General features: G+C 47.0%; 407 protein-coding genes and 14 non-coding genes across 421 annotated transcripts in view; 237 read left to right on the top strand and 184 right to left on the bottom strand.

Annotated features, from left to right (window-relative positions):
• BKA55DRAFT_544202 (transmembrane amino acid transporter protein-domain-containing protein) overlaps positions 1–1320 on the top strand; it is a gene marked incomplete at both ends in the record, with an annotated part of 1546 nt that extends 226 nt beyond the window's left edge. Inside the window, 3 exons of the mRNA XM_046190677.1 lie at positions 1–399; positions 448–839; positions 892–1320. The exon at positions 1–399 is cut by the window's left edge and continues 55 nt beyond it. Of these exons, the coding sequence (XP_046044783.1) occupies positions 1–399; positions 448–839; positions 892–1320 (1220 nt within the window). The remainder of the gene's footprint in view (positions 400–447; positions 840–891) is intronic.
• A 65-nt stretch (positions 1321–1385) lies between these two features.
• On the bottom strand, positions 1386–2537 carry BKA55DRAFT_579796 (uncharacterized protein). Its single transcript, XM_046193913.1, has one exon. The coding sequence runs from the start codon at positions 2506–2508 to the stop codon at positions 1498–1500; it is 1011 nt and encodes a 336-aa protein (XP_046044782.1). The 5' UTR covers positions 2509–2537; the 3' UTR covers positions 1386–1497.
• A 623-nt stretch (positions 2538–3160) lies between these two features.
• Positions 3161–4564, top strand: BKA55DRAFT_544200 (uncharacterized protein; the record flags this gene model as incomplete). Its single annotated transcript, XM_046190676.1, has 2 exons — positions 3161–3692; positions 3726–4564. The coding sequence occupies 2 exons, from the start codon at positions 3161–3163 to the stop codon at positions 4562–4564; spliced, it is 1371 nt and encodes a 456-aa protein (XP_046044781.1).
• Positions 4565–5027: 463 nt separating this feature from the next.
• Positions 5028–6518, top strand: BKA55DRAFT_544199 (FAD dependent oxidoreductase-domain-containing protein; the record flags this gene model as incomplete). Its single annotated transcript, XM_046190675.1, has 1 exon — positions 5028–6518. One exon carries the CDS (start codon positions 5028–5030, stop codon positions 6516–6518), a length of 1491 nt encoding a protein of 496 aa, XP_046044780.1.
• An 814-nt stretch (positions 6519–7332) lies between these two features.
• On the top strand, positions 7333–9205 carry BKA55DRAFT_679731 (major facilitator superfamily domain-containing protein). Its single transcript, XM_046198185.1, has 2 exons — positions 7333–7465; positions 7514–9205. The coding sequence occupies exons 1-2, from the start codon at positions 7444–7446 to the stop codon at positions 9070–9072; spliced, it is 1581 nt and encodes a 526-aa protein (XP_046044779.1). The 5' UTR covers positions 7333–7443; the 3' UTR covers positions 9073–9205.
• Positions 9206–10280: 1075 nt separating this feature from the next.
• Positions 10281–12318, top strand: BKA55DRAFT_579791 (uncharacterized protein). The gene is made up of 3 exons (XM_046193912.1): positions 10281–10752; positions 10799–11877; positions 11940–12318. Exons 1-2 carry the CDS (start codon positions 10457–10459, stop codon positions 11832–11834), a joined length of 1332 nt encoding a protein of 443 aa, XP_046044778.1. The 5' UTR covers positions 10281–10456; the 3' UTR covers positions 11835–11877; positions 11940–12318.
• Positions 12319–12462: 144 nt separating this feature from the next.
• BKA55DRAFT_579787 (uncharacterized protein) lies at positions 12463–13740 on the top strand. Its single transcript, XM_046193911.1, has one exon. It carries the CDS (start codon positions 12592–12594, stop codon positions 13582–13584), a length of 993 nt encoding a protein of 330 aa, XP_046044777.1. The 5' UTR covers positions 12463–12591; the 3' UTR covers positions 13585–13740.
• A 426-nt stretch (positions 13741–14166) lies between these two features.
• Positions 14167–15294, top strand: BKA55DRAFT_544195 (uncharacterized protein; the record flags this gene model as incomplete). Its single annotated transcript, XM_046190674.1, has 1 exon — positions 14167–15294. One exon carries the CDS (start codon positions 14167–14169, stop codon positions 15292–15294), a length of 1128 nt encoding a protein of 375 aa, XP_046044776.1.
• Positions 15295–16049: 755 nt separating this feature from the next.
• BKA55DRAFT_544194 (uncharacterized protein) lies at positions 16050–17027 on the top strand (the record flags this gene model as incomplete). Its single annotated transcript, XM_046190673.1, has 1 exon — positions 16050–17027. One exon carries the CDS (start codon positions 16050–16052, stop codon positions 17025–17027), a length of 978 nt encoding a protein of 325 aa, XP_046044775.1.
• An 887-nt stretch (positions 17028–17914) lies between these two features.
• BKA55DRAFT_695188 (uncharacterized protein) lies at positions 17915–19441 on the top strand (the record flags this gene model as incomplete). Its single annotated transcript, XM_046200130.1, has 2 exons — positions 17915–19026; positions 19075–19441. 2 exons carry the CDS (start codon positions 17915–17917, stop codon positions 19439–19441), a joined length of 1479 nt encoding a protein of 492 aa, XP_046044774.1.
• A 109-nt stretch (positions 19442–19550) lies between these two features.
• BKA55DRAFT_652712 (S-adenosyl-L-methionine-dependent methyltransferase) lies at positions 19551–21182 on the bottom strand (the record flags this gene model as incomplete). The annotated part of the gene is made up of 3 exons (XM_046197355.1): positions 20641–21182; positions 20226–20587; positions 19551–20178 (listed from the first exon to the last, which is right to left on the bottom strand). The coding sequence occupies exons 1-3, from the start codon at positions 20713–20715 to the stop codon at positions 19551–19553; spliced, it is 1065 nt and encodes a 354-aa protein (XP_046044773.1). The 5' UTR covers positions 20716–21182.
• Positions 21183–21396: 214 nt separating this feature from the next.
• On the bottom strand, positions 21397–22245 carry BKA55DRAFT_544191 (uncharacterized protein; the record flags this gene model as incomplete). The annotated part of the gene is made up of 2 exons (XM_046190672.1): positions 21397–21946; positions 21992–22245. The coding sequence occupies 2 exons, from the start codon at positions 22243–22245 to the stop codon at positions 21397–21399; spliced, it is 804 nt and encodes a 267-aa protein (XP_046044772.1).
• Positions 22246–24203: 1958 nt separating this feature from the next.
• BKA55DRAFT_597954 (uncharacterized protein) lies at positions 24204–25188 on the bottom strand (the record flags this gene model as incomplete). Its single annotated transcript, XM_046196148.1, has 3 exons — positions 24204–24479; positions 24538–24868; positions 24917–25188. 3 exons carry the CDS (start codon positions 25186–25188, stop codon positions 24204–24206), a joined length of 879 nt encoding a protein of 292 aa, XP_046044771.1.
• Positions 25189–26202: 1014 nt separating this feature from the next.
• On the top strand, positions 26203–27073 carry BKA55DRAFT_522368 (uncharacterized protein; the record flags this gene model as incomplete). Its single annotated transcript, XM_046188573.1, has 2 exons — positions 26203–26264; positions 26314–27073. 2 exons carry the CDS (start codon positions 26203–26205, stop codon positions 27071–27073), a joined length of 822 nt encoding a protein of 273 aa, XP_046044770.1.
• Positions 27074–27427: 354 nt separating this feature from the next.
• On the top strand, positions 27428–28328 carry BKA55DRAFT_597952 (uncharacterized protein; the record flags this gene model as incomplete). Its single annotated transcript, XM_046196147.1, has 5 exons — positions 27428–27462; positions 27518–27565; positions 27623–27644; positions 27693–28025; positions 28056–28328. The coding sequence occupies 5 exons, from the start codon at positions 27428–27430 to the stop codon at positions 28326–28328; spliced, it is 711 nt and encodes a 236-aa protein (XP_046044769.1).
• A 445-nt stretch (positions 28329–28773) lies between these two features.
• On the top strand, positions 28774–29641 carry BKA55DRAFT_597951 (uncharacterized protein; the record flags this gene model as incomplete). Its single annotated transcript, XM_046196146.1, has 5 exons — positions 28774–28805; positions 28852–28978; positions 29026–29183; positions 29217–29530; positions 29604–29641. The coding sequence occupies 5 exons, from the start codon at positions 28774–28776 to the stop codon at positions 29639–29641; spliced, it is 669 nt and encodes a 222-aa protein (XP_046044768.1).
• A 766-nt stretch (positions 29642–30407) lies between these two features.
• On the top strand, positions 30408–31261 carry BKA55DRAFT_708937 (BTB/POZ protein; the record flags this gene model as incomplete). Its single annotated transcript, XM_046200752.1, has 3 exons — positions 30408–30451; positions 30509–30635; positions 30682–31261. The coding sequence occupies 3 exons, from the start codon at positions 30408–30410 to the stop codon at positions 31132–31134; spliced, it is 624 nt and encodes a 207-aa protein (XP_046044767.1). The 3' UTR covers positions 31135–31261.
• A 73-nt stretch (positions 31262–31334) lies between these two features.
• Positions 31335–31407, bottom strand: BKA55DRAFT_t270. Its single transcript has one exon. It is a non-coding gene; the product is annotated as a tRNA-Cys (tRNA).
• A 507-nt stretch (positions 31408–31914) lies between these two features.
• BKA55DRAFT_522118 (Alpha/Beta hydrolase protein) lies at positions 31915–33496 on the top strand (the record flags this gene model as incomplete). Its single annotated transcript, XM_046188555.1, has 3 exons — positions 31915–32505; positions 32554–33372; positions 33422–33496. 3 exons carry the CDS (start codon positions 31915–31917, stop codon positions 33494–33496), a joined length of 1485 nt encoding a protein of 494 aa, XP_046044766.1.
• A 2232-nt stretch (positions 33497–35728) lies between these two features.
• On the top strand, positions 35729–36662 carry BKA55DRAFT_597948 (uncharacterized protein; the record flags this gene model as incomplete). Its single annotated transcript, XM_046196145.1, has 4 exons — positions 35729–35819; positions 35867–35917; positions 35967–36443; positions 36496–36662. The coding sequence occupies 4 exons, from the start codon at positions 35729–35731 to the stop codon at positions 36660–36662; spliced, it is 786 nt and encodes a 261-aa protein (XP_046044765.1).
• A 460-nt stretch (positions 36663–37122) lies between these two features.
• On the top strand, positions 37123–38974 carry BKA55DRAFT_579770 (efflux pump antibiotic resistance protein). The gene has a single exon (XM_046193910.1). It carries the CDS (start codon positions 37138–37140, stop codon positions 38788–38790), a length of 1653 nt encoding a protein of 550 aa, XP_046044764.1. The 5' UTR covers positions 37123–37137; the 3' UTR covers positions 38791–38974.
• Positions 38975–39112: 138 nt separating this feature from the next.
• On the bottom strand, positions 39113–39880 carry BKA55DRAFT_522538 (Alpha/beta hydrolase fold-1; the record flags this gene model as incomplete). Its single annotated transcript, XM_046188588.1, has 2 exons — positions 39113–39433; positions 39485–39880. The coding sequence occupies 2 exons, from the start codon at positions 39878–39880 to the stop codon at positions 39113–39115; spliced, it is 717 nt and encodes a 238-aa protein (XP_046044763.1).
• Positions 39881–40070: 190 nt separating this feature from the next.
• BKA55DRAFT_579767 (Alpha/Beta hydrolase protein) lies at positions 40071–41689 on the bottom strand. Its single transcript, XM_046193909.1, has 2 exons — positions 40817–41689; positions 40071–40761 (listed from the first exon to the last, which is right to left on the bottom strand). The coding sequence occupies exons 1-2, from the start codon at positions 41417–41419 to the stop codon at positions 40189–40191; spliced, it is 1176 nt and encodes a 391-aa protein (XP_046044762.1). The 5' UTR covers positions 41420–41689; the 3' UTR covers positions 40071–40188.
• A 94-nt stretch (positions 41690–41783) lies between these two features.
• On the top strand, positions 41784–43105 carry BKA55DRAFT_579764 (HAD-like domain-containing protein). Its single transcript, XM_046193908.1, has one exon. It carries the CDS (start codon positions 42054–42056, stop codon positions 42816–42818), a length of 765 nt encoding a protein of 254 aa, XP_046044761.1. The 5' UTR covers positions 41784–42053; the 3' UTR covers positions 42819–43105.
• A 154-nt stretch (positions 43106–43259) lies between these two features.
• Positions 43260–45979, bottom strand: BKA55DRAFT_667112 (uncharacterized protein; the record flags this gene model as incomplete). The annotated part of the gene is made up of 4 exons (XM_046197811.1): positions 44744–45979; positions 44630–44648; positions 44209–44368; positions 43260–44159 (listed from the first exon to the last, which is right to left on the bottom strand). The coding sequence occupies exons 1-4, from the start codon at positions 45918–45920 to the stop codon at positions 43260–43262; spliced, it is 2256 nt and encodes a 751-aa protein (XP_046044760.1). The 5' UTR covers positions 45921–45979.
• A 1550-nt stretch (positions 45980–47529) lies between these two features.
• Positions 47530–48428, bottom strand: BKA55DRAFT_679717 (uncharacterized protein; the record flags this gene model as incomplete). The annotated part of the gene is made up of 1 exon (XM_046198184.1): positions 47530–48428. Exon 1 carries the CDS (start codon positions 48361–48363, stop codon positions 47530–47532), a length of 834 nt encoding a protein of 277 aa, XP_046044759.1. The 5' UTR covers positions 48364–48428.
• A 687-nt stretch (positions 48429–49115) lies between these two features.
• BKA55DRAFT_544177 (uncharacterized protein) lies at positions 49116–49967 on the bottom strand (the record flags this gene model as incomplete). Its single annotated transcript, XM_046190671.1, has 2 exons — positions 49116–49130; positions 49185–49967. 2 exons carry the CDS (start codon positions 49965–49967, stop codon positions 49116–49118), a joined length of 798 nt encoding a protein of 265 aa, XP_046044758.1.
• A 599-nt stretch (positions 49968–50566) lies between these two features.
• On the bottom strand, positions 50567–52638 carry BKA55DRAFT_140574 (major facilitator superfamily domain-containing protein). The gene is made up of 5 exons (XM_046184894.1): positions 52242–52638; positions 51515–52183; positions 51062–51461; positions 50911–51011; positions 50567–50855 (listed from the first exon to the last, which is right to left on the bottom strand). The coding sequence occupies exons 1-5, from the start codon at positions 52464–52466 to the stop codon at positions 50628–50630; spliced, it is 1623 nt and encodes a 540-aa protein (XP_046044757.1). The 5' UTR covers positions 52467–52638; the 3' UTR covers positions 50567–50627.
• A 1102-nt stretch (positions 52639–53740) lies between these two features.
• Positions 53741–53823, top strand: BKA55DRAFT_t276. The gene has a single exon. It is a non-coding gene; the product is annotated as a tRNA-Lys (tRNA).
• Positions 53824–54387: 564 nt separating this feature from the next.
• BKA55DRAFT_597941 (RTA1 like protein-domain-containing protein) lies at positions 54388–55406 on the top strand (the record flags this gene model as incomplete). The annotated part of the gene is made up of 3 exons (XM_046196144.1): positions 54388–54574; positions 54625–55142; positions 55386–55406. The coding sequence occupies 3 exons, from the start codon at positions 54388–54390 to the stop codon at positions 55404–55406; spliced, it is 726 nt and encodes a 241-aa protein (XP_046044756.1).
• Positions 55407–55676: 270 nt separating this feature from the next.
• Positions 55677–56275, top strand: BKA55DRAFT_579758 (uncharacterized protein). Its single transcript, XM_046193907.1, has 3 exons — positions 55677–55971; positions 56023–56105; positions 56154–56275. Exons 1-3 carry the CDS (start codon positions 55746–55748, stop codon positions 56238–56240), a joined length of 396 nt encoding a protein of 131 aa, XP_046044755.1. The 5' UTR covers positions 55677–55745; the 3' UTR covers positions 56241–56275.
• A 770-nt stretch (positions 56276–57045) lies between these two features.
• On the top strand, positions 57046–59291 carry BKA55DRAFT_579755 (amine oxidase). The gene is made up of 2 exons (XM_046193906.1): positions 57046–58731; positions 58788–59291. Exons 1-2 carry the CDS (start codon positions 57464–57466, stop codon positions 59098–59100), a joined length of 1581 nt encoding a protein of 526 aa, XP_046044754.1. The 5' UTR covers positions 57046–57463; the 3' UTR covers positions 59101–59291.
• A 1397-nt stretch (positions 59292–60688) lies between these two features.
• On the top strand, positions 60689–62103 carry BKA55DRAFT_742446 (Metallo-dependent phosphatase-like protein; the record flags this gene model as incomplete). Its single annotated transcript, XM_046201505.1, has 2 exons — positions 60689–60848; positions 60901–62103. 2 exons carry the CDS (start codon positions 60689–60691, stop codon positions 62049–62051), a joined length of 1311 nt encoding a protein of 436 aa, XP_046044753.1. The 3' UTR covers positions 62052–62103.
• A 137-nt stretch (positions 62104–62240) lies between these two features.
• Positions 62241–62340, bottom strand: BKA55DRAFT_t269. Its single transcript has one exon. It is a non-coding gene; the product is annotated as a tRNA-Leu (tRNA).
• Positions 62341–62830: 490 nt separating this feature from the next.
• BKA55DRAFT_708912 (uncharacterized protein) lies at positions 62831–63367 on the top strand (the record flags this gene model as incomplete). Its single annotated transcript, XM_046200751.1, has 1 exon — positions 62831–63367. The coding sequence occupies one exon, from the start codon at positions 62831–62833 to the stop codon at positions 63365–63367; it is 537 nt and encodes a 178-aa protein (XP_046044752.1).
• An 897-nt stretch (positions 63368–64264) lies between these two features.
• BKA55DRAFT_521710 (uncharacterized protein) lies at positions 64265–66662 on the top strand (the record flags this gene model as incomplete). Its single annotated transcript, XM_046188533.1, has 5 exons — positions 64265–64447; positions 64507–65256; positions 65306–65619; positions 65667–65960; positions 66008–66662. 5 exons carry the CDS (start codon positions 64265–64267, stop codon positions 66660–66662), a joined length of 2196 nt encoding a protein of 731 aa, XP_046044751.1.
• A 211-nt stretch (positions 66663–66873) lies between these two features.
• Positions 66874–67771, top strand: BKA55DRAFT_579752 (uncharacterized protein). The gene is made up of 3 exons (XM_046193905.1): positions 66874–67212; positions 67263–67372; positions 67425–67771. Exons 1-3 carry the CDS (start codon positions 67141–67143, stop codon positions 67579–67581), a joined length of 339 nt encoding a protein of 112 aa, XP_046044750.1. The 5' UTR covers positions 66874–67140; the 3' UTR covers positions 67582–67771.
• Positions 67772–67829: 58 nt separating this feature from the next.
• BKA55DRAFT_579750 (uncharacterized protein) lies at positions 67830–68647 on the top strand. The gene is made up of 2 exons (XM_046193904.1): positions 67830–68485; positions 68539–68647. The coding sequence occupies exons 1-2, from the start codon at positions 68190–68192 to the stop codon at positions 68546–68548; spliced, it is 306 nt and encodes a 101-aa protein (XP_046044749.1). The 5' UTR covers positions 67830–68189; the 3' UTR covers positions 68549–68647.
• A 160-nt stretch (positions 68648–68807) lies between these two features.
• BKA55DRAFT_579749 (uncharacterized protein) lies at positions 68808–69214 on the top strand. The gene has a single exon (XM_046193903.1). It carries the CDS (start codon positions 68876–68878, stop codon positions 69194–69196), a length of 321 nt encoding a protein of 106 aa, XP_046044748.1. The 5' UTR covers positions 68808–68875; the 3' UTR covers positions 69197–69214.
• Positions 68808–71222, top strand: BKA55DRAFT_140504 (uncharacterized protein). Its single transcript, XM_046184893.1, has 3 exons — positions 68808–69308; positions 69364–70006; positions 70058–71222. Exons 1-3 carry the CDS (start codon positions 69218–69220, stop codon positions 71061–71063), a joined length of 1740 nt encoding a protein of 579 aa, XP_046044747.1. The 5' UTR covers positions 68808–69217; the 3' UTR covers positions 71064–71222.
• A 369-nt stretch (positions 71223–71591) lies between these two features.
• On the top strand, positions 71592–72898 carry BKA55DRAFT_708911 (uncharacterized protein; the record flags this gene model as incomplete). Its single annotated transcript, XM_046200750.1, has 2 exons — positions 71592–71606; positions 71654–72898. The coding sequence occupies 2 exons, from the start codon at positions 71592–71594 to the stop codon at positions 72896–72898; spliced, it is 1260 nt and encodes a 419-aa protein (XP_046044746.1).
• A 462-nt stretch (positions 72899–73360) lies between these two features.
• Positions 73361–75589, bottom strand: BKA55DRAFT_623841 (major facilitator superfamily domain-containing protein). The gene is made up of 2 exons (XM_046196813.1): positions 75296–75589; positions 73361–75232 (listed from the first exon to the last, which is right to left on the bottom strand). The coding sequence occupies exons 1-2, from the start codon at positions 75560–75562 to the stop codon at positions 73781–73783; spliced, it is 1719 nt and encodes a 572-aa protein (XP_046044745.1). The 5' UTR covers positions 75563–75589; the 3' UTR covers positions 73361–73780.
• BKA55DRAFT_579745 (uncharacterized protein) lies at positions 75589–78012 on the top strand. Its single transcript, XM_046193902.1, has 2 exons — positions 75589–76082; positions 76166–78012. The coding sequence occupies exons 1-2, from the start codon at positions 76000–76002 to the stop codon at positions 77634–77636; spliced, it is 1554 nt and encodes a 517-aa protein (XP_046044744.1). The 5' UTR covers positions 75589–75999; the 3' UTR covers positions 77637–78012.
• Positions 78013–78436: 424 nt separating this feature from the next.
• On the top strand, positions 78437–79519 carry BKA55DRAFT_695158 (uncharacterized protein; the record flags this gene model as incomplete). Its single annotated transcript, XM_046200129.1, has 1 exon — positions 78437–79519. The coding sequence occupies one exon, from the start codon at positions 78437–78439 to the stop codon at positions 79517–79519; it is 1083 nt and encodes a 360-aa protein (XP_046044743.1).
• Positions 79520–79836: 317 nt separating this feature from the next.
• Positions 79837–82068, bottom strand: BKA55DRAFT_695157 (uncharacterized protein; the record flags this gene model as incomplete). The annotated part of the gene is made up of 4 exons (XM_046200128.1): positions 79837–79926; positions 79978–81098; positions 81152–81573; positions 81629–82068. The coding sequence occupies 4 exons, from the start codon at positions 82066–82068 to the stop codon at positions 79837–79839; spliced, it is 2073 nt and encodes a 690-aa protein (XP_046044742.1).
• Positions 82069–83667: 1599 nt separating this feature from the next.
• On the bottom strand, positions 83668–84698 carry BKA55DRAFT_579741 (uncharacterized protein). Its single transcript, XM_046193901.1, has one exon. The coding sequence runs from the start codon at positions 84595–84597 to the stop codon at positions 83950–83952; it is 648 nt and encodes a 215-aa protein (XP_046044741.1). The 5' UTR covers positions 84598–84698; the 3' UTR covers positions 83668–83949.
• A 380-nt stretch (positions 84699–85078) lies between these two features.
• On the top strand, positions 85079–86707 carry BKA55DRAFT_522261 (beta-lactamase/transpeptidase-like protein; the record flags this gene model as incomplete). The annotated part of the gene is made up of 3 exons (XM_046188564.1): positions 85079–85207; positions 85260–86239; positions 86290–86707. The coding sequence occupies 3 exons, from the start codon at positions 85079–85081 to the stop codon at positions 86705–86707; spliced, it is 1527 nt and encodes a 508-aa protein (XP_046044740.1).
• Positions 86708–87349: 642 nt separating this feature from the next.
• Positions 87350–88917, bottom strand: BKA55DRAFT_695154 (uncharacterized protein; the record flags this gene model as incomplete). Its single annotated transcript, XM_046200127.1, has 2 exons — positions 87350–88647; positions 88728–88917. 2 exons carry the CDS (start codon positions 88915–88917, stop codon positions 87350–87352), a joined length of 1488 nt encoding a protein of 495 aa, XP_046044739.1.
• Positions 88918–89655: 738 nt separating this feature from the next.
• Positions 89656–90342, top strand: BKA55DRAFT_708902 (uncharacterized protein; the record flags this gene model as incomplete). Its single annotated transcript, XM_046200749.1, has 1 exon — positions 89656–90342. The coding sequence occupies one exon, from the start codon at positions 89656–89658 to the stop codon at positions 90340–90342; it is 687 nt and encodes a 228-aa protein (XP_046044738.1).
• A 467-nt stretch (positions 90343–90809) lies between these two features.
• BKA55DRAFT_544158 (uncharacterized protein) lies at positions 90810–91145 on the bottom strand (the record flags this gene model as incomplete). Its single annotated transcript, XM_046190670.1, has 1 exon — positions 90810–91145. The coding sequence occupies one exon, from the start codon at positions 91143–91145 to the stop codon at positions 90810–90812; it is 336 nt and encodes a 111-aa protein (XP_046044737.1).
• A 1106-nt stretch (positions 91146–92251) lies between these two features.
• Positions 92252–93353, bottom strand: BKA55DRAFT_522482 (chaperonin 10-like protein; the record flags this gene model as incomplete). The annotated part of the gene is made up of 2 exons (XM_046188585.1): positions 92252–92955; positions 93017–93353. 2 exons carry the CDS (start codon positions 93351–93353, stop codon positions 92252–92254), a joined length of 1041 nt encoding a protein of 346 aa, XP_046044736.1.
• Positions 93354–94308: 955 nt separating this feature from the next.
• BKA55DRAFT_695151 (SnoaL-like domain-containing protein) lies at positions 94309–94758 on the top strand (the record flags this gene model as incomplete). The annotated part of the gene is made up of 1 exon (XM_046200126.1): positions 94309–94758. One exon carries the CDS (start codon positions 94309–94311, stop codon positions 94756–94758), a length of 450 nt encoding a protein of 149 aa, XP_046044735.1.
• Positions 94759–94871: 113 nt separating this feature from the next.
• Positions 94872–96421, bottom strand: BKA55DRAFT_679700 (uncharacterized protein). Its single transcript, XM_046198183.1, has 2 exons — positions 96155–96421; positions 94872–96074 (listed from the first exon to the last, which is right to left on the bottom strand). Exons 1-2 carry the CDS (start codon positions 96227–96229, stop codon positions 94881–94883), a joined length of 1269 nt encoding a protein of 422 aa, XP_046044734.1. The 5' UTR covers positions 96230–96421; the 3' UTR covers positions 94872–94880.
• A 1618-nt stretch (positions 96422–98039) lies between these two features.
• BKA55DRAFT_708901 (enoyl-CoA hydratase/isomerase family protein) lies at positions 98040–98945 on the top strand (the record flags this gene model as incomplete). Its single annotated transcript, XM_046200748.1, has 2 exons — positions 98040–98286; positions 98356–98945. The coding sequence occupies 2 exons, from the start codon at positions 98040–98042 to the stop codon at positions 98943–98945; spliced, it is 837 nt and encodes a 278-aa protein (XP_046044733.1).
• A 1562-nt stretch (positions 98946–100507) lies between these two features.
• On the bottom strand, positions 100508–101860 carry BKA55DRAFT_597926 (uncharacterized protein; the record flags this gene model as incomplete). Its single annotated transcript, XM_046196143.1, has 5 exons — positions 100508–100816; positions 100889–101089; positions 101141–101536; positions 101642–101685; positions 101743–101860. The coding sequence occupies 5 exons, from the start codon at positions 101858–101860 to the stop codon at positions 100508–100510; spliced, it is 1068 nt and encodes a 355-aa protein (XP_046044732.1).
• Positions 101861–103272: 1412 nt separating this feature from the next.
• Positions 103273–104277, top strand: BKA55DRAFT_544153 (uncharacterized protein; the record flags this gene model as incomplete). Its single annotated transcript, XM_046190669.1, has 1 exon — positions 103273–104277. The coding sequence occupies one exon, from the start codon at positions 103273–103275 to the stop codon at positions 104275–104277; it is 1005 nt and encodes a 334-aa protein (XP_046044731.1).
• Positions 104278–104714: 437 nt separating this feature from the next.
• On the bottom strand, positions 104715–105776 carry BKA55DRAFT_579727 (Endonuclease/exonuclease/phosphatase). Its single transcript, XM_046193900.1, has 3 exons — positions 105263–105776; positions 104932–105210; positions 104715–104873 (listed from the first exon to the last, which is right to left on the bottom strand). The coding sequence occupies exons 1-3, from the start codon at positions 105736–105738 to the stop codon at positions 104741–104743; spliced, it is 888 nt and encodes a 295-aa protein (XP_046044730.1). The 5' UTR covers positions 105739–105776; the 3' UTR covers positions 104715–104740.
• Positions 105777–106467: 691 nt separating this feature from the next.
• BKA55DRAFT_522395 (histidine phosphatase superfamily) lies at positions 106468–108075 on the top strand (the record flags this gene model as incomplete). The annotated part of the gene is made up of 4 exons (XM_046188576.1): positions 106468–106633; positions 106682–106815; positions 106869–107017; positions 107067–108075. The coding sequence occupies 4 exons, from the start codon at positions 106468–106470 to the stop codon at positions 108073–108075; spliced, it is 1458 nt and encodes a 485-aa protein (XP_046044729.1).
• A 322-nt stretch (positions 108076–108397) lies between these two features.
• On the bottom strand, positions 108398–109977 carry BKA55DRAFT_695144 (uncharacterized protein; the record flags this gene model as incomplete). The annotated part of the gene is made up of 4 exons (XM_046200125.1): positions 108398–108478; positions 108535–108813; positions 108867–109221; positions 109280–109977. 4 exons carry the CDS (start codon positions 109975–109977, stop codon positions 108398–108400), a joined length of 1413 nt encoding a protein of 470 aa, XP_046044728.1.
• Positions 109978–110364: 387 nt separating this feature from the next.
• Positions 110365–111875, bottom strand: BKA55DRAFT_695143 (cytochrome P450; the record flags this gene model as incomplete). The annotated part of the gene is made up of 3 exons (XM_046200124.1): positions 110365–111141; positions 111190–111439; positions 111487–111875. The coding sequence occupies 3 exons, from the start codon at positions 111873–111875 to the stop codon at positions 110365–110367; spliced, it is 1416 nt and encodes a 471-aa protein (XP_046044727.1).
• Positions 111876–112823: 948 nt separating this feature from the next.
• On the bottom strand, positions 112824–115281 carry BKA55DRAFT_597921 (Six-hairpin glycosidase-like protein; the record flags this gene model as incomplete). Its single annotated transcript, XM_046196142.1, has 7 exons — positions 112824–112930; positions 112986–113060; positions 113119–113585; positions 113641–114025; positions 114074–114939; positions 114989–115171; positions 115217–115281. The coding sequence occupies 7 exons, from the start codon at positions 115279–115281 to the stop codon at positions 112824–112826; spliced, it is 2148 nt and encodes a 715-aa protein (XP_046044726.1).
• Positions 115282–115747: 466 nt separating this feature from the next.
• On the bottom strand, positions 115748–117700 carry BKA55DRAFT_679696 (uncharacterized protein). The gene is made up of 3 exons (XM_046198182.1): positions 117302–117700; positions 116262–117242; positions 115748–116202 (listed from the first exon to the last, which is right to left on the bottom strand). The coding sequence occupies exons 1-3, from the start codon at positions 117579–117581 to the stop codon at positions 115814–115816; spliced, it is 1650 nt and encodes a 549-aa protein (XP_046044725.1). The 5' UTR covers positions 117582–117700; the 3' UTR covers positions 115748–115813.
• Positions 117701–119330: 1630 nt separating this feature from the next.
• Positions 119331–120596, top strand: BKA55DRAFT_579715 (uncharacterized protein). The gene has a single exon (XM_046193899.1). It carries the CDS (start codon positions 119482–119484, stop codon positions 120487–120489), a length of 1008 nt encoding a protein of 335 aa, XP_046044724.1. The 5' UTR covers positions 119331–119481; the 3' UTR covers positions 120490–120596.
• A 1405-nt stretch (positions 120597–122001) lies between these two features.
• BKA55DRAFT_579714 (uncharacterized protein) lies at positions 122002–123144 on the top strand. The gene has a single exon (XM_046193898.1). The coding sequence runs from the start codon at positions 122167–122169 to the stop codon at positions 122914–122916; it is 750 nt and encodes a 249-aa protein (XP_046044723.1). The 5' UTR covers positions 122002–122166; the 3' UTR covers positions 122917–123144.
• Positions 123145–123978: 834 nt separating this feature from the next.
• Positions 123979–125408, bottom strand: BKA55DRAFT_579713 (uncharacterized protein). Its single transcript, XM_046193897.1, has one exon. It carries the CDS (start codon positions 125288–125290, stop codon positions 124025–124027), a length of 1266 nt encoding a protein of 421 aa, XP_046044722.1. The 5' UTR covers positions 125291–125408; the 3' UTR covers positions 123979–124024.
• Positions 125409–126161: 753 nt separating this feature from the next.
• BKA55DRAFT_679692 (uncharacterized protein) lies at positions 126162–126776 on the top strand (the record flags this gene model as incomplete). Its single annotated transcript, XM_046198181.1, has 1 exon — positions 126162–126776. One exon carries the CDS (start codon positions 126162–126164, stop codon positions 126534–126536), a length of 375 nt encoding a protein of 124 aa, XP_046044721.1. The 3' UTR covers positions 126537–126776.
• A 587-nt stretch (positions 126777–127363) lies between these two features.
• Positions 127364–129170, top strand: BKA55DRAFT_544142 (general substrate transporter; the record flags this gene model as incomplete). The annotated part of the gene is made up of 5 exons (XM_046190668.1): positions 127364–127558; positions 127614–127871; positions 127924–128172; positions 128229–128535; positions 128590–129170. The coding sequence occupies 5 exons, from the start codon at positions 127364–127366 to the stop codon at positions 129168–129170; spliced, it is 1590 nt and encodes a 529-aa protein (XP_046044720.1).
• A 380-nt stretch (positions 129171–129550) lies between these two features.
• On the top strand, positions 129551–129641 carry BKA55DRAFT_t277. Its single transcript has one exon. It is a non-coding gene; the product is annotated as a tRNA-Phe (tRNA).
• A 282-nt stretch (positions 129642–129923) lies between these two features.
• On the bottom strand, positions 129924–131361 carry BKA55DRAFT_544141 (O-methyltransferase-domain-containing protein; the record flags this gene model as incomplete). The annotated part of the gene is made up of 3 exons (XM_046190667.1): positions 129924–130439; positions 130490–131059; positions 131119–131361. 3 exons carry the CDS (start codon positions 131359–131361, stop codon positions 129924–129926), a joined length of 1329 nt encoding a protein of 442 aa, XP_046044719.1.
• Positions 131362–132337: 976 nt separating this feature from the next.
• On the bottom strand, positions 132338–135435 carry BKA55DRAFT_597915 (POT family-domain-containing protein; the record flags this gene model as incomplete). The annotated part of the gene is made up of 4 exons (XM_046196141.1): positions 132338–132514; positions 132565–133831; positions 133885–134201; positions 135352–135435. The coding sequence occupies 4 exons, from the start codon at positions 135433–135435 to the stop codon at positions 132338–132340; spliced, it is 1845 nt and encodes a 614-aa protein (XP_046044718.1).
• A 1050-nt stretch (positions 135436–136485) lies between these two features.
• Positions 136486–137313, bottom strand: BKA55DRAFT_544139 (uncharacterized protein; the record flags this gene model as incomplete). The annotated part of the gene is made up of 1 exon (XM_046190666.1): positions 136486–137313. One exon carries the CDS (start codon positions 137311–137313, stop codon positions 136486–136488), a length of 828 nt encoding a protein of 275 aa, XP_046044717.1.
• Positions 137314–138969: 1656 nt separating this feature from the next.
• Positions 138970–143974, top strand: BKA55DRAFT_522547 (uncharacterized protein; the record flags this gene model as incomplete). The annotated part of the gene is made up of 7 exons (XM_046188590.1): positions 138970–141226; positions 141728–141837; positions 141887–142442; positions 142512–142606; positions 142658–142971; positions 143018–143356; positions 143431–143974. The coding sequence occupies 7 exons, from the start codon at positions 138970–138972 to the stop codon at positions 143972–143974; spliced, it is 4215 nt and encodes a 1404-aa protein (XP_046044716.1).
• Positions 143975–144326: 352 nt separating this feature from the next.
• On the bottom strand, positions 144327–145288 carry BKA55DRAFT_695131 (putative oxidoreductase CipA-like protein; the record flags this gene model as incomplete). Its single annotated transcript, XM_046200123.1, has 2 exons — positions 144327–145160; positions 145280–145288. The coding sequence occupies 2 exons, from the start codon at positions 145286–145288 to the stop codon at positions 144327–144329; spliced, it is 843 nt and encodes a 280-aa protein (XP_046044715.1).
• A 436-nt stretch (positions 145289–145724) lies between these two features.
• BKA55DRAFT_667089 (uncharacterized protein) lies at positions 145725–146825 on the top strand. The gene is made up of 3 exons (XM_046197810.1): positions 145725–146122; positions 146167–146424; positions 146472–146825. Exons 1-3 carry the CDS (start codon positions 145790–145792, stop codon positions 146724–146726), a joined length of 846 nt encoding a protein of 281 aa, XP_046044714.1. The 5' UTR covers positions 145725–145789; the 3' UTR covers positions 146727–146825.
• A 235-nt stretch (positions 146826–147060) lies between these two features.
• Positions 147061–147132, bottom strand: BKA55DRAFT_t268. The gene has a single exon. It is a non-coding gene; the product is annotated as a tRNA-Arg (tRNA).
• A 26-nt stretch (positions 147133–147158) lies between these two features.
• Positions 147159–148290, bottom strand: BKA55DRAFT_579705 (HAD-like domain-containing protein). The gene has a single exon (XM_046193896.1). It carries the CDS (start codon positions 148189–148191, stop codon positions 147472–147474), a length of 720 nt encoding a protein of 239 aa, XP_046044713.1. The 5' UTR covers positions 148192–148290; the 3' UTR covers positions 147159–147471.
• Positions 148291–148419: 129 nt separating this feature from the next.
• BKA55DRAFT_667087 (uncharacterized protein) lies at positions 148420–150785 on the bottom strand. The gene is made up of 5 exons (XM_046197809.1): positions 150502–150785; positions 150145–150450; positions 149894–150086; positions 149499–149548; positions 148420–149445 (listed from the first exon to the last, which is right to left on the bottom strand). Exons 1-5 carry the CDS (start codon positions 150563–150565, stop codon positions 148589–148591), a joined length of 1470 nt encoding a protein of 489 aa, XP_046044712.1. The 5' UTR covers positions 150566–150785; the 3' UTR covers positions 148420–148588.
• Positions 150786–152783: 1998 nt separating this feature from the next.
• Positions 152784–154643, top strand: BKA55DRAFT_140228 (Metallo-dependent phosphatase-like protein). Its single transcript, XM_046184892.1, has 2 exons — positions 152784–153282; positions 153333–154643. The coding sequence occupies exons 1-2, from the start codon at positions 153132–153134 to the stop codon at positions 154496–154498; spliced, it is 1317 nt and encodes a 438-aa protein (XP_046044711.1). The 5' UTR covers positions 152784–153131; the 3' UTR covers positions 154499–154643.
• Positions 154644–154788: 145 nt separating this feature from the next.
• On the bottom strand, positions 154789–156288 carry BKA55DRAFT_544131 (major facilitator superfamily domain-containing protein; the record flags this gene model as incomplete). The annotated part of the gene is made up of 1 exon (XM_046190665.1): positions 154789–156288. One exon carries the CDS (start codon positions 156286–156288, stop codon positions 154789–154791), a length of 1500 nt encoding a protein of 499 aa, XP_046044710.1.
• A 619-nt stretch (positions 156289–156907) lies between these two features.
• On the top strand, positions 156908–156991 carry BKA55DRAFT_t278. The gene has a single exon. It is a non-coding gene; the product is annotated as a tRNA-Tyr (tRNA).
• A 239-nt stretch (positions 156992–157230) lies between these two features.
• On the top strand, positions 157231–160452 carry BKA55DRAFT_597907 (uncharacterized protein; the record flags this gene model as incomplete). Its single annotated transcript, XM_046196140.1, has 7 exons — positions 157231–157512; positions 157591–157794; positions 158118–158295; positions 158377–158529; positions 158588–159144; positions 159202–159587; positions 159660–160452. 7 exons carry the CDS (start codon positions 157231–157233, stop codon positions 160450–160452), a joined length of 2553 nt encoding a protein of 850 aa, XP_046044709.1.
• A 212-nt stretch (positions 160453–160664) lies between these two features.
• BKA55DRAFT_695122 (necrosis inducing protein-domain-containing protein) lies at positions 160665–161515 on the bottom strand (the record flags this gene model as incomplete). Its single annotated transcript, XM_046200122.1, has 2 exons — positions 160665–161115; positions 161196–161515. 2 exons carry the CDS (start codon positions 161513–161515, stop codon positions 160665–160667), a joined length of 771 nt encoding a protein of 256 aa, XP_046044708.1.
• Positions 161516–162850: 1335 nt separating this feature from the next.
• On the bottom strand, positions 162851–164494 carry BKA55DRAFT_522484 (uncharacterized protein; the record flags this gene model as incomplete). The annotated part of the gene is made up of 8 exons (XM_046188586.1): positions 162851–163059; positions 163141–163220; positions 163271–163367; positions 163431–163640; positions 163696–163803; positions 163856–164049; positions 164107–164261; positions 164309–164494. 8 exons carry the CDS (start codon positions 164492–164494, stop codon positions 162851–162853), a joined length of 1239 nt encoding a protein of 412 aa, XP_046044707.1.
• Positions 164495–165306: 812 nt separating this feature from the next.
• Positions 165307–167469, top strand: BKA55DRAFT_742412 (uncharacterized protein). The gene is made up of 3 exons (XM_046201504.1): positions 165307–166810; positions 166881–167032; positions 167104–167469. Exons 1-3 carry the CDS (start codon positions 165483–165485, stop codon positions 167262–167264), a joined length of 1641 nt encoding a protein of 546 aa, XP_046044706.1. The 5' UTR covers positions 165307–165482; the 3' UTR covers positions 167265–167469.
• A 1-nt stretch (position 167470) lies between these two features.
• BKA55DRAFT_652624 (pyridoxal phosphate-dependent transferase) lies at positions 167471–169289 on the top strand. Its single transcript, XM_046197354.1, has one exon. It carries the CDS (start codon positions 167765–167767, stop codon positions 169202–169204), a length of 1440 nt encoding a protein of 479 aa, XP_046044705.1. The 5' UTR covers positions 167471–167764; the 3' UTR covers positions 169205–169289.
• A 109-nt stretch (positions 169290–169398) lies between these two features.
• BKA55DRAFT_579692 (uncharacterized protein) lies at positions 169399–170904 on the top strand. The gene has a single exon (XM_046193895.1). The coding sequence runs from the start codon at positions 169609–169611 to the stop codon at positions 170782–170784; it is 1176 nt and encodes a 391-aa protein (XP_046044704.1). The 5' UTR covers positions 169399–169608; the 3' UTR covers positions 170785–170904.
• A 185-nt stretch (positions 170905–171089) lies between these two features.
• On the top strand, positions 171090–173234 carry BKA55DRAFT_579691 (mannosyltransferase putative-domain-containing protein). Its single transcript, XM_046193894.1, has one exon. It carries the CDS (start codon positions 171545–171547, stop codon positions 173147–173149), a length of 1605 nt encoding a protein of 534 aa, XP_046044703.1. The 5' UTR covers positions 171090–171544; the 3' UTR covers positions 173150–173234.
• Positions 173235–173271: 37 nt separating this feature from the next.
• Positions 173272–174112, bottom strand: BKA55DRAFT_695117 (ribonuclease T2-like protein; the record flags this gene model as incomplete). Its single annotated transcript, XM_046200121.1, has 2 exons — positions 173272–173840; positions 173890–174112. The coding sequence occupies 2 exons, from the start codon at positions 174110–174112 to the stop codon at positions 173272–173274; spliced, it is 792 nt and encodes a 263-aa protein (XP_046044702.1).
• Positions 174113–181653: 7541 nt separating this feature from the next.
• BKA55DRAFT_597899 (uncharacterized protein) lies at positions 181654–183044 on the bottom strand (the record flags this gene model as incomplete). The annotated part of the gene is made up of 6 exons (XM_046196139.1): positions 181654–182021; positions 182072–182202; positions 182257–182483; positions 182531–182763; positions 182814–182850; positions 182901–183044. 6 exons carry the CDS (start codon positions 183042–183044, stop codon positions 181654–181656), a joined length of 1140 nt encoding a protein of 379 aa, XP_046044701.1.
• A 4183-nt stretch (positions 183045–187227) lies between these two features.
• On the top strand, positions 187228–188732 carry BKA55DRAFT_544119 (uncharacterized protein; the record flags this gene model as incomplete). Its single annotated transcript, XM_046190664.1, has 3 exons — positions 187228–187520; positions 187576–187762; positions 187842–188732. 3 exons carry the CDS (start codon positions 187228–187230, stop codon positions 188730–188732), a joined length of 1371 nt encoding a protein of 456 aa, XP_046044700.1.
• A 321-nt stretch (positions 188733–189053) lies between these two features.
• BKA55DRAFT_679670 (kinase-like domain-containing protein) lies at positions 189054–190412 on the top strand (the record flags this gene model as incomplete). The annotated part of the gene is made up of 3 exons (XM_046198180.1): positions 189054–189275; positions 189371–189867; positions 189924–190412. The coding sequence occupies 3 exons, from the start codon at positions 189054–189056 to the stop codon at positions 190345–190347; spliced, it is 1143 nt and encodes a 380-aa protein (XP_046044699.1). The 3' UTR covers positions 190348–190412.
• Positions 190413–190794: 382 nt separating this feature from the next.
• BKA55DRAFT_695112 (uncharacterized protein) lies at positions 190795–191892 on the top strand (the record flags this gene model as incomplete). The annotated part of the gene is made up of 1 exon (XM_046200120.1): positions 190795–191892. The coding sequence occupies one exon, from the start codon at positions 190795–190797 to the stop codon at positions 191890–191892; it is 1098 nt and encodes a 365-aa protein (XP_046044698.1).
• Positions 191893–191927: 35 nt separating this feature from the next.
• Positions 191928–193457, bottom strand: BKA55DRAFT_597898 (uncharacterized protein; the record flags this gene model as incomplete). The annotated part of the gene is made up of 4 exons (XM_046196138.1): positions 191928–192551; positions 192654–192728; positions 192868–193337; positions 193394–193457. 4 exons carry the CDS (start codon positions 193455–193457, stop codon positions 191928–191930), a joined length of 1233 nt encoding a protein of 410 aa, XP_046044697.1.
• Positions 193458–194172: 715 nt separating this feature from the next.
• On the bottom strand, positions 194173–196324 carry BKA55DRAFT_579679 (uncharacterized protein). The gene has a single exon (XM_046193893.1). It carries the CDS (start codon positions 196012–196014, stop codon positions 194530–194532), a length of 1485 nt encoding a protein of 494 aa, XP_046044696.1. The 5' UTR covers positions 196015–196324; the 3' UTR covers positions 194173–194529.
• A 288-nt stretch (positions 196325–196612) lies between these two features.
• BKA55DRAFT_579678 (uncharacterized protein) lies at positions 196613–197064 on the bottom strand (the record flags this gene model as incomplete). Its single annotated transcript, XM_046193892.1, has 2 exons — positions 196914–197064; positions 196613–196862 (listed from the first exon to the last, which is right to left on the bottom strand). The coding sequence occupies exon 2, from the start codon at positions 196795–196797 to the stop codon at positions 196615–196617; it is 183 nt and encodes a 60-aa protein (XP_046044695.1). The 5' UTR covers positions 196798–196862; positions 196914–197064.
• Positions 197065–198998: 1934 nt separating this feature from the next.
• Positions 198999–199753, top strand: BKA55DRAFT_544114 (uncharacterized protein; the record flags this gene model as incomplete). Its single annotated transcript, XM_046190663.1, has 3 exons — positions 198999–199122; positions 199257–199288; positions 199349–199753. 3 exons carry the CDS (start codon positions 198999–199001, stop codon positions 199751–199753), a joined length of 561 nt encoding a protein of 186 aa, XP_046044694.1.
• Positions 199754–200811: 1058 nt separating this feature from the next.
• BKA55DRAFT_597896 (uncharacterized protein) lies at positions 200812–202527 on the top strand (the record flags this gene model as incomplete). The annotated part of the gene is made up of 3 exons (XM_046196137.1): positions 200812–201508; positions 201554–201771; positions 201820–202527. The coding sequence occupies 3 exons, from the start codon at positions 200812–200814 to the stop codon at positions 202525–202527; spliced, it is 1623 nt and encodes a 540-aa protein (XP_046044693.1).
• A 246-nt stretch (positions 202528–202773) lies between these two features.
• BKA55DRAFT_522365 (kinase-like domain-containing protein) lies at positions 202774–204047 on the top strand (the record flags this gene model as incomplete). Its single annotated transcript, XM_046188572.1, has 3 exons — positions 202774–203004; positions 203050–203585; positions 203633–204047. 3 exons carry the CDS (start codon positions 202774–202776, stop codon positions 204045–204047), a joined length of 1182 nt encoding a protein of 393 aa, XP_046044692.1.
• A 521-nt stretch (positions 204048–204568) lies between these two features.
• Positions 204569–206089, top strand: BKA55DRAFT_579670 (histidine phosphatase superfamily). The gene has a single exon (XM_046193891.1). It carries the CDS (start codon positions 204718–204720, stop codon positions 206077–206079), a length of 1362 nt encoding a protein of 453 aa, XP_046044691.1. The 5' UTR covers positions 204569–204717; the 3' UTR covers positions 206080–206089.
• A 608-nt stretch (positions 206090–206697) lies between these two features.
• Positions 206698–207717, top strand: BKA55DRAFT_579669 (uncharacterized protein). Its single transcript, XM_046193890.1, has one exon. It carries the CDS (start codon positions 206852–206854, stop codon positions 207407–207409), a length of 558 nt encoding a protein of 185 aa, XP_046044690.1. The 5' UTR covers positions 206698–206851; the 3' UTR covers positions 207410–207717.
• Positions 207718–209561: 1844 nt separating this feature from the next.
• On the top strand, positions 209562–210644 carry BKA55DRAFT_695105 (uncharacterized protein; the record flags this gene model as incomplete). The annotated part of the gene is made up of 1 exon (XM_046200119.1): positions 209562–210644. The coding sequence occupies one exon, from the start codon at positions 209562–209564 to the stop codon at positions 210642–210644; it is 1083 nt and encodes a 360-aa protein (XP_046044689.1).
• Positions 210645–210770: 126 nt separating this feature from the next.
• On the bottom strand, positions 210771–212477 carry BKA55DRAFT_597893 (uncharacterized protein; the record flags this gene model as incomplete). The annotated part of the gene is made up of 5 exons (XM_046196136.1): positions 210771–211658; positions 211711–212014; positions 212065–212220; positions 212271–212358; positions 212426–212477. The coding sequence occupies 5 exons, from the start codon at positions 212475–212477 to the stop codon at positions 210771–210773; spliced, it is 1488 nt and encodes a 495-aa protein (XP_046044688.1).
• A 69-nt stretch (positions 212478–212546) lies between these two features.
• Positions 212547–216358, bottom strand: BKA55DRAFT_652601 (amidase signature domain-containing protein). Its single transcript, XM_046197353.1, is given in 10 exon segments — positions 212547–213636; positions 213722–213782; positions 214135–214394; positions 214414–214588; positions 214640–214815; positions 214865–215366; positions 215418–215485; positions 215534–215917; positions 215967–216248; positions 216304–216358. The coding sequence occupies 9 exon segments, from the start codon at positions 216231–216233 to the stop codon at positions 212764–212766; spliced, it is 2766 nt and encodes a 921-aa protein (XP_046044687.1). The 5' UTR covers positions 216234–216248; positions 216304–216358; the 3' UTR covers positions 212547–212763.
• A 661-nt stretch (positions 216359–217019) lies between these two features.
• On the top strand, positions 217020–217669 carry BKA55DRAFT_695101 (uncharacterized protein; the record flags this gene model as incomplete). Its single annotated transcript, XM_046200118.1, has 2 exons — positions 217020–217414; positions 217468–217669. 2 exons carry the CDS (start codon positions 217020–217022, stop codon positions 217667–217669), a joined length of 597 nt encoding a protein of 198 aa, XP_046044686.1.
• Positions 217670–218112: 443 nt separating this feature from the next.
• Positions 218113–219159, top strand: BKA55DRAFT_544104 (uncharacterized protein; the record flags this gene model as incomplete). The annotated part of the gene is made up of 1 exon (XM_046190662.1): positions 218113–219159. The coding sequence occupies one exon, from the start codon at positions 218113–218115 to the stop codon at positions 219157–219159; it is 1047 nt and encodes a 348-aa protein (XP_046044685.1).
• A 116-nt stretch (positions 219160–219275) lies between these two features.
• On the bottom strand, positions 219276–222180 carry BKA55DRAFT_579664 (uncharacterized protein). Its single transcript, XM_046193889.1, has 9 exons — positions 221665–222180; positions 221480–221609; positions 221094–221434; positions 220717–221044; positions 220494–220670; positions 220204–220443; positions 219936–220145; positions 219655–219888; positions 219276–219601 (listed from the first exon to the last, which is right to left on the bottom strand). Exons 1-9 carry the CDS (start codon positions 221895–221897, stop codon positions 219395–219397), a joined length of 2100 nt encoding a protein of 699 aa, XP_046044684.1. The 5' UTR covers positions 221898–222180; the 3' UTR covers positions 219276–219394.
• Positions 222181–223041: 861 nt separating this feature from the next.
• Positions 223042–224296, top strand: BKA55DRAFT_544102 (uncharacterized protein; the record flags this gene model as incomplete). Its single annotated transcript, XM_046190661.1, has 3 exons — positions 223042–223440; positions 223489–223710; positions 223760–224296. 3 exons carry the CDS (start codon positions 223042–223044, stop codon positions 224294–224296), a joined length of 1158 nt encoding a protein of 385 aa, XP_046044683.1.
• A 1066-nt stretch (positions 224297–225362) lies between these two features.
• On the top strand, positions 225363–226418 carry BKA55DRAFT_139916 (uncharacterized protein). Its single transcript, XM_046184891.1, has 4 exons — positions 225363–225899; positions 225952–225968; positions 226022–226060; positions 226129–226418. Exons 1-4 carry the CDS (start codon positions 225527–225529, stop codon positions 226144–226146), a joined length of 447 nt encoding a protein of 148 aa, XP_046044682.1. The 5' UTR covers positions 225363–225526; the 3' UTR covers positions 226147–226418.
• A 408-nt stretch (positions 226419–226826) lies between these two features.
• Positions 226827–227500, bottom strand: BKA55DRAFT_579658 (Calycin-like protein). The gene has a single exon (XM_046193888.1). The coding sequence runs from the start codon at positions 227449–227451 to the stop codon at positions 226921–226923; it is 531 nt and encodes a 176-aa protein (XP_046044681.1). The 5' UTR covers positions 227452–227500; the 3' UTR covers positions 226827–226920.
• Positions 227501–227886: 386 nt separating this feature from the next.
• On the bottom strand, positions 227887–229507 carry BKA55DRAFT_597887 (C-type lectin protein; the record flags this gene model as incomplete). The annotated part of the gene is made up of 5 exons (XM_046196135.1): positions 227887–227956; positions 228004–228085; positions 228228–228935; positions 228984–229251; positions 229289–229507. 5 exons carry the CDS (start codon positions 229505–229507, stop codon positions 227887–227889), a joined length of 1347 nt encoding a protein of 448 aa, XP_046044680.1.
• Positions 229508–231434: 1927 nt separating this feature from the next.
• On the top strand, positions 231435–233108 carry BKA55DRAFT_667064 (cytochrome P450; the record flags this gene model as incomplete). Its single annotated transcript, XM_046197808.1, has 8 exons — positions 231435–231701; positions 231762–231868; positions 231926–232085; positions 232136–232248; positions 232301–232484; positions 232535–232693; positions 232748–232937; positions 232996–233108. 8 exons carry the CDS (start codon positions 231435–231437, stop codon positions 233106–233108), a joined length of 1293 nt encoding a protein of 430 aa, XP_046044679.1.
• Positions 233109–233247: 139 nt separating this feature from the next.
• On the bottom strand, positions 233248–234812 carry BKA55DRAFT_679652 (uncharacterized protein). Its single transcript, XM_046198179.1, has 3 exons — positions 234397–234812; positions 233911–234342; positions 233248–233861 (listed from the first exon to the last, which is right to left on the bottom strand). Exons 1-3 carry the CDS (start codon positions 234603–234605, stop codon positions 233495–233497), a joined length of 1008 nt encoding a protein of 335 aa, XP_046044678.1. The 5' UTR covers positions 234606–234812; the 3' UTR covers positions 233248–233494.
• Positions 234813–235603: 791 nt separating this feature from the next.
• BKA55DRAFT_579652 (uncharacterized protein) lies at positions 235604–236530 on the top strand. Its single transcript, XM_046193887.1, has one exon. The coding sequence runs from the start codon at positions 235860–235862 to the stop codon at positions 236103–236105; it is 246 nt and encodes an 81-aa protein (XP_046044677.1). The 5' UTR covers positions 235604–235859; the 3' UTR covers positions 236106–236530.
• A 304-nt stretch (positions 236531–236834) lies between these two features.
• BKA55DRAFT_579651 (uncharacterized protein) lies at positions 236835–237733 on the top strand. The gene has a single exon (XM_046193886.1). It carries the CDS (start codon positions 237099–237101, stop codon positions 237585–237587), a length of 489 nt encoding a protein of 162 aa, XP_046044676.1. The 5' UTR covers positions 236835–237098; the 3' UTR covers positions 237588–237733.
• Positions 237734–237841: 108 nt separating this feature from the next.
• BKA55DRAFT_544095 (uncharacterized protein) lies at positions 237842–238191 on the bottom strand (the record flags this gene model as incomplete). The annotated part of the gene is made up of 2 exons (XM_046190660.1): positions 237842–238021; positions 238069–238191. 2 exons carry the CDS (start codon positions 238189–238191, stop codon positions 237842–237844), a joined length of 303 nt encoding a protein of 100 aa, XP_046044675.1.
• A 794-nt stretch (positions 238192–238985) lies between these two features.
• Positions 238986–241566, top strand: BKA55DRAFT_695090 (P-loop containing nucleoside triphosphate hydrolase protein; the record flags this gene model as incomplete). Its single annotated transcript, XM_046200117.1, has 10 exons — positions 238986–239366; positions 239430–239762; positions 239812–239845; positions 239894–240035; positions 240083–240194; positions 240249–240374; positions 240425–240467; positions 240515–240756; positions 240821–241471; positions 241519–241566. 10 exons carry the CDS (start codon positions 238986–238988, stop codon positions 241564–241566), a joined length of 2112 nt encoding a protein of 703 aa, XP_046044674.1.
• A 2150-nt stretch (positions 241567–243716) lies between these two features.
• On the top strand, positions 243717–246776 carry BKA55DRAFT_521846 (chitin synthase class III; the record flags this gene model as incomplete). Its single annotated transcript, XM_046188542.1, has 3 exons — positions 243717–243800; positions 243872–246586; positions 246639–246776. 3 exons carry the CDS (start codon positions 243717–243719, stop codon positions 246774–246776), a joined length of 2937 nt encoding a protein of 978 aa, XP_046044673.1.
• A 494-nt stretch (positions 246777–247270) lies between these two features.
• On the bottom strand, positions 247271–249089 carry BKA55DRAFT_708864 (uncharacterized protein; the record flags this gene model as incomplete). Its single annotated transcript, XM_046200747.1, has 4 exons — positions 248745–249089; positions 248107–248695; positions 247737–248057; positions 247271–247633 (listed from the first exon to the last, which is right to left on the bottom strand). The coding sequence occupies exons 1-4, from the start codon at positions 248879–248881 to the stop codon at positions 247271–247273; spliced, it is 1410 nt and encodes a 469-aa protein (XP_046044672.1). The 5' UTR covers positions 248882–249089.
• Positions 249090–251680: 2591 nt separating this feature from the next.
• Positions 251681–252871, bottom strand: BKA55DRAFT_597881 (uncharacterized protein; the record flags this gene model as incomplete). The annotated part of the gene is made up of 1 exon (XM_046196134.1): positions 251681–252871. One exon carries the CDS (start codon positions 252869–252871, stop codon positions 251681–251683), a length of 1191 nt encoding a protein of 396 aa, XP_046044671.1.
• A 3800-nt stretch (positions 252872–256671) lies between these two features.
• Positions 256672–258095, top strand: BKA55DRAFT_695086 (sarcosine oxidase; the record flags this gene model as incomplete). Its single annotated transcript, XM_046200116.1, has 3 exons — positions 256672–257470; positions 257529–257772; positions 257831–258095. 3 exons carry the CDS (start codon positions 256672–256674, stop codon positions 258093–258095), a joined length of 1308 nt encoding a protein of 435 aa, XP_046044670.1.
• Positions 258096–259160: 1065 nt separating this feature from the next.
• BKA55DRAFT_579631 (uncharacterized protein) lies at positions 259161–261986 on the top strand. The gene is made up of 6 exons (XM_046193885.1): positions 259161–259406; positions 259468–259579; positions 259640–259695; positions 259763–260241; positions 260292–261196; positions 261249–261986. The coding sequence occupies exons 1-6, from the start codon at positions 259288–259290 to the stop codon at positions 261786–261788; spliced, it is 2211 nt and encodes a 736-aa protein (XP_046044669.1). The 5' UTR covers positions 259161–259287; the 3' UTR covers positions 261789–261986.
• On the top strand, positions 261987–262351 carry BKA55DRAFT_579629 (uncharacterized protein). The gene has a single exon (XM_046193884.1). It carries the CDS (start codon positions 262003–262005, stop codon positions 262174–262176), a length of 174 nt encoding a protein of 57 aa, XP_046044668.1. The 5' UTR covers positions 261987–262002; the 3' UTR covers positions 262177–262351.
• A 1460-nt stretch (positions 262352–263811) lies between these two features.
• BKA55DRAFT_667056 (uncharacterized protein) lies at positions 263812–268443 on the top strand. Its single transcript, XM_046197807.1, has 2 exons — positions 263812–266383; positions 266909–268443. Exons 1-2 carry the CDS (start codon positions 263890–263892, stop codon positions 267985–267987), a joined length of 3573 nt encoding a protein of 1190 aa, XP_046044667.1. The 5' UTR covers positions 263812–263889; the 3' UTR covers positions 267988–268443.
• A 1442-nt stretch (positions 268444–269885) lies between these two features.
• On the top strand, positions 269886–271857 carry BKA55DRAFT_597877 (amino acid permease/ SLC12A domain-containing protein; the record flags this gene model as incomplete). The annotated part of the gene is made up of 5 exons (XM_046196133.1): positions 269886–270121; positions 270226–270387; positions 270435–270588; positions 270640–270868; positions 270923–271857. The coding sequence occupies 5 exons, from the start codon at positions 269886–269888 to the stop codon at positions 271855–271857; spliced, it is 1716 nt and encodes a 571-aa protein (XP_046044666.1).
• A 904-nt stretch (positions 271858–272761) lies between these two features.
• BKA55DRAFT_597876 (uncharacterized protein) lies at positions 272762–276868 on the top strand (the record flags this gene model as incomplete). Its single annotated transcript, XM_046196132.1, has 10 exons — positions 272762–272930; positions 272982–273215; positions 273270–273575; positions 273624–273718; positions 273805–274000; positions 274171–274283; positions 274333–274380; positions 274428–275394; positions 275448–276118; positions 276167–276868. The coding sequence occupies 10 exons, from the start codon at positions 272762–272764 to the stop codon at positions 276866–276868; spliced, it is 3501 nt and encodes a 1166-aa protein (XP_046044665.1).
• A 138-nt stretch (positions 276869–277006) lies between these two features.
• Positions 277007–278421, bottom strand: BKA55DRAFT_522278 (uncharacterized protein; the record flags this gene model as incomplete). Its single annotated transcript, XM_046188565.1, has 5 exons — positions 277007–277532; positions 277581–277960; positions 278013–278083; positions 278130–278186; positions 278241–278421. The coding sequence occupies 5 exons, from the start codon at positions 278419–278421 to the stop codon at positions 277007–277009; spliced, it is 1215 nt and encodes a 404-aa protein (XP_046044664.1).
• A 1892-nt stretch (positions 278422–280313) lies between these two features.
• BKA55DRAFT_679638 (uncharacterized protein) lies at positions 280314–281390 on the top strand. Its single transcript, XM_046198178.1, has 3 exons — positions 280314–280717; positions 280775–281066; positions 281115–281390. The coding sequence occupies exons 1-3, from the start codon at positions 280423–280425 to the stop codon at positions 281341–281343; spliced, it is 816 nt and encodes a 271-aa protein (XP_046044663.1). The 5' UTR covers positions 280314–280422; the 3' UTR covers positions 281344–281390.
• Positions 281391–281785: 395 nt separating this feature from the next.
• BKA55DRAFT_708857 (NADP-dependent oxidoreductase domain-containing protein) lies at positions 281786–283982 on the top strand (the record flags this gene model as incomplete). The annotated part of the gene is made up of 6 exons (XM_046200746.1): positions 281786–281836; positions 281890–282510; positions 282566–282870; positions 283036–283370; positions 283400–283728; positions 283773–283982. The coding sequence occupies 6 exons, from the start codon at positions 281786–281788 to the stop codon at positions 283980–283982; spliced, it is 1851 nt and encodes a 616-aa protein (XP_046044662.1).
• Positions 283983–285258: 1276 nt separating this feature from the next.
• Positions 285259–287319, top strand: BKA55DRAFT_139635 (uncharacterized protein). The gene is made up of 2 exons (XM_046184890.1): positions 285259–286931; positions 286981–287319. Coding segments are annotated over exons 1-2 (1542 nt in total). The 5' UTR covers positions 285259–285391; the 3' UTR covers positions 286983–287319.
• A 580-nt stretch (positions 287320–287899) lies between these two features.
• BKA55DRAFT_652558 (family 8 carbohydrate esterase) lies at positions 287900–289174 on the top strand. The gene is made up of 3 exons (XM_046197352.1): positions 287900–288389; positions 288436–288608; positions 288658–289174. The coding sequence occupies exons 1-3, from the start codon at positions 287941–287943 to the stop codon at positions 289023–289025; spliced, it is 990 nt and encodes a 329-aa protein (XP_046044660.1). The 5' UTR covers positions 287900–287940; the 3' UTR covers positions 289026–289174.
• A 441-nt stretch (positions 289175–289615) lies between these two features.
• On the bottom strand, positions 289616–289996 carry BKA55DRAFT_695073 (uncharacterized protein; the record flags this gene model as incomplete). The annotated part of the gene is made up of 1 exon (XM_046200115.1): positions 289616–289996. One exon carries the CDS (start codon positions 289994–289996, stop codon positions 289616–289618), a length of 381 nt encoding a protein of 126 aa, XP_046044659.1.
• A 1759-nt stretch (positions 289997–291755) lies between these two features.
• BKA55DRAFT_544077 (general substrate transporter) lies at positions 291756–293530 on the bottom strand (the record flags this gene model as incomplete). The annotated part of the gene is made up of 3 exons (XM_046190659.1): positions 291756–293137; positions 293198–293429; positions 293486–293530. 3 exons carry the CDS (start codon positions 293528–293530, stop codon positions 291756–291758), a joined length of 1659 nt encoding a protein of 552 aa, XP_046044658.1.
• Positions 293531–296409: 2879 nt separating this feature from the next.
• On the bottom strand, positions 296410–296810 carry BKA55DRAFT_579605 (uncharacterized protein). The gene has a single exon (XM_046193883.1). It carries the CDS (start codon positions 296725–296727, stop codon positions 296470–296472), a length of 258 nt encoding a protein of 85 aa, XP_046044657.1. The 5' UTR covers positions 296728–296810; the 3' UTR covers positions 296410–296469.
• Positions 296811–297981: 1171 nt separating this feature from the next.
• Positions 297982–298873, top strand: BKA55DRAFT_597870 (uncharacterized protein; the record flags this gene model as incomplete). Its single annotated transcript, XM_046196131.1, has 4 exons — positions 297982–298220; positions 298257–298418; positions 298466–298772; positions 298829–298873. The coding sequence occupies 4 exons, from the start codon at positions 297982–297984 to the stop codon at positions 298871–298873; spliced, it is 753 nt and encodes a 250-aa protein (XP_046044656.1).
• Positions 298874–299907: 1034 nt separating this feature from the next.
• Positions 299908–300183, top strand: BKA55DRAFT_695070 (uncharacterized protein; the record flags this gene model as incomplete). The annotated part of the gene is made up of 2 exons (XM_046200114.1): positions 299908–299989; positions 300050–300183. The coding sequence occupies 2 exons, from the start codon at positions 299908–299910 to the stop codon at positions 300181–300183; spliced, it is 216 nt and encodes a 71-aa protein (XP_046044655.1).
• Positions 300184–300906: 723 nt separating this feature from the next.
• BKA55DRAFT_579600 (Alpha/Beta hydrolase protein) lies at positions 300907–302567 on the top strand. Its single transcript, XM_046193882.1, has 2 exons — positions 300907–301014; positions 301070–302567. Exons 1-2 carry the CDS (start codon positions 300964–300966, stop codon positions 302351–302353), a joined length of 1335 nt encoding a protein of 444 aa, XP_046044654.1. The 5' UTR covers positions 300907–300963; the 3' UTR covers positions 302354–302567.
• Positions 302568–302747: 180 nt separating this feature from the next.
• BKA55DRAFT_652550 (uncharacterized protein) lies at positions 302748–304530 on the top strand (the record flags this gene model as incomplete). The annotated part of the gene is made up of 2 exons (XM_046197351.1): positions 302748–302987; positions 303037–304530. The coding sequence occupies exons 1-2, from the start codon at positions 302928–302930 to the stop codon at positions 304528–304530; spliced, it is 1554 nt and encodes a 517-aa protein (XP_046044653.1). The 5' UTR covers positions 302748–302927.
• A 711-nt stretch (positions 304531–305241) lies between these two features.
• BKA55DRAFT_667046 (major facilitator superfamily domain-containing protein) lies at positions 305242–307244 on the top strand. Its single transcript, XM_046197806.1, has 4 exons — positions 305242–305716; positions 305769–305871; positions 305918–306294; positions 306358–307244. The coding sequence occupies exons 1-4, from the start codon at positions 305489–305491 to the stop codon at positions 307171–307173; spliced, it is 1524 nt and encodes a 507-aa protein (XP_046044652.1). The 5' UTR covers positions 305242–305488; the 3' UTR covers positions 307174–307244.
• A 711-nt stretch (positions 307245–307955) lies between these two features.
• BKA55DRAFT_522128 (amino acid permease-domain-containing protein) lies at positions 307956–311394 on the top strand (the record flags this gene model as incomplete). Its single annotated transcript, XM_046188557.1, has 7 exons — positions 307956–309301; positions 309683–309766; positions 309801–309982; positions 310040–310469; positions 310521–310638; positions 310691–310740; positions 310788–311394. 7 exons carry the CDS (start codon positions 307956–307958, stop codon positions 311392–311394), a joined length of 2817 nt encoding a protein of 938 aa, XP_046044651.1.
• A 240-nt stretch (positions 311395–311634) lies between these two features.
• BKA55DRAFT_597864 (amidase signature domain-containing protein) lies at positions 311635–314185 on the bottom strand (the record flags this gene model as incomplete). The annotated part of the gene is made up of 6 exons (XM_046196130.1): positions 311635–311699; positions 311788–312585; positions 312632–312733; positions 312790–313017; positions 313354–313575; positions 313678–314185. The coding sequence occupies 6 exons, from the start codon at positions 314183–314185 to the stop codon at positions 311635–311637; spliced, it is 1923 nt and encodes a 640-aa protein (XP_046044650.1).
• An 843-nt stretch (positions 314186–315028) lies between these two features.
• Positions 315029–318632, top strand: BKA55DRAFT_597862 (FAD dependent oxidoreductase-domain-containing protein; the record flags this gene model as incomplete). The annotated part of the gene is made up of 9 exons (XM_046196129.1): positions 315029–315069; positions 315118–315261; positions 315307–315623; positions 315677–316575; positions 316624–316842; positions 317031–317161; positions 317203–317335; positions 317381–318366; positions 318416–318632. 9 exons carry the CDS (start codon positions 315029–315031, stop codon positions 318630–318632), a joined length of 3087 nt encoding a protein of 1028 aa, XP_046044649.1.
• Positions 318633–319201: 569 nt separating this feature from the next.
• On the bottom strand, positions 319202–321178 carry BKA55DRAFT_544069 (fungal trichothecene efflux pump; the record flags this gene model as incomplete). Its single annotated transcript, XM_046190658.1, has 4 exons — positions 319202–320465; positions 320530–320633; positions 320718–320945; positions 321020–321178. The coding sequence occupies 4 exons, from the start codon at positions 321176–321178 to the stop codon at positions 319202–319204; spliced, it is 1755 nt and encodes a 584-aa protein (XP_046044648.1).
• Positions 321179–321987: 809 nt separating this feature from the next.
• BKA55DRAFT_579584 (Alpha/Beta hydrolase protein) lies at positions 321988–323893 on the top strand. Its single transcript, XM_046193881.1, has 2 exons — positions 321988–322369; positions 322480–323893. The coding sequence occupies exons 1-2, from the start codon at positions 322173–322175 to the stop codon at positions 323447–323449; spliced, it is 1167 nt and encodes a 388-aa protein (XP_046044647.1). The 5' UTR covers positions 321988–322172; the 3' UTR covers positions 323450–323893.
• A 1588-nt stretch (positions 323894–325481) lies between these two features.
• On the top strand, positions 325482–326624 carry BKA55DRAFT_695060 (uncharacterized protein; the record flags this gene model as incomplete). Its single annotated transcript, XM_046200113.1, has 2 exons — positions 325482–326178; positions 326230–326624. 2 exons carry the CDS (start codon positions 325482–325484, stop codon positions 326622–326624), a joined length of 1092 nt encoding a protein of 363 aa, XP_046044646.1.
• A 1088-nt stretch (positions 326625–327712) lies between these two features.
• On the top strand, positions 327713–333593 carry BKA55DRAFT_667037 (uncharacterized protein; the record flags this gene model as incomplete). Its single annotated transcript, XM_046197805.1, has 3 exons — positions 327713–329075; positions 329126–330680; positions 330733–333593. Exons 1-3 carry the CDS (start codon positions 327951–327953, stop codon positions 333591–333593), a joined length of 5541 nt encoding a protein of 1846 aa, XP_046044645.1. The 5' UTR covers positions 327713–327950.
• Positions 333594–334292: 699 nt separating this feature from the next.
• Positions 334293–335878, top strand: BKA55DRAFT_652528 (kinase-like domain-containing protein). Its single transcript, XM_046197350.1, has 4 exons — positions 334293–334611; positions 334661–335336; positions 335387–335605; positions 335660–335878. The coding sequence occupies exons 1-4, from the start codon at positions 334575–334577 to the stop codon at positions 335670–335672; spliced, it is 945 nt and encodes a 314-aa protein (XP_046044644.1). The 5' UTR covers positions 334293–334574; the 3' UTR covers positions 335673–335878.
• Positions 335879–336100: 222 nt separating this feature from the next.
• BKA55DRAFT_522102 (pectin lyase fold/virulence factor) lies at positions 336101–337372 on the bottom strand (the record flags this gene model as incomplete). The annotated part of the gene is made up of 3 exons (XM_046188554.1): positions 336101–336887; positions 336936–337028; positions 337077–337372. The coding sequence occupies 3 exons, from the start codon at positions 337370–337372 to the stop codon at positions 336101–336103; spliced, it is 1176 nt and encodes a 391-aa protein (XP_046044643.1).
• Positions 337373–338464: 1092 nt separating this feature from the next.
• On the top strand, positions 338465–339493 carry BKA55DRAFT_579573 (uncharacterized protein). The gene is made up of 2 exons (XM_046193880.1): positions 338465–338623; positions 338670–339493. The coding sequence occupies exons 1-2, from the start codon at positions 338620–338622 to the stop codon at positions 339455–339457; spliced, it is 792 nt and encodes a 263-aa protein (XP_046044642.1). The 5' UTR covers positions 338465–338619; the 3' UTR covers positions 339458–339493.
• A 74-nt stretch (positions 339494–339567) lies between these two features.
• On the bottom strand, positions 339568–340566 carry BKA55DRAFT_544062 (uncharacterized protein; the record flags this gene model as incomplete). The annotated part of the gene is made up of 1 exon (XM_046190657.1): positions 339568–340566. The coding sequence occupies one exon, from the start codon at positions 340564–340566 to the stop codon at positions 339568–339570; it is 999 nt and encodes a 332-aa protein (XP_046044641.1).
• A 1016-nt stretch (positions 340567–341582) lies between these two features.
• Positions 341583–341958, bottom strand: BKA55DRAFT_695054 (uncharacterized protein; the record flags this gene model as incomplete). Its single annotated transcript, XM_046200112.1, has 2 exons — positions 341583–341811; positions 341873–341958. 2 exons carry the CDS (start codon positions 341956–341958, stop codon positions 341583–341585), a joined length of 315 nt encoding a protein of 104 aa, XP_046044640.1.
• A 2259-nt stretch (positions 341959–344217) lies between these two features.
• Positions 344218–345991, top strand: BKA55DRAFT_579568 (uncharacterized protein). Its single transcript, XM_046193879.1, has one exon. It carries the CDS (start codon positions 344267–344269, stop codon positions 345731–345733), a length of 1467 nt encoding a protein of 488 aa, XP_046044639.1. The 5' UTR covers positions 344218–344266; the 3' UTR covers positions 345734–345991.
• Positions 345992–347519: 1528 nt separating this feature from the next.
• Positions 347520–349432, top strand: BKA55DRAFT_579564 (uncharacterized protein). Its single transcript, XM_046193878.1, has 4 exons — positions 347520–347923; positions 347984–348115; positions 348171–348303; positions 348382–349432. The coding sequence occupies exons 1-4, from the start codon at positions 347616–347618 to the stop codon at positions 349282–349284; spliced, it is 1476 nt and encodes a 491-aa protein (XP_046044638.1). The 5' UTR covers positions 347520–347615; the 3' UTR covers positions 349285–349432.
• On the bottom strand, positions 349433–350148 carry BKA55DRAFT_679617 (uncharacterized protein). The gene is made up of 2 exons (XM_046198177.1): positions 349639–350148; positions 349433–349584 (listed from the first exon to the last, which is right to left on the bottom strand). Exons 1-2 carry the CDS (start codon positions 350062–350064, stop codon positions 349516–349518), a joined length of 495 nt encoding a protein of 164 aa, XP_046044637.1. The 5' UTR covers positions 350065–350148; the 3' UTR covers positions 349433–349515.
• Positions 350149–350176: 28 nt separating this feature from the next.
• Positions 350177–352657, bottom strand: BKA55DRAFT_623679 (Sodium:solute symporter family-domain-containing protein). The gene is made up of 4 exons (XM_046196812.1): positions 352177–352657; positions 351845–352128; positions 351196–351792; positions 350177–351145 (listed from the first exon to the last, which is right to left on the bottom strand). Exons 1-4 carry the CDS (start codon positions 352471–352473, stop codon positions 350299–350301), a joined length of 2025 nt encoding a protein of 674 aa, XP_046044636.1. The 5' UTR covers positions 352474–352657; the 3' UTR covers positions 350177–350298.
• Positions 352658–353361: 704 nt separating this feature from the next.
• BKA55DRAFT_544056 (uncharacterized protein) lies at positions 353362–354364 on the bottom strand (the record flags this gene model as incomplete). The annotated part of the gene is made up of 4 exons (XM_046190656.1): positions 353362–353739; positions 353873–354035; positions 354109–354165; positions 354336–354364. 4 exons carry the CDS (start codon positions 354362–354364, stop codon positions 353362–353364), a joined length of 627 nt encoding a protein of 208 aa, XP_046044635.1.
• Positions 354365–355704: 1340 nt separating this feature from the next.
• On the top strand, positions 355705–357040 carry BKA55DRAFT_667030 (CAP domain-containing protein). Its single transcript, XM_046197804.1, has 3 exons — positions 355705–356532; positions 356582–356652; positions 356705–357040. Exons 1-3 carry the CDS (start codon positions 355925–355927, stop codon positions 356827–356829), a joined length of 804 nt encoding a protein of 267 aa, XP_046044634.1. The 5' UTR covers positions 355705–355924; the 3' UTR covers positions 356830–357040.
• Positions 357041–357569: 529 nt separating this feature from the next.
• On the top strand, positions 357570–359176 carry BKA55DRAFT_695048 (luciferase-like domain-containing protein; the record flags this gene model as incomplete). Its single annotated transcript, XM_046200111.1, has 4 exons — positions 357570–357695; positions 357745–358063; positions 358117–358234; positions 358285–359176. 4 exons carry the CDS (start codon positions 357570–357572, stop codon positions 359174–359176), a joined length of 1455 nt encoding a protein of 484 aa, XP_046044633.1.
• Positions 359177–360676: 1500 nt separating this feature from the next.
• On the top strand, positions 360677–363541 carry BKA55DRAFT_597848 (uncharacterized protein; the record flags this gene model as incomplete). The annotated part of the gene is made up of 4 exons (XM_046196128.1): positions 360677–360790; positions 360871–362154; positions 362418–362629; positions 362686–363541. The coding sequence occupies 4 exons, from the start codon at positions 360677–360679 to the stop codon at positions 363539–363541; spliced, it is 2466 nt and encodes an 821-aa protein (XP_046044632.1).
• A 1522-nt stretch (positions 363542–365063) lies between these two features.
• Positions 365064–366777, top strand: BKA55DRAFT_623672 (uncharacterized protein). The gene is made up of 5 exons (XM_046196811.1): positions 365064–365406; positions 365457–365817; positions 365869–365986; positions 366036–366106; positions 366154–366777. The coding sequence occupies exons 1-5, from the start codon at positions 365215–365217 to the stop codon at positions 366687–366689; spliced, it is 1278 nt and encodes a 425-aa protein (XP_046044631.1). The 5' UTR covers positions 365064–365214; the 3' UTR covers positions 366690–366777.
• Position 366778: 1 nt separating this feature from the next.
• Positions 366779–368028, bottom strand: BKA55DRAFT_579552 (histidine phosphatase superfamily). Its single transcript, XM_046193877.1, has one exon. It carries the CDS (start codon positions 367969–367971, stop codon positions 367087–367089), a length of 885 nt encoding a protein of 294 aa, XP_046044630.1. The 5' UTR covers positions 367972–368028; the 3' UTR covers positions 366779–367086.
• A 186-nt stretch (positions 368029–368214) lies between these two features.
• BKA55DRAFT_579551 (fungal-specific transcription factor domain-containing protein) lies at positions 368215–371007 on the bottom strand. The gene has a single exon (XM_046193876.1). It carries the CDS (start codon positions 370637–370639, stop codon positions 368708–368710), a length of 1932 nt encoding a protein of 643 aa, XP_046044629.1. The 5' UTR covers positions 370640–371007; the 3' UTR covers positions 368215–368707.
• A 141-nt stretch (positions 371008–371148) lies between these two features.
• Positions 371149–372515, top strand: BKA55DRAFT_679608 (uncharacterized protein; the record flags this gene model as incomplete). The annotated part of the gene is made up of 2 exons (XM_046198176.1): positions 371149–371177; positions 371313–372515. The coding sequence occupies 2 exons, from the start codon at positions 371149–371151 to the stop codon at positions 372511–372513; spliced, it is 1230 nt and encodes a 409-aa protein (XP_046044628.1).
• Positions 372516–372680: 165 nt separating this feature from the next.
• BKA55DRAFT_679607 (uncharacterized protein) lies at positions 372681–373811 on the top strand (the record flags this gene model as incomplete). The annotated part of the gene is made up of 1 exon (XM_046198175.1): positions 372681–373811. The coding sequence occupies exon 1, from the start codon at positions 372807–372809 to the stop codon at positions 373809–373811; it is 1005 nt and encodes a 334-aa protein (XP_046044627.1). The 5' UTR covers positions 372681–372806.
• A 284-nt stretch (positions 373812–374095) lies between these two features.
• Positions 374096–375076, top strand: BKA55DRAFT_695040 (Alpha/Beta hydrolase protein; the record flags this gene model as incomplete). Its single annotated transcript, XM_046200110.1, has 1 exon — positions 374096–375076. One exon carries the CDS (start codon positions 374096–374098, stop codon positions 375074–375076), a length of 981 nt encoding a protein of 326 aa, XP_046044626.1.
• A 65-nt stretch (positions 375077–375141) lies between these two features.
• BKA55DRAFT_522231 (major facilitator superfamily domain-containing protein) lies at positions 375142–376948 on the bottom strand (the record flags this gene model as incomplete). Its single annotated transcript, XM_046188562.1, has 2 exons — positions 375142–376346; positions 376396–376948. 2 exons carry the CDS (start codon positions 376946–376948, stop codon positions 375142–375144), a joined length of 1758 nt encoding a protein of 585 aa, XP_046044625.1.
• A 119-nt stretch (positions 376949–377067) lies between these two features.
• Positions 377068–377623, bottom strand: BKA55DRAFT_667023 (uncharacterized protein; the record flags this gene model as incomplete). Its single annotated transcript, XM_046197803.1, has 3 exons — positions 377068–377229; positions 377304–377393; positions 377444–377623. Coding segments are annotated over 3 exons (432 nt in total), but the record flags the coding sequence as incomplete, so codon positions are not given.
• A 939-nt stretch (positions 377624–378562) lies between these two features.
• On the top strand, positions 378563–379734 carry BKA55DRAFT_522379 (uncharacterized protein; the record flags this gene model as incomplete). Its single annotated transcript, XM_046188575.1, has 3 exons — positions 378563–378805; positions 378863–379350; positions 379398–379734. The coding sequence occupies 3 exons, from the start codon at positions 378563–378565 to the stop codon at positions 379732–379734; spliced, it is 1068 nt and encodes a 355-aa protein (XP_046044623.1).
• BKA55DRAFT_139162 (uncharacterized protein) lies at positions 379654–381111 on the bottom strand. The gene is made up of 2 exons (XM_046184888.1): positions 379996–381111; positions 379654–379946 (listed from the first exon to the last, which is right to left on the bottom strand). Exon 1 carries the CDS (start codon positions 380720–380722, stop codon positions 380003–380005), a length of 720 nt encoding a protein of 239 aa, XP_046044622.1. The 5' UTR covers positions 380723–381111; the 3' UTR covers positions 379654–379946; positions 379996–380002.
• Positions 380725–382471, bottom strand: BKA55DRAFT_652494 (uncharacterized protein). The gene is made up of 4 exons (XM_046197349.1): positions 382060–382471; positions 381728–382011; positions 381554–381675; positions 380725–381497 (listed from the first exon to the last, which is right to left on the bottom strand). The coding sequence occupies exons 1-4, from the start codon at positions 382337–382339 to the stop codon at positions 380879–380881; spliced, it is 1305 nt and encodes a 434-aa protein (XP_046044621.1). The 5' UTR covers positions 382340–382471; the 3' UTR covers positions 380725–380878.
• A 440-nt stretch (positions 382472–382911) lies between these two features.
• BKA55DRAFT_742337 (uncharacterized protein) lies at positions 382912–383832 on the top strand (the record flags this gene model as incomplete). Its single annotated transcript, XM_046201503.1, has 2 exons — positions 382912–383194; positions 383245–383832. 2 exons carry the CDS (start codon positions 382912–382914, stop codon positions 383763–383765), a joined length of 804 nt encoding a protein of 267 aa, XP_046044620.1. The 3' UTR covers positions 383766–383832.
• A 162-nt stretch (positions 383833–383994) lies between these two features.
• On the bottom strand, positions 383995–385380 carry BKA55DRAFT_522329 (major facilitator superfamily domain-containing protein; the record flags this gene model as incomplete). The annotated part of the gene is made up of 1 exon (XM_046188568.1): positions 383995–385380. One exon carries the CDS (start codon positions 385378–385380, stop codon positions 383995–383997), a length of 1386 nt encoding a protein of 461 aa, XP_046044619.1.
• Positions 385381–385778: 398 nt separating this feature from the next.
• BKA55DRAFT_579541 (fungal-specific transcription factor domain-containing protein) lies at positions 385779–387500 on the top strand. Its single transcript, XM_046193875.1, has one exon. The coding sequence runs from the start codon at positions 385808–385810 to the stop codon at positions 387341–387343; it is 1536 nt and encodes a 511-aa protein (XP_046044618.1). The 5' UTR covers positions 385779–385807; the 3' UTR covers positions 387344–387500.
• A 360-nt stretch (positions 387501–387860) lies between these two features.
• Positions 387861–388232, top strand: BKA55DRAFT_695032 (uncharacterized protein; the record flags this gene model as incomplete). Its single annotated transcript, XM_046200109.1, has 2 exons — positions 387861–387974; positions 388062–388232. 2 exons carry the CDS (start codon positions 387861–387863, stop codon positions 388230–388232), a joined length of 285 nt encoding a protein of 94 aa, XP_046044617.1.
• A 558-nt stretch (positions 388233–388790) lies between these two features.
• Positions 388791–389567, top strand: BKA55DRAFT_579540 (uncharacterized protein). Its single transcript, XM_046193874.1, has one exon. The coding sequence runs from the start codon at positions 389080–389082 to the stop codon at positions 389503–389505; it is 426 nt and encodes a 141-aa protein (XP_046044616.1). The 5' UTR covers positions 388791–389079; the 3' UTR covers positions 389506–389567.
• A 364-nt stretch (positions 389568–389931) lies between these two features.
• BKA55DRAFT_708803 (uncharacterized protein) lies at positions 389932–390714 on the bottom strand (the record flags this gene model as incomplete). The annotated part of the gene is made up of 2 exons (XM_046200745.1): positions 390097–390714; positions 389932–390063 (listed from the first exon to the last, which is right to left on the bottom strand). The coding sequence occupies exons 1-2, from the start codon at positions 390640–390642 to the stop codon at positions 389932–389934; spliced, it is 678 nt and encodes a 225-aa protein (XP_046044615.1). The 5' UTR covers positions 390643–390714.
• A 2409-nt stretch (positions 390715–393123) lies between these two features.
• Positions 393124–395713, top strand: BKA55DRAFT_139118 (uncharacterized protein). Its single transcript, XM_046184887.1, has 4 exons — positions 393124–393826; positions 393881–394086; positions 394139–394551; positions 394603–395713. The coding sequence occupies exons 1-4, from the start codon at positions 393330–393332 to the stop codon at positions 395635–395637; spliced, it is 2151 nt and encodes a 716-aa protein (XP_046044614.1). The 5' UTR covers positions 393124–393329; the 3' UTR covers positions 395638–395713.
• Positions 395714–398386: 2673 nt separating this feature from the next.
• On the top strand, positions 398387–400062 carry BKA55DRAFT_695029 (major facilitator superfamily domain-containing protein; the record flags this gene model as incomplete). The annotated part of the gene is made up of 3 exons (XM_046200108.1): positions 398387–398578; positions 398641–399661; positions 399710–400062. The coding sequence occupies 3 exons, from the start codon at positions 398387–398389 to the stop codon at positions 400060–400062; spliced, it is 1566 nt and encodes a 521-aa protein (XP_046044613.1).
• Positions 400063–401232: 1170 nt separating this feature from the next.
• On the top strand, positions 401233–401649 carry BKA55DRAFT_695028 (uncharacterized protein; the record flags this gene model as incomplete). Its single annotated transcript, XM_046200107.1, has 2 exons — positions 401233–401355; positions 401416–401649. 2 exons carry the CDS (start codon positions 401233–401235, stop codon positions 401647–401649), a joined length of 357 nt encoding a protein of 118 aa, XP_046044612.1.
• A 213-nt stretch (positions 401650–401862) lies between these two features.
• Positions 401863–403680, bottom strand: BKA55DRAFT_522411 (heterokaryon incompatibility protein-domain-containing protein; the record flags this gene model as incomplete). The annotated part of the gene is made up of 1 exon (XM_046188578.1): positions 401863–403680. The coding sequence occupies one exon, from the start codon at positions 403678–403680 to the stop codon at positions 401863–401865; it is 1818 nt and encodes a 605-aa protein (XP_046044611.1).
• Positions 403681–403733: 53 nt separating this feature from the next.
• Positions 403734–405416, bottom strand: BKA55DRAFT_579534 (uncharacterized protein). Its single transcript, XM_046193873.1, has 9 exons — positions 405166–405416; positions 405015–405112; positions 404885–404967; positions 404712–404829; positions 404555–404656; positions 404388–404499; positions 404243–404321; positions 404093–404193; positions 403734–404034 (listed from the first exon to the last, which is right to left on the bottom strand). Exons 1-9 carry the CDS (start codon positions 405296–405298, stop codon positions 403916–403918), a joined length of 945 nt encoding a protein of 314 aa, XP_046044610.1. The 5' UTR covers positions 405299–405416; the 3' UTR covers positions 403734–403915.
• Positions 405417–406180: 764 nt separating this feature from the next.
• Positions 406181–408730, top strand: BKA55DRAFT_667013 (amino acid permease-domain-containing protein; the record flags this gene model as incomplete). The annotated part of the gene is made up of 15 exons (XM_046197802.1): positions 406181–406333; positions 406395–406519; positions 406569–406672; positions 406725–406828; positions 406890–406977; positions 407025–407087; positions 407139–407226; positions 407276–407406; positions 407455–407562; positions 407696–407729; positions 407776–407949; positions 407998–408105; positions 408234–408383; positions 408464–408494; positions 408545–408730. The coding sequence occupies exons 1-15, from the start codon at positions 406244–406246 to the stop codon at positions 408728–408730; spliced, it is 1584 nt and encodes a 527-aa protein (XP_046044609.1). The 5' UTR covers positions 406181–406243.
• A 105-nt stretch (positions 408731–408835) lies between these two features.
• Positions 408836–409840, bottom strand: BKA55DRAFT_652474 (Alpha/beta hydrolase fold-1; the record flags this gene model as incomplete). Its single annotated transcript, XM_046197348.1, has 2 exons — positions 409230–409840; positions 408836–409177 (listed from the first exon to the last, which is right to left on the bottom strand). Exons 1-2 carry the CDS (start codon positions 409641–409643, stop codon positions 408836–408838), a joined length of 756 nt encoding a protein of 251 aa, XP_046044608.1. The 5' UTR covers positions 409644–409840.
• A 958-nt stretch (positions 409841–410798) lies between these two features.
• On the top strand, positions 410799–411860 carry BKA55DRAFT_579530 (uncharacterized protein). The gene has a single exon (XM_046193872.1). It carries the CDS (start codon positions 410946–410948, stop codon positions 411684–411686), a length of 741 nt encoding a protein of 246 aa, XP_046044607.1. The 5' UTR covers positions 410799–410945; the 3' UTR covers positions 411687–411860.
• A 407-nt stretch (positions 411861–412267) lies between these two features.
• On the bottom strand, positions 412268–413740 carry BKA55DRAFT_579529 (ubiquitin-conjugating enzyme/RWD-like protein). Its single transcript, XM_046193871.1, has 2 exons — positions 412785–413740; positions 412268–412735 (listed from the first exon to the last, which is right to left on the bottom strand). Exons 1-2 carry the CDS (start codon positions 413496–413498, stop codon positions 412556–412558), a joined length of 894 nt encoding a protein of 297 aa, XP_046044606.1. The 5' UTR covers positions 413499–413740; the 3' UTR covers positions 412268–412555.
• A 440-nt stretch (positions 413741–414180) lies between these two features.
• Positions 414181–414915, top strand: BKA55DRAFT_579528 (uncharacterized protein). Its single transcript, XM_046193870.1, has 4 exons — positions 414181–414351; positions 414400–414440; positions 414487–414534; positions 414593–414915. Exons 1-4 carry the CDS (start codon positions 414231–414233, stop codon positions 414740–414742), a joined length of 360 nt encoding a protein of 119 aa, XP_046044605.1. The 5' UTR covers positions 414181–414230; the 3' UTR covers positions 414743–414915.
• Positions 414916–415197: 282 nt separating this feature from the next.
• BKA55DRAFT_679590 (phosphatidic acid phosphatase type 2/haloperoxidase) lies at positions 415198–416702 on the bottom strand. Its single transcript, XM_046198174.1, has 2 exons — positions 416322–416702; positions 415198–416270 (listed from the first exon to the last, which is right to left on the bottom strand). The coding sequence occupies exons 1-2, from the start codon at positions 416502–416504 to the stop codon at positions 415326–415328; spliced, it is 1128 nt and encodes a 375-aa protein (XP_046044604.1). The 5' UTR covers positions 416505–416702; the 3' UTR covers positions 415198–415325.
• Positions 416703–417751: 1049 nt separating this feature from the next.
• Positions 417752–419270, bottom strand: BKA55DRAFT_579523 (pectin lyase fold/virulence factor). The gene is made up of 2 exons (XM_046193869.1): positions 419150–419270; positions 417752–419101 (listed from the first exon to the last, which is right to left on the bottom strand). Exons 1-2 carry the CDS (start codon positions 419235–419237, stop codon positions 417954–417956), a joined length of 1236 nt encoding a protein of 411 aa, XP_046044603.1. The 5' UTR covers positions 419238–419270; the 3' UTR covers positions 417752–417953.
• A 1729-nt stretch (positions 419271–420999) lies between these two features.
• On the top strand, positions 421000–422369 carry BKA55DRAFT_544026 (uncharacterized protein; the record flags this gene model as incomplete). The annotated part of the gene is made up of 3 exons (XM_046190655.1): positions 421000–421389; positions 421431–421929; positions 422212–422369. The coding sequence occupies 3 exons, from the start codon at positions 421000–421002 to the stop codon at positions 422367–422369; spliced, it is 1047 nt and encodes a 348-aa protein (XP_046044602.1).
• Positions 422370–422486: 117 nt separating this feature from the next.
• Positions 422487–423005, bottom strand: BKA55DRAFT_544025 (hydrophobic surface binding protein A-domain-containing protein; the record flags this gene model as incomplete). Its single annotated transcript, XM_046190654.1, has 1 exon — positions 422487–423005. The coding sequence occupies one exon, from the start codon at positions 423003–423005 to the stop codon at positions 422487–422489; it is 519 nt and encodes a 172-aa protein (XP_046044601.1).
• A 4415-nt stretch (positions 423006–427420) lies between these two features.
• Positions 427421–430743, top strand: BKA55DRAFT_579513 (10 TM acyl transferase domain found in Cas1p-domain-containing protein). Its single transcript, XM_046193868.1, has 3 exons — positions 427421–428116; positions 428204–430429; positions 430482–430743. The coding sequence occupies exons 1-3, from the start codon at positions 427790–427792 to the stop codon at positions 430488–430490; spliced, it is 2562 nt and encodes an 853-aa protein (XP_046044600.1). The 5' UTR covers positions 427421–427789; the 3' UTR covers positions 430491–430743.
• A 694-nt stretch (positions 430744–431437) lies between these two features.
• On the top strand, positions 431438–432999 carry BKA55DRAFT_708771 (Alpha/Beta hydrolase protein). Its single transcript, XM_046200744.1, has 3 exons — positions 431438–431742; positions 431823–432238; positions 432414–432999. The coding sequence occupies exons 1-3, from the start codon at positions 431596–431598 to the stop codon at positions 432712–432714; spliced, it is 864 nt and encodes a 287-aa protein (XP_046044599.1). The 5' UTR covers positions 431438–431595; the 3' UTR covers positions 432715–432999.
• An 11-nt stretch (positions 433000–433010) lies between these two features.
• BKA55DRAFT_579511 (uncharacterized protein) lies at positions 433011–434314 on the bottom strand. The gene is made up of 2 exons (XM_046193867.1): positions 433289–434314; positions 433011–433233 (listed from the first exon to the last, which is right to left on the bottom strand). The coding sequence occupies exons 1-2, from the start codon at positions 434289–434291 to the stop codon at positions 433112–433114; spliced, it is 1125 nt and encodes a 374-aa protein (XP_046044598.1). The 5' UTR covers positions 434292–434314; the 3' UTR covers positions 433011–433111.
• A 174-nt stretch (positions 434315–434488) lies between these two features.
• BKA55DRAFT_579510 (major facilitator superfamily domain-containing protein) lies at positions 434489–436500 on the bottom strand. The gene is made up of 7 exons (XM_046193866.1): positions 436236–436500; positions 436062–436186; positions 435780–436012; positions 435608–435731; positions 435289–435561; positions 434903–435239; positions 434489–434852 (listed from the first exon to the last, which is right to left on the bottom strand). The coding sequence occupies exons 1-7, from the start codon at positions 436404–436406 to the stop codon at positions 434661–434663; spliced, it is 1455 nt and encodes a 484-aa protein (XP_046044597.1). The 5' UTR covers positions 436407–436500; the 3' UTR covers positions 434489–434660.
• A 1148-nt stretch (positions 436501–437648) lies between these two features.
• BKA55DRAFT_623616 (uncharacterized protein) lies at positions 437649–438507 on the bottom strand. The gene is made up of 2 exons (XM_046196810.1): positions 438088–438507; positions 437649–438043 (listed from the first exon to the last, which is right to left on the bottom strand). Exons 1-2 carry the CDS (start codon positions 438431–438433, stop codon positions 437751–437753), a joined length of 639 nt encoding a protein of 212 aa, XP_046044596.1. The 5' UTR covers positions 438434–438507; the 3' UTR covers positions 437649–437750.
• A 701-nt stretch (positions 438508–439208) lies between these two features.
• Positions 439209–440237, top strand: BKA55DRAFT_652453 (uncharacterized protein). The gene has a single exon (XM_046197347.1). The coding sequence runs from the start codon at positions 439362–439364 to the stop codon at positions 440094–440096; it is 735 nt and encodes a 244-aa protein (XP_046044595.1). The 5' UTR covers positions 439209–439361; the 3' UTR covers positions 440097–440237.
• A 60-nt stretch (positions 440238–440297) lies between these two features.
• On the bottom strand, positions 440298–444321 carry BKA55DRAFT_695010 (uncharacterized protein; the record flags this gene model as incomplete). The annotated part of the gene is made up of 7 exons (XM_046200106.1): positions 440298–440697; positions 440750–440842; positions 440911–441890; positions 441946–442764; positions 442814–442977; positions 443028–443346; positions 443890–444321. 7 exons carry the CDS (start codon positions 444319–444321, stop codon positions 440298–440300), a joined length of 3207 nt encoding a protein of 1068 aa, XP_046044594.1.
• A 1834-nt stretch (positions 444322–446155) lies between these two features.
• BKA55DRAFT_138879 (uncharacterized protein) lies at positions 446156–446948 on the bottom strand. The gene is made up of 2 exons (XM_046184886.1): positions 446222–446948; positions 446156–446164 (listed from the first exon to the last, which is right to left on the bottom strand). The coding sequence occupies exon 1, from the start codon at positions 446839–446841 to the stop codon at positions 446314–446316; it is 528 nt and encodes a 175-aa protein (XP_046044593.1). The 5' UTR covers positions 446842–446948; the 3' UTR covers positions 446156–446164; positions 446222–446313.
• Positions 446949–448031: 1083 nt separating this feature from the next.
• BKA55DRAFT_597814 (trypsin-like cysteine/serine peptidase domain-containing protein) lies at positions 448032–450144 on the bottom strand (the record flags this gene model as incomplete). Its single annotated transcript, XM_046196127.1, has 4 exons — positions 448032–449090; positions 449136–449350; positions 449403–449906; positions 449961–450144. The coding sequence occupies 4 exons, from the start codon at positions 450142–450144 to the stop codon at positions 448032–448034; spliced, it is 1962 nt and encodes a 653-aa protein (XP_046044592.1).
• Positions 450145–453196: 3052 nt separating this feature from the next.
• BKA55DRAFT_521930 (general substrate transporter) lies at positions 453197–454950 on the bottom strand (the record flags this gene model as incomplete). The annotated part of the gene is made up of 4 exons (XM_046188545.1): positions 453197–453437; positions 453491–453897; positions 453951–454760; positions 454825–454950. The coding sequence occupies 4 exons, from the start codon at positions 454948–454950 to the stop codon at positions 453197–453199; spliced, it is 1584 nt and encodes a 527-aa protein (XP_046044591.1).
• Positions 454951–459462: 4512 nt separating this feature from the next.
• On the bottom strand, positions 459463–460384 carry BKA55DRAFT_652447 (uncharacterized protein; the record flags this gene model as incomplete). Its single annotated transcript, XM_046197346.1, has 1 exon — positions 459463–460384. Exon 1 carries the CDS (start codon positions 460375–460377, stop codon positions 459463–459465), a length of 915 nt encoding a protein of 304 aa, XP_046044590.1. The 5' UTR covers positions 460378–460384.
• Positions 460385–462018: 1634 nt separating this feature from the next.
• Positions 462019–463156, top strand: BKA55DRAFT_522168 (uncharacterized protein; the record flags this gene model as incomplete). The annotated part of the gene is made up of 3 exons (XM_046188559.1): positions 462019–462521; positions 462587–462638; positions 462698–463156. 3 exons carry the CDS (start codon positions 462019–462021, stop codon positions 463154–463156), a joined length of 1014 nt encoding a protein of 337 aa, XP_046044589.1.
• A 1847-nt stretch (positions 463157–465003) lies between these two features.
• Positions 465004–465828, top strand: BKA55DRAFT_522078 (pectate lyase; the record flags this gene model as incomplete). Its single annotated transcript, XM_046188553.1, has 3 exons — positions 465004–465154; positions 465206–465335; positions 465387–465828. The coding sequence occupies 3 exons, from the start codon at positions 465004–465006 to the stop codon at positions 465826–465828; spliced, it is 723 nt and encodes a 240-aa protein (XP_046044588.1).
• Positions 465829–467456: 1628 nt separating this feature from the next.
• Positions 467457–468763, top strand: BKA55DRAFT_522316 (peptidase S8/S53 domain-containing protein; the record flags this gene model as incomplete). The annotated part of the gene is made up of 3 exons (XM_046188566.1): positions 467457–467741; positions 467802–467987; positions 468041–468763. 3 exons carry the CDS (start codon positions 467457–467459, stop codon positions 468761–468763), a joined length of 1194 nt encoding a protein of 397 aa, XP_046044587.1.
• A 386-nt stretch (positions 468764–469149) lies between these two features.
• BKA55DRAFT_597808 (phosphatidylethanolamine-binding protein) lies at positions 469150–469824 on the bottom strand (the record flags this gene model as incomplete). Its single annotated transcript, XM_046196126.1, has 3 exons — positions 469150–469342; positions 469396–469586; positions 469633–469824. The coding sequence occupies 3 exons, from the start codon at positions 469822–469824 to the stop codon at positions 469150–469152; spliced, it is 576 nt and encodes a 191-aa protein (XP_046044586.1).
• A 5394-nt stretch (positions 469825–475218) lies between these two features.
• BKA55DRAFT_522123 (peroxidase/catalase) lies at positions 475219–477727 on the top strand (the record flags this gene model as incomplete). Its single annotated transcript, XM_046188556.1, has 3 exons — positions 475219–475662; positions 475720–476122; positions 476175–477727. The coding sequence occupies 3 exons, from the start codon at positions 475219–475221 to the stop codon at positions 477725–477727; spliced, it is 2400 nt and encodes a 799-aa protein (XP_046044585.1).
• A 1135-nt stretch (positions 477728–478862) lies between these two features.
• Positions 478863–480509, bottom strand: BKA55DRAFT_742307 (uncharacterized protein). The gene is made up of 4 exons (XM_046201502.1): positions 479881–480509; positions 479669–479822; positions 479427–479621; positions 478863–479377 (listed from the first exon to the last, which is right to left on the bottom strand). The coding sequence occupies exons 1-4, from the start codon at positions 480301–480303 to the stop codon at positions 479151–479153; spliced, it is 999 nt and encodes a 332-aa protein (XP_046044584.1). The 5' UTR covers positions 480304–480509; the 3' UTR covers positions 478863–479150.
• An 802-nt stretch (positions 480510–481311) lies between these two features.
• BKA55DRAFT_522357 (uncharacterized protein) lies at positions 481312–483087 on the top strand (the record flags this gene model as incomplete). Its single annotated transcript, XM_046188571.1, has 4 exons — positions 481312–481494; positions 481543–481966; positions 482015–482076; positions 482134–483087. The coding sequence occupies 4 exons, from the start codon at positions 481312–481314 to the stop codon at positions 483085–483087; spliced, it is 1623 nt and encodes a 540-aa protein (XP_046044583.1).
• Positions 483088–483563: 476 nt separating this feature from the next.
• On the bottom strand, positions 483564–484079 carry BKA55DRAFT_544005 (uncharacterized protein; the record flags this gene model as incomplete). The annotated part of the gene is made up of 1 exon (XM_046190653.1): positions 483564–484079. One exon carries the CDS (start codon positions 484077–484079, stop codon positions 483564–483566), a length of 516 nt encoding a protein of 171 aa, XP_046044582.1.
• A 2707-nt stretch (positions 484080–486786) lies between these two features.
• BKA55DRAFT_522340 (SUR7/PalI family-domain-containing protein) lies at positions 486787–487701 on the top strand (the record flags this gene model as incomplete). The annotated part of the gene is made up of 1 exon (XM_046188570.1): positions 486787–487701. The coding sequence occupies one exon, from the start codon at positions 486787–486789 to the stop codon at positions 487699–487701; it is 915 nt and encodes a 304-aa protein (XP_046044581.1).
• Positions 487702–489383: 1682 nt separating this feature from the next.
• Positions 489384–489857, top strand: BKA55DRAFT_597804 (uncharacterized protein; the record flags this gene model as incomplete). Its single annotated transcript, XM_046196125.1, has 2 exons — positions 489384–489600; positions 489649–489857. 2 exons carry the CDS (start codon positions 489384–489386, stop codon positions 489855–489857), a joined length of 426 nt encoding a protein of 141 aa, XP_046044580.1.
• A 1545-nt stretch (positions 489858–491402) lies between these two features.
• BKA55DRAFT_579490 (uncharacterized protein) lies at positions 491403–492075 on the top strand. Its single transcript, XM_046193865.1, has one exon. It carries the CDS (start codon positions 491520–491522, stop codon positions 492018–492020), a length of 501 nt encoding a protein of 166 aa, XP_046044579.1. The 5' UTR covers positions 491403–491519; the 3' UTR covers positions 492021–492075.
• A 1238-nt stretch (positions 492076–493313) lies between these two features.
• Positions 493314–494000, top strand: BKA55DRAFT_544001 (uncharacterized protein; the record flags this gene model as incomplete). The annotated part of the gene is made up of 1 exon (XM_046190652.1): positions 493314–494000. The coding sequence occupies one exon, from the start codon at positions 493314–493316 to the stop codon at positions 493998–494000; it is 687 nt and encodes a 228-aa protein (XP_046044578.1).
• A 668-nt stretch (positions 494001–494668) lies between these two features.
• BKA55DRAFT_579488 (uncharacterized protein) lies at positions 494669–495836 on the top strand. Its single transcript, XM_046193864.1, has one exon. The coding sequence runs from the start codon at positions 494733–494735 to the stop codon at positions 495702–495704; it is 972 nt and encodes a 323-aa protein (XP_046044577.1). The 5' UTR covers positions 494669–494732; the 3' UTR covers positions 495705–495836.
• BKA55DRAFT_579487 (uncharacterized protein) lies at positions 495837–496574 on the bottom strand. The gene is made up of 2 exons (XM_046193863.1): positions 496257–496574; positions 495837–496213 (listed from the first exon to the last, which is right to left on the bottom strand). The coding sequence occupies exons 1-2, from the start codon at positions 496348–496350 to the stop codon at positions 495846–495848; spliced, it is 462 nt and encodes a 153-aa protein (XP_046044576.1). The 5' UTR covers positions 496351–496574; the 3' UTR covers positions 495837–495845.
• Positions 496575–498147: 1573 nt separating this feature from the next.
• Positions 498148–500081, top strand: BKA55DRAFT_597801 (uncharacterized protein; the record flags this gene model as incomplete). The annotated part of the gene is made up of 2 exons (XM_046196124.1): positions 498148–498898; positions 498949–500081. The coding sequence occupies 2 exons, from the start codon at positions 498148–498150 to the stop codon at positions 500079–500081; spliced, it is 1884 nt and encodes a 627-aa protein (XP_046044575.1).
• Positions 500082–500797: 716 nt separating this feature from the next.
• BKA55DRAFT_666989 (carbonic anhydrase) lies at positions 500798–501642 on the top strand. The gene is made up of 3 exons (XM_046197801.1): positions 500798–501020; positions 501069–501246; positions 501295–501642. Exons 1-3 carry the CDS (start codon positions 500929–500931, stop codon positions 501520–501522), a joined length of 498 nt encoding a protein of 165 aa, XP_046044574.1. The 5' UTR covers positions 500798–500928; the 3' UTR covers positions 501523–501642.
• Positions 501643–501806: 164 nt separating this feature from the next.
• BKA55DRAFT_694989 (uncharacterized protein) lies at positions 501807–503814 on the bottom strand (the record flags this gene model as incomplete). The annotated part of the gene is made up of 8 exons (XM_046200105.1): positions 501807–502092; positions 502153–502214; positions 502272–502622; positions 502677–503298; positions 503344–503417; positions 503467–503476; positions 503532–503603; positions 503654–503814. 8 exons carry the CDS (start codon positions 503812–503814, stop codon positions 501807–501809), a joined length of 1638 nt encoding a protein of 545 aa, XP_046044573.1.
• A 663-nt stretch (positions 503815–504477) lies between these two features.
• Positions 504478–507153, bottom strand: BKA55DRAFT_623593 (uncharacterized protein). Its single transcript, XM_046196809.1, has 5 exons — positions 506753–507153; positions 506606–506705; positions 506151–506558; positions 506013–506100; positions 504478–505964 (listed from the first exon to the last, which is right to left on the bottom strand). Exons 1-5 carry the CDS (start codon positions 507083–507085, stop codon positions 504743–504745), a joined length of 2151 nt encoding a protein of 716 aa, XP_046044572.1. The 5' UTR covers positions 507086–507153; the 3' UTR covers positions 504478–504742.
• Positions 507154–507365: 212 nt separating this feature from the next.
• BKA55DRAFT_138610 (uncharacterized protein) lies at positions 507366–509189 on the bottom strand. The gene is made up of 3 exons (XM_046184885.1): positions 508949–509189; positions 508319–508874; positions 507366–508263 (listed from the first exon to the last, which is right to left on the bottom strand). The coding sequence occupies exons 1-3, from the start codon at positions 509010–509012 to the stop codon at positions 507636–507638; spliced, it is 1248 nt and encodes a 415-aa protein (XP_046044571.1). The 5' UTR covers positions 509013–509189; the 3' UTR covers positions 507366–507635.
• Positions 509190–509339: 150 nt separating this feature from the next.
• Positions 509340–510604, bottom strand: BKA55DRAFT_694986 (beta-lactamase-like protein; the record flags this gene model as incomplete). Its single annotated transcript, XM_046200104.1, has 10 exons — positions 509340–509361; positions 509417–509499; positions 509548–509574; positions 509633–509767; positions 509823–509914; positions 509967–510180; positions 510229–510262; positions 510318–510389; positions 510439–510526; positions 510580–510604. The coding sequence occupies 10 exons, from the start codon at positions 510602–510604 to the stop codon at positions 509340–509342; spliced, it is 792 nt and encodes a 263-aa protein (XP_046044570.1).
• Positions 510605–511175: 571 nt separating this feature from the next.
• Positions 511176–513387, top strand: BKA55DRAFT_543992 (uncharacterized protein; the record flags this gene model as incomplete). Its single annotated transcript, XM_046190651.1, has 2 exons — positions 511176–511250; positions 511303–513387. 2 exons carry the CDS (start codon positions 511176–511178, stop codon positions 513385–513387), a joined length of 2160 nt encoding a protein of 719 aa, XP_046044569.1.
• Positions 513388–513493: 106 nt separating this feature from the next.
• Positions 513494–516075, bottom strand: BKA55DRAFT_652424 (copper amine oxidase; the record flags this gene model as incomplete). Its single annotated transcript, XM_046197345.1, has 7 exons — positions 515550–516075; positions 514923–515488; positions 514767–514870; positions 514508–514713; positions 514342–514459; positions 513920–514294; positions 513494–513867 (listed from the first exon to the last, which is right to left on the bottom strand). Exons 1-7 carry the CDS (start codon positions 515853–515855, stop codon positions 513494–513496), a joined length of 2049 nt encoding a protein of 682 aa, XP_046044568.1. The 5' UTR covers positions 515856–516075.
• Positions 516076–516540: 465 nt separating this feature from the next.
• On the bottom strand, positions 516541–517817 carry BKA55DRAFT_708708 (Glyoxalase/Bleomycin resistance protein/Dihydroxybiphenyl dioxygenase; the record flags this gene model as incomplete). The annotated part of the gene is made up of 5 exons (XM_046200743.1): positions 516541–516831; positions 516883–517150; positions 517207–517631; positions 517683–517711; positions 517771–517817. 5 exons carry the CDS (start codon positions 517815–517817, stop codon positions 516656–516658), a joined length of 945 nt encoding a protein of 314 aa, XP_046044567.1. The 3' UTR covers positions 516541–516655.
• A 517-nt stretch (positions 517818–518334) lies between these two features.
• Positions 518335–522267, top strand: BKA55DRAFT_666982 (amino acid permease-domain-containing protein; the record flags this gene model as incomplete). The annotated part of the gene is made up of 13 exons (XM_046197800.1): positions 518335–518637; positions 518691–519307; positions 519386–519389; positions 519806–519907; positions 520168–520298; positions 520356–520560; positions 520613–520682; positions 520733–520888; positions 520942–521203; positions 521258–521798; positions 521848–521893; positions 521944–522026; positions 522088–522267. 13 exons carry the CDS (start codon positions 518335–518337, stop codon positions 522190–522192), a joined length of 2625 nt encoding a protein of 874 aa, XP_046044566.1. The 3' UTR covers positions 522193–522267.
• An 829-nt stretch (positions 522268–523096) lies between these two features.
• BKA55DRAFT_543987 (GPR1/FUN34/yaaH family-domain-containing protein) lies at positions 523097–524126 on the bottom strand (the record flags this gene model as incomplete). The annotated part of the gene is made up of 5 exons (XM_046190650.1): positions 523097–523332; positions 523383–523643; positions 523697–523761; positions 523811–523901; positions 523949–524126. The coding sequence occupies 5 exons, from the start codon at positions 524124–524126 to the stop codon at positions 523097–523099; spliced, it is 831 nt and encodes a 276-aa protein (XP_046044565.1).
• A 1106-nt stretch (positions 524127–525232) lies between these two features.
• On the bottom strand, positions 525233–526480 carry BKA55DRAFT_521775 (uncharacterized protein; the record flags this gene model as incomplete). The annotated part of the gene is made up of 1 exon (XM_046188536.1): positions 525233–526480. One exon carries the CDS (start codon positions 526478–526480, stop codon positions 525233–525235), a length of 1248 nt encoding a protein of 415 aa, XP_046044564.1.
• A 1204-nt stretch (positions 526481–527684) lies between these two features.
• BKA55DRAFT_522455 (major facilitator superfamily domain-containing protein) lies at positions 527685–529441 on the top strand (the record flags this gene model as incomplete). The annotated part of the gene is made up of 4 exons (XM_046188584.1): positions 527685–527994; positions 528046–528449; positions 528503–529029; positions 529078–529441. The coding sequence occupies 4 exons, from the start codon at positions 527685–527687 to the stop codon at positions 529439–529441; spliced, it is 1605 nt and encodes a 534-aa protein (XP_046044563.1).
• A 288-nt stretch (positions 529442–529729) lies between these two features.
• Positions 529730–533221, top strand: BKA55DRAFT_138418 (uncharacterized protein). The gene is made up of 4 exons (XM_046184884.1): positions 529730–530214; positions 530274–530782; positions 530841–533012; positions 533070–533221. The coding sequence occupies exons 1-4, from the start codon at positions 529793–529795 to the stop codon at positions 533165–533167; spliced, it is 3201 nt and encodes a 1066-aa protein (XP_046044562.1). The 5' UTR covers positions 529730–529792; the 3' UTR covers positions 533168–533221.
• Positions 533222–533275: 54 nt separating this feature from the next.
• Positions 533276–534379, bottom strand: BKA55DRAFT_522534 (uncharacterized protein; the record flags this gene model as incomplete). The annotated part of the gene is made up of 1 exon (XM_046188587.1): positions 533276–534379. The coding sequence occupies one exon, from the start codon at positions 534377–534379 to the stop codon at positions 533276–533278; it is 1104 nt and encodes a 367-aa protein (XP_046044561.1).
• A 132-nt stretch (positions 534380–534511) lies between these two features.
• Positions 534512–537329, bottom strand: BKA55DRAFT_579464 (Sodium:solute symporter family-domain-containing protein). Its single transcript, XM_046193862.1, has 5 exons — positions 536632–537329; positions 536383–536583; positions 536066–536336; positions 535032–536017; positions 534512–534976 (listed from the first exon to the last, which is right to left on the bottom strand). The coding sequence occupies exons 1-5, from the start codon at positions 536946–536948 to the stop codon at positions 534709–534711; spliced, it is 2043 nt and encodes a 680-aa protein (XP_046044560.1). The 5' UTR covers positions 536949–537329; the 3' UTR covers positions 534512–534708.
• A 497-nt stretch (positions 537330–537826) lies between these two features.
• On the top strand, positions 537827–540854 carry BKA55DRAFT_543981 (uncharacterized protein; the record flags this gene model as incomplete). The annotated part of the gene is made up of 5 exons (XM_046190649.1): positions 537827–538254; positions 538306–538684; positions 538740–538902; positions 538954–539515; positions 539588–540854. The coding sequence occupies 5 exons, from the start codon at positions 537827–537829 to the stop codon at positions 540852–540854; spliced, it is 2799 nt and encodes a 932-aa protein (XP_046044559.1).
• A 718-nt stretch (positions 540855–541572) lies between these two features.
• On the top strand, positions 541573–543945 carry BKA55DRAFT_579461 (uncharacterized protein). Its single transcript, XM_046193861.1, has one exon. It carries the CDS (start codon positions 541772–541774, stop codon positions 543665–543667), a length of 1896 nt encoding a protein of 631 aa, XP_046044558.1. The 5' UTR covers positions 541573–541771; the 3' UTR covers positions 543668–543945.
• Positions 543946–551806: 7861 nt separating this feature from the next.
• BKA55DRAFT_652409 (uncharacterized protein) lies at positions 551807–553904 on the top strand (the record flags this gene model as incomplete). The annotated part of the gene is made up of 2 exons (XM_046197344.1): positions 551807–552997; positions 553049–553904. 2 exons carry the CDS (start codon positions 551807–551809, stop codon positions 553793–553795), a joined length of 1938 nt encoding a protein of 645 aa, XP_046044557.1. The 3' UTR covers positions 553796–553904.
• Positions 553905–555061: 1157 nt separating this feature from the next.
• BKA55DRAFT_597782 (mannosyltransferase putative-domain-containing protein) lies at positions 555062–558858 on the top strand (the record flags this gene model as incomplete). Its single annotated transcript, XM_046196123.1, has 7 exons — positions 555062–556528; positions 556932–557431; positions 557514–557570; positions 557625–557869; positions 558013–558191; positions 558296–558590; positions 558695–558858. The coding sequence occupies 7 exons, from the start codon at positions 555062–555064 to the stop codon at positions 558856–558858; spliced, it is 2907 nt and encodes a 968-aa protein (XP_046044556.1).
• Positions 558859–560115: 1257 nt separating this feature from the next.
• BKA55DRAFT_694968 (uncharacterized protein) lies at positions 560116–562361 on the top strand (the record flags this gene model as incomplete). The annotated part of the gene is made up of 2 exons (XM_046200103.1): positions 560116–560606; positions 560657–562361. The coding sequence occupies 2 exons, from the start codon at positions 560116–560118 to the stop codon at positions 562359–562361; spliced, it is 2196 nt and encodes a 731-aa protein (XP_046044555.1).
• A 73-nt stretch (positions 562362–562434) lies between these two features.
• Positions 562435–564192, bottom strand: BKA55DRAFT_579455 (uncharacterized protein; the record flags this gene model as incomplete). The annotated part of the gene is made up of 2 exons (XM_046193860.1): positions 563635–564192; positions 562435–563587 (listed from the first exon to the last, which is right to left on the bottom strand). Exons 1-2 carry the CDS (start codon positions 564022–564024, stop codon positions 562436–562438), a joined length of 1542 nt encoding a protein of 513 aa, XP_046044554.1. The 5' UTR covers positions 564025–564192.
• A 472-nt stretch (positions 564193–564664) lies between these two features.
• Positions 564665–566123, bottom strand: BKA55DRAFT_694966 (glycosyl hydrolase family 7-domain-containing protein; the record flags this gene model as incomplete). The annotated part of the gene is made up of 2 exons (XM_046200102.1): positions 564665–564901; positions 564954–566123. The coding sequence occupies 2 exons, from the start codon at positions 566121–566123 to the stop codon at positions 564665–564667; spliced, it is 1407 nt and encodes a 468-aa protein (XP_046044553.1).
• Positions 566124–569169: 3046 nt separating this feature from the next.
• On the bottom strand, positions 569170–570656 carry BKA55DRAFT_694965 (glycoside hydrolase; the record flags this gene model as incomplete). The annotated part of the gene is made up of 3 exons (XM_046200101.1): positions 569170–570356; positions 570412–570516; positions 570569–570656. 3 exons carry the CDS (start codon positions 570654–570656, stop codon positions 569170–569172), a joined length of 1380 nt encoding a protein of 459 aa, XP_046044552.1.
• A 2192-nt stretch (positions 570657–572848) lies between these two features.
• On the bottom strand, positions 572849–573358 carry BKA55DRAFT_579452 (uncharacterized protein). The gene has a single exon (XM_046193859.1). It carries the CDS (start codon positions 573261–573263, stop codon positions 572934–572936), a length of 330 nt encoding a protein of 109 aa, XP_046044551.1. The 5' UTR covers positions 573264–573358; the 3' UTR covers positions 572849–572933.
• An 871-nt stretch (positions 573359–574229) lies between these two features.
• Positions 574230–575693, bottom strand: BKA55DRAFT_597778 (transmembrane amino acid transporter protein-domain-containing protein; the record flags this gene model as incomplete). Its single annotated transcript, XM_046196122.1, has 1 exon — positions 574230–575693. The coding sequence occupies one exon, from the start codon at positions 575691–575693 to the stop codon at positions 574230–574232; it is 1464 nt and encodes a 487-aa protein (XP_046044550.1).
• A 1521-nt stretch (positions 575694–577214) lies between these two features.
• On the bottom strand, positions 577215–579252 carry BKA55DRAFT_579449 (Tannase/feruloyl esterase). Its single transcript, XM_046193858.1, has one exon. The coding sequence runs from the start codon at positions 578978–578980 to the stop codon at positions 577304–577306; it is 1677 nt and encodes a 558-aa protein (XP_046044549.1). The 5' UTR covers positions 578981–579252; the 3' UTR covers positions 577215–577303.
• An 825-nt stretch (positions 579253–580077) lies between these two features.
• BKA55DRAFT_543969 (uncharacterized protein) lies at positions 580078–580635 on the bottom strand (the record flags this gene model as incomplete). The annotated part of the gene is made up of 2 exons (XM_046190648.1): positions 580078–580110; positions 580162–580635. The coding sequence occupies 2 exons, from the start codon at positions 580633–580635 to the stop codon at positions 580078–580080; spliced, it is 507 nt and encodes a 168-aa protein (XP_046044548.1).
• Positions 580636–581103: 468 nt separating this feature from the next.
• Positions 581104–582241, bottom strand: BKA55DRAFT_543968 (uncharacterized protein; the record flags this gene model as incomplete). The annotated part of the gene is made up of 2 exons (XM_046190647.1): positions 581104–581232; positions 581387–582241. The coding sequence occupies 2 exons, from the start codon at positions 582239–582241 to the stop codon at positions 581104–581106; spliced, it is 984 nt and encodes a 327-aa protein (XP_046044547.1).
• Positions 582242–583344: 1103 nt separating this feature from the next.
• On the top strand, positions 583345–584436 carry BKA55DRAFT_522016 (uncharacterized protein; the record flags this gene model as incomplete). The annotated part of the gene is made up of 2 exons (XM_046188550.1): positions 583345–583599; positions 583687–584436. The coding sequence occupies 2 exons, from the start codon at positions 583345–583347 to the stop codon at positions 584434–584436; spliced, it is 1005 nt and encodes a 334-aa protein (XP_046044546.1).
• Positions 584437–586116: 1680 nt separating this feature from the next.
• BKA55DRAFT_522012 (uncharacterized protein) lies at positions 586117–587438 on the top strand (the record flags this gene model as incomplete). The annotated part of the gene is made up of 5 exons (XM_046188549.1): positions 586117–586391; positions 586439–586538; positions 586589–586727; positions 586779–586987; positions 587043–587438. The coding sequence occupies 5 exons, from the start codon at positions 586117–586119 to the stop codon at positions 587436–587438; spliced, it is 1119 nt and encodes a 372-aa protein (XP_046044545.1).
• Positions 587439–587612: 174 nt separating this feature from the next.
• BKA55DRAFT_522217 (class I glutamine amidotransferase-like protein) lies at positions 587613–588320 on the bottom strand (the record flags this gene model as incomplete). The annotated part of the gene is made up of 1 exon (XM_046188561.1): positions 587613–588320. One exon carries the CDS (start codon positions 588318–588320, stop codon positions 587613–587615), a length of 708 nt encoding a protein of 235 aa, XP_046044544.1.
• Positions 588321–589664: 1344 nt separating this feature from the next.
• Positions 589665–591275, top strand: BKA55DRAFT_597772 (uncharacterized protein; the record flags this gene model as incomplete). The annotated part of the gene is made up of 2 exons (XM_046196121.1): positions 589665–590923; positions 590996–591275. 2 exons carry the CDS (start codon positions 589665–589667, stop codon positions 591273–591275), a joined length of 1539 nt encoding a protein of 512 aa, XP_046044543.1.
• A 2022-nt stretch (positions 591276–593297) lies between these two features.
• BKA55DRAFT_742273 (uncharacterized protein) lies at positions 593298–594714 on the top strand. Its single transcript, XM_046201501.1, has 3 exons — positions 593298–593554; positions 593611–593928; positions 593977–594714. The coding sequence occupies exons 1-3, from the start codon at positions 593468–593470 to the stop codon at positions 594670–594672; spliced, it is 1101 nt and encodes a 366-aa protein (XP_046044542.1). The 5' UTR covers positions 593298–593467; the 3' UTR covers positions 594673–594714.
• A 1805-nt stretch (positions 594715–596519) lies between these two features.
• BKA55DRAFT_666964 (uncharacterized protein) lies at positions 596520–599978 on the top strand (the record flags this gene model as incomplete). The annotated part of the gene is made up of 6 exons (XM_046197799.1): positions 596520–597242; positions 597494–597497; positions 597558–598100; positions 598218–598681; positions 598726–598796; positions 598844–599978. 6 exons carry the CDS (start codon positions 596520–596522, stop codon positions 599802–599804), a joined length of 2766 nt encoding a protein of 921 aa, XP_046044541.1. The 3' UTR covers positions 599805–599978.
• Positions 599979–600267: 289 nt separating this feature from the next.
• On the top strand, positions 600268–602527 carry BKA55DRAFT_579431 (uncharacterized protein). Its single transcript, XM_046193857.1, has one exon. It carries the CDS (start codon positions 600374–600376, stop codon positions 602378–602380), a length of 2007 nt encoding a protein of 668 aa, XP_046044540.1. The 5' UTR covers positions 600268–600373; the 3' UTR covers positions 602381–602527.
• A 25-nt stretch (positions 602528–602552) lies between these two features.
• On the bottom strand, positions 602553–604578 carry BKA55DRAFT_666962 (major facilitator superfamily domain-containing protein). Its single transcript, XM_046197798.1, has 3 exons — positions 603620–604578; positions 602671–603573; positions 602553–602617 (listed from the first exon to the last, which is right to left on the bottom strand). The coding sequence occupies exons 1-3, from the start codon at positions 604253–604255 to the stop codon at positions 602591–602593; spliced, it is 1566 nt and encodes a 521-aa protein (XP_046044539.1). The 5' UTR covers positions 604256–604578; the 3' UTR covers positions 602553–602590.
• Positions 604579–605013: 435 nt separating this feature from the next.
• On the top strand, positions 605014–606791 carry BKA55DRAFT_623540 (Alpha/Beta hydrolase protein). The gene is made up of 2 exons (XM_046196808.1): positions 605014–605690; positions 605739–606791. The coding sequence occupies exons 1-2, from the start codon at positions 605082–605084 to the stop codon at positions 606756–606758; spliced, it is 1629 nt and encodes a 542-aa protein (XP_046044538.1). The 5' UTR covers positions 605014–605081; the 3' UTR covers positions 606759–606791.
• A 242-nt stretch (positions 606792–607033) lies between these two features.
• Positions 607034–607115, bottom strand: BKA55DRAFT_t267. Its single transcript has one exon. It is a non-coding gene; the product is annotated as a tRNA-Gly (tRNA).
• BKA55DRAFT_579427 (uncharacterized protein) lies at positions 607102–607993 on the bottom strand. Its single transcript, XM_046193856.1, has 2 exons — positions 607715–607993; positions 607102–607657 (listed from the first exon to the last, which is right to left on the bottom strand). The coding sequence occupies exons 1-2, from the start codon at positions 607820–607822 to the stop codon at positions 607370–607372; spliced, it is 396 nt and encodes a 131-aa protein (XP_046044537.1). The 5' UTR covers positions 607823–607993; the 3' UTR covers positions 607102–607369.
• Positions 607994–611625: 3632 nt separating this feature from the next.
• On the bottom strand, positions 611626–613845 carry BKA55DRAFT_579423 (fungal-specific transcription factor domain-containing protein). The gene has a single exon (XM_046193855.1). The coding sequence runs from the start codon at positions 613817–613819 to the stop codon at positions 611981–611983; it is 1839 nt and encodes a 612-aa protein (XP_046044536.1). The 5' UTR covers positions 613820–613845; the 3' UTR covers positions 611626–611980.
• A 197-nt stretch (positions 613846–614042) lies between these two features.
• BKA55DRAFT_679533 (uncharacterized protein) lies at positions 614043–614900 on the top strand (the record flags this gene model as incomplete). Its single annotated transcript, XM_046198173.1, has 2 exons — positions 614043–614290; positions 614340–614900. The coding sequence occupies exons 1-2, from the start codon at positions 614138–614140 to the stop codon at positions 614898–614900; spliced, it is 714 nt and encodes a 237-aa protein (XP_046044535.1). The 5' UTR covers positions 614043–614137.
• A 392-nt stretch (positions 614901–615292) lies between these two features.
• Positions 615293–616313, top strand: BKA55DRAFT_579421 (HAD-like domain-containing protein). The gene has a single exon (XM_046193854.1). The coding sequence runs from the start codon at positions 615381–615383 to the stop codon at positions 616155–616157; it is 777 nt and encodes a 258-aa protein (XP_046044534.1). The 5' UTR covers positions 615293–615380; the 3' UTR covers positions 616158–616313.
• Positions 616314–617206: 893 nt separating this feature from the next.
• BKA55DRAFT_742264 (uncharacterized protein) lies at positions 617207–618896 on the top strand. Its single transcript, XM_046201500.1, has 2 exons — positions 617207–618018; positions 618070–618896. Exons 1-2 carry the CDS (start codon positions 617344–617346, stop codon positions 618832–618834), a joined length of 1440 nt encoding a protein of 479 aa, XP_046044533.1. The 5' UTR covers positions 617207–617343; the 3' UTR covers positions 618835–618896.
• A 3969-nt stretch (positions 618897–622865) lies between these two features.
• Positions 622866–624380, bottom strand: BKA55DRAFT_579417 (uncharacterized protein). The gene has a single exon (XM_046193853.1). The coding sequence runs from the start codon at positions 624310–624312 to the stop codon at positions 622948–622950; it is 1365 nt and encodes a 454-aa protein (XP_046044532.1). The 5' UTR covers positions 624313–624380; the 3' UTR covers positions 622866–622947.
• Positions 624381–624556: 176 nt separating this feature from the next.
• Positions 624557–626216, top strand: BKA55DRAFT_521978 (uncharacterized protein; the record flags this gene model as incomplete). Its single annotated transcript, XM_046188547.1, has 4 exons — positions 624557–624741; positions 624795–625239; positions 625294–625637; positions 625694–626216. 4 exons carry the CDS (start codon positions 624557–624559, stop codon positions 626214–626216), a joined length of 1497 nt encoding a protein of 498 aa, XP_046044531.1.
• On the bottom strand, positions 626191–627904 carry BKA55DRAFT_623521 (uncharacterized protein). The gene is made up of 3 exons (XM_046196807.1): positions 627822–627904; positions 626671–627772; positions 626191–626620 (listed from the first exon to the last, which is right to left on the bottom strand). The coding sequence occupies exons 1-3, from the start codon at positions 627850–627852 to the stop codon at positions 626551–626553; spliced, it is 1203 nt and encodes a 400-aa protein (XP_046044530.1). The 5' UTR covers positions 627853–627904; the 3' UTR covers positions 626191–626550.
• A 237-nt stretch (positions 627905–628141) lies between these two features.
• BKA55DRAFT_679527 (uncharacterized protein) lies at positions 628142–629682 on the bottom strand. The gene is made up of 2 exons (XM_046198172.1): positions 628562–629682; positions 628142–628509 (listed from the first exon to the last, which is right to left on the bottom strand). Exons 1-2 carry the CDS (start codon positions 629624–629626, stop codon positions 628261–628263), a joined length of 1314 nt encoding a protein of 437 aa, XP_046044529.1. The 5' UTR covers positions 629627–629682; the 3' UTR covers positions 628142–628260.
• A 342-nt stretch (positions 629683–630024) lies between these two features.
• Positions 630025–631738, top strand: BKA55DRAFT_522442 (general substrate transporter; the record flags this gene model as incomplete). Its single annotated transcript, XM_046188582.1, has 5 exons — positions 630025–630120; positions 630167–630939; positions 630990–631195; positions 631250–631430; positions 631483–631738. 5 exons carry the CDS (start codon positions 630025–630027, stop codon positions 631736–631738), a joined length of 1512 nt encoding a protein of 503 aa, XP_046044528.1.
• Positions 631739–633108: 1370 nt separating this feature from the next.
• Positions 633109–634478, top strand: BKA55DRAFT_579410 (uncharacterized protein). Its single transcript, XM_046193852.1, has one exon. It carries the CDS (start codon positions 633162–633164, stop codon positions 634437–634439), a length of 1278 nt encoding a protein of 425 aa, XP_046044527.1. The 5' UTR covers positions 633109–633161; the 3' UTR covers positions 634440–634478.
• Positions 634479–635734: 1256 nt separating this feature from the next.
• Positions 635735–636727, bottom strand: BKA55DRAFT_138109 (uncharacterized protein). The gene is made up of 2 exons (XM_046184882.1): positions 636514–636727; positions 635735–636465 (listed from the first exon to the last, which is right to left on the bottom strand). Exons 1-2 carry the CDS (start codon positions 636568–636570, stop codon positions 635836–635838), a joined length of 687 nt encoding a protein of 228 aa, XP_046044526.1. The 5' UTR covers positions 636571–636727; the 3' UTR covers positions 635735–635835.
• On the bottom strand, positions 636703–639490 carry BKA55DRAFT_708661 (uncharacterized protein; the record flags this gene model as incomplete). The annotated part of the gene is made up of 5 exons (XM_046200742.1): positions 636703–636812; positions 636909–637242; positions 637789–638745; positions 638797–639222; positions 639273–639490. The coding sequence occupies 4 exons, from the start codon at positions 639488–639490 to the stop codon at positions 637044–637046; spliced, it is 1800 nt and encodes a 599-aa protein (XP_046044525.1). The 3' UTR covers positions 636703–636812; positions 636909–637043.
• Positions 639491–639527: 37 nt separating this feature from the next.
• BKA55DRAFT_579405 (uncharacterized protein) lies at positions 639528–640016 on the bottom strand. Its single transcript, XM_046193851.1, has one exon. It carries the CDS (start codon positions 639794–639796, stop codon positions 639575–639577), a length of 222 nt encoding a protein of 73 aa, XP_046044524.1. The 5' UTR covers positions 639797–640016; the 3' UTR covers positions 639528–639574.
• Positions 640017–640376: 360 nt separating this feature from the next.
• Positions 640377–642370, top strand: BKA55DRAFT_579404 (Alpha/Beta hydrolase protein). Its single transcript, XM_046193850.1, has one exon. The coding sequence runs from the start codon at positions 640403–640405 to the stop codon at positions 642122–642124; it is 1722 nt and encodes a 573-aa protein (XP_046044523.1). The 5' UTR covers positions 640377–640402; the 3' UTR covers positions 642125–642370.
• Positions 642371–642715: 345 nt separating this feature from the next.
• On the top strand, positions 642716–642787 carry BKA55DRAFT_t279. Its single transcript has one exon. It is a non-coding gene; the product is annotated as a tRNA-Arg (tRNA).
• Positions 642788–643054: 267 nt separating this feature from the next.
• BKA55DRAFT_694936 (uncharacterized protein) lies at positions 643055–643728 on the bottom strand (the record flags this gene model as incomplete). Its single annotated transcript, XM_046200100.1, has 2 exons — positions 643055–643145; positions 643448–643728. 2 exons carry the CDS (start codon positions 643726–643728, stop codon positions 643055–643057), a joined length of 372 nt encoding a protein of 123 aa, XP_046044522.1.
• A 1636-nt stretch (positions 643729–645364) lies between these two features.
• Positions 645365–645961, top strand: BKA55DRAFT_543944 (uncharacterized protein; the record flags this gene model as incomplete). The annotated part of the gene is made up of 1 exon (XM_046190646.1): positions 645365–645961. One exon carries the CDS (start codon positions 645365–645367, stop codon positions 645959–645961), a length of 597 nt encoding a protein of 198 aa, XP_046044521.1.
• Positions 645962–646680: 719 nt separating this feature from the next.
• BKA55DRAFT_138002 (major facilitator superfamily domain-containing protein) lies at positions 646681–648860 on the top strand. The gene is made up of 9 exons (XM_046184881.1): positions 646681–646920; positions 646981–647405; positions 647462–647547; positions 647599–647720; positions 647774–647903; positions 647951–648047; positions 648105–648374; positions 648449–648533; positions 648608–648860. The coding sequence occupies exons 1-9, from the start codon at positions 646820–646822 to the stop codon at positions 648723–648725; spliced, it is 1434 nt and encodes a 477-aa protein (XP_046044520.1). The 5' UTR covers positions 646681–646819; the 3' UTR covers positions 648726–648860.
• Positions 648861–648994: 134 nt separating this feature from the next.
• On the bottom strand, positions 648995–650576 carry BKA55DRAFT_522432 (aldehyde dehydrogenase domain-containing protein; the record flags this gene model as incomplete). Its single annotated transcript, XM_046188579.1, has 4 exons — positions 648995–649287; positions 649341–650144; positions 650191–650245; positions 650295–650576. The coding sequence occupies 4 exons, from the start codon at positions 650574–650576 to the stop codon at positions 648995–648997; spliced, it is 1434 nt and encodes a 477-aa protein (XP_046044519.1).
• An 867-nt stretch (positions 650577–651443) lies between these two features.
• Positions 651444–654478, top strand: BKA55DRAFT_579401 (CHAT domain-containing protein). Its single transcript, XM_046193849.1, has one exon. It carries the CDS (start codon positions 651631–651633, stop codon positions 654286–654288), a length of 2658 nt encoding a protein of 885 aa, XP_046044518.1. The 5' UTR covers positions 651444–651630; the 3' UTR covers positions 654289–654478.
• A 370-nt stretch (positions 654479–654848) lies between these two features.
• Positions 654849–656297, top strand: BKA55DRAFT_694931 (peptidase family M49-domain-containing protein; the record flags this gene model as incomplete). The annotated part of the gene is made up of 6 exons (XM_046200099.1): positions 654849–655132; positions 655179–655210; positions 655283–655398; positions 655452–655869; positions 655952–656049; positions 656106–656297. 6 exons carry the CDS (start codon positions 654849–654851, stop codon positions 656295–656297), a joined length of 1140 nt encoding a protein of 379 aa, XP_046044517.1.
• An 863-nt stretch (positions 656298–657160) lies between these two features.
• On the bottom strand, positions 657161–658430 carry BKA55DRAFT_522151 (uncharacterized protein; the record flags this gene model as incomplete). The annotated part of the gene is made up of 3 exons (XM_046188558.1): positions 657161–657485; positions 657553–658057; positions 658118–658430. The coding sequence occupies 3 exons, from the start codon at positions 658428–658430 to the stop codon at positions 657161–657163; spliced, it is 1143 nt and encodes a 380-aa protein (XP_046044516.1).
• An 834-nt stretch (positions 658431–659264) lies between these two features.
• Positions 659265–661057, top strand: BKA55DRAFT_543938 (amino acid permease-domain-containing protein; the record flags this gene model as incomplete). Its single annotated transcript, XM_046190645.1, has 2 exons — positions 659265–660745; positions 660799–661057. The coding sequence occupies 2 exons, from the start codon at positions 659265–659267 to the stop codon at positions 661055–661057; spliced, it is 1740 nt and encodes a 579-aa protein (XP_046044515.1).
• Positions 661058–661290: 233 nt separating this feature from the next.
• BKA55DRAFT_579397 (uncharacterized protein) lies at positions 661291–662223 on the top strand. The gene is made up of 2 exons (XM_046193848.1): positions 661291–661827; positions 661907–662223. The coding sequence occupies exons 1-2, from the start codon at positions 661387–661389 to the stop codon at positions 662036–662038; spliced, it is 573 nt and encodes a 190-aa protein (XP_046044514.1). The 5' UTR covers positions 661291–661386; the 3' UTR covers positions 662039–662223.
• A 423-nt stretch (positions 662224–662646) lies between these two features.
• On the top strand, positions 662647–664632 carry BKA55DRAFT_666945 (uncharacterized protein; the record flags this gene model as incomplete). The annotated part of the gene is made up of 2 exons (XM_046197797.1): positions 662647–663424; positions 663894–664632. The coding sequence occupies 2 exons, from the start codon at positions 662647–662649 to the stop codon at positions 664373–664375; spliced, it is 1260 nt and encodes a 419-aa protein (XP_046044513.1). The 3' UTR covers positions 664376–664632.
• Positions 664633–664850: 218 nt separating this feature from the next.
• On the top strand, positions 664851–669166 carry BKA55DRAFT_652333 (uncharacterized protein). The gene is made up of 3 exons (XM_046197343.1): positions 664851–665268; positions 665314–666487; positions 666819–669166. Exons 1-3 carry the CDS (start codon positions 664904–664906, stop codon positions 669066–669068), a joined length of 3789 nt encoding a protein of 1262 aa, XP_046044512.1. The 5' UTR covers positions 664851–664903; the 3' UTR covers positions 669069–669166.
• Positions 669167–669241: 75 nt separating this feature from the next.
• Positions 669242–670096, bottom strand: BKA55DRAFT_597743 (uncharacterized protein; the record flags this gene model as incomplete). Its single annotated transcript, XM_046196120.1, has 2 exons — positions 669242–669642; positions 669691–670096. 2 exons carry the CDS (start codon positions 670094–670096, stop codon positions 669242–669244), a joined length of 807 nt encoding a protein of 268 aa, XP_046044511.1.
• A 520-nt stretch (positions 670097–670616) lies between these two features.
• Positions 670617–671792, top strand: BKA55DRAFT_521818 (Mss4-like protein; the record flags this gene model as incomplete). The annotated part of the gene is made up of 1 exon (XM_046188539.1): positions 670617–671792. The coding sequence occupies one exon, from the start codon at positions 670617–670619 to the stop codon at positions 671790–671792; it is 1176 nt and encodes a 391-aa protein (XP_046044510.1).
• A 422-nt stretch (positions 671793–672214) lies between these two features.
• On the top strand, positions 672215–673816 carry BKA55DRAFT_694921 (uncharacterized protein; the record flags this gene model as incomplete). Its single annotated transcript, XM_046200098.1, has 1 exon — positions 672215–673816. The coding sequence occupies one exon, from the start codon at positions 672215–672217 to the stop codon at positions 673814–673816; it is 1602 nt and encodes a 533-aa protein (XP_046044509.1).
• Positions 673817–674331: 515 nt separating this feature from the next.
• BKA55DRAFT_579392 (uncharacterized protein) lies at positions 674332–675218 on the bottom strand. The gene has a single exon (XM_046193847.1). The coding sequence runs from the start codon at positions 675174–675176 to the stop codon at positions 674445–674447; it is 732 nt and encodes a 243-aa protein (XP_046044508.1). The 5' UTR covers positions 675177–675218; the 3' UTR covers positions 674332–674444.
• A 1621-nt stretch (positions 675219–676839) lies between these two features.
• Positions 676840–677397, top strand: BKA55DRAFT_694919 (uncharacterized protein; the record flags this gene model as incomplete). The annotated part of the gene is made up of 1 exon (XM_046200097.1): positions 676840–677397. One exon carries the CDS (start codon positions 676840–676842, stop codon positions 677395–677397), a length of 558 nt encoding a protein of 185 aa, XP_046044507.1.
• A 968-nt stretch (positions 677398–678365) lies between these two features.
• Positions 678366–679633, bottom strand: BKA55DRAFT_522546 (uncharacterized protein; the record flags this gene model as incomplete). Its single annotated transcript, XM_046188589.1, has 3 exons — positions 678366–679048; positions 679100–679401; positions 679476–679633. The coding sequence occupies 3 exons, from the start codon at positions 679631–679633 to the stop codon at positions 678366–678368; spliced, it is 1143 nt and encodes a 380-aa protein (XP_046044506.1).
• Positions 679634–680229: 596 nt separating this feature from the next.
• BKA55DRAFT_579386 (uncharacterized protein) lies at positions 680230–683139 on the bottom strand. The gene is made up of 3 exons (XM_046193846.1): positions 682511–683139; positions 682229–682461; positions 680230–682182 (listed from the first exon to the last, which is right to left on the bottom strand). The coding sequence occupies exons 1-3, from the start codon at positions 683083–683085 to the stop codon at positions 680390–680392; spliced, it is 2601 nt and encodes an 866-aa protein (XP_046044505.1). The 5' UTR covers positions 683086–683139; the 3' UTR covers positions 680230–680389.
• Positions 683140–683404: 265 nt separating this feature from the next.
• On the bottom strand, positions 683405–684811 carry BKA55DRAFT_666937 (glycosyl hydrolase; the record flags this gene model as incomplete). Its single annotated transcript, XM_046197796.1, has 2 exons — positions 683405–684416; positions 684463–684811. The coding sequence occupies 2 exons, from the start codon at positions 684809–684811 to the stop codon at positions 683794–683796; spliced, it is 972 nt and encodes a 323-aa protein (XP_046044504.1). The 3' UTR covers positions 683405–683793.
• Positions 684812–685448: 637 nt separating this feature from the next.
• BKA55DRAFT_679510 (uncharacterized protein) lies at positions 685449–686616 on the bottom strand (the record flags this gene model as incomplete). The annotated part of the gene is made up of 1 exon (XM_046198171.1): positions 685449–686616. The coding sequence occupies exon 1, from the start codon at positions 686493–686495 to the stop codon at positions 685449–685451; it is 1047 nt and encodes a 348-aa protein (XP_046044503.1). The 5' UTR covers positions 686496–686616.
• Positions 686617–686731: 115 nt separating this feature from the next.
• BKA55DRAFT_597736 (uncharacterized protein) lies at positions 686732–688188 on the bottom strand (the record flags this gene model as incomplete). The annotated part of the gene is made up of 3 exons (XM_046196119.1): positions 686732–686895; positions 687372–687731; positions 687783–688188. 3 exons carry the CDS (start codon positions 688186–688188, stop codon positions 686732–686734), a joined length of 930 nt encoding a protein of 309 aa, XP_046044502.1.
• Positions 688189–689228: 1040 nt separating this feature from the next.
• BKA55DRAFT_652317 (DHS-like NAD/FAD-binding domain-containing protein) lies at positions 689229–692398 on the bottom strand (the record flags this gene model as incomplete). Its single annotated transcript, XM_046197342.1, has 5 exons — positions 692186–692398; positions 691810–692133; positions 691082–691762; positions 689713–690084; positions 689229–689662 (listed from the first exon to the last, which is right to left on the bottom strand). The coding sequence occupies exons 1-5, from the start codon at positions 692331–692333 to the stop codon at positions 689229–689231; spliced, it is 1959 nt and encodes a 652-aa protein (XP_046044501.1). The 5' UTR covers positions 692334–692398.
• A 158-nt stretch (positions 692399–692556) lies between these two features.
• BKA55DRAFT_543920 (beta-lactamase/transpeptidase-like protein) lies at positions 692557–694329 on the bottom strand (the record flags this gene model as incomplete). Its single annotated transcript, XM_046190644.1, has 4 exons — positions 692557–693325; positions 693375–693621; positions 693679–693717; positions 693768–694329. The coding sequence occupies 4 exons, from the start codon at positions 694327–694329 to the stop codon at positions 692557–692559; spliced, it is 1617 nt and encodes a 538-aa protein (XP_046044500.1).
• Positions 694330–694724: 395 nt separating this feature from the next.
• Positions 694725–696727, bottom strand: BKA55DRAFT_623473 (uncharacterized protein). The gene is made up of 5 exons (XM_046196806.1): positions 696502–696727; positions 696032–696448; positions 695791–695985; positions 695472–695743; positions 694725–695419 (listed from the first exon to the last, which is right to left on the bottom strand). Exons 1-5 carry the CDS (start codon positions 696720–696722, stop codon positions 694737–694739), a joined length of 1788 nt encoding a protein of 595 aa, XP_046044499.1. The 5' UTR covers positions 696723–696727; the 3' UTR covers positions 694725–694736.
• Positions 696728–698092: 1365 nt separating this feature from the next.
• Positions 698093–700867, top strand: BKA55DRAFT_652309 (uncharacterized protein; the record flags this gene model as incomplete). The annotated part of the gene is made up of 1 exon (XM_046197341.1): positions 698093–700867. The coding sequence occupies one exon, from the start codon at positions 698093–698095 to the stop codon at positions 700865–700867; it is 2775 nt and encodes a 924-aa protein (XP_046044498.1).
• A 396-nt stretch (positions 700868–701263) lies between these two features.
• Positions 701264–703163, bottom strand: BKA55DRAFT_597731 (uncharacterized protein; the record flags this gene model as incomplete). Its single annotated transcript, XM_046196118.1, has 4 exons — positions 701264–701668; positions 702242–702279; positions 702365–702849; positions 703147–703163. 4 exons carry the CDS (start codon positions 703161–703163, stop codon positions 701264–701266), a joined length of 945 nt encoding a protein of 314 aa, XP_046044497.1.
• A 107-nt stretch (positions 703164–703270) lies between these two features.
• On the bottom strand, positions 703271–704688 carry BKA55DRAFT_623467 (uncharacterized protein). Its single transcript, XM_046196805.1, has 2 exons — positions 703985–704688; positions 703271–703936 (listed from the first exon to the last, which is right to left on the bottom strand). Exons 1-2 carry the CDS (start codon positions 704503–704505, stop codon positions 703312–703314), a joined length of 1146 nt encoding a protein of 381 aa, XP_046044496.1. The 5' UTR covers positions 704506–704688; the 3' UTR covers positions 703271–703311.
• Positions 704689–706214: 1526 nt separating this feature from the next.
• Positions 706215–707475, top strand: BKA55DRAFT_579372 (uncharacterized protein). The gene has a single exon (XM_046193845.1). It carries the CDS (start codon positions 706437–706439, stop codon positions 707277–707279), a length of 843 nt encoding a protein of 280 aa, XP_046044495.1. The 5' UTR covers positions 706215–706436; the 3' UTR covers positions 707280–707475.
• Positions 707419–709240, bottom strand: BKA55DRAFT_597729 (uncharacterized protein; the record flags this gene model as incomplete). The annotated part of the gene is made up of 5 exons (XM_046196117.1): positions 707419–707436; positions 707533–708146; positions 708243–708446; positions 708489–708579; positions 708686–709240. 5 exons carry the CDS (start codon positions 709238–709240, stop codon positions 707419–707421), a joined length of 1482 nt encoding a protein of 493 aa, XP_046044494.1.
• An 858-nt stretch (positions 709241–710098) lies between these two features.
• BKA55DRAFT_543913 (uncharacterized protein) lies at positions 710099–710533 on the top strand (the record flags this gene model as incomplete). The annotated part of the gene is made up of 1 exon (XM_046190643.1): positions 710099–710533. One exon carries the CDS (start codon positions 710099–710101, stop codon positions 710531–710533), a length of 435 nt encoding a protein of 144 aa, XP_046044493.1.
• A 789-nt stretch (positions 710534–711322) lies between these two features.
• Positions 711323–712685, top strand: BKA55DRAFT_694903 (S-adenosyl-L-methionine-dependent methyltransferase; the record flags this gene model as incomplete). Its single annotated transcript, XM_046200096.1, has 8 exons — positions 711323–711373; positions 711429–711461; positions 711523–711613; positions 711659–711700; positions 711751–711943; positions 711990–712127; positions 712174–712599; positions 712652–712685. 8 exons carry the CDS (start codon positions 711323–711325, stop codon positions 712683–712685), a joined length of 1008 nt encoding a protein of 335 aa, XP_046044492.1.
• Positions 712686–712701: 16 nt separating this feature from the next.
• On the bottom strand, positions 712702–713693 carry BKA55DRAFT_137818 (uncharacterized protein). Its single transcript, XM_046184880.1, has 3 exons — positions 713379–713693; positions 713195–713327; positions 712702–713140 (listed from the first exon to the last, which is right to left on the bottom strand). The coding sequence occupies exons 1-3, from the start codon at positions 713487–713489 to the stop codon at positions 712782–712784; spliced, it is 603 nt and encodes a 200-aa protein (XP_046044491.1). The 5' UTR covers positions 713490–713693; the 3' UTR covers positions 712702–712781.
• BKA55DRAFT_579364 (NADP-dependent oxidoreductase domain-containing protein) lies at positions 713649–715109 on the bottom strand. Its single transcript, XM_046193844.1, has one exon. The coding sequence runs from the start codon at positions 714915–714917 to the stop codon at positions 713898–713900; it is 1020 nt and encodes a 339-aa protein (XP_046044490.1). The 5' UTR covers positions 714918–715109; the 3' UTR covers positions 713649–713897.
• Positions 715110–715343: 234 nt separating this feature from the next.
• BKA55DRAFT_742234 (uncharacterized protein) lies at positions 715344–716705 on the top strand. The gene is made up of 3 exons (XM_046201499.1): positions 715344–716132; positions 716182–716361; positions 716411–716705. Exons 1-3 carry the CDS (start codon positions 715514–715516, stop codon positions 716440–716442), a joined length of 831 nt encoding a protein of 276 aa, XP_046044489.1. The 5' UTR covers positions 715344–715513; the 3' UTR covers positions 716443–716705.
• Positions 716706–717929: 1224 nt separating this feature from the next.
• On the top strand, positions 717930–719261 carry BKA55DRAFT_522172 (organic solute transporter Ostalpha-domain-containing protein; the record flags this gene model as incomplete). The annotated part of the gene is made up of 6 exons (XM_046188560.1): positions 717930–717999; positions 718048–718195; positions 718319–718320; positions 718421–718467; positions 718520–718795; positions 718845–719261. 6 exons carry the CDS (start codon positions 717930–717932, stop codon positions 719259–719261), a joined length of 960 nt encoding a protein of 319 aa, XP_046044488.1.
• A 529-nt stretch (positions 719262–719790) lies between these two features.
• Positions 719791–719862, top strand: BKA55DRAFT_t280. The gene has a single exon. It is a non-coding gene; the product is annotated as a tRNA-Thr (tRNA).
• A 10-nt stretch (positions 719863–719872) lies between these two features.
• BKA55DRAFT_137776 (uncharacterized protein) lies at positions 719873–721330 on the bottom strand. Its single transcript, XM_046184879.1, has 2 exons — positions 719992–721330; positions 719873–719921 (listed from the first exon to the last, which is right to left on the bottom strand). Exon 1 carries the CDS (start codon positions 721321–721323, stop codon positions 720004–720006), a length of 1320 nt encoding a protein of 439 aa, XP_046044487.1. The 5' UTR covers positions 721324–721330; the 3' UTR covers positions 719873–719921; positions 719992–720003.
• A 960-nt stretch (positions 721331–722290) lies between these two features.
• Positions 722291–726345, top strand: BKA55DRAFT_652286 (pyridoxal phosphate-dependent transferase). The gene is made up of 6 exons (XM_046197340.1): positions 722291–722687; positions 722737–723544; positions 723592–723703; positions 723877–724137; positions 724914–725450; positions 725504–726345. Exons 1-6 carry the CDS (start codon positions 722394–722396, stop codon positions 726297–726299), a joined length of 2808 nt encoding a protein of 935 aa, XP_046044486.1. The 5' UTR covers positions 722291–722393; the 3' UTR covers positions 726300–726345.
• Positions 726346–726602: 257 nt separating this feature from the next.
• On the top strand, positions 726603–727977 carry BKA55DRAFT_623447 (pyrroline-5-carboxylate reductase dimerization-domain-containing protein). Its single transcript, XM_046196804.1, has 2 exons — positions 726603–727018; positions 727067–727977. The coding sequence occupies exons 1-2, from the start codon at positions 726976–726978 to the stop codon at positions 727945–727947; spliced, it is 924 nt and encodes a 307-aa protein (XP_046044485.1). The 5' UTR covers positions 726603–726975; the 3' UTR covers positions 727948–727977.
• On the bottom strand, positions 727978–729166 carry BKA55DRAFT_579355 (uncharacterized protein). The gene is made up of 2 exons (XM_046193843.1): positions 728876–729166; positions 727978–728829 (listed from the first exon to the last, which is right to left on the bottom strand). Exons 1-2 carry the CDS (start codon positions 729004–729006, stop codon positions 728136–728138), a joined length of 825 nt encoding a protein of 274 aa, XP_046044484.1. The 5' UTR covers positions 729007–729166; the 3' UTR covers positions 727978–728135.
• Positions 729167–729619: 453 nt separating this feature from the next.
• BKA55DRAFT_543904 (Aldehyde/histidinol dehydrogenase) lies at positions 729620–731464 on the top strand (the record flags this gene model as incomplete). The annotated part of the gene is made up of 3 exons (XM_046190642.1): positions 729620–729769; positions 729816–731235; positions 731289–731464. The coding sequence occupies 3 exons, from the start codon at positions 729620–729622 to the stop codon at positions 731462–731464; spliced, it is 1746 nt and encodes a 581-aa protein (XP_046044483.1).
• A 1502-nt stretch (positions 731465–732966) lies between these two features.
• On the top strand, positions 732967–734351 carry BKA55DRAFT_522326 (FAD dependent oxidoreductase; the record flags this gene model as incomplete). Its single annotated transcript, XM_046188567.1, has 2 exons — positions 732967–733176; positions 733245–734351. The coding sequence occupies 2 exons, from the start codon at positions 732967–732969 to the stop codon at positions 734349–734351; spliced, it is 1317 nt and encodes a 438-aa protein (XP_046044482.1).
• Positions 734352–735211: 860 nt separating this feature from the next.
• Positions 735212–736632, top strand: BKA55DRAFT_652272 (uncharacterized protein). Its single transcript, XM_046197339.1, has 2 exons — positions 735212–735453; positions 735504–736632. The coding sequence occupies exons 1-2, from the start codon at positions 735407–735409 to the stop codon at positions 736486–736488; spliced, it is 1032 nt and encodes a 343-aa protein (XP_046044481.1). The 5' UTR covers positions 735212–735406; the 3' UTR covers positions 736489–736632.
• Positions 736633–737299: 667 nt separating this feature from the next.
• Positions 737300–739932, top strand: BKA55DRAFT_694890 (uncharacterized protein; the record flags this gene model as incomplete). Its single annotated transcript, XM_046200095.1, has 9 exons — positions 737300–737382; positions 737516–737638; positions 737692–737810; positions 737855–738046; positions 738091–738635; positions 738684–738957; positions 739005–739180; positions 739231–739414; positions 739466–739932. The coding sequence occupies 9 exons, from the start codon at positions 737300–737302 to the stop codon at positions 739930–739932; spliced, it is 2163 nt and encodes a 720-aa protein (XP_046044480.1).
• A 278-nt stretch (positions 739933–740210) lies between these two features.
• On the bottom strand, positions 740211–742347 carry BKA55DRAFT_694889 (carotenoid oxygenase; the record flags this gene model as incomplete). Its single annotated transcript, XM_046200094.1, has 2 exons — positions 740211–742218; positions 742265–742347. 2 exons carry the CDS (start codon positions 742345–742347, stop codon positions 740211–740213), a joined length of 2091 nt encoding a protein of 696 aa, XP_046044479.1.
• Positions 742348–743152: 805 nt separating this feature from the next.
• BKA55DRAFT_652263 (Squalene/phytoene synthase-domain-containing protein) lies at positions 743153–745137 on the top strand (the record flags this gene model as incomplete). Its single annotated transcript, XM_046197338.1, has 6 exons — positions 743153–743175; positions 743223–743322; positions 743368–743387; positions 743437–743763; positions 743817–743990; positions 744039–745137. 6 exons carry the CDS (start codon positions 743153–743155, stop codon positions 745135–745137), a joined length of 1743 nt encoding a protein of 580 aa, XP_046044478.1.
• A 566-nt stretch (positions 745138–745703) lies between these two features.
• Positions 745704–747564, top strand: BKA55DRAFT_597714 (uncharacterized protein; the record flags this gene model as incomplete). The annotated part of the gene is made up of 4 exons (XM_046196116.1): positions 745704–745737; positions 745793–745914; positions 745960–746493; positions 746542–747564. 4 exons carry the CDS (start codon positions 745704–745706, stop codon positions 747562–747564), a joined length of 1713 nt encoding a protein of 570 aa, XP_046044477.1.
• A 713-nt stretch (positions 747565–748277) lies between these two features.
• Positions 748278–749511, top strand: BKA55DRAFT_597713 (uncharacterized protein; the record flags this gene model as incomplete). The annotated part of the gene is made up of 6 exons (XM_046196115.1): positions 748278–748326; positions 748380–748457; positions 748515–748584; positions 748682–748820; positions 748916–749051; positions 749102–749511. 6 exons carry the CDS (start codon positions 748278–748280, stop codon positions 749509–749511), a joined length of 882 nt encoding a protein of 293 aa, XP_046044476.1.
• Positions 749512–749969: 458 nt separating this feature from the next.
• BKA55DRAFT_623421 (ammonium transporter AmtB-like domain-containing protein) lies at positions 749970–752015 on the bottom strand. Its single transcript, XM_046196803.1, has 6 exons — positions 751831–752015; positions 751636–751705; positions 751369–751581; positions 751179–751305; positions 750841–751088; positions 749970–750783 (listed from the first exon to the last, which is right to left on the bottom strand). The coding sequence occupies exons 1-6, from the start codon at positions 751930–751932 to the stop codon at positions 750083–750085; spliced, it is 1461 nt and encodes a 486-aa protein (XP_046044475.1). The 5' UTR covers positions 751933–752015; the 3' UTR covers positions 749970–750082.
• A 1762-nt stretch (positions 752016–753777) lies between these two features.
• Positions 753778–755123, top strand: BKA55DRAFT_666915 (FAD-binding monooxygenase; the record flags this gene model as incomplete). Its single annotated transcript, XM_046197795.1, has 3 exons — positions 753778–753912; positions 753969–754727; positions 754776–755123. 3 exons carry the CDS (start codon positions 753778–753780, stop codon positions 755121–755123), a joined length of 1242 nt encoding a protein of 413 aa, XP_046044474.1.
• Positions 755124–756053: 930 nt separating this feature from the next.
• On the top strand, positions 756054–757911 carry BKA55DRAFT_652253 (major facilitator superfamily domain-containing protein; the record flags this gene model as incomplete). The annotated part of the gene is made up of 3 exons (XM_046197337.1): positions 756054–756134; positions 756167–757595; positions 757722–757911. The coding sequence occupies 3 exons, from the start codon at positions 756054–756056 to the stop codon at positions 757889–757891; spliced, it is 1680 nt and encodes a 559-aa protein (XP_046044473.1). The 3' UTR covers positions 757892–757911.
• A 323-nt stretch (positions 757912–758234) lies between these two features.
• Positions 758235–760647, bottom strand: BKA55DRAFT_579339 (fungal-specific transcription factor domain-containing protein). The gene is made up of 4 exons (XM_046193842.1): positions 760494–760647; positions 760252–760435; positions 758762–760198; positions 758235–758713 (listed from the first exon to the last, which is right to left on the bottom strand). Exons 2-4 carry the CDS (start codon positions 760367–760369, stop codon positions 758346–758348), a joined length of 1923 nt encoding a protein of 640 aa, XP_046044472.1. The 5' UTR covers positions 760370–760435; positions 760494–760647; the 3' UTR covers positions 758235–758345.
• A 275-nt stretch (positions 760648–760922) lies between these two features.
• Positions 760923–764046, top strand: BKA55DRAFT_666911 (Alpha/Beta hydrolase protein). The gene is made up of 6 exons (XM_046197794.1): positions 760923–760992; positions 761046–761441; positions 761496–761769; positions 761818–762099; positions 762530–762802; positions 762850–764046. The coding sequence occupies exons 1-6, from the start codon at positions 760930–760932 to the stop codon at positions 763551–763553; spliced, it is 1992 nt and encodes a 663-aa protein (XP_046044471.1). The 5' UTR covers positions 760923–760929; the 3' UTR covers positions 763554–764046.
• On the bottom strand, positions 763709–764825 carry BKA55DRAFT_708592 (kinetochore Sim4 complex subunit FTA2-domain-containing protein; the record flags this gene model as incomplete). The annotated part of the gene is made up of 2 exons (XM_046200741.1): positions 763709–764554; positions 764631–764825. 2 exons carry the CDS (start codon positions 764823–764825, stop codon positions 763916–763918), a joined length of 834 nt encoding a protein of 277 aa, XP_046044470.1. The 3' UTR covers positions 763709–763915.
• Positions 764826–765204: 379 nt separating this feature from the next.
• Positions 765205–767054, top strand: BKA55DRAFT_708579 (uncharacterized protein). The gene is made up of 3 exons (XM_046200740.1): positions 765205–765515; positions 765558–766065; positions 766120–767054. Exons 1-3 carry the CDS (start codon positions 765255–765257, stop codon positions 766572–766574), a joined length of 1224 nt encoding a protein of 407 aa, XP_046044469.1. The 5' UTR covers positions 765205–765254; the 3' UTR covers positions 766575–767054.
• On the bottom strand, positions 766535–768174 carry BKA55DRAFT_579333 (chaperonin 10-like protein). Its single transcript, XM_046193841.1, has 4 exons — positions 767868–768174; positions 767786–767819; positions 767097–767739; positions 766535–767049 (listed from the first exon to the last, which is right to left on the bottom strand). The coding sequence occupies exons 1-4, from the start codon at positions 768042–768044 to the stop codon at positions 766743–766745; spliced, it is 1161 nt and encodes a 386-aa protein (XP_046044468.1). The 5' UTR covers positions 768045–768174; the 3' UTR covers positions 766535–766742.
• Positions 768175–769583: 1409 nt separating this feature from the next.
• BKA55DRAFT_694876 (uncharacterized protein) lies at positions 769584–770577 on the top strand (the record flags this gene model as incomplete). The annotated part of the gene is made up of 5 exons (XM_046200093.1): positions 769584–769629; positions 769675–769908; positions 769965–770183; positions 770242–770300; positions 770350–770577. The coding sequence occupies 5 exons, from the start codon at positions 769584–769586 to the stop codon at positions 770575–770577; spliced, it is 786 nt and encodes a 261-aa protein (XP_046044467.1).
• Positions 770578–770681: 104 nt separating this feature from the next.
• Positions 770682–770771, top strand: BKA55DRAFT_t281. The gene has a single exon. It is a non-coding gene; the product is annotated as a tRNA-Ala (tRNA).
• A 333-nt stretch (positions 770772–771104) lies between these two features.
• Positions 771105–772196, top strand: BKA55DRAFT_579328 (glutathione S-transferase). The gene has a single exon (XM_046193840.1). It carries the CDS (start codon positions 771253–771255, stop codon positions 771925–771927), a length of 675 nt encoding a protein of 224 aa, XP_046044466.1. The 5' UTR covers positions 771105–771252; the 3' UTR covers positions 771928–772196.
• A 1048-nt stretch (positions 772197–773244) lies between these two features.
• On the top strand, positions 773245–774871 carry BKA55DRAFT_652231 (uncharacterized protein). Its single transcript, XM_046197336.1, has 6 exons — positions 773245–773340; positions 773419–773646; positions 773705–773907; positions 773962–774050; positions 774100–774264; positions 774321–774871. The coding sequence occupies exons 1-6, from the start codon at positions 773320–773322 to the stop codon at positions 774647–774649; spliced, it is 1035 nt and encodes a 344-aa protein (XP_046044465.1). The 5' UTR covers positions 773245–773319; the 3' UTR covers positions 774650–774871.
• Positions 774872–775134: 263 nt separating this feature from the next.
• BKA55DRAFT_579325 (transmembrane amino acid transporter protein-domain-containing protein) lies at positions 775135–776970 on the bottom strand. The gene is made up of 5 exons (XM_046193839.1): positions 776611–776970; positions 776547–776561; positions 776311–776493; positions 776026–776257; positions 775135–775976 (listed from the first exon to the last, which is right to left on the bottom strand). Exons 1-5 carry the CDS (start codon positions 776951–776953, stop codon positions 775187–775189), a joined length of 1563 nt encoding a protein of 520 aa, XP_046044464.1. The 5' UTR covers positions 776954–776970; the 3' UTR covers positions 775135–775186.
• A 390-nt stretch (positions 776971–777360) lies between these two features.
• Positions 777361–778500, top strand: BKA55DRAFT_597699 (uncharacterized protein; the record flags this gene model as incomplete). Its single annotated transcript, XM_046196114.1, has 4 exons — positions 777361–777619; positions 777674–778001; positions 778122–778322; positions 778371–778500. 4 exons carry the CDS (start codon positions 777361–777363, stop codon positions 778498–778500), a joined length of 918 nt encoding a protein of 305 aa, XP_046044463.1.
• Positions 778501–778562: 62 nt separating this feature from the next.
• Positions 778563–783359, bottom strand: BKA55DRAFT_597698 (amidase signature domain-containing protein; the record flags this gene model as incomplete). Its single annotated transcript, XM_046196113.1, has 8 exons — positions 778563–778816; positions 778871–780313; positions 780367–780621; positions 780668–781036; positions 781084–781179; positions 781289–781334; positions 781681–783268; positions 783331–783359. 8 exons carry the CDS (start codon positions 783357–783359, stop codon positions 778563–778565), a joined length of 4080 nt encoding a protein of 1359 aa, XP_046044462.1.
• Positions 783360–783643: 284 nt separating this feature from the next.
• Positions 783644–784839, top strand: BKA55DRAFT_623384 (chaperonin 10-like protein; the record flags this gene model as incomplete). Its single annotated transcript, XM_046196801.1, has 2 exons — positions 783644–783811; positions 783868–784839. Coding segments are annotated over exons 1-2 (1026 nt in total), but the record flags the coding sequence as incomplete, so codon positions are not given.
• A 3646-nt stretch (positions 784840–788485) lies between these two features.
• Positions 788486–788599, bottom strand: BKA55DRAFT_t266. Its single transcript has one exon. It is a non-coding gene; the product is annotated as a tRNA-OTHER (tRNA).
• Positions 788600–788693: 94 nt separating this feature from the next.
• Positions 788694–792335, top strand: BKA55DRAFT_679472 (uncharacterized protein; the record flags this gene model as incomplete). Its single annotated transcript, XM_046198170.1, has 11 exons — positions 788694–788777; positions 789091–789146; positions 789201–789385; positions 789441–789682; positions 789918–790046; positions 790098–790303; positions 790358–790439; positions 790533–790952; positions 791011–791475; positions 791531–791726; positions 791782–792335. The coding sequence occupies 11 exons, from the start codon at positions 788694–788696 to the stop codon at positions 792003–792005; spliced, it is 2289 nt and encodes a 762-aa protein (XP_046044460.1). The 3' UTR covers positions 792006–792335.
• A 536-nt stretch (positions 792336–792871) lies between these two features.
• BKA55DRAFT_522377 (mate-domain-containing protein) lies at positions 792872–795115 on the top strand (the record flags this gene model as incomplete). The annotated part of the gene is made up of 6 exons (XM_046188574.1): positions 792872–793563; positions 793613–793683; positions 793730–794269; positions 794317–794561; positions 794611–794939; positions 794989–795115. The coding sequence occupies 6 exons, from the start codon at positions 792872–792874 to the stop codon at positions 795113–795115; spliced, it is 2004 nt and encodes a 667-aa protein (XP_046044459.1).
• Positions 795116–795728: 613 nt separating this feature from the next.
• BKA55DRAFT_652215 (Alpha/Beta hydrolase protein) lies at positions 795729–797129 on the top strand. The gene is made up of 2 exons (XM_046197335.1): positions 795729–796190; positions 796237–797129. The coding sequence occupies exons 1-2, from the start codon at positions 795830–795832 to the stop codon at positions 796971–796973; spliced, it is 1098 nt and encodes a 365-aa protein (XP_046044458.1). The 5' UTR covers positions 795729–795829; the 3' UTR covers positions 796974–797129.
• Positions 797130–797495: 366 nt separating this feature from the next.
• BKA55DRAFT_742200 (uncharacterized protein) lies at positions 797496–797937 on the top strand (the record flags this gene model as incomplete). The annotated part of the gene is made up of 2 exons (XM_046201498.1): positions 797496–797783; positions 797839–797937. Exons 1-2 carry the CDS (start codon positions 797664–797666, stop codon positions 797935–797937), a joined length of 219 nt encoding a protein of 72 aa, XP_046044457.1. The 5' UTR covers positions 797496–797663.
• A 1794-nt stretch (positions 797938–799731) lies between these two features.
• Positions 799732–801812, top strand: BKA55DRAFT_623375 (major facilitator superfamily domain-containing protein; the record flags this gene model as incomplete). The annotated part of the gene is made up of 4 exons (XM_046196800.1): positions 799732–799888; positions 799946–800277; positions 800329–801188; positions 801239–801812. The coding sequence occupies 4 exons, from the start codon at positions 799732–799734 to the stop codon at positions 801342–801344; spliced, it is 1455 nt and encodes a 484-aa protein (XP_046044456.1). The 3' UTR covers positions 801345–801812.
• A 1171-nt stretch (positions 801813–802983) lies between these two features.
• Positions 802984–805108, top strand: BKA55DRAFT_579310 (general substrate transporter). Its single transcript, XM_046193838.1, has 4 exons — positions 802984–803280; positions 803365–803672; positions 803738–804216; positions 804262–805108. The coding sequence occupies exons 1-4, from the start codon at positions 803180–803182 to the stop codon at positions 805024–805026; spliced, it is 1653 nt and encodes a 550-aa protein (XP_046044455.1). The 5' UTR covers positions 802984–803179; the 3' UTR covers positions 805027–805108.
• Positions 805109–805256: 148 nt separating this feature from the next.
• On the top strand, positions 805257–805340 carry BKA55DRAFT_t282. Its single transcript has one exon. It is a non-coding gene; the product is annotated as a tRNA-Thr (tRNA).
• Positions 805341–805476: 136 nt separating this feature from the next.
• BKA55DRAFT_579305 (uncharacterized protein) lies at positions 805477–807407 on the bottom strand. Its single transcript, XM_046193837.1, has 4 exons — positions 807213–807407; positions 806611–807162; positions 806427–806561; positions 805477–806378 (listed from the first exon to the last, which is right to left on the bottom strand). Exons 1-4 carry the CDS (start codon positions 807267–807269, stop codon positions 805611–805613), a joined length of 1512 nt encoding a protein of 503 aa, XP_046044454.1. The 5' UTR covers positions 807270–807407; the 3' UTR covers positions 805477–805610.
• Positions 807408–807545: 138 nt separating this feature from the next.
• Positions 807546–809443, top strand: BKA55DRAFT_623368 (major facilitator superfamily domain-containing protein). The gene is made up of 5 exons (XM_046196799.1): positions 807546–807976; positions 808035–808141; positions 808189–808363; positions 808412–808820; positions 808870–809443. The coding sequence occupies exons 1-5, from the start codon at positions 807757–807759 to the stop codon at positions 809297–809299; spliced, it is 1341 nt and encodes a 446-aa protein (XP_046044453.1). The 5' UTR covers positions 807546–807756; the 3' UTR covers positions 809300–809443.
• A 260-nt stretch (positions 809444–809703) lies between these two features.
• BKA55DRAFT_521707 (uncharacterized protein) lies at positions 809704–810510 on the top strand (the record flags this gene model as incomplete). The annotated part of the gene is made up of 1 exon (XM_046188532.1): positions 809704–810510. One exon carries the CDS (start codon positions 809704–809706, stop codon positions 810508–810510), a length of 807 nt encoding a protein of 268 aa, XP_046044452.1.
• A 69-nt stretch (positions 810511–810579) lies between these two features.
• Positions 810580–812858, bottom strand: BKA55DRAFT_137471 (major facilitator superfamily domain-containing protein). The gene is made up of 5 exons (XM_046184878.1): positions 812613–812858; positions 812413–812564; positions 812168–812363; positions 811331–812118; positions 810580–811285 (listed from the first exon to the last, which is right to left on the bottom strand). The coding sequence occupies exons 1-5, from the start codon at positions 812762–812764 to the stop codon at positions 810879–810881; spliced, it is 1695 nt and encodes a 564-aa protein (XP_046044451.1). The 5' UTR covers positions 812765–812858; the 3' UTR covers positions 810580–810878.
• Positions 812859–813008: 150 nt separating this feature from the next.
• On the bottom strand, positions 813009–814633 carry BKA55DRAFT_742194 (uncharacterized protein; the record flags this gene model as incomplete). The annotated part of the gene is made up of 2 exons (XM_046201497.1): positions 813009–814549; positions 814603–814633. The coding sequence occupies 2 exons, from the start codon at positions 814631–814633 to the stop codon at positions 813297–813299; spliced, it is 1284 nt and encodes a 427-aa protein (XP_046044450.1). The 3' UTR covers positions 813009–813296.
• A 1298-nt stretch (positions 814634–815931) lies between these two features.
• On the bottom strand, positions 815932–817389 carry BKA55DRAFT_543869 (uncharacterized protein; the record flags this gene model as incomplete). Its single annotated transcript, XM_046190641.1, has 1 exon — positions 815932–817389. One exon carries the CDS (start codon positions 817387–817389, stop codon positions 815932–815934), a length of 1458 nt encoding a protein of 485 aa, XP_046044449.1.
• A 705-nt stretch (positions 817390–818094) lies between these two features.
• BKA55DRAFT_522449 (uncharacterized protein) lies at positions 818095–819740 on the bottom strand (the record flags this gene model as incomplete). Its single annotated transcript, XM_046188583.1, has 3 exons — positions 818095–818178; positions 818391–819599; positions 819651–819740. The coding sequence occupies 3 exons, from the start codon at positions 819738–819740 to the stop codon at positions 818095–818097; spliced, it is 1383 nt and encodes a 460-aa protein (XP_046044448.1).
• Positions 819741–820852: 1112 nt separating this feature from the next.
• BKA55DRAFT_652200 (uncharacterized protein) lies at positions 820853–824216 on the top strand (the record flags this gene model as incomplete). Its single annotated transcript, XM_046197334.1, has 9 exons — positions 820853–821543; positions 821594–821752; positions 822572–822699; positions 822744–822887; positions 822937–822989; positions 823049–823112; positions 823159–823745; positions 823790–823920; positions 823964–824216. Exons 1-9 carry the CDS (start codon positions 821188–821190, stop codon positions 824214–824216), a joined length of 1875 nt encoding a protein of 624 aa, XP_046044447.1. The 5' UTR covers positions 820853–821187.
• A 322-nt stretch (positions 824217–824538) lies between these two features.
• On the bottom strand, positions 824539–826882 carry BKA55DRAFT_708546 (cytochrome P450; the record flags this gene model as incomplete). Its single annotated transcript, XM_046200739.1, has 8 exons — positions 824539–824648; positions 824791–824892; positions 824941–825236; positions 825281–825405; positions 825454–825788; positions 825840–826022; positions 826069–826574; positions 826695–826882. The coding sequence occupies 8 exons, from the start codon at positions 826880–826882 to the stop codon at positions 824539–824541; spliced, it is 1845 nt and encodes a 614-aa protein (XP_046044446.1).
• Positions 826883–828443: 1561 nt separating this feature from the next.
• Positions 828444–830235, top strand: BKA55DRAFT_708542 (uncharacterized protein; the record flags this gene model as incomplete). The annotated part of the gene is made up of 4 exons (XM_046200738.1): positions 828444–828587; positions 828642–828678; positions 828728–829197; positions 829422–830235. 4 exons carry the CDS (start codon positions 828444–828446, stop codon positions 829821–829823), a joined length of 1053 nt encoding a protein of 350 aa, XP_046044445.1. The 3' UTR covers positions 829824–830235.
• A 2376-nt stretch (positions 830236–832611) lies between these two features.
• On the bottom strand, positions 832612–834537 carry BKA55DRAFT_623357 (amino acid/polyamine transporter I). Its single transcript, XM_046196798.1, has 3 exons — positions 834145–834537; positions 833521–834092; positions 832612–833470 (listed from the first exon to the last, which is right to left on the bottom strand). The coding sequence occupies exons 1-3, from the start codon at positions 834339–834341 to the stop codon at positions 832674–832676; spliced, it is 1566 nt and encodes a 521-aa protein (XP_046044444.1). The 5' UTR covers positions 834342–834537; the 3' UTR covers positions 832612–832673.
• Positions 834538–835430: 893 nt separating this feature from the next.
• BKA55DRAFT_694849 (uncharacterized protein) lies at positions 835431–836663 on the top strand (the record flags this gene model as incomplete). Its single annotated transcript, XM_046200092.1, has 2 exons — positions 835431–835721; positions 835767–836663. The coding sequence occupies 2 exons, from the start codon at positions 835431–835433 to the stop codon at positions 836661–836663; spliced, it is 1188 nt and encodes a 395-aa protein (XP_046044443.1).
• Positions 836664–837756: 1093 nt separating this feature from the next.
• On the top strand, positions 837757–839791 carry BKA55DRAFT_579286 (mate-domain-containing protein). The gene has a single exon (XM_046193836.1). The coding sequence runs from the start codon at positions 837901–837903 to the stop codon at positions 839329–839331; it is 1431 nt and encodes a 476-aa protein (XP_046044442.1). The 5' UTR covers positions 837757–837900; the 3' UTR covers positions 839332–839791.
• A 2194-nt stretch (positions 839792–841985) lies between these two features.
• On the top strand, positions 841986–845435 carry BKA55DRAFT_597681 (uncharacterized protein; the record flags this gene model as incomplete). The annotated part of the gene is made up of 7 exons (XM_046196112.1): positions 841986–842431; positions 842502–843000; positions 843031–843324; positions 843378–843478; positions 843543–843652; positions 843686–843745; positions 843796–845435. 7 exons carry the CDS (start codon positions 841986–841988, stop codon positions 845433–845435), a joined length of 3150 nt encoding a protein of 1049 aa, XP_046044441.1.
• Positions 845436–845561: 126 nt separating this feature from the next.
• Positions 845562–846580, top strand: BKA55DRAFT_579279 (glyoxalase-like domain-containing protein). The gene has a single exon (XM_046193835.1). The coding sequence runs from the start codon at positions 845660–845662 to the stop codon at positions 846500–846502; it is 843 nt and encodes a 280-aa protein (XP_046044440.1). The 5' UTR covers positions 845562–845659; the 3' UTR covers positions 846503–846580.
• A 614-nt stretch (positions 846581–847194) lies between these two features.
• BKA55DRAFT_579277 (uncharacterized protein) lies at positions 847195–847496 on the top strand. Its single transcript, XM_046193834.1, has one exon. It carries the CDS (start codon positions 847257–847259, stop codon positions 847449–847451), a length of 195 nt encoding a protein of 64 aa, XP_046044439.1. The 5' UTR covers positions 847195–847256; the 3' UTR covers positions 847452–847496.
• On the top strand, positions 847467–848181 carry BKA55DRAFT_579276 (uncharacterized protein; the record flags this gene model as incomplete). Its single annotated transcript, XM_046193833.1, has 1 exon — positions 847467–848181. A coding segment is annotated over exon 1 (169 nt), but the record flags the coding sequence as incomplete, so codon positions are not given.
• Positions 848182–848285: 104 nt separating this feature from the next.
• On the top strand, positions 848286–849239 carry BKA55DRAFT_652184 (thioredoxin-like protein). Its single transcript, XM_046197333.1, has 3 exons — positions 848286–848466; positions 848518–848622; positions 848670–849239. Exons 1-3 carry the CDS (start codon positions 848447–848449, stop codon positions 848860–848862), a joined length of 318 nt encoding a protein of 105 aa, XP_046044437.1. The 5' UTR covers positions 848286–848446; the 3' UTR covers positions 848863–849239.
• BKA55DRAFT_579273 (Threonyl/alanyl tRNA synthetase) lies at positions 849240–850809 on the top strand. Its single transcript, XM_046193832.1, has 3 exons — positions 849240–849542; positions 849597–850074; positions 850126–850809. The coding sequence occupies exons 1-3, from the start codon at positions 849335–849337 to the stop codon at positions 850742–850744; spliced, it is 1305 nt and encodes a 434-aa protein (XP_046044436.1). The 5' UTR covers positions 849240–849334; the 3' UTR covers positions 850745–850809.
• Positions 850810–850841: 32 nt separating this feature from the next.
• BKA55DRAFT_597678 (transcription initiation factor IID, 18kD subunit-domain-containing protein) lies at positions 850842–851862 on the bottom strand (the record flags this gene model as incomplete). Its single annotated transcript, XM_046196111.1, has 3 exons — positions 850842–851633; positions 851684–851773; positions 851821–851862. 3 exons carry the CDS (start codon positions 851860–851862, stop codon positions 850842–850844), a joined length of 924 nt encoding a protein of 307 aa, XP_046044435.1.
• A 252-nt stretch (positions 851863–852114) lies between these two features.
• BKA55DRAFT_579270 (Oxidoreductase, molybdopterin-binding domain-containing protein) lies at positions 852115–853438 on the bottom strand. Its single transcript, XM_046193831.1, has one exon. It carries the CDS (start codon positions 853321–853323, stop codon positions 852262–852264), a length of 1062 nt encoding a protein of 353 aa, XP_046044434.1. The 5' UTR covers positions 853324–853438; the 3' UTR covers positions 852115–852261.
• An 81-nt stretch (positions 853439–853519) lies between these two features.
• On the top strand, positions 853520–853610 carry BKA55DRAFT_t283. The gene has a single exon. It is a non-coding gene; the product is annotated as a tRNA-Pro (tRNA).
• A 534-nt stretch (positions 853611–854144) lies between these two features.
• Positions 854145–854227, top strand: BKA55DRAFT_t284. Its single transcript has one exon. It is a non-coding gene; the product is annotated as a tRNA-Lys (tRNA).
• Positions 854228–854284: 57 nt separating this feature from the next.
• BKA55DRAFT_694840 (uncharacterized protein) lies at positions 854285–855032 on the bottom strand (the record flags this gene model as incomplete). The annotated part of the gene is made up of 2 exons (XM_046200091.1): positions 854285–854613; positions 854651–855032. 2 exons carry the CDS (start codon positions 855030–855032, stop codon positions 854285–854287), a joined length of 711 nt encoding a protein of 236 aa, XP_046044433.1.
• A 374-nt stretch (positions 855033–855406) lies between these two features.
• BKA55DRAFT_137255 (Tannase/feruloyl esterase) lies at positions 855407–857519 on the top strand. The gene is made up of 3 exons (XM_046184877.1): positions 855407–856794; positions 856845–857328; positions 857377–857519. Exons 1-3 carry the CDS (start codon positions 855748–855750, stop codon positions 857466–857468), a joined length of 1623 nt encoding a protein of 540 aa, XP_046044432.1. The 5' UTR covers positions 855407–855747; the 3' UTR covers positions 857469–857519.
• Positions 857520–857570: 51 nt separating this feature from the next.
• BKA55DRAFT_694838 (FMN-dependent dehydrogenase) lies at positions 857571–858918 on the bottom strand (the record flags this gene model as incomplete). The annotated part of the gene is made up of 2 exons (XM_046200090.1): positions 857571–858754; positions 858804–858918. The coding sequence occupies 2 exons, from the start codon at positions 858916–858918 to the stop codon at positions 857571–857573; spliced, it is 1299 nt and encodes a 432-aa protein (XP_046044431.1).
• A 1042-nt stretch (positions 858919–859960) lies between these two features.
• Positions 859961–860905, top strand: BKA55DRAFT_579263 (uncharacterized protein). Its single transcript, XM_046193830.1, has 4 exons — positions 859961–860225; positions 860276–860554; positions 860603–860661; positions 860740–860905. The coding sequence occupies exons 1-4, from the start codon at positions 860088–860090 to the stop codon at positions 860780–860782; spliced, it is 519 nt and encodes a 172-aa protein (XP_046044430.1). The 5' UTR covers positions 859961–860087; the 3' UTR covers positions 860783–860905.
• On the bottom strand, positions 860906–862920 carry BKA55DRAFT_652165 (Reticulon-domain-containing protein). Its single transcript, XM_046197332.1, has 4 exons — positions 862687–862920; positions 862598–862629; positions 862431–862548; positions 860906–862377 (listed from the first exon to the last, which is right to left on the bottom strand). Exons 1-4 carry the CDS (start codon positions 862790–862792, stop codon positions 861170–861172), a joined length of 1464 nt encoding a protein of 487 aa, XP_046044429.1. The 5' UTR covers positions 862793–862920; the 3' UTR covers positions 860906–861169.
• A 1033-nt stretch (positions 862921–863953) lies between these two features.
• Positions 863954–865274, bottom strand: BKA55DRAFT_543850 (uncharacterized protein; the record flags this gene model as incomplete). Its single annotated transcript, XM_046190640.1, has 3 exons — positions 863954–864325; positions 864390–864478; positions 865028–865274. 3 exons carry the CDS (start codon positions 865272–865274, stop codon positions 863954–863956), a joined length of 708 nt encoding a protein of 235 aa, XP_046044428.1.
• A 1835-nt stretch (positions 865275–867109) lies between these two features.
• Positions 867110–868155, top strand: BKA55DRAFT_597671 (uncharacterized protein; the record flags this gene model as incomplete). The annotated part of the gene is made up of 4 exons (XM_046196110.1): positions 867110–867148; positions 867200–867661; positions 867711–867933; positions 867986–868155. The coding sequence occupies 4 exons, from the start codon at positions 867110–867112 to the stop codon at positions 868153–868155; spliced, it is 894 nt and encodes a 297-aa protein (XP_046044427.1).
• A 2609-nt stretch (positions 868156–870764) lies between these two features.
• Positions 870765–872300, bottom strand: BKA55DRAFT_694832 (S-adenosyl-L-methionine-dependent methyltransferase; the record flags this gene model as incomplete). The annotated part of the gene is made up of 10 exons (XM_046200089.1): positions 870765–870798; positions 870858–870940; positions 870997–871333; positions 871381–871590; positions 871643–871683; positions 871732–871798; positions 871852–871893; positions 871948–872046; positions 872096–872127; positions 872190–872300. The coding sequence occupies 10 exons, from the start codon at positions 872298–872300 to the stop codon at positions 870765–870767; spliced, it is 1056 nt and encodes a 351-aa protein (XP_046044426.1).
• A 551-nt stretch (positions 872301–872851) lies between these two features.
• BKA55DRAFT_543845 (uncharacterized protein) lies at positions 872852–874721 on the bottom strand (the record flags this gene model as incomplete). Its single annotated transcript, XM_046190639.1, has 3 exons — positions 872852–873292; positions 873322–874456; positions 874567–874721. 3 exons carry the CDS (start codon positions 874719–874721, stop codon positions 872852–872854), a joined length of 1731 nt encoding a protein of 576 aa, XP_046044425.1.
• Positions 874722–875290: 569 nt separating this feature from the next.
• On the top strand, positions 875291–877318 carry BKA55DRAFT_579253 (uncharacterized protein). The gene is made up of 4 exons (XM_046193829.1): positions 875291–875675; positions 875735–875857; positions 875917–876032; positions 876087–877318. Exons 1-4 carry the CDS (start codon positions 875488–875490, stop codon positions 877022–877024), a joined length of 1365 nt encoding a protein of 454 aa, XP_046044424.1. The 5' UTR covers positions 875291–875487; the 3' UTR covers positions 877025–877318.
• A 49-nt stretch (positions 877319–877367) lies between these two features.
• On the bottom strand, positions 877368–882633 carry BKA55DRAFT_522252 (uncharacterized protein; the record flags this gene model as incomplete). Its single annotated transcript, XM_046188563.1, has 5 exons — positions 877368–881184; positions 881233–881524; positions 881576–882345; positions 882402–882442; positions 882493–882633. The coding sequence occupies 5 exons, from the start codon at positions 882631–882633 to the stop codon at positions 877368–877370; spliced, it is 5061 nt and encodes a 1686-aa protein (XP_046044423.1).
• A 1090-nt stretch (positions 882634–883723) lies between these two features.
• Positions 883724–886064, top strand: BKA55DRAFT_579248 (uncharacterized protein). The gene is made up of 8 exons (XM_046193828.1): positions 883724–883802; positions 883850–883962; positions 884013–884792; positions 884843–884929; positions 884981–885040; positions 885091–885275; positions 885327–885762; positions 885810–886064. The coding sequence occupies exons 1-8, from the start codon at positions 883740–883742 to the stop codon at positions 885985–885987; spliced, it is 1902 nt and encodes a 633-aa protein (XP_046044422.1). The 5' UTR covers positions 883724–883739; the 3' UTR covers positions 885988–886064.
• BKA55DRAFT_579247 (glycoside hydrolase superfamily) lies at positions 885929–888985 on the bottom strand. The gene is made up of 6 exons (XM_046193827.1): positions 888603–888985; positions 888441–888547; positions 887983–888391; positions 887706–887932; positions 886056–887655; positions 885929–886005 (listed from the first exon to the last, which is right to left on the bottom strand). Exons 1-6 carry the CDS (start codon positions 888851–888853, stop codon positions 885984–885986), a joined length of 2616 nt encoding a protein of 871 aa, XP_046044421.1. The 5' UTR covers positions 888854–888985; the 3' UTR covers positions 885929–885983.
• A 338-nt stretch (positions 888986–889323) lies between these two features.
• BKA55DRAFT_521834 (major facilitator superfamily domain-containing protein) lies at positions 889324–890919 on the top strand (the record flags this gene model as incomplete). The annotated part of the gene is made up of 1 exon (XM_046188541.1): positions 889324–890919. The coding sequence occupies one exon, from the start codon at positions 889324–889326 to the stop codon at positions 890917–890919; it is 1596 nt and encodes a 531-aa protein (XP_046044420.1).
• Positions 890920–891496: 577 nt separating this feature from the next.
• Positions 891497–893490, top strand: BKA55DRAFT_137053 (general substrate transporter). Its single transcript, XM_046184876.1, has one exon. The coding sequence runs from the start codon at positions 891789–891791 to the stop codon at positions 893361–893363; it is 1575 nt and encodes a 524-aa protein (XP_046044419.1). The 5' UTR covers positions 891497–891788; the 3' UTR covers positions 893364–893490.
• A 279-nt stretch (positions 893491–893769) lies between these two features.
• Positions 893770–894102, top strand: BKA55DRAFT_694824 (uncharacterized protein; the record flags this gene model as incomplete). Its single annotated transcript, XM_046200088.1, has 1 exon — positions 893770–894102. One exon carries the CDS (start codon positions 893770–893772, stop codon positions 894100–894102), a length of 333 nt encoding a protein of 110 aa, XP_046044418.1.
• A 24147-nt stretch (positions 894103–918249) lies between these two features.
• On the bottom strand, positions 918250–921985 carry BKA55DRAFT_543837 (uncharacterized protein; the record flags this gene model as incomplete). Its single annotated transcript, XM_046190638.1, has 3 exons — positions 918250–921621; positions 921705–921865; positions 921952–921985. 3 exons carry the CDS (start codon positions 921983–921985, stop codon positions 918250–918252), a joined length of 3567 nt encoding a protein of 1188 aa, XP_046044417.1.
• Positions 921986–923346: 1361 nt separating this feature from the next.
• BKA55DRAFT_482152 (heterokaryon incompatibility protein-domain-containing protein) lies at positions 923347–924363 on the top strand (the record flags this gene model as incomplete). Its single annotated transcript, XM_046186200.1, has 3 exons — positions 923347–923691; positions 923812–924018; positions 924109–924363. Coding segments are annotated over 3 exons (807 nt in total), but the record flags the coding sequence as incomplete, so codon positions are not given.
• A 998-nt stretch (positions 924364–925361) lies between these two features.
• BKA55DRAFT_136971 (uncharacterized protein) lies at positions 925362–926938 on the bottom strand. The gene is made up of 3 exons (XM_046184875.1): positions 925742–926938; positions 925583–925671; positions 925362–925498 (listed from the first exon to the last, which is right to left on the bottom strand). Exons 1-3 carry the CDS (start codon positions 926599–926601, stop codon positions 925473–925475), a joined length of 975 nt encoding a protein of 324 aa, XP_046044415.1. The 5' UTR covers positions 926602–926938; the 3' UTR covers positions 925362–925472.
• Positions 926939–926947: 9 nt separating this feature from the next.
• Positions 926948–928646, top strand: BKA55DRAFT_543834 (uncharacterized protein; the record flags this gene model as incomplete). Its single annotated transcript, XM_046190637.1, has 4 exons — positions 926948–927031; positions 927159–927464; positions 927678–927977; positions 928161–928646. 4 exons carry the CDS (start codon positions 926948–926950, stop codon positions 928644–928646), a joined length of 1176 nt encoding a protein of 391 aa, XP_046044414.1.
• Positions 928647–929547: 901 nt separating this feature from the next.
• BKA55DRAFT_579239 (uncharacterized protein) lies at positions 929548–930644 on the bottom strand. Its single transcript, XM_046193826.1, has one exon. It carries the CDS (start codon positions 930444–930446, stop codon positions 929973–929975), a length of 474 nt encoding a protein of 157 aa, XP_046044413.1. The 5' UTR covers positions 930447–930644; the 3' UTR covers positions 929548–929972.
• A 1-nt stretch (position 930645) lies between these two features.
• On the bottom strand, positions 930646–932052 carry BKA55DRAFT_579237 (Alpha/Beta hydrolase protein). The gene is made up of 3 exons (XM_046193825.1): positions 931637–932052; positions 931385–931590; positions 930646–931335 (listed from the first exon to the last, which is right to left on the bottom strand). Exons 1-3 carry the CDS (start codon positions 931900–931902, stop codon positions 930857–930859), a joined length of 951 nt encoding a protein of 316 aa, XP_046044412.1. The 5' UTR covers positions 931903–932052; the 3' UTR covers positions 930646–930856.
• A 1173-nt stretch (positions 932053–933225) lies between these two features.
• BKA55DRAFT_666871 (uncharacterized protein) lies at positions 933226–934353 on the top strand (the record flags this gene model as incomplete). Its single annotated transcript, XM_046197793.1, has 4 exons — positions 933226–933550; positions 933639–933731; positions 933831–933946; positions 934033–934353. 4 exons carry the CDS (start codon positions 933226–933228, stop codon positions 934279–934281), a joined length of 783 nt encoding a protein of 260 aa, XP_046044411.1. The 3' UTR covers positions 934282–934353.
• Positions 934354–935098: 745 nt separating this feature from the next.
• Positions 935099–938523, top strand: BKA55DRAFT_579235 (uncharacterized protein). The gene has a single exon (XM_046193824.1). It carries the CDS (start codon positions 935142–935144, stop codon positions 938412–938414), a length of 3273 nt encoding a protein of 1090 aa, XP_046044410.1. The 5' UTR covers positions 935099–935141; the 3' UTR covers positions 938415–938523.
• Positions 938524–938699: 176 nt separating this feature from the next.
• On the top strand, positions 938700–940491 carry BKA55DRAFT_579234 (N-acetylglucosamine-6-sulfatase). Its single transcript, XM_046193823.1, has one exon. It carries the CDS (start codon positions 938890–938892, stop codon positions 940417–940419), a length of 1530 nt encoding a protein of 509 aa, XP_046044409.1. The 5' UTR covers positions 938700–938889; the 3' UTR covers positions 940420–940491.
• Positions 940456–943359, bottom strand: BKA55DRAFT_652134 (uncharacterized protein). Its single transcript, XM_046197331.1, has 6 exons — positions 942885–943359; positions 942638–942833; positions 942509–942590; positions 942301–942452; positions 941868–942246; positions 940456–941788 (listed from the first exon to the last, which is right to left on the bottom strand). The coding sequence occupies exons 1-6, from the start codon at positions 943114–943116 to the stop codon at positions 940520–940522; spliced, it is 2310 nt and encodes a 769-aa protein (XP_046044408.1). The 5' UTR covers positions 943117–943359; the 3' UTR covers positions 940456–940519.
• Positions 943360–944162: 803 nt separating this feature from the next.
• On the top strand, positions 944163–945899 carry BKA55DRAFT_521819 (uncharacterized protein; the record flags this gene model as incomplete). The annotated part of the gene is made up of 4 exons (XM_046188540.1): positions 944163–944393; positions 944441–944701; positions 944756–945142; positions 945192–945899. 4 exons carry the CDS (start codon positions 944163–944165, stop codon positions 945897–945899), a joined length of 1587 nt encoding a protein of 528 aa, XP_046044407.1.
• Positions 945900–946655: 756 nt separating this feature from the next.
• Positions 946656–948859, top strand: BKA55DRAFT_136749 (uncharacterized protein). The gene is made up of 3 exons (XM_046184873.1): positions 946656–947260; positions 947323–947864; positions 947916–948859. Exons 1-3 carry the CDS (start codon positions 946780–946782, stop codon positions 948681–948683), a joined length of 1791 nt encoding a protein of 596 aa, XP_046044406.1. The 5' UTR covers positions 946656–946779; the 3' UTR covers positions 948684–948859.
• A 68-nt stretch (positions 948860–948927) lies between these two features.
• Positions 948928–950678, bottom strand: BKA55DRAFT_708421 (uncharacterized protein; the record flags this gene model as incomplete). Its single annotated transcript, XM_046200737.1, has 3 exons — positions 949984–950678; positions 949845–949900; positions 948928–949208 (listed from the first exon to the last, which is right to left on the bottom strand). Exons 1-3 carry the CDS (start codon positions 950334–950336, stop codon positions 948928–948930), a joined length of 690 nt encoding a protein of 229 aa, XP_046044405.1. The 5' UTR covers positions 950337–950678.
• Positions 950619–957019, bottom strand: BKA55DRAFT_579228 (uncharacterized protein). Its single transcript, XM_046193822.1, has 5 exons — positions 956500–957019; positions 954806–956451; positions 954051–954685; positions 953343–953990; positions 950619–953285 (listed from the first exon to the last, which is right to left on the bottom strand). The coding sequence occupies exons 1-5, from the start codon at positions 956842–956844 to the stop codon at positions 951028–951030; spliced, it is 5532 nt and encodes a 1843-aa protein (XP_046044404.1). The 5' UTR covers positions 956845–957019; the 3' UTR covers positions 950619–951027.
• A 112-nt stretch (positions 957020–957131) lies between these two features.
• Positions 957132–958411, top strand: BKA55DRAFT_579227 (uncharacterized protein). The gene has a single exon (XM_046193821.1). The coding sequence runs from the start codon at positions 957730–957732 to the stop codon at positions 958141–958143; it is 414 nt and encodes a 137-aa protein (XP_046044403.1). The 5' UTR covers positions 957132–957729; the 3' UTR covers positions 958144–958411.
• A 3-nt stretch (positions 958412–958414) lies between these two features.
• Positions 958415–960382, bottom strand: BKA55DRAFT_579225 (uncharacterized protein). The gene is made up of 2 exons (XM_046193820.1): positions 960191–960382; positions 958415–960138 (listed from the first exon to the last, which is right to left on the bottom strand). Exons 1-2 carry the CDS (start codon positions 960268–960270, stop codon positions 958545–958547), a joined length of 1674 nt encoding a protein of 557 aa, XP_046044402.1. The 5' UTR covers positions 960271–960382; the 3' UTR covers positions 958415–958544.
• Positions 960383–960963: 581 nt separating this feature from the next.
• BKA55DRAFT_543822 (uncharacterized protein) lies at positions 960964–961884 on the top strand (the record flags this gene model as incomplete). Its single annotated transcript, XM_046190636.1, has 1 exon — positions 960964–961884. One exon carries the CDS (start codon positions 960964–960966, stop codon positions 961882–961884), a length of 921 nt encoding a protein of 306 aa, XP_046044401.1.
• A 352-nt stretch (positions 961885–962236) lies between these two features.
• Positions 962237–963383, bottom strand: BKA55DRAFT_623279 (uncharacterized protein). The gene is made up of 2 exons (XM_046196797.1): positions 963265–963383; positions 962237–963213 (listed from the first exon to the last, which is right to left on the bottom strand). The coding sequence occupies exon 2, from the start codon at positions 963203–963205 to the stop codon at positions 962441–962443; it is 765 nt and encodes a 254-aa protein (XP_046044400.1). The 5' UTR covers positions 963206–963213; positions 963265–963383; the 3' UTR covers positions 962237–962440.
• A 239-nt stretch (positions 963384–963622) lies between these two features.
• Positions 963623–967893, bottom strand: BKA55DRAFT_521799 (cytochrome P450; the record flags this gene model as incomplete). The annotated part of the gene is made up of 10 exons (XM_046188537.1): positions 963623–963792; positions 963841–963917; positions 963972–964591; positions 964643–965016; positions 965075–965222; positions 965952–966444; positions 966500–966894; positions 966948–967183; positions 967241–967654; positions 967713–967893. 10 exons carry the CDS (start codon positions 967891–967893, stop codon positions 963623–963625), a joined length of 3108 nt encoding a protein of 1035 aa, XP_046044399.1.
• Positions 967894–968320: 427 nt separating this feature from the next.
• On the top strand, positions 968321–968852 carry BKA55DRAFT_652116 (uncharacterized protein; the record flags this gene model as incomplete). Its single annotated transcript, XM_046197330.1, has 2 exons — positions 968321–968716; positions 968775–968852. The coding sequence occupies 2 exons, from the start codon at positions 968321–968323 to the stop codon at positions 968850–968852; spliced, it is 474 nt and encodes a 157-aa protein (XP_046044398.1).
• Positions 968853–969271: 419 nt separating this feature from the next.
• BKA55DRAFT_652112 (Extradiol ring-cleavage dioxygenase, class III enzyme, subunit B) lies at positions 969272–970343 on the bottom strand (the record flags this gene model as incomplete). Its single annotated transcript, XM_046197329.1, has 3 exons — positions 970241–970343; positions 970054–970184; positions 969272–969994 (listed from the first exon to the last, which is right to left on the bottom strand). Exons 1-3 carry the CDS (start codon positions 970266–970268, stop codon positions 969272–969274), a joined length of 882 nt encoding a protein of 293 aa, XP_046044397.1. The 5' UTR covers positions 970269–970343.
• A 331-nt stretch (positions 970344–970674) lies between these two features.
• Positions 970675–972411, top strand: BKA55DRAFT_597650 (uncharacterized protein; the record flags this gene model as incomplete). Its single annotated transcript, XM_046196109.1, has 5 exons — positions 970675–970825; positions 970890–971697; positions 971751–971867; positions 971926–972047; positions 972104–972411. The coding sequence occupies 5 exons, from the start codon at positions 970675–970677 to the stop codon at positions 972409–972411; spliced, it is 1506 nt and encodes a 501-aa protein (XP_046044396.1).
• A 414-nt stretch (positions 972412–972825) lies between these two features.
• BKA55DRAFT_679419 (uncharacterized protein) lies at positions 972826–973881 on the top strand. Its single transcript, XM_046198169.1, has 2 exons — positions 972826–973569; positions 973630–973881. Exons 1-2 carry the CDS (start codon positions 973204–973206, stop codon positions 973765–973767), a joined length of 504 nt encoding a protein of 167 aa, XP_046044395.1. The 5' UTR covers positions 972826–973203; the 3' UTR covers positions 973768–973881.
• A 151-nt stretch (positions 973882–974032) lies between these two features.
• BKA55DRAFT_694800 (RTA1 like protein-domain-containing protein) lies at positions 974033–974989 on the bottom strand (the record flags this gene model as incomplete). The annotated part of the gene is made up of 3 exons (XM_046200087.1): positions 974033–974472; positions 974520–974771; positions 974836–974989. 3 exons carry the CDS (start codon positions 974987–974989, stop codon positions 974033–974035), a joined length of 846 nt encoding a protein of 281 aa, XP_046044394.1.
• A 473-nt stretch (positions 974990–975462) lies between these two features.
• Positions 975463–977356, bottom strand: BKA55DRAFT_579220 (uncharacterized protein). The gene is made up of 3 exons (XM_046193819.1): positions 977177–977356; positions 976941–977090; positions 975463–976885 (listed from the first exon to the last, which is right to left on the bottom strand). The coding sequence occupies exons 1-3, from the start codon at positions 977240–977242 to the stop codon at positions 975722–975724; spliced, it is 1380 nt and encodes a 459-aa protein (XP_046044393.1). The 5' UTR covers positions 977243–977356; the 3' UTR covers positions 975463–975721.
• A 425-nt stretch (positions 977357–977781) lies between these two features.
• On the bottom strand, positions 977782–978536 carry BKA55DRAFT_579217 (uncharacterized protein). The gene is made up of 3 exons (XM_046193818.1): positions 978276–978536; positions 977958–978216; positions 977782–977894 (listed from the first exon to the last, which is right to left on the bottom strand). Exons 1-3 carry the CDS (start codon positions 978379–978381, stop codon positions 977855–977857), a joined length of 405 nt encoding a protein of 134 aa, XP_046044392.1. The 5' UTR covers positions 978382–978536; the 3' UTR covers positions 977782–977854.
• A 72-nt stretch (positions 978537–978608) lies between these two features.
• Positions 978609–980576, top strand: BKA55DRAFT_136678 (uncharacterized protein). The gene is made up of 6 exons (XM_046184872.1): positions 978609–979079; positions 979132–979302; positions 979362–979514; positions 979575–979655; positions 979707–980157; positions 980211–980576. The coding sequence occupies exons 1-6, from the start codon at positions 978993–978995 to the stop codon at positions 980507–980509; spliced, it is 1242 nt and encodes a 413-aa protein (XP_046044391.1). The 5' UTR covers positions 978609–978992; the 3' UTR covers positions 980510–980576.
• Positions 980577–981168: 592 nt separating this feature from the next.
• On the top strand, positions 981169–982997 carry BKA55DRAFT_522334 (FAD binding domain-containing protein; the record flags this gene model as incomplete). The annotated part of the gene is made up of 3 exons (XM_046188569.1): positions 981169–981344; positions 981400–982303; positions 982356–982997. 3 exons carry the CDS (start codon positions 981169–981171, stop codon positions 982995–982997), a joined length of 1722 nt encoding a protein of 573 aa, XP_046044390.1.
• Positions 982998–983490: 493 nt separating this feature from the next.
• Positions 983491–985804, top strand: BKA55DRAFT_708373 (Alpha/Beta hydrolase protein). The gene is made up of 5 exons (XM_046200736.1): positions 983491–984034; positions 984084–984249; positions 984308–984763; positions 984810–984963; positions 985019–985804. The coding sequence occupies exons 1-5, from the start codon at positions 983746–983748 to the stop codon at positions 985751–985753; spliced, it is 1800 nt and encodes a 599-aa protein (XP_046044389.1). The 5' UTR covers positions 983491–983745; the 3' UTR covers positions 985754–985804.
• A 556-nt stretch (positions 985805–986360) lies between these two features.
• On the bottom strand, positions 986361–988103 carry BKA55DRAFT_521768 (major facilitator superfamily domain-containing protein; the record flags this gene model as incomplete). Its single annotated transcript, XM_046188535.1, has 5 exons — positions 986361–986970; positions 987021–987465; positions 987524–987818; positions 987903–987953; positions 988002–988103. The coding sequence occupies 5 exons, from the start codon at positions 988101–988103 to the stop codon at positions 986361–986363; spliced, it is 1503 nt and encodes a 500-aa protein (XP_046044388.1).
• A 748-nt stretch (positions 988104–988851) lies between these two features.
• On the top strand, positions 988852–989336 carry BKA55DRAFT_597641 (uncharacterized protein; the record flags this gene model as incomplete). The annotated part of the gene is made up of 3 exons (XM_046196108.1): positions 988852–988917; positions 988979–989089; positions 989184–989336. 3 exons carry the CDS (start codon positions 988852–988854, stop codon positions 989334–989336), a joined length of 330 nt encoding a protein of 109 aa, XP_046044387.1.
• A 406-nt stretch (positions 989337–989742) lies between these two features.
• BKA55DRAFT_522027 (glutathione S-transferase) lies at positions 989743–990569 on the bottom strand (the record flags this gene model as incomplete). The annotated part of the gene is made up of 4 exons (XM_046188551.1): positions 989743–989910; positions 989969–990086; positions 990154–990395; positions 990447–990569. 4 exons carry the CDS (start codon positions 990567–990569, stop codon positions 989743–989745), a joined length of 651 nt encoding a protein of 216 aa, XP_046044386.1.
• Positions 990570–990803: 234 nt separating this feature from the next.
• On the bottom strand, positions 990804–994209 carry BKA55DRAFT_579209 (uncharacterized protein). Its single transcript, XM_046193817.1, has 5 exons — positions 993876–994209; positions 992545–993820; positions 992220–992489; positions 992019–992157; positions 990804–991967 (listed from the first exon to the last, which is right to left on the bottom strand). The coding sequence occupies exons 1-5, from the start codon at positions 994022–994024 to the stop codon at positions 991132–991134; spliced, it is 2670 nt and encodes an 889-aa protein (XP_046044385.1). The 5' UTR covers positions 994025–994209; the 3' UTR covers positions 990804–991131.
• Positions 994210–995999: 1790 nt separating this feature from the next.
• Positions 996000–997862, bottom strand: BKA55DRAFT_136632 (uncharacterized protein). The gene is made up of 3 exons (XM_046184871.1): positions 997401–997862; positions 996863–997350; positions 996000–996807 (listed from the first exon to the last, which is right to left on the bottom strand). The coding sequence occupies exons 1-3, from the start codon at positions 997647–997649 to the stop codon at positions 996498–996500; spliced, it is 1047 nt and encodes a 348-aa protein (XP_046044384.1). The 5' UTR covers positions 997650–997862; the 3' UTR covers positions 996000–996497.
• Positions 997863–999600: 1738 nt separating this feature from the next.
• Positions 999601–1001562, bottom strand: BKA55DRAFT_521893 (uncharacterized protein; the record flags this gene model as incomplete). Its single annotated transcript, XM_046188543.1, has 2 exons — positions 999601–1000156; positions 1000205–1001562. The coding sequence occupies 2 exons, from the start codon at positions 1001560–1001562 to the stop codon at positions 999601–999603; spliced, it is 1914 nt and encodes a 637-aa protein (XP_046044383.1).
• A 413-nt stretch (positions 1001563–1001975) lies between these two features.
• BKA55DRAFT_579205 (D-isomer specific 2-hydroxyacid dehydrogenase) lies at positions 1001976–1003038 on the bottom strand. Its single transcript, XM_046193816.1, has one exon. It carries the CDS (start codon positions 1002961–1002963, stop codon positions 1001989–1001991), a length of 975 nt encoding a protein of 324 aa, XP_046044382.1. The 5' UTR covers positions 1002964–1003038; the 3' UTR covers positions 1001976–1001988.
• Positions 1003039–1003332: 294 nt separating this feature from the next.
• Positions 1003333–1004221, top strand: BKA55DRAFT_694787 (ribonuclease E inhibitor RraA/Dimethylmenaquinone methyltransferase; the record flags this gene model as incomplete). Its single annotated transcript, XM_046200086.1, has 5 exons — positions 1003333–1003382; positions 1003442–1003619; positions 1003671–1003841; positions 1003889–1003945; positions 1004003–1004221. The coding sequence occupies 5 exons, from the start codon at positions 1003333–1003335 to the stop codon at positions 1004219–1004221; spliced, it is 675 nt and encodes a 224-aa protein (XP_046044381.1).
• Positions 1004222–1004356: 135 nt separating this feature from the next.
• Positions 1004357–1005985, top strand: BKA55DRAFT_579202 (uncharacterized protein). Its single transcript, XM_046193815.1, has one exon. It carries the CDS (start codon positions 1004540–1004542, stop codon positions 1005536–1005538), a length of 999 nt encoding a protein of 332 aa, XP_046044380.1. The 5' UTR covers positions 1004357–1004539; the 3' UTR covers positions 1005539–1005985.
• Positions 1005689–1006630, top strand: BKA55DRAFT_136598 (uncharacterized protein). Its single transcript, XM_046184870.1, has 3 exons — positions 1005689–1005917; positions 1005963–1006159; positions 1006212–1006630. The coding sequence occupies exons 1-3, from the start codon at positions 1005838–1005840 to the stop codon at positions 1006478–1006480; spliced, it is 546 nt and encodes a 181-aa protein (XP_046044379.1). The 5' UTR covers positions 1005689–1005837; the 3' UTR covers positions 1006481–1006630.
• Positions 1006631–1007271: 641 nt separating this feature from the next.
• Positions 1007272–1007645, bottom strand: BKA55DRAFT_694784 (uncharacterized protein; the record flags this gene model as incomplete). Its single annotated transcript, XM_046200085.1, has 3 exons — positions 1007272–1007463; positions 1007526–1007588; positions 1007640–1007645. 3 exons carry the CDS (start codon positions 1007643–1007645, stop codon positions 1007272–1007274), a joined length of 261 nt encoding a protein of 86 aa, XP_046044378.1.
• Positions 1007646–1010247: 2602 nt separating this feature from the next.
• On the top strand, positions 1010248–1010572 carry BKA55DRAFT_579196 (uncharacterized protein). Its single transcript, XM_046193814.1, has one exon. It carries the CDS (start codon positions 1010324–1010326, stop codon positions 1010561–1010563), a length of 240 nt encoding a protein of 79 aa, XP_046044377.1. The 5' UTR covers positions 1010248–1010323; the 3' UTR covers positions 1010564–1010572.
• Positions 1010573–1028865: the final 18293 nt, after the last annotated feature.

Below are 1028865 nucleotides of genomic sequence, written 5' to 3'. Positions count from 1 at the left end.
TCCTCTCAATCCCCGCCTCTTTCGACGCCCTCGGTCTCATCCCCGGCATCATCTGCATGCTGTGCATCGCCGTAATCACAACATGGTCAGACTACATCGTCGGAAGGTTCAAGCAGCGACACCCTGAGGTCTACGGCATCGATGACGCAGCTGGGCTTGTGTTTGGACGCTTTGGACGCGAGTTTTATGGTATTTCGTACTCGCTTCTTACGATTTGCATTGCGGGTTCTGCTATGCTTGGTATCTCGATTGCTTTGAACAGTTTGAGTATGCATGGTACTTGTACCGCGGTCTTTGTGGCTGTTGCGTGTGTTGTGGCTTTTGTTACCGCTTCGATTCGAACGCTTGATAAAGTCAGTTGGCTTGCTTGGGTTGGTCTCGTCACCCTCGTCACATCTAGTAAGTCCCATCATCACAAACCCAGCGAACATGTCTAACGAAATACAGTCTTTGTAGTCACCATCGCCGTTGGTGTTCAGGACCGCCCCGATCTCGCCCCCAAGGACGGCGTCTGGAAGTCCGACTACAAGCTCTTCAACACCCCTACCTTCGCTGAAGCTATGTCCGCCATCGCTGCTTTCATTTTCGCCTACTGTGGAACTCCTGTCTTCTTCCCTATCGCTGCTGAGATGCGAGAGCCCAAGCACTACAAGAAGGCTTTGATCCTTTGCCAGAGCGTCGTCACTGTCGTTTACGTCGTTGTCGGCATTGTTGTGTACTACTACTGCGGTACCTATGTTGCTTCTCCTGCTCTCGGATCTGCTGGAAAGACTATCAAGAAGGTCGCCTACGGTCTGGCTCTTCCTGGTCTGATCGTCTCTGCTACCCTCTACACTCACGTAAGTTGATCTATCTCATTGTGCTATTGCAATCAGTACTAACACTATGAAGGTTCCCGCCAAGTACGCCTTCGTCCGCTTGCTCCGAGGCTCCAAGCACCTCACTGACAACTCCCTCACCCACTGGGCCGTCTGGCTCAGCTGCACCTTCGGCATGGCCATCATCGCCTACGTCATCGCCTCCGGCATCCCCGTCTTCGGCGGTCTCGTCTCCCTCGTCGGCGCCCTTCTCGGAACCCTTCAGTGCATGCAGCTCTTTGGCTGCCTCTGGCTCTACGACCACTGGGCTGAGGGCAAGGACAAGTCACAGCGCACTACCAAGTGGACCATGATGGTTGGCTGGTGTGGCTTTGTTATTGTTCTTGGTACCTTCCTCATGATCGGTGGTACTTATGGTTCTATCAAGGGTATTATCGACTCTTATAACGTGAGCGGTGGTTCTGCTGCTTGGTCTTGTGCCGATAACTCCAACTCTTCTTAGAGGGTAGAGGCAGGATAGATGTTTAGATGTGATTATAGATGATTTATAGATGTTAAATGCAAGCGTTGATTGAGTTCAAACAATGGTCAGCCGCGTCTCGTGAACACATGAACAGTCTTTGCAACGTCACTCTCAATGTTGCAGAGATCAGCCACTACCCCTTTACGGAGGAACCACTCACAGCTTCTCCTTTAATGAACTCACTCTCCACTCCCCCTTCAGATCTCGCTCAATTCTCTCAAATACCCCTGGTCCCTGCTTCCCCAAACCTGTCCCCACCGCCACAGCATAAGCTCCAACACTCCTCATCCTTCGATAACCGTCCCCATCACGTACTCCACCAACACCGATGATCTTTATATGACTCAGTTCTGGGACTTGATCGAGCATCTTTCTCAACGTTGACACGTTGCCGAGTGCAAGGGGGTGGAGAGGTGGACCGGCCATGCCACCAACACCAGTACCTGGTAATTGAGGATCCATATGCTTGTTGTTTTCAAGAATGAGGCACGACCCAAGAGTGTTGGTAGCAGTGATGAAACTCAGGGACGATGCAGCTGGTAGCAAGGTCTCAATCAAAGTCGCAAACTGCCCAAGGTGCGTATACGGTGGCGTCTTGATACCAACGGGCAAAGACGGATTCTTCGGAAGCAGATCCAGATACTTCTTGAGAGCACCACCCCCATACGCAGGCGGCGGAGCTCCTGGGATATTTGGACAGCTCAAGTTGACCTCCATGGCCAAAGGGAAAGCAAGGATCTTCGATGCAGCCTCAATGCGCGCATAGCTCTCTTGTATGTCTTCAGGTGATCCCGTAACACTGACAATAAATGTCTTTCGCAACTCAGGAAGGCGGCGGGCAATCTCTGCTAGGAAACCGAGGTATCCATCCAGCGTTATTGGACTGTAACCAAGATTGTTCAGGCTCGCTGAAGCACTTTCTGTGTGGCCCTTCGGCGGAGTCTGGTTAGAAGAAGTGCCTTTATCAGGACTTGAGGAGGAAGCGTTGAAGAAAAGGTATTGGTGTTGCTCATGCTGGTGATTGAAGCCATTGATAAGTGACGTGCGGGTCGTGATAGCGCCTGTAGAGGTGGAAGAGGCGATCGCCAAAAGATCGTTGATATCAGTGGCCCATGGGGTTGCCGAGTTCAGTAAAGGCGGGTCGATGTTTAACTGAGGCGGCGCCATTGTTGCGGCTTGTTATCTGGAAGCAGTCGAGGAATGAAGTTGAAGATGAGGGGCTGGAGATTGGAGTTGGTGGTGATAAGAATCGTATTATGTAATCAACAAGCAGGCGGGTGGCTCTCGGGTGCTCTCATCAAAGTCTGGTCTAAACATGAGAATCATGGTATGAGTTTACACTTGTGTCATAAAAGTTTAGGCTAAGTACAGGATAGGCCTCTGGCTTGTTATTCACTAAACCTAGCCAAGGACGAACGGAATCATTCTTCCTGCTGTTGCACTGTTCACTATCATCTTGCTGTCTACTTTGAACAGCCTGTTCGCTCAGAGAATTGGAACAAAGTACCTATGTCAGTGTTCCTGTTACGATTTACCACGCGAATCTTTCACTAGTCCTTTGAAGTCTCTTTGTTCAGCCACCATCCGCTGAGTATTACGGTGGCGAACATCCGAACAGATCTCAATACATAACCGTATTATCCGGCGAATATGCTTCACGCAGATCACTATCCGCGTTGTCATCCTATATAAGGCCATCCTTGCGACTCTCCCAGAGATCTTTCCGAATCAACAGCATCCGTCAACTTATCACAATCCTACTCCACACGAACAATCACATCAGAATTACAGAAACATCTCCTCTTCGAAATCAACAACCATGTCGCACTCTTTCGAGATAGACGGAAATTCTCCCCTTCTCTTTCTCCCTGACCATCTTCTCATTTCATTTCTGAACAAGGCCTCTTTCGATGGAGCCGATATTGAAGAGATCGTGAAGGAAATCCTCGGCACTCGTGCATTGTTCCTTTCGGAACCACGTCGTGAACCCGAGATCCTGGAAAGCGTACTTCGCAAGGGTCGGCTCCCTTTCACACTAAAAGGTTACTTCAAGTTTGGTTTCCAGCCTTGTTTCCAATGGATTCCTACGCAGAGTCGAGATCACAACCGTGGCGAACAGTCTGTCATTGTCGGTTTTACGGAGCGATATAAGTCTGAAGAAGACACGAGAGATGCTCTGAATATCTTGAAGTTATTTCTGCAGCAGACACCCTACGTTATTGGGGCTTCAGCTTCTGATCCGTCTCCACGACCCCCTGTCGACCACTTGGTTGAATGGATAAAATGGACCGCAGATGCATGGTTTGCTGATGAGTTCCGAGATGGCATCTGTGGCTTGATTGAGATGCTGTGTAAGAGGGGCGATGTCATTGATCTTTATTAAGATCGCTTTGGGTCCCAAGGTCATCCAGAGACAGGACCCGACAATGCAGTCGAGCTTGCAATGCAATCGTATTGCCCCAGCTCTCTCCTTAAGAACTCTCTAATGTATCGACCTGCTGGCGAAGGGCCACTAACAGCTAGGAGCAAACTCTGGAGACGTTTCGGTTCTGATCTGCCTCGAGGAACGCATCGCGCTGTTTCAAACATGGAGTGGATAGTCGCTGGTATTCACACCCAGTTCTACAGCCGAAAGTTTGGTCCTTTCAGGGGTTATGGCGAGAGGCTCAAGGGTTTTGATTATCCTGATGGTATTGCTGAGGTCTACAAGATCAAGGCCTGCTTGTTGTCGAACGACTACTGTACCGACGAGACTGAAAGGGAGGCCCTAAACAATCTTACTCAGGCGATCACCAAGGCCCAGGAGATGATGCCATTCACTGGTCGTCTTCACCATACTGAGCAGAGTGAGAATGAAGGGTTGTTCATGCTTTTCAGTGCTGTATCAGGCCTCGCTTCCGATGCTTACAAAATGGAATGTGAGAAGCTGACTGAGGAGTTTGGCCCACGACGCCATCAATTCATCATCAATGATCGATTTGATCCTCGAGTTGAATGGATGAAGTATACGGCCGACATCAAAATTCCCGAGTTGCAGAGTGAACCTGGAAAGAAGTTTCGCGATGAGGCCCTCGACATCTGGCGACGCCTGATCATTGAGCGCGGCGACAGCCGTCGATGGTGGGAGATTTCGGAACAGGATAAGTGGTTCGTCCCTACTGAAGAGGTCAAGTCTGCTCTCAGAGACGCGACTCCATCTGCTGCTGATGCTATGGGTCTGTAGAGTGTTTGAGCGTTGGGTTGTTTGAGGAGAGTTTTGGTGTTTTCGCGCATTCCTGTAGCAAGCGCGGGACGCTTTGCAGTCGGGAGTCTGGAATCTATCGAGATCTAGTTGAATAAAAAGGTAAGTGCATGAACCCGTTCTTTGAATCGTACCATTGTGAGGGAAATAAGATAGTGACCGTGATACTAACGTTGCAACAACCAGGATATGAACCCCGCACAGCACCCGCCGATCCCACTCAAAGTCGGGGAACCTTGATCATATCCTTCCTGATTGAGTATACGGAACCGACGCTTATCGGCCGGTCATGTTTCTCCATGATTGTTGAGCGAATCTCGGTGCGGCTCTACAATTGAAGTCCGGATCCTTCTCGTTACACTGACTCTGTATAAAAGATCGACATTTTACCAGCTCGCTTTTTCCCTCTCCCAAGCCTCTCATACTGTCAAGTCAATCATCGATCATGAGGTCCTCTTTGTCTCAGGTGGCGACAGCCAGCGTCCTTCTGGCCTCGGGTGTCAAATCTCTCGCCGTGCAACCTCACGCCCTACGGAGCGAGACGCCTGATGAGTCCCCTGCTCTCAAGATTCCCGGACTGCCTCTGCCAAACGCGACAAGGTCTTACTGGCAAGATCCTCCTCACCGCATCGCCAACCTCCGCACTACCAAGGATCTGCCGACCGAGAAGACCTTTGATTATATCATCATCGGGTCCGGTATCTCAGGTGCAGCTACAGCGCACAAGCTGTTGGATCGCGACTCAAGTCTATCAATCCTGATGATCGAAGCGCGCACCGCAGCTTCAGGCGCGACGGGTCGTAACGGAGGTCATTGCAAGCCCGGTGACTACAATGGTGTGAAGGCTTGGGTCGAGACATACGGCGAGGATGATGCTCTTCGAATTGCCAACATGGAGCAAGATTGTGTCAACGACGTGCGCGACTTTGTCCGCTCACACAACGTTTCAAGCGACTTCACAGACGTCGAGACCGCTAGTCTGTACTGGACTGATGATTCGTTCAAGACGGCCGTTGAGTCAATTGAGTTTCAGCATGAGCTTGAGAAGCGCAGGCCCAATGACGTTCCCAAGAACAAGAGGACTATTTGGAAGGGTCAGGATGCGCGTGACTACTGGGGATGGCCTGAGATCGTGGGAGCTGTGACCTTCAAGGCTCATACTCAGAATCCATACCATACCGTTTGTGCGATGCTTGAGTACAGTCTTGAGAAAGGTCTCAATCTGCAGACAAACACCATGGCGCTGAGTCTCAACCAGCTCGGCAAGAAGACCAAGGCTGGAGCAAGATGGGAAGTCAAGACGAATCGTGGCACCGTCAAGAGCAAGCACGTCGTACTCGCTACCAATGGCTTCACTCCTGCTCTTCATCCCGGCATCGCCAGCACCAACTTCACCATGCCCGTCCGCAACCAAGTCTCCGCCGTCACACCCTCCGCCAACACGACCGACAACAAAGTCTTCCGACGAAGCAACAGCGTTCCCGATCTCCACAGTGGAAACGTTTACATCGCGGCTCAACCCCCAGGCGCCAAGGACGCAGGTAGTGTTGTAATCGGCGGCTCAACCCAAATGTCACCCACGCGTGAACGCTACATCACCGACGATACCGCCATCAACGAGCAAATCGCCTACGTTCTTCATGGTGCAGCACGTACAGTCTATGGGTATGAGAACTGGGGCGGTTCGACCAAGGTTATCCAGGATTGGACGGGTATTGTGTGCGAGACACCTGATGGGTTCCCCTTGGTCGGTGAAGTTCCGGCTGAGGATGGATTATGGGCTATTGTTTGTATGAACGGGCATGGCATGGCGTGGGCTTATAGGAGTGCTGAGGCGCTTGTTGATATGATGACTGAGGGAAAGACGCCGAAGTGGTTTCCTGGGCAGTTCAAGGCACAACGGGCCTGGGAGGGTCAGAGTAACGAGGAGCTGTAAGATTTCCAAATTCAGAGTAATCAGTTAAACTTTGCAAAATCTTCCTCATTCAAGGACGTGAGCGAACTGAAGTCGTGGGCTCCGTGTTGAGACAGGCCAGTGGTTGTTGTGGCCCTAAGATACTTGTTAGTATTAACTCTTGTGGGACCCTTCCTCCTCGAGTATGTGAAGTTGCGATGCTTCTGGTAGCACTGCGTTCGAGATACTTGTCTCTTGACACAATTGAGTGAGAGATGGGCCCATGGTGTTGTCTTGTGCCATTATTGTAGGTAAGTCCAAGGAGGCACTTTTCAGGAAAGATCGGGAGCCGATCGATAAAGTATTGGAGTATCTAATAGTGCTCGACATTTTGATAACAGATATGGACTCCACAGAAAGTGTGTGGAGTCGTGGACCGGTCTAAGAGGTTGATGTCGGGCGTTGGAATTGATTGCTACGGCTCCCGGGTGGTCGAGAACGTAGGCAATGGTGACAAGGCAAGGTGACGCTGAAACAGAAAGGAGTCATCTTACCAGATTTCCGCATCGGCCCTTGAAACCACAAGTTAGCGATATTGGTAGATACACTTTGGGGCTTGATGACTCACCGGGTTCATGTTGATGATCTTTGGTAGCATTGGTCAGTAGCATCCCGTTTATAAACTCAAAACTGATTTCTCAGCTTTGTCAAAATCGGATATACAAAATCTGACATATTTCCGACGCTAATCACGATAATCTCCCATCTCGGATCTGAAATCTGCATTAATAATGGTAAAAATGCTGTTGTGGAGATCTGACTTGGCCGGTTCCATCTTTATTGGCTCGGAAGTACGGATCTTCGGATATACGTAATCTTTCGGACTTGTTCGCCGCTGTTTATATACAATCTCGTCATCCCTTGATAATGAAGTTCTGAACATATCAGGCTCTGAACATTATCCAAAATGGTGACTGAAAGCGAAAAAGGTGAGTTAACGCGTTGTTTGTGCTGGGGATTGGGGCTAACTGGTGCAGAACAAGGCTTTATGCCTGATCCCGAAAGGGACGCGCCGTCTGATATCAACACGCTCACAGGCCCAGATGAGGAAGCCATCTCAAGAACAAAGACCAACGTCTCAATAGCTGAAACCTTCTCGCTCCCTCGTGAGATACTCTTTGTTGCGATTATCTGCATGGCGCAATTCATGACACAAGCCGCTCTCGGAAACTGTCTCAACATCATCCATATCATCGGCGACTCATTCAACCTCACTAATCCCGCGGAGCTAAGCTGGCTCATCGCCGGGTTCAGTCTCACGGTCGGAACGTTCATCCTCTTCTCCGGTCGTCTTGGCGATATCTTCGGATACAAGCGCCTCTTTCTCATCGGTTTCGTCTGGTTCGCTGTTTGGTCCATGATTTGCGGCCTTGCAAACTACTCCAACCATGTTCTGTTCATCTTTGCCCGAGTGTTCCAGGGCATTGGGCCTGCGCTTGTTATGCCGAACGGTCTCGCTATCCTGGGAGCTTCGTACAAACCTGGTGGTAGAAAGGCTGTTGCGTTTGCGCTGTTTGGAGCTTGTGCGCCTGGTGGTTGTGTTTTTGGAGCTTTGTTCGCTGGACTTTTTGTTCATGGGGATCCTGCTTGGTGGCCTTGGACTTACTACTCCTTCGCCCTTGGACTGGCGTTCATTGCGCTCATGGCGTACTTCATCATTCCGGACCCGCCTCACAAGTTGTCGTCTGCCGATATGAGCTGGCGAGATATCCTTGGCCAGCTTGACCTTCTTGGTGCCACGACCGGTATCACTGCACTGGTCCTCTTCAACTTTGCCTGGAACCAAGCCCCCATCGATGGCTGGGACAAACCCTGGGTATTCGTCCTTCTTATCGTTGGGGTACTCCTCATCCCCGTTTTCTTCTACGTTGAATTGCGCGTCGCTTCGCATCCTCTCATTCCCTTTGATGCTCTGACCAGCGATGTTGCCTATATTCTCGGATGTATTGTCTGTGGCTGGGCTACCTTTGGTATCTGGGTGTACTACACTTGGCAATTCTTCCAGATGCTTCGTGGAGCATCACCACTTCTTACGAGTGCTTGGATGAGCCCCGTTGCTGTCTCCGGAGCCTGCGCTGCATTGATTACTGCATGGCTTCTTCATGTGTCGCATCCTGCTTTGGTCATGCTGCTCGCTCTCACAGCCTTCACGACTGGCACTATCCTGATGATGACAGCCCCCGTCGAGCAGTCTTACTGGTACCAGTCTTTCTTCGGCCTTATCATCATGACGTTTGGCATGGACATGTCGTTCCCGGCTGCGACGCTGATTCTCTCTAATTCTGTCAAGAGAGAGCATCAAGGTATTGCAGCAAGCTTGGTTAGCACCATAGTCAACTACAGTATCAGTTTGGGTCTTGGATTCGCTGCTACAGTGGAGGTTAACGTTACAAACGGTGGAGAGTCAAAGCATGAGTTGTTGATTGGTTATCGATCGGCTTTCTACATGGCCGTTGGCTCCGCCGGGCTGGGACTCGGTATCAGTATTATCTACTTCCTCAAGACGAAGTGGTATCAGAGGAAGGCGAAGCAATGAACAGGGAAGTTATAGAATGGCGGTTTCATGGAATCATGTTTGCGGGAGGGAAATTTGATAGATTATGACTTTATAGACACGGCCTACAGCCTCATGATAGAATTTAAGTTACCGATAAGAATTTGATCTGGCGCGAGTATCTTGACGTTCTTGGGACTGAAATTCCCACTGCAGAAGAAAAAGTCCAAAGATTATGTCGATGGAACCTTGGAGGCTTTGGAGTAGCAGAGCTGGGCGGTGCGCAATATGATAGAAGATGATGCCTCGACTGAGCTTGCAAACTTCAACATGAGGCCTGGGCAGCTTGAACATCCATCAGACGAACCGTGAGTCACCATGTCCAAGTGTTGACAGGGCCACATAGTTCTGTTGTTCATGGGAGTCTGGCTGATCTCGCTATGTCGCGTCACTGTTTCAAACTTCAGTAGCTGCAACTGGTATGTTCCAGTGCCATGAGCCCTGCAAAGGCGGCGCATTCTATTTCGTCCACCTCAATGACAAATGTCGACCCGAACATCACATTGCCTCTTTGAATCACAGACCATGAGTAGTTCTCCCGCGCCCGACCGCGTGTCAGTTTGACTTCCCGCTTACCCTCCAATGCCACTGAAGCAGCCCTCTAAGCCCTGCTGACTGGTGTCGTCATAGGGCTGATGGACTCCCGAATGCGAAGTGGACCTCGGAAAGCGAGCCAATCGTAAAATTCTCGATCGCCAGCCGTTGATGGCTGCGGAATCTATCGACGCTAGAATAAAATCCCCTGAACCTTTTGCGAGTGCGATTATCAAGTGCGTAATGCATTCCTCCGAATTCTATTCCCATTTCATGCGTTTTGTCATTTCGCTGGTGATTCAGACACAGCGCTCATGTTCGCATCGCCAGTGTGAATGTTGAAGGGCAGTGGGGTAGCAGTCCCCAGACTGACAAAAGATATGACTGGCTGTAGCTAGAAATATAGAAGAATTTGTACAAATGTAAGATGAATCACATAAAAACTTGGAGGAAGTAAGAGATAGAATAGCAGCAATGATTCAATCTCCTCTTGATCTTAATCTTATCACAGGTTGTTCTCTATTGATCGCAGAGTCAAGCTTTCATTTGAGAACCACTAAACCCCATTTGGCAATCAACTCGCATCCGAGTGCGAAGACACTGTCACTAACTTAGCGTCATTTCAAAAAGACTGCAGCCTCAAATCAATGCGAGATACGAGATGCGCCAGTGGAACAATAGTATATATATCTGTATCCCAGTCGCTTCGAAAAATTCATTTCATCACTAAAGCATTCAATCAACTACCATTTCATACAAACAAACATCATCTTTACTCTCATCCCTCAGCAACACGATCCCCTTAGTACCCAAGGACCAAAACAACCAAAACATGCCTGCTCAGCGCTTCAAGGCAATCATCGTCGGAGGTGGTCCAGTTGGCCTCACAGCTGCTCATGCTCTATCCCGCGCAAACATTGACTTCATTCTTCTTGAACGTCGCTCAAGCGCTGTCATCGACGCTGGCTCCAACCTCGTCCTCAACCCCATGGGTCTTCGCGCTCTTGATCAACTCGGTCTCGCAGCTCCTCTTGAACAAGTCAGCTCCCCTCTTGGTCTGATCAGCCGTCAAGATCACCAGGGGCGCGACATTGGCGACGCGTACTGGTTCATTCTGTTTAACAAACTGTGAGTTCACCCCTTATTTTGACGAACTCTCGACTGACAGATTAAGCTTGGGAACTTTTCCCCGTGTTGTCAGCCGTCATGACCTCACCAAAGTACTCTACGACTCCTTCACTCCCCTCCAGAAGAGCCAGATCCTCACCGACAAGAAAGTCGCCGACATCATCCCCAGCGAAACCGGCGTCAAAGTCTCCTGTGACGACGGAACATCTTATGAGGGTTCCATCGTCATCGGAGCAGATGGCGCTCACAGCTATGTCCGAAACAAGATGCGAAACCTTGCTGAAAATGCCGACTCTGATGAGATCAATGACGAAAAGCCCTTCCTGACCACATTTCGAGCTCTCTGGCTCCGCATGCCTACCAAGTTCGCGGGTATCGAGCCTGGCACTACCTGTGAGACTCACGGTCCTGGTGCAGCGACACAGCTCTTTGCGGGTGAAGATTCTTCGGTGATGGGCCTTTATGAGAAGTTGGATGCGCCTACTCGCGATCGGGTGCGATACACCGAGAAGGATCAAATCGATCTTGTTGAGCGATGGGGACACATTCCTCTGGTGCCCGGAGGCAGACTCACCCTCAAGGAGGCCTTCGAAGCTCGCACACAGTCTGGTCTTGTCAGTCTCGAAGAAGGTGTCGTCAACCACTGGAGCTGGGGCGGTCGTGTCGTTCTCGCAGGCGACTCAGCACACAAGTTCACCCCCAGCACAGGGGCAGGCTGCAACAATGGCCTCATCGACGTCGTTGCACTGGTCAACCAGCTGTACGCCCTTCGCCAGCAAACACCTTCCCCAACTCACGCTCAACTCGCGACCGCCTTTCAGTCGTACCAAACTTCACGCATGGATGCCGTTGTCGAAGCTTGCCGGGGCTCGGGTCAAGCCACTTCCAGTGCCACTTGGCAGACTGGCGTGTTCAAGTTCATTGACAAGCACATCATTGGCATCACTGCCATACAAAACATGCTGTTTGGTCTGGGTGCTCCCAAGATGGCGCAGTCGCCTAAGTTGACGTTCATCAAGGGGCCGGAGAGACATGTTGGCAAGATTGCTTGGACAGAGCCGCAGGAAAACAAGGTTTATTGAGGGGGTTTGGACACAAGAATGGTTTCTTTGACTTGTACTTGTACTTTTTTTTTTTACATAATTTAGCGAGGGGTGCTAGACGGTAGACTTCATGATCAATCTCACATCTTCAATGGAATGCAACGACCGTTTCGAGTGACGAATGTGACAACTTGATATGCCCAGCAAGAGGAACTGGAGCCGCAGGTCTAACCCCCCCTGGCGACTTGAATTCTCAAGCTGTCAAGGTAGAAGTCCCTTGGCTCAAGGTCTCGTCATCTGCGACTTGCAATCGTGTCTGGGTACTGCTTGTCAGCCGCGTCCATGCGTCGTCGAATGTTGTCGAATGATAGAGAGTGAGATACTGATTAGCATTGACACAGATGCGTCATAAAAAAAGAATCAAAATTTGCCAACGGCGCACACCAACGTTGACGAACAGAGATGGAAGTGGCTTATTGAAGTCAACGCATCCAATAACGTCGTTGAGCTTGGCAGATTGATAATCTAATTCAGTTAAGACAGTAACAGATTCTACGCTATCGGCACGTTGAGATGACGAGATTTGTTAGTGTTATAGCGCGCTTGAAAGCCCCGCAAACGTCATCGGCACAACCGAGCTGACAAATTTCATGACGATGACAAATGAGTGACAGTGGGATACCACCAAATAAAAGACGGAGTTTTTACGCAGATATCCGAATTCAATTACCGATAATTGGTTATAATAAAAAGCCGTTGCCAATTCAATTTCCCCATCTTCAAATCCCAAACCCGCATGTCACGACTTCTCAGAACAAGACCAATTCTGAAACCGCTCTTCAACCCCGCTCAACTCAGACCTTTTCACCTTACAACCACCAAAATGACAACCGGACTATTCAACTACATCGATCCGACATCGAGTCTCGATGATAACGGAAACAGAGTCAAGCCTTGGGCTAAAGTCGATGTTGATCAAACTTCTTTTGAGCGCAGCCAGCACAAGCGCGACGTCGTGGATATTCGCAACGCCGCTAGCATAACCAGTTTCGGTGTAGATGTTTCTGGCTTCGATGTCTTCAAGTCTCCTGCCAAAGAAACCGAGTTCACTGATGATGCGGCTGTAAGGAATGGATACTACGGCGAAGTTGAAGCGCTGCTCAAAGAGAGGATTCCTGAGATTAAGAAGGTTGTCATTTTCGATCATACTATTCGCAGAAGGGAGAAGTCGAGTCCGAGACAGCCTGTGCAGCAAGTCCATGTTGATCAAACCCCCGGCGCAGCTGAAGCTCGTGTGAGACGACACACCGATCCTTCAGAGACGGAAGAGCTTCTCAAGGGAAGATACCAAATCATCAACGTCTGGCGACCCATCGGCCATCCCGCCACAGACTTTCCCCTCGCAGTCGTCGACTGGCGCACAACCAAGCCTGAAGACATGATCAAAGTCGATCTTCTGTACCCCAAGCGCGACGACAACGACGACGATGATCGTGGAAAGGAAGTCCTCCCCGATGCTTCGACACTTCGATCAACGGAGGGCTATCAAATCAAGGGCGAGACATATTCTGTTGCGCCGAATGATGAGCACAAGTTTTACTACGCTAAGGATATGACGCCTGAGGAGGTCATGTTGATCAAGTGCTTTGATTCAAAGAGCGAGGTTCATGAGGGTGGTCAGCATGGGTTGGCGGGATATACGCCTCATACTGCGTTTGTTGATCCTGCTACGCCAGCGGACGCGAAGGGACGACAAAGTATTGAGGTTAGATGCTTGGTGTTTTACTAGAAATGCCCGGAGATGAGATATTTTCGGACTTACATAGCGTTATGAGTTGATAAAGGAGAATTTACTTGCTATTCGTGAGAATCAAAGTTTGTTCAGTTTGTAAACCTTACCAACTTTCCAGCAAGATAGATTAAGTTAACCCTTCAAGTAACCAACAGCCATTTTCATTTCCACTTAATTGGTATTATATGTCTGCCGAAAAATTCGTTCAATTTTCCCTTTCTTCAACTCGGCCTTGTTGGTGAGAGTACCCAAAAGTCTGGTTGTCTGTAACTTCCGCACTGGCTTCTTGTTCTCCAGGTGAGTCACCTCACTGTCCATAAAACACTACCGCCGTTACCGTGGGTCCTGCCACTGCAGTTGCACAACCATTACATGCTATTGTTCATAATGCAGAGGCCTCTACCTCCAGAGATTTCTCCTCTTCCGCCCTCTTTACTCTACAAACTTCGGAGTTCTCCTTCGCCACATTCCCATTTTACCATATCTTCTGGATTATTCCATCATAATTCTTCAAGCGCACTGGTAAGACATCTACTACGCGATCATGGCATAATCTCAATGTAATAGAGCGTAGCCAACATGGCACAACCCACGATGGTCGAAGATCCCAATCCCGGTAACGCACGCAAGCAAAAGGAAGACACGCCAACCATGTCGGCCAGCGAAATGTCTTCACTTTCCTTCCATCCATTCCCGAAACTCCCACCCGAACTCCGACTGAAGATTTGGAAATCGGCCTGTTTCCCTTTCACCCCCAGCGAACACGGCCTACACTACGTCAACTTGGTAAGCCTCACGGACAACGAGCTACCTGAGGACGAGCGTATATATGGGACACCAATGGAGGTGATAGCGCTTCTTCCCGATCTCCAGACCTCGCCCAAACCTCAGGAGTTTGTCGGACGCGCCAACAGATCTGCCTACATGTGGGACGCTGGTCTCTGGAACGCATGCAGAGAGTCGAGGGGAGTTATTGCCGCGCACTTTCGGCTGCACATCTCGCGTAGGCAAAATCCCTCTCTTCCAATCTGTCTCTTTCTTCGAAACAAGGAGCCTGCAGCGCCCTTGATGGTCATGCCCACCCGGGACATATTTTGCATCAAAAACCTCGGCCTACCATCGTTGCCATCCAGTTTGGAGGCTGCTCGCCTTAACCTTCTGGGCCTCTTTGGCCAAAGAACTGTCATCCGGCACTCGTTCAATCTTGCCCTTGAGTTTGACTCCAGTTGGAATGACGAGTTCCCCAGCGACTGGTACGAACTGAAAAGAGAGAATTCACCTCGAGGCTTGTTTACAGTCTGGCTCAAGAGTTGCAGGGAGGGCCGTGGCGATGCGCCTTGTATCTACCTGCTCAACAAGGCCGCTCGTCGGGGGCCGAATTGGGAGGTGAATGGGAATACAGTCTTCCACGATTGCGACGGTGCTTACGTGACAGTTGAAGATGATTACGCTGGCTGGCACTCGGCCTTTCCGGAAGAAACTTCAGCTACGCTACGGTTCCTCTACTGTGTTTGGGAGCTTTGGACCGCGGCCTCTTGCGAGGACTGTACTGCCGAGGCGATATGTGAACTCTGTCACAATTACCCCGATTTCGATCTGACCAAGCATGTCAAAGTTCTCATTCGTCACGAACAGGAAGCTGGTGAGGAGGAACAAGAGGATGAATCGGTTGACGCGAACGACGACAACGAGGATGAAGTTAAGTAAGACGGTGAAGAGGGCAAAGAGATCTAAATCCTAGAATGGGTGAAGCTGGGGAGGCAGCTGGTTGGGACATTAATGACTTCTACAGACTTTATGTAATGATGCTCTCTCCCTGATTTACGAACAATCAAGGATGTCTGACAGGGAGAGTGAGTCAACCACTTGCTAGCGAAGAAAGATTGAGACAAAGCGCCACGGAGAAGGTACAAGGAAGGCGAGCATTGAAGTCTGGATTTATGAATCACGATTTGTACTTCAACCTGAAAGCTGTCAATACCGAAGTTGACTTGATGCCACAGTCCGGTGAAAGACGGTTAATAAAGCTACATTATTATGTCTAAACCACCGGGACATTAGAGTCCCAACCACCCGCCGCTGAAGATGACTCAAGTAAAGAGCATCTGAGATTTTGAGCGGTGGCCGGCCCGGTAAGCGGTAACGCAAGAGTTATTGGCTCTCCATGGACTGCACTGCCAGTGGAATCTTGTCCAATGACCAAACCCTTAAGGTTCATTGAAGTCGCGAACGCTTCTCGCGGTTGACTGGCTCACCCCCATTCAGGCAGACACATCTTGTGTCACTGCCACTGCCACCGCGACATGGAAACAGATCCAACAATCATGTGCTTTTGTTTATAAGGCGAATGACTCCCACCACAGATCCATTCATTCTCTTCATCCTTCGAGCCTCACTCTTCACTTTTCTTCTAAACCCCCCTTCATCTCAAACCTTCATCGCAAATCACGTCAGTTCACAAGATGTCTTCACCTACCTTCCACCCGTTCCCCCGCCTCCCAACCGAGATTCAGCTTCAGATATGGGGAGTAGCCTGTATCTCTTCCACTATCTCCAGAGACGCTTATAATGAACAGCCTTGCTTGCACTACGTCAACGTTGACACATACAAGACCAAAGAGAGAGATCAACTCAACATAAGAGCCATCGACAACCAACGGGCTCCCCTCTTCGACGGCCAGAACCCTATCAACAACCGATCCGCCTACATGTGGGATGGTGGCCTCTGGATGGCTTTCAAACAGTCCCACGAGGTTACCACTAAGCAGTCATATCCCATATGGGCTCGACTTCGCAAAAATGAGTACTATCCTGGACGCCCTGCGATTCTCGCAACTCGAGATGCACGCGATCCACATAAGTACATGGTTTTCCCACGACTAGACATTTTCTGCATCAGAACAGCAGACTGGAAGTCCTTGCCCCATCACGTCGCATGTTGCAAGACTGGCCTCCCATCTTTTGATCCACTGTCCTCCTCTGTTGTTACGGTGGACAGACTCGCTATTGAGTTTGATTCCAGCTGGATCATTGACTTTCCGGAGACCTTGGAAGAACTGAAAGGCGAGAACTCTGCTCGTGGCCTCGTAACAACATGGATTGAAGGTGTTGACATCCGACCGGTCTCACCCGGCCTCTTTCTGATAGATAAGGGTACAATTTTGGTTCAAAAGACTGGCACCTGGCGTCCTGTGTATCATGACTGCGATGGGATGTACACTCAGATGCATTTGCGGCGTTACAATGACGCCATAGATAAGTTCATCGAGGCTTTTTGGAGCCTCCTTTCCACAGAGAAGTATGGAGACCTCTACGCACACGATAACCCCGACAGTCATGACGAAGAGTTACGCCCCACACACCCACGCGAAAATCAATGTTCTCGTTCGCTTCGAGTTCGTAAATCGCAAGGAAGTCAGTTGGACCGCTGTTTGCAATGAGATGCCCGATGAGGACGAAAAGGGTGCTCTGCGGGCCATATCGACCACTGGGAGGGTTTATGACCTGGACTATGATGATGATGTTGGGTATGTCATAGGGCACGTCGTTAGAACTTTTTGGAACATGATGGATTCAGAGGATCCTTGTAGCGAAGACAAGTTGGACCGAGTGGAATACGTCAAGTTCTTGTAGCTGGAGTTAAGGAGTGGAAACCAAAGCATGTAACAAGTACCTAGACAGAGTGCTCGGCAGTCGATAGATCAAGAATGGAAACAAGCTCGCTTTATGAGCTAGTCTATCGAGTTATCCTAACTTCCCATCCCTGTCTCGATGCAATATTTTGAACCGTGATGCATCCCAAAGTAGGATATCTATGACTTTCATCAAGATGCTCTATTACCTCCATATATGCTCTTAAGATGTTTCTACGACAACGAACTAGATTCAAAAGAGTAAAACTAAGTAAGAACCATCCAATCCAAGAGTAAATTGTTTGTGAGGATCAGGTCTGGATCCTTAGGGGCGTCGTCACTCTCTGCGACATGCCCATGTCTGCTCTCATGCATGTTCAAATACTATGTGAGGCGCAGGGCACGATTGACGTGCTGCTGCAAGCCACAAGATATTTCCGAAACTGATGAATAGTATTTTGACACTTGGCCTTGCCGTTTTCTGTTACTGCATATTGATATGTCTATGAGTTCACACATAGATAATCTATCAAATGCTCATGGTTACCCTGTATCGTCGTGGTGGACAACAGCCCCGCATTTTATGGTTCTGCCGTTCCAGACCGTTTTTGCCACTCCAATTGGTCCCTTGCTCATCAATTCCCCCACGTAAATTTCCATCCCCACCAACTCTTCTTATCCATTATCGAACCATCATGGCCAAGACAAAGTCCAAGAAGCGCAAACAAGCGCAAGCTCAAGCTCAATCCGACAACCCTCGAAAGATTGCAAAGACAACCTCCCCTTCGATCCCGACGCCTCCTCCCGATGGCACGACGACGCACTTCGAGCCCAAGAACCTCCATACCGTTGTATCAGAAGAAGAGCTCGAGATTACCATCGACACACTCAATTCGCTTGCCCAATACCCCGGCTTGATCAAGTCAAAGCTGTGCAAGGACCTGAGAGTTGCTGTGTACGACTTCAGACAAGCTTGTACGACTGGTGTGAACAATGCTGCTGGCGCGAACCTCACGGCGCAGGTTACTGCTGCTCTTGCCGATCGGAAATACACTGAAGCTCGAATTCTTCTTTCTGAGATGAAGATTCGTGGCGAACAGCCCAAGCTTGGTGCTCTTTGTCGATGGGTCCGAGATCTTGATGTCATCAGTGGTCTGTCGACGATTCCCGACCAGCAAGGCCTTGTCAAGCGCTCTGAGAGGGAAGAGACACTCATCAAGGTCATTGATGCGGTGCTTCGAGTTTGCGGTCACGAAGACCGAAACCCCAATGCCATCATCCAGCCTTCATCAATTGCCCTCCAGGAGATCTGGGATCTTCGTTCCGATACTCCAACGGAGCAAGTTTACGCCTCGGTCCTCGATGGAAGTCTCGTAGCTTCGGCGCCTAAGTCTCTCAAGAAGAACATTCGTATCATTGAGACAACGCCCGGCCCCGATCGCAAGCCGCCGAACCATCACGACGCCATCCTTTACGCCTCGACACCAGAGGCTGTTCCGCTGTCGACAACGCCGCCGCCGACGACACATCGACCGCATCCTGTCGTGCAGGGTCTCAGCGTGGCCACCAACGTTCTCTATCCCGAAGAGTGCAAGGCTATCATTGCCGCGGGTGAATACGTCAATTTCGTACCCGATGCGCCGCTTCGAGAAGATGGGGACATCAGTATTCTGGCGCACAACTTTTACTGGGTTGTCGACAAGACGTTTCACGACACACTGTGGTCACGTATTCAACCATTCGTGCCGGTGTCAATGAATGGGCGTTTGGCTCGTGGCATCAACCGCCGCTTCCGAGTGTATCGATAGTAGGTTCTCAGAACCCTGATGCCAATCCCACCACTAACGCATAGCAGTGTCCCAGGAGCAGAGTATCGAGCACATATCGACGGCGCTTGGCCCCCGAGCGGCATTACGAAGGACGACAAATACGTATACGACGATTCGCCGGCCGAAAAGAAGCAGAGCTCGCTGTTCACGTTCTTGATCTATCTCAACCAAGACTTCGAGGGCGGCGAAACCACATACTTCCTACCTGCTGCACGAGAAGGAATACTGAATGCATACCCTGTTCGTCCAGTCATGGGCGGTGCAGCTATCTTCCCCCATGGCGAGATCAACGCGACATTGCATGAAGGCACCGGTGTACGGAAGGGAGCCAAATACGTGATCCGAACCGAGATTGAGTACGATGTTGAACCGACGGAAGAGGTCAAGATCTGAATACAAATGGAGCGCAAGGCTCGGGGCACAGACAAATTGGATATATGAACGGCTGGACCGGGGAAAAGTATTGTTACGGTATTTACGTCTAATGAACAACAATGATCAACTACTCTGTCGCTGTGGTCTCCCCCTCGGCTGGCTTGCGCCCCCAAACGATACGTTGCAGGTAGTAAGCATGCGCAGGCTTCTTGGACTTCAACTCCCTCCTCAGCTGCGCACAGTACAGATGAACCTGTTCCTGAGTCCAGCCCTCGAGCAGCGTAGCCATGAAAGAAATGTGTCCCTCCACATCGGATAGAATGCTCATTGTCGTGAACCTTCCAATTTCCTTCAGCCGCTCGTCCTGCGGCCAATCCCCAACAGGAACTTTGATCGTCTTGGATTGGATGTCCACGAAACCAGCGGCCTTTAGACCCTTCTCCTGCAGATTATCTGGAAGAGGAGTGAACACACGACCGAGCTTCTTACCGCCTTCATGGAAGAACTTGCCCCATTCTGCAATGGCGCTGCCAGGTTTAAGACTGTCGTCGTCGCTGCAGCCCATGGGGTCGCCTTCGTGGGACTCGATCCAGCCGCCGGGCTTGGTTACTTGGTATGCGCGCTCGTACAAGGCGTACCAGTCGGGCACACTGCCGTAAAGGAAACGGAGGTGGACGAAGTCGGCAGAGTTGGGAGGGAACGTCCAGTCGAGGGTGAAGTCTTCGATCTCGAACTTGACGTTGGGGGGGACCCAGCTAGATACTGTTAGGCCGTGCGGCCGTAGTTGGAGCTGGAGACTCACGTTGGCTGGATTGGCGAGATGTCTGTACCGATGACTTCCGTCTCAGGGAACTCATCGCCAAAGTCCATGGCCCAAATACCAGTGCCAGTTCCGATATCGAGGACTTTGCTGGGCTCTTTGATGGGAGCGAGGAAGAGCTTGCCGTCCATGATCAACGTGGAAGTATGGTGGATAATATCCAGAGCCTCAGAGGCCTGGTTATCGTTGGACGCCCAGTACTGAGCATCGCCTCGCTCGGCGTGGTATGTACGGCCGTTGATGGTTCGGTACTGGAGAATGCTGGAGTTGATGCTGGCGGTGGAACTAGCAGCGTCGTCGCCTACCGCGGAGTCGGCGTCTGAGTTATCGGTAGCTTCAGTGTTCTAATTGAGTTAATTAAGAAGTCACCCTGTGAGGTAATGCTCATATATCGTACCTCCCAGTGCGTCGGGGCAAGCATCTCCTGTGATGGGGCAATCTCGCCTTGTGCGACTTCTGGTATAGCGCTCATGATGAAGTTTATTGACAAGAACAGAGTGGAAGAAGGGGAACGTCGGCGAAAAAAGGATGCTCTTTCACCCCTCTTTGCTTGGCCCCAGCTTGCATCGCATGGTGCGTGCTACGGTATCACCAGTTGAGATTCAAGGGTTCTGGCGCTAGGTACCGGGGAGAAGCGGATGCGGTCCACTTGGATAAAGGGTTTTTGAGCGGGAATGGGAATTGGCCCGCGGGAGGTTTCATGCAAACGGCTTGGGGAAGATCATGACCTGATTTTGTTGGTCGCTAATGCGTGACGAGCAGAGAATACGGTCCTCGCATTCAGGCGGATCCATCAATTCCTGCCATCTTGCGTCTTACCAAGTAGGCACTACAGCAGTACTGAGACGTCCTCGGTCCTCAGTTTAACTACTTTGAACAATCTTGACATTGAGTTGAGGTTCACATATACGCTAGTCAACAATGCAATCAATAAAAAATCCTTCAATTCTATAACAACAAGCTGATGTCAATTCAGATACAGGCTTAACTCTCTACTCGCTTGAGTGACTAGCACATTCATTCCATCGCCCAAGTAGCCCATGCACTTGCGTAAACTCTTCTCTCAAGTAATCAGAGCAATCCGAAAGAATGTCTGCTCACTCACTGAAGTAACTCCATAATTGACATGGCCGGCATGAATCTAGCTAACTCCTCAGGGATATTGTTTTGGAACAATGTGACCATAACGGTCCATCCAGGCATTGCCTCCAACGAATTTCCATGCGACGATAATTCCAAACTCAGGAGGAATAATCTTTTCCAAGTCGATGTTGAATTTAGTGAGAGAAGGGTGAATTACAGGTACCTCCTTTTTGAAGGCGTCTCCTACAAACTCATAATCAGATCGCAGCTGCTGGCGAGTGATTGTTATGACCTCAATGACATGAACTGGACGGCGAGACGGGGTTTTCTCTGCTGAGGGATTCACTGGTTGAACAAACCACCGATCCTCTGCAGGGGACAGGGCAAGCAAACTCATTCCTTGTGGAAATGGCGACTCTAAATCGCAATAGTCGTCATACTCCTGCACAGCTACCGATGCCACATCGTCTGTGACTGGTAGTCGGAGGTATCTCACATGTGAATCGACTTGATGTTGGATCCAAAGCTCACACCTCGCCCAGCGAGATCCATCAAAGATATCCTGGATTTCCTGCTCCACGGGAATAGTGGCCTCTCCAGAAACCCTTTCAGGCGCATTGCTAGTGATAGATTCTTCATGTGGAAGTCTAAGGGTAAGAGATTACTCGCTGACACCTTGCTCTTCCTCGACAGGCTGAAGGATGGTCATAGCGTGGTCGTGAGCACGGTGCTTCAGCTCATCAAATATAAGGTCCTTGAAATTCTTTGCAAGCTTGATAAACAAGTCATGAGCATCGTATGGAAGAAAGGACCATTCAGCAAGAGGAATGTCATTTCTGAGAGCCCTTAGCATGCCCCTACGCCTTTCCGTTGTAATCTTATGCTTGTGGTCCGTGGTTGATACGGGGCAATGTATCATTATTTAAAGTCATGGGGCCCCTGAGTTGGCCTCGGTGCCGTTCTGCATTTGATTTTATTATCTTTGTTGTCTTTAAGCATCGGCTCCATTGAAAAGCCGCTTACAACAACGACTGTGACTATCGCAGCAGCTAGACAATGGAACAATTAGTTGATTCTATTTTATGTCATGAACAATAGATAAACAGCGCTTTCCGTCTTGAAGTACATGATGTAAATATAAATAATTCTAGAACATAGATCCAACAGCGATCCTTCGGCAGAACATAGGAAAAGTATGACAGTAAGACTCCTTGGAGGACATTTGACCTCAGCTCTCCTATTCATGCCTTCGCGCATGTGACATGAATGAACGTTCGTCTACATTTGTATGAACCCCCAGCACGTGTGTATCCTATCCAGAGCGTGACTGAACAGTCTCTGATTATATGGTCTCACAACAGATGACTCTTTTATTCTCATTGCTTTGATATATCGATGTGGTTTCAAGAGATTCTTGGAGCCAGCCCAAAGCATGGCTGGGAAATGAAGTCCTCGCCAGTACTCTGTCCAAGACGACTACTTGAAGGATTATATCCTGCGCGATAGCAATATCTCAATGTTGCCGGCTCAAGATTGACCTAGAAGTTAGTCCTCCTTCCAGCGATCTATCTCTATTCGCGTGCTCTCTTGAAGCACACCAAATGCCCAATGCCGACGGGAGTATTCATGAGATGGCGACTGCTAGCAAACCATATATATCTCCTCCTTTGTAAGCAGGAACGATGCCCGGTAGTGATGTCCATCTCCAACGGTTGTGACCAAGGCTCGATGTACCCCAACCTGGGCTGCACTGAAGCTGCAGACTCACGACAGACCATGTTAAAGGACTATCTGTGGTTTGAAATGGCCTGCATAACAACTTGGTCGAGCTTCCCCTCGTTCCAGGTCCTGTCACAGATTATGTAGAGACAAAACTCGAGGCTTCATGTAACTTCAACAACAAAGATCTCCCATGCGCCAGTGCACAATAGCTTGCAGTTGAGTCAAGTTGTTAAAGTAGAATTTATATTGTACAGTTTATCAATGTACAAGTTTTAAACAAAGATGAGCAAAGGGATTCGAACTTACAGACCTTAAAAAATTGATGGAGCGAAACCGTCATTCTGCCCCACCACTCATCCCTCTTCACCAACATCAACCCAGACCGAGAATGGATCTCATTTTTTTTTCCTGAGATGTGGCTAGAGATGATGCTTACATATCGAATTCATCCAGAAATGAATTACTGTTATTGATTCTAATTCGCTCTGCGTTGGAGTTTGGTTCATCGACATCTTGTACCAGTCGTGCGTGCTATAAAGTTGCTCTTTTGACTGGGCACCGTTCATGCTTCGAGTTGTCGACCAGCTCTATAGGGATGAACTAGATTGACAGCTATTATTAATCCTTTGACACAGGACCAAAGCCCTTCATTTGGGACTGATCAAATAGGTAACATGTTCGACTCAACTCACATCGGTTCAAGAACCTGTAGGCCTGGTGGGTGTCTCTTCTACGACTGGTCGAAATGTCCTTTCATGTCAATGTGCTGTTGGTAAAAATGCGCCCTGAAGTGAATACGCTGCTGCTTGTTTGAGAAACTTATTCTGTCTTTCTGCTTGGTATTGATGGGCTCCATTAGTCTATGACAGTAACAAAGTGCTCGCCTAAATGCTTCTATATGAGGTTGTTGTGCATATCTAGGCGTTGTCTAGAGTTTCTCGGACGGCTCCAACAGCCTCCGCCTTCTATACTCTGAGCATACCAAGGGTTCCAAGGTGAAATGGTACAAATGTGGCCCCTAAACGTTCAAATAAAGTTGTGTCGCTAACAAAACCGTCGAAACACTAATCTTTCTGTTGATGAGTGAGCTGGGGACACAAGAAGAGTTCATTATTGGCTTACTGTTGTCATTGGGCAAAATGCCGCTCAGACCAATCAATCTGCTCTGAATGCATGTCCACGTAACCCAATAGTGAGAGCTGTCGAAGCTGTCGCTGCCCCGTATTGCGAGCCAACCAGTGCTTGGACAGCACGGCCGCCAAAGGTCTCAAAAGGCTCAAATGCCACCTTGCCCACCTCGATGTTGGGGAACACAACATCGGCCATGGGCCGCGTAGGAGTCTTCAAACACTCCAGGAGTTGGGACGGAAAGTTGGCTTTGTAGACGTAGGCATTGTGCTGGTCGTCTCTGTGTGTTACTAATAGGCGGACCTGGAAGATATTGTGTTATTAGGAGCATTCATCAATGCAAGAGGAGTGGTCAACTTACCAGGAACAGACGCGGCTGCTGTCTGTCGTCCGAACGCCACTGTATCTGAGCCAGGCTCAGGAGCACACACACGAGATAGGGATCGCGAGTCCAATCCTGGGGTGTAACGCTCCCCAGTCTTCGGTCATAGAGCCGCTGAACCGGGAGGTTCCAGATCCCCGGAGGACCTGCTCGGGGTGTGAATCTCAATCGACGCTCTTGGTCGACGTTGTAGTGATGATACCCGATCACAGGTTCCGGGTGCGGAACCTGAATATGTCCCGCAATGCGGAAGACGGTGCAAACTGGTACATGGACCAGGCGTTCGGCGTAGAAAAACGCAGCGGATACACTATCAAAAGTCAATCAGGGCCGCGCCGTCAAAGCGTATGTGACATACCGGACAACCTCTAAAAGGCCGGTTCCACAAAAGAGTGAACTAACGTAATGAAGTTTCATCTTTTGGACTGGGGAAGTCGCAAGACGTGTCGCATAGTACGTCTCACGATTTGTCGCATGGGCTTCAACATTCTCCGCGTCGTTTCCGCCATGGGTCTCCTCGAACCGGCAACCCGTAAGGGTGAGGTGGTCTGAGGTCCAAAGCACGGGGTGCACTTGGAAGTTGGCGTTTCCAACACTCAAAGCGTGGAGAGACTTGATTGTCGATGGCATATTGGCCTCCATGTTGAGTGGTGACTCTTGTGTTGATATGAAGATAGATGTTGATGACTGGGTACAGGGGTAAGATGAGTTGAACGAAAATCAAAGTGTAGGGGAGAGGATTAGAGAAGATAACAAAAGATGAGAGAAGGTGGGATCAGTTGAGGTAGCAAGAAATCGGTCAGCGGGAACTTGGGCTCGCACAGAATGGTACTGGCAGTGCCGCAGCGGAACAAGAGACCAGCTGCCACTGCACCAAGACCAGAAGGGCTCTACGTGAGGAGGGAATTGCTTCAAGACCGAGCGTCTGCCTATTGTCCTTGAAGATTTTCCCAGGAGCTTGGTGATTGGCACAGTCAAGAAGGCATTCTGAGTAACTCACGGGGTGTTGGTGATGAGGAGATATTGAACAGCCCAACTTACGCAGTCAAAGATTTAGCTCAGGAGTTCCCATCGTCCACGGGTGTTCACCTGTCATGAATAATACTTGATCCATCGAGAATACCTTACTCACAAGAACCATAGGATTTGAAAACAGAATGTCTGTTTATCCTCACGAACAATAAGAACAGTACCGACTTGTTCCTCCTTTGAGGAGGTGCAGCGTGTAGCTAGCTATATTCATCCTACTCTTCTTCTTCCTCTTTTAACAGTCAATTCTTTCTGACTAACAACAATAAGATCTCCTATTAATTTTCCAGTAGTTATAAAAACGATAAGGATGAGAAATTACTTGAGTGCCATTAAACTTTCATGCCTTATGGGAAGGGCTGACAAGCCAGTAAAAACAAGTTCTGTAAACAAAAACTGATTTTTAGAATTTTACGTCCTGGAACTTTTATTTTTAGACATTCTGAGTCAGGCCGTGAAAACCTACCATCACCGTAAACTTCCAACCAGGCCTTTACAAGCTGCAACTTATTCTGGCACACAATTTTATCACCTGCAGCCCACTCCATCTCCACTCCTCCGTTTGTTTTCTGCAACAGCACGTAACACTCCACGACGATGTCTACCTTAAACAAGATGGAACAGACTATGAGACGCAGAGCACTAAATGATATTGAAAAACAATCGTCTATGAAGAGGTAAGCTTAACGGAACCTGCGACCCAAACCCAAGCTGACAGACTCTTAGTATCGCAACATCCAAGTTCTTCGCCTTCGTCGTCGGCCCCGAAGAAACCGAGTTCACCATCCATTCCACCCTCGTCGCAAAGCAATCACCCGTCATGAGCATCCTCGTCAACGGCCGCTTTAAGGAAGCGTCGGAACAACGTGTCAAATGGACCGACCTCGACGAAGCCATCTTCCTCAGCTTTTGGGAGTTTGCGTACACCGGGGACTACGAGAACCCTAGTCCAGAGGAAGAGGAAGAGGAGAAGACAGATTCATCCGATGATGAGCTGGCCCACTGGAGCAAATCTTGGGCGCTCTACGTTCGCCTTTTCCCAAGAAGCGCCGGACCTACCAAGGTCAATCCAACGAGAGATCGTGTACTCTGGGAAGACTTTGTCGAGGAATACGCCCCCATGCCTCGACCATTCGACGTAGGAAACATCGGCTCAGATACACTGCTGCATCACGCTCGAGTGTGCGCCTTCGCGGATCGCTACTGCATGGACGGGTTGATGGAAATATCGATGGGCAAGCTATTCCTCGCGCTCGAAGCAACTATACCTTGGGGAGATAAATGGAATACCATCATGGATCTCCTCGTCTTTTGTTCTGGCAGGTTTGTTCCCGAGAGGCTGCGTCGGATTGTAGCGGATTACGTTATCTGTCAAGGCGACCTCTTCCGGGATGAGGAGGCGTTTCAGAACTTTTTGCAGGATCCTGGTTGTTCGATGAGGGAACTCTTGCAGGAGCTCCGAATGGAAGATGAGGGAGATGGGTGATTGTCCTGTGGTGTCGCATGTCATCTACGGTTGGAGATGGGAGGCCGACTATCCTCGACCTGGAGATTGTGGCTCGGTTGAAGCGCCTTGTTCGTGGGTGGTTGGGAGGCCAACCAACATTGGTGGCGTGGTGACTGAACAGAAGGTCTTCGGGAATTTGACGTCTTGGGGAGAATCTTTGGATTCTTTGACCTAATACTGGACTTTGAGGCTTGCATGTTGCCCAACCACTTGTTGTTCACTTGCATAGGAAGGACGGAGGGAGCGTAAAAACCGCCTTTGTGCGCGCCAACTTGGCGGTTCCTTTTGTATGTTACCAAAAATTCACAGCAGAATCTTTGTCTCACTGCGAATATGATTCCTCTAGAAGACAGACTACGTATGCAAAAGTGTGTTCGCCCCAGTTCGACTCACAACCCGGACTCGCTGACCTTCATAAACCAGGGCATATGAGAGTGGCGAGTTCACCGACTTTGCCTTCACTTGTAAAGGGTAAACAATTCATGTTCACAAGATCATCGTCTGTGGCCAGTCCACTGTCTTTCAGAGAGTATGCACTGGGAAGTTCAAGGTCCTGCTTCTCGCTAAGCACAATTTCATGCCCGCTAATAAGGCCTAGGAAGCTTCCTCCTGGACATATGATATGAACGACCATCCTCTTGATGCCGTAAACCGCATGGCCGAATATCTCTATACTGGAACCTTTACAGTTCCAGATGGCGGAGATATGTTCACTCATGTAACAAGGTTCACAATGGCAGACAAGTACGGGATCGGTGGACTGGTGGAACTCGCAAGCAAGATGTTCCTCGAGTCGTTGCACAAAGACTGCAACTATCACGACTTTGCCAGTTCAATTCCAGTTATCTACAAGCTTCCCAAAGAAACATCTAAAAACCTTCGAGCCGGGGCTTTGATCTTCGCAAGAACAAAAATGGGGACGGCGCTGACTGTAACTGAGCTGCAAACAGTCATTGCGTAGTTCTTGTACGACTGCCCAAAGTTTGCGAGAGACCTTCTGAGTCTCTTGCTACTAATTCCACTAATGGGTACTTATTATAACTCGGATTGTGAATCGAGAAGCGTGGTTCCCATTCAGGTTCTACAGTGTCGATGTCAGAAATGTGGCAAGGGGGGTGCTAACGCTGGACTGAATCTTCATGCTTGGAGTAAGATATTGGGATACGAGCTCGACATGAATGAGAAAGATATTCGATTGGGGAAGGATCTGGGTTACAACAAATGGTATATATGAGTTGATATCAGTCCAGAACCTCTGTGAACATAGTTATTGCAAGGAATCCAAATTCTACCACAGACAAAGTGTTCTTGCCTGATGCTTGTGATAACCACTTTTCATCACAGCGGGAGCTCATGCTGTCAACAGTGAGTTAGTGATTGGAAGATTGAGAGATTCTTCACTAACTCTGTTCAAGGTTTGACCAAAGGCTTTCTCAATTTACACTTTCGGACTTTATCGTTAGGGTTTGATGGGAACAGTTTACTTTGATTGAAGATCCAATGAAACGTGGTTGAACTGTTGCACATGGTTAATCTTCTCACTAAATAGAGTACAGTTTTAGAAAGTCTCTCAAGAAAGAACTTTATTCATCTTTCTTATATATACCTTTCACACTTCTTCATCCTGAACCAGGAAGACTCAACCAGTCTCATTCTGTAATTCACTCTCGATCATCGCCATGAATAGTCAGGAAAGGAAGCGCATGCAGAAGTAAGTTGCTTTCGCTTCACATCTAAGCTCAACTAACAGCCCCCAGGGCTCGAAAAGCTGGTCAGTTCACTGACTTTGCTTTTCTCTGCAAAGGCACAACTATTCCTGTTCACAAAATCATAATCTGTGCACAATCTTCTGTTTTCAATGCTGCTTGCACTGGTGGCTTCAAGGTAAGGACAAGGTAGACTCTCTTGACATTATACTGATCGTTCTGTAGGAAGCCAAGTCTGGAGTCTATGACTTGAGCGAGTACTCCCTTGAACTAGTCGAGATGATGGCCGATTACTTCTACCTCGGGCATTACGACAATCCGACTGCAACTGGATCCAGAATATCCCTTTCGATGCATTCTTCGATGCTGGCCTTGGCAGACAAGTATGACATCGAAGGGCTTTAAAAGCGGGCCAGTGATTTGTACATTCACGGGCTGAAACACAAAGATGTTGAACTGGAAGACTTTCTCAAGTCGCTTCCGGTCCTGTACCAACTGCCCATATTAGTTTCCGTGGATGCCATCGATGAGGCTATCGCTCACACAAGGGAAAACCTTCTGACATGCACATGCAGGGAAGTTACCAAGGTTTTGATCGACCAACTCTCTGACGCTTGTCAGGACTTCCTGAAGGACGTGATGATGTCTGTCATGAGCACCCCTTTGAAGGCGAAATGTGAGGATTGTAAAGAACGAGCTCGCTCATTACAGGCATTTCAAGGAATACAAGGTCTGATCCCCAACCGTGGGTCTTACTACCTGTGAGCTCAATAGTTATCGAACGTACTTGTTGGACTTTCTAGGGGTTGGGCTTTGTTATGGATCACTGTTACAAGAGTGAGTTGATGCTAGAACTGTCGGTGTGCATTGAGTCTAGAGAAACTATACAAAACTAGTTTGCATTAGAATTCCTTTTTCTGTAACTTTAGTGTATTATCCTTGATTTCAGCCAAGCTTCACAGAATTCTCAAGATGACATATACAAAAGTTGACCTCGAATTCTCAACGCTTATGAATGTCATGTATAGAGATAAACATGGCCTTGATATCGTTCTACATAGAGACGGAGATAGTTACACCAGACACTTGACTGTTGGAAGCAGTCGTAGGATATCCTCCGGGTTTGTATGGCGTGGGAAAGAACATCACTCCTGGATGAAGATATTCAAATGATAAACAAATCTTAAACGATCTCTTTCTTTGTTGGACTCCTGTTTCTAAAGGCTATATAGGCTTTAAGCCGCAGATCTCAGCTCTTAATAAAGCATCGGGCTGTTGTTTCACCTAGGCCAATGATTGCTTGTGAAAGGGGCTCGGGAAACTGCGCCAACTTGAAACGCTAGCGCACGGGGCCTAAAGTTTGTAGACTCTCCTTGTCCTACGAAAGCTTGAGATCATACTTGGCGTAATAAATCAAACTTTGTGAGAATATTGGTACTGATTCAAGCAATGGACGAGTCACATGCCTCCAATTTTTAAAAACCTTTAGTGATTGAAAGCTTGTTTGACCGAAATTTTCATGTAGACTGGAAGTTAGAGTGATCTTACATGGTTAACGTGATATGTATCGCGAGATAGGTCCAGAAAGCACCAGAAACTCATTCGAAATGGGCGGACATCGAAGTGGGAGTGTTCGAGAGAACCTCTGGCGGTATGAATCTCCCTTGACTCCCATCTACCAGAATGACCTACTAATTCTTATCTACAGAACCAGACAAAACCACGAGTTCACTGACTTTACCTTCATCTGCAAAGCCGCCCGATTCCCGGTCCACAAAGTCATCGTCTACAGTCAATCAAACGTCTTCCATATGGCATGCACCAGGCCTTTCAAGGTAAGTCTCCCAGTCGACACTGACGACCGTAGCTAACACTATGCAGGAATCGTCGACAAACGAGTATGATCTATCAGATTGTTCTGTGGACAATGTACAATGGTTGATCGACTTCCTTTACATGGGAACTTACCAGACGGAATACTCCAAGAACCCAACACTCACCGACCACATCGCCATGTTCGCGCTGGGTGACATGTACGACATCGAGCCACTTGCTCTTTATGCGGCAGAGCAGTTTCGTATCGTCATTGCTGCGATAGACACCTTCGAAGAAATTCTCCCTTTGATCCCTCAGGTCTATGGCTCAACGCCGGAGCACCGAAAAGAACTGCGGGAACAGATCGTGAAGTTCACAAGGTGCCCAATCCGTGGGGAAAAGGGTGCAATGGAGTCGAGAGAATGGTACGATGACGTGGCTCAACAGTGCCCCGACTTCATCAAGGACCTTGTCTTCAGCTATTTTGATTGGCCTGATCCTCAAGAGGTAGAGTGGTAGTGGTATGCATGTAGTTTTGATAGTTGTTATACTTGGAGTGTCTTTTCATGGCCGAGTAGGGTTGTTGGAAGCAGAAGTAAAGGAAGTAAAAAGATGCTGGTTACTCATTTGTAGATTGGTATATAGGAAACAGAGTTAATATACAGAAAAATAAACTCATTGTATGCATATAACAAGTGATAGCCAAAAAGAAATCTTGTAGGACCGAGCGTGGATCGAACACGCGACCTAGGGATCTGCAATCCCTCGCTCGTACCACTGAGCTATCGATCCTTGATGATGAGCTGCGAAGGCTCGTTGGATGAGGGTAGCGAGAGAAAATGACAGATTATGTGAGGGTCGTGATGAATATTCCGCGAGACCAGGTCTTGATTCCCTGAGCATGGAAATTGTTGGGGTAATTTAGGTTATTTGTGAACTCTCTCTCTGGTTCCTTGCCGTTGCAAAACACGGGTCATTTCTGATCCGTCTTATCAGAACGCGCGATAGGCCGCGCAGGCTTCAATTGATCGATACGTGGAAAACTTCAGAAATGTGCTGTGAGCTTCCCTATCAAGACTAGAGCTGGTCATCAACGGATTGAGATGCCGTGGAAGCGGGGTAAAAGATAAGTTGAGACAGGGCCTTTTGCAAGACCTTTTGCGACTTACCCTTGTGAGCTCGTTGTCGTCATTTCCGCAAGGATTACATAACCATTCCCGGCGAGAGTTTCACCGTCTGGCAATTTATAACCTTCTTCAACATCCCCATCCAATTTGCTCACCAAGAAGGATTGCAGCCATGGGCCTTTTAAAAACAGCACTGCTCCTAGCAGGAGCTTCGCTGGGGGCTTTTGCCTCCCAGATTCCCCTCAAGGACACAGAATCTCCGCAAGCCTCAACCTTTCAAATTCACCAAAGCTCATTATTCCCAGAGCATACAATCCGCATTAGAGAGCAGGTTGACGACTCCATATGTGACGCCCGTGTGAAGCAGTACACAGGCTGGCTCGATATCGGCAATCAGCACCTTTTCTTCTGGTACTTTGAGAGCAAGAATGCACCAAAGACTGATCCTCTCGTACTTTGGTTGACGGGAGGTCCTGGCGGTTCATCAATGCTGGGTTTGCTTCAAGAGCTTGGACCTTGTTTGATCAATGAGCACGGTAATGGAACGGTCCATAACCCTTATGGATGGAATGAGAATGCGAACTACATCTTTGTAGACCAGCCCGCTGGTGTTGGTTTCTCTTACTTGGATGATGGAGAGCCAATTCCGTCAAACTCGTTCGTCGCGGCCGAGAGTTTGCATAAGTTCCTGCAGCTTTTTGTGAGCCAAGTCTTTCCAGATCTTGCTGACAGACCCTTCCATATCTCCGGGGAGAGTTACGGAGTAAGTAAGCTAGCTCGCTCTGCTGAAAGGATATGACTGACTCTTTAGGGCCACTACATCCCCGTCCTGGGAGCGACAATTGTTGCACAGAACAGTCTCTACCCCAAACGTCCCCAAGTTAATCTTGAGTCAGTCTTGATCGGCAACGGCTATGTCTCACCCTTGGACACCCATTTCGGATACTGGGAAACGCTTTGCACCACAAATCCCGGTGTTGAGAAGCCCATCTTCAACAGCACACGCTGTGATATTATGGCTGCGAATCTTCCACGATGCCTCGATCTTGCTCGCGTATGCTACGAGCATCCCGACCATGCTATCTGCGGCGCTGCTGGGAAGGTCTGCTGGGATGGAGTCATCAGTTGGTACGACGATGAATCTGGAGCTGGCGGCAATAGGAATAGATTCGACATCACCGCGCCCTGTGAATCTCATGATGATATGTGCTATAAGGAAGCAGCACTGATAGAGAAGTATCTCAACTCCCCGAAAGTATTCGATGCCTTGGGTGTACCCAGTGCAGTGACGAACTACTCCATTGCCTCAGAGGACGTCGCAGTGGCATTCACTTTTGGTGTTGATCAAGAAATCAGCACTCAGTCGCAGATTCTGTACTTACTCAGCCATGATATCGATGTGTTGATGTACCAAGGAAACCTGGATCTTGCATGCAATACGGCCGGCAACTTGAGATGGAGCAACAGTATGCCCTGGAAGGGACAGCCGGAGTATGTTGCGCAAAGACCAAAGTCGTGGGGAGCTGGGGGCGAAGAGATTGGATGGTATAAGGAGGTCAAGATCAAGATGGGCGATACCGATAAAAAGACGACATTCTCATTCGCTACCGTCGATGGAGCTGGCCATATGGTAAGGTCTTTAACACGGAAGGTACCCTCATGCTAACAAGTCCTCACAGGTTCCCCAGGGCAAGCCGAAGGAGGCTCTGGAATTAGTGAACAGGTGGTTGAAGAAGCGAACATTCAGCAAATAAGCAAAACTGACTGAGATGGGGAGCGTCGCAAGAATGGAAAATCTGATACTGAGTAAATAGCCTAGTCAGGTACTTGGGTTAGCATGATCTTTGCGGGGTGCAGAGTGAAGGGAATTATTCCCGTCATTTGTTACTGATTCCTCAAAAGACGCTGAACGAAGTACTTGTGCAGCATGAGCACTTCCATGCAATCATCGTGCAAATGCTTGTTATACTGTGTTCACTATTAATCTTTGACCAGCCTCGAGTTTATCTCGTGGCTTGTAGTTACTTCTCACTTAGTTAATGTTTTCTAGGAGGAGGAAACTTTCGAAGGTCTCGTCGACCAAAGTTTCAAACGATACACCTTGACACGCAACTCTTCCTAGTTCCTACGGGGTCTTTTATATGCTAGGGAAGCGTGATACTAAGTGCAAGCTGACATGATGCAAAAACTCGCCGTAGGAAGTTCTTTGGATACGAAAAGAAGGATTATGCTTACAGTAAGACGGTGGAAACCGAGCTGACAGCGCATTGGAGAAACATTTGGCCTACTGAATTCTCATAGAGATTTCTGGCAGAGCGACTCAGCTGTTTTTGCACAAGCCCTCAATCAGCTGCCTCAGAGAGAAGGCTCTGCATCCATCAAGAGACGATTGCATTATAACAGCGCCTCATCAACTTTCGTAGCATCATCGAGGTTCAGCTCCAGAAACCTGACTAATCTAGGTGACGCAATTATCCCGCGTTTCAAGCCACCTGCAGAAGTAGTAGTAAGCAATGCTACATTACATCGGGCTTGAGTTGGGGGCATGTGACGCTGAGACTCAGAGCTGTGTGGACCCAAGATCTGTCAATCCTGCATACGGATGGTGACATTTCTGCTGATCCTCTATGGAGGGGAAGAGATACTGACAGCTGAGGAAAGATTCCCTTTTGACTGTCAAGTTACTAAAGAGCGGGATAAAGTGTATAACGCACCCATCGCTAACAAGCTCAAGACCTGCCGCGGCATCTAGACAAACCCAATCAAGATCTAATCAGACGGTTGCTCGAAAGTGTAAAAATAGACTTATTCCAAGGTTAGTTCCAGATCATGTCCTCGACATCATCAGGTGCGCGACGCAATATCTCGTATCAATAGCACCACCTCTGCATGTCTTGATTCTCTACACCCTCATTTACCCCGATGTTGGTTGTCAACCGCCTCCACCATTCTCGAGTCCCGAGGCCTCTTGTGTTTCCCAAGACTATTCAGACGGAGCATTATCGTTTTCTGGTTACTCATGTCAGACTTAAGCTGGGCTGTGCAGTTGGTTATTTTTAAGCTTACCCAAAGAAAATGGGCCGAGGCCATCGGTTCTAGAGGCGGGTTGGGCTTATTCTTGGCTTGGCTGGAGCATCCGTCAACTAAACGGCTGGGCTTAGTGACATTTGAGAGCCTGCCGCAAAGCTGAACTTTTGGCTTGAAATTTGCACTTTGGAGCCAACATATTATGCAAATATGGATGCAAACATAGACACTTTCACAATCTGATCAGCAAAAGATACGAGAAGGATCGAGTCCTTCATCCTCTTATTACTCAAGCCAAGATTAGATTGACAACGCAGACCTCGTGAGAAAGGCGGTGGCACAGCTGACCTCGTCTCTAGCTCTTCAGCCCCAGAGCCTGGTTTCTCGAGTATGACAGTTACAACTTGCGGGATAAACTTGCCTTGGGGGCTGACCCCCTCCACCCACGATCAAGGCCTCAGCCCTGACAGTTCGGGGATAGCTTCAAATGCGCAGCAGCTAGCGCTGATCTTAGCCTTGCCTGATCAGGCGCAGCAGCTCCCAAGTTCTCGTGGAAGCTTGGGGCACCCGAAAATAGTAACTTTTTGCTAATTGACGTAGGGCATGACATGAACCCATGCTGTCTGTCAAGCTCCAGCTCAGCCTTACCAAAGGCTAATTTTGAGTGTTGGAGTGAAGTATCCCGCTGTGGCGCCAGCCACCACCATCTTTTAGAGGTGAGCCCACGATCTGGGCGATGCTGCTGAAGCTTGAATCCAGTGGCATACTATTGTGTATATAAACAACGTTTGATTCCCTCCATTCGATTAAATTTTATCATTCTCATTCTCATCATCTCTTCTACAACAATCACAACTACCTTCGCTACAAAACCGTCGCTTCCACTTTTACTACAGCTTCAATCGCTTCAACACAACTTTCTCAACCCTTCTTTCCCATATACTCTTTCATCTCTCAATATGCGCTACTCATACACTCTTCTCGCCTTTGCCGCTACGGCTCTGGCCCTTCCCACTGCAAAGCCCGCCGATGACGGTTCATGGGCTCCTGGTATGTTTGACTGATCCTATCATCCAGCGTCATACTAACAGCATCAGGAAAATACGAGGGTGGTGATACTGGCAAGGACGACGGCAAGTGGGCTCCTGGTAAGATCTGAAAATCTCTGCAGCAATTTACAATACTGATCAATACCAGGCAAGTATGAGGGCCCCGGTACCGGCTTTGACGATGGCCAATACCACCCTGGCAAGGACGGCAAGAAGGCCAAGCGCTACGATGACGGTAGCTGGCACGAGGGCAAATATGAGGGCAAGCCTCAGACCAAGTACGACGATGGCAAATGGTATCCCGGCAAATACCCCGGCGGCAAGGAGAAGCGCAACGACGACGGATCATGGCACCCTGGAAAGTACGAGGGCAAGCCTCAGACAAAATATGATGACGGCAAATGGTACCCCGGAAAATATCCTGGTGGAAAGGCCAAGCGCAACGATGATGGTAGCTGGCACCCCGGCAAATACGAGGGAAAGCCGGGAACCAAGTATGACGATGGAAAGTGGTATCCCGGAAAGTACCCCGGTGGAAAGGAGAAGCGTGAGGATGATGGAAGCTGGCACGAGGGCAAATACGAGGGCGGCGACACTGGCCGTGACGATGGCAAGTGGGAAGCTGGTAAGTCACAACATCTCCAAGCTATCAAGACTTCAAGACTAACATATCAAAGGCAAATATGAGGGCGGAGACACTGGCTTCGATGACGGTCAATACCACCCCGACCAGAAGGCCAAGCGCAATGACGATGGCAGCTGGCACGAGGGCAAGTATGAGGGCGGCAAGACTGGCTACGATGATGGAAAATGGTACCCTGGAAAGTACCCCGGCAAGGAGTAAAAGTGTTATTAAACACCTAGATGGGTTTTGGAGTTTGGGATTGGGTTACTGGTTTTGGCATTTGCATATTCTTGGCATCAAACATTCCTTCTTCTTCTTCTGATAGGCTTCAAATTGCCTATACTACATATTATTTACATAGGACACTCCTTTTAATTATTTATACTATTTCGACTTCAACAAACAGTCAATATCCGTTCGCCTGCAAGCCATGAAAGCCTTGACCTCGGAGCGCAAAACTTCTGACAGTGAGACAAGGCATCGAAATTGACTGGTCTAATATCTACTAAATCGACCCTAAATTTACACAAGTCTTTTTCTTATTTAATTCAGTTCTTAAAGTTGCTGTACAAGCTACAGCAACCCTGCAGGAAGAGTCTTATTGGTGGAGGATGTGCATGACAGGGATCCGTTGATCCTTCTTCGAACTCCGAGCCCCTCATTCATTCTGCTTACCAACTCTCGCCCGACAACAATGGCAGAACTTGTCATTTTGGAACGAACTATATCGCAGCAGATTCGCCAGGAAGACAATGCCGAACCTGCTTACCAAGAACACGACAGCATTGCTGACAGCGATAATGTTGCGGAGCCAAGTGAACAAGCTGCCGCTGAATACCCAGCGGGCATCAAATTCTGGCTGACCATACTCTCCGTGGTCTCCATCCTCATCCTTGCCAGTATAGACATGAACATAGTCGCCACAGCAGTCCCAGCTATCACCGATCACTTTCACACGGTCGCCCACGTGGGCTGGTACTCATCCGCCTTCAGACTCTGCGTCTGCGCATTCCAGTTCATCTTCGGGAAAGCATACAAACTCTTCTCTGTCAAACGCGTCTTTCTCACTTCCAATGTTATCTCCATAGCTGGATCTGTACTCTCGGGCGCTGCTGTTTCGTCGACGATGCTTGTTGTCGGTAGAGCTGTCGCTGGCCTGGGATCTGCAGGACTGTTCGCTGGCTCGTTCATCATTGTTGTTCAGTCTACTCCTCTTCATCGACGACCTGTATTTCTGGGAATCTTGGGCGCTGCTGAAGGCTTGGCTACCATTGCTGCACCGTTGCTTGGCGGTGCGCTTCAGACTCTCAGCTGGCGATGGTGTTTTTACATCAGCGTGCCTTCTGGTGCAGTTACTCTACTTCTTACCATGTTTTGTCTATCGGATGACCAGAAACCTAGCGCTGTTGCTGAAATGACGTTTATGCACAAGGTTGCTCAGCTCGACCTTGTTAGTAACATGCTTCTTCTCCCAGCGCTCACAAGCCTCTTTCTCGCTCTCTCATTGGCTGGCACTATATACCCATGGAGTAGCGGCCAGGTGGTCGGACCTCTCGTCATATTCGCTGTTCTTCTTGGTTTGTTCGTCTGGAACCAGATCCGCCGAGGCGATGCTGCTGCACTTCCGCCTCGCATCATGAAGCATCGCTGCATAATCGCGGGTTTCATCTTCATATTCTGCGTCAACAGCACAGGAGTTGTACTAGAATACTACCTACCTACATACTATCAACTCGTCCGTGGATACACGCCCGTCAAGAGCGGCTACATGATGTTGCCTATCATCATCGCGGCAACAGTCGGTTCACTCATCCAGGGAGCTGGAACTAGTGCATGCGGTTACTACACGCCTTTCATGCTCTTCGCATCCATCATCATGCCAATTTCTGCAGGGCTCATTACTACGTTCAAAATTGATACCAGTTTTGAAAAGCTCATTGCCTACACGGCACTTTTAGGTTTGGCCTACGGCATTGGGTTCATTGGCCCTCAAACAGCTGTGCAGACAGTTCTCCCAGCTGAAGACGTCCCGCTTGGCTTATCCATCATGTTGTTTGCTCAATCATTTGGTCCAGCTCTGTCTGTTCCCATTGCGCAGGTGCTCTTCATGAACAGGCTTTCTGATAACCTTGATGGCATTGTGCCGGGGCTGAATGGGACGCACATCAGCAACAGCGGTCTTACCGAGATGGCTGTCAATGTACCAGAATCTGCGATGAGACAGGTGCTAATTGCAATTGACAAAAGTCTCGGGCAGACATGGTATCTTGTGGTTGGGCTGGCTTCAGTCGCGCTAGTTGGGAGTCTGATGACGGAATGGAGATCAGTAAAGGAAAAACGCGAATGAACTGATATCCAGGTCTGCTGGCCACTACTCGACCTTGTAGTCCTGAGTATAGTGATGAAGCAATCATATTGGCCCTCCAACTGTGAAGATTCTGCTAAGTTAGAGGACTGTCGAGATGAAGGGTCGGGGCGAACGGGAGCCCTGTAAGATGGTGAGGTGAGTTGGACAATTTTGGCAAATGTATTGCTACCTTTGACAAGAACTTATTTGATCACCCAATGTTCGCAAAGTTCATGTAACAGACTGAGATTAGTGAAATACAAAATTTGTTATCGTTGTCCTCTCTACCACCTGCTACCTCCAACATGATGTGTTGGCCATCTTAATTCACGTGTGAAGCGATGATGTCCGCCACCTTTTCAGTCTGACTCAACTGCACCATATGTCCAGCACCAACCCTAACGATCTCACTACCCGCCAGGCCCGCGAACTGTTCCTGCAGCTCAGCAGGTAACATTTTATCCCCCTCGCAGATGATGTAGACACTTGGTACCTCTCTCGAACCGCAGTACTGAAGCTTGGTCGCCCATCCTCTGTCAGCTTGATGTTGAAGACCTGGAAGCCACTTGTTGGCCTCATCGTCTGAGAAGTCGCTGTAAAGCAGGTTTCTGGGGTCTTTGCATGATTGTGTACCATTTGACTCCTAGCGGGTGGTTAGAATCCGGGCGATATGTATGAGAGTCGAGGATCTTACGTGGTAGTCAAAGAACTCCATTGGCCCTTGTTCATAGCCCTCGAGTGCGACCCCAGCTGTGATGAAGACGATTTTCTTGACGCCTCCAGGCTCTCCAGTAGCCTGTCTGGCTTCAGAGGTCAGCCCTTTGAGGGCGCCACTGCCAATGAAGCCTCCAGCTGAGTGCATGACTGCAATGACACCTTCACCACCTGCTTCATCAACGACAGGGGCAAGATATTTGGCGATGTTCGCAATATCATCATCCATAGTCGGGCTGCCCGGAGGAGTCTTGCCAGTGCTGGAAATAGTCGTGATTACTGTTTTGAAGCCTCGTCCAATGAGGATGTCGGCCAGAGGCTGGAAGACCGCAGGGCCTTCATAGAAGCCGGGAACGATGAAGATTGTAGGCGCCATATTTTACTGCCAGTCAAATTGCTGTTGCAACTAATTTTGCCTTGAAACGCTCTGATTGATCACGGTCACATCGTCTTATAAGGCTCTGAGCTTTCATATTCTGACGTAAGCGCCAATTCCATAGTATGCGGCTGAATGACATGCGTGGCGTTGATGCATTTTCAGATTGATGCATCATTGGAGTCACAAATCACATGATGATCATGCATATTGGAGCAGCAAAGATTGATCACTCTGTTGAAAACTGGATTTTAACCTGCTGGTCCTCTTTGAAACGTCTTCGTTCAGAGCGAAACTGAGCATGCTCATCAACAACTGATTTCCTTGTTCTCCAAAACCGATACTTCCGGTTGGCCCCCAACTAGACGACATAATCGGTTCTCGGCACCGTCAAATACATACTCCAGAATCCCCACGGTCAGCTGAGTTACAAGATATGCCATTCGTCTGCCATCAATTGTCCCCAGAGCAGCTTGGACCGGAACTTTCGAGTCATCAGGAACATCCCTCAAACTAACAAGTATTGGCGCGTCCAAGAATGATTGATGCGTTGTGCCATCAATCTGTAGCAACAAACCTGGTCCACGCTGGTTCTTCCAAGTCTCGTTCCACGACGGACCTTGGTCACGAGAATGAGGCCTGCCAATGAGGAAGAGGGGTTTGTCAAGACCAGTTTTGACGACAGGGCCGAGCATGTCGCCGTCAAGATTGATAGCGCCCTGTATGCGGTCGTCGTTGAACAATGTTGACACAGCAGTCGCGCCTCCAATTGAGTGACCAAAGACAAAGATGCGGTCGACTTCAGTGAAGCCGAGCAAGTCCTTTGCGGTGCTGTTGTCTTGGATTTGATCAACGATGAAAGAAATGTCTTGCGAGCGAACCTATGTCAATACGAGTTAGTAATTACTTCAAGACCTTAAACCTTCAGTCAATCACCTTCGCTGATGTTTCCAGAACGGTCTGGTTCCCTTCGCCGACAACGCCAGTAGTGGAACTCCCATCTGGATACTCAATGATCGAAGCGTCGTAAGCATGATCTACTGTGATCACGACGTAGCCGTGGCTAGCTACCGACCTTGCCATGGTGCTGTACATGAGTCTCGATACGCCACGACCCGGGGAGAATATGACGACTATGAATCTGGTTTCATTCTTCTCAGCCTCTTTTGCTGAACGATTCATATCAGGGAGTCGGCAAAGGTTCAATTGCAAGTCTTCAAAAATTCCAGATGGCAAACCCATGGCTTCAGCCTGTCGTCCGAATACGTCTTGAGTTTTGGGAGGCATATATGAAACATTGACATCTCCATCCAGACAAGACTTATCCTGAGCATTGATGGGAATGAAAGCGGAGACCAGAACACGACGCTTCTCAGGACTTGCTCTGGGAGCGTAAGGATCCCATCTGGCTTCATCAGTGAGAGTTTTGATGTTCAGACCAACGCGATAAGGCCCCGAAGATACTGATGGGATCAATAGCCCGGTGGATATGGCAGCAAAGCCAGCAGTGACATTGAAAAGCTGCGTGCTAAGTCGCATGTTAGACTATTAACTTGAAAGGTGCAGACAGGCACGATGCTGAAGTAGTAAGGTTGATGAAGATATTTGGGTCTTATGAGAAAGGGACGTAACATATAAGGCGCCCCACGGAAGCTATGGAAGGCCCATGTGAGTCCTTTCGTGTAGCCTCGTATGATTGCCATCCTTCGGGTCTGCAATGTAGATCTTCTATACGAAGAGAATGGAGACACTGAAGAAGCCCCTGCAACTTGAACCATAAATAAGGGCAAAAATAAAGTATCACTCACAGGCTATTTTTAATGGTGGATCTCGCTTCCAGTATTACGTGAGACTATGGTCGCACCGATAGGTCGATCAGGTTCGCTTGCGACGCGAATGCAAAGAACTATTTCTAGACACCATAGACATGACCTTCAATCCATTAGTAAACCTGTTCAAGGTTTCTGTTCTCTCTAGAGGAGCTTGTTATCTTGTTGATAGCAGGTGTTGATCTCTGAGGAATGCGATTGCTACCCTTAGTCATACAGCGAACCCCAAAAAAGTAAGCGTGTTCCTTCATCTTAAGAGTCTCACAACACCGTGTCAATTCTTATCTAACAACAACCCCTCACTCGTCATTCACCGCTCACCAAACATCTCAATATCCAACAAAATGATCAAACTCGTCGCATTCGACCTCGATGGCACTCTCGCAGAGAGCAAGCAGGCAATCCTCGACTCAATGGGCGAAGCTCTCGCCGATCTTTTGAGCGTCGCACACGTCGCAGTCATTTCAGGTGGCGATTGGCCTCAGTTTCAGAAACAAGTCGCAAGTCGTCTTCCCGCACGAGCTGATCTCTCCAAACTCTGGCTCATGCCTACCACTGGCACAAAACTCTACACGCACAAGGGCGATGAATGGAAGGTGGAATATGCGGAGCTGTTTAGCGAGGAGCAGAGGAAGAACATCATCGAGGCTTTCAACGCTGCTCTTGACGCAACGGGTTTTCAGCCTGAGCAGACTTGGGGCGAGCGCATTGAAGATCGGGGCAGTCAGATCACCTTCTCCGCTCTCGGCCAACAAGCGCCCCCGTCCGCGAAGGAAGTTTGGGATCCTGACTTTGAGAAGCGAAAGATTATCCAAGCAGATTTGTACAAGCGACTTCCGGATTTATCTATCAACATGGGTGGAGCGACTTCTATCGACATCACGCAGAAGGGTGTTGATAAGGGCTATGGGTTGAAGAAGCTCTCGGCGGCGAGTGGGATTCCGCTGAAGCAGATTATGTTTATTGGAGATGCAATCTTTCCGGGTGGAAATGACTATCCTGCCAAGGAGCTGGGACTGCATACGGTGCGAGTGAAGAACCCGGATGGGACTTTGGCTGCTATTGCGGCTATTGTCGCGTGTTTGAGTGAGACTAATGCTTTCCATTAAGATGAGACTCCCATCAATGGTATTTCACGATTGTGAGTAAAGGGACCTCCTTCCTGCTATCAAGGAGATAGACAGAAAATATCGTTCATGTTAGAGGGCAACAGAGATGATGATACAACAAACAACGGATCCTCCAACTCGGGAGGACTCAAAATAGTCATTGTTGATACAACCCAATTGAGCATCGAACCTAAAATGTGACTCGTTCTTTCACGTGAGCGACATGACATGCGTCTTTATCATTGTGTCCGAATTGAACTGGTGCGCACCGATGCGTAATATAACGCCTAAGGATCATACCCCGATAATGACCACTGATGGAACGAAACCCTCATATAATTCAACAACAATAGACATAATTCTAGATATATAATTGTGATTCCAGAAAACTTCCCAACCTAATACTTCCGAAAGCTGAAGTTTGTTCTCCCAGCGACGGATCTAGTCATGGTCGATGCGGATCACGACCTTAGCGAAGTGCTTCTGCTCCTTCAGCCTTCTGTAAGCCTCCTTGGCATCTGCCAGCTCAAAGACCGTATCATCATATACAGGTTTGAGCTTCCTCTCATCAATGTATCGCACAAGCCCCTTGTACTGATTCTGGCTTCCCATGAGAAACCCACGAACAGTGCACGTGAACATGAGAGCACCCATCAAAGGAACGACATCGGTGTCTTGCGCAACAGCACCAACGATCTGGATAGATCCATAAGGGCGCACTGCTTCGAGTGACTGTTTGAGGGTCTCATTACCGCCGATGTCGACGATCATATCGAAGCCTGCTCCATTAGGTGTCAAAGCTCGAGCTTCCTTGCCCCAGCCAGTAGGGTTTTCGCGATAGTTGACAACGTGAGTTGCACCAAGCCTTTTCAACTTCTCCGCTTTCTCTTGAGTCGAGGTAGTCGCCACGACAGTGAGCCCAAGAGACGATGCGAGCTGCAGCATTGCCACACTGACGCCTCCAGTTCCCTGAACCAAGATCCAGGTGTGTGGTCCAATCTGTTCTTTGCTCAGTTCTGAGAGGGCATTCCAAGCTGTGAGCCAGGTGACGGGGAGAGTAGCAGCTTGGAGCCAGTCAAGAGACTCCGGTGCATGAACAAGAGCCCCTTCCGAGAATACTCCATGAGTTCGAAGCGTTCCTTTGGTACCTAGACCGAGCATGGTTGGTACATCAGACATGTTAACCTCTGCGTCACTTCCCCTCTCCACCACCACGTCCGGTGCAGGGAATGTGATGACACGATCACCAGGCTTGTAGTCTTTGACAGAAGATCCGACAGCTTCAACTGAGCCCGCTCCGTCACATAGAGGGACCATGGGTGGGGTGATGGGGCCGAATTGCTAGTCCTTTTCAGTTAATGTCGACGTCTCTCGGCATGTAGACACCTACATCTGATGTGGCAATGACGAGGTCTCGATAGTTGAGACTGACTGCATGGAGTTTGACCAGAACCTCATTTGAGCCGAGTTCATCTTGAGATGGAATGGGCACATTGTCTTCGTACTTGAGCGACGTCTCAAAACCCTGCTGGTCATTAAGAATCCATTGTCTTACCATGATGGGCTGTTCTGGGGATGAGGAGGTGAAATATCGTTATTGAAATAAAAGTATGTAGTTGGGGCTGAACACGAACGGGGTCCTTGTGTTTAAATACTTGATTCCGCATAGATGGATTCCCTTCTTGTTGTTTACTCAGCCAGCGGAAAGTTGCGGATGTGCGGGGCGTGATAACAAAGCAACCCGCAATCCAGAGCGGAACGATCCCCTGAACTTAAATCATCATGTTTTTCCTCCACTACGCTGCTTATACATTAAGGCTTGGCGAAACGCTGGTCCAAAGTTTCTGTGTTCTGCTCATCTCACCCAGATCGTTCCGACTTCCACCTTTCCATCCTATCAGGACCAATATCTAGTTCCATCATACATAGCGCAAAGTCATCAATATCGCTGGGAGACATATCCGCCATGGCCTTCTCATGGTCGTTCCTGCACATAAAGCCTATGTTGCTCTCTGCACACATCTTTGTCCAAGTAAATGCCGACGTCGCCTCCCAAAGTCCCTTTCTCGTGGTGATGGGCAAGGTCCCGTAACAGGGACCAGATTCGGTTTTCAGAAGCTCATAGCCTGACTGAAGGCCCATGGATACACACCATGTCCTTCGAATAGATTCTGACAATACCCACGAATGCCAGAGTAGTTGTTCAGGAGAGAACTGGCCCAGAAGCAGTGGTAATGTGAAATATTGAGGACCTCGGTTCGTGAGATGGTTCTCCATGATAATAGCCCCACTAGCTGTTGCCTGAAAAGCGCCAGACATCATTTCCTTCGTCCAATCTTGTAAAGTCTCAAGATGCTGCTCAGCTCTGTGACGTTGACGCAGATCACCGTCCAACAGGCGGATCGTGCAATAAGCCAGAAGTGTTTGGACACGGCTTAGGCTTTCTAGGATACTTATTTCGGTGCTTCTGCTGCCCTCATATTCCAATAACTTCTCAGCCTTCTGCTCTGCGATCCGAAGCACCATCTCATTGGTCTCCGGTGATCTTGACAAATATGAAGACAGTGTTGTGAAGGCATCGCCAATGCAGTCGGGAAGACTATTTCTGTATAGTTCCTGATGTATAAACACGTTACTTCCGGTTCGGATCCAGTCGCTCAGCCAATCTCTTGTCTGATATAAAAGTCCCCGAATCATGTCCGTCGTGAGATGCGCCCGATTCGACTCTCGAATCGGAACTGTCCTCCAAGAATCTGGATCAAGAAACCAAGCCACCTTCAAATCTTCCAACGAGATAGTCCCAGGAGTGTTTTGGTGGTGCACATGATTATCCACTCCTATGTCTACCAGCTCAAACGAACTGCCACCTTGTCCAGGCTGCAACGACTCTGCTCCCGGGGAGACTCCCGCCGGAGACGCTTGCCCCCCATAATTCTGTGTAGCTTGATAGACAAAGGTGTTAGGTAAAGGCTCATAGAGACAATCCAAGGCCCGAAGGTCACAACGGCGGCACTTGGGCTGCTGCTTCGTGCACTTTCTCTTGGATAATTGGCATGCCTTGCAGGCTTTCACTTCGTATCGGGTCAAGCCTAGGCAGCTCATGATTGGGTTAGCGGGGAAAGACTTCGGAAATTTTCTGATGTTCACAGTAAACACATGGTTGTTTGCGGATGGTGAAGCCTGCTTATAGATCAGATTGCGGATGGGATGCTGCTCGTTACGGTTAGTCTTCCGCGCTGCTTATCTCCCGCTGATTAATGATATTTAGGTGGGCCAGTGAGACTGAGTAAGGGGACATTCGATACGAAGGAAGACGATTATAGCAGCTCAAAAATACAATTCTTAGTCGGAATATACAATGATTTCCAGCCGATAAAGCAGCACAAAGTACGGTATCTAAGCAATTGGCGCAGCCATCCAAATTCTTAGTCTCATGGTAGCGACGATTCACAGAATGAAGCTATCTCCACATCGTTAGTGGTCCAAATTCCGAATACAGCTTCACGCCCCAAACATCAAAACAAAACAAACTTGCCGTATCTTCCTATCAAGTGATCAGCCTCAACGAAAATAATGGCCCCTCGAAAACAAGTGAAAACTTTTCAACCACCAAGAATTTTAAAGCTCGAGTCGCAGGAACAACGGATCGATTGGTTCTTTGAGCTGCGAAGCATCGCCAAAGGCTTTGAGATATGGAACGCGATAGACCCCGATCAGCCAGAACAAGATAACGACAAACTGCAACCTCCCAAGGTTGAATCATACACGAACCTGAAGGCCAACACTTTCCGAGGAAAGTATCATACTCCTGCACACTTCACTTTGTCGAGAAGCCGAAATTGAGCTTGCATCCTACCAACAAAGAGCGCAGAACGAACAGGCAATGCGCGACCTGATCATACCATCAGTACATTCGGACATCTATGACAGTGTCATTGTCAAGATCACTAAAGACGAACCCGGATATACGATACGTCAACTGTTAAAAGCACTTCAGAATGAGGTCGGTCTGACAGGTTCACCTTTTCAAATCATGTGATAAATGAAACCAAAGATGGCGAAGTCAATCCAACCACTTGATACTTCAAGTGGAGAAAGCATTTCTCTCGAGCAAAACACTATGACTACGTGTATATCAGCGACGACTACGCAATTACCAAATTTATCAGAGCGATCGCCCTTCACACTGACGGGAGATAGACTTATCGATCACTGATTGCATAGTCCAGATCCCATCGCCCGGACCAGACTCCCCTTACATTCGAAGAAATCGCTGAATCTTTCTATCGGGATTCCTTATCCAACAACGTCGGCTCGAAAACACTGAAGACTCATCATAAAGGTATTCGACATTCCGCTAAAATCTTTCTTCCCCCTGGGTGCCCTTGCAAGAGAAAAAATCACCCATGGACAGCGGATGATTGTTGCCATGTTGAATATGCCATCACGAAGATGTCGTCGATCCCAGGCAAGAAGCTTTCCCCTGAGGGGTACAATGCAATCCTAGGCGAAATGTAGAAGCCTAAATGGGCCCCACTGCGAGAATTTTGGGAGAAGAAGGGTTGGTAAGTCACAAGAATATGATTCACATACTGGAACGGGTCCTGCTGCGCAGCGGGAACGAAGAGCTATGTACATGTATCTTGTGCATTCGATAGCTCTTATGAATACAATACTGCGGTCTATATCGGGTACTTTTGTCAGTCAAGTCCTAAAGTGCGACAACAATTGCCAAGACTGCAAGGCCTATCACAGGTTCGACACTTCCAGCCGCGTCAACAATGACCGGCGGCTCAGTCGCCATTCCTGGAGCTCCGCCATCCGTCGTAGTACCATCCATACATGTACCAGCATCGCAGGTGGATATTGGTTGTTGGTAGGATGTTGCCAGTCCAACTGTTGTATCATGCCAGGTGCCTTCAGATTGTGAAGCCACCTCTGACTGTTGCGGGCTTGAGCTCGACTGAGTAACTTGAGTATTGACAGAAGCAGGGACAGAGCAAGCAGTTGGTGTCACCAGTGAACCCCCTCCATTGAACGGGTTGTACCCGAGACATTGGGCGTACTGGGCAGCACAGCTAGCCATATTGGCATCCGGTGCGGTGCGACAGGTGTTATAGTCACCGTTACACTCGGTAACGCAGTCGTATGTTTCAGGTATACTGGTGTCTGTACTGACTGCGGGAGTCGTGGTGTCAGTACCAATAGGAGAAGATGAACTCCCGCCATATCCGGGTGCTGAAGAGCTGGAAGCGCTCGAGCGCGTGTCGATAGTAGTGGCCGACTCCGCAGCAGCTGTGCTCAAAGCACCGATAGTGCCTCTAGAACATGCTGTCGGAACTGTGATTGAGCTTGAGCCCAAGAATGGGTTGAACCCGAGACATCTTTCGTAGTCCTCCGCACACAAGGCTTGGCTAGCATCCGGTTCAACTCGGCATGAATTGTATGCATCAGTGCAGGCAGTTGCGCATTCATCGCGCTTGTATAAGCGTGCAAAGATTGGTCCCGTGAGGGCAACAACAAAGAAAGCGAAGGTGGACTTCATCGTGACACGAAATCAATGTTAGTGACGAGTCAATGTCGGGGCATGTGAAAACGAACAAAATAAAGAGCGATGGAATGTGCGGAACGTAGATCTTGAGGAACACGATACTTATAATCACCTCCATGTAACTGACTGTATCACACGTAGTCGTCTAGGGGATAGAACGAACTGCTTTGAGGCATTCGTTCGACAGCTGCTAGCATCCGAGACATGGCTCCCATTCGTCCCGTTTGCGTCTTGTGCCATGGGTAATCGCAGAGGGGATGTAGTTAACTGTAGTACACTGATTCGAGATGTAGCTAAGTCATGTGGCACAACTTAATTCGGTGCTAGCTAATTGCAGACATGTACATGAGGTTGGCACGATGTTTTTGGTCCGGCTGCTTTCAGTTGCTGAAACGACGCCACCAACAGCTCCGAGCACACATTCCGGGCACACAGCAGAAGCTACACATTCTTTCTTCTATGTATGAAGTTTCAGTTGCAATTCTGATTATTGATTCAGGCTTTGAAATGACTGGTACGAGGCAGTGTTGTAAGGGCGCATCGGGTCTCCTCCCTGTCATTAAGCCCATCGACAATCAGAGCAGCTGCCACACGTTTCACAAAGTACAAAGGCCACAATTGCACAAGGGTCAGGAATAAATAAAAGCAATCGAATCAACTTATTTTCAAGTGTGCTGACAAATTCTGTAGGAAGAAAAGGCCAATCATACTTACAAACTTACCTTGTTATCCATCTATCCTCCAACTCATGCCATCCAATACTAAAACGCATCTTAAAAGTTATCACCCGAAGAAAGGCCATCCCAAGAACTCACAGGGAGATGGACAGGGGGTTCAGACTCAAATCTCAGGCTCGACATGCCTTCCAAGGTACTGCGAAACCGCCCTTCATCAAATCCACCCTCAGGAGTCATCTCTGCGGAGTCTTCAATAGACTGCTTGATATCGACCGATGTCTCACAGCTATCAAGCATAGGTACGTTTGAAGGGGTGAATGAGCTCGATGTCATGGACATTGTGGTGTAAAAGCCGCCAGACATGGATGTATCACCAGTTACCGTCTCAACGACCGAACGGGTGTATGTACCTGCTTCGCTGACCTCTTCGAACTCAGACTTCCAAGTACGAGTAGTTTCGCCGCTTGGAGCTTGCATAAAGTCAACGGCGGCCAGCCCCTGATCATGAACATACGGGGCGATGTGAGCATTTTGCCAAGGTTGGACAGACACACCGAAATTTGCGCCCCGAGCAGCAGCGAGCCCATTGCGAATACCCTCGACGAAGTTCAAAAACTTCTTATCGTACTCAGTGAAGGAGTCAACCTTACGGGAAGCCCGAATGATGTCGACCAGAGTGTCGAGAAAGTTGAGCTGCTCTGTTGGGTCGATCCGAGCGGCATACGCAACCAGGACTTCAAACTCTACGAAGGTCAAGCCCTCCATCCTGCCAAGAACTAACATGATGTCATCCACCGCTTGTTCCAGGGTGTCCCTGTCAGTAGATGACAACTCTTGTTGATCGTGGTTCGTCACAATCGAGAACGCATCAAGAATGATGGCTCCTCTGTTGTAGCCAAACTTGTTCGAAATAGACTCCATTTTAACGTTGGATGTGGGAAGGATGTTTTTTGAAGTTGATAGAATGTAGGTTGGTGGTAGCTGGAAGCGTTAATGCCGAAGAGCTGAGGTGAGTTGTTTTGGAGAATAGACAAGCGAATCTAGTTCACTTATTATAGTATGAAATTGCTGTGATACGATGCCATGTATTGAGGTCTCATCCTCGGTGTTCACAATTTCTGTATGGCTTGTTCAGCTTGTTCCTTTTTCGTCCATGTGCTCATTCACAACAAAGGGGTTTGTTGAACAAGAGCAAGTCGTTGTTTTCTGGCTCAAGCCACGTGAACAATAGGTGAGAACATGGGATCTGGGGTGTTTTGGACACAACATTTAAACACCCATATCTCTGTTCGAGCTCATGGATAAATGTTGAAAAGACTTCCATCTGATAACCGTTCTACTATGCAGGCATAACACCTCTCTATGTTATGGTTGTTCTTTTCCCCATCCATGGGTCTTGGGCCCGAGATAGCTACAGAGCTCATACTTGCAGAGATGCTTTCAGCATGTATGATGTCCAGTCTCGCTCTGTCCCCATAGGTTGGCGGATACTAACGTTGCTCAGGTTATGACTTCAGAAACTCTGGTTTTGTACTCTAGAATGATAACTCTGGTTCTATTATATGATTTCTTCATGAAACGCTAATGAGCAAACCTGAAGTCCAGTCTCTTGTTACCTTCGTCCTTGGTCGTCCTTAGATACTCGTCCTTCTCCCCATCTGACATGGCATTCCAAATGCGTTCTCGTGTCTTATTTCGCCACATGTAGTATCCTTTGATGAAGATTGTCATAACCACATTCCAGCCAACAAGTGCAAGGAGAACTTTGTTTCCCCGTCGGTACAGAGGCTTGTCGTCCTCACGATAGATCTGTGGTTATCGTTAGCTGCGATTGAGATAGCGATGAACGTGGTCTTAAACTAACCTGAGATGAGATTACAGAGCTTGCCTGGCAGATCATGTTGTACATGGCACTACCCACTGTTCTGGTGCGGACAGAGCCAGCGTTTCGCGACGTGAGACTGACTGCAGATTTATTAGTGGGGTATCTAATGAAGCAGTTTCCTCATGCTTACCATTGATTGAGTGGATGTAGGGAAAGCCAATCATCAATATTGTTGCTGAATACCACGCCCAAGGACTAGCATTTGCGGGAAGCAGCTCGAGAGTCAAGAGCAACACAAAACACCAGAAGGAATAGTAGAGCAAGAGAGCCATCCTGTTGTTGATCTTCTCTGAGTACCAAGAGATAAGGATCAAGTGCGCCAGGAAAAGAACATATCCTGGAATGGTCAACAGATTCGTCTCAAAGGTGCCGAATCCTAAGGCCTTTAGGTTGAGGGTAAGATAGGCAGTGACGGGGTTTGTAGGGATTAACATGGTCCAACTGATCGCATAGAGTGGCCAAAGGTCGTAGTCCATAAGTGCATCCCAGAGGAGCTTGAGTGTGAGACCTTGACGGTTGTGCATGCCTCCCTGTACCACTATGTTAGTGTTGCTAGAGGTTGTAAGGGACATAGTTCACCTACCTTGCCGGGGTCATCTCGCAAGACACGGTTGACCATGATGACTTCTTCTCTTTCCGTAAACCAACCATCTTTCCCTCGAAACCAACTAGCTGTTTGTGTTGGGCCAGGTGGTAGGTAGAACCAAGACACCACGCCGATGAAGAACGTCAGTGTGCCCTCGAGGACAAACAGCCAACGCCACCCTTCCCAACCTCCGACCGAGCGCATATGAAGGATTCCGTATGCCAGAAACGCGGCTACGATGAAGGTACCATTTGAAGCGCAGTAGAAGAAGCCGACGCGCATAGGAAGCTCCCTGTTGGTGTAAAAATATGAGAGGTAGAGAAGAGCATCCGGGATGAATCCACCTTCGATCAGTCCCAGCAGAGCGCGAGTTGCATAGAAGCTTTGCTTGTCCTGGACAAACCCTTGGCAGATGCCGATAATGCTCCATGTCACCATCTGAATCGGGATCCAAACGTCAGGGCCGAGCTTCTTGGAGATCATTTGTGACGGTACTTCTGCTGACAAGAAGCAGAGGTAAAAGATCATCATTCCATAGTTGTAGTCATTGGTGTTGAGGCCAAGATCGTCGAGCATTCCATCACTCAGAGCCTGTGAGATATTGCCACGATCAAGTTGGAGCGCAAAGAACATGAGGCAAACCCAAGAGCAGATTCTCTTGTCTAACTGCAAGGCACCAGACAGGTTAGCACAGCTTTGAGGCGCCAACAGCAAATGATCTTACCCGTCTGACTAGTTTCTTCTCCTCCTTTTCCGTCCATTCGGCAGTTGGGTCATATCTATGAATGCCTTCATATTCTGGAATAGGCTTGTACAGCTCTGTAGCTCCTCCAGATACAAACGTGTCGCCGGTGAAGTAGGCGCGCTTCTGTGTTGAACCGTAGTCGTAATCAGAGTCAGACGCCAAAATGATGGGGTCGTCAATCGTGGTCGACTTCTTGTCTGCCATATTGCCAGGCCCGAGTTGCGAAATGTGTCGGTACTCGGTCAACTATAGCCCATCGGTGTGCCAAGCTCGGTATATAAGTAGCTCGGGCATTTTTGTAAGACCCATTGATGTATATCGTGCGCTGAGGATTAAATGGTGCAATGGTAGAGATTGGCCGGCATACGCCAGTCTAGTTTAATATTTTGACCATATATGCGACACATAGGCGATGGTGCAATCTCTCGAAGGGTATGTCGAATGTCTCCAACATAACATTGGCTTAAAAACTCCAAATCTCCGCTACATCTTATGCCGATGTCCCGCGTAGTTTGGTGGGTCGACATGGAAAAGAGCTTGCAATGAGACATGAAACAGATTACATCCGTAAAGGGATCAGCCTTACTCGCGCATTTTAGGCTTGGCATTACCGTTAATGCCGCAATTGTAGTCCTTCTGGAAGTGGTGGCTCTGCTGATCAAGTCGACATGTTCGTCAGTTGGTCTGTTTCTGGAACGCGTGCGAAGGTGTCTCGATGGCGTCAACAACACTACCCGAGAGTTTCTCCGGAATATTCCTCGTCAAATAAAGTTGCATAAAACGGACTTTTTACACTCAAGTCATCCTCCTCATCAATCTTGGGGGGGTTATACTTCATCCTTTTGTCTTTCCTTATGGCGATGTCCAGACGGCAATAATGGTGAGTAACGACGTTGTCCGCTTCAGTGGATATCTCAAGAAGCTCAAAAAGTGGGCTCGGCGATGAAAAGAGCCACTCGGAAGCAGGGTACAATTTCCCCGTTCAACCCGTCGCCGCTCCATTTGCTCCGAGATGCTTCAAGCCCCAGCAGCCCATTCCGTAGGCAAGAGTTCGCATGATACAGTAGACATGAGGTTCGAATTCGCTGATTGACTAATAGCTAGAAGACAAATGATAATAATAAAACAGTAGATTTGATTTCGGTTCTGGTTTGGGCTCTGTGTTGTATTATGACGGTTCAAAGTCGGGTGCTTCACAAAGACAAAAAACCATATTTCGCATCAGATCAAGGCAACGCAACGAGGGCCTACAACCTCAAAGTAGGCAGAATAAACTCTTTATAAATGTTTTCCTAGATACCGCCCCAATACTGCAACTAGCCAGATACAGAGCTATGCTTGGAGACAACACGCGAGTTCACAGATGTCAATTCGTACTATAGTAGGTATCTTACCCTGGAGACAGGAGACAGCGTAGAGCTCAGTGGAATGGAACTGAGGTCTCACTGGCGCTTCAAAAAGCAACCAATCAGAGCCACGCCCGGTTAGCTCAATCGGTAGAGCGTGAGACTCTTACGAGTACGCGATCTCAAGGTTGCGGGTTCGACCCCCGCATCGGGCTGTTCCTATAAAAACGATTGCGAGCAATAGCGAGGCATCTCTTTTTGTATTTTTGCACTCTTGATGGACTGTAAACCGTTTTCTGGGGAAGATAATACGACTCTGTGACAAGGCGATATTCGGTCTCACGTCGGCCCCACTGTTGGCCCCAGGCGATAACATGGGAGCTTCCAATGTGTCTTCTTGTCTAAATTCCTCCTGCAACTGCTAAGACGATATCATACTGCACTTGAAATAACTGAGCGGAGATCTCATCAGAATTTGACTCGTTTCAATGAGTGAAAATGGCACTCAATCCGAGCCAGTTCCACTGACCGCGTCATCTTGGTGGGTTGGTCAAGGGGCCGTGACCGCTAGCTCGCGAATATTCGCATTCAGAATACGAAAATTATCATTAGAACCTCTTTAAGAACGCCCAAATGTCTGTCCTGTCTAGAAGAAAATTTCTGATCTCCAAGCGTTGCCTTTGTCAGAAAACCCTCAATTGTTTCTGCCGAACCTTTTGTCCTGTCTTGAGGTCGTTGTTCACATATCGTTATCCTTCTTTCAATTTTCGTATCCGAGAATGAGCGGAGATGGACCCTATGGACCCGTTGTGAACGGGACTCAAATTGTCTTCTTCGAATACTTGCCCAACAAACCAGCCGCGATATCTTTCGTTGTTCTCTTCGGAATTGTCACTTTAGCCCACTTGATATTCCTCTTCATCCTTCGAGCCTGGTTCTTCATCCCCTTCATCCTCGGTGGCATCTGTAAGTAGACCCTACAACCTCGGCCATAACACCATCTAACAAGAATGGAGGCGAAATCTTCGGTTACTTCGGTCGAGCTCAAGCACACGATACCCCCGATAAAGCAGGTCCTTTCATCCTGCAGAACGTCCTCCTCCTTGCCGGAACGCCTTTCCTCGCAGCGACGATCTACATGAGTCTTCGGCGCGTTGCCACGGCGCTTGACTCCCAACATCTTTCATTTATAAGTCTTCGATGGTTGACAAAGCTATATGTCCTCATTGACATTGCGTGCATTGTCAGTCAGTTTATAGGCGCTATCATACCTGCCTCCGGCGAACCAGATGCCATCGCTAAAGGCCGAACTATTCTCATTGCTGGTCTGGTAGTACAGCTCGGCGCATTGAGTGTCTTCATACTCACATCGCTGTACCTATACATACGCATCAGACAAGAAACTGGGCCGTTCTTGGACTCATCTCTGGTACGGTGGCGGCGATACTTCAGAACCATCGAGGCTGTGACGATCATCATGATCATTCGCAGTATTGTCCGTGCAGTCGAGTATCTTCAAGGACAAGGGGGGTTCGTCATTTCGCATGAAGTCTTCATCTATCTCTTCGACGCGTTGCTCATGTTCTTGGTCATGCTCTTGTTTTTAATCATTCACCCGGGACGGCTGGTCAAGAACGGTACGGGGATGAAGTGGAGGGGACAGACGCGAATTGATGAGGCAGGTGAGGATATCATGCATCTACGTGAATATAGAGCTTAGTCAATCCCAGTTGCTTAAAGAAAATGAGAACAATCATCATTATGCAGATAGAATTAGATCTTTATGGCTTTCAATTGATACCAAAATGCTTCATTTTGGACGATGGCAGAGATCTTTGACAGGTAGCATAGCAGCATTACCTAGACGTGAAAATAATTACTAAAAAAAGATATTGGCACGCAGCTTCAATAAGTCCGAATTACCGAATCCGCCTTGTGGCATCCTCCAAAGAATTACAGCCATATCGAGATGATGGGAGCAGCGTATCCTTACCGATAAGAAACGATAAGATAAGATAACCGGTCCAACCCCGCTGTTCATTGGCCGAATCCTGATGTCATCCCGCGACAACAGCAATTTTCAGCCTTCACTCATCTCACTGCTGGATCGCTTTGATCACCAACGGTACAGCCCATCATGTTTGCTCTACGAAGAATCATCGCCCGTCCGATGCTGCGCGTCGCGACACGTCAGATCCACGTGACATCACGTCGATTCGCCTCTGCTGACCAGCCTCCCAACATGCATCAACTCGAGTCGATGATGAATGACCCTCATATCCGTGAGACTTTCGAGAAGCTGAGCCGTCATCCTCCGGCCATTGAGGCTATGCAGAAGATGGGAGATGTTATCAAGAGCAAGGGTAGGCAACTTCAATGAATCAATTGAGACCTCGGCTGATTATCTGGTATAGGGCTTGACACTTCTCAGCCACCGAGTAAGATGGATATCATGAAGCTCATGATGGATAAGGAATTCCGTGATGCGGCGACAACAGTATGTATCTGGATGGATTCTATGTGCGAGTGCTAATGACAGCTGCAGTTGACCACTGAGATGCAAAACGCTGGTGTCGAGATTAACCCCGATGTTGGTCGTACCTACCCGGCTCCTTGTCGTCTATATCACTGACAATATCATTAGGTCTTCATGAAGATGATGCAGGGTGATAAATAAAGTCGAGATCTTCATGTACGGGAAGGTTTAAGGTGTGTAGCATCAGCCATGATAACAGTTGCGATGGCTCCGAGAACAGAATGTCATCATCCATCAAGCATTGAAGAAATCAGGGTATATTATTGAGATTTAAACCAAACCGTCTTGTAACACTGCCAATGTCACGGAGTTGCATGGAAAACTGGTTGATTGTGAATTGCTCCTCGTGATGTCTCGTATACCCAGCGACCAGACCGTGAAGTCCATAACAATCGTCCGAAATGTCCATCCCCGAGCCGTCTCTACATATGTTTCACTTTTTTTTCAAGGTACGATTTATCATGCGCGTCGATCTTAGACCCCGGACCTTAGCTTCCAACGGACACTATTGAAGTCACCGCTCGATAGTCTCATGCAAAATCCCAATCAAGAAGGCACAGGGAGATCAAAGCTCGGAAAGGAAATTGAATGCAATGTATAGAGTGAACATGAGACTTTTCTCCCTGCCGTTCTGGCGCATTTAAATGAGTATGTCGCAGAAGAAAGTCAGCTCACCGGTTCAGCAAGCCACATATCCAAAACAATTCCACATGAAATCATTATCAAGGGAGCTACATAGCTATACAAATATCCCCAGATAAATTGCCAGAGATTTTAACCGTAAAACAAGCTTCTTCAACAGATCACTGGATTGGCTTTCGCTGGTAGTTCGTAAAATTGCGGGATTTTTAGCTCACGCTAGCCTGGGTCCCTTGACACTTCTCCCGTGACCATAATGCGACCTTGAGGTCTAGGCCACGGCTGAACCATCGCGCAGTTTGGAGCCAATCGATGTTTCCACTAGATCAGCTTCTGAATGCCTATTGAGGAAGCTGTTCCTAGATCTGCACAGGCAATCGCGACTTGGTCTGGCGTTGCTAGGTGATGTGAGCTAGTGAAAAGCTGAACCAAGACATGCATCGTAGCCTAGGAAACTTCCAGGGGAATTGGCGCCTTTGGTCTTCAACATTGGTATGGATGGCGGTCGCTTGATTAACCTTCAAGCGAGGGGTGTTTATCTTTGAAGTAGGATAACATGCTAGCTCCTGTAACATAAAGGGCCAGGCGCCATTTTGGTCGTTCCAGTCCCTTCAGCCTTCATTGACAACTCCATTGATTCAAGTTTGCCTATACCTCGATAATCCATCAGAAACGGCAAGATGAGGCACTCAATCACGCAGCTCACAGCTGTTCTCACAGTTCTATTCACAACAGCACATTCTGCAGTCCTTCCACGGGACAAGCAAGGGTCCTGCACGAAGACCAAGGTCGCTATTCTCGGAGCCGGTGTTGCGGGCATAGCGGCCGCCCAGAACTTGACAAAAGCGGGCATTGACCAGTTCATCATTTTAGAGCACAACAACTACATTGGTGGGCGAATGAGGAAACAATCCTTTGGCAAGAACGCAGCTGGACAGCCTTACACTATTGAGTTTGGCGCCAACTGGGTCGAGGGTATCGGCTCGGCCGCTACACACGAAAATCCCATCTGGCAATTGGCAAAGAAGTACAAGTTGGAGTCGCATGAGTCCGATTATGATAAATACAAGACATTTGATCAAAAAGGAGAGACAGACTGGAGCGACAAGATCGACGAATTAGAAGCGATCTACGGAAAGGCTGAAGCGGAAGCTGGTCGCCTCTTGCTAGGCAACTTGCAAGATACTTCAGTACGTGCTGCCATTCGCTCAGCAGGATGGCGCCCAGACAAGGATGACATGCATGCCCAAGCCGCGGACTGGTGGAAATGGGACTTTGAATCCGCTTGGACACCTGACGAGAGTGGTCTCGTCTTCGGAACGGCTGGCGGCAACGCAACATTTGGTTACTTCAGCAATGTCAGCAACCTCGTCGTTGACCAGCGTGGCTTCAGCACCATCATACAAGAGGAAGCCAAGACGTTCCTCAAAGATGGCGATAAGCGACTACGACTTGAGACCACGGTCGAAGGCATCAAATACGGCAAGGACGGCGTGACAATTACAACGAATAAAGGTGATTGCATCCAGGCCGACTACGCGATCTGTACCTTTTCACTGGGCGTGTTGCAGAGCAATACCACCGAGTTCAGCCCCCCTCTCCCCGACTGGAAGCAAAGTGCCATTGATCAATTTGCAATGGGCACGTACACCAAGATTTTCATGCAGTTCGAAGAGGCTTTCTGGGACAACCAAACGCAATTCTTCCTCTATGCCGATCCTCTCGAGCGTGGCCGATACCCTCTCTTCCAATCACTCAACCCTGACGGTTTCGCTCCAGGTTCCAACATTCTCTTTGGAACTGTTACTGGAGAGCAGGCATGGCGCGTGGAACGTCAGACAAACAATGAAACGATGGAACAGATTCTCGACGTCCTGAGATTGATGTTTCCTGACAAGAACGTGACGACGCCGACTGACTTTGCATACCCTCGCTGGAGCACTGAACCGTAAGTCTAGAACAACCGGCTCACACTCGATTGACGTGTTGACTAACGAAACGCAGTTGGGCATATGGCTCCTACAGCAATTGGCCCGTCGGGATGACCCTCGAGAAGCATCAAAACATGCGCGCCAACGTCGAGCGTCTCTGGTTCGCGGGAGAAGCCAACTCCGCAGAGTTCTTTGGGTTCTTGCACGGCGCGTACACTGAAGGCCGTGATATCGCTAACAAGATTGGAAACATCATTAACGGAAAAGCCGGTGACGATGAGTTCGACATGGAGAGGTACGAGAACCTTCATGGAACGACATTTTTGGATGAGTATGATGAGGATAACGGATGGTTGTTTCCGTATGATGTCGAAGAGGGAGAATGAGGAGATTGATGTCAATTCTCTGTAAATAATTATGCATGATGGTAATGATTGTAATGCGACGGAAGGTTTGGGTACTATAATGAGATTAAGGGACTGTTATTGGTTTGCTCAATGTTCTGTCATTCTGATGCGTTTGTTGCATGTTGTCGCCGATACCGCTTTGGAGGCTTATAAATCAAGTGGCTGGGGTTTTCAGTCAACGCACGTTCAGAACCCTTTTATCCTAATCTCGCGACCAAGTCATTTGCTGATAGAGTTTGAGTTTCCAACGGCAAGACCGTAAATACTTTCTCTACATGTGCCTTATGCATCTCAATATGATAGAGTTTGCGAAGCCGGGTAGGGCCGAAGATGGTGGATCTCGCGTGGCACTGGCTTGTCAGCAGGCTGCATAAGTAATCTCGTATGGGGCCAAACAATTTGCGACGATATGACGGTCCAAGTTCTGGAAGCAAGCAATTGAGGCTGTCGTACGACCACTTGTCAAACTGAAAACTCTTCAATGAGATATACGCGGATTCACCTCGGGGCACATCGGCGACTGAACCGATTCCCTGCTTCTCGGCAGTTCTTGGCAAGGTTTCTCCCCCATCTCTTTGATGATTGATCGACCATGACCGAGTGGGAGAAGAGTGGGAGAGCAGCCATGATCACAATAACCATAACCCCGCCCTTTATTTTTCTGTCAATGCGTAAACGTTTATCCCAATCGGTTCTGGTTTATGGAGTAAATGCTTGGAAATCATATGCAGCCTGCTGATAGAGTGACGCGGCTCGCATAGCCTCTTCAATTACCGACTTAATTGTTAGTGAGGGAAAAGTCTTGGCAATTGATGTCATGGATGTATGTGCTAATACTGACTCAGATTTGGGTGTCCTGCATTTGTTCTATGAATCGGCTGCTAACGCACGTTTAAGTGTCCTAAATCCGGTCAGCCCGCTCAGGTCCCAAGCCTCACTAAAGGCAAAACCAAGAAAATACGTCGGTCGCATCCGATGCGATTCGCCCAAAACTAGTTTCAATTCTCATACTCCCATGAAACAACCCCGGTTTACGGAATAACAGTGATCAAACAGCTAAAATCCGTAGAGTATCAGCATCGGATTTAGCGAGTCAGCGGTTTCATAACCCCGTTGAGATAGGTCGGCAAATCAGTTGTCATACTTACCGAACCCGCCAAGACTTGGCTATGTCGTACTTGCAGGGCACTTATTGGCCGAAGCACATGTCCAAGCCACGCCAAGGGATCTAAAGTTAAGGTTTAGGTTTCCGAGGCCAACAGTTGATTATGAGAGACGAATCATCGAAGAGTGACCGCGTAATTCATTGCTTCGGACGCCGAGTTGAGTAGTACACCACGCGAGCATGGGATATCCACCCATCATGGCTTGGCGAGGTATCTCAACGCGTCATAGTCGATTGATATCCTTTTGTTGCAACTATCAAAACCCATCATGTCTCCCGTTTCGAGAGTTCGATGGTTGTACACTCTCAAGCCTTTGACGTAGGCGCTATACCATCCCCCTGACTATCCAAGCCAATTCCAGGAACTGTTTCATATAAAGGCTTTATCCGTCACCATTTATCATGCTGCGATCACTCGCTCTCACAAGTTTCTTGGTCGGACAGTCGCTACGAGCAGTAGCTCAGCGCGATCAGGTTGACAACAGTAACCTCGACCCATTGAAGTTCAAGAACGATGGAACATTCCAAATATCCGTCTTTTCAGATCTCCATTTCGCTGAGGGTACGATATTCAAACTACAATGACTCAAAGAAAGTCGCTGACCAAGAAATAGACGCCTCCTCAATAGGACCCGAGAAAGATGCCAGGACAGTAAAGGTCATGGGCGACGTGATCGATGCCGAGTTACCAGACTTGGTAGTCCTGAACGGAGACCTTATCAACGGCGAATCAACATTCACCCATAACAGCACGGTATACATCGATCAAATCGTCTCCCCCATGGTTGATCGAAATATGACATGGGCTTCAACGTACGGAAACCATGATCACAATCGCAACCTCAACGGAACCGCCATGTTGGAACGCGAGCATACATGGCCTGGGTCTCGAACAGATTCAATGGTCCCAGGAAGCGATGCCGGAACAACAAATTACTACCTCCCCGTATACGCATCGAACTGCAGTTCAAACTGCACACCGGAACTCATCCTCTGGTTCTTTGATAGTCGAGGTGGATTTTACTACCAAGGCGGTTCTCAGCCTAACTGGGTTGACAAGAGTGTTGTGGAATGGTTCAACGAGACCAATGCTGATCTGCGCGAGGAACACGGCAAGAACATTCCTTCACTGGCATTTGTTCACATTCCCGTGTACGCTTCTCTCATGCTGCAGAACAATGGTGTTGATGAAAATTATCATCCTGGTATCAATGACGAAACTGTCATTCAGCAGGGTGCGGGATGGTGCGCAGACAAGAAGGGAGGTTGCGATTACAGCGATCAAGATCTACCCTTGATGCAAGCCCTTGTTGCGACACCTGGCGTCATTGGTCTCTTTTCTGGACATGACCATGCCAATTCGTGGTGCTACAAGTGGGAAGACAAGGTTGGTGATATGGATCTTCCCGGCAATGGCATCAATCTCTGCTACGGTCAACATACCGGCTACGGTGGCTACGGAGACTGGATCCGAGGCGGTCGCCAAATCGTCGTCACACAAGAAGGTCTCAAGAATTATGAAATTGACTCGCATATTCGCCTCGAGTCGGATGAGGTCGTCGGCAGAATCTCTTTGAACTCGACTTTTAACACGGATGCGTACGCCGCAACTCCGAACCAGAAGACGTTCCTCAGCATTGCGAGCTCTTCTACACCGACACCTTCGACGAGACCTGTTTCCTTAGCGTCGCATTTTGGATTGCACAATGCTTTCAGTTCGTCTTTGGTTATTTTCGCAGGGGTTGTTGCATGGATTATGTTGTAAGAATAGCGTTTAGATTAATTGCATGTAGAGTAAAAATTATAGACAGTGATTCCCCCAACCTCATCTTCTCGTTCCCTACACCGTGACAACCCTTCTCAACATGCCTAACCGTCAATCAAAATTATAGGATCTCTGCTCAAAAAGATAGGTAATATTCTATCCTTTAGTGACTGCAAAAAGAGATTTCATTGATGAGACTGGGACTCGAACCCAGGAGGATTGCTCCACCAGGAAATTGGTGTTAAGGTTAACCTTAACCTGGCGCCATAACCAACTCGGCCATCTCACCCAAGCTAGTGCTGATGCTGAATTTCGTTCGTAGCACAGACCAGATGCCTCAGCGATAATGGTTCGATTGAACAAGATGCCCCATCTAAGCTCGTGCTATTTGTTCTGAGGCTTTCACGAAGGAAACGGTGTAATTTGTCTCTTGTTCTCGTGAACTTATGCTTAAATCTATCTTTCCGGGACCTATGAGACTTTCAGCCACAAAGATAAGCCATGAACCTTGAACATGTCCTGTTCGGATGAACAAACCGGCCAGATCACGGAACAAGACAGGTTAATATTGTTCGATTCCATTTCAGCAAATAAGACCATGAATCAATTGTTCTAATCTCTTTTAGCATTTACTGCGCAGACTACTTATATAAAGCCAGCACGAGTTGCAGATTCTATCATCAATTCATCAACAACTCGCTCCAACATAACTTGAGCTTCATACACAGCCATTCCTCTCACATAGTTCGCAAACTCACAGTAAAAGGAAAACAATCAATATGTCCGTCCAGTCCCAAGACGTTGCCGAATACTACTTCAACGGTCACAGGGTTGCGGAATGCATTGAAGACTGGGCTGAAGACGTCACCACCGCGACCGAAGAGATGGAATTTGTTGAGCCCACGAAGCCTCAGGCAAAGGTGCCTCGCATCGGAGATCCTTCCAAAGAAATTCAAATTGATATTCTGTTGAAGCGACACAACGAAGCCCGAGAGATCATGGAACTAATTGAGGAACAGCTCCTTAAGCTTGACTATGAGATTCGACAAGAGCCAATCTCTGAGCCCTCTTCTTTTCGGCATGGTGGCTCGAACCGTCAACAGGGTTCGCACCACGAGTACCTCACTGAAAGCTCTGAGGGACAGTGTGGAGTATGGCAGGATACCTGGACGTCTATTTCTCTGGATAGTGCTTCTGAGAGGATAAGTGAGAAGAAGAAGAAGAAGAAGAAGAGAAGCAAGAAGCCCAAGACTGAGGAAGAGAAGAACCGTCACATCAACAAGGTATTCATGCGAGAGAACGGACTTCTTCCATGATTTAAAGCTACTAACTATTCTTTGGAGCTTTGAAGCTTTGAAGTCTTGTTCTTGCCAAGTTCATTTATGCCTATTCGGTAATCGCATCTGTTGATCGGTTAAAAGGGAAGTCATTGGAGGTAGCAATTTGTCAAGCTTTGAATCGAATTTATTGATATACCAGTAACCATCGAAATCCATAAATGCCCAAGAAATGTGATGTGTATAAACTCAATTCGATCAGTTGGTCGTACAGTGTCCCTGACCGTGGCTGTGGAGTGATCTGAACTGACCTGAAGTGGCTACTCCTTATTTCGGTTAGTATTCGTGTCCCGCTTCCGATCTGATGCGATCTCAGCTCGACATTAACAACTTCTGCCAAGATTTGGGGGAAATCTGAGTTGTTGACGAAGAGCCATATGACGTCATATTGATATCAACGACTCTGGCAAAAGCAGGGATATGCCAATAGCCAGGAACTATGGCCAATCAAGATTTATGCACTAACAGCCCTATCGTATGACTGTAGCCCGAACCATCTCAAATCCTCCAATCAAGTGCGTCGGCGCACAGGCGAAGCGGGGTCCTCCCTGATCTTCGAAAACGGAATCAAGACAGGACTTTATTTTAGTCAGTCACGCTCATCTGTCTCTCTTCCCGCGATACAACAGCCCAGAAATCAACAGCCGATATGCCACACGTTTACACTGCCTCTATCACCGTTTCAACTGGCAGAATACCCGAACCAACACAATCATTTTTACCTTACTTCACTCTAGTGTAGTGCCTATCTTTTCTTCTTTGGGGCTGGCAGGTGACCCCAGTAAAATCTCATTCCTCTTTGCCACTCAGAGGAGGCAAATTCTCAAGAACAACTAAACGCTTCGATTTTACACTCGTTTTGACATCAAAATTCTGATGAACAGCTCAAATAAACCCACACGAGCACAAGAGCACCAAAAGACTAATCGACAGTTGTTGCCCAGAAAGTCTCTCAAGACAGATCATGAGCCGCAATACGTGCCCCTCGATGTCTCCGACATACCCAGGGCAGCCTTGACATCAGTCGCGTGCAACAACTGCCGCCTCAGGAAATCAAAGGTTTGTCCTGCTGCATCGTATTGGCGCCATGTATGAGTAACAGCTTTTATTACCTATAGTGTGATGGTCATAAACCAACATGTTCGGCCTGCGCAAGCCGAAGACAGCAATGTATATATCGCGCCGAGGTTTCTCATGAGAAGATGGTGGAGCTGAGGAAGGGCTCTAAAGATCTCTTTCAGGCACTGGAGCTCTTGAGAACTGCCCCTGATGAACACACCCAGTCCCTCCTGGAGAGATTGCGCAGCAGCGAGTCTGTATCGGACTTCTTGCAGGTTCTTGACTCGGGCATTATAAAGTCACCTTCACCAACCGACCCCTTGGCCACCAGTCCCGCGGGAACTTCAGCCGACTCAACAATAGAGCTAGACCTCAACATGCGATATTCTGGTGTATTCCCTCCTCTAGAAACTCTTGATATCAAGGATGTAGATCTTGGTCTACTAGCAGTTAACAAACGAGCCTTGATATCTTCGAATCAACAAGCAACATCACCTTTGACACCACACATCCCGATAGAATTCGGCCAGAGATCGGAAACACCGACAACTTCTGAATCCTTCTCGACACCAAGCGATACCACTGGAGATAATGGAGTTGATCCTCGGCTGGAGTCTCTTCAAATATGGCAGTGGACTTCCATACCTATACCCGAAAACCTCGCTGCGCAAGCCATATCATTCTACCTTGTAAACGAGCACCCGCTTCTCGCATTCTTCGATGCCGATTTATTTATTCGCGATCTTTTAGCAGGCGGCGGTCGCTTCTGTTCTCCCCTGCTCTTCAGCTCACTTCTTGCCTGGTCCTGCGTAAGTTGCCTTCTATTCTCCTTGATTGAAATCTACCTGACATGGCTAGGCTTCATACTCTCAGTTTGAACCACGAGCTCAAAAACTATCTCTTGCGTTTCTAAGAGAAGCCAAGAGGCGATGGGAGGATCTACCAGACCACACTGCCATCACTACGTTATCATCAGCAATGTTTCTTGTCCTTACTTGCAACCAGCATGGCCAAGACAAAGTTGGTCTTATATATCTCGACGCCAGCACAGAAATTGGCCGTTGCCTTGGTCTATTCGGCGGTGAGGAAACAGCTGTGCCCAATTTCAACGACGACGACGAATTACGGACAGCAGCATCATTTGCCGCTTGGGGGACCTTTGGCTGGCACAGGTTGGTATGACCCTGACCATCCAGACACCCATACTAATTTCGTGCAGTCTGCACTGTATCAACTTCCGAGCGAAACACCGAATACGACACCAGCCATCTTTACCTATACCAGGAGATGTATCTGGGCCGCTCCTGAATGAGCATATGGGTAGCACGTTTACGTGGATATCCAAGTTCTGGGCCAAAGTACACCAAATATTTGGAGAAGGTTATAACCACTTCAGCCGCCTGCCTATGTCACATGCACGTCAGATGTATCAGTTGTTGCTTGACTGGGCCAGTATCCTTCCAGAGGACGTACAGAGGGGTGAAAACTGCCCCCATCATGTTTTGGTACTACAGTGAGTGGGTTAGAATCCATCCTGAGATTGTAAACTGATAGTTGCAGCATTTGGTACCAGACAGCAATAATAGACATATGGCGCCCATTCCTCGGACGTCGAAGCTATGAAGACGCTGGGGAAGGCGAGCTTGCCACCGCGACGCATGAAGCATCCGTCCACCAGCTCAAGCGACTTGTATACATATACCGGAAAAGGTTTGAGACAACAAATCTCACCATGTTCATCACTCCAGGACTTCTCACCCTAATCAACGAGGTGTTTCGAAATCCCGATGCATCTGACGCTCAGTTTTACTTCATATTGGCGGCGCGCGGATGCCTGTCAATAGCATCTTGGTGCAAGGGACTTCGCGGTATCACAGAAGGCTTAATGACCATCGGATGGCAGAATGGAACCTTCAAGCGTGAAGAATGGACAAACAACAGCATGATTGAGGATATCAGAGCTACAACACGGGCGCTCACCCAAGACGGCACATATAGCAGCCTTTACCCAATCAGCCTGGATTCAGCGAGCGAGAGCATGGACGACATCGGCATGGAAGCCCTAGCGGGCGAATTCCTGCGCTTGAGCTCACAAAACGAGCCTCCGCGTGGGAAAGAAGTTGAAATAACAAGCGACCAGGACATCTGGAAGGGAGATCAACGAGACTTGGAATTGACGTTAACTGAGGCGACAGAAGAGGAGGAATTCCATTAGCAAAGCTACTGTATGATTTTTTATTGAGCATATGAACTAATGAGGAAGCGTTGGCGAGCTGGATAATGGCCACTGCTTATGGCAAAGATAGACTGGCTCGTCTGTATAACTTTGTATACAGTTTAGAAGATACCTGATATTAGTCAAGGGAGAGCGACATTATATATTTATTGTATTCAGCTTCTGTTTTGTCTCTGAACTAACTCGAGATGCCAATCCAGTCTAAGGAGCGAAGTCGTACCTCTGTAATGTTCACTTGGTATGAGGTGAGATATGATGGATCCCATGTTCTTGCCGGCAAAAGAAAGAGTGGTGAACTGCAGTCAGCAATAGCTAGTAATCCTTACTCAACATCTTGACTGCACGGAGTTCCGGACCATGGTAGTGCTTACGCCCCCGTTTATTCTCACCCGCGACTCAGCATCTCTGAGATTGGAAACAAGACTCGCACAGCACATTTTCATCAATTTGACTCAATATGGCTTCTGCAGAATCTGGAGAGTACTTTTCTGTTTCTACCATCGCGGTGAATCCCGACAGGATTGGCGAGGTATGACCCCAGCACGCTGTTATGCTCAGTCTGTTTTCTCACATAAGCAGGCCCATGCCTGTCTGGCCGAAGTTGCCGAAGCCACCTTGAAGGAGCCAGGTGCCAAGATCTACAGGTTCTACAAAACTGAAGGCAAAGACGAATTCGTATGCATGGAGAAGTAGGTGCTTCGCATTTAAGAGGTGCGACTGTAACTGACTTCAATGCTCAAGGTTTACTGATCGAGACGCGTATGCGGCACATGTTAGTTCAGAGCATGTGAGGGAATGGGCAAAGAAATACTTGGACTCGGGCATCTTTGTTAGGTCTTTTGAGTTCCATCCTCTTGCTAAAGAAGGTCCTGGAGCTGGAGGGTTCGATCGACCTTAGACAGTCATTGCACAACAGGCTTTGGTAGTTATCTAATTGACTTGGCAAATTGCCATGGAACTATCGGTCGTCCAGAAAGACAGCTAGCATTGCGTGGATTGCAGATGACTTGCGTGAGTTGGGGACAGGGGTACAGACTGATAAAATAGGATGCCAAAATAAACTTAGTAAAGGTCCCCCTAAACTTAGGCTAATTTACCTAAATATCTTTGTCGCTTAGGATCTGGGTCCTAAGTTTTCTTGCCTCCCCTAGCCAGATCTCGATGGAACGCTTCCTCAGCCTCCTGTTCCAAGCAGTTCCACGGTACAACTGCGTCTTCCATAGAAATCAATTGCAGTTTTGTCACCAATCGTTCGACAGAGTGATACGCATCGACATCATGGTCACGTGTTGGATGAAACCTTTCCTTGCTTGCAGATGGGGGGCATTGACATCATAGTGCCACTTTTCCCATCGCCACCTGGATATCATATTAACTCATCAAGACAGAACAGACCAATTCCTAAATCTTGCTAACTTCAATAGTCTGAATATCAATTAAATTTGTTCAAATTATAACAAAAATACCACCAGAAATCTCGCCCAATCATCTCATGAGATATCCACAATGGCAACAGAAGAGACAACTCAAGACGCCCGATCAAATGTCGGCGATCAAAGCGATTATTCCAGCGAAAACGAGTCAAAACAAATGACCCAAGATTCACAGAATAACCAGGTTGATCGATCCAACACTGGGTCTCAGGGAACCCTCAATCAGCCCCAAAATCAACAGTCTGTTCAAACAGCGAGCCAAGAGACGGGAAAGAAAAGCAGCGCACCTCGCGTGAGATTGGATATGGATCTCGATGTTGAGTTACAACTGAAAGCAAAGATCCAAGGCGATCTTGAATTAGCCATCTTGTAAGTCTTGTTGACCTTCAAACTTAACTCAATAATGCTAACATTTGATGCAGGGAGAACTGAGATTATTAAACGATTTTGCTTGTGGAATGTTCCCGGAATGGCGTTGATAATTATATTATAAGAGCGTTTAAATAATGATATCATAATTCATCTTCTGATACACGTTCCTGTTCTTGTCTCAGCGTTTATTATTTGCTTATGGTGATAGCCTCAGGGTAGCTTGGGAGAACACTGCATCACGTGAAGATAGCACCGGTCCCGTTTCCGCTAACCGCATTTGTCAATACTCCTCCGCGGATCCGCGGTTTCGACCTGACATCTCCGCGTCATCAGTCTGACCGTGCCAATTAATCGATATCCGATGCCAATGTGCGCTTGTTTCGCAAAATGAAACGCAATTACTCCGGAGCCCCCATTATGTCGGCTTATCGGGCATCTCGACTGCCAGTTTCGTGCCGCCCTTGCCGCGAGAAGAAGCGCCGTTGTGATCGCAACCAACCTTGTTCGAATTGTACCCAACGGTGCCTCACTTGCGTTTACGAGAATGGCAGTCGAGCCACTAATTCATTGGAGAGTGATACAGTGCCAAATCGAAATCTTGGCGAGGCTTCAGTCGACTTGAACGAAAGCACAATGGCGTTCTCCCCTCTGAGACAGTTGGATCTGTCAGCCAACCTCTTCCCCATGTACACCAACCAGCTGTGCTAATGGTATTTCAGAAACAAGGACATGCTTGACAGACTGACTAAACTAGAGAAAGCCGTCTTCCCAAATGGAGCTCAGGTATCGCAGCCTACCCAGTCAGAACCAACTTCCTCCCGTACGAACCCGAATCCTACCATGTCGGTTCTTGCGAAGCTGATCAATCGATACAGGCCGCAAGTTGTTTAACTGCCATATTGAGACTACCTCAAATAACACATCTGCTTCCATCAATGCGCGCTTGAACCATTTGACGTCGAATCTTCCGCCTGCCCACCAAGCATATCTGCTATGCGAACACTTCGTTTCCACCATTCAACCTACGTTCGGTGTCCTGCATGTACCGTCGACTAGAATACTCGTTCGGCAAGTCTATAGCGCCATGGACACTGACCATGAAATGCCAAAGATTAATGAGTTGCTCATGCTTTTCAGCATCTTTGCTGGTGCAGCTTTAGCCTGGACAGATGAACTTCTTCATAAGCTTGAAGCAACGAAAGAGAACGCCGCATCGGCCTTCGACTGTTATTTTCACTCTGCTCTGTCGATTGTTGAAGATGCTCATACACCACTACCGCCGTTGGTCGAAGTTGTCTCAGCGATATCTACCCTTGCACACGTGGCCATCAACTCCGATGATGTCGTTCCAATCAAAGCGTTGAATCTTAGAAGCCGGTGCTACCTGATGTGCCGCGAAATGATGATTCATCGCTTGGATAGCCCGGTAGCCCAGAAGGAGAGAGAAGTAAGCGTGGCTAACGAGATTGACCTGGAGGTTCAGAGACGTGTATGGTGGAACATGGTTGCTTCTGACTGGTAACGCATCCTACCTATGAACAGTGGCTGATCTTGCTGACCCTTCATCAGGTTAACTTCATTATCCGGGAGCTCTCAGGAGGGTGTCTATACGTTCATCCCAAGACTGATGAGAGTCAAACAACCGCGTAACGTTGACGACATTGACCTCAAAATGTCAGGCGATATGCCTGATTTACCTATCTCCGTTCCAACGGACATGACCTTTTTCCTCCTGCGACTCAGGACGGCGGAGATAGCTCGCGAGATTGTCGATACCATTCCGCCCCTGGCCGACGACTCCCCTGAAGAAGACTATGAAGTAATTCTTCAGCTTGACAAGAAACTACAAGACTTTGCCAAGTGTCTTCCTGAATTCTGCAAGCTCGACCCGGAGAGTATGCAGAAGTCCAAAGAGATCTGCGAAGAGAGACCGTCCATTTACTGGCAGAGGATAAGCCTTCACCTCGGTATACATGCACGGATTTGCCGACTTCACCGCCCTTATCATCTGGCGGCTTACACAGATCCCCGATATTCCTACTCTCGCACAACGATCCTCAATTCAGCATACAAGATTCTGGAACTCAGACGCATGATGGATGACCCGCTTGCTAAGCTCAACTTTAGACCTGAGAGGTATTTGGTCATCTTCTTGCACGTCACCTCAGCCGCCATAGCGTTGGCCGTTGACCTATCGCACAACCCAGATGAACCCGATGCAGATACCGTGAAAGAGAAGGTTCAGGTCGCTTATGAGATGTTGAACAAGTCAAGAAAGAACGCTCAGAGCTTGATCAAAGGCATTGAGAAGAATATGGAACAGGTCATGGGGACTTTGCAGAAGCAGCGTACGAACGCGATGACATCGGCTTCACCGGGTACGACACCAAGCGCGAATTTAAATTCTGTCCCTGACATGAATGATGTGACTATGGGCATGTCGCAAGATGGATTTGGGGATCAACATTCACACCAGCTCTGGTCAGACTTTTTGGCTTCTGTCCCTGACCTTGAAGAGTTTCAGTGGACTTCTCTTCTGCAAGACCTGGACTTTGATCTTAGTCACTTCAGTTAAGAAGTTTGAAGCACGGTGTTGGACGCATTGCAGCGTGAAGCTATCATGATGCATGTATCATGAGAAGCAATTTGCCGGCCAGGTAACCCGCTTGTCGATTTGCTGTAACCTGCAATAAGGCAAGATATGTCTTGGATAATATTACTATACTATATAAAGCCTTTTAATGACGGAAATACCCTCTTCGTGTTTGTGTAGAGACGTCAGTATTAAAACTCCGCAGTTTCATGTCATTATTTGACGCCGCCGCCTAACATCCGTCTGAACTTCGAAGCTTAGGAGATAACAACTGATTATCTGTTACAGTGTCCTGAGCTGGGTGCAGTCATTTCAACCGGAATTGAAGTTAATGTCCGATCAGTCCGGTCCAGACACAGCCCTTCACGGAAAACCCAAGAAGGAAATTCTCGACCGCGGACCTCCGCACCTGATCTCCGACGCATGAGTATATATAGATGGTGACCTTCAATTTACAATGAACAAGACAAAAACACTTTCCATCACATAAATCAAATTAAAAATCGAAGAATGAAGCAAACAAAGGCAAGTCCTTAAAATTACAGCTGCCAACAAGGCTAACATCTCCGCAGGCCATCATCATTGGCGGAGGACCCGCGGGCATTGCAACCGCTCTACGTTTACACCAGAAAGCAAACGTGAAGTGCACAATCTATGAACTTCGACCAGAGCCTTCCACACTGGGAAGCGCCATCGGCATCATGCCAAATGGCCTTCGCCTGCTTGATCGTTTGGGAGTTTACTCGGAGCTCAAGGAGCGCGGAAGCAGTCACTCAACCATGACTATACACTCCATCAACGGAGGGATACTGGGTCAGAGAGACATGGTTGCTGAAGCGAGAGAGCAAACTGGATATGGATATATGCGAATCAAGCGAACTGATCTACAGGACACCCTGTTGAAAACGGTCGATAAAGCTGGTATCGCGTTGTACTACAACAAGTCTCTCACCTCCATCACAGAATCAGTAGATTCAGTCACCGTGACCTTCTCTGACGGAACAAGCGAAACAGCAGACTTGATCCTTGGATGCGATGGGATTCACTCTGCCGTACGACGCCTACATGTCGATCCAGAACAGGTACCTGTATACACAGCGATGTCAGGCCTCGGCGCTCTGGTCCCAAGTTCTTGTGTTTCGGAGGCAGCTCGACAAGAAATGAGAGGCCTGAATGTCACAATGACTCAGGAAGGTATGTTTGGCGTCATGACATGTACTGCTTCCGACGATGAGATTCTTTGGTTTCTGTCCAAAGAAGTTCCGCTTCCAGACTCTGAGAACGCCCGTAACGGATGGGAACTTCATCGACGGGAGGAAGTGGAGGGATTCAAGACTCAACTTCACGACACTTTGAAGGTTGCTGGTGGAGAATGGGGGAGTAAACTGCGAGAGCTGATCAGCAATACTACTGCCGTCAAGTTCTACCCGATCTACAAGTTACCTACCGGAGGAAGATGGTACAAAGGAAGAACTCTTCTGCTTGGCGATGCCGCACATGCCATGCCTCCTCACGCAGGACAAGGTGTGTCGATGGCATTTGAAGACGCGTTTCTCCTTGCGCGACTTCTAGAGAAGGAACAGTCACTCGAGGATACATTCAAGCAGTTTGACGACACCCGAAGGCCAAGAGTTGAGGATATTGCAAACAGATCCTCTGGCAATGCCAAATTGAGAAGAAAGACAGGGCCGTGGGGTTTATGGCTGAAGGAGACGGGACTCTGGCTGTTTTTGCAAGGTGCCTGGGCTTTTGGTATGGATCGATGGGGATCAGAGACCCAGCAGATGGTATACGATATTGACAAAGTCAGCATTTGAGCCAGCGTGTTTCAGTAGATTTTGGATCTTCACTGTTGGATAGTTGCTATGTAAATCACTTATATTTCAATATGATACGCGGTGAACGCGGCCAAGACGCGATCTGCATCCTTCAGTAAATGCATGACTTCATTCTCCTCCATATCATCTTGGCTGCGCATGGATCAACGCTCTTCCGAGCAGGGCACCCTTGAAAAAGTATTGGGCACGAATCCTACGATGAAAAGGAGAAAATGCCGCAAATAATTCTTGGTTCCTCTTTGTTCTTCCTTCATTGACGCGTTTGTCCCCGTGAACTTCGCAGCTGGTGGCTCTTGCGATTGTGAGAAGCTTCACGATTGCAGCCATCCATTCATGATAAATCGATATCTTTGAGCAAGAACGCAAATTATCAACAGTTTCTTTACTAACCAAAGAGCCTTTGATCTATCTAGTTTCCAAAGGTAAGCTTCCTCATGATTTCCTACGTTCCCCTACCGTCAATGATGAGATTGAAACAAATACTTCCATGGCTATGATCACATATGATTCAAGCTGTTTCCGTTACACAAGCTGAGACATCTGATATCCTTCCGCTTTGATTACCGCCTTTATTGATCATTATACTGACTTAACGAAGTTACAGATCCGCGTTACATAGTGTCAGGCTGGAAGGAAAGAAATCTGACAACTTGGTCACACTTGAGCTGAGATTTAGTTGCGTTAATGACAAAATTGAACCGTCCTAAACCTCAAACCTGCGTATGCCGTTGACCTTAAATTTAATTCGTGTACCTCGTAAGGGGTGTTGAACAAGGACTGTAGAGAGGCTTGGGAGATAGGAATATAAGCTTTATATATTCTGTGACTAGCCATTCGATGCCAATTGGCCCGTTTCCTATCTTAGTCTTCGAACCGCTGATTGCCACGGCCTTGGCTCTTAAGATCAATCTCCTCAAGGAACATTGACGTCAACAGTCCGAAAGCACCCAAGCCCGCCATGGTGTAGAAGATCGTGCGAAAACATTCGAGGTAGACTCTTAGTACCTCATTAAGTGTTCCCCGAGGAATGTTCAAGGACCCGAGTTCTTTGATGAAAGCAATGGCTTTTGAGGCGTCCTCCAGAGGTTCCAATGGCCCTGTAATTTGCAAGGAGCTAGAGGCGATAGTCTTTGCAAAGACAGTATTGAAGATCGCAGAAGCAATGGTTAGACCGAGTAGACCACCAAACATACGAATCGTGAGGAATTGCCCGATTGCAACGCCTGTATCGTCAACAGTCTTGACGCTGGCTTGCATCGGTAGAAGGTTGAGTCGCAGAAGAGCAACACCTGTTCCCCAGATGACGGGAAGTCCAAAAAGCATCGATGAGGGCGAATTGAGATTGAAGAGTGCCAGAATTCCAGTACCAAGAGCCAATAATGCCCATGAGAGCCTCAGTAGCCAGGTATAGCCTCCAAACAATGGCACCATCATCATGGAGATCACTGCAACGAACACGCTAATGATGGACGTTGGCAACAGGAAGACAGCTGATTTAATCGGCGTTTCCAGATACACTGCTTGATAAATCAGTGGCAGATACTGAAGTAACGAAACAAGTATCGCTCCGTGAATGAAACCTCCTAGTAATGTCATGTTGGCGGTTATTGAGTGGAACAGACGATGAGGCATGATTGGTGCTGCAGGTTTCGCTTCGTAAAAGACGAAAGCAACAAGAACCAAGACTCCCAGAATCATTGGGACCAATGTCTGCCATGCTGCCCATGAAAACAAAGAGCCAGCCCAACTGAGCGGCAGCACAAAGACCGTGATACCAGAGACAACGAGACCCATGCCAATCCAGTCAAGGCGTTCAATGTTGCTAGCAAGTGATGCATCCATCGTGACAGGCCGTAACTTGAGAAAAAAGAACACCAACGGTGTTCCAATTCCGAGAATGGGGAGATTGATCCATCCGATCCATCGCCAACTGGCGTACGTAGCAAACAAAGCTCCGACAGACGGCCCGAGAATATTGCCCACTGCATTCGGAATGCCCATCAAACCAAGATATTTGGATCGTTCCTCGAGTGTTGTCATGTCAGCGAGGATGACCTGGATAAGAACATCGATGCCACCGCCGCCAAAGCCCTGGAGTACACGGCCCACGATGATGGTCTTCATGTTCTGAGCGACGGCAAAAGTAATGGATCCGATGAAGAAGAGTCCAATGCAGACATAAAGAGGTGGTTTTCGGCCGAATGCGTCTGATATACTCGCCCAGACTGGCTGCATCACCAGACCGCATAGCGTATAGGATAAGTTGGCCCAAAAGGACTCCAGACTTGACCCTTTGAGATCATTGGCTATCGTCTGGCACAAAAGTCAGTACAGAAGCCCTTCATAGAGAATTACGAAAGCTGAGGATGATCTTACAGGAAGGGCAATGCCAAGTGCTGTTGCATCTACTTGGAATACGAACAAAGTAGCCGACAACCCTATGAAAGCCAATTTGAAGGCTAAAGATTTCTTTTGATTTGGCAGACTGCTTTCATCGCCTGGCAACGCTTCCGCATCCTTCGCTGATGATTTTTCCTTCACGTTTTTTGCTGTCTCAGGTTCAATGCCAGGACTTCGCTGTACTGGAAATGCCGAGATCTCGGGATTGCATATTCTGGCGTCTGATTGTTCCATCTTGAGCATTTCACTGAATAAATCTAACAATATCCATCATGTTTATCTCAAAGATAAAACTGGTACCAATGCGATCTCAAGAACTGTCACGTGCTGTGATGAGGCCTCCTTGAATTCACTGCAAGGGGTTTAGCTGAGGTTCTGAAGGATCGAAGGATCCATAATATCCGGGTAAAACGGAATTAAGCAACTGATATGATAGGATCGTTCGAGCACCATAATCCTAGCACGGGTTACCCAGCTTACGCAGAGACCAATCTCATCGGAATCGTGAAGACTCATAATTTCTTCTTATGTTTATTTCATGCATGTTGCGTATAAAATTCGTGACGTCTTGGAGTCTCGGGTACTGATGAATGGGTCAGTCTACCAGTCGCTTCGTTTGTTAGTGCTTACGGGTCATTTCCCAACCGTTCCACCGAGTCGGAAACACGAAACACCGAACGATGGCTTCGCGAGATGCCCTGATTGTTCAGAAGAGAACCAGGTCGAGTGTTCCAAGGCGGAAGACAGGTTGCCAAACATGCCGGTGAGTGCAATCTAGCTTCCTGCTCGTAGAGATATGCACACTGCTGAAGTGATCGGGGGGAGAAACGGCTGACAATTCAACAGCAAAAGAAGGATAAAGTGTGATGAGAGTAAGCCGAGCTGCGCGAGGTGCATTCGATCGGGATGGAAATGCGATTATGGTACAAAGCTGGCCTCTTTAGACTCTTCAGAGAGTGACTCTGCTGCTTCCAGTCCATCAGCTTCCTCACCTCTGTTGCCCATCGCCAGCTACTCCATCCCATTCAAAATTCCTGGAAGCCAGAAAGACCGGAAATTACTCCACTACTTCTGTGTCCAAGGATCGGTTGACATCTCAGGGTTTCTGTCATCCGACTTCTGGTCACAAACTGTACTCCGAGCTGGGCACCAGGATCTAGTGGTACGGCAAGCCCTCGTTGCAATGAGCTCACTCCATCTGGACTATACGTCGTCAAGTTCAGGAGGACGATCAGTAGCCAGTCCTGAGACCTTGAGTCTATATGGTAAAGCTCTACGATCACTGGGGAAGCGCTTAGCTCAGCCATCAGACGACACGACAAAGACTGCTTTGGTCTGTTGCATTTTATTCTATTGCTGCGAAAGCACCATTGGTGACCGCAATGCCGCACTTCAACATCTCAGCAATGGCCTCAAGCTCCTTGTGTCTGCGCAACGTGAGAAGACTGCCGACGAATCCGAGGACATCACGAGGTTGACCACTATCTTCGAACGTCTCGACATGCAAGCCAGCTTCTTTGAGGATGACCGGATACCAATCCTTGCCCTAACAGAGTACAAATGTGGGGACACAGACCATGGTACCTTGCCGTTGCAGAAAGGTTTCCTTGGGCTTCAAGACGCTCAGCAGCGGCTGGTAAAGCTCCAGGCCTGGCTCTACCATTTCGTCAACAAGAACGTCCAATTCTATCAGGAAACAAAAGAGTCGCTAAGCTCGGACATCTTGGAAGAAAAGTCAGCTTTGGAACAAGGCTACAATGCTTGGATCGAAGACCTCCACGAATTCGAGAACAGGGAGCAACGCGACGACCAAACCTTGCGCGGAATCCGGACGCTTCTCGTTCACTTCCATGTTTGTCAAATGATATTGCAGTCCAAGTTCCCTCAAGATCACGAAGTGTTTGAAGCTTCGCCTAACCCAGCCGCTCATCACATACTCGACTTGGCTGAGACCTTGCTCGAGCATACTATACAAGTCAACGCCTCTCCCAATGCTACTAAGACTCCGCGACGCAATTTCTCGCTGGAAACTGGAGTTGTAGCTCCATTGTTCGCGTTGGCCATAAAATGCTCTGATGGCTCCGTGGCTACAAGGGCTACTCAAATGCTTGCCTCGTCGCACAGAAGGGAGGGGTTGTACGATGCTCAAACCATGTCACACATCATCAACGAACTACATAAATCCCGCGATGGTGCTCTGAGTGTCAAGAAGGAAGCCGGTAGTGGAGTAAAAGCTATGAGTCCACTGGAATACCATATACCTAAGCACTACGACGGTGGTGGCATAGATAAGCTTCTATGGTCTATGAGCCTCTGAGAACATATGATCAAGGCCCACTTCCAGACATGGAAGCGCAGAATTACATACCAACTGAAGGAATTAATTTTAATTGCAAAGAGGAATTGTTCTCCTGTCTTGTCGGGTTGTAATAACAATGGGGTTCCTTCAAGACTGAAGTTCCTGGGTGCGTTGTGCGGCGTAGCTGAATGGCCATAAGCCCTAGTACGAAATGAGCGTGCTCAGTTTGTTCGTGAGGCAGAGACAAGTTCCCGCCTTACTTGAAGCCATGAAACTACAATTTCTTCTTACCCGTGTATTAACTGTACAACTACTTGCTGGCCATAAGGTTAAAGTTTGGGCTGCCAATACAGATGATAAGAAGACGATATCTTTTTTCACAATATAAGCTTCTACCCAAAAGCTCCCACGATAACCAATAAACCTTATAGTAAGCTCTCAGGGCTTTGTAATAATCGTGTATTAAAGATGCTAGTATTTCCCTGGCCGTGGACAATATGGATGGTCCAATGACGGGGGACCGCTGTAACGGAACAATGTCACAAGGCTGACTGACAAGGCAGACAGACTCTCCGTAGTCACCCAACTGCTGGTATCAGCCTAACTGCGGGGAAAACCTGATAATCTGACCTGTGATTTCTGCACAGCCGAACATCATTCGAACGACAAATGAAAGGACTGGCCTAATAAATGTGCTAGACCGTCTTGATTTATAGGTCATCTCAGGCTCAGTCGGGGGGCTTAATACTCCGAAGTTTCATTTCAACGGAAGGTCAGACTCCATCATCACGCATCGCCCGTTATCAAACGCAATAGCAATGGCAGCCAACACAAATCTTCAAGAGGATGAAGACGAAATTATCAACGCCTGTACATACCACAGGAGTGAATTCGACAAGGTCCTCATACGGACGCCTGAGCGAAAGCTCGATGCACCATTTCTGCAGTCTTCCTTTGACACCACTTCATCGTCAAGCCTCGGTATCTTGGACCGACTCCCTGAAGAATTAACTCTCATGATACTTCGCGAACTCGACATTCTCTCATATCTGCGTTTTCGGGGAGTCAGTAACCGTGCACGCAGCATAGCAACAACATCGCGTGAATACAAAACTGTCGTGAAGCATGGACTTCAGGGACTGAAACCATTGCTCAAGGCTGAGCTGGGACATGTTCCTACCATTGCCCACTTCTACCAGGCGCTCGTCGATAACAAGTGCGAATTCTGCGGAAAGTTTGCAACATTTCTATATCTTATCACTTGCCAGCGATGCTGCTTCACTTGCTTGCAAATCTCTGCCGACCTGCATGTTCTACCTGTCCCGGTACCCAAAGCGTTCGCGAAAGCGGTGGAGAGCTCAAGTAAGGAGATCGAGAAGATTTGTGGACCTAAACTTCGAGTCGTCTACGGCAAATACTCTCTGCAGCCGTGGCCAAGCGTCAAGAGACCCAGATACCTTGTGCAAACCAAGCCTGTCGTTGAGAAGCTCAGGTCTGCTGGTTCTTCTCGAGGAATGCCAAAGTCTGTACTCTCATATCAACCGCAAAGTCAATCTCACGACGAAATAAGGCATGACTTTTGTTACCGGTATATGGCTGCTACGGCCTTTCCTTGGTACAATTTGAGAAACGATAGAATTGAACGGGGGATGAATTGCAAAGGTTGTCAGTTCCGTGTTGAAGAGTTTGAACGCACAAACAGGCATCTGGACCCTCCATGGGGTTTCAATGATCGGGATCGGGTGTATTCACTGGAAGAGTTCGTGTATCACTTCAGATCTTGTGCGCATGCTAGACAAGTTTGGGCTGATACACAGGAGACACAGGAAGCGCCAGAATCAACTTTCACTCTTCAAGGTGGCATTGTGATTCACTATGAGCCAAGACATGAGCTCCATTGATGTCGTAATGAAGAATAATGTATAGTAGTGGAAGTTTCGCGTAAGGTCTGTAGAGGTTCCCCCTTAGTTGTCCATACATGCTGAAGTATTGCTGTGCGGGGATACTTTTGATACCAACAGTCACATACTCAAGACATCAGTATAATAGCATGGTAGTTCAAAGCTTGAGAGCGCAGTTCTGCAAATAGAGATCCAAGTTCATACAGCCACATTACCATTACCAAACCTGGATGGAAGGCCTTCTCCTGAGCTTCATACATGGCTTCCGCATTCCTTAATATACACAAAAGCATCCCTCTACTGCCTGTCTGTACAAATTAGGCGTTCTTGAGTGCCTCGTGGATCTCCTTCTTATATCTTGTATTGATAGCCCGTCGGTTGAGCTTTTGGGTAGCAGTCACAAGTCCCTGGGTAATTGAGTTAGCGAGATTCGCGAGTCGGAGGATGGGCGAACTTACGCTTGCCGGAGTCCATTCTTCTGGGGTTATCACTACGCCAGCAACAATCTCAGCACTCGATAGACCACCGCGCTTCCCAGCTGCTTGCAGTTCCTTCAGCAGAATTTCCTGAATTCGAGGATCACTGTGCATGCTGTGCTCATCAACGCCCAACTCCCGAGCCATGTGGAGAAGAGAGGTCTCATTAGGCATGACGACAGCAATAGGCCGAGAGTGGTCAGAATCGGCATAAACCATGACGTTCATGATACCCTGAACTCCGCGATAGATAGCTTCTAGCTTTTCGAGCGCAACATACTCGCCACTGAGTAACTTGACCAGGTTCTTGATGCGATCGATCACTCGAAGATGGCCATCGGCATCGAACTCGCCAACGTCTCCGGTTTTAAACCAGCCATCTTCAGTAAAGCTTCTCTTGGTTTCTTCCTCATTTTCGTAGTATCCCAACATAACGGCCGCACCTTTAATCAGGATCTCACCTTGCGGTATCTCGGCATCTGCAGAGTAGCCGAAGTCGGGGACAGAGACCAACTTGACCTCGATTGACCCTGGAATTGTACCGATCGAGTGGAGGGTGAACTCAAGAGGGGATCCCAATGATCCGTTTGCACAGGTTTCTGTGAGACCATAACCTGTGAACATTGGAGCCAAAACTATGGACAGGAAATGCTTCGTCGATAGAGAAATAGCGCTTCCACCATTGAAAAGAAACCGGATCCTGCCACCAGTCATCTCCCGAATCTTTCCAAAGACGATGTTATCAAGCAGACAAGCACCGGGTAGCTTGTGTTTGACCATGAAACTCTTGTAAGCAAAAGCACGCCAGAACAAAGTTCGTAGTAGCACGCTGGAGTTGAGCCGAGTCATGACGCCTTTTCTAATAGTCTCGTAGACCTGAGGGACACCGGGCATAATTGTAGGTGCTAGTTCACGCATGTCGCCAGCGCAGTTTCGTACGGACGTATCAGAGAGGGTTCGTGGGTTACCATAGCCGATGGCTCCGCCAAAGTAATACCCGAGATTCTCGAGAGCCATTTCCAAGACGTGTGCAAGCGGAAGATAGGCGAGTAAGACGTCGTTATGGGTGACACAGTCGGAGACGCAGGTATACAGACCGGCAACTAGAATAATCCATCAGCATCGGCTATCAAGAAGAAAATGGAGGTCATCTTACTGCCTGCAACGAGATTGCGGTGCGCGATTCGCACGCCCTTGGGAACGCCTCCAGATCCTGACGTGTACATCACACAGTACAAGTCATCGGGTTCGGGATAAACAGGATCTACCATTTCGTTCTGGCCATACTTGCAAAGGTCTTCGAAGCTAATCACTTTGATCTTTGGGTGTGAGGTCTTGAAGTTTTCCAGAATTTCCGATCCGCCGAAGATGGATGCTTCATTCACAATCAGAGTGTGTACTTTGGACTTCTTGAGAGGCTCCGCTGCGGTCTTAAGCAGGTAGGGGTCGATATACATGACCTCAGCCTGGGTCTGTAGGAGACTGTGTTCAAGGCCACTTGATCCAAGTGAGTCGTAAGCTGTGATGATTGAGATGGACTGAGTAGCACAAGCATGCGATGTAGCAATCCACTGCGCACTAGATCGACCTTGATTAGAATGAATGCAAAATCAATATTGGACAGCTTTCGTACCTCGTGGAGCCGAACAAAAACACTTTGTCACCTCGTCCAAGCCCCAACTTTCGCAAACCTGAGCCGACTTCAAAGCAATGCTTCTCGTACTGCTTGTACGTCATGAAAGAAAAGCCAGATAACTCGAAGAAGGTCCATTCCTTTTCCATTTTCTGGACCTTGCCGTCGACTTTCTTCTCGAACTGATTTGTTCCCTTGTGGAGCTGAATCAGCTTTCTAGAGCCAACAGCATTGCTGTCGGGGAACAGTCGTGCGCTGCGGCGGATAATGTCGAAAACAGTGCGAAGATCTTCGGATGGGCGTTCGATCAGGCCATCGCGAGCCCGTGGATGGCGGCGGGGAATAGTTTCGTTCGGGGTTTTCTCGTATCCCGGTGATTCGATGGTGAAAGGTGGTTTGAACACCTGATATAAAGGTGTAATGCCTGAGGTATGCGCCATTCCGTCGCAGGGTTGTTAGAAGGGAGCAGGCGCGAAAGAATTGTAAAAATCTGACCAAGTGTTCACTACCACAGCGCGAATATTTCACAAGCCGCGAGATATGAGAAGGTCAACGTTGGGACCGTTGGCTCCAAAAGGTGACTGACAATCATCAGCACCCAACAAAAGAATGGGGACGCAATTTTGTTGGCGCCTTATCCCTGCGTCCGATCCTGACTCACTCCACTCTGACGTGGGACCTCTGACCAACCTACAAAGCGTGGGCAATATAGCGACGCGTAAGTCTTGGTTGTTTGCTGTATCTGTCACACATGGCTAAGCCAAGTTGGGTGCCACGTCTGACACGCTGACACTACCAACCATTCCACCAACCATTCCACCAACCAATTGTCCGAGGGGGTAATAGCACTTGGCAATACAATAATAAGCTGACTGGCGGCCAGTAGGATTACCAGACTTCGATCATGTTTCGTGGCTAGTATGTTCAATTTATCCTGTCGGCTTGGCTTATTGACAAGAAATGGCTGTAAAGGATGGGAAAGCGGGTAGATGCGTTTCGACGGCAGAGTATTGACCCATATGCCTAAACCCCTTTACTGAAGAAGAATATAAGCATCAAAGCGGTTGTGATGACATGTAGGTCCACTGGATTCGGGTTACCCAAGGCTATATCATGCGTGAGCGTGCTCTTTCTGACATAATCTGTCAGTCGGTCGCGTTGGATATTGGGCTTTTCGAGCGGGAACTTCAAATGCACTATAGGATTTATTTCGGTTGGGCTTCGCAGCTCGGATTTCGGCCGTCTCACCGTTGTTGGCCGTCGGCAAAAGAAGAAAGTCGCTTTCGCCATTCATCAAACGTAATTGAGCATGTGGCTTTGGCCGGGAAGTTCAGATATCGTAGGCAAGTTGGTAAATCGTCCTGACGCCAATCATCAGCTCCAGGCAGCCATATACAACTCAATCTTGCTGGGTACCTGACAGGTGTCGTAAAGCTGCCGGACATTCTGGCTATAGAAACCTACAGCGACGTGCAGTCCCCAATCACTATGTCAATTGCGTTGAAGCGGCGGGGCTAAGGCCAGCTTCGATGATCAAGTTCAAAACGCAACCCTCCTTCGCTTAGTAACAGAACTGCGATTTGGTACACTTGTCTGCCTTCCAGTTCAGCTTGTTGTAGTTTATTACAAGAAAGCTATAGTCACTGCGTACAGTACACCTTTCTTGTGCCCTACCCGGTTTGGATTTTCAGGGCGTGAGTTGGCCAAGATGTGCCACTACCTCTCTAACAGCGCGGGCGTTGGCATATCAGTAAGCTGGTTCCTCATACACTACCTAAAGTGAACCCAGGATGTATTATATAAAACTAAACCTTCTAATGCTGCTTCTGGCCTTGGTGCTATCATATAGGACGTCGCACAATAGATCAACGTGCCACATATGGCTTAGATAGTCTAGAAGCTCTAGCTTTTGGTGCGTAGTAGGGTTTAGCACCCTCTGCGCGAAGTACCATCTGTAATATAAGGAGCACAGATAGCAAGCAACCCTCAGCATGTATACTTGCATAAAGACGTTTCACGATGCGATTTGAGAGTGCGTTCTAGGATAAAAAGTTCTCATGTATACGAGCAGCACTAGATTGGCATTCCCCCTTTGACATACCCAGCGCCAGTGGAAGTCAAGGGAACAGATCTTTGGTCTCGACTGAGGTCGGGCAGAAACAATCTTCACAACCACCACCTGGTACTGTGAGCTCATTTTCATCCCGCAGCCTCAAGGAGCATAGGAAACCATTCGAAAGTTCTTACATCAGATTCTTCCCCACTGAGTTTATTAACGACTCTTCCAGCGCAAACCAAGAGGAGCTGTCTTCCAATGCCGATCATGAATTCTCTACCGCGGCCTTGAAGTCTTCGCGCCATCTCTGAAACGAATCCCGAAAGCGATCGTGAATCGTATACTTGATGATAAAGGCTGCGAGCCCACCATACGTCTCCCAGCCAATATACTCAGTCACCTTCTCCCCATTCGTCGGGTCGACGGATTCTATGAACTCGTGGACGCGTTCGTTATGGCTCAGGAAGAACGGCATGCCGACGTAACGCCATGTAACACGATATCCTAGCCTCCCATCATCAGTCTTAAAGCGCTCTAGTCTGTCAACGGTTTCAGCGGCTGTATTTGTCCGCTGTTTTGAGTTCTTATTCATATGAACATCAACTGTGAAGTCCACCCCTGCATAGAGATAACCAGGGCGAGAGATGACTTCACGTAGCTCGGACTCATTTGTCGTTTGATCGGTGATGGGGGGAGCTTTTGTGATGGTTCCACGAGGGGTGAGGGCGTTCCAGTATGACCAGGTATTGGTATCGATGAGCTTCTCAAGGCATGTAAGTGCTGGTGCATTAATCATGACAGAATAGCTGATTGAGAATGCGGACAAGGCATTGACGCTATTGATTGGGGTAGGGAGAGGAGGGCCAAGAATGGCTGGCTGCCCTTTGGTAATTTTCCCATTGGAAAACGACATCGATGAAACTAAGAGAAAGAGAAAGGTTGATCCCACAAAATCAATCAAAATGTCAAAGATCGATTATTCAATATGTTATCTCAATTCCAGATAGGAAGGTCATGAAGGATTGAGGGGAACTGTCTGGCTGATCTTCGGGTACTAGTATTGCGTAAGCTGACAACACCAACATCTGCCCGCAAATGGCTCGGCAACTTCCACGTTCTAGTCAGCGGTGCAGCCTGTAAGTTTCGCCTTGTGAGCTTATTGTTACGGATTGATAACGGAAAAGTTAATGTCTTGTTCTGTCGCTGATCATACTATAGGGTTCGTTCTAGCGAGATTCATCCTTTGTCCTCACCATCGTTCGTGCATGCGCCAGATGCTCATAGCCCAAAGCACGAATTCAGCTTAAGTAAAGCCAGTGACTAGTCACGAGGATACTCTATTCAGACATTTGCATCAATTATAAAGTCGAGTTGGACAGCATCGGCCAGAGAATATGGGCGGCGCCGAAATAAACGACCCCTTCACTCCCGAATTCGCCGAGTTCGTGGCGGAGACCATGGATGAATGGAAGCTTCTTGGAACATCTATCGCGGTGGTGGATGGGGATGAAGTATTCTCTCAAGTTCGTTCGACCCGCGTCAACTTCAAAATTTCATCTTTCTAACACTTGAAAGGCATTTGGTTACGCGACATTGCCAGACATCCCCGCTACCCCAGAAACCCTTTGGTATGGAGGATCTACAACTAAAGCATTTGTCACTACAGCTTTGGCCTATCTGATCGAAAGCAAAGAGTACTCTGCCTTGTCCGATGGCTGGCAGACTAGAGTTTCGTCGATCATTCGTGAGGACTTTGTCACCCAAGATGATTGGGCAACGAACAACATCACGCTTGAGGACCTGGCAAGCCATCGCGCAGGCCTCAGCAACAACGACGCAGGTATTCGCTTACATGAGGATGGCAGACAATGGACGATCAGAGATATCGCACGGAACATTCGTAGCTCTCCTCTTGAATCTCAACCGCGAACAAGCTTCTCTTACAACAATGAGGCTTATGCTACTCTCTCTCTTGTCATCGAAACAGTCACCGGTAAATGGCTCGGTGATGTGTTGAAACAAACTATCTGGGGTCCTCTTGGTATGAACTCTACATACCTCGACTTGCAGGAAGCCGAAGACGCGCCCGAGCACTTGTCAACAGGCTACTACTGGGATCAGGCAGAGAAGTGTCATAGGTCTATTAAACAACTACCTACGGATATTCTCAGTGGTGCAGGGGCTATTATTTCCAACGTCGTTGACTATACGAAGTGGATTAAATGCCTGCTTCGTCAAGACGCTCCGTTGTCGAAACAGGTGCACAAGGACATACGCAGACCTCGTATTGTTGACAACCCAGACCCTGCCCGTGGAACAGACGTTTCTCTGTATGGGCTCTCTTGGTGGAGGACGTCAATCGATGGCCATGTTGTCTACTGGCACTCTGGATCTACAACAGCACATGGCGCTCTGATCTACTGGCTACCAGAAGTGGACTATGGTGTTGTTGTCCTAGCAAATCACCCATCTCCAGTAAGAGAGATTATTGTCCGACGACTTGTCAATGACAAACTCAAAGTCACGTTGGACAAGCGGTACGACGTCGCTAAAGAGTACGTTAAGATTACCCTGGGAAAGCGAAGCCAAGACTGACTTCAAACAGTGCTCGAGAAGCGGAGCGACAGAGACAGCAGGACGCTGAGAATGCAGTGTCGACCCTTTTTCCAAATGCTCCATCGACACCCCGCCAGCCCTCGGTTGATGTTGAAGAGCTTGCAGGCAAATACTATCATCCAGGTTACGGCGTCTTCGATTTCACTACTGCTCAGAGGGCAGACAGCTCAGGGCCAAAGGACCTTGTTGCTGATCGCACAGACGTGCTTTGGAGAAGCCGCGTATTGCTCCGTCACGTCTCTGGGGATTTCTGGGTGATGTTTAGTTCGCTTATGGATACCCCGGGGGTACCAGAGATGTTTTTTGCCACAGAGTTTAAGCTTGGGGTCGACCTTGAGGTTTTGGGTCTCACTTTGAGGTTTACCAAGAAATATTCAAGCTATGAGGTATTTCTATCTAAGGTTTAGAATAGCAGGAGATAAACGAATTAACTATACTGTTATTCAGCTTTCTCGGTGATACGACCGGTTCATGTTCTCAATGGAGCGTGACGAAACCTCAGACTGCTTCAAGTTGATATGCGGAATTTCGGACTCTCGGGGCGTTGCACTCGTGCTCTCCGTGTTTCATGCCGGAGAACGTAAGAGGCAACAAGGCTTTTCCAGGGTGGAGGCGCTCAGTCGGTCCAGCTTGCTTCCAGGGTACTTGGACGGCACACTTCGATCTGACACTGCAAACCCTGGGCGGGACAGCCCGCCCATCCGCGGCGGCCTGGCCTCTGTTGAAGAACAATGCATGCATACCATTCGCCAGATTAGTTCCGGTTGGGGTAATCCCGACTTCGTGGATGCAAAGCCCTACGTAATGAAGGCTGTTGATTAGCCAGGATACGATGCTTTGCATGAAAACCGTTGAAATCGTTTATCTCGTTTCCTAAAGTTAAATAACGAACTCTGACATCTCGGCCCGAGTAAGCTATCCGTAAAACTCACTGTGGGACACTCAAATCTTTAGTAATGCATGGGCGTTTGCAGACGCAAAGCTACAACATAGGATTTCTAAGCCTGCCCTCATACGCGCTGACAAGAGTCACTACGTGGATGAACTATCTAGAGTCCTAGCAGGGCCACAATGTTCCCAATGCCAAATTCAGATGACCCGCTCCCATAGGCCCCTGCATTCTCCGCCTTACGGCCAATGAACTCCAAGATGCATCCTGTCTCCTCCTCTTTCAGAAAGAAATGCCGAAGGCCTGTAGCGAGGTCAAAGCTCGGCTCTTCAGCGGTTGTTTCCCATCCTTTCCGCCTGACCTCGTCAAAGACAAGATCAACATTGTCGACTTGAAGAGCCATATGGTGGAGGTATGGCCCGTGGTGGCTCTCCATAAGCTTGTAAAAGACTGATTCCTGAGTGAGACCTTCGGTGAGAACCATGACGCGGCTGGCGTCGGACGGAAGACCCATAACATGCATCAGCCCGTCGTCACTTTCCGCAGTGGCACCCGCCCTGACTGTAAAGGTTCGCACTGGTGTGAAACCCAGCATGTACTCGTGGAATATCCTTGCGGCTGTTGAGCCAGGCATGATGGCTGCGTAGTGATCGATCTGACCAGTTGAACCGTCAATCAAGCTCAGCACATGCTCGGGAGAACTATCTTTAGACTTTATCTCTTCGAAGGAGATGCTTTCACTGCTGAGTACGCTACGAGCTCTTTCCAGATTGTAGACACAGAACTGGACAGAAAGTCCGATGTCAGTAGGCCCGGCGCCCTCCGGTGCTTGGTTGATGCTTAACGTTGGATCACCTGCGCCCGGCAGTTGATGCAGACTTCCATCAGGGCTAACGCTGGCGCCGTACACCTTTGTTATGGTCTCAATTGCGCGTGGGACGTTGGGGGTCGTGAGAGTCAGATGTGACATCTTCTTAATGCCCAGAAGATTGACTGCGCCAAATTGTCTACGAAAACCTGCCAGGTTCTCACAAGCAATCCACAGAGCTGTTGCATCTGCACTGCTTGCTACATTGGTGAAAAGGCTATTTACGAAAGCCCTTGAGTCATTGGCACATGCTTCAAGAGTGGGTGCTCCATAACCTTCCAACGCAAGACCACTGCAGGCTCTCATGAACAGGTTGGCTGTTCCCGAGTTGCTAACCCATTCGGGCAACATAAAAATACCTGCGGCGTCAAGCTCAGCTAGGATCTTATCCTTGGCTTCGCTCTGGCAGAAAACGTTGTTGGCGCCTGCAAGGATGAACCGAGCCCCACGAGGAACTTCAGCGAACGTGCCATCGACCAAAGCCGGAATGGTCTCTGGCCCTAAGACGTAGCGTTGGGCGCACGGTACAAAGACGTCACCATCTGAGACACCCAAAAAGTCGGCGAGATGATCCTCATCGCTGGTCCTAGCTGGGTGTAGAGAGGCGAATCAAGCTGGTTTTAGGTCAATCCCGCCTCGAGACTCCGCCGATCAAGCCCCATTGCCTGACCGCTGTCAACAACTTGGTGGCGGAGGCGTTCGATGACATCGCAGTCGATGCCTTTGTTGTCAATGTAGAATCCGTATGGGCTGTTGCTACCGTGATTTGTATCCTTGGTTGGATCGCCACCCAGACTCTCAGCTGCAGATATGGTAGTGACCGATTTCTCAGTGAGGGGCATATTGCTGATGCCAGGCATTGGGGATCCGACAGTGGACCTGATGACTTGTCGATAGTAGTGAGAAGCAAGATAGAAGAACGGTAGTTGAAATTGAGTATTGTCTTGTGTAAGGCTGTTGTGTTTCTTGATTTTTTGGTTCTTCCGTGACGGAGAGCTTCTGCCATTTATATACTTCGCATTCTCATGAGCGTTGCATTGCACATCGCTAAGGGATGGTTCACATCCGTCCTCCTCCAGCATCACAATTGTCATGGGCACAAGTATCCTCTTCGTCGTGGGTGATGCTCTTTACTCCTACTCGTGGTGTTGTCTCTTCCGTGACGAACCTCTTGCAGTTGCAGATCGCATTACGTCCTTGAAACAACCTTTTCGGCAGTTGGGTTAGCTCGGTCAAAGTCATCCTCCATGAGAGGATCATTGTGCCTAACATCCCACTCTCATCCCCATCCCCTGCAATAGAAGGCTACTTAGGACGAAGCGCAAGTGAAGTGTCCCCAACCATTCTTTTACCTCAACATCCACTCCTACTTTTACAAGGATACATTTGGTTCACAAATCGTTCTACAGCTTACAACTTTATCTTGCCTAAATCAGGAATACAAACAAGTTTTCAAAGAAAGCTCAAACCAATCCGCCATCAACGCTTCCAACTCTGCCAAAGAGAGTATCGCAAAGATCCTCAACTCTTATATTGCAGCTGGAGCCATTGCGGCCGCCTAGGAAGTTGGCCTTCTCGACCAAGTCCGAAACCAGAAGATGGTGGATATTGGCGTATTCGCAACTGACCACGATCTTCACTTCGACTCCATGGATGCCCTAGTTTCTTCACTCGCCACGGTCGAAGCCCTTGAGCGTGATGGGACTCATGCCAAGCCGGGGAGACTCTTGGAAGAAGCCTATGTAACCAAAGGCCTGTTTCATTGGCTTGCTCTTGGATCCGGAAGCCTCTTCGCTCGTACCCAGTATGCATTGCGGAACAGGAACCGGAAGGGACAATACTTCACTCGGGACTCGGCAGCTATTGCGTTGGCATGCCGTGAAGTAGACCTCCAATACATTGACCCTGTCTTTCTCGATGCCTTGGACAAATCGGTTTGTCAGTTCAACTCAGCAGTGGACCTGGGAAGCGGCAGCGGTGAGAGACTTATGCAGATTCTGGACCGGTTCCCGGGATCTACTGGTATCGGCATTGACACTGCCGGTCCAGCGAACAGATGTGCCAAGGCGGATGCGGTCCGTCGTGGGTATGACCATCGTCTTACTTTCGTGGAGGGTGATGCCCGGGACCTCAGCTACCAGGAAGAGCTTTCTCAGGTGGATCTTTTGACATCCTTTCTGATGGGTCATGACTTTTGGCCTAGGCAGAAATGCATTGCAACTCTATGGAACCTGCGCAACATCTTTCCGAACGTGCAGAGATTCTTTCTCTGCGATACCAATTAACTCAGAGACGAAACTCCAACACACCAAAGTCCATTTCCGTTTCTAGAGCAAAGTTCCTGCCGCTCTAAGCTGAGTTAGTGCTGAGGCAGGCTAAGCTGAGGTGCCTGAGTAGGCCCGTTTTTTTGGGTCGTATACCCCTGCCAGGGTCCTTAGCGGGGACTAGATCTGGGACCATATTCTTATTTTGGGCTCTGGTTAGACTTTCCTATATTAAGAAATCTAACCTTTGTGAACTAATGTTATAAGAGATCTCTATATTTAATACTATTATTATATAAACTATTACTACCCCAGTTTAGACCACTGCTTTTTCACTGATTTCACTTTATCTGTTCTCGTACGCAAGGTTGATTGGTCACGTGCCCCACCACGTGCATTCAATTGATTGAGGTCGATTTGACTTTCGCCAACTAACTTACACAAAACTCAACACAATTCCTTCACAGAACCCCGCCTTTACCCCGCGTTCATCCAACTCTTTTGCGTACGATAGGGAGGATGCAGAGTACCCATTCTGCCTCTATGATCACGTTGATGAGCCACTCTTCATACCGGGCTGAGCCCGTGAAGGCAGCAAGGAAAGCTGCCTCTTCTGCCGTTAGAGGCCAGTCGTGCCTTAGGGCTTTTTCTAGCTTCTTCAATCCAGATAGCTCTCGGTCAATCCAGGCTGGAGATATCGTGCCTCCTAGGTAACCCGGATCCGTACGACTGATCAACTCGATCAGGCTGCAATCAAAGACAACCATCCTGACTAGGCTAGACTTCCCCCTTGACGAGAAGTTCTTCCTGATGGCTGCGGCCATTGTACGCAATGCGCGGCAATCTCTTCCCGCAGCTTGCTTTAGGGCCGGTCCGATCGCATCGATGAGATTGTGGTTGGTCGTGCATTAGCCCTGATCGGGCTGCAGGCTATTGCGAAGCATCGTGACGGTGGCTATGATTGATGTCAGCAAGTGTGACCAACAGAGGAAAAGTCAGGTCCGGTAACGTACTTGTGAGTTTGCTGGTCAATCTTCTACTGGGTTAGGCTCTGACTGACCTTTGAGTGGAAGTGCGATGGATGAATCAGGCGTGTCCTTTAGGTGGGTTGAAGGAAGAAGGTTGATCCAGCTGCTGAGAGACCTGCAGCTGGTATTTGTACTGCTTGGTTAAGGCAGCAATCGCGTCATTGAGGCAGATAAACCTTATCTGATATTGACTTCTGTTATGATGGCCTGCTATAGAGGTCTCTTTGTTTACGTTACTGATAAAAAAGCTAAAAAGCTAGATGGCCTCTTACAAGGTTGAAAGCAAGGGGGAAAAAAAATATAAAAAAATAAACTATTACTTAATTATTACAACCTCAGCAGTTACGTTATATATACCCCATATCCTTTCACCAACCAGACAACGGCTCACCTATACGTAAGTGAACCTTATCTGGGCTTACCTAAGGAGTAATAAGCCTTGCCCCAAAGCTTACCCAGGACATCGTAAGCCTTTGACAAAGGCTTACCCGCCCTAAAGTAAGCCACTTCAGTATATATACACATTCTTTTAGCACTAGATAGAACAAAGCTTACTAGCTATTAATAAAACTTCTTTATATTAATAAGCCTAACATATATTACTTAATTATTAATTAACATAATACCTTGCTATTATTCAGTATAACGCCCTATAACTCTGTAAATATAACAACTAATATAGATTAGTTTACCTATTTGGAACCTAAACTGTTATATTATGCCTTTATATTTAAACTATTATATACCCTATTAATTCCCTTTATTGAATACTTACTTATAGAAAATATTAAAATATAAATTAAGTATATAAAACAGCTTGCTTTATATATATATAACAGAGTTAAATTAAGGCAGAGAACTAGATAAAAGGTTGTCTATAATTATAGCTAGTATACCTTCCCTTACTCCTTAGATACTCCGGGCGTCTCTGCTAAGCGCAAGACATACTTCTTTGCAGATGCCTTACCCGCCTCCAGATCCTTCAAAGCACCCTCGAGTCCAGCGAGCCCTCCCTTAGCAACCTCGTAAGGATGCCCCGAAAACCAGCCGTCGGCCAGGCCAAGACTAACCAGATTGTAAAGGGTAGCACCGAATTCTGCATTGCCAACCTTGAATCCCTCTTTGGCGGTCTCGTGGATATGGCCAACATTAGATCCCAGCACCGTGATTCCCTGAGTTACCTCGTCCTCTTTAGGAACGACACTCATAATCTTTCCGTTCTCTGCAGAAACGACTTTGGAAAGCATCTCCAGGCTTGCCTCATCTGACACAGTATCATAGGCATTAGAGATAACATGCTTTTCTGCGACCTTGCGAAGCTGCTCGTTGATATACTCGGCTCCCTGTCGGTAGTCGATGATGATGTCGCCCTTGCTCTTGTCAAGTAAGGTATCCACGAATGGAATACCATTTCCTGCGATGGCGATGATGGGATGAACATTCGAAAGGGTTGCAAACTTGATGGCGAAGGCTCCCACAGCTGTTGCGGCTCCGTTAACCACCAGGGGCGTTGGGACGGTGGCAGGGCTCCATGGTAGAGGCAGTTGGAGTCTCTGATAAACGCCAAGAGCAGCGGTCATGCTGGCGAGCGGTATCGTGGCGCCCTCTGTGTATGTGTCAGAAAAGAGGCATATATCATATATGCAAAAGGAAAAGGAAACTCATACCTTCAAAGGTGGTGGCATTGGGGAGATGGAATGCTGACTTAGCGGCCGCCACTGAGTACTCTGCGTAGGTACCATGAGGAGTAAACATCTGGTGGAAAGCAGCAACTCGGTCACCGGGACGGAATCCTGTGACTCCTTCGCCGACCGCCTCGACGTAGCCGGCGATATCGTCACCATGATTCGCTGGGTCTCCACCCATCAACTTGGGCATTTTCCAGTCCTTGGGGTTTGTGCCTGACACGACTGTGCGGATGAGGAGCTCACCCGGCCCAGCTGTAGGCACAGGAACGTCGCGGATCTCGACGTTGAGGTCTTTGTTGATGTATGCTTCCTTCATGATTGTTGATGGTGATGTTGTTTATTCTGCTGTTTCTGGCTGAGAGGAAAAGTTTTAGTGTAGCGACAGACATGCTTTATATACCTAGTACTGTCTGTCGGTCACGATCAAATCTACAACACCATGGACATTCGGGTTTAGGACTCAAGCCCACTGTTACTAATCAGACGCATATCTCCGCTTGTGCCAGACAAATCCAAGTGATAAGGGCCAACTCGGTGGCTTGATGTTACCCACACTGCTAATTCGCATTTCGCATAGGGCCGTCTGTTACTAGAACGGCTTGTGCAAGGGAAAGAAGCTTTCCCTCAACTGTAGGTCTAATCTAACCAATCAGAAATCTTCATAGCTCAATCCGACGAAGAAATAGAGTTTGGGAAGCTAAATCATGTGTTACAAATTACGCAAATACGTACTGAAAGCAACCTTAGCGAGGGGGTACCGTAATTTGTCTATAGAATTGCTTACTATACCATAGTGGGTCTTAAGCGTTATTGATGAAAGGCGGGGAAGTGGCGACTAATATGGCGTTCTAAAACCCCCTCTGCCAACTTACTGTTATTTCCTGAGTTAGATTTACAAGTGTACTTTTTGCCCCTACTGTACTGCATATCTGCGCAATTACAATAAGTATCGTGGAAAGTCCGCGTCTCGCTTATTAACCATATAGACATTAATTTAATTTGTAATCACATAGCGGTGCTGCGCTAGAGAAATCTTGATAGCGAAACTAACTCTATGGTTATTGACTTAGCGGTCACACCGCGGATTTCGCGGCTTTTCTGACGCAGACTTTCCAAATTCTAGTAGAGCAACCGTTCCCTGAAAGAACTTATTTATATTCTCATCCCCTCCCTCTTACATAGACGGAAAAGAAGGCCAGTCCATTTGACAATTACCTATCAACGAGAAGCATTTTCCATTTATCTAGCCAAACTCCACAAAACCAATCATAATGGCCCCAGCTACTTCAGACCACGAACTCATCCGCAATTGCATCGCACGTTACTGCATCGGTGTTGATCTCAAAGACTGGAACACCTTTTCAAACGCCTTCCTTGACAACGCCAAGGTCGACTTCCCTGGGCCTGGCGGCCCTGTTGAAGGGGTCACAGCAATCACGGCGACAGCGCAGGGCATGGTCGGGAATTTCCAAACACAACATGCTCTAGCCACGCAGCTCATCGAAATCACAGGTGAAAAAACTGCCAACGCCACTACGTATTGCACGGCTGATGTATTCGGCGTGGGCGAGGATGAAGGCAAACGTGTGACTAATTGGGGCTTGTATCAAGACAAGCTTGTTAAGGGCATTTTTGATGGGCGAGAAGATTGGAAGATCGCTGAGCGTATCGCCACTTTGGCAGCGCCTCTTAGTGGAGATTTGTCCTTGCTTTCCAAATAGTGGCTTGTTAGTGGATGTGTCGAAGGAACGGCTAGAGAGACTATTACACCGTGTTGTTATACACAGAGACTTGCACCAAGTGTAGGAATGAATGATGGACTGTGATAGATTTCTACAGACTTTCAAGATAAAGTGATAGATCCTCGAATCGAGGCGTCCACGTCAGCTTTTCGGATTCCTGGAACAGGACCAAGGCAGGTGGCATTTTCCGCGAGTAGATGCACGAGCTTGTCAAGGTCGACAGTGACCCGGGAGGCTTTTTCGATACCCTGGGTGGTCTGTTGATTGAAGTCCGACTGTAGGTCACCGGCTATAGCGCTTGAATGGATTTGGCTGTTGGCAGAACGCAGCCATTGTCTCGGCCCCGGAAGCCCGAAAACCAAATAGTCTGCCGGCTCATGGCCAGGAAACCCAGCCGATGAAGACACAGGGGCGCGTTGCTCCATAGGTATGCTCTGCTCGCTACCTGGGACAGACGGTTGATACATGGTGTCACCTGTAGTTGTTGTGCCGCTCGTGACAGTGTTGCACATATAGATTCCCCGCTCTTCCAGGTACTCCTCTACATCCATAGCCTCAAGCCATTCTCCCTGGAGGTGCGCAAAATTTGTGTCTAGTATTGTCCTTGTTTTACCTCTCACGATCTGCTGCAAGAACGGAGCTGGCATTCTGAGCACGGCTTTGGTCTCACCTTCAACAACGCGGTACATGTTCGGGAGCCGGGGAGCGGAGTGCAGCGGATACTTGAAATCACCCACGGAAGCATGAAATAGCGACAGGCCTCGCAGAGAATTGACCATCAGGAGCTCTACACCTAGCAACTGAAGAGGGAGAGCTAAGGCTGGGAATTGGCTCCTATCTACCGTGCTGTTAGATAAGATGGACACCACACGCTCGAAGCAGGCTCGAAAGAGCCTTGCTGGCACTGGAATCTGTTTGGAAATGCTTGTCTGTAGAGATATGGTCATAGCCCCGGAATCTACGGTGGCTGACTGATGTGGAGCCAGCACTCCAGGTGCCTGTTGACGAAAGCTAGTGCCTAAATCATCTGTAGCATGCGTCAAGGGTAACATCTTGTTCGTGCTAGATGCAATGGCAGCCATTTGTCCCATGGCATCGTTCAGATGGAAAAGAACATCCGGCGAGTTTCGAGCCTGCGAGGTATCGAGAATACGCCGATGGAGTGTGGAAAAGGTTGCCAATGCGTTGTCCAGAGCGCGGCTAAGCTCTTCAGCCCGGATCCTTTGGGATTCTTGAGCCTCTTGTTTCCGGGCGCGGTACGACCTCTGTGCAAGACGCATCCCTAGCTTCTTCTTCTAGAGCGAGAGGGCCGTCGTTAGCTTCTTGGTGGTTGCGAAGCAGGCGGGTCGGGTCTTCTTGTCACCCACACACTGACCTGCTGACTATTGACCACGTCTTGCCCGTCTTGGATTGGAGGACGGCCACGACGAGCCGGTTGCGAGTTATCCATTTCTGTCAACAAGACAGGTAGGATTGAGGTGTTGTCGATAAAGATGCGCTGACCAGGTAACGCGAGTGGTCATGATCGAAGGGGCTACCCCCATAGTTGATAAATCGATGCGACAAATTGCGGAGACCCTAATCTGCCTTGCCTTAGATAATCAACAGATACATCATACAACCATCTCGGGCCAGTTAAAAGTGTGGCATATGTTGACAAATTGCAGGCCGTTCGGCATAGGCTGTGAAGACAAATTGCGGGTCTGGGCTAGATTATTAATAAGGTTAGGGTTGGAACTAGCGCGGAACTCAAGGACTAGGGAGGGTCTCGGTTGGATGTGGAAATGAGTTGTATTCGGATCTGCTCTTAGGAGGGTGGGGGGGCCGTAATTTGAATAGCGGGCGTGAATCTTTATAGGCTGCTGGCTTAGAAGACAAGGGAGCTCAACAGGCATTAGCTGCTGCCCAGTACACTTATTCCACTGGTGTGCGAGGGGATAATACCCTGAGTATGCCCGATACCTGGGATACTTGGATGTCAAGGAGTTATATCCGGATTTCGATTTCATTCCATTCCGAAAATATGTGTCCGAGCTGATTGATGACACGGCTAGGTGTGCTTATGCTTGAACCGTGACTTTCATGCTCATGATGACGAGACTTGGCCCTACTTATTGGTTTGTTTATATTTTGAGTTAGCTAGCTTGGGACGTTCCCGCTCCGAGGGATCCAAGAGAGAGAAAGGTATAACAAGGTAGCCTTCAAGATGAAAACCGGAGGCCAAGGATTAATTATTATCCAACTAAAGACCTACCTTAGTTACTTATATTAATCTACTAGGTTATAGCTACCTACTTTAAACGATACTACTCTTTCTATCGGATTGAAATCCTGCCCTTATCGGTGACTGAGCGATAGAGGTATCCAGATCACCAGGAACTAGATATTCCTTTATCTATTTCTCCATGGGCATAGATAAGACGGGGTAAAAGACCCTTGTTACGGCCAGTAAACTTATTTCCATGTCGGAGAATTCCACTAACAACACAACACCCTGATCTGGAACCAACGGTCCCAATCATTATGTCAGACATTATATGTATTTGGTCTACTGATGCAGATTCGTGTATTCGTTTGTATTCACGTTTTGTTGTGTCCAAATTTTACCCCTTGAACGTTCTATCAGTACGTAATTATAGACTATCACCCCGGCACCTGTTCAATATATTCAAGTCGGCTTGAACAAGTCAAGCCATCCCCCCGGGGAAAAGAAGCAATTGCAGTGACTGGTACATGGGTTGCATTGATTGGGCAGCTATCCTTTTCAACTTTCAGTATTCACACCGGTAATCACTCGATCGGAGCCTTCGGGGGTGAGATGCTCTGATGCTGCGACTCAAGCTATCGCTTGACGTCACAGTTATTGGATCCTCGGGTCATTAGGAAGTCCGCACATAACCTATAGGCATGCATCATTCATTCTATGTACTTTGTAATTCTCCTAATGTTCCTGGAGGCTGGTGGGAAAAGCCGTATGGACGAAGTGTTACCTATTATGGATGTGTTGGCCTCGGCAATTGATAAGGTTTATACTAGCGCGAGAAGTTATCCAAAAGTTCCTTTAGTAATAGGAGCATTTTGTAATTGCGGGTCACTTACAGATCTCTTTCGGATCGCTTGACACGTTAGCATTTCTCGTTAATGGGTAGACCGTAGATGTTGAAAAGGCACGAGTATGATCCGAGTCCAATAAGTTTAACGCTTTCATTCACCAACTCAATCAACCAGTTCCCTCACAATCAGCAAACTACTCTTTCACCATGCTTGAGCTCCCTAACTACACGGCCTTAAAGACCTCACTTAAGTCGGGCGTACTCTTTGTCACTTTCCATAACCTGGAGTCGCCTACTATCAACTTGTGGGGCAGGAATACCCAAAGCGATCTTACAGACCTCGTCGGGAGACTTGAGGCTGATAATGACACCAAGGTCGTTGTTTTTAACAGCGATGTTCCGAGATTCTTTGTTGCCCACCTTGATGCCTCTATTCTTGCCGAACCTAATGGTCGTATGTCATGATAACCCTTCGATGTAATCACAAGTTCCATATTATACATAACTAACAACAGGCTTTCAGCCGATATCATCTACCCATTCGCAACCCTTCTTCATAAAATCACTACTCTTCGCCAAGTTACAATTGGCGCCATAGAAGGCAAAGCGCGGGGAGCAGGAGCCGAATTCTTGGAGGCTCTGGATATGCGGTTTGCAACTAAGACTGAAACTCTTCTTAGTCAGCCAGAAGTTGGGGTAGGCTTAACCCCAGGTGGCGGCGGTGCCCAGTTTCTCACCCATCTAATCGGCCGCGGACGCGCCATGGAGTATATCCTATCCGCTAAGGATATTACTGCGGACGAAGCTGAAAGGATCGGTTGGATTAATAAAGCATTCGAAACCTCATCAGATATGTATGCCTACATCGAAGGACTAACTTCTCGAATCCGACTGTTCCCCCTAAATTCCTTGGGCGAAGCGAAGAGACTTATCGACCGCGCTTCAGCCCCGTCCTTTGAGGACGTCAAGGCGGAGGCAGAGGCCTTCTCTAGGGTGGTAGTTGAGCCTCTTACCCAACAGGCTCAGGCAAGATCAGCTGAAGTGATCGGTAGTATCGGCCTATTGGACGCAGAGTTGAACCTGGGCGAATTGATGCCTAAATTTTACGAGTAATCCGGAATACGTAACTACCACCACCACTTCATAGCAATGAATCACATCACTTAAAGCATAGCACAAAACATCATCGCCTATACAAAATCCAATAATGAGTCCATATAAAAACTAACAACCAGATCAATTAAAAGTAGGGTCGCTCTAATAATTTACAAAGAATTACTTGAGTTTGTCGAAACTGTGGTTGGAAAGTGCGAAGATGTGCTAGAATGGCCGATATTCGAGGGCAATTTCCACCGCTCCGAAACGGAGACCTTGATATTGAGACCTGAACTGGCCCGTGAAGATCAACCAGGGTCAACCTTCTCAGTCACCTGTGATCCGGCTCGTAGATCAACACCTGGCCGTGGCATCCAAGAAGAGGAGACGCTTGCTCTCCTTGAGAAACCTTTCCTCAACGTGCACATCAAAAATCCCATTCTTGATGCGGCTGACACAAGAATCATAGCAAAAGATGTCATGGAGCATAGGTTCAAGTGGGATGCACCGTCATGTCTCGTGGTGCGTGATGCAAAGACCCCTATGTTGACGTTCGATTTTCTTTCTAATACATACTTAGCTTCTGGCATGCGCCTTAGGCTATTTGTCATCACCATACAGATCGGATTTTGTTACTGCAGACCTGATGCAAGGCTCCAACGCGCCTTGTAGTAGTATTGACGATGCGGACGACTATTCTACTGCCGAGAGCTATTATGTTGCCGCCCAGAAGCGCATTGGCCTCTTGGGATGCTCCATCTTGACGAAGATGACCATCCCCTGTGACGGTGGACATTGGCTCCTCCTCGCGAATGTCCCTTTGTGGAGTGTTATGAAGATATATAAATTGAGACATTTTCACTGCTCCCCGAAACCAGCCTATCCATAATTCATGAATGAACTGAATGTAGAGTTTATCTAAAACGTGTGTAGAGTATGCGGACTGAAGTGAAAACAATGGTATAAGAACACTATCCATAATTCCTCAACAGCCATGTCGACTCGTCTTCTGGCAGAAGACACGGAAATTGACTGTGCCCTGGTCTGAACTGGGAAAGGTTAAGACCAGAATAGTACTCTCTAAGTCGTTCTTGAGAGAAATACTTCTTCCTCGCTGCAGAAATAAATCGTGATGGCTTCAATATAATGCTTATATGATGATTAAAGAAACAGTCAACCTAATTCTTACCGAGATAAGGCGCGCGGCCATTTAATTAAGCAAGGCACTATAAATAGTCATAGATTTCCTACTTCATGAGCAGTTGTAAATACTTTTCTCTTATAAAAATAAGGTCAACGAGTTCCTTTTCTGGTATAATAGTCAGCGAAAGGAACTTTTAATATTGTATTTTTGTCGCTTATGCGCCTGCGATCCGATCTCTCATTGTCAAGCGAGGAAGAGCCTCTAACTTAGCTGCGCCGTAATAGTAGACGAAGATGCGTTAGAAAATACCCGCAAAATCCTCATCTCACGATATGATATTTGCGCTAATATTTTGGAAGTTTGGATTTATTTGAAGCAAAAATGCGGTGTTGAGATACGTTAGAGTCTGGTTGCATTTCTCTACATGCTAATAAGCCTACGCATCGACAATCCGCACGATGACCTTTCCAATATGCTTCTGATCCCATAAATACTCATAGGCCTCTCGAGCATGTTCCAGTTTAAAGAGCGTCTTATCCAAGACGGGATGAATATCATTTTCCTCAATAGCACGGTTCATTTCCTCAAACTGGCGCCTTGACCCAACAGTCACCCCGCGCACAGTGCAGAGGCCGAGGATCGTGTCAAGAAATGTTGGTGACTGACTCATTCCTTCCCCCGAGGCAAACGAGGCAACCGAGCCTACCATCGAGATGACGCCCATGGTCTTCAAGGCAGTGAGCGCCTACCAATCAGGCGAGTAGATCAGCTTCTGCTTTACAAGCACAGCATTGTACGGATTGGACAGAGGACATACCTGTCTGGCTGATGCTGGCCCGCCAACCTCGACTACGAGGTCGACTCCGGATTTGTTGGGCGTCAAGCTCTTGGCGAGCGCTCCCCAGTTTGGATTCTTTATGTAGTTGAGCACGTGGTCCGCACCAAGCTCCTTGAGACGTTGAGCCTTCTCATCCGACGACGTCGTCGCAATGACTCTGGCTCCCGCAGCTTTGGCAAACTTGGACAGCATTAGCTCCAAGACTCATGTTAAGATGCGATGGTTAATTACCATGATAGCAAAGGTGCTGACACCGCCTGTACCCTCGGTAAGAACCGTGTCTCCGGGTCTCAGCACCCGGCCTTCATCAGGAAAGAGAGCACTCCAGGCCGTCAGTGCAGCGCACGGTAGTGACGCTGCCTCCGCCAAACTCAAATTTATCGGGGCACGGACAAGACCCTGCTCTGGGAACGCTCCATACTCTCGAAGCGTGCCATCGAGAGAACCGCCTAGAGAACTATGGAGATAGCTGGCGTCGAAGGGCCCCGCGAGGTGATCCTGGTGAAACGATCCCACGACTCGATCGCCGACTTGGAAGCGACTCACGTGAGATCCAACGGCAGCAACGACGCCAGCTCCATCGGCCACTGGTACTGTGCCATCCTTGGCTGGAAAAGGGTATTGGCCCTGGGGATGTTGTTAGCCGGAGGAACCCAAAAGCCACCCAGAGGCGTGCGTGACCGGAATGCAAGGTTGAGTCACGGCTGCTAGAACTGCAAAGTTAGAGCGTACCTTGGCAATTATCAAGTCGCGGAAGTTGAGCGACGCAGCGTGGACTAGTGGACTTCAATCAGCCATGCCAGAGATAGAGGGGCAAAACTTGCTGCTCATACAGCGAACTAAGACCTCCCTATCGCCGATGGACGGAACAGGAGCGTCAGGCTGGAACTCGAGGGAGCCGAAACCGTTATTGCCGCCAAGTACCCACTGTTTCTGTGTCTGGGGGGCCATTGTGTCTTAATGGATAAAGGGTGAGGGTTTACGGATATGTGCTGGACGATTGTCGGCTTGGTGAAAATTGAAAAAACAGAACTGCTAGATGATCAAGTTCAAGGTCGGGGGCTGTATTAAAATACTTAAACTGCCTATTTTACGTCCTTGGCGCGAGGTATTATATTATCAGAATTTATATTAATAATAACTATCCACCACCAGCCATAAAGACAAAACGTTATGAAGATGTTCTGCTGGGCTGCCGAATAAACTACATTTCCCAGCAATTCTGCCCACATGGGTCAAAGTCGACGGACTTGTAAACAGCCCGAGAAGTCGTCCATGTATCCGTAATTAGACCCGCAATTTGCCTGCTTTGTCTGCTGCTGCAAATCCCATCCAGCTTACGGATAGTGATAGTCAAATAGTCCATCAGCATTGCCCCACAATTTGTCTTGTGGACAAACTCACACAGATTTATAAGCATTCGAAGTGGAACCATGGATACCGCCTTTCTAACCATTCACCATCGATCGCTGGTGCTTACCTCTCGCTGGGGCAATCATTCGTTGATCTAGGCTTGGCCAGGAGGAAATGAGCAAAACAAGACAAATGATGGCTTCTCAACGGACTCAACCGGCCCGACGTGGCCAGCCTCCGATCCGATGCAAGCGGGAGGGGGGCAGGGGATGAGGTCTAACCCCAGGTGTGTGAAGGAAATTTGCTTTACCTGGCCTATATAGGCTAAACCCTCCAAGATCGTCGGACATGGATGCGACTGTGGCTTTCCAGAGCATATCGAGCCCGGAAAATAGGGGGTGCTGAACTCAGAACTTGGAGAGGGTCCGGACTGAGCAGCTTAGCAAGTCTCTGGACGACGCGTTGGCGACCTTTGCCAGACTTCACGAGCACGTACTTTACTCGTCTCGCGTGCAGGGCTCATTAGATGTTCCTGTTCATCTGAATGATGATGTTGTGCTGGGATATGAAATGTACTGGGGCACCATGTACAGTACTGTACTACACCAAACTTTGGTCTGTGACACCATGTACTTACTTATTTCTTGATAGTGTTGGTGGACTAGGTGGTTGCACCTGAGTCAAATTACATAGCGTTACGGAGTTATCAGCCGATAATTGGCACTACAGTATTACTACCCGATTATTTCGATTGGGTATATCTAGACACTAGAGCTACATTGGCTACGTCAGAGTGAACTACTGGTTCAGCAGATGCCGTAGACGTGACCTCATGGCTTGAAGGAGACTTCTCTCTCGGCTTCCATCCGACTGTAGTGACTAGATCTCGGGTAACAGTTCTATGATAAAAGCCTTTTTACGATGATCTTTGTTCTTTTGGTTTGCAAGATATTATCCACTGTTTTCATGAGCGTATCTACTTCCCACCCGATCCTCAATTCCATAAAACGATGGCTTCAATGACGCAGAATGGGGTAACTTCTTTCCATGGCACCACATATACCAACGGCGTTGTGTCGGCAACGCTCCTGGCGCCCAATCTTGAGTTGAGCTTCTGGGGCGGAGTCAACCCTAAAACGGGTGAAGTCATCGATCGATTCCATCTACTAAGTGGACGCCTTTTAAAAGATACTATCTTGGCTATCACCGGTGGGAGGGGATCGTGCGGTGGTAGTGTGATCATGATGGAATTGATCCTCAATGGGCTTGGTCCTAAAGCTCTGATTTTCAAGCGACGAGAAGAGATCATTACACTTGGGGTTATTGTTGCTGAAGAATTCTTTGGCAAGACAGCTCCGGTAATTGCATTGAGGCCAGAGGACTTCCGCCAAGTCCTAGGTTGGAATGGCACTGCTGTTTATATTCATGGAGACAAAGTCTCAGATAGTCCTTTACAATTAAACCCTCCAGAGCTTAACCGCGCTATTTTCGATATCAGCAGCCTTGAAGTTCAACTCTCCGACTTCGACAAGGCTACCATCGAGGGTGCCAACGGAGAGGCCACGAGGATTTCCATAAAGGTTCTAGCTCGGGTGACTGACATTATGGGCGCCCAGGAGATGATGTATGTGAGCCAAGCCCATGTTGATGGTGCCTGGTACGGCCCAGGAAGCGTCGCCTTTGCCAAGAGACTTCGGGATTGGGGTGGAAGGTTTCGCATTCCTTCCACTATTAAGTCTCTTAATATTGACCAGCGCCGCTGGAGAACTCTGGGGATCGATACAGAGCTTGGCTCAACTTGTGATGAGTTGACACATGCCTTCCTCGATATGGATGGCAAGGTGTCGTTCACATGTGGCCCCTATCTACTCGAGACCGCTCCCAAGCTAGGGGACTCTATCGCTTGGGGAGAGTCCAATGCTGTCATCTATGCAACAGTTGAAACTCACGACTGCCCAAATCTAGGTTACATAGACCAGATCAAGTCACTTGAAACATGCTTTGAGCTGACTTAGCAAGATTTCATTTGCTCGTATACGAAGTCTGCCGCGATTTACAGGCCATACGCTATCCATCGGTTGAAACTTGCATTGAAGCCCAAATTTCGGCAGGGCTTCATTGTAGTATTGCAAAGAGGCCGCAAGGCAATGCTCATTATAGGTTGCCGCTGAGCCGATGTTCTTTTCAGGTTGAATGGCTGTGTACGTGAGGTATTCGTCGCTATACCGACGAAAGCTTACTTGCACTCGACGTCCTTGGCTAAACATTCAGCTGTTGAGAATACAACATCATAAGTTCGAGAATCTGCATCAGTGTCTTCACTAGAATTTCATCTTTATGAAGTAAATGAGGGAAGAGCAAATAAGTTTACGTTTGCCTTGTCTAGGATGACAGCAGGCTGCCAGCATCAGGGTCTTGTAAAGTTAAGCTCTTAGTATTAAGGTCTAGTATAGTCCTATTTCCTTACCACTACCTAGGCTAAGTAGACCAAGAAAACTCAACAAGTACAGGATTGTGATCCGAAAGAATGTTCCCATCGGGCTGAACGAAAACCTTAGGAACATAGTTAAAGCTCTTTGCAGTGAGCTTCACGGAGCTACCCGAGCGATAGCTATATTCTCATTAGTATATTGCAAGGCATTGGAGCATCAGCAAGAATGGCGACTTACAAAACCTTGTCAACAATCTCGCACGTGTTGTCAGCTGCAGGGACCTTGCATGGGTTTGCAGTTGCTCCGGCCGTGGGAAACTTGCCTCCCTGAATGAGCTGAACCCAAGAGTCGCTGAAGCCGGCATCGGTGAGTTTGTTGATGCTTCGGCCTGCGTTGGTCCATCTGTCGTTGGTGTCACCAGCCACGATTACGGCTCTTCCCTGGGAGTTGGCATTGATGTAGGCCAGGATCTGATCGATACCTGCAGAGCGAGCGTCGACATCACCTTGGTCAGATCTAAAGAGACTGGGTTAGAGAATGTCTGGTATGCTTCAATCAATCGACGTACCCCGCATCGGCATGAAGGTTGTAAAGATCAACCTCAATGTTCTGAATCTTCATGCGCATGAAGCTGAAACCCTTGGGTGTCAAACAATCGCCAGAGTTCAGGTTGCACTTGTTCCACTTCTTGCGAACAAGACCAGTCCAGTCATAGTTGGCAACAGTGTTGAGGCCATCACCGAATGGAACACCTCCAGAGGTAGGAGTACGGTAAGGATGGTTGTCAGTCGCATAGATGTAGGCATGATAGTTGAAGTCCTCCTGCCTGTGGACAATATCATATTTCTGGGTGGCAAGAACGGTGCCAATGAGGTTGGCGTTAGTTGCCTTATCACCAGGAACTTCGTTGTTGTTGATGATGGCAGGAAGTCCAGCAACATTGTATGTAAGGAAGTTGAAGTTTCCAGTGGCCTGTCCCATGGAAAGACCACCAAGAGTGAGGGCGGCGGCAAGGAGCCGGCTGGACATAGTGCGAATTGACATGTTTTCTTGTCTTGTTGGTGACCAAGGCTGAAGCTACGATAATGGCTCGAACTCACCGTCAATTTATGGGGGGAGCGACATAAAGAGGAGAACACCACGTCCAAGCTTCATGAGCCGATCTGTAATGTTGCATCGTGATCTGCATAATACCTTCCTGTCAGGGGTCCAAAGCCGGAGCTCGTGAAGTGATATCGCGGGCTCAAACTACGAAAGCGATTGTTGTCCGAAAAGCAGCTTCTTCTTTCCAACTTCATAAACCGCGGCATATAGAAACCATCACATTTACACACTACGTCAGTGAGGCACGTAGATTGATTCCTTTGTTTTACTGGTCTACTATCGTTCTTATTGCGTTTCCGAATTGGGCAATTCGCCCGTCTTTACCGAGGTTTTGACTTTTCCACCAATGCGTTGATGGATACCAAGCTTCTTAGCATTATGCGACCGAATAAGTCATTCCCCAGAGAACACGTGCTGTACTATCCCCTGCTAGGCCCGTTCTTTATCGCGGCGCAGTTGATAGATCTCAATTGTTTGGTGAGCGGAAAGGCGGAAATAGAAAGTTTGGATGACATTCAGTCTATACAGAATTGGACTTTAATTTCCGGGTCGAGCAAGGGATGTCGTAGTTCTATATATTTCTCCTCGATGATGAACGTTGAACTTTCCTCTTTTTCTGTCTATCCGTGCACTCATTCGCCAAGACCTTGATCCATTAACGAAGGCATTATGAGAGCCCCGATTGTTGCTGTTGCCTTGCTAGGCTCATCATGCTCAGCCCGTAATGCTGGAGCCGGCGCTTCGCTTGATCCCGTCCAAGCCGTTCTATTGCCTGATGGGGCTTCAGCAAAGAACCCTCTGGCTCATGTTGGAGCCAACGGCCCATGGCACATTGGTACGTGGTGTCTGACCGGAGTTCAGAGTTAATTTCTAACAAATCCAGGCGAGGACTTGACCGGAATCTCTTCAGCGGTTCCAGAAGGATGCCAGGTTGACCAAGCCGCCTATGTATCTCGTCACGGATCCCGCTATCCTGACCAGGGAGCTCACAATGGATGGCTTGAGATGGCTCGTCGTGTAAGAAGTATTCGAGAGTTTCGAGCTTGGAGAAAAACTAACCAATAACTTAGTTCCGAGAGTCTAAGTACACTGCAACTGGACCTTTGTCTTTCATTCATACTTGGGAAAGCCCTCTCACCAACCCTGAGATCCAGATCGCTCAGCTGAGCAAGACTGGATACAAGGAGCTGTTTGATATGGGCTATACCATTAGAAACAGGTGAGAAACTAGGATGTGCAGTCTGTAATATTTTAGCTAACCCAATCAGATACCCTGATCTGTACCGCGAGGGCGAAGACTTTATTGTATGGGCCAACAACTACACTCGAGTTCTCCAGACCGCGCAGCTCTTCCTTCACGGGTTTCTGGGAACCAACTCTTCGCTGGGTACGGTTGTGTCCGTGACCGGCAAAGGCGTGCCTTCTCACCTTGGCGATACCCTTGCTCCGTCTGACATGTGTCCTACCTTTGTCGATGATAGCAGCAAGCAGCAGGACGAGTGGCGCCAGCGATGGCTTCCAGGCTTCAAGAAGCGCTTGTCCAAGTACATCAAGGGAGATCTTCAGCTTGACGATTCAACATGGAATGATTTCCCCTACATCTGTGGTTTTGAGTCGCAAATCACAGGCAAGCTTTCGCCATTCTGCGACACCTTCACCCAGAAGGAGCTGGAAGCATATGAGTATCAGCAAGATCTCAGATACTACTACGGTGTTGGACCCGCCACCAAGGTCGCTTCAAAGATGATGGTGCCTTTCCTTGAATCTCTCATCGAGCGTTTCGTTGCTGGTCCTGATACCACGGGTAAGGACTTTGATGGAAAGCCTTTCAAGCTCCCCAAGATTCTTATGAGCTTCTTGAATGACGGCCAGTTGAACGAGCTGGCTGTTGCTACTGGGGTCTTTGATAAGCAGGCTCCTCTGCCTCTGGATCATATTCCTAAGGACCGTATTTGGCGCAGCTCCAACATCTCCCCCATGAGAGGTACCATCGCCTTTGAGCGTCTCAGCTGTGGTTCTAAGAAGGGTTACGGCTCGAAGAAGTTCGTTCGAATTCTGGTCAATGATGTCGTGTACCCAGTACCTTCTTGCCAGGACGGACCTGGCAAGTCATGCTCTCTGTCGAAGTACTCCAAGTTCACGAAGGACAGACTCAGGAAGAACGGTAACTTTGCCAAGCTTTGTAATGCGACGGACCCTGCCACTCCTACCAAGGTTCTCGGTGCTAGCTTCTTCACGAACTTGGCGCAATCGCACTTGCAGCCTGTTAAGCCGTAAAGCGGGCATGATATAAGGGAGGATTGAGATGATAGACGGGATCAGGCAATGGTCGCACTTACGAGGAGGACTTTTTAATAATATGTTAATTAAACTTTCTTCATTTGGTCTCCAAATTCTTCCCCTTCGTAACAGCTCGATTTGTATCTGAGGTGAAAGCTCAAGAAGACAGCGGATTTGACTGTACCATCGCTCGAATGGCGACGATAGCCCTGACATCATGAGTCATTCAGTCCCAGGCGACCGACCAGCAATCACCAATTTTATATAGATTTGCTGCAAACTGAAAAAAAGAACAGTGGCTTTGGGGTGTTTAAACCATTTATCTACGGTCCAATACAGCCTTGGCCTCCCGGAGTTCATCTTCAGTAGGCATGTTGACGACCATAAGATACAAAACATCCTGTGCAAAGTTAGCTGTGCATCATTAAATCACTGGAAAGCACTGGATATTGTTACCTTGTTGAAAAGAAATTCCCTTGCTGCCTTGACCGGTTTGTAAGGCAGCGGCAACCCGGGCTGCCTGTCAGTTCGTCTTCCACTGGTTCGTCCTTGGTCATGGCCTTCTGGTGCTTGGCCCCTGAAGCCTCGGCGAAGCTTTGTGGGGTCGACATATCCGCCAGTGAGTAGGGAGATCAACGAACCATTGTTGGAAGGGTGGCTCGGATCAGCGTATCGTGAGGTGAACTTTGGAGCTTCTTGCTGGTTGGCCAAGAGGTTATCCGGTCTGTTGAGCGCCTGTCGTCGAGTTAAGTCCATATCCCCATCAGCTTTCAACTTGAATGGCTTACAAATTGAGCCTGGGCCCTCTTGTCATAGTACTCCTGGATATATGTTCTCTTCTCGCCCAGGCTTTGCTTCAGACCTCTCGATTCCTCGCTATCAGTCTCAGCAAGGACATCGAGCGTCGGAAAGATGAGAGGGGCAGCCTCGGGTAGAGCAAAATCACCGTAGGTCTTTCCGCTGGAGGTTTTAAACTTATTAGTGAATCCAGAGTCATATGATCCAATCGAAGAAGCGACCGTTGATGTCAGGTCAACAACCTCGTGAGACCTTCCGGAATCGGGTCGCCAAGTCATGATCAGACAGCATAGACCCTTGGGATAAAAGTACTGCTCGTTCATCTGGGAGATGAACTTGTTTGACCTGTTCAGCTTGTAAGTTCGTGCTTCAGATGGCGCAAGGCCTTGCCAATAAATGTTACCTCTGTCTGCTCTGGACATCCTTCGCAACTTCGATGGTCTTGTACACTGCAGCACTAATGGCAATGCTTGGCGCAATTGGTACAAAGAAACCACCAATCTCTGCGAAATTGATGACCTCGATCCACGGCGAGGCTCTAGTAGACTCGTCAAACTTGTCTAGGAAGTCCAGCCAAGCCGCCTGGTCGATGCCAACTGCCTCAAGCATTGGGGCATATCCACGAACAAAACCGCGAGCTCGGTCTTTTGGCCTCCGCTGTGCAAGGATAACAGGCAGTTCTAGTTGAGAACTGGTTCGACCAGTAGAAGAGCCATGAACACTCAAAAAAGTGGCCACAAGATCCTTGTCCTTTTGCGTCTGTTGAGCGGGGTCGGTACCGCCTTGGGGACTTGAAAGTAGCTCGGATTGTGTTTCGTCGAGCTCCCATTGTCTTTCAGTCAAATCCTCATGGTGACTTGGCTGAGGCTCATAGTCCGGTGGCAGCTCGTCGCTGGCAGCAATGCCGCTCGATTGAGGCTGCTGACTTGACTCTGACGATGCGGCGTTTTTCTCAGCGGTTCTCTTCTCTTTGTAAGAGCTGACGCTCTCTGACACGAGCCCAATACCACCTGCTACGCCACGGACAGCTGACCCTATCAAACCCCCACCTCGACCGCCGCGCTGGAATAAACTACCTCGACCGCGTCCGCTGTTTGACATGATGAAAATGAAGCAAAATGTTTGAGTTGACGATCAAAATATTTGAGGGGATTGAGGTCTGTTTTCACTGCCATGTCGAGTGCTTATTAGTGGAGGCCGCCATCAGCCCTGAAAGACGGGTATGCGGCACCATGACGTCTATGAATGGCCGAGAACGAGACCTCTAGCGGGGGTGCTTGGTTTAGTTTGGGCTAGAAAGTAAGATTATGAGGCAAGGTTAATATTTAGCGTCCATGCGTGTCACTACACCAGCCTTCAACCAGGAATGGACCGTGTTTAGTGCTGACAATACGAAAACAAACGAGAAATAGATCGGCAAAGGGTAGGCACATCGCATTTGAAGGAGACGACCTCCACCGTTGGCGACACCAACACAAGATAGACAGCCTAATCTCTAGGCTTCACCTTCACTGGCAGTCGCGAGATCCAATTCTTGACTACAGGTGTAAACCCCTCGTAATACGGCATGATATCATCATCAGATATACCTGCCTCTGGTGCGATGCTCATCTCGTACCTTCGGAAAAGGCTAGCGATGACAAGACGAGTCTCGATCCATGCTAACTCAATTCCTAGACAAACTCGAGTTCCTTTGCTGAAAGTCACCAGGTATCTGTCAAGATCCGCACCTCCATTGAGCCATCTTTCGGGTTTGAATACAGCAGCATCAGAACCCCAGATTGCCTCGTCCGAAAGAACATCCGGAATGGACATGCTGATTATTGTGCCCGGAGGTATTTCCCAATCACCATAATGTTCAATGCCGTTAGGATTGACGCGACTCAGCTGGCAAAGCGCACCAGGCGAAACGCGAAACGTCTCCTTGAGCACAGCAGTAAGGTATGGTAGCTTTTCCAAAGTCGCGGTCTCAGGTGGCTCACCAGGGTGCTTCCAGACCTCTTTGAGTTCATAGTAAAGGCGCTGCTCAATTTCTGGTTTCTGGAGTAATTGGTATGCCGCCATAGTCAACACGAAGCCAACCGTGTCCCAACCTCCACTCCAGATAGCCACTGCTTGTTGAGCAAGAGGGCCTTTTTCCTTTTCTTCCTTGGGTAGAGAGCTGCCCAGAAAGTCATCAAACACCGTAGGTTGGGTGTTACCTTCAAACTTGCGATTCGGGTCGTTATGCCGAGCCACCACTTTTTGCACCAACTTCTGAGCGAGCTATGATCACGTCAGACTGAGTATACTTCAAAGTGTCACAATACGTACCAAGAAATAATCAAGAAATGCAGAACCTGGGTCGTTAAATCCCATAGCTCTCAAGATCAACTGACGAAAGAGAGATACAAAAAGAGGTATCTCTTTTGGTATGAATCGACCCAGATGTGAGAACCCAAACAGCCGGTCCATCCTCTTATCGTAAAGGTTCTTGGTTGTCTGAACATCTTGCAGAAACCCATATTCTTGGCCGAAAAGATATTTGGTTATGATTTCTGCTGGAACAGCCCGAAACAAGAAGCTTGTAAGAGGTTAGCGACTCTTCTGTGTAGATTGGGATAAACATACGCCAAGTCAACAGGGCTTTCATTCTTACTGTTATCCTCAATCCAAGTGCATCCTTTTTGGATTTCTTCGTTGATTTGGTCCTGTATTTTGGAAAGCTTTGTTCGAGAAAAGGCATTTCCAAATGCAGCACGTTTCTTGACATAAGTCTTGTAGTCCTCAACACCAAACAGGGCGTGATTGATCCCGAATTCCTTAGCCGCCATAGCCTCTTTGTTCAAACGACGAAATCCGAAGATTGTATCGAAGTACTCAGAGTCTTCGATATGAATTTCATTTGGTCCAATGCGAACAATAGGTCCTGGATGCTTATCAGAGAGTGCGTGGAAATGGAGAGAGTTCCATACCGTAGCGCCTATGAAGGTCAGGTAATTTAGCCCAGAGCCGGCCATGTTGATATGAGTCCCAGTAGAATTCATACAATCTCGAAGCGGCACAGATCTTTGGACCTGGGAACTTGGACAGAGGGTGGAAGAAGAGACGTTGTATATATGTAATTAATTTGAAAGAAAGAAAGAAAATAACCGCATATTCGAACAGTTTGGTCTTGTCAACAGATGATCCGATATCAGAAATATGAAGCATGGTCAATGAAACAGCAAGTTCTATGCCAAAACGAAGACACTCGCAGGAGCTCAGAAGCGTACATCCTCGACAAGGAGGTTACATATCCCAAACATATACCTAAAGAATGAGTAAACAGGAAGAGAGTTTTTAGCTCAAGCCACTTCCTGAATGCGAGCACTGAATCAACTCAGTCCGAGCTTCAAGCCAACCACGAGCTTGAAAAACATAAGCCAGTCCCTATCGTGCCTTAAGATGTTACAGCATTGTGATGCATCTGACTCAGCTTACGCCCCTCTTTCGCGGGTAGAAATGTGCCGAGAAATAAAGCAGGGAATGATTTGCAGGCTTCTTGGACTAACTTAGTGTGTTTTAAAAGGCCTGTGACGCTGTTAGGCTGATCCTACGAGAAATCCTACGAGAAGACTTGCTACGCGTATGCCACGAAGGAAGTGGGGTTGATACAGCTTTCTGTATTGCCGCAATGAATACTTCATGCCCAATCAGTTGCCTTTTGTGGTTTCTACAGCAAGCTGTACCTTTGCCAATAACACTAGCAAGTTGGAATGGTGGTTTCTGATGTAATATTTAGGGTCGAGTTCGGCCGAGGCTGGAACATGTCACCCATTATCTCAAATCAGTGAAACTTCACCTGACAAGAGTATAGAGCCGATATATCACATCGAGGGAGCTCCCAGCAACTATAAGTACGCCTGTTCTCGACGGTAGAGCACAATTTTTTACTGAACATACTTCAAGCAAAACCATGCGGGATCTCAAAGCGCCTTGCGAAGTCCCTCATGCTTTACTACCCATCCGTCGTTCTTTGGAAACCCAGGCGTATCAGCTTTCGATCCATCCCATCCTTTAGCCATATAGGCAACTATCAGCAGCATTAGTGAGTGTCAAGTTGTTCCTTGAGAATCGTGTAAGCTTACCGGCTAACAAGAACCCAGCATTACCAGGCATGAACGGAGGTGGCGTGTTTCCGTCACCACCACGAATGGCAAATCCTACCCGGATTATTCAGTATCACCCTGCCTATATCATACAGCGCACAACACTACTTACCTGCGTCATCAAACTTCCAATAATCATATGCTGTCAAGTGATATATCGCGCGCTCAGGATTCCCAATGCGAGCCGAGTTAATCGCCAGTACAGGCCGCCCCCATCCCCGGATGTTTTGGTCAGCCCAGACTTCCCAGACCTTATCCGCTGTTCGTAGCGCTACCTCCTTGTCCACTGCAGGTGTGTCGGGTAAAATGCCCTGTAGCATGATCAAACTTCTCGGGTCACGGTTGAGTGCCGGATCATCCCACCAGGTAGAGTTGAGGCCGTCGTAAACTGTGTAGAGTCCGCCGATTTGAGGAGGCTTAGCCAGGTTCTTTGCAACAGTCGTCCAGTGCTTGGGTATAGGTAAGCCGAGTTTCTTCTTCCATTCGCAGGCAACGTCAAGGCCGTATCTCCAGTACGCGACTTCGTAAGCAAGATTGAGTGTTGTCTCCGGGGGCGTGTTTTCAGTAACACCGATCGCACTACGATTATGTCAGAACGAATTCATGCTTCTGGTTGAGCTGCTGCTTCACTTACGGGGGACCTAGATCATATCTGCCAGACGACTCGTTCAACCATGCATAAGATGCCATGTAATCCGCAGTCGCCTCCAAAATTGGATCCCAACGCTTCAGAGTCTTCTTTGTGGGCTTACTCTTGAAAGCGAGCATAGCCATGTACATGGGATGCGGTTGCTGCCACATCAGATATGCGTTGATTCCACCAGGTGAACTTCGTCCAGTGATCGTTTCGGTCATCTTCGGCCAACGCGCCCCCTCCCATCCCATCTTCTTCGCCCGGGCGAGTGATGTAGGCAGAAGCTTTTCATAAAGTGCGGGAAAGATATTGTGAAAATATCGATCTCGGCCCCATGAGATCCAGTGGGCGTTGTGCCATACGACCATCTCCATGTGAAACTTGCCTTTTGAGATCAGCAAAGTTCTATCGCCACTAGTCAAGGTTTACGTACCATACCAACCGTTGTTCATCAAGCCGCTCTCTTGCGGAGACTCACCATTGGCAGCACTATTGACTCTGACATGGTATTGGGAGGTCACGATTCGACGTTGTATCTCAGTAGCGTTGGGGTTCGTAGACTCGGTCAAATCCACAAAACCCCCTTCACTCCAGTAGTCTTGCCATCCAGCTCTGTTACGACTAGCAATAGTAGACGGCAGATCTGGTACTCTCTTATCTGGGGAGAAGTGAGCCACGAAAGAAATGGTCTTTCCATGCCTTGATGAAAGGATATATCGATGAGCCGTGAGCTTGGTAGAACCCTGCGGCTCAAGGCGCTTTAATGCCAGTGCATCTTTCACAGGCCAACGAAGGTTCACATAGTACTTGGTACCCAAGTCATGATAAATATGCGCTGAGTTCTGTTTCGGGCTTGTTGAAAGCTTTGTTGTATGATTCATAGGGAAATCGTAGACGCCAACAAAGACCTCGTTCTTGTACTTTGTTGTATGGATCGGAGGGTATGGAAAGTCCAGTTCGACGTTGAGCTTTCTTGACTCGATCAACTCTGAGTCAATTGTGAAAATGACTGCGTCTGACTCGAAGTCACCTTGGGTAACAACTTTAACCTTTGCACCATCAACACTGAAGGTTGATGTGATAACTCCTTGCCAGAGGTCTAGTTCTTGGTGGGTGTTGGATATGCTGCTTGATTCCAGCGTATCGCCGTTATATCGGAGTCCGATGCGTCCAAGATTGACACGATTGGGATTCCCTATGAGCCACTGAGAAACATCGGGAAGATCTCGGTCGGGGAGATCATAAGATACATTTCTACCATGTGTTTCTTTAGGTACACCAGTGTATGTATCGATGGGCCTACTAGCGGTCAGCCTCCGAACAGTCACCCACGGCGAGTTCAGCCTACTTTCCAGCTGGTTCAGTGTCATTATGCCAAGCCCAGCGGGACATTGTGTTGAAAGGGAGGTATGTTTGCATTCCAGTCGTATCAACACTGAATGCAAAGTTGCCGTTCCCAACTTGCAATGGGGTCGTTTCATTGGTGATCAGCTTTGTTCGGATGATGTTATTCTCTGTCACAATCCGTTTTCTTTGAACTTAGCGGGCTAGAAGCATTCCTCAGAGGTAGTCTTACCTCTCGATAGCCCCTAACGCTAGGGTCGGCAGTAGAAGCAAACATAAGAATTTTGAGGTCGGCATGGTGACGGTCCAGTCTTAATGAATTTGATTACGACGTGCAGTATCTCTGTAATTGCGTCTCTTTAATATAGGTTCGTTCATCATGCGCAGCGGGAAACTCTGGTATATAGACCCCCAAAGTCCGGGGTAAGCGGGCCCGATCATCAATAGTCAGCTCCTCGTCGGGCTTCATTACCCCGAGCATCCCCAGCGTTCTTGGTGAGTGACACTGAGAACTTCCCAATTGAGAAACACCAAAAGACCTCAAGTTTGCCTAAAGATGCTGCTATTGCGGGGTGTTAAGTTTCCACCAATTCGCTTCATGCCTTGCCAAAACAATTACGATACAGGCATTCACTTTAGCCGGCAATAGCAGAGAGTGATGTTTTTGCCAACCAGGGCTTGCGATGGGCCTTGGATAGATCATGATATGGAGTCGATCACATTTCTCTAAGTCTGCAAGGACCTGACGGTTGTCAAAGCACTACTCTTTCGATGACTTCAGTCTTCTTCAATCATAGATGTCTGTAAAGTCTACTAATTGCAACCTAGTCTAAACCTTCCCAGCAATGATAGCTGCCGCTTGCTCTGAAAGCGCATAAAGAGGAGCTTGAACATGTGCACTCAACGGCACAGGGATGACTGATGCATCAACGACCCGGAGCCCTTGAACACCTTTAACGCGAAACTCTGTGTCAACCACTTTACCCATAGAGCAAGTACCTGAAGGATGCCACGACGTGCCGCCAGTCATAGCTATTCTCTGATCCAACTTTTCATCACTATCATCCAGTGCAAGAGCTTCCACGGGAAGCCCTTCGGGAATAGATTCTCCGATAATCTGTTCACCAAATTTGGACCCCAGCATGAATCTTGTCAACTGGCGCAAAGCTTCACGAAAGACGTACTTGTCTACCTCGGTGGAGAGATAATTGAGATTGACTGCTTACAGTCAGTGATATGAACATCGAATATCTTACTGGATCGAGACAAATACTTACCCTTTGGGTGGTCGTCAGGCTTCCCAGACCCCAATGACACAGAGCCGGTCGAGGTAGGCAAAAAGCTCACCAACGCGCTAGTGATATGCTCTGCATCCATGGGGACACCGGGAAATGGAAGCTTCGCAAACATGACGATGTTTTCAATAAATGTACGTTCTTTCGCGAGAAGAACATGATTGGACTCATTCGGCTTTACCCCTTCATCTTTCTCAATAGCTTTAACAAGTCCCTCTTTGGGGACATTGGTGTTGACGATCCAGTCAAAAGGTACACCTTGCGAGTATTGGGGTTGTTGAAAAAGAGGATTGGCGGACCCAATAGTATATCCAGCAGAAGGATCACGTAGCCGCCAATGCTGGAAGAAAATCATATGATCGGATAAGTTCTTGCCTACTTCTGGAAGGTCGACAAGTGGCTCAATGCCAAACTCTTGAAGATGGCTACTTGAGCCAATGCCAGAGAGCTGAAGGATCTGAGGAGAGCGGAATGCACCAGCGGAGACTATGATGTTCTGGCCTTTGACAACGTTACAGTCAGCCAGCTCAACACCAGTGACTTTGAGATTCCCATCAATCTTCTGAACGATGACTCGGTTCACGAAGGTCTCGAGACGAACTTCAACTCCATCCAGTGAGTATTGATTGGCAGACCACTCGCGTTTGCCCTCAGATCTTGCTTCGCATATGTAAGCACGCCCAAGGTTGTTTCCGGTATTCTGGTCACCGTCTGGTAGGGTTGAAACACCAAGCTCTTCCCATCCAGCAGCGGCTTGCCCAGCAAGCGGGAACACGCGATTGGATGCCTTGGCGCAAGTGACACGGATTGGTCCATCTTGCCCATGCTGTTCTGGGTTCTTGTCATCGAACCAGAGCTCTGATTTCTTGAACCATGGTAGTTGGCCCTTGTAGCTGTAGCGCTCGTCTCCAACCAGAGATGCCCACTCGTCATAGTCTGCCGCAGCACCACGAGTCCAGCCACCTACACAGTAAAACCGTTACTCAACGAACTCATTTGCTATTTGAGGCTCATTCACTCACCCGAGTTGATAGCTGAACTGCCGCCCAAGCCCCTTCCGGCGTTGAGAGTGATTCGTCGACCCATAAGTGCTTCAACGGGTTCTGACTGATACTGCCAGTCCAATTCACTGCCCAAATTCAATACTTGCATGTTATGTACATCCGGACGCCCCCGGGTTTCTTTTCCAGCTTCAATGAGGAGTATCTTGGCGGCATCGTCGTATTGTCGAATGCGGCTGGAGAGGACGCAGCCTGCAAGGCCACCTCCAACAACTATGTAGTCATAAGTTGGTGAAGTCATTGTGAGTTTCGACGTCTTTGGAAGGGTCGATTGTGTGCTAAGGAAAGTTGATGAGGGGAAATAAACAGCTTAAAAATGGTACGCAATGAAATAAAAACTATTCGCGCAAGTGGCGGAGCAGGAACAGCTGACGTGAGATTGAGGTGTATCGAATTAGTATGCTATGAAGCTATGAACCGCATCTAGCTACGCTATCTGATAATTGACCAATGTAAGATCGGGATGTGTTACTGGTTCCACAAGGGACATGGTAATATCCATATAGCTTCTTCCAAGGATAAAACGCAAAAAGTGCGGTTTGCGCTTTCAACAAGAGCCTCAAACGTCCAGGTGAAATTGCGGGCAATGTGTATAGATCTGACCGGTCTGCTTTCGCTTTTGGCTTTATAGATATTTCTGCCGTAGTGTGAACTTCAGAGTTATGAGATTCGTTTCATTGGAAGTACGGGTATGGACTGACTTGCATTAGCTATAGTCGCCATTTGAATGATCTTATAGCCACAGTAGTGGGTGGCTATGCATGTGAGATTGCCTTTTGATGGACACGCCTATCTCTTCAACGTGATATCTATATGTTTTAAGATCACAATAGTGTGTGTTGCGTTCTTCTCTTCTACTTTCTTAGTAAAGCTCAGAGACTACGACAACATCGACTCTTCAAGGACATGTGCAGAATATCACGATATGGTTAGTATCTTCTACCAGAAAATTCGGTTGCTATAATAGTTGTTGCAGTCCTTGTTACAGTCGAGCTTCAGGTGTTCTAGGGTCGATTGATCTCGTGACGACGATATGATATTGAGAGGAAAATCCTATCATTAATCATCTGGGCTGTAGTCACAACCTAAACAGGCACGGCTACGTCAGAGATAATAACGATACCTCTTCTCTCATGTGAAGTCGGTATTCGATTGGCGCGAAAATAGACTCAGGCTCCCGAGCTGTCGAATCCTTGCGTAAACAACACAAGATATGCATAGTCGGACAACAGGAGAGCTTTTTGGTCGCGCATGATGTGATAAAATCATCGAACTCGGACTTCTTTCAGTCCTCGGTCTTTGGAAAAGGCCGTGATATCGCGAGGTCAAATATGATAAGGGCGGTGCGGCACTCGGCCGGCAATCTTCCCTGGATTTATGAATCATTTTTCGGAAGTCGCTGTTTATAATGCCACGCGATACGGTCTGCTTGACTCGAGGGTTGCTGGCAAAGTGGAGTCATCCTTAACCGTATCTGCATAACACTGTCGATCATTACATAACTGCCTAGAGGTTCGCACTTCAAAGTTCCGAATATTCATGGCAAACAATTTCGCTGTGGCTGACATTTGGAGTACAACAGGATTGTCTTGTACTTTGCCTAGCCCCTGACGATCCAGTGTGTAGGACAGCATGATGTAGGAAACCAGTGACCTTGGCTGGCCCGTTGTTGGTCGTGTAACGGAACACAAACGACTGAGTTTCGCGTATCTTCTCTTTCTACTAGGCTTTGATGAAGATCTTAACAAGGAAACAAATCCTCCGCTGACACATTCGGATCGGACATTTTGGAATTGCCGTAGAAGCGTCTCGCATGAATGTCTCAAGTGATCAACCAATGCCGGTTTCAAGTTGGAACCCACTTAACACCACCTCGTATGCATAGCGACGGCCCGGAGCGACGAGCCAAGCGACCGACAACCGAAAACCCCCTTGTATGTGTCTGTGACATCAGGAAATAGGCGACCTGCCAGTTCAACATACTATAAGTACTTCGTTGATCGTTCCATAGACTCAGTTTGATTCTTTCGCTCAAGTTCTCATATTGTTATATCAGCATCAAATACTTCTTGTCTCCTAAGCCTTCAGCTCCTCGACTTTAATTTTGCACTTTACCTATTCCCCGAGCAACACCATTCAAGATGGCCAAAGGCGCAAACTCTCCTCAACGCCCTCGATACTGGCTTCTGACATCTCCTCGCACTGCCTCCAACCTATTGGTCAAGATGCTCAACCTCGGCGAGCAGAATGTACGTCCTGCCAACCACGGAGGATACTTCTTCCTTCCATCTTTGCCCAAGCACTTCTTGGTAGCTGAGAAGCCTATGGACACATGGACGGAGGAGGAGAGTGCGACAGTGAACAGGGTAATTCAGGAATGCTCTGAAAGATTCCAGGATTATATCGCCGCGGCCGAGAAGGAAGGTCAGATTATTTATGTGAAGGAACACTCTATCATGTTGAACCATCCTCGTTGCGAGGACAGTTACGTCAATGGCTCTAAGGGATCTCAGAAAGAGGCGGTACCACTTCCCATGATGGGCATCACTCAACCAACTCGGTCACCACTCAATCTCACACTGTTTCCGGATGAGTTTCTCAAGACATGGAACCCAACTTTTCTCATCCGCCACCCCGCTCTGATGATACCCTCCTTGTACCGCACATGTCTCGGCAAAATGGAATGGGAGGGTTTCAAGCGCCCAAGAAAGGAACCCATGGCAGCAGAAGTCACTATGAAGTGGCACAGAACATTGTACAACTTCTTCTCTGAGCACTTTGCGAACGACAGCATCTGGCCTATCGTCATTGACGCCGACGATGTCATGACATGTCCTCAACTGGTAGGCAAGTATGCACAGCTCACTGGTCTTGATGAAAGTAAAGTTCGCTACTCGTGGGACAAGGCGGGGGAGGAAGAGCTGAACAAGCTGAGCCATGTGGAGCAGAGAATGCTTAGCTCCATCAACACTAGCACGACTATTGACCGGAGTAAAGTCGCTGGGAAGATTGTTATTGATCAGGAGGTAGTCAAGTGGAAGGCTGAGTTTGGCGAAGAAGGGGCGCAAAAGCTTGAGCGATGGGTGAGAGACGCCATGCCAGACTATGAGTTTCTGCATTCCAGGAGACTCAGGTTAGAGCAAGAGTAGTAGGGCACATGAGTAATGATCCAAATATAGTGGAAGACATTTCATAGGGTTATCGAACTCAAACACTAGGTCTAGAGAGTCGTACAAGGTAGCCAGTTCAATAAGACGGTACTAAACCCAAGTTTACTGAACTTGCGATATTCCACTGCGCCACGTGTTGAGGAAGTGTCTATAAGTCTCCAAGGAATGGGACCAAAGTGTACTGAATGCAACAACTCTCCTCGAGAATCTCAACGCCTGCTCTCTTTCAGGGCATTGTCAAGTTAGGGTGCTGTTGAGACGTTCGGCCTGGGCATAAAATAACCAAGCTGTGGTCTATACGACACGGAACTCCATGTACACGAGAATCATGCGAACAAGGAATCTTAATCACGAAATGGTAATCACAGATCCCGCGGTCCCATCTTTTCCTCCGTGATTGCCATGATCAAACAGCAAACATTAATCTGATGCAGTAGACCGCATCACATTACAAAATTCACCATGCAAGCTACACAGCACATCTATTTTAAAGCTTGTTAAGTCGAGGAAGAAGACCAAGATCAAGTGAAGCAACCTACCCGAGACACTCCCGCATAGTATGGAAGTGGCAGGACACCTTGAAGAGGCGTCCTGTCAACTGTTGGCAGCGATAACTGCAAAGCTTGGGGATTGGGTGATAGCAGTTGCTTCTAACCCGTTTTCGGCACCAGCTCGCAAGAGCCCGAAGACGGAAAGGGAATTGAGGCGGGAATAGATTGAGTCTAGTCTGGCCTAGATGCTGTCGACATGTCTCGGCTATTCCATATTCCCGACTGGCCCAATCGGGCTGGGCCGACACTTGGACCTGGTGGGGGTTGTATCTGTGAGCATTTGGTCTCTTGCGGAGGAAGCCATCCAGAGCAAGCATCTGTAGTGGCGTGGGACGATGGGGGCACAAGATCTGCAAATGACATAAATGTGCCATCGACAAATACATCGGTGGCAAAGAATGAAGTCAATGAAGCTGAAATCCGGGAATTTCGGGAACTTGATGGAACATGATGTGATGTAGTTGAGTGTAATCCGCCATCCAACTAGGCAATACCAATAGAGATCTCCAATCCATCGTCGATGATTCTACTCAAAACCCAATCGAGATCCTGCTTGCCCCAGCTATGGAATGAGGGGTCCTGAGATCGAGGGTCCAGTATTTGAGAAACAGGTCCGGAAAGCGAAAGGGACTAAGTGAACTTGTCCCTGAAAAGGCACTAAGGAATTCCGCCCCGAGTTTAATTACGTTGATCGGTTATCGATTCAGGAACCATCAAAGTATATAGAGTGCTAATCACCCGAAACTCTAAATTTATGACATCTGGACCTTGCATATTCGTCGATAAGGTTCAGGGCCAGTGGCGGCGTGGCTGCAGACGGGAATGATAGCAAGCCACAGTGTGGTGCCTGAACGTGGAAAGATTGATGCTACGTCAAGTATCGTCAAGTCTGGACTCGAAGGCAAAGATTGATGGTCATGAATGTGAGGTATGAAGACGGCAGTATATAACTCCCCTTCAGTTCCGCTACAACACATCTCCCTCAGTCACTCACTCACACTCAAAAGCTCTTTGGCATTTATCTGGACCAACAATCTTTGTCTTCCAACCATTCCTTGAACAACTCAACTTATACACTTACAAAGTAAACAACACTTACTACAACATGAAGGTCACTCTTCAGCTCATCACCGCTGCCCTTGCAGTCTCTGTCGCAGCCCATCCTCAAAACGGACCCGGCGGTAGAAAGCCCAGCAGTACCACCACTGCTGCCGCTGCCTCTTCAACAACTGCTGCTCCCGGCCGAGGAGCCATGTCTTCTCTGCCCTTCCTACCAACCTGGTTCTTCAGAGACTCCAGCGCCAACAAGTGCATCAGCACTTACAACAACTGCTTGATCACCAACTCATCCAACCAATCATCCTGCGCTTCCAACTACGCAGCATGCATCAAGGGTGGATCTTCTACTACCGGTTCTGCCACATCAGCCCAGACAGCCACCTCAACTGTTTCAAGCGCCGGTGGTCCTCCTACTCACACCTTTTCTCGACCCTCTGTTTCTGGTATTGCTCAGTGGTGGAGAAACGAGCAGAGCATCCGAAGATGCAACTACGCCTACTACGTCTGCCGCAGAAAGTCTGGATCCACTCAGACATCTTGCGCTTCTGACCGAACTGCATGCTTGGCTTCCGCCAGGGCCACTGGAACCGCCACCGCTGTGCCTACCAGTATTCCTACCAGCATCCCGACCAGCGCAGCTACTACCACTGCTACTGGATCAGCAGCTACTTCTTCGGCCGTTTCCTCTTCGACTACTGCTGTCGCTGCGGGCACTGGCGCTGCTGATGCCGACGCTCCTCTCAACTCTGACGATCCCTCTTTTGATGACGAGAACTACGACGCTGATACTGCTTAAGCATGTCGAAAACCTATGGTCAAAGGAAAAATACAACACATCAAGCAAAATTTTCTTACTGTTAATTGGATTACGAATTATTGAGTCTATTGGGGAGGCCTCCCGTATTTCCATGAACTGGCATGGCACATTGGTGCTACAACCTTCCCTTAGTTAATATTGATGTCCTTTGATGCAAAGAGCTAGAGTACATCTTAGACAAAGAATCATAAAGTTGTTTGCCAGCACAACTCCGCCCGATGCGCTCTTGTTGTGACATGTCAATCCAGCTCTGCCTCGTGAGTTCGTAGGCGTCGACAGAAATGTCCGGTTCGAGTGATGCCAAAGCAGACTTCAGAGATAATCTGACGTCATTAAACACAGTTTAGATCCATTCAAAGCTTCGCGGCCTGAACTTTTGCGTGTTGGGTCATTCGACTTCACACCATCTCTCCATATCTCCACGCCAAACCGCGGACCTGGAACGCGAAATCACAGAAAGGCGAATGGTCAGCGATTGGCCTTGCCTTTGGGAAATTCACTGGTGGAGTCATGGCGCTTGCACCCTGGTTGCAAGTCACTCACTGCCTGGGCAGCCCAGAGACAGAGTTGCACAAACAGACCAGGGGTACAAGGCTGGGAACGCGAATAGACATTGTTAGTGCAGACGCGTCGAGCACGCGACACGCGGAGGGGCTTGAGCGCGTGCCCCCCTGCAAAGACAGGAATGTCGTACTGTGACTCTATGGCTCTCCGTACAACTCCTGAATCTGTTAGAGCGCCAGTGCACATGTGCTGGACTTGCACTTGGGAATTAGAGGGGCTGGTGTTTGTGCAAGCAATGCATGATTCAGCACAGCCTTATCTGGCACAATTCATTATGCGAGAACCCGCTTTTTCACCGCTGCTCGTCCATTATGAACAAGAGCTTATCGATCTTCGTCGGCTTATGCAAAGCGCACCCGCTGTATCGGTCTTGTCTGTCGGTGCAATGTATCTCCGATTACTGTCAACCAGATATGAGATGCGTTGCGCCAAGACGGTCAGTCACATGAACGAAGTGGTCAATACCTCAAAGCGGAATCTCTCAGTTATCTCTAGAACGGCGAAACTGAATTGAATTCACGTCTCATTTCTCCCAATCGTACTCCGGGATTGGAAATGCTTTCGCATCGCCAAAGCCACCGCCAATGTACCGCTGAGCAAGCTCAACGAGACCCGTCCATGCAACAAACGCGAAAATATTGTTGCGCAGCCAAATTCCCCAAGCCGTCTGCGGCGCCAGAATTGTTGTGATGAGTGGAGGAATTACCTGCATTTTGTTGATCAAAGGCCTGATCTGTTGCTCGTAGCCTTGAAGACCAGCTGTGATATCTCCCTTGTGTTTACTCAGCTCTCCTGCTAGGATGTAGGCGCCTGCAAGAGCAAGGCTCGTTCCACCGCCAGTGAGACCAGCTGCGTATCCTGCATCACCAACCAAAACAAATCGTCCCTTGGACAATGTTTGTGCTTTGACCTGTACAATTTCACTCGCATAAAAATCCTCCGAATTCATCATTTCTTTCATTGCAATGTCACTCTTCCATCCGACATCACTGTAGTGTTGCACAATGTACTTCTTGAGCGCGTCGTTCCCTTTTGCTGAAGCTTCCCGAAACGCGACCGCGCTCTCTGGCTTATCCCTCGGGTTCATGCACATGAGCAAGACGCGACTGAAGCCTGCGGGATCCGATCCAATACTGATATTTCGACCTCTCACTGCGTTAAATCCCTGTCCAATTTTGCTTCCATTGAGAACATCCTGGGATATTGAGAAGTAGGCTGACCAACAGTTGGTTGAGACGATGTGATCACCAACATTACATCCTAGTCCCAGAGCACGCGTCCTTGACATCGCGCCATCGCAAGCGACCACCAAGTCGTACTCCGAAGCTTCCGTACCATTTGTAAAGGTGACTTTGATAGGACTGGTAATCTTTTCACTTTGCTGCATCGACGCTATCTGCTCATCAAAGACGTAGTTGATGTTCTTGTTGTCTTTTGTCATATCGAATAAGATCCCGGATAAATCTCCGCGTAAGATCTCATATTCTGAGACAAGCGACTGTTGGTCAGGATTCCCAGTTGGTCTAATAACTCCGTAAGGTGTACCATCTTCGCGAACGAAGCTGATCCCTTCTTCTTGCGTCGACTTGGTTCGCACAGCGGCTTCCAAACCCGCCATCTTTCGCATAACAGAAACACCAGCGGTACGAATGTCGACAGCTTGTCCACCCGTACGCAGAGCTGGAAAGCGTTCAATCACTGTGACCTTTGCACCAGCCTTGGCGAGCCAATACGCTGTCGCAGGTCCTGCGATTGAGGCTCCTGACACGAGGACTCTTAGGCCTGACATTTGGTTGGAGCGGCTGAAAACGCGGAATCGTCGGATGGTTTACTTGACTCTACAATGAAGAATACACTCTACGTCCACATTTTCTTGGCACTTATTTCCATCTTTAATACTATTTCCGATTTCTAAGTTGCAACAAATTCCGGACAATGGAAATTCAGATAGCGGACAACGGACTATATTAATAGTCCATTTTTACAATGGTAAGCGCTACAATCTAGCGTAGCGACGATGCTGTTGGTTAGGACAGAGTCACTGCGTCATAGAGATTGAACCTCAGACAAGGTCATCTCGATGGTGGAAATCATGGTACTTGTCTCGTAGTGAATTCGCAGAGCACAAATAGTCCTGTAAGCATGTAATTAGCAGAGAATAGGGGCTGAGATCCATTGATTGAGACGCATTGTTGCTATGGCGTTCGTGTCTTTGGACCCTCACTGTCGTGCTCGACATGAATGAACTGCTTTGCAAGAGGAGCGGGTTTTTCGCACAGCAACATGAAATACATAAGTTTTAGACCAGAGACGAGCTCATTTTTCTCAAGCCTTGCAAGGTAGCAGCTCAAATATGTACATATACTCTTAAACAAAAACTGGGAGCTATTTGCACCTTCGAGTTGTCATCTCAACGTCTGCTACCCTACAGCCGCTGTGAGCCCCGGCCGGTCTGTAAAATCTCCGCTCGGCGATCGGTGGTTTCGGTAGTGGACGGGCAGGCTTGCTCCGCTATTGCCACTGTAAAATCCCGACAAACACTACAACAGTCCATGTGTTAAGCATACAAGATCAAGGTATAAATTACCTTGAAGTTTCTAAAGCACTACTATTCTGTTTATATTATTTAGTACTGAATTATAAACTGCCCGATCTTCACAATGACTTCAACACCTATTCAGTTGGAGACCAAGACACCGACACCATCCGTATCGATAAGCTCCAACGACTGCCAAGTCCACGGACAGTCTGAGACCCCTCATCTCGACAAACTTCTCCAAAACCGCCCCAAAGCCGAACTTCAAGGTCTCACCGACGCCATTGACAGCCTAACGCGCGGCGATCAATGTGCCAAATGCGCGGTTCAAGCCGCAGCCACAATCATAATCAGCTTTCTTCAAGAATTATACACGGCTAAAAAGACCGGGAAAATCTCCAAGGAAGATAAGAAAGCGCTCAAATCGGAAGTCAAGGGATTGGTGAAAGGGATAAAGGGGGATGTCAAGATTCGGAAGAAAGAGATCAAGGGCCAGTAAATGTTATCTCTGACCTCATCGCTGGGGCTCTGATGTAATAACAAGGTTCATGCTAGTCAGGAAATATTCATGACATATCCCTCGGAGAACTCTCAGGCTGATCTGGAGAGAAGCCCGAGACGCGCCCCAATCCTGATGATGATCATGCTGTAGAAATTTACCTCAATCCACCCCGCACAGAGCATGCCCCTCAATTCTCCAATACCTTCTTCCCCCACGGGGTCCGTGGAGACTCCAGAGGCCCAAACCCATCCAAGGAAAATTACCAACACATTATCTCGGACCAGAGTGACACCATAAAAACCGAGGCCAGATGCTACGTTGCGCAGGATAGTGGAGAATTACCCCAATGCCCATGGGGATAAGGCCTTCTCCAACCTTCTCCCCGCAAGCTCTTCCCATGCGGAGACTAGCCATCAACGGCATGGTTTCTCGTTGCATTCGGCCCGTCACGAATGTCACACGCTTCGAAGCCGGTGAAGAAATAATCCCCAATCTCTAGTGAAACAATTCGTTGGTCGATTAGAGCCGCAAGACCCGTACACTAGCCGATACGGGGACCAGCCCGGCTCGTGAATAGCTGGTGACGGAACTTGCCCGTTGCCGTATTGCCGAGTCGACGTTACGCGCACCTATAACGTTCGAAGAATAGTAACGACAGTATCTTACGGAGAACTCCACAACTCCACGTATCTCCCTGAGACTAGGTTTGGCCCAGAATGCGGAGAGTCGTGCTAAAAGACCAAGTATAATTACCTTAACCGTCGCCAGATTTCTTGGCTTTCGATCACTATCTTGGCAGATGCAATTGCAGGACAGCTATCAACATGTCCGAACCAGTTCTCAAGCCAAAGGAGGAGCTCGGTCATACCGACTTCGACCATAAGGAAGTCTTGAAGAACGCTGATCTTATGCATGATGCTTTCGATGCTGAACAACGTGAACATGAGCAGGGTGTTTGGGCTGCCGCGAAGGCCCATCCTTGGGCTTGCTTCTGGGCATTCATCATGTGCTTCACCATTGTGAGTCGATCTCATGAGGCTCAATATTCTGGATGGCTACTAATATTGGTCTTAGGTCATGGAATCGTTCGATATGTTCCTGAACGGAAACTTTGTCGCTCTTCCCGCCTTCCAGAAACACTACGGAGTCCACGTCGAGGGTTCAGGTTGGACCATCCCAACAAGATGGCAGAGCGCTCTCTTCCAAGCAGGGCAATGTGGTGCCTTTGTGGGTGTCTTCCTTGCCGGACCTATCACCAACAAGTTTGGTTACCGATGGACAACAATCTTTGCTCTGATGCTCATGAATGCTACGATCTTCATCTCATTTTTTGTAAGCCGTCAACCTACCCCAACGCCAAGCAGGCGTCTGACCAAATTTGCAGGCCAACTCTTTGGAGCTCCTTGTTGTTGGACAAGCTCTGGAAGGTGTACCATGGGGTTTCTTCATTGCAAACTCCCCTGCCTATGCTTCCGAGATCGTGCCCCTTGCCCTTCGTGGTGCTTGTACGGCGACCCTGCAGATGAGTTGGTCTATCGGCTCTATCATCGTCGCCGGTGCTACTTATGCCTACAACAAGAGAAATGATCAGTGGGCTTGGCGTGTACCCCTGGCCTTGCAATGGATTTTCCCAGTAAGTGATTCTCAGACTTCACCAGTTATCCCTAAGTTCTAACATCTTGCCTACAGACCCCTCTTTTGATCCTCGTGTTCCTCTCCCCCGAATCTCCATGGTGGCTTATTCGTAAGGGTCGTAAAGAGGAAGCACTGCGCTCCATTCAGCGCCTCGGCAGTAGCGATAAGGAAGTAGCTCACCAGAAGCTTGCCATGATGGAGCGTACTGTCGAGATTGAGGAGCAGGAGGGCGGCAACCCTTCTCTGATCGACCTCGTCAAGGGTACTGACTTGAGACGAACAATCATCACTTGCTTGATCTACGCGTCGCAGAACTTTGCTGGTAACTTGATTGCCAACCAAGCCACTTTCTTCTTTGAACGTAAGTGTCACCCATGACTGTCCCTGAAAATTGCTTTACTAACTTCAAGTCCAGGAGCTGGGGTTTCAACCGAGCGTGCGTTCCAGCTTAACCTCATCAACTCATGCCTCCAGTTTATTGCCAACATCATATCTCTCCCCATCACCAGTTCTTTCGGCCGCCGTACCATTTACCTCTGGGGAACAATCGTCAACGTCACCTTCTTGTTCATCCTCGGTATCGTTGCCACAATCCACCAAAGCACCGCCACCAACTACACACAGGCTGTCCTTGGCATATTGATCTCCTTCGTCTACGCCGGCAGTTTGGGACCTATCTCATACACAATCATCGCCGAGACCTCGTCTGTCCGACTTCGTGCTCTGAGCACCGGTGTTGGTCGTGCTGCCTACTACGTCGCTGAGATCCCTATGATCTACCTGGCTTCACGTCTCTTGAACCCTACTGGATGGAATCTTGGTGGAAAGTGCGGCTATGTCTGGGGAGGCACCGCAGTTGTTTGCTTCGTCTCGGCCTACTTCTTCCTTCCTGAGCTCAAGGATCGCTCATACCGTGAGACTGATATCTTGTTCAAGCGCAAGATTCCTGCGAGGAAGTTCAAGTCAACTGTCATCGATGTCAGAGACAACGAGTAAGGACAGAAATAAGATCCATAGTTTACGATGTTATGCAGCGTATTGGTTGGAAAGCGTATGTACATTAATAGCTCAAATTGAAAGCAGCCATATCATGGACGTTGTATATTAGCCACAATACATTTGATCTACGAAACGATCGTACCTAGCCACATGCTCTGCATCATGTTACGCTCCCCCAACGCTTTCTGGTCTACACTTAGAGCAGCCTTCCACGTGAGAGTAATAATCTCTTGTCAGAACCCCTGTGGACTGTGATCTCCGTGCCATATGACCCACAGGGAAAGTCCAAAACCTCCAGTGGCCGACAACTGGTACTTCCTTGTAAAGTTCTGCCATCATATGCTCACATTCCATTTGAGATGACATAATCGAAAAGGGCGGGTTTAGCTCAGTTGGGAGAGCGTCAGACTGAAGCCAAACTTCATCACCGATATCTGAAGGTCGTGTGTTCGATCCACACAAACCGCATCGACTAATTGATTCCCAGAAAGGGAATAGTTTCTTTTTGCGTCTTGACCAAAAAAACCTATAATTGTTTCGTTATGCTTGTCAAGGCAGGCTGGTCTCCATTCTGCTGGCGACCAGTCGGCATTCTTCTTTATTTAGAGAATACCTGAAATGTCAGGGACTCTTGGACTCAAACAACGATTCTGAACCCATCTACTACTAACAGGGCCTTGAATACCTCTCTATTTATTCATTCGGTCTCTATAATTGATACTATGCTAGGAAGTATGTACCTATTGCTCTTTAGGTGCGAAGCCCAACTTCCAGGAACTGGTGTACAGATCCAGGGACTTCAGATACATATGTGAGGGTCAAACGCTCATCTACTTTGGCAAGCAGATTCGTCCAGTCCTGCAAGTTGCGCTCCTGAGAGTTGAAGAACTGCAACATGTGCATGTCCCCAGCATTCAGCATATGGCTCAGTGTTACGAACGGAAGTGCGGCTGTGTCCGGAGGAGCCACGGCCTCAACAAGAAGAATTCGTGAACCAGACTCAAGATGTGGTACCAGATGCCTGAGGATGTTTGCAGCATACTTGTCAGGCCAGTCATGGAGAACCATCTTAAGCATATAAACATCCCCTTTGGTGTTTTGGGGCTGCAAGAAATCATGCGGCTCAAACTTGACTCGAGACTTGATCTCCGCAGGTACTTGCTCATCGAAGGAGACTTGGAGTTGAGGAAGATCTTGGACAACGAATTTCAAGTTAAGAAATGCACGAGCAATGGTGGTAGAATCATGACCACTAGAACCACCAATCTGAGGGATATCAGTATACTTGAACCAGTGTTGCCGTTTCAGTCACTTACATCAACCACGGTAGCTTCACCAAGCTTGTTCCAATCATAAGCCGACTTCAACAAGTCATCAGTCTTGATGACAGAGGCTGATGCTGCTACTTGCATGCACTCGGCGAACTTTGCACTACGCCAACCTTTCGGCTTGCCTTCGACTTCGCGGTTGAGATAGTCCCAGAACGTCTGGGGTTTGTCCAATTTGTCAATGTTAGCCAAAGCAAAACCGCTCTCACTTGGTTCCTGGCTGGGCTCCCCTTTACCGCTGCTGAACTTTCTGAGCGACTCTGCAACGTGAAGCGAACCAGGACCGGCCTCCTCTAACAGATGTCGAAGCCAAGTCTGATACAGCTGGTTTCTGGCAGGGAGAACAGATATCGAGGTATGACAAACGCTATCGGGCTTCTCGTTGGCACTGGCGAAGATACGCATTGAGGTAGCATACTTGAGGACGCGGCGTACGATGCTTTCTGGAAGGCTGACTTGGGCAGCGATTTCAGCATAGCTTGCAGACCCATCGAGTGGTACGGCATTCCAAAAGTTGAACTGGTTTAAGATGTTGGTGATGGATGCATCGTGAAATGCCTATATGTCAAGTATCAATCGTGTGGTTTCAAAGTTTGCGCATGAATGGTTTCACGAACAAGAAGAGGGCCCATAAACGACGAATCAGTTGGCCCAAGAGCAAGACGGTAGAGGTCAGTGGTGGCATCAAGCAACTGCATACGAAGGCCAATGATTTCGGGATCCTTTGGGTAGTCGGCAAGGCCGCCTTGTTCAAATGATGGAGAAGGATGCCCGTCTTTCTCAAGTTTGGCTGTCAAAGCTGTTGCTGCTCGTGATGCAGCCTCGGCGAGGCTAGTCAGTGATGGTGCTGTGGCTGTCATGTTGTTCCTAATGAGATAATGTGTGCAGATTGTAAGTCCGTTGCCGAGTGTACTATAACCTTTCTTTCAGCGGGGATAGTCCCTCTTTAAATATGCAAGCTTGTTGCAAATATCGTATGCGATAGTCCTGCGGACATCATCTCCCTGCGAGGGTCTATCTCATGAGCGTTGCGGTTGGCGGTACCTGTTGAGCCGGCTGATGACTTCGTTTGGCCCTAGGCCGCTAAGTGCTGACGCTAGTTGCAAGCTGTCTTGTCGCCCTCAGAGCTATCAGCACTAATGGTGTCTTACTGATACACGAAGGGTTGCAGCGGGTTCAGCTTGCAGGGGTATGATGCACCAAAAGACATCCAATGTCCGACGGTACTTGCTTAAACTGGAGACACTGGTGGTCACCAAACTTCAGCGCATGATGAAGCCTCATCTCTAACTCTATACGGATGCAATAGAAACCACCTGAAAAGCTGAATGTCAAGCGGAAGTACTAACAAGCTGCTGCGATAGCATTGAGTGGTCTTCCGAGGGTATCGTGAACGTTAATGGAGTGAGATGCTTGCATACTCGTATGGGTCGCTCAAAAGATGATTCTGACTCAGTTGTAAGCGATCTGGGATGTCTGATATCGAAGATGAGTACGCATGCAGCTGGGGTATCGCTCTCTACGAGTCTCCGTAGCTGATGATGGTGAGGGTGAGGCCCTTTCAAGACATAATCCCCGCTTACCTTATCAATGAAGCAGGAAATCGGTCTCACCGCAACCGTATAACGACATACATTCGACTTGAGGAGACCCGGCCTTAGGCCGCGGTCAGCTTTTAACGGAACAGTCACAGGGGAATCTGAGACGGTGAGAGATGGATGCGTGATGGGACAATATGATTATGTATAAGATCGCTTTAAGCTATTCCATAGACAGCTTCTTCAAATTTAAGAACAATACACCTGGTATCACGGAGTAAAGATATTTGAAGCGAACTTAGACACCACCAGCACTCTGATCCTTTGAAGTACCCTGTTTCTTTTCCGTTAAGGACGGATAATCTTCCTCGAACGTCTCGCGAATCAGAAACTTCTCATCGTTAACATGGTGATGTCGTACCCAGAAGATGATTGTCTGGACGAAGAGAGCAATGCCAGGAGCGGCCCAGGCCCACTGTGAAGAGTACGTTAGAGAGAGACCAGGATTGGTACAGTGATACTTACAATAAGATTGGGATCTTTGATAGAAGGAATCAAGATCTGAGCCAATGCAGAAGATAGAGCCTGCATAGCCAAGTTGATCGCGACGACAGTAGACTTCATACCTTCAGGCGCCCTAGCATATGCCATCTCGTATGCAGTAACGGCAGTGAAGAGTTCACCGATAGCACCCAGCATAACAGTAGGTAGCTGCCACCAGATGGAAACAGGGGATACACTATCACAGGTTGAAGCGTGATATCCGCAAGGTGAGGTTTTATAGACCCTCCACTGGATAACCGCACCGACGATACTTCCGATGATGGCGGAGCTATAACCAACAGTCATGCGACTGATGGGGCCGAACTTGATGTGATATCTGTTCAAGAGAGGGTAGAGAACAAAGGACATGATAGGCGCGAAGACCATTAGAGTAAGCGGATTGAAGTTGTGAATCAGATCATTCGGTGCGCCTTTGGTGGTCATTGACGCTCCTTGGTTAGACAATACCGTACCAACACCGCCGTTATTGAGGTAGAATAATGGTTGGTAGAGAAAGATCTGGCACGCGGAGAGAGTTCTGCGAGTATGCTCGACTGCCTGACTATCCCAAGAAACTGTCTTCCCCTTGGTGGCGAGAACCGACGGCTTGACTGACTCAAAGAAGTTCTTGGCCCAGACTTTGCCCTTGTTCTCCTTGATAGCCAACCAAACAATCTTGAAAAAGTTGTTGAGATCAGATCCTTGAGGCGGTGCGCGCTTGAGAGTTTTGTATCGCCACATGAGCAGCACTGGCAAGAGGATGTAAATGATGCCTGGGAGGAGAAAGGCGAGCCAAAAGCCGACGTACTTCTCAATGTAGGTTGTAGCAATCATGAAGAAAGCACCAACATTGATGCACATGTAGAAGATCAACATGATCCTCTGAATCGTTGTCTCGGGATCAACAATGACCCTTTCACCAGACTTGAGTGTCTTGACATATTCTGTCTGGTCGGTGTATTGGTCAACGATGAGAGGAACAACATTGGGTTTGAAAAGGCCCGCTCCGATGGCGAGGAGAAAGAAGCTAACCATGAACGGCGCAAGTCCGTTGCCGGCTTTGAGCACAGCGGGAGCTGCACCCCCAACCATGATAACGTGTGCCACGCCACCAATGATGACTCCATACATGATTGCCCTGAAACGGCCTGTCTTGGTGTCGCCGAGCCATGCACCAAAGATCGGGATGACATAGGCCAGGAAGTTGAACAGGAGAACCATGGCTGAGGCAAACTGGAGGCCTCGGTTTCTGTCATTGAGCTTGGTTAGTCAATAGCTCAGTTACATGTCGAAGCAACTTACAAAGCACCAGCATGGCCATTGGGGTCATTCTTAGCAACAGCTCCAGCGCCATTACCTCCCTTTGGTAACGGAAACTGGAGGAAATTGTTGAAGACTGTCTTGCAACCATAGAATGAGGCTCGTTCTGCAAGCTCGACGATGCACAGAAGATATGAAACCCATGGAATACGTCCTGCTATCTTTCGTAGCTTCTGTTTCTCCTCGGTGGTCGGGGGTAATCGATCCGAGGTGCTATCCGATACCGACAAAGCATTGGCCTCGGGGTCGATTGCCAGGCTTTTGTCTTGCGGAGCCTCAACTGAAGATGCTGACAAGAACTCATTAGTCGTGCTTCGACTTGGACTAATTCTACTCACCCATATTGTAGCTGATGCTGATCCTACGAAAGCAATATGCTACCTTGGATTTGGGATCTTGGCAAATGGATGGGACGCTGTAACGTATGGGCTAGATATCTTGTTTATGATGGGGTTTGCAACGCCCTGTTTCGCCCCTTCAGTGATGTCGCCATCGTCTCAATCTTCACATCATTGACACATTACATAAAAAGAGGATCTCTTGTGGGCTATCCATGTTGCAACTGACCATTCGACATGTACAGGAATCTGTTGGTTTGAACTACAAATTTGGTAAGGAGTAGCCAACATTGTTGGCCACGACGTCGGAGTCGGGCCGCCCCGATCCCACGTTACTGCCCGGGATGTGGGTAATGAGTTATTAATGCGCAAACTGTCAATCGCTAAACTACCAGGTAATTTGTGATACAAGTCAAGAATGGCTCGGGGCTTCCGAATAAGGTGCGAAAAAGTTCAAGAAGAATGGAGCAAACAACGTTATGATTCGTGTATTGGCCAGGTAGAGAGCCTGCATCTAAGCATCGACGATAGCGATCGTTGCAGTGGAGTAGATTTAACTTTATTTTAGCTCTGTCGTTCGCAAATCTTTGCTGTTTTGCTATAGCGAGAGCAAGGAGCGCCGGTTTTCCTACCATATCAGTGTGTTCTGTGCGTCAAACACCACTTTCGCGAGATATTGTGTCACCGGCGCACGGCTAGGACGGCATCTTAGACTACCACGCGACAACTATGATAAGTTTCGCATGGATATAAAATTTACATGAGAACCGAATATGCCTCCCATTGAGAGGAGATTCTGTGCTTTCTTGACGGAAAAATACTTGGAGTTTGGAAAGGTTCTCTTGAAAGCATGCAATGCCTCTAAGCTGGAATGGCTTGTTTGCCCCTGGAAGTATCATGTAGTTATAGTGGGCCACAGCGCTGTAGGTTCCACCTGAATACGCCGAATAATGAGACTAGGAGTAGCAGAGTACCCAGTAAAGGATATTCATTTATAAAAAGCCCAGTACAGAGGACTTATCTCTATTTGGCAGCAGACTATATACTAGTGACTATTACAGGCCCGGAGTTAGCGAGGTTGAGCTTCCCTTCCAGCCATGTGACCAATCACTGCAACCTGGTGTTCAGCAACCGCCGACAATTCACGTTCAACTTGAGCCTTGAAGACAGCCAAGATATAGTAACACACAGGCATGTCACCGAAAAGACTTTTGTGCAAAAAGAATTCATTGTTGTCGGAGTTCATTTTAGACCTAAGCTCTCAGCTAGCAAGGCCCATACGTTGTTCAGATCCCCGTCCCCCATGGGCATACAATTCAACCGCCTTGAGTGCATTCTCCCCATACAATGCAGATTCTTCGACTAGAGACTCTTGTCATTTTCCAAGCAACCAAACGATCTGGTTTTGGAGGGTTTTGGAGGGTTTTGGAGGAGGAGGATTAGGCTTGGGGCAAGGATGAGGAGGTCTGGGTTGAGCAGGCATGTTGCTAGATATTTGCGTGAATTTAAAGTCGTTGATTGGATTGTGTAATGTTGAAAGCTTGGAAAGTTTTCTGTTCATGTGATTTGGTAGAATGGAAGAACACATGCCCAAGTCGAGGAGCCTTTTATAGGGATTACTCTTCTTGAATCACGGTGACTGGCAATACAGAGCTGACTCCCTACTCTTTACTGCTGTTCCAGTGAATCCTGTTGCGAACTGTCACGTACCAGAGAACGCGAATCAACAGGTGCTGAGGAAGTAGAGACCCTATTGTTATCAAGCTTCTGATATCGTCATGTTCGATCAGTGCCTCAATGTAAATGAGTTTGTGTTTTGGAAATCGCTCACGAAAGCAAGAAATTAGACTCTCAGCATGGGGTATTCTGATTTCCGGAGCGCTAAATCTCAGAGTAATAAGGTATTGGGTTTTCAGGTCATCATGTCTAGGTCCCATAATCAACTATCACTGCAGATCACGACCAACGGCGCGTGATATGTTTCAGCTCTCGGTCTTAATTAATGTAGTATTGGCGATTTTGTACTATTATCATTAATAATAACGCAGAGCAATGCTGTATTATGAATGTTATGTTAATAATCCATGTTCAGTCTTGATAAACTCTGGCATTACTATTGCCTATCTGCTAGTTCACATACTCATCCCTAGGATCCCAGCAGAAATTCAAACCATTTCAAGCCTCATAGCGTGCCCCCAATTGTTCCTGGCACCTCATTCCGCTCCATCATATATCCCAGGCGATCTTACTCCAGTGTCTCGGACATCGCCGCCCTGTTCAACTCACTGACCTTCTCCTCCATCTTTTCCTTCACATCAGCACACTCGCACGCAAGGGCCATTTCAGCAATCTTTATCTCTGGCATAGTCTTGCCTTTTCTCATGGCCTTGACAGCCTGCTCTTCTCTCCATGCTTCCAGATCTCTCTCAAATGCTACAGCTTGGTATGTTTCATCGAAGCCAATTCCAAAGCTGCAATGGGTATCGGCTGGTAAGACTCTACTGCAATACCGGTGGTCATCAAAGCCTTCAATCTCCTCAATTTTGACTAGTGTAATATTCTGGCTGGGCGTGAAGCCGGCAAATAAATCTCGATAAGCTGGAAACTCTATAAGCGGAGCCTGCATCATGCCATTTATTTGAAGACCATATGCCATGGTAAAAAACGGATTGTTTCCCAGCTTCCACTTCTGCTGGCTTTGGAACATCTTCTCGATGTAGAGGGTATCATAAGGGCCGCAGTAGCCATATGGTATGATGCCATGCCTATCAAGATTGAACGCTGTGTTCAAAGAGAATCTTGTCATGTGCAAGCTCGCAACATAGCGCGATTTCCTAGACACGGAAAATGCAATCGGTACAGGAGGACACTTGATATTAAGATATCGGCCTTGGGGATTGACAAGTGCAGGGATGAACTCTATGGATTCGACGTAGTGCACTCTGGAGTAGGGGAGAGTCCATTCCCAGATGAGATTTTGGATCTCCGAGTGCAGTTTCTGAAAGTGTGGAAAGGAGCTGTTGTTCTCAATCGAAGATGAAGCTTTTGCATATTCTTGTGCTTCAAGAGACATTTTGTTGGCATTTTGAAACGGGTTGTGACGATAAGTTGGCTCTGGGTAAAGCGGTAGGTAAGTGAATGGGGAATGAGGGGGATAAGTATCGTGCGTTTCAGGCGGAGATATTGTCATGATTACTAGATAAAAAAATGCTGTTGGGTTATTATATACACGTTAAAGACTATGAGTGTTCAGACACCAGCATTGAGGTTTGGGAGGGAGAACATTCAAGGGACCGCTGAACATGAGGACTGGTCAGATGGACAGCTGCCAGTTTTATGTTATTTGAACAAACACCCTCAACATTCATAGGTGTTCAGTGACTCTACCTGCCTAGTTGTTCACGAGCATTGACGGACCGCTTTACCTAGACTGAATCGAGTCAATAACGCTCGTACACCTCATTTTTGTTCTGACTTGAGGCCTGTGAAGAAGTGATCACTTTATCTACAGACTACATTGAATAATGTCAATACTGTTACCTGTTTAACCAAAAGGCATTGCTGTTGAGCTACAGGCTGTTCAATGGGCCAGGAATTTGCGTAAGAAATGCTAAGTGAAGTATAGCAATGGAAATAGCCTTGAAAGTCGTGAAAGAGGCTTCTTTTAGTTCTACTATTTGATCCCATGGGTGAAAAGCGTTTGGCCTTGGTAGGCCATCTTCAGCATTATTAACCCAGTGACATTCGCATCTCTCCTTCGTCTGTGGGTGGGACAAGATGAGCTTTTCTCCGATATAAGTGCCCAAGCAGGCAGTTTGAAGTCGCAATAGAAATCACTTCGCTTTGAAAGTAGGATCAACTATAATGCGTAATATGTGAAGGCTCACCGAAAGACCCAGTAATCTTATTGTTAATAGGCTGTGATTGATCACTCTTTAGACGGAGACTTCAACCGTCATGCAAGGAAAAATCACATCTGACCCCAGCCTTGCTGCAACGTGAGACAAAACATTAAGCGCCTGACCGAAGACAATCCTTGCCGAATTTCGTCTGGTAGGATCGTGTTCCTGGGCGTTCTCCTTAGCGCTTACGCTTAGCAATTGATCCTGCGACAAGAATCTGGGCAAATTGACAGATGTGGATTGGTTAAGCGAGAACAGAGCCTACTGGCTTCAAATGGGACGTCGGAGCTGACATAGAAGCTTCAAAACCCCGAGCCCTGTTTGGGTCTTGTCGCCGTTTGACAGGGCTGATATGGTGGTCCGTAACGAAAGGTCCCTGTTTAAGGCTGTGCTACGAAACATGGGGGTATGTATTTTGCCCACATTGTTGGTTTGTCGGTAATTCATCAGGTTCCAAGTCGGTATGCTGCTGCTTCGAGCATTGCGATATCTCGACTCCGACCAGCTGTGGCCACCGTGCGCCCTGAAATCACAATGAGGCTGATTGCTGTTCATTTCTTTGCCATGGCTTTGACGGTAGCATAGTCACTGCCATGTTCAGTGGTCGCGAAAAGTTGCTGGGATCACGCTCCTGGCCACGACCATGCCTCAAAGGATCTATTTTGCCCAATTTGAAGCCTCTACGCCTTGCTCACCTGTGATTTATAGCCCCCACTGTGATAACATGCATGTAGATGGGGCAGGCAGACTACATTAATAAATACACAGCCTGCCCACCTGTAAGTTTCGCAACCATTTGTTGTCTATTCTGCTGCGATTTGGGAACCATGACTGATAGATCTACACCAAGGTCGCAGCCTCAGTACGAGCCTGTTGGATCGGACGAACACGAATTGCATCACCTCACACAACACGATGATGCTCCTTTCGGTAGGGAAGCAGCCGGTGGCAACAAAGCCAATGTTGCTGTATTCTCTTCCGACAGCCTGGAGAGGCAGTCCGGGAAGACAAACCCAGCTAGTTGGAGACTGAAGACAATCTTGAAGAAATGGCGCATGCAAGCCCTCGAAGCATCAATCCGAAAGAAGAAGAACCAGCAGGTACCCATCGTCAAAGACCGTTTCACCGCAATACTAGCTGCTCTGGTGCATCTCCCCGCCATCGCTGGCATCATTACTTTGAGCTTCTACATCTTCAAGAACTACTACATCGGCAAAGAACTTGAAGGGAAGCCCGATTACGATGTCGAGAAAAAATTGGGTATTCAGTTTGCGGCGAAGCTCATGGAAATGTTCATTGTGCTGTCACTCAACGCCATCGTCTTTTCCATGATCCGACACGAGTTTACGATCGGTCATTCTGTTCCATATGGTGCTCTGGTAGCTGGACAGCAGATATCCGAGGTCAGCTTCTTGTGGTCTGAGGAGTTCTTCAGCATTGTGAAGGGAAAGTTCTCTCAAACATGGAAGAAGGTTGGATTCATCATTACTGTCTTTGTCTGCACGATTATGGCTCTGGGGGCGTCATCGCTCAGTGCTGTTGCGATGATGCCACAGGAAGGGGACTGGAGAGCGGGCGGTAGTTTCGTCTACTTCAATGGTACCAGAGACGAGCTGTTCCCTGGCGTCTTGACAGAGGATAACACAATCGGATCTGCCTGTAGTGTTGCGGGAAACGAGCGTTGTCCTTCATGGCAATGGGATGTGATCAACAGCCAGCTCATCTCTAAACTCCCTCTGTCAGGCGAAGTAGACAATGGCTTGTTCATCAGACGACCACCGAGCGAGATTCTGGTTGCCGGACACTCTTCGACACTTGTCAACCTTGTGGTGGACGTCAGAGAGAAATGGTTCAACCTCAACAGTCCCAACCATACCGTCGCCAGAATGCCGCATCTTGGACCTGCCGAGGCTTGCATCACAACGTCACTGCACTGGGAACAAGCTGCAGACGATTCGGCCCAGAGAGGACAAACTCGATTCAACAACTTCCAAAAGCTTGCCCACAAGCTCAATGCACCGATGCCAATCACCAACACGAGATGTGAGCTGACGTCCGTGGGCGACGCCAAAGCAAAGACAATCTTGTTCCCCGACTTTGTGACCTTCCCACCAACAACGTTGAACGTCACGAAGGACGTTGTGAGTGATTGGCTATCAGATACCCTGCCTGATTTGAAGAAACCCGAAGTATTGTGGTTTGACTCAGCACCAGTCATTGCTAATAGTTCTGTTGGCGTCGTGGTCGCCGTGCCATCCAACAAGTCGCGCGAGGCAGCCGATATCTATGGCTGTATGATCGATGCACGGTGGATCACCACTGAACTGAGTGGCGATGCAGTCTCGCTGGCCAGTAAAGGATACCCACCATTCTCAGGAGCTATCGCCACAGCGCTGGGAGGCTCCTGGATTGGAAGCCCTGGCTACGGTCAGCGTGTCCATCTCGCACCGAGCTTCGCCAAATATCTCAACCCTCTTGACTCGAGAGCGAACCGAACGGTCATCCACGAAATGCTTCTCAACAGTGGCGTATGGACAACCGATGGGAAGGGTTCGAAGTCCACGGCGCATCTTGAGGCGGTTCTTGGGTCATTGGCGGCTAACGGCTTGGGCCGATCGACTCCGAACGTCACTGCCATTACAACCCTTGCTGATCCTGATGGTGAATGGTGGAAAAGCTTCATGCCGCAGGACGGTAAGGTGTTTGGACCTGGTGGCAGTCCATATGCTGTATCAGACGAGGACAAAGCTCGTCTCTTCAGTGCAGAGATGGAGACATGGGTGACCGGGTTCGCGTTTGCTGATAACAGCTTGACCATGCGCGGAGCCATGGCTGTTTTTTACGTCTATGCACTCCTTGTCATCGCTTACTCGATCTGGTCTATCTGGTCAGGCATTACTTCATCTTCATGGGAGTCTGTGCCGGACCTTCTCGCTCTTGCTCTTGCAGATCGAGGATCGGGGTATGACTCTGAAGGACTTAACAAAGGAAGTCCGGATATTATGAAGGAAAACTTTTGTATTTCTGCAGATGGAAATACGCTGAGACTAAGAGCGACTCATGGGTTGGTTCCACCTGAGAACCGTGTCAAGCCTAACGAGGCCTATGATTGAGTAACGGTAGAATATGTGATACGTGGATTTCATGTACGCAGCAAATACATGATGCATTCTCTCTTTTCTCCCGTGACTTTCGCGTCTCGATCGTCAATGTAATGGTTATATTTGAGGGCGTTTACGTCATGGATATGTCTTGCTCCGCCGCCTCCGATTGGTGCCATTGGCTGATTTGTCGTATGTAAGCAGCTGAGGCTGATCTCGCCCAGACGGTTTGTGTTTGACAGTCTCATCATTGACTGGACATTCATTCATCACTTCCCGACAAAGCTAGGCTCAGACGCGAATACATAATAACTACGTTTTTAGCTCTGCAGTATATGCCGACTAAATCTGGCCCTATAATTCGACACCCTTTGCAAAATCCTCCTGTACACCTCCCTCAACCAATCGTGGCCAATGCCTGATCCTATTCCCCAACAACCATCATCGGCTGCTAAAGCTGCACCATTGCGTGCTCTATTGCCAGCACAAAACAGAATACAGCCATCGCCGCCGCCTTCGAATCGCATTATAACTCGCCGTCGACTGAATCCTGTCTTGGCGGCCTGCGAGCCATGCCGCAAACACAAGGCCAAGGTATTCGAACGCCTCGTATTCTGAGCGGGGTTTGGCTGACCATCGTTAGTGTTCTGGTGAGAGACCAACATGTCGTCGCTGTCTTCAACGTAACCTCTCTTGCAACTATGTAGCGCGGCCAGGCGAAACACGTACACAGGCGCTAAACCGATGCTCTCACGAGGCCCATGAAGGCTCGAGTCAACGTGCAACTATCTACGAAGAACTCATCGGGTTGTTGAAGAACCTACCCGATCAAGATGCCCAGGCCATCCTGCAAAGGCTAAGGTCAAGAACAGACGCGGCTTCAGTTCTTAACCAGGTCAGAGCAGGCGATGTATTACTTCAAATGGCCGTCGTTCCCGAGACAAGGCTACGATACGAGCTTCCATATCGATCGGAGATGCCGAAAGAGTTTAAACGCGACAATCCTTATCTAAACTCACTGCTGTTTGAAACAGCCTCTCTCTACTCACAACACCAAACATCAGAGCCAAGCGTACCTGGACTTCTTGCTAGCCTGGGCTCTGAAGAGCAAAGAAGCCTTTACTTGAAGCCCTTCCATGCAGCCCAAGTAGTCGACCCATTACTCTCCGACGTCAAAGTCTCACCATGGACCAGCGTCTGTGATGATGACAAGCTCATGCGGGATCTTCTAGGTGTACTTTTCCGTTGCGAGTATCAATTCACAGCAGCTTTTCACAAGGACTTATTCCTGGAGGACATGTCAGCGCGTCGTACCGACTTTTGCTCTTCCCTCCTTGTCAATGTTACACTTGCATATGCTTGTGTAGGATACCATTAATATTGCCATAGCCAACATTACTGACACGCTTACTAGGTCTGTTACACCAATTTCTCTAACCGCGTCGAGTATTGGAATCCGAACACTCTTGCTTATCGCTTCCTTGCCGAGGCCAAGCGACTATGGGAATTGGAAGCTTCTGTCCCGTGTATAACTACTATCCAGGCAGGTATCCTCTTTAGTGTTTTTCACAATCTTTGTGGTCTGGACGAGGTTGGGAAACCTTACAGGATACATGCTGTAGCTTTGGCCCATCAGCTTCGCATCTTTGACACTATCGACGTTGATCAGAGCAAGAGGATACAGAGGGGAACGCAAAATCTGGCTTGGGCTATGTACAACTGGGAGACGTGAGTGTGTCCTTTCACACCATTGATCATGCACTTACAACAACAGTCTCTCCGCCTTCTCGTTCATGCTATCTCCGCTCATCAAGGAGCCACCAAAATGGCCGCTTCCAGATCCTTTGGAAGATCTGTCGTGGTACGGCGAAGTATGGGTCAAGTACCCCCTGAATCATGGCCTTTCACCGATGTATTTTGGGGAAGTTATCCGTACTCGGAGTCAGTTTCGGATCATCATGAATGAGTTTTGTGACGCAGCCTACACAGAGGGTTCCAAGGTAGGAGTTGACAAGGCGTATCAGTTTCGTGAAAGGCTGGAAAAATGGTACAACAACTTGTCGACATCTCTAACTCCCAGGAGAATTGTTCTTCCTGGACAGCTACAATTACAGTAAGTGCTTCCTATGCTGCCTTTCGCTAGTATATCTAGCCCAACCTTACTTCATGTGCTCATTTGCGTCATAGTATGTACTATCACCACTTACTATTAACAATCTTCGAGCCTCTTTATGATGTGGAAGCAAGTCAAGAACCTTCTCCACAGAGTATTGTAGCAGACTCAAAGAAGAATATGCAGACACTTGTCCGGCTCTACTATCTCCGACATGGATTTGAAGCAATGGACCTCTTTATCGTCATCCCTCTGATGATGATGGGGTATGATTGCGTAGACGCCATCAAGGAGGATACGCCAGAGGAAGAAATTGAGTTACTACGATCGACTCTCATTCTGATCGCTCAAGGCCTTTATAACCAACGACGGAACCACTACTTGGCACAGGCACTTTTCAGAGTTATTCGAGGGAAAATGCGTCCGCAGGAGATTGGTTTACTGAAGAGTTCAATGGCGTTGGATAAGTACGAGGCTAATCCAGAACCAGATATGGCAGTGGCTGTTCGAAGCCACTGGCCAGTGAGCGTTGTTAAGAAACAAGAGGACATAGAGTCCCATATCTTGACGAACCTTGTCGAGAGTTTTGGTCGTGTCAATGTTGAAGAAATTCCATGATGGAACGTGGGTTGTGAAGATATGGGGACGGCAGGAATTGGATGCAATACAAGACTTGTGCAGGGTGAGAAATATGAAGAAGGCCTATGCTTTGGTCAACGTAAACGAATAATGACCTACTTATACATATAGTCCTTGAGACCATCGAAGAAGAGGAAAGAGCCTACAGCACAACAGAGAAGGCAAGCTGGCTGAATGGAATGGTATTCAAGATACACACTAACGGCTGATATTTTGACGATAGTCCTTGTTGACTAAATGGCTAGTTGGAGGGATATTTTCTTGCTTCAGCCACAAGATGTTTGGCCACCTGCACTCCGCTTACCAGGTGTAGCTGAGAAAGAACGGCATCTTATGATACAGTGCACTTGAGCACATCTTCGATGGCCTCCTTCTGGAGCCCGATCCCGTGCAGCTTCTTCACTTCCTTTGCATCGACCATGTTCTCAAAGTCTCCTCCATTCCCATTCTGAAAATGAGTAAGAAAGAACTTGACAAATGGAGCAGTGCGGCCCTTCTGCTGAATCTTCTCGTTGCAATCTTTCAGTGCATCATTCACATCTTGGTAGTCGACCTCCCAGTCCCGACCCGTCGTCCCTGCTGCTTTCTGAACTGCTTGTAGAAGCTCCTTCTGCGTTAGATGGAAAGACGGGACGTAGAAAGCCTTGTTCTTATACTTGCATAAGTCATTCTCTGGGAGGCTCAATACTGCAGCTGTAGCCTGACCAGTATGTGCAACACTCGAAGTGCTCACCTTGCCAACACCTCTAGTCCAGATCGTAGCTTTGTGGTTCTCAACATCGATAACCCAAAGTCCACTTTTGATGTTCATGTCAAGCAGCTGGTTTTCTGCTATAAGCCTTATTGCGGAAGGGTCTGGGCCGAATTCCGCCGGTAGGATATACGGAACTTTGGCTTTGGCAACTGCTCTAACAGCTGGCTCTTGCAGGCTGACGAGGTGAGGAAGAGGCGGCATGAGCACGACTATGTCTTGGCCTTGGAAGACGTCCGTCAGAAAGGGCACATCCTTCAGGTCACCAGACGTGACGATGACTTTGGGTGGAAATGTGCTTGTTGCCTCGATTCGCTGAACAGAACTAATGGTGTGAATGCCTTGTGCGAGCAGGGCCTTGACTGTCGGTTGTCCAACCTGGCCACTGGAGCCGATAATGGCGATTTTACGCCCCTGCGTTTGGTTCGACAAGGTGGAGTGAGATAAGTCTGTCTGTTTTGAACTCTGTAGCTCAAAGAAAGTAACTCGAGTACTTTGTTCCTCTCTCCCTTAAGCGCCTACTAGGCATATACGTCATCCATCTCCGTCGTGTTTACTGTACCAAGACGTGGTAGACAACAGTTCTGAACGCAACGAAAAAGAGTAACAACCCACGGCAGTATTCGAGCAAGATACGACCAGATCTCAATCAAATAATCAACCAGGATTGCCCAGAATTGACAACTCCATGGATTTATGTTCAGAAGAGACTGCTCATTTCTTCAATGAAGCGATGCAGATCGTTAGTGAATGCGATGATGGAAGGCTAGCAGGACTTCTATTCCAGCCATTTGCTGGCCTATAGATGAGTACTGTGCTGGTCCACCTTAACATCCGCTAACAGACATGATAGTGCCCCGCCTCAAGTCTGCACTGATGCGGGAGGATGACCAGTCGGGCCCTGACAATGCGTTAAGTCCGAACTCATGATATAAAGACCGATTCCATGAAACCTGCTTCATAATCACCCATCAACTTCAAAAATCATCGCCCCTCGAAGCACAAGTTTGTCACTCGCGAAGCCATTGTCTGATTTAGCAAAAATGTCTCCAACCGACGTCTTCAGCCCAGGCTCTACCGCATTGATCACGGGTGCCGGCTCAGGCATCGGTCTAGCCATCGCCAAAACATGTCGCAGCAAGGGCATGCGTACATTGCTCGTCGATTACAACGAGGAAGCTCTGGAGGCTTTGACTAAGACGCACTTCACGAACGATTCTGACGTAGTAACCTCCAAGGTTGATGTTTCATCGATCTCGGATTGGCAGGCGCTGAAGAAGCTCGCCCTGGAGAAGTTTGGTAGCATTGAGTTTCTGGTCTTGAACGCCGGCCGAGGTCTGAGGGGCACTTGGGGAGACGATGACTACTTCAGAGATGTAAGTTGGTAGATGCAACAGTGAGACAAATGCTAACGGACAAGACCCTCGAAACCAATCTTTTCGGTGTTATTCATGGCATAAACACGTTTCTCCCCGTGATCCAAGACGCCTCCAAGTCAAAACCAACGAGCATCGTCATCACTGGCAGCAAGCAGGGTATCACCAACCCACCTGGCAATCCAGCATACAACGCCTCCAAAGCTGCAGTCAAGACTCTTGCTGAGCATCTGAGCTGGGACCTGAAAGACACGAGCACCAGCGTGCATCTGCTCGTGCCCGGATGGACTTACACTGCACTAGTAAGAATCACAGCCGTTTGTAAAGTAACTGACTGACAATATGACAGACTAGAGCAACACCGGGCGGCGTGAAGCCAGCTGGAGCTTGGACTGCAGAACAGGTTGCAGATTATCTCTATGAGAAGATGGGCAAGAATGAATTCTACATCATCTGTCCTGATAATGATGTTACAGAGGAGCAGGACAAGAAACGTATGACCTGGGCTGCAGGTGATGTCGTTCAGAGACGGCCGCCTCTGTCTCGATGGCGCGAGGAATGGAAGCAGGAAGCTGAAGAAACCATGGCTAAGATGGATCTCTAAATTCACGGGACTTGAAGTGGCGGGTAATTGGCACAGATATAGTACCCCAAGTCATCACTGAAGACAACACGAGCTGTTCAGTGCCTAGTCCGAATCAATTGGGTGTTCAATCGATAGTGTCATCGTGCAGTCCAACATGAGGTTACAATATCAACGAGCATGTTATATCTTCCGGTTCTGTATCGTAGGCGATGACTTCTGAGGAGATCAACGAAGGCTTGCCCCACAATAACGAGGCCCTGTCATGCCGAACGACACCGTAAAGTGTCGAGAATCCGGCAAAAAGTCGAAAAGTTCGTCAAACACGTCTTGTCAAACCAGCCATCAAAAGATTCGATACACCAGGGACTCGAACCCTGAGCCTTAGTCTTAGGAGGACTACGCGCTACCATTGCGCCAGCGCACCGGAGCTATTTTTGGAAGGATTTGTGTCGTATTTCGATTTATTGATGACAAGATTTGGAGTTTTAGGTTTGGACCACCACGTCGAACTTTGGCCTCAAAAGGAACGTTTCATGCCATGAGCTACTTATGGCCGGCTCTGTTTCGTAGTTCTGAGCTCCTGAATAAGTATTTTATTCACTTGATGCTGATCTCTAATGTTCTGTGAATGCTGTTGAACTCCACTGTGGACCGACGTACAAGGGACGTGGAGCCTGCGGCGTTAATGTTAATAAAAATGAGAAGGCCAGTGAATGAATTGGAACGGGTTGATATTTGTCAATCCGTCAAAACTAAAACTTCTTCATCGCTGCATTCTCTCAATCGTAGCAGGCAACTCCTCCATGCCCTCCAGAAAAGCACCAAACTCTCCCTTCACCTTCTCCATATCCTCATCAACATCATCCGTCCAACGATGGATGTAAATCGTCTTGATTCCAACACCTTGGGCCCCTCTTAGGTCGTATGCATGAGCCGCAACTAATACAACTTCTTCAGGCTTCAGCTTGACGAGTCGCAACGCCTTGTTGTACGCCTCAGGATCTGGCTTATACGTCCCCAACAACTGGCTTGAAAAGAGCATGTTAAAATTCAGTCCAGCGAAGCGAGTGAGGTCTAGCTGCAGACGCGTTGTACCGTTGGCGTGGACAAAGACTTCCAGATCTAGATCTTCTCGGATCGACTGAATTGCCTTTCGAACTTCTGGCCAAGCTGGCTGAGAGTGCCAAGCAGTAATCAATTGCTTCTTGGTTGGCGCGTCAAAATGTTGCTTATACTCTGCTGAATCTTCCAGTACGTTGTCAAGTACGCGAATGAGCGTGTCATCTATGTCTTCAGGCTCAAGCTTTTGAGCAAGCCGCTGGCTATTGGCGATGAAATACCGCCTTCGCCATTCGAGAGCGAGTTTGGAAGCTTCGGTTTTGGGAATGGCGGGGGGTAGGGCTTGCACGACACTGCTGTGCCAATCGAGGCATGTTCCCATGAAGTCGAAGAATACCGCTTTTATCTTTGTCGGTTGAGACATAATGTTGAATGGTTTCCAAGAATTATAAGTCTGGGATGCCAAGAATAGTAGAGAGAATTAACACATAAATACCAGAAAGGCTAAAGATGACTGCTGAAGATGCATGCTTACGTTATGACGTGATTAGAAATCACGAAATGGACTGCTTATTTTGTTCACAACGGTGCGCCCTTTGAATGATTGGCTGCATTACAGGTCTTGGTCTGCCTGTCAGCATAATTTCGATACGACAAGGTCAGACAATAGGCTTGTATCAACATCAAAAACTGTCAATTTCATCGCAGCCGCACCAGTACTTGAGCCATGGGTCTATATACCAAGATGAGTACGACATGAAATAATATTCATTCAAATCTTTCATAAAAAGAGATTAGCTGAAACTACTCTAGATACAAGCTCATCCACTTGCAATAACAGGAGGTAGAGATAGCTGGTGGTTCTTGATGATAACATCCCATAACGCCGATAGCTCCCCGCTTGGAAGTTTGTCATCTTCCTTGATCCTTCGAATATCATGAAAGAAGTTGTCTCCCTCGGCTCTCAATGTCCTCGGTATCGTCTCCATATCAGGAAAGTTGAAGAACGCCACGATGGAGACCTTGACTTCATTCCCACTAATATCAACATCGTGGAATGTTGGGATAAACTCATTGGCCCAGCGATACAGCGTTGAGCCACCCATCATGATCGTGCCTTTATGTCCGGGAAAACGCACAGTTCCATCGAGGTCGTAGACCCGAAGTCCCGGTCCGTTCGTGATGAGAGCAGAGAGGAGGTTGCCATCTGGGTGGAGGCCAATGCCACCGGGAGCACCAGCGTGAGGCGTGTACTTGATAGCACGATAGCGAACCGTACATCGCCGCACTAATTCCGGGTCAATACCAACGGCCATGCTCGTCGTTACCAAAGCACTGTCGAGCGCAGACTTCAGACAATGTGCAGATTCTCTAGTTCGGGCATCATGCAACGCCTGAAGTCCCGTAAGGCCATCTTTAAGATCACCATCAAATTTGGCAATGTCAGTCTCAGAGTCCAAGAAAGGATGGCCAATACCCTGACTGGCAAACCAGCAGGACTTGCGCCATACCACTTTCTTATCAGTACCCTCGTAGGAGAGCGAGTGATCAAGATCGCTGAGGTAAGACCCAAGGTCTTGCATTGCTTGTTCAATGCGTTGCTCTTCTTGGCTTCCCCAAGGGACTACATATTCTTTGCCCGCCTTGAAGGCAGTCTGGATGGCTTGATTTTCTTCTGCTGGATGAATGTCAGTTTCCTGAATTACAGTAAGAGAATTGTGTACCACCTACACATTATTTCTGGCTGAGAGGTATTTGGCTGATCGAGAGTGGCGTGGTGGCTAGAGCCCAGCGTCAAAGAATCGAGCATAGACATTGTTATGTTGGATGCGGGTGAGGGAAAGCTGGTATGTCTATCGACATCCAGCAGATGTTTGTTTATTTAATCCTGCTAGGCCCTGCTCACTCTAGTCTGTCATCACCCTGCCAAGTGCCATTATCGTCTCCATCCGAATGCATGTCTCACTACATTCGTCTCCCGCTCCATTTTACCTTCGGCGCAACGCCACACCGCGACGATCGTGGAACTATACTGAACTGCCGGTTTCCCCGAATCAAATATGTCATTGTACAGCTACATACATGTCTACTCTTGTACCTCCAACCCCGCGTTCGGCGTTTCCTACTGTGCCGCCTCGGCAATCTCTTTGAGTACCGCGTCGATGCTGTCCATCGTCAACGACCGTATGTGCACATCCCTGCTTTTGAAGAGCTCTGCCAGTCTTGGGCAGTATGTTTCTAAGCCCTCTGATAGTTGTGTCCTGGATAAGGCCAGTCCATTGTCTGGTATTCCGTATTGAAGTAGCCAAACTTGCTTGTCTGGAAGGTCAGCTGTCAGCTTTGGAACAATCTGAGATTGTGTCTCTCTAGCACTTACCACTTCTGAGGCTCATTTCCCATTCCCATCGATGAATGTCATCTGGATTCGTAAACCGGTCCCAGTCGCCCGGGGCAGCGAGAATAATGATTTGCGACACTGACAAGAATGTGTTGGAAATTCTCTTGGTCACTTCTCCAGCTTCCGTGCTTCTTGTCATTTGGTGTTGGTCGAGCCATATGCGACGGCTCTTCTTTTCGATCATCTCGGCGACCAAACGCGCCATGACCCGGCCTCTCTCGTATAAATCTGGGGATAGCCATCGGTAGAAAATGATGTAGTCATATGCGTATGTTGTTTCTACGCCTAGATTCGTGTCAGTCGGGAACCTGAATCGTGGCCGACAATTGGACTCACTCAGACGGCTTTTGGACAAGGGTAAATGTGCCTCCACGGCAACGGCTGGCTTGACACTCAACATTGCAGTCTTATGTTGTCCCAGATCTCAGAATGAGTGGCTTTCAGTGCGTGTGTAAACAATGGTGAACGCAAAGGTTCGATCCCATGGAGATTGAGGCACAAAACAGATATTTAATACTCTTGTCCGTCTCAATTTCTCAAGTCCACAAATCTCAATGTTTCGTCTCTTATAACGCTGCCCTGCAGTAACGTACACAGTACATATGCCGGAACCAAGAAACTTCACAGCCGGCATATGCACTGACTTCAGCAGCCTCAAGGTAACAGATCATTTCTTATTATGTGACATCATTCCAATCCCCGTTTTCTCCATCCAATCCCATAGCGAAAATGGAGAGTACGGGATGATAATGTCTCAGCTGCACACGATCTTTTACCGCTTCCAGGCTGTTGTCTTACGCTGTACGCCAGCCACTTTCAGGTGGACGGGCCAACCCGTGCATTAGTTTATGCAGTTTGCCATACAACGGGTAACGCGTAGTAGATTGAGTTCGTGCTGTGGGAGACGGGTTGCGGAAGCTGAGGGATCTGCAAACTGTATCTGAGCACTTTGCGGTGTAGGGTCGTCTAGGTGGAGGAGATGAGCCGTCGATCGACCTGGGAACTTCAGCTTTCGTGGGGCAATGTGAACCAACGATTTGCACCTTGGCAGAACCAGGGTCCAGGATCAAGAGCATGTTGCCACTGCAGCTCTCAACTTGGCATTTAATTGATAGACTTGCAAAGGGAGTTGATGTTTGTAGATCCTGTCTATCTGGGAGGGTTTGTAGATATTTTTGTTGCGGCATACTTTAGGGTAACACCTCGTTTCTTCTCATTGCGATCTTCATGAAGAACCAATCGGTCGTACAATATGACTCGATGATGTGGCACTCTACTATAGATGCAATAATGCTAATTAAGTACTTATATTATGAAGAGTTATGGAGGCTGATTGAAAAGAGCTTTTGTGATGGCGCAATGAACAGTACTTGCGCACTGGAGCTTTCCGTCGGACTTTTATGACACTCATCACGGAAGAAGTGTCCTTCGGGACAAACGCCCTCTAGTCATTCAACTTAAGACATATTGACGTGTCGCAGTCATGCATAATTCGCCGCACAGGCAATTTATTGCCAAGTCGGCTACTAAATCAGGCTCTCAAGCTTAGTATACCACCATGACCCACGACAGGGCAATTCTCCCTGCCGTTTTTCGTATTCTCAAACATACAACAGGGCGCTCTGTTCTCGATGGTTTCTCCCAATCATGCACATCCTTTTCGCAACCATGGGTTTTCTACGAGGCAAGGCAGCCTCAACTCTGGGTCAAGATCAGGTCTCAATGCTCCAAATAACGCTTCAGCCAGTATTTCTATTACGCAAAATCGCCCGACAATTGAAACAAGTTTACAATTGACAAGGACTCAATGTCTCAGATCGCAGGCCATGAACCTGCTTTCCAGGACGTCATCAATACCAATCTTCAGGCCGCCTCTGATATTTGACACTGGGTAAGCATTATCCAGTCCAGCAATTGATTCACCGTCGCGATTTGACCAAGTCAAATGCCGCGCTCTCGAGTGAATTTACGGCATTTCTCATTTACCGGTATCGGTGAATGCCAGCATGAATCAGCTCAACAGTGAGGCTTTTGGACCGCAAGAGTCTTTGCCCTGCAGACGGGAAAATAGGCAAGGAAACAGCAGAAAACGCTGGCAAAGCACCAAGTCTCGATGCAGACGCAGTCTATTTATCACACTCACTCAAAGTTTGATAAGCTTTCATCCCGCGAGTCAAACCGGCCACGGAAAGTGGGCGCATGCTCAATTACCGGATTTGGCCTCCAATCATCAGCTAACCTCAAGTTCCCATGCTTTGTATGGGGCTTAGGTAACATTGACGCAGACTTACGCGTCAAGGAGACCAATTATTGATCAGAAAATGCACGAATTCCAGGGCTACGTACCTTTAGAGTTTGCTAGCTCCACCGGATGACGAAGTTGATCGGGTCAAAATGTGCTCCCACTTCTCGGCTCGGAGCCGAAATCGATCGGTGCATCAGACCTGAGTTGATTGAGTTCGGCAGATTGACACAGATATAGCTGATCAACAGGTTCAATCGGGTTTGAATTATAATATACGTATCAAAATAGTCTCCCTCTATTCAAGACAATGCATCATCGATGCCCAATTCACTAAACTAGCAGCATAACTTACAGGCCTCAAGCCTTTCCGTTACTTGGTTTTTCTCTCCCAGCTAAAACGTTAGGCCCATCGCTGTAGATTCAGAAGATCGCCACTGTCTCCTTTGCTGGGTCTACGCGCCTGACCACGACGACCTGACACGATGTCGCATGCTTTCCCCTCTTTAACCTCCGTGCGTCGTCCAGGGCTAGACTGATTAGGCATCGTCAAGTATTATTTTTCTTTCCATTCTTCAAGGGATGACGCATCGACGTGACGATGCTTCGTTTCGAGCACCATGTTAAAAATGCTGGACCGCCGATATGTCGATCAATTGCTCGGCCAGGACTATCGCGACTTATTTCGTTTACTGTAGCCATTGAGATCATCAACTAGGACATCATGATTATGATACGGCATACTGTTGCGATAGCTTACTTAGCTGCTCTTGGCTATGCTACCGATGTCAACAACACGGATCTTGAGCCATTGCGGTTCACCAAGAATGGTACTTTTCAGATTGCTATTTTCTCTGATATGCATTTTGGACAATGTGAGTTACACAATTGATCAGCACGAATTGCAATTGACCTTCAATCACAGATGAATCATCGACGGGTCCTGAACAGGATCGCAATTCTGTGCAAGTGATTCGCAAAGTCCTCGACTACGACAGACCTGATCTTGTCGTTCTCAACGGGGATCTCATCAATGGAGACTCAACATTTGCTCACAACAGTACGCATTACGTCGACATGATTGTCGAGCCAATCGTCAACCGCAGCTTGACCTGGGCATCTACATATGGCAACCATGATCACAACTACAACATCGCTGGCGATGATATTCTCAAGCGCGAACAGTTATTCCCTGGAGCGCGCACACAGAAAATGGTTAACAAGGAGTTGTCCGGCACAACAAACTACTATCTGCCTGTTTACCCCTCCGACTGCACCGATACCAGCGATTGTAGCCCCAGTCTCATCTTATGGTTCTTCGACAGCCGCGGCGGTAACTATTATCAAGGAACTTACCAACCAAACTGGGTTGACCAAAGCGTTGTGGATTGGTTCAATGAAACAAGCATCGAATTAAACGACAAGTACAACAAAACCCTTCCATCACTAGCGTTCGTCCACGTGCCTGTCAACGCCACAGTTGCACTCCAAACAGAGATTGGAATTCGAAAGAACTACCAGCCGGGCATCAACGAGGATCCCCCGGTGTTTCAACAAGGAGCAGGATGGTGTGAGAACGCAGACCCCGATGAGACTTGTGATTACGGAGGCCAGGATGTTCCGTTCATGGAGGCTTTGGTCACTGTTCCAGGAGTCATCGGGTTGTTTTCTGGTCATGATCACGGAAACACGTGGTGTTATCGCTGGGACAAGAAACTCGAAGGAATGACTGTCGAAGGCAACGGTATCCATCTCTGCTATGGACAGCACTCTGGGTACGGTGGTTACGGCGATTGGATACGTGGTGCACGAGAGATCGTTGTTACAGAGGATATGTTGGAGAAGGGCGATGTCGAGTCCTATATTCGTCTTGAATCTGGCGATGTTGTTGGACGTGTGACGTTGAACTCAACCTACAACAACGACTATTATCCTGCTACGCCGAACACGATGACTTATATGTCGGAGGCGTTAAGTGATAGTAGTAGTAGTAGTAGTAGCAGCAGTGCAGCGGGAAGCATTTTGTCAGGATCTGAGCTTAATGCGGCGGTTGGAGGGTCATTGATTGCCATTGCTTGGTTGTGCTTTTGATCTTGAAGGTGTTGCTTAGATGATTCACGACGATATGGATACCCATGTTTTTTATATATACCATAAAATCAATTCTATAAATATGTCAGAAAACCCAAGTCACACATACTGTTTCATGATTGGTATCGTATACTCCGTAAATTCCCTGAACCTTGCATCCATATCAGTATTTCATATGTATAAACAGAACCATGAACCTCATCGACGGTCAGAGTGTATCACGCTCTACAACTACCGTCCGTTTCGTTTGTCTGTTTGGTGTTTCGTCCTATCGTAACTTCTTTCATGCATTACTTTCGATGCTCCTCAGAACTTTCACTCTCAATCGACTGCCGCAACATCTCCACATCCTCCTCGTCAATAGACTGCCCTCTTGGCACTGACCCCTCATGATGAGTCTCATGACTATGCAATCTCATGTTCACAAACATGAACCAGAGACCCAAGTCATACATGATTCGCAATATGCCGCCAACCATGAAGGCAATCCAGAATCTCCCAGATTCAGCCAGGCCTCCAGTTAGTGAAGGACCAGTAGCCATGGCCAGGGTTCGAAGTGTCGAGGTTATTCCCATCACAGCAGTGCGCTCTTCAGGTTTGACTACAGCCGCAATGAAGGCTGCTCTGGGTGCTTGATCCATGTTGTTGAGGCCCATGCGGATGAAGAGGAGTATCACTGTGACAACAAGACCACTTGGTAGAGGGAAGAATAGAACCGAAATTGAAGATGGTAGATGGGTAAACACCATAGTGTTGATAAGACCCAGGCGACGAGACAGAGGTCCTGCAAAGACTGTTGAGACGGTTGCCAAGACCTGAGCTGATGAGAAGATATTCCCGAGTGTAGTCTTGGATGGTGAAAACTTGTGATCGAGGAAATAAGTCGTCAAAGATTCTGAAACCATGCCATCGGCCAAAGAATCGATGGTGAGTAAAAACCACAACCGGTGCATGACAGACCTGGTACCGGAGGAAACACTTGAAAAGCGACTCGCTGGCTCAGGAGGATTTGATGTCATGGACTGTCTCCTCCTACGAGCATCTTCCTCCTCCTCCATCGACTCGCGGAGAAGACCTTCAGCCAGTTCATCAGAAGCTTCCGAGGAGTCATCGTGATGAGCTTCGGTCTTGCGACTCATGACAAACGCGAATAAGACGTTCAGTGCACCCATGAGAATGTACACCCAAAAGGTCGCGTGGTATGCCCTCACGAGATTCCATCCCTCTCGTTTGGTCATGTTTTCGACAAATCTTCCTGCTAATGCCGCACCCCCTGCCGCGCCGAGACTTGAACTGGTGATGTACCAAGCCAAGACATCAGCTCGTGTTTTCGGAGTCGTGATGTGAGACAGCATGGATTCCTCGATGGCCCGGAACGGCCCAAAGTCGCTTCCACTCGCACTGACAACACCAACAACAGCAGCGAATAGAAGAATCCAAAAGTTCTCGAAGACGGAGAAAATCGCACCAGAGGCAGCCATCAAAAACCCACCAGCCACCAATACTCTCCGTCGGCCAAGCCCATCCGCCATGAGCGTAACAACCAAACCGAGCACAACATCGCCCAATAGCGTCAAACTCATAAACAACCCAATTCTGAAATCAGAAAATCCCAATTCCGAGAAGAACTGCGCTATCGTAAGCGTAACAGCCTTGAACGCAAACATACGACATGTCCGCGAGAGAATAAGAAGCCAGGCATCTTTACCAGCATGATACACAGCTGAGATTCCCGACTCGTGGTATAACCAACCAGCCTTTTGACCGAGCGAGGTTCGTTGCGTCGCCATTGTGAGGGTTATTGAAGTTGAGAGAGAGAATATGATCGCGTGCTCGATATGATATGGATTGTTGCGGGGTGTGGCCGATCGGAGTTATCGGCACCGTCATCGGCGGTGTTTTTCACCGAGTTACTAGTTCTGGCATCATTGTGACCTCGCTTACATTTTCAGATTGGGGAATGAGTCAGTGTTGATAGGAGGGGAAGATGATGTCCGGTTGGTAACGGAAGTAGTATTCGGAAATGGTGCGGAGATCGAATGGTGATGAGGACGTTGCAATGCTATTGACGTGAAAACCTTGTTAGCGACAAGGAGATCGAATGGTGATGAGGACGTTGCAATGCTATTGACGTGAAAACCTTGTTAGCGACAAGGTTATTTCGGTGAAGCTACTTTGAGAAGGTCAACTGCAATGGATCAACGAGACTGAGTTAAGGGATAACTAGCAGAATCGCAGTCATGTATTCATTGACTGGCAAGCAAACAGTGCATTGCCAGATGGGACTCCAAAGACTGAAAACATTGCTGAATGTCAATGGTTGATGGTCAGTATGGCCGGTACAGTTTCACACTCTGGGAAGATTGTGACTGGCGTTTACGAATGTCATAGCATGAATCCAGACCTTCTCCCCGAATAGCTCAGCTGGAAGAGCGTTCGGCTGTAACTGATATTGCCACCGAAAGGTCACTTGTTCGATCCAGGTTTCGGGGATTCAATTTTTTTATTTTTCTCTATTTTTGTCACCTGTAACAGACGTGCGCATCATTTATTCATCCCTATCGCCCTTTTTATATACCTAGTTCAGCTCTCAAGTCGGCATTTGAGGTGCTCGTGAAACTTCCATTGCTGCGACCTGAAGCCACTAAAATTTAGCGCATCTCAGCACTGAATTACTGACCCCGCGATGCTTGAATGCCCTTCATGGATTGTCATTGATCATCATCTCAACAATGACATCCTCTTCTTCAGAATTACCCGCTTGGTACTATCGCGCTTCTGCGGCAGTGAAAAAGAAAAATGGTGTTATACTTTGGGATTTTGATGAAGATATCTCCGACCTCGATGAAACCAACCCAGACGAAACCGCGGCGTACAACGGACCTGACGGTGCAGATTACCATCGCTTGAGAGAGAAACGGGATGAACGCAAAAGAGAGCTTTTCCAGCGAAAAGAAATTATCCGAAAGCGCGCAGAAGAGGCAAGACAGGGGGAGAAAAATAAGGTTGAAGAAGTGCGGGCAGCATATCAAGCCTTCGAAATTTCCATGTCCAGAGGCGAAACATCTTAACTAAGTCCCATCGACAGCCAGTTCGATCTTTACTGTATGGACTACCTTGACTGTTTTTATGATTGCAGCCCGCCTGGTTACCAGAGTAGATACATCAAGTTTGAATATGAGGATGGATGCGAGACGCAAAGCAATGATCTCAGCGGGCGCATCTGGCTCAATCCGAAGGTCGACTTCGACTTGTTCCATTCAAAGCCCCGGAAGGTTCAAGCCTTGAACATCATGGTATCTACGCCCCCGATGGCAGGTTCTCTATAATTCTGCAGTTAATCGAAAAAACATCACTCGATCCTCAGAGCAAGCCGAGAGCTTGTCTTCTGGGGCGATCCGCAGGATGCACGAGGCCCAGAAACATTCATATTCATGGGTATTTGCAATGATTGGGGAAAGCAACTTCAGGCACTTGGAAAAATGTTTGCACCCATGAGAGAAGCTATCATGGGTCAGCCAGTATGATACGGTTCCGGGGGTTAAGGCGCGTTGCGAGGCAGGCCGGCTAAAAGTTGCCGTGCTTCGCCTCACTCGTCCTTGCAACTCTGAGCATCTAGCAACTCGCCAAGTCTGCAATCTCTTTTCACATTTCATTGCCAAATATGCCAACTCCAAGCTCTTCATACAACAGTCCCGAGTCGCCCATGAGATTTCTCTCGGTGCAAGACGGGACTCTCTGTGAGTTTTGTCGCGATGATGAGCTCATCCAGCCAATCCAAGCTCGAGCTCTCTCAAGTCTCATCTAATCCTCGCGTTGGTGCGAACTTTGTGCAATGTGGCTTAGGGGTTTGCAGCATTCTCGTCAAAACTTGAAAGTTCGAGGCCAAGTTGCTGTACTGAGGCAGCATCCATTAGAGCAAGACGTTGATGATGTGAAGCTTGTGTTTCTGAGTTCTTCAAAGCGACCACAAATTGTATGGCCGCATATCAGACATGTGTGGGCTTCTCTTGATATGATCCATATTGATGGTAAGTTTGGGATCGGATGGTCGATTTGAGAGACACCAGAGCTGACTGGGGAGTATAGATGCGAAGGACATCAACATGAAGCCGTTGCCTAGATCTGACCAGGACGAGGCTACTTGGAAATCTGTCAGGGAATGGCTTGACCGATGCGACAAACATCATAAAGGCTGTAAAAACATGAAGACATCCGCCTGGAAGCCAACCCGACTGCTGCATATCCATCATACACACGGTACACTTCTAGTCCGCCTAGTCGAGGGTCAGGATATTCCTGATGGTGCTGAATACCTTACTCTGAGCCATTTCCGGGATGCAGGAAACCCTCTCCAGCTGACTCGCAGCAGTATCGAAGCCTTCAAATCTTCGGTCCCTACTGACGCACTCTCCCGCATCTTCATCGACGCATGTGATACTGTCAAAAGACTGAACCACGAATACCTCTGGATTGACTCACTCTGCATCATCCAAGACGACCCTGCAGGTTGGGAACATGAAGTCGGACGGCTGGCTTCTGTCTATGGGAACTCATGGCTCAACCTCTTAGCTGACGGGGACGGTGAGCCTGGCCACGGGCTCTTCTGTCCTCCTGAGAAACGCGCCAGCCGCCCATGGTACCCAGTATACATACACCGTGAATGGGGCGAAGGGTTCCCTAGTAAGTGTTGCATATCAGAGTATCACAACTGGTGGGAATGCATCTCAGACTCAGAGTTGAATCAAGGAGCGTGGGCTCTCCAGGGACGTGTTTTAGCACCAAGGGTACTACATCTAGGACTTGAACAAGTTGCTCTCGAGTGTTGCTCGAACGCAGTGTGCGAGCGACTGCCATATGGTCATCCGGCAAGAAGACATGACACTGCCGTAATGACTACACTGAAAAAGTTTGTTCTCGACGCGCGAAATGGAAACTTGGATAATCTAACGCTTGAGAATGTTTTTCGGAACTGGAATCAAGTAGTTCAAGCTTACGCCCAGGGACAGCTCACGGTTGCGACTGACAAGCTTGTTACACTATCAGGCCTTGTTGATGCGCTCTACCCTGTCTTTCAGCATATGATGGAGTCGGAAGATCAAGTTGAAGATGACCAGACGCGACATGGTACACAAACTCAGCTGGATGAACCCTGCCATAGATCGTCAGAACTTTTCCTCGCTGGATTATGGCGGCCATATATAGAGATGCAGTTGGTATGGCGAGCAATGTCAAGCAAATATTCATTTGAATATGATGGCAACTTACCTTCGACACCTGGCAAGAGATACGACGAGTACATCGCTCCAACGTGGTCTTGGTGTTCTGTCAAGGATGCTGTCATCGAACCGCAGGAAGTGAGATCGGTGGATATTTACTTCGCCAAACTCATCGATGCAAGTATCATCCCCCATCAAAAACTCAATCCCACAATACCTTCGAGTGGTTTGAAGTACTGCTCCGCCCCCGGTTCGTTTCTCTGTCTGCGGTGCTCTTACCTACCCATTGCCGAATTGGGGCCGGTCAGCGGCGTGAGGCTTGTGAACGTTGGAGCCACGACTCGTGAGAGAGGCCGTGGTGATGAAGCAATCGACGTTCAAAGTAAGAACTACTGGGATGTGGAGTTCAACCTAGAGGCCATAAACTGCAAGTCGCCCATTGCGGTTCCTGTCTTTGCAAACATGGCGTACTTCACCAACCCCGTACATTGCCTCGTCTTGGATGAGCGACAAGATGAGAATGGGAATCGATGTTACGTTCGAGTTGGAGCTTTTGTGGTTACCCAGCCTGAAAATGTTCAGAGGTTTTGGAAGGGAGTTCAGGATTTTGATAGACTTGTGCCGGAGCAATGTGAGAGGTTTGATGGGCTGTATAGGTTCAAGGAACTGCAGCGGAACAAGTCTAAGTATGTGAGGATGGATGGAGTTTTGCAGCGGGTTATTGAGATCAGGTAGCAGAAAACACGGCCTCTGCTCATCTCATGAGTCTAAAGCGAACGCCAAGAGGCTCTGAACGTTCATTACAAGGACGAACACGTCCAGAAGGCAACAGAAAAACAAGTCATTCACTTCATGGGGAGAATCCTCAGCGATGTATTCAACGGGGTCAAAAGATTTCAAGAGTAAGAATGAATAGTAGTAAACAAGGTTCGTGGGTCTCCCCGTCTTTACTCGTCCTTGTAAGGATCAAAGCCCTGAACACCATCACCAGCAGCCGCCTTAAGCGAATCTCCAAACTCGTCGTCCAACTTAGGTCCAACACCCCCACTCCAGTTCTGTAGCATCTTGTCTCGCAGACCAACATCAGGCCAGTTGTCCCAACCAACAAGAGGAGCCTTGAAGAAAGAACCAGTAGGGTTCTCAGGGTTGGCCTGGTCATCATCGTTGGCGAAACGGTAGCAGTGGGTTCCGGCGCCGTCCTTGTGATAAACAAGAAGAGGCGTGCTTCCGTCGCTGGGGAACTCGTTGCTTGCACCGTCGTATTTGCCGTGGCAGGAGGGAGCTACGCGGACGACATTGTCACCCTGGGCGAAAACGACGATGTTCTCCCAGTCGTGGCGGTGACCACCGAGAAAGCTGCCACCAACAGCTTGATCCTTCTCAAAGTAGGTCTCATACCTTGGAGGACCAATATTAGCATGTATACTCGTCTCAAACGAAGAAGTCCTCGTATTCGAGGCCTGAGAGGAAACACTTACATGATGGCACAGAAGCCATTGTTGCAGCGCTTGCGAGAATAGGTGTTGCTATTGTCAAGCTGGGGAGGATCACGGCAGTCTCCCTGAGGAGTACCAGTTGCACCGTGACCAGGGTTCAAGTTGCCATCAGGATCAATGGCAGCGGTCTGGTAGCAGCCATCGCCGTCAAAGTCAAGAGCAGGCTGGAACTTGTTCTCAATGTCAGAAGCGCCCCCAGGAAGAGCTGTAAGAACATCTCGCTTGGAGACAGAAACGGGAGATGCCTGGACTGATGCCATGGCACTCAGAAGGGCAGCGGCGGTGATGAACTTGTTCTGCATGATTGCTGTTGAGTTGATGTTGTGATGGGAGGTGAGGATGGTGATGAGATGGAGTTAACTGAGGGTTGATGATAGTATATTTATACTTGTTTGAAGCTCTCGGCAATAGGTTCCTGTCTTGAACAGATCAATATCTTACACCTCAACACCTTGATCGCGGCTCGTCCGCGTTGCATCCATGTTGATCATAATCTTGTCAGCAACAAGGTCGCAAGAAACTTATGCACTTTTTCGGGCATGTTACTCCAGATCACCTGCCGGCAAGGCTAGCGGATACGACTTGTGTGATTGATAGGCCCATCAAAGTGCATCCTTCAAGTCTATTCACGGTACTTTTTCTGGAAGGATTGTTTCAGCACTGCCTGCTTGAAACAGATCAGAGAGTCAATTACATCATGGCTTTCCCTTTACTGCAGAGTCGGGTTTTCTATGTTGAGGCGGGTTAAAGCCAAGACTGATCGACAGGCACGTGGGTCGATGGGACGTTTGTGAGGCTGCGTTGGATTGGGGGCAGTTTTGCTGTTGCACTGTTCATCGCAGGAGCTATTATTGACATTAAGATTAGATAGGAAGTCTTGAGAACACAAAAACAATGCGGATTCCATACCTTTCGATAAAATTTACCTCAATGGCAACGTTGCCTTCGACTCGCTGTTGTTAAGGCTGGCGTATCTTCCTTACCGAATATAGTGTTAGTGGTCAACTGTACGAGCAGTTCTGCCTTACAAACTGGTCTGACGTCAGAAGTGAGCTATAAAGTCAAAATAGGCAAGTCGTGTTCTGTTTCAGCTCCACTCTCGCTGATCAGAGGCATTGAATGTCACTCTGCAAGGGACCTTTCAATCCTGTTCCGATTTGGACTAAACACGAAGGATGCTGACATTCATGCATAAACCTAGACCGACGGTAAACAGCTTTATTGTCCGACGTCACAAGCAATGCCACTGTCATCGGAGGATTATTTTTTAGTAGCAGGCAGAAGTAAGCATCCCCTGATTGATCGGCATCAGCTGCACAGCCTTGTGAGGGATCGGCAGATATGGATGGATTCGCGGGTCCGAGGGCTGTGCCGCCCTGTATCACGATGTAACCCATGGCGATCGATCACTAAGCTTAAGGCTTGAGAATAATAACATGCTAGCTTGTTCTGGTAATTCAGGTACTATTCCATGTGTATGCAGTTCTTTTGACACGCAGAAACTTGTTTATTTTGCGCCATGAAGGATTATGTCTCGAAACCTCGTAACAGGGCGGAGCATCAGTGGTAGGTCTGGAATTGACGCTTTATTCTAAAAGTCAACTCCTCGTACCGAGGCATCGGATTATGTCAACGGCTCAACTCAATGGTGCTCCAGAAGCAGCAAGAGTAGCATAGAACAGTTTCGTCCTCCCCATGATAACCATGCGTCCCTTACCAGCGAATTGAAAGTTGGCTGCATTGATTCCTGTGTATATCTTACCGATGAGCTTTCCGGAACGATTCCAGACATGCACGCCATCACCACAGCCCGCGTATACGTTGCCTTTGGAATCGCAATGAATCCCTAGAGTCAAAAGCAATTAGCATACTTTTAGCCTTCTGTAACAGGATCTGGTGGCAGTAAGAAATAGTTAATCAAGCTTACCATCTGGTAGACGAGCTGCTGTAAAAGCAAATGTCTTGCGATTTTCCCATGTACCATCTTTTTGTACATCAAACCGGTAGCTATTATCACTATTAGAGGTCTGGCCGTTACTGCTAATCCCAAGACTTACATGGAGGCGGGACGAGTATAGTTATGTCCGAATAGTGCGTTGCTTATGCCAGTGTCTGTAACGTAGGCGTGCAGTCCATCTGGTGAGAAGGTGAGGCCTGTCATTCACTAATCGTCAGCAATCAATCACATTAATATAATAGGAATTTTCTTTGCCTCACCATTTGGAGCGACGAAGCCATCTGCAACAACGGTTAACGCTCCAGTATCTGGGTCAAAACGATAGACTTGGTTTTGCAGCCCAGGCACGGGGCGAAAATACTGCCAGTAGCCGTACATGGTATCTGTGAAGTAGATATCGCCGTTGCGTGGATTGACGGAGACATCATTGAGCGAGTTGAATTGCCTGCCAAAAAAGTTGTTCACAAGTGCTACAATGACACAGTCAGCAGTTTTCAGAGCGCAGAAACCCAGGGGAATCCTTACTTGTTGTGTTATATGGTGCTTCGGGGTTCATCAGATACAAGGCGGAAGGTATGTTCTCTCCTTGACCTTCGCCTGCAAAGATGATTTGGCCCTTATAGTTCGTTCCGCCTATAAACTATGAGCATATGGTGACTCTACAACATCTAGGAAGTATATGTACCATTGGGGTTGATGACTTGCGGATTAGAGTCTACGATAGTGATCTTGACTTGACTCTCCGCATGCGATCCATTCTTCAGAGCTTCAGCTTCAGCCAAAGAAATCTTTTGAATGACAGATGACTTTGCAAGTCCTGTCCCAGCATCCGGATCGCCTGCGTTCTGCACAAAGAAAACTTCCTCAGTCGGAGGGTTCCTAGGTAGTTGGGTGTTAGTGATTGAAGAGAAATGCTAGGCCGTTAAGTTCACGAACCATACGACAGCTTCATGAAATATGGGGTCTTTATCTGACGTAGCGAGCAGAGTCAGGGTTGGATCGCTTCCAATTATATCGAGAAATTCTGCATCGTAAACATGAAATGGTCGTTCGGTGAGGGATTCATAGGTAACTCCCGGCCATAGGAACCTCTATCGCTATGTCAGCACAGGCCACAGACGTGTTTATGCTCACTCACTGTTGTAGCATTAGCTTCTTTCGGGGGAGGGACATGCTCCAGAACATTGAAGCTCCTTTGGTCGATTATCTGGGCCGTGGCTGGTAGCTTGACAGGGTCGATGACAGTGGGCTTTGCCTGAGCCTCACCGAAGAAGCCAAGGCTATAGGGAACCAAGACACCAATAGCAAGTACTCCTATGGCCATAGTGGTAGTAGTCAGGAACGAGCTTTGTGGTGTTCTGCTAGTTCCTTGAAGTCCAGAGTCATCTCGACTCTTTATTGTCGGTGTACCCCGCTTTGCCGACATTTCTGTATCCTTGTCCTGACTCTTCGATGGTTGTATTCGGGATCGCGCCAATTGATCGACATAAAAGAGTGACCCAGATGATGCAGAACTGTTAGGCTTTTCCGTGACTGCAGCAGATGTCGGTCCAGGTAGTCTCCCAGTCGCGTGGCGGAGAAGTGAAGCTGACGCGGATGCCACGATACTGCGGGGAAGACTGATGGGGATCACGAAAAATTGCGAACTCAAGAATCCTTCCCAAATGATTATCAACTACTGTACTTTCATAGATATCAGTATGAGAGTGCGAGGCAATGCCATGAATATTAAATATAGGTTCAAGGTTCGTTCGGTCCATGCGGAAAAGCCCGCATCCCGACTGCCGAACCGAACCAGCGGAAAAAGCAATACTGGTGCATTTCCGACTAAGATGGGCCATACATAGAGAAGCTAGCGATACTTCAATATATCTAACATCGCATATAACATTGCTGTTCTACTACATCGTCCGGGAATATTGTTTACTTGGCAATTGCCGGCTGTTATGTTCATACTTGATGCTCAGTGATATCCTCTGATCTCAGCATGTATCCAGAACGATCACCCACTAAAACAAGCTGACTATGTACACAAAGAAAAATATGACAAACCGGGTCAAGTCTCGTGATTCAAGAATGGGAATCATGTGCAACGAAGTGTAAGACTTCCACGCTGTTACGGAACAGCAAATGGCACGATACTCTACAGCGGGGTACTAAGGCACGTCGTGAGAATTTAGTCTCCTCTTGACACTGATTCGGCCACGAGAACGACGATCATAGCGCAGTGAAAAGAACAGCATGGGCAGGGTTGATAATATTTGCTCCAACACCACATTGATCATTTCTACTCTCTTAAAGAATACAGCATAATGCCCAAGGTCTCTCAATGGAAGCAACGAAGCGACGGCCTCTGGAGCCGGCCGCTCATCGGACCTGAGCGCATGTTCGACCAGTGGCTCGAGATCGATGGTTGGACCGAATGGATGGGCGCTGTCATCTTCACAATTGCTCCGTCTTACGCGTCCCAGCTCAACAACAAAGCCCATGTTGAAACTTGGTTCAGCAAAGCGGTATCGCGTGTTTGCCTTGAGAAGCCTTCCCTCCTGGCAGTCATTGAGCGTGGCCAAGAAGAGTCGGCGGTCGCCAAGTCTAGAAGCTTCGTCTACCGTCCTCTCACATCAAACAGTGACTTCTCCGAGAGGATTAAGCAGAGGACTACCGTTCTGCATACCGACAAGTCAGCTCAAGAGGGCTTGAAGTTACTCACGGACAACTTCTACTCGACCCCAGAGAAGCGCATCAGCCTTGAGCTGGGGGACCATCTAATCCACGTATCACTCGTTGTTTCGTCCGCTGAAGCAGGGACTTTTGCCCTTACAATGCGCTGCAATCATGCATTGAACGACTTTTGGAGTGGTGCGGCGATTCTTAACAATCTTCTAAGCAAGCTTGCAGACGGCATTAGCACCAAGGTGCTATCGCTTTCATTCAAAGATGCATCTCACTCTTCTCTACACCCTTGTTATCTTGACTTTCTCCGTGTTCCTATTGGAGACACTCCGTTGAATGCTGAATCTCAAGAGAAGGCAGCTCAGCTTCTTGGTGCCAACCTCGGCAACATCACTCTGTGCCCTATCTCGCAGGAACCAGCAAAAGACCGACCTGACACCGATTATTCCGTGAGAAGGCAGGTTTTGTCACAAGAGACGACGCAAAAGATCTTCAAGATCTGTAAGGCGCATGAGGTTACTGTGACGGCACTGCTCACGGCTTTGCAAGCTCTTGCACTCCTCAAAACCTTTCCGCCAGAAGATATGTCACGAACCACGGCGGCACCTATTTGTGTGAGCAATAGGCTGCGGCAGACATCGCTCGGTGGCAATCATGATCATTCAACTTCTTCCAAGACAGCATTGAGCGAGATATGTACAGAAACAGCTTACATTGGGCCCGTCATGGCGACTACTTTCCTTGTGTCGCCCTTTGACGTCAGTGCGTATCTGAAGAACCAGGATGTTGCTTTAGGGAGTGAAAACTGGCGCAAGATCGTTTGGGAAATTGCCGAGAATGTCGGTCGGGCGACGAATGAGGCGGTCAAGAGCAATATGAGTGAACATGTGGATTGGACTCAAGGCCCAGCTGCCTTTGGTGGTGTTGCGCATGCAATGGAAGCGATGAAAGCTGGTCTATTGCCTTCGTAAGTATCTTCAAATCTTCCCTATCGTGTAATGGGTGGCTGATAGTTGCCGACGCAACAATATTGATAGACCGCCTGGTATGTTTACTCCTCTATCCTCAGCAGGTCTTTTGGACGGACTTCATCTCCCGGGGTCATACGGATCTCTAGATCCAAGTGATAGGCCTGCCCTGAAGACTGACGACTTTTCGTTCTATTCACGAGTTAGCAACTTGTTTGGACGTAAGTGCAATGTTCCCGCTTCCCCCCACGAAGTTCTTGTTTTGCAACTAAGCTAACTGATTCAACCTCAGCTCAAACATGGGCTTGGACATTTTCAGGGAAACTAAACTTAATTCTGGTGATGCCTGATCCGCGAGTGCGTTCAGTTCCGAATATTGAGTGGTGGAATCTGTTTAATGAGATGGTTATCAAAATAGCGACCGAGAGGTCGTCTGACGTTAGTGCTGAGTAGATACAGCTTACAATACAAACCGCCTCGGCTATAGTGATTCCATCATGTAGGGCGCACTTTTAAAGCCCGATCGCTATCCGGTGATAGTGAGATATTTATCGTGTAATGGCGTAGCATTGGCGCAATTCGGTATGTATGATTGGCTCACCTCCAGCATAAAGGTCTGACAATCTGACTCAAGGCAACACTTGACAGTCAAGAATACAAGGTGGCTATTTTGATATTGCTACTCATCACCGTATCCGAAGCTCAGGCTGTAATAGCACCGGGGCGTCTTCGGAGATAAAGCACGCTTTATGTCTGAGGACTTGGTAATCGACGCTTCGCCGTGGCGTTAATGACACAAAAAGCGGGGAAGCCATCTTTGACTCAGTCAGATTTCGCGCCCTTCAATTGTCGCTCTCGTAATACACGCCGGGCCGCTCTAAGCCGCAGTCAGCCCATAAGAGCGCGGTTCCCTAAACTCGAACTACACGTTACGATACTCGCAGCAAATTACTATGAACTCTTCCTATCTCCCAAACCAAGGTGCAGAGTTAGACTCCCTAAGCTCTTCCTTCCAAGCCGCCTTCGATCGGGTCTTTCAGACCACCCAGAAGGTTAGCGAGGACCCTCTCTTGCGAGTAGCCCAAGGAACCGAGGTTTCTCAACTCAAAGACATCAGCACTCCTGGTGATGCTCATCCCATTCAAGAGGCCATTGAAGATGCATTCACCATCTCTGACTATCGAATGCGAACGAACCATCCCAAATGTTTCAGCTTTGTTCCATCACCTGTCTCGCCACTTTCTTGGATAGGTGATTGTCTGTCGAGCGCTTTCAATTCCTTTGCTGGATCGAAACTGCAAGGTTCTGGTGTGGCTATTGTTGAGCAGACGCTGCTGCAGTGGCTGTCGGCTAAAGTTGGACTTCCAGATACGTCTGGAGGTATCTTTGTCTCAGGGGGTTCTATGGCAAACATGAGCGGCATGGTACTTGCAAGAGAATGTATATTGGAGCCCGATACTGAACATCTGGGCGTCGCGTATCTCTCTGATCAGACACACCATTCTGTCAAGAAAGCCCTTCGCATCATTGGTATCAAGAGAGTTCAAATACGAGCTGTTCCGACAGACGCGTCTTTTCAGATGGATGTGACCGCCTTGAGAGATGCGATCAAAGTGGACCGTGAAGCAGGACTGAAGCCTTTTGTCATTATCGCTACATGCGGGACAACAAACACTGGAAGCATCGATCCATTGGCAGCGCTCGCCCAGATACGCAATGAGGAGAAGCTCTGGCTTCATATTGATGGTGCATACGGCGCGTCCGCTTCCCTCGCTGCAACTCGAAGCTCTGTCGCCAACGGTCTTGGATTAGCAGATAGCATCTCTTGGGATGCACACAAATGGCTGTTCCAGACATACAGCTGTAGCCTCATCCTAGTAAGAAACAAGATCAACTTGGCCAAAGTTTTCAACAACGACGGCGACTATCTTCGCGATGCTCTTGAGGACGAGGAGATACCCAACTTTTGGAACCTTGGTATGGAACTAACGCGTCCCTCACGAGCGCTGAAACTCTGGTTCACACTACGAGTTCTCGGCGTGGAAAGATTTGGGAAAATGATCGACCACGGGTTTCATCTCGCAGAAATTGCTGAAGCTGAGATTTTACAGTTGTCGGACTGGGAAATTACAAGTCGAGCAAGTATGGCAATCGTGACCTTTAGGTATGCACCGGCTGGAAAGACTGAGGAGGAGTTGGATGAATTGAATGCTGCAATCTCAAAGCATTTGGTGGAAAACAATATTGCATTGATTTTGACTACAAAGCTACGAGGGAGAGTCGTTCTGAGGATCTGCTCTATCAGCCCAGTGCTAGGCGCGGGCGAAATGGTGGAGGTTATTCAGCAGAGTAACAAGGTTGCACTGCTCATTTCTAAACTGCGCAGTGAATAAGCACATTCAACATGACATTTCTAGATACCTCAGCAATTGACCTGATGGCAGCGTGAGATTGATCGATGATTCAAGCTGACTGATGATTATCTATGGGAATAACAGCGAAGACGTCAGCTTACAAATGTCCAATGTTACACCAGGCCCGCATTCGGAAGTTCCGGACACCGTAAATGTTCCGAACTGCAGATTCCGTCTTGTTGAGGCCTTCAACCTTATCTTGGGTCTCAGGATTGCACCATAGCGCGCGGTAGACTCCACGATATAAAATGGTAGGTTTGTCAGCCTAAGATGTGCCACAAACGCCAATTGAGGAGGCTGGCGTTTGAGCGGGTATTTATCTAGACTTCGCATTCCATCGTAGCCCAACCCTCCGTGGACCTCAATTCATCAACAGCAGAACCATGTCAGTCACGAAGCCCATCCTCATTTCAGGCTCCGGTCTTGCTTCTTTGCTACTGGCTCAATCTCTCAAGCAGTCCAAGATCCCTTTCAAGATTTTTGAGCGCGATGAATCTTTCATCTTTCGCGCCCAAGGGTACAGGCTCCGTCTTTCAGCGGAGGGCCTTGATGCTATTGAGTCTGTTCTCGATAAGAAGACATGGCAGCATTTCTGGGATGCCTGCGGTAAGACGGGCGGTGGTGGATACCGGGCATTCGATGCAGTCACTGGAGAACAGACTGAGCATGTCGTTGGAGAGAATCTCTTGTCGCGAGATGGAAAGATTGTTGGAATTGCGAGAGGAGATATGCGAAGGATCTTTGCAGAGGGTTGCGAAGACTATGTTGAATGGTCCAAGAATGTCACAGGCTACGAATTAACCGACGATGGTGTTCGCGCCATCTTCTCCGACGGAACAAAGTCCATCGAAGGATCCTTACTCGTCGGAGGTGAAGGAATCTACTCCAAGGTTGCGAGACAAGTCTCGGGCGGAAAACTAAAGGTCTACGACACTGGCGCCAGAGGTATTCACGGCCAAGCTCCGACAACAGCATTCAAGCAGCTCGGCGAGGGAGTCTTCCGACTACGCGACGATACACGGCCCGACGGCCACGCCTTTCTCATGACAAACGTTCGCTCTGGAGATATGGATAACCCAGATGTGAGTTTTGGCTGGACCATGGGCGGAGCACCAGGTGTTATCCGCGCGCCGAATGATAACTACGCGATTGTCGGAAAGGTCGCTGCCGATATCGCAAAGTCAATTGCTCAAGACTGGCACCCAAAGTTCAAGCCTTTGTTCGACAACATGGATGAGGGCGAAGCTGCGTTCTGGAAAATTACCTGCTCAACGCCATCGGGTGTACCAGAATGGAAGAATGAGCCGCGTGTGACGGCCATTGGCGATGCAGCTCACTCAATGACGCCTGCTGGCGGACTTGGCGCTAATACAGCTGTTCGAGATTCAGCGCTGCTTGGAAGATTGCTGCGTGAAGCTGGCGGGTACAGTCCTGGTGTCACCGCTGCTTATGAGAAAGAGATGAGGGTCTATGCTAGTGAAGCGGTTCATCAGAGTTATTCCATGGCTGCCGGAGGTTTTGGGATCAATATCGATGAGGAGAGGACCCCAATTGTCTGAAACGTTAATTGAGTGCGGGGTTTTATGTTTACGAGCGGTTACGTCATGACGTCAGATGAGATTCCCCTCGCTTCAAGAGCGAGAGAACAATTAATACATCTTTAAAAGAACAAGAAATACAGATAATATGCATATAAATAGAATGTGACACTAAAAGTTAAGCAAGCGATTGTTGCGGGACGTCGGATTGTGGCACGGTATCGGGAAACGCGGCATTGCGTAATGCTCTGTGTACGAATCACGTGAGAGCTGATGATTTCTGGCATCTAACAGCTCCTTTCATTTTATTTTGATCTGACTGTCAGCATCGTTTCACGTCTCTCATCTGCCTTCTTCATTGTTCGAATTTCTTGTTTGTTTTGATACAAAAACCATGATTCAAATCACATGATTCTTCTGAGCTGTTGCTCTGTGACTGGTTGACCTCCTACAAAGTTTGCGACAAAACCCTGAAAAGGCGTCACGAAACATTACGACTGCTCCAGATTTATTCCCAAACAACTACTTACGCAAGAAGGGGGTTTTTGACACGGGGGTTTTTGACACGAATTGACCATGCGCAACGACAATTATTCCTCGCTACCAGAAAACTCGACAAGCTCCAATTTTGACGATACTCGTTAATTGACAGCAGATAACGACGATATCACTCTGGCCTCGGGCCTCTATTCACTCGCTTTCTTCTTCTGATATCAGCCAGACGTTCTTTGTCATCCCAACAATCAGTTCCTCTATCAAAGTCAATTCCTCAACCATCGCGATGCTCTGGTCTTGGCGCGATGACGCCTCCAAAAGCGGGAAATGGGTCAGCGTCGTAACAGCGCGCCATCGTCTCGTCAAAATCCTTGGCGTTTTCATCTGTTTCATCTGCGCCCTCACGCTTTGGGAATTCTGGGCAGATCTCTCTGTCGCATACAAAAGAGTCTCCTCATCAAGCCTCACGCAAACTAACGAAACCCAATCCGACTCTTCAGCCACGTTGAAGACCCCGCTCAATCCAAACCCCATCTCTACGAGCAGGCCTCAATTTACTGGACCAACTGAGCAGACAACAAAATTCTGGGAGAACCTTGTTGAGGAACTTTATGCGGCGGAACCTCATGGTGATGAGATTAAACCGCCTAATTCTCTATCACGGGACAAATTCGATCCTCATGGCTCTAAGGCGCAGATCCACACGGACTGGTTGGAAGTGTCCGACGAGGAAGTCGAGTCACTGAAGGAAAATCATGCAAAGTTTGTTCAAAGTCTTCGACATTTGGCTCCAAAAGTACCGTTCAAACGCAACACCAAGGGCGTTGTCATCACTGCCAAAGGATCGGCAGTTGGTGTAGCAGCCACGGCCGTACGGATGCTACGACATGTTGGATCACGTTTACCAGTTCAACTATTCCTTGACTCGGCAAGCGAAGCGGAGCATGAACAGTGCAACGAGACACTATCCGGTCTGCAGGTGCAATGCTTGAATATGGACGATTTCTTGAAGTTGCCTGATACGGCATCTATTCAGCAACCAAAGATTGAAAAGTACCAGTACAAACCTTTGTCGATTATCTTCTCCAGCTTTCAAGACATCTTATTCCTTGACTCTGATGCCTTTCCTATTCGAAACCCGGATCACCTCCTCACCGTGGAACCGTATAAGAGTCGTGGACTTGTGACCTGGCCCGACTTTTGGCTGCCAACTATATCGCCTCTCTTCTACAAGATTGCCGATGCCAAGATGCCCAATGTCACCATCGACTCCAGAAGTTCAGAGTCAGGAGTTATGCTGTACAACAAAGCGAAGCATGCAGACAGTCTCTTGCTCGCGGCATACTACAACTTTTACGGGCCACGATTTTACTATCAACTTCATTCGCAGGGTGCTTGGGGATCAGGTGACAAGGAGACTTTCATGCAGAGCGCATTGGTCCTGGGCAACCCCTATTGGCAGGTCACCAAGCCAGCCAAGCTCATTACCGATGAAAAAATCAACTGGGGGAGCGGCATCTGGCAGGCTGATCCTGAACAAGACTGGAAGCTGCAAACACAAAAAGGACGAAACCAAACAATCGTGTCTACAAGGAAGCAGAAACTAAGGATAACCGAGGACGAAGTAAACATTACAAGTACAATGTTTGCCCATCTCAACAGAGTCAAGTTTGATACAAGGCACCCAAGTCAGGTACTGGAAGACCTGGTACCTGAGCGTCCTGACGGAACTCTCTCACGGCTTTGGGGAGACGACGTCGACAAGATCACTGATGTTGCTGGATACGATCTTGAAAAGGCCATCTGGGAGGAGGCCATCAAGGCTAATTGTGACCGAGAATTAATGGAGGAATGTGACAAGATACGAAAGTATTACGAGGCAACGTTTTAGATGGGATGAGTGAACGCTCACACGGCCGTAATAATAATGTAGATATATTTTTATTGTCATCATAGCCTATTCAGAATACATGTTTATTCTCATTTGATATGTCCCTCAGATGTGCTTGCTGCTTACTTCTTAGGGGCGTACTTGATACCGCTGTCCGGGCAAGAACTCTTGCTTCCATCAGGCTCACTGGCCACAAACTGGCCATCCTGAAGCGAACCCTGAACATTGAAATGATACCAAACCTCACTCAATGAGCCATTGGAGCATCCGATGGTCACACGAGCACCATGGTGTTCAGCCAAAGCATCCACAATCTCATCAGCAGTGTAAGTCTTTGTCTTGGAAGGCTTGATACCAGCCTCAGCGAGCCACTTGTACGTAGGAAGAGTCTTGAACAAGGAGATAGTCTTCTTGACGTAATCAGCAGCTTCGGCGCCGGTCTCGTAGTTGGTGTAGCAGCTTGGCTCGAGGGTGCTGATACATGTGCCGTGCTTGTTGAACTCGTGCTCCCAGAGGGATTCGTCATTGCCGTCTTGGCTGACCCAGTACTTGTCCATGTAAGACACGGTCTTTTTGCCGAGGAACTTTGTTACAAGGTCCTTGATGTTGGTGTACTCCCGGGACTTGTCGCAGAACTGGGGATATGTGCCGTCGCAGTAATCAGGCCAGAGACCGTGAATGGTCCATGAGTCTGGAATCTGTTAGTTTGAGAGACTGGGATTGGTGGCGGTTGGATGTACCATGAGGTCCAGCTACAGGGTCACTGTCCCAGAATTGAGTCTGAAGAAGCTGGCCAGCGGGAATAAAGCAGCAAGTGTCTTCAACAGCAGTGGTGTTGTGACATGACAGAGGAAGATCCTTTGAGCAAAACTCAGCAGTGGGTTTACCACCAGCAGAGCAAGACTTAGCCTGCGCTCCAGCAAGGTAAAGCGCAAGAGGGATGAGAGCCTTGATGAACGTCATTTTGAAGCTTAAGTTTTACCGACAAAATCGCATAGTCTTTACGAGAAATACAGGCGATACTTATATTCCGCTACAAAATACACGTGGGAGGTAAGTAAAATGTTTATCCTCCTTAGTGTCGGACAAAGTAGACAGATGAAGCAGTTGTGTACGGAGCAGACAAGGTGGTAACACTGATAAGCAGCGATCTGTATCGTCACAGAACCCCACGTGCATTGTATGCCAGATTATTACCAGGACCTTTTGTCGCAGCCAATGAGAAAGCGAACTGACACATTGCTGGATGTTGATCGGCGACAAAGGGACCTTTGGGGGAGGGAGATGTTGCAGACGTCGGCCAATGCCGTTTGAAAGGCTTTGTGGCATGAATGTTTTGCACTTTCATAATCTTTGTGAGGTTTTACCAATTGAATTGAGAGGGTGAGTTGTGTTGTATTGTTGATGGGAGTTGATCGAGATTGAGGGGAGAGATGATGGATCCTTGTAGATCGATGCCGATTTATCCGCCAACGGTCAACGGTATTCAATTGGGAATGCGGAATTTACCATCTTTTTCTGTACTTGCCTATAAAGGTTACCGAGCATCCAAACTCAATTCTCTTTGCAGAGATGGCTGGATGACTGCTTAATTGGTGGCTGGATGATCGGGCAGGTCGACAACCGATCAGCGGAGATACGGTTGACAGATCGGACCAGTTTCTTTCAGAAGGTCCAAGTTGCACTGACTGGCGTTTGGCGGCATTGAGGCGACAAAATACTCAGGAATCACTGGTGGCTTCCATCACTAAAGGCGGCACGGTTATTTCGCGGGCTCATAGAACTCCCTGTAATGGACAGACCTTAGCCCAATTGCGATGGCCGTCCATTGATTGGCGATTTGGGCCGCTACCACTTTTATCCGTCCTGTTATCGGCGGGGACAAGTGAATCAATGGGCGTCGGAGGTTGCCGCTACCACGGACAGTACCGCAGATAACTTGAAGGTTCAAATCAACGGAGTAAATTCATCCGCAATTAGTGACCATCAAGCAGCGTTCATTCCGCCGTGACCTTATCTTATCGCACATCACAGTGTCCCTGCATGGACCTCGCTTGTCGGGAGTATCGTTATCACGAAAGAAACATTTCTCTACAAAGTTTGTGACAGCAAACGCATGAGCGGCATAGAAACATCATCCGACATCAAGTTATAAACGGAAAGGAAAAAAGAAATTATTGTTGATCAGTGGTCACGAGAGTCATTGAAGTTTAAGTGATATTTTTGGCTCGTTGGTGTTGGGAACTTCATCAACCTCAAACAATCTAAACACTTGCACAGCCGCATCATACCTTGTTGGCATGTCCCTTGTGTACAAGATCGGCATTTGCATTTCGCATTGCGCATTGATGCCATCGATAACTATGTCTATGCAGAAGTTATTTTAAGAGTTTATCGGGTTGGGATGAAGGTTGATGGGCTGTCAGATTTCTCTTCTCAAACAGATCATTCTCAACAGTGAGAGGCTCGAAGAAGTCTGTACGACCAGAAACTGAAGGCATTTTTCCAGCCTCGCGTCACAGCAAGCCAAGGTCATGGGTTCGGGCTCTGCATCAAGCATTGTCCTTTTCTTTTCCTCGGCCTTGGCATTGAGATAAGATAACTTCAGCTCAGGGGCAGAGCCGGCCGAAATCCGAAACCCCCGCCACAAGCGTGCAAAAATCTCCGATCATCTCCAAGAATCCTCCATCCCTTTTCAGGTACCCAGTTGCGAACCTCTAGGGCTGAATTGTCATAGGGCCGTGTACGGATACGGCCGTGAAATGATGAGCTCGCTTCAAGGGTGAGCTTCGTGCCGTGCCCACTAGAAATTTAATATCAGATCATTCAATGAGTCGCTGTTTTCGCTTGTCGGCAACAGCGGAATATTGTCACACTTTGGTGACACTCAACCATCGTAGCAATGTTAGGCCAACGATCGATGAACTACGCGATAAGCAGCATGGATGAAAAAATAGAGTTTACCTGTCATCTGACTCTTAGTGACACCTAACATTAGAAGCATTGCATAATACACAATGCCGTTCTTCTTCTGTCTTGTCTTAATGGCATTATCAGCAACAATCAATACTGAAATGCATGACTGTAGGGTAGCATTTGATCTTGGTGGAGTCCCTTCTTCTCGATTGAGAAACGAACAAGACAAATCGGGCATCCCTTTCGCCAAACTTTCTATTCTCGTCACCATCACCCATAGTTTGTTTTACCATCTCAGGTGAAAATGCAAATGCCATCCCTGCCATGATGTGATGCTCAGCAGCTCTGCCTGACAGCTGCTCTGTGGCTGCGGGCCGTTTGATGTCCATTGCGCACTAAAAGCTACCCACTGACTTCTGTTTCAAGCTCTTCTGGGAAACGTTGCCGAGGGAGCAATCAAAACGAGACGGATCAACCGGGGAGAGTCCACTTTTCGTCGATCCGGCATTGGTGTTTTGTTCAGGTGGTGGCGTTCTCAGCTAAATGCATTTAAGATTGCAGATGGGTACTGAACTCACTATATAGAAGAAATCACCTGAAACGAATCTTTCTGGAACAAAAACTGAAACTAACTATTCCGAGAGAATCTTGGATTTGCGCCTTGACTCTACGCTTTGGCATAGCGCTTTTCCTAGTCTGGTAGACGAGCTTCTATCCTGGTCGTGATTTTCGGCCGTTTTTTGCCTTATGCGTTAGCGGAAGATGCTGGTCAATGATGTTCATAACAGATCGAGACGAGCAATAGCCGAAGAACACGACTAACATCAAGCCGATGAGTCGACTGAATACTCACCAAGAGCAGAAAAGCAACATGTGATATGCAATCTCGTTATCATGCATACAATTTCAACACTGCAGTAGTGTCTTCCTCACATCCATCTCAACTGACTCGAACCCCTGCCAGCTAAATTTGGAAGAAACAAACAAACGTCAAAGCCCTTCACCGTCACCACCAACCTACGGTAGAGCCTCATGAAACGTCTGAGTGGCGATCGGATTGACACTAGGTCATGGCTCAAACCCCTGGACCCGAGTTGACCGAGCTCTGTCGTGCTGACCAGCATCGATGCCCAAGTTCCTGTCACTCATGACTCTCGACATGAGAGCTCAACTCAGCTTAAAAGGAAGCTCATCGCCAGCTTCAATGTCTTGTTTCTTTTCCAGCATCAACAGTCGTTCTATCTGCTTTTTTCCTATTATCTCTCTTTTCTTTTTTATTTCCTTATTACTTTCGTTTCTGAGTTTCTCTTAGTCACTCGCTACTATTATCAACCACTCTCGCTTTACAAGCTCAAACAACTACAACTACTACAATCTTATTTTTTTATTATCATCATTCCAACACTCGTTTAACGCCATGCGTTTCTCTGCTGGACTCATCCCTGCCTTGGGAGCTCTTGCTTCGCTGGGCGAAGCAACTCCTACTTTCCTCGGTGGTGGAGCATCAGGCTCTGCTGGCGGCGAGATCTCAGGCGGCGCTGATGCCCATCTCGGAGCAGGAGCCGGCGGTAATGCTGGTGCAGGTGCTGGTGCTGGTGCAGGAGCCGGTGCTGGTGGTCACCTCGGTGGTAGCCTTGGCGGTGGAGCTTCTGGTCATATCGGAGGCGAAGCTGGAGGTGAAGCCGGAGCCGGAGCTGGTGCTGGTGCCGGCGGAAAGGTCGGTGCTGGTGCTGGTGGCAAGGTCGATGGTCACCTTGGAGGTGAGATCGGCGGCAAGATTGGTGGAGGTGCTGGCGCTGGTGCCGGTGCAGGAGCTGGAGCTGGAGCCGGTGGAAAGATCGGTGCTGGCGCTGGCGGCAAGGTTGGCGGTGAAATCGGTGGTGAGATCGGCGGCAAGATTGGTGGAGGTGCTGGTGCCGGAGCCGGTGGAAAGATTGGGGGTGAAATCGGCGGTGGTGCCGAGGGTCACCTAGGAGGAGGCGCTGAAGGAGGTGCTGGTGCTGGTGCTGGAGGCAGTGCTGGCGGTAAGATCGGAGGACATATTGGAGGTGGTGTCAAGGGCGGCCTTGGTGGAGGCGCCGGTGGCAACGCCGGTGGTCACCTTGAGGGCGATATCAAGGGTGGAGCTGGCGGCAAGATTGGAGGTGGTGTTGGAGGTAAGATCGGAGCTGGCGCTGGTCTCGGTGCTGGTCTCGGTCTCGGCGGTCTTCTCGGTGGTGGTATTGAGTGGAACGCCGGCGGTGGTGCTGACTGGCACACTGGTACTTCTTGCAGCATCGGCAACGCTTGGAAGGATCACATTCTCTTCCAGGGTATCTGCGCTCCCGAGACTTCGACTACTCCTGCTGTCAACCTCGGCCTCAACCTTCCCAGCTGCCAGATCACTGGTGACATCGGCTTCGCTTGCGGTGCCGACTTCCTCACTACTCCCAACGTTCGTGTTGGTCTCGGTGGCATCTCTGCTTACATCGAGATCGATCTCTCTGCTTCCGCTGCCGTCCACCAGTCTGTCGAACTCTTCGCTGCTCCTAAGCTTGGTATTGCTATCCCCGGTCTTGACGCTGAGCTGAAGGCTGCCATTGAGGCTGCAATCGCTATTGATCTCGTTGTCGGCTGTGGTAAGGCCATCGATCTCTCTGCTGGTGTCTACGTCAAGTTCCCCGAGTCCGCCTACGTCGATATCTCTCTTCTCACCAAGGAGGTCATCCACGCTTCTCTCGAGGGTCTCGTCACCAAGGCTCTCCCCGTTGGCGTCGGTGCCGATGTCGAGCTTGGTGCTGGTATCGATCTTCAGCTTGGTCTCCGTCTTCGTTCTGAGCTCAGCATTGGCGGCGGTCTCGAGATCCCTGTTCTCGGTCTCGGTGGCAAGGCTGGTGCTGATGTTGGCTTCGGTGCCGGTGTCTGGTTCTCTCTCTTCGACTACACTGCTACCATTGGCGGTGGTGCCGGTGCCAGCGCTGGTATTGATGTCACTGGTGAGTTCGGCTGCAACCTTGGTCTCGCTATCGACAAGAAGTTCGACTTCAGCGGCGGTCTCTTCGGTCTCATCCCCAACCTCTCCGTCGGTCTCGCCAAGGGTATCAAGTCTACCTTCTCCCAGAAGACCCGTGGCACTTGCGGTAGCTTCATCGGTCACTTCAAGAAGGGCGGCTTCATTGGCGGTCCCACCATCTCTGCTTCTGGTGCTATCACTGCTACTGGTGGTGCTTCCGCCGACATCACCATTCCCGCTGGCGTTACCCACTCTGTTGAGTTCTCTGGCTCCATCGGTGTTCCTGATGTTTCTGCCTCTGTCGACATTCCTGGTGCTTCCGGTGACCTCACTGGCTCTGATTCTCTCCCCGTCGCTACCAGCGCTGCTGAGATCCCCTCCGACTCTGCCTCATACGAGGCTCCCGCTGGTACTGCCTCTGGTGATGTGACCGGCTCTGCCGAACTCCCTGTTGCTACTGGTTCCGTTGAGGTTCCTGCTGGCTCTGCTTCCGGCGACCTCACTGCCTCCGGTGCCATCCCCACTGGACCCGAGGGTGTCCCCGCTCACACCATCCCCGCCGGCGGCGATGTCACTGCCATCTTCGGTACTCACACCGCTGGTGCCACTGTCACTGTCTCCGGTTCCGAGGGCTTCACCACTTACATCTCTGGCTCTACTGGTTTCACTACCGTTGTCTCTGGCTCTGAGGGTTACACCACTGTCCTCTCCGGCTCTGAGGGTGACTTCACTACCGTTGTCTCCGGATCTGCTGGCTTCACCACCGTTGTCTCTGGCTCTGAGGGTTTCACCACTGTCGTTTCCGGTTCCGAGGGCTACACTACTGTCGTTCCCGGCGACTACCCTGCTGCTACTGGCGGTTCCGACTACAACCTTCCCTCTGCTCCCGCTGGTGGCAACGCTGATGCTACTTCTGCTGGCAACGTCCCTGCTGAGTCTGGTAGCCTCCCTGCCAGCACTGGATCCCCCGATTCTGGCAAGCCTGCTGCCACCACCGGCTCTGGATCCGATGCTGAGGAGACCTCTGCCCCTGCTGTCACTGCCGCTCCCGATGCTTCTGGCATGATCACCAGCACCATCCGCGAGACCCACGTCTACACCATCACCTCTTGTGCTGCCTCTGTCATCAACTGCCCTGCTTCTTACACTCAGAAGATCGTCACCCAGACTGTCATCGAGCGCACCACTGTCTGCCCTGCCACTGCCACTGCTGTCCCTGAGACTCCCGTCGAGGGCGGCAACGGTTCCAACCAGGGCGGTGACTCCAAGCCTGGTGAGGGTTCTGACAACCGTAACAACGGCTCTGCTCCCGCTCCTACCTCTCCTCCCGATGCTGCCAAGACCACCATCGACCTTGTCACCATCACCCAGGACGTCACCACCATCGTTCCTTGCACCAAGTTCGTCACCAGCACCTTCGTTGCTCCCACCACTGTCCACGCCCCTGCTGCTCCCACTGTCACCATCATTCAGGGACACACTGGCCAGGCTCCTCAGGAGACTGGTACCCAGCAGCCCGGTGCCTTCACCACTCTCACCCGAGTCCCGGCTACTGCCACCGACTCTGGTGCCTCACCCACTGAGGGCTCTGAGCAGCCTGCCAACCCTCAGGCCCCTGGTAACGCTGGACCTGGTGCCCAGCCTACCTACAACGTTCCCTCTAACGGAACCATCCCTGGAGGCAAGCCCTCCCCCACTGACCAAGTTCCCGTTGTCGCTGGAGCTTCTCTCGTCAGTGCTGGATCTATGCTCCTCGCACTTCCTATGGCTCTTGCCTTTGTCATGTAAATAGCTTAATACCGGAAGCCCTTTGGCTTTCAACAGATAGAACGTAATCCATATGACTTCGAAAAGTTTCTTCTTTATGTTTGCGACCCTTTCAACTTTTGACTCTTGTGACTGCTTGCGTTTGACTGGTTGCCGAAAAGTCTCTTCACTCCAAGTTCTTTTGGGGCTTCCTTGAAGGCTTCTGTGACTTGCATCAAGTTGATTGGCATGTTAATTGATGTTTGTCAGCTACTTCTACTCGATCAATACTGCGTATGTATCCATGGTCTTGGTGTTCTCGTTTCGTCAATTGCCAGCGCGCTATGGCCCACGCATTGGATCACTGGTGTGTATTCAAACAACACTGTTGTTGACCAACTCGACTGGCTGTATAGTGCAAAAAAGTACGCTGTAACAGCGAAGCCTGGTCGCATTGTATTTGGCAACCACTGTTTATGCTGAGTTGGACCGATCGACAGTCGACCATCAGTTGCAGCCAAACATGCTACACGACCGAGACAGTGCAGTCAGAACTGGGTCTCAGGTAAAATCGTACGCCTGCCACCTGTCGAGTCTTTCTTGCAATGCATTGGTAATAGGCCTTGGTTCAAGGTGACCATTATGAAGCCTGAAAGGCCCGGGTTAATACCCGGGCCAAGGGGCAACTATGAACGATGAGGATGTACAAAACACCCGACTGCGCTGCAGCGACGTCGTGAAAATTAATAAATGTACTTATTTAGTTATAGACAGAGAAAAACCATCACCGTAACGCCCTTTTTCGTGTATTGCCCAAACGCTCAAGCCGCCCAATCCGTTCCGTGTATGCTTATCTTGATGACCTAACCTTTGACACATGCACCACGGTTTCGTTTTTGACCATGATACCCCCAACGCCCGCTGGATGTTCCAAATTAACTGAACTACTGGGACCCGTCACAGTAGCGATGTTTCCGTGCTGCTGATCTTCGTGCTCGAACTCTGAATTGAAAGATTCGCTCCCGCTCGGCTCGCTTCTAGCAAGCTCGTGTGTAGAGCTTGACTCGTCCTTCCCTATAGTTCCGAGACGAATGGAATGCTTTGTTTGACTTCGACCGTAGTTGCTGGCGAAGTTGTTCGACCCTGAACGGATCGATGATACAGGGTTTGTGCAGGTGAAGAGATAGAGGCAGGCTGGTCGGATGATGGGAAGACAGGCTATAAAGGATTAGTAGGAGGTACGAGGAAACTTGGAGTGTAAGACTAACTGGATACTGTAACTAAGTTGACCTCGACTGATGCCCATATAATGACTGGAGCCAATTGCCATGTCATGTCCACTGACTTGTTGTCGAATGATGCCGACACACTGACAATGACGAGACCAGCTACGCAAACCCTGGGAGCCATGTTAGAACGAAGCCGTCAGCGAGAACACCAAGAGAGATCTTACAGAATACCGAACATAAACATGAAGATAATTGCAATCTTCTGCAGGGTCGGGAGCTGAAGCTTCTGGATCTGAACAATGGGGAGGATCAAGATACCAACGTCTATCAGAACGTGCGCAAGGACAGTGCCAAAGAAGAAGTCACTGCTCTTGATGGCGCAGGTAAAATGTTTCATCGTAGGATCCCAGAATGCTCGCACAGGGTAACAGTGAAAGGTCGTGAGGAATGTCTGAGCCAATGTGAGCTTATGCCTTGCGATCTCTCAGGATTGCTTACGCGAACGAGGATCCAAAGAATGGAGCAGACCAACAAGACTGAGACGAAGATCTGGATGTTTGCGACGCGGAACATGCGCCAGTAGAAGGACAAGATGGAGATCTTGGCGAAGAACAAGGTGAAGGCGTAGAAATGTTCCATGATGAAAAGATATTTCTTCGTTGTGTAATTGGCTTCCGTAAAGGTCATGCCTTCTACGTCCTTCGCGTGCAAGCCGAAGCCATGGTGAATCCCTTGTGAGAAGTCAGCAATTGTCGTCGTCGATGTCGAGGAGAGGTCGTACAGATAGGCAACACGGTGCCCCAGCAAACGGCAGTGACCTGCACGCTGTTAACAATAATTCCAGGTAGTCGTCTGTCTATCAACGTACATAGCTTAGACAAGCAAAGTAATCATCCCACCAAAACTTTATTCTCGTGATCCTTCGGCTGACAATGCGTAGAATAAGGAAGATAGTCGCAGCTGCAAAGGTAATGTACTCGGCCGCCCAAAGATCAGGTTGCCTTGACCGCATTTCGATATATCTCGTGCAGCTTCAAGAAAGAAAAAAGACAATTGAAGTCCCCTCGATTAGCGAAAACTGGATGTGGAACTCCCGGGATGATATACGTCTGCCGACCATGTCAGTGAGCGCTGTCGATCATTTCATGCGGCTAAGCAGCCTTGTAAGGATGCTGTGCTAGACCAAGCCTCGATCCAGAGGTAGAATGTTCCGACAGAGGGTGAGGGTAAGCCGTTGATGGAAGGTCTAGGCTGCGTTATGCGTGGAAATTGTGAAGCAAAGACCATCTGCGAAGAGGCTAATGGATAAAGAACTATTGAGCCGTTTACTAATCTTGGCGATCGGAACATGTGCAAGCCTGTAAAATGATAAGCAGCCACAATTAACTACAGACCGTCTAGCATCTTGAAGACGGACGGGGTTGCATCGTTACGGTGAAGGCAAGGCGAGGTGTCGCCAAGAACAGAAGCACTTGTTTCATCTTGGACATTCGTAAGGAAGTCAGACCGGAAATGCCGAGTTACTGTTGGTCATTGAATGCCGACTAACCCAAATATTCACTTCAGGCTTTGCAGACAAGTTGGTTGTACGGTACAGTAGCAGTCAAGCGTGTCACTAGGATCCAGTCCCCAGGTTCCAGAACCAGGGTTCTCCATGATCTTCAGGCTTATTCATCAGGATTAAAGGCATCTTATTCGACAGGGCTTTTAGTAGTGCAACACCCCGGTGAAGCGGCTGATGCGATCCGGCGTTTAGCTTTAAACTCTATTATCCAACTCGAGTTTGAGCCTTGAACCGTCGCCGTTTTTCATCGTCTCTTGGCCTAGATTGTTTCAAATTTCCACCCATCACTTAGTGTCGATCTCGATATTGTCGCGTGATTTGGTCTGTGGTTACTGGTTCATTGTTCCGGGTCGAGACTCAACCGACAGATTGGGTGTTGAGATGCTACCCTGCCCTCCGCTCGTGCTGAAGGTTCACTAGTTTTTGGGCAGCATACAGGGGCCGGTATTTTCAGGGCGAACGCGCTTGGAATAATATCACAGGCAGTCACACAGTGCAATGACCCGAACGCCTTGGAAAAGTCTGAAGTGCACTGACTTTGGAGGGAACACATGTCGGCCACTTACCAGAGTTTGAACTTTCGCAGCTTAACACGAGGCTCGGTAACTTTGCAACGTGTTTGACAAGAGCTAATGAACCGGTACCTACATGTTGACTTGGATATTCGCGATATCACATTTTCGCTCCTGTCTTTAAAGCAAATGCAGGTTATCGATTCGAAAAAGCAATATTCAGGCATCAAGCCAGAATAGTTTAGGTTCCGAGAATAAATTCCCATGTCTCTGCCCATGAGGAACGTTGGCCGACGTCAAGGATCAGGCTGGGGCCTGTCGATCATGTCCAGGGCCTATGCTGGGCATCGACACGCGGAGGCGCCGTTCTGTTGCCAATTTATTAACACGGGACGATCAGCTTCATTCACGCCAAAATATGTTACGTGCTCACGGTAACGGACGTTGAACCATTCGGGCCTTTAGCTCAATCGTTTAAAAACCCAATCGGAATTGATCGAGGCCAACCATTGACACTATTGATCCTCCAGCCAAGTTCAATTTGAGACCAGACTAGGATAAGTAAATGAATAGATGGTAATTGTAAACCTTGCACCCAGTGACGCGGAAAACTGCTACCCTGCCTTCCCCAGTTTCACAACCGAGGGTCGGCATATGAAATGTCAAATATGACAGGGAATCGTTGAAAATGTTTCGTGTGGAGATTGGGAAATGTTTTATGACAAATAAGAACCAGACAAGGTAATGACTTGCATTTTTCAGCTGAGCTTGTTCAGAAACGATATCGTATTTATTATCGGGCAATGAAATTTCCATGTGAGAATGTACCGGGTTCACTATTTAGTAAAGGCAAAAAGGTTCAGTCGCAAACGATGGTCGATTTTCTAGCCCGTAAACTAATATAACCACGATAACAGCTAATCTTAGTCACAATTTTCTTACGATGAGGTTTCATTCCCGTCGATCTTGCTTAGTCGAAGATGACAAAAACATTGTTTGTGCGTGGTCAAAAGGGGCAGGGCATACAATTCCCCGCCTCCTCGAACCCTGAATGTGCCAACTGCAACATACTCATCGTGCGCGAAGCAACATTGAGTGCCGCGGCGGTATCCGTTAAACTTTGGCATTTTGGTAACATCGACTCCACATAGACGCAGATACACGATTCATGACAGGTGTAATGGTGAGGCTACTCCCGCGTTTCTCGATTTTCCCGGTGAGTTACAGCTGGCATATCATCAAACATTATCCCCTGCGGAGGGAAGAGCTTATAATTGATGATCATTGCTGTTGTTGAGCCGTTCAATAGCCCATGTTAGGATCATGGCTCCAGGTGCAGCTGATTGACCTGAACCTGACGAAGGTTTCGTATGGTTCAAAGCTTCAAGTTCAAAGGAACCTGCTGGATACCGTTAGTAACGAAGGCTTTTGTTGAGGCTTTCCATTGCTCCTATTCAAACACTGCGTAACTGAGAAAAGCTATCACAGTGAAGATCTGTGTCTCAATCCTCCATGCAGAATGAAATTGAAGGCCCTAAGAAACCATTCCGAATGATTCCCGCACTGCACTTACTAGCAGCTGATATCGGTCTTCGATGCTGCTATTAATATACATACCCATTACAGAAAATTCAGTCCGAAAGAGATTTTGAGCTGGATGTTTCCATGTAACAGGCACAGAAAAATCTTGAGGCGTGAGAACCTGTACCATGTTCCTATCATTCGCTTTGTTAACAGTGCGAGATACCTAGAGCCTATTCTCACGACTTGCAATTTCTCCTCTAGTAATTCCTCCTGAGGTTCCTATAGTGAGCTATAGCGGAAATTACAAGCCATAAGAAGAAACCGGAGACTGCTGATACAGGTAACCAAGGATACAACAGTCTTTTTCCTATCTCAAACCATGAAATTCAAACCCGGAACAAGCTCACCTGAGTATTGCAGCTTGTATTGCATAAACATTCGGTGGCGATGCCGACCATGATTTGCGAGCCTGAGATAGGACACATACGAGACCAGAAGTGTTTTGTTTTTTATACCGTCGTGCCAAGGGATTGGTAACTGTGCAATGCGATATGCCTTGACCTTCAACCCCCAGCCAGATATATCGACTTTACTATGACCTGGGCCACATTCGCACTTGATAGTGAGTATGATTTGGAAGGCATTTATTGCGAAACTTCGCGTTGCTAGTTCTATGAGCACTAAAGAGCTCAAGATGGATCATTATGGTACATAGGCAGTGCTTTTTGCTGTGCAATTCAGTGCTTTTGCTGGCCGAGAGCCGAAGCTTACCGCGCATCTCACCTATATTTTCCTCAAATGGCCTATGTGTTGCCGAAATAGGCGAACCTCCATGCTTCGAAGACGTAGTCTCAATAGCTGAAACTGAACTCGTGAGCCTCTGATCAATCTAGAACGACTGCGGCTTGCGTGGAACTACAAGCTAGCCATTTGGAGGTGCCGGCGTGATGCAAGTCCCAGATTCGAATTAGTGGATTCTTGGGATCAAAAATACGACTTCTAGCACTCAAATTTGGTGCGGCACGAAGTACCATCTATCATGAGTTTAGGGTAAAAATCGCTTCCTCAGCTTTCATTTTCGCGCTACTGGAAGTCTGGTACCCAATTGGACTATGTATTTACTGGTCGAGCCCACGACCAGCGTTCATTCAAAAGCACCATAGCCAGTAGTTTTGCCACTAAGTCAACATTTCGCATTCACTACTGTCGATAGATCGCCACGTTGTCAATAGTCGGGGCCGAAAAGAGCTCAAGTAGGATCTTGGAAACCCAATCGAGGGGTTCAGCTGTCCCTCATCAGATCAGTAAACGCCATAACTGGAACATTTTGGTTGGTATACTGAGACAGATGAACTGGTTCTGGAATCGCTTATGCCTATATGCACTGGTCTGGACCACGAGGCCTCTTTTGTGCTTCTAGATATAAAAACCTGGGCGTCGCGAAGTCATTCTGAGAGCGAACCAAATTCCAATTTCTTCCTTGATATTTCTCGTACTGTGACCTTGAGCTTAAGGATCTCTATAAAGGATCTCAGAACACCAAATTATCACAGCCACCAAATCTTTCAGAACACTTTCTTCTCTTTAGTCTAATCATGCCCGCTCCTGCTCGCCCCATCCGCGGCAGACCCCCTGCCTTTTCTAAGCAGGACGAGGATCTCTGGAAGGCTTACGCCAAAGCACTCCAGGCAAGGTTCTTTAGCAATCTTGACACAAAGAATGAGATCTTCTATGCTGCTCCCGTCGGGGTGATGGGCATCCCTGGTGGTGACAATATCCCTCAGGAGATCATCAACAGAGGAGTTTACGAGATTGGCGATGCTCTCATGCAATTGGACACTCCTGTATTCGCTGCGGGGAGCAAGAAGTACTCCCAGCGACTTCAAGAGTAAGACGCACTTCACAATATTCGAAACCTCAGCGATGACTAAAGTACCCAATAGAGCTCTAGGGGCCGTAAGACTCGGAAGGAATCGAGATATGGGTGCCGAGAAACGAATGAACGACATCCTCGCTAAGGTCGGAAAGCTCAATGCAGTGTATGCGGAGATGAGCGAGAAAGCATTGGAATTGTACGCGGGCGATGAGGATAAAGGAAATCAAAATTTCAAACATTGGACTCAACAAAACGTAAGATCTTGAATGATTGCTGATGGCATTAAATCCTCATTGTCTTAGAAGAGTTACTAATCACCTAACATCTTTACAGTACCCGAGTCTTGTGTCTTTGGCTGCAGAGAGGCAATCTGCCGTTGCGACTGAAGCATCTCTACGTGCTCAGTTGGACGGCCCTGGCGGCTCACAGCTCAATGAACAGAGACGGAAGGTGTTCAATGCTAGTGACTCGAATGTGGACTATCCTGGTTTCAACATGCCGTGTACCTCAAGCTTTGGCAACATCATCAACGGTTCTTCTGATCTTCCTGAAGGCAGTATTAAAGTGCCTCGACCTGCCTATGCCATCGACAATTCTTACAGAGACACGGTTGGAAACTGGATCAGAGGCACCGGCGGCGAGAACAAGCTGAACTTGGCCTTCAACATCAATGATGCCAAGTCAGACAATTGGGACCAGTTCGGTTTCGTCAATGTGAACGCCAATGCAGGCCGGATTTACAGCACTTTCTTCAAGGCGAGCTATGTTCAGGACAATCAGAAGAAGGAGGATTTCATCGCGGCTCAGGATGTCGGCTCTGAACTCTCAGTGCAGCTGTCAGCGGCAGAAGCGGGTATCTTTACTGTCAAGCCAGGTGACTGGGATGTGCCTAACATCATGGAGGAGTACCCAAACTTTCAGCCTGAGGCTGCTCGCAACATTGGTCCTGCGGCCAGAGTTGACCAAGTCATTCTGGCTTACAAAGTGGTCATGAAGCTCTCTCTGCCCGCTAAAGTGGCTGAGCGTGTCAATGACCTAACTCAAAAGGCCAAGAGTACCGGCGGATCAGTGAGCTTCTTTGGGTTTGAGGTTGGGTTTGGTGGAGGAAGCAAGGACGAGGCCAACGTCTCTGGTTCATCCATTGAGATTCGCAAGGACCTTGGATATCCTGTTCTATTGGGTGTGAAGGGCAAGAAACTTCCAGGTCTTCGAACTGGTCGCTAGTTGGTGTATGCCCAAGCATTGAGAGGGCTGTTGAAGTAGAACACTAAAGTTCTGGAAAAGGGTTTCTTATTGTAGATATTATGTGCAGGACTGAATATAAGTGATTCAAAAGAACAATTCAATAACATAGTACCTGACGTTAAACACATTAGGCAACAAGTTTTGTGCTATGTAGTGCTTTCACCAGTGACGTGATTCGCTGACTCAGGATCATGCATCGACGTATGAGTCAATCAGACAAGATGTCAGATGGAAAATAGATTGGCCTTGGGCTTGTCAGCATTAAGAATTCCCAAGAAAAATTGCGTTCCCCACGATAAAATGGAGGAACAAGACCTTCTTCAACAGCTCAAGGACACGCCGTTCGCCTGCTCATCTCTGTCACGTTTGAGCAGTGGAAGCGCCAACTATGTCTATCGAGGCATTCTAATCGATGCCATTCCCACCAGAGATGAATCCTGGAATATGAAAAGTGTTATCGTGAAATATTCACTTGGTCATATACCGGGAAATTCTGGGTTTAAACTCGACTTGATTCGCTGCGTATGTCTACATTTCATCTTCTTTCCCACCAAAGTTAAAGAACCGATGTCCATAAGCTAGCAAAGGGCTGTACACTGACCTTGCCATCTACACAGTCCGTCGAGAATGTCGTCCTCAAGTACTTGAATCAGTCATCACTGACGACCATGAAAGTCAAGATCCCTGTTACTTATTTTCTGGATCGTGATGCTCGCAGAGGCATTGCAGTACAGGAAGACTTCCACCAATCGACTGACATAGCATCCATCATACGTTCAACAGAAATGAGTGGCTCTTGGACACGATCAAAGGCACTGTCGACTAGTCGAGAAGTTGGATACTGGCTGCGTTGCTTCCATGAATGGACCTCAGAACCTCAACAAGCAGACTTCCGAAGCAAGGTTGGCTGCAACGAGCCCATGCAAAGACTCAAGCATAAAGTCACCTACGGCGCATTCATTGACATTTTGAAGAACTTTCCCGATATCCTGCAAAAGAACGTTGGGGTTCTGAAAAAGGTCCAAGAACGAGCAGAACTCGAGCTCCGAGATCTGACGAGTAGTAAGAATGGACCAGATCGAGGTATGATCCATGGAGATTGCTGGATGGGAAAGTGAGTTACAGGAACGCTTCAAGCCGACATATACAGCCACTCTGACTCCCAACAAGTGTTCTGCTATCGAAATCTCCTACGGCCCCAATCGGCCCTCGCTCAAATACAGAGACTGTCTTCATTGACTGGGAAATGTGTCAATTTGGCCATCGAGCGTACGACTTGGGACATATGATAGGGGATCTGTATGAGGCGTATCATTTTCACAACTCGGATATCGCTTTGTCGATGATACGTGGCTTCATGGATGGTTATGGGGAGGTCGACGACGATATGGCATTCAGAACGGCTATTCACACCGGTGTGCAGTTTCTGGGCTGGCATAATCGTCGTGCCCCGTCGGACTCTGTGAAAGGGACTGAAGAACAGATTTCGAGTGCAGCATCGATCTCAACAAACATTATTGTCAATGGCTGGCAGCGGGAAAAACAGTGGTTTCAAAGTACCCCATTGGCACCGTTGCTCCATCCTGGTACATAGGTTACGGCATTTATGAACAGGCTCATTACCTGGTACGGACCAACTTTCAAGCGACTACCGAAAGCGTGTCTCTCCGTCTGGCGATGAGCCATATGGTATTCCAAGCCTTTTATAGAGTTACCATCTATATGTAACAGACAAGGAATCAAAGGATTTTCTTTCACTGCCGATCGTTTCCCTCTGTGAATGCTGTAAGACGGCGCAATACAGCTCGCACAATGAACCTAACACGGTTTAGCGCCATATTCCAGTGGCACTGTTTTGTGACAGCCTCCACCTCGATCAATGTTCCCCATTGGGAATAACCTCATGTAAGACGCCCAACATGCGACAGAGGATTGACTATAAGACAGGTGTTGTGCCCAGATGAATGCTATCAAACAAATAATCTCGTGCCTTGATCAATACACATCGAACTATCTTATCTATTCAATCAACTCTTGGACAATGTATCCTCACCAGTTTGACTCCCAACAACAGACCCTGCCATCCGAATTACCGGCTGAAACAGTCCATCATCACGATTACACATACCAACCCAGCCTTCATCTTTACCAACCACAAATACTACCTCCTTCGCCTCCCATGGAAAGACCAACTCTATCCCCATCACGTCCCATCCTCATCCCCTCAACCTCAATCACAGGCTCCCTAGAAGTAACTCCACCATTCCACCGAGCTTATCCTCCTATTCTCAACTCCTATGGAATCTCTTCAAAAGATTTCATGGCTGTCATCGATGCACTCAACATCGCCCTTGCTGAGCCAGCACCATTCAAAGCAATGGAAGTCGCAGGCGATGGCCTCGGCTTCGTCCCTAATGAAATCGCCCAAGGCGTTTCTTTAGGTCTTGGATTAGCCGCAGGTACTGGATCTGCTGCTACCGCATATATCCGAGAGAAAAGGGTCCTTGAGAGGGTGAATCGTGATATATTCGCCCCAAAGGGCTTGGTGATGAAGACCATGAAGGATGAGGAAGTGATGCAACGACTCAACACCACGGCTAAGAGTCTTGATCCACTACAAAGGTTGCAAGAAATAGCACCGTATGTTCAGGTTCTGTCTTTTGATGTCGAGCCACCTGTTCGACATTCTAATATGCTGGATCGCATCAGCGCCAAGCAAGCTGCGAGCAAGCAAGCAGGCAAGGAAAAGAAGAAACAGAAGAAACAAGACAAGCGCCTCCAAAAGCGCGAAAAGGCCGCTGATAAATTCGATCGTCCAATTGATTCTATCGATGAACAGTACAACTCCGACATTGAAAGTCGAATTGAGATCGAGGCCAGGATCGCGAGGTTGGAGGGTAGGATCGCGGATATCAACATGAAAGCAGAAGATAAGCTTGCTGAGTCGAGTAGCAAGAAAGCTGGCGAGATTGAAAAGAGACGAAGAAAGGACTTAGAAGAGGTTGAGAAGGATCGTGCCAGGTTAATGGAGAAGCATGGTAAGGCTATTGCCAAGGTGAATAAGAAAGCCGAGAAGAGGGATGAGAAAGATGAGAGGAAGGTGGCTAAACTGGAATGGATTATGATTCGAACTACTTAGATTATTTCCTTGATATCACTATATAGATGTACATATTACTTGATTAGAATTACGCTCGATGACTTCCATTCCCGTCTTCTCCCAATCTCAAATCCATGAGTCCCGGCAATGACCCCATTCATGATTTCTTCAGCCCCTTTCTCCTCTACACTGCCCCTGTCGAAGTTCATACTTGCTATTTGAAGTGGAAATATGAACAGTAAGGACTCCGTGCTGTGAGACTCGTGTCCAAGACATGATGCTGCTAATTGGCATATCTCAGCGGCAATTGCTTTCCTGACTACTTGTCGATCTTCAAGAATAGCTGGTATCTCAGCTACCAGAGGAATGTTAAAGAAGGAACAGAGACCGGTCATGCAGAGTATTATTGCTCTTTGTAATGCAAGAAGGGCTTTGTGTCTGACTGGGTGGGAAGTGCTGTCTTGTGTTGAAGCGAGAGGGCAACCGGTGAGAGGTCGAGGGTGCTGATAGAACTGCTCCCAGTCTTCAAGATCCGACAACGTAGTCTCGACTCGTTGCCGAAGTTCATCAGAGAACTCGCTGTCAACTTCACCTCTTTCTACACGATCCATGTCATGCAACTGGCCGGGAACGCGGGCAAAGATATCGTGTAAGGCATCACTAGCTGTCTTTGGTACGGTCGATGGCCAGGGGACTGTCTGCCACTCTGGAAGTGTGAGATAGCAATGCTTTCTGTTTATCAGTGCGCATAATATCTATTCTAGTCAGCTATGCTCCATTCTGGGAGGGGCGTTTCATACTATCTCGAACCGGCACTGTCTGAGGAGTTCCCTCTCCAGGACTGTTTGGTGTCTCCATGGTCCTCTCAGCTTGACCTTCACATCAACGGTTTAGTATGGGCTCGAGTATCCAAGTGGTCACGATACTTACCAACTGAGTTATTCCCTGATAGTGCTTCAACCATCCCGTCTTATCAGTAAAGACGATGTTCTCAAACATGCACAAGCAGATTACACTAGCAAGTGTGTCCCACTCGAGAACAGCAGTCGAACTCGCCAGGTCAAGTTGCACTCTGTTCAAGGCTTTCACATACTCTCTACTTCCGAGGTCAAAGACACGCTTGTCACTGTTGGTTTTGCCAAAGTATACGGCTGCTAGTGCTCGCACTGCAAGAGAACGTGTAGAACCTGACAATGTGATGGATTCGAGATTAGCCATCAAAGGCGTTACTTCATCAATCCTCGATAGTAGATGGGCATGAATTACGGCGTCTTGATCCAGTAACAGTGGTGATGGACGGCACATCTGTCGTTCAGGCGTCTTAGAAGACGTATTGGCCAGTTGAACCTGGAGCTGGTTGTCCTTCATTGGCGATTTATCTTTTGCGAATCGCGTCGTCTCATCAACAAACTCGCCGTACGTGACATAGCCTTCACAAGCCAACCCAGCTTTCTCGCATCGCTGACAATGCGGCTTGCTGTGATCTACAGTGACCGTCAGTCAGCGCGTCTCTCTAAGCAACATCCGGCAGGGACGATACCGCATTTTACGCGTCTTCGCTTGCATGTTCTGCACGCTTTGCTACGCCCTCCTCGATTGACCATGACGATGAGTTCGGGCTTGCTCAAGCTGACTGTCCACCGACGCGCTCAGGATGAAATGAGGGGACATGTCAGATGGGATGTGCCAAGATTGCGCCACAGAAGAGTCGTCATCATCCTTGATTTGAGCACGGCGCAGTAATGGCCAGCTCATTACCAGATATCTTGGCCTTCCGGAGTTGGGAAAACTAGAAGAATTGTCTTGGTTTACGGCCGCAGGCACCGACAAATTCACATAAAATGAGGCGCGCCATGGAGGACCGAGATACCTGCTCTGTTTGACGGCACTCGATTAGCTTCTCACTCAGCGGCGCAACACGATTGAGCGCGGAGCACCGAAGATTGTTAAGTAGAAGAAGGCGATATCAGTGTCGTTTATTGTTCGATTTAATCCTTCAGGAATAGGATTGAGTGGCGATGTTGCCGAACTTCAAGAATTAATGCGTTCATCACCTGAGTCATCAGTGGACAAGGTAATAATCGCGAAGTAATTGGGATTGACCAGAAAGAGAGCTGCACGATCCTTGTGCACCTTTGCAATATGAGAAATATAATTATCCAGCGCTCGTATTCACTACAATAAGCAATATCTGTATGATCTTTCTCTGATCTCCAGATATACATTGTAATCTCATGTTCAGCCCTACCCTACGGCCCCCAAAGTCGCAAACCATGACACCTCCCCCTCCCCTTTCCGCCCCGCCGCCCTGTTTTATCCCCTGTAGCAAATTACGCTCCCACCAATGACCGCCAGCTGCCGAGTTTTGAGGCACTTCCTTCCAATCCATCACTGCCAGAGCATCCATTTCATCATCCCCTGCCAAGCCATCACTGGAAATTAAGCAATGAACTGCACTGCGGGGCGCACAACCTCCATCGTTTCACTCAACACCAGGATCATTATCAGTCAATGTCAATTCAATTCTCTAAAATGCCCTTCCTTATTCTACCGCAACTCCAAGTATCCTGAATTATACACAGGTGATATGATATGCTGTAATACAACTGCAAAAATTAATAATGCCACTCTATTCGTATTACCAATTACATTGTTTCTTTCTGTTTCGTGTTCTCATCATTGTGCGTGCTTTTTAATGCTGCTCCGATACCCCGGTGTCGCCCCTTGGCAGAAATAGTGGTCCAGCACCAACTCCTCTGCCTTGATGTCCAACCATCCAGGCGACGAGTCGCCAATGCCAAAGCTCAGCCAGATCTCATCGTCCAAGTACCCGTGGCTTCTTTGTGAAGGTTGATCGCCGTGATACACCATGCTTCCTGTCCAAATGTATCTGCTGTTGGTCTCCCCATGGTAGGTGAGCTTCTTGCTGACGCTCATCATGTGGTATGGCGCGACGGGCGAGTAGACCACTATTCGGTGGTCGTACCATGTGTTTGTGTATTGAGGAGGATCGTAGCGCATCTGCACCATGCCCATAATGACCGTGTTGTTCTCCATAGGCTCGCAAGCCCCGCGATTGCATAGGGTGAGGCTGAGCATGGGCGTCGATTGATGCACGCGCTTGTCGGTGAGCATGACATCGTTCATGCAGGTCTTTTCGGCAGAGTGCCACGTCTTCTTCTCGTTGTCGGGAGGGAAGGGTTCGTCGACGGCGGATTCGGGCTCAGCTTCCATGTTCCAGACAGGCTCGTCGGTCGAGTTGAAGCGGTAAAGCTGGCTAGGCTCCACCATGAACATCATCTCGTCGTCGTCGGCGCTGAAAGGAGAGTAGACAGGAGCCCAATTCTTCTCGCGTTGGTATCGGGCGTCGGATTCTTGGCCCTCGGGGGGCAGGCGACGGAGGAGGATGGGCTCGGCGAATTCGATGGGAGGGAGTTCTTTTGCGTGCTTGCCCATTTGTTTGACGAGCTCGGGGACAGCTGCACGCGCATCGACGATGTACATGCCCTCACAGAGGTTCTCGTCATTGACCTGGTGGGTGAAGATGAGCATGGGAGTACCATTTTTCCTCCAAAACAGCTTCATATCCTCAGGGCCAATGTATTTATCCATGTCGGGCTGGTTTTTGCAGTGATGCTCGGGGCCTTGAGCCTCGGTGAAGTCCTCCACAAGCATCTTGTGCCAATCGTTGTCCGCAGTGAGCTCCGGCCGGCCGAATGCATCCCATGTGAGGCTGACGAAGGTGGCGACTTGCTGAGCTCGTCTGTATTTCTTGCCCTTGATATCTTGGTCGACGTGAGGAGCGCGCGCAATGACGAGGAAGTCGTGCTTGCTACCCTTTGGCAATTCAAGAAGGGTCGGATTCATAATCTTCTGGCCCGTCTTCTTGACATTTATAGAGTTATAGAAACCCAAGTTATTCCGTGTACTCGTAAGGAGGCGGTAATCATTGGTTCGGGAGAGGAGAGGGTCGTAGCCCGAGTGGCCATTGCCGAATAGTTTGTCGCTCATGGTGAAAGTGAGGATCATGACGACGAGAAGGGCTGTTGTCGTGACGTAGAGAATGATGCGCCGCGGGTGAGGATGAGGAATGCGGATGCTCGAGAGGCGCACGCTCAAATTGCGCAAGCTATTGGGTAAGCGCATATTGGAGACGCGCATCTTGAATTGAAGGAGCCGCGTCGGCTGGAGAAGAGAATTGGAGCGAAAGACAGAGGAGGCTCAAGCCTCACATCGAGGAATAGAAGAAGACGTGTCTCGATTCGTGTCGCCGCGATCGGGCTCGACTCGATTGATGTAGCGGTGATGCTGAAAGTACAAGGACGTAGAGAAAAAAAAACAGCGCCACGAAGAAAATAAATGACGGCAAAAGAGCGGATGGGAAGAGAAAGATGGAGACAAGGTGAGGCGAAGTGTTTGTCCAGTGTTGACACGATGGATGGATTGGACTTCTTGCAGGCGAGCGCCCCCCTAAAACAAGCATAAGAAGGAACCCACGATTTCACAGACTTTTTTTCTTCTAGTTAAAGGGGAGGGGGGGGCTACAGGGCCTAGCAGGGGTAGGGCCACTAAATCTAGAGTTATTTTTCAATGGAAGCTTCGATTCCCTGACATCCTGTTGGTCAATGCGCCATGGACTGCGCCACAATTGGTTCAATCCCTTTAAAGCTCTCCACTGCTGTTGGTACCGCATCCAGTGAAAGAACAGGTTCGAGACATGAGCTTGTTGATCAGTGAGTTCTTTTTAAACTTGTTTGCGTCTCAGACATCGGCGATTATACCACGTGGGGCCTTGCTCTCAAACCAGACAGAATATTCGTGATATTCAGACACAAATCTGTCAATTGAATGCAAAGTCGTGGCACAGAGTGTTCTAGATTCAGATGCGGAGAAGGCCTGTAATACAGTGCATGAACGACAAATGCTCACGCGGATGATTGCCATATTAATACGGTATCGTCTTTGGCGCAGTTGCAACGCCAAGTCTGCTCACGCACCACCAAAGAAATCTGTGGAGATTGTCAACATGGAATTGTAGATTTGCCAAGGTAAAAATCCACCTTTTTTTCGTCTCTTCTAACATCTAAATCAGCCCTATGGCGAACTCTGTTTTCCATGCATTCTGGCCGAGCTCATACATCTCCACTGTCTGCTTTATCGATTGTCACAGAACTTGTTGAGACGGTGTTGCATACTTCAACACTACCTACCTGCTATTAGCCCAGGTCTGGACTCTTCGTTAAGGCCTTGGCGGCTTTGGAAGGATTGACTGCCTAAGCGATGACACTCGTTGCGCCTCTTCGTGTTCCTCCACCCACTCACTGAACCGTCCCAATGAGGGGTTGAAGCAACCCTCACGAGACGCGTCACATCCAAGCTAAGATCGTTCAGCAACTTCCAAAACGGGACGTACCTTGGCTTTGCATCGTGCAATTCCTGTTTTTGAGCTCTTTGTCAGGGCATGAGCGTGGCTGATGTTTAGGAACGTTAATGACTTGATGAGGCAACGTGTTGTGAAGAGAACCGAGCAACCGAATTCAAGCTTATTGTTGCGATATCCGACGTCAAACGCCCACGAATTGGCAATGACCTCCTTGAGGAAGATTAAACGAGTATGCTTGATGGAGGAGTTATGATTCTTCTGGGTATGTATTCCATCCTCCTGTTAGGAGCCCCCCTGGTCCGAGATTTCAGACACAGTCATGAGTGCAGCATGACCTGCAACAGTCTCAACTCGCAGGTTTCATGATGCTTCAATGAAAGCAAGGCCAAAACATTGCCAACCACCTCTTCGAACCGATTCAGAATGGCCTCCTGTAGACCGAGACCTACTAGCCAGGACTGAGTGCTGCACGACGAAAGCCATCGATGATGCCATTCAAGTGAGGATCATCACGGCTCTGGAGTACGAACCCACCTATTCCTGTGACGCTATACTTGATAAGCAGCATCTACCGCACCTTGGTTGCCCGTTGTCAAGCCTCCTTGTCCAGAGTCCCATAAGATATTAGTATGAGGTCCGCGACGTCAGAAGAGACTCCGGTGGAGAAAATACGGCATTCTCTGAAACCACACGGCCTTTGACCGTTAAGTTTATGAGGTCACTGATGAATGATAGAGTCTTGCAATTAAAATCTACTAATGGTAGGTAGGAGAACCGGTCGAGCTGCAATGTAATATCCAGGACCCGGACTGTTTGCTGGCCAAGAAATAGGGATTCTAAAAAGTAGGTTCTGCGATGAGGAATACTTCAATTCTCAAAGACATCCCATATTGCTGTAATTGACCCTAACACAAGAAGTGTTCACGAGTGAGAACTTCAGAAGTAAGGGCTTTCATGACGTCGAGCATCCTACTCTCTGAATTGTTGAAGTGAGTGAGGAGACGCCCAACCCCAATGTACCCGAGTTCTCAACCTTGCAAGAAAGAAGATATATCACGAGGCCTTGGGGAGCCGAAATACAGGACATTGGCTTTTAATCTAGCTTCAGGGAAGTGCAACCGGGTCACATACTGAAGGCAATTTGGAACAGTGTTTTCTCTAGCATGGTTCATGCCTTCCCGCAAGTTCTATCCTTAAAACTCTGAACAAAATACATCAGCTAGTCGTACTAATCTCAGCCTTTAAAAGGTAAAGATGATTCTTTATCTCTAAAGTTTGTATACCATATACGACTTGCGATACTGAATACTTACTGCTATGTGACAGAAAATATGGTCTTCTAACATGAGGAACGTCGTAAAAGTAGCAAGACATTGAAAGAACAAGGCTTCTTAGACACACTGAGGATATAAGGGAAGGTGATACACATCTAAAAGATGAGCGATATGAGCGTTAGTGTTGCTGTTACCATACCCAGATTCATCCAAGCTCCCCAGGTTAGGTATGAGTACCAATGTTTGGCAAACGGGCAAATGGTAAAGACGGAGAGGCCTATAGTTAAGAAAGCTCCAGCACCAATCTCGCCAGTGGAACGTTGAAGAGTGTTAGTGAATACCGACCCTCGCTTAACAGACCCGAGGGGGGCATGAAGTAGAAGGAGAAACAAGCTTCAATGCGTAAGCTCTGTGAAAAGGTCTGGAAATTCCTCCCAGCAAATGGTTCTTTCTGAACTGACTCATAATATAGCAACCACTTTCTAACAATGATCGAAAAGAAGTCACTGCTGTACAAGTTAATACACTCAACAGACCTGAAGGTGCAGTATGAACGCATAGAGATGCATGCCTGTCACTATTTGAGTGCAAAAATAGGAGTTCGAGTTGAAAGTGAGTCGGTCAGATAACAAAAAGGGGAGGTGCATGAAAATGAAAGATAAAGAAAGCGGAGGAGTTGTAGTCAGAGTGGATATTGTGCATGATTCAGCCAGACAGAAGCATAATTACAAAGCGATGTTTTTCAGATGCCGTCAAGTTACGAAGTGATGTCAGAACTGTTCGTCTGCCGATGCTTCATCAGAGGCCCGCGCATCAGGCGACTTGACATGATTGACAGGTCAAAACCCTGGTTACCGGCATCTTGGAAGTGGTATATCGAGTCAGTAACAGAAGGTCTCTGCCTTGTACCTTTAGGGCGCATGTTATGTGGCTCTCTCCTTTGCCAGAGGCTCAAGTTCAGGGTCTCAAAGAGGAGAGGACAAGGGAAGAATGGGTTCGTCCTGAAGTGCAAACGGATGCAAGACTCGTGAGGGACTTCATGAAACCTTCTACTACTGATGGTCCAGGGACGGCATGCCCGAGAGGATATAATCTTGGCGAGGGGCCAATTGAGAAATGCCGAAACCAAGATATTACCGTACTCGCTCTTGGCCAAATGCCGAATCTCCTTTTGGTTGTTCTCCATAACCCAACATTACCTATCATATTTATCCCACTTCCCCTGATTCAGGACCAGTTTTGACTCGAAACTAGATCTTATCAGGCTGTTTCTTTTTATTTTGCTTCGGCCCTACAAGTAATCACCGCGTGTGATTCTTTGTGAAGAAATCTGACCATCTCTATAGCATAGTTGACTTCCAGCGCTATAGGTAGGATCTTATCAGAGGCATGGGGATTAATTGGGCATTCAAGGGCACCGTTACGTTGCATCTACTATCAGCGGGATCTCCGTAACCGGATGTTAAAGATTATACAAAAGAGGAATGGTTTGACAGGCCGTTGACGGTAGCTATATATATCCTGGTCAATACCCCTGTGCTAGTCGAAGATCGATTGACCTGAGATTTGACACGTGCTTCAGGGCTGAGGCTTGGCTTAAAACCGAGGTTATCACAATGTCTTTATGATTACCTGCCTATTTGAAGATACACGATTTCATTTCAGGAAGTTCCATAGGTTTAGTTCATGACGATCTCTTTTCAAACGGCAACTTTCGTGAAGGGAGATATGGCTTTGTCACGATGGCTTCACTCAATCGAGCCTCTTGGCGTCGCTGCTGTGCCGCATCCCTGCTTCATCTTCAACGGACCTATAACCGCCCACGTCGCAAATGCGAATGATACCATCAATCATCTGGCAGCCAACGTTTAACCGTGATTCGCCTATCAATCTCGTCCCTTTTTCGCATCCCATTAAACCCATCAACCTATAGCATCCCACCAACCCATGTAACCACTCACCTGAGATGTTATTCCCACCGTTTGACACCTTCCCCATTTCGACTAGAGCCATGCATGTGATTGTCGGCATTTACCGTACTGACAGCTTTAAGGGTTCTAATGGTCCAGAGCTGAACTGCTAGTGGACTGTTGTGCTATACCTTTGGAAATATGGTATACCTACTTTCCTAATCTGTTGGCTGCCAAGTCACCGTTGGGACGAACTCTATTCCCTATTCACTAGCGCCGGTATTGAGCTGATCAGTTATATCTTGATGCCAGCTCTCAACATGTTCAGCCCATCACGCTCACTTCCAGGCATCGCCTTGTCATTCATTCAACAACTCTCTCGTTTTCCACCATGAGAACCTCGTTCTCGTCCATTCTTTTCAGCCTTTGGCTTCTTTGCCTTGGCGTACTCGCACATGACGAGTCATGCGGTTGCACCGTCAAGTACATTGTCGTTGAGATGCCTAGTCAGACAGTCGCTGCTCAGACCAAGACTCCGACGATTACTTCTGTGCAAACCAAGCCAACTAACATTCGATCTAAGCCCAACCAGACGACTGTTCGTGCATCTTCAACTTCCGCTCATCACAACACAACGGCGACATTCCTTCCTAAGCCTCCCGCAAAGGTTGACTTGAGCAACCCCGAAAATGCGGTTCCCAAGAAGAACATCTCCATGTCTTATGGTGATGTCGAGAAGCCCCGCAACCAGACCTTCCCCGCGCTTAACACGACTGCTCCTAAGGGGGCTATCGACATGGACCTCGTTATGAACCATCCAGCTGTTGTTCTAGATCACATCGAAGCCATTGTCTCGGTCGAATGCACGGTCGATTCAGTCAAGGTCCAGTTCGGAAAGTCTGCTGCTTTCGAGAAGGCCATTGATACTTGGTCAGATGACGAGCCTTTTATTCTCATCACTAACAACATGGGCAATTGCAAGACCGACATTGGCCAAGCTTTCTATCTCGTGGATGGTGTTACTACAGACAAGGGCGACAAGATGATCACTTGCCACGCTGCCGAGCAAGAGCTGGCTGACATCGCGGGTATGGTTCTCCGCAAGAGCATAAGACAAGACTAACATCTTCCAGAAACCTGTGAAATGTCGTTCACCTCCATCCCTGCCACCAAGTTGACGAAGCGCCTTACACTGAACCCCAGTCTTTCTCTCAACTTCGGTACTGGTCTCGAGAGAGATACCGTTCTTTTCCAAGAACAACCATGGGTGACCATCAAGGCCGAGAAGGCAGAGTTCTCTTCCACTGTCTCCTTCTCTGGCCGCGCCAAGTATAACTTCTGGCGTTTCAAGGTACATGGCCCCGAAGAACTAAAAAGTCCGAATGACTAACCTTAGTAGATGGAACATCTTTATTTCGATCTCGATACTCATTTCTCAGCCGATGTCGCCTTGGCCGCCGACGTAGCTGCAGCCTGGTCTCGATCTATCCTCTACGATCCCGATACTCTCACATACACCCTCGTCGAAGTTCCTGGCATCCTCTCTCTCGGACCAGGCCTGGCGTTCGCTGTTGGAGTCGATGTTGATACCTCAGCTGCCGTTGCTGTCAGAGCTGGCGCCGGTATTGCTATCCCTGCCGCAAACGTTCATCTCGATTTCCTCGACTCGGGCAAGAATGCTGCTACTGGCTGGGAGCCTCAGTACACATCTTACGCCAATATTACCGAGAGCGTTGAGGTCGGCTTGAACGCCAGTGCATCGCTTACTGTTCAACTCACCTTCAAGCTTCTCGGTGGTCTGGTCGATCTTAGCAGTGGACTTACGGCCACTCCTGAGTTCGTCAACAAGTTCACTCTGGACGCAGCGCAATCCGCCCATGCTTCGAACGCCGGTGCTGGAGTCAACCTCTTGGATGCCGAGAAGGTGGCTCCTGCCACGACACCTGGCTCGGAAATCGCTGTCGTGAACGAGCCCAAGGACTGTGGTGTTTCTTTTAAGTCCGACTTCATCTTTGATCTGGAGGGCTTTGCGACGAAGTGGTGGAAGGCTAATCTGTATCATGTTGAGGTCCCCATTACAGATGTTTGCTATAATTTCCAGAATTAATACCTTGTGAACAAGGGCCACTTCAGATAGATGGAAATGTTATCCATAGTCTCGTAATTAACATATACCCTTTGTGCGATCAACCTTTAGCCTGATTGTGTTTGCGTTAGGCATCTAGAACAAGTCTGACAACATTACGCCACGTAATCCAGGCATCCAGATAACACTGAACCATAAAAAGGAAACCGGTCGAGACGATGAGATGCATACTAAGAATCTATCTACGATAGAAATTTCTTATAAAAAATGACTGCGCGGGATCCATCTGATCAGGTCCGTCAAAATGTGTCTGCATGGCTCAACACCACGCCATATGCAGCTTCTTCACTCGAAACCTTGGTTGGTGGACAAGCCAACTTCACATATCGCGCTCACCTGATTAACCCACTGAGTGATGGGGCGACTGAGGTTGTTGTCAAGCATGGCGAGCCATATATGGCGCGTCATCCCGCAAATGCCGTCACTGTTAACCGATGCGTGAGTAGATGTATGATTGGAAAGGCTATTGCTGACATTGAGTAGGACGTCGAAGGAGAAATTTTGTCAGAACTATTTGCCAATGCCATAGACGTGGGGCAGTCTGACAGTATCACATATATCGTCCGAACAACAAAGCCTTATGCATACGACGCTGAAACGAAGACCTTGGTCATTGAGTACCTTCGCAATGTCGTAGATCTCAAGACCTATTCCTTGAATCACTTCCCATCGCCGACACCTGAGTACTTACACAAATCTGCCCACGAACTGGGCAAAACATTAGCAATATACATTGCTAAATTTCATGACACGTCAAGAGAGATCGTCCAGAACTCGCGAAAAGACAAGCATACGCAACAGCCGTCAGGTTTCAACAGGGTGATTGATAACAGCAACGAAATGCAGAAGCTGAAACATTGGATTAACTTCGATTGGATGATCGGTCGTGTTGACCAGTTCCCTAAGATTCTGTCCGAAGCAAAGGAAACTCTCCAGCTTGTCAAAAACATGGCACTAAAGGAGCTGAAAGATCCGTCTGCGGACCTAACACTGATTCATGGCGACTATCACCCACAGAAGTGAGTGCAACCCAGCTTTTCGGCCCAAAGGCTAACAGGATTGAAAGCATCCTACTGGAAGATTCCTGTCTTGAAACTGGAACTACCAGAACCCTGTACATTATCGACTGGGAAAACGCACACGTCGGTGTTCCGAGCCTCGATCACGGCGGGATGCTGGGCGAAATGTATGTAATCTGGAAATACAAACACATCGACGCTGGGCTATGGATGTTTCAAGGCTACGCCGAGGGACTTGGAATGCAGTCGGAGGAATCTGCATGGCGAGTGGCCCTTCAAGTAGGCGTGCATCTCTTGAGCTTTGGTACTTTGGCATCGGGTTGGGGTACAACTGACGAGGTTGAAGATATGGCTCGTCTGGCAAAGGATGTCATTGTAAAGGCTTGGGCCAAGGATAGGAATTGGTTTGATCACAGCGAGTTTGCATGCTTGTTTGCAGATACTCCTAAGATTGAAGACTAATCCGTATATTCGGGTTAGCAAGTGTTATCGGTCATGGTAGCTCGAGTGCCTCAATCGATGACCCAATTTTTAAGCCTGGCAGTGACACTAGAATCGCCCAAGATCGTGACATAATCAGTGGATGCTGAAGAAGCTTGTTGCCCACGGCAGTGACCTCCAATGCCGGCATCACTGGATTGCAGGGAAAAGAAACTAGTATGATGCTCAGGACCACGTCTGAGTTGTACAAACAACCCAGTCACGAATGATATGACTCGGTTACAGCTGGGCACTCGTCTACAAGCCAATCATATCGCGATATATACGCGTCGTTAAGAATCTCGATGAGATTGTTAACAATTTCTTGATTTGAGCTGATGCCAAGTCCACCCGCTCGGATAATGCGGCCTCGGCTGACGGCGTTTCAGTATGGAGCCGCAAATCCCCGGTCCAATCAAATACAGTGATCTTCAGAAACTGCAAGGAACAGAGTCGATACAGACAGGTTTAGCCGTTGATTTATTTTATGCTCTGACGTCAAAGACACGGCAAGCAGCATGGGCTTTGGCAACAACATCACCAATGATCTCATATTCTGACTACGTATAAGATAAATAAAATAGCTTTAAACTCAATTACCTTTTTGATCTTCAGAGCATTCAGACTCGTTGTGACCTCTCGTTGAATCACTATGGCTCGTCAAAATACCCTGAGCAAGGCTCTCGTAACCCTGCTGCCTCTCGCTTCAGCAGCTTCCCTCAACTCGGAGTATACCTTCAATCCTCTTCACCATCTCGCTGGTATTGCTCCTTATTTCGAGCCCCAAGATCCTCCCGCTTCTCCCGATGCACCTCAAGGTTGCACCCCCGAGCGCGCTGCCTATTTAGTGCGACACGCTGCCATATACGCCAATGATTTTGACTTTGAGGAGTACATTGAGCCGTTCATTGAGAAGGTTCAGAACAAGACCAAGATCGAGTGGAGCAAGATTCCTTATCTGAACTTTTTGGACGATTGGGAGCCTCCTATTTCCGACGCTGAGGTGTCGCTTTTGACCAACGTAGGAAGACTTGAGGCTACGCGCTTGGGTGTTGATCTGGAGTTCCGATATCCCGAATTCAAGCAGCCCAAGAAGGTCTGGACCTCATCGGCCGAACGAACGGTCAAGTCCGCCCAATCTTTCGTCCGTGGACTTGAGTCAGATGACAAGTCTATCAAGGTCGAGACTATTTACGAGTCAGAAGAGTCTGGTGCCGACAGCTTGACTCCCTACAAAGCTTGCCCCGCTTACTCTGGCTCTACCGGCAGCGACGAGGCTGAAGTGTACCAGAAGAAGTACGCCAAGCCAATCGTTGATCGCTTCAACGCTCTTGCATCCGACTTTAACTTCACCGTCAACGATGTCTTTGGCATGCAACAGCTTTGCGGCTACGAGACTGTTACTCGCGGCAAGTCGCCCTTCTGCAACCTTGAGCTCTTCACTCCTGATGACTGGCTTGGCTGGGAGTACTCTGAGGACGTGCGATATCACTACAACGCTGGATACGGTAACCATATCTCTGGTTACGTCGGAATGCCTTGGCTCAACACTACAGCTAGTCTCCTCCTTAGTGATGATTCCGACGAGGAGCTGTACGTCAGCTTCACCCACCGCGAACTGCCCCCCATGGTCCTCGTCGCTATGGGTCTCTTCAACAACTCCGAGCCTGCCGGCACAGAATCTCAGATCAACGACACCATGCCCTTGAGCAAGATCAACTACCGTCGCGCTTGGAAGAGCTCTCACGTGCTACCTTTCCTCAGCAACATCGCCATCGAGCGCCTCAACTGCACCAACGCCTACGGTTACGAAGATGGAGAGTACTACCGCGTTCTGGTCAACAGTGCGCCCCAGCCTCTACCTTCCTGCGAAGACGGCCCTGGAACAAGCTGTACCCGAAAGGGTTTCGAGGAGTACGTCCAAGACAGAGTCGAAAAGTTTACTGGCTTCTCAGAAAAGTGTGGAGTGGAGTACGATAACTCTACTGACATTCTGTCCATTTACGACAACTAATGATAATCACGATTATGTAACTTTAATTGATATACATTTAATATTTATCACATTATTTGACGGCGTTGCCCCTCATGAACCTTATGGATAGGCGCAAAGTTTTCATTGCCCAGTGAGAGAGAGATTGAGATGCAGCTGCAGAAAGTTTAAGTCGAATACGGCCTGACGTGACCCATCATGAGATCATACTTTGGAGTACCTGAAGTAAAATTGATTGAAATCGTGGCTGCCGTGAGCCCCAAGTGCGGTAGGTTTCTGCTCTTCTAACCACGCCGCGGAGAGAGAGACACTGTAACGCTGTCTTTCCGGTTCTCAGATCTTGCAGCCTTCAAGACACCAGTTGACTTTCTTGTTACTCAACGTACAGGAAAGACATTGTCGTCTTTTTATTCTTTAATCAGTGCTTCTGACAAAATTTGCTCAGGTGTTAAGCTTTCCCAGATCTACCGGTGATGGGCTCTCTAACGAGGTGATTTGTCAGACTTTGTGGCATGAACCTTCTCAGAGGGTCTTAGTTTCAGATTCATGCATCACATATATTTTTATTGGTTCTTCTGCCATTCAAGAGGACTATAAGAAGCTTTGCCACCCCTGCGAGATAAATCAGCTTAATGCAAAGGCCACCGTGCCAACTTCACATCCTCGTCAAACCGGCCATCAACTCACCGCCAAAAAGTCCAGAAACATCACTTCTGACAACAAAAAGTCGCCGCCGATAGCCTAACTTGCGCACACTTCTCACGTATAAATATCGAATTGATCTACCGTTGAGATGGAAAGACACAGCTCTACAGAGACAATCCCGCAAGACCGTGGTTTCACCCTCTTCACTAAACTACCACCCGAGGTACGCCTGACGATATGGGAAGCCGCCTTACCTGAGGAGATACACCCTTTGTCGAGGGTATGCGAGATCTGGGTCTTGAACCAAGGTGACGACGAAATTGCAACCTCCCCCCAAGCGAAAGTCTATATGAACTTCCTACGCTGTTGTCACGAATCTCGTTGCCTGGCTCTGAGGCACGGATGTGCCGCGCCACTCAAGAGCTTTGAATCGGACAATGAACCTCCAAAGCAAGTGTGGATAGGAAATGAGGTCGAGATGGTTTTCCTCCCTTTCGAGCCGCGATATCTCGACAGGCTCATTACTCTCCCACCCAATGTCAAAACGCTCGCTGACACGATCGGTAACACCTACGACCATACACGTGTAGCCACCGTCGGAAAATACATCACTAAATGGCGAGACGAAGGTGCTATTGCTATCGATACACTATACTTTGGTCTTGTGAACGAATTTCCCATGCACGTCTTTCCACCGTTTGGATGATTTGCTGCCGAAGAATTGCTAACACAGTATTTTGCATCCAGTGACTACAAGGAAATCGGAGATGGGATGAGAGTCTGTGTTGATTCACCAAGGTTTGGAGGTGTTCGTATGATATGGCCCAGGAGATCTGTGCCTCGACCGATGCAGACGACAGAGGATATTGGGATCCTGGAGCTAGATGAAGTATTGTGGATGATGAATGGTCAACATGAATTTTTGTAAAGGCGCTTACGGTTCATAGACGCTATTGGAATTCTCGGTGGTGTTTGTTATGTAAAGTCTGAGAAAGAATACATCTTTTTATAATGCCCCTGGCTTCGTATATCACGCTAAAATGCCATAAACCCTTTTCAACAAATCATTCCGTGAGAATGAGAAGGCACTGCAGACAAAAACATCACCCGATAGGGGAAAAGACCTATTCATAGACCATGCAAGAAGAAACCTTTCTGAATATTCGCCGTGAAAATGATAGCCTGCCTCTGTAACCAATAATCCCAAGACTTCATATCTTTACTTTCATGAACGAAACTACAATTGAAACTTGGGATTTGCGGTGACATAGACGATGGGCGTGACATAAGAATACGTTGAAATTACCACTATAAAGGTTTGGAAAAGTAAGGCTGTTTGATTCTTTCAAGTTTGCCTTGATATCACATTTCACAAGGTTTTCGACCTGGCCCAATACCTTCACTTCTTCCATTTCGACCACCTTCTCGAAGGTGGCGTGAGTACAAAGCCAAAATGGACTTAGACCCCTCGATTTCAGTATGCTAGATGTTAAGCATAATCGTGGTTTACAGTAAAGGAACAGCAGAAAGTCAAGTTGACAAGAGATGAAGTTGACTGGAGGGACCACAAGTCTGGGTGCTCTTGGAAGCAATGCTTGAGTTTCTATTGCTGTGATATTGTGCTTGTTGCCTAAAGGATATCAAAGAAGGTTCTGTTTTAGGGCATTGGTCTGAAACGTCTCGCTAGTATTGTATACTCTATCGGAATATCACGAGCAATGGCACAAAAACATGCTCGAAATTCTCTTTGGTCTGGAGATCCCCTGAGACCTATAAATATCTCTCCTCCCCTTGCCTCTCCCTCCCTTTCTTCTTCTCCCTTATCAAACAATTTACATCTCACACACGAACACACACAAAGGTATCTATCTTTCTACCCCTGTCTTCAAACTACCCACAGCCCTTTTTCAACTTCTCATCACAATCGCCAAGATGTGCTGCGGATCTGAGGACGATGTTACTCCCACCCAGGGAACCAGAGAGCAAACCATGACTCCTATTTCTTACGATTATCTCTACGGAGACAAGCCCAAGAGGAACCTTACTCCTAAGAAGTCTGCTTCTCCTGCTCTTGTCCAGCTCCTCAACGAGCGAAGAAGAGCAACTAGGTTCAAAACAGGTTCAGTTCCCCTTGGGGCTGAACTCTGATAACATGCACATTCCTACAGAGGTTTCCCCCAGAGGTGGTCAAGCGTAAATACTTTATTTTTCATTCACCACACTAACACTCAGTCTTTTCAAAAATTCCATCATGCAGACTCACACAGACGCTATGGCTGCAAGACCCGGCAGATGGAAGAGGCGCCGGTCCGTTAAGGTATGGAATACAGTAATGATGGTTTCCTCCCTGTACAAGGCCGAGGTTACTGTCAAGTAGGCCTATGAAACTGAGAACTTTGATTAGATGAGTTTGGAAAGGATCGTTTGGACGGGAACTTGATGTACGCGTCGAGCCCGACGGCCTCGTTGGTCTAGGATCTTGTAGTTACTGGACACTTAATTGAGACCCGACTCACCTAGTCCTTTCACCGCCCTGATGATATCGTGTAACTTTGGTATTCAAACCTTAAAGCTAGATATCAGGACTCTATGGCCAAAGGGTTCTCGTAACACATGAAAACCACGTGGTAAAAGTCTATTACGTCCTTCAAAATTCGCATTGAAAGCTTAAAAGAAAAATGCCAATAAATATCTTGTTATAAGAGAGTAACCCCTCTTCTGGAGGTAGTTCAGTAACTCTTGTCTCATCATCACACAAACGCCTCACCTGGCCCTATCACAGCTCCTTCGCCGTTCTTTACAACAGCTTCTAGCTTCCATTCGCAACACCATACACTCGACTATTACTTCTAGCAATCATGGGCCAATCCATGTCAACTGATTTTGAGAGCTTCAACAAATTACCCAGTGAGCTTCGCCTGATGATTTGGGAAGAAGTTCTTCCTAAGAAAAAAGACGACCATGCAGCCTACAAGATTCTCCGCTCCACCTCCTTTCATGGTTTGCGGTGGGAAAGACCAAAGAACGCAGATGGACCTTTGCCTCTACTGCGTGCGTGCGGCGAGTCTCATGATGTGGCTATGAAAAGCGGATCTTATATGACTGTCGAGAACAAGAGGTTTCGAATGGTCTTGGAAAGATTTCGAGGATCATTCGAAAAGAGATACCATTCGGTTTGGGTTGAAAAGAGCCACACAACTCTGCACGTACCTTTCGCTGCACTGACGTGTAAGCGCATCACCAATTTACCAAGCAACATCCAGGCTGTTGCTTCCACAATGCCTACACGGCGAGGACTCGAAGCCTTGCAACGGTGCCTAACCCAGGATCGCGAGTACATGGGTATAAAAACCGTGTACATAGGGATTGTTGGCATACCCATCCACTACAGCAAAGGCGACGACCCAGACTATTATCCCTGCACGGAATCAGACTCAGCCATTGTCCCACTTGACGACGAGAAGTTGACCACATATCTCGCAACAGCCTACAAAGCCCATGCCTTCCGGGGAATTGGTGATCCCGTGCTTCGCGAGGAAGAATTCTATCGCAAAAGCGCACTGAGGTTTAAGAACAGCCTCGAAAAGGACTGGGAAGATTACCAGCACTTGCGCTCACTGTGGGAGCCTTATAACGGCATCAGCTTAGTCCCGGCTGTTATCTTTGGAACCAAGACCAAAAAGGTAGTGTCGTGGAGTAGCGATATTTACGAGAGTATTGTCGTTAAACTTAAGCTGGGTCACCTCGAGGCCCAGTCTGATCTAGTGTGGATGGATGCTTTTGCCTATGAGAACGGAATCGGCAACGAAAACAACCTAGATGAGCTTACATTTCAAACTGAGTGCCGAACGCTAGCTCACAGGGTGAAGAGTGTAGTCCGAGAGATGCAGTTTTCACCCCACGATTATGAAGGGGCAAGGCGGTGGAGTGTTCCTCCGTGAAGGAGAATTATGAGGCTATGAACGATATACCGGTACTTTTGAAACCTCTCAATCCGAACCTTTAACTGAGGCCTTTATATGTTGAAAACACGGTTCAGCTTATGTATATTTGTTAGAAACTTCTACTTAGATGAAAGACAAGAGATCTTTATGCGTGCTTTCAACCAAATCCCAACCATCATGTTCAGATTCAGACTCTTCTATCCTCTCGTAGTGACTATCCTTCCCTGGCTCTGGGTACTTTCTCACATGTTCTATAGCCCAAATAAGATCTTTGCTCAAGACAGGAGGTATTCTGCCCTCCCCGGACAGTGTTCCCAGCCCTGCGATCTGGAAGAACCCCTCCAACCATCTGAATGTCTCACCAGTCTCCCACTCTATCTCGTGAAACTTTCGTCCTTGCTGTCGACAAAGCTTCTCTCTGTTAATTTCCCATTTCTTTTGTTCTTCCTTCAGAGGAAGAGGAATAGAGTTTCTCCCTGAGAAGAGTCGCGCAAGCGCTATAGCCTGGTATTCGAAGCTTCGGAATGTCAAGACGCGAGGCATACCGACAACTGCCAAATTTGGTATATCTTGAAAGAATGTATGCCAGTAGTTGTTGATAAGCTTTCTATTCTTATAATCGAATAGTGGACGACCGTTGACCTTGCTGTTCCAAAACGGATAAGACGGAAGATATCCTGTACAGTAGAGGATGTGATCAATATCTTTGAGTTCGCTCCCATCATCGAACACGATTGTGCCGTCGAGCTGATACTCTTTGATTACTGTTCTCCACTCCATTCCCAACGGCGGCTCGTTACCATCTAATCTTCCTCGAGATCGTCGTGACTGGTAGAGCGGTTGGTGGACAGACTGGAGAAGATCCACTGCTATATCATGACCAGAAGCTGAGTTTCCAATTACCAGGACTCTTTTATTGACGTATATCCAAGGTGAGCGATAGAATTTGGAGTGTATCACTCTACCAGGGAATTTCTCCATGTAAGCCTCCAAGCCTTGGACATGCGGAACCTAGTCGCAACCGTCAGCACGCAATTGCTTTGCCTAAGTTCAAAATACTTACCCATGGAATGGCATAGTGCCCGTTGGCCAGTATCACTGCGTCGAAGTCTTCTTGCCACCATACATCAACGTGGCGTAGAGGGTCATATCTGCGCAATGTCAATCTCCATGACTTCAGTCCTCCTTTTGTAGCGGCAGGTAACTGGGAGATATCTTCTACTGTAGTATTCAGAGATAAATATTCGTCAGTCTTGTGGGTCGAGAAGTATGTTTCTATGTATTGGCGAGGAACGTAATGAGGAACGAAAGGCCCATACGAAAACGGCTGATCCGAGAAGGACATCGCGATTTGAGGCACATTAGTTCTGTTCATTGTTAACACCTTAGGATTTAGATCATTGTGTGAGCGACTTGCGTGAGATTCTGGTAGATAGGTGTATCGGCGTATCTTTCCTGCTGATCTGGGGGCCTCGTGGTCGGCAGGTTTTGTGGAATCGCGAGTGGCTTATCAATATCCGCTGGGAAGCCTCCAGGCTGGATAGGAGCGACCTTGGGATCCGCATCGTAAATCCTAATATTAGTGAGTTTCAAATCTTTGCTTCTGGTTTACTCTATCCTTACCAAGTGCCTCCGGGTGTTTCTCTGCGTTCAAATACTCGGATACGGTCGAAGTAATTCTCTGCCTTCAGAGCTGCTGCCGAGATAGCGCCTGGCAAAAGAATATATGATCAGCACTTCAATAGATCATCAAGCGGGGTGAGAGCGTTAAGAATTACCGGCAGCTCCGGCTCCAACGACCGCAACAGACTTTATCTTGTAGTCTCCCATAATGAACTTCTCAAACCGATAAAAATTACTATTGTAAGATGGATCAATATTCAGAATCTATTAAACGGAGGTGAATATTGTCAAATTCATATTCCTTATCGCAACACGCCATATGCTGAGATCATTCATCATATTCGTCATGTACAACAAGTATGTCACCATCAGGCATCACGTGAATCACCGCTCACAATGCAACGTCTGATACCATAGTAGATGACATAAGGCTTAAGAAAATACAATAAGAAAAGCAGTATTAATTACATCATTCTCCTCCCTCTTCATCTGATCACTGAGGCTTTGGGGTCGACTTTTCCTCTTTCAGCTTTCGCTCCAACACGTCTATACCACCAAGTTGCTTAACAGTCGAATCGAAGGTGCCCGTCGGAAATAAAGACCCTAGGCGAGCCAAACCAGCACTGCCGCCTCGAAAGATCAGATAAGGTGGTTTGCGTTGGCTCAGATCTCCAGCGACCTGTTTTGCCCATGTCGTCGCGTCAGGTTTGTTCATCCCTGCTTCATTGCCGTTCATGGAAGATTCAATAGCCTCCTTGGCGACGTTGTATATCGAGTCCTTGGGAAGCTCAGCGTCAGGTGAATTGTTGTGAAAAGTGGACTTGACGCCACCAGTGAAGAGGTTTATAGCCCGAATGCCAAATGGAGCAAGCTCAACTCTCAGACTCTCGGTCAGACTGGCTGCAGCGGCTTTGGATGCTGCATAAGTGCCCTGAAACGGAATACCAGCTCCAAGAAGACCAGATGCAGAGGTATTGTTGATAATTAAAGCGCCGTGAGTAGACTTGAGAAGCAGGGAAACAAAAGCTTGGGTGACTCTGATAATAGAGAAGACATTGAGTTCAAAAAGTCCATGGCTCTTGGCGATGTCCACATGCAGGAGAGGCATGCTGTAGCCGCTGCCAGCATTGTTGAGTAAAGCGTCCAGTGAGCCGCCAGTGAGTTGCTTGACTGTCTCAACGGCTGCTGAGACGGAATCATCCGAGCCAACATCCATTTCGATGCATTCGAGCCCGGCTTCCTTGACCTTACTCAACTTTGCTAGGTTACGTCCTGAAGGGAAGACACGCCATCCATGATCTTTCATTGCCAGTGCCAGGGCAGAGCCAAGACTGCCATCTGAACAGCCTGTTATTAAGATAGTGCGCTTGTGAGACATGGTAGAGATTTTTGTGTTACGCGATTCTCAAGTCAGAGGGTATTGACGAAACGAAGAAAGAGTTGATAATAACTAGTGAAACTGGTGTAATCGGCTGGAATCTATATATATTTACTCGAAAGACTTCCACTTCCCTTCACGTCCTGTGATAGATTTCGACTGTTTCGCACTCGCATAACACGGCCAATCAGTCGCACCGCTTCCAATGGTTGGTCATCATTTCTAGGCGTCAGCGAACTTTTTCACGCGTTGTGATTGGATCTATGAAAGCCTGATCTCCTATCCGGGATATTTATTCCTAAACATTCTCCGAACTTTTTTGTGTCAAATGATTGGGCATACAAGTTTCTGGGAGCTATTGCAGGAAATAGAACAAGATAAATAAGCAGATATGGGTCGTTAGTATTGATTACGTTGAAGCATACGGGTACAAAGATCTGATCACTGGAGGTGGCATCATGAGAAGCTTTATGCTTAGCCAGAAACCTAATTGAGAAAGCACACAATCCGAAAGTCTTTTTTATATGATCTATGGTGTATCTTTCCAACCATTGAACTGATATCGAGTCGCTACTTTCCATGACGTGCCGTTCCTCCTCAATCATTGTCGGGGCAATGGTTGCTCCGACTCCAGGCTCAACGACTCTAGGGTGCCGGAGTTGCGGAGTTTCAGGCCAGCTGCCTCTGAGACAAAGCAGTTGCAAAACTAGTACCCAATTACTTTCTACCCATCGCGTGCTCGATCTCTTTGAGCGCAGCAAGGACCTTCTCATCGTATTGTCTTCGGCCAACAATTTGTAGGTTGATGGGCATATTGGCGTATTTCTCGGGGTTATACAGGTCATAGTTGAACTTGTCTTCGTCGTTCTTGGGGACGTAGTTTAGATCCTTGGGGTCCTTCTCGGGGTCGACTGTTGTTACTGGGAAGACTGCAGCGGGACTGGAGTTCATCGTTAGCGGAGTTTGGCGGAATATTATGAGGGAAACTTACTAATCAAGCAGATTCCAGTGTGAAGTGTAGCCCCAGTACCGTGATTGATCATGAGGTGCTGCTGCTCCAGGGAATGGCGGGCACAGAATCACGTCAACCTCTCTTCCGTCGTTCTTGCTTGTGTATGACCAAGCTCGAGCATATGCTGCCCGATAATCATCGCGCTTAGTACATAGCTGGCAAAATGTCAGTACTGTTCTGCCAAAAGTACCCAAGTGAACTTACCTCCCAAAGCTCATGCATCGTCAAATCTTTGACGCTGGGCTGCTCCTGAATAATGAACTTCGTTAAAGGAAGAACAGGCTCTCCAGCGGCTTCCATAAGCTCAAGAGCCTCCTTGCCTCCATCGGGCCAGTACAATGCTGATAGAATCTCCCAACCCTTCTTATGATCCAGTGGTTCGCAGTCCCAGTCCACAACTTCCATGCCTGCTTTACGGCAAGCTTCCGCAACCTCCTTCAGAGCTCTTGTCATGGGAGGATGGGGCTGAACAACGCCGTCCCACCACTGAACCGCTACCTTGAGAGGTCTGTCGAATTTGAAAGGAGTCCACGGTTTGGCCGTGAGGGAAGGATCGATAAGCCATGGCTTCTTCGAAAGGGCAATTTCCATAAAGAGTTCGAGGGACTCGCGGTCGACTGTCATGGGTCCAGGTGTTGAGGAAACGGTCTCTTTGCCAACCATGATGGATCGTGCGCCCATGACTGAGATTCGCTTCAGAGTTGGCCTGGTGAGGTTTAGTAAGGATTTCTCAGATCACGCTTTCATAATAACTCACTTGAAGGCATAGATTCCGTTGTGAGCAGCTGGGCAACGGACACTGCCACCAATATCACCACCGACGCCCTATTCCTGTCAGTCTAGAGCTCAGATCACAGACAAAAGTGCACTAACCAGGATACTCCCACGGAAGCCGAGTAAAGCTCCCTCACCACCACTGCTGCCACCAGCCGTCAAATCACGGTTGTAGGGGTTGACTGTTCGTCCATAGATATTGCTAATGGTCTCAAGATGCATGATAGTCTGGGGCTGAGTCGTTCTCACGTAGAAGACGCAGCCTTCGTCGTACAAGTGGTCATAAAGAAGGTTGGAGCCATGAGCTTTGCCAATCCATGCAACGAATGAGGCGTGAGTCGAGACATTCTCACCGACCATTCCGTGATGCTCCTTGGTGGAAATGGGAAGACCGAAGAGCTTTCCCTTGGGTTCCGGTAGTGAGTCGAGATACTTGGCTCGCTCGATGGCTTGATCCCACATAAGTTCGACCAAGCAGTTGGTCTGTTAAGTCATCAGAATCATGTCCTGGGGTAAGTCGTTCATAACTTACAGCAACTTGAGCCAGTGCAGCTCTCCGCAAGAATGCACGTGTCACCTCCTCGACCTTGATCTCTCGCTTACGGAGAACATCGAGCAGCTCAATGACTGAGTACTTCTCTGTAATCTCAATCTCACGTGCAGTCAAGACACCTTGAGGAAGGCTTTGAGAGTTGAGAGGAAGCTCATCAGGGACGCCCTGTAGCTTTGGTTCGACCTTGCCAAGGCCGATATCGCGCTGTTGTAAGGCAGCTGATACTGTTTCTTTATAAGTTGCCATGGTGTCTAAGTTGATCTACCAGTGGTCAGTGGTGTTGTTGATCAACGGTGCTAGGGAAAGGGGAACATACTATATTTTGTAAGATTAAAGAACAAAGTTGGAAGAAAGAAGGGACAAGTTAAAAGAATGTCAACTGATTACATTCCCCAAGTCATTCAAGTCATGTGGGGTTGGGGTCAGTATCGCCCGTCGGCTTATCCTATGCCGCTATTGGCAGGCCGAGCCGACGATATCCAACCGCTAAACCCCGCATTTGAGCGCCCTTTTCATTGTCAACTTGTCATATCAAATGATAGCCCAAGTTACAATGCATTCAACAGATTTAGATAACGCGGAATTGGTTGAGGCGTAAGATCCTAAGGTGGGGTAGTACCGGGACCCGAGATTGCCGGTGATAAAGAAGCGACACGGCTCCGAGTTTATCGGGCTTCGAGAGCTCGGATAATCTTTCTAGAAAGGGAAATCGTTCCAATATACGCCGGATCAAATCACAACCTTCAAATAGTTATTTATCTCGACAGCTCTTTATTATCCATATCCATCATGGACATCACCATTTCCGCGTTGTTTGGTTGATGGTACCTTTTACCCATGCGGAAGTCAACCACGCAGTTCGCCGTCGGCCGATTTATTCGCAGATCAAAAGACAGTTTCATCATGTGGCCTTCAACCAAAGGTTCAGCAGAAGGTCTAGACCTGCCGCTATGTAAGCCATGATAGCTTCATCCCTGCACGGGGATCTTCGCCCAGCCGTGCCAAGAACTGATCCAAACATGAACATCCAAGATGGACGGTCTGAGCTCCGCCGTCCATATTCTATTCATCATTGACACGTCTATCAAAGTGATCAAATGGTGTTACGACTATGCCGACGAGTTCAAGCACTACAAGGAGGAGCGCGAAAGGCTGCTCCGGGCTGTTTCAGGCCTGAAGTTAGTGGCTGAGAAAGTCAAACAAATTATCAAGACACCCAGAGGAGAAAGGCTTGAGGCCTCACGAGAGTTTCAGAACACGACAGGTGATGGGAACAAATTCCTGAAAAACCTCGAGGACAAGCTTTGCAAAAGCGGCAAGGTAAACAGATTTCTCTTGCCACTGAAGAAACAAGGTGTTGAGGAGGATATACAAGCGATTGAGAAGTGCACGCAGATTATTCACCAGGTACTCCAAATCGATATTGCGTAAGTGCATTCACCTAGGACTCCTCGCGATATCATATCTAAAACATTGCTAGCGATATTTTTCTCGATGTAAACCTTCAAGCAAAGCTCGCGCAACGTAGAGCAGCGATAGAAAGCCTGCTCCTGGCCGAGGGTGCGGCGTTCGACTCACAGGCCGAGCAGCATAATTCTGGCTGCTTGAAGAACACACGCGTGGCGCTCCTCGCTCAGATAGCAGCATGGATCGAAGACGAAAACGCAAAGACCATCTTCTAGCTGAATGGCATGGCTGGAACTGGCAAATCGACGATATCACGGACAGTCGCCGCCTCAGCTCAGGGGAGGGATAAGCTTGGAGCAACCTTCTTCTTCAAGCAAGGTGAGACCGATCGTGGAAGCTTGACTAAATCCTTCACCACGTTGGCTCGCCATTTGGCTGCTAATCAACCAGCGTATACCGCGCGGACCAAACCATCCGGTTATGGGATTGGAAGAAGGGAGTTGACGAGTCAAACCTCCATCATGATTTCGGGAAAGTAGTCTCTCTCCGGATCTCGCCTAACGGCACGTGGGTTGCTACGCTCAGTGCAGACAAAAAGGTTCGTATCTGGAGTACATGGACAAGCGTTTGTCTGCGAGAACTCGACTGGGGAAAGTATCTTTACCCTGAGTATCCCTTGCAAAGTTCACCAATCCAATTCTTCTCTCATGATTCCACCATGGTCGGTCTGAGTCCAGTACCCCAGACATCTCGAATATGGAACATCAAGACTGGCAAAGAGGTTTTGATTATGGATGCATGCAATCCTGCGCAATTTGTTTATTTGTTTCCATCTTCTGACTCCCAGAGAGTTGCAGTCGTTCCTCAGGGGAATGAAGCTTTCTGTATCTGGCATATGAAGGAGGGAGAGTTTATACTTCCACAAGCTTTATCAACTCCGGGGTACGAGGCTCTCAAGCTAGTGTTCACGCCGGACCTGAACAAGCTGGTGGCCTCTTTACTCGATGTTCATGGGACAGAAACATGTGTCTGGGCCTGGGATCTGACGACTGAGAAACGTCTTTGGACAAAGTCACTCCCTGGTTTCGGGAGGCCTGTTGACAAGTCACCACTTGCTATTTCATCTGATGGCTTCTGTACAGCAGCCATTTTAGGAGAGAATCTTCAGATCTGGCAAACAGAAACGGGTAACATACTGCGGGATATCTCTATCTCCAGACTTGCTGGAAGTATATGTTTGGAACTGACGCTGACCCGACATTGTGTAAGCCTTTTGTTCTCTGGAGAAGTCCAGATTTGGGAATGGCAAAGCAAAAGGCGTACTCAGAAGATCTCGGGAATAGGAGCTGGATCACGGAATCTTCACATTCTTGGCATTGATGAAGCTATCCAAACAAATATGGGAGAAGCTCCGCTCCCCGCAGAATGGAGCTTGGGTCCTTTTGCTATCGAAACCCCATTTTATCCAGAGTTATTTTTTGATGTCAAGACATGCTGGATTCAGTACTGGGGGAAAGATCTTGTTAGGTTACCTGCCGAGTGTCGGGATAGTATCCACGAGGTACATGGGTTCACGTTGGCTGTAGGATGCCAGACAGGCAGGGTCCTGATCATTGGATTTGACAAGGGAGAAGTTGAGAGGTCTATTAGGACACCAAAGCAAGAACCACCTCCGAAAAGGACTACATGCTATGGGACTTATCGGTCTTTCGGGTCATCCCCAACTAGCCCTGCCGGATCTTGGAGTGATGGATGGAGTTCTTGAATGGGCAAGTTTCAGGTTTTCAGTTATCATCAAAAATGCTATTATTCCAAGAATGCCTGGTTATTGGCATACGTACATAGCCGTCTCTAGTGAATGAAAGGTCACTGCCTCAGAACAACCCAAACCAATATCTTAAGCTTCGTCCCACCAAGTAAAGAAAGGGAACATGGCCTATTCAGGAACATCAGACTTTTACTCAAAGTCAGTCATGAGAAATCACATTTCTTCTAGACTCTCAAAACCCGTTTCCTCTGGCGAGTGACTTTGTCAAAAGACTTTGGTCTGCTTCAGTTCGTATACCCTGCTGAGCAGCTCTCTTGGAGTTCTCAGCGCCAAAAGCAATGGCCTTGGCAATCTCAGGGGAGACAGAAGGTAGTATCTGCTTCTTCTCGTTGGTCTCAGACAACCTGGTCTCCATGTTTCTTACAGTCTTGGGTTGTCCCTGTAGGCATGTCAGCTTCATGGAAAGAACAGGGTTTTCAGGTTGCTCCTTACATCTTTCGCTCTCCTCAAAATCTCATCAATCGCCCTCTTGGAGAATTCTTGGAGCTCGTTTGCTTTTCTACTGGTCATTCTCGAATCTTCCCCTCTACCCCCGAAAGATGAAAGTTCATCGACCAAACGCAGCATTGGGAAGAGACTCATTGGCGATATCCGAGCCCACATAGAAGCGTAGTCGCCAAAGGTAGAGAAGTAGGATCGGATGATAGTGGTGCTGTTGAAGACAGACTGGATGAATAGTTAGCAGAGTTCGCCGCATATAATAGCGCACTTACACTTCGTTGAAAGTCCAGCATCGAATACGGCCCGATCCTGTCTCCATCATTGCCGGCCTTGATATTATCAACATACGGGTTGACATACTTTTCCGCGACGAATCGAACGACCACCGAGATAGCGTTGAAGAATCGCACAAGATTCACGATCTCAGTCTTGATCTTCAACATCGTCGCGATAGCCTGGACCAGAATGGCCTTGATCGCGTGCTAAGAGTAAATGTTAGCCAACAGTTCGCATACTGGTATCGCTGACTCGAATACATACCATCTCCAGGCTAGAGTTCTTCAGGCGCTCCAGCTTGGCGTTGACCTGATTCAGTTTCTCTTGCTGCTCAACAAGAATTCCAGTGGAGTTTTGGTAGGTCTCTCGGGTTGCAGCCAGTGCTTCAGACGCAGTGTGTAGCCTAGTCGTAGCTGATTCGACGACTGCCTGGGCTTGGGCGGTCTTGGCTTGAACTTGTGCCATTTCGGTATCTGGGTTACCGCGTTGGCTTGGCACGATGCTCTGTTAGACTGTCAGTAATTGTCAATCGAGAGTTGGTCGAGGAGACGTACCCCGTTCGCAGTCGATCCCAGGAAAGACTTGGCGGTAGCGTTCAGTGTGACCACGGTCGCATAGTTACCAAGGAAGTCCCTCTGCCAAGATCTGACCGTCTCGGAGTCCTTGTTAGGTGCAGTGTATCCCATAGACTTGCTAGCTTGCTCTAATTCGTCCACAATTCCGTTTGCAATCTAAAACGAGTCAGCATGAAGCTGTGCGACATGAGAGTGACCTTACCCTGCAAACGGAATCCAATGCGGACTTGTACTGCTGACTAGGCTCTGAACCAGAGGCCAGAGAACCGAACGCTTTTTGCGAATGGGCGAGCATCTTCGCCGCGAATGTCGCAGCCTGACCAGCCTTGTCCCAAGCAATACCGTCATTAGTGCCAATAAATGCAGTGCTGAGTAGCTCCCAATAGATCAAGTCACGCACGACCTGATTGTAAGCAGGGTCTCCTGCATCCTTGGGCTTACTTGCAGTTGGAGTAGGCATGGTCTGGTTCATAGCGGTGGTCAAACTGTCTGCCAGCTTTTCGACAACCTGCCGACCAACGATATCCCAACTAAGACATTAGCTGAAGTTTTTCAAAGTTAGACGTTCCCAATACTCACTCCTTGGGGAATCCATCAGAAGCTCTTTTGAATGCCTCAGTTGCTGCTTCCAAGGATTTCTCCCATTGAGTGGTAGCAATCTGCTGCTTGTAGTCAATTGACGTCACAGCAACAGCTAACTCGATATCCTTCAAGACTTGCTGGTCTTCTGAAGTTGGTTCTGCTTCGACACAGGCCCGATGGAGCTCACAGGCATGGTTCATCCAGTCTTTAAACTTGCCGTCAATTTCCTTGGAGGAATCCAAGCAGTCCAAGGATGCATAGTTCCAAGATTCCATCTCTCGTCGTAGCAGCATTCTGGCACCTTGAGGGTTGGAAACGGTTTCAAAGATATTATGAAACTAGGAAAGTCAGAAAGACGAATCACCAATGCTATCCATACTTACTGTTCCATAGAATTTCTCAGAAACCATATGCATCCTGCCCATCTGTTTCTCGGTCTCGAGGAAAACAAATCGACCCAAGTCGACGCACTTCGAGAGGTTGTTCTCGAGCTTGAATCTCCCAGCAGAGTCACCGAACCGAGTTAGTTTATCGTCCCAAGCCATATACTATGAGACGCGCAACATACCATAGGTACAGAAACCCTTTTTGGGGAGGTGTAAAAGTGGTGTCAGCCTTCTTAGAGCCAATAGCGACAACACAAGCACCGAGGGCATTCAGCGCCACGGGAGCTGGCATGAGAACGTTTTCCCATCGGTAGTTGGAAGATAAACAGCCCTTTGACTCTCCAGACAGACGATTGACTACATCGAAGTCCTCTCTCTTCGTGAGGATTTCGACTTGCCGTTGATTGAGGGCCATTTTGATACGAGATGGCTTTGTATAATGAGTCTAGCAAGCTTGAATGGTTTTGGATAGACAATGGGAAGGTATAGGAAAGTAAGGTGGCAAGGTTGGGATTAGCAATGAGATAGGACAAGAAGAAGTCTTTATACTTGTTATAGAAGTCGGCCGTGAAGACGTATGGGCAACAACAGATATTCTGTACTCATATCTCTCCCATGTAAGGTCGATAGTTCTGGGCCGCGCACTGCTGTATATGCAGAGACCTTCTAGACCCTTCCCTTCGCCTGTCCCAGTCTTGTACCTCTCGTTTTCTTTAGAATCAGCTATGAACGATTGAAAGACCCCTCGTATTCCGTTCAATCACTAGACTTCTCAGCTACCAAAGATCCCCGCGCCAAGAGAGTCTATGCATAAGGCTGGCTGAGATCCGGATGTTGAGCCATTCTTGGCCGGTGTGGCTCGCTGAACTTCCGAAAAAGGATATTTGCATCAATTCGGCGACCTGAGTCTGCAATTGGAGCCTGGAGTGTGCAAATGAGGAGCTGAAGAGCCAGCATTGATCCATTTGGGTGTATCCCGCTAACCTTGGCGGGGATGCTAGTTCGTGCTATCAATCAATAGTCTTGCCCACGACTCCACATTGAGTTAACTTGTCGCAGGGCTGCACGAAAACGAACCATTGTCTCGTCAGCTGATTGATAGACCTTGAAATAATCAGCCGCAGGAAGTACGAAGCTATGATATGCAGCTTGTGAAGCGTTCGTGACGAGTGGAAATCTGTTTTGGCTGGCTGATGTGAAACTAGTAGCCAATATATTGAGCAGCGGATCCCAAGCCAGTTCTGGAAGTTGGAAGTAAATGTGCTGCTAGTAGAAAAGATCGGTCGATACGAGTCTGGAACTCTCATAAACGACTCTGATAGGATGAGACGTTGAGTCTCAAATGCGGAGTTGGCGAATATCGTCGTAATTCGTGGTCAGCTCCCTCTCTTCGTTTGCGCATATGGTCTTGATTGAATAAGCTGGTTGCCTCAATGTAGTTGCGAGCATAATCATAAAGCTCTATTGCATCCTCAAGCTATTCTCCTATCCCTTTTCTCAACTCATCGCTCTTATACAGGTCTCATTATTTACCCAATTATCTCAAACTCTTCAGTAACATGGCATTTGCATCACCTTGGGAATCCATGCTGGCTCAGGCTGGCCTTGGTGGCCTTCAGTTTGCTCAAGCCATACCTGCATTGCAAGCGAACGCAGTCTTCGCAGCGGCTGGGGGGCCCTTCCAAGACTTGACTCGAAGGCTTGAAATCTTCAAGCAGAAGGTCGCCGCTCAGGATGCCTTGCTCCATTCTGGTGTTAAGGAGCACCTGTCCATGGCCATCAATCGCCTGGAGGTAGCACTCCTTCAGCTGTACAAGTTTGCCGTCTTCATTCGTGGAGACATTAACGGTGATGATGTACAAAAGATGGCTATTCTTGAGCAGTGCTCTCGATCGTTTGCAGACTGTCAAGCCGCCTCCCAGGCCGGATTTGATCAAGTCAAAAGTATCTACACGCAGGTAAGTAACCTGAATCTAGTATTTGTTGATCAGTAATAATCCTAATAGGCCACTTCTTTACGCACGGATGAGCTCCAGCAACTCCAGCGAGAAGTTGAGCGTGCGTTGGAACAAATAAAGATGGAATGGGAGAACAGCCGTCGTCAGACTGAACAATATCAACATGATATTGATATCTGGCGTCGTCAGCTAGATGAGGCTACAGATGCCCTCTCGCGAGCAAACGAAGAAAGAGAATTCATGGGTGGGCAGATGGGAAACCCCTTTGCAGTAAGAGTGACGAGTCTCTCATGCTAGCTAAGACTAACTTGAGATGTAGTGGCTTGGGCCTGCAATGGGTGACATAGGGGGCAACATGCAGAGGGTCCAAGAAGCTCGAGAGAGAATAAACACAGCGCAGTACCAGATCAACAATGCTCAGCACTCATTCATGCAGGCCATGAATCAGCAGAACGACCTTAACATCCAGCGTGCCGCTAGTGAGCAGATTGTTCAGCAGCTCCCTGTACTCCAGGTCATGACCGAGGACCTTAACAAGCAAGCTGCATTGCTCTTGAGCGGATTTACTGAGCTCAAGGAGAAGTCAACACAATTGTCACTCCTCATGAGCGATATGAAGAACGGGGCTAAGGATTCAGATGCGCAATCGTGGGATAAGGATAGGTTTGCTGAGGGCATTCTCAGACTTTGCCAGATGGCACTCATCGATGGACGTGTTTGCAATGAAGTCGAGACCATCACCAGTGAGATTTCTAGCGGATACTCTGGCCAAGATGTGCCCGATTGTGTTTCAGCTCTCTTGACTGAAGTTGGACAGGCTGCTAGGGATGTTGCTCAGAAATCCATCACTGGTTAGCTGGGAGTCGAAGCTATGGCTAGCATGCACGTCGTTAACTAATTGACCTGAACAAACTCAAGGGACACTACATCTTTGCAGCAGTTACACGAGCCCATTCCACCATTTGTAGAGCGCTCTTGTGCTTGACAAGCCTACTAATTTGGAACCATGACCTTGACAAAAAGTAGGCCCCATGCTGGCCATTCTCGAGACAGGCTTTGGCCATCACGTATAGACTCGTCTGCTGGGCGTCTCAAGCACATACGACCATACCTACTAGAAAATACGGGATCCCGTCCGCTCTCCCATAGTCAAGCTGGTAAGGGGCAGATTAGTAGTTGGGTCGGTGACGACCAGCGAATCCCTGCTGTTGTATGTTTTGTTTTTTTTGCAAAATCTCCCTAGAAATGTCAATATTGTCTTGTTTTTATCGCTTGTTGTGTGGCACATGTATCGTCGGTGGTTGGTCAGCTGGCTGGGTGAGGAAGCTGTTCACATAAGGTATACCCTGGATACCTGGGGCCGCTACTCTTGCTGTCGTGGAAGCCCTTACGAAGAACCTATATCTTAGATACGGAATAACGAGTTCTTTCTTACTTGTATCTGCTGCTCAAAAGTTCAATCTCGCCTAGAGACGGGACATTGGTGAGGAACTGATATCAAACCCTGCGGGCCAGGCAAGGCATACACGGTGCCTCGGAACGCAGCGATATTAACAAATGGCTTTGCTTGAGGTGAAGTTTGCAGATTTTACAACACCCTCTATTTTGGCTATGACCTGACAAACTAAAGGCGTAAGCTGAGACCCAACCAACACCAATAACGACATATGTTGCATAATGAAGCCAACAGCCCATTCCCAGTTCCCCACGAGTCATCTCAACCTGTTTCAATCTTCTGCTCATTAAAACGGCCTATACAATGGTACTATCACATTGACCATGGCAATTACTGATCTGCTATTCAACCTTGATACTATATGCGTGTGCATGATGTTATGGCTGTTGGTAGCAAAGATAGTTAACAAGTACCGATGGGGCCGAGATAACCGTGCCGTAGTATCCGAATTCACAACCAACACGAACAAAATCAGCTCAGATATGCAACTAACCAGTCGCTGCCTAAATCAAGATCTGCGCCTGAATCATTCTTAACAAGTTCGAACCTTCACGTTTAAAGCATTCTCTCGACAGAGCAGTCAAAATCTGTGTGCATCATCCCTTTGTGCAACTTAAGTCTGCAAATAAAATGGTCGTTACCTTCCTCAAAGCCCTCTTAGTCCTGGCTTTCGGCAGCAGCTTAAGCTCGGCCGACACCTTCAAGTATGGCGACAGGGACGGGAACTTATTCCTAGATGTTTCGATATGCGAAGCTCAAAGCAATCGCCCCGAATGGGGACTCGTCGAGCCTTGGACGAGCGACTATGTTGCTGCCCTTCAAGAGAATAGATACGGCGACGCTATATGGGCCCGCTATCAGATGTTCGGCGGTACTTCGAATGGCACCCATCTAGAGTATCCGCAATGGACAGTCCGCGAGGCGATCGAGGAAGACGCCATTGGATATAGACTTCATGCGCGAGACAATTGGAAATACGCCATTACTGTCTACGCCAAGTCAAGTAGGAATACACAGAGTGATATACTTGACCTCATGTTTGACGTCGACCGCAGGAGCTACTATCGGCTATGTAAGCTTGGAAGACTTCTCAGTCGATACGTCTTGAGCTGACAAGGTGTATAGTTAAAGATCAAGCTCGATTACATAAACGTTTTCAAGAAGGTGAACACGTCCTTCCAGATTGCGACTGCAAGGAGACTGCTCAGGACGCTGTTGACTCTTTTGTGGAGGGTAACTACCCGGTTTGATTCAGCTTTGCTTCGAGACGCGAAGCATCATGAAAGGACTTGGAAATTTACATTTCGGTCTTTCTGTTCAGATTTCGCTCTTTGCTATGCTTCAACGATGATGGGAATTTATATATACGCCCCAGACCAGGCTGGCAGCTTGTTCAAACAGCTACTTAGTCATAACCATCGAAGGCATTCATGCACATTCCCCAGGTGTAGCCTCCAACTTCTCCAGTTGGTGATTCGTTCCATTTTGAGGTGATGCATGTCTTGAAAGGTCTCAAGCCAGACGTAAGTACTGTCGAGTCTAGATCTACCGGGTATAACATGGCTCAAGAAGTACGACGGATCTATTGGTGCAGACCTGAGTATAAAGGATAAATCTCTAGAGCCTATTTTAGAGTTGCGATTTATCCGGTGATACTGGAGCTGAGCTTATCCAGAGGCATGGTGCCATTTGTTTATGCAGCGCATATGACTACTATTTCAGGCAAGGTTCCAGAATTTCGATATTTTGTCTTATGACACCGGCCTGTTGGTCACACCATTCAAGGCAGGGGTTATGATTATCCAGAAATCTGGTCGGAAACAACCCATGCCCTCATTGAAGAAATATCATTCGTTGGATCTATTGCAGATCTTACGATACAACGACAGTTCATATTCGAATCATCAAGCCAAAGGTTTTATAGCGTATATCGTAAATTCATTTTTGATTATTTATCATAAGAAGCTGATTCGCCGTGGCACATACGTCTAAAACCAATGACGCCCTCTACCTATCTCCAAACCTTAAAATGTTGGGTCCTCCTCCTTGATGGGCTTCAAATCACCCTGACCCTTGAACACCTCTAGAATCTTAGCCTGCTCTGTCAAAATGAATCTGTCAGTCTGTTTTCCAATGTTGGCCAACTCCTTCCACCTGTTGAAATCGGTTGGGTTTCTCTTATCACCATGCGCCTCCTCAGCATGTTCCCAATGCCCCTTTGAAAAGCCTAACATGCCGCTGATAGTCTTGTTGGTGATGTCGTAAACAAGCGAAACAATGGTTCCAGTCTCTTCGAGCCAATTGATCTGCCATAGCTCTCCTGGTCGAACGCATTGGTATGCTACGGTTTGGTAGTTGATACGGCCGGCCATTGGGCCACCGTGGATGGCGTAGACGACTCGATCGTCGGAGAAGAACCAGATTTCATAACGCCATTTCTCTGGGTTTCCTTCTGCGTCTGTGGCGTCGTAGTCGTAGATAAGATGAGTGTTGAGGATATCCTTCTCAAAGGTAGGATGAAGGGGAGTGTTTGTCTGATATCGTGGCAGAGACATAATGAATATTAAAGGCTTTTTGATATAAATTCTAAGATTTTAGAGTAATTACAGGAGCCAATGTGGGACATCCCAAGACCGCTGCCAAGTATTTATACGCTGCGAGATCGCCTCGCTTAAGTGGCTTGATCTCTAGGTACGACGGAATGCAATCGTAACATCATCCATCCTCTCGGGAAACGCGGACAGTAAGTTCCCACTAAAAGCGTCAAATGGATCAATAGGAAACATGGATCAGTTTGCTAACGTGTATATCCGAGAATCGATCTCAAGACAAGATCCATTGTATACTCAATTGATATCGTATGATGTCACCACGGGACTAGCTAAAGCATCCACAAAGCCACCGCAGATTCCGCCATCGACCTCGGTCTAATGATATCGGCAGTGGGAGTCGGTAGCACAGAACATCCTCATAATTTGGCGGTGTGCACCTTACTCAACGTCTTGTACAAGGCGGAACGTTACCCATGGCCAGAGATATTTCTTCTGCCACCAGTTCAAGCTGCGAATATTAGCGGGCTCGTAGCACTTCAGTATCACGCAACTCACAAGCTCTTTCGACCTGCAATACGAGGATGCAGGGCCCAACTTCCTCCAACCACGGCCAAGTGTTTCTGGTCCATAAATTCGGCTGGAGAACTATGTCAGAACAGAACGACATAGAAACCTCTTGACAAGGGATCGACAAAACTCACCACTTTATCCGGGATAGATATCCATGGGCTTGAATCCAGGTTGCGGCGCGAATAAAGTTCTTGTCCACTCAGCCGCACCTCCAGTGTCACCCAGTCCGCAAAGATCATCCTTGTGAGTGATTCCCATTGGATGGAAATTTCGAAAGCCTGAGTTTGTGTCTGACAGATCAACAAATATGGCCGTCGGATGGGTATGGAACTGGTGGTTGAATTTGCTGTCTGGGGCTTTGCGACGACGCTCGACATGCTCGTGGATGCTTCGTAATTCGCGGAGCGTTGGTAAGCGAGCACCAGCCCATCGAGCATATCGCTCAACCTCGTCGAAAGAAGCCATCACAGGCCAATCAAGTGCTTGCGACAATGGAACTGGTCCCCAGACAGTCTTGATACTGTGACGAGCGACGAAAGTGGTGTAATCTTCATCAACTCGAGCATCGCGCATGTTGTTCCAGGTTGCAGGAATCTGAGGTTCCTTAACGTCCACGAGGTACCTAGCATACTCGCCGTTACTGACCGGTCGACCTTGTACCTCGATCTGTGGGACAGTGATCTCATGCGGCTCGCGCTCATTGTCCCACGCAAAGAATCTGTTTGGGCCATCGTCGCTTTCAGGGTCATGGGACCCGATAGTGAAATTCTGCTCGGGCACTTTGATCCATGGATTCTGAAGGCGTCGTGAAGCAGATTCTTTTGCGAGCTTTGTGAAGTCTGGTTTGGGCAGATCAGGAGGGGGAATGATATTGGGACTTTGAATGGTCAAGAACAGGAACGTCTCAGCATGAAGGCCTGCGAGTTCTTAGTCGTCGAGAAATCCTATAGCGAGGTTAAACTCACCCTCATGCTCAAAACCGATCCATAGAGCTCGTCCAATGCAGCGGTCTGTGTATGGTTTCTCACTTCCGTAGAGCGCCGTGATTCGTGCCTTCACACGCTCACGATATTGAAGAATGTCTCCAAGACATGGAAAGACGTCCGGAAGTTCGCTATGGTCATGGCATCTCGAAGGATCATCAACATCAGGATCAATGCCGCGCTCAAAGATCTGATGAAAATATGCTGGCTCAGTGAGCTTGCTGTTCGTTGCCCGCGCAAGATGAATATCCTCACTAAGTCGACTATTGGCCAAGGTTTGAGATGACACGGTGGGTATCTTGCAAGGTTGGAATATGACCCAGATAGAATAGTAGAGGATTTCGCAGAGGAATTGGTTGTTCCATCAATGCATCAGGCGGTATCATCTTGGTGGTGACAAGGTCCCAGACCCTCCATAGTTGTTTCCATTCAGCCATTGAAGGCACAGGAGCTGGAGCATACTGCTCTGGTGTCAGCGGAAAGGTGTATGGGTTCTTCGATTCCATTATAGGTTTTCTGGAGGCTGTGGCTATGGCAAAGGTGAGAACAAACAAATGAGAGGCCCGACGATGCGTGGTGATATGTTGAGCTCTCGGGCCCTCGGCCTGGCCCGTAGTATCAACGACATCATCCGCCAAGCTCCCCATCAATCACTCAGCTGTGAAGCTAAGGCACGGCTTGTTCCTCCTTTCCAGATCTGGTTTGGCTTAGTGTCCTGGAGCTAATCCCAGGCACGAGGATCCCAATAGGCTCTCCAGTACCCGTACTGATGTTGATAAGGGAAAGGACTCAGCATATGTTGCCATTGGGTCGTCAACAGCAGACTGTGTGCAAGGCAAATACGATTGAATGTTTCTTGTACTTCATTCGTCGAGCAGCTGCTCGCTACCAAGTTGCCAGGAAATTATTCTGAGACATCATGACTGGAACTTGAACTATTTGAAGTCAGCGGCGCTGATCGATCGCCTGGCAAGCTACCTTATCTTGATAAGAACTCAGATCACTTGCACTACTCAAGACCGGGTATATCTGATACAGCCTCAACAACTCATCAAAGACTTCTCATCACACAAACCTCGAGGTAATAATGATAAGTCACTTCTAAGCAGGCGTTATCTCGACATCTCAAGAGGCAGAACCATCAACAAGCCTACGTGCGTCACTCGGCGCACGCTTTCTGTTCTCCAAGATGAATCGTTGATGAATCGTTGAGCGTGGCCCATTGTGTTAAGCCAGAAGTCCCCCATTGCTTCTCAAGCAATAATAGCTAAGCTTTTCAAAGGGAGGTCTTACGAAACCCGGATGGTCTGGCATTCCAAATCATTTGGGGAGAATGCAAGGCCAGTGCAAGCCATGCGAAGCATAGTTTTGTCATATGACGCTCGCGTCATATTCCAGTCTTGAACGGAGAGCGAAAGTCGCCAAAGGTCGCGGAAGCGAAGAGAAACCGGCATGAAGTTGACTGTTTCAGTATTCTGTCAGTTTGAATAGTTTCGGTGCAGCTAAACAAGCGAAAGCAGGAAACGCATAGATTCGCGAAGAAAGGCGCGTTATCGTATTCGGACCAAGCTCTTGGCTCGGGTTGACATTCGGGCATATTACTCTCTGTAAATGAACATCGCGATACAGACTCGGAAAACGCAGGAAGAAGCAGTTCCGTTCCGTGTTCTTCCTTATAATCGCTAACTCGTGATGTCTGGTAACGCGGAGGAGGCGGAAATAGACAAATTCCAGCCATATAGGTCAGTGTATGACGTGGGTTGACTAAGAGTCGAATCATGAGGCTGCTTATAGCACTAGGCATTTATTCCCAGTGGGTGGCATGCTTTTTGATGACAGATCATGAAATCATATCATTTCGTCGTAGTTATTTAGAGAGTGCGTTTGCGCATCTCCGCGGGAATCAGCATCTCCAAGGAATGACACGCTCGGTCCTCAGATCATTCACATTTTGCTTGTGCATTTCTCTAAAAACAACATGCAGAAACAGAATAACTTTGCTTATGAGAAAAGTGCGGAATGGCATCTGTAGCAACCCGTACTTCAACAATTGAAGTAAAGAGGAGTTTGGTCAAGTTTTACTGCGGCAGTGCGGATACAGTTCATAAAGAAGTAAGAAGGTCAACTGCTTTGCATGGCCGTGCACTCCCGAAAAGTACGACTAGACGCATTGACGAGTAATACTGCCGATATTTGCAACACCCAGTGCAGATGCCTGACAATCCGACTCGTCCGCACGATTACCCATGCAGCGGAAATGTCATCGTCAAGCATAAGCCGAGACAGGTCGGAGCTTGATTGGAAATCAATTGCATCTCGTGATCTCATCGAACACGGATGGATATGGAATACTTTAAGCCCAATACTCCACATCTGATTTTCGCTTCCATGAAATATAACCCTCTGGCATCTCTCATCGTTATTCCAATCACTATGGCTACTACAAAGCTTCAATTTGCACTCCGCCAGAAAAGAGCACTCTTCAGTCTACAGCGTTTCAATAGAACCTACACGATGGCATCTGACGCACCGAGCTTCCCTTTCCAGCGCGCCTCTGGCCCCGAGCCACCCGCCGAGTTCGCCAAACTTCGAGCTACGAATCCCGTTTCCCAGGTCAAGCTTTTCGACGGCTCTCTCGCCTGGCTTGTCACTAAGCACAAGGATGTCTGCTTCGTAGCTACTTCCGACAAGCTCTCTAAGGTATGATCTGATATGATCTGATGGGCCGCTAAGAAACCACTGGTTCTAACCTGGCTCAAGGTCCGCACTCGCCAAGGCTTTCCTGAACTTAGCGCCGGCGGAAAACAAGCTGCAAAGGCAAAGCCGACATTTGTCGACATGGATCCCCCAGAGCACATGCATCAGAGGTAAGCACCTTAACATCCTTGTATAGCTAGATGAACAGGGGCTGACGCAGATTGAAGGAGCATGGTGGAGCCGACCTTTACCCCGGAAGCTGTCAAGAACTTGCAGCCTTACATCCAGAAGACAGTCGATGATCTACTGGAGCAGATGAAACAGAAGGGATGTGCCAATGGTCCGGTTGACCTTGTCAAAGAGTTTGCTCTCCCTGTCCCCTCCTATGTAAGTCACGGCAGATGATCCTTGAAAGGCCATATCTCATATTTGTCTAGATCATCTACACACTTCTCGGAGTTCCTTTCAACGATCTCGAGTATCTTACGCAGCAGAACGCCATTCGCACAAATGGTAGCTCCACTGCCCGAGAAGCGTCTGCCGCCAATCAGTAGGTCCAACTTGAGAACCACCCGAGTATGATCAAACCTGACAACTGATAGGGAACTACTTGACTACCTCGCAACTCTAGTCGAACAGCGTCTCGTAGAGCCGAAGGATGATATCATCAGCAAGCTCTGCACTGAGCAAGTCAAGCCTGGAAATATCGAAAAGTCCGATGCTGTCCAGATTGCTTTCTTGCTCCTTGTCGCAGGCAATGCCACTATGGTGAACATGATTGCCCTTGTATGCACTTCTGTCCAAATTTTTGCTGTTCTTTTGCTAACACTTTGTAGGGCGTCGCAACTCTGGCTCAACACCCCGATCAGCTGGCGCAACTCAAGGCCAACCCATCCCTTGCGCCCCAGTTTGTTGAGGAGCTCTGTCGCTACCACACTGCGTCTGCACTCGCTATCAAGCGCACTGCCAAGGAGGATGTCATGATCGGTGACAAGGCAAGTATTATCCCCATGTGACTAAAAGATCCAAGCGGACTGACCCCATGCTAGCTCGTCCGTGCAAATGAAGGCATTATCGCATCCAACCAGTCCGCCAACCGAGATGAAGAAGTCTTCGAGAATCCCGATGAGTTCAACATGAACCGCAAGTGGCCTGCTCAAGATCCTCTTGGCTTTGGCTTCGGCGATCACCGATGCATCGCTGAGCATCTTGCAAAGGCTGAGCTCACAACCGTGTTCTGTACGTATACAAACAAACCTTGAGTATTTTTCGGGCCTATGAACTAACATATTTGCAGCAACACTATATCAGAAGTTCCCAGATCTCAAGGTCGCCGTACCTTTGAAGGAGATCAACTATACTCCTCTGGACCGGGATGTCGGAATTGTGGATCTTCCCGTCACTTTCTAAGAATATCTGGAGGAGTGGATATTTCGCCGTTCTTTTATATAGCTTCGAATAGTACCAGAATAAAACGTCTCAGCTCTAGTCACGTCCACCTGGGAACCATGGTCGAAGCGATCCATATTTCTTCAGGTTACATCACCATCTGAACGACTTTATTGAGGAAATGCTAAGCCTGACGATGAATACAAGTATTAATCCAGTAGTGATTCCATGTCTGTATATCAATGTTTTCTTATTACATTAGTAAAAGGCCAGCTTTCTTAACACTGTCTTTTAAGGTTCTATCACTTGCAATCGTTGAGCCATCGCGATATACTGTCTGAAATACGAGCCAGATGTGTTATTCGCAGCTGAGATCCATGACTGAAAGCCTGTCTTTAGCCCTTCGTTTAGAAGGTCCTGTCACTCTCTCCATCTCCCACCACCACCGTAGTCTCAACAGTCTTTGTGATACCATGAGGTTCCGGGAATGTCGCTAGATGAACTTGCGATCCGTTGTTGTTTTCGTTATTCCCTTGTTCTTTGCCCATCCTGCTCATTACGTTACTTCCGCGGCCAGGGACAGGCTGACCGGTGGTTACAACTACTCGGGATGTAAGACCATAATTTGTTGGGTTGGACTTGTCCCGACTGTTAGAGTACCATCCTTCTCCTTGACTACGTGAAGTTCCTCGAACCACCTTGGAGATGAGATTTGCCATGAGCAGTTCGATGTAGAGCTTGACGATGTATGCAAGAGGGGCAAATTGGACGTATCTGCTCCAGTGTTAACTTCGAGTCCGCTCGTAGCACGTGATAGACTTACAAGTAAGGATCTGGAAGACTAAGGAACCCCAGTAGAAGTACGTCCATTGATGTCGAGATACACACCATTCCAGCGTTGAAGTTGAACAATCTCCAGTATTTGTTCAGGCCATCGGCAATTAGACGATACCGCACCAGGTATAGGAAGTACAAGTTGAGTGCCAGGTCGGTGATGAGGAAGAACGTCTTCTCACACTTCTCAAAGATCATGTTCGTATGCTTTTGCGAATCTGTAGCAGTGTCGAGATGTGCAACCGTGAAGATGTAGCAGACAGCGCCGTTCACAAACAGAATGCAGACCACGAGCCCCCACTTCAGGTGCCTCGCTCGGCGTCGGTTCGTCATGATCAAGGACACTCGGTTGGCGATAATCTGAGGGAGAAGCTGCGTCTGGATCGACCATAATATGACGGTCGCGAGGAGAAAACCGAGGCTATTGAAGGTGATAAGCAAGAGACTTGACGAGGTGTGTCAGCGGGGGACTCACTTTCCAGGGATGATGCCATTGAGATAGAGGAATGTGATGAGAGCAAAGACAAAATTGACCACTGTCTCGGTCCAGATCATGTACAGGTAGGCATTGTGAAGGCTGTGAGTACGTTTGTAGATGGATCTAGTCTGTGATAAGGCCTTTGCAAACGTGAAGATGAAGACGCCGAGGAACAGTCCATAGTAAACTGATGCCAGATCGATCATGTTGGGCAACCGAGAGGACAAATGACAGACAGAAACGAAAACTAGAATATGACATGAACAGAACTATATACATACATTTCTCACCCAACAAGAGAACAGGCTACGGGTAGAGATTACCCATGGCTGCATAAACACAATCTAAATTGACTTTGTTAACGTCTGTACCAAACATCTACAGCAAAATCCAGCTGTTAGCCCAGTATCTCGGTAGATGATGATTGTCACCGCTAAGGAGCAGAGTCAGACACTACCCAAGACTAACTAGTGGCTTGAAGATCTACGAACGCTAACACTCGAGACGGAAAGTCCTTAGGAGCAATGCCGGTAACACCCCACATAATTGACTTTACCGAGCATTGTATGGACCGTGATGAACCCCGGATTGTCGAAGAACCTGGGAACGAATGTCGTCGGTAATCTCTGCGAGTCAGCAAGACATCTTCAAGGGTTGGGATATGATCCCCGACTCCCCGTAAACGAGCAAGCGCGATCTTGTGATACGTAATAACTGACAAAGATCAACTGCGGAGGGTTCACGATTGGCGGATAATAGGAAGATCAAAGGCAGAGACTAGACGCTTTCACCAACGCGGGAATTAGAGACATTACGTGGCTCAAGTCTTCCCTTATCATTGGTCAAAGTTTCGCCCAGCTTGAATTCAATTTCCAATAGCTTGGAACGAGAAATAATTGTTGCTATAATTGCCGGCTCAACGCTGAGGGTACCGTAGCGCAGAGGCATCTCCTGAAACCCCAGTCCAGCGAGCAAGACGCTAACAGAAAGTTTAAACCTCGAATCAATACGAAGCAATTATGGGGCAGTCCATGGAACCCTCTGATCCGGTGTGACCTGAGCTATGTTGGATCGCGCCGGGAGTGCTTCCGTTTGATGAAACTATCGATCTTGATCGTCGGGCATTTTGTTTTCCCGGGGAGCATTGCAAATGTCCAGGGCCTGTCGTTAGTGACAGCGTTGACACAGGCAGCACTTATCTCAGGCCAGATTTGTGAATGGGTTGAAAGGTCTCCACCGTCGGTGTCCAGACCGTTTGATTGAGTTACTGCTTTACTCCAATTTTCAAACTTCTCAAATGTATATTTCACCAACTCTGAAACGACTCGGCCCGTCGCGAAGTTCTAAAACATCTATTACAACTGCCGGTCCAACCGGCACATACCGATTCGACACTATGATGATCAAACAACGATTCTTTCTCTCATTCGTATAACTGTTCAATCATTGTTGCTCACGACATGTGGTGGCGCGGTCTCGCAACCTTGTCTCAATTAATAGCCCTGTTGATCGGTGGCTCACTTGTGTTTCTTGGCACGCAACCGTCACCCTTAGCCTCGGAAACATGTTCAGGGGTTCGTGATTTTGTCCGTGCTGACCTGCAGAACTTTGGGCCCCTATCATATCTCAGCAAAAGAGAGGCTTTTAGGCAGATACAACTAAGACTTGGGTATCGACGAATGGGGATTGTTCCTGGGCGACTGTAGAATGCCGAAGTGCAATATCCGCTAGCAAAGGTCTAGAGGTGTAGCGCACGAATGAACCTCAGTTTTGGACTAGAGTGTTGCCATTTCTTAAATATAAGGAGATTCAAGATACGACTTTGGGGACGAGACCGTCTTTGACACTCATGACTATTGTCATCATGTGAGTTGATCGGAAGTTGGTGATAAGTGTTCCAGGTCATTCTATGAACCGACCTTTTGCTCGTATTTGGCTTAATAGTTTTGCGTCACTGCCTGGAATGGCAGCTGAGCGAGATGGTTTTCTTCATTTAACAAAGTTTGCCGTTCACATGGTGTCGTCCGCGAACAACGCTCGGTCACTGGATTTGCTCTTCTTCATGTCTGAGAGAAGCGACGGGGAAGGGGTTCGTTTGAAGCGGGATGGGGAACAAATATACATCTTCATGAGATCTAGGGCTTCTATCCTGCAGGTAGTTAACGTTTCGAAACTCATTCAAGGCAATTTTGGGCAGAACGAATCCCGCCTCAATATGCATAGGGCTTCAGGAAACTTCGAAGGCTACCCTCATGGACGAAGATTTTGTTTTGCCTCATGCATCTTCTGAACCTGGAAGTATCGTAGCCGTTACAGCTTAGAGATAGAACCCTCACAAACTCACTTAGCGCCATACCCGGTTAAAGCAATCTTCTGAGAGAAATTTATAGGGCTACTCTCAGGTATCCTCATGATATTCACCTAAACATCTCATACTGAGACATGGCAACCAAGGCTTGCCTAGCGCCGCCGAGAGCGCCTCGCTTGATGCGGAGTCCACCAAGCTAACGTTAGCGGCTTACACAGAATATGCATCTACGAGAGCAGATGGCCAAGCAACCTCTTGCGTCACTATCGTGAATGTCATTTCTTCAATCACCAATCCTATTCTACCATCTCTTCAATCAACTTTAGCCAATACAACACCCTGTCACGAAACCTTTTGAACAAATCACATTTGTCTCAAAAACTCAATCATCATGGCGGCAGAAATTACCTCCACGACTGTAGTCTCGGCACTTCCCCTCCTCTTCGGAGTAACCGGCACGAGCGTTGGAATCTACAGTTTCGTGTCACCCTACAACGCCATGCGTCTCTTCGGTCTTGACGCCCCAGCTACTGAGAAGACCACTTCCTCGCAGTCCGACGCTTTCCAGAAATCTCTTATCTACGCGTCTGGACTACGAAACATCGGCACGGGTCTCAGCACACTTGGCCTCTATGCATTCTGGCAGTTCTCGCCGATCTGCCAAGTGAGCCCGTTAGCTGCCGCAGTTACGAAGAAATGCATGGGAATTTGCTTCATGTTCGGTACCCTTGTCGGAGTTGGTGATGCTGTTATTGTGCGGCAGTTTGCGAATAAGGAGTTTGTTCAAGGGGAGGCGGAGGAGAAGGCTGTCAACGCTAGTATCAGTCATGGCGTCACGGCGGTAGTCATCCTGGCAACTGGCCTCTTTTTGTATTTGTGATCAATGGGTTTGCGTGGTCTGGCTGCATGCGGTGCTGGAACTGGGACTTCATTTCACTCATGTATAACATCTCGACTCATGTTTCATTAGTTGTTCACTATCACCAATATCATATCGGATGTATTGAAGCAATGAATCAACAAATTGCAATAAAATTACTTTGGCTCCCATTGTTCGTACAAGCATCCCATCTCCTCCTCGTATTCATTAAATATCTTACAAGGTGCTAAGCCGCCGAGAAACCAATCACCAATTCAGTGTTTGCCACTCAAATCATTTCTGTCTCCAGTGTCATGGATGGCACTGGGGGCAGCCTTCTTGGTGCTTTCAGACAAGTTCTCCTGAACCTTTTGTGGTAATACGGAAGCTTCGTCGTCGCTTTTCGCATATGATATGCCGCCGGATGAGCCAGGCGTGGACTCAGTGGGATGAATCTGAGACGTTAGACATGATCATTTTCAACTACTCGGGGATAACCTACAGACTCAGGAAGAGCCTGCTCAAGACCTTTGGGCATTTGTCGTTGAATACCTTCGGAAAGCTTGGAGGGGGCCGTGGCGTGAGACATGCCCTGGCCACGCTCGTTCTGAGCAAATCCCGACATTCTTAAAGCTGGTAATATTTTAGAGAAATAGCAAATGAGGTATCTTGGTGTTTCCTTGGCAAAAACTGAGAAGGATCTTGGCGGTTGGAGGGTTATTCTTATATCTGTATGTCGAAAGTCGAGTGAATGATCACGTCATGGATGTTTCACGTAAGGATGGCGTTGAGAATGTCGATAATAAAATAAGCATTATGATATCGCAGCCTTTAAATTGCCGTTCCTCTGACTGTCATGGTCGTCTCATCCTATCAATGTCATAACTTCGCATCTATGACGTAGCGTTCTCATGCTTCCCCACAGCAGAGCCATTGGGGATGAGAACTTTTGTCGATCAAAACTTGGGGTAATTGATGCGCGACTAAATAGGATAATACCGACTAGAAAGCCAAAGAAACAAGGCACAAAATGTCGTGAGAACGCGGCGATATAGGGTATGTGTTTAACGACCACCATGATGACAGAATTAAAAGATCAGATGGGATAGGTCCATGTCAATCTCAGACATAACCTATGTGTATCAAAGCTAGCGTGTTATCGTTTATTTGTCGGTTAATTTTGTCGTGGCTTTCCAGAGAACAGCCCCATCATACCTTCCTCAACCGCAGCGTGCCACGTGATCAGGCGTCACCGTGTAACCCTCAGCACGCGTCCCCTCAGACACCTCGGAAGTTAATCGCCACCAATCACCAAAGAATTCTTACAGCATCGCCAATTGTCCGTTATCAATCCTATTCTACGCGATATTGTTCCAGAAGTTATAACCCTATTATTTACTCGACGGATCGGATCACAGAATGGGGATTTCTGACGAAGACTTCGACTCTGGAGACGCTCTCTTTGACGACATTGATGAGGATGACCTCATCTTTGACGCACTCGAAGAGGCGGGAGTGATGAATCCGACCAAGAAGCATAGTAGAGGCAAAGAGAACGATGTTCAAGATCTAGCGCCTGCAAAGAAAGCGCGGCGTGGTTCCTTCAGTCTTACTGAAAATAGTTCCAAGGGCCGACTTGGCGAGACACAACGGATTCAGCTTGCACGAAAGCTCTTGGCCGACAAGTTTGGCTACAAAGAGTTTCGCCATGAGCAAGAGGCTGCCATCGCCAGACTTCTTGATGGCGAGAATGCCCTTGTTGTCTTCCCAACTGGTGCCGGAAAGTCACTTTGCTACCAGGTATGTCCCAACTCGAGTCTCAACCCAACATCGTCAGCGGTCCTCATGTACTAATGCAAGCAGATCCCCGCCATTGCATTCACAGAACTTGACCGCCAGACCAAAGAGAGACAGGCCAACGACTCTGGTATTACTATCGTCGTTTCGCCTCTCATTGCTCTGATGAAGGACCAAGTTGATGCGCTCAAGCGGAGGGGCATTGCAGCGGAATGCATGGACTCCACGAAAACTTGGGATGAAATACAAAAGATCAACAAGGATCTGCGAGAGGGACAGTTACGCCTACTGTACTGCGCTCCCGAGCGCCTCAACAATGAAGGATTCGTTGAGACGATGAAGCGAGTCAAGGGAGGAGTTAGAATGATTGGCGTGGACGAAGCTCACTGTATCTCAGAGGTATGCCCTTCCTCCGTTGGCTGCAGCACATTTTCTGATCTTGATACAGTGGGGACATTCTTTTCGCCCTGACTACCTGAAAGGTTTGCATCCATTGCGCCAGCTGAATGGCCCACGCTGACTCAAGACAGTTGCCCGGTTCGTTCAGGAGATCAAGGCCGAACGAGTCATCTGCTTGACAGCTACCGCTACACCACCTGTCGTCAAAGACATTTGCCAAGCGTTCGATATTTCCGACCAAGGCGTTTTCAGAACGTCTGTTTATCGTCCCAAGTAAGTTCTCACTCAACATACTCTGAGATCTTCGCTGACAACCTTAGCCTTCGACTCGAAGCCGAAGCCGTCAAGGTCAAGGATGACAAGTATGAGCTTTTGTTCAAGTTCTTGAAAACGCACCCCGGCTCGACACTCATCTACACTACTCTCCAAAAGGTTGCTCAGTCTTTCTACCCTCTTGTGATCTTTCAGTGCTGATACTTGACGTAGCAAGCTGAAGAGCTGGCGGCACACCTCACTAAGCAGGGTGTTCCCGCCGCCCACTTCCACGCTGGTATGAAAGTTGATGAGAAGAGACTGATACAAGATGATTTCATGAGCTCTAAAATCCAAACGGTGGGCTTGACTGGATCCGATGCTGGAGGACAGTACTGACAACGACCCAGGTAGTTGCAACCATTGCATTTGGCATGGGCATCGACAAGTCAGGTTGGTTGACGCGGGCGCCTCTATGAGCATATGACTGACGAATGCAGATATTCGGAATATTATCCACTGGGATATCCCGAGTACCGTCGAGGAGTACTGTCAGCAAGTCGGCCGTGCCGGTCGTGACGGCAAACCAAGCTACTGCATGCTCTACCTCTGCCGGGAAGACTTTTGGATCAAAGAGAACTTTGCGCGTGGAGACCTACCGTCCCGCAACTCGTTGCGCAACCTCCTAAAGGAAATCTTCGATGGCGATGTTGTCAAACTGCCGCTTGGCGAAACTTTCAAAGTCAGTCACTACAGCCAATCATCGTCTCATCCGCGCCACGACACCAGAGTACAGCTCTTACAAGTTCGAAGCAAATGGGCAATACTATCCCCGTCTCAAGAGCATGAACACGCCAGAGAGCAAGGCCATCTTGAAGCACGCCAAGAAGGCCAAGAAATTTCACTCGATTGATCCAACGAAAGTCGCCAAGGAAGAGGGTTTACGACGGAACGAAATCATCAACCTTCTCAATGATCTCAACAACAGTGGTGCTATCGTCCTCACCGTCGGAGGAGTCGAGCAGAAGTACAAAGTCATGGACAAGCTACCAAAAACAGACACAGCAATCGACGATCTAACAGACAAGCTCTACGACGACCTTAAGAGGCGCGAGAAGCAGGCTCTCGATAGACTCAAGGACGTCATCGATCTCGTCACAGCCCCAAAATGCTTCGGCCTCTCCATCGCACAACACTTCGGCATGGATCTTCCAGGAAACAAGAAGAAGTGCGGACACTGCACGTTCTGTCTCAAGGGTGCAGCTGTGAAGCTGCCACCTTCGTCACCCAAACAGGTCGACAGAGCAGCGATCAACAAGGTGCTGATATCGACAGACATCCGAGATGATGCGCGTTTTCTAGCGAGGATTGCGTTTGGCATCAAGAGCCCGCGGGTTGGCAAGTTGAAGCTGGACAGGTCTCCGGTGTTCATGTCAATGGCCGATCACGATTTTGATGTACGTGCGACTCTTTCTGGTTACAAGTTCTACTAACAATTCTGCAGGCAATTTTGAAGGAGTTCAAGAAGGCTTGCCATGAAAAGGATGAATGATTGAGTGTCGGACGTTCGAAGGTTGAGCCTACAACCTGTAAGGAATTAAAAGGTGCTATCCCGGGACGGTGTTATTGTAACTGGTGTTGACTGGAGTCAATCGGGCGACGACGTTACCCATGTTGGGATGTTTATTATGGCAAAAATTGGAATCTGGCATTGATGATATCGGGAACTATTGTGGAATGGATCTTATGTCGTCGTACATAGTCGAGGTCGCATGTACATTAAGATCGGATTCGTATCATGCATGAATGCGAATACAACAGCATGATTGAAACCCAACAAGAGGACACGCGTCACGACGAACAAATCAGCACGTGACCATCTCCAATGCCCGGAGCAAACCCGAGAACAAGTGTCGCTTTGGCCGTTTTACGTCGCGCGATCGATTTAGCTCTTGGAAGTGTATTTTTATCGTCCATCTTAGCCCTGTCTGTGGACCATATTCTTAGCAGGGCTGACATGGTCTTTGCACTTGACGAAAAATGAGATGAGCAATGCAAGGGTGCACTGTTCATCGTGCGATATTTTGGTAGGGACCTCGTGTAGCAGCCCAAACAGGCATTCAAAGACGACAGCTTTTTTGAAACGGACAGACCGATGATTTGTTCTAGAAACTAATTGAAGGTCGGTCGGCTGCGCTATTTTCCATCCCGTGTCAAGTCACTGCGGCGTCACCTAAAAAAACATAAAAATGATCCGAATTGCCGGAATGGCGTCATTATGGCAGATGATGTCTGTGAGCACTTGACCAGAGATCAAAAGACCTCGGAATTGGGTGACTGAAGTTGCATTCACTCGGACTTTTTTGTTTTCCTTGTTTGAGGTCTCCTTTTGTTTTCTTTTTGGGACGTGGTTGTTTATGCGGAATCGTTAAATGCAGGGGAAAAAACAGGAAATGGCGTCAGGGCACTAACAAGATGACAGGGGACGCTATAGCGGTTTTAGGGTAGCCCATCTCACAACATTGAATCCCAAGGACCACCTTAGTATTTCTCAAGGGCCCATCTCGGGGTAACGTTAATTCAATCAATCTCGGACTCAATCTCGCCCCGACATTTGAGTTTTTGTATTCTTTCTATTTTGGAAAGATTCAGATACGAGCGACATCCATGCCCCCTGCTTCCCGTGGGGTACTCACTGTGCTGTACTCGGGCTGTACTGTGCTGTAAGCCCCCGTAGCGTAGCCCGCTGTAGCGTGCTGTACCTACATTGGACGGAGCAGTGGGTGGGGCGGGACATGTCTCTACTTGTAACGCTCCCAAGCCAGGCCTAAAATTAAGAAAACGCCTCGTTTTCTTTTGACGTAACGACCCGTTAGGACAACGGCAAGCCACGATCAAAGAACCTCTCTGAAAGGCTTTTCTTTGAAGAAACGGATCAGAAATAGTACGGGGTTGTACGTTATTGCGCCCATGGGAGTGGGTAGACGCAGCAGGAATTGCGTGTATACGAGGCTTGTGCCCATGTGTCACCCTCCCAAAAATAGTATCCCTCTCTCGTCTCTTCTGACTTTTTTTGGCTGACAGGATTAGCATGATGAGAGAATCTACGTCACAGACCACAAACATCAACCAACCAGTTCTGCAAAAGCTGGCATAATATGGAGACACTAGTTACGCGGCGGAGGTCGATCTCTTTCAACCTAACAAGGATCCATGTTCTTTTCCCTTCCTTTCTCTCACTGTGTTTTTCTAAGCTTCACAAAGCATGTTGACCTGTGTCGATGTACTGTACTGTAGCACGCCCCCTCTAGGAGCTCTGTCCAGTTTTTTTGACCTGATTTTTCCCCTTCTTTCTTTCTTTTCTCCTTCTTTTTGTGTCAATCACAGAATATCCTCTCGTTTTTTTGTATCGCATAACAAAAGTCGGCTTCATATCTTGACGAAAGAGGGTCTATTCCATCATCGTAGTACCTTTTTTTTTTTTCTTACCGTCCCTCGTTTAATTCCCGTTTTTGGCGCCGCATTGCATCACAGCCCGGCACTTCCGATAGCGAGCTCATCGTATCGCATGTCATTATCGGCAAATTTACCTGGGGATTTGTTTTTGTAAAAAAGAAGAATCGTCACGCAGAATAACCCTCGCTTGACCAGTTATTTTTTAGAGCGTTTTTTGGACTGCGGGCAGAGAAGAAGAGCGCAATCATGGTCTTTAACCCGCAAGGTCAAGGGAACGGCCCAAACTATGATGCGCCACGCGAAATGCAAGATTTACCGGCTGGCCAAGCTGTAAGTTAGCTCTTTCAACAGTAAACTCAACGCAATTACACCAGCGATCTAATCTTGTGCTTTCTCTGCAGTACCACTTTCGCGAATCTGACGAAGCAGCCGCCGCTCGCATTTCACCCGTGAGCAATCCTTACGAACCAGACTACGAACAATTGTCCCCTCCTCCTCCGCTGGGCGCACAACGACCCGTCCCCGAGCAGAACGAGTCGAGCCGCGATCTTCTACACAGCTCACACCAAGGCAGCATAGGCCATAACAGCTTTGACGGCCATAGTTTTGGCCATAACAGCTATGGACCTGGTGCTTTTGGGCATTATCCTGCTGATCAGCACGGCCGCGTGCCTGGGTCTCCGGGTTACGAATACCCAGAGCCTGAGTACGATGTTGAAGCTTCACGTTTGGCCGAGTCTCGCCTCTCCGTCATGCATCGCGCACCTACGATGCAAGATTGGGGTCAGAATGGCGAGGCGCTGTCTGTTCCAGACTTTGCCCACGGGCGCCCCGACTCGACGTACCAAGAATTCGACGTCGATGAGAGCTGGATGATGCGACAGCAGCAGAACCAACTCGCAGGTGGTCTCGGTCGCTCAAAGACCCGTAAAGTCAAGCTCGTGCAGGGCTCCGTTCTCAGCATCGACTACCCCGTACCCAGCGCCATCAAAAACGCCGTCGAACCGCGATACCGCAACGGTCCCGGAAGCATGGAGGAAGAATTCACAAAGATGCGCTACACAGCTGCTACATGCGACCCTAACGATTTCACCCTGCGAAACGGCTTTAACCTCCGTCCCAAGATGTACAACCGTCATACAGAACTCCTCATCGCCATCACCTATTACAACGAGGACAAGGTGCTACTTGCGCGTACCCTCCACGGAACAATGCAGAACATTCGGGACATTGTAAACCTCAAGCGCTCCAAGTTCTGGAACAAGGGCGGTCCCGCGTGGCAGAAGATTGTCGTTTGTCTCGTCTTTGATGGTATTGACAAGGTCGACAAGAACGTTTTCGATGTCCTCGCGACAGTCGGTATCTATCAAGATGGCGTTCTCAAAAAGGACGTCAACGGCAAAGAGACCGTCGCCCATATTTTCGAGTACACCAGTCAAGTCTCCGTAACACCCGATCAACAACTCGTCCGCCCCGATCCCGACAAGCCTCATCGCAATCTTCCCCCCGTCCAGTTTATCTTCTGTCTCAAGCAGAAGAACAGCAAGAAGATCAATTCGCATCGCTGGCTCTTCAATGCCTTTGGCCGCATTCTTAACCCGGAGGTCGCCATCCTCATTGATGCCGGAACGAAGCCCGGCCCGCGCGCCCTGTTGTCCCTCTGGGAAGGCTTCTACAACGATCGTGATCTCGGCGGCGCCTGTGGAGAGATCCACGTCATGCTTGGCAAAGGCGGAAAGATGCTTCTCAATCCGCTCGTCGCGGTGCAGAATTTCGAGTATAAAATCTCCAACGTCCTCGATAAACCGCTCGAAAGTGCCTTTGGATATGTTAGTGTTTTGCCTGGTGCTTTCTCGGCGTATCGCTTCCGCGCTATCATGGGTAGACCGCTGGAGCAGTACTTTCACGGCGACCATACGCTCTCCAAGTCGTTGGGCAAGAAGGGTATTGATGGCATGAATATCTTCAAAAAGAACATGTTCCTTGCCGAGGATCGAATTCTCTGCTTCGAGTTAGTCGCAAAGGCCAGTCAAAAGTGGCATCTTAGCTACATCAAGGCCTCCAAGGGCGAGACAGATGTTCCTGAAGGCGCTGCTGAGTTTATCGGCCAGCGACGTCGATGGCTCAACGGATCTTTCGCCATGTCGCTCTATTCCCTCATGCATTTTGGTCGAATGTATGGATCGGGGCATAACCTCATTCGTCTCTTTTTCTTGCACATCCAGTTCGTGTATAACTTGGTCAATGTGCTGTTCTCTTGGTTCTCGCTCGCTGCTTTCTACCTCACCACCACCATCATCATGAAGCTTGTCGGAACCCCGCAGGTTCTCTCGGAATACCATGGTTGGCCATTTGGCGATACAGCCACGCCGATTGTCAACGTCTTGATCAAATACATATATATCGCCTTCCTCGTCCTCCAATTCGTCCTCGCTCTCGGTAATCGACCCAAGGGCGCTCAGTACACCTACGTCCTCTCTTTCATGGTCTTCGGTCTCATCCAATTGTATCTTCTCGTCTTGACCGGTTATCTCGTGTACCGAGCTTTCACTGGAACACCTATCGAGGAGCAGATCTCCTTCGAGTCCGGAAAAGCCTTCTTTGATAGTTTCTTCGGAGGCGATACCGGAGTCGCGGGTCTGATCATAATTGCCCTCTTCACCATTTACGGTCTCAACTACATCGCGTCCTTCCTATACCTCGACCCGTGGCACATGTTCCACTCGTTCCCTCAGTATCTCGTCCTCATGTCAACTTACATCAACATCCTGATGGTTTACGCCTTTAACAACTGGCACGATGTGTCCTGGGGAACAAAGGGCTCTGATAGCGCCGAAGCTCTGCCTTCAGCCATGATCGTCAAGGATGAGAAGGGCAAGGAAGCCGTGGTTGAAGAAATTGAGCAGGAACAGGAGGATATCGACAGCAAGTTCGAGAAGGTCGTCTGGCGAGCTCTCGCACCCATGAGCGAAATGGCAGAAGAAAAGCCCGAGAAGAAGGACGTCGAAGATTCCTACAAGTCTTTCCGAACTGGTCTTGTTATTCTTTGGCTTCTCTGCAACATTGTTCTCATCGTCGTCGTCACAACAGACGATTTCATCACTCTCGGCGTCTCAGTAAGTCACTCACTCTCCCTTGTCCTCTACAACATACTAATGCTCCGCCCAGAAAGCAGCAGACGTCCGTACGCCTACGTATTTCCGTGTTCTTCTTTACTCGACAGCTGTGCTGTCTATTGTACGCTTCTTCGGCTTCCTTTGGTTCATTGGACGAACCGGCATTATGTGCTGTATTGCTAGGCGATAAACTGGGGAGAGCGTTTTGTCGGGTGAAATGTCTTAATGAACTACATATATTCTTGGGTTACAGGAGAAAACTTCGGTGTGATACTTCTTTTCTGAGAGTTTTTGGATGGTAGGATGGGATGGTTTTGAGTTAATAGTGGCATGCAACGACTATTACTCACCGGCGTTGCAAATCAGAGGTAGATTGCTTTCGAAATCTTAATCTAATCCATATTTTTATATTTATGGCCATTGCCGTTACATACACATAAATGTTTGACGTCGATATACAGCCACAGGAAGGTATTTGGCCTGGTAGGTTCATAAAGCATCCTAATCTTCACTATATATCCACTTATTGGTCTATATTCACTATGGAGGCTGCTAATGTTAAGAACATCTGTCGCGGATGCCCATGAAAACTATCATATATCACCTGGAGCAGAGGCAGCTTCTAGCAAAACCTGCTCGATGGGGTCACCACTGCCGGCTCGACATACATGTACAACCCGGTATCTACAACTTGGACTTCAGTTTCAGCACATTCTCGGCCTCTTTTCTCTTTCGTCTCCAGCTCTCCAACCTCGGTGTCACCATGTCACCCCAGATAACCAACCACTGCGGATCAAATGCTGGCAACTGGCGTCCAGATGTCCCTGCGGCAGGCTCCCCAGCGATGTTCCTCAGATACTCAAAGAAGCGTTCGTAGTCAGGCGCAATAGAGTAGTAATCCTTCCCTCCTCTCTTCTCATTCACACGTTGCCGCTCCCATTCGAGTTGTTCCGGGATAGAGGGCAGTGCTTTCGCACGACCGGCAAGGAAACGAGCGATGGCTACGCTTTGCCACTCGTAGGCACGGAATGTGAATCCTCCCCCAAGCTGCGAGACTGAGTCAGTTTAAGAACCAGTTGGAAGCTAGAAGACTTGCCATTCCGACGAAAGTCAGTGTTGGATCTTCAATATTCCACGTGTGCTGATATACACCAGGTAGTCGACGATAAGCATTCTTGACACGCTTCTGAACCGCGGGGATGAATGGGAAACTGAACGTATAACCAGTCCCGTAGATGATATGGTCTATGTTGTCAAGATATGAACCGTCGGTAAAGTGCACACGGCCAGTCTCTGGATCAAAGCGTTGAATGGCTGGCTTGATAGAGATTTTGGGATGTTCGAAAGGAATCCAACCAAAAGCTGGAATGGGCTGATCTCTGATGGAGGCGTAGACTTGCCCATCCACGACACCCAGAATCTCATGAATGATTTCGATGGAGGAGACTGAAGCTCCAACCACAATAACTCGCTGCCATCGTCAGTATGGCGAGATCCTCGATTTAGATGATGAACTTTACCTTGCCTCTGTACTTCGACGCCTCTCGGAAGTGCTTGCTATGCTGTATCGCACCAGGGAACTTCCTATCAAACTCCAACAGCCCTTCAACCTCTGGAAACCAAGGCACGTTGTAATGGCCTGATGCCACAACTACCGCATCGAAGGTCTCCCTCCACCAGTAGTTTCGGCCTTTCAGTACTTTTCGAAGAGTGATAACCCATTCTCCATTCTCTTTCTCGACTCTCTCGATTGTAGTTTCCAGCTCAAGCAGCTTATCATGACCACCACGTGCAAAGATACCCTCTATCCATTCACGGACAACAGAATGATGTCGAAAGGGCGAGTCTGGCCCGTATTCATCGAGTGTCTTCTTGGAGAGTTTCTTCGGGAAGGGCTCTTGAGTGTAACTCATTATATCAGGTGCAATGTTACTATGAAGATTCTCATGGATCGGGGTGTCTGAGAATCGGTGTTGGTGGCTGTTTACTGCCTCAGAGATTGGTGTTACCGCGGGTAGATTCTCAGGAATAAGGACATCATCGTCAGCCTCTCCACTAACCAGTCTCTCTAAAGAGGGGATTCCTGGCGGCAGATGCGGTGTATGAATCCTATTGGGACGTCAGATACATTTATTTTCATAGGGCGCGGGTCTCCTACCAAGTTCCTCCAACAGCAGACCTACGGTCGAATACACGGATGGTATCGAATGCTCCCTCCTTGACAAGCGCATCAGTTGCAATGGCACCTGCTGGGCCAGCACCAACTACAGCGACACGTCGAATTTTATGAGGCATCCTGTGATATGATAAAGCTCAAGAGAGATAGGGGAAACCAATAGCTCGGAACAAATGAAGAAGACAGGCTATGCAACTGAGAGATCGGTGGATATAAACGAAGTCGACTTTGAGGAAGACCCGGGGCAATCAGATCCGAGATCGGTTGAGGCAATTACGCCAGATGCACGGTGATTGCGTTCATGCACGACACTACAGCACGCAAGATTCTTGGGTTCTTGATGATTCCGTTACTGCTGAGGAGCGGGGAAGTTCTCCGGCCAATATCTTGTGTTGCCATGCCAATCTTATCAACGCCATTTGTCTTGGAGGACCAATAATACTTGTCGATATTGAATTGATCTCAATGATTCAATCCTGATAGACCAGATATTCTGCATCTTATCTAAGACAGATCTTACCTATGGCTATAGTGAATGACTCCACTGGAAGGCTATCACCTGTTGCGTGATCATGAGCCAATAGCACGCAAATAGATATCGCTCAGGTTACGGGTCACGTTCGAGAAAATGCCGTTATCGATAGAACCTATAACTTCATGGTGATGTGTGCAACAAGCGATCGGTCAATTCTGGCAATGTGAAGGAATATATGGCCTGAATGGACTTGTTTTATGTACCTGTCCAGGCTTCGTGTTATGTTGCTGTCCTGGGGATGCATCTTGACAGTGTAAACAAGAGAATCGTTTGTCAGAGGAAAATTAATTGGTCGTTTAATAATCCCTTCTCGTTTGGTTGACTTTCGTGTGAAGCAGTTCACGATGGAAGATACAGCCTTGGAAGATTCTGACCTGAACTCCAGCAATTGAAGTAGCAAACACTCTGAAACACTCTTTGAAGCACTATGGAGTTCAGTTACTGACAGTAATACTCTCGAGAACTCGTATTACGGAACTGTAGGATCTTCTAGAGTAGCGTCATACTCCAGAAATGTATGGTTCCTGAATCAATGTCTTTCAGTGGCATCGAAAATCCAAGAGAACTATAACCTGTCCCATGTTCTACGGTATTGTTAACGCATGATCCCCAAAAGTCACTATAAAACTACCGCATCTTCTAAGTAGTACCTTGTCAAGGAGTTTATAGAGCTGGCAAAATCATAGTGACGAATGATACACTGGCAATGGGCTTGGCGTCGACTGAGACGTCAGCAGGAGCAATCAACTACTATGATATATATTTCCTCGAAGTTTCACGGACTACGATAAGGGTCCTGGCATCAAGGTCTTCTTATATTGGGTCTCATACGCCATGGTACTGGTTGATTCACGTGGTATGAAAGACATCACCTAGCAATTTTCAGACCTCATCACGGGCTCTCTGTGTCAATACAATCGTAGCAAACTTCTGGGCTCTTCAGGAAAACTGTAATTTACATACACCTTAGTGGTCCGCGTCGGATGTATAGGCTTGCCAGGTCTGGGCAATGTAAGTTGCAGAGCAGGCGTTCCCTGGCCAATTTCTGTATCTTCATCAAAGTTCCGAATCCAAGGGTGATGCCCTTCAATTTCAAGGGTGATGGTTCGTGGCGGGCATCAGGTGCCCAGGCCTTGTGACCTTTGCAGCCTCCCTGGCCGGTCCGATAGTCTGGTTCACCCTCCATATTTAAGGTTCTGTGGCAAGGCATTTGGAGGTGTAGCCTCAGCTATTGGGCTTCTCCATTTTATCGCTTCATCAAATCTGTGTTTGTATGTCACGACTTCATGATAGTTTGTCGAGACGGAGATTGTATAGTGAGGAGATGCAGTCAAGAGGAAGTTATCAGCTAACGAGAAGTGTCTAATTTGACAATATTTCCACTTGCTTCAGTCTAGAAGAAAGAGTTAGAGAAGTTAATCGTGGCTCTATTTTTAACACACCGACGGGCTGGATATCATGGGGTCGAGGGGCAGTAGAAGTAATTTCGCTCCAGCCATAGCAATACGATTACGCGTGCCGATATGCGGTGACCTATGCACCGACCTCAATCTCGATTTATGACTAACCATTACCAACGGCAATCTCCTACAGTAAAAGCTACCGAGTATCAGTGTTCGGTCATGGCTGGCGGAATGTTCAATAGTCAAAAACCTCCCACCAATTCGTCACGATTGGTGACGTGGAAAGGCTGACAGACGACGTAACAATGCTATAGGCATTACCAGCGCCCAAGCTAGTGGTGTGCAATCTCAGAATCAGAACATGCTACGGTAAATCAGGCCCAGCAACTGTCTATGGATGGTAACCCCCCAACAAGTCCTGCATCACTAGCGCTACACACAAGCATTCCAACACGAAACAAGACGGTGTGCAGGTGAAGGGTGTAGACTGATTGGTCTATCTGGTGCCTGTGAGGGGTTATCTCGTCTCCAACTGCGAATCTCGATTTAAGCTTTCGGTGATATCACTGCCGAGCTGCCCAAGGACTTTCTTGTCCGGGGCGTGCAGCTGCAGCACGGTCTTTGTCGATCAGATGCCGGCTTATCACGGTATCCCGTTCCGCTCTCAGCCTCACCTTGTGGTGCGAAGGCCTTATCATGGTGGGAGGCAAGATAGCTGAAGCTTGTTATCTCTTCACCGAGCATTCACCGCTTGTTTGTTCAGAGCATGTCACGATGGTCATAAGAAGCTTTTCTAAAGTAAAGATCTCAATTTCTGTCTAAGAAATGTTGCAGGATGCAATAGTATAGCTAATTAAGCATCTGCTGGGTCATAATCTTTCGTGAATAAACAATGCAATCTTGTGTAAAGAGCAAAACTCGCTTTTATCTTGTAAATCCTCCCATGTAATCCAAATCAATCAGTAAATCATATCCCAGATCTAAACAACAATGGCCTTGTGCGCGGGTCGGATGTCAATGCCCGACGAGTAGTTGGCCGAGCTTGTCGCCTTGGTGTTGATGGTAGTCTGGGGAGCCTCCTGCTGAGCGGGCCAGATCTCGCGGCCAGCCTCTTGCTCCTTCTTGTGGTGGTTCTGGAGCTGCTCTCGGATGCTCTGCTGGAAGAAGAGAGGACCCTGCTCCATCTCGGGGTGCATCTCGCCGTTGATGAAGACACCAGCGTTGACATTCTTCTGGGCGTTGGCGCAGAGGTACTTGTCCTCGGACATGACACGCTTGTAGAGCTCAGTGATGAGGTTGAAGTCCTCGTCGCTGGAGTTCTTGTTACGGAAGAACTCGTATCGCATGATGGAGCGGGAAGGGCTGAGAGGAACGAAGCGCTGGATCATGAAGAAATGAGGAGAGATGTTGGTGGAGGCATTGGGGAGGTAGTATGTGACAGCGATGCGGAATCCGCGGTCAATCTGGTCCTGTCGCTGGGCACCAAAGTGCTGGATGTAAGACTTCTGTGTCTCGACCCAGTAAGAGTTAAGGTCGGCGATGGTGGGAATATCAGGGTGAGCCACCTTGCAGTGGTAGCACTCGTTGTAGTTGTCGGCAAGAATCTTCCAGTTGTAGTCACCCTCCATCTGCCAGACGTGGTCGAAGTTGTAGTCGTCAAAGTTGTAGTAAGAGAAGCGCTCATGTGTGTCAAGGTTGTCAAAGTCATCCTCCCAGGCGACCTCAGGGGTCTTAGCGCCGTCCATGTTGATCCAGATGAAGCCACGAGCATCAACCTTGACGTGGATGGGGAGAAGACCATTCTGCTTCTGGTCAAAGCCAGTGTTGGCATCACCGTGGTCACCCTGCTCGGGAGCGACGATGGGGAAGGTACCGAAGCGGGTGATGTTGTGGAAAGCGTTGATGTTACCATCCTCGTCCCTGGCAATGACAAACTCGAAGTTGGCCATCTCATACTTGAGCCAGTCACCAGCGTTGGGGACTCTGGCCTTGTGAGTGGTGAGGAGCCACTTCTTGGAGAAGATGGCGCGCTTCTCAAGCTCGTACATCTCGACTGAGGTATACCATGAAGCGGGAAGGGCACGAACGGCGCTCTTCTCAGGAACAGGGCAGGCAGCGGGAGTAGAAGAGCCGCCGAGGCCAAAGTATCGTTTCAAGAATGACTGGGCCATTGTGAATGTGATTGTGTGTGTGAGAGAAGAGGAGGAAGGAGTGTTGGATATCTTGATGAAGATAAGAGTGAAGAAGTAAAGACGAGAGATAAGGACTCGAAGTCTTATATAAAAGTCTTGTTGGTTGGAATGGTAGAGTGGTGTTTGTTGATGATGATAACAATTCGATTGAGGTTGGATCTAGACGTCTTCTAAATACTTCTTTTGCATCTGGTGCATCTGGTGCATCTGAAGCTAATCAGGGCGTGTCCATACTCTATCGCCAACATTCAAACCACCCCCTTGCCACCTGATACCTGATGCCGTCTCATCTCGATAGATTGAGTTGTTGCTTGCAATCAGGTGGCCCTCTGCTCCGGTGTTGACGACCGGTCACATGATCGGACAGGCTATCTTTGGGGCCCGGCTAGCAACATTCACCCCCTTTGACAAGCCATGTCCGGCCTCAATTAGACCCTCCAAGAGTCATAGATGACGGCCTCTTAGTTATTATTAGTCTACGGCTTCTCGATTAGGGGTCTTGTTGTTGTCTACGCCACTGCGAGGTGTATTGTGTTCCCCCACGTCAAACCAAACCCAACCTCCGTGTCTTGGTGATGTTGCAATTAGCCCGTTCCGGACCTGCAGATACCCAGACACGGAGGAAGGACTTCGCGTTGATGATCATGAACTTCTAGAAACCGGAAGTTCTTTATCGGAGCTTCGAGGTTGATTATTTTTGGTATTTCGGTTCAAGTTGCTGCTTTCTCAGATTTCTAGAAGCGAAAGGACAAGGCTGAAACAGAATTCGGTGTAAGTGCGCCCGAGCACATGATCGGAGGTGACGAAACGCTGATGTCTGCATTGCTTGTTACTGATGGAATTTAAATGCCGGAGCAGTGACCGCCTGAATGGTCATACGGACAAGGCGATTTCGTAACAACATCCTCAATCGCTGCAACGCATTATTGTCAATAATCGAAATGGAGATAGCGGAGACCGATTGATTGCAAATGCTAATACATGACCGCAGAAAATCGATAACGACCTCGCCTAGTGTTCAGCTAGAGAGGGATTATTTCCCAAGGTGAAGCAAGTTTAGGCGAGAGTTGTAAAGAGCTGGAGCTGGTCTGTGCCGGCGAGTCCGGGGTATAGCATGGCTAAGCGGTTTAAGTCGTGTCGTTGAGCTAACCCAAGATCTAGGCCTGGACCCCGACTCTAGAAAATAATGGACTCAAAACTCCATCACGGGAAATATTTCGTGGTAAGATCAACCGATGGCTCGTGTATGGGGTCGCCAGTTGATTCTCCCCACGGGGAGTAAGGGCATCCCCAGACGAAATGAGATTTTTCCGCTTGACCTTACTCTTCTTCATTGAAGAGTTATTGATGAAGCGCGGCGCCATCCATGGAAGGACTCTTTGGGTAGGAGAATGAGTGACAATGGTAAAATTGACTATCGTGACTTCACAGCTCCCGTGGGAGCGTTGGGTTTAATACAGACAGCGAGCCACGAGCCTTGAAATGAGCAGACAAAACGTAGATGAGATCGTATGAGTTACAATGAGAATGAGTTCAGAATCATTCGTTTTCTAATGATAAGTGACTTCAGAATCGTTCAAGTAACAAGATGCTCTCTGAATAGTTGCCCGTTCTGGTCGAAATATTGTTAATAACAAGGCATGGATCATCTCAAACTCTGCAGTATCTTCTCGCGAGACATGATAAATGAAAAGATCGTACGAGAGCACTGGAAGAATCGTATGTTATGAGACGATAGAAACAGATGCCATACTGGACCAATAACTTCTCAAGGAAATTGGTTGAAACATATTGTATATACCACTTGACTTCCTGTCTCTCACTTAAAACTTTCTTCTTCTTCTTTTAAACCTCTCGAGATAACTTCATAAACCTCTTGTGTGACTAGTAAAGCAGTTCCGGCTATTGTACATTTCAAAGGCGCGCTTCACTTATCACAAAGATTAGACGAAGAAATTCTTACATTACAGCTCACGCCAGTCAACGAAAGAGCGAGATGCTGAAAACAACGTTCAGAAACTACCCTGAACCTCTTTGACAACAATACTCTTGATGGACAATGATAAGCCCAGGCACGGATAGTGTAAGCGAGATGAGCCTCATCGTGATCTTCGTCAACTCTTACCCTACGATGAACACTCGATCTACCTATCGACGCCATGTTGCTCTCCTTCCTATCTACGTAAGTGAACAGAAACCCACTAGAAAACGCAAGGAAGTGAGCGAAACGCCTGACATAGAACAAGTTTTGGAACACCTTCGCTCGGCTCAACGCGTCACTTGGAGATCTGCGGTTAGCCGCCGATGATGGATTCAAGATAACACCAAGATCCTGAAAATAGACCGAAATCGGCAGGATTTACACATTTCGAGCATGTTGCATGATCACGACAACTTCTCGAAGGCATTGATGATACACGTGGGGGATGTGTTGGGATGGCATGGTTGTGCCACTCCGGGGTTGTAGATATCACAAAGACGGTATCGACGGCCGGGCGTTGTGTCACATCACCATGGCCTCTATCCCCTGATATCTCGATGGTCAAATGATAGGATAAGGAAGCACTAGCGACGCGACGCAGAGTAGCATTGGCCATGTGTTGGTGCCTGGGCCTCCATCTGGCTTCATCACTTCTGGGGTAGGGATGACGAGTGCCGGCATCCTCTATCCATCCGTCGCATTGCCACGCCAGCAAAAACGTCGAGACCACCATGGACTTTGTGCATTGTGCATGGGGAAGTGGACCAAACTGCATCAAGATAAGCAAGACTCGCAGCGGTATCTTGACAGATTACTAGCCTCACTTCGCTATGGACCAACCGAGCTAAAGATGGTGTGAGGCATTGGGAGAGGGCGAGATAAGTCTTAGAGGCCCAATTAGTGTGAATCTGCTTTCCTTCGCATCCGAAGTAGTGACTAACCCCTTGTCTTGGTTCGATGCCAATTGAGGTTGGCCGAGTGCAAATTGTGCATGAAGCTAGGCCCAAAGCAACATTAGGGTTACGCGTTATCTCTGTGTGCGGAGAAACAAGAGTCGGCTAATGATATCAATGATCTCCATGAGCCGTGGGTACCGAGTTGCAGTGCGGGGGAGAAGCTCAAAATATGGAGATAAGGCTTTTCCTATTACGGGATTTGGCTTGCAACTCGTACATGAAGGGATGGGAAGACTGGATATAGGCGTGGATAACCTCATGGTGAGGTGAGGTGAGGGTAGACCAGCTGATTGTGGGATAAGAGGATGGTTGGGATGGGATGGGATGTTGTTGGTCTGGTGATTTGTGAACAAAGACCACCAAAATGATGGAGGAGGAGATGAGAAGGGAGGCTAGACACCTAGTTGGTCAATGCAGACGTCAAGACATCTTCAAACGTTGTTCTCAGTAATATTCATCTCATCAAGCCGAAAACTACCCATCGTACAATGCTCATCTCTAACTTGAGGTTATCACGACTTCACGAGAATCCCCAAAAATAACTTCAAGATAGAAAATCTCACGTGATCGGGTTTCTCTTTACCCCATACCCGGACTCCGGCTCTCAGCTCCGGAATTCCAGATCTGACCCGGAAAATGACTTTTGGTGAGAGACGTCCGGAATACGGTGGCCACCGAGACCGGCACTGTCTCCAAGGCGGGGTGATAAAAGGCCCAGTGGACGAGGCGAAATACACGATCGATTCACTTGGTGGTTGTACATCATCTCTATTACTGTTACAGGTCAATTGACAGACCAATTCTCACTATACTTGTCTGCCAATAGCATTGCACCGCTTACAATGGCCTCTTCATCATACCTCATCGTTGGAGCCGGTGTCTTTGGCGTCTCAACGGCCTACCAGCTCATCCAGAAGTACCCCAATGCTTCTGTCACAATTGTCGACAGAGATCCCTATGACGGTGATAACCGTGTAGCTGCATCTTGGGATTGGAACAAGGTTGTTCGCGCAGACTACGATGATCTTATCTACTGCCGCCTTGCTCTCGAGGCGCAGGACATCTTTGAGTCTGATCCTCTTTGGATGCCTCACTTCCACAAGGCTGGTGTCTTCTGGGTGTGTCGCAGCGACTACGCTCAGGATGTCATCAACAACTACAAAAAGCTCGGTCGTGCTTCGGACATTCAAGTCTACACCATCGAGGAGGCTAAGAAGTTGTACGGCGGTCTCTACGAGGAAGCCGACTACACCGGTGCCAAGGAGGTCCTCGTTAACAGAAACAGTGGCTGGGGAGCTGCAGGCGATTCTCTCCGCGCTGTGACGCGCGAGGCTATGAAGCTGGGCGTCAAGTACATCGTTGCAGATGTGGCTACGGTGCAGATTGAGAACGGCCGCGCCACAGGCATCCAAACGGCCAAAGGCGAGATCATCTCGGCTGATACAGTTATCCTGTCTACCGGAGCATACACAGCCAAGCTTCTAGAATACAGCGCTGCACGCCACAACCTGCCTGATCTCCGATCTGGTGATCGCATCACAGCTGCTGGTATCACTACCGGCATGGTCACGCTTGATGACCAATCATTCGCCAAGATGAAGGACATGCCCGTTGGCTTCCAAGGATATACCTACAGACACAGTGAGTTTAAACCCGGGTGACATACGTCTTCTAGAACATCAACTGACGCCGGCTACAGACTCTCCCTTTATTGGCAGTCTACCGCCTACCAAGGATCGCGAGATCAAGTGGTGGGGTCGCAATATCTTCAGCAACCACCGCGCAGTCCTCCCAGGCCGTGTCGTCTCCGCACCACCAGATGAGAAGGACTACGCTCAATGGAAGGTCCCCAACTCACTAAAGGAAGATATTGACAACGCCAACCGTCTGTTCTTCGGTAGCAAGGGTGCGCACTGGAAGTACGAGAAGCACCGCATCTGCTGGTATGTAAAACCCCCACCATGACGACGAGAGAAGACCGACTGACACCGAATGTTACAGGGACGCATTCACATCTAGTGGAGATTTCATCATCTCTCCGCACGCAGGTGCCAAGGGTCTGTACGTCGCGACATGCGGCTCGTTCCACGGATACAAGTTCTTCCCTGTGCTGGGCAAGTACGTGGTGCAGATGCTCGAGGACAAGCTCGAGCCTGAGCTCAAGGAGAAGTGGGCTTGGGACAGGGAGCGGCCCGATGCATCCCTCAACTGCGAGTTCCCCAACTCGGAGATGAGGGACTTGTTGGATCCCGCTGCTAGACTGTAGAGTCAAGGTAGCAATACATAATAGAAGCATGTAAAGAAGGACGGATGGAAGATCAGGGAATAAACAGAAGAGAGGGTAACATCCTCTGAGGGGAATAACTGCGGGGGAGACGAGTCGGGATTAAGGGAGATGTGATTGGGCGTTGAACGGCATAATTACGAGCATAATGAACGAATTGAGATTCTTGTTACTACCATGATATGGTCCAAGTCATCCGTGATCGCCTTTGCCAAGCAGAATGTCCTAAGCCAAGCAATGTTTAAACTGCGTTGTCGGAGTATGCTGCGTAGAGTTGAAGGGTTGTGTATCTTGGGCTTCTCCTCATCTCCACTCTTATCTAGCACCCTGGACTAGTTAGGTGATCATTGATCCACAGCGCGTTATCTCTCCCCGACAGATCTCCGTTTGTCGGAGTGAGGCGGGGACCAGGTGAGCTGTGTTTCGGTGAAGCAGAGATAGTTACTTCTGGAAGCTCTGATAGAAGGTGGGTGCAGGGGACGTGGAGAGTTGGGTGTCGGCAGTGGGAAGATAACGAGCGGTATGACCGAATGGTTGGAGATAGGGAATTCTACGGTGAAGAGTTTTCACCTTGTCTGCTTTGGGGAGTGACTCGATAGATACCGTGTAGTGTTCAAATCACCAGACCAAACACGCCGTCATGGCAAGTTATCCCACGTTGTGTCGTGCTGTGCTGTAACGGATGCTGGGATGTTCTATGTTTCCCTCTCAGTGGGCCTCATCTCTGACCGGGAGTCACACTATCCACGCCCCCTTGTTCCCTTCAGGCACTTCGCATTAGCCTTAGCCAGTCCGTCCAATCCCTGGACAACCCACTAAGCTTTTTGCTTCGTACCAAACCCCGCGTTATCAGCAGCGCAGCGCAAGGACCATGAGGAAGAGTTATTCTAACGCACACACGCACGCAGTCCGTTTAACCAGTAGGCAGTGCGGGGTTTGCAACAGTAACTGTAAGCCACCCCAAACTGCACTGTATCGTGGACGCCAAAAAGCTCCAGAGGTCCAAGACTAAGGTATTTAGTGGAAGCGGGCCCCTTTACAGCGAGCGAAACAAGGTTCACCAACTCCTACGCCATCAACTTTTTTTTATTCATTATTATTCTCCTCGTCGGGACATTCCCTCCCTCCCCTTCCCTCTTCTCTCTTCCTTGTCTCAAATAATAATACCTTCAAAATGTCAAGATCTTCAATGTCACCCACTGAGGAGAACAGCAACACCAGCAACAACAACAACAACCCTCCCACTAGCAGCCGCGGCAGACGACGCTCTCACCACGCCTGTCTGACTTGCAGGTTGGCAAACACATACTGCGATGTCGCGTCTATCACAGCTGTACTGATTTGAGAAACCCAGACGAAAGAAGACCCGTTGCCCAGGCGAGAAGCCAGCATGCTCCAGCTGCGTCCGCCTCAAACAGTCATGCTCTTATCCCCCGGCAATCAGGCCCACACAGAGCGGTCCCTCGGTACGTTGTGCATGGGGTTTTGCATACGGAAAAAAAACATAACTTGACGATTTTAATTAGGAGGAGAGATTGGCCCATCTGGAAGAGAAGCTTGACTTTTTGCTGAATGGAAGCTTGTAAGTTTTGTTTCCTTGTTCTCTGACGCTTACAGTGGGAGGGGTTCTAACCTTTTGGGCGTTACAGGCCTACGCCACAACAAAAACCGAACCAACACCACCAGCAAAACCACCACCAACAGCAACAGCCCGATTCAGCACTCGAAGAAACAACAGACACCTCCGAAAAGTCATACTCTGGCGTGCGAAACACGCGCGAGCACAGCTATCCCACAAGTCATCCCTCAGTAAAGTCCGAATCTGAGAACTCGTCTCTGCGACCGAGCCATTCCGATATCGCTGTTGGTATTGCGCTGTACTTTGAGTACTGCCACCGACAGCCAATATGGTGTTTTGAGCGCGACGAGGTTAGGGACTTTGGGTCTATGCATGATGAGCTTGCTTGCAGTATTCTTGCCTTGACGTTGCGATTCTCTGAGAATGGCGACCAGGCTAAGTTGTATGCCAACAATGCGAAGAGTCTCATCATGCTGAGGATCGCCAATGGGACTGTGGATCTTGCGACGCTTGAGAGTCTCTGTCTTCTCTCTTACTCGTCATTTATTGGTACGTTTCGGTTATTCTTATTGTCGCGACACACAAAATAACATCGTCAGACGGAAATGTTCACCTTGGTCAATTCCACCTTGGCCTTGCGCATCAATTATGTCGCTCTGCCATGCTGGACGTCGAGTCCGTTTATGGCATGGAGGATCCCATGTCAGACCGCAAGAAGAGACTTTTCTGGAGTCTACAAATGCTTGAGCAATCTTACGGCCGACAAGAAGGTCTTTTGAGCGTACCAACAGAGATCTGGCGCCCGGCTTATTCCACTACTCGAGGGCCTATGCCAGATCACGACCCAAGAGCGCCAACTCTTCCCAGAGATGATCTCGGTTGCCAACACCAGAATGAACCCGGTATCTGGAATACCAGCGTTCATCTGGGCTGGGTCTGGAGTCAAGTGCGGAAATACGTCTCTGATTGCGCACACAATAACATCAAGGAGCCTTGGCGACATGACTCGATGTACGCCAAAGTCCTCGCCGACTTCATGGAGACCGAGAACAGAATACCCATGTGCCATCGCTATGACACAGTCAAGTTTTACGAGCGCAAGGTCGAAGATTTGAAGATGCATCGCGATTACTGGGCGCCATGGCTGAAGGAGCAATTCACATACCACGTCATCCCGACGGTATTGAACCATCCTTTCTTGTACATCGTAGGAGCACAGCACAACCCCAACCTCGCCATCCCAAACACTTTTTGGAGGCGATCGTCAGAACTGGCACTGCTACATTCCACGTGGATCGTGAGAATGATCGACATGGTTGTCGACAAGCAAGTCCCGCTTGCAGATCCTTTCTTCGGCCACGTCGCTGCCATTGCGGCGACGGTGCACCTGTACTACTGCTGCGCTGCCGCGGCGCGATTAAAGCACAAGTCAAACACGGACTTTGCCAAGTGTAGGCGGTTTTTGAAGAACTTTCTGCCCACTTCAGCTGCTTGCAGAGCATTGGTATGTACTTTTCTGACTGTCGCATGAACGAACTTGCACTAACAATTGACAGGACCGCAATCTGGACAAGATGACGCGCATCGCTGCAGGTACATCTGATAGCATGGACGTTGAAGACTGGATGCCCTCAAAGATCTACCTCAGCGTTCCCCTGATGTGGAAGATTCTCCAGTTCAACACCTTCGCGGACTCTCACGAGCTCCCGACAGCTGGTCTTCTCAACCAATCCCTCGTTCCGAACCCTACGAACGAGGATGCAAACGAGAACATCACCTTGGAGATCATCGTCGCCAGCGCACCGGAGATCACAATCAACACTGCAGACGGCGGCCAAGAAGCGCCAACGCTATCTTACAAGGCCCCGCTCTCATCGCAGGGTCCAGACTCAGCGCGCGACACTGTCTACGATGAAGTGCCAGTGGACGATAACTTGACGCTATGCACTACGCCGTGGCTCTACGCGGACTCGTCGCAGTTCGTCAACATTGCCGACATGGGCTGCGATGACCCCCAACCTGCCCTGAGCGAGAGTAGAGGGCCTGCTTGGTGGGAAGGTGAAAATTTTAGTAATATCATGTTTAATCACTTTTAGGAGTATGGTAAATGGATCTTGGGTATGGACAAAAAGGCTAAGGTAGTGGGGATCTGTAGAGATAGAATATTCTCTTGCTTAATTGAGACGTCTAGAAGACTGGGCGTATTACCTTCTCCCGTCATTCCCTGTTTTAGATCAACGGTGCATTGTCTCCCGAATCCTTCTCTCCAAATCTTCAGATACAGAACAAACAAAAACAGGGCGAAGTCGCATGTTTCTCTCCACAATGACAGAAGCTGCGCATCACCCATCTCCAAGCCCCATCCGTGTCTGTCATTGCGGAGCCAAACCTCCTCGGGTTGTCCCTTGCTCTCCGATGAGCGTCTCGATTTGGGGGTCCGGGGTAGCCGAAACCGGGCAGATTTCCTGGGGAAGACCGAAGTGAAAGTTGAAAATGCGGGGGAGAGAAGGTTACCGGAGATGGAGAAGACGCTAGATATGCACAGTGTGTCCCTCCCTAGCCAAGGTGAGACTGAGTGGATGAGAAAGTGTCCAGGGTGGGGACCGTGCTTTTTGTTTAAAGTGCAGCCCTCCCGCGAATTCAGTATTTCTATGTGTCAACACTTCTCCATACAATGAGACCGGGCGTCTACACAACCTGGGGTAAACCGGGGAAGTCGGGGTACATTTCAGGGCTCCGACGCGGGGGAGAGAGGGCTAACTTGGCGACATTGGGAGAAGCGAGGCGGGTCAGCCGGACAGTCTAGATTTTCATCTCACGATGCACAGTTTTTGGTGTTGAGTTTAGCTTCATGGGGTAATGCACATCAGAAACCCTCACCTGAGTCGAGTTTCGTTACACCGCTCCACTAGAGGGTGCCACGACATGTCGGTTGGATATTCGTCTCCTTTGACAAATGTGGTCTTCATTCATAGGTCAAGTGTCTACTTGGTCTAATCGGCTGCAGAGCTCGCTCGAGGGAGACCAGAATTCCAGGGTCAACACCATCTCTGGAATGGGAACCCTGGTAGGCCAATGGGGCATCATGGGATTCAACGTGCCTGGCAACCAAATGAGCCAAGCTTTTCTAACTGTGACGATGATTGGCCTCATCGGACAGCCTTTTTGAAGGTTGTTATTATTATTACCGGTTATTTCCCCGCCCTTGACCATCTGTGAACTCAATTAGTGCCGCCTCAATTGGGTGAATCTTGAGGAAATTCGGCACGAAATGCCCGTCGAGGGAGGGGAAAAACCACGAAGGTAACAATACCAAAATGTCATTCATTGAATATAGCGGTAAAGACTGACTACCGATGACAGCTTGACGATAACGAATGCGCTTCGTGTCACTTTCAATTGGTGTAGACTTCGCAGGGAGGGGGTCTCAATGCCACGAGAATTCGCAAGCGAAACACAAACCCCTCCCGAAATGAAGGCATCGTGAAATGTGACTCTCCCGCAAAAGGTCCCATGACCAAAATTCTTGGGGTGTTTTTGCTATGCTTTTGCTTGCAAGGGTAAAAATAGCCTTTCCTCTTCGCTATGACAAGTCCGTGTCAGTCCAGCTGATTGCCAACCCCCTCCCATGGCAAAACCTCATGCAACCCCAACCGACCGGCGTCTAACTGTTTAGCCTTTTCCATGGAGCATGGGTCTCTGACGCTTCGATAGTGGCCGTTCCTCGCCTGCAAGATCCGACATCGCGCGTTGAAACTATTCTCTATCTCGTTACCACGCGTCCTATCATTCACAGCACGGGGTGGACCGGCACTTGATGCCCGGCCCAAGACCAAAATAGATCTAGACTCGTCCCGTTATCTCTGCTCCCCCGCATGCCAGGCCCGGAAAACACAACACCATAAACACACGCCCTCCACCTTTGAACGGCGCCGCCTCTCGATGCCGATCACGTGAGCGCTCCCGCAACCGGAGGTTCTCATGTTAGTTGCTCTTATCGTAACCATGACATAGTGACAAGATACTTTTGAGGATGATCTCGGTGAGGAGGAGTGCGGAGTCGTAGATTGCTGATAGAAAGATATATTTCGACTAGAACCTTTGTTCTTTGCCAATAGAAGCTTCTGTGTTGGAAACCATTCTCATCTCTTCTCCTTTTCCATCTCATCCCTTTACCTACATCACATAATTGCAGAAATGGCACCCTCACCGCGGGTACTTATCATTGGCGCTGGCATCGTCGGCGTCAATGTTGCTGATGAGCTGGTCTCTCGCGGCTGGACCGACATCACGGTTCTTGACCAGGGACCTCTGGACATGCCTGGTGGTTCAACCTCTCACGCTCCTGGTCTTGTATTCCAGACCAACACATCAAAAACTCTCACCAAGATGGCTTCATATACAGTTGAGAAGCTACTATCACTAGACTGCTTCAACCAAGTCGGTGGTTTAGAAATCGCTACTACTCCTGCGCGACTGGAGGAGCTCAAGCGAAAAAGGGGATATGCTTATTCTTGGGGCGTAGAGGCGAATCTCATCAGCCCTGAGAAGTGCCTTGAGTTGTACCCCTTGTTGGATAAGAGCAAGGTCCTTGGTGGACTTCATATTCCTACTGATGGCCTTGCACTGGCTCGTCCTGCTCAAGCGAAGCTTATTGAGCGAACACGAGCGGCTGGTGTCAAGTATCACGGATCTACGGTGGTTACATCCATTGACCACTCCGATGGCCACGTCTCAGCCGTCGTCACAAAGAATGGAACTTTCGAGGCTGATATCATCATCTCGTGCGCTGGATTCTGGGGTGTTGAGATTGGAGCCATGGTTGGCTTGCCTGTTCCCCTGACACCAATGGCTCATCAATATGTCCACACAAAGTCAGTTCCTTGCCAGAAGGGCAAGAACGAGGAGCCTAATGGTGCTAAACTGCCTATCCTTCGTCACCAGGATCAGGATCTCTACTACCGAGAGCACGGCGATCACATCGGTATTGGATTCTACGGCCATCGCCCAATGCCTGTTGTTGCAGCCTCGCTTGGCGAGACACCCAAGAACGTCGATTCTAAGAATATGCCATCCAGCCTCCAGTTCACACCCAAGGACTTCGCGCCAGGCTGGGAGTTGTCGAAGGAGATCCTTCCTGCTCTCCGAGAAACCGAGATCGACCACGGTTTCAACGGTATCATGTCTTTCACTCCCGACGGTGGCCCTCTCGTCGGCCAGGCCCCCAACTTTGACAACTTCTACGTCGCTGAAGCTGTCTGGGTGACACAATCCGCCGGTGTTGGCAAGGCACTAGCTGAACTTCTCACAACAGGCCGCTCAGAGATTGACCTCTCCGAGTGTGACATCTCCCGCTTTGAGCAAGTTCAACTTTCACCCGCCTACGTCGCCGAAACAACATCACAGCAATTCGTCGAAGTCTACGACATTCTTCACCCTCTTCAGCCCAAGGAGTCGCCCCGCAACCTCCGTGTCAGCCCCTTCCACCAGCGCCAGCAAGAGCTCGGTGCTTATTTCCTCGAGGCTGGTGGTTGGGAACGCCCTCATCACTTTGCAGCCAACGAGAAGCTTCTCAAGGACTTGCCTGAGGCTTGGAAGCCTGTTGAGAGAGATGCTTGGTCGTCTCGATACTACTCTGCTGTCTCGGCAGCTGAGGCTTGGAAGACGAGGACTGCTGTTGCTTTGTATGATCAGACTCCTATCCGAAGACTGGAGATCACTGGTCCTGGTGCTGCTGAGTTGTTGCAGCGATTGACGACTGGTAACGTTGCTGGAAAGGTTGGCAAGGTGACATTCACCCTGCTCTTGGATACCCATGGTGGTATCAAGAGTGACATCTTCGTCGCTAGGCTCGGAGAGGATCTCTTCCATCTCGGTGTCAACGGCCCTGTCGATTTGCACTACTTTACCCGCGAGGCAAAGGTCCAGACTAAGGCCAGCCCTCACCGAGCAGTCCAAGTCCGCGACATCACCGGTGGTCTCGCCGCCGTCGGCGTCTGGGGTCCTCGTTCCAAGGATCTCATCAAGCTTGTCAGCAAGGACGACTTCTCAGACCGGGCCTTGCCTTACCTTAGCGTCAAGAAGGCTGAGATCTCTGGCATTCCCGTCATCGCTACCAACTTCTCATACATTGGTGAGGAGGGCTGGGAGATCTATACAACCGCTGATAACGGTCTGCGGCTTTGGGACGCTCTCTGGCAGGGTGGTAAGCCTTACGGAGTCATTGCTGCTGGTCGAAGCACCTTCAACGCTCTCCGTATTGAGAAGGGCTTCAGATCCTGGGGTACTGACATGACCTCCGAGTACGATCCCTACGAGGCTGGACTTGAGTTCGCTCTTCAGCCTGGGAAGGATGGCTATGTCGGCTACAACGCTCTCAAGGGTCGTTCCAGCGAGAAGGTATCCCGTCGCATCCGCGGCCTCACCATTGACGATGGTCGCTCCGTCGTTCTCGGCAAGGAACCAGTGTTCGTCAAGGGCCGCGCAGCCGGCTACGTGACAAGCGCAGCATTCGGCTACAGCATCCGCAAGCCCATCGCCTACGCATACCTACCCAAGGAGGTCCTCGAGGGCGACAAGGTAGAGATTGAGTACTTCGGCAAGCGCATCAAGGCTACCGTTACATCTCTGCCATTCTACCGGCCCGAGAAGAGCGCATATGGCCAGACCTCACAGGCCAGCTTCTCTGCTCGTCTGTAGATTACGAACTTTACGATTTCTTTTGTCTTGGGTGTTTCACATTTGTATTTGCGATTGGGAAGAGGTTTTGCGATGCTGGAATTCCTAGATGGCGGAGAAGTCATGTTATGGGAAAAGTCTTAATAGGCAGCTCACTCTTGCATAATGAGCGATGATTTCTACAAGATGTTAATGAATCATGTTTTACAACTTTACCACTTTGTTATCAGTGAACGTGCTATTCGTTTGTGCTATTTGTAAGTCGGCATTGAGTCTTTCCGTGGGCTGTCTTGGCTGACAAGGATAGTGATCCCAGTTTCCATTTCTGGAACATCCCAACAGACATGATAGGTCACGATGCAAGAGCTAGCAGAAAGCGAAGTGGAATAGTTCGATTCATAACGTTGCTTCTTGGGCATGCTTATCAATTCGTCTTGATTGAAGCTTGGATATTGTTGGTCTTATATGCCATACTATAACGAATCATTTGCTCATCCGTTCAACGATATTTGACATTCGACAGAGATCCTTTAGGCAGGAGATAATATGACTGCAATGCGAGCTTTCGTGACGGACGGCAAAGGGAGCGGGTCTGTACAGCTGTCTCCGCGTCCAAGCCCCCAAGAAGGAGAAATTCTTGTCAAGATTCACTACTCGGCTCTGAACCCTGGAGATTGGAAACTCGTCGAAGGCGATGTGTTGGATGGACCAGCACAGCCGGGTCTCATAGCAGGCTGTGACTTCGCCGGCACGGTCGAAGACCCCAATGGCTCTGACTGGAAGAAAGGCCAAAGAGTTGGCGGCTGGGTTCATGGCGCAACCTTCAAAGGCATTGGGTCTTTTGCGGAGTATATGAGCATCGAGGCATCGCTAGTCTTTGCTGTGCCCGACAACATCAGCTTGCAGCAGGCATCAACTATCTCACTCGCTTTTGCAACCGCCACGCAGGCTATGTATCAGCACATGTCGCTGCCTGAGCCCTACCAGCCAAACGACGGCCGAGTGGATTTTCTGGTGTATGGCGCTTCTACGAGTGTTGGACTCTACGCTGTTCAGCTTGGCAAGCTCAGTGGTATTCGTGTCATTGCAGTGGCTTCTTCAAAGAACCATGACCTTCTCAAACGGCTCGGTGCAGAAGTCACCCTCGACTATCACGATGAAGACTGGGTTGAGCGTGTGAAGGACGTTACCGAAGGCAAATTGAGATACGCGCTCGATAATATTGCGGATGCAGGTTCCCCAGAGAAAGTGGCCAGCTGCCTGGCTCACAGCGAAGGATCTCAGCTGATCGCTCTATCGCCACTCGACAAAGAGTCTATTCACAATGTAAATCCATGTGTCAAAGCCGAGTCTATGCTCGCTTTTACTGTCTTTGGCAAGGCATTGGGTGAGGAATACACCGTGTTCGACAACACAGGTCCCGAGACACCAGACGAGAAACGTGCTTGGGAGAAGTACCTACGACTTGTAACCAAGATGCTTGAGCGTGGTGATCTTGAGGCAAACCCTGTGAGGGAAGTTGGAACTCTGGATGACGTTACTGAAGCGTTTCGGCTGAGCAGAGAAGGCAAGCTGTCGGCTGAAAAAGCCGTGCTGATGGTTATCACAGATCACTAAAGTATGGATAGAGGTTTCAATGAGCACCAAATGACAATGCAGTCAATGCGCTCAGATAAACATTGTGACTAACCTGTTGATGACTGCACATGGCAACGTAAATATCCAATCATGCTTGATCAATGTCGATTCCGCGGCCGCGGAACACTCACATACGGGTTGTTTGTGCTATAGCAAATAGGAGCTTATCGGAGAGGCGATAAGGCGATATCTGTTGGTGCTCTATTTGGGTTTTGACAGTTGAATCACGTACGTCATTCCGTGGAATCTTGTTTGGCCGTTTTGAAGCGTGGACGCGATGGCATGGAATGGGTTGCAACTAATGCAAGCCAAAAACAAACAAGGCTTGTCTGTTGCGTCATACTACCGTTTGATGGAGCTTGTTTAAACAAATCCTTATCGTCGTTTAGATTCGATGTGCGACGAATTCTGCTGATCGTTTTGATGATGAAGATCAGGAAACAAGACAGTGGAGTTTGTTCACTGGGGCACTCGCTGAGTGCAGTAAGATTAGCTCTGCAAACCGCTGACTCAGGGTAGCTTGCGGCATGAGACCTTCGCGTGGAGATGCTTGTGACGAGTTTAATGGGAATTAACTTTTGGAACCCTTAAAACGGGAGGTCAAATCAAATGTCAAGGGCTAAGCTTTTGTTTTTATGTAACAGCTTCCTCTTTGATCGTAGATACCTTACGCGTCGTGGATTCCCCCAGATAATGCTTGTCGCTGTCAAGTGCCAAGATGAACATCACGGGTGCCAAGAGACCAAGCACGGGTTTAATTGGGAATATCTCCAATTTTCTCAACTTCATTGATACTCACGATAGTTGAAGATGGGCTGGGAATAGTCACCACCACAATTAAACCCTGGCATGTCCTTATGTTAGACCACCCATCCGTGTGTATTTCTCACCTAAGATTTGAACGAGGATCAGCACCCAAACTCTATCAGCGACTGCATCCCATTCCTCCTCCCATGACACAACTCAAAGTCGGTCCTACCACAGACCAAGACCCATCTGTATCCCTTCTCCAGACTCCAGTGAGATAAACCCAACTGTCTCTGCCCAATTAGACAGGGTACAACCAGTGTTCATCGTATGTTAGCCTCGGGATCGGCGGCTTGATAAGAGAACTTCCGGCTAGCTCGGCTCCGGGCGCGCCCCAATGATACAGGTGCTACGCCATTTGCTGCCAATGCTCAATTTCACACGTACGCAGATCCAGCAAAGATATTCCGGGGTAGAACTTGAATCTATGACAAATAGATTCCTCAAAAGATGCCACTTTCCCCAGACTTGGGAGGAGCCTTTTTGCGCACCTTATCCAGACTGCAGAACATCACATGCAATATAGATAAAACATGCCTCGATGGAGTCGTGAAGAAATCGACGACAATACCTTCGGAGCCGAGGATGCACAAGATCAAGCCTCAGCCTAACCTCAGCTCTAAAACTTCCGCTCAGTAGCACTCTTCCCTCCCCGCCAGCACGCGATCAAACGGTTGATAGGCTAGTTTCCCTCTCTTCCCCAGCTCCTTTTTTGGTGGCTTAAGCTTTGTTCGTTCGAGTATCCACTTCTTTTGCCCCAGCTGAGCAAAGTGCCGCTTTATCCGTGAGATAGAGGAGCCGCCCCCAGAAACGGATCACCACAGCAATTCAACAGTGAAACCAACAATCATGCTCCATGTTACGTACCCTTCCTAGGTACCTATCTCTCTCTGCATCCTTCCAAGAAACCACCTTCCGCTTTTCATTTAGGTCCGTTTGAGGGATGGTCCCCCTGCGTTGCCACTTTTGGCACGAGTAGCATCGTATATATCTGCCATTAACCCGCGCTGTCTCTAATTCCCTCTGATCCTTTGACTCCAAGACATTGAAACTTATCTAAGCATCTCACCATGTCGGAAATCAGTCCTAAACAAGAAGCCCTTGAGGCTCAGGATACAACACCACGATATGATGAGAAGCACGGCACCACTGAGCCCATTGAGGATGCACCCAAGCAGTCATGGGCGCTGCGCAATGGGCTTACTCCCGGCTCATTCGCTCCCCATGATGATTACGCAAAGGGAACCGCTGAGTTGCAGCGGGAGATGAAGCCTCGTCATCTTAACATGATCGCTATTGGTGGCAGGTCAGTCATTTTCGTTCTGTCGTCATCGTGCAACGCCGGCTTATTGCCGCCCCTGCTAAATGATGACGCGCTAATGGTGATTTGGTGTACTAACTCATTTGCAGTATTGGTGCTGGTTTCTTCGTCGGTAGCGGTGCTGCTCTGCAGACTGGTGGCCCTGGTTCATTGACTATTGGTTTCTTGATCATGGGTGTCATGATCTTCAACGTTGTCTATGCTCTCGGTGAACTTGCTGTTATGTATCCCGTCTCTGGTGGTTTCTATACGTGAGTTCTGTCAATCCCCAATTAAGACGTGAGCTAACAATCACCAGCTATGCCAACCGATTCGTTGATCCTTCTTGGGGTTTCGCCATGGGTTGGAACTATGTCATGCAATGGGCCTTCGTTCTTCCTCTCGAATTGACAGTTTGCGGTACAGTCATTCAATACTGGGCTCCGCATACTAGCGTAGCCATCTGGGTCAGCGTAAGTAATTTCTCTGAAGCTATCGTGAGTCCGTCAACTAACATGCTGCAGGTCTTCCTTGTTGTCATCATCTTAGTCAACATTTTCGGTACTCTTGGTTATGCCGAGGAAGAGTTCTGGGCTGCACTTCTCAAGCTCTCTGCTACTGTCATCTTCATGATCGTCGCTGTTGTCCTCATTTGCGGTGGAGGTCCTTCTGATGGAGAGTACAGCACCTACCAGGGTGCCAAGCTTTGGTATGACCCAGGTGCTTTCCAGCACGGTTTCCGAGGCTTCTGCGGTAAGATATCATCCCTCCCTCCCATGGCATTCATCAGAAACTAATGAATACTAGGTGTGTTTGTCACTGCGGCTTTCTCCTTCAGTGGAACAGAACTTGTTGGTCTCGCTGCTGCTGAAGCCAAGAACCCAGCCAAGGCTCTCCCCGGCGCCATCAAGCAGGTCTTCTGGCGAATCACTCTCTTCTACGTTATTGGTCTTCTCCTCGTTGGCTTCCTTGTCAACTCCAAAGACCCCAGACTTCTGAACGCCGGCAACAACGAGCCCAGTGCTTCTCCCTTCGTCATCGCTGCCGCTAACGCCCATCTCAAGGGATACGATTCTTTCATGAACGTCATTATCCTCGTTTCCGTCTTGTCTATCGGTGTCTCGTGTGTTTACGGCGGTAGCCGAACTCTTGTTGCTCTTGCGCAACAGGGCTACGCTCCTCGATTCTTCTCCTTCATCGACAAGTCAGGCCGTCCTCTTCCTGCTGTTGTCTCCATCATCGCCATCGGTGCTCTTGGATACATCAGTGTCAACGGCGAGGGAAACACTGTCTTCATATGGCTTCAGGCTCTGTCTGGTCTGGCCGCTTTGTTCACCTGGGGCTCCATCTGCCTCTGCCATATCCGATTCCGACAAGCCTGGAAGTATCACGGTCACACCCTCGATGAGATCCCTTTCCAGCACGTCTTCGGAGTCTGGGGTTCTTGGCTTGGACTTATCCTAATCGTCATCGTTCTCATTGCGCAGTTCTACACAGCCATGACCAACATTGACGGATCTCTCGGTACTGCTGAGGGTTTCTTCCAGTCATACCTGGCCTTGCCTGTTGTTATCCTCTTCTACGTCGTTGGATACATCTGGAAGCGAGAGGGATGGAGAAAGGTCAGTGAGATTGATCTTGATACTGGTCGTCGTGAGCATGATTGGGATACCATCAACGCTTATCGCCAGCAGCTCGCCAATGGCCCTGCTTGGAAGCGCCTGATGCATCACCTATTTTAAGTGTATATAGCGATTTCAACATATGTCACAAACGGCTTTTGGCCATATAAGTTTAATCTATTATACTTTACGTTGAATTGTCATGCATTGCTTCAGTGAGATTAGGCCTGGTCAACTGAACCTACAGCCTAATTCGCGCTGGCTATCGTTGTCTCCTTATCACAGTCTATATCTAAGATATTCTAACCCTTTGCTTTGGTGTAGCCATTTGACTAAGCATGACAGGCTCATGACAGTTGAGCTATCAAAGACTGTCGTCACATCATCTTTGACCTTTAATGGTAGCCATGATGCCTGATCTGTCCCAATCACTTCAAGGGAAATCTCCGGAAAGATCCTGATCGCCTGCGTGTAAGTCATGCATGTCAGATCCAGGACATGGTGCAGGAGGGTGAGCAGCCACGAAATGAAGTGCCAGCGGGCATTTCGAGAAACCCCGAGGGAAACCCCAACCGCCCGAAGTTCTCGACTTACGAGTAATAGTCCCCCTACCCTTTCACCCCTGGTCATATGACCGTCCTTCTGGCAATTAGGCCTAAGGCCAAAGATGACAAGAATGGGTTCTATGGCTCTATTGAACAGTAAACGGCCATAGCTATATCTATGACTACTGGTTCCAGTCTACACTTCGCCAAGCAATAAGCACTAGCCATGAGCACTGCCGCTCAGCTTCATGGAGACTTTTTGTAAGCCCGGAGACATTATTCGATGTCCGGAGATATGTAGTGAGACTCGGCTTGACTAAAGATGAACGAACTCCTACGGAACTCCTTATAATATGATCACTACTATGTGCATATAAAGCCAGGTGTAGGTCAGTTCATTCCTCACAAAGAGTAGTATCCTTTGCATCATCAACCTCCTACAACCGCGGACCGAATAACCTTGGTTTTTTCCGTTTATAATGTCATCAAAGGACAAAGCCGACTATCCATGGGAAATAAGCAGAGAAGTAGAAAGGCTTCAGAAACAACACGCCTGGGTTCAGAGATGTCTTAACAATAAGATTGTCTTTGCACCGATACCGCTGAACAAGGAAGAACTCAAAGTTCTCGATGTCGGATGTGCTGATGGTAAGAAGCTATTTGTTGGGAAACATTCAGGTTACTGACCGAAGTATTTAGGAATTCTCCTTCGAGACTTGAAGAAGCAGGTCTCTCCATCAGCCCAGCTCGTTGGCGCAGATCTTGTTGAAGCCTTTCTACCCGCTTCCGAAGAGGGCATCCAATTCGAAGTCTATGACCTTTGTGAACCGCCTAGAGACGAACTTGTCGGATCATTTGACTTGACGCATGTGAGGTACAGCATCCTCGGAGCTGCCAAAGTGGGCTATCGGAAAGCCATTGATCATCTAGTCTGTAGGTGAACAAGGGTTTCTCAATATTTCAAGCCACTTGACTGACTTTAGACAGCGACTGTTGCACCCAGAGGTTGGCTACAAGTTCACGAGCTTGACTTTGATCTGACAGACCGACCTAACGTAGGTCCAGCGTGGAGAGATGTAAACAACCTCATCGCGGCTATGTTCGATGGTATGGGTATGGGATCCGACTGCATTCGGAAACTGCCGGGCGCATTCGAGGCAGCAGGACTCGTGAATGTGACTGTCCATTCAGTGGATCTACCCATGGGGAAGCTATTGGGTGATGGTGAAGCTGCCGAGATATCGTGGCAGCCTTTCGTGATTACCATCCCAAGTCTCATCGAGGGCGCGAAGGGTAAGTCTGAACTATGGAAGTATATGGGAATGTGACTGACAGTAATAGCCCTCGGTGTCAAGCTATTCGAATCTACGCATGAGAATTTGGCCGAGAGGTTTGAGAAGGAAGTCAAGGAAGAAGGTGCTATGTTTCGCGCGTTGGTCACTATTGGACAGAAGCCCGCGTGAACTATAGCATGAAGACATGGCATTCTAGAGATATATGATGCTACAACCTGGTGTCTGAGCATACGTTGCCCAAGGATGGGATCCCGTGCTGTCAGCCATCCAGTTACCCCAGCTCCGCAATTAGTGTCAATTACAAAGGCTTTGTCATGGTTATTAACTCAGAGCGGAGTCTCCACCATACAAAACAAAGGTTGACAGTCACCCCGACGATCGTGATGCCAAGATGTCACCAAAAGCCAAGTAACTCAATCCAACGTGAGGGGACATGTAATTTTAGCGGCCCGAACAGCCGACGGCTAAATCCTGCTGAGTAGTGCCAATTCAACAAAACGGAGCATTCATCGCTTTTTCATGAAGAACTTCTTCTATTGCCATCATCCACTTGTTGGAAAACTCGGACAATATGGTCGAAGCAAATCTTGTAGATGTTGAAGCTCTATTGAGCAAGTTGACGCTGGATGAGAAGGTGGAGCTCCTGGCGGGCCAGGGATCATTTCGGATGACCGGTCTTGAGAAGCATGGTATTCCAGGTCTGATTGTGAGTCTGAGGTGTAAAATATGAGAAAAGCATGACGCTGACAAGCTAGACTTCGGATGGCCCTCATGGAATTCGAGGGCGACGGTCGTTCACTCACGTGAGTATCCCCCAACGTCTGGGTAGCATGGACTAACAGGCCGCTAGATGCCGAGTCCAATGCTACCGTCGGCAACCGGAATGGGCGCCACATTCAACACTGAGCTCATCCATAGGATCGGAAGCCTTCTTGGCGAAGAAGCGAAGGTCCGCGGTGTTCATGTCTTGCTAGCACCGACACTTTGCTTGCAGCGCTCACCCTTGATCGGACGTGGTTTCGAGGCCTTCGGTGAAGACCCTTTTCTCAGCGGAACTTTGGGCGCACACTACATCAATGGCGTTCAAGAGCAGGGCGTCGCAACAAGCGTCAAGCACTATGCAGCTCACGACCAGTCTGACAACAGTATCGAGGACAACGCGGTTATGACCGAGCGCACTCTCCGAGAGGTTCATATGCTCCCCTTCCAGCTCGCCCTCCGAGGATCAGAACCATGGACTATAATGACATCTTATAATAAGATCAACGGAATTCATGTGAGTGAGGATCCTTTGCTGATGAAGGAGATCCTGCGTGAAGAGTGGGGATTCAAGGGACTTGTCATGAGTGACTGGTTCGGCACTTACAGCACATCAGAAGCTATCAACGCTGGCTTGGATCTCGAAATGCCTGGGCCAACAGACTGGAGAGGAAAGCGCCTCAGCATAGCAGTCAACTCTCGAAAGGTATCCAAAGCAACAGTCGATACAGCTGTTGAGAACGTCTTGAACCTCGTCAATAAGTGCAAGGCAGGCGAGAAATCAGGGAAGCCCCCTCAATCGGATACACCAGAACAACGAGCTCTGATTAGACAGCTGGTTGCGGAATCAGTTGTCCTACTGAAGAACGACAAGCAGAAACTACCGATCAACAACCCGGAGAAGTTGAAGTTCGGACTGATTGGAGATCACGTTAAGAACCCGGCTCTCTGTGGTGGCGGAAGTGCTGAGGTTGAGCCTTATTATGGCATTACTCCGTATGAAGCCATCAAGGAAGTGGTAGGAGAGGAGAACATCACATATACCCCAGGCTGCAACTGTATGTCCCTGATTAGGCCATTATCACTACGCACGTGCTAACACTACAAACAGCCTTCCGATTCAGCCCTCTCATCAAGGGCCATACACCACCAGACTCTGATTCCGAGGGCTGGTTTGTCGAGATCTTTGGCGAGGACCCGCAAGAGAACCCCGATGCCAAAGTCGTTGTTTCAACTACAGCCGAGAAGCAATTGGTAGATGTTCCAGAAAGCTACCACGCAACCATCCCAACCAAGTATTACGTCAGAGCGAAGGCCAAGTATATAATCCACGAATCGGGAAAGCTCAAGTTCGGTTTCAGCACTTCTGGGAAGGGCAAATTGATCATCGACGGTAAGGAGGCAATCGACCTTTGGACGAGCCAGCCTCCAAAGACCGACTCAACCCCATGCTTCAACCGTCTCTCTATGGAAAAGTACTATGAGGGCGAGTTCGAGAAGGGTCATGTTCTTGATCTCGAAGTCCTCCAAGTCAACGAGAACCTATCTGGTGGTGTTGGTACTGCACAAACTCTGACTGGACGAGTTGGTGTTTACGAGCTGTATGATGAGGATCAGGGGATCAAGGATGCAGTGGAACTCGCCAAGAAGGTTGATGTTCCCATCGTTATTACTGGCTTATCATCAGACTTTGAGTATGAGGGCAGCGATAGGAAGCACCTGAGACTTCCCGGTCGCGTGGATGAATTGATTGCGGCTGTGTTGGAGGCCAATCCTGATGCTGTAAGCTGACCTTTGTTTAGCCAAAATGCTTAGACTAACAGATCACAGATTATCGTTACGCAATCAGGACTACCCATTGAGATGCCTTGGGAGTCTCAAGCAGCAACACTTCTTCACGCCTGGTTCGGCGGCCAGGAAACAGGTCATGGCATGGCTGATGTCCTGTTTGGCAAGGTCAATCCCTCTGGAAGACTTTCCCTGACATTCCCCAAATCTATCAAGCATACGCCAGCGTACCTCACCTTTTCTAAGGCGGACTATGACATTGTATATGGCGAAGGTGTATTTATAGGTCATCGATACTATGAGATGGTTGATCGAGAGCCTCTCTTCTACTTCGGTCATGGTCTTTCATACTCGAAGTTCGAGTACTTGAACCTCACCGTCCCCGGGGAGTTCACACCCGCGGCTGATCACCAGATGCGCGTCAAGGTTGATATCACCAACAAGGGCGCTTTCGCGGGTGCCGAAGTTGTTCAGCTGTACATCCACCACGCGAACAGCTCTCTTCAGCGACCAATCCGAGAGTTGAAGGCATTCACCAAGGTCAATCTGGGCGTTGATGAGACTAAGACAGTCGAACTTACTCTTGATAAGTATTCATTGTCATTCTGGTGTCAGGAAGCATCGAAGTGGAAGGCGGAAGCTGGGCAGTACACACTGATACTTGCTTCAAGCTCGAATCCCAAGGATGAGATTGCACGCGCGGACTTTGCTCTACCCAAGACTTTCTTCTGGAAGGGTCTTTAGATATTTCGGGTACACGCCCATACGATAGCCTGTCATAGGTAATAGACTGCCATCGATCGTTCAACTTGTATGTTGTTACTTTTCAGTGAAATTACTCCATGGGAATCTATTTGTGACCAAAAGGAATTCTATAATACTCTACCTAGGACTGTACATAACCTCCGTTGTTGAAACAATCTCGATGCCATCAGTTTTACCGTTTCTGTGGTAATGGGAGTTACTCCTGCGTGAACCAGCAGCACCAGAAACTACTCCAGGCGCAGTAACCAAGACTTTGTGGTTGCCATTGTCGAAGCTTTTCTGTGGCTTGGGCCAGAGCGTAGCTTCATCGTCATCGGTAACCTTTCTTCCTGACTCTGAGTCATCTCCAGATTGAAGCTCAATGGCATCAACTTGCTTGCGACTCAGCTGCCTTCGGCTCTTGATGGCATTGGATCCGCCTGTTGCTCCAGATGGCCCACCGTAGCTGGCACCGCGGCTGCTGAAGATACTGGGTAGGATTCGCTTGAAGAATGGCTTGAGAGAGCTGGCGGATGCGCAGATGACACAGCCAGTCAACTCAGCATACATCCAGCAAAGCTCATATGCGAGACCCCAGGTGTAGTTGGGGCTGCTGAATAGCTTCACAGTGAGAACGCAATTGTAGATGGCAACGATGATGACACTAGGGACGTCAGTACGATAATTGAGCGATGTAGGAAGGGTTACCCACAAGCCACCAGTAGTGAACAGAAACAAAAGTGACATCTTCTGCCGTCGAGGAATTTGCAGCGGGATAACAATCCGCAACGGCAGCAGCAAGATGATCAGATCCATGACTACGTTGGCAACCGACGCAGCCAAGAAGAAGCCGAACTTGTCCACGCATTTTCCCGTTGCTTGAGCAGCAAGGTCCCACGACGCCTTGATGGGTTGGCACCCAAAGAGACTAATCATGGCATATATGAGGGCATAAAGACCGAAGAGGCTAATCAGGACATAGATGACGATGCGGAAGGTTCGCTCGGGTGAGAGACGGAGATAGAAGAAGAGAAGAGAGATTTTGGCGAGATCGGAGGACAGCATGTAAAAGATGTTGACGGGGATGGTCCACTTCAAAGGCGTTAGTCGTCTCGAAGAGGAAGAGTGTTGTTGAGGATCGTACCTTGAGCAATGATTCGTATTGCGATTGAGTGACCTGCCAGAAGTTGGTAGCACAGCCGCCCTGAGCGACCACTGCCTCTGTGAGTATGTATGAGTTAATAAGTATGGGATAACTTACTACCCATGGTGCATGCATAAAAGACCCAACATGCTATCAGCGAGGCGCCAGTGAGAACTGAGTATACAAGGTTAGCTCTCTTGAACCAGACATGCAAAAGTTGAGACTTACAGTCGTCAAGACGAAGAGGATTCTTCAACAGCCGCACTCTCGTCAAGATCCGGAGTCCATACACAACCGTTCCAAGCGTAAACAGACAAGCACCCAAAATGATCTGTATAGTCGCAGCGCTTCCGGCCTCCCATCTGTCCTGCCCCTTGGGCGGCTCCATCATATACACCTCCTCGGCCATGGCGTTTTGCGACTCGGCCGCAACAGTATCGTTTGATCGTGAAGAGAGAAGTCGAGTTGGTGAAAGACCTTAAGTTCACAGTATATCAACCTTTTTTCTGCCGGGAAATGGTAGTGAAATAATCTACTGGATGAACATGAGATCTGCAGGCTTATTCCTTATTCTGTTTCAACGGCAGACGTTGTCAGGAGCTGTCCTTTTCGTCTGCAACGGCTCCACTACTGTTCATCAAGGATGATCTTCCCACTACGCATCCGAGGCAACAAGAGTGATGACAGTACTGGGGGCCTGGTAAAAGATTTTATGCTATATTTTGCGTACTTGTTGAGAGACCTAGCGCCTTACTTGCCACTACGACCTGTAGTTGAAGGCCAGCGAAGAGTGAGACAAAACCCTCAAGCTTTGGCACTTTTGCCCTCAGACACTTCCAACCAACAGATTATTTCTTCTTCCCGTTAACCTCTCCATGCCTAGCGATGCGATTCGCTTGCTGTACAAAGCGAAGTGGGCTAATTGCAAGGTCTTCAGGGGAATCAGCTCGGCATTGGAGGTTTCCGACCGAGTGGTTTTTCTTTTGCCTAATGCGAGATCCACATTGACTAGAAATGCATGACCTACGAATCTCCATTCGAACAATACTCTAGGCCTCTGGATTGGTAGGTTTTTGGGTAATGAGCTCTAAATCATGATGGTACGTTCCTTGTAACGAGCCAAGACCGCCGTTGACCAGTGTTGAGACAAGGCAACTGTCGGTGGTCCATGGTTTTCGCAAACATCATCCAACGGCTTTGCAGATCACTTCTGTAGCGTGCTTATTATCCGTTATTATATATGGGGCTTGCTTCAGGAACAGCAGGGCTGAAATTCCTTGCGTATCCAGGCCACTGGACTGGGACAGAACATCTTGATCTGTAAAGGGGGCTGCAGCATCATACTCAGCAATACGGATATCTCTCCAACACGACACCACAGCACATTGCAGTAATAACCAAGCTCTGTTGGGATTTCCCCCCTCAAGCTTTCTCCTCATCAACGACGTCTCGTATCAGTTTTTCAGCTTCTGCAGTCCCACTGTGTTGACGATATGTCACTTTTACTTTCTTTTGTCGCTTTCACCGTTGAGTGATCTGACTTCTCTCTCTATTCTCATTGGTCCGGAAAGACCTCTCCTCATCCCTGCAACTTTCGGAGGGCAATCATGTGAAAAGAGAAGACAACAGTCTCCACGTCTTGGAATAAGGATCAGATCCTTGTCAGGAGATCCACGGAAACCCACAAATTCTCCTCTCGCTCCGTTGATATACTTATCAGAAGAAGCACTAGAAATGAGAATCACGGACCGGACCGCCGGAGGTTAGGCAAACCGTTGCCTCCCGTTGAAGCTAATGGTAATAACAATCTCGTGTAGGTTTCGTTTGCCGCCTTCGAACAGGCTCAAGAAGAAAAAGAAAAGAGAGGGAAAGAATTTTGTTTCCCCTTTTTCAGACCCACGTCATGCAGAATTAAGATTGGTCAAGATCTCATGAGTTGTTCAATCCTTCGAGCCTTTCCCTGCAATGCTCAGATTTCTCGTCTACGCCATGTAACTCAACCGGTTCGGCTGTAGGGATCAAGACCCAATACCAAGGCAAGTTCCCCTTTTCGAAACCGTTTTGCTGCGGGCTTATTAGACGATGCAACACTACGCGATGATCGCTTCCATCCTATCGGGCGCTATATCCTCTCGGGGAAAGAGATAACGCAGCGACTCAGTGTCTTCCTTGCAGACCATCCCCCACGACTCAAGAAGCTCCATTTTACATGCTCCATACCAAGATCTTAGCAGCCGTTGCTGTTCCTGGTCGCGGTGTATCAATCCCCCTCGGACCACTCGAAGCTTGGCTTGCCTGGGAAGTATCTGGAGTCACCTATATAATCTACCCAGTCAACAACGGTAGCCGATACTCCATTCATTTACAGGTTGCATTTTTAACATCGGTTTTTCTTTTTGCAACTCTAAAAATGGCAAACCCATACCCTTTCCAAGACAAGGTCATTGTTGTCTCTGGCGCTAGTCGGGGAACAGGCCTGGCCCTCTCACGTTACCTTTTGGTTCGTGGGGCAAAGGTTTCTATGGCTGCTACTTCTGAGGAGAACTTGAAGAAAGCGATTGCTGGGATTGAGCAGGATATTCCTGATGTGAAGGATCGGGTTATCTATTTTCCTACTGATGTCAGGAAGCCTGATGATGTCAAGGCTTGGATTGAGGGGACGGTTGCCAAGTGGGGAGAGTTGGATGGTGCTGCAAATGTTGCAGGTGAGACAATGAGCTCCTGATACCTTATGTAAGGGCGTATGCTAACACATTGGATAGCCAAGATGAATAAGAGCATTCATCCTATTGAAGACCTTGAACTGGACGAGTTGAAGGAGGTTCTCGATGTAAATGTCATCGGCACCTTCAACAGCATCAAATACGAGATGAAGAACATGAAACCTGGAGGTAGTATCGTCAATTGTGGTAGTCAACAGGTCAAGTATGCTTCTGGAAACATGGGAGCATACGCAGCTTCAAAGAACGCCATCCGTGGCTTGAGTCAATCAGCCGCATATGAAGGTGGTACCAAGTATCCCAAGAACCCCATCAGAGTCAACCTTCTATGCCCGTGAGTAATCCCAACGTGCTCAGCATCACCACGCTCACTATTCTACAGTGGTTGCATTGATACCGACATGATTCATCAGCCTCTACATTTGCCAAATGGTGCGGGTACATGGACGATGACGGAGGGTGATCACTTGACATCTATCATCAAGCGCTACTCCAAGCCAGAGGAGATTGCTGCTTCCATCGCATTCTTACTGGGAGATGAGAGCAGATTCATGACAAAGCAGGAGATTTATGTTGATGGTGGCTGGATGGAGGCCAACTATGTAGCATAACATGTTATCGAAGGCTGATTCTCTAGATATTGACGCGAGCAAATGCCATCTACAGCCTCAAATTCTGTACCCGTGCGCCCCCAGAATGATTTATAATGCAATCCGCTCAAACTCCGCATTACAAATGCATCTTCGCGGGGGTCCCTTCATCGTGTTGTAGCTGAGTGTTAGACGTGAAGCTTCAGCACATTCCCTAATAGGAAACTGCATGTCTTGGCGGACCCAGCTCGAACGAACCAAAGCTCCAGAGGCTCGTTCTAACGGTTTCCGTAATTGGCAACAGCACTTCTTGGCGGATTTACAATATCGAAGCCTTCCAGCAAGATATCTACACTCAAGCAGTATATAAATCCAACAGGCTTACCATGATAGTCTCCAATTCTTCATTCAATCATTCAAATCCTATAACTTGCACTCATCTTCACTGCCAAAGCAAGACATTATGACTTCCACTGGAAAATCACCTCTCAATCTGGTTCTTGGAGCCGCAAACGTGAGCAGTTCGACGCATCTTCTCATTTCAAAACTAACTGAACACTTGCATAGGTCGGAGACAAGGAGGCTGACCCTTGGGCTCGCTACGACACTCCAGATGAAGTCAACGCTTTCATTAATGTCTTCGCCAGGCGAGGCTATACTCAACTCGATACTGCTGCAGTCTATTCACCTCAAGCTCCCTACAGCTCTGAGCCTCATCTCGGTGCCGTCAATGCAGGCGATCGGTTCAGCATCGACACCAAAGCAGATTTCATGAAAGGCCATACCAAGGAGAATATCACCCATGATATCGACAACTCACTCAAGCTTCTAAAGATCAACCAGATCAATATCTATTATCTCCACATACCTGATCGTAACAATCCTGTTGAGCCAGCTCTTGAGGCTCTTGATCAGGGCTACAGAGATGGTAAGATCAAAGCTTGGGGCATCTCCAACTTTCGAGCCGATGAAGTTCAAGAAGTGATCGATATCTGTGAAAAGAGAGGCTTTGTCAAGCCTGCCGTTTACCAGGGTCACTATAACGCACTTGTCCGCAGCGGTGAGAAAGAATTGTTCCCTATTCTTCGAAAGAATGGCATGGCGTTTTATGCCTATAGTCCTGCTGCTGGCGGTCTCTTTTCTGGGAGTCACAAAGATCCTGCTCCAAATGGACGATTTGACACAGCAGTGAGTAGAAGGCCTGGGCGAAATTACTTCCAAACACATGACTGACATCATGTAGCACAAGTCAGGAAGCATCACTAGCTCACTCTACATCAAGCCATCAGTTCTTGGAGCTGTTGATAAGGCCATTGAAGTTTTCGTCAAGCATAACATTGGAGGACATGCTGCCGCCCTCAGATGGACGGCTCATCATAGCATTCTCGACAAGAAATACGGCGACGGCTTGATAATCGGTGCTTCTAGCCCCCAACAGCTGGAGAGCAATGTTGATACGATTGAGGAGGGTCCGTTGCCTGAAGAAGTTGCTGCTGCTCTTAACGCGGTGTATGAAGAGGCTGGTGATGAGGTCGCTTACCATATGTAGTTAGCCTTATTGGACTAGGCTCAATAGAGTAGGAGCACTTCTTGGCGGGAGATTGTCAATTATTAAGCAGCATCATCAATACATTGCTCAAAAACATCTCTGATCGTGACAGACAGTTGGTGATCAATATCTATCTTTTCACTGCACGTGTCGATCTCATTCAGTATGCAATTTATTACTGTGACTAATCCTGGCCAACGTGCGTCAGCCAAGACGACGCGAAAGGCTCACTCCCATGCAGCTCGCGTAGCCCATGCACGGACACGGAGACAACAAATGGTGGACTACCATGACCAAAGGAGACAACAAACTCCTCAATTGAGCCCTGCAAAGGGTCATGAACCAAATAATCCATTTCCAAAACTCACTGTGTCTTCGACCAGCGAACTACAAACATTAACATCTGTGCCTTTCACACTACCTGGCGATTTTCAGCCAAGTAACATAATATATTTTATCAAATCGCTTTCGACATTTGAGCACTCCATATTCAGTCAATGTGAGTTTCGCATGATTGACTTAGGGTAGCATTTTCTGACCATCCCGGCGTAGATCTTCAAACTGTTCTGCCTTCCCAAATTGCACATTGCCCAATAATTATGGACATTGCAGAACAAGCAGCTGAAATCAGAAGCAACTGGATATTCTTCGTTTCTACTGATCTGGTTCTTCTACGAGGTTGTCTCCTCGCGGCATGCCGCTACTTGGCCCAAGTTGAGCTCCGTGAAGAGTACGCATTGTTAGCCATTCAGTACAAGCAGTACTATTTACAAAGCCTTCGGAAGGGACTTTCGTCAGCCGGTCTTTCGTCGCGTCGGAATGCCGTCGCAATGACTACGGTTCTCGCACTCGATGAGGTGAGTCCATCGCTAGGGCAAGAGATAACATACTGACTAGGTAGATTACTTGCGGAGATCATCTTATCGCTGCTAAACACGTCCTTGGTGCCATGAAAATAATCGAAGATGCTGGCGGACTTAGAAGTCTTGGGCTTAACCATCTTGTTCGCTATGTCCTCTACAATCTCATGTTCGGCAAGCGACTATCAGAATGGGACATGGATCTCCAACTTGCCTCAACGCTCATGTCACCAGACTCGATACTACCCTAATCATGCTAAAACATATCCCGAAACAATAGCGTTCATTCCGCAACCCCTATTAATTGGTCATCCGATCGCGATGTTCCGACTCATGCTCATTTCTCCGACCCGGTCTCGTTTAGCTAGTGGCGCGACGTGTTATCTCTGCGTGAAGGCTGGTATGCAAAGCTAGACGAATAAGGTATACAAGGTTAAAAAAATGCATAGTTGCTTATTTTCGAGACACGACGGTAGTGAAACATTCTCAAGGATCACCTGAGACCTGTTGATATGAATCTAGTGCTACGAATTTCCGTGCGAGTTCCGGAGGTCAGCAGGCGGTCAACAGTCTAGAATCCTGATATTACGATTGATATGGCCCTTTTGATGAGTTTGAGCGCGTTGTCTTTGGGCTCTTTAATTACTTTTGCTTCTGGTTCAGTCGATTTACCCCAAAAATTAGACAAGCTTTGACGATCCCGGTCCTGTAAAGAAACATTATCTCAAAGTTATGAGGGTATCAGCTGATATTGAAATTAAATGGCTGGGTTTCAGTCCGCCCTATTATGGCTCTCATGTATGTGAAAGGGGTCTACGAATCTTGGTTCAAGCTTAAAGAAAGCTTATACGTTGGATTGCTTCAGCCTGCGAGCCAAGCAGCCTGGGCATCGGCCGTCGGCAAGTCAGATTCCACTCCAGAAATGAGGTCTTAATGGTCCAAAAGCCGTGATTGGACACTTGTGGAGGGAAGGTTGTGACTAAACCCGAGGGTCCGAGACATTGGGTTCACTAGCCCTTCAGCTCATGAGCCAACACTTGCCCCCGACTTTGACTCAGTTGTAATGATGAAAGAACCTCTCGGAGATTTCTGAGCCAAGAAAAAAATCAGCCAGAACTTCTGGGCATGTTATTGTGTATGAGATGTGTGGTTCAGACAAACACCAAGAAATCTGCTCGCCAAGCCGGCAACAACATGACCTCCCTTCAGTCCTACCTTGGCACTACAGCATTCTTCATTCGAATACGAGGTCATCTGATGAAACTTATCAAATATGCATCTGAAACATTCTCAAGGGACATGTCTCGCCTGAGGTAAATTTTTGACCCCTTGAAGCCTTTGACAGGCTGGCACTCTAATCTGGGGAAATATCGAATTTCCCCAATTCCAGCCGCCCTTCCCCAGATTCCGGACTAGTCTATCACGGCTCTAAACGAATCTAAACTGAAGATCCTCAGGGGATATTCTGAGGTAAACTTTGAGTATAAGAAGGCCGTGGACATCTCTCCAAATCAACTTCCTCAGCTCAGCCAGCATCACTCTTTCACAGCCGGTTGCGTCTGCCACTCTTTACTAACCCAGTTTTCACATTCACTCTTTTTGTTTTTCTGTTTTACATCCAACTTAATCACTCTCTTTTTCTGATATCCATCTGTTCAAGATGAGATACTCCCTCGGTTTCTCTGGTCTTTTGACCATGGCCTTGAGCTCGACTGGTCTCGCTCAGTCTACTCCTGGACCTACTACCACCGACTTCAGCACCTCTGGCGGCATGAACGTGCCCACCTCAGTCACCTCCCAGCTGCCCGTCACTTTCACCACCACCTTGACCACCATGGCCAGACCCACCAAGTCTCCTGTCCCTGGCAAGTGTGAGTGCGGCACTGGAACCTGCTTCACCCCCGAGATCTGCAGTATCGAGTGTACCACCGTGTACGAGGACTGCTGCAGCATTGAGGGCTCTGACATTCAGGCCTGCAAGAGTCAATACACCATCTGTCTCGGCTACAACCCCTACGAGTCTGTCTTCGTCAAGCCTACCAGCTGCAAGCATGACAAGAGCTACTACATTGAGTACGAGTCCAAGTACACTAGCTCTTACTTCGAGGAGAAGTACGGCTACTACTACTCTTCCTCTTCTTACTCCACCTCTTCTTACCACTCTGGTTACCACGCTGGTTACTACACTGCCGAATACTGCTGCCTTGAGTGCACCACCATCTACGATGAGTGCTGCGCTGTTCCCGGTGCCGATATCGCTATCTGCAAGGAGAAGTACACTGTCTGCCTCGGCTATAACCCCTTCATCGTCCTTCCCTGGGAGGAGCCTTCTGTCTGCAAGCACGAGGAGTCTTACTACAAGGAGTACGAGTCCAAGCACGGCGAGTCTTACTACAACTCCAAGTACGACAAGCACTACGAGCACTCCGATGTTGAGGTCGATGTTGAGCAATGCTGCATTGAGTGCACTACTGTCTATGATGAGTGCTGCGCTGTTCCCGGTGCCGATATCGCTATCTGCAAGGAGAAGTACACCGTCTGCCTCGGCTACAACCCTTGGGATGTTACCCCATTCGTCAAGCCCACTGTCTGCAAGCACGGTGAGGACTCTGGTTCCAAGTCAAACAACAACAATGGCGGTTCCAGCTCCAGCTCCAGCTCCAGCTCTGAGGAGGAGTGCTGTGTCCAGTGCACCACTGTCTACGATGAGTGCTGCTCCATTGACGGCCACGACATCGAGGTCTGCAAGAAGGAGTACGTCGTCTGCCTTGGCTACAACCCCTGGGACGTCACCCCCTTCGTCAAGCCCACTGTCTGCAAGCACGGCGAGGATTCCGGCTCCAAGTCAAACACCAACGGTGGCTCCAGCTCCAGCTCCAGCAAGTCTGATGACTACTCCAAGACCTCTGGCTCCAAGTCCGACAGCTCCAGCAAGTCTGGCTCCGATGAGGAGTGCGCTGTTGAGTGCACCACTGTCTACAAGGCTTGCTGCGACGCTTCTGGTGCTATCATTGAGACCTGCAAGACTGCCTACACCACCTGCCTCGGCTTCAACCCTTGGGATGTCACCCCCTACGTTGAGCCTACCGTTTGCAAGAAGGGAGGCAAGCCTTCTGGTGATGATGTTGTCATCGTCTCCGGTGGTGAGCGTGTCCGCCCCGTCCTGGCTCTCCTTGCCATGGGTGCCATTGTTCTCCTCTGTTAGTACTCCTCTTCTACCCGCGTCAACTCCTACTAACATCTTCACAGAAACGACTAGCGACTATGTAGCCGCATAATCTTCGCTTCGTTCTTCTATTTCCACTCCGTTGCTCTGGGGCACCCGCACCTTGCCTTCTTACTTTCTCAGTGGGATGTCTGTTTCTGTGCAGTGGATGCTTAACATTCTTATCTTTTGATGATCTTATGGTTTTATGGGTGTTGCCGCATACTCGGCCTAAAATAGTGCACGATAGACACGTACGTAATATCGACGACTGGATGGAGATTCTCTGGATGGCGGTCCTGGGCTCTTGGGGGCGATTACATGTATTCCATAGTCTACTTTAGACTCTGTGCCCAGAGCTCAATTCACTTCTCTGTCAACTATTTATTTCGACCGCGAGCTTACGTGTTTCGTACTAACATCCTCGGTCTTTTTATTGTGTTCAATGCGACATTATAAACGGCAGTTACGGCACTTGATTTTGACTTTGAGCATGGACGTTGGCCTTCATTTGGAAGTGTCCACTAGCTAGCCAGTGGGGGAAATGGAGTGCTCTGCAGTTGCGTGAAACGCGTGTACCCCGGATTTTCTCATCTGCGGGAGGAAAACATGGCAATTGATTAATCCACCAAACGAAGCAGCTCAAGCTGCATCTAGATCTGGCCATAATCCGATCGAAATGGGCTGCTACACTTGTTATAGTTAGTCACTTTGGGGGAATGGCAATCGACTTGAAACAGCTGAAACCAACAGCGGAAGCTTACGCTCCGGACAAACCGGATGACCCTTGGCCAGGGACCTCGTGTTTTTAATGAACAAATTATTCTCCACCAATCACGAGGAACTCCCTTGAACTGTGTTTGGAGTATAGAGTTGCAGTTATATGACGATTTACTAAGAGATGAAGTTTAAAAATGCTACATAAATACTGAGACTGTTGGCGTTTTGTTGTTGGTTCCATTTCTCATCGCTGACTTGTTTCGGTTATCCTGATCTACACCACCATGAAGTTCCTTACGACATTGAGTTTCGTCACTGCGGCGTTCGCTGCTAGTCGAACAACTGCTCCTTCTGGATGTATAACCGTTAAGAAGTCACCTGGAAGCGGCCAATTCGGTACTATCCAAGCTGCAGTCGACTCTCTCTCGACTACAGCATTTGGAAAGCAATGCATCTTCATTGACCAGGGCACCTACAACGAGCAGGTCCTTGTTCCTAGCCGCAGCGCTCAGCTGTCCATTTACGGATACACTACCGACACCAGCGGATATAGCGGCAACAAAGCTACCATCACAGCGAAGAAGAGCCAGGCTGATGGTCTCAACAACGATGCAAGTGCTACACTTCGTGTTAAGGCTGCCAACTTCAAGCTGTACAACGTCAATGTTGCCAACACCTACGGAAAGGGCAGCCAGGCTGTTGCTCTGAGTGCATATGCCGACAGCGGATACTAGTATGTCAACTGGCAATTCTCCTAGGTCGTTACTAACTAGCTGCAGCGGCGTCGCTCTTACTGGGTTCCAGGATACTCTTCTCGCCCAGCAGGGCTACCAGCTGTACTCTAAATGTCTTATTCAGGGCGCTACCGACTTCATCTTTGGCCAGACTGCTTCCGCCTGGTTCGAGAATATTGACCTTCGAGTTGTCGCCGCCTCAGTTGGCTACATCACTGGTATATTATTCATCCCTCGGTATCAAGCACAAGCTCTAACACCAAACAGCCAACGGTCGTGACTCTGACTCCAATATGTCTTACTACGTGTTCAACAACTGCAACATTGTCGCAGCTGCTGGCAATGCCGTCGCCAACGGCGCATACTACCTTGGTCGTCCCTGGCGTCAATATGCCCGTGTCGTGTTCCAGAAAACCAGCATGAGCTCTGTCATCAACTCCAAGGGTTGGTCGATCTGGAACACTGGTGAAGAGAACACTGCCCACGTTCTGTTTGGAGAGTTTGACAACACTGGTGCTGGTTCTCAGGGTCAGCGTGCCTCTTTCGCCACCAAGCTCTCCTCTGCAGTTTCCATCTCTACTGTTCTTTCTGGAAACTACGCTTCCAAGGGCTTCTATGATGCCTCTTACATGTAGAGTATATAAAAAGAGAAGCCTGGAGCTACAAAGGGGTCGTTGAGTTAACATGCATATGACTCAATGCCACCTATCATTCGAAGTACATATTCGAGCAGTTAAGTCAATACTATTGATAGACTAAATACACTTGCCATTTTATCACTCGACGATTTCCCGTGTTCTTGTATCATCGCTTCCTTCTGGAATGCCTACAAAAGTGCTAGTAGTCTTCTTTGCCTGTTACAGGAAAACTGGAGAGACGAAAGGTTCTTTCACTCAAATGGGATCATCCTTGGCAGATTATTCATGGCAAATCTCATCTGAGCCCTGGTATTAGATAATAAGTGAGGTACCAAATATTTTTCAATGCATTTCTCCCGATTACAAGATCTTCTATTTAATCTATTCGTCATGAGAGATAAGAGGCAGACATATAATGACAGTTTCGAAAGACCAAGAGCCGTGGAAACAGAAATACTTAGATACCAATTGTATTTATATAATGTTAAGATGGATGGGAAGCAGTATCTGTCGAATAAAACGTTGTAACATGTAATCAAGGAACCATGAAGAACATATACTAAGCTACCTAGAGCTACGTTCCAATCTCACCAAGTACACTTGGTCGAAGTGTAGACATATGTCCAACACGTCTGACAGATATTCTCCCAACAGCCCGAAGGGCCACCGCAGGTACCAGACGACTGCTTTGTCAGTTTGAAACATTTCCTCGTGCCACCAGAGTACACAACATGCGCCCTTTCTCTATCTGAGTCGATACATATTTGTTTGATCCAATCATACTTGGTTTTCCTACAGCCATCATCGAAAGCACCTAGGTTGTAATCTTTGCCGTCGTCACCATAGTAGACGGACGAGTAAACACGAATGGGTGCTGCTCCGGTTGTGACGTAGGTCTCAATACGAGCACCATCGGCGGCACCTAGCAAGGAGAGCGCAAATGCTACAGTTGGGAGAGTAAACTTCATAGTGGCTGTGGGGATTAGCCGGTGCTGATCAGTATTGTGCAAAAGGTAAGACAAGTTGACTTACCAATAAGTGTAAGAAGTTTTAAAAGTTGCAATAGTAGATAGACCAAAGAGGATTTTGTAAGGTGCTAAGGATCCAGGAGAAGGTATGAGGAGGAATCAGCTACCTTATATAAGAAAACTCTCTATCTAGATTCACTGCAGCGCCAATAACAGTCTAAGAACATCTTCACTGATTAAATCCCTCACATGTAACTGCCACTTCTTGGGAATGTCGGCAACCTCTTCATTGGGATAGCAGACTATGCGTCTCCTGATGTTGGGCCTGGTGGACATCGTGGAATTTGAGCAAATTTGGCAGTTCCGACTGAGATTACTCGGAACATCGGCACAAATTCAAAGAAAATCGTGGTTCTAGACTCAGACTCTGCGGCACGCTATCAGGTCTTGAACCGAGTTGGTAACCACTGCGGTGACATTGATCATGATTCGCAGGTATCTCTACACTGCTCCAGTCAAATCGACGACCAACAGACATGTATCTTCTCATGTGCCCACTAATCGCCACTGCATACATCTCTGCCCTCTGGGTCAAAGAAGAGAGCCTCAAGGTCACGTCACGAATACTCCGACAAAGTGAAAAACTTCATATACTAGAGGACGTTGATTTGGGGCGAGCAACCAATTGCTGGGGATATTATCATGGTCTATCTTTTATTCCCTCCCGAATTGAGTTTGTGTCCTCCTGTATCAGCACGCGGGCGCGTGAATTATGTTCACATGTAATCTTCGGACCATCTTCGATATGTTCACTGCCATTCCTTTTCCAAGGAAATCAGGCCATGCTCTGAAAGTCTTATTCCAGTTCCTGCGATAGGGCCCTCAAGTCTGGCAGGAAGATTTACGGCTAGGTAAGGAAATGGACGTCGAGTGAACTCTGAGCTCGAAGAGTCCCTATGACCTGATGTTTCTGTTGTTGGTTGTTGGTTCTGTCTGTTACACGAGGTCATCTGATGATGCCTGCAAGGATAAATGTATGTTGGTTCTGTTAAAATTCCAAACTAAGTTACTGCCTAAAGAGATTTGCACGTCAGGACCTTAACCAGCGCTTTTATCCTGTATTTATCCGGTGGGGCTGTCATAGCTGAGCAGGACCCTGATGCTCGCTTATTATCACATCACCATGAGAGCTGCCGTGTCCTGCATCTTGCATTCTTCGTCGTCTTCGTCTTCTTTTCCTTCATAGGCGCTTATTTCCCTCTTTTCCTCCGAAGCTATACCGATTTCTTTCGACTACTCAGAGCTATTAGAAGAGTTAACCATTACCCAGACATCTATTTTCAGATCCTGGACTCATCGTCCTTCATCAAATGCCATTCAGCTCGTATGAAACGCAGATGTCGGCTCTCGACTGATCATTCTGCGATAGCTTTTTGGTGGCAACACATACACTCCGACACTTCAAACAAAGGGAAGGATATTACTAGCCAGACCGGAAGGGTCTTTTCACCGGCCCTTTCCCGAAATCACTGCTGAAGCTCTCTTGATCACAGTGCAAGAAGGAAGGCGTTCCAGGTAAGCCAGAAGCTATAAGTATTGCTCCCATCCAATGTATTAAAACTAACTAATCGGAGCATACATCTTGTTGACAGCCTACTCATATCCTACTCCATCCAATCTGAACCTCAATTGCTGCAAAAGGACTGCGATGATTTGCGATTGACAACCTTGGGTGTCTAGAAGAAGAAGTGCCTAGCATTCAAGCCTTGCTGGGGTCGGCAACGGCGGGCTCAATGTGGACAATGTTGGCGTGGGCATCAGCCTCAAAGAGCTTCTTCTGTGTGGATGTCTTGACGGGGTTGTCAGACGAGAAGATGTGGTCAAGCTCCTCAAGAGTGCGATTCTTGGTCTCGGGGACGAGGAAGTAGAGGATGACGGACTGGCAGACACACCAGATGCAGAAGACAATGTAGGTCTTCCACGCGATGTTCTTGAGAGCAACAGGGATACCGAACTGCATGACAAGCATAGCGGCATTGGTGAAGAGAGAGCTGAAGGCCATACCCTTGGCTCGGATCTCGTAACTGAGAACCTCGACAGGGTAGAGGGCCTGGAGAGGAGTCCAACCAACGGAGTAGAAGATCTGGAAGAGGTAGACCCAGGCCAGAATAGCCTTGCTGACCGGGGCAGTGACTGCGTCGGTTTGGGACTTGTCGTCGAGGTCGGTAATGTTGGCAATAGAGGCGGGGACAGTGACACCGACCCAGCAAAGAGCGCAAACAAGGTTGACAACGAGAAGCATGGGACGGCGACCGACAGTGTCAGTAAGAAGAGCTCCGAGAGCGGCGAAGACAATCTGGACAGCGTTCATGCCCAAGGCGACCTTTGTCTGTGTCCTTCCCTCCTTGATACCGGCGGTGTCGAGGAAAGCACTGAGGTAGTAGGAGACGATACTGTTGCCAGCCCACTGGCCGAAAAGAGAGACGAGACAGTTGCAGGTGAGACGGTAGATGGAGGCCTTGTTGCGGAACAGAGCACGGTAGTCCCACCATCGCTTGTCGCTACCGTCCATCTCAAGATGTTCCTCGTACTCATGAAGCTGGAGCTTGACCCATTCGCTGTCAGGGTTTCCATGACCGTGGAGCTTGACGAGGTTGTCGATGGCCAGTTGCTTTCTGCCGCGAGTGTACAGCCAACGAGGGGACTCAGGGAGCAACATGGAAAAGAAGAAGATGGTGCAAGGGAACATGAGCTGAAGGCAAACAGAGATCATCCAAGAGGTGTTGGTTCCCTCGTAGGTCCAACCACCGAGGGCGGCACTGCTAGCAACGAGGGCACCGACAGGCCACATGACGTTGTAGAGACCAGTGATGATACCACGGTGAGCAGGGTGAGAGACCTCAACGACGTAGGTGGGACCAGCGGCGGCGGCGATGGAGACACCGAAACCAAGGAAGAAGCGGCCAGCCATGAACTGATCAACACTAGCGGTCTTGATACAGGCGATCTGGATAACGACACCGATGATGATGATGAAAGACCCAATGGTCATACCGGCGCGGCGCCCCCAAGTATCGATAGCAGGACCAACGGCGGGAATAGCGACGACGGAACCAATCTGGTACATGGAAGTGACGATACCTGGAGACAGAGATTGTCAGTTTTGGAACCCCACATCGGATCGAATTCGACGAGACATACCGGCTCCGATACCCTTGTTATCAACATCAAAGAACTTCTTAAAGTCATCGTTGGAGAGAAGAGTTCCAAAAAGCGAACCGTCGTAACCGTTGGCGGTGGAGCAGCAGAAGGCGACCATACTGGCGAAGATGAGGACAGGAGCGGCGATCTTGGGCGGGGGCTCCTTGATCAAGGCCTGTTGGAAGGCCTCATCACCAATGGCCGTCTTGACAATGGCGACCTCGTGCTTCGGCTACCGAAAGAAGTCAGTATATGCTCAATTGCGCTGGTGAGCGAAGAAAGACGTACATTCTTCTCATCGTGCGTTGCGCTGTGAATGGATTCAGACCCCATGTTGATGTTTCAGCGCCGACGCTGTGAATTATCTTTCTGGGTGTTTTGTTGATTGATGATTGAGATGGGTCTGAGCAAGAAACAAAACTCTGGGATCCAAGATGGATCAAGGGAATATATATTAAAATTCGAGATGCTGGGGATGGTGGTGTTCGTCTGCATCGCAATTTGAGTCCGTCCGTGTGCCTGCCAACTGCTACACAATGGAACACGGTCTGCAGATCCGATACAACCCACAAAGATCTGAAAGGGCTGGTGAGTCTATCTGCCCAGGACTACGGATCGACGGCCAACCTTCCGAGAGCTGAATCAAGTGCTACACTCTTACGGCCTAGACTGATCTGACAAGAACGGCCAAGTCCCATCCCTGAACCAGAAATTCACGTGGGATGGGGAAGCGAGAATTCGGTATTGACGCGACAAGAGTCTGATTTGTTACTCGACAATGCAGTCATGTGCGTTGGCCGCCAATTCAGGTGTGCCAGCGGCGCTTAACACTCGCTCGTTCGATGAGTAGTGATCGTGCTTCTGTCGGCTCCGTGGTCCGCCATGCATCTAACGTGCTCTGTCTTCCCTGGAAGCTTATCGGCTCACTATGCGGGTAGCCGAGGATGGCTCTTACGATTCCCCGTGGAGAGGGATGCGGGTTAGACGCGGAGGCCAAAATTACTGTTCCCTCGTGGTGCTTCTGTTTAAGGTAAGGGGGAACTCTTTGTGTTGGCCGGCCCGGATTCCCGTTGGGTGATTGGTCGAGATCCTTGCTGCTGAAAGTGGACAAAAGTTCCAGACCGTGAGAATGCTATGAATAGGATGAGGGTACGGGAATGGAAGATGTCTTTTATTGCCGTTAGAGTTTATTGTCCAAGTATACGCATGTTCTGAAGGGTTCGTGCCCTAGATGATAACTTTTTACCTAAAACTTTATCGACTTTGATCTTCATGGCATTTGATCTCACGATAAAGTTGGTCAAAACATGGCTTATTTCACAAGCCTTCATGGTTCAGACAAGCTTACTCCCCCGCATTCCAAATCACCAATTCTCCACGAATAACAGTCTCGTTTACGGCCCGATTCCTCCGACCCCATAGCACCTGAATCCCAAATAAGAAAAGACACATGCGGAAAAAGCGGGATTGCAATCCCCCGATGATCTGGGGTAAGCTTTTCACTTCTCCAGTCACAGAGTACCGAATCGGCTGCCAATGAACGAATAAATCGACGGAACTCGAAGACCAACCTGCCGTCGCTCAATAAGGCTACCCTCCGAAATCGTTTGACAGATCATGGGGCGGCAGCGCCTTTGACAAGCAGCGGTAACGGTTTTCCACCGCGAGTCGTTAATCGGCTTGATGGGATGACATTCCGAATTTTCACCTGAGAATACTTGTCTTCATACAGCGGGACTGGCAGTGGCCGGTCCGCACCGAAAAGAGGTCATTTCGTGGGTTAGGGTTGATGACTGACCCAGAACAACGGCTGCCCATGCCGCCCAGAGGCTGGGCCGATATCCCGTCAAGGATGCCTCTCTTGGCCTGCTTGGCCGATTCTAGATTATGAGTACACTATTTCCAAGCATCGGATTTATGTCTGTTGGGGGCTCGTAGAGATCTCTATTGGGCAACTTTATTACGATTCCGCAGTTTATCTTATCATCCCATGATGTGACTGGGCTCCTGATGGTGAAAAGTCTGTTCCGACTGTGCCTCAGGCTGATCCTGAACTTGTCAAAATAGCGAGATTTGGACAATCTCGGTGCTTGCCGAAGCATTCGAGACTTCAGTCAAAGTCACGTCAACTTCGTGTCAATCTCCAGTTTCGAGACTATCATATCTCAACTTCTCGGAACTTCAGACAGAGAAACTTTCCAAGGCAATGAGTAATTCGCGATTGCAAGTCTCGTGATGTTTCTGATGATCAAGTGCTTTGGTAAAAGGCTGTACCAAGATCACTGAACAGCAATATCAAGACATCAGCTACTCGGCAGTAGCTTAACTAGAGCCAAGCGAAGGCTTGCCGACACAGCCGCGTCGATCTTAAAGTGGTCTTTCTCAAACGAGTATAAATACATCGATCTATTCTCGTAATGGTGTGGAAGAGCTTGCATGTCGTGGGAGCATGCAAGCATGCGCTGGGCCTCTCTGGGGTAAGATCTTGGCGCCCAGTGTCTGAGAAGGCCGACTTTCCGCTACTTTGGATTTCCAATGAACAGGAGTCGATAACCTGAGAGGCGTTCCCGAGAAAATGTCAACGGCTTTAGATGGATGCACGGTGCGGTGATCCTGGGGCTCGAACTTTGATGTCTGGGTCCAGACTGAAAATGTTCCGCCGGCTTTGTTTTGGTGGCGAAAATGGTCCTTTTGGCGCAGAATGTGTCACATGAGCCGTTCGAGAGGACTCGTCTATCACACTACTCTGCTTAATGCCAAGCCGTCTGTCAGAGCGTCTTAGCATGTCGAAAGCCAATCGTCTGTTCTCCAGTCTAGTACGGGTACTGTAAGACTTTTGTCTTCATTGTTCCAATTTCTGCGAGCCCTCCAATGTATAGTTGAAACAGCTCTGGTGACTGCTTGGTGTGATAGAGTAACAACTTTCGTTGAAGAATTGGAAGTCTAACAATACAGGATTATGCTCGTATTATTTGAGCTCAGGCATCAATAAAGCTTAATTAAGAGCCGGGACTCCACAAATAGGGAACCCGTTGCATATATCAACTGAGCTATTTGTACGCAGTTTCAGGTTGTAAGGCGAAAGATTGGTACTCAGGAAGCTAGTTGATTCGATGCAGCTAGGGGAGTGTTATGACGCTAACAGATAAGATTGAGATTAGCCCAGTCATTAGTATTATCTGTTAATGCACAAGCTCACGAGTAATAAATATCCGCGTTTTCTATCCCAAATAACTAATATCCAATATGAAAAGAGCTATTAAAATTCTCCCTTAGTGTTTACTATTACATTGGAAGCTCTGTTTGGAAGTATTATTACATGTGAAATGTTGTTCAGGGTAAGTTATGTTTGTCGCATTTTTCTGGTGGTCGTTATATCTACAGTACGGTATGGCGATAAGATAAGAGGAGATAACGATTACTCTTTTCGTTCCCAGAAGCCGAGGCAGACGTCTATAACTATTGACAGGGGTTTTAAGAACAGCCAAGACAGCCAAGGCTCCAAGTGAAGATCTCTTATGTCCGAACATACTTCCCGTCTTTCGATGGCTTGGCTGAAGGGCCCTATAAAAGCACTCTGACTTTGTGCAAGTTTCGTGTCATTGAAAAGAACTTGGACATGGTGACACGATAAGATAAGACACGGCGCGAAAAGGTCGCGTCGCGCTTCACGAATCATAATAATCGCTTCTTATTGGTTAAAGCGAGCGCGTCTCCTTGGCTCTTGAGCGTGAGGAGGGACCCACCACTTGGGCTTGGACAAATAATAAGGAGAAGTAACTGGCGACTTGACGGAGGCCTCTAACGATGGGCTTAGCCACTCATCCTATACTCAGAAAGCGTGAAAAGTGATAGTCATTTTGACAAATAGTTTCAGCTACCACGAGCTTGGTAGGGCTGTGCATCCTCGACTGTCGTCGACTGTCGATCAATTACGGAATGACATGCTATAGAGTCTGCAAGACAGCTGGAGGTATTGTCATTCTTATCATGGAACTTTATTGAACTTATTTGCGAATGAGAATGTCTTTCCTATGTGTCGCGACATGGGTAGGGCTTATCGGCTGCTGCGAGTCGTCTGACTTACTTGATTCGGCGGGCATTTCGACGCTACCAGGCGGGCACCACGGGAATCAGTGAGTCTGATCATTGGCCAAAGCTAACCCTCGAGTGCTCAACCATACTGTTGAGAGCGTTTAGGTCGATGGTAAGCATATCGATAGACTTACTGCTTTTGGTACTTGAAGAGATATTGCGGAATATACAATCTGAATTCATGTATATATATGTCTAGATCTTGACCCCTTTCTTGGCGATACCGGAATAGTTCATTTTACTCCTGTCCCAAGACCAATTACAAACACATAAGCTTTATGGGTATTCTAAGAGATACGATCGGCTCAGTCATCGAAGCTGCAGCAGAGAGTAGCCAAAAGAAGAAGCCCTCTTCCATCTCAAGGCAAATGCCACCATCGCGACAAGATCTATCGCCTTATGACTCATCGTCATCCTCATCCCATTCACATCAGTCACGTACAAGGCAAAATTATGACCTGAAGTCGCAATGCCAGTCTTCGCAGAGAGAAACTCACTCTGTTCGAGACGGCTTCAACACCCAACAACACGCTGGTTATTGCTACAGCGATGAACCGCCCTCTTACTCACTGCATGCCTACGACGAACCCTCGAGCAGCCGACCCAGAAGCAGCCAGATGCCTTCACAAAGTAACATCTATCAACAGCCTTCATATAGCTATTCTTCCCCTGAAACCACAACTACGAACATGCGATCCGCCTATGGCCAACCAACCTATCAAAACTCCGACTTTCGACCTCTCATCCTCCCTCAGGTTGCTTTCGGAGCAGGAGAGCACTTTTTAAGAGGCTATAGTTCTGAGATCAGCAGATACGGAGTCCCACGCGATCAACTTCTTCGAGTCATAGATGAAATCAATATTGCTCGTACCCCCAACCCAGAAGCACAATTGTTCCAAAAGGGTGCCAACATTGCTGGGTGGTTTCTGTAAGTTGACTTGATTCAATTTCTACGGCTTTGAAGACTGATGAATGTATCTGTCAGGCCTGGTGCTGCCAGTATTGGGCTCATTGCAGGCCAAGTCGGCGTTGGTGTTGCTACAGCTTTCGGCCATGCATCAATGGTTTCTAAGGCACTATCAAAGGCCAACATGGAACTATTCGCGCCCAATGGGCTTGAGATATGGTAAGTATCGCCTCACATTCAACGACTTCATGCTAACGCAGCTCCAGTATTGTCAGGACCCAAGACCTTAATATGGAACTGGGCATCTCTTCATATGAATTACGTGACATGCCGTATAACATGTCACCGGCCGATAGGTTAAATGCTTATAGACCCCACATCGCCTTCGTGAATGAGATTCTACCAAGTCGATCAGATATGGGACGACAAGATCCTCTTGCCATGGCTGGTCGAGCACTCAACAAAAGGTCGAACCAGAAGAAGGCTCAAGACGCACAGGAGAAGCTAGACAAAGGCGAAAGAAAGGACAAGGGAAAAAGACGGCTTTTGAAGTCATACGATGACATTGAGTGGGTGAGTAGCTATTGCGGCTGCGATACGTCAAGAAGATAACTGATCATTTTCTCTAGCTTGTCGTAAAACTTGCGCCTCCTATGGGAGCTGGACAGTGGTAGAGCCTCCTCATTGAGTGGATGAACCGAAGGGCGACAGGCAGGAGGTTGCAATAGTTTTAATGAAGTGTTGAAGCGAATTTCGTGTTCGATTAGAATAGACTTGGCAATAGAGTAGAAATAAGAACCCAAGAAGAGTCCAGAATTTGATAACAAAATTCTCCATCAAAGCTGCTATACATTTAGACTATGCTCAGAATATAGAAAGCTGTTACCAAAGTTACAGTGGTATGGCTGGGTTAATGCACCGTGCCGCTTTGTCTGTTGAGAACTTGGATGATCATGAACTTATTCTTGTCACTCAAATTTCCCAAGACACGCCCCAAACTGGTAGCAAACAACTTGTTCCCAATTTCAGCTATCAATCCCAACTTCGTAACCATTCCCCCGCGTCACTTGCTATTCTGGCTCCACCATGAAGGTTACAACTCTAACTGTCAGGAGGTCTAAAAATCGAGACAATCATATTTACAACCGACCCAACCAGAACCCATAATGAAGAGGGGATGATGGTAGCAGAATGTGATATGGCTTGACGAGAACCTACGTATCATAAAATATGTTGAGCGGACTTAAAGCCAAGATACTCACAGCCATGGAGCAAGCCATCCGTTATAAGCACTATGTCAATTTCGGCTGTATGTTTCTACGACTGGACTCTACCCAAGGAAGTCAGCTCGAGTTACAGCCACGGATTATCCAGAAACGCCATTAGTAACCACTCTCCCAAGATTCTTTTCGCAAGGGTTTTCGTATATTGAGTTACATCGACATGAATCCTTTGATGATCTTTTACGGTTGAGAGAGGAACATGCGTAGAGAAGAACATCACAGTGCTTTCGGGAGCTTGTCATTACTTGATGGCATGAGAATTACTGTCAAACACGATGGAAGGTATATGGAATCACAATGGCATGAAAGGTCTATAAAGATGGACGCTTCTCTTGTCTTCTGAGAACCTTCTTGACAACAACAAACCTTCAACTCTCAGACTTCCATTCCATTATTACAACAAGCACTAGTAAGGACTTAACACCATGCAGTTCTCCAACATCTTCATCACCGCAGCCGTTTTCATCGGTGCCATCTCTGCTGCCGCCGTTCCCGACACAAACATCCGTAAGCTCACAAGCTGCACAACTAAGGCCATACATGGTTCACTTACTGATCACAAAATAGCTGGTATTGATCTCACTAAGCGAGCTTGCAACGAAGAACAGTTCAGACAGTGTACTCGTAACTGTCCTACCGGAACTGGTGGCGGGCCCATTGGATGCCCTATTGGTGAGCAACAGTTTGGTGATCCAAAGTGAGGTAGTCAGCTAACTGTGCTGGTTAACAGGATGTTGCATTGCTGCCGGCTGCTGCTAAGTAGATTGCCATACGCATGAGACTACAGACGGAGGACGGGGACATTATGTACCTGGGGGTTCGAGAAGAAAGGATTCCTGCATGTTTCAAACTACGGCCAACAGCCTTTACCGATTGCAGGATGCGATTCTGGGAAAGAGTCGAAAGACTACTAAGACATAGCCATCAATACACCTTGTTCTGTGTCACATGTTCGATCTAGTAATGCGGCGATCTTTTCATGTCATGATTATGCCTTTCGTCGCTGTTTGACCAGCCTGAACATCGCCACGTGCCCGGCAGTAATGTCCGCAAGTACAGCCTACTCGTCTAATTGGTTCCTGCGTACAGCCTGACAAGGCTGCGCTGAGGCTATGATATTGACTGGACATTCCGGCTAGTCGATGTGGTGCTTTAACGTAGCGAATGCGACTCCGAGCTATGCACTCAGTATAACTCGTCGAAACATGTACCGAATGGAGAAATTTAGGTCTTCCGCTATGGTGGGACTTTCGTGCTAGGTAAGCTGACGGTACGCGGTAGTCGACCTCTCCACGGCGCCATGCCCAAATAGTAAGAGAAACAGCACGCTGGCAGAATGTGTTTAAAGTAGCTGGGTAATTAAGAATCAACAACATGTATAAATTAGTCGACCCGCGACACGATCTGGTTTCTCACCTCCTTCAGTGAAACTACATTCTCATTACACAACTATATCTTTTACAATACAGCAAGCTTTCAACATGAAGCTGAACAAAGTCGCCTTCTTCACCTTCTTGGTAACTTCCAAGTCGGTACGTTCATCGTCATCTTCAATGGAATATTGATACTAATAGAAAACATCAACAGCTTCCAGCAAATGCACTCCCATCCGAGGTCAATCTACACCGTAGACATGACTTGCCGAACGTCACTATGCTACAGCTTATTCCAGATGATGACTTTAACTTCAACGTCATGGTGACCTTAGCCGCTGCTCCTTATCAAGGTGCAGATATCGGAGAGGTTCTTGTTGCTGCAAGCCAGATCAAGACAGGCGATTTCGAAAGCTACTATCAAGCATACTATGATCTTGCAACTCGAGTCCACAAACAGGCAAAGACGATCGATTGCAAGAAGCATCCAGTTTCTGCGAGGAATGCCCTTTTCAGGGCCTCGACCTACTATCGCTCTGCTGATATGTTCTTGCATGGGAACTGGAGTGATCCCAGAATTATGTCACTTTGGAAGCAGCAGGCCGATACCTTTGACAAAGCAATGAAGCTCATGCCGATTCCTGGCCAGCGCGTCAAGATTCAGGCTGATAACTTCACTGTGCCTGCCATCTTTTTCAAGACTGACAAACCTGGTCGTCACCCTACTGTTATTCTGGGCAACGGATATGATGGCTCCATGGAGGATCTGTATCATGTCATGGGCGAGGCTTTGCTGCAACGAGGTATGAATGCTATCGTGTATGAGGGACCAGGCCAGCCATCTGTCCGTCGATACCAAGAACTTGGCTTCATCCCGGAATGGGAAAAAGTTGTCACACCGGTTGTTGACTACGTTCTTTCTCGAGATGACGTCGACGGCAGCAAAGTTGCACTGATGGGCTTCTCATTCGGTGGCTTCCTCGCGACTCGTGCCGCAGCCTTTGAGCACCGCCTCGCTGCAGTGATCGCCCTCGACGGAATCTACGATTTCGGCCAAGCAATGTTCAAGCAATTTGGACCTGACATCACTGGACTATTCAAAGCTGGAAAGAAGAAGGAAGTTGATGAGGAGGTCGCCCTAGTACAAAACAACTCGAGCCTGCCCTCAACTTTGCGATGGGGCATCGATCAGGGAAAGTGGTCGTTCAAAACTCATTCTGCGTACACGCTCCTGAAAAGGTCTGAGGCTTTCACCTTGAAGGGTATGGTGGATAAGATCAAGGCGCCTGTTTTTGTAGGAGATGGTCAGAATGATATGTTCTTCCCTGGACAGGCGAAGGAATTAGCGAAGCAGCTTGGAAGTCGGGCAACGTATCATCTCTTTGAGACGGTTCAGGGGGCTGGACTTCATTGTCAGGTTGGTGGTTACGTGTTCATGAACCAGGTTTCTCTTGACTGGCTTGAGGATGTTTTTGCAAATCATACCGAGGGCAATTGAGGGTCGGATCAAACCGACAGGTCATGACATCTGCAGCGATGGACTAAATGATGCTCCACCCACTGTGCATCGCCACTTTGAGGGACCGTGGAGTCAAGTTACCCACTAGACTAGCTAATTGATCGTTTGGCAATGGAATGAAGCTGCTCTGAGCCTGGCCGTGAATAAAGCGGAGATGGTTGTGGTTGTTGTTTGGCTGACAGAGAATTGTCGGCACTCGGCAGAGCCTTCAGGTGAGATGACGCAAGGATGAAATGGCTTAGCGAAGGCCTCCAGTGGCCAATGGCTTCTGATAGGTGCCGAGTACCCGTGCTTATCACTGAACGGCCTAACGTTGTGCCAAATAGTGAACTTATCCTAATTTGGTGGGTATTTCGACGCTAAGGTAACAGATCCAGGAATCACCAAATACTTCAATATTTCGTCGAAACACTCGCCTTTTTCACACCATCCATCAATCACCGAATCTGTCATTCAACCCCAGACCTTACTGCTAATTGCCAGAGTAACTAATTGAGCTAACCCGCCAATCGTTCAATAGCCAATCAAAGACTGCTCATCTGATATCGGGACCATGGTCTTCTCTGGTAAGCCTTCACGGGCATGTGAACCCTGTCGAGAGAAACGGAGAAAGGTATGGTCGGTATGCATGTTTTCTTATTAAGTATCTAACCATGCTATAGTGTGACCTCAAGAAACCTTCCTGTTCAACATGTATGCGGATGAAAATTTCCTGTTTTGGATATCGAGACGTTCATTCAGTCAAGATCAAAGACCAAACTTCAGCCGTGATACGGAAAGTGCAACGCCAGAGATGTGTCAACACGAGAGTGACCCCCCAATCCAACAGTCCATTCAGCGATTACAGCTCTCCGGATCAGTTGGGTCAGCAAAGTGATATGGAGGTTGACTGTCTCCGAATCTCAAGTCCTCCCGAGGAACTGGCACTTGGATACTTCCTTTTCGTCTTTACACGATCCGGCCCATTCGCATACCTCCATGAACACACAACTACTCTCGCTATTGACGATGACATAATACAGGCCATCCACGCCCCGGCACTGGCATCTCTGGCTCTCGAACATCGGCGAGGTGACCTATTACGAGCAGCCCGTTACCACTACTCCAAAGCTCTGACTCGGACAAACCAAGATCTGAGCGATCCTCAAGTAGCTATCCTCGACAAGACCCTTCTCCGTGTATTGTTGCTCTCAACTTTCGAAGGGTTAGTGTTCGAAGGCCGAGGCTCAACGAGAAACTGGGAACTCCACGTGCAAGGTTCATTGAGGCTCTTGGTCATGCGAGGAAGACAGCAGTTCCAGACTGAATTCGGGCGCAGACTATTCCACCATACCGCCATCAATGTGCTGACAGATTGCATAATGCGATCAAGTCCAATAGCAGACGACTTCTTGCGACTGTACGAGTACGCTACCTCCGGCCAGTCGGGACTCGATGAAGCCAGGACTCGCATGATCGGATTCGTCTGTCGCTTTGCCAGAATGTCTGATGCCAGAAAAGGCATGTTGGCGACGGACTTTGTGAGGGAGTGCATGGAGCTTGACAAACAAGCTGCCGAGTTTATTGATACATTCTACAAAGACACACCATACGAAGTCATCGATGTCACTACGGAGGAGTACCGACAGAATGCTCCTGGCACAGGAATCTGCGCCTACAAGGATACTATACACAAATACCAGTCTCAGCAGTCAACAAGGGTCTACAATACCGCGAGACTCATGCGATTGACAGTCAAAGAGTGGGTATACAGCGTCTTCGATAGAAATCGCCATGGAGTCATCCTCAATGAACCCAGCGAAGATGATCCCCTCAAAGCAAGCTGGAACCAGCTTCCCATCAAGGTCGCACTACAAGCCAGCGATGTCATTGACGATATGCTAGCCAGTGTTCCATACTCACTAGAGCTGTTGAATACACCGTTCCGAACGGCGTCGCGGTATGTTGTCTGGCCACTTGCAAATGCTGCAGGATCTGATGTTTGCCCTCCGCCTGCGAGGCTGTACATCATCGATCGGCTGAAGGAGCTGGCTGTCAAAGCAAACCTTGACCAGGCTATGCAGGCGGTGAATATGTTGGAGGAGAGAGTTCCGCTAGAGGACTGGCAAGTTAGCCTTGATGGTGGATGGTATGTCGGTATGCTAATGACTATTTGACAGGATGCATCTTCTTCATCTCTCATAATGAGCGGACAACAAAAGGTTTTAAAATAGGGCATAATAGAATAATTCCTTGTTATGGAATCGGCCCACGTGGGCACTCGTGTATATAACAGAGTCGAGCCGAAAGAGTTCAAGCATAGTGTATTGCGCGCCCTTATCAAAGACGTTACCACAAGGAATAATTGCGCAATTCGCATCCGCACGAAGAATCTGTCCAGTTATAGGCTACCGAGTAATAGCCCTATGGGCTTGGCTCAATGAATGATCTACTAATGTCCTTCGACCCGAGTTGTATCCACTACGGAGCCGCATGTCGGACCCGAGTCAGTGGTTCCGCAGAGAGTAGGATATAACGTCAAACTCAAAAGGAGACACCATTTTATCACTCTTTTACTGTTGAGAGTGTGCATATGAGTGATCCTCTATGTTGATGACAACGATTGGAGATTATCGTGGAACATATTCTCGTAGAGGTTGGAGTGTTCGAAGCATAAAATGTCTTGCTTGCATGACCCAACCGTGCGGTTCGATGAAGTCTCCAGGATCTATCCGAAAAAGCCTACTAGCAGGGCAATAACGCCCTTGAATCGACATATTGTGGCAACATTCATTGTGCGATTGCTAGTTCGTATGACGAAAAGCGAGTAGTGGAGAGGCTCATGATACCAAGTCAAACGCCTTTCATGCAGACAGGTTTTGGAAACCCAATAACAAGCACACATGGTCCAATTTCTAGAATGGTTCATGGGTCTAGGCCCGCATTGTTGAAGACACCCTGTAAACCTAAGATATTGACCTTGCTAGTCGCCGGTCATCTTGCCGGCACCCGGATATTGACAGATCCTGTATGCACATTTAAGTAGCCATTGCAGGACGCCAAGATGGCCATTTCCACTCGTATCAACATTCAGATCTATCTACTATCACTACTCGTCTTTGGCTCAACGATAACATGAGTGAAGAGAAGCAGGCCAACCCCAAGGTCGCTAACGCAAGCTCTAGCAGCTCACTCAACGAAGGTGCTGTTATTTCTGGCCGAGCTGCAGATGAGACTCTCGATCTCATTGAAAAGCATGGACACGAAGTTGGAGAACTTACCCCTGGGAAAAAGAAGAAGCTCAAGCGCAAGATTTACATCCACGTTCTTCTGCTTGTTACTTTTATCGACTTTATGCTTTATGTGAGTCCAGACCAGAATTCGGGATTTTGGCGGTACTAATCTTTATTGAAAGGTGGATAAGAGCACATTGGGACAGGCTACGCTCCTAGGCCTTTTCAAGGATACGGGTCTCAACAATTCCGAGTACAATAACTTGAACTCGCTGTTCTATACAGGTTAGCTTCCTTGTTCCGCCTCATAATTAACTATTGACTCTTCAAGGCTATATCATTGGACAAATCCCCGGACAGCTTCTCATCCAAAAGCTTCCCCTTCGCACCTTCATATCTGGAATCATCTTCACCTGGGCTGTCATTGTCCTTCTGCACTGTGTCGCTCAGAGCTATGGTGCCCTGATCCCTCTTCGTTTCTTCCTCGGCTTCGTCGAATCTGCGGTCATCCCAGCACTTGAGATCACAATGGCCATGTTCTTCACTCCCGAGGAGCTTCATCAGGTTCAGCCTCTGTTTTACACATCGTGCATTGGCTCACCTATGTTCACCGGTCTCGTCTCATATGGCCTGCTGTATAGTAAAGCTACCACGAGCCCGTGGAAGTTCTTTATGATCATCACTGGAGGTATATCCCTTGTTCTCTCAGTGATTACTTGGTTCTGGTATCCCAATAACCCTGCAACGGCATGGTTCTTGACCACTGAGCAGAAGGTCCATACCATTCGCCGCATTCATGAATCCACGAGAAGTTCGATTGAGCAGAAGACATTCAAGAAGCATCAGTTCTACGAATGTTTGAAGGACCCTATCTCCTGGCTCTTCGCTTTCTCGGGCTTTACGCTCATGCTGGCAAATAACCTCCCCTACCAGCAGAGCCTGCTCTTCCTAGACCTTGGAGTTTCTCCATTGGGATCTACACTTGTCTGGGTAGCTTCAGGAGGCTTTGCCATTCTTGCATGCATCACGGCCTCGCTTCTGATACGCTTCTTTCCTGGACATAGCGCTTGGTGGGCGGCACTTTGGTGCGTCCCTTGTATCGCGAGTAGTATTGGTATGGTCACCATTCCATGGGGTAACACCATTCCCATGCTCGCCTGTCTCCTTCTCCCACCGAACTGCTTTGCGCAAACATGGATCATCTCTGTTGGCTGGGTATCATCCAGTTGCGCCGGTCATACAAAGCGCCTTACTCGAAACGCCATGTTTATGGTACTCTATGGAATCTCGAATATTATCTCGCCACAACTCTGGAAGACTGGAGGGCCTCGCTACTACCCTGCTTGGATTGTGCAGATTGTGGCCAGTTTCACCTTGACGCCCATTCTACTACTCAGTATCCGATTCATCCTTGCCAAGAGAAACAAGGAGAGACGACAATGGATCGCAGAACAGGAAGCGCTTGGAAATCATGGTGAAGGATATGTCGAACAGGTTGTTGATGGTGAGACTGTCAAGGTCAAGGTGGATGTTTCCATGTTGGACTTGACTGATCTGGAGAATAAGTACTTTCTTTATCCACTGTAGTCATCATTAGATATTGTTTTTCAGGGATTGAGCAAAGAATGTTTATTTTCTGCTGCTCACTTAGAAATGGCAGTATTCACCTTCAAGCAAATGATAACAAATCTTAATAGGTCGTCAATATGTCACACATGCCTAAATTCTTAGATACTGGTATTGTCACGGGGCTCTCTCTAGTTCATGCAATCAATCTCAAGTGATTTCCTGAAAGGGTAGGTGGCAATCAAGCACAGATCGTAGCCTCCGCCCTAGAACGACATCTCAACAAGCCCCACCACGCCCAACTTTAACATCCGCCCTGGCTAGACATGATCTTTCACTAGCTCATTCAATTTGGTGAAAACCTGCGCCTAAACGCAAACCATGATCAAATTTGAGCTTGTTTCCTGTTAAGAAGCTATTTATCGAGCGGCGAACGATAAGATGTCGCGCCAAGGTGAACGTCGGTGCGATGCGGCGGTATCATCGCGCTGGAATCTCAACACTTCAGATCCACATGTCCCGTGGGGTTCGTTCTGGAACTGGGGTAGAAGGAAATCGCGAAGACATCTCGGTAAGCTATTATATAATGGATATCGAATTTTGTGATCCCATGGCTCCACATGTTCGCCTTTCATCGACAAGATGCACAGTTAGTCGTATGTTGCCCCGAGTATTCAGATATGGCTTACTATATCAGATGGCCCGAAATCGGCTGTCTAGAGGAGTGAAAAGGAAGCCCTTTCGCCATCTGATTCTCAGGAAGCTGCACTCATGTCGTTCATATCATGACGAACTACATGACCATGCATATCCAAGTAAAGTCTGACCCTCACCCCGAGGTCAACGAATCAACCCCCTCCACCAAGTCAGTCGAGCATGGCACTGCCGACACTGAACTTGAACGCGCCCTCCATGGCCGCCATCTCCAATTCATCGCCATCGGTGCCGCAGTCGGTACAGGCCTCTTCATCGGCACGGGCAACGCCCTTGCAACAGCCGGCCCCGTCTCCCTTCTCATCGCCTTCATCTTCGTCGGAAGTCTTCTCTTCGCAGTGATGACAGCCCTCGGCGAAATGGCAGCATATATCCCCGTCGCAGGCGCCTTCACAACGTACGCCTCGCGCTTTCTCGATCCAACATTTGGCTTTGCGATGGGTTGGATTTATTGGTTCAGCTGGACTATCACATTTGCCCTTGAGTTGACAGCTGCGGGTTTGATCATTCAGTACTGGGAGAAGGGGCTGAATATCGGTATTTGGATCGCTGTGTTTTGGGTCCTCTTTACTGCTGCCAATTTCATGCCTGTTCGCTGGTTTGGAGAGTTCGAGATGTGGTTTTCCAGTATCAAGGTCATCACTATCATTGGCTTCATTATTTTTTCGATCTGTGTTAATGCCGGCGTCGGCGATCAGGGATATCTCGGATTCAAATACTGGAAGGATCCCGGGGCATTCAATGAACATCTTGTTGAGGGAGATGTTGGACGTTTCGTTGGCTTTTGGTCGGTTTTGATCACCGCCGGCTTCAGTTATCAAGGCTCGGAATTGGTGGCCATTGGAGCTGGCGAAACAAAGGATCCACGAAAGACGATTCCTTCTGCAATGCGCTGGACCTTTTGGGGCGTCTTCTCAATCTTTATCGCGACCGTGTTCTTCCTCGGTCTCAATATCCCGTCGACAAACAAAGACCTTCTTAGCGAATCGCAAGACGCTTCAGCATCTCCTCTGGTCATTGTCGCTCAATTGGCTGGTGTTCCGATACTGCCTTCGATCCTCAATGCGGTTCTGTTGACTGCTGTATTGACTGCTGCAAACTCGGATGTGTACTCCAGCAGTCGCATTCTTATTTCTCTGGCTGATTCGGGCCATGCACCAGCATTTTTGAAAAAGACGAACCGTTTCGGCACGCCTTATAATGCCGTCGGAGTTTGCGCCGCTGTCGGCTTTTTGTCTTTCCTCAATCTATCCAACGACGGAACTGTTGTGTTCAATTGGTTCTTGAGCATTACCTCTGTTGCGGGATTTATCGCATGGGCTATCATTTCGCTCTGTCATATTCGGTTCATGAAGGCTTTGTCTCTTCAAGGGATTTCCCGATCGGAATTACCCTACGTTGCGCCCTTGCAGCCATATTTGTCTTGGTATGGTCTGTTCTTTAGCGTCTTGATTATCATAACGAGTGGATTCCAGGTGTTTATCGAGTGGGATACCAGCTCCTTTTTCACTGCGTACATCAGCCTGATTTTGTTCATCGTCATGTTTGTTGGTCACAAGTTGATCTTTCGGACTAAGCTGGTTCCGTTGAACGAGATGGACATTATTACTGGGAGCGATATCTAAAAGCATATAGGAGACGAGATGCTCTGAATTAATACATGTAATTTGATCTGCGTCATAGCAAGTTTCTGAATTTCCTTTCAAAACTCTTCATGCTTCTCAGTGACCTTGCAGGTTAAATACAGATCTCGTATCCGGTTATTGCCTAGCCCTTTAATCGCCAGCGACAAATCGATTGGCTGAGGCCAGCGGAGAATTACGGCAGCACCAATGAGACGATCCTGTTTTCAGCCGAAGATCCCGGTGCTGATTACCTCAGCGCTATCGATAGTACTAATGTTATCTCGCGTCAACTAAACTCGGGTTAGTCAGATCTGTTTCTAAACAATTTCAAGATCCCAGGGACACGAGGCCTTTTGAGATGTTTCGGGACGCGTCAATACATTCGTTGATACCAACGACGCTGCTCCTTCTGTGTCTTGATGTTGGTTCTGTTTTAGCAGCTTCGGAAGGCTCGGGGCTTGATCGGTGTCCAGATTACGTCGCTAATCATGGTGAGTAACATCTCATCGGTCGTCATGATCGCGTTCAGTACTGAGCGAATATCATAGCACCATTAGTATGGCTTCACCCAGAGGATCGTTTCATGCCCAGTGATCTCTCGGCTCACATCACCAACACAATACCGAAACTCAATGGACAGCCAATCAACGGGCCTTCATCCATTGACCTCTCAAACCTTGGGGAGCTCAACAGCTACGGCGGTGAAGATGTTGCTCTCACAGCCAAGGAAGATCCTCTCACTTACCCTCAATGGATTCTGGGTGAAGCACCGGATGCTTCTGGTCGAATAGCCAACTCAGTTCCCTGCGCTGTGATCTTGGTGGAGAAGAGCGAGGTCGACATCGATGCATTCTACTTTTACTTTTACTCATTTAACGAGGGACCAAATATCACTCAGGTCATGGAACCGATCAATCATTTAGTCGGAGACGAGAACTTATCGTCGGGGATGCACTTTGGCAACCATGTTGGAGACTGGTAAGTCTGCTTCGACTCATGCTAGGTAATTCTTCTGACATTTGTTATCAGGGAGCACAACATGGTCAGGTTTCATAATGGAACTCCTGTTGGTGTTTACTACAGCCAGCATATTGACGGCGTTGGTTTTAAATGGGATGACTCCACGCTCAACATCACCGATTCAAGGGTATGAGTAGTATTCGTTTTCCTTGGAATCCATTGACTAACAAACATCTCAGCCTATCGTGTATAGTGCCCTCGGCTCGCATGCCAACTATCCACAAAGAGGGTATGTAATACCGTCCCGTTCTCAAACATTTACTCATCAAGTCACAGCCACCAAATTCACAATGCGGCAATGTTCGACTACTGCGATGAGGGCAAGTTATGGAACCCAGCTCAGTCAGCCTACTACTATCGTTTCAACCCCGATTCCTTTACCATCACTCCAATTATTTCACCCTTTGAACCGTCTGCAACTGAGCCCGCTCAGAACTTCACGTCATGGTTCGACTTCACCGGCCACTGGGGCGACATCAGCTATCCCGATTCTGATCCTCGGCAAGAAACCGTACCTCACTTCGGTCTTAAACGCTTCAACTCTGGACCCAACGGTCCTCGCTTCAAGCATTTAATTCGCAAGGGCCTTGTACGAGATCATGCGCGAAAAATGGGTTGGAAAGAGTGGGCAGTTGGTGTTTTCATGTATTGGTATCCTTGTTGTATAAGAGGCTGGAGATTATGGAGGTCTTTGGGGATCATGGCTGTGATGGCGTCGGCGTTTGTGCTTGCAGTTGTGTACGGAATCAGAAGGCTGCAGACTTGGAGACAGAGACAGGTGTACACAAAACTGAAGAACGATGATATCCCGATGGAAGAGTTGAGGAGAGAGGAGGAGTTTTTGATAGGGTCTTCTGATGATGAGGATGACCATCGACGGTAGATGGAACGATTTCATATTTACAGTTCAAATAGACAGATAGAATTAGTCAAGCAATAAGAATCCTTATTACGAACTGCCCTGAAGACACTGCTATCAAGAAGAATGGCAATCTATTAAAGAATTTTCGACTTATTGTCTAAGCGGACTTTTGAGATGATAATGGCTTGGCAAGTTACTTACTTTGCCCAGGCTATTTATTCCATCCTCCCTCTGTCTCAAAAATGCGACCAACTGCCTTACTCACCTTGAGAAGGTGACGATCACGAAGTCTCGCAGACACAAGAGACACTCCAACAGGCAAATTGCTCTTGCCACGAAATCCCGGAATATTGATCACTGGTGTATGTAAAGCCTGTTAACGTTAGGAATATCCAAAATCCAGCCAAGACATACTTACCGTCCAAGTTGCTGCAAAGACAGGGCTTCCTGTATTCTCAAGACCTTCAGGAGCTTCGTCGAAAACACTTGGCACGAGAACTGCCACATACTCATCTGCCATCTTATCGAATCGGGGCCGCAAAGCTGCAAGCCCATCATATGCATCGAGCTGCGCCTTTCGTGAGATTTGGTGCTTTTCTTCAATACCATTGGCCAGCACTGGATCAAGTTTGTCTTTGGCTTGACAATATTCTGGCCACAGACTCGTTGCACCCTCCAGTCGTACAAGAGTAAAGTGCCAGTCGACGACTTGATCAAAGTCTTGACCGAGATCGAGTTCTTCAACCTCAGCGCCATGGGCTTTGAGAAGCTCTACAGCTTTATCCATAGCCGCGATTGTACCCTCTCCAGCCATGTCCCATTTCGAAGCCCTGCATACAGAAAATTTCGAGCCTTTGATATCTTCAAACGTGCTCTTCTCGTCATCATGCAAAGCGAATACATCAGCTAGGACCTCAAAATCAGAGACGCTTCGAGAAAAGAAGCCGATTGTATCCACGGTTGGAGCACAGAACTTCTGTCCCTCTCTTGTGATAGCTCCCCATGTAGGTTTGAAACCATAGACGCCATTGAATGCAGCTGGTCGAACAATGGAGCCTACAGTTTGTGAACCAAGAGCAATGGGGATCTGAAAGTCTGCCACTGCGGCGGCTGAGCCTGCAGAAGAGCCACCAGGTGTATGACCTGTGCTATGTGCATTGCGAGTAGCTGGACCCGTGAAGGATGCGGCAAACTCGGTTGTTGTAGTTTTACCTGAAAGGATAAGTAATCGGGGCTTAGAAGGACTAGGTTGGCATACCAAAGATGAGGCATCCTGCTTGCCGAAGAACCATGACCGATCCAGCATCGATCACAGGATGATCGTTCTTATAGATAGTTGACCCATGTTCGGTCGGCATATCTGATAAGCTGTCAGCAATTAGTTCCGCCTCTAATAGATTAATCTCAGATGTTGACCTTTGGTCAATATGATGTCCTTGATCCCAACAGGAAGACCATGCAGTGGTCCTCGCTGATCCCTCGGCACTCTATCTAATGCTCTAGCTTGTTCCAAAACAGCCTTTGGGTCCAGATATGCCCAGGCTTTGACATCATCATCTCGTCGCTTGATTTGCTCGAGTAGTGATGAAGCATACTGCTCAACTGTGAAATTACCGGAGCGAATGTTCTCCAGGATTTGTGTAGCTGTGTGGCGCCAGGGTTCCATATTTGGATTGGAGTTTATAGGAGTATTAACTGGTAACGGGGTATTGGAGAGAACCTGACTGAGCTGTTGATGCAGTTTGTGGCTTGAAGTTCCCCGCTTGCTGACAGTGATGCAGATCCACTGAGATGAGGGGGTTCGGATCTTGGCCCGACAGCTTGATCAGGAACTTTCCTCACCGATAACTCTTTCTTGACAAGCATCAATTGGAAATCATACAAATTGAACCTTCAGAAGTATTAATAGTGATGTAATCAAACGTTTAATTGTAGCATAAAGCTCAGGTCTAGTTACCGCTCATGGATCGCTACACCAACCGCCATCAACAACATACGAACTACCAGTCACTCCACTCGCTTCGTCACTACCCAAAAACACGATCACCTTGGCTACCTCCTCCGGCTCAAGATCTCGCTGCAGACTCTGGCCACGCATAACCTCCTCGCGATACTCTGGCGTGAGAACCTCATCCCTCTGCCGCTGTGTAGCGATAGCACCAGGCATAACACTATTGATACGAATATTGTACTTCCCATATTCTTTACTCTGAGTACGCGTCAGGCCCATGATTCCCGCCTTGCACGCGCCGTAGACTTTGAAATGTTAGCAGACTGAAAGGTGAGACGTGCACATTGACGTACCCGGGGTTCCTTGAGCGGGGATGCGCCAGGTGATTGACCCAAGATTGATGATGCTCCCGCTTTTTGCCTCTCTCATAGCTGGAAGAACAGCTTGGCTCATGAAGAAGACATGTCGAAGGTTGTTGTTGATGTTTACTTCCCAGTCTTCAGGCCTGACCTTTTCTGTTTCAAGTCTGGCTCTATTTCCAGCAGCGGCTGCATTGTTAACCAAGATTTGTATCATCCCATGCTTATCTTGAATGCTCTTGACCGTGTCTTGTAGCTTGGGTAAATCTGACACGTTGCAATTGTAGAAGATTGGTGCTTGGGCTTGCACATTGGCGTCTTTCGCACGCGATACAGCGCGGTCAATTGTCTTTTTCGCTGAAGACTCTGCGATGTCGATGAAGATGACCTGGCTGCCCTGTAGCGTGAACAACTCCACTGTAGCAGCGCCAATCCCTTCTGCACCGCCTGTAATGAGTACGGTCTTGCCCCGTAGGCTGGGGTAAGTAGCGTGAGTTGCCATGAGTGCGAGTAGACGTCGATAAAAGTTGGAAATGATGTATTGGGAAGAAGATACCTTTGTTTGACCCCTCACTGATGCCTTACAGATACAAGCCACTTTCAAGTGATGTAATGCGCAGAAACAACGTTACAATGGTTCGTGACCCTTTTACAGTGACTCCATTGGTTTCTGGGCGGAGTTACTGCATATAGCTTAGACTCTGCAGTGCTGTATTGGCAGGTTTTACACCAGCTTTGGGCCGCTCGACAGCACGACATCTGTATTCCACCATTTTCCAGAGCAAACATTATAAGACATCGTCTGGATGCAAAAGGATGCAGCAATCTTGACCTGTCCTTCTAATCTTTACAACAAGAATGTTTAAGCCCGATAAGGTCCGGTGGGGTAGAGTATCTTCTAGCTTCCGCTCACGTGTCTTTGGAATTGACCATTTCAACTTCCGGGTTCCGTCCCCATCTCCATATCCAGATCTGCTAATCGCAACAACTCGGATCATTTTTATCAACCGTCCCGGCCGTTGAACGGTCTGTTTCATCAAAATGGAACCGCGGAGCAAACAAGCATGTGAGCCATGCCGGCAAGGTCCCTTGTCCTTCGATTGCGGATCCAATTGGGCTGATACTTTGTGCAGTAAAAAGAAGAGCAAATGCACTGGCGAGCGGCCGACATGTTCTTTCTGCGGACGGCTTAATCAGCTATGTACTTACAGATCTCCTGAGCCAGCAAAAACTGCTGCAAGAAGAAGTAACAGAGTCACTAAGAGGTAGGGCCAGTTCCATCAGTCATTGAGAGGAAGCTAACACGAAAAGTGCCCAAAGGAGTCGCTTACAGGAACGTTTCCAGATGCTGGAGTCCCAAGTCAAGGGTATTTATGAGTTGCTACAGTAAGTCCACCATCAATCTCATGTAATGAGCGGTGACTGATCCTCTAGGCCATCATCAGCCTCAGCTACTGGTCCTGGGCCCTCTCCAAGCACTTCTGCAAGCATTCCATCGACAGGTTTGCAAGCAGAGTACAGTGCAAGTCCTGGCATGGTATCACCACCACAGATCGAGACATCCTTTAATCTGAACAAGTATGCCACTTCTTCACCGGTCATCATTATTACTAACCATCTCAGCCCAGATATACCGTTGGAGGTTCTAGACCATCTTATAGAGATCTATCGGGTCAAACTCCACCTCCAACCATTGCAACTTTTTACTCTGTCTGAACTCAAAGTCTCACTCACCTCAGCACCTAAATATCTTCTTTACAGCTTCTTGGCCCTTACTGTACGGTACAGTACACATGACTTCTTCAATGGTCAACAAGCCAAGGTAGTTGAGTTCTATGGAAGTTCTGCACAGCAGGAGGTCGCCATACTTGCCTCCCAAGGCATTCCAAAGCTTGAGATCGTGCAAGCTTTATGCTTGCTTGTCCTTGTCGATGTCGCAGGTGGGCTAATGCCAAACGCTTCCGGTGTATGGTAGGCTAACGTAGGAAACTAGCTTGTAGACCAGGCCGGGCGTGGATGAGTATCGGAACCATGTCAAGACTCGAGGCTCTTCGCAGGCTGTCACAAAATGCCTTCTATCAGTCTTCGCCTGAGCTTGAAGCTAGTCTGAGATGCCATTGGACCGTAGCTCTCCTCGAGCAAACGTTCATGCCTCAAGAGCGTAGCAGTATACACGATGATGACGAGCAGAAATACCCATCCAGTGCTCGTAGACCACCCTCACTGCCACCAATAAACGATGGGGAGTGCCCTCCGGATCTCTTCTCAGACGATGCATCCGAAGACCTAGGTATAACCGCGTATTATATCAACGTTATCGAGATGTGGGGTCACCTCTCAACATACATGCATCAGGTGAGAATCGGCAAAGCAGAGACAGCTTGGTTACCTGGTTCAATGCATTACACACTCTGTGCAGAGCTTTACAAACACGAAACCAAGCTTCCTCATAGTCATCTGCTGAGAAATGTCCACTTTACAAAGCGGATGGCAGGCGAACTGCAGGACCAGCGAGAGTATTGGATACCATGGCTCCTCATGCAAGTCGTTTCTCACGCTATCACAGCTATTCTACATCATCCTTTCATCCATTTGGTAGCGATGCGAGACAGATCAAGCGGACTTCAAGCTCGTTCCTTTTTACAGCAAACGATTGACCAAGCTTTGTATCATTCAGCGTGGGTGTTCAAGTTCCTCCGGTTATGTGAGGAGCTACGCTTCGAGATATTCGACCCATTAGTAGGACAGCTTGTTGCTGTCGTGGCAACGATACCGTGGCTGTTCCAACGTGCGATTGATCCAAAGGTCGCGGAAAAGGCGAAAGACGATCTAGAGTGGTGCAAAGGGTTCTTGGAGAGGTTGTCATCAACTTGGCCGCACATTGCGCAAAAGGTGCGTATCCCAGGTGGTCAACAAGACGATACGCTAACAAATCTTCAGCTCGAATTACTACAAAGTCTAGACTCTATCGCGGACAATAACTCGCCACCACCAGCTGGCAAGGGCATTTCTATTGCCTTTCATCCGGCTCTGTTTTGGGCTCTGGTAGATCCCAAGATCAGCCAGATGACGCCGTTATATGGGGAAAGCTCAAGCCGTCCGCAAGATGCTATGATCCGCATCTCAACGCATTACATCCATCCGTTGACAGAGACACAAGTAGGCCAATCGGCGCCAAGCCAAAGAGAGGAGTCATTTGATCCCTTCTTGTTTGATGTTGGGGAGCTTGAGGAAGTGAACCTGGACGATATCTTTTCACATCTCATGCCAGACATATATGGCGTGCAGTAATTTTAGCTTCTATATATCCATCTCCATCTCTTCCATCGTACAGATAAGGTATCGAGACCGTTGGCGGGCCGCAGTTGGATCTGGTGATGATGATCCGCTCACGTGCCCGGCACATCGACGCTATAGATAGGGTCGCAGACGAGTTGACATCCGTCCCCACCAGACCCTTCGGTGCTGTATATCAGACGTCAGTTTTCGACCAGACTCTCAATCTGACCTACTAAACAGCATCGCCTCCCCCATGGATCAGACCAGCAAGATCGTAATCATAGGCGCGGGCCTTTTTGGCCTCACAACAGCCAAGCAGTTCGCGCTAGAAGGTCACCAGAATATTACTGTCGTCGACAGGCACATGCCACCTGTAAGAACCCCAGCTTCAGTGACGCCGATCCGCTAACCTCTTCAGGTGCCGGATGGTTCCAGCTCGGATATCTCCCGAGTCATCCGATTTGACTATGCCGACACTGAATACTGCTCCCTTGCGTACGAGGCTTATCGTAAATGGTCCCAAGACCCTAAGTATAAGGGTATCTTCTACCCGACAGACTATATCATTGCTGGTTCGAGAAGTTCGCCTGAGAAGTCTTGGACAGATAAGACGATTGCTCAGCTTGATAAGCGACAACTGCCTTATACCAGGTTGGCAGATGCCGCTGATGCAAAGCGGAAATTCCCGATTTTGACTGGCGAGCTTGCCCAACCAAACTTTGAGGGCTACTTGAACAAGTCTGGTGGCTGGGCCGATGCGAACAAAGCCATCAAGCAACTCCGCGACGAATGTCTCGAGCTAGGCATCTCCTTCATCGCTGGTCGAGCTGGAACCGTTGTCGGCTTTGACAGCAATGCTCAAGGAGTTATCAAAGCAGTCAAGACTCTTGAGGGAACACCTGTTCGGGGCGATCACTTCATTCTTGCAGCAGGCGCCTGGTCTTCCGGTATCGTCCCCACTTACAACTCAACACTATCAACAGCACAAGCCCTTGGCTTTCTTCGTCTCACGGACGCCGAGATGATCAAGTACAAGGACATCCCCATTTACATGAACTACGCCACTGGATGGTTCAACTTTCCTCCTCACGAAGATACCAAGATGCTCAAGTTTGCTGTTCACGGCTGGGGCTACACTCGAGCACCCTCCAAGGGCGACAACAACTCTGTCAAGTCTAACATCTCCGTTCCTCCTCCCGTTTCTCGGGAGCGAAAGAACTTCGTTCCAGCTGATGCTGAGGAACGCCTTCGAGCGGGCTTGCGTGAGATGTTGCCTGAATTGGCTGATCGTGCTCTTGACAGGGTGGCTCTCTGTTGGTACACGGATACACCTACCGGTGACTTCATCATGGACTATCATCCCGATTACAAGAACCTTTTTGTTGGTGGAGGCGGAAGTGGACAGTAAGTGACAGCGACCGTCGTTACCGACCCCTAGCTAACATTTTCCTAGTGCGTTCAAGTTCCTCCCTGTCTTGGGTGAGTGCATGGCATCGGCTTTCAAGAAGAAACTGCCGAGCCACTTAGCAGAGAAGTGGAAGTTCCATACTGAGTATGAGTATCGTGAGGATACCTTCCTTGGTGATGGCAGTCGAGGTGGTCCTGAAAGACGAGAGCTGAGCGCAGCCGAGAAGGCGAAGCTAGATGGAGAAGAGAGATCTAAGCTGTAGTTATCGGTCAGCCATAAGGGAGATATCTTGACTGTATCACGTATATTCTTTACTTGCAAGAACATGTAGCACCTATATTTCTTCACCTTTGCCGATAAGCCGGGGGCGATTGTCCATAATGGCACTCACGTCGTCATCCAATATGAGACATGTTAATTGACAATCGACCAAACCTTTTGGTATACCATGATGTAACCCACCCCAGCCCTCTTGTTCCTCCGAAAGCTACGGTAGCAAAGGAATGGAACAAGGTTTAACATGCGTTGGTCTAGTTTAAGTTGACACCTATTCATGCTCGGTTATGTATGCTATGGAAGTACTTGCTGGCCGTAAGGTTAAACACTTTAGGCTATATATGGTTGCGCCATCAGTCCAACCCCAACATCGTCTACCTGTGTCAGACACAGCCCTATCAGCCTGTCAGGAGACTTCGAAGGTCTGCATGACTAGTTCAAATTTAAAGTGTAAAAGAGGTGCAAGCCTTCATATGAAGAAAGGCTTTTATGTCAATATGTAAATGTGTGTTGCTTAATGATGTAACAATCTGAACTACCTATATGGTGGTACATTTAATCGATAATCTTGGGTTCCATTTCAATATCCTTCTTCTTTCCGAGAACTTCCTTCTCTTGCTGGACAGCAACATGGTTATTAAGCAAGTGACTTGGATCACGGATGAAACACGCCGCAATAATGGCCAATACACCCAATGGGATTGTCGAGTAAAACACAGTCCTGAAAGCCTTTGCGTATGTGTTCTTGAACGCGGCGGCCGTCGCCTGGAGAACTGGCTCTGTTACGTTGGGAACCTTGGCCATGGCAAAAGGCACACCAACCGCATTCTGGATGACGGCTGGAATCAAGGCAGGCAAGTCTTTTGGAGAGTAGCCCGCACCGATAGCAGCCCCAGCAATGTTGTTACCGAGGTCGCGGTTGACGATAGAGGTCAAAATCGTGCTGAACATGGCGTTTCCGAGCGATCCGCCAGCGCTGCGGAATGAACCCATAAGACCTGCTGAGACTCCAAGCTCCTCCTGCGGGACCAACAGGCCAGATGAAACGTAGGACAGCACCGTGACCCAGGTAAAGCACGACTGACCGAACATAGGCAGGATCTCCCAACCGGTCTTGTTGTTAGGGACCACGGCGGCGTATGATGCGGTGAAGACGGTCTGCATTATAAGGGCGAAGACGAATTGATATCGGATGTGCTTGATCTTGTGAACAAGACTGGGCAAAATCCAACCTCCAATAATGCCGGACATACTGGCGGGGACTGACATGACGCCGATTTCAAGAATATCGTTGGTGAACATGAACAAACTAGCCTGGTTGCCGAGTGTGACAACTCCCTGCCAGATCATACCAGAGACGAAGAGGACCACAAGATACACAGTGAACTCTCGGTACATGCGAAAGATCTTAAGAGGGAAAAGTGGCTTCTTCGGGATGGTGAAGTCGTAGACAAAGGCTGCAATGAAGACACAGGCACCGATCGAAATAGTTGTCGCAACGAGTGTCATGGACCTATGGGTGGCGCCGAGGAAGGTGACTCCGATGAGGAATACGGTAAGGCCGGTGGCAAAGAGGAGGAGTCCGATGTAGTCAAGCTCCTTCACCTGCTGCCAACGCGTCCTCTCAAAGTCGTGCTGCGGTCGAGACGGGGGGAAGTAGCAGATGAAGGTTCCGATGAGACAAATACCAGCGTAGATTATGGTGATATAGTAACACCATCTCCAGCTCGCCTTAAGATATAGGTGAGTAGCGATGAGGCCGGCTAACGAGCCCCAAGGGATAGTGATGCAAAACTCGGTCCACGCCAGGCCAATACCTCTAGAAAAGGGGATTAGAAACTGATGCTGAGTAGAGGTGTGAGAAATCTTTGCGAGGCACGTACCTGTACTTGTTGGGGAGAAGCTCGGCGATGCCAGGATACGATACCATGATACTACCGGCGCCAAAGCCGATTAAGGTAGTTCCAGCGACGATGTGCAATGTAGTCTGAGATACAGCACAAATAATCTAGCGAGCAACCTGGTCAGAAAACGGAAATCTTTCATCTTCAGCACATGTCTGACAACTTACACCACCAACCAGGACGATGGTCTGGCCGCACAATAGCACATATCGGCGACCAAATACATCACTCAAACCGCCAGCAATAGAGAATGCGACAGCAGAACCAATGGACCAACTACCGGGGATCCAAGCGATGTGTTCGGTGTCCCCCAAGGCCATACCGATCTGCTGAAGGATCTGAGTCGGCATGATGAATCCGGTTGCGATGGCGGGGACATAGGTCAGGCCCATGAACTACAAAAGAGAGGCGATTTTGTTAGTACAACCCAGATCACCATTTCAGGGCATTTTCGAGCACAATAACTTACGAAAACGGCCAAGATCGTGGATATAGCGACCTTTGGGGTTGGCTCAAGGTCAGAGTTTTCGACATATTGAATCGAAGGTGGACGCTGGTCATCATTGGGTAGAGTTGACTTCTTCACATCGCCGGCAGGCGCTGCAGACACCTCTGGGTCGGAGGCCATGTTGACAAGCTCCAATTGCTATTGAAAGACTACCGAATAATGGATTATGACAGAAAGAAGAAATGATTGAAGCTGTGATATACCACCTGAAGACCCGGAGTTGTACAAGTTTGGAAGATTAGTTGACCTGGAGACGGAACCCAGGCTTATATAGATCGACCAACTGGAAGGTTACGCTGACGATAATTAAACTTTCACTAGTCTGTGTGTGATAAGGCAATTGCCCCAGGAAATTGAAATGCGGGGAGGCTTGACACTACTCCCTGCGAATAAGGAGAAGGTCTGCTGTGGTCAGCATGGGGTAATTGCTTCTTTTACCCCGCAAGATTGTACAAGGTAAACCTCGGTCATAACATATTGTGCAAGATTAAGCAATTCGGGATGAGTCAATGGGGTTGAGTCGAAACGTCTGCCGTGATTGCCGCGTCTGGAATCACAACCATGCTGAGATTGGCGGCAGCTGTCTATCACAATGAGGGGATAGCTCCACGTGGGGGACTTCGATAAGAGGTAGACACGAGGCTCTAGACGCAAGCTAGTGCAACCGAGAATCGTATGGGGCCCCAGACGGAATCTGCGGAGGAGTTCAGCCCCCTTGTCTCAAGATCTTGGGGAACAAGGTTCCTTGACTATAGAAGGGATAGCATCAGACAAAAGGTCGGTATTGTCACCCCGAATGGTCGAAATGATCGGTCAGGCGCACACCGAGACGCATGGCCGAGACGATTACAGCTTCGGGCCAAAGAAAGCTTAAATATCTCCCCCCATTCCGGTTGTCCATCACGGCAAATGCTTGGCATGAGCTGGTACTCGAAGCCATATCATATGTGCTGGATTTGCAATTCTTCATCAAGACCATCAATGTGGGCTTCGCAGACAACCAATCGAAGTGGTACAATGACCACCCTCCCAGCGACTACGTGACAGGTTAAAGACCCCCGTCCGTCCCGCCCTACATAACGTAGGATTTTTTAGATACCGCCACCACGATAAAATGGCCGGTTTTCACACTAAGACCCAGTTGGTAAAGGAGAGTCCGCCTTGGACGCGCCGCATCGCATACAATGTCCAAATCAGGGCAATACAAGCGGCTCTGACAACCATCGACTGGTTGGGTTCATTCAGCAGAACTTCAGCCAACGCACCCAATATTGTCAAGACATACAATGTGAGAGATCATTTACCTGTGCGGTAAGTCGCCAACAGTATATCTCGACGCCTTGGCTTTCGTTTTCCTTTCCGAGGAGCGTCTGCATTTCCGAGACTCTCTCCTCAGGTTCAAGAACTGATCGACATTGTAGGGTTTTTCTTCCTTCTTCCTATGAAGGCGGCTCATCCAAGACACTTCCGACGCTGTTTACTATTCATGGCGGTGGCTTTTGTATAGGCTCGTCTCACGATGATGACGCTTGGAACCGTTCCTTTTCCGACACTCACTCAGTGCTGGTTATTGCATTGAACTATAGCAAAGCCCCAGCAGCTCCGTTCCCTACCGGCTTAGATGATCTTGTATCGCTATATCTAGCTGCTTTGGATGATGAGTCTCTCCCCATTGATAAGGCAAATGACGGACGTGTCGCTATCTGTGGGTTCAGTGCAGGCGGCAATCTGAGCCTGGGCTTGTCTCAGCGCCTGCTTCAGTCTGACCACTGCCCGTGCCGTCCCCGTGCAGCTATCTCTGTCTACGGTGCACTTGATCTAAGCCGTTCACCAGAGGCAAAGGCTAGTACGCGTCAGTATAAAACGGATGCTAGTCTCGGCTCCCCGCGTACATCCGCACGCGATCTCCTCCTCAACATGGCCCCGCTCTTCGATTGGAGTTATCTGCCCGATGGACAAAATCTGCAAGATCCTCTAGTGAGCCCTGGCCCGTGCGCTGATCCAGATGATCTCCCTCCCCATATTTTCATCATTGCGTCGGAACTGGACATGTTGGCAAAGGAAAGTCTCGAATGTGCAAGCCGTCTGGCCCGCTCAAGAGGAGGCTCCGGAATCTCGGTCGCTGATTCCGAAGTAGCTCACTGCGGGCGTTCAGAGCCTGGAAGACCTGGGGAGCTGGTGTTGGACGATAAGCGATTTGCTTGGCAGGAAACCTTTCCTAACGGCAGCGTCAGATGGCTCCTGGTGCCGGATGTGCTGCATGGTTTTGATAGTCTGCCCATGCGTGAGAGGTTTGGAGGAGAAGAGACGATCAAGGATGCAGAGCTCAAGACAGAAGCATATTGCAAGCTGTTAGGTGACTGGCTTCTTAACACAGTCTTCAGTGCTTGAAGGAAGCAGCACAGACACACTCCCTTCAAGTCTCGAATCAGCTACTGTCGTCATTTCTCTGTTTATACACAGTAAATACATCTCGACTCAAAGTCATCTCGACAATCTAGACACGATCAGTGCGGCTTGATTCTAAGAGATTGTCAGCTTCAAAGTTACTCATAGGAATCACTGTATAGAGAGTCCAAAGACAAAAACACATCAAGCTATCAATACCGTTCTATTTGGAATAGTCAGTGCCAAGAGAATCTAGACTCTTTAGAGCGTATGCCTTGATTGTGTCTGGCCCAACTTGGTGACTGAACCGGTACATAGAAATAATACAGGGATATGCATGCCTTGAATGCCACCCCAAGTGCCCTAACCTTGCACAATATATCGGAAAGGGCCCGAGTAGCATTCCGGGTAGATCCCGAAACACTCGGGCATCAGTCGCTTAGACTAAGTGCAGCACGAGCTCAGATCAGCTCACTTCGGAGTTGGTCTTGGCTTCCAGCCTCAGCTTCCCAACCATTGATGCCACTCGACTTACTCTGTCCTACCTTGCACTGCACAGTGATGTATTAGGTTGCTTTTCACGGAGCACCGGACTAGGCCATGAGATCAAATGTATTGTACTTACCGGCACCTTCGACACCTTGCTTGGAGAGTTTGCTCAACCCATAGGGTCTTCTGTCTGCCGTTGGGCTTCTTTCGATCCGGATCATGTTTGAGGATCTTTTGTCGCCCTAGTCTTGCCATGCAGTAGTATTCTGATGGTAAGGATCTTGATGAAGTCGACGACATTGTCTGCCATGTGGTCGATCGACACGTCCAAGGAATTCACCAAGTAAATTCTTGATTCCGTCGCCTGGTAGGTCAATTCGCCAACCAATTTATATAACTTGCGGCGAATAACAACTGATTGATAATCTGAAAGGTGTCTAACGGGCGAAATTTTCGACTCATTTTACCATGACCATTTATATCCCTTTGTGAATGCAATAGGAGGCTTGCTCGCAAAGTCCGCAGACCGAACTCGTCGCTTCAAGATCACCAGACCCCAAGTCCACGCCGGCAATGATGAGTATAACAAGCATACCCAGTTATAAGAAGGCAAGGCCTGTGAGGAGAGCTCCAACAAACATCTCCGCAATACTTGGGGAAAGAAGCAATGCTCTTCGGTTGACCTGGTGGCTGAATGATGCTAAGGCAACCAGCCAACGCTCACACGAATGTGGCCGTTTGGGAATAACGAGGTAATGGTGTGCATCACCGATCTTTTTGTCTCACGAGAGGCCAGCCTTTCTGGACGCTGTGGTAGGGTACACCTCAGCCTATGACATTTGGTCACTGCTGGTCAGTGTCTAAAGGGTCTCTAGGTGTTGTCACAGCGGCGGAGTCGTCCGCAATGGGAAGAACATTCCAGAGCTCGGAAGGACCAAAATTAATGAGCTATGCAAGTGTATGCATCCAGCGTAACGTATGGGAAGATGCTTCAGGGAAGCAGTTGTGAATTTGGCAGCGGGGATAACGCCGAGAAAGCGTGTTGGGTAGCCGAGAATAACTGCCTCAATTCATAAGCAAACGATTCTCAATAATGCAAAGTTATCATAAATTATAACAAACCTTTCGGCCACTTAATGTATTCAATCTTATCCAAATTCCATGAGATGAGATGTCACCGGAGTCTTCTTGATCGTTTACGAGCGGCCTTGTCTGCACCAAAATGTTTATTCAGACCAAGCCAAAAGGACATCAAGTCGCGCTCGATAAATCCGTCAGAAATACTGGGTAAGTAAGAATATTGAAAAGTTTTGTAATAAATGCTCATATATCAGCGGCAATTCGGTATTATGAGACATAGCCGGAGGTCGGTTTTGTGCGACTCCAAATCCCGCCTCGATTGGTCTAGCGGCTGATGTTGGACGCTCAGCACTTACTCCAACTTGATCAGATGACGCAGCCATGTTGCATACCAAGCCTCAGCTTCCCCTCAATCAATGAAAACCTACCAGTTTCAAATCATAACAAAACAATTCCATATTCCAAAATGAAGCCGTCGCCGTTCACATTTGACCCTCGTGCTGATACTCTACTCATTCTTCAAAACCCCAACGCGCATCTACAAGAGGAAAATGAGATCCAAGTGGACTCGGAGCCGGAGTATGAACGGCTTGGATCCGAGGAGGCGGGGTTGATGGAAACAACAAAGGCCCGACGCGATTCACCGATGACTTTGGACAACGATCAGAGCTATCCCAGAGGATCATTAGAAGAGGGCGGCTCAACACAGGTCGAATTCCGAGTATCGTCAAGACATCTGAGCCTTGTCTCCCCGGTTTTCCGGGCGATGCTGGAAAGCCGATTCAAAGAGTCTCAGCCCAATGATCGAGGGCTCTATGAAATCCAAGCTAGCGAATGGGATGCCGAGGCACTCGTGATATTGCTCGACATCATCCACGGTCACCATCGCGATGTGCCGAAGCGGATATCGGTGGAGACGCTCTCGCATATAGCAATTATTGTCGATTACTACGGCTGTCACGAGATCATGGAGCTGGTTTTCGCTGCTTGGGTGAGCTACCTTGGGCCGCCAGAAGACTTTGTCAAGCAAGACCCCATGCGATGGTTGTTTATTTCTTGGGTCTTCAGGCAAGAATCATTATTTACAACCGCGACGAAGATGTTGCTCTTGTACGACAATGGCAAATACGTGGTTGACTTACCAATACCCCAGCCAATATTAGGTAATGACGCACCATAGAGTTTCTCCATGGAAAATACTGATCAGTTCATAGATAAAATCGACGACAACCGCCAATTCGTTCTCAATACTCTCTTCGGCCATCTCTACAATCTCCAGCAAGATCTCCTCGAAGGCAAAGCCGGCTGCTCAGAAACATGCGCCAGTATGCTTCTCGGTTCATTGATGAAGCAGATGCGAACAAGAGGCCTCACACCTGTTAGGCCATCGATGCCTTTTGATGGATGGAGAGTTGAGGATGCGCGGAGTATGATTCTTGGCTTTGCGGCACGACCTTGGCGCGTTCCTGGAAGGTCCACGGATCATCCTTGTACGTTGAACAAGTTCTTGTTTTCACGCGTCAGTTTGACACTGGCACATGCGAAAGGGCTTGAGTTGAAGGATTTTGAGGGGAGTCCTTGTGCGTTGTTTCAATCTATGAGCTCCTAACAGCTTAAGTGTATATGTACCACGTATGAATGCCATGACTTTCAATCAAAGTTGTGAACTGATTAGACTAGGCCTGCGGAGTTATGAACGTAGTCCTTTCCTGATATCTATACCTTGTGCAAATGCTTAGCAAGAGAAACAGCATTCCATTTCAGAGAGCACGCGGTAGAAATCCAAGCAGGGCTATCCTACTGCCGTCAGCATCAGGAATCTTGTTCTTTTTTCCGTCTCGTGCACAGTCACCTTCGATCAGCCTATCCTCAAGATTTAGCAATATTGCCTGCTCGTGATTTTAGTGGATATCATTATTGTGCATTGATCCCAAGTCCTGGAGAATACACTGCGATCCAGTTATATGTTCTTTGGAGCATGATGGAGTCGCATTACTTGGCCTGTAGTAATAAATTGCAATACTTGTTAAGAAGCTCTATTGGAATACTGACTAGTTCACGGTTCAATGTCAGTAATGATTTTGGTCTTTTATACATTGAAATTGCAACGTGAAATATAAGAATCAGTACTCTCCACAGGCTGAGATGGATATACAGAAGTTTTGAGATGTGAATTGCCTGTAGGTATTGAACTTATTTTCAATACATTTGGCCTTTAGTTGGATATTAATTGAGGATAAAGTGGCTTTTGTATCTGCTGTAGGGTATTCAAGATTACTAGCTACCTGTGAGAAAACAAGTGGAGGGGAGAACAAGCGGGGCTGTGGGGTCTTTCCAACGCGGCTGACGTTGCTCAGGGGCTAAGCTAGTCCTAATCTGCTTAAGTCTCGTCAAGACCCGAGATGACAAACTAGCCCAGCATCTCCCGCACTTCAAATTGAGACGAGGCTGCAGGTTCGTCTGGTGTTGTTATGCCCCGTAACGCTTTCACTTCAGTGTTTTCCCGATGTTTTGAAGCATTTTTGCTCGACTAAAAGCCTTATGAAGACACTATTGCTCAATAATTCGGTTTGCTTTTTACTTGCCGAGATTGGAGCTCCATTTTACGAGCTATGCATTCTGTTACAGCAGAGCAACGAGGCCCAATGAGAAAGCTTTACCTAGCCCCATACAGGACCAGGTCCGAACGCCACTAACCCCATTACCTGCAATTTTCTGGCCTGTCCGGACCTGAGGTGCAATCGTCACCGCAGCAGATTGCAACTCTGCGTCACCAAAGTCAATCAACAACATTCTCATTCTCTTTGCGCCCACCCGACGACACATTGGGAGCCTCATCAAGTGATAGGCGCGCAATCAGCAATCATTTCCCCAAGACTCAGCGCACTCTTAGCATGCTGATGCGATAGCGCGACCGACAGAGCAGTCAGCCAAAATGGCAGGCCAGGAGCCTCTGCGACAATTTCGAGATGTCAAAGATGCCGTCTATCGCTATGACTCCGTTTTCGCGTCAATCAAGTCGCCAGCTGAGCTTTATGAGGAGAAATTGAGATCAGTTCAAGATCGCATTGCGCAAATATGGTCCGAACTGCCATCGGCGCCGCCGGACCAAACATCCAGGCTTCAGGATAATCTGATTGAGCTGGCTGGCCAGAAGAAGGAAATGGAAATCGACCACAAAACCAATATCGAGCACTATGATAGGATTCACGCGCAGAAGATTCGGGAAACAATGGACTCGTTCCGCGACCATCTCTTTCAACTCATGGGATCAACCAGTGGACAGTCGCAATTTCAGATGACGCCTGACACTACTGGGCTTGGGACTGAGCGAGTTGAGAGCGCACCCATGGAGCCAGAGTTTCCGGAACAGGAACCAATTGTCCCTGTTCCTGCAGATGATGAGATGGACGATGGACCAATGTTTGACGATAACCTGATGGATGAACCAATGCATGACGGCGCTGATGATAACGAACCCACGGAAGACAATTTACCCCAGGAGGACAGTGCGATGCAAGAACCTGTTGAGACTGAACCTTACAACGAAGAACCTACAGGAAAGGAACCTTTCGAGACGGAACTTACCAACGGGGAACCTGCGGAAGAAGAAACCGCCGAGGGGGAAACTGTTGAAGAATCTGCAGAGGAAGAACTCGTGGAGAGGGTATCCGTCGAGGAGGAAGCTGGTGCGGACAGTACTGAAGAACCTAATGACGAGGAAGCTGCAGAAGCAGAACCCGCCGAGAGAGAACTCGTTGACGATGAACTTATCGCAAACAGGACTCGAAAGCCTAGCAATCGCGCAAAAGCTTTTAGCAGAGACATTGCTGCCCGTGACAATATTTCTGCTCGTCAGGCCAGGTATACTTTCAGTCCATCACCGACTCCGGCCGCTGAAACCATCACGGTACAAGCGGACGAGTCGGACGAAGAAGAGGAGGAAGATGAGGACGAATCGGAAGAAGAAGAGGAAAAGGAAGAGGAAGAGGCATCTGAAACTGAATTTTCTGAACCTGATGAAGCTCCCCCATCACCACGACAAACCAGATCAGGAGGAGTAAGTTAATTCACCGCAAGTTTTGATATTCTACTTACCAAATTCTTCAGACCAAGCGCAAGGGAAGCTTTTCAAGTCCGATGACGAAAACCAAACGCCAAAAGTCGGAACGGGAATCTTCTACTACTAAAGTAACACAAAATAATGCAACAACAACAGAGCCACCGCGACGCCAGACTCGATTACGTCAACGATACCACGACCCAACAGGCGCTGACGAATTCAAAGGTATCACCAACCCAAAATGCGGAAAGGTCTATTTGACGTACTGGGACAAGACCAAAGAGTGGCTTGCCGTCCTCATTCTTCCTATGGGCAGTTTCGACAAGGTTGGGATTCCTGGATCTATCAAAACCTGCGGCCTAGCAGACTCCCTTCCACCTTGCTACCAGTACGGCAAAGTCTCCGGAGAATACACGTGGGCCAAACCTTACGAGACTGGGAATACTCTCGTCCAAGAACGCATGTTTCCGGTCATGTACTTTGACGGTCGAGACTTTCCTAACAGGAGTGCCATTGACTGGATCGAGGCCAAGGATTTGCGGAGATTTGACCCAAACCTCAACAACGACCTTCTTCCTCACATCAAAGAGGTCGACAAATATCTGAAAACTGATCCGGCAAGAGCAGCTTTGCAGGAGGAAGACGAGGATGAGGAGGCAGTACCGTACAAAGAAAGGACTGAGTCTCAAGCACCGAAGCCTGAAGAATCGAAGGGGAAAAAACGCAAGTCAAGTGAACGCCGGACGGCAGGATCCAGCAAAGCCGAGACAAATTCAAAGAAGCACGCTCCAGCAATAGACACAGATGCTCAGAAGGTAACGCCTACGCCGGAACAGATGGCAGCACATAGGACAGCAGCACTGAAGCCTTACGTGCTGAGGATAGCTCAACAACACAGCAACTCGGACAAGTCAAAAACAACAAAGACTGCGACTTCAAAGTCAGCAACGACGACCCCTGCGAGATCAAATGAGAAAGATTCAAATGGTCGGCCTGCATCTAAACCGTCATCTCAAAAGCCAGCAGGGTCGAAGTCATCGGGCTCAAAGCCAGGAGCAGCGAATCTGACCAGACCGGCGGGGAAAGGATCTAATCAGCATGCACCATCAGCCCATAGGCCATCAGATTCGAAGCCACCAGGTAACTCAACTCCCAAGCTAACAGCTGCGAGACCTGCAGAAAAAGAATCAAGTCAGTCTGCGCCGAAGCCATCAACAGCAAAGCCAGCAACGGGGAGACCAGCCGAGAAAGAGACAAACCAGCCTGCCCTAAAAGCGTCAGCACCAAAGACAGCACCGAAACCTGCTGAGAAGGAATCAAATCAGCCTGCATCGAAACCATCAGCACCGAGGCCTGCCGAAAATCGTCAGAGCAACAATGCCCAAAGAAGATCAAAGCCAACAGGTCCAAGGCCAACTGTAACAAGGACAGCATCAGGGACACCGGCCGAGAACGAGCCAAGCCAGCCCGTTGCAAAGCCACTAGCACCAAAGCTAGCAGCTTCCAGGCCAGCTGAGAAGGAATCAAATCCGCCTGCGCCAAAGCCAACTGAAAAGCCCCCGAACAAGTCTGCCCAGACCGAGACTCAGGCACCTGCAACTGGTATGACTACTCGCCGTATGCAAACTCGGAACTTACAGCTAATAAGCCCCAGCGGAACGTCAAGTCCCTCCTCCAATTTCTGATGAAAATCAAATGGAATTTGAGCCTGTGGATGATGAGCCTGCTCCAGCTTTGGAAGACGGCTCTCAAGCTGCCCCTGTCGGGCAACAAGCTCCCCAGCCCAGAGCCAACCCTCCGCCTCCAGCTCCAAGAGCACCATCAGCGCCGCCAAGGCCCCAGTCTGTTCCTCAGCCCAACAATGTTTCTCATCATCCCTTGCCAGTGCCTTCACCTGTGCCAAGGCCTGCCAGTACTAGGAATCCGCCACGGCCACTACCCGGTGAAGATGTCAAGAAGGAGAAGAAGCCTATCGTCGTGATTGACATTTCGGATGATGACTCAGACGGTGCTGCTGAAGACAATGCCGCTGCTGCACGTACGTTATCGCAACAGGCTTCCCGAGCCCAAGTTCTCCAAGAGTTGACTGCCGCTCTGCAAGGAGACTTAACCGCCAGCCAACAACGAACGACAACAGCCCAACGTACTGACGCGGCTCGACGAAGGGCAGTTGACATTGCGCTAGCGGCACTGAGTGAGGATGAACCCTCGAATTCTTCGGCTGGACAGACGCGGGACGGGAGATCTCATGATTCGATGCGTAGGTCTGTGCAAGGAGGAACACGTGCCCCACTCTACAGCCCAGCTGTGACAATCACGTCTCTGCCAGACCAAGACCAAGCACAAGCGGTGAACACGAACCGGAGCATCGATAGGCAACTCGGCTCTGGATCACTTCCAACCCCGCCAGCCCAGTCATTGCCAGGGCCCATGGACACCGATAACTATTCATCACGACCGCCATACAGCACAGGACCAAGTCCGATAGGCCCACCATATCGCCAGCCACCTCCTGAGCAGCATTCAGACCTGCAGCAGCCTCAGCCACGACAAGCGCAGGCTTCTCAACAACAGCTCCTGACTGAGTTCATGAGTGCGGCACCCAGTCACCCAGAAACCTCATCTCGACGCCCAAGTTATGATCAGGCACCCCGGATGCCCGAACCTCCTCCCACGACTCAATACTGGCATACGCAAGGGCGATTGCAACAGACAAACGATCCTCAGCAATTGCCTCAGAACCGATACCAGCCAAGCCAGCAATCGCATGCTTCCCCTGTGTCCACTGCACCTCAGATTCAGTATCCGCGACCTGATGTACAACAGCAATATCCTTCCCAACAGGCGGCTCCATCGTATCATCAAAATACGCAGAACCAGGCGCAACAACCTCCAGCGCAGCCCTATAACCAGCCGCCGCAACCTTATCAACACCTGCCTCCGGTGCAATATCAACCGCCGCAACCCGCCCAACAACACCATGTTGCTCATCAGCCGGCCCCAACTCAGCATCATGATACACAGGCGCAAGCGCAACCGGGGGGAGGGTCTACTCAACGCACTCCTTCTCTTTCACACCTGATGCACAGACATTTGCATGAATCTCCACAAAACCATCGTAACCAGCCGCTGTCGCCACTACCGCAGGCTTCTCCCCCCATCTCTTCTGCTCAAACTCACAACCAGACATCGCATACATCACATACATCGCGTCTATCTTGGTCCAGCCCGTGTGCCAGTTCTTCAACACAACCTCCACCGCATACGGGCCAATTGCCAAGTGTTCCAACGGTCGCCTCACAGCAAGCTGTCCAACATCAGGCGCCTCTCCGTACCAGCCATGAGTGGCCAACCGCATATCAAAATGGTCAAGGACAGGTACAACAGGCCGGAGCTCCTGCTGAACAGCCTTTCTCGTCTCAATATCAAGCTGCGCCCTCAAACCACTCTCGATCAGCGTCTGGCCACAGGCAAAACGAGCAGCGGCCTGCCTACCAACCATCAACTCATAACGCACCTCAGGCTTACCCCCCGCTGCCCTGGAATCAGCAAGCAACAACCCAGGCTTCGAATCTCCTTCCTCCACGGCCACTAACATCCTTCGACCCACATCTTCAACAAGATCCGAACCTACTTCCTCCTTTAGCATCGAGTAACAGGCCACCGGAACGACCTTATCAGCCTTCTTATAACCCCTATTCGACCATTCCTAACATAACGCAACACCACGAACCACCTTATGCCGGAATCTACCCACCCCAGCTTCCTCGACTCCGAGAAGCTGGTGCTGGCTCACCACCAGCAATCTCCCAAGTACAACCTCAACAACCTGCACCTGCAACAGCCTACCATCCGGCTCCGCTTCGCCAAGTTGCCCCAGCATCTGGGCCTGGGCCTTCACCGATACAGCCAGCAGTAAGCCCCCAAGTACAACGGGCCTTGCCTCCGCCGCCAGAGCCTTCAGCAACTCCAGTCTCACAGGCATCGGCGCAAACGACTTCTAACCAACAAGCTGAGTCTGAGTCTGGTTCGTCCCGTGATAAGAGAGACAAACGGGACAAGCGGGATAAGCTAGACTCAGAACCACCTGAGAGCACCCAACAAACCTCAACAGCCGCGCCAGCACCTCAACCGGAACCTGTCACCGGGGAAGCCGACAATTTTCATCCATACGTCCAGGTTGATCTCAACCTTGCTCAAGACCCTCCCGACTGGGGTGACTCGATGCCATTTGAGCTCGTTCAATTCATCGCTGAATGGGAACGCCTACGCTCTCTACGACAAGGTCTGGAAGGTCTACGAAATTGGAAGGGTGGTCTCGAATGTTTGTTCTGCACTGGTCACGAACGGGTGCCTTATGTCTATGACCGCAAGAATTATTTTGAGAAGCATCTCTTGGAACACTGGAAGAAGCAGAAGAAGCTTCATCCTGAGGGGCTAGATCCTGCCCCGCGCCCAAGACAACGGCAACAGCAGTACACTTTTAGGGACGGTACCGCAAATCTCAATTTTTGATCTGGAGAATAATAAACAGGGAAGGATTAGGCGTAGTGTATTGGATTTTATGAGGCGTTATTTATTGATGCATTTTGGTGTCAGATGAGGGATGCACCCACCAGAGCGAAACTACCGTCATTTTTGTGCCGCAGGATTTGGATAGGCATACACTGACTGGAGCATTGGTCGAATGACAGATAGCCTCCTCTGTAAAGCAAAGTCAATTTAGAGTCACCTCTCAGTTACTCAGGTTTAGCCACGGTATCTTCTTGACCTCAGGCCCTTGAGTGTGATAAGATGTGAACCTTGTATCTCGTGAAATATTACGAGCTTTTTGACATGATTCATGTTTGACAGCAGAAGCCCAAAGTGCTCGGTGTAGTTGCATGGAGTGATAATACACTCATACTGCCCCTACTGCGGTGTCGGACGCGCCGCCCACCACGCCTCGTTTGTTTTGGTGAATGAGATGTCACTCATCGCCACTCCAGGGCTGAACAGCAGCAGTGCGAGTAAGGGCTTGGCCCTTAGTCTAGATCGATCGGCCAAGTAAACATGAATAATTGAACAGTGATGATAGTAACAGATTATAAATACAAAGATAGTCGAATAAAAACACCAGAACTGTCATTGAGATGATGATCAACAGCGATTCATAGTGAGTGTTAGTTGGTGCGGAGACAACAGAAAGACGCGTTGCGTTAGTGTTAGTTGTCCCCGCAACAAAAAAAACAGAGCCAACGCGTCGGGAGGAAAATGATCCGTCAATGCATCTCGAATTTTCAATTGACGAGGGACACAAAACAAACAGAAGAGGCCAGACAAAGGAACAACACCATCGCAATACTAAAAACAAGGACTAATCTCACAGATTGACGAGCCATTTATCGCATACAACATAAATCCACCGCGACAAACTCTATTCCCACTATCCACAGCCAGCCTCATCACCTCATCTCGCCCAGCATCTCATCTCACCCGTCCCCACCAAAACACAGCATGGATAACTATCAGAGAATAGAAAAGGTCGGAGAAGGTTTGATCACCAATCTTATATCGGCGACACACATGCTAACTGCTGTCAGGTACTTATGGTGTTGTCTACAAAGCCCGTGATCTCAGCCACAATGGCCGCATCGTCGCTCTCAAAAAGATCCGTCTCGAGACCGAAGACGAAGGCGTTCCCAGCACCGCCATTCGCGAGATTTCCGTCCTGAGAGAGCTTAACCACCCCAACGTCGTCAGCCTCCTGAATATTGTTCACGCCGACGGCCACAAGCTCTACCTCGTCATGGAATTTCTCGACCTTGATCTCAAAAAGTACATGGACTCGCTCCCTGTCACAGACGGCGGTCGCGGAAAGCCTCTTCCGACTGGAACTGCTACGACCGTGCGAAACTTGGGAATGAGCGAGAAGGTCGTGCAGAAGTTTATGCTGGATCTGGTTCAGGGCATTAAGTATTGTCACTCGCGTCGGATATTGCATCGCGACTTGAAGCCGCAGAACTTGCTCATTGATAAGGACGGAAACCTCAAGTTGGCTGATTTTGGTCTGGCGAGGGCGTTTGGTGTTCCGTTGAGAAGTTATACTCATGAGGTTGTCACGCTGTGGTATCGCGCGCCTGAGGTCTTGCTTGGTGGACGACAGTATTCGACCGGTGTTGATATGTGGTCTGTCGGAACCATCTTCGCTGAGATGTGCTCTCGAAAGCCCCTTTTCCCTGGCGACTCTGAGATTGATGAGATTTTCAAGATCTTCCGGTGAGTCGCCTTCCGCTTGGAATGCCGAGGACGAGTACTAATCTTCTCAGAACCCTCGGTACACCCGACGAGGATGCCTGGCCCGGTGTCACCACATACCCAGATTTCAAGCCTTCTTTCCCCAAGTGGCAGCGTGACTTTTCTGTTCCTCTTTGCCCGAACCTGGATGAGGCTGGCCTGGAACTATTGGACTACATGCTCATCTGCGATCCTGTAACCCGCATTTCGGCCAAGGCGGCACTAAACCATCCTTACTTTGACGAGATCCTGTGAGTAGGCCTAAATGACTTATCCGACATATCGCTGACATGAAATTACCTCAGGGAACGTAACTAATTCACTCATGTACTGGGGCTTGACGCGATGAGGAGTTGATGAACAGAACTTTGTAGAACACGACCAGGAAATGCATGAAAACGGGTTCATTGAGGATATGAGTAAGATAGGATGAACTTAATGAGTATCACATGAAGGAGGCAATTATTGATGATAGATAGCATGGGGAACGGAGGTAAAAATTGTAAACTGTATTTGTCTTTGCTACACTGTTCTTCCCTCTGTATCAATCGTCCCAACCCAGGCGTGATCGACTAACATTTGAGCACTTCCAGATGTCACTTTGCTAGGAGGATACAGATGGATAGGCTCATTAAACCAGATTTATGAAAACAGCATATGTTCAGTGAAATCAATATTCCCTATCGGGCTAGAAAGTAAAGAAGTATACTAAGAATTATATACAAAATACATACGACGGCAATACGTTAGACCTTGGCCTTGGTAGTAGCACCAATAGCAGCTCCAGAAGCCGGAATCAAGAACTCACTAGCCTTGACACGCCCATCAGTTCCACGAGCACCCTTGAGGGTGGATGCATCTGTGCTCTTGAAAGAGGCATCATTCCAGGTATCCTTGCTATCCCACGAGTTTCCAGACGCAGATACCTTGCTGTTCAAGCTAACCTGATCACCAGTGTTGCTGGCAGCAACGTTCTTGGTAACTTTTGACGAAGAGCTGCGAAGATTGAAGCCATTGTCACCGTTCTTCCAAGCAGTGTTACGGTCAAAGGTCAAAGAACCAGGGTTGCCATTATCGATGAAGCCCTTCTTGGCGTTCTGGAAGGCAATGCAGTTCTTGACGATATGGTTCGCGGGAGGGTTGTTGGTAATACCTAGCTTGAAGCCATTGCCATCGCCCTCGAAGGGCGTGAAACCCCAGCGGTTGAAACCATTACCCCAAGCGTAAACCTCCTCGAGGGTTATGGGCGAGCCGAACATGTACAAGTCAAGGCCATCATCGACATTGTCCCAGAGACGGGCATTGCGGAGGACGTTACCTTCGCCGCTGCCGTCCTTGCAGGCAAAGCCGTCGGCACTTTCACCGTTCTTGCGAGGGTCGCGGTTACGGTAGGAGTCAAGGTTTATGACTTGGTTGTTGGAGGAAGCGCCCTCGAGTTGAAAGCCGGTCTCATAGTTGTCATGAGTGGAGAGACCTTCGTAGTAGTTGTTGGAGGCGTCTCTGGCATAGATACCATATGGACCGTTGATGATTCTGCAACTTGTGAGTTTTTGAATCTCTGGGGTTCAAGTTGAGACTTACTCGAGATTATAAAAAGACCACCACTCAGCATTTTGGATATGGAAGACGCCACGCTCAGCATTTGGGAGTGACTCGCCAACAGCCTTTGGTGTACTGTATCACGTTAGACTTATCATACTCTTTGCCTTCAGTATCACTTACCCAGGCATGTTCTCTCCATCAATGATAACCTTCTCATTCTGATAAGGCTTCACAGTGATAGGACTCCCCTTCGCACCACTCGTCTTGACCTGGATATTCTTTGAAGGAGCATAAGTACCCTTCCTCAGATAAATGAAATCACCAGCCTTAGCAGCATCAATAGCAGACTGGATCGATCCATATGGTGCAGCAAGAGTACCAGAGCCGGTACCAGTAGGAGATACAAAGATATCCTTAGCGTTGGCACCAGCCAGGAAGGCTAGGACAATTGCGGGGGTAAGCTTAATAACAACCATATCTGCGAGATCCAATGACTAGAATGCTGTGACAGTTCTTCATTTTCGATGGATTTGTCCAGTGTTTTATGTATAAGAAACGCACTACATGTAATTTCCTAGATGGGGCCTACGGATCGGTCCACTCCGAAGGGGACGACGAGGTTGATGATGAGGGGTATTTCCACCAATAAGACGAAATTACCCCTTTCAGAAAATCGATGTTTCACTGGTGGACATCATCTCGGGAACGTTTCATAGGAATTATTTGGGGGCATCGGGAAAATTGGGGGATTCAAGGTCGTTCATTTACTCCTTTATGAAGTTAGTAAATTGACGATTCGGGGGGAGATAGACCGAAGCGGTGTGATCATATGTCCACAAGATTGCGTAGTCGTTTGATAGATCTTTCAAGTGTCTATATTTGTAACAGTATCTTGACCGACAGTCTATCGAAACTAATAGGAAATCATAAGTGTCGGTCCTCAGAGCAAGCAGGGGGGGCACTGACTTGTCATGAAAGGCCCGAACCATCATTAGTCTCAGGAGCATCCGAGCCGTTTACATTACAATTACTCCTGCCATTTGCATACCCATGCTATCCAGGTTTCTTTACGAGGTTTCTGTGGTCCTTCCTCGTTTGTCTCTATGTCCATATCCCCATCGCTCGGTGATACCTCGAAGCTCCCATTCCGATAGATGCCTCAACTTTGTGCCAGACTCAGGTTCCCTACTCAAAGATGGTCGAATCAGATGCTGTCAGAAGTTTGAAAGTTTGACAATAGACTTAAGAGTCGCGTATATAGCTTTAGGTTCTTCCTCAGTAGAAAGGGCATTCCACCAGAGTATGTCTTACGGCCCTCACCCAAGCAACATGGGGTTCAATTATAAAATGCATATTTCGTAATAGACATCAGGTTTAGTAACGCAGGAGACCTGGGTGCGTTTGTAAATGAAGTCGCGACTATACTAGCCCACTTCGGGTTCTGCACCGAAACCTCCGCGTTCATACGGGGACCAATGCTTTGAGGCTGAGAAGGTGTTACCGTCTTAGTAAGAATCGACGGGGTCCAGACAGTGATTGGCTTCAGCCTCGTGATTTTGCAACGTCATCATTACCAAACTTCATCCATTCTACTAAGCACTTGAGAATAGTGCCCAGCCTTGAGAGAAGTATAAGGACGCCTGTTCCGGAACTACTTGTCTGGAAAGTTACCTCTAAGTAGACAGTGGATATAGCTTAACGATACACGCAATTTACAGGCAAAATGGGTGAGTTGGCATACCCCTCATTTGATCTCACGTCTGACATGCCCAGCCACCGAAACCAATAACCAAGGCCTCAGCTACGGCGTCGGCAAGATAAACGCTAAAGGTGCTTTCACTGCCGAAATCAAGATTGCTCCCCGTGTCGGACTTGAAGATATCTGGCAAGGTCAATATGCCGGCGCTCAAGTGATGGGAAAGCGCCCAGGCATGTACATCAAGTACCTTCCTACGAAGTATCACCCCGTCAACGGTGATATGCTCACGGGAGGATGCTATCTCTTCGACACGGTCGAGAATGCCAAAGGCTTCGAGGACTGGACCACAAACGAATTCGAAGTGGGCGAGCCAAAGGCGACCTATTGGAAACAACCTTTGTTCAAGCACGTTGATACTTTTGTTTGGAACGTCATCGGTGCTCATAACTTCACTCCAGTTGAAGAGCATGGAATCGGTCGTTTCCAGCGTTGGACTTACCATCATGTCGGTGTTGAGGCCATCTTGAAGCAGCTGTATCCTGTTCTCAAAGATGCAGCTGAGAGAAGAGGAGCTGGCTCATTTTGGCTGCTGCACCGGCCAGAGGATAAGATGATCGCCGTTCATATGTCGTTCCCCAAGCCAGAAGATGGTGATCATGACACCATGCGCGAAGAGGTCGAGGATATTGCTCGTGAAGGTTCTGTGGCGGACGTATTTCCCGATGCTCTTGAGGCGGAAGTGCTGCTGGATAGAACGAGCATTTACTACGCTGTTTGGCAGCCTTTGGCGCAAGGAGATGTTGTCAAGGTGACGAGCCCCAACTTTCCGGATATTGCAAATGCATCGAATGGAGCAGCTTGAGTTCATGTCGGCTTCAAAATAGGAAGCGCAAGAAATTGACGAATGCTATCTATTTACCTCATACCCCATTCTCACAAATGAACCAAACTTTTATGCTTCCAGTCCGTAACCTAGCCCAGCAGTGCCCTTTTCACCTTCTCAACCTCCTCCGAAGTTCCACAAACCAATCCAGCCCTATCGTCACATCCCTTCAATGTAGTATCAAATACTCTCGCACCAGTCTCAGGATCAATGGCCTGACCACCTGCACACTCAACAACGAGCGCTACAGGGAGTAACTCGTAAAGCCTTCGCAGCTTAGCCTTGCTGGCAGAAGTTACTGGCGAGATGTATACGCCATGACCCTTGACCAAAGCGTGATATATATCAGGAATGAGACCTCCCGAATATCGTAGAGTGTACTTGTCAGTGATGAACTTTGTGACAAGGTTCATGTACTTCTCATTATCGGCGGCGGCTCGTAGGTTGGCAGGAGCGAAGTAGCGTGTTTTGAAGGGAGGCTCAGCGAGTCGAAGCTCAGGACGCGCCACGACGAAGTTTTGGGTATCGTTGAGGCTGACTTCGAAGCATAGGGGCTTGGATCCTGGGACTCGAACGGCGACGATGGCGAGGGTTCGTGGACCGAATACTCCAAGAACAGAGGCGATTTGCTTCTTTGTAGGTTGCCCAACTGCAGTCACGCCGTCCCAAACACCGATAATGGTACCCACAGACCAGTTGGGTCCAATGATAGAGCTTCCATCAAGAGGGTCGAAAGCGACAGTGTATTGCTCGACACTGCCATCGGCTTGCGTTATCTCTCCTGCGCGTGTTGGCTTCTCGACAGGGTCCTCTTCACTGCTAGCAGTTTTAATAGCAGCAGACTTAGCAATACTCTCACGAATAATGTTCTCGGCCAGAACATCAACGTTCAACTGCTCATCGCCAAAAGCATTCTCGGTCCCCACGATGGAAACGTCATATGATCCTCTCAACCCTTTGCCAATGTCTGCGATAGCGCTTAAAAGCTGAGGAATGACCGAGTCGCGCAATGAAGCTCTGTTCTCTTGGGGGAGAGCTGATTTGAGAAATGGCGTGAGCTCAAGCTCGGGTGCTTTTGTTGAAGTCATTTTTGCTGGATGTGATGTTGAAAATGTCAAGTTCAAAATGTTGATCTCGAAATTGAGGTTGCGTCATTCAAAATTGACGCAATTGAGCTGCTGTCATGGTCGAGCTTAACCAGATATAGTTTAGAGAGTCGTTATCGACGGCCCGATTAGCGTTGATAGCGGGCGATAAGAACGCCTCTGTATCTTGACATCACATCATGGCCATGGTGTTAAGCCATTTTGCCTTTGATGTGATTTCGGCCGCGGGAAAAGGTATTTGGAGTGAGATTCCTGCTGAATATGGACGTTAGAACTCATAATTCCCCATCTAACGTCAGATTCCTTCATGGATGCTCACTAGGTTCATGAAGTCAAAATCGAAACCCGTGGAGCCCAAAACCTTCCTCTACTGAGAGGCCACGTTGATGCGCCCTCGATCTTACAATACTCAAGTTTGTCATATGTTGTCTTATGGTTTAAATCAGGAGATATCGTTGGGGAGAAAGTTCGGGATGTAGATCAGGCGAGACCGAGTTCCCCGGGAAACCCGGCTGCCTGGTCTTATCGGGCCGCATGAATCTGGTTCAGAATATCGTATCACTATAACTCTCGTGACAATAAAAAAGAAGATGATCAAGATTGTAAGTATAACTGGATCACCTGATCAATCGGTGTTGAGAGAATCAATGAAGTCAGAGCGGGATGATCGATGAGTACATGCGGAACCGGGTCCGCAATACGCAATACGACAGAAGATGAGGTGTCACAAATCGATCGACATTGAACAAATCTTGATCCGATAACTCCTCAATTCTGAGATGATACCCTGGTTCCACGGAATATCCCACTGTCACCTTCCACGGAATCGCATTAGATTACCGATACGTACACGTTTCCTCGATATTCGGCGGCCGCGGAGTTCCATGTCCGTCAGATTATCAACTATCACAATTAGAATCAAACTGAACTTTACAATTTAGATTCGCTGGTAAATCGTCAGATATTTTATGCTGTATACCAGTATATTCATTAAGCTCTTACGATGACGCAACAGTCTCGCTGGCAACAACAGGTCCCTTCAGCAACACAGGGTTTCCGTCATAGAAGTTCTTGATATCGCCAAAGACATCAGCGGCCGCCTCGCTAGCAGCAGCCTTCTCAAACACCTCAAGGCTCTCCCACTCAAGAGCAGCCTGGATCTGGAAAGGCGCACCCTCCTGGAAGGTAAGAATCTTGTAGTTCTTGAGACCGTAGGAACCCCATTTGCTGCAGAGGCATTAGTAATTGCATTGAATTCTAGTGATATGTCAGATGGGGTTCCACTTACGATGCGACAAGAGGCATGTGCTTTGTGAGATAATAATCCAGGTCGAAAGAAGGACCGGAAGGATAGACAACGAGAACTTGAGCCATTTTGATATACAAAAAAGTGGTTTTGAGTGAAGCTTTGGCGATATTTGTTTCGGTGAAACGGCCTCGGCAGCTAAAATCGAGGGGTAGCAAGCATTTATATAACGGTACCGAGCGGGGGCGACAGCCCAGCTCCCCACCTTGGGAATTGGGCGAGTCGAACGGGTCAACGGAGCTATCCTCGGAGTGATGTGATTGATGGAGACCGATTACTCAGCTTGGGATTTGGTTTGAATGGTGTTTTGATTTCGAGAGGGTCCCGAGGTTGAGCGGTCAACAATTGCCTTGGCTATTTAACGATAATTGGCTAATGCAGCCACGACAGGTACTAGTGCGTGGCTCGATAAGCTTATCAAATTCTGGCCAGTGTGACATCAGTCCACAGGAACTTGACAAAAGGTTGCAATGGGAAGTTGAAATGAGATTTAAGTGGTCTATAATGCATCAACAGAGAATGAACTTCTTCTCTTCAGCCACGCCAGCTAGACCGGATTTGCCCTGGTTTGCAACAATGCCGATGCGACGGTATGTTGGGAGGCTGCCCTCCATCTCATCCGATGCATCCTCCACTACTCATGAACTCCTCCCGTTCCACGGTGTTATCATCAAATTGTCCCTCCCAACACCAAGGCATCGCTATCGGAAGGTCCAACCTTTCGCTTTCTAGTTCGAAATACGGAGGATTAGACCAGTTCTCCGGGGCGATCCGTAGGGAAAGTTGCCGGAGGTGTCCTTTCAAGGTGACGGTTGAAGACTGAATGTCTGAAACATATGGCAAGCCTTTCCAGGAAACATCGCAGGCCAACACCGTGATGTTATCATCTGTAGCGTTCAAGTCCTCCGGTGAGGATACCTGAAGAAAGTCTCAAGTAGCATATGCATTACAGGATACCCATGACCAAGATGGAACACCAGCAAGCCCGGCTGATTTGTTAGGCCTAAAACGCATCCAGAGAAGATCATTTATGAATGCTTCTTTCTATGAGCCAAGCAGTGGTGTATGTCTTGATATTTGCTGTGATAAGATGAAATCCCTGCTATTGCCACAATCCTATCTCTAAGAAAAGTAAAGTCTCTCTTCAAATAAATTGAAACCCAATAATACCAGCTTCGCTTCTCGTTCGTATAAGGTTCGTCAGAGGCATCACATAACACGTCCATTGGGTGAGAAATTTCACCGGACTGTGTCTTGAAGAAGCCATTGCAGTGCCAGTAGACTTCTGATTTCAGGCAATGCAGAGTTCGACATGAAAGGATTTCTTCTTGTACAACCCAGTCTCTAGTGCTCAGATGGCTTTGCTTCTGCTTCATAATTGGGACTTCGGTCTCAAATCGTATACAAAAGCTTCGTGAAGTATCCTCAGATTCAGGACTCACATTCTTGCATTGGAGGAGAAGAAATTCCGATCGTATCCGTATGCATATAAGTCATTCCCCATTCTTGAAACGCTATAAGAGTCTCGAGAACAGTCCAGAAAATGCCATTAGTCGTACTCGTCTTTGCAATATGTAGCTGAATCGGTGGGTTCAACAGTGGCTCATATTCTCCCAATCTTCTTTCTGCTCTATTGTACTCTTCCGATAGTACTAAGTCCCATATACCTGAACACAGAGAACATGTCTATTTACTGAGCTCCGAAGTTGGTCAGCATCTGGATGCCATTCGACCTGTTATTTTCCAACTCTGGCTTCTTTGCTGGACTCTATAATCTGCTTGAAAACACCCTGACAAGGTTGACAAGGTATCTGCGTTCTTTGAATCATTTTTTTCCAACCCACTTTCACTGAGGTGCTTATGTGTCCACTAAGAATCAGGTGGCGTTTCGCTCAAGTGCCCTGTAGCAGGGCTCTAAATCGCCAAGACACTTCAATTCAACAAGGCTATAAAGGCGCCCAAACATGGCACAATTGATTGAATGGCGCATGTGACGACCATTCCTCTTCTAAACCTTATAGCCTTCTTCAACCAATCCTACCTGCAAGCCACAAAAAGCCCGTTCTGCCTTGTTTGCCCCGCACCTTCTCTTTATCGGATAGATCAACGAGGATCGGGTCATCTTAGGTCTCAATAGCAATCAGCCTAATGGTGACACAGCCACTTGCAAGACGCCAGTGAGGCATCAACACCGAATTGCGGTAGTACGACCACTAAGATGGTAGTGGGAGGTAACCAGGAAGAGGCCTCCACGTTCGGATCCCCCACCTGTGAGATTTAGTTTAATAGGGCTGAACAGGTCCAAGACTTTCCGCGCATCAGCATCAACTTTTTAACATCGCTTAATTGAAGCTTAACAGTCTATTCACTACCTAGATGTCGCAGCAACCTCCTTATTGGCAAGGTTCCCAGGGCGGCGCGCCCCCTCAGCCGGGCTATGCGGGGCAGCAACAGCCTGGCCAGGGCTACTACCCGCCGCCTCCAGGCCAACAACCGCCTTACGGTTACCAGCAGCAAGGCCCACCTGGAGGACAGCCAAACCAGCCATATCCTCCTGCGGGGCAGCAGTACCCTCCTCCGGGTCAGCAAGGTCAATATCAGCAGCATTCACAAGGCTATCCACAGCAGCCTCCTTACGGCCAGCAACCACCAGGACACCAAGCGCCTTATGGGCAACAGCCTCCTCCGGCTCCCTATGGACAGGGACAGTACCCGCCCCAGCAATACGGCGGTCCTCAGCAAGGCCAGCCTCCATACCCTGGTCAGCAACAGCAACAGCCACCTTACCCCGGCCAACAGTGGCAACAGCAGCCTGGACAGCAGCAATATGGTGGGCCACCTGTCAATGTTCCTCCAACGCCAGCATCACCAGGTTATGACCCAGCCCAAAAAGCTTGGGTCAAGCCTGTAGACACAGCAGCCGACGTGGAGGCTCTTCGCAAGGCCATGAAGGGAATGGGCTGCGACGAAAAGGCCCTGATTCGCGTTCTCGTCAGCCCGAAATACGCTGATCCATGGACTATGGCCCAACTGGTCCGCGATTACAACAGTCGTTTCATGCGCGATCTCGCAAAGGACATTGAGAGTGAGACTCGCGGCGATTTTGAGACTTGTCTCCTCGCTCTGATCCGCGGGCCATTGGAGAACGACGTCTACAATCTGTCAAAGGCTCTCAACCGCGCAGGTACTGACGAAGATGCCTTGAACGACGTTCTTATCTGCCGCTCAAACGCAGACATCCGTGCCATTACCGCTGAGTACAAGCGCTTCCGAGGCAAGGAACTTCTTGTCGATATCAAGGAAGACGTCGACGACACACTCTACCGCCTCTACAGCATGGTTCTTGCCGCCAGGCGAGCGGAAGACAATGCCCCGGTCATTCCTCAGGAAATTGACCACAAGGTTACAGAGCTGCAGAGGGCCACTGAGGGAACCATTGGTGCCAACGCTGTTTCAGTAGCACAGATCTTCACCAGCAGCAACGACGCACAAATCCGTGCCATCAACGACGCATATCAGCACAAATATCACCGCAGCCTTGAAAGTGTCATCGAGAAGGAGTTCCGCGGTGACATGGAAGATGTGCTACTTCGAATACTCTACCACGCACAGGATCGAGCTCGATCTGATGCAGGCAGACTCAGTAGACCTCTGAACAAGTCGATGCGAAAGGATCGTCTCTTCATCAACAGGCTCATAAGTCTCTACTGGGATCAGGGCCGTTTATATCAGACGAAGCAGGCGTACAAACCTGTGACTGGCTCAACGCTGAGTGGGAATATCAAGTCGGTTCTGAGCGGTGATTACAAGGACTTTGCTTTGGCATTGATCGGCGAGAAATAGTTATAATGAAGCAATTGAAACCTCGTCCAGGGGAATCAGTTTTCGATATGGATTTGGAGATTAAATAAAGTCAGCAGTGTTTTGCTTCATGCAATAATATGGACTACTCTCACCTGCTTCGATCACTGATCATGAATTGCTATGTATTAATAGTGAAATTCTGCTGCGGCTGAAATGTGCAATTGCGACCCCCTCCACCAACCAGTGAAGCACCAGGTGAAAGACACGTATCCATATTCATCAATAATGAGACTAGGGGTGTCATTTCCGTGTCAACTGTTATAGTATATTCATCTCTTGCTCTGGCAGTACCACTCTGGAGAGTCTGTGAGCAAATTCAACTACTGATGCGGTACGGTAAATCAGCAGTTCTTGGTCTCCTTTCGGCCTTTAGCTTGCTATTGGCTGTCTCGTTCTAAATTACACCGAGATATCTTTATCTGCTTGGTGGGATAATTTGGTCGTGGGAGCTGACAGTCCATGGTGATCTGACAGTTTGGTGGCATGATGCATCAAAGGTTGCACATTAGGTACAGATAAACACCTTTAAAGACGCCACAAATCACCACTGGCAAATAGAAAATGAGGAATCTCAACAGATGTGCTGACGAGAGATCATTTGCACTTTCGGTTACATGAGAGCCTACTTGGTAACACTATGAATAAATCAGGCTGGCGGTTAATGCTTGTGTACTTAATGCCCGCCTGAAGCCTACTCGTTCAGTAATTATCTCCCTGTCTATCTACTTTCTCCCAAATTATCGGCTCTTACTAGGTTGAACATTTGAGGTTATCTACACAATGCACAACCCGTACTCGCAAGTGTGCGCTATCCCGCAGTGCAACAGACCTCGTAAACACTTCACCACGAAGATTTCGCCCTGGTGTCAATATCGTCAGTCATCCTGTCACCAGTTCTATTTTGTTACTTTGCCCATATCCAAGTGCCCTGGCTGACAATTGGGATTGCTCGAAAACATAGACGTTTGCCCGATGTGCACAAGTCGGTCAAAGCGAGCAGCATACAGGGCCTGCTTTGTTTGCAATCCACCACCGCGCGATGATGACTGCGACTGCTGCATCGTCATGTAGAAACAACATCTATACGAAGCGAAGGAGCATGGGGTGTAGGAGGAGATGCTTTTTGATGCAATTTGATGCACATCTATGTTTTACAGGGCGTACTCGGCCGTTGCATCAGGGCACTGCCCCCTGCAGAGGCTGCGGTGGATTGACATGGGCTCACGGTCAGGAATTCTTGTCAAGTTGTTAGTAAGAAATTCAAATTCATGAATTGAAACAGAACGAATGCATGAAGAGAAAGAGAGAAGAGAAAACGTGCTATTTATAGATGATCAGGCTCTGGCTGCTCTTCTGAAGCTCTTCCCTATTGGCGCAAATTCCTGCAGCAGCTACACCCTCATTCAGAAGACTGTTGGTTCTGAACCAACATAGCTTCTCGACACCGACTAAATCCTTCAAACATGCAGTTCTTGGGATAAACATCTCAGTCGAAAAAACTCCGATTTTAATGCTATAAACTCGAGAGGTGAGGCGTTCAAAGAGCCTATGTCGCAGGAATACCTAGAATTATTCATTTCGATGAGTCTTTTTGTCGTGAGGCTTAGAGGCCAGCTTCAGAGGCTTAGGGGTTTCTGGATAGCGCTTAATGTTTATATACTTCTCTCTTCAGGTTTCGACTTGGCCGGGGTGTTCAGCCGAGGCAGACTCGACCATAAAATGAGGCAGAGGCCTCTTGTCATGAAAGTGTATTTCTATTCCTTTTGTTCTCTTTTCTTTTCGAGTATATACCAGGAACTCGCCTCCAAACTGAGCTTTCATTACCCAGATTCATATTATTCTTCAACATTTATTCATAGCCATGAACAAACAGAAGATCGGCGACATTCCAAAGATAACCCCTCTTCAAACCTCGTTGGGTTTCCCACGGTCCGATCCTGCGAGCCGATTCTTCGTACGGACTTATAAGAAGTTCATAAAAGACTACAAGACGCGTGATGGTGTGCCTGGAGTTTCTCTGACCAAGTGGAGCGATGTGAGACAGAGAGTCGAACTTGAGATCATGGCCAAGAGATTCGCGGTAGTAGACGGTCGAGGACAACAATTCTGGCCAGCAAGTGAGGGCTCTGAGCCTGGTGATTCACTGACCTGGGGAAGAAATGGCGAAGAGTAAAACTCACGACTTATGATCTGTTGCAAAAAAAAAAAAAGTTGCTTACCTTTCCACAGAATTGTCAAACTGCTCGCGCAACTGTTCTTCCGTCACAACCAGCAAGAACACCAAAAGGGTTTGAGCTCCCCTACCAAGAAGAAACAAGCAATTCGCCACGAAAGACAGAGATCGCAAACACTTGAACAAGGGTACTGCAAACCTTCCAAACTACACTACATGTTTGGCTAACATGTTCAATACCAGTAATGCGGGATCAGCTTCAGCTCCAAGTGAGGAGATGGATATAGACCCATGGCTAGAAGATACTTCGGGCGACGATACCAGCCTTCCAGATGTAGGCCACTTTCGTTTACAGCCGAGAGGATCAGATGCCCAGGTAGGTGGCCTTCTCGGTCTTAGCACTATACCCATATATGTACATGATGCCTGGGAAATCATCAACTGACTGTACTAGACTTCTGCGGCGGGCAGTACAAGCAATAGCACGCCACCACCTCCAGGCACGACAGCTGCAACAAACCAAGTAAATGAGAGTTCAAGCTCTTCTGAGCCAGTTGCACCTGTCGCAGAGATGACTGGACGTCAAGAATACGCCACCGCAACAAGCACAATTACTCAAGCTGTAGAAGCTATTACTGAGAGATACACTTCATCGGGTCGTAGCTGTCGACCAGTTCAACGTCTTAACTTTGTTGAAACGCCAACCTTTGATACGGAGGATGATACTCAATCCTTGTCACCACCTCCAAGTCGACAAAGCGATCCAGGATCCCGCCTCAGCCCAGAGCTTGGGACAGAGACTGAGCCTCCTAGAGCTTCTCCTGGCGGAACCCCGCAGAATCCTCGCGCAGCTTCAGAACCGATGTCCTTCGACAAGACCCAACTGTGTACTGAAGACATAACTCCTGTACTAGAGGCAAATCAAGCCACTAGAGCTATGCCTCCACCTCCTCTCCCCCAAATTACACGACCAACACCAGAAGTTGTTGCGAGAAGGCCAAGGCATAGCATCAAGTACAGTGTCGAAAGGTCCCCTGGCAACTTCAGAATATGGGAGCATTATGGCACATTCGGTCGCATGCCAATGTCGGAGTTTCAAGCCATACACGGCTTCAACGACATTGAAGGTGTTCAGTTCATTGTTAAGCGCCGAGGAATGAGTTGGGATGACAAGGTGCCTGAGAATGATGAGGTTGCGTTTCAAGATATGAAGGTTCGCTTTCTTGATCTGATTAAAGATGACCTGGAAGGAATTGGCATCGAAAGAGACTTCGTACCCTATGATATCTGGATCATTCCAATCAGGAACTCGGAAAATGATGAGGGCTTTTATCGGGAGCAAACAATTGCTCTATAGAGTATAGTTTTGACAGATGTATGTTGGTCGACGGGGTCGACCATTTAACGGGAGACATATCTTCTGAATGGGGTATTCTTGATGATATTATGATTTCATAGCGCAGCACAGTCCTTCTATCAGTTTTAACGAAATGACGGGTCAATGCAAATTTATTCTGAAACCCGTCGTGCCGTGAGTAAAAAAAGCTGACAGCGTCTTCTTTCCTCCTGTCTCGATGATACAGCCTCCTCAAAGTTCACCCTTCTTGACCAACTCACGAATAGTATTGATAGATCCTTCTACTGCCATCCTGGCCATCTGCATGGCCGTGTCAGTCATCGTGTATCTAAAATCATGAGTCAAAAGACTCACCTTGGAATACTTTTCGCGCAATTCTTTAGCCCGTTCGCTGCCCGCCTCGACTTCTGGATGTCGCCATTTGAAAGCGTATGTCAGCACCAGATTACCATCTGCATCATAGCTAACGATATTGAAGATGTTACTTCCGTCTGGTTGGTGGAAATCGACCCGACTTGGCGCAAATTCGTAAACTACCTCCTTGACAATGGTGTCATGATCGCCTCGCGCGTCTTTGTCAAATGTAACTTGTCGGACGACTTTTGTGCCTGTTTCTATCTCTTCTTCGCTGAGGACCTCGCACTCAAGAATGGGAGCCACGAATTCGTGGGCTTTCCGGACTTTGCGCTGGAGGCCATTCCAAACTTGGGCCTCCGACAGGATGGGAGAAACACCGCTTGGGTTGATGGGAGCGCTGAAGGCCAGATTTATGACGACCATCTTGAAAATTGTTCTGCAAGACTTGGGTCTAGCTTATGGAATAAATTTCTGGTGGTAGGGTTTGATGCTGACGTTCGAATAATCACGGCTCGATGGGCATAAATCACGCCTCCACTTTTGTATCAACTATCATAGACTTGGGTGACGTAACATTTCGCTTATTAACGCTTTTCTTCAACTAATAAATAGAATGGTATACCAGGATAAGATAAGCCATGCTCAGGCTCCTATCTACTACTGCTTTTCAAATTCATCAATCTTTTCCTCGTTCACTGCTTTTCCTTGGATCTCCTCTGTGATATCCGATCCTCCCATTCCAAACATTCCCTTGAAGACACGAATAAGACTTTGTCGACCTTCCCAGAGAGGGAACAGACCAACGGCGATGGAACTACAGAACAGCCAGATGATACCAACAGTAACCCAACCAGTGAAGAAGGGCTTAGAAAAGACATAGGATGTTCCGTACATGGGCATGGGCCAGAGGATGAGGAAAGCAATTGTCATGCAGACAGTCATTGTCTTGGCGATCTTGGAAGCCTTGTTGAGCTTGGCCATATCCTCCTCGGGGGCAACAGCAAAGCTGGTCACAACGGCGGTTTCCGAATCGCCATTGGAGTCGCTGGTGTCGTCAGCTTGCTTGATGGCAGCCATGGAAGCCCAGTCATAACTGTCGGAACCGAAACCAAATGTGAAGAGCGGCACAAAGATCAGAGGACTCAAGAGAGCAACAACGTTGCCTGCAAGCATAGGGTTGTTGGAACCGAGGTTGTCAACGCTGAGAACGCCATCGAACTCCTTGGCACAAGTGACGGTCCAAGCGATGAGAGCGCAGAAAAGACCGAGGATGGGGGAGAGCGCGGCAGCAATCCAGTTCTGGCGCTTCCAGAGAAGAGTCAGAGTAGCGGGGATGACAGCAGCGGAAATCATGACACCCATCCAGAGATATAGCCAGCCCATGCTGATACCAGCGTAGTGAAGACCGACACTGAAACTGGCCATGATGACTCCGTAGAGACAGACAGTCGTGTGTGAGACGCCAATAAGTCGGTTGCCGGAAGCCTGGGGGTTGATGTAGGTTCTAGAGAAGCGTTAGCGTAGTATACAAGGTTTGGGAAACGAGGACCTTACTGGTAAACATCATAGGTGAAAATGGAGGAAACAGCGATGAGCTGAGCAGAGGTCGCAGAAGTGACCGCCATGAAGATCATGATCAAAGTGCAGATAGCACCAGTCTTGCCCAACAGGCCAACCGCAGCGTATGGCAGAACAAGACCAGCCGAGACATCAGCAGGGTCCATGCGGTTGGGGTACGTAGGGAACGCGGGGTTGGTCTCTAGGGCCAGAGCACTGAGACCCATGGTAGTCGCACAGAGCCAAGGAATGGCGAACCATGAAAGACCACCGATAATGTACCCAGGAAGCGCTGCGACGGGGTGAGCAGCGATAGCCTTGTTGTAGTAACCGTTATCCATGAAGACAGTACCGAAGTTGCCGACAATGTTGATGACGAAGAAGATGATACCCTCGCGAGATCGCATGGTGAGATATGAGCCCTCGGCGTTACCGTCAACGGGATGCGAGGCAGCGGCTTTGGTGAGTGCATCGTAAACTTGGCCGGGTGATCCTAGTTCGGTACCGGTAGCGTAGGCAGTGAGCGCGAAAATGAGGATGATGACGAGAATAATGACGGTGTGAACATAATCTGTTAAGAAAGTGGCCTTGATACTGAAAGACGAGTTAGACGCTTTCCTTTTCGCCAGCGGCTGAATTAGCTTACCCTCCAAACATGGTGTACAGAACAACACCCAATGGCAGCAAGAAACATGCCGCAGCGGTATGCATGCCGGTGAGAGAAGTGACTACAGCAGAGCCACCAGTCAACAGCATAGCAGTGACAAGAATGTTGGTGAAAAGGCCGAAGCAAATGTAGACGCAGTGAGTAATGCGACCATATCGGGCCCTAATAACCTCGAGGAAGGTATGCGCATTGGGCGCCCTTCTCTTCAACTCAATGGCAATAGTTGCGAAGAGAATGATCTGAACAGTGGCACCAGAAGCATACTTTGCGATCGTTAGTCACAGTTCACGATTCACAAACAGTCGACTTACCCAGAATGGTCCAGAAACACCATATCGGTACGCAACACCAGATGATTGAAGCAAAGTAGCAGCCCAAGTCCAACTGGAAACAACAGCTGAAGCAACAAGACCAGACTTGACCGTTCGGCCAGCCGTGTTGAACATTTCCGAAGTTTGCTTCTCATGGTTATACCGTTTCAAGACCCATGTTGTGAAGATCATGCCCAGGGCAAAGAGAAAGCCCAGACCAACAACGATGCCATAGCCATAGGCCTGGCTCAGAGGGGGCTCGACTGTGCCGGATGAAGGACCGCCACCACCAGCCATTGTGATAAATTTGCAGTAAAGTTGGTGTTTGGAATTCAAGATCCTATCACGAGAGCATTTGCCACAACTATTTTCATTGAGATCTTCATCATTGTTATATACATCCAAACAATACAGCCGTTTTAGAAAACCCAAGATAATGAACCGTTCAAGTGCCGGCGGGCCTCTCAAGATAAGCAATTCTCGGGTCGAGCTGCACGATAAGAAATTCCCCATGGGGGCAATGATAAGAACGCACGGACATAATTGGCCAAGAACCCCAGTTTGAGCTGCGCCCTTATCAGTTCAAACATTGCAGCGAGGGAATAAGAACCGGTCGATCACTGGCCGGCGGCCAAGCGACTTGCAGGGCGGTATCGTGATAAGAAAAACAGTGGCCGGTACAGGGCATTATTCATTAATTGACACATCAGTGATCGATGCAACACTGTATCAGCTGCTGTTGCACCGCGGAGGTGTAGCACCTGAGCCAAGCCCTTTTCGAGTCTGGAACCTGAGAAATTCAGCCTTAATGGAATGTGTACCTCGTCTTTAGAAATATTCGCATTGAGATAAGATTTTTGAATGTTTGGACATGTGTTCAATTATTAAAGTATGCAGGATTGGTTCATATGCGAGCAATTAAAGTGCTTACCCCACGAAAGCTACGGGTGCAGGGATCCGAGTTATCGTCCCGAAAAACCAACGTCAAAGATTGTGATAATCGCAAACCTTTCGCAATCTTCCTGCTGGGTTCCTCTTCCAAAATTGTGAGCTCAGCACATCTCATTTGTAGGTTCTAAAATATTTCGGTCAAGATAAGAATAATTTGCCTTAAAATCTCTATTCGACGACGTTATCTTGCATGTAGGGCCCAGCCACCCAATTTTTGAGTCACTTGTATGCCTTCTATCCTTCAACCCGTTTAATAGGCTTCTTACCGTCCATTCCTGATACATTGCTATAGGGCAGAATGTTGTTGGCCTGCATAAACCCCCATTTGAAGGAGCCAGAGGTATTGTTTCCCCATATGTTGTTAAGCGATAGTGTATTCGACGAAACAATACCGCTGGTTGGTCGAAGTGGTAAACCAGATACGGGCCCTTGCGCCATCAAGTTTGTGTGGGTTTGAGTATGATTGAAGGCAAATGGATTGATGTTGTTGGTTGCAACCTGCACGTTGCTCGCAACAACAGGCTGGGGATGGAGCTCGGCTTCCAATACTTTCTTCAACTCGCAATACAAGGCTTGGTCGAGCTCAGCCTCGAGTTTGTGGTACAAAGGCCGCTGAAAAGAGTAAGACTCTGTCGATAGCTTTCCGTGAGGTTGTAGACGTAGGAGACGGCATCCAGTTGGAAACTCGATCGAGTAACGGACAGAAAATGCGATGAACTTGAAGTCCTTGGCTGAGGTGGGATACTTTCATGTCTGTTTTTTCTGGGTAGTATTTGCCTCCGGTTTCCTTATCCCGCATGATACTCTTTTGACCTGGATTGCGAATAACCTCAAGGATGGCTGAAAAGTCGTCATTCTCTGTCAGGCGCGTCTCGTACCAAATCAGACTTTGCCAGGCTTTTTCGAACCTGATATAAGGTCAGCTGTTCCTGAGCGGCATAGACCACCAAGTAAAAGACTTATTGCAATTGGAAAACTAACCTGGTCATCTGAGAATTAGTCTCGGAGGTTCCAAGGATCAAATTCTCCGGAATGTCGCTTGATTCATATTGAGCCGTATTTATTCTACCGGATATCGGAAGATCAAGGAGGCTACTCTATGGTTGACACTTGACGAGGTGGTGACAGTGCGAGTAAGCCTAGCTGGTGGTTCATTTGTATATCTTGTGCTATAGGCTCCCCGGTTTAATTCTCGCCCAGGTACTTACTTATTCGCTCCTTTACTTATGGAAGCCATAATGCCATTATTTGCGCACTGTCTGACTTCTCTCTCTCTCTCATTTTTAAAGAGCAATATCTTTTATCTTTTCTACATATTTGCGCTTTTTACGCACTATTGAGTATATACCGATTTATCTGAAAGAGCCGCGTGCATATTTTGAAGATAGAGGATTCACTGAAAACCTCAAGGCAGTATATTGCGCGGTGCCAGCGGGATAGAAACACCAGCAGCTTTTTTCTACCTTGTGATCCAGTTTGTCTAGGATAATAGGACAATGGCAAACAGGTAATGTCGAAAGGAAATTGAACCCTTCCTGAACCATGGCAAGATTTGGTAGACCATTCAGTAACTGATTTCTGTCCTCCTGACATCTCAGACGACTCGGTGGCAATTCAATCCTGATTATGCGTACTTTATGAGCCTTCCAGTTCAAGCTTCAGGTGACAGCATTGGCACGCATCAGACGGATCTGCAACTGCCGTCATAAGACCTCCTCCACGTACCTGGAATTCCCCTGCGTCAAGACTTTTTAGACCAACGGCTTCAGCTCTTCCGTCTTGGGTAAGGCTGGCGAGTTTATGCTGGCCAAGGTTTGGGTGGCATTCCTTATTGGTGGGCATGGTGGGTTACACATTGCAAGAACAGCAATGTATTGGATTGTCTCACATATGTGAGTGACGAACGCGCAACTCTCTTTGGTCTGCTTTTAAGGTTAGAAATGTCACATCGCGCCCGTTATTTGGTCGTTGAGATTTTGAAACGCTTGTAGACTAGGCCGAGTTTGTGGATGACGCGGTGCTTGGAATGCAGATGTTCCGGGAACGGCCAAAACCCATCACCGAATTCAGCTGACACCTCCATTTTGCATCCATTGAATACCCGTCAAATGAACAGGAACTCAGATCAAGATGATATTATCCGTGGAATGTTCAGGCCAATGAAGTGATGATTTCATGAGCTTCAGCTCTTCATGTCCCTGCGGATTATGCTCCGCTGCTGGGTCAAACTCTAACAATGCGATGATCTACCTCAATCTTCGCGGGAGAAAGGTACCGGGGGACAATAGGAAACAATTGAATTGTCTCTCCCTTGCTTTGTTTGCCGGAAAATATCATTTATTGAATGCGTGAACAACGGATTGTAAGAACCGCTAGTCGCAAACATCTGAGACATCACGATCTTGATCCAACATAACTACCGAGGGGCCAGACCACTAAAATGCATAACTACCAAGCGTCAAAAACAGAACAATGGCGACTCCAAGTTACCTCCGTGAAAACCAGGAGAGAAAATTAACTTTTGCCCCTGGGTACTTAAAGTTAAGCTTGGCATCCTAAGTAAGGGTCTTCAGGGTCGCCGATCTCACGGATTGTGATCTATCCGCAACTCAGTCCCATCCACGCCACTCATCGACGTCAGAGAAGTTCCCATGTTCAGATGACTGGATCATCATAGAAGAAGCTTTTTGAACTTTATATAAGGACTAAGAATCAGGCATTCTTGAAACATATTTCCAACTATCACGCCACAGAAACAACTCGAACTTGCAATAACAATCTTCAACTAAGAGACAAAATGCATTTATCTACTCTTTACATCCACTCTTCTCTTCTTCTTGCTTCATCGTTGTTCTCAACGGTGATTGCAGCACCCTCCAACAACCTACTGGACGCTGACATCTCTGTCGATGGCTTTGGCCTTCCCGATGAGAGCGGTGACAATGACGGTGTTTCCGCCAAAGCCAAAGTCAGCGCCGAGAATGACTACAAGGTCCCTAATGGCTACAACAAGCCTCGTGTCCTAGAAGCCAACATCGACGTCACTAGACTGGGCGTCGATCCCATCATCTACTATCCCGACAACGATGATGAGGATACAGACGTTGACGATACTGATGAGGAGAAGCGTAGCATCTTTGCACGACTCTTCACCAGGGCCTTGACTTCTGATAAGAAGGAGGCTCTGCGTCGTCACAATGTTGCTCGATCCAAGGTCAAGGTCAAGGCCATCCAGTGGGATTCCAAACTTGAGTCAGCTGCTACAGCTTATGCAAAGAAGTTGGCCAAGGCCGGTAAGATGCAACACTCTGCAGGAAAAGATCGTCCCAACCAGGGCGAGAACCTTGCGTATGCTTGGGCAAGCAATGGATTCAAGAACCCTATCACTGCTGGTACTCAGGGCTGGTATGTTAACTCTCTCTTGACTCAATACACAACTGACCAAGGGTATTAGGCTGAACGAGAAGAAGCACTACAAGGGAGAGACTATCCCCAAGGGTAATTTCTCTGACTATGGCCACTACAGTAAGCTTACTGCTCCGTCTCATTTCACTATACATCACTAACTGTTCGTCAGCTCAATGTGTCTGGAAGAGTTCAACAAAGATCGGTATTGGTGCCGCCAAGGACTCCAAGGGCGCTTGGTACACTGTGGCTCGATACTCTGGTCCCGGCAATGTCGTCGGTCAGAAGCCGTACTAAAGAACAAAAGAATAAAGTAAAAAGAGATTGCAGAACAGAATAGCTGCCTGGGGCAGTTGAGAAGGGACCAGATGGACGTTTCTCAAGAGCGCTGACCTGATACCTTCTTTGATTCATGCCATTTCGTGGAAAGTGGCTATATGTATTACTACTAGAATACCTCACATTCGCTTACGTGTCACGAATCATGTTAAATAAATCTTTTTGTTATAAAAACAGCTTTGTCCGCTCTTTCGCATGTCAGCGTGAATGAATTGGGCTCTCATATATCACCAACAAACTGACGTCTCTACTTCCTTATGCCACAGTCCAAGTACAGGTGTATCGTAACATGCTTCCATAAAGCTAATAAAGGTTGATGTGCTTGATTTTAGCTAATATCTTGAGGGCCTAATATACGGTAATTGATCTGGAGTCCGTTGAAGGCGCGGGGTCTGATAATGATTGTGACATCCGTTATCGGGATCACGCAAGAATCTCAACAAGTAACAAGTCGATTTAGATCCTGCTATTGCCGAAGACGTGATTATTCGTATATTAAGTGGTATCAAAGATACGAAGGCGTGATTGGACTTGCGGGGTTTCGTTAACATAAATATCGAAGCAATTCAGACCTGGACAGGGTTTGCAAAATGGCATGAATGCGAAGCCCAGCTAACAATCTTTGCCATTCCTCCGCCTCCTAAGTATTTACAAAATACTGTGTAATTTTTAACAGAGCTATTTCTTTTGTAGCTAGTATGGCGTCCAATCCAGCTACGAACGGGAGTGCTCCCGACAACAGCAACAATGACCTCAAGAAGAAAATCATCATCAATGCCTTTGACATGTCAACTATTGGGCACTTATCGCCAGGTCAATGGAAGGTCAAGATCGCTATACTCATCACAATGAATCGAGGCTGACTTCACACAGAATCCAGTAGACAAGTCGGCAACAAAACGCGATCTGCAGTACTGGATCGACTTAGCCAAATTGCTTGAGAAGGGAGGTATCAATGCACTCTTCCTGGCAGATACCTACGGCGGATATGACACTTATGAAGGAAAGCTGGACAATTGCATTCGTCGCGCCGCTCAATGGCCTATGACAGATCCAACTATCCCCATCAGTGCCATGGCAGCTGTGACGAAGAACCTGTCTTTTGCCATCACTGCTTCAACATCTTTTGAACCACCTTTTCTCCTGGCAAAGCGCTTCTCCTCATTGGACCACTTCACCAGAGGAAGAATTGGTAAGTATTAGGTGGCAAAACAGCACGCATGGGGGGCTAACATAATTTGAAAGGCTGGAACATTGTCACAAGTTGGAAGAAAGCGGCTTTCAAAGCTATTGGTCTGGACAGTCCTATTGCACATGACGAGAGATACGAGCAAGCCGACGAGTACCTGCGTGTCCTATATAAGTATGTCGCCTTTACTATCTCCATGCGACTTGACACTGACCTCAAGGCAGACTCTGGGAAGGCTCTTGGGCAGACGATGCCATCTCCCCTGATCCAGAGAACGACAGCTATGCGGACCCTGACAAGATCCGAACCATCCACCATCACGGCAAGTTCTTTGACTTGGACACTCGCCATATTGTTGACCCTTCGCCTCAACGTACGCCATTCTTGTTCCAAGCTGGTACCTCACCAGCAGGCCAGACATTTGCGGCAACTCATGCAGAAGGCATCTTCGTGTCTTCCCACTCACCAAAACTTCTCAAACCCAAGATTCAAGCAATTCGGAAACAGGCTGCTGAACTTGGCCGAGATCCTCAGTCACTCAAGTTCTTTGCGACTTTCACGCCCATCGTTGGTCGCACTGATGAAGAAGCGCAGGAGAAACTCAAGGAACTACAGAAGTATGCCTCGACTATTGGCGGTCTAGTTCTCGTCAGCGGATGGACTGGCATCGATTTGTCTAAGATCCCACTTGACCAGGAACTCACCTCTGCAGACTCTCTAGAGCAGCACAAGGTACAAAGTCTTCTCGATGCATTCACTGTAACCAGTGAGCATGTCCCGAAGTGGACACCAAGAGTCATTGCTGAGAAGGCCGGCATCGGTGGACTCGGCCCAGTTTCTGTTGGAAGCCCACAGACTGTCGCTGACGAGATGGAGCGTTGGATCAAGGAGGGAGATTTGGATGGATTTAATGTTGGTTATGTGACCACGCCTGGGACTTTCGAGGATCTGGTCGAGCTATTGGTGCCCGAGCTCCGAAAAAGGGGTTTATATCATGAGATACCTAGTGAAGGGGGCCATACTCTGCGAGAGAATGTCTACGGGATGGGTCAGTCTGGGCTTCGGGATGATCACACTGGATCAAAGTACAAGTATGATGTGTTCAAGGAAGACTAGTCTACAGTCTATGGCATATAGGGCCAGTCATTCTGGTAATGTCTTAGATCAACGAAAGCATGCGTTTTGCTGCAAATGCGATCTCCACCTTGACCGCGTTCCATACGGCAAAACACAAGCCTGCCACAAATGGAAAGAGGACAATCTACCCCAAAAGCATAAGGAACCAAGCATTCAGTGACCTCTTCTCATATCTACAGCCTACCAATAATCAGATTTATAAGCGTTCATGTTCAGAAGGTATCCGACGTAACCGCCCTAACCGAGGAGATACTGGATGGGAGGCTTGATTCAGGAACCGTTTCATTCATCGCTGCGCGGCCATTGGCCATGCAATTTCTTTAGATTTGTTCAACTTCTTTGTACTATATTCACGAAAGCCGCCAGGAATCCGCAGATAGCTGTTTTGTGAAACCCTGATGAAGACCAAGTATAGGGTGAAGGTCTGTTGGAGATGATGGTAGATTGTTGCTAAACGGTGAGGTCACCGCTGAATCTTCAACAGGGGCCGTGCCGCCTGTTGGCAGCTGTCAGGCGAGTGGATGCCACTAAAGTTTAAGCTGCTAGTGGAGGGTTGCCGCTACGAATTTGACGTTTTCGTTCTACCATCGGACCCTTTCCTCTGCAAATGCAGTCGACTAGACATCTTGCTAACCCTCTGACATGATAAATCGCGAGATGAGGTCTGTGATTGCCGGCCTGGTGGCTAGTGCTCAGACGCCTCTCAAACACTTCAGCCGGACGTTTTGGCCTGTGTGGTCTGAAAAACTTCGAGCCCCGCCTCCGTTAGTTAGGTAGGTAAGGTGCAGAAACGCTGCAGTTACAGAACCTTAAAGCGCCGAAAGAGCAAGTTTTGCAATACCGTGCCGTCTTTCCCTACTCATACTTTTGAGAGTTTAACTCATTAAGGTAGCATCAATAAGAATAGGTCAACCAACAACAAGCAATCGCATATCGCAATGACGTCCTAGAAATAATTTGGGCTTCTCTGGACCCGCTGTGATGCAGATTAGCCAGTGAGTGCTTGGTCCACTCGCCACGTTGAACGTGTGTCATAGCCGACACACCCGACACTTCCAACGTTAAATGTGCATTATAGCGACGACTCTTGATGGTCTATCATCAGCAGTCATGATATTCGTCGAGTTTCAGCAAGATCGCGATCCACGGACATGCAGCGGATAGCTCAAATGCCGAACACTCTTTCACATGTGTTCAGGATCAAAGGCGCCGATATTCCCGAAAATCAGCTCATTCACTGCTGGATTATTGGTTAGCACCTCGCCAACAACAACAAGCCTCGGCACTCAACGTTTGTGAACGGTGGACCGTCTAAGCACAAAATGATCCAATCAAAATATTCAGTCAATTTTTTCTTTCAAGCTATTCACTATCAGTAAACAGGGTTCAGGAGCAGCAGGTGACATTCTCTGCAAATTTCCGTCAAAACGGTCAAAGATTCCAATGTAGAGTAAGTAAAGAGAACAAACCACCATCATTATGAACGACAAGCATACCAAAAGTCGAGTCGCTATTATAGGCACGGGTCTCGCCGGTCTCAGCAGTGCTTATCTTATTAAGGGAGACCGTTATAGGGTGACGTTGTTTGAACAGGTGCGCCACGTCGTCAACGACAACCGAGATCCTTTGCCCTGGGTTTGAATCCTTTCGCTAACAATGACGCTTCCCTCTAGGGTGATAGAATTGCTTTCGATTCTGCTTCTGTTACGATTAAGAACGATAAATTCGACGATGCCGAACGAATCGATTTACCGATGCGCGCGAGCGCGGACGGGTATTACCATAACTTGATGCGCATGTATCAACATCTACAAATCCCGCTTCATCCCATTCGGTTCCTTTTTGTCTTTGCGAAAGCAGCCGCGAGCGTCGATGGAACAGTCCCAGTCAAGGGAAGCGATAACGAGACATACTTCATTCATGCATCGAACTTGCACCAGACACCGCCGCCGTGGCCGGGCAATCGCGGTGTAATTACACACTTTGTCGAGATTGTCTTCCTGATTGTGTGCCAATTCTGGTTCACCATTGCATGCTTCCTCATCGCGCCGTTGACAACCACGTCCTCGGGACACAGCGAGTCCGTCGCCGAATACTTCGATCGCATACGGTTACCCCGACGATATACATCGCGTTATCTACTTCCGCTTCTGAGCGGTGTAGCGACGTGCACACACGAAGAGCTGCTTCAATTCCCCGCGAGCGACGTTGTCAACTACAAGAAGCTTTCGCATGGCAAGCAGCATTATGCTGTCTGTGGTGGAGTCTCGCAGGTCCAGGCAAAATTGACGGAGGGACTGCAGGACGTCAACCTCAATAGTCGTGTGATTGAAGCTGTGCCTCAGGTCGATGGTACCGTCCTGGTTCGCTGGCAATCGACAGTTGACGCATCCGGGCGCATCCACGAGCAAGTCTTTGACCGTGTCGTCCTCTCCGTCTCCCCCGATGTCGCTGGTCGAATCTTTAAGCCCCTTGGTTCTACGTTGGCGAAGCTTCCGACTCGTCAAGTTGAAAGCTCTGTTTTGAAGCCGGAAAAGGCGGGAATTATCGTCGTCGACACCGATAACGCCAGCTCCCGCCAATCCATCGCTTGCATGCACCATTCAAAGGACACCTCAGCAGCCCAGGTCTTGACCTTGAGAACAATGTTCACTGACGTGGGAAGCCCTCGCACAGAGGCTCTTCACGCCATGCCCAGTGGAGTGGTCGTCAGCACTTGTCCGCTACGCGAAGAGGCACAGCCAGAAGCTATCAAGAAGGCCAAGTTTACTAGAACCCTGAGAAACACAGAGGGTCAGGCCCTCGTTCAGAAATTGCTAGGCAATTCGGGATCTAAGAAGAGTGAAGATGATAACGCTATGGCTTGGGTTAATGGGCAGGATAATGTGTGGATCGCTGGTGCTTGGTGCTGGGATGGCATGGTGCTGCTGGAAGGTTGCGTCGTGTCGGCCATTAGGGTAGCTCAAGATTTTGGGGTGGCGATTCCATGGGAACAGAAATAATGACGAATAACGACTAGAATAATAGATAAATGCAGATTTCTTTCTACAATATCACCTTGAATGCAACAATGCAACACTTATAATTGCTGTAATTTTAATTAATTCATATTGGAATTAGTCATTTAGCGAAGTCGTAGTTAGTGGGTGAAATCGGTGCGTGCAAATTGAGCAACCGTGAGATGTCACCGTCTTTCTTCATCACAATCAACAGCCGTTAGCTTTCGGCGCGGACCGCAATCGCTAGCGACAACATGCTTTTCGAACAAGATAGTTTTGGTCTTGGCTTTGCCGCAGGCCTTGTCACCGCCCTGGCCATCGCTGGCATCATTGCATTGGTGGTGATGCGAATGAGCGATATCTACGGCCTGGGACACTGGAAGCTCAACATCACGACCCGACCACCGTCCATGTGGATGAACGTGGGATACTGGTAAGCCCAGCCACACGTTTCTGCAGCCTCAATCACAAATTGACTTTTTGTCGCAGGAGAACCCCAACAGGCGAGCCAATTGAGACTCTCCCTGAGGCTGCCTCTGCGCTGCTAGAGCAGGTTGTGAGCGCCGCCGGGCTGTCGGGTGATGCACCTGGTAAAGCTAGTCCTCGCGGTTCCCTCGCTGTTCTGGATCTGGGGTTCGGGTGTGGTGACCAGACTTGGCAATTGGCGAGGATGGCTACGGAGCAGGGCTGGAGGGATTTTCGCTATGTTGGGCTTACGCTTAATGATGCGCAGGTTCAGACGTCGCGCCGCAGGATTTATCGCGAGTTGACTGAGGCGGGGACTGGTTTTGATGCGGAGGCGTTCAGTCTCTTCCGCGCTGATGCTGCAAAGCCACAGACTTGGGATCCCAAGATCAAAGAGGCCGTTTATTCTTTGGCTGATGAGAAGTATACTGAGCGATGGCTTCTTGCTCTCGACTGTATCTACCATTTCTCACCGTCCCGAAAACCCGTTCTTTCACACGCCGCCAAAGAACTCGACGCCAGTTACATGGCATTCGACCTCCTCCTCAACGAGAAAGCCTCCACCAAGGATATCTGGAGGGCTAGACTCATCGGAAAAATGATGGGATGCCCACTCAAAACCTTCCTCTCGGAGACAGAGTACAGAGATCAACTGGTGGAGTGCGGATATGACCGCAACGAGATCACGATTAAGGAGATCACAGACGATGTCTTTTCGGGCCTGGTCAAGTTCCTCGATCGCCAAGACAAATTGTTAGCAGAATACGGCGTCACAATGGGGGGCTTCAAATTAGCAGGGAGATTGTTCAACTGGTTCGACAAGTCCCGCGTCGTAAGAGCCGTGGTCGTCGTCGCTCGTACGAAGAGCAAGACAGGATAGGGAAATAGCACCGTAATCACAATTCCCCAAAGTAACATTAATTAACATGTCTCTTGTCAGATCTTACTTTGTGCATCCCACCTTATTCTTATTCTTAATCCTGGCCCTATATCCGCGCGGGCTCCGTGTCCCTCCCTTGGTTTGGTTCACGATTGCCAGTGTTACCATCTGCAGGTTTTTGCTGGCCCCCCGCTCGCTGTTCCTGAATATCGAAAATAACGTCTTTTTTGTGGAAATTGGTACTCTGTGTTTCACTAACGGTATGATGGTCGATGCGCGGACGGACCTTGGGATCCCAGGAACCACGGCACTGGAATCGAGGACCCGCGGGTTAGGCTATGAGCTGAAGTAAAACAGCCAGGATGTTGGTTAGTGTCGTTCGCGAATGAGGCGAATAATACAGTGACATTGAATGAGGGACTTTGAATCGGGGTCGGACATTGGAACTTCGGCCGATAACCTTGTGTCTGTGTCAGTGAACGTACGACAGGAACCGCAGATAGAGTGACTGGCTCCAGTGCAATGCATCGTTAATCAGAGTTAATCGCTGACCCGTCCTCCCTATATCTCAGCTTATAATGTTCCCTTCAATCTCATTAATTTACGGAATGTTCTCGGCCCCGGGCTTCTCAGCGGTCTTCGATCCACAATCAGTTTTGTCCCCCGGCGCCAATGTGATAATCTACCGATCCAATGCACACGTCACCAGGGTCATACTCAAACTGGCCACGGACAATGATCGCATTTCTCCCCTCTTCCTTGATCAAGCATGCCCCGCGGAAGCAAAAGAAAATAATGACCAGTTTAGTTAGCGACACGGCCTGGAACTTTTCTCGCTCTTCTAAAAACAAACCACATGGCCGCAAGGACAGAATCGTCCAAGCTTCCTTGTTCAGGGGTGGCCGATCAAGGGTTTAGTTAAACCACGTATAGGAAGCCTCCCTATATTCCCGAGACAGGGGCCTCATCCTGCAATAGGAATCACTTCGTCGTTTCACTTTTTATTTGCACAGCGAAAAGAGAGAGGGAAAAAGACACTTGGCACCCCCGGACGATAGGCGGGCCTTAGTTTTGCGATTTATTCGGGCTGATAGGCTCATTGAGAGCCCTGCACCGGGTGCGTGAAACTGCCTTTTCGTGATGATCGTGTCAGGTCCGTGGAGTTCGTTTCCGCCTGCATCCCAGACCCGATGGCAAAAAAAGCATAACTCATGTTTCGGTAGATATTAAGAGTGTTTTGATGACCTGAGCTGAGTCTATTACGTCAATTTCGGGTTTCATGAAACGGAAAATACGAAAGTTTGTCCACGCGGCATGTCCGCGACAGAGGCCTTTTCGACATCGAACATGCTCACACGCGGCCCCAGTATCCGATTAAGGTAGACCCCGTCCCGTATTAGCTTACAAGGGGTTACTTAGCCAAGCGAGTGTTAGGCTTATCCCAAGCAGGGGCGAATACTCTCGCGTATGCTCGTCACCCAGCACAAGAGCGAACCCCATGCGGACCAGGGGGTGCTGGTTTAGAATCCTTCTTTTACGTTTGTGGCTCCCCCGACTTTTCTATAGCTGTTCTTGATACCTTTTCTGTTTAGTTGTTGGTTTCTCGAATCTGTACCTGCATACGCCAAACGAAACATCGGGTATCTTGTTGCCGCCGAGGAGGAAATGTAGCGATGAAGCTAAGGCTTCGCGACGACCAAGATGACGAACCCGTCCATACCTTTGTCAATCCCTATGTCGAGTTGAACGCCGGGCTGTGGTCGCTGTTTGTAGGAGCGACGATCTTTCTGTGGTTGAGGTTGTATGTCAAGATTACAAGGCGACATGGAATGTGGTACGATGATTATATCCTCCTGGTATCATGGGTGAGTACACATCGTCCCAGCATATCGAAGCTGCATCCTAACGAGTCCAGTGCATCCTTCTCGCCAACAATAGTCTTATCGTCTACCAATTCGGAAACGGCTATGTTCTCAAGGACTCATCGCAAGAATGGGACGACAGAATGCACATACTCATCAACATCTCGTCATGCGGAACATTGATCGGCCAGGCCTGGACAAAGTCAGCCTTCGCAGTAACGTTATTACGAATGAGTAACCGCTGGCAGAAATGGATTCTTTGGTTCTGTATTGCCACCATGAACGCCTACATGATCGTCAAGGTGTTCTTCCAATGGGCCAAAGTTTGTGGCAAGCCAACGTACGATAACTGGTATCGATTCAACTTCTGCCTGGATCCCAAATTTCGAGACAATTTCAAGGAGGGCGGCAACAGTGAGTGACCATGGACAGCGAGGTATACTGGGGGATACTAACGGGGTGCAGTTTACAACATAATTATGGATTTCGTGTTTGCATGTTTCCCTTGGCTTATTACGAGAGGGTTGGAGATGAAGAAGGCTGAGAAGATTGGCCTTTGCTTTACAATGAGCCTGGGAATGATGTAAGTCAAAGCGCAATAACATAGAGACAACTGTCTGACCTAAGTCCAGTATTGCTATCGTCTCGGCTATTCGAGTAGGCTGGAAAGACCAAGGAAATGGCCGTGATGCCTACTACATCTGTAAGTTCTCGCGTCTCAATTCTACAACATTCACTCACAGATTCCAGGGCGCAACGGCATGTCACAAATTTGGTACTCATCAGAAGTTGCTGGAACAATCATGGTGCAATGCATACCCATTCTCCGCCCTATCCTCCGAAACTTTCACTCATCACTTACCTCCCGCCGTCTCGACTCCCAGACCGGCGAACGCAAAGGCTCCGGCTGGACATGGACACGCAGCAGCAAGCACATATCCACCGGTCCCCTAACACCTGGTCATCCTCCCATTCTGAACAACAACCCCGACGGCATGGAACTACGCAACATCCCAGAGGAGCAAGAACCAGCAGAGTTTGACTTCTGGGGCAAGAATGAACCGCCTTCACCGGATGATATTGAGGATGGAAGGGCAGATATCAAGTACAAGTTCAACAGGGAGGAGATGAAGTTTACAAGAGATGATAGTTGGCCACTTGGAGGGGGAAGTGAGAGCGGAAGGAGTGCGAGAAGCATCGAATTGGCGCACTCGAATATGGGATTGGCTGTTGAACAAGAGGCTGCACAGCAGGGACTGTCGCCACCACCGCCTCGGAGGACTTGAAAGAGGCTCATATCTGAATTTCACTTGTTTGTATAATAATAGGGTTAGAAAATTACTTAGACACGACGTTATGTACATATCTTTTGTTACTCCAGTTTCATATATGTATGCCGATGGTGACTGCTGTGCAATTTTCATAAGATGCATGGGATATTAGCATATCCACCAGAAATATCAACACGATGATCTCGCACAGTTTAATACATAACTTGAATCGCTACATCCGGTCCCATAATCCGAAGAATTCTCGTTCCTATGGGCCGGCAAACAAAAGCAAATCTTCTATATCTAAGACCCGGATAGCATATACCCGCTCACACTAATCTTCTGTCGTTATGTTGTCATCCACATGTTCTATCATTCCTCACATGCAAAACATACCCATCTACCGTGCATCTTACAACCTTGAGTGCTCCTGCATCGGCATGACCGAAGCTGTTTCCAGGTACCTTATATCCGGCAGTCCCTGATCAACCCAGCCAACCATAGTCTTCTCATATAACCGCCGTTGCTCCTCTGCCGAGGGAGCGGGACCCTTCATGCCGCGGGCCAATCTGCTCTCCCCAGTCTCGATAAGCCAAGCATTCTCGTCCCACTCGCCGTTTTGAAACACATATCGCCTTGTCTCGCAGTTCTTCCAACCTGTACCGCATCCTGTCGTGCTGTTTTCCCAGTCGTTGCTGAAATAGTGCATGAAGCTTCCATGAGCAACTAGGGCAATGTGAATGTCCTCGTCGGTGTCTTGACTCAAAGCAATACCCTTTTCTCTGAGTATTCTTCTCACTGTGCGAGCACGTGCTGCACATGCGCCTGTGACGGGACTGTTCGGTCCATAGAGGTTCTTATCATTCCAACCTTCCGGTACAAGACTCAGGTCAACAGGCCACTCGTTCCGCAACGTCATCTCCTTGAGAAGAGCAGGATCTGTTCCGATATCGCAACCGTGATCAGAAATTTCTTGGGCTTCCGGGATAGCAAGGATATCCTGTGTCTGAATGGCATCATCAAAAATAAGATTTGTCGTATGCAGGGTTCGCATCATTGGCGATGATGCGATGAGTTTGAACTTGGACTGATCCTGAAACGAGGCTTTTCGTCGTTCGATGCATTGTTGTTGACCAAATGGCGTTAGCGCGGGGTCTCTCAGGTGAAAGAATTCTTCACCAAGATTGTGATAGCCCTGGGCGTGTCGGACTGCGTGGATGATGATTTTGCCTGGCATTTTGGTGTACACAATTTGTGGAGAGAATGTGGAGGAGATCAGAGCTATGGGACATCCCATTTTTATATAGAGGAGATACTTGGTTACCAAGTGACATCAATGTTTTCGGCATTATTCATCTTGTAAAATTCTTGACTTGGGTGCCCCATCGAGGCGCGTCAAGGCTTGTTAGTGCGTAAACCCATTTGGGTAATTGACCACGAAAGATCTGCAAACGTGGGACATCTGCTTAACGTCACAGGCCGTTAGATTTCAAGGCAAGGCTACAGCGCTTCAAGTACTGTTGCATTGTATGTCTTTATGGTTGATTTGTAACTCTGTCTCAGGGCGTACTGACGAAGTACTGAGAAACATTTGTTCTGGCTTGAACTCTCGAACCACTCAAGAAATAGACTTTGAGGAGGACAAGTGTTTGGACAGTGCTTGTGAAATGCCCAGAAAACTTTGTACAGGGATTCTTGTCACCGTTGACAAACAAAAACGTGCATCGGAGACATAGTTATGTGGTTGATATCAAGCACTTCTTAATTGGTGTTACTTTACGGCATCAAATTCCCGAGCATCGCGCTCGAGCTTCCATATTTGTAAATACACACGACACACCTGACTTCTCTCTGCGGGGAAAGACTGCATCACGTTGGGGTATTTCAGGTAAATCCACGTAAAAGAATCCATAACGTGGGCGAGCGATTGGTGACGAGCGCGCACCGACGGGACGGCACGACTCCGATAAACGGGAAGCTATGGCCACGTCACATGCGTTATCGGCATCTCAGACTCACTCAGAGATGCCTATTCATAGTAGCATGAAGCTATCACTCATACTTCCCAGTGCGGTCTGATGCCACTTGATATTAGCGCCCTCTCTTTTCCTCAACGCCCAGAGCTCTTTCACGAGATGCGTCATCTGTGACCAGATCGCCAGCTCTGATCTCTCCTCAAAGAACGCGAGAGTATGAAGCATTCGCTGCTGCGTTGACGCATCGGCAATCTCAAACGCTATTATGGCAACTGGCCAGATCATTGGCGAGAAACGTTGGGTTGTACACGTAGGTAAAGCCTCGATATGAGGTAATGATTTCTCAACAAGTGGACGCACCGCATCCATCGGCATGTCCTTCAGATTGCGTTTCATGTGAATTAGAGCGGCGTAGTAGAAGATACAACCGTGGTGGTAGATCAGATCGGCATAATCTTTTGCTGTTGATGTCTCAGGTCTATTGGGTGCTGATAGATAAAGCTCCAGCTCCAGCCGGTCAAGTTCATCAGGAGACGGATCACTTTCAGTAGAAGATCTTTTCCGCATTTGAAGAGCATTCATTGCGCGAAGACCTTCGTACACTGGTTGAGGAAGACCGAATGATTCGTACAGTGTATAAGGTTCAGGCTGAGGACCAAAGTCGTTGGTAAATCCCCAGTAGGAGGTTTCCTGATTGTCAAAGAGCAATTGAGCTTGCACAACGGTTGCCATGCTCCGAAACATCTGATACAGACTTGAAGCTGCGTCACTTTTGTGCCAAACCTGCGGATCAATATGGTTAACCCATTCAACAGCACCGCGAAAGTGTAACCGCCAGAATGTCGTCGGCAGTGTCACCGCTTCATTGTAGATGCAAATGATGATGGATGCTAGAAGCGATACACAATCGGCACCATTTTTCGAATGTTGGATGTTTTTGGCCAGATGGGTGATGCCAATATTGTGATGTTCTAGAGCGACATTCTCAAGGGAGCCTTTGGACTCCTCGCATTCCCTCTTCTTTGCAAGATGGAATGCCGACGCTGAGCAGATGAAGTGGAACAACGCCGTTGCGCCTGTTGACTTTTCCGAGTCTGTGCGGCTTCCTTCAAGGGCGATGGGCATCATTGCGCTCCGCAAAGGGTTCAGAGGGCCAGGTACTGGATTTAGAGAGTCACAAAGGCTGAGCGTCCAATGTTGCAAAAGCTCGCAGTGAAGAGCTGGATCAGGAAGAATATCAAGGTGACGTGTGATTCTGCGTCTCGGGCCTGGGGTATTGACTGGCGACGATGCGTGAGAGATAAGTTCTGATACACCAGGCAAGGGTAGAGAACCTGTACTGAGATCCCCGAGACTGACAGGTGTTGAAGTGCCATGAGTATTGATGTCATCTTGAGGAATAGGGTTTTGGTCGAAGAGTTGCAGCATGGGAAGCTGAGGTTGCGCAGTCTGAAGAGAGGCATACGGAGGACCTGTCGTCAGGCCTTGACCCAAGAGTTCATAGGAATGGAATATCCTTGTGTTCAAATGGTCGGTGAAAGGACCCTGGCTGAGAGGAAAGTGTTGATCAAGGAAGAACGGCGTACTGTTAGATTGAGCTTCGGACGGTAAGTCTGAAGATGCCTCATTCGAAGGCCCGTCACCTTGATCACTCTCATCTGGGCCGTTGGATGATGGGCCATCTTGCTCAGAAAGACTCTCCCCAATGGAGTCCAAGTCTCTTGATTGGCGCAGTCTTGCAGCAGCCTTTCTCCTCCTCCCTCCTCTCCTAAAGGTCGTCGGGTTCCTCACCGAAGCCCACGATATCCTAACACCATAGCCTTCACACTCAATGCCAGCCTTCTGGCAACGATTGCATTCCGGCTTGGCTTCGTCACATTTCACATGCTTGGCGCGACATGTCCAACAGCCCGAGAAGCTCTTGGTCCGGGGTTTGCGGGGCTGGCCCGATGCTGTTTTACCGGGAGAACGGGGCGGATCATCCGACATTGCTGTGGCCAGATCATGCCTATGTGCAAGGTAGGTAACGTTATTATGAAATGCGGTGATGAAGAGATGAGGTTGGTTGATGAAGTGCCCAGAATTGGTTTGTCAACGCGAAGGTGAAATCACGTCGTGGTCATGAGCCTGTTTGGGAATAGTGTGTTATGTACGCTAAGCTTGACCTAGGAGTGCTCCACTGGTAACAAAGAATCGGTATGGCAACAAAATGGCAAATTTTGTCTCATCACAATTTATCAAGCGGAGAGCTGATAAGATGCTGCGGGTGATATGCCGATGCTCTTTTTGGTAAACGGCTTTCAAATTAGGGGTGCGGACGGAAGAATCGCGAACTTCTGCTCCCCGCAGTCGATCCCTTGACTTGGAGATGTCGGTATGAATTACCCTAAAAGGTTTAGCATCTCTGCCAAGCAGCTCAGATCGAATCATCGCGAAAGTGTGTGAAAGCTCTTCTTGGCAATTCGAGCCGGTCATTGAACTGGTGGATCTCTGTCACCATGACCGAATTATTCATTTACAATAAGTCGTATGTGCAATACTTACTTTTTAATCCTTCTCATAATTCTTTCTCAAATATTTATAATCGACACCAAGCATTAATCATCTGTTCTTTGCTATCGTTGTCTTATTCCCTAGACATTCTTGACCTACAGAACCCCAGAATATCAGCAACCACCGGCATCATGACAGGCCTATCCCAGCTGATCAGGCCACAGTCACTGACTCCTCCGCTATTCAAGAAAAGATCACAGAAGTCACCAAACAGACCTCCTGCATCTCTCGATTGCCAAATCGATACTTCTCCGATCGTCATTGTCAATGACGACGATACTGATGGCGCTACTATCTCGGGTTCACTACTTTTCAACGTTGAAGAAGCCATCGAAGCTGACAGCCTCTCTGCCACATTGCGAGTTCATGTGATTTACAAAAAGCCATTCAAGAGAACATGCAAAGCGTGTAAACACCAGGTATCGGAACTTAAGCGCTGCCACTTTATCAAAACAACGACCTCACTAGATCACAACAATTACGCGTATCCCTTTTCTTACCGAGTACCGAGTTATGTTCCTCCTTCTATGGATACTTCACTAGTTTCTGTCACATACGAATTCGAAGCTGTAGCCTCTGTAAGGCGAACAGGATCAATGCCAAAATCACCTGAGATCATCACACTCAACCGTACTCTTCCAATCGCACGATCAATACCAGTTCCGAGCAACCCTTTATCATCAAGTCGAATATACCAAGCGGCCGGAATCGAGGTAGACTGCAGTTTCGATCCTGTCATTAACCCCAGTGGCAAGAATTATGTGAAACTCACTATGAGCGGGCTTCGGAGCTATCCTGACAATGGGGAGGATGTTCAATTCTGGCGTGTATGTAAAGGCACTTGGATGCTTCAGGAGAATATCAAGAGCACAGCCATGGCGTGTTCTAAGCACGCACAAGAATGTCAAGCGGACGACAAGAGCCACTCGCAAAAGAAGACAATTACTCTAGGCGAATCTTCGTTCTACGACGGGTGGACCACGGACGACACTGCAGGAACACTCAATATGAAGTTTCCCTTCTTCATCAAGAAAGGCTCTTCCCGTTACAACCAAGATACAGGCGATGTTGGCGACACATCGGTCACTCATACGCTGGTGCTGGAACTACAGTTGATGAAGGAGACCTATCCAAATGGCAACCCAGATCTCTCTGTCAGAACTGGAGTAGGCAGGATCCTTCGATCTGAGCATCGGGTTGTGTTGAGCGACTACGTCAGGCCTTCCGATCATGTTGCAGAGGAGAGTCTGCCCTGCTATAATGATCTCCGGCCTGGACCACCGCTGTACCAAGAGGAGGATTATGAATGATTAGTGTTGTTGAATAGTTTCACCTCAATGAGAAATTAGGGATAGAGGGAAAGACAGTTAGGAGTTTTGTAGCTTATTAGCGTAACGATACCCCGATCATTTACCAAATATATTTTCAATTCTTCCGCACTTACGATGCATAATCGCAGAGTAACTGCATGTAAGATCGGTGATTCCTTCTTGGGGCCGTCAGATTTATTGTGGGTTGGTAGCCTAAACCCCATTTCACCGCTAGTTATTGCTAATAAACTCACGTTTCTTCACTTCCTAATTCTACCAGACAAACCAACAGAATGGCTTCTTCGGAGCGGCGACTGTCTACGGGAGGGACACCACCATACAAAGTATTCATCCAAAAACCCAGTCATAGCGAATTCAGGGACCACACAGGTCGCCATTACAACGTCGTCACTAGTCGAGCTGGCCCCAACGCGGCCATCGTGAAACTAGGCATTCAGTTGTATTGCTTGGGGGAACCGGAGTTTAATCCTCAGGACATGGGTTCTTCTCTGTTGAACTCCGACGCCGTTGAGGGCTGGGGTAATGCTCGTAATCATTGGCCGCGCGTTGATGTACACACGGGATTTGACACCGTGGAGGAATGCATAGAGCACCACCGCCGTGAGAAAGCGTTCCGCAAAGAGGCTGTCAAGAAGATGAAAGACCATGCAGTGGCTGGATTGTTGGAAGCCGAGGCAAAAGAAAAACTGGCCGCAGAGATCCAAGGAAAGGAGCCTCTTCCCCATATCGTGCCGTCTTGGTGTGAATCGGCTAAGTTCGTTGAGAATAGGTGGAGCCTTGGAGATCGTTACAAGAGCTGGATCTTCGTCATACCAGCTGAACGATCCTCGTGGGAAGATGTCATCGATCATGGGCTACTCCAAGTCAAGTTCGATCTGGACGTCTCTCCCGCCATGTTTTACTCAGAGTCACCGACGTTTAGCCTTACTCGAGAGGGAGAACACGGTTGGATTATTCTGGAGAAGACCGGCGTTGAAACCCTCAAGCCAGTTGAGATTCTACACCTCTGCGCTAGAGAAGAGCGCGGTACATCGGAAAGTACCCCGGGGAGCGATAGGACGCTGTTTGGTGCTTGGTGTGATGCGACAATGCAGCTTCGAGACTGTACTTATAAGCCGACGGGATGCAAGAGTTGTCGTACGGATGAGCCACATGATTTCTGTGAGGAGGAGATGGATGAGCACTATAACGATGAGGATGGACAATGTGTTGCCTGTAGAAGGGAAGAAGAGGAGGAGAAACGGCGGAGGGAGCAACAGAATGATCAGCCTAAATGATATTGGTCTATGACCCTACGCTTACAAGTTACTTCGGCATTTCGCCAAGACAGCGAGATACCACCTCTTTAGTAATGCCTTTTATTTCTAGCACTACACATATGAGATTGCAAACAAAGCTTCGAGATTTGCTGGGTCTTATTGATAGGCAGTCAATTTCTGAATCATCACCATAATCACTCAGATGACGTCAGCAATGCTGACAGTGAGAAATACATAAAATACACCGACTTCTTTCAGCTTACGACCAGTTCTCCTCTCATCTCTGAAAACTCAAGATCATCATGGCAGATCAGGCTACTCTACAATTCGAGTTCATCCGTTTGGATACGAAGCCAAGTGCGCAGCTCTCCTACAGCTTCACCGATCCTACGGCGACGAGGCCTACCCACCCAACTCTTATTGTATTTGTCAATGGCCTCGGCGCACCGCAGGCAGGATGGATTGCAACAATAAAGAAACTCAAAGAACTTTCTCCTCAAGGTCTTCCGGCAATGCTGACCTTTGATCGCTTCGGGCAGGGTCAGACTACTGATCGTGACCCCAACGATGAGGGAGCTGCTGATCCAACTCATGCCCATGACTGCATGGCTGTAGTTCGAGACATTCGACAGCTCATTACTCAAATCTTGAAGGATAGACTGAGTGTCGATGACCCAGATAGTGTCAAGCTTTTGCTGATTGGAAATTCAATCGGATGTGCTCTGACTCGTCTCTACGCTGCTGAGTACCCTGGCACCGTAACAGGAGCCCTTCTTCTCGACAGCGTGTTGACAGATACGGACTTCGTCTCCGTCTTCCCTGACCCAGATGCTGAGGGTTTCGACCCTGCCAGTCTTCCATCAGGTGTCACAGCAGACAATTTACGCGTCGCCCGAGAAGAAACCGCAAAGCGCTTTCACCCAAGTGTTGGGTCGAGAGAGGGCCTCAGTAGAAAGAACCTTGCTCAGCTTCTTGGCCACTCGGACTCACCAACCCTTCCCAAAGTCGATGGCAAAGACCCATATATCACTGTTCTGGGCCATGACTTCAACTACTTTGCCGAGCGTACGGGAACAGACTTCAACATTCCTGGAGAGGCTGTACAGGCTTACATGAATACTTATTGGCATCATTATAATGAGGGGCTGGCGAAATTGACGAGCTCAGAGAGGAGTGAAGGACCGATTCAGGTGCCGAATGCGGGCCATTTTATTCAACTGGATAATCCTGGGTTTGTGGCCGAGAAGCTGCACGACATGTTGCAGAAATTGGCCAAGGAATAAGCTGGGGTGTCGGCTAAAACTATAAATACTGTTTCTATCTTGGAGCTTCGATAATGTTTTCCTATCTAGTGTGTGAATGCGTATTTGCTCTTTGCCCTTATCTTGTGTCCATAGAAGTAAAGCACGTAAGGGATCGTAGCCAATACCACCGCAAAACAAGCCATGATGGTCAATGTGTAATGGGTGCCCATGTTTTCGTAAAACGGTATGCCCACTACCGTCATTCCTCCAGCGATCACATAACGCGTCAAAGACACGAATGTGAGTGCCGATGCTGAGTATATCTCGTAGGAGTCGATGATATACATATAAACGCAGATGAATATGCCTGTGACGCCATAACCGAAAAGGACCACAGCGAAAATGGCGGACCAGATGCTGATGTTAGAGTAGTTGGTCCAGCCGAGCCAAAAGAGTGAGATGGGGATCGCAGCAGCTGCACCGAGCATGGCGTACCAGAGACGTATCTCGGACTTGAAGTGGCCATCTGCTTGATTTTGAGTCGCCCGGAGCGTCTTGCGGTATACTATCGGGACGAAAGCGAAGTTGATCTGTGTTCCGAGGAACATGGCGACGAAGATAATGTTGGCGAGTCCTTGGTCAAGACCATACGTCTTCTCAAAGATGTACGGCCAACCAACAAGGAAAGTGAACAGTACGATGTACAGAACACTGATGTATAGCGTCATGGCGATAATGATGGGTTCCGTCAGCATCAGGAAGGGCCGTGTCATGCTGACCTTGAGTCTACTAAAAAGACTCGCATCAGCGATCTCGTGCTGACATCGAAACCGGTCGTCTCCAGTGATTCGCCGATAATGAGCTGCTTTCCACTGCAAGAGAAGCGGACCGTAAGTCTCAGGCATGAAAAGCAGAACCAGTACAAGGACCAGCCCTGATGCGATGAGCATCGTCCACTCAGTCCACCGCCAGCTCACTGCACTCGACGGTCCTATATACGCGCCCATTACAGCACCTAACATCGGTCCTCCAAAGCCTGCAACAGCGTACAGAGGAAAGCTCCAGGTCTTCTCAAGACTGTTGTACATGTCTGCTATAGAACCTCCAGAACAAACAAGGGGTGTTGAGGCTGAGCAACCGGCGAGGAAGCGGAAGGTGATTTGCGCACCAAAGTTAGGTGCGAGAGCTGATGCCATTATCCAGATCATGAAGATTGCCATGGAGAAGATGTAGACTGCATTTCTACCGAACGTCTCGGAGAAAGGGCCTGCTATTAGCGAACCGAGGCCCATTCCAACCAAGTAGAGACCTGGACGTGTTAGCTTCTGTCGCGCAGTGAGAGAGAGCATGAAACATACCTGTTGCGAGAGACTCAGCAACTTCGCTAACCCCCAATGATTCTGCTGCTTGCGGAAGAACCGTCGCATCAATACCGGATGCTGCTCCGACAAAAAGAGCGATGATGGAGATCTGTAGAGTGACTCCAATGCGTCTTCCAACCGACCAGTTGTGAGGATCAAGAGGGTCGTCTGGACCCTCCCAACCAACCACGAAAACCTTTCCATCGTGGCCTTTGTCGTTCTTGTGATCCTGGACATTAATTCCTGTGAGTACCTGACCCAAAGCGATGCCGCCGGACATGCATCGTCGAATGGTTTGAGCCGTTACGGTCTGCTGCAGCGACTGTTCGGGGATCTCATCGCTCGAAGCATAAGTGTCTGCCTCCGTGATCGGCGGCAACCTTGTAGCATCTCGCTCTTCCTTCTCATTCAGCGAGTTTCGACCTTCAAGTCCGGCTTCAACATCGCGTCCAGTATTCGGCGTCGTATGCTGTCTCGCCTTGCCGATATCGCGATCAATCTGCGCCTGAGCCGCAGCGCCAGCCCTTCGATACTGGAGTAACGATTGCATTTTTCTCTCCTCAAAAAACACAATGTGAGAGAGGCAAGATTTTAATAAAAATTTACATTTTGGCGAGATTTGTCATAGAGATAACGTTAGCGGGCCGAATAGTCTAAACGAATTCCCACATTTCGACGGTAGTTGACTTCGAATGCGTCATACGTTACCAATGACAATTTCGTGATAAGAAGAAATGGAGTCGTTTGCGGGCAGATCTTTCCGGTGTGAAGATCCGGAAGTAGATCGGAAATACGACTGATCTGAGACCCGTTTTCTCGGACAGAAACCCGCTCGCTCAATTGAATTGACCGTAGATTACCGAGGTCGTGTTGGAAATAATTGGCGACATCAGTTTACGTTAAACGGGCTTCGAGAAGATTTCGGGGAACTGCTTGGTAATTTCCGGTGACTGAAACAGGTGGTAAAGATTTTGGGGTTTCGCAAATCCTTCAGCCTTGGCAAGCCATCAGAGCGGATCATAATGTTCCAGAACCAACGTGGTACAGAATCTTCTGTCAAGATAGATGCACTGTCAAACATAGACGGTCGCTCGTGTTCTTTCCCTGTGTATACAACACTCAGCGGTATGAGAGATGTTCCCCTCCAGAATGAGATGAGCTTCAGTCTGGCGAAAAAATGAGAAATGTCAGAAGTTGTAATGTTGGGTCCAGGGTAAAATCTCATGTCACCAAGTTTGCAGCTGGGGTTAAATTAGTATTGGAGAAGCCGCTCTCCGCATCACATCATCTCAAACGTTTCAACGCAAACTGTCAAGTCGGAATTTAAAAAACATGGACCAAAAGGCACAGACAATTCAACTTGCATCTTGGGAACAAATTGAGCCATTTTAATAGCTCAATTCAATATTCGGACATGACGCCTTGTCGCACGACTCCCAACTCTTCAGCAGGTAACCAACCAAGCCACCCGGTGTCAGGACTCATTCCGAACCAACAAGTGCCAGGGATAAAAAAAGACGAAGGATTCCAAGCTAGACCAGGGTAAAAGGTTTCCACGCGCATGACATTGGCCGGGGCACAGCACATAACAACGGTGGAGAAATGCAAATCCGTTTACCTCTCTTGTTGGTTGTGAAGTGCTGGCAAATAGCAACCAGCAGTGGCTGAACACTTTTGGTTAGCTGCCGGGTCTACTACCATTTTAGTTTCCCCTGCTTTTCTAGCGCTTCAATCAGCAACTTGGCCGCACAACCTCTTCCCTGCTGATGCATCTTCATCTGGTCTTCTCTTCGCCTCTGCGGATCCGAGGGTTGTCCCACCAGCTGAGTGCGAGGCCTTTACAATTAATATCTCACCACAACCAGCTGAAACATGCAGACAAACAGTTCAGCTTATTCTGTCGCTTCCCCCAATGCTCCCCCAAAATGGACGGATCAATCATTCCACTCTGGGGTACCCTCCCCCCCTTCGCTAACGTGATCACCAACACTCCAGATCGGTCTACCCCGGAATCCCTCCACGGGGTAAAAAGGCCATTGTGACAGTCCGATATTAAGCTTTGGCGCCCCTCGTTTGTGTCGTGCTTTTTCCCTTTTGCTTTGTTTGCAAGGGTTCCCCGATCTACCATGGTGACACTCGACACGACGACGATCGCACGTTCAATATGATCGACCCCGTTTACTACGAGCTGAGTTGGTCGATTCTCAGCACGATTGGGATAGCTAATGTCTTGTTTGGTCTTATGGTCGCTGGCATTACGAGTTTCGGCCCCGTTTCCATCGTTCCTATCGTCACGTCTGCTGCTGGCGCTATAGCCAACGGGCTTTGCTATTATGCTTTTTATGAAGAGGGGAACTCTATTACGACCAAGGCTGTAGCCTCCGTGTTTGCCGATGTCCTGTGGCTGGTACGTTTGCCAGGTGCTTCATGATATTCGATTCGAGCTAATGTATTGCTGTCGCAGGTTCAAGAGGCTGGCCTTTCGTTCTACAGTTATATCATCCTAAGTCGAGTCTTGCGCGGTCGCCAATGGATCATCTTCGCCACTGTATTCTGGTTCATGATAATCTCCGTCTCCGGTATTCGCGTCGTCATTGCAGCTGTACGAGCCCGAAGAATAATGAGCGCCCTCGACACCGATCAGTCATTGATCAACCATCTACATATGGGATACTTCATACTCATCGCCCTCTTGGAATGCCTCAGTTCTTTCTTCCTCCTTCGAGTCTTTAGCTCGGCGAAGTCAACGTCTCTTAGTGCTGCTATCAAGGCTGGTCTGTTCAGATACTTGATGCGGAGTACTGAGGTCCGACTTGCACTTCTTGCAGTGCTGGGTATCATGCGGGCTATTACATATTCCTTCCAAAATGCTGAACAGAGCGCGACGAATCTTGCTTCGCAGATTGATCGATTCGCATATGCCATGGAGTGCATGTTTCCAGTAATGATGATGTAGGCTCGCCTTGTTCACTTTGATCTATTCACGCTAACAAGCTCAGTATCGACATTTTAGCATCAAAGGTCGTTTTTCACAACCAGGTTTACGGCTCATCAGGACAGAGCCGACATCAGCCTGGTGGCTATCCACATCGACATTTCCCGAATGGCCGTGGTGGCGATATCGTCCTCACAACACAGCAAGGCGAGAACATCGTTGAAGTTCGGGGAGGAGAGTCAACCGGCGACAGGACAAGTTCACAAGAGCGCATCATCAGTCGCAGGGACCACAGAAACCCTTCATCAGATATTGATCTTGATGAGATGGACACGAAACAGATCGGCATTAGTAAGACTGTCGCATTCGAGGTACACAGTTCAGGAGATGTTGAGCGGTAGAAGCCCCAATAGCAAGCCGTGCAAATCAGTTCACGGGCGGTGTATAATCTAATTCTATAGAAATGCCTATCCATTTCATTTGCCCCTAACGATTATGACATTCACCTCCGAACAGATAGTATCCACTCAGTAGTTCTTCTGAGTAACTTTGTATCTGGACTGAAATGAAGTGTATAAAAGGCTGGTGAAGGCTGGTGAGTTGTATCAGGATCCTGCGCACATGTGAGTTTAGACTGGCCAAGCTTGTCACATATTACTGACCTCACTGTCATTCTGATTGACTGCTGATATGCTCATACCAAAGTCTCAAAGTCCACAATGCTACTAGGGCATCCATGATGTCTTGTTGCAACGGAACTTGAATTGTAAGCTTATGGTCGCCTTCTTGACTTGACTCATGTGCAATTATCTGCCCATCTGCATCTATCCACTGATAAGGCCCGCCTTTTAGCCTTGGCCTCATTTCGAACATCTTCTGTTGGGCAACGGCATTGAATAGTTGAACATCATCTGCTGATTTGTCGGCATTCAGCATCGCTTTGAATTCCAGATGTTGCGCAGGGGTTTTAAAGACGTTGACCTGGATATTGCCCAATGCCTTAGGCGATGGAGCGGTGAGGTAACATGCTGGTGTATCGTGTCGACGTTGCAGCATGAGAAGCGAGTTCACAAGATAATAGAGGTCATGAGGGTGTTGCCGTATTCTTGAACCTTTCCCATCAGGCTGATTTGTTTCGACAACCTCGATCTGTTCAAATATGATGCTGCAATGCTTCTGAACTTTGCAGGCTATATTGCGGCTAAGCCGGTAAAGAGGTATTGACGGCTCATTCTCCAGTGCTATTTGCTGACCATCGAATATCAGAGTGGTAGGGACCGAAGTCTTCTGAGCAAGGGATGCCTGGTCTTGAGTGGTTGAGTCGGGGCCCATCGTGGATGTCAGTGGCGAAATGCAGATAAATCGAAGTTGGTGATAAATTCGCTTCATTGGTTATTGACTCATCTGGGGGCTGCTCCACGTGACGTCGAGTGACAGTGGAGTTGCCAGACCAATTCATGCGGAAATAATTTCCCGTTTAATCTCCTCTTGTCAATTCGTGAAAAAAGAAGGATAATGCAATATTTAGAGGGGATTTATAGCTATTTATACTGGTTGTTGCCCAAACGAGACCTCATCCCAGACCGTCTTGAACTTCTCCAACAGGCGAGCATCAGGTGCGAAAACGGCCGTAAGAGTCTCCATCGCAACATCCTGTCCCCCGATTCTCATAGAGCTTACAACTTCTCGTAATCTGATAACATACCAAGATCGAACCTCACTCGCAGGTTCCGCGGCAGCAGCACCAACGAATAGCTGCCAGACCAGTAGCTGCATGGAGGAGCAGAGCCTGATATGGGGTTGTAGCAGGGAAAACTTCAAGTTCTCAGCTCTAATATCCAGCGACTTCCGCTCCTCTATAGGCCATAATAGCGACAGAAAAAGCTGTAGAGAATCATGCAAAGAGCGGATGTAATGTTCTTGGCTTCCCAACAGTGTGTCCACTTTCAGTTGTAGACGCTGAACCTCATACCTAATGATAGGTGCTGTATCTTGCTTCGGCGTAGTTGAGGTATGGTAATTATCGATTAATTGACGCAACTCGTTGGCATCAGATCGAATTGCTGCGACGTCCATCTGCTTAGGGTCATCTTCATTTCGCAATGCATTGATGAGAGGTAAATTGGAGTAGCTGGCAGATAAGATTGTATGACCAATTGAATCGCTGCGAAGTATCAATATAAGACTTTCCACGGGAGTGCACCATATTGATAGACATACTACAGGATAAAATCGCCGAACCATGATGGGATGGCTGTATTGCCTAAGGAACGTCTAACTTTGATCATTTGGGCCAGACCTTGGATGTGAACGTCTCTCGCTTTGGTGTCACTCTCAAGAAGCTGAAGTACGACTTGTTAGTGAATACTGCCATGCTGGAATATTGATACATACCTCGGCAAAGGTCAAAGTGAAGACAGCACTGAGCACGCCGTCGGTCAATCCCAAGGGCGTGTCGAGTCGCTGATTGATGAGCTTGATAGCCCTTCCTTTACGCACGGACGCCTCACGAATACACTGAATGTTCTGGAGCCTGGGTGAATGTCTTATCGCTATGGCCATGGATGCCTCGACTAGGGCTGGCTCCGAGTGCAGTAGGGCGATCCAGTCTGCTTCTCGGTTTGATCCGGGAGAGCCGAGGCCTGCTGGGAAGATTAGCGCACGGTACTCGCAAAGTACTGCAATTCCGGTTAGCCGCTAGACCCATGAAACGGTAAGCAACTTACAGTATTCGACGGAAGAGTGTTGAGGCTCGACCATGCGTATGAGCAAACTGTCAGATCCCGGCTTGACCGCATGCCGCAACTGCCGCTCGTCTGATGTGATCAAGGTAGAAGATGCATTTGAAGGTTGAGCGGAGTTTCCTTTCTTCTTCTTGCCTAATCTCTGTCTCCGCTTGGCAAAATTCGTCTTGGTAATATGGCCTCTCATCTGTTTGGCCTCTTTCGGCCCTAGACCGGGGGCATTGCTGACATTGACGAATGTGAACGATGGTGCCGTGCTCATTTTTCTGGCTTTAATCGGAGAATTGTACCGAGATTCTGCTTGCCAGCTCTAGATATGAAAGAGGAAAATGAGATAGGACGGTCCAGTATACGCGACGATAATTTACGAAGACGGACGGCTTGAGTGGGACGGATGATCAAGGTCAAGCGATGGGCCCAGTTTATACCCTTTTAGGAAAATGAGATTGATTGGTAGACCATGGATCTTGAACAGTGACATCGGACCGGCGAGTTGAACTAACCTCAATGGGAAAACAAGATCATACTTATGGGCTTCAATCAGTTGATTGATAATCCGAACTCGTGGCAAGAAGGATCGCGAAAGCCTCAGTCTTTCCAGAAAAGGAAAATGAGCTCAGAATGGGCTATGAAATCGCTTCTTCAGTGAGTCTAAGCATTGAGTGTTCGTTAGTATATAAACGACACTAGAAGCATCTGCAACTGGTGTACCTAGAAGTTCATCATCACAGTTCAAAAAACCATACATAAAAACAAAGCCCAAGCGGTATGCTTCTCAGATGGAAGGTTGGAAAAAGGCTAAACAGAAACAGCACCAAACAGCCCACCATCAACATGTCTCGCTTCTCTCCTCAACTTACTGGCGCCCATGCCCTCGTCACGGGGGGAACCAAGGGCATTGGTAGGGTCATCGTTGAGACTCTATTGAGTGAAGGTGTCAGCGTATCTTATTGCTCGCGCAATGTTCGAGGCGATGAATTTGCCAACTTCAAGGATGCCGTTGGTGGGGCGCGAGCTGTTGGAACCAGCGTTGACATTTCCAACGCCGCTTCTATTCAAGGCTGGGTCGAAGCCTCAGCTGAAGAGTTTGGAAGAATTGACCTTGTCGTTGCTAATGGTATTCATCTTAGATGAATCGTGTTGGGTTTTCTGCTAACAGTGGTATAGCTTGTCCCAAGTACGTCAGCCCAAGCATTGACGACTGGGAAAAGAGCTTCCATGCCGATGTTCTTGGCCTCGTGAACCTTATCAACGCTTCGGAGCCCCATCTGGAGAAGCGCAACGGTACAGGCTCAATCGTCGTCATCAGTTCTCTTGCTGGCTTCGAAGCTAGACATCCAGCAATCCGAGGGCCATACACCACGCTGAAACGCGCCCAGGCCACTTTGGCCAAGGACTTTGGACGATGGCTCGGACCTAAGGGTATCAGAATCAATACGATCGTCCCAGGAACGATCGATTCTCCTCCCGTGACCCAGCCGGATGGAACTGTGGAGTTGAGCCAGTTCCAGCAGATCATGACAGCCAACCCCGACTTTCTCAAGGATCTTGTTGACTCTATTCCCCTCGGAAAGGTCGGACAGGCGCAGGATATTGCCAATGCCGTTGTGTTCCTCGGAAGCAACCTTGGCAAGTATGTCAATGGAGTGAACCTGATTGTCGATGGTGGAATGTCTACGGCTCTCTGAGAGTCTAGTCTGGTCACCGCTACAATATCACATCCATATAGACAGAACTAGAAACTTGGTCTTGGTCATAGGTGCAAATACATTCTACGCTCTATTAAATATCTATAGTGCTCTATAAACAATTTCTTCTATACAGTCAAATCTATTTCTAGCCCATGCGTAAATCAAGCTAATGTCAAAGAATACGAGACTGTCCCTCAATCGTCTTGTCGTACTATTTGACGAATATCTAAACCTGTGTGTTGTCGGTTGATTCCCGCTCTGTCCCTTCCCTCCTCACAACGACGACAATAAAGCCCACTGCCAGAGAACAGATCAGAGCCAAGACAGACATCCACCACCCGAAACCAATACTTGACGTAGCAATAGGTGAGACAACGGTACCAATGGCAGCCAGGACATTGCGGACCAAGTTGAGATCAGCCACGACTGAAGCACCAGCTCCTGGCTTGATGTCAACAAGGAAAGGCATGACAGTGGCCGTGACAAGCATGAGCCCCAGGCCAAACAAGAAAGCTCCGACAAGAGGAGCGATCCAAAACACCCTTTTCTCTATCAACCAACCGTAGATGATCAGTCCAGCCGGGATAAAACCAACGCCGTACCAAACTGTCTTGATCCTTTCGATGGGACGGATTGCTCCGTCGTGGCTGTTCTGGTACTGGCGTAACTTCGCATCGCTCAGTTTACCTCCGACGACACTTCCGATGGCGTATCCGAGACAGTTGCTGATGTAGCAAAGACCAATTTCGATGGCTGAAAAGTTGTAAGATGGAGCAGCATATGCGTATGGAAGTGTCGTGTTGAAGCAGTAGAGGCTTGCGAAGCAGATGCTCACATATGCAATAGTCAGGGCAATGGAAGGAACCATCAAGAATTTCAGCTTAGGGAGCGGCGCTAGAGCATCGCGTTTGAGGATCTGGTGCCATGGCTTAGGCTGCTCAGTAGTGGATTTGACCAGTGTCTCGGGCAAAACCAACAGGGTGAGCATGGCAGCGATGAAGGTGAAAATGGCCATGAAGTACAGATTTGCACGCCATCCAAGCCAAACTTGCAAAGCACCACCGATGATAGGCGCGACCAAGGGTCCGATGAGTGTTCCCAGGTAAAACCAGCCCAAAGCTGATCCACGCTCAGTCGAGATGTAGATATCGCTAATGACGCCAGCACCAACGCTTTGAGCAGACGAGCAGCCCATTGCCTCGATGAGCCGAAACACGATGATGAGAGGAAGGGAGTTGGAGACTGCGCAGACAATCACAGCCACCGTTGAAAAAAGGAAGCTTGAGACTAGAACTGGTCGACGGCCGTACTGCTGGCTCAGAGTACTCCACCACAAAGGAGCAATAGCCAAGCCAAGAAGGAAGACAGTTGTAGTAAGTGCGACCTTTGTCTCAGTGGTGTGAAAGTAGTCGACGAGAGTTGTAAAGGATGGGAAGAGAATGCACGAGGCAAAAGGTGCCGTGAATGCAGACAGAGTGGTTATAGCGACGATGGCGTGCTTCTGCCATACAGAATGGGTAGTTGGATCCTCTCGTCTATTTATCAAGCAAAATCTATCAAACCATGTTTGGTAGAGATGTTTGGGCTTTTCGTTGGAAGCAGTTTCTGACATTGTTTCTAAGGGATGAACACTGTTGAAGCTTAGGGGTTTGTGTTGAGAAGGAAGAGTGAGAGTTGATCTGAGAGTAATATGAGGAGTAAGATGTAAGTCAAGTTAGACAATTGCGTCTGTTTATATGTTGAAACTTACAGCACTAATAAAACTTCTCCTGGTTTGATGATGCCATTCCGGGTTTTCGGGACTTTCAGCTATCGGGATTCCTCAAAATAATCCCGATGCGCTTAGTGATTGGACCAATGGCAGCCGCAACAGGCTTGTAAAATGCCTCTAAAATCTGACAAACATACACCGTAAGCATGCTAAAACTTCGTCAGCTTACGCTAAAACCTGCGGGACTTTCTGATCGGGGATTTCTACTTAAATACTTCCAATCCCCGATATCCCGATGAAACAAACTCCCGCATTTCACTCACCTAAAATGAACAGAAGCTGCGCCAGTTGCGCTACATCAAAGGTCCGATGCGATCTCGACAAGAAGGGTCTTCCATGCTCGCGATGCCAGCAGAAGAATTTGTCCTGCGTGCAAGCTGGGAGGAAGAAACGCATGAGGAAAACGACGTCTAGCAGCATCAGTTCGAACCCATCGCCTGAGGTGATTACCCAGCAAAATGAACAGCAGCTACCGCTCGATCAAAATGTCGGTTGGCCATTCTTCGACACCTCATCCTTTGGTGAGATCGACTTTCTGTCACAGCTTGTCGACATTGAGAGCATGGTTGACATGAGCAATTGGACATGGAGTCCTAGCGATATGACATCGACCATCGGCGACAATACATTGCCTGACAATAATGATCCCTGGACAGGTGCAAGAACAAATGACGGATTCATCTGCCCAGATAACTTCCGACTTCCAGCCGACTTCCTTCTTGAGCTTGATGGCCCAGAGACCATTCCTGTGCATCGTCTTGAGACGCTGGCCAGGCTCTTCTTCTCGCACTTTCACCCTTCACTTCCTCTATTGCATATTCCAACGTTCTGTCTGGCTTCATCACCTTCTTTTCTCATTCGAGCAATTTGCTTCATTGGTGCTGGCTTTGATAAAGATCCTACTTCTACAGCGGAAGCGAAGTTACTCTACGGCTCTCTTCCATCACAGCTGGCTAAGTCCTGTCTTCGCTCAAACGGAAGCTCGCCAAACTTTCAAGAGCTACAAGCTTTGGTACTGCTACAATTTGCTGCTATGGCGAATGGAGGAAGTGCCGAAAGAGCTGCGTCGAGGCTAATACACCCTCTGCTTGTCGCGGCAATACGCCACGAAGGTCTTCTCAAGGTTCACGGCGAATGTACCAAAGCTACACGCAATGCATATTTTTGGACATCCTGGATACAGAAAGAGTCGAATAAACGAGTGCTATGGGGCGTGTATGCAGTCGACTGCTACCAATCGATACTTTGTGGCAGTAAGCCCATCCTATCCCCGACAGATACGAGGGCATCGTTCCCATGCGACGATGCCAGCTGGACGGCTTGCTCTGCATCTCTATGGGCTTCATTACCAGCTCAAGATCCTTCTAGCTGTTTCCTGACCTCCGTTAAAGGCCTCATGGTAGGCCATGCTCCTGCTGAGACAAATCTGACTGATTTTGGGATGAATCTTTTGATCTTAGCAGTCAACTCGCTTTTGGTCGAAGCTCAAACTTCAATATTACCTGTCGATACTTCAGCTCTGGACTTGGCACTACAGACTTGGTATGCATCTTGGCAACAATATCAAGCGCAGCCTCGGAGCCTTTGTGCCAGAACAGCAACCTCTATCCTTATTACGAATAGCCTGTCTTTATATCGCTTGGGAGTCCACTTTATCAGAAATGGGCGGCCTGTACTGGATGAAAAGGCTTATCTGGAAAGGTCGACTGACACTCGGAACCCTCTCATTATCAAAGAGCAAGTGTATCAAGACGAAATGATGAAATATGTAAGGAGAGTCCTTAATGTGTTTGAAGAAGCATAATTCCAGAATCTTGGACTTGGATAGAGTGAGATGAAACCATAAGATTCTGACATTAATGTCCTCAACGTCAAGCAGCCCTACTATAATTCAACGCCATAGCCAATAGCTCCGTGCTGACGCTCGTTCTTCCGAATAATATTAAATACAGTGGTGTGCCATCCTTTATATGTCTCATAAGTCAGCGGAGGTGCGCAAACTGAAGTCTTCAGCTGCAGCAAGTACCAACCCAACATAAAGGCCTCAGCCTGACTGCATAAGCCATCTGTACTACCATATCATACCGGTGCGCCATTAAATATCAGGCTCGGAGCTGAAATCTGCCGGGCCTCGTTTGTGGCAAGATACTTAGTGATCTGAAGCCTAAGATCATAAAGATTCTAGCTGGAATGTGAGCACTATACCGACATCACTTACTTCTCCTTGTCCTACAAAGTATTCAGCTTCAGCTTGAGTAGTACACAAAATACGAACGCAGATATTCCTGTGTAATAAAGGGCTCAAGATAGATCCCCTCTCAATGTCGGCCTCTATCGTGGCTCTCGTGCAAAGTGTCGCATTCATCAATAAGGGCATGCGCTATATCGCTTCCGTGCGCAAAGCGCCGGTCCAGTTTCTCGATCTTCAGAACCAGGTTAGTCATATTATCCCCCCATTAATTCCGTCTGTCTAGGGAAGCATCATTCCATAGCTTCTCGGCATGGTGCTGATTCTTACTCAGTTAGAGACCATCCATGGCTACCTGACCGATCTGCAACAGGTGCTTGACAAGCTCTCGTCCAAGGACGCCCCTCTTCTCGCGCCAGACTTGTCGCATATTACAACCATTTTAAACGCCCTGGAGAAAGACGTAGCTGAGTTGGAGCTGATAGCTTCCGAGTATAGCGCATAGGCCGATAATCGCACCGACTCCAAAGGTTGCCGCCGGAATCCTAAGTTCCAGTGGTGCAGAGATTTGCAACTCATCAACTCGTTCCGACAAAGGGTTGTGCAGAGAAGGACTGACTTGGTCGAGAGCATACGCATACTATGACCAACTCAAAAGTGAGCCTTATGTTTCCCCGCGATTCATTGAGAAACTGACATTTATGCCAACAAGCCTTGCACAAGCGACACTTATGCTAGATATCACGGACCTGACGAAGACAAGGCTTGATGACCTCAACAGCTTGGTCAGCGAATCGTCCCAGAAGTCCGAGTTCTCTCTTTCAAATTTGTAGTGCAGTCTTCCGGTGGCGGCGAAACCAATAGCTTTGCAGCTGAACACACCCCCAGGAGAGCCTCGACGCCCCGCCGGTGAGGAGAAGATAAGAACATGACACACTGCAGTTACGGTGTATGCTTGAAATGAGGCTCTACTTGCCGGTGCAACGCTGGTCAAGCCCGATTTGCGGCTCTGGTCGATGACCTGCCGCGCACGCAGATAAATGTACAGTCTTTCTGCGTTTCTCAACACGCCATTGCAGAGAGTGATCGCTTTACCTGCAGAGTCAGTGGAAAATCTTGGAAAAGGTCCACCGCGCCAATATGATGAGCTAAAGCAGTGTCATGTTTGAACCAGACAAGCACCTATGCTTTCGGAAGCCCGACTTGGTTTACACCTGGGCTGACCTAGGGTTAGGTGAGGGCGCAGGCGTGTCTCCATTTTGCGCTGCAGAGCCTTTTCCTCTCTTCAAGCCCCAGATGAGATATCGCCCTGCGGCATTAACTCAGAGGCGACTTCGAGCAGCTCTGATGATATGGGGAAGATACTCGGTTGGCATAAAGGCAGTTATACTTTTAGCTGCATCCTCATGCTGAGCAACACTGGAAGGGTAACGGGAGGGGAAATTGTAATGGAACGTGCAGACGGAAAGCTTCACAAGCTGCGACAGTGTGAGACTGGTTCAGTTGTCTTCATTCAAGGAAGGCACGTGGTCCATACCGGTCTAAGGTCTGATGGGCCCGATGTCCGTATGGCCATGGTGTGCCCCATGTGGCCCTCCTCGCCTTTTGTTCGAGATGATACTTTCTTGATATATACGCGAACCATCTCAGATACCTCTGAGCTCTATGGACAGTATGTTGAGTATCGTTTCAGCATGCTCATGGAGCGACTCCGATCGTGCGGGAACAAAGTCTTGACGATCGTCAAAAGGGGACAAAGTTGGACACTGGAGAATTGAAGGCTTTCATTCAGGAGCAAATGACGTTCCTTGGCAAGATGCAGAATGAAATCGTGGAAGAGGACAAGATAGATAATTGGGGCTATAGGGAATTCCTTATCCGGAAGTTTTTCTTGGCATCAATGCCTAAGGAGACTTGTTACTCGTCAGGTTAGGAATAATCTGTACAATAACTCTACACCGTACTCAAATTGAAATTCGGTGAAAGCTCAACTACTCATTCTTTTTTATGCCGCAGTTACCTCAAATGTAGACACCAGCTTCCATGAGCTGGACACCACCGAGTTCCGCAGCCAGCTCTGCTACAAGCGGCCTTGAGAATTCCTCCACGGGGCGGGATATGAAAACATCAGCACATAAATAGCCCTCATTATCGAGACCAGTTGGATCCAGTCCACGCGCAACTACATGTGCGACAGCGTCCCTCTACTCCTTGGCAGAGGCGAAGCGGCGCTGGCGAAGCACAACACCCGGAAGCCTCTCCGTCACGAGCCCATGTTCTCTCAATGTAGCCGCGATCTCGTCGTAGGAAGATGTCAGAATCACAGTGCTAGCCACCTAGAGGTTGCTTGATCTACTGATTGCAGCCACTATGCGGGCGAAGGTGCGGGAGCTCACGTAGCCAACACCGCCCGTACAGATGACAAGACTCACGTCCTGCAGCGCCTTGCGAAGATCCGGAGAGGGATCCTGGACCTCTAGATCCTCGACCCAACCAGCGTCGATTAAGCCGGCGCCCAAGGCGTAGCGAATAGCCTGATCTGCCTTGTCAAGCCCAAACACCACGGGCTTGGAAGACCGTTCCCGACTCCCAAAGATCTCCTTGTCTGCCAGAACCTGCTGCTTGGAATTCAGCTCCGAGCCCGTGTAATGGGCGGTCCAAGTATCGATGTCCACATGGTGCCGGAGCAGACCTCCATTGATTCCGTATGAGCAGCAGATGTCTAAAATTGCGGAAACGGTCGTCCCCCGACAAGAAAATTGATGAAGCCGCTGGAACAAAGGTAGCGCTTGCTGCGGGATTGTATATTGCAGGGGCGCTAAGGTTGTAAGATATCCCCGCGGGTCTTGATGGTTGTATAAATCGGTAAAGTTAGATTTCTGGGCGACAGCGGATTGATTCTGGTTGTTAGCCATTGCTGAGTACTGTTCGCAGTATCTGTGAAAGGACAGAAGAAAGAGTTGGTTGAAAAGAAGGATATGCCCGCTCTTATATAAACCCAGTCTGACGTATAGCTCACTTGTCCCAAGGAAACTCCGAGATACGGTGGGGGCGTCAAGGTCAGACCATAAACCGTTCAATCATTATCTCGAAAGGTGCTGTTGTATTGATATGGTAGCCTCAATATGCATGCCAAGACCCTGTAGGTTGGACCGGTGAACACGGTGAGGCTGAATCACCCCCGCCTTATCCACTTGATAAGAAGTTACAATTGTATATATACATCTACGTGGCTTGGTGTAACTCAAATGCTCTGCTCACAAGGTCTCTGACGGCAGAGTGGCATCTCTGTCTATGCCAGGATTGAAGTACTATGGTAGTATACAGCAATACAGGGTTTATGATTTGAGCCTCTGTATTATGTGTGTAGTGTAGACCTGGGTTTTATTACAGAGCTATATGCACCATGTAGCTGTGGGTTTGGCTCTTATGTCATAAGCATCTTCGTGTGGATTACTTCCCTATCTATCATACCGGCGTGATATCTGCTGGACGACTCGACAGGTACGGCTTGAACCAGACAGCACGAGATCCTCTCCGGTCCCCCCTGGCCGATGCAGTAAAATAAGATGGCAGTATTCAAAACGCGCGAACGGTTTGTCACCCTCTAAACCGGCGCGCAATCATTATGTCAGGGGTTCAGCGGTCTTTTCTTTCGAACTAGGCTACAGCGGTTCCAAAACAAGGTCCCAGGTAGTTATCTTTCCCACCTTCTCCCCCAATGTCGAGATCAGGGAAGCCTCGTATGCATAAGGGCGAGGAGCAGGAACTACTGAAGCTAGACCTACTACTAAAGACCTCGCAAAAACCCTTACCAAATAGTCGCCTACATTCGTTTGCGTTGCGATTTGAGGTGTACTTGCAATACGAAAGAGCGGAACCCTTGCATGTCGGCGGTCCTGTGGTCGAGACAGCAGCAGTGAATTATACGAGAATGCTTTAAATCTTCATCTTGGCCAAGGAAATTATAACCTGTACAAGAAAGAGAGACTGTTGGAAGATAAAGGAGAGATCGAGGATTTGGCTCATGTTTATATCTCCTCATCTAAGCCCTACCTACATCCCTTGTCCTGCTGCATTAATAACATGTTATGTTGCTTGTTAGTTGTTGTGAACAATTCCAGTGTGAAGGTTTGTCTGGACCTAGGAGAAACCTAACAAATTTTGGCAAGTCTATCACGGTCATCTGTTGGTAGCGTAACAACAGCCAGCATACTCCGTAGCGCGAAAAGCATAACCGAGCGCCATTTCCAATGGACCCTGTTTGTGATTTTTCCTGATTGTCAAATGGCAAGCTCTTATAGTAAAGATGCTGAAACTGTGAGGAAGCGTTAAACATAAACGCTCCTCGCGCAGCCGTGGCATGGGTAAGGATCGAGTATCCAATATGAACCCTAAACTTCATCAAATTGCCAGTTGAGAAACTGGGTTATCTCAAGTAGAAATATATTGTTATCCATAAACCCAGTATTTGACTTTAATGCTCATTTCTGAGTCGAATAAAACATCATTCCAGTACTGCCATTAGTTGCAATATTCCTGAATCGTATCAGCTCACTTCACTTTGACAAAATTGTTATCCGATAGTAATTCTTCCCCCAATATTATGCCGACAGCTTAATCTCGGTCAACTAATTCTCGTGATCACTTTCGATTCTGTCCGCGCTCTTGAAGTGCCTGATTCTCATCAAAAGGCCTAAAGTAATCTTTTCTTCGCAATCAGACAGCGACAATTGTTCCAGAACTTCTACTGTACTCGGAACAAGGTCCCCGCTACGCCACCTCTGCTGTCAACTGTATTTAGATGAACTCAATCGTAAGCTAATTCGCTAGTGTTCAATTGATCCACAAACTGCCGGCATTGAAGGATTACATGCCCAGCCTCCATCGTGAGTTATGACAATCGTTCAGGCTTCAACTAGTCACACATTTCCAACACAACACAAAAACGTGTCGCGCGCTTCATCTTCTGCTCTTGGTTTCTCGGGGACGTATTGCACGAGCACGCGATAACTGACGAAAAAGACTACGATGTTTGCCGACATCAGTCAGTCAATGACTCAGGCAGCCGATCCCTGTAGAAGCGGGGGAATGTTAAGCTTGATTACTCAAAACTCAAGCTTATTATCCCACGTCCAAGAGAATCGTTACGCAAGAACCTCTACCCATCAAACCCCATCAGGCAGGTGAATAACCGTACCGATCCCTCCCCGCAGCAAAGCCAAGTAGCCAAGCCAGCTTAGCCATTGGCCAACTCTGGGGAGCTTCCCAAGAGGGTTACAACGGCAAGACATGACGACATTCGCGAGAGCTATCCCGAGCTCAGGATCGTAAGCTTACCGACTGGGAAAGGAAGTTCATCCATCATGATAAGAGCTTTGGCAAATCAAAGGCGTGCTTGGCTCGAGATGGGATCCTGTTTGTTGGGAATACCAAGGACCTAAGTGTTGTTTATGCAATGGTTCCATTGTAAGGTAACATGACACTGCAGAATGGGGTTGGTCATGTTTGCGAGGGTTGCATTTATATCCGAAGCTTCCCATCGCTCCACGATTGCTTCCCCTCCCAGGCAGATGCTATCGTAAGGCGTTGATAGTCCACCATGCATTTCCGACAGCTCTCGACAGTCGCAGCTTTCGCTGCTGGCGTATCTGCTTGCCAGCGTGATCTCGTCTTGGGCAAGCGACATACACATCGCCAGCCGCTGACCAGACGCAATGCCGATTGGCCTCCAGTTTTGACGGAGCAAGAAACTCTTCTTGTCAATTCTTTTGACAATTCCTCCATTGACAAGTGGTCTGACTACTACGGTCACCAGAATAAGTTGGCTGGCTACGGAAAAGAAGCTGCCCAGTGGACCGCTGATCGTTGGTCCGAGAGCGGATTTGATGCGCATCTGGCGGAGTACCATGTGTTCCTCAGATACCCAGTTAGTTCGTCTCTTTATTTCACCGGCCCCAATGGTACAACGACCGAGGTGAACACCAAGGAGGAGGTGCTTGAGGAAGATGATGTTACAGGCTGGAATGTGCTTTCACAACAGACCTGGTTGGCGTACTCACCGACTGGAAATGCTTCTGCTGAATATGTCTACGCCGGGTAAGTTGAGAGCTCAATGGGCCTGGATGTTCATCACTGACGTTTGGGCGCTAGCCGAGGCTCAATTGACGATTTCGATCGGCTAGTCGAGCTTGGTGTTGATATCAAGGGCAAAATTGCTCTCATCAAGTACGGTGGCCTATTCCGTGGTCTCAAGGTCAAGAACGCTCAAGATCATGGTGCTATTGGTGCCATCATCTTTACTGACCCTGGTGATGACGGCAACATCACAGTCGCAAATGGCTACGAGGCTTACCCTGGTAAGAATTCTCATTTGGCAGCTATGAGGACATCATGCTAACTGAACGCCAGATGGTCCTGCCCGAAACCCAAGCTCTGTCCAAAAAGGCTCAACACTATTCTTGTCCACCCGCACCGGCGATCCTACAACTCCTGGCTACCCTTCCAAGAAGGATTCGCCTCGAGCTGATATCTCTGAGGTTATCGCCAAGATCCCAGCTTTGCCGATTTCTTATTCGGCTGCTCAGCCTCTGCTGCAGGCTCTCAACGGCCACGGTGTTACCGCTGAGAAGGTGAACCGTACTGCGTGGACAGGCGGCCTCGATGCCGAATACAGCTCTGGTCCTGCACCTGGTGTGAAACTCGCTCTTAGCACCGTCTCTCGTGACTCTATCGAGCCAGTGCACAATGTCATTGGCGTTATCAACGGAACCAATGCTGATGAAACTATCATCATTGGAAATCATAGAGATACATGGATGGTCGTAAGTCAACCCGCAAGTAGAAACTCACAAAGTTCGTTACTGACTAATTAGGGCGGTAACGGAGATCCCAACTCTGGTTCTTCGATCCTGATTGAACTTGCCCGCGCATTCAAGAAGCTCACTGATTCAGGCTGGAAGCCCAAGCGAAACATTGTTCTCGCATCTTGGGATGCTGAAGAATGGGGTATCATTGGCTCTACTGAATGGGTTGAGGAGCACGTCAACTGGCTCACCGACACAGCTGTCTCTTATCTGAACATTGATGTCGCTGTCAGTGGTCCTCGACCTAACCTCGGTGCTTCCCCTGAGCTGCATACCTTTGCTACTGAGGTTCTCAAGAAGATCGTTGATCCCAACTTTGGTGGCTTCAATCAGTCCCTCTATGATGCTTGGCACGCTGCCAGCGAGGGAGACATTGAGATCCTGGGCTCTGGTTCTGATTACACTGCTTTCTTCCACCGTGGTATCAGCTCTCTCGATACTGGAAGCAGTGGAGGTGCCGGTGATCCTATCTGGCACTACCACTCCAACTACGACACCTATCACTGGATGTCAACTTTTGGAGACCCCGGATTCCATGTCCATACCGCTCAGGGTCAATATCTTTCCCTGCTGGCTTACCACTTGGCCTCTGATGATATCCTTCCCTTCGACACTCAAAATTACGCCAAAGAGCTTCGTGCATACTACGAGGATCTTGTTGAGTATGCCGAGAGCAAGGATGCCGATCTTGATCTTGGTGAGCTTGACGAAGCCATTGAGCACTTCAAGAAGAGTGCCGATGAGGTCAAGGCTCTTGAGAATCTTGCCCGTGAGCGCGATGATGATGTCCTCAAGAAAGTGGTCAACCATAAGTACCGCGACTTCCAGCGAGGTTTCATTTCCCAAGGCGGTCTGCCTGACCGTGACTTCTATAAGCATGTCGTCAACGCCCCTGGTCTCGACACTGGCTACGCTGCTGTAACCTTTCCCGGTATCACTGAGGGCGTTCAGTACGCCGAAGATGGTGACTTCTCTGTTGCTCAAGAATGGGTCAAGAAAACTGCTCGTGGTATTGTCGTTGCTGCGAACATTCTCAAGACATAAACGGAGTTAGGCAAGAGTTGGACGGGGAGTGACTTCACTTCAAATCAATCATTTATGAACCTTACGATCTCATGGTTATGATAATTATAGTACTTGCATAGCATTCTTGGGTGTTTTTGGCTGGTGCCGGTTTGGTGTTCGGTTGAGCGGAGTTATATGGGCACAGCCATTAGGGGATAGAACACGATAGTTGAATCAAAAGCAAATTGAGGCAGTGATCCAGATACTCCTCTCGAAAACCTTATCCTCCTAACTCTGTTCTTGGATTATGTTCCATCATTGCTGAAAGCTTCTTTGCCCCGCAACCCTATCTGTTCCTCATGAATCATCAAGCTCGGTTAGCTGTCATGTATGTGTTTTATATTTGAATATTAATTATACATGGCTATTATATACACTGAAGCTTCTACCCAAACAGAAAAACCTGATATCTTGAGGAGCTACATCGTTTGCAGTCGGTCATAGGCGCAAAAAGTGAGAGGCTTCCATGTCCCTAGTTTGGTTACTTAGCAACCCCCAGATATGTGTTGCGTTTTGATGCAAGCACCTTGGAATGGAGAGTCACACAGCTTTCTAGTATAGTAATTTTACTTCAGTCGCGATGTGACCAGACTTTGAGCGCTTGATATGGAAGCGAAATTCCCCACGAGCCAGCAAGTTGGGTCTTCTACATCCTTCCGCCTCTGTCTGGTCTTACTCGCTAATCAAGTTCTGTAGCCTATTCTTTTCATTTCCAGCATTTTCTCCGGTAATACCAAGGTGCCGAGCAAAAGTTCACAACTGCCGATAGATCTTTAATTGACGCAGCTTGGCACTTGGCATCACCGTTTCGTTACCTTGGCACCGAGAATTCTAGAACCCACGTGGTGAATCGTCCCCAAGTACACGATACGACACTTCAGGTTGCATTACGCGTCTAGATCGATCGACGCTCCCCTGTCAGTGTGCTCTGTGTCTTGCGACAATTGCCTTAATATTTACGAATAGATGATAGGCATTCTCTGAATCAGAGGGTGTATGGTAGTGTATTTTTGAGGGCTCAGTGAAGATATTCCAACCACCATCGGACATAAGGAATGCAACAAAGGTAGGACACAGGCATCGAAGATCTAAGCTACGCATCGGATGCTGCGGAAGACACACGATTGACACTTTCTTGGCGCATCTTGGCGTATGAGAGTTGGCAAATGCTCACACAGCATCGGGTCTCGCAGCGTAAGAAGTCCGGTGGCACAGTAAAACAGCGTTTTCCCAATCAGCAATAGAATGAACCAGTGGGTATTTTGAGTGTTGCATTCCCTTTTGCCGTAATTCCGAGTAGTGAATCCCAGCTGCCATGCTTGAGTCCATGTGAGGGGATGCAACGACGATTTTGACTATGTAACCTTGAAGATGCGGCAAATGGAGGCGGTATGCAGTGCTCACTCGGGGTTGTAATATGGCCACCAATTAACGAGTTTAGTTCATAGCGGGGAAGATTACAGTGAGTACAACCCTAAATTAGGCTTGCTGATTAGCTCTAGTAAACACCTTAAAGTCGGTATCGTAAATATCCACGCAATCTATACTATTTGGGACGGCTTTTATGTAAATCTACGCTTCATATCGACGATGACGCCAGGCTATAGAAGATATCATAATGCAACCACTACTCTCAAAGTTTTGCCACGTGGCTGACGCTGCATGTTTTGTCAGCCCAAACTCAGCAAAACTGCTACGTAGTGGGCGCTGGTCCTTTTAAGCTTAGCCATCAAGCTTACCCCTCTCCCGGTTACAGAATCCATCAGAACTCAGAAACGCCAGAACCAACAAGGAACAGTCCAGTTCTGCATCCCCAAAAACTTGGAGTGTTAGTGTTGCATTGTGTCAGCCAAGAAAATGGGGATGGGATAATCACTAATCACCTGCTCAATTATGCTTCTGTTTTAAGCAGTGACTCCCGGACCTACGAGATCAGCACTAGTCAGAGTGCGCTGCTACCTCCGATGACAAGTCCATTCACGATGCTTTGAGGGGGAGGCGCCAGAGGGTTTGTCACTCAGCAGAGCTCCGAAGCTTCGGTACTGGAAAGTGTTTTTACTCGCTGTGATAATTCCATTTTCGTGATCAACAACACTCGTGGAGATTAGTGGCTGCAGCAGCGTAGCACAGGGAAGCCGAGGCTTTGGGATGGGATCAAATACTGGACGCCATCAACGCTGCAAAGTGAGGATCGGCTCTTTTCATGTCAGATTCGGAACACAACAGCCATTCAGGCTGATCCTTGACCTACAAAATGGGTTGCACTCGGGGCAAAGACTCCCTGCCCCCTACCTCCCATAGCAATGCTGACTCGGGCTGTTTTTCCCTGTTTGCGAGACACAATACCCAACTTACAGATCGGCATTTCACCCTTGTCGTCCAATTAAAGCCAAGGCTGGGCAATAAAGCTTGGTCTCTTCTTCTCCACGTCCATGCGTCGACCTTCCCGTAAAAGCTTAGAGTCATCGCAGATCGTGAGCTTTGGCTCATTTCTTCCCCCGCATCGCATGGGCTAGCTTTGGGGTTTGGGGGGGCTTGCGGGCGTTGACGTACGAGGCAGGTTAAATGGTAGAGTTGTTTACGTGGTAACAAAAGCCCTTTCTTCCTCCCCCTCGCACTTTGTTTTTTTTTTCTTGTTTTGCTAGTAAAGGACAAGCTGTCATCTCCGCGGAGCGTAGAGACTGTTTCGCTATTCTAGACGTGTGTTATAAGCTTCTGTTCCTGCATCATGACTACCGATACTACGGCGACACCGCCGAGTGAGCAGGAGAAGCCTACAGCTTTTGATGTCGAGAATGTCGCGTCGACAACGCTGTCCAATGTCGGTGCGGGGGCTGCTGTTGATGCTGAGCGAAATGCACTCTTAGCTGCTCTCCCTGACCCTGATGAAGGCAAGAGTGAAGAGGAACGACGCGAGATTGTAAGTCGTTCAACATATACTCCGTATCCCAATGAGAATGCATGGTGCTGACAATTGCTCAGGACAGGAAATTGGTCTGGAAGGTCGACCTCTGGCTCATCCCCTGGCTGTCGCTGCTCTACCTTCTCTCGTTCCTGGACCGAACCAACATTGGCAATGCTCGTCTCGCAGGCATGGAGGATGATCTGGATATGGGCCCGGGAGATTACAATGTCGCTCTCACCATCTTCTTCGTCAGTTACGCCCTCTTTGAGCCAATTACCAATGGTCTTCTCAAGCGCTTGACACCTCGCATCTTCTTCACTGGCATCATTATCGCGTGGGGCGCCGTCATGACCCTCATGGGAGTCTGTCACAACTACCCAGGTCTGCTTGCAGCTCGCTTCTTCCTCGGTGTCGCAGAAGCTGGCCTCTATCCTGGTGTCAATTACTATCTCGGCTGCTGGTACAAGTCGTCTGAGATTGGTGCTCGCGCTGCCATTTTCTTCTCCGCTGCTGCTCTGGCAGGCTCCTTCGGTGGTCTACTCGCTGCAGCTATCGCCAAGATGGACGGTATTGGCGGTAGACCCGGCTGGGCATGGATCTTCATCCTCGAAGGTCTCGCGACTGTCGCTGTCGGCGCCTTCTGTTGGTGGATGGTCTTTGACTGGCCCGACACAGCTCGATTTCTCTCCCCAGAAGATCGTGTTCGTGTTCAGCGCCGTCTCATCCTGGATCGTCAGGGAAAGACCGCTGAAGACTTTGACAAGCGTCACATCTGGGCTGCCATGAAGGATTGGAAGACATATGGCTACATGGTTATCTATATGGGATCGTTGATGCCCCTTTATGCCTTCTCTCTCTTCCTGCCTACCATCCTGCGAAGTATGGGACATGTCGGCACCAAGGCGCAACTTCTCTCCGTTCCTCCTTATGCTTGCGCTGCAGCCGCCACTGTCTTTGTCGGATTTCTAGCAGACCGAACCAAATGGCGTGGCTACTGTAACATTGCTACTGTCTGTGTCGGTATCATTGGATTTACCATGCTTATCGCTTCGCCTGACCCGCATGTTCAATACGGCGCTGTGTTCCTCGGTGCAATGGGTAAGTACAAAACACTGACTTCTTGAGGCTTTTACTAATCGAGAACAGGTATCTATCCCACCGTCTCAAACACTGTGTCATGGGTCAACAATAACATCGAGGGCTCATTGAAGCGTGCCATTGTTCTTGGTATGGTCGTCGGTTGGGGTAACCTTAATGGTGTCGTCTCGTCCAACATCTACCGTGAGACCCAAAGACCTCGCTACTTTGCCGGCCACGGAATGGTTCTGGCCTACCAGATCGTCTTCCTTCTAGGAGGTTCCATCTTTATGCACTTTGCACTTCGATTGGAGAACCGCCGTCGTGCGAGAGGATCACTGGATGCCAAGTATGCTGCCATGACAGATGAGCAAAAGTGGATCAGCGGCGATGTGCGTCCTGACTTTAGGTACACTCTCTAGAGAACGCATATTTGATACATTGCGCTTTGTTTTCATGTTTCTGTGGGAGGCTCCTTTAGCGGGATAGCTGAACCGGTATGAATTGGAAGAAGGAATATTATAATTACATAGTACTCATAGAACACTGTTAGTATTGTTAATGGCTTTGATGCTCGAATAATGAATCAATTTTACGTATGCAAACATTCTGGTCAGCTCAGGATGCATTGGGACCTCGCTCGGTTCTGAAGATGCTCGATACTTCCGTAAGGAGAATGCCAAGGGTCTGAGACAACGATAAGATGTTCCAGCTGAGCCCATATGCTGAGGGTATCACACAGAATGGTCGAGACCGCGCCACAGCTGTCTAGACTCTTGATGCTGGCCAAATCATGCACTGGGTTGTGAGTGCACAAGCTGGTAACAAATATATGCCCTACTTCTCATTGTTGTTGAAAAGCACACCGACTCCATCATGGCATCGCTTATTATGCTGTGAAATCTGTCTACAGGCCGCTATGCACGATCAGTCGTTCGATTACAGTATGAATCTTGTCTTAGTGTCACTGGAACAGACCCCGCTCTCTCTTTTCTTGATGCAGGGTTTCCAGTGGTATGATTTGAGACAAGTTTCTGGCAGTTAAAGCGTACGTGATCTAGACAGTTAAGAAGAAGCTTTCCCAGACGTCGTCTTGGTTATTTTCTTCCATCATGAGACATAGTCAGTAACATCCTAAGCTTAGAACTATGTGAACCGACGACAAGAGTTCGGGGTTTCCAGAGACTGGAAGGATAGGATAGAGCAAACTATCAAAGGGAACCCGAATGCTGAAGAAGGTCAGAAGAGCTCCTTGTTTTTGACTACTCGTGGTGTTAATCTCTGCGGCCTGCACCATGTCACAAAATAAGGATCAAGTCTAGACTGTTTTACTCGAGTACCATCAATTGTAAACACGTGCCCATCACCGCTATGTCTGTAGAACCCCTTCCATCAACATGAAACAACCTCGCAATAGGCCCCTCACCTTTTCATCTTACCGTTGCCCTGCTTGCTCTATAAGAACCGTCGAATCCGCTCCTCTGTCGGTTGATAAATCATCACTCACCATCAAAAGACAGAAACTCAACAGCTTAACAAAGTCCAGAAAATCTCAACTCAATCCAATAAACCTATTACACTTTCCATTCAAAATGAAGTTCTCCATCGTCCTCGCTATTGCCGCACTCTCGGCCGAGACTCTTGCGTGTGCCAACATCGGGCAAGTCTGCCAGAAAGGCGACCCAGATGTATGCCAGTGCGGTGCACCTCTTACCGTAAGCCATCCTGCCTTCAGTCATACGTGTATTTGATTGCGTATCTCTCGAACTTTGTAGCTGCTCTGCAACCGTGATCTTCTCCCTGGTCGGGGAGGCGGTGAGTGCCCCCATCGATGGCTCGACGGCCAGTTCTCTGCATTCATAAGAATTCTTCTAATCCAAGTAGTTCGCCTCTATCACTACCAGATTGGTGATATTTGTCCTCTTGTCAAACGTGGAGGAGTATGTGTTGATGGGAAATGTGTTCGACGCCCGCGTCATCCACCTACCCCTAGGCCTACTCCTAAGTAGACGAAGACGCAGCATAGTAGCGTATCGTGCATCCCAATCAGATTGCAGTACTCTCGTTTAACTCTAAGGTCGGGGTATTGGGCCAGAATTAGTTAGAGTTGACAATATGAAACCCAATATGACAAGTTGACCCTCAAGATATATCAATCCAAATTCTCAAAAACCCGCAAGTTGAATTCCTTGGGCCGTACATACAAAAATTGATGCTCTGGTCTACTTCACAACAAAATTTCTTAGGTTTCTAGCACCACCTTTGAAAAGTTCTCCATGCATGACCCCATGCACGTACGCCTCTCCGACAAGTGTGTATGTCTCATCGCTCTGAGGTCGCAAAAGGTATGGAATCTTTCCTCCCAACAGGATACAGACTTCATCTCCTGGCTGCATAACAAGTGGACCTACCCCAACAAAGCCTGTGGACGTGAGAAAGGCACGCCTCGTGTGCATCCTCATAAGAGCGGAAGCATACCAAGAGCCTTCTGCAGACGAAGCCTCCCCAGTCTCCTTTCCTTCCGCTGTGTTGGGTTGTTGAAGATCCTCCAAACCCTCCGCACACTGAGATCCCCAGCCCTGGTAAGGCACCGTTGTGAAATAAGTAGTACCATCAAGTATTCCAATGCGCGCAGTATCCAAACGCTCTTCTGCAACCCTAATTCTTGGGGAGCTGTCGCAAAAGCCTCGGATGCTTTTGATCCATTGGTTGACTGCGGTCTGGTTGATGGGTTTTAACCAGTTTGGGTCCCAAGTTGCCCCGATCTCTTGAACTTTGTCCACATAAATACCTTCAAATGTCGCTGTATCGAATTGTGGAAATTTGGGTATCGCGGTATATGTGTCTGACGCCTTAAAAGGGGTATTCCACGCTGGCTGTGCATTCGGATGCAGAACATCCATGCTCCAGTCAGGTACCCAACTGGGTAGAGAAGCAAGCTTCCTGGGCCTTTGACAGTACATGAGAACATCAATAGTACCTTGTTCTAGGATCTTACAGGCTGTTCCTCTGTAAACCTCTTCAACTGTCATAGAGTAGTCTGGAAACAAGTCAAAATGGTCTCTGTCTCCGGCCAGGTTTAGTAACGCAAAGACACGATCACGCGGGTCGGTTGCGTGGACAACGTTGTAGTCCACTTCTAACGTGAGCGATACCGCGACAACCTGTAAAAGGGGTTGGCCATATGGGTTCACTCCATCTGAATAATAGACATAGTGCCATCGTCTTGTGAACAAGTTGAACACATAGCTGCTGAGCGGAGTGGAGTAGACATAATTCAGATTCCGGCTCAGCGTCTCAAGGCCGTCGATGGAGTTCTTCTGCGCGCGTTGTTGGACAATCTTCGGGGCATCCAAAGTCTGATCTATGAGATCGGACTTCACAATCCAGTCACCGCAAGCAATGGCAATACGCCGACCAACGGCAAACTCCTGCATGACCCAAAGACGTTGCCAATAGCGTCGTTGGCAGAAATCGTGAAAAGCCGTTTTGGCAGCATCTAGATCAATAGAACCTTCCTCTTTGTTGCCAGAGTAAAGCTTCCGCAAAGCTTCAAGGTTATTGGAGCGCAGGGCTCGACCTGTGTCACGCATTAGGCGACATATGAGATCGCTGCCCTCATTCCCGTTACCCAACCACGCGATGACTTGGTCAGCTTCCCTATAGATATAGTGCATTTGGTGAACCTGGTGGCTCTTCTCGACCTCGTCGGCTTGGTTGATGCACAGCTGGTCTACCCAAAGCCAGCGAGGCTTTTTGCGAAACCGAAGACGCCGAAGGGCATTCTCGACGGTCGAGCTAATGCCTATTGTCGTTCCATCAATGCTAACATGTCTTTTGGGGCTATCTGGGGATTCCCAGACATATGATAAGGCTGTATAAGGCGGGGAGTCGCCACGAATATATTGCTCAATATTGCAAACGAGGAAATCTGTTCGCTCGGGTTCAGAAGTAGATTCCGCCAGAGAAGGCTCTAGTTTGAGGAGTCTTATCCAATGGTCAGGGTCTTTGAGTTGACGGTATTTGATATCCGAATACATCTCAAGATTTCATTTATCAACAGAATAATAGAAAAGCAGTTCAAAGGAAAAGCCATGGCTATGCTGACAGGTGCTGGCCTTCCCCACCTTGCCAAGGATATTTAGGGGTGAAGCTCTCAGCAAATACTACCTTCCCTGTGCTTACGCCACGTGGGCATCGCATTTTTCACACAGCAAACAACTCTTAAGGGCATGAGGGAATTAGTTCGCGACTTGTATAATCTCTAATAGCCTCCTAGACAGTAAGCTTGTCGCTAGCCGGTCCAAACTTGCCAATGCCAACCTCATCCTTCTGCATAAACTCTATTGGGTTTTGGTGATCCTCAACATATCCAACTCCACTAACAGCCTTATCTATATGGATTTCGGTTAGCTTCTGCCCTCTTTGTGGTTGCATCATACCGTTACGTACAGTAGCCTGCCAATCTAAGGATGTCATCCGGAAGAGTTCGAGCAATCTCGATGGGAGTACTGAGGACTTCATCCTGGTCAAGCCGGTAGTAATCACGCTGCCTAAAAAGACGTCAGCAGGATTCTGCATGCCATAGTTCGTTACACTCACGCAAAGCACGCAAAGAGAGTGCGGAGAGCGTCAGGGTCTGATCTGTCACACTTATTCTCTCCCGCAGCGTGATAAGTGGCTATCAGGGACGTCAGTTTAGCTAATCCTAGGTCTTTAGTCAGATACCATTAAATGAGGAACTCACATCCTAGAGTAAACAATGCCGACCCAGGTTCCATCTCGGCATATGTGCATTCTTCTAACTTGGGGATACGATCAGCGCCCCAGAGGTGACTGCCAGGGATAACAGCCGTAGCCTAAGCGAAGTCATGGTCAGTCCGTGAAGTGCGACACTGGAAGAGGATATTTTACCCCATTCTTGTATGTGCATTTAGATCCAGCAATCAAGCAACCAAAAATCGGAGTGAACAGGGGATTGCTCGGGTCTGGACGAGTCTGGTATGCGATTTGGTCCTACACCGTATCACCGTTAGATAACAGGTCTCGGATATAGCTTCCAAGTACATGCCCTATGAAGAGGCTGAGGTTTGGCCCCTGGTACCAATCGTAGGGCTGCCGTTGAGGCCAGCACGTAGCCACTCTTCTGTGGAACCAGCTTATCTCCTGTGTAAGATGAGAACTCATCGCTGGCCCTAAGTGTCAGTCAAGCCGTTCTATGAGGTCAAGAGTTTGCCGACTCACTTCAGATAGTGTGCCATTATGCCCTGCCAAACGGGCAGCCGCATGATCTTGACAATTTGCTCAGGCATCTTGGCCAGCAGTCCCTAGTAACATTAGATTGAGTCAAAGGTTCAGTGATGAGTATACTAACGTAGACTCGCTGGGACCCTTCGGGGAAGAAACCTTCACCAAGCTCATCGTGGGTCGATGTTGAGGTGTACAGCTTGCGGCCAGAGAAATGAGGCTCGACTTGAGAGATGTGTTAGTATTGGCTCTGATATTGAAGCATACTGGGTACAAACTCGCTGCCATAGACTCTTTCAGAAGTTCTGAGGAGAGGAAGTTGGAGACAATGACTCCGCCATCTCTGTCGATGACCTCAAAAATCTTCTCGAGGGGCTCCGATGCGTCGATGGTAACAAGTGAGGGCGCCATTGCTTTGATGTCCGAGTCTGATGTCTGAGTGAGAAGCTACTCCTCTGATCTCTCTCCAACGCTCGTGAGACCTTGCTTGTTTATAATGCTTTAGGTTGATGTCCGAGTCCGGAATGCTATCTCTAAGGACTGAACATGACCAACACGAATCCTTCTCTCATATGATCCCGGATAATCTCGGCTTTTGATAAGAAGGTCCAAGCGAAAGCATGTTTGCCATCCCAACTAAGACTGGGGAATAGGCCCAAATACCGATCTTATCAGACATGGTTCCCCTCAATTCTATCGTGTGACTTGGACTGATAAGCCGATGGCAGCTACAGTTCCATGTGGGTTTATCTTGGACGTGTTTGTTTCCCAAAAGTCCATAGTTGAAAGGCGAAGGAACGCTAGTGGCTGATAAGTGATCCCTTCTGCTGATCCATTGCCCCGGAAGGATCTTGACGTAGCGTTGGCTGCGGCAGATAACAAACTCTCGCCTGGACCTTCTCACTGTATCCCATGCCTGCCACTGTACCTTAATGATTGTAGATTGCGGGGGTTTGGTCCGGCTAAAGGTGCATTTATAGGGCGTGTAGTAGAGCTAAGTGAGTTATCAGTAGAGTCTCTTCTTTCCGGTGTCGCTTCGCGTCCTTGGTTTCGGATCAAGTGATTGCCAATCAATGCAATCAAGGACTTTAGTGTTTGTTCATATCCTGGGATGATAGGTGTATCGTAGGGTGCTTGTCGAATAGAACCGCACTAACAGTGATCTGGGCCTGATGATACGGAACCGAGACCTTGGTTAACCATGTTGAAGTACACGCTTGATCATCCTGTAGATATATAATCTCAAGCCTGCTATTGCCCTTTTGTCTGCCAAACTTCCTTCTTATGTACTATTCTTCTAATCTGTTCTCAAAACTCCGTTACTCTGGTAATTGTCCATCGACGCCTGATACCACCATGGATCCCTCGTCTCTCAACCCAGAAACCTCCAAAAAGGGAGGCGATGTTGAGCGAGTCGGTTCAATAGACATTGGCGGAGTTAGTGTAGTCAGTAGCCCCATCCCTCTATTTGTCTTCTATTGGGAAATCCCTAACACAATCTTGATAGACCAAAAGTGACATTCCGGAGCTCGACGGTGATGCCTTGACAGCTGCTATCTTGGACTCTGTCAATCATCGCCGCTCGAACCCTCGACATATCCAACTGACAGCCTTCGCCGGCTCAATCGGCGCGTACGTCCCTCATTTAGCTATATGACATCTCCATACTGATAGGAAGTAGTGCTCTTTTTGTCGCTATTAGTTCTGGAGTCCTTTCTGGACCTTTGTGTCTTCTGCTGGCCTTCATGTTCTGGGTCACGGTTGTCTTCTCTGTTGCACAATGCCGTGAGATCAATCCTAGTCTTTGCGATTCTCCTGCAACTAATACAATGTATAGAGATGAAGATCGTAACACTCTTCCCTCTTGATGGATCCTTCATTCACCTAGCTGGTCGCATGGTTGATCCAGCCCTTGGGGTAGCTATTAGATGGAACCACTTGGTAAGTCGAACAACGTTACCTTTACATATCTACCTCTACTGACTCCAGAAAGTTCGCTTAGACTTCCTATGTCATCTTCGAGGCTACAATCATCAACACTCTTGTCGAATACTGGGGCTACGATGAATCACCCGCCACCCTCATTCCTAGTAATTCCTTCGACTCTGATTAAATGGTCAATCACTAAATAACTCAGTGTCTCTAGTGTTCTACCTGGCGATCAACGTTTGGCGAGCAGACCTCTTTGGTGAGGCAGAGTGTGGGTTCCACCATCACAGCTTGTCACCCCTTTACTGACGATGCGACATAGTCTGGCTAGCCTTGGCCAAGGTCATTCTTGCTGCTGGCTTGATATTGTACACAATTGTTGTCATGCTAGGAGGCAACCCACTCAACGAGTACGTTTTACACCTCGTCCATTGATTTATCACTAACAGCACATCGAAGCCGCTTCGGATTTCGATACTGGAAAGACCCTGGAGTATGGGCTGGTGACGATGCAGGCTCACGCCTCAAGTCATTTATTAACGCTGTCAACGTCGCCGGTTTTGTCATGGGAGATCCAGAGTATATTTCGAGTCAGTACACCGTTGTTGGCTTGGCATATCAATACTGACATGGTTCAGTGATTGCCGGTGAAGCACGGGATCCTCGTCGCACTGTCCCACGTGCTTTCAAGACCATCATTCCCCGTTTGATGATTTTCCCTCATTGGTGGCTGCCTCTGCGTCGGTGTAAGTAGGCCTTGTTTCTTCCTGAGTTTACTGCCAATTAACCGTATAGATCCTCGTCCCCCACAATGACAAGACGTGAGCTTTCCTGGTCATAGTCTTTATTCAGATGCTAACGACTATGTCAGTCTTACAGGCGGCGCAGACACATACAGCGGTGCCTCTCCATAGCAAGTTCCCTGAGCACTTAGTTGAACACTAGCTGACCGGCCCAAGCGTCATCTCAATGGAACGCCTTCAGATTCCCGTCCTTCCATCCATTGTCACGGCTGTCCTGATTACGACTATCGTCTCGGCTGGCAACGCGTACACCTTCAATGCTTCTCGAAGTCTCCACGCCCTGGCCCTTGAAGGACAAGCGCCTAAGTTCCTGCGCAGACTGAACAATAAGTACGCACATTGGGTGCATTAGGGACACTTCACTGACTTATTCATCAGGGGAGTGCCTTATCTCGCAGTCATCGTCGTAATGACGCTGGCTTGTTTGGCGTTCCTGGCCCTTGGTTCGACCAGTGCCAAGGTACTTAACTGGATCTTGAAGTCAGTGTCTTATTCTTGATTGTGACATGGATGTGCTGACTCGATGATCTCCAGCTTTTGTACCGCTGCAACTATGCTGTGCGTGTTTTCAACTGGCGTTTCATAGCTATGATTATGTATCTAACCTCACCTAGGAACTGGACTGTCATGGCAATTACATGGATCCGATTCAACGCTGCGATGAAGGCCCAAGACATTGACAGGGAGACATTCCTACCTGTCAGATCCCGCTTTCAGCCATACGCTGGCTATTGGGCATTTTTCTGCGCATTCATCTTTCTGTGGTAAGCGTGATGATAGACGTCTCCAAAACTAACACTCATAGGGTCCAAGGATATGCCGTCTTCCTCAGCAGCAACTAGAGCACGGCAACTTTCATCTTCAATTACGGTATCGTAAGTATTATTTCATGTTCCCTGGTGACTTGGCCTGACAAGCTTCAAAGATTGCTCTAGCGGGTAGTATTGGTCTTGGGTGGAAGCTCTTCAAGAAGACTCGGTTTCATCGTGCTTCAGAGGTTGATCTGGTTTCGCACTTGTATTTCTTCGGTGTACTCACAGAACACTACCGTCACGAGCGCGAGACTGCACCTCAAAATCTTAAGGATAAGATTCTTGCAAGCATCTTTTGAGCATTTGAGCCAGCAATTGATGGTGGAGGAACAGTGAAGGGAGTTCACATTGCAGTGGCATTATTCGTCTCACATATTTCTCTAAATATAACAAGACTTATTAGATCAAGCCCTAATTATCTCCTTCACAACCTTTGAAACGTTATCAGGCTGGCTAACCGTGGGTACATGTCCACTATCGAAGCTATGCACTCCAACTTCCCTTCCACTTGACGCTTTGACAGCTTCAATCATGCCACGCTGGAACTGAGGCGGGATAATCTGATCCTGTTCGCAAACTATGTAATGCACCTCGACATCATTATACCCAGGATAGGTTAGTGGTTCTCGAAAGCTTGCTGTTGAATGCTCTGGCATCTGCTTCGCCAAGTCAAGAGCTTCGTCGAAAGGCAAGTCTGAGAAGGTGTGAGTGGCGTGGCCCTTAGGATCAAGAGTCATGTAGTCATCCTGAATCCAATATTAGCAACATGTTCTAGAACTGGACGATATAATGCAGAACCTTGAGATCGAGAAAGTCAGGCAGGGCTGATCCAAATGTATCCAAGTTGCAAACACCAGGTTGCAAGATGACAGACGCAAGGTATATGATCTTGTCGATTCCTCCTTGCTTTCCCCCAGCCTCGCGAGCCTTTCGTGAAAGCTTGCCAAGACTCTGTGTTCCAGGGATACCTCCATAGGAATGGGTCATAAGAACGACCTCCTTCCCCCCGTCAAGAAGCTTAGAAACAACGTTGGTGATCTCATCGACATCATCGCTCATTGTCGCAGGCGGGATATTACCCCGCTTGCCAACTGATGGAGTATCAATTACGCGCGAGTCGATACTATGTCGCCCTAGACTCTCCGTAAACACGCGATAGTGTTTGGCTGGCGCAAACGATCCAGGGACGATAACGACAGTTGGGCTTCCCATTGTCGAGGTTTTTTGTGTGGTTGAAACTGTATGAAGAGCAAATAATTTGCTGAAGGCTGTGTATGAGAGCAATCGTGTCCTTTTGTACGCGGTTTATACAGTTGTTGTACTACGTTTGTCATCGGATTACAATTCCCATCGCAGACATCTCCGCGTTTTCGGAGGAGATGCGATTTCCTCTGATTGGTAATATTGGGGAAGCGTTACTTGAATGAGTAAAAACACCGCGATCCAGCACGTTGAACTCCATCGCAGAGCTTGAGCATGAATCCTGTCAGCCCTAAATTACTGCGATCTGCAGAGCCAAGGCTTGGAGTTCGTAGCATCGGTGTAAAGGCTCGAGTCATTGATCATCGGTAACATAAATACACAGAGAAGTTAAGAATAGCTTATTATAGTCTAGAATAAATTAGATAGACTTTGCAGGCTTTCTCTCTGACTGTCTTCGCATTCAATGTAAACGTCTTCCTTCATACAGTGCACGCGCCCTAGGACTGGCTGATTACAAGGTTAGCGAGTTTGAAGCAATCACCAACCGCAGACTCTCGGCAGGACTCAATCGAAAGGAAAACAGCAAAAAATACGATGAAGTGATCTGCTGCACTGATTGTAAGAGCCTCCTGGGTAGCTTTGTCTTGAGCCTTGAGGCCATTTACAAACGCTGAAAGAAAGCAGTTTCAGGATTCGGTAGAGCCAATAGCGGGTGTAGCCACTGACAAAAGCGAGCACGCCTTTCTCAACAAAGCTTTCTCAACAAAGCTTTCTCTTTCACGAACAGTCATTCCCCATTGATCGACTGAACTTATTTTTGGCATTCTTAAACGCGTAGCCCTTGGCTTTATTTTTCTTTAATTTCTTCCAATTGTTCTATTCTAGTTTCTTTATTCCCCAGCGCTCGCGCCTCCATTGGCTCTGAGGCAGCGCCTAACAAAGGCCCCAGTTTCGCTAAGCGCCAGGTCTTAACGGCAAGCAACAAACGATTGGGCGCAATGAATAGCGCTGGGCCTCTTTGTTAATGACCTCGTTTCATCGTTGATTGGCTGCTGATTGTCTAACATGAGAAAGCGCATCAGCGTCTATTCACGACGTTGGTCATTGATGTTGTATAAAGATGTGACGATCTACTTCTGTTGGTTCTGTTATCCAAATCACTATCGCTTTACGACTCATCGTCTATTTATTCTCTCTTTTTCTACACTGCTGTGCAGTTCAATTCCATTCTTTGGTCATTTGCTATCATCAACACGCGAAACACGCAAATCATCTTCAGCAGCACTTTAATACCAATAATTCAACTTCAATATGGGCAAGTTTGACAACGCTATCAAGGCCGGCCAGACCGCCATCGAGCTCGGCAATACTGCCAGATCCTTCGCTGGCGCAACCTCCGAATTCCGCGCCGCTGATAAGAAGGAACTCGGTCGACAGGCTGGCCGTCATGCCTTCAACGAAGGCGCCGAGACCGGAAAGGCCATGGGAAAGACTTGGCTCAAGACCTTCGAAGCAGTACCTCGTATGGTCTGTCGCGGTCTTCAGTTCCTTTTCGCTATCATCGCCTGCGGTTTCTACGGCCATCGCGTCGATAAGGCTCAGGACACCGATTACGGCTTCTCCCCAGAATGGTACTTCGCTCTCGTCATCGCTGGCCTCTCGGCCACCACCGCTATTCTCTTCGTTGTGCTTACTCCCCTCGGCGCTCTTCCCCTCATCGGCAGCAAGCTCAAGCTGTTCAAGACCTACCGTGCTTTCGCCTGGGATCTCATCCTCTTCATCACCTGGCTCGTCGTCTTCGGAATCTTCGCCGGCATCTTTCTCCACCGAGATAGCGACGACAAGTACAAGGGCGCCAGCACCGGCGCCATGAAAACAGCTGTTTGGATCGATCTCGTCAACTCCATCTTGTGGCTCACTTCTGGTGTGTACGGATGCATCAAGACTTTCTTGGGTGACAAAGCGGACGAGATGACAGACAAGGTTGGACAGAAACTGTTTACCAAGAAGCAGAAGCCAGCTAAGGAGGCCGGTTACGCCGAGAGTGTTTGAACACGGGCAAAGCAGCTACATTGGGGTTTTCATGTTTTTATTACGCATTTTCTTATGTCAGAGCCGGCGTTCTTCGCATCTTTCGCATTTAGAATATATCTATATCTATCTCCCGATGAATACAAAATTTCAACCCGTAATGTTATGTACAGAACAAATACTATCTTTTTGAACCATGATTACAAACAGCTGAGACCTTGTTCATAATTTTCAGGACGATTCAATCTCAGCCTTTGTCTATTTCCCGAGACAGCTTCTTTCAGGAATGCCACGGTGGCAACGATAGTTGAGGCTTACGAGCGGTGCAGAAGCGGGAGTTTGCTTCAGCTCAGTTATTACAGTCCTCCTTCGAGCAGCGCATGGATCCTGCAATCTGTCCATCACCTGCAGTATTATTATCTACTGGGGCCTCATCAGTCGTTACAGTCAACGTCGTGATAGGAAATGCCATGATGATCAAGGAGTTTTAACAATTGAATATTATTTTCCAAGAGCGAGTGCTTTAAAGATACTTGAGCCAACAGGCGCAGAAAACAGAGATAGATAAGAAACTGGGAGGTAGTTTTATATTCCTTTTTGATGTCATGCATTTTTGAACCAAGACTAAAGATATCAAGGTAACTTTACAACAAATCCGAACCGGAACAGCTCACGAAGTTGAAGTAGCCAACCATTTCCTTGCCTTTTCCTTTATCACAATAGCAGAATCAGGCCGTCTGCAATAAATTGTTCGCGATCCAGAGGGCAGAGAATGAAATACAAAGAGCAAGCCGCTGGGTTGAGCCTCTCAACGTTCAGCCTGGGCCAGAGTCTGTCCTGATTCATTCATGTCTCTTGCATTCTATAGCTGCCTTTTCGAGAGCTGATATTTACATCAGGATCTTACCGAACGCTTCACCAAGCCCGCACTCAATCAGCCATGCTTCCAAAGCCTTCATGTCACCACGATTCCCTCTCGCTCCTCTCTTCTCAATCATATCCGTGATCTCTTGCATGTCCGAAAAGGCACGCTTCAGATCCGCTACCTCCTCTCGATATCGCTCGCTGACCTGCCCTCACTGTCAGCCTTTCTCATGCCCATCCGCATACTTGACGTACCTTTTTGTGATGCGCGGGAATGTCGCCCCAGCTCTCTGTCTTGATGAACTTCATAAAGTCATCAACCGCGACTGATCCTCCTTCCAGACACAGGATACCTGGCTTGCCAGCTAAGAGAAAGCCAGTGAGTCCGTAGGTCGGTGCATAGTTGACGAGATCATCTCGCTTTGCCCTTGTGCTGATGGAGGGGAAGTAGAACCAGACTCGGACTAACGACGCGTCTGCTATTGGGGTATTCGCAATTTCAACTTGCTTCAAACTCAAGAGGTGTTCAGATGCGGCCTCTTTTATATGCTCAACGACTGAAAGAATATCTTCATCGGGTAACTCCGTATTCAGCTTTGCAACATCTCCTTTGCTCATCCAGTCCGGCTGTTGTATTCTGGTCTTTATTGGCGGTGGTTCTGTTAATCCTTCTTCTTTTTGGCACGTCAAAGGCACTGTCAATGTGAGTTGTAAAGTCCTTGTTGAAGAATCCTCATCTTCAATATCGACCCTAAGCTGGAGGTTTACAACTGTCTCTGAAAACTTGGGTGCGGCTTCCCCGTCATTTGCGCACCAGTCCCTCAGCCTCTCAATCAGAGCAGACGCCGCAGAGTCCATGGCTATCGCATCATCCGATGCATACATTGCCATGAGGAGGTCAATTTGACCTAATTGGAGCTCCATGAGCTCCTTCGGCAAGGCATTTTGGGACCCCTCATCAGAAGACATGACGACAAGAACAGTCTCTTAGCAACCTGTGAGATCAACAAAAGGACAATACCGAGGCAGTGCCGCCGCAATAAATGCCACTTTACGCGTGGTTTGTAGAAATTGATACGCGGCGGGCGAAAATTCACCAATGACGGGTGAAAAATGCCTCCGACAGGTGTCGTTATCTTATCTTTTCCGAAGCTCTTATCTTATCTTGACATCTAGGCTCAGCTCAGCTACCCTGGGCTGAGTGAAGCAACTTCAGCAAGAATGGAATTGGCTAAGAGCATTGTGAATAGGCATAGTATCTTGAGCGGCTCTGTGAGGCCAGGCACTTCTTCCTTTCCCTTTTCTTTATTTCGGCACTTCCCGCCCCTCAGCATTCACCTACTACCATTGATTAGCACGGACAGCCAAGACAGCTACTGTTCTTCTCCCAATGTTCGATCAACATCGAAGTCATTCTCATCATGACAAGCCCAACATGCTAATCGTATTTCATTGGACATGGGCCCTCATGTCTTGCTTATCATTACCCAAATGACTGCAGATGCGCATCATATCATCCGTTAGTGCCGTCTAGTGTAAACATTAAAATGACCGTGTTTGGTGCCTCCATGACGCTCAGATGATGGGCCATTGAGCTAGCAAGCACTACAAATAGTGCAAGCTCCGAAAGCCAAACAATGCTCTTCATATCAGTCAACTATTCTACAAATACGAATTCAATTACAGCTCATAAATATCAATATGTCCCAATCAAACGTCGGATATCCTTCTTCATATGAAGGCGGAGATCAGCGCCACTATAGCAGGGAGGAAGTTCGTGAGGAGGGTCGCACGCACCCCAACGTCAACATCGAGGGTTACCGTAAGTTCTATAATACTTTCGATCATTGCCTTGTCTAAACGTTTATAGTACACAAAGAGGGAATTATGAATGAGCTTCGAGAGGCCGACGTAAGTTCTCAACTCTAAGTATAAGATTACTGGCTAAGCTTCACAGACCAACAGAATCATTGAAGACCGCATGAAGCACGAACCAGGCTTCGCAGTAAGTCCCACCAGAGAAACCACGCAGGCGCGACACGAACATCTAATGGCTTGCCTAGGCCACCATGCACGGCAACAAACCCTCTCGGGGTGCCGAAATCGATGCCGAGCTTGCACGAGACGATGCAGAACAGCTTGAAAAGAAGAAGGGCAAGACAGACAGCATGCCTGGAAAGAAGATGGAACATAACACCAGTAAGAGCGAGTGAAAGTAGCAGATGGATCAGGAAGAGGAGGAGGCTCGTGCTAAGCATAGCACTCGTGGAACAAACAAGCATGAAGGGCAGGGTATGGAGTATGTTACTCGCAAGAACCACAGTAGCCGGGAGTAGATATTGATATATGTTCCACTATCAAATGACACAGCACATGTTTTTGAAAGGTGCATTAGAACTCATCATTCTCACGTGAGTGCCTGATGATTTGTGCTCGACGTGACCTGGAGGACAGATTCTGGCGACCTCAAAGACCTGAACTTTGCTTAGTTAGTAATAAGTGCCGAGGAGAAAGATACATCGTTAAAGATTGGGAAGCTTGCGCTTCTGGTTTATAGGTTTGATGGGCGGTGATAGGGATGAAACTTAACATCTGGCATAATCAACAGTATCTGATAACATCACTAATTGCAGGAGCCACCGAAAGTAAGAAACTTTTTAGTTTTTTGGTTTTATTCGGCCGTGAAGGTATTAGATTCATACAGTCGTAATCGGACAATTAGAAATACACGAGTTCATAATACTCCAGTCCTCTTCTCCAATCATCCCCAGAAACGCATCTCAACTTATTACCCCATTAAACCATCTCCTCACCACGAGCACCAGTTCCGACAGGTCGTCGGGGAATAGAACCGTTGTCATATCCGTTGCCATGCATGTGCTCAGATCCATCACTCTTCAGGCCGTGTCCGTGTCCATGTCCGAGAGAGCTACCACCGTGAGACCCCCAGCCAACCTTGCGAGTGAAGACGGCGTCAACAAGCTCAGCACCACCCATGGAGTAGTTGAAAGGAGCACCACGGTTAAGGGGAATGTGGTTGAAGCGCCAGTCCCAGACAGCAGCGTAGGTCATTCGGTAAGCGGAAAAAGCAAAGACGGTACCAATGATGGCACCAGCAAGGACATCGTGGAAGTGGTGATACTTGTCGATGGTGAGAGCTCCACCAATGAGAACAGCTCCGAGAAGAGGGGCGTAGGTGACAATGAGCTTCCACATGGAAGGATGGTAGTTGGAGAAGACCTTGAGCTTGGCGTTGAGGTAAAGGTACAGGTAGACGAAGCCGGCAAAGGCAGCAGTGCTATGTCCACTGGGCATAGACTCAAGAGCATCGTTGATCTCACTCTTGTCGCCAGTGCAAATATCGGGGGTGTAGTAAAGCTGAAGATATCCCTTGTTGTTGTATCCTCCCATGGTGCGAGCGCGGGCCATGTCAGGCTTGCACACCTCAAGGAAGTGAGGTCGGAATCCACCGATGAGCCACTTGACGAAGACCTGGAAAACGGCGGCGGTGATGAGGGAGTAGAGAAGACCGATGACGGCGTTGTTGACATCCCAGAATGAGCGGATACGGATCTGCATCACCAGGAAGACGAAGATGGGAACAAGAGCAGCCAACATGGCAGCGGCCCAAATGGGAACGATCTCGCCTCGGAGAGGATATCCGTACTCGGGCCAGACTATCTCGCCGTCGGAAAAGGTAACGGGGAACGATCGGGCGGGTGCGGGCTTTGCAAAGTAAACCTAGAAAATCGTTAGACTGGTAATTGGGTTTTTGAAAGGATAAGAACTTACACCAAGACCGATAGCGCCCATACAGGCCATGGTGACAATGTCGAGCCATGTACCCTTGAGCCACTGCCCGAAAGTAGGGCGTCGTGACATGGGAAGAGGGTCGTGAACCGCCTTTTGGTGGTGACGGGTCTTTGTGCCAGGCGAAGCCCGGTGAGGAGACTTTTCTCGACGGAAGAAAGGCATGTTGGCGATTTGGTGATGCTAGATAATGGTGTTGAAGGAAAAGCCGACCACGGATTGAGCGGCTCTGTACCCAAAATTAATAGGTACTGAAAGAACTTTGCTGGTTCTTGTCCTGCCGTTCACAAACAATTGAGGCTGCTTGCCCTTCTATAAATCCGTGGAGAGGACGGTGACACGCGACATGGCGATACATGCTGTTGACGTCACTAACGTCATTCAACCGTTTCACGCCAGCACCAATAACACCAACAGCGCTGTAGGCCTGTCACAGCATGCAAATTCGCTACGTAAAGCCACAGTCGACGTCATTGCACAAAATCCTTTTTTTCCAGGAAAAGTGAGCCTTGGACGGCAGACTGATGCCGAGCGGGCTTGCAGGCGGCAGTTTCGTGCCGGACAACCAATCATAGCCTTGGCAGGTGTACAAGGGATGTGTCTTGGCTTGGGACAAGTGTGGCTTGATTCTGACGATCTGTGTTGTTTTTGCTAATAACACGGGAATGAGCATCGATCGATGCTTGGCCAAGGCGTTTGAAACCTGCTAATTTGTGCTGATGATTCAGTGGTTAGCTCATAGTTGCACCGGAGCACAAGTCCGTAAACTCTGCCTGGACAAAGATAGCAGAGTATCATTAATGAGCAGGTAGATTGATGTCAGAGTTATTGCTTTAGTCATGCTGCACTAAAGCAATAACTCTAAGACGTTAAAGTATCCATAATTCAGTTAAACTTTAGAGCTGTAAATAACCTTGAAGCTCAAACAGTTGAGATGCCAGGGGATGGTGGCTGATGCTGTGGCTGACCACTACGAAGCTGTCCCAAAAACATGATTTCAGCAATCACTCAACGGTCAGTCCACGTCGTTTTCTGCCAAGTCGGGATCGACTCAATGGCATGAACAATTTAGACAAATCGGCGATTTACTACGTAGCAAGTAACGATATGATCGAGTTCAAGCTATATTTCGGAAGCTTATGCGAAAATCATTCAAGGGCTGAAGTCTCGGCATACGACAAGAGCCCCATCACAGCACCACAAAAATGCCGAGCACTAGACGAATCATGAGTTAACCGATTACGACCTTCTCAATTTCAACAACATGATGCAATAGTTGACGCGCGTCGGAATCCTCTCACCAAATTCGAGATGGCAACAACGATCTTGATATGTGAGGAAAACTCGAAATTGTCAACTAATCTGTATGTAGTTAGAAAACAGAGAGCACATTCAAATATCAGACAGTCAGGTATGTCACAAGACATGAAGTAAGTTTCATTGAAGATAGAATACATGTTCAACCGAATTACACCCCATTAGTTTCAAGCAATGACCTAACACACTACCCATTACCCCCCTTCTTCACGCTTTGCTTGCAAAAGTTCATCGTTCATCGTGTAATCATCGCAATACGACATCAGCACCACCAACGACCAGATAAATCAAAACCCTTTAAGGCTTCTTGCACTGTCCGGCCTGGATGTTGGCAGGGTTCGAGCAAGTGTTGCACTTGATAACATTGCCAGCTCCCTTGCTCAGGTTCAGGATATCGTTGTCGTTGTTCTTCAGGGTGTTTCGGATAACAATGTTATGGTTGGACTTAGGAGCTTTGCCGCCGAGAGTAATACAAGCAAGAGAAAGAGGTTGTTCGGGAGTAGCAGCACAAGCATCGTCGTAGATGAGAATACCGATTCCTGCAGAATCGGTACCACGCTGTCCCTCAATGGTGTTGTCGCGAACAAGAATTCCGACAGCGCTGCCGAGAATAATACCCAAAGAATTCTTGCCGCAAGGGGGAGGAGTTGGGCCAATGTAGTTGTGCACAATCTTGGCATCTTTCACGCCAGAGTCGACAAAGATACCGACGCAGTTGTCGTGAAGCTTGTTGTATTCAATAACTGCACCGTTGGTCTGAACGCAGACGCCGATGCCGTGAGCAGAGACGTCATTCTTCACAGTGTGCACATCGGAAAGGTTATCCTGGCAGATACCGGTGGGGCCACCAGAAGTGGCTGTGACAGTGTTCTCACGGAAGACGGTGTTGACAGAACCAAGGGTGAGAGCACCATAAGCACCACCATCAGTGAGCTTGTTCTTGGTGATGCGAGTGTTCTTAGCGCCGACGATGGCGATGTTGATGCCAGAGAAACCTTGAACACTGAAGCCAGTTACCGAAACTCCCTTGACGAATCTCTTGACAGAGGTGACTCGCTTATGCTCAGTCTTGTAGTCGGTTGTCTGGACCTTGTAGCCAGTAATACAGATACCAGCCTGTAGCTCGTTCTTGTTCGTATCTTGAGTCAAACCAGTGCATGCATTGCGCTTGTATGTCGAAGGCTTGGTGAGGACTGCACCACGACCCTCAAGCTGGATACCGTCCTTGTCAATGACCAATTGCTCAGGATAGGTACCGGCCTCAACGATGATGCGATCACCGGGGGAGGCTTTCTTGATAGCTTCTTGGATCTTCTTGCCGGACTTGACGTAGATAGTACGGCCATAACCGTAGTAGTTCCTTGAGTCGGAGGGGGAAGTGTACTTGTACTTGTCAGGGATAGCGCAGCAGTGCTGGTCCTTCCAGTTGCACTTTCCATTTCGGCCTGCAAAAGTCAGTAACAATGTTGGTGGGCTTCAAGTGATGTACTGACGCATGAGACCACCAGAGGTATCATGCTCTGTGAAGGGCGAGGCAGCGGCAAGGCCAACGAGGCCCGCGAAAGTGAGGCTGAACTTCATGATGGGCAGTAAACGATTGTCTTAGTTTGAGAACTGTATTGTCAGTACAAAGCCTGCGGCATCAACAGAGCTTATATACCACCGATACCCCGCATCAAGATCATCAAGCCATCGGTCCCGAGAAAAAGGGTCAAAGGCTGAGATCTCGCCCTCAGATGCAGCCACTCAAGATATCATTCGCTTGGTTCTACCTGAAACGGTAAGACAATGGTTAAGGTGGTTGCAGGACGCAAAGACGGCGTCGAATAGTGGTTAAGCCACTTTCTTATGGTGTAAGGGGTGAGGCGCTGATAGGTGCTTAATGCGAAAGGGCATGATTTAACGTTGACGAGAAGGCGTCGATATTGACCCTCTTTTGGAAGAAGAAAACACCATCAAATCATCGTCCTCAACGTGTTTTCCTGCGTTTACGAGTCTAAGTGCGCCAACTTGATCAGGGATGGTACGAAGTCGACCTCTGCAATGAGACCAGAGAAAAAGATCAAAGCGGCGGCCTTTCACAAAAGAAACAGGCACGCCCGATTCTTTCAATAACTTGAAATGCAATGACAACAAATTTCTGTATTGATCTGTGCGAGACTGTCACCCAAATGAACTCCTCAGTCCTGCTCATCAATATCGCAACGGCCAAGCACGCCACAGCGTCGCTTCAATACCACCACTCGCGCAGCCACGAGCATCCGGCTTCGCGAGGACCCGAGGTTCGTGAGGGGAGAGGGCAAAACGGAATATGCCGTGGTGTGGCTTCGCCTTGTGCCTGAAGTAAGGCGCCGACTATCAAACTATAATTCAGCCGCAAAGGCTCGATCCCCTTGGAGCAAACGGTCTGACAGGGGTAGTGCCTGAATCTCCTTTCTAAAACGGAGATCAACCAGCAGATGTTGAGATCGATAGCACCGTAGATCCGGACTACTACCCCACACTTTTGTTTTGTGGTGCATCGTTTGAGACTTGTTTCTCACTGACGATCCGTCTCACAGCAATGGACACCTTTTGCCTTGAGTTTGGCCACCTCCTTGAGAAATTCTTAAGCATGCTGATTTGGTGCCGTCCACAGGGCTGAACAAGCACAGATCAAGCTGAAAACTAGTGGCATCCCCGACAAGTTGATCCTGCTCTGAGTTGGCTCCCCACGACGTGGTCGAACCCGAGACCCTCGAAATGAAGCCGGTGGCTTGGGCTGGATCGCCGAGGTTGATTCTGGGCCTTTTCAGCCCAGCGATCATCGAATGCCAAGACCACGTTCCTGCGCTACTGGACTCGGGAATCGATGTAAAGGAGACCTAATGAGGGGTCATCGGACCAACTGCTGGCTCGCAGCGACAGCTCTTTTACCTCCTCAGTTAAAATTACTATTTGGCCCCCTTCTTTAACCAACCTTGAGCATCTGCTACTGAATAAACGATATCCTTGCTTATGATATCGCTGATCTCGGTGGACGCTGATGCGCATCTGTTGTAACAGTCTGTCTCTGTCGGCGAATTTGTTAGTCAATCATGGTAAACCCGCACATGAGGTCTCAGAAACATCCCGTTTACCCGACAGGGCAGAACCCACCAACCTTATCACCAACGCCAATCAGTTCCCAAGCCTCATGGTCAAGGTTCCGCCCCGCAACCTTCCCCGCACTTCTGATGATGACGACGGAGTCTCTTGATCCCCTCAACTCTCATCATATCGTGAAAAAACCATCAATACATCATCACTTGATACTCCAAACATCCTGTCATCATGGCCACCACTGCTGCTTCTCTGAGCTCCCATGGAGTCTCGTCAGCTGTTCCTGCTCCCGTTGCCATCAACGCAAGCCCGCTTTTGGACACTTCGGTTCATCCACTTAGCTCCAGTTCCGATCTTCTCCTTCGAACCCCATGTCAAAGCACCCCATGATGCCATTCGGCGTCTGTTTGATCATCTTCAGGCCAATCCTGAGAATGCGTCATCTCTCAATGCTGCGTATCCCAAGCGGGGCATCTTCAACACAGCTGCGATGAACAATACCACTTCTGATCAGAAATTCACTATCGATCTGTCGCCCGCTCGTAATGGACGTATTCCAGATGCCTTGCGCGAGAAATTGGCCGCTGATGGATTCAACGAGGTCCTGGACTTCTTCGAAGAGGTCAACAGCACCTATATCGCTCAAAATCATGTCCATTATGCACGAGCTCATCGGTGCTGATCTCACTCAAGTCCACAAGACTGGCAATCTCAACTACCGTCTATGCGACTACAACACGGATACTGCCGACCCGACAAGTGACAATGGCTGCGGTGCCCATACAGACTACGGCACCCTCACTGTTTATTATCTTCCAAGACGGAACATCAGGGCTTGAGATTGAAGACGCCGAGCAGCCTGGTCTTTGGGTTCCCGTTCCCGGCGATGCAACGGTTGTCCTTGCCGGTTGGTGCGCTGTAATTCACAGTGGGGGCAACATCCGAGCAACCCGTCATCGAGTCAGAAGAACTCCTGGTGTTCGAAGACTCAGCGCTGTTCTCTTTGTTGCCCCAGATGTCGAGGCCACTCTACGACCTCTCGAAAGTGTCGCGGTTGCCCGTCCCTTCACAAAGAAGGTCATGGATGGGCAATTGGATGCTGGGGAGTTCAAAGAGGTCATGGGCAAGAAGTGGAGACATTGTGAGGGCAATGAGAAGTCTGATGACGGGGATGACACGGAAACACAGGACAGTGAGATTGAAAGATTCATCTGGGCTTGACTGAATAAGTATGAGCTCCGTTAAATCTGATTGGGTCGCGAGTATCGGTATTAGACAATTCCACTTCGATCAATCCACCTCACGGCAAGACCGAGATCGCCGCATTCCTACATAGAGCTTGCAAGGATAACAGAGACGAACAGTTCCTTGATAATGTGCAATTTCACAATTCAAATTGCATAACTCAAGTTAACCGTTTTATGTCTTCTTAATTGGGTAGTATCAATGCAAATCTCTAGCTCTGATAGGTTAGTCCCCGAATGGTTCCTGGTTCTAGTCGACGTCGAACCGGCTTCTCCTCACCACCATCCTCACGTGTCAAACATCTGCCTCGGCATTGACATATTCAACTTCCTCAATCGGTATAAACAAATTCCCTCAAATCTGACAGATCAATTGCTCTCGTTCTAGGTATTACTCGACAACTCATGGTAAAATTAAAATCTCTGCTAAAATGGCCTCCCAAGAAAGGTAATTATGTCGTCGCGCGTCTATCACTCATTTCATTACTCGTCCCTCATTTCCCAATTAACCTCGTAGTTTGCTGTACTTGCTTATAGCCCTTGCAAAACTGTCGTCGATTCCTTGTACCAGTGCTTTTGCGTTTCCTTGGAGGTCTTTGGGAACCTTGGATATGACTGCTTCGGAAAAGTCCTGGCTCAGGGCGCGCTGTAGGTTGAGGTTGAGGAGGATGACAGGGCTGACTTGTAGTCTATCGAAGTTGGGTTTGGCGGCGATGATGGTGTTGATGGTGAGCTCGACGTCGGCGCTGAGCTCAGAAGTAGCCTTTGCGACTTGGAGGGTTTCCTCGAGAGATAGAGGCTCAGACTCGCGAGCGATCACAAAGCCCTTGTGGATCTCGGTGAGGAGCAGTGTTGACTTTGTAGTAATTGGCAGAGCACCGAGGAGGGTCTGAGGCCATGTTGCTACGGTCTTGTTGAGAGCAAGCGTGGCATTGGAGATGTTATCAATGGCTGTCGAGATAGAATCTCCAGATGCGAAGGCAGAGCCAGCGAGGGCAATCAAGGGGAGAAGGCTGAGACGCATATTGTCTGAGAGCTTGATGCAACGAGTAATCGATTGGTCAATTGAACTGCAAGATCTGCCAAGGAGAAACTCTTCGTGTCTCAAGAGCTACCCCGTCTTTAAGTACTGTCCATACCGACACTTCACATGCAAGTCTGGTTTTTTTCCTGCTGTGCCTTTCGGAAGGCTGCCATGGTGGCCTCGTGTAATCCCAACCAGTATCCCCGCATCTATCCTCAAAGAGGAACTCAGCCCCGTGTTGTCGACGACCAACGCCTATGAACCCATATCCCCATGGGGTAATCTCTTGGTAGTTCGCGGGCTTTTTGTCTAAGTGGCTGATCTTAACTTGGCAATCTACGATATTATGTGGAGAGAAATGTCAGGTTTGCAAGGATTGCGGCATGTTTGGCCGCGGCTGTCACGGTGAAAAACATGCGATGGAGTTGCATGTGTGCGGATTAGGGCTGTGACGAAATCTGAATTGAGGGATTATGACGACTAGAGTGACGAAATGGGTTGGTTACATTGGCTGAAGGATTCGTTGAAGCAAGGGTTCAGCGGCGATGTTGCTCAACCAACTTATGCAGCTATGGGTACTTGGGCCCGATGAAGCAATTGCCCGCGAGATTAAGCAATTGATTAAGTTGAATGTGGTGTTGCATCCCGATGGTGTGCTTCTTGGTCATGCGTGAGAGAAGAAGGGTTCTATACCGCATTGCTTATAACTAGATGGTTGACTTATGCTTATTATGCAGGGACTACCTGTGACTAGCCCAGACTATGTCTGCATCTCTCAGCTGACAGTCTCTGATTATCTGGGAGGGGAAGGCATAAGAGGTGAGTTGGCTCTATTGCCTTTGGAAATCCGGAATACCAAGGAAGTGATATTAACTTCTGAATGACTAACAGTCAGAAGACATTGACCTCATTGAAAGTCTGTTTAGACTTTGAAGAATCCCGTGTGTCCATGTTGAGCTGAACAGCCAGGTCGAATTTAAGATTTCTGGTGGTATCCATAGTGATTCTCTTTTATGCAAGATCGAGATTTTCCGTTGTATCCTGTGGCACAGAACATATGCCTTCCGTATTCGGGACGTCACAACTCGTGACTTTCATATCTGCCTGTGATCTTCGATGTCAGACCTTTCCTCGAGTTTTCTGATTGTGAACTCTAAAAGCTTCCTCGAAAACGCTTGGTTACAGTTGATATTCTCATTATGAGGGAAGAAATATATAAAGAATGATATAGAGGGCGTTCTTCTTACTGACACAGTAAGCCCAGTCAACTCACATGATACACGATCAATTTGAAAATTGAGAGGATTGATCATCCGTAAGACGATGGTTATTACGTCAATTAACAACAGAACACTTCGGCGAGTTTCCGTAATTCATAGTAAATTTGCATGTGAGCTGAAGGATCGGCCTGCATCTGCAGCTTATGTTGATTGTTGCTATGGTTCCCAAGGCAGAAGCTGTTGGTTGTCTATCAATCCGAAGATTGAGTGGGCAAGATGCAAGGATATTGGTAGCATCTTCCTCAACAAAATGAATTGCAGTTGCAGCCAGAAAGTTCCTCTTACAGGCCTTGAGTATTATTCATGTGAGCAGAAGTGAGCTCTCCCTCATCCTGACGCTGATGTGGCCGCTCCAGCTTCAAGGTCAGCCAACTCAGTAGACGATGCATACCTTCGTCAAAACAATGTCATATTCGATATTCATCAAACTTTAAAGCCATATAAAGATCTTGGACTGCTTCCGACCAGCACACTATTTAGCTATAGTAATAGGAACAATTACAAGATAATAGATAGAGGTTTTTAATACAGTGAGAAAATACCATCCTTTTCTAATACACCATGATGTGGCACCAGAAGCTTTCCCGAAACCTAATTGAATCTCGATATTGCATCAGATCATCAGTATAGAAAACGCGAGACCGTTGGCTTGTTTCTGTTAGGAGAGTCGATTAGGAAGTGTAGCCAACTTGACTCATGATTATTTCATGCTAAGAGCATACCAAGCTTGACGTATCGACAAAAACCTAAATTCGGCTTGTTCGCAGAGATAGTATTAGCTCTAGCTATCAATTAATAACTACATAAGGAGCATCTATGAACAGCTATGGAATTGTTAAACATGTCTTAGTTGTCAGATAAGATAAGAGACATAAGATTAGATTGCTTGTCGCTGATTAAATTATTGATAAGATTGCTGGGCTGTCATGTGCTAACTCACGTGAGACGTAATCACTCATCCGAGAGAACAACCTGGAATGGGCGACCGATTTCCGAAAAATCAACTTTGCTTCGGATGATTAAATGCGACAGTTTATTTTGAATAAACTACAGATACATAGCCCAGAAAACCGATAAACTACAAATGCCATTCACTGGGTAAGATCGTCCACCCCAGAATGAAGGTGACGCGTTCAGCTGGACCTCCAGTATACAAAGCTACCCTATAGCAGAAGGACAACGACACAGGATGTGAGATGTTTTATTAACAAAGTGCTACTGTGACAGAGGACGTAATAAAATCGTTCAAAGAAATTTATGGCACGGTCGGCACTAACCCGATCTGTTTATTGGCCGTTCTTGGGCATTTTAGGGTGTTGGCTGAGCAAGTATACTGATTGAGTTACCTTTGGAAGCTTAACATGAGGCTGCAAGACCCGAATATTATCGCAAACATATCGCGTCAGCCTGGTACCATGTACAGTAGGGAGCTGAACAATAAACAGACTTAGTAGTTGAATATAATTGAGTCTTGCCTCATCGCCGATGCCAATCTTCCAATGGTTATGACGGATGCGGCTATGATTCCTTTAGTGGTGTAGCCGAAGACAGAGGCCCGCAGCCAAAATGACGATGTTCTCGCGGAACCCCATCCTGGCCCAAGAAACGAGCCAATTGCTTCAGCCTTCACCAAGTCAAGCCCTGCCGGCAATCAATGCAAGTAGGTGGTCGGCCTCGGTATTATCAGATTCAATGCCACTAATCGTGGCAGTTGCACGTCAACAGACATAAGGTTAAACAGATGCTTCAAATCGTCGTCAAAGAAACTCTATTGCCAAGCTTTGCGTAGTGCACCGCCAAGTCAAAAAGGTTCGTTCACCCATCCATTAGCCCGAGTCGTCAATCGGAATCCGAGACCCATCTTTTCTTGACTTCAACTCCGCCTGCTTCGCTTGCCTCGAGGAGATTAAGTTTGTGCAACTCTTCATTTTCCCTTTCTCCATCTAATTCCGGAATTTCCTTGTCCTTGCTTGTTTATTTGCCGCGAGAGAAAAAACCTGATTGTCGCACGATCGGCGGAAAAACTAACCACCACACCAAAAATCAGTGGGGGTCCCTGGTTTCAGAAATTAACGGCCAAGATAAGTTATAACATTCGAAGTTGCTGACATGAGAATCACGCATTTTTGCCAATATGAAGCGGTGATTATATACATATCACCGGAATCCCGCAGCATGTAATACAAATAAATCCACCTCGCGTGGCTGTTATCTGCACCAAGACTCAGATCATGAACCAAAGCTCCAGGGGACGAACCCCCCTGTAAGGGAGGGCATTACAGGGGGAAACGTTCAGGCCAGTGGACGGTGCGAACGCCAAACCAGCGCTTCACAAATGACGCAACAACTGAATGAGACACTTGTCCGTGGTCAGGGGACAGGCATTGCCCGGCAGCTTGACTCGTTTGGGGCTAGACACCTCTGTAACCTTAAACCCTTCAAGCTTTTTGGCCTCTTTTTATCGAGGCCAAGGGGTGAAAGATTGAGTTTTTGAGTTTCGCAGAGCATGAAATGTCGCTTGAGCGTTGCATTTCGAGCCGGAAGGAAGGTAATTTTCCCGTTCCTTTAGGATTTATGCTCCATCACATTCCAATTGGCAATAAACATTGCAAACGGTGCGTTGGGAATTTCCACCCGCCAGCCACCCCAGTTTCTAGCGCTCTTAGCCAAGAGATTAAACCGTCAGGGGTGAGCGCTGGAGCTGTAAGGGGCAGACGCACCGCGAGAGAAAGGCCGTGAACCATTGGTTCAATGGCCGTCTTTTCTCTTTCATCAAAGGACTTGGCATTCTATTGATGGGTTCTAGACCCCCACAACCTTAAAAGAAACAACCTTAAAACAGCAAAGTCAGTATCACGAGGTAAGGGGCAACACCACGCCGTTGCAAAACTATTGACGATAATTCACCATGCTAAAATACAGAGCCATTACCTTTGTAACCGCATGCAGACTTGTTTATCTGGCGCTGCTGCCGCTGGTCTCACGCTGATCCTCTTTCTCACACAGTTTTCTCCACCCAAGTGACACCCTGACATGGTCCTCTTCCAAGCCTTCTGTGGAACCCTGCGAGGGTCATGCCAGCTTTTGCTTTGCCGATCAGGGGCACCCGTAGGGCAATTGTAGGCCTGTAGACTCCAGAAGTCTTACGCGTACTGTTACCTCATATACTCCTCACAGTAGATCTCTTTTTTTGGTTTCAAAGTGATCGTCTGTCTCTCGCGCAAACGCAAACCCAAGTCAAGTCCCTCCTTACGCTTGTCTTGAACCTTCCATTGTTTAATGTCTCAGTTTTTCTTGTTTTTGGCTCTCTGCATTCCAAAACTCTGTCTCTCGCTCCCTTGAACAAAACTCCACCAACATCCATCGCCATTTTGGATTTTTCTTCATTCAGATGGTTTCATCTTCAACATAACGAATTCTTTTCCGTTTTCTTTTTTCGTCATTCGCTCGCCGCGCTAGGCGCCACAAACAATCGTTTCTCATCACTAAAAATAAACCGTCACAATGGGCGCAGCACTCCCAACTTCCGGTGTTGCGCTTAACCGGGTGCTGGCCCTCGGCTTGACGCTGGTCGTCATTCTGGGCATCGCCATCAATCAGCTTCAACTAAGCGATGATCCGTATCGCTGTAAGGCTCTGCTTAATGATGGAACCTGGTTGAATACTCCTGCAGAGAATGGAAGCAGAGCGCCTTTCACGAACTGGCAGCCGCCTGGATGTATGATTCACAAGTACAAGAAGGAGGAGATTGAGGAGTGCATGGAGGGACGACACATGCTTTTTGTTGGTGACTCTACGACTCGACAGGTCTTTTATGGCATGGCTCGTCTGGTAAGTTGATGATTTAATTATAGAACGATGTCGAATTCTTTTGTCGATGGTTGATTGCATGACCAACGGTCGCTAACACCACGACAGCTTGACGCAGAAAAGGCCGAGGAAGTACGAGCAAACAGCAAAAAGCACGAAAGCCACGATGTAGAATTCGGCGGTATTCGACTCAAGGAAATCTGGGATCCATTTGGCAACGACAGTGCCGTCGCCCGCAATGAACTCACCCTCTACCACGAAGAGAGGATCAACGAGGTCCCCATCGAAGAGCAAAAAGGTCCCGCCCTGGCCTTCATGGGAATGGGAGTTTGGTTCGCCGCCCGCTTCGAAAAGGAGGAGTCTATCCCCATGTTCAAGGCTGCTTTTAACAACGTGTCCGAACTCGCTTCCAACATGGACTTTGAGCCTTTCGGTAGCCGGCCCATGGACCCTCGCGATGGAATTGGCAACGAAGTGTTCTGGGCACCAATTGCCCCGCCCTTCTACGACATGCTGCCCGAGTACCGCAAGACTGGTGTCGCGTCGCAACCTGGTGAGGTTGAGGCCATTGATGAGTTCCTCAAGGCACAGGAGGAGGAGTCGGGTATTCCCATGTTGTGGTCTTTCCCCGCTTTGTCGTATGACCAGCAGGATGCTATCGGCGACCACGAGAATGGCTTCCATGTCACCGACAGCGTCGCTGAGATGAAGGCCCAGATCCTTCTCAATCTTCGATGCAATGCCAAGCTCGATATTCAGAAGTCTTATCCTTATGACCGCACTTGCTGCACTGACTATGGCCAGAAGTCATTTGTCCAGATTATTCTTGTCACTCTCGGTATCCTCTACGTCGGCGGTGCAGCCATCACCGAGATTATTGCGCTTCGATCCAGCGAGGCTCCCAAGTGGGCCATCTTCAACCTCGATGTCGCTACCTTTGTTACCGGCCTGCTTGCTTGCTACTGGGCCGACCGAACACAGTCTTTCGCCAAGGGTTCAAAGGAGTACAACATGTTCGACTTCAACCTCATGTCTGCTCTCTGCTTCATCGTTGGCTTTGCCTTCATGACCAAGTCCAAGCCTCCACCTCCTCGACCTGGCGCCGCTCCCGCTGCTGCCCCCGCGACTCTCGACGATGCGAAGCCTTTGTCGCGTGACCAGACTGATGAGTGGAAGGGTTGGATGCAAGCTCTTATCCTGGTCTATCACTGGACCGGTGCATCCCGCGACCTGAACATCTACGTTGGCATCCGTCTCCTCGTCGCCGCCTATCTCTTCCAGACTGGTTTCGGTCACGGTGTTTTCTTCAGCTCCAAGAAGGACTTCTCCTTCAAGCGTGTCGCCGCGGTTCTTCTCCGTCTCAACCTTCTCAGCTGCGCGTTGCCCTTCTTCATGAACACCGACTACATGTTCTACTACTTCGCTCCCCTCGTCAGTTTCTGGTTCCTCATAATTTATGCCCTCTTTGCGATTGGCCAGAAGTACAACGACAACACTTGGGCGCTCATGGGTAAGATTGCTGTTTCAGCTGCTATCTGCCCTGGAGCTATGCTCTGGACACCTGTTCTGCAGTGGGTTTTTGATGCTTTGAACATGGTCTTCCGAATTGAGTGGGATCTTCATGAGTGGCAGTTCCGTCTTGGTCTCGATGGTCTAATCGTCTACGTCGGCATCATTATGGGTGTCGCTTCCGTCCGAACAAAGCTCTACAACAAGATCCTTACCCAATCTTATGGTCTGGCTGGTATCGCTGGTATTCTCTCCATCCCTCTATACTGGTGGATTGCCGTCAGTAGCGCCGAGACCAAGCAGGATTACACTGCCCTTCATCCCGTCTTCTCTTTCATTCCTATCATGGGCTTCATCGCTGCTCGCAACATGTTCCCCGCCGCCCGCACATGGTACTCTCGAACTTTTGCCTGGATCGGCCGATGCTCCCTCGAGACTTTCACTCTTCAATTCCACATCCTGCTCGCTGCCGATACCAAGGGTCTTCTCCTTCTCGACATCTTCCAGGGTGACGGCAGCCTCCTCTGTGACCGCTGGAGGTCTCTGATCATCATCGTTCCCGTTTTCTTGTGGGTCAGCTCCCGCGTTGCCGATGCTACTGGTGGAATGGTCAAGCTCCTGACCAAGGACTGGGCTGCCCAAGAGCAAGAGGAGCAGTACGATGTTGAGGCCAAGGCTGATGCTGAACCTCTCATGAGTGGCAACATGCTCTCTGGCTTCAGCATGGCACCATTCACGCGACACATGCCCTCCAAGTCCTCATGGGCCAACAACCTCAAGCTCCGCATGCTTGGCCTCTTTGTCCTACTCTGGGCACTCAACCTGGTAAGTTCCTCTACACTCTCTTTCACCGAAGACCATCTCTAACATCTCTCAGTTCTATTAGACATTCATCACACAGCATCGGCATTAAAACAAGGCGTTTGGAGTAGCGAGTAGCATTGACGACGAGTCAGCTGGGGAACATTCATTCATTCCGCACGAATCGCGTGTTGACTTTTCTTTTTCACGGGCGCATTCACCCGACTTTTGGACATGACATACATTCAAGGCTTATCAATAAGCTTATGCATAAGCCTACACGGCACGACATAGATTTTATATCGTAATGATAGATTTTAACATGATTCAACAATTGCCATCTCTGTATACTAACAATGACTCGATCCTAATTCCGATGACCGATCTGAGCGCTGGGATGCGACTTGTGTGATTGGATGATTGATATTTCAAACAAGGCTGACAGTGCATTCGCGGAGTTTTGGATGAGGTGAAACAGGGCGGGTAATTCTCTGACTCGGCACAGGCAATTCATGCGTCGAGACGGTCGTGTGATTGTTGCGGATGTATTGCTTGTTTCATCTAAAATTGGATGCACTTCGCTTGGGCCCAAGTTCCATTCGAAGGAACATTGATCCATCTCACGCGGCTGTATTGGATTAAATCCTTGTAGACGGTCATTCATGGCGAAGGAATGCACTTTGGTGCAGGCTTGTCAGAATCTGACAATCAGATTTGGTCAAGCGACATTGTCTGCAACCTCTCATTGCAACTTCGTTGTCATGTACACGATGATGTATTGGACCAATTTCCCATGTCAAATCATCCGTTCAAGCACGGTGATGCTTCTGGTGCTTATCAGGTGCTGTGATATTTTTCTCTTCAAATTCCAGTCGGGAAAGAAGACACTTAGTGACTTAACAGATCTATGCGCATATTACCAACCGCTTTGTTAGCGCTTTAACACTTGTCCTTCCACCATAATGACGTTGGTATGAACCTCAGAATCGTGGACACTAAATGAGCCAATATCATAGAGATTCTTTGCAAATCATAGATAGTGGTCGGGACATCTATGACTCTACATTGCAGCAAATATTACATGTGCTTTGCTTGATTTCACATTTCTCCTGGGGAGTCTTTCATTAACATCATACATCCAAAATAATGCCTAGCAATATTCATCATTTACTAACTTACAAGTATTAACCATGGATTTCTGCGTCCCTTCAGCACTGTCCAGTACGACAAAGTCAGATATCCCAACTGTCGGCACCAGCTCCACCGTTGATGCAGAGGTAGCAAATTTTCTGAAGCAGAACCCAAACCTGCACCTGGGTGGACAAGACGACTTCACCGTAGAGCGGGCAGAATATCTTAAGACTTTTTGCTTCGACGCTTTGGAACCTGATGAACAAGCACCGATTGGAGATGCGAGTTCTCCGCTGGCCGTAGCCCGCACGGCACAATTCAAATTCGTCGCTTCTACCCAAAATCAGGCCATGACCTGCGCAAGAAGAATGAATCCGCTGCCTTGATCTACTTTCATGGAGGAGGCTACACTGTTGGCAGCGTGGATGAATTTGAGAACGGCCTGAGAATCGTTGCTGAAGAAAGTGGCGCTGTCATTATTGGAGTCGAGTATCGACTTGCACCAGAATGGAGCTTCCCGGTCCAGCTGGATGAGTATGATGCAGTAATCTGTTGGTTTAAAGGGAATGAAGGGAAGAAACGAGGTATTAGCTCTGAGAAGATTTGTGGGGGCGGTGACTCTGCTGGTGGAAACATGACTGCCGCTGTCACTCTACGAAGAAAAGATAACGGAAAGAAACCATTGAAGGCACAGCTCCTTTTGTACCCTGAAGCAAGACTTCCCTTCGACACAAAGCGGCTATCGAGAACAATTACGGCTACTATCTAGAATGTAAGTCTTCCAACAACGCAAACGCCCTGAAGCTAACAGTGCGGGATGTAAGCAATGGCATCTTCTCTTTCACGGATCACTACGCCACTCGCGGCGCACCGTAAGTCACCGCTATATCTCACCGGGAATGCAGAAGCCAGAAAACTTGAAGGACCCACCACCTGCGGCTGTTTTCACCTGTGTCTTTGACCCTCTCCGGGATGTTGGGGTAGAATATGCGCATCTTCTTCAGGAAGCGGAAAACACTGTCCATTGGAGCCATTTTGACAGCTTGACACATGGGTTTCTGCAGTTTGCGCCGTGGAGTGAAGAGGCAATGAAGGCTACGAAGTTGGTTGGGGTGGAGTTGAAGAGCTTGACTGAGAACCAAGTGTTTGGGTATCCTATCCCCCCCCAAACCAGTTAAATGAGTTTGTGTACATAATATATTCCATTGAAGCACATTAAACATCGGCCCAACTTATCTAGCATTCATCCTTTGACCCAGTCCTTGAATTTTGACCATCTCTTCTTCTTACCCTCACTCGTCGTGTTACTTGTATCTAAAATCTGCTGAACACTCCCCGCGTCTTGGCTGGAAGGGCCAACACTTGGGACAGTAATGGGTGTCGTCTGACTCACAATTGAGCCAGTTGCTGAAGTCTGGTGGTTGGTTGGAATTTCAGCCGCACTTTGAGATTTCTGGGCATGGGCTGAAGCTGTCTGAAACGAGGCATATTAGAGCATTACTAGACAAGATCATAGACAGCCACTGTTTGACAGAGTATATTTACGAAATAAGGTAGCTGATAACTCAATTTACACTACTCGGGGCGGTTGGTATACAGCCCTTGCATAAATCGACCATTGCCATACATCTCCTCCATTTGCGCATACCACTCATCATTATCCGAATCTGGCTGCGGGATTCCATCTGATTCATCGTCTAAGTTCGAGTCAATCAAACATTGTACAATAAGCTTCATCTGAATCACTCTCACCATCTGAATCAGAAACAAACTCATATGGGTTCTCGGTTTCGATTCTCTCCTGGTCGTCTGGAAGCATGAGTTTGGGACGATCCAGGGCAAAAGGACCCTGTGCTCCCTTGATTGCTTTTTCGCTGATGGAGCCACCGCTTCGCTCGATTGAGATTAGAGGACGGAATATTATGGAGACGATGTAGTAGTCAAGTTTGTTGGGTTCTGTTTCATCTCGGATCCAGCGTTGACCGTGCCAAGTGCTTGAACCGCTCCATCGGCTGACTTTTCGATTGGCATCTGAGGTATCCGCGTAGAGAATAACACCATCGGGTCGTTTGAAGAACCATTCATCAACCATCTGCTTAGCAATCTTGTCGATCTGGTCCTTCTTCCGCTCCAACGACTCTAGTTCAATGCAAAATTGAGTCGTGCTTGGAGTTAGCACTTCACAAACGCCCTCGATCCAGTTTCCCTCAAAGTGCAGAGGCTCGTCATTTTCCCAATTCCACCAATCAGTGTGACGAATGGTGAGCGTTACGGTGCGAGGAGCCAGGTGAGGTGTATACAAGATATCTTGAAGACTGCCATCCTCAAGTCTGTACATCTGAGCGAAGACTCTCAATCTCTCAATCTCGACATTGTCTGTGCCGAGAGATCTGGCAATCTTTGCGAGCATAGGTCCCAGGCGTGGGGGGGCTTTACCAGGTGGAGGGGCACGATCTTCACCTGTTGCCCATTCTGTGTGTTCTCGTAGGAGAAATGGCTTGAACCAAGTTTCGCGGTAAATAGCGCGACATGTGCGAAGAAGTCTGGTATCGGTTGATTGAGCTGCTAAGTAAGAAGGGCGAGTGTAGCATGTGTTTTCTCTGAACTTCTTGGTTGGTGTCGGGTCTGGGTGATCCGTGAGGACATAAGAGAAGATGCTGTCTCTGACTTCTCCTGGGAGCTTGGAAAAGAGAGGACTTTCCTCTTGAGGTATTGGAGTCTTGGAGAGAATATCTTGACGAAGAAGCGTCGCCATTTTGGTTGATGGATAGACGTCCAAGGATTGAAAGAGTAAGGTGAGCTTATCTCGAACTGAGTTGTGTATTTATCGCATGCTCCAAGTTAGGCAGCCGTGCGGGGCTGATCTGGGCTACCCAGTCAGCCAAGAGAATGAGGCTATGTTGCCTAAGCCAACAGACATTTCACAGCAGAGCCAACAGTATCTGTCTGATTGCGACGAATAAGAATAATCAGTCTGCGGCTCAGCCCGCGTGCTATAACATGAGTACCTCTCTGAATCCACTCCGAGTGGGCTGACATTTATGGCAATAAGGGTCAAGTATTCGGAACATTATCTATTCAGAAATCTCCGAGATATATAGGCTATTCATTTATCATTCCACATTTAGTATCCATAAAGGTTGACCTGCTCAGAGGTGGAAGCGCGGATGCGGCGGTTCTCGCGGATTAGGAGGACGCGAATAGCCCAGGCACAAGCAATTGAGCACAGAGCAAAGCCAGCAGAGGCACCGAAACCAATTCCATATCGAGGAGAGTCACTCTTGGGCCAGAGGTAAGCACCATAGATGTAACCGATCTATGCCAAAGTCAGTATGTGTGTTGAAGGAAGAGAGTCGGGTATCTTACCTGTCCACCGACGTTGGTCATGGCCAAGACAACAGCCTTCTTCTCCTTAGTCTGAGACAGAGTAGAAGATGCCCACCCGATGATAACAGAGTTGACAGCATAAGCGCCCACGGGGAAGATAAAGCAGGCGACGTAGCGAGCAGCAGTGTTGAGAGTGCAGGCAGCCAGGATGAAGCCAGCAATGGCAATAGCTAGACCAGCAGTGATGTGCCAAGTACGCTCGTGCAAGCGTCCAGAGTTCCAACCGAAGAGAATACCAGCAGCACCAGCGAAGATGAAGGGAGGGCAGGTCATGACGAGGGTGATGGTAGTGTTGAAGCCGAGAGTCTTGATGACGCTATAGCACTGTTAGTTTTGGACATGCAAAGCAAGCCAGGATCACTTACGTAGGGAAGAAAGAGTTGAAAGAGCATGCAGACAGATGGAAGTTCTGCATGAGGCAGAAAAGCCATGTTCGCTTATCAGCGCAAGCTTGCTTCAAGCCCTCCCATGATGAGCCGCCCTCCTCAGAGTCATAGGCCTTGTCCTTCTCCATGCGCTCATGAGCAAGCTGCTTCTCGCGTTCGTTGAGCCAGCGGGTGGTGAGGGGAGTGTTGGGAAGCATGAAGAAACCGACGATGGCGACAAGAGCGGTGGCAGCACCCTCGATGATGAAGAGCCTAGGAACTGTTAGACGGTTTCGAAGATTGGGACTGAGGAACTCACCATCGCCATCCTGCAAGACCAGCCTTTCCATCAAGACCTGCAAAAATACCAGCGGCAATGAGACCCGAGAAACCAGTGGCGAGAATCTGAGCGCAGTAAAGCAGGGCAATTCGAGCAGCGACCTCTGTTCACTATTAGAATCCTGTATGCTTCGCAAAGATGAGAAACTGACCTTTGCGGGTATAGAAGATGGAGAGCATGTAAGTGGCACCAGGGTAGAAAGGAGCCTCAGTGATACCCAGGAAGAATCGGCAAGCGACCAATCCACCATAGTTCTTAACAAGAGCAGTGCAAGCAGAGACAGCAGCCCAAACCAACATCCAAGCACTCATGTACATACCAGGCTTAACCTTGGTGATCAACATGTTGCTAGGAACCTGCATAAGAACGTAACCAACAAACAAGCTAAAATAATCAGCATTGCTTCAGAATCTCGGTATTCGCGTCAACGTACATCGAAACAGTCGTATTGAACTCTGTACCAGTCATGTTGAGATCCTCCTCCAAGTTATTCAATCGTGCCTGAGCAATGGCATTTCGATCGACGTAGTTGAGGAAATACATAACACAAAGACAAGGCTGTAAAATGTCAGTAACACAGCCAAGCATTGGCGCGTTGATCACTCACCATGATCCAGAGATCAAGCTTCTTGACAAGGCGGATCTCTTCAGGGTCTGTCTTCTTGGCAGTACCCGTCCAATCTCGCTCCTCCACCTGCGAAGGCTTCTCATCCTCGAGAATGCTATTAACATGCGCGAACTCGGGCGCCTCACGCTTCTGGTCAGTAGTGGTAGCCATTATTGCTGTTCTTCGAGTGTTGGTGAGTTTGGCGTGAAGAAGAAAATTTTCGTAGAGGTCTAGGCTCTCTATATTTATGGGCTCTGGACTAGACTGGGTCGGTGATCTTCGTGGGGGGTGGGGAAAGAACCTGGGGAAGTGGTGGTAAACCTGGGGTAAATGGCCTTCGGAGACAGAAGTAGAGGCCGGGAGCAGAAAAGGTTACTTTCAAGGTTATTTGGGAGGGGACAGTGACGCTAATGACAACTGTGTAGTGTCCCATTTGGTGCTGCATGGGGTTATGGCTGTGGAGATGGTGAGTGAGACTGGGGAACCATTAGATTTGATGGGATGACCGATGCGACTCTAGATCCAGTCAAGAATGAGGAGATGGTCATAGCGATTATTGCATGTCAATACGCGCATTCGACCCGAGAAGACGGTAATTGTCAAGATACACGAGTGTGTTTTCTCTGTTATCAATCTGGCTTCAATCTCGTTGCCATTATCACTTGTCCGCTGTGCATGAACTCCAAATTTGCAGATCCAGGCTACGAGTCATGTTATCTTAGGCATAAAGTATGCTTAATCCAGCCCTGGATCATCCTCTCAATGACACCACCATCACTTCAAACCTCCGAGGACAACATCATCGGCGCTACAAAACGGCATCTCTCCGTCACAGATCCAAGTCAAGATGAGATAAGAGTCAAACAGCTTTCACGGAGTCTAATTTTTACTCCGTGCAATTGTTCTCAGAGAAATGCTATCACGCAAAATGGTTCGGACACTGATCAAGCTCCGATGGTTCACGTGTCGCGCTACGTGCCGGAAAAGGGTCGAGACTCCAAGAGATAAAACACCAGGCTTGGCTAGATCTCTTGGGGTTTTTATCTGGAGACTTCTTGGCTGCATGGAGTTGGTGGGGTTCTGGGGTAGATTGGATGATATTTATAAGCGGTATTTCATTATCTGATACCGATGGTTGAGAGATGAATGCATGGGTTATTTGTTGAGGCTGCTCCGACCCCAGTACCCAGTATTGAGCCACCATTCTTCTCTAATACCTAATATCTGCCCTAATTGACGAATGGTGAAATGACTGCCCTCTGTTACTTTTCTATCAGAAAGGGCGGTTTTGGAGTCATAGCAAAGCTTGGCGATAACAGTCACGGCATCACGACCCGGCCTGGCAGAGCGGAAAACGGTTACCGGAAATGCGAAGTCAGAGACTCTATCACCTGGACTACCACCATAATGATATAAAAGAGTGGAAACTTGATATAATATCTTTCTATAATTTGAGAAGAAATAGACAACAATACAATTGCAGTTCGAGGCCGAAGAGTCCTTTTCGTGGGCTGTTCAGTGGCAGGCTTTTCCGTATTTTCGTAACCTCGCGTAATTGTACGGCAAAGGCGCCAGGAAACCCGCTGCAATAGACACCAAAGCAGCAAGCCAGAATGATGGATCATCAAGAGCAACTTGTCCTCCCGTTAAATAGTAGTCCACGGCGTTTTCGGCCGCTTCCATGGTCAACATAGAGATGAGACTCATGCCAACCGCTGTTCTCATCGCAGTAAGCCATGATAAGCCGTCACGCCCAACGCGTAGCATGACCGTCTCCAGGAGAATGGACGTTGAAACACCAGAGGCCACTAGCTGGTCAGTGAGGTCTTGATTGAAGTTGATTGGTACTTACTTGAGATTGGCATCACTATTCCCATACTTAGCCCCGGGTAATAGGCTTGGAGAAACCACATGGCTGCAAAGTCACCGATTGTACATCCGATGAGGCATCGCGTAGTGTTGACAGAAGCCCTCTTCCATGTCGGTCTTGAGTTCCAAAAAGCCTTGGATGTCATTGATACTGGGGCTGGAGTCTGTGAGGCATTCTTTTTGCTACAGCATTGGCTGCTCGTCCGGTTCTTTTGTAGACCGATACTGATTGAGGTAGCGGTCATGGCGGTGGCGTGACGCGATTGACGGGTTCCGAAAAAGCCTGCGCGGCGCGCACAAAGTCGACTGGAGTTCATCAGCCCATTCATATTTTACTTGTTACATATAGACGAGTAATATGAATTGAGAAGAAGGAAGAATCGTTCTTTGATCGGAATAGACGGGATTGTTGTTTTGTTCGCCACGCCGCGAAATTGACTCAGTCCCACTTAAAATGCTCACTCACCAACAAGAGTCATCGATGGTTGACGACAAGCTATCACTCAGTAAAACTCACGATAAATGAGAGTATATTTTGGGGCCCACAGTTTATAGTCGATGAATTTCATTAATCGGAAATAAATATCTGATTGGCGATGTTCTCAGAAAGTCCTATCTGTTTTCCGGAGCACGCCGCAATATGCCTGGGCGCGGTTCATGTAAGTCACAAATTGTAACGAATCCAATCTGGGAGCTGAAAGGAAGTTTGGGGCCTGCATCTAAAGCCGTGAATTCATTTCAAGTTCACAGGCTGGTAGAACATCAATCCAAGTCATAGCTTCGGAGAGACCCTGAATTGAGTCCATCGACAAGATGCTGGAACAGACAGCCCTTTTCGCTATTCTTGTTAGCCAGCATGACAGAGGTAAGCCCAAGAGCAAGATTACCACCTAAATGGGTCTCTTTACCTCACATTTCAGGCTGTGTATCCATCTGAAGGGGCAATACTCAATTGTTATCACAAGGTTCGATCGTATATGCAAGGCCTCAGCTGAAAAGCATCAGCCCCAAAACGTGCCTTGGCGGAGCCGATAGCGGAACAAGCACCGCGACAGGCTTGAGCCCAACATTGATTTGTCATCGGATCAAGCTTCAACTTTGTCACGATCATGCATTTATTCCTTCGACTGCAAAAATACTTTCGCCCTTGATTTGTAAGCTGTGTTAGTCTTATACTGGTCCTTCTCTTGAATTTCCTGTATTCAGAAGTACCTCTCATAACACCAAAAGCCACACAAGATTCGAGATCCGCCAATAATGGAGGGCAGGAAGATTGTGATTTCAGGTGCAGGCCGTGGCCTTGGTCGTGCTTTGGCCATTGTCGCTGCTTCTCAGGGGGCTACTCCAATATTGCTGGGAAGATCTCATAGCGCATTGCAAGAAGTCAGTGAGACAATCAAGAGCGATAACGGTGCAACGGCATACCCTATTATATGCGATCTTTCAAATCCTACCTCCATGGCTCAAGCAACGAAGGAGATAGCCGAATCGCATCCTGATATCGATATCTTGGTCAACAATGGTGCTCACTTCACTGAAGGCAGCTTCGACAAGCAAACCGATGATCAGATCGCATCAATCGTCGGCTCAGCAGTCACTGGCACCATGATCTTGACACGACAGCTTCTGCCGTTACTGAAACAACGACCACGTGCAGACATTCATAACATTGTATCAATGTCTGGTCTTCAGTATGCAAGACTCACTGGTGCTTCACTTCCTTTCAGAGCGGCAAAGGCTGCTCAGGATGGTTTCACTCAGGGATTAGTGGAGGAGCTGAAAGGTACATCTGTACGCGTCACTTCAGTTTACCCTGGGTTGATTGAAGATTTATCCCCTGCCAGTGCCGAATGGGAGAAGCAGCGTGGTCCTGATGAAGGCATGACGAATAAGAACGTCGTTGACACGATCATCTACGCACTATCGGCTCCCCCGAACGTGTCATTACGCTCTATCGTTATCGAGCGAACTCACTCAGACTTCCTGATTTGATTGGTCGAGAGTACAGATATCCAGAAGAAACGAGTCTAATAGCTTCAGAGGGATGTACGACAGGGAGAAAACTTATAGTTGTGGATGTGATTTGTTCAGGATCATGTTATTGCGATAGAGGTCACTAGCAATGGATTTACCGTTCACCTTTGATTCAGAAGCTCTTGATATCTTGATAGCTACAGTTTTGATGTAGTAACACTAAACTACTGACAGTCCCTGGAAGGGCTCTGGTGTGATTGTAATGTCAACCCTCTTCTCCCACGGCTTCCGTTCCCTTCTCGCTTCAAACCCAGACTTGGATGATATGCCCGGTGTTGATATCGAGGAGTAGCCGGACTTGCGACTAGGCCTGGCAGGTTCTTCACCTAGCTGAGAAAGGAGATCTTTCTCCAGCCCTTCATAAAGCCCTGATGAATCTTGAAATTTGAATGCTTTGGAGAACAATGCGGTGACCGTGTCCCACTTATACCCAAAAATGAGAGCCAGACTAGATACTGCCAGAGTCAATGGTATTGCAGATGACCAAAATATCCTCTGGTCCCTGTCTAACTCCCGGACATCTGCAGTGTTCATCCCAAAGAAACTCGTAACAAAAGAGCTGCACATTATCAGATCAGTTGGCACCTGCGTTTCTGACGTGGAATACTCACAGTGGAAGAAAGAACAATGCGACAAAGGTAAACACCCTGATGGCCTTCCCATGACCCTCGTCGAGCACCTCTATCATCTGTTTCATGTCGTGTCTTGTGGCGGTCAAAATCCTCTGCATCATCTCAAGTGTTTTTCCATCTGCCTCTTTTCCAGAGCATACATATCCTTGCGGTGTTCCAGATCTACCCAATCTGTAGTGTTGTGTGTGAAGAAGTCGGGGCTCAGAACCTGATTATAGGTCTTAACCGTACGAGTTTGAACTTCGGAAATGATCCGCAAAGCCTCCATTTCCTCTTCGAGAGCAGAGATTTCAAGAAATCTGCGACGTCTCGGGTCTCGCACTGCAACGAATCGAAGAGCTGTAGACTTGACACGGCACTGCTCGACAACATCCAGCTTCTTATTCGTCTTCTGATAGATGGGACGGGCATGAAGATTCCGTAGTAGCGTTATAAGTAGAAATTCCAGGCCTATTGGTGAGATAGTGAGGCGATCTATATCGCTCTGGGTCTCGCTAGCCATCATCACATCCCTTCTGGCGTCCTCAAGCTGGCTCTTCAACTTCGATTCTACGTTGTGAGCTCGACCGCGTATAGCAATATTCTGCCATATCCAGTACCTATCAGAGCGTATGAGATTCTGTAGACGCTCACAATTCAACCCCGAGATCTCTTTCGCAGTGACATTCAATAAGGTGGTGATAGATTCATAGAAAGATACGAGGCTTCCGGGGACGCGTGTTTCTTTGCCACTGACGGACAGATTAATTTTTCTTGTTCTTTCTCGAACATCAGTCAAGGTATCGATGAGTTTGGACGAGACAGACACGATATTGTCCTTTGGGTTAAAACTGAAGGGTTGCCACTGAACCCATCCAACGCACGGGTCTTTGAATATGGAGCGAGCTTCAGGGGTGCAATGGATATGATACCTGTGTAAATGACACAAAGCACCATATAGAGAAGAATACACTGTATCTTTGTTGCAATCATCACAGCCATGGGGTGGCAATGCCTTCATGTATATGCATGTAAACCCAGAGCCATGACTTGGAAGTTCCTTCGAAATCGTGAAAGAATATTGCTGACCAAATGGATTCTTTGGCAGTGACATCTTTGGTAGTGATGAAAGATATATCTGCTGCACAATGTCATCAGCAAGTGATCATTCAGAGTCAGAATGTTTCAAGGCTTACACACATGATCACATCCAGGGCACCCCAATAAGCACTTATAGCTGGGAAAAGAAACCAATCGGCTGGTGGAAAAAAGAGATCAAAAATGTCCTCTGACAGTTTCAGAAGAGTCGCAAGAATTTCAGACTTGGGGTTCCGGTGTATACGGTTTGAGCTGGGAGGTCCTGGATACGGAAGGGCGTCTTTCGCTTCTTGTTTTTGTGAGGTTACGCCCTCATCTATAACTGATCGGAGAACCCGGCATTTGTAAGCCACTTCACCCCTCGTGCTGGATGTATGCAGGATATCAGGAATACCAACCTCCTTAAGAGATTGATCAATCGTGGCTAGTAACCGACTGAGAGCCATTGCACCATCTGTTTGCGAACCTTTGCAAGCCTTCTGGGCCAGAGGCCAGGCAAATAATGGTATGCCATTCTTTGTCGACGTGTTGAAAGACATCGAGAGCAATGTTGGTGGCACTGGCGGCATGTTAAGGGCAAGTGTCCCTTCACCAATACTTCGACAAAGCATCTCTTTTGCCGCTTCCATAGTTCTTTCAAAATCTTCTCTATCGAAACTCTCTTCCTCAAAAGCCTCTCCGATATCCCGATTCTCAATACCGGCGGAAGCTTCCAAATCTGGACCCCGAATAACCTCGCTTAAAATCTCACTGGAGATTCTCACCAATTTGAAAGAGTGCCTTTCAACCTCGCCTGAGGACAAGTAGTCCAACCAAGTTGTACAATCAACACCGTGCTCGTGCTCGTCAACTAGCTGGAAATCATTGATATCAAGACCATAATTGCCTGACGATTCGAAGATATGTTGCCTGAAATCCTGCTTGTGGTCAACGGGGAATCTGGCCATGCACGCAGAATATACGAACCTTGTAGGAGCAATCTTCTTCGATAATGATATAGCATTCGGGACTTGTTATTCGGACATTATAAACGACTGGCCAATTACCGTCTAGTTCGCTGCTGATCCCGATACTGACGGTGTCGGCCGCCATCTGCTCCAACGATAACACAGAGCAGCTGATCAGGGTTCCTATGAAACAATCAGGTCACTAGAAAGTACTTATATGTTGTTAAACGTACCTCTGCCAATCAGAAAGAACAGAGCCTCAGGGATATCTAAAATACACGAAAGATTGGATATTCGGTCTCCAGAAGTTGGGTTGCTGAATGATGTTTCTTGAATGCCCCCAGTTTCAACGCCATAAAGAAACTCAAGCAGTGTTCTGGTGAGTTTCCGTGCTGTGAGATCTTCTTGTTCCATCTCTGGCAGCGCGAGAAAAGGAGTCGAGAGAAAAATGACAGGCTCAGTGTCTTGAGTTCCATCAAGGTCGCTCTGCCCAGAGGCCCATATGTTACGGCCCACCTGCCTTACAACAGTCCCCGTGTTGAGCTGTAGACTCTTCCCGTCGTATTCAGTGTGTCTCTAGATCACCTCCCGTATAACACTTAATACAACACATTTGAGTTGAAGGCATATAAATGGGGAGTCGGTCACAAGACTCTATTGTAGTTAGTAGAGATTCAAGGGACAATATACAAAAAGGGCATGTTGATAGGAAAGGAAAGCGCGCCTCTAAAGTTTCCAAGTCTGTTTCAACACCTTGTAAGTGGCTGAATTATTGGTAATATATCAGCATAGGGGTAATGAAGAGCTTTATACGGCAATTGACACCTACAGCCACCTCATCCTCACGATGCCAACCCTGTCCTTCGGTTCTGAACTGCACCTTAGAATGGTTTTATGAGATCTTGCGTGTTCATGATAACAATCCGCACTACGGATCGTTATCAATCTCATCGAAACCTCTCCATCTTGAAGGAGCGACCTCGGGCTGACCCAGGCATTGTATGTATCTGAGGGTCTTCGTTCTTCTCGAGAGCCACGCGCTTGTTTCTTAATATGACCCAAGGAAAGTGTGTCCGAAACCAAAAGCTGATTTACCCATGGCCGCATTATCGAGTCTTTCATATCGTTGGGCGTGACGGGGTGGGTATGGAAACTGCTGGGCGTTGGTAAGAAGGGTACAGCATGGGTAGAATGAGGCGGTCTGCCATCTTCGATTCCCAACGATATCCGTTCGTTGGGAAGTTGAATTGATGGAGGCTTTTCTTGATCCTCTTTCTCGGTCTTCTGATAAGGCTCACTATACCTAAAGAGTTCCTCCAAGTCGATCGGCCCGAGAACCCAAGAGATGATAAAGGTTTCTCCTTCTTGAACAAATTCATAGCCTAGGCGACAAAGGGCATACCACGAAACAATGCGAGTGGAGATTCGTGTCTGGATTTCCTTGGAACTTCGGCCTGCTGAATTGCTGGTTGGTGCAGAAGAAGATGAGCCTGGCGATTGCTCCCAGCAGTCACCAACACTTTCCATATTGGGTTTATTGCTGGAATCTGACATGCTTTCAGTGACTTATCGCTCCTCAGGACCAACTAAAATATATCTAATGTTTGTATATTTTTAGTGTTCGATATTGAAGGTTCACAATCAGCTGGACCCCCTGAAGTATATCCAACAGCCACGACTAAAAGGGGGCCGGCGATTCGTAACATCATAAATAGCTCAACTAGACGATTGACTGGCTCAACTGCGCCGCGGTGGAAACAAAATTTCCATGAGAGCCGTTGCACTATAGTGCTGGCCCAGTAGGACACGAACATCGGGGCTTGATCTCAGGCGGGGATCTTCTGAATCGGGACACCTTTGCGAGATGAATCGAGTTACTGCTCGGCATAATTGCCCGAATTCGTGTACTTCACTTCGCCTCTTCTCTTATCGTCGATTCTTTAGTGTGGCAAGGCAGAAAGGCCGACCTGTGGCACCAAAGCCGGGCACTTTTGAACATTCAATGCATATGCCTCGTCTAGGATGTTCAAAGTTTACAGTCATTAAACCGATACATTGTAGTGGTTCAACCTTTCCCAAATCAAAAAGTACCTTGGAGGTATGTCCAGGGAGTTCAGAAACGAGAATGATGCGGAGGAAAGGGCGGTTCGACAAAACCAGCGGGTTTTCCAGTACCTCCCCCCAAAGGTCCTCCAGCACACAAGTCTCGAAGATTTCGATCCAGATATGACCGACTTTTATGGCTCCGATGGGACCGACAGCCATTGGGCACTGTCATTCATCCCTCTCAGTGCCTTCTCTATCCCTGCCGAGTTAATCCTTCGGCTCAAGGCCTTGCTGATCATTAACCCAATAGACACTATGTCGATTTATCTTAGTATTCAAGCAGCAAGCCTTTCCCTACGGATCAAGGAGTCAATGAACCTCGACGCTGAAGGTTATGCACATGGCACAACCGGACGCCTGAAGCACCCGGTTCCCGTGATCGACTTTGAGGTCTTCATCCTCTATTTCTCACACTTTATCCTCTGGCATAGGGTTTAAAGACTCACAAGGTATAATCGCTCGAGGATGTCTCATGATAAGTCTTTACAATTCTTATCCTAAATTTTACCAATTTCATCATAAGTTATCATAAGCTATCATAAATTTATCATAAGTTTACCTAAGGTGAAATGCTGAAGAAATATCTGTGTTCCACTCGGCCTGAAGTTCGAGGAGTGCCTTGTTCTCATCGGCGTCTAGTAAACCCGAAAGTCCGATGAAGTGATATGGGCGGCGGCCTTTGTCAGGCTGTATTTCGACGGCAACTCCGGGCTTTTCTTCCCAGCATTCGTGGTCGATTAATTAATTTCATATGGCAAGTCGACCTAGACACTATGCAGGTGAGCAACTACATCGTCGACGAGTGGTAAGTCCTCTGCACGTGAAGCTATTGCTACAGCAGGTTGTCCCTCGAGTGACTGCAGCATTTCAGAGTCTCCTTCTAAGTCGCAGGAATCTCAATGTCGAGGCTCTCTTTCTCCAGAGGCTCATCAATCGTGGTGGCTTGCCTGAGACTAGGGAACTTTCCTTCTGCGATGGCTCGGATGACCTCCAACTGCATAGCGTCCCAGGTAAGGACTTTGTCCCTTGCGCCCCATATTAGACGGTTCACAGGTAGGTTTGACTCTGGATGAACTGTAGCCGGTATGTATTCCGATCACTGGTCGCATCGGATATCTTGTCCACCAGATGCTTAACTGAATAAGGGAGAACATGTCACATAAAACACAGCTATTCTCACCCAGTGGCTCATGTGGTTCACAGCATTATTGCATAGGATCTTGGTTAAACTTCGAGCAACTTGCTACGTAGTCTTGGGTACAAACTAGGATGAGATTAGTATAGACCCATCACAAATTATGATATCAACATGGTCAAATACAGCAAGTTCTGGGTGAAGTCTCTTTCCTTTGGCTGCCTCGAAATATTTGTTGTCCTCTTACTACACCGTTCAGCCAATCTTTGATGTCTCCTTTACTTTGTACTCATAGCCTCTGGGCAGAGATCATGATCGGACATCAAACAAACCGCTCTCCTCACAAAAATGCCCGCTTCAACCTTTTTCCTCCTCTCCTCATACCATTTCCTATACTCGTCCTGCTCCTCTTTCGCTTTCTCACGATGTTCTTCCTCGAGAGGGGGAGGCATGATTCCTGTCAAAGGCTCGTACCACTGCTCTTTTGGTGTCTTTGTCCCATCAACCCCGCGAAATACCTTCACGGCTTCTTCGCTGTATGGAAAGTGATCAAGAATTGCTTTGATAAGAGGCGGTGGAAAAGGAACGGCGTCGACAACATCGCGATCAGCGGTGAGGGACCGATAGATTCCGTCTCGGCCGAGATGGCTTATGCCCATGCCCGTTGGGTCATGTTTCATGGTCGCCAAGATATGTTCGAGTTCTTTTTGGGCAGGATCTAGATCTTCATATTCCACGCGCCTGCTTCCAGGTGGAAAGGTGCATTCCGTAGCATTTTTGTCATTTTTGTCAGCTTGTTCAGCCATGATGGTGATACGCGCAAAGACAATAGATTCGATGTCGGTTCTTGGCACTACACTTTTGCCTTCATGCTGCTTTTATACAAGAGCTGTTGGATGAATCGTCGTAATAGCGCTGACTCTTCGGTCAGCATGTGATGGATCCCTCATTCTAGACTCTGGTCTCTTCAAGGGCCTTGGTAGATCATTGCCTCAGTCACTCCTCGGGGGTTGAAAATGACGACACTCGGCATATAATATCAGATCATTTGTCGTCCTGGTATTCGAAAGAGGTTGAAAACCAACAGCCATGCCAATGAACGTCGGTTCTCGTGAGAATGATAAAAGGCAACGACTTTCCGTGAGTTCCTGGGTACTTCAAAGTCCTCTGAAGTATTGTTAGTCAGTATACTTTCGGATTTTCAGCTAGGATCAAAAGCCGGCAGCCGACCAACTGAGAACCGTTTCCATAACGGGATTTGTTCTCCCTCTGGCATAGCGGCACCCCCAATTGAGCAATTCCATAACTCCGAAATCCCCTCACGGGCTTGCTTTTTTCAGCACCGTTATCTTTGTTAGACGGAGGCCGAAAGTGGTACGATGTCGGAGTAAGCACTAATCTTTCCCAAATGCGGAGTTACCTATTTAGTAATCACCCAGCCAGTGCGAATATCTCATAAACCTCAACCTTATACCACGTTGTCGAGGAGATTTTAAGCTTTACTAGACAATGTCACCGATGTAGATCTCTTCGGGAGATTCTGTGAATTGAGTTTTATTGGACGGGATCTTGAGATCTGACGCCAACATCATGAATCATAGTCACGTTGTCAAGTTTGCTAAGCCACTCAGGTTTTCTTAGCTGAATTGGTTTGCAGTGAAAGGATCAGAGATCGTCAGTAAGCGCTGGAGGGGAGCGAGTGCGTTAACTGACCAATAACTGTTGGAGTTTGGAAAAGTTAATCTTCAGGAATGACATCAATACCTCGGTTAACTCTCATAACGGCTTCAGATCATCGTGTATTAGAATTTAAGTTACGGTTATGATGTATATCCTGCCGAGGGTATGTGACTCCTGCTGCTGTCCCGCATCACATCCCATTGACCAGTCGGACTCCACGTGAACCACCTGACGATCGATTCAGATCAGCAAAGTCAGTCAGCCCATCTGCAGCGGCACAAACGTTATTCGAAACGGGTCGCCCTGTGGTGGCAACCTAACGGTTAAGATAATCCATCATTGAAGGCTTCTTCATCCGGCGAGGAGGGGAAACTTCAGTATCGACGGCTGAGTCTTTCCAATTGGCAGCGCTGAGGAGACGAGGACCAAATATAATGGCTGTCCTCTTCGCAACGTCGACTGCAATTGGTCCAAGCCTTTGAACTGCGTCCTTGATAAAATCGAAGATGCTTGTGGCGTCGCCATCTTTTCCGATAGGCCTTAACCGGTCTAGTCTTTCGCGGGGAAGGGTCATCACGGCTTGAAGAGCCGCATCTGCTAAGACAGCACGCTTGATCAAGATCTTGGTGACATCCTCGTTCGCATTAGAGGTGGATGACTCAATCGCAAACTTCTCTTGGCCGATTCTTCTCAGGCCTGAGAGAGCCGCAGAAGTGGACTTGGAAGCAAGTGGCTTGGAATCAGAGACTGCAATGTTGAGCACGGGACCAAGCCATTCGACAACGTCTCCTCCCCCTTCAAGTTGTCGAGTTGGACCCATGAGACCTTGAACGAAGGCAGCCCCTCCATCCATTACAGCACTTTCTGTGATGTTCACCTCCAGGCGACGACGATTACCCCCAAATCGTTCTCTGGAGTTTCTGGTTTCCTCAGCAAGTTGGCCTGAAAGTTCTGCACTGTATTCAGCTAGGATTGGAGTGATAGCAGGGGCGAGAGTGTCAGTTTTCAGGGCCCCGGCTTGCCAAATTTGTCTCATCTTGTCGAGAATCTCCATTATATCCTCATCGTGATCGGAAACGAGGAGGGCTTGAAAAGCAGCTTCAGCGAGTACCGCACGCTCAGCGGGCCCATTCGTTTCGATGTCAGTGCTCTGAGAAAGTCTGCTCTCTGTAAGTGATCCAAGCAGAGTTCCGACCACTGCACTAAGAGGGCCACCGATGGGACCAAGGAAAGGGGAAGCAAAGGGCAAGGCATCTCTTCCCACGTTTACCACGCTTTTCAAGGTGTCGAAGAAGTCCTCTTCATTGAAACCTGAGGTTTCAACTGTTCTGCCAGGGTAACCTCTGTCTAAACCATAAGGCTCATTGGTGCCTCTCTGCGCTGTGTTAAAGGTGTCGTCAATGAAGGTACAGCAACTTACAGGTTGGTTTTGAGTTTGAACGACTTGGACCTTGCCAACATCGCCAAAGGTCGTTCTCTTGTCAAATAGACTGATCAAATCGTCATAATTGTTTCCATGGGCGTTTCCAATCGTAGTGCCTGAGTTGCTATCAAAGCCACCGCCACCATAGCTGTGAGTTCCAATTGCACGAAGTTGCCCATTGGAGTTGCGCAAGACTGGGGCACCAGATTGTCCTGATAAAATGTCAACGCAGGTTCAAGAGTTGCCAGTTGCGTAAGATCTTACCTGCAAAGGTTGAAATAGAATACTCAACCATATGGCGAGGGCTCTCTCCAATGTTATAATCACTCTTGGCAAACTCTTCATACATCTGAGCACCTTGTTCATCCTCCAGGGATTGATCGCCAGGATATCCGACGACGCCCAGGTATGTACCATCACCTGTCTCTGGGGTTTTGAGATAGCTGAAGAGGCGTAAGTTACCCGTGAAAGGCCGGTCAAGTTGAATGAAAGCAACATCCTTCGCACGGTTGCTCGAACCCTCAATCCATTCAACAGGGGTCACAACCTTGGCGCCGTATCGCGCCTGGACCTGAGATGACCCGACAGATTGTCTGCCATTGTAACCAATGTAGCACTTGATCTGATCAGCTGGGCCTAGCTTGCGTCCCCAGTCGTGGACAACATGACCAGCGGTGACGAGGAGGTCTGGACGAATGAGCCATCCGCTTCCCATCATCCAAGTTTGTTGCCCTCCATCTTGAAATCGGGACTGGATCTTCACAATGGCTGCAAATCGTCAATCAGTCCTTGTTCCATGTCTCCTCATTGATGACAACGTACAGCGATATTTTCCTCCATCTTGCATATCACGGGAATCTACCAACTCGCGCAAATCTTCTCCGATGATGGACTCTGAGCTACCTTTACTTCCATCGTCCGGAAGAATGGCAGACTCAACTGGCTTAGTAGTTGTAGGCAGCGAAAGCGTCCAGGCAGCGGCGCGACTGGGCCCTGAGAAAGCCATGTTTAACGTATTGAAGATCTGGCAGTGAAGTTGTAGTGTTGCGACAAGATTCTGGATCCAAGTTAAGCATAAGGATAGTGCAAGGTTGAGAATAGTCTACTTTTGCTATGAAAGAAGTCGTCTTTTTATCTATTCGAGTAAGCATTCAGCCAACCCCCTTGCCTTGATGCCATGGAGTTCCAGCTGGTCTTTTTTAAATAGTTTCATGCATAAAAAATGGTCTGCATCAAATAGTTTATGTCTCTCGCGATTCACATCGCAGCTTGGCGAGATCTAGACCGAAGAGAGTGATCAGCTGGCCAAAAGAGGGCGCTCAAACGTCCACGCTAACCTGCACCAGCCAAGTTTCATTCGTATTCTACGCCTGTTTGGCTGGAGCGATCGATTCAGCCAGCCACAATCTGAGCAATTATGGACAATTGACTCTGGTTTCATAGCACAGTGAATGCTGTGGCGAAAGGAGATGCGACAATTATCTCTTTGAGCGGCATAAGGCTCCGGCAGGTCACTCGCCCCACATTGCTTACTAACAACACTAGTACCTGCGGGGTACGTGAAGTTCTCGTCAGACAGCTTCTTCATTCAACACAGCCAAAATCATCAAAATCCTCATACAAATTGACCCTAACGCGTCTTAATTAAAACGATGAGCTCCCAAGAGATACCTGATTATATAGATGATCACAGCTTTGATACCCCGCCTTTGAGGGCGGCTGATGACCCCACCGGCGTGCCTAATTTTCCGCCTGAAGAGGGCTGCGGTGATGATTTTCAACCTTTTAACCTAGAATATCGTGATTTCAAGATCAACCCTCTACCCAAGGAACCACTTGAATTATTCTAGCTTTTCGTACCTATTTCCCTTGTATAGTCATGGATTAAATATACTAATAGCTGGGTCACTTACTTACTTGAAAATGGCATTATTGATAACTGGAATACCCCCCTTTCTAAACAGTCCTGCATTCTCAAGTGGGAAGGCATCTCCACTGCAACAGCTTATGTATGGCTTGGGGTCCTTATTTACCTAGGAATTCATAGGGAAATATCGATCAAAGACCATTGGAAGTCCCCTAGCCTAGGAGATCAGCGCCCTCTTTACTCAATCATCAAGTTCATGCCGTTACGGAAGTTCGAGCTGATTACGAGGTATTTCTGCACTTTTGACTACACCAAGCTCGATGTGAGGGTTGAGAGCGACCTTCCAAAGACCTTCTAAGCGGCTGAAGAGTGGTCTAATCACATACAAAGCGTGTCTATCGAGCTCTATTCTCTAGGGACTAACCTCACTGTAGATGAGTGTATGATCCCTTTTACAGGCAGATCAAAAGAGATAACAGTCGTCAAGAATAAACCCACGCCCGTGGGGTTCAAAGTCTGGGTTATCGCCCAACAGGGCTTCTTTCTGCAGTGGCTTTGGCACGTGAAGGCATCACCATATAAGGCTGTTATAGTCGAGCTACCTACACCAACGCCGTATGGCAAGAAGGGAAAGCTACGGACCGAGATTCCTCTCAACAATATACAAAGCGTCGTGGTTCACCTACTAAAAAGGCTATCAACGCAGACACATCACGTCTTCACGGATAACCTCTTCTCGTCGCCGCAGCTCTTCTGCCTTCTTCGGCAGCTTGGCCACGGTGCCACAGGCACGGCACGCCCTAACTGCGGCATCACCACCGAGATGAAGCATATAAAAGAGACCGGAAAAGCTCCTGACGGCATAGCTTTGCAATATAATGAGGTATATTTGATCCCGACACAAGATAAACAGGTATGGATAGCTTTACCTGTATTTCCCTTACTAATTTGTCCTTTTCCTTTATCCCTAGGTCATCTAAATCGCTTGGAAAGATAGCAGCATCGTGCTCTTCCTTTCAACTGTGCTTAGCGGAGCCCCTTACGAGCGCATACCAAAAAAGAGGAAAAAGCCCGCCAAAAGAGGCATAAAGGCAGAGTCACAGCGCCTGCAGCAGGTCTTTAATGGTGATAGCTTCAAGATAATCCCTATTCCTACTGTTGCCGCTTAGTATAACGATGAAATGAATCACGTTGACCGCGGCGATCAGATACGGTCTTATATAATATATTAGCACCGATTCCGGCGCGGTCCTTGGCAAGCGTTGCTTTGGTCTTTCCTCCTTGAAGTTGTACTTGCGAATAGCTTCATTTTACAGAAGAAAACACGGCAGCCTCGTTAGAAGCCCTATAGCATGCTTAAAGCTTGGAAGGAGTGTATTTATAATGCCATTTTCAACAGATATGCAACTGAAAGTTATATAAGGAAGAGAGGCCGTATAGGAATGGAAGAAGACATCGAGGATATAGAAGCACGGCAAATTTACCTATAAAGAGATATTAATTATGTCTATCGGGGCATATATTTAAGCTGCCTAGCTTGTAAAGGCTTCCGGTAGGGTCAGGCCTGACCCTTTAAAAGGAAGAAGGAAAAAGGAGGTTATCTACAGCCGATATCAGGAAATGAATGAAGGGTGCAGACTGTGTACGGCTGCAAAGTATGTGATGTAGCTATTTGTAATACGGCTGACTGCTGGTACTTCTATCATATGCAAATTTAGGTGTGTGAGAATGTACTTCAAGTAGCGCTCATTTTGATAGGTCCTACACCCCTGTCGTGACCCCGCCGGAGCTTTATGCCGCCTGAAGAGATAAGCCAAGATCTGAGCTGATGTGCATCCGATGGATAGCTAACCATAATCTCAGAGCCCATCAAGAGCTAAGCATGTGAGCCAGTGGAGAATGACATGTCACAAAGGTTATCTGATCAATGCTTGAGAACGTAGCGAAAATGATATTATGCAGAATATGCTACTAAATACAAGGATATAATATGCTCTTTTGGGTTATGTACTTCCTCGCACCCCTGCGCGAAAACAATTTTTAAATGCAACGTCCGTTCCAATCGTTACTCGCCGGGCAGTCCGGCTGCGTCTATAGTGTCCGTATCCGTAACTTCTATAGTGATGTGTATGCGTGTATGATGTGAGTTGTGAGTCGTGCGTGTGATGTGATGTTTGTTGGTGATGGTTGTTTACGAAGAGGCCTCTTCGTCGGTGACACCCTCACGGGCGTGCTTGGTGCCATGGGGCTCGCCAACCCACTTGGAAGAAGTGATGGGGTTGACGTGCTGGACGTACATGGTGTCGATCTCCTCAAGAGTTCGGTCCTTGGACTCGATGACGAAGAAGAAGACGATGGCGACGAGGGCAGCACAACATCCGGCGTAGACGAGACCGTAGAAGTAGTCAATGGCATCAGTGATGAATCGGGTGCTGAGAATTGTTAGTGAAAGCTCGATGTGAGTTGTAATTGCGAGTTAACTTACAAGAAACCGATGAGGAAGTTGAAGAGCCAGTTGGTAGCAGTAGCGAGAGCCATGCATCGACTGCGGTACTGGGAAGGGTACATCTCGGCGACGACAGCCCAGACAAGAGGACCCCAGGTGGTAGCAAAGGCAGCGATAGCCAAGCAAGAGAAGGTGACAAGGACGGCACCAGCGGCGGGAGTGGAGAGAGGGTCCTTTCGGTCAAGGGCGAAGTGTCCGACGAAGGCGTAGACGAAGAAGCACATCATCATCCAGGCGGCACCGATCATCAGGGACTTTCTGCGACCGCACTTCTGGACGACATAGAGACCGCCGAATGTGCAAGCGCAGTTGACTGAGCCGAGAATGAGCTGAGTGACGTAGCTGTCCTTAAGACCAGTAGAGGCGAAGACGGTGGTTCCGAAGTACTGTGATTGTTAGTCAACTGTTGCGATGTGATGCCATTTAGAGTGTAACTTACGAAGAAGAAGTTGATACCAGTGAGCTGCTGACCAGCCTGGAGAGTGATACCGAGGATGGTACGGTAGGCCATACGAGGACCAGTGAAGATCTCGACAAGGCGGGTCTCGGGAAGAGCCTGTTCCTCCTCAAGCTTCTCGCGGATGTCGTCGATCTGTCGGTTGACACTGGGGGAGTTGATGTCGAGACCAGCAAGGTTGGCAATGGTCTTTCGGGCTTCCTCAACCTTACCCTTTCGGTAGGCGAATCGAGGAGACTCGGGAAGGAAGAGGATGCCGACACCGAGAAGAAGAGCCCAGAGGAAGTTGAGACCGTTGGGAATTCTCCAAGAGGCGCTGCCATCGTAGTGGTTGGTACCCCAGTTGACCATCTCAGCGCACCAGATACCAAGAGTGACGAATAGCTGATAGCAAGAGACAATGAGACCTCGAATGATGGCAGGAGCACTCTCACTCTGGTACATGGGGACAGCGACAGACAGAGCGCCGACACCAAGACCTGTTACAAGTCGACCGATCGCGTGTTGGTACCAGGCGTGTTGAGAGGCGACCTCGATGATGGTGCCGACGCAGGTCCAGAGAGCAGAGATGGAGATAGTCTTGCGGCGACCAATTGTATCGCAAAGGTTACCAGCAACGAGAGATCCGAACAAGCAACCAATTGAGAGAAGACCGGTGATAGTTCCCTGTCGGGCTGCGCTGAAGTTGTATGTACCATCGCCGTTGGGAACACCGAATCGCTCGCCGTAATCCTTCATCATGAAATAACCAGAAACTTGGCCAGAAGTGAAACCGAAAATCATGCCTCCCATCTTTTTTGACCGTTTAATTAGTTTAATTCCATTACGATAGCTTGTTGTGGTGTTGAGAACTTACAGATGCGACCAGGCCCATGAAGCAGGCCCGGAAGGTGATGCGACCATCGGTATCGGGAGAAGGCTTCCTCTCGAGATGCTGACCTTCGCCAGCATGTTCATGGCGTTTACTACCAAAGAACTTCATATTGAAAGTGCTGAGTAGACCAATTGGTCAATTGAATGTTTGTATGTGTGTGATTGATGTTGTTCAAGTGTTGTACACGAAAGCTGTGATGAGGCAGAACAGAGATTGAAGCAGCGAAGAGGTGCCATTTTGACTGTCTTTATTGTGGAGATGATCGTCGAGAGCCATCGCGGGCACCGAGAGACCAAGACCATGCCAATGGGTCCATCTCATGACCTCTGATGGTCATGCTTTGAGCGAAAACTCAAACCCCGGGGGGCTCAGGCAAACGACTTGCGGAGACTGACGTGGGTGAGCAAGAACTAAGCTAAGGTTTGTGGACTCGAGGGACAAGACTTGGAGAGAAGCGGAGCAGCTCTGAATAGAAGGCCCGTAGAGTCACGTCATGAGAAAAGAGTCGAACTGTGTGAGGTAAGCATTCCTGTGCCTGTATCTTATCACGCTTTCATCGACAAACGCTACGCCCAGGAGGGTACAACAACACGCCCGTGGGCTGATTGGTCTGGCGGAGGTCCCCTAGTCGCCTTAATCCAGATTCATCTCCGTTCAGAAAACGGTGGATCGATGAGAGAACGTACGTGGGGTGACAATTTTTTTCTCTGGCCCTTTCTACTACCGGCGCCTTCGGCATTGATGACGCACTTGGACCCTGTCAGATGAATAATGGAACCACTTTGATCCATATTTTTGTTCCAAGGATCCAGTTTTTGCTTCCATTGGTCTTCTGGCGGCATCTCTTGGCGCGAAGATCTTCGGCAGAGCCTGCGTCGACGGGAATACGCAGGCCTTTCCAGATGAACATATTGAGCAGAAAGACAGAGTGTAAAGAGACAGACTGTATTGTTCAGTTGGTATCTAATTTACTACGAGTTCATCGAGGAATTGCAATCTCCCTTCCCGCCCCGACATTACTAGTCAGCTTCCTCATATTTCCGGTGCTCGCCTTGCCCGCTGAGCAGAGCCCCATTCACATGATATGACACCGAGTGTCGCCGAATCGGTCGGACCGACTGATGATTGGAACGTCGGTCTCGCGCAGATTTTTATTTCCGAATGCTTGATTCTGGTGTTTCTTCTCAATTCCTGATTCTGATTGTGGCCAAAACAATGATGTTATTGTCACGGCATTCATCTCCCGTCAGATACCGCATCTGATCTGATCTTTTAACGGTATTTCCGGCAACGCCAAATCGCCGGTTTATTTCCTACGTTCTCGTGAGGTTTATTTTGCTGTCTCTTGTACTCAATGGTGTAAACTCGGCCAAATGTCTCGAGTCTTATCCACGCACGTTAGAGACTGGCCGAATTGAGCGGAGCATGCTCAGCTATAGAAGCTCCATTGAGAAAACAGAGTTCATGGATTGGATAACAACGTCGCTGTGCTCGGTCATTTTTGGGTCCAACGATAAGCCCTGGAAACTCAATTGGAACAAGACAGAAGATCAAGACAGGCATGCAATGATGCGAGATAACACCGAGCAAGCATTATTGTCTGCGACATAAACAACCCAACATGGCAGGTAGAGAGACATGCATTCAATTGTCGTGGTTTGCGTGTCTGAATGGCATCACCATCAACAGTCGTTGAATTAATCGCCACGCCACAACTTACACAAACTCTGCATCACACAAAGAATCGTTCTCGAACCTCTGTGCCTTGTTTCCATTCCCGCAGAGCCTCCTTTACCCCTGGACCCATGGCATCATAAAATCACCCATGCTAATGCGGCTCTGCAACGGCGGAACACGATACCGTATCCACACGGGCCGAAAAAAAGAGGCACTCGGCGATACTCGATGTGTATTCCCACTTATAATAAGTGGATGCTATTCGGACCCGAACGTTTGAGCCGTCCCATCCAAGCCAAGGAACAGAGTAAAGTTAACGGAGTGCGGAGCCCGCGCAACATGCACATGCACGGCAATTAATCGCGGAGAGAAAAAAGTCAGAGATCGTGGGTGATGGATGACATGGAGAAGTCCGTCACCTGGAACAGGGTCTAGAGTATGGAGGATGTCGGAATATTTGACAATAACAGTCGACAAAGGCCTGATCTTGACTATCTTGTCGGATGACGATTGCAGTCTTTGTTTCGGAGACAGCCATAGTCTCTTTGCTATGACAAACAAGTTGAGATGCAATATACATGAACCGAGATTAATATCACATGCGGTAAAAACTATTGAAGTCTAGGCACGAGATCAATATGCACTTGATCAAATGACCAACTGTATCATTTGACTAGCAGATTCTTCTTGAGAAATTTTATATACATATTTGAGGCTTTTACTATGTAGGACCATTGAACTCTATGTCTGTTGACGTCGTGCTGATCTTCACCTCTAAATCTCTCAACTCAAAACGCGTCCAACGTCTCACCAATCCAGACCTTCTCGAATCTCTCCGTGTTGCTAATCCCCTCAATCTCCATCCGGGGATAACCAGCAGCACGCACGCAACCCTCCCATCCCACACAGGATAAACGCTCCCCCGGGTCTCTCTCTCGGTCTTACCCACAGGTCGCGTATCCGCCTCATCGTCCTCTTTTTCTTCCCCAGTCCAGTCCCCTTCATGGGGTGTGTAGGTATTTCGCCGAGTAGCTGTTGCCTCCCCCAGAGCCACTCCTCCTCCACAGAGTTAAACCCCCTTTTTTTCTGCAGAGTTCTCCTGACAAGCTTATCGGTCCTTTGGGACGAGAGAGACCGCGGGCAAGCGAGATTTTACATCCCGCATCCTCCGCATTTATGAGAGATATGCGGGCGGTGGGAAATTTTTGCAGTTCACATGAGAGTTTCCAACATACGATCTCGGGGCAGGCATCTATTTGGAGTTTTTGTAGTAGAGTTGAATGCAGAAGGTGGGAAAGTATCATATCATTGTTCCATCCTTGTAAATCCGGGCATATCAGTCTGAGCAGTACTGAGAAGGCCTCGTGAGGACTACCCTGCACATGCGTTTGGTAAGATACAGACATAATGAGATAAATGCAATTCGAAGCAGTTGTTTATGAAAGGGATTGAAAAGAAAAGCTTTCTCAATGCATAGACATACATCGTAGTCCCACCAAGCCATATGATTGGCATGTGAAACCACATGTCTATATCCCCTGAACGGCACCAGAAGTCTGAATCAAGAGCTTTATAGTCACAAACGCGACAATGAGAATCTCCGCCTTAGTTGTGAGGTCTGAAGATATTCGAACGAGACTGGAAACTAATCCCCAGCTCCTTAGTTGGGCCACTCTGCAATGAGCGTCTTTTATTCAGTATTGATCAATGCATATGCGCTCAAAGCCTATCAAGTAGGAAGGATTCTCAAGTCATGACTATGTGATGTGTTCCAAAGCGGACCCACGATATAACCGGATAGCTAGACATAGAGGCAAGCCACAGATCGTGTCCCCATAAAGATCTGATCGTCTTGCATCGAAGATGTGGCTCCCTTGTCGTCTCTGCACAGCCACGGCGAATGCATGTGAAGATCATACGATTGAAAGTATTTTCAGCCGCGCTGCTGTAACTGTATCGTCTCATACCCCTTGCTGGAAAGCATTGCATCTAGCCCTTCAAAGACAACAGGTACTTGCGTAAAAAGATCCGCCATGCTCTTGATAATAATAAGGGCCTACAACTCTGCTAAATTCTTCATATTTCTTTTGAGGAAGGCAAATGGTCAAATCAATCAATTTTGCCTCTATTTTTCCGAAACAAACGTACTCTTCTAAAGTTCTCAGTACCGTCAGAAGCAAACCTCCTGCAACCTTTCCCCTCGCCCTTTCGGGATGTCCATGAAATTTCCCGCGCAAAGAACGAGCATAGCCTCAAGGCTCCATATACGAAAAGGCCCAGAAGAAGGTCTCGGGTCCAGAAAATACATGTTCAGGCAAGAACAAAAGGCCCAGGCCCGAGCCAAGGAGAGGCGTTCTTTCTCTCACATACTCACTTACGGCATACCTGTATAAGAATCGGTGAACCATTCATCAAGACATCACCTAAAGCTTTCTCTCAATCTTCCATGCCCCATCATGACCGTCCTGCATCCCAGGTTAGCAATTCGGCCTAACCATCGCTTTAAAGCATACCCATCATTTGCAACTCTACTTCAGGCTCTATTGTCAAAATGACAAGTTCGCTTTAAATCCCTTGTAAGTAGGTCGATTAGCAATCTCAAAGTGTTTATTCGAATCGTCAACCATTGGGGTGGGGGAACCTACATCAAGCTCATTTCAGGCGCTCGATCCTCTCGATATATCCGAAGTCACCAGGTACAGAACCCTTCGAGAACTTCGAGAGCCGCAAGGTCTGAGCCATAAAGCAGCTCAGCTTTATGGAGTACCCGACTCAGATTGATATCTTATCCTAATCTGACCTAAATCTTCTTAGTTTTAGGAAAGCTATCTGTCTATGGACTTTCAGTGCCTAAACCACCACTATTAGGCATTAAACACGGAGCACGCCTTATAAAATACACAACACTGGATTATATCATGTATCGGATATTTTTTATCTTTCTCAGTGTATCTGCTTCCACTCATGCAATATCCTCGCATTCTCTGCGCGTCCCGTGAGCCTCGCCAGCATCTCTGCGTTGGCAACATTCTGTGCCGTCTCAACCATGGGCTGAGCTCCCTTCTCCAGTAGCCACCTTACGACATGAGCTCCCCTCTCTTTTACGGCAGCATAACATAGAGGAGTCCCCCAGTGGTACGCACGATCGGGTATGGTAGAATCCATCGCATTGATCTCTAGTTTCATCTCATCCACAAGAAATATCAGCATTTCTGCTCGTTCCCTTCTTGCCCTGGCATCATCTCCAAGTACCTCATCATGGACTTCTTGACGATTATTGTGAGGATCTGCGCCAACCGCTGCTGCCTCCCCAGCTGCTCGGTGAAGTGTCCGGTGGCCGAGTAATGCTCCCTTGCTCTGTAAGAACCGGAACGTTGCAACAGAGCCTCTGACAGCACATGTCTCGAGTAATGGAGCCGGTTGCGGGAAAATCTCATAGCCGTCCAACTCACCATCCGTGACTTGCGCGCCATGCTCAACCAGCCAGCGCACCAACTGGTTATCGTCGCAGACGTGATCGATTAACTTATGGCCCCGCTCAAGGGAGCTTTCAACCTCAGCCTTGTTGATATCCCAACCATGAGCTAGAAGCAGCTCGAGAAGAGCGACGGAGGAGTTTGCGGCGACAGTAAGAGGTGATAGAGATGCGGTAGGTGCCTTTTCGCACTCTAGAAGATATCTCACCAGGTCAATACTCCCATGGCGGACGCACCGTCTCAGTATTGATGGAAGTAATTCCTGAAGAGAACAACCAAGTCGAGGATCGGCTTCGATCATTTCCATGGCGGCAACGAGCTGCGGTAAAGATCTTTCGCGAATTGCATCATTGAGCATGCGGCGGGGATGTGGAGATTGCATCGCTTTGTTTGTCCAGGGAATATGTTGCAACTATGATGAATGGTCGCTGCGAGCTGGTATTTGTACTGCTTGGTTAAGGCAGCAATTGCATCATTGAGGCAGGTAAACCTTATCTGATTGATAACTACTGTTATGTCGGCCGGCTATAGGGGCCTCACTGTTCAACTTTATGATGTTCTTATCATCTGTGTTAGCAGCCTAAAGTTTAACCTCATGGCCAGCAAGTAGTCATACAACACTGTTCAACTTACTAATACAAAAGCTAAAAGGTTGGATAACCTTTTCACAAGGTTAAAAGGAAGAAAAAGAAAATGATGAATGGTCGAGGTAGGTGGCAATGATTTGGCGAATTATGTTAGATTTAAATCAAGTTCATTGATAGGCGATGCCCCTTTCCTGTTATCTCTTCTGGTCTCATTTATAAGTTATAACTAACTGCCTTATCCTTCTGCCTCCAATGAAGATCTAAGCTAAGGGAGAAAATTCAAGACAGCTCACCAGGGGAATAGATCTTATCCCAACTACCGGGAACCCTCTAGAAAATCATGCAAACTGCCAAACCTGAAACAGGGGGAAACCTTAATTGTCTTCGAGTTTTTCTATTTTCTCTGATTCTGCCTTTGTTGCGTAACTGTTCTAGCCATTTCAAGCAGGTCAAGTTGTCGGTCCGACATGTTTAAACTTCAAGACTCAGACACAGTAGTACGTCAGCCAGGTAAGGATGCTGTTCAGGGCTCAGAATGTCTATACGTCTATGCCTGAGAATAGACATGGCTTCATGATATTCTGTTACTGATCGAAGCAGAGGGTTATGCTTGATTTCGAGTGTAAAGAAAAGGCTGCGGTGCTGCCTTGTTATATATGTACTCCAATTCACTCTGTGCACTTTTCTGTCTCCCTCGCTCATGATTACACTTAATAATTCTCATGAATAGGCCAATGATAGACTGTAGAAGTCTTAGTTAATAGAAACAAACTGGACTAGTAAGAACCTTAAAGGCAAGGGCTTGGCAACACTAAACAGATGAGATTCTTGCTATTAAGAAGACCCTAACCATTTCGTTCAGAATTATACCAAATGAGTGCTATAGCGTCAAGGCTTCATAGGGACTTACTTTCATACGCACTTCCTTATTTGCAGTTAGTACGGAATTTACCAAGAAACTTTTGTGTCGAATGAGGTCAAAACTCAACCATCACCAAATGTTGAAACGGAGATATGTCTGTGCTCGCCCTGCACAACTACAAGCCTGTCCAGCTGGCTCGACCCATAGATAGCATGAATCTGTATTTTGATTCAAGCCAGTCCTGGTGCATAACAGGGATTAATGTGGCTCAGTCCAACGTCTTCGTGTACTCTTCCAATCGAGTTGCCGAGTAGGAGAAGTCGGCATCACCGAACAAGATCCCATCAAATTTCAGAATAGAGTTGAATTTGACTTCGGCAGTTGGAAACTTCTATGTCGTATCACTTGCCAGGGACCGAGCTTCACGGCAACTTCTGGTCTATATATTCTACTCGACGATCCTCAAAACTGAGACTCATCAATATTTACCAATAGTCATTCGTTCGTTATAACTTCTTTCACTCATTTCTAACAACACTCATTCTCTCATTTACTTCCTTCATTCAGGCCCAGTATGGTCCGTCTCGCCACTCTTATTCTCTCTTTGGCTTGCTCTGCCTTGGCATCTCCCTTTGTGAAGCCATCCGATGGATCATTGGAACGCAGAAAGCTCTCATCTTTGTCTGCCAGTGGCGCTGAAGTTGCGATTCATGAGAGGGTCATCTCGAAGGCAATCACCAAGCCCGCTATTGTCTGCGACCTGACTTGCAAGGCTTGCCTAGCGAAACCTGCCCCCAAGAAAGGCAAGGGCACAGGCAAGGGCAAAGGCAAGGGCAACGCTATTCCCCGCTCTCTGGCAGATCGGAATCTGGCACTTGAAGAAAGGTCTTTGGATGATATTGAGGACCTTTGGGGGACCGATGCATCGGCTGCAAACGAATATGTCATGGAGCAGATTGACAGTGTCGCGGGAAAGGACGACGAGTTAGACTGGAACCTTATCCAGCATGACGCTGTCTCGGGTCAAGGATCGTGGAGTGACAAGCCTTTGCGAAAGTACATTCGGGGTCTCATGGGGTGAGTGATGCACAAACACAGCCTACAGTCTGCCATGCCGTTCAAGTTACTAAACAAGATTCTAGCTGCACTGGTATCGTCATCGTCTCTGATAAAGGCTACTGGTTCGCTCATTTTGTAAGTCATTTCTTTTCCCGAACGTCGTCTGACCCAAAACAAGACGCTAATTACTATAGATGGAAACTGGGTTCCTCGACCGCGGTGACAACTGGAAGAACAAGATCATCAAGCCTCTCCAGCAGGGAACCAACAAGTTTATCACTCCTAGGTCCTTGGCCAAGTCTGGCGGCATTCTGAACAAGGCAAACAACGTCAAGATCTATGTGTCAACCCCCCGTACCAAGACGTCCACCGAGCAAAACCCAGTCCTCTTGTACAAGGCGAAGGTCGACGAACTCTTATCTCATATCACTGGAAGAGGCGAGCCTTTGAACGGTGTTCAAGTCATCACCCGCGGTTATCTCAAGCCCGAGAGTGAGGCGGAGCTTGAGGCGTTCCATAACAGAGCCAATGGAAAGGTCCTTGTCGAGTACGATAACAATCAGCTGGATGCCAACGGAAACCAACCCAACCCTAAGGAGCGCATGTACCGAGTTTGGCTTGAGCACAAGTACTACGAGCACAGATTCCGTTAATGGCGATGCATCTAACCGGGGGGGGGGGTTGTTTCGTTCGACGGTTTTCCCCCTTGCCTAGCCAACATTTCTTCTTAATCTAGTACACATATTCATAAATTTAGCAATAAGTCTTTAGAAGAATTTTATCCTAAGGCTTAGGGTGAGATTTAATGAATTATCCTAACTTAGGCCTAATTTCTACGCTTCTTTTCTAAGCTCTGCAGCGCTCTGAAGCATACAAGTCTCTGTAGTATCTATTCTCTGAAAGATATCCTAGAATAGTCGTGAAATCAAATTGACAACAAGTTTTAACGAAGGCTTCAAACAGCAATAGTTCTGCCTAAAATCGGCATCGAATGTTCACAGTATGATTCTCGAGGTGCAATTCACTTGTTAATCTATCCTGAATTGGGATGACCCCCTCGTAAATCTAAGAAGTCTGGTTCCGATGAGCCGCGTCGTCATCACTAATGAGTTTCACACCCTCCCATTCAATATATATAATATTTCCGCCCTATTTGACTGGATTCAGATCTAGACAACGCGTTGAAGTGGAATCGTGGAAACTCGCGGATAAAAGGCATGGCCTGTCAGAGCAGAAGACAATTTCAGCCTATATTGACTACATCCAGAACAGTAATACTCTGCGGAGCTGAAGAATAGGTTACAGGGCCCTACATCAGCCAGAGACGTGTATTCTAGACAAAAAAATTTTAAAGGCTTGGATTCGAAGAATTCTCATCTATTTATGATGCATTATGCACATCTCACACGACTTGTGTCGAAAACATACTGCCAAGTCGCAGGGTCCTGTCGGCAGTTGCCCTTGGCGTCCCATACTGCTGGGACCATCTGTTGGCCCCCTAAATCCTCCAAAGTATAGTCTACGAACTATATGATCAGCAGCTTGAAACAGTGATCGTCCAGATCTTGAACAACATGAGGTTTCTGTATTGAGTCTCTGTTCACGCAAGCATCTAGGATCTCAAAGCTTCAGGATACGTATCTAATCCCCAAACACAAGAATCGGACATCACCGCTGCCCCCAACGTATCTCTGGTATCCAAGCTTGTTGCAGTCTGAGTAACCTTAAAGCTTAAGAAGGAGAGACTTTGTTTATTCACTCAAGCCTAGAACACTGCAGGGTTATGGTCAGATACAACCGATGATCGCTGGCCTCTCGTAGGTGCAAAATTATTCCTCACGGCTACAACGGCTTTTAACCACGAGGATCGGACGTTACCACCTTCAATTAAGCCTGCGAAGATCCGCATCGAAAGTCAAAGTCATTCATATTCCAGGTAAGCTTAATTGGTGGACACGTCGCTAAAACAAACAGCATCAAAATCCCACCAATCTGACCTCGTCACTTTCATCCAGCCTTACTAGTTTCATTCTTCCCCATGCTCATATTGGGGGTAGTATCCTCCATTACCCCAGACTTCGGGTCGTCGTGCAGCTGATCATATAGAGCAAGTTGAGCAGAAAATCAGGTCATTTGATTGGTCTCCGCAAATAACGAGTCGAGGCGGAGAATTGTGATGTTTAATTCCTCGAATGAGAATTGAGTTTGGTTCGAGATGTAACATTGAACGGAGTTTCACTTCAATGACTAGCTTGCCGTTTTCGGACTCGAGCGTGATTGTACGATGCTAATTGGTGCAATGAGCGAATAACAGGTGCAGGGGCCTTAGATCAAAGGGGAAGATTAATTCAAACTGATATATCGCGGTGAAAGAACATATGATGTTGATAAATATTTAAAGGATGGGATATCCAGTGAGCCAAGAGACTTGTTCACTCAGCATCACAACTCAAGTCTTCTCTAGAAACGTCTTCAGAATAACCTCAACTCATTCATCATCATGAAGTACACTGCCATCCTCGCCCTTGCTGGCGTCTCCTCCGCCGCTGTCACCAAGACTCTTCCCAAGTCTGCTGGTGCTACCTCATTCCCTACTGCTGTTCCTGTCAAGGGCAGCTACGATGGTGGCATGAAGCGATTCGAGCGAAGCCGTAAGCCTCTTTATACTTTAGTTCAGAACCTCTGACTAACACTTTTCCTAGCCAATGTTTGCCAAGGCCAGACTGAAACTGGTGAGAAGGATGCTATGTTCATTCTCGAGAACGGCGCCACTCTTTCAAATGTGATCATCGGCGCATCTCAGGCCGAAGGTGTCCACTGCAAGGGTACTTGGTGAGCAAGTTTCTCTCGACTCACCGTTTCCTCATGCTGATTTGACTTTAGCACCCTGAACAACGTCTGGTGGGCCGATGTCTGTGAGGATGCTATCACCCTCAAGCAGGCCAGTGGAACTTCTTACATCAACGGTGGTGGTGCTTTCCATGCTAGCGACAAGATCGTCCAGTTCAACGGCCGCGGCACCGTCCAGATCAAGGATTTCTATGCCGAAGACTACGGAAAGCTCGTCCGCAGCTGCGGAAACTGCGAGGATAACGGCGGCCCTCGAAACGTCGTCATCCAGGGCTCTGTTGCCGTCGACGGTGGTGTTCTCTGCGGCATTAACACCAACTACGGAGACACCTGCAAGATCACCAACTCGTGCCAGAACAAGGGCAAGTTCTGTGACCGCTACCAGGGTAACTCGGACGGGTCTGAGCCTTCCAAAATCGGATCTGGCCCTGATGGCAAGTACTGCACTACTTCTGGAACTACCACGAGCTGCTAGACGATTGATGAAATGCTATGAGAGACGGATGGAATGATGGTGGTTTACTTCTTGGTAAAATTCTATGTACCTAAGCTTTATGTCTGTACATACTGTGAGTTTAGCACATGGCTTGTCCCAATATCAGTTGCAGTTTACTTTATGCATAGTTGTTGAGTTACATGTTGAATTACGTGAAAGCCTCACCGCTCCAACGAAACCATGAGTTATTTCATACGAGTCAGTTTTACAAAAGATCATTGTCGACATTTGATACCTTCAACTTACACCAAGCCGAATGGACATCTACATCCGGACGGCTCACTCGGAGTAGTGCCCGGTAAATGGGCTCGGATATTCAATCAACCCTTAAAACAAAGTGCTCACGACAATTCAGCCCAACCTGCGGAGCCAAGACGTTAGCCTTACGCCTCTTCAATTGGTCAAACCGGACTAGAGACGGGCTAGTTGCTTAATTGGCATGTCGACCGAAACCTGACGTGATTACAATTGTCAAAGCTTCCCCATGTCAACAGTTCTAGACCATTGAGAAAGAGTTAATGTTTCCCTGACTGCCGATGACCCGGCATATGGTGACATATAAAGGGTCGTGATTTTATAAGGTTCCGGATCCGATCTCCTTATATCGTTAGATGTCCCGCGAAATGGATATGTTTGCAATATATTCTTGACACTTATTAGCAAATTGATACCTTGCCCATTAAAACAGGGAGGAAGCTAAGATGATCTACGTCGGAACTTTTTCCTAGTCTCTTGCAACGCTAACGATTGCCTTCCAATTCTCGGCAGCAAAATATCCCTGCAGTGTATCAGTTGACGATCGTTTCAAGTATCATCAATTGCTTGTGACTGGCACTTTTGAAAATCAAAGGACCTTGATATCTTTGATTCCTGCTTGATTGAACTTGTCAAGACCTTTTGACTGAGCTATCAAGCTTATTCAGGGGGATTCTTGAAACCAACTCCCTGACTCGGAAATAGATCGCCACGCGTCTTCTCGATTGGCTGACACCCTCGGGCGATATCGTTTCAAGACAGATTAGTGCCCCAGAGAGCAACTCTCGACTTCAATTGGCTTGTCTATCAATCTGCTAATTGGCACCCCCACTGCCCTGGCGGTAACCGATTCACCAGTCAAATCACTAAGCAAGGCAGTGAATAAGGAGCCTCATTAATTATGCACTCCTTTCATCTCGTGGCAAATGGTGCCTTCAAAGCTTGAATTACTGCATCGCACGTTTCGGTTGGTTAACTCGCTTATGGTTAATTCTTATGCTATACCTCGCCAGGGACGCGACGTGTGGGATCGTCGTTCGCTTTAGGCAGGTAGTGGTTGCGGCCGGGGTCGACTATCTTGAACGATGACGATCATCGTGGCACATGTTTGACAAGATAGGTTGCGTGCCGAAAGACGACCAACCCAACATCCGATCAAGGAACATGGCTCTAAGTGGAAGTGGACAGCTCAAGGGGAGAGCTTCAAGATAAATAGAAGTCTCTGTCTCCAACAATACCTTCTTCTCATCAAGCAACTCAGCTCTTCAGTCTTTACAACTACATTCACTCAACACCACTCTTTACATCTTCATTCTTTAAGTTTCTCCAACTTACAACAATCTTTCGTCAAAATGCGATCTGCTACTCTTCTCGCTCTTCTCCCCTTTGCGCTGGCCGCTCCCTCCCGCCGGGCCGAGCCCGCCCCCATTCTTCGCCCTCGCGGTGTCAAGCTTGTCGATGGCAAGTACATCGTCAAGATGAAGAACGGTTTCCAGGCTTCTTCCATTGAGAGCTGGGTTGACAAGATGATCGAGTCCATCGAAGCTGATGCCGATTACACCTATTCCAAGGGCTTCGGCGGTTTTGCTGCCAGCCTCAAGGATGATGAGCTGAACAAGCTCAAGCATGACCCCAATGTCAGTTACTTCTGACTCATATGGATCCAATCACAAAAGAACCCAGCTAACAAGGTTTAGGTCGAGTACATTGAGCAGGATGCTTACATTAGCATCACGGCTACTACTCAGCAGAGCAATGCTCCTTGGGGTATTGCTCGCCTCTCTAGCCAGAGCCCTGGCGGCAGCACTTACACCTACGATGACAGCGCCGGCGAGGGCACTTGCGCCTATGTCATCGACACCGGTATTGATGTCGACCATCCCGTAAGTATGACCAGATTCCACAGGTGAAACAGTCTAACCTAACACAATTGCAGGACTTCGATGGTCGCGCCAAGTTCCTCAAGAACTTCGCTGGTGGTTCCGACAGCGACGGCCAAGGTCACGGCACTCACGTTGCTGGCACCATCGGTTCTACCACCTACGGTGTAGCCAAGAAGACAAACCTCTTCGCTGTCAAGGTCCTCGGCGACGATGGCTCTGGTACCAACTCTGCTGTCATCGCTGGTATGGACTTCGTTTCTGGTCACGCCAAGGACGAGAACTGCCCCAAGGGTGTCGTTGTCAACATGTCTCTCGGCGGTGAGACATCCGATGCCGTCAACCAGGCTGCCAAGGCTATCGTTGATGCTGGTCTCTTCCTCGCTGTCGCTGCCGGTAACGACGGTGTCGATGCCTCAGGATCCTCTCCTGCTTCTGAGGAGAGCGCTTGCACTGTCGGTGCCACCACTCGCGATGACACCCTCGCCGACTACTCCAACTACGGTTCTGTCGTTGACGTTCTCGCTCCCGGTACCGATATCCTCAGCACCTGGCCCAATGGCAAGACCAACACCATCTCCGGTACCTCTATGGCTTCGCCCCATGTCGCTGGTCTTGCTGCTTATTTCCTTGGTCTGGGACAGAAGGCTGAGGGGCTCTGCGATTACATTGCCTCCAAGGCCATTGACGGAGTTATTTCCAACGTGCCTTCTGGTACTGTTAACAAGCTTATCAACAACGGTGTTGGTGGCAGCAACAGCAGCAGCATCCGCCACTAAATGTAGGCCAGTGGCCTCTCTTTTCTGAGTCCGATATTTTAATCCGAATCTCGGCGAGATGGATACATATTTCCTTTCTGTACCTATTATGAGGTAGTTTCCTAGCTGTATGACTTGAAGCATTGAACAATAAAAGCATTTTTTCGGCCGACTTTTTGATCCTGTTTTGATCCGTGATTCTGTCCGCCTTATCCAAGTTTCCTGCCATACTGCTTACAAGCTCCTTGAGCTTGCAGCTTCAATGATTGCCTGGTGGCAATATGACTTTCCGGCACTGTACGTTTACGTTTCCTTGTTCCTGATGGATCATGAAGACTTCAGGGGCAAAGAAAGCCAGTGATCCAGGGCGGCCCATTCCAAGCTCAAGATCAGTGGCTTGCTCTGTCCTACTCTTTCCAGCCATCTCCAGCACCGAGGAACCAGTTCGCGCCCACGAGTCGTAGTCCATGCTTCTCAACAAACTTGGCAGTATCGAAAGACCTTCTTTGCGTGAACTCTTCGCCACCGACATCCTCCTTTGCAAGATCAAGACTGACGGGTTGGCGGTACAAAAGAAGCAAGTATCTGTGAGGCTTAGAGCTACGTATCAGTTAGCAAGTGGACACTGAGTTTGTTGGGTCATCTCAACTTACTCGTCCTTCGGGCCAGGACCCAAGTATTCTGTGAGAGCAGGTTGCACTTGAGCCACTGCATCTCCACCGCTCAGAGGCCTCAGGCCAGGGAGAACCCAGTGGCGCCAGAAGGCAAACTTGGGGTCATCGGGCGTTGGCGCATCAGGATCGACAAGCAGGAGCATGTAGGTAGCATCTCCAGGAGCATCGGGCTAACCTCATCAGCATCAGGTCTCGTTCAAGATCTCCGCAACTAACCTCTTGGTCGAACTGTATGCTTGGAGCGCGCTTGCACTCACTCGCACGAAACAAGTTCCCCAACTCAACGTCCTTTCCATCAAATGAGACCTTCAGATTCGTCGTCGGCTTGAAGTCTTCCGGGATTAAGCTAGCTGCTGAACCGGGAACTAGCTTGGCCTCGGTCAGGGAGCTTGATAGAGTGGTTGACATGGTAAATGAAGTATCGGATTGCTTGATTTGGTTGTGAGGGTAGCGTTTGGTAGCTGAGTGTCTGAGGCTGGGTCGATGACGGTGTATTTGAATGGGTACCCCACGTTGGGGGTTTGTATGACGTTACATTTGACTGGTGGAAGAATGTGCGTGCATCACGCCAACAGAGCAATGCCCCCAATGTTAGCAGTCCTTCTGGAGCGGTAGCAACAATTGACTTTAGAATCAAACATTTTGACGCGTGAAATGCCGTTCTGGGGCGAAGCAAGCTCCGGGAACGCGTGCGGCCCGGCTGCCCCACTCGTTAAGCTTATCGACAGCGGGCTGAAAGGCCATCAGTCAATGACGTAATTGCAGATGGTATAGGGTAGTGTGACCCCCATCAACATCCAAACAGTCACAGCTGTAACACCCATTTTGGTAAATTGTAAGAGTAATAAAGTCTGATCTATATACGAAAGTACGTTTTTTCATTATTGTCTCTCTTCTCCATGTGGGGAAAATGCATAATCACAGTGGGCGTGGATATTGGTGGACTTTGCTCTTTTCTCACCTATTCATTTGAATTCAACACCGAACCATACGTTAAGTTTGTGGGTTTCTGAAAAGACCCACTTACATAGCTTTCATTGGCTCAGACAGCGACAGATAAGATAAGACCACCAACATTACATCGTAGTCACGTGAAAAGTATCCCCGATCGCGGTAGGTGCTAGCGCGACTTGCATGATAGAATGCTTTGCCAACTACAATACCCAGGCCAACAGCGCGCAAACTCTGCAGCAAGCTCACTTTTGACGCGATAACGACTGCGTACCTCCATGCGCTCGAGGAGCCTTCCTCTTTCAGCGAACCTGCTTACGCAGACACAACGCGACAGTGAGAAGACGAGGAGCGTGGCGGGTTGCCGACTGCACTTGATCTTGACAGGATAATGGAACATTTGAGTCTTTATGATTGGGAGACTTCATCACTGACATCGGAATCCCAAGATCCCCCGTACCTGCGATAGTGTCTTACCCCACACCGACAACCATCCTCCCGAAACCGATCGTGACGCGCTTGCGAAAATGACCACATACATGGCGCTCTTCGCCCGAATCTCTTTCAACCCACAAGAGCTGAGTATGTCGAAGAAACCGTGATCGCGACTGTGACCAATTTCCACCCGACGAGATGCTCTGATCTGGGCGCAATCCGGATGCCACGATGTCCTCCGACCGAAACAATACTACACTTGTGAATCCCGAGATGGCCTGATACATGCAGCGGACTTGTATTATGTAGAGCCCGAAACCAGGCTTGTATTCACAGTCCGGTCGGGTGAAATTTGGTTGCGCATCCGCGCGTCGGACTCCGGAGCCCGCGAGAACAACAGGGCTGAGTGCATGCCGCTCTCCGGCTCGAACATCGCTTCCAAAGGGATGGGCTTTGTTAAGCCACGTCCCTTGAAGGCCGGAATGTTCGCACTCTCGGGTTTCCAGTTCCGTGTTTGGGGAATTGTAATATTATCCGGTGCCTGATCGGTACACGGTTAATAAAACATGCTACGGCAGCTCGGGAGAGGCTGCGCCTTAGACGCGACAAAGGAACGATCAATGAAGAGAGCTCGGATGCCATAGTAAAACATCACCCGAGTCCCTGAGGTCTTCCAATGCGCACTCCGATGGCAAACGGTCCAGTCGTATCTGTCCTACGGACGTTATCCCTTTGCGCATCCGTAGGTGCTCGGGCGGGGAGATAAAGTTCGAGTCCGATGTTTCGAGATATCTCCCGATCATGCTGCCACCAACCGCCAATTATCCAACGGTCCGTAGGATCTTGCGCCCCGAGCCCGAGTTTTGCACAAGAGGAGGGCCGAGTCACGCGATGCCGTTGGCCGACGGACTTGGCAGCCCGCTCAGAGACCGAGACCTTCGGTGTTCGGTGAGGACATTGTCCGAGGAGTAGCACCAGACGTGAACAGCTGGATCATACTGGGGAGTTAATCGATGGTATCACGAAGCTTTTATCGATTGAAATTGTGCGTTTCATGGTACAGACAGAAGAAAAGGTTGGTGAACATGGCAATGTGAATGTAATCCTCATGTGTCTTCAGTCGAGCTTCTCAAACCACCTGCCAATGGCCGACTTTGCTTATTGCACAGCACCATTATTTCGTGAGGATATCATCTTGAGTAAATGGGAGGCTACGTATCGTCTAGATGTCGCGACGAATGGTCGCAACAAACTCTGCTTTATTGCTTGTTTTTGTAAGCCTGGTACTCGTGAGTTCCCGTCCACTTTAGTACCCGGAAGAGCAAAGTCCGTTTCCGACAGTGGAGAGACAGTAATTTAAAAGATACTTCGTGCGCGCATTTCTTCCTCTTCGTGATTCCTTCGTTCCTCAGACTTAGACTATCCTCAAAGATAACAGGCACCTCTTCTGAGCACTTTCCTCGAACAGTAGATCCTTTCCGGCAGCTAGTCATTCTCCGACGATAATATCTTGGCGCCCTCTTGCTGCAATGCGTCGGCTCTATTGAAGGTATGTATACCATGCCTTCAGCACTGTTTAACGGGGGCATCGCTGAGGCATTCCTCCGTTCGGAAGATCCGGGGTTCCCTGGAAAGCTGGAAGGCGTTGCCTCTTTTACTTATGGGTTCGAATCCTTGTTTTTTTAATAAAAAAATCTAGCCAGATGGAAAGGCTGCTCTGGAGCTATATATACCGTGAGTTGTGCAGTGATCATCGGGGGGCGTATCGAGACATTCCTCTCGTTAGAGTGGTCTAGTGGTTATGCATATGCTAACATGGTAACATTTGCTTGCAAAGTCGGGTACGGTATGTCCTCTTTTTGCCTTGCCTTGTGGTCACGCGTTCGAGTGCTGAATTTTTTGTGATGTTGATATGGACGACACAGATTCGGTTGAAGCCATATACACCATAATCTAATTGCTACTCCATAGGGATCGTAACTCAGACATTCCTCTCAATAAAGTAGTCCAGCAGTAAGAGTAATGCCTTGCCATTGCTTATAAAGTTGTTTACAGCCTCGGTTTTCTTTTGCTCATGCGTTCAAACGTGTGGCCTTTCTTTTTGGAATAAAACTAAGAGGCTATTGGACTGCTCGGCGGTGCTGGTCTTTTATACGCACTGGTGTGTGAGCGGGACCTGAATTGACAGACCACCGAGCGACTTGCATTGTCCTGAAGCAATAAACTTCTGGCGAGGTTACTCAATAGGCATATATACCATAATCTGATCAAGGCTGTCGGGGTTGGGTTCAGACATTCCTCTCGGTAGAGTGGTCTAGCGGCGGATAGTATGTAGCTTCTGGCTACAACTCTCCTAGCTTTAAAGTCGTTTACAGCCCTTCCTCTTTTTCTCGCGCGTTCGAATGCTTGAATTTTGCCTGGATATCGATCTGAACAACACAGGTTGTTGTGTTGACAGTATATATACCCTGAGTTGAGCAATGCTCAGCAGGGGTCGGGTTTAGACATTCCTCTCGCTAGAGTGGTCTGGCCGAGTGGTTAGTGACGTAGCCGAGTACCGCGCCAGCATGAAAGGGATAATCGCACTAACGCTCACTGGCTTGTAAAGTCGTTTAAAATCCTTCCTCTTTTGCTCGTGCGTTCGAATGCGTTAAATTTTTGGAATATTGGTCTGAAGAGATGAGGTTGTTGTGCAGTGCTTGCCAGTGCACGCTTGCAGTGGGCTGGTTGGTGGCAGACCAGTGAGCGACTTCAGCGGGGTTAGTCACCTAGCTGGAGGTCAACGCTTGCTGGAGTGGGATGGCAGTTTGCGACTTTCAAGTCACCAACGCAAACATCAATCCACATAAAACACTTTTATGTCTGATGAATATATGTTGAAATGGAAACTGTATAATCATCGATGGCCCTTCCCTTTTCTGTTTCTTTGATCCGTGTTTGGTGTTTTTCTTGACTTGTCAGTGAATCTACTAGGCACTGAGCTTAGTGATGCATGTGTTTTGACTGGCTCCAGTCCACTGGTGGTATTGCTCGTGAAGTGCGAACTGTGAAGTTGCAGGTCCTGTAGAAACAGGGTGATTGCGGTTGTCAACAATTGGTACAAGACAGGTCCTGTTTCTACTTTACGCGCGTTTATGTTGCGCTCGAGCCGAGAGTGAGTAAAGAGGGGATCGTGAACCCCTCATGTACTTCCATAGTGAACCAAAAACTCGGATGGTCGCTAGGCCAGGCCCTCTTCGGAGGTACTGGTCAAAGATGTGATCATCCACCTCCATTTATTTTTGCATCTTGAAGGTCTTGAGTTCAATTCCTCATCAGTCGGAGACTTTTCACCGGCGCCTCGGCATCAATGTCTTGGATGATGCGTTGAGATGATCCGACCGAGAGGCTTGCAGGAACCACTGACGACGCAGGTACCGCGCCTGGAACACAATTGATTCCATCTGTTGCAGAATGGAAATTGATTCCAAATGTAAGCGGGGCTCATGATTGGCTCATGATTCTCGGCTTGTGGTGGATGTTTGGAAGTTTGTTAGTGGAACTCGTTGATCTCTGATCATTTGGAATCTATTGTGTATCATTGGCAATTGGTTCGACATCCCCTGAAACGGATTTTCACGCCGGCTTTAAGAGGCAATTGAGCAATTCATGCATTAGGAAGTAACAACGATCGTTACTACGCAGTAAGTTCAAGTCAAGTCGTAATGCGACGATGGAATTGCCTCACTTTTATTACTCTGTTAGGAAGAATCGTGATGGAAGCCAACCCCGCTCTTTGGCGTGGCATTACGGGGGACCAAATCCGTAGTGGTAGCTGAAGCTCCCCTGTTTCTCTCCAGAAGCTCAAGCGGGGTGAATTGGATTGGTCTACGACGAAACGGGCTGCTATCACGCAAAGAAATTGGGTTGCTGTGGTGTTTGTTTTGCGGGGCCGGCCCAGTAAGAGCCGGTACTAAACCGATCACGGGGGTCCATCCCTCCATTGTCATGATGCTCCATGAAAGGTTATTCAGTGGCAATCATTCCCAGTCTTGTAGGAATCATGATCCAGAGAATGAATGATTGATTGTATTTCTAGAGACTTCTGTAAGGCATTGATTCCTCAAACAAGGCCCGATGTCTCTCCCCGACGCCGAAGTCTTCCGGGCCTTCAACGAGACTTGGTTACACCAGTTGCTCAGTTCGGACAGCTTCCCCGCACTTGCGATGGGCTACAGTGCGTCATGTAGTTAACTTTTGTTGACAAATCCGGCATAAGTTTCCGATGATACAGTCGTCTCTTGTTTGACGAGATTCCGAGCGTGATCCGGGGACACCGTCTCGCCTCTAAAAGAGTCCACTCACAGTCGTTCCTTTTCCAATCCACGTCCCTCGCGTTACGGTATAAATGCCAAACTCCACCCCCGCATCTCCTCCATGCCTCGGTTTCTCTTCCCTTCCTCTCGTATTCTGTCCTTGTCTGTAGCGAGGAGGACTCTGAACCAACAATACACCAGATTATCGCTTCACACTTCAGCTCCAAAAATGGCCGACGAGAGAAAGTGTCCCGTGGCCCACAAGGTCCCCAACGTCGCTGGTCACGGCGTTACCCATCAGAAGTGGTGGCCCGAGGCCCTCAAGACCAACATTCTTCGTCAGCACAGCGCCGTCACTAACCCCTACGGCGAGAACTTCAACTACGCCGAGGCTTTCAACTCTCTTGACTACAACGAGCTTAAGGAGGATCTGCGAAAGGTCTGCCGTGATTCCCAGGACTGGTGGCCTGCTGATTTCGGCCACTATGGTGGTCTCTTTGTCCGTATGTCGTGGCACGCCGTTGGAACATACCGTGTCTTCGATGGCCGAGGTGGCGGCCGACAGGTAAGAAATCCATTACACCCTCTCTCTCAATTGCGCACAAGTCTAACAGCGTCATAGGGTCAGCAAAGATTCGCCCCCCTCAACTCTTGGCCCGATAACGTTTCCCTCGACAAGGCCCGCCGCCTTCTCTGGCCCGTCAAGCAAAAGTATGGCAATAAGGTCTCATGGGCCGATCTGATTGTCATGGCTGGCAACGTCGCCCTCGAGGATATGGGCTTCAAGACCATTGGTTTCGCCGCTGGCCGTCCGGATACTTGGGAGGCTGATGAAGCTACCTACTATGGTGGCGAGGATACTTGGCTCGGAAACGACGTCCGTTACTCTGATGGTCACCCCGGAACTACCAAGCCTGGCGCTACCGATTCCGATCAGCCTGAGGCTCCCCACAAGAACATTCACACCCGCGAGCTTGAGAAGCCTCTGGCTGCTGCTCACCACGGTCTTATTTATGTTAACCCTGGTCAGTATTCCCAGAGCCACTGTGTTAATGCGCAATCACTTACTTTTTGCAGAGGGTCCTGATGGCAACCCCGATCCTGTCGCCGCTGCCCGCGACATCCGCGAGACCTTCGGCCGCATGGCCATGAACGACGAAGAGACCGTCGCCCTCATCGCCGGTGGTCACACCGTCGGAAAGACCCACGGCGCTGGCTCAACCGACCATGTCGGCCCTGAGCCTGAGGCTGCTGATCTCGCCCAGCAGGGTCTCGGCTGGTCCAACAGCTACAAGACCGGTAAGGGTCCTCACACAACCACCTCCGGTCTCGAGGTTACCTGGACCAGCACTCCCGTCAAGTGGAGCCACGACTACCTCAAGTACCTCTTCCAGTTCGAGTGGGAGCTCACAAAGAGCCCTGCTGGCGCTCACCAATGGGTTGCCAAGGACGCCAACGCTACTGTTCCTGATGCCTTCGACCCCAACAAGAAGCAAAAGCCTACCATGTTGACCACCGATTTGTCTCTGCGGTTCGACCCTGAGTACGAGAAGATCTCTCGTCGCTTCCTCGAGAACCCCCAGGAGTTCAACGACGCTTTCGCCAAGGCCTGGTTCAAGCTTACCCACCGTGACATGGGTCCCCGCGACCGATATCTCGGCCCCGAGGTCCCCAAGGAGGTTTTCCTCTGGCAAGATCCCGTCCCCGAGCGTGACTACAAGCTCGTCGACGACGGCGATATCTCCGCCATCAAGAACGAGATCCTCAAGTCCGGCGTTGACGTCTCCAAGCTCGTCTCTACCGCCTGGGCTTCCGCCTCCACTTTCCGAGGCAGTGATCTTCGCGGTGGTGCCAATGGCGCCCGTATCCGCCTTCAGCCCCAGAAGGACTGGGAGGTCAACAACCCCGCTCAATTGAGCAAGGTCCTCAGCACTCTTGAGGGCATTCAGAAGAAGTTCAACGACTCTCAGTCCAGCGGCAAGGCCATCTCCCTTGCTGATGTTATTGTTCTTGCTGGTTCCGCCGCCGTTGAGAAGGCTGCCAAGGATGCCGGTGTTAACATCACCGTGCCCTTCGCGCCCGGCCGCACCGACGCTACACAGGAGCAGACAGACGTCAAGTCCGTCAACCACCTTCAACCTTTCGCCGATGGTTTCCGTAACTACGGCGCTTCTACAGACCGCGTCAAGCTTGAGCACCAACTCATTGACCGCGCTCAACTGCTCACCCTCAGTGTCCCCGAGGTCACCGCTCTCGTCGGTGGTCTCCGCGCCCTCAACACCAACTGGGACGGCTCATCCCACGGTATCTTCACCAACCGTCCTGGTGTTCTGACCAACGACTTCTTCGTCAACCTGCTCGACATGAGCACTGAGTGGAAGGCCGTCGGTAACGGTGATATCTTCGAGGGCACTGATCGCAAGACCGGCGCCAAGAAGTGGACCGGTACCCGTGTTGATCTTGTCTTTGGTTCACATGCTGAGCTTCGCGCTACAGCTGAGACATATGCTGAGGCTGGTGGACAGGAGAAGCTTGTCAAGGACTTTGTTGCTGCTTGGACCAAGGTGATGAACCTGGACCGATTTGATCTTGCCAACGGTTCTTCGCCCAAGGCTTCTCCTCGTCTGTAATTTATGAGCAATGTAGCAAAATACCATTGAGAATGAAATGATTACGAATTTTACTAGTTAATTGTATCTGCCCTCTATTATCTCCTACTGATGCACCTTGTGATCTTGTGTATCGATCATTGATCTTGACTTCATTCAATATTCCAAGAAAGTTTGTGATGGGTTGTGGCCGATGAGCCTCGGTACGGAAGTTGATCGGAGCTTACAACACCGTGGCTCCGATAGGTCCTCACAATTCTTGCACCAAATGGCACCATTTGAGCGACTTCTATAGCCCAAGTTCATCCGCTAGGAAGTTGACCGATTGCTTGAATAGTCTCGCTTTTGACGTATAGTTTTACTGCTTTGCGGCGCATTTGCTGATGTCCTGTTCCAGTAGAAGTTATCCTCGGATCCGATACCGCGCGCCGGCCCCACTACCGGGTGATCCCCCGAGCATTCCGATCATGTGAAGTGTCATTCCGATGAGGCTGAACGCAAAGTCACAGATGAACGACAAGCGTGTCATCTTGTGATCGATTGATAAGAAATGAGCTGCTTTTTCGTCACGCCTTTGCAATCACAACGATCAAGACCCGAAATCTTAGATTGACTGGGATAGAAACTCTTCTGCATATTACCAAAATGTAAAATTCCAGTGCGTTCATCTGGTATCTGTACAGAGTTAACTCACAGAAAGTACCACCCAGTGGTCTTCAGAAAGGGTAAGGTGGGAGCTTGAGAAGCTTGCTGCCGTATTAAGAGATGGTGGCAGCTTGACACACCATCAAGTCATTTGAACTGCAAGTCATGTCTCCAGCCTGAGAACCCTTTCAGGAAGCGAGCAAGAAAGATTGGCTTATTCACGGGCTTCATGATTGTCGATATAGAGGAGGGAACATAACACAGCCAGTTTAGCCACTGACCCACTGACAGACCTGGGCGACTTTCTCCAACAAAGCGGCTATCTAGAGACCGCTCTGAAGGGTGCACGAGTCATTCGAGAAGTGGTCCAATAGACCTACTCGGGGTATTAGTTAGGAGCTTCCCCATCTGTGTATATTTATATAGGACTAGGTATATTTTAAGGATTATAGTAGTCCCTAATAAGAGAGACTTCTGATGGACTATTAAATATAAGTAAAGAGTGAATAGTAACCAGGTTACATTCTCGTTATGTCGTGCCAAGATTCGGCTGAACTCAAAAATCCAAGACCAACGACAAGCATACTTCATTCTGTTATTGAATGACAAGATATGAGCTGCTTTTGAGCCGCGGCTCTGTAGCTCATTGACCTTCTTCCAACCAAATAACTTGCGCCTGGATTCCAAGTACCTTCAACGAACATGTGTTTCTTTTGGTCACTCTCAATATGCTCAGCATTTATAACCTTGGCGTCACCGTATCAATAGATATCTCCTTCGTAACCGTTATATCGTATCGCTACGGATTCACAAGTCCTTCCTGGCTGCTATTTGGGTTCCCCGTTGACACACTCGTATGAGCCGCGGGATATGAATCAAGCTCAATTTGGCCACTCTTGGCAGCTCGACTGCGACTCTTGTTCTGACTTGTTTTCGTCCGTGAATTCTCGGCGTAGTAATTTCTTCGTGATCGGGATTGTAGCTTTGCTAATCGGTATAGACCGGGACCGGTGACAATGATGACAGCTACAACCAGTGGTTTAGTAATTGAAGTTTCAGAAAATGTTAAACTTACCGATGGCTGCCTCGATTGTTCCCCAAAGAGCAAGCCAAGGCACTGTAGGCTGCCCTCCAGGTTGTCCGATCTGCGTAACACGGACTGTCGATGCGATGATACAAATCCAACCAAGGCCGAAGAGAGCTGCGATGCTGCACTTTCGAGATAACGGCATCTGAAGCGTAACGATCAGCCGTAAAGGAAGTCCCATGACTACCACCTGGTTAGCATTGGCGGGCATGCCATTGATATGCGCTTACTCAACAGGTCTGTGAGGACATCAGTCGCATACGCAAACCACATGCTAATAGCGGCTGCTTTCACATCGCGAGGTGTCGTGCACTTCCCAACAGCGAACCAAGCCTCCATACTAGAGCAGGCAAGGAAGAGAGTGACGATATTGCCGACCAGTGTCTACAAATAGCTGGCGATTAGCTCGTTAATTGAGCGGCATCCCGACGAATCTACTTACCAAGACACAAAACCCCACCAAAGCATACCATAGCTTCATGTAAAAAGGCAGCTGGACTAGTAGCTTCTTGTACATCCAGAGCAGCGCGAACTTTGCGGACCAAAGGCAGAACCACAGACATGCCGAGACTGTGAAAAGCCCTTTCTGAATGAACAATGCATCATCGTTAGCCGTCGTATAAGGTTCAATAACCCCTTCTCCGAGATCCGTCAACCGAAAGAATGCGGGAACGATGTAGAGGTAAAGAATTGCAAGGACGAGGAAGAAGACATAACAAGAAGCCAGCCACGCATCCTCAACTCGAATGCTTTTATGGTGGATGATCGCGAGGTAGAGTCGGAACGCAGCTGCTATTGAAGCAACAACGATCAAGGCAATGCCTGTATTTCGAATCGAAGATTTTGAGACTGGTGTTTTCACCATGGTGATTGCTGGTGAAGAGCGAGAGTGTACATGCTTGAAAGCAGGCTGGCGCAGGATGAAGAGAAAGGTTGAACTGGCTGATCAGAGAGAGAAGAGGAAAGCTGAGTTCCTCCAGGACAGGAACCAACAGTCACAATGGCACACTGTATCGAATTTCTTCAGCCAAGCAAGCCATCATGGTGCCGTGCTGAGAGGATCGATTTCCCTGCCAATTACATGCCAGCAGTATTCTCGCATTGACCGTGAGGACTAGATAAGGGAAGAAGTGGGACTAACTTGCTGACGGGCTTGACAGATGGAAGGATTTACACATGAATTAAAGTTTAATACACGGAGTAGCGTAGCATTTAACGATAAAAACCAGGGTTTGGTTTGTCGGGAGCTTCCCCGTCCGTGTACATGCATACAGGATCGGGTATGTTTTAAGTAATAATCATGGTAGTCTTTGATAATCGAAACTTTCGATAGACTAACGGGAATGTAACCTGGCTACTATTCATCCCGTATTTGTATTTAATAGTGAATAAGATGAAATCCGAAGTATAATGAGTGTCCTTTACGGATATGTCTTGCCAAGATTCTGCAAGAGTTCTGAGGATAGTTTACCCCTGTTTCTTGCATGATATCCTTGACATACCCAGGACCAACAGCATCTACGCCACTTGGCTGCATCCAGGCCCTTTCTTTCCAGAAAGTGTCAACAACAAACACACTTCGTTTAAATAAGGAGAAAACTCCTCTATTGCTTTCTCACCAGAGAAGTGGGATTGTGCAGTGTGTTGTGAGCCTTCGCATGCATACACTGTGTTTCTCCTTCCACGAATCATTTTCTTGACATGAACAATCCTTGCCCAACCGCCAACCCGGGTGAAGACCCTGGAAATAGGAACCCTACCTGCAGGATAAACGGTACAGAAATGCCGCAACATGATACAAAACCAACACATATTTCCTCATATCTCTCCCTCACCACTCCCCATTGACCGTCTCCTGCCAATTTGAGTCAATATGCGGTGTTACTCCCTGTTCATTACAGCCTTCTTGGTTGTTGTATCAAGTGCTGCCGATCCTTTGCTCGAGACGAAGGACTTCAATGTTACTCAAGCACTTCTCGACCAAGGCGTTGACGTATCAGGACTACCTGTATCTGCGGAGGATGCAAAGCGATCTGACACTGGCTGTGCCGCTGCTGTACGTGAACATGCATCTGTTGACCTTCATGTGACTGACCCAGAATAGTGCGCCTCTTTGAAGATCCTCTACGGCGATACGACTGTTGAGACGAGAAAAGAAAAGGCATTTGAGGAGTTTACAGGCTCGTATTGGTCCTCAAACCAGGCAGAAGTCAACCCTTACTGTATCTTCATTCCTCGAAAACCGAGTCAGATCTCTGTAGTTATACTGTTGGCTCGATTGGCACAATGTCCGTTCGCTGCTAAGAGCGGCGGCCATGCGGCCTTTGCTGGGGCTTCATCCGTCGAGGGTGGTATCACCATTTCGTTTGCTAACCTGAAGGGTGTTTCTCTATCAAAAGACAAGAAGATTGCTTCAATCGAACCTGGAAATATCTGGGGTCCTGTGTATGAGGAGTTGACAAAGTCTGATGTTAGTGTCGTTGGAGGCCGGCTCTACAATATTGGCGTTGGAGGATTGACCACTGGCGGTATATGTCGCTATCTCTCACCTAAGTTTCACGACTAACTGGAATTAGGCGGTATCTCATTTTTCTCAAATATCTATGGCTGGGCCTGCGACAATGTTGAGAGCTACGAGGTAACCATCACAAGTCCAGCTTAATCTCTGTAGTCACCGAAACTAACCCATCTACAGGTTGTACTCGCCAATGGCTTCATAATCAAAGCCAGCGCCACAGCATACCCCGATCTTTACTGGGCCCTTCGTGGTGGTGGCAACAACTTCGGTCTCGTCGTCAAGTTCAACCTCAAGACCATTTCTCTACCTCAGGGTGAGATGTGGGGAGGATCCCGCGTCTACACAGAAGACAAGTTCCCTGAAGTCACAGAAGCACTCTTCAACATCCTAATGAACTCTAAAAAGGACCCCAAGGCCGGCATCTACGTGGTTTGGAGTTACAATGAAGGCAACAAGCTCTCCATTCCTGCTATGTACTATGCCGAGCCCGATGCCGGCAACGCTACTATCTGGAAGGACTTTAACAATATTGAGGCTATCTCTGACACCACTCAGAACAGAGTTCTCGCTGCGTGGGGCAAGGAGACCATGAATGACAGCCCTCCGGGACTTCGTGAAGTTTACTACGTTATTACTACCAAGCTTGATCACGACATCTTGAAGTTTGCGAGGGATTATTTTTACAAGACCGTTCCTACGGTTGCTAATATTTCTGGCATTGTCCCTGTGTTCGTGGTCCAGGGCATTACTACTCCCCAGCTCAAGCAGATGCAGAAGAATGGAGGTAACGCTCTTGGTATCGACCCCGAGGGTGGACCTCTACTCATTTTGCAGTTATGCGCTATGTGGAATAACCAGTCTGATGATGACGCTATCTATAGCTGGATGTCTGATATCTTTGAGGTAGTGACCAAGGAGGCCAAGGCTCGCGGTGTCAACAACGACTACGTTTACATGAACTACGCAAGTCAATATCAGGATGTCATTGCTAGCTACGGCTCGTGTAACAAAGCTAAGCTGAAGAGCATTGCGAAGAAGTACGATCCTCAACAGGTGTTTCAACAGTTGCAGCCTGGATACTTCAAGCAGGATAGAGCACCTATTCCCAACTCTGCATACTTCTCACACTAAAAGAGAATGGAAATTTACAAAGAACATGAATCATGACAGAGACCATGCATCAGAGCGCTGTAGAGCTTAGAAGAGAAAAGTGGAACCTAGCCATAAGTTAGAATAATATAGTAAATCTCATCCTAAGCCTTAGGATCATACTAATCTAAGCTTGCTCTAAGCTATTGATGACCTGGGGAGAATTTGAAGCAGAATTGCCCAGTTGTGGATCACAATCCGTCGCCCTACAGGGAATGTTAGACAAAAGTCGACGTATCTCGTTGGCGTCAGCCAAGGTAAACGTCGTTCATTCAGTAGGTGCCAGGAGAGACTCAGCGGTTTCTCCCGGCCCAGCTCCCACGTCCTGCCTCTCGGCGTTGTCGTCATCAACCACCTCGTCCATTGTTTGAACCGGACGCCACGCAGGTATCTCGTTGCTTGCCACAGCCTTGATAACCTCGGACTGAAGGCCATCCCACGGGAGAACAGAGTCTCTCTCATTCCACTGGACCTTGGCGTCGACCAGCTTCGCCATCTTCAGAAGCTCTAGCCGGTGGACGTACGTTCCGGTGATTGATGGCCTCGTGGACCTGTCGACTCATGAGGTGTGAGATTGGATGAGGGAGCGAGTGCTCAATCCAGGATGGGTTGCCCTCCCCAAGCAAACCCTCCTCCCCTCCCAAGGGGCCGACGTCCTTCCCATCCACAGGCTTGAAGACTGGGCCAATCATCTCTGCTCCTCCTGAGAGAGATACTAATGCGCGCTTCGGCGATGGAATCCAGAAGGCTGACGAAGGGACAAGGGGCATGAAGAATCTCATGCCCTGGGAATTGGTGATCTCGTTTGCCATGGATGCTGGAAGCGCAACGAGTTGGGTCTCTGTTGCGCGAGGGTGGTACATGGGAAGACCAAGGGTTTTGATGTCGTCAAACATGCAGAGCTTAAAAGGCTCTCTGCTTGGGGTTTCCCGGTGGTTACCCCCACAAGCAATTTCACCTGATTCCCTGGCCATGACGCTTGTAGGATGGGCACTGTATGGTCGGCAGGGAGGGTATGATAGGTAGAAGTCATGACGCGGGGAAGGTGACGGATTTTGCTCTCGTCGACAATGCCTGATTTGATTGCAAGATTCGGCCGGGTGTCTTGCGACCAAGATGGTAACACCAAAATACAATCTGAAAGGATGTATGTATCTTGACAAGGCATACGCCTCATGCCAACGGAGTAAGTGAGGGAAATAGAGGACAAAGACCTCTAAATCCACCATCGGGACGGGGTGCCTGAGCTGTGTCCTCAGGTTGCTGATATACGCGAGACCCTCTGCGTCGTAATTTGTGGAGTCCTTTGTGCGCAGGTAGAGGATGACAGCTTGGATTGCTGTGTTAATGGACATAGGAAACAAAGGATTCAGTATAAGTAAGGATTTGAGCCTGGTGACAAGCTCTAGGGGTACCGTATATGCCCCCAGCGGGATCAAGGACATGGCCCAGTGTGTGTCAATCCCGTCATTTTTTTGTTAAACTTCGTTATCTCAGCAATCCCCTCCTTGGTGATGATTCCGATATGTTGTGAGGCCTTTGGAGGGAGGTACTGAATTGCCTTCTCGTTCTGTCTGATAGCCTTGCCTTCTGGGTCCACTTCGCTGTTAAAGAAATCGGCCTGGTGAAGTCATCATCTTCAAACAGATTCGGATGGACTTCACCTGTCTTGGAGCTTACATATACAAGTTGTCCGTTGATCGTCGATACTCCAACGTATAGGCTGCGGACATGCCTGCCGTTAATAGGTGCCGTTGTCGGAAGTCGTTGACGCAATCGTTTGGCTTCGTCTCTGAGAAGCAACAGTTGACAAAGGCTAACTCGCTTGCGAATCACACTAATCGGTGCATAGATCTGCCGCCTCTAGTTTGCTGCCTGAAGTATATTTTGAGAAGTGTTATTGAGAGCTGACGCCTATCGTGTGCCCCACAACGTTTCTCTGTCGGGCAGGTATCAAGTTACTGTGTAAATTAGTATGCGCTCGATGCCTGGAAGTGTCACTATGTACTAGTTAGCGGCGGGTTTAGTGCCTTCGTGGTGCTGTGTATCTCGTCCTCACCGCACTTGCAAGGATAGAATTGAGTATAGATAGCGTCTGCAATCACAAAGAAGTCGTTGTAGCGACCACAGATCATGTCATACTGGACGACTATCTTAAAATATTGCATGGCCTCGTCAAGATTAGACCCGTAGGCCGTGTGCGAATGCGTGAGTGGGCAGCTTTCAAGAACGCCTGGATGACTCTGCTTTGGCATTGGCTGTCTCTCTCGACAGAGGGTCATAGCTCCAGCGCGCTACATGTTCACTCAACTTATGTCAGTGCCGAAAGCTGCCGACGGACCATCAGTGTGGCGATGTGGATAACTGAAGTTATGTAGAGCCTCAGCTTACTAATGAAATTTACACACATGTATAAAGAGTTGTATAACAAGGGTTCTAAAGTTATGGGCATAGTGCAAAAGAATCTGAGGTGGAAGACAGGGCGAGTTCGTGATGCTGAGAAACGGATTGGGAGCTTTTATATCCCGCAGATGAGTCATACAAACAATAGACTGGAAGGTATTGATGTTCTGCTTGCATATGTCGCTTCAAATCGCACTCAGCCTGTCTCTTCTTGGGATGGATGGCTGAGGGAAACTTAGCAATCGCGCACAAAGTTTGCCCAACGGTAAGTATGTAGGGCGCTTATTCTACAACCAAGATTGGGACCACAATCTCCTACTAGAAAAACCACCAAGTTTGACAAATAAAAATCACTGGAACATCTTTGAGTAGTTGACGCTTGTGTAGCGAAAGGCCAACGGCCGCTTTCTGTATACACAGGCCCGGTGCGTGATATGAAGGGATAAGGAGTCTGAAACCTGAAGCAGCGCATTAAAGAAGATTTGTGTACATTGATTATCACACAGCTAAAGGAGGTCACTATCGGTTGCCATACCAACCTTTGGGGTTGAAGTAGGTCTACCGAAGAGAGGCTGATCGCTGCTGGTCAAGCTTGGAATAGCTTTGTTTGTGCTAAAAACTCATCCGTCGCATGGTACTCTGAGATGGGCGGCTGACAACCTGATTCATGCAGTTGGCCCCTGAAAGCCGCATCGGAGCGGCATAACCGGCACACCTACATGTCTACCTCAAATCAGACAAGAAACAAGCAATTGACAATAGCCTTGTGGGACAAACAGGTATAATGAAACCTGCAAAGACGCGGCCCGCAAGAGTCAGCTCGCCTTCGGAACGCTCAGTAATCAGGTTCCCGGCCACTCTAAAATTAGAACAAAAGATAGGCGCTCCGTACCTCAACAAAATTCGACAATAACAACGATACCCCGGAAACCTATGTACTTAAAGCTGTGGGAGAAATTGAAGGATGGTGCTAGGCTGAGGATAAGAGCTTTTCCAGCATTTGGTCGGAGTGAGTGGCTGAGTTTCTGACATCGCAGGGATTCTTTGTCGAAACTACTCGAAATTCGGGAACAGGCTTTTCGTGAGAACGAGATGGGCTTTAGGTTCCTTTCGTGAGATTGTGATGATTGAGTTTGTATAAGGTCACCGCTTCGAGCTGTTGTAATTGAACATCGCTGACATCCTCGTTTGCAAACTAGTCCTTCGCTTTGTCACCGACACTCGCTTCACATCACAATCAACAAACACTGTACAAAAAAACACCAAACCTTAACAACAATGATCGTTGGTCGTGTAATTGGCGTACTTCTGCCATTCGCACTCGCAATCGCGGCTGCCATCTTCACCCTTGTCCCCGCACTCGCAGGCATCACAGACAAATCCCTCCACATCATCCAGCTCGACTTTGAGAACCTCAGCATCAGTCCTGCAAGTGAGCTGGTCGACAAGATCTTGCCACGTGCCGAGACGATCGAAAAGAATATCACAGCCGAAATTCTTGGTCTTGACAAGACCTACGATATTACACTCTGGGGATACTGTCACACCGATAAAGATGACAAGCGAGAGTGTTCAAGCCCCAAATTTGACTGGGTTCGAAAGACCATACGCACAAACTACATCAAGAGTGTCGATAAGGATGTTGAGGTCAAATTGCCGAAAGAGATCAACGCTGCTATCCAAACCTTCGGATCGATGACGAAAGGAGCTGAAGTTGCGTTCATCGTTGCTTTGATAGAACTGGCCATCGAGATTGCACTTGGTATCTTTGCAGTATGTTCTCGCGAGCTCACCTGTTGGACATGGATGGCAAGTGGCCTTGCTTCTGCGTTTGTTCTCGTGTCAGCTGTTCTCTCCGCCATCATGGCTTCTGTCTCGATTGGTGCAGTGGAAACTACAGCCAAACTCTACGGAGTCAAGGGAAAAGTCAATATCGTTTTTCTTGCCATCATCTGGATTGGTGCCGCCTTTGCTGTCGCTGCAAACCTCCTCTGGATAATACCAACCCTCTGCTGCAGCACTGGCAAGCGAAATAATCCTGAAGGAAAAGGGTTGCTCGAGCGCGGTACTCACTCTGGAGCTTATGCCCCTATTGATGATGATCACGAGATGCAGCCGACATATCATAATCGTGGTCTGGCGCCATCTCCCCGGACAGATCTTGCCTACGAGCCCTACAGCCACCAGGTTTAACATCAGGCTTAACACCATGGGCTAGATTGAGAAATTTTGAGTGATACGCTAGATGGTGGGCGCAATTGTAAGCATGTTTGACGGTGGGATGCTTCAACAGATTGGGGGTATAGCCGTACATTTGGACTTTCATTTTGGATTTGTATTGATGGCGGCATGTGCTAGACTTTAGAAAGAAAATAAACCACAAATATTTGCACTTACACATGCAGTCCTCTCTTTTCGTAGCAAACACACATGATGCAGTTTCTCAAGGTTCAGGGGTGAAATAGATTTCAGGCCCTCCGCGCTTAAATAAATTTCAAGTATGTCCTCTTCCAGATGCCTTTCATCGCTATGGGAGACATCAACGTGAATATCCGATCTTGTTGCGCCCGCAAAGAAAACATGGACATGCTAATCGCCATCGATTGCACTGACTTCTGGGACAAGTGTCCATCGTGTAATATTTTGCTCAGCGCTGGTAGAATTGAGCAGCCAACTAAACCCAACGGTCCACTGGAATCTCTCCAATCATGCTGAAGACTGACAGTGGAGCTAACCGACTTCGCTGTAGTGCAACGGCCATGTCAGGGGTAGTCGGACTTCATCAGTAAGCAGAGCATCGACATGCTACAAGAGTCGGAGAAATTATTCAGCTCTACAAACTAAAGACTTGCTATTGGCAGTGGCTTATTGTACGTAGAGGACTTTTGTCTCAAGGCCGAGCTGAGAGTTGCCGATCTGCTGGCGCTAGAGCGACTGGCCATGAAAGGCGGATGGGAAAATGAACACTGATGACTCGCTGGCCTCTGCAAATCTCCATCAAACGTGATTTTACACCATATACTACAGTGTGACTCATTAGAAATGCCAGAGCTCCAGCCAACGAGTCACGTCAGGCATTATTCGCCCTACCCACTGCAGAATCATTCAATTCTGGTGCTTCAAGTTGGACTAAAGCTACGGCCGATTATTAGGTTATGGCCTAGATCCCCCAAAGCTCGGAGAACTTAAAGCGTTGCTACGTAATCGCTGTTATTGACAAATGCTTGTAGTATGCTCGTAAATCCATCAATTTCCCTTCGTTCCAGCTTTTCGCCTCCCAGAATTACTGGCGGGTTGATCTGTACATTCCGATCTTACCCTGACATAGTGAAACGTACAAAGAAAGGTCAAACTGGGCTGCTAAACAATAAATTAGACAAATCTGACCAGCCATAATAGGTGCTCGTGGATAAAGTGACAGATAATCAGCGCCAACGTCCTCCAGTGAGAGTGGCTCATCCAAGGGCCCATGGAGTGGCAATCAGTGCACTGGCGGCCGGATCACTAATCTAGAGGCACAGCACGGAGATTTGTTGTCATGGACTAATCTAGAATATCAATACAGCAAGTATCCAGCGGTTCAGTGGTCAACTGGACAAGCTGTCCATGTGGACCTCGTAAGCGGGAACGTGTCGGTGATGCCTTCACATCTCTCATGGAAGTTCGTATTTGCAAAGTACGTAGCTGATGCCAGCTTCATGATGGAGTAGACCCAGAGGTAATGGAACATCTATGGAGCCCTTTAGCCAAACATCTCTTGCTGACAAGCAGGCCTCTTCTTCTTTTGAGTATTTAATATCTCAAGTATCGCAAAAGCTTCCATCACTCTCGCTCTCTTCAGTCTGTCTTCTCCTTGACCTATCTACCCCAGCACCATGAAGATCGCCTCCTTCCTTACCGCACTGGTCGGAGTCCAGCCAGTCGCCGCTTGGGAATATGTCTATCTGGTCAACTCCAGGAAGGGCAATGAGATCTCCAGTGGGATGGCTTATTACGGCGAGGGCCACTCTGCCGCTAATATGGCCCGCCCTGACGACTATGTCGACATCAGACACGGAAGTAACATTCAGTGGGAAGGATTGTCTCTGAAAGGTGAGTGGGTATGATAAATCTTTATGGAGGTTTACTGACGATGCCAAGGCACTTTTGGAAGCGGTGTGAGCTTTACCTCTAACATCTTTGCCGACGCTGGTAGTAAGGAGATCAACAGTTGGGTTGGGACGGGAACAAACGGATATCAGAAGTTCAACTGCTACAAGGGCTTCAGTCCCAGAGGTTCCCCTTTTATCCTGTACAAGGTTGATGGTTGGGATGTTTACAGCATCTACTTCTGCATGAACAACGGCTAGAAGATGGGGCATACGAGGAGATGAGCAATTCAAGGGGTTTGCCAGTTGGGGCTACCTGAATGGCTTGACACTGTACGATGAGCTTGGGCCTTGAGGCAAGTAGGATGCTAAGTTGAATATGAACAATTGCCATATTTATGTGGATCAAAGTCTGCAAAATCGTGTCATACCAAGTCAGTGTGGCGATAGAGTACATCCACTGGCAAGGTCCAGTCGTTTCATATTTATGGTCAGCGGATAATTCTGCTGACCTTGTCTTTAAGTCTCAACCCTCGTGGACTATCCGGTGTTTGTGGTCCGCGGCGTATGGAAGTATTGACCTATATCATGAATATGATTGAAATCAGTAGTAAGTTGAACTAAAGTTGATTCAACTTGATGAGCAAAAGAAAAGGGAAAAAATGGTGTTACACATGGAGTTAATATAAAGTGGCAAATAGATAATGCAGAGAAAGAAAGAGAGGGGGTGAAAAAAGAAGAAGCGACGATAAAATACTGCGCACGATATACTTTGCATAAGGATGGAAGCTTATCTGAAAAGCTTCCACCTTTATTCCCGCCGTTAGAGAACTCAGCTATTGTCACATGAGAGGTGAGCTAGAAGTGGATAGGCACCGATGAAAGCAGGTTATAACAGAATCGAGCTATTTCTCGGGAAAACCTATTTAGCCGTCTCCGTCCCTCGTGCGTACTCGAGGCCTTTGAGATACTAGGGTTCAGGGTAGAACATTTATGCCTTGGAAATCCTAAAGGTTACTTTTCCTTGGTCTCAGTAGCAAATCACCCGGAATAAGGGAACTGAACTCTTTAGTTGCCCAGCTGTAAGTGGGTTGTATAATAGGAAGTGAGTCACTTCCCTCTTGTTCATTTGATTCCTTGTGGGTTCAATTTGACGCGTGCTTCAAAAGTCGATAGAAATTCCTCAAGTCGAGACATCTTGATGATAATAAGCCCTAAAATCCTTCGCATATCACTGTTCCCGCTCTATATGCAGATCTGCCCTGACTATGCCTTGCCAATCCCCGCTTCGCGTCTCAAACAGGTAAAGGATATGACGGCTACCGAGTTTACTCACTATTATTATCCAATCGTAACATCGCAAGCCCTCAATCCCTTGACCTCAGATACTCAGCTGAGTTGTCATGCGAGACAATATTCCGATAGTATTACGTAGACAGTGGAGATGTTGAGCATGGAATTCCACTTGCGAAGTAACGATAAACGAATATCTTGGTCTGTTGGCAAGGATCGATGAATGTTGGCACTGAATTCGGTAGTTGATCGGCAGATTTTGCAGTCAGCTCAGCCTCGAGTTTCTTGATCTCCTGAGGCTTAGGGGTCTTTCATGGGGTAGAAAGGATTAAATCCCAACTCGTTCCTTACGGGCAGAAACAGGCAGCAAGTTTATCCCATCGAAGGATTCAAGATGCGACATCAGCCCGTTCGAAATGATGTCATTTACGCGACATTGGAAAGTGAATTGGCTGGAGATTGTAGAATTGGGAATTACTGAGTGCAACTCCAAGAACAGTGAAAGAAAACACACGCATATATATATCGTAGGCAGACCATAATTTAATATCTCTCCATCAAACACAAGCATTATTCCTCAGATCCTGCACAAACAAACCGGAACTGGCACCCACCAATCCAACATCCATCATGCCTTCGCCTCGCAACATTCTCACCAGCCTTTTGGTTGCCTCTCTTTCATCCACCGTCGCAGCCGAGCATCTCCGTGTTGTTTGGTCTCAAGGTGACTTCTCGACCATCTCCGGACCCTCAGGCGGAAGCCAAAGCGGCCACAGCTCCGGCTTCACAATCCTCAAAGACGACGGCACTGCCATTTACAGCAAGGCCTATCCAGCCGACCATTCTCCCTGCTACAACACCGGTAGCGGACGCGAGTTCACCTTCGGAGGCGATTGTTGGACCAAGGAGCGCAAGTTCCGCTGCAAATCCTCTTTTGCTGGTGACCCTGAGTCATGCGAGGTCAAGGACCAGGATGGAAACAGCCTTGGTACTGGAGAGGGCAAGACTGATACAACCTTTATTGGCATCGCTATCGCACAAGACTCTGCGTGTGTTGTTGAGTTCAATACTGATGACGATGAGGATTGCCCTAAGGATGAGGACAACAACTTGGGTGTTAGATCTGGTTAGGTCTCAAAAATTGGTGAGGTGAAGGAATAGGCAGCAGTGCAGGCATTGAAATACGTTTTATTTGCCTTTTTGTTAGAGTTTTGAGCCTTTTGCGACCCAACCTAATAGAGTGAGTACAGTCATGGGAATATCGCAGAGCCCAATCGGGTCTCTCAGCTTCTATAGGGTTTATCCAAATGTACCTTGACCTTTTTAGCATGCCAGCACAAAGCTTGGATATTACTCATAGTGCTGATGTTGGCGGGTTTTCGATGCCCCCGAAGTAAAGTGACCAATGACCATGCTGCGCGTAAAGCATGAAAGATGGAAATAAAGCGTTTATAGGACAGATATTTGAGTCATACCTCTGGCATGCGCCACGTGATCATCTTCGCACACCACAGCGTAGTATAGGCCTCGAAATATACCGCCAGAATAGTGCTATCACCAAGAGCTATTTGCTCAGCGATCGGTCTATTGGTTCCACTCCGGCCGAATATGTGTCATCAAGATAGATGAGATGTCAAAAGCGCTTGGCCCTGGCTAAATGACCTATCAGAAGTTCCGGCAAAGCTCCAAAGTTTATTCAAGAAACAGCCGTTGAAATGGAAAAAGGCGAAATCACCTTGAGTTTCGAGTGCTTGATGCAGCTTCTTGATACCATTCGCCTGGAGAGCCTCAGTTGTCAGAATGAATGGATTACTGGCCACTATCAATGAACTCTAACTTTATCACAGTCAAGTGAAGCATCAGCCACATTGCATATAGAGAAAGTAAAGTTGGTAAAAAAGTTCTCAACTTTATAGTGTTTCCCCGTAACACTATAGGGTTAATGCCACACATTTAAGCAGGCCAATTATGCTGACGTCTATGTACAAGAACTCTTCGATCGAATGAATAAGATTTTGTCAATGCTGAAGTTGAGCAGTCGAATAGCAGTTACATTCTAGATTACCCTTGAGATACTTTGCTGAGATATTGATAAAGTTTACACAAACTGAATAAACTCATTCGTCAGGAGGTCTCTTCAGTTTATCGTGAAGTCTTCAAGATGCAAGCGTATTATAAATATCGCGATATATTCGCTTTCCATCTCTCTTTCTCTTTTGTTATAAATTTTATTATTGCAAGTCCAAGAAATAATCATATAAGTAGCTAAGGTACCCAAGAATACCTCACTTAAAGGTCAGTCAACTCTACCTATCTCACCATCATATCTTTTGCTTATCACAGCCACCATCCTGTTTGACCCCCCTACAAGATACTGACATTCTCCAGCACACACCAAATTCTACCCAAAATCGACACGAAAGTATGTGTGTAGATGACACTAGACTCGGTGATGGGGGTCAGAAATCGACAGTAGGGGAAAGTGTGGACGCTCAAGATTGGGAGATTTGGGTCAGTGGCGAGTCAGCCCCAGATGTCAAGCTCGACATGAACGACCAATATGGGCTCGCCTGTGGTCTAGATAGCTATTTTGACGCGCATGGCCAGTTCGGGGGTTTCCCGTGTGATCCTACAGTGAACGCCCAAGCGCCTTTCCAACACGTCGCATCTTCCTACTTACCACCGACATATGACCATGTCAGTCCCTCACAACTCAGCACAGAACCAGAGGTTCCAAAGCATGAAACAGACCAAGGTCAGCCGCCTAACGACGACCCACAAGTCAAATTCGAAGCCACAAATGACATTGACCATCTCAAAATTCTCTACGACGAAGTCCGTATCTTGAAGATGAAGAACGCTCGTCTTGGGAGAGAATTGAAAATGGGGCTCAAGAGCCAGCGTGACATGTCCTCGCGGTCCCTGAGTGTTGTCCAGGACCAGCTGAGCCAGGCTCACAAGTTCTTCGAATTCTGGGGTGGTCAGACTAAGACAAACACGAAACAGCTTCAAGATCTCGAGAGCCGTTGTCTTGGCCGCCACATCTGTTTGCAGGACTTGGTCGGGGAAACCGGACATGTTGTGATGACAGATTTCGAAGGCCGGAGATAATCTCAGGAAAAATTCATGGGGTCTTTGGGAGATAAGGGCTTTGTCTCCATCATCTAGGTTTCCAAGTCACGCCGCAGAAAGCAAGACAAGCCGGGAAAGGCACGACTCGAGGCAGGAATATGCTCAGAAGAAAGAAGCACGAGCTTAGAGAGCGAGGCTAAGCCTTGAGCCACGTCGCTCGACTATATAACAGATACTCAGGTTTGGGGTGAGAAAACCTGAAAGGGATTGATTGGATGCGTGGGGTTTAGCTGGAGTTATCATGAATTTGTAGAAAGCGAATACCCTGCAAAGTTTTTAATTCAACTTTTTAATAAGGAAGAGACTTTCTGATAAATTTCAGAGTTTGAAGAATAACTAGAAAGTGATTTGTTATTGTTTTGTCTGCCTGAACTCAACATCAGTGTCGGAAGTCTAATTTGAAGGTGAGTGGCGTTAATGGGTATGTAGCTAAGCGAAAATGTGAGGCCTTCCCCTTCCTGGCATAATTCGCTGGAATTCACCATAACAGAACCCTGTGAATGCTAACAGAACTGTTCATGAAGCTTAATTAATAAGAGAAACCTTAGTTAATTCTCGTTTCATGATGACAGACCGTCAATCTGCATTACCTAATCAACAAGGATATTGCTTACGCCCCTCCCAGTTTAGTTTAGGCAGATGCACAGCAAAGATGAAACCTGCTTGACGTTGCAATTTCCCAAGAAACAAATTGAGGTCATCATCATCGCCATGTCTGGGCAACAAGAGCATACGAACGGGGGCTCGTCTCCAGTTGAAGTTGCCTCGGCGTCGGGTAAAAATCCCGTTCAGATTATTTTGACACCACCTACGCCAATCGTTTCCGCTGGAAATTTTGATCGACGTGGGGAAGACACGTTCAAGGAGGTTCTCCCCGCAGTGTCTGAGGAGAAGGAGGTCGTTCAGAGGACGGATGGCTACGATGAGAAGGAAGTTTATGCTGTGAGTGAGGGGCATGATGAGAAGGAGGTCTATATACCCGCCGCGGAGAAAGAGGTTTATGATCATGGGCTTGAGAAGGAGGTGCACGACTTGAGGCTTCATGATGGACATGACGAGAAGCAAATCTATGACCCAACCGAACGTATTGCTCAAGCGCAGTGTATTGACTCACCAGAGAAAGAAGTCCTCCCCCCAACAAACCATGAGGATCACAAAGGGTTCCACCATCCAAACTACTCAACCCAGTCTCTACCAACCCAGGACAAAGAGAACGAAGCGTCTATGGCGGTCCAGAAATACAACAGCAACGTAAATGAGAGAAGGGAGAGCATATCGACTGCATCTACTGAGACATCAGAGACGAAAGACAGCGCTGCCCGGGGTTACTACCAACGCCATCTCAACAAGTGGAACCAAGCAGTTGACAAGAAGAAGAAAGCCTGGACGACATTCGCCAACAATTCAAGTACGACTATGACGGAGAAGGCCAATCAAATCGACAAGGGACTCAAGGATCGTTGTACGGCATTCGAGAACGGCACTACAGCCAAGTTGAACCAGCTTGATAGAAGTATCAGCGACAGTGTTGATCGAGCTGGTAAGAACGTCAATACCAAGGTTGCGAATTGGAAGACGGGTATGGGAAACATGAAGAGTCAGAGCATGAGTAATTTCAAGACATTGGGATCTAGATGTCAGATTGGTGCGAAGGAGGGGAAGGAAGAGAAGGAGACGCAGTGATAAAGGTGTTTTTTGAATCGCTTTGGAGCTCAGTTTCGATTTCAGTTTAGTTTCGGGTTTTGTCTCTCGTCTCGTTTGCTCATACACGATAGCGCATTCTTTTGATCACAACATTGTAATATAACTATTCATTATCGCGTCCTAGTACCACTCAAGTCCGTCATATGTTCCATCCAATTTCCCCTCCTTATCAAGCTTGATTATCGCCTCTTTGGTCCTCCTTGTCATGAGCTTAGGGTACTCAGGCGATGTAACCGGAGGTGCTGGTTGGGTTGTATCCTGACGGAGCCAAGCCACACCGCGGGCTCCATTAACGGTTTTGACGGCATATCGCAGGGTAGCTATGTCGGATTCTTCAAAAGCCCCTCCTAGCACAACGGCGCGGGGAGCATTATTGTAATTCCCGGAACCAATGGCGCTGCTGTCAGGATGAGATGGCGGACCTTTACTGGCAAGAAGAGCTGGTATGATGACTTGTCCCGAGTCTCCGGGTAAGACGAACTGAACAACTGACGGTATCAGTATTGAAGGTGCTCTGGGGCGATGTTTTACCTTCAATTTCTGGCTTGAGAGCTTCAACCACTCTTTCACCGATGAATTCAGTTTTTCCGCAGAGAATGATTGGGATCGGGTTCGTTTCCGACATTCTGGTTACTATCGAGATGGGGTTTCAAGGGTAAGCAGAAATAGAAGTGACCCTGCCTGGATGACCGCTAGAGTTGTATTTAAACCAGGTTCAGGCCAAGCTTCAGACCCCAACCTAAATGCTGACGCGACGTGATCAAGAGGGGTAAGACCTAAGCATAGAGCGATATTTCTATCATCTTGTTATTGTTTGATTGAAGCTATTCACGACTATTCATGTGCCTGCGTTGTTAATACCTCGGGAGATGTCCCAGATGGGGGCTGTAGCTCTCGGATCGTGGAGATGCCGACGGACCACGAATTGAGAAAAATGTGACCTCCACTGTAATTACCGCCCAAAGCGCTGGGTACTGCAGATCACCGATAACTAAAACCACAATTACGGGCCTCAATAAAAAATTCTACTGGTCTCAAATGACGTGAATGGCGATCAACCCATCGATCATTTCAATCGTCACAATTATCAACTGCAAGGGTGAAAAAAACAAGAAAAGATCAGCTGGAATAAGGCTGGGCAGCAAGGGATAAACGTGCATGCGGTGATCACTCTCCTTACTGCATGTCAGACGCAAGGGCCCTGTGATATTAAGCCACGCGATAATCACGCCTGTCAAGAGGGAAAAACATCTTCATCGGAGGGATTATTCCCTAGCGATATTTAACGCTTTGACTGGCGTGTCTTGTTATGGTTAATGACAACGGTATAGACGGTTCATTGGACTGCCCGTTGACGTTGACAGCTTAACGGCTACTGGTGAATATCCTACTGCCAAATTGGTAATCACTTTGTATGGCGCTTTACCTCGTAGGAAATGACATATCGTGTCTCATTCCCAAATTGACGTGTTCTTCCGATTGGGGTTACACCCTGCAGCTCTGCAGACAGCCAAGTCCACTGAGAAGTGGTAGCTTCAGCATTGTTTTCAGCATTCTTTTTTGAACAGAACCGGAAGACTTCAAATTCAGGTACGAATACAGGCGTACGTCATCTGTCTGCTAGTGACACCTGGTCCACGATGGCGTCGTGACGGGATATATTCCGCTAAGTTAGCTGGACTGCGGCACAGTGAAGCTACCAGCCCCTCATAAGAGTACCCGGTTCAAGATCACCAGTTAAACTCAACGATACGATTATGCATCGTGATCCTTTCCATGTCAACGGCGCTGCCCAATGTAACCATGTCGGTAGAGACTAGAGTTCATGTCAGGAACACACTAGCCCAACCCGCTAAGTTAGCTCTCGTTAACTTCCGTCCCCAAAATCACGATCTTGAAAAGCTTCCCCTTTCATCACGATCGGGACCTGAGCGTTGGAAACCAAATCGCCATTGGACAATAAGGATTGATCGACCAATTCCTCAGAAGCTAAGATTGGCGTTATTTGGAAAATGACGGCTCAGATTATACGGACAGGGGAGTTAGGTAGGGATGCGATACGAAACGGAACGAAACGAAACAAAAAGCAATCGACACCCTTTGTCCGGGCGTATACTAGCCACTCAATGGAATAGGTCCTTGTCTCATTCTTGCTTTTCCATCTGAGTCGTGGCTTATTACGCATTCGCGCTACCGGTAGCACTGCATCATAGGTATTAGAACTTGGTCCCTTGAAAAATGCAGACCCAACATCTTAACCTCGTTGACGACGAGATGGATTCTCAACCTCCGCCCATTCCGCTACGAGCGCAAACACCAAGACGACAAATCGCAATGAAGCAGAGGTATTCTATACTCCAATTGAGTAGCTGAGGAGGGAGGTTGACGGTTTAGCTTTGAAACGCAGGATTTAGGCGACGGAATGGCCTACTTCGACCCAGAGCTTCTACAGGCACCCTCATCGAGAGCATCGAGTCGAGCCATGTCGTACCGAACGCAAGAATCGCAAATATGGTCACATAAAGACAGAGAGGCATCGTCAATTTCTTCTGTATATGTTCCAACATATCTTCCTGCGCTGCAAGCAAAAGGCGCCGGTCTGGATCGTGATGGATTGGAGCCATTGACCGAGGAGGAATATGACCCAGCGTCGTTCGACCTCGTTGTTCCGGCGCATGCGATGGGAAAGCAGTATACCCTCGAGACACAGTCTGAGCTGCTTTTCTCAGTGAAGCATCTGTCTGTCATCTTCGACGATCCTGTTCTTCTGCAGCGCTTTACGAACTTCTTATCTGCGTCGCGGCCGAGTTCGGTACCCCTCCTGACATACTACCTTGACACGCTCAAGGCGATGAAGGCGATCAATTACGCCAATTCACTGACAGGATCGCTGAAGACAATTGATGGTCACGACTTCACGGTGGATCCTGTTACTGCGACTGTCAACGAGGCATTGGCGGAGCGGGCTACCGAGGCTTTCCAGGCCATGGTGAACCACGATCTACCTGCGTATATCACGCACACGTATATACAGACAGTCAGCATTACAATCAAGCGAAGGATAACAGATACATTGGCACCTCAATTGCGTGACCTGTCGGAAGGTCTGGCAGAGGTGTTCTGTTTGACAGATCCTTCGAGGTCAGACAATCCGATTGTATTTGCAAGTGAAGGCAAGTTCCCCGCCAGTATCATCTTATTGCGAATGCTAACGTGATCGCAGAGTTCCACAGAACAACGCAGTACGGAATGGATTATGTTCTCGGCCGCAATTGTCGCTTCCTCCAAGGTCCCAAGACGAACCCATTCAGCGTGGAGAGAATTCGCGACAAGCTTGCAGCAGGCCAAGATCACTGCGAAACATTCCTCAACTACCGTCGCGATGGATCCCCATTCATGAACCTACTCATGGTCTCTCCGCTATACGACTCCCGAGGTATTGTGCGATATCATTTGGGTGCTCAAGTCGATGTCTCCGGTCTCGTTAAGGAATGCGCTGGTTTGGACTCACTAGAGGCACTCATGGCGGATGAGAACCCCGAGAATGAGCGGTACCCCGGCGAGTCGGAACAAAGAAAGAAGGACGAAGAGAAAGATGAGTTCCAAGAGTTGGCTGAGATGTTTGATCTCGCAGAACTCAAGACTGTTCGCGAAACAGGTGGCGCTTTCCACCGTACGCACCAGCAAGATGTTCGACAAACGGATACCGTACCTGCCAACTGGAATAAGCCGCGCTTGGTATTCCGCGACGACGCTACCATCAACAGACGTCCATCTGACCCTGTTCTCCACGACACAGCCATGGCCAGCTTCGGAGGTCGTCTCAGCGGTATCTACAAACACTACCTCCTCGTCCGACCCTACCCCAGTCTCCGCATCCTCTTCGCATCACCATCTCTTCGCGTGCCCGGAATGCTCCAGAGTTCATTCCTCTCGCGCATCGGCGGCTCCGACCGTGTTCGCGAGACCCTCACCCAAGCCTTCGCAGGCGGCAACGGTCTCACCGCCAAGATCCGATGGCTGTCCAAGGCAGAAGTACAGACCAAGAACCGCAACTCTCGCGCCATGGATCATTCTGCCAGCGGTGACGGCGGTCAAGCTCCTCCTGCAAACCCAGGTCGTAATCGCTGGATTCACTGCACGCCTTTGTTGGGTTCAAACGGAGCTGTCGGTGTTTGGATGGTTGTTCTTATTGATGATGAGTCGGATCAGGCTTTTATTCGGGGTTTGAGAAGAGAGGCTCCGCCTGTGCAGCCGCAGCCTGTACAGCAGACGCTACAGGCGGCGCAAGGGTTGTATGCTGATGATGACAAGATGAGTTTGAGCAGTTTTGCAGCTGCGCATAGGAATCAGTGATGGAAGTGAAGGACCTGGGCTTGTGAGAGTAGACTTATGAGTGTACGAGAATAGGCCAGTCGATTGAAGGCCATATAGTCATATTAATGATACCTTCTTTTTTCTTTCTTTGTAAAACGCTCTCATCTTGGTGGGGCCGTGAATCGACCATCTCATTAATGCTCGAGCATCAAGGTCATGACCCACTACATACCACCCTCTTCTTGTTCCAGTGGCTTTCTATACGAGACTACGTCAGAGACCTTTATGACATTCCAAAACAGCTTTAGTGAATCCTTTGACAGTTTATGCGGCCCGGCCCGGGTGGGGACCTGGTTAACGTTATTCTAGAAGCTGGAATGCCGCGTTGATGCCAGACTGTTATGACTGTTGATGAGTTATGAAGGGCGCCGGTGACACGGCCATGTCACAATTGATTCCAAAGTCAGCTTTCTTACAAATTGACAATACCTACGTGCCGAGACTTGTCCGAACTGACATGATATTTGATGACTCTGTTCAGTAATCAGCGTCCTTCACCCAATTCCGTGACCTCCGGGGACCTCCAATTCATGTCTTTACTAATACTCTGCATAACCATGAAATCGACTTCAAACTGTCGATCAATCATCACCGCGCCAAGTCAAACACCATCAACTTGACACGTGAGATTGCGACATATACCCCGCGGATGGTGATGGAGCCGTATGCCCAAACTGGAAAGGAGCGCCGATGATATAACCTTAGTGTAACATGTGCATTCAGCGAGTATAAAAGCCATTATGCAGATGCCACATTGTCTTTGGCTTGTTGATCCGATTCTTCAAACAAACAGACCTTTATAAAGCTTTTGATCTACTTGTCAAACATGTCTTCTTCAATCATCCCAGAGTATGAGGCGGCGAATGAAAAGTATGCCGCTGCATTCACCAAGGGAGATCTCGCCCTCCCGCCCTCTCGGTATGCCCTCTGAAATATCGAGTACTGAGATAATCTAATTGGCTGTAGCCATGTTGCTGTCGTTGCCTGCATGGATGCTCGTCTCGACCCAGCTCAGGTTCTCGGGATCGAGCTTGGCTCCGCTCACGTAATCCGCAATGCTGGCGGTCGAGCTGCAGATGCTCTCCGCTCTGTCATCATCTCGCAGCAGCTCCTTGGCACCCGTGAGATCGTCATTGTCCACCATGTTTGTCTCTCCTTCCCAATCGAAATGCGCAGGACTGACATACTTTAGACCGACTGCGGCATGCTCACCTTCTCCGACCTGGATCTCAAGACAAAGGTTCGCAAGGACCTTGGTGAAGACGTTGATCACATTGCTTTCCTCCCTTTCGGAGATCTTGAGCAGAGTGTTCGAGATGATATCGCTTTCTTGAAGAAGAGCCCTCTTGTTCTGGATGTTCCTATCACTGGCTACATCTATGATGTCAAGTCCGGCAAGATCAACAAGGTTGATGCTTAGATTCAGCTAGTCAAGTGCGATCGTTGGGAGTTGAGGTGTTAGTGGGGTGAGCTGTTTGGAGATGATACCAGGTTGGGGCGTTGTGAAGCTGTGTTCAAGATGATACCAGAGAGTTCAGATAGTAATTTATTATGACTATCTTGATAAACAGACTTAATGACCCTGAATAAGGCCAAAAGATCCAAGTCCAGAAAGGTAAGTTCAGCCCAGTAGGCTTCTAGTCGAAGTTTAACAAAGGGAATGTGACAAATGAGACAGTAGGTATATGATTCATGATCAATCCATCACTGGTCGACGTGAAGATCTTCAATGATCTTGTCAGCAGCTGCAAGAGCGAAACAAGCAGCAGTGAGAGTAGGGTTGCAAGCATTCTGGGTAGGAATGACACCGCAACCTCCAAGAACAAGATCATTGACACCCCAAGCCTTGCCGTTCTTGTTGACAACGCTGTCAGCTGGAGTGCTTCCCGCGCGGTATGTGCCGCAGATATGAAGGGCGGATCCAGGAGCGAGATACTTGGGCTCTGCACCGGGAAGGAAACCTCCAAGCTTCCTAGCAACCTCTATCATGCTAAGAAAAGGAGTTTGAGATTAGTTTTGAGCTATTTATAAATGCGGCGAAGGAGCTTACTCGGTGATCATTCGCTTGCAACGCTCTTCAGCCTCCTCGTCCAAGACAAAGTTGAAGGTTGGCTGTTTCAGAAGGTCAGCCCAAACACTAAACGTATGACAAGACTTGGCTCCACTTACCTGAGGCATCCCAAATTGGTCCTTCGTCTTGTTAGAAAATGTGACACAGTTTTCTTGATCAGGTTTCATGTAGCCAAACCAGCGTAGGTCGACTACAAGGCGTTGATCGATGTTGGATGGGACCTCTCCATACCCGAAGGCATCTCGATGGATCTGAGTGTGCCAAGGATACTTCTCGGACACCGGGAAATAAACCTGAGGGTCCGGATCGTTGAAAGGGAAAGGGAGAGGATCATTTCCATGATTTTCTCTGTGCGCTTTGACGACATCTTCGCCCTCGACACTGTTGACCAATGTCCTATCGAGAACGACTTGACAGAAAGCCATCGGCTGCTCAGTCAGGTAGTGGCCCTGGGTAAACGTGTATATTATCTCACATCACGGCTATATGGCAAGGGATCTTACCAAAGCTGGAAGCTTCGGCTTTAGTCCAGACTTGTGGAGAATTCCGGGTGTTAGCACAGCTCCAGCACATACAACATACTTCTTGGCATGGATATAGTACGGCTGGTTCGTTTCAAGGTCATTGATCAAAGCCCAAGCAATTTGACCATCAAGGTCCAGTTCCAGCTTGTCGCACTGAGTGTTAGGTCTCATGTCAAACAGTCGTTCCTCGCCCTTATAGAAGTACTCAGGCTTTGAGAGTTCTCCGAGAATGGTAGCAGTGCAAGACCACTCGACATACTCCTTGTTATCGTGCTTTCGCTTGCAAGCTAGGGGCATGCTCTTCATCTCACGATCCGGATACGCCTCGGTGAGGACACGCTTGACGAGCTTCTGGCGGACAGAGTCGTCAAAAGCATCGTCGGTCTTCTCGAAGAGCTTCTCAGCCCGGCCGTAAAGAGTGTTCCATTCACTATCGCTGAAAAGGTCAGAGCGTTCGATCACCTTGTGCTGTCGAGGGGTGCAGCATGTCCAGTGAGATCCCATACCGCCGACGACACGAGTCGCAGCTGCGGCAGGAAGGTTGCCGTAAGATTTCTGGTCTGGGTTCTGGCCATTGAGGACGTAGGCCGAGTCGGTAGGTCTTTTTCCTTAGCACGATCCCTATTATGAGAGTGAAGTACCCTACCGAGGAGCCCAGGATGCTGGTTCCATGACAGGTCGTGCCGTATTGGTTGGCACAGAGAGTGGGTGCAATTCTCCCTACACATGCTTTGAGTTGGAGCCCTCCTATAATGTTGGGTTGATATACCTTAACAGTGCTGAATGCTATGTTGGCCTTTGACAGTGGTACGATATTGGCTGGGGTGGACTTACTTGGTGAACAAGCTGATATCCTTCTGGACTGCAACGCTGTTCTTCTTATGATCACCGATGCGTCGAGTTTCCCTTCCTCACTGTGAGCAGCTATGTATATCTTCATGTAGATGATAACTCACTGTTGGCCGATATCGATCATGGTAACCTTGATGCCCTTCTTGACGAGGGTGTGAGCGAAGGTGGCACCGATTGGACCGGAGCCAACAATGAGAACATCAGTCTCTTCCCAGCGAACGGTGTCGCTAGCAGAGCTAGGACTGGGGGTAGGCTTGTGGACCATGATTGCAAAAGAGTGACTGTAAGGAGTGACAGGATAGGTTGGAAGGCTTTAGTCGGTATTTCGGACAGTCTAAGGAGCTGATGATGGGCCTGGGTAAGACTGGGAACCGCCTTCTTATATATTTCAACTGTCAAAAGCTGTTGGAGTTCTCCCCTTGTGAAGTTCTCCAACGGTCGATAAAGTTTCCAGGTCTACATCAAGCTAAAAATGTGATTGAGGGGGTGAGGTTGGTCACATGCCTGAAGACCCCGCGGGACTGGCACTTGGGATCAGATCTCACAAGGAAAAGCGAGACTGTTGAGAAACCCCATATCCCTATTCCCTTTGCAAGAGAGTCCAATTCTTACTATCGTCCTGGTAACTTGAGCCACTTATAAAAATCTCCCCGGAAAATCAGCTCACAGGGCAGTGCCAAGACTATTGGCGGCTAGCTGAAAGGTGAAACACTACGCAGAGGAGAACTGGTGGAGATTACGGACCGAGCCAGAACATTCCGCATCGTATTTTCCTCATGGCCCCAGTGCAGCCTAAGTTGGAAATTGGCATGATCTATTGGCTCAGGATACAATCCGTGTCTTAAGTATTGCACGTGGCTAGTCTTCACCAGCTTCAGCTATGTCGTGAAGGCTTTCGGGGAATTAGACAGCTTAGACAGACTTGACCCTATGACTGTATTTAAGACGTTCGGAATGACGCTGGGAGGACCAAGCGGCGGGGTAAGGATAAGAATCAAGTTGGAAATCTAGTCTTGCAAAGGAAACTCTGGCATAATAACTTTTGATAGCATTGTGAAGTTAAGGAAGATTTCTGGTCAACAAATTACCGTAAAGGTCCTAAGACCTAACCTAGACCATGATGCCATGACCAGAATATCTTCAAAGGAGCGTCGAGACCTGCCTCCGAAGACAACTCGTAATATATACCATCATCAGATTTGTTCCCGATTCTGGTAGATAGGATTAGTAGTGAAACCCAAATTCAGACTCTGCCAATTCCACAACATGGCAAGGTCACCAAGCTCAGCGTCAGAGATCGTCTGCCATCCCATATCAAACTGCGGCTGCCCAGCAGTAAAACTCTGCATGTTTCTGGTGATGTCATCAGGCCACAGCTGGCCGATTGGCACAGTGGGGTTCATCTGCTGAGAGTAGGGGTAGTTCTGGAACTGCGGGTCTTGAACATGCTCGGGACATGGCATGAAAGGCTGCTGACCAGCCTGCATCCTGCCAGGGACCACTGCAGGCGGATTGTTGTATGGGTGATATTGAGCAGCTGGAAGAACATGCTGCGCAGGTTGAACCGACACCTGTACCGGAGCTGGCGCAATATTGGCTGGCTGCGAGCTTGGAAGTGTAGCGGTTGCAGAAATGTGAACAGCGCCATTGTTTCCAGGTGGTGTATCGAATCGACGCTTCTTATGAGCATCAACAGCCTTCATCCCGGCGGTCGACGGCAGTTTCTTAATCAGCCGTCGTAACACGTCATAGGGAGCTTTGGCTGTGTTCGTAGCAGTGCGCAGTTTCTTCAGAGTCGAGAATGCTCTAGCGATAGAGCCGATAACTTCCTCGCGGCGTGGCACAAGCCCATCTTCAGCGTGTATGATGACTGAGCAGAGGAGCGCTGCTGTGTCGAAGATACAGAATGGCACAAAGTGGAAGGTCGTATCTCTAGTCCATACGTACTCGAAGAACCGATGGACAGCTTCCATGAGACGAAGGGCGTAGTCAATGCCTGTCTCTCGAAACTCGAGATCAATAGCAGGTGCTGTTGACTTCTTCATCGACTTGGCCATGTATCCTCTGAAAGGGCCAAGAGCAATGGAGAGAGTGCAAGTATGCATGTAGTGACGATGCAAGGCAATCCATGGCAGATCCTCGTTAGTGGGCGTATTAGGATGATCCAGAGCATACTCAGGCGGAAAGGTCATCATGAAGCCTTCTAAAATGGCCTGGTAGTCTCGGATTTCATCAGGCTCAGTCAGAATCTTTGGTGGACCAAAGCGTTTGAATATGAGGCTGACAAGTTCGGACTGGAGCTTGAGATGCAACATGGGAGAAGCTGGGTAGTCTTCAAGCGTAAGACTTGGAAGACCGACGTCACATTCCGCACGATCGATGAGCATTGGCCGTGCCAATAGTGATGAAACAAGCCTGGGTCTAATCAGCATGCGCGGTGTCTAGGTTCCAGCCAGTACCTACCAGTCCCAGGAGTCAACGATGCACCATAGTCGTCTCTTCATCTCCAGCTCGAATCCAGGCAGTTGGTCCTCGGGTTTTTTATGAAGATCTAGACAGTAGTCAGCACTAGGCCAGCCACTCTAATAATCATCGACTCACTGATCATTTGGGCTTCGCGAACAACAGCACCGAGGACTTGCCAGCACTCTGCAAACCGCGCCTCGGCCTTGAACCAGTAGCACGAGTGCAATAGATACTGAACTGTGTAAACATGTCCGTAGCCAACAGGAATAGCGCTGTGAAGCTCTCGAGCAGCATCGTGGTATTTCTGCGTTAGTTCCTTGACAGATTCACCAACATCACTCTCGATCTTGGTTCTGAGCTGGCCATCGACATGCTGCACTGAACACGCGCAAACCATGAGTAGCAAGCACGTCCATTGAACACCACAAGGTCGACCTTTGGTGTAGTCATCCCACCAGCGGGCATACTCTTTGCTAAAGTAGGGTGGGTAGACGATGTAGTAGTAAAAGTTGACAACGTCCAGAAAACTCTGGACCAGGGAATCTGCTAAATGTAAGACGATGATCACGCGACAGCATTGGTGGTCTTACCAACGACGTGTCTCGGCGGTAACACGTCCAAAGCTCGCTTCAATTGAGCGCTGTTCTTTGGGTCGAGCCTGTACTGCTCAGAAGGCTTTGTACTCCCTGACTGTGTGATGTGAGCAAACACGCGACAGCGAAGAGAGGAAAACCTACGTCTTGATCAAGCTTGGTCAACAAATGAAGTCGACCATATCCAATCGCTTCCAAAACATCACCAACATCCGAATCGCTCTCGTCCTCCCGTCCCACCTCATCTCTCTTTCTCTTCACCTCAACAGAAGCCGACCAAGCATCTTCGCCGGAGCCAGCCTTGAAATCGTCCCTGAAACGACATTGGTCAGCGACTTTTCGCTTCTGACAGCTGTTACAGGGCCATTGACGGTTACATTTCTGCTTCCGTCGATGACACTCTGTACAGGCGGAGCGTAGGAGGGCTTCTGGTTGGGCAATAGCCTCTAGAGAGGATTTCCGAGAATCATCGGGCATGGTGATGTAGGGATGAGTTGGACATGCAGAACAAAGGGCGGGGCATCAGATCTTGGGTTTATCTAGGTTTATGTTTAGTGATCTATGATCGACGGCTAGTCCCGATATAGAAGGGATCCGCATTGTCTAAGGATCGAAAAGGAGGCTTCGGAGACGGAATAACGAAAACAGCTGCAATAATGTTTTTCCTCAAGGTGAGGCGTGCATGTCTCAGTTGTTTGGTTGTACGTTAACGAGAATTCAAGGATGGACCCCTGTTTTTTTTTATGCAGGGGCTGAGTGAATGTGCAGAGAAGCACTAGAAAAGAGGGGCAGTTGGCTTTGAGCAGTGAGCAAAACAGGACTGGGCGTTACACAAGTGATTCCACAAAGTGATACCGTAGAATTAAATGGTCATTCTCATTCAATCCATTCTCGTGTCCCGGAATCCTCGCCGATGTAGTTTATTGGTATTTGATTTGAAGCCCGCGATGATGTCACACAAATTTAAGACATCATGGCTGCCTAGCCGAGACGTCTTTTGATGGAAATCCAACCCTATCTAGCTAGTCTAGTTCATCCTTAACAACCAGAAGCCAGCATCTTCACTGTTCTCCAAATACGGCGGAGGATCGGGATAAGTATTTACAAAGGGGGCAAGTATGGTATGCAGATTCCCATCGGAAGCACACCAGACCTGCTTACAAGATCTTCGAACCTCCTCCGAATCGGAGTCCACAGGTCGAATATCTTTAGTGATAGTGTCGAAAATGTTTTCTGGTAGCGCGAAAGCACACTCCTGGAACTTCGGCCTGTTCTTGACGAATTGTAGCAGTTTGTTGATAATTACATCGTGCGCCTCGGGGTTGGAGATACCACGCTGACCGTACTCCTTCTCAAACGATATGCATAGTCTCACAAGGTTGGGGAAGTTTGTGTGTGACAGTGTATCCAGAACGACACTCAACTGATCCACCTTTAGCTGGAAAGGATGAAGTAGCCTGCGTATGGCGTTCGTGTGAACGTCGTGGTGTCCAGCACAAGCTTCATTCTCTCTCTCAAGAGGCCACCTGATCTCGAGAGAAGTGATCGCAGTGAGCCTCTGAGGGAGCAACAGCTGCATGACGTGCGATATCGTCGCCTCGCCAGACATGGCAATTGTGTTGCTCGAGTACAACAGGTCAATCATTTCAGCGTAACTTGCAACCTCAGTTAGCTTTCTCTTCCAGATGTACCATATTGCTTATCACTGACTTTTGACGACATGATAGGAGCCAGCTCATCACACCAATCTTCTGGGGTTCAACATCGCCATGCTTGCAATCATCTTCCCAAAACTTCTGCTGTTCCCCGGTATTTTCTGGTTGCCTGGGCATCTCTCCCCGGTGGCAAACGGAGCCAAACCACTGCCAGGACTCGACCTTCTCGTCATCAGACGTATGCCCCTCTCGAAAGGATAAACTCATATGAAGACGGCGATCACCAAAGGCCAGTCGCAGAATGTCTCGTCGAATATTGGGAGGAAGCTTAAACCATGGTGACTTTTGGAAAAGCGCAACAGGTCGCTGAATCACCTCATTGGGGTCTTCATCCCGGAAGCCTAATGGCGTAAGGGCACGAGGCCGTGGACCAGGTAACAACGGTATCTCGTTCACATGGTCTCTCCAATGAGGCAGAGAATCGTCCGCCTCATCTGGCCACCAGTAGCATGGCGAAGTTGGTGACCATGTAGGTGAACCTGGCGAGGATGGAGTGTCTATGTGGTAAAAGTCCGACCACTGATGCGGTGAAAGAAACTGTTCTTCTCCTTCTTCTATTTGTCTCAGTGTTTCTGCTCTAGCCTCATCTCGTCAGGTGAAGGACAAGAACTGCACAGCGACGAACCTGCTTCCAGCGACTCCGACTGCCCTAGTCCTGGGTCCTGATCTGGCTCTGAATAGGCCTGCATTGTTGCTCCTCAGTGAAATGTGATGATGAAAGAGGAAAAAGAAAAATGGTCTTGACTGTTGCCTGCCCGGTTTCATATGTTGATCGGAGAGCTTACGGTGCACGTGCATCATGCTACCAAGTTACGTAATCCAACATTCATATCCACGGCCCGTAGGGTAGATTGAGAGTTTCATGAAATTTTGACATGCTCAGATAATATCAACAGACGTATACATAGCTAAAGAGGAGCTGTCAAAAATGTATTGTAAATTTGAACCGAAGATCAAACGATCGTTGCTTGACGAAGTAGCATAAACTGTAACCATACTCGACGTGATTGCATACATCACAGCTTCGCCTCAGGTTCTCTGGGAAGTGTAAGCCAAATGCCGTGGTCTCGAATATCTGATCATAGTTACTCACTTGAACTCATTCTTCATCTCTCTGAGCTTCTCCATAACTTTAACTGGATCTGTCTCTCCAGTCGCCATTCGGATTTCCGGATCCTATTTGGTCAGCGCTGAACTCTGAAGCTTGTTAATGTGAAGACTTACATCTAGTCTCATGAACACATTATGCCGCTAAACAATGAATATCAGTCAAGCTCTCTCAATCAACCCGATAAGAATTCTGCGCGACCTTTTCATGCCCGATCGTGTACTTTCCCACTGTTACGGAGTTTGCCTCGGAGAAGCTCAGAAGCTGCTGCAAGGATTCGCTCTGCGATACCGAGTACGCGAACTTGGCATTGCTTCGCGTATACTCGTGACCGGGCTATATATGTCAGTCTACTTCTTATGTAAAGCTGATCCTAGATCGGCTGACTTACAAAGACAACTGTATCGTCTGGAAGCGATGCAAGATGCTTGTTCAGTGCCAAATGCATCTCCTCTGCAGTCCCCTCAAAGAATCTCCCGCATCCTGTCATATCTCTGTAAGCGAACGATATTTCTCCCAGTCTTTGGCAACAAACCTCCAGTGAACAAGGTGTCGCCTGTGAAAACTGCCTTTTGGTCCCCATCTTGGAAGAAGAAACAGATACTGTCCTGGGTATGACAAGGAGTATATATACTAGTTATCGTGATGTTCCCAAGCTTGAATGTCTCGCCATGACTTGGAGTTTTCGTAACGCCTTCACAATCCTTGCCTCCGATAATGTCAAGTTTGGGGTCGTTAAGTGCAGCCAGCTAAGTCTTCCCGTTAGTCTGTACAGTCGAAAGAGACAGGATACATACGATCTCTTGGTTACCGCCGGCGTGATCCCAATGGCTAGATGATATTAGTACGAAGTACTGTTAACCAGCGGTTACTATCAACGACTGACTGGTGAGTGTTTATTATAGCGACGAGATTGAGTTTGTTTGACTGGATAGCTGCAACGAGAACCGGAATAACCCTTGAGGCCTTGTCAGCCGGTTTTCAAGTAAATCCAGTCAAGCGCTTACTCTTCAGGATTCGCAGGGTCGATAATCAAAGCATCGCGACTCTCATGGTCGACAACCAGATAAGCCCAGTTGTCATTGCTTCCCCACCCTGCTAGGAGTCAGCAACGAGAAGGAGGAGGTAATTATTGAACGGTCACATACACATAGGGATCGGTTGAATAAACATGGCGCAGAACTGCTTTGGGCTATAAGAGATATGAGGCAATACGGTTATTACCAAACAGTAGAATATAGCGGTCAAAGTCATTTATAGTGTCAATAGTTTGTGCCCCTCCTTCTGAGCTTGTGATGCAATTGCATCCATTCAGCCGAGGTAATTAGAACAAAAGAGGGAATTTTTACAGAAGAGTTTAGGGCGAGGCGACGCACTTCCGCCCCCGTCAGTGCCCAAGATGAAATGGATTGAGCCAAACGTGATTGGTCTTCAGGCTTATCAGCAGCTACTGAACTCTATTTTCCAGCACAACCAACCGCTAATCTTCAGAGGCACGACTCCTGAAACACTTATCTCCATCCGGTATAAGGGAAGCAGTTAGGTAATCAGTCACAGGGCCAAGCCTGGCATTTTGCGGGGTAAGACCACTGAATCTCAACTTCTACCGATCCTTATCTTGGACTTGAACTGACGGCATTGAGTAACAGTCACTTTGTGACAATATTTATCATCATTTCTGCTGTTTACAAACTAATATTTCGAAGAGTATTCGGTCATTTTTCATCCCTTGTTCACCAAAAAAATGCCTCCTCAACAACCCAGTCAAGGCCGAGTTGCCCGATCCAGGGGCGGTTGCGTAACATGCAGGTCGAAACATGTAGGCATCGGTCCTATCCCCATTCATTCAGCCCATACTCATATGCTTCTAGGCAAAATGCGACGAAACAAAACCAACTTGCAAGTCATGTGCTGCACGTGGTCAAAAATGCGGTGGATACCGTCTGGATGTTCGCTGGTCTACCAAGCATGAGAAGCGCCCCCGACAGCCTCAATCGCGTCCTCGCCAGTCGCGCACAGAGGGCTCACCTTCAGCACAGTCTACGGAAGCTCAATCAGACACCCACTCTCAGACTTCATATAGATCTGAGAGTGCCTCAGTAGCTGGGATAAGCTCTATGGCTTCCGCAACGACAGTTGTATGCAGCGACTTTGACCCAGCTGCAAGCGCGTCTGTCTTTCATCTGAACGGCATTGTATCGCCCTTGTTCCCGATGTCTACAGAAAGTGACTTCTTCTCACATCAATTGGAACAAGAACAAGAGGATGCAAGTCATCTTATTGGTGGCATAGATAGCGACAACCACGACGCTTACTCTTTATCGAACATGACTTCCTCCGTGTCACCGTTGCAGTGGGGAGACGATTTATTAGGGTCTGTTCAAAGTGACAAAGACCTAAACTCTTCTTCAGAGATTGTATCACTTCCGACTGGCAACATGGCCTTCGATTTTGACATTCCCTTACCAACAGTCGATCCTGGCAGACTCACTTTCGAGATGACACCAAATGCAATCACATACACGCCATCTGTCCTCATCGAATACTGGTTTCGCCATGTCTGTTCTCTGTGGTCAAATTACGATTCCGACGTCAATCTCAACCGCACCATCGCAGCCGCCCTATGGTCCAACTGTGAGCTTGTTTACCTCAGCCTGCAAGCCATGTCCGCGGCGCACCTATCTGCCAAAGTGTCAATGATGCGACAAACATCCATTACCAATATGAAAGCGGCAGCCGAGATTATGAGAGCTGACTTACATACTGTCAAATCCCATCAGCTCTTTCACTCAGTACCCACCAGCCTGCTGTTCTCACTCATGGGTATCGGGACAAGCATTTGCTGGCTCAATGCAACCCATCTGGGATTGCCGTTCTTATGCGAAGCAAAAGCCATCCTTCATGCTGTCAACAAGAATAAGCACGCATTATCCGAAGATCAACGGAAACTTCTTTCCTTCTTCAACAAGAGCTGGCTGTATTGCGAGATGCTTTTATCCATGGTAACATCGAGCTGCAAAAGCCTACAGAAGATGGAAAAAATGGGTGACATCGAGGAAGCAGTTCCTGTGACTGCGCCTGTGACTGCGGATCCAATTGAGCAGGTTCCACATCCATGGACTGGGGTCTCGAGTGACAGCTACAAACTGTTCATGCGCGCAATGAAGCTCTGTCACAAATTTCGGCGCAAGATTCGGAAACCACAAGACATGTTTGCATCAGCTAACATAAGCGCTGCCATGCAACTCATTGAAGAAGCTGCCGTGGTGGAGAAGCAGACTTGTCATCTCGATGTGGAATGCCGCGAGACAATTGGAGAGACAAATGACAAGAAGACGCCCAATCAACACTTGTTCACTGTTGCTGAGGCCTACCGCCAGTCAACCCTTTTACAATTATACCAGACCTTTCCGGAACTTATCGTAAGACGACACGAGCTGGATGAATCGCAGGCGAAAGATGCTCAAGCTTTGTGGGATAACTGGATTACCCCCATCGCTCTGAGCTTGGTGGGGATACTGAAGCTATTGCCTACAGACTCGGGTAGCAAAATGACCCAGCCACTACTCTGCGTCTCGGCCAGCACTGGACTCAGGCGACAACATCTGGAGGCTAAAGTCGACGTGCCCAGAGATATTCCTTTCAGCCAAGACACCAGCTTGGAGGACTGCGACATGATCAATTACCTTGACTTCGCCGGCCTTCACGATGAGCCGCCCGAGGAATCAGAACCAGAGCCAGATCCAGATACAAATGCGGAAATCATGGCTGGAAGAAAATTCCTTCACGATCGTTTGGAGACGTTGAAGACAGTACTTCCACCGAAACCAGTTGCCGTGGCCCAGGATTTGACTAAAGCTATCTGGCAAGCCTACGACACGGAACAATGCGCGAAGTATGCCACGCATTGGATAGATGTGATGGATAGTCGGAATTTGAAGTCGAACTGGGGATAGTGTAGTCCAACATGTATTTGTAATGATATGATTGTAGTTTACATTCGAAATAGAATAATCTTCCATCGCATACAACACCCTTCATGCCTGTTTCCACAAATTTGATTTACAGCTTAGGTGGCTTGCAGCACGAAGAGTCACTCATAGCCGCCAACTTGCTGACCTTATCAGTAGTGTCAAATCCAGCCTTCTTAACAGACACTTCACTGGGAGTGATCGAGTAAGAAGGAGGCACGTCCATGACAGGGTTACAAGTGAAGAAGTGACGGGGTCTGAGCAAAAGGGTAATCGGTTCAGCGGGCATAACTGGGAAATCTTCTGGGGCGGGGAAATGCGTGATGCCGAACGTGTGCCAAAGGACGATATCAGTATTGGCGACGCTCTTGGTACCGTCTCCGACCCAGGCTCCAAGGCCTCTGGATGGCTCACCGGAGGTCTGAGCGACGTGGTTGCCAGCGGGCCAGAGCTCGTCATCCACATCTAGAAATGGTCAGCTTCACGCACATAAACTTAAGGATGAAGAATGCCTTACACTTGGTCACATGAACAGCATGACGAGCAAAGAACGCTCTCTTCCACACAAGAGATCCTTCCTTTGGCATCAGGTTGGGTACATCGCGGCTGACAAGCTTATACGAGACAGGCTTTCCGCTCTCGGAATTCAGCTTGTTCTCATTGACAATGTCCCAGGAGCGAGACGTAGCACCATTGTAGTCGGTGATAGCCTGACCCGTCGTCTCAAGTCGAGTGCGCTTAGCATAGAAGGCATTGCCATAGAGGTTGTCTGGGCTGCCAACTGGGGCTTCCGAAGGTACAGCATCAACCATGTGGACTGTGTTCTCGTGTCCATCAACACTTGGGTTGATGCGGAGGAGGAAGATATGCTGGTGGTTATGTGCGTTGACACCTGGTAATGGTCAGTCTAAAGACCGTATCTGTTATTAGAAGACTTACCTTTCTTGACTTGAGTTCCATAACCTTGCAAATCCTCGCCGGGGTTCATGACATAGGTGTTGAGAATACCAGTAAGCTTGATGTCGGGCTGGATGGTGCCGTCCTGATGGAACACCCACTACGTTGCGTCAGCAACTGAGCCATCTCATATAAATGCTCGACGTACCTGGATGGCGTATTCATAGTTGGCAGCAGTAAAGACATGCTGGACGATAAGTTTTCGAGCACGCGTGACAATAGTTGAGTTGTCGCGGAAGTCGGTGTGTTTGAAGAGAATACCGTCATCCTCTTCGTGGATGCAGATGGCATTTTCAATCTTGCGAATCTGACCAGTCTGGGTCGGCAGTTCGGCGTCCAGATAATGAATGGCACCTTTTGAGTTAGGTACAGGGACCGTCATAGATGGATCGGAACAAGTAACGTACCCTTGCAGTCACAGCCAAGAGAGAGACTGTTTGTCAGATAACCAGCCCCATACTCTCCGAGATCGAAGGCATGCTTGCGGTGATGCGGAGGCTCGGGATGACCGCTATACGCATGGGTTAGTGACGTAAAGCCAAGTGCCATGTAAAGTGACTTACTAGGGAACGACCATCTCAGAAAGCGACATGCGATAGAAGATCGGCCTGACATTGCCCTTATCGTTGAACGTAATGTTGTTGAAGACAATACCCTCGCGATAATTGAAGCCAATGTGGAACTTCCAGTTCTGCCACTCCAACTCCCTCCCGTTGACATTGAACGAAACGCCCTCAGGCTGTGAGATATAAATCGGCTTCAAATCCTTTCTATACCAGCCTTCTTTTTGGATATACAGATGATGATAGTCTACAGCCTTGTTTCTCTGAAGGGGTCGTCGAACGCGAGGAATGTCGATAGCGATGATCTCCTTCTTCCTGGGATCATAGATCGGATGGAAGTCAAGAGGGTATTGGTATTGGCAATTGTCGACCTCTGGGCGAAAGTACATCAGGCCTTGGAACAGGCGTGTACCGCTTCCGTAGCGAGGGTCGTGGCTGATGGTCCATGGGTCGGCGTAGACTTTGTGCATCTCGTCTGCGGCGATTCCGCTGATTCGGCATTGTTCGATGACTTGGGGATCTTTGCGACAGGCTTCTTCGACTTCGAGGAGTTCTTCGACGATTAGCTGCAAGGTAGTCATTAGTTAGCTTCTTCGTTCGCATGGAATCTCAAGCGGGTGTCCTTACGATAGGTTGTTGTCCTTCAGCGCGCTCCCACTTTGTGATTTTTTGACTCTTCAAGTCTACCAGGCCATCATAGACATGGCCCTTGCCTTCTCGTGGATCAATGATGACAACCTCTGCGACACGTCGAGGACGAGCGCCGTTGGAGGGATTGGCAAGCCAAGCAACCATCTCAGCCTTGCGCGGCTCTTGGAGAGTCACGACGTGGAAGTGGACTGCATCGCCATGCTCTTTGCGTACAACAGAAGTAGCGAGCCGGATCTCCTCACCACTGAGAGGATCGAAGGGATGGGGGATTGAACCTGACATTGTAACGTGGATTGCTACCAGAGCTTATGTGTGAATTTGATGCGACATGCTTCAGTTGAAGGCGTTTGGTTGCATCAAATAGTTGTTCAACAACACCGCGGATGCGATACAGAAACGTAATCGCAACTTGAGAAGTTCCAATCTTTGCCTATAATCAGCATGGGTTGATTCTTGGGATCAAGGAAGACCCTTAGCCGATCTGTTCTTGGTTAATTATTGTACGGAATCGGGTGCTCGACACGTTCTACTACGATGGGAAAGCCGTCACCAAGTAAAGCTCCCCTCTGAGCTCTCCACCTCGGCTCCATTCCGTTCAGTATCAGGTGGGGGAGCTTTCCCAGAAGATGGCTTACACTCGCATGTCTCAACGCTCAACTATAGTACGTAACAAGCTAAAAAGCCCCGCATGTCAGTTGACGCTTGAAAGATAGGCCTACAGCTACTCCAAGTTGATCCATCACTGCGAAGTTCACCCAGCTGCTCGCTTCCTTACACTTGCCCAATTCAGTAAGTGCTGCCTCGGCAGATGGGAAGCGTTAATTGGTTGGAGTAGCAAACCTTAGTGCAAAACCTAGGTTAGAGTTGCCAATCACGGTTAGTGACTAACTGGGGTTCAACGACAAGCGACCAGGGAGACTCTGGCAAAGCAGCAAGTCAACTTGACACTATCATTGTCTTATCATGTGTATGAGCAAGGCATAATATGATAGCAACAGAGTTCACGATGCAATGATTTTGGGTAGCAATGAGCTGAATTTATCTGACGTTGAGGCTGGCTACAGAATCTTTGAATGACTAATCTAGAAATTTGCTTTGCCAGTAAATCCTTCGTTCTGCACCAATTCGATCCAATAATTATCAGGGTCAAGAAGAAATGCGACGTTCTTCATCTTTCCATCTGTGAGTCTCTTCTTCCACGCAACATTAAGCCCTTCCAACCGTGCGCAAGCTGCATAGATATCATCGACAGTAACACCTTTCGCAAAGTCAGTCATTTCAGCCATGGAGGCAAGGCCAATCAACTTACAGGTATGGCCAAATCCTTGAGGCTGATCATTTCCATTATGTACTTGAGAGATCCCGTTCTCTCCGCCTTGCCAGATGAGGGCGAGTAATCCTTCGCGACGTGACAGATCTTCTGTTCCAGTGAATGGACCAGTTGAAGGATACCCCAAAAGAAATGTTTTTGAGTTCCCGTCATCGCTCGCGATAGTTTTGACAAGTTTCATTCCAAGGTTCTCGGTGTAGTAGCGAATAGATCGAGCGGCGTCGGTGACTCGCAGGGCGTATTGATTCTACGTGAACGTCAGTTCGCGATATTTCATGATATGAGAGATAGATGCAGACATACAACACTGGATGGAGCAGGAGCATTAGAAGCCGAACTCTTATTCGATGGACCCTGCTCAGTGATTTGGACCCAGTAACCATCTGGATCCAGAGCTATCACCGGGTCGTTCCTGAAGGAGGCATCCTGCTCAAACTTATAGCCAGCCTTGGCCAGTGTCTGGTAGGTAGCTTGCACATCTGGTACCGAGATGGAAATATGTGAAAAGCCGAGATGTGGTTTCTCATTCCCATTATTCACTCGATAATCTTCATCGTGCTCGGTGCCGTAATTGTGAGTGAGCTCAATTAAGCCTTGGCGATCGAAGGTGAACTTCCCGTGAGATGATGAACCCGGGCTGTCTACACCGAGGAAGTAAAGATCGAACTTATTCTCAGGAAATGAAAGCTTTTGGATAACGCTGAGGCCAAGAAGCTCGTAAAATTGAACTATGAGAGAGCAGTTCAGTAAATCTCCACGAATTTGTGATTTTTACTTACTCGTCCTTTTGGGATCCTTCACGCGAATCCTATCAACTTCAACATTAGCATGCAAAAGCTTGAGTGAGTTGACCCAGGATGCACTCACATCGCATGATTCAGCTTGTATGTCCTGGTATCGGTCCTTCGCTCCATGGTATCGGGTCGAACAGTAGTTAGCGTGGCAAGGCTCGCAACCCGACTTGAGCCTCCGATCCAGCTCTTTAATACTGGAGGTACATGATTGCGTGCTTCAAGATGGTGTGAATGGAGGTATTCAGGCAACACATACTGCTTTGGGTATGGTGGATTTGGATCACCAGCGGGACCAACATCAAGGGTCCCCTTTCCTGATCAAGTAACCAGCTTGCTATGGCAGTGACCCATCGAAGTCTTGAGAATATGTCCAGACAGACCCTTTAGTAGTGTCTTGTCAACCCCGCACCGACTACAGGTCATCACCCCATAGAGATTCCCCAATTCACCCTGGCTTGTCTTCGATGCATGGGGTAGTCAAGTTTAATGGAACGTAAACTTATGATATCTTGGCATGTTATCAGGGGGGATATCAAGGACAACGTTCAAATATGTATTGAGGGGTTAATCGTTGAATTCCCTCTTCTCCGTTGCCACTCATTACGAACCCTGACCAAATCCAATGAAATATCAGAATATGTCCCATTCTATCGGAGGCAAGTCCGCGATCGTAACTGGCGCTGGTAGTGGTATCAACCTCGCATTTGCCGAACAACTTTTGGGTGGCGGATGTAATGTCCTTTTCGCCGACCTCGCCCTGCGTCCTGAAGCTCAGAAGCTGTTGGACGCGCATTCTGGCGCAGTCGAGGGCAAGGGACGAGCTGCTTTCCAGCAAACTGATGTAACTGACTGGAAGCACCTGGAGCGAATGTTCGGAAGGGCAAAAGAGGAATTTGGCGAAATTGACATTGTTTGCCCTGGCGCTGGAGTTTACGAACCGGTATGTGCTCTGGGTCTTGGGAATCGATTGCCACTGACCCAACGCTTTGCTAGAGTTTTAGCAGCTTCTGGTATCCCCCTGGAACCCCACAGAGCAAGGATGGTCTCCACGGAGGACGCTACGCGAGTATTGACATCAATTTGGTTCATCCCATCAGGACCACTCAACTGGCCCTCTCCCGCTTTCTGAGATACGAGAAGAAACCTCGCACGATTGTCATAATCTCGAGCACCAACGCCCAAGACACCTGTCTCTCTACAGCGATCTACGACGCGACAAAACATGCCATCAGTGGATTCGTGCGCGCGATGGCCAAGATCGACCAAGTCGGCGTCCGTATCGCAGCAGTCGCACCAGGTATCATCAAAACGCCTCTCTTTATGGAGAACCCAGATAAACTTGCAATGATTGATACCAACAAGGATGTTCTAGTTGAGCCATCAGAGGTCGCTAGTGTCATGGTTGCCTTGATCGAGAGAGACAGCATTTGCTCAACAATCGATCAAGCGAGGACGGGACCGCAGGACATCGAGATCAAGAGCGGGTCGATTATTGAAGTGACCAAGAACCGAGCTCGTGTTGTCAACACATATCACGATCCGGGTCCTTCGGGTGCTGGGGCAGTTGGGTCCAACTTTGCCACTTCGGAGTACACTACGTTGGCTTTACTGTTGACTCCAGGATGGGGAGACCATACTTTGAAGACGAGCAGCAACCTTTGATCATTACCATAATAAACATTTTGTAGCAGAGTTTCGACCAAATTGATCCATTTTAACACCCGTTAGTGCATGTGACTGACGATATTTCATATATAGTCCAGCTATAATCACTATGAACCCCAGTTAAACTCTAATATTAGAGCAGTTGAGACACCGGCTTAGCTGCTGTTGATTCGTAAAGAAGGAGGTTTCAATGATAGTATTGATCAGCGAGCGGGATCATCACGGGTGCAAATTATCGGGGCTGGATCCAGTATCCCAAGAGAGGCGGTTACGTCGGAAGTTTGATAGGACTCCATTCGACCGCCAATGCCCCGTAACTGCTGTGCAACATAAAGCCACTTGCGATAGGCTAAGGCATGTTGTACTCGGTCTGAGGGGAGTCGAGGCACGACGCAACAGCAACTCCGTCAAATAGATGATATTGAAATCATCACGCGCCCAAGGATATCTCAATAACCTATTTAAATCACGTCCGTGTCCATGCGGCGAACGTAGATAAGTGGCCAAACCGTAAAGAGCCTCGCGACGCCGCTACTCCCAGCAAAGTAAGTCCAGACTGTGCCATCCTAATTGTGTCTAGTGCAACGCGTGGGTTACACCAAGGACCGTGATCTCGCTTGTTTTCCCCGCACGATAACGACCATCCCTGAAAAAGCTTATCTCGGCAGTCTTGGCCCTGGGGGGAGTCCTTGGCATTCTTATCAGCTCGCTTGCAGTCTATGAACGCTTCGTGATGGGGTTTATTTAAGATATATCCCGTCGTGTTGAACGTAGCTACTACTGAGAGCAACAAGGACTCGCATAGCTCAAGATTTGGCAGATTTCGCCAGCTATTCTCACCATGGCCGATCCGACTCCTCACCAGGTTACAGAAGGTCACTTGCGGCCGCGCCTGAGCAAGCTGACTATGGTCGCAATGACATTCGCGATTCTCAAGTAAGCAGATCCACATTTCCCTTGTTAGCCAAAGATTGACTAAACTGACTTCCGCAGCACTTGGATCGCGTTGGGTGGCACAATTGGTATCGTGATGCCGTCTGGAGGTCCAGTCGCGCTCCTATACGGCTTCATCTTCTGTGTCGCTTGCAACTTTGCTCTAGCCTTTAGCCTTGGTGAACTTGCAGCTATTTGGCCAACAGCAGGCGGACAATATCATTTCGTGTACGCTCTCAGTAGTGAAAAATGGAAGAGGTTTCTGGTATGTCCAAATTTCCAGCACGATAACGCGAAAAGAAGCTAATAACCTCCAGAGTCTTTGTGCGGGATGGATCAATATTGCCGGTTGGCTCACCCTTGTAACAACCGAAGCGATCTTCTCTGGTGAGTAGGCCCTGTAAAAATAACCAGGCCTTTTTGCTAATGGGTTTCAGCTATGTTCATTGCTGCCGCTATTGTCGTCGCGTCGGGGAGATCATCACCTGTCGACTCTTGGACAACATACCTTGTCTTCCTTGCCATCATCACATTTTCGACCATTGTGAACATCTGGGGAAATTCGATTCTTGGACCTTGGAGCAACTTCGCCCGTAAGCTTCCACTTCCATAACCCAGCATATAACTTTCTAACTGTGACACCAAGTCTACTGGTCAATCCTAAGCGTTGTCATCATTAGCATCATTCTGTTGTCCATGTCAGAAAAGACCAGCGCCGAGTTCGTTTTCACAACTTTCAATAATGAGACGGGATGGTCCGATGGAATGGCATGGCTTCTAGGCCTCCTTCAATCTGCTCTATCCATGATTGGATTTGACGCGGTTTTGCATATGACTGAAGAAATGCCTAACCCCCATCTAGATGCTCCCCTTGCAATCGTCTATGCCATTGGCGTTGGTGGTTCTACGTGAGTCTTGAATCCCTTCTTAACACAAAAGATATGGAATGCTGAGTCTTGTAGCGGCGTGATCTTCATCCTGGTCATCCTCTTCTGTCTGACTGATGTTGACAAACTTGTGAGCTCACCGACGGGTCAACCCCTGATCGCTCTTTTCGACCAAGCTACAAACAGCCGAGCAGCATCTACCATCATCAGCTGCATGTTGGGTTTGTGTTTTATCCACGGCACAAACGGATCTATCACCACCACAAGTCGATTGATATACTCCATGGCTCGAGATAACGGCTTCTTTTTCTCGCGATATTTTAACCATATCAACCCGAAGCTGGAGGTTCCAGTTCGCACCATCGTCTTCACATACATCTTCAATGTGCTATTTGGTGCCCTTTACCTAGGCCCTACGGTCGCTTTTAACGCGTTCATCGCGTCTTGCACTATTCTTCTCAACATCTCATACGCTTTCCCAATTTTTGTCTTGGTCATTCGAGGCAGAGGCATCCTCGCTCCTCATCAGCATCCCCATACGCCATGGAAGCTTGGAAACTTCTGGGGATATCTGGTCAACTGGACTGCTTGTCTGTACGTCTCGGTAACTTCAGTGGTATGTTGGCTTCCGGCTACAAGTGCAGTGATATGCTCACATGACACAGCTGTTCTGTTTCCCTCCATCGTTACATGTCACTGGAAACACAATGAGTACGTGCTATCTGTCTCCGGTTATTAATCGTCTGCTCACATCATCACAGATTATGTCTCTGTAGTCATCGCAATCTGCAGCCTTGCAATTGCGATTTACTGGATTGCTCGCGGGAAGACCTTCGAGGGACCTGTAAGTTCTCTCTCTCCCTCCCTCTTATGTTGGCGGAGTGCAATGCTAATTAGTGGCTCAGAACCTCGAAACCATCATGGCCCAAAGAGAAGAAGTGGCTCACGCACCTGACCATGGCAGACGTGGCGAGAAGGAAGATATGCATGATCAATCTGTATCTGCTTAGATTATGTAGTGTTTTAGGCCTCATTGGCGATTCAATAGTAATATTTCTTCATATCGGCAACATGATACACACGATAAATAAGACCAAGCTATGCATATTAAAATGTCAAGCCATACACAACACACATGTTTGGGCCTCAGCATTCTTAGGGGATTCAGTCAGCTCCCTAGTACCATAGTAAAAAATTTAAAGATTAACTTATTTTACATAAGGAAAAGATAGTGCGTAGGAATTGGTAGTCGACAGGCCCGCAGAGGAGGAAAGGTACAGGGTAAGTCACCTTTGACTAAGGTTTGGGTTTCGCGTATTTCCTCTAATAGAATCCTTATCAGCCGAATCATATCTCAAGCTTTCCCTTAATCGGAGCATTTAGAGTGCTTATCTCTGATAAGATAAGCCATATGGTGTAGAACTAATGGCTTATCAACCAGACGATATAACTATTAACCCATACTATTGTATCATGATCAAGTTGGATGGGCAAGACCTTTGTAGCAAAATAGACTCTTACGCCACTTCGTCCCGATTACCTCTTTACAACATGATTACCGTTTTCTTGGACAGATACTCCATTGCTCCACATCACAGAAATGCAACCTTTACACATGGTATAATGCACGCTTCTGACATGTCAATAGCATTACTTACCAGATTACAAGAAAATTGCTTGCAACATTACAGAAAACTCTCTTGTACTCCGTCATATTGACACTAATTACGTATCAGTCCATTATAATCAAGCCATAAACGTAGATATAAGCATAAAAGCAACATGCGACAGGAAGCAGGGCTTTTTATCAGACAGATTCCTACCGAAGACCTTAATTCCAACGGCTCCTTTCCCAATATGACAAGAATATCCGCCTCTAGACAGGATAGTATCACTCAAGCCATGTAACCCATTTCAAACCGTCTTGCTTGCATCCTTCTTAGCATCACTCTTGCCGCGGATGATAGTCGACAGATCGCCGAGAGGCAGCATGATGGGGAAGTCGACAGACATAAGTAGAATAGACATGAACATATACCAGCCGATTAATGATAGAGCAAACAACAATCCCGCTCCAGCGTGCTGGCACTTGAGCGCAAGGTTAGCCTTCCCTTGGGAAACGGCAAAGAACGCAGCGGCAAGGCAAGAGACTATCACGAGGGTTAATGAGTGCTGCACAAATGGGGGTTATCGGACTTACAGCAAGGAACAAGCAAGAGGAGGATGGAGAACAGAGCGACATTCGTTCGAATACTCGCGATAGAATAGATAGTGCATAGGATAGCCATAGCAATTAGGAAGAATGCGAAAGTCGAGTAGAATTGAGGCTGAGCGAGACCATTGGCAGCCGTACCGTCGGTGGAGTAGGTGCTATAGGCGCCGGAATCAGGGACAACAGTTGTACCGAATGCGAGCCAGAAGCCCCCGAAGGTGAAGAAGACGGTTGATGGGAAGGTGTTTCCTAGAAGACTGGCATTAGTTGAAGAATTGCAATGAGCTTGAGATAATGCTTACCAAGAATCCATTCACCAATACCTCCCAAGACAAGAAGAACACCACCCAATCCAAAGTAGGCACCACTGCGGTCTGTTAGCTGTTGCTCACAATGGGAGGGATGGTGAGACCTACACGTTCGCAGCAGCAGCAAAACCACCAGCTCCCTGCCATCCGAGCAAGCCCATGGATGCTGGCGTGGAGCACATCAAGAATCCAGCCAAAGCTGCACTCATTAGTATGACAGGGATTACCGGAAGCACTAGTACATACCAACTGGTGTAGGGTTGCCGAAGGTCTTTCGAAGGTCTCCCTTCACCCTATTCTGTGGCTGGAGATAAAGCTGCTCGAACAACTCTGGCGAGATGGGGATGCTCCGAGTTGGATGAACATGATCCAACTCTTCGCCTTCGCTTCGAGGCTTGCCGTTGATGCTGGTACGGGGAGACATGCTGAGCTTGGTATATGAGCAGACGCGTTTCGTAAAGGAGCTTGGTAGGGAGGGTTATGAGAGACAGGGGAGCTCAAGCTTGATGACTACGAATGTTGAGGGGAAGCTCCAATACCTTATAAGCTATGTGATAGCTACCAAGGAGAATTAAAGTTTCCTTTTCCCCGGGTTGATGGTCTGGGGAAGTGGACTCTGAGGAAGGCATGCGGAGATGTTACATTGGCTTGAAGTTAGATCCATGCACAAGAGATAGCTAGCTTCAGGCCAATCTAGAGATCGTCCGAAATACCGGCTCGGCCTTCAAGTGCCGAATAAACGCGAAACTCCGTGGTCCATGGATAATTGGACTCCGGGATGATGATCAAGTCCGAATACTCAACAGAGACAGCTGTTGACATGACACGTTGGTCTGCAACCATGTTGATGATAAACATTGGGATGATACACAGCAATGCACCTTAGGTCTCAGTAAATTACAAGGGAGACGTTACTTGTTCTGAGTCAAGGAATGCTTCATCAAATTCACCAAGAAACTCAATTGCCTGCTTGGCACTACCATGCTTCACGATGCTTGGACATCAAAATCCAAGCCATTCGGTCGAGCGGCAGACTATATAGACTACAGGATGTCGATCAAGAGCTATACCAGCATTATATGCCGTTGTCTCAGTGTAACCAAGTATACCCAACTTGTGAAGTGTTCGCGATAGTGCGACGACCAATAAACGCCAGCACAAGCTGAATGCGGAGACGGGTCCGGGTTGCGGGATCACCTCCGCACTGCACCTCAGAACCAACCAGTGATAGGCTAGCAAGATGAAAGATCTCAGATGATGTTATTGCTATGGAGATCGTGATACATGTGATAATTGGTCTGGTGATTAGATAGATCAGGCTTAGGTCGGTGTAGAAGACGGTGAGGGATGCGGAGGTTACGGATATCAAATTACCGAGATCAACCTTTCATGCTAGCCAGGTGTTGATACTACCCTGGGTAACAGTTCTCCATTCTGATGAAAGCATGGCTGTTTATTTGCCAGAGATCAGTGCATTGACGTGTCCGCTTTGACGATAAACGATACCACGTCAACGTTCAGATCGACAGATCAGCTAGATCCGGTGCCTTCAGCTTTGACATCCTCCCATTCACTCTCCTGCGTCGAAACTTCATCCTCTTCAGGGAGTTGTTTCTTCAGCCCCTCAAGAACAGTCTTCAAGCCATCCGAGACCTTATGATTATTCACTCTCTGGATCCTCTGCTCCAGCTCCCTGATCTTATCCTTCAACTCTTGCGTCTTGACATCGGTCAGATCAACCACCTCAGCATCCTCCTCTTGTTCCTCTTTAATCTCGTCCTTTCCTTCGTCTGGCCGTTCAAGACCATCACCCCAAGCTTCCGCAAAAGCCTGCGCCATGTTGTGATCCTTGATTGCAAACACAATCTCATCAATGTATTCCCATCTCTCCTTTAACGGCTTTGACTTGTCGTATTTTGGACTTAGAACAGATTTCCAAATTCTTGCTATTTCACCGACGGGGTTTCCATGCGCTCCACAGCCCCAGGCTCCGAGTACGAGGCGTTTGGACTTTTTAAACATAGCGATTCGCATAACAGCCCTCATCTTGGCTTGCGCTGTGTCGCGATCCTTCTTGTTGGCGTATGATGCTACTCCGTCGCCGTCGAGCTCGAATTCCGGGCCGCGGATCATAGCTGCTGTGATACAGTCGACGTAAAATCGATCTTTCTTGTCCAAATCGTTCCCTTCTTCATCTCTGAAGACCAACACATTCGGAGTCCAAATCGAAGAATATTCGGGAAGTCGGTACCACTCGTCCTTGAGAGAAGGATACAACGTAGTACGCATGCATAATGACTCCTCCTGACTGTTTGCACCATTGAGAAATCCGCCTCCAGGGTTCAGTGGTGAGCCCATGTTCAAAATCGTCACATGAGCTCTAGTATTACCAAGATCTGCTTTGATGCCCACCGGTGTCTCAATATTGAGAAGATCTCGCGCAGCCGTAAGCGTATCGACTTCCCTAAATGATATTCTGGGTGTTTTAAGCTTTTCCAAGCTCTCATAGGGATCTTCAGCGCCATTTGTAGATTTGCCTTTCGTTGCTGTATCGCCCTTATCCTTCTGTTCCTTCAAGAGCTTCTCATAGACTGCAGGCAAGACTGGGCCATTGATGAAAGGTACAAGCTCTGCCGAATTGATTCCTTTCTGAGCACCGGGATATCCAGGGAGTAGGCTGGGAATGACCTTGTTGATGGTGGCCTTTGCCTTTTTGGCGCGTGCATCCTTGCGAAAAGCCGCCGGTGGTCGGCCAACGGACGGCTCAGTTCGTCCCATGATTCTTGACCTCCAGTCGTGATTTTAAGAGGTGAAACGTAAAGATTGGCGTCGCAGGTGACTCAGTTCGAGATTATCAATTTGGGCGTCTTCAGTGGACACCTTTTGGTTGGGGACCTTGATGAGCAGCGACCCAGATCAGCGTAAAACTGCCTACAAAGGTGTTTTGGGCTTGGAATAAATTTTGTGGCGATAAAGAAGGAAAAGGTGAAATTGATTTGCCAAATGAAGCATCATGGAGACGTCAAATGCGCAGACTGAATTGTCGCCACTGATGACTGCCTGACCTCGTCACATGATCAAGACTAAAATCCGTCTTTCGGCCGAAACCTTGGATACGGAAAACACCAAGTGACCGATAAACTTTAAACTCACGATACATGATACGATAATTGTAGCATCATGATATTGATGAGATTTATGAGATTGAACGTCGATTCATGCTGCATTTGCTAGCCACGTATTAATTAATGGCCTCAAGAAGGCAGTCTTGGCATTTGTAACAAAGACATGGAATAACTCGTACCAAAATCACATGAAGTACCATGTCCCAATATTTATAATCGCTAATTATTCTTCAGCTCAACAACATGTGATCAGCCTTGCCAGCACATGAGATGACCCATTTCCATTTACGATCAAACCTCGGCCGGAGTTTTGGTAGGGAACGCACGGCAAATAGTGGACTGATCAGATCCACAGTCGGCTTTCTTCGTATCCATTTCCCCCTACAAACTCCGTCGGACATTTTAAGCATGATTCCAACAGCCCAAGCGTCTTATCTCTAATTAACAACATCCCTGTCTAGCACCTGTCAAAACCACGTTTCAGTGGATCCAAACAAGAATTATCGAAAATGTCGGCGCTGCTAGACGGCGATTTCCCGACTCCCGGAGATATCGCAGCAGATTATGCAGACTTCGTCATCAAGATCTAATTACGTTCCTTGATACCCGCAAGATCGAAAGGTGTTAGGCCCCCTTACGCCCAAATCTGGATCTCACCACTCCCAAATCCGTCCTGTGACTCCGTTGTCACAGCAGAAATCACCTGTTGCTCACCCCGGCTTCGAGGCCCGCTCACCGGCCCTCCCGACGAAATGGAACCCCGATCTCGCCATACTGTTATAAAGGGCTCATCCTCCCGTCTTGGAAGTCCTTTTGAGGAATAGTATGAGCAATCATTGCAGATTCACAACATCATCATGTCTTCTAGACCAGATTTGCCTAGCTCTTGTGTGAGCGACGATGAAACACTACGACAAAAAACACCAGAATCGAAACCACGACATAGCTCGTTGGTAAAACTCCTTTTTGACAGGACGAGAGTAAATCAGGCTGTTGAGAACCATAATTATCCTGGATCAGGCTCTTTTGAAGATCCGTTCGTTGTTAGCTGGATTCCTGATGATACAGGTAATCCGCTCAATTGGCCCAAGTGGTTGAAATGGACCATCACTATGGTTTCAGCCGCAACATGTTTTGCTGTTGCGTTTAGTTCTAGCGCCTATACAGGTCAGTCTTATAGCCCTCGCCAATCGATGTAGCTTACATGTCATATAACAGGTACTATCGTGCCGCTCATGATCCACTTCAAGGCCAGCCATACACTCATCACCGCTGGTGTCTCCCTCTACGTCCTAGGCTTCGCAGTCGGACCTCTCCTCTGGGCACCACTTTGTGAAATCTATGGTCGACAAATTATCTTCGTCATCAGCTACGGCTTGTATGTCGTGTTTAGCGCAGCATGCACGGCAGACAATGGCGTCGCCACGCTTCTGGTACTTCGCTTCTTCTGCGGCACCTTTGGCTCATCACCTCTAACCAATGCTGGCGGTGTCATCTCTGATATCTTCCAAGCTGACGAGCGTGCTATCGCTATGGCATTCTTCTCTTTGGCGCCTGCACTGGGTCCTAGCTTGGGCCCTTTTATTGGTGGATACTTGAGTGACGGTCAAGGATGGAGATGGGTAAGTCGAATAATTTCTTGATTCTAACATCATACACTAACCAGAGTCTCTAGGTTATGGGATTGATGGCCATTGTTGCCGGATTCTTCTGGGTACTCGACATGTGCTGCGCTCCCGAAACCTACGCTCCCTACATCCTTCAAAACCGAGCCGACTTCTTGTCCAAAAAGACTGGCAAGGTTTACATCTCCATCTATGAACACCAAGGCAAAGCCGATCCACCATCCGTCGTCCTCAAGAAGGCCCTTATTCGTCCTTGGCAACTCCTATGCTTCGAACCTATCGTCCTTCTTCTCTCAATCTATGTCGCTATTCTTTTCGGAACTCTTTACATGCTGTTTGGCGCATACCCTGTCGTCTTCCAGCTTGAGAGGGGTTGGTCTGCTGGTAAGGGAGGTCTGGCTTTCCTAGGTGTTGCTGTCGGAATGATCAGTGCCATTCCCACGATTGGACTCATCAACATATGGTATATGAAGGTTACTAAAAGGTTCAACAACGAACCTGTACCTCCTGAATATCGTCTGCCTGGATGTATGCTCGGCGGTATCTGTGTCCCTGTTGGCATGTTCTGGTTCGCATGGTAAGTTCAAGTGCTGTTACGTTCAACACTTCTACTAACAATTGACAGGACATCGTATCGTTCAGTACATTGGATGTCTCCAGTAGCCGCTGGCGTCCCATTCGGTCTCGGCATGTCTCTTGTTTTCCACAGCATCTTCAGCTATCTCATCGATGCGTACACCATCTACGCTGCTTCGGTCCTAGCATCAAATGCTGTGTTGCGATCTCTATTCGGCGCCGCTTTTCCACTCTTCACTAAGCAGATGTACGACAACCTAGGAACGCAGTGGGCCAGCACAGTACCAGCCTTTCTGTCACTCGCCTGTCTACCGATGCCGTTCATCTTCTTCAAATATGGTCCTGCTATTCGACAGCGATGCAAGTATTCTGCAAGGGCCGCACAAGCGTTGGCTATGGCAAAAAAGGGCTAGATCTTGAGGGATTGCGAGATCATTTCTTACTAACTTTCTACTTAATACTGTGTCTTAACATTAATGGAACAAAAATGGCAATGGGAAGGAGTTACGAATCACCTTAGACATAGAATATCACACCAGTCATAGATTATATAGAGTCAACTCAAAATTGTACATTTTCTCTGAATATGCCTAATGGGGCTGAGTCGTCTAATTCTGTAGCTTCAATTGGTGGAATTCTTGCGAGTCAGCAGATATGAGCAACAACAATTTTAAATCAGGCTGTGATGAGAAAGCCATTTTCCTCAGCTTACTGCAGTTGTTAACTTGTTCCCGCCCGCCAAAAGGTCGAGTGTCCCATCCGCGATGGATCCTGTCACGGCCGTTGGCCTGGCATCCGCCATCATTTCCTTCGTCCCTCTGGGTGTCAAATTGTTGCAGAGCGCGCGGGAAATCCGTGAGTCCGTCGACGGTAGCGTCGAGAGAAACCAGACGCGAAAAGCTATAGTGGATGAGATGCAAGCAGTCTCTCGGAGACTTAAACCAGCAGATCGAACTAGAGTCCTACCCGAACAGAGGGGTCTTTACGACCTCGCGCTAAAATGCCACGAGTTATCGCAGAAGATCCTCGACCTTCTCGATAAGATCAGACCCAAAGGTCAGAGCCCTTTTAAGACCTATCGGTCTGCATACAGGGCTTGGAGTTGCGAAAGCGAGATTAAGAATCTGGAGAAACAGCTAAATGACTGTCGGAGTCAGTTAGCATTGGGCTTAGTGGATCTTTCAAGGTATCAGATTCCCTAAATTCTTGTCCTCATCAGTCACAGGATCTCAAAATCGCATATAGTCAAGACTCGACAGTGTACTCGAAAAAGCTTTTAGCCATGGCCCAGACCGATGCATCGCGACTGGAAGAACTTCAAAGGCATATAGAAGCGCTGAGGAGTGGCGTGCAAGTCGAGCAAATCGGGACCGAAGCCAGTACTCAACTACGCCGTCTTCTAGGTCTTCAGGACGATGCTATTGCTGCCATTTATCAGAATCGAATTCTTGAAAGCATTCGGTTTGAGAATATGCACGAAAGAGATGACAGGGTTCATTACCCTCATGAACAGACTTTCAACTGGCTTGTAGAAGATGATGAGACCTTCGAGGACGAGTCAACGGAGATGAGCAGATCCGATATGCTTGAGATGTACGAGATGAAATTGAACTCTAGAAACCTTTTCGTCAAGTGGCTGTCTTCACCGGAGGGCATCTTCCATATCTCTGGTAAACTGGGCTCAGGCAAGTCCACATTGATGAAACTACTTTGCACACATACGCAAAACCGGCTTGAACTTGAGAAATGGGCAGGTAAGGTCTCGCTTATCCCGAGCTTGATCTGATATGAGAAACTTATTACTCGCTACAGGTAGCAGGTCTCTCCTCATCACGCAGTTCTTCTTTTGGAACCCCGGTTCTGAGATGCAAAAGTCACTAAACGGTCTCTATCGATCTTTCCTCTACGACATCCTCCACGCCTATCCCGCACTTATCAGAAAGGTGTTACCGGAACTCTGGATGGAAGTTGAGAATAGTCATTGGCAGATACAGACCAATCTTGACTTGCCGATCGATGTTGCACAGTCTGCCCTCGAGCGAATCATCTACAATACTGACTCATGTGCTCCGAAGATCTGCTTCTGCTTCTTCATTGATGGTCTAGATGAGTACGACGGGTCACACAGCAGAGATCACCTTTATCTCGTAAGCTTGTTGAAAAATTGGGCCCAAAATTCCCAAGGGAGGTTGAAAATGGTCGTTTCTAGCAGAGACTATAATGTGTTTCTGAACGGGTTCTCGGCCGAGTATCGGCTTCAACTCCACGAACTTACCTGGTTCGACATGAGACGTTATGTGCGAGATTCATTATCCCACCTTCCAAACTCCGACCTCAAAGAGTACTTACTTGCAACGATTCCAAGCAAAGCAAGTGGTATCTTTCTCTGGATACTTTTGGTAGTTAATGAGGTCCGGAAAAAGGTCGAGGATGACGTATCACAAGACCAATTACTTCAACTCCTTGATGGTCTTCCACCTGGCCTGGAAGCGTTGTTTGGACATATTCTCAACGCCCTCGATGAAAATAGCCGAAAGACTGCTTATCAAACTATGTCACTATTGAGAACTGCCAAGGACAACTATCTGACCTTCGCACTGATGGAGTTTTCGTTCCTTGAAGATTATCAGAGACACTCGGAGCTCTCGATACGAGAAGACTTTATGTCTCGTTACGCAATGAATTCAGATGACAATAAAACACCAGATACTTATGGCAAAAGGCTTCGTGGTATCTGCGGTGGTCTTGTTGAATGCCATCCGTCAACTGCAAGATATTACGGACCTTGGGGAGGCCTTAACTTCACTCACCGATCCATTCCCGAGATGCTTGAGAGAGGAAAGATAAGTACAGAAATGCATTCATATCTCCAGGATTTCAATAGTGTTGATGCACTGTCACACTTGATCTTCGCGGCGGCACAATTCAGGAAGAATAGGTCAGAAGCTAGACCTTCATGCGCTGGCGTGACATGGATGCGCCTGGCAGCGAAGATCGACAGGCCCCCATATAACTTTCTCCAGTGTATTTCGTCATGGGTTGGTGATCCGTTCGACTTGGTCCCTGAACCAAGCCATCTTCTCTTGCACCAGGGTATCCAGGTATTTGCCAACCATGGCTTGCAAAGCTTGGTTCGCTATGGAGCAATGACAAGACGGGAAACATTCAGTACCATATGTCAAGCTGCACTCATAGGCCATGTTGAGTACGTTGAATGGGGGTATAAGAATAACCTCAGAGCTGTCGACAAGCAATGGAAGAGGGCACTTATTGCCAACGCACTTCTGGACACCTATCTCCGAGATGGTCTACCTATACAAGCGTTGAGCTATTTCTTCAAGGGTCCTTTCCTGTCGCTTGAACGAACTTCTTTTGAGGCCAATCAGCTGCTCATTGATGATAAACCTCCAGCAATTCTTCCGGTAGGCCCCCGCTCGCCTGTTGGCTCTAGCTATGCTCTTTCAGAGAGCCTGACCGTTTGGGAAAGATTCTCGGTCTCTTGTTTTTTATACCGGATTGATATGAGATATCCTCCTCATACTGATAGCTTCGGTCTCGCTATTGAACAGTTTCTATTACACGGAGCCCCATCCGAGTTTCTCATCACCATCAAGCACCTGCACTGTCCAACTCATGCCACGTTTCACTTTCCCAGACCCAAAAGTCCGTTGACGATTGAAATCCATGACGATGATGACGGGATGCTATTTGAGCACGCCACAGGGTGGAATACGCGTGATGGAAAGCCAAGCATATCACTACGTGAATGGATCCAAAGCATAAATCCCAAGAACAAGGATCGTGTACTTGAGATCCTAGACAATGCCAGAGGGTATCAGGAGTGCGCTCTAGGCTCGAGTGAACTTGAAAAGGACCATTGTGTATCGGATGAAACAGCAGCTTCTAGTCCAGGGGCTACAAGGCACCCAGCCGTGACGAGAACCAGACTTCATCGACATATGATTCTCTATAGAGTCTTTCCAGGTCTGTATCATACCAGCAGTATCTGCTTGGGAATATCCTCAGCTGACATGGCGACAGTTTTGGTGATAGTATTGGGACTTTATATTGGCTGGAACATGCGGGATCAGCGACGAGAATACCAGAAGGCTGGGGTCGCTCTCCCACGTTATGGTTGATAATGACTTTTGTTTGAGCATGACGCTGAATCACCAGGAAACAGTCATTAGAAAGGGAGCATGACTGTTTTACGTATCTAAACTATTCACTGTCTATTGAGTGAGACCTCAGAAGTCCTCGGCAGTCAAACCAACATTCTTCACCTTGGCCAATCGAAGAAGCTCTTGACCGATTGAAAGATCCATAACACCTGTTCCAACACTCTTGTAAATAACAAATCCAGTTTCAAGCCATTTGTTCAGGTCATCCGGGTTCCCCGTGTTCTTCTTTTGGAACAACTGGCCAATCTCAAGCATTTTATCCGTAGGGATCTCAGCTTTAACCAGTTCTCCAGCCTCTTGCAAGCAACCGTCTCGGCTGTCGACAGCAACAGATCCGCCTTGATACGCCACAGATGAAAAGGGCCCAGACGGGTTGATGACTTGTTTCAGAAGCTCGGGGTCGATTTCTTGCATGTCAAGCCGGTAAGAACCGATCGCCGCGAGATACCGGGTCTTGCTTAGAGCCTTCTCAGAAGTAAGGTATGATGCTGGGAAGAGAGGTTCCGTGCTTGGTGTTGTAAAGAACAAGACATCTGCATTGACGACCAGAGACTCCAAAGCTGCATCACGGTCGCCCTTGGGATCAAAAGCCTGCAAGCTGATGTGCGATGGCCATGGAGATTGAACATTCGACTTAAGTGACTCGATCAACTGTTGAGTTCTCTCAGCAGAACGGTTCACAATCGTCACAGACTTGATATCCTTCTCCTTCAACAGAAGCGCCAAGCGAATATGCCACAGAGCTTGTTTCCCCGCACCAAACACCACGATGTTCTCAGTGTTACGCCTAAATCGATAAGGCAGCATTGAGCCCAGCGCAGTTCGGAACGCAGTGAGTGCAGCTGCGTTGAGCGTTCCGATAGCCTGACCTCTAGCGTCGCACAGAGTCAAGACACTCTTGAGACCTGCTTCAGATGGCTTGAGCTTTTCGCTTGGGGTCACACCGACGATCTTTACGCCGAGTAATTGGTCAGTAGTTCCGGGCATGAACAGGCTGACTTGGCCATCTCTGTTGACGACTGCACGGTGAGGTTGGTATTGCTGTTCATTGTTGCATGAATATTGAATGAGGGCTCGCTCGAGAGCGTTTGCGAGATCGGTCACGTCAGATGAAGATAACGTGTCGAGGATGTGATTGACATTGGCGTCTGAGAGAACTGTGAAAGGCATCTTGGATAATTGTTCGTAGATGCTAGTGAAGTGAGAAGAGATGAAGTCGCGGGTGATAAGCCGGACGAGTTGTAGTTGAGGCTGGAGGCCTAATCTAATTAATGCCGCTATCGGACGCGGCCTCTATCGGCTCTGGCGGGGGCGAAGCGGGGAAGCCAAGGCCCGATTCGGGGCTGTCACTGAATCCCACCACGGATGTTTTCCTATCTTACTTACTCGTAAAAACAAACATCGCTATTGATCTAGCCGTATAGAGATATTATAATATCTAGCGTCTTCAACCCGGATCTTTATTATATCTCTTATATACAGCACGCTGACAACTATTCTTAGGCCAGGATCCCACTGTTCCCCTTCTCGTCCCTCTCAGTGATGGAAGAATCACTTTGGGCATTCTGGACTACTTTGGATTCACCTTCAACTGGACCCTGTCCCCTCAAGCCCCGATAAACAGTCTTCAATTGAGGCCAACCATCAATAATGGGGTAGAAACCTGCAACGAACATGGTTCCCCATACCCAGATAATGGCGATAACAATCCAAGCGACAAAGAAAGTCTTGCCAAAGACATATTTGGCAGCGTACATCGGAAGAGGCCTATGTTAAACAATTTTTAGTAACGGTTTCGCTGAAATGGGATTAAGTATCTTACCATAGAACCCAATGTCCCAAGAATGTAGCAGCGGACCAAATCGCCGCAAGAGTGCCCCAATGCTTGAGCTTAGCTTTATCTTCGGTGTAGCTGGCTACCTTTTCTTCGTGTGTTCTCACTTCTTCCTTTGTTGAGCCGACCTGGTCGAACGCAAGACGCTCGTTTCTGAAGTCGGCCCATTGGTAATTGGCAGGCTTGATGAGCGAGATGACGACTGAGTACAGAGCTGGGCTCAAAGCTGAAGCGACAGTTCCGTATACACAAGGAAGAGACTTTCCAGTGGATGCAACGGTGACTTCGCCGTACAGTGACGACGCTGAGCCAAGCCAAACAGCGATACCAGTCGCCATACCCAGGAGAGGTGAGACAATGGCAGCAATCTTTGACTGTTTTCTCCATAGGATTGTAAAGACGGTCGGGAAGATACCAGGGCATGTCAAGACTCCGAGCATGTATAGGGTCCATCCAAGGTCAACCTTGCCGTAGTAGAGGGCAGTAGAGAAGGCAGCGGAAAAGAGACCGAAGAAGACGACACCGATGTGACTCCATCGAATAGCATCACGGTCTGTAGCTTGACGGTTGAAGTACTGACGATAGATGTCAAAGCTGATGATCGACGACACCGAAATAACTTGCGCACTAATGGTTGAAGTGACGGCCATAAAGGTGATCAATAAAACGGCAGCAGCACCGCCTTTTCCAGCAATTGCGATCGCGGCATAAGGTAGTACTAGACCATTCGAGATCTCGACGGAAGACATGCGACGAGGGTATGTAGGGAAGCGAGGAGTATCCTCAAGAGCGAGAGCAGAAAAGCTCATCAAGGTGCCGAGACACCATGGGATTGCAAAGTAAGCAATGCCGCCGATGATATATCCAGGTACAACAGCTTGAGGCGCAGCGCTGAAGGCTTTGGCAAAGAAGCCAGTGTCCATGATGACAAGACCAAAATTGGCCAGAACATGGATGATACCAAAGTATATAGCCTGCATATTGTAAGCGAGTCTCTCATGATGATCAAGTAGCTAACACACATCTTTACTAGTCATCGTCAAGAAAGATCCATCGTGATTACCAGCGACTGGATGGTCCTTTCCAACCTGGACGATAAGATCATATAGACCGCCAGGTGATCCAATCTCGGGGACCAGGAATGCCTTGATTGTGAAAAAACATATGATGATCGTGATCACAAACGTATGGAAGTAGTCAGTCAGGAAAGTCGCTTTGATGCCGCCGACAAAGGTATACAGCACCACGCCGACGGGTAGCAAGAACGTAGCGGCGATGATATGGATACCAGATCTGATCGAGTCAGTATTCTACTCAATGGACAAGACAGAAGACTTACAAGGCAGAGATCGCTGCACTTGCACCAAGCAACATGTTTGCGATAGCGATGATGTTGTTGATGAGGCACAGGCCAATCCAAACAATATGACCAGAAGTTCCATATCGTATGCGGACAATCTCAAGTAGTGTATGCGCTTCGGGTACTCTGAGTTTACAGGAGATACCAAGCAAAGCGAAGAAAACGATCATGGGCGAGCATCTGACAAGAGTCAACTACCAAAAATGGTTGTGGGGACATGGTACATACCCAGCTGCAAACCAGAATGGTCCGGCGACACCAAAGTTATATCCAACAAGAGTACTTCCAAGCATAGCCGTACTCCAAAGCCAAGATGAAATAACAGCAGATGAAGTCAGGCCAGTGCCAACACTTCGATTGGCTGTCATGAACATCTCGGTCGTCTTGTTATCTTCACCAACCGTCTTCTTCAAGATATGCGTCAGAAACATCATAATGAACGCGATAAGAAATCCAATCGCGATAACGACGACATAGCCGACCGCTTGAGAAAGCGGTGGCTCAATGCCGTTCTCGCTTGCATCTGCCCGAATGTGAAGCGACATTTTGGCCAAGAATCTTGGGAATGCGAAAGATCCAGCAGTTCGGTTTGACGTCTCGGCATTTTCTTCTGGGGAACTCTCTCATAGCTTTATGTTTAGCGATCGGCAGGCACGAATCCATGTCGTTTGTATAGCTTTGATGATGCAATGGACTATCATTTGCTAGATAACTGCCGTGCAGCAATTTGATGAACCGTGGAGGACATTGGGAGATCTCATTAGTCGATGGAGTTCCGCCAGCCCGGATATCTTCCGTATACCGGGATCTAGGCTCTTATCCATTCTGGAATTATATCATTGCTGATATGCTTCGGGAATTTTGGGCTTGTGATAGGCGATAAGAGCACTGTTCACATGTTCATGGGGTATGGCGTGAGAGCTTTTAACGATGGCGATAGGGCCTATCGCTGTCACGCCATTCAGCAATTATCTAAGAAAAAGCGGAAGAATATTATCCCCTAAATTATCTAGCAATTAGCTTGCTCCGATGCGACAAATCAACAATTGCGCTCTAGGTTAGAAAAGTGCGACCTCGTAGGGTGGTGAAGCCAGCCATTCCACGCGTGTTATATCCAGCCAGAATGTTGTCAAGAAAATTAACAAACCAGATTATGCAGCGAGAATTGGTAGATATGATACCTGAGGCCACAATGCAGCAACAAAAATTATTGGATAGCTTTTCATAATCAGGCTGTGATGTGAGGCCGCCAACAAGACCATGAATTTACAACTTCCCCTCATCATCACTCCAGGCTAACTCCAAGGCTGTCCTGAGCATTCCGTGAAGCTATAAAAGCGCCAGGACTTCATCTATCTGGACTCACCAGCCAGTTTATCGTCGGCTCCTGGGAGCTCTCTTAAAACCTCACATTTACTTCATCATGGATCCCGTCTCGGCGATCGGATTGGCCTCTGGGATCTTGACCTTCGTTGAAGCGGGCCTCAAGCTCGTAAAAATAGCCTACAACATACACAACTCTCTTGATGGGGTCTTAGATGAAAACAGACACCGCAAAAGTGTCAGTAGTGAAGTTATCAAAGCGGCTCTGAGGCTAGAAGTCGCGGGAAACGCCTGGTTGACCCCCGAGCAAGAGTCACTTTCGAATCTTGCCAAGAAGTGCAAGGCGACTTCAGCAGAACTAGTCAAAACTTTGAACGAAGTCAAGCCGAAAAAGAATTCGTCTAATCTCTTCATATCGTTGCGATATGCAGTTAAGGCAACTGTCAAGGCGAAGGATATCAGTGGCCTGGAGAACCAGCTAAAAGACTATCGTGATCAGCTCATTCTCGCACTGGTCGATTTCTCAAGGTGAGCCTAGCTCGTTAATCATGAGAGAGGAGGTAGCTAATCCGTTCTCAGAGTCGAGGCAGCAGATGATTTCAATGAACTAATCTCACTTGCCAAAGGCAACGAAGCTACATTGAAGAGTTTGACCCAGGCCATAGAGCACTTGCGCCAAGCACAGCTCACCGCACTTGATTCAATTGCCAACAGGCTCAATACGCAAGCTTACACCCCACTCCAGAAGCTAATAATGATCGACGAAGAAACCCGTCAATCTATATATCAGGATCACATTCTGGACAGCCTCAAGTTTGATGAAATGCATCAGCGATTTGACGCAGTCCACGGTGCTCATGAAGATACCTTCAAATGGATTTATGAGCCAATTCAAATTACCGATGAAGATGAGGACATGTCTTACGAGAAATATGTAAGACAAGAAGCGGCGCTTAAGGTACTGGTAGTAATATCATATCAGCGAACTGAGCTGATGGTAATGCGCTCCACAGATGCAACTCGAATCAAGAGAGAGATTATTAGGTTGGCTTTTATCAGAAGGGTCATCATCACCAATCTTCCATATCTCTGGAAAGTTGGGATCTGGAAAATCAACATTAATGAAGTTTCTATGCTCTCATCAGACGACAGAGGACGTGCTAACTAAGTGGGCTGGTAAACAAGTTTTTTATTGTACATGATACCGTCAGCTAATTTTTTGGAAAGGTACAAAGAACCTTGCGTTGGCTTCGTTCTTCTTTTGGCGGAATGGCTCAAAGACACAGAAGTCACTAGACAGACTTTGCCGCTCAATGCTTCACGATGTACTGAGAGAGCGGCCTGATCTAATATCTGAGATCTTCCCTGATCAGTGGCGTCAAGCGAAACAAGCTCCCTGGAAGGTTCAGCACCGTCAGGATATCCCATCGTTTTACATTAAAGACGCTCCCGAAAGGCTCCTACAAAACAGAAAACTTTACCAGCAACACAAATTCTGCATCTTTATTGATGGTCTCGATGAGTTTGAGCCTGGCCTTCAAGATGGGTTGGATTACATTGATTTAGTCATTGCCCTTCGACAATGGACGACTTATGCTGATGGGAACCTAAAGCTCTGCCTTTCGAGTAGAGAAGAAGGTGTCTTTATGGATGAATATGAGAATGACCCTAGCTTCCGACTCCAGGACTTGACCAGATTCGATATGCAAAACTATATCCGCAGTCGCCTGAGCAACCTAAAGGATGAAGACCTCAAAAGCGAGCTCGTCACTGATATCCCGAAGAAGTCGTCAGGGATCTTTCTTTGAACCTACCTTGTTGTGAAAACGATACGGAACAAAATGACACACAAGGCCACCAGCGAGGCATTGAGGAATCACCTCAACACTTTGCCTAAAGGTCTCGAGTCACTCTTTTACCACATCCTCCAGCAGCTCGAACTTGATGATGCGAGAAAGACTCTCCGGATTATAGATTGTCTTAAAACTGCCAAATCGACGCTTTTAGAGCTACCATTGCTCGCTTTCTCCCTTCTGGATGAATATGATAGAGACTTAGAGTTTTCGCTACGAGACGGTCTCGAAAATGGCATTATCCCGGATGAGAACGTTCTCAAAGCTCAACTTCGAGGTGCTTGTGGGGGACTGATAGAATGCGTTGAGGGCAGACAGTATGAGGGATTTCAAATTCTTGAGTTTGTTCACCGATCAGTCCCTGACATGCTCCAAAGGAATGCAGGAAGATCAGAACTGGCTCTTCAAATAGAAGCTGCCCTTGTCGGTACCAATACTGTTGATGTTGTCTCCCATGTTTGCTTTGCTGCTATTCAACTCTTGAAGCTCTCAAGAGCAACAGAGGCAGTGAGAAGCATATGCCAGTGTATAGTATACATACGACTCTATAGGAGGATTGACAAGCCACCGTACCATTTCCTGGAATACATTGGCTTTTGGATTGACGATAGGTGGCTGGACGACAATGAGACCAAGTGGCTTTCCTGTTGTGCTTCTTACCCTCCCACGATTGGAATCCGATGCATCACATCTCACCAACCGGCGGCTACCAAGGCCGACAACACAAGAATTATTAATAACAATATGTATCTTGCAGCACTTTCTGACCATATGGATTACATAGAGTGGAAAATCCTGAATGATGCAAACGCTATGAACAACTCGGCCAAGAGAGCCTTGGTTGGACAATCAGTTCTGATGTCAGCACATTGGGAAATGTTTTTCCAGAACGATATCTTTGCAATGGATCCTGTTATACCTTTGATTCCTTCTGTCTATGAACAAGAACTACTAAGCGGAAACGACAGTGGTTCATGTTTCCTGTCAGCCTGGCAATTCTTCCTATCCCGCATCATTTTGGGTTTCAGCCATTGGTCTTTTCATTCCCCCGAAAACGCCGGAACTATTATCGAACGATTTCTAAAACAAGGTTCAGACCCATATTGCCGGATCGTTGTTGCGAATGAAGAGTCTGCAATGTCAATGACAATTTGCTTTCGAGAATTAAAAGCTCGCCACATTATCCCGCACCACTACCGGACATCGATACCTGTCTTCAATGATACAATGCAGGCGGTGATAGAAAAGTGTCTAGTCTTGGGGGGAAGCCCGTGATTGACTGGGATAAGAGCTTCACGGAAGAGTTCTTGTTTCGGGAATGGATTGCAGTTACCAACTGGTCCAACCGGGACACTTTATTGCAATTACTAGATTGCAACTATGAGTAATTGGTGGCTAGAACCTCATCCTCAGCCTTGAAATCTTCATTGAGAGAGATCCAAGAAAAACAGATTCTTAGTATGTGTCACTTTTGTTCGCCGCATTATGGGATGCTGGATATGCGAAATGCTCCTATGCCTGTCTCAGCTCCGCTAGCTTCAACCTGCAGCGCTGACGCATGATCTGGGAGGATAACCTCATACTATGAAACAATTGTCACAGTAATCCCCAATATATTGTAGGCCCGTGTTCCCCCACTCATCTCCCCTGTGTGATCTTTACACAAAGAGGCTGGCTGAACTCCTCCGATCCTGCCGTCTTCATACCCCAAACACAGCCCGTCCTCTAAAGCTGGCGTAAAATGATCGACACGAGGATGCAGCTAAAACCGCTACTTCTCAGCTCGAAGCGGTGGCCCCGAACGCCATGTTGTGGGGTACTGCAGATCTTGTCTTACATGCCGTCCAATGTCGACAATCTTTACGTCAATATTGATCAGTCCCGGTAATGCGGAGCGAATGAAATGAAACATCGAATAGGGTTTTCCAATAGTTCAGCTTGTGCAGCTAAAGCCTCTTCGGGATTGGTCTGACCAACGAGAGATGAGAGGTGAAGACAATGACATATACGATCTTCTGTGTAGCCCACTTTACAGCTCCCGATGTTGATCTCGGGCCGCTCCTTGGGTGACGTCGAAATTTGGCACAGGAAAGTCAATTCATGCTCACGCGACCAGATACTTTACTTGACGTTATGCCCATCTTAGTTTGAGCTTGGATACCATTCCGAGTTTCTTTACATCATCAGCAAATATGAGATACAACAACGTAATTAAGCCAAGGCTGCCAGATAATGATAGGTGTCTTTATAACAATAGTCCTCTGTCGAAATGGCAACTTGACTCCCCCGATCCGTTATCGCCAGTATATGCAAGGTCTCGAAGCGAGCGAGCCAGAGCACCAACACCCATTGAGCATAACGGCCATATATATGACCTGGTTGGCGTGAACTCTCGCCAACAGCTCATCCTACGAGATCAATGTGCGTTACACTTGGACATTCGCATCGAATGTTTCGCTGGACGTGCCGTCATATTAGACGGTGTACCATGGCAAGTCGACTACCTCGAGGCCATCCCAGATCTCTTGGACTTCACCAAACCGCCTCGACGTATCCTTCACCTCAAAAGATGGACAACGAAAGGTCAGATTCACCAAGCCATCAATGAGCCAGACAATCTTCAAGCAATCTTCCCGGGCTCAAGGGGCAAGCATACGCTTGGTCCAATCAAGCACGGTATTGTACGTATGCTTCCGATGGCATCTCGACAAAGAGTCCACAAGTCTTTGGTTCCAGGCACGAAGTTTGAGGCCCGCCTGCGTGGGCGCGAGCTCTACGGGCCCTTTCAAATCGAGGCCCAGCAAGATGGCCAACTGGTAGCTCAACACGTCCTGATGAACGGGTTCTCTCTCGTCAGATTCGCTGTGGCACCTAGCGAGATCGCCCCGTCATACGTCAGAGTCAATTGCCCAGATTTCGGGGGTTCCTTCGACATTGATGCCTTTCTTTACTGTGAGGATAAGCTTCGATGTCGGGCTACCAGTGTCAAAGCCATCAAAGCGATGAGACTGCCTATAAGCGACCGAGATCCAATGTTTGGAACTTTATCGCGAGGCTCAGTGCCACTTCTCACAAATGGCCTAGACCATCTTGTCGTGTTCGAGAAGTTCATCCGAGAATGCATGAGTCCTTCTTCGAAGACGCCTCAACCGCGGCGATTGACAATACTCAACCTTTCAATGTGCGATCAAGGAGATGCTAAGATCGTAGTCGACGCGTTAGTCGACTTTCGAAAGCAAAATCCAGATGCAATCATGTCTGTCGTGGTATCGAAATTGGGACCTACGATCTATCAAGATACGCCGGCCTGCAGGGAGTATGCCAAGCTTCTTGCGTGCAACCGAATCCACATCGATATGTTCACTGGCGTTGATGGTCCAACGCGCCAAGTCGTCCACGCCAAAGCGATAGTCATCGACGACAGGACACTCTTCAGCACTGGAGCTATCGTTGATACCAAACCTATTGACAAAGCTGACTTTTCCATCGAGCTTCCGCCCACGGCAGCCAAAGCTTTCCAAGTCTACATGCAAGAAGCCATCCTTGGTGGCGTGAGCAATGAGCGTCGCGCTCATCTTGGCTCACAACTGGCTAGTTTGGGTGTCATCATAAACGACCCCATCGCCAGCTTGACCTACATTAGTCGTGCACAGCATACGCTTCTTCGTGGTGCTCGTCGCGATCTCCTCGTCAGCGTTTCAGAACTCGTTGACCCAAAAATCACGAAACTTCTCGTGAGGCGTGCAGCCAACGGCGTGACGGTGACGATACAAGTCCGGGAGATAGATGCGGTCTCATCAAGAATTCTTACCCAAGCGACACGGCGGTACGGAAAGCGGCTGTCCGTGGAAGATGTCAGCTGGTGGGAGCCACGACCGCATTATAATGCGATCATTGCAGATGATAGTCTCGCGTATCTGGGCACATCGTACTTCTGGCCAACACAAAGAAACATGATCCATCAAGGTCGATCGCTTGAAAATGGGATTTTGCTTGAGGGAGAGTCTGTAAAGTTTCTGAGGGAGCAACTCGATGAACTACGCGAGCGTGCATATAGCAGTGACAAGAGTGAAAGCGATACGGCATAGTAATGTTGGCCAGAGATTTGATGCCGTCCTCTTCTCCTCTCTTGTTCTTGAGTGTTGTTGTTAAACCTGGAGGAGCGTGTCAGGACACGTCTTCTTCAGTCAATCATGTCTTGCTCAGCATCACCAGGTCTTTTGCTGGGTTAAGCTTAGCGAATCAGTATCCATCAAAGCACCACGAATGGATAAGTGGACAGTTTTAACATTAAATGGCCTTAAATATTAGCATGACAGGTAGTGAGCAAGATCAATCGAATAGACATTTATCTTCTTTATTGGTAGTTAGGTGGGTATCTGGGGGTTAATGCGACCCCGCGTCGTTCGTCGCATAATTAATCGTAAAAAGTGGGAAAACGCTGCATGAGAAACATCGTGAATATTTATTGCAACGCTTTTATGAGTCTTTATCACGAAATATTTGAACTAGCTTTTCCTTTTAACTGGCAGACTGAAAAATTACAAAAGAATTTGATGATTAGTCTCAATAGAATATTTCCTATTATTTTACAGACGATTATCTGGTTCGCCATTGATCGATCTTTTCTCGACGTTGTCAGCCCAGCTACCCTGCAGTGGCGATGGTCCAGCACGGACCAGCAAACTCACCTTCCTTTATCATCACACTTTCTTGGCATACAAGTGTTAAGAAAGTGGCCTTATCTATACCTAAACCCTTAATAAGTATACAACAAACGCCTCAATCTGCGCTTTGCGCAGCCGCAAGCCGCGGCGATGGCTTCATCTTCGACGAACCCGCCCGCTGCCCCGGACCCCTTTGATCTGGAGATCCACACTCCCGCTAATCTGAACTGAGGAGCCCGTGCAATCCTCTTGCAAAACAGCCCCGCAGTTATAAATAGCCCTATTAGTGTTTTACCTAGACCCGAGCAGACGGCTTAGATACCGTCCTTACTACTTAATATAGCCACTTTTGCTATAGCTATAGAAGGAGCTGAGCGTATTAACCCTCTATTGATCTTTAGATACTAGCCAGTCTCTATTATTAAATCAGCTAATAAGCTCGCGCGTAAGTAAGTGGAAGAGTATAACGCTAAGCTAATAGTCTTCTAAGCCTTCTACGCCAAGTTTAAGGAGGCTGCTTAACAATTTACTACAGAACCGCAATAACGTTTTGCTTAGCAATTTGCCGATAGCTTCCTGGGCATCTGGAGACAAGAGCTCTCTAGCACCGGACCTGCGACTACTAGGCCTACTTACAGCAGCATCGCTGCTGCCTCACTTCCCGCTACCAGCATCCGCCCAGCCTACCGTCATTATCAACAACAGCACCAACAATCCAACCCACCTCATTACCAAGGGCAATAAACGGCCATCGCCCTACCCTAATAAGACCTCCGCGTCTTCGTCTATCTAGAAGCCGGAGCTCCGGCCAGGGACTATAGTAGCTATGCAATCTGGACTCTAATCCAGGAAAATCTCGGCACTATCTTAGATAAGATTCAATAAGTATTCCAGGTCAGATCAGGGTAGGCCATCCTGACTGCCGACTCTAAAATACGCGATTTTCTTATAGAGAAGCAGGCCGAGTAGGCAGCTAAGCTGGGAGCGACGGCAGTAGAAACAAATAAGGAATGGCATACTTATATGGTCTCGGACTTTCCCAGAAGACTGACTGACTTCCGCGGTAATAAGGTAGATAGTAACAGCATTATCAGCAATAAGATAGAAATCCAGACAGGACTCAAGCCTGTTAATATATACACCGGTAGATAACTCTCAGATAACCCCTTAACAAAGACTCTACTTATGTCCTTCCTAAAGCCCACCAAGAAGAGGTTCTAGTCCTTCTTCGGCAGCCAGGCGGCTAGACTTATAGATAAAACCGATATACCTAAATAATGCAAAATGTACTAGGGCTACCACTTTACCTGCAACTGCCATAAACAGCCAGTCTGCTAACGCTATGGCAAGACTGGCCACATTATAGATGACTGTACTGCATAGGAACAGTGCATTAACTACTTAGGCCCCTATAAGGCCAACTTTCGTACGTGCCTAGCGCGGCCGAAGAGAGTACGCGGCATCCTTCGCCGCCTTACTAAAGAACAATAAGAGCATATCCGGATAGTAGGCGTGGAGATATACCGATAATAGCACTTAAATCCACAGCCAGAGCCGCTTACGGAAATCCAATAAAGCATAACTGAGTTGCCAAGGGATAATATCGCATTAGATTAACAGTCGAACGCTTGCACCCCGAGTCCGGCTGCATTAGGGGCACCTTTATGTATTATGGTGGCTACTGTCCCTAGGACGGGCTATAAGGCAGAGGGGGAGCCTAAACATCCCAGGCCAGGCTTACCGCATAAGCATCAAATAGTACTTATTAACCGATCTTATGACTAGGAATAGATACTTGCAGACACGAAAGAACGATAAGAAGCCGCTTAAGGTCTTCTAGGCTAATATCGGCAAGATCCCTCTGGCCTATAACTGCGCCCTGGCGCTGGCCGATATAGAACGATATGACATTATACTCCTCTAGGAGCCGTAGATAGCTCATACTAAAGACCGCTATCTGACCAAGATATACCCTGTATATAATATGTTTATGCCAGTTAATATATAGAACAGCAATAATACTTAGCCTAGAGTGATAATATATGTCTGATGAGACTTAAGACTTCTGGCCGACCAGATTTAGCCCTTTAAGACGCGCGATATTCTCTAGATTATGGTTAATAGCATGATAATAGTTAACTTCTATTGCTAAAATGACAAGAGTGATGCCTTGAACATGCTGCTTCGATGGCCTGTCCTGGAGCGCTGTCTTGTTACTGGCGATTTCAATGCCAGACACTATACTTAGCAGATAGGCCAAGCTATAAACCGCAGGCCAGAAATTGCAGACTAGGCATTAGAGCATAAACTAAGCCTTCTTAATACTCTAGATATACCAATAAACCTGTATAGCAATACCATTGACCTTGCATTTACTAATATGCCTTTAGCCGAAGCTACTATAGAGGACTATCTTGCCACTAGCTCTGACCATTTCACACTTAGCTTAACCTTTCCTAACATCAAGCTGGCTCTATTACAGCCAGGCAAGATCCGGGTTATAACAGAAGATAAGCTTAAGCGATTTATTAAGATTATAGAACTTAGAGCCGCAGAAATCCCCTAGGCAGACTTGACCCCTAAAGAGCTAGATAAGCTTGCGTCTTTACTTGCAAGTCTACTGATATCTATAGCGAAGGCAGCTAGCCGGCTGGCACAGAAAGGCGGATGCTTAGCCCCCTGGTAGACAGAGGAGTGCGCCGCTGCGGCGGCTGGTTTCCAAGCTATTAGATAACTTTACCCTCTTAGCTTTAACTAGAATGTTCAGGTCGCCAAAAGAGACTTTTACTATATAGTCTGCCGGGCTAAGAGATAGTATTGGCGGAACCTTATTGACAGCTTTATTAGTAATAGTGCTGTTTTTAAGGCTATCTGGTGGCTAAAGCCCCCTAGAGGCTTCTAGCCCCTGCCCTTATAGGTTAACAATGTTATATATAAAACCTAGATAGATAAAGCCAATGCACTCCGGCAGGCTATGCTTGAATGAAGAACTGCTAAGGATGATATCGCAAATGCATAGATACTAGTATCTCCTTCTAGGTTAATTCCTTTCTTGTCTAAGATCTTGCTAGATGAGGCGCAGTATGCTACTATCTATATAGGTAATATATCTCTAGGGTTAGATAATATTACCATTAACCTTCTTAAAGCTATATGGCATATTATTGGGATACATATCTGCTGCTTATTTAAAGGATGCCTCTCTATAGGCCATCATCCGAAATCATTTAAGGAGGCAGAAGTGGTCATAATTGCGAAATCGGGGCGAAGAGACCTTACTAAGCTAGGGGCATGGCGACCTATCTTACTACTCTCCTGCCTTAATAAGGGGCTAGAGCGACTAATTGCATGCCGCCTAGCCTAGGCAGCCGTTTACTATAGCATACTTTACATGCAATAAGCCGGGGCGCTCTCTAAGAGGTCTGCAATAGACCTAGTAATAGCCCTGATCTATGATATTGAAGAAGCATTTATATGCAAGAAAGTGGCGACTCTGGTTATAATGGATGTTTAGGGTGCCTTTGATACCGTTATGTGCAATAGGCTCGTCTTGTATCTCTGCAAACAGGGCTGGCCTGACCATTTGGCTTGCTAGGCTGGGTCCTTCATAAGTGGCCGGTCTGCGTATATTAGGTACTAGGATACCGTTATGCCCTCTTCCCCCCTTTAGTGCGGCCTCCCTTAGGGGTTGCCAGTATCGCTAATACTCTTTCTGCTCTATATTAAGCTAATTTACTAACTAGGAAACCTATAAGGTTGCTTTAGCTATGCAGATAACATAGCTATCCTGTCCATAGGGGATATAGTAGATAAGATTACTACTATAGTATCTAGCTCTATTGCCGAGATAGTGCGATAAGGGGCGGCAAACGGCATTTCTTTTAACATAAAGAAGACTAAAGTTATGCACTTCTCCTATAGCAAGCTTAGGACTGCTCTATTAGTATGCTACGGCGATGCAGTAAAGTACCCTGAATTAGCTCTGCACTGGCTTGGCATCTGGCTGGACAGCAGACTGTTGTTCTGACTCTATGTTGAGAAGTGGGCGGCTAAAGCGAAGGCAGTGGCCTACTATCTACGGGGCCTTACCAACATAATATACGGCCCTTTGCCGAGCGCTGTGCGAAGTGCCGTCAGAGCATATATCGAACCGGTGCTGCTTTACGGCTTAGAGGCGTAGTACCCGGGCAGGACTAGGCCGCGGTAAAACCAGCCTATAAAGGACTTACCATCTAGTAATCAGCACCTTATATAAATAATAGCTAAAGCCATAAATCAGGCAATTAGAGCTATACTTCCTATCTAGAAGATAATACCTACTGCTATCCTATATAGAGAAAGTAAGATACTACTAGTCAATTAACTGCTTAAAGTAAGGCAACTTAGATTCTCTGCATAACTTAAATCACTAGACGGGGCTCATCCTCTGGCAAGTTGAACGTGCCTGCCTTAACTATATACTTACTATAACCTTATTAAATGAAGATATTAGATATAGATAGAGAGTAACTTCAGGATATGCCTTTAATATACAGACGAGCTACTTGCACCTTACCTGCGGCCGAAGCTTATCTAGCGACGCTTCTAATAAGAAGAACTAGTACTACTACAGGCAGTATTAAAGGAGAAAATAGCCAGCACTTTTCCTCGCTGGCTTCTATCACTTGACCCGCTTACCTTGGTTATATACTCCGATGGCTCTCTATCTTCAGAAGGGGCTGCGAGCTATGGCTTCACCATTTATCAGAATAACATTCCCATCTCTAACAGATTAGGTCATCTTGGACCTGCTAAGGTCTTCGATGCCGAGGCTGCCGGGGCATTAGAGGGCCTCAAGGCTGCTCTAAACCTGCAAGATGCAGCAATACAGAACATCTTCATCTGCCTAGATAACCTTATAGCTGCCATATGCCTGCAAGGCACACTGCCTGACTCCTCTTAAGATATCTTTCTTAAGTTCTAGGCTCTAGCAACATCGCATAGAGCCATCTAGGTCTATTGGGTACCAGGATACTGCAATATCCCTAGTAATGAATAGGCCGATAAGCTGGCAAAAGTAGCATTATTGCTCCCTGAGCCTGAAGGTGCTCGACTGACTCTAGCTTATATACAACGAATTACAAGATAGAAACCAAAAGAAGCATTCGAGGCGTAGTGGTCCACTTTAGCTCCTAAGCAGTACAAGAGACTTAACCTTAAGGCGACTACAGGCTATTTACCGGAGCTTTCGCTCCTACAGGCAGCCTTGCACTATCTACTAGCAGCAAGGTCCCTTTACAGGGACTTCGCCGCATACTACGAAAGGTTCGACCACATCGATGTATGCCTGGTCTGCTTATATGGCCGACACAAAGCACCGGATTATATCTTTTACTGCAGAAAGGTACTGCCGCGTTATTGGATAAGGATGGCACCCTTGCTAAATGCAGTGGTCAATCTGGCAGTAGGACAAGACTTCACCAAATTCATTAATCTATATAAGAAAAGCGCGTTCTTTGGTAAGATTTGCCCTCGTTATTAGGCAATAACTAGAGAAGTACTTGTATCTCTTATTCCTACTCTTCTCATATCTCTTTTATATACCTTTTCTTTCTCTCTTTCTTTCTCTTACCTATTCTCAACTAGATAAAGGGCATCACCACGCCTTCCATCTAGCCGTGACTACCTTGAGGCAGTCTTAAGCTGCCGCATGTATAGGCTGATCTTAGCCCTCCTAATACCAGGCTCCGAAAGCAGCTGCGATATGCCAGCCGCGCCTTGTTATCCTGCTAATAGGTAATAGGCTTAATAGAATACGCCATTTATGCCGATAATATGCTAGATTAAGTGCGGTTTACTAATACGTTTGCAGAAATTAGATGCTATAGGGAAGACTAATTTTGCATTGTAAATAACTAATCCTTTATGGCTAATAGCATTTCTGTAATTAGTATGTAGATAGATACTAATTTCTCTAGCTCAGCACGTCCTGTGCTCTATTAGGAGACTTTTGGGGCCGACGGCCCCCCGGACGAAAAATAAACATAACATAACATAACATATGACCAGCAAACTCATCCACTGCTGCCTCACGAACTTCAACATCCTACCATTTCGAATCTGCCGACCAGACGAAGTCCCATGTCGGTCGCAACATGCTCCTCTCTTCAAGCGATGACTAACATGCTACAACAATCAGAAGAGCTATAGCATGGCCGCGCATGCACGGTAATCGCTGTATCCGCGCATCGAAACAAACGCGACACGACTTGAGGTCGCAAAGACCGTTATCACTCACCAGAGGCAAATCTAGCCGAGCAAAGCATCGGCATGAACCGACCGACTCATCAAGGCGATACGAAGGAAGCGAATTGAGACGTTGGAAGCGCTGAGGCCGGGGCCTTCTTTTGCTACGTCGCCGGCGCGGCAAGATACTCACACATGGATGGCTTGTCCAGTTCGAACTCGGGCTCCTGCCAATAGCCAGATGAAGTGGAAATGTTCGTTTGAAGATCTTGTGTACGAGTGTCACTTTTATTGGAAGTTTCAAGTGCAAACAAAGGAAACTGTAGATATCATGAAAGGTCGCGAAGGACATTACCAGGATTAACCATTTTGTTGACGCAACAGCCCAGGCAGCCTTTCGCAAGGTCAAAAATAAGAACAAGAGCTCGCATAGTGATTCAATGTGACTCTTTTTGGAAGCTCATCATGTGATCCACTTGAGCTCGCCTCCTTCCTATCTTCTCTCAACCGTCAACCTTCACTCTTCTCCCTTCACTCTTCAACCTTCGACCGTCAATCTTCAACATCAGGTCTTCTGCACTCATTCTTCCTTCCACTATGAAAGTTAGAGTTGTTACTGACATGATACCTAGTTTCACTTAGGGTTACCGCTTCTTTCATCGTCCCAAACCAACATCTCGATCTACAGCAGTCAAATCATCTCCCCACGCAGAAGTTCTCTATTAACCTTACTTTGTTTTTCTTCGCCTCTGCCTTATCTTTTCAGCATCGTAGATTTCTATGGCGCAGAACTTCATCTACTTACTGTCAGTGAATGCCAGTATCTACTACGTCCCTTGATCGCTGCACCGCATGCTCCAACACGACATCACTGCCTCCACATCACCTTTGGAACGATCAAATTTCAAAGCGACAGGAACTCACCACGTAAGAACAAAAAATTCTATACGCTCCTCTTTCACTCGAATCTCATCGGCACTTATTCGTGACTTCATCGAATCTCAAGGTAAGCCAATCCTAAAATTATCATAAGTTTGTTCTTATCTCTTTTTCCTTTCCCCTAACCTCTTCTCACTTTCTCAAACTCAGCATAAACTCCTCCTTTCTTTATACGGATTTACCTAAACTTAGGATAATACCCCACTTCCCCCTTTATCTTTTTCTTAACCCAACATCAGTTTCTTCTCATCTCCTTACTCATCACTCTCTTCACCCTCACTTCATCATAAACCCACAGTGGTTTTTACCTTCCTCTTCAAACCCTCCCCTCACTTCTTCCACAAACCATCATCACTTCGTTCTAACATTGACATCATGAGCGCAGATATCCTCACCATGCCGGCTTCACCCACCAAGATGAACAGAGCCCAGCAAGAGGAATGGCTCGACCGACAATGGGGAGGCAAGTCTTGGCTCATCGAAGAGGTTCGCAGCGTACATGAACGACCCCCCAAGCAGAACGAACTCGCGGGTGTTGCGGTTGACTACCTGGTGAAGATCACTAGACTGGCTCAGGACAAAGGCATCGAGTTGGCATCCTTATGGAGCCAGGCACCGCCTTATAATGTCCTTTGGACGGGTGTTAGGCTGCATTCCAGCTCCCTTCGATTAACTGGCGAGGTTGCGAGGGCTGCCCTCAGCAATTTGAAAACAATCATCAATTCTCAGAATGCTCAAGACGCTGGCGGTCCATCAGAGATCGTCATTATGGAGTCCCGAGAGACTGGGCCCGAGGCCTGTGTGCACGTCACGAGTGACCATGCTGAAAGCGACAGCAGCGATAACGAGGATATTGAGCCCGTTCTCAAGGCCACGCCAAGCCCTAGCATCATCTTGGGCGGTTCCCCTAAATCGCCAGCCAAATTGTCTGGCAACAACGACAAACACAGCTCTTTGTTCTCTACTTTCAAACATCAAGAGCCCCAAGAGCAGAAACCTGCTCCTCAAGCATCACGCGCTCCTTTAACTCCGGGGGCTTCCTCTCTACCCCCACAAATGAACATTTCTGGTCACTTCAACTCAGCGTCGCCCGTCACTCCGGTCAAGCGTAAAAGGGAGAAATACTCCAGTGCAGTAACCCCACAGCGAGTCATGAAACGTGCCGAAAACTATATGGGCGAGGGGAGGGTTAGCGAAGCGACTGCCATTTACGAGCAGCTCGTCAACAATGTGAAACTTAAAGATGCTACCCTTAGCTTCCTTACAACGGCTACCATTGCATGGTATGCACCGGAGCAAGATAAGATCAAGGTTCTCGACCCTCTTTGGTTCAAGGTTGATGGCACGACGACTTGCCACAGCATCAAGCTGGAGAAGTACAACAAACTTTGCTTCAGTATCCACCATTTGAAGCCGAAGCACTGGACCTTGGCTGTTGTTGACATCGACGATGAAGCGAAGTCCATGGTATTCAATCACCATGACTCGACCCTGTGCCAAGATCGCTTCGATGCTGTTTGCGTCAGTTTCCAAAAGTGGAAGGAAACCGTCGCATTCGAATATAAGCTGGGATTCAACAACGTCACAGTTAGTCACCCCCCTTCCCATCAAGAGTTGTGCTGACATGTCCCGCTATAGCCTTGTACTCCACAGCAGGATGACATCAGCTGTGGAATCCACGTCCTCTCCTGCCTGCGACACGTCCTGACAGACAAGCCCTGCCCCCCATTCCTGGACCCCCGTGAAGAGCGCAAATCCTTCATCCGACAGATCAAGGAATCCGAAGAAGGCGATTATCCTCTACGAGAGGTCAAAAAGGTCATCGAAAAACAAGAACAGAAATTGCTTTTGGAAGCGATTCGAAAAGAGACGCCCGAGAAGCTTGAGAGAGACAGACAACTTGCGGCCATTGCCATGGATCACGCCCGTGATCACCTGAAGGATGCTCAGGCCACGCTGAACCACCATCGAATCGAACAGGATACTCTGGCTAAGGCATTGAATCGCCTGGACGCTGCTGTTGAGACTAAAGTCGAACATGCTCCTCATTTGAGCCTCGAACCCTTGGACCGTCTGCGAGGTGAGAGCCAGCAAGAGCTTTCCGCCCACATGAGTCGATTTGCCAAAACGCTTATTGATCAGAGCTTTGCCAATGGGTCCGAGATAGGCAGAAAGGTGCTCCAGGGACATTTTGGCGAGATCACCGAGAAATTGGAACAAGCCGAGAAGAATGTCACTCAGAAACAAGAGGAGCTTGATGAGGCAACAAAGCTTGTGGAGCTTCAGACTCAGATGCGGGACCTGAAGAAGAATATGAACAACATCTTGAACCAGAATGGGACTTTTCTTACTTGGAACAGCTGGCTTGGGCGGGCTTCGAATTAGCTTCTCGAACGCTGAAGTTGGAATGGAGGGAAATCTGACAGATGGCCATGGGAGAGGTGTGAACAAGAAACGAAAAGCAGACATGGCATGTAATTAGACTGAGATTATAGGCGTAAAAGTATTGCTACTTTATTATCCATGATCCATCAACGAGTACCTCTGCTGTGACTGGCTTAGACGCTCGTGCTCTTACAAATCAAACCTAAAGGGTTTCTAAAATTGTCTAAGGCTTAGACCAACTATCTATGACATTCGCTAAATGTCCATACGACATTGGCCAGCATCTGAGTTCCTGATCCTCATCTAACTCATCATCCAACCCCAGTCACCGATATCAGCCTTGGAGCTCTTGGATTGTTGGAGACGTCTTGATGCTTCTTTGATAGCCGACTTCAGGAACAGTGTCCATACGCCTGGTGATATTGTTGATAGTAAACATGTGTCAGGGACTTCTTCCTTCAAAGAACGGCATTAACACGGAGGCTATGTCTTCCCGAGCTACAGAGGTCGCGAGGGCCGAGCCCCTTCATTATATGATGGTGATGGTGCTCTTTATTCAAGCAGAACCGCGTAATGGTTTTCAGCAACGTTCTTGGACGTCGAAGGCGTTATTTCCATCGTCGATCGGGCTGCCGAGGGCCAAGAAACTCGCCCTATTGGGCCAGCCAAAAATATTGTGTTTTCAGCCTCTCGAGATTTAAAATTAGAATCATTGACCGGGCAGTAAAAACCAAGAAGTTGGCTGGGCTGACAGCCTAGGTAAAACTAAGGATTAACGAGTCAGGCTACTGAGAGATCTGCTGCCCCTGCATGAGAATACAGGGATATATTATCCAAGCTTTTCTTGTATCCCCCACATAGCTGAACGCGCGGCATCTTGGCAGCACCTAACCATTGATGAAATTTAGACCAAGGCTGGCAGAAACAATTCCTTCCTTTGACTGAAGAAGCGCAGAAAAATGCGAGTCAGGCAAGACTGCGCCAAAAGACACTTATCACTTGGGATCTATTGGTTGGGAGCATTTCCTTAATACGAGCGGCACAGCGTAATTTCGTCGACTTCTTGATTACTGTCATTACTCTGTTGGCTACAATGTGACTGGTCGCTGGTTAAGGGAGGAAGGATTCTCTGACAAATAGATCCAGGGATGCAATCCTGGCGCACGGAGGAACAAGTTAGGTGCAGCTTACGCTGCCCCTCCGCCGTTTATCTTCAATTCTTCATCACGTCACGCGAGCTTGAGCCTGAATCGATCATCTGTGAGCATGTCGCTGTTATCAGCGGTTACAGCCCGGCTCGGCCAAATGTCCAAAGACGCTCCGCGATCTCTTGTCAGACTGAGCGTCTTCGGTGCAATTTCCTTCTTACTTATTCTCGTGGCATGGAAAGGCTCGTCAAGCTTGTCTTACGACTGGACGCCTCCTCAGACAAGTGAGCCTGAACTGATGAATATTTCTGCGAAGGCGAACGCATTCGCTGAGAATCCGGTCCAGGCACCATATGAGAACACTTTCTGGGAGGTCGGCCAGAGATCAAGAGAATTGAGCCACTGGTTGTCAAAGTCTGACAAGCTTGACCTGACTTCAAAAGTTGGGCGGGAGCTTCTGGATATCACGGAGATAACCGCCCAACAATTATTCCCTTTCCTCAAAAATCCACCACGGAACCCCGGATCAAAAACTCCGCTCTCTGATCTGCGACAATCGTTTGATAGAGGGTCCAGAGGCATTGTAATCCCTGTTGGAGGAAGCGAGAAGTCCGTTCGTTTTGCAGGCCATTTAATTGTGAGCTTGCGTAAAGTTCTGGGCTGTCGGCTGCCTATCCAGATTGTGTATGCTGGGGATGATGACTTGCACAAAACGGATCGCGACAGGATAGCGAAGCTTGATGGGGCATCTGATGTTGAGTTTCTCGATATCTTCACTGTCTTTGACGATACAACCCTGAAGCTCAAAGATGGTGGATGGGCCATTAAGGCTTTTGCATTGCTCGGATCGAACTTTGAAGAAGTCATCCTCTTAGATGCTGATGCTGTGTTCATACAACAGCCGGAGAGGCTATTTGCGCAAAAGGCATATATCGAGAAAGGCGCATTACTATTCCACGACCGACTGCTTTGGCAGCATGCTTTCAGAGAAAGGCATGACTGGTGGAAAGACCAGATCAAGGAACCATCAGCGGAGATGAACAGATCACTTGTTTGGACAGAAGACTACGCTGAAGAATGTGACTCCGGAGTAGTAGTTCTCAACAAGGCGCGAGTAACTACTCTCGTTGGCCTTCTACATGTCGCATGGCAGAACACATATGATGTGCGAGAGGAGGTCACTTACAGGCAAGGCCACGGGGACAAGGAGTCTTGGTGGCTTGGCCTTGAACTTGGCGGGTCCAGTTATGAGTTTGAGTCGCATTATGGTTCAATGATTGGCTGGGGGGAAGGCGAAGGGAAAAATGTGACAAATGTTTGTAGCTTTGTCATTGCTCATACTGATGAGAAGGATAAGCTGTTATGGTACAATGGAAGCTTGTTGAAGAACAAGCGGGTGGACCCAGATGGATATGAATTACCAGAGTATTGGATGATGGATGGCAAATGGCATAAGGGAAGGACAAAGGACGATATGAGCTGCATGACTGATACGGAAGTGCTGGAGTTAACAGCTGAGGAGAAGCGCGTGTTGGGCGAAAGTATTGAAATTGCGAAGAAGGTAGATATGGCCCTCAAAGGGACAGCATAGATATGCCACATTTATAAGATTAATTGCGAAAACCCCAGGTTATCAATGATGCAATTCCGTGTTGAACTTCAAAGGATTTTGGGTCTGCCATGCAGTGATGCTTTAGTCACCACTACGTTCATGCCCAAAGACATGAGGTAGTGAGACGCGGTGCCGGGCAAAAGTAGAAGTGTATATGTGTGTCCACTGGTGCCCAATATGATGGAATCATCCAAGTGAAAGGGGGGCAACAAATTGACCTATCAATTGAGGCTGGGAAAAGCAGGCTGGGAGGGCAACCACTAATCGGCTCTGCAGCGTGCTGGAGATGTCCCAGGATCAATAGCATCGGCTCATTCTCGCCCAAGGCATACGCAAGGCATTCCCGTCTGACCATTTCTTATCGTAATTCCTCTAGACCCCGCAAACCGCTCACCTCATTTCTTCAATCACTTTCCGAGCCTCATCAGACGATGAAATGGCAGCGCCTGCCTTCGGATTCTCTGCCGGTGACTTCGTCAGCGCTGTGAAGCTGATTGTCGATATCACCAAAGCTCTAAGAATCACAGGAGGCGCTGCAGGACATTATCTCGAAGTGCTGACCGATTTAAACCTTTTGAAAGACGTTTTGTCACACCTGCAACAGCAATCCGGCGCGGCAAGGCAAAGAAGCAGCAATGCTTTTGCAGAGCATGCGCGGAAACAAGCAGGCCTCACTTTATCCACACTAGCAAACTTTCTCGATCTTATATCCAAGTTCGATGCTAGCCTAGGCGCTCAAAGATCGTCTGCATGGTACCGCGGTGTTGTTAGAAAGGCGCAGTGGGCTCTGGTCTATTCGAAGCATGTCGATGATCTGCGCTCAAGGATTGGGACACAGCTTCAAACGTTGAATTTCGTCACTCAGCTACAAGAAAAGTATTTTGACATCTTGATAGATGCATTGTTTCATATGCTGACTATGTCATAAGCGAGCGTGGCGATCTCATGAACTGAACAGCCAGCTCAACATGATCAAGATTCAAAATGAACAGGTTATAGCGCAACTCCAAGCACGGTATGATTTAATCCTGAGTCCTTGAATGTGAGTTTTTCTAAACACCTTGTGTAGCCGAATCATTGGCATCGAAGAGCTTCGAGAACAACCAAGTCAGCTTGACATTCACGACGATGAGCGTCTACCTGGCAGCCAAAGAAACAATTCACAACCTGATGACTGGCTTTATATCGCACATGAATCACCTCAACTTATTGATGACTCTCAACCAAGTGCAAGTCACTCAATGTCCCAATTTATCGTAGCAGGTTTGGGAGACCCTGATCTAAATATGATCACAGACCGGGAGGACCAACCCAGTATTTCATCTCAAATTGATATGGCTGGTTAACACGAGGAGGAGACTATCCAAACTTTTTTACCTAAGCTGTAAGCAAAAGCCACGAGAGTATGCTCATTACCAACTAACCTCTCGCTGCCAGCCTTCGTGCTGTGATACGAGATTTGCACAATCTCGTCATGAAAGCCTGGTTACTATTTCCAGGACTAATGAGACACTATTCCCGCCTTTGCACGTCGATTTCAATGCCACCTCTCCTCGTACTCGTGGAAAACATCAGCTTTGTAGATGTGCTCGGACGTAAAACGACATTACAGTATGACTTCTTCAGGTACTGGGCCGTAAGTAAGGTTCCAGTACAATGGTTACACGATGACTAACGGTATACGAGCATGTCAACATTGTCCTCAGTCGACAATTTGAGAACTGTCCGGGCGAGCAGTAGGTCGCCAAAAGACAGTATTTCTTCCTCGGTTCCGATGCGGCGACAAATACCCTAAACTCAGATGTTGAGCTCGCTTGGCAGTCAATGGCCCGCCCTGGATGCCGAATCTCGATGTCAATCAAGTTGATTGCAAAAGACAAGGAGGTTTTAAACACCAAGTGCCCTAGCCCTAGCTGCACAGGCCGCTCAGTTCAGATTGACAATGGGGAAACATTTTCGTGCCAGAAGTGCGATCTGACATACTCCATGCTGCCTGAAGTCTCTGCAACAGATGTATCTATTCGTGAACGAAGAAGTCCCTCCAAAATCTACGGGTTGATCCCATACTAGCGACAAACACAAACCTCTAAAACGAGTCATGAAATAGTTGGAGTGGATCAGCAAACTGCTTGCTTCAAGAAAGTCCACATATTGGCACCTGCGATGAGCGAGATATCAACAGAGAGCACTTCGACTGTAAGGAAAAGTCCATTACCGGGGAACAGGGCCAACCGCAGAAAATCTATCTGGGTATGGGAATGTTGCTGCTGTGGAACTGGTACCATGCGCATACAGGTTTCTGATTGTCCACGCTGTGGTATCCCTCGCTGCCCCATGTGCAATACGATGAGAACAAAGCAGCTTGTATCTTAGTGAACCTCTGGCCGCAATGAAAACATAGTATGACGACATGCAGCCTTAGTTTTCCGCTGCCTGAAGAGCCTCCGGAACAACTGAGTTTCAGCATGATCAGGCACTGATTTCACGGTGTATGCCGAAAATATAGGCAATGCTAGCAACCATAGCTGATACATACGACCAAAGCTCGTAGAGAATACGGGATCCCGTCCGCTCTCCCATCGTCAAGCTGCGAAGCGCCGGATTAGTAGTTGGGTCGGTGACGACCAGCGAATCCCCGGTGTTGTATGTTTTTTTTTTCTTTTTTTTTTTCTTCAATTTACACCTCTCCTGTCCATTGTTTTTGTCGATTGCTGAAACCCTTGCCCGTTGACCAATTTGTTGGCGGTGGTGGGCTTCAGAGTGGTCGTAGTGGCAGCATAGAAGTCACAACTAGGCATGCTCTAAAAGAGGCACAGGCCGATTAGATATTTGAATTTCGATAAGAAGATATGACAAGAAATAGTATATTCCCTTACGACATATCATTTATCTCAATCACGGTTGTTCAGTTCTTTGAACAGATGCAAAGTGACAAGGCAGCGCTATGGAATGTCTCAGGGCGGGGAGCCCCAACTTGGTGGGCAGAGCTGAAACAGTACCCATTGCTACCTCCTCATATTGCAGCAGCCAAAAGACTCCACGTAAGATGTCTCGCTGAGGTTTCCCTTTTGGAACTCTTAGGCAGAGCCTTGTGCAACCCCAAAGACTGCACTAGCATCCTCAGCCCCCAATGCCAAGCAGATTCATGCAGCGGAAGAATAATCATAAGAGGGATGAGTTCTATAAAAAGATTTGTGTAGCAAGGTCTCGGCGTGCGATAGGCATCTATGATGATAAGCCCTCCTCCATAAAGATCGGAATTCGTTGAGTGATCATGTCCTACCAGCTTGTATCCCCCGACGCTGCAGTCAGCAAACCACAACAGGATGGCGGTGTTTGTGCCCAAAGCTTCCAGAGCATTAATTCACCAGATTTGTCGAGTATTCGGTTCGTAATCAGATTAGGTGCAACCATTTTTCGTTAGAGGGTGGCTCAGCCTTGAAAGTGCACAAACCATCCATAATTTTAGAGAGCCTCTTCCTTTCGCCCTTTTATAAGAAATGTGTTCTTAAGCTCATTTCCACATCAATACAGTACCATTCAATACCCGTAGAGCGAAAATGGACGAGAGACCCGAAACTACCGGTGCCAATGATTCTATGGCTACCTTGCAGCCGCTGTTGGACACCGAACCAACTTCATCGGCATCTTCTCACCTTGTACCAACTGAGAAGCCCGATACGACCGCCGAGCAACAGAACAAAAGTACCAATAAATGGTTACAGGTTTTAACCCAATGGGGACTTGAGATAACAGCCTTGGCTCTCAGCCTGATAGCCTTCGGGCTGATGATTTATCTACTTTACCAGTCAGCCGGAGAGCCGATATCCAAATGGACCAAGACTCACATCTCCCTCAACACAGCTGTGTCCATCTTGGCTGGGACATCAAGAGCCTGCCTAGCATTTGCGATTAGCATGTGCCTGTCCCAGGGCAAATGGAACTGGCTGAGTCGATCTGCGCAGCCGCTGGTGGACTTTGATCGTTTCGATGCTGCTAGTCGAGGGGCTTGGGGGAGCCTGCGTCTGCTGCAATCTTGCGTGCGTCGACCGTAAGTGATTTCTACCAAGCGATTGACTCTACCACTGAACGAACCGCCAGTCACTGGATAGCGATGGGTGCTCTGACTGCTGTTGCCCTTCTGGCCTTCGAACCATTTACCCAGGCTGTCTTAGCTATAAAGGACAAGGAAGTCACTTTAGACCACCGAGAGTACACCAAGGTAGTACAGTCCAGTAATGATTCTCTCGAAACCCTTGGCAATGTTCCTACAATCGGCCGATCAACTCGTTTAGATGGCGCATCGTGGAGTGGAGCTTTTGCGGGAGTAGGTCTCGTTCCATTCCCAGGACCTAACAATACGCCTATGAATTTCTCAGTCTACCGCCTCTCAAGCAACATCCAGGAAGATATGGGTATGAAAGCGGCCATATGGAATGGATTTTCGCCCTTCACGGCGGCGCAAAACCTGAAGCCAGCCTTCGCCTGTGCAACAGGGAACTGTACCTGGGCCAATTTCACTTCCATCGCCGTCTGTTCCAAGTGTCACGACATATCAGAATATGTCACCACGTCATCTGGACCCGTGAAATTCCCCTCAGGTATCCAAGCTACGGGACCAGAGGATCAGTCGTGGGTGTTGGGGCCTGGGGAAAGTCTGCCTGGTGTAAGCAACCCCAGTCCATACTTTGATTGGGGAAACGGTCGGAATTTCACCTTCATAAAACATGAGATTCCACAGTTGAATCTTAGCATTTCGAACTACAATGGAAGTCGTCAGTGCCGAGACTTGTCCCAACAATGTCCCGATACTTACCTATCTGCTCGGGTTACAACCAATCCAGGGCAGACATTGACGTTTGGCAACCTCAGCACCATTGTCATGGCTATACAATACCTAGCTTCAAATGAGACTTGGCTTGATAACAGGACCACCTGGGAAGACACTAAAGTTAGTGCCCTAGAATGTGCACTATCACTCTGCGTGAACGAGTATCATGATGTACTCTCTCAGGGAGTCTTGCAAGAAACTGTTGTGTCTTCATGGACGGACAGAGAGCTAGAGTCTTACACAAACGATGATAAGGATGTGAAGGCATTCATGAAGTACACGAACCATAGTCTCGACATGGGCATCTTGTTAGTGGACCTATCCGATCTCCAGATTAAGATCCCAGACGGGGATTACAAGCGACAAGCCTCCGTCCTACGGCAACAGTACTTCAACATTACACAAACCACCATCATAGCACTACAAAATGTCTTAAGTGACGGCTTCGGCGGAATCCGCGATTACAATTTTGATAGGGACTATATTGATGAAACTTCCAAAAAGCTGATGTACCCAGCATTGGGAATGAGTCAGCCAACCGCTGGTCTCATGTCTGGGCTTGGTAGATCAAGCGACATACCAGCGACAATGGATAACGTCGCCCTCAGTTTGACGAAGTGGATACGAGATCGAGAGCTGCAGACAAGCCCAATGGTCGGAAATGCCACAAGCATGGTTGTTATTACACTTGTTCAGTGGAATTACTTGTGGTTTCCTGGCATTAGTCTCATTACTGGAATAGTCTTTGCGATTTTGTGTATGTGGGAGACGCGGAAGCTGAAGAAACCAGCACTGAAGGATAGCATACTAGCGACTTTGGCATGTGCGCCGGATGAAGAATTGCGTCAGTGCCTTAAACAGGCTGCTGCAAGTGACAAGCTACAAGAGGTTGGAAGAAAGCTGGAAGTACGCTGGGAGGAAGATGATGAATTTGGCCAGTTGAAGGAAAAGAAGGATGATCAGCCGGGAGTCTGATGAACACACTAATACTGAGGTGAACGGTAAAACGGAAGACAAATGATTATAATATGATGCTAGATATATTCTGTTCACTTTGAGTCAGGGAGCTCCAGAATAACACGACGGTATCTCCGGATCGGATACGGCCCCTTGTTGTTGGTGACCTGGAGGATCACATGCCATTCCTTATCGACTGAGCTGGGCTGCTCTTCTTCCCAACTAGTTAAGTTAGTTGAGATTCTGACCTTTGGTCCCAACGCCACATTGCTGAATCCTGCTTCATTGACAGACAGTGTTCCGTTTGTTCCTGCTGGCGGTGTCAGTGCCTCGACGGAGAAGAAGTTGGCAGCAAGACTGGTTAGCATCGGCGATGAGCACTCATTATAAGAGTACCATTCGAAGTCCAGTCCAGAAGAATTGTCTTGACTATCGGTATTGACGGTCTTGCTGGCATCCAAGACAATCACATCGTTTAGGCCAACCTTGAATCGCAGGGGCTCGCTGCCCTTCGATCCGTTGACGTTGATACCCGGCGGATGAGCGCCCTCTTCAAAGCTATCGACCAGGGTCCACTGCATACGGGCAGCAAAGTCATCTTGGTACGCATCGCGCCAGCGCCAGATAGTAGCGTAAGGACTGAACCAGCTTTGACCCTTGGTGTTGATCAAAGCATCCCCCGATGTGCCATACTCGTTAATGTCTGTGTCCTCCGTGACGCGAGTATATCGGCCTCCCCAGCCTCCATATTCCGGTCGACCAGCAACATTCAGACCGTTCTCGATAGTCCACATGAAGCTAGGACTATCACCCTCCATTGTGTAAATGATTTTAGGGTACTCTGCTCCCAGAGGGCCCAGACGAATGTTGGGGGTAAGCCAACCGTCTGTAACTTTTGTTGTGTTGGCTGCGCCGTTGTCCGCAGTCGATATACCCGTCCATGTTCCAAGACGATATTCACGGTAACCGTGGACGTTGACGATGAAGAAGACATCTGGCCATTTGATGCGGATGTAAGCACCGGTATCATCCTGGTCTGAGATGGAGTAAACCCTTAGTCGAGAACGAAGGTCGGCAGCTTCTTTCTTGCTCTTTGTCTTTTCAATGTGCTGAAGCGCTTGAGCTAAGGTATTGGCTCCGCCCCAAAGACTAACATGGAGAGGTTGTTTGGACTCTTGGAGACGCTTCACGAGGAGTTTGGCGCCGTCGCTGATGGGCTCTTTGAGGGCCGCTCGTCCATATGACTGACGCGGTTAGTTTGCAAGACTATTTGGACTGGGGAGAAACTCACGCGAGGTCCAGATGAAATTTGCTTCAATAGCTCCTCAGGTTTCGGATATTGATTGTCGGGGTGAACATGCTGGTTCAGCTTATCAACAACCATGGCATAGGCCTTGATGATCTTCTTGATTTCACTAGGATGGGTGTCATTTCGCAAGGACCAAGAAGTCACGGCGACGAGACCTCGGGTGTCGAATTCATTTGAGTACAGCAGATAGCGGACCATCGACATTGAGTCATCCGGCTCATTAAGGATGTCAGTGAGAATGAATGTTCTCACCCGAGACACCTTTGGAAGGGTGCTCAGGCCAGTCGGGCCATGTTGCTGTGGCACGGCAATGACCAAGCATACATGCAGCCAAAGAACTACAGACAGAAAATGGGTGAAGAATAGCGCCATGTTGATGTCATGCAGTGAGTCCTTTGCCTGCGATGCACTACGGACGCGAGGCCATGTCTGGCGCTTTTGTACTTCATGATCAAGAAGTTCGTTGCTTGGATAGGCAACGGCCAACCGACATTTAGCCAAACTTTGCCTTGTTAATAGCGTCTAGTTATGATTTGTGCGGTCAAGCAGGGAAATCGGAAGCGTCATATCAAGGAATCCCCGCAAACCCCAGGTATTGACCCATGAAGCTAATGCCTTCTTGGGTTGATGGGCCGTTTTCTGGACTAGCATTCCCCGCACTCCGGAATTCCAGTATTTCGGATCTGTCTGTCATTCGCTGGCGCTTTAGAGCTCGGGACTCTTCCTTGTCGATGAACTCGGCGGAGTGCTTATTCCTACTACATTGGGCGATATCGGTGGACAATGATATGTCGCACGGTAACAATGTTCGGCAAGCGGTGAATAGTCTACCTTTGATTAACAGAGTGATAGGTCACTTAGATGAAAGTGCAGAGTAGAGAGATTGTTCATATTGACTATCAGAAATAAAAGTCTGTCGCCATCTTGCAACAGAAAGAAGTTTGGCCTTTGTGGTTCCTCCTTTCGACCGCGATTGCGATAGAGGTCCAGTGTAACTTGAGGCACAACACTGTTACGTGCTTCGAAACAGTCTTGCATAACCTGTAGGCTTGGGTTGGTTTTTCTCGTGAAATGTGTTGAGACGCCGATGCGGACAGTCATATGGCCGCGCGTCTGGGTCAAGCAGATCAACATAAGTCTGGTTAATCGTGCCGATTCTAAAGTTGGAGAAAGTAACAGATGCGTTGCGAGGTAGCTCTTCAACTTCTTTCCCGTCATTCTCCAAACGCCGGATCTTATCGTACTCTCGCTACTCAGAGGGTCAGTCTTGTCCACAGTATAGCTTGGAAGAAGACACTCACATCTCGGAATAAGCTGAAAACAGGCACCATTGGGTAGTTGTGGCCGTAACCTCGCTGCCACCATTTACCAGATCTTTTCCACCACTTGCCATTCTTGAATTCCGACACCACCTTTTGACAGTACTGCTTATTCATGGTAAAAAACTCCTTACCGTTAGGTCTGTAGTCAGACGGCGGGCTTCGGAGAAGCTTTCCATCTTGGATAAAGTACATGGCCCTAGTTTTCAGGATGGCAGCTACTAACGGCGTCTGCTGTGAGAACCACTGATTTACAACGCTGAACTTCCTTGTCGAGTCGATAGTGTTCGTTGGCCCAGGGCCATAGAACGGTTTATGGCGGTTGCCGTGGGGGTTCCATGTACAACCGGGCGCGAAACATTTCTGTCTGCACTTTTCAGTCTTGCACCAATGAGGCCAAGTTGGAGAGCATGGACTAAAGCCAAAATCTGTAGACTCCGTGTTTCCCTCCCATAGCACAAAGTGGGTGCAGCATGCGCCGAGAGGCCCTTTACCCAACGTAGGGTCGTGCTCTGAAGGAACCCATCCATCGTAATTGGCTTTACCGTGGACGAACCTTTGACCTTGGTCGCATGTAGCATCGCAATACCCGGTTCCGTACCTGGCGCCGGCTTTATCGCCCTTTTCCTTTCCTTTACCGCCATTCCCCCACATCCAATGAAGCGACACTCTCGCCTTGTAACCTGGGGGCACGTTTCGAATCTCCAGATCGAAAGTATACTCCGAATCGTCTGCCCTGATCAAATGGGGTTGCAGGTAACGCTCGTCGTCCTTCAAAGTCAACACCCGAACCAGATCCTTCGGAGTATCAAGGTCGCTGGCGCCGAGGTCCAGTGTCAGACTCGTGTCGTCGGTCGATATGCCATGAGCTTGGTAGTCAGCGCCCTCGATACAGCAGTCCACGGGGCAGGTGGTTTTGTTCTTCTTTTTGCAAGCTGTTCTTTGTAAATCGTTGATGTTGAAGCTACCGTGGCAGCAGTCTATTTGACGTAGCGTGGCGTCCAGGACGACGGCGCCGTACTTTTGATGGCATTCTTTACCGTGACAGGAGTGCCAGGTGAAAGGTGGATGTTTCTCTTCTATTCTGCCGCAAGGCCATTGAGCGTACGTTGAAGCGAATAGCAACGCAGCAAGGAGGATAGCGCGGTTCATGGTGAAGAAAAAGGTTTAGGAGCAAGACGAGAAGATCTGAGTAGGTAGTGAAATGAACGGCATTGAAGAAAGAGGAGGCCAGTATATCAAAATTTCTATATGCTTCGTGTCTACTCCATCACGTCAAGACAGGTGTTCTTATTAGACCCATTGTGTTAAACCAGAAGTATATTTGCTAACCTTATGATTGACTCATAAACTCAATACCGCTATGACCTTCTAATTGCCCCAAACCTTCTTTCTAACTCTCCCTTATAGCCTATATAATACCGATATATATATTATCTCGGAACCTTTATTAGATTAACCTTACCTTATATATTAGTATTTCTTAATAAATCTAACAGCTGTATGCCTTACCTTAAAGCCGAATATATATCGTCTATATAACCTTTATCTATAAAAGTTTTCCCTGCAGTGCAGCCTCTATATTAGTTATCCTCTGCAAATCTCTATCTATATATTAATCAGGGATATGATCTAAGCTTGATTTCTTCTTCTGATAGACTTGAACTTCCTCCTTGCCTCTCGGCCGTCTTTTAGGAGGGCTTTTAGGGCGTTTCTTTCTTGCCTAATGACTTGTTTAACCTCTTGAGGAAGGTCTTTGATGGTGCAAGTTAGAGCATAAGTGCCAAGGATGGCCAGTTAGAAGACGAGGTTGAGGGGCAGTTGGTTGATGTACTGGTCCTGGAACCGGTTGGGGTAGTTTGTATAGATAAGCTTTCTTTTTGGTATGCATGCTGCCATCTTGCTTCCTTATTATCTGGCAAGATCCTTGGTTTTTATGCTAAGTTGGATCATCTTGGCAGACACACTAGAGCTTCTTATACCCCCTAAAGTCAGGCAAAAGAGTCATAATCTAGGTTTTCCTCTTATTAGCATTTATACTGTAGCAATTAGTTAGGCATTATGGTATAATGTCTAAATAGTGAGCTAGATGTGTTAATTGCAGTTGAGACCTGTGGCTGAGAGCTTATAATCACCACACAGAACTTAGTTCTTATTAGACTTATGAATTGTTCCCACCATTCCCACCATGAGGGGAAATACTCGAAATGAGGAGTCGATAGGAACTGCGACCAACAGTTGATCAGAGCCGTTTCCATGGTCCAATCGATATAAATTAGGATGCTTTTGACTTCTCTCTCAGTGGCACGAGTACCACAGCCTTGAGGGGTTGCCTTGATCTATCTCGCTGCGATATCCATATGCTTTACGCAACCTCAACTTAAAAACTTACAACACAATGAGTCCGATGCCTTGAAGTTGACCTTTTCTGCGATTTGACATGACCTCCCCTGATCGCTCCACTGCGAATACAGATCAATCACAAAGCGCCATTGCATATTAGAGTTACTGAGGGCTGTGGTATTGAGCTTCATCACATGCGGAGTATTAAGTTCACGGAGAACGCTACCGTAGAAATGAAGATTTCGTAACGCGAACTTTATCCCTAACAATTAGGGGGGGGTGGATAACACAGCGTCCTGGAAGCTGCAACGAGTGCAGCCTAGACACTTGACTACAGTCCATAACCTATTGTATTTCGCTTCTCGTGTCATCTTCATCCGAACGCGTAACTAATTCTCGCTTTCCTTCCTCAAAGCGACGCATAGCTGTGCCAACGTGCTGAGTCAGGTGCTGATTGCAACATGGCTTACGACTCCTGGCGAGACTCCAAAATAAAACAACAGCGTTGAGCGAGAGTTACAAAGACTTGAGAAGCTGCAGGACCAACCTTATTTTCTTCACACTCTATAATAATCAGCCAATTCTCGACATCGAATACCTCCTACATGATCGTCGCCCGTCTTGTCCATTTCGTCATTCCGCAGCGCCGCGTGGCCGGCATCTCGGCTCAATGGCTCGCCAAAACGTGGTCTTTCGACACGAGGAGTTCCAACTCTACCTTGATGCGTTCCCGATGCTCGTCGCTTTGGTCATGCTGAACGTGGTGCACCCTGGTCAGGTGTTGAAAGGCCCTGGTAGCAACTTTCATCCGCCAAGGTCAAGTGGTGGCATGGCCGATCAGTGGCATTTGAGACACTCGGACTCTCATCAACACACAGGAGTGGATAATCGCCTACCGATTGATTCTAGACGACCTGAACCTGTATGTCGAGCTTTTCAAGGGTGTTTTACAGACAAGGGCCGTAACAGAGCGGCCCCCTGATATATGTCTACTTCTCTTTGTTGTGGTAGTTACGGCAGGACTAGAGAAAGAAAAGCATAGCTGCTGATAGATAAAGAACTATAGTTATTAGGAGTGCTTATTAATATTGGCAATTGATACGCGTGCTACCCCTTACGGTGTTGGAAATCACAAGTGTGAGGAGACCAAGTTGGCGATAAGGTGTAAAAGAAGGAGGAACATTCTATAAGCGATCGTGCCTATACATAAATAGTGGTTCCCCTGCGGCACATTTAGTATGAATTAAGTAACTTGAATCTTCTCATTTCAACATACAGGTGCTACACCTTTTCTAGCCTTGATTACTTGATGCTGTGAAAGCAAGTTGGTCCAATTAAATGCATAAACTGATCAAATGGGGCTCCCTGTATTAGGCATTGCACGCGTAGCATACTTGAGTCTACTTGCACTAGGAGCCTGATTAATTCGACCTATCTGAAGGCTCAATTGCGCTCTACTCTATGCAGGGAAAGCCTTGTTAAGACTAATAAATAGAGATTATTCAAAGAAATTAGGACTGTAGAGTATAATTATACGGATACCAGGAAGCATGGATCCTGGTACCAGGGAGGTCCCTTCTGCCATCGGCCAAAAGGACATGCACTTCATCAACCGTCAAGCCAAGTACGAGCTGAGGATTAGGCCTAATGATTTACCCATATAGACTCCGCAACAGGTCCTGGCCGCGCGCTACTTTCCAAGAAGGCAAAGAAGAAGATGAAGAAGGATAAATGAACTGCCTTGCTTAAAGATTGGCGGAATGGCTTCTTTTTATGAAACACATGACACGAAGCTAGAAGTTATTCAGTCAAGTAATGAATAGAAGCGGACGAACCTTGATTTGACGACTATCTTTTAGATAGCGATAAAGGCAGAACCCCCAATGATACTAGCTAAAATCATGCATGTTATGATGCCTGCCCCTATCTTGTCCACCATTGTTATCTTTGCATATTTCGGTTTCGACACGTCGACCTCAAGGCTCGTCTGGCCACCACCCGGGTTTCCTTTTGATATTCCTCCAGTCTTCGTAGTCACTGGCGGTCTCGCCGTCTGAGCGAGGGTGTACATAATAGCTTGTAGAGAGCTCATCTGCGGTCCAACCCCAACGATCCCGTCAAACTTGTCGGTTAACCATGAGAAGCCGCAAGCCGTGCCAGCCACGCCGGCAAATCCTGAGGGGGGCGATCCTGAACACATAGCGGCGGCCTTCTTTGCAGTCGATAGCAGCGTCTTTGAGATGGTATCGGAGGTATGGGGAGCTACCAGTGCTGTGGCAGCCATCCAACGGCTAAGATAGCCTTTGAAGGTCTGTTGGTCGAGGTTGCATAGCTTGTGTGTCTCGCAGAATTGCTCATAAATAACATCGTTCTTCACGAACCTGGTCTTTATGTCTCCTAGCAGACCGTCTACTCGGGTTTTCCACGTGCTATTTCCTGTCATGTTGTACATAGCAGCAGCTCCATAAAGGTAAACACCGCTATTGTAGGTCCATTGGTTAGTATCCATGGAGCTGGGGCATTTCCCGACGAAATGGACACCATCTCGGACCTGGTATGCATCGTTGATGAGTCCGATCTTGGTTTCCCAGTCCCAGATCTTCTCAGCCCAGTCCGCGTAAGTGCTATTGCCAGTATAGCGGGCTAGACGCGCAGCTATATTGAAGAAGCAACCATTCGAGATAGAATTTTTGTAATCATATCCCGCGTTCCAGGTGAAGATTTGCCACCTCATTCCACCGCCGCAGTGCTCTGTATCCCAACGACTAACATATTCGTTAAAAACAGCCTGAACTAGTGCTAGCCATTGCGGCTGGTCATCTGGCGGGTTAGGATATTTATGCTCAGCTGCCGACATAGCAGCCACTGCCCAAAATCCTTGGTCGTCATTACCTTCTGTCATAGTCTGGTTATCAGGCATATAGTCGTTATTTGTTCCGACCTGATGAAGCATGGCCTGTGTGGTAATCTTGTTATAGCTCTCGTCGCCAGTAAGCCACCAGTAGTCGATTAATGTACCGAACATACCCCCTGCTGTCCACCCTGTTTCGTATCAGATGCTGAAATCATCACATATTCCTCACTAATCATGACTTACAATAATAGGGATCCGGTAGGTTGCCTGGTGTATCGCCGGTATTGTTGCCAGTATAGTATTTTACTAAACCGTACGCAACAACACTAGCAGCTTCTTTGATAGATTCTGGACATGGTAAGTTACTGGGCAGCGAGAAAGAAAAGACCTGTTGACGTACTGTTGTCGTCCCATGATACATCAATGGCGTGAACAACAGCTGCTAAGGCCGAAGTTACAGCGACTGTTTTGAATAACGACGCTTTCATCTCGCCGAATGAAAATTGAGTACAGGAATAGACTTTAGCTCTAGCGTGGAGAGAAAGAATTAACGCGACTACTTATTTCTTCAGCAACGGAGCAAGGTCGAACGGCGAGGTCTGGTATCAAGTCCAAAGTCCTCATGGCATTTATAAACATGCATACAACAAAAACTTTAGTGAGGAAGTACTCCGCGTATCACTCAAGACACTGTCCTCAATCAAGTGACGAACCAGCTGTCAAAGGGCGTGTTCGGCTAGCAACGAGGCGCAGTCTTGCTTAGTCCAGGAACGGGCAGAAATTACTTTCAGGTCAAACGGAGGCGCAGCAATAAACACGAAGAAGCAAGGGTAAGGATAGCGGACATCCGTGCCCCACTGATCCGCTTAGGTGCTAGGAGAATAGGTAGCATGGGTCAAGCAAGTCTTCACTTGACACGCATTTCTCGTTTATAAGGGTCTGTCATCTACTCGTGAAGACATCACCTGGGCGAATTATTTCAAAAGCTCACGTGTCTTGCAATGCTGTTTGACTCCTCGTGTAAATGGGGTTATTATTAGCTACCTGCACTGACCAGGGGTCTCCCTCCCCCAACCTGTTTGACTTATCAATTTCGCCAGGGAGCGTCATGTAACAGATTAGGTCCAGTGATCAACGCGAATCAATACCTGACAACTTCCGTTAAGATTAAAGTTTATTTAACATTATCCTGGAGGTTAATCTTAGATACGATGCTGTTGTCCTTTAAGGGGGAGGCTTAGCTCTTTGTCGTATAAACCCACTGGAAAATAAGTCTAAATTACGCCTGGTCTGAAGCGAGGGGGTGTCATATTAGAAGAACCGAGATGGCCATAGGGGTTCAAACCTTGCAACCGTAGCGAGAAGCCAATCGTGAGCATAGGACTTCTCAAGTTGCTCGGCACCTTGCGTAGGGACATTGATATACTATATAGGGAACCAATCTCGGATTTCATAATTACCACAGCAGTAAATGAAGCTTGAAGATTTGAGCAGACAGTGATATTCCAGTTTGTTCGCTCCTCAATATCGTCGAATATGCCATGAGGAGGATGAACAGGACCGGATATCGAGGAACTGAAGGCCAACAGCTCTGGATTGGTCCAGATTTCACTAGGGAGTGTTTCCGGATGATCCCGATCGCGTTGTACATCGGATTTGCTTCTGACTTATCCCGACAGGTCAGTGAACCGGAAGACGCTGTATACAAGGGCATGGATAATAAAGGCGGGTTTGGCCAGTGACGAAGCAAGTACATCAAGGGATAGCAAGAGAACAGGATGCACGTTGCCTAACCGAGACAATGACCATCAGGTCTATAGCATACAAAGACTGATATCAACGATGTCTCTCTGCCAACTCTTACTGACACTCCTCCCTACCTCGACTCCATTACTACTTCGCCGAAACTCTGCTCCAATGGACGAGTACGTGAATGGGCGCCTATTGGTGTACGATCCTTTATGAGGTGCGTATGTTGGGTCATGCCTCAAGGGAGGCGACGGACCGCTTCATCCAACCAAACGAGATACACTAATTCAGCTCCCTTGACCATGGACCAGGTTTCAACCCGCTGAGACTTCAATGGTGGACTTTGGGATCCTATCAACCAACGTCGAAAATGCAAGACGAGCTGGGCATCCATGCCATGTGCTTGATGATTTGGGTCTCTTGCTACTTGCTTAATATTTGCAAGTATAAAGACTTGTCTAGATACTTTAACCTCGTATCCCTCACCAACGCGTCAAGGCCGCCTCCTTAGGCTAGCCAACAAGTTAATGGAGAACCATGCCCTGCCAAGACCACTAAATCCTTCAACTCAACGGTCTCTTGTTGGAACGCCGTGGTTTTCCATTCTCACTTCAAGGCTTGCCAATAAGCCTCTTGATTCTAAGATTATTTACTTAAGGCTAAGGGTTTAATGTAATATAAAAGTTTTAATACATAATTAGGCTTAATATTATTATTGATAAAAACTACAAAATAATAACTAAGTTATAAAAGAACTTATAATTAATTAAATCTTAATTTAAATTATTGCTTTTATACTTAATTTAAATTTCTTTTTAATTTTTTAAATATAAAACTAATAAGTATATACCTTATTATATATATTGAAGTGTTACAGAGAGAAATCGACTGTTCATCTTGGAGGCTATTCTTAGTAGTGAAACGTAATGCTGCCAAGTCTTAGGTCTAGATGTATGGCCAGTACAAGCAAGAGAAAAGCCTGGTCCAATATCTCATGAACCATAATCTAAAACCTGTCATTTCTCGCCCTCCCGGTGGCCCTTTCTCCACTGCCAGATGGCTTTACACCAGAACCAAGTCTCAATAGTACCAAATATGCTCAGAACTACAAGTACGACTATCCTGGTTCTTTTGCTAAGACCCAGAGACTCGAGACTAAAGGCTGGGTAGGAGGGATTGGGTCCCGAGGCCTCATCTTGCTGAGCCTTGCTTCTTCTGGGGTCCTGCGTCATCCGTTTTTGACTGATTGGTGAGGTTAAAGAAAAGTTGGTGGTTTGGGTGATTGGAATTCTTTGGAGTGAGCGGAGGGTCGGGACACGGGGTCGAAAGGGCGCGAAAGCAATCATAGTGAAGTATTTTTTGGAGGGCAGCGCTTAGGGCAACTGGGTTTGAGAGGAGCCGAAGAAAGAGAATGAATAATTGAATCCAAGGAGACACATTGTAATCCTGAAGAAAAGCGACTCTTATAAAATAAATAAGCTGATCAAGTCAGGTTTCGTATCCCGTATCGCTCGTATCGCGTATTCCACCCCACTTTCATGAAGTGCTATTTCCTCGTCAAAAGCGGGAAGAAATAACTACAGGAAAGTTTTTTTGTCATTTTTAGCACGATCGACTCGACTTAGGTTGACCTAAAAAATCAACGCTTGTTGAAATTGGGTGTCACAACTCATTGTTGCATTGTTTCTCATGCATTCTAGTCTCCACGCTTGACAGCGAGCACCCGATTGGTATCCCAACACAATAAAGAAATCAAGAGTTTTCTGACCTGAAAACCTCGCTTTAATTCTTAGCGCGACGACCGGCTTCAGCCCTACGACAGTGACTCAGATCTGCGGCGTCGGAGCTTGGTCTCGCCACTTCAGATCTCGAGATGCCGCCTCGCCACTCTCGTCCTTCATTGGTCGGCCCGAAGCATGGTGAGATGATCCCGGCTCCACTTCGCCAGTCAAGTTTTATCACGTTGTATACCGTGGTAAGTCAATCATTGTGGCAAGACTCGCGATTCCTGTCGCAGTCTCCGTTAAGGCTGCTGAAGGACAACAACTTACATGGACCCCAGGAATGAAGGTGCAACTTGACACAACCTTAACACTGCGGGGATGAATGGCTGGCAAGGCTTCAATGGTCTGAGCAGCTACAGACTCTTCGAATTATTTACTCAACGGAGTGAGTGTGTATGCAGATCTCTAATTCAGCCTTATCAGTTTTGTAATGCGAGAAGTAGTAAATAATAATTTCTTCATATATCATTCAATCGCTATATACTTGCTGCATAATATCTATATCTATAAAGTTCTTGACTGTCGTATCTAAATGGAGTTGTCACCGCACGAGAAGACGCCGCGAATAGAGCTCTTATCGTTCTCGAAAATGTTCAGCAATTCGGTGATAGAAGACCACAAGCCTCCACCGTTCATGAACAACGACTGGATGATAAGCATGCCGTTAATGATGCAAAGGGCAATCTTCTTCCAGTTCTTTGTATACTGGCCCTTATTGATGTGGAACCAGAAGATCGCACTGAGACCAAAGGTGAACCAGGCGATTGTGGTGGCGGAGGAGATGGAGAGGATGGAGTCGAAAATGGGGATGGCGTTGGAAATGACGAAAACAATGATCCAGTAAAGGGTCACACAGGCAACCCAGATGCTCCAAGACTTGACGCTTCGGTCGGTGACTTGATGGGTAGCCTTGATGGTTCGCATGGCAACAACGTACATGTACTTGATACCGGTATGACCGAAAGCCATGGCTGTCGCGAACACGCATGGTAGAACGACTCCGTAAGCGACCTTGGCAGGAATTCTGGGCGCAGATCCAAGGGCGGGAGAGGTAGTGTAGTCACCGGCAAGGCAGTAAATAGCAACTGCGACGATGGTGTAAAGGGTAATGGAGAAGACTTCCAGGCAGGCCAGAGCCATAGGGAAATCACGGCTAGGGTTCTTCATCTCAGCCATGTACGAGACAAAGCTGATGTTTCCGGCGTAGGCGTAACAGATCTTGAGACAAGCATTGAGACCTTGTCGGAAAGTTGGGTTGCCGATGACCTGGATTTCGCGATCCCATCCTGGAGGGGCCTGAGAGGGAGTATCGACACCCAAGCTGATCATGACGACGAGAGCGGCGGCCAGAATACTGATTGTGGAGGGGATACCAGATTGTGAGACGAATTTGACGGTTCGGGGGAGACAGAGGACCCAGCAAGCGACGACAGCGATAATAACGAAGCTGACAGTACAGAATGCGTGGTTGCTAAGGGTATTGAAAGCAACAGATAATGTCACGCTGGCAGATGCACAGGTCATCATAACCTTGATCATCAAACCAATACCTGCAATGATCTCAAGCGGTCTGCCACCAATGATACCGCACATATCAACGACATTAACGACGTGGGGATATTTTCTGTAAAATTGGAGGAGTTCATAGGCAGTGTATGCAGAGAGGGAACCGAGACCGATAATGGCGATAACGCCGGGAACGACGCCGAGGACCTTGAGGCAACCAGGGAGAGACAAAACACCAAGACCGACTTGGTTGGTGACTAGGACGAAGACTGTGTCCCATTTGCCGAGTGTTCTGTAGTTCTTGCCGCCTTGGTTGAAGATGTTTTGTACGGGCTCGTCGGATTGTTCTTTGGTGTCCATGATGTCGCCGCCATCGTTGATAGTGTTGATCTCATCGCCGTCGATGCCACGAATGGACGCAGGGCGATGATGCTCAGGCTGAGCCATCTCCGGCTGAGTCTTTGTCGTCTTATCCTCAGCGCTCATAGTCAAAAAATAAAATAATAGTACTCAATAATAAAACCTCAATGCGAGGTAAGAAGGTGTATAATGGCGGGTATGATCAGCGACAGTTGACGAGATGAAGACCAACCTCAACTCAACATCGGGCGAGAGCAATTCTTATATACATCCGCCAAGCCAAAAAGTCTCCAGATGTTTATCTCCCGTGGAGACCTCTAAAAAAACCCTCGTCTCGTTATCTTTTGCACAGAAGAAAAAAAGACTCGCGGAGCCCCATGGGGGAACGTGAGTCTCTCACGTAAAAGTTAGCAAATCTTCAAAAACCATCAGGTCATTGGAATGTCCCAGGGCCGAGCGAAAAGAAACGGGGCCATGGATAAAAAATAAAATGGAGTTGGTGTTACGTTATGTGTCAGCGATCTTTTCTCAATGAGAATTGGTTGGTTAGACGAGATGAACAAGAGATCTCCAGTATTGGGTGGAACGGAGATAAGAATGGCATGGTTTATTTAACGGTGCCCGCGCATCAATTGTTTAATATGTTCAGTATATATGCTATGTTGTAGTACAAACGTCGTTGAAATGAGGCTCTTGAGTCCTCGCTCAAGGTGAAAGATTCGGTCTAGCACACGGCTAATTCGGACGCCAAGTAACAAGCTTATTTCCGCCTCGTACGGTCTCGGAGCAAAAGAGAGATGAAAAAAAAAACCTTGTTAGAAAATGTGCCGGCGGTATTCAACGTAAAAAAAGGTTCAGCGTTTCCGTTACGCGAAAAATAGCTTGTTTTGACACATGCATTGGCCATTTTGTGGAGTCGCCCAGTCTTTACTTGGCCCCTGTAACATGCCGTAGTATCCGACACCGGCGCAATCAAAGAATCGTTATTGGAGAGAGATAAAAAGTCTCGGTGGTGATTGTGTTGAGTCTATCGTCATTGAGGCGGACGGCCAGTCCGTGGTCACGCATCGTAAGATTTTGGTCGGGCGGACTTGAGAAGTGCCGGTGAGTTTATTCCCGTTTATCTTGATAAGACTGGGATCCATGACGGTTACTTTTGGTGGGAGACTGATCAGCATCCTACGTGTTCTAGAAAGTAACGCGCCTCACTTCCTGCATCAAAACCATGACTCGCCCAGCTCGCGCCCTCCAGGATAACATGGCGCATGGTTGGAGTAAGATTCAGGATCTTGTGGGGGCAAAGGTTGGGGAAATGAGGGGGAGAAACCCAATTTCTCACTGTTTTTGACTCAGATGCTCCGACTTTTCCTCTTGATTGTCCAAGATCGTGGGGATCTCTGTGTCTTGGCGGTATTAACCTTTCGTGTTGAATGACTAGCCGACATGTAACTGGACAGCAACGCGTCTGGGGAAATGACTGATGTTGACAGCACATATCCTCCCCCGTGTTTTGGAGTCTTCCAAGGAAGTGGTTTCCTTGGGGTAATTTGTAACTAGTCGCTTTTCTTGACATCACTTTATCCTTGGCAAAGTTGCTCGGTACCGAATTATCCCGACCACTGGGAGGGAAGTGTTATGTAAAAGCTCATCTTATTTACGACGATCTTACTATATGTATACTATGAAATATATGTTATATAATCGACGCCACCCGCACCATCTCGCTGACATGCAAACTACTTGGGCAGCTCGCACTTCCAGCTGTCGGGGTTCTTGTAGTTGCCCTTGCGGTCCCAGACATTGCGGTAAGGATAGCGGCAGTGTCTTCGCTCAACATCGACCTTTCCGGTGGGAGCACCGTTGGCGTAGCGAACACCGGTGATGGTCTCGGGTGCTTGACCTTCCTCAACCCACTTGACAAGAGCTAGAAGAACATTATTCTTAGACTCCTTGCCACCCAGGTTGGCACGGTTGTTTCCAATGCGAGAAGCTCCAGATCCGCCTGAACAATGACCGCAGCCGCTGACACGGAAGTATCTGTAGAACTCATCGAGCTCAGTGTTGCTAAGACCCATTGTTCGTGACACGTGGTTGTAGTAGTCCATGGAGTTGTCGGAGCTGATGAGACCATCCTGGAGACCGTGCCAGTGGATGATCTTAGATCCACGCTTGCGGAACTTAGAAAGATCTCCCTCCCATGTCTCAACGTTGAAGGGGTTGACCTCAGAGGCCTTCTGGTAATCATTGGGTCCAATGGTATTGGGGTTCCACTTGGTATCGTTCCAGATAACGTACTGGAACCATTCCGTAGAGTAAGGGAAGGGCTGCTCGCCAATGGCAAAGCCAAAGCCTTGATCGGCTCCAGGAGGAATACGCGGGTAGATGTATGTGCCGTTGTTACCATACAGAGGACCAAAAACCTTGCGGACCGTCTCGATCTTGGGTCCAGTTAGACAGTTCTTGGTCTGACCCTTGCTGCAAACAAGAGCCTCAGGGCGGTACTGGCAAAGGTTGGGATCCTCGAGAAAACCATCTGCAACACCATCCAGGGGCTCGTCGCACTGGACCAAAACGTTCTTGTGGACCATAGCCCATTCGTCAGGGCTGAGATGGGTAGGAGCACCAGGGGGACCGGTGATACCCCAGAAGCTGCCAGAGCGAGACTGCAGACCGTTGAAGCGCATGGCGGGAGCACCAGCCACAATACCATCGAAATCGTCAGGGAAGCTTTGCGCCTCCTTCCATCCTTGTCGTCCACCCGTTGAGCATCCAAGATAGTAAGACTTGGTATGCTTCTTGCCGTAGAACTTCTTTGTGAGTTCCTTTCCAAGAACAGTTCCAGTGTGAACGGAACGGTAAACATAATCCTCCACAATTCCAGAGTTCTTGTACATGGACACAGCTGAGGTGCCGTTATGTCCATTGTTAGCTCCAACAGTCGCGAAGCCAAATCCAGCACCGTAGGCAACATCGTCGTACTGAATACATCCAGCCATTCCACCATTTCCAGTGCTCAAGAATCGCCCAGTCCAGTTGGAAGGAAGCCAAGCCTCAAGGGTAAGGTTTGACTTGGGACCAGTAGTGACAAACATAGCCACACGGCAGATCTCAACATCAGTGACCGTGCTCTTGGGCGTGCATGTTGGGTGGTTGTCAGGAAAGGTGATGTTTCCACCAGCAGGAACATGCTCAGTGAACCAGACTTTAGTGTTGGGCAACTTCAGCGAGGTCCTGAAACCAGCGCATTTAGCCGCAAAGTCATCACCCTTGCCAGCAGCAGCACAAGCCCCCAACCCCGAAAAGAGCAACAAAGTAGGACGCATATTATCTTGCGGTAAACAAATATCAGTCGAGGTATCACTGCGAACCTGGGGAATGAAGCCCAAGAGAAGAACAAGGCCGGCGAGCAACATGTTTTATATCCGTCTCCCGCATAAACGTTTATCAAAACCTGATCCTTGTCTTTTGCGGGGGAAGCTTCTGATTATTCTTCACGAAATACGCGGACGATTCCTGAAGCAGCAAGACGCCGTTGATCCCTACCAGATCAGCAACCCTCGGCAATACCATGGGAGCACTATCGCGAATTGAGGATGGTTTGACAGGGCGGTAGTTGGGTCCGTGAGGGGATGAATAGGGATTTGAAACCTCGGTTGGCCTGGTTGGGAATTAGATCCGGGGTGCATGAATGGGGTAAATGGATTGGGGAGGAGTTTGCGAGTCAGTCGATGAGAAGGTGAGGAGAGATATCGGTCCGGATAATCTACTTGAGATGAAGACTAGTGTCGTTATTGGTTCTGGTATTAGGGGCGTTGCAGACGTCTTGGAATGAGGCCATTGTTAAATTAAATCTTGCGTGTTCATATGTGAATTCATGGATCAATTATTACCGTCGACGTTGGAAGTTTGACGATCCGAAAAAACTGCCAAGAGGGTGATTTCGGATGTACTCAACTGTTACTGTTGTGTCTCGCGCCTATCCCCATCAATGCCCTACCAACACACAACCCCTGCTTACACCCGATCGATAATTGTCGCCAGTAAGAACCATTGCTCCGTCTGTTCAGGAACCAGGTGACATTCCGAACAATTGCGTGTCCCAATGCAACCACCGTTTATCTATGATGACTGAGCTATAAACATTGCGGAACACGGCACCCACATCCCTGCAGATTCGTTTCATTATCACGACTCTAAAAATTGTGAAGAGTCTATGTTTTCACAGCTTCACAAATTCTTCAAACGTTGAGCCAGGACGTGAGGTTGGAAATTTACTTTATATGCAGAACCCCAGTGAACTTTATCGCCATTTCCGCATATTCGTATTCCCATTACTCTGGAAATACCCCAGATCCACAACTCTTTGATCACCTGAACTCTGTATCATTTTGACTTTTTTTCATATCGGAATTATCACGGCGGTGACATTCTACCAGGATGCATCAAATCACGCCATGTCCATCCATAGAGAGTTAGTATCCATCCTGGCCATATCACCGTCGGCCTCGCCCTAGCAATTCCCGTTACAGTCCGGCAAAACCATCTAATTCCAGATCAGTATCTTTATCTCGGAGTATCAAGTAGGATTACTTACTGCCCACATGTCAATAACAACATACTTGCCCTTGCTCTCAGCAGGTGGTCTCTGCAAAACACCAACGGCAAGGACATAATTCAACCACTCATAATCCGGATGCGCCGCCTGAAAAACGCCCCTCAGTAAAGTCCGTCCATCAGGCTGTGTCGGACCCGAAGTTTGAATATAAATATCAACTCCATCGTGAGTTCTGAGGTTATATCGGGTGTCGGGGAAGAAGACTCCCTTAGTGTCCGTCAGACCCCAGTCGGCACCAAGGTTGGTGACTGTTCCCGAAAGCTTGGGTCCCTTGAAGGTTCCGCCTGTGATGGGAATCACGACGCGGCTACCTTGACCATAGTCGCCAATCGGCCAACGTTCGCCGAGGGTTGCGTTGACGGTGTAGAGATATTCATAGGAGGGTGTTCCCATGAGTTGGGACGCAGCCAAGATGGCATTGGAGGCGATGATTAGGGGAGTGAAGAGTCTCATTGTGTCAATTGAATTGTCCTTATATTGCTTGTCACAAATAAATGGTTCATGGATCTTCTATGCTTTTATAAACTGTTTTTATCGTTCTTTTTCCCCAGATCGCCAAGTCGCCATGACGATTCACCGATCATGGAGAACGGTGATCGGCTCAAGGTGAGGGGTCAACACCCCGCATAGATCCCTCGGCAATTGAGTGCGGCACGCGCCGTTTACTTAGTTAAGAATGTCTTCATCCCGCAACGATATAAATTCAAGGATTGGAAGTTTCTTTAACCGCTGCGCGAGTCAAGCGTCATGCGGGGAAAGCCGATTAAGGTCAGGGCATCCGAATGCTAGATCGGAGAAGGCATCCGACATCACCGTTATGGTCCAGGGTAGGAAAACCTTGCATAAACCCGCTCGGCAGTTTATGCTTTCTGTCATAACTCCAGCTCCTGTGAGATCATAAATCGTGGTCTTCTCTATCAGTCAGGGTATCTCGTAGATCTCATCCTCATCCAGCTCAGCCACCGTCTTGAGCTGCCCGTTCAGCCTCATTTCTCTCTCTCCACATAGCAGCCCTATCGGCATGACGCTCAGCTCCCGTCCAAGTCCTCCCTTGAAGGTGTTTCAAACATAGTAGTTTCCCGTCATCAGGGTAGTAAAGCCAAGTAGCCCATTTCGCCCACTACTTGACATCAGAAATTTCTCTTCATGTATGGCAGCCACCTCTGCTGGCGTCCGCATGAAATAGCGTAAAGGGCTGACTTACGAGACCTTCCTTCATCTGGGCACGAGCTCTCTGTCCAATCTTGTCCTCAATAAAGTCCCCTCGAAGCATAGCAAGGCGCGAAGGAAACACCCTCTCAAGGTAATGTGCTGTTGATGCGATATGAGGCTTGTCGTGCCAGAAGTACATGGGCGTCAAGGGTATCCTAACACCAGGATGCGTCGGATCTTCGTAATTTCCCGTAAGAGATGATGATAATTCCCGTAGGACATGATGCTGCTCAGAGATGGCATATGAGAGCATACGCACAGCAGCTAAGCATATGTACTTGATGGGGGTTTCTGGATGCGAATCGTGCGCTTTCATTATTTGAAGTAGAGGTTGGATGGGCAAGTCAGCAACCAAAGACCAATCATGCTGCTGCACCCAGACGAAAGGAGTTTGGGTTACCTTCAAGGCTGATCTGACTGCAAGGCCGAATCCTAGACGTCTCAACGGCTCTATAAACGTGACTTTCTTGTCGCCGGTTTGCGTTATCGTGTAGTCAACGGTGTTCTGGGGGTTGGGACTACCATACTCCGCCGTAGCACGCCGTTGGGTGAACTTAGCACCGACATGGCGATATTTCGTGAGTATCAACTGCTTGACATTGTTCTTGTATTCGTCAAAATCCGCTGCTTGCTGAGGCGTGACTTGCCCTTTCTTCAATCGCGCTGTCGGAACTATCTGATCAAAAGCGTCAAAAACAACAATGACGTTGCATAATGTCAAAGCATGACAATGTTGCTCAAACGACTCGAGAATTGCCGAAACAAGTTCCGTTGAAGGCGCAGACGGCGTTGGTGAAGTTGTTATTATGACGGTGACCAATTTGGGCACGGTCGTATCTTGGGTCATTTTGGTGATGTATCGCTGTCAATTAGGCTCAGCACTGGCAAGCATTTACCCTGTATGCGACGGGCATTGGGCTGTGTTTGAGATCTGAGTCAAGGTAATCGATGGCGGTGAGATTGGGCTTCGATGTGATGGGACGGGCTGCTCGACTCTGACGCGGAAAATTTTGCGGTCGCACCATGACCATGACGCGATAAGATTTCTACGGCTAAAGCATCAACGCTCCTACAACGGTCGCAAAGCATAAAGTGTCGTACTTGAATGCAACATATTGTGAACCAACCTTCCCATAACACACCAAGAATAACAGTTAACTTAATGTTAAGGTTGAGAACTGATCGTTGCTGTCACGACGCGCGTACAGATAACACTGTGTAACATTGACGTGTAACCTCAATTGCATGTATCGCCAGCCAAGACTCCCAAGACTCAAAACCCAACGGCTGGACTAGACTCGTTTAACAAATAGCAAAACACTAAAGCAAGTCATTAAAGCGTTTCATACTAAATTCCCTGCTTTCACGAAGTGATAGACACCCGTTTATCTGGCAATAACCGGGTTTTGAGACCCAGCCGTCAGATAAACGCCCGATGCCATGCATGGCAATCCCTGGAAGCCAAGGGATGCATCTAGCCACTGTCTCAGCACGTGGATCAATAACGAGTACAGAAAAACGCTCTGTTGCAGGTGAATTGAACGTGTATTCAATTAACACATACGAAGTGGTGCGTGTTGCTGCATATTTCCTCGTAAAAATAGAGAGACACTGTCTTGACTGTGTTACGCAGCTTCAGTTTAGTGGCTGGTGTTGTGCCTTCAGTGGGTCATTCAACCCCTGGCGCTAAAAACTCCCCAACCTCAAGAAATTAATTTGGCGATTCGACTTGGCTGTGCCAAACCAAGTCAAACCACCAACCTCGCCATTTCCAGCCATCGCCTTTCCAGTCCCTCACTAAAACATGAATCAGTTCCTGACATTGTCGGTGTAGATTCTCATTCCTTTCACTCTCTATCCGCTATTTTCATGTCTTGTTCGTAAGACATCTTTTCATTCCACTCATCTTTTTTTCTGTTCTTTCACCGCATTTAACCCCCCACCCGCAACATGGCTACAATGGCGGCTCCTCACCAGCCAAGATTCAACCTTGAAGATCCAGGCTTTGAGCCTCGCACTGCTCGTGACGCCCGCGAAGCAGCACGCGCTGCGCGAAATGGCCAGAGTCCGAGATACAGACGTACTCAATCGCCCGAGCAACTCGATGATTTTCGTCCTCAGAGTGAAGAGTTCGACATGCGCTCACCTACCTCTGACGTGGCATTGCAGGACGCCATGCTCGCACAAGCACAGCAGCAGCAACAGGTGAGTTTTTTCCACGCTAGAGAACACTGTTTATCTGCAAAATCTTTTCTCCGCGCCAGAACCTCGTAATTAAACTTTTGCTTCTAGCGTGTTGTTCCGGTTGGTCAGGTCTCTCGTAATGCCGGGCAGCGTAGACAACCTCCTGGTCCAGGTCCAAACAACGCTCCCAGAGGTCCTCAGCAACCAATGCCTCCTACTTATCCTGGCGGAATGGACGGAGCTCCTCAGCAGCAGCCCAACGGGCCTAGAGACGGTGGTCGGTACAGACGCCAATCGCGCCGCGCTTCAGAGTCGGAACCCCGACCTCATGGAGACTCACCTCCCCGAAATGGCCCAAACACCCAGCAGAGCCGTGTTTCTCAATCCACGGCCTCAGACCAGCATCAGCAGCGTCGCGCACCTTCACCAGACCGTCTAGCAGTTCCCGGCAATGACATCAACCGTCTAAACAGCCCCTCCATTCAAAAGAGTGTTCTTCTACCTCTTGAGCAGAAGATTCACGAGTATGATCATCTCATGCACGAAGCTCAAGCTCAAATGAACCAACTCGACGATGAAATTCGCGCTCTTCAAGAACGACGTCGCCAAGCTGAAGACCGCTTCATCGAAGCTAAATCCAAGCATGATGAGTATGAGCGTCAGCACCAAGATGTCGGAAAAGCTCTCCGCGGGGAACTCATGCAGCAGCCCCCACCACCCGCAGTTCGTCAGCCCGTTCAGCGCATGGAGAGCATTGACAGTTTCGATCACCGACCGGTCAGCGCGCAGAGCTCTTTTCACCAGAAGCCCAAGAAAGGAGGCATGCTGCGGATGAGCTTGTTTAACAAGAGCAACTGACTAGATAAAGGTTGCTTATGAAGTTATGCGTTAATGACTGGGATGGGATATTGATGGATAAGGAAGGGAAAATGAATGGCTTGACTTGTTTGGTTTTTTGAAACTTCTTGGTCGTCCGCGAAAAAGGACTTTTAGCTTATTTGTTTAATATGCTTGGATGTACATAGTTTGAGGAGGTAATTGTTGCACATGGACATTCGATGCACTAAAAGATTCTGCAGTTCTAATGACTCTTGTTGTTTATTTGGTTGTTAGTGATGACGTCAATGAAGCTTCAATCACAAGATTGTCTACGCTGTGGTGCTGATCAGTGCTTAATATCTTGAAAGCTCTATTTGATATCTTGTTACAATTATTTTGGGAATGAGATGCAAATGCACATTGGGAGAACAATGAAGAGATATTTAGCCATGGATGTCTTGGATGACCCTATACCAGTTTGGGTGTCCGACCAAGCGTTCCGATTCCACCAATGACTTCCCGTCATTCAAACAGGAGAAAGCCTTCGCCTCGTAAGGCTGTAATTTTCCGTAATTAATCCATTAAATAATCATGGTTAAACAGCCGTCAAGTCCAAATTTGCCAATTCAAACTTTGGTGATCTGCAATCACGACCTTTTCCAGCGTAGTCGTCCATCGTAGTCTGCCCTACAGAGTCCAAATGGGAACGAGGACGAACGCTAAAGAAGTCAGCGGGGCACTTTGACGGAAAGCATTTCAATTGTGGTCGATCTGCCGCATCGACTGTTATCAAGAATCTTTGCAAACACACTCAACAAAAGGACCTTAGACGTGTCAATTCGCGACTCATGAGTTCTGTGATATTATTAATTCACTCTAAGACAACCTCTCCTGAACAAACTGCGGCGCAGAACCCTTTCCTTTGATTCCGATCAATCCCTGTAACCTTCGGAAGGTGGAGCACGGGGAACTGCTATGAAGATATCCGGGGTCTTGGGTCTTGGTGGACAGCCCCTAAATGGACGCGGATCCTCGCGACTCCGGAGATCATGAATAACGAAAAGGAGAGGCATTTGAGTTTGGTAAACCCGGCTACATTACCTCAAGGAGGTAAGTTAATCATGAACCCTTTCTTTCTGACTCTGTAGATGCTGAGTCGATTGAATAGAGCTGACACTCATCATTGCTGATTGGTCTTCGGAAACCGGGACCCCCTTGCCGAGACAACGGTAGAGACATTGTCAACCGATAAACATTCCTCTTCTCAACTAAGAAACTTCAGACGTTATATGAAACGCACGGTTCGTTGCCACGCTTTGACACATGACGATATTTCTGATTTACAAGTTTTATCAGCGAAGAAATCACTCGAGTCGGCAGCTGAAAGGCCAATTTCTACACCAAATCCTTGGCGAATGTCGATCGTCTTCTAGCGCAGAAAACTACTGCAAGCCTCATCCGCATCTGATTCCCATGGCATCCTCTCTTGGGCGCGGATCTGTGCCTCGGCCTCTTATCACCGGAACGATGCTGCAAGATAGAGTTGTGATTGGCGATGGAGCCTCAGAGAAACGGACTTGATCCATGCAAGTGGCTACGCCTCTTAAAGTGCTGTTCAGGCATTAAGTTAGCTTTAAAAGCTCCCCTCCCCTTGGGTCGCGACCCCTATGCATGTGTTTCGTCCTGCATATTTTTCGTATTGGTTTTGTTACTGCAGCCATGGGTAGTGCTACTTCCTTCGCCGCTGAGGCGTTCACCCTGCTTTCTATTGGCATTTTGGTCATTGGGCTGCGAACGTTTGCGAGGATACGACAAGTTGGTGTGAGGAACTTTGAGGCTGACGATTATCTCATGCTGGTGGCGATTATTCCGTATACGATTGAGACGGCGCTTGCGTATACTGTTGGAGCAAAGTTTCGTGGGCTGACGAACAGTGGGATGACAGATGAGGAGCGCAAGGCTCTGTCGCCGAATAGCGAGGAGTATGGATGGAGGTAGGTTGCTTGACCCTGCAGGAGACATGGGTGACTAAGTTTGACAGGGTTGGCGGGTCAAAGATCCAGATCGCTGGTTGGATCATGTACGCAACAGTGCTCTGGGTTATCAAGAGTGCGCTATGCGCTTTCTACTTCCGACTCACGGTAGGCTCAACACGACGTCAACAACGGAATGACAAGACTAACGACTTTAGGCTGGTCTCACCGGATACAAAACCCGAATCTACATCGGTTTTGGCTTTATTGCCTCGACATATATCACCGTTGTATGCTGCATTCTCTTCAGCTGTCAACCATTCAACCGCTTTTGGCAGATTTACCCCGACCCAGGAAGTAAGCCGAGATACAACTGGACCTTCGAGGCAATGCGCTAATATCATGTAGATTTCTGCCACCCCGCCTTGTCCAAGCTTTACATCTTCATCATCGTCAGCCTCAACATCCTCACTGACGTTTACTTGCTCGCTATTCCCATTCCGATGCTTTGGGGCGCACGGATTCCCAAAGTCAAGAAGTACGGTTTACTAGTTCTCTTCTCTGGTGCTGTCTTTGTTATGGTTGCTGGTCTCCTACGATGTATCCTCATCCTCAAGGTATGCAGCTTCATCATCGCGAGAGTGTCATGGGCCGTTCACTGACATCAGCCAGAACCCCAAAACAGGCCCCGAAGAAGGTGCTTCATGGGCCGTCCGAGAATCCTTCGTCGCCGTTGTAACAGCCAACCTTCCCAGCACATGGGGCTGGATGCGTCAAAAGCTCAAGCCCATCTTCGGCTCGCTCCTCTCATCCAACAATGTCAGCTCAAAGTACAAGGGCGGTCCAGAACCTGGAAGTATTATGCTCGCCGATGGAAATGGATCAAACTGGAAGAGAAGTAATGGAAGATCCATTAGATCAACGACTGGACTTGGAAGTATGAATGATCGAAATGTTTATATTCACGGAGGTGGAGGTGAGGCGAGTTCGGATGAGATTATCCCTTCGATGCCGGGCATTACGAAGGAGGTTGAGTTCATGGTTGAGGAATCGGAAGCAAGAAAATGATGATTGAGGAGATGGACTTGGCTTTTCATGTTATATACCCTGTCATAAAATGACCTAATACGCAATGGATAGGATTTCGCCTATTTAATTGTCCCTTTGATGGTTTAGCTGGGATCTGCCTTGACAACTTGGATTATTGACGTTTAGAACGGTCTCGACTACCGATCCCATTTTCTAGTTGAAAACATGAGTTTGCAATTGCTTGCCATTCTCATCAAACCTCTTCGGAATGACGTTCATAATGCCATCAACATCTCTGGGCTCATAGTCCAAAAGTGACGCAGCCAGAACCATGATATCCATACCAAAGTTCTCTTTGATCCAATGAGCAAACATGTCCATTCCAGCAACGGCACCGCCCGCAGTCCAAATGTTTCCATCAACAATCCACTTCTTCTCGTTAGTCCACTTGACGTTCGGAAACTTTTGTTTGAGAGGCTGAATAGCACAGTGGTTGACTGTTGCATTCTTGCCGTCAAGTACACCCGCTGCCGCAGCGACGCTGGCGCCAGTGCAAGTGGTGAAGAGCAGTTTTCCAGCAGCGACGTGCTTTTGGATGAACTCGGCATACTTGGGATGGAGTTCGAAGTTCATGGGATCAGGACCACCGAGGATAAGGAAGTTGAGTTCGGGGCAGTCATCCACGGTTGTGGTTGGCACAATTGGGATGTTGCTTGTTTGAAGAACAAAGGTTTCGCGAGTGATACCGATGTGATGAAAGACGAACTCTGGGGCGCGAGAGATTGTGTCTTCTTCGATCTTCATAAGGCCAGATAGGGCTTGTATGTATGGCTTGGTGGATGAGTTGAGGAGATCCGTTGGACCCAGGACATCGATAGCCTGATAGTCGTAGACAAGTGCACCGAAGTGGAGGGGAGCCATTTTTTCAGATTGGTTGGAATGGATTTAGAGTGATGACGGATGATGAGGGCGTTTGATGGTGTCATCCGAAGCCAATAGCTGTGTTTTGTCGCGGCTTTTATAGTGGCAGCAATACATTGTTGTGTAGAGTAAGGCTTTGCACTGAAACATGTAGAGTCCGACAGCTCTCGCATCGAGTTCCACGAGTTTGTGATATATCCGAGCTGAGTCGGAAGTTAGACGATCCTGGTGGAGTTTCGACCAGGGGAATATCCAACAGGAATACAGCAACCCCAGTAGACTCGCTGAGGTCACTCAGATTCCGCCAATTGTAGCATGGTCAGCTGCGATACTTCCATAATGCTTCGGAGCGAAAATGATGCATCGTGATTTACGGGCTTTCCAGGCAGAAAATGGGCTATAAGCCCTTACATGTGACCAATGGTACTGGCCTGCTTCCGAACCTCATCCGGATGGAGGAATAACTCGATGTAAAAGAAAGAACATAGAATGACGGAGGGTGATTGATTTCGAATAACAGAGTGAGTGTTACATCGGCATACCAAAATGATTAGCCAACGGGAAGTGGGTTGGACATTAAACCCAACACGTGCAATTCTTGGTTTCTGATCGCAACCGTTCGGCTGTCTCGGCTGTTATCCCATCGTCTAGCCCGCTCTTATCTGCACCAAGTTCCCACCAATGTCGGCACTTGTCATGGATCTGGATAAGTCACCCACGCGACGCCATGTAATCAAAACACGGGGAAGCAAAACGATGTGTTCATTCGTCGCCACGGTCACAGCTCAATGCCACAGTCGAGAACGTCTCCATCGTCCTGCTCGAACGGGCATAACACCCGGGGTAAATCCCTCCATCAGCGCTGCTCCCTTGCAACCATTATCTTGACAGAGCGGGGAAATTATCTTGATAGATGCTTGTTCAGAGCTTGGACAAAACGAGGATAGGAAGTTGGATAACTGCAATCTATTCGCCCAACCCGGTAAGCGTGATCTACGAATTGTCGGGGTAATTGGCACCAGAGTCAAGAATTGCAATGTATATGCCATAAAGGGAAGGAAATTGGGCACGCTGATAAGATAGTGTAGCTTCGTTCTATCGGACGAAGATAATATTTACGACAAGGACATGGGACATGGTTATGACGAGAATGGAAGGAGGTGAAGATAGTTGAATTGATAGCACCTAGGCGATACACGGCGGGATCAACAGGAGGATTATCTAGTAAGAACCGAAAAGCATAAGTAGTTGACCGATATCCTCGTAATCATGGAGAAGGCTCTTCTGCAGACACTTCATACTTCTCATCCTTTTTAATCATATTGAGGTATCGCGATTTTCAAGATGCGACACTCAACTTCTCAACTTCTCTCAATATCCCTTGGCCTCCTCTTGGGTTCAAGCGAAGCAGCATCAATACCACGCAAAGAAGCATGCACCAAAACTAAGGTTGCAATTCTTGGTGCTGGTGTAGCTGGTATCACTGCCGCACAAACATTACACAATGCCTCAATCCACGACTTCATCATCCTGGAGCACAATGACTACATCGGAGGTCGTATGAAACATACCACTTTCGGAAAATCCTCCGATGGTAAGCCTCTGACTGTCGAGCTCGGTGCGAATTGGATCGAAGGTCTTCAGAATCCCTCTGGTGAGGTCAACCCAATTTGGCGCCTTGCTCAGAAGCACAAAGTGAAGAATACGTATTCCAATAGCAGTGCGATCATTACCTACGATGAGACTGGAGCTTCCGATTATACTGAGCTGATTGACCTCTTTGATGAGAAGTGGGAGATCGCTGAGCAGGAAGCTGGTTACATCTTCACCGAGAATCTTCAGGATACGTCAACTCGCGCTGGTCTTAGTCTGGCGGGCTGGAAACCAAAGAGGGATATGAAGATGGCTGCTGTTGACTGGTGGGGCTGGGACTTCGAGACGGCGTATTCTCCAGAGGAAAGTGGCTTCGTGTATGGTGTCGCTGGAAACAATGCTACCTTCAAGCACTTCAGTGACGAGACGAACCTTGTCATCGATCAACGAGGCTACAACACTTGGCTCATTGGAGAAGCGAATGAATTCCTCAAGAAGAATGATCCAAGACTTCGTCTGAAGACGACTGTCAAGAATATTGAATATACCGCTAAGGGAGTCAAGATCGATACAAACGACGGTTGCATCGAAGCAGATTACGCCATCTGCACTTTCTCCGTCGGTGTCCTCCAGAACAACGCCGTTGACTTTAAGCCTACACTTCCCCGCTGGAAGAGGCAAGCCATTGAACAATTCCAGATGGGAACATACACCAAGATCTTCATGCAGTTCAATGAGACATTTTGGCCAGAGGATACACAGTACTTTCTCTACGCTGACCCAGAGCAACGCGGTTACTACCCCTTGTTTCAGTCCCTGAGCACACCAGGCTTCCTTCCAGGATCGAATATCCTGTTTGGTACAGTTGTCCAGCAGCAGGCTTATGAAGTTGAGCAACAATCCGACGAAAAGACCAAGAAGGAAATCATGGAGGTACTACGTTCCATGTTTCCGGACAAGCACATCCCCGAGCCCACTGCATTCATGTATCCCCGCTGGAGTATGGAAGAGTGAGTCACCTAGTCCCCCACACTGCGATGTTTGCTAACTTTGAGAAACAGGTGGTCGTACGGGTCATACAGTAACTGGCCCGTTGGTATGACTCTTGAGAAACACCAGAACCTCCGTGCCAACGTAGATCGACTGTGGTTCGCTGGCGAGGCTAATTCAGCCGAGTTCTTCGGGTACTTGCAGGGCGCTTACTTGGAAGGGCAGGAGATTGGTGAGAGAATTACGAGGATTTTGAAGGGTGAGGAGTCAGAGCAGTCACAGCAGATGAAGAGGTACAAGACGTTACGCGGTACGACGGAGCCTGAGGAGCACGACGCTGCGAATGGCTGGTCGACCCCTCTTGATGATTAGGAGGACAATGCGAAGAGAGAGCTAGTCTTTTTGAACCAGTATATCTTTCAATAATATCCCTGTGCCAGCTCTTGTGAGGTCGCACTTGGTCGGTTTGCTCAACCATTATAGCCTTGAAGACTGATTGGATCTTAAAATTATTTGGCCATCCGATATTGCGCGTCACTTCCCCGCATGTCCATGCATGAAGCTTGTAGATGAGGCGACTTCGCTGTCCAACAATATGAGTCATGATGGAAAATTATTAGAACATGCACCAAGGCCATTACATGGGCACATAAAATAGGATTGCAAAACAACTTACTCATTTCCCATATCCTCTCTTGCGACCTTCTTATAATCAAAGGCATGGCCATGTACAAATATTTACGGCGCGACAACTCGCAAATCACGCTCGTCCGTGTGCTTCCGCCTTCACCCCATGAGACCCGCCTATTCCTCGAGCTCCGTCTTGGTTATATCGAAGATGGGACCTACTCAGCACTATCTTATGTCTGGGGTGATCCATTATTTCGGAGGGATAGTAACACCAGGTTAAAACAAAGAAATGATAGCATAGAGATCCTCGGGCCTAGCAAAGAGCCAACAGAGGTCTATATGTAAATATTATAATTGTCCCAACAGAGTGTCTAAAAAAAAAAAAAAAAGCCACCTCACGAGCATCGCACTTTATCTTACCGTTACCTAGAATATTTCGTTTATCAAAGCCAACTAAGCATAAAACTCTGCTCGAAGCCATGCAATTCCTCTCAGCTGTCATACTTCTTGCTCCCGTGGTATCGGTGCAGAAACCCAGACAAGTCTGATGCCGAAGATTATGCAATGACCGAGAAAATTTGCAGCCGTACGGGAAATGATTATTGCTACTGTAACCACTTTGCACAGTGGTTCTGCGACACAGCTAGAGAAAACATCAACAAGTTCAAGAGATCCTGCGAGGCCCAGGGCAAGAATTGGTATTGGGTCGAGTATTGAGCAGGGTATGGCTGGGATCAGTTTAGGAAACAATGTTACAGTTACGGCGAAGTCCTTTTCTAAAAGTTGGCTCTTGAGTTTTGGGTCGCTTATTACTTCTTTCGAAATGTCTTATGGGTCTTCGATGGTTACCTTTCAGGATGACTGCTCTTCAAGTGAGCACGGGAGGTTGTCTCAGCTGCTTATTCCCAAACCACACTTTCTTTGAGGTCGATTATTGATTTCATCTTGAGTTGTTACCTGCACATAAATGTCTTTCATTTTGGCTTCTGCCTACTCTGCATACATTCTTTCCCTGACTATAACTCCACATACTGCCGTTTGTCTAGGTCCCTCAAAGGTGAGACACAGTTCTTGGCCAGGCTTTTCTTCGGCAGGCCACTAAGGTTCAATGCAGGTACAGGTCGAAAACGGCGTAGACAACCATAAACAGAAGCTTAATCGCAAGCCACCGATCATCTCTATTGGCCAAGGGCGCAAGATGCTTTTGTCTTAGATGCTCGGGATGTCTCACATCCATCGTACTAGATCTTTTGGTTCAAGTTGTACATGCTGTATGGTAGGAATTGATCGACTTCATCTTATCCATTTCTTGTTTACGAGATGAGTACTGATGACTTTTGTCGAGAAGGATTGCCTGGATAGTATATGAGTACATTGAGGCCACAGAATATAAAGTGAAACAACGATCAATACCATTGCCGCATAAGTAATGAGGAGTCTAGGCCCATATCATCAGCCATGGACACGAGTAGAGCTTGCCAGTTGCATGAGACTCCATCAAACTACGTGTAATGTTCTTGTTTTGATGAAAGGTCGAGATCACCTCCGAAGCAGCTCGATTAATGGCGGGCGCACGGGTTGTTTGGAATGTTATGGCGTTAGCTATTGGGTCATATGCGCTCTATACAAGCCACGACCTACTTTGACTTTCTTCGGCATATGCTGGAAGAGCAACAACACGGATTTGGCGTCATACCAAGATAATTCTACTACAATTAAGCTATAGCGCGTGCCGGTCGAGACCGTTCTTTAGTATATCACGTTCCTCGGCTTGGGACCTCTGGCATTACCCGTTATGACGCTTTGGCAGATTCCCAGGTAAGAATGGATTTCGGGTTCCTTTATGTGCCAGGGTGTCTTTTCCGTTGTTCACATGCCTCTTTACCAAATTTTCGTACTCTGTTGACTGCCCTGGCTTTTGGCGACTGAACATTATGATGTTACCCCATCGTGATAAATGGGATGTTCAATACTCAACGATTGATGAAACAGTATATATTGGAAGAGATGTCTTTGTTGTTGTAAGACTTACCTGAAGCTCCCCCTCGAGACTCTTATGTGCTGATCTTCTGCTCAGGTTGCCTCGACGTTAGCGCTTTACAATTCTATCGAACTGCTCACCCTCATCTCTCTGACCTTTAAAAAACGATCTGGACTTTACTTCTGGAGTATCCTCATCGCCTCATTCGGTATCATCCCATACTGTCTGGGATGGCTCATTGTCTACTTCGACCTTACGCATGATTACGTTGGCATGATCATTGAGACTGTTGGCTGGGTCCTCGTTATCAGCGGCCAATCTGTTGTACTGTACTCTCGTCTGCACCTTATCGTCACTGACGTCAAGATTCTTCGAGCCGTTCTCATCATGATCATTATCAACGGTCTCGTTTGGGTAAGTCATGGAATTGAGTACCATGGTTCCCAGCTAACCGCGGCTTAGCATTCGACGATGACTATATTACTGTTCGGATCAGAATACAGCCCAAGCTATAACAGACGGGGCTTCAATAATGTCTTCAACATCGCAGAAAAGATCTCGATGTCCATCTTTTATTTGCAGGAACTCATCATCTCCGGTCTATACATCTGGAAGTCAATGGAGATTCTCAAGACAGCTTTCGGTAACACCCGAAGTATGCTATACAAGCTATTCACGATCAACTTCGTCATTATCCTGATGGACATCGCTCTGCTTACTATTGAATTTCACGATCTTTATGTCTGGGAGCAAGGTATCAAGCTTGTCACCTACTCGATCAAACTCAAGCTGGAATTTGCCGTTCTTAGTGAACTCATTGAGTTCGTCCGAAATCGCAGCGGAACCCGATCGAGGCCAACAAAGAACACCGAGAATCAGAGCACCCTTGTACCATTATCGTCCATGCACAAGGGAAACACAAAGGGTACAACTACGAGTACGAGGGACTTTATCCACGCTGGCAATTCTCAGACGAACACAACTATTGCGGCTTCAAATCCGATACCGGCTGCCCCAACGAATGATAGTATACATGTTTTGAGAGAGGTCGACGTGGAGAGTTTGTCTGCTTATCCGGGGAACAACCCAAGCACTGATGAATTATGGGGTCATGTACCTGAAGAACCTGGGAAGGCAATGGTTGGCAGGGCACTATGAAAAGAATCCATATAGCAATTGTCGTATATTCCATTATGTTAGAACCTAGCGAGAATTTGTGTCCTTCTCACGAGTTCCAACCCTTCGTTGCTTAGATGACAAGCTCATACCTTTCTTTCTTGGCCTAAATTCGCCGACCTCGTATTTGCCAACGATAAGTCAAGGTTTACTACAGTCCCTCGCTTCCTGGACTAAGCAGCTCCAATAAAATCATTTCCCGGCAAGGCCTCCATATACTGGATGAATCATCATATCAAATTGGGACACCTTGCACGACCTCAGATAATGCTGTCTCCTCAGTCTGAAACTTGTCATACCTTGCTGGCCATAACCCCTCAACAGAATTTCCATTTGCCCTCAGACTCACTCTCCTCTCATCACTCAACATGGATCCTGCTTCACTGGTAATTGGGATTGCCTCCCTATCTGGGCAGCTAAAAAAGATGATAACCACCATCAACGAACTGGTCGCCGCTTACAGGTCAGCCGCAAAGGAACTAGATGACCTCTGTCTCAAACTTGACGATATTGAGACTATCTGCGAGTCTCTGGGAATGGCACTGTCGCAGGCTGGTAGTTCAACTCAAATACCCGGGCAGTCACGCCTACTCAACAAGCTGCATCGCTCAATTAAGGACTGCTATGACAAAGTATCGATTGTCCACCAGGTCATACAGAGGATCTCTGCAAAGATCGAGAAAGGCCACAACCCCTTAAAAAGCATGGGCTTCTTGTTCCTGCAACACAGACGTCAGCTTGCTTCTTGTGTCGATGGTCTGGACAAATCGTGCTCTTCGCTGCAATTTATCTTGGCATCGGCCTCATTGTAAGTTTACCCTCACAATTGTCATCCTACATATGATCTGACAGTTCAGTGATATGACCCTGAAACTCCTCCAAGCGTCGAGCCTGTCGCTCACAGTCAATCAACCCATGCCTAGTACAGATCGCTTCCCTACCAACCCAGAATTTGATGCAAAAAGCTACTCTATGCAGATTACCGAAGAGCAATCAAAGGTTGTGATCGAGAGATGGAGACGCGAATGTTCAGGTTTGGTATTTCTCCAAAAGACACAGAAATTAAGAACGATTCTTGCCACAAATACTCAGAATTCGGACCAGATACAGGAAAATTCGACTTTCACCTTTGGATCATCCTTGCTGAACATATACATGAAATTGTCATTAATTAGAGGGCCTCTTGCACCTCTCTCTATCAGCTTGCAGATTCCAAGAGTGCTCATGATCTCCAATCGTGGCACCGACCTTGGTATAAGTGTCCGCAAGGCCTTTGAATCAGACGATCTGCAAGCGATTCACAGGTTCTTCAGCCAACGTCTCCTCACGCCTGCTACGATTGTCACATATACTCAATACGATCCTGAGAACGAAGGATCTTTGTTGGGCGTAAGTTCTCTGCCATATGTGTGTGACCGGTCAACTAACCTTGATTGAGCTTGCTATGGCATTTCAGTGCCGCAAAATTCTCAATTTTTTAAAATCTCAGATGAACCAAAATGAACCAAGGTATGTTTGAGAGACTTGAGGGCTTCAACATCAGACTGTGCGCTAAAGGTTGCAGGAAGCATTTACCTCATCACTCCTTCACCTTTATGTGTCCCGACTCATACGACGCCTTCTCCTGTGTTGTTGAGTACATCCATATACGCAAAAGGCTAATAACACCCTTGGAGTTTGGGTCAATATTGCTGTGTGCCGGGACCCCTAGTCGTGTAAGGGCGTGTGTTGAAGCTTGTCGACAGCACTTGACTTACGGCTGGGACCGTTTTGATGATAGAGTTGTCAGAGAAATGACCAGTTCTTTTAGTAGGGTTTCTACCCTTCACATGACTGACTCACAGATGCAGGATTGGGCGTCGCTACTTACAGACGTCATTGCGCGGGGATATGATCCTTTTTCCCATTCCAAGTTTCACCACTTCACAGGAAACTTGAAGTATATTCTATCAAATTTTGATGACCCTGACGATGCTTGGTGCTGCGCATGCCGCTGGATCGATATGTTGGAACAAGCCCAGGTCGATGTTCCAAGATATCTGGAGGTTGCGACAAAATATTGTTTTGCTAATTGGGTTGAAAGTGAGGTCTGGAGTGTTAATGGGCGCCAAGAATCGGCCATCCGACGAGTGCTCCTCCCAGGGCATCATAATGGACGAATTATCCCGTATTGGATCGAACGTGCCGACAGCTCATGCCCGATACACGAATTGTTAAATGAGTTCCCAAGCTTACGACGTATAGACACAATGTTGGGATGGGGCGGCTGGAGTGCGCATGTCAATCGGTATCGACGTTGGAAGACTAAAGGGAATCTTACTGCATGGGACCTAGCGATGAGCTTTTGGCCAATTGCGCCTTCTCTTGATGGTCGGGTTTTAGAAGACTACAGTTACGACGAAGATGACACGATGGCGGACCATGTTGAATTAACAGTGTGGGCTAATCGAGTTATTGATTTGAGAGAGCGTCGCTTTGAACGAAAAGCGCGGCGTAGGCTTCAAAAGCTTAATGGCAGAGGAAACGGATGGAAAACAATGCCTGGAGCATGGGTGGAATGAAAATGGATTTTGGAGGATTGATTATTCGTGCACGGTAAGCACTTCCTTCTTAGATCAATACAAAGGATTATTGTTTTGGTGAGATAATCAGGTTCTTCATTTCACAGGAGCAGTCTAATCCTATTACTTCATGTAGTATACGAGTAGTTTGCAGCTCAATGGACTGTTCAGGATCAGGTGCTTTGCCATCAACTCTACCCCTCCTTATGCAGGCTGCAAGAGTAGACAAATCACAAGACAAGACAAGTTAGCGATGAGACAGCATCCATCGAATAAGAATGTGATGCTCTGCACTGCCCCGCCGAGGCATTCTGCGCAGCCCAATTTCTCTCATTGCCAACATCAAAAGACTTTCCACCATCCGGCCTGCAAGTTCTCCACCTTCAACAATATTCTTACACATTATGGACCCTGCCTCTCTAAGCTTTGGAATTGTGTCCCTAGCGATGCAGCTAGTGCAGACAGCAAAAGCCGTCAAGGAATACATTGCAGCCTACAAGTCAGCGACAAAAGAGCTCGAAACTCTCGCCGACAAGCTTGACGATATCGAGACTATCTGCTGCTCCTTGGAAATTATTCTTTCAGACGTTGGAACACAAACATTCAACCCGTTGGAAATCAATCTACTCAAGAAGTTGCGCCGTATCATCCAGCAATGTTTATCCAAAGTCTCAGATATTCACAACATTCTCGATACAATCTCAAGAATGCAAAAGAATACCCGGAATCCTTTGAAGACTATTGGAGCTCTATTTCTGCGCTATAAAGATCAAATCCGCCTCGCCACGAACGGACTGGGCCGTTGCCTTTCTTCACTTCAGTTACATATGACGGCCAATATCCTGTATGGTACATCCAATACTCTCCACCTGTAGATTCCCATCTAATACTTTAGGGCTGTGACTATCACGTCTCACAAGGCGGGCAGGAGTCTTCTACCAACCACAAATACTTCAACAGCTATAGAACCACCGAAGCCACCAAGTGTCAGAGGTCTTGAGCCATGCGATAAGCGTCAAACACGTCGAAAAAGCCCAGAAACTGTCGTCGATACATGGAGACAGGCGTGGAGTGCGAAGTCTTTTATACAATGGACAAGAAGAACAACAAAGGAAGAAATCTCATTAGACCCAAGCTCATCGACAATTCAGGATGATTCTATATTCACGATAGGCTCTTCATTGCTGAACTTGTACGTCAAAGTATCACTGCGATGTGGCAACTTGGCTCCATTTTGTATCACTCTACAGATGCCACGAGTTATTTATTTCCAGGAAGGTCAGCGCCAAATTGCCGACAAAGTTGAATCGGCCTTTATGGAAGATAACTTAAGCCAAATTCAGGCTTTCTTTACTCAAGGCATTCTGACACCTGCAACGGTCATTGCCTGGGGTGAATATGATCCTGATAACGAGACCTCTCTTTTGGGCGTAAGTCAAAAGCATGTTTGTTTATCTCTCTAACACAATGACAGCTAGCAGCTTTGACGAAATCTCGTTCAATTCTCAAATTTCTTGTAGCGCAAACTTTTGACGTATCCAACAGGTATGATGGCCATAGACAGATACCGAATGGATATGCTAACCTTTAAGAAACCATATTGGAGGCGCAAGATATCTATATGCTTTTAATGGCGATGATGGTCCCAGATGCGTCCTGGAATATATAAACATACGACAAGACTCCATCTTGGCATCTGAATTTCATATGATCTTGCGAGGTATTGTAGATCCATACAACGCCCAGATATGCGTAGAAGCATGCAAGCCTCATTTCTCTAGCAACATGCTGGCTTTCAATACTGCGGTCTGGAGGTACGCCATGAAGCAGTTCAAGCACGATTTAGCAGTGAACATCGAAGGATGGGCAGGCCTTGTTACAGACTGTGTTTCTAGGGGCTTGGATATCCATCAACAGCTTCGATCCGACACAGATTTCAGTGCCTTGAAAGATATCTTGTTTTACAACTGGGACACTGACAAGATATTGGAACATGTGCATCGCTGGATAGACATTTTGGATGAAGCCGGCGTCAACATTAAGGAATACCTCATGGTCGAGACGGAGTGTTGTTTCGCGACGTGGCGCGATATACCGTATTGGAATAGCAAGAACATTGATTCTTCAAACTACAGTCGCGCTCTCTTCATCAAAGAGTCGAGAGGCAGACAATTCCCATTCTGGGCCCTCTCCATCCAGGACGAATGCCCTGTCAAGGAGCTGTTAACAGAACATCAACACTTTGCGATCCCGCTCACATTTTACCAAGGAGGGTCGACACAAGCTTATATTGCGCAGCATGATGCTTGGAAGGAACAACAGACCTTAGGGGTTCCGGACGGATCAGACATACATCGAAAAGGATGGCCCTTCTGGCTTCCTCTTCGCCATTACAACGATTACAGTGCGGAAGAGGCGGAATGGGTGGATCGGGAATTGCAATTAGCCCAAACCCGGTTTGGCAGAAGGCAAAAGCTCAAGCAAGGGAAAGTTGGACATCATAGGCAGAAACAGCGGATGCCAATGCCGGGAACTTGGGTAGAAGATGTTTGACGTTTGAATAGAGGATTGGATCGAAAGTTTTATAAGTATATATCGTTATTGCTAGTATGTGAATAATGAGATGGATTACGGGCTCACAAAAGTAATTACCTCACTAGATTCTTTCAATATCCAAGTCCATTGTAATTAACCTGAAACCAGTATACAACTCAATTTTCGCTGCATACAAGTCCAGAAAATATTGATTTCAACAAATGTGCGATAGCGCACGTACCCCTCTAAACGTCTGAAGACTTAAGATCTTACATCAGGGTGAGAAAATATACTGGTCAAAGAGCAAGCTAAGTTCATCATAAAACATCCTAAGATACCCTAATACCTATCTAAGCCTTTTCATCATTTAGGACTTTGGTCTGAAGTTTTCTGCCACCCCCTGGATACCCTAGAGATGCGGCTCCATCATGGACCCATATATGTCGAGAACGGATTGTGATTGGCAGCTGACGACGCGTCTCGTGAGCTACCGGTGCTGACGTCGTCATCCTTGACACCAGAAATCTCATCGATGTCCAATCGATTGCATCCCCTAAACCCGAAATGTCCTTTCAGCGGTCCAAAGAATGGCCACGAAACGTGTCCTTCGGGGCGGTCACACACCAGAAGATGAACCCAGCATCATATCGTCACTCCTCCAGATACAAAAATGCAGAATCCCACAGCAAAAGATGATATGGATCGTCGAAAATCTCGAATGTCTCGGCAGACGACAATCCAAGAAGAGAAAACACACCGAAGATGAGGAAGAAAAGCCCGAGACGCCTTATTGGTTCCGAAAAACTGTCAACGGATTCACGGACAGTAATTTTGTTGCGCTTTCGTACACCTGGGACGCTTCCGAGCATGAGACGCAGAACCCCAGGAAAGAGGGCCATAAAATCGAGACAAGAGATGGGCAAGAAGCTTGGCGCTCTTCAGTACGGAATTCGGTGCTTGAACGGATTACGAAGTACATGCAATGTCATGACGTGCCGCTTCTGTGGATTGATCGGCATAGCATACCACAGAAGAAATGCAAGCAAGCAGCGTGTACACACACTGAGTGCCGACAGAAGAGACATGCTCTTGATGCAATGGATCGTGTTTACTCACTGAGCGATCACCCTGTCGCGTTACTCGGTCGCCCGATCCAAGACGAGGATGAGATGAGGACGCTGTCTTCGATACTCAAGGGTGCCCTTGTCAAGTACCACGAGGGCGGATTCGCACTATCCAAAGGCGCGGAGTATAACCAAGCTCATAAAATGCTATGCTTGATATACGAAATCACTCGTGATAAATGGTGGACAAGAGCGTGGACGTTCCAGGAGAACTACCGAGCTGGCCTCAAAATGACGCTTCTCATCCATCACAGCGCCGATTTCGAAGACACAAAACGGTCGATACTCAGCGGCAAGAAACCCATGTTTGGCGTAGTACCTCGCGAGCTGAGTGTACAGTCAGCCAGGTTCTCGGAAAGCGCTACCAAATTTTGTCTTGGTTTTCGCCGACATCACTTTGTGACGAGTGACGATGAAGAGATGATCGACCATATACTGGCGACGGCTGGGAAATACACCATACTGCTATCACCGTCAAGCTCCATGTCTGGGACAATTGTTTCCGACGTCCGAAAACGAGGCGTGACAGAGCCTTGGGATTGCTTAGCAATCATCGCCAATTGCTGTCAATACGCGACGCGTCTAAACAGTACGCGTCTCCAGGACAGCGGTATTAGCCTTGATCTATCAATACTGTCTCTTCGTCTTGTAAATGGTGAGATACTCAAAAACGATGAGCCACCTGTATCAGAACATGAGCCAATGGTTGACCAGATTAACGGTCTCTTCTTTGACGACTTCCGAGCTCCGGAGGGCGCGAGAAGGTTGACATTCAACAAGAGCTGCCGTTTCGTTGACGTTAATTTCACGACAACTGGCATCGTCACAAGAGGTCATCTTTGGAAGCTCGATGATACTCTCCGAGCGCCTCGGTCATCACCGCGTTTATCACAGCCAAGTCAGAAAGGCGACCAGCAACTGTCTGACTATGAGCGCACCCGGCTGAGACAACTTGTCGAACTCGTCAAGGCGAAGAAAGGCCGGAAGGATGCAGAGATGGTGGATGATATGAAAGACTTCCTCGAAGAGGATGCCTTTGTTGTAGATGAGGACGAGTCTTTCAGTCTACGGTATCGAAGGCTTATGGCGAAGCAAGTAGTCAGAGCAATGGACGCAGATCAACCTTTAACGCTGGGCTATCTATGCGACTCATCCGCAGACGCTACAACAGCCCGGGCGATATTCATCCGCAGTCGAACTTTCGATGAACCAGAAGAGCTGTTTAGCCAGCAGGAAGATGATCTTACACATGTCTTTACATCTCTCTGGTCGGAAGACCAGCCGGATGAGGAGTATCTTGCAAACGACCTCGACCATCACGTGTCTCTTGGGGTTCGGCTATCAGATGATGAACACAACGGATCATTGCGCTTGTATATCAAGGAGTGGGTTCTTGGTTTGTGTTTCTTCGTCGGTGCTCCAACATATGAGGTGGTGTTCCCCTGGCCCCAACCTCTATCGCGGCAATGAATGAGAATTTAGATGGCTAGATGTAATAGCACTGTAATATTATCGACGAAAATGTAGATTTAGGAAATGGTACGGTTTATCGGGTTGGATCACAGGAAAACATATTGGTGGCGTTTGTTAAAATTCATGGTATTCACTAATACAGCCCCTTCGAACTCGCCAAATGGAATGACGGCCTTGATCTCCCTGTCCAGCCGTGATACCAAGAGCTCACAGGACGTAGCGGAAATGAGGGTTCTGTAAAGTGCTGTTAGTATTTCAGTAACACAGGTTCGAATGATGAACCTTACCTCGAAATCAGTCAAGTCAGCTCCATCCACCATTGAGGGGTCCTCGTTATTGGTCCCAACAGCAGCAGCCGCAGCATCTCGTCGGGCATTTCGTCTGCTCAACAGGATACGAAGCAGAATTGCAACTATCATCTGAGCAACTGAGCAGCTGAGAATCGTGATACATCCTGATGGATACAGAGGCGCTTCTGAACCTAAGAAAGCGTGAGGGCCGATGACGTTGCCGACGCAGTATGCAATGAAGACCATCGCTGAAGCAGTGATACGCTTGGTATAGCCACCAAGGTTACTAGCGGGCATTTGCATCGCGAGTACCAGTGAGCAAACAAAGGCACCAATGATGTAATAACCGAAGAGTACGCCGATCTTGTGATGTTCACGATCAAGCTTCCAGAGAAGACAGACTCCAATCATGGTGGGGATGAGATAGATAGCCATGATGATGGTACGACAGTTCTTGATACGCGAGGCCAAGAAAGTACCTGACAGGATGTAGAAGACTTGGAAAGCACCCATTGGAATACCGAGAGCGACAGTCTCGAGAGGGTCTTTGACGACACCCTTGATGATGAGCTTACCGAAGTTGGCGATACCTCCGTTGATGGTTTCGTTAAGAAGCATAAACAGGACAAGCAGCCAGACTTGAGGGTCGATAAAAGCCTCGCGAATTTGGTTCCACTTGATGGTCTTATTCAGAACACCAGTTCGGGCAAGGCGGCCACGGCCGATGAGTAAAGCTCGCTCTTCGAGTGTGAAGTGGCGAGCTGACATGATGCTGTCAGGGAGGAAGAAGAGTAAGACGAAACCCCAGACGACCGTCATACCGCCACAGGTCATGAAGACAGCCTTCCAAACGGGGAAGTTCTTGATCTGACCAATGCCATAGGTAAGAATACCACCAAGCTTGTTCATGTTAGTAATAGCTACAGCGACGAGAGGGGGACCATACCATAGCTCCAACACCATTACAGCAGTAAAAGATACCAGCTCTAAAAGGCTGCTGCTCACGCGTATACCACATCGAAACAATCATCATAAAACATGTCGTGATCGGCGCCTCAAAAACACCAAGAAAGAATCTACACGTCGCCAATGAACCGAAATTATTCCCTGCCGCTGTCAACAAAAGCACACTACCCCATGCAATAACACAACCACTGACCACCTTGGCCATACGTGTCTTTTGTGCAAGAAACAGCCAAGGGTACTCGGCAGCCATGTACGCAAAGTAGAAAATACTAGCGAACCAAGAATATTGATCCGACGAAATCCCCGTGTCTGTGAACAGGTCGAATACCGCGGCGTAGCTGAGAGCATTCTTGTCAATGTATTGAAGCATGTATGTTCCCATCAACATGGGGAGGAGAATCATGTCGACCTTTCGGATAAGCTTTTTGTTGAGCTCTGTGTCGGTCAGGAGTTCGCCGATGTATTCGTTTGTGAAGTTATGTTGGCGGAGAAATGTTTCTGTAGCGTCAAGTTCGACGACTTCTCCTGGGGTTATCGAGTCGAGCTTTTTCATGGCGATTTGCTCCTCTTCGGGGAGCTTCTTGTCATCGGGCAATGGCCTTGTTGTTGGTGACATTATGGTGAGTTGAGTCGCTGGACTCGCGTGACAACTTCACACTTTAGTGCTGGGCGTCAAAAACGATTGGCGAGGTTCGACAGCTCAAGATTCATGATGTTGGGGAGATCAGAGACCCATATAACCTTCCCTTCAGCGAACAAGCGATAGACAATAGCCCGGGGTACATGATTCTCGTATCTTGCAAGCGAATTGACCCTATCAGTCTATCATGCAGATCCCCTCCTCGGGGAGCAAGAAAACTTCTGACTCTAAGCTTTAGTGCCAAAAATAATTAGTCTAAAGGCCTACTAAGTCTATACTAGATTTACCTAAGTCTTTTTGTCAATTAGGATAGAGGTCCTCAGTTTTCTTGCCTCCCCTTGCCCCTCTAAACCAAGCTACAGTTCCTGAGTCAAGACGACCAATGAGAACATTACGAAAATGACCAAGTTTGCGGGGTTTAGGCCTAGTTTCAGTTGGCCGCTATCAACCTCCGATGCTCGGTCCTCAGATCTAATACCGGTAGCGATCGGGTCCATATTCAACTGGCGAATTTGCGGGGTGAAGCAAGTTCCCCGATCTAAAACAGGAGATTCGCGTGGTTTATTTCTCAGATTGGAAAGATAGGGCGCAGATGGCACTTATCTCCGGGGATTGTGTTGTCGAAGCCGTTGTCGGAACTGAGCCGTGGAGAGCGGAGCGGTTTTTGGACGCCGAGGAGATGCCCCTCAACTCGGTGATGGCGCTACTCCAACATTGAGTTTCGTCAGTGTTGAGCCTGTACTTTATTTAACCACGATACTCTTGTTATTCCAATTTCATCATCGTATCAAATCAAGTCAAAATGGGTAGCCAAATTTCTCCAGACACCCCAACCATCTCCCTCCCCCAGGGCAAGCTCGTCGGCGTCAAGCTGAACGACAGCCTACCCCAACCTGTAGATGGTTGGATGGGTGTTCCCTACGCTCTACCCCCAACAGGCGATCTTCGTTTCCGCCTCCCCGTCAAAATCCCAGCTTCACCCGACAAAGTGATCAATGCATCTGAATATGGCCCTGCAGCCCCTGGCAAGGGATTGTTGGTTGGACCAACGCTTGAGCAAAGCGAGGATTGTTTGACGGTGAATATCTTTCGCAAGTCAGCGGATAAACATGACAAGTTACCGGTTGCGCTGTATATCCACGGTGGTGCATTTAACAGAGGGTCGGCGCATATGCACAAGACAGCATCGATGGTGGCAAATGCGCCTGAGGCTTTTATCGCTGTGACGTTTCAGTATCGAATTGGAGCTTTGGGCTTTTTGCCGTCGAGTTTGAGTGCTAAGGAGGGTGTTCTCAACCTTGGATTGAAGGATCAGATTCTCATGATGGAATGGGTGCAAGAAAATATCGCAGCCTTCGGCGGTGATCCCAATAACGTCACATTGTTTGGTCTGTCCGCTGGTGCTCATTCTGTAAGTTCCACTGCTCATTTGAGCGTACAGTCCACTAACTTCGAGCAGATCGGTCATCATATCATGCACTACAAGGAGGGCGTCACCCCTCTCTTCAACAAGGCTATCATTGAGTCTGGAGCTCCTACATCACGAGCAGTGAGACCCTACAACGCGCCTATCCACGAAGCTCAGTTTGAGGACTTCCTACGTGCCGTTGGAGTTCCCAACGATCTCCCAGAGAATGAGATCTTCCCTTATCTACGCCAGCAACCTGAGAAGGTCATCACAGATGCACAAACAGCCACATTCGACAAGTACAACCCTTCCCTTCGCTGGGCTTTCCAACCTGTCATTGATGGTGAAGTGATCGCGCGGCCGCCTCTAGAGACATGGAAATCGGGCAAGTGGCATAAGGTGCCGATCATGACTGGCTTTACCACGAACGAGGGCTCTCTTTACGTTAATAAGCAAATGTCTGAGTCCTCTCAGTTCCGAGATTTCTGGGCTGAATTGCTACCGCTTCTGACCTCCGATGATCTGGATACTATCGAGGAGCTCTACAGAGACCCTGCCAAGTTCGAGGACTCTGAGTATAAAGAAACTCGAAAGGACATGGGCTCACAGTATAAGCGCATCGAGGCTGCATATGCCCACTATGCTTATGTCGCTCCCGCACGCCAGACAGCCGAACTTGCCTCCCCATCAGTCCCCGTCTATCTCTACCACTGGGCCGCCGTTAGCACAGTCAACAATGGTGCTCAACACGCTGATAACATGCGTTACGAAGTCTGCGATCCCAAGGTCGTGGCAGTCTCCGGAACACAAAAAGACCTTGCCAAGACATTGAACCATTACGTCACCAGCTTTATCACAAGGGGTGATCCTAATGCTGTCTCTGGAGAGTACCCCCAGAGACCCAGATGGGAGGCATATGATCCCAAGAGTCCCAAGGTGCTGAGATTCGGTGAAGGAAATGAGGAATTGATAGGGGGAGATGTTGGCAAGACTGCTGCGTTTACTGATGATGATTGGGCTCGCAAGCAGTCTGAGTTTTGGTGGAGTAAAGTAGAAATCTCACAACAGTGAGCATAGAAGCAAACAAATAAACAAGTACACCACTCAGACTCCGGTTGACAACAATCTTCAGAAACTTCAAGCTCCCGCTTATACTGTGTGTATATTCTTCATGGCAGGAACGATACGACTTGCCTTATTACCAAGCAGCGCCTCGACCTCTCTCTTGATTCGGTCCTGAACCTCAGCGCCGCCTCCGCCACCGAGCTGAGGGATCGCAAGAACCAACAAATAAATCGACAAATACAACAACAAAAAAAAGATACCTCGAGCCTTGGCTCTCTCATTGCGTAATCAGGGAATCGAACCCTGGGCTCCCCGACGCTGCTCGGATGGCAACGGAGAATTTTACCACTAAACCAATTACGCTTCTAATGATGTAAATCTGGCAAACCCCATGCAGACTAAGGCGTGAGAAGCGACCGAGGTTTGATCTTCTTGCCTTGATGGCTTCATGTCTAAAGAGTATTGTGCTTAATGAGCTAAAATTACATAGAGAACTGTTGAGAAATAGGTCTCAATAGGCTCTGGATGAGTATCCATTTTTGCTATTTAACAAGAACATCCTCGCATGCTTGCAGACTGAGTCATATTTGCTGACCACGTACCATTTCAATAGTAACCTACCCATTGTTTCTCTCTTCTGCACCATGATGTTCATTCTCAGGAGGGCTTTCCATCTCCTGTTGAAGGTGAGTTTGGGCGTGAATCTTGACCTCTGTACTTCTCCGTCTAGCTGATGATTGTTGGTTTGCGTCATCTTCAATATTGCTTGAACTCGGGACGGAACTAGAGGGCTCTGATATATCTTGACGGATTGGATGTTCGCGACCTGTTGTGACTTTGCCAATGTTAGATGGTCGGTGAGCTTGGTTCAGAGCGAAGTCTCCCGAGTCAAAGTATTTTCTTCCCTTGCATCGACAGCGTTAGCTCGGCCTGTATTATCGTTACAAGCCAATTGTACGAACTTCTAGTTGGTGGTTGAGAAGATTGCCTCGCTTTGGAAGGATTCCATATCGGTTCAAGAGACGCTTGTTCTTTTCCGTATCCATCTCGGTTGGCTTGGCCTGGTTCATAAACTAGTACGAAATTTCCGGCTGGGGAATGCTTGGAAGAGAGAATGAACAAATGTATTTTATTCTCGGGACTTGATCATATGGGGACCTGAGGAACCCTTAAAACGACTTCCAGAAAGACATGGTTCGTACTGGACTGACGTTCTAGAAGCGCATGACGTAGTGCAGGCAGTCTCGTGCCAAAAATGCATATTGAGCCCTGCGTTTTACTATGGGTTGCGGACCCTTCTCCAAGGGCCATCGGGGGCCTCATTTGTCAAAAGGCAATGGGTTGCAACCATCAGTCACATGCTCATGCAAGTTTTATTGCGTACAGTGTTTGTCCTCACTCCACGAACTAATTAGAGATTTACCTTCAGATTGGTAGAGAGAACCGTACAAAGAATGGCCGTCAATATGAACCAGCAACTGAAATGTCTGGGCGATGATCTGGTGCAAGACTCCCAACGCCTTGACAACAGCCCCAGAGTATCAGCTAGGGGCTGAATAACCCACTGTAAATCAAGGCCTCGCTTAGAGACCTGTCTGAGACTAAGTCCACTGCGTCATGGCTATTGGGGCCACCAATGACAAGTGTCTTTGTATTAATCAGAGCATTCTGGAGCAGAAAGAGAAGAGAAGTTGACCGCAAGAAACAGAATATCAGAGAGACGCGCGTTGGCATTTAAAACCGGATGTCTCTTGGACCCTGTATTTCATTACGTAGGGCGGTCAGTAGTGCTAATACGCCGAAGAGTCCGGATGCAACGTGGGGAGAATCACCCCGCATATATACTGGTTTTACACTGTCCGTGTGTTGGATCATGAGCGCGGAGATTCACCCAACGCCCCGTGGCAGACGATATAAATACCTACGACGCTTATATTTGCGGTGCGTTCCTTCAAAGCCGCTCAAAGGATAAAATATCGCAGATCAATTTTAAACAAAGGCCGATATTCCACCAAAATGCCATTCGTTACTGAACCTACCTCTCCCACTGAGCCTGTGTTCTCTCAACAGTCATCAACCAAGGAAACATATTCGCTCTCTTTATCGGAGCATACAAGGAACCAAATGGCAGTTCTGCTCGAATCTCCGACCACGAACTTATCACCCGACCTGGCTTTTCTGCCCAGCAGCTGTGTTCTTTCATTACCACGACTGAACTCAGGATCAAGCGCGGGCGCGGGCGCGAGCACTTGAAGGGTACCCCAACACAACGGGTGTTACCCTGGACCGATCACAAATCCTGAACGAAAATCGACCCAGCTGTGGGGAGAGTCATAATGCATTCCAAGGTTGGAAAAGGAGTTATTTGCGGTTTTTTTCGGCAGATCGATGGAATGGCTGGGATCAAAATGGAAACCTCTTAATTGCGGAGGTGGCAGGACACAATGCTCCGTAGGGTTGGAAGGGTGCCATGCGTGCGGTATTCTGGGTCTGGGGATATTCCTCCCTGGGAGGACTCCCTAATTAATATGAGATCAAGCTATGTCAAAATGACGAGATCAACTCTGGAGAGGAGATCAGCAATGTATTTACTTAATTTGGATAATAAATTGGCAGATGGCCAAACTCGACTCTCGATCAATCCCGATCGGCAGTTGACATCTGCCGAACATAACCTGATCTACCGCATATCGTGTTTCTCCAGCGATTAGAGTGAATTAAGCATACTTACCCAAACCGCTCCGACTGTCCACATATTGTACCCGTTTGGAACCGGAATTTCCTTTTCGAGATTACGGTGATAGACGAAAACCTGCTCAGCAATTGCGATGCTCCATAGGTGAAGCCTGTGGGTAGGCGACGAGCTTTGTTTTCACAATAGAAGAAAGGGAAATGAGATACAATGGCTAAATTAATAGCCAAGATAAATAAACATCTCAAAGGATATATGTTTTAGCATATCTCCTACTTTGACTAAGGCTAGAACATGTAAGATCTGAGCTTTCTCTTTTCCTTCTTTTGGCGAATGTGCAGAGTTGTTTTTGCTGTTACTTTCTTTGCCAATAGTGTGCTCTGAATGCTTCTTTGCCCCTGCTCTATCAAAGACTTCAATATCGTTGTCATACAATTTAAGTAGAGCAACAGCAAGAGAAACTTAATCCTCTACCTATCAGCTACGTCGCCGAGGTAGGTTTCTGAGGTTGAGGGTTTGAAAAGCTCAAAGCGTGAACACAAAGTCGAAAATGTAGTTTCTGTCTTCTCAGCCCTTCAGCGCTCAGGCAGCGTTGAATCTTTGTGTCTGGTACTGCGCAAGCTCCTCATCAATTCTATGTTTAGGACATTGACCTGATCTATCCTCGAACAACTCAATATCGATTCTGAAGGGACTAGTGGTCGCAATTCGACTGCTGGGCTTCTGGGATGTGGTTACTGGACTTTGGTGGTGGTTTGCTTAACTAAAATGGTCTCCCAGGTCAATATGCAATCTATATACTTATTCATGTCCAAAACTTGAGTTAAACGTGAAGCTTTCAATGTATGGGTCTGATATATCCCCTGGAGATATCTTCACTATCGATCAACTTCGCAGCGAAGTACCCCTGGCTTGCCTATCTCAACAGTATCTTGTCAAGGGAGTTTTGTGCCCAGGAATTGTCGCAGTTGCGTTGATCATGCCGCGAGATTGGTCAACAGTGAGTGAAAGATATCATAGTAAGTATGGTCGACATTAAGCACTGCAGCTCTAATGAGACCTGTGGCTGAGAGCGTATAATCACCACACAGAACTTAGCAGCTCTAATGAATAAACGGCTGCTCTTACAGGCCCTGGAAAGAAACCGAGAATTAATGGTGAGATAAAGTATCTTGTAGGTATATGTATATCCCGATTCCTCGGCCCATATTCATTTCACGGATGGTGTGCTTCCCCACTGCCCAACCAGCACGAGCCCTTCCCAGGCCAAATTTCCAAATCGGGAGACTCACGATGAGTCATTCTGTATCACACTGTGTCGAAGTTGATTAATTCCGAGCATCCCGTGTGAAATACAGGGGTAATTGCCTTGCGTATCTAAACAGATGCAGTATTTGCTGTTAGAAACCTTAATTTTGACAGCCAAACTCGATAGAGTAGTAGCGAGAGTTGCAGGGCTTCAACTGAACTGTGAAAACACATCTAAATATTATCCAGTAAGTTTTGTAGTGAATTCGTAGAGGCATCCAGAAGCATGGTATGTTAAGCATTATGGTATTTTTGGGGTCTTTTCTTCACTGCAATTGCATCGCTCGTCCCTGTACCTCGTTGCGTGCATCTCAACATCAATGGTAGACTGCATGAGAATACAGTTATTCAATGCCATGCTACCAAATCCAACTATATGCATTGCTTACCTGGCGGACTGGTAAGCAGCAGATTCTAAATGAAGCCCCTTGTCAAATCAACGGGCACTACAAGAATTCCGAGCCGCTTCTTTGCAGCAACAAGAACCGGGTAGAGTCCACGCCGAACTCCTTTTATCTCGGCGTGACGTAACATTTCCAAACTATGCAAAATGATTCATAGTGAACACCGAGATGTTATCGTATGTTGACAGTATCAGCTGGGAAGACGATGGAGTGAAGCCAGCAATGATACATAACGTAGTATATAAACTTCAGCGAGAGCCTCGTAGCTTTAGAGCCAGAGCATGCCAGCCATCAACCGTAGGTCTTCAAGAAGACCATTCATGAAAGGTACAGTATATCTTGTTTCTTCTCTCCCACCCCTCACCATACATGATGCACAATATTTTGCCGAACTGAGGTTACTCGCATGGAATACTGCGACGTTGAGGACCCATTGAACCGACATCGCCTGACAGATGAGACTTTCTATCCTATCTTATTTCAGTCTATCACAATGTTGTTTGCTAACTTCGACAATGCTCGATAGGTAAACCTAGGCTCTGAGACCCACGCGCCCGTACTAGCTGCTTGGATACCTGACCCTGCAAGCCAGTCTACCAGAACGAGACAACACGGCGGTCTCTCAAAGTGAACTTTGCTACTAATACCCCTGAGCCAGCTGGCTGTCAACGGGGGCATCGTCTAGGCATCTCTTTCCTATCCCGGCATTAATATACCACACATTGTTAACCATGTGTGGTATGCCTCCCTTCCCTCCGTCGATCCTTATCTGAGCGGTGACTTCCCCTCGGCCTTTCTCTACCGTCCACAGCAAACCCGATAGTTCAAACCAACAACGGAATATTATCCAAACTCTTAAAACAAGCCGCCATGTCCCAGTCTTTTTTCAACACCCCTCGCCGCTTCCACGTTTGCCGAACAATCTTCATAGCTTCAATCAAGCCGCCCACATTACTCAGTGGCTTCGTTCTGTCAAGGATGCTTTCCACTGCCGTTTCTTGACCTTCGGGCGCCAAACACCCTGTAACGCAGAAAGGCCACGCTAGCGGCATCAACCAGCTTGGCGTCCTCAAACTTTCCAGCAAGTTCAAGGTCGCAGATACGAGGTCAACCACTTCGGTCGTTTCAGGATCCCAGCCAGAGAGGACCACGATGAGGTACAGTCTTGCGGCGTTTGCCCAGATCCGAGTAATGGCGTGGTAAGCTTCCTGTGGAGGACGCATATTTCGTAGTAGAGTAAATTCTGCGAAGAGCTCCCCTCGCTGATGAGGCGCGTCTTGCACACGGCTTTCATCATCCTTCAGCATAGCCAGACCACGATCAAGCTTTTCAATAATCTTGCCTGCCCGTTGAACCAAAGCCATAAGTGAAAATGTGCCATTCATTTTCGTCTCCTTCTTCCAAACGTCAAGAGCAACTGTCTCCGCAATACTGAGGTAGACCCAGTTCTCGCATCCAGTCACATCCTTCAAGTTTAAACTGGCTTCTCCTTGGCCAGTCATCAATTTCCCATAATGCTCACTGAGTCGTGGACTCTTCTCGAGTGCGCTGCTAGATACGATGTCTGCGATGATGATCTTGGTGGTAAAGAAGCGTAGAGCCACTTGCGTCGAGCAAAACAGATGAAGGCCCGACGTGTTGATTATGTCCGCGTCTTCGGCTGATATCTCCGTCGGATCAAAGGTTATCCGCCAGACAATATGCTTCATCTCTGGAGAAGCGAGTATTTGCTTAAACAGAATGATGGCAGCATCGAGGTGAGGTCTCCAGGCCTGCGAATACTGAGTCATAGTCTCAAACTCAAGCAAGAGCATGATATCACCGAACAAATGGGTCCTCTCCCATAAATTGGCACTAACACCAAGCATCTCGACTCTGTGCTGCATTCCCCTGAAAGCTTGCTCCGATTGCCGCTGAACTTGGTCCCATGCGAAAGTTGAGCAAAGTGTATATCCTGCCCCAGGAACGAGTGGTACGACTGAGAAGAAGTACGTACACAGGCTAACGATCAATTGTCTTGACTCTGGGTTCCTGAAGGCGGCGACGAGAAGCCAATTGTGGCCTCCCTCGAAGAAACAGGGGTTGTAGAATGGGTGAAGAAGGGGAAACACATAGTCTTTGTAGGCCATCAGAAACCGTAAATCTTCTTCACCTTGAAGATTGACATTGAGAGATTCACGAAAGCTATTTCCGAAGAGGAATCGCTCGGGAGTATCGCGCAGTGGGAGGTCAAGGGTGGTTCCGGTATTGAGCGCGCTATTTTCAGTGTTGGATAAGGCGACGGTGTCGACGCTGCTGGGCCAAGAGGCTGGTGTCGTGTTATCCAGGGAGTCCGAAGTCGTTGGGATAGGCGGTGTTGGGCCTGGAGTAAGGGTTGTATATGAGATGGGGGCTTCAACTAGTGGAGGTTCCTGATCTTGGATTGTCTGAGTAATCCTCTGTATCATTTGCCTGCCTCTTTTGTTTCTTGTATTCCGTTTGACCTGCGCCTTCAGCCGTTGGCTCATCTGACGCTGTCGGTCTCCATTGTCCATCCATTCTGGCTTCCGATCGGCGAAATGACACGTCAATCCGAGCGCGGCACAATTTTCGCAAGTCGGGTAAGTCTCGTCGCATTTCTTGTGGCGCACGCGACAGACCCAGCAGCTCTTGTTGTTTCTCATTGTTGGTAATCGCGATTATGCAAGAGTTGAATGTCGTGGGATCCGAAACTCAATATTCCGCGCGGAGAGATCAAACAGCGGAGATTGAGCTGATTCGCTCGCTTGGTTCAGAGGTGGATTAGTCATAAGCGCTGAGAGACTCATAGCCTATCAATTCCCCCGTGTAGCTCATCCCGCGCGGAGCCTTCAAAACGTGGAGATTTGATGCTGATCTTGAGAAGGGAAGACAGGACCGAAAGTGTACATATAAGAAGCTATTCCGTAGACCTACATCCTAACTATCTTTCATCCTTTTCTTTACCATTCAATCATATCAACATGTCTTCCTTGACCGTCCTCGTGCTTGGCGGTACTGGCCCCGCTGGTATCTGTCTTCTCCGGGAACTGCTTCATCGCAAGCACAAAGTAGTAGCATTTGCGCGAAGTCCTCAAAAGGTCCCAGAGGACCTAGCATCTGATCCACTGCTCGAGGTAGATCATGTACACATCTTTTCGCAAAGAGCATAACTGACATTTCCAGATTGTCAAAGGAGATCTATCTGACAAGGAAGCTCTCTCGAGGGCAATGGCCAAGGTCGACATTGTCCTTTCGCTCCTTGGACCCCAGATCAGTGATCGCACGACATCTCCAAATGCCATCCCCGACTTTTATAAAAACTCTGTCTTTCCTGCAATGCGCAAACATGGCGTCAAGCGAATTTTCGCCATGGGAACGCTCTCCCTCTCCCAGCCTGAAGACTCATGGACTTTCATTCGACCAGCGATGGTTCTCATGGTACGCACCATAGCATCAAATGCTTATCGTACTATTATCCAGACGGGCCAGGTGTTCGAGAACGATGCAAAGGACATTGATTGGACCATCTACCGTATTGCAGCTATACCTGGGGGCTCAGACAAGGAAAGCTGGGCGAATGACAGGCAGGATGGTAAGGCTTTTGTGGGATATTGTGGACAGAAAGGCCATACGTATTCTCAGCGGAGGGGTGCGCTGGCGAAATGGCTTGTTGATGCTGCTGAGGATGGGTTGCAGGATTGGGTGCGCAAGATGCCTGCAGTTTCCAAGCTGGCTGGTAGCTGAGCTATCTCACATTCTGATCAGGTCATTTCAACTAATTTCATAAGTCTTTGTTCTGTATATAGTTATTCTCAGAATTATTTAACTGGCAATTACTGGGCGTTATGTTAGAATTGGTATATAATTATTGCTCAAATACTTCTGCGAAAGTGGCTTAATTTACGGACCAGGTATTATGAGAGCAGAGATTATTATTGATCAGAGTGATATTCTACAGCCTTCTTGCAAGATGCGATCCACTAAAACATTACTCGATGTGAAATTCGCCTGCTTAGCAAAAGGATTCTGCCTTGACGTCAGTGGCCAGAGGAAATCGTGATCTCGTCAACGACGCCCTTGCGAATTGAGTATATAAGTCGCCAATAACGATCAATCTTCTCACTCAAACTTAATCTCTTGCTCATTAGAAACGAGAATAGAAACGTTTCCCAGAACCTCATCCATATTAAACAGCCAATTGCTGTTAAGCCCATAATTCTTAACATGTCTTATCCTGATCTTACAACGTTCAAGGCCCTGTCATTTGACTGCTATGGCACTTTGATAGACCAAGAATCCGGCATGATCCGTGGCTTACAGCCCATCATTAGTCGCCTTCGTCCTGAGAGCGACTACAAAAAGGACCCTGTTTTGTTGATTCGGCGCTTTCACGAGCTTACCCAAGTCCTCGAAGAGGGGGAGCCTACCCTACGTTACAGCAGTATCGTCTCGCGCTCGTTCAAAAGTCTCGCAAAAGAACTCAATATTTCTGTACCTGAAGAAGAAATGAATCATCTCGAATCCCTCCCCGGGACTTGGCTCCCCTTCCCTGATACAATTCCAGGCTTGCAAATTTTAAAGAAACACTACAAGCTTATCATCCTCACCAACATGGATAACGTCAACGCGTCTTCAACTCTAAAGCACCTCCAGCCCGTTGAATTCGACAAGGTCTATACTGCCGAAGACATCGGTAGTTACAAACCCGCTAAGGCAAACTTCGACTACTTGTTTGATCATCTCAAACGCGATCTGAGCGTGGACAAGGATCACGGGGAATTACTACACGTAGCGAGAAGTTTGACTGCAGATCACATCCCGGCAAAACGGTTTGGACTCAGGAGTGTTTGGATCTCTCGCGGCGGTGAGAAAAAAGAAGGAACAGGCGTTGGAGGTGATTATGAGAGATTGAAAGAGAAGGTTGCGTTTGAATGGAGATTTGATAGCATTGGAAAATTTGCGGAGGAAGTGGAAAGACAGTTCGTCGAGAAGAGCGCTTAGAAAGCGGTTTTACGCTGCGGCCTGAATAGTAAACAACGTTTGGTCATGGATCATGGATGAAATAGGGCTGAACGCTGAGTTATGCCCGGCAGATATTATTAAATATTACAGTGGTAAATATGCAATTCATCGAGATGAAAGACTTGCTTTGTTTATACGGTCAGAGTTCGACCTCAATGGCAGCCATTTTTAGGTCCAATGCGTATAAAATTAGTATTGTTTCGTCGTCTGCAGCAGCACGACCCAAAGATGTGGAATATGGCGCGATTCACGCAGTCAGCCTCATTTCCCAATCGTGATTCACTCCCGAAACCCAAAGACCTCGCTCGTTCTAGACCTCTCTACGCATGGAATGTGAAAATGTCACCCGCTATGACCAAAACTGCCGAAACACCAGGGCTCGGTGCGCTAAGACACATGGGATGGACGCTATGTCTGAGCGTTTTACCAAGAATGTTCTAGTGAGGAACGTTGGAGCACGAAACAATGACTCGCTCAACGCCACATCGCGTGCGCCGATCCTAACTTGCCGACGCCAGGTCAGGAACAGAAGGACGATGAGGATTTCGTGCCGAGGCTCGTTTTTGAGGTGAGGAAAATAGAGTTGAGTTTTGAACTGGACTGTAGAGTTGTATTTTCATCCACTATTGATGTGCAATCGTGCCGTAGCAAGCGAGTCGATCTTTGGGTCGGTGAATACCCATTTCTAAATATTTCTTTTGGGTTTCTTTTTCTTCATCAACCTGAGACACGACATTTATCTCCACTGTCTTCAAGGATGATAGATAGCGTTCCAACTGACAAAGTGTCAAGAATGGATCTCAATTACGTACTAACCCGTAGAATAGCCAGTTCACTTCACGTTTTTCTTCTCACATATCTTCAGCGGAAAAGCCACATCCGTGAGAGATCACTAAGTTAGCCTAGCTTCGGCGCAAAAAGAGTCGGCCGAGAACTCTAGTGCTGAAAAAATACCAGGATTCCCTTGATGCGTTAATACAGAACGGGCGTTCAGCTGCGAAGCGATGTCACATCGTGGACCTGTGCCTCTGGGCGATAAATCCTTTACATTCTTGACCCATTCAGGGTCTTTTCCCTCTTAATACCCGCGGGGGGCTGTCATTTCTCATCTGCATTTCGCATCTCGTTCCTGAGATTCGACAGATTCTCTCGTTTAAACACTAACATGGCGTGGGGCGATCTTCCTGTTGAAGGGCGGACGTTGGACCCTTTGAATGATGATCTTCGACACGGATTGACTGCCGTTACTGTCCTTGCTTTCATTTCGTTCTTTTCTGCGAGTACTTTGTTCTTTTATTTGGTATATAAGCTTACGACATGGAGCTTATTCATCAAGTCGCAGCCTTCGGGGCATTTCCAACACACGACTGGACCGATTCAGAGGGCGATTGACTTTACGCTGGGTATCGATGGGATATTTGCTGAGAACAATGAAGACGCCAATAAGAAGGCGGATGGCGATGCTCCTACCGCTCCTCGACGACCGAATCAGTTCCTCGTTCTTATCATTAATTTGCTACTCGCCGATATGCACCAAGGAGTAGCCTTCTTTCTCAACGTGGCGTGGCTTCGAAATAATGCGATCATGGTTGGAACAGCATCTTGCTATACCCAGGGACTCTTCGTGTCTCTTGGTGATTTGGCCTCATCAATGTTCATCACTGCAATTGCCATTCACACTTACCTTGCCGTGGTCAAGCGACGACAAACACCGCAGAGGGTATTGAATGCAACGATCATCGCCATCTGGATCTTTGTATACGCCATTTCCCTTATTCCAATTGCAGCGACTCGTAACGGTGCAGAGTTTGGTGGCTTCTTTGTCCGCGCTGGAAGTTGGGTAAGTACCATATGTCCCATTGCTTGTCAGTAATCCTCTAACATTATACAGTGCTGGATGAACCGAAAGTACGAAAATCTTCGACTCTTCACACATTACCTCTACATCTTCCTCGGCCTCGGTACAACATCTGTCCTGTACCTCATCATCTTCTTCCACCTCCGTCGTCAAGCTCGCTTTGAGTCTTCGGGATCACCAAGCGAAGCCGATACGATGCAGCTCCAACTCAGCCGCAACCCTGCCTTCCTGATCTATCCCGTCATCTACGTCATGTGTACCCTTCCTCTTGCGGCTGGCCGTATTGCGACTATGGCTGGCGCCCATGTACCCAATGGCTACTTCTGCTTTGCCGGTGCTATGATCGCTTCCAACGGCTCCTTCGATTGCCTGCTGTTCGGCACAACCCGAAACACCATCGTCTTCGCTTCAAAATACGATGTCTCCTCCGACGATATTGGTCTGAGTACCTTCGCTTTCCTCAAAACACCTAGTCGCCGATTCGGAAACACTATCTCGATCCAAGGAGGCCAACAGACAGACGAGAACGTCGCGGGAGGATGGTGGTCATGGCCTGCTAGGGCAAGTGGTTCAGAGAACAGAAGTCGAAAGGGAATGACACGCACCATTAGCCAAGAATCTCTGAGAGGACCGGCTATTCAGATGGATACCGTGACATCGGTGGTGGTGGAGGTTGATGACACGGCGGAGAGAGACCCAAGATACCCAGATACAGCAGCGAGCTCCAATCCCTCGTTACGCAGTGCGGAAAAGGATTATACGAGAACGATACAAAGAAGCATGGATGCTCATAGATAAGACTTTAATGTTGGTATTATGTACTGAAAATAGAAGGTTTAATGACATTGTCATATCAACCTACAGATACTTTGTGTGATATTGCAGCGTATATATGAGTCCTATTCAAGGTTACAGTGATGAACGAGATATTCACTAATGTTTTCAAGACTATTCTTCTACAGAGTCCTCCGAACCCATGTCTGAGTACTCAGTCTCTGGGGTTCTTTCCAGCTCATCAAGCCACTCTGCGTCTGGTTCCAACTGAACCCTATTCTTCATACACTCAACAGTGATACCAATTTTGAAGGCACGTTCGCTGAGTTGCCATGGCTCTGGCGTATTCACTTCCGACGTCCACGCGATAATACAAAGCGATGGAAAAACTCCTCATAGTCGACCAGAGTTTTGACCATCTCGAAGTCGCAAGGCAATAATACCCAGTCAGGGACATCGCTGGGGTCACCTGGTAACGGACTCCTTTCATTTATTGCAATGTCTTCTAAGAACAGCACTTTCAAGCTTGGCGGTAAGTGCTCTCTGATCTTTGGTAACCAGTCTATATCGCCATCGTAGATATAGGACCCAAACAAAACTCTCGGCGGGACGGCGAGATATTGTAGGGATGCGAAATCTGCGAATTTAATGCTTTCGTCTCCGAAGGACGGCCTCCGGCAGCCCCAGCATAGTTCTATGATCTTGATACTCTCCCGACAAGGTCTCAAAAGCCGTGGAAAGTCTGGCGTATCTCGGCCTAATTCATGAAAAGGGTGGTGGAACTCGAAACGCTTGAGTAACTTTGCATTTCGCAAGAGCTTTTCCAGAATCTTGTCTGAATATTTGTAAACTTCCAGGTGGAGGGACTCTAGATTCTCCAGTGGAAGAGACTCCACAGAACCATTAGCAAAGCGATCGAGTCTCACGTTCTGAAGACGCAGAGATGTAAGACTGGAATAGCGGAATAGTTTCAAAGTATCTAAAGACAAATTAGGAGGGTCTGGGCCTCCGACGACGTAAGATACTATGATCACTATTAGCCCTTATCATTCTTGTGATCATGAGTACAAACGTACGTGTCTTCAGACTGGGCTAGAGCGTCATATGTCCAACCAAAAGCGAAACCATGTGTTGGATATCAGCGAGACCATCACTGGCTCAAGTGAACATCGTCTCTCCATTACGCAAAGTGGCGCTCTCAATGTTGCGCAGGTCAAGGCAGAGTAGTAGTCGAAGGATTCGAACATCAACGTTCCTGACATCCAAGTGATTGATCATGCAAAGAATCCTGGGATCTTTTATCGCGACTCGCAAAAACCTTCTAAAATGTCTATATTTGGAGAATATGATTCTCCTGTAAAACATTGGCTTTGCCATTCCGTTGATGGTCTTGCTTGTCTGCATGAGAGGCTTGATTTGACGAGGCTCGAGTTTGCGTAGAATCATTGAGAATACCTCTTACGGTAGACGATCCAGCCTTCGTTGTCCTTCCATATTTGCTGTGCTTGTCGTGATGGAGAGATTCTGTTGATGAAGGGATGCAACATCCCTTAAGATGCGGAGAAGATGATGAGCCGAGTAAACCTAATCAAGCTCAGCAAATGCTAACCAGGTATAGCCTAGTCAGTGTTCCAGTAGACGATCAACCAATCAAAGCCTCAGGGAGCAAGAAAACTTCTGACCTTTAGACAAGGTGTCAAAAATAACTAATCTAAGGTCTACTAAATCTATACTAAATTTACCTAAATACTTTTGTCATTTAGGATAGAGGTCCTAAGTTTTCTTGCCTACCCTAACAAAGTCCATAAAGTGACAACACCAGGATCGACTGACTTCTAGTTCCCAGTACCATTAACTGCTATTCCTTTACTATACTCGCGTCTAACATACAACAGCTATTCTATAATTGAAATGAGTTGGAGTTGTGTTTAATACCGCGTCACGATAAAGGCTCTTACGGGTTTTTGATGCCAGGTACCTTCTCGTCTATGGACAATCAATGTCATTATCGCACTGATAAATCACTTGATGATTTTGCTGTGCAATTGCGTGATTCACAAAACATGGGACTCAAAAGTGATTCTTTTGATAACATTGCCACTTACCCAAATTCCTGCAGAGACGCAAAGTCATGTACGGAGGATGGCCTTTCGGTGATTATTGATCGGATTGCACTATAAGCTTATTACTATCATTTTTCTGCGTGATTCAGTGATGTATTGTATCTATAAATAAGCATACGTGGAATTGATTGCCAGTCTAGTTACAAAAGAAAACCCGAGTTGTAATACATTGGTCTAAAGCGCATGACGAAACAATCATTTAACCGCCAGAATCGCACACAGTCTTAACATGTGCATCTCCATCATTACACATGTCATGGGCAAATGCGGTCATGAAATCACTCATGAAGTCCAAACTCTCGACTGCGATAATAAGGACAGTGGAAACTGTGCTGTTCTTGAACTAAATCCAACCAGGTCTATAGAGACAGACTGCTTCCCATGTGAAGAGGCGAAGAAGCTGGCGGAGGAGGAGGAGAGAAAGAAGTCTACACGCTTATGACACCGGAAGAGAACTTTGGCCTGGAATACCATGGCACGGATGTAATACGCACACGCCATCCTGTGAGCTTCCTCTTTATGTAGTCCATGAGCTGTGATACAGATACAGGAACCACATATTCTGATTCAGAGAGTCACTCCAAGTATATAATGCTTCCCTGCAGCCTCCTCTTTCTACATTTCAATATCACAAAAGTAAATGTTGCTCATCTACTACACATACAATATATACCAAAGCAGACAACGATAATAATTGCCATCACTTAACTCCAAAACAAAATGTGCATAACTACATCTGTACGAGTATGGGGCACTTGCGGTCACCTAATCCATTTTTACCCGCGAGAAAGTCCTTGTCGTCATAGAGGGACGGAACAATGCTTAATAACACTCAGAGAAGAGGTCGTCACGGTTAATCGACTTTGCGAACCATGCGAGGAGGCGGAACGGAAAAGGAAAAGACGCTTAGGTCTATTGTAGTTGTACTTCATTTCGACACTGCACTCAAGCAGTCTTGAAGGTCTTGAAATAGACTTTCTATGAACACAGTACTTATAAGTTAATTGAAAGCTTATTGCGCAATGTATTTGTCTATGATGCTATGTACTATGGGTGGAAGTTCAAGCAGTAAGATTAAACGTAAGGCCGCTGGGACAAGTAACAGGTCACACGAATAGAGATTCTGTGTGCAAGGCTTCACATCTGGGTGGTTGATGTAAGATATTTGTAATTCACATACTCTATAGTTAAGGCACTGAGTCACCATTGTTCAACCAGTATACAGGCCCGTGTCCATTTATCGCTAAGAGGAATTATAAGCCGCAGAAATCACCACAAGGTAGCTAATACAGATAACAAGAACGTGGTATTATTTTCTTACCTATATATATATTCACGACCTCAGAAATAATACTGCCAGGGAGCGACTCAGAGACTCAAAAGACATATAAATATCGACTCTCCAGCTCGGTTTTCCACAATCTCAAATCTTTCAAACTCTCAATAATCAATTTATCCTTACAGAATCTTACAACTAATCTCAAAAACAAAACCTCAATCCTATCACTCTAAGACTACCACAAAGATGTGCATTACTACAGATGTATACCACTTCGGCTCCTGCCACCACCTTCTGTTCAAGACTGAAGTCAAGAAAGAATGCGTGCACAAGATTAGAGGAGAACCAGGTTGTGTGGAGACAAGGGACCACGTGAGCCTGGAGAGCAGCATATTGTGCGATCCATGCAAGAAGCTAGAGGAGGAACTGAAGAAGAAGGCTGCGGAAGGGAAGTCATAGTGCCAAGTTTTGATCTGCAACTGAGCTGCTTGCAGTATCTTAAATATAGGTAGCATAGCCTATAATAAAATCATTTAACAGCGAGAAACTGTCTTCTATAGCATATCCCGTGCTTGATGCATAGGGACGAATGAAAGGCTGAAAGACAGCCCTGGGCGGCAGTGATGACCTGTCAAGGCGGGGTCGATGTGAACTGGAGGGCAATGATTGATTAAGGTCACTATGGTGCATAAATGCTCGTTATAAGAGCGAAGGCGATCTTAGAGACTGCCCAAGCTAATCGTAATCTCGGCTACCCGCAACTCTGCGTCCCTTAACAAAAACCTGTGCCACATTCCTATCATCACCCGTCATAATATACTTCTCAAACAGCCCCCTCAGCGAGTCTTCCTCCTCTCTCGGGGTCATAGCAGATTGTCGTCCCGTGGTTGTAGTCACCCAAATAGCATCAAACTCCTTACCAACTTCAAAGTTCCCAATCTTGTCTTCAAGACATAAAACCTTTGCCCCACCCATAGTAGCGAGGTAGAAAACTTCCTCTAGTGAAAGAGCCTTGTCTTCGCCCTTGGTCAGAACTTCGCAGGCGTTTGAGGCGATCATAGCTTGTCGAATCACCGCAAGCATCTGAGATGCCCAGCCGCCTCCACTGTCAGTTCCAAGGCCGACTTTGACGCCGCGACGGAGGAAATCGCGGACAGGTGCGACCATAAAACCACCGCCGACTGTCATGTTGGCAATGGGACAGTGGGCAATGCCACATTTCAAAGCTCCAAGACGTTCTTTTTCATAGTCAGTCATGATGGTGCAGTGAGCAAGGATGCTGCGCTTGTTGAGGAGACCGTAGCTCTCATACAAATCGGCCTCGCTTCCTTTGAACTGCGGGAAGAGCTCCTTGGTGAAGTCGATCTCTTGCTGAGCTTCATTGAAGTGTGTTTGCATCGCCAGAGTATCGTCAGCTTTTACCATATCCCCAAGCCCACGAAGAAGCTCGTCCGTACAGCAGATTGCGAATCTTGGTGTTACAACCGGCTTCACCAACCCCTCTTCGCCCCCGCCTTCAGATGACAGGGCACGGATATGAGCAATGCACTCCTTGGTCTCGCGAAGAGAGTCCGATGCGCTTTGCTCACGAAGATAATCAGGTGCGTTTCTGTCCATATTGCATTTGCCGACGAACGCACGCTGGCCTTTCGCGTGGCATATATCCGCCAGAATGCGTGTTGCTTCAGCATGTCGGGAGCCATAGTACGAAGCAGTTGTAATTCCCTGTCGTAGAAAGTCCTGAACAGTATGTTCATACATCCTCTTGGCGTACTCTGGATCAGAGAAGCGCGCTTCGAAGGGAAACGTCACTTGGTCGAGCCAATCGAGGATATGAAGGCCTTGCCCAAGACCCCGCATTGGCCATTGAGGGGCGTGATTATGAGTGTCAACGAAGCCTGGGATGAGAAATTCTCCGTGGAGAAGACTGTATATCTTGCCATCAGGTGGGATTGCATCTTGGGGGACATCGGCGGGGTTCTTCCAAAATCCTGTAATGACGCCGTCGCTGACCATTAGAGTTGCATCGTCAACAAATTCTAGAGTTTGGAGGTCAAGCGAGTGAATGGCTGCGCCGCGGAACACCACGACAGAAGGCATCTCCGCTGGTTTGCCACGAGTCTATGCTTTGTCAATAGAAAGAAAAAGAGAATAGTGCAGGTTGATCTTCATGTGCTTACATCGGAAAGTTCAAATACTGGGGCCAGCTCCGATAAGCGTCCCCTCTGCGTATAGCCATCCAATCACAACGCAGCCGATTATCGGGTCAGATCGGTCGAGTTTGATGGCAGGTCTTCGCGTCACTCTTTATTTTCTCGCATTTGTGATACCCTGAGAAGTCAGCATGGCGCATCGGCCAAGTGACTCAATTGCCCTTCGATCGACACAGCGAGCGCCAAGGAGCTGTTTATCTTGCTCATCTCGCAAAGTCAAATGCGATAAATCCGTTCCATGCTCACGATGCATCAAGCGTGGCCAGGCTGAATCATGTGTCAGGGAAATGGTCGTTATACGCGGCCGGGTGACCACGTCTGTGAATCATCCTGCTCTTGTTTGTGTTGCTGAAGCTGATAAGATAACAGATGGCAGGACAGTTCTGAGACCCTAACGTATCAAGAGCTCAAAGAAGAAAATGACCGTCTACGACGAGAGATTATTGCACTAAAGGCGCAGCAAGACCGCCACCCGATCATTAATTTGACACAGGCTGAGGTATCCGAAAAGTCACTGAACGACGTAGAGTACACCCCAGGTGAGCTTGATGATGACTTGTGGGAAAGCCTTGCCTCGGACTCCAATATCGACAGGTCATCTGTATCAAACTGGGCGGATATCATTCTACCTAATGCGAATATCAGCAATAAACTTATAGAGTTTGACAAGACGTGGAACTCTTGGGTACACTATGCCCTGGAATATCCTCAGTTCAAGGACGAATGCGACAGTTATGTCGGCGGTCTAGAGAAAGGCTTACCACTCGATAAAGCTGACGTTCCATGGCTCGCTGTCTACTTCAGTGTCCTCAGTGTAAGTCATGAAAAACGTGACCGGTTCCGGTAGTACCACTGACTGGTGATGCAGACAGCGCTTTTGATGATGGAAGATGATGAAACTCAAAGCCTGCAACTACCCGGAGGTTTCACCATCGACGAGGTTTCTCGAAATTGGTATCACGCCGCCATATTCTGTCTTCATAAAGCAGACTTTATGCGAGTGCCTAATGTGCACAATGTGCAAGCAGTAGCTGTCCTATGCATGACCTTCAACAACCGGGGGGATTCTGAGATGGGTCATCATCTGCGGGTTTCTGCAATTCGGATCGCGCAAACTCTCCGATTAGGCCAGGATAGTGACGAACGCGAAGGACGGTATCTAAGCATTGAAGCAGAGCGTCGTTTATGGTGGACACTGGTGATCTGCGAATGGTAAGACTCGATATCCTTGATATGACTCGAAGGCTAATCGCCTTTCTCATAATCAGGTTGAACTTGACGCATCAGCCACCAGTCATAGATGAATCCGACTTCGGCGTCCCCTTACCATCGGTTTCGCAACCAGAAGGATATGAGGGACTTGTCGACCCTGTACACTATCATATCTTCATGGCGCGAACATCGCGAGTGATTTACAAATTCCGTATATCACTGAAATATGGCACCAAGTCGCTAGAAAACGTGGTGAACATCGTCAAAACGGCCGACGAAGAATTGGCGAGCATTATTGACACTCTGCCTAGCCATTTACAGCCAGAGAGCGATTCTACCACGAACGCAGAGATACAAGCCCTTGAGACTTCTCAACCCTGGATCAAGTGGCAGCGCTACGACTTGACTCTAGTCCTCTTACATCTACGAATGCACATCAACCGTGTCCTTCAGAAGCAGTGGCTATCTTCTCCAGAAGAATATAATTGGGCACGAACGGTTAGCGTCACGTCTGCAATGAGCCTCGTCTGGATCAACCAAAGCTGGGACCAGCCGGCATCAACCAGAAAGCAGTGGTAAGCAATGATCCTCCTGGAGGTTCGTATCAGAATGCTGAATCAATAGGGCACTCTCTTACCACATTTATTCTTCCGCCATGTTTCTTCTGCGCGAATGCCAAAGTAATAGCTCGAAAGATAATCGAGAGTACCTCGAGGCTATTGAAGCTGGATTGGTCTTGCTCGATGCTGTTGAGTCACATAACCTCCTGGCTCGCCATGCTGCACGAGTCCTACGGAAGAACATGAGCGAAACAGATCTGTGAAGGAATTCAAGGTTGTATGAAAAATATGTTGAGCCAGTCATTCTATTATAGATACTGTTCACTTGTATTCTTGTTCCAAGCATACAAAGTTCAAGGAAGTACCTTAGCATCCTTGAGTGTATCAAATACCTTGCTCAGGCCCGCCCAACTATCCGTATATCTGATTCAATGTCAGCAAGACTCAACCTTTCGGAAACGACTTCAACTTACCCAGTCCAACCAAACTTTCGAGCTTTGCTCATACTTATGACGAGATCATAGTTTCTTCCAAGCACAAACCCGAGGAATCCCCAGGTAGCCTGTTCCAGCGCCTTTTCATCCAAGCCTTCTCGCTGGGAAATCTTTTTCCAAGCTTCCTTGATCTCGGACTGCTGGCTCCATTTGACCAAATCGATTGTCTGCTCCATCTTGCCTGGTTTGGTGATACCTTTAAGCCCTGACTTCTCCTCATACAAACTAATGGGAGGAACGGGGTGCAAATCGCTAGATGAGCTCAATGGATGAGACCGCTTGAATTGAGAGGTATCGACCTTCGTGCCGAATCGTTCTGCGACTTTAGGCCACAGGTTCTGCCAACTCTCAGTATCGCCATTCACGACGTTGAAAGCCTCATTGGCAGTTGAAGACTCGAGAACGACCCATTCGCAGAACTTTGCATGAAGCTCTGCGTTAGTGAAGGAGTCGAATCCAGCGTAGAATCTTTCCGAACCAGGGAAGACAAGGTCTTTGCCAAGCTCTTTGTTGACCGCCACGTAAATGCCAACTGCCGTGGCCAGGTTCATGAAGTTTCCTCGTGCATAGCCAATAACATCGTTAGGATAAGTGACATTCCAGCTGATGCGGCCGCTTGACTTGTCGCAGAACTTCCTCAGGATATCCTGCTGACGATAGTAGAAGTTTGGCGGGAAGGTTGACTGGTCAGTCAGCCAAGGATCAGATTCAAGCATAGGATTCTTGACAGGTCCGAGATGGACACCATATTGCTTCGCACCCGTCACAAGTAAGAATCTCTTGAGTTGCTTATCAATGCCGTTCTTGACAAGTGCATCGAGGAATGCTTGTAGCATATCGCCATTAACATCCCAATTCTTCTGTTCGTCTACCTCCTGGAGGTAAGCAGCAAAGAAGACGTAATCAGCCGTTATACCCTCTAGGTTCTTGGCTACATCATCGGCGTTCCCAGTGAGGTCGATATGTCTGTGTTCAACATTGGAAGGGAACTCTTCTTTCTGGGAGCGTGACAAGGAATAGACTTTGCTCCATTTTTGTGGATTTTGGCCTAGCTGATGAACGATTTCTCGGCCCAGAATGCCTATTGCGATGGTGAGATACGCAGCTATCAAGCTGGGGATACCACGCACCTGTAGCTCCGACAACGATGGCAGTAGTCATGTTCCACTGTTATTTTTGGCTAAGATTAATGTAATTTGTATTTGAAGTTTTATTATGATTGTGAATCAGAAGGGGATGGTTTATCTGTGATGGGCTTATGTGCTGGCGTTCTTCGCGACGGACCGATTGATGATATCAGTCATACATCATTCTCCTCACCATCTACACATTGATGACGTTTTCATTACAAGTACAATGCGACTCTAATTGATATCAATTACGATACATTTCGATCTTATTCGGTTTTACCAAGGGGGTAGCAAGAAAACTTCTGACGCTAAGCCAGGGTGTCAAAATTAACTGGTCTAAAGGCCTACTAAGATATACTACTACACTTACCTAAGTCTTTTCATCACTTAGGACAGAGGTCCTAAGTTTCTTGCCTCCCCTAGGGGGATGACCGAAGATTTACAGTATGTGGAATCCAAAAGCCCTGCGTGCTTCACTACCTAGACCATCCAGGCCCACATATCCGTTGAGTGTCCTCTCGTCCAGATCATTCCCTTGAGCGTAATCGGCAGAAGGTCGTCCTTCCAGAGTAGCCCTCAACTGCTCTCTGACATAGGTCTTGTTCGCAGGTGTTGTCGGGCATGCAGCTATAAAAGCCACGGACGCGTTGTCTTTCCCAAGGTGCTCTGTATCAACCGCATGGCAAACCTTGCGACCTTTTCGTTAGATGACGAGAGTGAAGAGGTGGGGAATTACTTACATCGCAGTGCCACCAGACTGTGTCGCCTGGTTGTACCTCTGGAATATGAATGAGACATTCTTCCAGTCTGAGATGAGGGTGAGATGATCGACTCAGGCGCTGACTCTCCGGCTTCATTGTCCCTGGGAACCAACTGGTGGAGTCGTCAAAGGACCACTTCTCAGCGTCCATGATATCATCAGGGCTCTTTGGTGGACTGAAGAAAGGTCGTAGTAGGAGATACGCGATCACAGTTTTGACATTGGGATAAACCATGATAGTTCCCTCTCTTGGTGCAGTAGGTGTCAACGCAGTCCAGCCTTGGAATGTTCGGAGCACCGTAGAGTGAGCAGGGCCCTTATAAAGCTCCTGGTCCGCATTCTTTCGCATATCAAGGTCATATGCATCATGATCTTCGGGTGAACCAGAGAATATATTCTCGTAGACCTTCCGGTAGGTCGGATCAGCCCAGCGACACAAACTTCCAGCATCAATATGAGGGCCTAGCCCAAGGAATGGTTGACCGGGCGCACGGTCTCGAATACCATCAAGATAAACTAGAGGCTCCGGGGAGGTATCCTCAGTAGAGTACTTCCAAAGCTCGTTCAACCTGCGCTGTAGCTTGAGGTGATTTGGATGAGAACGAAGTATGTTTTGTGTCGGTGAGTTATACAAGACCAGCATCGACGGACTTTCCTTCGGCCATGCTTGAATAGAGCCTTTGTTATCCGCGACATACTGTCTGAGGTCTGAGTAGAGGCTGGTTGCTTCATCTTTAGGAATAGTGTTCCGGCAAACAAACGAGCCGATTTTCTTGATCTCGGCCTGCTGTTCTGCTGAGAAGCCATTTTCTAGGACCCGGACAGTGTCAAAGACGGGAATAACGGTGTTGCCCTTGTCGATAATCTCGTCAGTGATGCTCTCCAGCTCTTTGCAGACTTTTATCCAGCTTCGACGAAGCGCTTCGGCGCCATACTCGCCGATGATCGCTTTCTTGACCTTCAAGAACTCAGGGTCTTTGGACGACGCTGCAGTCTCAAAGGTGTACTCGGGCCACGCGGGCCACTGTCGGATAGGGCCAGGCATTTCGGTAGGTTTCCTGATTGAAAGAGGTTAAAATCTACGGTTCGGTGATATCCTATCCTTTTATCTCTTAGTTCAATATCGGGTCTTTGCCTTTGGCTGGCTTGACTTACGAATAACATACTAGCGGGTGAGCTCGGCCGAGCTCGACCGACTTCGGCTCAGATCGTGGAGCTATTGGTCAGAACTCAATCAAATCGTTATCTCCCCAGGATCTAGATCCGATGCGGGGAGTTGCGGGCCTGATAAGACCGATTCCCTGGGTTCTGTCTTCCCCAGACTTGATAAGCCAATGATAGACTGCATTTGAGTTCCAAGATATAAGATGCACCCCGTAGCCGGCCATGGAGAAGAGCCCAACTCTTGATTTGGTTCATTATTCGGCGTCGATCATCTCAGTCATGGCATTTGAACGAAAACATGTTTCGAGGCTTGTGCCTGCAGATCACAAGATTCTCATGCCTCTCCTTCTGGCAGTGACTATCGTTAATTCGGCTGTACGTATAAATCCACTTCCTTGCAGAACTAGCTAACAAGATACAGACACTGGGTTACGACTCATCCGTCATGAATGGCCTCTTGATTCTCCCGTCATACTCCGAATACTTCCACCTGACAACCGCCACAGAAGGTCTCAACAATGCGGCCAACTGGATGGGCAGCATATTCGGTGCCTTTCTCATGGGTCCTATTCCCGATCACTTCGGCCGTCGACGTGCAATCTACATCGCATCGATCGTAACAACAATAGGCATTATCTTACAAGCTGCAGCTCAAAATATTCCAATGTTCGTGGTTGCGCGTTTCCTTGTTGGCGTTGGATCTGCCATCAGCAATGGAGCAGCACCGACCCTACTCGGTGAACTACTACCTCCCCGCAGACGCGCCCGTGTCCTTGGTCTCTTCTTTTCCTGCTTCTATGTCGGCAGCTTAGCGTCAGCTATTATAAATTACGGGAGCCAGAACATAAAAAGCACGTGGGCCTGGCGATTACCTTCTTTGCTACAGTTTGTTCCCAGCTTATTGGCCGTCATGATTGTTCCCTTCGTCCCAGAATCTCCACGATGGTTGATCTCCAAGGACCGTAACGAAGAAGCCGTTGAAGTTCTTGTTATTATGCAAGGGAAGGACAAGACAGACCTCCAGAAGGGCAGTGAGCAGCTAGAAGAGATCAGGAGCACAATCTTGCGTGAAGCCCAAGAATACCCTCGCAATCCTTGGAGGGAAATTATCTCCAGTGGGCCCAACAGGCGCAGACTGGCTATTCTGTGCACCTTTGGGCCCATGATCAACTTATTCGGAAACTTCATCATATCGTAAGTCAACAAACCTTGACTAATATGAGAGAGGTATCTGATAGCGGCAGTTTCTACCTCACCAAAATCCTCAATCAGGCCGGCATTACCAACACAACTACTCAAACGCAGATCCAGGTCATCATCAACTGCTGGTCATTCGCTGTGGCTGTACTTGGTAGCTTTATGCTGGACATTCTCGGGCGCAGACTACAGACCTTTATTGGTGTTGGCGGCATGGTTGTCACTCTCTTGCTCATCGGTGGTCTTATCAAGCGTAGGTTCCAGTCTGCGTTTAGCCTGATATTGCTTGCTGACCCGACCCTCAAAGGCTTTGGCGAAAGCACCAACAACTCCGCGATATATGGGACCATTGCTGTCATATTTCTCTTCCAGGGCTTTTATGCCTTTTCGATCACGCCAATGACAAGCTTGTATCCAACCGAAGTCTCGCCATTCAAGCTACGTGCTACAGGCATTGCCATCTTCCGCATGCTTGATTCAAGTGCTGGGTATAACAGGCCTATCCCTCATGTTCTAAGCGTTACTAACAACACGATGTAGTCTTCTTGCTTCCTTTGCCATGGCGTACGCAATGGCCGACCTGGGATGGAAATTCTACTTCATCAACGCTTCATGGGACTTCATCTTTCTCATCATTGCTTACTTCACCTTCGTGGAAACCAAGGGTCTGGAACTTGAAGAGATCAACGCGAAATTCGGAGACTCGACAGTGGTGGAGGCTGTGGTGGAAGATTCCGCATCTAATGACATGGGTAGTAAGGATGAGGACTGGACGGTGAAGATGCAGCCCCAGTAACAGTGCAGCAACTATTTGTTCTGCCGGCTACAATTGCTTCTCAGACACATATGGATAACTTGAGCAATGCGTAATTGGTTCTCTAATATCCCCTTTATGCCCTTGTCTCTGAGGGAAAAATTTGACCTGGGCCTCTTGGCATATCCACCGGGATTTGAGTCACTTCCCACCGGGATTCGGTTCTCCTCCCACCGGGATGCAACGCAAGCCCCTCATGAGCATGATGGTGTTATTTACTGACCTTCCCCATATAGATCGGCTCACCTTCTCCGCATATATAGTTCCTGGCATAGGAAAGGCTTCATCTTGCATTCAATCTACATTGGCGCGGTAGACTAAACTAAGCATAATGTCTGAGCTCTGCACCACCTCCGCAGCAAATTGTTCAGCGAGCCAGAGCTTGAAGCATTGGCACGCCACTGTATTTGAGACATGACATCGTATGTTCTCCAAAGTGGATGCTGCATGATAACATTAGCTATTGCTGCGGTTCGGATCGCTTCATGTTGATCACTACCATTAACGCAGCATTGGTGCGCGTATTCTATCCAATTAATCACAAGCAGCTCTTTCGTGTTTCTGATTTATGGAATACAAGCCTCGGAGCAGATCGTCAGTCAAAGCACCGGCTAAATGCCGTCTGGAAGTCCCCCCGGATCTGCAAATGTAACATAAAACTTGTGCTCCAATGAATGTAAGAGCTCAGACCTGAGAAAAAAGGTGATATGGGGTAAGGAATTTCAAGACTCCGAGTTTTATGGATATTGATGTCATGGATATATAAACAGCTGCTGATCCGGCGTAACATCCGCTTCAGCAAGCCAACCGATCAACGAAAACCAGCTTCATCATGGTCATGGTCAAAACCTCAGCCCTTGTTATGGGCCTTGCGTCCCTAGTTCTTCCCGTTCACGGTCAAGCTGTCAACGACGTGGCTGATGCATTCGACTTGACTCAAGTCTCTCTCACTGATAGTCGATGGATGGACAACCAGAACCGAACATTGAACTATCTTCTCTCGGTTGACCCCGATCGTCTTCTCTACGTGTTCCGCAAAAATCACGGTGTCGACACAAAGGGCGCCCAGACAAATGGCGGCTGGGATGCGCCCGACTTTCCCTTCCGAAGCCACGTCCAAGGTCATTTCCTTTCAGCCTGGTCACAGTGCTACGCTTCCGCCGGAGTCAAAGAATGCGGCTCTCGAGCGACATATTTTGTCCAGGAGCTCGCAAAATGTCAAGCCAACAACGCAAAGGCTGGCTTCACCAAAGGGTATCTTTCTGGCTTCCCGGAGTCGGATATTACCAAAGTTGAGGATAGGACTTTGAACAACGGGAACGTTCCCTACTACGCTATCCACAAGACCCTTGCTGGGCTTCTGGACGTTTATCGTCGACTTGGTGATCAGGCTGCTAAAGACACAATGCTGTCACTTGCTAGTTGGGTTGACACACGCACCTCAAAACTGAGCTACAACCAGATGCAGAGCATGCTGCAGACTGAGTTTGGTGGAATGAACGAAGTCCTCGCTGATATCGCTTTTTACACCAAGGATGCAAAGTGGCTCAAGGTCGCTCAGCGCTTTGACCATGCTGTCATCTTTGACCCTCTGCAGCAAAACGTCGACAAGCTCTCTGGCCTGCACGCCAACACCCAACTACCCAAGTGGATCGGTGCTCTGCGAGAATACAAAGTCGGCGGCGATAAGAAGTATCTCGACATTGGTCGCAACGCATGGAACATCGTCGTCAACAAGCATACCTACGCCATTGGTGGAAACAGCCAGGCCGAGCACTTCCGAGCTCCCGATGCGATTGCTGGGTTCCTCACTGACGATACTTGCGAGGCCTGTAACAGCTACAACATGCTGAAGCTGACTCGTGAGCTTTGGGCTTTGAACCCAACTGACGCTTCATACTTTGACTTCTACGAGAAGGCTCTGTTGAACCATCTTCTCGGTCAGCAAAACCCTAGCAGCGATCACGGACATGTGACCTACTTCACGCCTCTTAAGGCAGGTGGCCGTCGCGGAGTTGGTCCTGCTTGGGGTGGCGGTACTTGGAGCACCGACTACAACTCTTTCTGGTGCTGTCAAGGTACGGGGGTCGAGACCAACACTAAACTCATGGACTCCATCTACTTTCACACTTCTGATACGCTCTATGTCAATCTCTTCACTCCTTCGAAACTCAACTGGTCTCAGAAGAAGGTTTCTATTACTCAGACTACTGATTTCCCCGAAAGCGACACATCGACATTTAAAATCTCTGGTGACACTAGTGAATGGACCCTCTCAGTGCGTATCCCATCTTGGGCCTCCAAGGCCTCCATCAAGGTCAACGGCCAAGCCGCCAACGTGGATATTCAGTCCGGCAAGTACGCTCTGATAAAGAGACAGTGGAAGTCCGGAGATACTGTCACGGTTCAACTACCCATGAGCCTGCACACTGTTGCTGCCAACGATGATCAAACTTTGGGCGCTATTGCTTTCGGTCCTGTCATTTTGGCTGGCAATTATGGCCAGTCTACCTTAAACGGCAATCCTACGATAGACCTGGCCAGCATCAAGCGAAAGGGTAGCACTGGTTTGGCATTTGGAGCTACTTCTGGTGGTAAGGCTGTTGAATTGGGTCCTTTCTATGATGCACAGGGATTCAACTACGCTGTTTACTGGAAGCTGAGCGGTAAGCTTTCTGGTTGAGTGTTTTGGTTGTGGTTCCTGGGGCTATTGTGACTTGGTGGTTGTTGATGAGGGAGGGGGGTGAGGCGTAAGGGGAAGTGGTTGAGAACTGAGTTTTCTTTGCATTATAGTTCACTGTATATAAAGCAAGCTTGCATCATTCAATTTGGGCCTGTATACTGAGAAGATGACCTGAGAACGTTGAGTGTGTCTTCATTACAGCAATTGAAGACTCAGAGATAGTTATCATTTCTTTATCTGCTCCAATAATGTGTGATATTGGAGAACTTGAGAACGAATGCTATCTTAAATGGGGTTGCCTGATTGTTAAGAGCACGCAATTCGTCCTTCAAATCGGTTATACCGTTAATCCGGTCGCCCCGTAGGAATAGAGTTCTGTGTCTTCGATTTGTATCGAAGGATAGGTATGAGGGTGATGTAGGATTCTCAACAGCTAGATGTGTTGTTGTTTTAGTATATTTAGGGTCATAAAAATTCTGTTAACCCTTCCATCAGGGCTTATGTGTGCTCAGCGCGGTGTTGCAAGCGCGCATCTTTTACTGCGCTATGGGCTCCCATAAACTATACTCTGACTCTATACTAGTGCTGACCTTACTGCATCTTTTAGGTTCAACGGGCCGCTCGGCAGTCGAACTGAAGCTGATTTGATGACGTGACCTGCATACTAGCCTGGAACAGCAAGTAGCGAATAGCGAGCATATACCTTACTCCGAGCTGCCCCCTTCGGTGTCTGACTTTCTTCTCACCTGAGCCCCCTTGCAAGCGACTACAGAAGCTGAAGGATTTTATTCTGGGAGTTGTAATAAACTAAACCTTATTTCACGCGATGAGGAACGGAGTTGAGAGTTTTTAATAGTACTTAGGTATCTTCAACCCTATCTACCTTCTCCTCCATAATGCAAGTGCTCTTCCTAAGCCAGTTCGCTCGTATTCCTGGACAATGGTTGAAGTATCCTCAAATGAAATTGCCTCCCTTCCCATCGAAAGCTGTTCTCTAGTTGTTATAACAATATATAATCATCGGTCATGTCTCGAAAGCCGGTGGCCTTTACCAAGCATCAACCTAAGAGGGATTTCCTTCACTTTCAGTCGTAGAGCTTCACTCGGAAGACGTTGATAAAGTTTGGACTTTCTCGCTGCTCCAACTTCGTCTGTATCTCCCTGATGCATGGGAGTACCAGTATTCAACGTCATCGTATCTCTTGACCTTAGGCTTCTTCTCAGCTGCCAAAGTCGTTAGAAACTCAAGCTGTAACACAGAAGATTTGGGTATAATTAGTCGCAACCAGCAGTCATTGTATCCTGAACATCATAATATCTTGCTAGTTGAATCGTACTGTGGGCCGAGATACGCAAGCTTCGTCTAAGAAACAAAATAATTAATTAGTGTGCTTATTCAGGAACGATGACCTACATTGAAGCACGACTCTGTGAGGCGATAGCTAAGAGTTGTCGGGGATAGAGGCTTTGGTGAATTCCATAGAGCAGGACCTAGCGAGTGTGCGATAGAAGGCTGCGGTAAATAGGACAGTTGAGAGTAGAATTCCGGGTCTTGCATTGTTGGATATGCGATCTGAGGCGTGCCGCTGAGCTGGCTGTACTCTGGCGAGGAACGTGCTACGAACATATCGTGTTGATCCGAAGGTAAGGGGACGTCAATAGGTAAGGCCTGTGACCCTGACGGACTTGCCGAATCTCGTGAATCTCGTCGTCCATCCGAGTCGTTGTCCCCGTAACTAGGCGATTTCCCTTCATGTCGCTCACTCGAATTCCTCTCCTCGGGCTCTCCCGCTTCATTCGCCAAGCCAAGAACCTGTGTAATAACATCCTGCACATCGGCCGCCAAGGCGGGATATTGTTTCAACACTTCCTCTTGCAGCATTTTATCCGCAAAGCCCACAATCACCGTACTCATTCTCTCAACTACCCCCTCGAGTCGCTTAAGTCGCTGCACCCGCGCCGCTTCAGCAGCCTGTCTTCGTTTCCGAAACTGTTGCTGTGCTTCTCTATTTCGTTCCCGTCGGCTCTGTCCGTGTTAGTCTCGGGCAAGTTGACATAAACGCATCCAAATTACCTTGCTTGCATCAGTACCCATTGGACCAAGATAATTGGGACTTTTTGACTGAGGCATTGTTTTGTTGTCGGTTACGTAAATCGAGATGCAAATATTATAGAATTACTCCGAAATTTGTTCAAGTTCGGGACGACTGATAAGTGCGATATGTATGATTATGAGCTACCACAGAAACATAAGTAGACTCACAGCCCAGGAAAGAAGAAGCCCATATTGCGTGGCGGAGTCGGCAGACAGGATGACCCCAATAATTCCGATACACCCAGCTTATCCCAGCGAAGGACCCATGCAATGATGATCTGACTTGCCAAGTCAGCAGCTTTAACGTTAAGATGATGACACAGGAGCGTATATTTCACCCAAGTCGGTTAGTGGCCATCTTATTTCAAACTTACATCTAGAACTCACAATTCCGAGATCCGTTTACATGACTCCATCCTTCTGCATTTTAAGTTCTGCCTCATTATCGGCTGTTGCCGATTTGGGCAAATCTGCCAAGCTGGCTGACTGTACCCATGCAAGTTTGTTGGCTAGTTAGATTGATGGTAAGCCGCGATTCGCGAGACATCAAGGGCGAATAGCGAGACACAATACTTGTCAGGAAATTGAGTTTGTTCTCCGCCTTTTTCGTAGGGAGAAATTGTGCTGCCTACTTTATTCCACTTAGAGCTCCGGATTTTACCCCATTTTTGTAATTTCTTATTGCCGATGGAGTGCGGCACATAGAATCTGACCATGTGTGCTAGGGTTTCGACAGTCTAGAACCTCTACAACCAATGGCATTGGTAGAGCTACGCGGCAAGCTTGGTACCCGCCTATTCTGCCATCATGGCGATGGCGACGTAAGCTTTCGGACATAAATGGTCTGTCTTGATTCGACAGAGATGAATGCATACGCAATACGACGAGCTAAGGCGCTTAGGCAGCCTCTTAAAACAGCTTAAAACCGGTTTGGCTAATGAACTCACCGCTGCAAAATAAAACTATCGATGATGGCTATGTCAGAGCATCGGCCGCCTTCATGGCTTTTCTGATTAACCCCGGTACAGCCAATGTTGACTCCACAGCGTAGTCCAGATCTGGTGTTGCTTGACGACAGTTAAAAGCTTCAATGCTTCGGCTATAAGGCTAGGCTGCAGATCGCAGTTGTTACTCTTCTAAAAATAACGTGGTCACCTGGTACGGCTTTTACAATCTGACATCATTGCCTAAAGATGCTCTAATTCAGTCTTGATATGGTAAGTCTGTGCTTGTAACCGAAATCACTTTACGTACACAGCATCCAGAACCGTCTGAAATCCCTTCTCGACCTCCTGCCTTCGCACATTTCCCTTTGTAGCTGTTCTCGGAAGGGTCCCCTGAGGAACGACAACTATGTACCGCGTATCATCGACTCGCTCATGTGTATACCTTCGCTTATGAAATGGAGTGATCCTTTTCAGAATATCCTCCTTCAACTTCTGCATCGAATGCCCATTATCAGCACCGTTAGCGCTTAGTAGAGACTTGTCCTTTGGCTCAACAATTATAGTAGGACATGGGCGCCCGACACCGACGACAACCACTGCGCTGACAAGATCATTGCCACAAGTCTCCATGACGTTAGCTTCGATGGACATGGTATCGCATCGCAGGGAAGCTTCCATCTTGATCCAGTTGTCGTTACGTCCTCTGAAAAGATACTTGCCAGGCTTGACCTCAACGAATAAGTCCCCTGAATGAAACTTGCCATCGGCAGCTCTAAAGCTAGGCACTGGACAGTTGGGCGCATCTGGTGGCACTACTAGCTCAAGTAATTGCTCACCAGACGCCAGCGTATCTCCGATAGGGATGAACTCGTTTTTGGCAGTAGGGGTAGATTCAAGGTAATCGTCGTTCTTCCTGGCATCTGTCATCATAGCAAGGCCCATTTCCGTGGAACCAAAGACATTAAACATAGGAATTTCGTTCTTCCGAGCCCACTCCAAATCTGTAGCATCGAGACTCAGGCCGCCAGTACCTGCATTGTCGATCTTTTTGAGAGAGGCTAGAAGGGATGGATCTTTGCGTGCTTCACTGAACAGGGCAGATAGAGAAGGCGGGAACATGCATACACATGTCAGGCCATGCTCATCAAGCATTGTGCGGACTTCAGAGACTGGGGCAGGAAGTGTGCTGGGGATGATAATGCATGAGCCCTCTTTCGCGGCGATCCAGCTGAGGGCAGATCCAGCCAGGTGGCAGAAGCTTCCGCTGGAGATGCATCAGTACGCTATCGTTCAGGGGCCCTTTAGTTGAACTTACATGTGGGTACTAACCATCCTCTCCCTCTTTTTGTTCGACCTTTGCTCATAGAATGTTGACATATCCAAGGTGTAGTTCATCCAGCGCGCAGTAATAGGTACTAACTTTGGTATACCTGAAATTGAGCCAGATGTGTGATAGATGAAGAGCTCATCATCGGCATTACTAGGATGCCAAGGGGTTGCTGGTAGTTGCGCTGCGTCCGTCTCGGATTGGATGTCACCAGCAGGGAATGTCGGCAGAGGACTGTCCTTCAGCAGAGAAGTGTTGTCTGGTTCATGTAACAGAGCTACACAATTGGACTTCAGCAGGAGCTCATAGATGACAGTAGGATCCGTCATGCGCAGTGATAAGAGCTGAGGGATGTATCCTGCCCAGTTGAGGCCCTGTATATGGACGTTGTCAGAGTAGGCATAACCCCTCAACCTAAATAAACAATCAGTTAAGCATCCAGTTTCATAATCACTTCAACTTACCAGACACCAACAACAGCCCTGTCTTGAACGCCTAGGGTAGAAAGCTGATCCTTCCAATACTTTGCCGCCTGTTTGACGTCCTTCTCAAACTGAGCAAAGGAAACATCTTTGAACTTTGTGCCCTCGGGCGATTGCTCTGGGATCTTGAATAGTGCTAGATCTGGGTGCCTCTTGACGCTTGCTTGAAGCTCAGAAGCCGGAGTCTTGAAAGTGCTCATGATTGTCGATGGTTGGTTGTCTTGTTGTTCATATTAACGCCCCAACTACTATAGATACCAACTGTCCTTTTATAGTCAACTACTCTATCGACTGCCGCTCTTTATGCCCCCGGATAGATCGGTACGGCCCGTATAGGTCTCCTCGCCATTAATCTTCCTAAGCGGGAACAAGATCATCGAAACTGTGCACCCGCATATCCGGGTATGCATCAAAGGTGCCAAGGCTCCAGTGATATTCGTGGAAAAGTTCCAGAATGGGACGAGCAGCCATCTCTGAAACAGCCGGAAAACCACGCGCATACCCATAAATTAGCTGCCGAAAGTATATTCAAGGGCTCTAACTCCTCCTATAGGATGCTGATATTTAGCGCTTGATGCGGTGTGGTTTTCGCATAATTAACAGATCCGGTTACGGTGACCCTTTTTCGTTTTCCATTACGTATTTCAAATACGATGGTGATGGTTCACGACGTCTCCATGCCTTGCCGTGTAACCGAGAGAGTGATCGGGTAATAAAATATTTTCCGGGTTGATCATCTGTACTTATTGACTCAAGAAATGTTACAGCTTGAGTCAGTATGTCAGACCAGATGGGACTGAATCCTCGAATAGTCATAAGTCCTTAGTAGTAGTAGTGCTCCACCAACGCGACCGACCTAAGAATAACATGGGAACAATAAAGATACCTCCATGGAAAATGGATAAATTAATTCCTTTCCGCGGGTAGAGTTTCAACCTCCATTGTGATTACTGATGACTCTGGTTAATTACCTTCCTAAATAGAATGTTGATGTCGACGCGTTGTGATGACGAATTCAAGGATGCTCACGTGGCAACGCGTTAGCCTGCCCGTTTCACTTTAATGATCGTCTCCTCTTCACCGAGTCATCATCAACAAAAAACCCTATCAAGATGGACAAGCACTCTTTTAACCCGCCTGAATGGGCCGAGCCGCGCCGCAAAACAAGCTTTAACAAATGGAAACTCTTCGGCGCAGGTGTCCTGACCGTCGCCGCATTCCATTGGCTCGCGCCTCACTGCTCTCCTCCTCATCATCATCATCATCATCACCAGCACCATCATGATCACGCGACTTATCCGGGCGAGAACATCGAATGGAAGCCCTGCGGAGAGATCAGCAATCGCTCTGTAGAGTGCAGCAAGATTGACGTACCGATTGATCAGTTTCATCCTGACGTTAGCAACAAAACATTCAATGTACCCATTATTCGCATGCGGGGCAAAGATGGAAGCCCAAACCTCCTCCTCAATCCCGGTGGTCCCGGCGGCAGTGGCTTCGAGTTTCTCCACAGAAGGGGAGAGCAGTTGGGTACCATCGTTGGCGACGGTTTTCATCTTGTCTCGTTTGATCCCCGCGGCATTAACTCGTCTTCACCGCGGGCTTCATGCTATCCTAGCAAAGAGGCGCGTCAACAGCTTGGATCAGTGCACGATATCGATATCGTCAAGGATGGCGCTGAGATTTATGCCTGGACACATAATTATGTGAGAGCCTGTGAGGATACTATGGGTGAGCATGGAAAGTACATCAATACTCCTCAGACAGCTGCCGATATGAACAGTATTCTTGATGCTCTTGGTCAGAAGGATATGTACTATTGGGGATTCAGCTATGGAACTCTTCTCGGCCAGACTTACGCGACTCTGTTCCCCGAACGGTCTCACAGGGTCATCATTGATGGAGTTGTCAACCAATTCCTCTGGTATCAAGCTCGTTTCGATATGGAGGACCTCACTGATACAGAGAATGTCATGGATGGTCTTCTCAAAGAGTGCATCAAGTCCGGCGACGCATGCCCTCTTTCATCCATGGCAGACTCCTGGGAAGGCCTCAAGGACAAGTTCCTCTCTTTCGTTGGAGAACTCAAGGAACAGCCGATGAACGTCTACGTCAACAACAGCGTCTACGGCCTTCTAGACTACCAGAAGATCTGGTATGGTGCACTATTCCCAGTTCTATACAAGCCTCAGTTCTGGGGCACTTTTGCCGAGCGCATGGAGCAGCTTATGGGCGGTAACGCGACTGAGGCATTGATGGCTTATGGTCTGGACGATGTTGAAGACAGCGATGCTCTTTACACAGTTTCGATGAACGACGGTCTGTCGGGTCCTCTCCACTGGCCACAGGATCTGGGCTCCCTGCTCGATATTGTCATGCCAACCTTTAACCGCAGCGTTTTCGCTCCCGATGATCTCGTTTACCTCTTCGCCAAGCAACAATGGCGCATCCCCAAGACACACAATTACGCCCCACGGAACGGCGTTGAGACAGCACACCCTCTTCTGATCCTCACTACAACTTACGATCCAGTCTGCCCGCTCGTCTCCGCCAGATCGGCAGAGGCTGCATTCAAAGACTCAAAGCTCATTGAGGTCAAGGGATACGGCCATTGCTCTGTCGCAGTTCCGTCGCTGTGCCTTGCCAAGCATGTCCGGGGCTTCCTTTACAATGGAACTCTGCCAGCTAACGATACTCAATGTGAGGTTGATGGTCCTTACTTCAAGCCCAATGGCACGGCGAGCGTCATGACCTTTGACGATCCGGAGGATCAGGCGATTCATTTTGCACAGATGGAGTTGGCGCGTGATCCCGAGTGGCCACGTCGCGTATAAATCCATTTCATTAGCAAGTTATCATAGTTCAATAGTTAATGCTGTAGTAGCTTTAGGGCTATACAGGCCATTATTAAACTCTTCGACCAATTTCTCAATTGCTATGACGTAGTGGATTTACAATTTCGGCTGCGTCTGTGCATCTAGAGTATTACCATCGACCTAGGGTAGGTTAACGCCGAAATTAAATCGATATTTTAGCAATGCTGTCAGAGTCCCTCGCGGTTATAAAATAAATTTGCAAACGCTCGGCTTAACGGCTAATTAATTTAAAGTCACGAGTTCAATGAGCTTTTGTTCTCTAAGATAGTTTGTGACTTTAAGAGTGAACTTTGTGTCAAGACAACCCTGAAATAGCAAGGTTGAGAGCCAAGGGATTGATTAACTCTGGGTTTCACCTCGATTAAATTCGTAGAAAGGCCCTATCAAAACACTCACAAACACAGGATTCTGATTAGTTCATTACACCTCAGTTCTCTCAGGTGATTCCTCGTGCAACTGAGCACTTCTCTACCGCCAAACCAAAGCGAGAAATTGGGTTCGGACGTATGGCATAGCCTTGAACCATGGAATTCATGAATTCATGAAACTGGTCGCGTGGCCCAATGGCAAGGCGTCTGACTACGAATCAGAAGATTCTGGGTTCGATCCCCAGCGTGATCATTTTTTTCTCCTCCTATCCTCTGGCAGCAGAGTGCTGAATGAGTTTTTGCAATTCCACAAAACAGATTGATCTATTTGAGGCGCAACGTTCACTGATCTTTGTCCCTCATCAAACGGACGTAATTGAGTCTTGGCAAGACTTAAACTCGCCTCATCTTGCTCAAATAGGTATCTCGTGTTAGAAATAGGGCTCGACAGATGAAACGTCCCTAGCTGCTTTAAACTTTCCTGTCACGTACCTTATTTTAGTCCACGACGGCCCGTCTCCTACGTCAACTGCCAATCTGCGTTCATCGTATAGCCATCCTCCATGGAATCAAGGTTCAGAGGTGCAGCAATAACAGACTCGGGGGAAAACCTTATATGCATGTCGCAACATGGGACCTCTGCTGACATGGAGGCTTTATAAAGGCAGATTACAGGCTGGGCCGAGAGAAACCGATCAGTAAAGAGATGGAAGCTATGTCTAAAGCAAGTAGATACTCGCAGCACTATGGCAAGATCATTGGTTTCCCCAAACAGCTTTTTTTATTGTTTTACTACTTTTTTTCATCTTTTAATATATTTTATCCTCCTTGTCCACTAGCATCCCCGCGACATTGTACTCTTAAAGGCACCATAGCTCTTCTCTGGGTTCTTGTGACAAGGCCTTAGACATACTGGAAAACGCAGTTGCCGAAAGAGTTGACGTTCTGGTCAGGAGGGCAGCCAATGCAAGAGTTGGTCCAGACGTTGCCGCTCTTGACACCGTCACTGCCGGATTGACACTTATACGTGCGGGTGCAAACCCCAGCCATGTTGGGTCCTGGGTTGGCGAAGGTTGCCTCTGCGTTTGGGCAGATAAGAATGCCATTCTTGAGGTTCTGACGAGGAGTCAGGCCTGGGAAAGCGGTGGCGGCGCCGAAGAGGGTAATGAAGATGGTTGAAGTAATGAATTGCATGGTAAAGCTATACTAAGTGTTAGAAACTGCAGGCAAGGAAGATGATTGTAGAGCTCTTACTCTTGGTGAGGGTAAGTTGTAATGAATGCTTGAATGGTTGTTTTAAGTGTATGAAGAGATTGTGAAGTGCCTTGGTTGCTTGTTGTTCGTTTTAAGGAGGCTATTCAGTGCAGCCTGCTGCGTATATATAGTAGTTCCTATCCTTTATCCAGAAGAATGAGATGCCGGGTCTTATACCGAGGAATACAGGATATCTGATACTTGCTTCGCCACGCAGTGAAGCCAGCGATCGGCAGGTAGTCATGCCAGGATCCTCTACCTCTTACTTCCAAACACTGACACCCTCAAGAGCTCGAGCAGCATGATTCTAAGTGCATCCTAGTTCGAGTGAAAGTCTGAAGCTTGGTCCATAACGGAGATGCTTCCAACGCAACCCAGTCATCATGTTGGTTGATGGCAACAACACTTTGTTTTTGGTGCTGGCGTTCTATGTATCCTTTCTTTCCTATTAAACAAATCTATATCCAGCTACTCTTACTCTGCCATCCTGTCTTGATCAGCACCGCTATATTCTGATTCTCAGGTACGTCTATGTAGTAGCCTGCCACATCTTGATAGTGAATATGAGTGAGTCCTGTCTGCACATTTCAGTCATGTACTTCCGGATCGACCGGTAGTGATCGCCCTTCTTTAGTGGACTTCTCGTATTTGTCTCCATAGATCGTCTCATCATACCCTCACAACGAACAAGCTTAATTAAGATTAGAGTTCACCACATGAAACGCTGGGGTTCAGCATATCTTGCATGGCTGTCACCTTTCCCCGTTCGTGAAGAATTTATTAAGCTAGTTAAACTTCTTTTTAGAAATATCTCGTATAAGCTGAAGGTTAATGTTTCTAGCATTAGACAGATACATACTTACGGCAAAGATTGCCATTCGGCTAAGGTCGGCTCTGCCACTTCATTGAATAGTAAGTTGACTATGCGATAATAGTTGATTCTAAGTTGATCACCACAAAGTTTGATCTGCTCCTTCCATTTTCAGATGGATGATACGTCATCCTCTTGACATTGATGCCAAGTATCAGACAATGATTTTCTTTATCCATTCTAATAGTTGAGGTTCTGCGACTGCCGAATGTGTTGCCGTCCCACGTATCCTTCGAGAAGCTTGTTTAGAAAGTTTTGTTCGAAGTTTGAAGGGGTTGTACCTTCCTGATTCAGCTATATGTCTCAAGATAAACTCAGCTTTTAATATGATGATCGACTGACTTATCATTGCCGTCTATTGGAATCACAACACCGCTCGTCTGAAAGATCGCGAGGGGTTGTATCAATGCCGAAATGCTGCAAAAGCCACTCAGAAATGCCGAAGAGCGATTGCCCAGCTATACGATGGAGGGAACCATCAAGCTGATTGCCAGACGCTTAAGAGAACTGGGTGAGTTTTGACGAGGCGTTTACGGCGACGAGGACATAGTCCTTGAAAGAGCTGACAATTGACTGTGAGTTGCTGTTGAAATGAGTATAAGAAGAGCCCATCTGCCCATCAACTAATATTATTCTCTCATCACCATTCCCTATTGCATCAGACTTGTTATACTCAATCAACATTCACACAACTTGACTATCAAAATGCTTGTCACCAAGATCATCTTCTGGGCCTTTGCCACTGCAACCGCCACTGCTCTCCTCACTGTCAAGGATGTAGCCACCAAGTTCGGTATCTCAGAGACCGACATCAAAGAGATACTCTCTGCCTCTGACGTCTCCTCCATCAACGTCGACAAATGGGCAGACTTCCTTGACGTCAGCCTCAAAGACATCAAGTCCTGGCCCCAGTCTGACAAAGTCGCTGCTCTAAAGGGCGTCAAGAAGAACCTCAAGACTTACATGGAGTCCGACGCCAGAGTTGAAAAGCGTCAGGATAACCGCCAGAAGCTGCAACAGGAGATTGATGCCAAGATTGCTCAATATCGCTCCGAGCATGAGGCTGATCATCGACGTCGCCTGGCTGGTTGCCCTAGTGTTCGCTGCGGTGTCTGTGGTGCAGGCTTGACTGTTGCCTATGTTGCTGCTCTTACTGCGTGCGGAGCTGCCGCTGCTACTGCGGAGGCTATTTCCGCTGGCACTCTGACTCCTGCGGCTGTTGTTTCTCTTGGAGCTTGTGTCTCGGCTGCCCATGCTACATATGTCGGTGGCTGGACCTTCTGTCTCGGCATGAAGGATTAGAAAACTGCTTGACGAACAGTGTCGGCTGCAGGCCAGCTGCTGCTGTTCAACTCAACAACGGCATTGGCATTTGGATCTCTATATTGTCATAACTTCAGCAGTGGAGGTTTCAGGCTTTATACGTCGCTGTTGGATACGTAGGATTCTTGTTGATGGGTGATGGTAAATGAAGTGTTTGGAGACTTTTTGTTTGTCTTTCTCTACAGTCGCTACTGTTGGTATGCTTGAGTGTGCAGTATCTGCATCATACAGTCTCTACCGTACTATCAATATTGAAAAGGCCATCTACTTGCAACTTCCGCTTTTGCACTTCAACCTATCTATTTGTCAGCCCTTAGAAAAGGGAAGATATAGTACTTACTTAACGGTGCCAGTTTTAGACGCCGGGGAAAAGAGTACTAGTACCAATGCCGTTCTTCCCTATCAGACGGCCGTCTGTGTAAACCATAGCAGCTCCAGTATACTTACGCAGCTACGTTAATAGCACTGTAATTGACGGGACTACTTTTGGACCCCGGGAGGAAGCATACATCATACTTACGATCCTATCAGACCGTCGTCTGTATAGCTCCAGCATGCTTACGTAGCTACGGAGTAGGGTAGCAGCACTCTACTTGGCGGGGCTACTATTGGATGCCGAAAAGCATCTCGGATTACCGGCATCTCCAACATGGATGATCCCCCACAAGTTCGGTTTAGACCTAGCCATATGTGGTGCACTTGCCTGTAATTCCCCGCAAACCTAGAGTCTGGGGAAAACCTTTAAATAAATCCTGCCAAGCCCATTCTATTGCTGCCACATGCATAACGCCAAGCTTGACAAGCCTCTGTAGCCCTATTTCGATCAAACAGTTCAATATGGATTTCAAGGCCGAGCACGAGGAGATGGACCACACCGATGAGAACGTTGAGCACAGCGCACGTCTCACAAGAAGAGTTTTGTTCAAGACAGACACACGGTAAATTTATCGATTCGTCATCCGTAACATCGCATATGACTAACGGAACAACTTAACTAGAGTCCTCCCATCCCTGGCACTTTTATTTCTGTGCTCCTTTCTCGACAGGACCAATGTCGGCAACGCCAAGATCATCGGTATGGAAAAGGACCTGGGCCTCACCAACTTGCAATACTCGCAGGGCCTGGCCGTCTTCTACGCCACCTACGTCTTCAGCGAGCTACCCAGCAATCTGGTTCTCAAGAAGGTATCGCCCAGGATCTGGCTGCCCACTCTGACAGTGGTCTGGGGAATCATCACAATGTGCCTTGGCTTTGTGCGCAGCTTCGCCAGCTTTGCAGCTGTACGAGCCATGCTAGGTATCGCAGAAGGCGGGTTACTGCCCGGAATGGTTCTTTATCTTTCAAGCATATACACCCGCGGTGAACTCGCGTTGCGAATTGGAATCTTCTACACGGCGGCATCGCTTTCCGGAGCTTTTGGAGGTGAGTTCCTTCCAGCAGGCGAGCCATATCTTTTTTTATCTGACAATGAAAAAAAGGCCTGCTTGCTCGTGGACTCGCTGCGATCGGTCCCCGAGGAGACCTTGAAGGTTGGCGATGGATCCTGATCATTGAGGGACTGATGGTAGGGTTTGGCTGTTACCATGACCAGGGCTCTTGCTAAATATTCCTGCAGACAGTCGCCGCTGGGTCGATCGTGTTTTTCACTCTGCCAAACAATTTAACGACAGCGCGATATTTCACCCCGGAGGAGAGAGAATGGGCCGTGAAGCGTCTGGAACGAGACCGCGGCACAACGTAAGTTCTCTTATGCCATCTTAATAACCAGTCGAGTTGACGAATCTCGATAGCATGGCATCGGAGCTGGATGAGAGATTCAGCTGGGGCGAAGTGCGTCGCGGAGTCTTGAATGTGCAAGTCTGGCTCACGTCTACAGCGTACTTTGCAATTTTGTCTGGCCTTTACTCATTCGGTCTTTTCGTATGTATGATTGGCCCTATCTGGCCGTTCACCACTGAATTATATAGCTTCCGACCATTGTCAACGATCTTCATATTGCGTCAAGCCCCAACCAGGCTCAGTTGTGGAGTGTAATTCCATACGCTGTTGCTACCCCAGTCACCGGTGAGCGAAGCACATCCATTCTCCCATAGTCCCCTACTAAATTGCGTCCGCCTTCAGTTCTCGTCGCGTTCGTGTCCGATCGATCAAAAGTCCGCGGTCTCATTATACTTGTCGTTTTGCCAATTGCCATAATTGGCTACGCGGTTATCGCAAACGTGAAGGCAGCCGACACTCGGTTCGCGATGACGTGTTTGATGGCCGTAGGCATGTACGCTTCTGTCCCATGTATCTTGGTTTGGAACTCCAACAATTCGGCCGGTCATTATAAAAGGGCCACAACTTCTGCTTTGCAGCTGGCTGTCGCAAACTGTGGTGGATTTGTTGCCAGTAAGTCTGCCCGCTCCTATGGGTGCTAGAAGTACATCGTGTATGTTATGAACTCTAACCTCTGCCTATTATAGGCTTCGTATATCCCCAGAAAGACGGTCCGTTATACCACAGAGGACACAGAGTAATCTTAGGGTTGCTGTGCTATGCGTGGGTGGCGTAAGTGTATCCCAGACCTGACTGCTGCATGTGCACCAGAAATTTGAGAAATGTCTAACTCAGTGGCTTCCTAGTGTCTTGCTCAATGTACTTTGGTGTGTAAAGATCAATCGGGATAAGAAGAACGGGAAACACAGCCAGTATACTGGCTATGGAGACGATCGAGACCCAGAGTTCAAACTGGTTATCTAGGTGGACGTAGCTGAGTTTGAGATTTACCAATGATGGGAGAAATTCAAGACTTGCTAATCCAAGATCTCTGAGTGACTTGTGGCGTGATTTCGGAGATCCAAGATCCGTTGAACTGAGTGCAAGTTTGTTGTACGGCCATCCATACCTGGTGTTAAAGGAATGCCTCGTAGTACCCTTGAGGTAGCATAGGGAAGCTGGTTAGTGGTTTGATCTGACTGATGTTGCAACGACGATATTCGCAAATAGGATTCTCTATAGGCACGGCGTATCTATACTTTAGACTTGTAACAATGAATCACCTGGGGCTGACAATACACACTCAAACCCCGTCGACCCCACTCTCCACCAACACCACTCTCCTTATGACCAGCCAGATGGGCTTGAGGCAGAGGCTTCTCAAAGCTGTTGATCCAAATAGTACCGGCCTCAATGCGATCTGCTAACCGTTGGGCATGGTCAACGTCCTTTGACCAAACGGCTCCTCCCAGACCTGATAGCGTGTTGTTGGCTCGCTTGATAACTTCGTCTTCAGTCTTCCACTTCATGAGTGGCACAATAGGTCCTATCCAAACATTTAGTTACCAAAAGCAATATGATTGCACTTGGGTATCTTACCAAAGGCTTCATGTGTAACAACGAGGGCGTCATCAGGGGGGTTGTCGATAATCGCAGGCTTGATGACGAAGTTATCCCCACTATCATCTGGCTTCGAACCAAGTGCAAAGCAGTGCCCATTCTCAATAGAGTCTTGGAAGAAGCCTTTCACAATGTTATACTGCATCTCATTCTGAATCGGGCCAAGCATGATATCAGACTCAAGGGTCGAAGTCGGCGCGACCTTCCATTCCTTGACCGTGTTGACCATCACCTCCAAGAACTCGTCGTAGATATCCTCATGGACGAAAACGCGTTTGCTAGCAACGCAAAGCTGACCTGAGTTCATGAAGGATCCAAGCGCCACTTGCGGGGCCACGATCTTCGGATCAATATCTGGACAGACAATACTCGCGCTGTTGCCTCCAAGCTCCAGAGTGACGGGCTTCAGAAGATTCCCAGCCACCTGGGCGATCTTCTTTCCCGTGGCAGTCGAGCCGGTAAAGGTGATCTTATCAACTCCGGGATGTTGGCAAAGTGCAGGCCCTAACTTGTCATCACCGTTGAGAGCTTGGAGAACACCAGCTGGGAATACACCCTGGAGAAGCTCAACAACCTTCAAGATGGAGTAAGGCGTGAAAGGCGAAGGCTTCACGATGATTGTGTTTCCAGTTATCAGGGCTGCGGCGACTTTGGCGATGGAGAGGACCAGGGGATAATTCCAGGGACAGATAGCTGCTATGACACCCAACGGTTTCTCTCGGATTGTTAATCGCAATTCGTCGTCATCCTGAATCACTTGCTCTTGAAGCGGCTCCTGATTCGCTGCGCTTTCTTAGTCCGCTTTCCTGGAAGTGAAGATCTGACTTACCGTTGAACTGTAAGAAGTTGATTGAATGCTCAACCTCAAGAGTGGCAAATTGAATCTGCGATAGTCAGAACAGCTGGGATCGTTTCATGAAACGTGCCACTCACTGGCTTCCCCCCTTCCTTTGTGATCAACCGCGCCAACGCGGGCTTGTGATAAATCAAGACATCCCGTGCATCCAGCAGGGCATTCTGTCGGTCTGACCACGACGTCTTGGACCACTGTGTGAAGGCAGTTTTGGCCGAAGAAACTGCATTCTCGATGTCTTCAGATGATGCAACTGGAACATCCCAGAGATTTTGTCTTGTCGATGGATCTGTTCCCTGCGTCACCTTTCCAGTGACGGAAGTTCCGTTTACAGTATTGACAAATGAAGTGAACTCGTCCATTTCGACTTTTGAATGCTGATTGTCACAATGAGATATGGTGAGCAAATGCGATGGTACTTTTTTTTTACTTACATACACCGAAGCCTGTACTAAATAACGAGATACCAGCCTTGATTCCAAACTTCGTTCGAGTACCGGATGAAAGTTCGGCAGCTGGAGCGGGACTTCAAAATGCGGAGATCATTCTCGAAGAAGTCAAGTCGGAGGGGAAGATCTCTTCCCCAAGATCCCCGACCGAGGCTACTAATGGGATCCCACATGAACTATGATGGTTGTAGCTTAGTTGGAAGATAAGAACCGTGTTTAGGTCATCAGATAAGAATGAAACTTGCTTGCATGAGGTCTGCTATTGAGCAATGTTAAACACTGGCGTGCCTTATTTGCTGGACGCGCAACTCCCCCCGCTGCGAAATCAGGTTACAGTATGTTGTGAAAGAATAGGCCCACCTGAGCCTCTCCCTATTGATGACCTCTCTATGGCGAAGTTGGTGTGTCTTGCTGGCAGTTCATGATTTATAAACACTCCGGGTGGGATAAGTCTAAAGTTTATAGTCAATCGGTGGGGATGCGGGGCGAGATTTGCGGGGTATACGTACCGAAGGGAGACCTGGTTAACCATGCCGACCTGCAGTGCGATGAAACCATTTACTCAAGTTCTATAATTTCAGCTCTATCTCCATAGGTATGAGACCTTTACATGGCAAGTCCCATCCTGTACTGTATAGTCTTACTTGGAAGGCAAATGGATCTTCGTTAGTCAGCATCCCCCTAGAGATGCCTTTGTAAGGCTATAGAATTTGCCTACAGCCTGATTGTGCTATCATCTCTGAGTGGTGCCAGATAAGCCACAAATATGAACAGGCTGCAGAACGAGTGCGTAAGCGTGAGATTGCCGCCTAGAATTTCCTTCTGGGTACCTTAAGCCATGAAGTTGACAAGTCTTTTGCCCGTTCATTCCCTTTGACTCTGACCATCTACATGGTCCCACATACCAACATTAGAGATTCGTTGTAGCAGTATTCGCGCAGCCAGAGCCAACACGACGTCCAACCCAATGTCGCAGCAAGTCGAGAATAGATCATTTATAGATGACCTGGATTCTTTCATCGAGATGGCCCGGGAGGTCATCGAGGTAGCACCAGCAGATGATCTCGATCGAATCATCTGGCTGCACGAGCTTGGGAATACTTTACGTCGTCGCTTCACCGAAACTGGCATGCTCGCTGATCTAGAGGAGGCGATCAAGGTGGGGCAAGAAGCAATCGATTCTGCCCCAGATAACTATATTCATCGAGGTGCTCTCCTGGACAGCCTGGGTGTTCGGCTGGCGATTCGATTTGCCAAAACTGGATCTCTGTCCGATCTCGAACGCGCTATTCGAGTGACACGGCAAGCAATCGATACGGCGCCAGGCTCAGATGAGGATAGAGCCATGCGGTTAACGCACTTGGCAAATCACCTAGGAGAGCGCTACGAGCGAACGGGATCTTCCATCGATCTTGAAGAGGCGATAGAAGTGGCCCAGTCATCCGTTGATATGACCTCACTGGATAGCCCGAACAGACCTGGAAGGCTCAATACACTGGCGAACCAACTGCATGAACGTTACGGAAGAAGCGGGATTCTCAGCGAGCTCAACAAAGTTATTGAAATCTGTCGCGAAATCACCAAAGCTGCTCCAAAGGACTCTGGCGCTCAAGTTCTCTTAAAGTCCAATCTGGGAGGTCATCTCGGAGATCGGTACCTTAGAACACGCGACATGAAGGACCTCAATGAAGCCATTCAGCTCTCACAAGAGGCATTGACCCAGCTGCCGCTAGGTCATGCGGACATTCCCAGCCTTTCGAGTAACCTATCCATCTGGCTTGCGAAGCGGTATACACGAAATCGAGAACCAACAGATGTCGAGGAGGCTATCAACATGGGACACCGATCTATCGCCGCTGCTCAACCAGGAAATCCCAGCCTGGCTCAGTACATGAGTAACCTTGCAGACTGTTACTGGAATCGCCATACCTTGAGTAATTGCACGGATGACTTTGACGATGCCGTAAAACTTTACCAGTCTGCCCTAAACCACTCCAACTCTAATATCCACTCAAGAATCGCAGCCGGGAAATGTCTCTTTGAAACGTTTGCGCATGCTTCTCAATGGCAACATGCTCTTGATGCTTCGCAATCAACCTTCGACCTGTTGCCACAATTAACGCCCCGGTCCCTCGGTTTCGCCGATAAGCAGCGTATGCTTGGTCGCGTGGTAGATCTTGCGTGCGATACCGCAGCCGTGGTACTCAACGCTGGCAAAGAACCATTTTTTGCGCTAAGTGTACTCGAGAAAGGTCGTGGAGTACTGGCTGCAGCAATTGAACAGATTCGTGTGGATGTTCTCGATCTTGAAGAGAGCCACCCCGATCTCGCTCGACGATTCCTGGAACTCAGAGAGGTGCTCGATGCGCCCATTCAAGGTGGTGATTCGGCCTCATCTCAGGCTATCGCAAACCGCCGAGGCGAGGCAAGTGTCGAAATAGACAACCTCGTTGCTGAGATTCGGAATCAACCGGAGTTCAGCAGCTTCCTGGAATCACCAAGCGAGGAGGACATTCGAGCTGCAGCCAGTTTAGGACCTGTTGTGATTATCAACCTAAGCAAGTTTCGGTGCGATGCTATTCTTGTCGAACAACGTCAAATTAGGTCACTACCCTTGCCCGATCTGACTAATGACAAGATGGACGAGAAAGAGAGCCAGGGTTCTTTAAGGAGTCCTTCTATGCTGAAGTGGCTTTGGGATGTAGCTGCCAAACCTATCCTCCTTGCACTAGGTATTGGAGTTCCTCCAGTAGACGATGACTGGCCTCACGTCTGGTGGATTCCAACTGGCAGACTGGGTAGACTCCCATTCCACGCCTTCGGAAATCATTTTCCAGGTTCAACCGAGACGGTGCTAGATAGAGTTATCTCATCGTATAGTTCATCCATACAAGCCCTGATTAACGGCCGAAAGCATCGCTCAAACTCCGCTCAAGATAAAGCCGTCTTGGTAGCAATGGAAGATACTGTTGGACAGATCAAGCTTCCCTTCGTCAAAGAAGAGGTCTCAACTATCGTCAACCTCTGTAAGTCAATGAACCTTGAGTCTTGCGTTCCAAACCAACACAAGGAAGCGGTCTTGGAAGAGCTTCAAAACTGCAGAATCTTCCATTTTGCTGGCCATGGTAAAACGGATGGCAACCCTTCTCAAAGCGGATTGCTTCTCACCGATGGCATATTGACGGTATCTGAACTTATGGATATCAATCTTCGCAAGCATGTTCCATTTTTGGCATATCTTTCTGCTTGTGGTACAGGTCAGGTTGGAGGAAATGCTTTCATCGATGAGAGCATTCACCTGATCAGCGCATGTCAGCTAGCGGGATTTCGGCATGTGGTCGGTACACTCTGGGAAGTCAGTGATAAGTCATGTGTCGAAGTATCAAGAAATATCTACGAGTCTATAAGAGATGGAGGGTTCTCAGACAGATCTGTTTGCTGGGGTCTGCACAAAGCTATGAGGCAACTCCGAGATGAGTGGTTAAGTACACCGGAGCAACGCCTGGATCAGATGGGTTGCGGCGATAGAGAAGGGATATGGTCAAGAGACATTGTTTCTTGTGACGAGGATGACGAAAAGATCGAGAAACTTGTCTGGGTCCCCTTTGTCCATTTTGGAGGATAAGGTACAGCCACGGAGGGGTACGGTGTAGTTTTAAAGGGACAATAGCACTGCTTACATATCCTGTTAACTACCATGATATTAGTGTGGTATGAAGGTCAGTCCCACTTGGCCTTCTCGCTAAAGTTACAAAACTCCCATTTGAGTTCGTTGCAAATTTGTAGGTAAGCCATTATCACCAATATATACAAACATATTCATTGAACGATGCCTCCGTCACCTTGAATGGCTCACCAGGCTTTGTGTACTCGAAGAGCTTAACGGCTTCATTCATAGCTCGTCGCATTATGTCACATCATTGGGGTTATCCTACATGTTGTGAGACAGCACAGCACAGTGTCAATGCCTTCAGTGAGTGGCCTGGTTTATCTTGCTGCAGGCTGCAGCCCCCAGCACGGATTTTGCTCACTCTGCTTTTGTTGCTCTGTGTTGCACAATGGCTTTATGGGCTATCCTTCATGCAGAGGACTACTGTAGCTTTGCAGGTTTACTGTGGCTAGGCGACCCCTCCAATATTGGTCACTAGCTGCGGAACAGGGAAGTCAACACTGGCATCCAATGCAATGGCTGCTGTAGTCGTATCACACCACCAACACCGAGATAGAAAGAATCACCCGTCACCCAGGTTTGATCTTGCCCACCTTCCCACGGTCGGTACCTGGGCACCTTGGCTAGTGCCGCTCGGTGTGGGCAAAGACCTGCCGTCTCAAATTCAGACACTGGAGTATTCCCCAACAAACTCGAGGCCGACAAACAATAACATTCTCTACCGCTCGGGATCTCGGGCTGAAGCTCTCGAAATAATGACGCCGTCGCGCATTGAGCCTCGCGGTGACCCAACCCATCGGTTGGCTATCGAAGACTTCTTCAATCGCCTCTCTGACTAGGACAAGTTATATGCTCGTCACCTTTCACAAGCTGCATGGTATGGCGCTCGCGTCATCATGCGACAGGTACCCGAGTCTAACGACATCTTTGACTTTGTTCTTGAACTTAGAATCGTGCGCTGGAGATTGGGAAAGCTACGTCAATGATCATCACTTGACTCGTCACGAGCTGGCCGCGTTTCTCGACTTTTGCGGCCTCTTCCTCACTAACATTGGTAACTATTACGTGAGTCTCGATTGTTAACGCCAGGTGTGGCCAATCAAACCCTATCTATAAAGGCTGATGGCGGTGAAAAGATTATGCCCGATATTTCTCACCAAGCATGCCGTAAACTCGCCGCAATCTCTGAAGAGGCCACGAATCTGCTCGAAAAAGTCATCGCGCCCATGCTATCACTCTCCCCGGCCGTATTAGGTTATCCAGGAGATAACGCCGAAGCGAATTATTATCTCGGACCCAACAACATCGCCAGAGATAAGATTGCGCTCGTTGGTAAGGTGCTGGAGGCGCATTCTATCGAGCCGGAAAACACCAGAATCGCCAAATCGCAAGATAGCGACAAGTCTATTTTGGAGGTCACGATAGCTTCCCCCACTGGTGGAATTATTGAAGAATGCAGTTGCTTCGCTGATCACGGCACTGTAATCCGTCTCGTCGGAGGTGATCATTCACGCGAGATGTCCAAGGTCAGCGATGGTTGACAGACATCACGGTACATGATCTTGCGTTGAACCATTATTTGATCGTAGTGGAAATCTTGCTGACCTCTTGTTCATAGTCTACTACAACACTTACTTTCATGTAATTTATGGACTTCAAGCACTTGAACACTACAACGCTGATGAAAGAGCCTGGGGTGAAGCTGCCTACAGAAGTGTAAGTCAATCCTGTTCAGTTCACCTGCGCGGTTTTCGTGCGAACCATCCGGGCAGAGCCAATGGGCCATCTTGAAGCATCTTCTCTTGAAGGGTGGAGGCAATGTTTCCATCATACACTACACAGAGGCTCAGAGTATTCTCGTCAAAGTCGACCGCGAGAAGCTTCATACTCATGGGCAGCCAGCTCTTGGTGATGTCTTATGTCGAATCCAGATTTGGCGTTGCATTGGAGACTTGAAATTTTGATCTGAGTTCTACCAAGCCCTTCTTGAGTTTAGCAATGAGGAAGACCAGAGGAGAAAGGTTGTCTGCTCGAAACCCTAGCTACGGTGTAAAGTCGTCCAGCCCAATACCGTTCTGGTTGGGACAACGCTGAGCTAAAAGAGTATGATGAGAGCAACGAGGGTATTATCCAATCGTGGGCAGAGAGGCAAGTTCAGATATGTATCGCAAGCAGACGTTACGACTTTTAACTTTCCCTTGAGTTTAACATTATTTGCAGGCTGCACCATCGCAAACTGTCGCTCAAGAAAATAGTATAAACATAGTAAAACAAACCAAAGCTGCGTCTGGTTTTCAACCAACTCAATCCTTTCCTGCAGCATTGTAGTACAGCCTAGCAATGCTAACAAGCAGTTGAAAGAAACCGAGGACGATATTAGCTCACCCGACCCAGATCACTGCCCAGAAGGCATACTATTGAAGCGGAATTCTTCTGTCACGCCAGATGTATGTTATGCAGATATTTCGGTCTTTTGATAAACATTTCTAATAGTGGATAAGATCAAAGACAGGTATCCCATCTCATTTGATCTCCCAAATTTTACCTGGGTCTACAACCAGCCCTTGATTTACTACCTGCATCTACAACTAAGACTCTGATTTTGTCACTGTTGTGCTTTCACTTCGAGTATGAGGCTCAAGAGGAAATGTCTGCAACTCAGGCGTCACACCACCATAGACTCGCTCCCATCTCGAGGCGAGCGCAGCAGGTGTTTCCCATGCATATTCAGGATCACGAAGCCATAGTCGAAGCAAATGTCTCCTATACGTGGTGCTTCCATCAACTTCTGATCTCGCTTTGGCATGTATACGATATGGGGGGCAACTCACTGCTTATCCTTGGTATCCGTGAAACCATCGCGGGCGTGAAAAATGGCAACGTTGTTAACATATTGCATGTCGCCCTTCTCAAAGTTGGTCGATACGCTGAAACGCTCACCCAAGAAGTGCAGGGTATCGAGAGCCTCGGCCTGGGCCTCCGTGATAGGTGGTAAATGGTTGCCACGGGGTATCTCTCCGAAGCCAACATAGTAGCGGCGTCCGTACTGAAGAAGAATTCTATCAGGGGTCTTCCCATCGGCACTGGCAGGCAGGTGGTGGAGTAAGGGACGGCTCATGAACTTGTCGGTATCGTTGACAGTCTTTGTAAAGCTATATGGCCGGTGATTAGTAACTGACTTCGTATCATCAATTGGGAAATCGGGGACTTTGAACTTACAGCTCTGCATCCCAGCGTCCAGTCAGAGTGTGAATGAGGTCTGGTCGCGTGGCGGCAATATGGTTATACACGCGCCATGTACTAGCCAAGCGGCTAGCGCCTCCCTCGGCGGCCGTGGATAGGGCAAAGAGAGAAACAATATCGCCCGAGTCAGTATGGAAGACCTGCTTATCAGCGGTGTAGGCAGGCGTTCCAATCTTGATCTTGGTCTTATCCCTAGACTCGCCGAGGCCAGAGCGAACGTCCTTGATATGTCCGATGACGACATCGGCGCGCTCTCCCTGAAAGTAAGCATCCTGGCGGCCACGTATGGAGCCTATATGGGAGGAGACTCCGGCGTATATGATGATGTTCTCTTCACGGGTGTAGCGGTCAACATCTAGGCCTCTGAGGACGAAGAAGCCATGGCCGAAGTGTAGTTCACGAGACAGGCGGCGTAGCTCGTCGTGCAGCGTTGGGAGAGGGAAAGTCTCCTGTGAGATATACCCCTTGGAAATGTTGAGGGCTAGTTTTCGCCACCGTATCAGCCAATGTGTAAGAACTAGTATATCGAAAAGAAACTAACATTTGAAGTGGGTGAGGGCCTTGTCAATCTCTTCGAGTTGAGCAGTCGATAGAACGTACGTCCAGTCGTACTTCTGGGCAATAGTCTCTCCATCCCAAACTAGGTCTCCCTTGAGCTCTTTAGGGAAGCCCTCTGGGAGGGTCTTGGCGAGCTCCTCTGTCTGGGTCCGGCGAGCTACACGCGCTTGATATTTGTTCCAATCAGGGTGGTAGGAGATATCCGGTTGACCAGGTGGGGGCAAAGCAGCAGGCGTGATGCCAAAGGTTGGGGCTGACGAAGGAGGGAGGGCAGAGATAGTAGCTGTAGTGGCCATGGTAGCTTGAGTGATGATGCTTGAACGTGGTTTCGTTGCTAGTATGAATTAAATTGTCTATTCGCTTGGTTACAGATTTTGTACTAAGTGATCATATTGCTTGTTTTATAATAACTGTATCTATTTCCGGTGGTAGAGATCGACAAGAGACGGGCTTGTAATCACGCCATTCGACAGATGATGGCGTGGCATTGTCCACAAATCCATCAATAAGTGAGGGATAGTGGAAGTAATTAAATCACTCGTTTCCAAAAGACATTTCACTTCGTGATTAATGGATAATAACGGTTATTATGGTTGGAGTTCCATAAAAACGACGTCTATACTGTAGGTTAACTCCTCGAACTGTATCACGACAATGCCAGGTTGTAAGCACGTCATACATTGGATCAACACTTATTGGACAAAAAATTCCCGCGGGAGTTATTATTAACTCCTCGATAAATGAAGCCTGTAATATTACTCACAGATACCCGCGGGAGTGAAGGGAGGTCCCATCAGCCAACATATCTCGGTGAATTACTTATATTACGGATGACGCAACTAACTTCACTCATCACGTATGCGTCTGACTTTTGAGTTTTGCACCAAAGGAACAAATGCGAAACTTTAAACTTAACCTTAACGGGTTTAAAATGGCTGTATGAGGCTGTTTTCTACGAAAACTTATCCAGCTCGGACCCTAGCTGTGATGTTATACATCGATCATACCGGGGCCACAATGGACGAGCTCTTGGCGACCAGGGAGAGCCTGAACAATAAAATGTTCTCAATTCTCGTTCTCACCGAGTCAGCTTTCCCACATCACACGTATTCATATCCTATTAGCTCAGTATGGGACTGCCTTTCAGTCCGAAGTCGCAGGCTACTAGCCAGGCCGTTCCAGAGCACTCGCAGCCAGACTCCGAAGCCTCTATCATTCGCGACGGTGATCTCGCCTATGTGCATCAAACAGCCGGCAATGGCGCCTCAGGATATCAAGAAGCTGTCGGCGCACCGGTCGAGACACGCTCGCCACTGGGATACCACGTCAACTGGCTGACCATCATCTTTCTCAACCTCAATCATATGGTCGGCACTGGCATCTTCTCCACGCCCGCTACTATCCTACGCCTCACAGGCTCAGTCGGCCTGGCTCTCGTCTACTGGGTCATCGGATTCCTACTAGCTGTCGCTGGACTCGCCGTCCACATGGAGTTCACCAGCTACTTTCCTAACCGTAGCGGCTCAGAAGTCGTATGGCTTGAGCAAGGCTTCCCTCGGCCTAAGCACCTTTTCCCTGTCGCCTTCGCTGTCCAGTCCGTCCTGCTATCTTTCAGTAGCAGCAATGCAATTGTCCTCTCCAACTATCTCTGGCGTATTGTCGGCCGTGATCCGGATCCCTGGGAGCTCAAGGGCGTTGCTATTGCAGCATACACGGTAGCTGTCATTACTGTTATCGCCCATAACAGGTATTCGCTGTGGGCCATCAATATCATCGGGGCACTGAAGTTGCTTTTACTTCTGTTTATTTCCATCTCGGGCCTTGTCATACTTGGAGGCCATTTTGGCAGGATTGAGAACCCGGGTATCAACTTTCGCCATGGTTTTCAAGGCACAACCTCAAGCGGTTACAGCTTGTCTCAGGCAATGGTCAACATTACATTTGCCTTCTCTGGCTGGCAGAACGCTTTCAGCATGGCCAATGAGATCAAGAACCCAATACCCACCCTGAAAAAGAACGCCACTGCTTCCCTGCTCATTGTCTTCTCTCTCTACTTTCTCTGCAACATTGCCTACTTTGCCGCAGTCCCTAAGGATATCTTTCTGGATTCGAAAGAGCTGGCTGCTGCTGTCTTCTTCCGTACAGCCTTTGGATCTTCCGCCGAGTCTGCTTTGAACTTTTGTGTCCTTCTGAGCTCCTTCGGTAATCTCCTGGCCGTTCTTATCAGTCAGTCCCGTCAGATTCGCGAGATTGCTCGCCAAGGTGTCCTGCCGTGGACAGAGTTCTGGGTCTCAACTAAGCCTTTCGGGACTCCAATCGGCCCATATCTACTCAAATGGGGCTTCACCTTTCTTATGATTGTCGCGCCCCCGGCAGGTGACGCCTTTCAGTTCGTCGTCTCTCTCAAGACGTACCCGGACGCCATATTCCATGCCGCCATGGGTATTGGTCTTCTACTGATCCGCCGTCGTCGATCTCGCTCGGGTACTCCTAGATCCGACTTCCGAGCATGGTGGGCGCTTGTTATCCTATACCTCTTGGCTCAGGTCTTCCTACTCGTCATGCCCTGGATTCCCCCAGAGGGTGGAATTTATGCTGGAACAGTTAGCTTGTAAGTACTGTCTCCAGATCTAATTACGAGAACATACTGACAACAAACCGCAGCTTATGGTGTACCTACATGATTGTCGGAATTGGAATCATGGCTATCTGCGGTATTTACTACTACCTCTGGATGAAGGTCCTCCCTCGCTGGGGCAACTACAGTATTCGATCCCAAGTTATTTCTGTCGACGACAACGGCGCCAATACGCATCGTCTCTTACGGGTGCCTAATTCCAAGGTGGCTGAGTGGGATGCTACTCATGATGATCTCGGTCGCGATTTACCCCCCCAGGAGGTAATTATTAGCTCGGAAAAGTAGCATTAGTAGATATCAAAACGAGAATACCTTGAGACCGCTGCCAAGGACCTTAGTCCATTCACAGTTCTTGCTCATAACTCACATCATTGCCCTTCAACACGAACTATACGGTTGGATGTGCATTGAGGCCCACTTCTCCCAGGCAGCCAAGCACCTGTCAATGAAGACAGAACCAACAGACCAATGAAATGTAAATTTTGGGTGACCAAGAACGAGGAGGCCACATGTCTTCGGGATGTCTCCTCTTTAACATCTCTCACACAACGCATGACTTGAGCCATAATATCAATACCTTTCTCCCAAAGCCTCTTTAACCCGCTGGAGGAAACATGTCTTTGCCACCTCCTCCTCCACCGCCGTCTTTTCGGGCCCCAGCGACCGACACTGGCGCCCGCCAAACTCCATCGGCGTCGGTTGTTTCTGAGAACGGTCCAGCTGGAGGCCTATTGCTTGAGTTGATCAAGCACAATGGAGCGCCATTTAACGACCACTGGGCCTACTTCGTCCAATCAACCTCGAATTCTTGTGTTGGTATCGTCTATGAAGCTATCGGCGACGTACGCAGCGGATTTCAACTCCAGGTCCGAAGGAATCATAATCTGACTTCTGATCCACCTTCGACTCGGATTCCACTGCAGTGGATTGACAGAAAATTCATGAACGAAGAGTCGATGCTTAATGGAGAAGATTTTATGCCTGTTTGCATCTTTGAGGAAAGCCTACATAAGGTCAAAGTGCCCGGGAAGACATTAAATAACACGAGCGAAAGTGTATGTATTGAACCCCAGGTCGTGGTTATCAGAAGGCCCAGAGCGGGGAGTGATTCACCAATAGATTAACTGTTGATAGGAAGCTCCCAAGAAGAGAATCGTACAAAGGAACTGTCAAACATGGATCGTCGAGTCGGCGGATCAACTAGTCGCGGACGGTATTCTCTCTCCAGATGCCGCTTCATACCTTTATGTAGCGAAGCAAGTCTAACGAGCCGTCAAGGTGCTGTATTTGATGAGCTGAAGTTTCCAACGTTTTCTGTCAGGGTTGTCATCAATAAGCCAAGCATGGTGCCATGGAGAATAGTTAACACTGGACACGGAGTCTTGATTATTCAGAAGAGCTTTAATTCTAGACCAATTCGTCGATCCTTTTGCTACAAGTGGTTATCACCCATTTAGATATGCTGGGGGCTGACGTGTGACTCTCCTTCTCCAACTGACCAAGCTATTGGAATGACTACGTGATAATATTTTGTAAGATTGGGCATTCCTCCTCACATACGTGTACTCTGGCAAAGCAGGTAAGATATATGACGTTGCTCTTCGTAGTGAATCCCTAAGGAGTCCGTTCCACTCGCCCGACGGAGTTGAGAAGGCGATGATAGTTAGCGTGCGCCAGGTCTGACCACCAGTGAGTATAGAGAGAGACGAAGCAATTGCTCTGGTCTACGGTCGAATGTTAGGCCAATGCCTAAATGAATTTGCCTAAACAAGCACTTACTTGGCAAAGATCACTGTCTTAATATATATAGGCGACAAACCCACGGGCCTGACACAGGTTCAAGTTTGTTAATCCTTCTGTCACGAGCTAGTATCATGTCCAGATATCACGAACACAAACTTTTTCTCTGGATCGAGGGGTACTTTCCAAAGCGCATTGCCTATTACCTTCTCTCCAAGGGTCTTTGCTCTTCTGTGGAACAGCTATATGATGGAAAGACCAACGAAGCCAATCTGAAGATCGTGCGCATTACTTTTACTGGTAATGGCTTCGTGTCTGAGGACCCCGATGAGCCGTTGCCATCTGGCACCAAAGTACCCGCACTTCGACTTGACGATACTGACAGCGGCAAATCGATCTGGATCTACGAGACGTGGAGCATCATCAACTATATCGAAGAAGTTTTCGATAGCAACAAATATCGACAAATTTGGGCTACGAATCCCATCGACAGAGCCATCACCCAAGACATCCTCGGCTACATCGCCCTCGCCACAGACTCAGGACGAATCTGGCTAATCAACTGCGCTCCATACATGGCTGCCTTCTGGAACATCCCCGATTCGGAGGTCAGCCTCGCAGTCGGTCGTCGCGCTCGACGTGATTTTGAAGGGCATTTCAAAACCCTGCAAAATGTAGCTGCTAACAATGTCACCAAAATGGGCTGGCTTACGCCTGCGGCTGACGGAGGTCCGGGCATGGCTGACGTGATGCTCGCTGCGACGGTGAGACATACGGAGTTAAGCTGGAGTGAGTTTATTCTGGAGGATGAGGAGCTTGGTAGGTTGAGGGAGTGGTATGAGAAGTTTAAGACGGTGGGGTTTTGGTATGAGCTGGAAGAGACGGGGCGGTTCCCTAAGAATGCGAAACGGGGTGAGGGCTCTATTCAGAAGTAGTTAAGACATGGCCGATGGCGACTTACAAATTGAAACAGCTGTTCATTTATCTCTTTGTACATGGCGATGTCTTCTAAAACTCTTCATCGCGTATTGTTCACCCGAACCGCCCTTGTTAACGTGCCAAAGCTCACTAAACGTATCAGGATCCGGCATTGATCCATGACATCCGCTATCTTTCAAGGACCCTCGGGCCCCGAGCGAATGACACCCGGCAACAAGGTTTCAGGGTCCACTGTGCGTACTAATGCCAGAGCCTAACGGCAGTTAAGGGAGATTATATATGTCCTTCACCACCAATGTAACGGCCTGTGACTGGCGCGATCCGTACCTTCCGGCTTTCGAAGAAACGCGCTAGCTCTTGAGACTGTAGCTGCCGTCGTGATTTAAAGACCTGCCTTGCCCAGGACCCTCCTGAAGCTTGGAAACCGCTCAGGTCTCAACAGCACCCACAGCATCATCAATCACCATGACGAGAACAACGCTAACTCACATCCCCCTCGCCTATCGCGTCCTCTTCCTTTGGTTTGAACCTCTCGCCGCATTCGCCGGCTCCTTTGTAATCTGGTTTTCCCCCGAAATGTTCCTCAACACAATGACCTCGACCGCCAAATTCGCTCCCGACAACCGCGTAATTTACAATCAAGTCGCAGCGACCTACACGCTCTTCGCCTACAACGAAGCGATACTTCTCCGCGCCACCAATGACCTTCGTGTTTGGAGAGCCGTGTTAATTGGAATTCTGATCTGTGATGCGCTGCATCTGTATGCGAGCTGGCTTGCGATTCCAGACGTGTTTTGGAACCCTGCAGCGTGGAGGTGGGAGGATTGGGTCAATTTGGGGAGTTTGTGGGGACAAGGCGCTGTGAGGATTGCGTTTTTGATGGGGGTTGGTTTGGAGGGGAATACTCGTGTCAAGGCCGACTGAGAGTAATGATGAGGCTGAATGGGATGGATGGAGAGTGCGGCACAGTCGTCGGCATTGCAATCTTGGCGATCTGGCCAGAAGCTTGGCAACCGACACCCTTGTAGGAGCAGTACGGTCGGCAAATGGAACTGACAGGCAGTTGTTACGGCTGAGCTGAGAGTTCAGCGCGCCAATACCGCTTCAAGCAGATACATTTCTAGCCATTCAACCCGCCATAGCAGTTACTGTATCAATGAATTCAGCATCAAATTATTTAACTCCACTCATTACTATTGCATCGGAATATCGCAGTAATTGCATCTCCTTGTGGGGATAAGTCGAATGGGATGCAGAGATAAAGACTAATGAATCAATTATCGGCATTGCAATTTCGGTAGACATCATGATCCCGCCAGCATTAGCTTCTCGGCACAGTCAGCAACTCAAAGGCCAAGGCAGGCATCAATGCTTACGCTTGAGATCAGCGCCTAACCATGACACCTCTAGCAATGCCATACACTGCAACTGTATCATCAAGAACAATAAAACATGGATCTTTTCAACTCGCCAAATTTCAATCGCCATGTCGAGACATTGATGCAAAAGAACCGTGTTCCTGGCCTCTCAATTGCAATCGTCCAGGGTGACCATGTCAGATCCGCAGGCTATGGCTTCACCTCAATTGAGGCTCAAGAATCATGCACTCCAGACACGCTGTTCGACATCGCATCTTCATCCAAATCGCTCACCGCAGCGGCGATTGCTCTCTTAGTTGAAGATGTCAACTTCCCAGAAGTCCGCTTTGACTCAATTATGTCTGAACTGCTTCCTGACGACTTTGTCATGTCAGAGGATCTGCACACGAAAACAGTCTCGGTGGACGACCTCTTGGGGCACCATACTGGCATGCCTGGGTAAGGCTCACTTGCGCAATACAAACTTGACTAACGGCAACATAGCCACGATGATTCATACATGGGAATACGCGCTGCTGAACCTGATGATGCGCCATCAATTACACGAAATCTGCGAAACCTCGCTGTCGCTGCACCACCTCGAACACGATACATCTACTGCAACATGATGTACACTGTCTTGACACATCTTATAGAAGCCAAGACCGGACAAAGGTTCAACAAATTCCTACAAGAGCGCATTTTTGATCCTCTTGGCATGACATCTAGCAGTCTGCAGCCCGAAGGCGCCAAAGCCAAAGGCCACGACCAGCGTCTCGCAAAAGGGCATGTCTGGGACAAGAAGTCCACCTCTTACCGCGAGTTTGATGCTGTGAATTGTCCAGAAGGCCAAGGCGCAGGGTCGGTAATCTCGAGCGCCAACGATTTCATCAAGTTTCTCAAAGCGTTGATCGATCACGACGAGCCGATAAGTGAGGATGTATACCAAGGAATGACTCGACCGCGGTCTGAACGAGGTGCCAACCATCGTCAACGAAAGGCCGGCATTGATCGCATTTTCTACGCCGCGGGTATGGATCTATACTGGCAAAACGAACAAGAAGTCTTTGGGCATAGCGGTGATATCACAGGCTTTGGTAGTCGCTTTGTGTTCCTGCCAGAGCTCAAGTTTGGAGCTGTTGTGATGGGTAATTCCTCGGGAACCAATTCAGTAGCTGCACAGCTGTTTCGTGAGTTCATCGAAGAGGTCGCCAAGTCTAATCTGGAACACCAGCCATTGAGTATGAGGCCGCTAGAAGTGCGTGAGAAGCCCAAGTCAGACTCGCAGAATCACCCGTGTGGAGTGGCCAAGACGAACGGTGGGAAGGGAAAGGACCAGAAAACAGATGCTCCAACGATGAGTGGAGTTAATGCTACCTTGCAGAGGAATATTACTCTTGAAGCATATACCGGCGACTATTGGAACCCAGGATATCGCAACATGAAGGTGGAGATCAGAGACAACGGGTTATTCATCGACGCGAAAGATCGCTCAATGGGATTCACGGCGAGACTCAAGCACAGGCGAGATCAAACGGTATATGATGCACATGTGCGAGACGCATTTGAGACTGGCGACGAAGTCCTGAGGACCGAGTGTGTAATCGAGGATGGCAGAGTGATCAGGATGGGGATGGATCTCGAGCCGCTTGTTGGGGACTTGATATGGTTCAGCAAAGTCGACAATGAGCAATAGCACCGAAGTGTTGATGTTGATTCTAACGTTGTTAAGACTCCGGTATAGCATAAAAGACAGCACAGTGTATCTCTAACAACCTAACAGGAAGAGCGTCGAGATCCGAAGTTGAAACCGCGTATTGCCATGCGTTGTCGTCATCGCTTACAACTTCTCCAAACTTTAAGACCCAGTAACTCGAAATGGTGCCAACGGCTTCCATTTCTTGTTTTGTTAGCTTCAAATCCCAAGCCAACCCCGCAGTCTACAATGCCGATCTTGAGTAATTTATAAGCTTAACATGGCCATCCAGCCTGACTTTTGGGCTTTTGAGTCTCTAATTGAACTATTATTCTGCTTACCGGGAAAAATGACGCCTTTATTTGCAGTGCTTCTGGCTATCTTGTACGCCACGTTTGCGTCTGCTGATTCCTGCCCTGTTATCACGCAACAACTAAGGGACCCACCTTATGAGAATTATTTCTACTCTGATTGTAACACAGACGCGCAAGTCGTTGTAACAAGTCCTCTTCCGGATAGTAATCTATCCATTATTGGACCTCGACTCATTGTTGCGTGGCCTGCGGGGAACAGCGGTATATGCACCTTCTTCCAACCTCAAGATGAGAAGAATGGAACTCTGGCTATTGAGTTGGTCAATTCGACTCTTGGATCACCGCTCGGTGTGATCAATCGCGAAGATAAAGATTCAGACTATCCTTATGTTGGAGTCGAGGGCGTTCTCTCGCTCAACTCCTCGGCGAATCTCACGGTTGCTATTCTGGGTAGTATCCGCAACATCCGAGATTTCACTGAGGGGCCGAGTATCATCAATCCGGTGATACAAAACGCGACGAACTACACAAGGGTGAATAATGGAGGCGTTCTCATCTCAAGGCTATGGCTGGATAATGTGACGACCACGAATCTCTTGTTAGAACCTTGGGAGAACAAAGACAGCAGATTGTCAATCTACAACGACACCGTTAGTTTTGGTGCAGGCTTCTACCACTTCTCTGCGTCTTTCAACTATCCTCAACTGAAGCAACTATCTCCCCAACAGGTCCTCAACAACCAGTCGCAGGCTCTTACTAAGAAAGAACAGTCAGAGGTCAGGTCTCTATCCTTCTTCTCGTATACCGACAAACTGCTCGCAGGTGGTTGGCGTTTCTTGACGTACTTTGGTCGCGATACCATGATTGCCGCACTATTGCTGGAACCTGTCCTGAGCGCTGGCAATAATTCTGCTTTGGAAGCAGTCATCGGTGCTGTGTTGGAGCGGATCAATCGCACGGATGGGTCCGTTAGTCATGAAGAGACTATCGGGGACTATGCGACACTTCTGAACTTGCAGAACGGCATTGATTCGACGGCACCAGGGTTTACTTATCCAATGATTGATACGGACTACTTCTTGCCAGTCCTCATGGACCGCTATTTCAGCGCTACACCAAAGCGAGTCAAACCATTGCTGAGCACAAAGGCTGGTGAAGTTGATGTCGAGAACCGGAATCTGACATGGGGCAATTTGAGCTACATTAACGCACAGAAGATTATGAATATCACAGCAGCGTTTGAGAAAGAGCAGTCGGTCAAGAACTTGATCCAGCTCAAGAAAGGTGAACTGGTCGGTCAATGGCGAGACTCAACATATGGTCTTGCCAATGGACGCATACCCTTTGACGTGAACTGCGCTCTCGTCCCAGCGGCACTCTACGCCATTTCCAGCTTGGCTAAGGTCAGTGGAGTGTATCCCAATAATTCTGTGACAAAGGACTGGAGTACCGTTGCAGCGAAGAGAGCCAAGATCTGGGAGGATCGAACCCTGCCATTATTCGAGTACAATCTTACTGTTGGCACAGCTACTTCAAATCTGAAGGACTACGTCAAGGAGAATACCTTCTATGACGGGCCAACTCATACCGATTCAGTTGCGAATTATTCATCTTCTGGAAAGGTTGTTGACTATGCTCTGGCGATCAACACTACCAAGGATGAGGAGAAAATACGCATCACGCACACTGACACGGCATTCCGTCTGTTTCTTCTCAACTCTACCAATGACGCCCAGCTCACGACATCATTCTTGAACGCAACAGCCAACGCCATCCTTCGTCCATTCCCAGCAGGACTAAGCACGCCCCTCGGCATCGTCGTTGCCAACCCTGCACTAGCAGGCAACGAGGTATTCACCGCCAACTTCACCAATGCCGCCTATCATGGTACCGTCGTCTGGAGCTGGCAACTCGCCCTCATGGCTAAAGGTCTTGAGCGTCAGCTTGCACGATGTTCATCATCCCAGTCCAATGATGACGATGGTGTTCCTGCGTTCTGTAGCAATAATGGGGTGCACACGGCTTTGAAGAGCGCATATAATCGTTTGTGGGATATCATTGAGGACAACAGCGAGAGGTTGCAGTCAGAAGTCTGGAGCTGGAGTTACAGTTCAAAGAGTGGGTATAAGTTTGCGCCTTTGGGCACTTTGCCGCCTCCGCCGGGTTTGAGCTCTGGAACGGAGAGTAATGTTCGGCAGTTGTGGAGTTTGACATTCTTGGCTGTGAAGAGGAATAAGGACTTTGCTTAATTTTCCTACAAACTTGATATATGTCGACCTACGACGTAATGTTGAATGAGAATATGGTGGTCTATCGCTTGACAAAGTCAAGAATAAATGAATATTATAGGTTATGACGAATCGTCTCGTGAGATGAACTTTCGAAGGAGCAAATACGAACAATCGCCAGCTCGTGCATACGATCATAGCTGATGGTACAGAGGCGTCCCCGGCACCCAATCCCGTCGCCTCTGAAATACCAAGACGTTCGACTCACTTGTCTCATCGCTGAATCTTGCGCTAGTCCTCGCATACAATGTAAAACCATTTCGCTCAAAAGCCTCAAGCAACGCCAGCAGCTTCAGTTGTGTCTCAGCTCCATCCGAGTCCAGTGGTCTCCACGGGTATCCTTTGAACTTGATCTTTGCACGGTCTGGCGTGACCTCGTGTCGTTGGATGTCAGTGATGAAAGTCGCCACGATTTCGTTGACAAGATCTGCAGGAGGGAAGTTGAGAATTTTTAGTTTGTCTCCGCCGTGGAATGACACGTTTAGCCATTCGCATGGAGGAGGGATGTGATTCACTTTTCGGAAGATAAGTGCATCTGGCTCGTCAGAAAGCTATGCCCAAGGTGTAGAACTTGTCTACTCACCTTTCGTCGAGACCCTCTTGGTAACTTCAATAGGAGAATAAATCACCCAACCCAAACTATGCATACCCTCCAGAATCCGAAGCGTCAATAACATCGCCTGCTCATTACCATTCGGATCATATCCCCATGCATAGCCTCCCAACTTGAACTCACGGGACGCTTCTTGAGGATAGACCTTGTCAATGCCGCGATCCCAATTTGTCCTCACAATTTCGTGAATAGCCGCCATTTCGGCCTCTGAGAAGTTGACAAGTCTGATGCGATCAAGCGCATGTCGTGTAATAGATGCAAAACGACTCTGGAAAGTTGACGGTCCACCATTTGGCACGGCCTGGCTAAATGGTGGCGGTGCAGCGGATGATGGTTCGCTGTACTCGAAGAACGCGGATTTGGTCTTTTCAGACATGTTGGTGTTGATACGGCAATAAATTCAGATTTGCTACAGATGCAAGGGATATAAACTTGTATATTATAATAACCTTCATCGAGACGAAAGTCAAAAGGCTATCATTATCTTGGGGGCGGCATCACGTCAGCCTCAGAAGTCAGGCGATGATGAATCCTCCAGGTTGAGTATCGCTAGGCTGTGCGGGGGCAGTGCAATAGAAGCCAATAAAGCGTCGCAAACGACACACGGCCAAAAGCAAAAGGGCACTTTTTAAAAAAGATTGAACTTTTCGCGCGTAGGTTGTCAGTTCCATCAGGCTGCGCTTGAATTATAGCCAAGCCTTGTAGAAATTTGCTGGTACCATCAAGCGACGTCATTGTGCGATGAGAACGATTCTGGTCATCATTCACGCCCTTGGGGGCGGGGTACAAAATTCACGGTCCTCGATCCTGCTACCACCAACGACTTGACAAAGAAGATATTTTGGCTCTTTTCACAAACCATCATATAAGTTAAACAATAATTAGACACCAACAAAATGACTACTGAAGACCAAGACATCACTCTCACAGCTCAGTGCCTCTGCACGGCTCATACCTTCACCACCAAAGTATCCCGATCAAAGCTTCCTCTACCAGGATCTATATGTCACTGCACCTCCTGCCGAAATGTAACAGGCGCTATGTACAGCAGTCATATACACTGGCCTGGCTCAGCAGATGAGATTCAGAACTCTGACCTGAAGACTTACAAATTTACCTCCAACTCCGTTCTTCTGTTTTGCGGCACGTGTTCATGTCCAATGTTCTGGGACGATCACTACAAAGGTCAACCACAGAACTTTGGCGTTTTCACGGGAGTGCTGAACAATGTTGATGTCGACAACTTGATCAAATTTACGAGGCAGATTTTCGTGGGTGATACGGTCGATGGAGGCGTTTCTCCGTGGCTACGGAATGTCAATGGTGATGGGGAGAAGCCTCGCAGGTGGATGGAGAAACCTAAGCATGGTGGAGAATTGGACGAAGGTTGGCCAGCCGCCAATCAAGATGCTCGGTCTGAAGTGCCTCCAGCTACAGAGGTATCTGTTCGCTGCCATTGCAAAGGAGTTGATCTCGTCTTCCGTCCAAGCAACGTCGACTTCTCTGCTATGGACCCTGAAGCGATTCCTGCGTACATCGACCCAAAGTCTCACAAACATCTTGCGACACTCGATCCATGCCGCTCATGTCGCTTGTCGGTTGGTATTGACATGATGAACTGGACATTCGCCATGCTCAAACAGATCGACTTCCCCGATGGACCTGAATTTCCTCGAAATACGCACAAACTCAAGGACGCAGTCGATAATCCCAACCGAGACCCTCGTTACGGCACGCTTGCGATATATCGAAGTTCACCTGACGTCCAAAGATATTTCTGCTCGCGGTGCTCTGCTACGGTGTTTTATACCGTTGATGATCGTCCAGAGGTTATTGACATTGCTGTTGCGCTGTTACATGCCCCGGAGGGAGCTCGTGCCGAGAGCATTCTAGCTTGGCATCTTGGTGCAAAGATGATGGGAGAGTGGGAATTTGAGAGGCGCTGGAGAGAAAGGTTCGCCATGTCGGTGAAGGACACGTCAGAGAAGTGGCGGATCGAGAAAGGTTATCCCAAAACGTGGAGGAGGATTGCCTTTGAGGACGCAGAGAAGGATGCGGGCAGCCAGAGCTAATCATAATTTTCGTTTTGAAGCATTTCTCACAATATTCAACGTCAGATATATCATGAAGCAGACTTCACTTTCTGTTATTTTCCAGGCAGCCAAACCATACATTTGGGCAATATGAGTTAATGAATGTTTACCCAATACCACAGCGTACAAAACCGACTGGTTGGTTCCATAGATTCACACAAATCCTAAAGTTACAAGCCTTTCAAAGTATCCAATCATATTTACGGCTTCATAAACTCAAACTGCAAGTAACAAAGACGAGGATCCACCAGCGTCCTGTTACAGTTCATAAGTAAACACGCTTTTCCCCTCCGATAACAAATGAAGTTCTCCCCCAGCAACAGGTTCAAATCCTTCAAGCTACCGACCTAGGTCTTCTCCCGAACTTCATGACAGAATCGTATCCCCGGGATCAACGGACGATGCCTACTTCCCCAAACCTAGTCACGCTTCCGGGTGAGGTCAGGGACGAGGTTTACGGCCATTACTTCAGAGTTGAAGGCGGATATGTCTTCGACAGTAATTCTGAGAAGCTCACCGCTGTGGACGGCGGGCCCATCCATCTTTCCTTGATCCAGACATGCCGGTCTATCGCAAATGACACCAGACATCTACCTTTCAGACTGAACGACATCTCATTCTCGACACTCTGCTCACCCAAATGGAGTGCTTGGGCTGGTCGCTACCAGTACCAATCGAACTTTCTTGCCATCCTGAAAGGAGATATGCTTTATCAACTTCAAGGTCGTCACATGTCTCCTGATTTGGAAGCCGCGTTGGAACAAAAGTTCCCAAGGCTCATGCCAGACTTCAAAAACCGCCTTGAGAGGGAGTATCGTCCATCTATTCAATACAGTCGCCGCAATAGCAATGCTCTTAGATATTCTAAGGACTTTGTGGACGACAGGGTGGCCGTTGATAGCCGCTTTAGTCAGATAAGGAAATGGGGCGAGGATGTGACTATGTCAAGGGAAGCTATCGCATTCAGTCTCCGGTTTGTAGCAAAGAGCCAACGCCCCAAACTCGCCAAGCTGATCGAAGAAATATTGCCTGGTTGGACACTCGATCATGATCCTCAAGAGCTCCTTGATCTGACTTTGGATCCCTGGGATATTCCCTCCAAGAAGACTCTCTGGCGGATTGGGCAAATTCTCAGGGACGACTATGCATGGGAGCACATTCACAAGTGGCACCATGGATTTCGCGAAAAGTATCGCTTTTCTGCGGCGGCAGTGGCAATCCGATTTCTTCGTGAACTGTCCGCTGAGCAGAGGCAACATCTACGACATGTCACCCTCGTGGAAGATGCATATGCCGTTTGTTCCTCATCATGTCATGCCATGGGTCTTGTTGACATCTGCAAGGAGAATCCAAAACTTCAGATTCGACGTCATGTCAAATTATACCGCAGCCCAGCAGCATCTTTCGGCAGGGCCCTGATAACTCTGACATATTCCGATCTATCAAGGCTTCCTTCTCGAAATACCCGCTCTGACTTTGTCACTCCTCTCGTTATGGCTTCTGAGATTGCTCAATGGTTGAAAGAGGCAGCTTTTCTGCCACATGCTGGAATGCCGCCGAACTCATTCACGCTATTCCTAGATGGAGAACCACACAAAGCCTTCTATACTAGGGTGTTTGAGAGCGTCCTGCTGCTAGGTGAAGGCCTTACTCAAGCGTATGGAAAGCTCCTTCAGATGCGACCTCACCAATTCCAGGAAAGGGTTTATTGGGATCTTTACAGTGACCACCTTTCTATGGCACTTAAACTCTTGACGGATCAGGACTCGACACCAAGACGCACGAGCGACACCGCACTTATCTGCACCAATTTTGATGTGGGCCGACGTCCTGATGTCGAAAAGCTTGTGGTGGATCGTCTGCACTGGGACTCAATGCATTGGGACATGGCATTTATTATGGTGGGTTTGAACGTCGAGGTACGGCCGTCAGCTTTTGGGCAATGGCATGATAATGTCTTGAGGTACTTTGAACAGAAACCCCCTGGTATGGAAGACCTCTAGTTAAGGGTGTGATACAGCTAGAATGTCAGCAGTAAAGTTAGCTCATTTTGATTGATGGATAGCTTGGGAGGAATATCAATTAGTCACCAATCAACAAGCATCAATTAGCCTGGGTATCTCTACGTCGACTGGGGCGGAGTGTGAGCAGAGGAGTGCTCAAATGAGATTCAGGAAAGAGGTGAGGAATTTTATTTTTGTGACGAGAGTTATTTAATAACTATTAAACCTATTAGGCTACTACCAACAATAGCACCTCAAGGTTAGCTAGAACGCGTAGTTAGATACTTGTTTCTAACCTATCCTTCTATTTGACGTGATCTCTCGTACTACTTCGCAGTTAAACTCAACGTTCCTGCTCCGGGCACCATTAATCTCACCATATTTCTGCCTGACACGTGTTCCCTAGTTTGTTCTTCCGATCTTGTATACTATATATATTCTATCATATGCCGTATGTCATTGAGCGACTATACATTACGCAATGGTAGATACTCTTTACTTTTGAACACATGAGGGAAGAATATTTCTTAGTGAACTAAACATGATAAGACTGTCCTTCTCCACTAATATCATAATACATTCTAAGAGGACCCTTGACAGGACATTACTGGGGATAAATCAACAAACACTATGACTTCTCAGTACCTGGATCTACCCCTGAAGTTCCCTCTAGTTCTTTGATGCTCTTGCCGTCGATATTTTCCAAGGGTTTCTTGGGCGCTGCCTCCTTATCCAGTGGCCCGGGTCGTGAAAAGATAGCACCGCCAAGTGACAAGTTTGTCGCACGAAGGACCATCTGATAAAACAGCGTCATGCCCGTAACTAGGATTTCATCTCTTGCCGCAGGATCATTCGCCTTAGGCCCTAGAAACTCGACACATCCGACATTGTTAAGCGACCAACAGTTGGCGGAAAACTTGGCAACCGGCCACTCCTGCTCATCGAGACAGATAAAGTCCCATGTCTTGAAGCTGCTGGCACTGGTCCATGTCATAGCAGCTGGTATTCCGTCTGGACTGTTGGAGTAGTTGTACGATAGGTGGGTGTATGATGTCATGAAGCGCTTTAGAGCTTTGATAGTGCCTTTTTGGCCGTGGAGCTCGTAGTCGGCATGTATTGTGACGGGGTGAAGTGTACCGGAGCCTATTACAGCTGTAGGGTTGTCGTAGGGATGGAAGACAAGGCTGGGGCATTTGAAGGCATGATAGTCGACAATATACTTGGGTGTTGTGTTGTTCGTCTGGGGGTCTTTCTCTGAGACTAAAGCCTTAAACTTCTTCCACTTGTAGTCAACTTCAAAGACAGTGTTGGATGACTGCATGTTGTCGGTTGCTGAGAGACGGTCATAGGACTTGCTCATTTTGACTTGACTTATGATATAAGATTACGGGTTCGGTATGAATGGATTGCTTTGACTAATACCTAGATTATCATGGGATCTTAAATACTTATATATAATGCTTGGTAGAATATGAGCATGAATGTGGCTTGCCAGTGTAACATCGAATCAAGTAAAGACCCACAGATCTGTTGTCTTGCTAACTTCATCTGGTGTCACGGAGCGCTCCGATCGGCATCATCGGTGGCAATTAATTCGTCTTCGTGCGCTAGCTGCGCCTTGTTGGGCTGAATGACCGATTGCTTCACTGATAAGCGATAAGAGATAAGAGACTGTTATCGGTGACGTCACTGAGTCTGGCTGATAGTGCTATCGATAAGATAACATCACTACCCTATATAAATCTGACTTTCCTATATTTGCTTCTTCATGCCTTGTTAGAAATGGAGAGAAACCCTTTAGTATTTTAGTTTAAGTAATTTAATTATTTTACTTATTCTTAGTATAGCAACTCGATGATTAAAGATTTACAGCATATCATGTTCACAACCTAGTTGGCTTCAACATAACCACGCAGCGATTCCCCACGTATAGAATTGTTCTTTTGTTATATATGTCTCACTTTCGCATTATAACACCTCAGACTTATAAAATATTACTTCCAGTATCCGGCCAAGACGACTATTTCAGTAGCGACGGGCAACATTGACACCCAGGGGCCTCGCGATAGACACTCATCACAACATCCCCTCTCACAAAAATTCTTTTCCCCAGTTGCTCAAGTAGTGCATAGGTGAAAGCACCCCAGTAAGATAAACTTGCCAATTTGAGACGTTTGCCAAGGCAAAGGGCTTCGGTTCAAAGCAGATACTTCTTACTTAGTATACCCAGCCTCCCTACTTCGCCGTCTAGAGACAAGATTTCTGCGCCATCTTCATTTCTTGCAACCAACAAGACCAAAGTCCTTTTCGAGTCCTAAACTCACAATACTTCGAACTCTTACAGCCGAGTCCAAGACATTTTCAAGCTTCTCTCCGTAGCTGAGCGGAATATCGATGCTTTCTTCAACACCATTGGAGCTGTCAAAAAAACAAGGTGTAGGGCTGAGCTTGGCATTGAGGCCAAGCCAACCACCTTCTCCGCAGGGCTTCCAAAAGTGGCGAACCTATTCCCCGCTCCCTCTTGGCATAAAATGTCATTTATTAATAAATGCAAGCCATAGTTCTCAGCTCTGGGTTGAAGCTCCGTCGAATACCGGACCGCGTGCCACTTTTACCAAAACATCCTGAACGCTGATTGGCCTGGCGCACGCCAAAATGTCATCGCGCTGTGATGTTTGGACGCCTTGAGGATGAGGAGGCTTCTGGAGGAAAGGCTGAGCAGCTAGGCTGGGCTGTATTGATTAAGCTTATTCTCTTTTAGGTGCCGCTAGACTGCGAGGGATGCTATTTCGAGGGATTGTTAGGCTAATTGAGTTTGTCGCGAGGCAGAGCAGGAAGTGCCTTTAATTGTAAGTGTGATGAGCTGAAGGTTGATGCATGAAGCCATCGTGTATAAGAAGAGGCAGTCTGTCCTCGTCAATTGAGTCTTCTCATCATCTCAAACACACTCTCAACTCAGACATCTAAACAACAATCACATCTTCCATTACAATCTTCCAACCTCGTCTGTAACCTCTTTCAAAATGCTCACTCAAACCATCTTTTCCATTCTCGCCATCGCCACTACCGGCCTCGCTGCTCCCGTCGAGCCCCGCAGCAACGACTACTTCACCCCCTCAGAAATCCACACCTACAACATCAACAACGGAGCAATCTACGACACAGACGAAGGCCGCGTTACCAAAGCCCCCACCAACGGCGGCAACGACATCACAACCCTTCTCACATTCACCTACCCCGAAGCAGCCAAGGGCAAGAAATGCCAATTCGCTTTCTACCTCGCTCCTGGTGAGAACGTCATCGGTAGCAAGAAGCTCGATCTCTACTCCAGCCTCGCACCTGCTCCTGGTCCTCGAGCTGGCTGGGGTCCTGGTAACCAGCGCAATGTCCACTTGGGACGCATGGATGTCAAGGTTGGAGGCTTTGCGACCTGGGAGGCTACTTATGGTCCGTACATGACCCAGAAGACGGATTGTAAGAAGCCTGGTACCGTTGAGGGACTTGAGCTTGTTGGTGTCTACGATCTTGATGCTATCTACTGGAACCCGGCTAAGTCTGGTCCTCGTATTGTTATTAGCTAAAGCGGTGGAGTCGCTAGTCTTTGTTGGTGTTTCAGTTCGTCTGTATATATTATTTAACGCTAGACGGTAGTGCGTCACTTTGCTTGGGTTTGTGAGCTATTTTGGGATTGGAACTTTGTATGCAAATTACAATATCAGTACATCTCTCTCATTATTACCCAAAGCCACTTTTTGAACATCAGTTGTAATTCTTCAGAGATCTCCAGATGTTTTGCTATACGACTGAGGCAGTAAACAACCAAAAGCAGTAATCGCCGAATCATACCATAATGCACAGCCAGTAAACGAGCTGCAGTCATCCTCCTTCCTTCCACTGGAATATGACCGGCCACACTGACCATTTTCTGACCCCTTTCTGACTCGTAATCATCGCCGTCAGTATTTACCGCATTCCTATCTCATAAGCTTCTTTAAACTCATGTGAATCTGACTTGGTATTGATTGAACATCTGTACCTCTCATCCAATCCAAACCTGCTGACATTCCCCACCAAACTTAGCCCTCGTGTGTGTCCACATTATGATCTGACGCAGGGACAAGGACAAGGGCCCGTCGTACTAAACGGTCAAGCATTTCAGAGCGGAAATAATGCCGGCTAAGTGGAGTATCATGGCGTTTCGGCCCGTTGGAACTTGGAGACAGAGGCTTTGATTTGCCAACGTCTGGTTCCAATTTTACAATGTCAGCGGCTGTGCTTTTCCCTTGCATGAAAGCATGTGACAAGGGGGGTTGATGGAGACGAGCCTTACGAGGAGGTGTAACGTTAACTCAGGGACATTTTACGATTGGACCTTACAGATGAAAGCTTGTCTTGGCCCTCTTGGGCTGAATCTGGAGAACGCAATCGTCGTGACATGACCCCTGAGCTTATGCAGTCATCGTCTGTCACTCTAGAAGAGTCGCGTGCTTGACCAGGAAGATATGAAAACGTTTCTCGTATTAAAAATCTATCTATATGCAACTAACGCTTAAAAGACTAAATGGTTGAGTGGGTACGTATGCCGACTCGCATCTAAGAAATTGTCTCGTATCTCATTGTGAAATCCCGCATGTAATCGACTCACGAAAGCCTCGAGGATAAGTCGTTGGAGGTCCTTTGCAGGGTCATCCTTGCGGAACCAATGATGACGGATGAAGACTCCGCCACATGTCTTATCCCCAATGTATGGAGCGCCATTCCCGTCCATGCATGGTATCGTGCCGATGTCTTGGGTCTGGTTATAGCTGTATCGTACGTAATTCGAGAATGCGGCTTGCTCGTGTGCCCAGTCGTTCGCCCATCGCTGACAACCCTTGAATTTCTTCTCGCTTGGGCATTGTTCCCAGTCGTCGAAAAGTTCTTGTGTTCTGTTGCTTTGCTGGGCGATCATGAAGCCCGTGTTTTGCATGACCTTGCCCTTTTCGTCGCGGTTTCGTGGAGAATCGGGATCGTTCGCTAGCGCAAGAAGTGTCTTATCCGTAATGTTCCATAGCTTCATCAACCATTCGAAGGGTACCTGGGGGTACATGAATTCTGCGTCGGCGTCGAGAAAAACGACGATATCGTGGGACTTAAGCGCTTCTCGGATCATTGGGACCTTAACCCACGTCTGATGTCGCTTAGGATAATTGGGGGCTCGGACAAATTTGTAGTCATAACCATGAATCATAGCTGGAGTCTGTTAGCCGAGTTTCCCTCTCCCCGCAGAGAACAAGATCATACCATAGAGATAATGGTTCATAATTCCGCCAGTTCGTCCCTTCATTTCCTTGTAATCCAGCGCCGAGTCATTCATCACGGCGCCAGGTCCCTTGTCCAATCGAGTGTCAACATCCAAAATGAGGAGCTTCTTGCCCAAGGGCTGGGGCCAGTTCTGGTTCTCCTTGGGTACCTCGTAAAGGTACCCCTCATCTGTCGAAAAGCTTGTCGCATTAATGTCAAGAAGAAAAGGTTTCCATAAATCGTGCATCAAATTCGACGTGTGCGACGCGAGCTTCACTTGATGCGGGTTTGATCGTGTTGTTCTGCAAGCGCATTATTTTGTTAGCGACATTTCGCTGGAATGCTGGGCGACATTTTAGCCACTGACGCGACGTACCGATACGACAAAATGTTGGGAGGTTCGAAATAAAATCCCCATGTATGTGTTACCAGTCCAAATATTACCAAAATGCCCATAGCGAGAAGGACGCCCTTCTGCCTGCTGGCCCTTGGTAGCAGCAGCTTGGCCACATGTGTGAGGTTTGAGGTCTTCATCTCGACGGCGAGATTGTTTTTCATACGTGTCACCTCGCTTGGAAATAGACAAAGTTCATGAGGTCAAAAGACTCGGACAATTCCGTTTTGACTTTGGTGGGCGAAGGGGAAATGATTTAAGCCCTTGTTGATGAACGCCAGTTATGTTTAAAAAAAGACACGACAAGACAAGAGAGAGAGAGGGAAGAAAAAAAAAAAGGAGATGTAAGTTCAGCCCAACAGGCTTTTTTAGTCTTTTTTTACGAGGGAGTCAAATTACATTTATTCTCGTATTTCTGTTGGTTCCAACATACGGGAAAACCGGCAACGCTTGGGCCTGAAGGAGCAGAGTCTCGAAGCTTTCACCCTACGACACAATGACAGATCCCTGTAACCGAGGCGGGGCCCGCGGACTGTTTCGGTAGATTTATTGGATGCGTCGTACGGCGTTAGCGTATGGCATTTCACAGACGCGTCACTAGTGAAAAGCTAAGCCTTTTCTCATCCCAAGGCCCGGGGCATGATGTGATTCAAGCAGTCCAGGGGGACACCACTCCGTAAATAACGCTCGGTATCACCCGTGTCCTATCGGAACCGCTGTCGAGGGCATGTGCACCGCTTTCATAGGAAGCTCCAAGCGTGACTCAGCGAGATCTGATTCTGACACTGACAGGATAGATTTGTTTAGTTTATTCAGGGACCTGAATAACCCCTGTTTATTGCGGTTACGATATCTTGGCCCCAGCATTTGTGACTGCTTGATCGAGGCTAGTCGATTTATTCGTACAGCCTCCTCCTATTCAAGTGCACCCACTTTCTCGATTTTACGCTCCCTTCAATCATGCCTGGATCCTGCCCTTTCGCTGACGACACTGCCCTCACGGCTAAATAGCCAGTTTCATCTTCAGGGCGCACATCCACGAGCTCAAGCCTCATATTCTTTAAACATCTTGCTCTTTCAGGTCCGTCGAGATGTGATCCACCTGCCGGAAGCGGCACATACGGATTGTCTCTGGTTAGAGTACTAGCGAAACCGAGAACGTCCGGGCCTTGGATCAAAACTTCGAGAACGAGGCCGCAAATAGCGAGGATTTGCAGTACCATTGTTGTGAATAGCAACAGACCGACCCATACGCGCTGGGCACTGTAGACATCAATCGTGGTTGTTCTTGTACCCATGGTGGTGTTCATGAAGGAGTCTTTGTAAGTCTGACCCGTCTCCAGACCGTTCATGTTGTGCGACGGGATGGTGCCATATGAAACATTGGTATGACCTCCAGGATTCAATCCAGCGTCCCAATATGTGTTGAAAGCGGTCGTCATTCGTCTGGAAAATACATATGGGAATTTGGCGAGATCTTCTTTCGTCCACGGCAATTGACTGGTGTACTCATACGGATTTTCATTTTTCATCAGGTACATCTCCGATGGCGACGGTTGAACTCCGTCTTTATCACCCGAAGCTTGCGCCCATGCATATAGAGCATAACTAAGCTCTTTGAGACGCAAATCGCTTCGTGTAATCGATGGTGGAAATAGAGTACTCCCTGTCTGGTTTTCAGTGGAAAGTCGCCGTTGCTGTCGCGCTTCACAAGTCGTCGCTGGGTCCCCTGGTCCGCAGTGAATAGTTGTCTCGACTTTGATCTCGTGAATGGCACATTTTACGACGTATAGTTGAGATCCGCGCATTTGCTTGACGTACAGGAACTGATAGGGCGAGTTGATGTCGTCTTCTTCTTCAGAGTTGAACCAGGATTCCGGCAGGAGGTTGAAGGCTGAGAAGCTGGGGTATTTGTAGAACAGATCAAGAATGTTGGTTTGGTTCTCAGTCAACTTTCCCCGTAATGGATCAAAGCTGTCGACGAAATCGCAATTGACGTGGAAATATGAGGTTGGTATCGTAAAGTTGAACTTGGTAGGTTTGTCGGGTCTGATGAGGCCTCGGATCTTGATACCCAGCAATGAAGCATAAGATTCCTTTCCTGAGACCAAGTCCGATTTGTTCACATCATAGAGATCGTATGTGCCATCATCAAGTCTGTCCTGCGACAACTGGGGAATTTTAGGCAAGCCCCAAATATCCCTCGGCGATGCTTTCTGCTTCGAAGACGACAATAAACTCGCAGCGTATGTTGCGCCAACGCTATGTCGGTAGTCGATCCATCTTGAGTGGGATACTTGATATGCTGGATCAGCATAATAGACCGTTCCATTCGATATCAAGTCGAACTTTGCATCGCGTAGAAGTCTCGATGAACTTTGTCCACCCAGAGGTGATAGGAGCCAAGAAGTGAGAATGATGATGCCAATAACTGCATTTGTCCGTATCACGAAAATTCGCTCAATGGCGGTGGCCAAGTTCTGACTGCCGATCAACTGCTCTAGAACAGGGAGGTTTACACCGCCGCGGCTTTCGAGACACCATCGGCCGAAGACCCGGTAAAACCTTCCAACTAAGGCGGCGAATAATATGGGGTACAGAGATGGACTTAGTACCGTTAGTTGTAACACAGTTTTTCCGTATTCAGAATGAGGTTGGTTATCGAGGCGTATCGCTGTGATAGCGAGAGCTTCTCTCTGTTAGTCTTCCCCTTTAGATCAAGGGATATACCTTACCGATGAAACAAAGCGGCGTAAATGTCAGAAGAACGCTGAAAATCCACCCAAACACTGTTGGTGCGTCCCAGTGTTCTAATGTCTTTGGACCTCCATGCCAGTTATTTCGTATTCCTGTATGAGATATTATCTCTTCCATCTGGAAATCCGTAACATCGTCTGTCGAGTCATTGGCCAGAAACGGTGCATGTGCAGTATCTGCCTTTTCATGATTTGGTGAGGCTAAAGACGGCCTGATAAAGTGTCAGCATGACTTCCGACTAACAATGGCCGGACAATTACCAATAGTGCCGTATAAGCCCCAGAATGAGCAGAGTGGCGACAAGAAAACCCGCACAAATCCCTATGACAGTTGCAGGTCCAACTTCATGCTTGCCACGATCCCAGTTGATATTCGAGAAGTCCGGCGCCTCAAAAGTACTATTCTCTTCTACCCCAGGCCTCAAGTCTGAAGCTGTCCCATTCTGTACACGATACGGCTCAAGAAACAATTTTCGCCATCCTTCTTGCGCCGGTAACTGAGCCGGGATCAATTGGTTTTGCGGACATCCTCGTGAGCATGGATCAACACCACAGCATCCTAGAAAATGCGGCATTGACAAATCACATCGATAAAAAGAGGCATTATGAAGTGCGCCGCATTCAAGACCGAATTTGTATGCTGTTCGTCCTGGGCTGTAGCTCATCGGTCGCAAACCTGTTTGCGGGCAGATTCCAGACCCGTCGGCGCATGGATCTGAGTCGCAGCATCCGACAAACTCTAAGTTAGTCGAAGGTTTCTTGCAGACATAGAAGTTTCCTCCGCTAAAACACCTGATCATGTAGTAGTCCGTGATAGCAGTATAATTCACCTCCATTCTGGATGTGATTGCGTGAAACGTACTGAATTACTGAATTATGCAGAAGAAATTAGGAACTAGATGAGAAGACACAAGGACCTGATGAGGGCAGAGCGCTATTATTAAATCATGCCGCTCCGACGGAAACGCCACAGAGGCAGTAAAAGCTCGAGTCTAGACTCTTTTCATGCTCAGCCTCAGCCAGCCATCCTTTCCTGATTGGAAGACCAGATTTAAACACCAGTAAGCTTCGCGCTATCGTTTTCAGCTCAAGCCACCCCGGAAAAAGACGACGGAAACTGTCTTGATACCTTCTTGCGTTACGTCCGTCTTGAAACGGATGTTGGAGTAATCCCGGTTTGAACCTCCAATGAACTTAGCCTCTTGATATGTTTCACATTGAGTCACCATGCTCCGCCACAATAAATATTTAAGCATGATTGTTTTAGTCAAGGACTACAGGTCAGACAGCTTCTATTTCTTCCGGCCTTAGTAGTAGCTTGGGAGTAACCAGGCAGCTTCCTCTGTCGCATGACCACTGAGACATTGAATCGAGACACGTCATCACCTAGTCTATATGATATCGCCACATGTATAAGGACTGAAAATATAATTCTTAACTTCTTGTATTCGGCCTTACGTCACTAGGACTACCAGGTCTCCTCCAATATTCTCACGGCCCAGTGTACTGAAGATAGACAGAGACATATTCCTGCCAAAAAGTACTTATCTAGAAGGTTCAGCAAACTGGTGAGAAAAAGGCTGGACAGATCCAAAGTTCGGCGTGCCATCAGCATTTGCAGTCAACGGCTGCGTCATAGCATATCTGGTATCATCACAAGCACCATTCTTATTAGAAGTAGCATGGAAAGTGATGAACGTCTGCTTTCCATCAGGACTCTGGAAGAAACTGTTATGACCAGTTCCATAGCTTCCATTAGCACTCTTCAGAACACAACCGTTGGACTTTTTCCACGCTGAAGCCTTGGCAGGATCGGTCTTTCCATCCCACTCGAGCAGAGCGACGCAGTAGTCTGGGGTCCAGCAGTAGTTGGCTGAGTAGGAGATGTAGGTCCTGCCGCCGAAGTACAAGGCGTTGGGTCCCTCTTGCACGGGAGTTCCGCTCTTTTCCCAGCTTTGATCAGGCTGGGAGATGATGCTTAGGGCACCGACGGACAAGAAGTCGGAGCCTAGTTTGCGGATACAGGTAGACTGGTATTGAACACCGGTCATGCAGGAATAGACGAAGTAGTTGCCGAATTGGTTGGTGCGAAGGATGGTGCCGTCGATGCCCCAGTCATCAGAGAGCTTAGCTCCGTAGGACCAGCTGTCCCAGGGGCTAGCACCACCTACTTCTGTTAGCTGTATATCATTCAAAGAACATGGAAGACTTACCCTTGATAACGTGTGAGCGCTGACCGGTAAGATCTTCTGACTTTCCAGCAGTATAGTAGATATACCATTTGCCGCCAAGGTAGTGCAGTTCAGGAGCCCAGACGTTGGATGAGCGCGAAGGATCAGAGTCGGTGTAGATGACCTTTGGAGTAGCAGTCTTGAGGCCCTCGACGGTGGTAGCTCGAGACAGTTGGAGGTTTGTCCATTCTGTCGAGATGAGGTAGTAGTAGCCTCCAGTGTAGGTAATCTGAGGGTCACCACCGCCGGGGTTTCTGATAGGGTTGGTATAAGCACGAGCTGAGCCGATGAGGCCCAGGGCCAGTGTGAAGATATTATTCCAAGAAACCATGATTGCGACTGAGATAGCTGACCATGCTGGATTTGCAAGATCAACGGGCTTCAATGGAAACTTTATACAACCGTCGCGTATAAAGAACTCGTTGCTAGAATACCAGCTCATGCGCTCACAACACCGGTCCCCCGTGAGAGCCTGGGTAACCTTCCCATATCGTCCAAGTGCATTGATTAGAAGAACAGCTGACTTCTCATTCCGGATGGCTCGCCGAGCATGACCGGGAAGTGGGATCTGGGGTTGCCGATCCATGACCGGGATGTCGATGCGGTCCAATCGTGTCACTGTAGGCCCGTCCCGCAATGCTTATTCTCCAGCAAAACTTCGGGCGTTCAAGGTCCGTTTTCGAATTGGGGGTGGAGTTGACTCAAGGCGCCCCAATAGAAGTGATGATACGATTAAGTCTATTTTATAGTTGCGGATTCCCCGGATCGTTGATGTGGAGGGGATGGAGGAAGACTTGCCACCACAATCGTTAGTGACAGAAACTCATGCTCCTCTGTGTCTACGCTAATAAGTCGGCTTGTGAAGATTAAGTCACCACCGTTATGAGAAGGTCATGTTCCAAGACCAATTGAAGAACTGTAGTCAGTGGAAGATTAACCTCAAACGCTTCTTCTATATTATGTTTGCCTCAAGCGTACGCCTTCAGAGCAATATCTTCGTTCATTTCATCCGTAATACTTATCCAAGATCCTGATCTGTTCCTCTTCCGAAACCGTTCCTTCCACGCCCGGAATCTATGCCACCAGCAATTCTTGATACTCGCTTGTAGTCCAGCCACAGTCTGCTCCAATTCCTCCCTATGGCTCTTGAGCCCTGCGATCTCAGCCTCTTGCTCAGTAAGCCGAGCCTTGTAGCGGTTTTCCATGGACTCTTTCGCAGCACGTTCGGTTGCGACTTGTTCTTCAGTGGCGTTGGCTTTGTTGGTTGTATCCTCTAACATGGCCGTGTATTGTTTAATCTTCTTTTCGAAGGTTTTGATTTGAACATCAAGATCCCGGTTCTGTTCCTTGACCGACACATATTCATTCAGTTTCTTTTGCGCATCGATCATTTGCGCTTTCAGAGATTTGTTCTCCATTTCTAAGCTGTTGCGAGCGAGCAAATCGTTCATGGCTTGGGTTTGAAGCTTTTCCAAGTTCCTCTTCGTGGCTGACAATCTACCTTCCGTACCGCTGCGATGATCTTCGCTTTCTTGGAGCTGTTGTTCTAGATGCATGATCTCATCTCGTAACCCATTGACGTCTCGTTGGTACTGCTTCTGTGTTTGAGTATTTGCCTGTCTTGCCGCACTAAGATCTTCGTGTAGTTTTAGAATATGCGATTGAAAATCCAATGTCTGTTGGACCTGTGTCATAACTTCGGTTCGCTTGGCCATCCTCTGCCGCTCCACAGATACTGCCTCCTTTACCACGGTTGTCCAATGTCCCACGAATCTGTGCACTTGACCTGCATGGTAAGTGCGACAAAGGCACAAATCTGCTAGCTGACTCAGAGTTTGTGTCGTAACAAATTCCGGAGAGTTTTGCGACATCCGGTCGAGCAACGGAGCAATTGCCGAAAGGCGTGGTTCCTTGATAGTCAACGAACAGCGGGTTTTTCTTGTGGTGATACCGATACATCTGCGATGATGATAAATCTGCAACACATCCGCTGCATCCCAAACGACCGAGGTCATTTTGACATGAACGGAGTGAAGTGGTTGAAAAGATTATGAGTACTTCGTGCAGGTCTATGTTACTATAGTTATAGGGGGTGTTGCAGGCCATTAAGTTAACTTTAGGTCACTGAGGAAAAATTACACAATGAAGAGGAGGAGCAGCGATGAGGGAATTGGGACATGATGGGTGCTGAACAGTTTATTTGGTAAAAGCTGAAACTGTTGGTTTGCATGTAGTGAACCAACATGCATATTTACAACGGGGCGCAGTGGTCATGGGCCTCGTACCAACAGCTCTGATTGCACAGATTCCAGTAAGACCCCTGACAAGAGACCATCGGGTATGCAGAGAAGGCCACTCCGGTTAGTATTTCGCCATGGCCCTGATCCACACGAAACGTACCCCCTTCGTTAGAGTCTACAGTATTCAGATGCAAGTGTTTGAAAGTGTAAAGTAATAAATAAATGTGAGAAGTTGTGAAGAATTGAGTTAGCAGACCAAGTTATATTGTTCTTTGAAACTGTAATTGCTGCAAAAATGCAATAGTATCATCTAAGTGCATTAATTAGAAGAACAACTGGCTTCTCATTCTAGATGGTTCACTGAATATGATTGGGAAGTGAAATCTGGGATTGGCAATCTGTGACCGCAAAGGATGCAATATATATATGTTAATCCACTATGTAAGTTAAATAGTTTGAATATGTAAAATATACACCCAGACACGAGAAAGAAGAACTTGATAATTCTCTGGCAGTTCTATCTCTGAGTGAACAGTAAAAACACAGAAGGATTCACTTAAACCTAGAAAATAATCGCACCCATACCCAGCACAAGCATTGCGTACCAATAACTGCAAATTTTCTTACTTGCCATAGTCTCCCCTGTATTACTTTCTGGAGCAACACTTTTTGACACCGCAGTCTCTGTTGAGGAAGTACTTGCTGCTGACATAGTGCTCACAGCTGAGTCATCCACGCTGGCAAACTTGTGAGGAGTAATCGAGGTCTTTTCTTCCTCTGCTGACTCTTTTCCGTCCAGAGACGAGGCATTTTCATTTGCTCCTGAGCCGCTGCACTTCTTTTGGACGAGCTTGAGCTCCTTCCGCCACCAGTCACCTGCCGGAGTTTCCAGCGACGGCCATGCCAATGAAGTTGACCTCATGGTAATCATCTTGACGTAACAGGGGTGGCAGAGCTCCTCGAGGGGCCGTTCCTCATCATCTGCTACTACGGAGAATTTGTTCATGATTTCTGGGCAAGAAAGTCAGCTACGCAGTCGTCAATAAGAAAGAGATTACAAACCGCCACAGTATCTACCTGTTTTCGCATCCTTGGCACATGTCTGATTCCAGCCGCTAGACATGCTATTACCAAGGTATAGGTAATAGTTCGTTGGGTAATGGTCGGACATGAAATCTTCCTCAGCACATTCCTTGCTAAGCTTACGATACCAGTTTCGAAGCGAGTCGGAGCACGTGCCGGTGCAGATCGTGTCGGCCATCTCCAAATCTTCAGGTAAGTCGCCTCGAAAATTTGGGACAGTAAATTCGAAAATGTATTCATCGCAATCGATTTCAGTTGTCAATACCTTCTCACAGGCCTTCCCGACCCAGATGTCGTCACTATTAAAATCTTCGGGCTCGAACAAATTTATTGCATTGGCACTCATGCAGAGACCAAGGGCAATAACAAATTTGTACATGGCCATTGTGAATGTTGGTGACACATAAACCGAATGACTCGGGCGACGGACTGTCAGCAGCGAGGGTGATGGGTCCTGGTTATAATTTATCAAGGCAAGCCTCAACCATGGGTCGACATAAATGGGGTGGCCAAGGCGGCTAAATGAAATCGTGAGATAACTTATTATTAATGATGCAAACACAAGGGACCTTTTGCATGTGCCAAGGTCGCCAAGACGGCTCAGCACGGGCTGCAAGGGACCCAATGTGCCTGTCGAGTATCGTTTACGATCCTTTAGCAGGGACCATGAAGCATCTGAAGATGTCGCTTTGTTCTCTGCCCGTGAGCAACCAAGACTTGGCCATAACCCCATTATGTGCAGCAACGTCCATCATTCCGCAGCCAGGCGCAGGAAAATCCATAAGTCAAATACCGAGGCAAGTGAACTCGTCAATACGGTACGTTAGCTAACCTAGGCCTAGCTATTGGCCCGAATCCAAACAGAATCTTACTTGTGGAGTTGTGGGACTCGAAATCACGCTTAATATAAACCAGCAACCAACATCACAATCAACCAACACAGCGTTATATAGACCACGGACAGAAGTCTGCTAATTTGAAAATTCGGTTGTCTTGTTTCTTGACTACATCCGGCTTGGCATATAATGTGTCACCAGATTTACGATATGCCATGGGAACAGACCTCGGCATATCAACAATACAGACAATGGTGGAGAAAACATGCAGGGTCCAGTGAACTTTGCCTGCTTGCCGCCTTAAAAAGAACCTCAGATGGGGAGAAGGCGGATCGCTTGAACATCACCCGGGAGTTGTTCGTCTGTAGATACTCTAGCTCCGGGCCCGGGTTATTTTGGTCACCACTTCCCCTTCTGGTAAATGCTCAGAGGTACGGCCTATTTTGAGACACTACAGGGGACAAAGGTTAAACTTCAAGGGTCGAGAACGATAGGTATCAGGTTGTCAGGATATAGCTACGGATGAATATGGATTTCCATGTCTCTAACAGCATAGTTCCATTGGCTCTGATAGACAAAAACAATCCACTTACACAAAGAAGAGGTTCATCGACAAAAGAAGCATCAGAGCCCGAGACCCGAACAGCTCTCCCCGTTCAGCCTTGGCAGCTGCATTGGGCGTGGATGACACAGTCGGTTCAGATGATGTAGTCTGCTCCGGGGTCCCAGTGGACAACACAGACTCTTCCTCGCTGTTGGCCTTTTGAGAAGCTTTCGAGACCTCTGCCGTAGTCGCCGTCTCGGATAGTTCACTCTTCTCTGACACAAGCGTGGCAGTCTCTGTCGGGGTCGAGCCACTGCACTTCTTGTGCACGAGCTCAAGTTGCTCTTCGTGCCATTTGGTGTTGAGGGCGTACGGCGAGGGTTTATACATCTCGAGACGCTTCACATAACAAGGGTGGCAAAGCTCATCGTGCGGGAGTTCCCCGTCGTCTCCAACATCAGTGAAATCTTGGATGATATCTTGGATACAGTCAGCATTATACGTATGCTCAAGTCTATCAGCTAATAACCATTGCAGTATCGTCCTGTCTTGGTGTCTATCATACAAGTCGCATTCGAGCCTGTCCAGATACGAAGACCGTATCGGGCCTTGTTTTTATCCTCACAGTCCTCGGAAACATTGGTGACCCAGTCTTGGAGTGATTGAGAGCAAGTATCGGTGCAAACTGCATCAGTCAAGGATTCACTCTCAAGCGAGCCGTACCAACCTCCCTTGATAAAGCTGTAGGCTTCTTGGTCGCAATTGACATCCGCTGCCACGGCCCTGTCGCAGGCTTTTGTTACATGCTTATCAGTTCCAGCTTCGTAGAGACTGAAAGCACTGGCGCACAAGGATATGCCCAGAGTAACAAAGAGTTTAGAGGCAATCATAGTGAGTGTTGCTAGCTACTCAAAGGCAAAAAGAATTTGGGACGAAAAGAGTGACGCGGGTCAGTAAAAGAGAGAAGGACAAGAAGCCGTGATTTCTCAGCACAAAATCGCTTGTCGGGCGGTGGAAAACTATCCCTTAAATGAAAATCGTGAATTAATGGCCCGAGGTCGTTTGTATGCAGGGTGGATATGCCAAGTCGGTTGCAGGCAAAATGCAGGGGCAACATCCTGGTCTAGGGACATTCACGATTCTTATTTGACCGTCTTGATGTAACATGCTGTTGGCTGTTGGTTCCAAAAACCACATGAGTTTTAATTGCAGTCTACGGATAAATTATGGTTAGATGCAGCGTGAATGAACTCATCACCTTAAAACCAAAAAAGAAACAGTGCCTCAGCGATGTCTTCACCCAACAACTTGTCTGTTCCCACTTCACTTTCACTACCAAGGGCTTGCAAAGATCCCTAAAACATTACTATCACCATTAACCACAGAATGGCCACCATCTACGACATGGTTCAAATGCTATAGCAACCACCTGCCTATGACGATACAGTGGTCAACGGCCGGACATTTCAACAGCAAGCTCTTAAAGTATTACGGGCACTGCGTCTTTACAATCTACCATACCTACTACGAAACTGAATCTGATGAGCACTGGTCCAAGCTCTTCTAGTTTCTAAAAACCCAAGCCAAGACGGCACTGAGTTACTACGACGACGTAGATTTTATCGATAATAGCGGAAATTACATCCCATTATGGCGCGTGCCAAATCTTATAAGTGCATTCTTAACGATGAAACCTCAGGCGCGCCCATGGCTTCTTGCAAGTTGGGGTGCCAGGTGACCTTCAAGTAAACCATCTTCCGGTCGAACAGTCTTCACTACAAACAGAACATGAATAGAACTGACTCAACTGACCAAGGTTAAGCCATGAATTATTTATTGTTATGAAGGAGCAAAGGCAAAATGCTCTTGTCATCGAATGATGACCCAATCTCCCGTACCCGGGTCATATGAAAGATCATACACCGTCTCTGCGCCCTCTTCCTCAGGAACACTGAAGTCAATTATGACATTAGGTTCGTTGTAATGTCCCATGAACTCAAGTGCGAACTTGACATCGGCTCCAGTACTCAGACCTTCTCGGAAGACGAATGAAAAGGGCTCAGACCTTACTACTCGTCTGCTATCCTCAAGCTTGACAGATTGGAGGTACGTAACTGGCGTGCCATCGGTATCGACACCTGTCAGTATAATCACTTGACGTTCGTGTGCATCTCGCTCCATCTTGATGACAAGTCTGCGCTTCAATATGAAGCTTGGAATGGGGTATCCAAGCCTATCCATCACTCTTGTCATCAAAACATCTGATTCGGCCCAAACATGCATATCTGCAAGGCCTTCCATGAAAGTCTCTTGCAGATTACAGATGATAAGCTTGCTATTTCGACTCTTTCCGCATGTCTCGGGGATTCCACTCGCTGGAGGAACGCTGAGGGATGATCCGAGCGCAATGCAAAGATCAGCCTTCTTAGCATGACTTCGAGCAAGCCTGAGTGGTTCTTCTGGCAAGTATTCCCCAAAGTTGATGATAGTGTCGAGGAGAATTCCTCCGCATGACGTGCACTTGCGGCCTGTTCGATGATCATGTACTGACTTTTCGTAGCTCGCGACAGCACGGAAGTCTTTGTGTCTTAGCAAGTGACATATCATCCGGTGACTATTTTCTTACCTCTTATGTACTCTTTGCCACAGTCTTTGCAGCATTCTCGATTACTGTTACCGTGAAGTTCCGAAATTCGATCCTGCGGTGACCAGTCAGATCGACCAAGAGCGTATAGTCGGGCTCTTACTCGTAAAATGCCACTCCTTCGATGCAAACCGTCGCAGTTCTGACTGACAAGATACTTCAGAACCCCTTGGCTCTGGAGTTCTACCAGGGCCATATGCGTCGGTGTCGGGATGGCTTGAAGCGTGCTGGTTGCCTTTCCCGTGCGGGATCTTCCTTGAGCTCTCAGTGTCCAAGCACCTTCTGGTCCGCGGAAGTCGGGAATGCCTATACTAATCAACGGCTGAACTGCATAGAAAGGTCCTATTGTTCGACTTGCCGGCTGAAGTCGAGACGCCTGCACCCGTGAAAACAATGAAGTGCTTGCTCTTCTTGATAAGTGCTACGATCTCATCGGCCTGCTTGTCAACAACGCTAAGAGGGTCGCGGCGCTCCGGTGGCGCGACTTTCGGTGCGGAAGAAGCCATTTACGCAAACTTGAATCAATTTTCACGATGGCACTCAAATATCGGTCAGTGAGTGTAGTGCTTATTTATTCGGTTTGACGTTGCACATATCGGCTGACATTCACGGTGTTCACGCTAGGCAACAGCCCCGCTATAAGAATTGCCAGTCCCTTAATGTTTCATCGAGCTATCTCTATGACAATCAATCTCTCCACAATGGAGAGTCAGTCCCAGATTCCCAGGTTTATGTGGCCCTCTCCATCTTGGCGTGAAACTGAGGAATCTCTAGTCCAACAATCTCGCCATCCTGACCCAGCATGAAAACAAAGCTGATCTCTACGTCAGCACCAATTTCCTGCCAAGTAATACATGTAGGAGTGCCCATGTCAATAGGAGCACTCTTGTCCTGGAAGACAGCGATGAACTGGTGTCGGCTTTTATCCTGAACATTGGTTGGGTAGATTCTGAAATCGAGATCATCAGCCTGAATGCCGAGCTTCTGGGCTGTCTGCTTCTTGATATTGACCCCGCCAATCACAAGCTTCTGCACCTCAAGACCCCGGCCGTTGTCAGTGGTGTTGAATGCCGCTTCAGAGACCTTGCCCTTGTATAGACCGGCATAACGAGCCTCGAGTTCTTTGGCAGCAATAACTTGCAGGTAACCGAGGACCTCACTCACGATATCGGCATGAACGTTCAGGTCAAGCTTTCGGTCCTCAACAGTGTTATCATGGGCTAGAATAGCGAAGCCAGCATTGAAGTCGGTAGTGAGTCCGAAGTAGCTCGCATATTTGCCGATAGTGCCGCTCTTGGTCAAAGCATCGATGATAGGAGAGATCGCGTTTCCGGCACGGTAAACTTCCCAAGGTCGACCTACGCCATTACGAAGATTGGAAGTATCCACACCGGAATGAAGCCAGCGACGGGTAACAGCAGGTGAAAGGAGGTCTGAGGCAAGAATGGAGTGGCCGGCACGCGCGAGATCTTTAGCAGAGCTAACGAATGATAAGGCACTACAATGGTTATCAGCCATGGACTTGTCCTTTTCGGTGATCAACATACCCTGGTTCCCCAATCAATGAAGTGTTGAGGCTTTTCATGGCAAAGATATCTTCAACGCCATGGCTCAAAACTCCGCTAGAGCTCATGTTAAGAGGCTGCAGAAGGGTCTTGTCGAGAATCGAAGACCAATCACCGCCATCACCTCGTTGCATAGCAAAGACCAAGAGCTGAAAAGTGGCGTAAGAGACAACTGGAGCTGTGTCCGTGAGGAAGTATGGCGCCTTCTTCGCAAAAGCTTTTTGGAAAGCTGGACCTCAAGTCAGTATTATAGGCTTGAATAGGTGTATTGCAGGATGCTGCTTACCCTTCCAGTCGCAAGCCTCGCCAACAACACATGCTCCGGCTATATCACTCGTTAGTTCAAGTTCAGCAAGACTTGGAATAATAACGTACACTCTCGGCTGAGGCCTGAAATTTGGCCTGCCAAAGCACCAATGCTGATGTCTTCCCATTTCACTGTAAGCGGACCTTTGACTTCAGCAAGTCCAGGCAGATATTTAGTGATAGACGACTCCCACTGTTCGCCCATCTTGACGAGCCAAGTATAAATGGTAAATACCATGCTCACATCACCAATAGGATACTTGGTGCTTGAGGTCAGGTTGTCATTGGAGACCTGATCCTCAGGAGCTGTATAGTGATACTCAAAGAAGACTGGATCATCTCGAAGAGACTCAGCACCACCGAAGATGGCCACTGAGAAAGACGTAGTGTTGGGTGTGATTGGACCATATTTATCACTACCGCCGTTCTTGATCAGGTCATCAAAGGATTTGGTAAACTGAGAGATGAGTTTCTTGAAAAGGTCTGATGATTTGTCGATGGTGGGCGGGGGGTAGTATGCACCGATGGGAGCACATGCTTGAAAGGGGATATCATTGTTGATGCAGTTATCTTTGGCGAAAGTCCCGCTGATAAGGGCGCTCAAGAGAAAGGTTGAAGTAAACACACGCATTGTTGATTTGTTATGAGTGTTTGGTAAATGTTATGGTAGGCGACGAACCAGGAAAGCGCTGATGATTGTGAAGGATAGAAACTGCGCTGAGAGACCCTTCTTATACCTGACCCTGAAAGCATCCAATATCAAACTAAAAACTACATTACGACATGTCCGACGAGGCTTAGATGAGATGCTACATGGAGATCAATCCTCTGACTGACCGTTCTGTCTCGATTTCCCTTGTCTTGTAGTGTTTAGCGGGGGATTTTCACGTCTGGAGGTTCCACTCAGTCCCTTAGTCCGACTTACTCCGTACGTCGCTAGCGTACTACAACCGTTGGTCCATATCTTACTCCGTACGGCACATCAGTGAACAGAACCGGAAACCGCGTAATCAAAATATGTCTATTAAAAGGAAAGATCTAAGTTCCATAGCCCAGATTAATTGGGAACTCAACAGGATCTGTAAAGAGAAAAGTGCCGATGTCGAGGTCAGGGTTTTGATACCAATCGGAACTCATTGGCCAAGGGCCGGCTATGAACGGCATTGACGCGCCAACTGGCATGCCGCTGGCATCAGCCCCGACATTGAGCAACGGCTGATTGTTGACAGATGGACTTATAGATGCTGATGAATCAGGTGCCTGATGCTCCGCCTGCGAAAGATACCAATTCTCAAGCCGACGTATTCGTTTCGCAAGAGCATAGAAAGGATGATCTGGCGGGGCATCCTGACCCGGCGTCCCTTCGAACCTCAAAACTAGTTGACGAAGAGTATGCCTCATGTCTAAGAACCGACGAAGATGTTGCATAGATCCAGATATGCTTCCCCTCGCAGCGATGAGGTCAAGGCGAACTGCTAGATTCAGACCACAGTTCATCATGATCCAGCCCATGTTTGACATGTACATCTCTTCACCCTGTGGCATGACCAGTATCACACTGATGAGAGAGCGAGCTGCCGACATGCTTGCTGATAGCCAGTCTATCAATGAACTTTCGTGTTCGAATTGGTTGTTGAATTTGTCTAGACCGAAGGATGTCCCTCTCGGTGATGATTGGCTGAGAAGAAGTTCCAGGATATGGATCTGGAGAAGCAAAGGTGCTGTAAACCCATCATCAGAAATGCAAGTGGGAGTTTATAAAAGCTAACTTACGGCTCTCGCTTAGCGGGAAAGGCAGCGTCTCCTTGATCTCAGTACACTTTTGCGAGATTTCCTGACATCCAGAAAAGAATTGCAGACCATTGTTAGTAGACACAGTGTTGTTGACAAGGTCTTCAACTCCTTCAATGAGAGTCTGCACTGTGATCATATAAGGCAGATATTTGTCCGTGGGATACTCGTTCCAGGAGGCGAGGTGCTCGCAGCAAGCAGTGATGTATGGTGTATAGAAGAATTGACGCGTTTTCTGAAGAATGATAGACGAGCTTTGCTTTCTTAGCCCCGAGTCCAACAACTTCACTAGCTGACTCACCTTGAAGATAAGTAATAGGTCCCTGCAAGGGCTCTCATCTCATCGGGACCCCAATCTGGCTTGTTCTTATCCTTGCCGCCTTCAGCGCTCCACAGCTTCGGCCTTCGAGGTTTATCAAGTCGCAGGTCACTAATAATACTTGTGGCGAGATGAAGATGCTGTATGTATCTTTTTGGCTTTGCTTGATAGTGTGCCCTATATCGATTAGTTGACAGACACATAACAAGGTGCAGAGACCTACCATGCAAGATTGATGAGGAGTCCCTGTAGCAGATCAAGTTGACAGAAATCGCCTTCCACCATTTTCGCCGCCACTATCTGCTTGAATAGGTATCCAAGTGCTTTCTGTGTCGTTACATCCGCATGTGAAGCTGCGGCGAGTGCAGCCAGACAAGCATAGGGGCGCTCTGCGTTCAACTGCTCAACCAATACTTCATTTCGAAACAGTACAAAAGGAAAGTACGGGATCATCCGGGTCCTGTAACAATCGAGCAAGTCTCTAGCAGCTTCGAAGGTTATAATTCCTCGTTCAAAGGGATCAAATGATGCATTTTGGTTAAAGATGTCCTGCGCTTTATTACTAGAAGTTCCTCTTTCATGTGGACTCGTTGGCGACTTGGATGATTGCTCAGATTTTGATCTCACATCCAATCTCTCTCTAAAGTATTATCGATAAGTATCGTGTTTGAGGTCAAGACGTATTATTCTTACCTTTGGCGGTTCACATTCTGACGACGCCTTGCCTGGTTAAAGATACACGTCTTGCCAAGCCTCAAACATCGATCGCAGGAATCAGAATCTTGAGTTTTCGAACATCGAATCTTTAAAGAAAAACATGTCTGACATGTCTTTAATAACGGTAGCGGTGAGTCTCGGTTGTTTGAGGAAGCCATTATGAAATCACGTTGCTTTTGCGAATATGATGATGGCATTCTCCATCAGAGAATTGAAGGTGAAGAATGCGAGATCACGTGAGACACGGAACTCCGTACGTGCAGGATGAGGCTGTGTATAGCCGCGTAATCTGCGCAGCGAGACATCGTCATGGAGGATGATAACGGTATGATTATACTGATAATCTATGCTATATTACTATCTGTTTACGATGTCAATATTAAACTTGTGTTCCAACGATTGATGCATTGGGAAGCTGCGAAACTTTTGGTAGCCAAGGTGCAGGGTAGGCCCTTGCCGCGCCTTGCAATGACAACGCGTCGATTGAACTATCCTCGGGTAGATCCGGTTTCGTGGGTCAGATCATCAAGAGTTTTATGTAATAATAGTCCAGTTATTTGTCACTGTTCGATGTCTGATGCCAACAGAATGGATGGCGCAAAAACTGTCAGAGCTGTCCACTGTAGGATAGTGATCATTCCACTCAATCATCGGCGCAAATTAGCGACGAGATTTTGGGAACACGACTTGGAGCTTTCACGCTTATCGATCATCAAGTTCATCTGGGAATGGCATAATATTCTTTATCTCCGAAATTCGACAGCAAGATGGCATTCTCACGTGCTGCCGCGTTGAATGTGATCGCGGGCTGACGCCAAACTCCGGTTCCGCCTTGGATGCTCCGTGTTGAAGGCTCCGCGTTAGGTGCTGATCCCCCAATTCGCGACCCCCATCACCGCGAAGAACCTTCAGCAACCCCCTCAAAGGGATGGCAGAAAAGCCACACTTGAGTCCTGATTGACAGAAATACATATGTATATATAGGGTTAACTTGCTAGATTCTGTGAATTGTTTATTTACGCCACCTGATGTAAGCGTCACAAGGTTTCTGACACTCTAAGACCCATCTATCGGTATTCTCATTATAGGTTGCATCACGCAAGATACGAACGCGCTTGTCAAGTTGATATTATTCCGTCCGTTCAACGGCGAATGTCAAGCCCTTCGACGCGGGGAACCTTGTCTCGCAGACTGTCAGGAAATTACAGGACTCGCTAGACCTCATTTCGGCTGCGATCTGCGACTCTAGCCTACCGTTCGCGCCATGCCCAGCAATGTTCAGGTCATTCGTGCATTTTGCGATCGTCCGAACTCATGAACCCTTTCGGGGGTATTTCCACCGAGCGCCGAGGTGCAGCGGAGGAAAGCCGTGATATGGCTGCTGCCACTGCATTGAGCTGAACAGGGTATATCTCCCGAAATTACACGCATATTCTCATTGTGGTTCTCTATGGCGTCAAAACAGAGGGACATTGTACATAAGACAGAGTCAAGTTCTGTCTCAATCACGCAACTTTCTCAAAGTAACTACTTCTTTTTATAATTATTATTTGGCAGTCGTTGCATCATGCTGCGACAAGCCGTCCACTCATTTTTACTTGCTGCCTTCGCAGGCCAAGCCATGGCTGCTCCTAGCAACTCTTCTTCTTCATCCGCCAAAGTGCACTGGCTAGGTGAAAAGCCAGGCTTTACATCAGGAACTACTTTTGGTCTTCCCTGGCCTCAATCCAAGTACTCTCCCAAGAACACCAAATTCACTGCTTCTGGCTCATCCGGTCAAGATGTCGATCTTCAATCGTGGGTCACTGGATACTGGGCTGATGGCTCAGTGAAGTGGACCGGCCACGCAATTGGAGCTTCCCAAGAAGTTCTCGATGAATATGTTGTAAAGGCTGTTCCTTCTGATGGCGGTATCAACGCAACTGCATCTGCTGGTATTACTGTTACCAAGAGTTCTAGCAAAATCAAGGTTGATACTGGCAAAGTCACTGCTGTCTTTCCCAAGAAGGGCTCTGTGCTTGTCAAGGAGATTGAGACCAACGGAAAGCGCATCGCTCAGAACGGAAGACTCGTTCTTCAGTCGCAGAATGGTGTTTCTCACCCCGCTGATGACAACGCCAAGGCATTTAAGACGCTGCGCTTCCAGAGCAGCATTGACAACGTCACTGTCAGTGACCAGAACTCCGCACGAACTCTGGTCACTGTTCGGGGAAAACATTCAGCGAGTGACAAGTCTGGCCATAAGTCTTGGCTCCCATTTGTCCTCCGCTTCTACTTCTACTCTGGCTCCGAGTCGATCAAGATCATACATAGCTTGGTCTTCGATGGAGATGCCGAGAAAGACTTCATCTCAGCCGTTGGTATTCGTTTTGACGTCCCTCTGGAGGGCGAGGAGCTGTACAACCGTCATATCCGAATTGCTGGTGTTGATGGTGGTCTTCTCAGTGAAGCTGTCCAAGGCATCACTGGTCTTCGGAGAGATCCTGGTGCCAATGTTCGAGCTGATCAATTCGACGGCAAAAAGTTGCCCGACATTTCGACCTGGGATGTTCGCGTCTCCAGCCGTCTTCACTGGATTCCACCTTGGAATGACTACAGCTTGAGTCAGCTTTCTGCCGATGGTTTCACTCTCAAGAAGCGAACCAAGGCCGGCCAAAGCTGGGTCTCCATTCCTGGCGGTACTCGGGCTGAAGGTTTGGCATACCTTGGTGGTGCCACAGTTGGAGGTCTGGCCGTTGGTCTTCGCGACTTTTGGAAGCGATTCCCAACTGGCTTCGACATCTCTTCCGCTGCGTCCGACGTCGGAAGTATCACCCTCTGGTTGTACAGTCCTTCTGCTGAGCCTCTTGACCTCCGGCCCTACCACGACGGTCTTGGTCAGAAGAACTACACCGATCAACTCGACGCTCTTGAGATCACTTATGAGGATTGGGAACCTGGCTTTGATACACCTTACGGCATCGCCCGAACCAGTGAATTGTATCTGATTGCCTTTGACAAGACTCCTTCCCAGGAGACGCTGGCCGACCACGTCACACAGATCAACAACCCTCCCGTTCTCGTTCCTGAAAGCGAGTATATCCAGCAGACCAAGGCCATCGGTACATACTGGGCTCCTGCCGACACTTCAACTGCTGCCTCCAAGAAGCTCGAGGACAACATCAACTTCCTCGCCAAGTTCTACCAGTCTGAGGTTGAGCACCGCCGTTGGTATGGCTTCCTTGATTACGGTGATTTCATGCACACTTACGACCCCGATCGTCATGAGTGGCGATATGACATTGGCGGTTACGCATGGGATAACTCTGAACTCTCACCCGATCTGTTCTTCTGGCAGTATTTCCTCCGCACGGGCCGCGAAGACATCTACCGCTTTGCCGAGGCTCTGACGCGTCATACCGGCGAGGTCGATGTTTATCATCTCGGCAACTGGAAGGGTCTTGGAACGCGACACGGTGTGCAGCATTTCAGCGATAGTGCAAAGCAAGCCCGTATTTCACAGCCTCAATATCGCAAGTACTTTTACTACCTTTCCGGTGGTGACGAGCGCATTGGTGAGCTTTTCGAAGAGCTTCTTGACACCGACAAGACATACGGTGTTCTGGATCCTCAGCGAAAGGTCCGCAAGGATGGTTGGGTCCCTACGCCGAACGCGACTGTTGCTTTCAGCTTGGGCACAGATTGGGGTGCGCTTGCTGGTGGATGGCTCATTGACTGGGAGCGCCGGGGTCCTCGATGGGAGGAGTCTAAGGCTAAGCTGACTAGCACTGTCAAGAGCATCGCTAAGCTCAAGAACGGTTTCGTCACTGGCAATGGTCTTTACAATCTCCAGAACTGGACCCTTGGCCCACCTCCCTCTGATCCTGACAACAAGGGCCACGTTGAAGTCTCGCATCTGAATGCCGTCTTTGGTCTCCCCGAAGTTGTGTCTGAGCTGATACTGTACTTCGGCGATGATTTGCCAGAGGGCTTCAAGCAAGCTTGGCTCGACTATTGTTACTATTTCGAAGCCACCGCTGCTGAGCAGAAGGCTCGCTATGGCGTCGACTTCGGCAAGCTGAACCTGTACCAGGGTCACTCGCGTCTTACAGCTTATGCTGCGAACCAACAGCACAATACGACCATGGCCAATCTCGCTTGGAAGAAGTTCTTTGAGAGTGACGGATTCAAGGCACCCACCGCAACATTCACTACAACTGAGATTCCGGAGCATGAGGGACTTATCCCTGGTGAGGAAGCGCCTTGGATCTCTACGAATGATGTTGCGCAGTATGGATTAGCGGTGATTCAGAACCTTGCTCTTGCTAGGGATGCTCTCGAAGATTATAAGCCAAAGGCATAAGCGTTCGCATTTTGACGACTGTGGTTCTCTGTATTACACTCTCCTTTCAACTCCTATCTGGGATTCCCTTGTATCTATTCTCTAGTCCATAGATTCGTCGATGAATTGAGATGTTAAATCAGCTACTGGACCTTCGTCCGCAATGTAAATCGTACATCGCACAACTTCATGAGCATCCGTTTTATACGCCCTTAACATGGCCTCCTGTTCCTTTGTTTCGACCTGGACTGCCAACCAGGGCAAGCACCGTATCCCATTAGGGTCGTTTAAAGGTACCCAGTCTTGGCCCCTCGTCTTCAAGATTCCTCCATGAGTCTGAGCTTTTCTCAAGTGAGGCTCGTAGCCCAGCAGGTCGAAAAGGACATAATCCTCGGCTAGGGTTTCGTAAACAAAGTACTAAACAGGGTACTCATTCTGCGCCTGTCGTGGTGTATCAGAGAATTGCTCTAGTCGGCGATGAGGTAGCGTTGATTCGATGTCCAGTGTTGGATGTAGTGAGTGAAGTGACAGACTCTTTCTCGCTTGGTTGCATGGGATGAATGTTGGAACAAAGGTCGTGAGGCTCGGCTTTGGCCTCAGATACGCTTCGATAGTGGCCTTATTGATACTGTTGATCTCAAAGAAAGAGCCAGCCTTTCCTGAGGAGTCTGCAGCAGCCATAGCATCTTCAATAGTCGACGAAAGATCAACTGCTTGTGCCACAGCCGCCGTCGTGTCCAATGGCCCTTCAAGCTTAACCAAGAACTTTGAAGCTCGAAGCTTGCGTCTGTGCATCTCCGCAAGGTCTTGTTCAGAGGTCGACTTGGGGCATCGTAATGTCGCAAGAGTATTGGAATGCCTCGTGGTTGAATTCTCGTTCCATTCGATTTTGGACAATGCCTCAATGGTCGTCTGAGATTGTGATCTCGGGTTTGTGGCTGCAATAAATCTGAATGGTTTTAGCGACAGTTGAATATGAGTGCCGTAAGTGGATTTGCTGGTCATCCAGCAGCACAAGCATTCCTTTATGGGTCAAAAATCGTATAACAAACAACAAACTTAACTCTGAGTCAAACTTATGGCGAGGTGACTCTCATATTGTCTTTTCGAGAAGTTTGATCATATAAACTTGAACTTTATAAGGCGCTGACCACTAAGACAAAAGTGGCATGTTTAAGTAAACTATCCCTCCCCATCGTGTCTCGTGGCAACCAACGAAAAGGTTTTTTGTCCAACGCGTCGCAGAAGAGCCAGTCTTATCAACTTGACACATTGATGAACATAACAATAATGACAAACCCAAGCATAGTTGTTCGTCGCAAAACTGCGGCCCCCTCCAACTCGAATACCCACCTAAATTGTCTTGAGTTCCGAAGAGGCATACCTTGGGCATACCAGGTTGCAGAATCTAAAGCCCCTTTTGTCCCCAATGCCTGCTGTACCAGATCTTCTTTCTCAAATTCTCTGCAAGTCATGTTAGCACCTCTGAAAACACTTTCTTCACACACAACAACATACCAACTTCTCTTCGTTCCCTTTGTTCCCTCAGCCTGCGCTTCATGTCGTTCAGAACCCAGAGCGTCTCTCTCGATGCCCCATACATAGCCTCCAGCTGGCACAAAACGTCGATGTCATGGTATCCCCATCCCTTCAGTCTCATCTTGATGGCGAGCAGATCGCCTTCTAAGTCCTTAATATCCCTGTCTACACGTGCAGCGTCTTCATTCTTGCGAAGTTGTGGATCACCGCGGTAGGGTTTTTCTTTCACGGGAACGTGGCGAAAGGGTTGTGTGTTGTGGATTGGTGTGTGATTTGATTGAAACCCTGTTCCGTGAGATTTAGGACCTTTAATGCGAATGGCGCGCCTGAGTGCTTGAAAGACGCTCATTCTGAAGGGAGGGAGGTGAGTGGAGCGTGAGGTTGGTTTGGTGAGAGGCGTTGAGGTGGAAGACGTGGTGGGAGCGACGATATTTATATTCACAAAAATGACTTTCTGATGGAGCCTACTTCAGGTAATCTCATACGTGTTAAGAGTTTAACACTGATAATACTTTGTGGGTTGAATATATGCTTTCGTGATGCTATCGTGGCACAAAACCTCACCGACTGTGATTAGAAACGAGCTTTTAGCGAAGAAGGACAAAGGCTCTCAGATTAATGTGAATAAAGGACAAATGATAGATGGAAGATAATTGCCCTTGGCTGTGGCCCGAGTGAGTTTATCATAGAGCATAAGAACACGGACAGCGTTAATTCCCATAGCTTGCATAGTCAGGCTTTATGCACCGAGCCTCACTAACGAATGAGGCGCTCCCATGGTGGGGGCTTTGTATCGAACATAAAGCATATTTGTAGCGCTTTTGAGAAGTCATTCAGAAATTTGCAAAGATTTCGAACATTCTAGCTCAAGTCTAAGATGGTTATGATAAATCTAAAATTATTCTGCTAGGTTATTTACAACTGGTCTAAGCCTTCATAATCTCAGAAAGTCTAACAACACTAGCGCTAACAGTGTTGTTTCCACCAGCAGGAGGAAGAATACCCGCACCCATGATCATAAGCAGATCAGGATCCTTCTTAAATGTCAAAAGAGCACGAGTGTACGCTGTAGGCTGAGGAACACTCCACTTCTTCCAAGCAGACGCATCACCAAGAGCCTGGTTTGTGAAGATCTCTGACATGGTGCCGCAGCTAACAACGATCGTACCGTTCTTTCCACCATAAGGAGTCCAGACAACGTAGGGAGAACCAGCGGGTCGAGCACCATCGGTAGAGATGATCTGTTGACCGGGCTTGTTGAGGAACTTCTGGGGGTCCTTGGAGAGACGGTAGAAGACGGGGAACCAGTAGGTGCTACCGGCGGGAGGGTTGGGTCCACCGCCGTACTCATAGGTGTAGATGTACTCGTTGTTGGGGAGCTTGGCAACAGTAGGCATGCCGGGACGAGCGTAGTAGTCGTCGTACTTAGTGTCCTCCACAACCTTGCTCCACTTCTTGAGATCAGTGGTGGTCTGGTGAACAAGCTTTTGAGAGTGAGTGGCGTTGTCGCGCTGATCAGAATAGTAAAGAATGAGCTTCTCCTTGTATGTCCTACAAAATATTAGCAAACAGCCCATAACAGTTCAGCGTTCCACATACATCAGGAAAGGTTCCCAAACTGGGGTAAGCCCATGCTCAGGCTTAGCCTCGCCACCAAGAGCTACATGGCTGACGAACTCCCAAGTATATCCCTTGTCAAGACTAGCATAAACCTCGATAAGAGTCTCACTCAAATCAGTTGGGATACTGCTGCCCGAGATAAGAACAGTACCCTTGGGGTACTTTCCAAATCGACGAGGAAGCTCATAGAGCTGGGGCTGATATCGCAGACCCCAGTTGTTCTGAGTATCCTTGACCTTGGAGATCTCCTTCCAGGTCTTGCCGCCATCCTTGCTCTTCACAATGGGGAACCAAACGTGAGGAGGTTCGGGGGAGTAGTTCTCCCAAGTAGCCAGAAGGGTACCATCTGAGAGCTCAAGGGGACGAGCGTAGAGGACCTGAGGGTCGTTGTAGTTGGTGGGAGGATCAAAGATCTCAACGTTGCTGAAGGTCTTGCCCTTCTGAGCAGGCTTTGCCGCCACGAGGGGCAGCAAGAACGAAACAATGGTGGCGAAACGCATCTTGAGACCTGTTTCTGTTGTCGATGGCAGGTTGCTGATGCCAAAAGATGCGGTCAAGATTGGAGTCTTATATAGTCACCTTGCGCTTAAACCGTCGCATAACGATGACATCTCCACCGAGGTAGTGTCATTTCATGTAGTGTCACTGTCTCTATTCCGCTGCGGAGAAATTGAGCCCCATAGTCTGGGGTGTTAGTGATAAATCTGGGGAATATGGGGAATGATTGGCGCGCAAACTGAGAAACCCATGATTGAGTTGATGCGCGCCAATCGGCAACGAGGAACAATTCGGCAGTCGAGCAAGGGTGAGCATTTGGCTCGTGAATGAATGCGGGGGCATTCTCTTGATAGGAGCGATAAAATCTATGATTCGGTAAGTTGACGACCGAGATCAGCAGATTGCTTAACGCTCTGGGTAATGCAGTTGCTTGTTTTAGGTATTCGTCGGCGAACAATGGGGGCTCTACCCTTGTCAAGGTTTAGTAGCCTCGGATCAACACTGCAAATGGAGCCTAGGCATTGAGGCTCAGAACAGCACGAGACCGTACTTCAGGGACAAGGTTGACATGCGACAGCGTAGTATTATTCTGAAGCTTAACCATACGATTGGGTATTGATAGATTGGCAAAACCGTATTGACACCAACACAAAATCTTCGAACTTAGAGACGCTTGTGAGGTAAGCTAGGCGAGAAAGGAAGCTTGCCATGGTACCTCCTTCGAGTGGTATTCCTGCTATCGCTGGGACGACCAAATGGACTGATTTCGTGGAGTCCATGCGTATCACTGTATCGAGTTAGACGGACTTAGCTATGACTGACGAACAGGCCGATTGCTACGAGTGAACATCCCAATAAGGCGGCGTACAGTCGATGTTCGGGAGCCACCGTGTCACTCGTTATGGCGACTTTTTCTGTTAGATCGTTGGCTTAGACACGCGAATGTTACAAGCCCATGATGAAGTCGTGGGGACTGTTACGAGAGGTGTCAATGTTCCCTACTGATATAAACATTATGTACCAAAGGTCGATTTGACGCGCATCAAACAGGTACACAGTCGAGTAAACATTATTCTATGATCCGAAGAAGGATAATTACATCAGAAAAGAGCCTCCAGTATAAAGATTGACGGCGAATGACACTGGCTTAAAGATGGTAGCAGTGAGCTGCGATCCGCGGCAAAATGTCAACGTACCTCAAAGAGTGGCACATACGGAGTAAAAGCATCGAAGTGGTTGCAGGCATGAGGCCGTCAGCTTGCGCCAACGTCTGCTAAATATGATCCTACGAGGGCTTCTGGAGGTTTGAACACTTGCACCTTTAGCCAAGGTTCAAGAAGTGACTACTCAAAGAACCTGCTGCGTCTATCTTTGCTATCCTAAGCGTATTGTCATGTTCGATCGAGTTTCAAGTCTTCTTAAAACCCCCGACGATAGAAGGGATGATGTATTCGTTGCGCCCACTCTCGGAGATATTGGGAATCCAAACAGAACACTTAGCAGGCAAGGGATTTGATTTTGTAAGAGAACCGTTCAGCGACGATAAATGATCTCGGAAGGGTGAGGTTTGTCAAAGGAGTGATTATAGGATTGTAACAAGTAGATATTACAGAGATTTCATCTCAGCAGGCTCGATATCCGAACTAAATTTGGTATAAGATTCCATATTCCTTTGTCTTGCCTTCCTTTGGGCAGTTGATTTACTAATCTCCTCCAACTATGCGTAATCATCCCGAGGATAACTCACCGAGGCTATAGCCAAGCACGCTAACTATAACCTACCCCGCCACGTCAGATCTCATCCATGCCATCAATCGCGTAAGCACCACCAGCCCAACCTCCGTCAGCTCAAATATCAGCGATCGATACTGTTTTAAACTCACATGCAGCTCCACAAACCTATCGTCATTGCCAATCTCTGTCACCACCCAACATGAGCGCCCAGCCCAGGCCTCTCTCCTACATGGAGAAGCTCTCCAACGAAATCTTCGTTTACCGCCCCTCCGAACTTACCGCGCCGGACTCTCCGAAGATCATCATCATCGCCAGTTGGACCAACGCGCTTGACAGCCATATCGCCAAATATGTCGATAAGCATAAGGAGTTATACCCGACTTCGCAACTTGTTCTTGTGAAGAGCTATAACAAGAACTTTTTCGACCCCAAAGTTTTGGCGGAGTCGGTGAAGCCAGTGGTGCCAGTTATTAGAGCCTCGGTCCCAGAAGCCCCTTCATCAACGGCTGAGCCAGGAATCATGATCCATCTCTTTTCGAATGGTGGTTCGTCGAATATGTCAGCCTTGTATGATGTATACGCTGCTACTGCCCAAGAAGGCGAAGATCCGTGGCTTCCGCCTCACGTAACAGTGTTTGACTCAGCACCGGGTGCTCAGCGCCTCACCAACACAGCTGCGTTCTTCAAATCTACTGTCCCAAAGTCTTATCGCTGGGCTTTCATGCCGCTTGTATACTTCGTTGCCGCAGCCTGGCAATTCACTAAAGTTCTTGGTCTTACTAAAGACTGGCTGGCCTTCTGGGGTTCGACTCATAATACGGCCCAGGGAAAAAGGGAGCGTGAGATTCGTCGGACATACATCTATAGTGAGACAGATGAGTTGATTGATTATAAAGATCTGGAAGCACAGGCTGCTGAGGCGGAGAAGCTGGGGTTCGATGTTCATTTGGAGAAATTTGATGGATCTCTTCATGTTGCACACGCGAGAAAGGATGAGGCCAGATACTGGAGTGCTGTACAGAAGACTTGGAGTGGATTTTGAGTATTCGGCAGTATGCGGACTCAAAAGTGGTAGACCTTTAATCGGTGATACAATCAAGAGTAGTGAACACCTGATAAAGAGTATACTGAAAGATGAGGCAGAAGCGAAGTTCAATTTCACCAATTGGCCAAGATTACACCTAGGTAGTTCCATAGATCTATAATGTATACCATTTGTTTTTCCTTGTTGTCAGAAACTCATTATCCTAATCGGATGAGCCTTCGTCCCAGAAAATAATCTTCCAACTCCCGACCCGGTATAGAAAGTCAACATCGATATAACCAAATCTTTCATGGTAATCTCCCTTATCCTTCAAGACCAAGACCATATCCGAGCGAGGAAATGCTATCCCAAGCCAGGCATTTCCGCCCTCCAAATCTCTGTATACATCATCGCGTTTCTCGTACTCTTGCGTGATGGAAAACCCATCTGCATAGGTGATTCCATATCTCTCCGCGCCATCTTTTACAAAAGAGAGTTTCCACATGTTTCGAAGATTCCAATAATCGCCTTCCTTCCGCCGTATTCTTACATGAACAATTTGAGCCTCGATGAGGATATATTTACTCAACAATGGTGGTATTCTTTGAAAGGTATTCAGGTCCCTGAACACTTTGGCGTTGTCGATGGTGGTGCCATCTTCTAGTAGCAGAGAGGCTGTGACGTCTTCCTTGCAAGATTCGTTGACTGAAGAATATGCCTTGCCCTTCCAGCCGATCCACGACCAGCTCGGGAAATCCGGTCGTCTCTGTGTCGGGCCTATTATACCCCAATTGAGAGCAGAAACTATGGCATCCCCGATCGAATTATTAGCACCGCATGGAATCGGCTGACCCCAAATGTGACGAAAAGAATCTGGAAAAGCATCTTGGAACAGATTGAGGATGCCGAGAAACGCATTCAGCGTATCACTCGGGTATGTAATCTTTCGTTACGAAAAGTCTCCAGTAAGCCGATACATACCTTTAGGGCCATCATTTTCCGCGATAAGATGTAGTGTACTACAGTGAAATGGATCGCATACATCATCACTGCGGGTCTGGGCTAATAGATAGAAGTCTTGTTCGATAGTTTCCCGGAATTCACGCTCCATACAGTGAAGGTACACCTGTTCATCTGTGAAGACGAGCTTTCTTCTTGAAACAAGGCCCTCTTGATATGTCCAAGCTCGAGACGCCCATGTCGTGTCTCAAATTGCCTCTTGTGCACTTCGGCCGGTGGAGACCAAGCGATGACGTCCAAGACACAGGTCCAGTGACGGCGGTTTGACTCTTGGAGTCCTTATGCCTGGGAGTTCCGGCTGCGGCAATGATAGTCAAGTCTGCTTCGCGGTAAATTTTGTGTATCTTCTGAATCTGCTCTCGCTTCTCGAGGCATTCTTGCCGTGGCACGCAGTACCTGTCTACCCAGAGGAACTGAATACCGATTTCTAGCGCGACAGCGATTGTATCTTCAATGGTCTGAGGAAGTCTGGATATGGAAGAATATGACTCTGTTGCAGAAGTATTGTCTCCCCATACATACGACAAAGCGGCGAACCTCGCTCCGGTCGGCAAAGGCTCCAGGTCTCGAGTCGTATAGTTAATGACAGCAATACCCTTTGGTAGAGATCGTTTTACTGAATCTGGGTTGCATAGTTCCCCGTGCTGTCCGGTGCAATGCGTAAACCATGGCTTTACCGCTGCAAAATCGACGTTAGCGGGGTCAATCAACGGGACTCGCTGACCGACTCCATTAAAAGCGTCAGAAAACTCAGCCAAACAACCAAAGTTGTGAGCTGACTGTGGTACTAGACTGTACCAGAAAGGACTGTCCATAGGTCTAGGTTGACTGCGAATGACTAGCCATGTCGAGTCTCTTTGAGCTTTCGCTCGTTCCAGAACCTGATCACCCATCCCCACATCAAATGGGACTGTGTGTTCCGCACTTCTATAAGCGAACTGACTTGGAATAGCGAACATGCAAAATTTCTCTTCTCTTATACGGGGCCAGTGTTATGTTCGCCGGCCGCAATAGAAGACAGTGCGTGGCAAAAGGGACAGTCTTTGTCCTGAAGAATGGCACTCCGTTTCCCATGGAATGCTATTGGATCCCGGCATTAAACATCGGACCAACGACCGGAAAGAACATCTACTTGGCAATGATAGACTCTCTGTAGATCAACCGAAGACCCTTAGTTAGTGCAGGTAACTAATAATAAATCCATTGACATAGATCAACCAATGCCATGAACAACGTGACATTACCGATTATTATTAGTGAAACAATGTTTAAATCTTGTAGCTAACTTCTGCATTTTAGTATTGACGTTGGTTGTTCAGCCTTTTATTCTCTGACCGAGCTCGTGTTGTACTTCATTCTCCCTTACAACCCTTATATGATTAATGTTTTATCGACGACACGGTGAACAGTATTAATTAGAACCATGTTAATAGAATAGGCGATATGAGAAACAACATGTCACCCAATGCTGGTCAGGAGATCTGAGATGAATGCGGGTCGAACGATGGCTCGGTTCTTCTGTTCAAGGTTTCAGATATCAACGGAGTGCATGATCAAGAGTACAGAGGAAATATACTTATTGTGATGCTGAACATCAACATTTAATAGGAGCGATGAACAACATCTGAATCTCTGCGCATGCATGACATGAAATCCTTTAAATACCCCCTTCGCACCCCTCCAAATCTATCATCATCCACTATCACAACAACCTTCACAGCAACCTTCACATACCATCCCAGAAGATCCCAACATCTACTCAATAAAGACTACTAACAACCCTTCCTCACAGCAAAGTAACTCGATCATCCTTCAACATGTGTCTCACAGTCTTCTGGGTCCACGAGTGTGTCTTCTGTGGCACCTTCAAGGATAATACCAATCGCTACAACCCCGAGGTTACAGATGCATGCCCAGACTTTGAGGAGAAACTCCAGTGGCGCTTCTGGGTCTGCCCCCGTTGTGAGGAGCAGAAAGCTACTGACGAGCGCAAGTTTCTGCCTGGAGGCCAGCGCCGACAACAGCAGGGTATCCAGAATGGGCCTCAGTTCCAGAATGCTCCGCAGTTTCAGAATGTCCAGCAGTTGCAGAACGGCATTGGCGGTCATCACAACGTTCAGCAGTACCCTCCTCAGCAGGGTGGCCATGAGCAACCTCCCCCGTATTTTCAGATGGGCAATCGTCCCCGTCACCAGAACGAGCCCCGCCCCCAAGGCCGTCACGAGAGCCATGGTCACCACCACCACTACTAGGTAAGAGTGTCCTAGGTAGTTGCCAGTAAGTTTCCCACCGTTCTGTTGTCCAGGGTGTTGGTGAGTAGTCGATGAATGACTAGGAACTTGGTGAACTTCTATAACAAAGAGAAAAGACCACCAAAAAAAATATGAAAATTTGAGGAAAGCCTACAAAAAAGGGGTATTTGATTGGAGGAACAAGAGAGCACAGAGGAAGAGGTTTTGGAAGAGATTTTGCAGAATCGGAGGATAAAGGTAAGTACGGTAGATGTGATGGATGAGATAGTAGACAGATTGCCAATGAGATTTGTTTGGCGCAACTTTATTACATTAACTATTAGAACGAGTGCCTGCGTGAAGATGAGCATAGCAACCGAGCAAATCATTGAGAATGCCAATATCACAATCGAGTACTAGCTGAAATTGTTGAACAGAATTGCTCCTGTAGAATCTTCATCATGCTTCCTGATGCTCCTCATTGGCTTGTTTGAGTGAAAAGGTGGGGGCAGAGCGCCACATCCTCTTTGGCAAGTCCACTCATATAAAAGTGCAGAGTTGTGTAGTTTCTATAAGCGTCGTTGCGCTGCTCGTGTAAGAAACAGAAGTCGGCGTCAACTACCATCTGTTCAAGGCCCTCATTACCTTGGCACATCGTATGATCAAACCCTGGTCATCTATCTGCATGCGCCGCGAACTCAACCAACAGGATGACAAATCTCGACTGGGATTGTGATTCTCATAAAGAAGCATGATGTTGTCCGGGCGGGGAAACCCTCAACATTGCGTGATTAAATAATTTGCATCAAAATGGCAGAACCAACTACCAACACGGAGCCTGTCCTACTACCCGATGAACAGGTTATTCTTCTGGTTGCTAAGAAGGAAAGGGACACTCACTAACTATGGAACTCAGTCTGACGAAGAGCATGACTCCTCAATTGGTTCGGTAGGTCGTTTCTCACGAATCTCTGTCGTTACACGTTGCCGACTGACTTTGTTAAATAAAGAGCCTGGCATCCACGTCTGAGAGCTTGAGGAGCTCCATTCTAGACTATCGAAAGGAAAACGGCAGGACCTATCATCGGTATAAGGATGGGAGTAGGTTTTCCCAATTGCTTTCGTGGTGTTGACTAATGACTACAGAGTATAACCTTCCCAATGATGACGTAGAGAAGGAGAGACTTGGTATGTCAAAGCCTTCAAATACCACCTTCACGGCTGATTCTTGCAACCAGACTTGCAGCACAACTTGTTTATTTTGATGTTCGACAACAAACTCGGTCTCGCACCTCCGAATGATCCTAAATCTAATGCCAAGCGTGTTCTTGACGTTGGCACTGGGACGGGAATATGGGCCATCGACTACGCCGACGAACATCCCGAAGCAAAGGTGATTGGTGTCGACCTCTCACCAATTCAGCCTGACTTGTAATTTCTGCCTGAACATTATTGTATAACAACTTACAGCGACCAGTGTTCCACCCAATGTGGAGTTCTTCATCGATGATATCGAAGAGCCATGGACCTTTTCTGAGCCATTCGACTACGTTCACAGCCGGATGATGACATTTAGCATCAAGAGCTGGCCCAGCCTTGCGAGAAGCATTTATGAGTAAGATATCTGACTGTGTGAAGTGCATTGATATTGACTTTCTTAGCAATCTCGTTCCCGGAGGTTATGCGGAGTTACTCGAAATCGACCTCTTCGCTCAGTCAGACGACAACACCCTCACTGAAGATCACCATCTCTCCAAGCTTATCCACCTTCTTGACGAAGCTTCCACCAAGATTGGTCGCCCATTCCAGGACAACAAGAAGAACAAGGACATTCTGCGCGATGCGGGATTTGTGGACATTGTAGAGACTGTCTTCAAGTGGCCGACGAATCGCTGGCCTCTGGATAAAAGGTACAAGGAGATTGGTGAGTGGAACAACTTGAACATGGACAGTTTCAAGGGCCTTGAGGCGCTGTCCATGGCAGCTCTGACGAGAGTCCTTGGGTGGAGTCAGGAAGAGGTTACGGTCTTTCTGGCGAAGGTCAGGAGGGATCTGAATGACAGGACAATTCATGCTTATTGGCCGGTGTAGGTGCAGTATATACCTTTGAAAGTCAAGTGCTAACTGACAATCTACCAGATACTCAACTTATGGAAGAAGACCTCTCGATTGAGCCGGCGAAGAAGCATTTAGGGCTCTCATAAGAGTGTATAGGGAATGGTGGTATTGTTTATTAGTATTAGCTGTTTAACAAACCAAGTATTTCGACCTAGAGAAGCATCCCCGCAACCACGAATAGCACACTAACTACCCTAAGAGGGACACTCAACCGTGGTGCACTGTCAGTCACAGGGGCTGCAGTACCTTTAGATGACTTCTGAGCAGTACTTGAAGCACTCTCAGCGCCTTTGGTGCTACTGGTGGTTTCTCCATCCGAGGTCGTAGAGGCCGAGGCCGATGTCGCTGAAGATCCGTGTGAAGCATGCGAAGTAGCTGTGGCTTCGCTCGTGGTTGGAGAGGCCGTAGAGGTACCACTTTCCTTTATTTTGATACCGCAGACCTTTTCAGCGTCAAAGGTGAAATCGAGGTTCCTGGCCTGGCATTCTGTATGCTGGCGCTCGATGGATTCTACGCGTTGCTTGTCAGAGAAGTATGATCTTCAAAAGCTTAAGGAAAACTGACCAGGCATCACATCAGGGTCACACTTCTGGGCCATACAGCAAAAGTACGCCTCACGATACTTGTGATGGGTGCACATGCAGGCCGGGTCATTCGTACATGAACCGCCCGGGAAGCTGTCATCTAAGCAGCCATTCTGAGGCATCTGTTAGTTCACGGACTCATAAATATGATGGGAGCCACTTGCATCGCATTCTGACTTACGCAACTCCGCCCCTTGATCGAACTGCGGCGCGGCGACAGCAAGACTGGTGCCAATAAGGCCGAGGATCACAAAAGCGTTGGACAGGCGGACCATAGCATCAGCTTAGAACGGACGGATTCAAAAAGCGAACCAAAGTCTGTAGACCTCTACGATTTCTAGTGAGGACGGATGACTCAAGGGGGCAAAGGATGAGTAGGTTGTTTTCTAATGAGTGATTTCGGGGTTGCAACGCGTTGCTGCGTCGTCGTGAGAACACGATAATTATGACGCTTGGCTTGATTGGGCAGCTGAGCATAGTGCTGGAATCGGAATAGTGGGGGCGAAAGCGCATGGTCAGACACAACAATACGAGCGATCTTAGTGGTAGAGAAAGGGCAAAGCAACAAGGCAGTTGAAGGAGAATCAGCAATCCAGCGGAATTCATTATCAAGTCACATCGTATCAGTTTGAAACAACTTCCAATCCATCAGAGTCAATTCGTGAGGGAGAACAATAACAGGACTACCTCCAGTAAAGGGAGCAAGAAGGCTTGGTGATCTTCCATGCCTCATCCAATACCTCCAGCACCTCTTCTGGCAACGGACGCTTCTCGACATTATCCAGATTACTCTCAAGCTGACTCAGAGAGCTGATACCAATAACCAAACCATCGTTGCCATCCATGACCTTGAGCTTGCTATGGTGAACAAGCCATCTAAACGCAATCTCCAACAGGGTTAAACCCAACTTATCAGCAACTGGTTGAATCACCTTCAAAGCCTCGAAGTTGACATCTTTGAAGTATCTATTACGATACATCGCCCCAATCACCGGGTCCTGGCTAGAATATCGGCCGCCGTCGTCGGGAATTTCTTTGCTTTTGTAGCGACCTGAGAGTACACCACCAGCCAACGGATTATAGACCAGAATATCCATCCCGAATTTGCGACAGCATGGAACAAGTTCTTCTTCGATGGCGCGGGTCAAGCAGTTGTACATAGCCTGATAAACGCTTGGTTTGACCCAGCCTTTCTGGTCCGCAATGGTACAAAGCTCAGCGACTTCCCAAGCAGCATAGTTGCTCAAACCCAGCTTCTTGAACTTTCCCTCTTGATAAAGTTCATTGCAAGCCTCAAGTGTCTCCTGAAACGGAACAAATCGATCAGGTGCGTGAAGGTAGAAAATATCTACGCTATCGGAACCAAGTTCGCTGAGGCTCTTGTTCAAGTTTTCCTTGACAACGGCTTTGGAGTGATCGCCAGGCTTGTAAGGATACCACTTGGTTGCAAGAGTAAGATTGCGCTCTCGCCAGTTGGTACGCTTGGTCCATCCTTCTTGCTGACCGCCGACGTAGGTTCTGGCTGTGTCGACTTCATTGTACCCGCGAGACTGCAGGTAGTCGAGGCATTGGTTGAAGGTGTCGAGAGAAGTGATACGGCTTCCGTAGGTTTCTGATCCTTCTGGGCCAAATGTCAAGAGTCCCAGGCTCACGCGGGGCTTTGTCTTGAGTTTTTGACTGTTTGACGTTGCGGTTGCAGTCATGATGTCAATGGTGACACTCTGAATGATGAACAAAAAATTGGTATAGTTGATAAGTAGTTGTTTGTCCTTTAAGAAAGCTATATTGATACAGCCTGTGGATAGGAGTATGTATTATACTACTTCTTCTCAGGACATGTAGGAGCTGATGATTTTGATACAGAAATACAAAATACTCGGATGCGATGCCGTTGTCTGATAACCGGCAACATTGCCTCGAAGGGAATGTTTCCGCGCTAATTACCGTTAGCGGAACTCCAAAGTCAGCAGGTATCGGCTTCGACACCAAGACCTACCATATCTGAAATTGTAGTGGACTAGTTACCCCGCGTTCTGTACATCGGGCTCTAGCGAATCATGGCGTCGCAATCGAGACTCCCAGTATTGAGTCGCCTCGGCTTCTAAAGCCGTGGACCATAGTGCTTGCGGCAGAAGAAGCCGTTATCATTGAAGCTGCTCATGGCAAATAAATTATATAGTCACTACTATGATCGAAAAACTTCTATGTGAGGTCATCTATAAGTTGGATTGTCATATGACTTGAAAGTATCCATCCCAACCATAAATAACTTCGCAGCCTTCCATTCCTGTTCGAAATCATGACAACCTTCAACCCCCGCGGTCTTGGCGATGTCAAAGTCACAGATCGATTCGACCTCAGCAACAAGTATTTCCTCATCACAGGAGGCGGCAGCGGTATTGGCTTCGCCTGCGCAAAAGCCATAGCCCAGCTCGGCGGTGGTGTTGCTGTAATTGACACAGCTCCCGAACCAGTAGAAGAGTTCAAATCCCTAGCCGAGCGTTACAGTATCAAGACTTTTTATACCCGAGGCGATGTGACTAATCAACAGTCTCTTGAAAAGGCATTCGCAGAGTGCGTTGATGCCATGGGGGGACAACTCCATGGAGCGCTTACAGCAGCTGGCATTGTCATGGATACACCATTACTCGATGCAGATTGGGAAGTCACTCAACGAGTCCTCAACGTCAATGTTATGGGGACATACTGGACTATCAAGCTTCTCGCACAACATCTTGTTGAGACCAAAACTCCTGGAAGTATTGTTGCGATCGCAAGTATCAACGCTCAGAGCCTTTATGTGCCAGTGCAGCCGAAGTCTGCTTATAATGCCAGCAAAGCTGCTATCAAGGGCCTTATGGGACCTTTGGCTGGAGAGTTGGGTCAATATGGGATCAGAGTCAACTGTATTTCGCCAGGTAAGTCATCCTTTGACGATGGGCATCACTATCGTTAATCATAAACTAGGTGCTATTCAAACCCCTTTATTGGCACGCTTACAAGGAGAGAAGCGGGCTATTCTTGACTGGTATGAGAATGGATCGCCATTGCAACGGCTTGGTGTGCCGGAGGATCTGACACCTATGGTATGCTATTTATTGAGCGATGCAGCTGCGTTTACAACAGGTGCAGACATGCTGGTTACAGGTATGTTTGCAAGTCATTCATTCGAGACAGAATTACTGACCCATCATAGGTGGGTTACATGCAGGGTCAGCTCTGAAGTGAAGAGTCGGCACAGGAGTGAGAGGGTGTAGATGACGTTAGAGTGGGGTTTTGGAGCCTGAGTATTGTGAAAAGAAAGAGATGTTGAGATTAAGCGAAGAAATAAAGTCACATAAGAAATGTCAAGCATGATTTCTTATAGAGTTCTGATTTCCCGTTGAGCGTACCCAACAGACACAGACGGTGTTCAAGTTTCCGACTCAGTTCTTACTTTGCCCGTGGCGGATGTTTGGACCTCCTTAGCTCAGGATAGTTGCAATCCAAACCTGATTTCGAGTTGATCGAGAATGAAGTTTCAGGTGTGTATCTATGTTTATAATCGTTCCCAAGAATTGACTTTGTTGGACCGCAAACTAACGGATTGTTACGTTGTATATAGGGTATGTCACCAAAAGCTTCGAGGCAGCTCCGCGTCGAGCTAGTGGCAAGGACACCATGAATAGCCTTTGGTAGAGCTTTTCCAAGAGAAATAAAAAGACTGCCTAGCGGATCCTTCCAGATCCTTCAACAAGGATATTCATTCTCATGCTCTGAAACCAATTCTACATGATCATCCGCGGTCCAATCGTATTGAGCAAAAGTGTCGATAATTTCCTTATGGTGCCGATTTTCCGCCTTATCTAAACGCAAGGTGGGGCGATCTTTTGATTATCGTGAAGCTAGACCGCTTTTGAAGAACCATTCGAGCGACATCGTCACTCCTCTAAGCCACGTTCGAATGGAAATGCTAAAAGCAGGAATTCATTCGAACTACAACTGCCGATCTCGCACTGCCTGGGAGGCCGCAAGAACAAGTATTATTGTTGAATTCTTGTTTCAAATTGAGATCCCATCAAAGAAGTCTTTTTTCGTGTTAAGATTGGAGAGCGTCTTGACCCTATCATGAGCCAAGAAACGGTAGAAGCTAAGCTTAGATAGGATATTTAAGGGTCCAAGTGCACTGCTTGGCAGAGCGTTGAACAGAGTGGATTCAACTGCTCCCATTGCCCTATCAACTCTTTACAAAAGCGACTTTCCAAGTCGACAGGGTACAGCCACAAAAGTGAGATGGCTGGCCGCTCTCACCTAAGTCAACAAATCACAGCAACCAACCTGTCCAAAGCTCCCAAAACCCCTGCCAAGCGTTGAATGGCTGACGCGCCAATCCCTGTACCTGTCGGATAAGCCCGCGGAGTACCCCGTTCACGATATAGAAGAGGTGATAATGTCGGTAGATCGGTCGTATCAATGGCCGTTTTGGTGGGAAGCTATGCTGTAGGGCTGATGCTGATCCATAGCTGGCTGTGCTGGCTGCGCTTAGATAGTAGTATCTGAAGGTTTCATTGCAGGGGTTTAGCTTGAGGATGACGATGTTGGGATTTGTATATATTGGGCTTCTGTCGCTGGTTGCGAAAAACCTATATCTCATCTTCAAAACAGACAAGCGACTACACCTCAGCCTATACTTGTTTTTGACTTTATTTTTGTTGACTTTATAGATTACCACCACGATGGGTCTCTTTAGAAGCGGCGACGACGATAAGTCAAACGTGACTTGCCCTACGCATTCTTTCGCCCAAGGTACTACCAACCCCGCCGACGCGTCAACCTCTGGCTAACACACGAAAGATGCTGAGAAGAATATTACCGGTAGCATGAGCTTCTATCAGCTGAGCATGATAATCGGCGGAGCTTGTGCTGCTTTCGCTCTGATTGTCATGTTTTTCACCAAGATGATGCACGCAACGCATCTCTCCAATCCTTCAGAGCAAGTCAAGTACGCGCAGGCAACTCTCCGATCCCAGTATACGTGCTAACATACTCAGGATCATGCGAATTGGCACACTGATTTCTGCGTTCGCTATTATTTCGTTCCTCTGCATCTGCTTCCCCACTGCAGCAGTATACATCGAACCCTGGTTACATGTCTACGAAGGTTTCGCCCTTGGATCCTTCTTTCTCCTTCTCTGCGACTATGTGTCACCGAACCGCGACCAACAAGACGTATTTTTCGCAACAAAGAAGAAGAATGGTATTAAATGGTTCAAGGTATACCAATCTTGTGGCGGGACTTAAGAACCCTATTGACCTGGCTTTTCAGACACGATGGATCATGATCTTCCAGATGCCCGTCATCGCGATTGGCGTCGCTGTTGCCACCGATATCACCCAGGCTGCCGGTATCTTTTGCCAGGAAAGCAACTCTCGACACTTTGCCAACATTTACCTCCGAGTCATAATGTCGATCTCCCTCGTCGTTTCAGTCCTCTCGATTCTGCAGATGTACTTCCTTCTAAAGAAGGATCTCGCGCATCACAACCCGATGCTAAAGCTCACTGCTTTCAAAATCGTAGTCGGCTTGACTTTTATCCAGGGTGTAAGTTCTGTTCCCATCTCCTGTCTTTTGCATAACGCTGACTGCTCAGATCATCTTCTCAATTCTCAATGATCAGAACGTTCTCAAGCCTACCGATACCCTCACCTACGCTGATGTTCACGTTGGCATTCCCAACCTTGTCATTTGCATCGAAATGGCTCCTCTGTCGCTATTCTTCATGTTCGCGTATCCTTGGAGCGTTTACATGGCTGGCCATGGCCGTGGCAGCTTTACCAAGTTGGAGCAGGCCAATGCTCCCGAGATGTCTTACCAGGGTGGTCCTTTCGGCATTCATGCTTGGCTTGCCATGTTGAACCCCTCCGACTCCCTCAAGGCTATTCTGTTCATCTTCAAACGGGATGACAGGAATGGCTCTTCAATGTCGGTCAACATGACAGGATATCACTCCAACGATCCTTTGGTGTCGCGTCCCTATAATCCTCAGCCCTACTCCACCACAAATTAAGGCTGAGAGAGCGAAACTGTGTTTGATGTCTCTTATGATAGTGGGAATGACAACGAGTAGGATGGGATGGATTTATGGATAGAATAGCTGCAAGCGGACGAATGCTTCCTTTACGTCGAACCTGTTTATGTTATTATACACCTTAACTCAATGACTACAATTTCTTAGATGACTGGTCCATGACTCCTGCTCAAGGCATGTTAGTTATGAAACACGGCTAAGAGTACCCGAAGGTTCAGTACAAATTCTGTGTCAAGTGCGTTTCTATTCAAGCCGTACTATGGCCAGTGAATACCACGTGCCCAAAAGAACGGAATCGCCCCCTCGACCGTCTCGCATGGATCCTAGTAGATATACTGCTCAAAATACAATCTGGGGGTCTCCCGTTGTCCCAGTGATGCTACTATTAGGGGATACATGTTAACGTGCCGGAACATTGTGTCAAAAAGACCAAGGCAGAAGCTTACTCTCTTCCAATCAATCTTTGTATTTCAAAAAAGGACTCCACAGTTTCATCCAATTAGAAAGCGCCTTCATGGCTCAGTGGTAGAGCGTGTCACTAGTAATGACAAGGTCCACGGTTCGATCCCGTGTGAAGGCACATGAGCTGAATCGTTCAGTCTTATACTTTTGACGATCCTTTTTTGAGGTTTGTTTATCCTAAATCCGGTCAAATTCTTCCTCCAGGCTTGCTGTAGTCAGGGCTATAAACATCTAGGAACTTACATACCCATATCGACGCTTAGACCTGAGCCAGGAGCGAGTACCACCGGATCCCCATATATCCATCATGAAGATTACTATTCCCATCTCCGGTCCACTTTGCCCAATTTGTTTCACCCGAGTCCTGATCGAACAAACACCACTTTCCCCTTCTGGCTTCACAACAGACTCCTCTTGCTTTCACCCCATGCATCAGCCAGTCCCCTGGTGTTTCAACAGACGATACTGCAGAAGCTCCGCCAGCAACAAAGCCGTACAGATACACTCGCTTCAACCTGGGAAGAGTGTCTTTGTCGATGATTATGTCTCCGAGGGCCTCCACGAGTGCTCTATTTCCCGCGCCGGTCTTTCCAGTAGAGAGGAACTCGTCCTCAGAGAACCCTTCGTTCTCTTCAATTCCTGCTGCAGGTCGATGTTCGATTACGAGGGTCTCAAGGGTCTGGCTGGACGCCAGGATGAGCCGTTTCCATGCTTCGAGACTTCCTAGCTCTGCGCGGTTCGACCACGGGTTATGCTGATTGAAGTAATCACCACGGCTGTTGCATGGCGAGCAGAGATATAAGTGCCTGAGTCCCGAAAGATTCAGGGAAGCATCGAGGAAGAAATTGCCAAGCGGACGTGGGATGACTCCCCCAGGCTGAAGTTCCCATCGGCCGTGATTCATGTCATATTGTTCGCTGATACCGACGCCCTTGGGCAGCGGCTGATCCAATACACCAAGCTCCAGACGCTCGAGCGTTTCGTGAGATTCAAGAACGTAGGTTGCAACAGATCGGGGGATATAAGCGAGCAGCTTTGCAAACCGCAGCTTCGTCAAAGGCCCTGCTTGTATTTTCCTAGGCTCTTCGGCTTGGGACGATTCATAGATACCATGAAGCTCCAGATATTCGAGATTAGTCAAGTAAGGTAAAAGATTCCAAACAGAGACTGGTTCTGCCACCAAGCCTTCGTCAGGTTTCCAGTCTGGTTCAATCACCGTACACAGACTCTTGACTCTGCCAGCAAGTTCTCTCAGTCGTCCTTCATCGTGAGCATGGAGTTCCTGCAGCATAGTGAAGAGACTCTTTGCTCTTTCACCAATATTGCTCTGCCAACCAACCCTTTTAGTATCATGGTAAAACCTCTTCGGTGACCTGTAAGGTAATGGCTCGTTGAGCTCTGCGCTCGAATCATGATAGCCTTTCTCGTGAAGCTCGATATCCCCCCAGAGGCAGTCTCCAGCGATGGATGCCAACCGCTTACAAGTATAACTAAGACGACATAACTCCTGTGGAGGACTGCCGCGAATGATCTGGAGAAGGATCTCACAGGGCAAAGATTCAAGTGAGGCCATCTTCATACCTGATAATGTTGATTGCAAGAACAAGAGTATTTATACAGCGTAATCTTTTTTCTGGACATACGTCAATTGCTTATACTGCTTACGAGTCTCACCTCCCGTGATCCGTCGGAGAGCGGCGCATGCTGTCATACTAGTCGACTGGTGTGCAAGACAGTATCCTTGACTCTAGGGAAGGGCCTATCAGGTCAATCAAGGCCACTTACGCCGCCCAATACCAATTTTGGATGCATGATTGACATTTATGCTAATTATGAGAGACAAAAGACAGGCTGTTCAGAAGATTGACCACTGAGATAGGAATCGCCCCCAATATCCTTGCATCTATGTCGCAAGGCCGTGAAATAAATATTATAAGAATTGAAATAAGAAAGGACTCCACCACCTGGAAAGCTGAAGTTTGGGATGATGGAGAGACGCGAAGTGGGCGTTGAAGTGGCACCACGGCTTCGCATAATCGCATTCATTTTAAGGTGAACCAAGTAACGCCCAACGATGGGATTTGACAGGTGAACAACGGAATCATGACTGGCCCATTTCTGGTGTGAAGCAGTTGTAGATAGAATAGTAGACCTTGAGCGATGATAATATTGTAGCAAGTATATTGTCTCAGTAGAATATATATATTTTAAAGTGTATCAAATAGCGTCAAAGAATTATTGGAGTACTCATCATGCGCTTTGACAGTTCTGGTGTCTGAACTTGTTTGAGCCTTCTGCAAAAGCCCAATATTCAACATAGCTTAATATACTTGGAAACGAAACAGTTCCTAGACATGCTATTCATTAATAAGAAAATAACCCAATGCCGATAACTCATAAGCAAAAGATAAGAGAATCATACACCGGATGACTACCGATATGCTGTGCGTCGTGTTGCGCAATCGGATCCCTGTCCGTAACGCCTCGGAGCCCCTCCACCGAGTCATCCAGCCCCGCGCCGGGCTTAAGCGCCGACAATTTCACCAAGAACTTATAACAAAAGGAACAGAATCGCTGCAACTTGCCGATGTACTAGCTTAAGCTTACCGTATTCCTTCATCAACACCATCTCCACCCTCACACATCGTAATGTCCACTCAACAGCACTCAGCCTTTGGCGCAGCGGAATACATCCCGCCTGACCCCATCTTTGAAGTCACCAAGCGGTTCAACGCAGACCAGAACCCTCGGAAGGTTAACCTTGGGCAAGGCACATACCGAGATGAAAATGCTAAGCCTTGGGTTCTTCCATCTGTGAGGGAGGCCGAGAAGCTGATCGTGAACCCTGGGCATGAGTATTTGCCTATCGAGGGTTTGCAGGGCTTCCGGGATGAGGCTACCAAGTTGTTGTTTCATGACACGTCTGCGCTGAAACAGAACAGAGTGAGCTCACTTCCGCCTTATTGTTGGTTGGGTCGCTAATAACTTCCAGATTGCGAGTTGTCAATCCATTTCCGGAACTGGGTCTCTCCTCCTAGCAGGTCTTGTTCTCCGCAAGGCGAATTCAGGTATCGAGAACATCATCATCACAGACCCAACTTGGTCAAACCACGATCTTTTATTCAAAGAAATCGGTTTCAACGTAACAAAAGCGCCCTACTACAAAGATCGAAGCTTCGACTTTGAAGGCTACATCGGCGCTTTGAAGAAAGCCGATAAGCGTTCTGCTGTTGTTCTCCACGCATGCGCTCATAACCCAACTGGCTGCGATCCAACTCGTGACCAATGGAAAGAAATTGCAGCTGTAATCAAGGAGAATGGAATCTTTCCAATCATCGATTCAGCGTATCTTGGCTTCAACTCGGGCAACTACGATGAAGATGCATGGGCGATCAAGTACATCATCGAAGATCTCGGCCTTGAAGCCGCGATCTGCATGTCCTTCGCTAAGAACATGGGCCTCTACGGAGAGAGAGTTGGACTTACAGCGATCGTGACAAAGTCTGAAGACGCCAAACGAACGGTGTTCTCACTTCTTCAGAATGCCCAGCGACAGACTGTCTCGAATCCTCCTGTATACGGAGCTAGGATCGCAGCTACTGTCCTTGGAAACTCTGACCTCTCAAAGCAATGGCATCAAGATCTTGTTACCATGTCGTCGAGGATCAGGTCGATGAGGAAGAAGCTATATGATGAGCTTGTGCGGTTGGGGACGCCGGGAGATTGGTCGCACATTGTGAACCAGACCGGCATGTTCGGGTATACTGGTATCAGCAAACCCCAGATTGAACGTTTGGAGGGTAAGTAATCTCGTTATATGTTGAGGTGGTTACTAACGTGGTCTCAGAGCAATATCACATCTACATGGCGAATACGTCAAGGATAAGTCTTGCGGGCCTGAATGAACACAATGTTGAGTATGTAGCAAAATCATTAGATGAGGTGGTTCAGAATGTACAGTGAAGAAGGTGGATACGAAACCACAAGTAGTAGGCATTAATCAATGACGAATACTTATGCCAGCAAAATCCTTCTGATATCCCACTGAAATTTGCCTGTTGCGCGCATAGCTTTCCCCAATGCTGCACATAAGATCGACCTGAGTGATGTTCATGAGGGAGCCATGGGAAAGAAGAAACTACGATCCAGTGCATTACACCGCAAATACTTTCTTTCAGTCGAATGGTTTCTGCCTCGACCGTCTCGAACGCACGGTTCTTCATCGGTGCTCCCGATCCGTCATTGACGATGAACAAGCAGATAACGGATCTGAAGACTCCGCATCGGGCCTCCCACACACCTCCTTAGATACTTCGAGAACACGCAGATCCCCTAAAGCTTCAAGACAACACCATCACCCCTGGACTCAACTGCACGTTCTAAAGTCACTGGCGTAGAACAAGACCCGTCCGTAACCGCTCCCCACCATCCCCATTATCTCGTTCCTCAAATAAACACTCGCATGTAATTCCATCCCACGCCGGTCAGACCTCCGATATAAACTAGAATATGCAAAACGGCTTCTAGCGTAACACAAACCCGAGACCAAGTCTAACCCCTGCCCTTCGCCAGGACAAGCCGATGCATGGCGTATCACGCTGCGACCCCCAACTACCGCATCTGGACTAACTTCTCCAGAGGTGATAAGATCCAAGACCAGCGGTGCCATTCCCGTAGCTAGCAAACCCATGCAAGAGCGCATATCTCTGTGATACGTGACCAAAGTGGGGTTAGCGAAAACCATCGGGAAACTCTCCCGCTTCAAGTCTAGACCTCCAACACAACTCGCTAAAGATAATAAAACAAAAAAGGCACCGATGACGGTCTGATAAGATGTCCATGTGACGAATTACCCCGCTTCCCCGCGGTGTTTAACCAAAGAGAAAGCGTATCGGTTGAGGTGCCGATAGAGTGTGACCAAAGGTTGTTAGAGCCGCGTGAGATGGGTGTTCGAAGTCAAATAGATGATAAGGTTATGATGCTTCACTTCAAAAAAAGCCCATCTTATCACTACCATTGTCACTTTTCTTCCCTCTACACCAACACAGTAAGAATCGTGAAGAGATATTCAGTGCCTGACATGACAACACTTTCAACTACTACTCGTTCACGAGCCGCTCAAGGCCTCACCCTCACACTGCGACCTACTTCACGAGTGCGGCGAGATAGCCTCATCGCCCTCGTCCACTACTCCTCCACCAACGCCGCAGCAGCGCTTGAAGCAACACGCACAAACACACCCGTCGTCAAAGGCACAGAAACACCACTCTCAGAACTCCCTCCCTTAGTTCTCTACCGCTCTCTATTGGTCAATTCCATATCCTCAAGACCATGGCTTCTCGTTCCTTCACTCCATCTTCTTCAAAAGCTCTCCAACCCTACAAACCCATATCTCTTCAATGTTGATCGCAACCCTTTGCTGCGAAGCTTGCTGAAGCATACGTTTTATAAGCAATTTTGCGCTGGGGAGACGGGCGCTGAGACGCAGTGTACTATGAAGTCGTTGCAGGATATGGGATTCAAGGGAACAATTCTTACATTTGCGAAGGAGACGGTTTTTGATGCCAAAACTGGTAAGGATCAGGGTTTTGGTATTGAAGCCTCGAGCTCGAATGAGTGTCAGTGGTGTGAGAATATCGAAGCTTGGAGGGAGGGAACTGTCAAGACTGTTGAGCTACTCCGCGAGGGTGATCAATTGGCCGTCAAGTAAGTCGCCTCACCTTAATCTTTCACAATATCGCATACTAACAGCTCTTCAGGATGACTGGCGCTGGACCCGGAGTCTGCGACGCTTTCGCCAACGGCACCGAACTCCCCAAGCAATTCGTCGACGCCTGCCACGAGATCTCCCAAAAGTGCAAAGACCGCGGCGCATATATTCTCATCGACGCTGAATCGCAACACTACCAATGGGGTATCTTCCGCCTCGGTATGGAACTCCAACAAAAGTTCAACACCGACGGCAAAGTCGTTCTCTACAACTCCTACCAGGCTTATCTGAAGAGCACCCATGACACTCTCGCCAAACATCTCCAGGCCGCTCTGGACAAGAACTTCACACTGGGCATCAAAGTCGTTCGCGGCGCATACATGGCCTCTGATCCCCGCTCCCTAATCCACGACACAAAGCAAGACACAGACGATTCCTACAACCAAATCGCCCAGGGCGTTCTCCGCCAAGACTTCCGCTCCTTCGGCACCACCAAACCCTTCCCCTCCGCACAGCTCCTTCTGGCAAGCCACAACAAAGAATCGCTGGTCAAAGCGCACGAAACCCACCAAGAGCGCACAAAGGCGGGTCTTCCGACTGTTCCGGTCAAGTTTGCGCAGCTGCATGGCATGTCGGACGAGGTTAGCTTCGGGTTGCTCAAGCTAAAGGATGATGCGGGGGTGGCTCCCGAGGTTTATAAGTGTACTACGTGGGGTACGCTTCCGGAGTGCATGGCTTATCTTACGAGGAGGGCTATGGAGAATAGGGATGCTGCTGCTAGGACGTTGGATGAGTATTCGGCGCTGAAGAGTGAGGTTTGGAGACGGTTGGCCTTTTGGAGATAGATGAAAAGTGTTTATAATTACAAAGAAGTATTAGTTAAGAATGGATTTAATTCTAGAATCTGATCTGCCTTGCAAATGTGTCCTTGTTCATGTCTTGTTGTCCTCTTCGAGGGGGAATGCACTGTATCATTCACCGCTCTGGTAACGCTAGAATGTCTCAGCTTGGAGATAACATGGATGTCAGTGCACCTCACACGCCTCTCCTTATCCATGCAGATCTCTTGTCGATGACACATTTCCAATCCTTGCAAATACTGTCGGTACTCACAAAGTGGGGTATCACATCTAGGAACTCAATTCCTCCATCTGAACAAAGCGTCACGAGCACTGAAACGTGTTCCATTGCATATCCAGTGGCGCCGGTGAGGGTCCCGTAGCCCTGCAGCCCACTATCTCTAAATGCGGAGCTTAGCTCTACCCCACGTTCAGCATCATCGTCGGCAGCCCTCCCGTTGATACTACCCCTCATCAAAACAAAGAGATAACATACCTGCATCTGCACGACTTGTCAACGTCTTTCCAGTCGTGGTTTGGTCTATTTCTTCGTGTGAGGTCACTTGATCGGCTGGACGCTCACATGCTTTGCGTGTTACAATTTTTCTTATCTTTTGGCGAATAAGACGTTAAACTTTGCCGCATCAAACTGTATCCCCTGTACACAACAGAAATCGCAACTATGGCTGGTTCGAGCAATGCCACACTCACCATCCTGGGTACAGGTATGTCAACCACCCAATGACTTGCAGCAAATTGACTGACCATTATAGGAAACATCACAAAGCCTATTGTGAAGAATTTGCTTCCTGCTATCAAAGACGGCAAGACAGATCTGCCTTTCACAAACATCATCGCCTGCGTGCGATCAGAGGGTTCTGAGTCTAAACTCAACGGCCAGTTCTCAGAGTACGGCAGCATTCTGACTGTGTCTCGTGGCGACAATGTCAAAGCTGTACAAAACGGCGACGTGATTGTCTTGGGCGTTGATCCAGCTGATATCGCCGATGTTCTCGCCCAAGAGGGTATTCGCGATGCTTTATCAGGCAAACTTCTCATCAGTGTAGCTGCTGGCTGGACCAAAGAAAAGCTCGAATCTGCCATTTATGGAAGCGAGACCACCAAGGACAATTTCTCAGGCAGGGCCTGGGTAATTCGTACTCTACCCAACATTGCATGTATGGTTTCAGAAGGTCTCATCGCGATTGAGAAATCACCCTCTGAGCCCCAAGTCCCAACAGAGCTCATGGATCTCACCAAAACCCTCTTCAACACCATCGGTAGGACCACCGAAGTGGCTCCTCGTCTCATGAACGCCACCACAGCCGTTGGAGGATCTACCCCAGCAATGTGGGCTATCATCTGCGATGCCTTCATCGATGCTGCCGTAGCCGTTGGTGTACCCAGGGCAACTGCACAGACGATGATCTACCAATCCATGAGGGGTTCAGCTGCAATGCTTCAGAGTGGATTGCAGCCCGGGGATTTGAGAGATCAAGGGACTTCGCCTGAGGGCTGCACCATCGGAGGAATTATGGTTCTAGAAGAAGCGGGAGTAAGGGGCCATCTTGGACGTGCACTACGGGAGGCGGTCACTCTGGCAAGGTTGATGGAGACTACTACCCATGTTAATGATACACGCCCTACTTCATAGACTTAGCCAGGAACAGAGTACGATAGAGTGTATTTTGTGCCAAAGAACCAGACGCCACCTCCCCTTTACCCTACTAGACTGTCTCCAACGTGCAAATTATCCCCAATCTACTGCACTAGTCCTCCTGTATGTATGAACCTTGCTTTTACTTCTACATGCTGTACCATTGTTCCTTCTAGAAGCTTTCCCTATAACAGCTTATGGAACCTAGACCTTGCCTCCATGTTTGCCACACACCCTACTCCAAAAGCCGGAATGATTCTTAGAGACCGTAATATTGTGGCTGAGAAGAGGTCCCTTCGGATCTGTGCCGAACGCTCAACCCATGGTATCCCCCGCGGTCGGGCATACAAGTCCAACCCAAGCAGGTGTACTGGCGTAGCAAAGAATTGTGAGAAAATCGGCACTGTCAACTGTGAAATAATAGCCTTGGAATGTGGACTCGAAGACAGGCTATCAGGAATGAGAGCTGACAGCCAAGGCGCCATCGTGAAAGACCCAAAGATCGTGATGGCGTCTCTCATGAGAAACGTAGCTGTAGCAGCTCTGGGAACACCAGGCTTGACAACAGGAGCGATCTTATCAGTCGGCGTTGTTGAAGCACTGAACATTTGAGCAAAGCGCACATCCTTCAGCACGCCAAGAGGAACATTAACTATCATCGTGTTGACAAAAGTAATTGTTCCAACAGCAGCTTTATGAAACTCATGAGCCAAGGTGTCTGACGCATTGGATACAGCATATGTTGCTCCGTAAAGAGTCCAGACGTAGCCGAATGCACGGCTGAAGATGAAGCGGCCTGGATGTTTGATAGCATTCAAGCTGTGAACTTTCATGCCCTGCGCGAGGGGTCTGTTGAAAGAGACTTTCTCTACCATAGATCTGAAGTTTGTTAGCTAGCTTTTGCTGTAAGGAGCATGAGACATACTGGTCAATCACTGTGATTATTGGTGTTATTAAAGTTGCAGAGATAGCTGCTGCTGCTATGTCCCCAACGATGGGCTTCCATAGATGGCTGCGACTGAATGTCGCTTCAGCGACATCTTGGTGTTTCTCCATGAGGTATGATATTGAGTTTAAGGTGCAAATGACAATAACAAAAATTCGTTTGTGAAACTCCGTGAATGAGATATCCAAAAATTCTGCTTAGGCGTAGCGCAGTGACCCTCGACGAGTCTTGAGATATGCCAGGTTAGAGAAGGCGATAGCGATATTCCAGAAAGAAAACAACTACCAAGCCAGTAAATGCCGGGAGCAGTCCCTCATGCTCAGCCATCCCTCCCATTCTGTGCAACAATACAGCTACGCCAACACCATCGCACGGCCATACCGACACCACGGGATCCCCAACCGACCCTTCTAAACTCAGTAAACCCCACCACCAAAACCTCCCATCGGTGTCCCTCCCGTACAGCTCTTTCAGGGTCTTGTGACACTGTCGGCCCCCCGCCCGGTGCCCAAAAAGTGGCTTAACTTTTAGCGCTGTGAGGGGTAACTCAACCCTCCACTTCACTAAAAAAAAACCTTCGGTAGCAGCCCCGACTTCAGTGGGATAAGGTTGTGATGTCAACATAAAAACGCCCGTCAGAAGCGCTTCTGTTTATGTTTTTCTCTATTCATCATATCATACTTGAGCTGTACAGTACGAGATCACATTCCTCTTACTACAAAAATGGCTTCTTCAGTTCGTGCTTTGACGTCAAAGGGTCGTTTGACTCCTCTTTGTCGTGTTCGTGCTTCTACACCTGCGATTTCACTGCAGAAGCGAGGTAATGCTACGATTGTACCTTTCAGACTCCCCGCTGCTCGCAATGAGCCCAACGTAAGTACACCATCACACCATTTTCTGATCAATATTAACTGTTTAGCCCACATACACAAAAAACTCGCCTGAGCGCGCAAAGGTAGAAGCAGCTCTCAAAAAACTCCGCTCCCAACTCCCTCTAAAGAGCGAAATCATCTTCAACGGTGTATCCCAAAAGATCCACGCCAACGAAGATCAAGTCCTCCCCGCAGAACACGCCACAACATTCACAAACTACCCCCTCGCTTCAAAGGAGCAAGTCAGCGCTGCTATTGAGTCCGCCCTAAAGGCTAAGAAGGACTGGGAAAACACACCGTTCGTCGACCGTGCTGCTATTTTCCAGCGCGCTGCGGAACTTGCTACTACAAAGTATCGATATGAACTCATCGCTTCGACGATGTTGGGCCAGGGAAAGAATGTTTGGCAGGGTGAGATCGATGCTGCAGCTGAGTTGGCTGATTTCTTCCGACTGGCGGGTCATTATGCCGCTGAGATTATGAGCAAGCAGCCTGAGCGTGGAACAGATGGTATTTGGACTCGTATCGACTACAGGCCTCTTGAGGGTTTCATCTACGCTGTTTCGCCGTTCAACTTCTCTGCTATCGGTGGAAACTTGATCGCCCCCGCTATTCTCGGCAATGTTGTCCTCTGGAAGCCTTCGCAGTACAACATTCACCCCAGCACAATCATCTACAAGATCCTCCAGGAGGCTGGCCTTCCTAAGGATGTTATCCAGTTTGTTCCCGGTGACGCTGCTGAGATCACCGAGACTGTCCTTGCCCATCGCGAGTTTGCTGGTCTTAACTTTGTTGGTTCTTCAGAGGTCTTCCGCTCGATTTATGGAAAGATTGGTCAGGGTATCGCTGAGAAGCGATATCGCGATTTCCCTCGTGTTGTTGGTGAGACTTCTGGAAAGAACTTCCACCTTGTCCACCCCTCCGCCGACATCAACAACGTTGTCAACCACACTATCCGAGGTGCATTCGAGTACCAAGGTCAGAAGTGCTCTGCTACTTCTCGCGCTTACATCCCTGAGTCAAAGGCCAAGGAGTTCTTCTCTCTCATGCAGCAGAAGATGAAGGACATCACCCAAGGCAGTCCCGACAAGGACTTCGAGGCTTTCATGGGTCCTGTGATCCACGGTCGATCTTTCGAGAAGATCAAGAAGATCATTGATGAGAGCAACAAGGATCCTCAGGTTAAGCTCATCGCTGGTGGAAAGTATGATGGTTCTGTTGGATACTTTGTCAAGCCTACTGTTTACCAGGTTGACTCACCTGATCACCGTCTCTTCAACGAGGAGATCTTTGGTCCTGTTCTCGCTGTCTATGTCTACAAGGACTCTGACTTCACACCTATGCTCAAGAGCATTGATGAGAACGGTGGTGGTCTTGCCTTGACTGGTGCTGTCTTTGCTCAAGATCGTGCCGCTCTTCGTGAAGCTGAGGATGCTCTTCGCTACTCTGCCGGTAACTTCTATCTCAGTAAGTTCTCCCCCTCCCATAACTATCTTGCTTGCAATTCTAACAGATTACAGACTGCAAGACTACTGCCGCTCTCATTGGCCAACAGTCCTTCGGTGGTGCTCGCAGCTCTGGTACCAACGACCGAGCTGGTAGCCCTGATATGCTCCGACGATTTGTGTCGCCTCGTCTCGTTAAGGAGGAGTTCTTTGAGCTTAATGAGTTCCTGTATCCTTCCAACACCCAATAGACTTAGCATAGCCTATCTAGATTTGTACCAAAAGCTAAGAACTGAATTTAATGAACTTTAATGAACACTCCCTTTCGTCTGCATGATCGTGACTTCATACTCGAATTGACCTGTGAATTTCATTGAGATAAACCTCATTTTTAGGGATTCGACTTGCGTTGCCCAGGCTACTTCCAAATTGGCGTATCATCTATGTGCGAATGCTTTGCATCTGGTCGACATTTACACGATAGTCTTGACCGCTGGGTTGGGGCTATTGCGGCCGTCGTCCTATGCTTTGACTAATATTGTTTTATAAATGCCAAATCCTCAAGAGTCATTACATTTGCTTCATCTTATCGATCAATCGGTCACGCACTTCCGTGAAACTAAATGTGGGTGCGAACTTCCTTAAACCCATCGATGATACCCGGCCGATAGCCAGGCCAACTACATACACCTGTCAGAAACCGCAGAAAGACTACCAATTAAGCTTTTACAAGCCACAGTAACTTCCGACGGAAGATATACAAGCATCTAATTGGATGCTGGATACATGTCGTCTTGGTTTCAGGCTACAGAACGAGATAAAGGTCTTGATTGGTATAAGCATCCGCGCTATATTCAGCCCAGGGGTTCTCCAACGGGTTGACAACTGCATAGGCTGTCTCCCTTGTACTTTGGTACCTTCACTGCCTCCTAGAAGCTTGTTGAGATGTTCGCCGATGTGTTCTGGAAGGCTTCTTCACAACGATGGGTTTCGGGTTTGGAAGCCGAGGGCTGAGAGCAAGTCCGCAGTATTGATATAGAACCAGGAAGTGACAATTCCAATTTCGCTGATCATATAATTCTCCTACTGTTGTGTCTATAGTATTGACCTGTATCACTTCGCTCTCAAGGCTGGAGAGAATTGAGGTAGCTGCTAGGGGTCAGCATCCGTCACGGAGAACCATGTCGGCTTAGCCGCCCAAATTCACCCCAGTAAAACAGCCAGGTTGCGTGCATGCCGTTCAACGGCTTCTAACAGATCCCCGCGATAAATACTCTCCGATAACGGCTGCATTCAACTCTCGAGTCTTCCATATCAGCTGAGTCCAGATAATGCACGTCGCCACCAGACCCCAAAACGCCAAAACCGTAATCTCAAAGATCGTCGGGTTGCACTTGCGGCTACGCTAACCTTCCAGCCAGACTCCACTTCAGCACGGATGGGGAGACGATAGCGCTAAAATAGCGTGGAGTGCTCTCAGTGTGGCATGGGTGCCAATCATTTGGGTATCAACATCGGGAGGACTCCCGGTGTCGCATTGGCAGCGTCACCAGTCTATTTTTGCATTTCTGGCTATTGTTGATACTTCGGATGCTGGAAAGGCGTTAATCGTAGGCGCATCACGAGACGGTGATGGCCGGGTATCGAACGAGGATGGGTTTGGAGGCTCGGAATGGAGGAATACTTATAGAATGACGCCTCAATTGCTTCAGTCTGATCAGCAATAGCTTCAATTCTCTTCCAAGCACCCGCCATGAGCGTCTCCAAATCTGAACCAATCCTCATCGTGGGAGGCGGTGCCTTCGGCCTCTCAACAGTCTTGCATCTGCTCAAAGCCGGCTACAAAGACATTACCGTTCTCGAAAAGGATGAAGAGATTCCCTCCCGCTGGTCTGCTGCAAATGATCTGAACAAGATTGTGCGCGCAGAATACGAAGACCCTCTGTACCAAGACCTCACAGTGGTAAGTCCCCCCCAATTACCCCAACTCCAACATTGTACTGGATCAATATTAACGAATTGGCCAATTAGAAAGCCATTGAAGCCTGGCAGACCCCCTTGTTCGCTCCGCACTTTCACCAAGTGGGCTTCCTGCACTGTGTTTCTGGCAAAGCACCCAAAGAAGCACTTGATACGCTCAATCGCTTTCGTGCTGCAGCCGAACGAGATCCTCGTATGAGGCCTCACCTTTCGCCACTTAATACGCAGAAGGATATCTCAGATGCAGTTTGGCAGTACAAGGATAGCGCGTTTCCTGGTTGGAATGGATACTTCAATAAGTTCGATGGCTACGCGCATTCAGGTAACGCGTTGAGGTCAATCTTTCTGGCGACGAGGGCTCAAGGTGTGAAGTATATCCTTGGTGCAGCAGGCGCTGTATCTGAGATCGTCTATGAGAAGACTTCCTCCGGGCGCAAAGCAATGGGTGTTAAAACCACCGGGGGTCTCTTCTACCCTTCCAATCTGGTTGTTGTCTCCGTCGGTGCAGCTGGTGCGAAGCTCGTCCCCGAGATTGGCAAGCAACTTGTCGCAAAGTCATGGTCCGTTGCTCATCTTCACTTGACCGATGACGAGACATCTGCTCTCCGCGGTATTCCTGTTACATATGCTCGCGATCTGGGCTTCTTCTTTGAGCCTGATCCCAAGACGAACCTTCTCAAGCTATGTCCCATGGGCGGTGGTTTCATCAATACCGATCCCAAGACAGGGGTATCTCATGCACCTACAGACTTGAAGCAGAGTGCCTTCCTTCCTGAGGGCGATGAAAAGCAACTTCGTGAGCTTGTGCGACAGACGCTTCCTCAGTTCACTGACAGGCAGTTTGTCAATAAGACGCTTTGTTGGTTTGCTGATACAGCTGACTCGGACTTTATCATCGACTACGTACCCAACACTTCATCAACGGTTCTGTTCTTATCTGGCGATAGCGGGCATGGGTTCAAGTTCTTCCCTATCTTTGGTGGGTTTGTGAAGAGTCTGTTGCAGTCAGAGAAGGGAGAGCAGCCTGTTGCTAGATGGCGGTGGAAGAACCCCAAGACAGATGAAGGAAAGGGTGATTGGGGCGGTGCTGTGAGTTGGAGACTTGGTAACTCGACTGAGCTTGTTGATATACAGCCTGTTGGTCAGACCAAGCTCTAATGCCTCAGCATCGTTTTACCCTTGTAGAGTTTCTTCCTTTTCGAAAGCACTTGTTAGACATAACTGTGGTATAGTTAGCCGAATACTTCAATAATACTACTATATTATCACTCTGATTCCTTCCTCATACCTGTTTCGCTACTCAAAGCTTGGCTGGTCTGTCGGTATGGCCATGGAGTGAACATGGCCAGAAGTACAAGCAATGTGCTTCATGTAAAATGAATAAACAAATTCTGTGCTCAGGATATGTTTAATAAAATGTTTCCAAATTTTCTGCTTCTTTCCCTGCCCATTTACACTGAGGCTCTTCAATAATTTTGTTATTACATTGGCTTCTTCGTTCGGCTTCATCATGACCTTTTATATTCCCATAAGCGCTAAACTCCAGTTGAATGAGATAATAAATGCTCACTCATCTCGAAATACATGTCTTGGGTCAGATCAGAGCTTATGGAAACCGTAGCCTAGTAACTTGTACATATTTCTGCCTCCAAGCCCTGGCTGAGACGCAATTCCAGGGTAAGCAGCTTAACCAGGATCTTCTGTCGGCGTTAGACAACCGAAGGTCAACCTTGCCCAAAGGACAACGACAAATAGCTCAGCTCTGATTGCTTCTCGAAGATTTCTAGAATATGCAAAGAACATTGAGTCACCGGATTCATTGCCCTCTCAGCATATTCCCCAAAATGAACTTCAGAGTTAGGAGGCAGCCCCGAAGTGACTCGGCCGACATGTCCGAGCTTTCATAGCACATAATTGGGCAAAACCGACTCTCGAGTCCACTGTAATGACCGGGAGACCTGCCGGTCACAGCGGACGGGATCCCGGGGCCGAGACGCAGAGCAGTAACCACTCAAACCCTCCATCTTCGGAGCAGCCTCTGACACGTCGGAACAGATTCGCGATGCAAACCCCACTTCAGATGAGGAGGTGATTATCATCATGCTTTTAAAGAACAACGATTGAGTCAAATATCTGCATCAATTGAATATCACCAACACAGTTCACATTTTTACCCAAATTAATTGCCAATTACATACGCCAATACCATCACCATGGGCTCCCTCAACCCTGCGCCCTCCCAGCAACCCCATGTTCCCAGGTAAGTCTCCATCTCCAACCCCAGCATCACCACCATACTGACACTTCCAGCCCTGGAGTATGGTGCCCAGCAGTCACCTTCTTCAACCACTCAGACGACACAGTAGATCATGCTTCTCAAGCAAAATACTTCACCCATCTCGCCGACTCCGGTCTAAACGGTCTTATCGTGATGGGCTCCAACGCCGAGGCCTTCCTCCTCACCCGCGAAGAACGCTATGAGCTCATCGCCCTCGCCCGCAAGACAATCGGCCCTGACTTTCCCCTTATGGCCGGTGTCGGAGCTCATTCTACTAAGCAGACTCTTGAGCTTGCTGAAGATGCTTACAAGGCTGGCGCCAATTACCTCCTCGTGCTTCCGCCGGCATACTTTGGCAAGGCTACGAGCATGAACGTTGTTAAGCGCTTCTTTTCGGAGGTTGCGAAGAAGTCACCTTTGCCAGTTGTTATTTATAACTTCCCTGGTGTGACTAATGGTGTTGATATTGATTCTGAGACGATCGTCCAGATCTACGAGGAGAGCAAGAAGTCTCATCCTAGCGGAAAGTCCAACGTCGTCGGCGTAAAGTTGACCTGTGGCTCCGTTGGAAAGATCACCCGTCTCGCAGCTCAAATCCCCTCCTCAGAATTTTCTACATACGGTGGTCAATCCGACTTCCTCATCGGCGGTCTAGCAGCGGGCAGCGTAGGATGCGTCGCAGCATTCGCCAACGTTTTCCCAACTCTCACATCAAAGATCTACGCTTTATACAAGGAGGGCAAGTTTGAAGAAGCTCTAAAGTTGCAACAACTCGCTGCTCTTGCTGAACGACCTTGCAAGGCGGGTGTTGCTTCTACAAAGTATGCTGTTGCAGTGTTTTCGGCAAGATTGGCGGGTGTTGAAGGCGCGGAGGAGAAGTTGGCGCCAAGACATCCGTATGAACCTGTTGGTGAGGCTGTTAAGACGAGTGTTAAGAGTATTATGAAGGAGGCGGGGGATAAGGAGGAGGAGTTGCTGAAGACTTGGACGGATCGTGTTAAGGGACGCCTGAACTAGATAGAGGGGAAAAGTCTAAACGTTGAGAATAATAGAGCTGTTACTGACATGAGACGAGACTTGTTATGCTATGGAGTGAGACGTGCGGGTGACGTGATGGTTTCGGAGGAAACGCCCGTTGACCCTGATCTTCCAGGACTGTTCCACGGACATAGTTGACAGAGCACCCTGCAGCCGAACGACGGGAGAACAATGACAAATACTTCCATCACGTTTCCATGAGTCAAACGTCAACGCATTGGGATGAATGCATATCCACCGTCCCCCATGCATCGTCAGTGGACCTGTTGCGTCGATTGTGTGACATGCCCAACCCATCTGGGAAGCTGATGGTCAAGCGCACGGTGCTTCGATTATCGGTTCCCCATGTTCCAGCCCAACTAAAACGACCCAGGGTCAAAGCCTATCCGCCCTCAAAAACGGTGACACCCAGCAGCTGGCGTTAACTGTCCCACTGCAAAGTCGTTATCAACAGTGCACCTCCACTTGGGGAAAGCCCCCAAACTCACTCCCAGAGTGAAAAGATAGCGATATCTACCCCTCATCCCTTCATCTTCACCTTATTATCCCATTCTTTCTTCCTTGCCAGTCCCCTCATTCCCGATTATTCCCCCAGCATTTCGTCTTTTTTTACCCTTTATAGCACAAGACTCGTGACCCAGTGGCGGCTGCTCTAACCCAAACATTACAGCAGGGGCAAAAAACCGCTGCAGCGCTTTGAGCTTAAGCTAACGAAACCTTCCCTTCCCCGCCAACCACCGAAACAATTTCCTTTCTCATTTTATTGTTCTTCATCATACGATTTGTTGCGATGGCGCCTGGTTCGACGCATGCAAGGAAAACATCTGGTACGACTGCGGCATCGGGTCGTGTTTCAAAGAGATCTGATAATGCGTGAGTACGGCGCTGAGACCTGAATCCCCTGTATCTTTATCCGCCCTCAGTTTCCCCTCACCTTGCAACGTCAACTTTACCTCACTCACCGAACATCGTCAATTACAAGTAGCATTACTGATGGGGAGAATAGGTGCTCACGATGTCGCAAGCAGAAAATAAAATGTTCAGGTTCTCATCCCTGCGACGCGTGCAAAAAGCGCAAATTATCCTGCGAGTTTGACCAACGCGATCAAAAGGTCCTCGTCACGCGTGGGTAAGCTCACCGCAATTGACTTTTGCGACATGACGTATTGATGGCTTTTGAAGATTCATTCTCGATTTACAGCAACGCGCTGCGACAAGTCAATCCAGTACCGGGACGGCCGAGTACATCACGCCTGGGTCTTTGGATACGAACATCAATGTTGGAGGACCTTCGGATTCAGGTGTGTTTGGTGGTCTGATGGAGGGCAATTGCTGATGATGATAGTTGAACCGCCGCCGCATTTGCCTTCGCCTGGAAGAAATGTCTCTGCTTCGTTGCACACAGAAGACTCGCTGCTCGGAAGTCACAGCAGTACCAATAGTAGCGGCAAAGGACTGGACCCCATCGCGTCTGCCCTGGTGAATCCGTTGTCATCCGGGCAGTCCAAGTTTATGGCCTCAGCGCAAGGTCGAGAATGTAAGCACTCATCACCTTCAAGAGGGCTTCAGCTAACATTCCAGTCTATCTTGGAACATCATCAAACTGGTCCTTCACCCGACGCGTTCTTAGTCTCACTCACGAATACATCCACCAAAGTCCTATCTCGGTCGACAACCTACTCTTCGATGGCTTAGCATACGATCTTGGGTGGGATGGCTCGAGGATTACCCCAGCGCTGGATCCGCCAGTAATGCCGAGTCTCGACCATGCGGTCTTTCTGATCAACACAGTCAAGTTTCACTGCGGCCAACTCTTCCACTTGTTTGACGAGGAAACATTCATGGCGTACCTGCATGAGTTTTATGCCGATCCGAGCAGTCATATTGCAGCTGCGGACCTACCATACATTCACCTACTTCTTATTCTCGCTTTTGGCAAAGCATTCGCCGAGAACAACAACTATCAAGCGAAGAGACCGCCTGGAGCCGACTACTTCGTCACAGCATTGCGGCTCTTGCCGAGTATCCATATTCTTGTTTACGAACCACTGATATCGACAGAGATTCTGTGCTGCATCGCGCTGTACTTTGAGTCTCTCGACTACAGACACTCATCACATGGATTTGTATGATTCCCAGCAAAGTTGGGCTAAGCATAAACTGACAGATGGCAGATTGGGCAAGCGATGAGAGTTGCTCTCGGGCAAGGAATGCACACAGACATGCCCGCGGACCAACTGGGAGATCGTATAGTGGAACGAAGTCGCAGAATCTGGTGGACCGTCTACGTACTAGACCGCGAGATGACATCGCTCATGGGCTTGCCGCAATCCGTCCACGACGACGACATTCATCATCAGCTACCTCATTTTGACGGATCGACACAACGAGTGGCAGCGCTTCATATGCAGATTCGACTTTGCCGGACTATTGCGTCCGTTGGAAGAGGTAAGACAGAAGCTCGTATTTCATGAACGAGGCTGATCCGCGGATAGGAGTTTACGGAGCGAACGGCCGGCTGAACAAGAAGTTCTTGCTCAGCACCAAGAAGGTCCTGGAAAACATCGCCGGTCTTGCCGACGAGCTACAACAGCAGTTTCCTCTCGGCGCAGATAAAGCCATCAACGGCGTTTCAAGGGTAGCAGGATACCTCCATACGCTGTATCATCAGGTATTCTCGTCTTTTCGGCTGTTCAACAACAACCCTACTGACATCTTTAGTGTATTGTTCTCGCTACACGACCATTGTTGCTTTGCTTCCTCAAAATCCGCTTCGAAACACCCGACTCCATAACAGAAGCTCTCAACTCATCCCAAACTGTCTGGAACCTGATCAAGATGTGTATCGACTCTTCCTACCAAATGATCAACATTCTTGGCTGTTTGCAAAGTCAAGGTCTGCTTGGTAAATCAAGAGATTGATCTCGTCACCAACATCCAACTAACGATTTCTTAGAAGCCTTTCTCCCTTTCGATCTTGAGTCCCTGTTCGTATCGAGTTTTAACCTCCTCATCGCACCGGTTCTGGATCCCAGATTCTCAGAATACGATGCTACCTTCCGACATAAAACGCATATTATCTTCAACGAGATGATAAGTAAGGGCAATCTGATTGCCATGTTTAGGAGATCGGAGCTGCAGCAGCTTGATGATATGCTGGGCCGCATGCCACGCGAGCAACCTGATACAACGCCTATTCCGATTGATGGACAGATTATTGGAGGAACGATAGGCGAAAGTGAGGGAGGTTTGAACGACCTGAATGACGATAATGAGACTATGGCTTCGATGTTGCCGGGTATGGATGATTTGGGGATGGATGCGTGGTTTACAACTGCGCAGATGATTGACATGGCGAATTCGATCGCGAACAGTGACACTGAGTTTCTGTCACACACAATGATGGAACATGACATTTGGTGAAGAGCTTGGGGTGACTTATAGGGCACAGTTAGAGTACTGATACTGAAGGTGTTGGGAATACGAGTTTATACTCAATGGTAGGGGTAATGGGACTTGCATGTCGGTTGGGACCTTGGGGGAGTTTCAAAAGCCTTGGGATTATTTAGCTACGCTCATGATATAATGCTTGGAAGAAGAGTCATGTCCACGTCGACGAAAGCTATAAACTACGGGACAGAGTTGTAAAGAGCGCAACAGGGTATCATTAAAGCGAGTCATACTCAAAACCCAAACTTCCATCATCCAACTGTCCTCTCCAATTTCTCTCTCAACACCATCCACAACTTCCTTATCCGTCCTCCGCCATTAGTCCACTCCTCCTTCTTCCTCTGCACTTCCTCTGCACTTCTCAAAGACTCCACAGTCCGTTGTCCTTCGATATCCTTACTCGAAAACCAGGTTCCGTGCAGACCATACGGCACTCGTTGCGGAAGCCTGACCTTAGCCACGACGTCACGCATGTTCTTGGCATCGAGAATCCATAGCTCAGACATAGCAGATGGAGGGCAATCGCCAGATGGCAGGAGTTGGGACTCATCGAAGACATAAAAGAGTAGATACCCCTCATCCTCAACAGTTGATGAAGCCCGTGGGACAAATCGCGGCTCCTGAGCGTAGTGGTTCGGCGGAAGACGGAATATTCTTATAGGATCACCCTCCTTCTGTTCTTCAAGGATCTCGCTAACCGACCGTCTATCGACGCACCCAGTGACAGGAGTCGTATACATCTTCTTGCCTCTTTTGATGAGAGTCTTTGCATCCATCTTGACAAGAAGATCGACCTTATCAGCTCGTCCCAGAGCAACACCGAAGCAAGATGTTGACGTGCTACAGCCGTATATGTAATGAGCTTCTTGCATCTCGCGACCTGGTCGGACAGACGGAAACTCGAATGGTATGGTTGACAGAGCCCACTGGTTCTTGACTTTGTTCTGGGAATTTGTCGCCATATCGAACTCGTAGTAGTACAGCCGACATTGGTCGTAGTCATCGGAATCTGCAGTGGTAGAGAAGTAATCGGCCAAACCAGTTGCTTCACCTGGTGACTCGAGACCAGGGCCCTCCCTATATCTGCAAGCCTTTTCTCCCTTCTTGTCCAACCAGACCCGTGATTGAGTAGACTTAGGTCTCACTGGTGGCCTGATATTACCTGCTGTATAAACCAACGTGGAAGAAGTCATCCGACACGCAAGGAGATTGACAGAGCTACACCCTTCATCTGTCTGAGAGTCCCAGGTATTTGCAGTATGGAAGATACAACATGGTGCTGCATGAAACCATCGCACATTGGAAGGCTGATGACGCGGAAACACGCCGAACCGTGAAGGTTTTGTCGAGTCATATGACACGACTTCTTTCCCTTTCATAGTGTTCAGAGGATCAAGGCTTAGCGGCAGATCCATGATTATAGTATGAGATTGAGAAGCCCCAAAGTCATGCATCATCCGAGCACCAGATACTCCCAAGACCAACTGATTCACAAGTCTGTGCCCGGAAGCCTTTGCGTTGCTCTTCGGAAGTACTGGGTAGTGCACGTACGGTGGCATGAAAGTGTTATGATAGAGAAGCATCTCCCCAGTTACTGGGTCGACCTTGGGATGCCCCGTTGTCCATTCTTTCATGAAGCTGAAGAGGCCACTGCCACCGAAAGGAGAGTCGTGATTGATGGTTGGACAGGCCTTGGGCTCTCCCTCGGCTCGAACACCGTCGAACCAGCCGACAGTATCCAGCGAAGGAAGCTGTATCCTCATGGGCGGGCCACTCTCGCATGTCGCCAAAGCCCTCCCATCATGGTATAAGACAGCAGTATTGGCTACACTGATGCGCCAGATGGCCTGTTGAGATCCAGGAAGATTTGAGAGTATCACCAGGAATATCGTCCTGAAGGTCGCTATCATGATCTGAAACATGTTCGATAGTGGGTTAACAAGCGTTGTGATGCTTGGCATAATCGGCGACATGACAGAAGTAGTTTTTCTGGATAAGTAGAGATCCGTCAATATGTACTGGCTCGCAAACTCTGGTATAATCTTGCCATCTCTGGACGTTTTTCTGAACGTGACGCCAGAGAGCATGCCGTCGCCATCAAACCAGTGGGCATCTTTGCCAAGATCTTGGTGGCTGACGGGATTACCGCCATTGCGGACGTACTGACCACCAGTAAGTTCTGGAGGGATGCATCCACTATATGTGCATGGAGTGAGACTTGTTGTTTGATGAATTGGCGCGAAGTTGCCAGTAAGATACCTGCAAGAAGTGAGTTTTGTGCTATGGCACCGTGGAACAGACTTACGGGTGACGGAGTGGCGGCGAGATATTCTCGTCTGGCTGAGACATTGATGTTTGAGTGATGAAAATTGGTGGAAGAAACTCCATGATGTATCTCTATTGTGAAATAAGCGGTGTTGGGTCGCGATAGTAGGAGAAATACGCGCTTCAGCTCGAATGACGGAAGAATAGACAATTAGTATGTTGAGAAGGCTTTCATGCTACATTGCGAGATCAACACGATAAAAATTGAGAAAGTAAATATGAATAAAGTTGAAGTAATTATTAATCCATGAAGCTATACAGAAATCACCCATCTACTATACAGAATGTGATAGCCAGTACCTATATAAACAACAAGATCGAGATGATCAGACAAAGAGGTAGGTAGCATCAATCGATGGATAACTCGGCACAAAATGGAGATATCCATCCATCAACTTCACTAGCACGATCTATCTTTTTCTCGGACCGCGTCATAATCAAGTTTCATATCCATCACGGCAACGGCAATGTCAAAAAGACCGAATATCCCGAACAAGGGTCTCAATTAATTGATGACAAGTAGACTCCATAGCCAAAAAAGTTGAAGAAAAAAGTCGTGACGTCAACGAGTCCCTGAGATATAACATGACAGAAAACACCTCTCCACTTACACTACCATCTGAGGGTATAGTGGGGGGAGATTATTGTCGCCCAAGAAAAACGGACAGGGGTACGTTGTGGCATGAAGGCTGTGTTAGTGTCTGAAAAACAAACTGTGGACACACGCACCACTCAAGCTCCGACTTCTTCCTTAACAACCTTTCCTTCAATCTTTTTGACTCAGGCTTTATTTGAAGCCGTTGAAGTTGATATCGTATGCCGTCACATTGATCATTTTGTTCACGTACACGAAATAACTTCTGTCAAAATGGGCTGGGAATATGCCCAAGTGTACGTATTCTTCGCGAGCTTGAGGGGCTTTACTCATTCCTTGATAGGCATCTGAAATACACGATACCGTTTGGTGTTGTTTTGGCGGCGGTTTATAGGCCGTTGATGTCGCGGTTGGATGTTTTTAAGCTTGTGTTCTTGATAACGGTGAGTTTGTTCAAAGATTGACGGGCTTGAAGCTAATTTGTTTAGGTTGCTGTTGTTTCTACCATGTATGTTGATTTTGGAGGCGATCTTGTTGAGGTTTACTAACGCAATCAGCCCCTGGGACTCATATCTCATCAGAAATCGAATATGGACATATCCTCCCGGTGTTGTCATTGGTCTTACGGTATGGGATATCCCAGTAGAAGAGCTCTTTTTCTTTGTCATCCAGACTCTGAACACCTCTCTTCTCTATATGATCCTCAGCAAACCAACCTTTCACCCTATTTACCTCGGTAAGAAAACGACTTGGGGTAAGATTGCTGGCCAGATTCTTTTCGCATCAGCCATTATTTTTGGCCTCGTTTCTGTTTCCTCTGTCGGTGAGGGCATGTATATGGGTCTTATCCTCATTTGGGCTTGTCCATTCCTCTTGTTCCTATGGTAATACTCAACTTGAGAGACTTTTTCACGCTGCATATGCTGATTATTGGCAGGTCGATTTCTTATCAGTTCATCGTGAATTTGCCATTGACGAATACTGCACTTCCTATTGCTTTGCCAACATTGTATTTGTGGGTTGTTGATACTTTTGCGTTGCGAAGAGGAACGTGGAGTATCACATCCGGAACCAAATACGGCATTGTCTTGTGGGATGGCCTGGACATTGAGTGAGTGAACATCTTTCTGAGAACCTGGCCTATTCTAATAATCTGCAGGGAGGCTGTCTTTTTCCTTCTCACCAACACTCTGATTGTGTTTGGCCTAGTCGCTTGCGACAACACTTTGGCAATTCTCGACACCTTTCCTGAGCATTTCCCTCGAACAAAGGGACTGCCTAACCTCTTGGTCATTATCCGAGCTCTTCTCCTACCTAAGGAGAAGTACGATGAGGAGCGCATTGAAGGTCTCGTCAGCGCAGTAGCTTTGCTCCGAAAGAAGAGCCGAAGTTTCTATCTCGCTAGCGGCACTTTTGAAGGAAGACTTCGCATCGATCTGATCCGTTTGTATGCGTTCTGTCGAGCCGCTGATGATCTTGTTGACGAAGCTCCTTCTGTCGATGATTCTAGGGCCTCAATTGAGAAGCTGAGAAAGTTTCTTGATCTCGCTTATGAGGAGAATCAAGAAGAGCCTTCACAAAGATTGCGAGAATATGTCACGTCGAACATCCCGGAGATGTTCCATATGGCTCTTCTACAATTGCCTACCTATTATCTGCCAAAACAGCCTTTGGATGATCTCCTCAAGGGTTTTGATACCGATCTTCTCTTTGACAGAAAGTCCGGCGCTTTTCCTATCGAGACTACCGAGGATCTAGATGTCTACGGAAGTCGTGTAGCTGGCACTGTCGCAGAACTCTGCAACCACCTTATTCTCTACCATACCCCAGAATCTGTCCCCGAAGATATACAGCGCGAAGTTGTTGCTTCTGGTCAAGAAATGGGCATCGCACTTCAATATGTCAACATAGCACGCGATATCAAAACAGATGCCGGGATTGACCGCGTCTACCTTCCCTCTTCTTGGCTGAAAGAAGCACAGCTCACTCCCGAAGATGTAATTCAACAACCCCATGGCCCTGCCATTGAAGCTCTACGTCACAAGCTGCTTGATCGTGCCTTTGAAAAGTATAACATGGCAAAGGGAGCTATTGATAAACTGCCCTCCGAAGGAAAAGGACCTATTCGTGTTGCTGTTGAGAGTTATATGGAAATTGGACGCGTTCTCAGAGAGAAGGGTCCTCCGATGAAGAAAGGCAGGGCTACCGTTCCTAAGATGAGACGAATTCGTGTCGCTTGGTCTGCATTGAACAAATAGCGGGGTGTATGTAGCGTGGAGGATGTAACGGTAGAAGTCATAGATTCATAGATTATTCATTTCATTCCACTTATTCCTTCAGTCGCCGAAATATGAGGCAGTTTTAAAATGCCATGAGATTATATTCCATTCCACTATAGGAGTTTACTCTGCATCAAGAGGTTTCGTGGCGTGATAATTTTCGTACCCTCACCGTTGACACATTTTGACAGCACCACCATAAAAACACCAACCAATCATTCAACACGCATCCCATCACCAAGTCCACTAAAAACCCCCCAAGCCAAACCCGTCAAAGATCGTCAACGCATCAACGATTTCAATTCCCCTGCCAAATTCTCTAAATCTTCAGTAAAGTCACTTTAATCCCTCAAAATCTAAACTGCGCCTCGTTCAGCACAGGTTAACTTTCACATGTACGCCAAGTGTCTCATTAAACGAGTGCGAAAGAAAAGTGGATCAAACAAAATGGAAGACGTCATTGACTCTATTGCTCTGACTATCAAAAACCGTTGGCTTCGGGTGAGTCGGTTATTGTTTGAGCATCTTCACTTTTTACAGCGAAAATGAGCGACATTAAGAAATCTGTTATTGTTATTGGTATGTTATAGCAACTCTGATGATGTATGAAGAGTAAGTGACTGACAATGATTAGGTGCTGGTGTCGGTGGTGTTTCTACTGCTGCGAGACTTGCAAAAGCTGGCTTCAAAGTTACTATTCTTGAGAAAAATGACTTCACCGGTGGACGATGCTCTCTAATCCACAACGGTGGCCACGTACGTCTTCCCACTCACTCATTATACACCCACTAACCTTGTCAGCGCTTCGACCAAGGTCCATCTCTTCTTCTCCTCCCTCGCTTCTTCCACGAGATTTTCCAAGACCTAGGAACATCTCTTACCGCCGAAGGAGTTGAACTGCTAAAATGTGAACCAAACTACAACATCTGGTTCGGCGATGGCTCATCTTTTGAAATGTCCACTGATCTCACCAAGATGAAGAAAGCCATTGAAGCTGTTGAAGGCATCGATGGTTTTGAGAGATATCTTGGCTTTCTTCAGGAGTCGCATCGACATTATGAAGTCAGTGTCGAGTCTGTACTTCGAAGAAACTTTCCTAGCATTTTGAGCTTGGCTAGGCCTGAGGTTTTGTTCAATCTGTTTAATATTCATCCGCTACAGAGTATTTGGACGAGAGCTAGCAAGTACTTTTGGACGGAGAGATTGAGAAGGGTTTTTACGTTTGGAAGTATGTATATGGGTATGAGTCCCTTTGATGCACCGGGAACGTATAGCTTGCTTCAGTATACTGAGCTTGCTGAGGGTATTTTATATCCTCGAGGTGGATTCCACAAGGCAAGTCTCTCAACTTCAGACGATGAGTTTCCCACTAACAGATTTCAGGTCGTCGAGGCTCTGGTCAATGTTGGCCAACGTCTAGGTGTTGAGTACCGCCTCTCAACTGGCGTCAAGTCCATCTCCATCGACCAAGCAACCGGCAAAGCAAACGGTGTTATTCTGAGCGACGGAACACATTTACCCTCAGACATTGTCATCTCAAACGCTGATCTCGTCTACACCTACAACAACCTTCTCCCCAAGACAAGCTACGCAGACTCACTATCAAAACGAGAGACCTCTTGCAGTAGTATCTCTTTCTACTGGTCTGCTTCCAAGATCATCCCCGAACTCAACGCTCACAACATTTTCCTTGCGGATGAGTATCAGGAGTCTTTCGACAGTATCTTCAAAGAGCATCTGATTCCTTCGGAGCCTTCTTTCTATGTCAATGTTCCTTCGCGCATTGATCCTTCCGCCGCTCCTGACGGCAAGGACTCTATCGTCGTTCTTGTCCCCGTTGGTCATCTTCTCTCAGACTCTGAAGGAACGCATCGAGGTTTGTCCAAGTCTGGAAACTCTGGTGGTCTCGAAACAAGCCAGGACTGGGATAAGATGATCTCTCTCGCCCGCGATACAGTCATCGCCACAATGCGAGCAAGAATTGGCGTAGATCTCGCTCCTCTCATCGAGAACGAGATCATCAACACCCCCTTCACATGGCAAGAGAAGTTCAACCTCGACAAGGGCGCCATTCTCGGTCTTAGCCACTCCATCATGAACGTTCTTGCCTTCAGACCTGGAACTCAGCACTCCAAGTACAAGAACTTGTACTTCGCTGGTGCCAGCACACATCCTGGTACCGGTGTTCCTGTCTGCATTGCTGGAAGCAAGATTGTTGCTGAGCAGATTCTCAAGGACTCAGGCTTCGAGAACCATCAGATTCCTTGGGCGAAGGATACTGCCAAGTCTCCTAAGGGTGGACTTGACAAGATGAGTGATTCTTCGTTGACTCTGTTCCAAGCTTTCTTGGGAGCTTTGGTTGCGATCCTGTTGGCTTATTACTACCTTGTTATTGCTGCGAATTAGCGAGCATTAGTTAGATTGATCAATACTGTTCCTTTGGCGCTAGTAATTAGTTAGAGATAGAATGAAACTCCCCTAATACCTATGATCTACTTGTCTGTATCCATGATCCTCGACATTCAACGATATGGACTGAACAACATGATAATTACCTGATCGGAAAGAATCGGACTCTCAATAATTCTCATGCACTGTCCCAGATTGTGCTTGATCTGATCATCTTCAACCCCACCAAAACGTCGATCCCGTCGCGTTACATGGAATATTCCTATCTCGACCTTGATCCATCATCATTTTCGGCAAATACAACAACCAGCCTTACAATTCCCACTTAAACTACCGTGGAACCTTCCCTTCCACACTGCGGCTACCGGCAACGGTTTTAGTCACTTGATGCCACGTTGAAATCTAGTGGTGTGGACTCAACATGTCAGCACGTCATAGACTCAATATCAGCCATCGCAGATTCTGACAGCGCATATTGATGAACGTCGCATTTTGTTTTGACAATGACGATTACTCGGCAATTATTTCCGTGTGTGCTCGGGAGGGTCGGATATGAAGTCATGTAGAGGGGAGATGGAAAACGTGGGAAAGGAACTTGGCTGCATTTAAGGGTTTGACAGGCCTGTTGTCCTCTTGGCTTGCAGAACATAGCATTTTTCGTTGCACGAATACGAAGTTACTTTTTAACGTTGAATCGACTGTTATTCATTATGGCTGATCACCTTTATTCCCGAAAAAACGGCGCTCTTGAAGCAAACCGTGCGCCATATCAGGCCCCCAATCAATGACAATTTGCTAACAATTGACTGCAGCTGACATTGTCAATGGCCAACGTAGTGACATTAACATCACCGTCAGAGGCTCTGACTGGTACTGGGCTGTCTGTGCAAGTGTGTAAAATAAAACAATATCCGGTGTTGGGTCAGGGAAAGACTAATTGTGTTCAGTCATGACAGTTTCAACCTTTGCGTTCCTCGGGTTTGGAATGAGAAAGCCTCGCACCGACCGTATCTTCCAGTAAGCCCATCAAAGTTCCATTGAATCTCCTTTCATTTTTTTGCGATTCATAAGTGTGCGGGGGTCGAAGTGTCATGCCCTTTACTGATCTCTTTAGCTACATCACCGCCGGTATTACCATGATTGCATCTGTCGCATACTTCTCAATGGCTTCGAACTTGGGATGGACTCCCATTGCCGTTGAATTCCAGCGACCCAATCACCGCGTTAGTGGGATTTATCGCGAGATATTCTATGTCCGTTATATTGACTGGTTCTTGACAACTCCGTTGCTACTGGGACGTCTCCCTTCGATCTCATGATGCCCACATTCAACTAACACCTTGAGTAGACCGATTTGCTTCTTACTGCTGGAATGCCTTGGCCGACTGTTCTATGGGTAATCCTCGTGGACTGGGTTATGATTGTCACGGGACTAGTTGGGGCCCTCGTTAAGAGTTCCTACAAATGGGGTTATTTCGCGTTCGGTAAGTCGTCTTCCATGCGTTGACACCACCAACACTAACATGTCTCCCAGGTTGCACTGCCCTCGCATACATCGTTTACGTGCTCGCATGGGAAGCTCGACTACATGCCAAACATGTTGGCCCTGACGTCGGTCGAACCTTTGTCATGTGCGGTTCCCTTACAGCCGTTGTCTGGATTCTGTATCCTATTGCCTGGGGCGTCTGTGAAGGCGGTAATCTGATTGCCCCTGACTCCGAAGCTGTCTTCTACGGTATTCTCGACCTCATTGCAAAGCCTGTCTTCGGAGCTCTTCTCCTCTGGGGGCACCGAAACATCGACCCTGCTCGTCTTGGCCTTCGTATTCGCGACATTGACGAGCGCATCTTCCCTGATGGTCCTAACAACAAGGCCACACATGGACATGGTGCTCGAAACGATACTGCCACTGCCTCTGGCGCCAACGTCAACCCAAACGCTTGAGTTGTAGGCCGTCAATTGACATAAATTAGCAGCCTTGGCGGTCTGGTTCCTGACACTGACAAGATCTGCGACACTATCTCTTGCGCGGTTTTCTGGTCAATCCACTAACCGTGCCTGTTGAATGTTGTTTACGAGTTGGATGAATGCGCATAATTCCATGTACAAGTACTAGTCTCATGATACCCGAAGTCTGTTTTGTGGCACGGATACGTCTTGGGGGCTCGTTTTAATGGTCTGAGTTTCGATTTCTGTATCTTTAGTCTAATTACATAACGGTATCTTGTTTAATTCAATCTTTTATTACATCAATTCCTTCTATTAAACAACCTGCTTCACGTTTTCGGTGTAGCCCATCATCCGGTGAAAAGATGGTATTACTTCGAGACGAGTGCTTCGATGTTTTTGGATGGTGTCACGTAGGTTACTGTTTACAACGGCAACACTCCATCTCTATTTATGCAGCAATTCCGTACTCGTAAGTCTTTAGAGGCTATCACGTCTCAGATCTACCATGATATCCAGTGAACGAAATAATTGTCTTGCGATAATCTAACTAGCACTTCCCCTTGGCTTAGTCCACCTTCCTCTCTTCGCTCTTGTCAGTAGTCTGCTGAGGAGTTGAAACTCGCATAGGCGTTCCCTCCATCACCGGTGTGATACCTCCGTTCATGTAATGATCTTCCCAGTCCATATCACTGAGATACTTATAGTCAAGACCTCTGATCTCGTGTTCCTCGCTAGCTCGAAGATGCAAACCAGGGATTTTGCCAATAACGAAGAGCAACAAGCACGAAATGACAAATGACCAAGCGGCACATGTCACAGCACCCGCAAGTTGGAGGCCAAGCTGGCGGTAGTTGTCATCCCACCATCCACCTGCATAAGCGTCTCCCGATACACCGTCCAGCGCAGGAACATATCCAGTAGCAAAAAGGCCTGTCAGGATGTCTCCGATTACGCCACCGATGCCGTGGATAGCGAAAATATCGAGCCCATCGTCGACCGACAGGATGTACTTGTACTTCACACAGTAAAAGCACACGAGCGACGTGACACCTCCGATTACCGGAGCAACATAAATGAGCGTGAATCCGGCAGCGGGAGTGATGCCAACTAGTCCTGCAATGATACCGCTGCAGAAGCCAACCAAGGAGAATTTTCGGGTATGCAGATATCCGAGCAGAACCCAAGCAATGCCGCCCGCACAAGCTGAGAAATTTGTGTTTGCAACGACGTAAATCGATCGAAGGCTAAGGTTTGCAGTGCTGCCACCTAAGTTAAGGGAGAATGTTAGCTTTCGGCCGCATATCTCAGCTGCGATTGACATACCATTAAAGGCGAACCAGCCAAACCAAATGAGTACAGTTCCAAGGACCATGAGTAATGGGTTATGTGGCTTGTAGTGTACGGCTCGTTTGCGATCGGCCATGTCGCTTTCTGGCAGTCTCGGGCCCAACATAAGCGACCAAGCCAGAGCACCAAACCCGGAGGCAATATGGACTGGCCCCGATCCTGCGAAGTCGTAGAGGCCCAGAGCATATAACCAGCCTGCCGGATTCCACTCCCAATAGGCTAGACTACAGCGATACTTGTTAGTGACTCTTCACGAAACGAGGTTTGGTCGACGCTTGGTTGCGGTTCGAGGGAGGCTGCGACGCATAACATACGGGTAGTAAACAAATGTTGTCCAGCAAAGAAGGAACACCATGCTAGGCCATAATCTGCCTCGTTCGAGCATAGCTCCAGCCAAAATCATGGCAGTGGCGGTGACGAAAGTGACTCCGAAGATCGCATCTGGACGAAGTAATAGTCAGCAGGGAAGGTTTATTTATGCAGTTATAACTCGTCAATACATACATAGGATCTCTGGGATATCAGAGTTTGCAATCGAGGGCTGGGCAAGGACGTTGTGGAATACGGCGAGCGACAGGTCACCCAACATTGGGTTTGTAGTTCGAGATTGATACAAGCTGTAACCATAAATCCAGAATTGTATCCCCACGGCACAGGCACAGAAAAGAGACTGCAGGACCATCGTCAATGCTGCTTTCTTCCTATGCATACCGGCATCTGCGTCGTGTCAATATATGGAACCGAATATCTCGATGTGTCGCAGGTCCTTACAAAGAAAGCCGATTGCAGGAGTGATCTGCCAGCAAAGAATTGTGCAAACAAGCATCCATGCCAAATCGCCCTGTAAAACACGATTTTGTTAGATCTAGGATCTTCAACGAAGTTTTCGTGGAAGCGCAGCATTGGGATGAGAACCGGCGGAGCGAATGCACAATGCGGCCCTCCAGCTCGCCGTGAATGACTAACCTTGTCATAAGTAGCATTCAAATCATGGGTGACAGGGTTGCCGCCTGTTGGATCATCATTGTAATCGGGCCACTCAGTGACTGGAGTAATCGTCGAAGCCATGATGTATCAACTTGGGCCGAAGAACAGACTGTACACGCTGCTGATGTCCATCCCGGCGGCAGCACCCACTGTCTATTAATGACTTTCCCCCCTATTGAGGCCCTGTATCTCGGTATCTCTGACATATCCTAGTGTTTTGCCAAGAAATGGGTATCATGACTGAATCGGGAACATTCTTCCCTTTCCGGCGAAACCATGCGAGATAAGAATTAAGGTACAAGATAACGTTGCTTCATCGCAACGTGGCGTAGATTCCTTATCTTTGGCTGCATGATGTGTGGTTGGACAGATCTGAGATCAACAGAGATAACGGACTAGCGGAATGTTTGTTCCCCTGGCTTCAACGCGCTTCGGAGCAGCATAGAACAGAATAAAAGAGCATCTCAGGTAGCAGAGTTCCTACAAAATGCCCAGTATTTATCCTCTAATCTCAGGAGAGGCATCAACACTAATGCAAACCTCGTAGAACTTTAGCTGAACTTTAGCCTAATCTTATGGCATTGTAGGTAATCTTAGTACAGCGCCTCTATCGATGGCAGATGGATGAGTTCATGACTTCACGTATCTTGTCTCACAAGAGCCAATGGCAAGTGATTGTTGGTTGGTACCTTGCTGGGGATGGAATGTTAGTCGGTAGTTAGCTACGACGTTATCTTTTGCCAGATTCGCTAGTTGAGAAACGCGGAGAAAGGCATGAGACTTATTGGCGGGGAGCGAGGCCGCGCCAAATTCAAGGTTGCGATAAGAGATTATGCTTATCTCCTTTGAGATTAATGAGAGCCAATCAGAGGAATTTCTGGGCCCACTCTGACAGTTGAACTGAGCCCGGTTACCCGGTAGCTCTGGGACCGCCCAGGATGCAAATGCCAATGTTTGCGTTTATCCGATCATCGGACCATTTGGACAAAATTAATGTGTTTATAGATCTTCTTATATAACTGTTGAGCGATTTTAGTGCTTTTGCTGATGAGAAGAAGAGTAGGTCATGCACATATGTGAGTTTTCGAGTAAAAACCACCAGACAAACGGATTTTGTGCTGGAGGAGGCATGCTACTTCGCCTGAGTCTGCCGCCTCTAAATTCAACGCAAGCACATCATGTCTAAAACTTGAATAGTGATCATGGTAGAACTTCAATATGGGAAATGAAGACACATTTTCTCACTGAAGCAGCGTTTGTTAAGGCTCCGTACCAGCTTTGTCATGGTGCTGTTGGAAGAAAAATATCGCTATTGATGACTATGATTCTGTTCATGGGTAAGTTCATGCCATGCTACAATCAGTCGAATAAGCGCAGAATTCTTGATCTCGGAGTGGCCAAAAGCGTGCCCCTTCGGTTTGACGCGTCCACTCACGATTTATCACGCATGAGCCTTTTAAGAATGAAGAATACGACTGGATATTGCTGGGTATCAGTGGCTCACTGCTAGCACTGTTTGTCCTATGCTATGGAACTTAAGCTGGCGGTTCAAGGTAGATTCGTCTATGGCGATGTACTCAACCATCGACCGAAGCGGAAAATACCTACTGTATCACCATGACCCGGGAAAACCACCTCAATCGACTTCATCGGCCTCGGTAACGATTAATGAAGCTCATCGGATAAGTGGGGACGGCGTCCCGGCCAGAACGGGCGCCGACTGACAAGGCCGGCCCCACAGCCATGAAATCCTCGACATTCCGATCCGTCATCACATGAAGCTTTGTGTACTTCGTGTGTCTTTATAGAGAAGCCTTTTAATTGCTTGAAAGCGACCAATGCGAGCTTTATTTTTATAGTCTTGCCTTCAGATTCTGGCATTACAAACTATCATTCAGCACGATAACTTGTTCAGTTCACTCAGAAATGACCAACCAATCCGTTATAGTCGTCGGCGCAGGCCCTGTTGGCCTTTTTACAGCCCTGATACTTGCCCAAAAAGGGATCAAGGTAACAGTGATTGAGGCAGATGAAGGAATCTCTCGGAGTCCAAGAGCTGCAGTGCAAGTTCTCCCATCCCTTGGTCATTCAATTACTGACATTTCAATCGCAGACAGCTCCCTTGCGTCATTCTCGAATTTGCCAAGGCTGGAATCGCCCAAGAGGTTTTCGAATACGGCTGTAGGAGCGAGCACGGATACTCTTGGCGAGACGGAAACGATACAACAAAAGTCCTCGCGGATTTCACGCCTCCGTCAGCCGATAATCCCAATCTTTGCGCAGCCATGATAGGGCAAGACGTCTTGTCGCAGATTTTCCTCAAGCATTTAATCAATACAGGAAATGCGGAGATCATCTTCAACCATGCCTTCACTCGCGCTGAAGACCATGGCGATTCAGTTACCGTTCACGCTCGGCGTGTACTTGATGATCAAGAGCTATCCTTTAACTGCCGGTATGTCGTTGGAGCCGATGGTGGTAAAAGTTCGATTAGAAAGTCTCTAGGCCTGTCGCTTGAAGGCTTTACCTGGTCAGACATACGGCTCATTGCAGTCAACATCCTCTATGACATTGAAAAGTTCGGCTGGAAACATGGAAACTTTATTGTTCATCCTGAGGACTGGGCAATCGTTGTGAAACGTGGAAAAGGGACTTTGTGGAGGGTTGCCACCAGCGTTCCGTTTGCCGAAGGCGCTGATGGGGAGCCTATTACTGACAAGACTGTTTTCCCTATTATCAAAGAGAGACTTGCGAGGATCTTGCCGGGGAATACTGATGAGATTGTCTACCTTCAGGCAGCTCCGTATACGATTCATCAGCGCTGTGTGTCGAAATATCGCGTTGGTAATATCATCCTCGCCGGCGATGCTGCCCACGTAAGTTCTTCCTTACCACCACATACTTCGTCTCTAAACACTCTCTAGCTCAACAACCCCGTTGGTGGACTTGGATTGACTACGGGGATACTTGATGCCGCTCATCTGGGCAAAGCGTTAACGCAGATTCTAAACGAGAATGCCCCAGATGCAGTCCTCGATGAATACGCGAAGGCCAGGCGTGAAGTCTTCACCAACATCACAAATCCAACATCGACTGCGAATCTGTTGAGACTCAAGTCAACTGCTCCTGAAGACATCATCGCGAGGGAGGCATTCTTCAAGATGATGAATGATCCAAACGACAGAAGCCAAGTCTTTGCTGGTATGGCGAAGGAGATGGGGTTATCGACTACCTTAGATATGAAGGATTTGGGGCCAAGGCCACAGTTGTGAACTTGAGAAGAATAGATAGATTAATTCCCAGCTTGTAATGAGAGAGCCATTAGTTTCTCAACCGTATTACGGCTTTTAAAGTGGCAGTATACTTAGCTTAACATTGGCGTGTGTCCAGTATCACTCTCAATGCCAACTTATTTACGATCATAAACCGACGTCTCCAACATTCACATGATATGAAACAAAACATTGGACTGAATACCGCTCTGTCACCTGACTGCGTAAAAAGCCACATCTCTCTCTCTCTCTCTCTCTCTCGTTGCCCCGATTACCAAGCGATGATTTCTCCAATAGCTTTACACATGACCCGGATAGTCTGCGGACTCGCTATCGCTTCAGTGTGAACCAATGGGTAACCACCAAAAGCCCCGCGCCTTAGCTTATACTGTAGACTACTCGCAAGACCAGTAGGTCTACCACTCAAACCATTATACGTAATGTCGCCCTATTCTATCCACGGGAAGTCTTCTGAACATGCGTATTGTTTTTTTGATCTTGACCTTCAGTCACTGACTCCGTCAGAAGCCGAGCTGTTTCTATCTGGCCTCACCAAAGACAGGATACTGCTGTTTGAAAGGGCGGTGCTAAATGGGCGGCGCGTCTTACTACCGCGACCTGACCTACGGACCCACGGTCAACGTGAATGCCGTCTCCACCATCCCGATGGCATCTGTCAACGCTACCCCAGATCTCAATTTGGCAAGTCTGGCTGGGGTAAACCTGGGGAACACGCCACCCATACTCCCGCCATTTGCTCCGACACCTTCGCAAAATACCGTAACAACCAGCATGCGTTCAGCCACCGGCATTCAAGCACCGATGCACCTTGTCTGCAACTTCTGATATAATAAAGCTGAGTCCCACGGCGTTTTGCTACTGGCACATCCCTGCTTCTCCAGCATTCGGCTTCTGAGTTGCATCGCCAACATGGCTTCCCAATCTCCCATCCACGCTCCTTTTGAGCAAGGTGCTACTCAAATCCACTCCAAAACGATAATCTGCCTTTTCGTAAGTCACTCTGCACTTTCAACACCTCCAAGCTAATCAAAGCCCAGGCCGTCAACATCATATACCTGACGCAAATCCTTTCTCTCGTCGGCACAGGCCTCTTGGCAAATACCATGGCCCAAGTCGTCGGCGGTAATGGACAGACTGTCTGGTACTCATCCTGCATCACAATCCTTACCGTCGTCCTAAATCCTCCCATCGGTCAAGTCGCTGATTACTGGGGCCGCAAAGCCATCCTCGTCGTTATGCCACTTGCTGGCGTAGTGGGTAGCATCATCGTGTCCCGAGCTCAAAGCTCCGGAACTCTCATCGCCGGGTTCGCTATCTTGGGTCTCAATTATGGAAGCCAGTCCCTCTCTGTTGCTGTCATGTCTGAGATTCTTCCTCGGCATTATCGACCTGTTGGACAAGCAGTTGGAAGTGTATCGACTGCGCTTGGTGCTATCATTGCCTTACTCATGGGAGGCGGACTTCTCCGTCATGGTGATAACTCCAACTATCGCATTTTTTGGTATGCGACGGCCGGTCTTTACGCTCTTGCATCTCTGGGCTGTCTCATTGGATATAATCCTCCGCCTCGAGACCTACAGATCTCCCTCGATATATCGCAGAAGATCAAGAGTCTTGACTGGGTAGGATATGCTTTGTTCGCGCCAGCACTCGTCCTTTTCTGTATAGCCCTATCATGGTCTCAAAACCCCTACTCCTGGGACAGCGCCAACATTCTCGCCCCTTTCATCATCGGCATCGCCGTGCTGATCATCTTCATCGTGTATGAGTGGAGGTTCAAGAAGGACGGCATGCTTCACCATGAGCTATGGAGACACAGAAACTTCGCCATCTCCCTATTTGTTATCTTTGTTGAAGGTATTGCTTTCTTCGCAGCCAACTCCTATTTCGTCTTCCAGATATCTCTCGTCTACGATGTCAGCTTCCTCTCAGGCAGTGTCAACTTCGCCATCCTGTTTATCGCAGCGGCCGTGTTCTCTCCTGCCTTTGGCTTATGGTCCTCTAAACGCAAGACTCTTCGGCCACCACTCGTCTTGGGTGCCGTCTGTCTTCTGGCTTTCTTCATTCTACTGGCAACTTCAAAGATTGACACTCCTCGATATGCTTTTTGGATATATCCTATCCTCCCTGGCATTGCGCTCCCTTCCATCGTTCCATTGTCCATGGTTTCTGCTCAATTTGCAACAACGCCGGAGCTGATCGCTCTCACATCTGCTCTCATGACTAGTATTCGCAGTCTAGGGGGGTCAATTGGTCTAGCAATCAACAATGCCATCCTGCATAATGCTTTGGACAAAAACTTGCCCAAAAATATTGCCGAGGCAGCCCTACCGCTAGGACTGCCTGCCTCGTCGCTGCCTGCACTTATACAAGGGTTAGCTTCACAGAACAAACAAGCAGTAGCTGCTGTACCTGGCATTACACCTGAAATCGTACAGGCCGCAGTTTTAGGTATGAAGAAAGCGTACTTGATCGCATTTAGAAACACATGGATCTTTTCGGCTTCCTTCTGCGCTCTCTTGGTCATATGTAAGTTCCATCTACGTATTCCATTCAAAACCGGCTGACAAAAAAAAGCTTGCTTCTTCATCAACGAACAAGAATCTGAGTTTGATACAAGCATTGATGCACCTGTTGAGATTAATTCTAAGACCCTGGAGGTTGATGAGATCGTGCCGCCGAGTATGCAGGAGAAGAAATTCGAGGGCAGAGCAGAAGTGAGCCATCAGGAGAACACTAACTCTTAATTAATCTCACTTGTACGAAGCCTCTCAGCTGTCCTGGGCAAGTTATGGAGTGTTTAGCCTTCTACGTTTAGTCATTTAAAGACCATTACTGCGGTGCATAGCTTTAATCAGACTCGTGATTAGGATTGCCATGATGTTCTCGTTGTCATGAGCTTGAAAGCGACACTATTAGGTTTAATCATTCCAACTATTTCCAGCCAGTTAGACTACGCTCTCCCAGTTATATCCAATTTTCCCAACGAGCATTTGCCGTGGTTGTATCGCCTGTGCCATGCCAGACCAAAGACAAAGTCAGTTACAGCCAGCAGCGTATCTCAAGCGCTTGAAATGATCTTCATAGGAGATAAGGTGTATTAACATTTGTATAGGGTTCATCTTGTGTTATCGTTGCTACAATACTTGCTTCTGTCTTTGCATCATGGTGCATGTGCTCCCCAAGCAATTACTACTACTATTATAACTGTAGGTAGTTGAGATGCTGATGATCATCGTCAAGAAAATTGAGAGAAAGCCCACTGTTCCAATCTGGTTGAGTGTCTCCTTGCACGTATCTGGGCAAGCCTCTCCCAGCCATATTGGCAAGTTCCGTCATCAAAGTCTGTGCATCTCCCAATTCAGTCGGCTGGAGAAGTTGCTGCAGCTCACTGTCACTAGAACTGCTTTCTGCTGATACGTTCTCAACCCTCAATTCCCCTCCATCAAGTCCTCCTATGGTGGGCTTGTCATCTTTCCGATTATTGGGAACACGTGAAGGGAAGAATAACGCAAATCGCTTCTCAAATGAGTTATCCTTGTCATGGCGCATCAATGAAGCCCTCAGATCTGTCTCTAGTTAGTATACAAGGATGTTGAAAAGCAGTCGAAACGTACTTATTACAATTGAGGCAAGGTTCCATACAGAGGCATATTGCGACAAGACCAGACTGACTAGGTCGCTGTTATGGTAACCGGTATATGGAGCATCAGCCATCTCCTTTGACGGGTATGCTCGGTCTGATAAGAGACAGCATGCGAGGAAAGGCTGGCATACAGGGATATAGTCCGGATACCAATGATAGAAGATCCGTGATAAATGACGAGGCGGACTCAATACTTCCGGACTTTGAGGTTTGAAGCTGGCTTGAATGGTCGTCCGGGCACAAGTCACCATGAGGTGTATCCCAATAATCCAGTTATGTCTTGCAGCATCGCCTGAGGGTGTCTCCCGTTCCAGTGTTTCCAAAGTAAAGCGCTGCGACATGACAAGTGAAAAGCAAGTAATAGCATCGACGAGCTCCTCCTTATCCCGCTGACAAGTGAACCGACCAGCTGCGAATTCACTCGCGACACTCAAGAGAATGTTTGCCACGAGGAACCATGCTCGAGGGTCTTGATTCTGAGATTCAAGAAGGATTTTCCAGACCTCGCTGGGTCTTGGATCAATAATGGGAGACTCAACGGGTTGGTCTGCAAACCATACTTCATCGCTGACTGGAAGTTTGACCACCATCATCGAGCGGTTGATCGAACTTGGCCGCCTTGACATGAGGGAACCAAAAGTGTCGACTTCCCATGTTATCCAAAACGCACGGCGTTGTTCCTCCAGAACTGACCAGTCTTTCGATTCATCCTGCTCATCCATATTACACAGATTCAAGTCGTATGCTAACCGGACGCAAACGCCAGCCAGGATCCAAGCGCGATGAGACGGGCCGGAAGCATACTCGTACGCGGCTAACAAGATACAGCCTTGAAGATATTCCAGAGTTGGTGCTTGGTCGGATTGGCATTTTTCGTAGTATGTATTGGCTTTCTCCATAAAGCCCTGACCACGATCTGGTGCTGGAATGCCATGAAACCATGAGTTTGTGGAGTGTCGAGCTGCCAAAGCAAACATGCCGCAGAGCAGCAGTGCCTCGGTGTTAGAGTGGTTCCTTTCCTCGAAGACGCCATTCTTCATGAACCGGGCGGAAAATCGTGGCCTATGAAGAAGCGGAAGCCATCCTTGGGTCTTAGCGAAAAAGAGGTGGATGAGTTCGGTTAAGACTGGTACCGGTATACCCAGCCATGTAGGTATGTCTCGTTCTGTCGAGCGAAAAGTCGAAGCTGGAGAGGTTGAGTCCTCGCCCATAATGCTTGTCCCCATGACTATAATTTCTGATTGTGATTCATCAGCACTATCGTCTCTCATGGGCTGATCCTGTTCTCTGTCGAGAGAGTTTGGTGTGTATGTATCGTTAACTCTTGGGAGCTGCTCCGTTTGAGACAGCAGCATGTCGATATCTTGCCCATCGCTCAGTCGTGACTCAAGCAGACTAACAAGACGTTCTGATTCACGCGTCAGCGCCCAACCAATTCACTGCGGACACTTGAGCCTTTACCAAGCTTCTGTGAGTCAATCTGACTCTCCTGGCGACGTCTCTGGGGCGTCTTTCTCTTGGTGGGAAACGTGCAGGATTGGCCAGTTCTTGTACATAGACCGCAGTTGGGTTTTCTCATGTCGCCTGAACCCTGGTCAACTAGATCTCAGAAATGGGAAATCGTAGCTTACATCTTGTCTTCTTTCTGCTCCAAGGGATTAGCATACGTAGGATGAAGAAGCTGTATGGGCAGGCTCACGTACCGTCTACATTCAAAACAGGCGCGATGGCCCTTCCACGTCTCAGGTGGAGTCGTTCGTTCTGGATTGTCTTGTGTCATGTTTGGGGCGGATCGAGGCTGTGATCAATGGATGAATGTCGCGATGCAACGTACGATAAAGTTGAGTTTGGAGCAGCCGGGTTGCATCAACGGCTCCGAGGTTTGTCGTTTGCGGGGGAATGTGGACTCCCGAAGCTCAATCTACCGATCCTTCCGTTGATTGGCTTCAATCGAGGGCCCTTGTTGCGCCATGTTCTTTAGTTCCAGTTGTGGGCCCGGTCAAACGCGGTGTTTCCATGTCCGTTGTGAAATATGCGTAGGCTCGCTGGACAGTTTGCTTAAAGCTGTATTTATTTCTTTATGTAACCACTTCTTAGTCGGTCTAATTTAAGGCCAGTCAATATATAGAGCAGTTCAAAATGGCTCCTAGTTCGGAAATCCTCGCCAGTGCTCAACCAGATCCCGACTTTCTCGAGGCATGTGTCGTCCCTACCAAAAGTCGGACAAGAACAACACTAACAACGCCCACTAACAGATCTTAAAATCCGCCAGCCCTCCGCCGCTTCCGAACAATATTGACATACCAACTCTTCGAGCTGCATCAAATAAGCACAAAAATGAGGCGCGAGACGCGCTAGGGGGCCCTCCTCCGGACTTGACCGAGCGAGATATTGAGATACCTGTTCGCGACGGCAGCAAAATTCTCGCATATGTTTATTCTCCATCAGATATTGTTCCAGGGGATGAACTTCCGATTCTCTTGTTCTTCCATGGCGGTGGCTTTTGTCTAGGCACGCGCCATGATGATATGGAGTCCAACAGAATCTTAGCCCTCAAAGCTGGTATTATTGTCGTCTGCCTTGACTACCGTCTTGCACCTGAACATCCTTTCCCTCAGGCTATTCATGATGGAGTTGACGCATTGCAATGGGTATGTGGTTATTCTGTGCCGGCTATTATTCGCAACAGGACTGACTTTTGGCAGATCGCTCAAAATCCGACGCAAGTTCACCCATCCGCGTCGCCATCATCAGGCCTTATCGTCGGTGGCACTTCAGCAGGAGCAAACATCGCCAATGGTGTTGTATATCAAAACCGCGACCTTGGATCTCCCGCAAAAGTCGCTGGGCAGTTCCTAAGTGTCGGCCCTCTTCTTCCTCCTCCCTTCGTTCCCAAGACGTATAAGGACGACTACATCAGTCATGAGCAGAATAAACACGTAACTATACCTCCAGAAGAAGTGGCGCGGCTATTTGTTGGTAAGATAACCGCAATATTTACTTTGGGCGAGACTGACTTATTCGCAGCTGCGTATAAGCCAGACCCAGACTCACCGATCGCAGTGCCTGCTGTTCATCCATCAGGACACTCAGGAATACCTCCGACGTACTTCCAAGTCTGTGGGATTGACGGTTTGAGGGACGAGAGTATCATTTATGAGCATATACTTCAACAAGAGAATATTGCGACGAGACTAGATCTGTATCCTGGTCTGCCCCATCACTTCTGGGAATTCTTCCCTCAATTGACCAAACAGGTTGAGAGAAGAACAGATGATACAGTGGAAGGAATTAAATGGTTGCTGCATGGTTCAAAACTCACGAAGTTATGATTTCACTCTGGGTGCTTGAAGAAGACACGACGTCGAGCCGTGAATATTGAGTTTGCGATAGCGGATTATGCGCAATAACCATCTTCGGAAAAGTCGGCATAGCAAAGATCCATTATTTTTCACTGAAATGTCTTCAATCTGATGATTCCCACTTGTCTTCACTTAAACCTTGTTCAGTTTCCATTGTGTCAGCGTTAGTCAGCGATTGTCAGTATGTGTAAGACGCTACTAGCGGCTTCCGTAAGATCTTAAAACTCTTTACATTACAATACCGGTGAAACCTCGCTGTCAATTACAAGGAGCGGCCGCTATCGCCATATAATACCGGGCGACGATGTCTACCTTGAAATTCCGGAACTCATACACTGCGAAACCAGAATAATCACAGATCATTGCAAAGATGGGAGTGACGAACCGGCGAAAGGCACACGACGGCGGAGATGTCGAAGCCAGCCCAAGTTCAGAACCTTCCGGTCCTCATTATCGAAGCAACAGTCAGCCCTTCGCTGGTAGACTCGGTGCCAATCAGGCTTATGTCGTTGAGGGAGGTACATCGGAAGATGACCACTTACTGCATCATGCTCCAGATGCTACGCCACATATGTCGTTCTGGGAATTAATGGATATGCGTCCGATCAAGAACCTGGATCTGTGGAAAGCGGCACTTATTGAAGGAATTGGTAACTTCACCTGTCAGCCTCAAGATTTCAGTATTAACTGGCGACAGGCACTTTGCTGTTTGTTTATATCACAATATGGGTCAATCTTTCACCAGACATAGCTCCCGCTGCTCCAACACAACGCTTTGGGAGCTTCGACAATGCCACCTTCCTCGGGCCACTGATTGGTGGTATAACCAACTTGATCTTCATAACATTGTTCATCACGTCCTTTGGAGCGATTTCTGGTGCACACTTCAACCCTCTGATCACCTTCGCGACTTTCTGCGCTCGGCTTTGCTCACTACCGCGTCTGATACTCTACGTCGCAGCTCAAATCGGCGGCGGTACCTTGGCTGGCTTATTAGTCAGAGCAAGCTGGGGAGGTCGGGACTTCAAGGTTGGCGGATGCTGGCTGTTCACTGATATTGTCCCGCCAAGGGAGATATTTGTGGTCGAGTTAGTGTCATCTACTCTTCTCCTGTTCCTAGCTTTTGGTGTTGGTCTGGACCCACGACAAGCGAAAATCATAGGTCCTGCCTTGGGTCCATTTCTCGTGGGTTTGAGTGTTGGTACTATGAGCTTCGCTAGTGCTTTTACAAGATATGGGTACGGAGGTGCGGGTTTGAACCCTGCGAGATGTATGGGAGCGTTCGTTGGAAGTCGGTTCCCAGGCTGGCATTGGATGCATTGGGTTGCGAATGGGACTGCCTGTGTTATTCACGGCATATGCTATTATTTCATTCCACCTTGGACAGAAGTTCGGCAATGAGAGCTTCTTACATTCTTTGCCCTCCATGGAAGAATATACTTGATCGGGATTTCAATGAGAGCATCTCATGTATTGCATCATTGAGGTGGGGGTGGTGCTGAATCTGCATGCACGTATCTAATAATAGCAAACGAGGCCTGCAACTGCTAATTTGAGTGCCAGTGGCACTCTTGATATTGCCAATGCTGATGCACTTGAAAAGTAGCATGTCTCAACTAGCCAGTGTCAGGAATCTTCATGTTTGTATCAACTTCCTTTCAGTAGTAGAGAACGAGGAGGGCTATAAGCCAAAATTAACAGGTGACATGTATGGTTACATACCTTTTAGTATCCTGCATGTTCACTAAGAATAAAAACCATCTTCATTGCCATTGGGTCTGTGACCTAAGCTGCATATGGTGGATCGCTTTGACCTCCCCACGATTCTTCAACTCTGCATCTTCAATCATCTGGTCAAACATAACCCGATCCGCTAACTTTGATTCAGTAGCAGCTTCATAACTCAAAGAGTCCAGCAGAGCATGAGGCTCTGTCCAAGAAGACCCAAAGTCTACCACTCGTCCATCGCGGAAGTTATCGATCCGTATGTCCATATTATATATCCCTGCTTTGTTCATTGAGACGACTTTACCTAGGATCTTTCTGATACTCGCCGAGGTGATACCACTTTTTGAAGATGCAATCTCTTTCACGATAGCTCTGGCTCTTAGACCTCCGATCGTGGACCTTTGATAATCCATATCCACGGAACCCAGTCCAAGGTCAATATTACGGTTCGCTAGGGCTTCCTGGTCTTTTGATTCCAGGAAGACGAATCCATGACAGGGGACAGCTACATCTGGTTTGAGAATCTTTCCATCGGTAGCTTCGCGTATCTGACCATACGCTCGGCATTCTGCGTAGAATGGATCGGTATAGTAGGCTGCAGTGTCAAGAGGTGTATCTTCACCTAGAAGTGGCCCCCAAAAGTACGCGGTACTCATAGGGTCAAAGAACTTGAACTGCCATGCAAGCCGTTGTGAGTAAGAGAAGCCCTCTGGAAAGGAGAAAATTAGCAAGAGAATTATCGTCACATACAATTTTTACTGCGTACTCGCGACCTCGGATGAGAGCCCGGAATACATAACCTTGGCTTGAGGTCACATCATCATCTTCATCGAGTCTCTCAAGCCATTGAATGCGCGATTTGTGATACTGAAAGACATTGAGCTTTGGCCCGTCGCATGGTGGTAGCGTCTGGGGAAATGATAAAACGCGTCTTTTCCTCGGCATGCTGAAAGAGCAAGAGAGGAGATAACGAGGAATTTGTGACGAATATAGGCATGGCATTAGCCCTCGCCCTTCGGTATCCTTATAGCTAGCGGCCATCGTCCGTATGCGCGTCGGGCCGCTTTTAGCGATAATCAGGTTTTCATGCAGTATTGCGGCATCTGTGGAGGGGTCGCATGGTCTGTGAATGGCTAACATGAGTGGAAATGCTGCAGAGATATCACCAACATCAATATGCAGACTTCAGCTCCGAGGTGGGGGGATGAACAGGATGGAATGAACTGAAGTTGCCAGAGCCTGATCTGATTGCCTGGACACTTTAAAAAGCGTGGAATGTTCCCTTCAATGAGAATGAACAGATTGTGTTCAAGGATGAGACATTGTGACATTCCGGTCGTGCCACGGTAAAATTACGTATAGCCTCACATCAAGATGGCCCTGCCGTCCCCGGCGACGTCAACACTTGAGCTACTTACCCACCCGAATCCATCCCTCAGCCATCGAATCCCCAAGAGCAAGACAAACACTCGAAGTCCCCTCTATTACTGGCCTAGACAAATAAAGAAATGGGAAGAATTGGAAGACATCAATATTCTGAAAAACATCTTTGGTGGAGTTTTGCTTCAAGAGGCATGTCGCAGAGACCGAACTCTTGACCCATATCCAAGACTTCACTGGCAAGCTGACTGCATCGTACGCAATGAGGACGATACCAGAGATCTAATCAACAAGTAGAACAAATCAGTTGTCACTGCCGCCCTTGACCCTATTCAGGATCTTTTCCATCCCGTCATCTGGAGCAAAGGGGATCCCCCATCAGGCAAAGAGGTATTTCCCTCGCCTCCCAAACAACACGAAAAGCAGCGCCATCAGCCATTACGCAAAGGCTCTGCAAAGACAACACATACAAAATTACAATCATTGTCGAGACTGCAGCCAGATTCTGGGTCTATTGCATCTAGTCCACTCTCATCAAAGGCTGGCGATACGACAATATCTGATTGTCAGGAGAGATTTCCAAAAGAGTACAAGATCTCCACAAAATGGAAGAGTGAGCGTATCTTCAATGGCGGAATCCTAGATGATTCTGGGGCTTTTATGCGGGGAAAGACATCTGATAATTATGCTTGGCCCATTAGACAGGCTTATACTTATTGCATTCAGCATATGTGTCGATATGGATGTATATTGACGGGTGAAGAAGCATTCATATTTCGCATCATGCCGCGAGAGGACAAGTCCAGTGAGTCCCTTTCTTTCCGAGACTTTCCAACCTTCCATTGGCTTACGAGGCTAGTCAACAATTCACAAAACGTGAATTTGCTAAGAAATGAGCTCATCAATAACGGGCTTATGGAATACGTCTCCATTCCCTGGAAAAACTACAGTCAAGGTCAGAGACCGTCCCTCGACGCCTGGACTGTCAACCTAGCACTGTGGTTTATGCATATCCTGGCTGGAAATATTTTTGAAGTTGAATGGAGTTATGTTGATCTGACATCTGAAGCCTTGATTATTTCTAAGCCGGTTGAGTCTCATGGTCAGCCCAAAGCAGCTTCTTCTAGTAGGGCTCACTCCGATGATGAAGAACAGCAAGGGGCGGGACAAGATGATAATGGGTCAGTTACTTCGGAAGACTCGAAAGTGACTGAAATCTTGAACTCGTCTACTACAAAGCGAAAGCGGGACTCAGATGATGACAGCGACTTTGAGGGCATTCATCTTTCATTCACAAAGCGTCAATTTGTATAGTTGGGGGACATTGGCAGTGGGTTCTCTGGTTAACATGGAAGGCCACAGAGCATGTACTCAGTAACATTGGACATATAAACATTATCACTGAAACGACTGCTCGCTATCTCTCAACACGCTCTCATGGAACTCCACAAACTCCTACTTGCTTGTTTCCTTCATGTTAATTCATTTGTCATTGATGTCCACCAGAATCTTGACTTGGTTGTTCTTATCGGTGATCAACGCATTGATACCATCCTCGACAATATTCTCCATCTTGATCTTTCTGGTGATCATCTGGCTAGGCTTAATTGCACCTGAAGCGAGGTTGTCGATGACCGCTTGGAAGTCTTCCCGTTGGTACCCTAAAACGGATTTGTAGGCACTCTCTTTGAAGGTCAGCCAATTAGGATTGAAAGGGATCTCCTTCTCCCAGATTGCGATGTTTACCACAGTGCCTCTTGTTCTCACGACTTCGCAAGCACCTTTAACACTATTCACTGTCAGTATCTTCACGGAGTCTGGTGGAAGAAAACTCACCTTGCTGGTACACCAGCGCAATCAAAAACAACATCAGCACCCAAACCACCAGTCAAGCCAAGAACAATCTGGTTGAGATCCTCTTTGATCGGGTTCACAACCTTGGTTGCACCAAACTGCCGCGCAAACTCCTGTCTCGAGGCGGCAACCTCGGAAACAATAATCTCACTAACCCCCTTGGCCTTCAAGCACAAAATCATCGCCAAACCAATCGGTCCACCACCCAAAATTGCAACCTTGGACTTCTCATTGATCTCCGGCGCCGCAGACATAGCATGCCACGCCACAGAAAGCGGCTCGACAAGTGCTCCGATCTCCAGGGGTAGATCTTTTGGCAGCGCGAAGACGTGTGTGGCGTTTACACAAACTGATTCGGAAAGACCTCCACCACCACCAGAGAGGCCGAGAAACCCACCGGTATGGCAGACGTTCTCGGCGCTGGTGTGGCACGCAGCGCAGTGGCCGCAGAAGAGGGTTGGCTGGACTGCGCAGGGCTGACCGACTTCGAAGCCAGTCACGCCTGGGCCGACTTCGGAGATGATGCCTGAGAATTCATGGCCTAGTGTTACGGGGATACTTTCAGATGTGAGAGGGTGAGGCTTGGTTGGGCAGAAGTTCGGTCCCCCAAGATATTCGTGTAAATCTGGTGCTTGTCAGCATTTGGCTAGGCTTTGGGATTTGTTCCTTACCTGTACCGCAGATTCCAACAAATTTTGGGGCAACCTGGGACTATTAGCATCTATGAATATCTGAACAATGAGAAAGTCTGACCTTGACTTGTCCAGGCTGCACTGATGGTTCAGGAACCCGCTCGACACGAATGTCCTTGATACCGTAATACCTAGCAGCTCTCATGGTGGCGTAGAAAGACCGATTTATGTTCCTGGATACAGGCCCACGGAATTGTTGATTAAAAAGTTTTGTAAATGAAGTTATCGGTAGTCTCATAATCGTCCAATTTTCTCTTTTCCTTCGCTCAAAAGACAGCGATCGACAGCGTCTTTATATAGCTCCCAGGTTTAAGTTCACGTACGATCAAGTCAGTTCACTGCCCCACCATCCGACATGGGGGATCCGCATCACGAGTTCCGCAATGCAGCCGCAAGCACCAAATCTCACTTGTCGTGCATCAAAATACATCGTTTTAATTCGTGTTTTTTTGTCGATGTAACGACTTTGAGACTTCAGATGCGGGGGAAAGGATGATCTTACTTGTTTTGACTTCCTTTAGACCTTTCCCCGGATTCAAGAGACGTTGGACCTGGTTAGCGCGGCCTGAGCCGATGCGGACCCGATCGAGTGAGTCGGAAGCCGTAAAGAAGGAAGATGGCAGATTGTGGATGCGAATCAGATGGGAATTCCATGCTTTTAATTCGCTCTCTCGACAATGTTTGCCTTATCAACAAGAACCGAAAGCATATTCATGGTTTGGCACATTATTTGTCTCTCAGTCATCTGGGCTGTCTCATCGCTGCTCATTGTTCCTTACGCGTCGCGTATCCCAAAGAATTTCCCAGCAATCCGGATATACATAAACATAAAATCAGGAGCGATTCGAAATAGGATTCCGTGATAAAGCCGATCTCGCTTGCAAAAATGGGGATATGACTTGATTCCGCCTCATTCAGTCTTGGCTACGGTGGAGTCTCCTGTCAAAGATGAGTGTGCAGTGGTGTGAGACAGGACCCATCAATATCTCCTTACTTACCGAGCTATCAGATAAGGGTCTCTGATAAGGGATTTTCATCAGCTTATGATCTTCAGATGAGGCTAATCGTACCGCTCGCTTGAGTGTCTCTGAGTTTACACGCAGGTCACGCACATAAATCAGAAGCAAGCTTGAGTGTTATGACTGAGAAAACCCACAATGGCAGAAGCATTTGCCGAAAAAATTGACTTTTGCATAAGTATTATAATTGTAAAATGATTTAGATGATAGTTTGAATTGAATCTCATTGAGACGAAGCCTATGGTGCAAAATCACATGAACGCAGACTTACCCAACGCACCATGTTTCGTGGTTCTGATTACCTAGCTTTCCGACAAACGTCTAAACCTTCTCGTTGGTAGCTAAAGATCAAGGTCGAAACCCCAAAGGTGAGACTTGATTAGTCGTCGATATAGCGGATACAAGATACAATGTACCACCGAGTAGTTCATGCAAAGCATGTTAAAAACCGAACGAGTTCATGATAATAACCCTACCCTGCACTCGGACGATCGATTGAGGGCCTTGGAGGGCGACTCCAACTCACCCCAGAGGTTGGAGTAACTCCACTGCAGAGATAAGATAACACTGATAACGATAACGTTGGAGCTTAGCGTCATTGGTTTCACAGCCCATGTCTGGTATCCATCTCGGTCGGCACGTATGTTACTGTGACCCTGAGATAAGAACTACGCCGGTATCGCCACGTACAGAGTTTCCCCTCAGTTCAATCGTTTCGAAATTGTCATCAAAGAGTTCTCGAATCTAAAGCAAGAACAATGTCGATCTTCAACGGCGTCGCACTGGTGACTGGGGCTGCTTCAGGTAAGAACCTGTAACTTCTGCTGGATCTAGCTAATCAATTGCAAGGTATCGGCCGCGAGACAGCTTTATCCTTTGCGCGGGAAGGATGTAAGAGGATTGTTATAGTTGACCGTGATTCCGACAAGCTCGATGACACAGAGCTGGCCATAATAGAGACCTTCCAGGGTGTTCAAGTCCATGCTGTTCCAACAGACATCTCCAAAGAGGAAGACATCGACAAACTCTACAGTGAAACTATTTCAAGATTTGGAAGGGTAGACTATGTCGTCAATGGCGCCGGTAAGAATTGTCTTGCTACTGAAGAGTGATTCTGTTAAAGGCTGATCGTATCATAGGCGTGTTGAGTAATAACAAGAGGTCCCATGAGTCTTCTGTTGAGGAATTCGATATGATAAACAATGTCAACTACCGCGGATGTTGGCTATCCTCCCGCGCTGCCATTCAGCGCATGCTTAAGCAAGACCCTCTGCCTACTCATGATGGAAGACCTGGAGTCCGAGGAAGCATTGTTAATATCGCCTCACAATTGGGAGTGGTCGGTCGTCCAGCAGCACGTAAGTGAAGATGTAAGAACTCCACAGTGGAATTTTGTGCTGACATTGTCAACTGTAGCGGCATACTGCGGTAGTAAAGCAGCCGTGATTAGCATGACGAGATGCGATGCTATCGATGTATGTTCTTCGCCGTCACAGGGTTTGATAATGTTACTGACTTATATAGTATTCTAAAGATCTCATCCGTGTCAACGCCGTTTGTCCGGGCCTTATTGATACAGCTATGACCCGACCTCAAGCTGATGTCTTGAGTCCTGCAATTAACATCGCTCCAATGGGTCGAATGGGCAGCCCGCAAGAAGTGGCTGATTGTATATTATTTCTTGCCAGTAGTAAAGCAAGCTTTGTGCAGGGAGCTGCGATGATGGTTGACGGTGGATATGTCATTAATTAGTTGTAGCTGTCGCTGTAATAGAGTTCTCTCTCAATGAAACTGTTCAATCCCCCGATCATATTCATCAAAAGTCAACGACTATCTCAACCAATCAGAAATCGTTCGGGCGAATGGTTTAGTGGTATAATACTCCCTTAGCATAATTCGTCAGAATAATCTGGGAGTGGTCCAGGGTTCGATTCCCTGTTCGTCCAACTTAGGTGGTTAGAATCCACCTGTACCATCTTTTTGTCCTTTGTCGCTCTGGTCTGGGCCAGTTTTCTTTTGTATTTATATGAGACTTGGGCAATATCTGTGAGTTGCTGGGTGTTTTATGAAGAAATGGCATTGCAACTGAAAGTAGGTACCTTATGTATTGGCCTCCAACTCCATTTTTGTCGTAGCGACCCCATTCATCTCCACTACATATGTCATGATGTTGCAGCCTACCAATCATCGTCACCAATTCACCATCGGCATTGAAGAGACGGGTCAGGATACCACCAGTGAAACCTCATAACGTAGTTTGAAACGTGATTTCAAATCATCTCCACCAGCAGTAGCTTCTAGACTTCGTGTTCCTTCCAGAAAGTATATAAGTTTGCACTCAGCTCCCTGTCAATCAGCCATATCAACAATTCACTCTGCTCAAGAAAATCACAACTCCCCAAATCTCAAGACACACAAATATCGAACATGTCTTCTCTCAAGCCCCTCATTCTCCACGCCCATAATACTGGCCCTAATCCTTTCAAGGTGGCCATCCTGCTTGAGGCTCTCAAAGTTCCCTACACCGTCAAGCTCTGGCAGTTCGGAGACGCCCCCAATGGTGTCAAAGGTGAACGCTTTCTCAAGATCAACCCCAATGGCCGCGTTCCAGCCTTGGAAGACCCAAACAAGGACGTAACAAGCTGGGAAAGTATGGCCTGCATGAACTACATCCTGCGCGTCTACGACACCGAGAACAAGTTCGGCGCACGACAGGAAGCTGGCGAACAAGGACGAGTTGACGTCGACGCATGGATCAGCTTCCTCGTTAGTACACTAGGACCGTTTATTGGGCAAGCGAACTGGTTCAGACATTACAACAATGTCAAGAATGACAACGCATATGAGAGATATCAAGCCCAGGCCTATCGATGCTTTGGAGTTTTGGAGGAGCAACTGAAGAAACATGGTGGAGACTGGATTCTGCCCGGGGATAAGCCGAATGTCGTTGACTTTCACTTTGAGCCTTGGATGAGACAGTATGAGTATGCTGGTTTGAGTTTGGATGATTATCCTAAGGTGAAGGCGTGGTTGGATCGTGTTCAGGCGTTGCCTGAGGTGAAGCGAGCGTATGAGAAGGTCAAGGCTGGGGAGGAGGTTTAAACCCAAGAAGGAAGTGTAAAACAAGGTATTTAGTTTTATCGAAATAAAACTCAATAGTCGCGATCTCACGGGAAAAGGTCACCACGGATTGTCGACTGACAATATCAATAACGGGGTCCTGCTTAGCGCATATGCTGGCGATTGCTTCATGATGACGGACTTGGATAACGAGAGTGCCCATAATTAACAGCTTTAGAGTGGCTGGAGGGAGGAAGCTTGGTTATATACAAGCCTAGTAGGGGGCGGGTATACCTATCACTTGCTCTCTCGCGACGACTGCTGTATGTCTAAGGATTCATCATCCCTGTGCACTACATTTAATAGTTGTCATGAGCGAATACAAACTTTCAGCCACAGATCTCAGCTGCAAATAGCCCTCCTAGTAGACATTTTAAATTGGTAAAGCCGCGTTATTCACCCTGATGTTGCCCGAAGCCATTTATTGCCTCGAGTCATTTTGCAGGAGCTTTTGCCCCTGGCGCTATGAAAATTTTAGGTAGCGCAAGTTAGTGGTTGCGTGGCGCGTCCGTCAGCCAGTGGAACAGTGGAATTGTTACCTATCTGAGAAGGTGGTTGGTGCTTCTAGCGGAAAAAGATATCATCAAAATAGGGGGACATGGAGCTTATCAAGTTTGTCTTAACCCCATTGAGATTACGGCGGCCTTGAATTGATTGCGTTCATTGTTCACCAACCGTACTTGTACGTACAACACAATCTAGGCCACGTCCGGATTTGCAGACGTAGGTACAGTATGTAGGTATGTATGCGCCGATCAATGCCGTGTCGTCCTGCTGCCCCAGACAACTATGCACATCATTTTGAGCGCGCTATACTTGCAGTTCTTCTCCAGAACCCATGTTCATTTTCTTGGCATTTCGTGCCAAGTCGATCCGTGAGGATCAGGAAGCGGCCCGACATCCACAGTCCCACACACATGGACCTAACGTTGTGGTGTGCGATGGCTATCAATGTACTCTAAATCTTTCCAGACAGCTCAGGTTCCTTTCGAGGCTATTGTCAAGGACTTAGGTACCAAATACCAGATATTCCTTCTGTTAATGGTGCAATGCTTTGACAGGTATGCTGCCGAGGTCTATTTCAGAGGGGCAAGTTTGTTGTTGGCTGCTGTTAGCGGATCATTCCGAGAATGTGCTACCGCCACCGAAGCGCTCAGACATCTACAATCTAAATCAAGAATAGTGCCAATGCCTAGCTAAGTCGAGCTTTAAACCCTAAACTCTAGTGGTTAGTCTCAGTGAAACTTTAAGAGTTAAATGTACTGCCATTTACCAGCGGAATTTTCCTTTAAACCTTCAGTTACCCATGTCCCCTTCCTGTTGCATCTCTGTTCGGTGGTAGAACCCAAGGCTGTGGCCGCAAGCCAAGCACCAATGAATATCAATACTTCTATTGTATGTTTGTCGAATATGTACAATTCAGACTGCTTGGCTTTTTCACATTCTTTGTTACTAACCAAGCTTCTTGTGTAGGCTATACAAGCAGTGCTGCTTGTTTTGGCATTAGTTGTCCTGATTCTACGATGCTGGGCGCACCACCTCCTCAAGCAGAGCTTACTCAGCCTCTCTGATATTTTCGCATGGCTAGGATGGGTTTTCAGCTTAGGATGGTTTATCTGCTCAACCCTTGCGCTCCAAATTCTCATCGACAACCCCGCGGTCGGTTCTGAACTCGTGGTCGATTCAGTAGAGTATTTGAAGGTATGTCGACACAGCGGCTGGGAAAGTAGAACTACGACGCTGATCAACTATCTTGTAGACTGTGTTGGTGGCTGAGTACTTCTTTGATACTGGGATTTACTTTCCCAAGATATCCATTGTTCTTTTTTACTGGACGTTGATTCCCAGGGTTCTGGAAACCTTGAGAAGTGTGTTACTCGGAATCTCGATTTATCTGGGTTGCGCTTTGCTCGCATCGGTGCTCACAAACACTCTCATATGCCTGCCTTTCTCCGATAACTGGTAAGCTTGATGGTATGACTTGTCAAAGCTTGCGAACTGACTAGCATCAATCAGGTCTATCGAAAATCAGCTGAAGTCAGCTTGGAACTCATACCCTTCCTTCTGTGTTCAGTGGGCTCTTAACTTTTCGACGGATTTGCTCAGTATGTTCCGAATGCCTCGTTGTTTTTGACTTATTTAACATGGTCTTAGTCTTCATCTATCCATTCTTCCTGTTGAAGCACTTGAACTTGCGCAAAGAACAAAAGATTGGTCTTATTGGCGTCTTTTCCTTGGGCACCATTACATTAATAGTCAGCCTTTCCCGATTCATCGCATACAATGCGACCGACTTTGAGCTTGAGGACGAGTCCGGCAGTACGTTTTTGACGCCAAAGCCCCATTTCACACACGTAAGCTGATCCAGTGCACAGACACCTTAACTCTTGCCGAAATGAGTACCGCCGTCATCGTCGTTTGTCTCCCGGGCCTTCGAAGATTCATCATACGATCCAAAAAGTCTACAAATCGCTCGTCTTCGCACCAGCTTAGCGGCTACGGTAACCATACAAGGATCGGAGTAGGCCAAACATCCAAGGTCGGCACATACAAAGGACAAGCACCACCATCGTCATATGCAAAATGGGGCGTAAGAGATGATGAGATCGAGTTGGTGACTCACATTCGCGTTTCCCATGAACTGGCGAACCCAGACGCTTGCAGCGTGAGCGAACAAAGCGGTACTAGTCGAAATTTGGGGTGATAGTGTTCCTAACATTAGACTTTGGCGTTGGAGGAAATGGATACATGATTTATGAAATGAGACGTGTTGAGATTACGACAGCAAAGCTGTACGAGCTATCACACTGGAAGCATCCCATATGATGGCAGTTACATACTCGATAAGTGAACTGAGTGGAACGTGACTTGGTTGATCTTTTTAGAGACCGTGAAGCCTCAAAGTTCCGTAAATGATAGAAGATAGGCTTCTATAATTAGCTCAGAAGTAAGGTCTGACTATACCGAGGGTGGTATTCTACTGACTATTACAAACAACATCCACACTCAGACTACCGAATGCATTCGGGCCGACGTCAAATCCTCCAGCGGTTCATTCCCTGCCCTCAGATCATCCTGGATGTTGTCACGCTTGGTGAGATAGGCGGATTACCCAAAAGCACACGTCATTACGCTGTGCTCTATTTCAAGGGTATTGGAAAACTCTCGTCATGTAGAAGGGAGGTAATGGGCTAAATAAGCTTGAATTTGAAAGTATAAACCAATCCTCCGTCATAAGACTCTACCTATCATTATTGTCACAACTAAAGGCTCCTCCAATAAGTCCCTGTGAATAAGCATCGATAATGTTTTGAATAACACCATAAGTTCCACCAATAGTCAAGAACACAGACAGCGCAATCATCAACCAGTTGAGATAGTAAACGATGACCTGCCACATCTTTCCCTTTCGATAGTGTTGGTGATCATAAACCCAGAGATATCCAGGCAGACCTAGTGCGAGGGGCGAAAAGGTGAGACTTCCGGCGAGAGCCAGGAGGTAGTTAAAGATAGGGATTCCGGAAGCAAGAAGGAAGGAAACAGCAGACATGGCGGTCGTGCATCCCAGCCAAACTGCCCAGTGAACGACGGTGTTCTTCTGGAAGTGCTCCGAGTGTCGAAGCAGTCGAACGAAGAGGTACTTGGCCGCGACATGGACATACAGACAGGCACTGACAAGGAGACCAGTTAGGCCGATCCCATAAGCTACTTTCTTGATAGTTGGGCCTGCACTTCCCAGAGACGGAGAAGCAACCCACTGTCCACAATACCTGTAGACAACAAGGGAGAAGGTGAGGTATGAAGCGGTGACGATACCCATGCACAGGTATACGGCCTTGTTGTAGTCTCGAGGGCGGCGCATCTCGGAAATAACTGGCAGGAAGGCGGAAGTTCCAGCACCACTGCAAAAGATTGTAGAGACTGATGTTATGGCGGCAACAAAAGTGGGATGGCCGATGACATGGTAGCCGAAGTCGTAGTCTCCGGTTTGGGGGGCTGCAGCTGGTCGATCGAGGGTCGTAACACCAACACTTGAGACATGTTAGCTAAGAAAAGATGCAGAATACAGAGGAGACTTACACGACGATGAAAACAGCAACGTAGACAGTCAAGAAACCAGCCCAAGTAAGCCACGCAATTTTCTCAAACTTGCGAACACTAGCAAGGATAAGAACAGCAATCGTTGCCACCAACATGAACCAATTGGTACAGATAGCATGGTTGCTAAGAACGTTGAGCGCGACAGAGGTACCGAAGATGCCTGAAGCACCGACAATGGCGTATGTAACGAGGAACAGAACTCCAACGACCTCTGAAACCGCGGCAGTTAGTCTTTGTGCATAGCATCCAGTCAGGTTTCCTTACCCTTTAGCCAAGTACCGCCAACTACATTAGCCATATCGGCGATACTGTGGCAGCCAGCGTGTCTATTTCGGAAGTTTCCTTGGACAATGGCGCAGTAGGTGTTAAGACCCTGCCACCCAAGAACATTGATCGCACCTGGGAGAGCACCAAGGACGAACATGGCACTCGGGATTGTGAGAACGCCTGTAGCGCAGAATTAGCCTGAGTCTTGAGGAGACGTTGTCTCGAAGACTTACCGGTAGCAAAAATGACTTGAAGAAGAGTTAGCTCGAGCCTCAACGAGATGTAACAAAGACTTACCCTTGAGAAAGATGACAGAGGCCTGAATCCACCCGACAGTGCGGAAGTCAACCTTTCCAGGAATTTTCTGGAAAACCTCTCCATCGTCAACTCCCTCTTGTCTTCCAAGCTCAATGCTCCCATTGCTGAGCATACCACCAGACTGCTTCTCGCCTTTCTCTCCTTCAGAAGAACTCATGTTGGTCGATGTAATGTTCATAAGAGATGATGAAGAAACAAGATGATGCAGAACTCCGAATGGTGGGATCGACCTGTCTATTATCACTTGTCGATCGACACCGGCAGTCTTCGCCAAGCTCAACTTTATCAAGAACCCACCAATATCTCCTTGTGGATTCTTCATCAAAGTCCAATGATAAGGTCTGGGGTAAAACCATCCCTGTAAAACTCTGGGGAAGATCCTGACTCGTAGAGTGATAAGAGAGTTGGAGCATAGCGTTGGAGTTGGAGACTAGCGTGTGATTAATTCTGGGGTGAATGATACCCCATGATAGGGTAGTGGCTGATAAGCGTCACTACCCCTCTATTAGTTATTGGTATTGGTGTAATCTTTGGGTTGGAGACGCGGGGAGACTGCCGCATGCGCGATTCTCGAGGGGTCTAGATTCTAGAAACTGGCTTATTTCTAGCTTTAACTGAACCTCTCTGTGCACTGGATGTAAACCGCACATCATTACTACACTCTGGCACTCATCATTCGTGCTCAATTGATCCCCACTCCCTTCTATTATCACCGACGCCAACATCACCATGCCGAAGCGTATTCTATGCTCGTATGGAGTCGATGTCGATGCCGTCGCTGGATGGCTCGGCTCCTATGGAGGCCAAGACTCACCCAGTGATATCTCCCGTGGCCTGTTCGCAGGAACACATGGGACCCGTCGAATGTTGAAGTTGTTTGACAAGTACAACATCAAGGCGACATGGTTCATTCCTGGACACAGTCTGGAGACCTTCCCTGAAGAATGTGCCATGGTGAGGGATGCCGGGCATGAAATAGGGCTCCATGGTTCGTGACATGACTATCCAGCGTTAACCCTTGCAACTAACGATCTTCCGATAGGTTACTCTCATGAGAATCCTTCCGACATGACACTGGAGCAACAACGTGATGTCTTGGAAAAGACACACAAGATGCTTACAGAGTTCTGCGGTAAACCTCCTCGCGGAAGTGTCGCCCCTTGGTGGGAGACTAGCAAGGAGGGGGTTGATCTGATGCTGAGTTATGGCATTGAATATGATCATTCGATGTCTCATGATGATTGCCATATGTACTGGCTACGAACCAATGATAGCTGGACCAAGATTGACTATACCCAAAAGGCTGAGACTTGGATGAAGCCGTTGGTCAAGGGGCAGGATACAGGTCTTGTTGAGATTCCGGCGAACTGGTACCTAGATGAGGTGAGCTTTGGCAGTCATTTATTCAAGATTCGAGAGCTAACGTTATCACAGTATGTTAAACCCCGTATTTAACAATGCGGCTGTGAAGGATCCTGACAGTTTGATAGCCTTCCTCCCATGATGTTCATCAAAGATGCCCCCAACAGCCACGGCTGGGTCAACTCTCGTGATGTCGAGGATCTGTGGCGAGACCACTTTGACTATTTTTACCGCGAATACGCTGATGACCCCAATGAGATCTGTGTGTTTCCTCTTACAGTTCATCCGGATGTTTCCGGTCGACCGCATGCTCTGCTGATGCATGAGAGGTAGGAGCCGTAGTCATTGGAGACCGTGCCAAGACTGACGATAGACAGATTGATTGAATATATCAACAAGCATGAAGGTGTTGAGTGGGTAACGATGGAGCAGATGTGTGACGAGTTCAAGAAGAAGAATAAACCACCAAAGGGAGCTGTCATGCCAGAGGCTCAGGATCAGAAGTAGGATATCATCGGTAGTCATAAATAAAGCGGTTTTCAGAGAAAGATACTTTGAGAGTAAATATTTCAGCCGATATTCTTGTGAATAAGTATTTCCCTGTACTTTTCCAGCCCAACTCCAATTATGTTTATGAAAGGCCATTGTGTATTACTCTTGAAGAAATGTGCCCAAATCTTGAGAACTGCCAGGCACAAGTTACTGGGATCTCGAAAGTCCAGAAGACTTGGATTATCCGTGTCAATGCCTTGATCGAAATCGACAACGGTGTATGCCTCTTCAACGATGCATCTCACCCAGTGCAAGATCCTGTCTTCGCTGTCTGTAAATATCTATTAGAACCAAGTATCGTGTCTACGATTAAAAACAGACTCACCACTCAGTGGATTCTCGGCAAGTGTTTCCCCAAGTTTCGATAGCCACTTACTCAACAACACGGCGCAGTCAAGACCCGAAAGCGAGTGTCTTACACTCCAGAAGAAGGCCTGACTTCTTGCAACTCGATCAACGCCCAGACGTACGGGAATGCCGATCATATGCGCTGAATAGAGGAGTGCAGCAATCACACCATCGCTTCTCTCGATGTCAGGGCTATTTGCGATTGCGTTGGCAATACGCTGAGGGTCCCGCGTTTCGAGCTGTCTGTACGGGCCAAGGTGTAGATATATACGCACGTAGGCCAGTGATAAGAGGGAGCTCGATGTGAAAGGGATAGGTCCGTTCTCGTTGTTCGGGTCGAGAGTTGACTCTGGAGCTTGTTGCCAGCACGACGTCCATGACCGCAGCCCTCGTTCGAGTTTCTCAACCTCTTCACTCGGGAGAACAGCGGAGTTACTGGTTATCGGAAGGCTGAGGTCTCGCACGATGTGGATTCTCTGAAGAAGTCCATGCAATAGGACATAGTTGCCTAATGGCGTAGGAATCGGCAATAGTGGAGCAGAGTCATTCTTGTTCTTGAGTAACAGCGACAATGCCTCTCGAAAGAACAGCTGTGGTTCTTGCACTTCTTTTGCAGCGGCGCGCCATAAGATTGGAGTCGGAGCCTTCCACTCCTTCGTAGAGCAAGGCAACCGAAGGCCGATCTCGTTACTGCGAAGAGTTGGGTAAACATTGTATGCGATGCTATGAGTATGAAGGAATGAGAAGCCGATGAGTTTCGAGCGCCTGTTTGACTCTTGCCTGATCCATGTCTTCCATTCGTGCCAGAGTGAGTTGCCGTCGCTTGGTTGATCTGATGGTGTTGGCGATGCAGGCTCGTCGACGTCCTCGAGGCCTGAATTCCGTAAGACTTGAGTGAGAATACTCTGCAAGGCGAATGACTCTTGTACCATGGATGCTTTCGGTTCCCAGGTAGCGAAACCCATGAGTGTGATCAGGGCCCTGATAGTCTCGACTGCCGAATCGTTCTCCGCATCACTACGCCGACCACTCCGCGGAACAACATGCGGTATAGGGACTGAGGACACACCAAATGAGTCTGCGTCCCTTCTTAGTCTCTCCATCAACAGAGCTTTTCCAGCGAAGAATAACCTCTCCGAGGCTCTCGACTCGAAGCAGTACTGCGCTCCGATGGCAGCGATACCAAATACGAGTTCAGGTGAATGGTCGTTGATCTGCCATGTCGGTATGTGGATAAAAGGCATATGAGTATGAAAGCCACCGAAGAAAGAGGTCACATATCGGGTGAGGGCGTGTCTCGACGGGACACAAAACGCTGGGTCAAGGAGATGGGAATAGTCTGTGATGGATGCTTTGAGTTTTGATCTTTGCTCTTCGGTGACTTTGAATGGTCGTGTTTCAGGGTCAACTGCCCTCGGGTCTGGTCATGTCAGTAATGATGTTGAGTGCAGTGGAGTGAGAAGGAGGGCTTACTGTCCGTATCAGAGACATAGTTGGATATTCGATTACCTGTAGGCGCAGACGGTAACCATGAGCTGAAAGGCGTCCCAGCTCTGGTCGGCGCTCCCTGTCGAGGGGATGTGTCTTCGTTTTCGTCTTGTGTAAGCCCAGGATCGACAGGATCTTCGTGCCTCTCAGGGTCGCCAAAGAAGGGACTCCACTCCGCAGAGAGACCGACACCGTCAAGGAAGCTGGTGAATTCGCGGAAGTGAGTATCAAAGTCGACGCCTAGCTGGTCAGTGTATGATCCGGTATGATGACTGGAAATACTGACCACTGTCAAGCATCTGTGGAGAGAGAAAGTTGGGTACAAATTGGTCATCACCCTGACCTGGTTGATGTTGAGCCTGGACTTGTTCCTCAACAGTTTGGGGAACAGCGACGGGAATTTGCATCGGCTGTTGCGTTCTCGTACAAAACCATGGATCAACGCTCAATCCAGAGAGTGACACTGCCGCAGCCAAATCTGGGTCACCGATGCTGTCATTCCTCTGCTGTACAACAGCTACATGCCCTTGCCCTTGCGCAGGTTCTGGCGATGGTACGTCGCCCTCATGCTCGGCTAGCCTTTGATGACGCGTGAGCAAATCGCGTCTCGCAAATGACGCCCCGCAATGGCACACAAAGGGTTTCTCCTTGGTATCTACATCACATCAGCTACCCTATCTTCAATCAGATAGCAAGACTCACGTGTTCTGACGTGCCTCTCAAGATGCTCCGTCCGTTTGAAGGTACGCCCGCAATGTGGGCACATGCGTAGATTGACTCCAGCCCCATTGTAACCCACTCTTTGTCGCTTGTTTGGAGTATCGTATGTGCCGATGTTGTCACCCATTCTGTAGTAATGACTCCAAGAGTTGGAGAGGAATTGTGACGAAGGAGGCGAATGGGGTACCATCGTTTATCATGGAGTCGTGAGTGGGGCAGGCTTGGAGTAGCGCCTGATAGCGCTATCTTTGGCGTCACATGGCGGGGAGATAATCAACTAACAGAATAGGGCAGGGATAACACAACATCATGTTAATGACATATCTCCCACGAAAGCGTCAACTTCATTGGGGACAAGTTTGTAAAGGCCTAGAGGATATTGCAAACAATAAATTATGAAGAGATACTGGAGACTTTAGACTAGGATTAGATGAGACTTCTGAAGGTCTGGACGAAATCTACCCAAGGCGATGTCACGCGGTCAACAAGCACGAGAGACAAACGGGGAAAAAGATGTTCATTCTATCTGGCGCTGAACATAGACTTTCATAGGTGTGAAGATTCTCTCACACGACGAACTTCATTCAAAACATCCTCCGTCTCTTCAACAACAGACTTCCCCTCACGCTCCCAATCAAAACTACTCTCTAGCGCCTTCGCAACGTTGAGAACCTTCTTCTCTTGCCACAGGCCACCAACAATCTGCAGTCCAACCGGCAATAAAACACTTTCATCATCAACAGCCTTTGACCAACCAACCGGGAGGGACAAGGCTGGATGACCGGTCACGTTGAAGATGGCAGTGTTGTTTGTCATGCCGATACTGGGTTCGAATGATTTGAGCACCGACTCTCGTGAGCCGTGACGCGGTGCGACGAATGGCGTCGTTGGCATGATGATGACGTCGTACTCTCTGAACTTCTGCTCATACGCGTCCCGGATTTGTCGACCGATGTTGACAGTCTTCGCATAAAGACCCGGAAAATTGCGTGAAAGATAGATGCCATTGATGACAGTGTTCTTGGTGGAAGGGAAGAGTTTCTCGAATTGGGAAGATGTCCATGGGAGACGCGCTTGCTCGAACTCAGTCAGGTAGAGACCTCGACGACCATTGGCTTGGCCCAGGATGCCTGCTGAGCCGGATATGCGCTGCTGGATGGTCCATATCGATGGCCCTTCTTTGTGGAGGGGAATCGAGACTTCGTCGACACTAGCGCCGAGAGCTTTGAGTCGGTTTATCGTGTCGAAAAAGGTTTGTTTGACACCTGGTTGCACCAAGTCGTTATCGTATCCTTCCTTCAGAACGCCGATTCGGAGGTCCTTGACCGACGCGCCAGACAGAGAGTCCAAGAAGTCAAAGGTTCCAGGCGATGCTACCCCAAGTGATCGGTCGTCTATCCCATCGTAGCCCGCAATGGCGTCCAAGCAAGCAGCAACCTCGTCGACTGTCCTGGCGAGCGGTCCAGCATGATCATCGATCTGATCACCACTGGTGATGCCTGTGTACGGGACAAGCCCATGCGTTGGCTTGAAGCCTACACAACCGCATAGTGAGGCTGGCACACGGATGCTGCCGCCTTGATCTGTACCGATAGCAATATCGGATAAACCACCTGTGACAAGAGCTGCACCCCCAGACGTACTGCCACCAGCAGAATAGCCCGCTTTGCGTGGGTTGTCGATTGTACCCTGAGCGCTTGTGAAGGAAGATGTCGAGTTGCAGAAGTTTTCACAAGTGGCTGTCCCCGTGATTACGGCTCCAGCTTCAAGAACTCTCGTGACAACAGTAGCATCAGTCGATGGCGTCCAAGCGGGGAAGGCATCGCTTCCGAAGAACTGCGGCACACCAGCCACAGCGATACAGTCTTTCAAACAAACGGACTTTCCACTCAGTGCTGAACGTGAACACTTGTCGCCTTCGATGATGAAACGATGCGCCCATGCATGACCATAGCTTTGCTCGTGTTCTTCGGGAAGATGGATATTGCGACGGGGAAACCTTTCGATATCTGGGACGGGTTGATAATCGGGAAGATTGGAGACACGTTCTGCGCAGTCGTGGACTGCTGCGAGGAGGAGTTGGTATTCTGATGACTCTTCCGGGCGGATGGTGAGGTTGAGGGGGTCAAGTAGCGCCTCGACGTCGCCTGCTTGGACAGGGTTGCCACTGCAAAAAACCATTAGTTTTCTGTCATGAACTGTGATAGTTCGGCTCAGAAGTTGACCTACGGTAGAATCTCTTTGAAGAAAACAGACATGGTTGCGGCGTCGATCCAGGCGGAATGGGGTGAGGTGTCAAAACGTACTAGCCAAGACAATCACAATCTAGAGACAAACTTATCAGTTTATCAACATAGATAAAGCAATCCCGTCAACTCTCAAGAGATTGTTCTTAATCTCAACCCGTTTCGTGGTCCACTCAAGGCGTTGGAGTACCTGGGCCATGGCTGGAGACTTACCCCAAGACCCCTGTTGGGGTACTCCAACACCATGACATGGCGGGTCTTGATGGCGGAAGGTAGTGTGGCGACAGAGCCCAGGCCGGGAGATAACACGGCAATCGATTCTGCGGATTTGCAGCAGTAGGGAGGCTTGTTGTCGCTTTTCGAGGTTGACATCGGGCAACTTTGTGAAAACGAATCGAGTAGCAATCGCGATGGCGTTCAACACAACATTACCATCTCAGATGAGAGCGGCGTATATCGCAGAGGTCTGAGCATGACAACGAAGAATTAGTCAGGATGAATGAGTGCTGATAATCCCCAGTATAACAAACCGTACGCTTTGGGGGAGCGTCCACTGCCGCCCATCAGAGACACAGACATCCTCGTGCGCGTCCACGCCGCTGGGTTCTGCCACTCAGACCTTCAAGCCTTGCAAGGCGAATTCGAGAAGCCAGCACCAATCGGTCTCATCCCATCTCATGAAATCGCTGGCGTCGTTGCCAAACTCGGTAGCAGCTACGAAGGAGATCTCAAAGTCGGCGATCGTGTCGGCGTCCTCAACTTCAAGCATGCATGTGGTTCATGCGTTGGATGTCGCTTGACGCAAAGAAGAGGCGAAGACCTTGATCCGAGATTCTGTGACAATCGCGAAACAGCTGGCTTTTTGCACGACGGAGGCTTTGCCGAGTATGCATCAGCTGATCCGGAGACGACGGTCAAACTTCCGGACTCGATATCATTTGAACAAGCTGCTCCGCTCACCTGCGCGGGAGCAACAGTATGGGGAAGTCTTGAGGGCGCCACAGCGGGAGTGGGCAAGGGAGAGACAGTGGCGATCGTGGGTATCGGTGGACTTGGGCATCTCGGTGTGCAGTTCGCAAAGGCGCTCGGATTCAAAGTGGTTGCGGTGGATAGCAGAGAAGCTGGTCGACAATTAGCATCAGACGTGGAGAACTCAGCACTGAAGCCTGACCTTATTGTAGACTCTTCCGACACCACAGCGGCATCAAAGACCATCTGTGACTTCACCAATGGCGAGGGCGTCGCAGCCGCGGTTGTTTGCACGCCTTCGCTCGAAGCGAATCGGTGGGCGCTCGGTATTCTGAGGATGAAGGGCACGCTGGGAATACTGGGTCTTCCCCAAAACCCATGGCAGTTCGACGCGGCGCCTATAGTGTTTCGGGAGTTGACGATCAAAGGAAGTTACGTGGCGGGGAGAGCTGCGACGGAGAGGATGATGAAGGTCGTGGAGGAGGCGGGCGTCAGATCGCATTTGACTGTGTTACCGTTCGAGAAGATTCCCGATATTGTTGTCATTTATGAGGATGCGGCTTTCAAGGGGCGCATTGTTGTGCAGATATAAGTGATGAATGACATGTATTGACTGTAACTACCTTTTTCATCTTGTGTCAGTGAGATCAAACAGGCTTTCAGGTTAAATCGGATTGTGCTTAGAAGGATTTAGTTGAAAGTCTGCTCGAGATGAAGTTTGAACTTAGAGGACGAATGTCGACGGTAAGGAGTTGAGGGTGATTCATGCGACTCTTACAAGCTCTCGAATTCTCATAACCATCCGACAGTCAAGCGCACGAGAGGCATTCATTTCCAAGACTCACAGGGATACTGTGCGTTTCCCTTTCACGGTGTATTTGCCGGAATTCTTGTGTGTCGTGTAAATAAACGCGATGCTTGAGTCTCGCTTACTTGCTTCTCTGGCTTGCATCAGGCAGGGATCCATGTACGGGAAGAGACTCGTATGTGCTCATGATTAGGTAGATGTGTTATTTGCAGTTGAGACCTGTGGCTGAGAGCTTATAATCACCACACAGAACTTAGTACTCAGTGGCTTGGTCCTTCATGTTGGTGATCTCGCTGTAGACAGCGTGGGAGTGCACATGGATAGCTCTGACGCCGCGTTTTCATCGCCCAACCTGCCTCCAGCATTGAAACATACTTTCGCCCGCAGGCCCCATTCGATGCCCCGCTCAATGCGGGCCCCCTTCAATACCACGCTCAATTCACCCTGATCCTGACACATAACCCTCTGTACAAGCCACCATCTTCTTTATGAATTTGTTGACGGGACTTCAGGGTCTGGATGGTCATGTACAAGCTTGTATTTCTTTTCAAGAGGACTAGAGACTTGAGCATGATGCTATCAAGGCTGAGACTGCCCGCACTTCGGCGTGGGTCGAAGCGACCAAAGCCGTTGAAGTTTGGGAACCCGACATCCCTCTGAGCAACAAGGCTGTTCGGAGTCATCGTGGGTGGCTCAAACTGTTGGCCAGTGAATGGCTGCTGGTGGTACTCGGGAGATGGAGGGTACCAGCCGCCGCCATCACACACACATTTTGAATGTGCCGAGGCCCAGCGGTAAGGCACACAAGATCTGACCCGTAGAGCGCCCGGAGTGCAATGATTATCTTGATGACGATCGTGATGATGATCTATCATTGATGGTTGATGAAGAGGGAGTCCTTGCTACAAGAAAAAGGTCAGCATGTCGCTAATTATTGAAGAGTTACAATCTCACTTGTTTCGCTTCGCTTTCTTCAGAGCAGCTGAACACGTATTTCTGATGACTCTCTCTCAGGATTGACGCTCCAGGAGCTTGAGAATGGTCACTCGGTTTGCAGTTCCGGTCTTCGCAAAAAAGTCCACAATAGCCAGTGCCCAGTGCTGGGACATCTGATGATGAATCGCAAAGGATAACGCGTGACCTGCAAAGGGTATCGAAAAGAAAGAAAAGGCAAGGGGAGGTATCTGGAGAGTGAGGCCTTGGCATCTGGCTTTTACTTGGGATGCACTCAGCTTCTGGGGCTTCTCCATTCTCGGGGATTGGATGGTATACTCACTGTGAGCTAGATGTGTTATTTGCAGTTGAGGCCTGTGGTCGAGAGCCGATGTGCCCGGGGGCAGTAACAACGCGTGATCGAGAAGGGGGGTATTGATGCTGGGTGTACAGTGAACAGCTGGCTCGGTGAAGCAAACAAAGGATAAGAAATGATGAGAGACATGAATGAGTTTTGTGCAGGGAAGAACGCGGTGTAGCGAGTGACTAGGGTTTTGTTTTGGAGTATAAACAAGTTGGACAAGGCTGCCGCCAGTGGCAGAGAGAAGGCAGAAGTCTGCCAGATCGCACCGTACCCCTTTTGGATGGGGGGCGGCCGGTCGCCCTTGTTCTTGGCATCTACGCCTCTTATCTTAGCCTGCTCCCATAAAGGACCTGACCAATAATTGAATCTCAACAGCCTTTGCTCTGGAACGTCCAAAAATGCCCCGGCGATCCAGCCAGCAACGAGATCCGAGGCAAACTTCAATGACTGGCCGTGAGGCAATAACCAAGGACGCTCTCTGACACAGCTCAAGAACGGGCGAGGCTACAGTCATGGAAGTTAATACCTTACACGCCACTTACATATAAGCAAAGAGAGCCTACTAACTTATGTTCACACAGATACTGTAATTCTGCAAAACTTCGAATAGGGAAGCGCCTCTGCTTGTTCCGCCCACCGCTCCATGGTCACAGATCGAAAAGACCAAAATCACCGATCGTAGCCCCCACTCAGAGAGAGAGAGAGAGGGAGAGTCGTAAGACTCAGACACGGACAAGGCCACTAAAACCTTTCTTCAACCAATTTCATGAACTTCAGTCTGAACAGGACAAAGCTAGCCCACACAGCTTCGTGATGCGCCGTCATGCACCTCGATACAGTTAGCGAAACACCTTCTTTCCTTATCCTCAACCTTCCCCATTGATAGCATTTCGACTCGAATTAAGCTTCATCATCAATTTAAGTCATGAAAGACCGTCAACCCACATATTACGAGTGCAGTCCGAGAGTGTGGCGAACTCCACGTTGTAGTACGAGACTGGCAGACTTTACCATAGGGTCTCGCGTGAAGCGTACCGTCAATCACCAAAAAGACCGAGATGACCCCAGAGTTCAATATAGGACATGGCTGATTGTGTGAAGGATTCACAGCGTCAGATTTCGATCACCATGCCCGCCCCGAACGTCATCTTCACCGACGACCATCCAACCATCATTCACAAGTATCAATCTCTCTCGATAAACCTGGGCGACTTCCACTTTAAAGTTTGTTGATCACCTCGTTCGAAATTGTGCACCATCCGGACTACATAACATAAAGACTCACGCTATCATTTGCAGTGCTTCCACTCATGACGGCTTTCGACCATACTCGACGACGATGTGTATACCCCATACCCGCCACTGAACGCATAAGTCTGACGACGCACATAGCAGGCATTGTTATTCACGATATGAAGGGATTTAGTCATCACCAAATCGTCAGTGAGCACGAACAAGGGGAATGAGCTGAGAGCTGACGCTTGCATCGCGCGCCTTACCTTGACATGGGTATCTGCGAGCTGTATAATGTTCTGTAGTGGATAACGGATCATACGAACTGGGCTAACGCAATCTGGATATCCAATTAACTCTGCGTCACCATGCATTGTATTCATGTACCTAATGCTCAGATTTGCGAGAAAGCCCCCTTTAATGCCGTCCCTTGACTCTTACCGCGATACTCACACGTATCAATCATTCTTGAACAAACTATAGCATAACCTCTGCGCCATACCCCAACACGTTTCCAAGCTGCTTACTCTCATTTTCCATCTGTATTATGTATCCAGTGAACCCTCACCGCCAACCCGAATGCACTTCCAAGGGCAAATCCTTCTAGGGCCTCAGGGAGCAAAAAAACTTCTGATATTACGCTGGGGTGTTGAGACTAACTAGCCTAAAGGCCTACTAAATTATACTAAATTTGCCTGAGTTTACTAAACTTTCCAAGTCGTATTGCAACTTGGCATAGAGGTCCAACCAAGGTTTTCTTGCCAGAACGTCTTGACTTGCATACCGATCTGTACACCAAGCTTAAGGATCAGAAAGGCAAAAAATAAACTCTTCCGCCTCAAGGATTCGAACCTTGGCCTCACCGCGTTAAGGAAAGATCCTCCGAAGACGACCTTGTATACTTATAAGTATCGCGGTGCGCGCTGCCCACTGCGCCAAAGCGGATTTCCAATTGTTGAAATAAGTTGTGTGTTTTTGGTTGATATGCCTAATACCTCGTGTTCTGTCCCAAAGAGAGAAATCACACCGACTCCTGAATATGCCTATGTGTTTTGATGAACTCGTACTATATCCTGTGTTCATTGCATCAAGGAAAGGCGAGTTACTGTTGAAAATGTCCCTGGTAAGTCTGTTTAATGTCTCGAGAACAATACCCTTGGATTGCAGAAGCCATGGTAAAGTCGAGCTTAAAGAAATTTGCCATAGTTTTATACGTCAGACCCATAGCTGCTGTCAATCTCGACGTGTGTGGGGGCAATGCTTGGTCTGCCCCCCACCACATAGTCTGCCCCCCACCACAGTCTGTCTGTTCCACTGGTGTTGTTTACACAGATCACTGCCCAGCGACGGGTCTAAAATCTCTCTCGTCCCTCTAAGCTGCGAGCTTGCTTTCTTCTACATCAAAATCAGCTACTTTCCTGCTCCCAACAGCGCAGATCGACCGACTTGCTAAGATGGCGGAAGACTCAAACATGAAGCCCTGCGCCCTACTGTTCGTCGCCTTCCTCTTCCCTCAAAGAAGAGTTCGATGCTGACTTCACTTTAGTTTCGGTGACGACGGTACTATCATCGCTAGCGCTCCCAGCTTAGGCCTCCGCACCAAACTCAGGGCACAAGTCGGAACGGTCAATCCTCCAAGTGCGGATCCATACTTTGGATTCCACTTGACTGTTCGTCGTGATCCTGGACAGTACACGAGTGAGGAAGAGGGACAGGGGGTTTGCTATGCTTGTAAGACAGACACTTGAAGACCGACTGATACAGCACATCTGACCCTTGATTCTAGACGACCCGAGCCTCGACAAGCCTGTTCTGGCAGACTTTCGGATCACCGTCAAGTTTCCCCGCGGCCGTATCTCCTGCAGTTACCTCCCAGTCCCAGAAGTGATTCAGACCAAATTTGCCAGGGTCCAAAATTGGCAAGGCTTCACCTACCTTGTCGTGCGTCTCGACCATTCTTCCCGTCCAACAATCCAAGGCTACAAGAAGCAATACTTCAACCCCCCCGAGCCTAAGCTCCAGGGGTGGGTGAGTCACAACGGGAAGATAAACGACGTGTCGCTCCTCAACGTGCTGCACCAACGCGCTTTCTTCTTTGTTGTGGACCTTCCCATCGGGCCATGCGGGGAGGCCATGGGAGACGAGCGCCTGCCTCCGCCATTTACATATGGCTATCCCCGGCAGCCGACTAGTATTAAGGATATGAAGGCCCTTGTGGATCAAAATCCAGGTGGCGCGTTTCCGCCTTGCTATGGGTAAGCAGATTTGTCTTACTTCAAGCAACATGTATACTAAAGAGTGGAATGGTTTTGACGACGACGACGCGCACATCACTGCCGTAAACCAAAGCGTTATCCAGGACACCCTTTGGGTGCATCGAGAAGCTGAGCTGGTATGTACTACATCATCCGATCGACATCAGTAGGGGCTTACATGACTACAGATTGCCGATGAACGATTTCCAGCCTATTTTATCTCACCTATTGAGGCTTTCTACGAAGGCGACGGCCTTCACCTCGTGGTTCCGGTGCCTAAGGCATGGAGAGAACTTCACGATCTCGCGTGGCGACGCTTGACAATGATAAGTTCCCTCCTTACAATAAGGATCTATGATGTTGTGACGCCCAAACACCCTGAGCCAGCTCTATGGTAAGTTGACTTCTCAACGCCTGTAAAACATAAATTAACGACTTCACTTCACAGGGTTGGCAAGATCATTGAGTGGAGTGATTCCGTTGCGGACTTGAACGCACATCCGATTCAGGACCACGAGCTTATCCTACGCGTCCGTGTCGCCTCCGTTCCCGACGTTCTCATCCACCACTATGCCGACCGCCAGACCGCCGACGAAGCTCTTGCGCAGGGAGCACAGAACTAGAACTCCATCTCCCTCGTGTTTGAATCAGGCATCGTAGAAGCTGAGAGAAAGGTCGAGAACATGCGTATTTTTGCGCCATCCGCCCGACCAACCAACCCACAAGCATGGGGCATGGCTCTTGACGCTGCAGGAAACATCCTTGCACCGCACAGGCTTAATACAGACGAAAGGCAGACGTACGATAGGGTTATGCTCAACATGGATGTACATCGTGCCGTCCTTCGTGGTACCGGCTTCTACGAAGTGTTAGCCAGACAGTGGAATGGCCTGAGGATTGGCTATTTGCCTACGATGTGTTACACACTGCATGATGATCCCTACCTCGTGCAGTGTATCATTGAAGAAGCCAAGCACTATGACCGAGATCGTTTCCGCGAATATTTGATGCAGTGTGAGCTTAACATTGGTCTCATCATCGGCGTAAGTTCTTCACTTCCATTCACGTCTACAACAGATTGATACTGATGAATCTCCACAGCCACCAGGATCGGGCAAGACGACCACCGGGGCCGCAGCAGCTCTAGCAATGCAAGCCAAGCTCGGCCAGATCTTGTGTTCTGGTCCGTCACATGCCTCTATAGACATCTTCGCCAGCTGCCTGGATCAGAGAGCCCGCGCGGTAGCTAGGCGATATAACACCATCGTGCCTGCAGGCGATCCAGACAGATGCTACCATCGCTTCGTAATTCGAATGTACAGACCTGGCGATGAAATCACCGCCGTTATTCAGCTTTTGAAAAACCCCCAGGATATTGACTGGGCTGCTAACATGGGTGAGTTCTTCCCGGGATCTCAATGGAAGCTACATCTTTCTTTGGCATATTGGTTTCTGGTAATCGTGCGCTCGAATGCCGTACCTCCTCTCGACGCAGATTCGAAGCCGGCTTTACGCACTATCCAAAACGCCATCGACACACATCCCGATGTCTTGCCACTCCGCCAGGTAAAGTACCGTTGTTCATAGTTAACCAGTGATAAGATGGTACTAACAGAAATAGGTCGCAACTGGACAGATCAGTTGGGATCAATACGCCTCCACGCCCCACGCCATTGCCATCCTCCAGAAGGTGATGTGTAAGATCATGGACGAGGCCGACTTTCTCTGTGTGCACCCCTCAGATGCTGAACTCACACCTATCCCTGGTTGGAAGAGGAATCTTGCCCGAGGTCTTGCAGTCGATGAAGCTGGCAGCAGTAAGTCAAGTCCATCAACCATACAAGATGCCCCAATACCTAACCATCATGCAAGTGAGTCGAGCCGACTTCTACGGTCTCTGGGGGAATACTCTCCTCCACTGTTTCCTTTTTGGCGATCCGAATCAGCCTTCCCCCACGATGATGACAACCCATGAGAAGGATGCCGCTGGCAACCTGCACAATCGTTTCGCTGCCGATGGTGCTGTTTCGCCTTTGACATTTCTTATGGCAACCGGTATCCCTGTTTTCCGCCTGGAGGCTTCTACGCATGACTAGCTGAATTTTTGACTGGTGAGCTTTGTGGTATCATGGGCAAAAACAATCGCCGCTGTATGATGGTACTGGTGAGGCGGGTCGGGTCGTCGCAGTTTGAAAGGACAGTGCCAGTCAACTGTACGATGCAATTGATAGAGTGGACAGACATTGCAATCTGTTCTGAATGCTGGCACCTTGTGGGTTTATTCTTCAGTGTATCAAACCAAAAGAATGCAAGTCCGGGTTTTGTACCAATGCTTCTTCACATAAAAGTGCTAAGCTTATTTTATTGGAGGATGAAGTCATACGATTCCGCCCCATACATTTTCCAATCAACTCCTCAAGGTGCTCGTCGCGATGTTGACACCAGCAGCGACATTTCAATTGTCGAATGAGCCGCTGTGCACAATGCGTTCATAGCCACCAATGATGGCCGCACGTGAAAACCAATCGCAGCACCAATCGTCAAAAACACCAAAAAAAGCGCCGATCAATGAAGAATCTCGATTCATCCATCTCACAAATGACGAGCTCCAACCGTTTCTGGATGTAACTGGATGTAACACACCTGATCTTATCTCCGGGGCAAACCGTCCGAGCGCAACGCCTGAACCTTGTTTAGTCCTAAGAATGCATGTCATTGTGCTGCGGGGTCCAAGCTGAGGGTGCCATCTACCCATCGTTTGCAGCGAGTTGGTGTACCACTGGATGGCTGTGGCGTCCTGTTAAGGTGGTGATTGTTATCAATTGACATCAAGATATCTTTCACCGACTTTGTTATCTGACTTGTGGGTCACGTCATTGTGCTCGTTGAGATGATGTAAAAACATCACCGCCTCTGCCTTGGGTGTTCATCAATCGCGCTTCGCTTTCGCATTCTCAGCAAAATGTCGTTGCCAGCTACTTCACCGCTCAATCCCGACGGCGGACGTCGAGGAAGACGACATTCTATCTTTGCTGATTTTATACCAGACGATCTTGCATTTCCTCCGCCGTTCATCGACCCGACTCCAAATGTGGACGAGATTCTCAACCGAGATATTGACGAATGTTCCTCTGAAGATGAACACCGCGATGAAGAAGCCGTCGAAGACCCGCGATACGTAAACGAAACAGACGTCCAATTAGCCTTTCACCCAACAGGCATCGCTTTCGGACAAGGCTTCTCAGCCGTTCCTCCATCAAACATCGACATCCCGCCCCCAAACCCCCACGACTTTGAACAATCTCTCCGCGCTGAAGTTTCCCTCCTTCGCGACAACGATATCATACCCCCGAAGCATCCTCCTACAGGATGGAAGACCACAAAGCTCGGCCGACTGTATCGGCACCTGTTTAGTACGCGCGTGCACGATCATGATAAGCCCCTGTTTGCAGCGGAAGACTCGGGTGAGACGACGCCGTTGTTGCGAGAGAGAGTTGTGAGGTTTGATGGGATCCCGCCGACGCCGGGGCCGGATGAGGTCCATAAGAGATGGGAGGAGGCGCTTGCGTCGCATAAGATTGAGACGACGTGGCAGCGTGAGACTAAGACGTTGATTCAATATGCGCTGCCTCTGATTGTCACTTTTCTCTTGCAGTGAGTATCTCGGAGATGCGCAAATGAGTGATGATACTGACATACAAAGCTATTCCGTTACCGTCGCCTCGGTCTTGACAGTCGGTCGTCTCGGCATGGAGGAGCTCGCCGCTGTCAACTGTGAGTCTCCCTTGCTTCCCTCCAACATTGATACTAACATCTCCAGTGGCTACCATGACTGCCTCAATCAGTTACTACGTCCCAGTCCAGGGCCTAGCAACGTGCCTCGACACCCTTTGCGCGCAAGCATACGGCTCTGGCCACAAACATCTTGTCGGTCTTCAAGCGCAGAGGATGACCTATCTTCTCTGGTTACTCATGATTCCCATCGCTATTGTCTGGTGGTTCTCAGAACCTATCCTCGCCGCAGCCGTCGGCCCCGGTCGTACAACAACATTGGCCGCTATGTATATGCGCATTCTCATCGCGGGCATGCCCGGCGTATCAGCCTTTGAGAGTGCAAAGAGGTTTGTTCAGAGTCAAGGTTTATTTCATGCTACAACCTATACCCTCCTCGTTGGAGCGCCGTTGAGCTTCTTGCAGAATTGGCTGTTTGTGTTCAAGTTTGGATGGGGCTTCCCTGGTGCGGCCATTGCTATGGCTGTTACCCACAATCTCCTCCCGATTCTGCTGATTCTGTATGTGCGGCTTTTCGAAGGTTATGAGTGTTGGAAGGGCTTCAGCCGCAAAGCTTTCACAAACTGGGGTGAGTTGTCTCAGCATCTGATGAGACATGTTTGCTGACTATTTCAGGTCCGATGATCAAATTGGCTTTGCCGGGAATGATCATGATTGAAGCCCAGTTCTCAGTTCTTGAGATCCTCACCATCGCTGCTGGACGGTTTGGTACAGCACAACTAGCCGCTCAAGGAGTCTTGGTGACTGTGACCTCGACATCCTTCAATATCCCGTTCCCCTTGGCTATCGCGACATCAACTCGCGTCGCAAACCTCATCGGAGCCAACTTGAGCAAAGCCGCACGCGTGACAGCCAAAGTGGTGAGTCTATTCTCGTCTCGATCGCGATACAAACTGACTGACTTCATAGGCCATCTTCGCCGCACTCATCGTCGGCATCTTTAATTTAACCATCTTGACGACCCTCCGAAGGCAAATCCCTGCTGTATTCACCGAAGACGAACAAGTCATCGACATCGCATCCAAAGTCATTCTCGTCTGTGCAGTCATGCAGATTTTTGACGCACTAGCAGCTATCTCTCACGGTCTTCTCCGCGGTATCGGACGCCAGTCCATTGGCTCTTACGCCAATCTCTTCGCATACTACGTAGTCGCTTTGCCAATTGCCCTCGGTACCAGCTTTGGGCTCGGTTGGGGGTTAGCTGGTCTCTGGGTTGGCTTGACAGCTGGACTTGCTATGTAAGTGTCATTCCCCAGTGTTGTTTAGTTGGTTCTAACAATTTCATAGCGTATCGGGCCTGGAGGCCATGTATCTGTACTTCACAGATTGGGAGGAAGCTGTGAAGCAAGCTGAAGCTAGAATGCGAACGGAGACGACTAGAAGACGATCTTCTCTGTCTGGACTTTCGCACTAAAACGAGGGCAGCGTCCCCTCCTACATTGGGTGGTCTGCATTCAAGGTCTCCGGCCGATATCAACTGCCTCAAATAAGAGTAGTCGGTGTAATGATGTGTTTGTTTGCTCTTTTGTGGTACAGCGCCTGTCTTGGTGATTTGTTTGGAGCTTGGAAGCGAAACGGCATGGACATCAAATTTAGCGAAAACTGAGCGAAGTTTGCCCTTTTAGCGATTTACTGTCTTTTCCTTCTTCTTGATTTGTAGCAGCTTCATTATTCATGCGATAATTATGAAACCTTAAGGGTCCGATGATGGATCACGATGGACTAAAGGTTGGTGTTGTGGAGATCTTGGCCTGATCCAATTTTTACTGCTAAAACAAACAAGCTCTTGGCCTGGCCCTTTATGCATTAGCGAGTGCCTAAGCGTCTATCATCAATAAGTCAAGTCGAATTAAGGAGTTAGTCACCATGACTTGCTTTATTTCCTATCTTCAGCTGTCAGACAAACATGCCAAAAGCTGTCTAAATACAGCTAGTCTCTTTAACATGCCTGTTTTGACGTTACACGCATGCGGAGTCAATGATGTCAGATCAATGACGTATATGCCGATCTCTTAAATCCAGGGTCTCCCTAATCAAGACAATGACGGCTTTATTTTGCAATTATTGTGTTACCCGTCCATCATCCCGAATTTCCAGGGTCTAGCTTTACAAGGTATCATTATTCCCGATGGCGACCCAAACTGTTAACCCCCCGTCCGTCGATGGGAATCATGATTCGGACGATGAGTTCAGCGCAGACGATCAAGAGTTCCACGTCGATGAACGCTCTGGACGATCATGGCCGACTAAGATCCTTCACAATTTTATCCGGCCGATCAAACCGAAGCTGGTAGATATTGGAAAGGTTTCATCGGCTGATCCTACGAGATGCAAGCCCTCGAGGGGAGCGAGGAAGAGATGTGATGTTCAGGAGAACAAGGTTGAGGGAATTTGGACATATGACATGACGCCAAAGTCTGCTCAAGGGAAGAACTTTACCAGAAGGATCTTATACTTTGCTGGAGGCGGTTGGCAAGCACCTCCTAGTGGTCAGTAATCCCTTATTTCATGGAGGAACTTCAGTAACAATTGCAGGCCAACATTGGACGTTCTGTGCAGAGATGATAAACCGCTTGCAAGACACGAGACTTACACTCATCTCATACCCACTTGCCCCCAAAGATCCCGTTCAAGACTCATTCCCAGCAATCTGCAAAACCTACAACGTTTTATTGAGGGAATCATCGGAGCTTGGCGAAAGGGTTATCGTCGCCGGCGACAGCTCAGGGGGCAACATCGCACTATGTGTTGTGACCTGGACAATGAGGGATCAAGACGTACAAGCAATTAGACCTCCATCTGCAATTCTTGCGATTACTGCGACTACAGATTTAAGTCACAATCATCCTGACATCAAAGAGGTGGACAAGTTTGATCCTATTCTGAGTGAGTCGTCTATCAATGACACAGCCGGTGCGTGGGCTCCCGGGTATTCCGATGTAAACCAACAGGAAAACGGGACAAACACGCAAACAACCGATAGGAATGAAAAGCTGGACTGGTCCGTTGATGATCCTCGAGTATCGCCCATCCATGCAGATCTCGGCGTTTGTATCCGCAACAACGTCAAGATTCATGGGATAACAGCTTCACACGACGTCCTTGGGCCAGAGGCAGTTGAGTTTAGGGAGAGATGTCGGAAGGAAGGCGTTGATGGGGAGTGGTTGTCTTGGAGCGATCAGATGCATTGTTTTCCATTGGCGTACAAGTATGGGTTGAAGGAGAGTAAGGAGGGATTGGAGTGGATTATCGATGTTCTGAAAAAGTGCTGAGAGATACCCTATATACAAGTGGGATAGAGTAAAATGGAGTTAGCGGTGACTTGGGCTTTTGCTCCACTGAAGTTTGAGGTGAATACTCATGCCTATCACGAAGGTAGTTGGGCCGACCAAGTGTTGACAACCAGAAAGTTGAGGCGGTCAGGGAACGACCTTATAACCTATAAACATCGACCAAAGGCTCCTGCTGCATATGTAACGATGAGCAAAAGAGAACCTCTATCAGACATGATCGTGACGGCTCTTAACATCCCTGATCATAAGTCCAGTGAGCGGGACACCAGAGGCTCACGACCTACAGAATCGCAGTGACATTCTGAGCAGAGCCCCAGCGTCTCTAACGAATTCGCAAATGTGACCATTTGGAAGTGAATAGATGGAGATCCGTCCCGGGAGGGGCGCCGGCACTGGTATCCCAAAGCACTGCCTACTTGAACAAGTGATTGAACCCTCTGATTCATGGAGGAAATAGGAAGTGATTCAGGGAACACTCTTGCAAGATATCGCACTAATGGTAAAAACGCGATAATTGCAGATGAACATAAAAGCTAGTGGTCATCCCGTCTAGTTTGTGTTTCTCATCTCAAACTCTCAAGTCTCTTGCATTCATCCAATTCATCAAACACTCTTCACCACCACTTTACACTAACAAACTCAACAACACACCTTTGAGACATTTTCAAAATGCCTTCTGAGTCTTCCACTGACACCAAAATGCCCGGCGTCCGATGCCCCAAGTGCAGTACGGCTGAGAAGGACGTTTGGGTCATTCCTGGCCGCTCCTGCCCATATTGCAGTACCGTGGTAAGTGAATGAGACTTTCCGGGTTTTTCCAACGAGACGCTGACATGATACACAGATTAATGTCTTTCCAAACTTGACGGTCTCGGCTTTCGGCATGATCGCGATAGGACCTCGAATGCGTGGCCGTGGTTCGGCTTCCGCTCTTGGCAAGTAGAAGGACGATGGGATTCTAGGGGAACATTTGGAGTTTTTACTCTTGGGCGGCGGGATCAGTGTCGAGGGAAGAGTGCCATAGTCCTGATAAGAAACAATTCTTCAGGAGCTCTCCAGTGCCAGTCTTTTTGAACCCAAGCTCGGCGATAGAGCGTGCGTGTGATTTGTGTCTGTGTTACGAATAACCGTGAAAGTTCCCAAAGTGAGTGGTTAGATAACTAACTTGAGGTTTAGAATAATCGCGAATCTCATTGTTGAAGTGAACCCTTGAGCCCCTGGCTAGACCTGCGAGACCTGTAGGGCCGATGTTCCCTGGTGCATGTCTTGGCCTCATATGCTTGGCCATCTATTTAGCTCTCCACTAACTCTTCATCTTGTCTCGAACAAGAGATCCTGCTGACTACAAATCCGGTACGAAGACTACATGTCTTGTGACGTAACACACATACTGGTACATCTTGTCGAAGGCCTAGACCTTTATATCAAGATATACATGGGTCGACTATGGACCCAGCTCCAATGGACAGGATCAAATAGCTTTTCAAAGCTAGTCCCGGTACAGCATTCACATGGGCCCTCACAAGGGCCATGTCTGCCGACAACTTCTCTAAAACAGCCAGTTTGCTGTGTATCGAAACATTGGAGTTGGTCTTCAATCTGCCATTGGCCTCTCACATATCTCTTTCTCTCAGCAGATGAAACTTCGCCTTAGATTAGTTCAACTTCGGCCCAAAGGCCGACCTCATAGCTCAAATCATGCTCTTAACAGACGAACCACAGACTTTGGACTCTTTTGGAAGATAACTTCCAAGCTATTAAACCATATAAAGATCTCCCACCATTGCACCGGCTGACCCTCTTCGGTCTCACCAGTTCTTCTGCAGGTTGTTTTGTTGCTTGGCTCACACTTTCGACCTCCTCCATTTTTTTCATTGCTCCAAGTGAGATCAACTATTTTAAGAGGGCTAGTTTCGAAATTTAGGCCCGTATGTATCTCTGGTCCATGGGTGTAGAACCTGTACACAATAGATGAGTTTGTAAGTCCCCCCAATACGACCAGTCGAGCCAATATCCATCCGTCTTGTCACGAATAACGTCGTGTTGCGGCGCTCACTTCTGCGCAATATAAACATAAGACCGTCCTTGTTGCGTAAAACCCATGTTTATCGAATTCTCAAGAGGTTACATATCAATAGTTTTCATTGGCATCAATTGCCTCAGTCCGCCACGAATCGTTGCACAGGGATCAAATTGCGACATTGGGAGCACGCAATTCGCCCCGCGTCTGAGAGAATATTCTCACCACGATAGCGACCTCGACAGGCACTTTTACCCGAAATAAGTAATTATTGATATCGCTATTGCCCCGGCAAAATGGTTTGATTGGTTTGGAGATTTTGGTGCATGAATCCAAAAACTTGAGACTGCAGGTGCGCCTTGGACATTTGAGCGATAGTAAGATAAAGGACAAAAAGATAGACGTAAGTATTTAAGGACTAATATAGGAGATAATATCTCAAATAATCTCATGTCTGTTATCGGAGTCTAGATCTGTTGTTCCCCGACGTCGGTCGTCGCATCAAAGTGTCGTCAAAGCATGCAATACGCCAAGCAAGCACTATCTCTCAATGTGCACATGGCACCCACGTTTAGTGTCACCCAGTCCGGTAAAGAACGCATCTAGTCTCTCAGAATCCTAATTTTCGGATCCTTGCTTGCGTTCGCATATGCTTTAAAGCCCCTGGCCCATCGCTTCAACAGTCCTGCATGATCCTTCATCTGCACATCTATCACAATGTCTGTCGCCAAACAAAAGAAGTGGTATCACATCCAGTGGTACTCTGATACAGATACCCCGGAAGAGCGCAAGTTCATTATTAAACTTGACCTTCTTATCGTTCCATATGCTGTGATAGCCTACTGGGTGAAGTACATTGATCAGTCCAACCTGAGTATGCCTCCAGCCATTATCCTGTTTTTGTTGCAGCTTTTTGACTAATATCTTGAAGATAATGCATACGTTGCGGGCCTCAAAGAGGATCTGGGCTTTAAGGGCAATGAACTTGTTCAACTGCAGACATTCTACATCATTGGCGCTGTCTTGGGCCAGATCCCATTCTTCTTCCTTCTCACCTACGTCCCCATCCATTGGCTGATCCCTGGATTGGACGTTTGCTGGGGAATCTTTACACTACTGCAATACAGAGTCACGAGCTTTGCTGAGTTGGCAGCTTACAGATTCCTCGTCGGATGGTTTGAAGCGGCTTTCTTCCCAACCATGCACTACCTCTTTGGCTCCTGGTACAAAGGAAACGAAATTGCACGTAGAGGTGGAATTTTTGTAGGTTTCGAGAAGATCCTTACAAGACCTGGAGTAGCTGACTAGTCACAGTATGTCGGTCTATCTCTTGGAACACTCACGGCTGGGTTGATCCAAGCTGGTGCATCAGCTCGGCTTGATGGTGTGAATGGGTTGGAGGGTTGGCGCTGGATGTATATCATCTGCGCACTGATCACCATTCCAGTTGGTATTCTGGGGTACTTCATCATCCCTGGTACACCTGATCAGCCGAACCGCCGAGTGTTAAACCAGCATGACATAGATGTTGGTGAACAGCGACTCAAGCGAGCGGGGCATGGCAGTCACGACAAGATGAAGTTAGGACATCTGAAGAAGGTCGTTCTGTCACCCCAATTCTGGGGCATCATTCTCGTTGATGTCTTATTCTGGAACGCTGGAACTCACAGTAGCTCTGGCTCGTTCCTCCTTTGGATCAAGAGTCTGAACCGATATTCGAAGGCAAAGGTCAACGAGTTGGGTACCATCGCACCAGCTTTGGGCATTTTCTACACTCTCTTTGTTTGCTTTGCATCAGATCTTGTGTTGGGACCTGCATGGGCTATCACTGTTTCGACTGTCTGGAATGCTCTTGGACTTATCATCCTCACCATCTGGAACGTCCCCGAATCAGCGCTTTGGTTCGCATATTCGACTATCTACGCGTCGGTCGCCCTTTCAAGTGTCCTTCATGGCTGGGTCAATACGCAACTTCGAGCGTCGCCAGCCGAAAGATCGTTCACTCTGGTCTTGATCAACGCTATCTCACAGTCGACAACAGCCTGGACACCTTTGCTCGTCTTCCCGACTGTCGAAGGACCTCGCTTCCCTAAGGGTTACCCATTTGCTTTGGGTTGCGCTATCGGTCTGCTGATTGCGACGCATGCCCTTCACCTGTGGCTAAAGCATCGAGAGTAAGTGGACACAGATCCCTGATAAAAGAAGATTGGCTAACAATTTGCAGTCCTCAAGCTGAAGCCCCCAATCAGATTGTATCGGAGGAAACCGGTGATATTTCTTCCGATACTGGGTCTAAGACTGCCAATTCCAAAACTGCATCTGTCAACTAAATAGTCACTGGTTTGTCGCATGGAATGATGTTTTGGGTGGCTTTTCGATTTGCATGCCAGATACTAAAACTGTTGGAGAAAGTGAGAAATGGGTGGTGGAAAAAACATATTCCAGTGTGAACATGGCCGTAGGAAAGAACGATAAAGTCCATGCAAAGTCATAGGATACAAATAGCATCGTAATAAAGGACAATTCGTCGCTTTACTTGCCAATTGCTGTGATTCTGCTGATTGAATGCTCCTCTACCGGGTAGGCAATAACGTAGCTGGGATGCTGGCCATGACTCGTGATGATCGCCCTGTTGCACCCCAAAACAGGGACCAAAACTTCACTAACGACTTTGGGGAAGCCGCTGAAACCCCTGTACACCATATCAACTACCGATACAAACCCTAATCGCTAACTCTTCGTGAGGAAAGGCAATCTTGGTGATGAATGAGCACGCGATTATGAGATGCTCGTTGCACTTCATTCGTTCGTAACTTAAGGAGTTTTTCGGTATCTTTTTTGGAAGGATATCGTTGCCTATTGGTTTTCAATGCCGAAGCCCCAATCCTTCGTCACGTCAGTGGAGTTATTTCCGAACGCTTGCCTCTAGAATGCTGTGCCGCTTCCAGCCCATGATCGGCTTCGACCGAAAGCCACTTGTTGGCAAGAGTGACGTCTGGTGATCGAGAAGAAACTTGGGTCATGGTAGGGTCGCTCTGGTTCCTTGAACATTGTCTGTGATGCCCTCATCTGGAAACTCCGCAGGTCTCGCCAGACAAACCGCGCGCTGTGAACCGCGGAATTATCCCCGAGGCAATCCCAGTTATTGGCAAAAAACTAAACCAGCCAAGCAGCTGAATTCTTGGTTACTCCAACACAAGCTCCACGCCGTTATTCCCAGCTGAATCACGGAAAGATGTCATAGCGGCATTGCCCGGCCGGCACATCAGCAAACATTTTTCTCTTACCATTGTATGTAGAGACCACCCAGTGAAAAGACTCCACTGATCAACCCTCTGCTAGCACTCATTCAACCTGGGGGTACCCCAACTTTGAGTGAGACCAGAGGAAAAGCGGACACTCCGCAGATGGCTCAATCTCCATTGCAACAACAGATCACACGACGAATGCGAAAATGACTCGATTTCAAACCTTGGAAGTTCTAACGTAACATAAAAAGCATCGGAGCCGCATTCCGATGTCTGTTTAAACTGCTGCCTGTCGCTGAAAGATCCTTGTCACGAGAATAAAACGTGGGAATACCACTCAACTCCAGGAAATCTCCGCCCGGACCCAGTAGAATCTCAGAATAGGGGCCACTGATTGGAGCGCATAAACCAAACATGGGGGAGTCTAAAATGTCTCCACCACCTCCAATTCAACCTGTTCAACCTGGGGCAAGAGTTTCGATGACACTGCGTTTTGAGATGTGATAGCATGAAAGACATTGAAGATCAGTAACAAGAAGACGAAGATTTTGAATAATATGAGGTTTTGAATAATATGAGGTTTTTAAAAAGATGAGATTAATTAGCATGGATTTCGTACATGAGGCACCAGAGAGAATGATCAGTCCTGGCTTGTAAGATCGGGATTGAGATCACGACCAAGTTTTGGCCCAGAGCCTCACGGAAACAACCTCGACCAACGGGCCTGTTTCCGCCCCTCGCGCAAAGTAACCACGCTAGTTACAACACTCTGTTAATGAGCAAATACGGTTATCCGATGTGGATCTCATGTCTGATCATCCACACAACCAGGCACTTGCAGCAAGTATAAATGCAACACCCTCGCACGAGATCATCGTCAGATTCCCAACATCCAAGCTCAATGCCAAATAGCAATCATGGAGCGCCTTCCAGGTTTCAATGTTGCTAATCATTTTGAGAAGCGTCAGCTTCTCATCGCTATCAATTGTGTTGCTGCTCTGTCGATTTTCTTCTTTGGGTATGACCTCATGAATTTCCAACACTTGCCGCCCCAAGATTATTTCTTGCAACTCGTAATTGCTCTCTTAGCTAACCAAAATAGATATGACCAGGGAATGATGGGAGGTGTTAACAACTCTAAAGACTATATCGACTTGATGGGCTTCGGCTACGTTGACCAAGAAACCGGCGAACCAGTCATCACCGATAGTCTCCTACAAGGCGGCATCGTATCAGTTTACTACCTCGGAACTCTCTTTGGATGTCTCTTTGGAGGCTGGGTAGGGGATAAAGTTGGACGTATCAAGACCATCGCTATTGGTGCAGCCTGGGCTATTGTTGGCGCAGCGCTACAGTGCTCTGCTCAGAATCACGATTGGATGATTTGCTCCCGTGCGGTCAATGGCATAGGTAATGCGACTCTGACGAAACGAGAGGGCCCTCATTGGTAGTGTGTTTGCTGACAGCGGGCTCAGGAACCGGTATCCTCAACGCGATCGTGCCAGTTTGGGCTACCGAGACAGCAGAACATACCTCAAGAGGCCAATTTATCGCAATTGAGTTCACGCTCAACATCTTCGGCGTGGTGGTGGCCTACTGGTTGGAGTTCGGACTATCGTATATTGACAATAATAATTCTCAGTTCGGCTGGCGTTTCCCTATCGCCTTCCAAATCCTACCTCTCCTTGTACTGCTAGGCTGCGTCTGGTTCTTCCCGGAATCACCCCGTTGGCTTGTCAAGGTTGGTCGTGACGATGAGGCTCAGTACATCCTCCGTCGCCTCCGTGGGTCGAGCGAGGCGGACCTTTCCCGCGCTCACGCTGAGTATACCGACATCAAGAACATCGTTCAGCTTGAGAGCAAGGAATCTTCTAAGAACTCCTATTTGCACATGTTCTTTGGTATTGGATCAGGTGAACTCCATACTGGTCGACGTGTTCAGCTGGTCATCTGGGTAAGTCTCCATGCCACTATCATACCACGCAACTAACAAGTACAGCTCCAAATCATGCAAGAATGGGTCGGTATCGCCGGCGTGACAGTCTACGCCCCTACAATCTTCAGGATCGCCGGGTTCGATACACGCAAATCCCAATGGATTAGTGGCCTCAACAACATCTTCTACATGTTCGCCACACTCATCTGCGTCTACACACTCGATCGCATCGGTCGAAGATGGACTCTTTACTGGGGTGCTGTCGGCCAAGGAATCGCCATGTTCCTAGCCGCTGGATTCTCCAAACTTGGCCAAGAAGCGAGGAACGCTGGTGATCTTGACAAAGCTAGCTCTTATGGTGCAGCAGCAGCTTCCTTCGTCTTCATCTTCACTTCGGTCTTTGGAGCTACCTGGTTAACGGTTCCTTGGCTATACCCTGCTGAGATCTTTCCGCTACAAGTTCGGGCCAAGGGTAATGCCTTCGGTGTTTTTGGTTGGAGTATCGGCAATGGATGGCTTACTCTTCTATGCCCCGTCATGTTTTCAGCCATTGGTGAGAACACACTTCATATCTTTGGAGCCTGTAACATCATTGCGATTCCGATGGTTTGGGCTCTGTATCCTGAGAGTAACCAACGTACTCTTGAAGAGATGGATCTGCTATTTGCGGCCGATACACCTTGGGTTTGGGATGCAGAGAAGAAGTTCAAGGAGTTGAAGGAGAAGCAACCTGGACTTGTTACTGCTTCCGCTCATAACAGGGATGTTATGGACGTTGAACCTGGAGTCAAGTCTGGTTCTGGGGATGAGGTGAATATGAGTGCATGAAGAATAAGGTGTAGGGCAGATTACTCTAGTTAGGTTCTGTAGCTCGACCTTGTCTCTGTAATTGACGCAACTTACTACCCACCGCTCATGAAACATCACCCTACGTTGATCAAAAAGCAGTTTGTCAAGATGATGTACGTTGATGTTCGGGAAATTGAGGTACTGACAAGAGTTGTCTCCCCGGATCCATTGGCACTATTCGGAGCACCTCTTTTAACCAATAAGATTCAGCCCCGTTGGCTCAGTGGTAAAGCGTATCACTAGTAAACTACTACGAAATGATAAGATCACTGGTTCGATTCCAGTACGGGGCAGTTGGTTTATCAGACTTGATCTTTTGCCGATTTACCTAGCATTTCTTTTATGGTCGTGGTGGTTTCGGCGGTGCTAAGGCCACTGCTCCCTTTGTACCTCAATTACTTGCATGTGGCACTCCGGGGGTTCAGATAAGGCATAACATCCATCTTCTTTTTGTGTTTTTTTTTTCAACTATTACAGTAGCAATGAAATTATTATATTTTTATGTCCCGCCGCGATCATTGTGTTTGCCTGCGCGTTAGGACTCTCACGCCCCGATCCAGCGTCTACAGTTCAGGCGGTGGCTTAAACTGCATCAGATCAATCCCAAAGCTTGTCCCCGGCCCCGTCATGTACTTAATCGCTCGGCACCACTCAAGTTCCCTCTTCATACCACGACCCGCAAAGTATCCCAGCAAAGTCGCTTGAGCATTACATGTTATTTGCGGACCGAATGTGCCATTCTCACTCCGATAGCAATACTCAACACTTTGGCATAGCATGCGAGCAATATGGTCAGCGTCTGCTTGATTTGGTGACTCCTTCTCTATAGAGCCATTGAGTGATCCGCCAAGAAATTGGGAGACATCCAGGCTTGCAAGTTTTGCACGAAGCAGCAAGATGGTTTCAAGGATGTCCAACATGAAGCTACAGCAGACGATCCAGGGACTGGCGCCCTCCAGAGACGAAAAGACAAGAGCGAACGGAAACAGCTTATCTGGATATCCATCGTCTGCTGGATTACTGGCTCTAGAGGGTACAGACCAGTACAGGGGTGTTTGGTTGCGTGCCGCGATGTTGCAATGTACAAGGCCTCGCCAGTCGTCAAGAACATAGAACTTGTCGAGGAGAAGATTGACGTATCTCTGTAATCTTCCACAATCTGTCTCATCACTTGAAGCTAAGACATGAGCTTCCGCCATGGCTGAGGGGATGTCAATGATAATGTCCAGGAGGGCACTGAACGAGTCTGGGGCGTCCCAGGGGCCAATATGCTTTCTCCAAAGGTTGGGATCAAGTATGAGGGGACTTTTCTGCGACAGGGCTTGGATGACCTGGAGTAGTCAGCATACATTCCGATTTGTTCCGAGAACAGGTCCTACACATATCACGCAAAGACGCCGACACAAGTCGTTCCAATTCGAAGTGTTTGTGCCAGGTACAGCTCGGTGGCGGAGAATCTCCGATACACCTTGCGCATGTGCATTCCAGCTGGTGCTGGCGTGGAACAGAAAAAGCTAACGATGGTCAATGACTCCTTCAACATATGAGAATCCCTTGACTTACCTCACACGTGGAAAGAATGACAATGGCAGCAAGACTCTCGTCGTTATTACCAATGCACGGGCAGTCAAGAACATGAATAACCCTGGACAGTGCATGGTTGTACAGCTCAATGGCCTCATCGTAAGAAACGCGAACTTCACCAGACAAGCGAATCTGAATCGCACAAAAAGCTACAAGAGAGTGATCGAGTGCATCGCTAGGGCCTTCCATGCGACAAACGGCCTTCAGCCATGAAGACGGTGTTGAACTGTGATCCTCTTCGCTCGTTGTGAATCGTCCTTGGGGGAAATAAATGCTCACCGCGATTGAAAGCGCTTCTGATCTAAAGGTCGGGACGTCGTATATCTCCTTAGAGTTGACTTGGCTACGCATTCGTTGTAATAAGCTCAGCCAGTTGGAGTTTGTCTGCTGTTGCGACTGTATGACTGAAAGGGCCGAGACATTAGGCTGGTTCGGAGTTTGATGGACCCATAGGGTAGGTTCATTGCGGATTCCACGACAGATAATCCCGGCCTTGGTGCATCGCTGACACCGAGGCGACGTCAAATCGCACTGAAAACTCTTGAGTGATGAATAATTATTGAAAAGGGAGGGAGTCAGACCTTGACGCGACGCCTCTTGCAATCAGCGCATGCCTTGGATCTGGAAACACCAACCATGCTTATCAAGAAGGCTAAACAAAGAACATGGTCTCGTAATTCTCCATCAATGGACACGCTAGACTATATGTAGTACCACGCCTCGAGAGCCTCGACAGGGATGTCATAACGTGGTTTGAAGGGAGAGGTTAAGTGAATGAAAGAAAACGCAGCGGAGAGATGTCAGCACGCGTTTTAGCGGGTATCCAAGGGTTAGAAGCCGAGAACTTAAACTGCATTCGGCATCATCCTTCGAGATAATCGACAGGGATCAAAGCTTAGCACTCAAACCGAACACTCTCCGATGAAGCTTGACCTTATTCGGAACCATCTCGCGAGAATCGGTCAAGGGTCGAATTTGTAAGATAACGAGCATGATGTAGATTATTGTGAATTGAAACAGCTATATAATATCCGATCTTAACATGTAGAATATTTCTCACATCAAGCCATCGTTCTCTCACCTTGGAACACCTCGCACTTTACCTTCAGCCTCCAGAACGCAACTATGGCCACCTCAGAGCCAAGCCGTCATCAATCTCTTTCATCCCCCGCCTCCGATGACGATCGCCCTTCCCAAATCGAACAGTATAGCGAAAAAGCACCTTCGCAGCAAGAAGGAACTTCGGCACCAGACTTTGGTCCTCCGCCTGATGGAGGATTACAAGCTTGGCTAGTTGTTACTGGTGGCTTTTTTGCTGTGTTTGCTAGTTTTGGGTGGATTAACTGTGCGTTACTCTTATCCCTTTGATGACGACGGAGGGACACTGACGAATGATTGATTAGGTATCGGCATATTCCAAGATTACTATGAGCAGAATCAACTCAAATCTTACTCCTCCAGTGATGTAGCATGGATATCATCCATCGAGTCATTTATGCTGTTTTTCTGGGTACGTCTGGTCTCTGCTCATTCTCGGATCCAACTAACGATCAACAGGGCCCAGTGGTCGGTTACATGACAGATAATTACGGCCCTCGTATTCCCATCCTGATCGGCTCATTCCTCCATGTTTTTGGTCTAATGATGACATCCCTATCCAAGAAATATTATCAGATTATTCTATCACAAAGTATTTGCAGTGCATTGGGCTGCTCATTTCTCTTCTACGCGCGTAAGTATTTTGCCCCGGAGCTTAACGTACACTACTAACAATATCTAGCTATCGCCGCTGCTGGAACATGGTTCAAGCGTCATCGCGCTATCGCCTTTGGAATTATAACCGCTGGATCCAGTCTCGGTGGTGTCGTCCTTCCAATCATGGTAAACAAGCTTGTTGTCCGAGTTGGCTTCGGTTGGGCGATGCGATCAGTGGCATTCCTTTTCTTGGGACTACTGGTCATTGCGAACGTTACTATCAAATCAAGGTTGCCACCACCTCGCAGAAAGTTTGACATCAAAGACTTCATCACGCCGTTCAAGGAGATGCCGTTTCTTCTTTTGACCGTCGCTGGTTTCATGCTGTATCTTGGTTCCTTCTTGCCCTTCAACTTTATCATCGTCCAAGCGAAGGAACTTGGTGTGTCGGACAGCCTGGCCCAGTATCTGGTCTCTATCGTCAACGCCGCTTCGTAAGTCGCTCTACCAATATTTCTTGACTTCAGCTGACAAACTTCAAAGTACTTTTGGCCGTCTTGTTCCCGCATATTTCGGCGATCGCATCGGCGTCTTCAACGTCATGATCCCTTTGACCCTGCTAGGAGGCATCTTTACTCTCACAGTATGGCTCACTGCACACTCCACAGCTTCAGTCATTGCCTATGCCGCCCTATATGGATTCGCATCAGGCTGCACTTTATCTATCGTACCAGCTATGGTTGCTAGCTTCTCGGATGTTCGCAGCATAGGAACTCGCAATGGCGCTCTCTACGGTGTTGCCGCGATTGGTGCCCTCATTGGAAGCCCAGTCGCTGGAGCCATCGTTAGCGCTGAAGATGGTAATTTTTCCGGACTGATTATCTTTTGTGGTGTTACGATTCTAGCCGGTGCCGCGTTTGCAATTATGTCGAGACAGGCGTTGACTGGAGGTCAATGGTTGAAGAAAGTTTGATATAGATGTGAGACACCTTCATCGCTTTCTCAATAGTTAGTTGAACTTATGGGAGATAATCCAGGAAGATTAAAGGCACGATAGATTGTGTATAATATAATTCAGACTAGAATGGCTCTTTCTCAGGTAATTGTCAAGATGAAGTAGATGCCATCTATGAGTACAGCGAACTTTGGCCTGCAATTTGAGTTTGCCGTGCCCTGTCCACAAGGCAATTCAATAGAGTTTGCGTAAACCTATTAATATCTCGGCAAGATAGACTTATACAAGTTTGCTATCTTTCCACAAGCTCCCAATCTTCCTGGCTGTCACTTGGACCATTGCCCTCTCATCAATCATCCATGGATTCGACCACCACCGCAGTTGAGCCAGCCCACAAAGGGATCCTCAGAGACGAGACGATCATGCTTCGCTGGATTTTTGGCTACTGTCGCGCTGCGCAGTTGCTTAATGGCGCGAGCTGGCCCAACATACCGCAGACATCTGTCCCACGTGGGTTTAATTCAGACATCAAGAACCTAAGATTTCTCAGAATTGATGTTGATCATCTCAGAGTAGAAAATTGTGTAATCCAACGAGTCGAGATTGGTGTGTCTTTCCTAAAAGCACAAGCCCTACAATTGTTACATGGTAAATCTACGCAAGGTGGCAACTTGGCATCCCATGTTATCAAATCTCATCATTGGGTGTTTGGCCCCAAAGTTGTATTCTCAGGGAGGTCGTACCACTTCTTATTTGGAAATGCGAGGCCAATCAAGATAAACGATCTGGGAACGGAGCTAGAAAGGTTTACTAGGAAGCCTTATGTTCTTGTTGTCCATGGGGCCAAGCAGGAGCTCTCCCTCCTGGAACGGCTGAACATAAAACTTGAACCAGTTTTCATTCTCGACACTGTCAAAGCCGCTCAATTCCCACTACAGTTGTGGTACAGGAACAGTCTGAAGAAGCTGCTTGAGGAGTTTGAGATTCCCTACTCGCAACTTCACCTCGCTGGGAACGATGCACATTTTACGCTCCGAGTGCTTCTCATGATAGCTGCCAGAGATGCTGAGATCTACTTGGAAGGGAAGAGTCTCCCCGACTGGATTCTGGTTCTGAAATCTGTTGCTCAGTCTCCGCTACCCCCGAGACCTGCGACTAAACGCGAGATAGCAGCCATGGCTGAAGCCGAAGCTGAACAACAGACAATGGTCGAGGCCAAAAGACAATAGCCTTGGATGACTGCGAGTCGATTCTACACTGGTCAAATTGTCTAAGGGCTTATCAGCTGAACATAAGATTGGATTATTTTCTTGCAAGCTCTTGAATGGATGCTGAACAGAGAGAGGGCCTGAATTCCTTTCATCGAAGGCCTTATACAATGGAATCCATACTCGAAGAAGTGTTACGAGGAATCTTGATTCAGAGGATACAGAAGAATAGTACCAGAAGGAAGTCATTTCTATTTATTCCAACCTTTTATCATGCCCTTTAAACGCCGTTCAACTATGCATATAAAACTCATTGTGTCATTCTCGTGGTCACTTCTCCAATTATTTCCTCCCCCTGTTTTGTTAGTGTCCGAAAAGCTGTAAATGCTTTAGTCCCTGTCATTGAGGAGAGGTTCGCCTTCGCTGCCCTCATTCTGAACTTCGTCCTGTTCTTCATACTTCTCAATCAATGTGCTTCCTGGCGGTGGAAAGTTGGAGAACAACAGAACTACCATGGCCAGTAGAGCGATGGCCTGGTCTTTGATTAGCTTAGATGAAGGAATTTCGGTAAAGTAGTGACTCACCGCATTGCAGAAGAAAGTTGCATATGCTTTGCCAACCTCAGCCAAGCTGGCAAAGATGAAACCAAACAGGCCCTGCGTAGCTAATCGTGCTACGTTTTCAACCAGAGTGACAGCGTTGAGAGCATCGGCGCGCTGAGAGTCTGGACACATCTGAGTGATGACACCCTTTGCCGCTGGCGCTGATCCGGAACCGAATGGGAGAAGAAAGGCAGCTGTTCTGTTAGAGTGATGTTCAGCAGGGGATTGCAAAAACGTACCAAGATAGATATGCCACGGCTTAGTCGCAAAGGCGGCAACTGTAGTAAGCAGACCATCCACTAACAAGCTCCATCTGAGGAATACAAGATCAAAGAGACATCCCTCGTCTTCTTTGTTGGAGCTGACTGCTTCATATGGCTCATGGTCAGTCTGTTCACCCAACGTAGCATCGAACTCCCCAGCTTCCGTTGGAATATGCCTCGGTTCTGCCTCATCATCACTGGTTGGTTCAGATCTGATAACACGGCCTCGTCCCCAAGCGATGATCCTTGGGAACAGCAGAATCAGGAAGAAGCTCCTCATGAACGCAAACTCAGACATGAGCCAGCCGTTATCACCTTGACTAAAGTTGAACGCCGCTGTTGCATACATCTGAATGAGAAGAGGTGCATAACCTGTGGCGAGAACAGAAACGAATATGCCGCTGCAGAGGAAGATGACGCCGAAATGCTTCTTGACTCTTCCATCAGCGAGGCGTAATCTCTGCGGTGTGAGAATTTTGAGCGGCGCGAGAAAACCAGAGACGCCTTTTTGACCGTTCTTTCCTCCATTGGACATTGACTCGGGAGAAATATATGGTAAGGCGCACCAGACGTAGATACCCGCGAGGATGAAGGAGATGAACGCAACGTCGAAAGGAGCTCGGATATCAATCGCGTCACCTATCATACCACCACTCAAGTAGCCAATCGCCTGGCCTAACATAATGGCGCCTTGAAGCTGTCCAAATACTGCTGTTCGTCTGATAGGTTCTACAACTTCTCCAGCAATGACGTTAACAACAAGACTAAAGCCAAAGTTAGCGGTTGGAATGCTTGAGTTTGTGGCTGACTGACATGTATCCAGCTGGTCCTCCCAAGATTGTAATTAATTGAGTCGCTTGAATAATAATCATTCCTTTTTCTCCCCCCGCTACGACTCCCAAAATTTGTGTGACCACGCGAGCTGCTGGGATGAGGATCTGACACAGAAGAGCCGCTCGCGGTCCAAACTTTTTCGATGTCCAACCCGCAACAAAGAGATTCAGCGTTCCTTAGAAGAGTCAGTATCTGATTGAGTTCAATACATGCAATTGAATTACCACAAAAGGTAGTCGACATGCCAAGAATACTGTATTGGGTTGCTGTTGCAGCCGCAATTGCATCCCGACTGCACCGATCGCCCGGCCCATCATATGGAGGATGCGTCTCATAAAACGAATCACAAGTCATCAAATGAAAGACATAAAACAATCTGCAAATCATTAGCTTTATCACTCCCCAATTGGCAGAAAAGACTCACGGAACTTGGGTAAAACTAAACGATAGCGTGATGAGGAACCCCGCAAGTAAAATGCGATTCTCAACATTGAAAGCTCTCGATATCCAATTTCTCACTCTGCCTTTACCTTCCCCCTTTTGAGGGAGAAGTGGTGTTGTCTCGTCACTCGCCATGTTGAAGGAAAAATACAATGCCAAGTTTAAAAGAATGAGGCGAAAAAATCTTTGATGATAAATACAATTGCGAGATCGCTGTCAATCATTCGGTGAGAGGGGGTATGGATCTTTCTTGATGGGGAATAGCGTGATTAATCGACCGGGATTGCTCGGTTATAGCTGTTATCGAGATGACGTTATCTATGGAAGATAAGAGAAAAGTCATGATGCTCGTGTTTTGCTTGGAGTTGATACCGCTTGAGTTGTAGAATCACTTTTGTTATATATTGTTATTTTTATATCGAGGTGGGCGTAGCCGTATTGCCCAACTACTTTGCCAACAAGGATAATCGTCCTCGAAGCGCATATCACTACTATCCTCGATATCTAGCTGGTCTATCCCCTGCAAGCGATCCCCATCGTCATCAACATCCTCATCACTCAATTCCTCCCTAAGTTTCGGACAGGCTTCCGAGAGATCATCGATATCCTTTCTCGCAAGTCCATCCGCCCAGTGCAGGTACACACATTGCAAGTTCCTCGCCAGCTTCTAGTTCTCAAAGACATTCTTGTCCAAGAGGAATTCCCCATCCAACCAGATAGTCTTCAGTGTTAGCATATGCGCAGATAGAAATCTAGCCAGAGCGTGATTCAGAGCAGTCGACGCTTTTTTAGCAATAGCATTGCCAGGGCGAATCTCATCAGACTCTGAGATAAATGTTCTCAAACATGACTGTTTTGACATGGCCGTTATATCTTTGACATAGAAAGGGAAGTCTGGGCCCAAGTGAAAATCTTGCAGGGCTTGCATGTGATAGAAGAACTGGCTCACGATGCTTCCATTATAATCCAAGTTGTCGAGGCTCAGGAACTTAAGTGATGGGCCTGAGGCTTTGCAAAATCTGATCAGATCCACTGAAGTTGTCTTGTCGCAGTTCAACTCCAGCCTCTGCATGGCTGAACAGCGCTGGGACAATTTTAACAGGAAATCTGATAAATTCCCATCCCCAGCTGCCAGCATGCTCAAGGATATCATATTTCGTGACAGATGAGGCAACATGACTCTCTGGAACCAGGCACCTCCACCATCCAACTTAACATGCGTGAGGTTCTTCGAGAACTCAGCTATCAGCCTTTTTTGTAACGGTATCGGACTGCCCTCTGGGAAAGGTATGAAAAGGCCCAGCTTTCTGACTTTGGGACAAACAGAGAACAAGTCAGCCAGGTCATCAACATAGTTTTGTGTGATTTCAACCCCCAGACGAGCATTTTGTACACATCTCAACTTGAGAGTATGTAAATTTGGGCATCGTCGTGCTATATCGATAACAAGTCTTCGGGAGTACCTCTCAGAGTCCAAAGCAAAGTCGAGAACCTGAATAAGGTTTGCTCGACGGGATTCAACCGCCATTGCTAGCCGAAAGTGCTTTTGACCTCCAAAGCCCTTTAGTCGTGAGCTTTGGGGGAAGGAGTAAAGATATGGTTCGCTGAGACATTGGAGGGACCTGCAAGTTCGAGCTAGGGAGGATAGAGTCTTGGCTCGTATCTTGCTTTCATCATGGTTGCTTTCGTTATAGTCTAACGCAATGTGATTGACTATCATTTGATATATCTCTGTTGGTAACCAGGACGCTTTGAAATCTGGTTCATTGTCTTGTATCTTCATTGACTCGGAAACCTTGCGGGTAATGTCAACAGCGGCTTCAGCATGACCGCCTACCCCGCTGTCGTTCGGCTTTTGTTCTGCGAGTCTGAGCAGTGGGTAAGCCAGTGCCTGTAATTGGCAATGGTCGGTATTTTTGTCTGTCGTCATTGTAAGCTGATTACTCTTGTGAAGCTGTTTGCGTTAGACTTACTTGTTTTCTGAGTCATCTTGTCAGTCTCCATTGTTAAGAAAGTGTATGTTATCAAGCTCTGTGATTCCGTCTCTCACTAGAGGTTGGAAATATTCCTTGCAGGTGAAGTTCATCAACTCGAAAGATGAAACAGAAGAATTATTTATAGAAAATGGGAAACCAAAGATGCTTTCTAGCCAGATCGGTTTAAAGTCTCCCATAGCTTGAAGGAAATGCACGTTTTGCGTATTGCAAAACCTTATGCCAACAAGCTTTAAGATTCCCTCTTAATTTAAAGAACAATCATTGGCGAGATCCCAAATACCAGTATCTACTAAATAAGCACGTGAGAACTCATAGTACTTAATATTTAAACGCTACTATTAGAGGTTGCAGAGATATGTCGCTTGGAACTCGGCTACAAGTTGAGTTCAAAGCTGCACCGAGAGTCGGATTGACTGCCTGTTGCACATAGGATGGATTAATGATTCTAGTGTACTCAAAGCTGCAGCCACTCTCAATGTTTTACATAATACCGTGAGTGGATATTTTACAGCTGAAACCTACAGCTGAAGGCTCATCTTCACCCCTGAACTTGATATAAAATTGCAACTGCAGTAACCCAAAATGTTTTCAATGCATATATATAGAGCAATCCACCCTTTCTTCAAGACCCATGGGAGTTCTCCACAAGCGTTCTGCTTTCATTACTTCAGCGTCGTTATGGATGCTGAGATATCAAGAAGACACAAAGAGTTTTCGATGCCGTTCAATAGACCCTTCGGTCTTGCTATTCCCAGCAACACACTTCTTCAAGGGACTGGTTATATATATGTAATAATTATAATATGTCCGCCCGCCAGTGAGTAAGTATAACTAGAAATACCAATGACTGAAACTATCTAATACAGTGCATGGCTGAGACCCTTACATGTGTTGCGGATGTTACCTGCAACGACTTTTTCATTGATGTCTTGTATATATTTAGATTGCAGATTATCTCTTTGCTGTTTGTAGCTGGAGAGCTATTATCGCTGTTGCCATTGCAGGCCTATTTATATTATAACATACTACAATATTCATGACGTTTAAAGCCCTTTTCTGTCTGCCAATTATACATAAAGTGGCTTATAATCTCATATTTGTAAGCCTAAATATGTATATCTTTTATCGTTTTCCGCTTAAAAGCTGCCGTTATAAATCTATATCCTGTAACTGCTTTTAACAGTAGTTTCATTTCCATCAATCCTTTATTAATGGTCTAAACCAACTTTATCAATTAATATATCAAAAGACCTCTAGTTGTTTTGGACTATAGAGAGGCAATAATAGCCTCTCTCTGTTAACCTTTTAATCCCAAAAAGCCCACTGCAGTATCTCTGGCCCGCTTTCCTCTTTGACATCAGGAATAAAACCCCAGCTACCATACTTTGGATCCTCTTCCCAGTTATCATGGCTTTCATCGTCTAAATAAGGCCACACAATCTCTGAATACTTTCTTTGGTGGGTCATCCTGTAAAAATTGCGACTGCAGCCTTCAAGCTTGGGGCATGCTGCTACTAGACCTTCAAGCTCGTCATCAGTCAGAACCCGAGGCAACAGCAAGTTGACAAATTTCAACTTCTTTGCCTTTTTAACTTCCTCCAAAACACTCATGCTGAGATCGCACTCGCTGAAAAGACTGATACTCTCCAGAGTACCAGCGTGAGCGGCAATCATATCACATATGGCTGTCTCTAGTTCCGCGGGGGCAATGCGGTTGCCGGTATGATCATAGTGAATCCCTTTGAAACGCTTCAGACGTGGTGAACTTAGGCGAGTCAGAGCATGAATTGTTGAAGTCATTTGTGATTCGTTGCACAGAAAGAACTCCTCGACGACCGGTAGACGTTCCATAAGCTGATATATAGCGCTGTTGCTCTGAGTCTTTCTGATTCCGCTTACATATAATGTTTTCAGAGTCTTACCCCATATCAGGGATGCATTCAAGAGACTCTCTACAGTAGCTGTACAATCGCCGTCCATCTTCAGCCGTTGGAGTGACGGGCATCGCTTAGATAGCTCAATTATCTCTGATGTTACTGGATACCAAAGTGCCTCGAGATGCGTGAGCTGATTCCAAAACTTTGAGAACCGCTCGCTGGATTCACTCGCGAAGCTGATGCCTGTAATTGTCCTTACTTTGAGGCTAAACCTCGTAACCTTGGGGCAGACACTGAAAAGATGCCCCAAGTATTCCAGGTCAGGGCTAGAAAGCCAACCAGTGGACTTGGATACCTCCAAGTGACTGAGATTCGGACATAGCTTGTGTTCAACGTTGACAGATAGTGACTGGACGAGAAGTGCCCGTCGTGGCTCAATGGTCAAAGAGAACCGAAATAGCAAGTTGTAATATTGAACCCAAGAGAGCCTGCAACTCCGTGGGTGCTTATACAAATACATTTCGAGGATTATCTGAAATAGCCGACAGGAACAGGTCAAAGATACCAAAGTCCTGACTCGCCTTTCGTTTTCCACTTTGGTACTGGGATATTCGGCAACGATAAGATCGAAAATGATTTCGTAAATTTCGGTGGGTAGACTGGGAATCCAAACTTTTGGTCGGCTAGTTTCTGCTGGGTTGGGTACTGTGAGGGGTTTTGGGACGTCGTGGTGCGGCCAGCTTTCATGATACAGATCTGTAGCGGTTTGAGATCGACGCCGTGCCTCAAGGTCATCAGGCCGTTGCTGTGCGATGACCTTTAGTGCCTGAACATATTCTTGCAACTTGCTCCCGGGGAGACTTTTTTGTGGCTGAATCAGCTCCATGGTGATTAGATATTCTATTGACCTCGGCTAAGGGGTGAAGAGAATGGCAGATCACCGATTTTCGGTGTAAGTGATTCCACTGCATTGCTTCCCGCTGAGACTTGGTTTGTGGTGTGAGTTCTTACAAATATCGGCAGGGAAGAGAACAGGAAGTTCGGGGCTCTATTTATACATGTACAAATGGATAAAGATGTGCCCCGTCAGGTTGTTCAAGAGCCAAAGTCTGGTTCTGCAGCTTAAATTAGACTTCAAACTCACTAGCGAATCACGTCGAGCATTCCCTCAGCAGTCGTGAACCCTCTCCCCATCATCGCCGCTTTAGAGCTGAGTGACTGTCACACAACCGACCGCTCATTCAAATACACTTCGCGAGCTATCATGTCGCCTAAAGTCTGCTAAAGAATATGTTTTGCTATTCTTCTGTTGGGTCGACATAACTCGCCGAGATATCATATGCTTTCTGAGGTTCTTTGACTTGAACCTGTTATTGGAGCCTCCAACAAACGCTATTGATAGCCAAGATGGAAGTCTTGATATTCTACTGTGAGACTTTCTGGTAGCTTCGATCTCATTTTACAGAAATCGAACACTATAATGTTCATTAGAGAGTTCAATGTTATTTTTGTATAGTTATCTATTTTGAGACCAGCAGTAATGGCGATTTCACCATGCACTATTCTAAACCATAGTCTACTACGTCGTGATCTATGTTGCTATTGAGTTTGGGATAAGGCTATTGGTGAGACTTAGATCCGCAAGACAATTAGAACTCAGTTTGCTATACGTTTGCTTCGATTTGTGATGTTGCCCGGGAGCAATTTCAGGGGATACATGGATATTTGTAAAAGTCAAAGCGATGTTCAAACTATAAACTAACGATACAGGAGCGATCTATGCGGATGCCAAGTAGGACGTAGGACCTACTCGACTAAAGAAATTATCAGAAATAAAACCAATAACTCCCTAACCTTGGAACTAAACTCCAATCCGTTCTATTCAACGGACCATTTTACCACCCCAATAGGCTGAGGTACATGGCCCCAGCTGCTCTCACTTTCCTCCATGTTGTCCTCCTTATACTTCATAGTCGCCAATGTGCACTCAGTCAAAAACTCTTTGACCACCATCAGTCCTGTTTCTGACTCTCCAAGCTTCGGACATGCTCTCAGAAGACATCCAATCTCTTCTTCTGTAGGTCTGTCATGCAGCTGTACTCGAAGGTTCTTCAAACCCTCTGCCTTATGAAGGTGCTGAAAAATATCCATCCCGAAATTCCAAAAGTCGAATGATTCCTCTATGATGAAGGTGTGAAGTGTCGAAGCGTGAGCATTGAAGATGTCAATGGTGGCTTTATTCACATTCACTGGGTTTGCAAGAGGGTCATTTCCGAATATCCCATCATCAACCACCCATCGGAATGCTTTCAGGCGTGGAGTGACCGGCTTAGCGATAGCCTGGATATCTGAAAGAGGGAGGTCCGAATGTGGGCCCACAACAAGCTCTTCCAGTGCTGTAAGATGTGGTAGAAGATGGGAGAGAATGCCATCGCGACGATTCTCAACTGGAAAGTGGTTGATGTAAAAAGACCGTAGTGTTTTCCCCCATACTTTACATCCGTCTCTCAGATCTTGTAGGGAGACGTCTTCAGCCCCCTCTATGTTCAGTGTTTTTAGAGAGGGCATCTGGGTAGATAACGGACGAAAGATATCTCGTTCTCGGTGTCGCTCGTTTCCTCCGTTAACAGTGAAAGATTCGAGATTCGGGTACTTGTAGGGAAGTATCATGTCCTTGAGCCACTCAAATGAACTCAGGACTTGCAACCGACGAAGCTGTTTAGCAAATTTTGTGAATTGCTGTGCAGTCTCGGTGGAAGGCTCATCGCCGCTGCTACGGCCCCAGCACGCCTGAAACTTGAACTCAGTAACACGAGGACAAGCAGAAAGCAGATTTCCCATTTGCTCTCGAAAGTCTTCGGGAGGTTCATCTAGCCAAACTAATTCAAGATGAGTCAGATTGGGACTGAGCCCAAGAGTCTCTACCCATGCTTGGTGGTCGTAATACTCTGGCCAGAATTTGCATTTCAGAGACCGAACAGCATAAGCTCGGCGAGGCTCAACGGCCAGAGAGAAGCAAAGAAGCCACTGTGCTTTGATTCCGACCGATAGCCGCTGGGATGCTGGATGGGTATAGAGGTGCTTCTCGCAAAGAGCCTGGAGGATTCTACAGGTGGATGCCAGAGATTTCAAGGTGTGAGCACGTACTCTCATCTCCTTAGGGGATTTTCCATGCCTGTCGTTGACGACGCACTGGATGATCATAGCATAGATCTCTGTAGGCAACCGGGATGCCATATCCTTTTGTGGGTAAGCAAGACGATTGGATAACCGCGTATATATCATCGTGGCCCAGTGCTTGCTACTGACTGCTGGTTCCGGGTTGATAACTGCGCATGATTGAGTGAAACGAAATTTGCGATATATTTTGATCGCTGCTAGGGCTCGTCTCTGTGCCTCTCGGTCATCGTGTCTTTGTTCTGATATACTCCATAGTGTATTTGTGAGCCTCAGCAGCCCTTTTGCCGTGGGTGCCATCCGATGGTGAATGCCGTCAAAGTTGACGATGATGGGCTGGGATGATGGCATATTGTCCTGCGGTTAAATGTGTGCGAGTACTTGGAAAAATGAAAAAGAGATGTGATTAACGATGCAAGTAGGGACAATATTTATTTGGTCTACGGTCGAGTGATTTGAATGTTTAGTTATAGATTCACAACATCAGTTCGGTTAAATGACTTTGTAATATTGAAAGTATAATTGTATAACTGAGCCTTATTAACGAATGCAAAAGGCTTATCTATACTTTATTATTAAATATTCGTAGAGTTGAGTAGAATTCATGCTGTCTATTAGGTTTGCTGACTGAAGTATCCTGATTCCCAGCATTTGGCAAGGTAGGTAAAGTTCTTTTTGGAAATAGAGAGTCCCAATCTCTTGTTGAGGATCACCATAGAATGATCAACGCACATCTGATCAAAAACGTGAGACCTTGAGGTAGTACCAACACAAAGTCGGGTATTCACAGCAAAGACAAGGAACTCAGGAATGTCTATTGGATTGTGCGTGTCGAATTCGGCAAGCATCGAGATTTTTCTCGTAGCCAAAGCTTTTTTTAACCTTGGTTGCTTAAGAGCCTAAATGGTGACCTAAGGTGAAGTTATTTAGACTACACAGCAAATATAACCAATTGAAAGGTCTGTCATAACTGCACGTTGTTTCGAATCTAAAAGCTTATCTCTGTATCGCTGGCACTGCCACTGCCACTTTAACAGATGGAGCTATTCCCTCTTTTCAGCCACACTTTATTAGTCAACTATCATCTCAATGGTTTTCGGGAAATCCCCAGGGCGATCTGTCTTTGCGTGAGGTTCCTGCAGATGGCGTGCCCGAACCCCACATCACGACATGTTGCGCCATGGGATGTCGACTGGGGTCTTGATGACTGAGAATCAGAACAGTTCTGTATTCGTCATTCGTTACAAATATTGCAATTAGTAAATCTGACTAATATCTCTAATTCTCTCAGCTCGCGCCTCACCGCTATCCTCCGGTAACGGCTCGTCGGCATGGGATATTCGACGGGGTAATCGCACAATTTCGCTTTACAAATGCGCGATCAAAGGTTCAGATTATATATATGGAGTGCTTTGCCATCTTAAATTATGAAACAAATAATCCATAGTCCATCACTTGTTCAGTACTCAAGTTTTTCACCTCACGCTACCAATACACATCCTTCAAAATGCCTACCTCCCTCTACGACCTCATCATCCCCACCTTCATTAAGGGCCTCCAAACCTTTGATCACGTCCTCACAAAGGCCGAACAATACGCCAAAGAAAAGGGATTCAACGCCGATGAAGTCTTCCCTCAAGCTAAGCTCGTTGACGATCAACTTCCTCTCGTCTTTCAGGTCCAGAATGCCACAAAGGCTGTGCAAGTGACCATTGGCCGTTTAACAGGCGTTGAGCCCACATTTTTCGAGGACAATGAAAAGACCATCGCAGACTTGCATGCTCGAATCCAAAAGGCTCTTGACGCTGTGAAGAGTGTCAAGCCCGAGGATGTCAACTCAAGAGAGGATGAGAAAGTGGAGCTGTAAGTTCTGCCTCAAGCATATACTCTAATCATTCACTGACGCATCAAAGCCCCCGACCCGACAAGACCCTTCATCTTACCGTCAAGGAGGCTACACTTTACCATGGACAGACAAACTTCTTCTTCCACATCGTCACTGGCTACTCTATCTTGCGTGCAAAGGGCGTACCTATTGGTAAGGGGGATTATCTTGGAAACTTTCTTGCCCAGTAAGTGGAGCACATAGAACTTAGAATGGACAAATGAGCAAATGGCTTCCCACATGGCATATTTATGTTTGATAAGGTTCTAAATATCATGAACAGTGACAAGTATAGTTCTCGCTCAAAACTTTGAGCGTCCAATGGTCATGAATCCAAACGGTGAAGAGTCATGAATTGATGTGTTATGAAGATACCTGCGCTACCAAGGTATTCAGCCTTGCATAACTAATAGACTCTAAATACTTCAAGAGTCAGCCCCTTGACAGAAACCACCACTAGAGGAGTTCTTATTTTTGTATGCCACTATTCGTGCCACCAGAAGCGCCAAAGTCCACCAACTTTGAGTCCCCCCCAAAGAATAAGAATTAAACAATAACTTATGTGCCTCCACGGTGTCGCCGTACTTCTATTACGCTATGAAGAGTCATCATTGGACATGGAGTAAATAATGTTACAATCCTTAAGTAGAGCTTTATTTCTTAAGCTTAACCTCTCCCTGCGGCCCCCTTCGGGAACAAACCCTGTCCTGCTCCGAAGGAATCTGACAGCCAGTACCAGAAACCATTTTACCCTGTTTATCAACCTTCTTGCAGTCTCAATGAAACTAATACCATACCTTGTGGCCATTTTCGGCCTAACAGCGTCGTCGCTTGCTTTCGCTAATTATACAATCAGCGCAAATTCAACAATAGAGAAAACATTCGCCGCCATCGGTGAAGAGGGGCTCTCCAGACTGCACAAAGTAACTTATGAATGCCAAAGGTAAATCCTCATTCTCAAGGTATTCCAATTAAGCTTACAAGTTAGAATCTACCGTTCTCGAAGCCTTATGCAAAGTTACAACCTCATGCGCGCAGATGTATCAGCAGCAACATCCGGGACACAGAATATTTCTTATGAGGTGAACTGGCCATTTCTTCGGCAGCGCATTGATCGCCGTGTACAACCTTCACGTGAGTACAGTATGCAGCTTTCGTGACAGGTACTGACAAGCTAGACTCGTGGGGATGGGCATCTCCTCAATTGCAGCCTATGGAGTTCTCTCTCGTGGTTCACGCTGGCGAGGATGGCTTTGCTTGTTTTGTTAAGGGGAATAACGAAGTCTTTCTCCCTCGGAACTCCGCGTCTGGCTATGCAGATGGTATGAACTAATTCTTCGATCTCAATGGGATGCTTGCTAACCGTTGAAGCTGCATTGGCTCATAATTTTGTTACTGAGGCCCTTATGATGTCTCCTGGTCTTGTTAAGCGTGTAAGTCAAGTGAATAGTCGAATGTTCAAGGATCATGCTAATCCGTCAAGATTCGATACTCGAGAAGTTCGGAAGAACGTGAGGTTGATATCAACGGCATCAAGTTTCCCGCTGGTATGTCCTGAGGCTCAAACTCAAGCAGTTTACTGAAAGCATATAGTTTATAGCAACCTTGACAACCTCCTCCTTATCGTCGATCCGGAGACATATCTACCATATATCGTCCGCACAGAAGAACAACATCCGATCTATGGAAATGCTACAAAAGACGTGTATCTTTCGAACTACAAAGAGGTCCAGGGAATCAAATTTCCCCACACTATCCAGACCATCTACAACTCATCTAGCCAACGCCTCAGCGTGGTTCTCGAAGACTTTGTCATTGATAAAATCAACGCTACGGCGGATTTCCCTAAAGATTTCTTCGGCCCTGTTCCTAAAGGTCAGAAGAAAATCATACAAAAGAAGACTCCCGGTGTTCCGAGTGGTCTTGTCACAGATTACAGCACGAGTTTGCTGGGATCACCTGTCAAGAATGTCAGCGTTGATGCTTTGAAATCAGCAACACCTGTTAACCTTCCTCAATTGCATTGGCTTATCATCGATGATAGCCATGATCTTGGGTTCAAGCAGCTTATTATTGAGTTTGAGAATGAGGTTATTGTGTGCGATGCGCCACCCTTCTGGAGTCCCGCTGTCATGGAGTGGATTAAGAAGATTATTGGGAAGAAGGTTACCTACGTCGCGGTGCGTATATCACAGCCTGCCTTGAGATTTGACTAACGGTTTAGCCTACACATCATCACCGAGATCATAGTGGAGGAGTAGCCGATTACGTCCGTGCAGGCGCCAAGCTGATCATCCCTGAGATGGCAGTAGATTACTGGTCCAGCGTCCCAGGAGCTCAGTTCATCACCTTCAAGTACGTCCACCCTCCTTCACAGATTGACGCTGACAATTCTTAGTCAAACACACCCTTACGTCCACCGCGACAATAAGATCCAGGCATGGTTCAACTGGGCTGATCAAGCTCCTCATGCAGCTGACTGGACTTATGTGATGGTTACAGAGCGATGTCCTAACAAAAGCTCACCCATCTTTGTCTTTGAGGCTGATACTTGGGAGGCTGGGCTGGAAGTCGATTTGGGTAATCAGCAGCAGATGAGGCAGTGGTTGGATCAGATTTTGGATGATGGTCTTCCCAGATCTACGACGTGAGTATCCCTGGTGGTAAATGAATTTGGCTGACAGCTTGTAGCGTTATGCCTACGCATGGAAAGATTACACCGTTGGAAGATCTGATTAACATCACGGCTTATCCTTATCCTGATTTTGACATTAGTCGGTGGAGGAAGGGCGCATCGCTGTGTAATGAATCCTCTACAAAGAAGAATAAGGATGATTAGTGGCATAATTTTCATATTGGCTAGATATTATATCGGGTAATACACAAGTAAAATGTTATCTGAGTTTAACAATCTGCCCTTTCAAACCCCCTCTCCTCCTCAGTGTCTTACAAAATGGGCGACAAACAAATATTTCATGCTCTTCCGTTAGCACTGGCCCTTGGGGTAAACACCATTTCCAACCTAGGCAGTTCCAAAGTGTAACAGTCTCTCAATCCATCAATGAAAGCCTGCGGATTAGTACCTGGTGCGAAAGCGATATCATATCGGGACAGAATATCCATCAGGACATAGCGCATCTCCATAAGGCCCAGTTGCTTTCCAGCACACACGCCACGACCTGTCATGTCAGCTAGTTCCTGAAAAGTGAAGTTAGGGAAGCCAACCAGTTGAGAATGGGGCGTAGACAGACGCGTCCTTGATAAGCTCTGGCTTAGTGGTCCATCGCTCAGGAATAAACTCATTCGGTTTCTCGAAACAACGCTCATCTACACCCCGTCAGCAACAATGCCACATCAGCTCCTCATTAGTCATACCCCGGTACATAGTGTAAGAAGGATTGTGCACGATGGTATCCCCAGGTATGTAGACATCATCAATTTGCATCCCTTCTGGTGGTGTCATCCTTGGAAGACCTGACGGGACAACAGGATAAAGACGGAGAGACTCGTCGATACAAGCTTGTAGATACTGTAGCTTGCTTAGCGAGATGAGGTCAGATTCCTCGTGCGCATTCTTGTAATCGTCAATCTCAGCCTGAAGCTTGGCTAGCGCATCGGGGTGAAGTGCGAGATGATGCAAGAGACAAGTCGTAGAAGAGGAAGTGGTGTCACTAAGATGTTAGCGCTATACATCGATGTTCTAGTCCAGTCTTACCTGCCAGCGATAACAATAAGATGAGCGTCGCCACAGAGGTTATTATAATCTTGCTCCGTTGGCTTCCCAATCGCATCGTAATCATCCAGAATACTACTAAACACATCTGGTTCTGCTGGTTTGTTCTACAACAATTAGCCGTCTTCTTCATCGAGGAGAATTTCGAATGATACCTTTCTTCGAGTCTCAACTTGATTCCTGATAAAAGCCTGGAAAGCCAAATACGAGCTATTCACGACCGGTATTGCCGCAACAAGAGGGAAGAACCAAATGAGTCGCCGAAACGCGCCCATGAAACCTTGAGTCTTGTGAGATTCAGTAAAGAATTTGTGTTCGACTCTGTTGGCGAGCATGTCGAAACTCTTCCCAAAGGCAAGATCACCCATGATGTCAAAGGTGTAGAAGTTGATCCATAAGGATACATTGAATGGTTTGCCCTTCATGTCATCGATGCGGTCGGTGAGGAGTTTAGTGTATTTGAGGACTCGGTGTTCATAGTCACGCAGAGCTACTGCTTGTTAGTTTTTATCTTCTTTAAATCAGGAAGAGGATTCTGTACCTTTGGTAGTGAACGCTCTGTCCCAAGCTTTGCGGCGGTTTGCATGTTCCTTCTTTCGTCGCTCAGCAAGAAGATTGGTCCACGGATGGGAAATACCATAGAATGGAGCTTTAGTCGCCGGTGATGCGGTCGCGTGAATGACACGGAAGGATCTGGGTGTCGCGATTGAGATCTCGGTAGGACCTTGAAGTATGAGTAGAGTGCTTATTTGAGGCTTGTATGAACATACCAATTCTCACAACATCTCCATACTTCTCATGGAGCTTCTGGACTTCGAGATACATATGCTCTTCATCAACAGTAAGATAAGTAGGATAGAAAGCTGAGAGGCGCGCGAGAAATGGACCGGGGAAGCGGTTCAGTCGGTGAAAGAATGCTCGATACACCAGAGTACTGATTGAGAGTCCCGTAGCAAATGACGCGAACCATTTGTTGGTGACTGATAGAGCTTGCCAGACTGAAAAGGAGTAGAGTTGGGTGAGAAACAATGAGACAGTGACCTCGTACGTTGCCCATGCCTTTATGAGCTTGACAGTCCAAAGATCCCATTCTCCTTTGCGTAGAACAAAAACATGTACGACTACTCCAAGGAGGAATGCAGCGCCAAAGGCCTGTGTAGTCTCAAGATGAGCTTCAGTCAAAAGCATTTTGATGGTTAACCTGTTGCATAAACCCAGGTGAGATGGCAGGAAACCACATTCGTTTGTGAGACATTGACAGCTTCTTGTATCCAACCTTCATTTCAAATCCAGATTCTAATGACGAAATAGGTTGCAGGAACTTTTGGGGGCCAATATGGTTTACAGGTTGTTGTCAAAAAGTGTGTTACAGCGAGCGTCTTGGCAAATTACCAACCAGCGAATACGCTTATTCAACGTCTGTATAAGCCCATTGTAGGCTCTTTGCAGCGCGCTCGGCATAACCCCTTGGCTAATTACATCAGTGCATGCTTTATCACCTTTACCGGTGGGTGATGTGATGGCCTTCTGCAGGATAAATGATATCATCGGCTTTTCATTGGGTTGCAGGAGGACTTGCTGCATAGCTTTATGCATATACAGCGGCCGCTAGATGCTTTAAATGGGCTTGCAGCCGAGACATGATGTGAGGATGTGCGGATATGGATAATCCTTCCGAAAGACAGTGGAGGGGGGGGAGACAAGTTCGCCATTTCAGCCCACTTTATGAGGCGGTTTGTTCAGCAATCGGAATGCTGTATTGCCAGTATTCTGAGTATTGTGTTTTGAAACATTTCATGTGAAGACGGTGCAGCAAAGATGCATGAAAACGGCGTGGAGGCCCCCAAACCTTGATGTCGAGTACAGTCCGTTTATGCCGTTTCCCAATTCAGCGTTGCACAAAAGATTCCACTTGGGAAGCCCGATATTTACTGCGTATAGCATGTTTGATTGGTTCGCGCTCTCGCTCCGGAGGATCGGAGGTTGTCTGCTCCGTTGCTTATTACCATTCAACGTTGGGTCGCATCGGATTGGGTTCAATTACAAGAGACACTTGATACGATTGATTGAAACGGATGCAGCGCCATCCGAGACCCTTTACAATGGGGAATTTTCTTATTCGATAACTGGCTGAGCGGCCTGAGAAGATCAAATAAGGTGCTGATATCTCACTCCGAATTCAGGATGTCAGGTCCTGCGAATCACATCAGTCAGCCACTGGGTTAGCGCCGACTCTGATTGTCAGCACTGTTGCACGCAGCACTTGAAATGGATCCAACAAATGTTGCGGTAGGGAAACTCAACGGGAAATTTCTTTTCGTCCTCGGAGCACAGAACCGTATTTTTATGAACCGGGTGCTGCAGCTAGACTGGCGGTAGTTATCAACGGTTGTCGAAAACCCTGGTGTTTTGAGACTCTGCGGCTTAAAAATTGGCCTATGATTGACGGATCATAAATTAAGTTTCAATCTATTAAGCGAAGAGGAAAACTTAGCATTGCAACTAACTAAAAGCCGTTTAGCTAAAACTCCCCGCGGAGATAGCGATTCATGATCATCACGGAGCATCACGGCTCAACCTCCGATCCAAAGAGGGGTTCGATATCACAGAACCTTGGCGACCAATTGATAAAGCAGATTCCCTCTCAACTGCGTCATTACTACCTTTAAAAAGGCCACGGAAATTCCAAACCTTTAGCTATAACAGTCTGAAGTTCTAGACTCTCAAAATATTAACCAATTCGTGTTTTTCATCAAGAGTAAAAGGCATCGGCTTCTCCTCCGATGTGAGCTAAACCTCAGTGAATCAAAAACTCCGTCTTTCTGCGGATCCTAGAACCATAACGGGTCCTAAACCCCGGATTTTCCTCCACCAAGAATGTCACCGTTGAATCTGGTCCCGAGTGTTCGGCCTCCAAACGGCGAGGCTTTTTCAGAAGACTAATGATGACCTTTTCCCCTCTTGTTTTTTGGTTCCCCGCTCCTAAATCGGCCGAGGCAGAGATAAGAACGACTTCTCTCCTTTTCATCTCGTCATTGTCTTGACGGTTCTGGTCTCTGGGCTGTTCGAGCAGTCTGTATAATCAAGATGATCCTGCGACCGTTGTAGACGCACCGAGCTCAGATTTGTGAGGGATTCCGACGTCATGGCCGGGCTGCAGCCCGATATTTATGCAGCCATCAGCATCACTTGGGTCGCGGCCTTTCTGGCCCTTGGTTTGCGACTCAAAGCGCGACGAATGACCAAGATGAACCTTTGGTTCGACGATTACTTTGCCATCATCGCATTGGTAGGATTGGTTCGCAAACGCGATCATTACGCAGGTGCTCACTTCTTGTCACAGCTCTTCGTATCAAGTTACTGTTCCGTCACCATCTACTGTATGCACGACATACCCTATCTCCGATCGCAGTCGCTTACCTCTTATAGGGACACATAGTTACAAACTCGGACAATCGGTCCTCACGGTCGCGGATCCAATCGAAGCAACCCGTATTCAAGACCGATCGCGACTTTTACTCTGGATCTGTGAACTTCTCTACGCCTCGTCGATCGCATTTTGCAAACTCAGTATTTTGTGCTTTTACTGGCGCGTTTTTCAGTATACATCGATTCGATATGCCATCATTGGCTTGCTTATCGCCGTCAGCATATGGATAACTATTCGAACTTTCATGGTCATCTTTCACTGCGTGCCGATTCGAGCATACTGGGATAAGAGCATACAAGGCGCGAAATGCCCTTTTAACGAAGCGAATTTCTTCTTTGCTACGATTCTTATTCATACCACGATGGACTGTGTTATCCTGATTTTACCCGTCATCGAAGTTATGAAGATGACGTTACCTTTATCGCAAAAGTTGGCCGTTGTTGGACTCTTTACATCTGGAACCATGTACGTTGAAGTTTTCTTGGGAATTTCCTGGTCTAACGTTGTACAGAGTTTGCGTTGCATCGATTTTTGTTTTGGTGCATTCAAAGTTGTACAACCCTCGAACCGACGACATTCCGAAAGATATGGCACAGAACATGATGTGGGCAGCTGTCGAGATAAATACGGCGGTTTTCTCCGGTACGGGCTGATCTTCATCCTTACTACCTCCTCTGCTAACAAATGGTGTAGCTTGTCTTCCTATGCTACGACCTATTTTTCGTCATTTTCTCCCAGGACTCTCGACAACAGAAGAGTCAGCCCAAGCGCCGATCAGTTTACCAAACGTTGTCCTACCCGGAGTACGGCTTACGGAAACGAGATCAAAGAAACGGGAGTCTCGTAGGTCAGGCATGTCTCATGGGCTATATGATCCGGAGTTGGGTGTCTTTCATGGATTTTCGGATATATCAAGCATCAGAAGCGTGGCGTCTAGGTCAGACGGTGACTCAACGCCGGGAAACATCTAATATTAATACCAACTATTTCAAATTTCAATATCCTGTTCTTTATATTGTAGGTCCATCGTATCCTACGGAACCGAACTACAAGGGCAATCCAGCAGCATTATCACCATATTCTTTGATGTTGTAATTAGATATTCAATTCTTGGCAGACCTTTCAAGTTTGCTTCCAGTGAGCCTGGGAGCCAGTCTTGCAAATCTTGGATGGGACCATTAGACCAGTCCCAAGCAAGTACAAGCAGCAATCTTCCAACAAACAGGTCCCATATTTGCCTCAACCGCCTTATCGACGCCGTATGGGACCTCAAAGCATACTACATCCTTGCGAGACTTCAAAGGTCCCCTGCGGCTCCCACTCATCACGCCAACCTCCTGTGGATCTGTGAAGAGTGATAAGCTGCGATTAGGTTCCCTTTATAGGTTTAAGGCGTCTCAAGAACACTGTCTTATCTTGCACCGAGTCTAAATCACCCGCCGTGATATTGGTGCTCCCCAGTGATCCACGTATATGTAGTTTCTGTCTTCGCGGGGCAGGCTGAACTCGAGGGTGTTGGAAGAATCGTGACTGATAGCTTGTACTTGTTCACTGCGAGCCTTAACGGGAGTGTTGGAGCAGTGAGGATTGGTCTTCGCTAGGGTCGGTTGTAGTGTTGTAGTATTAATTGGAGAGCAGTTGCGGGCCGTCTGAGTTCAACGTCGAAAAGCCGTGGCAATAGTATTCATATATGCTTCGCAACGGTGTTCGACTTCCGAACGCGACCATTTCTTCCTCTGACATGTAGTTCGGGCTGGCATCCAACTCATTTCAATCCGAATTAGTTCTTGAGTTCTGTCATCGCTCCGTGGCAGTCCCTCAACGAGGGCCCATGTTGTCGCAACTTCTGTACTCGCTTCATCGATCGCAACGTCCATGTAGCCACGTGCTACTTTGGCAGAGCCTCAGAACGGTCGTGGAGCTGAAGGTATTAAAGTCCGCCCAACTTTTGAAGTTCCATAAGCTGGTGAGAATATGAGGGCGTAAATATGAATGGCGAGGCCAACAAGGACAAGAAGCACCATGGCGAGGATAACGCCTTTTTGTCGGCTAAGGCGGTCGAAAGTAATGACGTCCATCTTAAGAATATCGAACTTGGTACTGTTTTGATTTGATTTATCGTTGGTTCCTGCGGATACTTTCCAAAGAGACGGGACGAAAGAACGGTTGGCTGTCAGATTCCTTGGGGCCAAGACAACCTTTTGTAAGAATTGGGAAATTGGGGTTGGGCTTATGTCTCCAGTTCATGTTCATTTCCAATAGCGGCGCAGCCAAGAGGAACCTACCAACTGTTGGTGGCTGGATGCGATGTGGAGACATGTTGGACCCTTTGGTGAGGCTAATTGGATTTATCGTAAGTCTGAGACAGGGATCTCTTCTGACATTGGTCAGACGGGACTAGCACTTGAACCGTACATCCTACCCGTGCTAGGAGGTACAATTCTCCGACTAACTCTCCATTATGGTTAAATTTCACGGAAACCTTGTGCTTGACTACTCGAGTCTTTCAGACTATGATCTACATACAATACGACGTATAGTTCAGAGTTGTGAAACAACAGTGACGAATTCAGTTTCTCTAATGCCCCTGGTAAGTGAGATGAATGTCAGATGACACTGATGACAGCATCAGTCCGAGCGTGCATCTTGGACAGTCCCAACTGCAGCTGAATGATCCATTTACGATAACTGATGTCAGCGCCATCAAGCTATCCCGGGCAATCACGAGCGGCACAGTCTCAAAAACGGCATCATCACTTCTCGATACTTATTTCCATCAAGACAACGTTGTATCAATGGAGAATTTTGCTTGACATTCTGATCAATTTGGCTCAGCGAGGAACCGAAGAGGAAGATTTTAGTGCCCCTGCATTTGACTCCGCTCAGGTCTGTCGATATCGCTTGCAATGCTGTCATTGCGATGGGTCATCCTGTGTTCTAGAACGGCCATTTATGGGACGAAGACCTGATCTGGAATGTGCCAAGAAGTGTTGGTCCTTAGTTCGCAGCTGTTGGTTGACAATTGGGCCCTGCTGAGCTGGCTAACGGACCTGTTATGGATGTCGGTAAAGGACAGTGGAGACGCTATCAGAAATGTTAGAACCAACACAATTTTGGCGGTCAATAGTTACCAAATAGTTACGGGATGTCCGGATAGCAGCTAAAGCTTGTGTTCAGCAATTTAACTTAAAGACCGTCCAGCTTCTGATAACAAATATGAGAGGCGTCGCCATGAGGTCCGAGGCTGCACCAGTTTGTTCTTGGAATATGCATCAAAAGATTCCTGAAGTCAAGACATCCAGTATTTGGAGAGGGACTACCCGCTAATCCCTGTTGTTAATGGTCCTATTTAGCCGGATGACGAACTGCGTTCAGGCTTGGGCAACAGGGGTTTATAGTGCATGCTTACCCTGCAACGCAACATTGCGAAGCTAGATGCGATCTTCACCTTGCCTGTAAGAGCATCAGAGGCAGAATGCATTTGAGAAATTGTGAATATTATCACTATTGAAGAATTAAATCAATTCGAAACGTTTAAGTTGGGTTTTATACGAAAGTTTGCTGGGCATTAAGACAAAGCGAGGCGCGTGAGAAACCCTGCTTCTCTCGAGTAGGATTAAGCCCCGGAGGAAGAAAGAGTATTCACAAATATAGCAGATTAATTATACTCTGCGATGTAATTTACTCTTTAAAAATGAATAAGATAAAAATATAGAAATCTTTGTTTATTGGGACCTAACTCATCTGTATCTCAATGCGAATAGGGTATCACTTTACACGAGCACAAATAACCGTTACATATGGCCATACGAACCATAAACCGCGAATTTTGTGGATAACACGAAGCGAGAAGATGTTGATCAGCATATTAAAAGGTAACTTGGTCAAAGGAAGCCCATTACTATCCTCAGTCTATATTAATGCTCAAGCTTTTGTTCATCATGATCATTCTGACGCATTGGCAACCACAAACTCAAGAATGGTCAGGTTCGGTCCATTCCAGTGCTTTCGAGCGTGGGTGAACCATAGACCAACAGCAATGGCCAACACAGCAACCATGACTGGGCCGCAGTAGTTCATGTTCTCCCCAGTGACTGGGAGAGTTGATGGGAAGGGGAGGAAGATGATGACATAGAGGGTATAAACCAGAGCAAAGACGTTGACGGGAAGGCCGAAGCGACCAAGGTTCCACTCTCCAAGCTTGATGGTAGATCCAGAGAGACGAACATATATGATACTGGCAATGGCAATAGCATAGCTGAGGTACAGGGCCAGAGATGATAGAGATGTGATGGCACCAAAAGCGACGTAGGAGGTGTTACCAATGTTGAGAAGGTTCAGAGCGCAGACGAGGAAAACGGTGAGGATGATGGAGCGTGTAGGGACGCGATGAGTAGGGCTGACATACGCAAAGTAGCCAGGCATACCACCATCGCGAGACCACGCCCATGTTAGACGGGAGACGGATGCAATATTGGCGAGGTTGACACTGAATGAGATGATAAAGAGGCCGGCGATCATGGCAGTGGTAGCTTTATTGGAGCCGGTGACGTTGAGGAGGATGGCTTGGATCTGGCTGGGTTGCTCGAGCATGTCTTCGACGGAGCCCATGGCAGAGATGAGAACATTCACCATGATGAAGCCGAGGACGCCGTTCATGAAGATGGACCAGAACATAGCGCGGGGGACGGCTGACTTGGCCTTTCGGGTCTCCTCGGACATATGGATAGCACTGTCGAAGCCTGCAAATAGTTAGTAGGGGTCATGTTGGAGGACTTCCTGGGGGACTTACCCGTGAAACTCCATACGCAAGTCAGCATGCCCAAGTTCCAAGCAATATACTCATTGTCCCATCCAGAAGAGATGTTACGCTGCAGCCAGAAAGACGAAGGGTTTCGAGGGCCCATGACAACAAGAACAACGACAAAGATGACGAAGAGGCAAACGTGAAGAACACCAGCGACAAGCTCAACCCAAGGAATGAGCTTGAACGCATAAACGTTCATCAACCCATGGACCAAACACATGGCGATGACAAGAACGGAGGTATGCCATCCTCCAGCGACATAACTGGGATGGTTGATGCTGATCATCGACTCGAGGAGGATGATAGTGACGTTCGCAATAGCAGCCAGCAGGGACACATAGCCGAACCATGTAGACCACCCTTGGATCCAAGTCGCGAACCGCTTCACCGATTGAGGTGCCATGTAATATGTCCAGTGGTATTGCGCGCCAGCGACAGGCTGAATCGAAGCCATTTCTCCCAACGACGCAGCCTGGGAGATGGCGCCGAAGAAGACGATGATGAAGCTGAACAGGAAGGTTTGGGGTCCGCCATTGAAGAGGGCAAAGTACATGTTTCTACCAATATTAGCATCGCGATGTTATCAGGTATAGAGGGAGTTTAACTTACGAGCACATACCCTCCCATAATGCCATATACGTCAACGAAAAAGCAAAAAGCTGCGAAAAAGAAAACACCTTGCGCGTTCTGGTAACATTGTAGATGTTGGAGTCCTCGGGCGGCCTGGCTGAAGCGTCAACGCTCACTGGAATGGGCGGCTGTTTGCCCGAGGCTTCTAACTCAATGCTGTTACTGCCGTGAGACATCTTGAGCCGATCTCAGATACCCAGAATATGCGTGTGATGCAGGAACACGAACCAACAGAGTTGGGGGTTGCTATATTAAAAGTAGGTATGCGGCAAGATAAGCAGACCTTCAGGTATAAAAATGCCAGCACAAGTTACCAACAAAGTGGAGCTATCGGGGAAATTCGAACGAGCTATTGCCTGAAACAAGCAAAACCTCTGCATCAAGGTTGAGCGAGAGGTCCCCCAACGGAAGGATGGGTTTAGGCGAGGCGAGATTGCCGCGAATAGGCCGGGAAAGATCGAACGGTGTCTGAGGATTGTGGCGTCGCAGATCATTTCTTATTAGGAGATTTCGTGGAACCGCTTGAGATGCAACGCCAAGTGGACTCGAAGGAATATTTGGTGTGAAAGCTAGCAGGGACCAGGCTTTATTGGCCAACAGCCACAGACAGATATCGTTTTTTTTTGTTCTCTTTTCCCTTTACACTGTGATCAGTAATGAGTAACGAGTGAAGAGAGAATCGGAGAGAGGAAAAAAAGCCTGCATTGCTTGGCTTACTCCTCCGCACATCATGCTGAACAAGAAGCAGGGATTGTAATTGTCATCACCAAGCTGCATAGATCGACAAGACATTCAGCATTTAATAGGCCACATCACAGAGTTCCAAATCTCCACTTGAAGACGAAGGAAAAGTGGACGGCATTTAAAAAGGTTGAAATTTGGATGCCTGGTGGTCCGAGATAGAGTAGATATCCCGGTTTCTGGAACATGAGAGGACCGCATTGCAAGCCACTGACCTCAGCGAGTTCGGACAAATTATCCTCAGAGCTGAAGAAACTCGAAACATGGCAAGATCATGCAATCCTGGCGTCCCATTCAAGGTTCATCGTGTATGTATGTCTTAATTTAATTAATCGCCTGCCTGGTCGTTGATATTCATGCTGTCACCTTACCCAATGCAACTCTATTTATTTGACAGACCCGAATGCTACCCTTTCCCCGTCCACTCGGTCCGCCCTTGCTGTATCATTAAAACCAACACGTTGGTCCCTTGCTTAAAGGCCGTTGAACCCTCCGGAGGGTTCTGATCGAATACTACGCCGACGATGGACCAAGTATCGCAAGCGGCTCCGCCGTTTTATCCGTTGACGGATAGTAACCATGCTGCACTTGTTGTCATCACTGCTGTAATATTCTTTATTTATGCGATTCTTGGTATTTTCGGTAAGCTGATCATTCGGTTGAATATCACTTCAATGAAAGATTTCGACGTCGGTTTGTTGATTGCTGCGTTGTTGTATTTTATACAAACGGCTTGTGTTGTTGCTGCTTGCAGTCATGGGCTCGGTGAGCATCGTTACACTCTTTCTGGTGAGGACTTTGGTCGTTTCAGCAAGGTAAGTGTTTTGTTGGTTTGTAGAGATGTTGCTAATATCTTGTAGTTGATGTATGCTTCGCGAATATTCGGAATTCTTGTTCATGCGACGACGAAAGTTTCTCTTGGACTTCTTATTCGACAGATCGATCGACAAGGTGGACTCAATACTGCGAATATGATCCTTGGTGGAGTTGTTATTGCATGGGCTGTCTCTGGAGTATTTGCGACCGCATTCCAATGTCCTATGCCAGAGCCATGGCTCGCTGAGAACAAAGCACAATGTCCGAGCCAAGGACCGATCTTTCTCTATAACGGCATCATGATCATCCTCACTGATATTGCTCTTTGCATTCTCCCGGTCGCAATGATGTGGGAAGTCCAAACCTCGATACGAAGAAAGCTCATCGTCATGGCGCTTTTCGGCACGCGACTCATCGTCCCGATCATAACGATACCCGAGCTCGGACACGCCCGATACATGTTTGGCGATTCAGAAGATGTCACATGGGAAGCTGTCTCAACAATGATCTGGGGTCAAATCGCACTCGGCCTCTCAATAATCACAGTCTGCATCCCCAGTCTCAAAGGCGTCATCGACAGCCTTCTCGGCTCTACCGCCGTCGCCGCCATAAACACTCCCTACGAACTCAAAGACAGCGGTAACGGAACCGGTCTCGAAATGACAGCTCTCTCCGACTCACGAACAAAACAAACCTCCAAACAAGGAAGTGGTTTAGGCAGTGCTCTACGAAGACATTCAAGACCAAGACATAACGATCAACCAATATGGCGAAGGGACGTCACGGCGGAGGTACGAACGGAAATAGCGAGTGGGAGCGATAGCGTGAGGAATTTGACGGAGGGTGTTATGGTGAATAGGGATTTTGAAGTATCTTACGATGATAGACATACTTCGAGGGCGGATTCTATGGGATCTAGTGAAGGTGCATATCGGATGTAGGACAGTTGGAGCGTTAGTGATGATAATGGTATTGTTCCTTGTCTTAATTTGTGTGGTATGATTTACAAGGCTCAAACGTCGGAGGATTAGCTCCTCCTTGCCTCAGCCGCACCGAATCCACGGTCGTGGAGCTTTTGCGAATTAGAAGAGCGGCACAGCCGTAGATCTGAACTTGTTCAGTTCCTTTCTTCCGTAGGATCACTAGCGTACTCGGCGGGAACAATAGCAAAAGAAAGAAAAACCACCGATCGGAGGAATGAGAAAGGTCAAGCGATGGGTCGGGTTCACCCGGTAAATCCCCCAGTCGCTGAAGATAAAATGGATCCAGGGGTTTGATATGTCCGTTGTGGCTTGCGACTCGCTGGCTGGGAATTAACGCCAAGGTTATCTCCGGTCCACTTGGTCTTGTAGCGGATTAAAAGGGCTGACTTGAGTTACGGGCCGGACCCTAGCTCCCCGGGGCGATTTCTTGGTTCCCCGAGAAATACCATGGCTTGAACTAAAGACCATTGTCTTAGCCACTGTGATGATGCTGACATTGTGAAAATTCCCTTTTTTCGTCATCTGGCAGTCAGTCTGCCATGAATTTGTTGTGTAACATCGTGAGAAACCGCGGTTACAACGTGTTGATAGAGTTCAACCAATTTAAACTGCCGAGCTCCATTTTCGGTGCTCGTATATGATCGTCCACTCTGCGTGATACCTTCAGTTGCCGCGAGTGGGGGTTACAGAGTGCTATGCACTGATGCCACTAATTTAGCCACTGTAATCCACTCTCTAAATTGTCGGTTGTGGCACGTTAATGGCTGGTCAGAGCATGAATTAGTACGTAACGAAGAATCTATTGATGAAGGAACTACTACGTACTTCCTTGTTCCTTGCTGATGGCTCCTCTTCGCTATGCTTTTCGTGGCAAGACATGCGAATGGATGAGACGAGTTCTACAAGATGGAGTTTGTGGGATCATTATTTGTAATTTGGTGGGCTTGTGGCTATAGACATAATTGTCTTGAGGTGCAGGGTTTATTATGAACGCTGCCACCAACCATTTTGGTGCAATTTTGCTGACTCAATATTGTTAGTCACCATTCTTCCCCGCCCGGGATCGGATAAGATTTGTTGACTGACTACTGCATCTGGATCTGTGAGTCAAAGTAACTGCACGCTATGTAAACCTCACGCCTGTTAGGCATTTTGAATAGCATTTCTTCAATCAAAATCTTCATGATCAGTGATAATGACTTCTCACGACGAAGAGGCCCGGAATGAAGCGGCGCCATTGCTGCAAACCGATCAAGACAGATCTGTCGCAGAATGGCCTACAAACGACTGGTGGTCTGAGCTGTCGCTCATAACACGCTATACAGCCCCTCTAGTCGCAACATATCTACTTCAATACTCATTCAGCGTTATCACAACAACAGCAGCTGGTCATCTCAGCCCCGATGACTTGGCAGCCGCTGCAATTGGCGTCACGACCATGAACATCGCTGGTCTCGCCCTCTACGAAGGAATGGCAACAGCTCTCGATACTCTCTGCGCGCAAGCATATGGCGCTGGAAACAAGACAGGTGTTGGCTTACATGTTCAGCGCATGCTTCTTCTCATGACAGTCTTTACTGTCCCTGTTGCTGCTGTTTGGATATGTTCTCCTGCATTCTTGACTCTCATCCTCAAGCAAGAACACCTGGCCGTCAAAGCGGGTTCATTTCTTCGAGTCAGCATACTAGGTATCCCCGGCTATGCCTCATTCGAAGCTCTGAAGCGCTTCCTACAAGCCCAAGGCGACTTCAACACCGGCATGGCAGTCTTAGTCATCTGCGCCCCCATAAACGCCCTCCTCAGCTGGCTCTTCGCCTTCAAACTCAACCTAGGTCTCGAAGGAGCCGCTCTCGGTGCAGCAGTAGCCAACACCCTCCGCCCAACCCTCCTCCTCATCTGCATCTTCTTCAAAAAGTCAACCCACGAATGTTGGCCTGGCTTTACACGTCGTGCCCTACAGGGCTGGGGACCCATGGTTCGGTTATCTGCCGCCGGTTCGGCTGTCACGTTGGCGGAGTGGGCTGCGTTTGAGATCATCACCGTTAGCACGTCATACATGAGCACGATTCATCTCGCTGCACAGACGATTTTGACTACTACTTCGATAGTCATGTGGCATATTCCTTTTTCGCTTGGTGTTGCTGTTAGTACGAGGATTGGGCATTTGATCGGCGGTGGACATGTGGCTGCTGCGAGACGGATTACGATTCTTTATGGGACCATGTTTGTTGTTTTGGGATTATTCGATGGTGCTGTTTTGTTCTCGTTGAGGAATTACATTGGACCTTTCTATGCGAGCGATGAGGAGGTTCGACGGATTGTTACGAATACTATGCTTGCTGTGGCGGGCTTCCAAGTGCTGGACTCTATTGTTTGCGGATGCAATGGCGTCCTTCGTGGTTTGGCGAAACAGTCTGTGTCAGCATGGGTTGTCTTCATCGTCAACTACTTTGCTGCTGTTCCCATTGCGGTCTGGCTAGAACTAGGGCCTTGGAACCTGGGTCTGAATGGTGTTTGGTCTGGAATGATAGGTGGTTCTGGTGTTATTGCTATTATTGAAGTGATATATATGATCAAAGTCGACTGGAGAAGTTCAGTCGAGATAGTCAAGTCAAGAGAGGATTAGCTTCTCGACTTCACAATACAGCATCAACACAATTCTTCCAGCATCTCATTTAAAGCATCTTGGAGTCACTGTACGAGCCTCGATGCTGTGTCATAATGCAAAGTCCGAAACCGGGCGTCATAGTAACAGTTCAGCAGCCCATGATCGGCATGATTCGTTGTTTCCTCACTCCTCATACTCGCCACTTCTCTCAGTAAGCTTTCATCTAATCACGCGACCCATTTCTGTAATTTGATCGTCGTTATGTCCACGTGGTCCATAACCGTTCCCAAACCGTTCGGGAATCATCGTCATCGGTGACAGATCCTTGGGTCGGGGCCGTGGGGTTCTCAACCTCGTCAATCTTCCGATCTGCATTAGCAACCTAGTACATAGGCCCAACAAGAAAACAACCGTGATACTTGTGTGTTGGCATCATTCGCACGAGTGACTCCTCGGGCCAAAGGAACAAAGTGCAAATCGACCCCGCTCGATTACATGCTAAAAGGCGTAGTCATTCTGCATATTTGACTCCGTCATCTTTTAGCATTGCCCCGAGATTACCCATTGGCTTTGCTGGTCAACTTCCAAATCAGGACATGAGGGTTGCTTAAAGTGCAAATGTTCACAGCCAGCCATTGTTTCCCCCGTCAGACAGCCTCGAAACCATTTTCGAAGTAGAAAAACATGGGTAAAAATGTAGATGCGTGTTACCTTCTCCTTTGGGCCTCTGCGCTGTCTCTTTTCGCACTTTCGTATTCTCGAAGACAACAAATCTCAGGTCCCTAGATTGCACAAGATTTATTCTTTTTGATGGTCAAACCTTCAATGCATTATAGAGTCACTGAGCTGTAACAGCCCCCGCCAATCAATATAAGCTTAAAACAAGGCGGTCCCTTTTAGCCCTAAGCAATGAGCTGGCATTGTTGTTGTTAGCGCCGGAGTCGCTGAGTTGTCCACGAGTACGGACCGATAGCTCATCATATCAAGCTACGATGATCGCACATTTCATATTGAAATTCGCCCCCTTCGGTCCCGTCAAACTCTAATGACTTTCTCGAAGGCGACCATCACTAACAACCGGCGGTAGTTTTCGCACTTATTCTCTCACGTGTACATGTCATGTGCCCATGGCAAAGCCCTTCCATGAGGGGTTGGAGGTTTGAGATTATCGTGGAATGCGGAAAGAGAACATCATTGTGCATTTGGGTAATTTGACTATAAAACGGCATTGTTGTCCGTGTATTGTCACGGCAATACTTCAGCAGCAAAAATGACCATCGTCAAATTCTTAAGGACTGTTTTCAATTCTCCACAATCATATTCACGATGACTTCACATGATTATACTACACTTATAAGCTACAACGGTCAGTGATCGAGGATACCCGCCTGCCTTGACTCTTCACTTATTTTTGAAACACATTAGGCAAAATGGGCACTGTCACTTCGCAACCGCCTAAAAGATCTGGTTCAATGCATGTTGAGCCTTCAATCAGCTCGGTCACGCTGACTCACAACAGCCAGCAGCCAGATAGACCGAGACCAGTAACAAGGCCTCGCAGAAGAGAGTCTATGGACCAGTATTTGATCGGCGTTGGAGCATGGGCTGCAACCCGCGCAATGTCGGCCGCCTAGAGCGTTATCGTTCAACTGAAACTTTTTGGAGTCAATGGCGTTACGTCACTCGTTTATTCTGGATATTGGCGTTAGGAATTGGGTGATATAGATTCGTTTCAGACATACCTGCGGTATCGAGAGTAGTCAAACAGGATACTCACTGCAGGTCAAATACGTGAGCATATCACAGCACTTGTTTAGTGTTTTAGATAGATTGATCAAAGCCTATTATTTCTTTACCGGTCATAAGATCCTAGCCATCAGTGAAATCATATCAAGAATAACCAAAGTTAGAAGGAAATAATCATTGAAACTATCATCTTACCAATATCAGACTAAGTTCAAGGAGATGAAGATCAAGTGGCGGCTTACGGCCATGTGACACAGCTGCCCGAGATCCGCCGAACGGTGGTGAAGATCTCATCCACGATGAAACACCATGTCTCAGCGGAACAGACATTTACATATTTGCCTAATCAACCATTGGCCATACTTTATCCAAGCAAGGCAGCCTTAACATTCCCCTCTACTGAATGCCAATCAATAAGATTGCACTTCGCCTTACTCTTTGGAGTGCTCCAAACTGCATTTTATATAATCCTCTGCTGAATCGGGCAACTCACTTGATACTTTCGAAAGGTTAATGAATGCGAGGGTTTAAACGAAGCTACAGCGTACTTCTGCCAATGACTATGCGTCTCAGCGCTGTGTAAGCGTAGTAGCACTTATACACCTTGAAGTCCAATCAGGCCGCTTTTCTTTCTTTGTTTGAGGGGCTATGTCGGGCCGCAATTATGCCTATTTTAGGATACAAACACTGAGCCAGGCTCAGTCCAGCATCTGACAAATGGCTTTATAAGTAGCTGAAAGTCTTGGTGTCAGCTTTGAGAAACGATACCTAGGTTGGTCACTGCGGTAGGGGTATAAATATTGTATCTTGACAATGCAAGAGCCACGTGATCCCTACCACCAAGTCATTCTTTTCTTCCTTGTTCCTTATTTTCTGTCTTTGCCGCCCTTTCATCATACCAATAAGCAATCATCCAAGGCCACGCTATGGCGGAAGCATTTGGTATCGCTGGCAGTGCCTTCGGCACTGTTTCTTTGGGTTTGCAATTATTTAAAGAAATTTCGCAATATCTCGATGACATCGATGGCCGCGAAGAAGATCTCGAGCAAGCGCGAAATCACGCGACGAACATCCAACTCTCTCACAATGCACTGGATGTTGCTATATCTAACTCACCTACTAACGATCCCAATACAAAAAATGTGATCGATTCATGCAAGGCCTCATGCATTGCCGCGGTGAACAATTTGTTGGCAGTTGTGACAGAGCTCAGGGGCCCAACAACATCTGTGCCAAACAGTCACGCTGCCAGGGCTAAAGAGCTTTGCGCCAAATTGAAGTACCCATTCAAGAAGCAGAATATGGAAAGTCTTGAGGAGCATTTGTCGCGTACAAATAGTGCCCTACAAACCATATTGCATGTCTTTCAGCTGTATGTCATAACTATTACTTTTCGTCCTTCTAAATGCCATATTATATATTAATATTTATACTTAACAAAGCAACACTGGCCATGCAACGACTACCGCTATTGTTAGCATGCAGCAGGCTGTGACCGATGTTAATGTAATATCGGAGAAGAACAGAGCAGTTCTGGATAAAATGGATAAAATATCCCGGCTTCATGATAACAGGCTTGATACTATCCAACAAGGCCTCAGGGAACTTTTGATCCTCACACAAGATTCCGGCGAGTCGAAACGCTTGATGCGGACGATGGCCCAGCAAATCTCAGACCTCAACTCCCACATGAGTGTCTCAGCCAATTTGCAGCAGGACCAAGCATCTAGTTCTTCCGTACCAAGTATACACACGACAAGTTACCGAGGTAGTGGTAGCATGACATTTGATGCCTTTTGTTCTTGCAAAACACAGCGAACACGATATAGTCAACATCGTTGGGGGCCTTTCGTTCTCGAAGCCGAAATCAAATCAAGAGACCACCATGCCCCTGAATGCCCAATGTCAAAGCTTCCTGCAGCAACAGGTCAGACGAAGCGCGTATTAAACTTCTCCGTTCCCGCAATTTAGAATTGCTGGGGAAAGGCTAGTAAAGTCTCGCTGTCTTACACGAAAGGTGCAGGCATACTAGGGTTCGGTCAGACAGTGGCCTGGATTGCGACTGTAGATGAGAAATCATCTCCGGTGTTCCGAATTGTGGAAAAGATCGGTTTATATGATGAATTGCCACGCAAGGATATGAATACGCTGTTAGCTTCATGCTTCAGACGACTGGTCTGGTGTTACGCTAACTACCATGCTTCTCCCACGGATGTCAATGAGAACTGTGATTCAGTACTCGAGTGGGCATTAGACAAGTATCAGGTAGGATATGAGTACCTGAATAATGATTTCCGCTCTAACTGAATTTACTATAGTTGCAAGGATGGTCTTCGTCGGAGAGCGATAACCTGGCAGAACTATTTCATATGCTTGTTGCTGTCACTAAACCTGCAACTTGTAGACGCAGGAGCACATCGTAAGTTAATACAAACTCAACATTAACATATACGTGGAATTGCTGCTCATGTCTACGGACGTAGTAAACCTATCCCTGTTTTAGTAGCCAGAAGTTTTTGGTTTTCCCGCTGTACAAAGCCTAACGAAGTTACAAAGGCTCTGTTATCGAAATACAATGAATCGGTGGGCCATCGTCACCCTGACTAGGGACTATCGTGGTGGCGAGATGAAAACTATGAAAATGCTGAATATGGGCTGTTCCAAAGTTTTCCACAAGTGGCCGAAAGTAAGTCGCAGCATGACCAAGACCAATTCCACCATTATTAATCCAGGCAGGCCTAGAGTTTGGTCCACTAACTCAGGCTGTTCTCAAACAAGATCTGAAGAGAGTCCGACAGTTATTGGAGACATACCCATCGTATATCAACGAAATGAATTACTGCGGCCAGTCCCCCGTTCATCTTGCCATTGAGACGCAGAATCTCGCTGTTATAAGTGTTATCCTTGACTATACAGACGCTGAAGTTCTTCACACTATAGACAACAGGGGCCGTTATCCCATCGATTATGCGACAAGACCGGGCAACCATACTAAGGGGGCTCAAGTAGACTGCGGCGGCTGCAAAGTGCTTGAATTGCTTCTTCAATCAGATACGGCGCTTTTCCCTGCCTCGTTACTGCTCGACTTAAAGCCGTCACGTAACTGTATACAGGGTCATAAGATCCTTGTTAAAGGTCTAGCTGAAAGGAGAGAAAAGCTAAAACAACTCGCATACCAAACACTTTCTCCAGCTGAAAGGCAAGGCCTACAAATTCATCCAGCGAGGATCCTAGACCAAAATGCTACACGGGTACAGCACCAACTTGAAGCTCGAGGTTGCCCCATCCCAATGTCCCTCAAGGGGTACGCAGAAAACACTGGATCATCACGCGTCCAGAAATCGATTTACTCACATATTTATAGCGGCGAGGTCGCTGAATATGCCCACCAGTCAGGTTTCCACTACTCTGACAACGAACTTGCAGACTTTGTCTCCATCTTAGCTACTCGTATGAGCAGTGTTTCTGTACACGAGTATCGATACATCAACAATCCGTTTTCCTTTTCATATTTCTGCTGGATGATTGACCATTGCACGAGCGTCTCATCAAGGATTCCTGCCGGACAATTGCCAAGCCCGCACATAGAAGTGACCCCTGCTCACTATTTTATGGGCAGCTTGGGCGCATCGGCCAACCGTACCCGAGGATGGACCCCGGACTGCTCATTAACACTAGCAGCTCTTGAGATCGCATTTTCTGAGACCAATGTCGACAGATGTCGCTGCTGGTGTTCTCCAGGGGGGTGCATTCCTCTGGTCAAGCTTTTGGAGGGGATATGTTGGTCCAAGAGGCCCATCACATTCTCATCAGGACGAAGTCTTTCCCAAGCAACAGAAGAAGTGATAACTGGTCTATTCTCTGCACATATGGGTAAAATCAGCGAATACAAATGGATCTATGTGGCCATTATACGACACTATACGTCTGTTATGCTGGGTCTGCGTCACGCTTGCTGCTCCATCATTGAGAATGCTTCAGGTCCCTTACCAGAAGAGGAGTACCGGGAAATTGAAGAGGAAGATTCTCTCCTACTTGGATTGTTAGAGGGTCTCCTTACAGAGTTTGAATGCGAGCGTCGCCGCGACATGAGATTGGAAGACTTTTTTGCATGGATGCGAAGCGTTTGGGCTCCAAGAATGCGGGAGGTTGGGCAGGAACTTGCTTCTCAAAGGCTCACAGACCAGCAACTCCAAGACGCCGAAGCCATTGGGGTAGTTTTGAGAGTTCATGGGCCTCCACCAATGGGTTCGGGTTCAAATTCACGGGTTGTTGAACTGACAGAAGGTGATATATGGGATGCTATGGACGAACTGGACAAGATTGCTACAGATCCGGAGAGGCCTACGAAGGGAAGTCTAGAGACCCGTACTTGAACAGAGATCGATTTTTACTTTACTGAATTTCTATGGCCAAATATCTTTACTGCCCAAAGGCGTCTTTTGCTCCCAGATAAATATGGTCAGCCTCATCTGTCGCAAGTTTTGATGTGTTGACGTAATACTGGTTCTGATCACGCAATTGGCTAAAATACCTACGACACCAAGCTTTTTCCCTCATTATCAACTTCAACCTCTTCAACACAACGCCATCCTTGAAAATGACCGAAAGCAACAGTCTGCGACCGATTTTAGATCACATTGTGATTCTTGTGTCCTATCAGACTCTCCAGCAACTTCCAAAGCGATTGGAGAGTGTCCTCACTGTAATTGATGGCGGGGCTCATGCAGATGGCCGCACAGTAAACAAACTTATCGAATTTTCCGACGGAGTCTATATTGAACTCATTGCTTTTCAAGACGGCATAGATCCTGAAAGGCGCAAGGCGCATAGGTGGGGAGAGCTAGAGGAGAACACCCTCGTCGACTGGGCGTATACCCTTCCCGATGAAAAGGACTTCGGGGTGATTCAACAACGGGTCAAGGACGCGAACTCTGAGATTATCTACCACGATCCTGTCCCTGGCGGTCGCATCAGGCCTGACGGCGTTGAGTTGAAGTGGTCTGTTGCTTCGGCATATACTGCTTCCGGCAAGGCGGTGCATCCAGGTAAAGCACCATTCTGGTGTCTTGATCGCACACCGAGACATCTGCGTGTACCTTACAAGGAAGATGATGGTTCTGAGCCCTCTTATACAAAGCATACTTCCGGTGCGATTGGGGTCTCTGGAGTCTCTATCTCAGTGCCCAAGGAGGAACGCCATGTGATTGCGGGGGTATATAACGGCATTCATGGGTCTAATACGGAGCAGGGGACATGGCCTTTCGTTGTTCACTCTGGTTCTAGGAATGGAAAGCAAGCAATCACACTGGAGATCAGCCAGGATCAGAAAAGGCACATTCATCTCACTCTTGTCGGTGACAAGAGCAGCCCTGAAAGTATCGAGATTCTGCCTGGCTTGAAGTTTAGCTTTGAGTCTTGGAAATTCCCTCAAAGAACGTAAGGTACTTCTGCAGCTAGCAGTCATCAGGCAGTGGAATATCAATGTACGTGTTTACTTCACCAGAAAACAAGACCAACAGTACTTCTCAAAAGTCCCCATATTGCTTTATCACCCCCCACGTTCTGCGCATACAGAAACGTATATGGCTCTGTTCACTTTTTGCCCTATACACGGCCGATTTGTGAATCTCGATTATGAACTGCAATGGCCAACCAATAGCACTGATCCAAATGGGTGAGAAAACCACGAAGTATCCAACAAGGCCTAAGTCCACTCCGCTCAATTTTCCAGGCGTTTTTTATATCAGGCCAGGACTGTGGAACTGCCAGTCTACGTGATCGTGCTGTGCTGCTCATCAGAAAGAATTGGAGAATTGGGTCTGCTGTCCATGCTGAAAACAACACAGGTTGCTAAATAGGCTCTGATCAACTTAGGCCAAGACCGTTACAACCTTCGATGCTTGTTTGTCATTGGACATCAGTTCAAAAACCTTCCTTATGCAGCATTCCATTGCGGTGTGAGAAATTAAACTCTGCTATCATCATGAGGTTCAAACGTTGATATACGTATTATGTTCATGTAAGCTGACACAGTCTGCTATTTCTTGAACTTCCATTTCAGGAAGTTCCTGGCGCTTTGTCATGTCTCGGACGAGGATCTGCAATGGCATTGGAGTCAGCTTCTTAGTAAACGGTTATCTTGATTGGATAGGCTCACAAGGCTATGCAAGGAGGATCTGCAAGCAAAGGAGGTCATGGGAAGTATGCTTAAACTAGCTCCAATAAATCACTCCACCGTTCGCTTCCTGACATTCCCTTTGGACCCCATAATGAAACAAGAGGCTTCTCAATCAGGCGTTGATGTCGGCCCTTCCGTGTTAATCCGAGGAGCCTTGATCAAATACAATGAGTTGTACAGCAGACAAAATTTGGCGTTCCATTACCTATAAAAGGAACTTGATTCTCTCGAGAGAAGCAACCAGCATCAAATCGCTCGCAATCTCAATTTCAACCACCTATTAAGCAAACAAAACAGGCACTTAGCTGTTATCATCAGTATGAAGGTTATTTACACCGCTCTCTTTGCTCTCGCTGCCACAGCTGTCAACGCCTGCGACAGTACCCTTTGCGGGGGAGCTACTGTTCTTCGAGTTGTTCCTTGTACCAAGGAGTGCATGGGACGACCATGCCACCTTTATGAATGCCCTAAGAGCCCCTACACTGTAAGATAATCTTCAAGTAGTCTCAGAGGTCTCAAAAGCTGACTATGGTTGTAGTACATTTGCGGAAAGGACAAGACCAAGTGTGACGAGATTTGGTAAACAACATCTGGAAAGGATCGTCCTTGAGAATGTTTGCTTGGGAGAGTATAACTCGAGAGAGTAAGGAGTGATTCGAGTCGAAGAATATTGGGATTCTGCAGACCAACTCTTAGTCGTTCTTTATATCGTGATCACGAGAATTTGAGAAATAAATTTATAACCGCCGCAGACTTCCGCATAAACGCTTTGTGAATAAGCCTACTTGGTCCAGATTTCTAGATGCCAATTATTAACACAGTTGTCATCTTCCAATTCGCGCGGTAGAGGATGGTAGTTTCAGCCACAGAGGTATCAACGGCGAACCATCGGAATCTCGCCATTGAAGGTTCCCGAACATCGGTACTCGGTGTTGAACAAGTGCGGAGAGGATGTTGCGATACTTCGTAATGACGGCATGATGATGTCAGCTAAAACGGTCTCACAATAGGTAATCAACAACGTCACCATCCGAGCTTCAACATCAAAACGAAACATCTCATCATTCAAAGCATTCATTTCTCGATTGCCCACCCGTATCAGCTCTCTACGGTTACTGTACGTGCTTGAATCGGGTCTTCTTGCACGCCAACTTCGCACTGACTCGCCGCGATTAGACTCGTCAATCATCCCCAAATTCAGAAAAGATGGTGCACAACATTCGAACGTCAGTTCCCCCTCGGCCCCAGGCAATATCGCTGATAGTGACATTTACCAGAAAGGACGAGTTCCACGATGCTCTGAAGAAGTATCCCATTGTCGTCGTGGACTTTTACTCCACGCATAGCGCCGAGTCAAAGCACATTGCCGCCACATTCGCCCAGTGAGTTTCAACATACCCTTCCTACGATCTTGACTGACAAAAAATAGCGCGTACGAGTTGGACAAGTTCAAGGACTTCCGATTCGTCAAGGTCGACATCGATGACCTGAAGAGTCTCGCGGAGGAGGTCGGTGTTTCGCAACCTGCGACATTCCACATGTACAAGAATGGGGAGAAGATCAATGATCTACAGAGTGACCAGAAGGAGGACCTGATTCAATTCTTGGAGACTGGTCTGTAATGGCTTGATTGGAAAAAAGGATGCTTGACGAAACGATGCGGCTTCGAAGTGGTAGCGCAAGGCTCCGTCCAATTCGATGATTATACGCTGTCTATTATAAGCATTTTACAGTTGTGCATTCTTCTAGTGAGGAACTCGTTGGCGTGAAATAAAATTAGGGGCTCGGGTTGGTGTTCGTACAGAGTGCGTTGCCCCAAGCCTGTAGTGACCGTTGCTCTGAAAACGGGGTAACTCAACGCTACACAAAGTCAAACCCAACTCTAAATCATCTCCCGAACCTGCGGCACAGATATATATCTATATTATTTCCAAGCATAGCTAGAGAAGTATTAATATCCAGGTCAATGCCCCGGAGAGACATTAGCAGAATCAGCTGGTCAAGTGACATGTCGTCTTTGTCAGCATACCCCACTACGTCATTGAAACATCTCCACTGAACGGGTCTTTTACCCCTTGGCATCTCATCGTCAACATGGCGCATCCAGAGCAAACCAACAAAGGCCGCGTTGTCGGCGACTTATCATGTCAATCAGATTCATACCTCAAGACTCTCGACACAGAAGTAATCTCATGCGAAAAGGCGCCGAAACATGCGCACAAGTCAAAGAAGAGCAGTAGACATTCTCATTCGCATGATGAGTGGTTAATCGAGTGTGCGGACTCGGTGCTGTTTCCAGAAGGTTTTACACTTCTCCTTTTCAAAGCTCGAGACGAGTTTACTAACAGGAGATTAGGTGGCGGTCAACCTTCGGATCATGGCACAATTACGCCCCTCTCAGGCTCAGATCAAACCCCAATCCCCATCAAGAACGCTCAGCGCCAAGGTCTCCGCTGCATAATCTACTCCCCTAAACCCCTATCCCCAGGTGACAGAATCCGTCAAGAAGTAGACTGGAAGCGAAGATGGGATCACATGCAGCAACATACCGGTCAACATCTTCTCTCCGCCGTGATGCAGAACCGTCATGATCTCAAGACTCTCGGTTGGGGAATGGGCGCTGCAGATACTATGAATTACGTTGACTTGCAGCGGAAACCAACGGAGGAGGAGATGCAGGCTATTCAGAATGAGTGTGCAGAGTTGATTCGTGAGAATTTGCCGATTCGGGTTGAGACGCCGGATGATGCGAAGCATGATAAACTTCCTGGTGATTATGATAAGTCTGATGGTGTTGTGCGCGTTATTCACATTGGTGATCTTGATACAAACACGTGAGTCTACGCTCCTTGTTTTCGCTCGAAATTGACTATTAAATGCCACAGATGTTGCGGAACTCACCTCTCCCAAACATCACACATCTCCCTTATAATCCTCGGCTCAACACAATCCGTCCACGGAAAGAACTGTCGTCTTTCCTTCATAACTGGCGATCGAGCCATCAACCTCGCCACATCCTCCGTCAACGCCATCAGCTCCATCGCAAAGCTCCTCTCGTCCAGCAACGTCCCCAGCGAAGTGGTTTCCCGAACAACAGCTCTTTCAGATACAGTCACCGAGTTAAAACGATCTGAGCGCAAGCTTTTACTTGAAGTCGCAAAGTTTGAAAGCGAGCAGGCTATTAGAATCATTGTGCAGAACAGGATGAATGCGTATATTCATCGATATGATGGGAATACAGATTTTATTAATAAGATTGTTGGGGAGACGAGGGACGTTCTCCAAGGAACAGGTTTTGTAGTTGTCATTGCTATTGGGGAACCGAAGGGTAGTGGACCGGTTGTTATTGTCGGTGATCAAGTTGCTGTTGATGCGATGGCGCAGAAGGTCAAGGCTGCCATCAAGGATATCAAAGGCGGAGGAGCGGGGGGTAAATGGCAAGGCAAGGTGAAGGAGTGGACGAATGCGCAACTTCTGGCGTTGAAAGAGGTCGTCGAGTCGTGAGACTGCGGTCTATTGTCTAGATCTATGGAACTCTATGTATCTCATCCTAAAGAAACAAGTAGACCAATCTTCATCCTCTATCATCCCTTCTCCCCAACTAGATCAGCTCCAAAGGCTTTGGCCCAACAACCCGGTTCAGCTGATACCCACGTCGCTTCGGCTTCATTTGTGTCTGCTCAAACGCCTTTCGAATGTGTCCAACATCAATAGCCGGTCGCTGCGGGTTCGACATGATGAACAGTCCCTGCCTTCTAGCCTGTATAGCTGCAGCCACCTCGTCGTTGCCCCCCTTGGTCGTCAGTTCCTGGGCTTGAATGGACAAGGCGATATCGGTCAGGCGCTTAACCATTTCCACGGCAATAGAGCCCAGAATCTCAACCGCGTCGTCCTTCTTTCTGAGATCCGCGACGACTCCGATGCAGGCCCACTCTCGGAACTTGGCTTCTTTGGCACGGTGGAATGAAGCCTTGCGGTAGGAGCACCATTTGTTGTACTCTTCCTTCGACATCTTGCTGGTTACCTCGTCGGCCCAGATAAGTCTCTCGCGGGTGTGTTCGCTGATCTGGACGGCATCAGCGTCTCCGTCGGGTGGTCGAATGCCGAACATGAACTCCTCGTCCCACGGCATGAGAGCAGCCGAGGGCTCAACAGTCTTCTTGGCAGTGTCTTCAGCAGCGTTGTCGGTGTCAGAGAGACTATCTTCGGCATCGTTCTCAGGCTTGTCCTTTTCATCTGTTGTCTTTTTCGCTTCCTTGCGAAGTCTTTTCCACCTGATGACATTCTGAAGACGAGTCATCCGGGCGGTATCATGCCGAACCTGAAAGAGGATGTCCTTTACCGCGATGAACTTCTCACCGCGCCGGGTGGCGAGCTCTTTCGCCTTGGTCAACTGTTTATGTATTAGCTTTGATATCTCGGGGATGGAGTTGGAGCGCTTACCAGATGGATGATTTGATCTCGCACAATCTGCTCGACAAGGGCGGCGGTTTCGTTGGCGATATCCTGCGTCTCACCGGCGACGAACATCATCTGCAAAGATTAGCAAGCGCACGATAAGAGATGAGATTAATACCTACCTGCTGAACTTCATTGTTGAACTTGGGTTCAAAAGTAGCCATGATGGGCAGCGCACTCGAGGTAGTGCTTCGAGACTGGCGTTCGGTATCAGGTCGGGGGAGATGAGGCGAGAATGTATGTCGGTATGCTTGGGTGAAAAGAGAAGACCCGTTTCGCTTCATAGGACTTTGATTTATCACTTTTTAGAGCGCGTCTCTGTTCATGGCTTCCCTTTGTGATGCACAGTGGAAGATCGAAGTCACGAGGGTTGGTGGGGAGCTCTGACCATTATTTTGAACAAAGAGGCAGCACTGCTCGACGCAGCTAAAAGAAGAACAGACGCAGGGACTTTTTATTGTTCCCGAGTATCCTTTGTCAGTGCTATTGCTACGAGAAAGCCTTCTCCACGGCGAACCTATTGTCCTCGAAACAATTGAACATCAACGAATTACTGAACATCATCATTTGACATTTACCGTAATGCTGTGGACATGGTTGCGTCTTCCCGTCAAAGGCTGCTTCATCCCACTTTCAGACGTCGCCCGAGCAATCAGTTTCCAAACCCCAGGCTCGAGCTCAACAGCCGCGGTGAACTTTTGCCAAGCCTGCTCTTCTTTATCCTCAACCTTCCCTCGAACCCAGCTCTGTCCTTGATCTTTGCTAACTTCTACCAGTGCTACACCTTCATGACTCCAAGCCCATCCTTCGACCGTTACCAAGCCTGCACAGATGACTGCTGAGTCCTCGGGCTTCGTCATCATCGAGTTAACTTCGACTTCCCATACCGGCCGCATCCTCACTCCTTCAGGGTCCGTTGGGTCTTTCTCGTTATATAGAATAGAAGCGAAAGGACCAGGTGCGCGAGTCTCCTGTAGCGAAAGCCTACAAAGCCACTTTGTCGAGTTCGTGCCGAACCAGCCAGGGACAACAATTCTCACCGGGCCCCCTCGCTCTTTACTGAGTGGCTCTCCGTTAATCTTCCATGCCAGAAGGACCTCAGGCCTTTGCGCCTTTGTTACTGGTAAGTCTTTCTGATAGCGGTCTGCTTCGTACTCAAAGAACTTTCCATGATCGAGACCTTCTGACCAGACAAAGCGCGCTTGAGGCAGTGGCTCAGCGAGAGCTAGGATAGTAGACAGCCGAACACCAGTCCATAAGACATTGCCGATGCGCCATGGGTTACTAGTTGGCGGTTTCAGAGGACTTCCATAACATTCGTGAAAGGACGTAACGGAAGTCTGAGGTAACGCCTTGAGTTGTGCCAAAGAGAGAGAGAATGGGTTTCGGACAAGGCCATCGACTACTAGTAACCACTTTTCGGCATCTACTACAGCAGCGCCCATATGTATCGTTTGGAATAGTTTGGCGTCGGGCGTTATAAAGGACGATAAATGGTGAGGTGTCGGCGGAGGGCGCAGGAAGAAACCTTCGGGATGAATGGATGTACAAGCCTCTCTTTCAACGCCAACTGGGGGTATTTGAGAAACAGCATGTCCTACTGGCTTTGTGACTGATAAATCCATTGTCAAAGTACATGGACAATGAGAAGTGATTCGAGTGTTCGCTGAACGATGTAGTCCCAAGGTGAGATGTCTAGCGGGTTCTCATCCGCGCTCCACAACGCTCCAACTACCGAACTTCAGCAAACCCCATCTTCTTAGATCTTGATTTTGGCCCCGAACTCTAACAACAAGCATCACGTGCAGCAATGCCTGATTCGGTCTGGTGGTCTAGTGGTATGATTCTCGCTTAGGGCAAACCCTACAGCTTAGCTTGCGAGAGGTCCCGGGTTCAATCCCCGGCCAGACCCTTCCTTTTGCTGTAGAAGCCTTCAATGTGCTGAAGGGGCGATTATTTTTGCTCCTGGATGAGGTTGGAATGGCGGGATGCGAGCATGTTGTGAACTCGGTGCTTGCATTTCTTTGGTTGAGGCACTGATAAGATAAGCTATCTTATCGTGAAACTCTACTACCCGGGACGTATTATTCAGCTGCAATAAATACTACTTATGCATGTCTTGAGTAGAAGTATTCCTCTGTTATTGGAATTCAGATCTCTTCTTGTTCCTGCTATTCTGCCCGTTAGCCTCACATCTCAAGACTTGGCATCGTGTTTACTCCGATACGTGTTTGCCTGTTCCGACGCAACATTGCATATTTGCGACATCATGAATCGCCTACAATTCATCACACATAACAATCTAATTTAAATATCCTCCACAGCGGTAATTCTGGCCTAATTTGTTTTATATCGGCTACAGCTATGCAAGAAAACACAGCAGCCATCTCCCCTCGAAATCAACTGTCACCCAATTCGCACTCGCCTCTCAACCAATCAGAGCCACGCCCGGTTAGCTCAATCGGTAGAGCGTGAGACTCTTACGAGTACGCGATCTCAAGGTTGCGGGTTCGACCCCCGCATCGGGCTGTTCCTATAAACGATTGCGAGCAATAGCGAGGCATCTCTCTTTTTTGCATTTTTACTCTACTCTCCTGGTACCTCAACGCCAGAAACTGACTTGCATATCTCGAGCAACTCTTCCTGCTTGCTCACATTATCCGCTCCAGGATGAGGTCTGCTCTCTCCACTCGTTGTAACGAATGCACCAGATGTAATTTTTGTCAGAGATCCTTCTCCAGCGACCCAGCTTGCCAATGCTGTGGCTGGTTCGCTCAACTGAACTGGTGCTGAGCTTCCTCCCATTTTGGTCTTTACCCAGCCAGGATGCATGCTGAGAACTTGGATGTCGGTCCAGCGTCGTGCAAATGCTTTTGCGAGCATTGTGTCATGAAGCTTGGTGTTGTGTGGCGTTCCTAAGAGTCTCATCACCACTGTAGTGACTATCCGAACTCATGAACAAGAGCCTGCTCTTTGGCTTATCCATGAGACATGTGAGGATGTAAGGCGCGAGGGTGTTCACAGCAAACACGGCTGAAATCTTGTCCGAAGTCATTTCCCTTGATGCCGTCGAGCCATAGCCGATGCCTGCGTTGTGTACGACGACATCAAATGGCCCAGCGTTGTTTGCGTCTTTGGCGAGCTTCTTCGTCTCGTCAATTGATGATAAATTGCCGACAAGGACGGCTGCGGCATTGGGAATGGCCGCTTTGGCTGAAGCGGCGCGGTCGGCATTTCGGGCGTGGAGAACGACGTGGTGGCCTTGTTCTGCGAGGAGCTTTGCGGCCGCTTGGCCAATGCCGTCTGTCGAACCTGTGATGAATACGCGAACCATTTTGATGTTTTGTGACCCTATTGAAACGAGGATGCGATAAGTTGCGAGAGGTCTGAAGCAGGAGCTGTTACGCCTTCGTACTTTTCACCATTGCATGATATCATAAAGCTCGAAGCTGGTTACGTCATCAACTCCAGCATCCGTCACTTACGCAAACTCTACGTACCAAAGAAAAGAACCTGGTTCTGGAAAAAAGCGGAACGGTTCTGCAAATATTGATAAAATTAGATGTTATTCGATTCTCATCCATGAGGATGCAAGGAAAATGAATGACCTGAATTGTTACAAGCCTCGTGTTCGTGTTCTAGAAAACGCGGGGGCGGAACTATAGCGCCAGTAGTCTGTGACTAGATGCCTGCTCGTGTCTACCGATCGGACATTGATCAGTTTATTTAGGTTACTGGCTAATACCCTCGGTTCGGACCTTGAGGAGTATTAACTTCACCAGAGGTGACCAGCAAGCTACCGATGACCTCCATCTTCGGCGACGGACGCCGATGCCGAAATGCGGAGGTTACATGCTCTTTTTCCCCAGCTGATCTTCATGGTCATCTACCAGAAGAAGCAATTGACTAGACCGTCATGATCTTGTTGTCGGTCTATAAGTTTGCCGAAACCCCTCTTGTAATTTGCCGACGAGATGTATAAATATGTTCTGATATTTGGTGAGGCCATCCCAAAACCGGGATAACTCGACCCGATCACTTCGCACACGATGGCCTCGTCAATGAGTAAGAAGCTCTTATACCTGGCAACACTGGCTGTGTCTCCGGCGATTGCAACGGAACATTCCAAATGTTCAGCGAAAAGCCTATTCATTCCTAATGGGACCATCGCCTCAGTCCAGCACCACTCCCTCGGCGATGTTATTCCACTACCAAACACAGTATCATCATGCGGAGGTCCAAGTTTCAAAGCCAACATTACAGCAAACCTCTGCAGAGTTGTTATCAATGTCTCAACGAGTGACTCTAGCTCAGTTCGTATCGAGGCGTGGCTTCCGGACGATTGGAACAAACGTCTACTGGCAACAGGTACGGGCGGAATCGGAGGATGTATCGACTTCCCAACTGTTCAGAATGGAGCTCAATTGGGCTTCGCCAGCTTCGGAACCAACACGGGCCACGATGGCGAACAAGGCTTTGACTTCTTCCTCAACCAGCCTGAGGTCATCAACGACTTTGGACATAGAGGAATTCACGTCGAGGCTCAAGTGGCGAAGCAAATCGTGGAGCAATACTATGGAAAGAAGGCTTCAAAGAGTTATTACCAAGGTTGTAGCACTGGCGGACGTCAAGGTCTGCAGAATGCTCAGTTGTATCCTGATGATTTTGATGGAATTCTCGCTGGGGCTCCAGGCATTGACTGGCTGCATATTGTGGCGTCCAAGGGCATACTGGCTCGACGTATTGGATGGCCAGATCTCAAATCCGATGCTTATGTTCGACCAGAGCAGTGGAAGGCGATTGTCGAGAAACAGATTGAGATGATTGATCCTCTGGATGGTGTTGAGGATGGTATTATTGACAACCCGGCTGCACATGCCTTCGACCCAGCGATCATGGCATGTGGCACTGGATTACTCAACAGCTCATTGTGTCTGAAGCCTCAGCAAGTCACATCAGTCAGAGCTGCATATGAGCCTCTGGCGGACTCAGAGGGCAGCATTGTGTACCCAGGATTTGCTCTGGGTGCTGATACTAGCGTCTTCTCCGCAAACCAGGTCAACGGCACCGCTGAGTTGAACTACAAAGTCTTACAGGTATGCATAGAATGCATGGGTGTAGAATAAGAGCTAACAAAAGCCTGCAGGACTTCTGGCGTGGTGCCGTATATAATGACTCAAATTGGACACCTCACAACTTCACAGCCAAAGACATGGACTTTGCTATCAAACTCAATCCAGGAGGAGTCAACGCCGCAGAAGGCGAACTTCAAAGGTTCTACGCCAAGGGAGGCAAGATAATTTCATACCATGGTCAAGCTGACCAGACCATTACACCCAAGCTACCAGCTGAGTATTATGCCAAGGTGCAAAGCAACCTTAATGCTACGCTGGATGACATGCATTCTTTCTACAGGCTGTTCTTCGTCCCTGGGATGTATCACTGCTCAGGGGGACCTGGTGCATTCGATATCGGACAGGTATATCCCTTGAAGAAGGACAGGCTGACGGCGAAGGAGAGTGTTTTGTTGGCTTTGACGAAGTGGGTTGAGGAGGATCAGGAACCTGAGACCATAGTTGGCGCCAAGTTTGGCAGCAATGGGGCTTCAGGCAAAGCTACAGCAAAACGAAGTAAGTTCCCCGCTGGCTTCCTTGGATCAATGAGCTAACAGTGGCCAGAGTATTGCCCGTATCCGTATGAAAGCAAATGGGATGGATCTGGAAACACGACCAAGGCCGACAGTTGGCGCTGTAAGCTTCCTGGAGCTTAATCGCCGTGTTAAAACAGTGCTGCGAAGAATGAAATTTGTTTCCGGCATTGAAAGTGAACTGTATCATACTGCTGCTTCGTACCCCATCTTCGTGTTTGTAACCTATAGCTTACTCTTGCAACCCACTGGTTGAGATGAGATGAGACTCTTATCGATATCCCCAACCGTGTTCAACCCAGCGACATTCATAAGAATATCCAAATCCGCCAACAATCCCTTCAGTACATGACGTACTCCATGCTCTCCCATGATACTAAGTCCCCAGATCCAAAGTCTCCCAACAAAGACAAACTTGGCACCCAGGGCAAGAGCCTTTACAATATCAGCTGCTCCCCTCACACCACTATCAAAAGTCACGACGATCCGATCGCCGACCTTTTCAGCGATCTGCTCCAAAGCATCGAGACTTCCAATCGCTCCATCAACCTGCCGGCCGGCGTGATTACTAACAACAATACCCTCAAAGCCCAGATCAGCTGCTTTCTCAGCATCATCGACTCGCTGAATGCCTTTGATCAAGAAAGGCTTCCCGCCGCTGATTTCTTGCCACTTCTCTCTTGCCCAGACAGCTTTCTCCCATGACCATGCACGGCCGTGCCAGACGTTATCGATCCAGAGTGCTCCAGCCTCTGCAGGTTGTTTCTTTGGGTCGATGCCATATTCTGCGAGTCGTTTCTGAAAGACGGGATCTGAGAGACCCAAGTCGGCGCCGATGCCACGATAGAATGCGTAATTTGATGTCGCGATGTCGTCATGTCGCCATCCGAGCTGCCACGTATCTGTTGTCAAGATACATGCAGAGAATCCGGATTCGTGGGCTCGCTTGAGTAATGACAGCGTTAGCTCGTCATCATGAGGCATGTAGAGCTGGAAGAAGCGGGGGGCTTCGGGGATACGATGGCCCTCTTCACTGTTCTGAGCAGTCTTTCGTCCAGCATTATTTGCTTCTGCAACATCTTCAATAGGACATGATCCAGCAGTCGAAAGACTGTACGGGACTCCAAGCTCACCAGCAACCTTAGCAACAGGAAGCTCGCCTTGCGGGTGATAGATCTTATTAATCCCAATAGGCGCAATTCCAAACGGCGCAGAGACCTCGTGGCCAAAGATGGTAGTTCTTGTCGAACGATCGTTGGTATCTACGAGTTGGCGAGGAACAATCTTGTGTCGGAAGAAAGCCTGACGGTTTGCCAGATGTGTATCCGATAGGCCTGCGTTGGATGATGCATAGAGCCAGCCATTTTCAGTGAGCTTCTTCTTGGCGAGTTCCTCAAGCTTATCGGGGTCTGAAAGTATCAGTATCAACCAGCTTAAAGGGTCTTGAGATTGCCCTACGTGTGTTGAATGGCGGAACTGCACCGTCATTCAGTTTCCAAAAGTTCTCGCGCTGGTATAAACCCCATGGAGGGGTATCACGCGTTTTAAGATGCGGTGACCGCGGATCCGACATTTCGCAAGTTCTTACAAGTGTGCCAAGAATAATGAGGATCTGTTAGTTTGAAGATACATGGACCTTGGACACTGAGGTTGCGTCCACTTATATCGCGATCATCCATATTCATGACGTAGTCTACCAGACTTCCGAATATCCGATCGAAGATCAATAATGACGAACAAGTGATTGTCTGGAGCAAGCTATCCACAATTATTAATCAAATTGTAATATATGCAGATATAATACGAGGTTAGCTAATTGTTGATAAGACCAGCGACCATTTCAGCTTTCCAGACGCTCAATGTTGATGGTGGTGTTAGGTTGAATCGCGTCATCGGGAAGCTCAACTGACGCCCGGGCAATTATTAGCTTTGCCATTCTTTTGCACGAAACTCTTGGCACCTTTCCGTAACAGATTCCCGTACGGCCATGGGATCTAATTTATTGTCGCTGCTGGGATTTGAGTACGCGACCGCTCTGCCGTTCTCTGTGTGATCAGGGTATTTACAAGTTCTCGAAGAACGGGCACCTGATTGCCGAAAGGTAGGGGCATGTATAAGTTTTGTAGTCCAGCACTAAATATTCTGTGCAGTATGTTTTGGTTATTTGCTTCATAATTAAAGTTAGACGTAACCTTCATTAACTCTCCGATTATCCAATATCGCTAACGTTCACAAGCTTGCGAGAGTGCCGTGATATCCGTGTCCCGCCACGTTATCGCCGGACATTCTGCCTACTCTAATCAATAGTGGCTTTTTGCTGGTCTTAATTCGACCAGTTCAGGGTAGCATTCATTGATAGCACGCAAGCAGCTGAACCCTTCAACATATCAACAGGCGTCTACTCACGCATGTTTATTGGACTTTGAACATTGTGGCTTGAAGGTGATGGTGAGAGGACCTCAAATGATTGGATGGAGGAGTCTAGCGTCGTCAATAGCCTCACAAGGCGTTCCTGCACTGGCGTTTTGGAGACAGGGGTCGGACTGCTGCGCTGCTGCCAGTTGGAGCTATGAGTTCAATGGTTTGTGTCTGTCCTCGTTAACAGGAAGATTATCAGCATGCGCTATATAACCACCCTGTTGCTTGCTCGTGGACTCGCGATAGCTTCATTCTTTGTAGACAGTCAAGATTCCTTTTTCAGCCATCGCTTTCTGCCTAAGGGACTTCAACGCAGCTGCAAAGATGTCATATCCCGAGTCTAATGTACCATATAACAAGAACCAAATTTTCTTTATCGTCGATAACCAAACCCCATTCACCCTAGTCCCAAACCCAACAACATTCAGTGACTGGGGAGATTTCGGGGCAGGCCCGACGACAGTATGTTCTCCGTAGAACAGTCTCGTACACCCATGCTAAAGAGTATACAGATCAAGCCTTTTCAAAAGGGAGATGCGGGTCATCTAATATCGTCGAGATCACCTTTCGTTGGGTCCGCAGGCATAGTCGGATACTCACTCACCAGCAAAAATGGCGCCACTGTCTATATTCGCTTTCTTGCAAGTAATCCATACTTGAGCGTCCGAGACAACTGGGCGTGCGTCTCGTTATCTTCCATCGATCAGGGCATCAACCAAGATACTTATAATTACCATTACTACAATGAGCCCCAGCATGCCAGCATGTCTTTTGAAGAGCGGACTCTTAACGTGAGCATCGGCTTGTGTTCTCTTGACGGAAGGCTGATGTCGATGTAGCTTACTTCAAATATTGGTCATGCAGACCGGGCGACGGCAACGTTCGTTTTGACATATGTGTAAGTAACTACTCTGATATGATCTTACTACCGTATGCGTATTTGCGTCATGTTCGGTTTTGTTAACATCTTTTATAGGGTCCCAGATATATACCAGTCTTCGTTTGTCAATCAAGGCTAACGCGTAGCGAGCCACAGACTTTAAATCTATGAACTTGACTCGCGGTTGAACTTTTTAGGCATTACAGTCGCAATGGGATGACACAAGAGGTTGAGCCAATCAAGTCGTTAATATCATAAAATAATTTCCTATATGATGTTACATGGTGACGATCCCAGTGATAGTTGGTTTTCCATGTTTTATAAATGCGCCAGACCTTCCCAAACTCCAAATCATGTTCAGTTTGCAATCACCTTGGCCAGGCTCTGAACGAGATATACAGATATTCCCTTCGGAAAAGCTGTATCTCCCCGATCTCTCTCGTTCAGAGGGCTGATAAGGTAACCACAAACTGAACAACACAAGGAAAGATTGTGAGATCGGGGGTTTTTACTAGAAGAAATAACACTACTTCATGGCGTTCAGACCACCAGCAGAGATCGGTGGAGCCTGATCTCCAGCCTGCTCCTTCTCGTCGATCAGTTCACCGAGAGGCATCTTGCCAATGGAGGTACCGGCCTGGGAGTCAAGCATTCCACGGTTGAGAGCCTCACGGGGAACGAAGTGCTGATAGTCGGAAGTCTGGTCGCTTCTGTTCTGGAGGGAGTAGTTGGTCTCATCAATGGAAGGTTTCTTTCCAGCGGGAGCCTGGTTGCCGAAGAGTGTGCTGGATCCTTGTTTGGATGATCCAGGCTGCACGCCGGAGCTATCGCTGCTGACATGGGGGAACTTGGAGTAGTTAATGGACTTTCGGTTCTGGGCGTAGTCGGGCATATCTTGATCTTTGCTAGGAGGGAAGTTGGAGCTGGACTTGTTGGAAGGGAAGTCATCAGAAGTGCCGTGGGAGAAGCTAGAAGGAGTGTCCTTGGACTGGCTGGAAGAGCTATCAAAGCTACTCTGGGAGAAATCCTTGGATTGGTTGGGATCCGCGTGGACAGTCTTGATTGGTGATCGGTCAAGGCTGCCTGAAGTGCCGCGAGCGCCCATAGAAGCCAAATGTTTAGACTGCTCAAATGACGTATCGGAATCATCCTGGGGATACTTGGAGGAGATATCCCTGGCCTGAGTGGGCCCAGAAGAACTGTGAGGAACAATGGAGGTAACATCCGAACGGTTCTCAGTCTGCTTCGAACCAGGAACCATGTTGACAGCACGTCGCCTCACGTCACCGGCGGTGTCTTGAGCCATGGAGGAGATGTTGGCCATTGTACCCTTGGTATCCTGGGCGAGAGAGCTGGCTTGGTCAACGGCTGTGTTGCTGATCTCTTGAGCGCGGGCCATGCCATCGCGGGCGATACCTCGACCTCGCGGGGAGGTAACGAGAGGGATGGTGTAGATGGTGGTCAGACCGAGTATAGCAATGCCGAAAGGACTCATGAATTGGGTCAGGAAGTAAAGAGAACCAGTGACAACGAAGGCACCAAATGTCTTCTCCAAGTCTTCGGCAAAGAGGATCTTCTGAGCCTGGACAACAGCATACTGAATGAAGTCGTGAATATCCTTGAGAGTAGCGTTGAGAGTTGATTCCGGAACGGTCTTGTACTGTCTGGGTCGCATACGAGACACAAAGTTGTTAGGGCCGAAGGAACGACCAGCGAACTCGGCCATGGACATCACTGAAAGCAATTATCAGTATCGCCTGTGTCGAGAATCGTGGATAGACTGTTACCTCCTAGGCCAATTGCCATGGTCTTGAGTGTCAGCTGGGTAAGGTGCATATGATGAACTGCGAGCATGAAACCCAGGGCGGCAAAGTAGGATCCGATAGTTCGGGCGGGATTCTCCCACTAAACAATGTCAGCCACCAGCCACGACAACGGTTGAATGGAAACATACGCTGATGTACTTGTAAAGACTGTCCTGTTGAGCTGTGGCGCAAGAGTTAGAATCATGAGACTTCTGTTCGATGACCGGCATCATCTTACCAATCATCTCCTTCAATGGCCCGGAATCTCGACGTTCGACATTGCTCTGCGAGCGGGGGGCATCTTCAGCCAGGACGGGCTGGAAATTGTTTTGCAGTCCACTCATGTTGACTCTCGACTATCCGATTACTATAATTCTGATAAGATTCGATTCAATTGATTCAAATGATAAACAGTGAGATCAGAGGAACACAAGCCACTCATCAAGCCAGCACCGCCCTTTATCTCTTTAGCTTTAAACTGCGATATACAAGATTTCGGGGCTGATCTCTAGTGCGTCATGGCTGATGCGCTCATGATGATTTCTCCGCGTCGTGACATCAGTGCTGTCTCAGCCACCAGCCTATTTCTGGCCTAGACCTCATCCACCAACGTCTTGGATTACAAGCTACTGAGCTAGCCCTAACTACACCCACGTCATCTCCATCGTCACCGTTTCAGATTATCGAGATCAAGATGAGGTATTGTTTATATGCATAGTGTACGGCTAAGACGGATGCTGAGAAAAAGCAGGATTGAGGAGGAATTTAAATTCGTGGAATTAAGGCTTGGAACTTGGCATTGAGAAGGTTTGGACTAATGCTGAGGATCGACATCATGGTGGGCTTGTAACAGAGAAAAGGCACACGACAGATATGTGTTCAATTGGCGATGCATGTAAATTCATTCCTCTTGATATACGGTAGTTATCCCATATTACCTGCGTCAGCAGCGAGATCTACCTCTTGTGGCTGGTAACCCATGCATCATTAGGATCTTATTGGAACGTTTATTGAAGAATGATTCACATTCATTCCCGTAATACGGCTCCCATTCTTCCAACAGACCCTCCTCCCCCGTAACAGCTCGGACATTCCTCCCCGCGCGTAGATCCCCGCTCGTTGCTCCATAACACTAACACCAACGAATGCGAAGCATCTTGTCGTGGGTCTTATTAATCGTGATTTCTTTCTTTTGTAGATAGCAATCAGGCGCTCGAGTCCATGCTCCTGGCCAGGCTTGATGTATTTTCTTTTAAAATCGACGACTGTTGTCGTCGCGACTTGATGCTAATGAGGTTTGCTTAATCATTGCTAGGGTCTTAATCATAGGTTGGAAAGTAATACACTGATAGAGGCCACCCAGCTCCTCGCTCCTCTTGTGCAAATTCTTAGCCACCCTAGGCATGATAGGTATACGTAACATAAGCTGCCAAGCTCTCCTATTTGAATTGAGCCGGAACCACAACGCCAAGAGCTTCGCCCGTCTCCAGCGTTTATATCGAAGGTTAAGCCAAATGAGGCAACAGTATCGTTGTGTTCAATTTCACTTGTAAGCTAAATTCACAAGCGAATACTTTCTCGACATCTCTAGCTTGGAGTGTTACATGGATACGCCGGCGATCAGTGGGTAAAGTCAGTACCGTGACATCCGCATCATGCATGTTGTTGTAGAGATCTCCGTTAGCAGTGAGAGGGGTTGTAGACACAGCAAGAAGGGCCCTGTTGTCGTCTAAGCTCACGTTTGGATCACTTCTGAGCATGGCGATCCGGACCACAGGATTGGCGATCGTGTAGCCAAAAACTCCTCCAGCAGAACCTCCAAATGCTGAGTTAAAAGCTTGGACCACGCCCCCTGAGCCATCACTGTAAGGCTTGATCTGATTGAGGTAATATTTAGCTATAACTTATCATTTGGAAGCATCTACATGTTCGTGAACTTACAGTCTCAGGCGAGGAGTTTGTGTCGCCTTGGTACGTATTATGCCCATTCGGGACAAGGTAGCAAGGAATCTGGTTGTGACTAGAAAATGCTATTTTATGATTCATCTGAAGAGGGAGTACTTCAATATTGTTAATCTCACTGAAGGTGTTAAAATAATGCAGTGTTAGAACTCAGTATACTGCTGTGCTCTTAAAGAATACAGAACCTTGTAGGAAAGTGGAATTTCGACAGAACATTGATTGATAGATGGCATGATGTTACCTGCCTGCAAAATCTCCAGTACGTTATTGAATATCAACAGATGCATGCATAGGTTAAGGTTCAAAACAGTGGAATGTAGCAAAGAATACTATCATATTATCAGTCAGCCACAAAGTACGGCATTTGGCCCCGGGCCCTAGAACCTGCAGGTGATTCGAAATAACTACTGGAATGTGATGAGCAAAGTCTGAAGCACTTCGTGTGTCAAATCTATCTTGCTACTTAATTCCTACATGGAGTCTATTATAGCTACCGGCGTCATAGCCCAATACGACCCCGGAAATCCTCACCTAAATCAATCCAACCCCACTGCTACTTATCTATCCCCGATGAATCTAAAGTATCCGGCAGCAATGCTCCTTCTTCACCGGCGTACAAGTCCATCCTGGCACAAGCTCCCAGTCCTCAAACAGCTTTGCCTGATCCATCTTGATCGTGAGACCAGTCATGACAACCTCTTTATCTTTGCAATCCGTAGTTACCGTCAGTTGAAGTGTGTTACTGATGATTTCAACCTGAGACTCCTCACCACAGGCTACTTGGAGGCGGTCAGCGTCACGCATCATATCAGTTGAGTGATACGGTTTTGGGGCGAAACTAACCTGTAAAATCATTTTAGACATCTTGAAGTGAATTTGGAAAGATGAATTGTTAGTAAGACTCAGGTTTTGAGGAAACGAGTTATAAAGCCGTTAGGGAAATCGCTAGTTTAGACTGAGAAGAAGGTCAAAGGAGGCTAACTGCGTTTATTAAATACAATCAAGGGCATGCCTTGAATCCTTGTCTAGCCGTTCAACATTTTGCTGTTCAAATCACTGTTCGTAACTGTTTTATGAACATTTAACCGTGAGATACGTGGAACGATAGAGCTGGAACACACCATATTAAGGATGTTCTCGAGATTCAAGGATCTGTTAATGAGATGTTCGTCCATACAGGCTTCTTTATTACATCCCCCGCTAAGTCGGGGTTCGGTGTAATGCCAGACGAATAACTCCTTGTCCTCAAGCGCTCAGGGTTTCAGTCCTCCCATCCTTACGAGTAGCAGTTATTTCAGAGACTTCCCACTCGTTAAACATCTTCAGCCTACAGAAAATTGGCCATATCTCGGCCTTCATCCTCTGCGCATCATCGTTTTCCTTCTCATAAGTGAACTTGATAGTCTTTGTTGCGTGGTCGGCACAAGCCCTCACGTAAGGGCCAATGCATTCTTTGATCAAATATTCGGAGGTTGGATTCGCCCAAAATGTTAAGTCGGCTTTTTGCTTAAAGACAACAACTATTTTGGTATAGCTGATTTTGGTCATTGTTGGTTGGGATTAGGTGATATATTTAATAGTTAAACTTTCTTGTAGACGCTTGTGTAATACATAAGTTGAATTCGTGTCTCTAGGTAAGAATTAAGGTATGTATACCCTTTAACACTTCCTCATTCAGGGATGGCTGGTTTCTCCAAGGAGTAGTGATCCAAATTCCCAGAGGCCCCTCATAGTATTAACACATAAAGCCATTCTCCAGGTGGTAGCAAAAGAAATCCATATGATAGAGTATCAGTCTCGTAATCATCCATCTTATCAATTATACCACATCATGTGAGTTACGCTTATCACGGAAGGTGGTAAAAAGATCTTCTGTTCATAGTTGAGAGCTAAATAACCAACAGCTGTCCTTGAGTTACTGCCATTCATAAGCGTTCGATAATGAGGTTGTCATTCTCTCTGACGTTAACACAAAGCGCCGTCTAATCACCACTTCCAGTTTCCCTATCGTTATAATTGAAGGGTATCAATAAAACACCAGTCTCGAGGCATATATCCGGCGTATCACGGGTATTGGACATCAGGTTCAACGGGGCGGATTTAGGGGCCCTATTTCCATTGGATCGGAATTCCGTATTAACGTTGATGACTCCACCCCGCAACCTTTGATAGATCTCGCCGATTGGATACAATGCTCGGTAGCTACATAATAGGCTATCTGCTTACGAATGGGCTTCCGGTTCCATTCGGAAGGAATAAGAGGATGCGGCGTGGGTTTTGTAAACAGTAACCTGTCCTCAGGGAGCAAGAAAACTTCAGACCTTGATCCAGGGTGCCAAAATAAACTTTTGAGGAAATCTCCTAAGCCTATAGTAACTTACCTAAGTCTTTTTGTCACTTAGGATCAAGGTCCTAAGTTTTCTTGCCTCCCCTAGCCTGTCGTCTCTGGCGTCAGCGCTAGGAGGGACAGCGACGAGGGTTACGATCCATCGCGCTGATCTTTCCCTTCTCGAGATAAATACACTGGGGCAGCCAATCGTCGGCTTCATAAGTGAATCCTTATAGGTAAGCCCAGGCAAGTATATAACTATCGAACTGTCTGACAGAGTTTGATATCTTTTACCCTTCGGACTAGGAGAACAACTTAACGAAACGTAACTCAAGTCCCCATTGGAATCGCGGAGAACGAGGCATCAACAATGAATTCTCCAACCGCAACTATCAACGGTATCACAATCGTGGGATAAACTAGCTCTCTTTATGATCACCATCAAGCTAATTTGATATAGCGAAACCATGCCAAGCCCTACGAAGCCATCTCAGCTCAGCGACCAGAGTTGTCACAAACCGGTCGAACTGTCCTCGTCTGCGGCGGCTCTGCAGGCATTGGCCATGCAATTGCACGAAACTATTGTATCGCGGGTGCATCCAATGTTATCATCTTAGGTCGCCGTAGTGATGTTGCGAACGAGGCAGCCTCCAAGCTGAACGACGCTTATCCCAGCACCAAAGTGACCACGCGTACCTGCGACTTGTTCAATAGAACCCAGGCCCAACAAGTCTGGGATGACCTGGAGAGAGACAATATCTCGATTGATGTTCTCATTGTCAATGCTGTAGGTCAACCAGCGCTTCAGCCAATTCTAGAGCAAGGCGCGGATAGGCTGTGGCAGGACTTTGAGACCAACGTGCATGCTCCTTTATACCTCGTTGAGAGATTCTATAAGCAGCCCGGACATACGAAACAAAAGGTCGACCTACCAAAACTAACTAGAATGATTGACTGACCCTTGATTATAGTTTGTTGTGTCGGTATCGACTCAAGATATCCATCGTTGGGACAGCGCGCCGCAGATGCCTGGATACCAACTGACCAAGAACTCCTTCGCTACCGTGATGCAGCAGGTTGCTCGTGACACACCCGAGTCTGACATGCGAATCATTTCATTTCATCCATCGATTGTTTTTACAGAAGCAGCGAGGAAGGCTGGATACACCGAGGACACTCTGCCTTGGTCAGATGGTATGTTGAACCGTCGCTTTCGTGCTGAGCCCCAGTAACTGACGTATCTCAGAGAATATTCCTGGTGGCTTCGCTGTATGGGCTGCGTCCCCAGAGGCGCAGTTTCTCCATGGTCGTTTCGTCTGGTCAACATGGGATGTAAATGACTTAGGATCCGTAGAGCTCAGGAAGCAGATTGACTCAGACCCTTGGTTACTCAAAGTCGGAGTGAAGGGCTTATAAGCGTCTTGTGAGACCCTCAAAGGGCTGCGTCTTGTTATTTTCCATGTTGGGTTACACCTCAGTCCCTTCCCCGCACCGGTCAGAGATACACCATTACCAAAGATGTTTCAATCTGGTGAGATTGTTCTGAATCCCTGTCAGTTTAATCTATCATAGAACCTTTGATTGAAAATTGTAGACGAGGAATATTCATGCTTCCCATTGCTTCATGATACTGGTCTTCACGTATTATGTTGGGCACAGATATCCCCCTTCCATATAGCGTCATGCCAGTAGTTTAAAGTCGATCAATAGACAAGAGTCAAATGACTGTAGGCATCAGAAAGCATCAATCTCATAATCTTACTACCTAATCTCATGCCGTCTCACATGTTGCTAAGTTCGTTGCTGAGTTCTACGTGCTGATTACATGCTCTCAGAAAGGTCTCAACTGCAAATATCTGATCCAGCTCACAATTGTCTCATGTGTTGCATACTAGAAGAAAATGAATGTAAGCGTCTTCTATTGAAGGCTAAATGACTATTTGGCGATGGCATACGTTTCCATCATCACTGTGAGAGTAACCATCCTGAGTTCTATTTCTCCGCGCTGAACAAAGGTCGTTGATTTATATGAAATACTGTCTATGACTTTTTCCATGCTCATCAGTGATAATCAGTCGAAAGAATTCCCAATCTTTGAAAAAGCCAACCTTCTTAAGCACCTCAAAAGCGCGATTCTTTACCTTTTCCAGGGAAGTCGTGGGGGAAGTGTTGTCGACATAAAGCCTGTATCTGAGTGTCCCAGTTTCCTCGTCGAATCTTCGTTCGAAACACTCCGCGCCACAATCCCTAAAAGTTTCCTTACCTGGCATCTTAAACTCGCTTCCTTTGGCCTTGAAAAAGGCGTCCATTTTTATTAACCATGGCTTTGGTGCAGGCATTGCGAGTGTGTGGGTGTTCGTGCAAGGGTTAAATATGTGGTTTCGGTAGTGGGTTGTGTTGATGTACGATTAAATGAGTTCGTGTGAGTTTATGTCGACTTTCTGTCGGCATCGGTGGAACGCAGGGTCCTCATATAGCTGCAATGAGGACTGTGGCTCGTGACTCGGATGTCTCTCTCTTGCTTCACTATCGATCCAAGACCAGTGATTCAACTTGTGAGAGATAGATAGTGAAACACCCAATGCCAAAATAAACTGTGACACTGTCAAGACTACTATGATTCAAAGAACCTACAGCCTAATCAGGAGAAGCCCCCCTTGTACACAGCAACTACAGACGCTGATTCATGGATGCCGAGACGACCATCACAGTCTTAGATTGAGGTCCATTATTGTCCCTCCTATTTCTGACCTAATTCAATCATACAGTTGCAAGAAGCCTGCAGTCTCTCTTCGTAATAACCAGTAACAGTTTACTTCTTTTATGGCCAGCACGCCTACTTTAATCTAACTCGCATTTACATGCCACTGAAAAATTGATCTCATCATCAAAGGTTCATATCCAGTGACAGCTCCCGTGCTCAATTCGCCCCAATTCATGCTCAGGAAGATGAGTCCAAAGCTCAGCCATACTCATGCCACATAATATTGCAATCATCCTTCTTCACAAATGAAACATATTGTCCACGTTATACTTCGGTCGAGGGTGATGAGGTTTTATTATTACTACCCTTAGGGAAGTACCGCGAGCAACGGCATTAAACCGCAGAGATATTCTTCTAAAATAGACACTTGGTATCCTGGAGTAGCCGTTCGTCCTGAATAGCATCGAAAATGCCTGCATTGTTGGTCATGAGCAGCAGTTCGTATATATCCCATTCCTCTAAAATGTTCTCCTTTCCTAGCAGGTTCCACAATTCATCCTTCAGTTTCCCTGCATTGTCGAAGTTATCGTAGATTTTGAATTTGAATAACCCAGTCTTCTCTTCGTATTCTTGAGCGGACCGCCGTGTGAACTTATGTTTCTTCAAAATATCTTCTGTTGGAGGTTCAGCCAGGGGGGTCTTTGCCTTGAAACAGGCTTCCATCATCACGAAAATCGTTCCAACCATTTTGACGGGAACAATGTATGGAAGGCAGCTGATTAACTGAGCTTATGTGGCAGATATGGTCTGGTAATGAGCTGAGCCTCTTTGAGCATGTAAATACTTTGTCCGAATTCTTGTCTCTCTCTCTGTCGCATAGGTCACTTATATAGCTGTAAAAGAAGAGAAGTGTTCGTCAGAGACATCTCTACACCGCAACACGAACCCTGATTGTCGGCATTCGAATGAGATAGCCGGCGCATTCTTGGAATCAGTCTGTCAGGCTCAACCTATAAAGTACTACGATTATGTAACTTGGTAGAGTGCCACGATGCACTGGTAGTGAATATATCGGCTTCTCACTGTGAAGTTCAATCGTTGGTCTCTGTTTCAGAAGCACGCAACTGGGGTTGTGTGAATAGAACTGAGCAAGTGTAGATTAAGATTTCTGATGAGCATCTACATGGTAGTGACGAGCGTTGAATCTACTTTCTGCTGATGTATATTTATGAGATACCTTCGCTGAACATTCAGTCAATGGTCTTATCCTCAGTAATCCCGATTCTATACTCATGATGCTACCATCCATACCTCCAATATTTCAAGCCTCTGGTTTCTGTCCATAAAATACAGTCCTGTGTAAAGGCCCGGGTCAGTATGTCTTTTTGATCCTCCAATAGTAGCCTGGACTTACACTTCAAGATACGCATGCAAAGCTGGGTTCGTCAATTCTTTGCGCATGTCGGCCAAGAACAACTGGGCATCCTCGTATTTCCACTAAATCCGCCCCGTTAGCAAACTGTCGCTATCATCCGGCATCCGTTCCAACTTACGCCAAGCATTTCAGTCAAACCACGAATTGAGAAGCCTTCAAGACCTTGAAGAAGGAAATGGCGATTCCAAGCACCCCACTGCTTGAGAATCTTGTCCTTTGGCCAAGTTCCAATTGGAACCTTGATCCTTCGGCCCGAAACATTGGTAAATCCAGCGTCGGAGATCGACTTCTGCATCTTGTCATCCCAGAAGAAGGATTTTCCTGTCAGAGTTTCAATCTTCTTGAAAACCTCTACCCACTTGAAAAGCGGTGATTCGGGCTTCAGAGTATCGTCATCACACTTTGAGTTGCCCCAGAGTTCGACGCTTTCTACCCAGCCACCAGGCTTCGTGTGCCTAGAGAAGTTAGAAGCAACTCACAGTGTTTTCAAGGGTAAACATACTTGAACGCTTTACGGTAAAGCTCAGTCCAGTCGGGGATACAGCCTATCATAGAACGTACGTGAATAAAGTCGAAGTTGTCGTCGGGGTAAGTCCATTCATTTGTGATATCGTCAACCTCGAATCTGCAGTTGGGGGGTACGAAGTTTGGTTGGATGGGAGAAAGATCGACGCCAAGAACGTCAGCCGAAGGATGCTCATCAGCGAATTCACTGCATTTGTTAGTCTTGATATCAGGGAAGGGCTTCATCTATGTGAACTCACATTGCCCAAATACCAGTTCCGCATCCTATGTCAAGAACTTTCTGCCCCTCAATTAGAGGATGCTCTCATGTTTTGGGGGTGTTGTTTACCTGAGGACTATCTCCAATGGGTGCCTCATACAGCGAATTGCCAAGGATGATTCTATATACCTCGTGCCTGTTCAAATGTCTCAGAAGGCTGCCAGTACTTGTCGTAGATATCTTTCTTACATGAGGTCTTCGGCTTCTTGTTGACGATCATCATTGGGAGCCCTAAAACTTGTATAAGCTGACTAGAGCATCAGAAAGCACTCAATAACAGCTCACCAATAGGATCCATCTTGGTAGGCGTGGTATCGTCGTCCATTCTCCCACTTGAACGCCATAATCGAGGACCGAAGGGACTCGGTATCAGTAATGCCCGTGCTGCAATTATGTAAATAACTAAACAGGCCTTGTTCTGATATTGACTCACGATTTGGAGTACGAAGAATCGGAATCATCATCCTATTACCCAGTGTTCTGATTAGTCTCCAAAACGGTCGAAAACTATCGTGGGCTGATCATACAACTTCAATTGCCGCCTGCTCTTCTGCAACCTGGTCCAGCGCAGCCGGGGACTGCGGTCCTGGCGGCGACTTGGTAGGCGACCTAGACTTTTGCGACTTTGGGGACGACATTTTTCGTACAATATTCGCACCGGATATGCTAGAAGAGTCAGATTGAGATTAAACTTGGCGCCGTCGAAAACTAAAAGAGGGATTAAAAAGCAAGAACAGACCGTTCGTGTGTTGGCTGATGAGGGGGTTTCCACTGTATCCCTGTCGAGGGCATTGCAAGCCAACACATATTCTTATGCATATGGTCTTGGGTTACATTCCGTGGCGGAAGTGTCAATCAACGGTGCTAACCATCATGAACCTGGGGTGTGGAGCTTGGTTCAACGTTCGGCTAGGGAAGCTAAAATGTCAGATCATAGGCACCATAAGAACAATCTGTTCACTTGATATGTATTGTTCATAACTTTGGGTTAGTTCTGAGACATATGTACAGAGAATGCCGCGTGATACTGCGCAGCGTTGTACCCCTTGCATTATGACAGTTACAGTGACAGGGTTCGCATACGAGAAAAATTATTGCAGGGTTTTTGCATCAACCAGCCAATCATCACCTTGGCAGATCTGTCGCCCGCGCGGAATTAGCAATCAAATGCAGAACCGACAGCTCATAGTTACTTTGTTCTGGCCTCCAACTGCTGCCATTCACCATTCATGGAGCTGCCGAGGTCAGAGGTGTCAATCCTTGAAAACGCCACGAGTTCTCGTCGGGCTTTGATGGTGTTTCGTCGTCTTTGGCCAGCGCGCTTGCATGTGCGGCACCTTCTCCGTCTTGTCGATTGACACCCAAGACAATTCGACTGGTTTCGAGAGCAAGCTCCGCACTTCAAACTTGGCCTGCAATTCTGGCACATGTCGGATCCCTCAATCTCCCGTTGTATCTCAAGAAGTAAGTCGTCTGTCTCCTGCGATCCTCGAATATCGCCCCACTCACGTTTCCACGAGGAGAGTGTCAAGCACAAGCCAATGGCTCTGATGCGACAAATGTTATCGCCAGTTCTCAGCAAGCCAATGGCTTGCATAAGAGCTCTCTCGCAGGCGCTAAATTCTGCGTGCTGACGATGAATCGTGGCAATTATTTTACTTGCAATAGTAAAAGCCATAGCTTTGCTGGTCCAGGCAGGATGAGCAGCCAGAATAGGCTGGTGTCCTGTATGATATCGCGAGCCGTATCTTGTGCTTGAACTGTCTCGCCACAGACCCAGAATGTAGCGTAAGCAAAGTAGTGTCTGACTCGCACGCAAGCATCAGACTGCCGCCATAGCTCAGGTGGTATCATCTCCGGGCTGTAGCAACGCTGCCGAACTTGTTTGAACTTCAGTAACAAGATGTCGCTTCGAATATTCTCCCTTAGACGCTCATAAGGTGGACTCTCGGATGCACTCTTCCGTGCTGCCTTGATGGAAGACTTTGGTTGTTGCCGTGTTGGGCTGGAAGACAGCGGCTTGCGCTTGACAGTTTTAACGTATGGCTTGCAGAAATATTGAGCGTAGGTTGACCAAAGGTTCAGCATCATGATGTTCTCATCTGACACTTTGTGATCAAGGGTCTTGAGAGTCTCTTGAAACCCGATTCGAATTGTGATTCTGAAATCTGTCTCTTCAACGTCAAGGATGCAGTCGAGAATATCGGCCAAAGGGTTTTCGGGCCCATATGTGGTATAAGAATCATCTCTCATTCTCCCAAGGACTGTTGACACAGCTTGAAGGTGAGGAGCCCGCCGGTCCAAGCCATGTAGAAGCATCGCTAGCTTCCATATCTTACCAAAGAATAACGGATCCATCTGATCAACGAAGCTTTCCAAGTCGTTGTTAAGATCATTGAGTATTTTCTGAGCTGCTCTTATCTGGTTGCATCGTAGCATGGTCGACATGGAATCGCAGTAGGCTTCTACAGCTCGCCACTTGTCGGGCGACAGCTCTGTTCCATCTGGACAAACGAAGCCAATGGGGCTGGATTTCCATGTTTGATTATTATCTCGAACAAACATGGAATCCAAAATCTGGCTGATGGAGTAGAGTGCTTTCTCTTGAAGCCGGTATCGTTGAAGGCGAGGATGAGATGGTAGCAGAGGCGTGAAGCGAACCGAGTGGATGGACTTGAGAATACTTAGGATGACATGTTTTTTTCTTTCCTCTGGGTCCTTTGTGCGTGTCCTCTTCTTGATACCAGAGTTGTTGGAATTCTTCTTCACGAAACGCTTTCGAAGGCATCCTTGGCTTTGCTTTGTATCAGTACGGCAAATATAACAATTCATAACGCTTATTGGCATGTATTTTGAAACTGGAATAATGACTCTCCTTGAGTAGAATGGACAGCCTTGACATACCTTATTTTAAAGTCAAAAAACTCATCCAATATGCTTGATACAAGCCACGCAGGGACATTGTCTTCGATGTAAAGAGTCTGGATAATTGGAGTAACAGACTTAAAGTTGGCATCTGCCTCCAAAGTCTCCTCAATATGTCCTCTTGACAGACTCATAGTAACAAACGATCAAATTGATCGACGGTATCTTTGGCTCGTGCTGAGGTGGTATACGCAAGAATCTGACAGGTGAAAGTTGGATATGCAATACGGGATCCACGGATGTTATGTTATAGTCTCTCTTGTCAGAACACTGCAATCTCTCCGCCACAGAACACGTTGCTGCAGCTGAGAGGCAAGCACCTACTTGAGAACAAAAAGCCGCTGGCCAATGATTAGTGCTTTTCAGTTCGGGCAGTGTCTTTTCCGACGCTGATGAGCACTTTAGGTAGCAATCGAGTCAAAGGTGCAGATAGACGTTGTCGTACAATCCACACCAACCAATGGCACAGCTATGCCAACCCCGCTTCACGATATGACTTCTGGAACATCAGTGGCTGGTCCCTTGATGTATGGTGGGGCGGACAATAGTGAAGAGCCAATCTCACACAGGCATTCTTCACCTTCAAGCAGAGCCTACTCAGCCGGTCTAAGACAGCCAGTATTATTGCATAATCGACAACCTGATTCTGGGTTGGGGGGCCCAAGACTAATTGGATTGGGTGTTGGTATGATCGAACTGAACAGATTGGGCACGCCTGCTTATCTCGCAATTTCCTGCTCATCGGCGTGCGAAATGCCTATAAGTACCGGGCCCTTCACAGGAGATCACATTTTAACTTCCAAGCATTCTTCCTTCACTCAGCAATCACTTTGCATTGATCAATACCGAGCTTGACAGGATCACTTTTACTCACTTCAGACTTTACCTTACAACGTCGCCATGGCCATTATTGATATGCCCGTCACCACTCAAGAGACCAATGATCATCCAATTGACGTTCCAGACGAATCTGCACTTGTCTCTACTCGCAAGTCCACTCCATCTGATTTTGAAGATCAAAGCTCATCACAAGAAGATGGGCTGGCGTATAATGACCATGACTCATCTGAAGATACTACCCGTGACAGGTAAAGAGAAAATAAAGCTATTATTCTGCTAAGAAGTGTTTTGGCTAACTATCTGAAAGTGGGCATCAGAATCTAGACGAAACGTCTCCGAAATGGACCTGGGGCTTCAAAAAGTTGCGCAGTCTTCTGTCTGAGGGTCGGGGAGCAGTGACCGATCCTGTCGTACGGTTCGTTGGGCGCCAGTATGTCAATCACCAGATCTATACTTTGGCAACTCTGAAACTCTGACATTCTGGTATAGTCTCCTTGGCACTAAGCTCATCTTCGTCGTTGGTAAAGCTGGGACGGGGAAGACATCTATCCTGTCTGAACTCACAGATCATGGTGACCTACAGCCGTGCACAACCCTCCAAGCAGGTACGCCGCCGACATTTCCTCCTATCAAGTTGTTGTGTGGGTAACGTCGCCTAGGCACCAAGAACTATCGTATGATCCCTGGTATCATTGATGACGAACAGTATCTTTTTGTTGATACGGCCGGGTTTGGGGATCCCAATCGGGATGACATGGAGACGTTCAAGGACTCAGTAAGCTGTCTGATTGCTCTCGGGTCTTTTGTTGAAGTGGTCGGAGTTCTCTTTGTCATTGGGAATCCAGGAACCAGACTGGATCAACAAGATGCCAAGACCCTTCGTTGGTTGCAATGCTTCTGCGGTCCGGACTTCTTTCGCAATATCACCATTGTCACAAGCTTTTGGGACTCATACAATGCTGGTTCATTCAAACAGGCATTCAACAGAATGCAGAGCCTATATGCAGACAAGATCTTTGAGAAGATCCTAAGCCCTTCAACCTCGGAGAAACGCTACCATGGAGTCCATATTTACCATCATGGAGTCACAGGTGGAAATCTCACGTTGGACTCCTTCCCCGGATTAGACTATACTGAGAACCGACATGAACGCCGCGAAGAACTTCGCAACTTAATCCGACGCCGCTATGCAGAGCGTCGCTACAAGCCTACCAAGCTCCAGTTCATGCGGCAAGCTGAGGAAAGAGTGCCATTCATGGAAACCGAAGCCGCTAAGACTCTGCGAGCTCCGGCTGTTGGTGTCACTGTCAATATTGTCAAGGGCAGATGCGTAATTGAGGCTGTTCCAACTGCACAGGAAACTCCGCCTTTGGAGTATGGAGAAGTGCCTCATGTCAAAGAGGCTTCTTGGAGAGAAACTGTACTTCAATGGTGGAATACTGCCGTTCAAGTAGGGGAGTTCTTTCGTGACGCACGCCAGCGGCAGGCCCGAGCCCGGGCCTCCACTGCTGGAACAGCTGGCTTCCTTCAGGGAGTTCGTCAGTGGTGGAATGGATGGTCAACGGCTCAGACGTCGCCAGGTGATGCTGATCAATGAGAACTGGGTCTGAGGGTATTCTGTGCAGGACGAGAGAATACTTATTCATCGTGCGACTACTGTCATTACTAAAGTCGAGTTTGGAAATGACTCGTTGAGCTTACTTATATGTCAAATTGTCTTTGCAATCGCTACACATCTGGCCACGTCCTCTCGGGAAATGACGACCCTAGAATTACTAGACGCAACTAAATTTCTTGACATGGAATAACGAATCTTATGTAGAGCTCCACTTTATCCTTATTATAACTAGCTTACAGTTTCATGAAAGAATCGGATGGTTGCAAGCCCGAACTGACTTGTACAAACATGTTTTCTCGTTGAACGACTTTACTATCGTAATCTACCAGGTGGGTGGTGTAAAAGATCGCCTCTCCCCTGCCAAAGCTCCTAACTTGAACGCCAACAGCCTCCCAGCCGATTGCTCCCTCGTATGACCCGGGTCTATAGACATTCTCTTCGATGCACTCCTGTTACTTGACACCGACCTGTTTCTTCTGAGATCCACGGCACTCGAAGCTGAGATGAAGCTCTGTCGGGATGAAATAGACTCTCCACGCGACCGTCGGTTCAAACCTTCAAGCTTCAACTTCAGAGCCATGCTGGTCTCATAGGGTCGAGATGGAGGCGTTTGAATGACAGATTCAGTCACAGAGCCTGTAACGGAGCTTCCACTGAAAGAGCTGCGACGAGATTGTGCAGTTGTACACGATGCTGAAGATGGGACGCTCTCATCATCTGGAATGGACTTCAAGCGTTCCATGAGCGGTTGAGTGTTGGTGACAACCAAGTCGTCGGCTTCCTCGAAAGAAATGGAGCTGATTGAGGTACATTTGGCCGGGGCACTCAACCGAGAGGCTGAGCAAGACATGATCTCATAACCTGCCATAATTCTCATGCGCGCAGTGAGCATCTGGTCCTTGCAAGCAAGCAAAGCATTGGGGTCTAGCTTGAGGGCTGTCTTGAGCTCCAATGGCTTGAAGCGACTGGTGTTCTCGTTCAAGGCGTCGGCGCTCTCACTAGCCTGAGGGCTGGGCTTGTCGTTCATTGAGATAGCCTTTTGAAGATCTTCCAGCTGAAGTTGACTTGGCATACTGCTCAGCCGGCGGATTGCCTTTTCGTTCGCCTTCATGAAGCTTCCCATGCTTTCAACTGCCCCGACGTTCAATCTGGAGGCAGATGAGGCGACCGTGCCGTCCTTGGCGAGGGTGTTGCCTCTCTCGTGGTGAATATCATTGACTGTAACTGGTTGAACGACCGTCGTCGGTGATTCAACAGTCGAGGAAGTAATCACATGCTTGATCTGTGAGAGGATGTTGTCGAAAGTCGTTTTCTCCAATGACTTCGCGTTGATGTAGTACGACTCAGATTGACCGTCCATCGAAGCCTCACTGGTACGCGCTCGAGTCATGACAAAGAAGGTACCATCGCGAATACAACGTCTGAGGAAAGCCCATCGCGTTCGTGCTGGGTTATGTTCCAGCTCCGGCTGATACACAGTGAGACGTGCCAACTGAGTGTAGAACATGGCCAAGCGGTGTGCCATCCTCTCGAGAGTCTGCAAGAGGAAGGATGACAGGGCAGCCACAGGCGTAGAGTCCGAGTTAGACCCGTCGAAGGAATCGAGAACAGTCGCGATACTCTCGAAAGCATCCATACCATTACAAGCCTCTTGTCTAAGATCTTCCAAGAGCTCAATGTCAAGCTGCACGCACTTTGCAGTGAAATCGAGGACTCCCCGCTCTTGGAAGCGCAGTTCAGAAGATGGATCGCAGACAAAATCTCCAAGAGCACTGATTTCCTTCGCGCTGCGAACTGCGTCGCTACCAGACTTTGCACGAGCAATGGTGCCCAGAATGTCTGGTAGTTTGGAAGCTGCACCAGGTCCGCCAGAGTTGGCGAAGTTGAAAGACAGGCGAAGAACTAACTCCTCCAACTTTGACCCGAAGAGAGCAGCGAAACCACCTTGTAGCAAGCGATTCTGGTAATCGTAGAATGTTCGAATGGCAATGGTGTTTGGAAGTCCTTCGCGGAGCCAGATGTTGCTGATGCCATTGGGGTCATACGCAGAGGGAGAGTCAATCGAGTCTCCCATGATATCGTTCATCTCAAACTGATGAGCAACAAGCGTCTCGACGGTGACCCTCAAGTAGGAAGCCCAAAGATCATGAAGCGTAGAAACGTCGCTATCACGATAGTCGGGCTTGGTAGCTAGGTGACCAATGAAGTACCTTGTCAGAAGACTGGACACCTCTGGATTGTTGGTATGTGCAAGGTTGTCGAAGGACTTGGTACAGTCGACACCTGCGTTGGACTTGATGATGAGAGTCCCGCCAGGGTGCATGGGACAGAAGTCGGTGACGTCGTACACACTTCCGTGAACGGCAATCCACATGCGGGAGGCAGGGCGATGACCAGTATGTAGAGCAAGGCTCGAAAGAGAGATTGTTGGGAGGTTGCAAGGAAGGGCTTTGGGCGACATGAAAACGTCTAGCATGAAGCGACGCTCTGCAAATGCCTTGTTGATGATCAGGTCGACTGTGTCCATGGTTGCTGTGCGGTAGTTGTATATGGCCTTGCGAATACCACTCATGACCGAGTCGAACACAGACACTGAGCCGCAGACGTACAAGTGACCACCAAGGCCGCCTTGCTTCTTCGACATGACCATGTCGCAGATCGTGTTGCCCTGCTCGATGATGAGGCTGTCGATGTATCGAGGCGGCGTTGCCTTCTCCACAAGATCTCGCGCAACACCATCATATGTCAAGCCATGGCGATCTCTGGAGAACGCAAGATGGACCTCCATGAAGCCCATGTTGACTAACTCCCGAAGCTCAGCCTCGTAACAGAACTTTTCACGAGACTGTACTCCCAAGTAGAGCAGGTTGCGTCCACCAGACAGACCAGACGTCGCTAGCCGATGCTGCCAGAAGCTTCGGAAGGGGGCGATGCCACTACCTCCGGCGAAGAAGGCACAGGGAGCCATTTTGTCGATGGGAAGCTGGAAAGCCACTGGTCTAGAAACGCCGATCAAGACTTCGTACAAGAGGCTGTTCTCTGCGGACAAGGGACGAGGGTTAAAGAAACCACTCGCGACACCAGCTCTCGTTACGGTTTTTCCTTGAGAGAAGATGGGAGAGAGCTCGTATTCGGCGCGAGAGATGGTCAGGTCAACTGTGTTGGGAAGTAGTTCGTTGCTGTAGCTCGAGATGGAGTATGTTCGAGGGACCTCGAGCTGGACAAGTTCGGGCAGCCAGCTGAGGTCTTCAAGGTTGAAAGCCCTGTTCCAGATATGACTTGGTGTATCGAGAACCGCCTTCTGGAGAAGGTCGCCCAGAGATCCACGAACGGGCCACTCCTCTGTAGCCAGGACCTGAAGAACAGTGTTGGAAGAAGCGTGAAGAAGCTCGTGAACCTTGACTGTAAGCTCCTTGGTAATTGGAGCGAGGTGACCCCGGCGGAGGATGTCGATTACGGTGAGTTGTCTGTGCGCGGTCCTTGTGACTGTGGAAAGGTGATGCTCAAATCGTGACCAAGTGCCTGTAGTGTCGACTGGCTCCCTAACGTGTTGATCAAGACCCAGAGCAGCCACCATCTTCGCACATTCTTCCCAACTGTTGAGAGGCATAACAGCCACACGATCTCCAGGCGCAAATGTGATACCTGTGTCTCGAATATCCAGAGTGACCATGGCAGTTGACCGACTTGCATCTTGATCAATGGAAGAGCAGCTCGCAATCTTAGCCATATACCGACACTCCTCAAAAGTGCCCCTCATCGAATGCGGCTCCATATCGAGCTTGCCACGAAAAGGCTCAAGGCGCTCTTTCATAGCATCTGAGAACTGACGGTGTGTCTCCTCCCAGGGCCTCGTCGCATCTGCAGCTCCGGAGAGACCGTTTGTGGCTGTTCGTCCAGTCTTGGCTGCGACTTCGAGGATACCAAAGACTTTGTAGCGATGAACACCCATGAAACCGCGTTCGCCGGCGTAGGCTTCGACAATGCCCTCAAGGACACCCATGAGGCGAGCGTCACCGGATCGTTGGACGAATTCTGGGATGGCGTAGTGGTATTGAATGGCTGCGATAAAGGCGCGGTGGTTGGAGGGGAGCCATGCTCGAAGATGAAGGGCTTCGACGCCGAGGAAGGATGCGTGCCTTTACCGTGTTAGCGTTAGCCACAGAGGTATCCAGAACTTGACCCACGTCTTGCGACCTAAAAAGGCATCCATAACTAGATACGGAGGGAACTGCAAGCCCGAAGCAGCAGGGACTCGCTTGGACAATGGCGTAGAGAAGAGTCCCCATCGAACCCATTTGTCAGCAGAAACGTAGTTGTCGCCTGCGTTGGGGTTGGGCGAGATGCTGTGAAAGGCGTTGGGCATTCGTTCTAAGATTTCTTTTAGGCGAATCATCTCGTGGAGAAGGCCTTCGACGTTGCCGGTCATAACGTGCTCTTGACAAGCGGCGATGGCATCGGGACCATGTTGGAATGAAGCTGTAGGCAATTAGCAGGTGGCAACTAAATGAACTTGAGCAAGCGTCTTACCAGAGGTATCAGCGCACCCTTTCAGAAATGCGACCTCGGCCCTCTCTCCAAACATGGGCCATCGCAGATCAGTATTATCGAAACGCGCAAGATATGGGGTGTTGGACTTGACGTCTCTGATCTTGAGGTTATACGAAGCCTGATCAGGAAATGACAGATGGGGCAAGGTTCTTCCCATTCTTCGCGAGACCTGATAGTATGGAAGAGCGATGCACAACGGGATGCCCTCGAGCTCCTCGCAAAGGTCATCACCCATGGGACATTGTGGCTTCGTTGTCGATCCATCTGTGATAGCAAGTCCATCCTTCCCATCGTGCTTATCCTCAAATCTGTAGATAGAACAGAGCATGCCGAGCGCGACCACAGCGCCCCAGAGGGCTTGATCAGGAATATTCTCCTCCGTCCCTTCAACAAGTGGCAGCGCAGCGACTGCTTCTCGCACTCTTCCGCGGGCGCAACATCCTGGCATGCGCTCACAAAGATCAGACCAAATGCGACCCGGCGATCTTGCAAGCTCGGCGATGGGCTCTTCGTAGTCTGGAGGGCAGAAGCCATTCTCGACGCTGAGGTATCCGTCGCGCCATCCGGTTTGCGGGCCGATCTCTTGGGCTCGTTGAAGAACTTGTCGTGCTGGTGCACCGAGGGCGATGGCCAGAAGATCATGGTCGCTTGCATTCATGGCATCGAGTTCTTGTTGACTTTTGACGGAATCAACTTCCTCACGGGATGGGTAGTCGGCGTAGAGGAGTTCGTTGATCGTCTTTCGTTCTCTGTTCAACCGCATGTCAGCTTTGTCATGACTTGCCTTGTTCATGAAACATCCTACCTTGCGCGAAGCCATTCTTCTGTATCAATCCCACGGGGAATCTAGATTTTTCATCAGTACTTCTTTCCAATATTCCAGCACCTCTACTCACATCAAATGCAGCATGAAGATCACCAGGTTGCGCCGCCGCCGAAAATGCGCATCCTCGTCGCGTCTGGCCCGATCGCGAAGAACCACTGACAGGACATTCTCCTCCCGCAGAACCCGACACCGGACAAGATGAAATCGACATGACGAAATTGAAACGATCGACCAATTAATAAAGACAAATAAGGCCACCAGGGCAAAGAAGGAAATACACAAAACAAACGCAAACAAAAGCCACCAGGGCTGAGCAAAAAAAACGTACGACAATCGAACGACACAAAGCGAGGGACGAGAAAGATCAACTTTCGCGATAAGAGTGGAAATAAAATTATTAAGTTCGTGGTAATATACGTACGTAGTATGACTTCTCTGGGGCAGAGAATTGAGACATGTTTCAGGATGGTTGCACCAACACTAGACGGAAACATGCCAAGCCAGCCATCTCCTTGGTCACAGCTCCGCGGCGCTCTATTGCAACTAATATTTTAAGCTTAAATTGAGGGATGAGACGGTAATTGTGACATGGCAAGACGCTGGTGCACCCGGGACTATGAGGTTCCGTCTGAAACCAAGACATTGGAATTCCTGATTGCTCTTTTTACGATGTTATCGGCGTTGCACCACGTACCCTTTTATTCTTTAGGTTTCATAATGGGCAGTGTGAATGATGATTGATTAGATAGGAGAATTTATAACTTTAGATCTGTGCTTGTTACCCCTGCAAATTCGTGAGAGCCATTGCGGGTCGAAGTTTTCCCAGCATAGGCGGATAAAAATGGCCAGTATATATTTGTGGCGCTCTAGGAGTGATTGTAAGAAATAACATGGTATGAATTGAGTGATATAGTCAAAAGGTGCTTAGTGCCATTTATTACGATCATTAGTAGATCCATCCATCGTCTCATAGGATTTTGTGGACGTTGATTACTTGGTGGTTTAACTATGTCCTACTTTATGAAAGAGAGTCGCTCAGTCCACGAAAGCTTAGCAAAACATCAAAACTAATACACAAGAGCTGACCTATCATTGAACCCTCATCTTATGACTTAGATTCAGATTCCCATGCCAATTGATTCAGTAATGAAGCGAATGGGCAACCATTGGCTGGCTCTTGTGACTACCCTACATCTTTCGCCAACGAGACTAGTGTTCTGGACCAACGTTTTCCCGCTCGTCTCAGCGCGCTAACATGGGGAGGTCTCAAATCAACTCCACAGTGATCGGCCAGGACATGACCCAGGTTCAGTCAATATGTCCAATCAACCGAACCAGGCGCAAACAACGAATAACCCTTCTCGCCGCCAAGCACTCAACGTTAGTCTCATCGCCGCACGAACGAGAGCCAATGACTGACTGACCAGGCTTGCGAAGCTTGTCGAAAAAGAAAGACAAAATGTGACGAAAGGAAACCGGCTTGTGCTCGATGCACGCGTTTGGGTCTCGAGTGCATGTACATTGAGACTGTTGCTGCAAAGTATGTACGTGGACGAAACTAGAGATGGTGTAGTAGCTGATGTTTCGTAGGAAGAACCTGTCTATTGAGGAACTGACGGGCACGTTGAAGCGGATGGATGAGAAACTCGATGTCCTTACAGCTTTCGCTCAACAGAATGATGGTCATCATCGTGTGCCCAGGGATCACGGCTTGTACGATACGACTGGACTAGCCTCGAGTCCTGGAAACAGCCATACTGCTGCTTTCAGTCCCTTGAATCTTGGCGGTACTGGACTTCTTCAAAATGCTTCAACCCCATTTCTCGACACCGGCCGAGTATTAGAAGAGCTCTCACTATCCCAACGGCACTCTACCGCGCCGCAGCATCTTCTCACATGGCCTTGCTCAACTCTTTCGATGAGCGAACCGGAGCTCCAGTACCCGATGGAGTTGGAGATAAAACGTCCAAGGTTATCTCGATCGACAGCGCCACCTCGTTGCCATGAAGCTGGGACACCGGCTGGAGAGGACTCTTGGTTATCACGTCTGTCATTATCCCAAGTCAGCTTACTGACACAGTCATACTTCCAACACTTCCATCCGTCATGCCTAATCCTGGATGAATCTTTGTTCTATTCTCTTGTTCTGAGCAACGCCGTGCAGACTAATTTCGCGCCAAACTATAACTCATGTACAGTTTTGTTGGTCTGCAGCTTAGGGTCCATAGTGGCATACTACGCCGGTCACGAAGAGTGGACATCAGGTAATGAGCAAGATGTTGGATTGGGCTTTTTCAACTTGGCGAACGACATGTTCCGTGATTTAGAGGGAGGTAATTGGGAGAGCGTCCAGTGCCTGCTTCTGATGGGGTGAGCTGTCCCCGTTTGTCTTGCTTCACCGTCTGCTAATAGAAAGACAGTCTATTCTATTCCGCTAAACTCAGAGTCTACGACGCCTGGCAAGTCAACCATAAAGCTTGTTGCACTGTCTCAATACTCGTGCCACTGTATGCTAGACTTTATTAGCCCCTGGTATCCGTCAACTAACCTTATCTTAGGCAACGCACATTAGAGGCGCAGCATTGCCAGATATTCTGGATTGCATATCTACAAGAGAGGTAAGAAATCCCGCAGTACAACCGGTTCCAAGCTAATGCAGAGCTTGAAGCCAAATTCTGGCCGAGTTCGACTTTCCAGCAAGTGGGCTTGGAAAGCTCGCGAGCAGCATGCCTCTACCCGTCATTCCCGGAGCAGGCACAGATCCTCGCCACGCACAGTACCAGTTCTTCTTCCTAGCTCTTATCTCTATGAGAAAACTGCTAAATCGTATTTTGTTCCACCTTTACAGCCGAGGTAAACCACCGGACCTAAGGATGAATCCACAAGCAACCTAACATGGACCAGACCATACCAAAGACACTACGAATGGAGAACCAACACTTGCCGAAAAGCCCGCCGCATTCTTGTCAGTTTCCCCGTCGGTGATATTCGAGCTAGACCGGCAACTGGAAGAATGGAGAACTTGTCTGCCCCAGGGACTCGAGTTCCCCAGCTACTCAGAGGCCCAACTTGCAGAAGTCCCTGAACTTGATCAGACTCATCGTTCGACGGATGAGAGGCTACGTGGCCATCTACAGGCTCGCTACTTTGCTGCAAAGTCTATCATTCATCGACCATATGTCTACAAAACTCTACATTACGACACTACAGCTTCTCTTAGTGACGCCGACGCAGCAGGCGCACGCACAGCGGTTGGCAGCGCGTTAATGTCTGTGATATCAAGTGGAATCTTACATGAGCCATTGGTCTTGCTGCTTCATCCTATTAATTCCTGTAGAAGGTATAATAATGTCCTCACAATATAATCTTGCGCTGACTTATCTCTAGTTTGTTTGCTTGTGAGCTTCAACTTGCCTTTGTACTCCGCAGCGACTCTTGCCAATTTGTATTGCCCCAGAATTGGAAAATTGCAGAAGAGGTTCGAAAGGTTATTTCGGGGTTGGTAGCAGAGATGTCACCGACAGCGTTCCGAGATGGCGAAATATTAAACATTTTGGTTTGCTAAAATGACCTCACTAAGCAGGTATATTGTATTTTTGCTTACTTTATAATGCATACTTCTAATTGACCCAGTGACACTCTTTTGGAGACCTGAAAGTGACTGTCAATCCTTCGTCCCTGGAGTCCTTGGCCGCTGTCACGCGATACTCGGCATCCTTCTCAATCACCCACTTATCAAAGCTATCATCCCAGTAAGACAAGCTGACCTTGTCAATCTTCATACGTACAGTGACAGTCTGGCCAACAGGAACGAAAACCTTGCCCCAGCCCTTCAGCTCCCTCTCTGGTCGATGAAGCCTCGGATCAAGCTGACCAACATAGAACTGAACAATCTCCTTTCCATCGCGCGATCCAGTATTGGTGACATCTACCTCAACTTCAATGCCCACTTCTTCATGAAACTCATTGCTGCTAACGTGCATGTTGCTATACTCAAACGTGGTGTATGACAAACCTGCGCCAAAGGGGAAGAGAGGGTCGATCTTGCGATGGTCGTAGAATCGATAGCCTGCATAGATACCCTCGCCGTAATAAACCACATCATTCTCACCAGGATAATTATCGTAAGGTGGTGTGTCTTCGATGCGCTTGGGGAAGGTGATGGGTAACTTTCCGCTGGGATTTACTGTCCCCAAAAGCACATCTGCAAGACAATTGCCCTGCTCCTGTCCTTGGTACCAAGCCTGGACAATGGCAGAGACCTCATCCTTCCAGGGCATGGTGATAGGGCTGCCTGTCTGGTTGACCACGATGGTGTTGGGGTTGGCTGTAGCGACGGCGCTGATGAACTCGTTTGATCGCCCAGGCAAGTCCATGGAAACCATATCGCTTGTCTCCGTCTCCCACTCATGATCTTTGCCCACCACAACGATTGTGATGTCGCTGTCACGAGCCATATCAACGCCTTCCTGGAAGAACTTATCTAGATCACCGGGGTTTTCCATGAAGCCAATACGACCACCATCTTGAACCTCCTCGCGTTCAAGTTCCGCCATGTAATCGAGATCATAGGGCTTAGGCTCTCGACTTATGGACTCAAGAAGCAGTTGGTACTCTCGCCCGGCTTCCATGTACACCTTGACCCTCTCCTCTGGAGAACCGTAACTCATGAACAGAGAGGATTTGGGAGACCACCAGTGTCGCTCGATATCGATAATGACCTCTCCATCAAGCATGAGCTTTCCTGGTCCACATGAAGACAGTGAGAACTCATGGAGCCCAGTGGTCTTTGGCTTGAGGATAGTTCGTCCTCTGTATGAGTATCTCTCACCAGTCGTCAACTCTGGAGGAAGCCCATCATAGCAGACCAAGTTGGAACTAGGTCTATTCTCAACCATGAAGGGCTCTCCGCTGTGGTTCATGTTTCGGAACAGAGATAGTTGAAAGCCAGGCTTTCCAGTCTCTGGATTCGTCATGACAGATTGGTCGATGAGCGGGATGTACCGATGGGTGAGAATGCCTGCGTGGGCTTGGACCTTGGCTGTAGGAAACTTGGCGGCTATTTCGGCCTTGATCGATTGGTAAGGTGTTGTTCGATAGTGAGGCGCGAGGTTAGAGCTGCCTCCACCTGTAGCTACCGAACGGAGAGCGTTGGGTCCGAGAACAGCGATTCTTTTCCCGTTCAGATTGGACAGAGGAAGAAGCTTGGAAGAATTCTTGAGCAGAACGATACCTAGAGGTTCAAATTAGAATTGTGCTTCTCGACTTGGAGCTTCAACTTGCCTTCTGCGCCAGCTCGACGGAAAATTGCCCGATGTTCAGGAAGATCATCTGCCTTTTCCTTGCCTTCCTTCCATTCAGGAATATTACTCTTTCCAACTTTATGTACAAGCTCAAGGACTTTTGAAGCCGAGGCGTCGATAAAGGATAGATCGACAAGGCCTTTATGATAGGCGTCGATAAGATGCTTGCCTCTTCGTCGCACAGGCCCCGGCATCTCGAGATCAAGCCTACCACATGTCAGTTATCTTCTAAGCGCTGTTAGATCGCGATGTAATACCCTGCCTTGACAGATGGGACAACACTATTTGTGCCAAACCAATCACTCATCACAAGACCATCCCAACCCCATTCCTTACGAAGAACATCCTGAATCAAAAAGTCATGAGCCGAGCAGAACGTTCCGTTGATCTTGTTATAAGCAGTCATAACCGTCCAAGGATTACTATCACGAATAGCAATTTGGAACGGCTGCAACGCAATTTCTCGTAGAGCTCGGTCTGGAATCTTCTCATCGATGAAGAAGCGTCGCGTTTCTTGGTCGTTTGCGGCAAGGTGCTTGATACAAGCGCCAATACCGGCATCTTGGAGACGGTTGATGAACTCACCGGCGATTTTGCCGGTGAGGTAGGGATCTTCGCTGTAGGCTTCGAAGTTGCGGCCGCCGAGTGGTGTTCTGGGAATGCACACTAAGAAAAGTTAGAATCGTGTGATATTGAGCGGGCGGAGCGTTATTACCTGTTGGTCCGAGCAGAACATCAACTTCCTTGCTCTTGGCCTCGTGGATCAAAACGCTGCAAACGTCTCTAATGACAGATGAATCCCAAGTCGCCGCTAGGGAAACCCTGTGGTAGAACCTTGTTAGTCTCGGTAACACCGCATGGATAGAGAAATAATTACCCGGTAGGTGCTGAAGCGGCGCTGACTCCATCTGTAAAAATACCCCCACGAACACCTACAGGTCCGTCCGAGGTCTTGATTCTGGAAACACCAAGACGAGGAATTGGGTTCGTTCTCCAGAGGTCTTCACCCGTGAGCAAAAGGACTTTTTCTTCAAGAGTCATTTGCGAAAGCTTGTTTTGCGCCCAAGCCTTAGCCTCATTTTTGACGTGCCCGTTATTAAGGGGAGGTTGGGCTTTTACAAGGGTCATCGCGGGAAGACAGGTTCGTATAAGGGGATTAAAAAGTAGTGATGTTACTCGAAGTGACTCGACTCTGCGTATGTAACTTGAAATCCAAAGGCGTCATATCTGCTTTTTAAGTAGGAAAGACCAGTAAATAATACACATTTTCTGAAAGGAATGCTATTCGCTAACCTGCGTCATCCACTTCTTTGGTCGTGTGAGACTGTGTTTCTTGGCCCTGGCGGAGTTGGTCCGTCTATCCCCGCCAACCCTAACGCTATGATCAATACGCTCGGATCTCGTTCCAATTTCCTATCTTTCCGATGCTACACTCTAAACTGCCAGAACCGCTTTAGCGAGCCAACGACAGGCTCCAATGGTCTCATTAATTGCCCGGTTAGGACCGATGTAAGCCTTGTTCTTGACTGATATAAATTTCAACCGCAATGTGAGCGGCAGTTTGAATACAAATCTCATTAGACATATCAGTCTTAGCAATGATAATCGTGATCCAAGAGCATCCTCGGCTTGAGGGAAAAGTCCCAGGAATTTCCCCAGATGCCCTCTCCCAAGATTCTGCTTCCACTGAGACATTGAATGAGGTTCGAGTGCCCCTTGGCCTTGAAGCCCTTGAACTATCATTCTCGCTCGCCGATCATCTTCGTTCTGTCGACCTTGGTATTTCATCCACCCACGATGTGACCGACATATACCTGTCGCCATTCAGCTGGTCAGGTCACAAAAAGACAATCACCCTCTCGGGACCCTTCATGGCATCTACTCTTGCAGCATACGCAGCCGGAGCATACGCTCTAGCTTCAGAGCCCCTTCGCAACAAATGGGATATCAGCGATACCCTCTTCAACATCGGAATCACCCTTTTCGTTGTCGGCTTTGCCTTTGCCCCTATGGTTTTAGCCCCCATTAGCGAGATGCATGGTCGATATTGGACGTTCGTCGGCTCTGGAGTCGTTTTCTTCCTTGGCACTCTTGGATGTGCTGTTACAGAAAGCTACGTCGGCATGATGGTCTCTCGCCTGATAACAGGCAACGGAGCCGCAGTATTTGCAACGCTTACGGGTGGCGTTGTGAGTGATCTGTATCGCAAAGAAGACCGCAATACCCCAATGGCTCTATACTCCATGACAATCATGATCGGTGCTAGTCTTGGACCATTGATCAGCGGAAGCGTCGTGGACCTTCTGGGCTGGCGATGGATCTTCTTTATCCAACTCATCGCAATCGGTATAACGACAGCCGCATTATTCTTTCTGTTCAAGGAGACACGAAGTAACGTCCTTTTACGTCGGAAGTGCTTCGCGCTCAATGCAGCCCCATTCAAGACATCAACTGGAACAGTGGTTACCTTTGCTCCTGCGACCGAAGAATTCCTGAACATCGAGATCAGCATGATATGGCGAAGTTTTGCGTTCCCACTACGACTTCTCTCGACGGAGCCCATTGTGTTCTGTTTGTCGTTATGGGTTTCCTTTGCCTGGGCAATCATGTACATGCAATTCAGCAGCATTGGACTAGTGTTTCGCAGCGTATATGGCTTCGATAACGCCCAGGTTGGGGCAGTTTACACCGCTACTATTGTTGGCTCAATCATGGGCATCGGGGTTTCTCTGTTGCAGGAATCTATCATACAACGGATGCTCCCTCACAAAAAGCCGTTGTCTACACCGGAGCAGCGTCTACTCTCACCATGCATACAGTCCATTCTCCTACCGATTGGTCTCCTTTGGTTCTTCATGACAGCTGGACCAAATATCTCATGGATGTCTCCGTGCATAGCCCTTGGCTCATGTTCAATTGGCATTTTCAGCATCTATCTCGCTGTCTTTAATTATCTTGCTGATACATATCATGGATATGCCTCATCGGCATTGGCAGCTCAGAGTTTATGTCGTAATATCTTGGGAGGAGTGTTTCCACTTGTCACGGCTAGGATGATAAGTAGTTTGACACTACAAGGTACGGGTGGCTTGCTTGGTGGGCTCGGACTATTGTTGACTGGTATTCCATGGTTGTTGTACTTTTATGGTCAGAGAATTAGAGCTCGGAGTCTTTTCGCAAAGGGCATGGAGTGATCATAAGGGAGTGCGAGGGGATTGACATCGATATATGTAACTATAGAGAGGAAAGTTCATCGATATTATGACTTCCCGCTCTGCCGTCTACTGTAATTTATCTGATGTGTATCAAAGGCACCTGGCAAATTACTGTCTGTTTTCTAAACTAGCCTTAGTTAAATTAAATTGGCTTTATAGTTCAGACTGTTTTGCTATTTCCTGGAAGCGAAGCAAGGACGATGAATATCTTCCTTGTCGAACGTGGAACGGCATCCTTCAGCATATCAAAGCTCTAGTTTCCTTAGCATCGAGATTGAGTAGAACAACCGGCCTTGACACCGGTGATACGGCGTTTTCACCGGGTAACTTGGCATCGCATAGCTAAATGCTATTGAGAACAGGGCATAGGACGTCTTGCAAGAAATCATAATTGTGTAGTTAAGCGAGCTCAGGTTCGAAGCGGGGAGACACGGACTTTAGCTCCGCGGCAATGGCTGACCCATTTTTCAGTCTCCAAGAGCGGAGTTGGTCCGTCTCTCCGCGCCTTGGTCTGATTTACCTCACCGGCTAAGCTGCTTTCAGAATCTGGGGGTCACATCAACTAAGTTTTCTGGGGAACGGTCTTCCCTGGTCAATCTGGGGATGAGCACGAGATCACTGGAACTTGGGACCAGACTCTTTGGGACATGTAAATGTCAGCCCATGGAATTTGTGGCTTGGTCTACGACTCCGACAAGAGCTTGTCTACGGGAGATCCAATGAAGAGGCAACTTGTAGTATAAAGCTGCTACATCTCGCCAATGCTACCGAGTTTCTGGGACAGTTGATCGACATCGACTGACAGGGTCACTTCTTCTACAAGGCTGCTTCTCTTCTCTCGAGTCACCATGACCACCAATACTCCTTCCACTCGCCCGGCTCATACCGTGGCCGAGATTCTCGCCCAAGACAAAAGTTCTGCCTTTGCCTTAACCCCGTCACTCATCCATCTCTACGCCATCCTCGCTCCAGCATGCCTCGTCGTCTGCGCAACCAATGGCTATGATGGAAGTGTTCTTACATCTCTTCAAGGTGTATCCGCATGGAACAACCAGTTCGGTTCCCCCAAGGGCGCTCTTCTCGGTATCACCAGCGCTTCGTATCCACTCGGTGCAATCATCTCGACTCCTTTCTCGGCTTACATCTCGGATCGCTTCGGCCGTCGACTTTCTATCATTATTGGAAGCTTTATAATGATCATCGGAGTCGTCGTTCAATGCGCCAGCACGAATATCGAAACGTTCATCGGTGGACGTATAATCGTTGGCTTCGGTATCACACTCGCTCTCGCCGCTGCCCCGGTCCTCATCTCCGAGCTCGCCCATCCTCGACATCGAGTCTTCTTCGGTTCTCTATACAATACCAGCTTCTATCTTGGTGCTCTTTTGGCAGGTTGGGTGGCTTTCGGGAGTTATCGTATTCCTAGCGCTTGGGCATGGCGTCTTCCAACTCTTCTCCAAGCTGGCCCAGCCTGTATCCAAGTATGCTTTGTCTTTTTCTTGGACGAATCTCCGCGATGGCTAGCATATAAAGACCGAGGGGACGAGGCGTATAAGGTGTTGGTAAAGAATCATGGTGATGGTGACTGGGATAGTCCCCTTGTGCAGGCCGAGTTCTGGGAGATGAACGAAACTCTGAAAGCTGAGCGTGAGATCGAGGGCCAGGGTCTCGGGCTTTTTCTTGCCACGCCCGCCAACAGAAAGCGACTCGCTATCTTGATCACACTGGCAGTCTTTGGTCAATGGTCGGGCAATGGTCTCGTATCGTACTACCTAACCAAGATTTTGTCAAGCATTGGCATTGCAACCCAGAGGGAACAGACTATGCTCAACGGAACCATCAGTACTGTCAACTATGCAACCGCTCTCTTCGCCGCTGTCTTGTCCACCAAAGTCGGCCGGCGTTCCATGTTTGTTGGAGGTGGTATTGCAATGTTCCTCACTTTCTCAGCACTTACCGCCAGTATTGCGATATACAATGAGACCGGTTCAAAGGCAGCAAGCAAATCCGCGCTTGCTTTTATCTTCATTTACTACACCTCCTTCAACATCTGCCTGAACCCACTGCTGTTCTTGTATCCCACCGAGATTCTTCCTTTCAGACTTCGAGCCATGGGTCTCAGTATCTTGGTCTTCTCTACAAAAGCAGCTTCGTTCTTCAATCAATTCGTCAATCCTGTTGGTATGGACTCTTTGGGCTGGAAGTACTATCTTGTTTATGTTGCTTGGCTCTTGGTTGAGATTCTTGTCTTCTGGTGGCTTTACCCCGAGACGAAGGGTTACACGCTTGAGAGGATTCAGGAAGCGTTTGGAGAAGACTTTAAGTTGGATGGACCGGAAGAGAAGGGTAAGACGATGGATGTAAATGATGAGGACAGCACCCATATTGAGAAGGTGGCACATTCTACGGTTGCTGTTGCGTGATGGGCTGTAAGAAGAAGTTGTGAAAGGGCGGCCTGGGATGGGTGACACAGATAGCGCGTGTAGTGAGTTATTCAGGGCAGATTCCCCAAAAGCACAGTTCTGTTTCACTTGGCTGCCCAAACCAGAGTGTTACCAACAGTAAGTATTCACCGATTGTGCCAGATTCTCGAGCCAAACACCCAAATCACTGGTCATATGGTTGCTGAATGTGTCGCAAATTGTCTATCCGTATCCAAATCACTGCTTTGATGTCGACTTGAATGAGCTCTCATCGAAAGACAATGGAGTCCACCTACTTATATGAATACGCTATGCTGGGACGCTTTCCATCAACAAACTCGCAGCATATCACCACCTCTATACCAAAACAGTTTATCAATTCTTCTCCACTATCATCACTCTCAGAATGGGCAAATCAAAGTACCGCCAGTTGACTGCACAGTTCAAACCAAAGGCTGGAGTAACCCCAGCCCGAGAACCAAGAGATGATCCCCTTATCCATGAATATGGCTCTGGAGGCCGACAAGACGTCGATATTCAGAAGGGACTGCTTACATACACACTGAAGATTGATTTCAGCGATGCAGACAAGGCGATCGGGAAGTTGTGGAAAGTGCTTGACAAGATGCATGTTTTAGACGAGTGGGAGGGTCTCAACGTCTTCGGTATCAGGACGAAGGACAAGGGTCAGTGCGATTATTTTACAGTTCCTACGCCAGAAAATACAAGAGCTTCTTAGCAGTCCACTCCTAGCCTCTGATTCCAGGATGATGGAAATTAAAGACAAGTTGTGATGGATGAGGACGAGAGACGAAACGTTTCATGTCGATAGGGATGGATGAGGCCTTGGGCAGGGATGCTGTTATAAGCCAAACAAATAAACCTTTTTAATCAATTCATTCCTAGTTTGTTCTACGTGAAAGTCCCAATATAAGAAGGCCACGGGTGAATAGACGTTAGTTTCCCTGGCCATTGACCAAACCCTTGCGAGAAAGCCACAGATCCATGTCATCTCGTGCCAACAACATGAATCTTCATAAAATGCTGCAAAGCCAAATTTCAAGCTGAGTGGAACGCAAAAGAAGCTGTTGAACTTGTCTCATGACAGAAAAGCTACCTATGTTGATAGAACTCTGGCTAAGTGAGTAAATACATGATATCCGAACATGAGCGATGACCATTGTCCGAACAAGAGTTTCCTCGCTTGTGAACCTCGACCTTTGGTTCTGTGGATCGGCTTCGAAACAGAATTACCTCGTTGCGAGTGATCAAGACAGAGCTCTCACGCTGAATCCAAGGGTGTAGACAGCGTGATGAGTGCAGTTTCTATACAGCCACTCAGGAACGATTAGCCTATCAAGAACTTGATCACTCTTGACGCTTTTTGCAAGAGCGGGTCTAATCAGAGTCAAACGTGCACTTGTCCAGGCATATAAACAGGCCATGGGCGGTCGTGTTCCACCAACAAGTCTCTTCACAAACATCACTCCACAACCCAGCTATTCACAAGACCAAACAATAAAGATGAGCTGTATCATCAAGCCAAAACGATACACGATCGAGTTCAATTTCCTTGAACCGGAAGGGATCCGAGAAAGCCAAATCGCCGCCGGGGAGGATCTATACACCCCTATCCGAGAGAAATACGGGGAGCGCCTCCGAGCTTGTAATTTAACCGACGAGAGGCTCAGCATTACCATATCGCAGTGTTTGGATGCGGATGGCACACAATCATATGACGAGTTATGCGAGGTTTTGGAGAAAACCGGGCTGTTTCATCAACATGGCATTTTGCACAGCCTCAATATTTCGAGAGGGAAGTGTTCAAGGAGACTCCGGGGTGGTTGGAGTTTTCATCACATTACAAGAGCCGTAGCCTTGAGTTGCTCCACCAGACTGCAGGGAGGATTGTTCTTTAAAAACGCAACAGCATATGACAAGAATCTTCTTGACCGACGAGGAGACCAGGCCACGATCACCGAAGACGTGGTTAAGGCTGCGGCTGGTAATGATGAGAATGGGGAGGAGGGTAGGTCAGGGCCCAACGAGTAGTTAGCGGCTCTCAGAAGACATGTTGCAATATTGCTATATCCTACATACAATGGGGTGCAGGTACAGCATCAACACGTTGGGTTTGGGGTTTCTGGGATCCATGCCAAAATTGTAGGAAAGGATTTACTTTGGCTGCCTCCCGAGTGTCGCAATGGAGAAGCAGCTACTGCGGTAAGCATCGTTGCCATAGGCTATCGATCAGGAAGAGTTGCGATTTTAGGAATTTCTGCCGCGGTCATATAGGCCGCGAATATGTACATATGTAGCAATCGAGAAGGTAGAGTAGAATAAATTGCACCTTTCCAAGTAGTTCACTTACCCAAAGACAGAGGCCACTGAAGACGAGCATGCATACTGGTCATCTGAGTGCTAATTCCAGCATTTGCTGCTGTATGGTTACTAAATCATGCTCATCGTTAGCAGTAGTAGTAACCTGGGTGATTATTCTAAGCTAAAAGACAGGCTTATTCTAGACGCGTCACGTGGAATATGAGATGATAGATAACGATTTTCTTGTGGCTATCTCTTTGACCGGCACAAGGCTACAACAAGTAACTTACCCCGCTTTTTTGCAGGTACCTGCCAGGTATGTAAAGTTCCCGTCAGATAGCTTCTTCTTTTAATACTACTAAAATTATTAAAATCCTTATATAAATTAACCTTAATAAGTCTTAATTAAAATAATAAGCTCTTAAGAGATATATATATTATAATAGTTATAGTAAGTATTTTAGGATAAGAGGTCTAAGCTTGTTAATAGGGCTAAATAGATATTTATAGTAATAAGGTATAAAAGGGTAATATCCCTTTAGGACTATAGACTTTTTATATGCTTTTTAAGAGGCTTCTTTAGACTTAATTCTTATTCCTTTTCCTTTATATTTAATACTATTAAACTAATTATTTAATTCTCTATTTTATAATAAAAACCTTATTTTAATTAAACTTAATTAATAGTTTATATTTAGTTTATAATTAAGAAATATTAAAAGATATTATTTTATATAGTTTTTTTTTATTATTACTTTTTACCTTTAAATTAGTTTTTAAAACTTAAAAAATTTACTTTATTAATATAATTAGTCTTTAAAAGGACTTTAAAGTAATTTAATTATTTAAAAAAAAAAAGGCACTTTTATATTACTTAAATTATAAATTATAATAAAGAAAAAGAAAAAGAAAATATATTTAATAAAGAATAAATAAGAAGTTAAAATAAATATTAAAAACTACTTATAAAAATAATAAAAAGTAATAAATCCCTTAATTATTAAGCTAAAAGTAGTAAAACTAAATAACTTATATATATAAAAAGTAATATTAAAATTATAAAGCTAATATTACTTTATAATAACTTCTTATATTAAAATAATATTAGAATTTACTATATAAAGAAATCTAGCCTTAATATTATAACCTAATAAGGGGAAGCGCTTATATTACATATAACCTACTAACTATCTTGCCAATTATACAGCAACTTATAAATAAACCCTATAATACCTATAAGCCTTATAATATAGCTTATAATATTAACTTATAACTTGCTATAAGCCTAACTTATAATACTATAAGCTATTATATTATATATATATATTTATTTAATAATAAATAAAACTTAACTTACTAACTATTAATAAGACTTTTTTACCTTAATAAGCCTAACTTATATTATTAATTATTAAGAAATATAATATCTTATTATTACTTAATATAATACCTTATAACTTTATAAATATAAAACCTAATATAAATTAATTTACTTATTTAAAAACCCTAATTATTATATATTAATAGCTCTTATTTAAAATATATTATATTAATAATTAAGTAATACTATATTATTAAGATATTTAATAATATTAATCTAATACTTCCTTATATTAAAGCACTGCCTAGCACTATTAAGATAATAATTAAAGTCTAATAACTTTATAATACTATCTATACTTTATAGGCTTAGGTAAATATATATCTTATTATAACTATTAATAAAGGCAATAATAAACAGGACCTAGGTAAAGCACTTAAGCCCCTTAAGCTAAAACCTTTTAGAGGCTAAGCTGCTAATATAATCCTATTCCTAACTTAAATAAAGGCTTACTTCTGCCTTTATAAGAATAAGCTAAATACCCTTATAAAGAAACTCCTATATACTATAAGCCTAATTTAGAGAGATATAAAGGATTAGTTTAAACTTATTTTAAGAGATTTCTTTAAAAATAAAGAAAAATAATAAGATTAAGATATTTAAAATATCTTTAAAAACTAAAGAAATTTTAAATAAGCCCTTAAAGATAACTTTAAAGTAATTAATAAAGAATAATAAGTTATAATAAAGTTACTTATATTTAAATAAATTAAGTTATATATTACTTACTTTATTAAGTTATAATAGCATATATTTAAGACTAAATAAGATAATAAAGCCTTAATAAAAGTTTATTATAAAGGATTAAAGAAAGAAGTTAAGGATAAACTATATTTAGCTAATAAATTTAAAAAAGGTTTAATTATATATATTACTATAATAATTAAAATTAATAAATAATAATATAAATATAAAAAAAAGAGAGCTAATTATAAATAAGGTAATAACTTTAACCTATATTACCTTAATTAATAATATAATAATAATAATTAAGATAACTCTTAAAACTAAGGCTAATAATAAGGTAATTATTAAAATAATACCTTATATAAAACCTAAGCAGGACTTATAGTATTTAAAGCTATATAATAAGGCAATAAGGGAAAATAAGATATATATTAATATAAATACTATAACTATAACTAATTTAAATATATAATATAATAATACCTTAAACTATAAAAACCCTAATAGTAAAACTAAGGTAAGTAACCTCTTTATAATAAGATAGGTTTTAAATAGGTAAACTAGTCTATACTAGGTTTTATATTTATAGAGTTATAGGGCATTATATTAAGCAGTTATAAAGTATTATATCTCTTAATAGTAAATAAAGTAGGTTAGGCATATTTAGGTAAAGAAGTCTTATTAATAGCTAGTAAGCTAAGTTCTATTTATTGCTAAATAAATATATATATATAATATAATAGCTTATAGTATTATAAGTCAGGCTTATGGTAAGTTATAAGTTAATATTATAAGCCGTATTGCGAGGCTTATAGGTGTTATAGGGTTTTATTTATAAGTTATTGTGTAATTAGCAGAATTATTAGTGGGTTATACGTGATGTAAGCGCTTCCCCTTATTAGGTTGTAATACTTTTAAATTAACTTAAGTATTAGAAATAACTTAAAGTAAGTATAATATAATTCTATATTATAAGTTAACTTTTATAACACTATTACTTAAAATTATAAAAAGGAAAAAAGGAAAATTACTTTTAGAAAAAAAATAAAAATAATAAAAACTTTATAAAAATGAAATTAATAATAACTATTATTATAAAAAGATAAAGGATTTAAAATAAAAAAATACTTTTAATAAAAATAAAAAAAAGATAATAGTAAAAGAAAGATAATAAAAAAGGCAATAAATAATAATAACTAAAAGTCTTTAAAATAATATAATAAGAAATAGTAATTATCTTTAATATAAATAAAAAAGCTAAGTTAACTAGTAAAATAAATAATATCCTTATTAAAACTATAATAATAAATAAGTTTTAAAAAAAGGAAATAGCCTTTAATAAGGAATAAGAGGCAGGAGCTAAAATTTATAATTATTATTATTAATATTCCTAAAATATAAGATATAAAGGAGGAGTAATATAAGTAACTATATAATACCTCTATAAGGAAAATAAATACCTTAAGTAAAAATAAAAATAACCTTATAAGTTATTATTTAATAAAGTAAGAAATAAAATATAAATATTACTAGAAGATAAGTATATATAAAAAGCTAAAGATTATAAAAATACTAATATAATTAAACTTTTAAATATTAAAGTATATTATATTAATAATACTATAAACCTATTATATAAGGAAAAATAATTTAATAAATAAAATAATATTTAAATATTTTTAATAAATAAATAATATAAGGAAATCTTATAGCTATCTTATAAATATTATTAATATAAAATATATAAATAAGAAAAGCTTAATAATAATTACTTTTTAATAACTATCCTTAATATACTTAATAATAATATAACTTAAGAAAGAATTTTTACCCTAGTTAACCTTAAGGAAGTATTTAATTAAGAAGAAGTTAATAAAATAAAGAAAAAATATTAAAAATAAAAGAATATTAAAAATAAATTAATAATAAATAATATAACTACCTAATAAAAAAACCATTAATTAATAATATAAGTTTAAAAATTACTAAAGAGCTAATATATTAATAAGAAGCTAATAGACTTTACCTATATAGTAACCTTATAAATCTCTAATAACTTAATAAAATTATAATTATAAAAGGTATAATTTATAATAAATAATCTAAATAAGGAATTATATTAAATAAGCAAGATATAAAACTAAAAGAATACCTCTAATAATTATTATATAATAAAGAATTTAAAAATAATTATATTAATAAAGAAGGATACTATAATAGTAACTATAAATAAATTTACTAAAATATATTAAAAAATAAGAAACACTATCTATAATAAAGCTATAAATATATAAAGTATAAAGATAAAAATAACTTAAACTAATAAGTACTTTAAGAGCTATATAAGATAATAAGCCTAATAGCCTAATACTAAAAGTTTAGATTAAGAGGAGATAGCTAAATACTTAAATTAATTATAAAGCTAAATATAACTTTATTAATTTAGATTTAGTTATAGAGCTTGGATTATTATAAAGAAAAAAGTAAGTCTTATACTTAATTATTAGCATAAAGGGATAACCTTTTAATTATAATAATAAAATAGTAAATTAAGAGATTAATTACCTTAAAGTCCTTATTTAAGGGGAAAATTAAGGAATAGACTTAGATATTATTCCTTTATTACTAGGTATAGATATTATCCTTAATATACTATAGCTTAGATAAGTAAACCTATATATTAACTAGCTAAGTTACTTTTTATAATAACTTAAATAGTAATAATAAAATAATTATAATAAATAATAAGAGATCTTAAACCCTAACTAAAGATAATAGTATAGGTATATATAAAATAATGAACTTACTACCTCTAAAAGGAGTATAATATAAGTATATAAAAGGCAAGAAATAATAAAATTAATAAGCCCTAGGTCTTATTAAATACTAACTATATAACCTAGATAAATAATTAAAACATTAATAACTTAAAAAAAAATAATAATAAGATTAACTTAAAAATATCTTAAAGAAGTATTATATTTATAAAAAGCTATTTAAGGAAAAACTTAAAATAAAGGTATTATAATATAGCTATTAGAATTATAAAATATAGCTTAAAATAAATAACTTATTATTTTAAAAGATTTATAACCTTAATAAAAAGAAACTTATTACCTTAAAAGATTACTTAAATATAAAATTAATAAAAGGAAATATTAAGATATTTAACTTATTAATAGGATTTCTAGTAATATTTATCTTAAAGAAAAATAAGAAATTATAACTTATTATAGATTATAAAAGGTTAAATGCCCTTATAATTAAGGATAAGACCTTACTTTTACTTATTATAAAACTTAAAAACTACCTATAAGGTAAATAAATCTTTATTACTTTAGACCTTAAGAAACCTTATAACTTAATTTATATTAAAGAAAGAGATAAATAGAAAATAATATTTAAAACTAAGTTTAGATTCTTTAAGTACTTAATAATACTATTTAGACTTATTAATATACCTATAATATATTAGTAAATAATTAATAATATACTTTAATAATACTTAAATATCTTTATAATATATTATTTAAATAATATCTTAATCTTTTTAAATAATAAAGAAGATTATAAAGAATATATTTATAAGGTTTTAAAAGCTTTATAAAATACTAACTTATTAATTAAACTAAAAAAGAATTACTTTTATATAAAAGAAGTAAGCTTTTTAGGATTTATTAATTATTATTAAAGATTTATTAAAGACTTTAGTAAAATTATAAACCCCCTTATAAAACTTATAAAAAAAGATAGGAAATTTATATAAAAATAAGATATATAAGTAGTATTTAAAGTACTATAATAAGCTATCCTTAATAAACTTATATTAGTTATATTTAACCTTAATAAGGAAATATAATTAAAAACTAACTTATTAGATTTTGCTTTAAGAGGATAAATTAGATAATAAGATAAAAAAGAAAAGCTTTACCTAATTATATTTTATTCTTATAAACTATATAAGGCAGAATTTAATTACCTTATTTATAATAAAGAATTCCTAGTAATTATTAACTACTTTAAGGAGTTTAGATACTATTTTATAAGAAATATATATTAAATTAAAGTTTATATTAATTATTAAAATATTTTATATTTTACTATAATATAAGAACTTAATTAATAATAGTTATATTATATTAAATACTTATATAAGTTTAATTTTATAATTATTTATTATAAAGGTTTAAATAATAAATAAGCTAATATTATTAGCTAATAACTAGACTATAATACTAGTATAATAAAAGTAAAGAAATAACTCCTAAGAAAAAATAATAAAGGAGAATATTAATTTACTTAATAAGTAAAAACTCTAAGACTTATAAGTAATAATAAGCTTAAGAACTAGGAAGATTAAATAAAGAAAATTTAGAATATTACTATAAAATATAATATTTAAGATCCTATTAGAAGTAGAGTAAAAATACTTACTTATAATAATAAACTATAAATACTTAAATAATTTAAAGAAGAACTAATATAAGATATATATAGATATCCCTTATATAGCTATTAAGGCATTATAAAGACCCTAAAATGCATCTAGATATATTATAATTAAGCAGGAATTAGAAAAACAGTAAAAAAGGTTATTAAATAATATAACTTATATATAAAAACTAAAGTATAATAATATAAACCTTATGGCTTATTATAACTACTAGAAGTAGTAGAAAGACTATAAAGTTTAATTATAATAAACTATATAACTAAGCTACCTTTATTAAAAAAACCCTTAATTAAAATCTTTTATAATAGTATCTTAATTATAATAAATTAACTTATTAAATTCTCTTACTATATACCCTATAAGAAAACATAAATATAAAACAACTTTCTTATATTTTTTATAATAAAATAGTTAGAGAATATAGATTATTATATAAAATCCTAATAAATAAAGGAATAATATTTATAAGCAAGTTTTGGCAGGCACTAATATTATAAATAAGACTAAATTACTAACTCTTAATAATATTTAAACTATAAATAAATAGATAAACTAAATAAATAAATTAAGTTTTAAAATAATATCTATAATACTATATTAATTATAAATAAAATAATTAAGTAAAAAAGTTATTAAGTGCCTAACTTGCCTATAATATAGTATATAATAAAAGTATAGAAATAATACCTTTAATAGCAAACTTTAGATTTACTTTAGACTTATATTATATAGTGCAAGAACTAAAAATAGTTAACCTAGCTGCTATAATTAAGAGCAAAGACTTAAAAGCTTTATATAAAGAACTAAAAAAGAAATTAGAATTTATTAAAAAATAAATAAAAAAATATTATAATATAAAAAGAATTAAAAAACTAACCTTCTTAAAAGGAGATATAGTCTACTTAGCTATAAAAAACATTATAATAAAATAACTAAGCTATAAATTAAATTATAAGTATATTAAGCTATATAAAATAAAAAGAAAAATCTTAGAAAATAATTATAAACTAAACTTACTATTAAAAGTTAGGCTTTACCTAGTCTTTTATATTACATTACTTAAATTAGTAGCTAATATAATATATATTAAGATTAGTAATAAACTAAAAGAAATTAAAGGATTAAAGACTTATAAAGCAGAAATAATTAAGGAAATATATAAGGAAAATAGCAAGAAAAAATATTTAGTTAAATAAAAAAACTACTTAAAAAATAAAAATATATAAAAACCAGCTAAATACCTTACTAATACCTAACAACTCTTAAGGAATTTCTACTAATATTAATAAAGAAGATCTTACCCTAATTAATAATATTAGTAGCTCTTAATAATTAAGCCTTAATAGCAGCAAAAGACTCTATATTATCTAGAACTTTAAGATTATCTATAGTCTTAATATTATAATAAAATATCTTATTACTATGCTCTTATAACTACTGCTTTTAATAATAAAGATATATTAAATAACTTAAATACTTATTTACTTACTATTATAATTATAATAACTTAGTTTTAATTACCTTTTCTTTATACTTTAAATAATATTTCTTTATAATAAAATAATTAGCTATAAGAGAATTAAACCTAATATATAAAAAAAGATAGAAAAATAAGTAATAAACCTTTAAGAACTAAAATACCCTTATTATTATATTAATAACTATAATAAGTATATTATATATACTTAAAATAGCCTTCCTTAGCCTAATACTTTAAACCCTAAGGTTTATAATAACTATATAATATAATAAGAAAACTAGTATTTTTAATTAAAATAGCTTATACTTAATAATTATAAATAGCTTTAGACTCTAATATAGTATTAGTAACTTATATAAATAATTATAAGTCTAAGTTAGTATATATTAGGATAATATAGAAAAAAAGGCAGATATATAGGTCTTAAGGATAAGACTAATAAAGAGAGGGAGATTGTATTATAACCTAATAAGGGGAAGCGCTTATATTATATATAACTTACTAACTATCTTATTAATTATATAATAACTTATAAATAAACCTTATAATACTTATAAGCCTTATAATATAGCTTATAATATTAACTTATAACTTACTATAAGCCTAACTTATAATACTATAAGCTATTATATTATATATATATATTTATTTAGTAATAGATAGAACTTAGCTTACTAGCTATTAATAAGATTTCTTTACCTTAATAAGCCTAACCTATATTATTAACTATTAAGAGATATAATACCTTACTATTACTTAGTATAATGCCTTATAACTTTATAAATATAAAACCTAGTATAGACTAGTTTACCTATTTAGAAACCCTAACTATTATACTTAACTTAATAAGAAAATATTAATATTATATTATATTTTATAAATAATAATATACTTAATATAGCTTAGAATTAATAAAACTTAAAAACTAATATTAAGGTACTTATAAAGTTATTTAAGTATAAGTTATTTAAAAAAGTTATTTTTATAATAATTAAACCTTTTAATATCTTAATAAAATAATTTAAAATCTTATAAAATTAACTAATTAATTAGATTTTAAAAACTTTAATATAAGATATTTTTATATTTATTATATTTCAAACTCTTATTAAAAACCTAATAATTTTAATAATAATTAATATAATTATCTTAATAAGAATAAATAAAAAAACTATATATAACTCCTTATAATTATCCCCTTATTAAAAAAAGACTTTATTAAAATACCTTATATTAATTAATTAATTAATACTAGCTATAATAAGCTTTATTAATACCCCCTTATCCTTTAATAATATAAAGACTATATTTACTAAGCTACTAACCTAACTAACCTAGCCTTAAAAAGTAATAATAGCCCTAGCTATAATAGCTAGCTAGCTTTAAAATCTTATTATAGCTATTTATAAGTATAAGCCTTATATTATAATTAACTAAATAACTCTATATATAGCTATCTCTAATAATAAAGATATCTTAAAATATCTTTATCTCTTTAAATATTATATATGTTACGACCCCCGCGGTTACGTCACGTGTACCCCACTTTTTCCAACCTATTATTAGAAGATCTAAGACAATCACGCCCTCGACTATAATTGCTTACAGAGGATCACAAAGTCAACTATAATCCTTTTAACAGGATTATAACTATAACCATAATCGCCTAAAGAATAACTTTAGTATATAAAAAACATATTTATTTGCACTTTTATAAATTCTAGCTTACTAGCTATTAATAAAATATCTTTATATTAATTAAGCCTAATATATATTAAATTTACTATTAAGAGATATAATACTTTAATAAGCTTAGTTATATACCCTATACAATCTGCTAATAATAAACCTAGTATAGCTTAGTTTAATATAATTAGACCTAACTATTATATATTAATAGCTCTTATTTAGACTATACTGCATAATACTAAGTAATATAAATATAATAGCTACCTATATTAACCCTGCCTAGCAACACGCTATACCCCATGCTGCTCTAGCACCTATTAACAATAATTAAGATATAAATAATAATTCTAAAAGTAATACTAACTCTAATATTACCTAACTTTATTAGTAGATAACTAATATAACTACTGAAATAGATAACCTTAAATAGGCCCTTACTAAAGCTATAGAACTTTAGGCCTAGCAGGCAACTAATTACTAGAACGCTATTTAGGAAATGCGCAATCTCGCTGCCACTGCAGCTAGTAAAAAGGAAATAAGAGAAATTCTTAAACCTAATATACCTAAACTATTTAATAAAAACCCTGCTAGATTGGCTACCTTTCTTACCTAATGCCAAGCCTATATAAGCTACTTCTGAAACTAGTTTGCTAATAATAGTAATAGAGTTATATATATATTAAGATATCTTAAAGGCAATACTGCCTAATAGTTTTAATCTATATTAAAAGAAATTACTATTATGCTAGAAAATAAACTACTACCTAGAACTTTTTAAGTTTATAATAACTATACTAAGTTTAAAAAAACTATATAATAAGCATTTAGATTAGTTAATAAGAAAAGCTAAGTAAAAAGAAAAATTAAAATACTTTATTAAAAGGGATTTATATTAGAATATAGAATTAAGTTCCTTTAGCTAGCTATTAAGCTAGACTAAAACTAAGAACTCCTTATATTACTTTTCTTTAATAGACTTAAAGAAACAGTTTAAGCAAAACTCTATAAGGAAATAAGACTTAAAATACTAGTTAATTATATTAGTAAAGCTATTAAAATTAATAATATATAGTTCTAATAAAGAATCTACTATAACTAAAATAACTAAGGATAATAAGGAAATAAACCTTATTATAATACTAATTAGGGGCAAAGATAATAAAATAATATATCCTTTAGCACTAATATAAGACCTATAACTATTAGAATAGCTAAATAAGATAAATTTAAGATTACTTACTATAACTATAATAAGAAAGGACATTATAAACAAGAATATAAAAACCCTATTAAAACTAACTAAAAGTATAGGCCAGTACCTAAAGATAAGAAAATTAATATAATTAAAAAAAATAATAAACCTTAAATAGCAATTAAAACCATTAATATAACTAAAACAGGATATAATCTATTAAGACTAGACTCCTTTATTACTATATATAATCTATTTCTTAATAAGGAAGAAACTCTTAAAAAATACTATCTTAAACTAGAACTAAAGTAATAACCTGTTTTAGGATATATAGCCCTAACTATAATAGTTCTCTATTTATAAAACAAGAAAGAAAAAAAGGAAAAAAGAAATAACTGCTAAAGAGAATAAAGGTAATAAGTAAAACAGAATAAAATAATTAAATTAAAATAGGTACTAGTACTAGAATATAATTAATAACCTATTAAAGGAAAATCTGTTTTTATAATTAGAAAGGGAAAGGAAGTTGCCCTTAATATAGATAATAAACCTAATACTAAAAAGGCTAACTAGGAAATTAATAACATTCCTATTAAAGTTACTATATAATAACTAAATCGATATATTAATAATCCTAATTACTTAAAAGCTTATAGAATCTAAAGAGAGTCTAATATAAGGAAACTTAAAAACAAGGATAAAAAAACAATTTAAAATACCCCTATTATATTATAATATAATAAATTTAATAACTGCTTCTAAACTAGCAAATACTAAAAGTATATAGAACTTGCCAGAGAATAAGCAGTTATAAAGCAAGATAATAATATCTATATTTAAGCTTATATAAAAGAAATATTAAAAGATCCTATTACCCCTAAAGAATGCATTTAGGCCAAAAGGGACTTAAGGAGGTACCTTAATTACCCGAATTATAAGCAGATATTATAGATATTATATATATAATACTACTGCTTAAGATATTAATAAGATAAGATAATAAATAATTATTTCCTAATATAAGTCTAAGAGCATTAAGAATAGAGACCTTACTTAATTATTAATATAATTAGGTATTAAGTTATAAAGAAATATAAGGGATCTTAAGTAGTAAAACTAGAAGCTTATATAGAAATACAGGAATAAGCTCTAATATATATTTAAAACTCTTAATATATTACTTAATAGAGATAATAAGTATAATAAAAAATTAAAATAATAAAAAACAAATTATTTAATAAAGAACTTAGTTAAATTAACTAAGATATTACCTAATAAGAAGAAGAAGTATCTTAAGATAAATAAGATATCTTCTAATAGCTAGATAAATAATAGTTATAGAAATAATTAATATAAACTAAGAAGGAAAAAGGAAGACCCCTTACTAAAGAAGAAAAAGCAAATATTATCTTAGACTATAAAGTAAGAAAGATAAAAGCTACTTACTAGTAAAAACTAGCTACTTAAAATAAATATCTTAATAATATTAACTATACTAAGAGTAAATATAATATAAACTACCCCTAGGGAAAAGGCATATACTATTTATAATAGAGTAATAAATAGGTAAGAAATTAAAAGCTAAACTACTTAAGAAAGCTCTAAGAATAGTAATAAAAGGACGCTAATAAACCTGCCTAAAACTAAAAGTTAGAATTAAAGGCAAGTAGCTAAGTATACTTATAGATAGTAGAGCTAATATGAATTTTATTTCCCTTATAATAGTTAATAAATTAAGGCTATTATAAAGAAATAAAAATAACCTATATATAGTATATAACAGATAGGGAGAAACCTATCTTTATAAAGATAGAAAAATTACTAGAGAGATTAATTACCTTAAGGTATTTATTAACAGAAAAAATTAAGGTATTAACTTTAATATTATCCTAATATAGAAATATAATCTAGTACTTAAATACTTATAGCTATTATACTATAACCTATAATTTAACTAGAGAACTAGCTAGGTAAACTATAAAGATTACCCTTTAGATAATAAAAACAATTTAGGCTATAATAATATAAGATCTTAAACTTTAACTAATAAGAGTAGTAAAGATAGGCATAATAAAGTATTACCTATTTTAAAAGGAATATAATATAAGTACTATAAAGGCAAGGTTAAATATATTAAATAAATAATTATAACTCTTAAAGGATAGTTTAAATAACTAGATTAAGATATTAAGTATATAAAACAAATTGCTATAAAGGAATTTAATAAATAATTTAAGAATATATTACTAAAGTATTATATCTATAAGAAACTATTTTAAGAGAAACTTAATACTAAGCTACCTTAATATATAAATTATAATATTAAAATTATATTAAAAGATAGAAAGAACCTAAAGTTCTTCCCTATTTATAATTTATCTTAAAATAAGCTAAAGATACTTAAAGAATAAATAAATAATATATTATAAAAAGGATATATTAAACTATTAAAATCCTTAGTAAGATACCTAGTTATATTTATACTAAAACCTAACTTTAATAAGCTAAGACTTATAGTAAATTATTAATAACTTAATAAAATTATAAAAAAAGATAAGATACTATTACTACTTATTACTAAACTTAAAAACTATCTATTTAGTAAGAAATAGTTTATAGCCCTTAATCTTAAATCCGCTTATAACCTTATTTAAATTAAAGAAGGCAATAAATAGAAAATAGCCTTTTAAACTAAATATATATTATTTAAATATTTAATTATACCTTTTAAATTAACTAATATACCTGCAGTATTCTAATACATAATTACAAATATACTTTAAGAATACCTTAATATCTTTATAATTTACTACCTAGATAATATCTTTATCTTCTCTAATATAAAAAAAAAGCATATAAAACATATTTATAAGGTTTTAAAAGCACTATAAGATGCCAATATGCTTATTAAACCTACTAAAAGTTATTTTTATTAGTCTAAGGTAACCTACCTAAGATATAAGATCTTATATAATAAGATAAGAATAGATAAATAAAAAATCGCTGCAGTTGCTAAATAAAAGGTTTTAAAGTTAATAAAAGAAACCTAATTTTTCTTAAGGTTTACTAATTACTACTAATAATTTATTAAGAACTTTAATAAGATTACTATCTTACTTATAGAAATTACCAAAAAGGATAAATAATTCAGATAAACTATAAAAGCATAATAAGCTTTTAAATAACTTAAAGAAGCTATTACTAGCAAACCTATCCTAGCCATGTTTGACCCCGACCGGCAAGTTAAACTTAAAACTAATACTTCTAACTTCGCCCTAAGAGGATAAATAAGATAACAATATAACAATAAGATATTATACCTAATCGCTTTCTACTCTTATAAAATACATAAAGCAGAACTTAACTACCTTATCTATAATAAAGAATTCTTAGTAATTATTAACTATTTTAAGGAGTTTTAATACTACCTTAAAGGCAGCAAATATTAAGTTAAAGTCTTTATAAACTATAAGAATATTACCTATTTTACTACTATATAAGAATTAAATAGATAATAACTATAGTATGCTAAATACCTATATAAATTTAACTTTACTATAATACACTATAAAGGAACTAATAATAGATATACAGACACTATTAATTAATAACCTGATTTTAATATAAGAACTATAAAAACTAAAGAATAACTCCTAAAGCATAATACCAAAGGAAAATACCAATTCACACAACTAGTTAAGATAATTACAAGAATAATAAAAAGACTAAGACCCTTACTAGAACATTAAGACTTATTATATTATAATAGAGACTACAAGAAGACATAGGACTAGATAAAAGATATTTATAATAGCATTACCCTAGAACACTATATATAAAACCTAGTAAAAAGCTGCAAAAATACAACCCTATTAAAACAATAGCAAGAATAATAAAAGAAAAAGAACCCCTATTAGAGAAAGAACGCGACTTCCTTCGCGAATTCCATTTATATCCCCTATATAGACACCAAGGCGTTAAGAAAACCTTAAAATAACTCTAAGACTAAGAGTATAAGTTTAAAAAGAAAGATATAAAAGATATTATTAAATAGTATAACCTATACTTAAAAACGAAAGCCCAGAGATATAAACCTTATAGATAACTATAACCACTACTAGTAGTATAACGACCTTAAGATTTAATTATAATAGACTTTATAACCAAGTTACCTTTATTAAAAAAACCCTTAACTAGAATCTTCTATAATAGCATTATAGTTATTATAAATTAACTTATAAAATTCTCTTACTACCTACCTTATAGAGAAGCAATAGATATAAAAGAACTTTCTTATGTTTTTTACTAATATATTATTAGTATATATAGGTTACCTATAGAAATCCTTTTAAATAAAAGACCTATATTTATAGTAACATTTTAGCAATTACTTATAGTATAACTTAGACTAAATTACTAACTTATAATAGCATTTTAACTATAAGTTAATAGATAAACTAAATAAATAAACTAAGTACTTAAATAATACTTATAGTATTATATTAACTATAAATAAAATAATTAAGTTAAGAAACTACTTATAGCCTAACTTATATATAATACTATATATAATAAAAGTATAAAGCTTATACTAGCTTATATTAATTTTAGATTTATATTAAATATATATTATAATATATAATAGGAAAAATTAATTAACCTAGCTGCTATACTTAAAAGTAATAACCTTAAAAATCTATATAAAGAAATAAAAATAAAACTCGAATTTATTAAAAAGTATATAAAAAACTACTATAACCTAAAATAGTTAAAGGAACTAACCTTTTTAAAGGGAAATATAATCTACCTAGCTATAAAAAACATTAAAATAGACCAACTAATACACAAATTAAACTATAAATTTATTAGACCTTATAAAGTATTATAAAAAATCTTAGAAAATAACTACAAACTAGACCTACTATTAAAAGTTAGGCTCTATCTAATCTTTTATATTTTATTACTTAAATTAGCAGTAAATACTATATAAGTTAAAATAAGTAATAAACTATAATAAATTATAAAACTAGAAGTTTATTAAGTAAAGGCAATTAGGAAAATAGATATAATTAATAAATAAAGAATATACCTAATTAAATAAAAAAACTACTTAAAAAGCAAAAATATATAAAAACCTCTAAAATACCTTATTAATACCTAATAACTCCTAAAGAACTTCTATTAACCCTAGAACTCCTTAAGGGCCTAATATTATTAAATTTATTACTAAGACCTAAGAATGCCTAGTTAATATTATTAGGGATGCCTAATAATTAAAGATTATTAACTACCTACTCCTTATAAGACTATAAAGCAGGAAGAATATTATCCTCCTTATTAAGCTCTTATATTCCCTACTTAAATAGTTCTATACCTTATTCTTTTACTTTCTTCTTAATCTTATAAATCCATTATAAATAAGTTACTGCCTTAGCTAGAGAAGATTATAACTCTATAAGCTCCTTATAAAGAACTAACACCTTATTACCTGCCTCTTCCTCTTAAGCTTTTAATTTCTCTTACTAATCTACTAAACGGTTTACTATAAAGTCAGCTTACTATAAGAAGAAAAGAAACTAAAATATATATAAGTAGATATAATATAAATACTATTATAAGAATAACCCTACTAAACGCACTTAAGATAACGGCTAGATTTCTTAATATTATTAAAATAATACTCCTTCTTGTTCTTAAAACAGTATATATATAGTATTATAGCAGGAAGACTATTCTTAGTTATAAAATAATAAAGTAAAGCATAATCCCTAATTATATCCCTTCTCTTAGATACCTTATTACTAGACTTAAATAAAGTTTTAATTACCTTATAAGGAATAATTAGTTTCTTAGATTTTTTAAATAAACGTTTCGTTATGTAACCTGATATCGTATTAGTATCTTAGGAAAATTAATATAGGTTTAAGTTATAACTTATTAAGATAAGATTAGCCTAATAGGTAATATATAGGTCTTAAGGATAAGACCTAATAAAGGGGAGATATTATGTTATAACCCTTGCAGTTATATTATATATACCTTACTTTTTCTAACCTATTATTAGAAGATTTAAGATAATTATGCCCTTAATTATAATTACTTATAGAGGATTATAAAGTTAACTATAATCCTTTTAATAGGATTATAATTATAACTATAATTACTTAAAGAATAACTTTAATATATAAAAAATATATTTATTTATACTTTTATAAATTCTAGCTTACTAGCTATTAATAAAACATCTTTATATTAATTAAGCCTAATATATATTAAATCTACTATTAAGAGATATAATACTTTAATAAGCTTAGTTATATGCCCTATGCAATCTGCTAATAATAAACCCAGTATGGCTTAGTTTAACATAGTTAGACCTAACTGTTATAATATATATAATACTAATATACCTAAAGGAAAGTATATTATAATACTTAAGATATATATTATTTTAACCCTTATAAAGGATATTTATTAATCCTATAAAGGGTAAAACTAAGAGGAAATTAAAAAAAACCTTAAAGAAACTTTTATAGCTAAAGATAATATTATCTTTAATAGCCTTAAAGCTAGGCTTAAAAGGCTTAATTAAAAATAACTTTTTAAGAATTACCTTTAAATAATTAAATAATTAACTTAATACTAATTTAAGTTTAAAAAGCTAGATAATAATTATAAGAAATAAATTATTTAATTAAAAAATATCCTTAATACTATTTATTAAAAAGTCTTAAATAAAGTTACTTTATAATATAAAAAAACTTAAAATAAAATAAAAGTAATACCTTATAAGGATTTTACTTAAATAATTAAATTAATAATTAATAATAAAATTACTAAAGTTAAAAATTATTATTATTTTAAGGAAATTAAAAATACTTTTAAAGTTTAAAAGCCTAAACTTATTAAAAACCCTTTTAAGGTTATTTTTAAAAAAGACTTTAAGCTAATTAAAGAACTTAATATTAATAACTATATTAATATAATATAAAAGCTATAAGTTAACTTAATAAATATTATTAAAGACTTAATTAAGGGTTATATTAAAATACTTAATACTTAAATAAAAAAGAAGATAATAAACTAAATAAGCTTATTTAAGAATACTTAAATAAAAGCCTTTTATACTTAAAAATATATACTTTACCATATATTTACTTTAATAGTAATATATATCTTTTAATAAAAGTAACTAATAAAGCAAATAACCTTACTTAGCCTATTAAGACTTTTAAAATAGCTTAAATAAATCTCCTTATATTTAATATTAATAAGGGTAAAGAACTAATTAATTAGGTAATCTTATTACTTATAGACCTTTAAGTTTTTAATATTAATATAAATATAAATATAAAGAAGTATATTTATATTAAAAATAAGGATAAGGTATAAGTTATTATAGTTTCTAAAAGGAGAATTATAAAAAAGGATTTAAGAAGTCTTAGTTTTATTAAGAAAGGGAAAGTGTTACGATTCGTGCCCGTAACAGCGCTATAAGGCTCTATAAGCAGCTGAATGCACCACTGTAATTACTACAATAGCAGTTATAGCCCGATCTTTTGCCCTGTGGCGTAGTGGTTAGGTGCAGCCGTTACAGAAAGGTATTAAGAAATTAAATAACCTAAATATATACTAGGCCCTTATTTATAACTATATTAAAAGTAACTTTTATATAAAGAAATTTAGTATTTCTTTATTTAATTTAATAACCTTAAATATATATTAAAGAGATTATAAATAAACTTATAAATATAATAAAAGGCATTTTTAAGATCTTATATATAATAATTAAAAACCCTTAATCTAGTTAAGGCAGTTTAATATTTATAAATATAGTTTATTTTAATAGTTAGGACTTTTATAATAGTTATTAAGATAATATAAGTAAAAGGGCTAGTATTTATATTATTTTCTTTAAATTTAAAAATTAAAATTAAATTAATTAATTAATTAATTATATTAGTAATAGTATATAAAATAATAAAATAAGTCTTATACTAGCTAAAGGAAAATATAAAATTATTAAAAATAAAGGCACCTTATAAGAATCTAAATATATTATTTAAACTATTAAAAAATAAAAGGCAAAGCCTTAACTAATAACCTTAAGGAGTATATAAAAGGATTCCTTATATAATAAGATTCTAATCTATATAAGGAAATTAATAAATTTAATAGTTAATAATATTAAAGTTAACTTCTACTTAAGGAATAATAATAAGGCCTTAATATAAGTATAAGAGCTATTAAAAATTATAATTAGACTTAATAACTTAAATAATAAAGTTATAAAAGCTATAATAAATATAAGATCTAAAGGGAATATTATCTTAAAAAGGAGTATAAGGGATTATAAGCTAAAGGTTATTAATATAAAGGTAATTATAACTCCCTTTATAAGTAATAAGCTAAAGATAATTAGTTAAACTAAAGCTAAGGTATATTTAACAAATATTTAGATATTATAATACCTCTTTATAGCCCTAGAAGATATAATATTAATTCCTTTTATGCTTAATATGCCCTTTATTTAATTTATTTAAGCTATATTTAACTACTTATTATAAAATAGTTTAATACTTTTAATCTATTAATTAAGAAATATAAAGTTTATTACCTTAATAACTAAATTAGTTAAATAAAAGCTAGTAAAAATTAAAATTAAAGGATTAATTAATTTAAAATAAATATTAATTCTTATATTAAGTAAAGAATTAAAGATATTATAAGCTTAAAAGAAGATAATAACCTATTAACTATTAAGGTAATAAGTTAAAAATCTATAAATAAGGTTATTAAGCTAATTATATAAAAAGATATAAAATAATATAAAAAAGTCTTTAAAAATATAAGTTAAGAAATTAAATAATATATAAAGCTAGTAGTTATAAAAAAGAAAGCTATTAAAGTAAGAAAGAAAAAGGAAAAAAGAAAGAAAAACTTAAAATATATTATACCTTTAAACCTTAATAAACTAAAGTCTAGAATTATTAATATTAAAGTTAATATAATATATAAATATAAAAGAGTTAAGATTTATTTAATAAATAATATACCTTTAAATAGTTTAGTTTTAGATAATAACTTTCTTTAAAAAGAGAAGAAATAGGCTTAAATTAAGGATATACTTAATAATATTATAAAGTATATTAAGTAAATTACTTTAAAGTTCTTTAAATTAAAATAAGAAAGTTAATTAAAGGGAAAAAGGCTTAAAAAACTAAAGGATTAAGTAAGTAAAATACTAATTATAATAAAACTTAATATATTTCTTAAGATTATATATAATTAAAAAGTAATACTAGCTTAAGACTTTATAAAATATAAATAGCTAGATTTAATTATTACCTTTTTATAAGTATTAAAGTAATTTTTTATAAGATATAATAAGTAAGAGATATTTTAATTCTAAAAGGATATAAAGTAATAATTATTAAATTATTAAAAAAATAGCTTATATAAGATATATTAAAGGAATCCTATAAAGCCTATTAAAACCCTTAATTCTTAATTATTAAAAAGAATAAAAACTTTTGTTTAATTAACTTTATAATTCTTATAAATAAAATAACTATAAGAAATAACTTATTTCCTTTTTATATAAATAAATTCTTAATAGATTTTATTATATATAAAGTTATATTATTATTAGACTTTTTTTTAAAATATATTACAATCCTTGCAGTTATATTACATAGACCTTATAAATTTCCTCTAATTAACTAAGGACTTATGTATTTTCCTTATTTCTATTATAAGCCGCTTAACAGGACTTATAATAAGACTTATAGCTTATGCATAAGTATTAACTCACTACTATAAGTTACTAAAAGTATATAAAACGTATTTATTTATACTTTTATAGATTCTAGCTTACTAGCTATTAATAAAACTTCTTTATATTAATTAAGCCTAATATGCATTAAATCTACTATTAAGAGATATAATACTTTAATAACGCTTAGTATATGCCCTATACTACCTGCTAATAATAAACCTAGCACGGCTTAGTTTAATATAGTTAGACCTAACTATTATATATTAATAGAGGTTTTTTTTTAGCTTTTATTATATAATTAAATATCTTAAGGGAATTATAAAACTAAATTAAACTTATTAAAAAATAACTAATAAGAAAATATATTAATTAGGCCTTAAGAATAAGGCCTAAAAGAAGGGAGAGATTATATTATAACCCTAATTACCTTATTTTATATACTTTATATTTTCCTTTAATTATTATAACTCTTATAAAACTTAATTAATATTAAGCCTTTATAATTAGTATTAATTTATTATAATTAATAATTTATTATAATTAATACTAATCTTATAATAACTTTATTAATTACTATTTATAATTATTAATATATAAATTATATTTCTTAATATGTTTATAAATTCTAGCTTATTAGTTATTAATAAGACTTTTTAATATTAATAAGCTTAATATATATTACTTAATTATTAAAAGATATAACTTTTAATATTTACTTACCCTTTACCTTATAAATTTACTAATATTAATATAATATAAACTAGTTTATTCCTTAAGAAATTATAACTATTATATTAATATATATATTATATTTATTAATACTTTTATAAATTCTAATTTATTAGCTATTAATATATCTTCTTTACCTTAATAAGCCTAATATATATTATTAACTATTAAGTAATATAATACTTTATATTACTTAGTACTATATTGTATATTATTTACTAATATAAACCTAGTATAAACTAGTTTATCCCTTAAAAAACTATAACTATTATACTTAGCTAAATCTTTAAAAGTAAAATAATTAAAAGTATAAATAATAAGTTACTTAAGGATACTTATATATTACTACTTTATCTCTTACTTATAATAGAAGTTAAATAATATCCTGCTAATTATATTAAAATTATATCTTATAACTATAAATTATATATTTAAAAAAACTTTTTAATAATAAATTAGACCCTAAGCCTTTTAAATTTACTAATTAAATACTATAAAGACTATTAGATAAATAAAATTATTAAATTCCTTAAAGCTTTTAAGACTTAGGTTAAGATTAAGAAAGATAAGGCTAAATAAAAAGTCCTTCTTATTAGTAAAGTCCTAAAAATAAGCTATAAAGCCAAGCTAGTTAAGCCACAGGGAAGGCTATATAAACTAGTTAGCTCCTTTATTAGGTTGGTATCCTTTTAAATAATTAATAAGTAATTACTAAAGAAGTTCTTAATAATAACTTCCTAATTAAATAATTCTACTAATTTAGCTATTAGATTAACCTTAAAATACTTACTATAAGGACCTTTTAGAAATAGATATTAATGGTAAATATAATACCAAAAGTGCAGATTAGTAATTGGTATTTCTTTTCCCTTTGCTGGTTTGCCTTTCTTCCTGAAATAGCTTAGATCGTGATAGATATCTCGCAAATTATAATTTATCTCGCGGATCGAGGTACATATCTGATAGCAAGATGGCTTAAATATGCATCTAAAGCCATTTAATCTTGCTGGAGGAAGGTTAGGAATAGCTAGGCATAAAGGAATTGGATACGGGGGTCTGTGTAGATTGTGTTGGTTGCGAATATGGTCAAACTGTTGTGCCCAACGGCAGCGTTGGAAGGCCTTTAAGCGGTCGCCATGACCCCCTCGAGGACGACGAGGACTTGAAGGTCACCATTAAGATTTGTCCCGCCTGATTAACTTCCTGAACAATCCCTTTTTCTGGGGCGGTTGGAGAGGCGCGGAGGCTCCTCCTCTTCCTTGACCTGCTCCCCCGTCCCCACCTCCGTGAGGTGGAGCAGTCATGGTTTGGAGTTGCATAGATGACTGATTGGCCATGGGTGAGGCAGTCGGGGGCGGATAGCCGTGCGGCAGATGTGGCGGGCCCATATGACTATAGAGCACCGGCTGCGGCATGCCGTACAGGGGTTGCGCCGTTATTTGTGGTGGAGGCGCTGGGCTCGGATGGAAGGCCGGGGTGGGAGCCGGCGCACTCCAGCCGCCCGGGCTGTAGCCTGGCGAGGGCACATGTTGTGGCACTGGTCTCGATTGGGGGCCCGGGTTCACGACTGGGCTTTGTGGAGTGTGGGGCGACTGGTGCGCTGAATCTGGCGTGGCTGCCGTGGATGCTGGCCTCGAGTGTGTTGATGCTGTGGGTGCATTGCTGGGTTGCAAAAAGACGGGTGTGAATGGTCTAGAAGAAGCGCTGGGAGTGGGGCTATAGGTCGCCGAGGACTTGTAGCCCGTGGCCGTTGCTGGTGACAGCATCTGCTTCGCTGGTTGTGCCAAGGGCTGGTTCAGTGGCGGCGTTGTCATGGGTAAATCTGGTGAGTGGCTGTTTGAACTACTCGGTTGAGGTAGCTGAAGTGATACTGGCGGTGAAAGTGGCACTTCAATACACCTCTTCCTCATTTCACTAGATATCATATCTTCTGCGGCTTTGTCTCCCATCGCCCGACTCAAGTCGAGCATACTTGCCCTATCATGGTCCCGAAGCCGCAGGAAGGAGTGTACTACCCTCTCATCCTCCGTTCTCGCCCCAGCGAAGAATATATCGGTGTTGACATGCCATCCCCTCCGCACGGCAAGATGTCCGGGAGTTGCTCCAAAGTGGTCCTGGATGCAGATGTCCGCTCCCCTACAATAGATGTATTGAATCAGCTGGCGGAGGTCGTACACGTGAGGATCAATGGTTACTGTTGCTTTGTCCTTCGTCCACCCTTTCCAGCAGTCAAGTGGCAAAGTAACTAGCAGCTGGAAATCTTCAAACAGCTTGACCAGATCGGGATAGTAGGGGCGAAAGCTTTCTTTGTCCGGAAAGCAGTAATGAAGGGCCGAGCGGCCGACACCGCTGACTTGGTCGCACTTCGCGCCTCCGACCACGCAAAGCTTGAGAACGTCGACATGGACGCGTCGGATGCAGGCCACGTGGAAAGGAGTATGGCCTGCTTGATTCAGCTGGCCTAGGCACAGCGCTCCTCTCCCCTTTCCAGCAAATTCCAGCAGCAGCTTGACAACGTCGATGAAACCACTGCGGGTAGCAAGATGCAGGAGGTTATCGCCGGCATCTGTGATAGACGCGGCGAGCAGCTTATGTGCTGTAGCCGTGGGTTGGTTGGTAATTGGACCGCTTTGAGTGTCAATGCGTTCACCATTAAGCAATCGGCGAAGGACACCCAGGAAACCGTTCTGTACACACGCTCGGGCGACCTCGGGGGTTCGGTGTGCCAGAGGGAGACCATATGTCTTGAGAGTGACGCTGCAGGCATCTAAAACATCCTCTTTATCGTGTGTTTGCCCTTCGTGAGATATATACTCTCTGTTAATAGCCAAGTTAAGCAAGGGAAGATAGCTTAGGGCGTCGTGGCTGCCGAGCTGCTTTGACAAAAGGCACGTGATTGTCTGATCACGGAACCTAGACCAGCGGCCGAGAGAGATAATAGTTGCCAGCGCGGTGGCTAAAGGTCCGGCTACCACTGGACTGAGCATCTGCAGATTGGTGTCCTGAATCGTCTCGTGGAGGTAGCGCACGAAGGGCCCGTTGAAGATGATGCGTGGCTCGGAGGTAAGAGCCTCGACGACGGCTGATTGGCAGAGACATGCAAGCGAAGACAGCCTCAACAACTCTTCGGTACGCGCGATGAACAGGGGATCCAAGTCCGGTGCCATGCCAATATTCTTGGCCACGGAACGAATCACACTTTGGGCCAGAGTGGTACCCATCTCCTGCGGACTGCTTCGCCGAGCTATAATCAGAAGAAAATATGCCGTTGCAGCGACATCAGAAGCCGAGGACAAGTCTCCTATTTGCCACATCCACTCCAAGCCTAAACCGTAGGCTGAGTGCATAGTGAGCCTAGCGGCGCACGAACTGGAGCGATCTGGCTCTTGGCCCTGCTTTACAGGCTGTTGCTGGTCAACGGCGTCGGCCAGCCGCTCAGCGGCAACAGCCATCATGAGTTTGCCATGCGACCGCCGTCCCGCGTTCGCATGTTCGTACAAGAAATAGGTCGTCATCGTATCCGACAGGAGTTCGGCCTCTTCGGCATAGCCGTGCAAAGTCAGAGACTCAAGAAGTCCCGCCAAGGCTGAAAGACCGATTTGATCCTCCAAGGTATCCGGAAACTGCGGCGCTGACAGCAGGGCGGCGGCTCGAGCTGAACGTGCTGCCGCCTCACCCGACGACATCCAGCTGGTTGTGTCACTGAGAATGTTCTCCCTGGCGTCATACTCGAAAAAGGGGAAAGGTCCCCGCGCGTTGAAACGGAAATAGGTGTGCCTCAACGTCTCGTCGTGGGGGAGAACATAGCGCTCGAACTGCTTGGTGATGCTCTCGTTGGCGTCGACCATCTCTGCGCAGACTTTGGCGGCTACGAGAGTTAGGGGTCGCGACGGCGCATTCACGCCCCATGCCTCATCCGAGATGGCCTCCAGACCACCTGTCCCAACGCTGACGATGACGCCCGGGCGTAACCCCGGCCAGATCTTCCTGCACTCCTCTAGAACCAACTCTATCGGACTATGCACGCTATGGGCGCCGGTGGCTGTGAAATCTGGGAAGACGACGCCAGGTCGGACAATGCTGGGTGACGCCATTGTCCCCAGGGCCAGGGCCCAGCACGTGTACGTTGTCTTGGTATTGCGCCGTAGGTATGTTCGATGCCAGATGGGCACATGGTATTGCCGGTGGGCGACGGTGCTCTCGTGCCTCCCATACCCTGCCGACTCGGAGCCCATAACGGCGGCGCGGCACTGGCCGACACCAACGGTGGCCATGGGGCACTTGTAGTTGAACTGGCCTGCTTCCGCGTTCTTGGCTCGCTCGAGCCAGTCCGTGACGTGTCGCATAATCATCGCCTTGAAAGTTAGGCCAACCACCTGCTGGCGAATCGTCTCGAGGGAGTTAGCCGGGTCAGCCGCGGCGTCAAAATCGGCGAAGTCGACGTCATCGAGCTCCTCGCCTTCCCTCGCATTCAAGACATCTTCCACGCCATCCAACCTTCTAGACAGCTCATGGTAGTACTCAATGCACTCGTTAATGGTGAGCCCCTGTCAGTGGAAGCTAGCTTTCAGTATCTGGTCTTCAAATTCGGAGGCGTGCATGATAACAAAGTAGCCCGTGGAGGACCTACAAACCGCACAAAGAGCAGGGCGCAAAGCGCATTGGGCCCGGATGCCCCGATAAAGTCGAAGTACTCGCTCGGCCTTACATGGCCGCCGTGTCCCGGAGCTACGCGATCCAGAATCTCGCGAAGGATATATATCGACGAGAGCCCTCGCGTGCCTCCTCCGTCTGCGCGGGCTTGTCAGTACTGGACGGGCGCGTGTAGCATATGCTCTAAGTATGATAGACGCAAAGAAAGGACGTTGTCCGCCTACCTAGAGAGAGAATCCGCAGTCCGCGCTCCTCCATGATAAGGTGTCTTGCCTATAGAGAGTTGCCTTTACTCTGAAGCGCCGCCAGGGGTGCGTAGTTGGCAGGCGATCGCGAGGCTCTGTCTATTAATTCGAGCGTAGATAAGGGATTTTCGAGTCGCTGAGGAATGCCGCTACATGGTTAGAAGAAGGACGAGGATTTCACTAAGGCAGTCAAGCTCGGTCACAAGCCGGATTACCGCGACCAGCGCACTCCTCTCAGCCATACGGGCAAACAGAGCCAGTAGCGGCATCGCTAAAATGCTCCTTACGTCGGTGGCTGGCAATGGAAGCAGCCTAGATCCCCACTCTCCGAGAACAAGGGCGGAGCCTCCCGGGCAGCGTCCTTGATGAATCGGAAATATTCAGCCAACGTGCCTACTTGATAAGCCATAACAGCATAGCACAAACCCGTCCATGATTATAGGTAGCCATGGCGCCCCAAGAGGACGACAGGGACCGGGATGAGCGATTGAAGCGGATGAAAGCCCTAACCGACGCACCTTCGGCGCCGCTAGATCCGGCCGGGTATCCAACCATAGTAGACGACTACGGCAAAACGTTGCCGCCCGACTATATCCTGCAGATGACCGGGGAGGCCGACATGGGGCGGCCGGCTGAGTCGTCCATCTTTAGTGTGCCGGGTGCCCTGGGTCCGGCTCGCAACATAACGGTGCAGGAGAACCTCGACATGCTGTTCCGCGCCGGCTTCCGTGGGCGTGCCATCATGCTCGGCGGTCTGGGGCCGCATCCGCGGGCGCGCAAAATGGGAGAGCGGGCCCCACGGGCCGCCGCCTATCCGCCTACGGGCTGCCAGGTATGTAGTCGCATCCTAACTCTCGAGGAGCGCGGCGACGGCTTTACGCTGCTTGAGCTGCGCCATGCCGGTCTCGCCGGGTGCGAAGTCTGCTCGGCGTTGCACGCGGGCATCAATCACTTTGCCCTCCTCCTGGTCGGCGAGTTCGACGCCTGGGAGACCTTCGTCAAGCAGAAGTCGGTGGGGGACTCATTTCTGCTGGCCGACGCGTCCAATATCAGCGTGAGACTGGAAAAGGAGGGCAAACCATGGACCTCATTCTCCTTGTCTGCGACAGGTGAGTAAAGAATCTGCCTTCCTCAGGCCTTGTTGGCAAGAGCGGAGCTCTAAGGCGAGTAGAAATCTCCGAATCCGATGAGTCCGGTGGCTCGGGCGCCGTTGGGGGTTGGATTCCCGACACATCAACTTTTGCAGCAGTCAGCCTGGCCAAGGAATGGCTCAGCACCTGCACTAAACACCACGGAGACTGTCTGGTACCCGCGACAACGGAACTCCCATCGCGTGTTCTGGTGGTGTCGAATCACAACGTCTTCCTACGCGAGACCAAGGGCGAGATCGGGCGCTATGTGGCCCTTAGCCACTGCTGGGGTCGCAACCCCGTGGTCCGCACGCTCCGGGCCAACATCCGCGACCACAAGGAGAACATCCCCTGGCCGTCCCTGTCCAAGACATTCCAGGATGCCATTATATTTACCTGGAGGCTGGGCTTCCACTACCTCTGGATCGACAGCTTGTGCATTATCCAGGACGACCCGGACGACTGGGCCGAGCAGGCATCACGTATGGCGCAGGTCTTCTCTAACGCGCAGCTTACCATCGCCGCGTCGCGGGCCGCCGACGGCGCCGGTGGCTGCTTCACACGGTATGCATCAGAGCCATTCACCTTGGTGGAGACAGACGGGCAGGTGCGGGCCGTGACCGACCCCGGCGCTTGGGCGGCCTTCGCGCCGGCGCCGGCCACGACGGACCGCGACGGGGCCTCGCGCCGCCTACGCATCGGCCCGCAGATCAAGCATGGCCTGACCCGCGCACCGCTGCTGCAGCGGGCATGGGTGCTGCAGGAGCAGGTACTGAGCCCGCGGCTGCTGCACTTTGCCTGTGGCGAGCTGTATTGGGAGTGTGTATCGCACGTCGCCTGCGAATGCCGCGGGTGGGAGCAGCGCGCCGAGTCACTGCAGTCCGAGACGCGGCTGCGCAAGGCCCACGGACGCCTGGTCGAACCGAGGCACCGGCATCGCCGTGGAGGCGGCCTGGCCGCGACAGCAATGGCTGCAAAAGCGGCAGAGCCCCTGGAGCGTTCCAAGGACTTCGAAGCCTACCGCACCCTCGTCGAGCAATATATGGACCTGGACATCACAAACGATGCCGACCGCCTACCGGCACTGTCGGGAATCACGTTTGGGCGGCCACACGACGAGTACCTTGCCGGGATGTGGCGGAGCATGCTTATAGAGTCGCTGCACTGGTCGCCTTCTCGCCGAGGCGCGGAACGGAGGGCGTATCGGCCAGCTATATACCGGGCGCCGTCGTGGTCGTGGGCGTCGATTGAGGGCCATATCACGCACGTCCAGGACTTCGCAGCGTCGTCTTACCGAAGTGATGACAATGCCAAGCCGAAAGCGACTGTCATTGCCGTTTCTTGCACGCCTGAGGGGATCGACGTCCGAGGCCGGATCAAAGGGGGCTATCTCCGCATCCGAGGCCCAGTAGAGGAAGCCACCGTATCTAGGGTACGCGCTGCGGGTGCGAATGACCGAGCCGGTGCAGACACATGCGCCGAGCTCGTGGGGAAGCACGGCCACATATATGGGACTTGTTTATTAGATGTGCCCCTAGTATTGGCTAGGGCAGAACCCGCAGAGGTCAAGAAGTCAGGCCAAGTGCTGTGTCTGCAGATATCCACCTCCGCCGCGCTAGTATTGAAGAGTATTGCTAGCCCCCCCGGATCGTACACCCGCGTCGGGATTTTGATCACAGATAAGCAAACAACGCACGCATGGTTTACCCACTCAAGAAGCAAGGCAGTGTTCATTTCCTAGATATTTCAAAGTGTTCTTAAATATTGGATACATAGAGGCAGCCATAAGAGAGATGACCTGGCTGGGACTATATGAGAATTGCTTGGCTCAGACTCTCATTGGGACTACTTGACCGTTTTCCTCCTGCTCATGATTGTCCACGGACACTTCTGCACCCCATATCGAGAATACGGGAGCGAACCGAACCGTGTGTCCAACCCACTCCATAGGTATTGCAACCCCCGTCGCCGCATCAATAAGGGCATCCATATTAAGGCCCGCCTCATCCGGATTAGCAGTTATGGTCAGCCGATTCCCGTTCGAACCCGGGAAATCCACCGACAAGATAAGCCCCTTAGGTGTAAACCCCCTATTCTCTGGTGGGATAACATTGCGTAGCGCCCGTGTGATGCCATTGAGGTAGTTCATCAGGATGTTTTCACCACTGTTGTCGCTGAATGGGTAGTTAGGCAGAAACAAAAGTTTGAGCACTACGTGGGCTTCGTCCTCGTGAAGTGGCTGGTCCGGGCTGGGCGCAAGAGGGCGAGGAATGAAGTGATCGTAATATGGTGTTGTTGAAAAGTCGATGTGCAGGGTTTCTTTAAAATCACTCCCCAAGCGTATCTGGGTTTGCGGACTTTCGCTAGATGCTAATACTTTTCGGATGACAGCCCAGCTAGAGTCTGTAAGAAGCACTTCATAGGTATTCTGTGCGTTAGCAGTGTTTCTACCACCGCCTGGCAGAGTACGGCTTGCTCACATGTGCACCCATCTTCTAGACAGAGCCAAGAATCACTCTCTTGCTGAGGGCAGAACACAACAAAGGCAAAGTTCTTCACGTCCGTGGTTCTGCAGACTCGTGTTTTGTCAGACAGTCATCACTTCCATAGTTGACGAATAGGGGATGGGAATGCCAAACCCGGTGCCGTAGCCATGTAATGCCTTGCTCTGCCCGGCCTTCCATGTCGCGCAAAAATCGGATTCCGGATGCAGACATGAATCCAGGGCCAGCACCTCCTCATCGCGCAGGGCGGCTACAAGTGCCCTGATCTCCAATGCCCGCGCTCTGGGGATCTCAAGGATCAGGCTCGAGTCGATCCACCGGAAGCTAACGCCGCGGACTTTTTTAACGTCAAATGTCCGTAGGCGCATAGTGCCTTGCATGTCGTCCAAGGTGATGCAGTCGCTCCGGTCTCGGTCGATCCAGGGGGTGTAGGGCCACCACCGATTGCTCAACCCGTAATGGCCAATGGCTCGGGTCCACCCGTAGGCCTTTGCGACTAAGGTCTCGTTTGCTGTGAGAGCAATGCCGTGTAGTCGGACATGGGGTAGGGCGTCCGGGGGCAGGTTAGGAAGACCCCGATGTGGCTGGCCGTACGTGACGGTCTCCAGGTTCTTACTACCCAACCAGTGGTGCGAGGTCAAGAGGTGGGTGTGAAATGCGTCGATAATCCTCCCCGAGCGGCCCCACGAAGCCACAATCTTGAACCAATCTAGGGGTTCGCGGGACCAGTCCAGGGGACGCTCATTGCTGCGGCGCCGGAGAGTAATGACGAGCTCGGGTTGCCCTACGCTCTGGAGGCCTGACGAGACATAGGTCCAACAGGACACATCGTCTGATCTACTGTTGGGGATAGTGTGGTGGTAAATGGAGACGGTAATGTCGCCCACCTTCGCGACCTGGGGCCAGGATGGGGTACTACTCGACACGTTAGTCACGATCTCTCTGTCAGAGATCACATCCGGATCCGGGCTGAGGACTGAGGTTTTTAGATCCATATTATGATAGGACGTGCTTAGGAGGAGCAGAATTTGCTTGCTCCAGCGAACGTGCCGGGCAGACGACCCACAAATAATCCGATGCCAGCCCAGTCAGGTGCCAAAATAGCGTGTTCCCCACTACTAAAAGCAAAGGATACTTTTGGACCTTGCTCTTGGATCAAATGCGGAGTTTGAATGGGGGCGGTGACGTGGCAAATCCTGTGACCGAGGCCGAAGCGCCATCTGGGGGTGTCGCAAAAAGACCAATGATAAACTACCTCGGCAACGACAGGGAGTTTCTTCGAAACTCGCGGCCGTGCATACGCGTCCCCTCATCAGAAAATATGTAGTTTCGAGTTCGGAAATGAGGAACCGAAAGAAAAAAAAATTGCCCATCCGTTGGCTGGGGAAGCCTATCGATAGCCGATGTTTCCCCGTTAACCAACTTGTTTGTTTGGGGGGTATCAAACACAAAACCAGACCCTGACGCTGGTTATCCGCACTCGTCATGCAGAAATTCATCAGCCTCCATGGAAGAACTTGAAGAGCTGCGAAAATAGCTTCGAGAAGAACAGCGCCGACGCGAAGAAGCTGAAGAACGTGCGAGTGCATCACAACCGTTGACACTCCATCGGCATCTTGAAACGTGTCATTCGCTCAGTGCCGCTATCGAAGTAGTAACCGACCGTTCCCTAACGACACAAGGGGACACGACGAATCCGACCGGCCGAATCTATCCTCGACGAATCATCCCATGGACCACATTCCCAACGAGACAAGAAGAAATCTGGGATCAGCTCTCCTTCAGTCCCTGGAATTGTTCCCGAGCCGCCTTTCCGTCCCGACACCAGCTGGAATACGTGAGGTCCCTGCTTCGCCCAGTTAGTAGCCAGCTTGGACTCCGCAACTCCCAGCGAGATGTCGTGGAAAACGCGGTCTAGAAGCTGGTGGACAAGACGTACAACGATCTGTCGCTGAGGAGTCGTCTCGGCCTTCATGGAACGATAACATTCGAAAGCCACACGAATCTTGGCAAACGCCGATGAGTCACTTTCTGAGTCCATGGAGCAAATGTCTATAGACACCGACGGCAGTGGGGCAACAACGACGCAACTCCCCAGGCCACCCAACCGGGCCACTCATCGTCGAAAGGCTCGGGGAAAGGGCAATCGAGCGGATCAGTCTGCATATACCGTACCACCGACGATCGAAATATACCAACGGTCGCGATAGAGTACAAACCACCACACAGGTTGAGTCAGGACGAGGTTGTCACAGGGTTCGTATCAGAGATCGAACCAGATCGCGATGTAATCAACCAGGATGGTGAAGAATTTGCATTCGCAGCGAAAAGGCTTACCACCGCCGTCGTGACCCAGCTCTTCTCCTACATGGTGGGTAAGGGCATCCAGTACGGGTACGTGTGCACAGGGGAGACGTACGTTTTCCTCCACATTCCGGATGATCCTTCCTGCGTCTATTACTCTGTCTGTGTACTGAGCCTAGATGTCCAAGACGAAGATGAGACCCGACTCCATCGTACAGCTGTCGCATAAGTCTTTGCCTTTGTCCTTCAGGCCATCCGATCGCCGCCTCCATCTCAGGCCTGGCACAGCGCTGCCGAAAACCTCGATATATGGCGTGTGGAGGATGAGGATGTGTTCAGGAGCATTCCGGAGACAAAGCGCAAGGAGAAGCGTGTTACTCCTTACAGACCACAGCGTTGGAAGGGATTCGTATGCTCCCCAATCCGGACACGGTCTCGATGCTTGCCGGCAGAGAGTGGAGCGCAGCAGCCAAGTGATGATGACAACGATTATGATGGCAGTCCCTCACCTACTTCAGATCGGGTCAGGTGTTGCAAAGAGACGTCGGTCATCCCAAAAGACACCAAATCGAGCAACAGACGAGATGGTGGCGGAGCTCAGCAAGGTGACTCCATAAATCGACAAAGTATCCAAGACCGACCATATTGCACCCATAAGACTGCCATTATCATTCTAAACAATCTTTTCTCAGATGACCTTCTTCTTTCAAGTCGTACTGTTGTACGTAGTGTGTGAAGATGGGTGACCGCCATTGTCCTCAAAGGACTCCCTCTCCTCTTGAATACCAGTGAGCGCATCAATTCGTTTCTCCGAAGAATTACTTCCTTGCCAGTGGTGCAAGTACACCTGTGTCCTACAATCAACGCTCACAGATGATGTGATTAACAATGTGATGAGCGTAGATTTCAAGGACGGTGACCAGTTTCCGGCGTGACCAAGGGATTATCACCTGTCAAAGTACTTGATCACGACCCATCACAGATAAGAACCAGACTTATCAGAGTCAAATGCCTTCAGACATATAAGTAGGCCATGCTCGGCGCTGTTCTTCCACTCAGTCTCACCTAAAGTAATACTCCAACTCAGCTACGCTTGGAAATATAACGTATACAAAATGAACCGTCTCCACAACCAACGAGATCAGATGATCATCTTCTGGTTTCATGCAAGACGGCCCTTGAACTCTTCGCAAAGACATCTCGCGCGCAGAGATCACGCATTCGCCCCCATCCGAGACTACTATGGCAACCGGCTCTCACCTATCGTTTGGATTGGATCTGAGCTCTATATCATAATAAGTCAATGTGTAACGGTTCGCGAAACAAGACCGGAACTAATGACGATCTTGGAGTGAATCCGCCTATTTCAATATTTCGATCCCTGCGGGATCATAGTTCACGATCATCTTGAGGGGGAGATAACGGAGTCAGTGCGTTATAATAGGGATGGGACCGCGTTGCTCATTCGTCTTGATGATGAACTGCGCATAAACCGGGAAATAAGCGCTCTCGACTATGTGATATCTGACTGAACAGTAGGAATCAGGCCATGTGACAATAGCACTCATATCATTATCGACCATAGTTCCTCGAAAGAAGAGCATTTCATTTAAACTGCCTAAATCTGTTTTATTGCCTTGTCTTGAATAACGTCTACGCATTGCTACCTGACTCGAACCGCTATGAAAACCATTATTTCATCACGTAGCAATAATACTGAGAACTCTATTCTTCATATCTCCATCCAAATCAGTGGCTCTGTGATTCCACTCATTCCTTCGACAGCTGTTTCGCCCGAGCTGCTAAGTCATCTAATATAGCACTCGCAGATTCATATCCAAAGCTCCAGCATCGATTGATAATCTCTCTGGTAATATTCTCGTTGCTAATAACGGACACCGTGCCTGCCTCAACAATTTCCCAAGCATCGCCGTCCATTCCTGCATATGGGAACTTCCATTCTGTGATTTCGTAAATGGCAGATCCAAGGGCATACAGCTCCCGTTGCATCATGGAAAGTTTGCCAACTTGATTCTCTGGTACAGGTGGACAGTACGCAGGCTCAGAACTCAGGGTAAGCATCGTTGAGGGCAGAGCTGGCGAAGTCGCACATCTTTAGGCTATTATCACTGAAGGCTAGGATATTTCGAGTCGAGGTATCTCCCCAGATGGCACTGCGGGAATGAAGATGAATAATACTCTCCGCAACAGTAGTAGCCATACCAAGTCGACGACGCATCGAGGGCGGTTCTGGAGTCTCCTCAATAAGGTGACGAAGATTGCCCTTGGCCACTCGTTCAAGCTTTAGTGCGATAGCGCGGCCATCATCATCCTGAACGAGACCAAAGCATTTCGTTACATACTGATGGGGAGAAATCGCCTTGCAAATGTCGTGCTCACGAGTGAGATCGGCACTGGTCTCCTCCGCCATTGACGGCGGACCGTAAGGCTGGCCGTCGATCCATATGGTTTCCGCTTTCAAAACAGCTTCTGGTTCCGCCTTGTCAACATATACAACCGAGCGGTCAGTTCTCATAAGACTTCAACTCGGCTCCTGATAAAAATTGCTGTGGTTGACAACCCCATCCTACAAATAAGGAGGGGATGGTTTATTTGGTTCGGCGTATAATCTTCCGACGGCAGAGAATTGACTAAGTGGATATTTGTTTGTTAGCAGATTGAGATACGGAGAAGAACTGGTACTCCGAAAGGGACGGATTAACTCTGAACCCGGCCTTGTTTGTATTACTCTTGTCCGTTGTAAATTGGTGATGGCACTGACTTATATACCCCTGGATGGTGTAGGAGGAAATGTGACATTATACACTCCTGTCACTTATTCAATCAATCGAATCCATTATAATAAGATTTATCTAGTACGTTTACTCTTAATGGACCTTTCCAATGATCCGACGCATGGATGAAAATAGGAAATATCAGAAGATTTCACTTGTCAGAGAATGCTTTTAGCAACTTCGAAGACGCAAGTTCAACCACAGCTCGGGCTGTAGGAGAGACCCGAACAGGTGCCAACATAGCAAAATCGTGAATCTGTCCATCCGCTCTGATGACGGCCGTATCAACACCCAACTGCTGCAGGCGATGACCAAATGCTTCACCTTCGCCAATTAAAGGATCAGCGCCGGAAAGGAAAACAGTTGTAGGTGGAAACTTTGCGAGAACCTCATCTGGCGCATATTGAAGGGGAGAAGTCAACGGCAGCTTTCGATCTTCCTCATTGGGAAGAAAAGCGGGGATCATCCAGTCCATGGTCTTTTCGGAGAGGTAAGGTCCGTCTTTGAATGTCTTGTAAGTTTCGGATTTACTGTGGGTGTCTGTGACAGGGTAAAGCAAGACGATCTGCCCAATCTTGGAGGGGAGGTTGCGACTCTGGGCGAGCTGTGTCATTGCGATAGCCATATGTCCTAGTAACAGATTAGCAGGTTTTCTTACGAAAATGATAGGAATACTTACCACCGACACTGTCACCAGCGAGGCCGAAGCGATCAACTTTGAGGTTATACTTGTCGCCGTTGTTGACAAAATGATCAAGAACCCCATAGACTTGCTCAAACTGAACGGGATATTGAGCTTCTGGAGCCGGTGTATAATAAGGAAAGACGACAGCAGCACCAGTTTGGCGTGCAAAGTCCTCCATCAAAGCTCCATGCGCAGTTGGACTGCCCTTGTCAGCACGTTTTCATGAATCGCCGGCGGCTGACTGACCTTCCCAGAATCCATCCACCACCGTGCGTGTAAAAGATCATGTTCAGCGTACCCTGGGCATTGGCAGGGCGGAATATCACGGTGGTGACATCTTCACCATTGACGGGAACTTTAATCTCCTCAGTCTTGATGTCGGACGCGGTCTTGTAGCTCTGAATGCCTTCTAAGATGTCGCGAGCTTCCTGATAAGTCTTAGTGTAGAGCGGTGGACCTTCGGCGGCCGCATCCGCAAACTTGCGGTTGATAGGGTCAAGATAAGTGTCCATATTGGATTATTCTTCGCAACAATAAATTAAACAGGATGCTTAAGGATCAATTGGAGATAATGCCAGTTAACTATCTCAGCGGTTGTCATGTCTCTTATGTCTTCAACAATTGACGACATCAGCGGCGCAGTCAACACCCCCGCACTGAATACGATCCATCATCAATCACTAACCATCACCAACGATGCGTAAGCAAGTGCTTATCTTTGAACTGCTTTCTAAGCACCAGCGCTTCTCTCATAGGTTCAAACCCGCGGAAAATCGCGCTGACAAAGCATAAAATGCCAACTAAAAGCTCTGAGATCCCGGATAAAGAAAGGCTGCTGCAGAAAGGGCTATACGAGAATTGCGTGCGATTGGTGTATCAGATCAAACGCAGAAATAAATCACTGGAGTTCACAAATAACGATTTTCGCACTAACATAAGGTTCCAGGGGTATTATTTATGTGATAAGCGTCTAGGTCCTGCCGAAAGGCTCATCATGAATCCCTTCTGTCAACCAAGTCGGCATCTAAGTTCTGACTTAAGGGCTCCTACGTGAGGTGGATAATCAACTACCTCAACTGACAGCCTATAACTTCCGATAATACCACCCAAAGAGATAATATTAGCCTTTACGGCGAACAAGCACCGTCTCGCTGAGAGATAATATAGCGGGCATAATGCATCTTCTAATACTTTTGCTTGTGTAATGAGCAAAGGGCGATAGCAGCTTTTAAGACTCGAGTGCCCATCTTCGAAGCGAATTCTCATGACTCTTTTTAAAATGGCTGGCCGGAACGAACAGCTCTGGAAATTGGGTCATTAGGAAAAGGAACTGCGAGGAGATTCTCACGCGTGCCTTGCGCTGACCTACGAACCCAACTGACATCGAAACTGCTTCCGGTTTTGGTAATGGTATCAACACTTGATTAGACACTACGATCGCGGACTTTGTGGGTCCTCTCTTTATGTACGATTGGTAAAAGTGTTCCCTGGCAACTGTTATCACTTCTAGGGCAAGCCGAATATCCGGCCAAGATTACTCTACTACGGCTCGAGTGGAAAGATCTCCATTTCTTTAGCATCTAGAATTGGAGCCACAAAAGATGTCTGAATAGGGAAGAATTAATGTTTAGACGTCCCAAAGTAAGCAGACGGACAGATCTACTGATTCATCAAGTATAAAAGTGAGCAACGCCTCCACATCTTAGAAGTCGAAGTCTGTGTCCAGAGCAGATCCAATACTTTATCTTTTTAACTTATCTGTCTTGAACACTATGCATATAACTAAAGCCTTGAACAATATGGCAATCCTGTCATCTATCTCAGGAGGTACAGCTATGAAAATCCCGAGATCCTCTTCTGAAGCTCAGAAGCTCGCCGACCCCAGCTATGGTCCTGTTCCAGGACGAAGTCCTCTTTATAGTACATATCGAGGGAAAGAGCCTCTATTTCCCGGCAACATCACGGATCCAATCTTGCCGACCAGAAGAGGCGAGCCGGGAGTTGATGATATGGTCTGGCAGAATCTGCTCTCCGCCGAATGGGCTATTTTCTCATTCTACCAACAAGGAGTAGAGGCCTTTGACAAGACATCTTTCGCCAAGGCTGGCTACCCCAACACCACTTATGATCGTATTCAAGAGATTCGCGATAACGAGGCTGGTCACCTGCGCATTTTCCAGGATCAGATTTCGGAGACGTCGCTGAAGCCTGGGGCTTGCAAGTAATCAATACCCATTCCATGATACAGAGTCATTTCTTGTGTTGTCTACTTTCATCGAGATCGCCAGCATGGCTTTTCTTACTGGCCTTGTCCAGATAGCCAAGCTTCCGGCCTCACAGGGTGCTATGACTGCTATTGCAGCAGTCGAGACGCGGCACGAAGCATGGTCTCTGATCGACATCTAGAACGTCAATCCTTTTTCGGGGCCGTCGGATACAGTCTTCCCATACGCCAACCAGATCCTGGACTTGACAAATGGCTTCGTCATCAAAGGGAGCTGCCCCAACGAGAATCCTGTCTACCCCAACCCACGTCAAGGTCTTCCCTCACTTAACGTAAGCCCTATCCACAAGTCAGTTACACCTGGAAGCACTATTACTTTCAATTTCACGGATAACGATATCTTGCCAAATTCAAAAAGGATCGCCAGTACTACACGACCTTCTTCTACGGAACGTGGAATACCACGATCCCAATCGACACGAAAGACTGGCCCAAGAAGAAGATAATTGATGTCAAGATCCCGGAGTCTTTCGAGAGTAGAGGAATCATCATCGCTGTTGTTACTGATACTATAGGTGCACCAACGAAGGATACTGTGCTAGCAAGTCCTGCTATTATTCTTCCGCAGCCAGCTGAGCTTGCAGTAGAAGTTGCCCAAATCATTTGAGATGGACAGTCTCTCAAAGCTGTATCAGTCAAGCTCGCAATGTACAATAGAGGTCTTAACTCAAGCAAATGCAATTCTTGAATTAATAACTTAATTTATTTGAACTTGTATACTCAACTGAACGTGTTTTTACGATGGTGTTGCTTTAGAGGCCCACGCTTGATGAAATTGCTCACGTACTTATGGAGCTGAAGGATATTGAGCCTGACCTGAATTGCAAATATTAGTCATGCGGAAAAAAGACTACTGTTATTTCTAATATCAATGCTCTAACACGAAGACGGACGGAATTTAAGAACAACTAAAAGGAACGCTGCTTGAGCATCCTCAGCTTGTCTAATAGACAACAATAAATTCTGACTCTCTCTAGGGTAATGACATCACAAAAAAGTCTAGTGACAGCCCCGCTTGCATGATTTTGGTATAGTCTGGTTCAATGCCTGCAGGGATGCCCCTGACAGCCTCGGTTCCCTATCCTCGGATTCGGCTTTCGAGCTGGGAGGGGGGCTGTCATGAAATAACGAAATGGCCTTAATGACCGATTATTACACGTCTTGATGCTACGGCAGAAACTCGTCTAAGGGTCTAAGATACTGATTTAGAAATTTCTATGGCTACATTACCATTCAAACATCGGTCAAGACAACAGTGGCATGTTCCGAAGTGGATCATCTCGTATGTCCTCCCTAAAATAAACACTACTAGGTACTTCTTGGCCGTTTCACCTATTAATAGCCCCTACGAGATTAGTCATTATTGTCATAGCTGGAAAAGAGGGAGAAAAGCCAGCATACAGAAAAAGATCCACCTGCAGCCTAATTTGATCTCTCACATCCCGCCATGGCCGAATCGAGATAGCAATGAAGCTGTCAAGGGTCACTCCTATCACGCTCTTGGCAGCAAGCTGTCAGGCTGCATATGTGCAGTTTCAAGACTGTGCTGATGCAGTCAATGATAAGTCGCTCATTCCCGAGAGTTTTCGCGCGCAGGTTGAACAAAAGAGAGGGGGGTTTGAGTGGCGGTTTGATGTTATCGCTGGGCAGGCGGATCGGAATTCCTGCGATATTGATGTTGGAGATGTTATACCAAGACTTACGGTTATCGACTATGGGAGCGACTCTAAACAAATCTCGGGAGAGATCGTCAACATGTCTTGCTACACTTCTGAGTGGTTCGGCCCGAGAGCTCATTTCACCATCGCATCTTCATTCAACCGATCAGCTCTTCTCGATACCTTTCGAACAACCCTGGAGATGACATCGAAAGACAACAAAACACTATCCTGCATCCGAGCAATCTTAACTCCCGCTGCTCCGGAACCATTCCGCCTTCTCAGTCTCTGGCTCCCCATCGCCACTTTCGCCTTGACCTGTATCGCAGCATGTTGGCCGGCCCAACAAACCATCAAATCTTTAACATCGAAGAACCGCCGTATCGCACGTGCCATCGATCTTTTAGCCTATATCCAGTTCATCTTCTTTTCAGGCGCTCTCAGCCTTCGATACCCTGGTTTCTTCCAACCTCTCGTCGGCCTCTGTAGCTGGTCTACTCTGATGCTACCGGCTGGACTGGTAGAAGCCTCCTCACCTTATCCACGAGCCGGTGTGAAAGACGGCATCTACGAACACAATGGGACAATCACTGGGGCTCCGGGCTTGGAGCTTCTGACGCAAATGACGGGCTCACCAGTGAAGCCTCAAAGTTGGATGAATACTTTCGTCCTGTCACTCATTATCTTTTTCTTTCTTTACTTATCATCATATATCAGCTTCCGGCTGAACCACCGCGGGTCGAACTCGACGATTACCCTAGCAACTCTAGGAGCGCAGCTCAAAGACCGATACTGGGCTGTTGTCAGGCTTTTTCTCAGCTGTTTCATGTTACCGATTAGTGCATGGGCAACCTACCAATTTCTCGACGATCAAATATTTGGATATCGCAACTCAGCCATGGCTATCATAATCTTGATTGTGCTATTAGCAGGCTTCTGGTGGAGTTGGACACGGGATTCTCAAATGGGATCCCTGGTCATACAAAGCCCCGGCCGGTTGAACAAAGACCCCGAATCCGGGCGACAATACTACGCCTTGGTATTGTTCTCTTTGATGTTCCTCCGAGGAAGTGTCATTGGTGGATTGCAGACGTACACCTCTGTTCAGCTTGGTGTTCTGTTAGGATGTGAGCTTGTTCAGCTGCTAGCAATGACGTTCTGGACGAGATTTGCATGCTTCATCTCACTTACCGGCATTCCTCCAGTTTCAAGACTGGCCTTGTTCGCACTTCATATTGGCTTTATTCCTGGGCTCGCTAGTCATTCAGGCAGGATGCTTGTCGCCTATATCATTCTTTGCGGGCATGTCATTGTGCTCACATGCATTTTCCTTCTTCCTGCCGTTCTCGACATGGCCCATCTTATGTTGTACGGCAGGGCCGTAACAATCGCTGACACCGGAAGAGGAACACCTATCCGAGAAGCTCCTCGACCCATTCAGCGCGCTCAAACAGACACTGAAGAGCTTCAAAAGTCGGAATCTATCAAGAATGGCGACGCGAACAGCTATACGGGAGGATTTTCACCAGGCTTCAATCAGCTTCTGTTGGAGATGATTCTAAAGCGTGAAACAAATAATGTTAAAATTGGTCCGATATCCCAGAAAGCATTAACGGAATTTCTGAAAGAGGTAAGAGGGGAAGATACGAAAAACGACATCGAAAAGACTCCGGCAGTCTTCAACGACTCTTCCAGCACCCTTGCCGATTCGAAACGTTCCAAGGACGAAATCGTACCCATCCCAGACATCTCAATAGACGACCTAGTCGCTCATCTACTCTCGGAAGGAAATTCAGCTATCCGGCGCGAACCGCTCTACCATAACCTCAATCGTCCTATCAACAAATACTTCATCTCATCTTCTCATAACACGTACCTTCGCGGCCGCCAAGTCGCTGCCCGCTCCAAGCTCAAAGGCTATATCGCAACGCTTTCTCAAGGTTGTCGATCTGTTGAGGTGGACTGCTGGGACGGAAGAGACGGGCAGCCTATAGTCAAGCACGGATATAGTTTGACAACATCTATCAGCTTCCGATCCGTCATCGAGACTATCAAAAATTATGCTTTCTTTGCTTCTGACCTGCCCTTATGGCTATCGTTGGAAGTACACTGCAGCCCTGCCCAGAGGGATATCATGGCTCGCACGATGCTCGAGATATTCAGATCAAGTCTGGCGGTCGAGCCACTTGATACATGCTCACAGAAACTCCCTTCGCCCAATCAGCTCCGTGGAAAGATCCTGCTGAAAGTGAAGGTAGCTCATGATCCGGACTCACGTCAGGAACCACTAGCACCCGAATACCTCAACTTGAACGGGCATCAGGAATATATTGAGAGGAGGGACTGCCAAGATCTGCCAGGCGATTTGCTACAGAGTCTTGCAGTATATGGCGCGAGCAGACGACTACCCAAAGACGCAGAATTTGACACGCATCGGAATTTCATTTACTCTGTCTCGGAGCGGAACTTGCAGAAGCATACAAAAGACAACCGCTCACTCGAATTAGCCGAAACACAACATCTAGTTCGCGTATATCCAGACCCAAATCGAGTCGATTCATCTAATTTCGATCCCCTCCAGTGTTGGAGACATGGCGTTCAGATGGCAGCTTTGAATTGTCAGACTGATGACTTTTACATGAGCCTGAACCAGGCAATGTTTCATGGGAGCTCAGGATATGTGCTCAAAGCTCCGCCGCAGCCAACACAGATACGACTCCAAGTTGACGTTCTTATGGCGCGGGGCCTGAAGGTATCGATAGGGAACGGGCCGGTCTATGTCAAGATGAAGCTATTAGCACCTGATATATTGACCCAGAGGGCACGGACTGCATTTGTGCCTGTACAAGACTCAGATTTAGCGTTCGATGAAAACTTGGAGATGTTGGTGGAGACGAACTACTCTCATCTCACATTCCTGCACTGGTCAGTCAAGACCATGTCGAACGGCCGTTCCATGTCGATCACTTCAGGCATTGCCAAGATCGACAATTTGAAGGAGGGATATCGGGTTCTACCACTGGGTGAATCGTCGAATAATGAGGGGCGTTTGTTATGTAAAATTAGTGTACAGTCGATGTAAGCGACCGAGACGATATTTCAGGATTATCTTTTAGAACAATAATAGCGCACAGCTTCCATTCATTTGGATTGGATTGGTTCCATTTGCGCCCTTGATATAACAAATAAATGCATAGTTACACTTTGATCCCCAGAATCATGTCAGGAATGATTTGTATAACCACTCTCTTAACACTCAACCCGAAATCCGGATGCTACGTCAATGCGCTATCGAATCACGGGACGCATGGGCCGACACCCGAAGCAAGCACTCCACTTGTGAATGGAGAATACAGCTGCCAATAACCAGACCACCATCTCGTGGCGGATATATGTGCAAGTATTTCTGACCAGCAGGCCTAGCAACCGACTGATAATCGGGAGGGGACTCAATACAATGAAACGGTATTCGTAAAGCACCATCTCCTTGAACTCCTCCAGCTCTTTTGCGTTCTTTCTTCTTGCGCATTAACTTACTACTGCCTCATACCTGAAAAATGCCTTCTCAACCCCCCAACATCCTCTTCATCATGGCCGATGACCATGCAGCCAAAGCCATCTCATGCTATGGCGCTGGTATCAACAAAACGCCCAATCTTGACCGCATTGCAAATGAGGGCATGCGATTTGACCATTGCTATGTCACCAACAGCATCTGCACCCCCTCTCGTGCTGCCATTCTTTGCGGCACTCACAATCACGTCAATGGAGTCCTGACGCTGGACTCGAAGATCAACAAGAGGCTCCCTAATGTCGCCAAACAGCTGCGATCAAGCCCTGCAAGATATCAAACAGCCATGATCGGCAAATGGCATCTTGGTGAAGGTAATTATCACGAGCCAACTGGCTTTGACTACTGGAGCATAGTTCCTGGGCAAGGAGAGTACTGGGATCCTCAGTTCATTGAACCTTCGGGTACACCCCGAACTCCCGGTTATGCAACTGACATCATCACTGACAAGTCCATTGACTGGATGGAGAAGCGTGATAAGTCTCGGCCATTCTTTCTGATGTGCCACCACAAAGCTCCTCATCGATCTTGGGAGTACGACCATAAGCATAAAGATCTGTATAAGGATCCCATTCGGCTCCCAGACACCTTCAGTGATGATTACAAGAATCGCGCCAACGCTGCAAAGGTTGCCAAAATGAGAGTCGCCGAGGACTTGACCTACACCGATCTGGGGATTGTTCAACCTGAAGGACCAAGAAGCCTAGTCGGGGAGAAGATGCTGGATAATGCCACATCCACTGACCGCAAGATCCCAGCTCCAGAGGATGTCACAAAGCTGAGGCTCATGTGCAAAGAAACAGCAGAGGTATTCACCTTCAGGACTCCACAGGAGCTGGCTGAATGGAAGTTCCAACGATACATGCAGCGATATCTGCGCACCATTCAGAGCATTGACGACAATGTTGGTCGCATGCTTGATTGGCTTGAAGAGGAGGGCCTTGAAGAGAACACCATTGTTGTTTATACCTCCGACCAGGGCTTCTTCCTTGGTGAACATGGCTGGTTCGACAAACGATTCATGTATGAGGAGAGCTTCCAAATGCCCTTTATGATCCGATACCCTCAAGAAATTAAGCCCCAGTCAGTCTGTAGCGATATAATCTGCAATGTTGATTTCGCGCCGACATTCCTGGACTTTGCAAACGCACGGATTCCTTCTTACATGCAAGGCGTGTCGTTCCGTCCTCTTTTGGACGGAAACACACCAAAGGACTGGCAGCAGGTTGCGTATCACCGGTACTGGATGCATCGTGATATTATTCATGAAGCATATGCGCACTATGGCGTTCGTGATCAGCGGTACAAGTTGATTTACTGGTATAACGAAGGCTTTGAGATTGAGGGTACACGAGATGGTGGACAGGAGAAGGAATGGGAGCTGTTTGATTGTCAAGAGGATCCGTTGGAACTATTCAATTGTTATAATGAACCCAAGTACGTGGACGTGGTTCGGAAAATGACCAAGATGCTGGAGGAGAAGATGGCTGAGATTGGAGATGAGCCGGTTCATTAAGACCTGTGATTGTGGGGCTTCAATGGAATGATTATAGGCTTTACAATGTAGTCAATTGAACTTAGAAAGAGTGATCATGACTACTAGAAGATTACAACCCTCAAGCCTCAACTGCTGTATGGGCCGAGGCCAAATGCTCTCCCGCCATGAAGGGACAACTGTGAGGCCGTTCTGAAGTCTCGGGATTTGTCACCGCAATGAACCTCTGACAAGCCATTCTCATCGTCGACGGCCTAGGCAGCAAGGTAACAGGCAACCCAACAGTATCCTGCTTGACATTCTCCTTAATCATCTTATTGATCTCCTTCAGACTCTGCTTCTGGGGAATAACATTTGGATCGGCACCAGCCAGCGATCCCAACCAGTCCTCCAAGACCTTACGACCGCGCTTGGGGATCTTCCTCACGGTAGCCGTTTCAGTCATCTCTAACCATGGATGATCTATTGGCATAGCAAGACAGTATGGAATGTTGCTTCCAAAGAAGTTCATCGGCATGGGACGGAACATGCGGCGTCGCGACTCAGCGAGCTTGAGATACTCCAGAAGCCAGCTTGAATCCTCAAGGTTCTGAACGATGTTGTTGGTGTATCTGGAAATGCGAATTTGATGCTCAATGAGTGGCTTCTCCAAGTTCAGAAGGAACTCAGCTTCTGGCCATTCGTTCTGGAGTTTCTTCAAGTCGCCTTTGCCGCTGACTCTCTTCTTGACGGCTTCAATGAAGTTCTGCTCGAGATCATAGGTGTAGACATCTTCACCAGTGACTGGGTCCTTGGTAGGAGTTTCGACAAGCTGAGCCGCAACAGGGATGTACTGCATCAACTTGAGACGTCGCCAAGAGTAGATTGGGTTCCAAAAGTCAACCATCTGAAGAGCATTGAAAGTCTTCTCCGAAAAGAGCTGGCACCGCGCTGCATTCTTGTCGTCACCTAAGAACATTTTCTGTGCCATCCATACGCCATGGGCGTCATCAACAGAGCTTTGAAGGATAACCCACGGGTTATCACCTTCACCCCATTGTTGAACAGCAAAGTTAACCTGGTCTCCTCCATCAATTCTCTCACTGCCATCTTCGAGGGTACCCATGAAGATACCACCAGCTAGAGTCTTCTTGGGGACGATGAGCTGTGCGTCTTCCGCTTTTGCCACCTCTTGCAAGGTGCAGAGCTTGAGTTCACGCGACGCCCAGAGATACGATGGACCATCGTACTGAAAAGATTTGATGGAATAGGACTTGAACCACTTCTCTTGGGTATAGTACTTATGCTTTGCGTTTCCGAAGCGGTCTTCGTTCCACTTTGTTAATGCAGCTGGCGTTTCCTTTAGGATGTGACCTGCTAGCCACTTCTCGTCATACATATTTCTGTTGGGCTGCGATTGTTAGTCTCATATTGCCTGAATTTCGCAATCGGTCCGGGGATGAAAGTGATAAAAGAGCAGCAGCACTTACCAAAAGATCACTATATCCCCTGAGCATCTCATAACTGAAGAAATGATCAGACGGCACAATGTTGGCGTTGTTGGACGTAGCAGCAATGTTGATGTTGGTGGTAAGGAAGAAGTGAGCCGCCCAACGTTGGATGTTGCGCGGATACTGCTCCGTCTCTCCCTTTTCGCTCAGGAAATCCTTATTGCGTCGGCTGGTGAACCAGACTCTCAGAGAGTCAAGAACAATTCTTTCAAAGGTCTCACCGGACTGCACACTCGCTCCGTAAAGGGGAGGAAAGCCAGGATGAGTAAGCCACGGGGCCTCCATGAGCTCGTTGGCAAGCTCGAAGTCAAGTAGATCGGTCACACCTCGGCCACCCACGAGCCAATGCATCCAGGGCCTGTAAAGACAATCAGTCAGTCCATTATGCCATATTGACCTGGCAACAACTCACTTGTGGATCTCCTTCATGACAATGCCTCCGTTTACATGACCATTCAGCGGGCCGAGGTACGCCTTGCCTGGAGCGTCGAATGCATCCATCGAAGAGCAAAGGTATACCCAACCGTGCTGCTCCCTAGCCTCATCATTCATAATGAGATCGCGCTGCTATCTTTAGTAACCTGAATAAACGGGACAATGTAGGTTAAGGAGGCACTTACAGCATAGTACCTGAACTGACCATCATCTCGAGACCAACTCATGATGTGAAGAATGTCCTTCTCAGAGTGGATTGCAGAAGATCTAAAAGGCTCTTAGCACCCAGTAATGAGCTTGACTTGGTGGCTTACGCTGCGATGAGGACAAACCATGGCGCCCATGACACAGATGCAATTGGTGCCTGGGAATCTCTCTTGTGGTTTGCGTCAGCAGGAAAAATGACAGAAATGAAACGAAGCTCCGATCGAAACCATTTCTTCTGCTTGTTTCTCGGGACAGTTTGACCATCTGCAACTGCATATGTCTGCAAGACGATGTCGGGGTCCTCTGTATCCTGTCAGTTTACTAGCACAACGGTGATAATGAATATTTACGAACCCCAAAACTGCGTCATCAGCTCATTGTAAGTGTTATGCTTTCGAAAGGCAATATCAGACTGGAGACGCTTGCCCCAGTAATCAACAAAGTCATCTTTGAGCTGTTCCGCTGTAGCGGGCGTGTCTTCATCAGGGTACGGCTGATGTGACTGAGGATTGATTCCACGTTTGAACTTGCGATACCATAGTTTCTGGTTGATGTCTTCGTAGTTTCCTCGCTTTGGGTCGGCCATGGTCACACTGGTGCAAGTCTTGCGATTGATGGTAGAGAGAAAATCTAGATAGAAAATGCTTGGGGATTTATGCCGAGGGGTTCAGCGGCTGGGTATCAAGCGCTATAGACGAGGGCGACATCAGAGCTCAAGCGTTCTCCGCCAGAGGCTTGCCTGGCTGGAAGCATGCTGCCAGGCGCCGTCACATCGCGGACACTGACAAGACTGCATCACATACGTCCGGTGCATACGGACATTCCATTCTGGACCACCAGCATACGAATAATGTCTAAGAGTAACCTTTTTGACCACTCAGATGGCCTCGATTAGCAAATTCGCCCGTTTGTGGCTTACTCCATAAGAGCTGAGTTCCGGAGGCTAGGCTCGGCCCACTCACTAGTTTTCCGTTTGCGATTTATAACTGAAACATTGGTGATACCCCGCACGCAGCCCATTCTAGACCTTGATCAATGTTCAGGTCAGCTAAGCCTCCACGTTGCATTATTGATTCAAGATAGATACTTCTGTTCCAATAGGCTAGATGTCCCCACCACTATAGTGGCCCAGGGTTTCGTATGGTATGCTGGTAACCTTCCTATTCGTCAAGGTACGTGATAGCAAAGTAAGACATGTTGGCGATGAATTGAAGAGACCTGGACTGTTGAGTGATGCGTGTCTCTCATTCTGGAATCACATGTCTGCATTAAGACGAACTTGGACGATTTGGGCATTCACCGCCCAAAAAGATGGTCTTTGCGTTCAATAGCCTGTCTTAACACGACTTCGTGCGGTGAGAATATTGGCATTAGCTCTTGGTACCCTATTCAACTTTCAGCCAGCCTCAAGAGGGCCAGACTTAACAAACTGGAACATACGCATGAGTTATCACATAACTCGGAACATCTTCTCCGCCCAGTGGCGACTCATCAGCCTCCTAGCACTCAGGCATCCCCAAAGACAAGATCAATATCATTTCTCTCAGATGTTGCAGCTGATCTCGCAAACTCACTGAGTCCTCTCATACTCCCATACTACACAATTTTCACTCTCATCTATCAAAGAGCGATATGCCTGGACTTACGAAGCTTGAAAAGTTTCACCCTCCTGCCTTCTTGGAAGATCTGGAGGGCGACCAGCTGGACAGATGGTCCAAGACTGTCAATGGGTGGTTCAGCGACGAAATCGCTGGTAGACTGGCAGGGCGGAAGATTCTTACTCAGTTCTTCAACCCCACCCAATTTGCCTATGACCCGTCCCTCCCCGCTGTGCCCATCACATGGGTTGGGTTTCCACTCAATGTTAGTTGCTCATCAGCAGAATATGCACTCATCTAACGGAATTATAGGTTAGAATCAAACAGCCCACAGATGACGCTCGATGGGCATATGCGGAGGATCCTGAGAACCAGCGTGCTCCTCCAGGCCGTGATGTCCCTCCTTTGATCCGCAAGTTTCATCAAAAGAACCCACAGACGGGAGAAGATGAGACTGTCGTTATTACCCAGCAACGAGAAGATCGTTGGGTGATGGACGAGTATCTTGAATGGTCTACCAAGAAGGTCGATGGAGATGTTCAGATAGTGAGCTTTACTTGTGAGGGACCAGAGGTATGTACTGATCAATATTGCTTTATTGAGCATCTCAAGTTAACTGATGACTAGTACTGGGAAGAATTAGCCAAGTACAACCCCATTCTAACTGAAACCCCGATCAAGAATCCAGCACCCCAAGAGTTTGAGAGGAACAACAAGATCCTCGACATTTACAAGAAGCTGAATCCTGATTTTGCGCATCAAATCAAAGGTGATGACCTCGTCAAGGAAGATGGAACTTATGACATCTATAACAAGTGGAATGGCCATACCAACACCGGTACCATTGCTCACCTCATCCAAATCAACAACAGTCTCAGTGCTGAGATTGACATCGCTGCTCAAGCTACTGTCACTCGAACCGACTTGGTTTATGGTGAACCTATCACGAATATGATTACCCTCTGCGGTGATGGATCTTCCTACGGTAATCCGGGAAGAAACTCTGATCCCACGGTAAGGAATCCACTTTCTTAAACAACATGCTGTAACTGATGATTTGTAGATTGGCGCAGCAGTCAACGAAGTCTGTCGTCTTGCACGGGATAAAGTGCTACCTATTCCAGCTACAATCTCAGTCAAAGACCCCGTTGCTCTGTACATGTATGATGCAGATTTCTCGTCTTTCCTGCTAGATCGCACCGGCAAGCGACGTGGCAACACCCGGGAAATGAGTCCCGTTCCCGATGGTGTTTTTGACTGGAGCGATCGTGGCGATATCACCAAGAACATGGGCCTTCATCTGCGCGTCTCTATCCCAAAAGGCATGAAGACAGATGATGGCAGCCGAGACCTCAACGTCAGCGATCTTTTTGACCAAAACAACGGCGGTCGCTACGTTCATTATGGAAGTCAGTTTGCCGATTACATCTTCATGAGTGTTTCTGGTATTGTTGGGCCCAAGCCTAGCAAAGCTCCGAAAGAGTGGCCTGGAAAACCTCAGCCCGCCATCACCTACACTGAGCCGTACTTGCAGAAGCCCTTTGTTGAGCCCAAGGTTCTGGGACCTCCCCAAGATATTGATATCACTACGAAGTCGGCCAACACCTTTGCGACTGGAGAGGTCAACGCCGTTGTAACGGTACCGGAACTCAAGATGATGGAACTGAGGGTTGCGGCGAAGGAGGGACCTCCCGACTACATGGGCATGCCGGAGCCTAGTCCTCCTAATGGGCCGGATTTCCAGCCTATCAAGCCGAAGACTACTAACTGAGACAACATATGAGAAGTCTGTGGATAGTTGTTCTATTAGATAGTGAGATACAAAGAGTCTAACATCCTTTCTTTGTGATGATGGTAGAAATGGCAAACTCTTTCACTGCTGCAGTTTCACCTATAAAGTTGCTGCGCAAGTCCGTACGTCATACATTCTATGTTATCTATTATCTAATTAGAGGAATCCACGTCAATCAAAAACCTTGAGTTCGTTGGATTGTTGCTTTTCCATTTGTGATAGGCGCTTATAGTGAACAGCTTGATAGTTAACTTACCTCTCCGCTGCAACATGAACCTATCCGATGCAATGACTCATCGATATTGTTGATTGCCGGCATTCCTAAGCGATTTCAGTGTCTTGTACCGACGAGGTTTGCCTCGGTTAGTGGTATCAATATGATTGCTAAACGCAATAGCCAGGATTTTGCCTTGCTCCTCTTTACTCTCCTGGTTTTCAGCCAATGCATGTCTTGTATGCAGTAAGCTTTATCCCTTTCACAAGCCAGGTTAATACTTCCACAAACAAGCTAGATATTACGACACTGGAGGTCTAGACTCCAAAATACTCTTGGCGCTGCCGGAGTCACATTCGTGACTTGGGATGCATGATGCAGAATGAGGGGTACTGAGACAAGATTTCAGCTCGCCACCTTCCTGCACACTAGCTATTCTAGACCAGCTAGTGAGGTCCTATCTATACCTAGTTACCTTGGATAAAGGAGGGGCGACAGAGACGCCAAGATTCATGCCTAAACATCACATTCCACATAACTTTACAATTTCCTGAATCCCAACTTTGCTCATACTATCATGGCCTGAGATATGTATGATAATTAGCTCACAGTAGTATCACTTACAATTCTTTACTTTTTATCAAGATGGAGAGCCATAAGATCTGCAACTGGGAAGATAACGTCCTGCCAATGATCAAAGCGCCTTACTGGGTCGCCGATGACCCAGAAGGAGTAGGCCAAACATGGATCGACGAGATGCAAAAATGGGGCGGATGGAAACTTTCTAATTACGACGATGTCAAGAAAAGAGCAGTTGGTATATACAAGCATCTCCGCTCCAAGGCGATGCCGGTCACTCGGAACCCGGACCAGTACTGGCCTGAAGACGCCCTCGAGGTGTTTCGGAACTGGGCAAACAATGGTTTTCCGAAGGATGTAAATGCCGTACATACACAAGTCCTGGAGCCAGTCATTCCGGAGCCCAATGACCCTCCTATCTTCTACCGGGTGAGAAAGGATATCATGAGCATGAGTCGAGAGGAGCTTGTGATCTATCAGTCTAAGCTGGATGACATTCTCCGTGTTAGAGAACTAGATTCCAAATGGCAGGAACTTGGCGTTCTTCGTGAGTTGGACCGACTTCTTCACTGCGATTGTCTTGGAAAGCGAGCTTATACATCATTGCAGATGCATACTGGTGTCTTCACTACCAAGAAGCTACTTTTCTATGGCATCGAGCATATCTTAGATACGTTGAAGAGTTGATCGACTATGGAATTCCTTACTGGAATGGATATGCAAAGCAAGCTTCTTGTGCAACCTCGGAGTTCGCAGGCATCCCCCCTATTTTTCTCGAAGAGACATATGAGCATCCGTCAGGCGAAACGAGACCGAATCCCCTTCGATTTGCGTTAGCACTAGGCGGCAAGTCAAAGCAAGCACCTAACACTACTGTGACTAGGAACTCAATCTTGACTGAAGGCCCATCTTCTCCTGGATGGAGAGAGAAGATTGGACTTTTCAAGAAGTATCATGAGCAGATATCTCATGCCCTTCAGCAGTCAACATATACAACATCAGAGTCGGCTCAACACTTCGGCGTACCTTGGGCTAACATTACAAACTTCAGTGATGACCAACCAGATGGAGACTATCCTTTTCGTTTCGACTTTGATGGTTTGTTTGAGCAGGTGCATGATAACTTCCACGGCTGGGTAGGCCCGGATATGGTGCGTCATATCCTTACTAGAATTCTGAGTACTTTACTGAAACTACATCAGGCCGATAACACTTACACTGCTTTCGACCCTATCTTCCTATCGTACCACGCAAACATGGACCGCCTAACTGGTATTTTTATGGATGCCAACCCGGATAATCAGTTCACCTCTCGCTTCCCTCTACAGCCCTTCATTAACAACGGCACCGATATTGACTATGATGATCCTCGGCGTTGGCGCTATACTACTATTGGTGATATGGCAAAGGACACACGCGCACTTGGTTACATGTACGGTGAACCCGCAAGCCCTGACTTCTACACTCGCAAGACTGCTGAAGAAAAGGGCATTCGTCGTGCTGTCCCAAGTGGAGGCAAAGCTATAGTTCTACCTATTGGCTTACCAGGCCATAATGAAGATAGCATCGTCACCAACTCTACCAAAAGCACTGATAAGAGAGAGCTCATCCCCTACGTCATCTTCACTGAAGTTGGCTGCACAACATCCAGTTACCAAATCGACGTGTTCACAGCTGGGGCAAACTCAACTATCCCTGATGCAGTCGGTAACCCCGACTTTATCGGGCAGGTGACACGACTAGGCATGGGTCCTGGAAAGGATGGGTCAGGGCCGCCAAACACAAGTCGATGCCGCAAGCCAACCGCAACAAGGGTTCTTCCAGCTGGAAAGTTCAAGGATCGCCTTTCAAAGAGCGATGTGCTGAAGATTACTGTGACAGACTTGGAGACGGGCAAAGAGATTGATGAAGAAGAGTATACGAAAATGTCAGGTTTTGTTCCAAAGCTGGCTTGGCTGCCGGATTACTAGTTTCCATTCAAATCAACTTGAGAATTGCAAGCCCACATGAATAGGCCTGGGCGACTAGCAGGTAGCAATAGCACGATGATCAAAGTCAGATGAGCCAACTGGTTTGACTTATTCCTTAGATATCAGGGCCTAGTTATGCCTATTGTCAAATCTGCTTCGTTGTATTCTCATACCGCGATGGCTGCTCTGTAACTATTCTTCTGCCTCCATGGAGTAACATTAACCTTACTCCTATGAGGTTTCCCTAGCGACCTTCGTTCGCCATCAATCCAGGCAATTCTTCACCTTTCTCGATAGATTTACCTGTCCGCAGATCCACAGCTGTTTCTTCTCCATTTTGATCCTTGGTCTCCACGGTAAGCGGTGCAAAATCCTCAAGAAACCCGGAGCCCTCCAAGAATTTCAACAAGTTCTTCGTTGTTTGCTCAACATTGATGTCTCCGAACCTCCACATCGTGATTGCGAAAATTGGGTCGTAGAAGCAAGCTATCTTGAACTGCACCTTATCGTCGCCGTCGAGAAAGTCTTACAGCGCTTCCTGGTCATATACATCTTCTACAGATGATCTCTTTCCTTTTGCACTTGGTTTTTGCTCGAATCGAAAATGTACAAATGGATGACCCATTTTGGTATTGAGTTATCTATATTTGGGGCTTGTTGCAAGTGAATATGCTTTACTGGACGGTGAGTTTGTAGTGAAATTAGAAGGGGGAAAGATTGGAGCTTGGTGGGATGTTTATATACCCAAATCTCCGTTCTGACTCAATCTTTAATTGAGCCAATTCACCAGTGATTAGCCAGTGATTTACATGTTAATGATTGTCATGTGGTAGTAATATTAGTGACTCAATTATAGGAAAGTGCTCTGTTGCGCGACGTTACCTGGGTATGTGATTTGGCATGCAAAACAAGTGATCTAATCACGGTCGAGACATGTCACTGATCGCTTGCAATTCTCTCGGCTTTATTTCACACAGATGGACCAGAAGCAGCTCACCATATGTTAATTTATTTATTTACATTTGCTTCAGAAGGCCTGCAAAGTCTGGCTCTGTTTTAAGCTTGATATTGCTGGCTGGGTGCTTCTTTTGGCCAAAAGAGAGGTGTTTGAACTCTTACTCTGACCATCAGATTTTATTGAAAGCTACGTCTTAATATCACCTGGAAGCATGTTTGTTATTCTCGTCTCTGGCAATGAACCAGAGTTGTATTTTATACTACACTATGGTAGAAGCAATCCTAGTGTAGTCAATTTCCTCGCCCAAACTGATCTTTCGCCTGTCAGGCTTTCCCACCTCACTTGCGGTTCGTGCAGTAACGACTCTTACTACAATCGGTACAAATTTGCATCCTACCACTGCCATTGTGCCAATGCTCGACAAACCTGTCTCCGCTTGTCTCAAAAACCATATTGTCAGAGGGAAAGAAAGAAGTATTCATTTTCATCCCCTCCAAGACATCATACAGCTCGTTCCGTGTTGGTGCCCAATCCTTGATGGCCACGAGAATTTCCACAGTCATTGTAGAACCACTGATTGAAGCAGATTTGAAGCGGGAGCCGAAAGCATCCTCAACCGGCTTGAATGATGGTCTCTCGTATGAGACGCCGGCCTTCTGCTCGAAGCGGAAGTATCCAATGTACGGGTAAGACATTTTGATAATATATAGCTTGATTGATTCCGTTGGGGTATATTTAGGTGAGTTGTTGTGTTTTGTGGTGTTTTGTGTTTGGTAAAGTTGAAAAGGAGAAAGAGTTGAGTTCGGTGACTTTTATAGTTAAACTGGGTGGGTGATTAAGTGTCTCTGGGCTAGTAACAGACTGTTGCCTTGGTGTCACAATACATGAACAAACCTTCTGGGAGTACGCTTGTCACTTACGTTACCCTATAAACAGTGACTCATTGATCAAATCGTGACAGTTGTTGGCTGCCAATGCGCATAATGAGTCTTGTGGAGAACTTCAAATTTCAGTGAATATCTTGAGATCTGCAGATCCTGTTTACGGTCCAGGATTTGGGGTTTCCCACGAAAGAAAAGGTTGCACATCATCATCTTCTCGATATGGCAAACCCTCTTTTGATGTTACTCAATAACACTCTGCAATTTCTCCAACGGCCGCTTCTCAAAGGAACTTTCCCCTATTCAGCTAAGATCCTGGTGCTCAGTCGACTTGCATCTATAGTGGTCGCTACGTCGCCTGCTCTTGTACTAAGATATCACCCAGACCCCCGGGACGAAATGTCGGTCCTTTCGCCTCCAGTTAATCACCATCACACTCTTAATCAATTCTATACCTGTCATTTGTCCACGGCCTTCCAACTGGGAGTCAGCATTGATACGCTGTCTAATCCCATCCATCATTGTCAATGTCGATCTTTCGCCTCTTATACGCAGGCTCACCATCTGTTTCCACATAGTTACCGGAAAGGACGTTTACAACCGCTACCGCACTAAGCAAAAGCTTAGTGTATGCTGCGGCTACAGCAGCAGCATAGTTCTGCCAGATCTTGTTCTTCTGAGCATCGCTGTAGTCGCATATTCCTCGTATCACAAGGCAATCTGCCCTATTCATTACGCCAGCAGCCTCCATCTCGAAGCATAAAACCCCATACTTTCGTGACAGCCGATCACGTAAAGTCGCATCTTTAACCACGCGGTTGCCTGATGCTACAAGCCCATAGTGAATCCTAGGCTCCGTCGTCAACCGTGGGAGGCGTTGCTCAAGATGGGAGCAGTCAGACTTGCAACTCCTGCGAGCACAAGCAGCGCGGAAGAGTACGTCGAGCTCTTGACCTGGGTTGCCATAAGCTGGTAGTGACTCGACGATTGTTGTAAGATATGGGCTCAGTGCGTCGAGCCCGATTTCTGGATCTGAACGGAGCTTGCTGATGGCATTAGTCAAGATGCGAGGCGGTCGTTGCAATACGCCTGTCACCTCAAAGTCACCTCCCTCATGCTCCTTCCCGAGATCGTACTGAATCACACCAGGGAACGTGCTGGTAGGTAAACTAACAACAACGTCGCCAAGTCGGATGTCACTATCCTCCGAGGGTGCACCACCAGCGATGCCAACGAGTAGACAGAACTGTATAGATAGGAAGCTGCGCATCATGTCTGATATAACTGACGCAGCTGCGTTTGTTCCATATTCTCCAGCTGGAAGAGATGTGGCTACCACCATATGCTGCGCCATCTCCCCAAGTGCATACTGATTGTTATCACCGGGCACTCTTGTTACATTCTGGTGTCTTTGATCGAAAAGGGCTCGTATTGCCTTCAGCTCGATCGGTAATGCGCACAGGATACCGACCGTATATTGGCTTCGTGTATAATTCTTGCCTGCGCTCAATGGCATAGCTCTGGTCTCAGATAACCTCCTCAGTGGCGATGGTGGACGTGATATTCTCGAGCTTGGTATTGACGAGATAGGATCCTCAGATGGGGAGGTCACCAAACTTGCACCAACTCCACTGTCTTTATCTGTCCCGTCTGATAGATGGCTTACAGTTAACCCCTCTTCTAGTTGTTGTTGCGTAGGAGGACCAGTATCTCCCCAGGTCCAAGGAAAGCCCGAGTTGTGTCCAAAAACAACAGCACCACTATCTGTGATATTCGTGGGGCTCTTGCTGGTACATAGCTTGTGAGATAGCGTAGATGGGAAAAGTACATGGACTGGCTCTCCATGATGTGCAGCAACACAGCCACATTGGCATTTTCCTGAGATGTTCATCGCGTTATGCCATATGAGATCGTCACTTAGCCGAGCGTAGTTATCGCTAGAACTGCGATGGTCTCTAACGATGTTCTCCATATCCGAAACGCAACATGCAAGGAGGTACCGATGACTTGGTAGATTAGCCCAGTACTCACAAAGAGCCGGGCCAACTGGCCGGACAAGTTCCCCAAAGCCGCGCCCTGTCAATGTTACGGCCTGAAGAGACCTCGTCAAATCAACCCATCCCTTCCCAGCAGGCTCAAGGGTGACTAAGCGTGGATGTAAGGGATCACGGTTCGCGCTCAAGTCCTCGAAATCCCATCCCTCGAGGTACTTTCGTGGCGTTTTCTCGAGCTTCCCGCTGTTGCGCCTGGTGATGTCTGTCTGGTGATCGAGCATCTTTTCCAGCAGATTGTAGTATTGATCGATTCTGTCTGCCAAGACGATAAAGCCGTCCTTTTCTGGATAGAGCTTAAGAGCCAAGTTTTTGGGGTTGATAAGTACATCAATTGCTGAATCGACTGTGAACGGCTTGGGCGACTCTTGTAAATCATCAGTCTTGAACATAAAGGCCGATTGGAATTTGTCAGTGCTGTCGTATGCTAAAGCCGCTCTCACAACATGTAACAAAGCGCTCGTGCCGTTGGTTAGCCACCCACGTTTGTCATTCTCGTCCCAAAGAAGAAAGAATTTTGACGAGATCCATTTGAGTCTCGGGATATATCCATGACGAGCCACATGTACTGGGGTGTCCTTGATACCGAGTTCGAAGCTGGGGCCTCCTGTAATCATTATTCCTAAAGTTATGATGGTGCCAGCAAGAGCACATTGCGAGTGTGGCTTAGGAAGCTCTGAATGTCTAATATGGTACTGTGCTTGAGCCGATCCTATAGAGCTCATTCGTCAGCGATATCATTAGGTCAGTCCGATTTGAACAGTCTCACCAGCATAGAACTTGGCCTCAGAACACCACCCGAGAATGTGTCGACAATTTGTGAGATCTAAGGACCCAGCCTCGTCGTCCCGATGCCGATTGTCATCCAGATACGATATACGGCTGCCGTCTTCTTTATGGATCAAGTGCCAGTAGACCGCATTTTTGTATTGTTTCATGGGCACCAGCATTGTCGAGAAGCCCTTTATGTAAACCTTGTCGTTGAATCGGTCAACACACTGAGCTCGAGCTAAGCCTGCCATGATGTTGAGAGGTATCTCAAGACCGGTATTCTTCTCATGTTTCGTCAGAATGGGAAACCCCTTCACGATTATGGGGTTCTTGAAGATCCCATGCCAGCAATGACCGTTAGGAATATCTAATGGCTGCGGGAGTGGTTCCACATTGAATCCGATTTCACAGACGACATTAGGTTGGAGAAGCGAAGTTTGTGGCATTTCACGTCTCTGGTATATGGATCTGATAGAAGGAGTGCAGTAAGTGAGCCCTTTTTGAAGTGGCGAACTTCTTAAAGCAGCCCCCAGCCAAGCAAGCTGCTCTCCAGCCTCAGAGATGGAAGCCGCCGACCCATCTGCTTGTACCATAACTTTTGACTCCATTATGCAGCCAGTCAGTTCTGTACCATCTGGTAGCCGGCCTTTGGATGTGTTAGATATCTCTATTGCAAAGGAATGTCGAATGTGAAACTGTATCTTACATAACTGTGTATGACCTGGAGGTAGCTTCAGTAGGTCGCGTATAAGCTGCAGCATCAGGTTCCCCGTGACAGGCCAGGTCTGCTCCAAAAATTGAGCACAGCTCGAAGCTTGTGCATCACAGGAAGATCCAGTCAGAGTGATGACTGCATGGAGTACTTCGTCTGGTGGCTTGGAGTACCCTTGTGAGTCATAGAATTCAAGAATATCCCAGTCAACCTCAAACAACACGCTACAACTCTCAGACGATATGCTTCTGCTGATCCTATGAGGCGATGGAAGTGAGGATAATACCTGATCTCGGATAAGCTGAATCGTAGTTGGTTCTGTTGGGGCAGAATTCATATCTCTTTGGAGTTGGGTCAGTAGCCATGAGTAAGCTTCGGTATTAGGCGCGAATTCTCGGTACGCCGCAACCCAAATTTCAGCATCTCCATATATATCCTCCTCCTCCTCCTGCTCCAATATTTCAAGGCTTTCCAAGCCCTCTTCAACTGACGTTCGCTCCATATCTTCATTTTTCTCCCAGAGATCCATACGCTCTTGTAGACTCATAGAGCCTGACTGGTCTCTGGCCTCTCCAGGCTCGACCTCACTCTGGCTAAGACAGATGTCCAAAAAGGCGGCGGTAATATCGCTACTATATGTTAGCAAGCTCGTTCGGTCATTAGCCACAACTTTCAAGTCCTAGCTCTCCATGGAGGCTTGGCTAACTCTACAGACTGGAAGGAAAATATTTAGATAGAACGTTGCTGACCTTCTGTGCTTGTGAACAAAGGCCATCACATCTCGGTGCATCTGACTGGTTGCACCATACCCGATTTTCAAAGCGAAGGCCTTGAGCAGGCTAGGCAATGTAGCAGATATATTCACTTGAGGCTTTTCACCCCCGTCAAAAGAAGCAGAGCTGACTCTATTGTATAGGTCTGCTGCTAACTCTGATATGTATAGCCGCTTCCTGGAGAACGTGGTGCTTGATGCATCGGAGTATTCAGTGGCTGAGTCGTCGACAGCATGGCCATCTAGACCGCGTGATAATTCCTCAATTGCCGGGCTATCGTGTGTGTTCTTGATGCTCCTATCCGCGAAGGATGCGGACGCATATGCTGAGTCCGTGAAAGCTGAAGGCGCAACTGGTGCAGTGGAAGTGGGCAATATGCTTTGCAACACCTCAGTATCTATAGCGTTAGAGGAACTTTCTAGAATGTCGGCAAGTACTTGACGTATATCGTAATCCGTATTTTGTTCACATAGCAACTCTATTTGTCTTTTTACCCAGAGGAAGTTCCCATTCGCAGCTGTGATCAAGGCAGATCTGATTTCAAGGCCTAGAGCAGGATCTCCAACCACCAACTCCCCGTACTTAAACCGCCGTGATATTTCCAAGTCAACATATGATGAGATATCGGGATTGTCGGCTGTAATTTCGATCGAGTCAATGTCGGCCCATCCGACGCGACTCAAGACTCCTGGTCTTGACGAGAGACAAATTGAGAGAGATGAGTGGGTTTGAAGACTTTGAAGCACCTCAATTACCTTACTTCGCTCTGTTTCTTGACATTCATCAAGCCCATCAAGGACTATATATGTCTTCTTGTTGGGTTTCAGCGCATCGCGTAATAAGTTAGTTATCACTATGGTATCAAATGAATTGATATGTAGGTCTTCGGGAAACTGGATCCCATCTTGAACGTTCTTCAGAAGTTGTCGATATAAGCAGTGAAGAATAGTAAGGGCCTGTAGGGAATCAAGATCATACCAACGACAAAAGAAAAAGGCGATTTGAGCATTTCCAGATTGTCTCTGAACCAGATCATCGACCATGTTGGCGAGTATGACCGACTTTCCTGCTCCTGCCTTGCCTGAGTAGAGAAGTGTAGAAGAGTCATTGCAGTTAATGAAACTTTGGTACTTAGGGAGAAGAGTGAAAAAGCCAGTGCTTCCAGACTTTCGTATCCTCTTCCATGCGGTCAAGTAGTCGTATGTTAAATGTCTTTCGAGGACTTCAGGATTGTGAGCGAGTTTCTTTGGCTGCGACTTAGATTTGCCAGAATTAGTAAGGATGTTCGCAAAGGCGCCGATTTGTGGGGGAGCTGGTTGGCCTTGGAGATAACCCAGTTCCTCCTTGATCGAAGCTGTCCACCGCTCGAGATCTGACTCGTAACCTTTCAGTTTAGAGTCTGTGGAGAAGGATATAGCTTCTACAAAGACCGAGCTTTGTAGCGACTTGACTAGGTAGTGGCATGTATGGACAACGACGACGAAGTATTCATGAAGACACGATTGAAGTTGCTTAGACTGTGCGTAAAACAAGCTTATTTCCATGCGACGGGGTGCGGAGCGGCCAGCGCTCATAAGCATTTTCGATGCCTTCTCCAGCCAGCGAGGCTTCTCCGCAAGCATCTATAGATATGATCAGGTCTGTACAGACATCTTGTAGAAGGAACATACCATGAAAGTCAGGCGTGCAATCAACCAGACACTGCCAGAAAGCAATGACACAGATGCGCCAAGCACGTCGTCTCCAAGAGAGGCGAACTCCTGCACAGCTTGCAAAAAGTTGGTCATTCGGGGTCCAAAAGCCCGTAGCCGGGCCTTCTGCTTTCCTGCTGCAACCCTATCGATTTCGGCTACGACTCTCATGACATCTGTGATCTTCGGGGGTGAGAAATTATCTTGCTGTGTTCTGAAAGAACGTCTTTGTTCATCGGACAGATCTGCCAAAAGTTCTGAGACTGCTTGGGCAAGTCGAATCTCTGGGCTCAGTGGAGCGGCCGCTGCTGCTGCACTGGCCATGATTGCAGTTCAGTCAAAGCCAGCAGCAATTCCGCTGGCTGATGTTGTATTCAAAGTCAGGAATTAGGTAGATTAAGATAGGTTATGACAAAGCGGGGCATGACCAGGTATTTGACAGTGAGGCTGGCATCACATATACATTTATCCACGCAGTCCCATGTGAATATGATTTGTCACATGAGGAGATAGGCCAGCCAATCATACCAAAGAGCCAGCTCAGCTACTCAAAACCCCTGGCATCTCATTAAATGAGCCTGTTCTTTATTATTGGTCCACCCTCCAGCCTCCAGAATAATTCCCGCCCATCAGTTCAAAATGAGGCTGTAGGTTAGCAGAGCCAAGACCAGCGAAACGTCGGTTCCGGGACGTCGCTCAACCTGTCCTGTATTATGAGTTCCCAGTCTTTAGCTTAGAGAGAGGCGCCTAGAGTCATTCCTTCGCACTGTTGCAAGCGTTTCTGTTTGGAAGCGATGTTGAAACCATTCCCTATGATCGGAGGCTGGAGAAAGTTGCCTGCGCCGAGATTCTTGTTCTGCTCCTCGCTTTACTACCCAACCTAACCACCCTTATGGCCGATGGAGACCCTTTTGACAGGTTTCTTCCGCCATCCGCTTTCAGAGTATTTGGTATCAGCAGTATCAAACTTAGGACGCTATATGCAACTCACCTCCCCCATGCAATTGTGGACGTGGCGCCGAATCTGGATGAGAGGATGATCGGATCCCGTTGGCGGGTGAGACACGTCCCAAGTCCTGGGACGATACTGGACTGGATAGCAGGTCAAGAAGTCAAACAAAAGGAGCCACTCCCTACAGACTGGATACCCGTGATCTGGTGAAGTTACTCACCTCTTACAGACAACCTCTGCGGTCTTTTCGATTTGAGATGGGAGAGGTTAAGAACTATCCTACTCTGTCACGCCCCTGCTTCGGCCATCTTGCCAGCTTCCACACGAGTCTTCAATTTCTCCACCTAAACTTTCGGGCTCACACCACTCTCTTCGGGCCCACAAGGAGAACTCTAAAGAAGTTTACTAAGCTGAAGGATCTCTACATAACCACGAACCTCATCTATCCTAGGTCTGGCGTCGGAATTCCAAATGAGAGGTCTCTTGTCGACTTCTTGCCCGGTAATATTGAGAAGTTGACACTGGTCGACTGCTCAACATCTCAATCTACTATCAATGCCCTCGGAGCGGGAATTATTGGTTTGTCGGTGGAGAGGGGAAAAGGGTTGTTTCCTAAACTGATCCGACCGATTGTCGAGCAATTTAGCCATCCAGCAATGGAGGACTTGTAACGTCAGCAAGGCGACGTTTTGACATATAATGAGGCAATGTTGTGGGTAGTTGGTATACTGTCTGAAGTGTGTTTTTGAGAGTGTTGTTTTGAGTTGATAGACCTAACAGCTAATGTTGTATCGCGCGCCTGACCTCGACATACAAGGGGTTTCATGGACCACATTTAATAAGCTAACCTCGTCGACTGTGCAAGTCTCTCTATAATGTATCTGAATATATAGCTTAGGTTAGCATAATACCTCTATAAAACTTAAAATTACAAAAAAGACGCTTTTAAGAGCTGCTAACTAGCATGTACACTTTAATGCGCATATTATATTTCCTTAAGTACTTTTATCCTTTTTAAATAGCCCTATTCTACTTTAAAGAGTTATAAAGTTATATCCTCATAAATAAACTGTTAAAACCAGCCAGTTGCGGATAGCATGGAACGGCCTATATCATGATATCTAACACTTTCCTGGAATGTTAAACAGTCTCCATTTCCCTGCATCCTTTTATAAACCCACGTAATGTCTTTAGTAGAGTTATCAAATGGTTCCATGTACACATCGCTGATTCTATGTGACTCCGGTAATGTTGGAATAGGGGCGTCCTTGCAAGTGTTCAGAGGCCACTCTTCGAAGGGAGAGCATCTGTAGAAACCCCCCTCCTCAATCTCAATCACTCTGCAAGCAATTGATGAAGCCAAGGGTCCGTTCCATATGCCCTCCTGGTGTGACACGGGAATGAGCAGCTTCAGAGCACGTCGTCGAATCTTTGGACATCGAGATTTCAGGATTATGTAATATAGAGGCAGTATTATGCCCATGTCCGCACTGAAGCTAAATTTCTCAGTGCAGGCTCCAGATGAGATATCTGCGGCCATGACGGATGCGGCAGCCCCCAAGAGATGCTGGGCAAGGATGACAATGGAGGCAAAACTTGAGTTGAACAGGTCGTAACTAAGTTCGTCGGCCGGTGTGAGACAGGTCCCAGCCATTACGTTTGCCATAGTATGGTGGATATGGAGAAGTGTAAGCGGTAGTGATTCCGCAGAACTGTCGTTTACAAGCTTGGCATAGGAGTGTTTATAGAGCCTTAGCCAGCAGTCTAGGTCTTTCTGGATGTGTCGCTGCTCTTGCAACATTGTATTCGTGATCGGATGACGAATGGTCTGTAAGTGGCGAACGTCCGATTCAAGTCGGTAGACCCTATTGACAAGTTCATCGAGGTGCTGCCTTGCTACCCCTATCGTAGCAAAAGCATGAGTTTGACGGTCAAATGCAGAATCCTGTGCAAGAATGGACAGCTTCTGGGGAAATCGATGGAAGCTGGCCGAATAGACGTACAAGCGGAGGAATGCTTCTGTGACAGCATCTTCCACCGACTCGTTATGGGCCTTGAGCACAAGAGTACCTTTCTCGACGTCCGACTGCGAGTTGAGAAGGGGCAGCAAATTCAGGCCATTCTGAAGGTGGTTGGCGCCTGTCTTCATATTTCCACGCAGAAACTCAAGGCAGATGAAGATCAAACATGAGATGGCCACGACTCGGACTGATTTCTTATCCCCGACAGTCAGGTGGTGCCGGAGCTGCATAATCGCCGCATTGTAATGCTGCAACATAAAGCTCTCGTTGTCAGGCACACCAGACTCCGAAAGCCCGTCGTGGGGTGAGAGCATCCCCCGCTTATGGGCGGAGGCCAGTGCCACCAGAGAGTGTAGAACTGCGGTCTCCTGGGCGCTGACTTGAAGAATGAGCGTATTCCAGAAGTCAGACGCAAAAATACCGGGGATCTTCTTCCTTGCCCGAGTTGTAAACCAAGCGAAGGATGACAGTGTACTTTTATTCCGGGAGAATAAACATGAAGGGGAAATGGGCTGATAGAGGCTACCAGTTGTTGAAGGAAGACGAAGTTTCGAATCCCAAATGCCATATCCGTCACAGACGCGACCTGTGCTAGAGCAGCGTAGACAACCAGGGCGTCCCTCGTCGCATTTGATACGTCGAATCCTAGAGCAGAGGACATCAGCTCCAGGCGCCAGGTTGCAGCTTGCTAACTTACTTGCAGGTCCGACACCCCGATTTTGACCTTGTGGGTTTCTTGCCGCCTCTGGAAGCCCTGACGGGTTCCGTCGCATTCATAGCTGCCTCGTTTTTAGCGGAAATCGTCTCTTGAGGCAACGCTGATGGATGGGGTGACGCGTTCAGGAGGAGTGAGAGCGACGAGATAGGATCACGCGAAATCTGTTCTACCGACCGCCCCATGCGAACCAACTACCGAGCGTAAACAGCAGGGTTAACGCCCCGCTTATGTAGCGAAGATGGTTGGCTAGTTCGGCTGTTGTTCTATATGATTGGCAGAGGTATTACCTCTCCACCTTAGCCAGACAGATTCAATCGAACCGGATCAGGTTAGTGGTATCGATCTGATTGGCGGGTGTCATCATTGGTTCATTCGCGTATGTCTTGACATGATTGGGCAAACAGCTTCACTGTGTCCGTGTTTAGTCGTGATCTTGTAAAGAGCATTATCAACCGTCTAAGGAGCCTTGCTTTGGTTGCGGAGTTATCGGTTGTCAATGAGCTCGACTCCGCAGCTCCACTACACTCTCATTGTCAAGTGAGTAAGGTTTCGGCCGGTGGCAATGGCATGGTTCCCATATCCTGGTGATTCTTGCTCTATATAAGAGTGGAGAGATGCCCATGAGAACCCTCACAAAAAGCCTACACTCCTCTTCTTCATTGCTTCATCACTTATCAATACCTTGTTCCTTATACTTTGCCTAACTTCTCATCTTTCACTCCTTCAGTACACCAACACATCACTCCTTCACCATGGGAAATGGCGATTCCTTCAATCCCGATAGAGACATCCCATCTCTTGAGGGCAAAGTCATCCTCATCACAGGTGGCAATGGCGGCCTTGGGAAACAATCTGCCCTAGCTCTGTCGAAACACCAGCCCTCAGAGCTCTGGATTGCTGCTCGCAGCGCAGAAAGGGCCGAGGTAGCCATTGCCGAGATCAAGCAACAGAGTCTCAGAGTTCATGTTCGGTTCCTCGAGCTGGACCTGACATCCTTTGCATCTATCAAATCAGCCGCTCAGACTTTTCTCAATTCCGTCTCACGCCTTGATATCCTTTTGCTTAATGCTGGTATCATGGCTTGTCCACCTGGCCAGACTAAGGAGGGGTATGAGGTGCAGTTTGGCACAAATCATATGGGCCATGCCTTACTGACTAAACTTCTTCTGCCACTCCTGACCCGCACTGCCTTGTCGTCGCCCAGAAACGATGTGCGAGTCGTGAGCGTAAGCTCGGTTGCTCACAAGTTCGGCCCCTCAGGCGGCATTCAGTTCGACACTCTCAAGTCTACTGCCAGCGGAATGTCAACCACTGATCGCTATGGCCAAAGTAAACTGGCCAATATTCTCTTCATAAGAGAGCTCGCCGCACACCACCCTAAGCTTACTGCAGCGTCGATCCATCCTGGGACCGTCAAGACAGACTTGCAGAAGTCAAATGATGGGAGCTGGATGATCAGTGCATTCCAAAGGCTTGTTGTTCCTCTCGTTGGAGTAAGTGTAGAAGAAGGGGCCAAGTCTCAGCTGTGGGCGGCCACAGCCAAGGGAGTTCAGAACGGAGAGTATTATGTTCCCGTCGGTTTATCGGGAAACGGGAGTCAGTTGTCTAAGGACAAAGTCTTAGCAAAGAAGCTGTGGGACTGGACTGAGAAGGAGTTGGCATCACATATATAATGTTTTGTACTTAACGCAAGAGGATGTTGGGCTAAGAGCGTCAAGCTATTTCTATCAGACTTTCTTGCCAATTTTATATGTTCTTAGTTAGAGTCAGATAAATGTTAGGATTATAGTAACCTTACCAGGGAAGAGGGCTAAAGGTCCTTTATGTGACAGTTGTGGGATACACTAGTCGACGTTTTCGTCGGGCGTGTTGAGTGTGAATAATTTACGATCAAAGATACAGGTACCTGGGCAGCAAACATCTTGCATCCGACAATATGAGCGGTTAATGCTTGCAAACGGAAAATACCGCTGCATTATTGACTCGATCCTAGCAGAGATCTGGAGAGTTCTTCCTTTGGTCAAGGTGGGTGTTTCAGACATTAATGCCATTCCAAACATCTCTACAGCATGCCTGTCTAGCCCGGTGCGTAAGCTGCACTCTAAGAATTGCGCAAGTCCATCTGCAAGCAACTCATGATCGACAACGAACGGCAAGTCACTGACCTGGAAAGTCCTGCGCCGGTCTCTCAATATGCTGCCTACTGGCTCCAAATAGACAACTGAGTGCTCAATCAACCTTGGTCTTGAGTTTATCGCAATTTACCTCGACGACTATTTTATAGAGTTCCATTACTTGAGAAGCATCAAGTTTAACCCCTGTTTTGCGAGCCGCAATGGCACGTTCGACAATGGCTGGACAATCGTGCTGCTTCATAGCCCAGTTGGCCCCTTCCAACTTTGAGCAAAACTCTCCTGTGGCAATGTATCGCCAGCTTCGGCAAGCGTTCAGCACGCTGTTTGTTGAAGTTGCTTCATTTGCTTGGTGCCATTCAAGCGAGTCCGCCATCCCTTCAAGAACCCAGCGGCGAGGAATGGCGCCAAAAGCCTCAGTCATAGCAGCACCGTACAAGCAGCGGCCAAGTTGGCGCCCTATAGCAATGTCGAGGAGGAACCAGTGGCTTGACTCATTCGCGGGGTCGAGGCTGACATGATTGGATTGGTGAGGCCCGGTGTTGAGATTGAGTTCGAAGGCGGGGTGGCGGCTGGCTGGTTTGACTGAGCTCTGAGCATACACGACGAACTCGAGTTTAGTGGCTGGGCACGGCAAACTATCCTGGCTCAAGCGAGAGATGATGGCCTGCTTTTCATCGGTTTCGAGCGGACTTTTGACGATTGCCTGCATGTCGAGGTCGCTAAGACCCGGCTCATACGCGTCATAGCTGGCCGAACCGAAAAGGTACACGCCGACGAGTTGGTCTTTCAGATGTTGGATGAGACGCTTGACGATTTCGCCAAGGTAAGCCTGCGCTTCTTCCGGCAGGTTATTCTCCATTGCGGCTTCTACGCTCGTTTAGCATGGTCGACTTTGGACTTGATTCCGAACATACATACAATATCTGGGACAAAATGTGGGCAGGGCTGATGGGTTCACACTGGGCCACAAGCTTCTTGGCAAGTAGCAAGACTTTCAATTCATGCCAGCATACAGCGAGAGATATATTGTAATGTAGTTTACGGAGTTATCAGAACCAGAGGGAGAGAAGGAAGCAAAACACGTTCCACAATTGTGGGGTTGAGTGATATAAGCCTGAGGCAAACATAACAATTGGCATCCTGAGTCACCAGCTCCAAACTTCCTAAGGCGGAAATATTGATGCTAGCAAAGGCGAATCCCTCGTACCAAGGGACCTGTGTCAGAAAATCAGTGGGGCTGGGTGCCCCGATAATGTAAAGACATTTTACCCAGTCATCACAGGGTAATCAGACACTTGTGAGACTTTGGGGCGATCAAGGTGTAGTTTTCCAACTCCATGTCGTCTTGAGTCATAGATGCGTGAACCTGGGCTCCTCGAAACTTGCGAAACAAAACCGCTGTAGTGACTCGAAGTTCCATATAAGCGAGGTGAATGCCGAGGCATACTATTCCATTTTAGAAAATGTGATAGCTGTGAGTGGATGTTATCTTACTTCGAGGCCCCCCTCCAAAAGGAATATATGCATCTTGCATTTCAGCAGTTGGGCTGAGCCAGCGCTCCGGGTCAAACCTTGACAACTATTTTAGCCATATTGCTTTGGACGTTTTCGAGCTTAGCTCTTACTTGTAGGGGTTTGAAAACACTTGAGGAAGTCGGTGCAAGGAAAATGCTTGCGTGGAAACGGTCGCGGTGTCCGGGATCATGTAGCCACAAGTTTCCCAGCCGCCGTTTGGAACGTCCCTTTGATGCGCCCCAGATGCAGCTCCATACAGCCTCAAAGATTCCTTTACCACCGCGTTCAAGTACGGAAGTTTGACAAGGTCAGCATCTTTGAAGTTTGCAGAGAGCATTGATACTTCTTCTTCAAGTCGTGCCCGTATTCCAGGATTCTCCAAAACCGACCAGACTAGATATGTCAGTGTGTTTGAGGTGGTGTCTGTTCCTGTGATCATGAGTTCCGCTGCCTCTTGTTGCATCTCAAGGTCGGTTAAAGCGTTTTCTTTATTCTTTGGATTCATGATCTTCTCGAAGAATATTGGTGTGTCGAGTGAGCCTGTCACTTGAGCTAGCTGTAGACGGCGAATCGATTCTTCCCCATATTTAAGAATTCGCTGAAACCTCTCTGAGAATTTCTTGACCTGAGGCAGTGGAAGCAAGAACATCAGGTCGAAGAATGGAGAGAGCTCGATCCTTTTGTTGACTGTAGGCATCACAGCCTGGAGGTCCTCAACGTATTGACTTCTCTAAACGGCAGGCGTCAGTAACCAGTAACACTTGAGCGATTCTGCACATACTCTGCCTTGCTCAAGCATTCGGAACGAGCTTCCAAATGTCAGATCACCAATGATATCGGTGGCCATAAAGCTGAACCACTTATGGCAGTCAGTGTATCCTAAGCTTCGGTACTCATTCTCCATCTGACGCATTGCCAGGTCTACTTTGGCACGGATCAAGGACTCAAAAACGGGTAGAGAGGAGTTGCTCAACGGGTGTGCAAGTAACCGACGGCGGCGAGCGTGCTTTTCGCGATCTCTCATTCCAAGCATTCCGGGGCCAGTCTTGTCATACCAAGCAGACTTCTTGAAGCCACCGGATACCTTTTGTATGACTTTGACAGCATCAGGGTCGTTGATTCCAACGTCTGTTGGGCTGATACGAACAACAGGACCTCGATGCATTTCATGTTAGCTATTGGCCGAGTAGTGATCGTTCAGCACGTTACTCACCATATTGAGTAAAGAGAGAATCTATGTACTGCATACGCCGACCACAAAGGGTGTAGTATTTGACAACTAGGTTCGTCCACCGTCCAATAACAGGTCCAGGTATCTTGGACAGAGGGCCAAACAAGGCAGTCTTCACTTTCACAACAACCTGTCAATAGTCAGCACAATAAAACAGATACAGCGGGCAAGAGATTTTGACCAAGTGTACTTACATAATAAAGTAATAAAGCTGTACACGCAGCAATGCAATACCCCCACAGTGACTGGGACAGCATCATCATTATTATCAACTCTTGGACAAGGTTGACGCGTGCTAGAAGCAATGTGTAGAATTAAGACAGAGGTAGTAAATCAAGCTCGAGCTCTTGCGACAGAAGATATAAACAACCCAAATCGACTTTGTAGCCTTTTAAATCTCTACGAACTCCCTTACTACTCCCCGCACAGGCTCGGGAAGGATTTCACTCGGCCGCTAGGATCCACCACTCGGAGTGTATCAGCATTCGGCTTCTTGTGGGGTAATAGTCGCTTTAAATTCCGATATCGATATAATATCCAACTAATTTACCAAAGCCCGTCGGTCATTATAGATCGGAGTTTTTACTTAGATAACGAGGACCCGGGTGCCTCGTGGTAAACAAGGACCTCTGAAGAATATGAATCAGATTCAGCTAGATATCCCAGTAACCCGAGTCAAAAGCATCACAGAACCTAGGTATTCGAGTTGACTCTCCCATACAAGGACAGATCTTGACGGCTAGAAGTCCAGGGGATAGTATGTTTGTCCAGTTTGATCAGAAACCTTGACTATCTATGGTTTCATCTACCTCTGAGAGTCAATAACAGGAAGTATAAGCCAACTAGCGTCACCGCCGACAGTAATACTATTCTTTCCATCGAAAACCTTCAGATCGCGATCATCCGGATGCTCGTGGGAGAACTTTCCTACACCCTGAGTGTCGTGACCAGCAATCTCCAGCACCAATGTCTCTTGAGGCTCAAGTACCACGTTTGTAGGCCAGACCTCAACGTCCACTTCATATTTCTGGTTTTCCTCAACTGGCTGAACGTCCACGGAGTAGTAGTTGCGGTAAGGCAGATATTCCTTGTGCAACTTGTTGCTTTCATCCACCTTACGTAAGGAAACTCGCTGCCAACCCTTCACGATGGGTACAGGGTCGCCCATGGTGCCGGTGTAAAAGACCTCCTCACCCTTGGCATTGATCTTGCGAAGCGTGATGAACAGATCAATGTCTGATGGGGGAGCGGCGTCAGCTGACTTTCGAGTTGCAGCTACAGTTAAATGGGCGACGATATGACCAGTGATTTCCAAAGCAGATGAGGTCTTGTATGCAAACCTGATGGGCTCGCTGTGAGTATATTAGCGCCCTGGACTTCACGATGTGCTCAGAAGATGTCACGTACCCATTCAGCGCATCATATTCGACTGTGCTGAGCGGCGAGGATGGCTTCGTGCTCAAAGCGTTTTCAGAGGTAAGGTAGAACTTTGTGTAGTTCGTCCCAGGTAATGGCCAATCTGCCTCATTTCTACTGGGAAAACCTCGTTCGCGCTCAGGGTCATCAACGCCAGCCTCACCCTTACGCAAAGTAAGACGAACCCGTGGCTGCTTTCCAGACTTCCAGCCATCCGTATCATCATCCTTCAGAAAAGAGTTGAAGAAAGATAGTTGTACCTCAGCCGACTCCGGGTAATAAAAGGGCAGGTCGTGTCTTCCAACAATGAAGTGAAGGAATTTGTACTTAGAGCTCGCACGAATCCAACCGAGGACATTTCCTCGAAGATGAAGCAGGATGCCCCCCTAATAGCCTTGTGAGAATGATATTTGAGCCTTTCCAAAATCGTGAGACTTACCCAATTAGCTACGCTAAGCAGCGGAACCTCAATGGCCTCCACATCAAAGTCTCGAGTACGATAATATTCCTCGTCGCGGAACTTGTGTACAGCAGTGTCTACTGTCTGATCTCGACGACTCTTCAGCAAGGTCTCTTCGTCAAGGTCACCTTCAAGAGTATCCTCGCCCCATTTTCTGGCGCTGCGGCCAGGCTTGCCGTACTGATTTGGACTAACTCCGTTGTTCCACCAGAAATCTAGATTCGAGGATTATCAGCAGTGCTAGGTGAGTAGGACTCGAATCGGTAGCTTACCAATGAACCTGTCTGAAAGAATACCTCCGTGTCTTACTCGATCCCGGTAGTAGTCACTCATACCTTCCCATGGGATAATAGCAGCCAGGCCCTTCGGCTTTCTCGCAGCAACTCTCCATTGAGTGCCGGCATAGTAGCTGATTCCGAGAAGACCAACCTTGCCTGATGACCACTCTTGCTCGGCAGCCCACTCAATGACATCAAAGAAGGCTTCACTTGTACCTCGAGACATAGTATCAAGGAGTCCAGGACTTTGACCAGCTCCTCTTTCATCAACCCTCACCACAATGTAACCCTTGCTCGTCCAATAAGCAGGATCAGGGGTCTCCCATGCGGCATGCGTGGACTTCATATCAGGGTTCAGCTGCTCCCAGCTTTTCTTATAGAATACCTCATAGCGAACATCTTTCCCGTCTGCGCCGTCATGTTAGTAAGAAGCCACACAATAAACTTGGAGATGAATGCCACGTACAAGGGCCATACGTGGCAATGACAGGGTATGTCCTGTCTCCAAAGGGAGCCGCATCTTTGGGCAGAAAGACATTTGCTCGAAGAAGACCCTTCTCATATGTCTTCAGTGGTATGTCGACATTCTTGATAAAAACATAAGGAAAGCTATCCTTGTCGATTGTCAGGTACTTGTTCTCAGCCATAGTTGCTGATCTTGAGATGATACGGTGTTGATGACTCAGATGCGACGAGCCTCATTGAAACGAATTCATGCGTTCACATTTATTATCAAAGTTTTATTATGTTTTATTTTCCGAGTGGCTTTACATGTCACCAATCGGGCACTTGCTTGCGTGATACCGGAGTTATCTCCGTAATTACTCGTGTGTAATATCTGGCATGGGTGATGTGGTCCCGAGCCGACAACTCCCCTGAACAAGCCGCAAAGAAAGGAAGAAACCCAAAACGAAGACCCTTGCCTTTTGCAGACTACCACCATTTCTGGATGATGAGTCCGGAACTCTGGGAGAGGTAAATTCCGTTAGCGGTGATGATTTAGTTTACTCACCATCGCGCATTCCCTCATCAAATTAACAACCCCAGAATTGTCACAAACATCGCCATCACACAATGTCAACTACCCAAACATCCACAGCCAACGCTCACGGCAGCCATGTACGACTCCGAACAAATTCCTCTGTCGAAGATGCGTTGCATGATTACAAGATCCATCACTCATCGCATCAACCTTCATCATCGGATGGACAGCAGAGCAGCGATCGCAACATCGTGATAGTCGCCGGCGGGATCCCTCGAGAGGCCCAACCAAGCGATTTCGACTCCTCTCTAGCTCCTCATCCCACAGTTCCATATCCAGTATCGAACCCAGGGTGGTGGACCGACACTTTCAGGCGTGTTCCTGACTATCGACCTATCAACCAACATCTCGATCTCAATGAGAGACGGCAAATGCTTTTGTTTACGATTGTTGGCGGCATTATGGTCAGAGGATGCTGGCTCATGTCGGTAAGTGGTAGATGCACATAGATTTGCCTGTTAGTGAAGACACTAATTATTGTTCCAGGTTTGGGCACAGGCGTGGAGGAACACAGCTGGACGACTAACGGACATTGGTCTCTCAAAGGTGGGAGGAGAGTGGTAGACATCAATGTTAAACCACGGTCAAGACCGGGGTTGTTGGAAGAGCCGTAATTGTGTATTTACATGTATGACCGCAAAGAACGTTTTCATAATCTATTAGTCTCAAATTGTACACATAATTTCGAGGTACAGGTTGAGCCAAGACGTTGCATTGGACAGAGGTAAAGATATGTTCGACTTGACTCCATAAAGCACTCTTATTGCCTTTTATTAAAGATTCTTCCTCCATCGCTTTAAAGCCTTGATCAAAATAGGAAAAAGAAAACGTACTCCAACTCCTACATAACTATGAAAGGGGTAAGTTTCATGCGATGCAATTATTTGACATTTTTATTACACTCTCAAATGTGACTCTACAGTCTGCAATAGGTACCACTGCTCTTGTCATTGCTCTATAAGCTCGGTTGCAGTACAGTCCTCCTACGATAAAGACTCGTCCCAGTCGCCGAGTTGATACTGACTGTTACACATGTTCACGAGCTCCCAACACTCCCCCAGAAATTTATTAGGACCTTGATCTTCATAGTGGCCAGCCGCGCCAGCAGCAAACAAAGTGGCCATGTAGTGGTCATCCGTTCCATGAGCCTCCTTGTAACGCGGATGTTTCATCAACCTAGTAACAGCTCTTCGTAAAGCAGGCCCAGTGTTCTGCGTGACGGCATCTTCCAAGGCCTGCCTGAACTCGAGGGCAAAGTCGCCAGGTGGTACAGGCTGCGCAAAGTTGTCTCGATAGGTGAGCATTTGATACCAATGGTTCCGATACAAGTTATGTACGGATCCGCCGCTACCTATTATAAGTGTGTCCTCGTATCGCAAAGGCCGTAAAGCAGCTCCGATCTTTGTGTGCAGGTGCGGGTCGTATCGCGCGTTCATCGAGACGATCGTTGTAGGTAGCGGGATACAATGGGGAAACATGCGAATGACAATCAAGAAGGTATCGTGAACCCATTCGAACTTGGGATCAGCTTGGGCCTTGATTCCAGCCGCTCGTAGCATGTCGATGACGCGTTGTCCTCCTTCAAGATCTGCCACCATTTTGTATGGCATGTATCGAGCTTCTGTGACACTGCCCACAGGATCTTTCTTGGCGTCGGGATTCATGCTCACTCGGACTGTATCGTAGGGAGAGTCCCAGTGAGCACCCTAACAATCATTAGCTCTTGCCATCGCCTCGTCGTGTGGTACAAATTTGTTCTACGAACCATCATGACAATGCGCTTGACTCCACGCCGTAGGCATTCATTACCAATATTCTCCCAAATTCGAGCAGGCTCTGACTCTTCTCCTAGCATCATGGTAGATCCATGAGCAAATAGAAAGACTGGAGTCGGCTCTTACATGTCATTGTTAGATTCATGGCACTTTTTGTGGTCTTCGAATAAGACTTACTCTTTTTCTTTGCTGGTATGCTACCCATGTTGACTGTGACGGTTCTTGCTGGTGTTGATTCACTGTTGTTTGCGAATCACTATGTCGTGGCCGTTTGGGACTGATTAAAAGGCATAATTTGTTTTCATATTTGCCCGAATCTCCGATCCTTCCGTACCTTGGGCCTCGCATGTATTGCCTATAGAGAAAAGGTTCGGAATTGATGACACCCAATATTACAATGTTACTCTAATCTTCGGTCCCGTGTGGAGCCGAGCCGAAGTCGCTGTATCGGAGGACGGAAGTATCGGTCATGACTCTACCGAGGCACGTTGAGGTTGCGTAGGCGAAAGATTTTCTAAAATTGCTTTATTTTGGCTTGGAAAAAGACTTGAACACCTGTCAATTAAGTCGTCAAGAGCTCTATTGACAAGAACGGCATTAGCACAATAATCATGACTTCTGCATTGGATCAATATCACACTGTCAATGCAGCGTGGGCGGAGGGTCGACTCGAAAATGTGTTACAGCGACAGAAAGAGCTTGCTTTACTACATGCCGACATCAAGAGTTCCTCTTCGAATCTGATCAAGGCCATATGTGATGGTGAGTGGCCCTAGTACACATTTTGTGGTTGGTTACCGTTCGTAGACTGACAAAGTTGCGACAGATCTTCAAACCTCGAAAGCAAGCGCAGCTGATGAGCTCCAATTGGCCCTCGATTCGATCAAATATCTATATGATGACCTAGACTTTCCAAGTACCTTGGCCAAGGAGAAGCACGTCAAAAAGGGAGCCAGTTCATCTAGCAATTTGATTGCTCTGGGCCCCGTTCTAATCGATCCCTCTCCCTTATCGCCATTTCTTAGCACGGTTGCACCGCTCGCTGCGGCTGTTGCCGCCGGAAGCTCTGCAATTGTGCTAGCCTCATCAGCGTCACATAAGCTCAATACCGAGCTTCGCATCCTCATCAACAAGAGCTTGGACGTCGAAGCCTTTGCCATAACAGAGAGTGACTCGACCGATATCCGTCGAGAGCTAAGCAAACAGCACTTTGGTGCTGCTGCCCTACAGAACTTGTCTCTGCGTGATACTCTCTTCATGTCTCTCCATAAGACGAACCCATTGATCAGGGCGCTCTCGCCACCCTCTGGAATCCCATCTGCGTTTGTAGATCGCTCTGTCGAAGATATAGACGCCGTCGCAAGTCACCTCGCTTCCTCTGGCCCACGAGCACCTCGCTACAACCCCTTGCGAACGCCACGTCTGGTTTTTGTCGACGAAATACACATCGCGCACCTGGACAAACTCATACGTGCAGAGTCCGGTACGGACTCATCACTGTCCTTTAGCAACGGCAGAGACGAAGCCCAGGCTTTCGATAGGCTTCTAGCATCCATATTCCCAACCTCGAAACGGAAGCTGCCGAAACATGTATCCGGTCGTCTGCCTGCCGTCATCACGTTAGATAACGCCGAGTATGTTTTCCTGCAAGAATTTTACACCTGCTATATAATTGACTCTTTATCAGTGCCAATATAGCCGAACACGTTCAAAAAGCTGCGGAATTGATCGCAAACAGTGATAACGGTCTTCTACTAGTCCCAATACGAAGTTTGGACCACGGCATCGATATTCTCGGCAAGATGTATGTCTCAGCAGTGATCGAGATAGCCTAAGATTATGAACTAACACATTAGTATCAGAAACGCAAATAACCCTTCCCAGGCAACGTATATTTTTGCCTCGTCCCAGGCCTCGTCCTACGTCGCTATGTTCACAAACACCCTCCAAGTGTTTATCAACGCCATCCCTCAATGGTCACTGGGTACGGTCTAAGATGTGTTTACGCTCGCGCATTCCGCTAATTACTGACTTATACAGCCGCTGTAGCTCCCTCGACATCATTCGTCGAGGGTCGCTTGCTGTACCGCAGAGAAGACTTTTCTGTCAACAAACCTATCCTACAGGATTCGCTCCAGCCCGTTGATCCCATCGGAGCAGTAGTAAACTCTGCTTGGCCCTTCCTGTCTCATAGCTTGCAACTCGGTAGGATCCAGCAGCAAAAAGGTGGAAGGCTGAGCTATTTCGAGCGTGGCTTGTTGGTTGGACTGGCCTTGTCATTGATCGCTGTTTCGGGCACGGGATTTGGTATTTACCGAGGCATTTCACATTTTGCCAGACACTCTTGATATAGGAGGGGTTTTGATCATTGATTGTATACAGATAATTCTGGATCGGAATACGCTTTACCATTTATTCGTGTTCTGTAGTTCCTCGACTAACGGACTGAAATGTTCTCACTGTACGATTAGTAAATAAATTTCTCAAATCTCATTGAATGTCAGACATAATAAGAGAGCCTCATCTTGGCTTTAGAAATGCATGTAAAGTGATTGTGTGAAGGCAAAGATAAATCGCGTTGCTCTAGGGTGAGCTCCCCGAATCCCTTAGTCAACGCAATGAATCCAGTTAGCCCAAAATATTGTCATGGTGGTGGCGGAATTCTCCCGCCGCGGAATAAGCAGGCTTGGTCTCTAAAACACGTTCACCAGCCCCACATATTTATATGTGTCAGAAGGGTCGCTGAAAGATCAGATGCAAAAGAACAGACAGATTTGCCCTTTCATATCAACTTCTCTAATATTTGCAAGCTACCTGTGACATTTGATTTCTTAATTATATAACGCTTTGCCTACAACATCCTGTTCAAATCTTCCCGGGATATCACTTCAATAGTCTTATGCAACGTGAGGCGACAGTACCCTCCTAATGGTCTTTCTGAACACTGAGCTTGTGGGGCCGTGTGGGCGAGCCGGCCACCGGATCTTGATGTTACGAGGCGTGTAGATCACACTCGGTGACACGGATTGTTGCCTTTAACGCCTGACCATTCGCTTTTTGGCATTCCATACTACTAATAAGCCGGCCTCTTATAAGCAAGGTTTGCATGCACTATTCACAAAACCTCAATTTCTCAAACCATGGGTCTCAACGCTGGTAGTTCTCTGAGAAGGGTTGTCACCCATCACAAGGGCCAGAACTCTGCCATCCTGTCAGATGAAGCGCTCAGACTCACGTCTGGCTTTGGTAGCGACGCCGTCACTATCTGGAGAAACGAAAAGTACCCAGCTGAGCTCGTTGACAAAGATCCCGTCGGCACCGACCCAGTCATCTATACACCCGGCTCACTAATTCGAGTTGTCGACTTTCCGCCAAATTCCTCAGGGCACAACCATAGGACGGCATCGCTTGACTATGGAATTGTGTTTGAGGGGGAGCTAGAGATGGTTTTGGCAGATGGATCCAAGACTATTGTTCGTGCAGGCGATATCATTGTGCAGCAGGCGGTAAGTGATGTACTTTTGTGCCCTGTTGAAGAAGTGACGCTGACGTATTGAATCTGCAAGACCTTACATCAGTGGAACAACTTGACAGACAGGCCAGCTCGTCTGGTGTTTGTGCTGTTGCCGTCCGAAAAGACTGTCAATGGGGTCAATGTTTCAGAGACTGGTGTACCTGAGAAATATCTTCCAAAGATCTCATAAGGACTTCAGAGCATGCATGTAACTGGCGTCTAAAAAATGCCATAGATCATAGTAGTATATAGGCTTTACCTAACCTATATGATTTCTTGGGCGCAAGGGCAAGAAATAAAGAATACAATTGCTATTTATTACTCTATAGCCCCTAAATCCCGCCAATCCTCCATATTTCGTAGTGTAGCTAAGTTTCAGTCTAGGTGACTAGACGAGACTCGAGCCCTGAACAATGACAAAGAATAAAGCCGCAGTGTAGGTTACCAGCTGTTGCTCAGTTCAAGGCATCAAGCTGGGTTTCCAAGTCCACATTATTGAATCGATGCATATTCTCGTTGTTGATAGTGGCAGAGGGATGGAACCAATTGAATAGTAGAGAAACAAGGAGCATCAAGGTACCATCAAATATGTAGAGATAAGCCTCCTTGGCCATGAGCTCACCGTCTTCACCCATGATATACTCAATAACTCGAAAGATGGACCGAATCATGATGAGGCCGCTGGAAACATAGAGGACTATAAGGAGCCTCTTCCAGGGTGCTCGAGTCTTAAGGCTGGCGACAGTAGGTATGTTATGGATTCGGCGGTGAAAAACGACTGTAACAATAATAAACATGCCGAAGAAGATAAGCTGGATAAAGAGACCAATGATGATTATCATCTGGCCGTTATCACTTGCTGATTTGCTCTCAGCTCCAGCAAGCATGCCGCCACCTGGACTAGTTAACCAATGATTAATGTAAGTCAAGTATGTCGCCTACCAATTCCTTGAGCAGCAATGGAAGCAATATCTCCAAATAGAAAGATCTTGGTCAGCCAGTTCAACCTAACCACGGAGAAACTGTCGGCCTTGAGGAGTCTAATGAGGCGTCCGAGGACCATGTAGATAGAGGCGGCGTAGAGAGGAGGACCGAGGAGAAGGAACAGAGCTTGGATAATATATGGCCCAGATGTCCATTCTCCCGAGGGCTCGGAGGCGTTCACGGCTCTGCCTGTGTACCCAACGATCTCGACTGCGTGATCAAGTCATTAGCTTGTTGTCTTGGCTGCTTATGGAGGAGGGGAGCGCATTGGTACCGATAGAGCCGACAATGAATGGGATGAAATACCAAGATCTGAGTCGTAGGACCTGGTATGTGTGGTAGATACCTGAGAGGGAGAAGGCAACAATAAAAATGACTGCCGCCGCCATGGACGGGTCATAGTGATAGCGGGTATTGCCTTCTGCCATTTCTGGTGTTTGGTGATTTGATTGCCCTTTTGAATTTTCCAAGATTGATGCGTATGGATGACGAGATGAATTTGGATAAAGTGTATTGTATTTCTCCTCTAGTCTTAGGCATCCTCATTTTATATATAAAGATAGCATATGCTTCAAGAGTGCTTGACCAATGCCATGGAGAAGCGAGAACGAGCTTAACTGACGTCGCCCTGTCGCGCTAACATAATTTGGAAAATAAGGTTATCAGAGTAGGCCGTAATAAAGTTTCGCATTCTTATTTTGCTTACGTTTCTCGGCCTTATTAAATTGCCATGACAGTGAAAAGATTGATGAGCCGCAAAGGCGGAGCATTTCGTTATCGGATTTGTATTTAATTTGACGGAGCAAGAATGCTAAAAATAGTTGAAAGTTATTAAGGATAAGAGCTTACACAGCCCTACACCACCTAAAGCATCTCCACACAGTTTATGGCAAATCAAGGCGGCGACAGTCTACATACCTAGCTCCTAACAAACATGTGGCTTTAGGGAAAAGATGGCTGCTCTATGATAACATCTGGAATGAATGCTACTTGCGATCTCTCAAGCCAATAGAATAGATTGGCACATGCGGCATGCCTCGATATTAGCCGAGTTAGAGTACCACCTGGCTCTTCTTTGATTAGGCTATGAAGTGCTCGGGATCAGAAACACGGAGCTACACCAACGGTCCAAGGTATTTCAATTGAAGCTGTTAACTTGTTTACTCTTTCACGACCATGTCCCGGTCAACATCCATCACGATTTGTTTTGGCCATTCAATTAACGTTTCCCAGTGACTTCCCATCAAAGAGTTGCAAACACACTTCATCAAAGACTCTGCCCAACCTTCCAATGCCCAACAGCTTCCTTCTGCCATTCGCAACATAGTGCAGTAAAATGCCAAGACAACTAGGGCTGCTGGGTGACGTTGGCGAAGCGATGCGATGTAGTCAGTTCCAATAAGGATGGGCCAATGGAAACACGCTCGCAATGAGGCAGTTGACGTGGCCGAAAGCCTGCTAATGCTATGCTCAATGGAACTGGAAATGGACGCTATTGCTTGCCGAGTCCCGAACGAGTCGTGAATAGCATCGCTCCCGAGAAATGTGGTTTGTCCCAATGCAATACCCAGCTGCTCGACATGGGCAGAGATGAGCCCTAGGCCTGAATCTTTGCTATTGGGACCTCCGCACTGCATCCGACCGAAGAAGGTTGCAAGTGGCCCCGTCCTAATCTCACCATCCGACTCAAGCTGTATCATGTTCATTCCTTTGATAAGGCTAAAGACACCGAGGATGTTGTCGACAGGGTGCAAGGAGCCATCGAATCTATCGTAGCTTGGGAAACTGGCAAATGAGCAGATGGTCAATAACATAGACGCTGCGTAGAGCGCATGGCAGTGTTCGGAGATATGGGCGCTCGCAAGTGTCGTCCGTAAACCCTCTATAGCACTATTCTGATGCTGAGATGCTTGCGAAAAGAATGCATGGCGGTTGTCTTCATTCAGGTATGCGAGATGATAGCCAGAGAAAGCCAGTAGCTGATGCAAGAGGAATTTGTGTTGAAAGGCCAAACGTGGCAATTCTTGCTGCAAGACCTTCTGTACGTCAGCGTCATTTGAGAGTGTGGCATAGGATATGCTAGTGTAGTGGTGCATCAGCTCCATGTCAGAGGCCCAGCTGGCTCTTTCCCCTAGTATGAGGTTGGAGAAAAGTGCGGCAAAAAAGAAGAATGGATCGTCATGGTCATGATAGGCCCCATCTTCTTGCCCTCTCCCTGGAGGCGGGAAGCCACGGCTGACTTTAGACCAGTGCTCTGCAGATGAATAGGGAGTTTTTAGTGAGACACTGCTACCAGGGCTTGAGTCTGCTCGATAAGGCGAGCGCTGGAAGAATTATTAGCTTAAATAAAAGACATGTATGTTCAGAGAGATGACTCGCCTCAGCACGCCTGGACCTCGGTTTGGATGATGACGGACGGGTAGAAGACTGCTCCACTGTTTGCACAGTAGCAACATTACGAGGCGAGCCACCAAGACTGCAAAAGACCTCATGTCTGACACATGCTGAGCAAGGTCGTTTCTCGTCGCACTGAATAATTGTCAGCGATGCCCTTCGGATAGTGATCTACCGAGTCCAACGGCTCAGTAAATTTACCGTGCTGACTTGTGTCCGACCTTGACTCTTCTCTCCTTGCATCTTAGGCACCCCGTGCGGGACTTGCGGTAGCCTAGTCGCTTCATAGCTAGGTACCCTTTGCAGAAGTATATACTGCGGAGCGCATCAGTTAGTCAGAGAGTGAGTAGTTCATATCTGTGAATCGAGAGTGCCGAGGTTTTTGTAGTCTAATTTCATGCTTAAGATGCACGTACGTCTACCGAGCTTACGCTCTGACCGTAAAAATACGGGACTTCTCTGATCATGACCAATCAACGATGTATCCGATAACGAGCTGGACTCAGCCTCCGCTAAATAAGGCTAGACCGTTTAATGGCAAATGTACATCTTATACAGAGTACGCAAGCTGTGACAGACCATGGCATCTCCACACGGGCTTAGCAAGCATTAACAGTTACCTGAGCAACACAAGGGCTACTTAAATCTAAACATAAAGATAAAAACAGATAGATACTTTAGGCTATAATAAAGTATAAAGGAAAAGCAGAGAATTTAAATTCTATATAGTTAATATTTATTACTTGGTGAAAAAGTGAAAAGTTGGAAATTATTTGGGGTTTAAGAAACTTTATCTTCTCGACACTGACGGTTTGCAGGGAACATTGACTATCATGGCTTTATAAATCAAAAGACAAAACTCTTCTTTTCTAGCTAGCAGTACCAAAAATATCTATAATCTAGTTGGGGTTCTTTTCAATAACACGAGTAACAAGATCACTTATAAAACCTCAATTAGTATTTTCTGCTTCAAGTGCAAGTTCAAGTTCATCATCAACTTACGTGTCCATGTACGCCCTCACAGTTGCAATTTTGCCGCTATCGTTGAAGCCCAGCACCCAGGTATATTCATTGGGGAAAGGGTCGCCACTCCTAGTCTTGGTATCGACTGCCTTGAGCTCCACGGCAGCTTGGTTTCCCTCGATGATGATGTTCTGAACGACAAGATGGAGGGGACCTGCCCAAGTGGATGACAATGCCCTTGTTCCCTGTTGAAATTCCTCGATGGACTTGTAGTGGCCAGCGATTTGGCAGTGGGCGCCTGTGATATGGTGAGCTCGAAGCGAACCAAAATGGACGACATTGGGAGCTGGGCTGTACCCTTTACGGTCCACTCGACGTTGGGCTCGACGTGGGGCCAGAAACTGGCCATATCACCCTTGCTGGGGCCTGCAAAGATATTTCGGACGTGCTCGTGGGTAACCATCTTGGCAATTTTAGTAGGGAATAAGTGAAGTCAGACTGTTAAACAGAATGTCTTGTGTTTGTGCTGCCAAGCAGACAATGATCGCCATGGTTTCTTGATTTTTAAACATCTTTTCAAGGTGGGGTTTGAGATACTGCCCCAACGCGGCAGTTTCTTCTCGCCCTAACTCCGCTTTCTGGGTCATGGGGTTCGTCTTTCCTCGGAGTTGACATTTGCGTGTGGAGAGGGCCCGAGGCAGTGGGGAATACAAGAGTGAGCCCGGATTCCCCGCGTCAGACGTCACAACGCGGGGAAAGTAACCAACCGGTGGAGCCGAGATGTAGCAGTGAGATACGTTCTGTATGTATGGGGATCTTGGTACGCTTGTTTCCGAGCTTGCTGGGAGAACTGAAATGATTGGTGCAGATGGTAATAGATCAAATGGTGGTGGTTCAAATCGATGATATTGGAAAGCCACCGTGATGGGTGTCTCGAAGAGGGAAAGGAGGCGTCTAAGCGTTAGTAGGCTTAGTCGTAGAACGTATTCATCTTATAACGGTGACCTCCCAGTTTCCCCCCGATGGGGATACTTTGGTGTTTGAACTAACTTGACATCTCCAGCTACTGTGAACATGCCTCTTAAAGTTATCATTGCAGGTGCAGGCTTGGGTGGCCTGGGTGCCGCTATCGCCATGGCCCGCGCTGGCCACGACGTAGAGGTACAGTCCGATAACCTGCACCGTCCCGATCAAGGGAAGCTGATTGAAGCAGGTATTCGAACAATCAAGATTCCTGAACGAAATCGGTGCCGCTATTCACATTGCACCCAACGCAACCAGGGTACTGAAATCCTGGGATATCGACTTCACAGAGCTGCAAGCTGTCTTATGCAACGCCATCAAGATCTACGATCATACAGGGAAGCTGATATTTGTTCCCGTGGTTAGTTGTTACAACAGTACTGTCTTTCCGTTTAGGCTAATGCTTTGATCCTTATAAAGAAACTCGAAGAACTTCAAAAGACTATCGGTACCAAGGATGAATGGCTCCTGACACACCGCGTCGACCTGCACAGTACTCTGCTCAAGGCAGCCACCGAAAAGGCATTTGCGGGAAAGATCAATATTCACACCGCAAGCAAAGTCATTCACGCAGTATGTACATGCTTATGGGCACTCTAGACCACCTTGGACTGATTGACTGACAATTTGGAGGACGCGGAAACGGGCGAGATTACTTTAGCAAACGGAGTCAAACACAGAGGCGACCTACTCATTGGAGCAGACGGCGTCCACGTGAGTCTCCTATTAGCTATGATTGTCAAGATTTCCATTAATGTTCTATAGTCCAAAGTTGTTTCCGCCGTTGCAGGCAGTCCACCTGTCCGTGTCAGTACAAAACAAAACACGTTTCGATTCCTGGTACCGATCGACAAGCTTTTGGCAAACCCAATCACCGGGCCCTTTTTCGGAAAGCTTGGTTTCGACTGTCAACACGTCTTCACGACAAGGGATCGGAGAATGGTGGTTTACCCATGCCGGAACGCCAAGCTGCTCAACATCGTCGCCATGCACCCAGCTGAGGATGCTGGTCTCGACTCTGAATCCTCTTGGTTGGCAGGCGGAAGAGTGGAGGATTTGCTCCATGTTTACAAGGAATTTGGACCTGAGCTTATCGAGATGTGCAGGATTGGCGAAGACTTGAAGCTGTGGAGTTTGGCTACGAGAGACCCCCCTACCAAGTTCTACAAGGGCAGAACTGTGCTGCTTGGTGATGCAGCTCATCCCATGCTCCCACGTATGTTGCCATAGCTACATGTGAGCCATGAAGACCAACTGACAGTATCTTAGATCAAGGACAAGGCGGAGCGCAATCATTTGAAGATGCAGCAGCTCTTGGAGTCCTGTTTCCTGCCGACACGACGGTGGACGATGTACCTCGGCGACTGGAACTTTACAACAAGGTCCGCTATCCACGATCCGTGACTGTCATGTTCATGTCAAAGATCAACGACGAGAGGCGAGGTGAGATGATGGAGGATCTCCGCAAGTTTGTCCCCGATGCGGAACTACCTCCCAACATCTTCCCCTATTTGTGGAATAATTTTGTGCTTGACGATGCGCAAAAGGCTCTTGCAGCAGCAGCTTGATCACTACGGTTGATTAAGGATAGTGTTCATAAAAGAAGGAAATAGATCCGTGGCAAATTGAATCACCAATATCGTTCTCAGAATTATATAATTACATACTCTGTGCATGTCATGATAAATGATCTGGTGAAATGTGAAGTTCATCTTTGAATTCTTTACTTGAGTTGAATATTAGACACTACTATGGATACAATGGACCACCACTATGTATCGTGGCTCACATGTTCAGCATGTCATGAGAAGGATAATCGGCGTATCGATACTTGTTTACGGAATCATCCTCTACAGTGACCCAGTATGACAGAGCCATTCATTGTTTTGATACACGTCACTAAGAAGAAAGCCGTAAACCGATATCAAAGCAGCATTCTCGCTTCGAATACGATGATGGGTAATCCTCTGCTTACAAATGCCGTGTGGGCGCCGGGTCATCATGACTTCGGGGCCGACCCCACCGGATCGTTGTTGCACGCAGGGAAGCTTACTTCATTGGAGGTGGGGTGAGGTACGGTTTAGCAGCTACAAGGAAGGTTAATAATTTTGAGGATGATAATTTATATTTACCACGCGGAGTGATGTAATAAGTGTTATCATCAGTTCCATCATACGGCGCTACTTAGAAACATTCGAGAACTTGGTTCAAGAGATAATCGATTGCAATGACAGTCACTGCGCAGCAACTTGATGATACTTTGTCCTCGGCCAATTTGGCCAAGGACAAGTTCACACCAGTTGACCACTCCAACATCCCTTTCGAGGATGAAGAATGGCCAGTCATAATAATTGGTTCCAGCATGGTTGGCAAGACCCTTGGTCTTCTCCTCGGTTATCACGGGTAGGCGAAAATATTCAATAGCCCATAGACCAACGATGTACAAGCTGACACTGAGTTTAAGCATTAAATCGGTCTCGTTTGATCGCCACTCCAAAGCCGGAGCTCACCCCCGGGCAGCGGGCATCAACTTCCGAACGAGCGAGATCCTCCGCCAATTGGGCTTGGAAGAATTCACTCTGGAGCAGAGCGGTAAAGAGTTTGATCTCAATGCCGGTATGCTTATTGTCGAAAAGCTTGTGGGCGGCAAAGTTATAAAACATCTTCAAGAGCACGATCCTGAACATGTTAGGAGCTTTACTCCTTCCAACTGGGTATGGATATCGCAACGAATGTTTGAGCCCATTTTGGGCCAGAATGCAGAAAGGTTCAACAGCGAGCAGCGCCATGGCCATCAAGTCCTTCTCTATGAGGAACAAGAGGATCATGTTGTTGTCGTCGTCAAGGATCTCAACACTGGCAAGATCAAGAAGTACAAGACGCCATATGTGGTTGCATGCGATGGCAATCGAAGTCCGACCCGTCAAAATGAGGGTATCAGCTGGGATGGGCCAGGTGTTCTTCGAAACAGTCTCGGAGTCAGCTTCAAGTCAGACTTGAGTCCTTTCATCGGCAAGAGAATGGTTCACGGAGTTGTCTATGTGGCAAACAAGGACATCGGTGGAGGCTTTCGATTGGAGAACGAAGGAAAGCAAGGCATTATCATGGTTAATAATGTCGGATCCAAGACCAGCTTCGAGCCCGGAACTGTAACAACGGACGATGCCAAACAATACTTTTATCAATTGTCCGGCTTGACTCCTGACCAGGTGGATCCTCAAATCGTATCGATGAACTACTGGACTATGGCGGCATACACTGCTGGACGCTTCGAGAGCAAGGGCGGCCGTGTTTTCCTTGCTGGAGACTCGGCCCACACTATGCCACCCACTGGAGGCTTGGGGGGAAATACTGGAATAGCTGTTGGTTGGCCCGCCTGTTTACCGAATATATTGCTAACATACACTGTTATAGGATGCTCATAACCTTGCATGGAAGTTGGCATACGTCTTATCCGGAAAGGCCTCGCATTCGTTGCTTGCAACGTACAACATTGAGCGACAACCCGTTGATGAATTTACCGTCAACCAGGCATACAATCGCTTCCAAAATAGGATCGTTATGCAGAAGCCTCCAGCTTCAGAAGCCCCGGATGAGTCTATTGAGCTGGGTTTCAGGTATCCTCGCGGAGGAGCGTTTGTCCCTGAGGAGAAGTACTCAACTCCCAAGGAGCTCTACGATGATCCAGCTTTCCCCTCGGCTGTTCCTGGATCTAGATTCCCTCATTCCTATCTCGACGATGTCATTTCATCCGGCAAACCGATCTCAACGATTGACTTGGTGAAGAGGAACTTTGTTCTCATCACAATAGATCCTAACTCCCCTTGGATTGCCGCCGCCAGCAAAGTTGAGATTGAGATTGATGTCTATACTTTGAATGCTACATCATCTCCTTATAGAGACACAAAAGGCGACGTTGAGAAGAAATGCCGTCTGAAGCCGGGTGAGGCGATCATGGTGCGACCTGATGGGTTTATTGCTTGGCGAGGTACGAGGGTTGATAGTGGACATGAGGAAAAGTTGAAAGGTGGAATCAATGCGGTTCTGAGAAAGTAGCCAAAGTTTGGTGGGAAGGCTAGCTACGCCATAAGACTCAACCTCAAGTAACGCAGTCAAATCACAATTTAAATATGATACCATTAGTGAAATACATAGGTGACTTTGCGTAGTGTAGGCAGTGAAATAGAGTCGCTCAATTACGATTCAAGCAGTTTTCTCCCTCACCCTTCAGTTTCGATTGGTTCATAGCCGCTAACTATCGGGTGTAATGCGTCTGTGCATTATCTACTTACGCCATGCTTACTCAGAATATATTTAATCCGGCACTCTTTGAACTCCACAAACCTCTGTAAAGACACAAATCTGGATAGAAGCGATCGTCAAAGAATTGCGCACTTGAGCTTCGTGAGTACCTCTTGAAAACGAGAAATATGGGGGAGCGGATATGGCTTCTAACAAGCAGCGTTGTTTTCACCCCAATTGGGACTTTTACATCCGCAAAACTTTGACCTGTTCGGGCATTTCTTTGGGGTTGAAATTGGCGGCCTCATCGCGCGAGGTTGTCTACTAAGGGGATTGTGGTCCCGAGCCGATCCTCTATCCAAGCTGCCGGCGGGAATGCTTAGTTAGCGGCCCCACGCTCGTGGATGCAGCATGATCCAGTTTAACGGACTTAACAGAAGAGCGGCGATAGTGGCATATTAGTTGTCGTTTTATAACTTAGGTAGTGATTCGAACGGCCAAGGTTGAAAGAGCAATATTGTTCTCAGAAACACTATCACTGTATCCCTCAAACACCGGTATCATGTCGCTCAAGATCAACGGCTTTGATGTTGACGTAACCCCAGTCATCACACCTGGGGCCAAAGAGGCTGGCCCTTATGACCCCCTTAACCCTTCGGTAACAGTCTTACCCAAGGGTCACAAGAGGACCCCGGCAAACAGGGCTTTTGAAGTCGACACAATCTTCGAGAAGGATATTATTCTTCCCATGAGAGACGGCATCAAGCTGTACGCTGATGTCTTTCGACCCAAGACTGACGAGAAGGTTCCAGCCGTTCTTATCTGGAGCCCTTATGGCAAGACTGGAAATGGTAATTTCTCATGCCCAGACATAGTTGAAACTTCTGACATTCTTGATAGGTCCTCATGGACTTGGCATGATCCCCGGTCGATTTGGTGTCCCTGAAGACCAGGTCAGTGGCTATGAAAAGTTTGAAGGGCTAGACCCTGCTGTCTGGCCAGCAAGGGGATATGCTATTGTTAATGTTGACTTGCGAGGGTCTTGGGACTCCGAAGGAATTATTCCGTAAGTGGAAGATTCATGTCTTATCAGAATACTGCAAAAGAGTAACTAACGTGGTCAGATGGGTCGGCAACCAAGACGGCCAAGACGGATATGATGCCATCGAACATGTTGCTAAGCTTGACTGGTGCACAGGCAAGGTTGCCTTGGGCGGCAACAGTTGGCTCGCTATGGTTCAGTGGCAGATTGCTTCTCAGCAGCCTCCTTCACTGGCTGCTATTGCTCCGTGGGAAGCTAATGCAGACTTTTATCGCGACACTCTTGCCCGTGGTGGTGTGCCATATCCCTACAGTGCCATGTGGAAGCTCCTACAAGATCTGATGGTTGGTCGCAATGCTGCTGAGGCTCCAATCTCGATGCTGGAGAAGTATCCCCTGTTCAACGATTACTGGGAGGACAAGAATGTCAAGCTTGAGAAAATCCAGGTTCCCACCTATGTTTTAGCTAGCTTTTCAACGGCTCTTCACACCACGGGCTCTATTCGTGGTTATCATGATATATCTTCTAAGGACAAATGGTATGTTGAATTTGGCATTGAGATCCGAATACTGATAATTCTATAGGCTCCGCATTCATGCTAAGCAGGAATGGTCCGATTTGTATCATCCCGACAGCGTTGACGATTTGAACAAGTTCTACGACTATTTCGTCAAAGGCATTCAGAACGACTGGCCAAGCACCCAGAAAGTACGAGGTTCTCTCGTCGGGTTCAACCTAGTAAGTTACTTTCTGCTTTTACCCAAAACTCTATTTCAGTTCTGACACGAACTAGCCAAACATCAGCAATGTCCCTCTCGAATCATATCCTATCCCTCACACAAAGCACACCAAGCTTTACCTCGGCCCAGGCGAGAACCTTGAAACAGCCCCCCGAAAAGATTCACACACCGTGTCTTATGATGCAGCATACCTTCCGAAGCACCCTCTTGGGGGCGGTGAGGAGGTACTGTTCAGATACAAATTCACCAAAAAGACCTGGCTTATTGGCTATTCATGGCTCAACGTCAGCATCTCCAACGACGGCGATGATGACATTGACGTTTTCGCTCAACTTGGAAAACAGGATGCTTCAGGAACTCAGTTGGTCAACATGAACGTCCCTCTAAAGGACCTCATTCCTCCTGTCAGCGAGCACACAGAAGCTGCAGACACATGCTTCCTCAAATATCTGGGACCTACAGGTTCTCTACGAGGTAGTCATGCCATCACAAAGGTGACACCTAAACCTGGCAGATTCACCGGTGACTGGCCTGAGTATACAAACACAAGTCGAAAGGCTATTCCTGCTGGCACCGTTGCCAGGCTCGAGGTTCCCATCTGGCCAACTGGTATCATCTTTGAGGAGGGAGAGTACCTGACCTTGAAGGTGTCTGGCCACTATATGAGCTTCATGGAGTTTGACTTTCTGTACACAGCTGCTCATTCAAACAAGGGTCGTCATACCATCCATATTGGGGCTGACTCTGACAGTCATCTAGTCGTCCCTTTGCTGGACCCTCTTGCTTAGATAGTGTTGATCGTGTCAATCCACAGGCTACGGAATTCTCTTAAATCTCACCCAAATATCTGATATTCTATAACCTATTCCTTTACACAACAAACGTAAACAACATTGATTATGAAGTGTCTAATAGGTGACTTTACCATAGACCCCAATCCAATTACGACTAATAAAACCACTACTTATCTCCCCTCATCAAACTTAATATAGCGCTCAAGAATTAATAAACCTACTTTAAGTTGGAGTCGCGTTTACCGTGAACCTGATCCATCTTAGTGATAGGACGAGACGGTTCGACAGGCAAGATAGAAAGTACACAGGGTTGCTTGAGAAGTTCTAATAAGATGTGTGGTGATTGTGCTGACATTTGTTTAGAAGTTCAAACACAGGGTACACAAAGTCAAGCGGGGTTTGACTTTTTAGCTCAATCTTTTGAGTCAACTGGATTAATGTTGGGTAACGGTGTTCACAAGTCTAAGAATACAACTATGAAAAACTAAGATATTGGCCATTCATACCTAAGCTATGGACTGTTTGAGAACTCCAAGTGAGCTGAAGAGGACCTGGCCGTCAGAGATGTTTGGTTTGATACTCAGGTTCGGTCCCGTCTACTTTACAGAAATCTCTTAGCGCCATAATGCTGATGAACGAAAGAGGCCTTGACCCGAATCCAAGGTCCGAAGACCAACAGGACAATGGTAAAGCCAGCTAGCAAAACCCACTGAATTATGGCCATCTGCAGAAACATCTTTTCGACACCGACCCTTGCAAGCCAATTTGAAGCCGTCTTTGTCAGCCCGAAAGGGATGATATGGGTCACGGCATTCATCAGAGCCGTTACCTCGGCCGCGTCGTAAGGGTAGCTATCGACACCATAGGACAGGACAGAGGTGGGAATGAGCATGAGGCTGGCAGCTTGCATGGCATAACCAACTGCTGGCCCTACATACGAACCCTTGGTGTATGTGTACCCAAACAGTAAGAGGCCAGATGACGAGAACAGAAACGGGACCACCAGAGTGACGAGTCGGTATTCAGGCATATGCTTGCCCTTGCGGCGGCCGATAAATGAGGAGACAGTGTCGGTCAAGGGCCCGGCAATGGGAAAGGCAATGGCTACGCCGACTAGACTCGTACACGCCCAGTTGCCCAGTTCAGCAGGGCCCCAGAGGAAAGGGGGCGCGGCGAACAATTGGTTGGAGATAACAGAGATAGTGGCGACCCTATAAAGAGTTAGAAATGGATTTGACAGCAAAGGCACTGTGAGATTTACCAAGCTAACACAATTCCCCACATGCCTGCAGAGAGAATCACGATGGGATCGAACATGAATTCGATCTGCAGCAAGAACGAAAGAAACCATTGCCTCAACCCACCACCTCGTACGTGCGGGTGTCTCGTATAGAAAGAGTTCTGCTTCCATGTTGTGAGCGAGCTCTGGGTGCGACCAAGGCCAGTGGTCTGGTCAAGAATATCGGCGTCGACATCAGCACTGGTTGCGCCCGCCTCAATCTCGACGTTAAAAGCAGTCTCTGGACAGAAAAGTGCAAGTGTAACAAAGTTGAAGCCGCTGAGAATAGCGAGGAGAATAAAAAACCAGCTCCATCCTCTAGCTTCGATCAAGTGGCCGGCGATGAGAGGACCACCCTGAGCTCCGATACAGAGACTCACGGCGTACAATCCCATTGCCTTAGAGTAGTTCTTCTCCAAGAATATTTCTGTGATGGGAGGAGTCAGGCCTTGACTGGTATTAGGACCAAAGGGGTGTTTTCTTACCTCCTACAACGGCAGGACCAACAGCTTGAACTGCGCCAGCACCGAAGGCCCCGAGAATTCGAGCACCGAGAAGACTGTCCATTGAGGCTGCCTGGGAACACCAAACGCATCCGGCCATGAACATTATTTGAGATGCTAGCAGGACAGGTCGTTTCCCAATCACTACAGCGGTTGGGATCCATATGAAGGAACCCAGGCCTATGCAGAGCACAGAGTACGCGACTATATCGCCCGCCTTGTCGTAGTTGCTGTGGAAGTCGTATACGAGAGCGGTCAACCCAGCAGAAATACCGGCCTATTTAGACACAATTGTTAGTTTAAGGATGTCTAGACTGGCGGATCTAAGAGATAGTACCGAATAAAAGTTACCGCAAAAGACCATGAAGCAAAGATTGGCCAGAACCATCAGCTTCAGGCCTCTATTCCATGTCTAGAGATAAATGTCAGTATTGAACTGGGAGTAAAAGAGCCGACTCACCTTGGGATGGTCTCGCAGTTCTTGACCTGTTGGAGTGCTTGGAGCTCGGCTAGTATTCTCCACTCTCGACACTTCTGCCTTTTCTGTGCTTGAGGAATCCATTGCGCGTGTACTTCTAGTCTTGGTTCAAAGCACTTTGTCGTGATGACGTCTGACACGATAAAGGGAGATGTATTATCATAAATAGTTTCGTGATTACATACGAGTGGCTCACGGGTACCACTTCGGTTACCCCACTACGGCTTGGAGCATGCTAAGCGAGTTTGTTGGAAGAGCGAAGTATGAGGCTATGCTAACTAGACTCGACAAAGCTTGGAAGCTAGATACCAACCTTGAGCCATTTGCAGCTGATGACAAACTGGACTCCCAGGACAAAAACACTTGGCCAGCCGTAGTGCAGGTATATCACCGAAATCTCCAGTTGCCACCTCGTCAAAATTAATAATTACTCAAACCTCTACATGTGCATTCACGACAGCATCTTCAGAAGCATAAGCATTGTTATAGAGTCTCCAGAAAGTTGGAGGCTTTACCAGCCCCTGACACCTACAGGTCACGAGATCGAAAGGCTTAGCTGCTGGGTTGATAATCTGGGGAATACTTTAGCCGAGATCGATTTCCCCACGATCTGTCGGCTCCACGTTGGGCAATAACTTGCCCGGGAAAGAGGCATCGATGATCGGCACTTTCGGAAATCCAAGCACCTTTCCGAATATCATTCATGCGCTACTTATATTGGGTTGTGGACAAAACTCACCGCCAAGCTACTTACCACTCATTGTACCAAGCCACCCGTACACTTTATTTTAAGTATTGTACCTTGTTTGTGTCATACAACGCCAGCTGCAAAATGGGTATCAACCGTGTCGTCCAGTTCCAGTTCAAGTCAGACATTGGCAGCGATGCTATCGACAAGGTCAGTGTCCCAATCCCTCATCTCGCAAGGCGTGACTGTTGATCCAGTCTTTAAACTTTAGGTGTCCGCCAAGATCCAAGGGTTGAGGAAAACGTGCTTGCACCCTGAATCCAAAAAGCCTTATATTCAATCTATTCAAGGTGGCGCCGATAGCGCGCCAGAGGGCTTACAGGTGAGACAGCTCATGTTATTCTCCATCAGCAATTACTCCTCTCATCTGCTGATTACGTCCCACCTCGAACGAGATCACTGATAAGTAACAATAGCAAGGTATCACTCATGCATTCGTCATCCAATTCGACAGTCCTGAAGACAGGGACTACTACGCCCTCAAAGACCCAGTCCACCTCGCTGTCGTGGCAGAGCTGGGCCCTTTGGTAGAGAAGGTTCAGATTATTGACCTACCAAGAAATGATTGAGCAAGAGTCTTGTTGAAAATTTGGTGCTTTGGTGGCGGTGGCACTGTATAGTGTATCTTTTGCAAGAGCGAGGGAGAAATGAAGTTGTATTAAAGAGTCATGCTTTTCCAGCCTATAGAACATTCCAATTACATATCACGATTATCTCCTCGTAGGAGCGTTATAGGAGCCTGTAGCGATGCGAAATCCCATTAGCTTAGCATCGCGTCGCACTCTACAGTTTAATGTCATGAGCAGAGTTTTCTAAAGCAGATATAACTTTTGAATGAATTCGATAAACCCATAAGCCTGCTCCTTGTGCTTTGTGCTTTGTGCTACACGACCTCGTTGACATAGTTATCTTCAAGTTCTACATAACAAGTTGTCTTGTCTATTGTTGGAGTATATGAAAACTTTTGAAAGCTATCTAATGCTGCACGGCCTTTGCCGAAACAGCCTTTGATGCGTCACGCTGGCTTATGCGTTCGGCCCATGCCGCCACATTCTTCCTAGAGTCGATCAACTCTCCAAGTTGCAAGCGGTTCCTAATAAATCCTAACCAGGGGACATGAAAGAGATCAACGAGGCTATAGTCCTATATATGGGTTAGCAATTGCACTTACTGTGTTACACACGCTTTGGAAATCACAAACCTTTCCAGCCAGATACTGTTGAGCCTCGAGTTTCTTCTCATAGTAGTCAAGCGTGGTGTTGAGCAAAGCCTTCTGTTGGTCAACTATCGCTTGATCGGTGTTTCCGAGGTTAAACATCCTTTTTAGCCATACGTCAGCCAGAACGTTCTTCTCAAGTAATTTTCAAAAAGGTTGGAGTAGCTTACTTCTTAAAAATGAGCTCAAATCCAAGGGCAGAGACAGCAGGCTCAAAATAAGCATATTCCACGCTAGCAGCTTGCTCAAAAGCCGCCAAAGCTTCCGGATCATCGCTGGGCGGAGCAAGATGGGACTTTTGCTTCACAGCCAGGTATCTAGCAATGGCTCTAGACTCAAAAATCTCGATTCCATCATCTTGGAACACTGGAACCTTGGCGAATGGATGGTGGTCTCTGACATACTCAGGATTCTGTATTTTGTGTAAGCTGCTAGCCTCAATGGTGCATGTGCTCTCACCGACGTGGTGCTGTCCCTTGGAGAGGTCTACAACTTTGAAGTCATACTCAATACCGAGCTCTTCCAGTGTGAGTAGGACTCTTTGGGTGCGAGTTGATGCAACTGTTCCAAGAACGGTGGGCGCCATGTTGGATAAGAGGTATGTCAGGTATGTTTGGGAACAAGAGACACGATTTAGTCAGGACCAACTAATTTAAACAAAGATTTAGGTTTAATGGGTAGATGAGCTATTAAATGTCATTGTAAATCAAATCAATCCTAGTCGGAATTACGGAATGGAATGAGCACACTGCGAACCAGTGTGGAGCCGATGGAGCCGAGAAGACAGGCGCGTCCCCTGTCTTGAGGCATCGATTGGGTTAGGAATTTTGTCTTTTGAATTCATATCCTTGTTCTGACAATTGCAAGGGGAGGTCATTCGGTGGTGATGCAGATGATGGATCATAAGAACACCCAGCAATATGAAAACCCATGGAACAGCCGCGTCAGACCCGGTACTGTACAGTGACACATTGCAAGCTACAGGTCATTACCAGAATGATGGCCAAACCTCAGTATAGCTTTTCTAAACTCAACCTTAATAGAATGTATGGTGTTCAATTATAATCACCAGCAGAAGACATGCAAAACCCTTCCTGAATGCTCGGAACATGCTACGTAGTGCGTAAACTTTTCAAGCTCCTCGGAACTCATCCATGGGCCATATTAGACGTCTCACTCGCTCTCAGACGCAACAAGATCTGAGCATATGCGTTACTGATACCCCAGCCTTTCAACGATCTCATAAGCACCACCGCATCGTCCAACAACTTGGCTCTGCCCTCTGCACAAAGCAGATTACCGATGCCCGGTAACTTGACTCGGCTCCACCCCATCTCGATCCAGGAGTTAGTCTCCATCTGGTCCAGGGGCTTCGGGCCAAGCACCACAGCTGGAGCCGTGCGCGAGAACAAAAACCCATCACGGTACCGTTCAGCAAGCGCCGAGTAAAGCCACAAAACCAACACTGCCTGGAGAAGCGAGACAGGTGTACCGAAGTGCGATGACCGGCTTGACCGCACTACATGGAGGATGCGCGAGGCATAGAAGCACCCAAGCCTTCCTTGCCCGGACGATCCTCTCCACCGATCGCTAATCGCCGCCCAGTCCTGATTGTCAAGCTTGCCGTATATGCATCGAATAATTGTTGGAAGTAGGCTCTTAACTGGAATATTGTGTGTCATCAAAGCAGCCAGGGCCATGATCTTGTGCGTTGTCGATGCCTTTACTTCATCAATGGATTGCTCCATCTGGTCGGTCTCAATCAGATTCAGAAAGTCAGTCAAGACATTGGACGCCTGTAGTTTGTCGTGATACGAGAAGCCTGGAGTACCAGGCTGGTCTGCGCTCCGATCCTTGATAACATTTGTGAGATGCTGCAGCATAACCTGTTTGCCCAAGGTGTTGGTTCTCGACCATACGAAGCGCCAACTATCTTCGGCGATGACACGCTCCATCGTGGGAAGTCCACCAGAGCCAGAGTTTTCTCCTCATGTCAGTACAGATCGGATCAAGAGTATTATGAGTTTTAACTTACCAACGGCAGGAAAGTTGGCCCAGCACTGGGCCGTCGATGCACCCCAACGATCATCCGGCCGAGGCAGAGATATCTGCAGTTCAGACAGCCTCATAAGACTAGTAAGGTCGAAATGCGCGCTGAATGCAGCATCCAAGAGCTAGATAGTTCAATACTCAGTAAATACTGGCCAAACGTCACATTTATGAAAGTTCGACTCACCCAGATGGCAAAGCCTGCCCGCCGCCGCTCTTCGTCCAGCAGCCAAATCTGCCATTTCTGAGCATGTGGCAACTGAAGCTGAGCAAACTTGTCGACGGGAAACATGTTTGTAAAAAGACGCTTTCGTCGTCCCAGAGTTACGGGCAAGGCTTGCAGCAATTCGCCAATCTCCAGAGACCTCCGTTCACCACCATAGAGCAGGCCGATATGGTTCAGGAGGATAGTTTGCGACATCCAAAGCTCTCTACCGTTGGAGTTCTGTCGTTCACACTGTTTCTCTATCAGCCCCGGGTCCTTTTGTTCTGCGCCATCTAGAGTCACTTACCATCGTTGAGCATTGTCGTCGAATAGTCTCATGCATTGCCCTTGAGCATGCCTGGGCATCTTTGATGGTTGAAAAGTGTGCACCGATGGCGGCCACTGTAAAGATAAGCAGCCAATGCCTTTTAGACGAGGAAAAAGTCGACTTGTGCAGAATAGGCATCACTGGGTGGAAGTACTCAAAGTACAGCTGGACCCATGCATTTAACACTGGCGTTGGCGGAATAGCCAGATTCCTAAAATGCGGGAAATTACCATTGTTCTGTATTTCCGTTGCTGCCTCGGCCACATTCTTGGCCACTTCTTCAGGGATATCATCTACATGTGCCAAATTCTCATGATCAACGTCCTCGGCCGTCAGGTGAGACAAATCGGGAAAATTGAGTTGCGCGTCCAGTTCAATCGAGACAGGCACATATTCTCTAGGCTCAACCGCATCCCTGTCAATAGTGGGAGAGTGACTGCGGCTATAGAGCTCTGCCACAGCTGATTGATCGACCATTGAAGAGGCTGGTGTAAGCTGTGAGGTGATGGGTTGCTGGGGCGCTTTGAAACCTGCATGGTCGAACCAGAGCTCATTGATGGCGTCGAGAGATGCATCGTTCTGAAGAAAGAGGGGCGCAAATGATTGATCGGCGCCATAGTTGAGCCATCCGTTAGTTTCGAAGGCGTCGCCGAATAGTAGAGAAGGTAGGGGTGCCGGCACCGTATTCACAGAGTTGAAACTTGTCAACATGTCGTCAGTGTCAAAAAGTACGTCAGCGGGGCCAGGCTGAGTGCCATGATACCCGATAGATGCGCTATGTTGTGCAACAAGCAGCGGGTCGATAGGTTGGGCATTGGCATTGAGGTCGTTGGGTTTGGATAGCTCGATGAATGGATCATGAACCGGAGAGATGTAGTTGTTGGCATAATTGGCTGTGTTAGAGCTGTTGTCTTGAACAGTTGCGGGCGGTGAGAGCGGTGAATTTCTACTATTCAGGTTGACATTGATGCTTTCGAGAACCTCAACATTGATTGGGGCTTTTTCTCGATTCCGTTTGGCGGTTGGTCTATCAGAGCTAGTCTCTGACATCTTTCGCTTCGCATGTGGCTCGTAGTAGCAGTCATTGTCCTGTTGCCGACATCTTTGACATGGGTGCTCGCCATCGCATCTCACCTTTGAGGTACTGCATGGCTTGCAAGCCTGCGATACTCGACGGCGATCATTAGGACGATCACGGCTGTCTTGACGATCGGTGCTTAGATGGAGAGTTGTATGGTGACGAGCAAGAGAGTCGCTACAGTGGTCAGCGCTGGTGCAGCTTGGGGGCTGCGCAGGTAGGGTTTACTTACACCCGACCAAAGCTTTGTCCACATTCAGAGCATGTGAATGGCTTCTCTTTTGTATGAGTGCGTAGGTGTCGCTGGTAGTGCTCCTTGCGTTGGAATGGGAGATTGCACGTCTGACAGGAAAACTCTGCCTGAGTGCTAGGCGGGCTCATGATTATGCTTACTCCCAAGCTGTAATGATGTGCTAAGATATGACGTTGTTCAATATTTACGTGCACGCCGGGGATTGACGGTATTCAAGAGTGAAATATGTAAAACAATATGGTCCTGACGTTGTTGAAGACGTTGAAGTTTGGGGAAAAAAGGTCTGGATTCTATTCGATGATTTCCTTACCCCGTACTTCCAAGGTTCAGATCAGCTGCAGGGTCCACTTCTTACCCCGGAATTTAGCGCAGGTGGTCTCAGGATGAGTAATTCGGAAATCGGAAGTCTTCCGATAGCCTGCTTGGTGAGGTAGCCCCGAGACCTTTTCTTAATTTGGTCTGGTTTGCTGAGGGGCTGCGAATAAGCCTCGGAGCTTTCGTCTAGACAAATATTACTAAGCGGCATCTAGAGACAGAAACACAATCCGCACTATCTAAAGTTACCCTGGAGAGCAATCGCAAATGATAATGCATTTCACGGTGCAAATCTATTGTCTTCAAGCTCTGTCCAGGCATTCCCAGGCCAATGACGGCGACAAGGTTGATATAACAGTACTAGAAAGTTCCAGAGGTGCGCGACATGCAATATACTCATCTATCAATCATTCTAAATCTGAGTAGGAATACATCAACCCAGTAAGGAACGTTTGGGCAGCTTCAGCAGGCGCTATCAAAGTATTACAATTTTGCTGTCACTCTTAATGAGGAGTATAAACAGTTCTCACCTCCCAGTCCACACTTCAAACTTGATCTGGTTAAAGACTCTTTTTAAATTGATGACTTTGGCATTACAGAGGAGACCAAAGCTCAAAAACAGGCCTTGATTAATAAGGTCATGAATCTCAGCTTGAGCAGTATAAAACGGTGGTTATTTCGTCCCTTTGTCTGGGGCGATTCGAAGGCTTTGAAAACAGGAAATACCACAAATTGTCGAAAAGCTTAACATCACTCAAGAGCTTGCCACCAACCAGGTGTTAAATAAACCTTGACGAGTAACGAATTGGAGAAGACATTGAAGAAGTTCGGGGCATGAAATAATGATCTTGAGCACCTCATCGCGCCACTTCTTGATGGCTTCGGGTTCTATGGAAACAAAGACCTCCAAAAAAGGCTTCGTCCAGATCGACAGGTCAATATTTTCCCAGGCCGCCTTGATCTCAACAAACCCACTATCAGCCCTGACACCATTTCCAAGGACACCGAAGGTATGAGTGGTATATAACAAGCTTGGCGCGAACATTCCAGCTCTAATCAAGATGTAGATAGCCTCATATCGTGGGAGGTCGTACAGTGCTAGATCGCGAAGCCCAGAATCCTCGTGGAGTACAAGAACCCCTACACAGGCAAACATGGATGATGGTGGCCTTGCTAACGTCACTCAGCCGATGAGGAGCTCTATGGCTCACAGCTGGCTTAGCTCCTCCGCCCTGCTGGTAAACATTCATTTCACACGCTACCATTCAATTCATATGCTTGCAATTCGACAAATGCACAGTATGCGTTCCTTTTCGACTTCCCGCCGGGTACATCCACGCACAGGCCAAAAAGCCTCAACGATTCTATCTTGTCGAGTGAAGACGGATCAGGCTTCAAACTAGAGCTCAGCAGCGCCTCCAAGTAGCAGACACTTGCTCGCGCAATCGGAGCCTTCCATTCAAGACGGATGGCTACACAAGAATATTCGAGTTCATGCCATAAAGGCCTTTTTTCTTCATAATGGCAGAGAATGTGGCTTTGATAACCCTTACTTGACCGATTTTGAGTTCTCACGGCCTGTTGATGGTGTCACGCGTCTTGCTCCCCATGCCATCGATACAGAGCATGAAGTCTACCGCCATCCAGCTCGCCAAGGTTTGTCCAAAAAGCTGATATCAAGGCTTTCATCACATGATTACCGTCGTATCCGAGTCATATATAGATATGCTATATACGGATACATAGCTTGGATTGTATAAGTAACACTTCGTCAACCGTCGTTGCTGTCGTTAAATATAGCTGACTTATACTCTAGTTCTTCTAATAGCTTTTAAATCTACTACAAGTTTATCCTGCCAGCATACTTTCAGCTTGGCCATTACTCTTCAAAGTCGCAGCTCAGACGAAGCTCTCTAAATCTCCAGTGCTGACGATCTTCCCGCTCTCCGGTGTTTCAGCTTCTGCCTAGGCCCGAATACGGCGATGGCTTGGCTTCAAGATCACCACAAGGCGGGACGCTGATCAGTGGATACAAAAAGGGGTCTTCTACCATTCTACCGGATCGTCTTGTTTCTGACTCATGGACAGCAATGTTAGTTGTTACTCGGTTCGGAAGATATCAACCGATCTCACGATCCGAGCCGATCACTTTGTGGAGTAACCACTCCTCGTCATCAACAATCATTAATCTTGAGATATGCTATCTAACTACTACAAAGTTATATTGAAATGAGCTAAACATTACACCTGGTATCTTCAACACGCCGAACGAAAATGGTAAATATTCTACACAACTCTGAACTCGACCGTCTTCTTGATAACATTACCCTTGAGGTCCATATCCTCAAGGTTAATCGACCCATCGCCCTGTGAAGAGCCGCCTTCAATAATATGGTCTGTAGAGTCATTTCGTGTCTTATGCGTGCGTGTGCCGCCATCAACGCCGACAACATGCTCTGTTCTATTTTGGGCAAAGTCATCCTTTTGTGTTGAGGTGAAGCGACCAGGTTGACTGCTCTGATGGACATAGCGATCACGAGAGGAGGGGTAATCCTGGGTGCCATTGAACTTGAGTTTGGACGAAAGAAGATCGATGCTACGAGAATTAGATCAATGACTAAAAAGGTATGTGAGCATAGAGGAGAACTTACTATAACACCATGGAGTATAGGCAGAAGACGGCGTAGAAGAATCGGTCCAGTTGGGTAGCAATGTTCTCCGCCGTCTGGCCAGCCGTCTTGAATGAATGCGTCACAGCGCGAAGCGTACCCTGCAGAGCCAGAAGAGCGACTCTCATTTCCGTGCTTCGAGCCAAGTATTGGAAAAGACCACCATTGCGCGCAATCTCAGCAGATGAAGTCTTGGCCGACGTGAAGAGAACGATGAGGAAGTATGCGCTGAGGCATTCAAGCGACGCGATGAGACCGAAGTAGGCGATGTGAATATGGTTGATGGTAGCCAAGAGATCCTCATTGCCGGCGAGGATGGATCGGACTCGGAAGGTGATGATGACGACGCGAACGACACAAATGCCGGCAATGCCTGACCAGAAAAGCGACATGAAGACCCTCCATCGCGTACCTCGAAGGACTCGTTTCAGGATGATGTAACTATAGAAAAGAAGACCGGCTTCTTGCAGCTAGTAACCGTCAGCTCAGTACTCCCAATTGAGTCATGCATCAATCATACCAGCCAGAATATATCAGCAAACACCGAAGCGATCGCAAGCATCATAGCAGGATGCTTCTGATAATACACATAGTAACACAACCCATTAGCGACAGCTCCCGCCGCTGACGAAAGCATCGGCACAGCAGCGAGGAGCGTCCAGTTGGTGATACCGCAGACGAGACATCCCAGCAGAACATTTCCCATGCAGATGGTCATCAGGATAGACCAGCTCAGCTCGAAAAACACCGGCACTGGTGCATCCGCCATTGTCGATCAGGTAACGCCGAAAGTTTAAGGATGGTAAGAAAAACGAGTAATGAACGTCGGAGAAAAAAGAAGAAACAAAGAGAGAAGGAAAAAGCAATGTGACACTGATGGCGTTAAATGAAGATCTTGGCCTCGATGATCACCCTCCTTTCCAGTTAGTTGGATCTCAGCTGCACTGCTGTCATATCATAAAGTTCCCGATAACCCCCCCTTGATAAAAGCAAGAGGTCGATTAGTTTTCTACCATTGTAAATTAAAAAGATTACCCTTGATTCCATGGCGTCGGAGACAGTGCGCTCCGCGGTAAAAGATTGGCCAGCTGCTCTACTACCTGACAAGTGAAGTGACGGGTTCTCCGCAAGTGGCAGCCTAACCCATGGGGAGGCGTCAACGGTTGGCACATCGGTTTCGAACTAATGACCTTGGTCAAACAACTAACCCTCTTTCGTAAGGTCCTGACTCGTGGTTTCTCGCGGGGAGAAATGAGGGGGAGGATGCGCGCCCATTTAAAGTTTTGACTTCGGCATCTGGTCCAGGCAGTATTCGCTTTCGTTGCCGGTAAGGGGAAAGGTTGAACCCTCCCTTACGGTAATTCGTATCAGGATGTGAACCCCCGTCTCGTTGGAATGAGCTGGACAAACTGTGTTGAACCCTCTCTCCTGATAATTCACTCGGAAGATAAATGTTGGCTGGGCTAATGCACACAATGCCTGATTGCATCATGCCATGTGTTCAATTAGCAGGGCTGATGATAGGACGCAAAACGGCAGAGTCAGAGATCTAGAATGAGTTAGGGGGACTAGTTAACCGAGTGATCCGTCTCCCGATGTGATCAGTGCTCACGGAATGTGTTGTCGCAGCCGAGTTGTCGTCCGCTCAAGGACAAGGCGTCTTGTTCATGCAACAACATGTGTCAGAGACAAAGAATCCTTTAACTTTATAAATCCTTCGCATTAAATATCTCTTCCCTCCTTCACACCATCTGCGTCGCAATATTCATCTGCTCTAGCACCCGTTGTAACCGTTGCATTCTTGTGTTCCTGGGGTAGAATCAATTCGAGACCCGGGGAAGAATGCCTGATAATAACCTTCTTTCTCTTCCGTGGCTTTTTCGTTTAGCTCTCATGTTGGCCGTGTGATAGGCGAAAAGACGCAAGCCACAAGTCGGAGCTTCGCCGATGTTGGAATACACCACCGACGCCACAGACATTCTCACATGTCATCGTAACTGCCGAGTGGCTTGGAGAAATACAGAATGATAGGCCTGCTAAACGGTGGTTGATTCTAGCGACTTTCGATATCCCACTATCCCATGACTAGGCGCACCGAGCCGACGCTACTGAGCCAATATTTTATCTTTAGTATCAGGCTAAAAACCATCATTAGTCAATTTGCGACTGGACTCGACCTTGTAGCTAATATTTATGTAAAATGGCGGAGAGGATAGGGGATGACATGAAGTTTATTACGTCGCATTGACTGGCACAGAGTTCTCGGGGCATTACGGTAGAAGACCCCAGTTTTCATTTTGAATAATTTGATACAGTATCATTGATATTAAAGCGTCACGATGGGGTTTCCCTTTTAGGCTTTAGGCTTCTCATGAACCCAATCCCTATGCTTAAATTTCCTATCCCGGTATTAGCATTCAGCGCCGGATCTCATAGCACGGGGCTTGGGGCGACCGTTCGTGAGGATCTACGAACGCGGAATCTTCCGGGATTTTCAGCTATCCCAGTAGCGGCAGAAAAAGGCTCCAGAGAGGCTGGTCGAGGCTCACGAGTTAGTACAGATATGGATCTACGGGGCGTATCCACTGTTGTGGACTTCTCATGTTTTGATGAGTTTCTAGATCCAGTAAAAAGCTTCAGGGTAGCCGTTTTGAGTTGGGTCAATCCCCTGACGTTCTCTCGTGAAATGCGCAACAAGATAAAAATATCTCAATAATTTACTAAGAATTTCCAACCTGAAAGTCATTGAACACACTGTCTGAGAATTCGTCAAGCCACAACTGCGGAAAGGAATCCAGACTGAAGAACGGATCTGAGCTCGTACTCGTGTCGTGACTAGTCTCATCCCCTCCTTCGGCAAAGACGTATCCAAAATCAGTATAAGGGAAAACTGGCATTTGCGGAACTGCTGGTGGTATCTCCAACGCTGATACACCTTCTTGTTCGACTGTAGTTGCACCAAGTCCCCGTGTCAAGATATCGATGCTGCGTTGGATGCCAGGACAACTAACTGTGATGGCGTTCAAAGCTCTCATAAACATCTTGAATCGCTCAGTAGTACCAGCTCTTCCGTTTTTCATATCCTGGACGACGACTGTAGCTGCGGTATATGTGCAGTAAGCCATGATGTATGTGAAGCGTTGGAAGCCGAAGGTGTTGTCGAGAAGTTTGAGAAGCTGCTCTACGCCTTGAGAGGCTTCCTGGCATGCTTTCCAGCAAGCTGTGTTGGTGAGGAAGGGTCGATGGAGTAGAATTATAGTGGTATGGTACAACATTCTTGACGCCTGTTAGCTGAATGACCGTTGCGAGGCAATATGTACTTACTGTTGGGCTACGAAATGTGTAGGAGGACATATCTGCGCATGATAGTCCACATCTAAAGCGGCAGGTAAACTTGAACGCCAGGAGTACAACCTATCCCTTGTAGATTGTACAAAGTCCAAGACATCTTTCGTTCTCCTGCTCCCATAAATCTTAAAAAGAATATCGTTGATGATGACGCTAATCTTGCAAGTACAGGCAAAACACAGCAACAAATGCGACGGTCTCGGCGTATAGCTCTGGAGTGCTTCATCATCGGGGATGGGATAAGGTGGCCATAATTCGGTCTCTGGCTCTTCTGGCAGAGCAGGTTCCCATTTCGGCGGTTCAGGTAATGATGGCGTTCTCCCGAGGTAGAGACTTAGAGTCTTATCCCAGAAGAAGCATGACCATGCGAGATGCCGTCCCAGCTGCGTCCACCTGACATCCTCACATCTCCCAGGTGATAACGAGAAAAGACCAATATCAATGGCGACCCGAAATGCCATCCCGCCGTACAGCCAAGCTTGTGACACAGAGCCTCTACCAATTTCGCGAGCACTGAACTGCAAGAGTGCTTGTACCAGTGGTATAGACCCTTCATTATGTATCTCATGACTGAACAAGAGTTTCGCCCTGGCGAGTAATTGCTCCGTCAAATGACGCTCTCTGAAACGCGTCGAATGCAGACACAACACGCTCAGTAGGAACGGAGAGAAGAATTTGCCACCAACAGCAGCGTCGCGCAGAAACAGAGCCCGCGGGACAAACATGAAATTCGCGTGAACCCACGTCCAATGCGTCGCGAAAAGACGCTGTATAACGTCTTGAGGAATGCTGAGATAAACTGCTGCGCTCTCGACAGCTTGATCCTCCCAGAACTTCAGCTCAGGTGTTTCCATAGGAAGAGGCTGACGAGTTTCAGGGCTGTGTGCCACGGTAATTTGACCTGTCGTTGCTTGTGATGGCGTATCTCCGGGGGCATGAACTGCTGACGTGGTGTCGTAGTAAGCACGAGTGGTATCTAGAGTACCGTCCGCAACCTCAATGGTCGGAAGAGTCTTTGTAAGCGCTGGTACCCTCGCGCTTTCTGCTAGAACAGCTGTGCAAGTTTGCAAAGGAGCAGCGCTAGTTGCACCCTTGTTCTGCATGTCCTTAATCGTCTGCTCAAGCTGTGCAATCTTGTCCGCCATAGCACGGATCTGCGTCATAGGTGGTGGTCGATCATATTGGCAGGTCTCGTTATATGCTATACAGATACCGCAGATGGGCTGGCCACCATCACATCGGACCTTTCGGGCACGGCAGTTGTTGCATGTCAATCGGGCTGCCTTCTTGGGTCGAGGCGGGGAATCCTTTCGCTCACGCCTCGTCTTTGGCATCGCGAGGCTTTCATGTAGATGTGTAAGTAGTGATGTCCTCTCAGTTTTGTGTCAATGCCATTCAGTATAGGCTGATTCATCCTGGACATTGAAGAAGGCAGAGACAGGTTGATGAGAAGTTGAGATGAAGCGTTGGAGTGGCCGATCCCGGAAGAGCTTGTATCTATTCTGGGCTAGCGCTCTCCACTCCGTAGCATCATCCTGAGATGGACGTCATCTTATTGGAAGATGGAGAGTTAATGAGATCAACATCATTGTACTGAAAGAAACGCACTCCTTTCTTTTTTTTCGGTTTTCTTTTTTATTTTTATTTTTTTATTTTTATTTTTATTTTTATTTTTATTTTTTTTATTTTTTTTATTTTTTTTTTTTTTTTTTTTTTTTTTTTTGTTTATAATACTCTATTTTGTACTCTCGATTAAGCAACTAAGCTACCCTATTCCCTTTGTCCTCCCCTCTCAAAAGCGCCATCGTGATTTCCGCAACCGCCATTCCACTCTGACTCTGATTCTCAACCGTTGAAGCTCCAACATGCGGCGTCAAAACAACATTTGGCAGCGACAGCAACTCTGGGTATGCCTCAACAGTCGGAGGCTCAACGAGCATGGCATCTAAGCCAGCACCAAACAGCTTTCCACTTTTCAGTGCAGATAGCAATGCGACTTCATCAACAATCCCTCCTCGTGCGCAGTTGAGTAGAATTGCACCGTCCTTCATAGTGTTAAACTCTGCGGAGGAAATGATGTTCTCGGTGTCTCCGGTAAGAGGCAGATGAAGAGTTACAACATCTGATGTTCTCAGAAGATCATGCAGCGTTGAAACCTGGCGGAAGTTGCTTTCGCCAAAGGTTCTAAGCCACTGGTTTCCATTCGAGAAGGGGTCATAAGCGACGATATTGCCTTCCATAGCTCCAACCCACTTCTTAGCAACAGCGAACCCAATATTTCCCATTCCAACCACTCCCAAAGTCTTCTTGAACAAGCTCTTTCCGAGAGTCTGACTTCTCACGATAGACTCGCCGTTTCGCGTTCGACGATCAATCTCAGCGACTCGTCGTGACAGCGTCAAAGCCAACGCGAGTGTGAGCTCAGCAACTGCTTCTCCGTTCAGACCGGGGGTGTTGTACACTTTGATGCCCGCAGCCGTAGCTGCTTTGAGATCGATGTTGTCGACGCCAACGCCTTGTTTGACGATGTATTTCAGCTTTTTGCATTTGGCGAGTTCATCAGCGCCTAAACGAGTCTCGCTGCGGAGCATGACTGCAGTGGCATTCTCTGCATATTGGCTCTTATTTGGGTCTTTTGGGAGAATGACATTGATGTCGGATGATTGTTGCAGGACTGCGATGGCGTCTGGATGGTATGGGTCTAGGACGTAGACTGCTGGTTTGGGGTCAGCCATGATGACGGTCTGAGGAAATAAAATGGTAAAAGAGTCCGGTTGGTAATTCCAATTCAATGCAGCCTCAAATGTGGTATTTGTATATGATTTATCCACAAATCGATTTCCACTTGGGCTGTGTTTTCACTGGATGTTCGCCCGGGAGAGTTTCCCGGAAATTGTCCCGGACAACCTCCCGGAAACTTGCCGAAAGACCGATGCGCGCATTTTAACTCGCCACAGCCCATTCACAATTTCTTTTCAGATGATATTATATATAATAACATCAAATTTGTACCAATGAACTTTCCAAGATCATTCCGCAAGGTCCTCGTCGCCAATCGAACTCCATTTCACCGTTACATCTCTACAGCTGCGGCTTCATCCACAATGGTATCTTCAGACCTTTCTCTCGCCGAAAAGCTGCGCTCTTATTCCACGTAAGTGTCAACATCAAAAGGCACGGTTGTAAGTGGTTCTAATATGAACTTCGGTGCAGGTGCGATGTATCAGATGCATTGCTCAAAGTGGGCGTTCCTCATGGCGGCTTTCTTCCCAACCTCAGCATGTGGTCACCTGTTCGACAAGAAGGCGATAGAAAGCTCATCGGACCGGCATACACCGTCAAGTTTGTCCGCAATACCCAGACCAATGCGCCAAAGCTCAAAGAGCATTACGTACGCTCCTAAGACTATCTTTATGTGTGAAACTCTTCTAATGGGTTGAAGATTGATACCATTCCAAAGGATCACGTTGTCTTCATCTCAGCGCCCCATGGCATCTTCAACGCTGTGTATGGTGGTCTTATGAGCACTCGTGCCAAGTATTCTGGAGCCGTCGGCACGGTTGTCGATGGTACCTTTCGAGATTTGCAGGATCATCGCAAACTTGATTATCCAGTAGGTCAGCCTGAAAATGGCTCTGTTCCCGCTAATATAGTAGATAGATCTTTGCCCGTAATGTCGGCACGCCGAGCTTTTACGAGGTTGCTCGCCCCAGCGAGGTACGTGTCACGCTGCTACCCATGAAATACATACGATTCATAGCTAACAAAGAGTAGATCAATGTGCCTGTGAAATTACAGGACCCGGCTCTTGACGCGACGATCAATCCAGGAGACATCATATTTGGAGACTTAAATGGAGTTGTTTGTGTCCCCAAGGAAGTGCTATCCAAGATAGTTGAAATCTTGCCGGGGCAGGTTCAAGCTGATGATAACATGGCGCGGGATATCGCTCAAGGCAAGACGTTCACGGCTGCGAAGAAAGAATACCGTTGAAGGTATATAAGAGAGATTGTAAAGGATTTCTATTGAGTTATGAATGCCAAGAAGACACCGAATTAGTCTACTGGTTTGTAATTCGGAAGTGAATAACCCCAGCGGAGTACGGAAATGACAGCTTGTAAGCGGCAATACTCGGAGATGACCGGGTTTAGATAAGCAAGATAAGGAAGTAACTTTAGGGTTTCACAACAACAGCTCGAAATGCTGACTCGAGAGCCCAAGCTATAAAACTACGCCTGTGAAGTAACTTTGAGCTCTTTTATACCTTTCAGGTTATTCATTCATTCAGGTTTTGACTTGTCAGACATCAAGATGTTGCGCTGGGGCATGCTCGGAACGAGCTTCATCTCCGACGTGGTCGCCCGCTCCATCCTCGCCAGCAAAAACTCCACCATCGCCGCAGTCTTTGGCCGCAACGAAACCCGCCTGACAGCATTCGCCGACAAACATGGCATTGCAGAGCGATATACTTCTATCGATGAGCTGCTGGACACGGCTGAGATAGACGTCGTGTACGTCGGTCTGCCGAACCATATGCACACCCCCGCAGTTCTTGCAGCTGCTAAGCGAGGCAAGGCGATTTTGTCAGAGAAATCATTGGCGACTACGATGGAGGATGCCGAGGCGATTAAGAAGGCTGTTAAGGATGCGAATGTGTTCTTTTTGGAAGGGCTTATGTATCTTACGCATCCGTTGATGAAGAAGACTCAGGAGCTGCTTCTTGAGGGCAAAATTGGGACGGTGAGAGGCGTATCGGGGTATTACTCTGCCAATATCTGGAAGAAAGCGAATCCTCTGAGCATGGGGACTATCTACAACCTGGGCTGCTATCCAGTTTCATTGCTGCACTTCGTCGTTGAGACAGCTTTCGGCAGCGATGCGTTTGCAAAGCGTCAATTGCACGGCTTCGGCAATATCTCGAGGGAAGGCAGTGTCCATGTCCGCGACGCATCACTGACAGTCCGTTTCGACAACGGCGTGCTGGCAAGTCTTCAATCGACTGACAGCTACGGCAACGACTCTTCATTTGCGATTCTAGGAGATAAAGGCAGGATCAGGTTCGTCACGAACCCTTGGCTACCCATCGCAGGCGACAACATCATCGAGGTCAAAACCTACACCGGTTCAACGGAACAAGTTGTTGTACCTGCAGACATGGATGCATTTGGATATCAGGTGAAGAAGGTGGAAGATTGTTTATCCCGCGGTGTAAGGACGGCGGAACGGCCTTCGCCGAATGTTGATCAGAGCGTTGAGATCATGGGTCTGTTGACAGAGTGGGAGGCTCTGATTCAGAGTCAGCACAAGTGATAGTCTCTACCAAAACTTGAGCAATGGGATCCACTATTCAATGCTGCATAAAATCCCGAATCATGAAGATACTTTTCGATACGACAATGACGTGTTGTGGACTTCTTCATGTTTCTTCCGCTAGCGGGATCGGGACAAGCAACGAGGATTCAAGGTGGTGACGTCAGCGTTACGAGCTCTATAGACGTCTCCGTATTTATTTACAACTTCCTGTTCCTTTTGGCTTTCGATTTTCCGTTCAGCTTTGTAAACGACTTCTACGTCTTGCTTCAATTGCTTGACTTTAAATAATTACAAAAATGTCTGAATCTCTTGCCGCTTTCCGATCTGGGAGGAGTGATGAGCTCCGGAAGCTTGCGGAAGAGCACTTCCAGCACGAGTACGTCAAAACGAATTGAAGAATAAAAATACTAACTTGGTCAAGTTTGAACGATAATGACCGCGACATCCTGAGAACTGCCGGAAGCAAAGTCTCGACCCATACAAGAGTAGGCTCCCTGTTAGGCCTTGGTTTCGGCATCTTGTGCGCTTTCAGACTACGAAAGATGCGATTGGCCTACTTCAACGCCTTCAGAGCGATGGAGAAGCCTGTCGAGGTCAAATTTGCAGATGGCCGTACCCGTACGTCATGTCTTGCAATACGCATTATGCTCTTATACTGACTCCTTCACAGAACCCATCCCAGATCTCACCGCCCAGCTCGCGCCTTCAAAATGGGGTGATGCTGCCACATATTTCTTCTTCTCCATTGGAGGTTTGTTCCTAGGTGGTGAAACAGGCCTTCTCTCAGGTACTGCCTCAGCGTCACGCACTATCACAAAGAATCCCGAGGCCAAAGAACGGATAGAGAAGGCATGGAAGAACTATCGCATCGATGCGATGAAGCAGGAGATTAAGAAACTGGAGGGAAAGTCAAAGTTTGAGCAGCTTTTCAGCTCATGAGAATAGACGGATCCAGATTGTATTTTTGAGAAGCTTAGGTAACTAGGATTGTCTATGATCGCCAAGACTGAATCAAAGCGAAAGCACCAGAATCACCAGTAATCCCTAGAATTACCAGATAACCCTAATAATTACTCTATAACTAACGTGGTTAATAAGCTTGTGACCCAGATAAGTATGTGACCCAGTCTTATTTCTACCTTAAACTCGATTTCTTAAGAATTCTTTAAAAATACAAATTAAGCTTAAAATAGCTATAATTTTAATAAGTTATATATAAGTCTTAAAATAAGTTATATATATATATATTTTATAGATTTTTTAAAAAATCCTATGTAGCTATAAACTCTAAACCTTATTTATATCGAGAATACTTGTACAATCGCGCCTGCGGGATACTGAGAAGCAGCTTACTGGTAACCGCCAGAAGACATGGTTCCCACATTATATCGGCGACAAAGACCGTAGAGGAACGAGCCTCTCATACCGTGGACCAGCTGTGTTGAATGACCACCTCGATTATGGCCACGTGGATAAGATGAAAACGATGGGACGAGATGGGTCCTAAACGGAAGTATGTGTGTCTGAAACCTGGCACTTAAGCGGGCAGCATGAAACCTATACAGTAGATGTAGATTGATGCTTATATATTGTACAAGGTAACGACTGTGAATCCAAGCCTTGGCCATTCACCTGGTTGGAGCGGTAGAGGTGGAGTTGTCCCAGTAACCAGTCCATCTGATCCGCCATTCTAAGTAGAACCCGCTCCGCGTAGTAATAGTTTCTCATGTTTAACACTGAAGTTCACCGCACTGCTGGCACGAGTTCCGAGGGCCATAAGAGCAAGCGTTACCGGTACCCGCCTGGCATTCATAAACGTACCCGGTCTTGCAACCGGGGTTGGCGGGGTCATCATAGCCGCAGAACTGTCCCTGAATGCCATTGCAGTGGCAGGTGGTAGGAGTGCAGGCCCTCTTGTCCAACTGCGAATGTGTCAGTTACGACTGATCCAGGTGTTAGATAAATAAAATGACGCGAGACATACGGAGCTGTCCAGAGTTCCGGCAAAAACGGCGGTCGCAAGAGCGACGAGACTTAGGGCGGTAACCTGAGGCAGAAGTCAGTTATGATTATTCCATGCTCAGGATTCATCACACACCTTCATGTTGAGTAGGTTGAGAAAAGACGCTTGACGAAAAGTAAAGGTGCGAGATTGTCGGAATCTTGTAGAGACGGAAATGGGAGACAAACCAAGGCCTTTTTATAGGTATATTGCATGTCCAAGCGTTAGAGCTAGCGGACCAGTCTTACGTTTCTCGATCAATCCCAGCCCCTTTCTGCTCTTTGGATTACGCCCGTCTTCACGTCACTGTATACATCAGACGCCAGAGTCAATTTTCTCCAAGCGCACCGCTATGAGACAGGGGATGTAGGGTACAATTAGAAGGAATATCCACAAGAGATGGCTGGGTGGATCTGATTATGAGACTTTGTGCATAAGCTGAAAGATCAATATCGTGTGGTCGAGGAATGAGACCGAAGCGGCCAACTACGACCCCATGGCATCGCACCGATTTACAGTGTATCCATTGCCGTTCTTGGACTGACCGCCATAGACCCCGCAAGTAGCAGCCAGTGGGATCGTCGTTATTATAGCAGTGTAGGATAGAGAATGCCGAGTTGCTCAGGTTGACAGTGACATGCGATGATCCGAGGTCTCCCCCATATACCCCGGCCATCCGACCGACCTCTCCGACCAGCCAGTCACAACTTGACATCAAGCCGCCTGGTTAGCGGCCGGCCCCATAATTAGAGGTAGCGCTCTCAGCCTGAGGTAGTTCTTGAAGGAAGAGGCAGAAGAAGCCTGTCTTGTCAAGTGTAGGACTACGACCTGCTGTTGTCCATTGAAATCGTTAATATACCTAATACATTGAGACGGGCCAGCGGTAAGAAAGAGAGCTGAACAGTGGCATACCCTTTTTGTATATGTATACTATAAATGTTTCTGGTGGCATATGCCCGTATTACATTTATTAAAAGCCAGGTATCAGTATTCTCGTTCGAGACGTAAGAACAGAATGCCCCGTCTCGTAGCCAAGCATTATACAACGCGTAAGGCTAAACTTGAGCAGATATGGATCGTGGACGGATCGGGCAAAGAGTTGCGGCAGAAATGTGCCTGATGGACACCGACCACCCGACATGTATTATAATCAGAGACAAGGAGTAGGACTAAGCTCGTCACTTCAGTACACACAATGATTCTCTGAGTCTATATACTGGCCGGCACGAACAGCGTATATCTTTCTACCGCATTCGCATGCGACGCCGCCTGGCGATTGAGCCTGTTGAGGGCGTGGCGGCTCAGCCTGCCGACCTACACCGCTGCCTCGCCGTTCTTGAAAGGTCCTGTCCCAGGGCAACGTTATGGTTAATGCCGACTTGCACCCTCTCGGCGGGAGGAGTGTTCGTTAGCAAGTACGCTAGCACCCAATTGGCAACGAGCAGCCTGGAAGGGTGGGTTGAAGCTTGCTGCCCGGGAATGGCACAGAGGCAAATCGTGGTCAGAAGGGCGTTGCAGAAGTCAGTGATGGTTTGTTCCAGGGGACACAGCACATACGACATGGTAAAGTATTTGATGGTGTGTGTGTATTGTCCAAAACGTGTTTCTGTTTCTCGCCCTTTGTCGAAGTTTGTAGACTAGACAATGACACAAGTGGATGCTGATCCCTAGCCATAAATAATAATCGGCATAATAATCAATCCGAATATTAGCTACCTTAGTCTATAAGTTAGGTTTAGTTAGTGTCGCAGGGTAGGCATGATCTTCACGGCCTAGGAAACAACTGTGTTAGTAATCTAGCCGTATGCTTTAACTCTGCGGAATAGAATACCCCGCACGAAAAGAGAACAATCAATCAACACATTTGCTGCTGCTCATCACATTCACTTTAACCCTTTAAGCAGGCTCAGTGCGACATGAAGTGATCGACAGTTATAACTGAGACAGGCGGCTAGTGCTTACTATTAGCACGTAGCCATGCATACATTGTAACGGTCGCACCTAACCACTACGCCACAGGGCAAAAGATTGGCTAATAACTGCTATTGTAGCAATTACAATGGTGCATACAGCTGCTTATAGGAGCCTACGGTGAACCAAGCCGTAACATACATGGTATTTGTGGAGATGCAACAAGACACGCTTCTCTTCCCAGGCGGGACCAAACCATCAGATGAGGAAGAATGTGGGGCTTCTGGGATAGATAGATAGAGTTTATTGCGCCCGGGAGAACGAATCTCATAGGGCTAGTAGGTACGCTAAGCTATTTACGATTCCTCCGCATTGCTCCGGTCTGCACAACTACTTCTCGTCCTAAGTCTTTTCCGTTCTAAAGGGGCTTCTAGGACTTGTACACAGCACGCACCTGGCCCTATGGGATTAGTCCTCCCGGGCGGAATAAATCTCATTCACTAATTGATGGACAACCCAACGTGAGCAACCCATCGACTCCGTAGATCTGCGTATGTGAACAACTCCCTCAGCCAATCGGTCGAATTTACGCCAAAACCAGCTAGATCTGGAAGGGGTGAAACAGGCTATACTTTGAACGCAACTCCGCACAGATTTAATGTAAGTGTGGGCTACGGCGAACATCTTTACTGCATTCGTCACGTGTTTTAATTACCATTGCACTTTAAAATCTGTAAGGCGTATTTCGCCGTCCAGTACCGCCATTATTCGTGACGAGTGTTGGTTTGTTGCCCAAAGAGTGAGGAGTTGGTGGAACTGAAGACTTGCCAAGGACGGGTAAAGACAGCCTTGTGTTGAAGAATGTCGCGATGAAATACGCCGTTTTTCGTGGCTTGCATAAATGTCCGGTTGTGGCTCTCGGGCGCCAGCCCGACAATCATTCAGAGACACCATTCGTCGGGCTCCTAAGTGCATTAATTTCGGAACTGTGCATCGTTTTTCATGTGCAAAGAATAAGAACTTTACCAGATTGCTTGAGGGGACAGGCTCCATCACCTGTGCAGCCCCGGCTCATGCGTTTAGATGCGACGGTCAAAGTGCACCAATGAACGTCGAAGAGAAATCCCTGGCGTTGCTCCAAGCAAACTCATAGGACCATCACAATACTCAGGGGGTCTCTAAATCGACCATCCCCTGACATTCGTTCTCAGGTAGGGGTAGATTGACTAGCAAAAAGAGAGTTAATTCGCGAAAATAAGGCAGGTACCTGACTTTGTCTGGTGGGCCACACGAACGTAGATCTCCCACGGTTTAGCTAGATAATTATACCTACTTCTATAGGGGCCCTAAATAACCCACTGTCAAGAGAAATTGGTAAAATATAACCAGACCGGGAAGGACTTCCCCATGTGCACGAGCGAAAAGGAGTGTTTTAATGAATATCTAGCAAAGACACGACACGAGCTGTCGTGCACGAGTCCGTTTGTTTGTATTTCGTCAAATTACACGCAACCTTGGTCGAGTAGGGCCGAGCACCACAGTCCAGTTGGTAATGCCGATCTTAGGTACAGCCGGTCTCTCAGTATCCTTGCGTTCGGCAAGCCTTTATCCTCAAACCAGAAATCCCCCCCCCCCCCCCCCCCCAAACGCGAAATTAGACGTCCTTGTCGAGCGGCAATTTTTGCAAACGCGCCAACAGACGACTCTATCCAGCATATCATCGGCATAAACGACGCATCGCATAGAGTCTGTTACCCGTCGGTGGGTTGGCCAGGCGTGGCTGGTAAACGGTAGCCGCAAGACAAGCCTGTAACCAGGCAGGCTATGGTAGAGCTATGGCTGCAGCAGCTCGAGGCGGCCTCAGATAGTCACGGCTAGATAAAGAGCATACCAGCGCTTTTCATCTGGCTGACTCTAGGTAAGAAAGGGAGGTAATAAAAGAGATGTATGGGAGATAAAGAGGGAAGAAGGGATGCAAGTGCGTCTTAGGTCGTTCTTATCTAATAGCGAGGGCAGATCTATCTAAAGAAGGCGCTTACTTTAGACAGTTTAATAAACTTAGTAAAATCTTTACCTATTACTAGGTTGATTGCTGTATTTAGTAAGGGGGCTGGCGTTATCTGATGATGTGGCGGTACCTTTCTGCAGTAGAAGATGTGATTAGGTGCTTTGCGTTAGTTGCATGAGTAGACCAAGCGTGGTGGGCTTTCGCTCCTGCAGATAGCCTATGGTCGCCTTAAGATTAAGTTTCTTATATTGCTTAAGAGTAGTAGTAAATTACTATATTTTAAATACTTCTCTTGGTTTCTATTTTATAATCTTTTATAAGTATGCTAGTATTAGTTAAACCCTTTCTGGCTTAAGTAGTAATAATACTGCTTTTGCTAGTCTATTAGCCTATTTATTACTAGGGATATTAGTATATCCTTATACCTAGTATACTTATATAACCCTATGTAATACTATTAGGGCTTAGAACTTAAGGAAGACTCCTTAAGAGAAGTAAACTAATATACCTTATAAATATATAGCAGCTATTAAGTTATTTAAATAGATTATAATATTTTATATTACTAATTTATTATAACCCTAGCGGTTTTAATATATATACCTTATATTTTCTACTAATTATTATATTATTTACTAAAACAAATTAATATTAAGATTTTATAATTATAGCTAATTTAATATAATTAATATTAATTTAATATAATTAATATTAATTTAATATAATTATTACTAATTATATAATAACCTTACTAATTACTATTTTAATTACTTTAATATATAAAATATATTTATTAATACTTTTATAATATAATTATAAATAATAGGTTTTATTAGTTATAATACTTTATCTTTAAGAAATCCTATAATATATTAAACTTTTAGTTTATTAATTATAAACTAAATAGAATAGTATATCTAGTAGCTTTAAAGGCTAGTAAGGAATCCTTAAAGTTTATTAGTATTATTATTAAATAAATTAGGCTAATAAGGCTAAAGAATCCCTTTAAGGTCTTTTTAATAATAATAAGAGCTATAGTATATTTAATATATTTATAACAATTAGGGTTTCTAAATAGGTAAACTAGTCTATATTAGGTTTTATATTTATAGAGTTATAAGGCGTTATACTAAGTAATAGTAAAGTATTATATCTCTTAATAATTAATAATATAGGTTAGGCTTATTAAGGTAAAGAAGTCTTATTAATAACTAGTAAGCTAAGTTTTATAAGAGTGCTAATAAATATATTTATATACTAGTTATAATTATAAAGTAATAGTAAGAATTACTAGTAATTAGTAAGAGTTATTAGTATTTCTATTATATTTATAATAACTTTATTTTAGTAGTTATAGCTAGAATCCCTTAGTTTATAGTAACTATATATAATTAGTAAAAAATATAAAGTATATATAATATAACTACTAGGGTTATAACATAATCTCTCCCTTCCTCTAGTCTTGTCCTTAAGACCTTACTTATCTATTATTTATTAATTCTCCTTAATATGTTTCTTAACTTAACCTTATAATTATTCTTTCTTAATATATTAACTATATTATCTCTAGAAACTTAGCATTATCTTGCCAGAGCTAAACTAATTGCTGCCTAAGGCTATAAAATTATACCTTACTTTCTTTATTTTAAGAATTATATTAAGTATATAATAAAGGAGGATTAGAAAAATTATTCTAAATACACCTATTATAGTTATTTATGCAATAAAAAGGGTATTACCTTATCTAAAGGTTAGTTTCCTCTATATAGTTTTTCTATATTTTCTTTATTATTAATCTTTTATAGCTAATTACTTAGTTTAAGAAAAGAGTTAAATTAAAGATAATAAGGAAGCTATTAAAGAAGAGCTTATTTAATTATAGTATTAGTTAAATAAGTATTTATTAAAACTTATATATCTTTATTATTAAAAATGCTTAATATAGTTAAAGGGTCTATAGGTATTAAAGAAGGATTTTGCTTTAATAAGTAATTATAAAAAAGTAAATAATTTAATATTTAAATCTTTAGCTATATTACAGTTAATTAAGGCTAGTTATAATAGTTAGGTTTTCTAAATAGGTAAACTAGTCTATACTAGGTTTATGTTTACAGATTATATAAGGCATAATACTAAGTATTATAAAGTATTATATCTCTTAATAATTAAGTAATATATATTAGGCTTATTAATATAAAAATGCTTTATTAATAGCTAATAAGCTAAGTTCTATAAAAATGCTAATAAATATATTTTATATACTAAAGGTAGCCTAATAGCTTAATAAGAAATAATAGTAATTTAAAGGTTAGATTTCTAAGGATTATTAGTAATCTATAAGGATTTAGTCTTAAAGTATTATAATTTAAGTAATTTAATAAAAGAGGATTATTACTAAGAGAAGTAATCTTTCTATAATAAGTAGAAATTATAGGGGCTATATAATATAGCTATATAAATTATAATATAATCTCTCCCCTTTATTAAGTCTTGCCCTTAAGACCTATATATCTCCTTATTCTTATATTAGGCTTTAGTAAGTGCTAACTCTCTTTCTTTATTATTTTCTTAATATACCTTATTAATTATTATATTATAAAATCTTTAGTTAAAATCTTATAAGACTTTAAAGTATATTTATTTAGCAGATTTAATTATAAAATTTAGTTTTAATATTATGCCTTATTCTTTCTATAAGGCTAAAGGCCTTTATTATAAAATAATTAAGTATTTTTTTATTACTTTAAATATATTTAATAAGGTTAATCTTATAATGCTTTTAGTATTATAATTACCTATTATATATTATTTCCCTTATTATTATTACCTTCTGCTAACTATTCTCTCTTTAATTCCGTATTTAAATTATAAATCTAATTATCTAAAATAGGCAAAAGAGAAAGCTAAGGAAAAGCTTCTTAAGGCTTAATAAGAGGTTAATAAAGCTATTATAAGGTTATCTTATATTTATTATTAAAAGTGTTTATTATATAAGCAAGGTATCTAATTTATTATTAATAATATAAATTCTTTTATAGGTAATATTATTACTTAAGAGGAGGATATAGTAGTTCTAGATATTTAGTCTTTTAGTAGTGCTAATATTATTAACTAAAACCTAATTTTTAATCCTTTACTCTTTAAGGTTATTAATAAAAGTTCTTTAGGAGTTACTAGATATTAGTAAGGTATTTTATTAGTTTTTATATATTTTTACTTTTTAAGTAATTCTTTTATTTAATTAAATATATCTTTTATTTATTAATTCTTTATATATCTTTAATTTCCTTTACTTTATATACCTTTAGTTTTATAATTTATTATAGTTTATTATTAGTTTTTATATATATTATATTTATAGCTAATTTAAGTATTAAGATATAATAAATTAAGTAATATCTAATATTTAAAGATAAATCTAGTTTAAATTAATCTTCTTCTATCTTTTATTTAATCTTAACTAGTCTTAAATACTTATAATCTAGTTTATAACTTAATTAATTTATTTTAATATTTTTAATAAATAAGTAAATTATATTTCCTTTCTTAAAGGTTAATCCCTTTAACCTTTTAAAGTTATAGTATTTCTATATCCTTTTCTTAATAAATTCTAACTTAATTTTAAGTTTATTATATATTTCTCTTAACTTATTACTTATAATAATTACTATTAAGTTTATATTCTTTAGTTCTTAAGTATTATAATATATATTAAGTATAAATCTAATATTTATATTAAATAATATAAGTTTTATACTTTTATTATAAGTAATATTATAAGCTAGCTAGGCACTTAATAGCTTTTTAACCTAGTTATCTTATTTATAATTAATATAATATTAAAGGTATTATTTTAATATTTAGTTTATTTATTTTATTTAACTATTTACTTATAGCCTAAAAGCTATTATAAGTTAGTAATTAACTCCTATAAGTGCTATAAGTAATTATTAGAATTTAAAGGCAAATATTAATTCTTTATTTAATAAGATTTCTTTTAGTAATCCTTATTCCCTTATTACCTTATTATAAAAGATATAAGCTATAACTCTTATATCTATTACCTCTTTATAAGGTAAGTAAATTAAGAACTTTATTAATTTATTTATAATAACTATAATATTATTATAATAAATTCTAGTTAAAGGGTCTTTTAATAATAGTAATTTAGTTATAAAGTCTATTATAATTAAGCTTTATAGTTATTTTATAACTTCTATTAGTTATAATATTTTATAAGGTTTATATTATTATGCCTTTATTTTAATATAAATATTATATTATTTAATAACCTTTTTTATTACCTTTTATATTATTTAATAGCCTTATTATAATAATTATTTTAGGGTTTTAATAACTCCTTAATATTTATATAATAAATATATATAGAATTCTTAAATAAACTCTTATAGTTTTCTTAAGATTTCTTTAATTACTTTTAATTATATCTATCTTAATATTATTATTTTTTAAGTAAATTAGTATTTTCCTTTATTATTCTTTTTTAATACTTATTCTTTTGCCTTAATAGTGCTAGTATTATAATCTAGTTATTAATTAATTATATTTACTTTATTATTTTCTAATTCCTTATAGTAAATAATTATAAAATTAAATTTATATAAGAATTCTATATAGTATAGTTATTATTTATTAAGTTTATAAGTTATAGTAAAGTATAAAATATTCTAGTAATTAATATAAACCTTAACCTTATACTTATTTCTTATTAAGTAATATTTAAACTCTCTAAAGCAGTTAATTATTACTAGAAATTCTTAATTATAAATTAGGTAGTTAAGCTTTACTTTATATAGCTTATATAAGTAAAAAGTAATAGGATATAGCTTTCTTTCCTTATTTCTTTAATTAATTTATCCTTTTAATATAAAGTTTAATATATTTATTTCTAGCTTAATTTCTTTTTTAAGATTAAATATTATTAAGACTAGTTTATTAAGGATTACTCCTTTAAGTTACTTAAATACTTTTTAACCCTTATTATTTTAGTTAAAAGGCTTTCCCTTTTTAATTAGTTTTATTAATAAGATTATAATCTTATTAAATCCTTTAATAAATCTTTAGTAATAGTTAATAAAGCCTAAAAAGGCTTATATTTCCTTAATATTAATAAGTATCTTTTATTTTATTATTATTAAGATTTTCTTTTTTTTATTTAGATTTCTCTAGATATAATAATATATCTTAAAAAGTCTACCTTTATAATATAAAAGTAACTCTTCTTTAATTTAATTAATAGCTTAGTATTTTATAATACTTTTAAAACCTTATAAATATATTCTTTATATTCTTCTTTATTATTTAAGAAGATTAAGATATTATTAAGGTAATATATTATAAAGATATTAAGGTATTATTAAAGTATATTATTAATTATTTACTAAAATATTATAAGTATATTAATAAGGCTAAAGGGCATTACTAGGTATTTAAATAATCTAAATCTAGTTTTAAATACTATCTTTTATTTAGTTCCTTCCTTAATATAGATAAGGTTATATACTCCTTTTAGGTTAAGGGCTATAAAGACCTTTTTATCTTATAATTAATTCTTAAGTTTTATTATAAGTAAAAGTAAGGTTTAATCTTTAATAATATATATTAACTCCTTTATAATTTATAATAAGTTATAGTTTTTTATTTTTCTTTAATATAAAGAATATTACTAATCTTATTAATAAAGTTAACTCTTTAATATACCCCTTCTAATTATCTTATTAATATATTATTATTAAACTTTTAATTCCTTTTAATTTAATAAATAAATCTTTTAAAATAATAAGTTCTTATTTATAAGTTTAATTTTATAGTCTTATTAACTATATTTAAGGACTTTAGTTTTTAATTCCTTTTTAAATAATTTATTATATATTTAATATTCTTTTAAAATATTCTTAAGTTAATCCTGGCTTACTATAATAAGTTTATCCTTTTATAGATCTTATTATTTAAAGATACCTAGGATTTTTAATTTTTATTTTTAGCCTATTTTATACTTATATTATACTCCTTTTAGAGGTAGTAAAGTCTTTATTTTATACTAGTTTATACTTATCCTCTTAATTATAAATTAAGATCTCTTATTATTCCTTATAATTATTTTACTATTATTATTAGGGTTATTAAGAAATATAACTTAGCTAGTCCTTTAGTTAATATATAAGTTTTATTATTTAAGCTAATTTATTTTAAGAATAATATCTATCTTTTCTCTTAAAGGGATAATATTAAAACTTAGTTTTTTAATTTCTTCCTTTAATAAAGACCTTAAGGTAATTAATCTCTTAATTTATTATATTATTATTATAATTAAAGAGTTACTTTTCTATATTAATAAGTTAGTATAGTAGTTATTTCTTCCTTTATAATATTCCTAACTTTATAATTATTTTTAAATTAATAAAGTTTCTCTTTACTTTATTATTAATCTATATATTTAGCTATCTTCCCTTAATTTAAGCTTATAGCACTAGGCAATTAGGTTTATTATCTTATATTGCTCTTAAAGCACTTATAGGTATAGTTCTTTTTTATTCCTATTTATTGCTTTTTTATAGCTTTATTATTATAAAAGGCATATTACTTTTCTTAAGGTATCTTAGTAGGTTTATTTATAATTACTATTATAGTAACCCTTACTATTAGTATAGTTATTAATAAATTTATTATTAAATAATTACTATTAAAAGCATTCTTTTAATTCTTTATATTATTTTTTAAGTATTTTTAGGCATATCTTATATCTTTTTAATCCTATTATTTACTTATTATATAATGCTTTAATATTATTAAGGTAATTTTAGTAATATATTTCTAGGTTTATATATCCTTTAATATAATTTACTTTACTTAATTCTTATTATTCCTTTATAAGCTCTTATTTATATCTACTATATTATTTTTAAGCTTTTTTTTACTTATTAATAAGTTTTCCTTTAATACTATATAGTTTCTTAAAAATTTCTATTAATATCTTAAGTTCTTTATCTTCTTAAGGCTTTAGACTTCCTTTAGTAATATCTAAACTTATATTATTAATTAAATTTTATTATTCTTCCTCTTCTTATTCCTTATAGCTATTATAATTATAAAAGTATTATAAATTAATATATATATTAAAGTCTTTAGGTATATAGATTTTAAACTTTAATAATTCTTTATTATCTATATTTCTTTTAATATACTTAGGATTAATTAAATTATAAGTTTATTACTATTTTATTTAAATTATATTATTATATTCTTTTTTAGCTTTTTTAATTAGTTATTAATACTACTAAATTCCTTTATAAAGTTTTTTTATTTTATAAATTTATTAATAATAAGATATATTAAATTATAATTTTATTACTTTAAGGTTTTTATATTAGTAATATACTAAGTATTCTTTTATCTTTATTTTCTAATAAGGATTATTATTAAGTATATTAAGAATTATAATAAAAAAGTAAGTATTATCTTCCTTTTCTTATTTATATACCTTATATTAATAATATTTATATAATAGCTATAATAATTTACTATATTCTAAATAGGTTAGAAATATTTTTATAATATCTTTAGTATTAAATTTTAACTCCTTATAGTAAGGGTTTATAGTATTTACTATATAATAAGCCTAAATATATAAGTTCTTAAGTTTATTAATATCGCTATATTCCCTAGCTCTTTATAAATATCTATCTTCTATTAAGATATATATCTTACTATTATATTTATTAAATAGTAATTTATAAGGTTACTTTTACTTATTTTTAATTTATTTATCTTCCTTATAGAGATATTATATAGTATTTTATACTACTCCTCCTTTATATCCTATACTTTAAAAGTATTATTAGTAATATATATAAACCTTATTCCTTACTTTATATTTCTTTTTTATTATTTTTTCTTTTTCTTAAATAGTTATTTAAATTAAGATAGTATTAATTATCTTAAATACTTTAGGTTATTTTCCTATATTAAAAGTAATTCTTATTTCTTATAAGTTTTCTAGGTATTTTTTAATTTCCTACTTTAAGGGTCTCTTTTTCCTTATTATCTTAAGGGTCTTAGTTTATTTTATTTTCTTATATTTCTTTTCTTCTTTTTTCTTAAGGTAATAGGTATAATCCTTTTCTTTTTCTTATTATTAGTTTTCTAGGTTTTTTTACTATTTCCTTTAGTATTTAATTACCTTTATTTTATATAATATTAAGATTTAAGGTATATTTCCTACTTTAGTATCTTCTTTTATTAAAAACTTTTTTTATAATTTATAAATTAAGCTATTTAAGTATAAGTATTATTTATATTTTAATATAATACCTTTATATAATATTATTATATTATATAGGCTTTATATTATTCTTAATACTTAGGTTTATATAGTAGTTTAAGGTTTTTATTTATTAATTATTACTAGTATTTACTTACCTTAATTAAGGTCTTTAGTGTTATAATTCTAAGTAGTTACGTTATATATGCCTTATATTTTCTTTTTAATTATAAATAGTTACTATATACTAAGGGATTCTATAAGTAACTGCTAAGACCTGGTTATTAAGCCTTAACTAGAAATACTAGTAATCCTTAAGAATTACTAATAACCTTAAGAATTACTTAATAACTGCCTTATTAGGCAGTAATTATACTTTAATATATAAATAATATTTATTTAATACTTTTATATACTTAGCTTACTAGCTATTAATAAAGTATCTTTATATTAATAAGCCTAATATATATTATTTAATTATTAAGAGATATAATATTTTATAATACTTAGTATTATACCTTATATAATTTATAAATATAAACCTAATATAGACTAGTTTACCTATTTAAAAACCCTAACTATTATATATTAATAGCTCTTATTTAGATTATATTATATAATACTAAGTAATACTAATATAATAATACCTATTACTTTAATTTAGCCTTTTAACTTAAGATATATCTAGTATTACCTATAGCAAGAGATGCCCCTTAACCTAGCAGATATTCTTATAGAAACTAATAATAAAAATAAAAAAGATATTACCCTTACTTATCTAAGCACTTATAAAGAGGAAGTAATAAAACTTAAATATAAACTTAAATAACTTAGCTAGTAATATAATAACCTCCTAGAGAATATAAAGAATAACTTTAATATAGCTAAGAATAAGATTAAAAATCTAAAGAAAAAGGTAATTAACCTTATTAAGATTATAAAAGTACTTAAAAGAAAAGTAAAGAATAGTTAGAAACTCTATAAGAAGTATATTAAATATACTATAGCCCTTATAGTAACTAGAAAAGACCTTAGAGAAATCCTTTAACCTTATTAGCCTAAACTATTTAATAATAATACTAATAAACTTTAAGGATTCCTTACTAGCCTCTAGAGCTACTAAATATACTACCTTATTTAGTTTACTATTAATAAACTAAGAGTTTAATATAATATAAGATTCCTTAAAGATAAAATATTATAATTAATAAAACCTATTATTTAAGACTATATTAGTAAATTATATAAAGAATAATAAGAAATAATAAAATATATTTATAAAAAATATAAAAACTTTAAATTAAAGCTTAAAAATGCCTTTAAAGTAATAAATAAAAAACATATTATAGAAATAAAAGTATAATAACTTAAGTAAAGAGGATCTGCTATAAACTATCTAGCTAAATACTGCTACTAAGTAGCTAAGCTAAACTAGGGCAAAGAAGCTTATATAGTATAGGTATATTTAGGATTAAAATTAGAAGTTAAGGATATAGTAGTAAATATTAAATCTAAACTAAAGAACCTAAATAAACTAGCAAACATTACTATAAATATTAATAATTAATAATATAAGTAATATTACGAAAAGCAAGCTAAAAGATATAGAGGGATATATAACCCTTAGTAAAATACTAATAAATAATAAAATACTAATTAAGGAAAAAGGAAATATATTAATATATAATATAAAACTAAACTAGGACCTATAATACTTAAAGTAATATAATATAATAATAATAAAAGACCTTATAATATATTTAAGGTTAAATGCTATAACTATAATTAGTTTAAATATATTATTAATAAGTATCCTTAATTAAGAAAGCCTTAAGACCCTAATTAAGATAAGTAAATACTAATAATAATTAATAAATAAAAACCCTAAATTGCTATATAAACCTAAATACTAGGAATAATATAAAGCCTATATAATATAATAGCTTTATATAAAGGCATTATATTAAAATATAAATAATACTTCTTAAGTATTATTTTACTATATTTATTATTACTGCTTTATCTTATAACCTGATCTAATTTATTACTAACTGGCTAAGCTAGTTTCGGTTTACTAACCAGCCTTTATAGTTTTTTTTCTAAATACTAAAACCTTTATTTCTTAATTTAACTTCTTCCCCCTCTTTTCCCCCTTACTTCCCCTCCTTTACCCTGCAATTACCCTTATTTCTTATAATAAAATATTTATACTCTTAATTTAACTAACTAGACCTTGCTTTTTAACTCTTTAAACTATATTAAGTATATAACATTACTGCTAGCTAATATAATACTATTAATAAAGGCCTGCTGCTATAATAATATACCTATGTCCTTCTTTAACTAATTAGCTAGGCCTTTTAATGCCTTCTTTTAGTATTTAATAAATTTAATAAGGCAACTATCTTATATAATACCTTTAATTAGTACTTAGTAATTAAAGATAATAAGATTAACTTATTATATTAATTATAATTTATTAATATAAGGTAGGTATTTACTTATAATTTTATAATAGTAAAGGTTAAAATATAAGCTTTAAATCCTTATAATATAGATATTATTAATATTAGTTAATTAAGCAGTTATATATCTATTAACTACCTTAACTAGATAATTACAGCCAGGTTAACTATTATTAATAATAATTATATAGCGGCATATCTTAAATAATAGGAGTTATAGTTTTAGGCTTGTTTTCTTATAGAGCTTTGCGGTTATTATAGTAGTAATAATTACATTAAGAGGTTAATAATAGAGAGAGAATTTGGTTTATTATTAATAAGGGAAATATCTTCTTTATACTTATAGATTAAGGCTACTTATTTAATTAGATCTTAAGGTTTAAGGCAGTAGCTATATAATCTATTAACTTAATATTAAAGTTATTATGTTTGTTTTTTTTTTTAGTATAATATATAACGCCTTATATTATGTTTATATTAAAAAAAGAAAAACACTATTATTATATTACTTTATATATAGCTATGGCATTACTTCTCTTTTAATAAATAATACCTATACCTAGATAGTTTAATTTAAAAACTATAAGAAGAATTCCTAATAAAAAAAGATACTAAAGTAAGAATATACCCTAAATCCTAATACTATATATAATAAAGGTAAATAAATATTAAAGAGAATAGCAAAAGAACCTAAAAAACTAATAATAAGAAAAGAAAAAGACTATACTTATTACTTTAAGAGAAAGGAAGAAAAGAAATATAAGAAGATAAAATAACTAAGATCCTCAGGATAATAAGGAAAGAAAGACCTTTAAAATAGGAAATTAGGAAATACCTAAAAGGCCTATAAGGATAAAAAAATACCTTTAATATAGGAAAATAACCTAAACTATTAAAAATAATTAATACTATTTTAATTTAAATAACTATTTAAGAAAAGAAAGAAATAGTTAAAAAAGAGCATAAAGTAGGAAATAAGGTTTATATATATTACTAATAATACTCCTAAAGTATAAGATATAAAGGAAGGGCAGTATAAAATACTATATAATACCTCTATAAGGAAGATAAATAAATTAAGAATAAGTAAAAGTAACCTTATAAACTACTATTTAATAAATATAATAATAAGATATATACCTTAATAGAAGATAGATATTTATAAGGAGTTAGGGAATATAGTAATATTAATAAGCTTAAGAGCCTATATGTTTAGGCTTATTATATAGTAAATACTATAAACCCTTATTATAAAAAGCTAAAATTTAATACTAAGGATATTATAAAAACATTTCTAACCTACTTAAGATATAATAAATTATTATAGCTATTTTATAAATACTATTAATATAAAGAATATAAATAAAATAAGGAAGATAATAATTACTTTCTTATTATAATTTCTAATATACTTAATAATAAACCTTATTAAAAAATAAAAATAAAAGGATATTTAGTATATTACTAATATAAAAACCTTAAAGTAATAAAGCTATAATTTTATATACTATATTACTATAAGATTTAGAGAAATAAAAACTTTTATTAAAAAGCCTTATAGATAATAAGAATAATTAAAGAAGTAAAAAGAGAATTTAAAGATTTAGCTTTAAAAGACTATAAGAAAGAAAAAGGTAAAAGGAGATTTAAACTTATTAACTTAAGGGAATATAAAAAGGAAAAAAAAGAAAGTTTATTAAAAAGTATATAAATAACTAAAGGAATATCTTTAAGATAAGAAGAATAAATTAAGATTATAGAAAAAAGATACCTCTTTAAGCCTATTAACCTTAGGAAAGGACTTAATTAGGTTTTAATTAATAATAAATAATCCAGATAAGGAATTTCTTTAAAGGAATAAGATATAAAACTAGAAAATTAGTTTTAATAGTATTTATATAATAAAGAATTTATAAATAACTTTTTAAAGAAGAGGAATATATTAAGGACTATTAAAAAGGAGTTAACTATAATAATAAAGAATATAAGTTATTTTATTAAACTAGTTTAGGAAAAGTAATATGCCTTATATAATAATAAAGTTATAAAAGAGTAATAGATAAGGATAAGAAAGACTTAAACTAATAAGTACTTTAAGAGCTATATAAGATAGTAAACCTAATTACCTAATATTATAAGCTTAAATTAAGGAAGATAGCTAAATATATAAATTAATAGTAAAGTAAAGAAGAACTTTATTAATTTAAGAATAATTATAAAGCTAAGATTATTATAAAAAAGAAGTAATTACTATATTAACTTATTAATATAGAAAGGTAACTCTTTAATTATAATAATAATATAATAAATTAAGAGATTAATTACTTAAGGTCCTTTTAAAGGAAAAAATTAAAAATAAGTTTTAATATTATTCTTTAGGAAAGGAAATAGTATTATCCTTAAAATAAACTAGCTTAAATAATAAAACCTATATATTAACTAAAGGACTAGCTAAGTTATATTTCCTAATAACCCTAATAGTAATAATAAAATAATTATAAGAAGCAATAAGAGATCTTAATCTATAACTAAGAGGATAAATATAACTAGTATAAAGTAAAGACTTACTACCTTTAAAGGGAGTATAATATAAGTATAAATAGGCTAAAGATAAAAATTAGAAATCCTAGTATCCTTAAATAATAAGACTTATAAAAGGATAAAACTATAATATTAAGCTAGGATTAACTTAAGAATATTCTAAAAGAATATTAAATATATAATAAACTGTTAAAGAAAAACTAAAACAGGAATCCTTAAATATAGTAAATAGGACTATAAAATTAATTTATAAATAAAAGACTATTATTTTAAAGGCTATACTTACTTAATTAAAGGAATTATAAGTTTAATAAGAATATATTAATAAAATATAAGAAAAGGTTATATTAAAGAATTAATTTATTAATAGTATTAGTAATATTTTTATATTAAAGAAAAATAAAAAAGATTAACTAGTTATAAACTATTAACTAGTTAATATATATATTATAAAGATTAAATCTTACTTTTACTTATAATAAAACTTAAAGATTAATTATAAGGCAAAAGATCTTTATAGCTTTAGACCTTAAGGGAGTATATAATCTTATTTATATTAAAGAAAGAGATAAGTAGAAAATATATTTAGAACTAGATTTAGATTATTTAAATACCTAGTAATGCCTTTAGTCTTATTAATATACTATAATATTTTAGTAAATAATTAATAATATACTTTAATAATACCTTAATATCTTTATAATATATTACCTTAATAATATTTAATTTTCTTAAATAATAAAGGAGAATATAAGGAATATATCTATAAGGTTTTAAAAGTATTATAAAATACTAAGCTATTAGTTAAACTAAAGAAAAGTTACTTTTATATTATAAAGGTAGACTTTTTAAGATATATTATTATACTTAAAGAAATTTAAATAAAAAAAAGAAAATCTTAATAATAGTAAAATAAAAAATACCTATTAATATTAAAGAAATATAAGTATTTTTAGGCTTTACTAATTATTACTAAAGGTTTATTAAAGGATTTAATAAGATTATAATCCTATTAATAAAATTAATTAAAAAAGAAAAACCCTTTAATTAAAATAATAAGGCTTAAGAAGCGTTTAAGTAACTTAAAGAAGTAATCCTTAGTAAACTAGTCTTAATAATATTTAATCTTAAAAAGAAATTAAGCTAGAAATAAATATATTAGACTTTATATTAAGAAGATAAATTAATTAGAAAGATAAAGAAGGAAAGCTATATTTTATTGCTTTTTATTTATATAAACTATATAAAGCAGAGCTTAATTACTTAATTTATAATAAAGAATTTCTAATAATAGTTAATTACTTTAGAGAATTTAAATACTATTTAATAAGAAGTAAGTATAAGGTTAAGGTTTATATTAACTATTAAAATATTTTATACTTTACTATAACTTATAAACTTAATAAATAATAACTATATTATATAGAATTCTTATATAAATTTAACTTTATAATTATTTATTAAAAAGGATTAAAAAATAATAAAGTAAATATAATTAGCTAATAACTAAACTATAATACTAATATTATTAAAGCAAAAGAATAAGTATTAGAAAAAAATAATAAGGGAGAATACTAATTTACCTAAAAGATAATAATACTAGGATAGATATAAACAGAAGTAATTAAAGAAATCTTAAGAAAACTATAAGAATTTATTTAAGAATTTTATATATACCTATTATATAAATATTAAGGAATTACTAAAACCTTAAAATAACTATTATAATAAGGTTATTAAATAATATAAAAAATAATAAAAAAGGTTATTAAATAATATAATATTTATACTAAATAAAAGTATAATAATATAAACCTTATAAAATACTATAACTAATAGAAGTTATAAAATAACTATAAAGCTTAATTATAATAGATTTTATAACTAAATTATTATTATTAAAAAATCCCTTAATTAAAATCTACTATAATAGTATTATAGTTATTATAAATAAACTTATAAAATTCTTAATCTACCTACCCTATAGAGAGGTAATAGATATAGAAATTATAGCCTATATCCTCTATAATAAGGTAATATAAAAATAAGGATTATTAAGAGAGATTCTATTAAATAGAGGACTAATATTTACCTCTAAATTTTAGTAATTGCTTATAGTACTTATAAGAGTTAATTACTAACTTATAATAGCCTTTAAATTATAAGTAAATAGCTAGATAAAATAAATAAATTAAGTATTAAAATAATACCTTTAATATTATATTAATTATAAATAAGATAACTAGGTTAAAAAGCTATTAAGTGCTTAGCTAGCTTATAATACTGCCTATAATAAAAGTATAAAACTTATACTATTTAATATAAATATTAGATTTATATTTAATATATATTATAATACTTAAGAACTTAAAAAGGTAAACCTAGTAGTAATTATTATAAGTAATAAGCTAAAAGAAATATATAATAAACTTAAGATTAAGCTAGAATTTATTAGAAAAAGGATATAAAGATACTATAACCCTAAAAGGTTAAAGGGACTAACCTTTAAGGACAGAGATATAATTTACTTATTTACTAAAAATATTAAAATAGATTAACTAAGTTATAAACTAGACTATAAGTACTTAAGACTAATTAAGATTAAATAAAAATAGGGGAAAATTAATATAAACTAGATTTACCCTTAAATATTAAATACAATTACGTGCCAAAAGTCTGAAACTACCCCGATGCTACCCCGCTTTTAACATAGCGTAACAGAACTATTACGACTTCTTCAATTAGCAATTAAATAATAAAAAATAACTTTAGGAAATCGGTCTTTTAGTATTAAGATAAGCAGAAATTATAAATTTAATTATAAATTTACTCCAGAGTAAAGAGCAGCTATAATAGTAGAGCTACGCGCCGGTAAATCTTAGAGGGAAGTTATAGATAACTTCTTAACGACCTAAGGGACTATCTTAAAGACTAAAAGATAATAGGAATAATACTATAGCTTGGCCTTACAGCTACGAAAAGGGCATCTAAAGAAACTTACGCCTCTACAGATTATTAAGATTAATTTATATATTAATCGGCATTGCGAAATTAGCTAGAATAACGTTCTATATAAACTGGAATTAGATATCTCTATATACACTCTCAAGAGACGTTTATAGAGCTATTAGCATCGCAAATGGCAGTTAAAAAGATAAATTAGACTATTAGAAAAAGATATAAAAAGCAGCTTAAATACTATATATTTTAGCTCTATTATCTCGATAATTATATATATATAAGTCGGTTAAAAATAAAGCTATTCTAACTGACCTTTCTATATAGATTTGCTATAGTGATGAAGTTACTATATAGAACGCCCTAAATAACCCTAATAGCTAGGTCTTTTACCGGCCTAATAAGAAATACTATAATAACCTTATTAATATTTAGTCTTATAGAAAAGCTTATTAGTTGATTATATTCTAGGTAAGAATCTCTAGAAGGAAAAGGATATATATTATCCTTATAATGAGGGATAAGATGTCTGAAAAAGGAGGTTATTCTAGCTGGTCTTATTGCAAGCCTTAATAGAAGGTCTTCTTCCTTTTCTCGATGAATTTGGCGATTTTTAATAAGATAACGCTTATATATATATCGCTAAAGCTATAAGGGATTAGTTGCTTTTATATAGGCTTATTCTAATTAAATGGCCTGCGTATTCCCCTGATTTAAATCTAATTAAATATATCTAGAAGGCTTTAAAGGCCAAATTATAAAGAATTTATCCTGAATTTATTAGACTAGGCAAAAGCGAAGCTTACAGGAAGTTGCTAATTAAATGGATCTAAGAAGTATGGGAAGTGTTGCCTGACTGACTGATTTTAAAGCTAATAACTTTAGCTGCTAACAGACTTCGAGCTTATAAGCAGGCGCAGGGTTAGTATATAAAATATTAATCTATAGACTTAGGGCTATTTAATAATATCTAAATAAAGCTATTCTGATAATTAATTCCTGTTTAATTGCAGAGTGAAGTAATATGTTGAAATTGGTGGTGTTGTTGGTGGAGCGGGGTGATTCCAGACTTTTGGCTATTAATTTTATTACCTAATTTATTATATCTTAATACTTAAATTAGCTGCAGATATAATATGCATAAAAATCAGTAATAAA

Source organism: Fusarium redolens (assembly GCF_020744475.1).
Source record: "Fusarium redolens strain MPI-CAGE-AT-0023 chromosome Unknown BKA55scaffold_17, whole genome shotgun sequence".
Classification (NCBI taxonomy): domain Eukaryota; kingdom Fungi; phylum Ascomycota; class Sordariomycetes; order Hypocreales; family Nectriaceae; genus Fusarium; species Fusarium redolens.
This window is presented reverse-complemented; position numbering and strand designations above follow the sequence as displayed.

Coding starts and splice junctions, on each gene's coding strand:
- BKA55DRAFT_579600 (XM_046193882.1), top strand. CDS start 300,964: ATGAAGCTGAACAAAGTCGCCTTCTTCACCTTCTTGGTAACTTCCAAG. Junction 301,015..301,069: donor TCTTGGTAACTTCCAAGTCG/GTACGTTCATCG, acceptor AAACATCAACAG/CTTCCAGCAAATGCACTCCC.
- BKA55DRAFT_742264 (XM_046201500.1), top strand. CDS start 617,344: ATGGCGTGGGGCGATCTTCCTGTTGAAGGGCGGACGTTGGACCCTTTG. Junction 618,019..618,069: donor TTGTCCGCGCTGGAAGTTGG/GTAAGTACCATA, acceptor AACATTATACAG/TGCTGGATGAACCGAAAGTA.
- BKA55DRAFT_652528 (XM_046197350.1), top strand. CDS start 334,575: ATGGATAACTATCAGAGAATAGAAAAGGTCGGAGAAG. Junction 334,612..334,660: donor AATAGAAAAGGTCGGAGAAG/GTTTGATCACCA, acceptor AACTGCTGTCAG/GTACTTATGGTGTTGTCTAC. Junction 335,337..335,386: donor GAGATTTTCAAGATCTTCCG/GTGAGTCGCCTT, acceptor TAATCTTCTCAG/AACCCTCGGTACACCCGACG.
- BKA55DRAFT_579540 (XM_046193874.1), top strand. CDS start 389,080: ATGGGGAAGATACTCGGTTGGCATAAAGGCAGTTATACTTTTAGCTGC.
- BKA55DRAFT_579767 (XM_046193909.1), bottom strand. CDS start 41,419: ATGCGACTTAGCACGCAGCTTTTCAATGTCACTGCTGGCTTTGCTGCC. Junction 40,762..40,816: donor TTCTGGAAACATCAGCGAAG/GTGATTGACTGA, acceptor GTATTGACATAG/GTTCGCTCGCAAGACATTTC.
- BKA55DRAFT_623521 (XM_046196807.1), bottom strand. CDS start 627,852: ATGACTACTGCCATCGTTGTCGGAGCTACAG. Junction 627,773..627,821: donor CATCGTTGTCGGAGCTACAG/GTGCGTGGTATC, acceptor CCATCGCAATAG/GCATTCTGGGCCGAGAAATC. Junction 626,621..626,670: donor CGAAAGTTTGGTTGGACTGG/GTAAGTTGAAGT, acceptor ACATTGAATCAG/ATATACGGATAGTTGGGCGG.
- BKA55DRAFT_708579 (XM_046200740.1), top strand. CDS start 765,255: ATGGCCCTGCCGTCCCCGGCGACGTCAACACTTGAGCTACTTACCCAC. Junction 765,516..765,557: donor ACTGGCAAGCTGACTGCATC/GTACGCAATGAG, acceptor ATCAACAAGTAG/AACAAATCAGTTGTCACTGC. Junction 766,066..766,119: donor GCCGCGAGAGGACAAGTCCA/GTGAGTCCCTTT, acceptor TTACGAGGCTAG/TCAACAATTCACAAAACGTG.
- BKA55DRAFT_579227 (XM_046193821.1), top strand. CDS start 957,730: ATGGGAGAGGTTAAGAACTATCCTACTCTGTCACGCCCCTGCTTCGGC.
- BKA55DRAFT_579239 (XM_046193826.1), bottom strand. CDS start 930,446: ATGAGAACTGACCGCTCGGTTGTATATGTTGACAAGGCGGAACCAGAA.
- BKA55DRAFT_579386 (XM_046193846.1), bottom strand. CDS start 683,085: ATGGAGGTGAATTATACTGCTATCACGGACTACTACATGATCAGGTGT. Junction 682,462..682,510: donor GGGCTTATACGGCACTATTG/GTAATTGTCCGG, acceptor ACACTTTATCAG/GCCGTCTTTAGCCTCACCAA. Junction 682,183..682,228: donor TACGCCGCTTTGTTTCATCG/GTAAGGTATATC, acceptor AACAGAGAGAAG/CTCTCGCTATCACAGCGATA.
- BKA55DRAFT_579253 (XM_046193829.1), top strand. CDS start 875,488: ATGGCCATTATTGATATGCCCGTCACCACTCAAGAGACCAATGATCAT. Junction 875,676..875,734: donor GAAGATACTACCCGTGACAG/GTAAAGAGAAAA, acceptor ACTATCTGAAAG/TGGGCATCAGAATCTAGACG. Junction 876,033..876,086: donor GTGCACAACCCTCCAAGCAG/GTACGCCGCCGA, acceptor AACGTCGCCTAG/GCACCAAGAACTATCGTATG.
- BKA55DRAFT_579511 (XM_046193867.1), bottom strand. CDS start 434,291: ATGGCGACGCTTCTTCGTCAAGATATTCTCTCCAAGACTCCAATACCT. Junction 433,234..433,288: donor GTTTGTTTCTGATTCAGATG/GTGAGAGTGATT, acceptor ACTCGAACTTAG/ACGATGAATCAGATGGAATC.
- BKA55DRAFT_138610 (XM_046184885.1), bottom strand. CDS start 509,012: ATGCAGGCCTATTCAGAGCCAGATCAGGACCCAGGACTAGGGCAGTCG. Junction 508,875..508,948: donor GTCGGAGTCGCTGGAAGCAG/GTTCGTCGCTGT, acceptor GACAAATAGAAG/AAGGAGAAGAACAGTTTCTT. Junction 508,264..508,318: donor CTCCTATCATGTCGTCAAAA/GTCAGTGATAAG, acceptor TGAGGTTGCAAG/TTACGCTGAAATGATTGACC.
- BKA55DRAFT_579273 (XM_046193832.1), top strand. CDS start 849,335: ATGGCGCATCCAGAGCAAACCAACAAAGGCCGCGTTGTCGGCGACTTA. Junction 849,543..849,596: donor CTCGGTGCTGTTTCCAGAAG/GTTTTACACTTC, acceptor ACAGGAGATTAG/GTGGCGGTCAACCTTCGGAT. Junction 850,075..850,125: donor GGTGATCTTGATACAAACAC/GTGAGTCTACGC, acceptor TAAATGCCACAG/ATGTTGCGGAACTCACCTCT.
- BKA55DRAFT_579652 (XM_046193887.1), top strand. CDS start 235,860: ATGTGGTGGCGCGGTCTCGCAACCTTGTCTCAATTAATAGCCCTGTTG.
- BKA55DRAFT_579263 (XM_046193830.1), top strand. CDS start 860,088: ATGTCATATCCCGAGTCTAATGTACCATATAACAAGAACCAAATTTTC. Junction 860,226..860,275: donor TCGGGGCAGGCCCGACGACA/GTATGTTCTCCG, acceptor AAGAGTATACAG/ATCAAGCCTTTTCAAAAGGG. Junction 860,662..860,739: donor ACGTTCGTTTTGACATATGT/GTAAGTAACTAC, acceptor CATCTTTTATAG/GGTCCCAGATATATACCAGT.
- BKA55DRAFT_579355 (XM_046193843.1), bottom strand. CDS start 729,006: ATGGAGAAACACCAAGATGTCGCTGAAGCGACATTCAGTCGCAGCCAT. Junction 728,830..728,875: donor ATAATCACAGTGATTGACCA/GTATGTCTCATG, acceptor AACAAACTTCAG/ATCTATGGTAGAGAAAGTCT.
- BKA55DRAFT_579401 (XM_046193849.1), top strand. CDS start 651,631: ATGTCGCAGCAAGTCGAGAATAGATCATTTATAGATGACCTGGATTCT.
- BKA55DRAFT_623279 (XM_046196797.1), bottom strand. CDS start 963,205: ATGGAGAATAACCTGCCGGAAGAAGCGCAGGCTTACCTTGGCGAAATC.
- BKA55DRAFT_652333 (XM_046197343.1), top strand. CDS start 664,904: ATGGATCTTTTCAACTCGCCAAATTTCAATCGCCATGTCGAGACATTG. Junction 665,269..665,313: donor CACCATACTGGCATGCCTGG/GTAAGGCTCACT, acceptor ACGGCAACATAG/CCACGATGATTCATACATGG. Junction 666,488..666,818: donor ACTTGATATGGTTCAGCAAA/GTCGACAATGAG, acceptor TGGGCTTTTGAG/TCTCTAATTGAACTATTATT.
- BKA55DRAFT_137255 (XM_046184877.1), top strand. CDS start 855,748: ATGGCCTCGTCAATGAGTAAGAAGCTCTTATACCTGGCAACACTGGCT. Junction 856,795..856,844: donor TGAACTACAAAGTCTTACAG/GTATGCATAGAA, acceptor AAAAGCCTGCAG/GACTTCTGGCGTGGTGCCGT. Junction 857,329..857,376: donor CAAAGCTACAGCAAAACGAA/GTAAGTTCCCCG, acceptor AACAGTGGCCAG/AGTATTGCCCGTATCCGTAT.
- BKA55DRAFT_579513 (XM_046193868.1), top strand. CDS start 427,790: ATGGGCGCAGCACTCCCAACTTCCGGTGTTGCGCTTAACCGGGTGCTG. Junction 428,117..428,203: donor TTTATGGCATGGCTCGTCTG/GTAAGTTGATGA, acceptor ACACCACGACAG/CTTGACGCAGAAAAGGCCGA.
- BKA55DRAFT_579364 (XM_046193844.1), bottom strand. CDS start 714,917: ATGACTGCAACCGCAACGTCAAACAGTCAAAAACTCAAGACAAAGCCC.
- BKA55DRAFT_579758 (XM_046193907.1), top strand. CDS start 55,746: ATGTTTGCTCTACGAAGAATCATCGCCCGTCCGATGCTGCGCGTCGCG. Junction 55,972..56,022: donor AGATGTTATCAAGAGCAAGG/GTAGGCAACTTC, acceptor TATCTGGTATAG/GGCTTGACACTTCTCAGCCA. Junction 56,106..56,153: donor TCCGTGATGCGGCGACAACA/GTATGTATCTGG, acceptor TGACAGCTGCAG/TTGACCACTGAGATGCAAAA.
- BKA55DRAFT_742412 (XM_046201504.1), top strand. CDS start 165,483: ATGCCCAAGGTCTCTCAATGGAAGCAACGAAGCGACGGCCTCTGGAGC. Junction 166,811..166,880: donor AAAGCTGGTCTATTGCCTTC/GTAAGTATCTTC, acceptor CAATATTGATAG/ACCGCCTGGTATGTTTACTC. Junction 167,033..167,103: donor AGTTAGCAACTTGTTTGGAC/GTAAGTGCAATG, acceptor ATTCAACCTCAG/CTCAAACATGGGCTTGGACA.
- BKA55DRAFT_579325 (XM_046193839.1), bottom strand. CDS start 776,953: ATGAAGAATCCACAAGGAGATATTGGTGGGTTCTTGATAAAGTTGAGC. Junction 776,258..776,310: donor TGGCGGTACTTGGCTAAAGG/GTAAGGAAACCT, acceptor CCGCGGTTTCAG/AGGTCGTTGGAGTTCTGTTC. Junction 775,977..776,025: donor GTTGCTGTTTTCATCGTCGT/GTAAGTCTCCTC, acceptor ACATGTCTCAAG/TGTTGGTGTTACGACCCTCG.
- BKA55DRAFT_579741 (XM_046193901.1), bottom strand. CDS start 84,597: ATGTCGTTTTCCAATGGGAAAATTACCAAAGGGCAGCCAGCCATTCTT.
- BKA55DRAFT_652215 (XM_046197335.1), top strand. CDS start 795,830: ATGGCGACCCAAACTGTTAACCCCCCGTCCGTCGATGGGAATCATGAT. Junction 796,191..796,236: donor TTGGCAAGCACCTCCTAGTG/GTCAGTAATCCC, acceptor TAACAATTGCAG/GCCAACATTGGACGTTCTGT.
- BKA55DRAFT_579279 (XM_046193835.1), top strand. CDS start 845,660: ATGACCGAAAGCAACAGTCTGCGACCGATTTTAGATCACATTGTGATT.
- BKA55DRAFT_138002 (XM_046184881.1), top strand. CDS start 646,820: ATGGATTTCAAGGCCGAGCACGAGGAGATGGACCACACCGATGAGAAC. Junction 646,921..646,980: donor TTGTTCAAGACAGACACACG/GTAAATTTATCG, acceptor CAACTTAACTAG/AGTCCTCCCATCCCTGGCAC. Junction 647,406..647,461: donor GCTTTCCGGAGCTTTTGGAG/GTGAGTTCCTTC, acceptor AATGAAAAAAAG/GCCTGCTTGCTCGTGGACTC.
- BKA55DRAFT_579605 (XM_046193883.1), bottom strand. CDS start 296,727: ATGTTCGGACATAAGAGATCTTCACTTGGAGCCTTGGCTGTCTTGGCT.
- BKA55DRAFT_140228 (XM_046184892.1), top strand. CDS start 153,132: ATGATTATGATACGGCATACTGTTGCGATAGCTTACTTAGCTGCTCTT. Junction 153,283..153,332: donor TGATATGCATTTTGGACAAT/GTGAGTTACACA, acceptor CTTCAATCACAG/ATGAATCATCGACGGGTCCT.
- BKA55DRAFT_136749 (XM_046184873.1), top strand. CDS start 946,780: ATGGAGAGCCATAAGATCTGCAACTGGGAAGATAACGTCCTGCCAATG. Junction 947,261..947,322: donor GCAGGAACTTGGCGTTCTTC/GTGAGTTGGACC, acceptor ACATCATTGCAG/ATGCATACTGGTGTCTTCAC. Junction 947,865..947,915: donor GCTGGGTAGGCCCGGATATG/GTGCGTCATATC, acceptor AAACTACATCAG/GCCGATAACACTTACACTGC.
- BKA55DRAFT_623616 (XM_046196810.1), bottom strand. CDS start 438,433: ATGAATGGGCTGATGAACTCCAGTCGACTTTGTGCGCGCCGCGCAGGC. Junction 438,044..438,087: donor AATAGTGATGCCAATCTCAA/GTAAGTACCAAT, acceptor CTGACCAGCTAG/TGGCCTCTGGTGTTTCAACG.
- BKA55DRAFT_679527 (XM_046198172.1), bottom strand. CDS start 629,626: ATGCCTGGCCCTATCCGACAGTGGCCCGCGTGGCCCGAGTACACCTTT. Junction 628,510..628,561: donor CAGTCTGGTGGCACTGCGAT/GTAAGTAATTCC, acceptor AAAGGTCGCAAG/GTTTGCCATGCGGTTGATAC.
- BKA55DRAFT_579534 (XM_046193873.1), bottom strand. CDS start 405,298: ATGGCGCCCTCACTTGTTACCATCGACGCATCGGAGCCCCTCGAGAAG. Junction 404,657..404,711: donor AACCTCAGCCTCTTCATAGG/GCATGTACTTGG, acceptor GATACGGTGTAG/GACCAAATCGCATACCAGAC. Junction 404,035..404,092: donor CCTTAGATTGGCAGGCTACT/GTACGTAACGGT, acceptor AAATCCATATAG/ATAAGGCTGTTAGTGGAGTT.
- BKA55DRAFT_579464 (XM_046193862.1), bottom strand. CDS start 536,948: ATGTCGCTTCACATTCGGGCAGATGCAAGCGAGAACGGCATTGAGCCA. Junction 536,584..536,631: donor CCATTCTGGTTTGCAGCTGG/GTATGTACCATG, acceptor GACTCTTGTCAG/ATGCTCGCCCATGATCGTTT. Junction 536,337..536,382: donor AGTGCAGCGATCTCTGCCTT/GTAAGTCTTCTG, acceptor TGACTCGATCAG/ATCTGGTATCCATATCATCG.
- BKA55DRAFT_579488 (XM_046193864.1), top strand. CDS start 494,733: ATGTCTGGGCAACAAGAGCATACGAACGGGGGCTCGTCTCCAGTTGAA.
- BKA55DRAFT_579787 (XM_046193911.1), top strand. CDS start 12,592: ATGTCACGACTTCTCAGAACAAGACCAATTCTGAAACCGCTCTTCAAC.
- BKA55DRAFT_579487 (XM_046193863.1), bottom strand. CDS start 496,350: ATGTCGGAAACGAACCCGATCCCAATCATTCTCTGCGGAAAAACTGAA. Junction 496,214..496,256: donor TCTCAAGCCAGAAATTGAAG/GTAAAACATCGC, acceptor TGATACCGTCAG/TTGTTCAGTTCGTCTTACCC.
- BKA55DRAFT_679652 (XM_046198179.1), bottom strand. CDS start 234,605: ATGATCGATCTGGCATCAGTTTACTATGGACTGTTCCTCGGCGTCTTC. Junction 234,343..234,396: donor AATGGCATCATCCCTGGAAA/GTGAGTCCCCCG, acceptor CACCTTCAATAG/CCTCGGTTTTCTCCTCGCGA. Junction 233,862..233,910: donor AGTCTTCCAGATCCTTACTT/GTAAGTCTATCA, acceptor ACACTGGAGCAG/ATACGTCCAATTTGCCCCTC.
- BKA55DRAFT_579328 (XM_046193840.1), top strand. CDS start 771,253: ATGTCTTCTCTCAAGCCCCTCATTCTCCACGCCCATAATACTGGCCCT.
- BKA55DRAFT_579339 (XM_046193842.1), bottom strand. CDS start 760,369: ATGAGAAAACCCAACTGCGGTCTATGTACAAGAACTGGCCAATCCTGC. Junction 760,199..760,251: donor GATTGACTCACAGAAGCTTG/GTAAAGGCTCAA, acceptor CGCGTGAATCAG/AACGTCTTGTTAGTCTGCTT. Junction 758,714..758,761: donor CCTTGCCTCAATTGTAATAA/GTACGTTTCGAC, acceptor AACTAGAGACAG/ATCTGAGGGCTTCATTGATG.
- BKA55DRAFT_579629 (XM_046193884.1), top strand. CDS start 262,003: ATGTTTCTCTCCACAATGACAGAAGCTGCGCATCACCCATCTCCAAGC.
- BKA55DRAFT_623421 (XM_046196803.1), bottom strand. CDS start 751,932: ATGGCTTCGACGATTACTCCAGTCACTGAGTGGCCCGATTACAATGAT. Junction 751,706..751,830: donor TGAATGCTACTTATGACAAG/GTTAGTCATTCA, acceptor CGTGTTTTACAG/GGCGATTTGGCATGGATGCT. Junction 750,784..750,840: donor TGGCTGGTTCGCCTTTAATG/GTATGTCAATCG, acceptor CCCTTAACTTAG/GTGGCAGCACTGCAAACCTT.
- BKA55DRAFT_579552 (XM_046193877.1), bottom strand. CDS start 367,971: ATGGGATGTCCCATAGCTCTGATCTCCTCCACATTCTCTCCACAAATT.
- BKA55DRAFT_579530 (XM_046193872.1), top strand. CDS start 410,946: ATGGGCAAGTTTGACAACGCTATCAAGGCCGGCCAGACCGCCATCGAG.
- BKA55DRAFT_136971 (XM_046184875.1), bottom strand. CDS start 926,601: ATGGATCTAAAAACCTCAGTCCTCAGCCCGGATCCGGATGTGATCTCT. Junction 925,672..925,741: donor TTACATGGCTACGGCACCGG/GTTTGGCATTCC, acceptor ACGAGTCTGCAG/AACCACGGACGTGAAGAACT. Junction 925,499..925,582: donor TCTAGAAGATGGGTGCACAT/GTGAGCAAGCCG, acceptor TACAGACTCTAG/CTGGGCTGTCATCCGAAAAG.
- BKA55DRAFT_579679 (XM_046193893.1), bottom strand. CDS start 196,014: ATGCGCGTCTCCAATATGCGCTTACCCAATAGCTTGCGCAATTTGAGC.
- BKA55DRAFT_623593 (XM_046196809.1), bottom strand. CDS start 507,085: ATGCCCGATGATTCTCGGAAATCCTCTCTAGAGGCTATTGCCCAACCA. Junction 506,706..506,752: donor TGACCAAGCTTGATCAAGAC/GTAGGTTTTCCT, acceptor CACATCACACAG/TCAGGGAGTACAAAGCCTTC. Junction 505,965..506,012: donor ATCGTTGACTCCTGGGACTG/GTAGGTACTGGC, acceptor GATTAGACCCAG/GCTTGTTTCATCACTATTGG.
- BKA55DRAFT_579452 (XM_046193859.1), bottom strand. CDS start 573,263: ATGATTGCTTTCGCGCCCTTTCGACCCCGTGTCCCGACCCTCCGCTCA.
- BKA55DRAFT_579764 (XM_046193908.1), top strand. CDS start 42,054: ATGATCAAACTCGTCGCATTCGACCTCGATGGCACTCTCGCAGAGAGC.
- BKA55DRAFT_708373 (XM_046200736.1), top strand. CDS start 983,746: ATGTCGCTCAAGATCAACGGCTTTGATGTTGACGTAACCCCAGTCATC. Junction 984,250..984,307: donor GACTCCGAAGGAATTATTCC/GTAAGTGGAAGA, acceptor TAACGTGGTCAG/ATGGGTCGGCAACCAAGACG. Junction 984,964..985,018: donor CTCTCGTCGGGTTCAACCTA/GTAAGTTACTTT, acceptor GACACGAACTAG/CCAAACATCAGCAATGTCCC.
- BKA55DRAFT_679696 (XM_046198182.1), bottom strand. CDS start 117,581: ATGACTTCACCAACTTATGACTACATAGTTGTTGGAGGTGGCCTTGCA. Junction 117,243..117,301: donor CAGTTCAGCTATCAACTCGG/GTGAGTGAATGA, acceptor TTTACTGTGTAG/GTGGCTGGACTCGTGGTGCT. Junction 116,203..116,261: donor GCCTGACGACCACCCAAAGG/GTAAGTATTTGT, acceptor GACTGTAAGCAG/TCAATCTCAATTATCTCTCC.
- BKA55DRAFT_579310 (XM_046193838.1), top strand. CDS start 803,180: ATGGAGCGCCTTCCAGGTTTCAATGTTGCTAATCATTTTGAGAAGCGT. Junction 803,281..803,364: donor CTGTCGATTTTCTTCTTTGG/GTATGACCTCAT, acceptor TAACCAAAATAG/ATATGACCAGGGAATGATGG. Junction 803,673..803,737: donor CCGTGCGGTCAATGGCATAG/GTAATGCGACTC, acceptor CAGCGGGCTCAG/GAACCGGTATCCTCAACGCG.
- BKA55DRAFT_579237 (XM_046193825.1), bottom strand. CDS start 931,902: ATGGACACTTATCTTGACCCTATCAACCGCAAGTTTGCGGATGCGGCC. Junction 931,591..931,636: donor GGTGGATGGATTCTGGGAAG/GTCAGTCAGCCG, acceptor TGACAAGGGCAG/TCCAACTGCGCATGGAGCTT. Junction 931,336..931,384: donor CGCTGGTGACAGTGTCGGTG/GTAAGTATTCCT, acceptor ATCTGTTACTAG/GACATATGGCTATCGCAATG.
- BKA55DRAFT_579752 (XM_046193905.1), top strand. CDS start 67,141: ATGGCTTCTGCAGAATCTGGAGAGTACTTTTCTGTTTCTACCATCGCG. Junction 67,213..67,262: donor ATCCCGACAGGATTGGCGAG/GTATGACCCCAG, acceptor TCACATAAGCAG/GCCCATGCCTGTCTGGCCGA. Junction 67,373..67,424: donor GAATTCGTATGCATGGAGAA/GTAGGTGCTTCG, acceptor TCAATGCTCAAG/GTTTACTGATCGAGACGCGT.
- BKA55DRAFT_666911 (XM_046197794.1), top strand. CDS start 760,930: ATGGCTCCTAGTTCGGAAATCCTCGCCAGTGCTCAACCAGATCCCGAC. Junction 761,442..761,495: donor GAGTTGACGCATTGCAATGG/GTATGTGGTTAT, acceptor GACTTTTGGCAG/ATCGCTCAAAATCCGACGCA. Junction 762,100..762,529: donor AATTAAATGGTTGCTGCATG/GTTCAAAACTCA, acceptor CAAAGATGGGAG/TGACGAACCGGCGAAAGGCA.
- BKA55DRAFT_579392 (XM_046193847.1), bottom strand. CDS start 675,176: ATGAGCAAGTCCTATGACCGTCTCTCAGCAACCGACAACATGCAGTCA.
- BKA55DRAFT_579658 (XM_046193888.1), bottom strand. CDS start 227,451: ATGTCTCTGCCACGATATCAGACAAACACTCCCCTTCATCCTACCTTT.
- BKA55DRAFT_579584 (XM_046193881.1), top strand. CDS start 322,173: ATGGCCGGTTTTCACACTAAGACCCAGTTGGTAAAGGAGAGTCCGCCT. Junction 322,370..322,479: donor AGAGATCATTTACCTGTGCG/GTAAGTCGCCAA, acceptor TCGACATTGTAG/GGTTTTTCTTCCTTCTTCCT.
- BKA55DRAFT_579714 (XM_046193898.1), top strand. CDS start 122,167: ATGAAGGTCACTCTTCAGCTCATCACCGCTGCCCTTGCAGTCTCTGTC.
- BKA55DRAFT_138879 (XM_046184886.1), bottom strand. CDS start 446,841: ATGGCTGAACAAGCTGACAAAAATGACAAAAATGCTACGGAATGCACC.
- BKA55DRAFT_579228 (XM_046193822.1), bottom strand. CDS start 956,844: ATGGCCAGTGCAGCAGCAGCGGCCGCTCCACTGAGCCCAGAGATTCGA. Junction 956,452..956,499: donor TTGCACGCCTGACTTTCATG/GTATGTTCCTTC, acceptor TCATATCTATAG/ATGCTTGCGGAGAAGCCTCG. Junction 953,286..953,342: donor TGAGGCCAAGTTCTATGCTG/GTGAGACTGTTC, acceptor TGAGCTCTATAG/GATCGGCTCAAGCACAGTAC.
- BKA55DRAFT_579791 (XM_046193912.1), top strand. CDS start 10,457: ATGCCTGCTCAGCGCTTCAAGGCAATCATCGTCGGAGGTGGTCCAGTT. Junction 10,753..10,798: donor TTCATTCTGTTTAACAAACT/GTGAGTTCACCC, acceptor TGACAGATTAAG/CTTGGGAACTTTTCCCCGTG.
- BKA55DRAFT_579669 (XM_046193890.1), top strand. CDS start 206,852: ATGGAAAGACACAGCTCTACAGAGACAATCCCGCAAGACCGTGGTTTC.
- BKA55DRAFT_623473 (XM_046196806.1), bottom strand. CDS start 696,722: ATGCCATCATCATATTCGCAAAAGCAACGTGATTTCATAATGGCTTCC. Junction 696,449..696,501: donor CAGAATGTGAACCGCCAAAG/GTAAGAATAATA, acceptor ATAATACTTTAG/AGAGAGATTGGATGTGAGAT. Junction 695,986..696,031: donor CTCCTCATCAATCTTGCATG/GTAGGTCTCTGC, acceptor TAATCGATATAG/GGCACACTATCAAGCAAAGC.
- BKA55DRAFT_652165 (XM_046197332.1), bottom strand. CDS start 862,792: ATGAGTGGACTGCAAAACAATTTCCAGCCCGTCCTGGCTGAAGATGCC. Junction 862,549..862,597: donor GTCTTTACAAGTACATCAGC/GTATGTTTCCAT, acceptor GACATTGTTTAG/TGGGAGAATCCCGCCCGAAC. Junction 862,378..862,430: donor CATGGCAATTGGCCTAGGAG/GTAACAGTCTAT, acceptor AATTGCTTTCAG/TGATGTCCATGGCCGAGTTC.
- BKA55DRAFT_579225 (XM_046193820.1), bottom strand. CDS start 960,270: ATGAATGCGACGGAACCCGTCAGGGCTTCCAGAGGCGGCAAGAAACCC. Junction 960,139..960,190: donor TCGGGGTGTCGGACCTGCAA/GTAAGTTAGCAA, acceptor CCTCTGCTCTAG/GATTCGACGTATCAAATGCG.
- BKA55DRAFT_579461 (XM_046193861.1), top strand. CDS start 541,772: ATGAGATACAACAACGTAATTAAGCCAAGGCTGCCAGATAATGATAGG.
- BKA55DRAFT_679617 (XM_046198177.1), bottom strand. CDS start 350,064: ATGGTCGTCATAAATCTGGCCTTCAGCGCTCCCATCAACCCAAGCGGT. Junction 349,585..349,638: donor TGCGCGAAAAGTATTCCAAG/GTGAGTCTTTTG, acceptor ACGGCCATGCAG/ATGGCCAGGATGGCAGTAGA.
- BKA55DRAFT_139916 (XM_046184891.1), top strand. CDS start 225,527: ATGGTCGTTACCTTCCTCAAAGCCCTCTTAGTCCTGGCTTTCGGCAGC.
- BKA55DRAFT_623679 (XM_046196812.1), bottom strand. CDS start 352,473: ATGGCTGGTGGTGGCGGTCCTTCATCCGGCACAGTCGAGCCCCCTCTG. Junction 351,793..351,844: donor CTGTACACCATGTTTGGAGG/GTAAGCTAATTC, acceptor CTCGTCTTTCAG/TATCAAGGCCACTTTCTTAA. Junction 351,146..351,195: donor TTCACCTATGATGTTTACCA/GTAAGGTCCTCG, acceptor ACGCTTCTCTAG/AACCTACATCAACCCCCAGG.
- BKA55DRAFT_136678 (XM_046184872.1), top strand. CDS start 978,993: ATGCCTCTTAAAGTTATCATTGCAGGTGCAGGCTTGGGTGGCCTGGGT. Junction 979,515..979,574: donor CAAGCAAAGTCATTCACGCA/GTATGTACATGC, acceptor GACAATTTGGAG/GACGCGGAAACGGGCGAGAT. Junction 979,656..979,706: donor TTGGAGCAGACGGCGTCCAC/GTGAGTCTCCTA, acceptor AATGTTCTATAG/TCCAAAGTTGTTTCCGCCGT.
- BKA55DRAFT_579510 (XM_046193866.1), bottom strand. CDS start 436,406: ATGGCTACCACTACTGACCAGAAGCGTGAGGCGCCCGAGTTCGCGCAT. Junction 436,013..436,061: donor TTCAATACGACTGTTTCGAT/GTACGTTGACGC, acceptor TGATTATTTTAG/CTTGTTTGTTGGTTACGTTC. Junction 435,240..435,288: donor TTCAACTCTTTCTTCCCTAC/GTAAGTGATCCT, acceptor ACAGTGCTATAG/CGTCATCAAGACTCTCGGCT.
- BKA55DRAFT_579568 (XM_046193879.1), top strand. CDS start 344,267: ATGTCGCAGCAACCTCCTTATTGGCAAGGTTCCCAGGGCGGCGCGCCC.
- BKA55DRAFT_679700 (XM_046198183.1), bottom strand. CDS start 96,229: ATGGATAACTCGCAACCGGCTCGTCGTGGCCGTCCTCCAATCCAAGAC. Junction 96,075..96,154: donor ACGTGGTCAATAGTCAGCAG/GTCAGTGTGTGG, acceptor CTCTCGCTCTAG/AAGAAGAAGCTAGGGATGCG.
- BKA55DRAFT_708771 (XM_046200744.1), top strand. CDS start 431,596: ATGGATTTCTGCGTCCCTTCAGCACTGTCCAGTACGACAAAGTCAGAT. Junction 431,743..431,822: donor GTGGACAAGACGACTTCACC/GTAGAGCGGGCA, acceptor TGGAGATGCGAG/TTCTCCGCTGGCCGTAGCCC. Junction 432,239..432,413: donor TTGAAGGCACAGCTCCTTTT/GTACCCTGAAGC, acceptor GCGCACCGTAAG/TCACCGCTATATCTCACCGG.
- BKA55DRAFT_579523 (XM_046193869.1), bottom strand. CDS start 419,237: ATGAAGTTCAGCCTCACTTTCGCGGGCCTCGTTGGCCTTGCCGCTGCC. Junction 419,102..419,149: donor TACCTCTGGTGGTCTCATGC/GTCAGTACATCA, acceptor TGACTTTTGCAG/GCCGAAATGGAAAGTGCAAC.
- BKA55DRAFT_579692 (XM_046193895.1), top strand. CDS start 169,609: ATGTCAGTCACGAAGCCCATCCTCATTTCAGGCTCCGGTCTTGCTTCT.
- BKA55DRAFT_579235 (XM_046193824.1), top strand. CDS start 935,142: ATGAAGCTGTCAAGGGTCACTCCTATCACGCTCTTGGCAGCAAGCTGT.
- BKA55DRAFT_623447 (XM_046196804.1), top strand. CDS start 726,976: ATGGCTGGTTCGAGCAATGCCACACTCACCATCCTGGGTACAG. Junction 727,019..727,066: donor ACTCACCATCCTGGGTACAG/GTATGTCAACCA, acceptor TGACCATTATAG/GAAACATCACAAAGCCTATT.
- BKA55DRAFT_579528 (XM_046193870.1), top strand. CDS start 414,231: ATGTCCCAATCAAACGTCGGATATCCTTCTTCATATGAAGGCGGAGAT. Junction 414,352..414,399: donor CGTCAACATCGAGGGTTACC/GTAAGTTCTATA, acceptor AAACGTTTATAG/TACACAAAGAGGGAATTATG. Junction 414,441..414,486: donor ATGAGCTTCGAGAGGCCGAC/GTAAGTTCTCAA, acceptor TAAGCTTCACAG/ACCAACAGAATCATTGAAGA.
- BKA55DRAFT_136598 (XM_046184870.1), top strand. CDS start 1,005,838: ATGTCTGAATCTCTTGCCGCTTTCCGATCTGGGAGGAGTGATGAGCTC. Junction 1,005,918..1,005,962: donor GAAGAGCACTTCCAGCACGA/GTACGTCAAAAC, acceptor AACTTGGTCAAG/TTTGAACGATAATGACCGCG. Junction 1,006,160..1,006,211: donor ATTTGCAGATGGCCGTACCC/GTACGTCATGTC, acceptor ACTCCTTCACAG/AACCCATCCCAGATCTCACC.
- BKA55DRAFT_652272 (XM_046197339.1), top strand. CDS start 735,407: ATGGGCTCCCTCAACCCTGCGCCCTCCCAGCAACCCCATGTTCCCAG. Junction 735,454..735,503: donor CAGCAACCCCATGTTCCCAG/GTAAGTCTCCAT, acceptor TGACACTTCCAG/CCCTGGAGTATGGTGCCCAG.
- BKA55DRAFT_667030 (XM_046197804.1), top strand. CDS start 355,925: ATGCATTTATCTACTCTTTACATCCACTCTTCTCTTCTTCTTGCTTCA. Junction 356,533..356,581: donor ACTGCTGGTACTCAGGGCTG/GTATGTTAACTC, acceptor CAAGGGTATTAG/GCTGAACGAGAAGAAGCACT. Junction 356,653..356,704: donor CTCTGACTATGGCCACTACA/GTAAGCTTACTG, acceptor ACTGTTCGTCAG/CTCAATGTGTCTGGAAGAGT.
- BKA55DRAFT_679638 (XM_046198178.1), top strand. CDS start 280,423: ATGGCAAACCCATACCCTTTCCAAGACAAGGTCATTGTTGTCTCTGGC. Junction 280,718..280,774: donor TGGTGCTGCAAATGTTGCAG/GTGAGACAATGA, acceptor CACATTGGATAG/CCAAGATGAATAAGAGCATT. Junction 281,067..281,114: donor AGAGTCAACCTTCTATGCCC/GTGAGTAATCCC, acceptor ACTATTCTACAG/TGGTTGCATTGATACCGACA.
- BKA55DRAFT_140574 (XM_046184894.1), bottom strand. CDS start 52,466: ATGGCAGACAAGAAGTCGACCACGATTGACGACCCCATCATTTTGGCG. Junction 51,462..51,514: donor TGCGAGATGACCCCGGCAAG/GTAGGTGAACTA, acceptor ATAGTGGTACAG/GGAGGCATGCACAACCGTCA. Junction 51,012..51,061: donor CTACATCCACTCAATCAATG/GTAAGCATGAGG, acceptor ATAAATCTGCAG/TCAGTCTCACGTCGCGAAAC.
- BKA55DRAFT_579270 (XM_046193831.1), bottom strand. CDS start 853,323: ATGGATTTATCAGTCACAAAGCCAGTAGGACATGCTGTTTCTCAAATA.
- BKA55DRAFT_652624 (XM_046197354.1), top strand. CDS start 167,765: ATGAACTCTTCCTATCTCCCAAACCAAGGTGCAGAGTTAGACTCCCTA.
- BKA55DRAFT_579713 (XM_046193897.1), bottom strand. CDS start 125,290: ATGTCAGGCCTAAGAGTCCTCGTGTCAGGAGCCTCAATCGCAGGACCT.
- BKA55DRAFT_579670 (XM_046193891.1), top strand. CDS start 204,718: ATGGCTCGTCAAAATACCCTGAGCAAGGCTCTCGTAACCCTGCTGCCT.
- BKA55DRAFT_742234 (XM_046201499.1), top strand. CDS start 715,514: ATGACAACCTTCAACCCCCGCGGTCTTGGCGATGTCAAAGTCACAGAT. Junction 716,133..716,181: donor AGTCAACTGTATTTCGCCAG/GTAAGTCATCCT, acceptor ATCATAAACTAG/GTGCTATTCAAACCCCTTTA. Junction 716,362..716,410: donor TGCAGACATGCTGGTTACAG/GTATGTTTGCAA, acceptor GACCCATCATAG/GTGGGTTACATGCAGGGTCA.
- BKA55DRAFT_579651 (XM_046193886.1), top strand. CDS start 237,099: ATGGCGGCAGAAATTACCTCCACGACTGTAGTCTCGGCACTTCCCCTC.
- BKA55DRAFT_623357 (XM_046196798.1), bottom strand. CDS start 834,341: ATGTCTCACGGCAGTAACAGCATTGAGTTAGAAGCCTCGGGCAAACAG. Junction 834,093..834,144: donor TTATGGGAGGGTATGTGCTC/GTAAGTTAAACT, acceptor TAATATTGGTAG/AAACATGTACTTTGCCCTCT. Junction 833,471..833,520: donor TTGCGTATGGAGTTTCACGG/GTAAGTCCCCCA, acceptor AACTATTTGCAG/GCTTCGACAGTGCTATCCAT.
- BKA55DRAFT_579749 (XM_046193903.1), top strand. CDS start 68,876: ATGAAACGCAATTACTCCGGAGCCCCCATTATGTCGGCTTATCGGGCA.
- BKA55DRAFT_579564 (XM_046193878.1), top strand. CDS start 347,616: ATGAACAAACAGAAGATCGGCGACATTCCAAAGATAACCCCTCTTCAA. Junction 348,116..348,170: donor TCGCAAACACTTGAACAAGG/GTACTGCAAACC, acceptor GTTCAATACCAG/TAATGCGGGATCAGCTTCAG. Junction 348,304..348,381: donor CGAGAGGATCAGATGCCCAG/GTAGGTGGCCTT, acceptor TGACTGTACTAG/ACTTCTGCGGCGGGCAGTAC.
- BKA55DRAFT_579286 (XM_046193836.1), top strand. CDS start 837,901: ATGACTTCTCACGACGAAGAGGCCCGGAATGAAGCGGCGCCATTGCTG.
- BKA55DRAFT_579305 (XM_046193837.1), bottom strand. CDS start 807,269: ATGGTTGGTGTTTCCAGATCCAAGGCATGCGCTGATTGCAAGAGGCGT. Junction 806,562..806,610: donor TCATTCTTTCCACGTGTGAG/GTAAGTCAAGGG, acceptor GACCATCGTTAG/CTTTTTCTGTTCCACGCCAG. Junction 806,379..806,426: donor GGCGTCTTTGCGTGATATGT/GTAGGACCTGTT, acceptor TGACTACTCCAG/GTCATCCAAGCCCTGTCGCA.
- BKA55DRAFT_579217 (XM_046193818.1), bottom strand. CDS start 978,381: ATGGTTACCCACGAGCACGTCCGAAATATCTTTGCAGGCCCCAGCAAG. Junction 978,217..978,275: donor CGTCGAGTGGACCGTAAAGG/GTACAGCCCAGC, acceptor ACCATATCACAG/GCGCCCACTGCCAAATCGCT. Junction 977,895..977,957: donor GTGAGGGCGTACATGGACAC/GTAAGTTGATGA, acceptor AGGTTTTATAAG/TGATCTTGTTACTCGTGTTA.
- BKA55DRAFT_679419 (XM_046198169.1), top strand. CDS start 973,204: ATGGGTCTCAACGCTGGTAGTTCTCTGAGAAGGGTTGTCACCCATCAC. Junction 973,570..973,629: donor ATATCATTGTGCAGCAGGCG/GTAAGTGATGTA, acceptor TGAATCTGCAAG/ACCTTACATCAGTGGAACAA.
- BKA55DRAFT_137776 (XM_046184879.1), bottom strand. CDS start 721,323: ATGAAGATGGCCTCACTTGAATCTTTGCCCTGTGAGATCCTTCTCCAG.
- BKA55DRAFT_579202 (XM_046193815.1), top strand. CDS start 1,004,540: ATGTTGCGCTGGGGCATGCTCGGAACGAGCTTCATCTCCGACGTGGTC.
- BKA55DRAFT_579234 (XM_046193823.1), top strand. CDS start 938,890: ATGCCTTCTCAACCCCCCAACATCCTCTTCATCATGGCCGATGACCAT.
- BKA55DRAFT_579541 (XM_046193875.1), top strand. CDS start 385,808: ATGAACAGAAGCTGCGCCAGTTGCGCTACATCAAAGGTCCGATGCGAT.
- BKA55DRAFT_579423 (XM_046193855.1), bottom strand. CDS start 613,819: ATGAGAAACAACAAGAGCTGCTGGGTCTGTCGCGTGCGCCACAAGAAA.
- BKA55DRAFT_652231 (XM_046197336.1), top strand. CDS start 773,320: ATGAATATCAATACTTCTATT. Junction 773,341..773,418: donor TGAATATCAATACTTCTATT/GTATGTTTGTCG, acceptor CTTCTTGTGTAG/GCTATACAAGCAGTGCTGCT. Junction 773,908..773,961: donor CTGCCTTTCTCCGATAACTG/GTAAGCTTGATG, acceptor AGCATCAATCAG/GTCTATCGAAAATCAGCTGA.
- BKA55DRAFT_652558 (XM_046197352.1), top strand. CDS start 287,941: ATGAAGTTCCTTACGACATTGAGTTTCGTCACTGCGGCGTTCGCTGCT. Junction 288,390..288,435: donor TATGCCGACAGCGGATACTA/GTATGTCAACTG, acceptor AACTAGCTGCAG/CGGCGTCGCTCTTACTGGGT. Junction 288,609..288,657: donor CTCAGTTGGCTACATCACTG/GTATATTATTCA, acceptor AACACCAAACAG/CCAACGGTCGTGACTCTGAC.
- BKA55DRAFT_579421 (XM_046193854.1), top strand. CDS start 615,381: ATGTCTTATCCTGATCTTACAACGTTCAAGGCCCTGTCATTTGACTGC.
- BKA55DRAFT_623467 (XM_046196805.1), bottom strand. CDS start 704,505: ATGCGTTTCGCCACCATTGTTTCGTTCTTGCTGCCCCTCGTGGCGGCA. Junction 703,937..703,984: donor GTTTGGGAACCTTTCCTGAT/GTATGTGGAACG, acceptor AATATTTTGTAG/GACATACAAGGAGAAGCTCA.
- BKA55DRAFT_623540 (XM_046196808.1), top strand. CDS start 605,082: ATGGGTAGCCAAATTTCTCCAGACACCCCAACCATCTCCCTCCCCCAG. Junction 605,691..605,738: donor TGTCCGCTGGTGCTCATTCT/GTAAGTTCCACT, acceptor AACTTCGAGCAG/ATCGGTCATCATATCATGCA.
- BKA55DRAFT_652184 (XM_046197333.1), top strand. CDS start 848,447: ATGGTGCACAACATTCGAAC. Junction 848,467..848,517: donor ATGGTGCACAACATTCGAAC/GTCAGTTCCCCC, acceptor GACATTTACCAG/AAAGGACGAGTTCCACGATG. Junction 848,623..848,669: donor ATTGCCGCCACATTCGCCCA/GTGAGTTTCAAC, acceptor GACAAAAAATAG/CGCGTACGAGTTGGACAAGT.
- BKA55DRAFT_667046 (XM_046197806.1), top strand. CDS start 305,489: ATGAGTGAAGAGAAGCAGGCCAACCCCAAGGTCGCTAACGCAAGCTCT. Junction 305,872..305,917: donor GAACTCGCTGTTCTATACAG/GTTAGCTTCCTT, acceptor TGACTCTTCAAG/GCTATATCATTGGACAAATC. Junction 306,295..306,357: donor GTATATCCCTTGTTCTCTCA/GTGATTACTTGG, acceptor ACCACTGAGCAG/AAGGTCCATACCATTCGCCG.
- BKA55DRAFT_652601 (XM_046197353.1), bottom strand. CDS start 216,233: ATGGCAACTTATAAAGAAACAGTATCAGCTGCCTTACAACAGCGCGAT. Junction 215,367..215,417: donor AACGGAATCTATGCCTTCAA/GTGAGTTATTAT, acceptor AAACCTCACCAG/GCCAACTCTGAAGCGAATCT. Junction 214,589..214,639: donor CACTGGAATCTGCTTGATTA/GTAAGTTTCCCT, acceptor GATGAACTCCAG/TCCCGCTGCAGTCTTCCCAG.
- BKA55DRAFT_579715 (XM_046193899.1), top strand. CDS start 119,482: ATGGCCAAAGGCGCAAACTCTCCTCAACGCCCTCGATACTGGCTTCTG.
- BKA55DRAFT_652134 (XM_046197331.1), bottom strand. CDS start 943,116: ATGGCCGACCCAAAGCGAGGAAACTACGAAGACATCAACCAGAAACTA. Junction 942,834..942,884: donor GCTGATGACGCAGTTTTGGG/GTTCGTAAATAT, acceptor GACAGGATACAG/AGGACCCCGACATCGTCTTG. Junction 942,591..942,637: donor TGGTTTGTCCTCATCGCAGC/GTAAGCCACCAA, acceptor AGAGCCTTTTAG/ATCTTCTGCAATCCACTCTG.
- BKA55DRAFT_579529 (XM_046193871.1), bottom strand. CDS start 413,498: ATGTCTTCTGATGAGGGGTCCCAAAATGCCTTGCCGAAGGAGCTCATG. Junction 412,736..412,784: donor TTCCCGCGCATCACAAAAAG/GTACGTCAAGTA, acceptor CAGTGAGGGCAG/GTCAGCGAGCGATATCGAGA.
- BKA55DRAFT_137818 (XM_046184880.1), bottom strand. CDS start 713,489: ATGGTCCGCCTGTCCAACGCTTTTGTGATCCTCGGCCTTATTGGCACC. Junction 713,328..713,378: donor TGCGTAAGTCAGAATGCGAT/GCAAGTGGCTCC, acceptor CAGATGCCTCAG/AATGGCTGCTTAGATGACAG. Junction 713,141..713,194: donor TGACCCTGATGTGATGCCTG/GTCAGTTTTCCT, acceptor AGCAACGCGTAG/AATCCATCGAGCGCCAGCAT.
- BKA55DRAFT_138418 (XM_046184884.1), top strand. CDS start 529,793: ATGGATCCTGTCACGGCCGTTGGCCTGGCATCCGCCATCATTTCCTTC. Junction 530,215..530,273: donor GGCTTAGTGGATCTTTCAAG/GTATCAGATTCC, acceptor AATCGCATATAG/TCAAGACTCGACAGTGTACT. Junction 530,783..530,840: donor TGAACTTGAGAAATGGGCAG/GTAAGGTCTCGC, acceptor TACTCGCTACAG/GTAGCAGGTCTCTCCTCATC.
- BKA55DRAFT_137053 (XM_046184876.1), top strand. CDS start 891,789: ATGACCACCAATACTCCTTCCACTCGCCCGGCTCATACCGTGGCCGAG.
- BKA55DRAFT_579770 (XM_046193910.1), top strand. CDS start 37,138: ATGGCAGAACTTGTCATTTTGGAACGAACTATATCGCAGCAGATTCGC.
- BKA55DRAFT_652286 (XM_046197340.1), top strand. CDS start 722,394: ATGTCCACTCAACAGCACTCAGCCTTTGGCGCAGCGGAATACATCCCG. Junction 723,545..723,591: donor CCAGATTGAACGTTTGGAGG/GTAAGTAATCTC, acceptor ACGTGGTCTCAG/AGCAATATCACATCTACATG. Junction 725,451..725,503: donor GGTGATCAATTGGCCGTCAA/GTAAGTCGCCTC, acceptor ACAGCTCTTCAG/GATGACTGGCGCTGGACCCG.
- BKA55DRAFT_579404 (XM_046193850.1), top strand. CDS start 640,403: ATGGACAAGCACTCTTTTAACCCGCCTGAATGGGCCGAGCCGCGCCGC.
- BKA55DRAFT_623672 (XM_046196811.1), top strand. CDS start 365,215: ATGAAGCTAAGGCTTCGCGACGACCAAGATGACGAACCCGTCCATACC. Junction 365,818..365,868: donor TTTCAAGGAGGGCGGCAACA/GTGAGTGACCAT, acceptor AACGGGGTGCAG/TTTACAACATAATTATGGAT. Junction 365,987..366,035: donor ACAATGAGCCTGGGAATGAT/GTAAGTCAAAGC, acceptor ACCTAAGTCCAG/TATTGCTATCGTCTCGGCTA.
- BKA55DRAFT_579705 (XM_046193896.1), bottom strand. CDS start 148,191: ATGTCTCAACCGACAAAGATAAAAGCGGTATTCTTCGACTTCATGGGA.
- BKA55DRAFT_667056 (XM_046197807.1), top strand. CDS start 263,890: ATGGCACCCTCACCGCGGGTACTTATCATTGGCGCTGGCATCGTCGGC. Junction 266,384..266,908: donor ACAGGCCAGCTTCTCTGCTC/GTCTGTAGATTA, acceptor TCCTTTAGGCAG/GAGATAATATGACTGCAATG.
- BKA55DRAFT_579405 (XM_046193851.1), bottom strand. CDS start 639,796: ATGGGTATGCGCGTGGTTTTCCGGCTGTTTCAGAGATGGCTGCTCGTC.
- BKA55DRAFT_579427 (XM_046193856.1), bottom strand. CDS start 607,822: ATGAACCAGGCCAAGCCAACCGAGATGGATACGGAAAAGAACAAGCGT. Junction 607,658..607,714: donor TTCTCAACCACCAACTAGAA/GTTCGTACAATT, acceptor TGTCGATGCAAG/GGAAGAAAATACTTTGACTC.
- BKA55DRAFT_579247 (XM_046193827.1), bottom strand. CDS start 888,853: ATGACCCTTGTAAAAGCCCAACCTCCCCTTAATAACGGGCACGTCAAA. Junction 888,392..888,440: donor TGTTCTGCTCGGACCAACAG/GTAATAACGCTC, acceptor AACTTTTCTTAG/TGTGCATTCCCAGAACACCA. Junction 886,006..886,055: donor AGGTCTCCAAAAGAGTGTCA/CTGGGTCAATTA, acceptor AATACAATATAC/CTGCTTAGTGAGGTCATTTT.
- BKA55DRAFT_623368 (XM_046196799.1), top strand. CDS start 807,757: ATGGCCACCTCAGAGCCAAGCCGTCATCAATCTCTTTCATCCCCCGCC. Junction 808,142..808,188: donor CATTTATGCTGTTTTTCTGG/GTACGTCTGGTC, acceptor AACGATCAACAG/GGCCCAGTGGTCGGTTACAT. Junction 808,821..808,869: donor TCTATCGTCAACGCCGCTTC/GTAAGTCGCTCT, acceptor CAAACTTCAAAG/TACTTTTGGCCGTCTTGTTC.
- BKA55DRAFT_579333 (XM_046193841.1), bottom strand. CDS start 768,044: ATGAGACTACCGATAACTTCATTTACAAAACTTTTTAATCAACAATTC. Junction 767,820..767,867: donor TGCAGCCTGGACAAGTCAAG/GTCAGACTTTCT, acceptor TAATAGTCCCAG/GTTGCCCCAAAATTTGTTGG. Junction 767,050..767,096: donor TGCGCTGGTGTACCAGCAAG/GTGAGTTTTCTT, acceptor GACAGTGAATAG/TGTTAAAGGTGCTTGCGAAG.
- BKA55DRAFT_579755 (XM_046193906.1), top strand. CDS start 57,464: ATGAGGCACTCAATCACGCAGCTCACAGCTGTTCTCACAGTTCTATTC. Junction 58,732..58,787: donor CCTCGCTGGAGCACTGAACC/GTAAGTCTAGAA, acceptor AACGAAACGCAG/TTGGGCATATGGCTCCTACA.
- BKA55DRAFT_579397 (XM_046193848.1), top strand. CDS start 661,387: ATGTCTTTGCCACCTCCTCCTCCACCGCCGTCTTTTCGGGCCCCAGCG. Junction 661,828..661,906: donor TAAATAACACGAGCGAAAGT/GTATGTATTGAA, acceptor AACTGTTGATAG/GAAGCTCCCAAGAAGAGAAT.
- BKA55DRAFT_579417 (XM_046193853.1), bottom strand. CDS start 624,312: ATGCCTTCTGTCGTGGTGTTCCGCGGCGCAGCCATTCACTCGCTTGAC.
- BKA55DRAFT_579209 (XM_046193817.1), bottom strand. CDS start 994,024: ATGAGCCCGCCTAGCACTCAGGCAGAGTTTTCCTGTCAGACGTGCAAT. Junction 993,821..993,875: donor GGACAAAGCTTTGGTCGGGT/GTAAGTAAACCC, acceptor TGACCACTGTAG/CGACTCTCTTGCTCGTCACC. Junction 992,490..992,544: donor GACGACAATGCTCAACGATG/GTAAGTGACTCT, acceptor ATAGAGAAACAG/TGTGAACGACAGAACTCCAA.
- BKA55DRAFT_137471 (XM_046184878.1), bottom strand. CDS start 812,764: ATGGCGAGTGACGAGACAACACCACTTCTCCCTCAAAAGGGGGAAGGT. Junction 812,364..812,412: donor CATGTCGACTACCTTTTGTG/GTAATTCAATTG, acceptor GACTCTTCTAAG/GAACGCTGAATCTCTTTGTT. Junction 811,286..811,330: donor GCCGTGGCATATCTATCTTG/GTACGTTTTTGC, acceptor CTAACAGAACAG/CTGCCTTTCTTCTCCCATTC.
- BKA55DRAFT_138109 (XM_046184882.1), bottom strand. CDS start 636,570: ATGCCTCAGTCAAAAAGTCCCAATTATCTTGGTCCAATGGGTACTGAT. Junction 636,466..636,513: donor TGGGTACTGATGCAAGCAAG/GTAATTTGGATG, acceptor TAACACGGACAG/AGCCGACGGGAACGAAATAG.
- BKA55DRAFT_579745 (XM_046193902.1), top strand. CDS start 76,000: ATGGCTTCGCGAGATGCCCTGATTGTTCAGAAGAGAACCAGGTCGAGT. Junction 76,083..76,165: donor ACAGGTTGCCAAACATGCCG/GTGAGTGCAATC, acceptor ACAATTCAACAG/CAAAAGAAGGATAAAGTGTG.
- BKA55DRAFT_579691 (XM_046193894.1), top strand. CDS start 171,545: ATGCTCTGGTCTTGGCGCGATGACGCCTCCAAAAGCGGGAAATGGGTC.
- BKA55DRAFT_579449 (XM_046193858.1), bottom strand. CDS start 578,980: ATGTTGCTCGCCGGCCTTGTTCTTCTCTTGGGCTTCATTCCCCAGGTT.
- BKA55DRAFT_579750 (XM_046193904.1), top strand. CDS start 68,190: ATGGCAACAGAAGAGACAACTCAAGACGCCCGATCAAATGTCGGCGAT.
- BKA55DRAFT_579248 (XM_046193828.1), top strand. CDS start 883,740: ATGTCCAATCAACCGAACCAGGCGCAAACAACGAATAACCCTTCTCGC. Junction 883,963..884,012: donor ATTGAGACTGTTGCTGCAAA/GTATGTACGTGG, acceptor GATGTTTCGTAG/GAAGAACCTGTCTATTGAGG. Junction 885,763..885,809: donor CCTATTAATTCCTGTAGAAG/GTATAATAATGT, acceptor ACTTATCTCTAG/TTTGTTTGCTTGTGAGCTTC.
- BKA55DRAFT_667089 (XM_046197810.1), top strand. CDS start 145,790: ATGTCTCCAACCGACGTCTTCAGCCCAGGCTCTACCGCATTGATCACG. Junction 146,123..146,166: donor ACGATGACTACTTCAGAGAT/GTAAGTTGGTAG, acceptor CTAACGGACAAG/ACCCTCGAAACCAATCTTTT. Junction 146,425..146,471: donor GATGGACTTACACTGCACTA/GTAAGAATCACA, acceptor ACAATATGACAG/ACTAGAGCAACACCGGGCGG.
- BKA55DRAFT_579277 (XM_046193834.1), top strand. CDS start 847,257: ATGGGAAGTATGCTTAAACTAGCTCCAATAAATCACTCCACCGTTCGC.
- BKA55DRAFT_136632 (XM_046184871.1), bottom strand. CDS start 997,649: ATGGCGGATGCACCAGTGCCGGTGTTTTTCGAGCTGAGCTGGTCTATC. Junction 997,351..997,400: donor TTGCTGATATATTCTGGCTG/GTATGATTGATG, acceptor GACGGTTACTAG/CTGCAAGAAGCCGGTCTTCT. Junction 996,808..996,862: donor CTATACTCCATGGTGTTATA/GTAAGTTCTCCT, acceptor TAATTCTCGTAG/CATCGATCTTCTTTCGTCCA.
- BKA55DRAFT_139118 (XM_046184887.1), top strand. CDS start 393,330: ATGCATTTCCGACAGCTCTCGACAGTCGCAGCTTTCGCTGCTGGCGTA. Junction 394,087..394,138: donor TGGCTACGAGGCTTACCCTG/GTAAGAATTCTC, acceptor ACTGAACGCCAG/ATGGTCCTGCCCGAAACCCA. Junction 394,552..394,602: donor ATAGAGATACATGGATGGTC/GTAAGTCAACCC, acceptor CTGACTAATTAG/GGCGGTAACGGAGATCCCAA.
- BKA55DRAFT_579664 (XM_046193889.1), bottom strand. CDS start 221,897: ATGGCCCTCAATCAACGGCAAGTCGAAATCCTCACGAAGAGAGAGGAC. Junction 221,045..221,093: donor TCTGATGGATTCCCCAAGGA/GTGAGTATTGGG, acceptor CTAATGTCTTAG/TTGGGATATCGTTGGTCGGC. Junction 219,602..219,654: donor TTTTGAGGAGAGCGAAAGAT/GTAAGGAGCAAC, acceptor ACATGCCTACAG/GGACAACCCAAGACTGTAAG.
- BKA55DRAFT_623841 (XM_046196813.1), bottom strand. CDS start 75,562: ATGCTCAAGATGGAACAATCAGACGCCAGAATATGCAATCCCGAGATC. Junction 75,233..75,295: donor CACTTGGCATTGCCCTTCCT/GTAAGATCATCC, acceptor CTTTTGTGCCAG/ACGATAGCCAATGATCTCAA.
- BKA55DRAFT_579796 (XM_046193913.1), bottom strand. CDS start 2,508: ATGGCGCCGCCTCAGTTAAACATCGACCCGCCTTTACTGAACTCGGCA.
- BKA55DRAFT_652494 (XM_046197349.1), bottom strand. CDS start 382,339: ATGAGCACGGCACCATCGTTCACATTCGTCAATGTCAGCAATGCCCCC. Junction 381,676..381,727: donor TCACTTTGACCTTTGCCGAG/GTATGTATCAAT, acceptor GTCGTACTTCAG/CTTCTTGAGAGTGACACCAA. Junction 381,498..381,553: donor TTCGGCGATTTTATCCTGTA/GTATGTCTATCA, acceptor GATACTTCGCAG/CGATTCAATTGGTCATACAA.
- BKA55DRAFT_742273 (XM_046201501.1), top strand. CDS start 593,468: ATGATGTTACCCCATCGTGATAAATGGGATGTTCAATACTCAACGATT. Junction 593,555..593,610: donor GAAGAGATGTCTTTGTTGTT/GTAAGACTTACC, acceptor TCTTCTGCTCAG/GTTGCCTCGACGTTAGCGCT. Junction 593,929..593,976: donor TTATCAACGGTCTCGTTTGG/GTAAGTCATGGA, acceptor ACCGCGGCTTAG/CATTCGACGATGACTATATT.
- BKA55DRAFT_139635 (XM_046184890.1), top strand. CDS start 285,392: ATGAGATACTCCCTCGGTTTCTCTGGTCTTTTGACCATGGCCTTGAGC.
- BKA55DRAFT_579372 (XM_046193845.1), top strand. CDS start 706,437: ATGAGCGCCCAGCCCAGGCCTCTCTCCTACATGGAGAAGCTCTCCAAC.
- BKA55DRAFT_579727 (XM_046193900.1), bottom strand. CDS start 105,738: ATGTCAATTCGCACTATGTCCAGCCGGCTCCTTGCCGCCGCCCTCACT. Junction 105,211..105,262: donor AACCTTCATGCCGATGCGGG/GTACGTCGATTG, acceptor CAGTCTCTTTAG/ATCTGACCAAGGTGATGTCG. Junction 104,874..104,931: donor GAGATTGTTGACAAGGTTTT/GTAAGTCGCCAT, acceptor ATGAGAATATAG/CTATCGCTCGGGTAGCTCCG.
- BKA55DRAFT_742307 (XM_046201502.1), bottom strand. CDS start 480,303: ATGGTGAAAACACCAGTCTCAAAATCTTCGATTCGAAATACAGGCATT. Junction 479,622..479,668: donor TGTCCTCACAGACCTGTTGA/GTAAGCGCATAT, acceptor ACCAGGTGGTAG/TCATGGGACTTCCTTTACGG. Junction 479,378..479,426: donor AACAATCGAGGCAGCCATCG/GTAAGTTTAACA, acceptor CACTGGTTGTAG/CTGTCATCATTGTCACCGGT.
- BKA55DRAFT_667087 (XM_046197809.1), bottom strand. CDS start 150,565: ATGTTGAGTGTCAAGCCAGCCGTTGCCGTGGAGGCACATTTACCCTTG. Junction 150,087..150,144: donor GGAAATGAGCCTCAGAAGTG/GTAAGTGCTAGA, acceptor CTGACCTTCCAG/ACAAGCAAGTTTGGCTACTT. Junction 149,549..149,893: donor GAGATTGCCGAGGCGGCACA/GTAGGAAACGCC, acceptor GCTGGGCTCTAG/CCACCACGCCACTCTCGATC.
- BKA55DRAFT_579205 (XM_046193816.1), bottom strand. CDS start 1,002,963: ATGGCTGACCCCAAACCAGCAGTCTACGTCCTAGACCCATACCATCCA.
- BKA55DRAFT_666989 (XM_046197801.1), top strand. CDS start 500,929: ATGTCTTCTTCAATCATCCCAGAGTATGAGGCGGCGAATGAAAAGTAT. Junction 501,021..501,068: donor CTCGCCCTCCCGCCCTCTCG/GTATGCCCTCTG, acceptor AATTGGCTGTAG/CCATGTTGCTGTCGTTGCCT. Junction 501,247..501,294: donor AGATCGTCATTGTCCACCAT/GTTTGTCTCTCC, acceptor GACATACTTTAG/ACCGACTGCGGCATGCTCAC.
- BKA55DRAFT_652453 (XM_046197347.1), top strand. CDS start 439,362: ATGGAGGGCAGGAAGATTGTGATTTCAGGTGCAGGCCGTGGCCTTGGT.
- BKA55DRAFT_579220 (XM_046193819.1), bottom strand. CDS start 977,242: ATGAAGCGACTAGGCTACCGCAAGTCCCGCACGGGGTGCCTAAGATGC. Junction 977,091..977,176: donor GCAAGGAGAGAAGAGTCAAG/GTCGGACACAAG, acceptor ACAATTATTCAG/TGCGACGAGAAACGACCTTG. Junction 976,886..976,940: donor CGAGGTCCAGGCGTGCTGAG/GCGAGTCATCTC, acceptor TAATTCTTCCAG/CGCTCGCCTTATCGAGCAGA.
- BKA55DRAFT_579196 (XM_046193814.1), top strand. CDS start 1,010,324: ATGAAATACGCCGTTTTTCGTGGCTTGCATAAATGTCCGGTTGTGGCT.
- BKA55DRAFT_579490 (XM_046193865.1), top strand. CDS start 491,520: ATGCCTTCGCCTCGCAACATTCTCACCAGCCTTTTGGTTGCCTCTCTT.
- BKA55DRAFT_679590 (XM_046198174.1), bottom strand. CDS start 416,504: ATGCCTTTCTTCCGTCGAGAAAAGTCTCCTCACCGGGCTTCGCCTGGC. Junction 416,271..416,321: donor TGGGCGCTATCGGTCTTGGT/GTAAGTTCTTAT, acceptor ACGATTTTCTAG/GTTTACTTTGCAAAGCCCGC.
- BKA55DRAFT_579551 (XM_046193876.1), bottom strand. CDS start 370,639: ATGTCGGATGATCCGCCCCGTTCTCCCGGTAAAACAGCATCGGGCCAG.
- BKA55DRAFT_579431 (XM_046193857.1), top strand. CDS start 600,374: ATGGCCACGAAACGTGTCCTTCGGGGCGGTCACACACCAGAAGATGAA.
- BKA55DRAFT_139162 (XM_046184888.1), bottom strand. CDS start 380,722: ATGAAGCGAATTTATCACCAACTTCGATTTATCTGCATTTCGCCACTG.
- BKA55DRAFT_140504 (XM_046184893.1), top strand. CDS start 69,218: ATGCTTGACAGACTGACTAAACTAGAGAAAGCCGTCTTCCCAAATGGA. Junction 69,309..69,363: donor GTCAGAACCAACTTCCTCCC/GTACGAACCCGA, acceptor CAATCGATACAG/GCCGCAAGTTGTTTAACTGC. Junction 70,007..70,057: donor AACATGGTTGCTTCTGACTG/GTAACGCATCCT, acceptor ACCCTTCATCAG/GTTAACTTCATTATCCGGGA.
- BKA55DRAFT_579631 (XM_046193885.1), top strand. CDS start 259,288: ATGTCAAGATCTTCAATGTCACCCACTGAGGAGAACAGCAACACCAGC. Junction 259,580..259,639: donor CCACACAGAGCGGTCCCTCG/GTACGTTGTGCA, acceptor GATTTTAATTAG/GAGGAGAGATTGGCCCATCT. Junction 261,197..261,248: donor CAGCTGCTTGCAGAGCATTG/GTATGTACTTTT, acceptor AACAATTGACAG/GACCGCAATCTGGACAAGAT.
- BKA55DRAFT_579410 (XM_046193852.1), top strand. CDS start 633,162: ATGCTGTCACTTGCTAGTTGGGTTGACACACGCACCTCAAAACTGAGC.
- BKA55DRAFT_666962 (XM_046197798.1), bottom strand. CDS start 604,255: ATGTCACCAACAACAAGGCCATTGCCCGATGACAAGAAGCTCCCCGAA. Junction 603,574..603,619: donor GTAATGGTGTTGGAGCTATG/GTATGGTCCCCC, acceptor AACATGAACAAG/CTTGGTGGTATTCTTACCTA. Junction 602,618..602,670: donor CTGACTTGACTGATTTCGAG/GTAAGGTTCATC, acceptor AGCACTTTACAG/AACCCTCATTTCCGCTACGT.
- BKA55DRAFT_679731 (XM_046198185.1), top strand. CDS start 7,444: ATGGTGACTGAAAGCGAAAAAG. Junction 7,466..7,513: donor GGTGACTGAAAGCGAAAAAG/GTGAGTTAACGC, acceptor TAACTGGTGCAG/AACAAGGCTTTATGCCTGAT.